The sequence below is a fragment of the Chrysemys picta genome, chromosome 2 (genome assembly GCF_011386835.1).
Source record: "Chrysemys picta bellii isolate R12L10 chromosome 2, ASM1138683v2, whole genome shotgun sequence".
NCBI classification, from domain to species: Eukaryota; Metazoa; Chordata; order Testudines; family Emydidae; genus Chrysemys; species Chrysemys picta.
This window is the reverse complement of record NC_088792.1, coordinates 154,683,624-155,837,056: the sequence shown is the minus strand read 5'-3', so window position 1 is coordinate 155,837,056 and position 1,153,433 is coordinate 154,683,624. Positions and strand designations below refer to the sequence as shown.

Genomic DNA, 1,153,433 nt, shown 5'->3' with positions numbered 1-1,153,433 from the left:
GACCTGTATTATCATTTCCGCCATACCTATCAGGAGCCCCACGAATGACTGTCGGATTTCATCACGAGACTAGAGGATTTGCTACAGCAGGTAGTGCGGAAGGAGGGCATCCCCACCAAGCATGTTGATTCCGCGAGGTTGGATCAAATCCTTCGGGGCACCCGACAAGATGGGTTGACGTAGTGGCGACTGCAGCTGAGGGAGCGGGCCCCAAACCCACCCCCATTCCACAAGCTCATTCGAGAGATACGTGAAGAGGAGGAGCGATTGTTGCAAGTGGATGGAGTGGTGCAGCCGAAGATGGCAGGGAGTCGCACCACCACAGTGCTTGGAGAGATGGAAGATGCCCCGTCAGTGGCAGCAGCACTGAGAGATTTGACCCGAGAAGTGGCCATGATGAAGGCTCAGGGACATACTGTGCCATCCTCAAGAGGGGAGAGTAGCAGGAGCGGTGATAGCCAGCGAGAAGGTTTCTGTTATAGCTGTGGAAGAGATGGTCACTATGCCTTGGACTGCCAAAACAAGACAGATCATGCAAGGGTATCTCAGAGATTGCAGCAGACCATTAGGAAGCTTCAGGGAAACAGCAGCAGGGCTTGGGGAAGGAGCAACCCAAGACCCTGAAATTCCAAGGCTCCCCAGAAAAAAAACACAAACAGGGGTTACCCAGATAGGCTGATAGGCCCCCAGGCTATAGTACCCGTTCATATAGAAGGACGATTGTGTGAGGCGTTGCTGGACAGCGGATCACAGGTCACCATACTCTATGAATCTTGCTACCGAGAACACCTGCAGCATTTACCCTTGCGTCCCCTGTCTGGCCTGACAGTCTGGGGAATTGTCTGTGACTCCTGCCCCTATCTGGGATATATCCTGTTAAATGTTCAGTTTCCAAAGAATGTTGCAGGGGTAAAGGAGGAAATAGAAACATTGGCACTGGTCTGCCCAGATCCAAAGGGAAGAAAGAATGCACCTTTAATCCCAGGGACAAATGCAAACCTGTTCCAGAGACTGGCGTGGAAATGCCGTGAGATGGCAGGGAACAACTATCTGCAGGAGCTGCCAATGCACGCTTTATGTAAAGCCGCATACCAGTGAGCAAGGGGGCCCCCATCCCAAGAGAAGACCAAGTCTAGACCTTTTGGGAGGGATAGTTTCCAGTTTGGGGATTCCCCCATTCCTGCTGAGTGGAAGGACCGCCTGTGTGAGACATTAGTCAAGAGGAAGGCTGTTTTCTCTATGCACGAATGGGATGTTGGGTGTGCACATGATGTGGAGCACCATATCCAAATGCAGGGTGGTCGGCCTTTTCGAGAGAGGTCAAGATGATTAGCCCCCGCTGATATTGAAGATGTGAGGCAGCACCTACAGGAACTGGTTCAAGCAGGTATCATTGAGGAATCCAGGAGCCCCTACGCATCGCCGATTGTTGTAGTTTGAAAGAAAAGTGGAAAGGTGCGCATGTGCGTCGACTATCGCACTCTGAACCGGCGGACGATCCCTGACCAATACACAATGCCCCGGGTGGATGACGACTTGGATAGCCTGAATGGTAGCTGCTGGTTCTCTGTCCTTGACCTCCGCAGTGGATACTATCAAGTGCCTATTCTGTGGCTATTACCACAAGTTTATCAAGAATTTTTTGCACATCGTACATGCACTCACAGAGCTCACCAAGGGATACCCCCCCACAAATAAGAAGAAGGGGAACTCACCTCGGCATCAATACTTCAATTTGGGTGCACCTTTTGGAAAGCGGTGGACTGCTGAGTGGACTTCCCGCCTTTTTTCTTACTCTCCTCCTCCCCCTTAGGAAAAAGATTTAAAGGGCCATGCTCTCTAAACCCCAAAGGGGTTACGTACCTTACTGAGTTAGAGTGTGTGAGACTTTGCTAAATGTATTAATAAATTATTTATTTGTAAATATAAAAGAGTTCCTATAGTTGAGTGTTGCACCTGTGCACATCGGGGTTCCCAATGATATAATAATTTTAATATTACTGGGATTGCTCTGGGGACAAGAACCTATCAAGCCTTAAAGTGATAACTTGGAATTTTTATTCATAATCTTTAGATCAGGCTACAAACATCACTGATGTCAGTGGTGTTGTATTTATTCCAGTGTAAGCGAGAACAGACTTTGGTCTTTGATCTTATAATTTCAGATAGTTAAGTGATCTTTTACCAGTACTAAAATAATAGTTACAAAGCCAAGCTGAAAGAAGGAATAGATTTCCTGTCTTCATATCATTACTTCAAATCTCAATGGTTTCCAGAGAGAAGAGTCCTAATGCTGAAGTCAGTGGAAACATTGAAAGGGTTCTGTGAAACCCATGTGAATAAAAAATGGGCAGTTCTGTCTTTTGGAAGAACCACCTTAAAGGCTTGGTGATTAGGGCATGGGAGTGGGGAGCAGTACTCCTGAGTTCTCTTTCCTACTGTCACTGTGGGCAAGTTGCTTCACCTCCCTGCCTCAGTTTACCCAAGGCCTGTTTGCCGCCTGGCATCTTGAGTAGCTGTTTACAGAGTGAGTGCAAAGTAGGTGTAAGACACTATCACACTGTGGAATTTTATACTCCCCTTGCATGGGTGGAAGGCCGTGGAAAGCAGGCCTTCGCCATCTGTAAAAGGGAGCTAACACTTCCCTAGGACCTACCTTTTCTCAAGTGCTCTGAGACCCAGATTCTCAGCTGCTGCAATCTGGTGCAGTTCTCTTAACGTCAGTGGAGCTATGCCAGTTTAAAGCAGCTGAGGATCTAGCCCTGGTGGACCAAACGTGCTATATTCTAGTTTAGATTGGCACAAGAGAGGGCAGAATCAAGCCCTGCAAATGCCAGATACTACGGTTACTGTATTCTCCACGTGTACCAAGTTTTTGGACTCTCTGCCAAGGCTGTCAAAGGGGCAAGCTGGACACCTGACTTGATTTTATCTTCCTACAGACATATCCTCATCCCAGTCGCAGTGACAGCAGATAACATTTGTTAAACAGCGCAAGAAGAACTTAAAGCCATGGCACCTGTAGAAACTAACTGAGCCAAAATAAAAACCTTTGTAGCAGTGCTGGGAGAGGCAGTGCCAGTCAGCTATTATTGCCTTGACATAAATTCAATTAAAATCTTGAGTTGTAGAGCGATAACTTCCCATTGAACAACAGCAACACAAAAAGGTGTTTTAACAAGCCAGAGGCTAGCTTCAAATTCCTTTGTACTCAAGAGAACAGAATGCAAATGCTGCTCTAGTGATCAGGTCACAGTGGTGGCAAGTTTTGAGTATCTTAGAGAGACAAGGTGATTCTTCAGAACAGATGCCTCTGGAGAAAGGCCGCACGCAGAGGGAGGAAATCAGAATGACATTATGCAGCCAAGTGTGGGGAAAGTAACAAACGCAGACCTGCAGAATTAGAATGTCCACTCTGAACCTTCTATTATGGAAGATATTTTCCAAACAGCTCCGTTCCCTTTCTGGAACTGAAAAGAAATGGTGAGGATTTCAGAGTGGGCGTGGCTTTGTAATTCAAGAGATCAGAACTGTCCCTTCTGGCCTTAAAATCAATTAATCTGTGAATGAACAAGCCATAAAATTGCACCAAGTGATGCCCGAATCAAGCCCATAACTCCTGGGTGGAGCTAAAACATCTCTTTTAGAAAGAGATCAGCTCTTGATTTAAAAGATTTCAAGGAACAGAGAATCTACCTCATCCCTGGGTACACTGTTCCCATGGTTAATCACCCATACGGTTCAAAATCTGAACTTAAATTTCCTAATTGGAACTTGTTTAGCTTCAGCTTCCAACCGTTGGATCTTGTTATGGCGGTGTCAGATCAATTAAAAAACCTTCAGGTATTGGTGATGTAGATGTAGCCATGTAGGTGTTTATAGACAGCATTCAAGTCACCTTTTAAGTGACATTCTTCAAATAAAGGGATGAGGGACTTGATCTTAACACTTTAGGGTAGATTTTCAAAGGCACAAAGAGCAATTAAGGTACCCATCTCCCACTGAAAGTCAGTGGATGCTGAGGTCAGGGCTGGTGCAACCTGTTAGGTGACCGTGCTAGGATTTGGGGGGCGGTATTTTCTTCGGCGGTGACCACAGCAGCTGGATCTTTGGCCGCCCCGGTAGCTGTCAGCATTTAGGCAGAGGGAGCTGGGGCAGGGGGGCGCAGGGAGGGCTGCCTGCAGCAAGTAAGGGGGGGTGGCACACAGGGGAACTCTCCGCCCCAGCTCACCTCTATTCCGCCTCCTCCCCTGAGCTCGCCACCCCGCTCTGCTTCTCTCCCTCCCAGGTTTGCTGCGCCAAACAGCTGATTGGCGCCGCAAGCCTGGGAGGCGGGAGAAGTGGAGCAGCGCCAGTGTGCTCGGGGAGGAGACGGAGCAGAAGTAAGTTGGGGTGGGGGAGCTGCCACCCGGGTGTGGGGGGGAGCTGCCACGGAGGGGGGAGCCTCAGGGCGGAGGGGTGGGGGTGGGGAGCTGCTGCAGGGCTCGGGGCGGGGGTGGAGCAGAGGTGAGCTGGGGTGGGGAGCTGCCACACGGCTCCCCGGGCCGGGGGGGGTGGGGAGCTGCCGCAGGGGGGGTGCCTCAGGGTGGGGGGGGCGGGGAGATGCCGCAGGGCTCGGGGAGGGCGCAAGGTGGAAGTTTCACCTAGGGCGCGAAACATACTTGCACCGGTCCTGGCTGACGTCCAGATACTCAAAAGTATTTAGGCACTTAACTTGCATAGATTGCAATGGCAGTTAGGCACCTAAAAACCTTTGAGGATCTGAGTCCCTAACTCCATCAATGTCCACAACAGCATAATGGAACATAAAATTATCATTTACACATGGAGTCTCAGACAGGTGATGGGGTGCCCAGCCTTCAGCACTACAGCAGTCAGTGAAACGAAGAGGCCTAAAAAAAGGTGATCTTTTTCTTTAAATGCCAGACTGCTTCCTTGCTCTCCGGTTGATGGCTGCTTTTGAAATCCTGTGATGATCTTTTCCCTCCCTGTCTCTTGTAAATTGAACTGCCAGACACCACAAGCAGCACAAGGGTTTCCAAAGTGATCAGGAGGAAAGTAACGAAGATCAAGGGACAGCAGTGAAATATCAGGACTTCTTAGCCCCTCAGCGATGTTGTTAGGACAGAGAGTCTATTACTGGATGTTTGGTCCACTTCCATCCAGCAGTGAATACAGTTGATGTTGAGAGACCAGAGAAGGGAGGTTAAAAAAAAAAAAAAAGCAGCCACCTTTCAGCACCAACTGTTCCTAACGGATAATCAATAACAAAACTTGCAGAGGAGAAAGACACCACAGTGGAGAATTTAAAAATAGACTCTGAAATTATATATCCTGGGAGCACAGAGGAAAACAAACCCTGATTGTGGGAAAAAGATTGCAATGGAAAGAATTCTGATGTGTATAAGCTATACCCAATGTGTTATAGGCCAGATATTTGCTTGCGTGCACAAGGGCAAACCAAGGAGAAACCAGTGAAAACCGAGGGCCACATTTAGACATATGAAGATGCAGATGGGCACCTAGTGGGACTTACAAAAGCATCTGTGTTAGTCACCTAACGCCCATGGAAGTCAATGAGAGAGAGGCTCCTAGGGGCATTTGCAGAAGTGCCGCATCTTTAGGCACCTAAATACCTTTGTAAAGCTGGCCTCAAAGTGGAGAAGGTGGGCACAGATTATGATACTGGGCTCTGTTTGCTCAGACCTAATGCCTACCCTACTGGTGATATACATGGGCGAATAGCTTTGTATTATTATTGCACTGGCCAGTACATAGTGAGCCAGCACTGTTCCCAAAGAGCATAACATTTACATTGATAAGAAAAACAAAGGGGAAACAGAAGCTCGAGAAGGGAAGTGATTTTCCAAAGGTCATGTAGCAGATCAGTGGCAGAGTTGGGAATCAAAACCCAGGTCCCCCTAATGCCCAATCCAGTGCCCTGGTCAGTAGGCTAAGTTGCCTCCTTTGGAATGTTGGGAATTAAACCTTTTGCACCAGCACTAGTTGCCAAGCCAAATCTCATCAAACCAGAGCAGAAGGAGGGTAAAAGACTAACAGCGTCCTCTCTCTCATTTGCTCAATCACTATAACACGTTTGTTCAAGTCAAAGGGCTTCTGTGGGTGTGTGACGGGGTTGGGACTCACCACCTGGTGCCTCCTACTGGTCATCTCGGGAATTAGCTCTGTCCAGTGGAGCGCCCCCTCCTGGTGGGGTCCCCTCCGTTGTCTCGCCCTTGGTTGGCGTCTGAGCCCACGTCGCTCACCACTTCACGGCCTCCTCTTCTGGACCACTGCCCTCCAGCAGTGCCCCTCAGTCCTTCCGGGGGAGTGGGGGGTGGTCAATGTCTGCGCAGGCCCACTGGCCTGCCGCAGCCCATAATCTCAGGGAGTGGGGCAGCCACCCCACTACAGGGTGCAATATTACTTTAGTGAAGTAGCTTAAGCTACCTGACCCAGCAGTTTTCAGAGTGTGGGGCTTTGAGATATGCAATCCAGAACTGAATTTACCCAAATTCGGGAGGGATGGGGTCTGTCTGTTCAGTTCTGGGCTCATTCATCAAAATTTGATGATTCTGAATTTAGACTTTTAATGTAGACAACTTTTTATACATATATATATATATACACATAGGTGTGCAAACACATAAGCTCAAACTATTGTAAGAAAGAAAGATTCAATGGTTAGGGAATTAGAAACTTCAAAGACTCAGGTTAAATTCCTGGCTCTGGCACAGATTCCCACTATGATCTTGGGCAAGTCAGGCCCAGATCCACAGGAAGACTTAGGTGCCATTGAAGTCCTCAAAACTCCTGTTCAGCTGCCTAATAACCCTGGAGGTGCTTAAAATTTCCACCGTTGCTGTCCCCAGGGTGCCTTAATTTCTGCTGCTGGGCACATGCACTTCCATCTTAGTCCTGATGGCTGGCACCTGTCTCACGCCTAAACATTGGTAAAATCCTCAAACTAGACATTCCCTGCCTCTCTCTCCTGTGAGGCCTTGTCAGAAGGGGTGCTCTGAGCACCACCTCACAAAATCGGAAGGAGGGAGTAGCCTCCCTTGTAGCCATTTGCCCAGAGATTAGGGCACTCACCTGGGATATGGGCTCACCTGGTTCAAGTCCTCCTTTCTGCCTGATGCCGAAAAGGGATTTGAATTTGGGTTGTCCTCCCATTCTCTCTTCTTCTGGCCCCGTGCATAGTTAATTATGTAGATACAGTGGAACAGCTTTAAGGGGAGAAATTGAGACACCTTCCCCAGAATATGTCCTAGTCCAGTGGTTAGGGCTGTAATCATTTAAAGTTTTCCACTGCAGTGTATTTACATGCCACTTACTTGTGTTTATGGTTAGCATCCCTTAGCAGTTTATTATTACATCTCTTTGCTCCTTTTAAGCTGCCCATCATCATGGATAAGTAGAACGCTTTAGGGCTGTAAGGAGGCCTATGTTTGGAAGTAACTATGCATGAACTTTCCCAAATTGGTTCCACTCATCTAGGGTGACCAGATGTCCCGTTTTTATAAGGACAGTCCCGTTTTTGGGGACTTTTTCTTATATAGGTGCCTATTGCCCCCCACCCTCTGTCCCATTTTTTCACAGTTGCTATCTGGTCACCCTCCACTCATCTCTAGTAAAAAAGCAGGCATCTTAACATCTGCATCCCTCCACTGCAGCCACCTATATTTCAAATACAGAGAAGGACACTTTCCAGGTTTTTCTGAATGTTGTATTTGGCGTCAAGGCCTAAGGTAAGTTAAAGCTCCCATTTCAGATGAGAAACACTTCTAATTAGCCAGCAGAGATCTAATGCCTCCAGCCTTATTTGGTTTAATCTCCACAGTTGTCTGTTTCTGATGGAAAATTTGTGCTTGATTTCATGGTGGCTGCTTGCAAAAAGTCACCAAGTTTCATGGTTATTTCATGGGTTAGGGGGGGAAAATGTGGTGAACAGTGATTTAATTAGGATTCCATAGTAAAGTCGCAATCTTCAAATGGTTGCTTGTGTATTTGAATTGAAAGGGCCCCAGTTGCCATAATATGCTTTAAATCTGCTGAGTGGAAAGGATAAAGGCTGACTGCCCTACAGCCCAAAGTGATGACTCCCTCTTTCCCCCAGAATGGGCACACTGCTCTGTTGATGGGCTTGATCCTGCTCCCATTCAAGTCGAAAGCTGTCCTGTTAGCTTTAATGGCACCAGATCAAGACTTATATGCCTAAGCCCTGAAGTGGTCTTTAAAAACCACCTCGAGTATAGGAACAGCCACCATAAGCAATGTGTCCCTGTGTTCACCACAACTCGAGTCCTGGGGGATAGCACAGCAGACTGGGACTCAGGAGACTGGGGTTCTATTCCTGGCTTTGCCACTAGCCTGCTGGGTGACCTTTGGCAAATCATTTCCCCCCTCTGTGCCTCAGTTTTCCTATCTGTAAAATGGGGATAATGTTACTGACCTCCTTTGTAAATCAGTTTGAGCTCTACTGCTGAAGAGTGTTAGATAAGAGCTAGGAATTGTTGGTACTTTCACTATCCCCAATGAGGCTGCAAGACCCAGGCATTTTAATCTCCTGGTCTCTGCCCCACTCCTCTCACCAACATATTTTCTGTATTGCACAGAAACATCTGGAGGAGGGAATACTTCAGCTTCCATTCAGTGGCCTCTCAGCTGGGATTGTCAGCAAGGTGGGGACAATTGGTACCAAATCCATGGATGGTTTTTATGGGGTGCTTTTTCCCCCATGGTCTCTCATTTACTGAATCAGACTGAGCCTACCGGCTCCCTCCATAATAACCGATGACAATTAAGTGGCTTCTAGACTTAAGAAAGCCGAGGAAGCCATCACCTCAGAATAGAAATTAGGGTCAGGACTTGGTTTAGGGTCCAGAAGCTCGTGGCTGGCTCCCAGTCCTGGGCCCAAACCATTAGCCTTCCCATTTCTTTCAGTGTCTTATCTCCATTGAAAGATCCATTGCACTGATGTCTACCCCCATCTCATAAAGACACTTCTGAGAGCATATTTTCACTAGATAGCATGTACCCACCAGGCAATTCCCTAGTGAGGTACCTACTCCGCATCCCAATATAAGGGCTTTACCCCCTCTCCCCTCCTGCATCTGCTGATTACTCACTGCTGTCAGCCTCTGGCAGGACTTGAAAAGTTTTGGTGCTTTGTTGTGGAGAGAACAAAATGGAAAAAACCATAACCAGACCCTGAAGGAAAAAACCCAATCACAGTAGCATACTTTTTCTAATTCCTCATTAGCTAGAATATCAAAGCCTCAGCTAACCCCGTCTTCCTGTACCACCACTCCATAGGCTCCAGCCCCTAATTTCAATATGAATTGAAATAAAAATAATTTCTGAAAAAGGTAACAAAGTCTCCACTTTCCAATCACCTTTGTCTCCTAGCAGTTTTTATACTCTCCTGCTAGGTGCAGTGAGCCAGTGAAACCAGACTGATTATATCAGAATACTATGAATTGGATAACTCAAAACTCTCCTAGAGAGAGCGCTCATAGAACTCCATGTTTGGACAGAAACCGGAACAGATGGGAAAGCGCTACCAAGCACTGTATTAACCCTGCTGTTCTCTGACAGGTGGCCAATGCCACATTCAGAGTACAGATCTAAAAATAAAACTCTGAAACACAAGATATTTCAAGGCTTATAATTTTGTATATATGTAACAGGGAGATAGATGGCCACTTGGTGACAGGCTTTTGCTAGGATACACCCGTTTCTTCTCTGGGTACACAGGCATTTTAGTTTTGGAGGTAGTCTGGACAGATCAAGTATTTAAAAAAAGGCATAAATTTCAAAGCAGATTAGCCATTATAGCTGAAATTCGTTGCCACATTATGTACATAATAATGCGAAAGGGAGTGAGATTAGGGCCATAGACCTGGGGAATAGATTCATAACATTCTAGATACTGGTTAATAGATGCCCTGAGTTTGAGGTGCTGAAAACAAGCGATTCCATTGGGTTTGGAGAGACTCCTGAGGCTCCGGACCTTTGAAAGTGAGCCAAATAGCTGCCAGCTAAGAGACCCATCTATCCCTAGTGGCTGGTCAGGTGAAAGACCTGTTTTAGTGGTTGCACTAGAGGTGAGCACTTAAATACTGTGGCCCAAGGTTTTCAAAGCTGACAGAGTGACTTGGATATCTATTTCCTATTAAAATTAATGGGAGCTGAACACCTAAATTCCCCAGAGTTATTTGAAAGTCTCAGCCCATAAGAAGAAGTGTTGAATAAGAACCAAGAAAGGATTAGATATAGATGGATGGCTGCAAACAGGTTACAGAAGGATTTGATCTGAACTGGATTAATATAAATATGGTTTAAGAGTGTGATGACTTGTATGGCGTTTCTGAAGGATACACTTCGCGAATGGTTTAACTGGGAATTACAGTAGCTTTCAAAACACAGCCATGAGCTGGTACTTCCAATATTAGGTTCTAGGTTGCACAGTCATGGGTGGCCATTATGGAAGCATGCTAGTAGAATTTAATGGGGTTGAAAACAGGAATTACTCTAAAATTATTCTACAGAATTTAACAGAAAATCAGATGCTGTCTCTGTTTTTAGAATCATCCTACAGAAGGAATATAATTCTCTATTATATTCTAGAGAATGGTCCCAAAGCCCTGCACCTAAATTTTTAAGATAATTGTGATTGCCTCGGCTTTTTAACATCCAACCTGAGATGCTCTGAAGGGACCTGATTTTGGGTGCTAAGCACCCCACCTCCTCTGATGATCAGGCCTCTTTCAGTGCCTGAAGTTGGACTCCTGAAAGTGGAAATGCTCAAATTCACTAGAGTTACTTCTGAAAAAATATAGGCCCTATACAATAGGTATAAGTGACTATTAAATAGTATCAGGCTTTTCCATTAGGAGTGAGCCAAGGCATCGTGAATGGAGAGGATCCCCCTGTAGAAACGGATTTCTCTGGCAGTCTGCCAAAACATGGGGCTGGGCAGAGGACCACTGTCCAGCATGGATCCCATACTCATTACTATGGTATCCAAGCACCTAGCAGGTAATCCACTCACCTAAAGAATTCTGTCTGGCCAGACTCTCAAGCTGAAGCATTTGTTCCTGTTGCATGGAACAAAGATATTTTATTTGGTATGCATGTGGTTTTAACCCTAAAAGCTTGGGCTGAAGGTGTTTTGGTATCAGGCTTATCCCAGCCTCCGAACAAAACAATCTGATCAGCAAGACAATGATTTACATGAAACTACAACAGGTACAGTGCAGGATTCTGCTATGTGCATGTAAGGCCCAATCCTGCAATGAGTCCCACATGTGCCTATTCCTACTCTTTGCAGAAATCAGGGTATTTGTACATTTGATTCATGTAGTGATCATTCCCAGCCCAAACAAACAACGCAAGCTCTGTTCTTCATTCTTGAAACTAAGAGACAAAGGCTAATTGTTTCGAATTACCTTTCAAATGTCCCAGATGAGATGAGATGGCAGGAGGTAGAGATAAATCACACCGCTGCTTATTTGCAGCCTCGCAGTTTAAATAAGAAGAAATTCAGTGCTAATTAATATTTAGAAAATGCAAAAGTTGTCATCTTAAATCAAGCTGAAACACAATCACATTAAGTGCTTACTTCAGCAAAACACCATTGAAATGCTAAGTGTTAGTGAACTGCCTGCTTATTTATTCAACTAATTGACCGTCGGTACTGACAGAATTCTATTACCAGAGAGTTAAGATGGTGCTGAATTCTAATTTGTAGTAGGGTTTCACTCAGGGAACACTGGTTTCAGTACAACTTATTTTCAACGGCAGAATTATGAAGCCAAATGTGTAACGCAGCTGACTTCAATGGAGTTACAGCAAAGATAAATTTGGCCTCACGCTTGTGAGAGTAGGGTGACTACATGTCCCAATTTTATAGGGCCAGTCCCAATATTTGAGGGCTTTTTCTTGTATAAGCGCCTATTACCCCCTATTTTTCACTCTGTCCCTATTTTTCATACTTGCTATCTGGGCACCCTATGTGACAGACTATTGTGATGGGTACCCCCCACTTGCAACTGGGGTACCACTGAGCCCCCCTGACCCACCAGCCTGGGCTCCCTTTACACTGTACTGCTGTGACAGGCTCTCAAGCCCACATACAGGTAGGGATCCACCCAGCTGCAGATTCACACAGATGCTGAGATCAGCTCTGTATGGGAAGGCCAAACTGGGGAATTGCCCAGTACTCAAGTCCACCCCGGCCTCTAGAGGATAAACCCAAAATTGCACCATCTTACATTGCAGAGAGAACTATACAATGTGAGCTCATTGAAATTCGCCTCCTCCCTCAATGTGGAGAGGGATATGCACAGCTTTCTGCCCCAAGTTATAATTCCACACACTGGGTTTGAGACAAAATAAAAACAAGTTTATTAACTACAAAAGTTAGATTTTAAGTGATTATAAGGGATAGCGAACAGATCAAAGCAGATTATCCAGCAAATAAAACAAAAACACAATTTAAGCTTAAGATATTAAAGAGATTGGTTTCTCACCCTAAATGTTGTTTTAGGCAGACTGCAGAGATTCTCGAAGGCCAGCTGCACATGCCTGCAATTTAAACCTTCAGATATTTCATTCGCAGGCTAGACAACCTTCCAGCCTAGGCTCAGTCCTTTTCCCCTCATTCAGTCTTTGTTTCTTAGATGTTTACAGCAGTCATCTTGGGCGGGGATTCAGTGAAGAACAAAACCTGATTATGTCAGTCCCCTGCCTTAAATAAGTTTTACATATGGTGGGAATCCTTTGTCTTCCAGTATGGTTCCCATCCCTGGTCAGTGGAAAAGTACTGGTATTATTCACGGAGTCCAGTATCGGGTGATTTGATCACATGACCTTGTAGCCATAACTCAAAGGCTGTTTGCAGCATCCCCAGGAAGGCTTTCCTGTAAGAGATTAGCATCTTCTAAGACCTATTGTTCTTCCTAATGGCCCTTTCCAGCCAACAATCTAGACTGATTGCATTCTGTCTAGTCAGCGTTCCCCAGGTGTAAACAGATTTGTAATAGATGCATAGACAATATTCCTAACTTCAGATACAAAAATGATGCATGCATACAAATAGGATAATCATATTCATTAAATCAAACTTTCCAATGCTATCTCACATGATCCATCTTGCATAAAATACATCCTAGTTATGACAATCATATTATAACAATCTCTCTCTAAAGAATATGGGGCGTAATGCCACAACTATTACATCCCACTGTACTAAAACCTCATTTCCAGATGTTCCCAAACTAAAGACGTCACTTGGTACATGGATTCACACATGAACTGGTAGGAAAATACTGATGCAAGTGGCCACATACACACTATATATGCTTAGATTAAGCGAACACTCCTTATTTAGGTACCTGCATTCTGGAGTGTACAATACCAGTAATATATAAACCATCAGCCTTTACTTTGTATGCAATGCTGGACTGGTACTATTGTCTAGCAGAATAAATACTTGGGAACAGCTGGCTGCTCCAGCTTCTGCAGCAGTAGCTTACAGTGTGATCACTGCAAAGCCTTCAATTCAAAGTGCTGCAAGTTTCTAGATAATTTGCTCATGCCGGAGATGCGAGACAGAAAAAATATAAAGAGGTAACAGGCCTGGGCAGCAGTTGATTATTTGACCAAAGTTATAAAAACTTAGTGCCCTTCAGTTTTTTGGAGGTGGAAGACAGTGGGTGTACTGGGCAGCTTCTCATTACAATGAATTTAACGATTAGTTAACAGAATGGCACATGATCAGCAAGCAGCCACATGTTTTTTGACAGGTTTGCTACAAACCCCCGCTCCCCCGACAGTATTATCAATTTGTAGGCACTAAAGGTTCTGAACTTCTGATGTTCGGAATACCGAGGAGCTCAAGTTATATATATTTTTTCTTCTTTCATGGATATGGTCTGAGGCTCAGTCTATTTCTTTTCAGTACATCATAATGAGAAAGTCAGCAATTTTTTTATAATAATGTGCTGTGACACTTCTGTATTTTTAAATCTGATTTTGTAAGCAAGTAGTTTTAACTGAGGTGTAACTTGGGGGTAATGCAAGACAAATCAGACTCCTGAAAGGGGTACAGTAGGCTGGAAAGTTGGTTTAAGGCACTAAATTGGGATCATGCCCCAAATTTAAGAAGGCACGTAGTACGGGTCTTTGGAAAGTCTTAAATTACAGAAAGAAAAGAAGAGTGGGAGAAAGCAGCTTCGTAGGGGAGGGGAACGAAGACTAGATTGCCATCTCCTTGGGGCAGGGATTGTACTACCTTCTCTGTTTGAAAGCACATAGCACACAAAGGTCCTAACAGAAATAAATAATAATGGTAAGAAAGAGAAACTACCAGGCTATAGCTGATCTAAAAGGTCAGAGCCGGTATGTATGTTATGCATCCCCATGAAATATTGCCATTTACTATGGTGTCCAGCTCATGCTACATGTACACCTCTGATACAACAAACGGTCTATGGAGGTTTCAAGAAATTACCTCCAACTGATGTAAGGTACTTATAATGGTCCTCATCACCAAAGTCCTCACACTATTTAAATTAATAGCACCATACAACAACCCTGCATGGTAGGGAAGTACTATCATCCCCGGGGAACTGAGGAACAGAGAGGCTGGCTTGGGGCTCCTCTACACAAACATTTCATTTGCAGCAAACTGGCAGCTGAATTTATCCTGTACTCGTCTGCCATGTACTAAGTGTCTGTGTGGGGCCTCCTGCCATGCGCTAAACGTCCTCTAGCGTGCGTTGAGATGGGAGTAGATTACAGCACGCTAGGGAACCGTTATGATAGGGCAGCTGGGTGCACACAGACACTTAGGGTACCGGTACGCTGCATCAGCGAGTGTGCTTCCCAGCGTGACCAGGCATGCACTTGCTCTCTAAAAAGAGCAGCAGCGTCTGGGTGGGTTTGTAGTCATTTCTAGCATGCTAGCTTGAGCGGAGCTAGTTGGTGTTTCTCTGTTCAAGCTGGGGAAAGCACACTCCAGCTGCAGTGTCGACATATCCAAGCACACTCCAGCTTGCTGCAAACAGGGCTTGTCTACACAAATACTTCAAGTAACTTGCCCAAAGTCACTGTGGCAGAGCCAGGAATCAAATGTAGGTCTCCCATGTTCCAGACTAGCACCCTAACCATCAGACCATCCTTCCTCCTCTTTGATTCTGTAGTGTCTTACAGGACAGTTCCTGAACCACCAGTGACTCAGACTACAACATCCCCCTGCACTTTGATTTTCTCTTTCGTGTCTCCCTCAGAAGTACTAACCAGATCTCTTTGTGAAATCCGACAAGATCACAGCCCAGGATGGCATCTCTGCTTTGGAGATGTTCCACTTCTAATCCTCACTAATTAACAATGTTCATGTTTCATTATGGTAAACACTTTTCAGACTCTCTTTTTAAAATGGCCTTTATTAAATCAAATCTACCAAGCAACAAGGCACACTGCAACTGCACCCTTCTGATAAAGCCATGTTTGAGGGGATTGTCTCTGCTTTTCATAACAAACAAAAAAGCAGAAAATAAACCACTCATATAGTTGCAAAAAAGGGGCTTAAAAGGCTCATTAAGGCAGAGCTCGACACAGTCGTTATTATGTGTTTGTCAAGGTTAATTCTGTGTTGAAACAAATGCCATTAGCGCTGTCTTGGTAATCAATATGCTCCCTGTGTTTGCCTGCAACATAGAAGGGGAGAGGGGAGCCAACACCTCCATGAAGTACAAGTAGTTAGACTTGTCTGTTTACAAAATATCCCTACCTGAGTCATTAGGGGACATGTTGTATCATTCTCAGCCATGAAGCTTGTCCATGAACCAGGCTTAACAAGTCAGACTTCTATTGACTCAACTGCACTTGGATCAAAAACCACTGAAGTAATCACCGAAGTTTCAGATCAAATACAAAAATGATGAAGCCCTTGATAATGGTGAAAGGGACTGGAAACAGTTGAGCACAAGCAGTCAAGATCCCTGGGATTTATTTTTAGCTCTTTCACTGACTGACTGTGTGTGGGCAAAGAACAGTCCCTGATGAGGCCACAGCACACATGGTGGCCGAGCTTTGTGACTTTGTCCTCACCCACAACCATTTCAGATTTGGGGACAACTTAGAACTTCAAGTCAGTGGCACTGCTATGGCCCGCATGGCCCCACAGTATGCCAACATTTTTATGGCTGACTTGGAACAACACTTCCTCAGCTCTCGTTCTCTAGTGTCCCTCCTCTACTTGCGCTACATTGATGACATCTTCATCATATGGACCTACGGAAAGGAGGCCTTTGAAGAATTCCACCTGGATTTCAACAATTTCCACCTCACCATCAACCTCAGCCTGGACCAGTCCACCCAAGAGATCCACTTCCTGCACACTACAGTGCAAATGAGTGATGGTCACATAACCACCACCCTATAACGGAAACCTACTGACCATTATACTTACCTACATGCCTCCAGCTTCCATCCAGGACACATCACACAATCCATTATCTACAGCCAAGCCTTAAGATACAACCGAATTTGCTCCAATCCCTAGGACAGAGACAAATACCTACAAGATCTTTATCAAGCATTCTTAAAACTATAATACCAACCTGAGGAAGTGAGGCAACAGATTGCACGACGGGTACCCAGAAATCACCTATTACAAGACAGGCCCAACAAGGAAAATAACAGAACACCACTGGCCATCACATACAGCCCCCAGCTAAAACCTCTCCAGCGCATTATCAACGATCTACAACCTATCCTGGAAAATGATCCCTCACTCTCACAGACCTTGGGAAGCAGGCCAGTCCTCGCTTACAGACAGCCCCCCAACCTGAAGCAAATACTCACCAGCAACTACACACCACACCACAGAAATACTAACCCAGGAACCAATCCCTGTAGCAAACCTCATTGCCTACTCTGTCCTCATATCTACTCTAGCGACACCATCAGAGGACCCAACCACATCAGCCACACCATCAAGGGCTCATTCACCTGCACATCTACTAATGTTATATATGCCATCATGTGCTAGCAATGCCCCTCTGCCATGTACATTGGCCACACCGGACAGTCCCTATGTAAAAGAATAAATGGACACAAATCGGACATCAGGAATGGAAACATACAAAAGCCAGTAGGAGAACACTTCAATCTTCCTGGACATTCTGTAACAGATTTAAAAGTAGCTATACTTGAACAAAAAAACTTCAGAAACAGACTTCAAAGAGAAACAGCAGAACTAAAATTCATTTGCAAATTTAACACCATTAATTTGGGCTTGAATAGGGACTGGGAGTGGCTGGCTCATTACAAAAGCAGCTTTGCCCCTCCTGGAATTGACACCTCCTCATCTATTATTGGGAGTGGACTACATCCACCCTGATCAAATTGGCCCTGTCAACACTGGTTCTCCACTTGTGAGGTAACTCCCTTCTCTTCATGTGTCATTATATAATGCCTGCATCTGTAACTTTCACTCCATGCATCTGAAGAAGTGTTTTTTTTTTTTACTCACAAAAGCTTATGCCCAAATAAATCTGTTAGTCTTTAAAGTGCCACTGGACTCCTTGTTAACTTTACCTCAGTTTCCATAAACTATAGATAATAATTCACAAGGGGTGGGAGGTATGCTTCTCTTTCTTTATATTTTACACACGCACACACACACACACACACACCCCTGGACTCCACCTCCAGAGTATGGAGGCTTAAATTTGAGAGTTACTGCAGAAACATATACTGATTTGCCGTAGGAGGCAGAGGGACTGAGAATCCGTTCAAGCACAGTCAGTTCCTCAACTTTACCCCACTCAGATTTGAATCCCTGAAGGATATATACAGTCATAGTGTGTGTGTGTGTGTGTGTACATGGAAAACCACCACAAGAGAGCACACTGTGTATATTTGCTTTGTAACAGAGTGTATCAAACCAAATGGCAGATGTCTCCACATACGGGCAGAGTGGTTAGATATGAAGTTATGGTGTATGAAACTGTGCATAACTGTTTTCAAAGCACTTTGCTTTCATCTGAAGTCCTCATATACAGCCCACTCACAGGGACTGGCCTACTGGTTATTCTGTGCTAGCAAATTATAATAAAAATGCATATTCAAGCAGCTTAACAGGCAGCAAGTCCAGTGGTTACAGCACTCACCTAGGACTTGGGTGACCTGGGTTTGATCCCCTGGCTGGCTAGAGATTTCCTTTGTGAGTCAAGGCAAGTCAATTAGCCTCTCTGTGCCTCAGTTCCCTATCTGTAATACTGTACTCATAGTATCAGAGGGGTAGCCGTGTTAGTCTGGATCTGTAAAAAGCGACAAAGAATCCTCTGGCACCTTATAGACTAACAGACATATTGGAGCATTAGCTTTCGTGGGTGAATTCCCACTTCGTCAGATGCACGTACAGCTTATGCTCCAATACGTCTGTTAGTCTGTAAGGTGCCACAGGACTCTCTGTTGCATTGTAGTCATAGTAATTTTCTACCACATATGTCACATTGTGAGGCTCTCAGATACTATGATAATAAGTATAATTAACAGATAATGTTATTTAATATTAACATTATCTGTTAATTAGTCTATTGGGCGGGGGGGAATGACATGTACGCTGATATTTTTCAATTCAAAACCCTCTTACTTATCATTCAACTTACAGGCATAGGTGCTGGAAATCGGGATGCCGCAGCACTCCCTGGCTTGAAGTGGTTTCCATCAGATACAGGGTTTACAAGTTTGGTTCAATGGCTCTCAGCACCCCCACTGTACAAATTGTTCCAGCCTCCCTGCTTACAAGTGTTCCAGCACCTTGCACAATGAGGACCCATGCTCTCCAACTGAGACCTCTAGGCATTATAACAACACAAACAACAGCAGTGGGAGGTTGGGAGTCTTATAGAAATAGAAATAGAAATAAAAATAATGGAGATATCCCATCTCCTAGAACTGGAAGGGACCTTAAAAGGTCATCGAGTCCAGCCCCCTGCCTTCACTAGCAGGACCAAGTACTGATTTTGCCCCAGATTCCCAAGTGGCCCCCTCAAGGATTGAACTCACAACCCTGGGTTTAGCAGGCCAATGCTCAAACCACTGAGCTATCCCTCCCCCCCTTATACAACTCCTGGCTACACTATGCCTCTGTCCAGCATTAGTAGTCCGTCCCCTTTACAAAAGCCAAAAATCCACCTATAACAACACTGGTCTACAATTTTTGAGAAGTTGTCTGCTTCAGAGATAAAATGTGCTATTTATTATGTATTTTGATGTGCTGAATTCAAATATGACAATTAAAACAACTGATTGGCTACTGTTTCTAAGATATTTAAGTTTTTACATTTTATGTCTATGTATATTGTGTAGATAGTAGAGTTTTAATCATAAATTGTAAACCTAGGTTTTTTCATGCATTTATGGTTGCTTTACATGATAATATTTCACCTGTCGTGTTTATGTAACACTTTAAAAATCAGCAAAAGGATTATATAAATAAAATTTATTATGAAACAAAAGGCAAAAAACTATTCTGTACACAGTTTAGTCCTATTCAGTGTCTACTCGGCACTTCTTGGCTTGTCTCTTGTATTCATTATATGGAGCATCTCTTGTCACTGTCCAGCAATAGTCTGCAAGCATTGATGGGCTTCATTTGCCTGATAGCATTTCTCCATTGTTTCAATGTCCTGGTGAAATCGCTCGTCGTGCTCATCGCTCACTGCTCCACAGTTCGGTGGAAAAAATCTAGATGAGAGTGCAAAAAATGTATCTTTAGTGACATGTTGCAACCAAGGCTTTTGTATGCCTTGAGGAGGTTTTCCAACAACAACCTGGAGTTGTCTGCCTTGTTGTTTCCGAGAAAATTTATTGCCACTAACTGGAAGGCTTTCCATGACGTCTTTTCCTTGCCACACAGTGCATGGTCAAATGCATCATCTCGAAGAAGTTCACGAATCTGAGGACCAACAAAGACACCTTCCTTTATCTTAGCTTCACTTAACCTTGGAAATTTTCCACGGAGGTACTTGAAAGCTGCTTGTGTTTTGTCAATGGCCTTGACAAAGTTCTTCATCAGACCCAGCTTGATTTGTAAGGGCGGTAACAAAATCTTCCTTGATTCAACATGTGGTGGATGCTGAACACTTTTCCTCCCAGGCTCCAATGACTGTCGGAGTGGCCAATCTTTCTTGATGTAGTGGGAATCTTTTGCACGACTATCCCATTTGCAGAGAAAACAGCAGTACTTTGTGTATCCAGTCTGCAGACCAAGCAAGACAGCAACAACCTTCAAATTGCCACAAAGCTGCCACTGATGTTGGTCATAGTTTATGCACCTCAAAGTTGTTTCATGTTGTCATAGGTTTCCTTCATATGGACTGCATGACCAACTGGAATTGATGGCAAAACATTGCCATTATGCAGTAAAACAGCTTTAAGATTCGTCTTCGATGAATCAATGAACAGTCTCCACTCATCTGGATCGTGAACGATGTTGAGGGCTGCCATCACACCATCGATGTTGTTGCAGGCTACAAGATCACCGTCCATGAAGAAGAATGGGACAAGATCCTTTTGACGGTCACGGAACATGGAAACCCTAACATCACCTGCCAGGAGATTCCACTGCTGTAGTCTGAAGCCAACAGCTCTGCCTTACTCTTGGGTAGTTCCAAATCCCTGACAAGGTCATTCAGTTCACCTTGTGTTATGAGGTGTGGTTCAGAGGAGGAGGATGGGAGAAAATGTGGGTCCTGTGACATTGATGGTTCAGGACCAGAAGTTTCATCCTCTTCCTCTTCCTCGTCTGACTCAAGTGAGAATGATTCTGGTGCATCAGGAACCGGCAGTCCTTCTCCATGGGGTACTGGGCGTATAGCTGATGGAATGTTTGGATAATGCACAGTCCACTTTTTCTTCTTTGACACACCTTTCCCAACTGGAGGCACCATGCAGAAGTAACAATTGCTGGTATGATCTGTTGGCTCTCTCCAAATCATTGGCACTGCAAAAGGCATAGATTTCCTTTTCCTGTTCAACCACTGGCGAAGATTTGTTGCACAAGTGTTGCAGCAGATGTGTGTGGCCCACCTCTTGTCCTGATCTCCAATTTTGCAGCCAAAATAAAGGTGATGGGCTTTCTTAACCATAGTGGTTATACTGCACTTTTGTGATGCAAAATTCACTTCACCACAAACATAGCAGAAGTTATCTGTACTATTCACACAAGTACGAGGCATCTCTGCTCACTTTGGCTAAACAGAAATGTGTCCCTTTGCAAAATCAAATACTGACAAATAAGAGAACACGACACTGTATGATTTCTAGAGCTGATATGGCAATTTATTCAGCAGAGTGATGTAAACTTCGTTATGATTGCATCATCCATGAATTCTAGGAATAACATGATGCAATTCATATCGTGTATGACGTAATACCAGCTTCAGATTGCATCATTCATTGTTTTGCCTAAAAAGCAAGTACTGTCCAATCCCAGTCATAGATTTATTCATAGATCCAGTCAAAGATGTATTTCAGTCATTTCTGGTTTAAACTGAGATCCCTTCCCTTTATAACTCACTTATCCTCCACCATTCCCAAGTCAAGGGTCGTATATACTGACCCAATAGCATATCTTGAAAACTAGAGCCAATCAACAATTTTAAGCATCATTTTCGTTCTCAGTGACCCAGAATTAGTAAAGTTTGACTATATTTATTTCAGAAGCATTTTGGCTGTAGAGCAGTGTAATTTAACCACATTTTCACCATTAAAAAAAATGATGCCATCACAAATCAGGACTTTCCAGCGTTCTTTCTGCAGCTAACCTGCTGGTTCCACACACCTGTGCGCCTTGTAAATGGCTCCATATGATTAATCAAAAAGAAATCTAATTACCTTAATTTACTTCCTCCAAAAGTAGAAGAGTAAACTATATGTTTAATTATAAACTTTCCACTTTGGGCAGCTATAATTAATGAGTCAAGGAATCGTGCAATCTGCCTAGAGCAACCTTTTATTACTCTTGAGGTACCTGAACACCACTAGCACTTTAGAGCCAGTCACTTCCTATTAGTATTAGAATCAGAAGTGCCTACCTAAGGCATTAATCATGGAGTGCTACAACATTAACAGACTTTTAATTACATATAGTGCCTACTATTGCTACAGATTGCACGCACAGTGCAGTGTGAATAAATAGCATTCCTGAGGCTACAGCAGGGTTTGTCTTTGCTTCTGTTGCAGTGAGTTTAATGCAGAGATGGACCAGAACGATTTGGCTATTGGGTGATCTGGATATGAATTCTGCAGATGGTCCACCATAGGCCAAAAGAAACCATGGGTTGCAAGCCAAAAAAAGAGGCAGTGTGTTCTAGCAGATAAGGTGCTGGGCTGAGTGTCATGACACCAGGGTTCTATTCCTACTACCGTCACTGACTGGACCCTGATCAAATCACACCCCTCCTCCCTGTGTTTTTGTTTAGATTGTAAACACTTCAGGGCAAGGATGATATCTTATTATTATGGATAGTACAGTATTAGCTAGGGCCCTGATCTTAATTGGTGGTTCTACAATCTACCATAATATAAATTTGGATTTCTGGTTCTTTAACTGAATTGTGTGTCTTGGGAACATCCCTAGCTTTACACCACTTGAATTTCAGAACAGTAGCTGGTATTTGGCATCACTGCCAGGTAATTCAGCAGTGCCATTAGTTCTGAGATCTTAATACCTTTGTCTGAAGTAATAAAGGGTCCCAAGGAGAGAATTTGAAGAAGAAAACTATTATGCTCAGTCTAGGCACAGAGAAGTTAGGTACAGGCATAAATGCTCTTGCTGGAAGGTTGCAACATAACACTACTTTATTTCTTATAATTCAGAATGATATCACCCAAGAGCCCCAAACGGAGGGAAACAAAGCAGGCTGCTCCTTAGGGCAGAGGGGTACATCATACCCCACCTTGTTTAAAGCTGGCTCCTTCCAGACCGATTGATGGCATGGCTTCTCTACAGAGCCCCGCAGCCTGCAAGCAGGACCAGGAACCGCCCCTCATCCACTCAAAGTGATAGCTTGCAATACCAACACAGGACTCAAGACACCACAAAACCCAACTGAATGTATGGAAGATCTTACTCAACTGAGTTTAATGAAGACTTTTTTCAGTAGGCCAGAGAGACTGGCAGGTCCGTATGGTACCACAGAACACCCCATCCAACAGAGTTCCCTACCCAGATACCAAGTTCCTAAAGTTATGTCATCAGGAAAAGACTTTGCTGGCTGACTGTGCTCCAACGGAGGCACATGTACAGTAGCAGCTTCTGTGATTAATTCAGCCCATCATCTTCTTTCACATACAGAAGTGCAGAAGGTGGATCTGAAGGAGGGAATTCCCTACATCATCCTGTTGGGAAGAGGAGCAGGCTTTACATCTTCCCATGCCATGGAAATGGCCATGAGACCCCGACAGCAAACTCGGCAGATCAAAATCACATGGATCCTGAGAGATTTGAAAGAGAGCAGGGCATGCTTACAGGAACTCTTGACTCTGCATCAGCTCTGTTTCCCAGCCCTCCTGGATATATGCATATTCTGGCTGCCCCTTGTCCCCCACCTCCCTTGAAGTCCAGCAATATTCAGAGAAAAGTATTGCAGGCCCATCCTTAGCATTCCTTTATAGTTGTCAACAGATGGCCCGATGCCAAGTGAACTGTTAATTGAGATTCTGTCCCCAACCTAGCCAGAGAAAAGCTCCAAAGGAAGGCAGATTGTTTCCCTGAGCTCACCTCTCTTTCACTGCCCACATCACCTGAGGGATAGACTGTTTGTGAAGTCATTTTCTCTAGTGCTGGAGAAAGTCATAGCTCTCATTAAGTAGGGATTGGAAGGGCTGACCTCCAGAGGACCCTGCTATGCTATCAGCACAGTAAAGCACAAGAAAAAAGTTCTTTAAGCCAGGCAAAGATACAAACAAAATGGTTGAGGGGCGGGGGGGGGAGAGGAAAGCAAGGTACTTGGAAGATAAAGTGGTTCGTAAAGGTGCCTTAGGGAAAATAAAAGTCAGGGTGATCAATAAAAAGGGTCACCCTTGTCCAGCACAGAACTCTAGAATTTTTGCCAGTCGGTGGTTAGGTTCCTACATCTATCTTCAAACACTGAAGCCCTTAATGTCACCATAAAATCTTAAAGAGAATCCAGCATATCATTCCCTCCACTCCCATTTTAAAAAAAGCCTCAACATTTTTACCTTCCTAAATACCTCTGCTGCTATTTTATAGACGCCCTGGTATTGCTGAGCTATTTCCCTCTGCCACACAGATGAAAAAGGTGCAAGTGAGTTCAGAATGCAGGGTTTGATCTGATTGGACAGGTCCTTAGCTGATGTTAACTGGTATGTTTGACTTCATTGAAATAAAGAAAAAGGAGCTAATCTGATTCACACCAGCCCCTATGTTTTAGGCCCAATCTTGCACTGTTACTCACCCAGGACTAGCCTGTGATACCCTTACTCATCTTGACAACTACCTTACTCCTAGGGCATGCCAGCTGAAAAAAAAATCAATGGGAGTACTTAAAGTCAAGATATTATTTAATGCAAGTGTATCCAGTCTTGCCCCTCAATAGTCCTTAATGAAGTGGTGCCAATTAAAATCAATGGACTTGATTCTCTATTGCCTTGAACATCGTGCAGGCATCTACCTCTGTGCAGATGAATGCAAAGGGGGGTTAAAAGTGTGTGACGGAGTCAGACCGGACAGTTTTAAAAGGGTGGTTGGAGGCAAGTATATCAGTGTTAGAATAATTAACCCCCTTTTTGTTCTGAACTGAGAGAAGTTTCCATAGTTTAACGATGGACACCTGAGTCCAATTAAGAGCAGCTTGAAACCTTTAGAAATGGCTTTCAGGGGGAGAAGATGGATGAGAAGCAAGCTGTAGAAGGGCTATATGTAGAAAAGCCTTCTTCTAGGTAAAGAGCTGCTTTCTGACTATAAGAGAAACTTTGTGTTTGTTTCTGGTTGGGAAGAGGCAGTGGGCATTAGGGTGTGTGCAAGAAACCTCTCATGCTTACCCCGTAAAATGGTAGGATTGATTTAATCTCTTCCCCCCACCCCACACAAATACTCCCCAAAAGACAGAAGGAGAAACTGAGCCTTGAAGTGACTAAACAGGTGCATCGTCACAAATGCTACCCATGTGAGTGAAGATCTCTAGTTTGATGGAATTTCATATTCACTGTGCATTCACCGAAATAGGCATATAAGGATTCGATTTCAATTGCTAAGTGTCACAAGCATTGATTTCACTGTATGCTCAGAAACGGATGGAAAAATATTTCCATAATAGTAGAAATTTACAGCTAGGCAAAGAAAAGTGCTGCTTGAAAATTTTGACACAAAGTGTTTTTAACAGTTATAAAATGTAGCTTTTTCAATCACACCCTCTACAGTCAAATAACATTTTATGACCTCCCTCCATCCCATGGTATTGGGCAACTGAAAATTTAAGTAAATAAAAATCACTATGATTTATTGATGTTACTAAAAAATAAAAATCAAGTTCTGCCAAGCCAACATATAAATGTCTGCCCCTGGTGAAGTCAATGGGAATTCAGGGCCTAGGTAGTGTTGACGTCACTAGGCCTCACCTTAGGTAACTCGGGAGGGTGGAAGGCCACTAAGTGTCAATAAAGCCTTCCTGCACTAGGCCTAAGTGAACCAAACTCTATCCTTCCATGTTTAAACTCTAATCAACCTCAAAAGCCAGGTGCAATTGGAATATGTAAGCAACCAGTTATCTGTGTGCAACCCCCTGCTCAAGCAGTAATAATGAGGCCTGCATGTTTCTGGCTGAAGGGAAAAAGGACAAGATAATGGTTTAAAGAAGTTACTAACAAGCTAGGCTTATAGCTGCCAAGAATGACTTAACTATTACCTGGGATGGGAGGGGTAGAGGGAGGAATGGGAGGGAGAAAGGGAGGGCTAGAGCAGAAAGGGAGGGGGGGTGAGGCTTAACTGCAAAATGTATAAAAGAAGAAAAACTGTTCCTGTTAATGTGCTTGATTTGAGACTTGCCAGTCTCCTTGCACCGCTTTGGGATCCCAAATAAACTTTGTTTGCTTCTCCCCCTGGTGTCTTTATTGGCGCGAAGCACACCGGGCAACGAACCCACTGTTGCTGTCCTCGGGCACTCTGTGCTGGCAACAGTTTTGGCGCCCAACGTGGGGCTCGAGGCTGAAATTTAGCCTTGCCCGGACCCCTCTCGGAGGTCGACAGATTGCGGCGACGCCCGACGCCCAGCGCGCACCGGTGACTTTGCCGGGGGGCCTCCGCGGAGACGTGGTTTGGTCGACCCCAGAGGGCACAACGGTGCAACGCGCTCGAGTAGTGGAGAAGCAGCTGCGGGCGATGGTGGGGAACCGGTCCCGTGGATAGGGCAACGGTGCAGAACCGGACCCTTGGATAAGGTAGGAACAGTCCAGTGGGGACTTTATCTGTCTTGACCTGGGGACGCCCAGTGTCCACCTGTTATGACCTGGGGACGCCCAGTGTCTCCCTATGGGGCAGGGACAGAGTATGGCAGGCAGGGTAAGGTGTACACCCTTGGAATGCATTCTGGTGAATTGGAAAGTGTTTAGATCGGATCCGTTGATTAAAAGTAAACTGAAAAGGTTCTGTACAGTAGACTGGCCTCAATATCAGCTAGAGGACCAGGTAAGGTGGCCACCGGAAGGATCACTTAATTATAATACGATCCTTCAATTACTTCTGTTTTGTCAGCAAACGGGTAAATGGAATGAACATATGTATGTACAGTTGTTTATGTTGCTAAGAGATAGGTTAGATATTTTGCAAAAGTGTAATTTGACTCCGACAGGTTCGGTAGTAGCTACTGTTAGTCCCCAGAACCCCCCCACAGCTGTAATGGCAGGTCCGGTGTCCCCTTCGGCTATCACACCCCCACCATATAAAGACAAGGTGTCTCAGGTCCCAGAGATTGCCCCCTCGGTGGAATTTTATCCGTTGATCACTGAGACCATGGTGTCCAGACATGGCTCAGATAGGAATCAGGCCACTACTATGCAGGTTTACACCCATGTGCCTTTTAACCCGGTGGACCTAGCAGCCTTTAAGGCACAGGCAGGGGAATTCTCTACGAACCCAAGCAAGTTTATCTCGGTCTTTGAAGGGTGCCTGGCTAGCTGTAAGCCTGACTGGAATGATTGTAATGTCCTTATGCGGACCCTGCTGTCTGAGGTGGAGCGTAATCAGGTTGTGTCTTAAGAAAAGGAAAAGAGGCAAGCAAAAATGATGGTCGCAGCAGTACAGGCCGGTGGCAGGGGGAAATTCCAGGAAGGTGGAAGGGGCCGGGGAATGGGAGGACGTGGGCGCCCTGGCTCACAGGAAAGGTGTCTGGGTCGCAACCAGTGTGCCATATGCCGGAAGGAGGGACATTGGAAAAATGAGTGCCCCGAAAGAGAAGGTACCCCTATGATGGCAGCGGAGGATCAAGAATAGGGGTGTCAGGGGAGACGGACTATCCTGCCCCTGGAACCCCGAGTAAACATGAGGGTGGGATATTCGGACATAGACTTTTTAATAGACTCTGAAGCTGCACGAACCGCCGTAAACCAACCCCTGCAGCTGCCTGTGTCAGAGTCCCTCACTGTGGTGGGTGCCACAGGGAAAGGAACCAAGTGCCCAGTATATGCCCCAGCGGAATGTGCTTTGGGAAACAGAACTCTATCTCACAAACTGGTTTACCTCCCCGATTGTCCAACGCCTCTACTGGGACGGGACCTGCTTTGTTGCTTAGGAGCCACCCTGCATTTCACCCAAGATGAAATAACCCTCACCTTACCCCCAGAGAATACCTGGATAATGACCCTTGCAATTGAGCCCTCAGACATGCAAGCCCCAGAGTGGAGCAAGTGGGGAGACAAAAGGAGGGTTAAAAAGCAGCTTTGCTGGACAGTGTTGGCCCAGGGATTTAAAAATTCCCCCACCCTTTTCGGCCAGGCCCTGGCCAGAGACTTGGAGGAGCGGGACAATGAGGACAGGGTCCTCCTCCTGCAATATGTGGATGACTTGTTAATTGCCGCTGTGGGTCTCATCCCTTGCCTTAAAGCCACTGTGAGCCTCGTGAACTTTGTTGGACTCCTCAAAAGTGGGTGTGCTCGTCCTGGTTTGTTGCTCCAAAGCTCTGTATAGAAGTTATTTTACTGGAAGGGTGCATAATGACAATGTGTATGTGTTCATTGTTGGGAAAAGGTGTATGAGTGAAGAGTGGAAGTTTCCTTTGTAAGTTAAAAGAAGCCAAGAAGGAGAGAAGGAAAAAGAACAGAACGAGTTAACTGAGGGAAAAAATATAGCTAGCAAGCTCAGTCCAAAGATAAGATGCTGGCACCATCCAAGGACACTGCCCAGAGCTAAGACTTGGCCGACAGCCAAGAAAAGGGGGGGCCTGAATGTGCCCAAGCAACTATGAGATCTGCAAAACACTGTCAGGCATTAATGAAATGTGTTAGGTTTCTTTTCGCACAGATAAAAGAAGTGCTACCCAAAGACCCTAGCAGCCCTGCCATTCATTGAAACAAGGAGACTGAGTCTACGTAAGGTCCATCAACGAAAAACTGCTTTGGCTCCACACTGGAAAGGCCCTTTCCAAGTCCTGTTCACCACCAACACCGCTGTGAAGTACCAAGGACTGCCCATCTGGACCCAGGCTTCTCACTGTAAAAAGACCCCTCCACCTCGGGAGGACTCTCCAACTGATGATAAGCCTATTTAAAGACAGGGTGATGTGCTAGTAACCTCTCCCCTGTATGATGCTGAACCACACTGTTTCAGGAAAAGAGAAGAAGGAACACTTGCTTCATTGAAACCACAAAGTCCAGGAATTCCTGACTATAAAAGACATTAAGAACTGACCCTGGTGAAGAAACAAAGAATTATACGCTGGCAGGGAGGCTCTTAGACCCCTGGCCTCCCAGGTACAGGCTGAATGTCTAGTCTGCCAAAAAAACAACCCTCGACCAGGAGTGTCAGTGCCACCAGCCACTCTGAAACCTACCCCAGGTCTGGGGCTGGTTTGGCAAATAGACTTTACTGAGTTCCCCCTGACCCAAGGATTCAAATACCTTTTCGTTTTGGTGGATCGATTCAGCGGATGGCCTGATGCCTTACCCCTTGTTTTGCTCCGCATTCGCGCTCTCCCAAAGGGCAGGTTAGGGCTCAGTCCCTTCAAGATTATGTTTGGAAGGGCATGGCCTATGAATGGTACACCGGTTCTGGCAGGGGAGTGGGAAATGGGGTGTGGCTTTTTATCTCAGTACATGTGCTCTCTGTCTGCTGTTCTCTGTTCTCTCCACAGGTATACCAGAGATTTGCAGCCTCTCCCGCTGGATGCCCCTGTCCATTCCTTGCAGCCAGGCGATTCCGTTCTCGTTCGAACCTGGAAGGACTAGCCTCTCTAAGAGAAGTGGAAGGGACCCCACACCGTCCTGCTGGTCTCCCACACAGCAGCAAAGGTCAAGGGACACAAGAACTGGATTCAATCACTCCCGTCTGAAGGCAGTGCCCGCTCCTGAATGGTGGACCGTCCAGCCTACGGAAAAGGACTACCAGCGACGACCTGAGACTTAAACTGTTATTCAAAAGACAATAAGGCCTGCTGGGAATGCCCTGTGGTCTCTTTGGACAGTCGCAGCGCACTCCCCGTGAAAACTCTAAGCGTTGGTTGTGTTTACTCTCTCAGGGCCGGCCTAACCTGGTGGCCTGGTCCTTTTGTTTTTAATCTGCCTACTATTGGTAAATGATATTTTGTGGGTATTTGGGGAATTGTAATTGTTAGGCTCTAGGGTCACCTGCCCAGCATGAGTTCAGGTCCAGGGTCTGCCATAGTGGTACTCTTTGCCATAGGGACACTCCTTTCGTTACCTCCCATTTCCCTCCAGGCACATGTGGGTTGGAAAGGGATCCCTACTAACTTGGAAACAAACACATATAAGTCCTTGAAGGTTTGCTTTGCCCAAGAGTTTAACCTCTCTAACTGCTAGGTATGCTCCCAAGTCCCGCACCACGCAGCAGGGTTACCCTGGAGGGTGGTCCCCCTAAATTGATCAAATATCTGTTGGGGATGGTTCAGTAGGGGAAGAAATACCTCGGGTACCCCCTTGTCACAAAACTGTACCATTGAATCCCAGTATGCATTAAGGGACAACCCCTGGCGGCCCCAGGCAGCGTTAATCTTTGTATGCCACCTCAAAGCCCATTAAGGAAGAAGCTTATGTCCCAGAAAACTCACAGGACATTAACAAGCACGTCCTGTCGGCCAAACAGGCTTTCAAGCAGTGGAAGGCCCAGGAAAGAAAACCCACAGTTTTCAATTCCCTTTGAAGTTGGTTGCCCGACCTAGGGGGGTGGCCTTGTGCGTCTCCTCCTCACCAGTGTGGTATTGTGCCTGGTCACCCTCCTCCTAATTGCTTGTTTTAAAATGCTCCTCCGTAAGCTTTGTGCCCCCCGTTCCTCAAAAATCCCGGCATACCCTCTCATTGAAAACCCCAGCTTCATAGCACTTAATCATATCTTGTCCACAGAATATGAGAAAACTCAGCCAAAAGCTTGTTGAGTATTCTCAAAGGAGGGAGTTGTTGACGTCACTAGGCCTCACCTTAGGTAACTCGGGAGGGTGGAAGGCCACTAAGTGTCAATAAAGCCTTCCTGCACTAGGCCTAAGTGAACCAAACTCTATCCTTCCATGTTTAAACTCTAATCAACCTCAAAAGCCAGGTGCAATTGGAATATGTAAGCAACCAGTTATCTGTGTGCAACCCCCTGCTCAAGCAGTAATAATGAGGCCTGCATGTTTCTGGCTGAAGGGAAAAAGGACAAGATAATGGTTTAAAGAAGTTACTAACAAGCTAGGCTTATAGCTGCCAAGAATGACTTAACTATTACCAGGGATGGGAGGGGTAGAGGGAGGAATGGGAGGGAGAAAGGGAGGGGTAGAGCAGAAAGGGAGGGGGGGTGAGGCTTAACTGCAAAATGTATAAAAGAAGAAAAACTGTTCCTGTTAATGTGCTTGATTTGAGACTTGCCAGTCTCCTTGCACCGCTTTGGGATCCCAAATAAACTTTGTTTGCTTCTCCCCCTGGTGTCTTTATTGGCGCGAAGCACACCGGGCAACGAACCCACTGTTGCTGTCCTCGGGCACTCTGTGCTGGCAACAGTTTGGTGACCAGAGGAGGGGAAGAAAATATCGGGACACATGTGGGGGATGCCCGCTGGCAGAGGAAAAAAAGGCCAAGTCCTGCCCCGACTGAGCAATAAAACAAAAACAAAAACAGTACTGCCGGTGGATATCGGGACAAAATGCATCCCGACCGATCTTTGGGACAGACACCGAAATATATATACAAATGCCAATTAAAGTCACATTTAAAATTTATATGTAAATTTAGAACAATCAGGAGATAATACAGCAAGATATTCCCAATCCCTGAGGCTGCAGATGCCAGCAGAGCGAGGAGCAGCCCTGCTCCAGAGGCACCCCATTTATAACAGCGCCCCTGGCCTTCGCCCACTTCACCCACGCGTAAGGCTGGCCCTGGCTATAAACATCATTCATTCTCCCTGATCCAGTGAATGTTTGTTTATACCCAGTGGAACAGTTGAGATTAAGAAAGACCCACCTTACAATATCCTCCCAGTTAAGGAACTCACCTGAGAGTTAAGGCCTGGGTTAAGTCCCTTCCCCACATCAGGCACTGGGGGGAATTGAACCTCAATCTCCCACATCATAGACAAGGGGGCTAACCACTGAGTTACTAGATATACAGCAGCGGCACTTCCTCCTGCCATTTTGTACATGGTTAAGTGTGCTCTGATCCCATCTACCACAGCAGGCCCCGAAGGGGAAGGAAGCGAGGTGGCGGCATGCCTAATTGGTGAATCCTGCTGGGGCTTAGTTAAGTGCTGAGCTGTTGGACAGCCTCAGTTATTGGGTGGCTGTACACATGCCCTCTTGTTGAAATGTAGGTGCCTTGAGGATCTTAACAGCAGAACCATAGGCACCTAGTGAGCTTAAGTGCGTACAACATACGATGGCAACTGAACAGGTTTTGTGAATACTAGTGGCACTTACATGTCGGACTTACGTGCTTGAAGTGGGAGTTGGGCACTTGAGTCCCCCTTGTGAGTCCCTAAGCCCCTTTTGAAAGAGTCACGCAGTTTCTACCAGACCCCCCTCATCCATGTGTCATTGTGGTATAGTACCTGTGGTTCCTGACAAAGCATGTATCCACCATGTACCCTCCAAGTTCACAGAAATGCCCATCTGCATATTTTTGATCCTCCAAGTGTAAATTTCTTTTATTTCATCAGGGCCTCATATTAGATACAAGTACTCAGAGTTCCTTTATAATATTTATAGTCTGCTTTTCCTCCTTGCTGCTGAATTTTTCATTCAAAGATCATACAGTAAAAGAAAACAGTTTTGTAAACTGGGAATGTGTTCACCAAAAAGAAAACCCCCAACTCATCTCCATTCTTGCCTGAGTCTTAGCGGTAGATGTATTATATTTTATAATTCTTCTTTCTCCACAGGTTCCTGAACAAGAAACCCACGAGAGAAAAGTTAATCAGCCATTCACTCAAACACTCTAATCTGCCTACAGATTGCCCCATGTGCAGCTGTAATTGTAAAAATCTCGCCTTTGAAACTCTGTAGATAACTCACTCTGTTCTTCAAGCACATCATGCATTATTCCTATGCTTGTGACAACCGCCTCGGAAGAAAGACTCTGTAAAGCCCTGAGTATGGTACATTGTTCGCTCCTTACTGTCACGCTGAGCATTCTCTGAAGAGCTCTTAAAGTATTCATACAATGCTGGAAAGCATTTCCCAGGCAGCCTTTACAGATCTGTGACTTAAGCTTGAAACAAAATGGGTGGCCTTAAGATTTCAATCGCAGGATGATTTGTTTTTCATGCCTTCATTACATTTTCTTTGAATTTTGGGGGAAAGCACGTGGCATTTAGCCATCCATTGATATTTTAAAATAATATTTTGTAGCCATTATCTTTGTTCCTGAATCCCAACGTCTATCTTAGGTACTTATTTCGCCCTCATTATGATAGTATCTGTGCACCTCCCACTCGTTAATGCATTTATCCTCACAATACCCTTGCGAAGTTAGGAAGCACTATGAGCCCCATTTTACAGATGCAGGACAGAGACACAAAGAGGCTAAGTGACTTGCTCAAGATCACATAGGAAGTCTGTGGCAGAGCAGGGATTTGAATCCAGTCTAAGTCTTAGGTTAGCGCCCTAACCCCTAGGCCATCCTTCCTGTCTAATAAATAGATCTATCAAAGAAGTGAATAGAAAATAAACTAAAACAGCAAACTCCCACCTCCATTACTGTCTATACATGACTTTCACTCTAGTCAACACACCATCTGGGTGGCACTTTCAGTCTCACTTAAGCACTAGGGATCTATTTGATGTACTCACATGGCTTGCATTAAAAATGGGCCTAAGTAGGAGGTATGCGGTGCATAGATTTGTGCTAGCCTTCTCTGCAGAAGGAAGAATTTCCTTAGCCTCCTCAGTAACCACACAACCCTACCATCCTATCCCTTTTCCTTCCCTTCATGCAGGCTCCTCTTTGGTTCCTTGCCAGCAAAGAGACGCAGATGCAGAAACCCTGCCATCTGTGGGGAGTTGATGGGAGGATCCCTTTGCAGGATGGGGTGGGGGGTGTTTTACTGGAAGCTCTTCAGCGCAGGGCATCAGTCTGCATCTGTAATGTGCTGTACAATGCCATATGCATCCAGGGTGATAATGCATTCATGGTTCAGACAAGAAATAAAAATGCCCAGAAAAGGGCTAAGGCAAGGCAAAATGAGATGAATTGGATACTAATCAAGTAATACTCAAAGACACTTTTCTATGGCTATCTGAATGAATGTACAGAGAAGCTCTGAACAATACAGTGCGTGTGTGTGTAATCCTGTTCCCACTGAAGTCAATGGGAGTTTTGACACTGACTTTAATGGAGACAGAATGTCATCCTGGATGCCAATCACAGTATTTTGATTTCCCTTTCTCTCCCTCACCCTCCAACCAAGGCAGCCTTTTCATTTTCGTACTACCAGTCCCTTGATGTGCAGCTCTGCAAATCCCTTTACCCATTCCCTTTCACACCAGACCATCTAACTCCCTCCTGTCTCTATGTTTGTTGCTATTACACTGAGGAAAGCAAGTGTCTTTCAGGGCTAACATGCCCCCAAACCTGGATTTCCTGCTCTCACTCATTTCTAGTTACCCACATTTTACTCAAAGCGCTGGTCTTAGCTTGGTATTTCTAAGGAAGACTGTGCTGATAGGCATGTAATAATCACTGGACCCCCTTTTGGGCTGCTGACTCTGGTTGGTCATTGACAGCGATGACAGTTTGTCCATCCAGCAACAATCATGATGCGCATGCTGATGCAAGTGCAAACATGATGCGCATTCCAGCTGTTACACTGAGTCCCAATATTGTTAAAAGACAGCTTTACAATCACTCACTGCCCTATCCCTTTCCACGGGACTTCAATTGACTATCACAGCTCCATTTAAAATACCTTGGACACTCCACACTGCTTTATCAGTAGGGGCGGCTCCAGGCACCAGCACTCCAAGCGCGTGCCTGGGGTGGCAAGCAGCGGGGGGCAGCCTGCTGGTCCCTGCAAGGGCAGCAGTCAGGCCGCCTTTGGCGGCTTGCCCCTGCGGGAGGTCCGCCGGTCCTGGGGATTCGGCGGTAACTCGGAGGTGCGGGACCGAAGGCGTGCTTGGGGCGGCAGAAAAGGTAGAGCCGCCCCTGTTTATCAGATAGTTATTGTATTATGAATCAAAATGGGGGGCCATTGTCCCAGACACTGTACAAATTTAGAGTACAGAGACATCTACTCTTCCAAAAAAATAAATCAATCCATGGCAGCATGTCTCTGAGCCTGGGTCTACAGACTTCGGCTCACGTTATAGTGCTAAAAACAACCACATAGAAGTTCCTGCTCAGGCTGGAGCTAGCCTGTGAGGCCCATCCCTCTAGATGCGCTTCAGAGCCCATGCAGCAATGTTTACATGGCTATTTTTAGTGCTGTAAAGGGAGACCACATCTATAGACCCCATGTCTCAGACTCATGTCATGGGTATATTTTTTCCCCCCATTGTAAATGTACCCAGAGAGACAATCTCTGCACCAAAGAGCTTATAAGACACATAAAAGAAGTATCATTATCCCCACTTTACAGATGGGGAATCGAGGTACAGAGATAAAAGCCTTGTCCAAGGTCATGCAAGGAGTCTATGATGGGGCTGGGAATTGAACACAAATTGCCAGAGTTCCAATCCATTGAATTAACCAAAGGAAAAGCTTTTGCCTCAATCAAAGAATACCCCATAAGCTACAAATAGGGCGGATCTCAGGAAGTTCAAAACAAAGAACCAAAACACACAAACTACACTCCCATAAATTTATCATCCAAGTTCAATTAATTTAGAAACCAAGGAGAATGCAGAGGAAAAACATGTAATACTGCACATCTGATCAGAGAGATACAACAGGAAAACACACTAGTGACTTTTAACAATAAAGTCTCATCTATCATCAAGCATCAGCATCCTTATGCATCAAACAAAATCAACTATCACAAAGAACTAATGATCAATAGCACCCAAGGGGAAAAGACACAGAAACCCTGCAATAGCCATTCACAATGATCAGATAATTTGTCAGGGAGAATAAATCTTTCCTCCTTCTTCCATGACACTTAGGGCTCCCAACCCTCCAGGATTGGCCGGGAGCCTCCAGGAATTAAAGATTAATCTTTAATTCAAGATTATGTCATGTGATGAAATCCCCAGGAATACATCCAACCAAAATTGGCAACCCTAATGACATTGGAATAAACCATTTCCATCTTCCTCGTGTACAGTCTTCTCAGAGTGTGTGGAGGTGGCTGTGGAAGTGGAGCTTTTGGAGGGGACTGCTAAGGGTCTGGTAAGCATGACTTAAAACCTCAGGTGAAAAGAAATTACACAGGTCACAAATGATGTCTCACCAGTGGCTGCCTCTTTTGTAATGCATTCCAGAAAGTCTTAAGAATAAGTGTGTGCACGCATGGGGAGGAGGGAATAATTTGCCCCATAATCAAGTATTAGACACTCCAGGCTATTACTGTATTCAGTGACTATGCTGCTGAATGAAGAGTGTCTATTCCAAGCCATGGTCCAACACAGGGTTGCAGGCATGTCATGAAGCCACCACAGTGCAGTTCAAAAGCTCGTCTCTAAACACATGTGCAAGATCCTCTCTGCTCGGACTCCTGCTGCACAGCTGTATGCACTGACCCAGTTTTCCCCATTATGAGCCTTTCCCCGAGTGTGCAGAGCAAGCTGAATACTAGGATTGTTTGTTATTTTCAATAACTGGTCGGAATTTATCCCTGCTTCTGGACGCTACCTACAGTCTGCGTGGAAAGGGGTTCAGAGTCCAAACCTGGATCTGGAATCACATTTTGCAAAGGGCTTAGTGGACCAGATCCTCAGATGGAGTGAAGCCAGATGGCTCCTTTAACATCAAGGGGAGTTATGCCAGTTGAAAGTGGCAAAGATCCTGGTCCCTTCTCTTTAACATGGGCTAAATAAGAAAACTCCGTTCCAAACATCCCTTAACTTTGGGATTTTCACAGATGTGGATCTTGGAGCTATTTCTCCTTTGAACATTTAACAACGAGAGATGTTAGTGCTCAGCACCTTTCTAAATCAGGCCCTGATCATCCCGCATTGGCCATTCACAATCAATGGTCACTTTTGACAGTATAAGCACTGAACTTCATGGGCCACATCCTCAGCCGTGTAATACCACTGATTTACATCGGTGCAGGATCTGGTCCTACGTGCCTTCTTGATCTTTATAGGGGATAATAGTGTTTATCAATTTTTATAAGAGCTATGAATGAAAACTGGTATTTAAAAGCCCTGTATTATTTTGATTACAACATTTGATCTCCTATTTAAAGACCTCATTCTAGTTGTGTTCCTTAATGCAAAGAAGTGACAGAAGAATACAATTTTCATCTTCATTATCCTTTGGACACAATCCCAATTGTTAAAATTAGCAAAAACATTTAATAAGATAGGAACTGAGGTGACAACAAGGAGTGGGGGTAATTTGATATTGAGATATCTGAGATGTTTTGGGTCCTCCTCATGGAATATATCCCTTTAAGACAGGCCTGCACAACATGCGGCCCGGGGGGCGCATGTGGCCCGCATGGGCTCACTGTGCGGCCTGCGGGGGGTGAGCTCACTGTGCAGCCCGCGGGGGATGAGTAGGCAAGCAGCGGGTGAGGGAGGGGGGCTGAGGAGGCGAGCGGGCGGGCAGTGGCAGGGGGGACAGGTGAGCCGGCGGCGGGGGGGGCTGAGGAGGCAAGCAGGTGGGCAGTGGCGGGGGGTGAGTAGGCAAGCCGGGGGGCTGTGGAGGCGAGCAGGCGGGCATTGGCGGGGTGAGTAGTTGAGCCGGGGGGGGGTGTGAGGAGGCGGGCGGGCAGTGGGGGGGAGCAGGTGAGCCGGCGGCTGAGGAGGTGAGTGGGCAGGCAGTGGCAGGGGGGCAGGTGAGCCAGCAGCAGGGAAGGCGAGCAGGTGGGCAATGGCGGGGGGGGGCAGGTGAGCCAGCGGCGGGGGTGGGAGGCTGAGGAGGCGAGTGGTGAGTTGGTGGCTGACCTATTCTACTGATCTGGTTTGGCTCCAATCCCCTCTCCAAGGGTTGCAGCTGTCTGGAGGTGCCTGCCTTCCACGCCTTCCTCATTCACACCTCATTCATTCAACAGGGCAATTGATTACAAAGTGGGGGGGAAGATCTTATTCTACTTCTAGCAAAAAGACAGTTTTCTTTTACCTTAATTATACTACCTTAGGGGCCCGCTATAACATATTACCAAGGTTCAATAACGCTGTTTCGATGGGGCAGCGCTAGGGAAGGAGGGTTTGTTTCTGCGGGGCGGGTGGCGCTGGGGGGGGTTGTTTCGGGGGGACTGGGCAGCGTTGGGGGGGTGTTTCGGCAGCTCTGGGGGGGCTGTTTCAGGGGGGCTGGGTGGCGCTGGGGAGGTGTTGTGTTTCAGGGGGGCTGGGTGGCGCTGGGGAGGGGTTCGGCGGCGCTGTAGGAGGGTTCCGCCCTCAGCTGTTTTCTTTGGAGTAATATGGCCCTCGCCGCTTTACGAGTTGTGCAGGCCTGCTTTAAGATATTGTTCTGGATAAAAATAAGAGGGATGAAAATGGTCCTTGAATACATAAAATATATCCTGTGACATGTTTAGATATTTCTATTCCAGCCATGCCTAAAGCCCCAGCCAAGACCAGAGCCCCATTGTGCCAGGTGCTGTACCCATGCACAAGAGGAAGTCCTTGTCCCAAAGATCATGCAATCTAAACAGACAAACAGAGAGAAAAAGTATTATTCTTACTTTACAGATGAAGAAACCAGGCACAGAGATTAAGTGACCTGCCCCAGATCACACAATTTCTGCAGCAGGGCCAGAAATTGAACCTCATCTCCCATGTCCCAGTCCAGTGCCTTAACCACCCTTGGTCTCCAATTATATTGGCTTATTATACTGCAGAGTTCTGGTTTGGGCATTTAACAGTTTGTTCCTTCTGTTGTACTTGGTGCTATATTAAAAGCAATATGAAGGGAATTACTGAGGGTTTATCCATCTTTCTCTGCAAAATCTATCTTAGACAGATTTTCCATGGTCCATAAAATGTGTCTCAGTTGAACAAATACACTTCCACCTATGGAACCAGCTCCTGGGGAGTTTGCTGATAAAATTGCATAGATGATAGCTGGGTACATGCAAATCACGGTGTCATGGTTTGTTGGTTTGCAGAAGACAGGCATGTTTGTGAACCTTATTATCTATGATCTCCAGAATGGTGTCCTGAAAATAAACTTCCAGCAGCCAAATGCTTGCAAACTATTGAGGAACATGCTCATTTCTATTTTAAAAAAAGATGCCTTAGCTGATTTTTAAAGCTCTTGGTGCATTCAGGAACATTATGAATGCATAATAGTTAAAGGGAAAAAATGGACACAGTATTTAGAAGAGATGAGCACATACAACATCTGATCTTGTAGCCCTTGTGAGAGTAACACCATTGACTTTGGTGGAATTGCAACCTCGAGCAACGTGCGCAAGGGGTAGAACTAGGAACATACATGTAGAGCTGCTTAAAATAAGTTGCCCATACTGTAGCACTAGAGCAGAGCCAATGTGTTGCAATGGGATTTTCAAACCCTCCTGTGACCAGCATCTGTAGCACAGCAATTCATTTAAGCAGCCCCAGTCAAACTTTTATGGGAGCCACCCTCACTGACTCATTCAAGAGGGAAGAAACTAGAGCGGAAAGAGGGTCTTGTGGTTATGACACTAGACAGGGAGTTAAGAGATCTGCTCAGTTTCTGGATGTGCCAGAGACTCCCTATGTGACTTTGGACAAGTCACAATCTCTCTGTGCCTCAATTCCTCATCTGTAAAATGGAAACAACAATTTTTCCTTTCTCAGTCTGTCCGGTCTATTTAGATTGTAAGCTCTTGAGGGCCAGGATTGTGTCTTACCACATGTAGGTACGGCACCTACCCCAGTGAGAATTGAGAGTCTGATCCAAAGCCCATTTAAATCAATGGAAGCCTTTTGATCAACCATTAGTTGGACCCTTGAGGTTCTCAAGAACAGAGTTTGGTAAAAAAATGTTGACCAAAACTTTTTCCAGTGCCAAAGCAGATTTGGTGATGCAAACGTTTAATGAATTGGTGTTGATTTCACCACATTGTTTTGGTTTTAAAAAATAAAATGTTTGGACTTTTTTTAAATTAGATGCATCTTTTTTTCTGTATTAAAATGGCTTTCCATTTCAAACTTTCCTTTGGTTGTATTTAAAACTATTTAAAAATGTAAAAAAAATGCTCTAAATCAAAACAAAATATGTAGGGGTTTTCATTTGTTTGAGTTGGTTTACTTTTTGATTCATAAAAAATGGTTTTGGTTTGAGCCCAAAAGATTTTTTAATTGCCAGAGAACCAAAATAAATAATTTGTTAAAAATCTGTTATTCCCACAGCTGTGCTCAAGATTTAGCCAGAAGTTATAGACCCTTTCCTGGTTTCTGAGCCAAAGAGGATATGAATAAGACCTGTTGCATATTTTCTCCGTTTTGTATTCTGTATATTAATGGCTGAACTTTCTGTGTGCATTATGTTCCTTTGTGCTATTCTCTTTCTGTTTGCATTCATTTAACCTGTCCCAGAGATTAATTTCCTTTTCATTATCACTGCAGTGGTGATCAGCAGTAAATGCAGAGTTATGGTCAAATATATTACGAGATATCATTGCTATTTACTTTATCTAGCAATAATTCTCCTTTTTACACAATGGCACAAAATGGAGTTGCCATGAGATTTTTTTACAGTAAATCTTGTGAGATATTGTCTGGTAACATTTAATGCATGTCACTATTGTACAGTAAATAATTCTTCTGTGAAATACCTACTACTTATCCCATTTTGTTACATCCTGCACACTGGTACAGGCAAAAACAACCCCCAAGATGTCTTGCATATTAAGTGATGCCACTGGTATATTATTACATAACTCATTGATTAGGATTGTCTGATCTCAAATATACTAGCTCTCAAACTTCAACTAGAGGAGATGCACTACCCAGTTTTAGGTACACAGAAATCATCACACTGGATCAGACCAATCATCCATCCAGTCCAGGATCCTGTCACTGAGAACGGCTTAAGGTCACGGGGAATAACTGTGACTGTGACAGAACCTTCCCTGCTTGGGCCATTTGAGAATAAACCTGTGAGGTACAAACCAGCATGGGCAGAAGGATGGACAAGAACACCAACCACTCTCCTTGAAGCAGCATTCCTGGCAAAGACATGACTGCCACACTATCGCCTTTAAGGACATTATATAATGGAGTGATGCCATCTAGCACCACGCCATTTGTTGGACTCAAGGTGCCCATTCCCTGTTTACCCATAGGCTCAGTTATCCAGTGTTCACATTACTCACCCTAGGCGAATTTAATCCCTTCAGAACACGGCTGGAGTTTGGACTCTTCAGGAGGTTAGAAGGATGGAATCCTTCACCAACACACTAGGCCCCCAAGTCTCTGCTCTTATCACTAGATCTACTCCTTAGTCCTCCACAAAATAGCAGCCACAACCCGTCGAGATCCCTATCTAGGGAGTGTTTTCAGTCACTATCCCCTCCCCCCCTCCCACGGTGGAGAAGGCGTTATGGTACGTCTGCCTCAGCTTTCCCTTATTCAGCCAGTCACCTTTCATCCCTGTCTGATAGTTCCTTGCAATGACTCCAGCTAGATCATTAATAGTCTCTCCCCTCTCAGGGCAGTAAAGAGTCTAGTGAGTCAGGAGGCCAGAGCCCTAGTGAAGAGTCAAGAGTCTCTGGCCTCTTCAGGTTCCGAATCTTGCTCCACAAGCTTTAATGACCTCTCTGCTGAGGTTTGTAGGAGACCCCAGACTTACCCACACCTTAGGTTCCAACCCAGGGAACCTGTAGGAAGCAGTTGGCACCAGTGTCTCCTAATTCCTTACTGCTTCCCACCGCACTTCTCCAGCAGGCGCTTTCCCCAGACTCACGCTCCGTGATCCTCTTCTCATGAAGGTCCATTAGCCTCCTGCCTGTTGCTGAAGGCCCCTGCTATCAGTTACTCCACCCCCCCCACCCCACTCTTCTAGCTTGCAGCCTTTATATCCCCTCACCTGTAAAAAGGCCACCAATCAGCCCCAGCTAAGGAGGCAGCCAGTCTCCTTGTTAATTCATTAGCAGCTGGAACAGCGTGGGGTCTGTACACCCCATGACATTTCCGTTTGCAAGTGTTTTGAGCCACCATATCTGTATAAGCACAGATTCATAGAATCATACAATATCAGGGCTGGAAGGGACCTTAGGAGGTCATCTAGTCCAACCTCTGGCTGAAAGCAGGACCAATCCCCAACTAAATCATCCCAGCCAGGGCTTCGCCAAGCCTGACCTTAAAAACCTCTAAGGAAGGAGATTCCACCACCTCCCTAGGTAACCCATTCCAGTGCTTCACCACCCTCCTAGTGAAAAAGTTTTTCCTAATATCCGACCTAAAACTCCCCCACTGCAACTTGAGACCATTACTCCTTGTTCTGTTATCTGGTAACACTGAGAACAGCCGAGCTCCATCCTCTTTGGAACCCCCTTTCAGGTAGTTGAAAGCAGCTATCAACTCTCCCCTCATTCTTCTCTTCTGCGGACCAAATAATCCCAGTTCCCTCAGCCTCTCCTCATAAATCATGTGCTCCAGCCCCCTAATCATTTTTGTTGCCCTCCGCTGGTCTCTTTCCAATTTTTCCACATCCTTCTTGTAGAATGGGGCTCAAAACTGGACACAGTACTCCAGATGAGGTCTCACCAATGCCGAATAGAGGGGAATGATCACATCCCTCAATCTGCTGGCAATGCCCCAACTTATACAGCCCAAAATGCCATTAGCCTTCTTGGCAACAAGGGCACACTGTTGACTCATATCCAGCTTCTTGTCCACTGTAACCCCTAGTCCTTTTCTGCAGAACTGCTGCCTAGCCATTCGGTCCCTAGTCTGTAGCAGTGCATGGGATTTTCCTGTTCTAAGTGCAGGACTCTTGTCCTTGTTGAACCCAATCCTCTAATTTGTTTAGGTCCCTCTGTATCCTATCCCTACCCTCCAGCATATCTACCACTCCTCCCAGTTTAGTGTCATCTGCAAACTTGCTGAGAGTGCAGTCTCCACCATCCTCTAGATCATTAATGAAGATATTGAACAAAACCGGCCCCAGGACCGACCCCTGGGGCACTCCGCTTGATACCGGCTGCCAACTAGAGATGGAGCCATTGATCAATACCCATTGAGCCCGACGATCTAACCAGCTTTCTTTTCACCTTTTAGTCCATTCATCCAGCCCATACTTCTTTAACTTGCTGGCAAGAATACTGTGAGATTCAGTAGCTCCTCATCTGATTAGCCTCCACTACCTCCCTTTGCTTCAGTCAGCACAGACCCCAGCTCCACAACCTATCCATATACAACTCTTCACACACACAGGGCTACTGCAGGAGGGCACTGGCACAAAGGGCACAGGCCTTCCCAAGCTAGGTGAATATTACATATGAGCCTGTTGTTAAATTCATGCATTCCCTGATCAGTATTTGGGGGCCTGATTCTGATCTTAGTTACATCAGTGTAAATCAGGAGTAACTCCACCCAAGTCAGTGGAGTTTACACTAGCAAGGTGCTAAGGAGGCAGCATGTTGAAATCAAACATGCTACATGGACTCTAATTAAAACAAGGAAAATAATGGCAAAGATTCTCTGCTGGTGTAAAGCAGCACGTGTGGTTGCCAAGCCACCAGGATTGTCCCAGAGTCTCCAGGAATTAAAGATTAATCTTTAATTGAAGATTATGCCATGTGATGAAACCTCCAGGAATAAATCCAACCAAATTGGCAACCCTAAGCATAGCACTGTCGAAGTCAGATTTGTGCATCTGAGGATCGGGGCCTACTGTTTCAGTGCTAGATCTGTTACAATTCCAGAAAAATACACACACACATGCCTGAATTGAGAAAAATGGCTGATTTCATATTGTATGCATGGTACATACCACTCGGGAGAACTGTGTTGCAACATATTTATGTATTTGGCTGAACAGTACTCAGGGCCAGTGCTTCATTAAAGGCCAAGTCTTAGCTACCTCTCCCTGCATCTTCTGCCAAAACATCCCCAAAACTAAATCACATTTTTATGGTCTCCATATTCTTTACGCTCTATGTGTTTTGCCTCATGCAATCATCCCTACTGTATAATGCTGTACATTCTAATAAACTTTTTACAGCCAGGCTCTGAAAAAACCCATAATTTTAATGACTTTACATAGCATAATAGATACTGTAACATGTACCTTAGATGATGACTGCAGTGAGATACAGGTTCATTATCTTCACCTCTGAATCAAAAAGTGCCCAAAGTAAAACAATAAAATTTTATTCATCTAATTTGGTATGGCTGCTGTATTTTGCAGAACTGTACTTTTTTGTGTCGTTTTCATACAAATTTGTAGAAATTTACCAATTTGGATGTACAGTGTAAATCCTGGACATCTGAAACATTCATACATCTTTGCACTAAACTTTATTTCCAGGAGCACAAATTGGAATAACACCACTACCACAATGCTTTGTACATATATAGAATCTTTCATCCACAGAACTCAAAGTCTTAAAATGTTAATTAAGCTCTGTCAAACCTCTGAGAGGTACATTTTTATCCCCTTAAACAGAAATAAGGTAGAAAGTTTAAGAGGCTTACACCAATGTCAAGCCAGAGTAACTCCACCTAAAGTCTATGGAGTTACTCTGGTTTTACCCGAGCACAACAGAGAGCCAAATATAGCCATAAATAATTTGCATAAGGCACTGAAGCAAGTCAGTGAAAGACTCTGGAATGTAAACCAGGAGTCTTGGATTCCAAGTTCTCGGCTTTGAACTCTAGGTGCCTGATCTTCAGTGGCGCTACCCTGATTTACACAAGCTGAAGACTGAATTCAGTGGAGTAACACCAATTTACAACTGCAGAGGAACTGATGCTAGCTAGACTTCCTAGTTCCTCTGATGTCACACGTTGCACAGTTTGCCCTGAATACAAGGTGCTGTTTGGAGGACCTCTACCATTTTATTTTAAATTGCATTTTTACAAAGAAAGGATCCGATTCTCTATTGCCTTGGACCTTATGCAGTCATTGACAAAGATGCAAAGTGAGCATAAAAACTACTTTATCAGAGTGGGCGTGTTTAACAGCTATTTTGCACTGATGTAAGTAACTACACAGGGAGACAGGAGAATCAGGTGCAGAACATTGGAGATCTATTCCCATTCATCATCAATGATCGTTACTGAGCTTCCTTTAATGAATCTTGTTTGTGAGCCTAACATGATCCCTTGGAAACTGGAATCAGAAAAAAGAAGAGGGCCTGTCATAAGATGACGACCTGCTGAATCTACCATGCATCTCACTTTGGCATCAAGTAGGTGGAGCTTGGATTGTGGAAGGAGTTTACAAACTGACCTAAATTCTGTATGAAACCTTTAATTATTGCATGATCCAGAGATGGGGTAATTTATTAAACTTAAAGGAATAACGGACAATATTTGTACTGTCCAGGAGAGGGCTAGACAGTATAGGACATACATTTCTGGGGGGAAAATCTGGGAATGGGAGTATGTTGGGGTCACCCTGGGGTAATCTTTAAGGCTGGTAAAGAGCCAAAGTGTGACTGGCTGGCTGGCTGCAGCACACCAAGGCATAGCTGGGAGTGACTTACATGCTGGAGGCTGTCTGTGAGCAGTCCAGGTTGGAGGCTGCAGCAGCGAAGCATTGTAAAGGGCGTCTTAGGTTACAGGGCAAGGTGACATAGCTATTCATGGTGTGGATTGTACCCTGGTATGTCACACCATCCTTCCTCTCTTTTTTGTATCACAGTAGTTCCTAGGAGCCCTTAAATGCCGTATAAACACAGAACAAAAACATGGTCCCTGCCTAGGGAACTTACAATCTAAGCTAAGTTTATAAAATGTATCTTCTTTTGTGTTGGGGGCGTATCAACCCCGCACTGCTAACACAGGGGTTAAACTGTTTTGGGACCACGAGGCCACACCCCCTCACCCTTGCTAGGCATGCTCCCAGTAGAGGGAGCATATAAAAGGAAGCAACTCAGCTCTGTCTGGGCTGAGGAGGTGACTGACTGTGTGCTGGAGGCTCCTGCGGGGGAGCTGCCAAGACTCCAGACCACTGAGGCAAAGGACCCTGGTTACTCTGCGGAGAACCAGTTGGCTGTAGGGACCAAAGGGGACGCTGAGCCTCTACCAGCAGACGAGATGTCCGAAGCAGGCCTATGGGCAGGGGGTGCATTTGGGGACCTGAACCCTGTATTGGTGTAATTGGCTGCATAGGGGCCAGATTCCCCTCCCTTCCCCACTCTTGATGTTGGGCATTGCTCCCAGAGAGAGGGTGGCCTCCCTTGGCCCCCCACTGTCTCCCTTGACATCTTTACAGAAGAGGGAAAAACCCAAGCATTTAGTTATTTTCTCTCCTGACTTTTCCTAAGTATCTAGATTTTCAAAATAATTTTTTGTGGACTCTAGAAATCTTTAGAGATTAAAAAGTGATAGCTGGAGAGATGGAGGTCATTATTAAACACAGAAATTCACCACCTATCAAATTGATCATGCTGCTTTGTTTTAATCATGTTCAAGGTGAGAATACCATGTCAGTAGTTAAAAACGGAACGATTGCTTCTGACAGATTTTCAGACAGAAAAAAAAAATCAATGAAGAAGCAGATCTGTGGCAATCCCATTTGACCGGGTCAGAAGAGAAAATGCAAATAATGATCATATATATATATATATATATATATATATATATATACACACACACACACACACACACTCACACAGAAAAAAACTGTCAGGCATGAAAAAAAGAACAGCAAGAGCAGAAATCAATAACAAATTAAACTCACTCACTACAGCTATTTTGCAAGTGAAGTGAGGCTATGCAAAGCAGGGGGTAGCAGCATGAAATGGAATAAAAAGAAATACCAACGATTCACTCCACTAGAAATCTATAACATGACTGTTCCTTCTTTGTGATCAAATAGCTATTTTTCACTGAAAAAACACAAGCTAAATATTTTTCATTTATTATGCAACACACACACAAAATAATAACCCGTGTTTTCTACGTTGAGACAAGATTTTCCTCTCTTTGCTACAGAATTCCAGCAAGGTGAGTTAAGGAAACAAGTTACCCTACAAGACACGAACATGTGTTTGCTTCAGTGGTGCACACATTAAAAGTGGAGGGATGTACAAACACAGCAATTGCTGCAAAAGACTCCTGCAAATAAGGTTGAAATATTCGGCACCAACATTCCTCTGTTCATCCTTTGATCTCAAAGAGCTTTACGGTGGTTTGAAATAATCTCATTTTACAGACGGGAAAAAATACAGACTCAAAGATTGGGGTCATGAATAATAATAATGTTTATTACAGTGGAGCCTAGGGACTAACTGAGAATGGGACCCTCATTGTGCTAGGTGCTGCACAAACACATTGTAAGAGACAGTCCCTGCCCCCAAAATCTTGCCATCTAAATATATGATGTTCCCAAGGTCAGACTGTGACTCAGTGGCAGGGCCAAAAATAGAACCTAGAGACAAAAATAAAGCCTGACAAGCAGTACGTCTGCACTGAAGCTGGAAATGCAATGTCCAGCACAGGTAAACAGACACGTACTAGCTTTGATTGCGCTAGTGTGCTACAAATAGAGTAGCCACAACATTGTGGGCAGCAACATGGCCTAACCATTCAAGTATTTATGGAGGGTCTCCGACTCTGGTGGCTAGAGACCCACGTCATCACGGCTACACTGCTTTTCTTAGCAGGTTAGCGTGATCAAAGCTACTGTGTGTACGTCTACCCGGGCTGGAAATTATACCTCCCGCTGTAGTCTAGACATACCCTTACAGTCCCTATCCATTGGACCTTCCGAAAAGTAACAATCAACCACAAACCTTAGGAACATACACAGTTAAGCAAAAAAGCCTAATGACACATAGTCCTTAAAAACTAATTTGGGAAGGCTGTCCCTAACAGCACGAAGTCCAGCTCTGGCATATTCTGGCATCCAAAAGCCCAACAGAATGATCAGTAATAAATACCAATGCCCATTACTCATACTAAGAGATTGGGCTTTCCTCTGGAGTCAAGCAGTAAAGCAAAAATGTAGTGACACTGACATTTAAAATGGTTTAAAAGTTAGTATTTTTTCTTGTGAGCAGGTGACTGTCCTTTTGTGCAGGGCCGGCTCCAGGGTTTTTGCCGCCCCAAGTGGCGCAAAAAAAAAAAAAAAAAAAAAAAGCCGCGATCGCGATCTGCGGCAGCAATTCGGCGGGAGGTCCTTCGCTCTGAGTGGGAGTGAGGGACCATCCGCCGAATTGCCGCCGAACAGCTCTCCGGAGTGGCCACCCCAAGCACCTGCTTGGCAAGCTGGTGCCTGGAGCGGGCCCTGCTTTTGGGGGGTCACTGGGAGATTGATTTGCTGAGGTTCTCATTGCCTCTGCAGATCAACTATGTCCCCACTCCACCCCATTCTTGGCCTCCTCTGGCTCAAAAAGTGAAGGGTGAGATTTTCAGAAGTAGCTAATGTTGGCCTAGATCTTCTCCCCCTGAAGTCAATGAGCATATAACCATCAACTTTAATGGGAGCAGAGCTAGGCAAACACTGAGTGTTTTTTTAAATTTCTTCCTTATTTTTTTATTTTATTTTATTTTTTTTCCACATTAATTGTAAAAACGTATATTATTTATGTATCTATTCACACATGCAAGTCTATATAACGATAGCATCCTACAGTTCCAGACTTGAGGGGCAACATTTTCAAAGGCACTTAAGTGACGTTGGAACTTGCCTCAGTAAAAGTCATTTAGGAGCTTCTTCAAATTTTACCTGAAGCGCCTATACTTTGGTTCTGATCCCACATGGCTTGGAATCTTCACATAAGCTTCCTAATCCTTCAATGTTTACAGCTAGAAGTTGCCAATATAATTTTATGTTTGATCCCCCAGCTCTCAAAATGCTCTGTAGTGCAACTCCAAATGAACTCTGTTAGCACTGACCATGAAATCACTTGCTGTGATTTGTTTGCATATATATTGAAAAATCAAGTGATGTTACTTTAGATTTGCGAAGAAGCCAGTTGTCTACAACCCACAAATTGATCAACCAGTTTCTTAATACTGTAGTTCTTTTTCCCTTCCATGTCTTGTATTATCTATTTGTGGTTCACACAGCAATATCTAGTAAAACAAGAATAACTTGAATTTATGCAGTGGCAAGTCTATTTCTGATAGAAACAGAATGGTCAAAAATGAGTTGGATCATGAGTAAGACCCTATCTGAATTGAGGGATGATGTTCAAATAATTGCAGCTGAGTTGTGGAGAAGACATGAAAAATTGCAGAAAAGTAACAATGGACCTTTATTAATACGGGACTTTGGAAAAGCCACAGCAGACCTATTTGTTTACGAAAAAATTGCTGGAACAATATAAACACACAACTATTATGTTATGCCTGTGAATTTATTTTTTTTATAACCAAACAATTTGGTGCAATGAGAGGGTAGAGCTATGCAGCGGGCATGGTATTGTCACCCTTACTTCTGCCAGCTGCCGTTCCTGCAGGACTCTACCCCCTACTGTTATTTCCCTCATCCCTCCCCCAACCCCAAGCTTTGTGCCTTTGTTACGGCCCTGCCCAAAACTCTCTAAATCACTTAATGTACTAGTGGGGAAAAAAGTGAGTGTTGGAAACCACAAACTGTATGCAAAATGAGTAAGCTAATTTAAAACAAAATCGTCATGGATGCCTAATATTGCAGCGTCCGTAATTTCCACAATATCGCAAATGAAGTAGGACCTTAATTGACAGGTTTTGGTCAAAGCTGAGTTAGATCACTAAGTTTTGGGTCTAAAGCCTCAAGGAACATCCAGAAACCTGAAGCTTCAGTAGTTGTATAATGAACACAAACCCTTGCTAAACAGGGTGCTCTACGCTTGAATGATGTTGGTAAGAGTGGTCTGCCCGGTCCAGTCCAGGGCCAGCCAGCCCTGTTTTGAGACAGCCTGTTTCAGAACAAGGTGAGGCCTAGTAGTTTGTAAGGGGCCAGGTGACTGCCTGATAAACACTTGATTCCTGGGGCCAAGGGGTTTGGAGTGTGGGAGGGGCTCCGGGCTGAGCCTGGGGCAGGAGTTGGGGTGCAGGAGGGGGCTCAGGGCTGGGGCAGGAGGTTGGGGTGCAGGAGGGGGGTGTGGGGTGCTGGCTCTGGGAGGTGGCTCAGGCAGCAGGTTGGGGTGCAGGGTGCAAGTTCTGGGAGGAGGCTGGGGTAGAGGGTTGGGGTGCAGGAAGAGGTGTGGGGTGCAGGCTCTGGGATAGGGTTGGGGTGCGGGAGGTGGTGCCGGAGGGGGCTCAGGGCTGGGGCCAGAGGTTGGGGTGCAGGAGGGGGTTCAGGTGCAGGTTCTGGGAAAGAGTTTGGGTACAGGAGGAGATCAGGATGCGGGCTCTGGTCAGGTGCGGCTTACCTCAAGCGGCTCCTGGGTGGTGGCGCAGCGGGACTAAAGCAGGCTCCCTGCCTTCCCTGGCCCCACACTGCCCCTAGAAGCAGCTGGCTTGTCCGGCATTGGCTCCCGTGTGGGGAGGGGCAGGGAGTCTCCATGTGCTGCCCTCGTCCTCAAACGCCACCCCCACAGCTCCCATTGGCTGCAATTCCCCATTCCCAGCCAATAGGAGCTGCAAGGGTGGTGCCTGCAGACAAGGGCAGCATGCGGAGACCACCCTGGCCCTCCTCCCCAGGCTGTTAGTGGTCAATCTCCTGGTTTGGCTGCAGGAGGGTTGGCAACCTTAGACTGAGTCTGAGATTGACTGTCAGATGCTCCATGATTGACCAGTTGATCGCAATCTACCGGTTGGTGACCACTGATCTAGGTAATACTTAGTCCTGCCTTGAGTGCAGGGGACTGGACTAGAAGACATCTCGAGGTCACTTCCAGTCCTATGATTCTATACTTTTTAAGCATAAGCAAGGAGCCCCCAGCTGTTTTGCCTGGGTTAGCCCTTAAGGATATAAAGAGTCTACTTTAGAAGTTTCTATTACCTTTTAAACCTGACACTAACTCATTAGTGCATGTATGCTCACCTGCTTTAACCTTGTCAATAACTATCTTTTTCCTAATCAATAAACTGTCAGGTAGTTTGTTACAGGATTGGTGACAAGCGTTGCCTTTGGTTTGAGATCCGAATACCATTGACATGGGCTAAGTGACTAGTCCTCTGGGACTTGGAGTAACCTGAATATTTGTTGTGATTTTTTTGGTGTAAAGCAACCATCAATCACAAAGTCCAGCTTGCCTGGGTGGGTGGCAAGATAAACTGAGACACCCAAGGGAACTGTCTGTGACTCCATAATAAGACTGTGCTTTAGGAGTTCACACTTATTACTGGGTTGGTGAAATCTAATTACAGAACACACAACCAGTTTGGGGGTTTTTGCCAGACTGTCTTGACAGTCTGCCCTGAGGTTGGCACTCGCAGTCATGAGCCAATCCAGACAACATGACATAATATAGCATTTGTATTGCAAATGCAGCAGGCCCGGTAAGTGCTACTTTTTGCTCAGCAGACCACTCTTGCAGTTGCATCTTCTTACTGTGCTCGGTAGGAGTCTTTACCTTGCACTCGGATTCAACAGCATGCAGTTTGTGGCTGTGAAGGTTAATAATTGACAATGGGCAGCAAACAGTATCTTAGCCCTTTCGCTGAAAGTCAGTGATGCTGAACACATAATTGTCCAGTACAGCTATATTTATTTCGCATATATTGAAGAACATTTTCTGGTGCCCAAGATATTATTCTCCTGTGATCACAGGAGTATCTGAGGCAGATCAGCTTGGAAATGCTTCTTGAGGAAATTGGGTTTTTTCACTCTATTAGGAGCATTCCATTTTTATGATTAAAATCAGAAAACAATGTTCTTTCCAGTTAAAGTGAAATGTGCAAAATATGACTTTCCTATAACTAGGTTTCCAAACACTTATCTAAAGTGCTGTGAAAAGGTATTAATAAATAAGGATGAAAAATGAAAAGTGCACAGTGAACATGTTTCATAAACTACATTTACCTGAGTATTAGGGTCAACATGCTTTGCAAAAATAATACTTTACACTTCTAAATGGCATCTTTCAGAGGAGGATCTCAGAAATATAAAACAATGCCTTCATTAGAAAGTTAGGCATCAATTTATCCAATGTACACAAATAGGTGAACTAAGGCAGAGATGTAGTGACTTGCCCAGGGATCCACAATTGCCCTGCTTTGAGCAGGGGGTGGGACTAGATGACCTCCTGAGGTCCCTTCCAACCCTGATATTCTATGATTCTATGATGACAAATTCCTACTTCTGTCCCAATTCTGCAAAGCTCTTAACTAAGTGCCATTGACGTTAATGGAACTTAAGAACACGTTTAATTAAGCACATACTTAAGTAATTTGCTGAATAGGGATGGACTGCTGAACTGAGGCCTTAAACCCCATTTTCAAGCAATCTTTCAATATATGGATAAATAAGATATGTCTCATGTCCCAGCGCATTAACAATCTAAGACAGATAAGGGCACTGGACATCAGTTCAGGTTTGAAGAGGGGCGAAGAGGATCCTTCTTCTCATCAAGAGGGTGCACCTTTCTCCCCGTACCTTACAGCCACTGCTAGTTAGAACTAGTTCTCCCTTGTTTTAGGAGAGTGGGCAGCTGGCAACGAGTTCTTTATAAGGGCTCCAAGGCTCTGGAATTTGCTCACCCCATTAGTCCAAAATAGCTTGAATTGGGTGACTTTCTGGGTATGCTGCAAAAGACTTGTTTGAGGGGGGGTTGGGAGAAGGCTCAGGATGTGGTTCCTGGATGGTGAAGTGGGGCAAGCCACTATCTGAATTCCCGTGGAACTGTTGATTTTAAATCAGTCAGTTTCACACCTCCTCTGTCCTGCCAGTGGCATCTTGTCTGATTTAGCTCTTTGGGGCAAGCGACATGTTTCATTTCTGGCCCATATCCTGCAGCACAAGCGCAATCCAGTGGCCAGCCCTTTGCACCCCAATGGAATATTATTGGAGTCTGGTCAGTGACAGTCTGCCTGTAAGCATGGATCTCTTTCATGGATTGCTAGTAAAGTGCTGTGTAGATTTATAGTGCTATGTACATATTTAAAAATAAAATAATGGTTAATCATAATCACTGGCAGAATAGGATGTAGAGCCAGAGAACTCGGATTCCCAGCCTCCTGAACTCATCATTAGCTCAAACTCCCCCCCCCCCCCCCCCCGTTCCTCAAAAGATAATAGGCCAGATTTTCAGCTGGTGTAAATTGGCATAGCTCCATTGACTTTACAGGAGCTACACCACTCTACAGCAGCTGAGAATCTAGCCCAGTGTGCACTATCCCTGTAAAAGTATGGAATCCAGGAGGGATTCTATTGAAGTCAATGGGAGTTTTACCAGTTTGATGTATATGGAGACTCACAGGTTTCCATGAGACAGGTTCCTTGGGGAGTGAAGAGCTTTTCAAGTGACTTTTCAAGTCCACAGGAAATAGATGAAAGACTACAGGAGAACAGATGTGTTCTTGCTCATCCACTTGCTGATTTCAACCTCTGCCTGGATAGTATTTGGTTGAAGAATGATTTACTGAGTGAAATGCTACGGCCTGTGATTTGCAGGCGGTCAGACTAAGTCATTGTGATGAACCCTTATGCCCTAACAACTGAGTTTAAGACAATGAAAATATGCAGTGTCTGTGTCAGCTGCCATCTTGACTAACACTGGGCATTGGACTGGGGAGCTAAAAGCATGAGTGTCTACAGCTTGAGCTAAAAAGCCAAGCTCCCTAGCTGACAGCTGTAACAGACTCACATCATCTGTGGATCAGGCACAGAGAAGGACACAACACACACACAGAGCAGTATGTTATATATACATCCTGGAAACCAGGGAAAGTCAGGAATGCATAAGATTTTTTTTTCAGTCAGCTGACCAATACCGAATGTGTGCCAGATTTCTCACTGAGGAGATAGGCAAAGGATTGTGGGGCCCCAAGGCACAGAGTTGCAGATTGGGGATGCATGTTTGGAACTGGGGATGCCTGTTAGACTAAAGCAGCTGGGATGCAAAAAAATAAAAATAAAAATATGTCTGGAGCCAAGGGAACAGGACTCAGGAGAAGGGAAGGATTTAGTTTTGGGGAAGAGAAAAGAAAGTGGTTGGCTTGGAAGGGAAGACAGATTTACAAAATTCAGATAAACTGAAGATAATCTTTGGCAAAGCCCCATGTCTAGTTTGCCAGCATGGTGGAAGAGATATAGAATTGTATGTTTTGTCAGGAGGTGCAATATCTGTGATCCAAATGGCAATCTGCAGTCTTTCAATTCAGTCTCTCAGTCTGATCTCTCTTTGGTTAGTACCTTGTATTTTTTTAAATGATCCTTTTGTGAACAGTTCATTATTATTCCACTGTGGGAGGTAAATTTACAGAAGTGCTCCATCATTAACTCATTCTTGCTGTCGCATCTCACCTGGTGCTGGACTCATCAGGGAGATGTTTCCTGCTCTACTTCACATATGGACACTTCGAACAACCAGCTACATTCCCCTTTCTACCGTTAATTATGCATGATAGTAATGTAACATGCCATAGCTGGACACCTCATTACTCTCTCAGACACATGAAGACACATAGTTACTTATATGACATCATGCTTGTCATTATGATGCACACCATGGCCAGTCATAGTGACAGCAAGCATAGAATTCACATCTCCCTGTTCCAAAATCAGATCTTTACTGTGCAAACTAAAAAAGAATTTCCAGCACCTGGTTGCAATATAGGGCATATAAACAGTTCTGATTCCATCCAGTAGAAGGCAGTGGAACACATACTAATGCTCCAGTTCATTACAATATGTTCAATAAGGAGTTATTCTAAATATTTTCAAAATTTAATACATGCATGTGTGTCTGATTCTTAATGCAATGACATTTCATTTGACTCAAAAGCTAAGACAATCACCTGACATACAGGGTCAGATCCTGCCTCTTCTGTAGATAGTGTAGTGAAGTGGGAGTCAGAAGACCTAGGTTCTATTCCCAGCTTTGCCACTGATTTCCTGTGCGACCTTCATCACGTGACTTCACCTCTCTCTGCCTTCATTTCCGCTTCCTACCCTTTCGTTCATCTCATCTATGGAGACTGTTACCTCTTTGGGGGCAGATATTGTCTTTTACTCTCTGTTTGTGCTGTGCCCAGCACAATGGAGCCCCAGTCTAGGCTGGAGACTCTAATCTCTCTCATCATAGTAGTAATAGATACTTGAGTTGCATAGTACTTTATTCCACTCCCATTAACTTCAATGGATAAGGCTGGTAGACTCTTGCCTAAGATCAAGTTCTCTGCTCACTTGCACCAGAACAACCTCATTGGTGGTACTGGGGCTGTGCTGGTATAAATGAAAACAGGATACAGTGAGAATCTTGGTGGTGGCTGTTGGCTTCCCTTCCCTCCCCTCCCCCGCCCCCTCAGATCAACATTATTCTTTTACTGACTTCTTTCATGAGAAAAATTTTCATTCTCATCATGCACCGTATGCTCTCATGCTATTGCTTAATTAGGTTGATTAGAGTCTTGGCTTTGTCATGTTCCCTGTCTCGGGCTTCTGTAGCCACACAGAACATGTGCAAGCAGGCAATTCATTTGAACAGGCATAATTTGAGTTTAGAATAGCCAGGGCAACAGCTCACTTTAATATACTGCTAATAAGTAATCTTAATTACACAACTCGGTGGAACAGTTTGCAGATAATTTAGGTAACTTCAGAATAGAGGTGTTCAGCAGATAATTGGTAATTTATCTTCTGACCTTCTATTGCTTTAGTAAATTACATGTTCTTATTACTTGTCATCGCTGCACTATCCAATCTGCTAAAATGTCAGCTACAGAGAGGAAAGGAATTTGATTACAAGAGGTAGCCATGTTTTAGTATCTCTGCCTTCCGAATTCCCTCATCCACCCCACCCCTTCCACTCCAAGAATTGCTTTAATTTTGTTTCAAAACACTTGAAGTCTAGCTTTCAAGATAGGTCCAGATTACAATAGTATTTACACGTCTCACAAACAATGCATTTATCCTCATGATACCCCTGTGATAACGATTGTTATCCCCGTTTTCTATATAACTGGGAAACTGGAGCACAGAGACATGAAGGGTCAGATTTTTAGGGGCACAGGAAATACCAGATTGGATCACACCCACAGTCTATTTAGTCCAATATCCTGTCTCTGACAGCGGCCAGCACCAGCTGCTCCAGAGTGAAATGCAAGAATCCACTAGTAAGCAGATGTAGAGTACTCTGCCACCCTCACTAGATCTTATGACCTCTAATCGTTAGAGATTGGCTTACATCCAAAAGAATGAGGTTTAATATCCCTTCCCGAATGTTTGTTAACAAGAATAATGCTATCTATTTTCCAAAGAGTTCAGCTCCCCGATTTTCAATGGGAGCTTCTGGGTACTGAGCACTTTGAAAAATTTGGCCAAAAGCGATTTTCCCAGCATCACTCAGAAAGTCTGAGACAGAGAAAGAAACCAAAGCCAGATCTCTGGAGTCCCAGTCCAGTGCTTAACCACCAGCCCAAAAGGGTTCATTATTGGAATGCTCCCTTTAATTCTCCCTGTAGCCTTCTATGCTCCCAGTTACCATAGTATCTGAGCACGTTGCAATCATTAATGTATTTATCCTCACGACACCTCTCTAAGGGAGGAAAGAGCTATTCTCCCCATTTGACAGATGGGAAACTGAGACAAAGAGAGACCCAAGGTCACACAGGAAACCTGTGGCAGAGCAGAATCTTCAACTAAGGTCTCCCAAGTTCCATACTAGCAACCTAACTGCTGGGCCACCCTCACATTCGGCAGATTTGAGATGAAGCCAATTAAAGATCAGACTGTTTTGAGGGGTTAGAATCATAGAATCAAAGAATCATAGAAGATTAGGGTTGCAAGAGACCTCAGTAGGTCATCTAGTCCAACCTCCTGCTCAAAGCAGGACCAATTCCCAACTAAATTATCCCAGCCAGGACTTTGTCAAGCCAGGCCTTAAAAACCTCTAAGATTCCACCACCTCCCTAGGTAACCCATTCCAGTGTGTCACCACCCTCCTAGTGAAATAGTGTTTCCTAATATCCAACCTAGACCTCTCGCACTGCAGCTTGAGACCATTGCTTCTTGTTCTGTCATCTGCCACCACTGAGAATAGCCAAGCTCCATCTTCTTTGGAACCCCCTTTCTGGAAGTTGAAGGCTGCTATCAAATCCCCCCTCACTCTTCTCTTCTTCAGACTAAACAAGCCCAGTTCCCTCAGCCTCTCCTCGTAATTCATGTGCCCCAGCCTCCTCATCATTTTCATTGTCCTCCGCTGGACTCTCTCCAATTTGTCCACATCCTTTCTGTAGTGGGGGGCCCAAAACTGGACACAATACTCCAGATGTGGCCTCACCAGTGCCAAATAGCGGGGAGAGCCAGAATATATTGTTGGATGGAAAATCCAAGTGCTTATTCCTCTGCATGATGCTGGCTTGCACAATGGCTGATAAAGACCAAAAAGATAAGGCATGTGCCACAAAACCGAACCTAACAGGCAGCCTGAAATGACTGGGGTGGAGAGAAGGAGGTCTTTCTTGTTTAACTTGTATGATGTGTTCTGAAAGCCAGGACTTTGCATTGCCCAGGCATTTATGACTATAAACAAGGGGAGAACAGCAGGCCTGCCTGGGACACAAAGGTACGCCTTGGTCTAAAAATGCGAGATGTAACTGGTAATGAGATACAGATAAGAGGTAAAGGGTACAGTTGAATTTCGATTTAAAAAACAAGCCATTGATGCATAGAAGAGGAATTACTTGGAAGGCAGGTACAGGTAGGAGGCTGTTAAGGCAAAGAGCCTGGAATATGCGTCACACCACAAAGGCTGGGATAATGCAATATCAAAACAACCATTTTAAAAGGCTATCTTTTCTTCCCCTCTCAGGTTGTAGTCTTTTATTCTGTCTCATTTCAGTGGCCATCAATACACCTGTCTCTTTCTATCTCAGCTGGATTTGGTTGACAGAGGTCCAACTGGAGAGAAGCCCAGATGCATATTTTTCCCTGTCTCATCTGTAAGAAAAGAAATCCTCATTGGACAACATTACTTCCACTGCCCCCCACCCCTTTTTTTTAAACTTTCAAGAATTTCACAAGAAAGGTCTAATCAGCTGGGGAAAAAATACAGCCTCAAAATCTCAGAGCTCTATAAACAGTCTGTCAGGGCACTCTTGCTGGGATTATCTAACCCAGTAAACATAATACATAAAAGAGTTCTGAGCTGCCTTTAATTAGCTAATAATACTGAACTGTCAGATAACAGGGCAATAAACCGTACAGGTTGATTTACTAGCAGTTTATGTGAAACCTTTGGTAGGACTGTGACATTTGTTTGCCAGGAAAAGAAGCTGCAATAATGCAGTTACAGAAAAGGGCAGCTTGGCTTAAGAGAGAGGGAGGGACAACGTGGCATTTAAAACAAACACACTCAGAAATGGATCCCGGAGAGAGATTCTCGGAGTTGCTGCAAAGTTCCAACTCTGGTGGCACGTGCTCAGAAAGAGGTTATTTTGAGGCTTGGGCCGTAAAAGGTACAGAACCATATAACAAAGCATCACCATACTACTCTCGACTCTCTTCTGAGGACTCTTTTTCTTCCTGGAATAAAATTATAGCATGGCCAGCTCCAGCAATAACTGGTGCATTAATTAAAGCCCCAACCCCTGGAGGCATGGGATCAGGTGAGGATCTCAGCTTTCCTTTAAAAAAAGGGAAGTTTCTAGCCCTCGTGTTGCAAAAGGAAGCCTGAAGATGTGATCTGAGTGCATCCTAAAGGCTCAGAACCCCCCAAAAAGCTCACCCCAAAAGGCAAAAACAAAGACCCAGCAGGTTTTCTTAACCTCATGATTTTTGAGGCCTGCCTCCTGACTTTAGAATGGTTGGGGTTGGCAACAGTGCTGTACAACATTTATCACAGAATGGAACCCTAACCCTGATTGGGGCCTCTGGGTGCTACCCAAATCTAAACAATAGCTCAAAACAATATCCTAACTTCAGTGAGCTATACCAATTGACTGAGAAATTTACTAGAAATACTCCCCACTGCCATCCAATCCCCTCTGATACCATTTCCCCATGTGACTGAAAGTAGCACTTCCCCCCAAGGTGTTCCATGTAGGGTGATTCAGGTACAATGGATCCCAACTTGGAATCACACTAAGGAGATGAAGGTAGAATTTATCAAGAATATCGTGGCGAACATCCACATTCACATGCAAAGCTAGTTAAATGGAAATTAAAAGGAAAAGTCACAAGAGTGAAATGCCTTCAAGGTGCATGGAAACTTTTAAAAAAAACATAATGGAGGCTCAGATTAAATGTATGCCCCAAATAAAAAAAAACAAAACCCATAGTAATAGGATCAAAAAAAGTGCCACGCTGGCTAAACAACAGAGTAAAAGAAGCCATTCAAGGCAAAAAGAATCCTTTAAAAATTGGAAGTAAAAACCTACTGAGGAAAATAGAAAGGAACAAACTCTGACAAGTCAAGTGTAAAAATATAATTAGACGAGCCCCGAAAGAATCTGGAAAACAACTACTAGAAGACACAAAAACAGCATTTTTTAAAGTATATCAGAAGCAGGAACCCTGCCAAACAATCAGCGGGGCCACTGGACGATTGAGGTGCTAAAAGCACTCAAGGAAGACAAGGCCATTGCAGAGAAGCGAAATGAATTCTTTACATTGGTCTTTACTGCAAAGACTGTAAGGGAGAGTCCCACACCTTAAATGTTCTTTTGAGGAACTGTCCCAGATTGAGGTGTCAATAGAGGAGGTTTTGGAACAAATTGATCAATTAAAGTTATAAGTCACCAGGACCAGATGGTACTCACCCAAGAATTCTGAAGGAACTCACATATGAAATTCCAGAATTGTTAACTGTAGCATGTAACCTATCACTAAATCAGTTTCTGTTTAGCTAATGTGATCCAATTTTTTAAAAAAGGCTCCAGAGGTGATCCTGGCAATTACAGGCTATTAAAAGCCTAACTTCAGCCCCAGGCAAACTGGTTGAAACTATAGTACAGAATAGAATTAATAGACACATAAATGAACATGATTTGTTGGGAAAGAACTAACATAGGTTTTGTAAAGAGAAATCATGCCTCACCAATCTATTAGAATTCCTTGAGGGGGCAACAAAATGTGGATAAGAATGATCCAGTGGATATAGTATACTTGGACTTTCAGAAAGCCTTTGATAAGGTCCCTCATCAAAGGCTTTTAATCAAAGTAAGCAGTCTTGGGACAAGAGGGAAGGTTCTCTCATGGATTGGCAACTGGTTAAAAGACAGGAAACAAAGGTTAGGAATAAATGGTCAGTTTTCAGAATAGAGAGAGATAAATAGCGGTATCCCCTAGGGATCTGTACTGGGACCATGTTGTTCAACATATTCATAAATGATCTGGAAAAAGGGATAAACAGTGTAGTGACAAAATTTGCAGATGATACAAAATTACTCCAGATAGATTCCACTGTGAATAAATACTTAAAAAGTCATTGGGCTAGAGAGAGAGAATGAAAATAACTCTGTGGTCCAGGGGTTAGGGCATTCACCTGAGAAGTAGGAGACCTCTGTTAAAATCCTCTTTCCTCCTCTAGCAGAGATGGGGAATTGAACCTATGGGTATGTCAACACTACAGGATTAATCCAAATTTACAGAATTCGAATTTTGGAAACAGATTGTATAAAGTTGAATGTATGCGGTCACACTAAGCACATTAATTCGGCGGTGTGCATCCATGTACCGGGGCTAGCGTCAATTTCCAGAGCATTGTACTGTGGGTAGTTATCCCATAGCTATCCCATAATTCCCGCAGTCTCCCCCGCCCATTGGAATTCTGGGTTGAGATCCCAGTGCCTGATGGGGCAAAAAACATTGTTGCAGGTGGTTCTGGGTACAGCCACACCCCTCCCTCCATGAAAGCAATGGCAGACAACCATTTCGCGCCTTTTTTCCTGGGTGAACACTGCAGAATCCATACCACGGCAAGCATGGAGCCCGCTCAGCTCAAGACAGCAGTCATGAACATTGTAAACATCTCGTGCAGTTTATGCTGAACCAGGACCAGAAAAATTAGGAGAGGAGGAGGCGGCGACGGCAGCGCAGCGCAGCGACAAGAGTGATGAGGACATGGACATGGACATGGACACAGAATTCTCTCAAACCGCGGGCCCCGGTGCTTTGGAGATGTTGTTAATGGGGCAGGTTCTATCCATGGAACACCGATTCTGGGCCCAGGAAACAAGCACAGACTGGTGGGACCGCATAGTGTTGCAGGTGTGGGACGATTCCCAGTGGCTGCGAAACTTTCGCATGCGTAAGGGCACTTTCATGGAACTTTGTGACTTGCTTTCCCCTGCCCTGAAGCGCCAGAATACCAAGATGAGAGCAGCCCTCACAGTTGAGAAGCGAGTGGCGATAGCCCTGTGGAAGCTTGCAACACCAGACAGCTACTGGTCAGTCGGGAATCAATTTGGAGTGGGAAAATCTACTGTGGGGGCTGCTGTGATGCAAGAAGCCAAAGCAATCACTGAGCTGCTGCTACCAAAGGTAGTGACTCTGGGAAATGTGCAGGTCATAGTGGATGGCTTTGCTGCAATTGGATTCCCTAACTGTGGTGGGGCGATAGATCGAACCCATATCCCTATCTTGGCACCGGAGCACCAGGGTACCCAGTATATAAACCGCAAGGGGTACTTTTCAATGGTGCTGCAAGCACTTGTGGATCACAAGGGACGTTTCACCAACATCAACGTGGGCTGGCCGGGAAGGGTTCATGACACTCGCGTGTTCAGGAACACTACTCTGTTTAAGGGGCTGCAGCAAGGGACTTACTTCCCGGACCAGAAAATAACCGTTGGGGATGTTGAAATGCCAATAGTTACTCTTGGGGACCCAGCCTACCTCTTAATGCCATGGCTCATGAAGCCATACACAGGCAGCCTGGACAGGAGTCAGGAGCTGTTCAACTACAGGCTGAGCAAGTGCAGAATGGTGGTAGAATGTGCATTTTGCCGTTTAAAAGGTTGCTGGCGATCGTTACTGACTCGCTCAGACCTCAGCCAAACCAATATCCCCATTGTTATTGCTGCTTGCTGTGTGCTCCACAATCTCTGTGAAAGTAAGAGGGAGACCTTTATGGCGGGGTGGGTGGCTGAGGCAAATTGCCTGGCTGCTGATTATGTGGAGCCAGACACCGGGGTGATTAGAAGAGCACACCAGGAAGTGCTACGCATCAGAGAAGCTTTGAAAACCAGTTTCATGACTGGCCAGGCTACAGTGTGAAATTTCTGTTTGTTTCTCCTTCATGAAAACCCGCCCCCTTTATTGACTCATTCTCTGTAAGGAACCCACCCTCCCCCTTCCCCCAGCTTGCTTTCAAAGGAAATAAAGTCACTATCATTTAAAAATCATTTATTCTTTATTAATTGAATATAAAAAGAGGGAGAGAACCCAGGTGGGGTTTGGGAGGAGGATCGGCGGGAAGGAAAAGGCCACTAAAAAAAGGTTAAAAAAATGACAGCCTTTTGCCCGGGCTGTCCACTGGGGTGGAATGGGAGGGTGCACGGAGCCTCCCCCCCGCGTTCTTACACGTCTGGGTGAGGAGACTATGGAACATGGTGAGAGGGGAGGGGGGTTATACAGGGGCTGTAGCGGCACTCTGTTATCCTGCTGCTGTTCCTGAAGCTCCACCAGACGCAAGAGCATGTCTGTTTGCTCACGCAACAGCCCCAGCGTTGCATCCTGCCTCCTCTGATCTTCCTGCCGCCACCTCTCATCTCGAGCGTCTCTCCTCTCCTCACGTTGGTCCCTCCTGTCCTCACGTTGGTCCCTCCTGTCCTCACGTTCACTGGCATCTTTCCTATATTTTGAAACCGTGTCCTTCTACTCATTCAGAGGAGCTCTTTCACTGCAGGTGGATTCCATGATTTCCGCGAACATCTCGTCTCGCATCTTCTTTTTCCGACGCCTTATCTGAGATAGCCTTCGGGACGGAGGAGGGAGGCTTGAAAAATTTGCAGCTGCTGGAGGGAGGGAAAAAAGGAGAGAATTTTTTAAAAAGATACATTTTACAGAACAATGCTTATACTCTTTCATGGTGACCAACACTATTCACATTACATAGCACATGTGATTTCTGTGCAAGGTCGCATTTTGCCTCTTAATATTGAGTGCCTGTGGCTTTGCTGCTAGAGATCACAGACGCAGGTCCAGGCAACAGAATTCGGCTTGCATGCAGCCATGGTAAGCCATTGTCTTTTGGCTTCTGCGCCCTCCTTTCCCACATACCAAGCAAAGGCCATTGAGTGCTGCGGTTTTCCTGTTAACCTTCAGCAGCAGAAAACAAACTAACCCCCCCTCCCCATCCAATTCTCTGGATGATCGCTTTATCCCTCCCCCCACCGCGTGGCTGGTATCAGGGAAGATTCCTGCTAGCCAAACGCGAAAAGCTCAGGGCCAATTCCACCTCCCCCCCTGCGCTTGGCTACCTGCAGGGAAGGATTTCTTTTCAGCCACAGGCAAACAGCCCAGTAGGAATGGCCACCTCTGTCCCCTTAATTAAATTCCCGTATTTCAACCAGGTTACCATGAGCGATATCACTCTCCTGAGGATTACACAGCGAGATAAAGAACGGATGTTGCTTGAATGCCAGCAAACACCGGGACCATACGCTGCCAGGCTTTGTCATGCAATGATACCAGATTACTTGCTATTAGCATGGCGTGGTCAAGTGTCCTACCATGGAGGACGGAATAAGGCTGCACTGCCCAGAAACCTTGTGGCAAGGCTTTTGGAGTACCTCCAGTACCTCTGGAGTACCTCCAGAGCTTCATGGAGATGTCCCTGGAGGTTTTCCGCTCCACCCCCAGACACGTTAACAGACTTTACCAGGGCAAAGTAATCATTAAAAAACGCTTGCTTTTAAAACAAGTTTTATATTTTAAAAGGTAAACTCACCTGAGGTCCCTTCCATGGGGTCATGGTCTTGGATACTGGCTTGGGAGGGTTGGGAGGGTACTTCAGTCAGGCTGAGAAAAAGATCCTGGCTGTTGGGGAGAACGGAGTGCTGTGTGCTCTCCGCAAGCTCGTCCTCCCCCTCCTCCTTTTCCCCATCCGCAGAATCCTCAGGTGTAGCTGATGAGATTACCCCCACCTCGGAATCCACGGACAGAGGTCGGGTAGTGGTGGCGCACCCCCCAGAACTGCATGCAGCTCGGCGTAGAAGCGGCATGTCTGCGGCTCTGACCCAGAGCGACCGTTTGCCTCCTTTGTTTTTTGATAGGCTTGTCTGAGCTCCTGGACTTTCACGCGGCACTGATCTGAGTCCCTATTGTGGCCTCTCTCCATCATGCCCTTGGAGATTTTTTCAAAAGTTTTGGCATTTCGTCTTTTCGACCGAAGTTCTGCTAGCACTGAATCCTCTCCCCATATAGCGATCAGATCCAGTACCTCCCGTACGGTCCATGCTGGTGCTCTTTTTCGATTATCGGCCTGCATGGTTACCTGTGTTGATGAGCTATCTGTGGTCACCTGTGCTCTCCACGCTGGGCAAACAGGAAATGAAATTCAAATGTTCGCGGGGCTTTTCCTGTCTATCTGGCCAGTGCATCCGAGTTCAGATGGCTGTCCAGAGTGGTCACAATGGTGCACTGTGGGATAGCTCCCAGAGGCCAATACCATCGAATTGCGGCCACACTAACCCTAATTCAAAATGACAATATCGATTTTGGCGCTACTCCGCTCGTCGGGGTGGAGTACAGAAATCGATTTTAAGAGCCCTTTATTTCGAAATAAATGGCTTCGTTGTGTGGACGGGTGCAGGGTTAATTCGATTTAACGCTGCTAAATCCGAATTAAAGTCATAGTGTAGACCAGGCCTAAGTCTTCTACACCCCACACGAGTGTTCTAACCAATGGACAAAAAGTTATAAGGCAGGTACCGCTATCTCCCATGGATATTTTGTACAGAGCAAGTTAAGCACCTAACTCACTCCAGCAACAAATGCCTTCGGCACCTAAACCCTCTGACTCCTGGCTGGTAAGTAGAGGTAGGTGCCTGCCTGCATTTAGATACCTATCTCCAAGAGAGGGGTCAAGCTTAGGACACACCCCTGTCATTGGCATCTTCCATTGGCTAGCTTAGGTGGTTCCCCACCTAGCATACTGGCTTTGTGGATTGCAGTCTAAGGTCATATCTCCCCCTGTTGATTGTATAGGGAGCATAGATGCTTAACTTGTTTTTGTGGATTGCAGTGTTGTTCCTGTGATTTTCTAAGTGCCTAAAAATTAGGTGCCTTGATGTTCAGCCTTGCAACAGCTAAGTTCATTTGTGGATCCCACCCTTGGCTTTCATCTCTCTGTGACTCAGTTCTCCCATTTGTAAAATAGAGCTAACAATCCTTCCTTTGTCTTGTCCCCTTTCCCAGGCGGGGATTGTCTCTTACTCTGTGTTTGTACAGCACCTAGCACAATGGGGCTCTGTTTTCTCTTTGAGGTCTCGAGGTGCTGCTTGAATATAAATAATAAGAAAGGGCTCATTGTTAGCAATTGACAAACGAGGGATTGCAGCAATTAGGATTTCATGATCCTAACCCCACCGTTTTTAATGAACACACCAGTTTCCGCAACCGCCAAGAATTTCATTTCCCAATTTTCAGCCTCTTTCAGTAGCTGCTAATACATGTGCAAGTTCTAATTACCAGGAACATGCACTGAATAAATCCCCTCATTTTCTACTTTGACCTTTATGTCACTTAACAACATTTAAAACAAAATATTTTTAATCAGAGATGCTTAAGAACCAGCCTGGTTATACTTCAGGAATTTTTTTTTCTCCCATCATCTTCTTTGCTCCACATAATCAGAGTGGTCATTAATTTTAAATAGAGCTAATTGCTGTCTTTTGGCCTTTTTAAACCCATCTCACCCATCTGTACCAGCAAAACCTGAACATGAGTAAAATAGACTGAGTCTTGATAAGACCGGGGGCAGGGAGAGTAATATGCTTGATTCTCCCGGGCTAGTGCAGAGGTTGTGTAAATTACACCATCTGGACCTCTTGAATCTCAGGGTGGATTCACCCAGAACAAGGACAGGCAGTGTTGCAGCAGCAGTGGGGCTGTCCTCCCTTAGGGATCCAGTTGGAACTACTTTAAGTTGTGCTCCGGGTTCCATAAGACTCCCAACCAAGGAGGCTGGGATAGAATGAATCAGTGCATCCCCCTAGATATCCTAACCATACCTTTCACCAGCCATCTGACCATCTTTAATGCTCCTCTACAAGCCCCAGTGGCAGAGAGAAGTTTGCAGTCACAATGTGCTCTACACCCTGGAATCCTCATAGACTCAGGAGGGAATCTGAACCTGATAAGTTTATTATTAAATTATCATTTCTCCATGGAAAGGAGCATGTCAAAAGTAATGATATCACAGAGAGCTGGATGCCAACCCGTGACAAAGGGCCAGAAATATCAAATTTCTGTTTTTCTTAGGCAAGGATCACATCTCTAGAGATGGGAGTCCCAACTAAAATCAATCGGACTTGTGTACATGCTGAATTCATACATTTTTAAGACCAGAAGGGACCATTAGATCATCTATTCTGACTTTCTGCCCATAGAATGGAGGCCAGGATTTGACTAAAAAAGACCTGATCCATGACCTTTGCCCCCCAAAATCAAACCAAACCTCAATTTAACCTTTACTGTGCTCTGAAAAGGTCGCCCTAACCCTTTCTTTTTCATTTTTGGGTAGAGGTGGCAACCTCAAATTCTTGTGATAATGCCAACCCAGTTTTGCAGAGCGGTGGAGAGGAAATCTGATCATTCAGATCAGCCAAGGACAGCGTTGGGTATTTCTCCAAACTCAACCTTCGTGCCTTTTGCCCAGCATGTCCTAGTCCCAAGCAATGACCTCTGGCAGGGAACTGACATTCTAAGCATATCCTAAAACATCTACTTCTGCTGCTATTCAGGAAGAAATAGTTACTACTTTGTAACAGCCTCACTATATTGCCCAGATTAATATTAAATTTCTATATTCTAAGGCCAAATTCTCCTGTCAGTTACACCAATGCACTTTTGGACTCACATTTTTCATTATAGCACCTATTTGCTAGATAAACTACTAGGGCCTGATTCTCCATTAATCTGCATCTTGAGCAGTCATTTACACCAATGCAAAATGTTGCCATTCTGATGTTGGAGCCATTTACGTTTACTTTGCTTTACTATAAATGGCTACACACAAGGTGCAAGACCCTTTGAAAATATAAATAAAAAAAGATACCTTAGGCCTAATCCTGCTTTCAGTTATACCACTTTATATAACAGGAGAATTATACCAATAACTAAAACTCATGTGAGATCCAAATCAAGTCTATTATCTTTCAGACGAGATGTAAAACCAAGGCCCCGACTTCTTATGGTTTTCAAAATTCCTGTGGCATTGTTCGCTTCAGTTGACTGGGTGCTCATTTAAAACGTTGGGTGTTAATTCAAAATATAAATAAAAGTAATTAAATTCTATCTACACAGTACCCTGCAGCCATTTCAGTTGGTTGGAGAATTCTTCCTCGTTTTCCACCCCTTGAACTATGTAGTGTGTAGCTGTTATTGTGTTTCACCCCAAGGACTCAGGAGACCTGGGTTCTATTCCTTGCTTTACCATGAACCTCATGGATGACCGTGGCCAGGTCAGAGCACTGCTCTGTGCCTCAGTTTCCCCTTCTATAAAATGGGGACAAGATTCCAACCTCCATTGTAAAGTGCCTTGAGATCTACTATGGAAAGTGCTAAAGATGACCTAGGCATTACCATGAATTCTGAACTTACTGAGGTTCACCTCAGACATTTTGCCCTTACACTGATGCAGGCCTGAAATCCATTTAGCACTTTTAGTTTCAGATTAAAAGAACTCTGATTTGTTGAGCCACCATAAAACAAACTTAGCAGTTTAGAAAAAGATTTTAAAAAATAAAATAAAGCAAGTCAAGAGGCTTTGTTACAGAGCTTTCTCCAGTTCTGATCCAGCAAACCAAGAGCAGCAATGCAGCTTATCACCCTGTGATTTTCCTCAGAGGGCACATTTGCAAAAAATTATTATTTAAAAATAAGCGTGATACTTTTCCTCTCTCTCCACACCCTTCCTGCCTCCATCTTGATTTACAAGGTGGAATTATAATACGGCGTTTGGAGCTTTAGATCTTGAGCCTCTGATTTACATAAACTGCTGGTGAATTTTAAACGCTTGGTTTTGATTTAGAAATCATTGCTACAAAGGCCGTATTTATCTTGAATATTCAACTGTGTCACCCATTGCTGCAAACTGGATTCAAGGGATTCAAAGTGCAATTGCATAGACTACAACCTATTTACAAATCATCCATATATATAATATTTTCCCCTTCACCAGGCTTTTTGATTACGAGATCAGCTACCATATAAACAGCTGTTCTGTGATGTTTTCCTCCCCAACACCCACCCTATTATCTCTGCATCTATGTATAAAATTCAGCTTTAAGTTCTGTTCCCAGCTCCCCAGGTGCCACCTTTCCCAGCTGCTACCATACGAGGCAGAGATGCCTGGAACTCAGTGCCACACAGCTGCAACCCTTGGCTAAGTAACCTCATCTTTCATCTGCTGAAAAGCGGTTTGTTTGGGCTTCCCCCCACACCAGTGGGCCTCAACAAGAGTAAATGTTAAATGAAATCTCGGAAGATTGGCCACCATTAAAATTAATGGGAGAAAACCCACCCTGACCTCCAAATTTGTGTAAGCACAGTAGGAGGAGAGGAAGAAGGCAAGAGTCCTTTATAACAACACAGCAAGAAGAACTGGAGATGGTTATGTTCTAGGGTTACCATACGTCCGGATTTTCCCGGACATGTCCGGCTTTTGGGGGCTCAAATCCCCGTCCGGGGGGAAATCCCCAAAAGCCGGGCATGTCCGGGAAAATCGGGAGGGAGGGAGGGCTCGGCCGGGGCCTCTTTGGCTGGGGTCGGCGGTGCGGGGCCGGTGCGGGGCCGGGCCGGGGGCATGGTGCTGGGCCGGGAGCCGGGCCGGGCGCACGGGGCCGGGTCGGGGTCCAGGGGCGCGGTGCCGGGCCGGGCTGGGCGCGGGGCCGGGCGGGGAGCCGGGGGCGCGGGGCCGGGAGCCGGTCCGGGGTCGCGGGGCCGGGAGCCGGTCCGGGGTCGCGGGGCCGGGAGCCGGTCGCGGGGCCGGGGGCCGGGAGCCGGTCGCGGGGCCGGGGGCCGGTCCGGGCCCGCGGGGCCGGGAGCCGGTCCGGTCCGGGGTCGCGGGGCCAGGAGCCGGGGGGCCGGTCTGGGGTCGCGGAGCCGGGAGCCGGTTGCGGGGCCGGGAGCCGGGCCGGGGGAGCTGGGCCGGGGGCCGGGGTCGTGGGGCCGGGAGCCGGGGGGTGCGCCGGGCCGCCGGGGGCCGGCAATGCTGGGCGGGCCGGGGGTGGTCGGCCGGGACCGGCACCCCAGGGCCCGAGCCGACCCAGGCTGGAGCCGCCGGGGGGCCAGCCTGGGCCGCGCCTCCTCCCCCCACACTCCCCCTTACCTGCTTCAGGCTTCCCGCGAATCAAATGTTCGCGGGAAGCAGGGGAGGGGGGGGGGGGAGACTTTGGGGCGGGGGCGGAGTTGGGGCGGGGCTGGGGGCGGGGCCGGGCCGGGCCGGGCCCCCGTGGAGTGTCCTCCATTTGGAGGCACAAAATATGGTAACCCTATTATGTTCTACATTGTTTTCCACTTATGTCCTCACTTTCATTTCTTTAAAAGCCAAGGAGTACGCTGTTTGGTATACAAGTAGATCTAGGTGGGAGCCAGATTCCATTTCGCCGGAAATGATGTGATTTCAGTTTTTTCCATTCCAAAATAGAACCAAAATATTCAAAGTTTCCCACGAAACAAAATTCCTAAAAAAAAATTAATTTTACGTCAATCAAAGTGTTTGGTTCAGAAAAAAAAACCCTGAAACATTTAGCTCCCATCTCGAGCTTTTAAAGCTTCATAAAACCCAATTAGTTTCATTCTAAAAAGCTGCTTCAGGAGGAAAAATCAAAACATTCCATTCCAGAAGGGTTGAAATGGAACAGTTTGACATTAATGCTTCATTTCTTTTTCTAAAAAATAAAACTTCATCAAATCCAATAGGTTTTTCCAACATTTTGGTTTTAACAAAAAACAGCATTTTTCATCAAAAACTAATTTCAGTGAACATTTTCTGACCAATTCAATATCCAAGACACAGCATCTGTTACATGCCTTGCTGGCTAGACTGCCACTCTGTAATCCACTGTCTCCTATTACTATTTAACAGTCATAAAGGCCACAACCAGGGGAGGTGCCGTTGTGCTGCTAAACACTGTACAAACACAGAGTAAGCGACAGTCCTTTTCCCCAAGAAGTTTTCAGTCTCAAAGACAGAACATAGCAGGCAGATGAGGGTTGAAAGTAGGGAGACTGGGTAACAAATAAATAAGATGCGGTGTGTGCACAGATCGTAGCTGGTCAGCAGCAGTGACACAGTTCTCCATTGGCCTAGCTATTTTCAGGTTAGTTTACTCTATGCATTATGGTACAGGTGAGTTTCGAGTGGGGCCTGGAAGGAGGAAGGTGAAGTCTTTATGGATTTTGACTTGGAGCTTTCCCCACTTGTGAGTGGAGGTAAGTAGCCCAGAGCCAGGGACTGAATTGTGACTCGTAGTCCCCACTTGGCCCTTTGTTTCATGCGGGGGAAGCAAACTGCACTGATCCTTTTCCTGGCATGGCTCATTTCCCCTTCCACATCAGCTCAATTGCCCTGGCCAGCAGACTCAAAGCTGCACCCACGCCCTGCCTCTGCACCCTCCTGAATGACTTCTAGGACCCTTTGATCACAGCAAGCAAAGCCTTTCACAAAGCAGTTTTCATGCTCTCCAAGCGGAGCTAATATTCATCTTAACTTCTGAGTAGAGAATTGCTCTGTGCTGATAAAGTGTGTTTTTCCACTTGGTGGCAACAAAACTGATGTCTCTTGGCTACCTCCTAAAGGTATTCATTAATGTACATAGGTGCTTTGAGATTCCCAGATGAAAGAAAGTCTAGAGGGGGTAGGCAGTATTCAATGAAATTCACCCTTGTGCAGAGGGTCAGCCACAGGCTTATGCACCATTTAAATGCAATTTTGAAATTCACCCTGTTCTGGCTCCTCTGCACGAGAGTCAATATCACCCTATTAGTATTATTAAAAAAAAAAAACCCAACAGGCAGCGTCGTCATTTGCAGTTATTTACAAGCTGATGCAGGTAGCCTATCTTGAGCTCCCTGCACTTTTTAGGCTTCTTAAGTTTGTATTAGAACTTCATATACAGTGTGGTCCTCTGACAGTCACTTGTTCAGGAGATACGGATTAATCTGAATCAAATCTCAACTAGAATTGAATTAGCCTCTCCTACTTCTGTCCTGACAGTACACCAAGAACACTGGGGGAAGGGGGAGGAACAACATTTCCTTTAATTAACAACAACTGAAACAGTGAAACAAACTGGCAGCTCTTTACTATCTATTTTAGGTACTAATATGGTCCCCATTTATTAGATTATCTGAGCACCTCACAATCTTTAATGCATTTACCCTCAACACTCCTGCGAGGCAAGGAAGAGCTATTATCCCCATAAAGAGACTTAGGATATGCTTACACTGCAAAAAAAAAAAGAAGAAAAAAAAAAAAAAAAAAACTCTGCAGCAGCGAGTCTCAGTGGCCAGGTCAACTGACTTGGGCTCATTGTACAGAGCTAAAAATAGCCATGTAGATGTTTCCATTTGGGCTGGAGCCTGGGCTCTGAGACCTTCCTTTGGTTTCAGAGCTCCAGCCCCAACAGGAAGTTCTACACTGCTTATTTTAGCCCCATAGCATGAGCCTGCAAGCCCGAGTCTGTTGACCTAGCCTCTGAGATTTACTGCCGCAGTTCTTTTTCTGCAGCGCAAACATACCCTAAGGGACTTGCTCAGGGTTACAGAAAGACAGTGCCAGAGCAAAGGATTTAATCCAGGTCTCCCATGTTCCAGGATAACATCCTACCACTGGCTCACCCTTCCTCTGACCGTGATCTCTACATTCCCTAGAGAAGGCATTAATAATTTTTACACTGCCGTGTTTGAAGAGAGGAGTGGGAGCTTTGCAGATTCCAGCAGGCACTGCAAGCGATTGCCTTCTTACACAGATCCAAGCCACAACATTCTAATTCAGATACTGAACCCCCTCAACATTCCAAGGCGCATAGATGTGGGGTTCTGGTTTGACCCACCGGCTGTGGCCAAAAGCATTAATGTGATCCTGGGATGTACAAACAGGGAGATCTCAAGTAGGAGTAAAGAGGTTATTTTACCTCTGTATTTGGCACTGATGCAACCACAACTGGAATACTCCCAGTTCTGTTGTCCACAATTTAAGAAAGATGTTGATGAATTGGAGAGGGTTCAGAGAGGAATCATGAGAATGATTAAAGGATTAGAAAACCTGCCTTCTAGTGATAGACTCAAGGAACTCAATCTATTTCGCTTACCAAAGAGAACGTTAAGGGGTGACTAGATCACAATGTATAAGTACTTACATGGGGAACAAATATTTGATAATGGGCTTTTCAATCTAGGAGAGAAAGGTACAACATGAACCAATGACTGCAAGTTGAGGTTAGATAAATTACACTTTATTTCCAGTCTGAGTTTAACAGAGAGAGTAATTAATGATTGGAATAATTTACCATGGGTCGTGGTGAATTCTCCATCACTGGCAATTTTAAATTCAAGAGTTGATGCTTTTCTAAAAGATCTGCTCTATGAATTATTTTGGGGAAGTTCTGTGGCCTGTGTCATACAGGAAATCAGACTAGCTGATTGCAATGGTCCCTTCCGGCCTTGAAATTTATGGAAAAATAGGGGATGTTTGTAATATTTGGATCTGGCTCTAGGTTCATAATTTGAAACTCTGCTAGAAGTTATGGGGTGTTCGGACGTGGGATACTGATTGGAGCCCTGAAGAATCATGTCCTAGTCTACTATTCTCTCCATTGGCTCCCCTGTTCATTTCAGGATCTCAAGTTCAAGCTAGAGAAGACAAGTGATGGTGGTAGGCTCTGTGTGGTGTAACTCTAGTCAAGTCATGTCACTTCTATGTACTTCTAATTCCCATCCTCCCAGTGTCTGCCTTGTGTGGTTACACTGTTAAGATTTTCAGGGCAGGGACTCTCTCTTACTATATGTTAGTTTATAGTGCTCAGCACAACGGGAACCAGATATCATCTGGGACTCTAGGTGCTACTGTAATACAAATAGAAACATGGGACCATAGGAATTGCTAGGATCAGACTGGAGCAGACCTGTGGTGCATCTTGTCCAGTATCCTGTATAATAAATTCATTAATAGTTACAAGACACTCAGATTCTACTTGTATGGTCTGTACCCCTGTAGTTAGAAGACTGCACTCCAAAAAGCTGTGGAGCTCTGTTTAGGATACGATACATCACACTGTAAGTTGTTAACTTTGGTTTAGCACAATAAACACCAAGGAATAGACACACTTGGCATGTGAGCCAAGGCCATTACTAGCAAACAAACTCCCAATCTGCAGTCGATAATTGTTTCCAGAATCAGGCCCAAAGGCATAAGCATGGAAGCAGCAATTAAAAGGTGGTTAATTAAAAGTCATTATAAAATGGTTAGTTAATTTTATACATTACTCGACTATGACTTAAGTCTCCTGAATGCAGGAAAGACGGCTGTAATAGCAATCAGCGACAGCTGGGTTAGATATAGTTATATTTGACTTCCCCTGTTTTCTTTTAAAAGGAAAGCTGAAGCCAAGTCTCTAAGCAACCAATCCTGGGAGGACAGGTAAGCAAACTGTCTAATTAGCACCAGACTAATGTACCGGAAAGATATCTATGCATCACAAGCCTTTGCAGGTGGAATCAATATTGCTCAGGTGTTTTTGATTGTCTAAGTAAAGAAAAAGGTTGTACTTCATTGCTACAAAGAGAACAAGCAAATTCTCCATTCCAAGAGTGGGAAGCCTTTGCTTGCAGAACAGAAGGTTATGAATAGAGCTAGTCTGAAATGTTTTTCCCATCAAAAAATGCCAAATGGTTGAAAGGAAAACATGTTGCAGTAATGTACTGATTTATATAAAACGTCATTTCAATTAAATTTCAATGAGGAAAAAAAATGGAATGGAACATTTCCATTTCAAAATGACTCATTTCAAGTTTTTAAATTTGATATTATAATATAAAATGAAACATTTAAACAGCATGAAACAGTTTGATTTTATTGAAACAAAATGCTTCGACTGACTCAAAATGCTTCAGTTTTTCAGAATTTTGTTTCACAGGAAATTTCAACATTTGGGTTTTGGAATGGAAAAAATGTGAAACTGAGGAATTTCCCATTGTCCGCTGCCCAACTCTATTCCCTGTGCTGCTCGTGTGCGAAACCCACAGCTATGCCAACGGTCAGCATGAGCTGTATTAATCACTTAAATCCCATTCTGAGAGATTAAATGGTGCATAAACCTTGAGCTGGACTTCTGTATAATGGGTAAATTACACTATATGGGCTGTTTGATGCCTATTGTATCTGCAAGCACACAGCTTCACATGGTAGCTGGGTCATTTCAGTTTCAGTTGGAGCACACTGAATTTCATGAAGGGTGGGGTAAAGGTGAATATCAGTAATGATGAGTCAACATGCTTGTTCATTGGTAAAATGGCCACACAGAGGGAAGAAATAACAGTGGGCTTGTCTTCACTACCCGCCTGGATCAATGGGTAGAAATCGATCTCTCGGGGATCGATTTATCGCGTCTCGTCGGGATGCGATAATCGATCCCTGAATCAATGTGCGTACTCCACCAGCCCAGGTAGGAGTAAGCGCCGTCGATGGGGGAGCCGTGGCGGTCAATTTGCCGCCGTCCTCACAGCGGGGTAAGTCGGATCAGATACGTCGAATTCAGCTACGCTATTCCCATAGCTGAATTTGTTTATCTGAAATCGATCCCGCCCACCCGTACTGTAGACGTAGCCAGTGACTGAAAACATTAACATGTACTTTATTCTCCTCTTCCTTCCTATTATCTCTTCAAGGCGGGGTGGGGAGGGGAAACCAACTTCTTACTAGAGAACTAGAGGCACTTTAAATAAATTGCTCCATCTGACCAAGAAAACCTGCTAAGCATAAATTGCATTGCTTGACAAACATTGGGCTATGAACAGGCTTAGGAAAAATAGTAATTTAGCATTTTTCAGTACTTGGCTAGACATTCCCTCAGCTGGGCTGCTGAAAGGCCAGAAATATATTAACATTAGTTTCCACTACACGTACAATAAGAGCTGAGCCTAAGGCCATCCACACAGTGAGATTGCATATGGACTTCTTTTTACTTCAAAGCATCTATTTTGAGAGCTGAAAGGACTTACCTGGTACCCAGTCCACATACCAGCTTTCTGCAAAGGGGTAAATTTCATCTGTACAGAGCGCAGAATTTGGTCCATAACATTTGTAGCCTGGTGAGACAAAACAAGACCATCCATAGGCAAGACCCTGGTTTGGCAGGTAAAAATCAATGGTGTTGATTGATTCATATCTTATATTTTGCTCCATACATTAGGGCTGGGATTTGCAATGGAGCCCAAGGGAGTTGGGCATCTAACTTTGAAAATCCCAGTCTAAATAAAACAACATGATGAGACAGTGAAAACTCAAACGTCTTCCTCCTCAGTTATGAGTAATGTAATTTCCTCTCCACTAAACATTGCTTATTTAATTTTACTTGTTCCTTAACATTATACATTGGTTAACTCTCCAAACAGCAGTATAACTTAAGTAGATGTGGTAAAAGTCCACCAACTAGCCTGGCTGAAATTTTGAATGTAGAAAGAGTGAGTGAGTGAGTGAGTGAGTGAGTGTGTGTGTGTTTAAAAAAGGACAGCTAAAGGATTTGATGCAATGGTCTAAATGGTGAATTAAGAGAATTAAGAGAATATGCTAGGACGGCAAAAGATGGACTTTTTTATTATTCCACATGTTTATATTTTATTGCTAATAATTACAAAGAAGTGTCAATCCCCTCACACCCTTTCTTTCATCGCTTTGAGACCTTCCAGGTTAACTATGTTGTCAAGAGAATGTCACAAATCCACCAGTAAAATTATGTTTCTCATTAGGAGATGATCTAATCAATTGAACGTGGTATCTTTGGTACAGCCTACCCTATCAACATATACACAATATAAATGGAAAAATCTGTTTTTCTGTCACACTATCTAATACCGGGCTGCTTGTGCCACTACATTTTAGAGCTTGTCAGCATTTCAGTTACAATCTCTTATTTCCAGGGGTTTATACCATAGCCATTACAAAAAAATCACTTCTGGATGACACTTGATGTGCATTTTTGTTATAAGGGTCGATTATATTTATTTAGAATTTTTTTTTTGATTGACTCAAGATGCCCCAAATTCCCCAGGAACTGTTAAAATTAGAGATGGACCCTGGGACCATAACCCTTTGTCTAAACATTTTTGAAGTCTGAAAAAATTCATTGTTTAAGAACATAAGAATGGCCATAGTGGGTCAGATGCAATGCTCCTTCTAGCCCAGTATCCTGTCTTCTAACAGTGGCCAGCAGCGGCGGCTCCAGGCACCAGCGCTCCAAGTGCGTGCCTGGGGCAGCAAGCCGCGGGGGGCACCCTGGTAGTCCCTGCGAGGGCGGCAGTCAGACAGCCTTCAGCGGCTTGCCTGCGGGAGGTCCGCTGGTCCCGCGGATTCAGCGGTGGGTACACCGAAGCTGCGGGACCGGCGGACCTCCCGCAGGCAAGCCGCCAAATCTGCGGGACCGGAGGACCTCCCGCAGGCAAGCCGCCGAATCTGCGGGACCGGGGACCTTCCACAAGCAAGCCGCCGAAGGCAGCCTGCCTGCTGTGCTTGGGGTGGCAAAAAAGCTAGAGCCACCCCTGGTGGCCAGTGCCAGATACTTCAGAAGAAGTGAACAGAACAGGGCAATTTATCAAGTGATCATCCATGCCCCGTTGTTCAGTCCCAGATTCTAACATTCAGAGGTTTAGGGACACCCAGAGCATGGGGTAAACTTTGTGGATCAGGACAATAGGGCCTCCAATTCTGCAAACACTTACATACGTGGGATATGAAGAATCCCTGTCACTGGTTACCACCAGGTTGGACAAACATCTCTCAGGGATGGTCTAGTTAGACTTGGTCCTGCCTCTGTGCAGGGAAATAAATTAGACAACCTCTTGAGGTCTCTTCCAGTCCTGCATTTCTATGTGCTACCTTTATACATGCAAGTTGCCCATTGGCTTCAATGGGATGACTCAACATGCATCATGTTGAGCTGGTGTGTAAGCATTTGCAGGATCAGGGCTCTAGTTATTATAGGAAGATAAGGCACAAGTAAAAGTTTTTGAAAGTATCCTATTAAGTAGTTAAAATTCTACATTAAGTCCTTTGTCTTATTGTTAACACAGGGACTTAAGCGGATTCTGCGGGCTCTCTGAACAGTTTCAATCGTAAAGGATAAACAGGTGGCTGAGGGGGAAAATACAATAATTACTAACCCCAAATGGTTAAAGCTAGATGAAAAAGCAAAAGGAACTTTCCACAAATATTCATTCACACTATTAAAATGAATTCATTTCAACCATGCCAATGTCCAGCTCTCAGGTTTGCTTTCCAAAACATTCAAGAGATCGAGTTTCACTGTCAAAAACATCTGTGGGAAGGCAAGTTCAAAATGGCACACACAATGTTTTAAAACTCATATGCATACACGTTTTTGCTCCAGAACAGCCTGCATGATTGTCCAATCAGGACACAAATAATGCAGGTGGCTTACCAGATGTACCGTAAAATAAGCAACACAGAGCTCATGTCTCACTTGCAATCCCATGCATAGAGTAAAAATTCAAGCAACAAATAATATTGGAGAAAGTCATACTGCACTTATGGAATTCAGCTGCTTTTAAAGTCATCACAGTTGAATTACACCCCAGTGCAGAGAGCTAATACATGGCCTATTCATCACTTAAGTCTTTCTTGAGCCAATAGTCTTGAAGTGGTGCATAGAGCTTGTGATGCCCTTTTCACTGAGGTGAATTTCACCCTGACTGAATTATTCTTTGCAAAATGTTCTCCCAGATGTAATTATCTTAACACACATCAACAGAAGCGGGATGTGAGTGGAGAATAGTTATTAAAATAATCATTTCTTTTATCACAACAGGTTCATCTCTTGCAGTTCCTTAACAGCATGCACATCCATTTAAAATAAAGTCAATTTCAAACAACACTATTAACGATAACAAAAAATCATAATAATAATGAATGCCGTTAAAAATAATTGGCCAGATCCTCAGTTAGTGTAAACCAGACTAGCTCAATTGACTCTAGTGGACCTATGGTGATTTACACCAGTTGTGGATCTGGCCCAAAATTAATAGCTCTTGATTTCTATTGTTGATGATACAAAGATTTTAAATTAAAGATTCAGTATTTGAATAGTTACACTTGTCCAGTTCAAATGGATTTTTATCAATGTGCTCATATTCTCCTGCAGAACTCATTGTTGGCTGTCAAGATTATAGTCTAATTGCTTTTGAAATTTCAATTAAAAAACAAAAACGACAAATGAAGATATCAGAATTCAGAAATCACCCACTACACATCCAAATGCATTTTTAACTGATTATTATAAAACTACACTATAACTATATTGAAATTGTATCCTCTATGCTAAATGGATTCCTATACACTATCACTCTTCGGAATGATCCACAAGTTTTCCTCACTAAGACCTAAGTAAAAAGAGGACAAATAGTCTTGGGCTTAGGTTAAAATTCCTGACTGAGTATCAGAAGTTCTGGGTTCAATTCCCAACTCTGCCACAGATTTCTTAGGTGACCCCGGGGAAGTCATATAAATCCTGATTCAGCAAAGCACTTAAGCACATGTCTTCAGTAGGATTTAAGTATGTGCTTAAATGCTCTGCTGAACTGGGACCTTGATCTCTCTGCTTCAAGTTTCCCCCCTGTAACACACTTGGCCTATTTAGACTTTAGGCTCTTTGGAGCATGGACTGTCTCTTACTATGCATATGTTCAACTCCTAATGCAATGGGGTTCTTAACTTGATGGCAGCTTTAGGTTCGACTGCAGTACAAATAATTAACAATAATACAGTACTTACATATAGAATAATCTTAGGTAGACAAATTAATGAGGGATTTTAATATTTTTGGAGAATCCCAGGCCCTGCAAGCAGACAGAAAAAAAATACCGTTGAGGTTCAACACATCTGATAAACTTCTTCAATTCAAACCACGCACCATCTCTGCTGAGCTAATACCTCTGCAAGTTTGCGCCTAATAGTAAAGCATTGCTGCAGTGTAAACAGTTCGCTGTGCGGATTGGCTAGCCTATCTATTAATCAACTAGATTAAAAGGATGATGGCAACTTTCCGATAATTATGCAACATAATGAAAAGATTGGGAAGCCTGATTTAGGGCTTATTAGCCTTTGAAATCCTTCATTAGCCGTATTAGTTTCCTGCACCAGATCCCAACGGGGAGGTCTTGCCACTGTACTGCAAGATACAAAGATCTGTCTGATACTTTTAACTACAATCACACCTGGATTTTGTGACCTTAGAAACCTCAGTCAGGTTTTCTATTCTAGAGAGCCTATGGTCTCTCTAGAATATATTACATATTCCTTATTCAGTGGTAAAATATTTCTGTTAAAAACCTTCCTAGGGGTGCAGTGATCAGCACTGCATACAGTTCTAGACAGAATAGTGCTTGCTGAATTTCCTGAGGCATCATTCTTGTCTATAATGGGAAGACACGGTGCACTGGCAAATGTGCTAGGACACCGGCCAAAAGAATTGTGCGGATGCTGCAGTGAGAATGTCAGTCCATGCAATTCTCTTTAGTCCACGCTTATGCTGGATACCTATCAGCTCAACTCCCAGGCCTGACAACCTCAGAGGGTTTTTGAGATTCAGAACTTTCCTTCGGTATAAATATTTATTTATACAGTATCCATATCATATTCGACCTCTCTCCAGGCTGTGCTCTGTGTTGTCTCCCACAGAGGCTCTTAGCACTCTGAGCCATTGTCACCTGGATGTCTGCCCATCTCCCTGGCACTTCCCTCCATCAATAGCAGCCACTGTAGGGCTCTATAGCTTGACCAGCAGGACTACAATGTCTGCTCACATCCATGTTCAGGAATCTCCTATAGGGATGAGTGAACCAGTTCAGATAAGATAAGAACTGACCTAAAATCTCAACCCCAAAGAGTTTCTGGAAGCGTAATTTACTTTTCTCTCTCAGTTATTTTTCATTTTCACTGTGTGCCAGGGTTCTGGGCCAGAAGCACCAAATATCACAAGAATCATTTTTTTTCTCTCTCAAGACCAAAAGAATACAGAAGCAGGAATCTTCTGGAACCAGATAGCAGAACCTATTCTTAGATTTCCAGCCTCGGTTTGGAGGCGGGAGGGGTTTGAATAAGCATCTGAAATTTCTGATTTGTCTATTTAGATGGTAATTCCTTTTGGAAGGGATTGGCTCAATGTACAATGCCTAACACAAAATAACCCCCCCCCCAGTCTTTGCTGGGTCCTGGAAGTGCTACAGAAATCATCATCATCACTCCAATAACCACATTGGTCATTGAGGCACCATCACTGATGTCAATCAACCAATTGTCTCCACCCTGACGACTGTGTGTCAGGGCTTGAGTCTTTGCAAAGTCCATTCCTGTCCATTCTTTTATGTTGTCAGTCCATCTCTTCTTTTGTCTACCTCTTCTTCTCTTCCCCTGTACTGTCCTTTGGAGGATGATGTTGGATAGGCCAGATGATCTTGTTACATGGCCATACCACGTCAGCTTGCGCTTCTCCACGGTCTTCAGGAGGTCTTCATATGACCCAGTGCATTGGGTTATGCGGACCTCTTCATAGTGACAAGGTCGAAGTATGAGATGCCCAGGATTTTAAGGAAGTCTCTCATCTCTACTACCTGTATTTTCTGTTCAAGTTCTGCCATAAAGGTCCATGTCTCGCATGCATACAGAAAAATAGAGATGACCAATGCGTGCAGCAGTTTCAGTTTGGATTCCAGGGAGATGTTCTTATTCCTCCAAATTGGCTTTAGCTTTGCCACTGCTACTGCTGTTTGTACAGTTCTTGCCAGTATTTCTGCCTTTGATCCTTCATCTGTGATTGCCCCCAAATACTTGAACTGTTTCACAGTCTCCAGCTCTTGTCCACTGACAGCAATAGGTGAGCTGATCCCGTCACGTTTGTTTGTCATCAGCTTGGTTTTCTCTGCACTGATTTCCATGCCATATTTTGCAAAGGTTTCATCCAATCGTTTCACAAGATTGGCAAGTTCATCTTCGCTGCCTGCCAGGCCATCAATGTCATCAGCAAACCGAAGATTTGAGATTGTTCGCCCCCAAATGCTGACTGTGCATATGTGATCTTCTAGGGCATCAGTCATTATGCGATTCAAATAGATATTGAACAGTGTGGGCGAAAGAAGGCAGCCTTGCTGGACTCCATCAGTGGTATGAAACCACTCTCCTATTGTGCCATTGACGAGAACTGCACTGCTGGCCTTGGCATACAGTTGTTTAATGGTAAGAATAAGCTTACGACCAACACTGTACTACTTCATGGTTGCGCAGAGAGTGCAGCCTATAGGACTAACCTTCTTGCTTGCGCAAATATATATATATATATATATATTTTCTTATAGTTTAAGTATTTGGTTTATTGTAATAGGTTTATAGATTTATATTAAATTAAGTTTGGCTGTAATGCAAGAGACCTACAGGCCATATCCTGTATGTTAAGCTAAGGCAAAGTTAGCATATCTATATTAAGACCTTTTACTCAGAAAGCAAAGTTGTTACTTATATCTTGTTACTGTGAAAGAAGAATGAATTATATTGTTAAAATAGAATGGATTAAAGAAATGCTGTATGTTCCTTTAAGCAGGAATAAGGAATGTTGAAATATAGTTGTCAGGAAGAGAAACATTAAGGTATGAAACAATGGGTCCACTTAAGCTAATGGTGGGACATTAACAGGAGATCGGTAATAGTTTGTAAGGAAATAAGATATGTATGCCTAGCCCCAGATAAACTTATCAGTTCTACTTCCTTTTGTTATCTTGTTAAGTTCGTGCCCTTTTATCTATATAAATAAGATAGTTTGAGTCTTTCATGGTGCTCACATTATCTGGGTGTATTAGCAGAGCGCTTTGCTAATAAACAGAGTGGTCTAACAAATTGTGAGTCCTGAGTCTGACTTTGACATTACCTAAATAGATGAGTACCCATGCCTATGTCCGTGACCTTTTATTTAGACCAATATACAATGGAGAATGGCGTAGGCGGGTTTTCAATGTTGTACCCACAGACTTAACAAGTACACCACTAGAGACTGATGTGCGTACATACCTGTCATCAATACGTACATACATATTAGCCTATGAGGTAAGCTTACCCTAACATTTCTGTGGGTGAGGAATGAAATTTGGGCATAGGAGGAAGGATTTCTGGCACTTTGCCCTATAAAAGAGGTGACCCACCTCAATAAAGTACTCCATTTCTTACTTGACTTCAGTTCTCACTTTACTACATCTCCATTCTTACTTTCTTTATTCTCACTTACTTCCTCCACTCTATCTATTCAAACTATCTATGATGACTGCTACTATTAGTAGGCTATACTTGTTCTTCTTAAACTTTAAGTTTCAAAGGAACTAGGCTAAGCTTGGTTTCCCTCAGTTTTATTCTTAGTTTGTTTATTAGGTTTTAATTTAAGTTTGTCAAGTAAACCCTAGTCAGCTTTGATAGCTCTTAGCATTTTCTAAGCACTGCATCCCTCACTCAAGAATTGAGAAACCTGAACCGCAAGGCTGTTCCTGTGTCTTTTACCACCAGGTTATCAAGAAAGGATGTGAGTATGTTAACCAAAGCTTTGTTGCATATCATACTATATTATCATATGTATCGTTTGAATAGCAGTAATGCAATTGTAACTCTGGGTATTTTACCATTTACTTACTATTATTGATTTTAATAAAAAGTCTTTAAGGCTATATATGTCTGAGTGTGAGCTTCCTGTCATACCCCTGAGGGTCCTTTATAAATTCTGTGGAGCCTGATTCAGGACAAGAACTTTTATCTTCTGATCAAACAGATTGACGAGCTTAAAACCCATATTAATTAATATTGATGATAATAATAATTATTATTATTAAAATCAAATACAAATTAAATGAATAAATTAAATTCCCATATTATCCAAATTAATATTATCAGTACACCCTAAATCAGGGTACAAGAGCTTCGTGCCATACTCTGTCAAATGCCTTCTTGAAGTCAATAAAAATGTGGTAGATGCCCTGCTGGTGTTGTAAGTACTTCTCACATAGAACACAAAGGTTAAAAATCTGTTCTGTGGTACCTCTTCCAGCACGAAAGCCAGTCTGTTCTTCAGCAATGATATTCTCCGCTTGTGACTTCAATCTGTTCAATAGGACTTTCAGCATCACTTTGCTAGGATGGCTAATTATGCTTATGGTCCGGTAATTTTGACATAATTGCAGGTTGCCTTTCTTTGGCAAAGTGATGATTAGAGACTGTGTCCATGTGGAGGGCCATTCACCAGTCTGCCAGATCTTGTTGCAGATTTTGGTGATATATTTATTACTATTTCTCCTCTGAATTTCATCAGTTCAGCTGGGATGTTGTCAATACCTGTAGCCTTTCTGTTCACGAGTGATTTCACTGCTGTCTCCACTTCTTCACGCAGTATTGGAAAGTCGTCCTCCTCTGTTGAATCTGGGCTGTCTAGGACACTAGGATCTCCATTTGTCTGGTGGTTGTATAGATCAGAGCAATAGTTTGATCACCTATTGATGATGTCCCTTTCTTCTCTAAGACTGTTCCCTTCTTTGTCTTGAATTGCGTTAACTTTGGTCCATTTTTCCTTCATCAGATCTTTTACAACCTGGAAGGCTCAATTGCTATTTTTATTATTGATATACTCTTCAATTTTAGAGCATTGTTTTTCAGTCCATATCTCCTTGGCCACCTTCATTCCTTTCTTGATCTTTCTGCCAATTGCTCTGTATTTATCAGCTCCCTCGGTGCTGTTCTTGTCTCTCTTAGGTTCTCTTCTAATGTCACATGTTTGTAGTATTTCATTTGTGACCCATGGTTTTGTCTTCTTATGGTGTTTCCCAAGGATGTCCACTGCTACCTCATTCATTACAGTGTTGAAATTGTTGGTTATTGTTTCTACATCTCCCTCTAGAGCAAGCAGCGGGGGCCAAACTTGGTTCTGGTGAACTTTGGCCTGACAATTTTCCTTAGCTGCAGTCAAAAGTTTAGCATCACAATTCTGTCCCTGGACCCACAGGGAATGCTGCAGTAATACAACTAAATAAAATGATGATTTAATAGTGCATGACCCTGTCTCCTATTCCTAGAGCATATACATCAGTTCAGAGTGTCTACAATGAATAGAAACATAGTAATTCATAAAACATAATCAATAAACTTCTAATTAACACCCCTTGCTTGGCATTCACAGTTTTATTTGCAAGGATGATGGAATTCTTGGGAATGCAGTGTGACCTAGAGGATAGTGCATTGGACTGGAACTCAGGAGAACTGGGCTCTGTTCCTGGCTTTGCCACTGGACTGGTAGATGACCTTGGGCAACCCACTTCACCTTTCTGTGCCTCTGTTTCCACATCTGTAAAATAGAGATAATGATACTTGCCTTCTTTGTAAAGTACTTTGCAATCTAGGTTCTTTATGAGAACTAGATATTATTTTCCCTCTTAAGTACATTCACATTTATGAGGCTTATTTATTTAGACTTGATTTGTGTTAGAATGAGAAGAAAAGGACAAACCCACCACCCACCAGGACAGAAGCAGCCAGGTGTTCAACTCAGCTATCATACACTTGTATTCAGATTTTTCAGCTTCAGATAGCTTCATGCCTATCATTTGCTCCCTTTCTGCTGAGCCTGAGCAAAAAATAAGATGATGGAGATAGATGGTTCAAACAAGTCTTGATCCCCCTGCAACACCATCCCAGTTTGGGTTTCTGACTGCAAGATCCAAGATGCAGTATCAGTCCTTCTCTCCAAGCTCCTATTCTATACAAGCTGGAGCAATTTAGTCCCAGGATGGAGAAATAGGTCATGTTAAACAGAAACCACCTGTGATCTCCATAGAGGGAGAGATGTCCCGATCTCCAAGGCGATCCCACATTCTGAAGTATATTTTGAGAGCTGGGGGGTTTGCTGTCAGATCGGACGTGTAGTCTTCATGCAACGATTATCCATTCAGGTTTAGTTGCTGTTTGGCAAGTGTAAGATCATCCCCTCTGGACGCTCACAAGGCAGCATTGTAAATTGTAAGACAGACATGCCAAGCTGTTGGAGCTATTATCACACAAACAGCATCTGGCACCTTTTGATGGGCTGCATAAGCAGATGCTGATACACAAAATGCCAGTACTTCTCAAGTGGCTCACCTGTTGTGAGACTAGCTGGCTATCTTCCCATTACGCTCCCAGCTGCCATCATTTTTTTTCCATGTGACCTTCTCACTTATGAGCATGGAGTGACACAAAATTCCATACAATTTAGGGAAGTTTTTTTTTTAATTAAAATAAAAATAGACCTGTACTGAGTAGCAGTGACTGTTCTCTAGGCCAGCATCCTCAACCAACCCTAACTCTCTGTGCCACCTCACCCGAGCACTCAAAAACACCAGGAGCAGGATTGAGCTCCTATGGAGTCCATCATTTAAAGACCTTTCATGCTGTTTCAGGTATCTGTCACCCACTTACACTGTTGTTGTAGCCGTGTCTGTCCCAGACCTGAAGAAGAGCTCTGTGTCAGCTCGAAAGCTTCTCTCTCTCTCTCACCAATAGCAGTTCGGCCCATAAAAATATAACCTCACCCACATCATAACATAAACAAACTCCCAACCAAATTAACCAACCAACCAACAAGCCTGAGTGGAACCTTAACCCTGTGTGCCAGGTCACAGTGCCATTCACTCAAATTTGGGCTGGCCGCTTCTCCATCATGTTGCAGGGGCAGCTGCGCCCCATCTCGATGGCACCTTGACCCCTCGCACCAATTTGTAATGCCGCTCACTAACCGGACAGAGTGGGGCTGCTCCTTGGTGCTTGCTGCCCCTCTTTCCACCATAACCAGCAAACCATTCAAAGTTTGCTGCGCACCACCCCTTGAAAGTCTAATTCTCACCTTCCTCCCCTCCCTGTTGAGAACCTCTTTCTAAGTGGTAAGAAAGGGGTGGCACACTAAAGTTTTGTATCGTATGCTTGTCTAGTTGGGTTTTTTTTGGGGGTGGCTGGGGAGATTCCATAGTTCACAGGCTCCAAAGTTCCGCAGCATATCTATAGAACAAGAGTCTGTTCCTGTTTCCCTGTCAATCCATCCATCCATCCAGATCTGATGAACTATTATTTTGGTTGGGCCAATGATAAACTAATCAGAGCTGCTCGTTTCAAAAAGGACTTCATTTCTGAAGTAAAATCCAGCTTGCAACTTCGCTCTCTCCTCTCCCTGATGCTAGAAATGACACGTCAGTATAAAACAAGACCCCTGCTGTAAAAAGTAAAACAGATCTGTTAATTAACTAAGATTGCCAGTGGCTCCCAGTGGGGAGACAGCTGCACTGCATGTTCCAGTGTTTTAGAAGCATCCCAGTGTTTGAAAAAATTGCCATTATTTTCTGTATGCCATCTTCACATACACGGCTATGCACCGAAGCTGTGTGTATGCTCATATATCACATAGCAGGTGATCGACTTCCACTGGAGGGATACCACTGAACATAATGTTTGCATTATAGGCTGTCCTTCCACTCAGATAATTCTTGTTTATTTCACACCTCCTTCTTGGAGAAGTACAACCTCAGTGCACAACTTCGGAAATAGATGGTTTATTTCAGCTGTGCCGCACCTTTGAGAGCCCAGCCAAAGCCACAAATTTAAACAAAAACAAGAAAACAAAGAAAACCTCAGGGCCCCAGCAGAATGGAGGAATAGAGAGAGAAAAAAAAGCCAACCTTAGAGAGAGTTAAAACACACAATTCCCATTGATTTTTAAGGCAAGGTATGTGCCCAACTCGCTTAGGCACTTTTGAAAATATGACCATCTGTGTTGCTCGGGGGTTCTTTGTGGGGGGGTTCTATTTTAAAAACACAAACATCGATCAGAGTCTTGCACTCTAGGACCCTGATCATGCCCTCTAAGAACTAACGAGCACTGGTTGAAAAATTCCTGTGGAAACTGTTTTTTTGTTTGTTTGTTTTTTTAAAGAAAGTTGGATCTTCAACCAAAAAATTTTTTTTGCAAGTATCTGCTTTCTGTGAAAAATTGTGACTTTTTGGCAGCAAACCAAAAAATTCTCAATTTTCAGTTCCTCGATGAAGCATCAACATTTTCCACAGAAATTACAAAATCTCCATTTTCCAACCAGCTGTAGCACTAATGTGGCCTTGTCTACACTACGAGAGTAGTTCGATTTTACTTGCATCGAATTTTTGGAATCGATATTGCAAAGTCGAACGTGTGTGTCCACACTAAGGACAGTAATTCGACTTTGTGCGTCCACACTAACGGTGAAAGCATCGACATTCGAAGCGGTGCGCTGTGGTCAGCTATCCCACAGTTCCCGCAGTCCCCTCTGCCCATTGGAATTCTGGGTGTAGCCGGCAATGCCTTCTGGGTAACAAAATGAGTCGAGGGTGCTTTTGGGTAACTGTCGTCATCCGTCCATCACTCCCGCCCTCCCTCCCTGAAAGCGCCGGCGGGAAATCAGTTCGCGCACTTTTCCAGTCATTGACAGCGCGGACGCCACAGCACTGCGAGCATGGAGCACGCTGCGACCATCGCTGCAGTTGTGGCCGCTCTCAACGCCTCGCAGCTTATCATAAAGGTTTCCCTGAGGCAGATGCAGAAAGGTCAGGCGAGGAGGCTACGGCACCGCGGTGATGTCCTGAAGTCTGAGAGTAGCACAGACCTCTCAGAAAGCAGGGGACCCAGCGCCGAGGACATCACGGTGGCAATGGGTCATGTTGATGCCATGGAACGGCGATTCTGGGCACGGGAAACAAGCACTGAGTGGTGGGACCGCATAGTGCTGCAGGTCTGGGATGAATCCCAGTGGCTGCGAAACTTTCGCATGCGGAAGGGAACTTTCCTGGAACTTTGTGAGTTGCTGTCCCCTGCCCTGAAGCGCAGTGACACCCACTTGCGAGCTGCACTGAGTGTACAGAAGCGAGTGGCCATAGCCCTCTGGAAGCTTGCAACGCCAGACAGCTACCGGTCAGTCGCGAACCAGTTTGGGGTGGGCAAATCTACCGTGGGGGTTGTTGTGATGCAAGTAGCGAAGGCAATCGTTGATGTACTGCTGCCAAAGGTAGTGACCCTGGGAAACGTGGAGGCGATCATAGATGGCTTCGCAGCGATGGGATTCCCAAACTGCGGTGGGGCCATAGATGGAACTCACATCCCTATCCTGGCACCGGACCACCAGGCCACCCAGTACATTAACCGAAAGGGATACTTTTCCATGGTGCTGCAAGCACTGGTGGAACACAGGGGACGTTTTACCAACATCTACGTGGGATGGCCGGGCAAGGTTCATGACGCTCGTGTTTTCAGGAACTCTGGTCTGTTTAGACGGCTGCAACAAGGTATTTACTTCCCGGACCACAAAATAACTGTTGGGGATGTGGAGATGCCTACAGTCATCCTCGGGGACCCAGCCTACCCGCTAATGCCCTGGCTCATGAAGCCCTATACTGGTGCCCTGGACACTGAAAAAGAACTCTTCAACTACCGGCTGAGCAAGTGCAGAATGGTGGTGGAGTGTGCTTTTGGCCGTCTCAAGGGGAGATGGAGAAGCTTACTGACTCGCTGTGATCTCAGCGAAACCAATATCCCCATTGTTATAGCAGCTTGCTGTGTGCTCCACAATCTCTGTGAGAGCAAGGGGGAGACCTTTATGGCGGGGTGGGAGGTTGAGGAAAATAGCCTGGCTGCTGATTACTCACAGCCAGACAGCCGGGCGATTAGAAGAGACCAGCGGGAAGCGCTGTGCATCCGGGAGGCTCTGAAAGCAAAGTTCCTGAGTGAGCAGGGTAACCTGTGACTTTAAAGTTTGTGTACTGAGAAGCTAAACCTGCCCCCGTTTCTTTACCCAGTTAATGTTGACTATCCTATCCAGTTACATACCCCCTTCATCCCCCTTCCAACACACGTTTCGAAATAAAAATAGTTCTACTTTGTTAAAGCACACCATTTTCTTTAATACTGTTTTCGCGGGAATTTTTTAAAACTGGGATGCATACTGTGGTGCAGAGCGGGTGTAGTGTAGTGACGCGAATGCAGCTTCTAAACTCAAGGATTGACAGGCTCCGCTGCGGTGGGATGGTTGTTTCAACGGAGCCTGTCACCCCTCCTGATCGGGACTGTGTTTATGGGGGGTCTATGTGACTTTGTGGCAGGGGGAGGACGGTTACAGATCCCCTGCTGTGTGGCTCTGTGATCCTGCCTAAGGACCGCCGCTTAAGATCTGTAACTTCCCTCCCCCGCCACAAAGTCACAGAGCAACCCACCCCCCCCCCCAACATAACATGAAAACAACCTCCCAGACTAACCAGGGTAACTAGTCACTGCATCACTGCACTGTGTATGTGCCCTGCTGCTGTGCCTGCCCCCGATTATGTACCCTGCCAAAGGTGACTGTCCTGTCCAATTACCAACCCCCTTTCCCCTCCTCCTCCAAAAGAACATGATTGAAACAGTAGTTAACAGAAACGTATTTTTTATTATCAACTACACATGGCATTGGGAGGTGAAACTTGGACGGGGGCTTGTGTCAGGCGGGAAGGAAAGAACTTTTCAAATTTTGGGAAATGAGAGCCTTCTGCTACTAGAGCTCTCTGCAGGGGTGGAGTGAGACTTAGCAGGGACTCTGCCGCCTCTCCTTCTTTGCACTTTGGGTGAGGTGGGTATGGGACTTGGTGGCAGGGGAGGGCGGTTAGAGATGGACTGCAGCGGGGCTCTGTCCTCCTGCCTCCGTTCCTGCAGAACATCCACAAGGCGCCGGAGCGTGTCCGTTTTCTCCCTCAGTAGTCCAAGCAGCGTTTGAGTCGCCTGCTGGTCTTCCTGCCGCCACCTCTCCTCCCGATCCATGTTGGCTTGGTGCATTCGGGTCAAGTTCTCCCGCCACTGGGTCTGCTGTGCTGCCTGGGCTTGGGAACAGGCCATAAGCTCAGAGAACATGTCCTCCCGTGTCCTCTTCTTCCTACGCCTAATCCGCGCTAGCCTCTAGGAGTGTGATGCCAGGCTAGGTTGTGAGACAGTCGCAGATGGGGCTGTGGAAATGGGAAAAAGGGAGTGAATTCCTCAGAAAGATAAATGTAGTTGTGAACAAAGAACATAGTCTTTCTCTGTGAACAAGACCATGCACAGCACCTATCACATGCGCACTCAGCACAAGGTCGAATTCTCGGCCTTCGCATCCAGTGCCTGGGGTCTTGCACAGCACATTTGAGAAGCGGGGCAGCACAACGGAATTTCTGTTGCAGGCAGACATGGTAAGCCGTACACTTGTGGCAGTTTAAAACTTTTATATTACCACTGGCCTCATTTCACATTTAAAGCTATGTCAGTTCCTGCAGCCAGCAATCCGGCAAGCGGGAACTCTGCCCCTGTCCCACCCCCTCGCGGCTGTCCCCGGGAACGATCCCTTTCGGCTGCCCCTCTCCCGCCTCCACCGCGTGGCTACAAACCAGCGGTTACAGTTCTGTAAAGGAACGGGAAAGCAGTCCCAACACTAACATTCCCCTACCTAATTCAAAGCAGGTCACCATGGGCGACATCACCCTGATGAGGATCTCTGAGAGCGACAGAGAGAGAATGCTCCGGGAAAGCCTCCAAAGACCAGGGCCGTATGCCGCCCTGCTGTGCAGAGCAATGATTCCCGAGTACTTGATAGTCTCGTGGCGCGGCAACGTGTCGTACTTCGGAGGACCCAATAAGGCCGCTCTCCCCAGGAACCTCATGCAACGGCTTTCAAATTACCTCCAGGAGAGCTTCATCGAGATGTCCCAGGAGGATTACTGCTCTATCCCCGGACATATAGACCGCATTTTACTGTAGCTGCAGTAGCAGGGAATAAACAGTAGAGCGGCTTGTGCAGGACAATCACGGAAAACCGGACATTGCTAGATTTTTTTTCAAAACTTGCACTGCCCATGACTAAACCGTTAAGCGCCTAGGGCACACTAATCATGAACAACCCATTCTTTTAATTGTTAATATTCCTGTTTTGTTAAAAATAAATGTTTAGATGTTTACAACACTTACTGGCTGATCCTTCACCAGATTCTGTGTCCGGGGTAACGGCTGGGGACGCTTGGTAGGGGATCTCTGTAAGGGTGATGAAGAGATCCTGGCTGTCGGGGAAATCAGCGTTGTGAGCGCTGCCGACTGCCTCGCCCTCCTCATCTCCTTCCTCATCTTCCCCGTCCCCTAACATGTCCGAGGAACCGGCCGTGGACACTATCCCATCCTCAGAGTCCACGGTCAGTGGTGGGGTAGTGGTGGCGGCCGCACCGAGGATGGAATGCAGTGCCTCGTAGAAACGGGATGTCTGGGGATGGGATCCGGAGCGTCCGTTTGCCTCTTTGGTCTTCTGGTAGCCTTGTCTCAGCTCCTTGATTTTCACGCGGCACTGCGTTGCATCCCGGCTGTATCCTCTCTCTGCCATGTCTTTAGAGATCTTCTCGTAGATCTTTGCATTCCTTCTTTTGGATCGCAGCTCGGAAAGCACGGACTCATCGCCCCACACAGCGATGAGATCCAAGACTTCCCGATCAGTCCATGCTGGGGCCCTCTTTCTATTCACAGACTGCACGGCCATCACTGCTGGAGAGCTCTGCATCGTTGCCAGTGCTGCTGTGCTCGCCACGATGTCCAGACAGGAAATGAGATTCAAACTGGCCAGACAGGAAAAGGAATTCCAATTCAAATTTTCCCGGGGCTTTTCCTGTGTGGCTGGTCAGAGCATCCGAGCTCGCACTGCTGTCCAGAGCGTCAACAGAGTGGTGCACTGTGGGATAACTCCCGGAGCTATTAGCGTCAATTTCCATCCACACCTAGCCTAATTCGACATGGCCATGTCGAATTTGGCGCTACTCCCCTCGTCGGGGAGGAGTACAGAAGTCGAATTAAAGAGACCTGTATATCGAACTAAATAGCATCGCAGTGTGGACGGGTGCAGGGTTAATTCGATGTAACGGCGCTAACTTCGACATAAACGCCTAGTGTAGACCAGGCCTGTAATACAAACAAACAAGAGAAAACAGGCTGGGAGATCATGAGCTAGGACTGGTGTAAATCAAAGCAGATCCACTAAATTAAAAGAAAATATAGGCCTAATTCTACCAGCCCTCGATGTGATGACAATGAAATTCCTACATATATGAGTCTTACGCGCTCAGGACTCCACATTACAAGAGCAGAGATTACACATTTTTCTTACTGTACTATTTTAATTTTTTATTTGCACTGTGGGAACCCCTAATGACTGCAATCAGGGTCCCATGGGGATAGGCATTATACATACGTATCGCCCCTGTCCCAGAGAACTTAGGGCCAGATTTTGAAAGCTGTTTGGGTGTTGAATTCTTGAAATCAATGGGAGTTAGGTGCCTAAATACCTTTAAAGCCCTGGCCCCCTATTATCTAAGTATTTGACAAGTGATAACAGGTAGATACCAGAAACAGATGGTGGATGGGGAGGCATGAGGTAACAGTGAGATGACTGTAATAATTAGCATAATAAGCATGAGACACAGCACATCAGCTGCCCAGGAACTGCTGATGCTAAGATCTTCACCACAGCTACAGCACCTTTATGATGCATAAAAGGGCTAGCGTGGCATAAAGAGGCCCTAAAAACCCCACGTTTGGGCTGTTGGAGGATTCCCCTGGCTCAGGCAAAGTGGAGAACAACCATATAACTGCCTTCCGAGAACTACTTCTTAAGACCTGGTATAGGGGGTATGCCAGGGGTGGGGCTGAGCACAAGAGGGGCACCTCTTTCATTACAACTTAAGTTCTGGGGGTAGGCGTATTGCATGCAATGCTGCAGGGATTCTGTGCTGCAAAACAGCCGACAGAACGGACCAGGAAGGCTGCCATAACTTAGACAGCCCCTTCCCCCAGGGCTGACAAAATTACACTGGGGTCTCCGAGTGGCCCAGGATCACGACAATGCAAAGGTGGCATAAAGCACCTTAGCCTCCCTGCTCCATGGGCTTGGGCAGTCTCTAAGATGAATAGCACAGACACTCTTCCTAAGCATTCTGAAGGAGCTTTACAAGAGATTTGAAGAGGGATAATGTAGTGGCTTTGCAGATTTGAGGGGGAAATTGGACTGATGATGATAAAGGCAGGAACTGTGGGTGGAGTGGGGACTGGGGTCGATGGCTAGACATTAGAGATGAGAGGCAGGGCAGGGCCAAGAGGCAAAGGGCTTTAAAAGTGAAGACGAGTCATTCCATTTCATTGTGCACCCTCGTCAGGTCAAGATGCTTGATCATTATCTTTATACTGATTGTTTTATGACAAAACAAGTCTGCTTAGCTGCTGAGGAGACAAAAACAGGGTCCTGTTTTAGTGCTGCAACAACTGCTTTAGTGTCTGTATAATTATGGGGATTAAAAACAGACCTCTAGCAGCATCTGAATCTGATTTCTTTGCTTTCTGTCTCTAGGACAAAACTGGTATTGCAGCTAAGGCAATTCTAGTTTTACAGTGGTGAAATGGGCATACATTATATATATATATATGTTTCTTACTTTGCTTTCAGCCAAAAACAAAAATATACCCATGAGTTCAAAAGGTACTCCGCATGACAGCTGCATCCTAATGACCCCTTATCTAAAGGAGCACATACAGATTTAAGATCAAAATTATCCATGTAAACATGAAATCCAAAGTCTGATTTGATCTTTTTAATATATATATATGTGTGTGTGTGTGTGTGTGTGTGTATATATACACACACACACACACACACACACACATTCATGTTGAAAGGAACACACACATCACACAAATTAAATCCTCCAAAATCTAAAGGGGACAATGGAACTTTTCACCTAAAAGATTCAAGGGTCCAGATTCTGCCATGTTATATAGTCTCTTCATGTCCCTCCTGCAGCATAAAGTGGCCATCAAAGAGGATTAAGTGGTCTCCATGGAAGGAGTTGGCAACGGACAGAGAGGTCAATGGTTAACACACTCTACTCACCTATTTTAACCAGTGTAATGACCCTCAGAGGGAAGTTACCTTAGAACAGCCCTGCCATTCTTGCTACAGGAACGGGGAATACGAACTCTGGGTCAGAGAGTAAATGGGTCGATGAACTTAAAACTACACTCCTAGCTCCTAATCATAAGGATCCCTTCAGGTGAGGGTTGGAGTAATTACAGAAAAGCTTACATTGCCGCTGCCTGAAATGGACCTGTTCTATACTGAGGACCTTGGCTTTCAGCTAATAAAATGGGCAGGAGGGATAACCACTAATATAACAAATAACAGCTTGAGAAAAAAATGCATTAGCTTATGAAAATGCAGAGCACATAAAAGCTCTAGTTAATATTCTTTATATGCACTTATCATGAATTTTGTACAGGGTTAAATATATTTTCCGGTGACTAACACTGCAAGGCCGAGGATTAAAAAGGATAATGTACAATGTGACTTATGAAGTTTTAATGGAAAATCCCCATGGGTTATGTATAAATCTTATTTATAGCTTTAAAAGTATGTAATATACTTATTGTATATTTTAAAAACTGTGGGAGTACAGTCTCTATCATAGTTAATCCATTAAAAAAAAGCAACTCCTAGAGGCTCCTAAGGATAAGCCATTTGATACTTTAGTGTCAATGTGTACAGTGTGAAATGTCCAATATGATTTAGTTAGAGGGGGAGAAAAGAAAGTCTTGAAGTAAGGGACAGAATGGCCGATTTAAAAACAAAATTGGACACACTTGGGGAAAAATAAAGCCGTTTGATGATGGCTTTGCCCTCCTGAGTGATGCCTCTGTATAGAAATATCTACCAGAGGACTGGAACTAAGGAGATCTCTTTCTCTCTCTCTTTTTAAATATGACAACAGTGTCTACAGGCCCCCAACCAAGATCAGACACATGGGGTATATATACAGTCTAGTTGGAAGATGTGGTTGCAGCATGTGCAGACATACCTGAACTAGCTTTGATCTAGCTAGCGTGGATGTGTCTACACATGATTCTATCACCAGAGTAAAGAGATAGTCCCTCCCCCAAGAAACTCACAATCTAAATAGATAAGAGAAAGGATATAAAAAGACATTATCGTCTCTCTTTTACAGAGAGATGTCAGACTAGGGAGCTAGGCCAATTTACACCAATTCAGGATCTGGCCCTATCCAGCATTATACAGGGAGTCAGTCACAGAACCAAGAACTAAGCCCAGATCTCCTGAGTCACAGTCCAGTGTATTACACCCAAGATCCCCCTTTTTAGATTTGGGCTCTATTCACAATTCTGTTGTGCATTTGTTGTGTGAACTCAGGCAAGTCACTTCAGTTCCCTTATATCCCAGCATATATCACCTTTCCACTCTTGGCAAGAATACCTTCTCCCTTGTAGCGTCTTCGGTCTAAAAACAGCCTTGTGGCTTCTCTCCACCTCATCAATTACCCAGCTTGTTTTAAATGTCATCAAAAGCACTCCCTTTTCTCCCTGTCTCTTCCTCAGCTGTTATTATTTTAACTCTATTGCTGTATTATCTGTCCTTGTAAAAGCATTTTGGAGCAAAGACTGTAGGAAGAATACTAGACAGAAGAATACTAGACAAAATAGAATTGTGTTGTATTGTATAAAAAAATAAAACCCCAGGTGTCCCTTTTAAGCTGTGCTTTTAACTCACAGCCACAATCGCTTGCAATGACGGCAGAGTATGCTAAGAAGCTCATGACCGTCGCTTAGAAAATGCCCACAGGCAATCTGTGCACTGGGAATCCCAAGGCAGACAATGGCATCGGGGGATAAACTGAACCGCCACTTAATTGGCTACACAGAGAAGAACAACCCTTGAAGGTATAAAAAGAAAACCACAGCCCAGATGCTTAAAAGCTTAAAAGCAGCTGAAAGTCAAATTATGCCAGGGAGCTCAAGAGAAACTCAGGGCCAAATTTTCAGAAGAAGAGCACTCAAGCTCAGCTGAGAATGCAGGGTACGAAACTGCCCTTTGCAGGGCCGCCAATTCACAAGTGTCTGGCCACCACACTGGGCCCAACCGCAATTTAAATCCACCTGAAGGTTATTCTAATTAACTTTGGCTTCTAACATTGTGCAGGGTCATTCCAATGGCCATGTATCACCGGAGTGCAGGGACATCCAGGCCATGCCCTCTTTCCCACAGCCGGGAAGGTGCCGGTGTAGGAGCTAATAAAGTGCCTGTACGTCACTTGAGGATTCCCCTATGAAGAAAGAATCTTTCAATGCCCAGGTAAGCCAGCTTTTAAGGCTATTTTGCCAGACTGGGCTGGTTGAAAGCTGTCCCAAGCCCAGCTGAGAGCTCTACACACTACCATAATATAAATAAAATAATTAATAAACAAAATAAAATAAATAATAGAGAAGACATCAGGGTATATGGATGGAAGCAACTTTGATATATTTCAGTGTTAGGAAAAACAGGGAGTCTTTAGCAGAGATTAAGCTTTCGTGGGTAAAAATCCTCACTTCTTCAGATGCCACGAAAGCTTATGCCCCAATAAATCTGTTAGTCTTTAAGGTGCCACCGGACTCCTTGTTATTTTTGTGGATACAGACTAACACGGCTACCCCCTGATATTTAGCAGAGATTGGCATAGAACCCATATCAACTGTGTCCTGAGTCCAGCCCCCGATTAAGGACACTATTCTGCCTGTTACCCAGAGTCTTGGCTATGAGACAGACAGAATGATGTGGGGGAAGGTCACATTACCACTGCCTATGCTGTACCCAACAGAGGATTTCAGACTCCTGGGCTGTCTGTCTAGATCTTCCACAAGCTGCTACATGTGGAATAAAATTAGCGTGTGCGTGTGTGAGAGAGCGTACAAGATCTTTTGTTTTCCCTTAGCAATTTATGAGGCTTTCTTATAAATGACACCAGTCAAGGGGAGAACAGTAGTGAAAGATTACACTTGCCATCTAGAACAAAGCTTATTTACTTTGTTGGAATGTAGTCAACAGAGGAGAAAACTCAGGAGCGGGGGAGAGACTCTAAAATAGTGCCTTATTTCCAAAGCCCTGTGGTCAAGTCACATTTCAAGCAATGTGTCATAGGAGCTATAGCTCCTTGACTGATAGTTTGCTAATAACAATGGAGATCTGTCCAACAAAGACCACGTGAAAAGACGTAACATGGCATCAGCAGGGCCATCTGCAGATGCTGGCAAATATTCTTTCCCGCCCCTGAAAAAAAGTGTCAACATCCATTTTTTTCCTCATTTGTTTTCTGCTAGGTTATGCAGATCTTTGAGAGAGAAAATATATATTTCATCATTTTAATCCAGCCAGAGACATCCCCACACAAGTATCTGATCAAGCAGAGAATGAACAGGGACGCAGATGAGAAGATAACATAGGGAACTTTCTGGCTCCATATTCAGAATACATTATCAAACTAAACAGTGCCACTTCCACAGCAGAAAATAAATTAAAGATGTGCCAGAGAATGGTTATACTAGCTTCTCTCTTTACCATCACAGATATATTACTTTTGATCTGTGTGCGCTACTTATACAGGGTTGAGGTAGATGCAGCCTTTACATTGATATTGTGTGACCTCTAAGAAACTTAAAAGTTATGGTCTCTGAGGTACCAATATGTGGGAACATTTAGGACTAACAACATGTCTAATGGTTCATGAAACCATAAGGGTACTCCACCCACATGCTTCAAGGAGTGACACAACCATTTGCAGAGGTCTGGAAGGAATCCATTCCCCAATGTATTATTATTTGTATGAGAGTAGGCCCCAAGTGAGATCAGGGACCACTGCTGGAGGTGCTGTATATACCCAGCATGGCCTGGTGGGTAGGGTTACCATACGTCCGGTTTTTCCCGGACATGTCCGGCTTTTCGGCAATCAAACCCCCGTCCGGGGGGAATTGCCAAAAAGCTGAACATGTCCGGGAAAATGCCGGCCGGGCACTTCCCCTCCCGCGGCTGCTCTGCTCCTCCCCTGACTCTTCGGCTCTGTTTAAGAGCCGAGCTGCCCGAGCGCTATGGGCTTCAGGCAGCCTCCTTGCCTCCGGACCCCAGCCGCCGGCCGGGCACTTCCCCTCCCGGACTCCGGTGGTGCAGGGTCCGGAGGCACAGGGGCTGCCCGAAGCCGGTAGCGCTCGGGCAGCTCGGCTCTTAAACAGAGCCGAAGAGTCAGGGGAGGAGCAGAGCCTCCGGCTGCGGCAGCTCTGCTCCTCCCCGACTCTTCGGCTCTGTTTAAGAGCCGAGCGCTACGGCCTTTGGGCAGCTCCCATACCTCCAGACCCTGCACCGCTGGAGCCCGGGAGGGGAAGTGCCAGGCCAGGGGCGCAGAGTCCGGAGGCATAGGGGCTGCCCAAAGCCCAAGCGCTACCGGCTTCACGGTTTGCCGGGCAGCCTCCAGACCCTGCGCCCCCGGCTGAGCGCTTCCCCTCCCGGGCTCCAGCTGCGCTGGGGAAGCGCCGGCCGGGGGCGCAGGGTCTGGGGGCTGCCCGGCAAACCGTGAAGCCGGTAGCGCTCGGCCAGCCCTTTCTGCGTGGCTGGGAGTGGGAGGGAGGAGGGGCGGAGTTAGGGCGGGGAAGGGCGGAGTTGGGGCGTGGTTGGGGGTGGGGGAATGGGCGGGTCCAGGGCCCCATGGAGGGTCCTCTTTTTTTATTTGTTAAATATGGTAACCCTACTAGTGAGTAAGAAAGTAGACTGGGAAGCAGGAGATCTGCTTACTAATCCTGATTTTGCCACTGACCTGTTCTGTGATCCTGGGCAAGTCATTTCCCCTTGCTGTGCTTTTTCCAGTGTAAAACAGGGACAATAATATTGATCTTCCGTTGTAAAGTATTTTGGAGAATGAAATGCTACTAATAATTGTTACAGGCACTTAATGAAAACGTTACACAAATTGAGAATCACACTGTTTATCAGTGTTCTTTACAACAACCAAACAGCAAAAACAGTAAAGGGATTCCAGTGCTCTCATGTGAATGATAGTTGGCATTTTAAACCCTGTCTGGTTCTGAAATAGGAGAGAGCCCGGTCACTGATGGTCAAAAAACTCAGCAGAGGAAGGTTTAGAACTCTGAGCCTGTGCAGATGAAGATTTATTTTAACCTCTTTGGACAGGACAATGATCATAGAATCGTAGGTGTAGGGCTGGAAGGAACCTTGAGAAATCATTAAGTGCAGCCCCCACACTGAGGCAGGCCCAAGTTAAACTAGGCCATCCCTGACAGGTGCTTGTCCAACCTGTTCTTAAAAACCTCCAATGATGGGGATTTCACAACCTCCCTTGGAAACCTATTGTAGTACTTAATCACCCTTAGAGTTAGAAAGTTTTTTCCTAATATCTAACATAAATCTCTCTTGCTGCAGATTAATTTCATTACTTCTTGACCTACTTCCAGTGGACCTGGAGAACATGGATACCCAGAAATCTCATGAAAGTCTTTCACATTTCAACACAAACTCTGATCAGTCCGAAGATTATCCCCAAGTTTCCTTGTCTGGTCATCATTCAAATTGTTGCCTGCACAGAGGCCCGAGGACAGCAACAGTGGGGTTCGTTGCCCGGTGTGCTTCATGCCAATAAACATACCGGGGTGGAGAAGCAAACAAAGTTTATTTGAGATCTCAAAGTGGTGCAAGGAGACAGGCAAGTCTCAGATCAAGCACACCAACAAAAACAGTTTCTCTCTTCTTATACATTTTAGAACTAAGCCCCCCCCCTCTATTTCCCCCCCCCCTTTCCTCCCCCTCTCTACCAAAGGCATGTTTATACATTTAAGCAATTAAATCATTCTAGGGCTATAAATCTAGCTTGTTAGTAACACTCCTCTAAACTGTTATCTGGTCTTGTTTACCCTTAATTTATTACCCCTTCTCCAGCTAGAAACATGCAAACCTCATCATTATCGCTTGGTACCTGGTATGAGGGGAGGGGGGTTTGTAACTCATAATTGGCTGTTTACACATTCCATGCATCTACCTTTCGAGTTCGATTAGAGCTAAACATTGAAGAACTTTGGTTCACGTAGGCCTAGTGTCATCAACAAAATGATGGCAGGATCTGAGCTCTACCTGGAGGTCTAAAAATACAACCTTTGGGTCAGATCTTCAGCTCGTGCAATCACCATTGAAGTGATGTTAATCAGCTGAGGATCTGCTCCTTTACTCTTTAGGAAACATGGCAAAAACTCCCTCTTTGAGCAGGCCTTTCCACCATAACACCACATTCTTAGGTGACATTATTACTTCACTGTAGTCCTGGATCAGGACTTCATTGTGTTGGGTGCTATATGTACACAGAACAAAAATGTTCCCTGCCTTCAAATCTATAAATCTAAAGGCTTGCCTACATGAACATTAAGGGCAAGTCTACACTTAAAACACTATATTGGTGCAGCTCTGCTGTTGTAGCACGTTAATGAAACCTCTCTAAGCCTACGGGAGAGAGCTCTCCCGTCAGCTTAGCTAATCCACCTCCCCAAGAACTGGTAGCTCTGTCCACAGGAGAAGCTCTCCTGCCAACATAGCGCTGTTTACAAACATGGGGGGTTAGGTCGGTATTTCTCTCACCTTGAGTCTTATTGGGCCAGGGCCCTGGCCCAATTACACCTCAGGCAGCTACATCCTTCCTACCTGCAGTTTCACTTTCCATGTCCTGTCTGAAACTGTTGTGAGCAGTTCTACCCCAGAGGTAGCTACATTTCAGTGCTGGGTGCTGAATTATCTCCAGAAATAGTAGTCAGAGCCTGGGGCTGAGATTCAAGCAGATTGTGTTCTATTCTACATGGTGATGGGCACGAAAAAAGGTGTGAGAGAAAGATTTTTTTAAATTGTGACTTAGCATTGGAAAATGTATATATTCGCCCAATTACTAATCTATCTTGATTAAAAAAAAAAAATCAAGTTTCCCAAACTTCTTAGTGATTCCCTTCTACTAACTAGCTCATGTTTAAACAGGATTCAGAGGAAAAGCCAAGTAGTTGATATGTGTAAGGGGACTGTTGCCCCCTTACTAACATTCAGTGTGGGTGTTTTGGTTGGCTGGCTGCCAGCACTAAAAGGGGAGGGATCGATGGGAAATCAGGAGCCTGAGACTGACAGTCCCCAGGAACAATGGGGAGAGGCCAATGCTCCAGATCAGCCTGATTGACAGGGCGGGCAGGCTAATCAGAGAGTCAGGAGGCCGGGGGGGGGGGTCCCGTCCTCCGTGTGAGCTGGAATTGCCTGGGTCAGACAGAGTGGGGCCGAGCTAAGGGGAGAGCAGGGGCCTGAGCTGAGCTGCTGGAAGCAGAGTTGCAGCCCCAAAGCCAGAGCACAGCCCAGAGAGAGCAGAGCTGCCCTGGGGGCAGAGCTGCAGCCACCAGAGCCAGAGGGGCCAGACAAGCAGCCAGGAAGCAGGTCAGAGCTGGGAGCAGAGTCACAGAAGCAGCCTGCAGAGCAGAGCTGTCCTGGGGTCAGAGCTGTAGGAACCAGAGCCAGAGAGGCCAGAGAAGCAGCCCAGGGAGCTGGAGGCAGAGCAGCAGCAGCTGGGGCTGGGGCAGTCCGGAGCTGGGTGCGGTGAGCAGCTAGGGAGAGGAGGGGGACCCTGGGCAGTGGGCCCAGCACAGGGAGACGCCTCAGCCAAGAGGCTCTGCAGGCCAGACTTGGGGGGATCGTAACCCTGTCAGGGCGGGAGCGACGCTGGGAAGAAGGGTCCTGCCACCTAGAGCCTGAGAGCGTGTGGCCACCTCCAGAGCAAGTGTCCAACCCACAGTGTCTCTGCAGCACAGCCAGGGCCTGAGAAGCAGGCCTGGGACCTACAAGGAACAGACTGAACTGCCCTGACGTTCCAGAGACACTGTTTGTGATGTTCCCTGCCACAGAGCGGGGTGATGTGTTTCCTTTAACCTTTCCCATTTTTCCTTATTCTTTTTTAAAATTAATTGTTAATTAAACAACTTGTATTTGCTTTAAATTGTATGTAATGATCAGTGGGTCAGGGAGGTGCCCAGTGCAGAGAGAGTACCCCGGAGTGGGGACACCCTAGCCCCTGTCTTGGGTGACCACAGCAGGGTTGGGGGTCAAGCCCCCCAGGAATCCTGGGCCCAGCCTTGTCGGGGTTTACGAGGACTCTGCCAGACAGGAGAGTGGAAGGGAAGTCCTCAAGGGCAGGGAGGCCTCTGGATAAAGGAAGTGGGAGCGAGGACTCAGATCCTTTCTCTAGCCCACTTCACCGGGGTGGTGCAGAAGCCAGGAAAGTTCCCCACAATAGCAGGACCATTCCCCCGCTTACATATGCAAAAGGTTACATATGCAAAAGGGAGGTTAGTTCAACGTGATTTTTCCTCTGTTTGCAGGTAGAGGATAGGTTAGGAGAATTTCAAGCCCTGTCTATATTAAGGAAATCAGCACCCACATAACTCATGTACTCATGCCAATGAAAACTCCTGAATAGAAGTGCACTCCATTGGCACATAGCAAAGATTACACCAATGTGGTTTACTCCAGGAACATACCAAAGTGAATGGCACAAATGGAAGCCTGGCTTGGCACCTGTGCAGTGTGTCTATATTAGAAGATGGTAGCACTGTAACCATATTGATGTATTTGCATCAATGCAAATTTGCTAACATTTACACATCCACCACCCCCTTTTGATTACATATAAATATGTAGCACCTAGAGCCATTGACATAGGGGCCCCATTGCACTAGGTACCATACAAAACACACAGCAACAGTCCCTGTCCCGAAGAGCTTACACCCTCTATAGTCAAAGTGTGAGAAGGAAAACAGAAAAAGAAATCACTAAATCATGGGTGGCGGGTAGCCTCCCCAAACAGCCAGGCATGGCCCCGCCCATTGCATGCCGCTCCAGTCCTCCAGCCTCCAGTGCTCCAGCTCTCTGGCTGGGAATGGGGAGGCTGGGGCTGTGCACTGCCCACCTTCCCGGTGCTCCTTTGGGGCTGGGCGTTAGCCTGGAGCAGGACTGGGCCAGTGGCCACGGTAGGGGAGTGCCTCTGGGCTCCAGCGGGGTGTGTGTGTGGAAGGGGTGGGGCCTAGGGCAGAAGGGGTGGGCCTGGGGGCTAGCCTCCCCCAGCCAGTGGTTCACGTGCCACCCATGGACTAAAGCCAGGGCTAGAACGTGGGGCTCTTATTTACAAAGATATTTAGGGCTTACAGATTCCCTCAGGGAACAGATGGGCAGGATCCCCTGGGAGAATAACATGAAGGGCAAAGGGGTCCAGGAGAGCTGGCTGTATTTTAAAGAATCCTTATTGAGGTTGCAGGAACAAACCATCCCGATGTGTAGAAAGAATAGTAAATATGGCAGGCGACCAGCTTGGCTAAACAGTGAAATCCTTGCTGATCTTAAATGCAAAAAAGAGGCTTATAAGAAGTGGAAGATTGGACAAATGACCAGGGAGGAGTATAAAAATATTGCTCAGGCGTGCAGGAGGGAAATCAGGAAGGCCAAATCACACTTGGAGTTGCAGTTAGCAAGAGATGTTAAGAGTAACAAGAAGGGTTTCTTCAGGTATGTTAGCAACAAGAAGAAAATCAAGGAAAGTGTGGGCCCCTTACTGAATGAGGGAGGCAACCTAGTGACCGAGGATGTGGAAAAAGCTAATGTACTCAATGATTTTTTTGCCTCTGTCTTCACGCACAAGGTCAGCTCCCAGATTGCTGCACTGGGCAGTACAGCATGGGGAGAAGGTGACCAGCCCTCTGTGGAGAAAGAAGTGGTTCGGGACTATTTAGAAAAACTGGACGTGCACAAGTCCATGGGGCCGGATGCGCTGCATCCGAGGGTGCTAAAGGAGTTGGCGGGTGAGATTGCAGAGCCATTAGCCATTATTTTTGAAAACTCATGGCGATCGGGGGAGGTCCCAGATGACTGGAAAAAGGCTAATGTAGTGCCCATCTTTAAAAAAGGGAAGAAGGAGGATCCAGGGAACTACAGGCCAGTCAGCCTCACCTCAGTCCCTGGAAAAATTATGGAGCAGGTCCTCAAGGAATCAATTATGAAACATTTAGAGGAAAGGAAAGTGATCAGGAACAGTCAGCATGGATTCACGAAGGGGAAGTCGTGCCTGACTAACCTAATTGCCTTCTATGATGAGATAACTGGCTCTGTGGATGAGGGGAAAGCAGTGGATGTGTTATTTCTTGACTTTAGCAAAGCTTTTGATACTGTCTCCCACAGTATTCTTGCCACCAAGTTAAAGAAGTATGGGCTGGATGAATGGACTGTAAGGTGGATAGAAAGCTGGCTAGATCGTCGGGCTCAACGGGTAGTGATCAATGGCTCCATGTCTAGTTGGCAGCCGGTTTCAAGTGGAGTGCCCCAAGGGTCGGTCCTGGGGCCGGTTTTGTTTAATATCTTTATTAATGATCTGGAGGATGGTGTGGACTGCACTCTCAGCAAGTTTGCAGATGACACTAAACTAGGAGGCGTGGTAGATACACTAGAGGGTAGGGATCGGATACAGAGGGACCTAGACAAATTAGAGGATTGGGCAGAAAAAAACCTGATGAGGTTCAACAAGGACAAGTGCAGAGTCCTGCACTTAGGACGGAAGAATCCCATGCACTGCTACAGACTAGGGACCGAATGGCTAGGTAGCAGTTCTGCTGAAAAGGACCTAGGGGTCACAGTGGACGAGAAGCTGGATATGAGTCAACAGTGTGCTCTTGTTGCCAAGAAGGCTAACGGCATTTTGGGCTGTATAAGTAGGGGCATTGCCAGCAGATCGAGGAACGTGATCGTTCCCCTTTATTCGACATTGGTGAGGCCTCATCTGGAATACTGTGTCCAGTTTTGGGCCCCACACTACAAGAAGGATGTGGAAAAATTGGAAAGAGTCCAGCGGAGGGCAACAAAAATGATTAGGGGTCTGGAGCATATGACTTATGAGGAGAGGCTGAGAGAACTGGGATTGTTTAGTCTCCAGAAGAGAAGAATGAGGGGGGATTTGATAGCAGCCTTCAACTACCTGAAGGGGGGTTCCAAAGAGGATGGAGCTCGGCTGTTCTCAGTGGTGGCAGATGACAGAACAAGGAGCAATGGTCTCAAGTTGCGGTGGGGGAAGTCCAGGTTGGATATCAGGAAAAACTATTTCACTAGGAGGGTGGTGAAACACTGGAATGCGTTACCTAGGGAGGTGGTGGAGTCTCCTTCCTTGGAGGTTTTTAAGGCCCGGCTTGACAAAGCCCTGGCTGGGATGATTTAGCTGGGAATTGGTCCTGCTTTGAGCAGGGGGTTGGACTAGATGACCTCTTGAGGTCCCTTCCAACTCTGATATTCTATGATTCTATGATTCTATGCAGCTAGTCATCTGGTGGGATTGCAAAAGCTCCTACTACCGGGTAAGTGCCAAACTTCCATGGAAATATAATTTGCTTAGGCACAAAAATCCCACTAAGTGCCTATCCACATCTTAGACACCTACATACCTTTGTAAATCTGGCCTCAGCTTTTCTGGTGTGCAGTCTAGTTCTCCATGATGCCTCCTAGATTCTTCCCTTCTCTAGATAGGGCCATAAAGTTTTCCTAGGCAGAATTTCTAATTCATAAAGCAGGGGAAGAGGAATATATATAATCACTATCCCACACAACTTCCAACCTTCTTTATGCACTCCACCAAAGCAAAAAAAGGACACAAAGCCAACTTTTCTTTACCTTTTTACAATTCACCTTTCAATCTTCCTCTCTTTTCAAATGATGCATATTCTGGAAAGCATACAAATAGTTTTAGACAGAGTCCATTCATTTAAGTAGCTACTTTGGGGGTGGGGAGGGGATGGAATTTTCTTGCTGTTAATTTGTTCTGTTAAATTATTTCCTCTCATTCTTGTGAAAGCCATTTATTTTTCCAAAGGTATAGAACCAGTTCACATCAACCCAGGTTATCAGTTCATTGGCTTAGCTCTTTAGCCTGATTTCAAAAAAGGAAGGGGGCAATATGTGTTTAAAAAGCTTTGCTGCCATCAATTTAGATAAGCAATTGCTGCTCAAATGTTTTTTTTCCAGAGCATGCATATTTGTTCTTTTCAATGGTAAATGTTCATCCATCGGGTATCAGACCTTGATATCCACATAACCTAATGAAGGAGCAAGATTATCTTGCTAGATAAAACCAAGCACTTTATGAAAGACCCCGACATACGTTGTGTAAGGCTATTGTTTAGTTATCTTTAATAACGGGATCCAAATCCTTGGATCTGTCCAGGGAGACTAAATCCCTAATCTAATCTAAATTAGGTACAGCACTTTGAATAAAAGTGCCTGAACGTTAATTTTCCTCCCCAGTATTTTTAACAAGTTCTCAGAAGCATGTTGATGTATTGGAGTTCCTAGACTAGACAATCAAAGCCAGTGATTAATCTCCAATATGCCAAAGTGAGCTAGCAGGGTACTTTGGAAGAGAATATTGCACGAAATAGGATTTTTTTTAATGGTATTTCTGAGAAATAATGATTCTTCCTCTAACACGTTCCATTCAAATTTGTCCTAATTACATTACGTTGCTCAAGATTATTGCTGGGTGCCCTAATAAAAATGCCAGATATGCAGACATATTGCAGCCTACCAAGGGAGAAAAGGTAAAGTATGTGGAAAGAGGCTGTCATGGCACTGGCCATATATTCTATGTCTGAAAGGAGGTAGACGTGATCTTTTGGGAATATATTGCTGTTTCCAGTATTTGATTTCCAGGTCAACCTTTTATTTCCCATTTCAGTAAGGCCATACTGGAATGCAGGGCAGGATTCACCACCAGGGAAGTAGGAAATAGAAAGAACATGGCTACTCTAATAGGGAACAGCGAAGCTGTTAAAGATCATATTGAAGAAATTGGATATTGGATTAGGTCCATTACAGATTACTGTTATATATTTGACTCATGGTAGTGTGAGGAGATTCCAAATGAGACTGGGGTCCCGTTGTGCTGGGCCAAGTACTAATACCAGAGAAAATGCCTGCCCTAATCAGATTACAGTGTAAAGAGACAAGAGACAGTTACACGTGGAAAACTGGGATGCAGAGAGATCAAGTGATTTGCTCAAGATCATGTAGGAAGTCTGTGGCAGAGAATGGAGCTGAGCTTACATCTCCTAAATCCCAGGCTAGCACTCTAACCACTGCCCCACCCTTCCTCCGTATCCGTCCTCAAACAGAACCATGACCCAAATCAACTCCCCACCCAATCCAGGTACGAATGGTCCCCTTTGTGCATGTATCCCTCAACTTTTTTGTGAAGAACTGGGGACGATACAGAGGCCCAAAGCATCCATGTGGGTAGCCCCAGCTTCCAGTGAAAGTGCTGAAATCCAGAGGGCTTGTGGATTGGGATCTACAGAGTGTTTCCTAAAGGAGCAAACCCTGCCCTTCACAGAATAATGGAGCATTATGGAGACAAAGCAAGGAAGGAATTATCTAGGCTTTTCCCTTACACCCCTGTCCTCTATGGTGTCTTCCCCATTGCTACTTTTAACCTTAATAAATCAGTGCACATATTCAGCCAGCGCTGACAAGTTACCTGCTTCGGCAATAGTGCTATGCACCAGATGCACACAGCATATGGCTGGTTGAGGCCTGCCAGATAGGCCCATTATGTTCCATTCATTCGAATAGTCCAGTCTACAGTCTAGTCAGAGCAGCCACTCTCTCTGTGCTGTGATCACTGGGAGTGAGCCTGGGTTATCCATGTTGAATTGTGTCTGTGCTCATTTTCTCAGGGCTCTTTTTAATACTATACAATCCCGGGGGGGGGGAAGGAGAGTGAACTGGGGAAGTGCTGTCTCCATGACCTCACTCTCCCACGACCCAATGGGTGGGAAATGCTAGGCAGGGAGAGCGCGGGCAGAGGACTAGGGGATGGTGATGTTGCTGCACTCCTGCAGCAGGACCCCCTTGCTCCCTTTGTACTATACACCACCGCCAGGTCGGGAGCTAGTGCTGGCCCGGGAATCCTTAGCAGAAAAGGCATGCTGCCAAGGCTTAGGGGAGACAGTGAGGACAGAGCTAATTTCGCCTTCCACACCCTTTGCTACTTCTTCCAAATGGGAGAGGGCAAACTACACAGCCCCCCAGCAGCAAAAAATACGAGGCAACCTCTATGTTGTCAATATGCAGTGCTTCCTGTCCCTAGCGTGAGAATCTCTCCTCCAAGGGACCCATATGGCCTTTAAAGGCACCATTTGTAGGCCCAAAATAAAGCAAATTGCTACTGGGGCCCGTGCATGTTTCAGCAGCAGTTTGACCATACAGAGCAAGTGAAACGTAAGTGTCTAATGCTAGCTGGAAGGAAACATTTTATCAGCCTTCTCTGAAAGGTTCTAGGGGACTTGAAAATGTGCTAATTTATCAGAAAGCTGAGTCCTCAGATATAAAATATTTACACTTCTGATGGAGTCTTGTATTCTTAAATTCAAAAAGAGAGATCTCATCAGAATTTTTTTAGAGTGGGAGAGACAGCTGAGGAATTCAGAAAGGCGATAAAGTTTTAACAGACACTTACAAGGAAGCTAGCCTGGAAGCAGGCTAGCTGAAGGAGATACATTACATAGCAAAACAATCTCTTACCCTTATCAAAATAATCCTCAGGGGAGTCTCTGGTGGAAAAGTCTTATAGAATTTAATAGGGATGAAAACCAATAGGGTTCTACAGAAATTAAACTAAAAAAAAGAGAAAATGACCACCTGAACCATCCTATAGAGTTATGTAGCGGGGGCACAATTTTCTATTAAATTCTATGGGGCGATTTATTTCTTTATTTCTACACAGCAATATGATAGATACTGAAAACATTGGAACTCTATCTTTAAGATGAGACAAATGAGACTGAATGATAAAATAATGAGGGTGTTGATCAGGAATTTCTATTTAGCCTCTCTTATAATGCTAGAGCAAGGGGCCATTCAATTCAACTACTGTTAGGCAGCATATTTTAAATTCAGGAAAGAAGTTATTTTTCTCACACAACACAATTATCTTCTGGGACTGGGTGCTACAAGGTATAATTGAAGCCAAGAGCTCAGCAGGATTCAGAGAAGAATTGGAATTTAACAAGAACATCCAGACTTATAACAGTAAGGGTTAAAAAAGAAAAGAAAAAGAAACTAATACCCAAGAGCGTTGGAAGGAATATTAACCTTCATGCTGCAAGGCATAAGCAAACCTCTAATAAATGGGGGTCAGGAAGAAAAGTCCTCTAGGCAGTTATAGAATACCAAGATCTGACTAAATAGTTCCTCTGAAGCAGCTACTGATGGCCACTTTCAGAGACAGGACACTGGGCTTGATGGGCCATGGATCTAATCAGTACGAGAGTTCCTATGTATCTTTAGAAAGGCTATAGCTTCCACATGGGAGGAAAGAGATGAAGACATTAATTTAGCAGCTAAAACTGAGAAGGGTGAACCAGATTTCTGAGGTGTCTTTCTGTAAATATTTGGTGGTAAGTTTGAAACAACAAAATGGCAAAATAATTCGAACGTTTTTTTCTTTTTTAAATCCAGGGAAGCAAAGGAAAAAAAAGGGAAGATTGTTGTTGTTGTGAATTTAGCATAATGATCAACATCCCATGAACAAACATACATTGTTGATTTTGTTGTTATAGCAAGTGGTGGACTAGGGGCCTGATTCTCATTTACATTAAGGACACTTTACAGCGCTCTGGCAGTGCATAGAGGCCTTAATTTGGAAGTAAATTACAGATTAAGGCCCCTTTATGTTGACAAAGTAGTGCCTGATTCTCATTTAGGGTATGTCTACACTGTGGAGCTAGAGGTGATTTCCAGCTCGTGAAGATGTACTCGCATTAGCTCAATAAGAGCCAGTGCACTAAAAATAGTAGTGGAGCCAGGGTAGCGTGGGCTGTGGTGAGTGGCAGCACAGGCTAGCTCTGCTGAGTACTTACCCACAGGATTCAGGCAGGTGTATATACTTAGCATGGCTAGCCCATGCTGCCGCTATCCACTGCCTGTGTTTCTCCAGCTACGCTACTATATTTAGTGCGCTAGCGTCAATGTGTCTAGAATCACACCCCTAGCACCATAGTGTAGACATACTCCTATAATAAGGCCACTTTACAGTGCTCTGGGATTATACTGGCACCGTGAATTGGAGAGAAGTTACAGGTTAAGGCCCCACTATATTGCCAGAGGGGCCCTCAGTGTAAATGAGAATCAGCGTCTATATTTTCGAGCTGCCAACTCAGAGCCAAGATTCTCAAGTGGCGTATATCAGTGTTGCTCCATGAGCGTCCCTGGAGAGATGCCAAGTAACACGAGCTGAGAATTTGGATTGTAATAGTTAAAAACAAATGGTAAGATCCTGAAAATCTGATGTGAACAGTCCTCACTCACACGAGTAGTTCCATTGACTTCAAACACTGTAGGGGAAAGGGTTCAAAGGCCTTCCAGAGCCTCCGCTGTGGTGTTCATTAAAAGGTACAGGCCAGATTCTCATCTCACACCACTGTTAAGCTACACTGACTCCAATGGAATTACTCCTGATTTACAACAGTGTCTGTGAGAGGAGAATAGGGCCCTGCTGATCTCTCTCGGAAAGAGTGGCTTAAATTAAAAGCAATCCTCTTATCCCTTTGTTTTTCTATTGAGGTTTTAAATGTAGAAAGGCTTTCAATTGCAGAACAGATAACCAAGTGGAGAGAGAGAGAGAGAGAGAGAGAGAGAGAGAGAGAGCCTGTCTCCCTCTGCTGCCAGCACACGAACATGATGAAAAGCGACTGCAAATTAGGTTAAAGGATTAAGGGATAATCAGGTTTTCGGAGGTGTACCGTGGGTCTGATTCCCCAGTATACTACATCATCTCATGTAGTCATTTATACCTGTGCAAAGTGAGTGCAAAGTCTTGCTAAAGGAATGGAAAATCAAGGTCTATGTTTCTAATTCAGGCTTATTCCAAACTGGCTATGGGGAAAGCCTGTAGAATTGTTCTGTCACCTTGCCAAGCAGGAAAATCCTAATGCTGCCTAGGACAGAGATGATAATGTTGTGCAATATCCTGGACAAACCTTACTGAATTAATTAAATCTTACTGATTTAAGTTTAAGTATTTTAGGAGCTCACTGCATTAAAATGCAAATGTTTGTGTGTTATTGTGGGGTTGTACATAACTCGTCGAGGAGACGTGACTAATGTAAATCTTGGGAAGTGTTATGAGCTTCAGAGGACTCTCTTAAGCAATGGGCTAAGACATAAATGAACTAGTCAAGTAGGTTTCCTAGGAAATACTTGGGAGGAGGGGGGATGCAAATGCCCACCTCTGGCCCTGATCTTTGGAAGTTTGCCCTGGGGATGGGACGGTCTACAAATTAGCTGGTCCCAGAATCAAAAGGCCCAAACGCCACAAAGGAGCATCTCACAGATTCATGAGGGGTCTTGTTCTGAGCAAAAGACGTTATTAACCTATAACCACAGGAACACCCCAGTGTAGGCCATGAAGGGCTGTTCACCAGCCAGAGCTCTTGGGGAGATTTGGGGTGTGTGTGGGGGGGTCATCTCTGGTAAGCTTATTCACATGTGTTAGTTCTTTTATTGTTCTTAATGTTTTCTCTGTAGTGCTTTTATCTTAAGACTAAATGTGTTTGCTTAGAAAGAGCTGCATGGTAACTTAACTGTGGCAATTACACTGCTTACTCTCTCTGAGGAGAAAAATAAAGTAGGCCAGCTTAGGCAGTATGACTTGCTGGGGAATTCACAGTCTAGACAGGTTGCTGTGCAGCCTGAACATACCCGGTCAGAAGGGAGAAAGACGCGTGTCTCCCAAGAGAGGCGAAACTGGGGATCCAAGTGCCTAGAGTAGATTCCTCTCAAGGACCATGGAGTGAGAATACATCAGCAGTTGCCCTGAACTGTGGCACTGCCTATTTAGGAAAGAAAAATAAATCCTTGACAGAAAGACATTGGGCCTGATCAGACTCAATGGAAAGGCTCCTACTGACAGTGATGAGAGCTGGCTCAGACCATCAAACCCCTGTGCGAGTCATGGTGTTTTGCAAACACTTTACATTTTTTTAGTTCAAACCCTGTATTCCCTCTATCATATTACATGCCACAGAACTCTTTCCCAATTGCCTTGTGCTCCGCCTGGCTGCCTGTTGTATCCACTAATTGTTTCTCTTCTTATAAAAAGACTGTAAGCTCCTTGGGGCAAAGACCATCTTTTTATTCTATGTTTGTACAACACCTAGAACATTGGGGTGCTGGTACAGGGCTGGGTTCCCTAGGTGCTACTGCAACAAAAATAATAACCTCTGAGGCTGGGATTGTCTTTTACGTGTGTACACAGCACCTAACACGGTGGAATCCTGATCCCTGACCAGGGCTTCTAAGTGCTCTTACAATACACATAATAATTAATAATAATAGCAACAACCTAAACACCTAGTTAGAGAGGATCTGAGTGTTAAGGGTTTGTCTTCACTGCAGCATAAAGGTAAAATTTTGAGTGTTTCCCCAACTGGACTGCTGTCCACAAATAAAAATCGCTAGCTCAGGTAAAGTGGTGCTTTACATTTGAGCCAGCTGGCCCATCCAGGGTAGTGGGTTGTAGCTTGAACGCTGCTGATACTTGAGTTAGTCATGCAGTACGGGGACACAGCTATACTGTGCTGCAAATGCAAATGCTCTGTGCTACCTGAGTGTTATTTTGCAGCGTAGCTGCTCTCATTTGAGATAGGCTAACGCAAGGGGAGATAACTCAAGCTAACTCTGCAGTAAAGACATAGCCTAAGGGCAGGAGAATTGCTTCAAGAAATAAAACTTTCCTCTCCCAAAATATTGCCTGTGCCTAGAACCAAGCTTTTACGTAGAGACAAACTAAGGCCAAAACACTAAAAATCGGTCTTGGGGAGTTTCCAGATGTGCAGATGACTCCAAGCTGCATGGCTATCCCCTTGTCTCTGCAATGCCTACAGCCTAGCTCCAACTACCCCGATTTCTGGGATCCACAGCTGAATCAAGAGCTGAACTTTTAGGCTCGGGCCTGTCTCCAGTTTTACAGTTCTGAAATGTGAAGTCTATGTTTCTATTTTACCATGTGCCGTTTCCAGCCAGTACCCAAACCAGAACTGATGAAACAACATGCGAAAGTCAGTTCCCACTGTGTTTTCTGCACAGTTAGAGGCAAGAAATTAGGATATTTCAGATAAGAATCTGTGTTATTTGCCACTTAGTCAAATTTAACTCATAATCCAAACCTTTGGGATCCATTGCCAACCCCCCCCCCACACCCAAAAAAAATCCCTTCCCCCAATGCTCTACTTTCCTTTTTCATCTTTGATTAATTCAGCTACCAAACAGATAAGTTGAGAGCAGGCTTATAACAGTACACAGCTGTACTCATGAGGATTTTTAAGGTTATTTGTGGGCCGATATTTTGGGTGTGAAAGACAAACTTCTTTAGATGTACTTACTTCATGGGCTAAATGTAGTTGCTCCCACACAAGACTGCTGGAACCAATAGTCCTGATTCTTCTCTGACCTATATCACTTTTCCTCTGGGGTAACATTAATTCAGGGGAGTCCTTCCTGATTTACTCCTGATGTGAGAGAGGGTAGAACTGGGCCCAATAATGGAGTCACTCCTGAGTTATATTGGTGTAAAAGAGAGGAGAAACAGACCCAATGGCTGAAACTGAAAGTAGAATCTATGTGGCATTTAGATAATGTGCACTGAGGGAGTGGGAAATTGAGGGCTAAATCCTAAACTGATGTAAACTGGCAGAAGCACCATTGACTTCCATGCATACCAGCTGAGAATCTAGCCCTGAATGGAGAGAGGGGTGTGTGTGTGTGTGTGTGTGTGTGGAGGGTGAAATCTAACTGAACCACTCAGAAAACATTCCCTTCTAGCTGATTGCGCCAGCTGTCTGGTTCTTCCAGACACCATCAATTCATTGTCACTGCCCAGCACATGCACAACTGCTGGTATATCTGAATTGTTATTGATGGCAGGTGTAGGAGAGGGCCACTTCTGCAGAACTCAGACATTTATTATCATGAGTCAATTCTAAACCAGAGGGGGTGGGGGTGAGAAGAAAGAAAAAGAGGCCCTGCAGATGAGAAAGAAGTAGGCTAGCAGAGATGAAATAAAAATACCCGCTACACGGAACAGTCTCTAACATGCTGGTAAATGGTTACATGAATGTTGGCTGCAAAGTACAGGTGTGAGCAAGCTTCTTCCCAAGGGCCAGAAACTTCCACGTGTTTAAGTAGGTCAGGGGCATGAGAATTTCACTGACTACAGATAAAATGTTCCCCAACTGGCCAACAGCACCAACCATCCTTCTGTGTCTGTGTGCACAACAGCTATTGACAGATAGTTTGGTTTCAGACTCCGAGCAGGAATGTCTATACAGCTATTTCAGTTAGGGTGACCAGACGTCCCGATAAAATCGGGACCGTCCCGATATTTAGGTATGTGTCCCGCGTCCCGATTGATCTTCAGTCGGGACGCTGCACTCCGCTTTTTTTTTTTGCTTTTTTTTTTTTTCTCTGTCGGCAGCACTCAGCTGTTCTCGGCTTTTTTTTTTTTTCTTCCCCTATGACTGCCGGCAGCACTCAGCTGTTCTCTGTTGGTTTTTTTCCCCGCTCCTAAAAACCAGAGGCTGAAGGTATGCATACCTAAGGAAGGGTAAGCATAATCTCCACTGATTGCCTGCAGCCCTGGGCTGTTCTCAGCTCCCGCCCCCGACTGCCGGCAGCACTGGGTCACAGTAGGGAATTGGGAGAGGGAGCTGTTTGTGTCCTTACACCGGCAGCACTCGGTGTTTTGGTTTTTTTTGCTCCGCCAGTGACCCCCCCCGCCCCTTGTGTCCCGATATTTTCTTCCTGTCATCTGGTCACCCTAATTTCAGTTGACCCGGGCTCTGCGACTCTCCTCCTTGGGTCTTTGCCTCTTTGCCTTGGGGAGTGCAGGATTTATTTCCATAAAGAGCTGGATGAGCCCAATTGGGGAAGGGGACAAGACAGAGTTCCTACTTCCTGGAAAGAAAGCTGAGAAGGAGACCGCACAGCAGACAGGCTACTCCAAGGGTGAGCTCGAAGCTTGACTGAAGACAAAGCACCTTCAAGGCACTTGCAATACCTCCCAGCTCGGTATCATTCGCAAACGTAAGTGTATTCTCTATGCCACTATCTAAATCATTAATGAAGATACTGAACAGAACCGGACCTAGAACTGATCCCTGCGGGACCCCACTCAATATGCCCTTCCAGCTTAACTGTGAACCACTGGTTATTGCTATCTGGGAATGGTTTTCCAACCAGTTATAGAATCATAGAACTGGTAGGGACCTCGAGAGGTCATCTAGTCCAGTCCTCTGCACTCATGGCAGGACTAAGTATTATCTAGACCATCCCTGACAGGTGTTTGTCTAACCTGCTCTTAAAAATCTCCAATGATGGAGATTCCACAGACTCCCTAGGCAATTTATTTCAGTGCTTAACCACCCTGACAGGAAGTTTTTCCTAATGTCCAACCTAAACCACCCTTGCTGCAATTTAAGTCCATTGCTTCTTGTCGTATCCTCACAGGTTAAGAAGAACAAATTTTCTCCCTCCTCCGTGTAACAACCTTTTATGTACTTGAAAACTTATGTCCCCTCTCAGTCTTCTTTTTTCCAGACTAAACAAACAACTCATTTTTTCCAATCTTCCCTCAGAGGTCATGTTTTCTAGACCTTTAATCATTTTTGTTGCTCTTCTCTGGACTCTCTCCAAATTCTTCCGCCATTTATATCTATGCAACCCCAGGAAGGCAATGGACTAGAAATGAAGGATGTGCCATACCAAATCAGATTGGTGCTCCATCCTGCTTTCCACAGAGCCTTTACAAGAAAGTGCACAACTTCCCTTTATGGACAATTCTGAAAAGATCTGCCATAGGAGAAGTTTCTCCTGACCCAAGGCAGTCAGCTGTTGGCTTAGGCCATGAAGCATGAAGGTTTATGTTATAAATGTCTGTCTTTTTCTTCTCTCTTGGGGCTGAAATAGAGTCTCTCTTTTAGAAAGTCATCCAGTTTTGATTTAAAGCCTTCAAGCAATGGATAATCTGTATCGCTAGGTAAATTATTCCAAAGGTTGATTACCCTCACCCTTAAGAATTTGCACCTTATTTCTGATGTGTTTTGCATTTTGGTATTTTTGTTTTTCTTTCCCCCTTCTTCATCTTCCAGCCATCGGGTCTTGTTAGGCCTTTGTCTGATAGAGTAAAAAGTCCTTCAGAATCCAAAAACTTTTCCCTGGGTAAACAGATTGGGATTAAATTGCCTCTTGGCCTTCTCTTTGAATAAAATGAGCTCCTTAAGGCTGATTATAAGGCGTTTATTTCAAACCTCAAATCATTCTGGTAGCTCTTCTCTGCATTCTCTCCAGTTCTTAAACATGCATAATGATGTGGCAGAAGAAAATAACTCAGATCTTGACAAGAAAAGAAAAATCCTTTGACTGAATCAAACACACTCGATTGAAAGGTAACAGAGACAACAACCATGGAACATCATTATTCCATTTTTAGAACTACTTTCCAGAACAAAACTTCACTTGAAAGGCTTAATTGGCCGCAGCACTTGATTCTTTCTTCTGTATAATTCTGGCTCTTACTTATGTTATGGTCAAGTCATAGTTGGCTCAATTCTGCAAATTCCAGAGAAGTTTAGATCTTTCATCAGAGATGCTAGAAATGTTATCGGAAACCATTAAAGGACCTATATTTGCCTTTGTTCAAAATCTTGTCTGGGGCAATGCACAGAGACTCAGTACACAAGGGTAGGAGAGAGGAGCTGAATAATCTTTATTTGCTAGAGCTTTGAAGTAAAACTTTCAAAAGCATTTACATGATTTAGGAGGTTAAGTCCCATTTTCAAGAGAGATTTAGGCTCCTAAATAAGTTTGAAAAGTGGGATTTAGCTTCTGAAATCACTTAAGTACTTTTGAAAATTTTACCCATTCCTTTACTTTAAAGCCCCCTAGTGGCCACACAACACAGTGGCTTCTGTGCAGTCACAACCGACACCATGCGTAAGATTGCAATCACCTTCTACTGTCGGTGGCAAAGTGAATCTGCATAACCTCAGATGTGATCTCAGTTGCAATTGCTGGGATTGGAAATATGCTAGTGCAGTATGTTGAGTGCTGAATAAATACCCACTAGGATGTGTCTGTCCCTTCAGTATACTCTCTTAGGAATCGTAATTTTCAAGCTGAATCTTTCTATGCATGACTAATGCACGTACCTGGAGTTAAAGGAAGAGTGCTAATTCCATCCACTCTAGTCCGCATTTTGCCTCAAGATATCTCCTCTTTGGCTAAGTGGGTTTTCTGCAGTATTTGCTAGTTGACATTTTAGAGAATTTTTTAAAAAGATTTAGCACTTTACTCTTTTAGTTGTCTCAGTGAGCCTTCTGGATTGTACAGGGATGTATTTCTAATGTGATTCACGAGTACAAATTACTTTGATAACAGATTTAAACAAAGCAAGCCCCACAACTATCTGCCCTGTAAACAAAGAAATAAGGAATCTAGGGAAATAAGAAATCCAGTAGGATAAAGGTAAACTTATGTGAGGCAACTGGTTTTTGTTATAAATATGGTAACAGTTATAATCCATTAGATGGATACCAAATAGAAGCGGGAATTAGGAACTTTATTATGATATTATTATTTTACAATAAGAGGACCCACCTCATTGTGCTAGGTGCCATAGAAACGCAACAAGAGACGACCCCTACCTCAAAGAACTTACAATTTAAGAGCTTGTCTACATGATGCTGCACTGCGCTCCATAGGGGTGTGAATTGCAGAGCGCTGTAACGCGTTTTGCTGAACTGAAGGGTACCTACTGCACATTAGCGTAGTCCCATTTGAAACAAGTTTTAACACACACTAGGTACCTTTTAATTTGCACCAGCAGGGTCCACACAGGGCAGTTCCAGGCGCAACCCGTTACAGTGCTCCACAATTCACACCTCGGTATAACGTATTATAGCACTGCATACGCAAGCCCTAAGTAGGCAATACAGACAAAGGGTAGGAGAAAGAGCATTAACCCACCCTCCCACCCCTTTTAAGGATGGAGAACAAAGGCACAGAGAAACTAAGCATGTGGACAAGGGGGATCCAGTGGATATAGTGTATTTAGATTTTCAGAAAGCCTTTGACAAGGTCCCTCACCAAAGGCTCTTAAACAAAGTAAGCTGTCATGGGATAAGAGGGAAGGTTCTCTCATGGATCGGTAACCGGTTAAAAGATAGGAAACAAAAGGTCGGAATAAACGGTCAGTTTTCAGAATGGTGAGAGGTAAGTAGTGGTGTCCCCCAGAGGTCTGTACTGGGCCTAGTCCTATTCAACATATTCATAAATGATCTGTGCTGTCTTCACTGTTGTTGTTACCCTTGCTAGCTAGATACAAACTACTTTGGATAGGGTTAGCCCATGCACAGCTTTTGCTCTGTAGACATACCCTACACAGAACTTGGAGCCCAGGTTGATAGGAGACTAGGGTGCTTTTCAGCCCACCTTTGTTGCCATGCGCCCCTCTACCCCCCCCCCCCGACCCACCCCCCAATTCTGGTAGTTCCAGGGACAGGAGATGCCACCGGTGCAATTTAGAAAGTGCTGTCTAATTTATAGCAGCCTTTGTCCTATGGGTGGCAGCACTGTTCAGAATCAACACAGCATTGAATGCTGCAGCCCTAACTTTGACGTGCTCTCAATCCCCAACATGCCCTCAATGCCAGGGCTTGCAAGAGAGCTCTGAGAAGGCAACCATGCAGCTGTCTCACCCACTTCCCGTGCTAGGGCATTCCTCCCCCAGCCAGAACTGGGGCTTACAGAGCCCTTTTATGCTGCTCCAGCATAAGGGGGCCAAACTGGGATGAGAATCTTACCCAGCGAGTCCATGGAAGAATCACCAATGCCCGAATCCCATGACTGTCCTTTTCGAACAAAGGAATTGCCATCAAACACTAGGTCTATCTAGCCTGACATCCCATCTTTGAAGGGGTTGGGGGGGGGGGAAAGGAGGCAAAGCTGAAGCCCAAGGGCTGAGTCCCAACATGCAGGACTGAAACCCTCAGGCTTCAGCCTCAGGTGGTGGAGCTTGGGCTTTGGCTTCAACCCTGGGCCCCAGCAAGTCTAAGCCAGCCCTGGCGACCCCATTAAAATGGGTCGTGACCCACTTTGGGGTCCCAAACCACAGTTTGAGAACCGCTGCTCTATGGGAAGCTTCTTTCTAATGTCATTGGTTGATTGAGCCCTCATGGTTCAGCCACGGTTTGTCTCTTACAACATGTTTTTTTTTCTTAATGTTTTGTGTGAATCAATGTTTTGCATGAATACTGTGTGTGCCTCAATTTCCCCTGTGAACTGTATTACACAAATACCCAGGCGGTGGGGCAAGGGTGTGTGATTTTTGCTGAGAACGTAGTGGGCAGGTGAGGCTCCTTCTAGCTACCTGCACGTAGAGAATGGCCAAAACATTCCATAACCTGGCAGCTGATGCCCAAGGGCCTCTCACCAGGAGCCAACGGGCTGCGACAAGTTGGAACAAGGAGAAGGGTGGAGAGCAGATGACTCTTTTGCCCAGGAAACAAGACAAAGGATGGAGATGGGGCAACCGGCATGTCTGAGGCTGGGCTGCTGGAAGCTGGTCAGCCTCCTGGTTTGGGACTCAGTGGGGGAAGGCCAGGGCCCTGGGCTCTGGAATCTCACTCCCCACCCTGATGGATGTTTGTGCTAACAAGCTCTGTTCTACGCTGTGTTCCTGTCGACTAATAAACTCTTCTGTTTTACACCACTGGCTGAGAGTCAGTGCTGACCACGAAGTTGGGGTGCATGTAAGACTTCCCGAGCTGGCTAATCCAGATGGACTCACTGCAGGGAGCTCACAGTTTGAACAGTGGGGATGAATGCTCCGAGGTCAGACCCAGGAAGTACTGAAGCTGAGGAGGCTTTTTTCCTTGATGAGTGCGTGCCCAGAGGGGAGACACACTACGCTACAGTCCTGTCTAACTTCATTCAGAGCAGTTCCAGAGCACCGAGACTGTTACTCCATGACACACATGTAGAGAGAAGTTAGATAAACATATAAATTACTTCTGCTGGCAGGTTGCAATGTAACACTATTTTATTTTTTAAAATTCACAACGCCATCACACAGTATCCCAAAGCGAGAGAGAAAACAGGCTGCTCCATCAGGTGGCAAGGCACAACTCACTCCCACCCCACACACACACACGCTTTAAGCTGGCTGTTTCCATATGGACTCTGATCACATGCGTTGCTACACAACTCCCTAGCCTACAAGAGGGACCAGGAACCCCCTCCCATGCACACGTACACTCAAAGTGCTAGCTTGCAGTTCCAACGCAGTTGTCAATACACTACACCATATCTATATCTATATCTATATCTATATATTTGGCCTCTGTAATGTAACTGTGGATGTTTTCATTCACTTCTCCAGTTCAGGCAGAGGATTATCTGGATTATAAATATCATCCTACGGAGACAGGGCCCTGGATAAGACCCTTTCACTGTAGGTCACTGTATAAAATTTTATAGGTGGCATGGCCATCACAGCAAATGGGTGGTGGAACATAAGGAAGGATGCTTCTCTGAGCTTTGTGATGGCAGTGGGTGTACCCTTGTGAATATTTATGCTTTGCTGTTGTTACCAGTTCATATTTCTACAGCACTTTCTGTATAATGGAATCTTCCAAGTGCCATTTTTATTTTTGCTGTAAGTAGGATTTTCTGATGCATTGAACACTAGCTTGAGAAAGAAATATGTTTGAAATTCAGAGACATGTCGGTTGATTGCCGGGAAAAGCATTCCAGGGGGAAGACCTGCGCAGTTCAATGGCTACAAACGTAAAGCTATTTACTGACTTTAATCAGCAGGCATGTGATTCCCACTGGCTTAAATGAGAGTCACGCAAACAGACTGAGGGTATTATATACACTCTGAGCACGAAGAATGAGTCAGAATGATATTCTTCCAGTCATGATGATGGAAATCCTTTTACAAAATAGTCCAGGTTATAAATAATAATAATATAGTTTTATCAAATAATTCATTCAAAATGCTGCTGGAAAGATCATTTTCTTATATCACTGCTTTGACCATGTCACCCCTGTGTTTGCAACCCTGCACTGTCCATTTTGTTTCCTCATCCTTCTACCTGGCCCTACCTTGCTTGTCTGTTTTGCCCACCTCTCCTGACTGGTTCCTAGGTGTAAGGAGTGCCTTCTATGTCTGTACAGCACTTAGACAATGGGGCCCTGATCCTTGATTGGGGGTCTCAGGTGCTTCCATAATCTGAATCTTCCCTTAGGAGGTCACTTAGGGCAGGAATAAGACTCCATCATCCCTGTCTATCCTGGACTGTTCTTTGCATGTCCCCTATGTTGTTGAGTCTTACGTTTTCCCTCGCTGAGTAGTGCTCAGTGGAGGGATTCTTTCAGTCAGCCCCTTCTGCATGTTCCTCCAGACGCCCAATAGCACGCCTGCCATGGCAGATGCTCTGGCTTCATTCTTAACACGTGTCCCAGATATTTCCATCTTTTCAAGATAACTTTAGAGATTGAGAACTCTGAGAAATCTTGGCATTTGTTACAAATTCATCCCATTTAATACCTTGTATTTTTCAAAGGCACCTCGATGTTTCCCTGTACCTTTTGGTTTCCAGCTTTCACATCCATTTGTTAAGATGGAAGTAACATTTGAATTGAAGATTTATAGCTTGCTCTTTGAGCTGTAGACTTTCAATGACCAAATCTTATTTAAGAGAGTGAGCGCAGCTGCCACCTTGCCAATTCATGACATTATTTCCTTGTGGACATCCCCACTGACTTGCACCTTACTGCCAAGGTATGCAAGTTGGTCCATCACTTGTATTCCTTTGCCTTCTGAATTAATGTTACCATAATATTAACTCTACTACTACTAACAGAGTTGGTGCAATATCATTCTCCATGCTAAGCATTGTAAGTATAGGAAATAGTCTAAATACTTTGATGTCATAAAGAGTTTAACAGCAACCACTGTACAAACTTAAATTTCCATCAGAGACTTCTCCAATCACGCACCTAGTACATTCCACTTAGTGGAATGCATGTAACACTCTATAGTATTTCTGATCTTAACATGGCATATGCACTGTAATTGACAGGAGTCTGAAAGATTGGATGGCAATGCTCTAGGACAGTGTTTCCCAAACTTTGGACGCCGCTTGTGTAGGGAAAGCCCCTGGCGAGCCGGGCCGGTTTGTTTACCTGCCCCGTCCGCAGGTCCGGCTGATTGCGGCTCCCACTAGCCGCAGTTCGCTGCTCCAGGCCAATGGGAGCTGCTGGAAGCAGCACGGGCCGAAGGACGTACTGGCCGCTGCTTTCAGCAGCTCCCATTGGCCTGGAGCAGCAAACCACGGCCAGTGGAAGCCACGATTGGCTGGTCCTGCGGACGTGGCAGGTAAACAAACTGGCCCGGCCCGCCAGGGGCTTTCCCTACACAAGGGCGACCCCTGTTTGAGAAACCCTGCTCTAGGACATCTGGAGATCGCCAAGTGTAAGGAGTGAGCATTCCAGACTGCCTCTTTCACCTCATAGATGCAGATACTGGATCAGCCGAGTAGCCAAAACATGCTAAGTACATCAGAATTGGCTTCTTTCAGCAGACAGGCCCGATATATTTGCTGACTCATAATGAGGGTGCTTAAAACTGTTGCTGTTTATCCCCCAGGGCCTCATTACTTGGAATACTCAAGCCTTAAACCACCTGCCTTTGGACATCCTCCACAGAAATGAAATCAGATTCATTTCCCATCCCAACAAATTGCCATTAAAAGCTACTTTATCTGAAAATGGGCTTGATAATTAGTATCTTTGATTGCAAAGGGAGAACTGTTGGATTTGTTAGAATACATTTTAAATGCAGGCTTTCACGTTCCATGTAAAGCAGGGGAACCGAAATTCCCAATGTGCCCATGTAACCACAGTTACCGTTAAAATATTCATGACTTTCCCAGGCCACCTGGTGCTAAAAAAAAAAAAAAAAAGCAAGCAAGTCATATCTTCAGCACCTGTGTTTCTTTCCTTGTCGGGGGAAAGACGGTCGTATTAAGCCCTAGGACTGGTACATAGGAGATTTGGGTTAAATATTATTAGTTGTAAATATTTATATTATGATAGTACACAAAGGCCTCAACTGGGGTTGGGCTGCATTGCACTAGGCACCATACAAATAAAGAAAAGAGACAGTCCCTGCCTTGTAGGGCTTGCAATCTAGAGGAGGAGGAGGAGGAGGAGAAATGATTTGCTTAAGACCCAGGGTTGGGAGACAGCATTAAGAACTGATATATGATGTAAGAGAGACAGATAATGTAAGAGATATAGGTTCTATTCCTGGCCCTACCATGGATTTCCTATTTTATCTTGAGCAAATCACTTAATCTCTTTGTGACTCAGTTCCCCATCTGTAAAATGGGAATATGCGTACTTCCTACCACAGCACCCAAATGCAGCAAGACACACAATGCCTAGTTTTCACGACATGAATAGTTCTATTGACGTTAATGGGACATTAACGTAAGAAGAGCCATGTGCTTAAGTACTTGCCTGAAACTGGGCTTCACAGGGGTGTTGTGAGGATAAAACTGAAATTAAATATTTTGTTTCACCCAAACTGGAAAATTGTGTTTTAATGAATTGACCTGAAACATTGTGTTTTGAATCTGTTCAAAACCCACAAAACTGCATATCCCTGGCACATTGCCTTATAAGAGTTGTAGTTCAAGCCCCCATTGTCTCTTGTGGGCCAGACTTCCTGGGGAACGAAACCTCCCACAATGCAATGCAGACCCAGCTGACCAGGCTGCAGGGTGCGCTCCATTGTTGGAGAAGCAGACCTCCAAGGAGTTTAGCTTAGGGGCCTCAAATTACAACTCCCGTAAAGTAAGAGAAATGCAGTTTCACCCTCGTATTGGGCCCAAAATCACCCTATTATTTCCATATTGGAATCTTAGAGACCCCCCTAGTATGTCAGTTGGAAAAAAGCACACGGGATGAATTTAAGGCTGAATTTATTTGGAACCAGTGAACTATATAAAACTATGAACAAGTTAAAACTTTCCTAAATTCAGATGCACAGTACTTGTGTTGGAGTCTAACTGACCCCAGGAGCAAACACACTTTTAAAAAAGCTACACATTATAGAGGTGTGTCTAACTGACCCCATGTTTAGACAATGAAAATAGATAGCAACAGCAGTAGTAGAAAAGGCACAAAAAAACACAGCAAAGTAGCAGTAAATGGCCTACTACTTTGAACAAATGGAAGAAGTGAGATATGTTCTGAACATATATATATATATATATATATATATATATATATATATATATATATATATATATATATATATATATATATATATATAGGTATGTGTGTGTGTGTGTGTGTGTGTATATTATATATGAAAACACATTTGGCACATTTCTGATGTGTTTTTCTGTTTTGTTCTCTAGAACAGATATAACATCTTCCCCCATTTCTTATGCTCTGGGTCACTACCCAGCATGCTAGAAGCTGTTACCCTATAAGCCTGAGACAAGGTTGCAACGTTTCTTTCCTGCACCAGTGGTTTCACCATTTCTATACCCTGGTCCCTGGGAAACATCCATCTCTTAGTCAAAGATCAATTATGTCATGTGCAATTCAACAAAATCCAAACAATACATGCATTCAGACACACAACGTGCATGTGCCGTGCAGCAGCTAGTCTTTGCCCCAGCATCATCATCTGTCAAGTGTGGGCGTGCCAGAAAATGTATCTGACAATCGTGGCTTCTCCAGAAACTCTTCCTAGCACATATAGGCTTCCCAGAAAATTAATGTGATGGTGTGATCTTCAAAGAAACTCAATTTTCTGAACAATTGTGATGAGATGTGAGGCAAATGTTATCTGGGGTCTCACAGACCCACAAAACCCTTTTAATGCACTTTTTTTTGAGATGGGGGATTGAATCAATGATGATAAAAAGAGTGCTGAAAGATTCATATGATCATATCATAACTGCTGCCTCAAAATAAAAACAATCTGATGCTGGAATACCTGTATAATTATTTTGGAGTCTAACTGACCCCATTATCTTCCAAATGACTTTTTTCACTACACTGAAACCACAGCATATCTGCAGACACAACTGATGCTAACAAGTTGTCCTCATTATAGTTTGAGAATACTGAAAGAAGAGAGTTCAAGACCTGAAGAAGAGCTTTGTGTAAGATCAAAAAGTTGTCTCTCACCAACAGAAGTTGGTCCAATAAAAGCTATTACCTCACCAACTTTGTGTCTTTAATATTCTTAAATCAACACAGCTACAACAACACTGCATAAAGAAAGAAGAGGCAGTGATTTGCCTATCAAGTTTTAAATTTGTGTACGTGTTTGGACCAAGAAACCCGCAATACTTTGGAAGTGTAGTACTTTCATTTTCCCCACTGACTAACACTGAGTGGTCTAACTGACACCATTACATACAGTGACCTTTTTTGCCACACAAAAACCAAAACAGTTAGGATGATAACACCAATGGGGAAAGATTAATCCCATCCTGGTTTGAGAATACTTAATGTATGAAAAGGCACAATTTTGGCATGAAAATGTGTATTTACATTTGTGTGTGCATTGGGGTCAGATAGACCTCAAAATATTGTGTGGGTTATGTTGATCTGACTCAGAAGGAAACCTTTCGGCCAGTTCAACAAAGCAGAATGAAATCTTTTGATTTCAGGAATATCTAAATATTTTGTTTTGCTCAAAAACGTTGAAATGAAACAAATTGCTGAACGGAATTACTTTAAAATTTCTGTTGCGTGAAAAATGTCAACATTCCAAAGCTGGAATGATGGCATTTCCCACAGGTTGGAAACTCTGAATTTCACTCAGGTCTAAGATAAAACAGACAAATGGCAGAAGAAAGGAAAGATTGTTCTCCTCATATTACAAATGGGGAACTAAGGCACAGAGAGATTTTGTGATTTGCCCAAGGTCACACAAGAACTGTGTAGGAGAGCCACAGATTGAACCCAGATTTTCCATGTCCCAGTCCAGTGTCTTAACCATAAGAACAGCCTTCCTCTCAATTTGTCTCTTATTAACCTCTAAAATGTGTGTTCCAAATAAGCAGCCACTTTAGCTGTAGCCATCTGAGATACAAAGGTCTTTTAAGCTCTAGCAGGGTCACCAACTCATTATAAAACACATTAACTGAAATAGAATGGTGGAAACTGATTGAGTAAAATCAAGACAACCACAGAACAGGTAGGGTAGGCATTTAACTAACCTCTAGTCAATGCAGTGTAATTGCTCCTCTGATTTCCTCTTCTCCAGTCCTTCAAGTCATCCAGGGCCGGCTCCACGGTTTTTGCCGCCCCAAGCGGCGGAAAAAAAAAAAAAAAAGCCGCGATCGCGATTGGCGGCAGCTCCACCACCTTCTTTCATGGCAATTTGGAGGCAGGTCCTTCCCTCCGAGAGGGACAGGGACCTTCCGCCGAATTGCCGCCAAAGAACCCGACGTGCTGCCCCTTCCCCTTGGCCGCCCCAAGCACCTGCTTGCTCAGTTGGTGCCTGGAGCCGGCCCTGAAGTCATCACACACAAATGTCAGTGCCTATGATCTTTAAGATAGCAGACTATAACTGACAATCAGTTTTTGCCAATTTTTAGAACAGACAACACATTCTGCTGCAGTAACACCAGTGGGAGCGGGGTAGGGGATTAAGTTATAATGCATTGCAGGATAAATGCAATATTTGATAAGTGACTATTTTGACAATATTGTTCACTTTGTGGTTCAAAATCAGAAATAAACTTCCCACCCTGTTGCACCGACGTTGGGCCTGATTTCGACTCTGCATCACACGGACATTGGTGTAACTCCACTGTCTGTGGTGGAGTTACACCGCTATGAGTCAGAAGTGTGTGAGATCAGAACTGGGCCTGAGGTGTCAAAGGTACTGTGCACCCTTGGCACCCACTGAAGTCAATGGGAGCTGACCAGTCAGTGCCTTTAAAAATTTCTGGGGCTGAGAGGGTAACTAATGACTTCTAGTGAGAGACTTAAGAAGGTCAAACTATTTGATTTACCCAAGACAGTGGTAAGAAGTGACTTTGTTATGGTTTATAAGTATCTACATGATGAACATATGTCTGATGATAGAAATGTCTTGAATCTAGCCAGAAAAAGGGGGGGGGGGGCAAAATGAGAGCCAATGGTTGGAAGCTGAAGTAAGACAAATTCAGACCAGAAATAAGGTGCATTTTTTTTTTAAAGTATTCCAGTCCACCATTGGAACAACTTACCTAGAGAGGTGGGGAATTCTCCATCACTCAAAGTCTTTAAATGGAGACTGGCTAGCTTTCTAAAAAAGATACTGTAGTTCAAACAGAAGTTACGGGCATAAGGCAGAAATTACTGCTTGAGGTTCTGTGTTATACAGGAGGTCAGACTAGATCATCATAATGGTGCCATATGGTGGTAGAATCTATGAATAACTAAGATACTGATCTAAAAGTTACAGAAGCCTGGATAAATGACGTTAGGGAGGCTTGCTGCATGCATCCCAGAAGGACAGCACCAAAATTAATGTCTACAGGAAAATAAAAAAATTATTAAAGCCCATGAAAACAGTATTCCATGCCAGTTGGGAAAACATGAGACATCATAAAATGCCAATCTTGCAGGCTGCTCTGTGCGGTTGGAGATTTGTGATCTTGTAGTGCCTCAATGACTTCCACCCACATAGAACAACATGCAGGATAGGAGCCTTTTTGATTGGGGGAGAAATCAACAGCCGTGTCTTTTGACATTTACTTTAATGTGCTCCTAAAACAAACGTCTTTACAGAGCATAGGGAAAAAGAATGAACCCTGTCCCATTGTAGTCCGTTTCCAATGGCTGCCGGAAGTATATTAATAAGGATCTTTTTATAGCAACAGGTATATTTATATGTTTAATATTTTGCTTGGTTTATAGGTTCCATTTATTCTCCAGCATCCCAGCTGCGCTCTCTCTCTCTCTCTCTCTCTCACACACACACACACACACACACACACACACACACACACGCAAGTACTCACTCATTAGTGGTACTGAAGGATGGCCTATAGAAGGTCAAATAATGGGCCATGACAATGCAATTATGTTCCCTACTATAAAGGTCATTCTTACTCATCATACTAATTATCTTGACAGGACGGCATTTCCAGCTACTGATTTCAATGCAAAAACTTCTCCCACATCTTGGCCTTTCTGGTTTTCATGTAGTATTTCCCTTTAGTGCTTTATTAATGTATGTTTCTGGATATAAAATATTTGCAACTCAAAGTTGGTTTGGTAAAAAGTTAACTTGGAGTTGGAGGGCCAGTTTTTCCACCACGTGTGCTCAGAACCTACCATTGCAGTAGCTCCCATTGTAACATTTAGGGGCAGATTTTTAAGGGCCCAGTGTATGGAACCGTTTGGGAAATCTGACCATTTATATCCAGAGAATTAGGGGATGAAGATTTTCAAAGCAGCCTAAGGGAGTTAACATCCCAACTCTTATTGAATTTCAGTGGGATTTGAGCACCTAATTCTCATAGCTTGTTGTGTCTGTTTGCTGTTTGTTTTTTAAATCTCAGCCTAAGTGACTTTGTCAAGGTCACAAAGTGAGTGCGTGGCAGAACTGGGATAGAACCCAGACCCTTCTGCAGCCTAATGACATAATCACAAGACCATTCTTTCCCCTCTAGCTTGTCTCTCTCTGTTCTCAGCTCCCAGTACAATGTCCCTCAATATATTTCTTAATAGTTCAGTTTCTTACTAGTACTACAGTGCTCCTCATATTTTGGCCCAAGCTGCAAAGTTCAAGCCTGGATCTGAACTCCTTCCCCAGGTTGGTTCGGCTCACTAGGTCTACACTACCAGCCGGATCGGCGGGCAGCGATCGAGCCAGCAGGGATCGATTTATCATGTCTAGTCTAGATGCCATAAATGGACTCCCGAGTGCTCTCCCGTCGACTCCTGTACTCCAGCTCAGCGAGAGGCGCAGGTGGAGTTGACGGGGGAGCAGCAGCAGTCAACTCACTGCAGTGAAGACACCACGGTGAGTCAATCTAAGTATGTCGACTTCAGCTACGTTATTCACGTAGCTGAAGTTGTGTAACTAAGATTGATCCCCCCTCCAGTGTAGGCCAGGAGATATAACTTAAATAAATAAATGGAGATATCCTATCTCTGAGAGCTGGAAGGGACCTTGAAAGGTCATTGAGTCCAGCCCCCTGCCTTCACTAGCAGGACCAAGTACTGATTTTGCCCCAGATCCCTAAGTGGCCCCCTCAAGGATTGAACTCACAACCCTGGGTTTAGCAGACCAATGCGCAAACCACTGAGCTATCCCCTCCCCCATATAGAGCAGCCATGGCATTGGGACCAGTAGCTGAACCTCTCAAAGTGGGTTTTGGTTCAGGCCTATCAATATCCCAATTGGGTCAAAATTTACTGAGATCCATTTTCTCTAGCCCAAGAAATTCCTTTCTTACAGGCAAAAGAAATTCAGCTTAAGGAGTGGGCAATTGCCACAGTGAATGGGGGGGAAATAGTACATTTCACTAACACTGTCTTACGTTTTTAATTAATTTCCTGACATGGTGGGATGGAAACACATTCATAATTGCAGTTGACCTTTAAGACTGAAGGAGAAACCAGGCTAAGAGGGAAGATTGTGTTGCAGATGGCTGTGAATAAAAGAGATAATTAATTGGAGAAAGTAGATTACTCATGTTACATGCTTTAATTATGTAAAGAATGTATGGTATAAAGGCATTAAATAAATTATGTGAAAGTAATTTAGAAATAGGATGGGCGAGAGGGGAAAAAAAGGAATGAGATTTTTAAATGAGTTGGAGAAGTGCCTACAACTCCTATGCTCTGAAGTCTCTTTGCAGGATGGGTCTTGACTTAGAAAATAAAACGGGTTGTGTGCATTCAGGAGCCTCTGTGCAAACTAGATGGGCCACATCATCAACTGATGTAAATCAGTGTAGCTCCACTGAAGTCAATGGGTCAGCTCACCCAGCTGATCGTCCAGTTGAGGATCTGTCCTAATGTATCCAGAATTGGTGCATCAGTGGAGGGAATTGGGTGAACGAAAGGTTCTCAGATGTCTTTGTGCCAAGATTAGATTAGAGAGCCTGGAGCCTTCCTGATAAGCAGGAGGACGGGATAATCTATGGTGTGCCCAAGTAAACAGGGAAGGAACCTTTTTTGAGGGGGATCAAATTATCCCAGAACTGCCAGGCAGCCTGAAGCAGGTTGTATATCACACCATTCAGTCAGCAGCAGAGCAGGAGCACTATGCATCCTGCTTGCATTTCAACATGGTCCTGCTGTCCTGTGGCTCCATAAACCTGTATCCTGGCAGCACTGCCTGCAGGGACCCTGAATAACACCTCACCAGTCACGAATAGCAGCCACGATGCTCACATAAACAGCTATGCACAATGCTGCCAAACCGACCCCGTGCAGAGAGATGGTTAAGCCACAGATTATAGCCTATTACAGAATATCTTTGAGAGAAACGTTGTGTTTCTTTACTGCATACTCTGCCATTCCCTGCACAGCAGGATAAGCATAAACAGTCAAGAACTTAAACACAGATACCAGAACTCTCAGGATCTGGTCCCTTCACCCCACTCTGGCAGCGATAGAGTAATTTGCACCAACTTTAAAGCCAGGGCGGTGTTAAAAAAAATAAATAGAGAACCTGTTCTAGGCTCAAAGTCTTCTCTTCAAAACCTTCCCTTTTATCCCTTCTCTGCCACTGGGTTCATTCAGTATTGGGAGCTCCTGTAAACCTGCTTGTGTTGTTTTCCTCTTTTTCAGGCATTAAATTCTGATCAATATCTCTCTTCTCTGCAAACTCAAATAGGCCTCTCTATTTTCAGGCTTTGCTTTATTCCTCTAGTTGAGCAACAGTGGCTGCTGAAGTAGCTGCGCTCGTGGGTGGATTCATTAGGCATGAAGGAAGGACTCTCCTCACCCCCTAACTTAGCCAGGAATCAACTGTTATGTTTATGGCATTTGTAATGCACAATGGGCCTCATTTTCTGAGGAGCTGAAAATCTATAGCTCCCACTAAGTTCAATTGAAGCTTTGGGTATTGAAGCCTTCCAAAATATCTGGCCCAGTATTTCCAATCCATCTTCAGATTCACTTCTCACATAGGCTTGGATCCACAAAAGGTTTTTAGGCTCTTAACTTTCATTGATTTCAATGGACATTAAGAGCCTAAATGATTTTGCTGATCTGGGCCACAGACCTTTTCATCCTGATTCTCCCTATGATGCCAGTGGCTCTGCTCCACCCAGCCTATTGTGCAGCTGGAATGCTGAATGAACTGCCCTGAGCCAGTGGCTATGTCTTTAGTTTGGCAGTCAGGAGACCTGGGTGCTGTTTTCAGCTGTGACCAGCTGAGCGACCTTGGACAGGTTGCTTCACGAGTGGGGTTCCGCAGGGGTCTGTTTTGGGACCGGCTCTGTTCAATATCTTCATCAACGACTTAGATATTGGCATAGAAAGTACGCTTATTAAGTTTGCGGATGATACCAAACTGGGAGGGATTGCAACTACTTTGGAGGACAGGGCCATAATTCAAAATGATCTGGACAAATTGGAGAAATGGTCTGAGTTAAACAGGATGAAGTTTAACAAAGACAAATGCAAAGTGCTCCACTTAGGAAGGAAAAATCAATTTCACACATACAGAATGGGAAAAGACTGTCTAGGAAGGAGTACGGCAGAAAGGGATCTAGGGGTTATAGTGGACCACAAGCTAAATATGAGTCAACAGTGTGATGCTGTTGCAAAAAAAGCAAACATGATTCTGGGATGCATTAACAGGTGTGTTGTGAGCAAGACACGAGAAGTCATTCTTCCGCTCTACTCTGCTCTGGTTAGGCCTCAGCTGGAGTATTGTGTCCAGTTCTGGGCACCACATTTTAAAAAAGATGTGGAGAAATTGGAAAGGGTCCAAAGAAGAGCAACCAGAATGATTAAAGGTCTTGAGAACATGACCTATGAAGGAAGGCTGAAAGAACTGGGTTTGTTTAGTTTGGAGAAGAGAAGACTGAGAGGGGACATGATAGCAGTTTTCAGGTATCTAAAAGGGTGTCATGAGGAGAAGGGAGAGAACTTGTTCACCTTAGCCTCTAAGGATAGAACCAGAAACAATGGGTTTAAACTGCAGCAAGGGAGGTCTAGGTTGGACATTAGGAAAAAGTTCCTAACTGTCAGGGTGGTTAAACACTGGAACAAATTGTCTAGGGAGGTTGTGGAATCTCCGTCTCTGGAGATATTTAAGAGTAGGTTAGATAAATGTCTATCAGGGATGGTCTAGACAGTATTTGGTCCTGCCATGCGGGCAGGGGACTGGACTCGATGACCTCTCGAGGTCCCTTCCAGTCCTATAATCTATGATTCTATGATTCTCTCTGTAAAACAGTGATAGTGACATTGACCTTCCTTTGTCAAGTGCTTTGAGGTGTACGGATGAAAAGTACTGTTACCCCTCTTGAGTCAAGTAGCCAGCTAAAAATCTGGGTTCTTGCAGGTTGTTCCAGTTAGGAGGAGATATTGATGATGAAGTCAGGTGGTTCTTTGCGTCAATGGGTTTTTATTTACAAAGAATATACTAAGTCCTGTTTCCGTGAACACAGCAGAAATCAAACAAGTCCCTTTTCTAGTCAGCACTCACCCAAAAGCTCTCTCTCTTGGCTTTTCTCAGGCCCGCTTCCCAAGTTTTTGCTCCGACTGTGTCCTTGCCTTTACTGTTCCCTCTTCTCTTTCACAGACTGAAAACAATCTTCACAAAACAATAGCCAGCAAAACCTCTCCAGCAAAAGCAAAACCTCTGTACCTTGGTGTTGGGTGGTGATATGTGCGTGGGGTGGAGGCTGCTATCATATCAACTCCCTGGTTCCACTCCCTGGTAGTTTCACTGTTTCTTAGAACTGTCTTAAATGAAAGTTGGCAGTTATCCCCAACCGCTAACAGTATTCTTCAGTACTAAAAAGAATTACTGTGTCAACAGCAAGTCTCTGACATGCAATAACCGCTTCCTCTCCCTGTATTGGTGGATGGTGAATATGAAATTCATTTCAGAAAGAGACTCAGATTTTGTGGGCAGTGGAGAAGGAAGTAGGAGGATGCCAATATCCTGAGTAGGTAATACCAGGTAAGCAGTCCTCACATACAGGAACAGCGTGGGCACAAAAATCACTCGTCTTCCTCTCAAAACATCCTGTGTACTGCTGGGAACTATGGGATCCATCAAACTGACTAGCCCTTGAGTTCAATGGGAAAGGTCAATGATTTGTTTACAGCCTTCCCAGCACTGTAACAAGCAGGTTTCTTTGGGAGAGGAAGAAAAAAGTTATATGTATGGGTCCATATAAATCATCCTAACTAAACGTACTGGCCAGCTTTATGCAATACATCATGGACAGTGCTTTCCCGAAAGGAGCACCTGCTCTCCTTACCAGAAAAAAAGCCCATAGGAACCCTAACCCTATCTCGAAGTACTGTACCCATAGGAACCCTAACTCTAGGGTGCTACTTTTTAAAAAAAGTGCTGCAGTTGTGCTCGCATAAATATGTCATATCTGAGATGGTTTGAAAAGTAATCTTTATAAGAATGCTGCACATTTTTTTCAAAGTCACCGAGAAACGCACTGGTGAAATGACCATAAATTCCAAAAGGAAAAGAGGACAACATTCCTTCTCTCCCTACACACAGAAGCACAGAGAAAGAAAAGGAATGGGGGAGAGGGGGAAATGAAGGGTTATCAGAGACTCCTGAGAAATGAGGCCATTCAAAACTGTATATTATTAGGGCTGGGTTAAGTTTTTCCACACACAGCTTCTCTCCTGGCCTGGCGAAAAATGCAGATTTGGCAACATCAGAATGTTTTGTTTTGACATTTTCAAAATCACAAGTTTCAATTTTTCAGTTTTTAGTGACTATTTAAAAATGTCCTTTAGTTTCAGTAAAAACAAAAACATAAAAATGGTCAAAATCAAAACAAAACACTATGATTTTCTGCAAATGAAACATTTCACTTGCCTTTTTTTTTAAAAAACCCTTTTTTGAAATTGTTAATGAACCAGAAAAGCTGTTATATTACAGAGCAGGTTTTCAAAAAAAGAGCTCAGCTCCCAGTTGGTCACCAAAATAAATGGCCAGGCTTGAGCAGGTTCAAACTTTGGTCATAAAGTGTTACAAAGGGAGTTACCGGATGCTGAACACTTTGGAAAATCTGGCCCTTACTTAGGTGCCTAAATCTGAACTGACCGCTTTTAAAAACCTGCCCCCAACTGTGAGGGCTGAGCCCTTGAAAGTCTGACCCTAGGCTCTTTTCCTAATCTGTTCTCCTGTGACAATTTTGGCAGTTACAAAGATATAAAATGGAGCATAAAACAATCTTAAGGGGTTAGAGTGATAAAAACAGTCTGAGGAGACTAGCTGGGCAAATGTCTTGGCTGAGATCTGATTTGTAAAGGCAGACACAAAACCAAGGATAGTTTGGAGCAGTGTTGCATTCTATCCGAGCAACTGAAGTTCAAGGGGTGAGGACTTCAGAAAAAGGTCTGAACCCATCTTTAATTAGTAGCTAACTAGGGTATACTCCTGGGGTTGTATTTTTCCCAGACACAGAATAACCCATATTCCATCAGTGAAAAAAAATAAGTTTTGATGAAAAAACAAACAAGCAAGACCAAAGGGAAAGTCTCCTGGAGAGAGCACAGAGCATTAGTCTTGATTAAGACAATCTGCACTAAACCCAACACCAAATGACTGCCTGTCTCTCTTTAGAGATTTCAAAGTGCATTACACAGAGAACAAAGGCACAGCTAATTAAAAAGGAAGCTCAGGGCACCCCCACTGTCTCCAACTCTCAAAATTGTATTGCATGCTATTTAGTGGTTTTCTTAAAGATTCAATCATCACTGAGAATTTTTTTTAAGTTACTAGAAAGTTTAATGAGTGAGGAAAAATGCTTGGAAACATTCACAGATGCTGTGACATCAGAAGTCAAATACCACCCCAATCCCTCAAAAAACCTCAGGGATTTTTTGGGGGCCTGACTCATTATTTCTAAATGCTGGGGGTCCAACTATTCTGATCTATCTTGGGTACATATGTGGCCGCCCATCACTGCAGTATCTGACCACCTCATGTATTTATCTTTACAAACAACACCTGCAAGAAGGAGGGAAATGCTGTTATTCCAGTTTTTACAGATGAGGCACAGAGAAACTCAGGGCTTGATTACACAGAGACTTGGTGCACCATCAGCTGGGGTGGGAATATACGGTGCACCAAGTGGCCACGCGGACCCTGCTATTGCATGCTAAAAATTCCTTCGTGAGCTTTGATGTACTGCTACAGGGTTCAAAAAGGAACTAGATAAGTTCATGGAGGATAAATTCAATGGCTATTAGCCAGGATGGACAGCGATGGTGTCTCTAGCCTCTGTTTGCCAGAAGCTGGGAATGGGCGACAGGGGATGGATCACTTGATGATCCCCTGTTCTGTTCATTCTCTCTGGGGCACCTGGTATTGGCCACTGTCGGAAGACAGGATACTGGGCTAGATGGCCCTTTGGTCTGATCCAGTCTGGCCGTTCTTATGAGCAGGGGATTTTCCACTGCAATGATACAGGTCAGGAGACAAACCCAGTTTGGATTACCTTGGGCTTTTCATACAAAAGGAATTCCAAAAATAGGAACTCAAGGAAATACTGGGTCTTGCCTGCAAATTCGGTGGCCAAATCCCTGACCATCACCCATAGCTCCAGCATAATCTTTCTCAAGCCCAATCTTCTGCCCGTTATCGCAGCCCTGACACATAGAGCAGTTAGAGTTAATCCTGCCACTGAAGCATTTATGTTTTATACTTTGCCTAAAAAAAAAAAAAAAAAAAAAAAGGGAAAAGGAAAACAAAATCCAGATTTCTCATTTCCTATTCCCATTATTGCAGCGCTGGCAATTTGCATATAATGCTAAATATAAAAGGCTCTAGAGAGAGTGAATACGATACAGGGAACTGATTAGCTAGCTCCTGTACCTTCATTTCTGATCTAAAAATCGGTGTTTAAAATAAAATGTGGGACAAATTAGTAATCAACCAATCCTCAATGTATTTATAGGGATTGCTCCATCTCCCATTATACTCAACAGGAGTTTTGACATTGACTTCAGAGAGTTAAATCAGACTGGTTGTTCCTTCCATCCAAACCATCCAAGTGCTTTACAAGTATTAATTTAAAAAGGCTTAGAACATCCTTGTGAGGTAAGTACCACTGGCCATTTTACAGTCAGGAAAGCTGTGTCAAAGATAGGGTAGGCGACTTGCCCAAAGACACACTGAATCAGTGCAAGAAACAGAAAAAAATATAAAAAGCACTCAGGAGTCCAGTCTCCAGTTCCATGCTGGAAAAACTGGACCCTACTTCCTGCCTTAAAACTAAGTGACTGTGAACTTTGCTAAAGAAGGAAAGCAAGAAAAACCAACCCAACAGCTCAAAGCCTACATTATGGAGATGAAGTCCTCACAGTATGAATATTTGAGCCCAGAAAAGTTATACAGTCAAAGCTGGGGGATCGGATGGGGATGATGGTAAGACATACAAACAATGGGGCTTCTTTTCCATTACACTGAGGTCCCTTTATGCCATTCAGACAGCCCTGAAGTGAGCAAAAATACTCGCCAGGCAATTCCCAATAAAACTGATGTAACAACCTAGTTGGCCCTGATCCCAGTTCCTGGGGAGTATGGAGGAAATTGGGGGTGTATTGGGGATGTGACCATAAATAACTCTACACTCTGGCTAGCCTTTGCTTCCCTGAAGGCTCTTGGGAAGCAGAGTGTAAGTCGGAACAACCCTGAGGCTGCACTGATTTACATCAGGTGACATCAAGTCCTTCCATGGATCTAGAAGACAGGAAACAGAGTTGTCTCAAAGCCAACTTTGATCCCGACTCCATCTCTGCTCCAAGCACAGGGATGGAATGGCTGACAATCAGGCCCAACACATCCAACCATTCAATGACCGCCCATATGCCATGCTTTCAATCAGCAGCCAGGCCCTATTCAGTAAAGCCTGCCCTTAAAAACAACCAAACATCTCCCAACACTAGAGAACTGGGCAGTTTCTCAGCATAGAATCATGTTCTCTCATACACAGCAGACAGACTCATGTGGTGGGGAGGAGGAAGCCAAATCCTTTGGTTTTCAGTCACTCACCCTACCAGCGTTATTCACCATGTTGTTTACTCAGTACACCCCCCTCTCAAGGGCAGAAAGCAATGTGACACACTACAGAGACAGTTCGAAGTTATCCATCCTCAAGTCTCGTTCCTAATCCACTGGGGGTGGGGGAGGAAATAGCTCAACTTTCCTTGTCTTCAGGCATCCAGTAACATCATCAACATGATATTTCTTAATCTGCGTTTATGTTCCAGGTCATCAATTCAACTTCTTACCGTTTTAGGTATTCTCTGTTAAAATAATGACAGGTCAATCAATGATGATCACTACGGCTTCGATTTTCCTTTCAAGCTTCCTGTAATTTTAAGGCGAAGTTCTGATTCCTCCCCTCTTCCAAGTCCCCGGTTTTAAATGTAATTGTTCCAGCCATTATACTACTTTGAATGGTTTTTATTTGATCTCTGCAGGTTTGGTGGGTAGAGTTTAATATAAACAAATAAGCGCATTTTGCAAGTCAAACCTGTGCTTCCAGGCATTGCGCTTTGCATTAACAAGTTATCAAGGGCCAGGGGGAAAAAAATGTTACAAAATAATTGCTTTTTAAAGCAAAAGAACTTTTATTCAATGACACAAAAAGGGAGTGGAGGGAGAGAGAGGGGGAAGGTGAGTGGCATTTTTAACTACAATACGCATTGACCTAGCTCTGCTCTCCTGGAAATTTAAATACTGACTTCAACGGGAGCAGAGATAGGGCAAGGTTGAGCGCTGTTTCATTAGCAAAGAGCGAAGCTGAATGCAGGTTAAGTTGAATTTTATTAAACCTGTGCACTACTCTGTTCATTTGGCTCACTTGCTTCTAACCTAACACCCCACGTTCCCTGTTTTTTCTGGTGTCAGCTCAGTAACAGTCCCTTCAGGGAGTCCCTCTGACTCCAATTCCACTGATCATGATACAAGCGCTTTTGAAAACTCAACTCAGGCGACATCTATATTGGAGGAATTTCCAGCTTGAGTACCCACACTAGTGATCACACAAAAACCAGCAGTGTAGCCATGGCAGCGAGATGGATTAGCCACTCCCAGAACATACACAGGGTTTCAGATGGGATGGTATTCAGAGTGGTTAGCCCATCCTGCACCCATGCAGCAGCAACTATGCTGCTGTTTCTAGCATTCTCACTCAATAAAATCTAGCATCTGTACGTCTATCCAAGCTGGAAATTACATCTCCAGCTCCAGTGCAGACGTACCCTCAGAAAGACTCTTGGCCAAGCTATATGACCAGAGTTTCAAAAGAGTTCAGAGGCAGATTTACAAGCACTCAGCACCTCTCAATTGGAGGCAGATTTTCTTAAATGAGCTCAGCTCTCCTTAAGGCACCTAAATGATGGGTGGATTTTCCAAGGAAATATTGCCAACACAATGCATTCAAAAATCGTGAGTCTGGCACCCCCAAAAAGATCACAATATTGTATAAAAATATCTGTGCTTTTTAAAGCCAAATAATAATTTAAGGTTCTTTTTATTTACCTCCTGGTTTCTGAGCCTTTAGGGTGCACTTAGGTCATATTCCCAGGCTTTTTTCTGTAGCGACAATGGCTAGAAACTTACTGGCCTTTTAAAATTAATAGCTCAGATTTGCAGGTAATCACAGGATCCAGGAGCTGACCCCCTCCTTCTTTTCCCTCCCCTCTGTGCTCTCCTCCTTTTCCAATTTATGTACATTTTTTCCTATTTTATTATTGTAACTCCAACCCTAATGTGTGTTTACGTCTACCTATTATCTGGTGTTGCCGCTTTGATGAGTCATAATATTGCTTAATTCTATTGGTGAAGCATGCCGGGTTTGGGACCATATACAATGTATAGGTCATTTGCCTTTTTGTACTTTTCATTGTTTCTTACTAAAAATAGAAAAGTTCATCAAGAAAGAAAGAAAAAAGAAAATCATCAAGCGCAAGAATTTACAACGACCCATTTCCGCTTACAGACAGATTTTCAAAAGAGATGTGCAGCCAACAAGGTGAGCTCTTTTGAAAACCTGGCCACTTCTTTTGATGCTTATTTGGGAGCGGAGCTCTTCTGTAATTCCATCCCATGGAAAACAGCTCAGATTTATATACCAAAAACATCCACTTTCACATCCTCACAAGCAGGATCTCAAGTCATAACCAGCCAACCTAATCAATGAAACACAATCTAGAAGCATCACAATGACAAAACAAAATTGTTATTGGCTGGTAAGCAATCCTGATGGCAGAATAAGGATAAGTAACTCTTTTGTAATAGGCCATTCATATCTATGGCCCTTAGACATATTTGCATTGGCACAATAATTTCAACTTCCTCCCATATACTGTAAATCTGATGCCAAAATATCCACATTGTCAGTTACAGTTTGCAGCCCTTGTCCTATCCATATTCTCTCCTGCATTGTCAATGCTACTGTTATGTCAGTGTCAGATTGTAAGCGCCTTGGTGCAGAAAAGCACCTTGGGGGAGGTTTAGGTTGGATATTAGGAAAAACTTTTTCACTAGGAGGGTGGTGAAGCACTGGAATGGGTTACCTAGGGAGGTGGTGGAATCGCCTTCCTTAGAAGTTTTTAAGGTCAGGCTTGACAAAGCCCTGGCTGGGATGATTTAGTTGGGAATTGGTCCTGCTTTGAGCAGGGGGTTGGACTAGATGACCTCCTGAGGTCCCTTCCAACCCCAATATTCTATGATTCTAAGCATTTATTGGGTAAAGAATCACACCCCCGTATTGTGAGACATTGTTCTGACCTGATACAGTGTCACCTTGCACTTCATGCTGGTTTATATTACTACACAATTACTATTATTTATTATTTGCATTTAAGGTAGTGCCTGGGAACACTAGTCAAGGGGTATGTCTATACTTACCCGCTGGTCCGTCGGTAAGCAATCGATCTTCTGGGATCGATTTATCACGTTTTGTCTAGACGCGATAAATCGATCCCAGAAGGGCTCGCCATCGACGCCAGTACTCCTGCTCTACGAGAGGAGTACGCAGAGTCGACGGGGGAGCCTGCCTGCCGCGTGTGGACCCGCGGTAAGTACCTTTAAGTTCAAAATAAGATACTTCGATTTCGGTTAAGTTATTCACGTAGCTGAAGTTGCGTATCTTAGTTTGAACTGGGGGGTTAGTGTGGACCAGCCCAAGGTGTGTTTGGTTGTGTAGGCATCATAGCAAAGAAGAGTTTTAAGGAGGACCATGAAATAGCTTTGCAGATGGTTACAAAGAGTTTCTTCCATACTGCCATTGATGCTTGGGAGGAAGCATGAATTCGCCTTTGGAGCATCTAGCATGCTGTACCTATAAGCAAGTTGTCAATCACCTAATGGGAGCGTTCTGTTTAGTTGAGAATGAGTTTCTGGAAGTTTCTTCCGCAAGCCGTCTGAATATAGCATGTGAAATTAGGGAGAATACATCCAGAAAACTGTCTCTCTCAATAAAGAATTCCTAAATGTGTGAGCTCCTGATCTTTCTAAAGAATCCCAGAATAAACTACCATCCACTTTAGGGTACTATACCTGCGTGAACCCAACCAAACTAATGAATTCAATCTACTTCTGGGTGAGTAAGGCTAGTGGTGGAATTTTTTCTTGTTTACCCTGTAACAGATATGGCAATTTCCTGCAATATCCTTGAAAAACCTCATTGAATTAAGTTTAACTAGCTTTGGAGTCCATTGTATTATAAATACAAAGAGTGTGTATTATTGGGGAATTGTATGTAACTTCTATAGAGAGGAGATGTGACCAAAGTAAACCCTGGAGAATGTTATGAGCTGCCAAGGACTGTTTGAACCAATGTACCAAGCAAGAATGGACGAGAAAAATCTCTAGGGGGAGGTGTATGCAGCTATACCTTTTCTGATTATGCAAGAACTGAGCCTTTTGAAGCTTTGCCCTGAAGAGAGTTCTCTGTCTGCTAATTATCTGTTTCCAGGGTCCAACATCAAAGGCCCTAAAAGAATAAAGGAGTGATTCTCAAATTCGTGGGGCTATTTGTTCTGGCCTTACAGCTGTTATGAATTTGTAACCACAGAAAACCCCCTACCAGAGTCCTTGTTGGAGTTGGGGGTGATATCTGATAAGTTTATTAGAATGCATGTATGTTCTTTTATTTTTTTAAATATGTTTTCTCTGTAAGACTTTCATCTTACAAATAAACGTGCTTTCTTAGAAAGGACTGTGTGGTAATTTTTAACTGCTGGCAATTATGTGGTTTATAGCCTCTGAAGACAAAGAAAAGCAGGCCCGTTGAAGCAGTCTGAGTTGCTGTGGAACTCAGAGTTTAGGCAGGGAACTGTGCAGTCTGGAAAAAAACCTGGTCAGGAGGAAAAAAGACACAGGTCTCCACCCAAAAGGGTGACTGCTGAGGAGCTGGGAGCCTAGTGTGGGTGTCCTTTCCGGAGCACAGAGCGGGAATTCAGGTGCAGTTGCTCTGAACTGTGACACAGTTTCTCATATACACAGATTTACAGGAGCATTGTGGCTTTGGAAGAAATTGAAGGATTGTAAGTCCTGCATAAACGCACATTTCTTTGTGAGAGCTAGGATTTAGATAGTCAAGTTACTATATTTGACAGAGCATTCCATCACTTTTATTTACCAAGAGATAACTCGAGAATACACGATAGCCTTTGCAAGACTGGTTGAATGGAAGCAGTGATGATAAAACACAGTTCTAAGGCTAAAATCAAGTTAAGGTAATTATTTAATTGGTTACATACCCTTTAGAATTTGATGGATTTATATCTGTTCCACTGAGTTGTTGCTTCCCTTTATTCTGGGAGAGAGATAAATTGCACTAAGAAGAACCTGGAAGTCTTCCAAAACAGCATTGGGCAGACACAAAGTCCACATATTTGCTAGTGACCTGCTACCACATTGTTTCAGATTGATTACCAGTAAGAGTTAACATTCCATCGGTCATTTCTTAGGGGACAGGATCTTTAATTATACATGAAGCATCCAACCTTAGTGCTAAAAATATTTTGTGGATGGCATCCAATGACATTTACGCAATAAATCAGAAAAATGCTCTACGTTTCCCCATTGCTATGAGCTTGGAAGAATGAACACTTCAGAAATTTCAGCTACCTCATCATCATGAGTAGTGGTGAGGGCCAGTGTGTGCTAGGTGGTGTACACACACACACACACACACACACACACACACCAAAAAGATTATCCCTGCCCCAAAGAATTTACAGTCTAGGCCTGGCCTATACATTATTTTTGTATGTGTACACGTGTGTGTTTGTATATATATATTGGTTAAAGGTGTTATACCAGTATAACCAGTAATGTGGATGTAATTATAGTCTAACAAAGCTGGTATAAAGTTTGTGGTGTGTAGGGCCCCAGAATTTCTGATCTGTGAAACATTCCTCAGTTTTGAATTTGGTTATTTTTTCTTTGAATTTGAATAAAATGAAAGAATTTCAAAATTTTCCATGAAACAGTTTTTGAAAATATTTTGTTTCAATTACAACTTTTCTTTTCATGTATTTCATTTTTTATTCTTTTGTGATGGGGTGTCTACCTCACACTGTCCAGTAAGGGGTTAATTGAGCCCTGGGGAGGCTGCGCAGAAAGCAGCCAATAGGAGAGGGGCTGCAAGGAGCAGCCAATCCGGGCCAGGCAGGCCCATATAAGAAGATCTGCAGGGCAGAGCAGCTAGAGTAGCTGCCTCGAGCTCGAGGAGGGAGGACCAGGCTCCTAGCAGGAGGAAGGAGTGCCAGCACCCTGGTCAGAGCAGTGCTGCCAGCAGGGACCGTGGGAGCTAAAGGGAGCTCCTGGCTAGCTGCTAAGACTGGCAGGCTAAAGCCCTGAGGCAAGGGCGAAGAAGGTGCTGGGGGCTGTGGGGAAGTGGCCCAGGGATATGAACTGAAGAGTCTGAGGGGATGAAGCAAGAGGCAGCCATCTACAGGGTCCTTGGACTGGAATCTAGAGTAGTGGGTGGGCTGTGTCCCTCTATCCCCACTGAGGAAGTGGCTGGACTGAGGGACTGTGATACTGTCCCTCAGAAGGGGGGGATCACAGAATGTGGCGCAGCCGGAGGGCTGGGTCATGAAGAAGACGCCACGGTCCTAGGAGTGACATGGTCCCTGGAGCAGAAGAGGTGATGGGTGGAACATCACCAGAGCAAGGCGCACTAGCTACCAGAGCTAATTCCCGTCTTGGCCATGAGGAAGCGCTGGAGTGGTGAGTACCACCCTGTCACACCTCTAAAAGAAATTTCAAAACAAAAAGATGCTTAATATTAAAAATCAAAATAAGCTAAATAATGTTAAATAGGAAATTTTCTGCGCTGTAATACTAATATAGCTTATTTCCCTTCCCATATGGGAATAAGCTATACCAGTATAAGCACATTTATACTGAGGCCTGGTCTACACTACGGGGTTAGGTCGACTTTAGCAGCGTTAAATCGAATTAAGCCTGGACACGTTCACACGACGAAGCCCTTTCTTTCGACTTAAAGGGCCCTTTAAACCGGTTTCTTTACATCACCTTCGACAAGGAGATTAGTGATAAAAATCGGCCTTTGCGGGTCAGAATTGGGGTAGTGTGGACGGAATTCGACGTTATTAGCCTCCGGGAGCTATCCCACAGTGCTTCATTGTGACCGCTCTGGTCAGCACTCTCAACTCAGATGCACTGACCAGGTAGACAGGAAAAGACCCGCGAACGTTTGAATTTCATTTCCTGTTTGCCTAGCGTGGAGAGCACAGGTGACCACGCAGAGCTCATCAGCACAGGTAACCGTGATGGAGTCCCAGGATCGCAAAAGAGCTCCAGCATGGACCGAACGGGAGGTACGGGATCTGCTCGCCATATGGGGAGATGAATCAGTGCTAGCTGAACTCCGTAGCAGTAAAAGAAATGGCAAAGTATTAGAAAAGGTCTCCAAGGCCATGAAGGACCGAGGCCATAACAGGGACACACAGCAGTGCCGCATGAAAATTAAGGAGCTACGGCAAGCCTACCACAAAGCCAGAGAAGCAAACGGAAGGTCCGGGGCAGAGCCGCAAACTTGCCGCTTCTACGTGGAGCTGCATGCCATTCTAGGGGGTGCAGCCACCACTACCCCAACCGTGTGCTATGACTCCGTCAATGGAGAAACACACAGGGAAGAGGGTTCGGGGAATGAGAAAGATGAGGACGGAGGTAATGTAGGTAGCTCACAGCAGCAAGGAAGCGGAGAAACTGGTTTCCCCAACAGCCAGGATATGTTTGTCACCCTGGACCTGGAACCAGTAACCCCCGAACTCACCCAAGATCCTGAGGGCACACAGGAGACCTCTGGTGAGTGTACCTTTGTAAATATTACACATGGTTTAAAAGCAAGCGTGTTTAATGATTAATGATTAATTTGCCCTGGCAATCGCGGCCAGTACAGCTACTGGAAAAGTCTGTTAACGTGTATGGGGATGGAGCGGAAATCCTCCAGGGACATCTCCAGAAGCTCTCCTTCATGTACTCCCAAAGCCTTTGCAAAAGGTTTCTGGGGAGGGCTGCCTTATCCCGTCCGCCATGGTAGGACACTTTAGCATGCCAGGCCAGTAGCACGTAGTCTGGAATAATTGCATAACAAAGCATGGCAGCGTATGGTCCCGGTGTTTGCTGGCATGCAGAAAACATCCATTCCTTTTCTCTCTTTGTTATCCTCAGGAGAGTGATATCATTCACGGTCACCTGGTTGAAATGGGGTGATTTTATTAAGGGGCCATTCAGAAGTGCCCGTTCCTGCTCTGCTGAACAGAAATGTTCCCCGCTGTTAACCACGCGGTGGGGGGAGGGGTGAAGTGATCATCCCAGAAAATCGTGTGTGTGGGGGGGGGGTGGTTTACTTGGGTTTGTGCTGCATGTTAACCCGGAAACTGCAGCCCCTCCTTTTACATTGAAAACCCATTTTAAATGGCCAACCCAATTCATCCTTGATATGGGAAATGAGGGCGCTGCTGTTTGAAACCATTCCCACATGTTAAGAAGGTTAAAAAAGCCAAAAGACTGTGGCTTACCATGGCTGCCTGCAAGCCGAAATCTGTTGCCTGGCACTGCGTGAGTGATCTCTCATACCAAACCGGCAGGCAGAGGAAAAATGCGACCTTGTAACCAAAGAATGTACCCATTGTTCTCTAAAATGTGTCTTTTTTAACCACCTCTCCCTTCTCCTCCACCAGCTGCAAATGTTTCTCCTTCGCAGAGGCTAGTGAACATTAGAAAGAGAAGACGGAGGACGCGGGACGATATGTTCACGGAGCTCCAGATGTCCTCCCACGCTGATAGAGCACAGCAGAATGCGTGGAGGCAGTCAATGTCAGACATGAGAAAAGCACAATATGAACAAGAGGAGAGGTGGCGGGCTGAATGGCGGGATGAAAAGAGCAAGTGGCAGGCTGAAGATGATAGGTGGCGTCAGCTTGCAGACAGAAGGCAAGAGTCAATGCTCTGTCTGCTGGAGCATCAAACTGATATACTCCAGCGTATGGTTGAGCTGCAGGAAAGGCAGCAGGAGCAGAGACCGCCACTACAGCCCCTGTGTAACCAACAGCCCTCCTCCCCAAGTTCTATAGCCTCCTCACCCAGATGCCCAAGAACACAGTGGGGGAGCCTCCGGCCACCCAGTCACTCCACCCCAGACGATTGCCTAAGCATCAGAAGGCTGGTCTTCAATAAGAGTTAAAGTTTTAAAATGCAGTGTGTCCTTTTCCATCCCTCCTCCCCCACCCATCCCAGGCAATTATCTTGGCAATTATCCCCCTACTTGTGTGAGGAATTAATAAAGAATGCATGAATGTGAAATAACAATGACTTTATTGCCTCTGCAAGCGGTGCTCGAAGTGGGGAGGGGAGGGTGGGGGTGGTTGGTTTACAGGGAAGTAGAGTGAACCGGGTGGGGGGGGCGGAGGGTTCATCAAGGAGAAACAAACAGAAGTTTCACACTGTAGCCTGGCCAGTCACAAAACTCGTTTTCAAAGCTTCTCTGATGCGCACCGTGCCCTGCTGTGCTCCTCTAACCGCCCTGGTGTCTGGCTGCGCGTAATCAGCGGCCAGGCGAGTTGCCTCAACCTCCCACCCTGCCATAAATGTCTGCCCCTTACTCTCAAAGATATTGTGGAGCGCACAGCAAGCATCAATAACAATGGGGATATTTTCGCTGAGGTCTGAGCGAGTCAGTAAGCTGCGCCAGCGCGCTTTTAAACGTCCAAATGCACATTCCACCACCATTCGGCACTTGCTCAGCCTATAGTTGAACAGGTCCTGACTCCTGTCCAGGCTGCCTGTGTACGGCTTCATGAGCCATGGCATTAAGGGGTAGGCTGGGTCCCCAAGGATCACGATAGGCATTTCAACATCCCCAACGGTTACTTTCTGGTCCGGGAAGAAAGTCCCTTCCTCCAGCTTTCGAAACAGACCAGAGTGCCTGAAGACGCGAGCATCATGTACCTTTCCCAGCCATCCCACGTTGATGTTGGTGAAATGTCCCTTGTGATCCACCAGGGCTTGCAGCAGCATTGAAAAGTACCCCTTGTGGTTTATGTACTCGGTGGCTTGGTGCTCCGGTGCCAAGATAGGGATATGGGTTCCGTCTATGGCCCCACCACAGTTTGGGAATCCCATTTCAGCAAAACCATCCACTATTGCCTGCACGTTGCCCAGAGTCACTACCCTTGATATCACCAGGTCTTTCATTGCCCTGGCAACTTGGATCACAGCAGCCCCCACAGTAGATTTGCCCACTCCAAATTGATTCCCAACTGACCGGTAGCTGTCTGGCGTTGCAAGCTTCCACAGAGCTATCGCCACTCGCTTCTCAACTGTGAGGGCTGCTCTCATCCTGGTATTCTGGCGCTTCAGGGCAGGGGAAAGCAAGTCACAAAGTTCCATGAAAGTGCCCTTACGCATGCAAAAGTTTCGCAGCCACTGGGAATCGTCCCACACCTGCAGCACGATGCGGTCCCACCAGTCCGTGCTTGTTTCCCGGGCCCAGAATCGGCGTTCCACGCCATGAACCTGCCCTAGTGACACCATGATTTCCACATTGCTGGGGCCTGTGCCTTGTGAGAGGTCTATGTCCATGTCAATTTCCTCATCACTCTCTTCGCCACGCTGCAATCGCCTCCTTGGCTGGTCCGGATTTCGCCTTGGCATGTCCTGGCTCTGCATATACTCCAGGACAATGCGCATGGTGTTCATAGTGCTCATAATTGCCGCGGTGATCTGAGCGGGCTCCATGATCCCAGTGCTAGCTATGGCGCCTGGTCTAAAAAAAGGCGCGAAACTAGTATCTGACGGACCAGGAGAAGGAGGGAGGGCGGGAGGGCCGAGTGACGACATGGCGTACAGGTACAGGGAATTAAAATCAAGAAAGGTGGCTGTGCATCAGGGAGAAACACAAACAACTGTCACACAGAATGGTCCCCCCAAAGATTAAACTGAAAACCCTGGGTTTAGCAGGCCGTTGATTTCACGGAGGGAGGGGAAGCAAATGAATACAGAACAAATCTATTTTTTACATCTTAAGCTGGCAGCCGACGGTGCAGCATGACTGATAGCCTCTGCAGTACGACGACGACAGATACCAGTCGTAATATACCATCTTCTACCAAAAGGCAAGGGGCTGCTGCTGTGTAGCAATGCAGCCCCACGTCTGCCAGCCCCACATCTGCCAGCACCCAGATCGCCCTCGGCCTCTTCTGGGTGCTTAGCAGACAATACTGGGCAATTGGCAGAAAATAGCATACTACGACTGATAGCCATCATCATCGAGACAGTAGCATGTCTGCCCAGGTGCCCATGATTGACAGCCACTGCAGTACGACGACGATGGTTACCAATCATAATATACCATCTTCTACCAAAAAGGCAAGGGGCTGGTGCTATGCAGCCCTACGGCTGCCAGCCCCACAGCTATTAGTCATGCTACACCGTCTACCGCCAAAAGGCAGTTAGCAGCTGCTGCTGTGTAGCAATGCAGTCCCATGTCTGCCGGCACCCAGAGGACATATGGTGACGGTGAGCTCAGCTGAGCTGAGCGGGCTCCATGCTTGCCGTGGTATGTTGTCTGCACAGGTAACCCAGGTAAAAAGGCGCAAATCTATTGTCTGCCGTTGCTGTGACGGAGGGGGAGGGGCCTGATGACATGTACCCAGAACCTCCCGCGACACTGTTTTGCATCATCCGGGCATTGGGATCTCAACCCAGAATTCCAATGGGCGGCGGAGACTGCGGGATAGCTGTGGGATAGATACCCATAGTGCAATGCTCCGGAAGTCGACGCTAGCCTCGGTACTGTGGACGCAGTCCGCCGACTAGAGCACTTAGAGCATTTTATGTGGGGACACACACAATCGGCTGTATACAACCGATTTCTATAAAACCGGCTTCTATAAATTCGAACTAATTTCGTAGTGTAGACATACCCTGACATAACTGAATCTACACTAGGAGGGTGTACGGTTTAAACTATACCCGTACAGCTCCTGTGGCCCAACTTATATGAATCAATAAAGCCATCAAGATGGCTACAACTTGTGTTTATCGTGGAATGCTGGATACTGTGGACTGCAGCAAGTGAACACCTCCAACAAAAGACTAGCAAAGCCAGTTCCCTAATGGACTATGTGAACTCTGCAGCTCTTCCTCCTGGTGTACTTAGGGGACACTTTTTTTGGAGTAGGGTTTTATTTTGAAAAGCTGGGGTGAGGAGGAAGGGAGGGTCTTGATAAAAGCACTCTCATTCTGATGGAAAAGCTTTTCCAGACTTCAATTCAGCAAAGTAATGAAGCATGGCGCGTGCCTAATTTTAAGCATGTGAGTAGTCACTGGGCCCATTCATGTATTTAAAGTCAGACATGTGCTTAAATACCTTGCCTCAAAGACTAAGGTCTGGCAGTATTCCCTAAAAGGAAACGGAATCTATATTCACAGAGGGCCCTTACTCATGCTGGCAAACATATACTCACACAAATATTCCCAATGTGTCTACTTGCCAGAGTGACATCTCAGCAGGGTAAAAACTCCACAAGCTGGCCTTGAGCTAGAGGCTAACAGGTTGAAAGACTCCTTCCAATTCTTGACATAAACTGTGATTGATATGTCAGGAATGGGGCTGTCAAGCAAACACGTTTCATTACTGTCCAGTTCAAAACAACTGTATGCTAGCAGGTGTCTTCCTTTTATCCAATTCTTTCTCTCACAGGCTTAACGATATTGCACAGATGCAGCAACATGATAATTCACATTTTGCAGGTGGAATTACACCTGCATGAATATTGCTGAGCTAAAACGTTGACAGGATTTTGACAAACGTGGACTGATTCCAAACATCTCAGGGATATTAACATGGGGAAAGCATGACATGGCTGTGGGGGGAATGTCATACAAATTAGTAAATCTCGTTTATGAAAGAGAATGATTTTTCTCAGAGAGGGGAAACAATAAGGGAAAATTTAGGACCCAATATTTAGAGGTGCTGAACAATTATAGTTCCCACTTAGCTTCAAGTGCAGGTGAGAGTGCTCAACATTTCTGAAAATAACTTTTACTTTAGGAGCTACTGATTTTTCAAGTGGCATTTGATGAAATCCAGGACTCTTTGTCTTAGGAAGTTGTAATTAAATGAGCAGGTACCCCCTGTAATGATGTTTATTTGCAATATATTATTGAACCAGTAGATGTCTGTGTGGTAAAGAGTTCCAGATGGGATTTGGTTCACGGTAAATAAAAGGGACAAAACTGGAATACAAGCTGTGTAGAAGCCGGTTTGTGGAGGTAGCTTTAATTATTTTCTTAAACAAGCATTTCATATTTAGGGAGGGCTGTAATTGCCTATGGCACTGTACCCCACACTCTCTGCCAACTGTATAGTATTCAGTGTCTGTGGGAACTCTCACTAATGTTGAGAGCTCTGCATTCCCTGCACTGGATTAACAGCCAAAGAATCTCACATCCTGATTTTCCAGGGTTTCTGAGCCTTTAAAGCTTTCATTGAATTAAATGTGAGTCATGGTTGCTCAGCACCTTTGGTAAACTAGGCTCCCACTCTGGTGGCCTTCACCATGATACAGCATAAAGCTGGTCAAAATTTTTTCAATGGAATGGTTTTCCATCAAAAAATACAGTTTCGTCGAAATCAAACTTTTTGAAGGACTGTCACTATTTTGTAGAAATGATTAATGGGAAAAAGCCAACACTTTTCATTTCAATAGTGTCAAAACATTTTGTTTAGTTAGTATCAATGCTTTTCATTTAGTTACTGTTGAAACTTTGTTAATTTCATTGAGATTTTTATATTATACTAAGTATCAGAGGGGTAGCCGTGTTAGTCTGGATCTGTAAAAAGCAACAAAGAGTCCTGTGGCACCTTATAGACTAACAGATGTATTGGATGCTGTATCTGACGAAGTGGGTATTCACCCATGAAAGCTTATGCTCCAATACATCTGTTAGTCTATAAGGTACCACAGGACTCTTTGTTGCATATTATACTAAAATAGTCTTTGCACATTATATTTAGAATCAATGATTTAATATTGTGCATCTATAATGTATATTTAATATTTGAAAACAATATAGACACCTATAGAAAATTAATCCCAATACTGTCAAAACAAATTTTTAGTGGTCCTAAATCAACATTTCTCAGTCTTTTCAGTTTATAAGAAATTTCAGCTTTTTCTTCTGAATTGGAACTTTTTTTTTTTAAATGGAAGTTTCTGGACTGAAATTCTAGTTCCCAACCAGCCCTAGTACAGTATAAACATCTTGCGGAAGTTAACGTGACAGCCAGATTTTAAAGAATGATTGGTGATTTGGGGCACCTAACTTGATACACTTTACAGCAGCCTGATTTCGAGAGGGCACATACGCAACACTTACTTAAAATCAGGTGTTGCATCTTGGGGACTGAAAATCACTAGTTACTTTTGAAAATGTTGACTAAAATATAAGACGCAGGTGATTGCAGTAGTGAATTTACGTGCTTTGTTATGGTGAATGTTGTACTTTGTGCTGGCCCTCTACATTGGCAATTAGAATTCATCCCTGTGAGAGACCAGGCGCAAGCACTAACATGATGCAAAGCCATGTGCCTGGTCTCTCTGCAGAGGAATGACTTTGACCCATAACACTACATGGTGTGAACTTCCTTTTCGCAAAAAGCAAAACATAACATGCTATGGAATATGCAAATGATTGTTGAAAACTATATTGCACTGCAAGCAATATCTTTAGGAGAGCTACTGCAAGTGGATTGGATTTACAATCAGTCCTGCGCTTGAGTCTACTTAAAACATCACAATAACAGCTCTATTTTATTAACTTTTTCCTCCCTTTGCCCTGGATTTTTGTTGTGTGAACCAATCTTGCAGCATTTCCCTAGCAAAATAATCAAGCCACAGGGTCAGCTGCTCGGCTGGTGTAAATCAACCATGCACAGATTTATACCAGCTGGGGATCTGGCCCCTATTATAACAGCAAATAATGATAATTCTACTGCTGAGATGAAAGAAAAAAAATTCTGTAAAACAAGTTTTAAGACATACTCAATGTATTGCGTCTTTGGATCCTCTCTGAGTAAGCTTTCCAAATACACCTCTATCTCGATATAACGCTGTCCTCGGGAGCCAAAAAATCTTACTGCATTATAGGTGAAACCATGTTATATTGAACTTGCTTTGATCCACCGGAGTGCGCAGCCCCCCCTCCCCCCGGAGCACTGCTTTACCGCGCTGTATCCGAATTCGTGTTATATCGGGTCGCGTTATACCGAGGTAGCGGTGTAGTTCTCTTTTAGATGAATGAAGTCATGTACATTACTTTACCTGTTCTATCTTTGGGATGCAGGTCACAGAACTTCTTAACATATTAAGTGAATGGGCAGTCATCCAACTAATAAAGCAGTTGCCCTGATGTGCCCACGCCTGATATTTGTTGTGTAATGACTAGACTCGCCAGAAAGAGAAAACATTGCAAGACCAAAAAGATTGGTTTCCCACTTGATAATAGCACTCCTAATACTAGTGCACAGTGGCAGGTGACATAGGCGCCGACTCCGTGGGTGCTCCAGGGCTGGAGCATCCACGGAAAAAAAATAGTGGGTGCTCAGCACCCACCAGCCAAAGCTGATTGGAGGCACTGCCAAACAGCTGTTTGGTGGCTCAGGGAGGGGTTTAGGAGAGGGCAGAGAGCAGCAAGCAAGCAGGAGCCTCGGGGAGGCGGGCAGGCAGGGGCAGGAAGAGGCGGAGTGAGGGCAGCGCCTCAGGGGAGGGGGTGGAGTGGGGCCTCCGGGCGGAGCACCCCAGGGAAAAATAAAACTCAGCGCCTATGGCAGGTGAAATATAACAAGGTTAGAAATGTAGTAAGTGGAAGGTGTTAGAAGAAAATTCAGTATGAAACTTGTGAGAAGGAAAAAAGAAAAGTGACTCAAGCATATGAGGCGAGGCTGGGACAAATTCTTCGGTGGAAGCTTTGACCAATCCAAAATTCAACATCCTTGCATATTTTAGCAGTGTGGTATGGTGGAGAGCATGCTGGACTGGGACTCAGGAGACTCTGGTCTGTTCTCAGCTCTTCCAGTTAACTGCTCCATAACCTCATCACTGTTTCCCTTCCCACCGTTTGTCTGCTTTTACATCTGCATTGCCAGCTTTTTGAGGAAGGATCTGCCTCTTCTGGTATTGCCAGCTTCAAGTCTTCCAAATCAGGAGGTAGCATCCCCACACTCATGCGACTGAATATCATGAGGTATTTTTAAAATAAATTTTAGGTTCTTTTTCTTTGTCTGCTGGTTCTGGGGCCTTCACAATTAACTTGGGTGACACTGTTAGGCTTGAAATTTTCGTTAAAAAAGGGAAGATCCTTATGCAAAAACTTTTGATTCCAGCAGCTGTGAATTTAGAAAAAAGACCAATACCACAAGATTCGCAATAAAATTGTAAGCATTGGCAAAGTTGCTCTTACTATTGGTATAAGTAAACATAGCATAGGGTAGGTCCATCAATGGCTATTAGCCAGGATGGGCAGAGACAGTAGGCCTCAACTGAGATCAGGGCCTCATTATGAATATAAGAACGGCCATACTGGGTCAGACCAAGTATCCATCTGGCCCAGTATCCTGTCTTCCAACAATGGTCAACGCCAGGTGCTTCAGAAGGAATGAACCAAACAGGTAATCATCGAATGATACATCATTTGTTGCCCATTCTCAGCTTCCAACAAACAGATGTTAGGGACATATGAATGCTCCCATACTAGAAAAAACAGTGCTAAATTTGCTAGACCACAACGGGCCAGATCCTGTGCTGCACAAAGACAGAGTTGAAGGCCAGAAGGAACCACCAGATCGTCTACTCTGAGCTCCTGTATATCACAGGCCACCACCCCTACCCAGAACCTGCACACTGAACCCAACACCCGGAGTCTCCTACGTCAACACGACCAGTTACAGCAGAAACCTCTAGGCTCATGGAGTTGGTGTAGCAGCTTCTATTCCCCTATTGATGACGTAGTGGGGTGGGCCAGAAAAAAAGGGGTGGGGGGAGGGGACATAGCCAAAGCTTCCTTTCCCTTCACATGCAGTCCATGCTGTAAAGACTCCTTGAGTACTTTGGGAACTGCTGTAATGATCGGATTGGTTGGCATTGTCCCAGGCGTCAGTTTTACTCGATCAATAAGGGAAAAGAGAAACTTGTCCTGCTACATGACTGTTTATGGCCAGTCATGAGCCAGGATTTTTCTCCAGCATATAAAAATGCCGCTTACCTATTCTACATACCCTGTGGATGTTGCAATGCCTCGTTTCTTTATATTAATAAAAATGCTGAGATATTTGGATGAGAGGGTGCTAATATAGTCTAAGTGTAAAGAAGTATTATAAATTGCTGGCAGCTGTTAGAACCAACCATGAGAGCTCAACAGCTACTAACTGAAGTGAGGACTCAGTTATACACTGGAAGACAGAGACAAAACAAGGTAGAACAAGAGAATTAAGAACAAACAGGACAATTAGTCAAACAAAATGAGGCTTAACTTTAGCAGCGCCCTCATGATAAGTCACTAGTTAATCAACTGGTCTGTCCATTATCAATAATGATACTCTACACACTGACCCTGTCTGATTATTCATAATGAGAAACTGGCAAAACTGCTAAGAATGAAGCAAGCAAGTTGTGTGTGTTAGATGGGTAGACGTCTGCTTTCCTCATTCTTTATACTTCGGCCAATTTCTCATCATGGAAGTCACTGCTGTGGCACTGTACAGTGATAAGTCACATTGTAAACAGGCTTTGTTAAGTAACCGATACCAAATACTCTTAAAGGGTCATGCCTTACGATGGTGAGAACTGACCAGGAGGCAGTATGTAGGCGCCAGACTACCCCACCACCCTTACCCACAGCAACACAGTGGGCAGAATTCTGTCTTTTAATGAGCGCCCATATCAGCCTCACATTTTTATATGGCTGCAGAACTCCAGAGTGTTTATTGTCAGTACAGTGATTTGTTTGTCCAGTCCGCTGTAAGTCACATTCCTTTGTGTTTTATTTCTCTCCTGTGCTTTGCTTTGGCTGTTAAAACGTTCCCCCCCCCCCAGTGGAAATCAATCCTTTAAAAAAAAAAAAAAAGCCAACTCCACTGCAGTCTCTTGTTCACATTGTGGAAGCAGAGGCTATCAAATGCTTTTCTCCAGCCAAGTCTCTCATGGACAGGAAACCTATGAAATTATTAGTACCATCGCCATTGATGTTCGGTTAGGCACTGGACTCCACATAACCCTGGCTTCTTAGAAATGCCTGTCTAAGTGGCTGTTTACAGTTATGCTAGATACTGTTGATAATCTGCTTCTTATGTGTAATGAAATTCTCCATCGATTCCTTGAGGACATGAACCTGCCTAAACTTCACTTTATGCCTTTTCCTCTCTATATTTGACACAACCATAGCAAGCCTTGCAGCATTTGTCCTCTCAATCCCCTTCAGAACTGTGCACATCACCACACTGAGTCACCTCTGAGTTCCCCTCTCCTCCAAAGACCACCGACCGACAATAGCTCCTTTATCCTATCTGTTTAACTCAATTTTGCCAGACATCTCTTTAATAGCCTTTCACAAGGCTACTGGCCTTGGTTAGGCTGGTGATCCCCTGTGACAGAGCCCAGTGTAACCTTTGTCTACTGTTTGTCCTGCCAGCCCTCATTCGTCTGTATGTACACTTGGAGCCTGATCCAAAGGCCCTGAATTCCATGAGAACCTTTCTATGCCCGTACTGCCAACTTTCATACAAGTCTAGCTCTATTTCATGGTTTTCATAAAGCTCCATTCCTGGATTCATATGAACACCTTGTAGAACTGATGAATGAAATTGTTTTTAATTGTTCACTTTATTAATGTAACTTCATAAGTAAAGTTTTATGAATGAAACAACATTCATTCATAAAACCGGTTACCCCAATAACTGGCAAATTGACAATTAAGATGCTTGTTAAGAGCCATAGCTATTCGGCCAGTTGCCCTTGTAAGTTTCACTGTCAATCCAATTCCTGCTTAACTCACTGAAACTTGAACTGTTTCAACATTCAGGGGGTAGCCGTGTTAGTCTGTATCTACAAAAACAACAAGGAGTCTGGTGGCACCTTAAAGACTAACAGATTTATTTGCATTTAGATGCATCTGAAGAAGTGAGGTTTTTACCCACGAAAGCTTATGCCCAAATAAATCTGTTAGTCTTTAAGGTGCCACCAGACTCCTTGTTTTTGTTTCAATATTGTAACTTCTGCTCACTGTTTGCCATTCATTATACTTGTCTACATTGCAGCTTCTGTTCACTTTTTATCATTCCTTACACTTGTCCATATTGTAATTCAAACTCCATTTTAAAATGCTCACTCCATTTTGGAAAAGCCTGCTGTAATCTTATTAGTTTAGTTTAGATGTGTGAATGAGGTATGTATGGATGATGGAATCAACCTCCAGCACCAGCCTGTCCTGATGAAATAGAGTTCAAACACCAATGGCTGAAGATGCAGACAACAGGCCTAACAAAGTAAGAAGAGTCCAGCCTAAGAAGAAAAGAACAACGGTACAAAGAAGGAAGATCAAAGCCAGGTCCGAGTCCGAAAGTCACATCTGCAATTGACGGGTGATCAATCACACCGAACCCAGAGGCAGCGTAACTCAGCAAGACCTATAGACTCTGGATTCAAACTAAAGCCTACAAAAAGGATGGGTGAGATGCAGGGCCGCCCAGAGAATTCAGGGGGCCTGGGGCAAAGCAATTTCGGGGGCCCCTTACATAAAAAAAAGTTGCAATACTATAGTAACATGTATTTGGAAATGTAAAAAATAACCAGTGAAATACATTCAAAAATTAATTTTTCATAATTTGAAAATTATACACAAAATACATTATTTAAAAACAATAAATGCTTTAATGGGATGTATACATCTGCAGTTACATAATGGGCTGTCACTGGGTGATGGTGATGGTTGGTGCCAATGGGCTGTCGCTGCCTGGGGGTGGCGCTACTGTTGCCCAGGGCTGGGTGGGGAGCTGGGCTCTGGGTCGGGGGGTGCCCGGTTCACAGGGGCTGGGCTCAGAGCTGGGGGTCAGGGCTGTGGGGGGATGGGGTCGGGGGGTGCCCGGCTCACAGGGGCTGGGCTCAGAGCTGGGGGTCAGGGCTGTGGGGGGGGGTGGAGTCAGGGCCGGCTCTAGGATTTTTGCCGCCCCAAGCGAAAACAATTTTGGCTGCCCCCCCCCCGTTTTTTTCTTACCCCACCCCCAGCCCTGCCTCAACTCCGCCCCTTCCCCAAATCCCCAGCCCTGCATCCTCCCCCCAGGCTCTCAAGCCTAGGAGGGAGGGAGAGAGGGAGAAGCAGCGCGTGCGCCGCGGCCACTCAGGGTCTCCCCCTCCCTCCCAGGCTTTCAAACCCGGGAGGGAGGGGGAGATCCCGAGCGGCCCCGGCGCGCGGAACAGCTGATTCGTGCGCCACTGCTCCCACTCCCTCCCAGGCTCTCAAATCCGGGAGGGAGGGGGAGATCCCGAGTGGCCGTGGCGCGCGAATCAGCTGTTTCGCGTGCCGCAACTGCTCGGGATCTCCCCCTCCCTCCCGGGTTTGAGAGCCTGGGAAGGAGGGCGAGCAGCGGCGCGCGAGCGGCAGCAGCGGAGGTGAGTTAGGGCGGCCGGGGCATATTTTTAGGGGCGGCATGGCCCGCGCCAGAATAGCGCCCCTAAAAATGTGCCGCCCCAAGCACCAGCTTGTTTTGCTGGTGCCTAGAGCCGGCCCTGGGTGGAGTCAGGGGGTGTCCGGCTCAGAGGGGCTTACCATGCTGCTTACTCCCGCCTCCCTCCTCTCCCGAAGCCTCAGCGTGCCGCGTTCAGGAGCGGACCTGGACAGCGCTGCAGTGGCATGGCTCCACGGGACCTGAGCGCTCGCCGCTCGGCCCGGGAGCTCAGAGCCCTGCCCCCCTCCCTTACCACACAGCTCCAAGCGGAAGGAGCTCAGGCCATGCGGCTGCAGCACTGTCCAGGGTCGCTCCTGGAAGCGGCGCGCTGAGGTGCCGGGGGAAAGCGAAGGCAGAGGCGAGCCTCCAACATTCTCGTGGGGGCCTCTGCGGGGCCCTGGGCCTGGGGCAAATTGCCCCACTTGCCCCCCCCCCCCGGGTGGCCCTGGTGAGATGGAAGACTTTGGAGGGGTAACGTTCTGCTGCCAACATGGGAGGGCAGACCCAGCCCTTCCTCATACCCAGCTTTCCTGGCCAGTTAGCAGGCACAAGCTACGATCCCAAGCTGCGAACTCAAGCCACGAACTCAAGCTACATTCAGGACTGGTAACTATCCAGCAGCTGCAGAACATTTGGTGTGTGTGTGTGTGTGTGTGTGTGTGTGTGTGTGTATATAAGTATTAAGGTATTAGTTATTGGTCATAAATCAAATTGTGTTATCATAATAAATGTGGTATCTTTGCCTTGCCCCCTGAAACGTCCTGTGTAGTTTTGTCTGCATAACAACCTGAGAATCTCAGCTTCCATTTAAAAAAAGATTCTGGCTCTCATGGTTGTGGAGAGAAACTTGAGTGCAACAAAGTCTAAGAAACCAAAAGGCAAATAAAAAGAACTTTAAACCTAATTATTTTTTTCAGAAATGTCATTCTTTTAAAGCCAATTTCCTGATGTTTGGGGGCCTGACTCATGTTTGGTGAACACTCAGGGCTAGCAATTGACTTCAGTCAGGTTAGGCCCAGCTCATGTATTAATGAGATCCTAGATTGTGGTCTCTTTGGTGCAGAGATTGTCTTTGAATTCCTTGATTGCACAGAGCACCTAATACAGTTGGACATTTTGGCATCCTTGGCCATCCACACAATAGAAATAGGGTGACCAGACAGCAAGTGTGAAAAATTGGGATGGGGGTGGGGGGTAATAGGAGGCTATATAAGAAAAAGACCTAAAAATCGGGACTGTCCCTATAAAATCGAGACATTTGGTCACCCTAAATAGAAATAATAACTAACAATAAACACACAGATTTTTTTTTTTAAAGAATGACCAAAGGGGAGCACAACTTTTCAAATTTAGTCTTCCACGCCATTCCCATATTAAATTCTTCAGTGTTTGACTTTGCATTCAGGGCTTCTGATTATTCCAGAGTTGCTCTGCTCAATCATAACTTTGACTTGCACTCTTGAAGAACAACTCATTTACATGTATAGGCCTAACTTAACTGCTTTTTGCACCAATGCTGTGGCATCTTCCCTAACCTGGGCATAACAATTATACTGGGAAGACATTTCTGAATTAGTCAGAATATTAACATTTGCTTTAATAGACTTAATTAACATGACACAATTACAGATGAACTGCAGAATAACAAATCAGTACTTCATTTTCAAGTGCTTAATGACAATCTCTCTCGTTAATGTATTAAATAGAACTTTGTGGGGGAGGGGATCTGTTTAAAAAAACATTGAGTTTGATAAGAAAGATACTTCACACCAGGTCCCTTACAAAATAATGAAAGAAACAGAAAATCTCCAATCCGTAGGAGGTGTTCCTTTAATGAAATGATAGGGCCAGATTCTGATATCAGAAACATTGCTGGATCGTGGTGTAACTCCTCTGAGTTTAGGAGCGATTCTTCTGATTTATACTGGTGTCAGAGGGATCAGAATTAGACTCAGACATTAGTGGCCAGAATTGGAAAAGAGCTTCGCACGCAGCAGCTCTGACCCAGAACAACGGGAACTGAAAGGTTATTTTTAAAGCCTGCCTCCACAATTGTGAGTGATAAGGATCCTAATGCTCTGATCCAAACACAACTGAGGTCAGTGGATTGACTTGAAATTTGCAAATACCCTATGCACATGCATAACTTTATGCAACAAAGCAACCCCCATTGACTTCAATCTGGTAATCCACATGCATAAGTATCGCAGGATTGCAGCCTGAGGAGCAAATTCTATTCTAGGCACCAGGCCCACTGCACAAATCATGCCAAACTGACAAAATTTCCTCCTTTGACCAGGTTGCTGGCCTAGTGGATGGGGAGAAGCAGTAGACATGATAATAAGGCTTTTGACACAGTTCCGTGTGATATTCTCATAAGCAAATTAGGAAAATGTGGTTGATGTGAAATTACTATAAAGTGGGTGTACAAATGGGTTCAAAGACCATACTCAAAGAGTAGTTATCAATGGTTCAATTTCAAACTTGGGGGACATATCTAGTGGAGTCCCTCAGAGGCCTGTCCTGGGTCTGGTACTATTCAATATTTTCATTAATGACTTGGATAACAGAATGGAAAGTATGCTCATAAAATCTGCAGTTGACACCAAGCTGATAGGGGTTGCTAGCACTTTGGAGGACAGCATAAGAATTAAAACAAAACTTGGCAGATTGGGGAATTGGTCTTTAATCAACAAGAAGAAATTCAGTGCAGACAAGCACAAAAATACTCCAGTCATGAAGGAAAAAATAAAAATGCACAACCACAAAATGGGGAAAAAAACTAGCTAGGTGGTAGTACTGAAGAAAAGGATCTGGGGCTTCTAGTGGATCACAAATTGAATAAGAGTCAAAAATTGATGCAGTCATAAAAAAGGATATCATCATTCTGAGTGTATTAACTGGAGTGTTATATGTAAGAGACAGGCGATAATTGTCCTGCTCTACTCAGCACCAGTCAGGCTTCATCTGGAGTACTGTTCCAATTCTGGTGGGCACACTTTAAAAAGGCTGTGGACAAACTGAAGAGCGTATCCAGAGGAGAGCAACAAAAAATGATAAAAGGCTTAGAAAACATGACCTATGAGGAAAGGTTAAGAAAACTGGGTATGTGTAATCTTGAGACAAGGAGACTGAGGAGAGTCTTGATAACAGTCTTCAAATATGTTAAAGGCTGTTAAAAAAAAAAAAAGGACGATGACCAATTGTAACAATGGACTTCATCTGGAGCAAGGGTCGATTTTTAGGGGTAAACTTTCTAACTAGAAGTAGCTAAACTCTGGAATAGACTTCCAAGGTAGTTTGGAGGTTTTTAAGAGCAGATTAGACAAACACCTGTCAGAGTTGGCATAGATATACTTGATACAGCCTCAGCAGAGGGGAATGGACTAGATGACCTCTCGAGGTCCCTTCCAGCCCTACATTTCTATATACTATGTAAATGTTTTTGCTCAAAATATACACAACAACAAGAATTTATTTTTAAAGCAAATTCCCCATACTGTTATTTTTACAGGGACATTGGGAGGGTCAATTGAGCCTGTCTAAATGCCTGTCCATATTCTTCCCCCCTCCTTTTAGTTTTTGTTACTAACTTATTGTAGAAAAATACAGTTGTTGAAACATCTCATTACATGGGATGAGTCCATCAAACAATTTTCTTGTCAGTAAGTGCTTTGTAAATGCACTTAATGGGCAGCACTGTAATGCTAACGGGGGGAGGGGGGGGGGAAATTGTCTCTCTCGCTCCCCCTAAAAAATAACCTAGCACCAAACTAGTTATTTACGTACTTAAAAGTGTCTATATAATAGCAGCTATTGTAAAAATGCTATCTAGGGAGGGAGTATCTATTCCCTAAGAAAAGACCAAGAGAAAAGAAAGCTGTTGCTAATACTATTTTGTTTGTGGACTTCCCACTACTTATGTTGTCTCACCACAGTGTTACTTTCCTCACTGGCCAACAAGATCAACTCACACCTTACAATCCAGTTTAATTCTCTGCTTCTATGATGCTGCCGGTAAAGTAGATTGGGATTTAGGTCATTATGTATCTGGCCCAGGTAACAGAAGAGCAACATCAACAACCGATTATTACTCCATATCTCAGAGTGCAGCAAGGTTAAAAATTATTTTCCCCAGGACATTTTTTTCAATCCTGTAAGATTCCCATTGGCTTCAATAGGCATTAACTGGACCAAGCCTTCAGAAAGCGGTGAACCTCATGCTAGCATTTTAAATTGCCCTTGACTGGTGGGGATAAGGTTTTCGAGCATCTAGGGATTTGAAGGGGTGGCATGTTTAGCAGCATGTCTGAGCTGGCTTTGATCAGTGACTAACGGTTGGAGAGAGTAAGGGGTGTGGGGTTCCCTTTAGATTCATGGGGATTTTGATCCGAGCTAGAAATTATCTGAAAGTAGGCATTCCCATGAGATTTCCTGCACATCCATTCCCGATCCCACCTGGAACTGCTGCTGCAAGACTACATTGTCTCATGGTGCATCAGCAACTCTGCTTCTAGACCCAACTAGACACGGGATAGGACTAATAGTAATAGCCCACTCTTTTAATCAGTAGGTCTCAAAGCACTTCACAAAGATCAGTATCATTAACCCCACTTTACGGTCATGGAAACAGAGTTACAGCGAGGTTAAATGACTTGCCCTCAATCACGGATCAGGCCAAGGGCAGATCTGAAAATAGAATACAGTTCTCCTGAGTCCCAGTCCAGTATTCTATATGTAACCCACACACCTCCAGGGTTTGGTGCTCTGTTCCATCTAGTGGCACCGAGACCACTTAGAGAGAGATTAATGAGTCTGCTCTACAGCCTGATCTAATAGCCATATGACTTTTAGTTCATGCAGTAGAGGCTCATGCATTTAGCTCCAGAGGTTCCAGGTTCAATTCTGCCCGCCGACAACCGGGGTCAGTTTGTGTTACATATGCACTAGGCCACCTTGCCACACACATACATATATTCACATTCCTCCTCATTCCTATTCAAACACATCAGAGCCTCAATAAAGAAAGAAAGAAAGAAAGTGTAGATTTAACAATGATTCAAGTTCTCAGAAGACATCATCTGAATCCGTTCCTTTTTTCTTAGTGGTCATCCAAATAAAGTTGGCCAAAATCACTAATGTCACCCAAGTATTCAGGACCAAACTGTGCCCTCCTAGTTCTGGAAAACATTTAAGCACCTAATTAACTTTAAGTCCCACTGAAGTCAATGACACTTAAGCACTTTCCCAAAGAGGGATGCTTTCCCGAAAATCAGTGTTGCGATGGAAGATTCTGGATTATTGGCCTGACCATATCAAACACTGAGACTCTAACCAAACCATAGATGGACCTTTTGTTATTATCATGGTTACCATTATTAATGACCTATTGTGGTAACATCCAGGAGCCTATGTCATGGATAAAGGCCCCATTGTGCTAGGTGTTATACAAACAGAGTCCCTGCCTCTAAAGAGTTTACAATGTAAGTACCATCTTTGTTCTTCCTCCTCAGCCTGTTACAGAGAATTATCACATTCCATCGTTTTTCTCTATGTGGTCACTGAATGTGTGTGCAGGGAGAGGTTTTGTTTAAAACCTTAACATAAATATGTCTCACTCTATTATCTGCAGGAGAAAGAAAGAAAGAAAGAAAGAAAGAAAGAAAGAAAGAAAGAAAGAAAGAAAGAAAGAAAGAAGCTCTTCCCAGATGAGTTTTTCAATCCTATTTTGAAACGTTTAAGCATCTAAAGATTTCTGTGGCTCGCAGCAGTTCGTTTCCTTTTCATCTTGACGAGGACTAAAAAGTCCATTATTTGCATGACTCAGCACCATGGCCTCGGCCCAGAACAAACACTGTCAGAGGCAGGACTGCACTTTATTGGCCTATTTATTATCATCATAACCCAACTTCTCTCTCTCTCACACACACACCCCGTCATTGTTCTTTCTTCTCTGGGGAGAGACTGCCCTGCTACGTAACCCTTTTCCTAGATCCTGGGGAGATGTGGGAAATGTGCCGGCTACACTGTAATTTCAAAGCACTATAATCAGTTCTGGGTTTCACTTCATCGCCTTTGAGTTCAGTGAGATCAGTACAAAAATGCCCTCGCATGCTAAACCACTATGCCAATTCAAATTACCTGAATCTAAACCCATGCCTGTTCTGAATTATCTTTTCTCTCCAGTAACTGTGCTACGTGGCTGAACTGCCTGGACACTAAAGTGATAGAGCTTTAGATTTAACAAGTTACATTTAAATTAAACAGGCCTGCCACTCTGCCTTCTTTTGCCTTTTCAAGGGCCATCATGCAGCTATGGATCTTACCATCATTTAAGGTTTGTTGGAGTTGGAAAAATCCACAGATCAAAACACAAATATTTTAAACAATTGAGACAGGTCCTGGATCCCTGAAGTGAGTCTCTGAGCCCTTCTAATATTCATAGTTAATTAGTTATTTAATTATTTAAGAAAGGAAGTTGCTAATAAGTCCACACACAGGTCTGACAGAAGTAAAAAAAAGCCATTTCCTTCCAGCTTTGTTTTTTCCTGCCCCAATTTTATTTATTTATTTATTTTAATTGGCATGTGACTAGGATAGCAAGGCTGTTCTTGTGGTTAAAACACTGGTCTGGGATTATGGTGATTTGGTTTCAATTTTCAGCTCTGCCAGAGACTTCCTGTTCAACCTTGGACAAATTACTTGATCTCTCCATGCCTCAGTTTCCTTCTGTGAAATGGGCACAATAACGTTCCCTTTCTCCCATCTTTTGTCTGTGCTGTGTATTTAAATTGTAAGCTCTTTGAGGCAGGGACAGTTTTTATTAAAGCCATGTCTACACTGCAGACTTCTACCAGGGGTGTAAAAAGGTGTGATCCCCGACCAACACAGCTGTGCCAGCAGCAGCTTCTAGTGTGGACACAACTATAGCAGCAAAGCTGTACTTTTATCAGTATAGCTTGTTTTGCTTCGGGGGCTAGGAGGGAGGGTTATCATATGGTGCAATGTGCAGTTTTGCTGGCATAGCTGCATCTGTCCAAGAAGCACTTTGCCGGTGTAGTATACGACTATTCCTATCCCTGTAAAGTGCTCTTACTGTAGACATGGCCTGTGCCTGACTACCTAGTACAACGGGACACAGATCAAAGCTGGGGCCTGTAGGTGCTACTGCAAAATACTACAGAATAATAACTCCACCACTGACATACATCAGTGCTGCATTGCCGGCTATCTTGTTTAAGAAACCTTAGTAATAATCATGTCCTCTTACAGTGCAAAAAGTACCTCATCCAAGCTCCCCAATCTCAGATCTCTAGTTCCCTGAAATATTGTATACTCTGCCTGTTAACAATGTCTTCAGAACATGAGCAGCCATGTTGACACAAATTAAATAGAGTTTATGCTAAGTGACCTGTGTCAATCCCACTGTAAATTACACAACAGCAGGGGCCATTCAAATGACTCCATCTCAAATCAAATCCTCCCAGTCAACCTATTTTCCATAATCTCTTAGTTTGTTCCGCTGTTACGTTGTCTTGTCATCACGCTGTTGTATACAATCCAAAAACCTCTTTAAGCTGTTTTCAGGTACTGTATTCTTATGTTAAACATGAACGCAGATATAACTGAGAGCTCCAGAAAAGCCTTGTGATCCATCAAGACTTACCTTTATTAACCCTCGGAAATGCTGTACAGATCAGCCTAAGTGCCTTCCAGTTTAAATAATGTAGTTTTTGTCAGTATATTTAGGATCTCTCCATTTCCATAAAATTTGTGTCAGCTCCCTCTCAAACACTGTTTTACCTCTATTGCTGCCTTTGCCTATGAGCTTTGTTTAAAGAACTCTTTGTATGAGGCAATTTTGCCTGAATTGTTTATAATTTAATCCTTTTTTTCCCTTGAGTACTTATCCCTTCATGTTTATGAATAAGTAACTGTCACGAAGAAATTACTGGCATCAGTCAGCATCTTCCATTTTCACCTTTCCATCTTCCAGCTCCCCTACTCTTTCAGATCTTTCCTTAATCACCTCCTTCTTCAAATCATTTTCATTCTATAGTTTTGCTACTTACCATAAATAAATAAATCAGTGGAGTAGAAGTACATAAACAAATATACACCCATTTTGACCAGAGCCACGTTTTTTTCAAAACATGAGTGCCTACACCTAGGCATGTTAATCCACATTTCGGGCTTGTTGGACAGGAAGTAACTGTCCCAATCTACACAGCACTGATGAAGCCTTGACTGGAGTATTATGTCCAGTTTTGGGCACCACACTTCAGGAAAGATGTAGACAAATTGAAGGGACCAGAGGAGAGCAACAAAAATGATTTTGAAAATCTGACCTATCAGAAAAGGCTTCCAAAAATGCCATGTTTAGTCTTGAGACAAGAAGATGACTGAGGGGAGACTTGACAACAGTCTTCAGCTATGTTAAGTGCTGTTATAAAGAGGACGGTGACCAATTGTTGCCCATGTCCACTGAAGGTTGGACAAGAAATAATGGTCTTAATCTGCAGCAAGGGAGATTGAGGTTAGATATTAGGGGAAAACAGGTTAGACAGATATCATAGGGATCTGAGACTCTTCTTCAGGTCCTTGTAAACACACAGGCTTGTCTCTCTCACCAACAGCAGTTGGACCAATAAAAGATATTACCTCACCCACTTGGTGTCTCTAATATCCTGGGACCAGCCCAGCTACAGCAACACTGCATACAACATAATTCCATGTACCTCAGTGGAGCTACAGTACATAGATTTACACAGTTGAATCTCAGCCCTATAATCAATAATAACGCAAGGCCATGATGCTGCACAATGAAATTCTTGTTAACTGACTTGAATGGTGCAGGACTGGATCCTAATGAAAAGGAGTTGAAGCTGGAAACCTCAAACTTGGCATCTTTTAAAATCTCATGTTCAGACTAAAACTTAAATATTAAGCCAAGTTTGTAAAAAAAAAAAAACCAAACAAAAAAAAACAAAAAAAAAACCCCACAGTTCAGTAGTTTTAATGTTATAGTTTCAATTTGCCAGTTTTACACACACACATTAGAAGAGTGCTATATCTTTTTGTAATGCATTTTCAGGATGCGTTTACTAAGGGAGCCTGAGGACAATAGGCCAAATTCACCACTGATGCAAACCCAGTGCTTCAATGGGAATTTTGTTTTGTTAGCACCTCATAGAATTTTCTCAGCACATTGCAGGAAAACAGCAGCAAATGAGAACTGACAATATATTACTTTGTTCTGACAATCACAACAGTAACTTACACCAGCTATTGAATATCTGCTTCCTGATAATCCCAAGAAAAGTGAATATACAGTGTGCAGTTTGTGGATTTCAGCACGTAACAACTGACAACACCAATAAACTCCCTGGAGGAAGAGCTGCCTAGAAGAACTATATATTATTTTGTTTTATTTTGACACTCCTGCACTCAGGATGATAGATCTGAACGTATATTAGAACTCATGTGCACGTGCAAAGATGTTTGTCTGTCAAATACCAGAAGATAGATAAAGCATTAAAGCAATTATGTTTCTGATTACACAAAGGCTATAAAATAAGATTCTTTATACAAATACACCCCTGCGATGAAACGAATGAACGAAGAATCATATGGGTCGGACAATGGAGGGGGATTTTCATTTGCAATGTTTATACCGTACATATGTTTTGTGATTGGACTCCTTGTTTTCACTTTGCAAATAATAAATAAGAAGTCAATGCAGCAATACATTATGTCACTAAGACTGGGATGTCATCCTCTTTTTATTAAAATATCTTACTGAAACAACCCTTTCTCTTACCACTACACAAGATGCAAGACAATGTAGATTCAGGCTCTAGGATTGTTCCTTCAGTAGCTAAAAGGAGTGGCCAGATGGGCCGGATTCTGCTCTCACTCATCCCAGTGAGAATTAGGAGTGGTAACTCTGAGGAAATCAGCAGAGTCACCGCTTGTGTAAGAGCAGAATTATCTTCCTAATCCTCTCCATGCTCATGTTCAGTCAGACCTCTCCTTAGCATCCCTGAATCATTGTAATTCAATCAGTGTTCAATTTTAAGGTCAGAAAGCAGATAACCCCCAAACTTTTCACCATATCTGACTATGTGATCTTATTCGACTTTGGGCATTCAAATGATGTCCCCATACACAATCTAATTAGCCCCCATTAAAGGGCTTTTAAAATGTGTTATTAGTTCAAAGCAAACTTCAGGAGTTTAAAGGGGACGCATAGAGTTCATTGCAAGAGTTGGTTCAACTGAACACCTGCAGGACACACTAAGCATAAATAACAATACTGAGTACACCTCTACCCCGATATAACATGACCCGAGATAACACTAATTGGGATATAACGTGGTAAAGCAGTGTTCCAGGGGGGCGGGGCTGCGCATTCCGGCAGATCAAAGCAAGTTCGATATAACGCTGTTTCACCTATAACGCGGTAAGATTTTTTGGCTCCTGAGGACAGCGTTCTATTGGGATAGAGGTGTACTTATATTGGACTTTAAATCTTCAAAGTGCTGTACGAACATTTATTAGATAAACAACCTTTTTTTTTCTTAAAGCGATCTCCCTTGTCATAGTTTTACATTGCAAAAATATAAATCTCATCTGAATGTAAAGCCAACGGACTTACCACTTTGAGGTGTGCTTCTCGCAAGCTAAGCAGGCCTATGCTTATTCAGTACATGGCTGGGCAACTGGCAGGTGCTTCAGGGAAGTGGGATTGGTGATTCAGCAAGTGATGCTGTTCCCTCTGATTCAGCACAGAGTCGCTGTGCTTCTGTGCCCTTTTGCATAAAATGCAAGGTGAAGGTTCTTACCAGTCCCGGTCACAAAAGCCCCATAGCTCTACTTCTGTTTGAACGTGTTCCACTGTGTAGGGAGCTATGTCATGAAACAACTGACAAGATTGAAGTCTGCTTTTTGCAGGGAGAGCTTTGCAGGTTTTCATTTAGACTTCTCTCTGGCCTCCTCTTTTTAGAGCTAGAAACTCACTCGGTGGTCCTTTTCTGTCGTATGAGTATAGGCCTAATCCTGCTAGAATAACAAAGAGTCCACCTCGTAAACTCAAGCACAGCACTGTGACCTTCTCTTATGTCTCTTTTCCCATCGTACACATCCTCTCCACATATTTCCAAGGTGGCACTGTGTCTCCACATAGTCAAATCTTCCTGGTTACGGAGGCCGTGAGCTCTGTGTCAAGGTAAAAAGTCAGTTTCATCTTCCAGCAACACAGCTTCTGGAAAACAAAGGCCAAGCATAAAGCTGGAGATATTATTCTCATTGGCAGATAATGTCATTAAAATCATTCCCACTCATTTGCAAGGGGATGGCCATGCCAAACATGAGAGGTGGTGAAGCCTGAGACTTAACAGGTTAAAATCTACTTGTCAGCCAAGTGTCTAACTTTGTAGTTCAGCTGTAAAAAGAAGAGAGTCTTTTATAAGAAAACGCCTTGCCATGGCTCTTTTCAGCTACCTCTCACAGTTGGAGATTGCAGTATTATTTCTCCTCCAAGCATATGCTACTTAAAGGAAGAAAAAGTTCTTACTTTTGTAACACATTAACACAGAGTAGTTTATACCATTTCTTCCTCCCAACTCATGTTCAGTTTGTAGATACTGACAAAATACATCAAGGGACATAATAATTGCTAGCTAATAGCTCCCAGAAATGTGCTAGCTCCCTCACAAATTAGTTTATCAGGTTCCCTCCCTGAAGAGTAATATGTGTGTCATGTCCCCTTTTAATGGCCAGCCCACACACTAGATAACAACCAACTACTGGTGCCAGCTGGTAGAGTTCCTCCTTAAACTCAAGAAGTAAAGGTCTGTGCTTTGGTGCAGAAGGTTCAGGATTCAAACTTGCAGATGACATAATTGAAAGTGAGGGGTCAGTATATTTGCAAATTAGTTGCACACACAATGCAACAACACACTGAGGAGTAGGAAGGACTGTGGATACACTAATAAAATTACACATGCATAACATGGATGGATACACACACAATCTTCTATATTAATTCTCTGCCAGTTTGACATTGTATTTCCCCAGTGCACACTTCCCCATTGCAGCATATCTCAGCCCACTACACAGGGCCATTCCCATAGGGTGAAATTCATCCCTGTACAGAGGTCCAGCAAAAGCTCCTATGTTCCACATAGGTCCTATTTTGAGAGCTTAAATGGTGCATAGGAGCTTGTGCCAACACTCTACAAAGGGTGTTTGTCTGTGTTTTTCCCTTGCTTCTCTTTACAAAAACTAATAAATGACTTTAAAAGTGGCTAATTGCATTGTGCATTTAAACAATACCCCCTAAATCGCTTGCTCTGCCACCAAATAATGAAAGAAATAATCAGGCAGTGTCAGCCCATGTCTACAGTTAGAGGCGGGCATATTACATAGTGTCTGGAGCCAAGGGAGTGCAGTGAAATTGATGGCCTTGTGTTGGCAGGAACTGAACATAAATTCAAAGCGGGGAGGAGGGGAGAGGAAGGCAAATAGGAGAGGAGAGTCTTCTGACCAGCTCTGGTTAGGTTTTTAACTTCAGTTTGCTTAATAAGTAATAAGCCACATTGCCTCCCTCCACAAAATGAATAAATCTCCAGTCAGAATGCAGCTTCCTTCTGATGCTCCCAATGCAACTGGCTCAAAGTTCCCTTTTGCTTTTCCCCCTTACCAACACAGGACCTGATCCAAAGCCCACTGAAGTCAATGGAAAGACTCCCATCAACTTCACATGGTCATTTATTGGTATCACAGTAGTGACAATTGAGATAAGAGCCCATTGTGCTAGGTGCTGTACAAACACAGAATAAGAGCAAGTTCCTGCTCCAAAGAACTTACAGTCTGTCTAAACAATAGAGGCAAAGATTGGGAGAAATGGGCATTAGTATCCCCATTTTACAGATGGGGAGATGGAGTCATGGAGAGATTAAGTGATTTGCCATCAGACAAGGAATTTGTGGCAAAGCTGGGAATTGAACACTGGTGTCCTAGTCAGAGCTGTGTGAATAACCAAATTTTCAGTTTGCTGATTATTCTGAAAAATCTGGGGCGAAAAAATTGGGTCAAACCACAAATAAATAGATAAAAGCAAAAAAAAATTAAAAATTGGCAAATGAAAAAGAAAAAACATTTTTAGGTAGAATAAAATGTTTTGTTTGACCCAGAATAAAAAGCTCAGAATTTAAATGAAAATTTCAAAGAGTTCTGAATTTGCTTATTTGGAGTTCTTTTTCAATAAAATTGAAACAAAATGTCGTTTTGAAATGAAAAATCAAAATATTTTGTTTCAAAAATGTCAAAACAGAATGCTTCATTTTTTGGAATTTATGTGTTTGTTTTTCCAATACTAAGAATATGATGAAACTGACAGGAATTGCAAAACAGTTTTATGTTGCCAGAAGAAAGTTTCAGTCAAAAAATGTCACCCAAAATTTGCCCTAGTCTAGGGCATCCTTCTTCTCAAGCCCTTAAATTGGCCAAAGTATGGCTAGTTCTACATAGGAGCACCAGAGGGGAGGGATAGAGACTAGACACCCCTTCATTCATATACGTCCAGCCGCCAATATTCGAGGCTACCTTGATTTATCTGCAAGTGCCTGGGAACACATGCAAAGGGGTAGCTAATACTGTCGGCACTGTTACCTGGCCTGGCCTATCATTCTGATAGTAGAAAAAAAAATGTTTAAAAAAAATATCAAAACTATACCTTACATTCCAAAACAAAATTGTTTCTACCTGAAACATGGATTTTTTTTTTATTCAGAAAAATGTCAAAATGAGATGTTTTGACAATTTCAAAATTTCTTCAATTTTTATTTCAAAACAAGAAATTAGTCAAAATTGTCCCTTTCCCACAACATTTCAATTCCAATGAATCAGCATTTTCCAATGAAAAATGTTCCATAAAAAAGTTCCCTATTCTGCCTCTTTTGGCGTCTACCAACTAACAACAAAAAGCCTTGCATTGTCAAGCAAAGTCCTCGGTGCTGCCTTTAATTATTCTGATTATTCTGCAGTGCAACCTTACGAGGCTAGTTTGGCAAACACTACAATTCCCTTCACTCATTCTAGTCTGATTTCTTGAAATTTTTTGATTTCTTCTCCACAAGAAAATAAATGCCACTCACTGCCCGGTCTTCATGAGTCATTCATTACCCTTGATGACTCATTGAGGTACCACACATCCTTCACTTTCCCACACGATATTGAGCATCAGTGGTTACCCACACTTCTCCCTTGTTTCCATCTCAGCAATATCCTTTTCAAGCACCAATGGAGTCACTCTCTATGCCTGGTGCAGTATTGACCCCACCCTTGGATTGGAATGGGGCGCAATGCAAGATGCAGCTGACCATGGTCCCTGAGCAGCTTCAGAAAGCAGCCTCTTTACCGGAGAGCAATGGGGCCTCTGCCTCATCTAGCTCCATCTCCCTCCATGCATCAAACTCTTCGATACCGGTACTTTGTACCTCTCCAATGCTGCCCAGGCCTGAGCAGGAAATTCCCACCTCTTGAACTGAAATTTAAACTTTGAGAAATGCTGCAGTTTACTGTAGGCCAGATGATGCCTTAGCAGAGCTTCACAGCAGCAAGTATACATTGTCTATATTAGTTCTAGAAATATCAGAGATGGGCTTGAATCAATCTCCCTTCTTCCCTACCCTGCCAATTCAAGCCCTGAGGAGCTTTCAGTTAGAAACTGAACCTGAATGTTACAGATGGCTTGACCTCTGCTGGGGCCCAAACCAAAGCCCCTGATCCAAAGCCCCTGATCCAAAGCCCTCTGAACTTTGGAGCAGTTCACATATGGAGATAAACTTTGTAGCTCAGGCCCAGCTCTGATAACTGGAATCCACCATTTTCAAAAGCACCCACTAATCCTGTGTACCACTATCTCAGGGTGCCGATTTTAGTGCTAGTACCACCAGCTGAAGTTAGTAGGAGCTCCAGGTGCTCAGCCTCTCTGAAAAAAATCAGACTCCAGGTGCCTCAAAATTTAGTACCCAAATTAGTGGATATTTTAATCGTTTAGTGACCAGATGGCCCAAGCCAATCTAATGGGAAGGCTCCACTGAATTCAGTGGGAGATGGTCAGGTCCCGGTCTGTGGTTCTGAACTGTGATGCTCCTGGTTTCCTCTTGCTGGATGTGATAATAACACAGCGTTGTTTGCTGATAAAGGACACAAAGAGCCACATTTTCCATTAAGCTGGGCACTTCCCAGTGACTGGCTTTGACAGAAAGGGTTTGTGTGACAGCCAGCTGACCAGTCTGTGATGACTGGCATTCTTGGCTGATCTCCTATGGACCACAACTTCCCATTGCATTCTGATCTCCTGTCATCAAAATCTTTTCATCAGCAGCACATCATAGGCTGGCCCAGTATCAATGAGTTACAGCAGCTGGCTGGCAGGACCCTCTCCCCTACTTTCAGTTTCATCATCCCTGGGGTGATGCTTAGGCTTGAACAATAGCCAGATTTACTAAAACTCTTTTGAGGCCAGATAAATCTGGAATATACCCCAGCAGAGACACAGTGACATCCTTTCTCCTGTCTCAGCAATAAGCCCAGTCCCCAATTTCACTCTGCTGGACTAAATAGGTATTGTTGTCTCTTCTTATTAGTATGGTGGGCTGGCCTCTCCTCTTAGGGATTCCTCTGTCTATGCTGACCCATGGCTTTCCTTGGACAGCATGTGTCAATTGCCACGTCCTCCTGTGCACACTTCAATTTGCACTGTGAGCATATAGCGCCATGCAATGCAAATACAGTACTGTACGTTGGCAGAAGTGGAGAAGCCAACATACAGTGGAGAAGGCAAAGGCTGAATGGTCTCAGAGACCTTTCCATCCCTCGAGGTGGACCTTCCAGGCCACCAATGACGTCCATTGATGGGGTTCTTTTCGTCAATGCTTTTTTGCAAGATGTATCCAAGCAGCAACTAATTAAGAATTGCTGTCAATCCATCTGCACAGCATGTCAAATGAGAACAGCTTTATTCAGGGTATTCTGGCATGAAGTCCAAAGCACAGTTCAAATATTTAGATCTGTGGGCTAGCATTCCTTTCATCTTCACACGCGCCTCTTTCCCTCTGACAGCAGTGCTAGCAAAATAAACACTAATGTTCTGACTCAATCTATCAGCAAAGAATTTTTTAACCTGTTATTGTAAGTTGCAAACCTTTCCCCCCAAAACACTAGATTGAGGTTTAATCAGGGCAAATTGAGCAGTGGTTAATTTATGAGATGCACGTCTGGCTTTCTCTCACCCTCTCTGTAGACATCAGCACAGACAGTTTAGCCATTATTCTGGATCTTGGTCATCTACAGCGACTGGAGTAGTGGATACATAATTTGCTCGACATATGTTTTCTGAAGGCCCCCAAAGCTAAAGATCTGCCAAGCTAGTTTTCCCTATTCATATACTGGTGTGTGTGTGTGTGTGCACGCACGTGTGTGTGAGCGTGTGTATTTAAAACCAGAGAGCATAAAGTTCCTGTGGGGAAAAAACTGTGTGATTATGGCAAAAAAGACAGTATCATATTGCTTAAAGAAGCTGAATTAAAGGTTGCATGGGCAAACATGTTTCTGGCATTTCCTAACTTTTCAGTATTTGACTTTGCAACCTTAAAAATCTTTTTTTATGTAGAGCTGTGGGTTGTGTGTGTGTTTGGGTTTTTTTGGAGTTGTGGGTGGGGGAACATAGCAATATGCTGCTGAGATGAGCTGGGCCATCTTACTAATTCTAGCCCTAGTCCTCCAGTGATCAGTGGTGGCTTGTATTAGCACATGCCCAGCTAGGGCATGGAAGACACTTCTACATATACAATAATCCTCATGTAAAAAAAAATCCCATTTCAAAATAGTAGGGACACAAGCAAATATCAAAGCACAGATTCAGGAGTCCTAGCGCACTCTAGGGAGACAGCTCAATCTGAAGTGTCCTTTAAGTAGAGCCCGATATCTTTGATAGTTCACCATATTTGATCAAATAAACCTATTGATCCTTAGCATGAAAGTTCAGTACAGGCTATCAGTGCTGCAAGAGTAGTACAATAAAACCCTCAGTCTTTTTGATCTCTGCAAAAGCATTTCATCTTGACATTTGTTAAATATATCAGATTGCTTAAAATGAGAATAGGGGTTTAAAAGCTTACTGGAAAAGGAAAGAACACATTAAAAATTCAACTTTTACATCTGGTAACTTTCACTTTGGGTACTTTTCATTAACTGTATTGCACAGCCAGATATTATTATCCAATTCCATTTTGAGCAAGATGGTGAAACCTAAATGGATGTCTAAATATATATGCATAGCTTCATTTTTACAAGTGTTTTGTAAGAGAGTTTATCAGCTTCTGCACCTTCCTAATCCATCAGTGCTCAGGAACACCTTATGACCCCGGTGTCTTACAATGGGAATCTGTATAGGAACAAGGGTCTATGCTAAAAATTCCAGTGCCACACTAGGGCCCAAATGGCAGTGTACTTGACAAATAGGAAGGAAGGAAGGAAGGAAGGAAAAGAAAAAAATCAATAATCTGATGCATTGCATGAGTCAGGGCCAAACTCTGATCTCAGCCACACCCCTGTAAATCCAGAGTAAATGCACTGAATTCATCATCATTACCCTGGATATGTTCAAGTGTAAGTGAGATCAGAAGCCGGACCTATGTATCTACACACAATTTCCATTAATACACACACACACACACACGTATATGAAGTTAATTGTGATTTATGAAGACCATAGGCATCATACAATGATAAAAAATAAAATCCTCAAGAGGAAACAGCAGTCAAGTGTTTGACCCAGTCCCTCATACTGAAAACTTCTACCTCAAAAAATGGAATCACTATCAACTCTCCTTCCATTCTTTTCTCAAACACCTAGAGCTAAAATGGCAGGTTCTGCAGAGTGCCTGGAAATGTAACCAATCCTGGATCTGGTGGACAGAGGCAGGGAACAAGCTGTAGGGTCCAGTCCCTTGCACAAAATACAGACTTCCAACAGCCACCTCCATGTAAACGTATGTTAATTGAGTTGGAAGTTGGAAGGGACTCCATCTCAAGCACCTTCACTGATCTCCACAGAACACCGCCTATGACAACATCATGTAATGAGTAGAATGTGGCAAAAAATTTCAGATACAACTTTTTTTGCTGAAAAATGCGGAGCTGGGTTGATTGCAACATTTTGCGAATTCATGTCAAATTTGCCAAAATGGTTTCAATCAACCCCTCTCTCTCCAAATTCCAAAAAAAAGTTTTGTTTTGACATTTTCCAAATGACTTTTCATTTAATTTTGTACTTCAATTTGTAAAAAAACCTCAAAAATGAAACAAGATTTATTTTGGGGGTTGAGGAAAACATTTCATTCAACCCATTTTTTTTTTTGACATTTTTGGTTATCCCTTAAATTCACAAAAAAATTGTTTCCGGTAGCCCCCAAATTAATTATCCCTCCCCCGCCATCCCAATATTTCAGTTTGGTGGTCAAACTGGTTATTCACACAACTCGAGTAATGATTCCCAACTCCCATTCCCCATGGGTGATCAGCAAGGATTGACCTGTGGGACCAACAGTACTAAAAGCAAAGTTTCTAACTGCATGCTCTGAAGGAGTAACTTCATTATGAAGCAGCTGTAGTAGACTCTTATCCTTTTCATGTGGCCAAACTACTAAAGGAGGGCAAAGATCCATTTTCTCCTACTGAGTTACAAATCACAGAGAGAAAAAGTGTACGTGCAGGGAACACAAACAGCTCAGCCAGGACATGTGGTTGTAACTATGGACTAAGAGCCATAGGACAAATTATATGCATTATGTACCTTTCACATCCTCCCCTGCACTCTGTCCACTAAACTGTGCTTGGTGAGACTACTCCTAACATCCTCAGCCCTTGCTACCAAAGAGCGGTCCTTTTGCTTAAAAAGAACCAACTACAAAAGCATTTTTCTTCTTCCTCTTCCCTTCAAATATGGATCACGTGTAACCCTGGATAATAAGAATAGTATACAGGCCTGAGGTTCAGTACTGGCAATATTCAGTCCTGGAACATTGGCAGATTATGGTCCAATATCTCATGAAACCTAAAGGGTACAAACACAGGGCCAACCTCTCAGCTGGAGCAAACCGACGTAGTCAATGGAGCTATGCTAATTTACACCAACAGAGGGTCAGGCCTGTAAATCTACATCTTTTGAGAGAACTGGGATTTCAGAAACCTCTTTTGGTTTAATATCAGACCCACTAAGACACTGAGGAAGCATTGCTGTTGTTGTCTTGGTTTGGAATCTGTAAAAAGAAGAGGGAGAGGAAAAAATAGGATTAAAACTATGCAATGAGTAGAACAGAGACCTGGAGATACTATGAAAAAAGGCAAGGAATACAGTGAGATCTGATGTCTCTAATTTGCAATAGCAGTCTCTCCTGAACCAAGATATTCCAGTGCAGGACATGGGTTAGCCCTGATGGCTGCCTGATCTTCTGTCCTGAGCAGCTCCATCTCCAGCCCCAGACCTGGTGTTGCATTCTTTGGGCTGCTCTAACTTAAGGACCATTGCCCTCTGGCGTAAGGGCCTGTTCACCCACAGGGAAATACTGGAGTGCAGCGATGGTCCAGCCACTTCTCCTACACCCTCCCTACACAGAAGTCATGCTGGATGGGGGGAATGGGATAGGAGCTGGAGCAGTTTTCAGAGAGCCAATACCTGAGCTGTAAGCAGCACAAAGGAGGCAGATGGTGGAAGAGAAGCTGGCCCATTGACGTCAAATCATGTTATTTCTGATTCGCACTAATGTCATCAAGAATAGAATTGAGCCCATTAGCTCTACCATATATTGTGCACCAACTTGTGGAAGCCTTGCTCTGGAGGAAGGGGCTGGTTCTATCCCTAATTTGTAGCACAGATTCCGTCTTAGCTAAAAAGCCCAGTGCATTATTAGTAGTTTATCAAGTCACCTTTGGAAACAATTGGGTTTAAAATTACACGGGGGGAGGGGGAAGAGGAGAGGGTTCTCTATGATGTCAATCTGGTTTTCAGCCTCCCAAGAAAAAAGCTGCAACTGAATGCATACAATCTTGTACTCCAGGAGGCTCCCTGCACCATTAGGAAAAATATCTGAAGCTCAGGGAAGGAAAAGTTAGTGAGTAACTTCAAGTGAAAGTGTATTTTTTTTTTCTTCTGGTCAGCATACTAGAAACCCTGCTGAAGGACATAAACAGAGAGATCAGGCTGAATGACTGAAAACAGCAGCACTCAGGCGAGAGAAGGCCAAGAAACAAGAGAGAAGAAAGATTTTTTTCTTTCCTTTAAACTAAATTTATAACTCTGTGTTGGAAAGAACAATCAAGAAATTGCTTTCAAGATGAGAGAACAGGGAATTGGGAGCACAGGGGGGAGAGAAAGAGGCCAGAAGAATATTTTAGGAAATGGTCAGTGAATTTGGTTCTTATGAAAGTTTCACAGCAAGGCAGAAATGTTCCCTGTTCAGGGGGCTAGGGCAAAGCCTATGCATCACTTAAGCCCCACTGAGTTTAAGGGGAATGTAAGCGGTGTACGAGGCCCACGCTGTTCCCCTGTATTTCGGTAGAATTGGATATAGCCATGCACGGGGCACATGGAGGATTTTCTCAAAGCACTCTAGGATCATGGGTTCTGAACTGGGTCCCCCTTTTCCATGCGGAGTCCATTTGTGGGTCCATTTCTCATGTAGCCAAGATCTAGCCAGAACTCTGCTCCATTTAACAACATGGGAAGGCCAGGAGGATACTTTGGTGTGATGCCTAGGTTGAGAATCTCTGCTCTCGGGCATCTCCTAGCCCTGCAGTGAAAGGGCCAGAGGCAGGAGTGGGAGGACAAATGTTCCAGCCAGGCTGCTGCTGCTGCTGCTGCAAGAATTGTGTGGGGAAGATTTGGGAGGAGGAGAGTAAGAGGGTTCAGCAAAAAATAAATAAACCCGGCTGCCCCACGTCCCTGGAGTAGCTGGATCTGCCCATGCCCTGATTATCCTGGGAGGGGGAGGAAAGGCAGCAAGTTATGAACTCCCCTCATCTCACCAGAAGACAGCTATTGATAAAGAGGGCATCCAGAGTTCTTCCCTGGGGCTACCCAGCAGGAGCATTGCAAGCAGCCAGAAAAGTGGCAGTCTCAGAGGTAGCCAGGCAAACATGCAATCTGTGTGGCCAAAGTTTCCAAGTGTTGTTCAAAGGTAGCCTTAAGGAGAATGCATTCTTACAGTTTAGCCTGGAGGTAACAAGGTCTGCAGAGTGGCACAGAAATTTCACAGGGAGCCCAAGTGAAGCAAACGAAACTAAAATAAACCCTCACAGTGGCTTCAAGTTAATGTTATTTATTTATGTATTACAGTGATTTAAGAACAAAACTCACCACAGCCCCTTCACACAGCTTAAATCCTTCTACTCCCATAATGGAGCACAAGACTCCATGCACCACTTAAATCCTTCTTAATCCTCTACCATGGTGCTTAAAGAGGGAATAGGACCCTCTGCACTGGGGTGAATTAAACCCAGACAGGGCGCAAGCACAACTGGAGGGGGGAAAAAATCCATACAAGTAAATAAAAAGCCTTGAAAACATCCTGCAAAATTCATGAGGCTCTATTCTTAATTATTTATATTACAGTAGTGCATAGACACCCCCACTGAGATCAGGACCCCACTGTTCTAGGCACGATAAAAAACACACAGTAAGAAACCCTCCCGGTTCTAAAGAGCTTATTAATCTAAATAGTACCCTATTTCTTGGACCACACTGCGTCAATTGGCAGCTTTGTGAGGGGATAAGCTGATTGGAAGCAACTAATTGTGTCATTTTTAACTGGTGTTCTTCTTCAAGGATAATCCTTTTCCATTGTTGCTTGGTTGGCTTTGGAAAAGCTTATTGGAGATGATACTGTAAATCTCCTCTGGGCAACATTCCTAATCTGTTTATTATTTTCATGCAAGAGTATAGCCCTGATACGATGCCTGACACCACAAAAATGCTTAATTATGTTATTTCCCTTGGAGGGGAGGGAAGGAGGAAGAATCATAGCCATTGTGAAAGCTACAGCATTGTCAATGGAGAACACACTTTTGATAGAAGTCGGAGGAATGCATTAACAAGGGGCAATAGGCCCTATTTAACAGGCCAGTTTTGGTATCGGAGGAGATGTCTTTTTGGAAGATTATTTTGGAAATACGACCTAGACCGTGATTTTAGTCCTCCTTGACAAATATATGAGGCGATTTCCTTGCCTGAGAATATGTCCGGTATAATGCAGCCCTCCATTATCTGAAGTTAGCTGTTGGGAGGTGGGCTGAAAAAACGTGCAGAGCCTCTGCTCATAACATTTGCCTGTTGTTCTGTCCCTTAGTTTCAGCTCATTACTGGCTTCTATCTCTATTTCAATAAGGATGCCGCTACCACTGTCCCCAGTTTGCAAAGAATGCTGCTAGCCAGAGTTCAGGGAAGGCAATAAAGGGAAAAGGCAGAACATATAAAGTTTGAGTCTTCTCTCCCATCGGTATAAATCAGGAGTAACTCTGTTAAAGCGAATGAGATTCACAGGTATGAAGGGGAGTGAATCGGGCCTATAAATATTCAAAGAGCCACAGAACCCCAGTGGTCTGCACAGTACAGGTAGGGTGACCAGATGTCCCGATTTTATAGGGACAGTCCCGATTTTTGGGTCTTTTTCTTATATTGGTTCCTATTACCCCCCACTCCCTGTCCCGATTTTTCACATATAGGTTCCTATTACCCCCCACTCCCTGTCCCGATTTTTCAAACTTGCTGTCTGGTCACCCTAAGTACAGGCTGGCATCAAAGGGAAGATTCATAGGGTGTTGTGTTGGGGTTTTTTAACTGAATGATCCTGCAGTGCTGGGAAAGTCACGTTCAGCTCCATTATAGATTAAGTGGCAATTTCCACTGCGCATTCCAACGCTTGCCATTCCCATCATGGTTTTTATTTGCAGATCCGAATGGGCTTTACCAACATTAATGAACTCAGACACACACGACCCTCCCTGAGAGGTAGGATAATGGTGGTATTGCCATGTTACAGATGGGGAATGGAGACAAAGAGAGATTAAGTGACTTTACTGTAGATCAAGCAACAAGTGTGTAGCAGAGCTGGGAACTTCACTAAGATCAAGATAATGACTTGATGACTCCTGTTCCTTGAACCACTGCAACCAAGAGGTTAACTTAAACCCCTCCATTCCATTGTATTGTTTTTTATCTCTCTGTTATATGAGGGTTTTTTAATCGATCAGTCTCTCTTAGGTACTTATGCAGATAATGTATTTATTCACACAACACCCCCGTGAAGCAGGGCAGTGCCATTATCTCTATTTTACACAGGGGAACTGAGGCTTAGTGACTGGCCCAAGGTCCCACAACAAGTCTGTGGCAGAGGAGAGACTTGAACCCTGGTCTTCCAACTGCTAGGCCAGTGTCCTAGTACTGGTATAAAGCTGAAATAATTAAAAATCAGGCTCTTTAGACTACCAACAAGGGGCAAAAAATCCCTTCTTAAATATGCACTATGGATCTGCATATGCAAGTACATATACTGCACTCGTTCCCTGTGCAAAACTTTCTACCAATAACCATGGAGAGTACACAACAAGAGTGCATGAAACAGAGCATAGTTCTAGCCTGCCAGCTATTGCTCTATGAACTCACGTGTGACTGGAAAGAATTTGACTCGAATTGGCTACTAATGGTCCCCCCCCAACCAGGAAAATGTTGATTTTTCTTGGAGAGAGGAGTGGTAGTTCGTAGGAGGCTCTGGCTGTGGTGCATCATGGGAAATGTAGTCCAGTCAGGGAGGGTCGCCCACAGAGAGGAATGAGGACATGAGGCAACCAAACTACATCTCCTCTGATGCGCAGTGACAGCATATCCAAATTGATATTTTCCCGGGGGAGGGGAGGAGAAATCAAGGTTTTCCATGGGAACCACTTTTCATGATCAATCATGTTCTTCCAGAAACCCAGCTTGCCACCAAAAAACAGCTGACAGAAATTTTTTGACAAGCCCTAAATTTGCCAGTAACTTTTTGCCACTGTGGCACTGTGTTCACCACTCCAGCACACACCCACGCAGATCTCACTGGGTATGATTTTTGTTTCACACCGATATCATTCTGGAGTGACTTCATTGAAGTCAATGGAGTTACACCAGTGGAGGGAATGGGAATCAGGTCCATTTTCTTTAGTGGAAGGTGTGCAGAATTTTAGCTATTTGATTATCTTGACTTGAAACTAAACAGCCACAAAACTAGTTTTCTATTTGGATGTGACCAGGAATAGCTATAAATCAAGCTTTGGAAAACTCCACTGCTACTCTTCTTAATGGCTGGATGGAATTGCTGAGCTCATAAGATTTTATGACACATTTCTGGAAGGGCTCCCCCACCTGTCTCGTTCTGCTTTTTTAAAATGCTCTCGTGCATTGTTTGGGTCATTTTAAGTACTGGAAACTACAGGTCAATGGTTGTTAGAATTTCCCAAACAGTAAATAAAAAAAAATTCTTATGAACTCAGCAATTCCGTCAAGCACTAAGGAAAGTATCAAAAGGAGTTATTACAGAGCACCAAGACACAGACAGATATATGACATCGTCCATCACAAAGTGCTACTACAGTACTCACTTATCGGCCCTTGCAGGGCTGGACAGAGTCGCATTAAGCCAGTTTCACTTGTTCAGTTTGCATAGATCTTGAAGGGTCATGATAAGATATGGTTACTTTCCCCCAATAGCTATCTTTTGTCGATCTCCTTTCTCAAGGCCTAGTTCTGCAAGGTGCTACCCAGTGACTCCGTCAAGCCCTCATTTCCCTTCAACCAGCCACAGGAAACACATTTTCCCCCCACGATGAACAATTAAAAACCTTCCCCCAAAAAAATTTACAGCAAATTTCCAGTTTCCCCATTCTGAATCAAAATTTGTTTAGTTGCAATTTGAAGCCAAATTTTTGTTTTTGTTTTGCCACTCCACATGAAATGAAAATATTTATTGTAATTTCAAAATTTTCCATTGCAAAACTTCATTTATAAAATGGGGGAAATAGCACTGCTGTGCCACACAGAGGTGTTGTGAGGATAAAAACATTCAAGATTCTGAGGCACTCAGGTATTATGGAGCTAGGTCCATGTAAGTACCTTAGATAGGGTCCTCAAACATACTTTTCCATGTGAAAACACAGGCAATGCCAATACTGACCTATTCTGGCATCAGACAAATACACATCTGGGTGAAAAGTAGGTGTTCCCAGCTCAGTCACAGTTAGAAGTGATCTTGATGCCACAGTATGAGGTAACTTTGAGGAACAGACAGCCTCATTATTTACTGAGGATGACCTCATCCTCTCCCTCATCTTCTGTCGTTGAGGTGATGCACAATCTTGGGTTGCTCTCACATCTGCGCCTACACAAGATGGGCACCCAAAAAATTGAGGTACTTATCGTCATGAGCCTCTTTTGAACTTGACAGCTGAAGTGACTCACCCAAGGTCAGAGCAACGTTGGGAATAGAACCTAAGACCAAAGCAGTGGCAAAAATGGGGACAGAACCAATGGCCATGACCTCCTGGTGTGACACTGTGGCCAAGAGGGCTAATGTGATCTTCGGATGAATAAAGAGGCGAATCTTGTGTAGGAGCAGAGAGGTTATTTTGCCTCTGAATTTGGCACTGGTGCAACTGCTGCTGTAATAGTGGATCCAGTTCTGGTGCCCACAGTTTAAGAAAGATGTTAATAAATTGGAGAGGGTTAACGGAAGAGCCACGAGAATGATGAAAGGATTAGAAAACGTCTTATAGGATAGATTCCAGGAGCTCTATTTAGCTTAACAAAGAGAAGGTTAAGGGGTGAGTTGATTACAGTCTATAAGTACTTACATGGGGAACAAATATTTAATAATGGGCTCTTCAGTGTAGGAGAAAGGTATCCAATGGCTGGAAGGTGGACTTAGACATATCCAGACCGGAAATAAAGCATGAATTTTTAACAGTGAATGTAATTAATCTCTGGAACAATTTACTGAGGGTTATTGTGGATTCTCCATCACTGACAATTTTTAAATCAACAGGGGATGTTTTTCTAAAAGAGCTATTCTAGGGATTATTGTGGGGCAGTTCTCTGGCCTGTGTTATCCAGGAGGTCAGACTAGATGATCACAATGCTCCCCTCTAGCCATGGAATCTATGAATCCAGGTTACCCTGCACCTCAAGGCCCATGGCATTAGTATTCCAGATCAAATTAAAATAAGATACTGTATTTGTTGGCTAATATCGTCACAAAAAAGAAATGTACCGAGAAGCTGTGGATAGAAATAGCATCAGTTATTATCTGCACCCTCCTTTAAACATTACTAGAGCCAGCACTTCGATATGCAGCTGCACGTTACTAACATGCTGAGTAAATGAAGGTCAGGCCATGGAAAGAAGTCTGCATTGATCATGTGCAGTTTGGTGTAGCACAGCGATTGTTTGCACCAGGAGGCCATTTGATTCTATTCTGAAGCAAGACTTGAGCTTATCATGTAAGACTTGACACTACAGTCCAGCAACAGAGTGGAGGGACTGCCCTCCCTGCTGCTGGGAGCAGATATCCTTCTGATCTGACACTGTAGATCTGTTTTTGAAGGGTAAAAACAACAGTGAGCGTTCGGTTGGCTGTGTCTGAAAACAAGAGAGAAAAATCCAATTGCTGTGTTTTGGGTATTCTCCTTCTCTCATCAGAGACTCCAAGAGCTCAGATCTTACTCAGTGAAGGGATTTATTGCAAACCACTCTTTTTTTTTTTTTTTTTTTTTGTAAAATACACTTGGTGGATTAACCAAAACAGGACATTAAGTGTATCTACATGGTAACTATTGATCTGTACATCAATGGATAGAGTATAGACCACCACATTCCACTGATACTGAACAAAACAACGGCCCAATCTCTGCAAGCCTGGCATATGCCAAGTCCTGTCAAGCTTCATTGAGAGCTGCCATGTGAGCAATGACAGCTCCCATGTGTAAGATTTTGCTGGACTGGGGCCAAAATAATCTGTCTGTTTCTAGATGGCGCCAGGTACGGAGGTGGAGGGCTCAGTTTAAAAGCCTCACACCGCATCGTCAGAAGGGCAGGTGGCATACCAGGGCTATGCTCCATAGATGTTAGACCACAGTCTGTAATGAGATCCAGCCCTTTGCTGCTCTCAGAAGTCTCAAAGAGGCTGGGAACTGGTTAGCAGAGAATTCCCCTGTCAAAATGGAACTCCTTGCTAGCGTGCACATGTGGGATCTGAGCCCTGTGCCTTTGCAGTTGGCAAAAGGGGAATGTGAGGAACAAACAGGAGGCAGGCAGTGGACATGGCAGAGCTCCACTATGTCTATGCTCCACGGTTGTAGGGCTCAGTGACATAAATTAGAGCTGCAAGGAAACTGGCCCTGAGAATCAGGGAGTCAGAATCTCTCCCTGACATGCACCCCATCCCTACTGTCCTGCACTGAGCAGAGGCCAGCCGCAGGAGAATCCAGCCCAGCATTTGCTCCTCCAATTTGCCTACTATAAATCAGGAGTAAAGCCACTGAAGTCAGTGGAGTTAAATATATGTAAGAGGAGATTCAGTCCTTCCTGGATGCATCCAAATGAGGATTTATTGAAGCTACGACGGAAGCTGTAGGATGTAGCATATATTACCACACGGTCTAGGGATGTTTCTGCAATTTCAAAGGATGATTAAAAGATGAAACCAAATACAGCTTTCGCAGAGGAACTGAGATCCTACAGCACCCAATTTAAATCTGCGTGGGAAAATTTTGATGGAACCGTTTTCTGTAGAAATGCTATTTCATCGACCCCAAGATGTTTCACAGCACCATGGTGATTTCAATGACATTTAAAAAAAAATCAAAATGTACCATTACAATGGCGCTGAAAGGTTCTGCTTCAATGTTATTGGAAAGTTTAAATAATTCAAACTATTCAAAATGAAAAGTCGTTTTTGAAACAAAAACATTGATTTTTTTTTAAATGTCAGGCTCAGAAAGAGATGTTTTGATGGCCACAAATTTCTTCATAATATTCCATAGGCAATTTTGGTGTAACTTTGAAATCATGAAAGTTCCCAAAAAATGGGAAATTTTGGTGCCACCTGTGTATTTGGCACTGGTGCAACCGCTGCTGGAATACTGTATCCAGTTCTGGTGTTCAGAGGTGAGGAAGGATGTTGATACACTGGAGAGGGTTCCGGACCAAGAAGGGACAAAAGAATGATTAAAGGATTAGAAAACATGCCTTACCATGTTAAGCTAAATAGAGCTCCTTCCGTCTAACAGAGAGAAGGTTAAGGTGTGACTGGGCGGGAGGGATAGCTCAATGGTTTGAGCATTGGCCTGCTAAATTGTGAGTTCAATCCTTGAGGGGGTCACTTAGGGATCTGGGGCAAAATCAGTACTTGGTCCTGCTAGTGAAGGCAGGGGGCTGGAATTGATGACCTTTCAAGGTCCCTTCCAGTTCTATGAGATAGGTATATCTCCATATATTATTATTATTAATTGGTGATGAGTCCATTGGTTATAGATTAATCTAATCTAGAGAGGCTAACTTCTTTGGTCTTGACTTCACTTAATAAAAACCACCAAGCACTGTATACATACAAGCCAACCTAAACACCAGCTTCCCATATAGTTAGTGTTGGTCCTGCTTTGATCAGGGGGTTGGACTAGATGACCTCCTGAGGTCTCTTCCAACCCTAACATTCTATGATTCTATAAAATTTGTTTAAAAAAAAAACAAATAAAAAACCCTACTGAAACAAGAGGCTCCACTGCATATAATCATCCCCTCGGGGGGAGGATAAGAAAGAACAACCAAACACGAGACAGGTCAATCACCTTGCTTAATGCACTCAGATGCGACAGTGATGAATGCCATGTAACAACCTGGATAGAACAGACTAGACACCAATGTAAATAGGTAGCAGATCATTGCTAGAGGGGCTCAGCAAGAGGAGTCAGAAGGCAAAAATTTGCTCCTGGGTTTCAATACAGAACTTTCTGCTTCACTGAAGACATCACAAACGACATGGATGTGCTTAACAAGGCACTGGGGCAATTGGAAGATAACACTAATACAATTTAGATAAGCAATTGAGTTTATGGAGCAGTCCAGACAATCTATGATCAGTTGCAGCTGGTCAGCTGGGGGTGGGGTGGGGGAAACAGCGGAGAAGCAGCCTGACCTTTGGAAGAGAAAGCAGAAATTCAGAAGATGGGCAAAAGCTGTGTGGATAGCAGTATGCTCAGCAGAAACCCCCATACTCTAAATTGCACTTGATCAGTGCCCACTTGCTTACTGAAATCAATGGGAAACCCATGTGTTAACTGAAGGCAGCACACATGGCCCTGATTTCCTAGGGGAAAAATAATTGGTAGACCAAAGCAGGGATAGAGGCATATTGCACGTTCCCTACCCAGCATCAGCCAAGGGCTGGTGAGACCCTAAGTGATCATAGAATCATAGAATATCAGAGTTGGAAGGGACCTCAGGAGGTCATCTAGTCCAACCCCCTGCTCAAAGCAGGACCAATTCCCAACTAAATCATCCCAGCCAAGGCTTTGTCAAGCCTGACCTTAAAAACCTCTAAGGAAGGAGATTCCACCACATCCCTAGATAACCCATTCCAGTGCTTCACCACCCTCCCAGTGAAAAAGTTTTTCCTAATATCCAACCTAAACCTCCCCCTAGGGCAACTTGAGACCATTACTCCTTGTTCTGTCATCAGGTACCACTGAGAACAGTCTAGATCCATCATCTTTGGAACCCCCTCTCAGGTAGTTGAAAGCAGCTATCAAATCCCCCCTCATTCTTCTCTTTGCAGACTAAACAATCCCAGTTCCCTCAGCCTCTCCTCATAAGTCATGTGCTCCAGCCCCCTAATCATTTTTGTTGCCCTCCGCTGGACTCTTTCCAATTTTTCCACATCCTTCTTGTAGTGTGGGGCCCAAAACTGGACACACTACTCCAGATGAGGCCTCATCAATGTCGAATAGAGGGGAATGATCACGTCCCTCGATCTGCTGGCAATGCCCCTACTTATACAGCCCAAAATGTGGTTAGCCTTCTTGGCAACAAGGGCACACTGTTGACTCATATCCAGCTTTGTGTCCACTGTAACCCCTAGGTCCTTTTCTACAGAACTGCTTCCTAGCCATTCGGTCCCTAGTCTGTAACAGTGAATGAGATTCTTCCGTCCTAAGTGCAGGACTCTGCACTTTTCCTTGTTGAACCTCATCAGGTTTCTTTTGGCCCAATCCTCTAATTTGTCTAGGTCCCTCTGTATCCTATCCCTACCCTCCAGCATATCTACCACTCCTCCCAGTTTAGTGTCATCTGCAAACTTGCTGAGAGTGCAGTCCACGCCATCCTCCAGATCATTAATGAAGATATTGAACAAAACCGGCCCCAGGACCGACCCTTGGGGCACTCCACTTGAAACCGGCTGCCAACTAGACATGGAGCCATTGATCACTACCCGTTGAGTCCATCGATCTAGCCAGCTTTCTATCCACCTTATAGTCCATTCATCCAGCCCATATTATTTAACTTGCTAGCAAGAATACTGTGGGAGACCGTATCAAAAGCTTTGCTAAAGTCAAGGAATAACACATCCACTGCTTTCCCCTCATCCACAGAGCCAGTTCTCATCATAGAAAGCAATTAGGTTAGTCAGGCATGACTTGCCCTTGGTGAATCCATGCTGACTGTTCCTGTTCACTTTCCTCTCCTCTAAGTGCTTCAGAATTGATTCCTTGAGTACCTGCTCCATGATTTTTCCAGGGACTGAGGTGAGGCTGACTGGCCTGTAGTTCCCCGGATCCTCCTTCTTCCCTTTTTTAAAGATGGGCACTACATTAGCCTTTTTCCAGTCATCCGGGACCTCCCCCGATCGCCATGAGTTTTCAAAGATAATGGCCAATGACTCTGCAATCACATCCGCCAACTCCTTTAGCACCCTTGGATACAGCACATCCAGCCCCATGGACTTGTGCTCGTCCAGTTTTTCAAAATAGTCCAGAACCACTTCTTTCTCCACAGAGGACTGGTCACCTTCTCCTCATATTGTGCTGCCAAGTGCAGCAGTCTGGGAGCTGACCTTGTTTGTGAAGACAGAGGCAAAGAAAACATTGAGTACATTAGCTTTTCCCACATCCTCTGTCACTAGGTTGCCTCCCTCATTTTGTAAGGGACCCACACTTTCCTTGACTTTCTTCTTGTTGCTAACATACCTGAAGAAACCCTTCTTGTAATCTTAACATCTCTTGCTAGCTGCAACTCCAAGTGTGATTTGGCCTTCCTGATTTCACTCCTGCATGCCTGAGCAATATTTTTATACTCCTCCCTGATCTTTTGTCCAATCTTCCACTTCTTGTAAGCTTCTTTTTTGCGTTAAAGATCAGCAAGGATTTCACTGTTAAGCCAAGCTGATTGCCTGCCATATTTACTGTTCTTTCTACACATCGGGATGTTTTTTTCCTGCAACCTCAATAAGGATTCTTTAAAATACAGCCAGCTCTCCTGGACTCCTTTCCCCCTCATGTTATTCTCCCAGGGGATCCTGCCCATCAGTTCCCTGAGGGAGTCAAAATCTGCTTTTCTGAAGTCCAGAGTCCGTATTCTGCTGCTCTCCTTTCTTCCTTGTGTCAGGATCCTGAACTCGACCATCTCATGGTCATTGCCTCCCAGGTTCCCATCCACTTTTGCTTCCCCTACTAATTCTTCCCGGTGAAGAATTAGTAGGGGATACCTGTGCTTTAGTGGTCTCCATAGGGCTTTGCAGGAATCACAGGTTTGCCCCCCAGTCATGCCCCTCCCAACACATTATAAATCCTCCCCTCCTACAGCCTGACCATGAGGCATCTCTGGTCTGAATCTGCCCCCTCTCCTTTGCCCCAGCTGGAACAGCTTGGGTCACAGGATTATTCCTCCGAGGGCCTTGTACCTGCTGCAGTACTGCACCTTTGAGCAAAACAGGGGCCCAGGGCAGCAACGGATCGCACCTCCAGTATTAACCAGCAGCAAGATGAGATACATCTTCGATAACACTTAGTGCTTTATGGGCCTGACTCAACACTGTGGATATAGTTTTACGGCGGTGTAACTCCACTGACATTTTGCCCTTTTGCTATGTGGTTGATCTTGAACAACTATTTACATTCCTCAGCCTAGGGCAGGATTTGACCCATATGTACATATCCATACACAATATATATGTACATATTCTTGTAGATGCAATGGAGGTTGCTTATATTCAGGAAGGGAGACTCTAGTCTCCCTAAGGGAAGGATGATCTGGTGGAAAGGGCACAGTTCTCAGCCAGGTCTGTATCTCGGTGTTTCTGTAGGCTTCTGGCCTGTTTCCCCAGCCCAGGAAGGACTGACACTACACCCAGTGTCTGATTCAAGCTTTTCCCCCCCCGGGCTTCACCTTAGATTTCTTCCACTTAAAAACTGGTAATCAACTTCACATCAGTTGTCCCTCTTCCTTAACCAGGGGGCTTCTGCAGGGACCTATCTATTGCATTGAGGTTTCCACTCTACAGGCCACCTGCCTGAGTCATTCACAAACTGCACTTTTCTTCCCTGACAGTGGGGCTTCCTGCCAGAACCTTGCTGCTCCTCCCACAGAACATTTGCCTGGGACGCCTCCTGCCACAGGAGCCAACCTGCTCCCTGTAGGGCTTACACAAGCCCCTTCACCCCAGCATCTCCTGCAGAAGCTTTTCTGTTCCCTGCAGCCCTCTCCCCAGCTGGGCTACTTGCAAGCGCTTATAATCACCTGATCCTGAGCTGATCGGCCTCAGCGAGGATGTAGATGATACATCACAGGTGATGCTGGACCCACCTACCCTTAGAGGGCCAGCCACCCTGGGAGTCTCAGTTTCCTAACCATTAAATGCTGTGAGGATAAAAACCATTAATTATTGAGATACTCAGATATCATGGGGATGAAAGCCAGACTAGTACTAGATAGAATTCCATCTAGTTATTCTTTATCTGCATTTTTCACACCCATTCTCTCTCTCTCATATATATATATCTATACATGCACCTATATATATAGGTGCATGTATAGATCCTGGACTTGCAGCATTTTTTTAAAAACAGCAGATAAAAAAAAAGAATAAGCAGATGTTGGCTCTTATTGGAAAATTCATGATTTCCCCACCCGCATTTGTAACCATTGGAGAACACAGTCATCTCCCTAAAGGTCTGACACCTAAAAGCTTATTGAAGGAGAATATTCAGTCTCTCCAATATACTGGCTTTTTTGTAATGTGTCTAGTTGTATGAAAGAAGTGTTACATCTTGTATGAAGGAATGTGAAAGGATCAGTGATGCGGTGATAACAGAAGGGGGAGGGAGGGAAACTATCTGCATGCAATCCAGAATTTGTTTTGTTCAGATGAACTTTTTTAAAGAAAGACACCTGGAAGCCAATCTATATCGCTCCGCAAACAGAAGCAACATGGAATTTCACAGCTGATGAATAAGCCAATGGATAAAAACAAAGGGGAGGAGGGAGAAGTAGGATTAGTGGGTATGAACTGGGATTACTGTTTTGTCCACTCTCTAATTTGGATAGTTACATTCTGTCTACCTACAAACATTTGGCCGATTCGCTTAATAGGCTGCTTTGTGATCATTCCTGTTAGCAAACTCAGCTGGTAGAAAGGTGAATTTCACCCCAAGATAAGGTCTATGCACCACTTATGTCTTATTTTGACATTTTAGATGGCAATTAAATACTTATAGCTTCTGACTCGCTGCACAGGGGGTGAATAAGCATCTATCTCCTGGTATTTATAACACTCCCATCATCATAGTATCTAAGCTCCTCAAAACAATAAATAAATTTATCCTCATAGCATTCCTGAGATTTAGGGACTATTCTTCCCAGTTTACAGATGGGCAGCTGAGACGCAGGGATTTAGGGCTATAATCCTGCAAGCGCAATGCACACCTGTAGCTTTATTCACATGAAGTCAGTGAGACTGCCTGCATGCCTCAAGCTAAGCATGTGGGTCAGCATTTGCCTAAGAGGACTATGGAAGTCTGCACGAGCTAGAAATTGAACCTGGAATTCTTGAGACATAGCCTTGTATCTTAATGAGGTCGCCCTCTGATAGCCTAGCTGATAACCGAACCCCAAAGAGGAAGGAGCCCCCCTATGTTAATTCATTTAAAATTCAAAAGATTAGTCTCAGAAACTGGGGGGAAGAGAGGGGGTTGGCGCAGTTCTGGGCCCACCCCTCCTTCTGGGAAGGGTACTATCGAATATTGGTTGATCTGAATCAATACTTTGGGCCAGTCAGCCAATCCCAGCCAAGGTATAAAACAAGGTGCTCCTGGGAAATGCTATGCTCTTCCTCCTCTCCCCAGTTTCTAAACATATCCCCGTTACGCCCAGTTCATTACACTTAGCATAAGATGAGCCATCACGCGTCTAAGCCACAAAAGTGCCAGCAAGGAAGACCTGAAACAACAAAAAAGCAATTCCAAAGAAAAATCTAATTAGTGGGTAAAGACACAGGGTGGCTTTTTCTGCGCCCTCAGCTAATGATGAAAACATATCAGGGAAAGTTTTGAGTGGTTATTAGCAAATAGAAACCCCCATTACTTTTAATTGAGGCCGACTTGCATCTTGCAGGTTTATTTGGTCAAAAACCCTCCATGTGAAGCCCTATTCTGAAGATGTCTACGCTCGCATTTGTTAAAAGAAATGAAAAAAACAAACATTAGCGAGAAGTGAATAAATACGAGTTCACTCACTAAAGTGGCTATTTAAGTCTTGGACACAGGTAATGGTAGCGTTAGTATAGTCTTGGTGTTTTTCCTTTATTGACTCAAGGTACTTTGTCCTGAGTAGACAGAGCTAGAGTACTGCTTTGGCAGGTGACACAGCAGTGGTAAGGGCCTAATCCAAAGCCCTCTGAAGTCAACAGGAGTCTGCCCACTGATTCCAGTGGACATGGATAGGCTCTTAGCAAATCAAGGGCAGTTTAAGGGATCCCTAAATCGTCTAGTCTGACTGCCTTTATACCACAGGCCAGCAATGCCACTCAGCACCTGCACTAAACCCAACCACCAAAATGAGACCTAGTATTACAGTCCACAGGAGACTAGACTATGATGTGCTGCAGGCAGAGAATAGGAGGGACCGACGGACGCCAGTGCCCAAGGTCCCCGCAATGGCAGGGAAATGGTTACGTGAGAGAGACCCAGATAATCCTGGCCCTCATCCACATGCTGCAGAGGAAGGTGAAACCCCTCCCTCCCCAAGGTCACTGCCAATCTGACCTGGAGGCAAATTCCTTCCTCACCCCACATATGAGGATCAGTTAGACCCTGAACCTGTGAGCAAGAACAAAGTTAGCCAAGCACCTGAATGCTCAGTGCCAGCTGAGAGCCCTGGCCCTCCCTGCCCCATGTCACATTTCCAGCCTTGGCCACCCCTAAGTGTGTTAGCAGTGGCACAATGCACAGACACACCACACAGATCATCATCATCGGGCAGAATGCACCTTGGTGCAGAACGCCAATGCAAGGGTCTTAGCATCATTTAAACTCAGTGGTGGGGTGGGATAACATCAGAATGGCTGTAAAAAGGAACGTTGCATCCCTTGAATGCTGCAGAGTCTGTCTCCAGATCTGGCTACCTAGGTATTTATCCTGCATTCATCAGGGGCCCGGAGAGAGGGCCCAGTGATTTGCATCTAACTCCCTGCACAATGGGAGGAGAGGAGTTGTAGCTACAACACTGGTCCAGAGACTGGAGCAGAAGCCAAATGGAGGAGGAGCTGTTCTGCAGCCAGACATCCTAACCTTTTGTTTTGGTGGGAGGAAGATCTTCACTTCCATATACCTCCTGCAGTTAAAGCCAGATTACTCTAGAGCTGGAGGGCAAACGTTTTCCCCATCCCATGGGAATGTTTGAGATTTCAAATTTGTTTCACCTTCGCTAACTGGGACAAAAAGTTGATGTCTCAAAAATGTTTATGAGCTGAAACTCAGAACATTTTGTTTTGATTTTGACCTTTTTTCCTTTATTTAGTGAAAATTTACCAAAACTTCAAACCAAAAGTCATTTCAACTAAAAAAAAACCCTCCCAAAAAAACCAAACCACTTTCTGGTTCAACAATTTCAAAACCTTTTAAGCCAAATGATGCATTTTATCAAAACTGAAACTGAACAGTGTGTGGTTTGACAAATCAGCATTTTTCAACAAAAAACATTTTGACTGGGAATTTTCCCACAGCTGACCCATACTCACTCAGTACCTAGGCACCATTCCAGAATGCTCTTCTGCAGCTCCTGCCATGCAAGGATGTGGAGTACCAATTCTAGTGATGATCTTAGAAGCCAGATTGTAGGAGAAAAACCTCCTCCCTTTTGCTCCTCTTCTTCTGGGGGTGGGTTGGGGGGGAGGGAAGGGAGAAGAAAGGGGTCTAACACACAACTTATTTGCATTCAGCAGCCAAAATTGAAGCCAGCTTTTGTATCAATGCTATTTCTGGGCAAAAAGCTTTTAAATTTTAGAAGTTTCAAAAATTTCATTCTGATGAAAATTCATTTCCCCACCAAAGTTTCCTGTTTCATTGCAATTTTGCACAAGTTTCCTAAATAAAGTTAAAGACAAACGTACATCAAATATTTTCACAGGGCCTGTGATGCCTAGATGACAAACAGACGGATCGACCAATCAGTATAGAGTTTGTACAGACAATAGAGCATTCAAGGACTGCAGAAGTCCCTTGCTTCTCCCAGTGTTCAAATTATCATAGAACTGGAAGGGACCTCGAGAGGTCATCTACTCCAGTCCCCTGCACTCATGGCAGGACTAATTATCTAGACCATCCCTGACAGGTGTTTGTTTAACCTGCTCTTAAAAATCTCCAATGATGGAGATTCTACAACCTCCCTAAGCAATTTATTCCAGTGCTTAACCACCCTGACAGGAAGTTTTTCCTAATGTCCAACCTAAACCTCCCTTGCTGCAATTTAAGCCCAATACTTCTTGTCCTATCCTCAGAGGTTAAGAAAAAACAATTTTTATTCCTCCTCCTTGTAACAACCTTTTACATACTTGAAAGCTGTTATCAAGTCCCCTCTCAGTCTTCTCTTCTCCAGACTAAACAAACCCAATTTTTTTCAATCTCCCTCAGAGGTCATGTTTTCTAGACCTTTAATCATTTTTGTTGCTCTTCTCTGGACTTTCTTGAATTTGTCCACATCCTTCCTGAAATGTGGCGCTCAGAACTGGACACAATGCTCCAGTTGAGGCCTAATCAGAGTGCAGTAGAGCGAAAGAATTACTTCTCGTGCCTTGCTTACAACACTCCTGCTAATACATCCCAGAATGATGTTTGCTTTTTTTGCAACAGTGTTACACTGTTGACTCATATTTAGCTTGTGGTCCACTACAACTCCCAGATCCCTTTCCGCAGTACTCCTTCCTAGGCAGTCATTTCCCATTTTGTATGTGTGCAACTGATTGTTCCTTCCTAAGTGGAGGACTTTGCATTTGTCCTTATTGAATTTCATCCTATTTACTTCAGACTATTTCTCCAGTTTGTCCAGATCATTTTGAATTTTAATCCTATCCTCCAAAGCACTTGCAACCCCTCTGTGATGGGGTACTAAGCAGAAAAATGCTTAGCCAACCCCCTGTCACTCCAACTCCAATTAAAGGAGGTGAATTGGAGCTGGGTAGATTACCTGGCCCTGACTGGGGAAGCTGGAACAGTTGCTGCCTCATCAGGCTGGATAAGAGCCCCAGGGGAAGGAAGCCAGAGGAGGAGTCTGGAGAAAGAGGGAAGCTTCAGTAGAGGAAAGGCAGTGAGGGGAAGCTGAGAGAGATAGTTTGCCCCCTCTCTCCTGCCACGGGACTATGTGTATGGTGGAAATGTGGTGGGAGCACAGCCTGTAAATAAAAGCACCAGGTGAGCATTGCACCCAAATGTCTCTGTGCGACTCTCTCAGCCCAGCGGGGGCAGGAGCCAGGAGGCCCCTGCAGAGACCCCATTCCACCCTCCCAGTTTGGTATCATCCTCAAACTTTAGAAGTGTACTCTCTATGCCATTATCTAAATCACTGCTGAAGATATTGAACAGAACCGGACCCAGAACCGATCCCTGCAGGACCCCACTCGTTATGCCCTTCCAGCCTGACTGAACCACTGATACCTGCTCTCTGGGAACAGTTTTCCAACCAGTTTTGCTCCCACGGTATAGTAGCTCCATCTAGGTTGCATTTCCCTAGTTTATTTATGAGAAGGTCATGCGAGACCGTGTCAAAAGCTTTACCAAAGTCAAGATATACCATGTCTCTCACTCCACCCCCATCCACAAGGCTTGTTACCCTGTCAAAGAAAACTATCTGGTTGGTTTGACACAATTTGTTTTTGACAAATCCATGCTGACTGTTACTTATCACCTTATCTTCTAGATGTTTTCAAATTGATTGCTTAATTATTTGCTCCATTATCTTTCTGGGTACAGAAGTTAAGCTGACTGGTCTGTAATTTCCTGGGTTGTCCTTATTTCCCTTTTTATAGATGGGCACTACATTTGCCCTTTTCCAGTCTTCTGGAATCTCTCCAGTCTTCCATGACTTCTCAAAGATAATTGCTAATGACTCAGATATCTCCTCAGTCAGCTCCTTGAGTATTCTAGGATACATTTCATCAGGCCCTGGTGATTTGAAGACTTCTAATTTGTCCAAGTAATTTTTAACTTGTTCTTTCCCTATTTTAGCCTCTTCTAATCCTACCTCAATTTCACTGGCATTCACTAAGTTAGACGTCCAATCACCACCAACCTTGCTGAAAACCAAAACAAAAAAAGTCATTTAGCACTTCTGCCATTTCCACATTTTCTGTTATTATTTTGCCCCCCTCATTGAGTAATGGATCTACCCTGTCCTTGGTCTTCCTCTTGCTTCTAATGTATTTGTAGAATGCTTTCTTGTTACCCTTTATGTCTCTGGCTAGCTTGATCTCATTTTGTGCCTTGGCTTTTCTAATTTTGTCCCTACATACGTGTGTTATTTGTTTATATTCATCCTTTGTAATTTGACCGAGTTTCCACTTTTAGTAGGACTCTTTTTTTTTTCTTCTATATTTAGAACATCGAAGATCTCCCGGTTAAGCCAGGGTGGTCTCTTTCCATACTTCCTATCTTTCCTATGCAGTGGGATAGTGTCCCCTTATGCCCTTAATAATGTCTCCAAGTGGTGTCCTTCACATAAGCAGGCCAGGAGAAAGACAAGGTAAATAAAATGGAAAATAAATCAAAAGCTTGGAAGAGCCTACCCTACAAAAATAAAAACAATTCATGTCCCTTTTCAGTTGTGTCCTAAAAGCCCATTATTAAAATAAAACCCATCTCTCAAGAAGAATTATTTCAATCTAAGGCATCTTGGTTGGTTTGTGTATATTGATCTATTGACCTGCATGGGAGCACAGCATTATAAATGATATTTACACTGGCTAATTGGTACCATTAACAATATAAACAGTTCCCCTTTGTTTGGCTGCAGGATAAGAATATAAATAGATTCTAGCAGGAATGCTGTTACAAGTAGATCCAAGATGACAAAGCAGGGCTTTCACATTAAAGCTACACATTTGAATTTCTCAGAAACACCACACTTTCTTCCAAATCATTACTAAGTATGTTAGATAAGATGTTATTTATAGTATTTTTACTAGTTTTCAATCCACAGCATAGTGTTCCTCTCCAAACCAATCTGAATGAATTTTCCAATTAACATTTAACGAGCGACAGTATCAAAGGCTTCGCTGAAATGCAAAAATGAACATCTACTGCACTGTTTTGTAATTCTGTTTAAAATGTATGTTTGCTTAGTAATAATTATCCTTTATAACGCAAGACCGTTTATTGCTTGTGGATTCATTATCCTCCGGGTGTTTAGCAGGTTTTTTTCCCCCCTCTTTCTATATACATTTTATATATATTTAAAACTAGTGGACAGCTCCTCAGCTGGTATAAGTCTGTGCAAATTCCACTAACTTCAGTGGAGCTCAGCTATTCTACCCTAGCTGAGGATCTGGCCTTGGGATGGAAATTAAATATTTAAATTCACAGGCGCCAACTCCACTACGGCTGGAGCATCCAAAGAAAAAAATTAGTGGGTGCTTAGCACCCACTGACAGCCAGGTCTCTCCCCCCCCCCAGTGCCTCCCACCTGCCGGTGACCCCACCGATCAACTCCTTCCTCTCCATCACAGCACCTCCCGCCCGCTGTGGATTAGCTGTTGGGTGGCATGCAGGAGGCATTGGGCGGGGGAGGGTTGGGGTGGAGACAGGATGGGGTGGAAGTGGGCAGGAAAAGGTGGGATGGGGCCTTGGGGGAAGGGGTGGAGTGGGGGCGGGGCTTGGAGCGGAGTAGGGGTTGAGCACCCCCAGGCAAAGGAAAAAGTGGCGCCTGTGTCTAAATTGGTAATGGGCAGAATTATTCCTTTCTTTCTGTTTTGGACATCACTTCTTATAGAAAGAGAAAGAAAAAACATAGCAAAAGAAAGATGAGATACAGGATAAAGATGAGATGTCACAGTTCAGGGCAACAGCACCTGTATTCCCCCCTTTGTGCTCCAGCAAGAACGCCCACTTTTAGGCTCCTGAACCTTCAACTATCACCTCTCTTGAGTGGAGACCCACCTCTTTTCCCCTCTTGACCAGGGTTTTTCTAGTCTGCATAGTTCCTTGTCTACACTGTGATATTCCCAGCAAGGCAGACTGCCTAAACCAGGCCAGTGGTTGTGTTTAAAGGTGTGTTCATTCTCCTTACTCTTCGAAGGCTATGAACAGCATCATTGCCGGCAATTATAAGTTATCACACAGCTTTTTCTAAACAAGCACATTTATTCTTAAGGTGAAAGCATTACATAGAAAACATTAAAAACAATGACAGATCTGACACACATGCTAAAAATCTTACCAGAATTCACCCTCAACCCCAGCCTCAGGCTTTGACAGATGCCAATCCTTCCCTAAGGTCCCCCCCAACACACACACACACACACACACACTTTTAAGAGAAGGTCCTGACCATTTGCTGGATCAGAAAGAAGGCCCCAAGTCAATTTAAACTCAGGCTATTGGACCTTTGTCTGTTGGTCTCTGGAGACTCCAGTTTGAACCAGTATAGGTGAGTCTCTCCAGGAAGTGGTACATCTCTGGAGGTGTTACAACTGGAGTGAATTTGACTGATCGCCCCTCATTGTTCTTAGTTGCTGGATGGTCTGTGGTCACCCTCCCCCATGGAATTATATGCAATCCCTGGCCCACAGTGATGCAGAAACTTAGTACACTAGAATCTCGCAAAGTTATTGCAGGAAATTGCCATATCTATCACCATAGGTCTTAAAAGATCGCTATTATTATAATAGAGATTACTCCATCCATTTTACAGATGCATAAATTAAAGCATCCACGAGGTTAAAGCTGTGATTTCTGGTAGGGTGAAGGGAGTTAAGAACCCAGCTCCCATTGAGAGCCCCAACAAAACTGTGGTCCCAAACCCATCCCAAGTGATTTGCCCAACCACAGAGTGACTCAAAAAAAAAAATCACACCTGAGAATAAAAATCGCAACTCCTAACTTCTCTTCTTTAAATAACAGCCTATACTCTTTTTTTTTAAACCACCATTCACCAATGCCATATCCTCAGCTTCACAACAGTTTTCAGCTTTATAAGCAGCACTGTATATTTTAGTACTTTTTTTTTTTTTTAAAAAAGGAGAGTTTGAAATATGATTAAATAATGGGCCCAATTTTCCACTACCCGTTACCTTATGGAGTCATGCGCACCTGTGCAATGTACGTGGGAAGTGGGTGTAAATGCTACTATTCTGATTGGGCAGCATTCTCCACCATTTAGAACTAACTTTGCAGAGACTTAGTTAACTATCCTAGATGCAGAATAGTAAGAATCAATCCCATTAACTTAAATGGAGTTACTCCCAAATCACATTGGTGTAAGCGCGACCTGAATCAGTCTTTGGTGTCTCTTCCATTCAAATGGCTCTGAGCTATTCCTAGCCTCCTATCCACCCCCTTCAAACAGTTGGCAGCAGAGTCTTGTGGATAAAATACTACCCAGGAATAAACCATAATTGCAATTAAGAAGCTACAGAAATCTCTGAAGGCTGCAATACATTCATTTCCTTGGAAACCGGGCCAGATCCCCAGCTACAGCAAATCGGCATTTGCAGCATTGGAGTTAATGGAAATACTTCATTTATGCTACTTGAGGATTTGGCCCGACTGTCTGAGAAATCAATCCACATGTGTGTGGGAGGGAGAGACTAAGATCCACCTTTCCAGAGTATTCCAGGTACGAGTCTGCTGATGTGCCACTTGGCATTGCAGCTTGGCACTTTCTACGGCATGGCAGAGCACTGTCCGTAAAAGATGCCTCCATTGTCAGTGCAGCACAGTCACTGAGCTATGGTTGCCCTGGAGCCGCAGGGGTTAGAGTGACATTGAGTTTCCCTCATTACTGCAAGAAAATGAATGTGTGCACAGCAAAAGCAAGAATAAAGCTTCTTGGGCTGATCCTAGCCTTGAGATTCAGGGTCATGTAAGGAGGGTTGGGCACCTCAATGTGACAGCTCAGCCATGGAGCAGGAGAAGGAATGATAGGTCATCATAAAACTGGAGGGGATGGGCTAGTGGCCTGAGATACAGGTTAAAAGAAACCGAGGGCCTGATTCTCCACTGCACCTCATAGGGTCATTTGCACTGGTGTAAAATGCTATCAGAGCCGCATGGCAGCATTTCCCACTCATTTTACATAGGGGTAAATAGCTCTACCGGATGCAAGAGGTGGGGAATTGGGCCCACAGAGCCCAATTCTGAACTCATTTTTACCAGCTTAAGTCTCAAATACACGGGGATTGCTTGCGGGGTGGGTGGATGGAGGGGAGCTCAGGCCCATACAGGCCCACAGGCCCTTCTAAGCAGAGGTTATTGAGCCCTTTATACTTAGCACACAGAAAAAGTGAGAAGAGACTGCATTTCACTGGTGTAGATCAAGAGTAACTCCACTGAAATCACTGGAGTTACACTGCCGTTAAGTGAAAGAAGAATTAAGCCCAGACTGTACTTTAAAAGAGTCCTGGGTACCTGCTTTCATAGGCATTAAATATCTCACAGCACTTTGTGTAAGTCCTGGGGGTTGTCTTGGTATCTACAGCCAAAATTACCCCATATCCCACCCTTATACATTTTTGTTGGCTGCATTTCATTGGTGCTGGATATACACCTCTACTCTGATATAACGTGACCCGATATAACATGGGTTCACATACAATGCGGTAAAGCAGCGCTCCGGCGGATCAGGGCACCAGCTCCCAGATGCGGCGCTCCGCTTCTTGCCACCAGTGAGTGTGGGGAGATTGGGAAAAGGACCCCTCCCTCCCCCCCATACTCACCTGCAGTGGGAAGTGGAGCGCCGCAGCTGGCAGAGTGGAGTGGGCTGGGGCCAGCCTGCTCTGCTTCCACCACTGGCGGGACCTTTCCCCAACCCCCATCCCCCCCACCCCCCATCGACACAGCTGGGGCAAGGAAAGCGGAGCGGGCTGGGGCCGCGGCGCTCTGCTTCCCGCCACAGGTGAGTACAGGGGGTGCGTCCTTTCCCCAACCTCACTGCACTCACTGGCAGTGGTGGAAGCGCAGCGCCGCAGCTGGGAGCTGGCGGAGTGGAGCGGGCTGGGGCCTGGCTGCTCTGCTTCCCGCCGCTACCGGTGAGTGCCTGTCGGGGGCGGGGTGTGTGGATAGGGCTCGGGGCAGCCAGGGGACAGAGAGCAGGAGGGTTGGGTAGGTGGTGGGGTCCTGGGGGTGATTAGGGATGGGGCTCTCTGGAGGGGGCAGTCAGGGGACAAGGAACAGGGGGGCCAAACTAAGTTTGATATAAAGCGGTCTCACCTATAGTGCGGTAAGATTTTTTCGCTCCGGAGGACCGCGTTATATCGGGGTAGAGGTGCAGCTGATCAGATCCTTGGGAATCTTGCAGTATGAACAGTCCTGGATAAATGCACAATCTTAATACACAATGGATTGGGAAAGTAACTGTGGAAAAGGCTACTGTTTTCTGTGTTAAACAAGGATTTCTGTGCCAGCCCTCGTAATCAGGCCAGACCAAAGTGATTTAGGTAGATTTGAGTAGGTGGAGTAACTCTAATGAAATCAAGGGCATTGACAGGATTCACCCCTGTGTAAAGTGAGATGGGAATCAGACCTTCACTGTGTAAACAAAATAAATGGTAGTTTCTTTAAAAACAGTTTGAGTGGTGAGGGATGTTGGCCTTAAACAGACAATTGTTATTAAATATATGAAGCTATACAGTATCTTTGAAGTATTTATTTGAACAAATTCCATCTAACAAAAAAAAAAGGCCACAAAAATGTGACACAGTTAGCAGGGAATCCAGTTCTTAAAGATCTCTGATGTACTGTCACTGTGCTAAATGGATGATTGACAGGCTGCGTAGGTTACTCTAAACTGCCACTTAATAAAAAAAAAAGTAAACTTAGTTCTTGAGTGCTGGCGACTTAACTGGAGCAGAAGAGTCCTCACTGCACAGCTGTGTACAAAAAAAGCTACCACCAGGGACAGTCAGAACAATTCCACTCGCCACTTGTGAAATAAGGCTTTGCACATGGATCTGAGAGGGTCCCACATGCATCAGGGAGAAAAGCCCCCTGAAGTCAAAGCAGCAGACATGGCAGCAGATCAGCAGCCTCTCTCTGAGAATGCTGCAGAGGCTGGCAATCTCACACGCGACGGCCCGTTTAGCCAGCCACACTTCTGCCCAACGCCCTCCGTGAAAAACAAATTGCATCGAGAGCCATAAAGAGCTGCTGCAAGAAAGATGATTGGAACAGAAGCTATCTACAGTGATGGGCAGCCGTATACCATGGGACGTAGGAAGGATGGATGGATAGATAGAATTATGTGCACAGTTAGCACTGGCATTGTGACCAGTGAATGGGCTAAGGGCATTGAAGAACTAACCTCCTTTTATTCCTTTCCAATGACAGATACTGCGCAACTGTTCTACTACTCTGTGTTTGTACAGCACCTCTCAGAGTGAGACCTCATTCTTGATTGGTCCATCAGTACTACGGTAATGAACAAAATACATATACATGTACACAGGGCTGGATTAAGCCTGGGTATGTCTACACAGCAATTAAGCACCCACAACTGGCAGGGCTCGGGCTGCAAGGCTGTAAAACGGCTGTGGAGATATGTGAGCTCAAGCTAGTGCCTGAGCTTTGGGACAACCCTTCTCCCCGAAACGTTTAGCCCCACAGCCTGAGCCAACTAACTTGGGCCAGCCATGGGCATGCCAGGAGTCTTTTATTCCAGTGTCAACATACCCCCTATGAAAGCTCAAAGAGCAGACATAATCCATCTGAAGTGATGATGCTCAAGAGACTGCAGGTTCCAGGCCAAGGGATCTAATCTCAGTTTTATGTTTCCACAGTTCACCTGACATCTGCCCTCCATGCAGTGCCAAACCAGTCAGAGATGAGTATTTTGTTTTTGTCCTTATTTAAACACAAAATAGCAGGGGTGTTTATTACCATGTAAGTTCAGGTTGCAATTTACAGGCATTTTCAATCCACTTCTCCCTGTGAGTACAAGATACATGGCTCGGTCTACTGAGTCTGACACCTACTGAGATGAAAAGGAAAGCTAAAAAAGGAGGCTTTCCAAATCTTGAGAGCAGCAGGCAAAAAGTGGTAAGAAGCCATTCAGGGAGAATGGAAGGAAAGCTGCAAACACCATTCCTCAAAGAAGAGCTTAAAATGTTAATCTTTCCACTGACATATTCTTCTAATGTACATTACAGCCTTAGAATCATAGAATATCAGGGTTGGAAGGGACCTCAAGAGGTCATCTAGTCCAATCTCCTGCTCAAAGCAGGATCAATCCCCAACTAAGTCATCCCAGCCAGGGCTTTGTCAAGCCGGGCCTTAAAAACCCCTAAGGAAGGAGATTTCCCTACCTCCCGAGGTAACCCATTCCAGTGCTTCACCACCCTCCTAGTGAAAAAGTTTTTCCTAATATCCACAACAGTCTTGTGGTCTTATTTTTTGTGACCTAGGTCTCACACTACCCAAATGCATCTACTAGTTTGAAGCACAATGCTAAAGGTTAAGCTGGAACGAGGGGAGTGTTTTCCAGTGGCTAGAGCAGAAGACTGAAAATTAGGGCCATTGGATTCGGTTTCTGGCTCTACTGCAAGTCACTGCATGGTCTATAGCAAGTCCCTTTGCCTCGGTGTACCTCCATTTACCCTGCTGTGAAATATTCCCTCCACAGAATCCACAAGATAATGCTATGGGAACCCTCATTTGGGAACCCTCATCCCCAAATGCACAGCTCTCCAGGCCTACACAAGGACTTGAAGACTTGACCCATACAAAATGAAAGTGATACGTACTCATTTAAGCCCGATCTTGCACCATTAAAGTGAATGGGAACTTTGCCGTTGACTTCAATCAGCATAGAATCAAGTCCTTGTGCCTCCCTTACACACTAGAGTCTTGATCTTGCCACCCACTTAAGACCTATTTTGAGGGCCTAAATACTTACTCCACCAGTAATAGCACTGATATCACTGAAACTAATTGAGGACTAAGATACTACTTGACCGGCATAAGAGTGGCTAAATCCAGCCGTGTATGAATAATACAACTAATGTTATCTCTTGTTTCAGGAAGATTTTCAGATGAGTCCAATTTTGTATCAATTTTTTTTTAAATCATCAGACCTTTCTTATAACAATTCCTAGTTTTTAAATGTGAAGAAAATTAACACAAAAATAAAAACCCAGGTTTAGATAACATTTATAACCCAATAACCTTTAATATGTGCCATAAAAAAAGGGATTTGGTGCAGTAATTGATCATTTTTGAACAAGTAATAGCCAAGATTTATGTTGGTACTTATTAATTATATGGAATAATTACAGGTTTTAGAAGCTGCCTGGCTGGAAGGACACTGTCTGCAAAGAAGTTAATTAAAAGCTAAATATTATTTTTTCCATGTGCACGGTAAGGTAGATCCTACAGATAAAATACATGCACCATCTTCAGGCTTCTATTCCATAGCACTGTTATTGAAGTTTCTTTATCCCTACCTAACAAAGTGAATTTTCTGGCATTCCACAAACACGAATGAGTTTATCTAGGTACTTATATGGCTCCTATCACAATATTATCTGAACGCCTCACTGTCTTTGATGTATTTATCCCCATAATCCCTCTGGCTTGGTAGGGAAGTGTTTTATCCCCATTTTACTGATGGGAAAACCGAGGCACAGAGAGACTCAGATCCAGATTGTTAAGGGTACTTTGGCACTGCTCTGCTGAGTACTGCAATGTTTAAATACACATCTGGGTTCAAGGTCACCTGCCCAAGGTCACACAGGGAAGCAGGGAATTTAATGTGGTTATCCAGAGTCCTAATACAGCACCTTAAACCCTGGACCATTCCTTCACTACGACGAGCATGGTGGAAACTGGGTGAAATTTTGGTGGACTCTAGATCTTTGGGCAAAAACTGCTTTGGTCTCTAAAATTATGCATTGAAATTGGATTGCCTCTCCATTTTGCACCCTTAAAACACAGAGTTGCACACGCAAACACACAGTAAATGGCCAGTAGGCTGAGCAATGAAGAATTAAAGGAAAACATCCAATAACTACAATGTAAGTCAAGCTATTTCTCCAGCAGCTGGGAAGAAAGAGGAGAGAGATCTTACTGAATGACAAGTACATTAGGTACCAGATATGGGCAGCTCAATCCCAACAGACCTTTCCTGGGGAGGCAATGGGAACAGAAGGAACTCAGCAGTTCACGGGTTTGAGTTGCTGTGCTGTTCAAGGCTTGACAATCTAGGTACGTACTGTGTACAGCCTCTATCATGGCATCTGAGCGCCTCCCACAAGATCAATACAGCAGGTCCGTTCCAGGAACTCACACAAGCTCACTATATACCCTCCTCAGTGGTGATGGAGTAGTTGTACTTCCCAGTGGGATTTTGGAGAACAAGTTTTGGCACCACCCTCTATTGTGGGCTCTTTGGTAATGCAACTGAGCATTACCACTTTCCCTTTCAGGCTCCATCCTTCATCTTTTAAGTCCAGGGGAGTTTTGCCATTGCAAGCAGGAAAGGCTTTTAGTTTGGAACTCCTGCTAGATGAAAAGCCTTCAAATGCCTTTCTCTCAGCTACACAATTCATTTATTTTCTTGTAGGCTTTCAGAGTCTATTGAATTTTACTTCCCCCCAATCCTCCCAGCCCCCGCTGACTCTTCAGCCTTTTCTAGAAAGTGTTACTTAGAAGTTAACAGGCAGAAAGAGAATTAATGAGATGAACACAAGCAGACTCCAAATGGTTTCTTCATTCAATGCAAACTTCATTCTGTATGGGGTAGCCTATTTCCTGTTGTCAAAATCAATTATCAGAAAAAACAACAGTCTTGAGAGCCAACAATTTCCTGCTATTGTTTCTTTCTTTCTTTTTTTTTTCCAAATGTCAAAATATTTATCCTCTTATTGTTTTTCCATACCGTCACCACTGATTCTGCTTTTCAAAACTGCTGTGTCATGAGATGAGCTGCAAGATACACTTCCATGCTTTCTCATACACAATTCATTCTCTTGGGAAGCGATTCACTTTTGTCCGGAGGACCACCACTTAAGTCCTAGCAGGTGAGTTTCACCCTTGGTTTAATACCCAGCTCTGCCACAGATTACCCGTGTGACATTGGGCAAGTCATCTAACCTTTGCTTCTGTTCCTTATCTGTAAAATAGACATCATACACCCTTTCTCTCACCCTTTGCCTTGTCTTGTTAGTCTGTAAAATCTCTGCGGCAGGGACTGTTTCTTAGCACATGCTTATACAGGGGCCCTGATCTCAGCTGAGGGCTCTAGGAACTACAATCCAAATACATACAGTAATCCTAATGATGATAATTTCTCAGGAGCCTAAGGATTATGTTCTATATAAAAACATGATGCTGGTGGAGCTATAAACATAGTCACACAATAGTTAAATGTTGCTTTCCCTCCATAGCCTTTAAAAAAAAATGAAAAAAAAAATAGCTGATCCTAGGAGACATGCAATACCAAAACCAATTTACTGGGGTCTAGTCTATGGCCTTAGTACAGTACAGAGAATATGTATTGGACTCTAACTTGATACCCTGGGGCTCAGAATGCTCTCACACCATTACTGTATTGTAGATTGCTCACCATACACTGTTCCACTGAATGTGTGTGTGTGTGTATATTATATATTAATTTGATAGCTTTGAATGTATGTGTTCAGTTTTTTTTCAAACCTTCTAAATTTGTTTTACAAGTTAAGAAATCTATAATTTGGTACTTATTTGGGGGAGGAAGATAAGGAACATTACACCAGATGGTAAGTACAAAAACTCAAGAACAAAACTATTCTTGAAATCAAGAACACATTTCTGTATAATGGACCATATAATTAATCCATGAGCGAGATGACAAAGTCCCTAATCATACATACAGTCAGCTGGTTCTTTGTAGATTTGGTTACTAACTCATCTGTTTCATTTAATACTCCGAGCTAATGAGGGGTCTCGTATCCTGACAAGCTGAACATTAGTGTATTTCGGCACTGAGCACAAGATGTTCAGAAGGTTTAGTGGCATGTGCAAACAGCAATTATAAAAATTAGAAGGGGATGGCCATTTTGAGCGCGCTTATACAAGCTCCATGGTGGTTTTAACCCAGGGAGATCATTCTCTTAGTAGGTAATCTTATCTGGAGCCTTGTTTGCCAGGAAAGGAACACACTTCTTCAGTTGGCTACACCTCGGAGAGAAAGCCCTCATGCATTTTCAAAAACTTTCACTTCTTGTTCATCAGTAAGAACCTACATAAAACAAGGTCGGTGCCAGCGAATCCGTCAGTGAAGGCCTCACCGTGCTCATTTTGTTTAGCCCAAAATAAAGCTTTTGACATACTTGACTCCCCTACTGGGTAATGATCTGGCATTGTTAAAATGTTGTTTAGCACTCGGAATTAAAGGCACATTTGTGGCCTCACATGAGCCCCCCCTCCCCACACCACCAAACACTTGGTATAATTACACTGAACGTTGCTGGGCCTGACTCTCATTTACATGAAGGCCCCTTTACACCACTCTGCTAAAAGGGAGCCTTAAATAGGTGTAAATTAAAGCAACGAGCTTTGGCTTCAGTGCGCTCCTGTTCCTTTCAATTATTAGTCCTGGACTGGGCAGCTGCTAATGTTTCTGTGCTGCAGAAGTGAAGATAATATATGCTAATAATATTTACAAGTAACCAATAAACCAGTGAAATGAGCAGCCGCTTGGAGTTCAACCTAAATAAAGGATATTGACAGCTGTCCTTGCAATGTGGTGTTATTTAGGATGTTCTGAAACATTAGTTTAACTGAATATGATTAAACTGAACATTTCAGTGGTTCTTCGGACTGTACAGCTAGCTGTAGAAAATTAGCACCAGATCTATTTACAGCAAAAAGTGCACTGGGAATGAGTAATTGTACACCATTTACAAATTATATTATGGTGACTCCGCCAATATGTATCACTGAGTCACAAGGACTGCAGGCATCAGTTTGGCTGGAAATGTTTTGTGTTTTATATATCGATATAGATATGGGCTTGAATTTTCAAAAGAATTTAGAGTATGTCTTGAAAAGTTGTGGCACCAAGTTCCAGACCCCATGCTCATGGTGCTTGTGCATGGGGCTAAAAATAGCAGTGTAAAAGTCTCCCTTTGGACTGGTGCCTGGACTCCAGAAACCGGTGATGGGGGAGGGTCTCAAAGCCTAGGCTCCCAACCAAGGCTGAATGTCTACACTGCTATTTTTAGCCCCACAGCTCAAGCCTGAGGCAATTGACCCAGGCTCTGAGACTCAGCCCCAGGGGTTTTTCTTTGTGGCATAGACATACCCAAAGGCACGCAATGGTGATTGAAAAATCAATTGGGACAGGACACTTATCTGCCGCTTTAGTGCTCCAGGATTATGTGACTGAGGGGTTCTAAGTGTCTCCTGCTCTGCAGGGTTTCATAGATTCAAAGACTTTAAGCCCCCCAAAAGAGCCATTAGATCATCTAGTCTGAAATAGAATAACACAGGCCATAGAATTTCACCCCATTACCCCCCATTTTGAGCCCAATAATTTGTCTTATTAAAGTATACCTCCCAGAAAGATAGAATCTTTACCTGAAAGTATCAAGAAATGGAGAATCCACTATTTCCCGCGATAGTTTGTTCCAATGGCTAATCATCCCCACTGTTACCCCCTCCCCTCCAAAAAGTGTGGGGGGGTCTTATTCCTAATTTGAATTTGTCTGGTTTCAGTTTCTAGACTCTCATTCTTGTTAAGCTTTCTTTGGCAGATTAAAGACTCTTTTAGTACCTGTTATTTTCTCTACATGAAGGTGTGACTGGTTCCCCCCGGAGTGCCACTTGGAACTGGGATATCCCTGAGCCCGCCCTGGTTTTCCCTCATCTGTGCTGCTGTGACAGGCTCTCAACCCCCCTTCCATCACACCCACACACAAACAAACACACACAGACAGGTGGAAACACACCCAGCTGCAGCTATATTCACACACATGCTGAGATCAGCTCTGCATGGGAGAGCTCAGCTAAGGAATTGTCGAGCTCACAAGTGCACACCCCCTCTGGAGTGTAAACCCAAGATTGTATTGTTTTGGGCTGCGCAGAGAACCATGCAGCGTAAACTCATAAAATTCACCCTCTCCCTCAATGTGGAGAGAGAGATGCAAAAGCTTTCTGCCCCAAGTTTCTGCCCCACACTGGTTTTAGAGACAAAACAAAACAAGTTTAACAAGTACAAAAGATAGATTTTAAGTGATTATAAGTGATAGCAAACAGATCAAAGCAGATTACCTTAATAAATAAACAAAAACCACAGATTGATTTAACACACTAGATAGGTAGTATATAAACCAGCAAATTCTCACCCCGAGTAATATTTTTGGCAGAATCTTAAGGCACAAGTTTTCATACACAGGCTACAAATCCTTCTAGCCTGGGACCATCACTTCCCACAGCTCAATCTTTGTTCCTCAGGTGTTTCCAGGTTGATTGTTGTAGGGAGACTGAGGTCCCCCCATGATGTCATTTCCCCCCTTTTCTGTCTTCTCCCCACTTGCTGGAAAGCTATTTTGCTGTGACGTGAGTCAAGCAGTTCCCATTGTGTAGTGCTATCTCTGAGAGATTTCTATTGTACACAGTTCCTGGGGTAATCCTTGTGCTTTTCTGCATTTTCTCAATAACCAATTAGCATTGTTTGGCCTTTTTACTATCGTACCTGAAAGGCTGCTTGTAAGTGTTTTCAACCTCATGACATGTTTCAGTAACACACACATAGCCAATGTTCATAACTTCATGCATGACGATAGCACATACAATCCAACGAGATATGACTGTCTAGCAGATCAAGACGTTTAGAATGACATCTCACAAGGCATACTTTGTACAAGGCATATCCTAATTACATGACAGTGGTGAATATTGGGGTGTCAGGGTGTCACAGAAGGTACTTCTATGATCATGTCACTTCTCGATTTTCTTTCTGATAGCTAAAAGATGCAGCTCTTTAAGTGACTTACTGTAGGGCATATGCTCTAAATAAACCCTCAGATCATTTTTGTGGCTCTTTTTGGTACCTTATTCAGTTTTTCAACATGCTTTTTAAAATGCAAACACCAGAAACGTATGCAGTATTCTGTCAGCATCACCAATGTTGTCTACAGAAGTAAAAATCACTTTCCTGCTCTCCGTTTATAGTGTTTTAATGGGTAAATTCCACTGAGCAATACTGAGTTTCTCAAAGAGATGAGCTCCCGGGCAGGGGCTCAGGTTCACATTCTAAATGCCTTTCTGGCTTAAATCAATCCTTAAAAAAAAAAAAACCAGAAAACTTCAGTTTATCCAAATGGCCTCGGGAACATCCAAAACGTTCAGATAACTGGGTGCTCAGATAACGGAAATGCTTGTTTGACCTGCAGTTTTTCTGATATAGTCCTAGCAAACTGCTGTTGCTGTAGAAATGGGATTAGGCCTCAAGTAACTGCAGGTAGTGGCACAGAGCTGCTATGCAAATACAAAGCCATTGATTAGCATTAACAGTGCAAGGGGGAAAAGTTATTAGTGGGTGACAAACATAGGGCTTCCTGGGGGACACACTATGGATTTGGATAATTAGGATTTTCAGATAAAGGGAATATGGATAACTGGAATTATATGGCATTTACCCATTTTGGTTGGTGTCTAGATTTTGAAAAACTTTATGGAAGTGCTCAGGAAGGAAGTTCTATAGGCATGAACCCTGAAACAAGGACACCCATCTCATCTGGAATTTAAGGAGGGAGAGATCCAAGGGTGGTAGCCTTAGAGGAACATGTGGAGACAAATGGCTGATCAGATATCTTGAGGCTTATACACCTTGAGCAGAGCAGGTCCTTACTTAGTCCTTTTCACCTATGTTAAGGATAAGGTAACTGTGTCTGCATTTGACCTACTCTGAACCTCAAAAACATTTAATGTTCCTTTCTCTCCAGGAATTTCCAACAAAATCCTTCAGTGTCATACTTCGGGGCTGGTCAGGAGCTGATCTGTTTAAAATAATTGGGGAGTGGGGAGAAAGATGTCTACAGCACTCTTCCTAACTCCTGGTTCTTGTTTTCCAAGAGATGCATCAGAGATACATGGAAAAAAACCCAACAAAAAAAAACAAATAAAAAAACCCCAAACACTGCATTATTTTCTGCCCGTTTAAGGCATTAAAGCATCACTACTGAAAACCATAAAAGTGAGGAGTTATTACTACTGCAAGTAACTCTAAAGCGTTTCCGTGTTGATTATATTATGGCCACAAGTGCAACACTGATTCCCTCAGCCCTTCGAGGTTTAGGATATCCATTTCTGAAAGTGATTGAGCATGCAGTGGCTCATACATTAGTGCACATCAATACCCTGATTAGATTTTGTTTTCTAGCTTCAGGACACAGGCTGTCAGTAGTATCTGCTGCACTGATTCAAGGGTGTAGAGGGAGGATTTCACTTAAGGTCAGCAGGAATACAATTAAAATCTTTGAAAATAGAGGGTTTCCACTGAAAGGCAGGGAACTCACATTTTCAGCCTCTGATGGGCCAAGTTGCAGCGGCCACAGAGGGGCTCATATTAAAATTTAGGTTTTTTTGTATAGCCCATATCAGCCTTAGATCTCAATGTGCATCACAAAGGAGCCACTATTCCCATTTCACAGATGAGGAAACTGAGGCACAGAGATTTGACATGACCTGCCCCAGATCACCCAGCATGACAACGCAGGGCTGGCGATAGAACCTGCTGTGTCCTGAAACCCAGTCCGATGCCCTCGCCAGCTTGGCATTAGACCCAATGGGGCTCTGTAAGGCTGCTGCAGCTCGCCCTTGCGGATCACACTGCAGGATCAGAGCCTGTACTAGAGGAAAATGGTGTATTTCAAAGTTTTGTCTGAAGGATGTTTTATTTTAAAAACTTGAGCATCCCTAATGGCTTGCTAAACAAGAGTAAGCAACATAATGGATTAAAGCAGTGATGGGCATAGCTCCAAAGAGTGATTCAAATAAGCAGAAGAAATAAGCAATACTAATAAATAAATGATATAAATGGAGGGTATCATTTAGCAAGAAAGGGGATGACTAAGTCACTGCCAGGCCTGTGTTTACCCTCTGCACAGCTCTCCATGAGATCTATTTATCTACAAGCTCAATTCTTCTCACTTAGGTCCCGATGGAGCAAAAGCACGTCAATGATCCCATTCAAACCAACTCGACTACTGATGGGTTTAAATATAAAAGACAGGGGATGAGGTAATATCTTTCATTAGACCAACATTCTGTTGGTGAAAGTGACGTTTTTGAGCTCCACAGAACTATTCTTTGGGTCTGGAAGCAGATGCTCAGTGTTTTGCTGGATCAGAAGCCTTGCTTCTGGTGTAAATCATGATTAACTCCATTCAATTCAGTGGTAAAGTTTGGTGGGAAGCCACTGTGATAGGGGAATCAGGCTGATGGATAGAGCAAAGGTGGCCAATCCACGGCGCATGAGCCACATGTGGCTCTTTTACAATTGAAGTGCAGCTCACGGAGCCCCCCCACCTAAGTCCCTCTCCCCATTCTCTGCCTATCAGACTAGGGAGGGAGGTCGGGCCTTCTGCCCTGTGATGGGGTAGTGGGGCTTCAGCCCCATGGGGCACACCAGCCAGGGCTGAAGCTGAGACCCACCCCTTCTCATGGGGCTGAAGCCCCGAGTCCCAGCAGGCACGCCTGGCTCTTAAATTTCTGAAGATTATCGTATGCAGCTTCGAGGGTCAGTAAGTTTGGCCATTCCTGGATTAGAGTAAACTGCTCTACCTGGGTGACATCAGAACCTTGCCCTTTCCATACTGTTAAATGAGGCGCGGGAAGTCCCAACTACATGGGCCCGGAGTCCTGGAATAGAAAAAAAGGTTGAAAACCACTGGCTTCGAACAATCAGTAAGAAACAGAGAGGTGAGGGAGAAGTCTAGTGGTTAAAAGTACGAAAAAGGAAGTCAAGAAATGTGTCTTCTAGTCCTATCTTCTCTACTGATCTGATGTGTGATGTCATGCAGGTCACTTAGTCTCTCTGTGTCTGTTTTCCCATCTAAGGCCTTGGCTACACTTACCCGCTAGTTCGGCGGCTGGCAATCAAACTTTTGGGTTCGACTTATCGCGTCTAGTCTGGACGCGATAAGTCGAACCCGGAAGTGCTCGCCGTTGACTGCGGTACTCCAGCTCGGTGAGAGGAGTACCGCGGAGTCGACGGGGGAGCCTGCCTGCCGAGTGTGGACCAAGGTAAGTTCGAACTAAGGTACTTCGACTTCAGCTACGTTATTCACGTAGCTGAAGTTGCGTACCTTAGTTCGAATTAGGGGGGTAGTGTAGACCAAGCCTAAAACATAGAAGAGAACATCCCTAAAGTGCTTGGAATTCATTTGAGGAAAGCCTCCATCTGAGGGAAATGGGCTATTATAGATGCAATGATGGAGAGTGTACACAAAAAGGAAGGATAATACAACGATTCGCATGCTAGACTGGGATTTCATTCTATGCACAGCCACAGACTTCCAGGGTGACCTTGGGCAAGTCAATTACAGCCAGATTTTTAAGTGCCTAAACGTGTACATAGGTGCCAAGGCACGTTTGAAAACCCCACTAGGAACCTACATGCATCTTTCAGCATCTAAATACCTTTAAAAATATGGCCCTAAGTCTCTTCCGTGCTTCACTTCCCCATCTCTAGGGAACATTAGCACTTTCCTACCTTGCAGGGATGTTGTGAGGTAAATAAAACATTAAAGACTGTGTGGTGCTCAGATACTGTGGTTTGGGGAGCCTGTGGTTCAGTTGACTCACCGCAAGCACATCCCCTTGTGACTGGGTGTGGTGTAGGCTGGCTGTCACCCTCTGTGGGCAGCCACTTCAGCCCTGTAATGGTCTGCCCCTTCTTGTGACTCAACCCTACAGCCAGGTCATGGTTAACTCCACCCATTCCAGACAATCCAACAGAAACAAGTGTCTGTTCCCGCCATCTGCTCTGCTGCCCTCAATTCTATTCCAAGTGGTCCATCCACCTGTTTCTCAGGACTTTCGGTAGTCCACAGCCCCTTCTCAGGGGCTACATGCCACCTTATCAGTGGCTGGTAGGGAAACTCAGGCCCAGGCTCTACACTGGGCTTTAGTCCAAGGACCCCAGGACAGACAGTCAAGGTTCACTTCAACATGCTCCTTGCTGCTGGATTTCTTCCTACCAAGCCTTTCCCAGGACTTGTCCCTCACCCTGCAAGAGCCTTCTTGTTCCATACAGGTCTCTTCGCTCCCTATTATCAGCAGAGTGACTACAAAGATCCATCCTGCATCACCTTCCTCTTTTTAGTTAACCCACCAGACCCTCCCCAGCTGGGTTTCATCATTAATTAGGCCTGGCCCATCCTCCAGGTGCAACCAGGTGGGCTAATTGCACTCCATAACTATTATTAAGCCTTTGCTCACCTGTGTGGGGTAGACACCCCATCACAGAGCCACAGAATTACCTAAAACGACAGGTATTCATGTTTGCAGGAACAAGACTTTCTGCAGTGCAGGACTCTGGGGTTTCCCATACACACACACACCCCTTTCATGAAAAGCCTAATGAAATCAAAGTGTTAATGCGATTTCTAAACGTAAGAATAAGAGGACTCTGGAATCAAGTGTAGTACTACCAGATTGCTATCAATAGAGAGAAAATAACTAGTTTTCCTTATTTATGACTCCCTGGAACAAATGAAACTGTGTTTTGAAGATTATTTATATGGAAGAAAGATTCTTCCGCCCTCTTAATATCACATAAAATTGTTAGCTTTGGGAAATTGCTCAAGTGGATCATAACTTGGGTCCAAAATGGTTGTATGTTCCCAATATTTAATTACAAAGATTATTCATCTCTCGGAGTTCTTCAGAAAATTACGGGAAGGAAAGTCTATTAATCTGTTTTTATACTGTCCTTCCATGGTCATCCATAATACTTGGATGATAGAGAAATATGTTTTAATTCAGCTACTTTTTGTTGCCATGCCTTTAGGGGAGAAATTATTAGTCAAAGAAATGGTATTTCTTACAAAATTATATTTCCAGAACCCACATTATATTAGAAATATGCTCAACGGTTCTGCAGAAAAGGCTTGTTCCAAAGCCCAGCGAAGCCAGTCAAAAAAGACTTCAGTGGACTTTGGACCAATCCCAAATCCAGCAATTTTTATGCAGTAAGGCTCTGTGGAGAAGAGACTACAGTCACTTGAAATAGTTTGATATGAGACAATATTATAGCGGAACTGTTGGGAACCTAGGGGGAACCTAGCCTGTCATCAGAAGGGAAGCACTTCTGCCTCTCATAAGACTAGGTAACATGGAATTAAAAGATTGACCAAACTTGTAAAGAGTAACAACTACCTGAAGAGCACAGCATCAGCTCTACTGGTGTCTATCACCACATCAGTCTAAAATAAATCTGGGGCTTCAATAACGTAATTCCTGACTGAGAGAAGGTGAGAGCAGAATGAAATGAATGAAGATATGCTAGCTTTACAAAAGTGAGCTCCGAATTAGGCCTGGCAGCATTTGGGGAATTGAACAAAGATATTTCAATGACCCAAAAGACCCAGGCCAGGACCAGATCTTATGCTGGTGCTAATCAGCGTAGCTTCATTGACTTAAATGGAGGTACATCAATGGGCATCAGCTGAGGAGACTGCCCTTTATCTGCATTTTACTGAAGTTAATATGATCATTAAAAAAAAGCAGTACGTGCCAATTGTTGCTATGCTGCGGTAACTGAGAAAACCATCGTATGTTTCTACATTAGACTAGGAAATAAGACAACAGATCACACAACTGTCATGCTTATTAAACAGCAACCATTGTACCCGTCTACCAAGGAAATTAATTACACAGTCTTCCAGGTAAACAACAAGACAAGTTACTAGCAATTAAATATCACTGTATTAATTCTTGCAGAATACCCCACAGGTTAACCTTTAGGGTTTCTTAATTACTAGACCAAATAACCCTCAGCATTTGCCAGATAACCAACCAAGTGGAATTGCCCATTCATACACTGAATGCTGAAATGTGCTACCAACATCCTTGGTTGTGGTTACAATCTTTCCTCTGTCCTAAATTGAAGAACTTTCACTGCAAACTACAACAGACAAGGAAGAAAATCATCGCCAACAGGGACCCAAATATAGCATTAGATGAAGGGCCAGAGAATTTGGTGGCAATCATGACCACACTGTTATTAGATGAATAGAGTCCTGAACTTCCAGTTCACCACTGAATTACTTCATTTGTGTGCTGGCATAAAACTGGAGTAACACTTTGGTATTTCAGGCCTGTTAGGATTATTCTGATATTGAATGTATGGGCCAGATCTTCAACTGCTATAAATCAGCATAACTCCAGTGAAGACAGCTGAGGAACTAACTCATAGCTCTGAGTTCAGAATTATGAGTCTTTGGTACAGGTTTAGCTGTATATAGCACTTAATGTATGCAACTACTGGAGCTGACCAGAAAACAGATTTTCCATCCCATGAAAAATTTTGAGATTTAAAAAACAAACAAACAAACAAAAAGCTGTCCAAAATGGGGAAGAAAAGTTTGCATTTTTTTTCAAATTTAAAATATATACAAGGTTTCTGGTCAATTGAAATTTTTTTCCCCATAGAGTCAAAATGTTTTGTTTTTATTAAAATCATTTTTCATTTGTTTATATAAAATAAAGTAAATGTCAAAGTTAAATATTGTTTCGAAATAATGCTGAAATGGAACATTTGGTCCTCTGAAACAAAATGTCAAAAGTGATACAATTTTGCAAAAAAAAATCTGTTTGGCTGACATAACATTTTCTCATGGAAAACATAGCCCTTTTTTGGACCAGCTCTAATAATTAACTTTCTCTAAACGGGCAATCGTAGTACAGATCAGACATAAAGGCATTGCCCACTACACTGATGAAGTAGAGCTATACCATTTAAAATCCAGAAAAACAAAACAAAACAGTGCGTGGCGCTCTGGCAAGCCCTCAGGGCTCAGCTCCGCTCTGCAACGTGGTTGGCCCTTGACCCCATTCATTTAATTAAAACCAGTTTGGAATGCACTGCCATTGCTGAACTTGGTTCTGCAGAGAGAGGATTTTAATCATCTCAATACAGCACGTCACAAACACTAAATTTAAAAAAACATAATTCAGTGACAAGGCTTTCTTTTTCCATTGTGTGCGTTGCAGGGAGGGGAGGCTAATGGGAGTCCAGAAATTAGGAACCTCGGTTGCTTTCCCCCACTAAGATACAGCACTGACTTCCCACTCCCGATATCTTAATTCATAGCTCAGTTGACATGCAAGTGCCACAGCCTGTTTCTTTGCTTGCCCTATGAACAGCTGTCCAGACTTCTGTTTTGTGGACACCATCTCTTGTGACTTTCCAGCTACTTTTGTTTTTTCTCTTCCATTGTCCAACATCCAGGTTTTACTCCCAGTGTGCGTTACTTACTGGTCCTGTCTGATGAAGCAGGTGGACCACTTGTTACAACTGCTACTATCAAGCTGATTCACCAACTAATTCAAATGCAGTTGGGATCATTTCCCTGTGCACTCTGGATGCTGACAAGTTAGCTTGTAAAGCCTATGATAACCAATGGGGGAGATTTACATAAATAGCCCCTTTAAAGTTTCTTAAGTGCTCCTCAAAGGACCATAGTTGCAAAAAAAAGTTTCATTTACTGAGACAGATGCTCATCTGGTGTTAAATAAGCCATGGTTCGCACCAGCTGAGGTTCTGGCTGATTATTTCTTTTGAGAGAACAGAGTTGAAAATGGCCATTAGTGATTTAAGGGTCAGGCCTATAGCTGGTATAAATCTACATAGCTCCAATGGGCCCCTTTGCTCCCTTAGAACTATGCTAGTTTACACCAGCTGAAGATTTGGTACAAAAGTCATCTTGACGGTAGCCACCAGGATTCCTTTGGTACAAGTGGAAGCACTGATTCACTGCTGATTTCAGGGAAAGATTGCCAGCCTCTGAACTGCCCACAGTACTTGCAGCAAGCAGTTGGTTCTTATGGGTCTTTTATACAAGTACTGAGCCAGTCAGACTCTGTTTAGCTTAGGGGGTTCTGCAGCAGTCAAAGCACAAGGCAATCCAGGGTGCGAGCCAGATGAACTTCCCCTTTTTTAGCATATTCCTTAATTCCTTCTGTACCCCCAAGCCACACAGCATTCGTATTCAACAGACCGAACACTAAGAACTGCAATTTAACCTCATCCAAGGTTACCAAACTCGGCTCATTCTTATTGCAATCAGTCTTTGTTAAGTAGCAAACTCATTTTTGACAGTGATTAGCATATTCTGAATTTTTAAGAAGGCAGCCGCGGCTGATGTTATAAATTGCTTGCTGTCTCCTACTTGTGAGTAAATTGTACTAGGTAGTATTTCCCCTTCAAATGTCAACACATCTCCACAGTAAATTATTGTGATTGGTATAACCCCCTCTGGAGGACAGATTTGGATTAGATGGCAGTGGAAACCATGTCAGTCAAACCTTGCAAATGAGAAATATATCAAGTACAGGACACAACTAATAAATCCAGAACGGCCAAAAATCACAGAGACTTTCACACACAAAAATGCTGCTCTGTCTCCGAAGAGACTAAGGAACGGTATTTTACAGTGCACCAAGGTGGGACAAAAATAGTGAATAAGCAAACACAATTTACAAGGCTAAGGAGACTGGAGAGGCAAAGGGTCAGGTAACGGGAGCTGCAGCCTTTTATCTGTATTTCCCCAGGTTGAATCTAGAACAGGATATCAGCTGCTACCAACTAATGGCTGTGGGGTATATTAAGTCAGGAGAAATAACGCCTTTTAGTGGTTAAAGCAGAGAAATAGGAATCAGGATCTCTGGCTCCACCGTACACTTGCTTTGTAGCCACAGATAAGTCTGTCAGCCTCTACGATTCATTTGCAGTCCTGGTGGGTGAGTTGTGCATACAACTACCCGTGGTGGCGCACACGCTGTGATAACTTGCATTCAAATTATGCACAAACCTCAACGTCTCGGGATGTGCGCGCCTCCGTGTTACACTTTGCACCTTCTCGTGAATTAGCTTGCACAATGCCGGCAAATCTGACCAGGTAGCCCTGTAATAAAGAAGGTTGGTGCGAAGCAAGCCCTGGGTTTCCAATAAAAATCTCTGAAATGAGGGGAAGAAGTCAGACATGCCATTAGCAAAGTGACCCTTCCCCATTCCCCACACAAATACACATCTATCCTCTTGTACAGCCCTCATCAACAGAACATTCAAGCACCTCAGAACAACCAATAATCTTCACAAGACCCCTATGAGGCAGATGTAGTAAAGTGGTAAACAAAGAGTTAACTGGGTTACCCAGAGTATTATGGGTTGCAGTCATGCTCCAGGACTCCCTTATTTCCTATTTTAGTTAGTGTGTGCTTTCCCTGTCCAAAGACATTCTATCTGTATATAGTGGACTCAAGCAACACATTCCCAGCCTCCAGGACGATCAGTAAAGTGTGTTTCTTGTGCACAGAGTAGTCCCTTTATTGAAGTAGGGGAAGCAATTTCATAAGCGAGGAAAGATCAGGCGACTTGCCCAAGGTCGCACAGAAAATTGGTGGGAGAGCCAGGAATTAAATGAGGATCTTCGGAGTCCTAATCTAGTGCCTTAGCCACAAGACCATCCGTCCTTCCTCTCCACTGGCTAATGGCAGCGAAAGCCTGCCCCGCCTTGCCCTGGCTCAGCAGAGTAGGAATAACTAACTGAAATGATCAACCCAGGCGAATGCCACAGAATGTGAAATGCAGAAATAAAGCTCAAGCAAAGAGTGGGGAAAAAAAAGTTTCCCTATTGTAAAAGTTTGGATGAATGAAGGTGCCTAACTGGTTTGACACAAAACCTGCTATTGTATGTCTGAATAAGGAGGGCAAAGGCGCCTGCCATCTTTCAGGAAGATGAAATATCTATCCACTAGAATGCTGCCCCTGAATCTTTTCTATGTGTTTGAATTCATTGTATTCCATTAAAGTTCTTGACTGACAGCCCTGGAGAACAAAAATCTATTAATCTACAGAACAGTTTCTGCATGTGAAGTAACAAGGAAAGATTCCACAATGTGATCCATTTCAGTTCCAGAGAGAACACCTGAGAGGTGTAAATGAATCTGTGATAACACTAATAAGCCTATAACTTGTGTAAATGTACCAACTCCCCATTACCATGGAAAAGCCTGGATAAGGGAAGGCTGTGTTTGCCTCCTCCCTTTGCCCCACAGAATGCACAGAACTTGGGGGAAACCCACGGGAGGTACTGGTCCTTCACTTCGGATCTATGGTCCATTCCTACAGAGCACTTAATATGGGGCTTCCTTAATATTCCTAGGGAGGGTTCAAGCTAAGACTGAGCCTTGTGGAACGTTAATTGGACTCTCAGGCTGCATGAACTCTTTTATCAGTTCTCCATGGAGCAATGGACCTCTCTCTCAGGCTTTGTCCCAACCTTCTTTCTAGTGCCAACAACTTACAACATCCCAAGTCATAGATTCCAAACTTGTTAACATGGGGTCCAGAGACTCCATTCCCCAACCTCTCTCTCTCTCATTCACACTCATACCCTTGGTTTATATGGTGGGTAAAATTCACAAGCAGGAAGAACCTGCACCTTCACTGATCTCCAAGAGATGACTGGGCTGGGAACCACCATTTAGTTCCCTAGCCTGTTCAATACTGGCCAGTCTCAGAAGAGAGGTCAACAACGGTGCTAACTGCGAGGCTGGTTTTTGTGATGCCAACACTTGGTCACAGAACAATCTAGTTTATAGGACGTTGGACTGGGAATTCAGCCCCAGAGCCTGAGCCCCAGCAAATTTGTTTATCCCCATGTATCCCCATGAAATCCTCGATGTCTCCATTTCCCTGCCTCCTATTTGACCGTCTTGTACTTCAATTGTGAGCTCTTCAGGGCATGGTCTCTCTTTAACTGTTTGTACAGTGCCTAGCACATGGGACCCTGATCTCAGTTGGAGTCTTTAGGAACTATTGTAATATAACTACCTAGATGTTCCCAGTTATAACAGTAATTACCACCACCGAACAGCCAACTGGAGGTAACAACTGTTGCCCAGCTCTTACCTGTGTTGAAATAGTCAATGAGATGGATGTGAAAGGCTATAGATCTGAACTGCCAAGGGATTTTTGGACTTGAATGGGAAACTTGTTTTTTTATCCATTCTGCTAATGCATTCATTTGACTTATTGCAAACAGACTGCAGTGTTACGAGACTATTTGATTTTCTAATTCCGCAGCTCCTTGAGAAGGAGCTACTTCCACAATTTTGTTGATTACTGTTATAAAACAGAAACATTTGATCTATTGCAAATGTTGTATGGGAGACGGAATATCTTGAGGACTAAATGAGTGATGCAGGGACTTCTCATAAAGAAGCTGTTCATCCCATCTTTTTGATTTATTGCTCTTTTACTACAAGATTGAAATCAGGAAATGTTCTCATGACTCAGAGATTCTCATTAGAACTTATAAGTGAAGTACTTGAAAAGGTGTGTTATTTCGGTGCTTTGTATTGGCAAGACTGATCTATGTTTACTAAAGATTACGTTTTCCCAAAATCTGTGGGGGGAAATATGTTTCCTTTATCATATATGGGATATCTACATTCATTCATAACTGTGAAAGATTCATTCATCTTTCCCTCATAATCTTTTCTGCTCGGTGCATGCTTTAAAAAGCATGTGGTATTTTAATATTCTCTTTGGACTCAAGAAATATTATCCCTGAATTAAAAAAAATAAGATTCAGTAACCCTGTCCCTTTACCCTTAACTCAGTCCGTTGTTCCAGATTCTATATTCCTAGTTCTCTCAGTGAACACGATGAAGCTTTGGGGAAAGTCATATGACCTTCTATAATGGGGTATAGGAGCTGCAGTGAACAATAGGTTAACCTCAAAGCTCTGTACTGTCTCTTTTCACAGGTGTATTCACGTGCTTGTTGAGGGGTAGGGGAGAGGAAAATGTGGTCCAGTGGATAGGGCACTAAATCAGGACTCAGGACAACTGGGTTCAATTCATAAGAGTGGAAGTGACCTCTGGGGTCAGTAGGTCCAATCCCCCGCTGTCACAGGTAACCCTGTCACATAACCCTGTTCAGAAACTTCTCGAGCTCTATCTTAAAACTAGTGAGGTGATTTGCCCTCACTTCTCCTGGAAGGCTGAATTCCTGGCTCTGCTCTGACACATTATATGGAAATCACTTTCCCCTCTCTGAGCCTCTGCTCCAATCTATGTAAAATTAGGGATAAACCTTACTTTATTTTGTGAAGTGGTTGGAGCCCACTGGATAAAAAGAATTACATAACACCAAATATTTTATGAAGACTATATTTGGTTACCTAAGAGGCAGAGAGGGGAAATGACTCTAGGCAATTGTATAGATTTTAAAGCCAGAAGGGACCACGAGGCCATCTAGTCTGATCTTTTGTATAACAAAGGCTACAGAATTTCATCCAGTTATGCCTGTACTGAGTCCTATAACCCAGTTACAGCTCTGCTCCCAGGATGGGTTGATAGGCTTGAAGACCCAGACTAGGGGTGTTTTCTTCTTATGTTTTGATTTCTGGCTAACAACACTGAGAAGAACCTTGACTACATATGGATTTGGGGGTCTACTGAACAGGGCCGGCTCCAGGGTTTTGGCTGCCCCAAGCAGCCAAACAAAAAACCCCAAAACAAACAAACAAACAAACAAAAGCTGCGATGGCAATCGCGATCTGCGGCCGCAATTCGGCAGAAGATCCTTCGCTCTGAACAGGAGTGATGGACCATCTGCCGAATTGCAGCGGAACAGCTGGACGTGCCGCCCCTCTCCGGAGTGGCCGCCCCGCCCCTCTCCGGAGTGGCCGCCCCGCCCCTCTCCGGAGTGGCCGCCCCAAGCACTTGCTTGGTAAGCTGGTGCCTGGAGCCGGCCCTGCTACTGAATCAGATAGATATTAGTATACCGCCTCACACAGCGGGGCTCTGGCCCATGATTAACGCCCCCCTCGATGCTGCTGCAACACGAAGAGTAAATAATAAATTAGACATTGTATGCTGGGGGTGTGTGTGTATTTGTATGGGTGTGCGTACATATGCTCTCACACACCCCCTCATACATATACTAGCAAAGGTGAAATAACCTCCTTATTGCAGAACTTGTGCGGTTTCCTTTCACTGGTAAGGAAAACAAACATAATTCTGTCAGATTAAGAGCCGGCTATGGATCAAGGAGGCGAAAAGTTCAGATTCATGCTCACTAATGATCATCTTCAAATTTCCAACAGGGTTAAGCCATCTGTGAGTTTCCAATATATTTGACTGAGGCACCTCCAACGTTATCCATTGGGAGAAGAGAATTCAAAGATTTCAGAGAGAGGTGGACAGCTGTGTCTATATTTTACACACAGCTCGAGGCAAGTTCTTCCCACAGAGCAAAGCAGGTGGCATAAGATCATAGCAAAGTTCTTCTCACAAACTCTTTTCTTCTTCCTTTTTAATTCCCAGTTGTCTTTCATCCTTCTGAGGCTGATCTATCAATATTAACTGCCCGCCCATGACACCTTTTGAGATTGGAGCTCACATTGCTAGGAATAGCGGTGGGGAGTTTAATGGGATCTGTGAGAGCTAAAAAATGGCAGAGGACCTGGGTAATTATGTGAGAGACATCAACCTGAAGCCCTTGGGTGGTGTAATAGAGGGTCTGCTTCACCACTGCATTATTACAGTTACACATCAGTATCACTCAGGGAAAGGAAGGGAGGGGTAAGGTAGTGTTTTTCAGCTGGTGAGGGTCATGACCCTTTCGAGAAGGAGATGTCACAAAGGTAATTGGGGGGCTGTGAGGCTTTGAACATTTTATTACAGTTTAGAGCAAAGAAAATCTTGCTTCCCCACTCCCTGAACATCCTTACCCTTCAAGGTCAAGTATTTTTTATCCTTTTGGCTTGGTAGAATTCAATTTTAATCTTTTTATAATATTGATGGATACTGCTGATATTTGTAAGCCATTTTTCCAATTCTTATCAATTTAAATTTTCACAGTCGCACAAAATTGGGTGAGCTTTTTATTTTTATTGATTTACATTTTCACAGTTGTCAAATAATGGACCGATGTTGAGATTCAAAAAGTTAAAGCTTTATAATTATTAAAAGCAAATTGCTAGGCTCGCATTTCAAAATATACAGTGTAATTATCCTTCGATCAAGCTCTAAGTTCTCAAGCTGCATTTTTCTTCCTTTGCCTATCTGTGAATTTTGATCATTATCGATGGAGATATTTTTTCGTCAGTTTGTATGTGTGTGATGAAGTTGATGTTTACCAACATTTACCAGTAAAAAGCAAAGCCTTCTAAGCTTATTTATCAACCTCTTGAAATGTGCGCACACACACACACACACACACACACACACACAATTATAGGCTTATTAGGGTTATCATGGATACATTTACTATAAAAGGTAAGAAAAAAGCATAAGGTGGGTTTCTTTGTTTTGTTTTTAAGAAAAAAACTTCAAACAAGGGGTCACCAATCTGAAAACGTTTATAAACACTGCTCTATGGGATCAAGACACTTGACTAGGGAAAACGGTATAATTCCTAGCTGTGCTACAGACTTCCAGCGTGACATTGGGCAAATCGCTTTGGGAAGGCGTTACACAAGACAGTTAGGTGGCCATTGGCAATTAGGTAACCAACCTCCCTTTGAAAAACCTCTCCCTAAATCTTTCTGCAAATTCCTCATCTATAAAATAGTACCTCCTTGGGTCTGTGTTTTCTATTTAGCTCTTAGAGGAATGGACTGCCTCTTAAGTGTATGCACAGTGCCTAGCACAACGAAGCTCCAATCTCTAGGCATAATTAGTTTTGATGCATCTGCATGGGCATGGAAGTGGAGGAACAGTGAGGAAAACATGGCCATAGAAGGTATACGAGGCCACAGCTTGGTATCCATAATCTTCCCTCCAGCTATAGAACACCAGCACTGATTTTTTTTAAATCATCTGCAAAGTTTTGTACAAAATCTTTTACTGTTACATTTCAGGCAATTCCAAGCTCGCAGATTCTGCACTTTTCCATGAATATTGAGGAAAGAGTGGTTTTCACATCTAACATACAATTCTTGAATTCAGAATTTTTGAGCCATCTTATACCCAAAATGGAAACACTTGGTTTTGTACCTAGGTACCACAGAAGGGATCCATTTGCAAGAGAAAAAAAGTCACTAAATATGGCTAATATTTGACTGAAGACAACCTTTTTAGAGTTCATAATATGCTGTGGGAAAACTGAGAATTTGAATACAATGACTTTGGTATTTTGTTGAAAATCCTGGAGGCATATATTTACACATCTCTTCCACAGACAGGTGGTACCCAGCTACACACACTGACAACTACCACCTATCAAAGAGGAAAGCAATAGCCAAAATATATAACGGACTGGAATTCATACATATTCTTCTGCTGTAAGTAGCAACAGTCATTTACTGGGTTGCAGGAAAACTTGGCTGTCCGCCAAAAGAAATATACATATTTGGAAGAAAAAAAAACACCCACGCCTTCTCTATCGACTGTCTAGCCTTTAAGAAGGATTGCATGGGCTATAATGGGAATACACACCTAGCAAAAATTATTTTGTTGACGCTCTCTGTTAGTATTCCACGTGGAGCTTGTGGAAACAGATTGTGTCCACTAGCAAAATATTGACAGATAACCTAGGGCCAGCAGCTGACTCATCCAAGAACGTAGATTCAGAAACATCACCCTTAAGGAGAGCAAAGTAGCCCCGAGGAGTTAACGAGGACGTGAGATGGGATCACTTCAAGGTCTGATAAAAAGACAAGGGACTTTATAGAAAAGGGATCCCAAAATTGCCTGGCCTTCCCTAAGATGAATGTTGAAAAAGCAGGTGGCACATCAGATTTGCACTGTGCAAAAAAAATAGTTTCTCCAGCATGCACTCCCTTAGCATTTATCGGAGATAAGATATGAGCTGAAGCGTATCCAGCCTGGCTGTCCAGAGATGTCAGGGGCCTAAGTACAAGTATATGAGAAAATAGCTGGTAGCCAAAACTCCGCTGTTCAAAAAGCAGATGTCAGGATAACTAAAGACAAACCAGAAGACTAAACAGAAGCAGGGGTATAGAAGGCATTTAAATGTCTTTGGATTCTAAGAAATATCAGGCACAATGTAATTCCCTTAGGAAAGGGACTTTTTACTTACTTTTGCATTCACCAGTACATCTTCAAAGGTCATTGGTTCTTGGAAACAGGGGGGTAATAAAAAGATACTAATTATTTTACCTATTATGGAGATCAAGGAACAGTCTTTCGCTACTTACAATATTTATGATAAATTCAATTAATCATTTAGGAAAAGAGAATAGACAGAATTGATTAGAACAGGACTGATGGAAAACATCACCTCACTAGAATATAAGCGAATTACCAACAGCATAAAAATGTCATTAATCTCAGTAGATTTATTGCCGTCCTTAAATTCCTAGCTTTGGCAAAGACTAAGCAGAATATTCTAAGTAACTAATTAGTCTAATTAACTTATGCTAAGAAAGCGCCCTTATTAAAAAAGTTTAAATGTCTCCTCAAATTAACAGACACAAGATTTTCTCTCTCTCTTTCTCTCTTTAAAAAAAGAAAAGATGATGCAGTGATATCGTTAAGTATGGGCTAGATGATTTCAAAAGTTTGGAAAAGTTAATGTCTCTATATAAAAAAGTTCAGCTATTAAGATCCTCTATATCTCAAGACGACGTCACACGGGTAATGATGCAAGGATGGTGAGCCTACGGGCTGCGTATTTCCCTAAAGAGTTCTTGTATAAACATAATGAATGAGAGCTATTTTTTATGTTTGTTCCTCAGAATCTCATGGTGTAACCACCAAGTAAACGTACAAACTAAGTAAACAAGTTGGATATTTTAGAAATGTGTATCAGGCATCATGAACATAAGAATTGCCAGCATGGATCAGACCAGTGGCCCTCCTAGTCCAGTGTCCTATGTTGGACAATGCCACTACCACCTGCTTCAGAAGAAGGCTCAAGTCCAGTAGGCAAATTATAAGATTCCGTAGGAGCAGATTCAATTTCTTCCAAACACCTGTTAGATAGAGGTTGGTTTATTCTCTGATGCAGGAGAGAATATAACCTTTTCAAATCTCTTCTTGTCTAGCCTTTACTATTCTAACTCAGCATGTTCTCATCATCCATATAAATCTCTAATTTTTTTTTTAATCCTGTTAAATTCTTGGCTTCAACAGCGTCCTGTGGTCACGTGTTCTGCAGACTAAATGTTTTCCCCAGAAATCATGTCGTGGTGCAAAAGGAAGACAACACTGGGTCAAATCTGATAGAAAAAAATCCATACATGATGATGATGATGTCAATATGGACTACTAACAACAGAGTCCTCTTCTTCAAGAAAATCAGAGAGGGAAATGTTGCACATACAGACAGTAATAAAATGTTGCAAAATTAAGCTAAAAGCACAGGGGAGCGGCAGCAGAAACCTTCATAGCTGTGACTGCTAAAGTAAATGAAATCATATGTAATGATGCAACGGGCTGCATCTTTCCCTAAAGAGTTCTCGAATAAACATAATGAATGAGAGCTATTTTAAGAAGCCACAAGAGAAGAGCAAGCAGACCTTCCATGGGTTTAACATGCAAGAACTCTCTCAAAGATAAATATTTCAGCCTAGAAGAAAACACCCTCTTTCCCTAGTCAATGATGAAAGAATGTAATATGAGGCACCTTAACCTTTGTGATCAACGAGATCAATGCCAACAACATGATTGTGGCCAAGAATACCTTTTGCAGTTGTAGTATGGTTCATAGGCTGAAAAAAGGCAGTTAGGCAGTAGGAAGATATGGTCTAATGGTCTTAACCTAAGGCTAGGAGTCAAGAGCTTCAGAATAGGCTCCACCACCAATTTCCTTTGGGCAAGTTACTTAACACAAGATGGACACCAGCACCTGGAGACTCCTAGAAAAAGGATAATGAACTAACTTTGAAGATTCTGCTGCCCATCCAACTATTACATGTTAATAGCTTTTGTAAATGTTACTAACTGTTAAATGACATACTGGTTGCTCCCAGTTACATCACGGATTAACTGGGACCCTATGAACATGTGCATTTATTCTTGGGACAACATGGTCATTTCTTTTTAAAACTTTCAGTGTTGTCAACTCTTGTTTTTTAATCACAAGCCTTGTGGTATTTGGCATTTTTAGTAAAATCCCTATTTCTGAAATCATGAGAGAATCTCAGTTTTCACATTATGATTGTAGAGAAGAGCTTGAAAACATGAATCCTAAAGGCTCTAACACCATAAAGCAAATAAAAAGAAGCCCCAATGTATTATTTTATTTAAAAGTTCAGGATTTCTGGGGGGTCCTGACTCATGATTTTTTAATGTTTGTTTTGTCCAAACTGCTTCTTTTTGTGCTGTTATCTGATGAATGGAACTGAATGATCTATCCCAAAGCATTAATACTGCAACTACCATCATCTGATACAGTGCAACATGCAGAGACTGGCCTGAACCACAATCAAAAACTTCCCAAAGTTCGAGATGTTCAGATCAAGGTTTTATTTTAACCCTTTGGAGACATAGGGACCAAATAAACTTTCCCCAAAGTTTAAGGGTTGTTTTGACCCAGGGTTCTGGCTAATGTCTATCTCAGTGCAGCCAGAAATTTCAGAAGTGCTCATTGCCCATAATTGGGGATGGATTTTCAGAAGCATGTCTCCCCCATTTAGGCACCAATATAAATGGCCAGCACATTGGATACTGAACTCTTTTGAACAGCTGGCTGTAAATTGCAACAGTGGTTGCTAAACACTTAGAAAACCTGGAGCCAGATCTTCAACCTGTGTAAAGCGCTGGAGCTCAGTTGAAGTAAATGGTTCTACAACAATTTATTTGGGTCCCTGGTGCTTATTTTGGTGCTTATTCTGAGCTGTTATGAAAACCTAACCGATCCCTACAGTCACACTAACTAGTTATCTTTGTCCATGTCTGTCTCTGGAACTGGATTATCTTTCCATTTTACAGCTCATCTCTATTTTTCTGACTAGAGAATCAAACCAAGTCTCCTGCCCATTACACAACATAACCAGTAAAATCAGCCTTGGGATAAATATGTTTGTACTGTGTTGGAAAACAAGTATCTTGTTTGGAGACTTAGGTATATAAAGCAAGCAAGGTGACGATTATTTTTTCTAGCTAAGTCAGACAGAAGCTTAACAAAAGGTATGAGATGACCACTACATATAACTTCCCAGCAATTCCTTTCTTATCTGGGCACACTGATCAGGGATTTTATTTGGATTATAATGTAACACCCACAACCACCTTGTCCCTGCAGTGTCTCATTAAATCTGCTCTGTTTTTTCTCTTTAATACAGTCTGTTCTGTCTGTCAGGAACAAAGCCAAGTCTCAAAGTAATGAAGAAAAGGGAACATCCCCAAAAGAAGACAGATTCATCACATGGGCTGCTATTGAGCTTTTTATACTATAACCCAAACTCGCTAAAAGAGGAATAGTAGTACACACCAGTGACAATCATTCCTTGGAAGCTGCTGTATAATGTCTATGGGGGACTGCCTATCATGGGGTTTACTACTCACCACTGGGGCACCTGTGTGCGGCTCATCTCGGGATTAGCTCTCAACCAGTCTGACACTCCCTGTTTCGTTCTCTCTCAAGTCGACGGCTCCCTTAGTAACTCAGGCTGCTTTCTCTTCATGGCTTAGCCCTCAGGCCAGGTAACTACAGTTCTCCCTTTCTGGGGTATCAAGGTCCCACTGGATGATCTGTCTCAGGCAGTCTTTCATTCCACAGCTCAGACTATGCCACTTCCCCAGTGGCTGGTAGGGAAACCCAGGTCAGCCATTTACTCTGGGTTCCAGCCCTGGGACCCTATGCCCCAGCGACCACGGTTTACACAATGTCAGACCCTGTCTTTGTTTCCCTGGGGTTTTCCTACCTTTCTTCCTCTCTCTTCTGGCCTATCCCACTACAGCCTCCTCTTCTCCCTGTGGCTACTTCACCCTCTCTCTTACCAACCGGGATCGAGGGTTTACTCCCCCTTAGGACTCAGTATCTCAACTCCCCTCTGCTCTAGGGACTGACTGCAGAGTTGCTTCCTGAAATCCCTTCTTGCTTTTTACTTCCTGATTTTATGCCAGTTCAGCCTGCCCCTGCCCAGCTGGGCTTCATCATCAATCAACTTATCAGCCTTGATTCTCTTCCAGGTGCAACCTGCCACAGGTTTAATTGGCCCTTTTAACTCACTCAGGTCTTGTGAGGGGTAGACACCCCGTCACACTGTCCATAAGATTTTCTGCAGTATCGTACAGTGTCAGTGTAAAAATGCAGTACTTGTCAGAAAAGCAGCTGTGTGCTCAACATATCAAGTCACTAAGGGTGAAGGAAATCCCCACCCAAGGAAAGGGCCAGCATATAACCCATATATCAACGAAGTCCCATTTCAGTGACACATAGGCGTTTTGCTGGCCCTGTGAGGGGGGTGAATTTCACTCAAAGGCCTTGAATCAGCAAAGTGCAGACATGCCTCTGAAACCAAGAGGACTGAAGTGAGTGCTTAAAGTTAAGCAAGTACCTACATGCTTTGCTGAATTGGGACCTATCTATGTTTGAATCACTTGCAGATCTTACTTTACTAACACAAAAACCTTCCTAATTCCCATGAGCCAATAGAGCTACAATAGGTGATTGGGAGCCAGTTTTCTCTCTCTCTTGCATGTGAATCAATAAAACAGGCAGCTGCTTTTAAACTCCATCTATAGGGATAGGGTAACAGGGCCAGCTCCAGGGGCCAAGACACAGGCAGGCCAACAACTTCCCCTACCAGCACAGTGTCACCTATACACACAGATACAGAGCCAATCGCTCCATGTGACTGCCTGAGCCAGAAAGAACACAGCTTCCTTGTCAAATCGAAAAGTGAAATCTGCAGCACGGGCAGTCAGCAAAGCTATCTTTCAGACTCGTAAGCAGAGCAAATTTGATCCAGGTGTCATGGAGAGAGAGAAATTTATGGCACCCACCAAGTCATTTATTTTTCACGGCGTTGCTCTTCTGACCGTAACTACATTTTAAATGGTAACAGAAGAGAGCTGGCGAGGTTGTTAAATTAAAATGAAAAAAGCCCCATGGCTTCTTTTCCCTCCTTCACTGACCAAACATGTTAAAAGAACTAGAACTGATGTAGAAATAACAAGCAACGAAGAAATTTCATCATGCCTTATCTTTGGTGGCCGCCAAACAATATGGTACCATCTGCACCTATCTAATTTTAGCAAGAAACAATGACTAACAGAGAGTTAGCGCACCAGTAGGAGTTGTGGGGTGGGAGGATTAAGAATAGTTATTCCAGCACTGACTGAGCCTATTGTGTATAAAGACTGGAGCTAGCAGGCCCAATTCTGATCTCACTGGCACCAGTTTACACTCATGCAGCTACACTGACATCAGAATTACTCCCGAATTACACCCAGGTGAGATCAGAATCAAGCCTGTTTGGCACCAGGCCAGCTTCTGCTCTCTGTTGATGTAGTCAGTCCAGATTTACAAACAGTGTAAAGGGACAACTCCCCCCGCACACATACCTCCAGTCTGTTCCCTAAATCTTACAGAACCTCTCATTTTCATCCCTGCATACATGTTGTTGAAAGCCTTGTTGAGAATTTTGCACTCTGCTCCGTGTGTTTTGATTTCAAACTGATACTACAAAATTCTACATTCATAACTCGTCTTCCAGCCAATCAAATGCATTGTTGCTCTCTATTCCACGCCCTGCTCCTTCAGCCAACACCCTCATCACAGCTGATCTTGGTGCGAGAACCTTCTCCTCTGCAGTGCTTAGCATCTGGATCTCACATCCATTGGTAGGCAATTAAAAGCATCCCTTTTTCTCCATTGCCACTCTCTCCTTTGCCATTACATATTACACTGCTCTACAGCCAAAATGCTTCTGAAATAAATGTAGTCAAACTTTACTAATTCTGGGTCACTGAGAACGAAAATGATGCTTAAAATTGTTGATTGGCTCTAGTTTTCAAGATATGCTATTGGGTCAGTATATACGACCCTTGACTTGGGAATGGCGGAGGATAAGTGAGTTATAAAGGGAAGGGATCTCAGTTTAAACCAGAAATGACTAAAATACATCTTTGACTGGATCTATGAATAAATCTATGACTGGGTTTGGACAGTACTTGCTTTTTAGGCAAAACAATGAATGATGCAATCTGAAGCTGGTATTGCGTCATACATGATATGAATTGCATCATGTTATTCCTAGAAGTCATGGATGATGCAATCATAACGAAGCTTACATCACTCTGCTGAACAAATTGCCCGATATCAGCTCTAGAAATCATACAGTGTCATGCTCTCTTATTTGTCAGTGTTTGATTTTGCAAAGGGACACATTTCTGTTTAGCCAAAGTGAGCAGAGATGCCTCGTACTTGTGTGAACAGTGCAGATAACTTCTGCTATGTTTGTGGTGAAGTGACTTTTGCATCCCAAAAGCGCAGTATAACCACTATGGTTAAGAAAGCCTATCACCTTTATTTTGGCTGCAAAATTGAAAATCAGGACAAGAGGTGGGCCCCACACATATGCTGCAACACCTGTGCAACAAATCTTCGCCAGTGGTTGAACAGGAAAAGGAAATCTATGCCTTTTGCAGTGCCAATGATTTGGAGAGAGCCAACAGATCATACCAGCAATTGTTAATTCTGCATGGTGCCTCCAGTTGGGAAAGGTGTGTCAAAGAAGAAAAAGTGGACTGTGCATTATCCAAACATTCCATCAGCTATACGCCCAGTACCCCACGGAGAAGGACTGCCGGTTCCTGATGCACCAGAATCATTCTCACTTGAGTCAGACGAGGAAGAGGAAGAGGATGAAACTTCTGGTCCTGAACCCTCAATGTCACAGGACCCACATTTTCTCCCATCCTCCTCCTCTGAACCACACCTCATAACACAAGGTGAACTGAATGACCTTGTCAGGGATTTGGAACTATCCAAGAGTAAGGCAGAGCTGTTGGGCTCCAGACTACAGTAGTGGAATCTCCTGGCAGGTGATGTTAGGGTTTCCATATTCCGTGACCGTCAAAAGGATCTTGTCCCATTCTTCTTCATGGAAGGTGATCTTGTAGCCTGCAACAACATCCATGGTGTGATGGCAGCCCTCAACATCGTTCACAATCCAGATGAGTGGAGACTGTTCATTGATTCATCGAAGATGAGTCTTAAGCTGTTTTACTGCATAATAGCAATGTTTTGCCATCAATTCCAGTTGGTCATGCACTCCATATGAAGGAAACCTATGACAACATGAAACAACTTTTGAGGTGCATAAACTATGACCAACATCAGTGGCAGCTTTGTGGTGATTTGAAGGTTGTTGCTCTCTTGCTTGGTCTGCAGACTGGATACACAAAGTACTGCTGTTTTCTCTGCGAATGGGATAGTCGTGCAAGAGATTCCCACTACATCAAGAAAGATTGGCCACTCTGACAGTCATTGGAGCCTGGGAGGAAAAGTGTTCAGCATCCACCACTTGTTGAATCAAGGAAGATTTGGTTACCACCCTTACACATCAAGCTGGGTCTGATGAAGAACTTTGTTAAGGCCATTGACAAAACACAAGCAGCTTTCAAGTACCTCCATTGAAAATGTCCAAGGTTAAATGAAGCTAAGATAAAGGAAGGTGTCTTTGTTGGTCCTCAGATTCGTGAACTTCTTCGAGATGATGCATTTGACCATGCACTGCGTGGCAAGGAAAAGACAGCATGGAAAGCCTTCCAGTTAGTGGCAATAAATTTTCTCAGAAACAACAAGGCAGACAACTACAGGTTGTTGGTGGAAAACCTCCTCGAGGCATACAAAAGCCTTGGTTGCAACATGTCACTAAAGATACATTTTTTGCACTCTCATCTAGATTTTTTTCCACCGAACTGTGGAGCAGTGAGCGACGAGCACGGCAAGCGATTTCACCAGGACATTGCAACAATGGAGAAAAGCTATCAGGGCAAATGGAGCCCATCAATGCTTGCAGACTATTGCTGGACAGTGACAAGAGATGCTCCATTTAATGAATACAAGAGACAAGCCAAGAAGCGCCGAGTAGACACTGAATACGACTAAACTATGTACAGAATAGTTTTTTGCCTTTTGTTTCCTAATAAATTTTATTTATATAACCCTTTTGCTGATTTTTAAAGTGTTACATAAACAGGACAGGTGAAATATCATATAAAGCAACCATAAACACATGAAAAGACCTAGGTTTACAATTTATGATTAAAACTCTACTATCTACACAATATACATAGACATAAAATGTAAAAACTTAAATATCTTAGAAACAGTAGCCAATCGGGTGTTTTAATTGTCATATTTGAATTCAGCACATCAAAATACATAATAAATAGCACATTTTATCTCTGAAGCAGATGACTTCTCAAAAATTGTAGACCAGTGTTATCTAATCCTGTAAGGCATTTGGGAATGCAGTCTGTATGGAAGGAACTATGTAAAAAGCCCGCACTGTAATGTATCCCATTTCATGGTAAGTTTGCTGAATTTCTATAGTATGTACACAAATAAAAAAGGTCCAAAGGGACCAAGAACCACCACTTGGAGGGGACACAGAATATTTCACTACTCAAAGTAGTGTCATTAATTAAAGATACAACGCAACCCCTTCTCAGTTAGGGAGGTGTTATCTCCATTGTACAGTGGAGATAATAGACAGTAAGTGACTTCCATAAGCTCACACAGCACATCAGGAATAGGAACACACAAAGGTACACTTTCCTGAAGCTTGGGTGGGAAGTCTGAAAGTCTAGGCCACACACATGCACCCTACATACCTACCTACTTCAAGGGATATTGACAAAGAGAGGGAGGAAAATTGGGAAGGAAGGAGGTAAAGAATATAGACACCGTTCTATTACTCTATTGATGGTCAAGGGTTAAACTCATCCAATAAAACTAATCAAAAGACGGAGTTGTCCACTATGTTTGGTCCTTGGGCAACAAAGTAAGGAAATAATTGTGGGGAGTTAGATGGGCTTTAATGGTCAGTGCTCAGATACTGACTTCTTCTCTGAGGATGATTTAGGGGCATGTTTGCTCTCCTTCTTAAAACTGAAACATCCAGAGTTCCTATATAAATCAAAAACGTTAGAGAGGATAAGAGAAGCAGAGGCAGAGGGGCTACTGTAAATCAATAAACTGAATGAAGGAATCAAAGCTGAAGTGTAGTTCCTAGTTTATGTGCACACATACAAGAGATGCACCTGTAGAGTCCCTCGGAAAATGATGCCCTCGCAGGCACATGCTAAGCAATAGCTTGCATTTAAAGAGAACCTTTCATTCTGAAGAATTACAAGATGTGGGATTCACAAAGGTACTTAGGCATCTAGCTCCCACTGAAATCCATGAGTTAGGCACCTTAAACCTTTGTGAATCCCTCCCCAAGTGCCTTACTGATTTTATATAGATTGGGATCACTCATCTACCAATGAAAGTACAGCCACCTATACAATGGAACATGAGATACATTCCCTGCAAAGCCACACAACAGATTGAAAGGGGAAAGCACAGGGGGTGGAGGAATGCATTGGACACCCTACTTTAATTATTCATCTGTAATAGCTCTTGCAACCGACTGATTGCCTTTGTTTACTTCTCACTTCTATACAGTCTATCAAAGTCTAGCCATGCTATTGTGATGCCTCGATGCCAATTCCCGTACCCTAAGTCCTTTTTTTTTTTTTGGCATAGGGTTTTTTGTTTAAAGAGTACCAAGCAAGAAAAAAAAATCCCCAGTGTTAGAGTTGATTGGCCCCTGGTATGATCGGTGGCAGCGATCATATATTTTGTCTAATTAAGATGAGGCTGTTGCTTCTTTCTGGGTTTCACGAATACAGAATTTATTGATGTAGCATTACACAGCATTTTAGAGTGATAAAATATAGCTGGCACAGAAACCAATGGCACCCTCAGCTGAAAACTGGAAAATGCATTAACAGAGATTGTCAGGGTTCCCTCCCCACTCTAAACTCTAGGGTACTGATTTGGGGACCCGCCTGAAAGACGCCCTAAGCTTATTTCTACCAGCTTAGGTTAAAAACATCCCCAAGGCAAATTCTTCCTTGCCCTTGGAACGGTACTGCTGCCACCACCAAGTGAGTTAGACAAAGATTTAGGAAAAGGACCACTTGGAGTTCCTGTTTCCCCCAAATTTCCCCCCAAACCCCTTCACCCCCTTTCCTGGGGAGGCTTGAGAATAACCAAGGTGAGCACAGACCAGAGCCTTGGGTTTTTAGGACACTAAAAACCCCAATCAGATTCTTAAAAAAACAGAACTTTATTATAAAGAAAAAGTAAAAGAAGCACCTCTGTAAAATCAGGATGGAAGGTAATTTACAGGGTAATCAGATTCAAAACACAGAGGATTTCCCCTCTAGGCAATATTTTAAAGTTACAAAAATAGGGATAAACCTCCCTCTTAGGACAGGGAAAATTCACAAGCTAAAACAAAAGATAATCTAACGCATTTCCTTGCTATTACTTGCTATTTCTGTAATATTAGATGCTTAGTTCAGACAGGGCTTAGAGAGATGTATTTTCCCTGCCCTGGTTCCTCGCTGACCCAGAGAGAACACAAAGGAACACAAAACAAAAACCTTCCCCTACAGATTTGAAAGTATCTTCTCCCCTTATTGGTCAGGTGCCAACCAGGTTATTTGAGCCTTTTAACCCTTTACAGGGTAAGGAGGGATTTTTTGCTACCCTTAACTGTATGGTTATGACAGAGATGGATCTGATTTCAGATAAGCATCCATGCCTCTCACTAAGCCCAGAGGTAACAACCCAGGGAAGCATGTGCTTCAGTCCATCCCTGTTCAGCAAAGCACTTAAAACACATGCTTAAGTCTCAGTGATTTCCTGAATAGGGAAGGCTTCCCTGAATTGAGACCCATGTTTGGGGAGGTCAAATACAACATCAGCTCATTCACTCTGCAAGGATACTGCAATGTTATAATGGTAACAAAGCCAAAGCACAAGTTTATTGTAGTACACATCATTTAAAAGCTACTACTTTCTCAAGCTCAGCAACATCACATGCAGTTGGAACCGCTATGCCACTATTGATCAAGTTAGTCTGCTATGGATTGAGTAACGAGGGCAAACCCTTGCTGTATCAGTGGCAACCGTTCATCCATAGACTGTCAGGGGAGGAAATGTGGATGCCAACAAGTCCTAGGGCAGCTTCCATTTATGGCTGACCTTATAACTCACTCCTGTGAGGAGCTTCAGCATCATTGCATCCAACTGACAAATGGGTAAACTAAGCTATGGGGAGGTTAATGATTTATTTAAGGTCACAGGGTCACTTGGCTCTGGTGCAGGCAATAGAATCCAGGAGCTCTGCTTCTGACTGAAACCATTTCCCTTCTGGTAGCTGCACATCTGTCCCACATCTGTAGCATTTGCTGCTCTCTCTACCAGAGCTATAATGAGTCAGGTAAGCCAATGGGACTCTTCTGAAAAATACACGCAAAGAGTCTATTTGGGCAGCCAGGTTCCCTAACTTGGATGATAGACAGCTTAATTTTTTTAAAAACCATGCAAGCATTAAACACGAGAAACTAAAAGGGGTTTTTAAGAAGATAATCACAATCACTTTATAGATTCCTATCGAATTGCCGGTCTGGTTCCAGGGCTATATAGAAATATACCAAAAGAAATATGGAAACATTCCCCTACTTGATACTATTTAGTTATAGAGCTTTCTTTTATGGCCAGTTGTTGGGTGAAGAGAAGGAAGTCCCAGTTCTCATTAGTTGTTGTTTCACATATTTCTCCTGCTAAACTCTGGAACCTTTAGCTTCTTTAACCCATCCTGACTCATCCTTAAAGAACAGAACATGTGACCAACTCTTCCACTAAATGTCACTACCGTAATGTAGACCTAATCCCTGATTCTGCATTCATTTTTGCATGTAAATAACTTTAAGCACATGAGCAACTCATAGGATCATAGCCTAGGACAACATTTTCAAGAATTTTGAGTGCTCAACTGGAGGCTCTCCTAGGGCCTGATTTTTCAAAGTTTTGAGCACCCACAATTACATCTTATGTCACTTAAAGCTGCAGTGCTGAGCGCTTCTGAAAATGGAGCCCAAAGGATCCATTTGGGCAGCAAAGGTCCCCCAGATAGCGAGCATTACACACCTTTGGCTTTCCTTGACAACTATCTTGGTTGTCTCAGCTGGTATTCAACCATCGTTAGAGCTTCTGACAAAGTGGGCATTCACCCACGAAAGCTTATGCTCCAATACATCTGTTAGTCTTAAAGGTGCCACAGGACTCTCTGTTGCTTTTGATAGAACTCTGTTTACCTATCTCAGTTTTCTGGTTCCTCCCTGCTCAAGTTACATATATGCTATTTCAAAGGTAATGAACCTTTTTAACTCAACGTGACACTCAATGGTAATAGCATTAAGATATGAGTGTTTATATAATTTCAGCAACAGTGTGCATGGTACTTGAAGGAATAATATGATATGGTTCTGCCTGGAAGAATTTACAGTCTAAGAGGCCCAATTCCACAAACCTGATTCATGTGAGTAGCCCACATCAGAGTAAAAAAGAAAAAAAAAATCTCCCATACAAAATGCCAAGGTTCCTGAACTGTATAATGGAGGCTGATTGCAACTTTGATTAGAGAGAGGTAATTATCTCTCTCCATCGTGATGACCTGAAGTGGAAACCTCTTTCCCCCCTACCCCAAATCCAGAAGCATCCAACTCTAGGAAAGTCTGAATTTGGATCTAAGGTTTGGGCTTGTGTCATGCACACACACACACACACACACACACAAGCACAGACCCAATAGACAGGGACAGCGTTTGTTATCAGAAATATAAGACAACGCCACTCTTCAATATTTGATGCGTTACTTTGCATAAGGTCACTGAGAACATATCACCTTTTGTTGCAGCCTATTAGGAGCTGACATGTTGCGACACTACAAGATACAGTTTAACAAAATGATGTTATTGTTCATGTTCAGTCCAGCCTGTGTTTGCCTTGGATGCTGATTATCTTTGAGATTTAGGAAAACAGCTGTGATACATTACTTGACAAACAAGATTAAAATCCCCAAGTTCTTTATTGTTTTCACTTGCTCCCAGGCATTAAAAGTGCCTTGTCACATTAACTGAAATTCCCTTCATTTCTTCTAGCCGCTGAGTGGATCTTTAGCCCAATTATTTTTAAATAAGAATCTTACACCTTATTGTACATGTTAGACACTTTTTCTGACCCACTCATGGGGGCATGCCTCTTTCCAAAGTTGGCAAACTACACTGAACTCTAAGGTCCACCCTGCATGCAATAGCCTCAGATGTGAGTTGTAGTCAAGTAAATACAAATGAAAGCCGAAAGTAATAAGTGCTACCAGATTTGCCCATTACTTTGGGGTACGCTCATTTATTAGGGTTACTCTTCTGGGAGCAGGGGGTTCTGTAATTCTATCAGTGTACTGCTTGTGTCACCTGTGTTCTCATATGGAGCTCTACTTCTCCCTTCTGCAAGTTCCCTCCCAATGGAGCTATCCTGCTGGGCTGGGTTCTTCCAGCCCCAGAATCAGACGAACACAGACACATTAACAGAGAGCGTCTGAGAGGACCCGGTAAATCAGCACTCCCAAGCTGACCCCTTATATGTCCCTTGACTCAGCAGGCTGGGTTGAGCAGCACTTCCAAGCTGCCACCCTCATATGCCCCAGGTTCAGCACGTCACTGTCCCCACTTTCATGTTACAATTGTTCTGGTAGTAACCCACTTGATGAGAAAACCCTACAGGATTTTTGGGCGCTGCAGGGCTCTTTAGCTTAGGTACGAGGAGCGTTGCTGGAGACAGGGACAGAGACAGAGAGAGACAGAAGCAACCTGCTTAACTATGGAAATTATTTATTGCCAGGTAATAACCATACAAGGGGAGCCCAACAAAAAAAACCCAGCTATATTATTAAATCCAACTTACATTTGATTACAAAAGTCAGGTTTACAAAACTATAACTGATCACACACATCAGGGTCAGAAGGCTATACCTAGAGATAGAGAGAGAGAGAGAGCTGGATTCTCACCACTCTGTGAAGCTTGAATCGATCGGGGTTTCCAGGTGGTGGTGGTAGATGAAGGTCAGGAGTGCTGGAGACAGGCAGAGCCCCCAGCACGATCAGTCAGGAGAAGATGAAGTCCCAATGGAACTGATGCAGGTTTTGGATCCAGGCATCAGAACACTTACTTGAGCATGGGTAGGGGGTTTTGTAGAGAAAGAACAATGGTTCAAGGGAGAAAACTAGATTTGTTTATGTTTAAACTGATGGCTCAAGGGAGTATACCAAAGTTGCTTTGTTCAGGCTATACAATAGGAACTGCTCATTCCTGGCTATGGCAGGTGTTCCTTCAAGGGAGCTCACAATGCAATTAGGCAGCTTCAGTATTTTGGATACCAATAAAGGATTTATTACTAGAATTGGTCTGATAACTACTGAGCTGGGTGTGTGCAAGTGTGGCTTTTAAAATCTGGAGCAGAGATCCTCCATCATTCAGTGCTTCCCTGTTTTTCTAGTCCCAGAGTTCTGCGCGGTTCTTTCCTTGGAATCTCTGTTCTCCATTCTGTAGGCTAATCGAGATGCCTTCCTGTCCCATCTTTGATGTAAATGAGGCTAGGGTAGTTTTCTTAATCCTGTCACCCTTGTCCAGAGGAGTTTAGGGGTGTCTTCCACCACTTTTTCTTTGCTTTTTGTAAGTCTTTCTTCTGATCGGCTTTGGTTCAAGGAGAGGCTGGGGGGAGAAGGTCTTTCGTGAGTCTGACAGGCTGGACACTGCGTCCTGATTCCCCAAGAACAGAGCTGATAGGTAACAGAAGATACCATCCACAAGATGGGGGAAAAAATCAAGTCTGTTTTCATTGTCTGCTAATTACTATCTTTGCTACTTTGACATTAAAATTCAGTGTAAGATTCCAACATTTGCCTGGTGGCTGAAGAATTAACTCAGCAGGTAGCTGTGCTCCAACATGCTATGTTCCCTTGCTGCAAATTGCTTCAAGGATCAAAACAGAAAAAGGAGACATGATGTGGAGGAAACCTCCAAAGTTTTTGAAGTTTTGGTCGGCTTTGGATATGTGACCTGAAGTTTGGATGCTTTTTGGAGCCTAGGGTTCACTATCTGAACTCATATGTCTGCAAAAATGGGCAGGAAACTCTCATCCAGATATGCCCCCGCATCATGAGATTTCTAGTAACACCTTGCTTTTTAATTACACCTCTACCCTGATAGAACGCTGTCCTTGGGAGCTAAAAAATCTTACTGTGTTATAGGTGAAACCGCATTATACTGAACTTGCTTCGATCCACCGGAGCGCACAGCCCCGCCCCCCTGGAGCCCTGCTTTACCGCGTTATATCCGAATTCGTGTTATATCGAGTCGCGTTATATCAGGATAGAGGTGTATTCTGCAAATATTGTAGGAAGATAGCACCTCATGCTGTTGCATCACTTTCAGTTCTGATCCCAGAAGGGAAGCACAGAAAAATAATCCATTGTACTGATAGTAAGCAGTAGGTTTCTATGGTGGCAACCTAGATTGTTCAGTGCCTAGCAAAGTATGACCCCAAAAACAATAAGACATAGTTGCTACTCTGAAGATCTTACAATCCAGACAGGCAAAGAGTTGGTAATAGGGAGCTTCATTCGTCCCATTTACAAGATGAAGAAATAAGTGAGACTAAGGGTACGTCTACACTTACCAGAGGGTCCGGCGGCAGGCAATCGATGTTCTGGGATCGATTTATCGCGTCTGGTTTAGGGTCGATCCCGGAAGTGCTCGCCGTCGACGCCAGTACTCCAGCTCGGCGAGAGGAGTACGCGGCATCGACGGGGGAGCCTCCCTGCCGCGTCTGGACCCGCGGTAAGTTTGGACTAAGGTACTTCGAATTCAGCTGCGTACCTTAGTCTGAAGTGGGGGGTTAGTGGGGACCAGGCCTAAGTGACTAAGTGAGACTAAGCGAGGTCACATAGGAAAGGGGTAAGAACCAAGAATTGAACCAACCAATCCAGTGCCTAAACCAGAAATTCCTGAGCCCTATGCAAAACTCCTAAGTAACCTAACACATATTATAATTATATAACTAACCTAATTAGTATCGTAATGCATCCATTGAACCTATGCCTAGAGATAAATCAAAATTACAATCTTGAATCTGAAACACTTGAAAAATTTTGGAAGTAAACTGGAAAGAGCCACATTTTTTAGTTATAGGTTGAATGTTGCCAACATTTTGTAAGAATGTTCTGTTGAGATTTTTATCCAAGATGGCAAAAAGTCCATGAAGAAACTGATCTGGTAGGATATCTGCCATTCAGGATGGATAAAAATCTTGTGAGTTCAGCAGACCTCAGGAAGCTGTTTGACATCAAATCCCTTGAAATCAGCTCACAGGATTTTGGTGCCATTGAGCATCTAAAGGTGAGCCCTGATCCAGTTCACACCTAAACCCCATCAAATCCAGATGCTAATATTAATTCTCACCCCCATTTATGGTTTAATTTGAACCAATTCACTTATATCTACCAAGAGTCTGCTGCAGTGAAATTTATCAGTCATAAGCAGTGCAACCACTAAGGAATAATCAAGGGTATTCTTCTTTCCACTAATGCTTCTCTTAGGCTGCAGTGGATTAGTTAGAAAGAATAAAAAATATGAGATGCCATTAGGGATATAATTCACGTTGGGGAACATATAAATCATAGGGCGCGATCAATACACAGTATAATGGAAATACATACATTATATAATTTAAAGAACACCAGTCTTAAAATAATCTTGGGGTCGGGACACACAAAGAATAAAGGCTAAGGGTCCCAAACAATCACCTTTGTTCTGTGGATGCTGCATTTGAGTAAAGTGACTACAACCTTATCTAGCTTCTAGCCGATAAAGGCAACTCTTAAAGCTCCATGCAACCTAAGGCTGTGTCTACGCTACCAAGTTTTGTTGCCCCAAACTGCCTTTTGGCAACAAAACAGCAAAAGCGCGCACACTACAATGAGACTTTTTTTGCGAAAAACACCCAGTTTTGGTGACAAAAAGCTTCCACCCCTACGAGAGACTTTTGTTTTTTCCCCTCCCTTTATGGTCAACAACGAGCCAGGGTAGACGCTGCTGATTGTTTTGTCAACAGAACTGGCTTCCACCAGTATCCCACACTGCCTGCCCGGATTGCTCTGCTCAGTGTTTTGATCTCTGCTGCCCTCCCCTTTCAAAGCTCCGGGAAGTATCTGTGTGCTGTGTGCGTTGGGGAACAAAAAGAGCAAATCATTGGACTGCTCCTGTTCTGCCCGGCACTAAGAACACAGCAGCAGGCAGACTGCTGCTGCGGGGGCGGGGAGGGGGACAGACTGCTGAGCTGCTTTGCCATTCCTCAGCACGGAGAGCTCACGGAGCTGTTCATGATGCTGCTCTCGGCAGCTGAGGGGGCTGTGGGAGAACTCTGAGAGAATCCCAAGATGTGCAGCGATCAGCTCTTCCTTCCCACAACACTGCACTGTGGGATACATACCCACGGTGCATTGCTCACCCTGCCGATGATGGTGTCCCCAGTGTGGACATGATCTGTCGACAGAGGGAGCGTGAACACCCTTTGGCGATTTTTGTTTTGTCGACTTTTGGGTGTCGACCTAAGTTTTGACAACAAAACTCGGCAGTGTAGACTAGCCCTAAGTGTCTTCTGCCTGTTCCGAGGGAATTCTTCCCTGTCATGGTAACAGAAGTGGAATGCTAATTCAGACATCAAATGGCATCCCCAGAATTTCCCCTCTTCCCATGGGCAGAGACATGGAGACCTTCAGCCCAAATGCAATCAGATCCATCCAAATGATGGAGGACAAGTTCAGCCCTCACCATCTCTTCTCATCCCAGCACATGGGCCCAACAATCAGTGCTCTTTTCTCTGCTGCTATAAAGGCAACATGCAGCACAGTGTGGTTATAATGTTCTCCACACTTGCATCTCAGCAGGTTATGATGGATCATCAACATGCCTACTGTTGAGCCACTGAAATGCAACCAGTATGGACTAGTGTGGTTGGAGCAGGGGGCTGGGAGAGCCAGGGGTCTAGTTTCACATGCTGCTATAGGCTTAGACAAAGCACATCTATCTGTGCCTCTGTTTCCCCTTCTAGTGGGGATAAAATCCCTGCGAGGTAGAGGTTACATGTATGGGTGGTAACACATTTTCCATCCAAAAATTAATTTTTTTAAGGAAAAATTTGCATTTTGACTAAATATTTTTCTGTGAAAAGAAAAAAATTCTTTTTTGGCTTATTTTCTGTTTATTTTCATTATTGTCCAAAAAACTAGAAAGTGTTTGTTTTTCTGCAGTTTCAGACTTTTTTAGGTTTTTTAAAGTTTTTAATGGAAAAAAAAAACAAAAAACCCTAACATTTCTGCGGGTGGAAATAATTCTGACCAGATAGAGAGATGAAATGCTAATATTAATTAACCTTTGTACAGCACTTTGAAATACTCAGTTCCCACAGTGCTATGCAAGTCCAAAGCATTTGTAATTTATGCTATAATGAAACCATTGGAGGGTGGATCTGTCGCATGATTCATCAGAATTATTATTGGCTAGTTATACAGAGCCACAGGCATGCCTGGCATTTCGCAGGCAGATAAAAAATACTTTGCCCCCAGGAGCAGGAAGAATGCATCATGCTGACCCCCACATATGGAGCCAGCAATTAGCACTGATGTAAGTATTGAAAAATGATCCCATTGAATGGAATTTTCACATCAGCAGAATTGTTTTATTGAGTATTTTAACCACTCAGCTGTTACACACATTTCTTCACTCAATAGCTCAATGTTACCTCCAGGACTAAGCCACAAATGTCTAGTTATCGCACAATGTGCTGTTATGTAGGGGTTTCAGCATTTGGCTCCATCTATCTTAGGTAATTATATGGCCCCCATTACTACAGTGTGAGTGCCTCAGAATCTTCCATGTATTTATCCTCACAATATCTGTTAAGTACAGAATGAAGCTTTATTACACCTGTTTTACAGATGGGGAAATCGAAGCACACAAGAGACTAAGTGACTTGCGCAGGGTTACACAGGAAGTATATAACAGAGCAGAGACTCGAATCCAGGTCTCCTATGACCCAGACTAGTGTCCTAATCACTGGGCTACCCTCTTTTCTCTCTAGTTTGATGTGGAGGGAGGAGCACTGACTTCTTTTGACAGAGCAACTTTCTAGCCACCTTTTTGATTTGCAATGAAGCAACTGTTTGCAGCGGAAACTATGCTGGACTAAACATGGGCCCAGGAGGTGGCATTTGGAACTGGAATCAGGTCACATATTGTTATTAAGGGAATACTTTCTGCCAAAGATTTCAAAGCTCTTTACAAAGGAGGGCCATTTTGCAGGTCATAAAACTCAGACACAAAGAGGTTAAATGGTTTCTTCATGGCAAGTCTGTATGTGGATACACTCATTCCAGGATGTGTGTGCCTTATATCTTATGCCACTTGGGTCTTAAGCTAAACTGGAAAAAAAAAAGCCACTCATACTTAGGGTGGTCAGATAGCAAGTGGGAAAAATTGGGACGGTGGAGGGTAATAACTGCCTATATAAGACAAAGCCCTGAATATTGGGACTATTACTACAAAATTGGGACATCTGGTCATCTGACCCATACTAGAACGAGAATGGTCATAACAGGATGGGGTGTTACATGAATATAACAACAGTGCTAGTATAGCAGGTAAAACTTTCCCATGTAGACAAGCCAATAGCAAGAAATTATCTTTGACCCAAACGATTTACATTTTCTAACCTGACAAGATGGAGGTAAATGACTTTCCCAAGATCATACAGCAGGTTAGTGGCAGATCTGGGAACAGAACCCAGCTTCCAATCCAATGCCCTATTGACAGATCACACTGCCTCTTATCAGAAGAGCAGAAGCATAGCACACCCCTAACCCTATGCTGAGGCATTGCTTGAGCCCGGGCTCCTAGAAGGTTATTAAAATCTGTTATATGGTTAGCTCTTCGGGGCAGAGCTAACCATATAACAGATGGTTAGCAGTGACTGGTGCACTGCAGTGACCCCATTCTCAGTTGATCCTTAATCATGTTTATTGCAGTAGTGCCCAAGGGGGGGGGAGAAAGCCATTTACTGAATCAACGAAATCACTTTCTGCTGTACCCTGGAGGTCTCTCATCCAATTTCTGAACATCTCTGACCCAGCTTAACAGCATAAAGCAATATTGCTGGAGGTCACAGACAGTGTGCTCAGACCCTGAAGAAAATGGTGTTTAGGGCAAAGTTGCTATTTTATTTGGGTCATTAAAAAGAGGAACAAGACAGGGGTTGAATTAAAGAGGGGAGAAAAAGTTAAAACCTAGGGGAGAAGCTTGAAGAGATATCTACAACCGAGAGAAAACAAACAGCTTTAATAATTTAGATGGTATTTTTAACCTTATTTTATGTACCAACTTTTTATTTTATAATCAAATACTGCACTCGCTGTATAAAAAACACACCTGGACCATCATAACAAGGCTATAAAGCATCTCAAAATGATCTCTTCTAAAGGGAGTATCCATCATATGGGCATCACTTCCTGAATAGATGAGGCCCATAGATTTGCATATAGTCTAATTTCAAAGAGGAAAAATGAATTGCACTCAAGCTGTTGACTTGCAGCCAGTGCTCAGCTCAGAAGGCTTTAGTATAGCCAAGGGGTTCAACTCTTTTTCTTAGAAGATTTACTGAGCCTCAGTTATAGAACTGCAGTGTGGTACAGAGCACTAGATTGGGAGTCAGGAGCTCTCGGTTCTTGTGCCTGGCTCTGCTACTGATCTGCGGTGTGACCTTGGACAAGTTTCCTCTCTATGCCCGTTTCCCTTCCCATCCTTGGCGTGTCTTGTCTATGAAATTTAAGGTCTTGCTATGTTTTTGTACAGTACCTAGCTCAACTGGGGCACCTAAGCAGTACCTTAAGGTTAATATGAATAAATAGAGGCCACTTTTTTTTTTAATTTTTGGGGCCCCATATTGTGGGATGCTGGGTCCGCAGAATAAATTATGGGCAAAATGGCATAGCTCCTTGGACCAATATGTCCTGATGTTACTTTGATTTCTCAAGGTCTCTCAGTCAAACATTAGGAGAAGAAATTGGTCTTCCCTTTTTTAGTGGTTTCCAGGGAGAGAGTTTTCACTTAGGGTTTGTCTACGCAGGGACACTCCAGAAAGTTAATCTCAATTAACCACGGCTATAAATTTAAAGTGGTTTAGTTAAACCAGATTAAATGGCTGTTGCGGGTGCTCTGATTCAGAAAAAAAAGGTGGCCTTAATTCATCTTAGTTTAAACCAAATTAAGGCCACTTTAATTCTGATTAAGAGCGTCCACAACAGCGGTTTAATGTGGTTTAACTAAACCACTTTAAATTCATTCCTGTGGTTAATTTGGTTTAATTTTCCTGAGTGTCCCTGTGTAGACAAAGGCTTAGGTTGGAAGCTGTTCAGGGCAGGGACCCATCTTTTTGTTCCAAGTTTGTACAGCGCCTAGCACAATGTGGCGCTGATCCATGAGTAGAGCTCATAGCTGGTACTACAATACAAATATCAAGAACAATTACATACCAGTGGCGCCAAAAGCCCTGGCTAGATCCTATTTAAGATACACATGGTATAAATGTACACAAATAAACCCATAAACCCAGGCCACTCTCCAAAATGAAGGGTGCAAGCCCCTTACTGGTCTAAGACAGAAGCCATCGCTTCCCACAGGTAGCTTCCTATCCCTGCCATTAAGACATTTATTTGCAAAAAATCTCTCTCTCTCTCTCTCTCTCTCTCCACCTACTTTAAGGACATTGGTAGCTGCTGAATGCTGCCTGTTCTGGGCCACAAAGGGGAGAGAAAGAGAGAGAGAGGAAGTGCTGTGGTGGTAATTACATGTGATCTAATTTCCCTCTTACCCCCCCCCCCCCCCCAGTTGGCTGGGGATAGTGCTGTAGCACATAATGTACTTAAAATTGCTGGAGTGAAGCCACATAGTAAATGACGCAGTCACCTATTACATTGAAAAAAAACAAAATGCGGCTGAAAGGGGGTGGAGAGAGCATGCTGTGGTTATACAGAGAGCTGTGGAAAATTTGGATGTGATGCACAGTGTGGGTTTGTATGATGCTGTTTTTATTAGGGCTTATTTAGGGATCTTCCCATAATCCATGTTTCACTTTGAGTTTCAGAGGCTTGCTTGCTTTGGTTTTAAAGGTATTTCTGTACTAATAGCGTTAGATGAACTTATAATGAGCCAGTCCTTAGCTAGTGTAAATCTGTATAGTTCCATTGGTGTCCCCAGGAGGTGGGGAATTCATCCATAGACCTAGCTACCACCTCTCAGGGAGGTTGATTTACTATATCAATGGAAACATCTCTTCCATCACTGTAACAAGTGTCTGCACTACAGTGGCACAGCTGCAGTTGCGGCGCTGCAGTGTTTCTAGTCTAGACGGACCCCTAGGTGCTACCATGAAACAAATAAATCAGAACAGCAACACCACCACAGGAGCAGCAGTGACTGAAGACCGGAGTAATGAAGCTTGCACTATCACTGTTAGTGCTCTACCTGTTCAGGGGACAAAGGTCTCCAGGACTGTACAGCTACCAACTCCAAGTATTCAAGAAATCATAAACCAGGTCCCCCAAATATCAGAAGACTGGTTTTAAAAAAACAAAACAAAACAAAACAAAAACTTTTTTTTTTTAAACCACCACCTTTTAGGTTCTTTTTATTTGCTTCCTGGGTTTTGAATCTTCAGAGGGCATTCAGATCGCAATTTTATGCCCCCCCCCCCCAAATCACTAGGGTTAGAAACTTCCATAAAAAAATAAGCTGATATTCTCACATATTTATGATTCCAGAAACTGGGACTTTAACAGAAAACACCAAATACTATGAGATTTGGCAATACGGGGATTGTCTCTCAACCACATTGCATGAGCAAGAAATTCACTCCTAAAGAGGAAAGTTTAGTTAAAAAAAGGACCAGAAAAGAAAGCAACATAATTGACTGAGTTTACTGTCACGTTCTCTGAAATAAACTCACAAATCAATTCCCTTCCAATGAACTAATGGCATGAAAATGGTAAATTGTGCTGGGTCTTTCAGCTGACAGGATCCAATATGTTATCAATTGAAATGATATTTGTATTTCTCCCAGTGCACCTATAGCAGCTACCCGGTCTTTGTTAAGCCTGCTTTTTGATTACTGAAATAGCAGCAGCTGGGAAAATATTTATCTGTTTCCTATATGTAAATAGGAAAAGAAGAGCAAATTGCCCTTGTTATGAAAAGCCTCCGCTCAAATGCAATTGTTAGATCTGTAACTTGTATCATTAAGTTCTGCAATCTTTTTTTGCAGATTTTGTAACTTCAGTTATTGGTAGCATAGCCTTTTAAGTTTTGTAACCTTTGCAAGCTCTGTAACCTTTTAAAGTTACCACTTGTATGAACTTCCAAGCTTTGTAATATCCCATCCCTCAGAGAGAGTGTGAACGAGGGAGTGTATGTGGGACTGGGCCAAGAGGAGCTGCAAGGAGAAAGGAGCCCAGAGACAGAAGATAGGTGTGTATGATATAATCTGCCCTGAGAAAGCAATCACGAAGTGCTGTAAAGAGAAGAAGAACCTGGTATGCATGAAAGGAACTGGTCTAGGAATGCTTCTCGGTGATGGACACAGAAGGAAAACTCAGTGTACGTGACAGGAGCTGCCCAGTTCCAGAAAAAGGAAGCAACCATGCACACAAGCAGGTGCTGCTCCTTGACCTGCTCAGCAGCCTGGATTCGTGACCGCAGGCAACACACCAGATTTACCACACTTCGGCCTCTCGGTCTCCATGCTGTCTCCGGTAACTCTCCGCCTGTGTAAGTGTGTGGGTGCATGAGGGTAGGAATGCGGTGAATGTGTGCGTATATGAATAAGCTCCATCTCTTTTCTATCTGACCCAACAGCGGCTTTGTAATAAAACTAATACAAGTGTGACCCTGGGTTCGTTTTTAGGGGAACAGAGGTAACAGCCCTCACCAAGCAAAATGTGAAGCATTGAGAGGAAAGGATAGACAAGATGGGTGAAGTACTATCTTTTATTGGGCCAACTTCTGTTGGTAAGAGTTGGTCCAACAAAAGATGTTACCTACCCACTTGCAGGGCCGGCTCCAGGCACCAGCAAAGCAAGCAGGTGCTTGGGGCGGCACATTTCTAGAGGTGGCATTCTGGCGCTGGCCATCATAGGCGCTGACTCCGGGGCATAGGGAAAAAGTGCCCCCGCCTCCCCAGCTTGCCGCCTCAGCTCACCGCCCCAGCTTGCCTCTGCCTGCTCCCCTGAGTGCACTGCCACTGCTCCGCTTCTCCCCCCTCCCTCCCAGGCTTGCCGCATGTGAAACAGTTGTTTCGCACAGCAAGGCTGGGAGGGAGGAGAAGCCGAGTGGCGGGGCGCTCGGGGGAGGCGGCGGTGTTGAGTTGGAGCGGGGAGTGGTTCCTCTACCCCCCGTTACTTCCTGCGCCCCCCCACCCTAGCTCACCTCCGCTCCGCCTGCTCCCCTGAACATGTCGCTGCTCCGCTTCTCCGCCCTCCCAGGCTTGCTGCACGCGAAACCGCTATTTCGCACAACAAGTCTGGGAGGAAGGGAGGAGAAACCGAGCGGCGGGCGCTTGGGGGAGGCGGCGGTGGTGGAGCAGAGGTGAGCTGGAGTGGGAAGCGGTTCCTCTACCCCCCCATTACTTCCTGCGCACCCCCACCCTAGCTCACCTCCGCTTCGCCTGCTCCCCTGAACATGTCGCTGCTCCGCTTCTCCGCCCTCCCTCGCCTGAGAGGAAGGGGAGAGAAGTGGAGCGGTGGCATGCCAGGGGGAGCAAGCGGAGCGGAGGTGAGCTAGGGTAGGAGGTCGTGGGGGGCCTGCAGGAAGCAATGGGGGGAGAAATGCGGCACGCCGGGTGAGGAGGCGGGGCTGGGGATTTGAGGAAGGGGTTCGGAAGGGGTGGAGTTGGGGTGGGGCTGGGGGCAGGGGGACACACAAAAAAAGGGGAGGGCAGCCAAAAATTTTTTTGCTTCAGGCGGCAAAAATCCTAGAGCCGGCCCTGCCCACTTGTCTTTCTAATATCCTGGGACCAACATGGCTACAACTACACTGCCTACAATCAGAGGAAAAGAAAGACATTTTGGACTGAAAAGGCACAAAGATAAAAAGAAAATTCCATTAAATCAATTAGAAAGGCAACCAATGATATGGGAAAATTAATTATGTCCCAGATATTTGGACTAAGCAAACTGCATTAGGAAGGTTTTCTGTATACTAGAGAAATGTAAACATGATTACCTCCCTTAATATTGTAGATAGAAAGGGACCCAGTGAAGGAACCTGGATAAGAAGAACCTCTTGAATTCTGCACACATCTATGTAACAATTCTTGGTTAGGGACTCGGCTGGTGTCTACAGAAGCTTCATTGAATTCCCTGGAGCGAATCCCATTAGGCTGGGAGGAAATTTCCTTCAGTTCAATCCTCTGCCTCTCCCCTGAGATGGAGCCAGTTTCAGGCCAATAGGGAGGTGGTTTCTGTGATGTCAACCTGTGCTCACCAGGAGCTGGGCTGAAATATACCCAATTGAGCTTACAGACATCAGATAGTTACAACTTCCCATCACTACTGACTTGGAGTATATTTTCACTAGCAACCAAGGATGTGAAATGTTCATATGACCAGTCACCAGCTCCTCGACCCAAGGATGACAGTCCTCATGAGAACGTTTTGTTTAAGGCTACCAAGATGGGACCTTTCATACTCGCTAGTATAATGCAGGCATTCATGAGCTAACACATCCCATTAATGACAAAGATAAATAAAACTCCCATTGGGCCTGATTCTACAACCCTTACCCAGGTTGAGTAGCCCTATCAATCTGTGCAGAGATTGCAGGAACACGCTGAAAACCACTAAAGAACTGAGGAGAAAAGCATCTGTAAAGTGCTTCTGACACCCTCAGCAGTTGTGTATTTAGGTGAACTGGTTGGATAAGGTTTGATGTGACGCATGAAGCAAATTACTGCAGATGATGTCACTGTCAAATACCTGGCCAAGGAACAATTCTATGCATGATCAGAGGAATGCTGGAATTCTCATACCAGCCATGACTTTCCCCAATACGTTCTACTAAATAATCATCAGCTGAAAGATTTGAATCATTCAGGAGGTTTAGACTATTGCACAGCTGCATAGACATCATAGTTTCTAACAGATAGCATAAGTTGTAAAGTGTCATCTCGCAGTCAACCTGGCAACCGTCTTCTTTTGTCGTGTTCTCCAGATAGAACATATTCTAAGTGTCCACAATGAACACGTCAAGCACACTTGTTGTCTCAACGTTGTCAGTCCGAATTACTTCCCAACTGATTTCTATTCCTATTTCTCCTCTCCCAACACAAATCAGAGCAATGCATATATGCTGAGATTTCCAGAATTGGCTAAAGGATATAGCCACATAACTCCCAGTCAGTTCAGTGGGAGTCATGTGACTAAATCCCCTAGACAAGCTTTGGAAGTCTCAACCTTCAGTTCCCCCTCCCCCTGAGCATCATCTAAATTTAGCTCAAGCTTTTGCAGTTATGAGACAACGCGCTAGTTTCCTTTGTAAAATCCTCAAACTTAACATGCTGCAAAAAGGTTTTATGTAGCGCCTTATAAGATCTTTGCTACAAGAGAGAAGTAAAAGATTTATTCATACTTCTGATAATGCTATCACATTCTGATCTTCACATAGTAGATAAGTCACTTTTGTCATGACTGACTAAGGGAGGATAATGCATATTCATTCTCCGATAAGGAGCAAAATGCGATCTTTGAACAGAGTACAGTATTCCAACTCCAGATGTTAAGGAGGAAAATATGCAGCACCAGTTACACAAGAGGCCAACAAATCTTTCAGTGCTGATAAAGAGTTAGAGGTGTTTACTAAACCCAAGATCCCTATCATATGCACAACAGTCTGTGTAGATAGCGTGCACAAGGAAGAGCGGATGGGGGGGATGAGGGGGAGAGTAGCAGAACATTGCTTTTTCCTTCAGTAGATTTCTCTTTTCTCCCAAACAGCTGCCACTCAGAACAGATGCATCATCATAAACACCAAGTGCTGCAGCTCTCCTAAGAGAATTCAAACTCTACCGAAGTGTTCTCCATATAAAAATTCCATAACGGAGCCCTGAACTACTTTGCATGAACAAAGCCTAATCTTTTATAGATGTGGTGGTGCTTGGCTATATACGTGAACCCCATATACAACAGCTCCTTCTCAGTGCAGTCTTTCATCTTATTAGAGATGACTGCAGATATTTAGGCCTCTTAACTATGCATAATATTTCATATTGTTTCTCATTAAATGGGGGGAGGGGGTTCCTCTGTATCCAAGAAGAGATGCTGATAATACCTGGTGTGGCAAAGCTTTGAGATCACAACTAGAGTGAGTCATCTTGCATCTTCTGTTAAGAGATCGACCAACAAACATCTCCCCCAATGGACGTTAGAGTATAACATGCTGATAAGAATAAGTGGGCCACATCTACAGCTGGGGTAAATTGGAGATAGGCCTATTTACCCCAGCTGAGGATCTAGCCCAGTAAATTGTTCTGTAACACAGGTATGCACCTAATGGCTTCACTTTTATAGCAATAATGAAGTAGCAGCCAATCTCTCATTTAAAAGGGGAAAAGAGATGTAAATTTTTTACTGGATAAATGCTGTGCTTATTTAACAGCCTGTAGAAGGTCCACAATTACCAACAGTGCCGCCTAGTGGTGAGGCAGAGTTTCTCCCCATTGAAGGCACAGTCTGGTCCTTCAGCATTCCCATCCCAAGGGTTTCCAGTCCTCCTCTTTGGCACAGAGACTTTATTGGGGGCTGGGTCCTTAAACAGTCAAGGCCTTTTCCAGCTGATCCCTCACCTAGGTGAAGACTCTGGGTGTGGTAAAGGCCTCTCGGAGTGGAGAGGGGAGCACAGGCTTACGCCATCCCCCGAGCTATGGTCCGGGGCTAAGTAGTGGGCAGCTACACCCAACATCTTGGGGTGCTAAGCTGCTGACCCCCCAGACCACTTCCTACCCCAGAGTAAATCACTCCAATCATGTCTCTGACCTGCACTCTCAGTCACCTGCTTCTCCTGTGTGGGTTTGCACAGGTCTGTGTGGTCAGGTCCCCCGCAATGAGCTCCTGGGCAGTACTTTCCCATCAGAGCACAGAACAGCTGCCTATTCCCTTCCGCTCCCTGATTCCCTCCGAGCTGCTCTGCTCCCCTTTTTAAAGCCTTGTCTTCAGCTTGGGCGAGGGCTTTGCAAGTGTGGCTGAATGGGACAGCCTGAGCCCCGAGTTGCTCCTTAGTCCCCTTGCTCTCCAGTGTGGGGTTTGTAGATCCAACCACACAGCCCCAGGCACCGAGGCTGGGATCGTCAAGGATTTAGGTGCCCAACCCACATTGAAAGCCAGTGAGAGTCAGGCATATAATTCCCCTGTGGGCCTTTGAACACCTCTCGGTGAGTGAAGAATGAGCAGAGCAATTGCAGAGGCTGAACACAAGCTTCCCTCACCCTGCCTCAAGACAACCCTGAGCCCTAGGCCGGAGGCCAGACTAGATGGTTCTAGTGGCCCTTTCTGGCTTAGGCCGGGTTAACGATCTGTAGGAGTGAGAGGGTATAGTCGAGCTTCCTTCAGTTCAGCCCCAGGCTTTTCGGCACAGATGGCGGGGTGGGTTCATGATGTGCACACCTGCCTATCGGGAAAGGAGTTTGGTATCGCTGTCTATTCCAAAAAGAGTGCTCCCATATACGCATTATGCTTGGTCACAAGCCTTTACAGGAGTGGACTCTTAGGGCTACATCTCCCCAAAGACAGCATAACCTGGATAAAGGCCTGAGCCAAAGTACATTGAAGTCCCTAGTACATGAGTACAAAGTACATGGTCTCCCTAGCCTCTGTTTGCCAGAAGCTGGGAATGAGCAACAGGGGATGGATCACTTGACGTTTACCTGTTCTGTTCATTCCCTCTGGGGCATCTGACACAGGCCACTGTCGGAAGACAGGGTTCAGAGTAGCAGCTGTGTTAGTCTGTATCTGCAAAAAGAACAGGAGTACTTGTGCCACCTTAGAGACTAACAAATTTATACTGGGCTAGATGGACCTTTGGTCTGACCCAGTACAGTCATTCTTAGGTTCTTATGAAGTGGAAGTCTTTCTATTGACTTTAGTGAGCTTTGCATCCGGGCCTAACTGACACCAAATGACTTCAATATAGCCCCTCATGAGAAGCCGTAGAGAGACTCTCCTAAAGTTGAGTTCCTTGCACCATGGAATCGCCCCAATTCCACCACCAGAAGCCCCCAGCAGTGGTGGAATACAGAGGAGGAATTGTCCATTAGAGACCTGATGCTGCTCATTTGGGGCCAGAGCATGAACTCTACATCCCCATAAGCAAACAGTTACTCACACAAGTTGTCCCAACTAACTACTTAGATGCCAACATGCTCACAAACACAGACAGATAAAAGCACCTTTTCAGTGGAAGGCATAGTAGAATAATCCACTCAAGTCAATGAGACTAGTAACGTGAGTAGAGGCTGGAGGACATTGCCCTTTGATGAAAATTAAGCTACACTTGTCAAAACAAATAATCAAAATATATTTTATAATGCAATATCCTTGGTTTTTATTTTTGGTCATGTTTATCCACTTAACTTGCTAATTTGCAATATTCAGTAGACTGCAATGGGTCTTTGACTGTTATTACAAGATACATTTAATCACATTAGCAGAGAGATGTTCACAGTGTAACATTTCTTTTGCAATTACCCCCAACCCCCATCCTTGTGCTATGAACTAATGCCTCATAGCAGGCAGATATGCTACATTAAGTCTCGCTAAATATGAAATTTAAACCATGAAATTTTGCCATATGTCTTACAAGGCGTTCTAGCAAATCATGAACCCTAATGGAAAAGCCCTATAGGATTTAATAGAACATAAGCACTCATCTGTAGGAGTTTTGAACATTCCTATAGGATTTAATAGAGAATTCTATAGTGCAAGTTTAAAAAACGATAGAAAAATTCTCAGTCTCGGTTCCATTTTATGAGCCACATTGTCCCTTGGTGTAAATAAGCTTAGCTGCATGAAAATCAGTAGAATTATGCTGATTTACATCAGCTGAGAATCTGACATTATGGGTTTTTAAGAATAATTTTTATAGAACCCAGACAGATTTCTGTAGAATCCATAGGACTCTGGGGTTTCCGATTACTTAAGAGCTTGTTCCTATTCCTATGGAGGTCAACATCCAAGATCTCATTAACTAGAGGTCAAATCATATGAAAATACTCTTCCACATTTCAATGATCCAAGTGTGGAATCGATCCAATGATTATTATGTAAAGTGGAAATTTTAGGAGTCTCATGAAAAATGCCAAATGTTTTCTGTAGATTAAGTTCTCTGACATTATGGTGCATTAACTGACTTTACATCCCTGTACGTCATGTGATCATCTTGAGTGCAAACACAGAGGCAGAAGTGAGGGAACAGTTTCAGTATCTGGACACCTACTGGAAAATGTCAACTATTTCCCCTCTTCACAGCAGTGCAATGTGGTGTACTCACCTTGTGTCAGGGTGGGTTGCTGCAAGGGGTTCTTGTCCCTGGTGCCTCTGGCTGGCCATCTGCCAAGTCACATAAAATCCAAACCTCTTCCAAAGTAACAGGTCCAAAAGAAAGTCCTAACAAATCCAAAGTAAAAATTATTCTTCAGCCCCTCTTGGGCCAAACTAAGAACAACTACTTCTCCAGCAGGACTCCCCACCTTGCCTGCCTTCCCTAGGGATTCTGGCAGTTTACTTCTGGGGTGATTACATGGTAACCAGAAGATTCCGTATTACACTCACATCTCCAGTGATAGACACAGACTGGACATGCAGCTGGACTATCTTAAGGACCTAGCTAGAGAGCGATCTGATGCTCGATCTGCACAAAAGCTACGTCCCTTTGGGATCGGTCATGATGACAATGATTAAATGTGCCGAATAAGGACAGACTTCAGCACGCAGTCAACTTTAAGCCTTAGTTGAAGTGCCGGGCTGAATTGGGGCCTGACAGCACAAACATTTACCCCCAACCCTTTTCTTCTTATTCCATCTCTCCCAATTCCACTCATTTTTTTTTCTTTTTACCGAACACCACTCCAATTCACTCCCACAGCATAAATCTCATTGAATGCTTCTAACACTCATTGGTTCACCTTCCCACCGACACAGAACACACATTACAACATGTAATTAAGTATATGTCAAGATTATCGGGCTAGAGAAAAATTTACAAATCCCCAGTGTGGAATCCCTCAGAAGCAATAATCTTAAAATAAATAGGACAATGCTTCTTATAAGATTCATTAATTTCATGATAATCTAAGAAAAATAATTATTTGTTTAAGATTAGCACAAAATCTATAGGAGTTTAAGGGTTATCTTTCACTGAACATGTAGGAGAGAACTTCAATTATTTAAGTGAAATTAACAGCTCAATGATCACCACCATTTCAGCATAATAGAAATATTTATAGTTAGATAAACTGATGCGTTAAGGAGTCTCTGTAACCAGTCCAGAGGCTGGCATTCCCAGCAAGGTAAAATATGGTAGATTAGTGCTAACATAAGTTAAATTTTGGGCTACTCTTTACCTTTTTTCTTGTAGGACCCTTTGTGATGCTATAGCTTAAGACTGTCCCCATTGTAAATTCTTTTAAATAAAACATTAATATTTTACCTTTCTATCTCACACATCCCAAATCAAAACCAAGGAAGAGAGGCTGCCTATTCTAAAGAATGGTTCTGATGTGCACCGAAATGTCTGAATGTGATTAGTGATTTGGGTTCACTACTACAGATACCCTAAAGAGGCTTGTTTTTCAGTGTGTGCTCAGCAAAAACGCACTTTAAAAAAAAAAAAATAATAAAAGCTTTGTGTATGGGGAAAGGGGGAAAAAGTCTCTTCAAAATATTCTACTTTATTTTACCACCATCAGCCCCAAATATAATGACGATCTTTCATCGGAGGATCTCAGTGCACTTTACAAATATAAAATGAGCTAATCCCACAGGACCTTTGGGAGGTATTAGGGCAGGCATCACTAGATGGCACTGTTAACCATAGTCTTGCAAGGTCTTTTTTTCTTAGTACATGAGTTAGTTTTGAGGATGAAGAAACACTGCATTATGCTTAGTTTTGTTGTGCAGATTTCCTTTGAGGGAAGTTGTGACACACAGCGGAGTTTACTCTCTGCATGGAGACACAATTCCTGGAAACCAGGCACTGCCATGGGATGAGATTCCTGCCCACATGCTTTTGGCTCTGCCCCTGTTCCAGGACTGGCACATGTGTGTAAAGAAAGCAAGTTACACTTCTGTGTCTTCACAGCACATTTAGCCCAAGTTATAATATAAGTATTATCCCATCCACACACGGAAAACTCTAGCTTGAGTTAAGTGGTGCTTTTGACTCCAGCTAGCTCTCCTGTCAGGGGTCGGTGAGCTAACGCTTGAGTGCTTCTCAAGCTGGAGGTGGTAATGCACCGGGGATTGCCGCAACAGTTTGAGTTGTAACAATTTATCAGCAGCTAAGCCAATCACTCTGCCAATCCAACCAGCCTGTGCTGCTAATCAAGTCACTCTGTGCATCTCCAGTGTTGTTCTGGAATACGGTCACACTCGCTCAGGCTAACTTAGCTCAAGTGCAGTTAACTTGAGTGTGCAAATGCATCACTGATTTCCTCTGTCGCTAGGAAGCTGACCTACAGGCCCCCAGAATCCCACTCATGCTTGGCTGAGGGGTAATGCTGTTGTCAGCAGCAGTGTTGGAAGAAGGGGCAACACAGTATTTTACAGATGGAGCAATGGGGGATCAAACAACTCGCCCCAAGTTACACAGCCAATTCAATTGCAGCTGGAGGGTGAGGGGGGTGGGCGGGGAGAATTCCAGATCTCCTGATTTCAGCTGTGAATAGAAAATAGCTTTTGTCCCTCCCTTCAGTCAAATGTGAGCATTTCTCTAATAGGCTTCCCTGGTTTCAATTGTCGCATCGCAGGGGACACAGGGTGCAGTTATGTCTATAACCCATCACCTTCTTGTTACCGACCCCCTATTTATATCTCTCTTGTATATTTTATTCCATTAGGGAGTCATAAAGAAATAAATTAGAATCGCAACACATCTACAGCTCGTTCTGAAAGAGATTGTTAGCACTTGACTCATCTCCTTACATGTCAATTTAGCACTCTTAGCAGGATTTAAATTGAATCAAGACCAACCTGTGCTTAAGACAGAATTGTATCTTTCCCCCCACATGTTTTGCAGGAATGAAAAAAATCACGTTATTACAACCTGAGAACATTTGTGAATTTAGAACACAACAGGCTGATTCACCTGCCCAGTTCTCCCACTTTCTGTATGACTCAGTTATTCTGTAACTGTACCCAAGGACCAAGTTCAAACCTAGAATTTTTAGTGCCAGTGTTTCTGAGCAAACAAAAAACAAACAAACAAAACCCAAATTCCTATTGATGGTGCACATCACACATTGGAGCATTCAAAGAGCCATTGGATCCTGCAAACTTTACTAATCCTCACTTGGGCAAGCACAAACCTGGAGGTTTAGAATTCCACCAGTCTTGAAGTGAGTTTCCTGCCCCTTGGATGAAGTCCATTAAAGCGCGAGTTCCCATACAAGCTAAGCAGAACTTCTAAAAGGAGGAAGAATGATCCTGTGGCTAAGGCACCCACTAGAGGGCTCATGAGATGTGGGTTCATTTCCCAGCTCTGCCTCAGATCTACCATAGCACATTGTGGAAATCACTTAATGTGTGTCTTGGTTCACCATCAGTAAAATGGGGATAATACAACTTCCTTTGTGGGTCTTGTCTATTTAGAGTGCAAAGTTCTTGTGGTAAGAGACAGTCTCTTACCACAAGTATGTACAGTACCTAGCACAACAGGGCCCTGATCTCCGTGGGGGCTATTGTAATGCTACTAATTGTCATGACTTCAGAACAATAGACGCTTTGACTTCAATAGGGCTACCTCTATAAGTAAGGGCTCTTCATCTGATCTTTAATTGGGTGGTAGTGTCCCTTTTTGAGGTGGTGGGCACCTGAAGCTTTTGTTAACCTAATGAAAAATCAGAGAGTAGTGCCAAGATTTTCAAAAGCAATCAGTGATTTATGGCTGCACTAATTTTGTGGTGACCAATTTCAGACACAAAGAGAGCTGATTTTCAGAACATGGGTGCCTAGCACTCTCAAGGTTTCAGGTGCCCAAAGATGCTGATATCTAGTCAGTTACTAGTCAGGCAGTCTAAGCCTAGCTGTTTAAATTACCCAGTTTACCAAAGCAAATCGAGGTGTTTAACATACATAAAATCCAGGTTGCGCACACAAAAAAAAGCTGGGAATCAATGGAATTAAAACATGTGCTTACGTTTTTTCCTGGATCAGGGCCTAATCAGCAGAATAGGGCCAACAACACAAATGAGTAATTCTCATTCTACCCAGTTCATTACAAAAGGAATAGCTGTCCCAGCAAAATACACAAGTATATTCCCCCCTTCCTGCTGTTCATGAACCATTGAACTCTGGGAACGCGAGGACCCTCCAGTACATCTGATCTCTTTCCAGTTCCCCTTGCCTCTTAAAGCCCATGTGAGCAGATGTACAGATAGCTGCTGACTGAGTGACCTTTAGTACCTCATGGAAGAAATGGGGCTTTATAACCTGTGCTGGTCTCAGGATTACTCTCACACACATTTCATGAAGTGTGTCAGATATCCTTTGTAACATACTGCATTGTTTTATTAAGACTATTCCCTCTGAACTGAGGGCTTTTAGCAATGAAGTAGAGTCTTAAATAAATTTAACGGTGAAGCAGATAGGAGAAAAACTCACAAATACACCACTTTTAAGGCTACCAGCTAGCTAACAAAAGCTCAGAGATGGAAGACTTCTAAAGATGATAATCCGTTCCCCTATCTCTCAGCGTATATCATTTTACTAATTAGGTGTATTAAGAGCTGCGTTTGTCGTGTTTCACTCATTTACACAGACATAAGAAGACACATTTATAAGTCATTAGGGTGAAATAAAATCTTTGCTGGGTTTAATTAATTTAAATATTCATGGAAACAGTACTGGGGAGGAATGTTGTTCTTAATCAGAACAGTCACTGCTGTTTTATAATGCAAATTGCCTTTTCTTATGTGGACAACACCAGGTATCTACAATAAAAAGAGGCAGAACGTTAATTACAAGGATGGGGAAAGTTACCTCAAAATGACTGCGACTGTATTATAGCTACTGACTGAAGAATGAACTCAGCTGAGACCAACATATGCCTAGTACATATGTTGAGGTTAATACATACATGACCTCCAGGTAAATTACTGTAATTAACTGAATCTGAATATAGGGGAAAACATTTATGAGCCACCATTATTATTGATAAACATATTATGGTAGTGCACCTAGGGACCAACCAAGAATGTGGCCCCATTGTGCTAGGTCAGAGGTGGGAAAACTATGGCCCAGGGGCCACATCCGGCCCTCCAGACGTTTTAATCCAGCCCTCGAGCTTCCACTGGGAAGCAGGGTCCAGGGCTTGCCCCGCTCTGACGCTCCAGCTGGGGAGCGGGGTCAGGGACTTGCCGCACTCGGCATGGCTCCCGGAAGCAGTGGCATGTCCCGCCTCTGGCTCGTACGCGTAGGGGCAGTCAGGGTGCTCCACACCCAGGAACCATGGCCAATAGGAGCTGCAGGGCAGCACCTTCAGACAGGGCAGTGCGCAGAGCCATTTGGCCATGCCTCCACTAGGAGCTGGAGGGGGGACATGCTGCTGCTTCTGAGAGCTGCGTCAGGTAAGCGCTGCCCGGAGCCTGCACCCCTGACCCCCTCCTGCACCCCAACTGCCTGCCCCAGTCCTGATCCCCCTCCGGCCCTTCAAACCCCTCACAGTTCCAGCCTCAAGCACCCTCCTGCACCCCCAACCTCTCATCAGCAGCCCCACCCCAGAGCCCGCACCCCCAGACAGAGCCCTTACCCCTTCCCGCACCCCAACCCCCAATTTCGTTAGCATTCATGGCCCGCCATACCATTTCCATACCCAGATGTGGCCCTCGGGCCAAAAAGTTTACCCATCCCTGTGCTAGGTGCTATACAAAACACTGAGATGTAGACAGTCTAACTAGAAAGGACAAACACAGGACAAGGGGGGGAAAAATACACGCAAGCAGAGCAATTGGACTCCTCTAGGATAATGCAAATTATGAAACTCAGACAGGGAATGAGAGAGCTGGAGACAAGGCATAACTGAGAAAATTTATGAATTTAGAACATAATCGACTGATTCACCTGCTCCCTTCCCCAACTTAATGTATGACTTTCCCCTAGAGGCAGAACGATATTCACTTGACTGTCCTCGTTCCTCACCGTGCCCAGAAAAAAATAGCCAACACTTGGAGCGTAAAAGATGGTAACCTACATCTAGAATAGGTTAAAAAGCTAACACACATTAGCTAACCATGACCTAACCTCAACCTCTTTTCCTAATCTAGATGCATCCACTATCCCCTACTAATGGAGGAGCAGTGAGTTTGTTTTTTGATTCATCAATATGCTATTTTAGAGTTTTATACTGCTGCCCATCGCCGTAGTATCTCAGTGCTCTCCATGTAAAATATTCCCTTAGGATTTGTTGTTCTCTCTCTCTCTCTCCTTCCCCTCCCTCCCCACCCCCCGCATCGGCTCTCTTTTGAGCTCAAGATAGGCCAAATAGAATGTATTAATAAACCATGCACCACCCGTTCAGGTGTCTTTACGTACAACCAAGAACCTTTCTTCTGAGCAAGTTTCTGTATCTCACTAAAGAGAGGGGGTATTTTTAAACAGTATCAAAAGAGTTCAGCAGGCTGGGTGGAACGTGCTCAAGAAAATAAGACCCCATGCATCCCCAAGGTTATTTGGTTAACATCTCAGCCAGCAGACACTGCACTAAAAAAAAGGGGGACTACAAGCAGACTAAAGAAATACAGTGATCACACACTCCCCCTGGTTAGTCATGAGAGAGAACAGGACAACCCACTACAAGTCATGTTAATGTAGATCAGTGGTTCTCATCCTTTTCCATACCAACACCTCCCTTTTGCACATCTGGACTCCTCTTGTATCCAGCTGGGACCCCGTTCCCATTTAGCAATATGGGACAGGGAAGGTGTACATGACCTCTTAACATCTGTTGGCGACACCTAGGTAGAAAACTCCTGCTCTAGGTTCTTGTCCTGCACCACTGAAATAAATGGGAGTTGAACTCATGATGTCAACATAGGAAGGATGAGGATAGGAGATAGTATACTAATATCTAATACTAGGTAGCAGGTTTAAAACAAACACAAGAAAGCATTTTTTCACGCAACGCACTGTCAACCTGTGGAACTCCTTGCCACAGCATGTTGTGAAGGCCAATACTATAACGGGTTTCAAAAGGGAGCTAGACAGATTCATGGCAGATAGGTTCATCAATGGCTATTAGCCAGGATGGGCAGAAATGGTGTCCCTAGCCTCCATTTGCCAGAAGCTGGGATTGGGTGACAGGGCATGGATCACTTGATGATAACCTGTTTGTTCATTCCCTTTGGGGCACCTGCCATTGGCCACTGTCAGAGGACAGGATACTGGGCTTGATGGACCTTTGGTCTGACCCAGTATGGCTGTTCTTATGTAATTCATTTTGGGCGAGGTTTAGGAAGCAGATTCAAGTATCAAAAGACAGAAAACAGGCCCCTGCATTTCACCCAGACATGCACACTGACCTTGCCCCTCTCCCATCAATGCGTCATGAAGAGTGGAATCAATCTCACCCCATCACAAACGCTCGTTCTGCATTTGTTCAAAGCATAATAAAGTTTAATATAGTCACGATTCAAACTAAACAGCCACAATTCAGCCTCAGAGCCAACTCCCCTTAGAATTCTGACAAGCAACAAATGAACTTAATATAAATATGCAGGGAAAACTCATCTTTGCCTGTGGACTGGAAAAACTGCTGACTCCCAGCACAAAGACTTAATAGACTGACTAGTTGGAAATTTATTCTTGCCCAGACCTAATGCTTCAGCGATCTGGTTGTTAGTCAAATCAATGTTTGCTGAAGACTCACCTGTCAAAGTGTCGGAGCGGCCTAGTGCACAGGGCAATGGGCTGAGGCACTGGTTTCTACTCCCAGTTCTGTCCCTTGCCCATTGTGTGACCTTAGTCAAGTCACTTCACCTCCATTTCGGCTCTCATCCTTTTTTATTGAGACGGTGAGTTCTTTAGGGCAGGCGCTCTCTCTCAATAAAAGTAGAGGAAGGATTATCCTGTGGTTAGAGCAATAGCCTGCAGTTCTAGAGACCATGGCTCAATCACCTGCTCGATCAGACTGTGTGCGGCCAAGGGCAACTCACTTAGCCTCAGCTCCCCACCTATAAAATGGGATGATTATAATTCCCTACTTCACAAGGCTATTCTGAAGATAAATATTAAAAATTGAGGTACTCGGATGCTATGATAATTGGAGGAGGGGGTCATATAAGCACCTACAACAGAGACAGATTAGATAAAGTATCCCTGGTACAACTGGTCCCTGGATCTTGGCTAAGGTCCTAAATGCAGCTGCACTAAAAATAATAATGTTCTGTGCTTTAATCTCAAATTACCTGTTATGGTTTTTGCTAGACCTGCCTAGAACCCAGAATTAGCGAGGTGTGAGAAAATGAGAAATAAGGCATTTAAAAGAAGAATGTTTAATCTTTTCCCCCCGCCCCCTCCTTTTAAACCTCTGAAAATGCGGAATTTGGTTTAGGGGCTGGACAGAAGAGGGCTCTGGTGCTGTAAAGATGAGGGGTAAAATTTTCAAAAGCCCCTCAGTGACTGAGGTTCTTATGTCACTTTTAAAGATGGGACTTGGTCACTTTAGAAAAATTTCCCCCCAGATCCCTAGGTGAATGCCGCACCCAAATCATTTCTGAAATGATTCTGATTTCTGCAAGTGCATCTGTTATTTCTAAATATTGACCCAAGACGTTTGGATAAATAATTTCCAGGCTTTGGGTGGCTCATGAATTGTTCACTGTGACTACTGGCCAAGATTTTCAGAAGTGATTAATGACTTTGGATGCCTCGGTATTTGAGTATCCAAATTTGACACCCCTTTAAGAGGCCTGATTTTCAGAAAGTGAAGAGCATCTGCCCTCTGCAAATCAGTCTCCTTTAAAGCTCATCAATTTGGGCACCCAGAATCCCTAACCACTTCGAAAAATAGGGACTATTCTCAGTTCATGGTGTGTGTTTGGCCACATGGTATTGTTTCCATTCCCTGACTAGATGGCTAGATTTTAAAGCCAGAAAATGAAGTACTTTTGCAGTGAATTCAGTGAAATATTTTGGGTTCACAATTTATTGTTTTTTTTTAATACAGGTGATCATTTGAATGCTCCTGAACAATTCATAGATTTTGAAGGCCAGAAAGGGACCATTATGAACAGCTAAATTGAATACCTCCATAACACAGCACAGAGAATTTCATCCAGTCAAACCCATGTCTTCTGGCTTAGTGAGAGCATGACCTTTCAAAAGACATCTAATCTCAAAGACTTCCAGTGATGGAGAATCCACCACGTCTCTGATTCTTCCAATGGATAATTACCCTCACTGTTTCTCTTACTTTCAGCAATCCATTTATTCACCTGCAGTTTGCTACACCTTCACTGGCTAGATGCAGTCTTATCCTATGACAAGCAGCAAATCTAATTCAAAATAATTTAACTGTCTCTTAATTCATTATTCAAGTAACTCTGATCCAAAGTGGTTCACCTACCATTTGATATGATCGCAACAGAATCTATCCAGCAGTCACATAACAGGAAGTGTTTATAGCAGGACTGGACAGATACAAACTCTTGGTTTTCAGAGATGCTGAGGACTTTCAGCTTGCAATGATTTCAATAAGAGTTGCAAACAGCATCTCTGAAAAATCAGGCCCAAGGTGTATTGCTAGTTCCTGAGCATCTGTGAAATGGACAGGCCAAGCCTTTAAAAAAAATGCAGCAGAAAAATAGACATAATAGCAAGATAAGCTCAGAAAAAAAATGCTGCTCAAAAGTGCAAAGCTCTTAATTTTTCAACTTACTATTCAGAGAGGTTCTGTCTTCTATCAAGGTGTCAGAAGCTGCTTCTGAATGTTATGCAAGGAGGGTTCCCTTGAATGGCAGTAGCAGTTGAGAGATGAGCAAGGCACATCAGCTTGATACAAATCAAACATTTTCCCCCTTTTTCATTTTACATCTCCAGCCTGATGCTATTAACAGAGGAGGGAACAGATGCAGAAACTGTTTTGGCTCGACAGACTCTTCGCTGCAGCTGAAATCTGTTCCGGCCTCCGCTAACAGCAGGGATGCAGATGTAAAGGAAAACAAAAATCTTTTAAGCCAAGGTTTTAAGAAGTGATTACTGATTGTGGGTGTCCAATCTGAGACACTGCACAGGAGTCTGATTTTCAGAGGAAGAAGAGAATGCTTAGCGTTTTCTGAAAATCCGGCTCATTTAAGGGGCCTCCAGCTGGGCACCAAAAATTGCAGTGCTCAAAATCACTAATCACATTTGAAAACCATGGCCCCTGTTTTCAGTTCTGACTGTAGAAGTGCTCAGTGCCATTAAAATGGCTCTTTTAGCAAACATGCTCACGCGCTCACACACACAGGGGTATGTCTACCCTGGAGATAGAGGTGTAATAGCAAGCTTGGATAAACATACCCCCTGCTAGTTTGATTAAGCTAGTGTACTAAAAATAACAGTGCACCTGCAGCAGCAATGGAAAGGGGTAGCTGCCCCGGGTACATTTCTAGGGTTTCAGATGGGCTTGTACTCTGAGTGGCTAGCACATCATGCTACTTGTGCAGCTTGGCTATGCTGCTATTTTTAGTACGCCAGCTCAATCAGAGCTAGCATGGGTATGTCTCCCTCAGCTGGAAATGACACCTCCAGCATTGATGTACCCACAGTCCGAGGGACCAACTCTGTGCTGGTCCTTAGGGGTAGAGCAAAAGGAGCTTTAAAATACCATTACGCCCTTTGGATTCTGGACCACATTGGAGTGGAGTGGAGTGGAGACCAACATTGCCCCCCAGTGTAAACTGGTGCAGCCCTAGAAAACATCCCAGAATCCTCACAGTGCTGTGCATGACCCCTAGCCCACAACCCACCTCTACCTCTCTTGGAAAGCAGATGTAAATCCCTCTCTTCATCATGACAGAGAACCATGCACTGGCTCCAAAGCTTTGAAGGTTGACTCACTGCTCAGCCCACACAGGCTGCTGCTGATTTCCTGATAAGGCATAGTCATCATTGTATTGGTTATGTTATTGGGATTGAGATGGAAACAGGCCCGACCTGTGAGATTGGGATTAGCTGCGTTGGTTCAAGATCATTAGACTTGAGTTAGAATTTTAACGTGGACTATCCCCAAGTTCAAGGATATTTGAAAACCGGGTTCTGATTCCAGCCCCATCCACCCAATGGGGTAAATGTTACATCCCGCCCATTTCAATTCCTTTCTTTGTTTTATCAGTATGGAGTTCTGTATAACGCCATCTACCATACTCCAACGGCTCAAAAATTCATTGACCTCGGAAAACAACAGCTGAACATTAGTATTTTGGCTTAACCTTCTGCAATACTGTGGTGATCAATAGCCCAAGTAGCAGCCCCAAGTTGCATTACATAGGCCAGAACCTCGGCTGGTATAACTTGATGCTGCTCCTCTGAAATAAGTTGAGCTAAACCCATTTACACCAGCTGAGAATTTAACTCCTTTTTATATTTTATGATCCTTACTATCTAATTCTCAGCATCGCCTGGCTACCTCCCTATAGTAACACACAAAACAGTATGGAAAGAATCCCTTCAATTACTTGTTTCCATATTGCCTTTTCATCTGCGAAAAGGAACGTACTGTGTACCACTATTCATCTAGTTCACTGCGGGCAATTTATAAAAACACTATCTTGAAGATAGGTATTTTATCTAATCTGCAGAGATGCATGCCATCACAGAGCTTCCAGTCATAGAAGTGATATTTAGCTCGCAGGCTAAGAGGTAAGCAAAACGCAGTTACAAATGGGTCCCCAATGAAGCAGAGCCTCCACCGAACAGAAGGCGAGCGAGATTCCACCATGGCACGTTCATGGCATTGATTACACCAGTGTCCCATGCATTAACTAAAAAAAAAAAAAAGCATGGAGTCAGGTCCCCAAAATCATGAGATTTTTCTTACAATTAATAAGATTTGGGGTGGTTCTTATTTGCCTCTCAGTTTTTGAACCTGTAAAGAATACTCATTTCACGTTTCCAAGCTTTTCTCCACAGCCACCAGGGCAAAAAACTTGATTCCACTAATCAATTGACACCAGCAGCTGTATCTTTCAGAAAACAAGCAAACCAAAAAACCAAGACCAAATATTGCGTGACTCTTGATAAAACCTTGAGAGTTGGCAACAAAGAGATGCAGTTGAATGTGTTGCGAAGATTTTAAGCACAACGAGGCCTTGATTTTACACCTGTAAAAATGGGGAACAACAATAATAATAATTCTTCCCTACCTCACATGGGTGCTGTGAGGAGAAAGTACCGGTAATTACTGGAGATGCTCAGACGCTATAGTGCTGAAGGCAGTATCAGCACCTGCAGGGCCGGCTCTGGCTTTTTTGCCACCCTAGGCAAAAAAGCCACACACACACCCCTCCCGCCCGCACGGCAGGGGAGGGCGCCAAGCAATCCCCCACTGGCCGGAGCACCGGGAGGAGGGCGGCGAGCCCGGCCGGGGCTCTCCGCTCTCCCCGGCGGCCAGAGCGCCGGGAGCAGGGCGGAGAGCCCAGCCGGGGCTCTCCTCTCTCCCCGGCGGCCAGAGTGCCAGGGGGAAGGCAGAGAGCACCGGGAGGAGAGCGGAGAGCCCAGCCGGGGCTCTCCACTCTCCCCGGCGGCCAGAGTGCCGAAGGGAGGGCGGAGAGCCCCCGGCGGCAGGAGCGCCGCAGGGAGGGCGGCAAGCCCAGTCGCGGCCCCGCTCTCGGGCCGGAGCGCCCCGCCGCGCCGCCCCAAGCACATGCTTGGTGGGCTGGTGCCTGGAGCCGGCCCTGAGCACCTGGGATAAAATAGGCCCAATCCTACGCACTTCTGAGTAACCCCAATGAGAGCTGAGAGCACTCTGCACCTAACAGGATTGGCCCCAGGTAGATATATTAATGCAGTGTTTTGGTAGCTTTTTGAGACACACGGATGCAAAAAAAGTTTCACTTCAATTATTTACAGGTGCACAGAAAATCCCTGACAGGGAAAAAGAAGTGGAATAATGAAAAACGAATAGATGCCAAAAGGAGCCCAATTCCCCTCCCCTTTATTCGGTGGGAGTTTTGCCATTGCTTCTGATAGGAGTACGTTCTTTAGAGAGAGTTCATTCCCAGTGCAACATCAGGAGGATGATTTTCACTGAAACATGAAACCCAAACGATGGGTTAACGAGTATAAAGAGAACAAGCATTTTTCATTGTAGCTGAGTAGCTCTGCAATGCACAGATTGATCACGTTAGCATTGGTGACTCTATGGAATTTATGTACAAATTCAGATTTTACAGCATCCAGTTGATCAGAATTGGAATCATTTCTGCAATCTAACCCTACCAGATATATTGGGGGGCAGGGAAGAAGAAAGAGAGAAGAATTAATACAATGAACCACTAATTTTTAATGCAACCCTTTTGTCAGTAGAATCTCTTTGCAACAATAATGTCACTTCCATTCCTAATTAGGAAACATTAAAAGAATCACTACTACCCCAATTTCAGACCTCCAAAATCCATTTGTTACCTTCAAGAGCGGGCTGTATTTAATTTTAGTTGCATTAAGAGTAGCTGAAAAGCTATATCACGGGAGAGCAATACTGCAGAGGAATTCAGTGAAACAGACTTTTTGCTCCCCAGCTTCCCATGATTTCAGTTCTCTCTGTTGTGAAGTATAAAAAGGCTATAAAAAAAAAGATACAACTGTTAAGCAACAATGGAACATCAACAGTTCCCTTTTTAAGGGAATAACACAGGAAATTTTGGCTGTGATATCATGGTCTTGTGACAGATGAATAAATAAATGTCTCTTCATTTTAAATATTATTTTTATGATAGAGTGCAATAGCTGTTCCTATTTTCTGGCCTTACTGCAATACCAAGATTTGACCTAAGACTGCATTCCTCAGGACAGATACTGGTAATTGTGGCTATAGTGTAAATCCAGAGTAACTCCTGTACAAACAAGTTACTCTGTTTCACAAGCGTAACTGATATCAGAATCCAGCCCATCGCATGCAATTTCTATGCTCCCTCTTAATTATCAGCAGAGGCAGCGAGAGGGGAATCATCACAAGAGGAAGTAGAAGCCAAAACAAACAAGACCCTAGGGGCTAAACTCTACCTTCAGATGTGCTTGCATAGCACCCAATCAATGACTTGAAAGCAAGGTAGAATATAAACCTTGAATATCTAGTGATGTTACTGTGCCCCTAGGAAATAGTGAGTGGATGTCCAGCAATGTTGGTCACATGCCACATCAACACCTCATGAAGAGCAATCGGTCACTGCATGATAACCCCGCAGATGTCCTCAAGTTTGAATGGGACACGAGTGGCAAATTATCATTTACCTTGTGGGCTGCATTTGAATTTTTCAGCTCGGGAAGGCAAACCTTCTGCTAGCACTGTCATTAAAGCACAGCCCTGTCATAATATCCCCCTTAAGTACTGATAATGGGCCAACTTCCACTGTTACATCAGTGTAAATCCAGAATAGCTCCATTTACTTAATTGGATTTACCATGGCTTGAGGAAGAGCAACATTTAGCCCAACAACTTGTAGCAATACAGCTTATTTTCTTCTGAAAGAGCCCAAGGCATTTTATTAAATGATTTATCAATTGCATATACTATGCTAGAAATAGATCAGATTATATATCTACAGCTATATACAGAGAGAGAGAGAGAATACTTAACCCACCGTTGAAATGCAGTGCTTCTGGGGTAGTTTATGACAGCTATTTAACGGGTAGCGCCGGTATGTGCTAACAGTTTAGGGCCGGAAATGAAGAATAAACCTATATAGGGCTGAAACTACAGAAGTAATTCTAGGGAAGTAGAACACCTTGGAATGGGTTTTCAGTAGACGCGTGCAGAGAAAGGCAATCATGTTTGGTGGAGGATTTTGATAGGCTGAAGATCAGTTTCCTCTTGATTTGGAACATGCCCCCCGCTTCCCCACATTGAAATTCTCTGAGAAAGGGAATGGAGTCCCAGCTCCAGGGCAGTCCACCGGGTGGGTTTCCCCAGAACGACAGACCTTGAAAGGCCGGAAGCCTGGGCTGCCAAGAAGCCAGCACTCCCAGGGATCCCAGATTCCTGGCTCGCCATCACATCAGAAGAGCTAGTTAAGGAGGAGTTAAGGAGCCTGGGAGCTCAGGCATCTGGGAGCCGAGGCTCCCAAGGCTTCCATGCTTTTGACTCCCCAGCAGCCTGACAGGTGAGCTGCTCGGAAACCCAGTTTCCTCGGCAGCCCACCACGCGGGCTCCAGGCAAGCTGGCAGGAATCCAGGTATGTTTCAAACAGCACTCTGCCTGGGTTCCACTGCAACTATCAACATCAAGCCGTCTCCTGAAAACATGTTGATTTCAACAGCTCTGCATTCTCTGATAGAAAAAACGTTCTTTCTGCGAATTTCCAACTGCTCGGGTTTTCAGGGCCATCCCGTTCGTTGTTCCTGTCCTAATCCTTCCCGAATAGGATTGAGAGAAAGCAGCGTGTGGGTAATTCGCTCTGTCTGTCCACTCCTGTTCTGAACACCTTGCACTTCCATGGCAAATGATTAACTGTGGTGGAAGCTTCTTTTCATAAATCAACAGACGTTCTACGTTAATTGCCTCGGGGATTTGGATTATCTGAACATGGGAGGGTACAAGACTGGATGTAGAGACCGAATGAAGGCCAATAACAACATCACCCACTGCTCCACATTCAGAGGAACCAAATCCCCAACACAACAAAAGTTCTGCCTTTAACTCTCTGATACTCACTGGGAATGGAGGGTACTCTGCAATGCAGAGGAATCTCAGGACCCTGGTCTGTCCAAACAGCTTTGGAGTTGACGACCAATAAGGCCAATGGGCCTACTGGTAAGTAAAAGCTTATTGTCAAGTGAACCAAATCTGTAGTAAGCTTTAAGAATAATTTGCAATAATAATGTTAAGTTGTGTAACCTTTATTAAGACTGCAAAGTTGTAACTAGTGAGAATGGAAAGTTTAGTCCCTTAGCGTTTAGCATAATAGCCTGTTTATCAGCACAAGTGTTCTAACCATATTAGTAGAGGAAGTTTGAATATTGCAGTATGTGCTTTGAAATTTGCAACATGTACCAAACAGAAGGGGATATGTATAATTGTCCTTTTTGTAAAAAAGGGAAGTTATAGATTGCCTGTAGACAACCTATAAAGTGACAGAAATTTGAGTTATTAGTTGAACCAAACAGAAGTGGGATCAGATGGCCATTGGCTGCAAACTTGATTCTCTGAGGATCGGGTATTGTATCTCTCTCCGTATGTGCTATTGTTAAATAATAGAGGCAACTTTATTAATAAGGCAATCAAGCCTGACTGCTCTGGGCTGACTGTTTTATTAATACCAGCTGGGACCAGATCACCAATCACACACACACACACACACACACACAGTAAGAGGGTCTATCTGAATCAAAGGAGCTATATAAATGCAAGGTCATCACTGTCAATATTAGCTGCATTCGGGAGTGTTTTCTCATGCTTACTACCCCTGCCATTACGCGGGTGCCTGACATCATGACCCTCGCATTTCTTTTAAAGACCCAGTTATTACTGCAGCTATGACAAGCTTGCAACATTGACAGCCTCATCAAAAATTCGAAGGTCAGGCTCTTGCTTGCTTTAAAGAATCCAGCAGCAGGAAAATAAAACCCAAACTAAATTGCAACGGGCTGCACAAACAAATGGAAGCACAAAAATTAATGCACGGCAGATGGTTCCAACCTGAACCCTCCAAAGCAAGACTACTGAAAGTCAAGGTCAACAAGCCTCATAATGGCCTCAGCACAGCTCATCAATCCTGCCTTCTTTAATTGAGGTCTTTGTTGAGAGAGAGGATGTTCTCCTGACTAAAGCACTGAACTGAGACGTGGGAGATCTGGGTTCAAATTCCAACCTCTGCTGCAGAATTCCTGGATCATCTTGAACATGTTACTTTAGTCTCTGTTCCCAGTCTGTAAAATAGGGATAACAATACTTTCTTGCTGCTATCCTATGTATGTCTGTTAGCCTCAAAGAGCTTACAGTCTGTCACTTTCTATGGGTATATACAGCACCTAGCACAACGGTCCCTGATATTAGTTGGGGCTCTAGGTTCTACCATAATACAAATCATTATAGGATATTTTCACAGCATATATAAAATTGTAACATCACCAAAAAGAATGCAAGATTCTGGCCAACCTACATGAGGGCATACAAAATGAGGAGGGAAAATGAATCAATATCCTCATGAGTTAGACATGTTCTGTACCATAATACCCATTTTACAGATGGATAACCTGAGGCATAGAAGGATCATATGACTTTAAGGATGCACAGTGTGGAAGTGGTGCAGCCCAGGAATCAGTGTTCATCACTAGACAATACTCTCACCACAGGAGGATTAAGCATCAAAGAAATTTAACAGCCAACCAGAGCTTGTCAAGGGTACAATGCTTAGCAGCCACTTGTTACTATTACAGTGCAAAAAAAAAAAAAAAATCCAGTGGAGATGATTCCAAGTGTCTCAGGAAAAGGACACTGACTGTAACAGGAGTGGCAAGATGAACCTTTGAGACTGTACAAAATTAGACATCCCTTGGGAACCTAAAGCCCGCTGTTTAGGGCTGGCCAGAAAACTATTCTGTTTCACTAAAAATGTCAAGATGTCAAAAGTTGCATTTTTTCTGATGTGGAACAAAAAAAACAAAACAAAAACAAACAAACAAAAAAAACCCACCCACACACACACACACACGAGACCAAACAATCTGAGAATAGCCAATAGCCCAGTAATTATGGCACTTACCTGGGAGAAGGGACAGGTTCAAGCCTGTACTCTGCCTGATATGGGCAAGGACTTGTAACTTGGTCTCTCACATCCCAGGTGAGTGACTCTATAGATTGGTGCCCAACTCTCTCTCTCATGGAGCCGCTCCACTATGTATAAATATTTAAATTCAGTGGTCCAGAGAGAGAGAGAGAGAGAGAGAGAGGTGTAGTGGGAGACTGATTGTCTCATTTTGACCAGAAATTCCATCCTGGCCCTGAGAAACCTTCCAGAGAAAATCACGTTGAAACGGATATGACACATTGACTTAGACGAGATGACTTTTTCAAGAGGTAACTAGTTCTCAATATTTTGACCGACTCTACAGCTGATAATTGTGCACGTTGGGGAGAACTAAAGCTGCCCTCCACGCATTGGATACTACATCCAGCCTTTCATGCATCAAAAGCTTCCAGCTCATTGTGCGCCTCAAGATGAAAAAAAAAAAAAAAAGAACCTGATAAAGGAATCCTGAAAACTCGCCGCAGTGTCTCCACCCTTGCTCTGCCACAGACGGACACAAAGTCAGCCGCGCTCAGGGCACATGCTACCTGCTACTGATGACAAGGGCCTGATAATAGCACAAGCCTTAGCTACTGTACCTCAGTCATTATCTCTCTTGCCCTGTGCCCCTTCGAGGCTGCTGAGGTCAGCCAGATTCTTCTTCTTGTGGAGCTCTAAGGCTCATCTGGGAAGGACCTCGCTCAGTTCAAGAAGCGTAGCCAAAGAACTCAATCCATGGGTGTATCCTGCAGGCTCTCTCTGAAGCCGTGCCTTCAAGGCTTTGGGTCAGCCTTTGACTGTTGTGACCTTGGAGGTTCCCTCTATAGTGGCGTCTTCAAGACTCAGCGTCAGGCCTTTCTATCTGGGTCAGTCAGTCTTTTCCAGCCCCTCTTCTTTCTTGGGTTACTTTGCTTTGCCCATTTGATTGTGGCTCTTCTTGTCTGGGCTGTGCCATTTATTGTGGCATTAACCTCTACTCAGTGCACAGATGTGCAGGGCAGGCCATGGCATAAAGGAAGAAGCGACAGAAAACTGCAAAAGAGATTAGTGTTCATTGAAGCAGCATAGGGTGAAAAGGGCAGTAGGGAAGGAGATTAGATACAGGGGATTAGATTCACTCCATGGGCTGCACCAGCTTCTGTTGGTCCAGGCCTTGGAGGACAGGATCCCAGATTAAGAAAGTCCATCAAGGCTGGGGTTGACACACAATGCCTGCTATCTCCCCTCTTCCAGAGACCCACAAACAGCCAAAGCAGTCACTGAAGTTGGTGGTGCTGGCAGGAGAAGGGCCACGGCCAGGGAGATTCCCTTGCATCTTCCACCTACCGAGCCCCCAATAGAAAACTGCACCCTTTCCCCTTCCCCCAGAGAGCACTTCATGGGAGGGGAAGCCAGCAGCCTGCCCTTGCCCAGGGTCAATTCCCAAACCCTACAGCAGACCACCAGTGCTGTGCTGTGCTTTGAGTGTTCTGGTGGAAACTCAGGCCGTTCTGGCGAGGTAGCTGGCACACATCTGCTAAGAAAATCACCAAAGTCCAATCTAGCGATGGTGACATCTGCTGACGTCTCAAGTGTCAAATTCTCACTTTTATTTTTAAACTCATCATTGAAATCCTCCGTGTTTTCGTCCCTTAGGTGACCTGTGGAACATGACTGGGGGCAGCAAAGCGCATGAAGATGGAAGGAGAATTGGGGGAATGGCCCCAAACATTCTCCTCTTGGTGGAATGCAGCAAAGCACTGCAAAGTTACTGCAGCCTTGCACAGCTCTAACTGACCAAATTCCATCAGCCATATTTGTAGGAAAGCTAATCTTGCTTCGGGTCCTTCATTTCCTCTTAGTCCCCTTGCAAGGTAGTCGTGCTATTTAAGTTAGCTGCAACACATGGATAAAACTACACAAATTGTGCATGTATCCTGAGGACCAGAACCTCTGCTCCTTCAACTCCCCAAACTCGGTTTGCTATTATTTGTTTTGTTTTATTGTGGTACTGTGTAGGAGCCCAGTCATGGTCCAAAACCCCATGGTGCTAGGTGCTGTACAAACACAAGATAAAGAGACACTCCCTGCCCCCAAAGTGATTACAATCTAAAGTCTTTAAGTCCTTTACCACCTGAACTAAAATAGAACTTCTTTAGGAAATTGTAGCGCTGGCAGCTAACCGTTAAAGGCAATATTCACTCCCTCGTGCATATCAAACTGGTATATTATAATGCCTCTTCTCTTCACATGCATCTAGTGTTTGTGAAATGTGCCCAGTTCGCAGCCCTGGAAACTGAAGATTTTTCTACCAATATGTCTAATCTTTAATATACAGGACATCTTTAGGGTCTCAGGGACTTCAGCCTCCAGTAAACCATTCCATCCCTGGTATGTTTGTTGAGACTTACAACAGCAGGGCTTACGCCGGTGGCAATTTCTGTGGTGTGGACACACGGAGCCTATATTTTCATTAGGGTTTATTAATTTTGGCTCTTCTCCTCCGGAGACCCATGGTGCCTGGATTTTAGAGCCACTAAGCATCTGGCACTCCTAATGAAGTCAATTACCATTGTGAGTAGGCAGCATCTATGGAAATCAGGTCGTGAGCTTGTCAGAATTGGAGCCACTTTGGAAAATGGAGGCCAGATTGTATAGGGAGAATCACACCATTAAAAAAAAAAGACTTAATATTGAGCTGAATTTATTTCCCCCTCAAAGAGAAATAGGTTAGTCAGCGCCTGTCCATGTTGAGACTATTTTATTGTCCTTGAAAGGATTCCCTCCGTGCAAGTTTTCACAGGAGTGGAGTGGAGGTTGCTTTAGATTTTCATGTCATTGCAGCATCTTTCTTCAATGTTAATGTTCCCAGGCTATTGCTTCTTGCTAGGGTTTAGTAAGACTCCGAATTAGGAGGATCAAAACTTTCCATTGTGGAAGTGCCAAGGAACCTGGGCGGACACAATGGGGATTACAGCCTGAAGCGTTGAGCTCTAGCATGAAAAGTTACCTGCAACTCTCAAGCATTCATTGACATGGTACTTATCTCAGATGCAAGAGAGATGGAGGAAGATTTCAAAGTAGTCATTAGATGTAAGAACAGGACGGGAGATGAGAATGGTTGAAAAATAAGACTAGTCCACCATAGCATCGCTCAAAACAGACCTTGCTATAAATATCAGACTGCAGGGATTCTCCATTAAAACTGATCATAAGTTTGCTCATCTCTGGAATTCTGCAAATAACTGATTTTTCAGTTCAGGGGCTAAATCAAAAAGGGTCTAAAATTTTCGTTCTGGGTTAAACTAAAGGTTTGGTCTGATCCGAAAACATTTAGTTTTGTTGGATGGTTTAAAAAACCACGTTTCTCCAATAAAAAATGTACGTAAAATTTAATAAAGTGAATGTAAAATCAAAACCAGTCATTTGGAATTAAAAAAACACTTTGTTTGATACAATTGAAAGAAACGACTTTGATTTTTCCTTATTTTTGTTTTTGGCCAAAATAATTTGGCGAATTTGACATGAGATTATAATTTGACATTTCGGTTGACCTGAAAATGCATTTTTCAGTTTAAAACAAAGGAAAAAAGTTTTGTTTGAAATTTTTCTCTCAGCTGTACTTTTCCGCCTTTGTTAACAATAAGGAGATTCTATCCTGAAACTGGGAAGGTGGGATCAAAGGACTCAGCTGTAAAGGGAAGTTAAAGCTAATCCATCTGTTACATCTGCCGCTGCTGCTGCCCATGTTCTAACAGAAATGCTCTACATGACACGCACAGGAGGGAGGGAAAAGGCCCTCTCTTCTCTGGCACTGACTAAAAGTGCAACCATCTGCACCGTGAGCTGTGCCATGCTTTTATTTTTAACTTCTCCTTGCATTGCAAGGGCTCAATTTAAAGGTCATCAAGATGTGGTCAAATCAACAAGCCCTTGTCTGCCTTAGCTCTTAAGCACAGAACCTTGCCGTGTACATTGCAATAACTGGTGAACCTCCTCAAGACTCCCAGTGTCTCGGTAAAGGAAAAGCACCCAAAAGAGTTCAGATTCTTATCAGAACATCCCCTGTCTAAAACTGGGCTCCCAAATCATACAAGGTTACACATCACCATGAAACCACCTGTATTAATAGGGATAGAGAGACAGGTGGATTGAACATTGCTTCAGAGGATCCTTCATGCATCTGATTATTATTCAGATAGCACCCATAACCATGGATTTTAACTCTATACGCCAACAAAATATGACGGTAACCCATTCCAGTTAGTCAAAGGGAAATCTCCAATTCACTTCAGGGCTAGCAGAAATGAGCTTGCAATATGCATTACTGTGTTATACCAGTGTCAACAACTGCCAAAAAAAGGGTAGGGAAGCAGGTGTTGGAGGCTCAGGGTTAGAACCATGAAAGGTCCAGGAGCCACAGAATTGGATTCACCAAAAATGGACTTGTGTAACCCAGCTGGAATGCTGGACTTCAGGGTGGTTGTAGGGACATAAAATGTTAGTGGTGGACCAAATCCTGTGGCACCATACAAGGCATACAAACGATATACATGCACATGGAGAAATGTACACATATATACTCATGACCACACACTCATATTGGGTCAGATTTCCAGCCCCACCTGAGCCATGTTCAGAACAAAGCCAGATGGAGGTGGCTTACCATCACGTATACTCTCTCCCGATCCCAGGGCTGGCAGGCACAGGCTGGGGTAAAACAGGGTAGCCTTTTACAACTGTTGCCAATAGCTCCTAGAGTCCCACTGATGCAGCCAGGGATGAGCCAGACATATAGATGCCCTGGCCACATGCCCCTTCTGCCGGCCATGTGTGAGATGCTTTTGAAAATGTTATCCATCAAGCCTTTTACGCACACACACCTGTGTATATATATGCATGCATGTGCGAACAAAAGACGCTATAGGTCGCATTTTCAAAAGCCTCTAAATCCCATTGAAAATCTGCGGGGTTTAGTCTGCTAGATCACATAGGTGCTTTTTTAAATTTGTATCCTAGATCTATAGTACATTATAAAGTTTGTGTTTTCATGTATATGTAAAATACAATTTCAGAAGTAGACACTAAATTGCCAAGAGTCTTCATTAAAAATGGTAACCTTTAAATAAAACAGTTGCCAAATCTAAAATATCAAATATGTACAAATTTCACATACAAAACTAGTAAGTAATGAAGTTAAGATTATTTAGGGCAGCTGAAACCCACAGTGCTATGCCAGTCCAACAATTAAATTCACAGGCATATTTTTACCAGCAGGAAACTTGTAGACATTACAGAAAAGGCTTTAAATAAGCAGATTTTGTTTGACATCATAACTGTATTCTCTTCATAAAGGTCACCCAGCCTTGCTTTCTCTCTCACGTTCGTGCTTTTGTCCCCGGGATGTGAAGAGGACAAGGGAAGTTTGGAGCTTGTGGGGAATCTGATTTGTCAGCTGGGTGGGAGCGAGAACAAACAGGGCTTGCTGTTTGTATGACAGGTGCACAAAAGGAGGAGAAACAACATCACAGCAGACTGAGGAGCTGCTGGGTTGAAAAAGAAAGAAAGAACCCATGTTCTAAAAGGCAGGGGAAGAAGTGGAAGGCTCAGATCAAGTCAGATACTCAAAGAGCTTCTAATTACCACAGTGAAGACATTGTGGATTTTACTCCCCCTTTTAAATGTACAGATGCTCCTATAAGACTGACACTTCTGATTAAAGAAACACGATGCAACTTAAGATGGCAGCATAGTCGAGTGGATAGGGCACCGGACTAGAGATCAGGAAATGTAGGTCCTACTCCCAGCTCTATCATTGACTAGTTATGTGCCCATCAGCAAGTCACTTCACCTCTCCTAGGGTGACCAGACAGCAAGTGTGACAAATCAGGATGGGGGTGGAGAGTAATAGGCGCCTGTATAAGTCAAAGCCCCAAATATCAGGACTGTCCCTATAAAATCATGGTATCTGGTCACCCTAACCTCTCCTTAATTTTCATTTCTTCCCCTATCCCTTGTTTGTCTTGTCTATTTAGCTCTTCAAGACAGACACGGTCTCATATTAGCTGTTTATATCGGGCTCAGCTCAATGGGGTCCTGGCTTTAGTTTGGGCCCCTAGACACCACTGCAATACAAATATATGATGATAATCATAAGGCCAATAATGAATACCCAAAGCTCCTAGCAACCAATTCAAGATAAACCCACAGGGGAAAATGTGTTCACCTGAACTATTTATGGAGCTACATTATTTGGCGTGAATTATTCAAACAGCTGAAGCTGACACTAAACAAATAATGAAGGTTTATTTCCTAAGCACTGAAACTTCACAACTGTGTGTGTGTGTGTGTGTGTTGGGCAGGCATTTAGGAATGGTCAGTTTGGTCTATCCTTTCCTATTGAAGCCAATGGAAAAACTCCCACTGATTGTGATGAGAGCAGTTAGCCCAGCACTAAGTGCGTGAAAATCTCACCCAAAGTCCATGCCCCTATACACTTCCACAACCACTGAGGCTGGGGTTTCCAAAGGAGCTTTCATGGGTTCAGTGCCCAAATCCCATTGATATTAATGGGCGTTGGACACCTTAACTTTCTTGCATTCCTTCAAAAATCCCAGCCAGGGTTTTACATTAAGGGTGAAGGATACTGACACGACCCCATCCTGATAGGTCCCCTCCAGCCGCTTGGCCGAAGAAGTGGGAAGCATTTGTCTCCTGCTGATGCCTCTGAACTGCCACTTTCCTCTTCCTGCAGTTAAGGATGGACCAGGATGCAGTGGGGAGTCCAAGAATCCTCAGCTGCATCACAAGCCCAGGATAACATAAGCAGCAGTAGAGAGCAAATGTGCTCCTTGTATGTTCCTCTGACCTTTTAATCATCTGCTTGTTTTTTTACTAATATTGGATAAAAATACATGCTTGTTCAGACACCAGTGAAGGGGTAAAATTACTTTGGAAGTTTGCTACATTTCAACCCAAGTTACTTGAAACTTCACAGTTTAGCTTCCTGAATTTGGTGGGCCTTCCTGAATGAAATTAATTTTCAGAGGCTGTCATTGTTGCTGTCAAACGTATTGGAGCATAAGCTTTCGTGGGTGAATACCCACTTCGTCAGATGCCACAGGACTCTGTCACTTTTTACAGATCCAGACTAACACGGCTACCCCTCTCATTGTTGTTGTCGTCTCTAGTTTGTACTTTCGAGAAAAATGACTAAGCAAAGAAACAGCAGTATCCTGTTAGTCTTGCAGTGGTTTGCAGCTAGGCAAGTGCAGTAAAGATAGATCAGAATGACCTCTTTGCAGAGAGATACAGAAGTTTGGCTTTGCCTCCGTGGAATATTTTTTAGAAAGAAAGGCCTAAGTAGCAAAAAATCCAGATCCAGATTTCAGACAGATCCAGATTTCAGACATCCAGCTCAACCTAATCCTCTGTAGCCCCAAGAGTTTGGGGTGTTTAGAGTGAAGATTTTGGTTGGGCTCATCATGAAGCTAGGTGGCTACTGTAAAATTAAGATCTGGACTAGGTCTGGCTGGAAAACAAGAATTCCGTCGGAACAAAACTGAAACCTTATCCCAAATGAGTAGAGAACTTACCAGGAATGTGGGAGACACCGATTCAAGTTCTGCCCAACTCAGATTAAGGACTTGTACCTAGGTCTCCACCTCCCCACCGAGTGTCCTAACCACCAGGCTATAGAGTCAGTCTCTCTTTCAGCCCCAAAGAATATTGCAGTTATTTATACAGACAGCTCCAACAAAGGAGAGAGAGACAGAGAGAGAACTGACTGTATACCCCAAGGATTAGGCAATCATCTGGGAGACCCAAGTTCAAATCCCTGCTATGAACCAAGCAAAGCAGGACTAACCACTCTTGACCCAAGGCCCCATCTTGGAGGGCTATACTAGTTATGGGTAAGATTGATTCCCTTTGCTAAGCATATTTATAGAAACAATAATGGAAGTTATTGAAACTATAACAAAGTAGAACCACCAAAATATGTATTAGAATATGTTTGGCTATAGGTCTTAAGCCCTAAGTGTTAAGAGGTTAGAAAGAGGATTAGGAGAAATTGGTAGTTGGGACAAGACAGCAGGAGTTTTCTGTGCTGGACTTCAGGTTATGGAATGATACATGGCTGACGTAAAGTGATAAAATAGAGCAATATGTATCTTGGGATAGTTTCCTTGTGCATTTTGTGATAAACAGGTAACTACAAAACAACATAAGGTAGCATTTTAGGGGCTTTTTGTAACTGATGCAAATAGTTGCATTGTCTGTCAGAAATGTAATTATGATCCACCGGAATACTGCACGTGAACAACCAGAACCCTAAAATTGGTCTCCCGGAATAGCAAATATGAACGCAGGCTGAGACTTGATCAGATGTGGTTCAAAAATGTGTGTGTGTGTGTGTGTGTGTGTGTGTGTGTGTGTGTGTGTGTGTGTGTGTGTGTGTGTGTGTGTGTGTGTGTGTGTGTGTGTGAGAGAGAGAGAGAGAGAGAGAGAGAGAGAAATGGAAAAAAAGGTGTATAAAAGGTTGTCAAACTCATCCCTTGTTGGGATTCTAGGATGACAATATGGGGCAACCAGGTAAAAAGCCTAGCCAAGCGCCTTCCTCTTGTGGTGCACTCCAACCATTTTGTCCATCTTCACTTCTAATGGTCTCTCATAAGGTTGTAAGTATGCACAATATAAGACTGTAAGTACGAACAATTCAGGAAACAACTGTACTGTATTTATCTTATTCTTATACTTATGTATATTAATGTCTGTGATTTCAGTTACAATTGTCTGTATTAACTAAAGCTTAAAGTTTGTGTGCGTGTTTCACCTCTCTCATCTTCTTAATTAATTAACTTAAATAAAGAACCTGTTACTTGTAGCAAGTCCTCTTTTGCACTCTCAAAATTCACTAAGCTACACCACTGTACTACTTGCTATCCCGGCATCCATCCATCCATTTCACCCACTTCCACCCACACCCCTCCACTTTCTCCTTCCGGACCAGAGAAACCCTCTCAATGAAAGTTTTGTGGAAATAAAGTTTCCACAAAAAGTTTTGTTTTCAATCAACTGGCATTTTCCAAGGAAAAATTCCAATTCTAATCTTGAGCCTGTTTGCCTAAGGATCTGGAGCCACTTCTGGAATGAAAGAGTCGAGTTTGTTCAGAACCAGATTATGGTCAAAGTCTATCTCTAGATATGGTCTCATGCTGCCAAGTGTTAGTATAGTCCTTAGGCTTTTGTAATGTCCATTGAAGTCAAAATACATTTCAGGTGAACAAGAACCACAGGAGCAACCCGTAAATATTTATAAAAAACAATCACAGTAACTAACTTAACACAATTTTACCTGTTTCTTTGGCTTTACCTATAAAGTCGATTTATGTATGGGATGTTCCAGGTCTCCTGTTCAAAATAAATTTGACTTTGCAACTGCAAGCTGTAAAATTCTGCCTGCCCTGCAGGGTGAATTCTGCCGAATAACATTTATTTATAGGCATTTTTATTGTTCTCATCACTATAAATTTCGCTGCCACCTTCACTGAACTCCTAGGAAAACAGGAGCAAGAGAAGTGGAGTTAAGGCCGCAGGAGAGCACAGGAAATATGTTCAATAATGATTGTTCCCAAGGAAGTGGAACCACAACCAATGATATAAAAATAAAACCAAAGGCTGTTCCGAGAAAGGCAGCTGGACTCTGCATGTGCAACATGCTTCCCAATAGCATTGGCCACCTGGCACCTGAATGTAAAACCAATATCCAGATTTAGTGTCCTAAAAGGGAAAGACACCCCTTTGCAGAGGGCTAAGACATAGCTTAAGTACAATTTTGAGGGCTCAAGTGGTATGGGCCTTGTGTAAGCTCTCTGCACACGGATAAATTTCAGCCTAAATCAACATTCATCCTGAAATATAAACCAGATGAGAATCCACCTTTAATCCAGAAAAATGCTACTGACGCCAAGTTAAAACGCATCTTCGGTAAATATGAAGACACTGACGTCAATTGGGTTCTATGCCAGAAATGAAAGGGCCCTTTGAGTTAAATGTAGATGATGTTAATGTATACCTATTGTCTGCGCTATGCATTAATAGGAGGCTTCTCCGTACTTGGCTAAGCATGTCCGTGGGTGGAAACAGCTAGAGGGACAGAAGTGAACTTGGCAAATCTATTGATATTGTTCAAGTGAGTGCGATACATTCCATGAGCACATATTGGTTCTCCAAACACACAGCATGAAGCAGCCAAGAGGGCATTAGCTGGAGGATAAAAATAGATGTTCTGCCCCCCCTCCCCCCAAAAAATTATAAAGGTTGAAAAGAAGAGGGGGAAATATAAGCATTGTCTCTCTCAGGACAACAAATATTAGATCAATTTGGAAGATGCCTTGGCTTCTACAGATTCCAATGGTGATCATTATCTAGTAACAGCTTTCAAAAAACATTTTAGAGATGGCTTCCTCAGGAGCCCATTACAACACTTGAAGTCTTCATGGACCCTGCCTCTGATTGACCCCAAATGCTGACCCCCCAGACGAGGCAGTTCCCTGCAACTGGAGAGGAGGAGGAGATGGACCAGGGGCTCCGGAACAGAGAGGGCCAGAAGACTATGGCCCCATCACTTTTACGTGTCTTAAAGACGAGAGACAGGAGGAGGGAGTGGAGAGGAGCAAGTGGGAGACGGGGCCTCAGGGGAAGAGGCGGAGTGAGGGGCAAGGCCTTAGGGGGAAAAGGCAGAGCGAGGGAGGGGCACCAGTAGTCCCACCCCCCTTTCTAGGGCCCTTCTGGCACTCCTGGTTTGGACGTTACTTTAATGTAACATTGCCACTGCAATACCATTGACCCCAGACTTTTACCTCAATTGTACACCCATGGTTTAAACCTAAGCCTATATCTCCATTATCGGATGACCAGGGTGTGTAGAAAAACCAGCCCCACAAAAGTCATTTTATCACAAAAGCCTGAAGTACCCAGGAAGAGAAAGCAAGAGCAAGACACTGCCATTATACACCAGCACAAAAGCAACATATCCTATGGAATCATAATAATATGATAAAGTAAGTCATCTTTCATATTTGTGGCACTTTCTTGGCACCATCTTGCACTTCCAATGTAGAAAGACTTAAATCAAAACCCATTTCTGACAGTTCTTCCATCCGTTATTTGAACTCTGCGGAGGGAAATTTGATCCTGAATCCAGACCCACATGTGAATTTTGTAGCTGGCCCCTTTCTGTAGAGTCAAGCCAAATGAAAATGCCAGATCCCAATGTCCTTGAAGTCTGGGACAACTCAAGTTCAAGACCCATTTCTATTTCCATCATGGGATATTCCAGACATCTCGCCCTCTGATGTGGCAGTTGGAATTTGTAATACATTCTTAACACTGCATCACCTGGCATTTTTATTCCCTATATTTTATCCTTTTATCTCTATGGTTAAAGCTGTTCACAAGCTGTACAACACAGGAAATGGTCTCTTTTAAACTCATTATACTCAGGTTTTTATGATGGGAACAGTTTATGGTTGGAACAACTTGGAAGACTGTGTTGGCGTATGCAGGAGATATACCAGTAAAAAGCTGAGCAGGTTTCATAAATATGTGCAATGGAATGAGGGGGAAGCATAATTTAGTGGCTAAGGCACAACAATGAAGATCATGATAACTGAGGTCTAGTCTCAGTTTCTTCCACTGACTCGCTATGTGACCTTGGGTAAGTCACTTAACCTGTCTGTGCCCGATTTAATGAGCATGATACTGGCTTCAGAGAAGTTGTGAAAAACTAAATTGATGAATGTTTGTAAAGCTGTTCCTTTAAAGAGAGATGCTGGCATATTTTCAGAACATACTATTAGTATAAGCTATTTAAATACCTCATGGTCAAACATAACTGTTACTGCCTCATTTATATAATACCGTACATAGCAAAGGTTCCGACCAAACATTATAAAAGAACTGATCACATTCACATCAGTAAATAGTCATTGACACAAGCCCCATTTCTGACAGTTCTTCAATCAGTTATCTTAAAAAACAAAAAAGATTTCCAACTAATGCTTTGTGCATCTTCTGACAAACCAATGACCCTTTCCTCTTAGTTCCATTGAGAAACAAAAATTGGCTTTTAGCTGGTGCCATTTCAGAGAGCTGGCTTCAGTGAGCACTATCTTTTCCTATTAGCAAATATAGCACTGGTGTTAGGTCCTAGACTGACAGCTGTAGAGACACAGGGAAAGAGAGGTAAATCTTCTGTGTAGTCTTAGAACAAGAGCAAAAGAGATGCAGGAAGCTCCCCCACTGTACCACAGACCTATTCTGCACGGCCCTCTCCTGGGGCAACTGTACGGCACATTTAATTCTTGGATTTCTTTCTCTGCACAGCAACAAGGTGGCTAATCTGGGGCACCTCCGATGGGTGATTTAGTTAGTCATGTGGGACACCATCGGATGGGAAAGAAGTTCAGGGTGAAAATCATCCCTTAACAGAGGGCCAACCATCACTCAAACCTGGAGAGATTTTAAGTGGGATTTCAGCAGTGCATAGGTCTTGTGTTGCACCTCCACACAAGGGTGAATGATTCTTGTGGCCAGATTCTGAGCCCCTTAACCAAGCTGAATTCTACCTCACTCCTCAAAGAGTCCCATTGATTTAGGCTTCTTTTGAAAATTCCAGCTTCTATTGACTTTCCAATTGTCCACTGATAATTGGGCATGTAACACCCATTGGTCCCAATTCAGCAAAGGACTTAACCACATGAGTAGCCCCATCAACCCTTCTATGAAGAGGTAGCACGTCCTAATAGATTGGTCATTGGATGTGGACTCCAGAGACATGGGTTCAAATCCTGGCTCTACCATTAAGCAAATCACTTCATCTCCCTGTGCCTCAAACTTTGTGTATTTATAAGTTACCTGGAGGCAGATATGATTAGTGGCTCTGCTAGGACTATATTTGCTAACCACACATACACACAAGATCAGAGATACACCATATGCATTTCACGGGACAGCTAAAGGAAATGCACTCATCTGTATTTAGCTAGGTAATAGCTTTATAGGCAGAAAAGCAGCTCATAGGATGATTGCAGAGAAGTGTTAGATAATGGTTTAAAAGGCCAAAAGTAATTACAGGCAACATAGTCCCAAAAGAGACCTTAACAAAAAACACCAGGTCCGGTGGCAATACCCCAACCCTCCAACAGGAGGTGCTCCACATTTCACAAGCTGGCTCCTCAAGAGAAGAACTAAGGAAGGAGAAAGGGCTAACCAGTTGTCTTTCCACAGCCAACTTGCTAGAGCTGGGTACTGGCTGTTTGAGGATACTGGTCAACCCTATCTTTAGGGAGAGGATCAGAAATACAAGAACATAACTTTCTTATTATAATGTGTGCTCAAGTAACTTCCCTTCTCTGAGATGCTGTATCTCCTTCCACCCTTCCTTTATCTTGGCTATTTAGACTGTAAGGTATTTGGAGCAAGGATCGCCTCTTACTATGCGTTTCTGCAGCTCCTAGCACAATGGGGCCCCATCAACCATTAATTCAAATAAATAAAGACGAAGATAGGTTCTTCCCTCCCTTCAAAGCTCATTTGTTTTTCCAGGTCAGTAACAAACATGACCCTGAAAAATCTTTGTCTAAACACTTGGCTTGATTGAAAAAAATAATACAAATTCAAATATGGGAAATGAAGGAGTTTGAGTGATTAACAGTTAATTGAACAGGTTAACACTTCGAGTCATTAATTTCAGTTTCATTGTCAGCTTCAAGGCTAAAAAGCACAGAGGCGATTGCTCCAAATTGTACAAGTTAGTGGCAGATTCAGGACAGAACTTATTTCTATTTTGGTAATGCCAAAGAGCCGCAGTCGAGGACCAGGACCCTATTGTGCTAGGTGCTGTACAAACCCAGAACAGAAAGACCCAAAGACAGGACATCCAGTTCTGTTCTAACCATTAAGTAATATTTACTTCCTAAAGGAATCTGAAAATGTAGATGTGATAGACGGGACAAGGAGGGTTTGGTTTTCCTGGATGATAGGTCAAGTGGGTCATCCATTTTCACCCATTTCTATTAATCCCAGGAGGTAAAGCTTTTGGTCCCACAAACTGGGAGTCAACCTGTCAACCTGCTTTTGTTATCTTAAAATGGTTCGTATTTAAGTGCCAGGCATTAACTTGTTTAGGCAAGTTACATATATTGTGACAACCATGCTATCAGCGGAGGTACAAGTTGCTGAAAATGTGTCACTGGAAATGCAAGGTCAGTGCAAATTAACATACAATGGCTGGAAGCCCAAGCAGAGGAGATTAATGTGCTACTTAGTAAAGTGTAAATCTTTCAAAGGTTGTTATTTAATGGACAATTACAGTCTACTGAACACTATCGGGAGCAGCTGAAAGGAAACTCTACAGATTTTGCAACTAATGGCAAGACTAAAGGATTGCCTATGCATGGAAGATAGGGTGGGGTAGCCAGTGCACTTTCAAACTCACATCTTGGCGTACTGTGCACGAACCCCCCGTGTGGACTCTCTTACTGTGCAGGGTGCCTTAGGGCAGTTTAGCTTAGCTCACTTCCAAAGCACATTACACTAATGCACCCAAAGGCACTCTTTTGGCACAGTAAGAATGACCACAAGGGATGTTAGTGCCGAGTAGCCAATGCACACCAGCTAGTGGGCTTTCCCCTCATGTAGACAAGCCTCGAGTATGAGAAATGTATTCAAAGAAGAAAGCACAGCAGGAGGTGAGAGCTTCATGCAACAAACATGGTGGTTTAACCTTAAAAGGGGGTCTGACGTTTTGTTTCTGTTCAGGGAAGATCTGTAGTGGAAGGATGGTTTTATGGATAAGGCACAGGACTGGGAATCAGGAGACAAAGCTCTGCCACGTACTTCCTAGGTGACCTTGTCATAGGGTTGCCAATTTTCTAATCGCACAAAACCAAACACCCTAGCCCTGCCCCTTCCCTGAGGCCCTGCCCTGACCACCCCCCGCTCACTACATTCCCCATCCCAGTGGCTCACTCTCCCCCACCCTCACTCACTTCCACTGGGCTGGGGCAGGGAGTTGGGGTGCGGGCTATAATTGGGGTGCAGGCTCCAGGGTGGGGCCAGAAATGAGAGATTCAGGGTACAGGAGTGGGTTTCGGGCTGGAGAAGGGAGTTGGGGTGCGGTAGAGGGTGAGGGTGAGGGCTCCAGCTGGGGTTGTGGGCTTTGGGGTGGGGGGGTTGTGGGCTTGTGGTGCAGGAGGGGGCTCCAGGCTGGGTGGTGGGCCTGAGGGATGGGGCTACTGGTTGAGGCAGGGGGTTGGCGTGTGTGAGGGGGTGAGGGCTCTGGGCTGGGGGTGCAGGCTCTGAGATGGGGCCAGGGATGCAGGAGGGGGTTCTAGGCTAGGGCCGAGGAATCTAGAGTGTGGGAGGGGACTGCTGTTGAGGCGGGGGTTGGTGGGATCTGGCCTGGGGCCAGGAATGAGGGATTTGTGGTGCAGGAGAGGGCTCCAGGTTGGGGATGGGGGGTGAGAAAGCAAAGGGCTGGGGTAGGGGGTTAGGATGTGGGATGCTTCCTGCCTGTCCTGGCTCTATGCTGCACCACGGACGCAGCCAGCAGCGGGTCCAGCTCCTAGGCGTGGGGGGGCAATGAAGCTCTGCATGCTGCTCTTGCCCGCAGGCACACACACACACACACACACACACACACACACACACACACACACCAGCTCCCATTGGCCGTGGTTCCCGTCCAATGGGAGTGTGGAGCCAGTGCTCAGGGCCCCCGGGTCTAGGAGCCTGACCTGCTGGCCACTTCCGGGGCACAACAAGGTGCCAGGACAGGTAGGGACTAGCCTGCCTTAGACCAGCAGCACCGTCGACCGGACTTTTAACGACCTGGTTGGCGCTGCTGACCGGATTCGCCAGGATCCCTTTTTGACCAGGCGTTCCGGTCAAAAACCGGACGCCTGGCAAACCTACCTTGTCACTTTTTCTCTATGCCTCAATTCCCCATTGGGAAAATATTTGTCTGTCTTTTCTATTGAGACTGTCAGTTCTTTGAGATAGGGATGCTCTTACGTTTATATGGCATGTAGCTCTACACCTCTGAGTGTCATAACTCCTATGGTGAAGAAAGAATGCTTCCGTCGCCATAGCTACCTGGGCAGGTGCCGTTCCTACAGAGATGGAAAATCTCCTTCCATTGCTGTAGGAAGAGTCTATGCTACTGCGCTACAGTCGCGTAGCCATGGCGCCATGGCTGTGCCGCCATCGCTCCTGTAGACATGGTCTAGATCTTATCTCTGTAGGCTCTACTAGAATACAAACAACAGATGTGGCAGTTTTCTTCAATATCTTTGGGAGACCTTACCGAAATAACTTTAGATATCTTTGGAGTCCATTATGTATTATTGTAGGCCGGGATTTTATGTAACCTTGGGGGTGGGGGAGACGGAGATGTGACACCTGGGGTTCAGAAGACTATATTGAACCATGTGTCAGACAAGAATGGACTATTGGAATGAGATATGTTGAGTGGTTTTCCTGGGGAATGTCTAGGGGAAGTACAAACACCCCAGCTGTGGTTATGCAAAAACCCAGCCTTTTGCAGCTAAGGCCTGGGGAGTGAACCATTGTCCACTGATCATCTATTACATGAGACCCAAGCTGTAGACTGAACTATTCATAGATCGTTCTGGTTCTGCATCCAAGACAGTTATGAACGTGTAACCATGGGGAAACCCAGTGGTTTGTTTTGAAGGACTGACACCTACCAGAGCCTGAAGTTGGAGTTGGGTGGCCTCTGTTAAGCTTTATAAGTATGTGTATAAGTTCCCTTATTTTTTAATGTGTTTTCTCTGTAATGCTTTCATCTTCAGAATAAATGTGCTTGCTTAGAAAGAGCTGTGTGGTAACTTATAACTGCTGGCAGTTACACTATTTATAGCCTTCGGAGAGAAACCAGCAGATGCTGGCCTATTTAGCAGGGCTTTGGAGCTGTGCTCCGGTTCCACTCCAGCTCCAGGCAAAAACCTGCAGTTCCACTGCTCTGGAGATGCGCCACACTCCAGCTCTGGGCTCTGCTCCAAAGCCCCGCTATTTAGGAGATCTGGTTTGCTGGGGATATCACAACAAGCAAATAACTCTTAGAACTTGCATAGGGCTTTTCAAAGACTTCAAAGCACTTTAAAGTAGTAGCATAAGTATCCCATTTTCAGTTAGGGAAACTGAGGCAGAGCAAGGGAAGTAACCTGTCCAGTATGAATAAATCAAGTTGGTAGCAGAACTGGGAACTCCCCAAATCTCCCAATGCCCAGGCCTGTGCTCTAAAGAGTCAAAAACACTTCCTAAGAAGTTCAGGTGCTTAATTCTTACTTGTATAAAACCTTCTGGTCTAGGAAACAATCACACACATTTTCCTGCACTCGTTGGTTTCAGCAAGATCATAATCTGGTCTCATATTCCCAGCCTGGATCCTTCCAAATGCCACAATGTAACAATTTCTGAACCTACTGTCTACATGTGATGACACCATAATTGATTTCCTGGACATTTTCTTTTGATTTTACAGTTTTGCTAATGTCATCCTTTAACACAGTATCTGGATGCCTTCCCTGTAAAATACATCTGTGTGTATATGCACAGCCCACCTGCAGGTGGAAAGACAGCAGTTCCTTCACAGCAACACTAAAGTAGTTTAGGACAGGAAGTGAAGAATGCCCCACGGAAGAGGAAGGGCAGGGGGGAATTTTCAAGTACTGTATCAGTGAGAATGTAAATAGAATTGGATCAATACTTGTACTCGCACGTCAACAGCTTGACAAGCAATTATCACCTCTGTTTGAAGTCTCATCCAAAGAATGACAGGAGGAAAAGAGCTCAGCACTCACATCAGCACCATTCAGAGCCCCTTAGGTTCCAGCCTTACAGTGAGCTCTGCTCAGGCAGTCCTCCATCCACACAGAGCCCCAATTAAAGTCAGAGCTCCAACAGGCCCAGGCTAATTGCAGGGTGTATCTTGTGTATGTTTTTGACCCATATTACCGTACTACAGGAAAAGCTCACAATCTAATTTATTTACCTCAACACCCCAGTGAGGCCCGGAAAGTGGTGATATCCCCATAATACAGAGGGGAAACTGAGGCACAGAGACACCAAGGGACTTGCCCAGGGTCACACAGGGAGTCTGTGGCACAGCAGGGACTTGAATCTAGGTTTCCCAACAACTAAGATTAATGCCCTAACCACTGCACCCTCCTTCCTGGAAAAGTAGCACTCTCTCTTTGGGCCTCTGTACTGACTCAGAGTCAAAGCACACCTTTCCCAGTAACACACCTTGGAGCCCCTATCTGGCTGCTGACCAGCTCCGTCCTTATTTTGGCTTGCAAGATCTGAAGGGATCACAGAGTAATAGGAAGAGCTGCCAGATGCCTAATGAGGTCTGAAGTCAAGAAAGAAAACAAGCAGGGACAATGAGCCATTTCACAGCAACAAACCGCTTAGTTAAGGAAAGAGCAACAGGTCTTGCACAAATGCCATTATACAGATTCCCTGGTAGCCTCATACTATAGAGAAGAACAGGGTCTGGTTTTATGGTGAGCCCTAACCCATCTGCACTCACAGTATTTGATTCTTGAAAATATAAACATAAGGGTTGGATTCTTGGCACTCTAGGGCGCACTTATAGTGGCATTGATTGTTGGCAGTGCAAACATATACCTTGCATTTCTGGCAGGACAAACCCACAAGAGTTCCTGTCAAAACAGTTTTTTTCGAGGCAGGGATAAGCAGGTCCATACAGTTTGCCAGGCCTGACATAGGGGTCTGAATTTCTGGCCAGGGAAAGCACAATGATTCTTTTCCTAAGAGGCCTTATATGACCTCTAGCAACCCAAATACATATTAGGTTTGAATTCCTGGCAGGACTGACCCTGGATGATTCACAATGGAACAAATTTCAGAGTTGATTTCTTGTCAAGCAAAATTCCTGTAGGTCACCTCAAAGCAAATGCACCAGATGGATTCCTACAGGGGAATAGACTGACCTGGGGATTTCCCCTCCCACCATCACAACCCCCCCCCCCCCAGTAAAGTTTATTCACAATTTGATATAAAATTCAAGAGGAAGACACAGCAAAGGGGAAAGGAAAGAGGCCACATCTGCTCATTTCATTGTTACCGCAGATATTTACACACTCCCCACACACAGCTGAATACCAAGTATGCAGCCCCTGTGCATGGGCCATGGCTCAGAGGAGACTTACAACCAAAATCCAGACACTAATGAACCTATAGCACTTTTCACCTCTTGACCTAAAGGAGAGTCTTCATTTGCTATTAGCATGACAGAACCTAAGAAACACAGTTGAGCAGTTCTGATCCTATCCAGCGGTGAGCAAAATCTATCCAGCTGAATGCATCCTATCAACTAAAAGAAATCTGAAACATTAGCAAACCATATAACCAACATTTCAAACCTTCCCCTGCCTCCCCATTAGTTTTCTCTTCTTGCTATTATCAGGACAATTCATCCTGCCAAGAAATTGCTCCAGTGAGCTAAAGGCCTCTACATGGTAGACACCCAAATGCAGATGGGGACGTGACTGCTTTAATACAAACCATCCTGGGGGTAAGTCTTCCCTGCACACTGGGGGTAAGTCTTCCCTGCATAATTAACATCCACTCTTCTCCCGCCCCCAGCCACACACAAAACCTCGGACGTGGGTGGTGCTTTCAGTCCAACCTAGGTGGCTCTTCTGGCGCCACCTGCTAAAACCTGACTGAGGCACTTCCCACAATTCCACCCCACTTCCACCTTAATTGAATTGGCTTGTTAGCACTGACCCCCCTCCCCCCCACACACACACTTGGTAAGGCAACTCCCATCTTTTCATATGCTGTGTATTTATACCTCCCTACTGTATTGTCCACTCCATGCATCTGATGAAGTGGGTTTTAGCCTATGAAAGCTTATGCCCAAATAAATGTGTTAGTCTCTAAGGTGCCACAAGGACTCCTCGTTATTTTTGCTGATACAGACGAACACGGCTACCACTCTGAAACCTAGGACAGATAGGTTTTCCTAGAATTCACTGGCAATTATAGAGTGGCTCAGCTTACTGTAGCCCAAAGAGCCATGGAATATGCCCCGAGATGTCCCAGCAACTCATGGTTGGAGCATGGCACCAGGAAGGACACAGTAACTCAGTTATGGCTTCCCAGTGACTATTCATACCTAGGCTAGGCTGACCCAGGCACTCAGAACTGGATGCCAATCACATGCATTAACTCTGTAATGAAGACATACCCTGGCTTGCTAAAGAACCTGCATGAGTTCAAATGAATGCAAGTCAGCCGGAGACATTTTTGTGGGTGAGGACGACAGCGGTAGGGGGCATTCCTTTGAACTGGGCTACTTCAGGCTCACCCACACATCTCCTTGTGCACAAAGAGGGCTGATTCTAATTTGATTTGACCCATTCCTTTCTACTCACTAATTCACTCATCTTGAACACCTACCTCAAATGCTCCCTGCACCCACACACATCTGGCCAAGAGCCTTTTCTCCTGAACAGACTTTGGAAGCAAAGCACCTTGTATTAACTCTGCACTTCAGCAGTTTACCCCATTAAGCACGGTAGTTGCACATTTGGATGTGCAGAGTCAGGTGTAAGAAACACTGAGGAAGAGAGAAGTGATGCTCAGCCCCTTTATTTTGTACTGAGGGATACACACAAGCCCAATGTTGAAATTCTTTACTCAAATGAACTGCTACTCTGACTTCAATGGGCGATTGTCTGAGTAAGGGCCTGCAGGATCAAACCTTCTTCCCTCCCCCCAATTTTTACCCTGTCCCCAATTAACCCATGGCATCTGCAAACCTTGTCTTGATGCGCGCTAGCCTTTCCTCCTCTGTCGCCCTTGGGGATTTATCTCAAATCACAGCCAATGATGCTGCTGAACCTGTGAAAACTGCCCAGGCAAACAGCTATAAGCATCAGTTTGCCTGGAGGCACCTTAACCTGGGCGAGCGCCACCCATCCAAAAGCAGCTTTGCCCTGTCTACACTAGGGAGGGTTGCCTAAGTAGCCACCAAGGGCCAAATAGGGTCAAGTCCCTATTAAAATTAACACCTGGCCTCAGGTAACTCTAGTAAAAGGAAAAGTGACCATTCATGGCAAGGGGATTTACTCTACTCAAGGTCGCCTTGTAGAATGAGTGAATTGACGACTTTAAACAACCCTACTTATTACACAATTGGAAAACAATCAGGTTGTAAACTCCAGATCCCTGGAGCCCTGAAGACAAAAACACAGGTCCCTGCTAACTCAATTAGCCTGGCAAAGCTGTATCCAAGGGATATGCCATTTTGTTGTTTCCAAAGTGCATAAGAGGGGCTCTGCAAAAATTGGAAAGCTCCATTCTAATCAGGCTGACTTTGGGGGCTTAATGCAGATTAGACTGAAGGGGTGGGGGAGGGAGAGACAGATACTAAGTCCTCATGGAAAATACAGTGGTGTGAGTTCAGCCCCCATGGGAGCATTTGCAAACTGCTCTGTTCTTCGGCTATGTATGAAAAAGAGAAAATAGGCCTGCATATTACAAAGGCCTGAGGAAGAGACAGCAGATTCAAAGAACTCAGCAGTGATTATTCCAATACCTTTGGGAACAATACTGTGGTTCTTAACAGAACAAAACTCCCATTGATTTCAGTGGGATTTTTGCGCCATTAAATACTGCAGAATGTGGCCTTTGGGACCAGGCCTATAGCTACACAGAAGCCCCATTGTCTCTGAGGATGTCAGGGCTGGGTCCCATCATGGCTCACCCAATAGGCTGAAATCATGACCACAACGCAGTGCGTGGGCATTGTCTGCTGCAGAATCTGGAGAGAGAGCAGAACCACTGGGCAGCTGCTGTTCCTACCTCTGAAACAGATGCACAACAGCTAGTATAACCATGGTGCCAGTTGGAAGCATCACTGGTGCAATTGCAAATAGCCAGCACTATGGGTCAGAAGCAGAGACTGAACCTGGGACCTCTCCCATTAAGGAAGTAGGTGTGGTCTAGTGGATAGAGTACTGGACTGGCACTCAGGAGACTAAGGTTCTATTCCTGCCGCCTCCTCTACTGGAGGACCTTCAATCACTTTGTGCCTCAATTTCCCCTTCTGACCACCTTTGTACAGTGCTTTGAGATCTGTGGGTAAAAATATCTCTAAGAACCACATATTATTAATAGGCCTCTATTCCTCAAGATGAAGAACTAACTCACCACGTTAATAGGCGTAGCAATTTCATCTGCCTCTTCCATGGACCAGACACTAGAGGGGGTCTAAGACTCACAGTGTGAGTTACATTTGTAGTTTCAAAAATGCAAACATAATGTTGGAGATAGAGTTAAGCCCCATTTAGAAAAAGCAGGGGCTTTAATCTTAATATTACCCCTCTAAGTTTTTAGACAGAAAAAAAGCTTACATCACAGGAGAGTTTGGAGGTTTAAATCATTCCACCTTGAAATTATAGAAAGAACGAACTCTAGATTCTAGAACGAAATTCTATTATGCATTAGTTAAGTGGATTAGTTTATCAAATGTTCCGATTAACTATATTTCACAACTGTCCAAGCTGAGGCCTCTTTCAGCAGCTGAAAACTTTTTCCTCCCAATATTCTACTTCAGATAACACAAATACTCAGAAATAAATGGGATTTATTTAAAAGAGTTGCACAGCTTCCGCATCATGATGGTAACATAGCACCACAGTGAGCTAGGTACCCATAGGTCACAACTATGTGGGACTTGTTGCGATAAGAAGTCATGGAGGACAAGACTTCTACAAGATTCAAAAAGGGATTGGACATCTCTATGGATGCTAAGAATAACCAGTTACCATAAATAATAGCAAAAAGTCTGTAAGGGATATTAAACCACATGCTTCAATCTTCCTCTGAGGCAATCTAGTAGTGGCCACTGATAAAGTTAGAATACAGGATGAAATGGACCTGGTCTCTGATCACGTATGGCAATTCTTGTGTTCTATTGTTCATATAGCTCTTACTTAACTGCATCTTCCCTACAACAGACCCAGAGTTGCTCAGGCGAAGTAAGCAAGTATAATCCTTAGGCTGTAAAGTTATTGCACTCAATATAAGCTCCCTTCTCTCACTGGCATTACCAGGGGCCATACATATATAGAGGCAAATCTTGAAGGTATGGTTCGGTTCAGCCTAGGCTTAACCATCCCTATGTGCACATTTTGCTTTTGGCATCTGCAAATCATTTTTTATTTATTATTTGCTGAGCACCAAGTGTGGGCCCAGTGCAGTCAAAGACGTGGAAAAAGACAATAGGCCTGATTCTGATCTCATGCTGGTTTTACACCAGTATTAGCCAATGACTTCAGTTCAGTAATTACACCAGTGGGACAGCACCCATTCGACCGTGAGAAACTAATCTAAATAAATAAATAAATAAATAAATAAATAATCAGGCACCTAAATAATTTAGTTGTAGAAGGAATTAGGGAGTCAGATGTCTCAATTCTATATCATTATTAAACCCAACATGGTTTAATGACTTGGTGACTGAATTGGCAGAAAAATAGCTTTGCAAGAAATCTGGATGCTGGGGAATTATTTGTTAAACATGCAGATAATTGGTGAACGTTGTCATCTCTGATGAGGCAAAATAGTGCAACGTGCTACACACTTTACTGGAATCTGTAAATGAGACTTGTGAAATAAGGAAGGACTGACTGACTGATAGGAGGGATTTTCTTTCTCCCGAAATTTATCAATGGTATTTGACTTCACACAGTTGAAAACATAACACAGTGGAAAGGCTTCCCAATGACTTTAATGGGATTTGAATCCGGCCTTTGGAGCTCAGTTGCATAACTCTCCCTCGCTCACATAGGCTTCACTTCAAATAGGACAGCGTGGGTGGGTGGGTAACGGCTGCAAGATCAGAGAAATAAAGCTAAAACCCATTTGTGACTAAACGTAGGGTAGAATGATTTGCCCAAGCCCACACAAAGAATCAATGGCACAATGCAGCCATTTGGTCCCGACGCCTAGTCATCTGCTCTAACCACCAGACAATACCTCCCCTACTGATTAAAATTAAGATACTTCTTTACATTTGTGATGCTTCCTCTTTCTTTTCCCAATATGCTACTTTGGGTAACTCCTTTTCCTTCTTTGTTTACCTATGTACAAAACAGAGCTTCTATCTACCATCCCCACCGTGACAGAGATGGTGAATTAGTTCCCAGTGGGTGAAACAGAAGGCCAGCACTGGACCCACACAACACTTGAGCCCTATTTTGAGGATTTAAGCGGTGTATGTGTAATGACATGCCCGGAGCAGTCACTTGCAGAGACTGAACCCTAAACTCCTGGATCTAAAAGCATAAATTTACTTCCAAAATCAAAGGACCAAGTCCACTATCTCAGAGGCAGTAGCAGACATTATCCAGCCACTAGAGGGAGACAAAATGCTGCAATTTGCCAGACGGGGTTACACAGGGCCCTTCGTGCAGGACTGAATTTCACCTGCTGCAACATGCATGTTTGACACCCAGACTCAATGTGAAAGCTGAAAACACGGATAAAAACTGCGTATTACTTCATTATTAATCAGTGGATCTCAAAGCACTTTACAAAAGGAGGTCAACATCATTATCCCCAGTTTTTTGTTTTCATAGATGGGGAAACCGGGGCATGGAGAGGTGAAGCAGCCTGGTAGTCAGGGAGGGAATAGAACCCAGGCCTTCGTAGGCTCAATCCAGTGCTCTATCCACTAGACCACACTGCCTCTGGACATCCAAGCTTGAAACCCACAGTTTGTGACCAATCACATTATTCAAAGGCTGCAGCACCACTGTTCATCACGCAGAACAGTTCTGTCACATACTTTCCTTGGAGTCCTACTGTGTGTTTGATACACTCACCCATTGCCTCTTGTCTTACAATTATATTTTAACCTTCTTGGCACAGGGATCATCTGTGCGTGACGTGCTAGATGCTGTACAAACACAATGGGTCTATGATTGGTGCCCCTAGGCATATCATAATACAGTAACAATCATACAAAAAGCACCCAAAGGTCTGAATTAAACAAATACATGTGCTTTCCAGATTCAAACAAACCAAACTATGCTTTATACAGAAGAATATTCACAGGCAAATTTTCCCCTACTATTTGCTCTGCTCCAGGATGGTTGGAAAATGTTCCTCTAGAGAGTGGATGACGTCTGACTATGTAGGTTCAATTGGCAAACGTTGGCAGATAGCAAGACACTTTTTAAAAATTTCAAAATCTTGGCAAGCTTGCAAAGTTATTGTATGGATTATATCATGTCACATCCTGCTGTGCCTTAACTTTTGTGGCTGTTATTGCATAAGAGAAAAGTGTGCGTGGGGAAGAAAGGATATGGGATGGGGCTGTGGTTAAAGTCCTGGGATTGGGACTTCAAAAAGTTGATTGTGCCATTCACCAAACTGCCTGCTTACTTTGCCAAGGGTAGTCAGAGACCATTCAAGGAGGAGGTGTTTTATTACTCTCACATCTCAGACTACCCAGATTGATCTTCAAGTACTTTGGCACGTCCCAAGTGTCATTATAGATGACTCCATCTCTGAATTAATAATGAAATGCTCTTTCCCAAAATTAAAGCTAGACCAGCTTAATAATGTTTTAAAATTGACAAATCTGGGGAAAAAAAACAAAACAAAAACAAATTTCCTCTCTCCCCTCCCCTCCTGTCCCCTGCCTGCAATTAGCGATAGGAGATAGTTGAGAGAACCTTGAAGTATTCAAAAATGTTGAGAGCTTCTGTAGTACATTTAAACAAACATCCCCTGTTCCCCACTAAATGATTTAACATCTCCTTCAGCACTGTGTACCGTGAGGACAAACTCAAAGAACCATGCTTTAAGCAGCAACTATTAAAGAAATAGAATTCCCACCATTTATTAAGCTCACTAGTGCAATGCATCCTGGTCCTCTCTGGTAGCTGGGGAGGATCAGGAACACTATAACTACTCCACACACTGGTTTAAGGAAATCTCATGTGATGTATGCTCAACGAAACAGAAAGAAAGCAAGCATAAAATAAAATAAAAAAAGGTTAACCTTCACAACGGAGAGGAAAAGTGGCTGGTTCTGTGAATAGGACAGTGACTGGGAGTCAGACGTAAAGGTGGCCAGAACGTTTTCATTGCTACTTTCATTTTGATTGAAATATATATTTTTAAATGTGCGGCTTGTGGTGAAGATTTGTTTCGAAAAAAACCCCCACTAAATGAAGCATTTCAGTAATTTTGAAACATCTTGCTTTGGTATTTTGAGAACGGAAAACGAATTTTCAAAAGAAAAGTCATACTTTACATAAAAACATTTTAAAAAATTATTAGTCGAAATCAGAACAAAGTGTTCAGATTTTAGATACAAGAAATGTTTCATTTAACCCTCAAAAAATATTCTGGAATTTAATTTCACAGGCAATTTAGAAATGTGTTGTTTTCTTTCCATTTGGAATGGGGATGGTGGGGGGGGGGAATAAAGAGGTAGAAGTCACAGAATTTCCTGTGAAATGGAAAATTCAGTTCCTGCCCCAGCTCTACTCAGGAAACTTGCGTTCAATCCCCACTTCTGCCACAGATGGATTAAGGCTCCACTGTGCTAGGCACTGTACGTACAGTGTCCTTGCCCTGAAAAGTTTAAATCTAAATAAACAAGACCAAGGCTAGGAGACAGGAAAGAGTATTTTCACTTTGCAGATAGGTAAGTACGGCACAGAGAGACTAAGGGTAACATTTTCACAAGCACCTGAGGGTATGTCTATATTCCACATTAAGTCCAGGCTCTGACTCAGGTTTGATCCCAAGGCCACTTCTATCCACACACAAATCAGTCTGACCCTGGTCAGCAAGCACTCAGGACCCAGATCCAAGGACCCTGCTGGGAGGGGGTGGGGGGAGTAGGTCAGAGCCTGAGCCCTGATGTGTCTCAGGTCCAAGCCCTGTCATTGTGCAGTGTGGACTCAGCTCAAGCCACAGACCCAAGTCAGGAGGTCTGCATAGCACAGTATGGACGTGTTAGTACAGCTGTGACACCCTGGTCCAGCAATTGCAAACCCAGGTTTACAACGTAGCATGGAAGATAAAGCGCAGGCTTGGAAACACAGAGTCCCCCCCATCAGCTTGGGTGCCACAGACCCAGGCTTACAATGCAGTGTAAACCTACCTTAGGGCATGTCTACACTCCAATAAAACATCTGTGACTGGCCCATGTCTGCTGACTCAGGAGGGCTGCAGGGCTATACTACTGCTGTGTAGACTTTCAGGCTGGGGATGGAGCCTGGGCTCTAGGACCCACCCCCTGGTCCAGGAATTGAATCCTGATGTCCGGTGTCCCTATCCAGTGTTTTAACCACAAAAGTAACCTTCCCCCAGCTTCTACTGCAGAATGAAAAGTCTCTGACAGTAAGGGGAGATGGGAACTTTAAACAGGAGTTTTGGCCCATTTATTCGAGAGCCTTTTCATTGTTTACAGCACACACACCATCAGGTTTTACAATGGGTCATAATAAAAAGACAGCCCTGCAGGATGTGTGGAAACAGCTATATACGTTCTGAGACGATGAATTTATGGAGTATGAATTCACAGTTCATCAAAGCCCTGGGGGGAAATAAATAAATAAAAAATAAAAAGCCAACAACCTACACGCAGCAGCTGATGCAGTGAGTCAAACTGGAGCTAGGATGTACTAAACAATTCAAGTCTTTTCCTTTCCTGTTCAGATCATTCAACAAGAGTAAATGAAGCTTTCCTCACAGAGCAGGTAACTACCACAGCCTGGAACATAACTTCTTTAACTGCAAGTCCATTGCTCTATGGTAGAATCATAGAAAATTAGGGTTGGAAGAGACCTCAGGAGGTCATCTAGTCCAACCCCCTGCTCAAAGCAGGACCAACACCAACTAAAACACTGTCCCAGCCAAGGCTTTGTCAAACCGGGCCTTTAAAAACCTCTAATTCCACTCTGCAGCGTTTGCATGACAGCCCCTCCATCTGCTCCAATGGGGATATAAAATGTTTGCTCTGCATTGCTGCAATGTTTGTGTAGGAGACCGTGGAAGGGGATGTTCATATTTCCCTCCTGCCTCTCATGTCAGATGCATAAAGAAAAAATGTGACCCTGGCAAACGAACCCCACCCAGTCCCTCAGCGCTGCTCTTACGAGAGCCTGATCCAAAAAGTATCAGAGAAGACAGGTGTTACGAGAGCGGCCCCTTGCAGCATTGTGTGGTGCAGCAGCCATTCATCCTCAGTTTCCCAGCTGGTCTGTGGCTGCTCTGCCCAGCCTCTAACACCTCGGGAATTTTTAATACGCACCAGAAAGATCCACATGGGCCAGCTGGTGTGCAACAGGTTGGCGTGCTTTAGAATTCGCACGTCAGTAGTGTGCACTGCCACACTGCATACGCAAACTCTTACCTTGCCAGCTAGGTCACTTAGAGCATGTCTACACCGCACACTAAACCCAGGCTCCAACTCAGGTTTGCGCCCCAAGCTCCTCTTCTGTCCACACAAAAATCAGTCAGCAAGCACTCAGCAATCAGAGCCTAGCATGCTGCGGGGGGGGAGGGGGGGGGGAGGGGGGCAGAGCCCAAGTCCCAGCAGGCTGTCATTCTGCAGCGTGGACACAGCTCAAGTCCCAGACTGGATACAGAAGGTCTGGGGAATGGTGTATTGATGCGTTACCACGGCGGTGAGACCCAGGTCGAGCCATTGTAAGCTCAGGTTTACAATGCAGTGTGGACACAAGCATGGTCTTGGAAACCCTACGTCCAAAAGCCCAGGATCCACAGACGCAGGATTACAATGCAGTGTAAAGAGCAACAGAGGGTCCTGTGGCACCTTTGAGACTAACAGAAGTATTGGGAGCATAAGCTTTCGTGGGTAAGAACCTCACTTCTTCAGATGCAAGTAATGGAAATTTCCAGAGGCAAGTATATATCAGTGTGGAGATAACGAGGTTAGTTCAATCAGGGAGGGTGAGGTGCTCTGCCAGCAGTTGAGGTGTGAACACCAAGGGAGGAAAAACTGCTCCTGTAGTTGGATAGCCATTCACAGTCTTTGTTTAATTCTGATCTGATGGTGTCAAATTTGCAAATGAACTGGAGCTCAGCAGTTTCTCTTTGGAGTCTGGTCCTGAAGTTTTTTTGCTGTAAGATGGCTACCTTTACATCTGCTATTGTGTGGCCAGGGAGGTTGAAGTGTTCTCCTACAGGTTTTTGTATATTGCCATTCCTGATATCTGACTTGTGTCCATTTATCCTCTTGCGTAGTGACTGTCCAGTTTGGCCATTGTACATAGCAGAGGGGCTTTGCTGGCACATGATGGCATATATAACATTGGTGGACATGCAGATGAATGAGCCGGTGATGTTGTAGCTGATCTGGTTAGGTCCTGTGATGGTGTTGCTGGTGTAGATATGTGGGCAGAGTTGGCATTGAGATTTGTTGCATGGGTTGGTTCCTGAGTTAGAGTTGTTATGGTGCGGTGCGTGGTTGCTGGTGAGAATATGCTTAAGGTTGGCAGGTTGTCTGTGGGCGAAGACTGGCCTGCCTCCCAAGGTGAAAGTGAGGGATCATTGTCCAGGATGGGTTGTAGATCAGTGATGATGCGTTGGAGAGGTTTAAGCTGAGGACTGTAGGTGATGGCCAGCGGAGTTCTGTTGGTTTCTTTTTTGGGCCTGTCTTGTAGCAGGAGGTTTCTGGGCACACGTCTGGCTCTGTTGATTTGTTTCTTTATTTCCTTGTGTGGATATCGTAGTTTTGAGAATGCTTGGTGAAGATCTTGTAGGTGTTGGTCTCTGTCTGAGGGGTTGGAGCAGATGCGGTTGTACCTCAGCGCTTGGCTGTAGACGATGGATCGTGTGGTGTGTCCGGGGTGGAAGCTGGAGGCATGAAGGTAGGCGTAGCGGTCGGTGGGTTTTAGGTATAGGGTGGTGTTAATGTGGCCATCGCTTATTTGTACTGTGGTGTCTAGGAAGTGGACCTCCCGTATAGATTGGTCCAGGCTGAGGTTGATGGTGGGGTGGAAGCTGTTGAAATCATGGTGGAATTCTTCCAGGGTCTCCTTCCCATGGGTCCAGATGATGAAGATGTCATCAATGTAGCGTAGGTAGAGAAGGGGCGTGAGTGGATGAGAGCTGAGGAAGCGCTGTTCCAGGTCATCCATAAAAATGTTGGCATATTGTGGGGCCATGCGGGTGCCCATAGCGGTGCCACTGGTCTGGAGGTATATATTGTCACCAAATTTGAAATAATTGTGTGTGAGGATAAAGTCACAGAGCTCAGCAACAAGTTGTGCTGTGTCATCATCAGAGATACTGTTCCTGACAGCTTGTATTCCATCTGTGTGTGGGATGTTTGTGTAGAGAGCCTCTACATCCATGGTGGCTAGGATGGTGTTTTCTGGGAGGTCACCAATGCATTGTAGTTTTCTCAGGAAATCAGTGGTGTCACGGAGATAGCTGGGAGTGCTGGTGGCCTAGGGTCTGAGTAGGGAGTCCACATATCCAGACAGTCCTTCAGTGAGAGTGCTAATGCCCGAGATGATGGGGCGTCCAGGATTTCCAGGTTTGTGGATCTTGGGTAATAGATAGAATAACCCCAGTCGGGGCTCTAAGGGTATGTTGATTTGTTCCTGTGTTAGTGTAGGGAGTGTCCTGAGTAGATGGTGCAGTTTCTTAGTGTATTCCTCAGTGGGATCTGAGGAAAGTGGCCTGTAGAATTTGGTATTGGAGAGTTGTCTGGCAGCCTCCTTCTGGTAGTCAGACCTGTTCATGATGACAACAGCACCTCCTTTATCAGCCTCTTTGATGATAATGTCATGGTGGTTTCTGAGACTGTAAATGGCATTGCGTTCTGCACAACTTAGGTTATGAGGCAAGCAATGTTGTTTTTCCACAATTTCTGCCTGTGCACGTCGGCGGAAGCATTCTATGTATAGGTCCAGACTGTCATTTCGACCCTCAGGAGGAGTCCATGTGGAGTTCTTCTTCCTGTGTTGTTGGTGGGAGGGTATCTGTGTATCAGTGCGCTGTTCAGTGTTATCCTGAAAGTATTCTTTGAGTCGGAAGCGGCGAAAGTAGGCTTCCAGATCACCGCAGAACTGTATCGTGTTCGTGGGAGTGCTGGGGCAAAAAGAGTCCCCGAGATAGGACAGACTCTTCTGCTGGGTTGAGTGTGTAGCTGGATAAATTGACGATATTGCTGGGTGAGTTAAGGGTACCCCTGTTGTGGCCCCGTGTGGCAGGTAGGATTTTAGACAGCTTACGGTCCTTTTTCCTTTGTAGAGAGGTGATTGCAGTGCAGACATACTCTTACAGCGCCACCCCTCCCATGGCTCTCAAAGTCCAAAACAAATTGGAAGCAACATAGACAAACTCTTCCCTTTCCTCTGGGAGATCCCTCAGACATACCATGCCTACCTTTTCTCCCACAACGAGAGCCTCACATCTGGTCTCTGTCTGTCCCCCACCAACTGAGCAGGGCTTTCTTTTAGGCCTTCCCTGGACACCTGACTCCTGCACCAAGTGTCTCAGTTTGGGTTGATTGGGCCTTCAGTGGTCCATTAACCCCTTCCTGCCTTGCATAGAGGCTTGTATGCCCCACAATCACAAACATCTGTTAACCATCTACAGAGTGAACAATTAATTTCAATGGCAGGGCTCAACATGGGATAGAGCTGGAGAAGTGGGCATTCCTTGCCTCTCAGATGGACCTGACTTAGGGGGATGCCACTTGGTTTAGTCCCCAATTTGTGTCTGTGCCAAACATTTGCACTTTCCCCAGCCTTTGTTGTGGAGGGAGAATTATTTACCTCAGATATACAGAATCATGGAAGAGAGTTTATAGGGAGAGCTATTTATGCTAAAGGGAGGGCTCCCAGAGCATTTGACATTGCCTGCACAAACAGTGGTGTCGGCATCTTTCATTTTCGGTTTTGTCACTTTTATTTAGGTGCTTAAATATGGATTAAGAGCCTAACTTTATTCTTCATAGGTAGCAACTAGAGGCCTCAACCAAGACCAGGGCCCCCTTGTGTGAGATACTGTACACAGATATAGTTAGAGACAGTCTGTGCCTTCCAATCTAAGTAGGCAAGTCAGAAAAAGAGTGGGAGGGGAAACAGAGGCACGGAGAGAGGAAGTGACTTGCCCAGGGTCACACAGCAGGGCAGCAGTAAATAGGAGTCAGGAATAGAACCCAAGTCTCCCAAAGTCCCAGTCCAGTGCCCTACCCACTAGACCACACTATCTCTCACACCCCCATGTTCTAAAAACATTGAGTCTGAGTCCCAGACTTGCTGCCTCCACTGCTGTCAGGGTTCCTTCCCCACTTTGAACTCTGGGGTACAGATGTGGGGACCCGCCTGAAAGACCCCCTTAGCTTATTTTTACCAGCTTAGATTAAAACTTTTCCAAGGCACAAATTCCACTTTGTCTTTGAACAGTATGCTGCCACCACCAAGTGATTTAGACAAAGAATCAGAGAAAGGACCACTTGGAGTCCTATTCCCCCAAAATATTTCCTAAGCCCTGCACCCCCTTTCCTGGGGAAGGCTTGAGAATAATATCCTCGCCAATTGGTACAGGTGAACACAGACCCAAACCCTTGGATCTTAAGAACAATGAAAAATCAATCGGATTTTTAAAAGAAAAATTTTAATGAAAGAAAAGGTAAAAGAATCACCTCTGTAAAATCAGAATGGTAAATATTTTACCGAATAACAAAAGATTCAAAAACACAGAGGATTTCCCCTCTAGGCAAAACTTTAAAGTTACAAAAACAGGGATAAACCTCCCTTTTAGGGAAAATTCACAAGCTAAAACAAAAGATAATTTAACGCATTTCTTTGCTATTACTTACTATTTTTGCAATACTAGATGGTTAGTCCAGATATGCTTCAGGAGATGTATTTTTCTTGCCCTGGTTCCTTACTGACTCAAAAAAAAAAAAAAAAAAAAAAAAAGACACAAACCAAAACCTTCTCCCACAGATTTGAAAGTATCTTCTCCCCTTATTGGTCCTTTTGGTCAGGTGCCAACCAAGTTATCTGAGCTTCTTAACCCTTTACAGGTAAAAGAGGAATTAACCCTTTACAGGGTAAAGAGGGTTTTTATGCTACCCTTAGCTGTATATTTATGACAACCGCTTTGGTAGAAGGGTGGGGCTGTTGACTCCCTTTCAAATCTCCAGTGCTGAAATGGGGAAGACGAGAACTCCCGAGCTGTACTGAGAGCAAAGGGAGAGATTTCTTCGATTAAAACGGAGCGCATTTCTAGAGTGATTTCAGCAAACCCACTGCAAAGCTCATGCCAAGACTTTCAGCCCGTGTTAATGGGCAGCCTGTAGGTGGGTTTCAGCTGCATCCTGGGGTTCTTTCTCCAGCAGGGTCCACTATCAGATGGTGAGCTCACCTGCATCCCTTCTTACCTGCAGCACTGGCCCTGCTGCTTCACTTACAGCTTGTTCTAAGGGGGCATATGTAAAGCGGTGGACAAAAAAGGAGCCATTGTTCATTGCTTTATGGTGCTTCTATTTCAATCCACAACAACCCGTCCCTGCTCTGTAGACTGCCCAGATGTTTAACTCTCTTGCCTGCTTAGTTTCTTATTGCAGCAGTCATTCCCCCAAGCTTTCCTTGCTTCCCTGGGTTCGCACTTCTGCACACTGACCTGTCGCTATCATTCAGATCCATGAAGATAAAACTCTAGATCCCTGATGTTAGTTTTCTTTGCAGGCTGCATGGCATGAGTGCATCTGCATTTCTTTTACTCCCATCCCCAGAGTGTTGCCGCCTAAGGTAGGTCTACATTATAAAGAAAAACTGCGGCGATGGAGCCAGCCCAATTGACATGAGCTTGCAAGGCTTGAACTGCAGGACTACCAATAGAAGGGTAGACGTTCCCATTTGGACTGGATCCCGTGCTCTGACAACTTCCCTTCCCCACCTGGGTTTCAGAGCCCGCACTCCCGCCCAAGCCAGAACGTCTACACAGCTATTTTTAGCCCCACCGCCTGATCCTCACGTGTCATTTGGCCTGGGCTCGGAGACACATTTTTCTCTGCAGTGTCTGCCTCCGCCCCTATTGCCAATGGTGGCATCTCTTCCTCTCACTCCTGGGGATCACGATCACACTAATGAAACCCATGCTTAGTAGAGGCTGTTTGAGGTAAGGGGGAAAACACTTTTATCAGCTGTCTGATTCTGCTTTTATTGGGATGATTTCACCCCAGCGCAGAGAGCCAACACGAAGACAATATACCGCTTAAATCATAAGGGCTGTTTGAAAATGGGACTTAAGCAAGTGATGGGGGGGGGGGACGGACACCCACCGTGGCTTAAAAAACCCATCTGATCCCATTCACATTGGGTACACAGGAGTGAATTACACCCAATATGAGTGAGATCCATTGGCGGCGCAAAGGGTTTCTTTTTACTCTAATGTGCACTTCGCAAAGCAATGCCCAATTCCCACCCCGCAAAAGCAGTATTGCCAACCGTAATCATTTTATCAAAATGAAATCTCACCACATTCGGTGTTTTTCTTGAGGTTCCTGCAGTCAGGTGATTAACCAAGACAGCTGCTTGCTTTTTTAAGTTCCTAGCCCTCGTGGTTGCAGAGGGAAGCTTGGAGAAACGACCCCCAAAGGTTCCAAAACCAGATGGCAAATAAAAAAAGCTGTCAACATTTGTTATTTTTAACGTCTTATGGTTTTTAAGCCACTCTCTTAAGTTTTGAATGCCTGGCTCTGGCAGTACTGCTGAAAGCAATGGAGATTTTGTTAATGAAAGGCTTTCCATGTCACTAGAGCATCACTGGGAGAGGGGAGGGTGTATACAATGGGATGAAGGAATCATTGGTGCACACTTACAGGTATGTCTACGCTGCAATTAGACACCTGTGGCTGGCCTGTGCCAGATGACTCTGGCTGCAGGGCTGTTTAATTGCAGTGTAGATATCTGGGTTCGGGCTGGAGCCTGGGCTCTAGGACCCTGCAAGTTGGGTCAGTCCCAGAACGTCCACATTGCAATTAAACAGCCCCACAGCCAGGGCCGGCTCTAGACACCAGCAAAACAAGCTGGTGCTTGGGGCGGCACATTTTTAGGGGCGTCATGGCTGGTGCCAGATTGCTGCCCCTAAAAATGTGCCCCGGCCGCCCTAGCTCATGTCCGCTGCTGCCGCCGCTTGCGCACTGCTGCTCGCCCTCCCTCCCAGGCTCTCAAGCCTGGGAGGGAGGGGGAGACTCCGAGTGGCCGTGGCGCGCGCATCGCTTCTCCCCCTCCCTCCTAGGCTTGAGAGCCTCGGGGGAGGAGGCAGGACTGGGGATTTGAGGAAGGGGCGGAGTTGGGGCGGGGCCGGGGGTGGGGTAAGAAAAAAATGGGGGTGGGGGACGGCCAAAATTGATTTTGCTTGGGGCGGCAAAAATCCTAGAGCCGGCCCTGCCCACAGCCCAAGCCCTGTAAGCCCAAATCAACTGGCATGGGCCAGCCGTGGGTGTCTAACTGCAGTGTGGACATACGCACAGTGTCTTCCCTGGACGTCAATGGGACTTAGTGATTGTTTGATTATTCACTTGGTTATTTCAATATTTGGGGGCAGCAGAAGTGCTGGTGATTTCCACACATCCTATCACTGGTATTATAGAAGAGTCCAGAGAAACCAACTGAGATGAGGGCCCCACTGTCCTAGACACTTTACATGGTAAGAGACTGTCTCTGCCTCAGAAGCTTACAGTCCACACAGACAATGAGAGAGAAGAGGAACAGATGTAAAGGGTGCAGCTACACTGCAAATAAACAAAAAAAAAGCAACATGGCAGGGTGTCTCTGAGCCCTGGTCAACTGACTCAGGCTCATGCGATGGGATTAAAAATAGCATCACAGATGTTCCTGCTTGGGCTGGAGCTTTGGCTCTGAAACTCAGCAAGAGGGATGGGTCTCAGACTCACTGCTGCAGGGTTTTTTTTTTGCATAGCATAGACGTGTCCATGGAGAGATGAAGTGACTTGCCCAAGGTCAGACCACAAGTCAGTGGCAGACACAGGAATAGACACCAAGTCTTTTCATCCCAGGGCAGTACTCAGTCCATCACATGCCGCACACGGCAGGGAATTATAAAATCTCTACAGATCATGAACACTATTAAAGTAAACAGATTGTATGTTTGAAACGTCTCTTGCAGAAGGTGTATTGTGCTGTTTAATGATCAAAGCATCCATATTATCTACACTTATTGATCATCTACAAAGATCATTTTCTTCTTTAATTATACAGTTTTAAAAGAAATACCTGTAAAGGCTGCTTTAAATAATTTGTTTAACTATGGCAATACCTGGCAATGTGCAATCTAATCTAGCTCCTCTTATATAGCTACTTTTCATTGGCAGATCTCAGAGCACTTTACAAAGGAGGTTAGTATCACGGTCCTCATTTTACAGATGGGGGAAACTGAGGAAAGGGGCAGTGAAGTGACTCACTCAAGATTACCCAGCACGCCAGTGACAGAGACAGGAATACAATGTAGCCTCCTGAGCCCCAGCCCAGTGCTCTAATCACTTGACCACACTGCCTCCCATGGCAATTTCTTTCGTTTTTTTTCAGTATTTCCATTGAAAGTTATGGAACCAGAAGGCCTTTGAGAGACTCCTTCTTGGAACAAGCACAGATACCCTGATTCAGAAAGCTGCTGTAGGCCTCTCTGTGTTTTTTTCCTTAGCCCTGCACTTCCTTCCCCACATTAGCCTGGGTGAACTGGCTCCTTCTCCTGCCACATAAGCGGACTCCTGTGCCTATGCAGTTCACCATTGGCTTTGGTGGGATTCCACAGGATTCTTCCCACAAGAATCAGGGCCATACTGATAAAGAAACAAACTCTGAAACTCCCTGCATGTCCCCCACCTATCCAAGAGAGATTGTTACAATAAAGGGCACCAACGAGAGGGAGGTTTGTCCAATGGTTAGTGCACTACTCGGGGACTTGAATCCAGTTTTCCCAATTCCCACACTTCCTGTCTGACCTTGTGCAAGTCACTTGTGAAATCTTGGCCCCACTGAGGTCAACTGTGAAACTTCCTCCCATTCTCTTCAACAGGGCCTGGATTTCACACTTAGCTTTTCTGGGTCAGATTTCCATGGGAGTTAGGCACCTAAGCGGTTTAAACCATTTTGAAAAATCCCATTATCTGACCCTTTAGGCACCTAAATATCATTGAGAACCTGCCTCTCTGTGCCTTGGTTCTCCATCAACAACAATCCTTCTCTCTCGTGAGAACACAAATGATTTCAATACTACAATAATGGCCACCATACAAGTCCCTTACACAGATATTAAATGCAAAAGAATCCAACAAGTCTGCCTATCAGGATGGGACTAACAGAGTTTTTTGGCTGAGTGCATTTCTCTGTACTGGCACCAGCTCTAACAAAGACAGAACGTGGAAAAGAGTAAACACCTCCCTATTCATATATATATATATATATATATGAGTAGCTCACACTGTGAAACAGAGGAGAAAAAAATACACCCGAGTCCAGCTTCACATTGTCCTGGTCCAATTTCAAGGTAATTCCCCTCTCGCTTCTATTAATTCTTCACTTAGGAGCACCGCAATTGGCATAGCATCTAACAGCTGCAATTTTCACTCACTGTAGTAAAAAAGACATAACCTGAAGTGAGCCTCTGAGAGGTTATAAGAGCACTGACTAATTTACTGATCTACTGTAAGAAGACAATAACCAGCTGGAGAAGGTAATGGATGGAGACAAAGACAGGTAACCATTATTTGCTTGGGCACACCCAGTTCCCGGTTTTACTAGGATAAGCCCTTACGTAGTGCTGAAAACAGCCTTTAATTAAAGTGCTATTTTAATACACCGATTTTACAAGAATGGTGTTGGATGTTTTCAGCACAGAAGTCTGCCTTTAGCTGGGGAAGCAGAGCTGTCTGTGTGCTCCAAGCAAACCTAACTGACTGGAATATTGCAATTGTGATTGGGTGTTCTGACAGGTTTATTTTGCACAACATCCAGCACACCTTTTTGTCTTTGGAGAAACTCACTCTTCTAAATAGCAGCAAATCAATAGCTCCCTTCCAAATCTCTGACCTGCATAGATCTTAGACGTCTGGTAGCTTGCGTACAGACCTTTTTCCATTTCCTTGGTCAGGGACGTCAGCACATCAGTGTACAAAGCCAAATCGTAATGCCATGACTTTGCATTTACAAAGCTTCTTTCATCCAAGGATCTCAAAGCATTTTACACACATCAGTTAATTAAGCCTCACAAGCACCATCATGAGGCAGATATGTATTATTATTCTTATTTTAGAGATATGAACATTGAGTGGTAAGAAGAATTAAGGCCAACATTTTAAGAAGTTTCCTCTGCCTGAATGACTCAGTTTCTGGGAGACCAATTCCGATGTACCAACCACCACCCCTCTAACTGAAGTCAGTATAAGCAGCAAGGGGGAAATCAACACATCTGAATATAGCCAAAAATTGACACATGCATAATCACTGTCCAATTTTGAATATTTGGATGCATGAGACTTGTTCATAATTACACAGAAAGTCAGTAGCAGAGATAGGAATAGAGCCCTTTGGCCAAATTCACCAATGATATAACTTGGTGCAACTCCACTGACTTCAATGGAGTTGTGTCTGCTTAAACTAGCAATTAGATTGGCTCAAGAAGTCCTGGCTTTTAGTGTTCTGTATGCATACAGTGAAAAATCACCCCCATGCAGAGGGCCAGTGGAGAGATTATCCACCATTTGAGTTCTACTGAAACTCGAAATGTTGCATCGATCTTGTACTGGCCCTTTGCACAGGAGTACTTAGAGCCTCAGAGGAAAAGGATTATATCAGGGCAGTAGTGACCTGCCTGGAACTTGGAGGAGCACAGGTTTCAGGAGGGAAGAGTTTGGCGGAGGTATTGGCAAGTCAGTCTGTGTGCATATGGCTACAATGCTAGCTGCAGTTGCGGCATCTCTGTAAATAGTTCTCTTAATAAAGAGCCAGTTTAGTTTTACAAGCATGAAGTCCTTTCATGTTATTATCCAGAATCCTGTGCATGAAAGAAGAGCGAAGTATTATTGGCCCATTGCTGATTACTTTTCATAAAAGAAGTCCTTATTTACAACAGCAGTAAGTGTGACTATTCTGGCAAGTGACAGGCACCTGTCAAAGGTGGCTCTCATCAGCAGTGCGACTGGTGAACCCCCTCCCAGTCTGCTCCTCTTTCTTCTACAACTTAGTCCTATGGGGTCAGTCCACCTTCTTTTCCGGCTTAGCCCTCTGTCCAGATCACACATTCTAATCCACCCCTTTCCGCATACACAGAAAGACCAGTGCAATAATGGAGAAGTCTTTTGGGGTGTGTGTGTGAGGGCTTCTGGGCTTTCTCCTTAGCTCTGCGACTTGGGGTCTGAACACTTCTGTATACAGGGTCTTTCCTAGCTGGGTTCCCTGCCAAGGGGTAGGCTCTGGTTGCTGTCCCACCTTCAGTGGTTGGTAGGAGAGCCCAGGCTGTACCCTCTCCATCAGGCTCTAATGCAGGCCTCAGTGGTGGGCAGCTAAGTTCTGCACCTTGGGGTACTAAATAGCTGCCTTGCTTCTTTTTTTCCCTACAGGGTAAATTAAAGAATTGAACCAAAAATAAAGTTTCTCACTTTCCCAAACAGTCACCCAGTCTTTCCTCTCCCAGGTCAGGATAGTCAGGTCTCAGGCAATAAGGGCTCGCCTGGGCTGTTATTTCCCCAGAGCAGAGGTCTGTTGCCTTCCACTTATAGCCCCCTTCTAAGCTGCTCTTCTTCCCCTTTTAAGCTCCTTCTTCAGCTTGTGGAGACTTTGCAGGTGCAGCTTTGGGGTTGCCTGGGACCAGAGCTGCTACTTACCCCCTTATTTTCCAGTAAGGGGTTTGTACACCCCATCACACAGCCATGTAAGAATCTAGATAGCGTCGGTTAAACTGTCTAATTCCAAACTGAGCATTTATCCCCAGTGTAGTTGATAAAACTTGGCCCCCGAAGTTCTGTCTAGGAACCTATATGTCCCTCATCACCACGGTGCCCAAGTTCTAGTTTGCATTAACCCAAAGACGACAAAGCAAAATTACCCCATTTCCCCTGGTTCCAAGTGAAGTCAGGCAAAAAACAAACAAATAAATCACTGAATTTTGTAGAGTTTCCACCTACAACCATAAATCGCACCAGGTCACTCAAACGTCAAGCCAGATCTCATAAAATTTGTCCCAGATTCTCAATCTTCAGCCAAGTTTCTGGTGTGTTAATACAGCAGAAACCAAACTATCTCCACTTAATTTTAGGCAGAACAGGGAACGTTCCCCCCTCCCTCCCCCCCCCCCGCCCCGCATGGCTCCATTTATCAAGCCCACAGTGCTGTTGATGTTATTGTATAGCTGCAGGAGACAATTTTCTGCTGAGTTGGATTCATGAGGGAGTAGGACACAAATAAGGAAAGCGATTCCCACAATGGAAAGGGTTAGGCAATTCATATCTGTTACAACAAAAGCTCAGATGGGGCATGAAAATGGCAAGAAAGATATAACAGGAAGACCTTGAAATTGTAGAATCTAAGCTACGAGGTTTTGTGGCATTTGTGATTTTTCAGGCACACTGGCTTTAAGAGGATATTAATGTAATCCAGCTAAAAAAAAGTGAGCACTGGTCTACAGAGCCATCCAAAAAGATTTTATTCTTCTTTGAGTCGTTTCTGATAACCCTGCTAACATATAGGGCTACATTTTATTTAAGCTTAATACACCTCTACCCCGATATAACACTGTCCTCGGGAGCCAAAAAATCTTACTGTGTTATAGGTGAAACCCCCGGAGTGCTGCTTTACCACATTATATCCGAATTCATGGTAGAGGTGTACCAAATAAATTAAATTGAAAAGCAATTTGTCTATTATGCCTGAAAAATTGTATTATTTGGTGTTACATAAATGTACTTATTTTAACTATTCACCACAAAGCTACAAAGACAACCTTCAAAACTGTCATAACTCAAAATCCCCAGGTGGCAGTAAACAAATCTCACTGTTAGAAAATGACAAGAGGGTTCCATTATCCCTTTTACTTTATCATCATCAAATTGACTATTTGTCTTTTAATTTAAAGACAGCATCTCTGGCCAAGAACGATTTCCCTTTACAATTATGGTAGTGTTTATTTTACATCAAAGGGACTTGGATATTTGAGTCACATGGATTATGTATGACATAAGATTGGGCTCCAATACATCAGAGCAGGGAAAAATATAAGAGGCCAACAAAAGGTATTTTATGAAAAATTTCTTTCTGTACAGAGAAAAAGAAATCATGCACTAAACATTAGGAAAAAAAAATGCATTTGGAGCAAGATGTGAGATCTTTTTTCCACTGGGACATAAATCATATTTTTAAGTGTTTTTGAAGAATGTGGAGCTGCTTATGAAGAAGCTGTATGAAAAATAGTGCATTAAAATGAAATTAACATCTGTAACATATTATTTGTTCTAAGGTAATACTCCAAATTGTGGCTGAATTGAGCTAAGCACTGAACAAGCTCCTAGAGAGAGAGACAGTCTCGGTCCCTAAGAGCTTACAAGCTAAGTAGACAAGATAGATCAAAAGGTATAGCTACACTTTAAGATGGGGGTCTGATTCTGAGCTTAAGGAAACAGCAGCACCAGCTCTGATCAAGTTAGCGACATTGTTTTTTTAGTGTGCTGCAACAGCACGAGCAGTGGGAGGGGCTAGCCAGCTGAAGTATGTACCTGTCCAAGACATTATAGACCCCTCCCACTTTGTGGCTACACAGTGTTTTTAGTGAAATAGCTTGACCAGAGGTAGCGGGGGTATACGTCTTCTTGAAGTAGGAACTGCAACTCGAGTTTGATGTGTAGATGTACCCAAAGAAAGGGAGGGGGCAGTGCAGAGTGGCGAACAGGCTAGCATAAGCAGGTCAGTAGCAGAGCTGGGAACAGAACCCAGGTTTCCGGTCTCCTAATGCAGTCTCTGATTTCCTCTCATGCAGTTCTCCAATTTACTTTTGTAATCATTTGGCCTAGAAATTTACCTGAACTGCAAGCCAAATTGTAAGAATTGGCTGAAAGTTTACAAAAATGTCACAACAAACCTATAACAAAAGTTAAAGGGGAAGGGTGCAAAAGGGAGGCAGACTGAAATAGTTTATATACAAAAGGGCCGACTGATGTGGCTCAAGGATTGTGCTAAGAGCATGCCTGATAAACAGAAATGTGGGGGTTTTTCCTTCTAAAGACTCTCTACAACTACAGCCTTACTTAATACTTGACATTTCCAATGCTTTAACATCTATACTGCAGCTAGAGGTGTATTTCCCAGCTCAAGGAGACATCCCCATCCCAGTTTTGACTGAGCGAGTGTGCTAAAAATAGTTGTGCCAGCACAGGGACAGGCTAGTCAACAGAGTATGTTCACAGGCTCCCAGGTGAGATTGTACTCAAGGTCGCTAGTCTATCCCACTGTGACCACACTTCTATTTTAGGTGTACTAGCTTGTGATCAAAGCTAGCATTCAGACATCTACCCTAGCTCAAAGATTACACCACAGCTCTGGTGTAGATATACCTTTAGACACTAATCTGGCAACCTGATCTCCATAGGCAAATCCCACATGAACGTGGTGCTCCTTTGACTTCAACATGGATGGACCCTTACACCCACCCAGCGTCCCATGTAAGTCAGTGAGATTCTGCACAGCTACACAGATCAGACTGAAGGATCAGGGCCTTATTTTAGATGTGCAGATGTTTCCAGGCCGCACTTTCAGGGCACATGTGACTGTACGCCTCATTGCGTTCTCAGCAAGTAAAATTATGTAAACTAGTTTTAACAGAACACTTAAATTAATGTTGACATCGATAAGTAAATTGGAAGATTACATAGCTTGCATGCATTATATAAGCTAATTCCAAACCCCGATTTGCAAATATTTGCAAAGCTTTAATTGTGTCATTACACTAGATATTTACAAATCATTTGTAAATCACTGGTTTATGTCAACTTCATTTTTCAAACAAAATAATTAAGTGTTAATGGGCAGCTGATCATTTACACTTCCCTACCTTTTTTGTTCAAATTCATGAGGCAATAAAGTGTCTATCCACAGTAGTGCCACAGCCATATAAGCTCTGAAATTCATAGCCTGTATCTCTCAAACCTGGTGTAATTCAAGCAAAACATTGTCACATGAATTGACAGCTGCATGTAAATTAAATTTACTCTCCTTCTCTAATAGGAGGCACCTTAAAGATGCTTATACTTAGAAAAGAGATCATAAAGACTTCACAATGAGTAACACATCTATTTTCTCTTGGGATTAGATTATGATGCCCTTATTCACCACAAGTAGTATTTTATAAATAATCCCACTGATTTCAGTGGGAATACTTATAGTGGAAAGTAGTATGCATCATGAGTAAGTGTATCATAGTCAGGCACTTGATGGATTCCAGATCAAGTTTTTGGTCACAAGTCACAGTAAGGATATCTTTATAGGTCAACAGTGTGATGCTGTTGCAAAAAAAGCAAACATGATTCTGGGATGCATTAACAGGTGTGTTGTGAGCAAGACACAAGAAGTCATTCTTCCATTCTACTCTGCACTGGTTGGGCCTCAACTGGAGTATTGTGTCCAGTTCTGGGCACCGCATTTCAAGAAAGATGTGGAGCAATTGGAGAGGGTCCAGAGAAGAGCAACAAGAATGATTAAAGGTCTAGAGAACATGACCTATGAAGAAAGGCTGAAAGAATTGGGTTGTTTAGTTTGGAAAAGAAAAGACTGAGAGGGGACATGATAGCAGTTTTCAGGTATCTAAACGGGTGTCATAAGGAGGAGGGAGAAAACTTGTTCTATCTTTAGAGGCTAAGATGAACAAGAAGCAATGGGCTTAAACTGCAGCAAGGGAGGTTTAGGTTGGACATTAGGAAAAAGTTCCTAACTGTCAGGGTGGTTAAACACTGGAATAAATTGCCTAGGGAGGTTGTGCAATCTCCATCTCTGGAAATATTTAAGAGTAGGTTAGATAAATGTCTACCAGGGATGGTCTAGACTGTATTTGGTCCTGCTATGAGGGCAGGGGACTGGACTCGATGAGCTCTCGAGGTCCCTTTCAGTCCTAGAATCTATGAATCAATAGTTTATAAAGGTTTAATAAATAATCAATAGATGCTATAAGCATGTTACAAGTAGCAAGTTAGTTTATAAACAGCTCATTTGTTGACAATATGATTAATGATCAGAAGATCTATCAGAGAAGATAATTTAGCTAGATCGCCCATAGTTTCATTAGCTCTGTACCACTAACAATAGCAAAAAGTTCAGAATTTAGATCCAGTTCATGTGACTCATCAGACCTTCGGGTCTTTAGCTGAACCTCTTAAATTTGCAAAATTAAGGCTCCATTCTGCCACCACAACTGCCATACCCCTCTAGCAACTCCATTGAAATCAATTGGACTACTTGCATAGTAAGTACTAAACTAATCTAACTCCCACTAAAGCCAATAGAAGTATTTCCAGTGACTTTCACAGGGACAGGTTCAGGTCCATAGTGAAGTTGACTTCTGTGCAGATGGCCAGCAGAAGGGTCTATGCACCACTTAAGTTTTACTTAAGCTGTACTTTGATGCATTAATGGGTGCATAGGCTGTATGTGGCTCCTCTGCACAGGTCTGAATGTTTCCCACATGAGTGAGAATGATGAAATCAGGCCCTTAAATATTGCTTGCTCAAGGGTTTGTCCAGAAGCAAAATTTTCCACAAAGTCACCATTTACAACAGCCTCTCTCGCTATATTTTGTAAACTTTACATTTACATGTACATTGGCCAAACCAGACAGTCTCTCCACAAAAGAATTAATGGACACAAATCTGACATCAGGAATCATAATACTCAAAAACCAGTGGGAGAATACTTTAACCTGTCTGGTCATTCTATGACAGACCTGCGGGTGGCTATTTTACAACAGAAAAACTTCAAAAACAGACTCCAACGAGAGACTGCTGAGCTGGAATTGATATGCAAACTAGATACAATCAACTCAGGATTGAATAAGGACTGGGAATGGTTGAGCCATTACAAACTTTGAATCTATCTCCCCTTGTAAGTACTCTCATACGTCTTATCAAACTGTCTGTACTGGGCTAGCTTGATTATCACTTCAAAAGTTTTTTTCTCTTACTTAATTGGCCTCTCAGATTTGGTAAGACAACTCCCACCTGTTCATGCTCTCTGTATGTGCGTATATATATCTCCTCAATATATGTTTCACTCTATATGCATCCGAAGAAGTGGGCTGTAGTCCACAAAAGCTTATGCTCTAATAAATTTGTTAGTCTCTAAGGTGCCACAAGTACTCCTGTTCTTTTTGCGGATACAGATTAACACGGCTGCTACTCTGAAATTTGTAAACTTTATTTCCAGTGCCAGCTGGTCCACACATCCTAACAATAGACTTGTGCAGTGTTTCTCAACAGGCGGGTCATGACTTCAGGAGAGTGTCACAAAAGGCAATAAGAAGGTCGTGAGGCATTGGAAAATTTTATTACAATGTGAAGCGAAGAAAAATCTTAACCCCCCCCCCACCCGCATCCCTGCTCACCGCACTTCTTACCCCCTCAAGGTCAAGTATTCTTTGTCAATCTTGAAACACATACACACACATATAATGCAGGGCTATCGTGGTTATTAACAAAATTTTATATTCTTATTTTCCTAGTAAATGTAAGGGAGGGAAAAATCACAGACTTTTTTGACTTTGAATAAGGGCTCGCCATCCTGAAAAGGTTATGAAACACTGCCCTACTGAGATCCTTATCTTGCAACACAGAGAATGAGGCTGTGATCCATCAGTCATTGTTGCTACTGTTCTGAAATTTTAAAAAGGACCTCTCTGAATGCATTACAGAGCATCAGACGTTCCTTTGGAATTACTCTTATCGCCAAGACCATTGTGCACAAAGTTTCTCTCTGAAGGGAGAAGCAGAAATGAAACTGGGTATTAAAAAAAAAAAAACAAATGGTACAAACCGTTCAATGTGTATAATAGAAATAGCACCAAAAAGTTATTTGTTGACATTTCTTTAGGACTCATCTTGAGATAAACCTGAAATAATGATTGATTTGTTGTTTTTCTCTAAGTATCTATACATTATTTAACATGATGGAACATTTTGTAAACCAACTTTCTTGTGCTTTTGAAATATTGATACTTTTTAGAAGGTTGAGACTTCTACTGTAAATCTCAATTCCATATATAGGGTGCATTGGCCTAAAATGCTACAGTTTAATCTATATAAGAGCGAAAACAATGAATTGTCGTAATAGACATGGTGACCTTTACAATTCTCTTATGAGTTGATCTTCGTCAGGCTTCACTTCCCTTCGAAACTTTCACACTCTTTCCTTTTCAGAAACTCCATTTCTTATTACACCTAAGGGCAGGTCTACACTAACCCCCCAATTCAAACTAAGGTACGCAACTTCAGCTACGTGAATAACATAGCTGAAGTTCAAAATACCTTAGTTCGAACTTACCTCGGTCCAGACGCGACAGGCAGGCTCCCCCGTCAATTTCGCGTACTCCTCTCGCTGAGCTGGAGTACCGCAGTTGACGGCGAGCACTTCCAGGATCGACTTATCTCGTCCAGACAAGACGCGATAAGTCAAACCCAGAAATTCGATTTGCTTGCCGCCGAACTACCGGGTAAGTGTAGACCTACCCTTGAGAGAATAGTTCACAACTAGTAGGAAAACAGGAATTGCCAGATAGGATAAGACCAGTGGTCCTTTTAGCCCAGTATCCTATCTCCAACAATGGCCATTCCCTGCTGCTTCAGAGAAAGGGACACGAAACCATTTAAATGACCATTATGGAATAATCTGCCCCAGGGGGGTGGGGTTTGATTCCTGACCCCATCAGTTAGGGGTGGGTCTATATCCTGAAGCATGATGGTTTATATCCCTTATAACATAACATTATCATGTATATTGATAAATTCAACCATATTATCATTGGTAATATTTATTGTGTTGCAGTAATACCTAGGAACCTCAGTCATGGACCAGGACCCTATTTTGCTAGGTGCTGTACAAAGAGAACAAAAAGACGGTTCCACTCCCAAAGAGTTTACAAGAGCCAAAGATAAACATTTTTTCTGTGCCTATCAAGTAGTGAATCTAATGCTGGTCTCAGATTGGAGTGTCCTGCTAGAATTATCCAGCAAAAAATATCCATCTCCTATCTGTTCAGTGTCAGATTCTGCTCTCAAGACATTCTGATAGTTTGAGGATATCAGATTACCAGGAAACAAAGGTCCCCATAACAATGTGTTTTCATTAATATCCAGGAATTGGATTTTGATGTGCGGCTGTCCCAAAATATAGGATTGGAGCCAATCCTACTATCACAGGTGCCACTAGTAAACATTCCACTGTCCTCAATGGGAGCAGGATGAGCATTAAAAAAAATTGTTCATAAACATAATTTTCATAAAACTCCTGCTACTCCCTTTCAGGTGGACAATTTTGAACCAGGTCTAACTTTAACACCGTCTTCTGAGTGATTCAGTTTTGACCATTAATGGAGACAGGGGAATACCAGACCGCATGGATTGTTATTCTGTTCAGGTCCAGAACGGGGTGAAAACATTATAAAGATATTAACCCCTACGCTTCAGGGCACAAACCAACGATGAGAAGATTATTCCCTAATTGTCCATGATGAAGTTTCTTGCCCCTTCCTCTCAAGCTGCTGATACTGGCCACTGTGCAACAAATATTTTCTGGTTTCTCTGATGGTTAATAAACTCCTGGATGGGAACATGTAATCCTGTATGTTTGTACAGGGCACAGTATGATGGGATCCTGATCCTGACCTGGCAGCAACCAAAGGACCCAATTACAAATAATAATTCAGAGTATTAACGATACAAGACACCTTGAACTTATGAAGTCAAATGTGTATTTTAGAAGGGCTAAAAAGATATTAAATCCTTCTTGCTTTACTAATGCAAATAATAGGAATAAGCTCTTATGTAACATTTTCCACTGTAATTTTCAAAGAACTTGCAAAGTATTTTTAGAAGGAAGCCCCCATTTAGCATATGGAGAAACTGAGGCACAACATGCTATAACAACTATATCTGGGTGACATTTTCATTCAAAAACTTTTTTGGGGGGAGGGAATACAAATTAGCTACACAAATGTTTTGTGAATTCATTTCAATTTCATCAAATTGTTTGGAAAAAAACACAAGCAACCCCCCTCCCCCGCCGCCCAAATCAAAACATTTCATTCCAAGATTTTCAAGATGAAATGCTTCAAGTTTACAGTTTAAAATGCCTATTTGTTTCAAAATGTCCTTTATTTTTAAAGCATTCAAATACATTTAAAAATGGCGGAAACTGAAATATTTGGTTTTGTCTAAACGAAACATTTAATTCAACCCAAACATGAATTTTTTTTCAGCTTTTTGATTTGCTAAAAACTTCAAACATTTTCAGTCCAACCCAAAATGATTTTGAGATTTACTTTTCAAAGTTGCCAAATTGAAAATTACATTATTCACCCAACTCTAGTAGTGACTTGCCCATAGTCAAAGAGCAGGTCAGCAGTAGAGCTGGGAAGACAATCCAGGCACTGAAGTTAGCAGGACCACTCACATCAATAGAGAGAACAGGAATTCATATTGAATAAATCATAGAAATGTAGGACTTCAAGGTACCTCAAGTGGTCATCTAGTCGATCCTTTGCACTGAGGGAGGACCAAGTATACCTAGATCAGTGGTTCTCAAATTTTGTATTGGTGACCCTTTTCACATAGCAAGCCTCTGAGTGCAACCCCCCTTATAAATTAAAAACAAACACTTTTAAATATATTTAATACCATTATAAATGCTGGAGGCAAAGCAGGGTTTGGGGTGGATGCGGACAGCTCGCAACCCCCATGTAATAACCTCACGACCCCCAGTTTGAGAATGCCTGACCTCGAAGATATACTCCTAAATGGAGCTGGGCAGGGAGTTGTGGAGGCTGTAGAATTTGACACACTAATAAGGGAGCCATTTGGGCAGGGCATTTTACAGGTCTGCCTCTTTTCCAAAATCTATTGAGATTCATATATTCAGTAGAATTTTAAAGACTTCTGAACTAGATGGATTCAGATAGAGTCTCCAAAGTAGATAGGGAAAAGGGTTGACCTTGTTGGGAACGCCACAATCTAGTTTCTCAGATAACACAAAATTCACCTACTTGAAGACCTTTTTGATGGATTATGTAACAGGAAAAAAAAATCATAAAAATAGAAAAGATATTTCAGCCACTGAACTAAAAAAATAAAAAATAAAAAATGTAAGCCTGAGTGCCTTGCAGCTTGTGAAGTCATTTGCATTTGAGGAAAGTGGATATAAAACACCCACGGATCAGAGTAGCAACATTTGACACCCACTTAAGCTGAGGAGCATTGAAGAATCAGGTCCTTGGATTTTATTTTCTTAATGTGAAATTCACCCCTGTGCAGAGGGCCTAAACTAATCCTTTCACTGGTAAATCCCACTTCACCAGTGAAAATAGGATGTAAGTGGTGCATAGGTTTCATGCTGGCCCCTTGAACAGGTGTGCATCTCACCTTTTGCTGTGCCCAGTACACAGCCTGTATAACTATAGGCTATGCCTATGGGGGCACAGGGAAAGGATACCATCCCACAGGGCACCAACAGAGCTGGATTCTTCAGCTACTATTCCAGGATCAGTTCTGGTCCCTGGTGCGCCCGCACCTTGAACACTATGTCCAATGTAGTATAAATGGGTTAAAAAAAAACTAGATACATTTATGGAGGATAGGTCCATCCGTGACTACTATTAGCCAAGATGGTCAGAGATGCAACTCAATGCTCTGGGCAACCCTAAACCTCTGACTGCCAGAAGCAGGGAGGGAAGACAGTGGTGGATCATTCCAAATGCCCTGTTCTGTACACTCTCCCTGAAGCTCTGGTACTGTCCACGGTCAGAGACTGAGCTAGATGGACTATTGGTCTGATCCAGTACAGCTGTTCTTATCATTAGGATCTGCAGCCTTACGGTTTTTACTCCACACAAGGGATAATGACCCGCATACCTGTTGCCATTCTTCCATACCTACGTCCATGAGCACCCAGGGAATGTAGCACAAAATTATACTAGTATTTAAAATGGCCAATGAGAACTCAGTGATTACAGAAGAAACAGACTACAGCCTCAGTAAGAATACAGCCCTATTAAGCCAACAAGCTCCTTATACCTGGGTGGAACCTTAAAAATATTTTCAAATGCCTGCCCTCTCCCTCCCCCCAACTCTCTCTGGTACTTGCATTGTCCTCATCACCCTAACACCTGAGCACCTCACAATATTAATAAATATAGTCTCACAGCTCCAGGATGCATGGATGCTATTATCCCCATTTTACAGTTTGGGAACTGAGCCACAGAGAGTGTAAGTGACTTGCCCAAGGTCACTCAGAAAATATGTGAAACAGCAGAAATCAAGCTCACGCCTCCATAGTCATAGTCAACAACCTTAACAACAAGGCCATCTTTCCTCACTCATATTCTATTAGATGCACCAGTCTCCCCCCGCACCCTATCATGCATGAACATTTACAGCCGTCCTGAAACTTCAACACCACAGCACAGACTCCTGCCACTTGACCTCCATGACTATCAACCTATCTGAGTACATCTGTATCACATCCATTATTTATTAAACACTGACAGCACTCTACAAGACACAAAGGAAGTCTCGGGCCTTGCCCAGAGGAACGTACAATCCAGGAAAATGTGAGACAAGACATGAAAAGGAAACTGTGGATGTCATATGAAGTCTGACAAATGGTATTTGATAGGACATAAATTCACTGTCCTTAGATCGATCTGCATTGGCAGTAAGTTCATCACTGTAGTACCTAAGTACCTGCTGAGAGTTTATAGATGCACAGCATGTAGGGATGGCTTCCAGCTGTGATACCTGAAGCTCTACCTGCTACTATACCAAGTTTTGGGGATAATTTCCCTCCTGGGATACCTGACATTTCTTACATATTCTCCAAGACTATCAGTCAACATATTTTTGGATGGATATTGCTAGCAGGAACCTAATAAGTTGCACATCAATTATATATGTGCCTCTTACATTGCTATTGCCAGTTTACCCAATTATCTACAGGGGTTTTATAGGTAGTAACATAGTAAAGGAAGCCACTCTGTTTATAAAAAACAAGACAGAACACACCTAGATAGCCAGTCAGTGCTAAAGCAGTTCTACCTCCTTCTAAAGCTGTTCTTGAGAGAGGTGCATTTTAAGGGGAAAATTCATGTAAAGCCCACTTGCACCCTCCATATAGTGCTTAAATGGTGCCTATGTCTTGGGTCAGCCCTTTGCACTGGAGTGAATTTCACCCTAGAGGAGATTTTAATCAAGGACCTTGTCAATGGGGGAGCGGGGGAAGTGTGTTAACTATCATGTGTTAAAAAGATACCCAGGAGAGTTGATCCCTACCAGTGAACATATTGAAATACATTTTTTCTTGGTGTTCATTAGGTTAACACTACTGCTGGTCAAAAATTTGCCAGGGGAAGAGTTTTCCATAGGAAAATGCTAATTCAACTAAATGGACACATGCCACAGGAAGACATCACTGCCATTTAAACTTTTGATGGAAACCAGACAGCAGGCTGGTTTCCTGCCAGCCCAGGGCTGCTTAGCAGTCCACCTAGCAAGGAAGTTTAGTTGTTGGGGCTCCCCAGGATACCGAGCTCCAGAGCTCCCTGGTCTCTGCACCATCATGCCAGCTGTTACGCCATAGAACCAGGGACCTTGCATCAGACATTCAAACAAACAAACTATATCAATTTTTGTCCTTCCACAATGATTTTTTTTTTAACTGTTCCACAGAAAATTTTGCAGTCCTGGCTTTCTATTCAGTTTTCAAGTAATTTCCTCCTCTCCCCCGCCTTGTGGGATGGAAATTCTGGTTCCCACTCAGCTCTAGTTAATGTGGTTTAAAGATACCAGCCCCCCCCACACAGACCATAGTGTAGGCACACCAACGGAGATCAATAGTGCTAGGAGCCAGAGTGTAACCACTCTATTATAGTTTCTAGCCTGAACTGATGTACCACCTGCCAACGAGCGGCTCTGCTGGTTTTCCACCAATTTAGATACAGATGGTATCATTTAAATTTCAGATGTGCCGTAATGTGTTGATTTTCACATTAAAGACACACTCTGAGATACTTAAAATTCTGGGCCAGATCCTCCCCTGTGTAACTGATTCAAGTCAATGGAATATGCTGATTTACGCCAGCTGAGGATCTAGCCCTGTATGTTGTAACCAAACAGATGTCTTTCTCCTGTTCCTAACAATGCCTTAAAAATTTCAAAGAAAAACATTTAACAATCCAACATACCTGTCACTACTTATGGCCTTTCTTTTCCTTTCCACATTTCTCTCAGCTTGGGTAATAAAAAGCAATGGAAGCCATTTTCAGTTCTCTTTATAGTCAGTTTCAAAGTAAGATTCTTAATGCTACCACGTGTGTGTTTCAAACCCCGATGGGGAATGTTTAGTTCATTTTAAAATAAATGTTTGTTACAACTCTAAAAAGGGGGGGGGCGATACATATTTAGTGCCAGATGCTCAGCTAGTGCAAGTCAACATAGCTTCACTAACATTCAAATCAGCTAAAGATTTGACTTAAGTGAAACATAAGCCACACACGTTGGCCACTAGAACTGGTGGGAATTTCAGAACTTGCTAGCAGCAGCTGGGTGCAAGCTGGCTCCCATTTTTACTGCAACAGGCACCATTCTGGTTCAGAGAACATTAACTTCTATTTGCTGTGGTATCATACATGTTAGGTACTCACTCTTAAGCACCTGGGAAGAAGCTGCTTGCTAGGGTCTGGTGGTGGGGGTGGAGATCCCCCCAGAGCAGTCTGGATTACAGCATAGCTCCAAATGCTCTGGTAACTCCTTCAAACACAGTAGAGTGCACAACCACAGGTGAAAGGATAAGTCATTAGGGTCAACTGTCTGCTCCTCAGCTGTTCCCTTTCCTCACAGTGCTCATGTGACTTCCCCCAGCATGGAAAACCTCTGCTGAGCTGCAAATAGTTGCAGCCTACTAGCTCACTGTCTCTTTCAAACAGGAGCAAACAAGCAATCTTTTATTGGCTACAGATTGTGCCCCGTACAGCAGAGCACAGCCTTAGTTTCTAAGGTCCTTTTAGGGAGCCCTGGGAAACACTGGGACAGGCTTAGGAAAACTTTAGAAGCATGATTTTTAGAGGGGCTGAGGTTCTCCCCTTGGCTTCACTTAGAATAGTGGCCCTAAAGTGCTGCTAAGGTTCATGAGTCTTGCAATATTCTGTGTTTTCTCTTAAAGCCCCAGCTCCTGTAGTCATATTATTGTGAGAGTCTCAGCATTCCTTTGAATAATAATAATACATTTCTAGTCTTTATAGTTTCAGACAAAAGCTTGAACATGTGAATCCGACAGACTCAAAAACAAATAGAAAGAACCCCAAATTATTACTGTTAATAGACCCCATCATTTGGGGCAGGAGGGGTCCTAAATCAAAATTTTTGAATGTGTGGTGTTACCCAGAAGTCAGTATTGCCATCAGGCACTGTAACTTTTGGCGTCGGGGAAGAAGAGAATACTGTACTGGTGAAAAAAAAAATAGTTTTTCTAGTTCCACTTCAACAAAGCCCTTAAGCACATGCTTAATTTAACCCAATTTTTTTCAATCTGTGGGGTGCACCCTAGGGGGGCATGGAGTAATGTTCCGGGGGGAAGGAGGCCGATGGCTAGGCCCCAGACCAACCCCCACAGGGGGCAGGTAAGGAGTGCCGCCCAGCTCCCCTCCTGGCCCCTGCTGCTGGCCCCTCGCCCAGGGATCCACTGCTGGCCCTGCACCTGGGGAAATACTACCAGCCATTGCTGCCTGCCCCACACTCAGGTCCCAGCTGCCCACCCTGCGCCTGGGACTCCACACCCGGCCAAGGATCCGTTCCCTCCCCGCCCCCAGCTGTAGCCCCAGTCTCTGCATCCCCCCTCCTGGCTCCTTGAGGGGGGCATGGACAGGGGTAATGGTAAAAAGTTTGGGGACCACTGATTTAACCAATGAAATCAAGAGACTTAAGCCTGTGTTTAACATAGAACATGTGTGTCAGTGATTTGCTATACTGGGGCCTGCATCCTTCAAGCTGCAACTAATATTAAGTCATTTCTATTTTTAGAGTGCACGTCATCCTAAATGACCCAAAAGCATGCTGTGAACTTAAAAATTAGGGATCCTTCAACCCACCACTGAAATGCAGCCATCTCTGGGGTTAAATGCAGCAATAGTTGAACATGGCACACCAAGACTGCACAACAATTTGGGCCAAGGGGGAAGGAGAAAAATCCTAGATCCAGTTTAAACCTCAGAAGGAGTTTTAGGGAGGCAGAATTTAATCAGGTGAGAAGAAATCTGTCCAGGCTAACAGCCTTATTTGTTTGAGAGGTACTATGGGATATTTAACAACCGGTAGTAGTCAGGATCTGAAGAGTATAGACTGAGGCAGGTACATAGTTTCATATTTATAGGGCGGGAATTAAAATAACTGTATAGGGAAGGATCATGATATTGTTTCAACCAGTATATTCATTTTCCCTCCGCATCTTTTATTATTATTTATTGGTTCTATTGCAGTATTAATCAGAGACTTCAGTGAAGTTTGGGCATTATACAAGACATCATGAAAGACAGTCCCTGCCATGAGGCGCTTCCAATATCAATAAAGAAGCCAACCAAATGGTGGGTGGGAAAAAAAAAAGGGATATTGTCCTGGTTTAAAAGTTGGAGAACGAAGACACAGAAAGATTAAACGATTTGGCCAGGATCACTGAGAAAGCCTGTGGCAGAGCTGGGATTTGAACCCACATCTCCGAAGTCCTAGTTCAGAGCCATAAACACAAGGCCGTGCTTCTTTTCCAAAGTTTTATTTTCTTTACAAAGACAGTTACAGCTGCCCTGACCTGTCCCACATTGGTACTTAGATTGCAAACCCTTTGGGGGTAGGGACTGTCTGTGTGTTCTGTGCTTGTACAGATCCTAGCATCATGGGGTGCTGGTGCATGGCTGAGGCTACCACAGTGCAAGTAATAGGAATAATACTCCCAGCTCCCTCAATATTCAGCCTCCACTCGTTATGGGTTCCTAAACCCCTTCATAGGCCTAAGGTCCATACTGCACCTTTACCAAAGACCCCTTCTGACATACAGACCTATGGACAGTTTACTCACTTGTAGGCTGAAATAAAAGTCAGAAACACTACCAGTCCTATTACATAATCTGCATCATACTTCAAGCCCCTAGCTGCCTGGGCTGGTGAGAAAGTGACCTGTAAATCATCCCCATAGCACTTGGAGATAAACAGTAAACTAATTAATATCAGAATTATTGATTAATGGCAAATATTTTGCAAGGGATTTATATGTAAGGCTGTCACCACTGTACACTGTGCAGCTTTGCTTTATAAATCATTGAACAAATGGGGACATGCTCAATAAATGCGTTCTGAATGTTTGCCAACAGCTTATCTTACATAACGTACTATAAATATGTTGCTAATACTGTGTAAGTTCGTTATAAATAACAGTATACATCTAGCATGGCTTACAAATGCATTCATTCTTTTGCCACATAGGTAAAACTTATGAAAACATCTTTGGGTTTAATGGCACAAAATGTGTAGTGACTCCCTGATCAACACTGATGCCAGCCTTCATCGTCCACTTGTTATATTTTCAAATATGCACCGGTAAGCTTTCTCCCCTTCAAGCTTGGGAGGGTCACCCCATAAACATCCACAAAGCCACTCATCCTCCTCCTTCAAATCCCTTCTTAAAACTCTCCTTTGACAATGGTTAAGTAGCGGGTATGCTGAGACCACTGCCTGTCATGCCAAATAATAGTGTCTCATTGTCTCTTGGTATTTTCCTATCTATCTGTATGTACCTATTGCCTCTGGTCTTATGATTAGACTGTAAGTGCTTTAGGTCAGGGACCATCTTGTTTTTCCTTTGTTTGTGTACAGTTTTTTCCAGAATTTTCCTTTGCAGAGAATTTTGAAGTTTTCAGGTTTTGCTCTGATTCTGAATGAAGCTAAATTTCAAAACCCTGCATGAAACGGCACTTCTGTTCACCTCCCAGCTCTAAGGCTATGCCTACACAACAAACAACTTCAGTATAACTTACGTTGCTCAGGATGTGAATAATCCACGCTCCTGAATGATGTAAGTTATACTGACCTAAGTGCCAGTGTGGACAGCACTATGTTGGTGGGACACAGATACCGCCTCTCATGGAGGCAGGAGTTATTAAGAGCATTCTCCGATTGGCTTAGAGTGTCATCAGCTCCTGTAGTGTAGACACAGCCTAAGAGAAGCTACAATGCTTTTCGTGAGAAATTTTTCAACCGTTGGATTTTCTAAGCCTGAGTTGTGGATAACGACTAGAGGCAGTTAAAAAATTTTAGTTGACAGTTTTCAGTCAGAAAATGTTTTGACAAAATTGATTTTTTGGGGGGGGGGGGGGGGAAGGATATCATTTTGGATGAAATTTCATTTCACAAAAAAATGAAAAAAAAAGTTGACATTTTTGGAATGTTTAGATTTTACATTTTAAAAACTTTTTGTTTTGAATTTTGATATAAAAATTGAAAAAATAAAAAGAGGGCAAACTCTAAATAAAACATTTTGAAGTTATTCAAATGAAATGCTTTGATTCAATTTGTGAAAAATGTCAAAATGTTGGCTTTTCATCCCGATTCAGGATTTAAAACAAAACAAAAAACAAAAAAACTTTTCACAAGCCGTAAAATCAATTTTCTGAACAAGCACTAGAATCTGGGAAGCCGACACAGGAGGAGGATGCTTTAGGGACAGATGACCATGAGAGTCTTACTTGAAGTAAAAACAGTGAGGAATCCTTGTGGCACCTTAGAGACTAAAAAAATTATTTGGGCATAAGCTTTCGTGGGCTGAGACCAGTAACAGACATTTTGCAGGTCAGGCTGAATAAGGAGTAGAACAAGCCAAGGTGTTCCTGGAGCCAGTGAATTGACAGAAACCATATCCAAGTACGTCTTCACTACCCGCTGTATCAGCAGGTAGCAATCGATTTATCTGGGATCGATATATCGTGTCTCGTTAAGAAGCGATATATCGATCCCCGAACGCGCTCACCGTTGACTCCGGAACTCCGCCAGAGCAAGCGGCGGTAGCGCAGTCGACGGGGGAGCCGCGGCCGTCGATCCCGCGCTGTGTGGACCCCAGGTAATTCGATCTTAGATACTTCGACTTCAGCTACGCTATTCGCATAGCTGAAGTTGCGTATCTTAGATCGACCCCCCCCCCCAGTGTAGACCGTCCCTAAATGTTTACTAACCTTGGGTAGAAAGAGACCAAGGTCAACTGGTGTAATGCAGCATAGTGGCACTGCCTCCAGTGAGTTAGGTGGCCATATCCTATTGAATTTAGGCGTCCTTGAAAATTCAACCTAAATAAATACAACACACACACCTCTGCATAGCTAGCTAGCTAGAATGAATTATGTATTGTTCTAATGTCTATGCTAGACATTTTTTAAGCTATTGTACTAGACTAGACTCCTCTTTTTTTTTTTTTTTAAACTCAAGGAGAGAAAAATCCCAAGATGACTTTGAAAGAAAATACTTTTTTCCTCTTCATCAATATCCCCTAATTCTTAGCCTTCCAAGAGCCCACTCTTAGCAAATAAGAGTGCTTCAGATCACTAGGGAATCTGGAACACTGATTGAAAGGAAGTCATGAGTTCCCCTAGCTGTTGCATTAGTATTTACCTATCTTTTTTTAAACTCACAAAATATCACTGGAAGGAAGATTACATTTTTAAACCTTACATTTATTATTAATTTATATTTCAGTAGCACCCAGAAGCTCTTAGCTGACATCAAAGCCCCGCTATTGACAGGACACTGGAATTGGACTCATGAGACCTGAATTCAATTCCCAGCTTAGCCAGTGGCCTGGATGACCATGGGCAAGTCATGTCCCTCCCTGTGCCTCAATTTTCCCGTCTGTACAGTAGGAATAATGATACTGCCCTCTTTTGTGAAGAGCTTTGAGATCTAAAGATGAAAAGTGCTGTGTAAGAGCAGGCTATTATTATTGTGTTAGGTACTGTGCATTCACATAGTCTCTACCCCAAAGAGTTTACAATCTAAATAGAGAAAACAGAAAAAAAGGTAGCAGGGGAAATATACATTAAATTTATTTCCCATAGTCTCATGGCATGGCAGTCGCAGAATTGGTTCCCTGACTTACATTGCAGCGTCTTAACCACTATATGTAGACAGATGGGAGACAGTACAGAGAATATTGAGAGTGCAAAGAAGTTCTTTTGCAATATCTATTTGTACCTTCTTCAGAAAACCTCACCTGTTACCTGTAGTTAAATCATAGAACAAAAACAAACAATAAATGTAATATGTTGCTCATTTAAGACGTAAAGCTGCCTTAATTGTTTTTTGGCTTGATGTTTTTAGAGCTCCTAAAGAGCATCATCTCTTTGTAGCTAGCAGATAATGCACAAATCCATCTTTGCAGTCCAAAGAATGCCTGGAAACTGCAGAGTCGGCACTGTCAGAGCACTTGGTAGCTATGTCGCAGGGAGGAATAGATCTGTGGAATATGCCTAGGCCTCAGATGCAGTTTATTTTCAGAGCGTTTGAAAATGTCCTGGTACCGTATGACATAGTCAGCAAAACAGGGGTCTAATGTATCCCATGACTCCAGTAATGAGCAATACAATTCACTCTAAGTTAATCTGACCTGCCTATATATTTTTAAAATGCCAGTCACCACGGTATCAAGAACTAATGCAACAAGAGGGACATAGCCATCCACTATCTCACTGATGTCCTACAGAATGTGGCTGCAGGACCGACACACTCTTACTCTTTCTTTTCTCTCCACTGCCCTTCCTACCTACCCACTCAAATCAACCAACTTTTCTTTGTAGATCTTCCATTGGTATCAAGTTAAATATCATGGCTGGAGGTTTAAAGGGCTGGCTAGTTCTGGGACCAGTATTAGCATTTGTAAGTATACATATTACAATATGGGGTAATCAAATCTTATCCTTCAGGTTCTGAGCAAGATCACCATACTGGCCAGGAAGGCATTTTCCCATGTTGATACAACAGTGAACAGCTCAATATGGGGAATAAGGAGAGATTTTCATCTTTTCCTGTAATGTCCAGAGATTCCATGAACTCCACTAGGCGCTTCACTATCGCTATTGATTTTACACGGAGGCACTCAGATATTATGGGGACAGGAAGCAGTTTGAAACCCTAAAATGATAGATAGATCGATGGATCGATAATCAGGTTTTGATCTGACTTTAAGCTTTGATCAAATCCCCTCTTCTTGGACTAAACTTTTAAAATTGACTAGTGATTTTGAGAGCCCAGTTTGAGACACCCTTCAGATGCCTCAGCACAGCAATGTTTCCCTCAGGGACTTTTTTCCAACCTCCTGAAGGAAAAATGATCTTATCCATTCAGATTTCTAAATCTCAGAGCAAGCTATTTCTGGCCCTTGTAATGATTCCACTTCTCTCTTCCCTCCCCCCCTTTTTTTCCTTTGGCAGATCTTACCCATAACACTAGCTGACAGTCTAATTTCAGTGTCCTACCAACACTTGACTTGAATACTTAAGATTACATGCCAGGCAGCTATCAACTGTGGAGACAGCCACTTGTCAGTCTTCTCCTCCCTTACATAAACTATTATTTGATCAAGTCAATCGCTGTCCTTTGCTGAAGCGCACAAGATTTGGTTCATCAACTCTGCTTTGGAGGTCAGGTGTGAGCAGCAAAATCTTTTTTTTGGCTCCTGGGAGCATTCAACAGCCAATTGTGATCTCTAAAAGCAACCTGTTGTTTTTTGTTTTTTCCAAGAGTGCTGTATCATTTGGGAGGCAGCCCCAGTGGAATCTCTATCAGCATGTCCTTAGGAACAAGTGCAGTGAAACCTCTGTCAGTGAATTCCTGTTTGCTCTGAGATGAATCACTAACCACCTTACAGAAGGCTTGATTCTGCCTGGGTCTTACCTAGGTCTGCAATGAGGGGCTGTGTACCAAGAACCTCCATTCCTCCTTACAGACACAATTCACTCAAGGTGTGATGCTTTGGGATTCAACCCACACTAATACAGTGTTATGTCACTGCCTGCCCCGCAACTCTGAGCGTCGTCACTACTGTGCTCACAACCCTGACACCAACAGCCGGCCTACAAACATGCAGGACACACCCTGACTTCCACAGCCCAGTTACTTTTTGCAGGGTGACCCAGAAGCCCCTCCAGTTCTGAATTTTCCCCAAACTGGCTCCCTAGAGTGTCCAGCCCACTCCTGGAACACTCACAGACATTAAGTTTGTTCCTCCTTTAAAGAGACAACGCACTGCAGCCTGTTAGCTTAAATAGGCTTAACACACCGTTCCCTTCACTCACTGCACTGAATTGGTTTCTAGCAAAAGTGAAATGAGTTTATTAAACAAAAGGCATAGGTTTCAGTGATGCCAAGTATAAGGAATAAAGATAGAAAGGGTTACAAGCAAACAATAGTAAGCGTATGCTTCTAAGACTAAATCTTAATTTCAGCAAGTTACAATCTTTGCCTAAGCAAGTTTCTCACCTAAACCCAGTTTTTCAGAGACTTCAAGGCTCTTGGCTGAATGATCCAACATTCTGTGATTTCAAAAGATCTGGCCCCTTTAATCCCCCAAGTGATGGACACCCCAAAATGGCTTTCCTGTTTCTGTTTACATCTCCCAAGGCTCTCTGACTCTGTTACAAGAAGCAGGAAGCATTCCTGCTGTTCTTCCTTTCCTGTTGACTTCCTATCCCCTTGCTGATCTGTACGTATATAGGGCTTCCATGGCTTTGATTCCATAATGCTTAATCTACATTAGAGACAGTTTGTAGATGATACCTTACATGACACCTTTTAGATACAGGTGATGACAACAGTGTGTTAGGCGCAATGAATATGTCAGGCCTGACAAGAGTTGCTGACAGAGTAGTGAACCACCAGTGGGCCTGTGTGTCACAGGAGTCCGCTTCCTTCTGCCTCAAAGGAAGTTCAGGGAGAGATGGGACCTTGGTTTCACCTGTTCAATGTACCTGCCAACAGAGGAGGCTGGCTGTGGTGGGCATGGAGTGGAGATAGGGCTGCACACCCTATAAATGGGTGTGGTGACAGGCATTCTGCCCATTTACAAACCCTTCTGAGACTGTGCAACTCCACACCGCCCCGTATTCTGCACCTCCAAGGCACAACACAGTCATGAGGTCATCCAGCCTTTGGAAACTCTGGTGATAGAGAAATCCCTAATTTAGATATAAGAAGGACCTTCCTTCATCTTCATTCAGGCAAAGCTCCTATTTACTTAAATGAAAGTTTTGCCTTTGGGGGGATTAATTATGGACTTCAAGATTTGAGCTGCTGAATCAAACGGTTGTTTTGATTGAGTAAGAAGGAGACCAGGATTTTGCCCAGGGATAGTCAGCAGTATTGCCAAGCAGACCAGGTGCCAGCTCATGCCAAGGTCTCCATTTCTCAACTGAACACTTACAAATATATAGCTAGATTCAGTCTGGCTCACTTGTGTGTCAGCACTGCTAAAATAGGATTAGAATTATAAGAATGTTTTTAGACTTAATTGAATGCTTGTTAATCTCACTTATAATATCTGTATCCCTTACTGTAAGATAATATTTAAGCAGTTGTATTGTGAGCTCTGTCACTGTGTAAATTACCAGATAGAAGAAAGACATTCACTAGTGTGAAATGCTGAACTGCAACAGAAGGTGTTACATCCAGCCAACAGAAAAGTTCCATTGACACCAGATGCACTACTATGAGATGTTAAAGAGGACAAAAGACATTGGTTATTTTGTCCCTCCACTCCACCCCATGAAGACAAATCATGCAAGTGGATTCCTCTAATCAGCTGGAAGGGGGGGATAAAACCCCCCAACAAGAAGGAACATATCTCTGTACTGCTGGGACTCTGGGGGACAAGGTTTACTAGGCATACACAAGAGATCCCCAGTGCTTAGCCTAAAGGACATATAGATCTTGGTTATTATAGAAGCTTCTATTATTTTCTGAAACTTAAGATTGTAATTCATTTGTGCATATATGTTTACCAGCTTTAACCTTTTAAATAACTCATTTCCTTTTCCTACTTAAGAAGCGTTTCTATAGTTTATTCTAGGATTGGCTACAAGTCCTGTCTCTGGTGTAAATTCTAAGATGCAATTTACCTAGGATATATGACTAGTCCTTTGGAAGTAACCTGAATACCACTGAACAGTGCACTGACCCACAGGAACCCTCCTACCAACACTACAAGAAGAAGAACTGTGCATGGACTCCTCCTGACGGTCGAAATGACAGACCAGACCTCTACATAGAGTGCTTGCGCAGACGTGCACAGGCTGAAATTGTGGACAAACAATATCACTTGTCCCATAACCTCAGCCATACAGAACGCAATGCCATCCACAGCCTCAGAAACAACTCTGACATTATCATCAAAGGGGCTGACAAAGGAGGTGCTGTAGTCATAATGAACAGGTCGGATTATGAACAGGAGGCTGCCAGGCAACTCTCCAAGACCACATTCTACAGGCCACTATCCTCTGATCCCACTGAGGAATACCAAAAGAAACTACACCATCTGCTCAAGAAATTCCCAGCTACAGTACGGGAACAAATCTACATGGACACACCCCCAGAACCCCGACCAGGGGTATTCTATCTGCTTCCCCGGATCCATAAACCCGGAAACCCTGGACGCCCCATCATCTCAGGCATTGGCACTCTGACAGCAGGATTATCTGGCTATTTGGACTCTCTCCTCAGACCCTACGCTACCAGCACTCCCAGCTATCTTCGAGACACCACCGACTTCCTGAGGAAACTACAATGCATTGGTGTTCTTCCTGAAAACACCATCCTGGCCACCATGGATGTAGAAGCACTTTACACCAATATTCTACATGAGGATGGACTACAAGCTGTCAGAAACAGTATCCCTGATGAGGCCACAGCACGCCTGGTGGCTGAGCTTTGTGACTTTGTCCTCACCCACAACCACTTCAGATTTGGGGACAACTTATACCTTCAAGTCAGTGGCACTGCTATGGGTACCCGCATGGCCCCACAGTATGCCAACATTTTTATGGCTGACTTAGAACAACACTTCCTCAGCTCTGGTCCCCTAGTGCCCCTCCTCTACTTGCGCTACATTGATGACATCTTCATCATATGGACCCACAAGGAGGAGGCCCTTGAAGAATTCCATCTGGACTTCAACAATTTCCACCCCACCATCAACCTCAGCCTGGACCAGTCCACACAAGAGATCCACTTCCTGGACACTACAGTGCAAATAAGTGATGGTCACATAAACACCACTCTATACCAGAAACCTACTGACCACTATACGTACCTACGTGCCTCCAGCTTCCATCCAAGACACATCACACGATCCATTGTCTACAGCCAAGCCCTAAGATACAACTTGCTCCAACCCCTCAGACAGAGACAAACACCTACAAGATCTTTATCAAGCATTCTTAAAACTACAATACCCACCTGGGGAAGTGAGGAAACAGATTGACAGAGCAAGACGGGTACCCAGAAATCACCTACTACAGGACAGGCCCCACAAGGACAATAACAGAACACCACTGGCCATCACATACAGCCCCCAGCTAAAACCTCTCCAGCGCATTATCCACGATCTACAACCTATCCTGGAAAATGATCCCTCACTCTCACAGACCTTGGGAGGCAGGCCAGTCCTCACTTACAGACAACCCCCCACCTGAAGCAAATACTCAGCAGCAACTACACACCACACCACAGAAACACCAACCCAGGAACCAATCCCTGTAGCATACCTCATTGCCTACTCTGTCCCCATATCTACTCTGGCGACACCATCAGAGGACCCAACCACATCAGCGACACCATCAAGGGCTCATTCACCTGCACATCTACTAATGTTATATATGCCATCATGTGCCAGCAATGCCCCTCTGCCATGTACATTGGCCAAACCGGACAGTCCCTTCACAAAAGAAAAAATGGACACAAATCGGACATCAGGAATGGTAACATAGAAAAGCCAGTAAGTGAACACTTCAATCTCCCTGGTCATTCTATTACAGATTTAAAAGTCACTATTATTGAACAAAAAAACTTCAGAAACAGACTTCAAAGAGAAACAGCAGAACTAAAATTCATTTGCAAATTTAACACCATTAATCTGGGCTTGAATAGGGACTGGGAGTGGCTGGCTCATTACAGAAGCAGCTTTTCCTCTTCTGGAATTGACACCTCCTCAATTATTATTGGGAGTGGACTACATCCACCCTGATTGAATTGGCCCTGTCAACACTGGTTCTCCACTTGCGAAGTAACTCCCTTCTCTCCATGTGTCAGTATATAATGCCTGCATCTGTAACTTTCACTCTATGCATCTGAAGAAGTGAGGTTTTTACCTACGAAAGCTTATGCTCAAAGAAATCTGTTAGTCTTTAAGGTGCCATCAGACTCCTTGTTGTTTTTGTAGATACAGACTAAAACGGCTACCCCCTGATACCTGAATACTGCTGTGATTCTTGGTGTAAGGGGCCATCTATAACAAAGATATGAACACCTAGGTGTTGAGATAGATCAGAGTACCCAAGGGGACTGTCTGTGACTCTGTGTTCAGGCTGTTATAGTGCCTGAGGGAGTTTACATTTGATAATTGGTTGGTGAACTCTCAACCAATTTGGGGATTGTGTTCTGGTTCTTAACAATCTACCCTGAGGTTGGTACTCACGCTCTTGAGTCACTGAGGACAGCATTACAGTTTTAACTGAGTAAGAACAGGATTTCACCCAGGGAGAGTCTGCTGTATTGCCAGGGCCAGCTCTGGCTTTTTTGCCGCCCAAGGCAAAAAAGCCTCCCGCCGCCCACCCCCGGCGAGCGCGGCAGGGGAGGGCGCCGAGCTCGGCCGCGGGCCGCTCTCCCCGACCGGCCAGAGCACCGGGGGGAGGGCGGCGAGCCCGGTCGGGGCTCCGCTCTCCCCGGCGGTCGCAGCCGGAGCGCCGCGCCGCCCCCCTCCAGGTGCCGCCCCAAGCACAAGCGTGGTGGGCTGGTGCCGGGAGCCGGCCCTGTGTATTGCCAAGCACAAGCACCCCAAACTCATGTCAGATGCCAAAAAAAAAAAAAAAAAATCACAAGAGTGGCTGAAAAAAAAATCACAAGGTTTAATTTAAAAATGAGGGTTCTTTTTATTGGGTTTTTGTGTCTTGAGAATGTACTTAGATCACATTTTCAAGCTCTTCCCTGCAACCATGAATGCTAGAAACTTACATATTTTTAGGATGAAAGCTGCCATTATACTGTATTCACATGACTCCAGGAGATGAGGATTTAAGGAAAATATAAAAGATCATGAAATTAATGATTAGAGCAAAAGAGTTGGCAACACTTATTTTAGCTCTGTTACACTCAGCAGATAAAATTTAATAGAACTATATGTCCACAACATTCTCTACAAATATTAACCAATTAATCTTCAGGATATGCCCAGGAAGAAAGTACAAAGCAAGTCAGCAGGACTCCAGCACACACGTAGAAGAAGCAAAAGTAAAATGGTCTAGGCAACAAAACATTCAGTCAGTATCTGCTTGCATGGTGACTGCAGGCTGCATAGGCAGATGTTAGCTGCTCGTCCTGGAGCAGCAGGAATTCACGTCAGTTATGAGCAGCTTTCCATGTGGCTAGAGTATGAAATATGGTAAAATTCACAAGATGCCGCAGTATTGCCAACTCAGGCATTCAAAAATTATGAATTTCCCCCTCCCTCACCTCCAAATTATTTGATTGGTTTAAAATTAAAAGATTTAACAAAACAAAAAACACCAAACCACGCTAATAGTACTTTGGGGTTATTTTTATTTACTTTCTCTTTTTTGAACCTGTTGTGTTCACCTGAGTCACATGGTCAAGCTTTTCTTTGTGACCATGAAGTGTAGAAACTTTAATTAAAAGCAAGCAGAGATTCTGGTATACACATGACTCCTGGAGTTGGGGCTTCAAGGAAACATCACATATGCTGGGAGTTGGCAATACTGGATTCATTACTTATTGAATAAAGAAAAACACGTTATTCTGTCTGTTATATTGCTAGGAGCAGGTTGGCAGATACACCACTGCTCTGTACTGGACTGAAGCAGAATTACACAACTGTGTGACATAGGCCCTGAGAGATTTTCCTTTAGTTTTAGGAGTGTTGGGAAGAGAGCTCTATTTCAACTGTTGCCACAAAATTCCAAGTACCACAGTAATAAGAACAGTGACAACCCCATAAAGTCATAGTTAGCAGCCATGGATTTCTTACAATCCATTTGTCAGTAATGGGTCTGATTTTATTCCCACTGAAGTCTATGGGAGTTCTGGTTTACAGCTCACTGAAATTTACTCCTGTGCAAAAAAGCCAATATGCAGCCAATTTGCTACTTGAATCTCTCTTAGGGCCAGATCCGAAGTCCACTGAAGTCAATGGGAGTACATAAGAACGGCCATACTGGGTCAGACCAAAGGTCCATCTAGTCTATTATCGTGTCTTCCAATAGTGGCCAGTGCCAGGTGTCCCAGAGTGAATGAACAGAACAGGTAATCATCAAGTGATCCATCCCATGTCATTCATTCCCAGTCTTTCCAATGACTTTACTGGGCTTTGGACCAGGGCTTTAAATCAGATTTTGAAGGCTTAAATGGTGCATCACCCTAGTGCTGTCCCTCTACATGGGACTGAATTTCACTCTGATTATTGTAGCCTGTGGGTTATCAGCATGAACAATATACCTTTTACCATGCTGTCAACCTCTTCAAGCCCCTTATTCTGTCCTCCTTTATGTCCCTCTTAGACACCCACTTCTGGCATGCTGCTTACAGTGAAATGAGCTGACTTGTACATTTCCCTATTCACTGTTCACTTTCCACTAACCTCTGTCTGTCTGTCCCAAGATTGCAAGCTCTTCAGAGCAGGGAGCCATCATTTCTTGAATGTTTGGAAGCCGCCTAGCACATTGAAAGCATAGACAACAATTAATAATGATAGCACAGACTCCTCATTCCACTCCAGAACAATGAGTTGGCTGTAAGGCCAGAAGGGACCATTAGGGTCCTCTAGTCTGGCTTGACATGGGCCACGGCATTTCAGCAAGTGCCTCCTGAATCAAACCCATAATTTAAGGCTGGACTAGCACATGTCCTTTTAGAAAGACACCCAATCTTGATATCAAGACTTCTAGTGATGGAGAATCCGCCCCAGCCTTAGGTAAGTTGTTCCCAGGGTTAATCCCTTACTGTTAAAAATGTGCATCTTATTTCGAGTATGAATTTGTTTAGCTTCTCCTTGCAGCTATTGGATCTTGCGTGATAGATTAAAGAGACCTCGACTACCAGAAGCCTTCTCCCCATGTAGACGCTTCTAGACTCGGACAAAAATCACCTTTTACCTTTGTCTTAGATAAACTAAATAGACTGAGTTTCTTTAGCCTCAGGTTTTCCACACCTCAAATCATTCTTGTAGCTCTTTTCCAAAAGGTGAGGGGAGGCTTTGGTGATTCTTTCCTTAAAATCAGTCGAGTTACCATGTAACACATCTAGAGAAACCATTCAAACATTAGCTTGGCTGTGGTGTCCCAACCACAAAATAATATGTTTATTTTTTTCCACCACTTTTTTTGTCCTTTTATTGATAAAATCTACACAAAAGCTAACTCATCATCATAATTAATTAAAAAAACAAAACAAAACCAATGCTACACATTCTCCTGTGTTTTAGAAATTGTGTCAGCCATTGAGTTTCATTGAAATGCTCCTGCTTTATGCATTTCCTTCCAATCCATTTTGGGCACATTGCATCCATCTGGGTACCCAAAAGTCCATTATTTTTTGCCCATGCCATCTCTGGATTGTAAATGTGTGAACTGATATTCCATCATGTTTCCCCATTTTTAGAGCCCAAATGGTAATTATAGTGTCGACAATGAAGCACGATGAAGATAGTAAAAAATCCAAAGCACCCTCCATAGTGCACAGCATGTGTCTTAAAATGTACATGCACCCAAGGTTTTTGTTTGTTTCTTTCTTTCTTTGTTCTGCTGCATCAATTGCCAACGTCCTTTTGGTTCAACACAAGCTGTAATGCCCATGTTTGAAGTTCAAAATATTAGCACTTGACCCCTCCCCCCAAAAGTAAAATAAAATAGCCATCATTTTGTTGTTTGATTTAAAAAAGGAAAGAAAAATCAATTTAAACAAAGCTTTAAGAGTAATAAACACTTAATAAAGAAGCTATGACTGACCCACCTTGGAACCTCCCACCTCGTTTTTACCTGTGGTTCTCCTTCTCAAGAACCGTGCAATGTAGAAAAATCAAATATACAAACAGAACTCTTAATCCATCCCTTTATGTAGCTAGAGTGAATCTATTTTTAATAAGAACTTGACAATCTCTCTTTAATATTTACACCAAGGAGTTTGTTTTAAAGTTTTAAAGCAAAAGAAAATCTTCAAGTTCTCAGCACTGAATTGCAAAACAGAATTTCCACACTTTTCTTTATCCCTTTTCCTTTTGTTTGTGTTGGAACATTTGCAACTGGAATGGTAGATTTTTGTTTTTCTTGCCCTTTTCTCTTCTGAGATGGAAGTTCCTCAAAAGAATTCCCTACTCCCACCCATTCCCAAAGAAGCGGTCTCCATGATTAGTTTGGTATTCTCTCAATGTAAATGGCTGGAGCGGCTGAGCGCGCAATTGTTGCTATGAAGCTGTGGTCTCGACTGAGTTCCAGGTTGGTGGTCTCAACCTGCTCTGCCCGGGAGATGGTGTCGTACGCCTTATTTACATGGAGAGGCTTGTGGGCCTGGCAGTATCCGATCACTGGTTGGTCATAGCTGTAATAGGGCAGGGTCTTCATGGGGTGAGGGACCTGCATCAGAAAAAACAGAGACAAAAAGAGAGAAACATGTGAATGATATGCTTAACTAGGTGTTTGTATAGCACCAAGCACAATGGACCCTTGGATAGGTCAACCTCTTGGCAGTATCACAATATGTTAAAAAATAATAATGTTTAAACACTTTTCAGAGTCTCTCTGAGTCTCTTTCATAGAGGTCTAATTCTGCAGCCCTTACAGTTAGTGGGAAGCACTTATGCTTAATTCTCACTAGAATAAACAAGACTATTTGAGTTCCATTGTAGTCAATGGGACTATTTGTGGATGGAACACAAAACTATGCAGAGGGCTCAAGTGCTGCATAGACCCACCCTATCCTGGATCTCTAGATTCCAAGGCCTATCCTAGATCCCATCTCTCCCTTTTATTTGAATTCCTTGGTAAGCATCTTATCATACACTGACATAAAAAACAAAGATTTTAAAAAATACCCCATACTTTTAAACGTTAATTCTAAAAACTAAATATAATTAATAGCAAAACATTAGATACAAATCTTTTCCTATCTGACTTTGCAAGTAATTTAATGATCTGCAGGAGATGAGCTGATCAAATTGAAAAAAGCTTGCTCCATGGGGGTTGGCGAGAATCTACAGGAAATACAAGTTACAGTTTATTCCAGTAGTGGTAGAAAAGCTAAACTCATCACAGCTGGAGATATGCTATCTGTAATTCTATCTTGTAACAAATACTTCTTTAATTCCCTTCCAAGCTTTAAATGAAGAACACAGATCTAGTTCATCATGAGTTTTCATTGCATGGTATACTTCGTCCAGACAGATATGAAAAAGCAGTGCATCTCAGAGATATTAATGTTAATTATAACTTTTATTGTAGAATGAATGTGACATACTGTACCTCCAAATAGCACCCTGTACCCCCCTATTCATATATGATTGTGATATTTCATACAAATATGCCATGTAAGATATCATATGAAAGGTCAAGATCTGCTGAAACCACATGTTCTGTCAAAATATGTATATCATTAGTGTGTATGACGTAATGAGATTTTGCTGTATGGCTGTTACTGAAATATGCTGTAAATTTGCTAGGGACATACAAAGGACCCCCATCCAGGTGGGTGTTCAATTACCATTAATCAGCAGGAGAGTTGTAATCAAGGGATTTACAATTCAGTGAGGGCTGCCCAAGCACCACACAATGGAAACCGCTCAATTCTATGACTCAGTTGCACAAGACAACACACTAGGGGGATTGCTCAACCCAGTGACTCAACATAGGCCACCAGGACATGTCTGGGCAACTGGCTTCTAGGCACATGGACTGAGGATATAAAATGGGGAACAGTGGCAGCATGTCTTGGCCTTTCCCCACCTACGCTGGAAGCAACAAGAACACTAAGAAGATGAAAACTTCAACTGAGCAGACTGGTCCAGGCCTGTGTATTGAGAACTGTAACATTCAGTGGGGGAGAAAACTACTTGATCTAAATAGTACCTAGTGTAATAAGGTTTAAGATTTATATCGTGCAATTATCTTTTATTTTCTTTGGTAACTATCTCTGACCTTTTATGCCTACCACTTATAATCTCTTAAAATCTATCTTTCTCTAGTTAATACATTTGTTTTATACTGCACCTAAAACGGTGTATTTTGCTTGAATTGCTTGAGAAATCTCAGTTTAAAAAGGCTGGTGCATGTCCTCTCCACATTGAGAGAGGGGAAGACTGGGTAATAAACGTACACTGGTCAGGCTTCTGACCAGGGCAAGATGGTACAGCTCTGGGGTGCAAGGCTGTGGAGCTGGGGGGAATTGGTTGGTGCCTTTCTCTGTGTGATTCATGAGTGGCTCTGGGAGCATTCATGCAATCTAGCTGGGTGTGGGGCTCCACATGCTGTTGTGCTGAGTGATAACAGCGCCTGGTCACTAGCAAAGCATTGTGGTCACAGCTGCTTGTCACTAGCAAAGCATTGTGAGAGACAGCTTAGGCTGGAGAGTTAAGGGGGCACAGTGGTACCCCAATTCCAGGTTGCTTCCTGGGAATCCCATCACAACGCGTTCCTCCTGCATTCAAATCTAATAGGTAGTAGTTTTGTCCTTTTTCTTTACAGAATGCTGGAGGGACTCCAAGACACTCCCAGTTGCAATTCAATTGAGAACCTTTTCATCTTAAATGCACCAATGCAAAAGTCAAACCTCTCAGAAGACTTTGAAATCACAGCTGAGATCACTTATGTACCAAATTCAGCCCTGGGGTCAGCAGATACAATTCTCATTTGAACTGGGCTTTGCACCATTTTACAACAGTGTTTGAATTTGTCCATAGCCTTTAAGGCAGGTCTTTATGATACAACAAAAGCCAAGGATTCCTCGTTTTCTGTAGATCTTTGTCATTGAGGTCCTGTGCTTTACAGTAATAATATACAATACATTAACCACGGGGTCCCCCTGTGTACATCATTGTTTATTCCCTCTTCTCCAAACAGGAGTTAAAAAATCAGAATCACAACAATATCCCTAAAAAGCATTTAAATGTGTTTTCCTTATCAACAGTTCTCAGTACTTTTCCAAACCATCCCTTGATCAATTCAAGGTGTTTTCTCTCCTCAGGATCCCTCTTCCGCAGACAGGAACAATGCCAGTTAAAGAAACAGTTTTGCACATTCCTGAGATCGCACTGAGAGCTTGTCTAGACTGAGGATTTTTGCAATGATGTAGCTACACTGACTTAGCTGCAGTGGTACAACAGTGTAGATGTGCTGTGCTTCATTGGTTCAAATATCTCCAGCATAAAGAATTATTTCTTGAAGGAGAGAGCAATGATCTCTTGAAATGGACAGTTTTTTCCCTTACCCGTGGCACTATCTTGCCATGCCCTGTCTGACTGCAAACCCACCCCTTTGTAGCAGGACTGTTAACGTATCTGCTTTTATTAGACAGGATCCAAAACACCAACCAGTAGAACTAGTCCTGGAAGCAGATGTGTCAGAATACTGCAAGAAAAGCTATTCTTAAGGTATCTTCTGACAAGACTGAATATAGAAGTGCCAAAAGTCTCCCAGGAAAGTTCGCTTTTGGGAGTTTTGCAGTCCATACGAAGAGTTTGGAGGAGCATCTGAACATTTGAGTGCTTTTCCAAATCAAAGTCAAACTTAAAGCCTTCAGAGGATGGTCTGCCAGAAACGGGAATGTCCCTTCATTTCATGAAAGATATGATCCACGAAGACATCAGGGGCTGATTTTCATTTACACTAGGATCCCTTTACACGGCTGCATTAGCTTACATTTATTCCCATTCCAAAAGGTTTCTTTACACTGACCGAGTGGCATGAAGAGACCTTAGTGCAAATGAGAATAAGGCCCATATGTACTTTTCAGAGTATGGGCCTGATTGTGTAAACTGTCAGACATATGGGCAGTCCCTATTGAGGTGACTAGTTGTAGGACTATTCATGTACAAGGAAAAGTTGGCAGGATCTGACCCTATTGTGAGTAATGCTGAACAGTGTTGAGGAAATTGGTCATTCTAAAACAAGCTGAAGCGATTAGATTATCTACTGAAGCACCATATGGGAACTTGATATAAATTCCCACACAGGGAATTTATAAACATAGTAAATCCAGTCTCCAGAATAATGAATATCTTGCTTCATTAAAGAGTAAGGAAGGATTATGGTTAAGGCAGCGGACTGGGACACAGGAGAATTAGGTTCAGTTCCTGGCATCAGCTATAGCCTTCCACAAGTCACTTAATCTTCCTTGCACAACAGTCCCCCCACTATAAAATGGGGAAAATGCTACTTGCTACCTTCTCTCAAACTGTAAACTTTTGGGGGCTGAGATGTCTGTACAGTGCCTAGTTCAATGGAACACCTATCTCAATTGGGGCCTCTCTCACCTTAAGTACAGACCACATCCACTCTATGTCTCCTCCTACCACCATGCTTTATTATACTGTTCCAGCTGGCCAGCATCCTGTAGTGCTGTTTACATATTTACAAGTCCCAGCCATATCCCCCACTTGCTTCTCAAGAAAGGGAGCAGTACCAGCAGCCATTACTGCCTGTCTTTCGGCCCTCTGCTTCCCCCTTTCCAGGGCTTCCTTCCTCTCCATTCATCTGTTCCCAGCTCCTGGGGTTGCCTCCCCCTCTAATTAGCACTTCAGCTGTAGCTCCACTTGTTAATTGATTCTCTAATTAGGCCCCAATTAACCTATATTGCTGGGGATTTGAGTGACGGTGCTGAGTCAGCTTCTGACTCAGTACCCTGGTTACAGGCCTTTCAATTGCTACTGCAACACAAATAATAAACTACAATTTAAACATTCAAAGCGCAAAAACAGGTTACTATAAATACTATAATAAACAAAATAGTACCTAACATTTCTACAACCCTTTGCATCTGAGGATTTCAGCACCCTTTACAAAGGAAGACAAATATGATGTTATTCTCACTGTGCAGGTGAGTAAATGGAGGCACAGAGCTGATACTTGAGAGCAAATCCATGACAAAGGCAAGAACAAAATTCTTATATCCTAGCCACTAGGCCTATGTTCTATTTGTTGTACCACTCTGCCACCGGTAATAGCTACAATTTAGGCTACAAAAATTTCTAAATTTGGCTTTGGAACATAGTAAATTGTAATGAAGACAAACAGTTGCTTAGGAAGGAGTACAACAGATACAGAAAGCGCTTCTTTCTTTTATGATGGATCACAATATCCCATTCAGTCTTTGGCTAAGTGTACTCTTTCATTATTACGCTCCAGGACAGCACAGTCCAGGAGAATGAGTGAGGCAGAGACATAGAATGAAGAATGACAAGATATTTGCCACAAGACCATGCACCAGTACATATCTGTTAGCAATCATTTCTAAATGAATTATTTCCTTTTCTAAAAGTTATATTGCCTAATGATATTAATTTAGGTTTAATAGTTTATTTAATATAGGGAAATAAATGTTCCTTAAAATGAAACATACTCCAATGTCACTGAGATTTATAGATGACAACTTTTTTTTTCAGTAAATCTTTGTACTCAGGAGGGATAATCTAACTTCATTTTAAATGTTTTTGTATAAGGCCATATACAGTCTCTGAAGTGTTGCAAATAGTTGATTAAGTAAATGAATGAGGTGCTATCTGTTCTTTGAAGTAAGCTTTGACTCTGTCAACCAAAAAAACTTATTATGTTAGAAGCACTAAGTGTTCAGTAAGGTTTTGAGCTAATGGGGTGTATTAATTAGCTGGTATTAACTTCTGAAGTCTTCACCTCTGTAGATCTTCCCACTAAATGGTCTAAACATTGCAGTCTTAACAGCCGCCCACTTGAAACAAACATTCCATTACAAGCAAAATTTACATAAACCTGTATCTGAGGGATTAACATAAAAGATTCAGCGGGTGAAATTTAGGAATGCAAATCTTCCCTTTCAAACTGAAATGAACATTGGAGAGGTTAATAGCTCGACATCCTCATGGCTGAATAATAACTGCACTAAAACAAGCAGAAGAAAGCTGAGTGTACCTGTCACCAAATGAAATCCGGAGCAGCATTAAACACATGTTTCTCAGGACTTCCTGCTTGTTCAGTTTTCTCTTGAATGCTCAATAGTGGTGAGCCTGATTCTCCACTCAGCTGGGCCCCAGTTCATCAGAGCGTGTAAGCACATATTTAAGTTCACCCCTATTCAGCAAAGCACTTAAGCATGTGGACAAGAGCTTTGATGACTAGGAATGGACTGCAGAATTCGGAAGCTGCACAGATTTTATGGTGGCATAACTCTGTTTACCTTGTTGAATATCCACATAATCTTATTATTGTAATCCATGCTCTTTCCTTTCCTCTTTTAGTATATTATCCACACTTGATTATGCAAAGTGGTTAGGGTGCTAGCCTGGGACTTGGGAGACCCACTTTCAAGACCCCTCCATGCCACAGACTTCCTGTGTGATCTTACACAGGCCACCTAATCTCTCTGTGCATCAGTTCCTCCATCTGTGAAACAGGGATAATAGCACTTTTCTACCTCACAGGGGTGTTGTGTGGATACATATACTGAAGATTGTGAGGCAGACATATATTACATTGCTGGGAATCAGATAGGAAGTTATGCCCGTTCTGAAAATCAGTTCCTCTAAGGTGTATCAATTTGGACATCCAAAAATCGAGACACCCCAAATCTGTATGTGTAAATATCTTCTGTGTGTTCCATTCTATGCATCTGAAGAAGTGGGCTGTAGCCCACAAAAGCTTATGCTCAAATAAATTTGTTAGTCTCTAAGGTGCCACAAATACTCCTGTTCTTTTTGCGGATACAGACTAACACGGCTGCTACTCTGAAACCCAAATCACTAGTTACTTTAGAAAATTTGGGTCTTGTAGTTAATTATATGGGGACCATTATAATTTACTAATTTCCAATACTGTTGGCTCATGTGCCTAAATACTTTAAAAAAAATATTCACAAAGCTGGTCCTCTCACTCAGGTGGAATAGTTCAATCACCATCCCACTTAATTAGCTGAGTTTTCTTCTCTAGAAAATAAAAATAAAGCATGAAAATTCTCAGCCAGGTGAGTGCTCTGGTTGCCTGCACCATAGTGCTTTGCAATTAAGATAAACCCAATTTACACTTACCGTGTATACTCGTTCATTAGCCCGTTTGTTTATAAGCCGACCCACCAAAATGGATAGGTAAAAATAGCAAAAACTGTATGACCCTTTCATAAGCCGACCTTATACTTCAGAGGTTGGAAAACTTTGGCTCCTGGCCTGTCAGGGTAAGCCACTGGTGGGTCGGGACGTTTTGTTTCCTGGAGCATCTGCAGGCATGGAGCCCCTCAGCTCCCTGTGGCTGCGGTTCGCCGTTCCCAGCCAATGCACCACTTCCCGCAGCTCCCATTGGCTGGGAATGGCAAACCGCGGCCACGGGGAGCTGAGGGGCTCCATGCTCACAGACGCTTCAGGTAAACAAAACTACAATGTATGAGATCAGGGATTGGCAACCTTTGGCACGCAGCCCTCCAGTTTAAGCACGCTGGCGGGCCGGGCCGGTTTGTTTACCTCCCGCATCCACAGGTTCGGCCGATCGCGGCTCCCACTGGCCGCAGTTGGTCGCTCCAGGCCAATGAGGCTGGCAGGAAGCGGCGCGGGCCGAGGGATGTGCTCTGCGGACGCAGCAGGTAAACAAACTGGCCCGGCTCGCCAGGGTGCTTACCCTGGTGGGCCGCGGGCCAAAGGTTGCCGATCCCTGTATTAGATATTCAATTCAATGATTCCATAGAGTTAAAAATCATCAAATTTTGGAGTAGACCCGTTTATAAGCCGACCCCTTCTTTGATGCATCACTTTTTTACCAAAAATATTTGGCTTATGAATGAGTATATATGGTAATTTATTTCCTAAATACGTATTTATCTAATGGTACTTATTGAACAAACCACATTAAGTTAACCTTTAAAGTTAAGTGTATCCATACTTCCTGAATGCACAGACATTGGAATTATGCAGGTAATATTTTCTCATTTGCACTAATATTTAATGTCTCAACACAATGGTTTTGTTACTGAATTAATATGTCTGCTGTTAAATCTAATTCAGAGTACATTTTATACTGTATATTATTTAACGTAAAAAATAAGCAAGATATGAAGACATAGTTTTAGGATTAGTGGAATACACAGCTTCACCTAATACATTAGCCAGATATAATTGAAATAGGAAATTTTAATTAATTTCATGCTGTTGAAAGATGATGAGTTGAAAGCCCTGGAAACTAGCTTTGGAACTGATTCAGGGAAGCACTTAGGCATGTGCTTAATTTTAAGCATGTACTTAAGACCCATTAAAGTAAATGGGACTATATAGAATAATAGAGAGTTATACAAATGTAAGCTGGCAGGACCCCATAAGGTCAGCTAGTCCATTCTCCTGCGCTGAGGCAGTATGAAGTATGCTTAGGGCATTGACATGAACAATCAGTCCCATTTCAAAGAGCACTAACTCAAAGCACTCCAACAAACTGTCAATGTGCATCAGCAGTCTGCACACAGGCAGTTAGAGCACAGCAGGCTAGTGCAGGATAGGTTCACTTCCCAGTGTACTGCGGTCTGATTGTTCACGGAGAGAAGCCCTTAGAGCATGCTTAATAGAATTAATGTTTTCCAGACTCAGGCCCTTTACCCGCAGAACAGGTGCAAGCCTCCATAGCACCGCCAATGTGCACCAATTGTGACCCGAAGGTCCAGCACAGGTGAAAGAGTAATTTAGGACTTGACCCAAAGCCCAATGAAGTTAACGGAAAGATTTCCATCAATTTCAGTGGAACAGATCCTGTGTCTCCAGACTTCAGCCCTTGGACTTTCTGCTGAGTCTGCCAACTGCTAAGAACCATCACATCTCTAACCACCTTACATTCCAAGTGTAAGGCACATTTCAACTGTGCCTTTGCGAATATACACAGAAAGCAGAGCTACACATTACACATCTAGTATTTTAAATTATATAAACCCATGTACACATATACATACACACGGATCCCATTTTCAGTTACTGTAAACAAAACAACAACAAAAATAGTTTTCAACCCCCTTCCCTCCCTCCCAAATTTCACTTGACATTTTCTGCAGAAATACCTATTTGGATTTTTTTAAAATCTACATTTTATTTTAAAGATCAAATGAAAAATTCTGACTCTACGAGGAAGTGCTAGAAGTCTCATGAGAAACCCCGTTCATGGAAAATATCGCAGCCAAAGGGATGTGCATGAATTTGGAATAAGCCTCAGTTAAACAGCTCAACTTCAGCCTTGAGTCTTATCTGAACTGCTGTTCTGCAAAATCTTTGCCACCAATCCTGACAGTCCCCCTAGGTATGCCAAGGTTCAAAAATCCTACAGAGAACTTTGTCTGAGTCTAGAACAAGGCTGGATTAGGCCTGGAGCACTGAGCAGAGTTCAGCTGATAAAATGAGAGGGGTGGGGTGTGACTTCCTTAATCTGTTTACTGCCATTTCATGTTCAATTTCCTTCCCACGCCAGAGAGAAACTGTTTCCTAGCCTCCTTTATTCACTTCCCACCAAATCATGTCAGCAGCCTATGCAACTTCCACAAAGAGAGGACACATGCCAGGAAGGACCTAAGGAAGGTACAGTCATGGTGCAGAGCCCTGCCTGAAAGATGTAAAGATGTCAAGGTCAGACCAGGCTCTCTCAGGATACACAAACCAAAACTGCAGCAGAGCCCCTACAGTGCAGCCAGAGAGAGATTGCAAGAGAAAGAGACAGAAAGCACAGGCCCGAGTTGTCAGACAGAGAATCACCAAGTCCGTACCTGTCAGCTTTCCCAAGGAAAATGAGGACAGGATGTAGAGCAGTATGTAGGGTCAAAATCTTAGGAGGGAGTATCACCTTGTCTCCATCAAAAAGGGGAAAATCTTTGGTTGGGTGTGCACTAGGAAACCGCTAATAACCCACAGCTTTAAAATGCTGTACAAAGCCAACTTTCTGCTAAATAAAGTACTTTATCTCCCTTTATTCCCCCCCCTTTCTCTTCCTGTGTCTTTTATTTATTAATATCAATGTTCATTTTCCATCTTTTCCCTGTTGGCTAATTTGTCCACCCTTTTCTCCAAACCTACTCCCCTTCTATTTCTTTAAATTATTTTTTCCTTTTCTGATCTACTCTGCCTACTTTTGCTTTACTGGTTTGTCCCCATCTCTCTAATTACTTTCCCCACCTTCATTTCTCCCCACATAAGTCAAAATCCTATGAGCTGATGTGCACGTGTGGTGCCCTGTGCCCATGTGGTTTCTTGTTTGATGCAGCATCATCTATGGAAATATCTGTCCTAACGGATCAACAAGCAAAATCAGGGTCATCATGCTCCTTCCTAGTTCCCCAGTCCAATTTGGACGGGCACAGAGCACAGGTCTTGTAACCTTCCACATATGGTTGCTGAGAGGAAGTTGGCGCATAAGCAAGTGTCAGAGTGAATTTGCAGGTTTCACCTTTCAAATGCAAATGAGCTGACAAGGGCAGTGAACAGCATGTGCTACGGCTGCCATCTCGGCCAACACTGAGGATTGAACAAGGACCTCTCAGGCCAAATGCAGAAATATCTACAGCTTCAGCTAAGGAGACAGGTTGTGTAACTGCATCAGACACACATTCTCTGTGGATTGGAAAAACAGTGCACACTGACCAGTGCTTTCCACATGCAATTGTGATACTGATTACATATTTTATAGGACGAGCTCCCGTGTGCTTTAAATCACAATTAATATTTGTATCTATTTATTAGATTGCATCTCATCAGTAAAGTGCTAGAGAAGAAGTGTTCAAAGTAGGGGCTACAAATGAGAGTCAGGGTGACAAAAATCCTTCACTTCCCATATTTTTAAATGGAAGAGAGGGATCTGAGCCAGTTGGAGAGAGTGTCTTAGTATGGAAAATGTTGAGAACCAACAGTCTAGAGAGTAATTCAGGATAAAAAGTACTATAATATCAATTATCATGGACATGCTTCATGTTAAGTTTCTATTTATATTTTATAAAGGGTTAATAAATGGTTAATAGATATAGTAATAGGTAATAGCTATAAGCATGGTAAAGACATGAGTGGTATGTATTAGAGGGGGTTATAAGCTCATTAGTTTAATAGATTATTAAAAGCCATGTTTATAAGGCTACTTATGGGCTTGCTGAACAGCAGTGTATAACAATTGACGAACCATTTATTAAAATAATAATGCAATACACTTCCATAAACTATTTAAATATAATATAAAAATGAGACGATTATGATTATTGTTGTCCATCCTTCCTTGCAAAGGTATATTACAGGTTACAAGCCCCCAGATAATGTCATCTTGTTAGCATGCCTATCAGTTTAATGGATACAATATGCAAACTGGAATTTTATTCTTTCTTTCACTGAGTCATTTCTGAAGATAACTAAGGGAGTATCTGTCCTACCAGACCATAACAGTGCCTGCCCCTTTAAATGCAAACCTTTCACTGGATTATTTAACTGGACACACTACTCCCAATTATGAGAGGGAAAGTCATGAATATCCCACTCTTCTGTCTGTGGGCAGATTTCATCTTTCAATCAGTAAGTGAAATGGTTTCCCTACAGAAAACTACTGGAGAAGAGAAAATCTTTTAAACCCTGTTATTGTTCCTTGGGTAAGGTTTTTCTTTTAAATTGCTTTATATTTATTTTATAGAGTAACTGTTTCTAGAAGAAAAAGACCTTTTTCTGGGAAGTATGATGAGAAAGGCATGGCAATTTTTCACGTTCCACTGTGGAGGAGCTGATAGAATAACCATATTATTTATTTTATTCTGAAAGTCATTGATACTGCTGCTATCACTACTAATATAATTTCCCTTATGAAAGAGTCCTATAAAATTTAAAAGGGATGAAGGGGTGATATTTTCAAAGGCATCTAAGTCACTTAGAGCCACAAGGCTAGATTTTCAATGATATTAAGGCATCTAAAGATGCAGATAGGCTCCTAATACAATTTTCAAAACTGCGTAAGCCCCGTTTCCTCGTAAGTGCCTAACTCCCCTTGATTTCAAGTTAGGTTAGGTTCCTAAATACCTTTGAGGATCTAGCCTGAGCACCTAATGTGAGTTAAGTACCTAGAACTTTTGAAAATCCCACTATCTGCATCTTTAGGCCCATACACACACACCCTCCTTTGAAAATCTGGCGCACAAATCCCAAAGGACTTCTGGGCCAAATTTTCAAAGTACCTCATTTTCTGTTTCTATTCATACACCTAAATATGTGATAGATTGTCAAGAGCTCAGCTTGTTGGTTGCTAAGCTCTTTGAAAATCTGGCTGCAATAGGAGCAGTGGGGTGCTGTGCACTTGTACACCCCTGGCTCTTATTTTGGGGCCTAAACGGAGCCTGAGGTGTTTTGAAAATCTGTCCGTTGAGCTCTTAAGTGTCTAAAGCCCAGATATTCAAAGGTATTTAGGCTCCTAAAGATACAGATAGATAGGCACCTAATGGGATTTTCAAAAGCTCCTAAGCAGGTCAGGTGCCTAGCTCACATTTATTTCAATGGGATTTATGTGCTTAACTTGCTTAGGCATTTCTGAATATCCCCTAGGCACCTATCTGCATCTTTAGGTAGCTAAATACCTTTGAAAATCTCCTCGTTAAGCACTTTTTCAAAATCCCACTGTAACATTCCACAGGGCGCAATCTGAACTGTTGGACTGCTATGTCCCCTCAGCTCTCCAGCCTGAGATGCTTTTTACAGTACTTTGCTGAGGAGTAGCAGCCCCTCCAGGCTCTGCTCACTCACAGACACCAGCATGCAAAGTTACTGAATCCATGCATTATATACAGGGAGACACCCGCATATCCCTTAGACCCAGCCTTGCTTCCCAGAAATGTGCATCTTGTACTGCTCAGTAGACCATTGGACAGTACAAGCTCATAGATAGTTCATCTTTCCAACAATGGGTAATGATTACGCAGCAGGCTTGTTGACCTCAGTAGGGATTCCCAAGCTCTTCAACCAAAACACTCCGGCTTAGATAAAACAATAAAACAAACGCATTAACTAAAGAAATAGAGATTTTAAGTGATTACAAATATAGATGCATATAAATCAGGACAAAAGAAATAAAAGGATAAACATGCAAGCTAGTTCCTTAACTAACCAAGGCTAATAGGTTTAAAAGCGAGAAAGGAGTTTTTCTCACCAACAGCTGCAATACATTTCACAGGCTGCATCTTTTCCCAGCCTGGGACCATTCCCCGCTTTTGCTCAGTTCTTTGAGAGTCATAGTCGTGGTCATGAGCAGACAGATAGGAGGAGGAGAGGGGTGAGGTGAAGGTCACTGTCTCTTATTTTTTATACCCTCCTCCTCTCTTTTACCTCCCACCAGGGTACAGACAAACAATCTCCTGTATAGGTGAGGTCGGAAGCATTTCTGAGAGGAAATGTAAATTCTTTGTCTACACCTCCCCGTTGCTGAAGAATGGCTGCTTAAGTAAGTGATAGCCCACTTGACTTTGTTGATACCAGTCTGGGGTTGCCAGTGTGTCTTTGTATCTGAAAAAAATGGTTTGTGGGCGTTAACCAGACTTGCAAAATATTTCAGGAAGAATCATATGGCAAAATCTCATAATTTGACCTGCAGTGATGTTACACATATTTTGGGAGCATGACAACATTCAGCAGATTATGAGTTTTCAAATGATACCTCACAAGGCACACTTTGTACAAAATATAACCACCATATAAAAGTGGTGATCATGGGGTATAGGGTGTCACACCCATACTAGAGGCACTCTCCCTTGCAGTGTTGTGTATCAAAAGTAACTCCACTGAATTCAAAGGAATTGCACTGGTGTAAAATTGATGTAAGAGAAGAATAAGTCACATAATTTTCTTTTAAATTCTATGTTCCCTGCTATATAATTCTACGGGTTGATTTAAAATTCTATAGAAAGGTTCACCTTCTCCATAAAATACTATACAGTTTTGCCCAAAAGGACTGCCAACAGCGCCCAAAACCAAAATTCAGTCTCCACAGTCCATCTCAGCGCTACAGCTGTAGAAGGTACTGAACATCCTGGGGGATGCACCTCATAATTTCAAGGGTAACGACCATCCCTCTGAGAGAACCATACGGGCCACCCAACGCTCCTCATTGACAGAGATATGGTCTTTATTCTGCCCAGCTACACTGCCCTAGGGCAATCATTCTTTTGGGGAGAGTCTCATGCGTGGCACTGAGCATGCCCAGAGGTTCCAATGGGAGGTAGATTCCTCCCAGCTTGTCTGTGGGGAGACTGAATAGACTGCCTGGCCTACAATGTTGTGTCCATAAAGACTACTGTAGTGGTTGAACCAGAAAATCCCAGCACTGCTAGTAGTTAGGGATGCAAGTTGCATCAGACTATGTACATCCTCCCTCCCTCACCATTTCAGCAAAAAACATATGGAAAGTCAAAACCTTTCCCCTCCCATTTGATGGTTACTCCCAGAGTCAAGCATACCCCCATATTGCCCCAGCATATAGGAGAGAGGGAACATTATCTACATTTCAGAGTAGCAGCCGTGTTAGTCTGTATCCGCAAAAAGAAGAACAGGAGTACTTGTGGCTCCTGTTCTTCTTTTGTAAATTTGTTAGTCTCTAAGGTGCCACAAGTACTCCTGTTCTTCTATTATCTACATTGGGGCTACTCAGGGAACAGGGAGATCCTTTACGTGAACTTTGGTCTGCTAAATAAAATATAGGCCAGCATCTCTGACCTGATACGATACCCTATACCCCATATGGACCCTGGACTCCTGGACCCCATGTTCACCTCTTTTATATGGTTACAATATATTTTGTACAAAGTATGCCTTGTGAGGTATCATTTGAAAACTCAATCTGCTGAACATCATTGTCCTGTTAAAATGTGTGTATCAACATTTTATATGGAGCTATGAGATTTTACTATATGATTGTTACTGAAATGTGCTGTAGTTCTGGATAATAGACAATTTTCTCAAAGACAAAGGCACACCGGCATGCCAAGTAGGTGCTAAAAGGCCATTACCTGCTTAATTGGAGATTTACCAGCAGGGGAGTTGTAAACAAGAAATTTACAATACACTTGAAGGACAGTTTGCAGTTCACATATGCCATGGCACTGCCTGACGTCATGACCCAGCAAATACTTTTCCAGTACAAAGGGTCAGAGAAGAAAAAGGAGAGAGACAGTGGCCTCCCCATCACCTCTCCTCCCCCATCTCTACTCATGGCAGGAAGATCGCTTGAAAGACATAGGGACATCACTGAACTGGGGGGAGTGGTCCTGGCCTGGAGGTTTTCCAGCCAGTACAGACTGTAGAAAATTTTGGGGTGAGAGAAACTTTTTTGCTTATTAGCCTTGGTAACATTTAGGAATTAGTTTGTAAATTTATCTTTTTCTTTCTTTTGTAACCAACTCTGACTTATATGCCCTATCACTTAAAATCTCTCTCTGGTTAATAAACTTAACTATTACCTTAATAACAAACTTTTTTATTGTTTTGTCTAAACCGATGTGTTTAGTTGAAGTGTTTGGGAAACCTCCACTTGAGACAAGTTTGATGCATATTCATTACCCTTTGTTGGAATGACTAACTAATTATGAGCCTGTATGGCCAGTGGGCTACTGAACAGCATAAGACGTACATTTCTGGAGGGCAAAGCTGGGACTGAGGGATATGTAGGTGTTGCCCTGTATCTATTCATGCATCCAAAATTGGAGAGTTAAGGGAACAAGCAGTTCAGGTTATACCCTGGGGAATGTCACACCTGGTTCTGGTGTAAAAGGAATGGGATCTGGCCACTGCTAGTTGGATGAAAATCCTTCCCCGACCATCACTGGATGGCACTTCCCCAATGGGTAAGGGTTGGGGGCGGAGAGTTCCTGTGCCAACTACCCTCCAAGATCCTGACATAAAGAGCCTGCCAGGAGAGGGTGTCAAGAGCAGGGAGAGAGATGTTTGGAATGGGAAGGATTGCAACTCTTTTCTGCCAGTTCACAGCTGGTGTATGGTCCATAGCCAATTCTCATAAATTAAAGCAGCCCCTATGCTGCTCTAATTTATGCCACGTCTGGAACAGCTTGAGAATCAGGTAGCTTTAACTGGCTCTCCCCAGATTTCAGCACAGGAGTGATGCTAGCCCTATAATTTTCATACTGGAAATGACATTAAGCAGAGACTGGTAGCTGAAGTGGAGCCTCTGTGAAAGGTTCCTTATAGCATTTGAAAAACCAAGCACATAGCTTCTGTCAAGGAAGAATTATGACAATAAGGGAAAAGGTAGAGTTGTTTTTTCCGTGCAGTGATCATAAAGATGGCAACCTGTTCCATCCATTACTCACAATAAATATGTACAGTCTTTAATATGAACATTTGATAATGTTGCTGCCAGAGTGACAAATGAAGGCATTGGAGAATGAGTGAAATAAGTCTTTGTCTAGTATTAAATATTGGCTTTCCATTAGATATGCTCAGAATTTATAGCATGCTGGAGTACTACCCGGAAATTGATGGTTTCCTTAAAGAGTTTTAAATATTCTTTTAAAGTTGGACAAGAAATCTGCACATGGAGAGACAAAAAAAAATGTATTCTTAAAGTTGCAAATGTGAGGCAGAAGGCACAACATTTTGTCCCTAAGATCGGGATAGGTATAACTCAGAGACCATGACAACTTTTGCCTAGAGATTCAAAATGTTACAGGAAAGGGAGGACTGGGTGACTTAGAGGAGTTGTTAACAACAGATGTAAGGTTTTCCTTCTACACATTACTGGTTTGAATCTAACCTGAGCATAGGCTGATCAAACAGTTAGGGCTTCGCTGTGGCTTTTGTGAAATGAGTTGATGGGTCTCAGCTGCTTTGAGTAAATAGTTGACCATAAAACCGCCCCAACAACTAGCATTAATTAATCTAAACGTGCTAATGAATCTAACACATTTTTTGAAATAAAGAAGCAGCATCACAACAGATAACCAGACACAGAGCCTTTCACCTCAGGTTCCAATCTAGTCCCAGGTCAGCAGTGAGCAAAAGTAGTCCAATGACCAAGATTTTTGCTTGTGACTTGGGATGCAAGGTTTAAGTTTTGGGTGCTCAACTTGAGACTCCTGATTTTAGAGGGTGGGTGCTGAGGACTTAAAAAATAAATCAGACTCCTTTAACGTGTCTCAAGTTGGACATCCCAACCTGAGGCAGCTTTGGCATTCTATATGGAAAAAGAGGTTAATGGCTCTCCATCCAGTCCCTAAAGGAATGGTATGCACATCCGCCACCATCACATTCACTGTTAAGTGGCACCGGTGCTAACCTTCTTAATACAGACCAAGCTATGCAAACTCAGCTGTCTACTTATGGTCTGTGGATCAACAGAAGGGTCACATGGTCTGTGGATCAACAGAAGGGTCTAGTCTCTGAAGCTGCCAGTCAGGAAATTCATAAATTAAAGGGGGGGAAATGACACTGTAAACTAAGCAAGAGTTCAAGGGTTTGTTGTTTTTTGTTGTTTTTTCTTAGAGAGACTGTTTTATATGCCAATCTCCTCTAGGATGGACTCTCTCTGATAAGGGAGAATAAAGAAACGACAGGCATTACAAATCATGTTCTCCTCCTTCCTGCATGCAGGAGGGACCTCCTCTAGGCCTTCATGCCTCAGCAGGACTCTGTTCATGAGAAATTACAAGAGTTTAATTGCCTCCGCTTGCTCCTAGCAGTGAAATCAGCGTGCACGGGCGCACAAACATATTGAAAAGCACATTAATCCGACACCATAAGGGATAGCTTTTCCTCTTGACGTTCATATGTCACTCTCATTAGCACTAACGGGAGCTGTGTGCCCACACTGAGAGGAGACTGCAACCCCGTGGTTTCCAAAAAAGTACCGATCTATATGACTCATGTTGGCGGCGAGGGTTTATATAATCGCTAGCTTCACTGAAAAGGATGGGAAATTGCAGAGTCAAATAACAGGGAAGAGAGTGTGGGGTCCAGTGGTTAGAGTAGATCACTGGGAGACAGGACTCCTGGCTTCTATTCCTGGCTCCAGAAGGGAGTGTGGTTTTAGTGTCTAAAGCTAGGGAGTGGGAATCACAATTTCTGGCTGTGGGTGGGAATGTGGTCTATTGGAGAGAGCAGGGAATCAGGACTCCTGGGTTCTATTCCTCATTCTGGTGGGGGAGTATTGTTGAATTGTTAGAGCTGGAGGCTGGGGATCAGGACTCCTGCAATCTATTGCTCACTTTACAGGGGAGCATGGTCCATTAGAGACAGCAAAGAGCTCAGAATCAGAACTCCAGAGTTCTTTTCTTGGCTCTGGAAGATAGTCTAGTCTTGAGGTTAGAATAGGCAATGGGAAATCAATATGCCTAAATTCTATTCTCATCTTCTGTACAGACAGTGTGTCTGAACTTTGGAAATTACTTCATCAGTCTTTGTCTCCATTTATCCAGCAATGAATGGATACCGCTACTAACCTACCTGTGTATTTTAATGAGCCCATTAGTGTGGTAATTAGGCACTATCTAGGAGTGCTGTGAGTTTTAATTAAGGTTCATAAAGTGCTTTAGAAATACAAAGTATTAGGAAAACTCCCCTTGACTTTAATGGGACCAGGATTTTCTCCCAAACTGAGCATACCACTTGAAATGGATGTCTGTAATAATGGCTTCTTATTGCATTTGAACAGATTACTAAAATGGCAGTCAAGCGAAACAAAGGGGAAAAATCATATAGGAAACAATATTAGAAAATTAATAAAAAAAAAAAACGTTGGTTCATGCCTTACTCATGTTCTATAGACACTGTGGATATCAGAGATCAAGCAATTAATGCAAGATTGTCCAGCATGGCAGGCAGGGATATTTCACAATGATAGCATTGTTTTTTTTTTTAATACTCGCCAGAAAACAAATGACTTTTTCGTTCCTCGGGGCAAGTTTTACAATATGTAGGGAAATCAACAGGAAAGACGTTCAAAATCCGCAAGAAAATTGAAAGAAAGATCAGTCAGGAAATATTCTCAGCTTAGTCATCTTTGAAGCAAAAGAACCTTGAGCATACCCATTTAGTTACTCTATGAAAGCAAAAGGAATCAAAATAATTACTGAGCAACAGCAGTTTATGTGGCATTTTAAAAAGATTTAGATCCTGCCTCACTGAGATACAGTCTAAAGTCCCGGTAGTGCATTGTGTAGCATGGGAGCCAACATCTGTGCAGACTCCCTTTGAAGCCAATAGGGTTCTGGGCAAGTTCAGCAGTCAACCTTGTCACTGCACTGTGTAGGATCAGGGCCTAAACTACACAGCCAATATAGGTCAGACATGTAGACAGATTTTTTGAGCTCATTCGGCTTAGCAGAGATGGCCAAGGGCTGTGAGGGAGCTGGCTAGGGCTCCCTGATTCTCTGCCCCAGCCCTAATGCAAGTTAGAGCAGCCTGGAGGTTGCTCTAACTAGTGCCATTTGAAAACACTCCCCTAGTGACTATCTGCCAGATAGGGATAGCCAGAGCACATGGGCTTCTAGCCACTCCTCTTCCCCAGACTTCCCCATCACCTGTGCTCAGCATTGCTTGGGTGGAGTGTGGGAGCTGGCTATATTGACTCTATACCACCTGGGACACCTCCCAACCAGGGGAGTTATGGGCCATCTCCAGTCCCTGTTCTCTACCTCAGCAGAGTGGACCAGAGAATCTGGCCAATTATATACTAGATGTACCAGATGATTAGATTTTTTCTTTTGATATGTTTTACACTCCTCCTCACCTCCTCCTGGTAGAGATGGTATAAGCCTGACAATGTCCCTTGAAGGATAATTTATTTTCCTTTCAATATGGTAGATATACATGCAGGTGGCTTGCAACATATCTAAAGAGACATGTCACAGGGAATGCAGTCTGATGCTTTGAATGGGCGATTTTGAATAAAAACTTCTAGGTTCTATTCCTGGCTTGGTTACTGACCTGCTGGCCACACTTAGGGCAGGGGACAGCACCCATGGGCAGAGAGCAAACAGAAGCCCATGAACCATTCGAGTTCTTAACTATGGCGCTGGCCTTCTGCAAAAGGGGTGAGTTTTAGCCTTTGTGAACTGTGATTACTAAAAAGTAAGAAAAAGATCACAAAAGAGATCAATATCATCATCATGAGGATCGGAGTCAGACTATCCACTTACTGGCTATGAACCATAACAACCTTATTCCCTTCTTTCCCTACTGTAACAAATACACAGCACTCTCGGACTATGCTGCACACCACAGCCACTCAGAACTTAAAGCAGAAGTCAGGGACATAACTCAGATCTTACACCAAACACACATGATCTCCTACCACCGGAGCTAAAGAATAATGCCCAGTAGGAAGTTACCAGTGTAGAACATATATTTGGCACATTAATTCTGAAAGGCAGTGTGGTTAATGACAGAAGACTTGGATCTGTGAAAGCAAAGATTGTGTTCTGTTCTCAACTCTGCCAGAAGTGACCATGTTAAATCCTTACTATAAAATGGGGAGATCACTAATTGCTTGCCATCCAGGGTAGGGATGTGTGTCCTTCAGTAATAAAGAGTACAGGAAGAATTTAACGATGGTCTGTCAAAGAGGTAAGTCTTTAACTTATGGTCTCCTGGCTCCCAGATCTTTTTCATAGTAATAAAGGAATTTTAATGAATGCTCCCTCTGTTTTACTCATAAAAAATGGGAAATTGACTATATTGTGTAAACCTGCCTGGGAGCCCGAGACCCACTCTGAAAATCAGGAAATTTTCAGGGACATCTGATCACCCTAAAGTATAGGACCTTGGACATTAAGTTCAGCAGTTCTGATCCTATCCAGCAGGGGGAAGTGGTACACAGCATGCTGGCTCATTACACTATGTGGATGATGAGCTTTTATGTAAACCTAGCAAAAAAAAAAAAAAAAAAAAAAACCCACAACCTCACAGCTCTTTTAACACAATCAACATTAATAAATGTATATGCAAAGCAGCTGTTGCAAGCTTAGACCATTATTGTGCTTGAGCTCAGCAATGGTGATGGATAGTACATGAAAAGGACTAGGCTGAAAGAATACTGCAGAAGAAATAAAACCTGTCCTGTGAGCCCTGCAGGAGCTGCTGTTGGAAATGTCTGCAGCACACGTCGACAAGGGACAGTATGCTTGACCAGCCTCTAAACTAGCCAGGCATGAACCGAATAGTTACTCCAGCTACTCGGCTATTTTTCAGACTTGTTCTGTTTGGGAAAGGTAACCCTCAAAAGGGATCAGCAAGGAGGCTAAGCAATTCAACTTTGTGTGTGTGTGTTGTGTTAGTTTGGTGCATCACTGGAGTGGTGGAACAGGAGGCCATAGCTGTTAATAACCTTCTGCAAGGGGTCTCTCCCTTTGACAAGTTTATACGAGTTCCAGCCACCTAGAACAAATACTCAGTTTGTCTAGTTCATCTGTAAGATCAAGGCAATATCACAACCAGGTCTCTAACTAGGAAGGTGTAACAGACTGGAAAAAAAAATTTGAAAATAATCCCTCTCAACCCAAATCTATTGTTCTTATTGTAGGACCTGGGGAGGCCCTAAACAAAACGGAGGCTCTGTTGTGCTAAGCAATGCTCATGTGTTTAGTAGGAGACAGTCCTTGCCCAGAAATGCTGACGAGCTAAATAGAAAGCACTGGCGGGAGAAAGGAATACAGCAAACAAGCAGGAAATCTAGGAACTGATGCACAGACTGTGGGCCAGATTTTCCAAAGAGCTGAGCATGGTGGGGACTGAGCCCTGTTAAAAATCTGGCTCTAAATGACATCCCCAAGTTCACACATGAATTCACTGGCAGAGCCAGGGACTAAACCCAGATTGCCTGAGTTTCAATCAATACCTTAACCACAAGACCATCCTTTCTCCTGGTTCTGATGCATTTTTTTTGCTCTTGACAAAAAACATTCGAGCTGACCCTCTGAACTTTTGAACCAGGGATTTGCCTATTGCTAGTTGCTGCGTATTAAGACATATGCTAAGCAAGTACCTGTATTTTGTGTTTTAGCCCACGAAAGCTTATGCCCAAATAAATTTGTTCCTCTCTAAGGTGCCACAAGGACACCTCATTGTTTTTGTATTTTCTCTCTGCATCTTCAAGATTCTGAGGCTTGAAGCAGAGCATGAAGGAAGGCTGTCCATTTAATAAGTCAGATGGTGCTTCATCTCAGGTGCAACGCAATGTTCACATTCCACTGATGGATAAAAACAAGAGGAGGAAACTGGCCAAAGAATGGCTCTCTGGCCCGAATCCTCGGAATTGGTGTACAGCCCTGACGACCGGCTATGTGCTGGTAATATGTGTGGAATGCTGGGGTAAAGAATCCTTTCCTCTCCCCAGGACATGGAGTGGCTGCTTCTGTAGCCCTAAAGATGCAGTGAACCTCTTAACACTGCCTATCCTGCTGCTGAATGCTAGAAGGAACACAAAAAAATTGGAACATGACTCAAAGCCAATGATGAACCTGAGAATGGAGCAGGGTGCAGAGAACAACCCTACAATAACAGCAATGTAGTGCAGCTAGAGGAATATGAGAGAACAGTGGGCCTGATTCTCAGTTACACTAAGGCCCCCATCTACTACTTTGGGAGCATAAAATGGTCATAAATAGCCTGTTGAGAATACCCCCTGCATTGAGGGTCTCTCCAGTCAATGCTGAGCTGGTGTAAGGGTGCTACACCATTTCTGCTCCCCACCCAGGGTAGAGAGGAGAGATCGGGGTGTGCGTAGAATGCACTGCATGCACTATGGCTTTCCTTTGTTTCCGAAGGGGCTTCATGGGGAGCAAACCAAAGTCACAGCAGCACTGAGGCTGCTCTAACTTACATCCGGTACTGGGTGGAATCCTGCATGACCCCAGAATACAGAGATGCAAAGGTGGTTAAAAGAGACTCCGTTCCTGTTTGTGGGGGGAGGTAAATTAGAACCAGGCCTGGAATTTCTCCATGTAAGAGAAAACAAGAGATTTAATGGTATGGATCAGTAAACGGGTGAAGTGAAGAGTTCACAAAAGACAAATAGCGAATCCAAGGGAGCCAATTTATCTTAATGATTTGCACTGTGTGCAAAGTGAAGAGTGTGAGGCACAGGCTGTTTCTGAACATCCTTCTGAATTGTATATAATAGCCTGGTCCAATTAGTAGCAAAATTGGTTCATGGGATTATTACGCATTGCAATAGCTAAATGATAAACCAAGCTCTGCACATGGGTGAATTGATGCATGAAACAATTCAGAATTACTTTGTTACCTGTATAGCTACAAATTACGCTTAATATGTCTTCTGTGCGGTAATACAAAGGAAGGGGAAGTGTTGGGTAAGATGAACATGTACCAGGCTCATAGAATAGGCGGGTAAATTGGTCTTCTTCTATAGGAGAACAATGCAGTCAGCTTGCCTCATTTGGGTCCTTTTTAGGGGAAGACTAGGCAAATTGTAGCTACCCTCCTTCCGCTGCAACCAATGGAGTAAATCCTAAAAACAGTGTTAGATTATGGTAAATGTGAAAGGATAGAGAGGCAGAGATGAAAACATAATTAGGGGGCAGATTCCCTGCCCTACAAAGCAAGCAGAAGCTACCCACATCTAACCCGTTGTGGATTTCCCTGGCAGAGCAGAGTCCTCTGTGGACATGGAGATAACTTCTATGCCACCATCTCTTGCAGTCCCAGTACGAGGCGGCATATTAGGGGCAGCCATTACTAGAGTGTGATTTGGCAATTTCCTCCCTAGAGGACCATTATCAGACACATAAATTTAGGGCAGTCGCCAGTCTGCTTTAACTCATACCAGAACCAGTGCAGTATGAGGAGTAGTATGATCCCATGGATAGGGCATGGGACTAGAATCTCGGAAACCTAGATTCTGTTCTTACCTCTGCCACTGACCTGCTGTTAGGTCTTGGGAAACTCACTTCACTTCTCTGTTTCGCTGTACATATTGTCTTGTTTTTTTGGACTGTACAGTGTCAAGCACAATGAGGCCTCTAGGTGCTACTTCAACAATAACAAAAAATAATCGCACTATTGCAGTGCTGAGCAGAGAATCAGAAAAAAAAAACGCCCAGCTCTGTCATCTTTCTGCTGTGCCAAGTGGATTCCAGTGTATAAAAATATAAATAAAAGCACAAAGGCAACAAATATCAAACAGTTTTCTAAAGTTCAAGTGTGGTAGTAGCTAGTATCCAGGATATACGTAGGGAATATTCTAGTCAAATTCCCACCCAAAAACATTGTGCTAGGGTTTTGCAAAGTTCTATAAAGCATGAACTCTCTCTATAGGTTGTACCAGAGTGCCTATGGAGTTAAATAATGGTATATTTCCAATAAGACTAAATAAATGACAATACTTTGCCCTTGTGCAACACCTTTTATCCAAGGCGCTTAAGTGCTTTTGCAAACATTTAAGCCTCACAAACCCACCCCTGTAAGACAATTAAATATCTTCATCCTCAATTTGCAGACGGATCAACAGAGGTCAAAGGACTTGCCCAAGATGACTCGCTGAGTTCATAAATACCTACAAACCCATCAAAATGCTTCACAAAGTGCATCATCCCCACTTTACACAGGGTGAGGCTAAGGCACAAAAAATGAAGCGATTTGCCAAAAATTGGCTAGTGAGCTTACAGCAGAGCTAAGACTAGAATCCAGGTCTCTTGTCTCCCCATTCCATGCATAGAGCAGAATTAACTGAATTGTTGAACTAACAGAATTCAGTAGGACTTTCTATAAGGCACTGTACATTGTTTGGACAGAAACTGCCTCTAACAATGTGTACTACAGTGCCTAACAAAACAGAGCTTTGATTTCAGAGATGGCTTCAAGGAGCAACTGTAATTCAATGCTAATGATAGTCTCTGCCCCAAAGATGATGATGTCTTTTAGTTCTGTGTTCGTATGGCACCTAACACAATGGGGTCCCGGTCCATGATTGGAGTTCCTACGGGGCACTGCAATTCAAATAACAGTATATCCTAATTTTTTGGCCCGTCTGCTCCTTCTAATGTAAATGCAAACATGAGAGAATTATTTAAGTGTCCATTAGTTTCCCTGGTAACTACCTCTTTTCCCCTCCCTCTTACTTACCCTTGGATAAAGTAAATAAACTTACAGCAAAACAGGAAAAGTGACCGGAAAGTTACAAAGCACTAGAGCCTTAAAACTTTTGCATTGGCTCCAATGGAGACATGATACTTTTAGCTATAATAAGTGTCACATAGCCTTCAGAAACCAGTTATAAACAAACTAGCTAGGTAACAGAAGGTCAGGTGCATGTCTTTAGTTCAAAGAGCTGGTTGCCAACCAGACAATGGTTGACATGGTTACCTTTATACTTTTTCTATGGTACAGGTGTGGAGCGCATTCAGCTGGAAAATGTTACTACAATGTAACACAATGCAATGCAATCTCTTCCTATCACACTGGAAGAAAAGTTCATACCATTGATGGATCCCAGTGCCGCTTTAGAGCAGAAAGGGTCTGCTGGTTGGGACAACAAAGCTCATGTAACGTGTCTGAAATATTTATACATTCTGGTTTCACTGTTGGGGGATCAGGAGCAGAGCATTCTTATAAAATTGCAAGGGTAAAAAAAAAAAAGCAGCTTCAAAAAATGAAGAGACCTGTAGTAAGCACTGCTAATATAGTGCAGGTTTCCAACCTTTGCTGGAGGAAATCAAATCTTAATAAGCATTTAAAGCAGTCGCCCTTAAAGATGTTTATTGAAACTGGACAAAATAGATGTGTCAAAGGAAATAATCACTGAAAATTGGCAAAGTTAGACAGAATTCACTATTTAACTATCTATCAAGAGGAAAGGTGGTACGGCACTAGACTGTGATTGGGAGATCTTGGTTCAATAGGGAACTCTGCCATATAATTCTCATGTGATCTTGGTCAATCACTTAGGGCAGGATTTCAAAGGGATGTGGGTGCCTAACTCTCTTAGGTTCATTTGAAACTCCCACCTTAACTTCATGCTTCATTTTACCTCCATCTGGAAAATGAGACTTGCTCCTTGCATTTGCCTGTCTAGTCTATTTAGATTGTAATAGCTTCAGTGCAGAAACCATCTAATCCTATATACAGCAGCTAACACAATGGGGACCTAATATCCCTTGGGGCCTGTAAACACTATGGTAATACAAATAAGTAATAATCTATCTAGGTACTTCCAGAGTTCCCATTGCTGCAGTATCTGATCATCTTACAAGCATGAATGAATTTATCTTCCCCCACCCCTGCAAAACAGGGAAGTATCAGACAAATGGCAGGAGAAAGGAACTCATTATGCCAGGCACTGTGTACACACAAACGAGAGACAGTCTCTGCCCCAAAGAGATTACAGTCTACCCAGATGCCTCTTTGGACAAATGTCAATCTCTTTAATAGAATAGGATCACTGTAGAAAATGTGACAAAAAATTGAGTTGCTTGGTGTGGAATATCAATTTTCCAGGATTCTAGCATATTCCACAGTATCACCCACAACTTAAGAGGTTCTTGGTCATGGTTCTGGATTCACTGACCCCTTTTCTATTTATTTTAGAAGTAAATTTAAATGAAAAGCTATTTGTTGACATTTTTTGTAATAAAATGATATTTCATTTGTTTTCTTAAATACAATACTGAAACAATATGATCAATACCATGTCCCGTTGGTTTAGGATGTTGCACTGTTTCGAGATATCTCTAACACATGAAATCTCCAAATTTCAAAACGATGTGGCTTGCTAAAGATTTTTTCCTCTGAAAAAAGGGTATAGCCTCAAACTTGGAAATAATTTCCATGAACGTTATTTTAGTGCTCATGTGAGAAACATGCTTGATTGATAGCTTTAGTAATCAGGGCCAGTGCAAGGATGCTCCGTGCCCTAGGCGAAACTTCCACCTTGCGCCCTCCCCCTCCCCGAGCCCTGAGGCAGCTCCCCGTCCTCCCCACACCCTGACGCACCCTCCCCCCGCAGCAGATCCCCACCCCCCTCCGCCCTGAGGCGCTCCCCCCCTGCGCCTCCCAAATGCTAGTGCCCTGGGCGACCGTTTAGGTCACCTAATAGGTTGTACCGGCCCTGTCAGTAATTGATGTTCTCTGTATGTACCAAGTAAGTACAGTGACAGTTCAGACCTCCACATTTTTCACTGATAGGACTCAGTTGTAGGGATCAACCTCTAGCAGTGACGATGTAATTCAATCTCCATTGCCCATTCATTCCTTGGCCTCTGTATCAAATATCCTAGAATGGGATGATCAGTGACAACTGTAGTGGTCATCGTAACTATCATATAGACACCTGTCCACTAGAAGCTGGACCAATACCACTAACTCATTTCACAGGGGCTACCAAACAGCTTTTTACAGTTGTTAAAGGATTTCACTATGCAGGGCCGCTGAGAGTGGGTTCGGGCCCCGGTGAAAAATTTTTTTCAGGCCCCCCAGCAAGGGCAGACCAGCTAAACAGGGCCAACGAAGCCGGGGAAGCCGGGCCTCCTTTTGGACCGCTGGGCCCCGGTAATTTGTACCGGCTTCCCCCCCTCTCGTTGGCCCTGTCACTATGGCCCTGTGGATAGCATTCCAGACTGTGAGTCAATGGCTAATAAGCATTAGTGTGCCATGTAAATCCAGAGAGTGGTCGACTCACAGTGTCCTGTTACAAGGCAGGGCTCCTCCCCAGCTTGCTAAGGACTCACTGCCACACCCACAGTCTCTTCTATGCAGTTTTATTGTCCAAACTTAGGTCAAATCAACCAAAATATAGTTCCTCAACTCACCCTGGGCTACAACTGCCCTCTTTAGTTTGCAGGTTCCTTCCGCCTCCCCTCCCCAGGGACTGTGGCAGTCCTGCTACTCCTGCTTCCCCCCATAGCCCTAGTTCTCTCCAAGGCTCGCTATTCCCAGAGAGCGAGTAGTCAGAGCCCCATGGCCACTCACTCTGCCCCCTTTCTGACCAGCTGTCAGTCTGACTCTGCATGACTCCCCCTCATTGGGTCTCACTCTCAGTCCAGGTACCCTCCTTTAAAGCTCAACTGGGCTAGCTGACCAGTCATAGGTGTACTGACCCTGCTTTCTCTTAGAGGGCCAATGTCACCCCATGACAACCCCATAAATGTTTTCTGCCATCAGGTCTAACCTTAGCAATTTCATCCAGCAGTTCACACACGCCCACTTTTTGTCAGAGGGAACAAGACTCAGGAGATCTGGGTTCTGTCTGCGGCTCTAACACGGACCTATGTGACCTGCTCTATTAACCTCTCTGAGCCTCAGTTTCTTCATATTTTAAATGGGGCTAAAGATGTTGACCATCCTTTGCAAAGCACTCAAAAGTATAGGGTTGGAAAGCAGTCTGTAAAATAGCTAAGTATGAGCAGCAGTAGCAACCTACACAAGAAGTGAACCTTTGCTCCAGAGATGAAAGGGTTCAGACCCAGTCTCCTCAACCATCCCGTTATCCCTAAAGCTTTTTTTAAATGCATTTTTTTCTTCCTCTCTTCTATTCATGGGTAGCAGGTGTTAGGTCAAAGACCTCAATTTTCTGACCAACACAACAGTTTCTCCTAGAAGTTCACTCACATTCATATGGTCTGTGCAGAACAGCTTTTATGATGTTCTTTATTTGCATCACCCTAAAACATTTTGAAAAAACAATCTTAAAAATAACGGCAGCACAGCCTGAATCTATTTTCTCAGTCACAATAAAATAGTAATAATTTATGTTCCCTTTGTAATAAATGTAGTTGCTTGAACTTCATAAAGTGCCAGGAAAAAAATTTACAATACAACAGAATAATAAACACCAGAGGTGGACACAGCATTACTGTAGAGGAGAATTGAAGAACCTACTCACGTAGAACGGCGACCATCTATTCAGACCAATTTTCAGATCTAGCATTTCTTATAGCAGTCTAAATACCACATAAACTTCTTTAAAAAAAGAAGAACAGGAGGACTTGTGGCACCTTAGAGACTAACAAATTTATTAGAGCATAAGCTTTCGTGGACTATAGCCCACTTCTTCGGATGCATATAGAATGGAACATATATTGAGGAGATATATATACACACATACAGAGAGCATAAACAGGTGGGAGTTGTCTTACCACCTCTGAGAGGCCAATTAATTAAGAGAAAAAAACTTTTGAAGTGATAATCAAGCTAGCCCAGCACAGACAGACAGTTAGATAACAAGTGTGAGAATGCATCCGAAGAAGTGGGCTATAGTCCACGAAAGCTTATGCTCTAATAAATTTGTTAGTCTCTAAGGTGCCACAAGTCCTCCTGTTCTTCTTTTTGCGGATACAGACTAACACGGCTGCTACTCTATAAACTTCTTTGACATTCAATTATAGTATGTATATTGTGCAAGCTACAGAATGACAGAAAGAAGGAAAATGTTACTTGGTGCTTTATTGGCTGCATCCCAATGCTGGGAAAGGAGGGCCAGTAATTAGCCAATTCTTATATGCAGTACATATTTTTGGTGAATTGCAAACTCCATCTGGAACATGTTTGCCATGTTCTGAGCCATAGCTCAAACTGAACTTGGAACTCTACTACAAAGTGATATAAGATTTGATGGTTCAGTGCAGTCATGTAGAGCGGTCAGAAAACCAAAAAACTCCCCATAGGCTGTTTTAATCCAATTCAAAATATTTTTTCCATTCAAATCAACATTCACAAGCAATACAAACAAAATATTGTATTTTAGATTATCTTAAAATGATCCCCCCAATGTTTAATGTCATTTCATTTCAGTTTTAAAAACATGACATTAAGTTGAAACCAAATAAAAAATTTCATTTCAAATCAGTATTTAAAATTGAACTGACTTAAAATGTCCTTTTGGTTTTTTGAAACTGAAAATCCGAAGAAGAAGATTTTATTGCAAAACAAAACCTAAAATTTGTAATGGGATTAGTAGACATTTCCTATGAAATGTTGGCATTTTCCCATGAAAAGTGTCAGTTTTGACCAAAGCATATTTTTCTATCACAAAAAATTCTGCCCAAAAAATTTCAATCAGCTCCATAATCCTGATAATATTTGGTAGTGTGTCATGCTTCACTTAGTTCAGGTTGGTATTCTTAAAAGACAAAGCTCTTGAAGTCTATTTGAATTTTCCATTGACTTCAATGATCTGTGGAATAAGTCATAAGGGCTAAGAGAGTAAAGATTCTCCATTACTTGTGAAGGAACTGTGGGTTAGGGTGGATCACAAATTGAATATGAACCAACAATATGATGCAGTCACAAAAAAGGCGAATATCATTCTGGGACATATTAACAGGAATGTCATATATAAGACATAGCTGATAACTGTCCCACTCTACAAAGCCTTAGTGAGACCTTAGCTGGGAGTAGTGTGTCCAATTTTGGGTGCCACATTTTTGGAAAGCTGTGGACAAATTGGAGAAAGTACAACAAAAATGATAAAAGTTTTAGAAAACCTGATTTATGAGCAAAGGTTTAAAAAAACTGGACATGTTTAGTCTTCAGAAAAGAGGTTGGATTATTTTATAACAGTCTTCAAATATGGTAAGGGTTGTTATACAGAGGATTGTGATCGATTGTTCTCCATTTCCACTGAAGGTAGGATAAGAAGTAGTCCACTTAGTTAACAGCAAGGGAGATTTAGGTTAGATATTAGGGGAAAAAAGTTCTTCTTATAATAAGGATTAAGCGGTGGAATAGGCTTCCAAGGGAGGTTGTGGAATCCCTGTCCTTGGAGGATTTTAAAAACAGGTTAGACAAACAACCGGGATGGTCTAGGCAACCTGGCCCTGCCTCTTGAGGTCCCTTCCAGCCCTGCATTTCTATTTTTCTATGATTTCATTAATATTCATGAAATTTTGGTTCAATTCCCAACTCTGTGCCAAATTGTATGCAAGAACTTGCACAAAACAATCATTCTGTGTCTCCATTTCCAATCTGTAAAATGGGAAAAATAAGCCACATTTTCCCTTTATCATCTATTTATATTATAAAGTATCCAGGCCAGGGACTTTCTCTCATAAGTTTTTACAGTTGTCTTCCATATTGGAGCTCTGATCTTGGTTGAGTCCTCTAGGGACTAACATAATACAAAATAATTAATTCCTCTCACGTCAAAGACAAAAGGAAGTTTTGCAATTGATTTACCTGGCAGTAGGATCTGGTCCAAAAGGTCTAAGGCAAGACAGAAGCCTGAATTACTTTTTCCTTTCCTCTATATAGAAGTCAGACACTTCAAGTGATGATAACTGTAATTACCAAGCCACAGTATCTCTTGCATTCTGGCTGTCTATACTTTGGCTAACCTAGAGATGAGACAAGGACTTCTGACTGCAGTGCTGCCACTTTCTTGACCTCCCCAAATATGAATATTCATTGAAAAAATGCCCTAATGGTGGGACAAAAAGAAAAAAAAAAACACCTCTTCCTTGCTTTTAAAAACAAAAGAACTGAAGCCTTGTACCACGGGACTTTCTATTGTGAAATTGTGTTACTCATCCCTGGAGTATTCCTAATCCTTCCATTTTATTAGTGTTTCTCCTTAAGTCACAGAGCTCAAATATGCTAACATAACTAGTATAGTTACAGAGGTACCATTTTTGGGATATTGCACAAACACTGTAGCAATTGTTAGGCCATTTTGGGTTATGGGGACCAAAATGTAGATAATCCTTATTACTTATAGTAGAACCTAGAGGCCCTAACCAAGATCAGGACCACATTGACTTAAGTATTGTAGAAAAGACAAACTATGAGACACTAGTTGCCCTGAAAAGCTTACAGTCTAAAGAGACAAAATAGGATGCTTACTCTGGTTTTACAGACACAGTGACTTGTCCAAGGAAATCTGTGGAAGAGCTGGGAATCAAATCTGGGAATCTGAACCCAAACCTAGTGCGCCTTAACCAAAACACCATCCTTCCTCTCTGGTTAGGCTCTGAACTAACCTTCCAAATAATAATACTCAGTTCTTATGTATGCTTTTCATCAGTAGATTGCAAAGTGCATTACAAAGGAGGTAAGCATTATTACCACTTTATAGGTGGGGGAAACTGAGGCACAGAGCAGTGCTGTGACTTGTTCAAGGTCATCTAGACAGTGCTGACAGAGCTAGGAATAAAATCCAGGTCTCCTGTGTCCCAGATAGCAACACTGCATTACCTCAATATGAGGTCATAATGTCTGGGAAATAAAATCCCTCTCCCCATTTCATGTCACACCAGTGCACACGATGGACCAAATCATATTTGGTTCACTTGCATGAGATTTGCAGTTTTCTAAGGGATTGTCACAGGTGCGTCAGGATCCATTGAAAATCCTCTGTTCTTATACAACAGTAGTCACTTGCAATATGTTTTCAGAGTGGCCTGCTCAATGCTGCGGACCCCGGGGTAATCTTCGAATTTATTCAGCAAAGCCAATTTTAAAACCAGTTAGAACCAGAGTGTAGACACAATTTAAGATGGCCTGACCTCTTTTTACTGAATTGCCTTCAAGGCCACCTCATGGGGTGAGTCACCTTATGCGGGGACTACAGTACAATTCTAATTGGTTTCCAAACAGCTTAGAAAATATCCTTACTATAAAGAAAACTAACTTTATGGCTCAGTCGTACATCCAGTGGAATCAATGGGAAATTTTCCAATTGCTTCAGTGGGTGCAAGTTCAGGATTCTCATTGGCTATCTTCACAAAATATGGCCTTCAAATTTTCAGCTAACTTGGGCCCTGATACAGCAATGCATGTCAGCATCTGCTTAACTTTAAGCATGACTAGTCCCTTTGAAGATAATTAAAATTAAAGCACATCAGCTGTGCCATTGAAGTAAAAATGACAGTGTTATTCACCGATGTCAGTGGGACTGCTTCCACGATTAAACTTAATTTCTAACTTGGACAAGGCCTTCACAATCCACAGAAAGTAGGTTCCCTCACCCAGTACTATATGGACAAACTGTCTCATTAATCCAGTCCACACAACGGAAACAAATGCTTGGGATCTTCAAACTGAAGACATTTTTCATCTGCCCCATGCTTAATCACTTGGGGGCTTTTTGCATGCTCTGTGTCACACTGCAGTTAACAAAAAATTCTGCTAATCACTATGCTATGGCTACTTGCAATTTCACTAGCCTTCAAATACCAAAGATGAGTACTACAACATGAGGCACTATTCCCAAAATTTGATGGGGTCTCTTTATTTGGTCTGTGCTCTAATAGTTAAAAGATTAATTTGCCATTCCAGTAAAAGAAAACAATAAAATAAAACAAATTGTTTAGCATTACATTCAAAGCAATACAGGTATGGGGGAGGGGAATAAATCCACCTGACACGCCAAGAATCTTTAAAATAGGAAATTATTGTGTTTACAGTCTGCCATCTTGCTCATGAAACGCATCCTCAGTGTTGCCAAACTCAAGTGTTCAGAAATCATGAGACTGGCTTGGAACTAATGAGATCTTAAATCACACCTGTAGGACTCGCCTTTTCAAGCTTCTCTCTGAACAGAACAGAAAGCACACCAGAAAACCTATCCACTCCATTATGTCCTCAAGAAGTCCCACTGACTTTCAGTTTTGAAGACTAGGACTCTACCCAATGTGGCTAAAGGGCATCAGAATCTGTTGGGAGCAACCAAATTAAGCAAGCTCGGGCCATCTTGAAGTTTTGCTTAGTTGCACCTCCTTTCCCTAAAAATAAAAGGACTTTCACAATAGGGTGCAAAATAAGTAGAGCTGGGTGAAATGATTCAAATTTGGATTTTTTCCATGAAATTTTCCATAAAAAATGGACACCCCCCAAATCATCAAGGTTTTTTCCCCTACCAGTTTTGAAAGTTTAGAACAATTTTGAAATTTCAGCAAAGAAGTTAAAAAAAAAAAAAAGAAGATTTTTCTACTCCCCACCCCCATCTTTAATGCAAAACAATTAATCATAGAAAACTTCTGAGGACTAGTCACTGGGATGATTATCCATTTTATTGGACCTGCTTTGGTCCAGTAATCAGGCTGTAGATTAGGCTCCCTCCCACACACAATATTTCCAGTAGATCAAGGTTTCAGGCAGGTCAGATGTACAGGGAAATTATATTATTGCCATTTACTGATTCAGGGTTGTATTCCAAATCAAAATAGCATGAGCCTCTTGTGTCGAGTTCCATTGATGTCAATGGGACTAGACACAGGCTTAAAGTTAAACTTGTGTTTTAGTGATTTGCTTGGTTGTGGCTCATGTACACATGTGCTGATGGATTTTAAGGGATTGTAGCATGGATGTCAAAATCCATTGAAAAGCCTCTTTTTATACAACCGCAGTCACTTGCAACCCGTTTCCAGAGGGGCCTGCTCAGCTCACTGACCATGTGTAGGAAACAGGGTCATGGATTGAATTTTGGTTTGATTTTTAAATTTCATTGAGCTATCTTCAGCCACAATAAAGGGTCATATTTTCAGGGACACAAATAGGGACATATTTTCACAGGTGTTTAGGCAATTTTCAAAAGTGCCTCAAGCAGGCTGGGGGAGCTTATTGAAGTCAATATGAGTTAGGTGCCTAACCTTCTTGCAGCACTTTTGAAAACCACACTGGATGCCTATCAGCATCTTTAGACACCTAAATGCCTTTGAAAGATTGGCCCCAACTTCATGCCAGGTTAGAAAGTTGGGACATCTCCGAGCAGGGGATTGGACTAGATGACCTCCTGAGGTCTCTTCCAACCCTAATATTCTATTACATGGTTGTCATAGGTTTTGTGTGTGTGTGTGTGTGTGTGTGTGTGTGTGTGTGTGTGTGTGTGTGTGTGTTTTAATTAGAACCAGATTCACCCATTGCTTCTTCAAATCTGTAGCAAACATTCCTGCACAGGAAGGAGAAGAGTGATCCCTGATAGATTTGCTATACAAGAAGTCTGCATTGCTTCCAATAAGACAAAATTGGCAAACAAAGTTAATGGGAAGCAAGCTCTATAGGAGGGAAAGTAACCACCTACTATAAAAGACCAGATCCAATAGGGTCAGGCTTGCTTTTGTATATATAAGCTCAATCACTTGCAACTGTACCCCAAACCCTCCTTAAATATTAGTTTGAAATTAACTGCAACTCATGTAAGTTTCCCCAGAGGTATTTGCTTAACAGGAAATTTTTTGAAGCAGCAACATTTTTTATCATTCCATCAGATTCGTATTAACAGATTTGGTATGTATAGTCATTTATTCTAAGAACAGAAATGCCTGGTTTTAGCTGCTTTACAAAAGATCTGTTTTTTGGTGTCTCTCCCCACCCCCTGCTAAAAAAAGTCTGCTCTATTTAGCATGGATCATATCATAACTTGTCAAGACTTAATTATATTGGACACAACACAGAGGGCCATGCAGCCTGATATTCTTATTGAGTAGAAATCTAAGGCATGTTATTAAAATGTCTGTGATGAATACAAATAACTAGGTATGTGACCACTTAAGAATGTGTGTGTGTGCGCGCGCGCGCGCGCACACGCCAGAGTCTCCTCTTACACCACTTAACTCTATGGAGGTGAATGGAGTAACTCCCTATTTACACCAGTGTAACTAAGAAGAAAATCATGTCCTGAGTATTAGTGGAGTTCAGGTAACAACTGCCTAAAATATTACACTTCCTTCATGAAAATTTACACGTCTTAAAAATTTTAAAAACCAAAAACCAAAACCACCAATGATAATGGTAATGATCAGATAAAAGGTCCAGCCAGTTCACCATTGTCATATAATCCTTTGTCACTCACCAGCATTCACCCCTCCTTAACTTTGCCTGCTTATTCTGTTCTATAATGAAAGTGTGATAATTAAAATCAGTTGTATGTATTCAGTATTATTTATTAACTGTGTAATAAAGATTCTGAAAGGATGATAGTTCCAAAATACATTTAATTATGTGAGAGTCCTATGGATTTTCTCACAGTGTGATGTGTTGGAGCAGTAGGAGAGTATTTTATTAATAGAATTGCAATGATTGATTGGTTTGGTGTTTTGAAAAAATTCTGATTATATTGTGTTCTAGGATTAGGTAAGTAAATGCATGCCTTGTAAATTCGTATTTTTAACTATATTGACTGCGTTGTCTATAATCTAACCTATGCCATTCTGTGGACTAAGCCATGCTGTGATACTTTAGGCTACAAAGTATTGGAAATGAATCCCTTGTAGGCCATGAGATTTTAGTTTCTCCTAGTAATTAGTTGCATATTTTAGGGGGCAGATTTAAAACTAGGTGGGTGATGTAAGTCAGATGGGATAACAGTGAGTATGGATGGAAAGTTACGTTGCAGTGGGCTCCAAAATTATTCTATGCCAGATATGTTGTTTGTTTTTTGTTTGTTTGATTATTTCTTTTTAAAGATGCAGAATTTTGTAAACAGTGTGATATTGTTTTTGGGTGGTAACTGGACTCCACTGAAACAGTCACACTTTCAACCTTAGCTCTTTTTAACAGCGTTGTTTTGGTTTTTGTATACACATTTTCCAGGAGATCTCTTTTGTGTGAGTTATACCTGCAAGGGATAGATGGGGGAGAAGAGGAGAGGTTTTTATTTATAATAAAAAACTTTAAGCACTTAGTGTGTAGTTTTCAACAGCACCTAGCCTCAGCTAACACCACTCTTATTGAAGATCTCCCATTGAATTTAGAGGAAGCAGAGCTGAGCTAATACGGAACACTTTATATCTAAGTTTGTAACATGGATAAATGATTCTGCCTTTCCTTGTCCCAGTCCTCCTTTCCCATACTCCTTTTGCCTATTCCTCTCATATCCTGGACACCCTGACCCTCTCCATGACCACTTGTTAGGGTTGCCAACTTTCTGTTAGCACAAAACAGAACACGTTAGCACCACCCCTTCCCCCAAGGCCTCGTCCCCGCTCACTACATTCCACTTACCTTGGTGGCTCACTCTCCCCAACCCTCACTCACTTTCCCTGGGCTGGGGCACAGCATTGGGGTGCAGGAAAGAGTGAGGGCTCTAAATGGGAATACGGGCTCCAGGGTGGGGCCAGAAATGAGGGGCTCAGAGTGTGGGAGGGAGCTCTGGGCTGGGGCAGGGAGTTGGGATGCAGGAGGGGGTGACGGCTCCAGCTGGGGGTGTGGGCTCTGGGGATGAGAGGCTTGGGGTGCAGGAGCGGGCTCTAGGCTGGGGCTGAGGAATTTGGAATGTGGCAAGGGAATGCGGGTTGAGACAGTGGGTTGGGGTGTTTGAGGGGTGAGGGCTCTGGACTGGGGTGCTGGCTCTGGAGCCAGGGATGAGGAGTTTGGGGTGTAGGAGGGGGCTCCAGGCTGGGGGGGGTGGAGACAAGGGATTCAGAGTGCAGGATGGGGCTGTGAGTTGAGGCAGCGGGTTGCGGCGCAGGAGGGGGTGAGGGGTTCAGGGTGTGGGAGGGGGCTCTGGGCTGGGGCAGAGGGTTGAGGTGCTGGGCGGTGAGGGCTCGGGGTACAGGAGGAGGCTCTGGGTTTGAGGGGGCTCAGGGCTGGGGTTCAAGAGAGGGCTCAGGGCTGGGACAGGGGGTTAGGGATCAGGGCGCAGGCTAACCTCTAGTTGCTCCCGGGGGGGGCTAAGGCAGGCTGCCGGCCTGTCCTGGGGCACTGTGCTGTGCCCTGGAAGCGGCCAGCAGGTCTGGCTCCTAGGCGCGGGGGGGGGAGGGGGGAGGGGCAGGAGGCTCCATGGCATGCGCTGCTCTTGCCCACGGGGAGAGGGGAGTTGGTGCTCAGGGTGAGGACAGCGCGCGCTGTGGAGCCTCCTGTCCCCCCCCTCACCCGCCTAGGAGCCGGACCTGCTGGCTGCTTCCGGGATGCAGCATGGGGCCCCAGGACAGGTAGGGACTAGCCTGCCTTGGTTCCGCAGCACCGCCAACCAGACTTTTAACAGCCCGGTCGGTAGTACTGACCGGAGCCGCCAGGGTCTCTTTTCAGCCAGGTGTTCCAGTCAAAAACAGGACACCTGGTCACCCTACTTCTGTGCCTCCGGTCCCGTGTCCCCTTCTGTGCTCTTTCTTTATACCTTCAGTCCCCTGCAGCATACTTCAAGCTCTCCTCCCATTCCAGCCTGTCCCAGAGGCCCCCCGCCCCAAGTTCCAAAACTGGAAAGCCTGGATACTGCACTGTGTGCCACCCTGTGCCCTATCCTTAGTCCAGGTCATAAATTGGACTCAGTGACACAGCTTTTGAATCCAGGACATTAATCCAGTTAGACTGGCAGTTTTATGCAAGTGGAACAAAATTATTCTGAAGGCTTTGGAAGCTTGATGTTAATATGCCCTGTACTTTTCAATATGATACATCTGGTGATACTTATAACTGAGAATAAGGAAGAATAAACGGTCTTTCTGACGGTGCTGGGCAGGGACTATGTAGTACCTTCAGAAAGCCTCCTTGCTACAGAGAGACAAGGTGGGAGAGCTAATAGCTTTTATTGGACTAGCTTCTGTGGGTGAGAGAGAAGCTTACACAGAGCTCTTCTCCTTGCTATAGTAATGCCAGACAGACAGGTATATTGCAGGAATGAGAGATATGCATCTCTCCATAGTATATCTCATCCCAATGACACTGAGAACATGCAACATTCTCAGTTAGATGAAACAATGAATAGTTAACATAGGAAGAAGGGGTATTCAATCTAATTCTGCCCTATTACAAGAGCATGTGCATTACACGTGGCACAATTATTTGTATTAAGTAGCACCTACAGGCATCAGGGATCCAGCATGCCAGGCACTGTGCAAACACAGAACGCGAGACACTGTACACAGAAAGAGCTTGCAATCTAATTAGACAAATGGTGGGAGCGAAGGGTGATTTATTCCAGGTCAGAGAGCAGGTGAAGGTCAGAGCTGGAAACAGAACTTAGATCTCCTGACCCCAGAGTTCTATCCTCTCCAAAATATGTGGTGGGTTATCTTCTCCATTTTACAGATGTGGAACTCGTACACAGCGAGATTAAGTGACTTGCCCAAAGTCACACAAGGTGCTTGTGGCAGAGCCAGCATTTAAACCCAGACCTCCTGCTTCCCAGTGTCTGTGTCACAAGTACACCCTTATTCTTAAAATTGGCCTAACATATCTGGCTTACTCTGAACCAAGCAATGGTAGGTAAATAGTATAATAGCTAACAGGGGTCGGGCTGGAGACTCTTGCCTATATGCTCGGGGTCTTACTAATCGCCATATTTGGGGTCGGGAAGGAATTTTCCTCCAGGGCAGATTGGCTGAGCCTCTGGAGGTTTTTCGCCTTCCTCCGCAGCATGGGGCAGGGATCTCTAGCAGGAGAGTCTCTGCCGATTGAAGTCACTAAAAACAGGATTGGGGACTTCAACAGCAGAGTCCAGGGAAGGGGTAGGGACGGTTTTATGGCCTGCAGCATGCAGGGGGTCAGACCAGATGATCATAATGGTCCCTTCTGACCTTAAAGTCTATGAGTCTATGAACTGTGTAGTCACTTTCTTACACACGTAGCACAACTATGTCAGCTCAGGCATCTGCTCTATCAACCACTATTGATTTTCTCAACTGTATGTAAGTGTAAGTCACTGATAGTTTTAGTCAGGGAAATGGGTTTGTATTAGTTAAGAGTAAAGAAGTCATTAGACAATGACTCAGAACAGAAAAATGGAACATACCTTATGTCACCAAAAACACCCTCACACCTGGCACCCTTGCTGGCAATCTCAGCAGAGCGCCCAGGGATCAGCTGGGCATGAAAAATGAGTGATTGTATCACTCCTAAAAAATGTTCATTGCGTATCAGAGATGAGGCTCCCTGCGGGACGCAATGTAGGGGAAAACCTGCACTGCTAATGCTCATGCTCCACCTTTATGGTAGATGAACAGAAGACGACAGACTACAGGGCTGCCAGTCATGCCTATCATACTTTCCATGAACACTAATATTGGACTAATAACATCTATACAAATATATTAACAAAAGGATTAACTCAAACCACCAAATTCTAGGAACAGGATTCTACCATCCTTGCCCACAGTTAATAGTTCTATGGACTTCAGCTATGCTACAGGTCAGTATGGCTCACATTTTAAATGGTATTTAGGCATTGCTGTACTCAGTCTAAATTTCATCAACGGTCGATGGGATTTAGAATTCTTCAGAATGCCTTCTGAAAATAAAATCATGGCTCCTAAATGAGTTTGGCCTTGTGATGCTCTGTGCAGCAAAGCCTAAATACCTTTAAAAATTTGAGCCTAAGCATTTCAAGGCCAGGCCTCATCATAAAATCCACTAGAGAAGTCACTATTGCTATTGATTTTACATGCAAGAAGGTATGCAAATATTACACTGATGGGTGGCAGTATAAAACCATAAAACAGGTAAGTAGATTTAGAAAGCTGATGTTAGCTCTTACAGAGAGAGAGGTCACCCTGACCAAAATAATATGGCAAGCTGGCATGGTAGTAAACATAGCATGGAGACTAGAAAACAAGTCAAAATGAGAACAGTCAGAGGTCCAAGTTTCAATCTCATTATTCCTTTGTGCTTTCCTTCAAACCAATATAATTGCAGGGGCTATCGGTCAGCACTCGTTAACAATGGGAAAATAAATCAATTCAAGAGCTACTTGAATAAGACTCTCTAAGTACTTGAGCAGGTGGGAGGAGTGTAGGGAAAAACTGGATATTTTATATCTTTTTATGAAAATTCTTCATTGAAATTTTGAATCTTTTAAAAATCTCAAGCACTCTAAAAAGAAAACAGTAATTTGGGGACCAACATTTTTCACAAAATGCTTTCAAAAACATTCATCCCAATTTCTGATTATCTCTGCTTGGTACTGATATGTGTACTATAATATACGAGGAACCTCTCCGTTATTTATCCACCTAATATCCCTTTGAGGATGGGGCAAGTATAATTATCCCCATTTTACAGATGATCAACTGAGACACAGAGATTTAGGGCCAGATTTTCAAAGGTATATGGTCACCTAGTGCAATTTTTCAAATATGCCGAAGCAGGTTAGGTGCCCAACTCCCATTTGATTTCATTAGGAATTAGACCAGGGGTAGGCAACCTATGGCACGCATGCCAAAGGCGGCACGTGAGCTGATTTTCAGTGGCACTTACACTGCCCCGGTCCTGGCGACTCTGCATTTTAATTTAATTTTAAATGAAGCTTCTTAAACATTTCAAAAACCTTATTTACTTTACATACAACAATAGTTTAGTTAGATATTATAGACTTATAGAAAGAGACCTTCTAAAAATGTTAAAATGTATTACTGGTACGCGAAACCTTAAATTAGAGTGAATAAATGAAGACTTGGCACACCACTTCTGAAAGGTTGCCGACCCCTGAATTAGACAAATCATTCAGGGCCAGATTTCCAAAGGTGTTACACATCTAAAAATGCAAATAGACACTGAGTGAGATTTTCAAAAGTGCCCAAAACCTTTGAAAATCTGGCCCTGAATGACTTGTCTAAGACTTTAAGGTCACACAAGGAGTGAGCAACAGTTATTGAATCTCAGTTTCAGAATGAAGTCACAGATCAGTGCCATGAACAAAGACAATCCTTCCTCCTTGCACCTGTGCTCTCCTAGACGCTTGCCAAAAGTATCTGCCACATGTGGTATCTGAAGAAGACAGCTTAGAGGCAGGCTGCTAAATACAACAAAGACTGCACTCAATTTGTGGCTAGATTTGCCTTCTGAATCTTACAAGAGGAATTCCCAAGGAGAGAGGAAAAACCCATATCAGTACATCCCAAGTGAAAACCGGGCATGTTGTTCAAGGGTTTGTCTTGGAAATATAACCATGAAACATGTTGACAGCAGCTAAATTCATCGTCCCATCTGGACAAGTGTACTAGAGCATATGGGAGAATGGCGAATTTACAATAAAAGTTTGCTGCAGGGTTGCATATGTAAAAAAAAAAAAAAAAAAAAAAAAAAAAAGACATTTTCTTTAAAGAAACAATATATTGGATGCTGCGAAATGGATACAATGGTTGCGAGTGTCACTTTTTTCCCCCCGATGACTGAGTTGAGGATTGGTCCTAGGTCATGTTTCACCTCTAAGCTACAGCCCACGCTGGCAGTTAGCAACAGCTGTTTCAATGGGATAGCTCTGCAGTGGTTTATATGAAGTGAGTTTGGTGGTGTCTGTCCAGCTCCTTGCCAGCTGTGTCCGTATAACCAAATCACTACTAGCTCTTCTCCCTTCTTATGTTGGCAGGCTAAGCAGGAAGACCTACAACCGCACGGACCCCAGAGTCAGAAGATTTGCTATCATTCAGGCCCAGATTTTCAGCCACCAGCAGCTCCTGTTCTCAGTGGGAGCTCAGCCGTTTTGAAAATCTGGTCACTTCATTCAGGTGCCTCAATGGGACAGGAGGTCTCCGGAAAATCCCAGTCCTAGTCCCAGTATGGGTGCTGAGCTCTTTGGAAAACCTGGCCTTCTATCCACTCCTCTTAGCCCTTACTTAGCAGGTGTCATTTTAAGGTTGTTGTGTAGGTTAGATGGGGTCCAATAACTTTGTATTGATGCTGCTTGTTTTATCCTGGATAGTTCAATACTAAAGGTGTCAATCTGGTACCTTTCATAAGCATTAAATTAATGCAGCGATTGCAAGGGACCAAGGATGTCTGTGTGACATAACAACCACAATAGTTACTAGCGATCCTAAGACTTTATCGAATGTAGTTTTATGGTCCCCTTACCATAATAGCCAAGTATCTCACAATACTTATTGCAGAGGTCCCCAATGTGGTGCCCGCGGGTGCCATGGCACCTGCCGGGGCATCTGTGTGCACCCGCGTACTGGCCAGTGGACAAGCATCCGCCGAAATCCCGCTGAAAAGCGGCGTCATCAAGAGGCATCGCCGCTGAAATGCAGCTGATTTTTGGCGGGATTTCGGCGGCGATGACTCTTGACGTTGCTGTTTCTTGGTGGCATTTCGGCGGATGCTTGTCTGCCGGCCACGGTCCTCGGTGGTACCCGCCACCTGGAAAAGGTTGGGGACCACTGACTTATTGTGTTTATCCTCACAACATCCCTGCGAGGCAGGGCAGTGCTATTACCCGCATTGTACAGATGGGGAACTGAGGCACAGAGGAGCTAAGTGACTTGCCCAAGGTCACACTGGAAGTCTATCGCAGCAAGAAATTGAATGCTGGTCTTTTACATCCCAGGCTAGTGCCCTAATTAATCACTTTCCCTTGAGAAAGCCCTAATCAAGCTAGCTTTACAGTATGGAAGAGGACGCTTTACAGTATGGAAGAGGACCCTTATGCCTACAGACTGTTTCCTCAGATCCTTATGGATATCTTCAAAATACTCTGGGGACAAGGCCTGAAAATAGCAAAATACACAGCTTTTCTCAGTTAGCATTTATCTTTCTGAAATTATGTTCACTTGTTTGGAGATATGCAGAGTTTCACAGGCCTCATCTCTAACCTGTGTTAAAAGATCACTCTTTGTACCTTTATAGTGAAACCAGGGCTGGGTCCTCAAGTGGGGCATCATGGCTTTGATTCCTATAGCATGGGATTCAGAGTCAGAACTCCATTCCCTGTTCTGCCACTGATTCATGTTGTGTCCTTGGGCAAAGTCACTTAACTTTTCATGCCTCCTTTTGAGTACATGGGATGTGCTTCAACATTTGTTTAAGTTGCTCTGAGGTACTTGCAAAACATGTACAGTTGATATTTCGTAATAGCAACCCTGATATTAACAATTTCTGGTTAATAGCAACATTTCGCCGGGAACCAATCTCATCCCATTCGCTTTAATGTTAATGGGATTTGAATACTGGCAACAGGCATGCTGCTTATTGACAACTTGTTGATGTGTCGTCTCTGGCTGCAGTCACACAGATCTGCTTGCATCTGGGAAGAGAGGCTGTGGCCAAGGCAGCAGTGGGGAAGGGGCTGTAACCTGGATGCTGGGACTTTCTGAAGGGAATGAGGGTGCTGGAAGCTTGGGGGCCAGCATGGTATCTTTCTGCTCTCCAGCACATCCCAGAGCTTCCTTCCCTGCAGCCCTGCCTGCAGCCTCCCCTCCCATCTGGAGGCAGGTTTATGGGGCTGCAGGGAAAGGTACTGTGCATGTCCCAGCACTTCCTCCCCTGGCTGGTTGGCCCTTCAAATCTGCCTTATGATTCTCGGCAACCTTCGGATAATAGCAACTTTTTGCTGAGAACCAAGAGGTTGCTAATCAGCAGACTCCACTCTAATTTCTTTCATGCAAGTGTTATAATTAATCTTCCCCAAATGAGATAAAAAAATAATTGATCTAATTCAGGGTAAAGCTTGAGTTTGCAGGAGACAGTTTGCTTGGGAGCCAGTCCAAGCCGATGGCACTAACCCCCAAAGGAAGTAACCTCGCCATCTTGTGCTCTGAGTGCAAAGCACACTTCTTTGACCTGCTTTCTCTAACAAACTCATAGCAGTGTGTACATTTAAACAAAGCAAAACCCTAACAAAGCAAAACAATACACCGCACACCCAATTCTCCCCCTGGGGAGATCATGAAAGAAAGAAACACCCATGACAGATGTTAATCACACCACTACTGGAAGGCGCTCAGAAACCACAATGATGAGGGTGGCATAAATGGATAGAGAATAGAATTCTAACAAAATCAGTACAAGATTTGCCCCACCCAGTCCCCGATTCAGCAAACCACTAAGGCAAGTGCTTGACTTTGACCATGGGACTACACCTGTGCTTAAGTGTTTCACTGAATCGGGGCCATGGTTACTGAAAATCATCAATCAAGGGCAATCACTATGTGATCAGACTAATGCACTGGTACTCATGAGATGGTAGAACTGCAATCAATGTCATTTCAAGTGTTAGTCCCTTCTGACCCTGAATTTTTACCATCATCCGCCTGCAATCCCTCACCTGGTGGGAGAGTGGAAACTGTTTCTCATTCTTCACAGGCTAGACTGAGAATCCTGCTGAGAGAGTGATTGCATTTACAGGAGTCAGAACTCTCATGTTCCAAATAGGCCAAACAATGATGTGCAAATTGAAAAGTGTAAACACACACACATACACACCCCTTATTGGGCAGCGACAAGAAATCATCCAATACTGTCCAGAATAACGATGCCAATTTGAAATTATATTTCAACAGATGGCTAGAATTACAGTTGAAAACATTGTGTGATCTATACCTGTATTCCACTCCCAGAGGCTTTTAGAGAGCCAAGCTACATCAAACTGCAAATTTGAGCTGGAAGCTACCTTTACTGGCCTAGAGGGAAAGAAAGGGTATTTGCAGAAATCAGTTCACAGTCCAACAGAAATACACGGCCAGGTGAACCACGGGAGACCTTGTTAATTGGACAGGAAGAAGAAAAACATGTATTCCCTTTTCAATGTAGTTTTTCTTCCTCTCTCAAGAATGCTCCTCTGATCCTATCTGAAGTCATAGCTTACTACCCAGCACATTATGGTTCTTCAGAGAGAACAAGAGTGCCACAAACGGCAGTGCACCTCTGGCATACATGTGACCCACTGCGTATCTGCTAGCTTCTAGCCAGCAAGAGCCAGGATTTTTGTGCCATTTTCTCTGTGGCAAGTTAGAAAGCTGGCCAAACTTTGACCCAGGAGTCAGTGGAAGCTGAGGGCAGCATTGACCCCAACATGCTAGACTACCCACCTGGTGAGCATCTTCAGATGGAGTCACCATATAGTGCCCATATCAGAAAAGCACAGGACGGTTTCACTCTGAATTTGACGGACACAGATCATCCCAGAAAATTAAATCTTTAGTGCTATTTAAATCAATCAGATTTCTGCCATTGATCTGAACAAGTTCACGATATGTCCTCCAGGCAACCCACATTTAAGATGGAAGCCTTTTAATAGTTCTTGTTGGAAATAGGAAAATTTGGGGGAAAAAATAATGTCCCTTATTTTTGGTAAAAAATAAAATAAAATAGGAGGCTCCATTTATTAATTCTTACAAGGACTGATCTGTTGAAATCATTCCATTGACTTCAAGGGGCTTTGGATCAAGACCATAATCACTAACAAGTCTGTATCTTTCCACAATTCATTCAACGGAGGAGGCAGAAGGGAAAGTGGATTTTATAAGTTATACTTAACATGCTTCAGGATGTTCTTTATTTTACCCTTCTATGTAGGTCCTATAAAATTTAACAAAAAAGATAATCAATAAACTCAGATTCTTTAAAAAAAATAATTCTATACAGTTTAATAATGAATGTTATCCCTGCTATAGAATTCTATCAGATGGCCCATCACTATCATCACCATTATGTATTATAGTAGCACCTGGAAGCCCCAACCGGAACTGGGGTCCCACTGCATGAGGTGCTGTGCATACAAATCAGAGACAGACCCTGACCCCATAGGGCTTACAATCTAAATAGACAAGACAGACAAAAAGAAAGGAGAGCAGACTTGCCCCTGGTCACACTGAATCAATGGCTGAGCCAGGAATAGAACGTAGTCTCTCGGCTCCTAGGCTGGTGCACTATTGATCAGACCAAAGTCAATAAAAAGTCATCTTATATTCCATGGTGACTGGCACATTAGGAAGACCTAAGCCAGAGAGGGATCATATTAAATGAAGGGGAAAGAAGGAAGGAGCAAAAATCCCCGCAAAACTTTGGTCTAGTGATATAAACTGTAATAGTGTCCTGGAGTTATAGACATCTGGCCATGAGATCAGAGAGAGAAAGCAAGTGAGCAGCATGTGCGACAGGCACATAGAGTGGAAATCCAGTCAGAAGCAGAGGAAGACATGCCATTCCTTGGGCTAAACACAGCCCAGTAGAAGCTAGAAGTCCCTGTCAAGCCTACTGAGAAATAACTCAGGCAGACTGTAAAACTGGAATACAGCCGTAATAACTTGTGTATTCACCGAGATGTATCCAAAGCGCAAGACAGGACACATAGGGAAAGGTCCAAAAGTTCAATGATTACCGGGGTCCTCTGTTGAAAACTATTTATGCTGATGCAATATTTTGGCTGCAGCATTCTTATTTTGATTCTCCTCCCCTTCGCCCTCCCTCAACTACATAGAATCATAGAAGATTAGGGTTGGAAGAGACCTCAAGCGTTCATCTAGTCCAATCCCCTGGACCAACACCAACTAAATCGAAACATATGTTGGTCATTTTGTTTTTCAGCTTTCTACAGGATCTTCGATGTGACCAGTTCCTAGGCCGAGCTGCATTCAGAGAAAATAAATTCTTTAATATTCTGCTGGAATTTTGTGGGGGGACAGACTGTTTTATCCAACCACTTAGACCTATGCAGATTTCACTGTGAGCACTGGGATTCCCTAGTCGGGCTAAGAAAGCTTGCTCTGCAAGGAGTGCTGGCTGAGGGATCAATTATGTAAAGCAATTCAAGCAAAAAACTACCCGTCACTTGGTTATGGATAGCTTATTTTATATTTTCAGCCACTCTCTCTCTCATAGCTATAACGAGAGGGCAGATGGTTCCCGAGTTATGTCTGCACTTGATTTTTAATATGTAAGTGGTCATTGCTTTGCTTTTCACAAATAAAACACCTCAGCTTTTACATCCAATAGACCAGATTCTCGGATACGGTTAGTCACATTGTGCTGCAACGGATGCCATCACAGCTATTTGCAGAGTGAGGTAGTATTCAGCATTCAGCAATGTCCCAATATAATCAGCACAAACAGTAGCACCAGCTGTGTCCTGGCATTGAATCATAACTTCAGGAAGGGTGTGTGTGTGTGTGTGTGTGTGCGCATATGCAGGGTTTTGCAGCATACTGAAGTTCCTTTCACTTCATTCAACTTCAGGTTTAATATAGGCATGGCTCTTCAGTTGCAAAACCTGGAGCTGCAATGAGACTAACCCCAAAGCTTGTAGGCATTTGGGTCTAACGTTTTGTTTGAGTCAATCACCACTTAATTTGAAGACATCATCATGAAGCAGGAAGTTGAATTACACAAGACACTGTTACGGACAGAACCATTTCCCATTGGAAAATGTGCTTTCATTGAAACGGAAATGATTCACATGAACGTGTCCATTTCAACAACATTTTCAATGGACATTTTTTTGAAAAGTTTCAGAATCAAAATTTCTCATTATTTCATTCTGACTTTCCTGTTTTAGTTTGTTCTGACTTTATATAATATAAAATAATAAAATGAATATTTAATATGTATATATTTTATTTAATATTTAATGTTTTGACATTATCAAAACCAAATGTTTCAGATCGGTTATTTTAACGTTTCCAAACTGAAGCTATTCAGAATTTCCTTTCTGCAAAGTTTTGCAAGATTTTACTTTTCATATTGATTCAGGATGAAACAAAATTTTGATGTGGAATTTCTTATGGGATGAAAATTCCATTGTTCAACCTGCTCAATTACCGACATGTTCAAAGAAGATTTTAAACATGTGTGTTTGATTTTGTAAAGCACAAAAGTGACTTAGGAACACAAGTCCCATGGAAAATTTATAGGGCTTATGCTTCTATGTCACTGTGGGTATGTCTACTATGCAAAGGAAAATCTGTGGCACCAAGTCAGTTGACTAGGACTTGGGTTGAGGGGCTAAAAATAGAGGTGTAGACATTCCTGCTTAAGCCCAAGATCCTCCCTTCTCAATGGGTTTCAGAGCCTAGGCTCCAGCCCAAGCAGGAATTTCTACACTGCTGTTCTCAGCCTTGCGAGCCCGAGTCAATTGACCTGGACTCTGACACTTGGTGCCACGGGTTTTTCTTTGCATGGTAGACGTATGCTAACGCACTTTGCAAAATCCCACCTATGGGTGTCTAATGAAACCAACTGCTAGGCACCGTCAGGCTCACCCATCACCAGTCCTGATAGCAATACATAAATAGAGTTTTAAATAAGAGGACCCTAGGAGATTAATAGAACAAAATGGCAAATCATGTAACAGAATCACAGAAGTCAGAGATGGGATGGACCTATCTTCTGTCAGTGAAGTATTGCTCTCTAGAGTAGATTAAAAACAAAGATGAAATGTATGTCAATTACTGCTGTCTGCAAATGAGAACCCTCGTATTTATCTGATGTCCTCCTGGGGTGTGATCCAACACTCACTGGAAAGAGTACCATTGACTTCAGTGGACATTAAACTAAGTCACTGGATTTTTTCAGTATCTAAGAGTGGAACAAAACATTCCTACCAAGGATCTATCAAACCTTTGCAACCTTCCAGCTAATCAAAGTGCCAGAATTTAGATGTTGCACTAATTAGTATATGCTGGGAATAGTTTGCTGCTTTCCTCAGCAACTTTCTATGGACAATGTTTCTGGATTCGGGTTCTTCTTCTTATCAAAGGAGGAGCTTGCCAAGGCAATTTGTGGCATTCATCAGCAGAGTACCTCAGATCACCGTCAACTCTGGTCACAGGGCAGTCGTCAGTGATACGTGACATTATCTGTCTTTGTCCCCAGCTGCATGTGGGATCCTCTCGTTGGCCCCAGGTGTGAACACTGGCTGCATGTTGACTCTGGCCCATTAGAAATCCATTCAAAAGGGCCCATGAAAGGCATGGCATATCGAAGTCATGTACACGCATGGTCAGGTCAGTTATAACCATTCTTCATGCCACATCGATGTCACAGAGAAATCTGGGCAGGACAAGTGGGCCCAGAATGGTTGCCTTAACAACAAGCGTGTTTTTGGCCAAAGGGTTGTACGTATAGCCGTAGGCTTGGGTTTGCCCTGATCCGCTCAACCATTCTTGCTGTAGCATCCTCATGATGAATGTGTGAAGGAGTGATGTTGCTTAACATGGGAAGCCACAGTACTGCTGAGGGTTGAATCGTTCCAGTTATGATGTGCATGGTTGAGTGTAGATGTGTGTGAGCCAACTTGATGTGAGACAAATGAAGCCAGACAGGAACACAGTATTCTGCTGCACAGTAACCCAGAGAGCTCAACCAGACGAGAAGAGAGTTTGAGCATTTGCTCCCCATGAAGTAAGTGCCAGCTAATTTCCTTAGGAGGTTGTTATACAACTTCACCTTAGCTGTAATTTTCCTCAGGTGGTTAACTCCAAGGTAGACTGGAAAGGATTTGTGCTTCAAGCATGTTCATTGAGAAAGAAATTAGGTCTTGGACTGCTCTGGCATTGTAGAGATGGAACACATTCAGGTTCAGGTTAGAACTGATGGAATCCGATAACATATTTTCAGAGATGAGGCAGAGACATTCAAGGAGAACAAAACTCAAGTACAATTAAAGGAAACAGCAGGCAACCTCAGCTTATGGAAAATATTTCTCAACGAAACAGCGGCGTACAGTACAGCTAGAAGCACCGGACAATCTGTTAGCTAACTAATGTCATTCTGTTCACAGAAAGGCAAAATGACACCGAGAACACAAGTCTCATGCCCTGTGAGGCATGTGTGGGTGACTCCAGGGAGATACAAATCCATTCCACTCCTCGGCACCATTGGAGCTAATGAGGTAAAAAGGGAGACGCTGGGGACAAGTTTACTCCTGCTGTTGCAGGCGGCTGCCACTCTCTGCTACACCAATTCAGTGCAATCAGCTCTGCGCTCTCCTGTTGATAATGCTGCAGAATGCTGAAGCACTAGGGCTTTCCCCAACGGATTTCAGCTCTACAGATGGTTCCATTTGTCTCATCCCCTCAACACATGCTCCTGCTGCATCTAACTAAATATCAATTAAAAGGAAGAACTTGCAGCTCCTTTATGACTACGTGAATGATCTTGCATTTCTCTGCTCTCTAATACTCTTCATCTCAACGCGCTTTTAACAAACCTAGCAAAAAGAGATATAAAAAATTGCACACAAGGGCCAAGATTTCCAAAAGGGGGTAGAGTGACTCTAAGTGGCCAACTTTCCTAAGCAGTGTCATCTAGTAGACAAAGCATTGGACTAGGACTCAAGAGACCTAGATTCTATTCCTAGTTCTGCCACAGGCCTGCTGGGTGACCTTGGGCAAATCACTTTCCCTCTCTGTGCCATAGCTTCTCCATCATAAAAAAGGGTAATCTTTTGTAATGCACTTTGAGCTCTAGTGATGGACAGTGCAATAGGAGACGTAGGTATTATTATTATTTGGGGCCAGCTCGAAGAAAACACTACATCTGCCCAGACCCATTGCCCTTCCTCTCTTTTCTCTCTGTGTATCTGCTTCATGAAGCTTCTTCAGTTTCAGATTTGCTGCTATTAGTAAATATCTTCTTGGAAAGCAGAGAGAAGCTTGCATGGGAGCGCCCCACCCCATAGAGCCTCAGTGAAACTGACCATATGGTCACTTGCAACAGTAGTAGGTACAATATTTGCAGATGGAAATATGATTTTTCAAGTTGACAGTAATGTCCCAGTGTTGCCAAAACCCAATGTTAAGAAATAGGCCCTCTGAAATCATGACATTGGCTCTAAAAAAAATTAAATTTTAAAAGAATACATATTGGATTTTTTTTTAATTTGCCTTCTGGTTTTTGAGCTGTGGGATACATTTGGGTCATATTTTCAGATTCTCTCTGCAACCATAACATCTAGAAACTTTGTTTAAAAAATGAAAGCTAAGGTTCTCACATAGTCACATGATTACTTTTATTCTTTTCTGGCTTAGGGATTTAGTTCAGCACTCTCTGAAAGTCTCTTCCATATGTAAACCAATTAATTGTCTTTGAAGTATGGAAGAGGTACAACCTTTTTAATGAAGGATCAATGTAAGAATCAGCTAGGGCCTTAAGAAAAATACTACTTATCACAAGAGTTGGAAATACAGTTGTCCCTTTAAAGTGAGCAGAATGTAATTACCCAGTTTTGTCAGGACATACGTATTTTGCCAGAATTCCTACTTCTACTCTTGCAAAAAGGGACACAGGATATTTCATATTTTCAGAGATAAGATACCTCCGTTTTACATCCTATCTGAATGATAGCAACTCCAGCAGCATTGTAGCCATTACCATTATTCTCCAGCATTCATTCAGGATTGAATCAGGGGAAACAGTGTTACTAATAAAATTCAGACACCACATACTTGCTGCAACCTGGGCTTTCTGCAATGTTCTCCCATAAAAGCACTGATCCAGTCAAAACCTAGGCCTGGTCTACACTATGAGTTTAATTCGAATTTAGCAGAGTTAAATCGAATTAACCCTGCACCCGTCCACACAACGAAGCCATTTATTTTGAAATAAAGGGCTCTTAAAATTGATTTCTGTACTCCTCCCCAACGAGCGGAGTAGCGCCAAAATTGATATTATCATTTCGAATTAGGGTTAGTGTGGCCGCAAATCGATGGTATTGGCCTCCGGGAGCTATCCCACAGTGCACCATTGTGACCACTCTGGACAGCAATCTGAACTCGGATGCACTGACCAGGTAGACAGGAAAAGCCCCGCGAACATTTGAATTTCATTTCCTGTTTGCCCAGCACAGGAGAGCACAAGTGACCACAGAGAGCTCATCAGCACAGGTAACCATGCAGGCCGATAATCGAAAAAGAGCACCAGCATGGACCGTACGGGAGGTACTGGATCTGATCGCTATATGGGGAGAGGATTCAGTGCTAGCAGAACTTTGTTCGAAAAGACGAAATGCCAAAACTTTTGAAACAATCTGCAAGGGCATGACGGAGAGAGGCCACAATAGGGACTCAGAGCAGTGCCGCGTGAAAGTCCAGGAGCTCAGACAAGCCTATCAGAAAACAAAGGAGGCAAACGGTCGCTCCGGGTCAGAGCCGCAGACATGCAGCTTCTACGCTGAGCTGCCTGCAATTCTAGGGGGGGCCGCCACCACTACCCCACCTCTGACCGTGGATTCCAAGGCGGGGGTAATCTCAACAGCCACACCTGAGGATTCTGCGGACGGGGAAGAGGAGGAGGAGGAGGAGGAGGAGAAGGACGAGCTTGCGGAGAGCACACAGCACTCCATTTTCCCCAACAGCCAGGATCTTTTTCTCAGCCTGACTGAAGTACCCTCCCAAGCCAGTACTCAAGACCATGACCCTATGGAAGGGACCTCAGGTGAGTTTACCTTTCAAAATATAAGACATGGTTTAAAAGCAAGCATTTTTTAATGATTAATTTGCCCTGAGGACTTGGGATGCATTCGCGGCCAGTACAGCTACTGGAAAAGTCTGTTAACGTGTCTGTGGATGGAGCGGAAATCCTCCAGGGACATCTCCATGAAGCTCTCCTGGAGGTACTCCAAAAGCCTTTGCAGAAGGTTTCTGGGCAGTGCAGCCTTATTCCGTCCTCCATGGTAGGACACTTGACCACACCATACTAGTAGCAAGTAATCTGGTATCATTGCATGACAAAGCCTGGCAGCGTATGGTCCTGTAGTTTGCTGGCATTCAAGCAACATCGGTTCTTTATCTCGCTGTGTAATCCTCAGGAGAGTGATATCGCTCATGGTAACCTGGTTGAAATACGGGAATTTAATTAAGGGGATGGAGATGGCCATTCCTACTGGGCTGTTTGCCTGTAGCTAAAAAGAAATCCTTCCCTGCAGTTAGGCAAGCACAGGGAGGGGGAACAGGGAGGGGAATTGGCGCTGAGCTTTTCGCCTTTGGCTAGCAGGGATCTTCCCTGATACCAGCCACATGGTGGGGGGAGGGGTACAGTGATGATCCCAGATAATTCATGGCGGGTGGGGGAGGGGGGTCAGTTTGGTTTCTGCAGGGATCTTCCCTGATACCAGCCACGCGGTGGGGGGAGGGATAAAGCGATCATCCCAGAGAACTGGATGGGAGGGGGGTTAGTTTGTTTTCTGCTGCTGAAGGTTAACAGGAAAACCGCAGCAGTCAACGGGCTTTGCTTGGTATGTGGGAAAGGAGGGCGCAGAAGCCGAAAGACAATGGCTTACCATGGCCACATGCAAACCGAATTCTGTTGCCCGGACCTGCGTCTGTGATCTCTAACACCAAAGCCACAGGCACTCAATATTAAGATGGAAAATGCGACCTTGTACTGAAATCAAATGTGCTATGTAATGTGAATAGTGTTGTTCACCGTGAAAGAGTATAAGCATTGTTCTGTAAAATGTATCTTTTTAAAAACTTCTCTCCTTTTTTCCATCCCTCCAGCAGCTGCAAATTTTTCAAGCCTCCCTCCTCCGTCCCGAAGGCTATCTCAGACAAGGCGGCGGAGAAAGAGAATGCGAGACGAGATGTTCTCGGAAATAATGGACTGCACCCAAAATGAAAGAGCACATTTGAATGAGTGGAAGGACACGGTATCTAAGTACAGGAAAGATGCCAGTGAACGTCATGAGGGGTGGCAGACTGCAACGCTGGGGCTGCTGCGAGATCAAATGGACATGCTCCGGCATCTGCTGGAGCTTCAGGAATGGCAGAAGGATAACAGAGTGCCGCTACAGCCGCTCTATAACCTCCCTACCCCCTCACCATGTTCCATAGCCTCCTCACCCAGACGTGTAAGAACGCGGGGGGTGGGGGAGGCTCCATGCACCCTCCCAGTCCACCCCAGTGGACAGCCCAACTAAAAGGCTGTCATTATATTGAATTTTTTCAGTGGCCTTTTACTTCCCTCCTATCCTCCTCCCAAACCCCACCCGGGCTACCTTATCAGTTCTCTCCCTATGTTTATAATCAATTAATAAAGAATATCTGATTTTAAAACGATAGTGACTTAATTTCCTTTAAAAGCAAGCTGTGATTTAAGGGGGGAGGGTGGTTTGCTTACAGGGAATGAGTCAATCAAGGGGGTGGGTTTTCAACAAACAGAACTTTCACACCATAGCCTGGCCAGTCATGAAACTGGTTTTCAAAGCTTCTCTGATGCGCAGCGCTTCCTGGTGTGATCTTCTAATCACCCTGGTGTCTGGCTGCGCATAATCAGCAGCCAGGCGATTTGCCTCAGCCTCCTACCGCACCATAAAGGTCTCCCCCTTACTCTCACAGAGAGTGTGGAGCAAGCAGCAATAACAATGGGGATATTGGTTTGGCTGAGGTCTGAGTGAGTCAGTAACGAGCGCCAGCGACCTTTTAAACGTCCAAATGCACATTCTACCACCATTCTGCACTTGCTCAGCCTATAGTTGAACAGCTCCTGACTCCTGTCCAGGCTGCCTGTGTATGGCTTCATGAGCCCTGGCATTAAGGGGTAGGCTGGGTCCCCAAGAATAACTATTGGCATTTCAACATCCCCAACGGTTATTTTCTGGTCCAGGAAGTAAGTCCCTTGCTGCAGCCATTTAAACAGAGTAGTGTTCCTGAAGACGCGAGCGTCATGAACCCTTCCCGGCCAGCCCACGTTGATGTTGGTGAAACGTCCCTTGTGATCCACAAGTGCTTGCAGCACCATTGAAAAGTACCCCTTGCAGTTTATGTACTGGGTGCTCCAGTGCCAAGATAGGGATATGGGTTCCATCTATCGCCCCACCAAAGTTAGGGAATCCCATTGCAGCAAAGCCATCCACTATGACCTGCACATTTCCCAGAGTCACTACCTTTCGTAGCAGCAGCTCAGTGATTGCTTTGGCTTCTTGCATCACAGCAGCCCCCACAGTAGATTTTCCCACTCCAAATTGATTCCCGACTGACCGGTAGCTGTCTGGCGTTGCAAGCTTCCATGGGGCTATCGCCACTCGCTTCTCAACTGTGAGGGCTGCTCTCATCTTGGTATTCTGGCGCTTCAGGGCAGGGGAAAGCAAGTCACAAAGTTCCATGAAAGTGCCCTTACGCATACGAAAGTTTCGCAGCCACCAGGAATCGTCCCACACCTGCAACACTATGCGGTCCCACCAGTCTGTGCTTGTTTCTCGGGCCCAGAATTGGCGTTCCACAGCTATAACCTGCCCCGTTAACAGCATGATCTCCAAAGCATCGGGGCCTGCGGTTTGATAGAATTCCATGTCCATGTCCTCATCACTCTCGCCGCCGCGCTGCCATAGCCTACTCCTCGCCACCTGGTTTTGCAGGTTCTGGTTCAGCATAAACTGCATGATAACGTGCGAGGTGTTTACAATGTTCATGACTGCTGTCTTGAGCTGAGCGTGCTCCATGCTTGCCGTGATATGGCGTCTGCACTGTTCACCCAGGAAAAAGGCGCAAAACGGTTGTCTGCCGTTGCTTCCCTGGCGAGGGTGGAGGATGTACCCAGAACCACCCGCGACAATGTTTTTGGCCCCATCAGGCATTGGGATCTCAACCCAGAATTCCAATGGGTGGAGGAGACTGCGGGAACTATGGGATAGCTACCCAGAGTGCAACGCTCCGGAAATCGATACTAGCCGTGGTAATGGACGCACACCACCGAATTAATGTGCTTAGTGTGGCCGCATACATTCGACTTTATACAATCTGTTTCCAAAATTCGAATTATATTAATTCGGATTAATCCCGTAGTGTAGACATAGCCCTAGTTAACTTCTAAGAAACACAGCACTAGGAAGAATTTAAAATAAATAAATAAAAATCATGGAAAAAAACCAACTATTAATAACACCCCTTAAATGAACACTCCCAAATGTGTGGAAAAATCAACTAATTAGGTTCCTCTTTTTGCATTAATCACATTTAGACACTATTGTTCAATTTGTGTTTCTTATTAAAAACGCTATTCTGGCAGAGTTTTACAAGAATATGTTCTCACATTGTTTAATCCTCACTACAAGGGTTGCACCTCTTCCATATTTCAGAGGCTGTTAATTGGTTTACATATGGAGGACTCCTTCAGAGAGTGCTGGATTAAATATCTCAGTCAGAAAAGAATAAAAGTAATCATTACATATGAAAAAATTAGTTTGCTTTCACATTTCTATTCCCTGCGGTTCTGTTTTGAACTGCTATAAAAATAAATCAGAGATAGAAGGTGGGTGAGATAATACCTTTCATTGGACCAACTTGTGTTGGTGAAAGAGACAAGCTTTCAAGGTAAGGGCTACCACAACATTGCAAACAACATAGAAGCTACTTTTAGGGTGAAATTCACCCCGTGCAGAGGGCCAACACAATACCTCTTAAGTGGGTGAGTATAAGCATAAGTAACTACTTATATGGCCCCCATTACCATAGTAACTAAGTTTTTTAAAGGTATTTTGTGTCTAGAGATGCAGACAGGCACCTAGTGGAATTTTCAAAAGCATGCAGGTTTCCCATTAGAACCCCCTTGCTTTTGAAAATCGCATTAGCTTTCTGTCTATCTGCATCTTTAGGAGCCTACATACCTTTAAAAACTGGGCCCTAAGTGCTTCACAATCTTTAATAGATTTCTCCTCACACCACCCCTGCAAGGTAAAGAAGTGCTATCATCCCACAGACGTCCTGTGTTTAGACAGAGCCTAAATGACTTGCCCAGGATCATGGAGGGAGAATGTAGCTGAGAACTGAAACCCCAGTCCTTTGTGGTCTAGGCTAATACCTTAACCACATCTTTCCTCTCCAAGTCATACAACAACCTGTACTGCATCTACACAGGGGTGAATTTCTCTCTTGATTTGTAGATATGCTATTCTAACTCCTCCACCCACGGGGATGACAGTTTAGTAATAGTGGAATCCATCTAGTAGAAGATACACCTGGGTTCCATTTAGTGACAGCTCCGCAAGAGTACAAAGGTTTGTTAATACTTTGAACCTGCTGTTGTTACTGCCTTGCATAGGTCTAATAATCTGGTCTGAGTAATCATGGGACAGCCACTGTCATTAGCAGTAAGTGATGTGGCAGGCACACAGCATTGTAGGACTGAGATCTTCATTGTACATGCTGAAAGGCCCGTGTTACATGATAAAGCTTTAATGGTTGTCTGTTAGGAGTCAGATCCAGGTTTGCATTCATGAGTCCCTGATGCCTCACCAAATTAGATCCCTCCTGAAATCAGACCCTCTCTCTTCAGTTCCGTTTATCATACTACATCGCCATTTTTTCAAACGATTTGCTGTGAGTATTGATGAGTAGCCATCTTTTTGGACAGCACCTAGGGCAACGGGATCCTAGTCCATGAATAGGGCACTTCAATGTTATGGTAATACAAATAATACAAGTAATATTATTATTATTAATAATAGTAGTAGTAGTAGTAACAGCAGCAGCAGAAATGTCAAGCAGTTTGGAGTTGGTGGGTATCAGAACACCTTAGTAAGTCCTGCTTCTACTACTTGACTTGCCGTGTGGTTTTGACAAAAGACCTTCACCCCTCTGTGCCTGAAACTCCCCGACTGGAGACTCCTTGTTGATCTCTTTTTCAATGCCATTGCCAAGTGCCACTGTGGTAAGGAAATCATAAAAAAAACCTAGACAGAAAGATTGGTAAAACAGGATAATAGGAACCCCTCCTGTTTCAAGCATTTGGAGTTTCTTAAATGCAAGGTGACTTCAGAAAATCTGTATCCTACTTCCAGTTCTGATGCCTCCCTGTGACCTTGGGCCCTTTCTCTTAGTTTCCCCATCTTTCAAGTGTGGATAGCACTTACCTACCAGCCTCATATGAGTCCTGTCAGGACTACCGATTGATTAGTTAATGCTTATAAGGCACTAGGAAGATAGACAGTATAATCTAAGTGCTCAGTATCTTGTATCTGTCTAGACTATCTATGTCTTTCACTAAGATTCCAAGCTCAGCAGCAATAGATTCTGAATGACTGATATTCATGCAATGGGTGTATCTTTCTGGACAACAATGGGTTTTCAATGAACAATCTACCAACAACAACCACTTCCAGTATAATTAAGTAATTAATTACATTTTCTAATCTATTAAGCCTTGATTGCTTATCAAAGCATTCAGCTGGATCATTTTCCTCTTGTCATTTCCAATTAATTTTGCACATGATTTTTTTTAAACAAAGGAAAGAAAAAAAAAGTCTTACAAACTTCAGAATCAGAAAAGGAATCAGTTTTTCTTTGGAGCGGCAAGTTTTTCCAGGCCCTGCTACCCCGTCGCTGATAGATGATACACCTCTACCCCGATATAACGCTGTCCTCGGGAGCCAAAAAATCTTACCGCGTTATAGGTGAAACCGCGTTATATCGAATGTGCTTTGATCCGCCGGAGTGCGAAGCCCCGCCCACCCCAGAGCACTGCTTTACCACGTTATATCCAAATTTGTGTTATATCAGGTCGTGTTATATCGGGGTAGAGGTGTATTATGGAAATAATTCTGCATAGATGCAGGAAGCCTGATTGCCAGCAAGTGCTGGAGGGTTTATACTTCGCTTTGGTGATGTGCTCAATATATTAGTTATTCTTTCCATGGTTTAAATAGCCACTGCTGCTATGCAGTTGCATTCACCATGGTGCAAGATTAAGTCTACCAGCAAGGGGTAGTTAGTGGGATCAGGAATTAAACTCATCTGACTTCAAATGTGGGATTCAATATAGACTGAAATGCAGCCTTTAAATTGTTCATCACACAGAAGGAATTATTGTAAAAGAAGAGAACATTGGGACAGATTCTCAGCTGATTTAAACTGACACCACTCCATTAAAGTCTACGGGGTTATGCTGATTTACACCAGATGAGAATCAGGATTCTTTCCCTGCAGGGCCTGCTCTAGGCACCAGCGCTCCAAGCATGTGCTTGGGGCCGCACTTTCCAAGGGGCGGCACTCTGGCTCCTTTTTTTTTTTTTTTTGCGCTTGGGGCGCAAAAAGCCGGGAGCCGGCCCTGAGCGGAGGTGAACAGCAGCGGTGGGGGGCGCGGGGAGGGCTGCAGGAAGTAACCCTGGGCGGGGGGCAGAGGAACTGCCTCCCACCGCTGCAGCTCACCTCCACTCTGCCTGCTCCCCTGAGCGCGCCTCCGCTCCGCTTCTCCCCCTTCTCTCCCTCCCAGGCTTGCCGTGAAAATCAGCTGTTTTGCAGCAAGCCTGGGAGGGAGGGGGGAAGCAGTGGCGGCAGCGATCTCAGGGGAGCAGGTGGAGCGGAGGTGAACTGCGGCGGTCGGGGGCAGTTCCTCTGCCTCCCCCCCCCGGATTACAAGCCTGGGAGGGAGGGGTAAGAGGGGAAATGTGGCGCACCTGGGGGAGGAGTTGGGACCGGGGATTTGGGGAAGGGGTTGGAATGGGGCGGGGAAGGGGCGGAGTTGGGGTGGGGCCAGGGGGTCACAGGAATTTTTTTTTGCTTGGGGCAGCAAAAAACTTGGAGCTGGCCTTGTTTCCCTGGCCAATCAAGGCATAGCCCCCGGAGGCTTCTGAGGCACAATTACTTTCCAGTTTACCCTGTGTTCCAGACAAAAGAGTTGTTTCTTGCTGGGTTTACCCAATATCCTGTGGCTCAGTAGATAAGGAGTGATGGAGCCATGCCTCATGTCATTCCTTGTCTATCTGCTCCAGGGAGTAAGTGAGAGAGTGGGCAAGATCTGGCTAGCCCAACTGAGTATGAGTTACTCTCCTGTATGGGCATGCGGCCCAGTCCAGCCCCATCTGATTAATTATGATGAATGAAGGTTCCATGAATAACAGCTTATACTTACATAGAGTCATTGATCCCAAAGCACTTCCTGCACAGACCCAGAATCATTTCAGATACTCTTCACACTCAGTCACCTCTGGGATGAAGAGGGGGCTAGAAAAACAGCACATAACAATGGAGAGAGGGGGACATCTCGCGAAGGAGACTGTGTGTGGGGGGGAAATCTATCCCTACAGAAACTGCTCTGGGATGTGCAGACAGGGTCTTGTTGGTATATTTGTGTCCAAAAGACCCAAATCAGTAAATTGGACAGAGCTAAGCTCAGTTTCTCTAACCTCAAATGAACAACAGGCTGAATCATCTCTGCCAGGTTTCCCGAGAGACTAGGTCTTGCAAATCTGATGCATAGCTTGCTAAGCCATCTCCTACACAACGGCTACACCTGTCATTCCTCTGATTGGCAGCCAGCTATTCTCTTGCGAACAATGACTAACCACTACATCCTGTAAGAATCACGGCTGTGATGTACTGAGATTAGTTTTCTGCTTGGCCTGCTTTTGCTTGTTCTCACTCTCATCGATATAAAGTCATCCTGGTGTAAAATAAGATGCTAAAGATATGGGACCAAACTCATCCCTGGTGCAACATCACTGGGCCAGAATCTAATCTGTAATTTACACATCGATGCGAATCCAGATTTACAGCACTGACCTCACTGGAGTAACACCAGGAGATGGATTTTGCATATCATTTCCCACCCCAAGTGGGAGTTGGGAGTTGGGAGTTGTGGGGGTCGGGAGGAGGTTGTGTCCTTGCTATTGAAAACCTATTCTTCATGCAAGAAAGCGTTTCCTTCCAGCATTGTAGTTTTAATAATTTGTTCAGAAATTTCCTTTTAAAGCATTAGTGGAATTATACGTTATCAGTTTTTCTCTTGCTCTCCCCGCCTGCACAATCCCTTTGGGATATTGCAATCTTGCATCCTTATTTGTAAGTGAAAAAGTCTTTCCTGATAGAATACAATCTATTTGTGCAAATGAAGGGAAGGCAAGGAGGTTAAAGTTGCACTGGAGCCAAGAGAATAGAACTGGAAAATTTCCCAGTTTAACACAGATAAATCATATATAAAGTACAGTCAAATGGAACAAACTGTGCAAAATTAACTATACTCACTTCTGAGGATAATGATTTGAAAAGATGTTTCAGAAAATAAATGTATTGCTAATTATGCTTTTATCGAATATGGTTCTTCAGTCTAATGGGTGACGGGGAGTGGTCTATGACAGCTAATATTCACTGAAATAATGAACTACATCATATACTAAGGGATTTGTTTTCCTGTCAGATTGGTAAAGGATTGAGTCTTTCAGTTCCTGCTTCCAGCCCTGGTTACTAGGAACCAAATCTTAATTCTAGAGTTTGAGATCCTCCATTCTATTGCTACCTGTAAGTGCACCGTAGTCATCTGGGTCTACTGCTATGAATGGAATAAACAGAGACCATTACTGATGTGATTACTGGATGTGAATATCTATAGACTGTTTAAAGCAAATCTGGGAACAGAGCTGAGTAGTATTGGTTGAAACTTTTTCAATGAAAGTTTCCTGTAAAAAAAAAAATGCAGTTACGTTGAAATCTAAACTTTTTTTTGCAGAAAAGTGTTTGATGGAAATTTTCAAAGGGAAAAGGCAAAATGTTTTGATAGTATCTTTTTGACTCACTTCATATGGACTTATATATATATATATATATAAAATGAGAGAGACAGACAGACAGACAGACACTATTTTGAATATATAACATATTAGATTTATTATAATATAAAAAGTCAAAATGATGAGACTCAAAAGAATGCCAGTATAACAAAAAGTTTCAATGATCCCAAACTGAAATTTCCTGGAATTTTCATTTGACAGGAAATTTCAAAACTGCAGCTTTTTGGTCTGAATCTGACCTATCCCTCCCCTCTCTTCCCTTCCCTTCTCCCTCCCCTCCCAATATCAGAATTTCCCCTGGAACAGAAATTCTGGTTCCCAACCAACTCTACTGTTGGGGGATGCCCTAAGTTGAGTTATGGTTTGGGGGCAGTGTAGACAATCAACCAGACCAACCTGTGTTGATTTGGCTTTGAACGAGACACTAAATAGGACTACAGAAGAAAGAAACAGAGATTCAGGGTGAAACAGGTGAGCTTCCTCAAAGCTCTAATCCTAATTGCATGTCAAAAAGAATTGAAGAGCATTTGAGAGTGTTTTCATCCCCAGCTCCAACAACTGGCCCAGCCTTCATCAAGGCTCTAAGGGTACGTCTATACCCAGCCGCTAGTTCGGCGGCTGGCAATCAAACTTCTGGGTTCGACTTATCGCGTCTTGTCTGGACGCGATAAGTCGAACCCGGAAGTGCTCGCCGTCGACGGCGGTACTCTAGCTCGGTGAGAGGAGTACCGCGGAGTCGACGGGGGAGCCTGCCTGCTGCGTGTGGACCGAGGTAAGTTCGAACTAAGGTACTTCGAACTTCAGCTAGCTGAAGTTGCGTACCTTAGTTTGATTTGGGAGTTTAGTGTAGACCAAGCCATAGTGTAGTTTCAGATGCATAATGCGCATCCACATAGTAAGTGGCAGCTAAAATGCTCTCTGGCTATCTTGAATACTCTTGCTCGACTCAGCCATGCATCTCTGAAAAATATTGATCTCAAATTACACTGGTCTACAATTTTTGAGAAGTCGTCTGCTTCAGAGATAAAATGTGCTATTTATTATGTATTTTGATGTGTGCTGAATTAAAATATGACAATTAAAACAACTGATTGGCTACTGTTTCTAAGATATTTAAGTTTGTACATTTTACGTCTATGTATATTGTGTAGATGGTAGAGTTTTAATCATAAATTGTAAACCTAGGTCTTTTCATGTGTTTATGGTTGTTTTACATGATAATATTTCACCTGTCCTGTTTATGTAACACTTTAAAAATCAGCAAATTTTATTATGAAACAAAAGGCAAAAAACTATTCTGTACATAGTTTAGTCCTATTCAGTGTCTATTCGGCTCTTCCTGGCTTGTCTCTTGTATTCATTAAATGGAGCATCTCTTCTCACTGTCCAGCAATAGTCTGCAAGCATTGATGGGGTCCATTTGCCCTGATAGCGTTTCTCCATTGTTGCAATGTCCTGGTGAAATCGCTCGCCGTGCTCGTCGCTCACTGCTCTGCAGTTTGGTGGAAAAAAATCTAGATGAGAGTGCAAAAAATGTATCTTTAGTGACATGTTGCAACCAAGGCTTTTGTATGCCTTGAGGTGGTTTTCCACCAACAACCTGGAGTTGTATGCCTTGTTGTTTCTGAGAACATTTATTGCCACTCACTGGAAGGCTTTCCATGCTGTCTTTTCCTTGCCACGCAGTGCATGGTCAAATGCATCATCTCGAAGAAGTTCACGAATCTGAGGACCAACAAAGACTCCTTCCTTTATCTTAGCTTCACTTAACCTTGGAAATTTTCCATGGAGGTACTTGAAAGCTGCTTGTGTTTTGTCAATGGCCTTGACAAAGTTCTTCATCAGACCCAGCTTGATGTGTAAGGGTGGTAACCAAATCTTCCTTGATTCAACAAGTGGTGGATGCTGAACACTTTTCCTCCCAGGCTCCAATGACTATCAGAGTGGCCAATCTTTCTTGATGTAGTGGGAATCTCTTGCACGACTATCCCATTCGCAGAGAAAACAGCAGTACTTTGTGTTTCCAGTCTGCAGACCAAGCAAGAGAGCAACAATCTTCAAATCGCCACAAAGCTGCCACTGATGTTGGTCATAGTTTATGCACCTCAAAAGTTGTTTCATGTTGTCATAGGTTTCCTTCATATGGACTGCATGACCAACTGGAATTGATGGCAAAACATTGCCATTATGCAGTAAAACAGCTTTAAGACTCATCTTCGATGAATCAATGAACAGTCTCCACTCATCTGGATCGTGAACGATGTTGAGGGCTGCCATCACACCATGGATGTTGTTGCAGGCTACAAGATCACCTTCCATGAAGAAGAATGGGACAAGATCCTTTTGACGGTCACGGAACAAGGAAACCCTAACATCACCTGCCAGGAGATTCCACTGCTGTAGTCTGGAGCCCAACAGCTCTGCCTTACTCTTGGGTAGTTCCAAATCCATGACAAGGTCATTCAGTTCACCTTGTGTTATGAGGTGTGGTTCAGAGGAGGAGGATGGGAGAAAGTGTGGGTCCTGGGACATTGATGGTTCGGGACCAGAAGTTTCATCCTCTTCCTCTTCCTCGTCTGACTCAAGTGAGAATGATTCTGGTGCATCAGGAACTGGCAGTCTTTCTCCGTGTGGTACTGGGCGTATAGCTGATGGAATGTTTGGATAATGCACAGTCCACTTTTTCTTCTTTGACACACCCTTCCCAACTGGAGGCACCATGCAGAAGTAACAATTGCTGGTATGATCTGTTGGCTCTCTCCAAATCATTGGCACTGCAAAAGGCATAGATTTCCTTTTCCTGTTCAACCATTGGCGAAGATTTGTTGCACAAGTGTTGCAGCATATGTGTGGGGCCCACCTCTTGTCCTGATCTCCAATTTTGCAGCCAAAATAAAGGTGATAGGCTTTCTTAACCATAGTGGTTATACTGCGCTTTTGGGATGCAAAAGTCACTTCACCACAAACATAGCAGAAGTTATCTGCACTGTTCACGTAAGTATGAGGCATCTCTGCTCACTTTGGCTAAACAGAAATGTGTCCCTTTGCAAAATCAAACACTGACAAATAAGAGAGCACAACACTGTATGATTTCTAGAGCTGATATAGGGCAATTTGTTCAGCAGAGTGATATAAGCTTCGTTATGATTGCCTCATCCATGGCTTCTAGGAATAACATGATGCAATTCATATCATGTATGACGCAATACCAGCTTCAGATTGCATCATTCATTGTTTTGCCTAAAAAGCAAGTACTGTCCAAACCCAGTCATAGATTTATTCATAGATCCAGTCAAAGATGTATTTTAGTCATTTCTGGTTTAAATTGAGATCCCTTCCTTTATAACTCACTTATCCTCCGCCATTCCCAAGTCAAGGGTCGTATATACTGACCCAATAGCATATCTTGAAAACTAGAGCCAATCAACAATTTTAAGCATCATTTTCGTTCTCAGTGACCCAGAATTAGTAAAGTTTGACTACATTTATTTCAGAAGCATTTTGGCTATAGAGCAGTGTTACAAACCAGCCCCAAACCTCATCTTCCTTTGTCTGCCACTCTTTATTTATTTATTTATTTATTTATTTATGATGATTTTGGGCACGTGCCACCAACATTTCCCTTCCAAGTGCAATAATAAAGAAAAGTCACTCAAGCTGAAAAGCTTAACAGCCACTTTGCCTTTATTGAATCTGTAGCTAATGCACAGAAGTGGCCAGGGTTCTGCTGCAAATACAGTTTGGGTTGTGGGTGTGGGTGTTTTTTTTATCCTGGGTATCTATTCATGTCTTAACAATTGGGTTTACATTGAACACTAGCCAGTTACTTAAAGGACAGATTTACACACAATGATAAAGGGAAGGGTTTGACCTTGCTGTCGTTAATTTGGGACAATGAAGGTCCATCCGGCAAGGAGTAAATTTGCATGGCTAATGTATCTGACTTCTCCTTATTGTGCCAACGCACGGACATGATCTTAAGAAAAGGAAAAAAGGAAAGATGTATTTTGCAGGTATCATGGGTTTATCCTTTTATGTCATTTATCCAAAATAAAAGTGAACTATCAGTATCATAGACTGGTTACAGTAAGGAACGGTATTAATTCTCAGCAGACCATAAACAGTATTCAGATCCCCAGGGCAGTTCAACTGCTACTTAATACACCAGTAGAGTTCTAAACTAGGTTCTCAATTTTAATTTTTTTTTCCATTTTAGTGGCCTGATCCAGTTCCTACTGAGGTGTTTCCTGTCTCCTTCATGTATTATTATGCATTACTTGTGTTAGGGTAGGGCCTACAGATTCTCAACTAAGATTAAAACCCACTGTGCCAAGTGCTGTACAGACACATCGCAAGACTGCTCCTGCCTTGGAGAGTTTACAGCCTAAATATGAGACAAATGTAGGGTGAGAAAGGAAAGTTTACTGTGCACATTTTACAGATTTGGAGAGATTGAGTGACCAGTTCTAAGGTCACACAAGGAGTCTGCGGCAGAGCCAGGAATTGAACCCAGATCTCCTGAGCCCCCATCCTGTGCCTTAACCATAAAATTATGGGAGCTGAATTGGGCCTGGAGTTAATTAGGATGAGCCAAATGAAGAAAACATTTTCAAAGGGGCGGATCTTTTAAGGGATGAAAACATCTGGCAAAGGTTAGACAGTAACAGGGCACTACACCCCAGCTCACATCACTGATGATGCTAAACAAAGTGACAAGAACATAAGACGACAGGTACTGGAGCAAGACTGCCATTCAGTCAGGTCTGCAAGACTGCAAAGACAGCAGTATAGCAAAAAACAAAACAAAACAAAACAAAAACGCATTGTGCTAGTAAATAGAAAAGCTCCCTACTCCCCGCCTAACGAGAAAAAAAAAAAACAAATGGGATAATCTAACTGCCCACCCCCTCCCGTCCTTTCCAATAAAACAGATTTCCCCTTCAGAACCTCAAATCTTCCACATGAGAACAATATTTTCCCTTAAGTGGCAGTTATATCCATGGCTATTAAGAGACATATAGAGATTGGCCCCATGCCATTATAATGCTAAAAAAGGGAACATGGAACGTATAATTCTTGCAAATTGATTCTCCTAAGATGAGCAGTGGAGTCTTAATAATCACAGTGGAAATCTTCCATAAGAAAAATAATAATCAAATATACCTCTAAGAAAAGGCCTTCAACTTCACAGAGAAATTCATTTCTCTGTCAATATTCCAGTAAATAGGGTTTCTCATTACCTTTTCTCCTCTTGAAAGTCATACATTTACAAATAGATATATACATGTACTGCCGTTCACAATTGCTGAACAATGCACTAGAAAGACAGTTAACCTCCTTTGAATACTAAATAAATGTTCTGCTTTATTGAGTGAGGTGAATACAAAGAGAAGATGCACTAAATCCTGCCCATAGCATCCCATCTCTATCAGAGGTTGTTGTGCCTGGCAAAAATTATATCCAACTCAACAAGTAAATTCTGTTCCAGTGACATTCATGCTAAATGTCTCGGGCAAGAGTCTTCTCTCAGTTATGCCAGTGTAAATCTGGAGCATGCCTGTGGATCCAGAGTTTGAAAGACTGATAGTGGTGTATCTGGTATTTGAGTATGCTTTTCTCATGCATTTGCTGTAATGCTGAAGAGAAAGCATTATGAGCAAATCGTTCTGTATATCAAGAGCACTTATAGCCCATTGCTCTGACTGGTGACAGCAATGGGGGGAGTGCTAGTGTAGCGCTGGGGGGAGTGCCATTGTTCGGAGCACTCTGTCATGAAAGTCACTCAGAGCACAAAGCAGCATGCCTGGAATCCTGCCTACAGTAGTGCTCCCACTGGTGCATTGTGGGTATTTGCATAGTGGAAACAAAAGCGTGGAAGCAAGGAGTCAGCAGATATTTAGATTGGAAGCATGTGAAATGAGGTTGGACTGGATTTCACGGCTGCCTTCACTAGTGACCAGCTTGATTTTTAGTAATTGTGTTGATAAGGTTGCTCATGGGCATTTCCTAACTATAAACTAAGTATTTTGTGCGTAAAATGGAAAAGACATTTTAGATCATCTAATTTATCCCTCTGCCAGGACAGGATTACCTCCAGCTGCCAAAGTTTTAAATGGCCCAGTCAAGTTTTAAAATATCACAATGCAACAGGGCTGTCAGCACCACTACGGGGAGACTAATCCAAAGGCTAGCAGGTCTCACCATTAACATGTCGCCCCTGAGAGATGCAGTTTCAAGCATTGGAGTAGGACTCAGGAAGTCTGAATTCAGTTCTTTGTCTGTGACACTGAGGAAATCAGTGTGTCTGTTTCCCACCCTTTGTCTGTCTGGTCTACTTAAGACTGTACATTTTTCCTACGTGGATATACACAACAATTTAGCTCAGTTGGGGTTCTTAGGTATAAAAATAATACAAATAACAAATTCATCCCATTATTATTTGTACTGCTGTAGCACCTAGCAGCCCCCATCACAGACCAGGACACACTCTTACCCCCAATTATACGATGCTAAATCATTCCATTTCTTATTTTGTATTCACACATTTATCATGTCCCCCTTTAGTTAATCTATATCATGCAGTTATGTCCCCCTTCAGTTAATCTATATCTTTCTAGTATTGAGATGGTCACTGAGAACTTCACTAAGTTTAGATGAAACATAACTTCTCAAAGAGGTCAGTTGATTATGGAACTGTTCTATAGAATTTCCCATTTCTTCCAAAAAAAATCTGTTGCTATGCACATCAGAGGCCATAAGATTTTTATCTCATATATTTATTACAGTAGCTGGATTGTGAGAAACACCAGAAGAATGGCATAGAAGTTCCTCTGTTCAATTCTATCCCTGAATAGACTCTAGAAATGCTAGAGAATAGACCTAGTGAAATGGTGATGTTCCTGCATTGCTAGGATTCCTTCCCTTTCCCTTCCAGTGCTGTAATTCAGGACTAACTTTCCTCTAGTTAGTGGAGCTACACCAATTTATTTAATGGAAAATCAGGGTCTTCATCTTTCCTGCTTCACTATTCACATATTAGTCAGTATTATTATTTTTAAGGAACATTTGCAAACAGGTTGCTCCAAGAGGAATTGAGATAAGCTTGAAAATTACTTCAATTATAGTGGGAATCAAGAGGAATAATTTTAATAGTAGAGAAGTCCCTCTGTTAGGGAATTAGAGTCTCCCTTTGCAAGGGAATGGACTCATTCCACTAGGCCTTTTCCATCACTCACAACTAGGATCTTGATGTGCCATAGCAGTTTTTTTTTTTGTTTTGTTACCAGAACTATACAGAACTTGCAGCCACCTCGGAAAGTATATGTACAGTAAACCCTGAAAAATGTGATAGTTGCCCAAGTCAGTTCTGCTGCTGTAAGTGGTTGTAAAATAGAGTGACATTCCAGGAAAGCCAGCCTTGCAATCTGATGGAATTTTTTCATAGCTTTTGCTTGTATCCAATTTTTGAGTAACTGATAGCTAGGGTTACCAGATATCTCGTTTTCGACTGGAACGCCCGGCTGAAAAGGAACCCTGTCAGCTCCTGTCAGCACTGCTGACTGGGCCATTAGAAGTCCAGTCGACAGTGGTGGAGGGCTAAGGCAAGCTAGTCTCTACCTGTCCTGGCTCCACGCAGCGCCCCAGAAGCAGCCAGCAGGTCTGGCTCCTAGACGGGGAGGCCAGGGGGCTCAGCCCACTGCCCCTGCCCCGAGCACCAGCTCCACACTCCCATTGGCTGGGAACCATGGACAATGGGAGCTTCAGGGGTGGTGCCTGTGGGCAAGAGCAGCTCGTGGAGCCTCCTGCCCCACCCAAGGAGCCGGACCTGCTGGCCGCTTCCAGGGCGCAGTGTAGCACGGAGCCAGGACAGGCAGGGAACCTGCCTTAGCCCTGCTGCACTGCTGACTGGGAGCTGCCTGAGTTAAGTCCATGCCTCAACCCTGAGCCCTGAACCCCCCCAAACTCAGAACCCCCTCCTCCATCCCAAACCCCTCATCCCAGAGCCTGCACCCCCAGCCAGAGCCCTCACACACCCCTGCACCAGCCCAGAGCCCCATTTCACATCCTGAACCCCTCATTTCTGGCCCGACCCAGAGCCCACACACCCAGTTAGAGCCCTCACCCCAATCCACTGCCCCAGCCCAGTGAAAGTGAGTGAGGGTGTGGAAGAGTGAGCGGGGGTGGGGCTGCGTGGGGAGGGCAGGGCAAGGGGATGTGGACTCAGGGAAGGGAAGGGGCTAGGGTATTTGGTTTTGTGCAATTAGAAAGTTGGCAACGCTACCAATGGCCCATTACACTGATCCTCAACTTTATCCAACTCCTCAACAGATATTACCTGCACTGCATTAGAAGCTGAAACCTCGATACTTTGCTTACGATTACCTATTGTAGTGTTATTTACACAGTGGGGTTTGCATGCACAGCCCGGCTCCTAATGAACAGGTGAAACCAACAACCCACTTCACATGTGGCCACCAAACAGCCGCCGAATGGGCTCAACTTTTGTTCACTACCAACTTGGCCAAGGCTTCCATTTCCATCCTCAGCTGCACCCAATAGAGCCAGCTCCGGCTGACATTGAAATCAATGGAAAGTCTCAGAGCAGGACTATTAAGCACGGGTCAAAAAGTGGTAGGGGCAAGGTGCTCTCTCTACATCACCTAAGAACACCCCTGTGTCAGAGAATCCCCAGCTGGTGGGTTACACCAACTTTTCAGCCCCTTTGAACCACCAGAGCAGTATTGAATATTACTGACCAGCAAAAGATCCTGCAAGGGATTTACTTCTATCTGATGGCAACATTATGACTCATACTGTGTAAATTGTCTTCTTAACTCCTCTGTGTGGGCTATCCACATCAGTAACGGTGCAGGGGTGGAAAAAGAAGAGCAATGGCGACAGGGCTCACACTTTCACCTCCCATGCAAGTGAGAGGAGAGGGTTATTTAATTGGAGGAGCCTTGGCTCTGCCCATCTCAATGCTCCATCCAGCACAGTTGAGCCTGTGTAGTGGAGAATGGAATTTGCTCTTAGTCTATGCCAGTACCAGACTATTTCCCCCTAGAAAAGGGAGGAGCTGGGGACAGAATTTTGACTTACTAATAATTCTCTCCCAGATATGCTCCTTAGACAGCACAGTTATGTATACCCCCAATTATGTTTGCAGTTCACTAACTAGGGTTAACTAACCTTGTGCTCCCCTGTCTGTCTGTATCCATTTATCATCTTTTGTTTGTATTTAGGCTGTAAGCAATTTGGAGCCCGGGCCGTCTTTTTGTTCTGTGTTTGTACAGTACCTAGCACAACGGGGTCCTGGTTCATGATTGGGGCGCATAGGTGCTACTGCAGTACAAATATATAAATACATTTATTATTATTTGTATTGCGGCAATGTCTACAAGTCCTAAGCGTGGACCAGGGCTCCGTTGTGCTAGGTGCTGTACAACAGGACAAAAACATGATCCCTGCCCCAAAGAGTTTACGGACTGGGACTAAACTCTCAATCTAATGTTGAGTCTCTAGATAGTTTCTAAAATCTGCTTCTCTGTCAAGAAATACAGAAATTTCCACTCAAATTAAGTGCACTTGGAAAACAAGGCCAATCAAAATAACCCATTAATAATTATTTTAGTTGTCTCAGAAATCTAAGGAGCCTATGAAGGCAGATGCAGTTGTGTTTTGTCTTGAAGATGAGATGAATGATAAACCAGCAGTGCATATCTGACCATCTAAATGTAAAAGAAAGATGTGCTCTGTAGAAATAGCAAACCAGTCAACAGATGGCAAACAGATGGATACAAGATCTCGAGATGGTGTACGTACAAAACTTAATTGAAATGAAATTTATAATTCATTGCAATAAATTCCACTCGGGCAGATGAAAGGCAACATCCTTAAGTTAGTTAATGGGGAAAATGGTTTTAAATAATTAAGGGTCTATTTATGAATGTTGCCTACAGTATTCATGAGAGGATCTTCAGTGGGATAACAAAGAATACACTGCTTCTAAGTAAGTAATGAGGAGATGCATTTACTAGCATGTAACCCCTATGGAGGAAAGCAGATTCTGACCATTTTAGGAGGTTAGAGGATAGGCAAGCAATCCCAGCTCCTGGATAGACAGAGGAAACTGTAAGATCTAGTGATTCAGTACAGGCTGCAGAGAGAGTAGGGGAGCATATGCTAATCTTAAAAAGAAAGAATAGGCCCGAACTCAAACCCACCCATCCACCTGTCATGAAATACAACCCTCCAAAACAACAAATGAGTCTAGACCAGCATTCCCGGCCATAACACTTCCCCCTCTAATACTAGGAGAAAAACTCCATTCCTCCCATTTCCCACCTTCTTCTATTAATCTGTTTCAGCATCACAGTCAGACTTTTCACCCTAGGACAAATTTTGCTCCTGGATATTCCACTGTAAACCTCGAGTCTGCTGACTTCACTGGCATTGCTACCTATTTACTCAGCTGCAACTGAGAGAAGTATTTGGCCACAAATGAGTGAGCTGGAAGAAAAGCCAACTTTTCAATTTGCCCTGGCTCTTCCCACAACTTGATCCACCAATCACAGCTCTTACTTTTCTAAGCCAACTTTCAAATGGTTTCCTTTCTCCCAGATGCCTGTCATCAGACTCAGGCCTTGTCTTTCCTGCTAAAAAGGTACATTTTTAACCTTGGAGTAATTAACATGCATAACAAACTTAGGGTAGGGCTATACTTACCTCCGGGTCCGGCGGTAAGCAATCGATCTTCTGGGATCGATTTATTGCGTCTTGTCTAGACGCGATAAATCGATCCCGGATCCATCCTGGAAGTGCTCGCCGTCGATGCCGGTACTCCTGCTCCACAATAGGAGTACGCGGAGTCGATGGGGGAGCCTGCCTGCCGCATGTGGACCCGCGGTAAGTTCGAACTAAGGTACTTCGACTTCAGGTACATTATTCACGTAGCTGAAGTTGCGTATCTTAGTTCAAAGTGGGGGGTTAGTGTGGACCAGGCCTTAGTGAAGACTAGACACTTTCGTTTTGCTGTGAGGTCAGCCCTATCCTTTCGCCTGGGCAAAAGTAAAATGCCTTCTTTCACTGTGTTTTCACAGGATAGCTCACATGATTAGTTACCTCGAGGTAAGAAATGTACCTTTTTAGCACTGAAGATAAGGCCTCATCCATGACATACATGTCACACCTCAAGGAAACACCAACACCCTCACCAACACTATCATAGTTAAGAGAAAGTTTAAGAGAAGACACTGCATTCAGAGAACATGGGGGGAGGGGGAGAGAATGTCAATCCAGGCTCCACCAGACTAGCAGAGGTCAACATACAGACAAGGAGATCCTCAGTTTCATTCCTCTAAAGTTCCTGATGAATCTCATTGACAGACATTAAACAAAACCACCAGAACAACTGGACAGCTAAGAGATATATGCTTTACAAGCCTAACCATTTTCTCCCTCTGTCACAAACCTTCAAAGGAAAATAGCAATCGCCAGACTGGATCAGACCTGGAGTCCATTTAGTCCAGTATCCTGTCTCCAACTGTGGCCAGCACCTGATGCTTCAGCAGATGGAGCAAGAAACCTACGGGATAGTCAACCTTCAGGGAATGTCTCCTCCTGACGTCCACTAGTTAGAAACTGGCTTAAGCCGTGAAGCATGAGGGTTTATATCCCTTTCAACACTCGTATTTGTATATTTACTATAATAATCATCATCAATTATATTTGTATTACCATAGCGCAGTGTTTCTCAACCTGCAGCCCAATCAGCATGGAGCTGTGGCCCATGTGACATCCTCAGGGCTACAGAGATAGTATTGGATGCGGCCCACATAACACATTGTGCGCCACATATGCCGCCCACAATGGTAAGTAGGTTGAGAACCGCTGCCATAGTGCCTAGAAGCCCATGTCATGGATCAGGACCCCATTGTGCTAGGTGCTGTACAAACACAGAACAAAAAGAGGATACTTGCCCCAGAGATTTCACAATTTAAGTCATACAGCTGGGTATTCTTGTTCTCCATATCAATGTCTAATCCTACCCCTTCCTGAATCCTGCTTTGTTCTTGGCCTTAATAATATCTACTGGCAATGAGTTCCATAGGCTTATTCATCAATATGTTCTGAATTAGAAAGTAAAATATCCAACCATCTTTTTTTCTTTCTTTTTTGCTTCTTTCAAGGACTATGTCTATTCTCTTCAATTGATTTGCACGCACATTTAACACAAAAGGTCAAATGTCTGCATCAGTCTCTCAGATAGAATCTACAGACGCAGCAGGATCATGCACCCTTGGGAGAAAACATGAAAGGTTTTGAAGTCTAAAAAAATGATCAAGTAAAAAAAAAAAAGTTGGCTGTGTATCATGGATCTTGTAATATAAACAGATGGAGGTTGCATATCTTTGGAAAAGAGTATACTCTGGGTCAGGCGAGTTTCTGCTGGATCAGCAAACCATGGAGCCAAGATCAGCAACCTTCGACAGGTACCGTTCATTTGTTCTGTCATGTTCAATAAAAAGTTACAATATATATATTTATATATTTTGTGCTTTCATCTTGAAAACACCTTGTGACAGAGGTTAAATATTTAATTGCACTAACTCAGAGCCAACCATTTGCTTTATTACAATGGAATGTTGCCCCGGTGAATAGTAATTGATAGCACATGTATAGCACCTTACATCTCCAATGATCCCAAAGCACTTTGGAAGCAAGCTCAAGCCAACTCCATTGACTTTAATTGTGTAGGATCAGGCCCTTAAACTGATATACAAGCTCGAGGGCTGATCCTTTGCAGAGACAGTGCCCTCTGCTCATGCTGACTACAAGAATAGTTGAGGGAGCTTAGCAATTTTCAAAAGGTTCTCAAGCTTTTTTTAGGATTGGGTTCACAGTGATCCTGAATGGCAGACGAGGGGGATTCAGCAGGAGCTGCAGGTGGACAGCAGCCATGGGACACAGCCTATTCTTGGGGATGCTAGTGTAATCACACTGACCTGGGCATGCCACGATGGAACAGCAGAACTAAGCCCTACGATCCCCTGCACTGCATGGCACCGACAGGCTCAAATTTACAGAGTCCAAACATGTTACAATGGCCCCTTTTGGCTCTATAACCTGCAATCACCTAGTCTTACCTCCAGTATAACACAAGCCATAAGACTTCCCTGATTTTTTTTTCTGTTTGAACTAGAGCAGATCTTTAAGAAAAAAAAAATCCAATATTGATTTTAAAATTGCCCGTCATGGAGGACCCACCACAACCCTTGGTAAGTTGTTCCAATGGTTAATTACCCTCACTGAAAAAAATTGCACCATATTTCTAGTCTGAATTTTTCTAGATTAGAATTCTAGCCATTGGACCTTGTTAAACCTTTGTCTTCCATATTGCAGAGCTCTCTATTATCAAATTTATGTTTCCCGAGTAGCTACTTAAAGACTGTAATCAAATCAACCCATGGCAATTGTGGCTAGCACACAGAAGGAAAGTGCAATGTACATACCTTGAGTCCCTTCTTCCCCCAAGTCAGCAGCATCCCCTCAGCAACATCTCCATGTGTTTCATGGGGATGGAATACCCTGCTGAAGCGAAGGCTTCTCCTTGAAACACTGACTACTGGTCTGTTGCTTTTACACCTCTTTGGTAAGGACAACGCACAGCTACCAGAACGGAGGGTAATGGTTAGCTCTGCTGCTAATAAGAGGGGTAACCCAGGACAGCACAAGGAGGAGCAGCACTCCACACTATTTGCAGGGCTGGTGCCAAGAACCTCGAGCTCTTTGCAGTTGCAAGGTAGCCTGCTTCCACTAATCCTTCCCCCCGACAAGCAAAGCATGTGCTGTGTCCACTGTGGGGTTTTTTGTAGTATTTTCTCCCACCCCTCCCCAGACACAGAAGGGGGCAATATAGTCCCCTATATGCAGATCACCCACAATCAGAATGCAGCCACCTCTGGTGTAAAATGTAGCAGCTATTTGCATTTCTAATCCGCAACAGCTAAAGATTAAGATTAAGATTATCATATCCAGTTGAAACCACAGGCAGAATGCAGGGAAGCAGAATATTGGAGCAAAGTTGGAATATAGCCAACAGTAGAAGAAAAGGATAACAGGTGCTTTTTTTTTTTAAGTTGCACATGGTTCAACAAAACTAAATTAAAAGAATTTGAACCCAGTGTTCAATTCCCGTTTCTTTGGAAAGATATATCCAAACCAGATCTCTCAAAGCATGGACAGACAAATATTTTCCAATTGCAGATTGTTTTTAACAGATCAGTTGCATTCTGATCTGCTTCATAAATGCTGTTGAATTTTAATGACTTGATACTGAAAATTCCTCATTCTGTAAGCCAGACTCAGCCCTGCTGGAATTCTAAACATAGCTCAGGGCTGAGAGCTCTCAGCAACAGAAAGTGGTTATGGCACCATAAGGATATATCTACACCATGGACCAGCTGTGTCACTGTAAGGTTGCCTGTGTAGCCGCTCTTTGCCGACAGGGGAGAGCTCTCCTGGCCGGCATAATTAAACCACCCCCAAAGAGCAATGTTAGCAGGAGAGCCTCTCCTGCCAACATAACGCTGCCCACAGCAGCACTTTTTTTTGGTGAAACTTATGGCTGTCAGGAGGTGTTTTTTCACACCCCGATCAACAAAAGTTTTACCAACAAAAGTGTTAGTTGTAGACAAAGCCTGTCTCTCTAACAACCCATGCTCCACTGGGGGTATGGAACCAACCAAAAGCTGGCATTGGTGGCCAGGGTGTCAGCATGTGGCCAGGGCACCTTAGAGAGATGCTAATTCAGCTCATTCCCCCAGACAGATGCTGATGGCGTGTGCTGATCTAGCCTGGGCTGAAACTTAAAGCTCTCTGTCCCAAAGGAGAGCAGTAGTGCAAATACCACCTACCCTTCCCTAGGCGTGTCTATTTTTGGGAACTCAGTTGCCCTTGCTGCAAAGCCAACTGGTCCCACTTGCAGATGCAAACACACACTTCTCCTTGCGGTGGGATGGACCAAGCTTTCTATATCCACAGAAACACCAGAACACGTGACGTTGGGATGGTTCAGCATCCTGGACATACTAGTTTTTAAACAAATAAACAAACCCAGAGATGAGTGTGTCATTTGAATAAACACATACAGATGCATTTACTATTCCCCCCCTACACACAACCTCTTCAGAATCTTGCCAGCTATCTCAAGGCAAGATCTACTTCTGCATCACTCCTCCTGAATGAATAGCGCACTGCCACTGGGGTAAACATCCTGTCACATGTATGCTGGCAGTTGTGTGCCAATGTTTCTCTCCCCCCCTCCACGCCTCTTCTTTTTCCTATAATTAAAAAAATGGCCAACCTCCATGCAGGCTTCTGAGCGTGCCTGCCACCCACAAACCCAATTTCACACAATGACAGCCTAATTAATCTTCTTTTGTTTCAATAACATACAGTCTCTGTTCAGCTGTGGAATATGGCAGAACCTTCCTGAGAACACATCTGTCAGGACTGTAGTGTGAATAAAAGAAAACGGCATGTTTGCGTTTATATAGCTATGTGCATATCTAGTGATCTGCACATACATATGCACTATAGGTCAATCTATGTAGCTATGTGCTAGATACGTAGGCACTACCGTAATATCTGGGTGCACCGGGAAAACCAGATGCATTAGACCTTGCTACACCTCTGGAAAGTAGCATTACACATAGGAACTACCATAAGTCATGGAAAGCCCATGTGACTTGTCCAAGGTCACATAGGAAAACTGTGACTGAGCTGGGAATTAAACCATGGTCTCCTGAGTCCCAAGACAGTGACTTAATCCCAAACCATCCTTTCTTCTGATTCTCAGAGCTGTCCATCACCCATGGTTCCTGTTGGGAGCTGCAGGTGTTTAGCACAACTAAATATCAGGCCTCAAATCTGGAAGCCCTTACTTCTGAAAACCCTTGTTAAAACCAAAGGGGCAAATCCCAAGACACCAACTCAGTCCTTATTTGAGCAAAATTCCTGACTTGATTTAGGGCAAAAGTCCAGCACAATACCTATCCACCACTTAAGATCCTCTTAAGCCTTCAAATGCACAGGCCTCTTCATGTCTCAGCTCCCGGAACCACATAATTACATGAAAAATCTCAGCTTTCATTAAGAAAAAGAGTAAGTTTCTAGCCCTCCTGCCTTCAGAGAAAACCCTTTAGGGTTCAAAAACTAAAAGTCAAATAAAAAGAACCCAAGGCTTGTTATTTTTAAAAATCTCATGATTTTGAGGGGCCTGACTCTTGGTTTTTGAACACCTGGGGTTGGCAATACTGGACCTTAAAAAGGTTACAACAACCGATACATCCAGATAGTCAGCTAATGTAAATCCAGCCCTCTCCATGGAAGTTAATGGAGTCACACAGCTTTACTCTAGCTTAAGTCTGGCTTTATATGCAGCTTTAACTTTAATAAACGAAATGTGCAGCCTCAATTTAAAATACATGAGGGCTAAATTCTCTCTTGATGTAAGCGAGAGCATCTCCATTAACTTAAATCGAGTTTCTCCCATTTACATCAACAGGGATTTTGGACTACGTTTGGAAAACTTCTAAGGTTACAAGCTACAATTTGCACAATAGGATTTTCTTCTGCTTGGTTGTCTGAAATACCTGACAATTGCTACAAAACCGATCAGAATAATGAACACCCATACCAACCATTTTCAGCGAAAACCATGATAATAATTAGAAAGAAAAGTGTGATTGGTTCAGGTTCTTCAGGGAAATAATTACAATTTGTGTCAAATAAGAACAAATATTTCAATTTCTGGGCAACATGTCCCATTGTGAATGACTGTGGGCTGTTTCAGTCACAACATGTCATAAGAGGTAGTCTGATTTGATATTTTCAGTTGTACAATTAAACATGACATGTAATAATTAGGCAGGCAGGTTGTACTCAGATACCTACTAGAATATTTATACCAGCAGATGTCTTCATGTTAGCACCTTCTTGGCTAAGGGAGCACTATGGTGGGCCATATCTGCCTGTAAATACCTGAAAGGGGAAACAGAGAGGTTGGAGAAGAATTATTTATGGTGGGTATGAGTAGGACCAATGGGAAGAAATGAAGAAAGAAAATTGAGGCTGAATAGCAGGAAAGGAATCTCTTTGCCAATGAGAACTAAGAGACTGTGAAATACTTTACCAATGGAAGTGAAGGAGGAAGCTCCATCACTTGAGACAATGCTGCTAATCTAATTCTTATAGGAAAGCCCTATGGCATTAAGTAGATAATTATGGGGGAGAGTTTCAAAAGACAAGAAGGGCAATTAGGCACCCAACTCCCACAGAAAAATCAATAGGAGTTGGGCAATTAACTCACATTTGTTCCTTTGAAAATCTCCACCTATATCCTTCCTGTAGACGTTGATTGGATTGTTGAAAAGTTCTGTAGCAAGGCAATCCTCCCTTACTAAAACCAATGAGCCTGTTTCTCATTGACACTAAGGCCCCAAATGGAATTCAGTCCTCACTTTAAAGGCTTCCATCCCCCGCCAGAGCAGGGTAAAGGAGCTTTCTGATTCATCTACATGCAGATTTTGTACTGGTATAACTATGTCAGTTAAAAAAAAAATCACATCCTTAAGCGAAACAGTTATACTGGTAAAAATGAATAAATATCTGTATAATACTTACACAGTCCCTCCTCCATTCTGGTATCTGAACACCTACCAGAAATTAATGAAATATACCCGCTGAACATCCCTGTTGAGTAGGTAATATATGAAGAATGGGAAATGGTCTAAAAAAAACCACCCAAACTATTCTGTACCAAATATCACATACAGCATATTTCTAGTGGGTTTTCAAAATGTCATGTCTCTGTAGCAGGGAGATCTTGATTTGCTGTCATAGCTGAACAGGTGGAAATCATCTTTATTGTGATTCTTGTTGTTAGTTGTCTTCTTTCTTTGATTAAATGTATTGCACTAAGATGTTGTAATGCTTAGAGGCAACACTGAGGCCTCTGGAAGCCACTACCTACATTTCTAAAGGATGGCAACACATTCATACTGTACAATTGATTAATTAGAACAGAAATCATTATCGCTGCTAAAAAAAGGCTTTTGGCTTCCGAAGAGAAATCCATGCATTAGGCCCTATGTCAGCCAATGAAGTCCCCTGAAGTCCTCATGCTGTATTAACCCTTACAAAGAGAATAAGAATAATTAACAAGACATCTACTTACAGTGGATATATCTTGCAGAAAATTTATTACTTTGTTTTAAATAATTTCACTAATCAATAAAAGTTGGTACTAGCTGGAGCTGCTGTTTACATGTTGTAGTGTAATGAAACTTTTTTGACTTTTGTATTTTGTAATAAACAATAAGGATAAAGCAGTAGAATCCAAAATATCAGTAGATGTTTTTAGGCTATTGAGAAGCATTCACAGTTACATCAGAAAGGCTAAAAATGTTATCAGGGCTATAAACTCTCATCCCTCAGGTCAACAATTAAGTACCGTAGGTCTGGAAGAAACTTTCCCCAGGGTCAGGTTATTATGTAATTATCCATCATAGGGACTTTTTTTTGCCCCTTCTTCTGAAGCATCTGATATTGGAGATTCTGAATTACATGAATCACTTATCTAATTCTGAATTCCTGTTCTTAGGTCCCTACAATTTACTCCTGGTGGAATTCTGTGCCACTGCACATGCACATAATTAATAAGCCACGCATATTTTTATTTTTTGTGCAGAAAAAAGCTTCTGCTGAAAAGTTGCTGCAGTTCCACCTTTTGCCCACCAGAGGGCACTCTGGCAATAGAACACAGTGGCTGCTCCCAGCCAGCTAGGGAAGAGAAAGAGCCTGAAGAACCTTCTTCACAGCACCTATAGGGCCAGGTCAGGAGACAAGGGCTATGGGAGACAGACAGCATGGGTGCTGGGGGGTCAGACAGGGGCTCATAAAGGCTAATGGGGGAGAATGGGCTGGGACAGAGGCCGAATAGGAGTGGAGGCACAGGGCCACATGGGGATGTGGGAGGGGGTGCAGGGCCACACAGAGACACGGGGGAGTGGCTGAGTGGGTACACAGAGACACATGGGGACAGGAGGAGAGGGGTCCAAGGCCACATTGCAATGGGGGAATGGGTGTCTGAGTGGGAGTGGAGGGACACATGTGCTTGACTGAATGGGAGAGGCTAGGGGTCAGCCAAGATCTGCATGGGGGAAGCTACCTAACAGTCTCTCCCTGCTCTCTCTCCCCCCCCCCCCGATAAAATGTGTTCCATACTTTTCCCACCCATACACAACAACCCTCCAAGTTCACACCCAGGATCCTTCCCAGCAATTATGTGGGAAGGGGGAGAGAGAGATAGCTCAGTGGTTTGAGCATTGGCCTGCTAAACCCAGGGTTGTGAGTTCAATCCTTGAGGGGGCCATTTAGGGATTGGGGGCAAAAATCTGTCTGGAGATTGGTCCTGCTTTGAGCAGGGGGATTGGACTAGATGACCTCCTGAGGTCCCTTCCAACCCTGATATTCTATGATTTCCCTCACCCTCAGCTCCCCCCATTACCCCTGACTCACCCCAACCTTTGCACTGCTTCTGGGGGGTACAGGAAATATGGTTCTGTATTGTTGTTTAAATGAATTATCAGTCAGAGTTCTGTATTAATATGCCTAGCGAGGAATCTATTTGTCAAAAACATTTTCTGAATCTTTTTTGTTGTCTGTATTATTACAGACATATTTGCTGACAGGTATTTTGAAATAAATGACTAAAAATAATTGAAACTGGTGTAGTTATATTGTGTTATTTTGACAAATAAAATATGCAGAATTTGAAAATATTGTGTGCAGAATTTTTAATTTTTTGGCACAGAATTCTCCCTGGATTAATAATTTAATTTTTTTTCAAAGCTACTTAAAATTGATTAGAATTGAGCATTCTAATTCCCCAGGCAACTTTGAAAAATCGCAGCCCAAATGTATATGGCACCCTTCAACCTGAAGAAGTCTAATGCACTTTACAAACATAACAAATTGTATATTGAGTACATTCCTCCTCCACTAAAATGTGGCTACCTCTGTAATGAAATGTAGCAGCTGATGACAGTGCACAGGAACATTACATAAACATTTAGGACTAAATGGGAAGAACTGCCATGGCTAATTGGGTGAAATTCTCTGGCCCCTGTTATAAAAGTGGTCTGACTAAATGATCAGATGGTCCCTTCTAGCTTTAAACTCTATCTAAAACAATGCCCTAGGCAATTAAAAGTGCACAAAAAATTGGTGGGGGAGAGGTAGTTACCCAGGTTTGAATTAGCCAGGGCACCGGAGTTAATAGCTCTACTCTTGCACAAAAAAAGGCCATGTAACATTTTAAGGCCACAAGGTGTCAGGAGTTCAGCTTTCACACTTCATCTGATTTAACCTTCAAGAACAAGCACTTTGGGGGAGGGACCGTCCTTTTAGTAAATGTCTGTATGGTGCGTAGCATTATGGGGTCCCAATTGCTGACTGCAGCTCTTAGCTGCTACAGCAATACAGATAATAAATCATCATTTAAAAGCACATGCCTAAACCCAATCCTATTTCTGGATATCAAAATAAATTTTTCCTGGCCAGTGGACAAGTGAAGAACTTCTTAAAATTTCGCTCTTTTTTCAGTCTCCCTAACAAACAACGTGGAGATCTTTATGAAGACTTCTCTTTCTTGTGCTTGTGAATACATTAATGGCAAATCAAATACTGTAGAGCTATAAGAAATTGCATAAGAAAGCCCAAGTGTGGGAGATTGGAGATGAACATACAGCATAGGCAGCATGGGTAAAAGGATTATTATTTTATCATGACACCGAAAATTACAATAATCATATGCACAATTTTTCATTCTTATTTATTATCAGTGCGTTACAGGGACTGTTTGGAAAAAGGAAATTGGTGCTTGCTGATTTGACAGCAAAGGACAAATGCCTTGACAGAACATAGTGCTTCCCAAGAAATAATTAAATCAAAGTATGGTGTAAATCCTACTGGTATTTCTCATTTGGTAGTATTTCTATCAAGAGTCTTCGAAACCTTAAATCCAATATTTTAAATTTATGGGATTCACCTGTGGTTCAAGGTTAGAGGCAGCTGGCATGATGCCTTTGCATTCTTGTCTACCTCATTGTGTGACCCTTTAACTTGTTAATTCAGCACAACAGAGCAGTAAGACAGGACAGCACTGCAACTACACCCACTGGGATAAAGAATTTATGGCTGAATAAGTACTGAGCAGGGATGGGACAACAAGTTTGGGTAAAATTAAGAACCACTCTCCGACGGCATTGAAATTTCTACATACACCTCTACCCTGATATAACGCTGTCCCCGGGAGCCAAAAAATCTTACCGCGTTATAGGTGGAACCGCGTTATATCGAACTTGCTTTGATCCGCCAGAGCGCACAGTCCACACACACCCCAAGTGCTGCTTTACCGCATTATATCCAAATTCGTGTTATATCGGGTCGTGTTATATCGGGGTAGAGGTGTAATTATTTATATCACGGAATAGCTTAGAGGCCGCATGCCAGACACTGTGCACACAATAAGAGACAATCCCTGCCCTGAAGATCCCATGATACAAATAAACAAGACAAAGGGGGGGAGAACAAGCATCAATACCCCCACTTTCAAGGATGAAGGCCCCATTTTACAGGTTGGGAAGGAAGGAACAGAGAGAGTCAAGGACTTGCTAATATCACCTAGAGTGATCTTAGGCAAGACAACCCAGTAGAAAAGGTAGTTGCTGTGCTGAAGCAGATTTTTAATAGTCCCAAGGGTGAAATTGTTCAGTTTTGAGATTGTGGTTTGAGCTCAAAAGTCTGGACACTTATCTGATCAGAAATCTGAATCCCTTAAGGTTCACCTGTTACTGGCACTGAGAAGCAATCATGTATTAGAGCTTTGGGTTAACAGGATGGCACTAAGACACACAAAGGATTGTTTTCCTGTGCCACCATCATCACTAATAAAAGCATTACTCTGTTAACCTCTCCCACATGGATTTCCCTTAATCTGTACATGAAACTTGAAGCCCTTTAAAAATGCTTCCTGTGGTTTTAAAGGCTCAAGTTGTGCTATGATCTTTGTTTAAGAAAAGTTATTGAAGCAACAGATTCTAAATGTTATAATCCAAACAGTCATGGTTGGATGAAAATCCAGTTTATTCAGCAATGCTTACCACCCTGGCAGGCAATCTTATTCCTTTATGAAAATGTTGCTGCCTGATGGGTTGAATAATGAAAGTGTAGTAACATCAGCTTTGAAGATGAAAAACACTGCAACACAAGTTTTACTAGTTTTAATGAGATACCTATAACATCACCCAAAAAAGAAAAGAAAAGAAAAAACACCAGGTCATTCAATACAGGCCATGCTGACAGGGTGAACTTGACTTTCAATGCCAAAGATCAACTCCTGCAGTATGTCATAGAGCGTAATTACTCTATAGTTGCTTTATGCCTTGTCCCCTTTGGGAATTTGTTCCAATTGTTGGTGAGCTGTAAGTATAAACCCCCAATCACCAGATCCTCAAGGTGTATATCCCTGCAGCTCCATTGAAGCCAATGGAGCTATGCTGATTTATAGAAGCTAAAGATCTGACTTGAAATGCAGGCATGGAAAGGCATGATTTGCACTGGCGGTGCTTATCCCAACATCAGGCAGGCATTAGCTCCACCGAATTGGTGCAGCTATATCAATAGCTGGCTTTAGATTGCATGAACTGAGACAAATCCCCAGTGCAGACAAAGCCTCATTCTCATCAATATGGGAAATCAAGGTCTGTAAGGTAATCACAGGAAGAGAAATTAAGGGGCATTTGATTTTCAGTGGGAGGTAGATATCTAACTCCCTGAAAATTCCAGCCATGATTTTCTGCCATGAAAATAACCAGGACAACACATAGTGAACTGAAGCGGCTAACTCATTAACTCAGCTAGTCACTGCGGTGATTTGTGCAGCAGAAATCTGACAGAGTAGAGAGGTAAGATAACCAACTGATGGAATTTATGTTGCCTCAATACATGTGTTGATCTGCCTTGTTCCAGCTAATAGAGGGATGTGGAGTGGCTTAAATAACCTGATCCGAAGAGAACTAATATCATTGGGGACACCTGAAGAGCAGAAGTAAGGAAAATCTATTGGAACAAAGCCTCTTGTGACAAGATTCTCACCTTTGCCAATGCTTTATATTCTTAGCCAAACCATTACTAAATCATGATGCAATGTGGTACAATTAGAAATTTCTACTCAAGACAGACCATGGCCTGGAGAACAGGTCAGAAATAAGTGCCCAGGGGAAACTTATTCAGCAACAACTCAAAGAAATAAAATCCTAGTGAACTTACTGCCCCAAAATGCCAAGCAAGCTGAAAACAGCAAAGGAGATACCACATTTGTAAGCATTTAACAGATATGCTAAAGCAGTTACACTGATGAAAGTTACATGGGTAGTACTGTACATGGAAGTTATTTTACAAAAGTCCATCAATAAGTAATTTGACTAAGTAAAGCACTTTGGGATGATTGCATTTTACAAGTGATACTTAAAAAACACACAGACGCCTCTTATTATACAGCAGCACACATAATTTCATACTCTGTGAACTGCATTTATCACAACGCATGGAGAACCAGGCACCATATGTGCTTTGGATCCAGCTAAATCCCTCGCTGGGTATAGGGTGTTGCTCAATCTGAACAAACATGGCTGTTTTCCAAAGATATGAACAACAGCTGTTCTGAGAACAATGGCCCAAATCCCGAGGCCAGCTTAGCAGAGAATACAAGAGAGGTAAGACAGCTACATGACGCAAGGGCTAAAAGACATCCCCAAAGAGTCTCTACAGGGGGTGCTCAGTGGGGATTGTAAAAGGGTGAACTGACATGTATAATAAAAATAATAATAATAATAAGGGGTATATTTAAAAAGGGTTAATAAGTGATTCCATGCATGATTTAGATAAGAACGCCCATACTGGGTCAAACCAATGATCCATCTAGGTCAGTATCCTGTCTTCTGACAGTGGTCAGTGCCAAATGCTTCACAGCTAAACAACAGAACAGGACAATTTAGAGTGGTTCAACCAATCATCCAGTCCCAGTTTCTAGCAGTTGTTAGTTTAGGGACACCCAGAACATGGGATTGCATCCCTGACCATCTTGGCTAATAGCCATCGATGGACCTATCCTCCATGAGCTTATCTAGTTCTTTTTGAACCCAGTTATTCTTCGCAACATCCCCTGGCAAAGAGTGCCACAGGTTGACTGTATATTGTATGAAGTAACAAAGAGTCTGGTGGCACCTTAAAGACTAACAGATTTATTTGGGCATAAGCTTTCGTGAGTAAAAACCTCACTTCTTCGGATGCATAGAGTGAAAGTTACAGATGCAGGCATTATATACTGACACATGGAGAGCAGGGAGTTACTTCACAAGTGGAGAACCAGTGTTGACAGGGCCAATTCAATCAGGGTGGATGTAGTCCACTCCCAATAATAGATGAGGAGGTGTCAATTCCAGGAGAGGAAAAGCTGCTTCTGTAATGAGCCAGCCACTCCCAGTCCCTATTCAAGCCCAGATTAATGGTGTTGAATTTGCAAATGAATTTTAGTTCTGCTGTTTCTCTTTGAAGTCTGTTTCTGAAGTTTTTTTGTTCAATGATAGTGACTTTTAAATCTGTAATAGAATGACCAGGGAGATTGAAGTGTTCACTTACTGGCTTATGTATGTTACCATTCCTGATGTCCGATTTGTGTCCATTTATTCTTTTGCGGAGGGACTGTCCGGTTTGGCCAATGTACATGGCAGAGGGGCATTGCTGGCACATGATGGCATATATGACATTAGTGGATGTGCAGGTGAATGAGCCCCTGATGGTGTGGCTGATGTGGTTGGGTCCTCTGATGCTGTTGCCAGAGTAGATATGGGGACAGAGTAGGCAACGAGGTTTGCTACAGGGATAGGTTCCTGGGTTGGTGTTTCTGTGGTGTGGTGTGTAGTTGCTGGTGAGTATTTGCTTCAGGTTGGGGGGTTGTCTGTAAGCGAGGACTGGCCTGCCTCCCAAGGTCTGTGAGAGTGAGGGATCATTTTCCAGGATAGGTTGTAGATCGTGGATAATGCGCTGGAGAGGTTTTAGCTGGGGGCTGTATGTGATGGCCAGTGGTGTTCTGTTATTGTCCTTGTTGGACCTGTCCTGCAGTAGGTGATTTCTGGGTACCTGTCTTGCTCTGTCAATCTGTTTCCTCACTTCCCCAGGTGGGTATTGTAGTTTTACGAATGCTTGATAAAGATCTTGTAGGTGTTTGTCTCTGTCTGAGGGGTTGGAGCAAATTCGGTTGTATCTTAGGGCTTGGCTGTAGACAATGGATCGTGTGATGTGTCTTGGATGGAAGCTGGAGGCATGTAGGTACGTATAGCGGTCAGTAGGTTTCCGGTATAGGGTGGTGTTTATGTGACCATCAATTATTTGTACTGTAGTGTCCAGGAAGTGGATCTCTTGTGTGGACTGGTCCAGGCTGAGGTTGATGGTGGGGTGGAAATTGTTGAAGTCCAGGTGGAATTCTTCAAGGGCCTCCTTTCCGTGGGTCCATATGATGAAGATGTCATCAATATAGCGCAAGTAGAGGAGGGGCATTAGGGGACGAGAGCTGAGGAAGCGTTGTTCTAAGTCAGCCATAAAAATGTTGGCATACTGTGGGGCCATGCGGGTACCCATAGCAGTGCCACTGACTTGAAGGTATAAGTTGTCCCCAAATCTGAAGTGGTTGTGGGTGAGGACAAAGTCACAAAGCTCAGCCACCAGGCTTGCTGTGGCCTCATCAGGGATACTGTTCCTGACAGCTTGTAGTCCATCCTCATGTGGAATATTGGTGTAAAGTGCTTCTACATCCATGGTGGCCAGGATGGTGTTTTCAGGAAGAACATCAATGCATTGTAGTTTCCTCAGGAAGTTGGTGGTGTCTCGAAGATAGCTGGGAGTGCTGGTAGCATAGGGTCTGAGGAGAGAGTCCAAATAGCCAGATAATCCTGCTGTCAGAGTGCCAATGCCTGAGATGATGGGGCGTCCAGGGTTTCCGGGTTATGGATCTTGGGTAGCAGATAGAATACCCCTGGTCGGGGTTCTGCAGGTGTGTCCATGTAGATTTGTTCCCGTACTGTACCTGGGAGTTTCTTGAGCAGATGGTGTAGTTTCTTTTGGTATTCCTCAGTGGGATCAGAGGATAGTGGCCTGTAGAATGTGGTCTTGGAGAGTTGCCTGTCAGCCTCCTGTTCATAATCTGACCTGTTCATTATGACTACAGCACCTCCTTTGTCAGCCCCTTTGATGATAATGTCAGAGTTGTTTCTGAGGCTGTGGATGGCATTGCGTTCTGTATGGCTCAGGTTATGGGACAAGTGATGTTGTTTGTCCACAATTTCAGCCTGTGCACGTCTGCGGAAACACTCTATGTAGAGGTCCAGTCTGTCATTTCGACCGTCAGGAGGAGTCCACACAGAGTTCTTCTTCTTGTAGTGTTGGTAGGAGGGTTCTTGTGGGTCAGTGCACTGTTCAGTGGTGCGTTGAAAATATTCCTTGAGTCGGAGACGACGAAAGTAGGCTTCCAGATCACCACAGAACTGTATCATGTCCGTGGGGATGGTGGGACAGAAAGAGAGTGGGACTGGGAGTGGCTGGCTCATTACAGAAGCAGCTTTTCCTCTCCTGGAATTGACACCTCCTCATCTATTATTGGGAGTGGACTACATCCACCCTGATTGAATTGGCCCTGTCAACACTGGTTCTCCATTTGTGAAGTAACTCCCTGCTCTCCATGTGTCAGTATATAATGCCTGCATCTGTAACTTTCACTCTATGCATCCGAAGAAGTGAGGTTTTTACTCACGAAAGCTTATGCCCAAATAAATCTGTTAGTCTTTAAGGTGCCACCAGACTCCTTGTTGTTTTTGTAGATACAGACTAACACGGCTACCCCCTGATGTATGAAGTAGTACTTCCTATGTTTGTTTTAAACCTGCTGCCTATTAATTTTGCCAGGTGAACAATAGCTCTTATGTTATGTGAAGGGGTAAAACAAAACCACTTCCTTATTCACTTTCTCCATACCATTCATGATTCTATAGCCCTCTACCATATCCCACCTTAGTCATCTCTTTGTCAAAGCTGAACATTCCCAGTCTTTTTAATCTCTACACATCTGGAAGCTGTTCCAACCCCCTAATAATTTCTGTTGTTTTTCTTTGTACTTTTTCCAGTTCCAAGGTATCTTTTTTGAGATGAGGAGACCAGAACTGGACACAGTATTCAAGGTATGGGTGTACCATGGATTCATATAGTGGTATTGTAATATTTGCTGTCTTATTATCTATCCCTTTCCTAATGTTAGAGTCTAACAGCCAATTAACAACCAGTAATTTATTAAAACACCTGTTAATGTATTGAACATTTATAAACTCATTTATGGATTAAACCATCGATGGGCTGGTTGGACTCTCACAATCTATAACTGATTTACAAATTATTAGTAGATATCTTACTAAAGGGTTAAACATGTATAACTCATTTACAGGCGGAACATTACCATAAAAAATCAGACCATTATGATTATTGATCTGTTGGATTTTATAACAATTTATAGCAATTGCAAACATGAGTCATTTCTTAATTCATTGTACACTATTTATAAACACACCCTTAATATAAAGTGTGACCCATAAAGCTATATACTAAGGCTTGACTCGCCTCTCACTCACACTCGTATGACTCCTTTGATTTCATCTAAGCGATTCCAACATGGGTAGAATCAGAGCTTGTATGTGTAAGACGCAGACACACAGCAGAAAAATCTGGGGTTTACTTCAGCATTCTGGCTTCAAATATTATATAAAAATCAAAATGTCAAATCAATCATATGTGAGAGTCAATTCAGGCCCCCCACCAGTCTGATCCAAAGCCCACTTAAATTTATGGAAATACCCCTATTGACTTTAATAGTGTCTGGATGCTGCCATGAGTCCTTTGGTTTACTTCCCTCTTATTTCCCCTTCCTTCACTTCCATTTTCTTTCCCTCTACTGTACATCCCTGCAGGGCCAGCTCCAGGCACCAGCTTGGCAAGCTGGTGCTTAGGGCGGCCACTCCGGAGAAGGGCGGCAGGTCCAGCTATTCGGCGGCAATTCGGCAGACGGTCCCTCACTCCCGCTCAGAGCGAAGGACCTTCCACCGAATTGCCACCGCAGATCGCGATCGCGGCTTTTTTTTTTTTTTTTGGCTGCTTGGGACACCCAAAACCCTGGAGCTGACCCTGCATCCCTGTGTGTGTCCTTTCTTCTGTCTTGTTGCTATTTTTCTTAAATAATATTTCAGCCCTCTCAACCTCTCAGACAAATCTTCCAACACATCTCTTCTCCCAGACATGACCTTCATTTTGTCATTCTAACTTTCTTAGTTGGGTTGGTTTTTTAATTCCCCATCAGTAATTTTTCTCTTTTTTTCCCCCACATCCAATTCTTTTCTCCTAACAAGCATTTCTCCTTTTTGCTTCCAGTCATGTTACTTTACTTCCTATTTCTCCCTCTTTCCATATAGTACTCTCCTCCTGTTCAGTTAATTTTGCTCTCCTCACCTTCAAAAGTGTTCTCTTCATTGAGAGCCTGATCCAAATCTGACTGAAGAAGTCAATGGCAGTCTTTGCACTCCCACTGGCTCTAAGAGGGATTTGTCAAAGACTGATTGATAGTATTCCATTTGTCAGAGATGGAAGAGACATTACACTCTTGAAATCACCTCCTTCCAAGGGCAGGTCTGACCTTCCGATAAGGAACATATCAGATGTTTAACTGATACCAGATCTGAACTAAGCCAAAAGGCTGAGATGGATGGAAATTGCTTTTACAAAAAATGTTTGAGTCATCTCAACAACAGAAGTCTAAAAAACCATTTTGATCACAGAAGGCAAAAGGCAGTGACTGTGCAATCTGTAGTACAGGCATCGATGGGTAGATTTTATGGACAATATAATTATTTCCTCGCCCTTAACAGCACCTCAAGCCCAAACTACTTGGCAGTCTGCATATTGTCATCTTAATCTCCCCACATATAGCAACTGTTGTCTCACTTCCCCAAATGCTGCCCTGTTCCAGTGATGTCTCTTTCACTAGGGGGCAAAAAATGCGGGCAGAGCTAGAGAAAGGCATCCTGCCAGATACATAGCCTTTGACACCTACACGATATCACTGCCTCTCCATCCCATTGTAACTTGGAACACTGCTCGCATATCAAGAAGACTCAATTCTAAAAAAAACCCATTCAGCGGCTAAGAGGAGTTAACTCTTTAATCTTCAGCTCACACCCTCATGTTCTGATGAAGCATCAGAAAGCTCATTTGCAGGACACCCCATGCCTACAGCATCTCACAACGTAAGCAATCTATTGCACTAGATCCTCAAGCTTAAAATCAGTAGAATTACACTGATTTACACCATCTGAGAATTGGTCCCATTATCATTGCCTCCCTTGCTATTTTCATTTCATTTACAACTTTAGCCTAATTAATTCATTATGCTTCACTAATTTGTGCCTGTAAACCTTTTCAGCACCTCCCTTCTCCTGATATTTTAAATGTCCAACAATTAGCTTCTCTCAGCTCCCTTGTCATGTTGTCATTTAAGCTAAACAGTCAAGGTCTTGTTATTTAAAGAAATAAAAAAGTTTCCTTGTTAGTTACTGACATGCACATAACATTGCACAGGAAGTCATTTGCCATTAAAGAATATTTTGCAAGTAGACAAATAAAATAGTATCTGGATAAAAACATAGATAGAGAGATCTGAGAAAATGGCGTCTCCAGCTTCACCCTACACGATATGTACTGTAAAGCCAATGGTATTGGTCTCAGTTGGTGGTTAACTTGTGTTATTTCAAGCTCACATTTTCAATTAGCAGCTGTGCTGCATTTTCACAGAGATCAAAGCCTACGGGTGCCCTGTGCCATACACGGAAGACACCATAAGGTTGTTGAGAATGTACACCAATGCAATATTAATGTCTACCCTCCTGGGGAGTGAGGATAATGTGAGGAAACTCATGGCTGCTTGGAATACACCTCACTTTGGCAATAGCAATACAACTTTTCAAAAGTGAGCACTGAACTTTGTTGCTAAATGTCTCAGTGCTGTTTAGAAGCAAGTTCAGGTACTGAATAGGTTGCTACAAGTGAGTTATTGGACTCAGTACAGGGGTAACTGGGTGAAATGCTCTGGTCTGTGTTTGGCAGGAGATCAGACTAAATGATCTAACTGTCCCTTCTATGAAATTCAGACACTATCCTGTCCTCCTGGGGGGGGGGGGTGTTGAAACAATCAAATCTATGAAATTCAGACACTATCCTTTCATCCGGGGCAGGTAGTTGAAACAACCAAATGTTGCAGATGGATATTTGCATGGCGAATTACTCATTCCACTTTACCACAACTTTCCAGTTATTTGAGGCCATATTGGCTCTAGGGAAACTGACAGAAGTTAGTAGTAGTAGCTGTATTACACATCAGAGATGCCAACTGAGATTGGGGCCTCCTGCTGCTGGGCACTGTTAACACATATCGCAAGAGACAATCCAGGCCCAAAGAACTTGTAACCTAAATACATGACGGAGAAAACCAGCACAAGTTGAGGGAGTGAATTGCCCTATATCACATCTTTGTCAGAGGCAAGGGATTGAATCCATGTTTCATGACTCCCAGTCAAGTGCCCTGTACACTAGGACACTAGCTCCCTGAAGTGCTAACAGTATCCACCTAATATTAAATACATTCTTTATTCATGGTTACAATAATATTGCACCCAAGGTCAAGCTCTCAGTTATTTATTCAGGCTCCCATGTTCCTGCAGCTGCAAGAAGTGTACACGGGGAAATGAATCTGCGAAGAAACCTGGACCCAGATGGAGATAAAAAAAATTTAGCAGGATGCTCTGCTCCCTTCCCCTCCCACCCCAGCCATGTTACCCATTCACCTGGGAGCACCAAAAACAAGGGAAACTCAGAAGACTCACTAACAAGCATTCTCCCTCACTCAAAACCAGGAGTCAACCCTGGTCCTGTCATCTCAAAGTATGACATAAGGATGAATCCTGATCACTTTACTAATGCAAGTAGCCCCAACGGCTTCCAGGGGGAGCAGGATTTGACCACTTGTCCACGAAGATGCTGAAAAGGTCCTTAAAGAACAAATAAAAAAGAAATGGCAAACTGCATTGCTTTGCCTCTTTAATGATCGCAAATGCAAGGAATCCTCTCTGTTTCCTCAGGGAATCCTAAGGCCTTATTACAAAACTCAGAGGTTCATCTAAATTGATTTAATTTAGTGCTAAACCCTAATATAGAGGCACCGGTTTCAACCACACTTAAACTGATGGAGGTTAATGCACTAACTTTCCAGTGCAAGTTTACTAATATAGACAAGCTCTAGATTCAGAATTGCTCTGCAGCTGTAACCTGGGACAGAGAGTTTACCTCCTGTTTAAGCATTTAAATAAGTGACCACATTGATTGCAATGGGATTTCAGTGTCACAGTGGGAGCTGCTAGGTCTTGAGCACTATTGGAAAATTATTTAGGTGCCTGAATGTGAGATAAGCTCTTAAAAATCTGCCCCCCCCCCCCCACTGGGCCCTTGACAACTAAGCCCACATCTGGGATGAGGAGAAATAGAAGCATTAATATTTATTGACCTACACTGGCATGCTCCGTAGTACCTTTAACACCCCGAACCATTATTAGAACCCTGGCCTGCGGAGCCACTACAGTTAGAGATCTGTCAGCAGTTCGGAGATAAACTTTTCTTTCCAGAGGTTAACTACTCAGCCAAAAAAATCTGCTGACAGATGTTGGGGGCCAGATCTTCAACTAGCATAAGTCAGTGTAAATCTGCTGACTTTAACAGAGCTACAGTTATTACATTAGCTGAGGATCTGGCCCTGGGTTTTTAAGGGGCTCACACAAGTGACCAGATTTTCAGATTTATATTTTATTGAATTTCTCCCCCCCCCCCCCAAAAAAAAAAATTAGGGGGAGAACAGGAAAAAAAAAGATGGAAAAAAAATAAACGAGAAGGGAGGGAGGGAAGGAAGGAAAAATAAAGGAAGGCAGACATGCAGGAAAGGGAAAGGAGAGTGACAACTCAGTTTCCATCCACTAGGAATTAAAGAAAGGTTTCTAAAAAGTTAGACCAAAGCTTTACATAGTCATCTGAGATTTTTAAGTGCTCAAAACCCAATCTACTAAGGATATTTGTGGTTTTTAAATCTGGCACTTGGCACTTAGGTCCCTAAATTAGGGTGACCAGATGTCCCGATTTTATAGGGACAGTCCAGATATTTGAGGTTTTTTTCTTATACAGAAGCCTATAACCCCCCACCCCCGTCCCGAATGTTCACACTTGCTGTCTGGTCACCCTACCCTAAATACATACCTAACTTTAACCACATGAATAGTGCTATTGATTTCAGTGGTAGAACTCATATGCTTAAACATAAGCCATTCTCTTAACCACCTTGCTGAACTGGGGCCTTATTGTCTTGTCACTAAAATGGCAGTGGCAGAACTGTGATCAGAGCTTGTTAGACCTGACACTCACTCCCCTGCTCTAATTCAATTTAGAACAGCTGTTATTGTAAATGTAAGTGCTGCAACAACTGATCGTTAAGGATATATTTATTTGGGATTAACAGCTATGTAAGTATATACTTATTTGTTATAGGCTTGAGTTGTTGAATTTCAGTAACCATTTTGAATTATCGTTGTTTAATATCATTACAATATCTACCCCATTAAAATAAATGTAACAATTTTAACTACAGCCTTTTAAAAACGATAGCAAGAATGAAAAATAAAACCAGATGCTTTTCTCTGAAGGGGCATTCTGACACCTTGGAAAGGAAGGACATTTCAGTGGGCATTAACCTAGAGACTTTGGGAGACCCGGGTTCAAGTTACTACTCTACCACTTACTTCCTGTGTGACCTTGGGCAAGTCATTTAGCCTGTGTGTGCCTCAGTGCTCCCCTCTTCAAAATGGGTATAATAGCATGTCCTTCCTCACAAGGGTGATGAGAGGCTAAATACAATAGAAATGGTGAGGTGATTCAGATACTGTGATAATGTGGACCAAAAAAAGATAGAAATGGCTTTGATTTGGCATGCTTTGCACTTATAGCATAAACTTGTTCTGTGTGGTTCAGAAAAACTGGTCATAGTCAGATTTTGTTTTAAAAAAAGCAGCTGTAGTACAAGCACTGTATCTACATCCTACAAATGTGTAGGGTTAGTACTTAATGCATAGATCAAAGCTACCTAAGTCTGCATTGACTCAATAGATGCTAACAGCTCCTTTAAAGAAATCAGCTATCCAGTCAGTAATCCATGGATTAAGAGTCCCTCATGTTACATTTTGATGGAGTAGACCATAACTAAAAGCATAGCTATACAGATGCCTCTTACAATGCATGTCCAGATTTATTTTTTAATTAACAAAGACCCTGTCAAAGAAATATTATGAGTCTGGTTTTCAACCAATGAAAACAAGGACATGTAGGACTAAATTAACTGAGTTGGAGAGGAAGGATGATTTTATGGGTAAAGCACTGGATTGGGACCCAGATGATCTGGGCTAAATTCCCAGTTCAACAATAAAGTTCCTTTGTAACCCCATGTAGGACATTTAATCTCTCTGTACCCCAGTTCCTCATTTGTAAATGGAGATAGTATACTTTCTCCCACTCTTTTCTGGTCCTGTCTATTTAGGCAGTAAGCTCTTAAGCTCAGGGACCATCTCCTACTATGGGTTTGGATAGCATCTAAGAGAATGGGATACCAATCTCAATTGGGGCTCTAGAAGCTACTGTAATACAAATAATAATACCACCTTGTTCTTGCACATAGTGTAGGTCGTTGTTAGATCGCACAATGCTTTACACTGTAGGTATCACTGTCCCAGGCTTCCAGATGGCAAAACAGAGAAGCAGCAAAATGACTTGTACAAGGTCACATAACAGGTCAGTGGCAACAGAACCTCACTCTCCGAGTCCTCGCCCAGTGCAGTGGACACTAGATTAGAGTCCTTCCCAAGCAGTCATGCCTCCAAGTGTAGCTCTGGTCACCTGGTAGCTGTGCAGGCAAACTGCCACTCACAGGAGAATTCCACCCTGCAACTGTAAATCAAGGCTTCCGCATTGGGTCATATTTCATTGTAAAGCTGCTAGTAGCTCAGCACTTGGGATGCCACGGGAAGCCAAGCAGAGAACAAAGTACACAGCACAGAGCACTGCAAACACATCCTTTGCTCTCCTCCCTTTGATACCAGGCTACAGCTGGTCGCAGGGTCCAATCTTGCAAGGTGCTGAGTGACCTCCCTTTGAGCTCAGTGGGATGCCACTGTGGGAGTTGAGGGGGGCTCAGAACCCCCACCGGATCAGGTCCTAAATGCAGAGCCTCTTATCATATAGAAATGTTCAGTATTAGACAGTTTTTTACCTACATGACATCTTCCGATTTTCCAGCCTACCTCCGGTAGATAGGCAGATCCACCCTAATGTATATTTATTAGTATTGGGAGACCCAGCTTGTGTTTTGTGCAGGGAGTATTTGTTGTGATGATATTACACCACTGAATATTTATCAGGCTTAGCCTCAGTAAATTAGAAATGGTCCTATAAGACATAGGCAATATCAGAGAGAGAGAGAGAGGTTTTTGCTGGGAAAGAGGAGGAAATCTGCTGAAACAAGTGTGTGCTGTGATGGGGTACAGGTGACAGTGATTTATAATGCAGTATTATAGTGTCATAGTGTAACTGTCACTCTTAGCATTTTGTGAGCTAAAGCATGTTCACTGCAGACAGCACGTTGACTGCGGAAAGGTGCATTATAGGAGTGTAATGCTATCTGACACTTTTTGTTCTTATCTGTATTAGTGCAATTCAGAAATGAAATTTTCCATGACACCACTGCTGTAATTTGGAAGGAAAATTGTCAGATATGTATGCCGAAAGGTTGGGTTTCAAGTTTTTGATCAAGAGCAGGTACCATAGGGAGAAAGCAGTTAAACACTCACTAAGCAGAATACAACAGCTTTTCAATTCCAGCAGAGAAGACAGACTGGCAAACAACTTTGCTTTTAGATTTGTTTGTGCAATCACACCCCAATCCAAGTCAATGGAAAGACGCCCATTTTCTTCAACAGGCTTTGGATCAGGCCCCGAATAGCTAGCTACTTAGCTCTGCTTGTGGAAAGTGCACTGATAAAGCTGCACTCAATAAATTCCAGATTGAGGTCTAGCTGATAGCAGTTGGATCACTTTCCTTAAACACACTGCACAGAGAGCACTTAATTCTTAGAGCCCTTTTATGTGAAGAATAATAAACTAACAATAAAGGGTCTAATCCTGGAGTCCTTACACATCCCTTCATTCATGCAAAGCTTCCACAGTAGCTTGTGAACAGAAGTCATTGTTTGCTCTTAGTAAAGGTTAAAGGCCAAGGTTTTCAAAAGACTAATAATTTTGGATGTCCAATTTGAGATGCCTTAAAGAGGTTTAGATTTTCATAAAGTGCCTTTTCACCTCTGAAAATCAGGCCACTTTAAGGCGCTCTCAAGTTGGGCACCCAAAAATACTAGCCACTTTAGAAAATGATAGCCAAAGTCTCTAGGATTTAACCCAGTAATAATTCCTTATAGTGCTTTAGCACCTTGTATCCCAAGATCTCAGAACTCTTAAAAAAATATTGTCATTAAATCTTATTTAGTTAAATTATCCTCTGAAGGTATGCGAGATAAGTGTTATTACATCCATTCCCCAGATAGATAAAACATTAAATGTTTGTGTGTTAATCTGAGTTTACACATTCACTCAATGGTACAGCGGGAAACAGAACTCAGGACTCCTTAGTGGCTCCCCTGCTTGGATCAATAGACTAAGTTCTCCTTCCAGAGCAGGTGATATAACACAGAAATCCTGATTCCCAGTGTCACACCAACCATCCTCTCAAACCCAGGAACAGAATCTAGGTGTCCTGACTTTCAGTCCCTCAAGCTAACCAGCAGAAGACACAGACAAACTCAGAGCAACACTAAGTACAACACTTTTTCCATATTCTGAAATAAAGGCATGTACCTATTTTTCTGCATTTGGACAAGAAACTTTCTCGTGCCTAATAAGTCAATATTTGATCCAGTTACAGTCTCTCTGCCCGATGAAACAAAAAGATCAAACAAAAACTACTTTCTGTAAAGTCTTGTAACAAATTCTACAAGGAAAGTAGTTTTTTCAATAACTATCTGAAGATGACTTCCAAAAAATAAAATCTATGACCATAAATCAATACTTTGCCTGAATGTATTATAAGAACTTCTAAGCAACCTACTTCTGAGTGGGAAGGAAAGACACTTGGAAAGCTAAGTACAAATGCATTTGAAATAAATAAGGATTACACTGAGAGTTTCACTGAACAGAAAGTATTTCAGAGTAGTTCCAGAACACATCAGTGACAGGCTCTTTATAGATAGATACCTCAGATAACTAGTTACAGCATAGTCCAACTCCATTGGCTTCACTTAATGACAATGAAATTACACTGAGGAGGAATCTGGCTCCAGATTTTGGGAAATAACTAGAAAGATTCATGAAGGATAGGTCCATCAATTAGCCAGGATAGGCAGCGATAGTGTCTTAGCTTCTGTTTGTCAGAAGCTGGGAAAGGGCGACAGGGGATGGATCACTTGATGATTACCTGTTCTGTTCATTCCCTCTGGGGCACCTCACATTGGCCACTGTTGGAAGATAGGATACTGGGCTAGATGGACCTTTGGTGTGACCCAGTATGGCCGTTCTTATGTTCTTCTGCTGGCTACCTATGCTGAAACTAGATCCTAAAGTTCTGGGAGTTTGTCAAATTTGGGTTAAATCTTGATTCTCTTGAAATCAGTGGCAAATCTCCCATTGAATTCAACAGTACAGGATTTGTCCCTTTCTCCTTATACACCACAGTGTCCCAAACCAAAATCCTAGATCCAGTCTTCCCTGACCAATGACATGCAGCCAGATGTTGGTGTCTACCTATATATATCGGGCTGGACCAAAAATTCCAGATGTACTATGCAATGTTTGAAATCTTGATCTACATATGAATTTTGTAGCTTGAACCCATCCTTAATATCTAACATATATCATTGGCTAAACAAAGATTACTATGTAAAGGCCAAATTCTACTATCAGACGAGTGTAAAACTGAAATATCTCCACTGAGGTCAATGGAACAACTCCAGGTTCACATGGGTGTAAAGGAAAGCAGAATTCAGCCCTAGCAATGAATGGAATGCATGATATATGACTGTACTGGAAAAGCAGATCCCAATATCATTCCCCAAACAATGGAGAAGTTATCTTCAGATGTAAATACAAGCGTCATGGCTCAGCCCATCTCCACTACCAACAAACAAGGAATAAGCCCATGGGATCATTATATTATTTATTTCTATAGTGCCAAATTCTACGCTCTTATTCATGCTAGTCTACATCCAGAGTATCTGCATGAAGACAAAGGAGTCGATCCAAATTTAAAACAGAGATAACGAAAGGAGCATCTGCCCCATTGTCCGTAACAAAGAGACTAAATTCTCAATAGACAAAGCATTTTGTTAATATTTATTTGAGGGAAGTAGGAAAGCATATAGGAATTTTGGCTGAAGTGGATGTGAAGGAAGAAAGAGTGGACAAATCATGGGCTATGGACGGGAGTGTACAGCATGCAGAAAGAGGATGCAGAGGAAATGGGTTACTTAATAAAAAGGAAATGATGAATGGATGGTTAAAAAAGACGGGGGGGGGGGGACGACGGATGGACGGGGGACAGATTCTCAACTTGAGTAAGTCACTTTGGTGGGATTCTGTGCTGAGCCCCTAAGAGAATCTGCAGCCCAGGCAAAGGATGGCGGTTAGGTGCCTTTAAGCCACTTCTCTGCCCTCTGGATTTGGGTCTGGAGTGGCTCCCACTGTAATTATATAGCTCCCTAGGTCTGTCTAGGTTGTGGCAGCCTCCCTGAGCATCTCAATGGACCACACACGGTGCTGCTCAGAATACCTATAGTGCTGAGTGCAGCCCTGTTCCCAACATGCTATCCTGCCCCAATCTCACCTCCAGTACATCCTATCCAGTCCTTATGAGAGGGTCTTTATGGCTGTCCTGCGCAGTTTTTGCACGAGGGGCATGATCCCCTGGCTGGATCCAAGGCTTTTAGAGCTCCTTTATATCACTCTGCTTCTTTACCCAGTGTAAAGAGGCTGAAGCAGAGGTAAAGATCTCAATCTATACCCCCCCGGAGGTAAATGAAACTATACCAGTTTACACCACCTGAGGATCTGGCTCTTTTTAACAGCATATATTTTACTGTGTATTATAATCAGATGGAACACAGTCTCCTGTGGGACTTCAATGTTCAATACATCATAGAGTTTTCTCAAAATAGTGTGTAGGAGGCTGAAATAGAAATCAAGAAGATAAAGAAGATAAATATATTTTCCTTTATTATTTATATATAAAGTAAGACATTCAATACATTTTTTTTTGCTGACAAGTGGAATCTCTTAGCAAAAAGATTTAAAATGAGTACTGGTGCATACCACAAGACCATCAGTTTAGCATGGTTAGCATACTATGCTTATGCCAAAATATGTGTTTTTAAATGAAAACGAAAACCTTAAAAAAGCTTGAATGTGGCCTCTGTGTTTGATTTGCTCCTGAAAGAAAGAGAAACCCTCAAAATCCATATTAAGCTGTTATAAATGCAATTTTCCATTTAAAAAGCAAGTTTCCAACAGACAACTCTCCTTGTACAGAAAATTACACACACCCACTATTAGTGCTGGTGGGAAAACAGTTTTTGCCATGAAAAATGTTGACTTTTCATAGAAAAACTGAAAATGAAATCTCAAATTTTCCACTGAAAATAGACACCTTTTTTTTTTGGCTAAATCATTTAATCCCAAACCAAATTTTCTAGCAAAAATGTTTTGAAGGACATTTTGGAATCAGCCCTAATGTCCCAAAAATATGTGCATGGACGCTCACACATACGCTCTACAATATATGAGCTATATCAGTGATAAACCTTGCTCACATAAATGTGTATATGTATTACAGCTGGCCGGGAATTCATGTGGGCACACAAGCTTGTAAGGAAAAGCTTCTTTTTTCTTTCCATTTTTAATAAACTCTTTTTTGGGGGAGGATGTCCTTAAAAACAATCTGGAAACTAAAAATGTTTGTGTGACACCCTGACACCCCAATATTCATCACGGTCTTGTAATTAGGATATGGCTTATACAAAGTATGCCTTGTGAGATGTCATTCTAAATGTCTTGATCTGCTAGACAGTTATATCTCATTGAATTGTATGTGCTACCGTCGTATGTGAAGATATGAAGTTTAGCTATGTGTGTGTTACTGAAACATGTCATGAGGTTGAAAACACCCACAAGTAGCCTTTCAGGTATGACAATATAAAGGCCAAACAATGTTACCTCTCAGAGAGAGCACTACACAATGGGAACTGTTTGACTCAGGTCACAGCAAAAGAGCTTTCCAGCAAGTGGGGAGAAGATATAAAAGGGGGGAAATGACATCATGGGGGGGGGAAGCTCACTCTTCCTACAACACACCTGGAAACACCAGCTGTGGGAAGTGATGGTCCCAGGCTAGAAGGAGTTTTAGCTTGTGTATGAAAACCTGGGAAAGCCAAGGCAACTTGTGCCTTAAGAATTTGCCGTCCTGTTTATCACCCAGGGTGAGAATTTGCTAATTTATATCCTACCTATCTAGTGTGTTAAACTTAATCTGAGTTTTCTGTTTATTTACTAAAGTAATCTGCTTTGACTTGTTTGCTATCACTTATAATCACTCAAAATCTCTCTTTTATAGTTAATAAACTTGTTTTGTCCCTAAAACCAGTGTGGAACTCATACTTGGGGCAGAAAGCTTTTGCATCTCTCTCTCCACATTGAGGGAGAGGGTGAATTTTTTACGGGCTTACACTGCATAGTTCTCTGCGCAGTGCAAGACGATACAATTTTGGGTTTACACTCCAGAGGGGGGGTGTACTTGCATGCTGGGCAATACCTTAGCTGAGCTCTCCCATGCATATAACTGAAGCTGGGTGTGTTTCCACCTGTGTGTGTGCTGGAAGGGGACTTGAGAGCCTGTCACTGCAGCACAGAGTAAGGGAAACCCAGGCTGGTGGACAGGTGGGCTCAGTGGTATCCCAGTTCCAAGTGGCACTCCAGGGGGAACTTGTCACAGATTGGTTTTCATTAAAACTAAATTTGTAGAGAATTTTTTATTTAAAAAAAATGTTTTGTCAAAAAATATTTTAAGCAAAAAAACAAGATAGTGACAGAAATTATTTGACCAGCTCTAATATGCATGTGTAATATACCCACTTACAGATGCTTATGAACAAAGATGATCAGTAGCATCACCCAATTAATTCAATGGTAGAGACTAAATTCAAGTAAATAGAGTTGTACAAATATAACATAGCAAAATTTGCCTTCTCTAGTTAGCTGAGCTAAAGAGAACACAATAAAGTAAAAGCTCACAAAAGCCTTCTCTATCACTGATCTATTTGCAAAGGAAATTGCTCAATTTTATAGTATTTGAAATATTGAAACATCATTATGAATTTATCTGATTTTCATTTGTAATACACTTGATCGTAACAATTTCATTTGGCATTCATATCTGCCACATGCATTTCTATAGGTAATAGATAATTTAATAATAGATTTTGGACACTAAGACATAAGAGCTAAATTATATTCGAATTCACATAGAATAATATATTGCATATACACTGAGTATCATTGTATTAATCATGATCAATGGCTTTACAATTGGAGAAGAAAGAAAGTAATGATTTGCTACACATTATGAAGTGCTGCTGAATAGTTTTAAGAATAGCATAAGAATAAGTTGCATTGAAAGGAAGTTTGACAACACTCTACAATAAGTGGGAAATATTGCATTATTTTGGTACTCATTTTAATCCCATTGATTAATCACTTTTATATTCATGTGGATGAAACAGAATAAAGACAGCTGTTGATACCTAAGTACTCCCTTGCATTTGTCTGCCTTGCATATGCACAACCTTTGCTGTAGCAAAATATATGGAATCAACAGGATAAGCAGTTTGGTCAGATAGGGACAGCAAGAAAATGGGGGCCAGGCTTATTCCCGACTTTACATCTTATTTGCTGTATTAAATTTAGGCAGGTTTCTTAGCCCCAGATTTAGCAAAGCACGTCATACTGCCTAAATCCCACTGACTTCACTGGGAGTTAGACTAATGCTTAAAGTTAAGCATAGGCTTCACAGAATCAAGGCCTTACTTTTACATTGCCTCTATTTTCTTATCTGCAAAACAGGCAACACTAATGCATGTAAGGGAGTGATTCAATATTTGGTTTTGGATGAAAGATTATTATTACGTGTATTGCAGTAACACTTAAGAGCCCTGGTCAGGACTAGGACTCCACTGTGCAAGGTACTGTACAGTCAAGCAGCAAAAATACAGCAATTGTTTCAAACTACTGACAATCTAAGACAAGAGAAAAGTGGATACAGATGGGGGGGAGAGGGGAGCATAAAGAAACAATCAGACAATGCTGGTCAGTATGAGAGGCAGCAGTTTCAGAAAGAAAGCTATTGTATAAATCAAATAGGTTAGGAACACAGGAATTGCCAAGGGCCTATCCTGCCCAATATCCTGTCTTGAACACTAGCTAGTTACAGCCAGGTGTAAAGAAGACAAAAACCTGCAGTAGGCAGTAATGGAATAACCTGCCTCTAGGGAAGTTACTTCCTAACTTCCATTAATTAGAAGCTGGTTTATACCCTTAAGCAATAAACTCTTCTCACACTCCTAATGGTTTTTGTTGTTGTTGTTAATATGTGCTATAACCACTCAGGATATTCTTGTCTTCCTCATACATGTCAAATCTTTTCTTTTCCAAATCTGCTAAGTTCCTACTGTTATTACTACATTTTCTGCTTTGTATTTAAAATATATATAGTATAGACTTTTTTTTAAAATAAATAATACGAGAGTCAGTAGGAGCTTTTCAGACAAATATCTACATCATGAGGTGTAGCTCCTGGGTGCAGGGAGCTGTGGGCTTTCAGAGACTAGGGGATAGGATTAGGTTTTATCCAAGGCCTCTCATTATTCTCTCTTAGGTACTTACATGGCCCCCATACACTCTCTAATATATTTATTCTCACAACACCCTCATGAGGTAGGAGTGCGCTACCCCCATTTTACATATAGGGAGCTAAAGTTAAGGCCTTGCATACATGTCACAGTGAAAAGCAGGCTGTGTCCACACTACAGTGTGTAGCTACATGCAGCAGAGAAAGGGTCTGGCAGCAGGGAGGCCTGCTGGAGTCTTTCCCTGCTTCCTCTCCCAGCTAGAACCTTTCCTTGCTGCCAAAGTCTTTCACTGTGGCGGGGAAAGTCTCTGGCAGAGGGATACTACACTGCTAAAAATAGCAGGGTTGGCACGGGAGGCACTGCATGGATGTGTAGAGAGCGGTGTGTGGTACATACCAGAAGACTCTGGTGTATCTTTACTTTACTCGCCTAAGCGGTGCCACAGTGGTTATAGGACTATTTATACCCATGGGTAAGGGGTCATGCAGTATCTTTACTCTACACGCCACTGTAAACATAGACAGAGCCTAACTGACTTCCCACAGTCACATAACAAGTCCGGGGCATAGCAAAGATTTGAACCCAGGTCTCCTAAGTCTCATGGTAGTGCCTAAGTACTTGATGTTCTTTCCTCTAAAAAGAAGGTAGCTGTGAAGTGCAGAACCCCTCTTCCCTGAAGCAGCTTCTACAACTCTTCTAGGGCTGAGGGGAAAAATCATTCATACGATGATCTAATAGGTCTTTTCCATCTCAAACTTCTATGTATCTATAAGCAAAGAGACACAATCTAGTCTATTCAATTCCACTGCTTTCAAGTTTGTATCCATTCATTTGATTTAAAAGAGAGGAATACAAAGTAAATCATCGGGGGGATAGTATGAAATAAGATACAATAAGGATGTCATAGATGATTTAAAGGAGTCTGGCATAGGAACTAGACAGGAAGGCTCAGTATGCAGATGAGTCGATAACACAATAATTTACAAAACAATATTTAAGAAAAAAATTATGAAGGAGGAATACCAAAAAATAAATTTCTCTCAACTCAGACTAAATTTAAAAAGCAATCTAGCAACTGCCAGGGAAAACCGAAACTCCAGAGTGATGAAATAAGTGGAAGCATAAATTATGCAACATCGTTAATCAATATGCATACAATTTGGAAGAGCTCTGTTGCACTGAAGTGTTTAAAAATAAAAGTGCTCGTTATCCTGTGAATCCTCAGAAGCACCTATGCAATGGCATGCTGTGGCGCACACAAATCAGCCGTTCTTAGAGTGCACATTTCCTTGCGACGATTTTTCAGTCTCTTACTCCAGGAGGGTTTTTAACTTTGCAGCACCGATCCATTATCTGAGAGAGCAGAGTTATGCATTCATGCTGTAGGGAACAGTTCAGTGTAGCATGCTCCCTTGGATACATTTATTTTAAGGTACAGAAAGAATTCTTTATTTTTTTCCCTTCCCCCTTTGAAAGATTAAGGCTAATCTGAACATTGTCCCTATGGAAATCTTGGATTTATTTTCCATACCCACTTATTCTATTTAAAAGCCCTTGCTTGAATTCAGGCGGCGCTTACCATTATGTTTGGCATTACTGAGGCCTGCTCTACACTAGGAAATTAGGTCAATATAACTATGTGGCTCAGAGGTGTGAAAAACCCTTCAGGGTTTTAAATCAATATAGTCTGGGATTGCCCAAGGGAGTTAGGTGCCCAATATAAGGGAGTTAGGTGCCTAATTTAGATGGAACTTTAATAAGAATGATGGTCCAGTGGGTAGGGCACCAGACTGGGACTCTGAAGACCTGGGTTCAGTTTCCTATTCTCTCTCTAAGACTTTTTTTTTTTAATCTTGGGCAAATCACTTATTCTCTCTCTGCCTTGGTTCCCCATCAGTAAAATGGAAACAACACCACTTCACACTATTGGCGTGTTGAGAGGCTAAAATACATTAAAAAGATTGTGAGCTGCACAGATGTTACGGCAATAACCTGACAGGGATAGATGACTCTCTTTGAAAATCCCAGTCATAATGCTGATGAAAGCTGCAAGTCTAGCAGCTGTGGAGACGACAAGCCTCCATTTAGAACCTTTGTGGCATGAGCAAAGATTTTTCCTCACCCCATCGGCCTGATTCTGTGCCACTGCAGTCACTGGGACTTTTACCATTGGCTTCAATGGGCGCAGGATCACTCTCTCTTGGATTTTTATACCGCTGCCCAAAAGCGCAGTCTCTGAGCACCTTCTACATAAACTCAATCGCAACAGTGAGGGCCCTGGAGGATTTCATGGAATCTCTGGCATTTCTTCCTGGTCAGATCAAAGCCTATGTGACTCAACTTGGGACCACTTCCAGAATGAAAGGGGAATTCAAATTTCCTTGACCACTCTACTTGGACTACCAATGAGTGCCAGCTGTGGTGGCGGCTTTTTGTGATGTCAGTTTTTGGACTGATGTGCTAACTCCTTATCTGTTCCACCTTATAGTTAGCTGTGACACTCTGAGTACCTTTCCCAGACCTGGAGAAGGACTCTGAGTAAGCTCGAAACAGAAGTCGGTCCAATAGAAGATATTACCTCACCCACCGCATCTCCCTAATATTCTGGGACAAACACTGCTACAGCACCACTGCAAACAATGTTTACCCTTATTAACATTTTGTTCAGATGAAGTTAATGCTATGAGAGTTTGGATTGAACTCAACAGGAGACATGTATGCACTTAAAAGGATACGTCCCTATGAAAGTGAGAGAGTGTTGGCGCTCATTATAGCATAACATTATTATTTTTATCATGGTAGGCCTAGTAACCCCACTTGGGGATCAGAGTTCTATTGCAGCAGGCACTGTGCAAAGAGGCAGACCAAAGACAGAACTCAGAGAAGGATTATGACATAATCAAGTGATGGATGAGCCAACCAATAAGGTGAGATGGCGGACAAGGCAATGGGAAAGATGGGTGAGATGCATGAGTAAGCAGTATCAGCAAGACTTCTTGGCTCTTATTAGCACTTTTTAAACCATAGCTCTCAAAGAACTTTGCAAAGAGAGCTGGGCAAAATGATCCCCTATTTTACAGATTGGGGAAACTGAGGCACGACATTTTGACATGACATGTCCAAAGCCACTCAACAGGCCAGTGGCAGAGACAGAAATAGAACCCACTGCTCTACGGACACAGCTCTGTGAATTATATCTCTCATCAGAAATTATGGTGATGCTCATGCAGGACTTGAATTTTACTCACTATAAATACTAGACAAGCAGGCAAAGATTCTTCTGACCTTCACTGCTATTTAGGTCCTAAGAAGAGACCTTCAAACACTGCCCACTTTGGTAACCTATCCCATCAATTCCCTTCTGTCTTATTTATGCAGGCAGGTGAAGAGGTACAACTGTGGATTTTTTTTTTGCCCCTTAGTGTATCACACAATTTATTGCCATTCACAATTATTCAAGTTTTCAAGGCGCCAGCTAGAGATAAATCTTTGGTTAATGTAATTGGAAATCCCCAGTGCAGCAGGTGAATATGCCTTCCATAAATAAAAAGGTTTGTGTGCCTTACATTTTACGTAATCATGAATATCCTACCCTTGAAAGCAAATTGGATATAAAAGAATATGAATGAAATGATAAGGATGATACTTTTGGGTCAAATTCTAATGAGAGATAAGTACGCAAGTTTATGCATGTAAAAGTAATGTGCATCTACGTAGGAGGAATAAAAGCCACAGTAGTGACAGGGCATTTACCTGTAACTGTACCCAGAGAAAACTTGAGACAAACATGCATACATAAGTGTTTAGTTCCTAATATCACATAGGGAGGCAGCGTGGTGCCTCTGGGATGGAAGCTGGCAGTTGCTTACCAGCACATAGCTACACTACAGGAGAAAAAGTGAAGAGTACCATATCCAACTGAAATTACAGGGGAGGGTTTGAAGTAGGCAGATGCATTATCCAAACTGCGGCCAATGCCTCCTAAGCACCATGCACTATTTTACGAAGAGTATCAATATGATAAAATTGGAAGGGTGGTAACTTGAAATGGTCTATTTAACCCCGAGAATCATGCTGTGTACCAAGTGATTTAATATGACTGTCACAACAGTAATATGCCTAGGCTGGTAGCCTGTTCCAATAGAGACCCGTATTAGTTGCTTCAGGTAAAGGTGTAAAGTACTCCCCCTACATAATATTTCAAGGTCTAACTAAACCTCGCATACACTAGGAGTTTAAACAATACTGCTTCTTTGTGTGATGCATAAAGTAGATATAATGCTTAACTTACAAAGTAGCAATAATGAGGTTTAATTAACAATTTGAAAAACATGGGTATTTGTCAGCTTGTCTACACTATCTCCCCCCCCCTCCCAGTTTGGACTATAGGGGTGTAAAAAGCAGTGTAAAAAGCATCAAAGTGCTTCAGTGTAACTGCCCTGTGTGGATGCTCTGAGTGTGAACTAAAAAGTTCCTATTTCGTACAAACGTAATCCTGTTCGGAGAGGATTATGTTACTGCACACTAGGAACTTCTTAGTTCGTACCTACAGCATGCACATAGGGGAATTACATTACAACACTTCGGAGTATGGGGTGTGTGAATAACTGTGCACACCGAACTGTGGGGCAGTGTAGATATAGCCTCAGATAATTGATGCTGTGGGTAAAATCCAGACCCGACTGAACTCAATATGAGGTTTGCAGCAATGCGGCCAGAATTCTGTCCTCTTGAGTCCAATGACAATTCAAAATCATGACAAAGCTCCCTGTGTTTTCAATGGAAGCAGGCCCTATATTAAAACAAGTAGTTAAAATCATTGTTGTTTCAGATGAGCATAGCAATATTTTCATCAGCACTATTTTATAATTCTTGAACTGCTAACCTTCTTGTCTCCCTGGGATCTTTTAAAGTTGGACTAGCCCCTTCCAACTTAATGCAGAATACTCAAGAGTAATTACTGAATCTGAACGTATCCATTTGAAAGCAAGTCACAGATCCAAATCTTTACTCCACCAAGACTTTTGACAATTATATTTTATTACAATCCATGAATTTGAACCACAAAGGAATCCTATTAATAATTTTCTACCTAAAATTTTATAAAAAAGGATATGTCCCTTTCAAGATTTAGTGTATGAAAAAAAAATGATTTAGTGTTGTGACAAATAACTACAGTCATTGATGCTGTTGTGCTACTGGGCATCTCATTAAGTATTAAGAGTCAGACAATATCCATCACTTCCATAGAAACCCTGATTTAATGTAAATGAAAGAGAAAATTGGATGCAGGGTCTAGCTGGGGGAGAAGGAATATTCTGAAGTCAAATATTACTAGAAAACTGTTCCATGAATTTTTCATTTCTCTTCTTCTGTATGCCAGAGATACAATATGTAAAGACCCCCCATATACTCAAGGTCACATTGTAGCAGAGTTAGCCATGCACTTTGCCTTTTGAAGTTAATTGAATTCTGTATGACGCTGAGTGGACTGGAATGATATCGGTGCAGTCTCCTATCACGTATAGAAACAGCGGAATGGCACGACTGATAGTTCTTCCCCATCTTTCCTATTTATCTCCCTTTGGCCATAGGTATCTCTACATGGTGTCCACAGCCCAGAACATTACTGAATAAGATGCCTTAAGGCAGTGCACTGGCTTTAGCTACCTCAAAAACCTTCCCTTACATTTCTTATTTTGTCTTTACTGAGGCTGTTTAAAAAAAAAAGACTCAATAGCTATTTTATTCTTCCAAAGTTTGGATTTTGACTGCATGTGAGGAAGGCAGTGAGCCAAGTTCATCCCTGGCATAACTCTATAGAAGTCAATATGCCTAAACTTGCTGTCACACCAGTGATAAACCGGTTTATTTCCATTGGGATGGATATTAGAAAGGAAGGATGCTCTTATTAGATTTTTAAGGTCTAGATCCTCACAGGTATTTAGGCACCTAACTCTTATACTGGTTTAATTCCTTTGTTCCGGATTCTACTTTCTCTTACATGGCAAAATGCAACTGATTTCAGTGGAGTTCTCCTGATTTACACTAGTGTGAGAGATTAATCAAGCACAATAATGTTAAATCAGCATAAAATAGGAGTGTAAATTAGCTTAATCTGAGTTACATTAGGGAAGATTCCCCCTACTTTAGCATTAAAAAAATTCCCCCAACATAATCGCAAACCCACTTTATGAATTTGCCAGTCCTGTGTCCCTATCATGATACGCTACTTACGTAGCATACAGAAATGACTCAAAGGAGTCTATTTAAGGAGCTAGCTCTTCAAGGCGTGTTGAGGCACTGCTATAAAAGTAGCAATACTTTATCTTGCAAAATTATCACACATACATTGACATTTTTCTGTATGACCCTGAGCCATGATTATTCAGATTCTTGGATTGATTTATTTCTTACAACCTTCAAAGAATCCACTGTAGTTTGAAGAGGTACAAGCTAAACTTTACTGGGCCCTGGGGAAGAGATTACAGATGGACCCAAAGTTCAAGGGCTTTGGAATTCCGTCATGTCTCTTGCGGTGGTCAAATACTCAGTGTCTTAACCACAAGACCAACCAGATTGGATATTTGCATGCTGTGCTCTCTCTTCAAGCATATACAGTGTAAGGCAGTGGATGCTCTAAAACTACAGTATGGTATATACAACTAGGCAGAGTTTTTCAGCTGAAACGTTTTGGTGAAAAGCAGATTTGGCAACACTGAAATGTTTCAATTTGTATCAGGTTCATTTGGACATGTTTGAAATGAAACATTTTGATTTGAATTTTATTTTAAAGGATCAAAGAATGTTCAAATAGAGACAAAAATCTAACAAACATTTAGTTCAACTTTAAACACACACTGTTTGATTCTTCCAAAATTTCTCAAAATGTCATTTTTTGGTATTAATATTATTTCCCCCCCCCCCCCCCCCGATTTTTCGCAATTGCTGCCAAAGCAATAAATCTGTTATTCACACAGCTCTAATAGTATATTAAAAAGGAGGTTTACAAAGGCACAAAAAAGAAGTTAGTTAAGTGCCATCTCCCATGGGTAAAAAAATAAATCAGAGCAATGCCTATGAAATGTCCTCTTGAAATAAGGGTCAAATTAACATTACAGGGAGTCAGCAGTTCCTCTCCAGTAAACATACCTTCATTATCCTTATCTTAATCAAAAACAATGATCATAGTGCCAATTTAAGAGCGCACACATGCAATCTGGGTTAATTGATTTGCTCAAGGTTTTTTTTTTTTTTTTTTTTTTTTTTTTTTTTAAATTAGGAAACGTCATTCGTCTCCTTGCCTTTGATAATAGAGTGAGGCCATGTCCGCCTCACTTTTGCCCTTTATTGCTAAAATTCCAAATCCCATGATAACCACAGCTCTGTTTTATTCCTTCCTTCTCATTCTCTAATATAGAATAATGTGTACAACTCAGATGGGCAGTTTGTGTACATTTTGTGCAGCATTCTTCCTATTCACCGTCTCAAGCAAAACCCAGTTATAGGCCCTTTCTGCTGTCCATTAGATTACTATTGGCAAAAATAAAAGTTAGTGCTCAGAATGGTGCCCTCCCCCTTGGCTCTACTGCTACTTTCCACTCTAGAAAGAGCTAGAGAGCGCTAGAAAGAATAGCAAGACACACTGCTATTGAAGGACCATCAATAGGAACATCTACTTTTCCGATTAACAGAAATGAAGCAACAGCGTAAGTGACACACTCATTACAAGCCAGGTTTTAAGAAGAGCTCAGCATCCAGCGGCTCTCCCCTTTAGTCATCTGAAGAGGCAGTCAGCTTTTCAAAAGTGCTCAGAAACCAACAGCCCCCACCAAGAACATTTTAGGCCTGCTGAATGCTGAGCACTTTTGAACATCTGGCTACTTCATACAGGTGCTTTGGAAAAATCTGGCCATGCACTTTTTTGAGTGTGACAATGCAGACCGCAATCTTCCTTGGTTTGCACTGAGCCTGGGTATTTGCCCGTGCAAAGTCAGCGTAAAGCACTACCAAACTGGAATGGTCACATGCTATACCTAGTATATGCTCATCCCGCACACAAAATCCGTAAGGAAAGATTTCAAGCAAAAGCAGGTGGGTCTTGGCATACAAGACTAGGGAACAGCAAGCATAGATGGCAGAAGGGTGAGAGGAGGAAGAGGAGAGCAGCGAGGTATAACACACGTGCACACACAGGTAGATATTGTGAGACAGATGGCAATTTCCTGCAATATTCTGGACAAATTCTCTTGAATTAAGTTTATGTATCATTGTGGGTCGGGGATTGTATGTCCCTCTCCCAATCCTTAGGGAAAGGTTGGAAGGACTTTGGCCTATTGAGACACCATAAGACTTCGGTGCTTGTTCTGGGCAAAAGGAATGATGACCTGGTAGCCACAGGAAAACCCCTGGGTGAAGTGTGAAGGACTGTTCACCAACCAGAGCCCTTGTTGGTGTGAGCGAGTTACTCTGGTAAGCTTACTAGCATGTGTGAAGGTTCTTTTTATTGTTTTGAATATGTTTTCTCTGTAATGCTTTTACCTTAAGAATAAATGGGTTTGCTTAAAGAGAGGTGTGTGGCAACTTAACTGTGGCAATTACACAGTTTACTGTCTCTGAGGAGAAACATAAAGCAAGCCAGCTTAGGCAGCCTGATTAGAGTGACCAGATGTCCCGATTTTATAGGGGCAATCCCAATTTTCAGGTCTTTTTCTTATATAGGCTCCTATTATCTCCCACCCCCGTCCTGATTTTTCACATTTGCTATCTGGTCACCCTAAGCCTGATTGTGCTGGGGAATTCACAGCATAGGCAGGGAGCTGTGCAGTCTGGGAATACCCTACTCAGGAGGGAGAGAGACACACGGGTCTTTGACCAGGAAGCTGAGAGCCTGGAGTTGGTGCTCTTGCTGGACCATAGAGGGGGAATACAGGTGCAGCTGCCTATGACATAAGATAGCTTTGTAAGGCAGCGTGGTCTAGTGGATAATGCACTGGACTGGAACTCAAGAAAACTGTATTCTAATCCTGGCTCTGCTATTGACCGACTCTGTGATCTTAAGCAAGTCACTTCAGCTCTCTGTGCTTCTTTCCCCCCGCCCCCCATTTCGTCTGTCTTGTCTATTTAGATAAGTTCTTCAGGGCAGCGACTGCATTCTCATTAAGTGTCTATACAGAGCGTAGCAAGATAGGGTCCTGAGTTTGCTCAGGACATCAAGGCACTACTGTAATATAAACAATAAGTGACTGTATCAGCATCTGTAAATAGTTTAGATACACACGGGGCAAAATTCATCCCTGTTTTTAAATGCATTGACCTCTCCATTGGAGTTACACCAGTAGTGAAGATGGCCCCTTACTTAAGACCCTTTGAGGTTTTCTGATCCTCTGATTTTGAATACTGACTCGTGTTTTTAAGTCTTACTTTCCGAATTATATCCCAGGGATAAATTCAGCTGCCTGGGGTGTTTCTCCTTATTTTTAGCCAGTTTATTTTTAATATATTTCATAGGAAACCTCCAACTGATCTAAGGTGATTTTCACATCCTGCAATTAATTATTAAATATTGATATTAGAGTAGCACCCAAAGACCCCAAGCTGGATAAGGGATCATTATGATGATTTATATTACAGAGGCCTAGAGGACCCAACTGTGATTGGAACCACATTGTGTTAGATGCTAAGAAACACAGGGTGCATCTAATCTATTCACTGCCAGCAGCTGTAATTAAACCTGCACCGAAGATCCTGCAATCTAAATATGCAAGAGAGAGTAAGTGACTTACCAAAGGTCATACAGAAGGTCAGCGGAAAAGCTGGAACTAGAATGCAGGTCTACCAATTCATAGCCAAGAGCCCTATCCACTAGACCCTTTGACGTCAATTGGCCCAGGTTTTTGCCCCTATGAATCTCAGATTTCCCAAGGCTCAAATGGGAGGTTTCCATTGCCCACTGAAAGTCAATGGGATTGGGTATCTAAATCCTTTCACTCGGGGCTTCTGAAAAATATCCCCCAAATGAAATATAGGATAAAAATGCAGGTTATTCTTCCAAAATCCAAAAAAGCAATAAAAAAAGTAATCAGGATTTGGGGTTTTAACCCTCCCCCCCCGGTCCGAATGCAATCTAAACAGGAGAACGCTCATTTATGCTCACTGTGTCTGGGAAAGCATGGAAACACTTGCTGAGACAGAAGCCTAAATTGCTTTGATATCAAAGCCAGTTAAAAGCTTTATTTACATTCACTCTGTGTGAATGCCAGCTTCCATATGGTCAAACCCATGGATTACAACTCTGTGGGAAAAGGTGAGTAGGTTATCTAGCTCTTCACGTGCAAATTATATTCTTCCAGCAATCAGCACAGCTCTCAGCTTCCTTTTCTTTCAATAGTTCCATCTAAATCACTTTCCCATTCAAACCTGTTACCTCAATTGAACCAAAGCCTCTCTAAAATTGGTAAATAAAACTGAAATGAGGCATCTACGAGCGAACATAGCGCTCCTCAAGATCATTGCGATGATGAGTAGGTGTATATTGCTATGGGGGTGAATGGAGGCAAATATTAAAACGAAATGCAACAAGCAACAGAAAATAATAGCTTCTTGCAACCCTTTCTTATGGTACTGTAACAGATAGATGTCAGGGTTGAGTGAGGATTGAAGCACAGGCTTCTACTACAACTTGAGCTAAAGAATGGCTCCTTTACAATACAGCTGTTCTGGCAAAACCCTCTAGTGTGTACACAGTTATATTGGTAGAAAAGTGCTTATTCTGTTATAAATATGTACGCTAAGTCTTTTACTAATATAGCTATATTAGTTTAAAAAAAATCAGACCCCCAACTGCCAAGAAGTTTTAAAGGTAGACCAGATCTTAGAGCAGGGGTCATCAACCTTTCAGCAGTGTTGTGCCGAGTCTTCATTTATTCACTCTAATTTAAGGTTTCGCGTGCCAGTCATACATTTTAACGTCGTTAGAAGGTCTCTTTCTATAAGTCTATAATATATAACTAAACTATTGTTGTAAATAAGGTTTTTAAAATATTTAAGAAGTTTCATTTAAAATTAAATTAAAATGTAGAGCCCCCTGTACTGGTGGCCAGGACCCAGGCAGTGTGAGTGCCACTGAAAATCAGCTCGTGTGCCGCCTTTGGCACGCGTGCCAGAGGTTGCCTACCCCGTCTTACAGTATATACCCACCAGGACCATACACTAAAGGCAGATATCTCATGAGCTATAAAACCTTCTACTCTATTACGCCTATACAGATACACTAATAGACCACGTGGCTTAACTGGTACGATTTAGACAACTAATCCACCTGCAATGCTCTGATATTAGTTATTCACATATGTATACTTAAAAGGATTTGACATTTCTATTTGCCTTCATTTATGCGACTTCCTTATGAGACTGATTACAAAAATACAAGGACATCAGTCCAGATACTCAACTGGTGTAAACCAGTGTGGCTCTGTTAAAGCCAGTGGAGTTATGTCAATTTACACCAGCTGACGATCTGTGTCACAATCTTTCTCGTGCATCTCCCCCTCCCCCCCCCCACCACCACCACTTCAGTGTAAAAATTTTATTGCGTGCAGAGATGCAAGCTCTTTCATCCTGCTAAATCCTAATGATGCCATGGGTAAAATGCCACAAAAATGTCAAGTTCTATGGCAGCATAAACAAGTTAATATAGTAGTGAGCATGGAAAAGTAAAAGGATTCCAAACAATGGGTTCCTGCAGACCTTTAATGCCTTTGAAAAGCAAGAGGGTGTCAAAATACACTGTCAACAACTTAACAGTCTTATGAGAGCCTCTGAGCTAGATGTCAATATCAAATATGAAAGCCTTTTTAATTTGCTGTAGATTCATAAATCATTTTTGTAATTCTTTGATCTCACCGATTATATTAAGCTAGCAAAAGATAACCTTTCATGCTATTCTTCCCATTTTAAATGTGCTATTTACAGACAAAAAGTGCCTTGCTCTGACCAGGGCCGGCTCCAGGTACCAGCATTCCAAGCAGGTGCCTGGGGCAGCAATCTGCAAGGGGCGGCAGTCTGTATGTTTTTGCCCCCCCAAGCAGGGCGCCGAATTGCCGCCCCGCATGGCGGGGGCTGTCCGTGTGCCGTTCGAGCAGTACGTGCGTTTCCACGGCGGTGGCAATTCGGCGGCAGCTGCTATGTTCAGCTGCCCACGGCGGCCATTCGGCGGCTTCTGTCTTCCAGCTGAAGACAGAAGCTGCTGACGAATTGCCGCCGCCGTGGAAACGCGCATGCCGCCCTAACGGCACATGGACTGCCCCCGCCGTGTGTGGCGGCAATTCGGCGCGCTGCTTGGGGCGGCAAAAACAGTAGAGCCGGCCCTGGCTCTGACTGCTGCTTATTTGAACCGCTAAGTGATTAGGCATAAATCAAAAAAAATTATTTCAGGATCCATACAGGGCTCCTCGTCTGAAGCGTTTGGAAACAGAATAAAAAAAAATTACTCTATAGAATTCCTGTTTTACTTGGTTCAGCAAAACCATTAGATCTCTGGACTCTTTAAAGATAAATGCCAGTAACTGTTATTCTGAAGATTGTTGTCATGTTTGCTATGGATCATCTCTGCAGCAGGATATGTGTAATCAACAGCATGATATTTATTAGCCTCAACTCATCAGGAAAAATACGACTTTTCATCAGAAAAAGAACAGGGTTGGCATACCAAGCCCAAACTCAGATATCAAGGTGATGGGCATGGTATCAGAGGAGAGGGACAGAAAGAAAGATTTGTATGATCCAATATATAAGGCAAGTGAACAAGCATTGGAAAATGTAAAAGTCTAAACAAAGTGCTTTGAATTTATCAAAATTAAACAGGTCAATAATTTTTTATTAACAACTTTGACAAAATTGATATGCTTGTCAACTCAGCATTTTCTAGCAGAAAATTGTTCCATTGGAAAATTTTCAACCAGGTCTAGTTATTATAGACACATAATACACGCCCAAAGCCCAAAAACTCCACTGGCTGCATTTGCTTCCCATTGAGTATCACCAAGTTCCTGTAAGAATATATTTAAACAACAACAACAATAATAATATTAAAATATAAAATTATAAAAAAAATAAAAAAGAAATATTTGTTAAAAGATTACCTCTCCTGAAGTAAGGGGATGTTTATTAAAGGCTCTAGAAATTTACAAATATTGACAGAGTTCTATGTTCTGGATTCGGTTAGTTACAATGTTGGCAACTCCAGCAATCTTACTGCAACTCTTGTGAAATGTGGTCTCTTTCTAAAAGCTCTAGCTACTTGAGGCATGTGGATGGGAATCTCAACTTTCATTTAAAAGAAGAACAAGGTTTCTAGCCCCCATGGTTGTAGAGAAAAGCTTGAAATCAGACCCAAATCCACTCTGAAGGCTCAAAAACCAGAAGGCAAAATAAAAAGCACGGAATTTTAAAAAAAAATCTCATGATTTGAGGCTTGACTCATGATTTTCAAACACTTGAGACTAGCAGTACTGTGAATGGATGCTTCTTTTTTTGACTCTCTAAAATGCTGAAGTAGCAACTTGATTTGCTAACCCAGATACTTCTAGGAAGAAATATATTTTCATACCAAAGGCAACTGATTTCAGTGCATCCACTTGCTTTTCCACAACAGACACAGCCATATGATGCAAAGTGTAATAAACATATGGAATAGCAGCATAGGTTATTAAAAAGCAGATGGCATAAATGAAATCAGGAGACACCTAGAATTATTGCTGGAGGAGGATAGGATTGAGTGGGCATGATGGAGATAGAAATGATGGGATTAAAAACGGATGATGAATTTTCTGTTTTTCGTCTAAAACACAGGACTTTATAAAAACTCCAAGCAAATGAAGCAGCTACATATTCCAGGCAGATGGTAAAATTTTCAAAAAACAAAACACTTAAGAGATTTAAGAACAGTCCTATTTTCAAAATAGACTTAAGCCTCATTGAAAGTCTAGTCCTCAGAGACAAAGTTTCTTAGTCTCCTAAATCACTCAGGTTTTGGGTGTTTTTGGAAAATGTTACGATTTTTGTTAAGAGTTGCTCAAGCAGTGTCACAAAATCATCTTTATACACTCTTCAATCTTAGTACAGACACTAATTCTACTCTTTATACATAAAACTCACACACATACACACGCTTCTTGGAACAGTCTTGAAGATGACAGCAAGAGGGAAGAAAATACAGGCAAGTACAATTTTTTGTACTCCGTCTTCTCACATGCTTTTTCTCCTAGTTTTCCACGCAGCCAGCTAAAAATCGGTCCATATTTGAAGTGCTAGAGACCAAAAGACGGTAATATTGCAGTGATGGTCAATTGTGCTGGAAAATGCATACTGGAAATAGTTGTGTATTGGCCCCAATTCTGGAGTACTCAAGCAACCCAAATCTCCTATTGATGCAGATCCCTATCCCGCAATTTAAAACATAGCCCTGCACCTATATGAATCTCATTGCAGGATCAGTGTAATGGTCCTTGATTTGGTATCAGACACAGAGGCAGCTTGCACAGAGATACAGACTTTTATGACAGTCCCTCAGAAATCACTTCGCCTGCACCCCAGTAGGCTTCACTCAACTTAGCTCCTGTTGTGTATTCTTATAGGCATGAACCACTCCAATCAGCACCTTAAACAGGAGTCAGGACTGCAGAATCACACAGATCCATCAAATTTCAACTTGGAACAAGTGCTGACAACGGCCCTAGTTTCTGAATGTCAAGCTGGAGCATGCAAACATGGTCTTTCTTGAGATATGAAAGATCTCCAACTCCATTCATAACTGTGCCATCTGGGCTGCCTGCCTTCTGTTGTACTAACTTCCATATCTGTAAACAGTCACTCTTGCTGGAGGCAGCTTTGTTTCCTAGAAATGCCAACATAGCATGACCCTTGGCACAAGACGGTATCAATCTACATGATAAATAACAACCCTGGAGTGTTTCCTCTTATGTACTATACAGCATGGGGGTCACATTTTGCATTGTACAAGTATTTACTGAATTCTCTGCACAGGACTTATATTCACTTTCTTTTATTTTAAGAAAGCAGGATACAATACAAAGGGGCAGAGACATTGTTGCCAACTCTAGCAATTTTATCTTGCGTCTTGCAATGTGTGGCATCTTACCAAGCCCCAGCTCCTGGAGTCACATGAATATCTGAGAATCTCAGCTTTTGTTATAAAGGTACTTTTCTACCCCGTGTGGTTTAAGAGAAAAGCTTAGAAGTGTTATCCCATTATACTTTAAAGATTCAAACACCAGAAAGCAAATAAAAAAGCTCCCAAAATATATTAGATTTTAAAATCTCTTGATTTTAAGCAAATCTTATGATTTTTAAGGCTCCTGACTCATAACTTTTGAAAACTTAAAGTTGTCATTATTCCAGACAATCTCCCGAGTTCTGACTCTAGTTCCCAGGCTAGCTAAATACAACTGGTGCCTGCTGTTTTCTTCACACTGGGTTTCCCTATATCCTGTCTTTAGCCAAACAGTCACAGAAGGGACTATGGCTCAGTACGCTACAGGGGCTGGTTGTGAGATTTTTGTATGCTAATCTGAACTTCCTCAGTTGGGACTGGAACAGGAAACACCAAACTTGATCTCTCAAGATTCCTGGCCAGTTTTGTAGCTGTAAGAGCAGGGCTGGAAATTCCCTCCTCAGCCCCAGCTCCAGCCCCCAACTAATCCTTTTTTTGGGGAGGGGGGAGGGGAATTAAACAACATTCAGTATTGTCAAACATTTCTTTTTGTTTTTTCAACCTACACAATTTTAATTTTTTAAATATTTTTAATGAAGAACACTGATTTTTTGTTTGAGGGGTGGGAGTATTTTTTCTGACTTGTTAAATAAAATAGCAAAATAAATATTAGCTATTTTTTCAGGCGATGGGAATGGAATGAAAAAAAGGTACTTCCAAATGAAAACAACTTGGAAATTTTTTCAAAAATAAAGTTTTAATTTTTCAACTCAAGAGCTTTGGATAGTTTAACGAAGATGCTGATTTGGTGGTTTTGTTGCAGGCCCATCTCTAAGAGGTACCAAATATTAAGGTATGTTCAAAAATGCGCTCTTCTCCAGAGTGTAGAATCGACTCCCGTAAATAAAAGTAAACTAGTTTACTGTTTTCAAGGTCAAACTTGGAAGAAGAATGGTCCAATGATTCAGACTCTAACATAGGACTTGGAGACCGGGGTTCTATTCCCTGCAAGGCCACAGACTTCCCTTGTGATCTTGCACAAGCTGCCGAGGGCCAGTTTTTCAAAGGCATTTAAGCAATTAAACGTGTATATGGGTACCTCATAAGATTAAAAAATAAAAAGCCTAAACAGGCTACACACCAATTGGAGTTAGGCTCTTTGGAAAATCCCACTAAGCACCTGTGACAGGGTGCTGGGCAAAGGGTTGCTGATTTAGCCCTCTGTCATGCCAGATCTGGCTGGAGGTAACCTGACCCTAATTGGGGAAGCAGAGACAGCTGCGGACTAATTAGCCTGGGGCTGTATAAAAGCCTCAGAGGAAAGAAGGCAGGGCATGCAGAAGGCAAGGGAAAAGGCAGGGAGTGGAAGCAGGGAGGTAGCTCATACCTCCCTCTGGCCTGCAGACGGTGAAGGGCCAATTGTACATGGTGAAACGGTGGTGGAAAGAAGCCTGTGAATAAACTGCAACAGTGGTTACCTAGCAGAGGCAGGAGCCAAGGGGGCCCTGCTGCACACTGCTACAGCGCCTATCTCCATCTTTAGGTGCCTAAACATCTTTGAAAATCTGGCCCTATTAGGCTCTATGGGCCTCAGTTCCCCATCTGTACAAGCATAGGTAATAGGCCTTCTGTACCTCACAGGCACATGAGGATAAACACATTGAAAAGTGTGAGATGCTTAGCTACTATGGTGATGAGGGCCAAAGAAGCTCCCAAGATAAACAGACATTTCTGGATGCACTTGTGTGTCCACGGCAGAAGACAAACGAGAGAATTCAATGAGGGGCACAGCATTTATTAGGTCCAGCAAAGCTTCCCCGCCTGCCTGGCACGGTCTCAACAGAACTTATTTCATTCTCATCAGAGACCAGGTGCACATCTGAGCACCTCAGCCGCCCCCTATCTGCAGCTCTTACAACAAGCCCCCTCCATACAGATTAAGTCACACTCCCTGTTTGAATATGAAGCTGGTGTTCTGCTTACCCTGGAAGAGGCTCTTGCCCAGCGTGGCTGCGTAATTAATAGCATGCTGGAGCTTGGTGGCAGCATGGAGGGAAGCTGGTGAAATATTCTGACTTGAGGGCTCTGTCTTTGTATCCATTATTTTAAGACACTGACAGGCAATGGAAGCCTTTGAGGCTGCAGGTAAAGTAGGGTTACCATACGTCCGTTTTTTCCCGGACGTGTCGGGCTTTTTGGTAATCAAACCTCCGTCCGGGGGGAATTGCCAAAAAGCCAAACATGTCCAGGAAAAATACTGCCGGACGGGCACTTCCCCTCCTGCGGCTGCTGTGCTCCCTACCTTAACTCTTCTGCTCTGTTTAAAGCCGAGCTGCCCGAGGGCTACCGGCTTCGGGCAGCCCTCATGCTTCCGGACCCTGAGCCACCGGCCGGGCACTTCCCCTCCCGGGCTCCGGTAGCGCTTGGGCAGCTCGGCTCTTAAACAGAGCCGAAGAGTCAGGGGAGGAGCACAGAAGCTGGAGCCCGGGAGGGGAAGTGCCCAGCCGGGGGCGCAGGGTCCGGAGGCATGGGGGCTGCCCAAAGCCCGAGTGCTACCGGCTTCACGGTTTGCTGGGCAGCCTCCAGACCCTGTACCCCCGGCCGGCGCTTCCCCTCCCGGGCTCCAGCTGCGCTGGGGAAGTGCTGGCCAGGGGCGCAGGTTCTGGGGGCTGCCCAGCAAACCATGAAGCCGGTAGCGCTCGGGCAGCCCTTTTCGCATGGCTTGGAGGGAGGAGGAAGAATGCGGGGCGCTCGGGGGGGGGGGTGGAGTTAGGGCGGGGACTTTGGGGAAGGGGCGGGGCCAGGGCCCCGTGGAGTGTCCTTTTTTTTATTTTTTAAATATGGTAACCCTAGGTAAAGACTCGCTCCACTTCCTGGTCTTTGAGTATGCTAATCGAGTCTTTGCACAATGCAGGCCAGAGCCAAGTTTACTTCCAGGGCCCGAGAGAAGTGACAGACAGACAGAAAAAAATAAATAGGTCCAATCCTGTAAGTGGTCTGAAGCGCCTGATCTTACCTACCCTTGACTCAGCATCTCACAGGATCGGGAATTTAAGGTTATCTTTCTGATAAGCAATGCAAAATAATTCATAGGAAGGAAATATTCTTCCACGTACCCATGTGTTACCTAGCTCTGAATTCCCCCCACCCCAACATATTTTCTGTAGTTTGCATAATTTGCTAAATATGTCAGGCCACACAGCCAGCTGGTGAAAAAAAAAAAATCAATGGAGCTATATCAACATACAACAGCTGAGGACCTGGCCTGCCTATTTTAGGATTTTCACCTGTGCAAGGAAGCCAGTATTAAACCTCTGATCAAAGTTTGACTGAAAAAAGATAGGATGGTCAGATCTGAACACGGTGTAAGTTGTATGCAGTGTAGTTGTAGCTGTTTCGTCCCAGGCTATTAACGGAACAAGGTGAGTGAGGTCATATCTTTTATTGGAACATTGTCTGTTGGTGAAAGAGACAAACTTTGGAGCCACATGTAAGCTGACAGTTTTGTTGGTTTCAATGCAGTTATAGCAATTTATGACAGCTGTAGAATTGACCGGATGATTCAAGGAAGGAAGGAATACCAAGTTAGATGTGTTGGTCTAGACCCCACTTCCAAAGTCTCCAGTGAAGCTTGTCCAGGTTTTCTGAGGAACCACATCACACTCATCGGCCACAACATTATTGTTCCGCTGGGACAATGGAACAGCCTGAGAAGTGCAACTCCTGTGCGCGGGAGACAGAATTTTCCTAGAAACTGGCCCTCATTTGCAGGATTCACCTCAGGAAGAGGTCAAAAAGACCTCCAACCCCTAGAACCTTTAGAGCTTAATGCAACACCTCTCATTTCAGCTGGGCCTTCCTGCAATACCATCACTACGACACAAAAAACAGAAAGGCAATACAAAGTAAGTGAAGAATTCCTGCTGACTGGATGGATCATGAGACAGAGAAACTGAGATTATGGTGTGCTCCTTTTAATAAATCTGCTAAGTACCTCACATATGGGAGAGACAGGAAGAGTTAAAAGAAATCCCATTGAAGACATGTATTTGCTACCAAAAATCATTACCGTCAATGCACATCATGCCGGATCCAACAGCTGGTACGTATCAGCATCGCAGCACTCACTTCAATGGAGCCATACCAACCCACGCCAGCTAAGGATCCGGGCCCCTTTACTGGCACTGAAATGCTCAGCATGGATCAGGCCCTTGGTGGATCAGGCCCTTGGTGCCTAATTTCATGCTAGAGGAACCTGCTGGGAGGCTGATTGTATTCAGAGGAGTCAGAGCTCATGTTCCAAGCAGGTCAAAATAATGATGTGCAAATTGGAGGGGAAGGGGAAGAAGAAATGACTCAATATTGTCGAGAGCAATAATGTTGAGTCAAAGCAATAATTCAATAAGTTGTTATACATATCCAATTAAAATATACTTATACTCTCATAGACTTTAAGGCCCAGAGGGACTATTATGATGATCTAATCTGACCTCCTCCACGTCGCAGGCCACAGAACCGTGCCCAGCCACTCCTGCAATAGACCCAAACTCTCTGGCTGAGTCACTGAAGACCTCAAATCAAGTTACAGAGAATCCTCCATTTACCCTCATTCAAACTAAGAAGTGACCAGTGCCCCATGCTGCAGAGGAAATTGAAAAGCCCCTGAGTCTCTGCCAATCTGACCTAGGGGGAAATTAATTCCCAATTCCAGTGCTCAGTTAGACACTGAACATCTGGGCATGACCCACCAGCCAGACATCTGGGAAAGAATTTTCTTGTGTGACCTTCAGCATGTGCCTGTAAATCCACCAAGGGCCTGATCCTGCAAGGTGCTGAGAAATTAGGAGAACCGACTTCATCTCTCCCCACATGTGAAACATGGAGTAGGCTGTTGATATTAAAAAGATCAGGGCCATAAGGCATTGGCACCTGAAACATTAATTGCTGTCCTGTCAACGCAGAAACCCATTTACACCAGTCTGCGCAGAACTGCTAATTCTTTTGCAATAAGCTGAGTTAGAAAAACCCAGGATCTGAGCCTGCTCCTGTTAGAGTTGATGGGAGCAGTGAGGATCCCCTGATTAGGAAAGAATTTTATTTCCAGTGGGTAGGGCACTGGATTAGAGCTGGGCAACATGGGTTCTATCCCCAGCTCTTCCACCAATCAGCTATATGTCTTTGGGCAAGTCACTTCCCCTTCTCTCTGCCTGTTTTCTCTCCCACCCTTTGTCCTGTGTACTTTGCCGGTAAGTTCTTCAAGACAGCAATTGTCTCTTACTATGTGTGCCTTTGCAGTGTGCCTAGCACAACGGGCTCTTGGCTGGGTCATATAGGTTCCTTCCTGGGGGACTGCACCTTGATGCAATGGGAAAGCTTGTGATCTCCAATGACCATGAGAGCTACATTAGCAGGAGTTTTAGCTCTTGGTAGTACCACCTAAGTCAGTCAGGTCAAAGATGAGAGAAAAAGCAGATCACCGGTCCTCCAAGTTGAGGTTTAGGAGAAAGGCCAACAAACTATCTAGAGACACAATGAGAGAGCCATTCTGGCACACTGACAGGGACAGCAGAGCCGTGTTTGTGCCCTAAGCTACATCTGAGCAGGAAGGATTCATAGTAATATAATTACTAATAGAAACCTGCAAAGACTCTGTCAGGCTTCATAGAAATAATGAAGTATGTATAAGACATTTGGGAACTGCAACTCATTTATTATTAGTAGTATTACAGTAGCTCCTAGCAGCTTATTATTCTTTAGTATTTGTATTGTGGTACTGTCCAGGAGCCCCGGTCATGGGCCAACACCCCACTGTTCTACATGCTGTACAAACACAGAGCAGCTTAGACTGGGGCCCCACTGTGATAGGAAAGGAAAATAGGGAATAAAATCTCTGCAGAGAAGAATTTACAGTAGAAATAGATAAGACACTTATATGGTAAGAAACAGGAAGTATTAAGTCCATTTTGCAGATTGGAAGAGAGAGTTCCTGGCCCCTAGTCAGCAGTTCATTGCTATTCAACAGAACGCTTATGTCCCACAGATTTGGAACTTAAGCGTGGGCTTCGGTGAACAACAATGGATTTACATTAACAAATGTATTGCAACCTAAGAGTGACTTGCCCAAGGTGGCACAGAATGTCTTCAGCAGAGCCTGGAACAGACCCTGTATCTGCAGAATTCCAGCTCAGGGCCTAAAGCACCAGTGCAACCTTCTTAGAGTAACAGAGAACTCCCATTGACCCACATGTAGTTTGGCTTGTGGTATCCAGTCTTTTGTGCTCTTCCTCTCATCAGTGCTGGCTTCCCTTCTTCCTTCCCATCACTATTTTTTTTTTATTACAGCAATCACTTTAGAAAAATGAACAGTATTCTATGACAATTCAGTCAGCCAGTAAGGAACATTCTTTTCTGAAGGGCACTGAACTATATGAATGATCCCACCAGCGAGCAACATTTCCTGTGTGTGTGTGTGTGTGTGTGAAATCAGACAAGTGACAATCACTCACAGTAGGGGACCCATCTTCTGTCGCCCATGTACACAGCCATTTCCACATGAAAAGCCACTTGAAAGATAAACCTATAGACAATTGAAACACCTGCATCATCATGCACAAAGAGACACCAGCCAAAACCTTCAATTCCATTGACACTGGGGTCATGAGGGGCAGTAGTTAGGCTGTCTGGAAGTCAGAAAACCAGGCCCCCTAACCCCACTTATGAACAGCTTTGAAGCGATCCAATATATTACAGCTACTTTGGAAAACCCTGTTAAGTTGCCCATATCTAGCTTGTCACCACCTTACCCTGCTGCCAACGACGAAAATAGGCTAAGACTGCACTGAAAGGAAAGAAATAATATATATGCATTCATAAAGAGGGAGACTTGCAAATGCACAGAAAAAAGGCAATGGGAATTGGGTTCTAATTTGTGTCTTAGAACCCCCTCCAGCAATTAGAATGAATAAATAAATAGCTATTAGCTCATAACCTAGGCCTTGTCCACACTACTACTTAAGTCAATATAAGTTACATTGCTCAAGGGTGTGAAAAAGACACCCCCCGAGTGACATAACTTACATTGACTTAAGGCAGTGTCTACACCGCGCTATGTTGGTGGGAGACACTTTCCTACCAACATAGCTTCTGCCTCTCGTTGAGGTGAAGTAATGACATTGATGGGAGAGTGTGCACCCATTGACGTAGTGCGTCTACACCAGACGCATTAAATCAACTCTACTGCATCGATCGCAGTGGCACCTATTTAGTGCAGTAGTGAAGACAAACCCCTAGAGTGTAAACTTATTGGGCAAGTACTGTTTTGTTCAATAATGTCTGTATGGGATTTAGAACAATGGGGTTTTGATCTATTCCTGGGACTCTTTTAATAACAATGAACATAAATTTGTACTGTGGTAGCACCTTGGAGCCCCAGTCATGGGCCTAGACCCCATTGTGCTAGGTGCTGTACAAAACAGTATTTACTAGGCAAAGACAGGTAAAATAGATGAGGAGAAATGGGAAAAAATAATGAAGTTATTATTAAATAAGAGCTAGAGTAAATAAAGAGCTTGACAAAAACTAAATAGTATTGCCATCATCACATGTACTAGATGGTTCCAACTCTCCCTCCACCACACACAGAGTAACTCTCAGTGAATTTGGATCTGTGAGTAGATTATTAATATTTGTTTGTATTACAGTAACACCGCAAGGCCCCAGCTGAGATTGGCGTCCCAGTGTGATAGACATTATAGAAACACACAGTAAGAGGCAGTCTGTGCCCCAAACAGCTTACAGCCTAGGTATCAGACCAAAGGTATCCAAAGCTTTGGAGAGGTGTTCTTTCACTGTACAGGATATGGTTCAAAATAACTAACACTGTGTGTGGGAGAATTGGTACAGTTACCAGGTTGGCTGTCTCCTGAGTACCCCCTTTCTGAGCTAGGCAGCCTCCCTCAGTTTCGCCCATTAGGGGCTTCTTAAACTCCACACCCCTTTTTTGGCCATTCACAACACCCCTTCTTGGGGGTGGGGGGGTCAGGATTTATTCAGATAAAATAACTCAATGTCCGAAAACCAAACTCATTTATTTACCCTCTTGTCAGGTCACTCCCAGGATTTTCCTCCCTATAGTCTCAGTCCCTACAATCCAGGAACCCCTGCTGTAGCCTCCTCACTCCTTCCAGTCTTTGATCATCCTACTCCCAGGTCTTCCTGCCTGGGGCCTTTTCAGTTATAGCAGGACACCTCCCATGGCCTCCCTGGCTGGTGTGTCAGTCCTACAAGTCTCTGCTGGAGCCTGCTGTCTCCTCCAAGTTTCTCATCTCTCCCCCCCTCCCCCTGCATCTTCCAGCTGCTCTTTATAGGGAGAAATCACCTGCTCTGTTTCAGGTGGGGCTCATCTTGTTGGTAGGGCTGCCTTAGCCTCGGGTTCTTCAGCTCCTGGGGAAGCCACCCTGTTACAGGTCCCTCTTAACCCAACTAAAGATGTTATCCTAATTTTGTAACCCTCATCCCTTTCCTTTTTTTTCTGCCTCCTCTTCTTTGTTTCTCCCTCTTAGTCCAATTTTAATCACTGGACTGTTAAGCTCTTTGGACTTTATCTAAGGTTATAGAGTGAGTCAGTGGCAGATCCAGAATAGATCCTGGAGTTTGACTCCCTAGATCAGTGGCTCTCAAACTGGTGACCCCTTTCACATCGCAAGCCTCTGAGTGCGACTCCCCCTTATAAATTAAAAACACCTTTTAATATATTTAACGCCATTATAAATGCTGGAGGCAAAGCGGGGTTTGGGGTGGGGGTTGACAGCTCGTGACCCCCCATGGAATAACCTTGCGACCCCCTGCGGGGTCCCGGCCCCCAGTTTGAGAACCCCTGCCCTAGAACCTGGCTCTAACTCTTCAAGAGCGTACCTTCCCTAGAAGTGTAAGCAGAGTTTTTTCACATGCAGTAATTACAAAGTAACATTCCAGGGGGGGGGGGGAGGAGAAGCTCTGTGTGTGCATGTTGGGGGGGACAACAAATCCTGAATGGATCAAACTTAAGGGCCTAGTCCAGTGCCCAGGAAAATCAACAGAAAGCCTCCCACAAACTTCAATGGGTTTTTGGCTCAGGTCCTAAATAAGGGCTAGACTTCCCTTCATTCATCTGATAAAATTATGTTATTCTTTAAAAATATCATCAGTTCTTCCAGTGAACTCTAGCTGGATCAGATCAGATTATCCCAGTTGATCAGGTAGAAGTGTGACTCAAAGGCATAGAGAGATAAAGGTTTCGCTGAAGAGCTGGAGTGGAAAGTGGGTCATATAACAACGTCTGTCGGTTAAAATGTTTGACAATTCAGGCTGGGATCCTGTGTTTCATTACATATATTGAAATGAAGCAGATGGAGGAAGGAGACAGTTTGTGCTTTAGAATACACTGCCCTGAATACTTATCTAATCATTTTGTTATTAATGAGGAAGCCAATAGAGTCAATGAATATTTTTTTCTAGGCACCGCTTAGTTCATTAAGTAGTTTGAGAGTCTTACTAACTTAAAAGACTATCCACAAGTATATTCAACAAGTTTGAATGCAGGATCTTCAACAAAGCAGCACATGCCTCTACCAAGAGAGCAGCTCCATTAGTTAGCAGCAGTAGTAGGCTATTATCCTCTAGTAGACTAGCCACTGGAGGAGGAACAAAAGCACATGCATCGCTAGTATGTTACACAAGCACATAATTATTAATAAAGCACCTGATTAATGTCTCTGAGATTTATTATTATTCCCATGAGGAACATGAAGGTTGAATTGCCAAAGTGCCTACAACAAGTCAGTGAGAGATCCAGGCACACAACTCAAGTTGGCTCATTCTTACTCCACACCTCTGATTGCTGGAATCTCCAGTTGATTGATAAGAGGTCAGTTCTATACAACACACAACACCATAAATCCTAGACTGTTTTTCACAATTACATTTAATAATTAATTACTCCAGATATTCCAGCAGGGGGCGGGGGGGGGGGGGGGGTTTAAAACACCACATGCAATAACACTATGAAAAAATGCCCTAGCAATGTGTTGTCATGTCTGAGATCAAGCTTTTTAAAAAAAATATGGAGTGCTCTTCTAGGGTCACTCAACTGATCAACAATAAAAGAAGGAGCAAGTTTCAAACTGGAGTTTAGATTTTGCATGGGCCAATTGACTGCACATGCAAAACTGGCCCTGCCGATAGTTGCACACATGCCTAATGCCTGCTGAAAATTTTACTTTGTTTGAAGAGTAGACCTAAACTATAAATGATGTTACTTTCCCTAATTTAAAGAAAAAAAATACAGTAAAAATGCCCAAAACATCCATTTTGCATTGCACAGCTTTAAAATTTAGCTTGAGAATTGATTTTTGATGGGAAGATAAAATATCTTTTGTGGTTTGTCCATTATCACCCTCCTTGTACTAAAGGAAGGATTGGTAGATTGTGTGTCCAGGCTGGCAGTTTTAACTGCTGGTTTTGAAAAACTGTAAAAGAGCTATTACAGTATCTTAAATTAGTGCTATAGAGTGCAGCTACCGCTAGGGTGAGATTGTCAGAAGTATCAATCCCCTATTCAAAGATACCCAAGTGATTTAGGAGCCTCAAACAAAATTACTTAGGCTTGTGCTCCTAAATCGCTTGGACACTTTTGAAAATCATATCCTTACATTTTAATGGATGGCGGTGACTGACTGGCTACCTCAGCTGCTAGTGCCACCAAGCAATCCCGTAGTGGCTTGAGGGTTTTACTCTGTGGTACAACTCATTTTATCCCAGGATCACATAGAGAAGTGCAGCTGCCGTTACACAGGCCCACCTAGCAAAGCCTCAAACTTTCAGCAGCTCAACGCCCAAAGGCTATGGCTAGATTTCTCCAAGTCCACATGCAGAGAGCAGTTAGGGAGCAGCCTCAACTAGTGCCCATTCCAAAACTCGCTCAAGGACTCTCTTTGATTTCCACAGGAATTGGATCAGACCCATACTGAACATGGAATTGCATGCACAGCTGCCATTTTTGTATATGTAACTGCACATTGTGAGCATGGAAACCATATGCTTCCTTTGGACAATAACTCAAAAAATCCAGAAGGGTATAATAATATTTGCGGTAATACAACCAGTCGTATCTGGGAGTCACAACATGCTTTAGGCACATTAATAAATTAAGCCTCCCCACAGTCCTAGAGGTGAATTACCATCCCACATTACATTCTGAAAGGAGCAGATAGGCTAAAAGATTTATTAAACAGCATCACGCAGCAAGACAGAGACTGAATCAGAAGAAAAAAGAGCTTCTTCCTGCCAGTCCCGTGTTATCTCTACAAGACTATGCTTCCACCCCAAACCTCCTAGCTAACCTACAAAAAGGCACAACTCTACTCTACCAGCAAATGAACGTACCGGAGTTTAGGTGAGAGAATTTCTGCTTAGCCATTTGGCCCTAAGGCTAAGCCTTTGAGACCACAGAAGCAGAGGTTCCAATACATTCCTACAAGCATAAGAGTCCAAGAACATATCAGAAAGGGAAACTCAATGGCAGAGTCCAGGTGGAACTGAAGAGTCCAGGGGCCCAAATCAGGAAACCTCTGGGATTTAAGCACAAGCTTACAGTCCCATTTGCTTTCTTGAAACAAGGCCAGGATTTTGTGTGTAGTTGATTTCTCTTGGTCATTAACCAAGCATGTTTCTAAAATATTTACTCTTTCTGAAATAGTTCACTATATCCTGGAATTACTGGAAGCCAAACATTGAAGGTTTACCACTCCAGGGAATGAGTTCACATTATAACCTTATCTAATCTATCTAGGCATTTAATACCTCACTGTGGTATCAGGAGTCCTCTGCATCACATTTGTTTTAAAATGCTGCCTGAAAAACATCTGCATGGTCCCCTTTTATTAAAACATGATTATATGTAATTTAACATTTTAAATGAGCTACCTCCAATAAACATTTAATTTAGATTTATAGTGTTAAAGGCACTTATTGTGCATTAAATGCCAAATGTAGATTAAAAAAATAGAAAAAACACCATATTTATAGGAGATGCAAGAGCTGTGTCAGATACTGAGCTCCTTGCAGGGTAATTAGTTCAAAATTATGTAAGCAATAAAGGTGTAATTAGATTCTTACTCTTAATAGATTAATATTGTATAGACCGTTCTAGTACTTGTTTGCCATGAAGCTAAATAATGTAGGCGAGTATCTTATCAAGGCTTCATACACACTGAATGCCACTTTGTATTCCTGTTGGAGTAAGAAAATTAATACACAATGGGGAATTAATACACAATTGCCCAGTCCAGAATAGCATCAAGAGGTGCCAAGGGGAAGAATTCTCCACTATCCAGGCTACAGAACTACTCAGTGCACAGTTGCTAGCAATCCACTGTTGCTAGCTCTTGGGATTTTATCATGAAGCTCACAATACTTGGTGTTTTCTTAAACCATAGCTGCTGCTAGCATGAAATTGCAAGAGAACCTCAGCTTTCATTGGAATTTTTTTTTAAAGTACGGTTCTGCCCATGATGATTGCAGAGAAAAAGCTTGAAAATGTGAAGTGAATGCACCCTAAAAGCTTAGAAACTGGAAGGCAAAGAAAGTGAAACCAAAATATATTCTTAAAAAACAAATAACCCTCGTGATTCTAAGGGTCCTGACTCATGATTTTTGAATATTTGTGGCTAACACCACCAACAATCTATCTACCATTCTCATATATCTGATCCCTGCAGTATCTGAGCACTTTCCAATCAATACACACCCCTCGCAACACCCTTGTAAGATAGCAAGGCTTTGGAGCGGAGCCCGGAGCAGCTCTGGAGCAGTGGAGCTGCAGGTTTTTGCCTGGAGCTGGAGCGGAACCGGAGCACAGCCCGGTAAGGTAGGACAGTGCTGTTATCCCCATTTTATAGTTGGGACACAGGGAGTTTGGTTAAATTCTGATCAGCTCTTGAGTTTGTGTACATTGTGGATTTTTTAAAATTTATTTTATTTTTACAGGGACTGAAAGTTGGCCTTTTTTTCCCTCGACGTAGGGTGGGCACCTGCAAAAATCCAGCTGAGTCTGAGGTGCGCTATCCATTGGACCTCCCTAAAGTGCTGAAGAAGTCCTCAAAGATATTGCAAATTGCTGTTAACATGGTTTAGGAAGCATGTCTAGTGGTTAGAGCATTGGCCTGTAACTTTGAAAACATGGGTTAAAATCCTGGCTGCCACAAACTTGCTACGTGATCACAGACCATTCAATTCACCTGGCTTGTCCCTCACTTCCTCGTCTGAAAAATGAGGGTAATACTGGGCACTAAAGCTGTACAAACAAGGGATTTTTCAATTTAAAAAAACCGAAAATAAGTTAGGATGAAATGAAATGACCCCAAACAAAAAGGTTTTGCTTTCAAACTTTAACCTTTTAATGTTTCTCTCAATTAAATTTAAATAAGTCTTTATAAAAATCATTTTGAATAAAAAAAAATGAAGTTTTTTTTTTTTTTAATGTTTAAACAAAATGTTGCAATTATTTTGAATTTGGGGGAGAGGGAATGGTTTCAACCAGAACAGTTCAGTACATTTAACACAAATTCACAAAATGCTTCAGTTGACCCAAATCTGCATTCTGTGGAGAAAAGATTACAGTTAGATTTAGGTGCACCTACCTTACAGAGTGTTGTGAGGATAAAATCCATGAACGTTATAGTGATGAATTTACCATATAAGAACAGAGATTCTCTAAGCTCGGCTTTAAGTAATTACTTAAGAATCTAAGGATTCTCTGCCTGGGATGTAACTGGTTTGCTTTACAGTGCTCATAATCACCCCAGTGTTAGGCACATTGTAGCTTTTTGTATGTAAACATACATATAACACTACATTACATTTAAAAAAAAACTCCACAACTGCATTTGACAATCTAAGCACATTTTCCTGTGAGGAAGTTTTTACAGATATCTTTCCATTCCTTTTTTATTTCATTTCATGCCACTTCTTCCACTGTAAAGTGGATTCTAGGAACTGCACTGAAGACAAGTTTGGTACAGAATAAAAAATGAAGGTGTCTAGACAAGCAGCCATGCCTATCGTATTCTCAAGGAATGTACAAAATAAAAACCACTAGCCACATTCTCAGTTGCCAGTAGCTAAAAGTTAATAAGAGTGTTATTTTGGATGGTTTTTAATTTAACTGATTCACAGAGGGTATTTAAAAAAAAACCCACCCAACAACCTTCAACTGGAATTACAATTTCTAGGCAAATACTATTTGTTAATTAATGTTGACATTTTCCATAAAATAATGCATTTGATGACTCCTTCTGGTCTTCAGACAATTAATTTCTTAAGAACACAGGGGGAGATTTTCTAAGGCATCAATTGGGGTTAGGCATCTAATTCCCATTAACATTTTGGGGGGAGGGGAAGGCCCAACTCCCCCTTTGTGCCTTTGAAAAACCTTTCCTGTGAAACAAAAGTCCTTACGTGTAACCCGCAAAAATCTAGCCCCTTTCATTCTTCCCCTCCCCATGCATTTTTTTTTTAAGGAACCCAGCTAATATTTGTACGTAGATTTTACCCACCCTTCAGTGGTGCTGTGAGGTTAGTTATGTAGGGACAACTTTTCAAAAAGAGAGAGCCTAATGCAAACATTTGCCCATATTATAATCCCAACCAAGGGTCAGCTCAGCAGTAGAGCTGGTCAAAAATTGTGTAGCAGAACAGTTTTCCATTGGAAAATGCTGATTTAATGATATTGAAACATTTCAGAGGAACATACTGATTTAATCAAATTTTTCAAAGGTCAACACAAAATATTTTGATAAAGTCAAAACACAACCTTTTTGGAAGATTTTATTTTACAAAAACATTCAAAGATCTTGAAAATTTGGTTTCATCCTGAAAAGTCAAGATTTCAGAATTTCCTGGCGAATGGGAATTCCAAATTTTTACCAGCTCTAACAGGAAGAGAGAATAAACCTAGGATTGTCAACACTAGAGCAGACACTTGGGGCACTTGAGCTTATAGGAATAACTCCATTCACTGGCAGAAGTAGTAGAGTTAACCTCTATGTCAGCACCATTTTTAGATTATGGGTCACATTACAAAAGTATTTAGATGCTTATAGATGCAGATACACACGTAGTGGGATTTATGAAGTGACTAAACAGGTTAGACTGCTACATCCCGATGACAGTCAATGGGAGCTAGGTATCGAACTCACTTAGGTAAATTTGTGCATACCAGAAGGCACCTACACCTCTACCCCGATATAACGCGACCCAATATAACACGAATTCTGATATAACGCAGTAAAGCAGTGCTCCGGGGTGGTGGGGCTGCGCACTCTGGCAGATCAAAGCAAGTTTGATATAATGCAGTTTCACCTATAATGTGGTAAGATTTTTTGGCTCCCGAGGACAGCGTTATATCGAGGTAGAGGGGTATTTGCATCTGGAAATGCCTGTCAAAGGTCGGCCCCTTGGGTGAAGGTGAAAATCTCGCTTACCTCAGACATCATTCCCTGGGCAGTCCCAGGGTACAGCCCTCTGGCTGTATCTCAGAGTCCACCCCTTCTAGAAAAGGAGAAGATAAAACAATCCAAACAAAAAGGCCCACAAGAGGCTACCCTTCCTCACACCTAGGAGGGGAAGCAGTCTTCCCAGCTCCACAGGAAATCTTAGCTCCTGCCCTCTTGCATGGCAAAAGGCCAAGAATCAATCTTGGGGATTTCAGCGAAAGAAACAAGCCAGACAGACACCTTTTCTCACATGGCTCAGGCTGGCGGTGCTCTCAAGAGGCTCCTCAGCTGCTAACCCAGTGCCCTGGGTCTGGGCTCTCTAGCTCAGGTAACCTCAGAGCACCATCCCATCTCTGCTGAGTTCTGTCCTTCCAAGGGCCCACCCCCCAGGCCTGACAAGCCACACAGGTGCGGCAGGCTGGGGCTGAGTGTGACCACAGGGGTTCTTTAACTCTTTCTCAACTGGTGGTGGGGTTACCTGCCCCTCCACAATGGCTACGTAACTTTGTAAATCTGGACATGTGTCAACTGTGTCTTCAGGCGATGGGATTTACCTACGCAAATCTCATAATGCACACACACAGGGAGGCCTGTCTGGACCTCATTGGAAAACGCAGCCCGTAAAGTTTGTGAAGTACGTTAAGATCCTTGGAGGAAAAGGCACAACTGATGCACAAAGTACTACTACTGCTTCAATAGAATAAATGGAAATTTCAGTAGAAAGTGACAGTCCCTCTTACAACAAGCTAGAACAATGAGGAAGGTGCTCTAGGAGTTTTACTACAGAATGAACTGCTACTAAGATTTGTAACTGCAAGGACTGAACACATCACTGCTGCGTTCAGCTGAAGTGTATCATCTGTGTTAAACTTTGTACAGGCTGCTGCTAAGGGACAAAATGTGCTCCTCTGCACAGAGCCAGAAAATGGTCTAATGCACCACTTATGCCATGTTTTGAAGGCTTAAGTGGTGCAATGGCTCTAGGGGTGAACTGTGTCCAAGGAGACTAGCTCCTGCTCTCAATTCTCCTAGAAATATTTCTTTCTACTGCTTCTTTCTGCTCTTTTAATGGGAGAAAAGTTTTTGCAATGGCTTGAGGCAACAATTCTAATTAACCCTTTCCATACTCCAAGATGTACGGTGCAAGATACCAGTTGGTAGGCACATGAATAATTTTATGAAAATGAATAATCCTATTGAGAAAATCAGTTTCACAATAAAGTAGATATCATTTAATAGTGGGGTAAATGGAGCAGCAGAGAAGATAAGCAACTTGCCAATATCACATAACAAGTCAGTAAAGAGAACATAAGAGTCCTGTATCCCAGACCTCCTGAGTTCAATGGGACTACTCATAGGCATGTAAGAAATTTTATGCACAAGTGTTGTCAGGGTCAGGGCCCACAGTATAGCTGTGACCTTCAGAGTTGGCAATTCTTGTGGTTTTCTCTCAAGTCTCCTAATTTTTAGTATTTTTCTTAAAGCCTGTAATTAGATGAGACTCTCAGCTTTTACCTTTCTGGGCATCAATGTGATTTCTGAATGCTCGGAATTGGCAAGATTGCATTTGCGTCAGTAAGGGGCTCAGCATCTGAAGATCTGCTCCCTTATTTGCAAAGCAAAAACTGGCTTTTTGAAATCCATCTCTTCCTGAGCCCAAGTTCTGTGGCTCAAGTTCCTACAGTCAGAGCTATGGCAAGTTTCCAGATCTTACTACAAAAAAAAAAGACATGAGGAAATATCCCCCCAGACCCACCCCGCTCCCAGTCCCTGTCCTCACTAAAAGGGAGTTGTGCTAGAGCAACACACCAGATTTTGAAAATGGGGAAACCTTCACTTTAGTGAAATTGCTTCTGGTCTCAGCCAAGTGCTATCATTTCATGGAGAAGCAGAAGTGGGCTTCATGGTTTGTGTACCAAGTGGCTCCATCAAACAACCTTCTTGCTAATAACATCATTCTGTTCTACTGGAAGAGTCTTCCGCACGACTGCCATGGTCACAAAGTCCATAAAGGACGCATTCTGCAGAGAGAACGGAGCAGCCATTGTCTAGTGGGGAAGAAAATCAATGAGACTGATACAAGCACCCTGCTGGTGACAGTGCGGAGTTATCCATTTTCTTCCCAGCGTGATGGCAGCTGCTCCACTCACTCTGCAAAATAATAACAAACACACTAACAGTGTCCTCTAGAGTGAGAGTGGGTGTGGCACTAAGCCATGGCAGGGTCATTTTGATGCAACCTCTCATCTATGCAAAACTATAGGCCATTGCTAGGAGGTGGCAGAGGAAGATCCCTCTGATAGGAAGTCAGTCTGTACACAGCTAAGTTCCCTAAATACCTAAGGCTTCAATCCTACAAACACTTATGCATGTACTTCACTTTTCACATATAACTAGTTCTAAATGGCAAGATCCTTAGCTGCTGTAGGCCCAGCAAAGCTCCATATAAGTCAAGGGAGCTATACCAACTTCTCCCAGCTAAGGATCTGGCCTATTGACTTTAACAGGACTTCACATGTGTGTAAAAGTTAAGCATGTGCATAAGCGTTTCCAGGATTAGGGCCTACATAAGCTCCAGGCTACTGGGAAAGAAGTCTGTGAATAAGAGGGCTAATTTCTCTCTCTAGCACTTGAAGGTCCCCAAACAGTTTACAAACATTTTTATTAAATCTTACAGCTTCCTTTTGGAGGTAGATATTATTATCCTCATATTACAGATGGATAAATGAGTCACACACAGGTTCTGACTTGCCCAAGCTCACAAAACTAGTCAATAAAGGGAGGCCTGGCTCCCAAACCTTTCAATTATAATGGTCTTCCTCAAATTTGATATGTTACATTAGACATAGTTACATGGACAACAGGATTGCAAAGGTAGTTTCTAATGCAGAGCCAGATCTTCAGCTGGTTAAATCAGTTTAGCTCAACTGAAATAAGGCTGTTATTCTGGATTTACACCAGCTTAGCATCTGGCCCTTATAATATAAAAAAAGTTTCTAAAATATTGTTACTCATTTTAAATAAAGGTAAATAGATACAGAGAGATTAATGCCTTGTCTACACCCAGAAATTATACCCCTTAAACTATATTAGTCTAATTAAAGTAGTACAATACCCTAATGTAGATGCAGTTACACCACTATAAATGTGCTCATAGCAGTATAGCTTAATCCCCTACAGGAAGGGGAATAAGCCATATGGATATAAGATACCAGTATAATTGTGTCCACATTAGGGGCTGTACCAGTGTAACTACTTTGGTAAAAAATCCTTCATCCCTAATTGACAGTTCTACCAATACAAAAACTGCATGCAGACCAGGCCTAAGTGATTTGCCCAAGGTCACTCCCAAAAGTTGATGGCAGAGCCTAGAACACAATCTAGGATTTCTGCCTCTCAAGTCTTAGTCCTAACCACTAGTCCATACTTCCCATGGAATGATTATATTTCAAAGGTGTAGCTCAGTCCTTTCCTATTAAGTTGTCTGTGCTTTTGTTTAGACTGGTATATCATTAGAAGTGCTTTCCCTTCAGAAGGTACACAAGAATAGGTAATGAGAACAATCATCTTAAATCTATAAACTGGTCGAGGGCTCTCAGCAATCCCATAATTTGTTATGACAAAATGTAGCAGATACTTCATATTTAACCAATACAAGTGTCATCTCTATGTATATGCATCATTGAAAGAGACTAAGTGGAGGGGAAAAACCCCAAATTAATAAATATATTTACTCTAAACAATCCAAACCCAAGAAGTTCACACAGATAATGTTTGTTTAGTGCAATACTTAAAGCTTGGTACCTGGCCTTGAACAAAGTTATTCTGTAGTGAAGAATATAATTGTAGGCTAGTACCTTCACCACTTCATCCTTCCTATTTCCTATCTAGTTCTCATGTGGATAGAACCTCCTTTTAGGAACTGGCTGTTTTATTACTTTCCTATTGGTCTATTCCATTTTTTTTTACTGCCAAGCAGGGATGATAGGTAGAAAACAAACAAGATCCAATGAAAATTTTCCCCTCCTCCCCCAATCCATTTTCAGTCCAGCTCTACTGTTTGTGACTTAAACCAAACAATTTATTTTTTATTCCTTTTGTTTAGTTACTCTTAACTTCTTAAGGACCTGTTTAGTCTTCTTTGAATTAGTATCAGAGTACCTCACAAACCTTAAGGAATCCTCCCCAATATCTATGTGCGGTACAGAACTTGGAATACTTCAGTTTACTTATGGAGAAACAGATGCAAAGATGTGATGTGCCCACAGAAATACAGGAAAGTCTGGGTGTGTCTATACTGCAATTAAAAACCCATGGCTGGTCCATGCCAGGTGACTCACGCTAAGGGGCTGTTTAACTGTGGTGTAAACATTCAAGGTCTAGGATTTTGTGAGGTCCCAGTGCTCAGGCTGCAACCCGAGCCCAAATGTCGACGCCACAATTAAACAGCCCCGTTCACCCGAGTCTTGAGAGTCTGAGACAGCTGGCACGGGCCAGCGGCAGGTATCTATTTGCAGTGTAAACACATCCCGCTAGGAATGAAGACCAGATCTCCTGAGTCTCAGGCTAGTACCATCACCACTTCATCCTTCCTATTTCCTATCTAGCTCTCATGTGGATAGAACCTCCTTTTAGGAACTGGCTGTTTTCTTGGATCTTCTAGTTTGCATAGGGGAGATCAATTAGTGTGGGAAATGGGATAGAAGAGGACTTTTGCCTTGTACGTGTCCTGCATCCTCTGCCCAGGCCAGCCAATGGGATCTGCCTCTTTACAACCCATTCTCAACCAGGGAACCATCAAGGAGAAAGTGGGCCCATCAGGAGTGCACATTTAGGGAGACTGGGGATGGAGATGAGGTGGAGGTTAGTGCAAAGGGACAGCAAGTGGCAGAGGTGAGGCAACAAAAGAATTATCCCTCATTAGGTTTGCTTGGGAATCTTTGAGAATAATCAAGGTTTAGGGAAATGGCCAGAAAGTGTTAGGGGAAAGGAGAGGGAAGACTGCAGAGGTGGGCTAGGGTTAATAGTGCTATGGAAAGGGGCTGGGAGAAGGAGGGCTGACAAACAAAGAAATTCATCTTCAGTTCCCCTGCTGAGGAACAGTAAGCTCATCGAGGGTGCTGAAGGGGTTAAGCATTCTTCCACACAGGGGCAAGAGATTTGACTTTCAAAGTGAACCCTTCAGGATCGGGAAAAATCCATCATCCTAACGCCCAAAACTAAGCTGTTGAAACCAAAGGAAATGAATCCATACAGTGGATCATTAGCCATGTGTGGAGTGTTGCTCCCAGAATTAATAGATGCAACGTCATGCCTTGGGACTACTTTCAATCTTTTCCCAGACAGACAGAAAAATCAGAGGGAAATTCTTATTCCACTTTCTCTCTCTCTCTTTCCCCTTTAAAAGCTCACTTCTAAACTTTCCAAAAGAGTAATTTGCAATCTACCCCCCCATGCCTGCCCCTTCCCACCAAAGCCGCCATGAACTTGTCATCTTAATTCGAACTGTAAACCCAGAGATGAAGCATTAACTGAACTCTTTGGAGGCAGGCACTATCTGTGCAACACCTTTGAGATCAGGGTCTGTAGGTGCCACAATAATAGAGATAAGGAACCACGATCTCATTGCTAGATCTCATTGCTCCGTGTCACACTGAACAGCAAGATAAAGGATTCTGAAGTCTCAGGACCATTTTCAAATCACAACGCAAATATTTAAAAACAATCATCAATATTACATGGTGGTTAACACTGAACATAGAGATTACAGAGACCAAGGACTCCCTAGTTGGGATGAATACTTCTTGACGGGTCTTTATTTCCTGTTTCACTGGGTATGTCTACACTGCAATTAGGAGTGTGACTGCACCTGTAGATCATAGCTAGCTTGAGTAACAATAGCAGTGAAGATGTGGCAGCATGGGTGCTGGCGATTCGTATATGCACTCCTGACCCAGGTAGGTCAGGCTAACCTGTGCTTAACTGTTGTGTAGATCAAAACTAGCTTGAGTACATGTACAGGTGCTGCAGTCACCAGTCCAGACTCTTACCTACTTGCTCTCATCCCCTAGTGGCCACTATGAATACCTAACACCTAATACAACGCTGTATATATGGCAACTTTCACATAAAGATCTCAAAGTAGGGCTAGATCTCAGTGGCACATAAATGAAGCTTCATGACACCTCTTTTACATAGGTAAACTTTATACCCATTTCACATATCAGGAAACATTGACAAAGGGTGAAATTCGTTCCTGTACAGAAGGGCCATGAATCACTGAAGTCCCTCTTATATTCTATGCTGAGGGCATAAATGGGATGACTCCTTGCAATTTCCCTGTATCCCTTTAACTTTAAGCAGGCTTAAGTCCTTCCATATTTAAGAAAGGCATTCTGTAGTTTCACGTTCTCTCCCCTCCACTGCAAGCAATAGAGAGGCTGCTTTTATCTCTGCACACTAGGTTATTGGCACTAATAGTGGTATCACCTCGCTCTTATATAGAGCACTTCTCATCAGTAAATCTTAAATTTCTTTACAGAGGGCAGTATTATTCTTCCCATTTTACAAATAGGGAAACTGAGGTACAGAGAGGTGATGTGACTTGCCCAAGTTCATCCTGCAGGCCAGTGGCAGAGGCAGGAACAGAGCTCAGGTCTCCTGAGTTCCAGTGCCATGCAACAAATAATAATTTCCTTGTCAGATTTGCAACCTTAACATTGCAGAATTGTGCTACTATACAAGAGGTTTTCCAAAATTCTCATTCATCTGGCTCAGCATTCAGGTTTTGAACATTCTCTAAATGCTAGGCATGTTCAGATTTGGGATTTTGGTTAGGATCTGTCATGGTTATTAATAGAACGGATTGGAAAAATTCTAACATTTCAAAATTTCAAACACTAAAAAATTCCCCATCCTCCCAATTTCCAACCGGCTTTACAGCTAGTGAAAGTATTTGCTGGAAAAAAAGAAGAAGAAATAATTGCAAAACGTATAATCAATTTCCCCTCCCATCCCTCTCCCCCACCCCCAGATTCAGGCCCCAAACCTGCAAATAAATCCATGCGCACTTAGCTGTACCAATGTTAATAGTTTAACTGACTTCAGTATGGCCACACATGTGTGAGATGAAACATGGGCATTAAACTTATATTGAGCATCCTAGTTAAGCACCTAAAAGAAGAGAACTAGTGCTTAAAACTTAGTGGTAATAACTATGGCTGGTCAAAAAAAGGCCATCAATGTTGGTTTGACAAAGTTTTTGACTAAACAAAATGTTTTGCAATAAAGAATCTGTTTTTCCCAGAAAAAGATTGATTTTTCTTTATAAAACATGAAGGTTCCAAAACAAATCAATTCTGAAATGCTACCACAGTGGCTCATGGTACCATCGGCTGGACTCCCCAGTCAGGCTTCATTTCCCATGATGCACTGCAGCCACGTGACTGCCATGATGCATCACCTTCCCACCCCAAGAGGGGACATCAGGGTGAATCATGGGAGATGGTTTCCAGTCAAAATATTTTAGATTTCAAGTTTTCACCAGAAATTTTTTTTATTTATTTCTGTCAAAATTTTCTGCTGGAAATCCCTCTTCCCCCCCCCCCCCAGCAGTTCATAGATCATAGATTATTAGGGTTGGAAGGGACCTCTGGAGATCATCTAGTCCAACCCCCTGCTCAAAGCAGGATCAATCCCCAACTGGACCCCTCAAGGATTGAACTCATAACCCTGGGTTTAGCAGGCCAATGCTCAAACCACTGAGCTATCCCTCCCCCCAAAGTTCTGGTAATAACCAATAAAAAACATTCAAGTGGGGTAATATGAGCAAACAACGTAGTGCTAATTGCTGTATAATTCTCAATATTGATAATATTCTCAACTCTGGCTTCCCTTTCTTTGTAAACAAGCAATCCAAAAATCTCATTTCAATTTTGTTTACAGCTGCGAGCTTGTGATTTAAGTCATATCATGCTGGTGATTTCAACAATCATCATTATTAAATTAACATTGATCTTTAACTACTAGTGACTCCAAGATTGCCTTTTTTCCATGGCCAAAGTGATAGAATGAATGGCCTTCTCTCCTAAATCTAGGAAGAATGAAAGGCTACAATTTAACTACTGTCTCGACTTGAAACAAGACAAAACTGAAAGCTTTATACCAATGTACAGTACATTTACCTTTCAATAGAAAGTTCTGAAAAAATAGTGATATGGGGATGTTTAAATCCTGTATCTATAGTCAAGGTAGTGAGCTGTAAGTGAAATGTAATAAATGAAGCCTTTTACTTGATATCAAGTTTAGAGTTTGCACTGTAACTATTAAAAATCAGTCATTTCAAAGGTTTGAAAGAAGGACAAAGAGAGAGACAATTATAATACTTTAGCTCTAGTATAGCACTTTTCACCAGTAGATCTGAATGCATTTTACAAAAGGTGGATAAGTATAATTTTCCCCAAAAGGAAGTGAGTTGCCCAAAGTCACATTGCATGTGACTGGCTAGTCCAGGGATAGAACCCAAGTCTGTTGACTCCCAGTCCAGTGCCTTATATACTAGCCTGTACTGGAGATGCAACTGGGGCAACCGCCATCTTAGTTGATACACCAGGGACATCCAGAGTTTATAGCTTGAGCTAAAGAGTGAAGGCTGTATAGGTGGGGCTGCAACAGGTCCATGACCTCTGCGGATTGGACATGGAGGGGAAGTGTAACCCACTCACTAATGGGCTATATATCATCTCTTCATCAAGTTCTATTCTGTCACCCATCCTGTTCAGCATGAAGCCAGTGGAAGAGACGATACACATTGGACTGTAGGGATATCAAGATGCTGAAGGCGCTCAGGCCTGGGTCACCTTTTCACTGAAGTCTCATATTTCTCAATGTCTAGCTAAGATTGGTGCCTGAATGAAGGCAAGCCGTCTGGTGCTCAATCCAGGCAAGATGGATGTAACATTGGTTAGAGGGCAATGCAGAGGAAATGATCAAGTGATGGATCCTCAGGTATTCCTGGATGTCCACATCAGCCTTTCACTGTTGAGTCAGTTTGGTTTTTTGTTCGTCTTGCTCTGCAGGTATGTCATTTTTGGTGCCTACATGGGAGCAGAACTCTTAGCAAAACTGGGCTATGGCTCAGACACCTAGAGGCTACCAATTTTGAGTACTCTCAACATTAAACTCTCATGCTTCCAGGCACAGGCCGACAGCTGACTGATGAGGGTTATGAAGAAGTATCTTCTACAGGAGGGTTATGCCATAATTACCCAAATCAGGCTACCTTCCTCTGAAACATCTGGTGCGTGGCACTTTCAGAGGTAGGACATTGGCCTAATTAGTCTCATCCAATATAACAAATCTGTATGTTCCTTATTGTGTTATACAAGAATACTCATTCCCTTCCAAAGCAGCATTTCCAGTGATAACATTTCACTGCTAGACCACACTGAGTGTAAGATAGCTAGGGGCAGCCAGTTGGACAAGGTCTTTCCATCACAGTTCATGTCAAACACAAACTTTGCTATTTGTTTTGAAACATAAACCCAGTGAAATGTTACAAAGCACAACTATATCGTCTGAGGAAATAATAGACGTGCACACGAGGGTGCAAACAGATCTTCCAAGGTATTCACTGCTATAACCAACTATTTTTCTGCAGTGGACTGGACATCAGGCAGGCCAACTGTTATGCTGTGGTTTTAAATTTAATCTTGCCAGGCTTAGGAGAGGCAGGCGTTTTGATCCATCCTAGTTACCAATGCTATTATAGTCCCTAAAACACATGAGCATTTATTTGGGGAACTTTTCCACCATAGGTGGTAAGATGCCACCAGTGATGGGCATGGTATAAGAAACTAAAGAAAGCATTTCACTACATACATAAAAATTAAGGTCCTGATTTTCAGAGGTGTGGGCACCCACACCTACTGCAAAGAGGCAGTCTGACCTAACACATAAGATACTGGACTGGTACTGCGTAGACATAGGTTCTATTCCTAGCTCTGCTACTGATGCACTGGGTGACCATGGGCAAGGCACTTCCCCTCTCTGTGCCTCAGGTTCCCCATATGCAAAATAGGGATAATGGAGTGTGCTTGGAGATCTATGGATGAAAAGTGCTATAGAACGTCTAGGTATTATTATTGGAGCAGAGGGTGTCAACATCTCTTAAAATTAGGCCTTATTTGCTTTATACTGTTAAAAAAAAACAACACCAAACTTTGTATATAACTCCTTCAATAAAGTCCAAAGGAACAACAGTTTTCTAAGAAAGCTGAGCACAATGAAAAAAACATTCTATATATTAAGATACTAATTAGTTAAGCAACATTCATTTACCATGAAAAGCTATAGTGCATAGGGTTATATTCTGCTCTATGTCAGACACATTGTCTGATTTACATATCTGAGATGAGCAACGCATATAGAAAGAATGTTGTGTTCTGTCTGTCAGGAAACATCATCACCTTTGCAATGACACAAGGAAGCGGGAACTGCACAGCAGCCAACTCAAAATGGCACAAAACCAGTCAATTTAGATAAAATTCTTCCATTCTGGAAATTACATCATAGATGCTCATGGGCCAACATCTTGCAGGTTGGCGCATATTCATAGGGACCATAAGGTACAAGCAAGCACCAAGATTGTTTACTCTTTTCAAAAATAGCTATGCTCAAGCAAATTTAGCAGAGCTAAAATTTTCTGCAGCTAAATCAATAATATTGAGTCTCATCTTGCAAAAGTCTTACTTACTAAGAGTCTCATCTTGCAAGTCATCAGCGCCTGAATTCCTGTTGAAGACAATGGGGATTACAGATTGTTTTGACCAACAGTATTTGTTATTATGCAGAAAGGAAGTAAAATGTCATGGCTGATGATGAGAATTGATCCCATAGAAGGATTTTTCAATTCAGGATTTAAACAGTCTTTTTTGAGGGAGGTATGGTCTCTACAGAGGACTGGGAGCCAGGAACTTCCAAGTTCTAACCCTGGCTCTGAAAATGAATCCCAATATGTGGCCCTGGACAAGTCACTTAACTTCCCTGCTTTCATCTCACAATCTGTAACATGGAGCTAACTTATCTCCTAGGGGGAGGCGAGAGGAGGAATTAGTTAGGGAAGGCCTAATTCTGTGCAGCCTTGCATATTGGGCAGACGTTTACACGTGTAAAGTGCATATCTTATTCCACTGACTAGGAATTGCCGGAGTACAGCAAAGTCTGGCTGCACCCCCTTCTGTTCAGGAACATTGCCGGATGCCCAAAGGGGGGTAGGATGGGGGAGGACAAAGAGCCAGTACTGTCTGCTTTATGTGCCAGGGGATATCATGGAAGTGTCCAGTTACGGAATCTTTATGTTGCCTTTGTCCACCTAGAGCAGGGCAAGGAGAACAGAACCAAGGATCAGAACCTGGCCTTCAGTGCAGAAGACAATCAACTCTGGTGTTCCTCCAGCGCAGTCAGCAACAACAGCCGTCAACGTGAGCATGTCCATGTCAACGATGGGGCATGAGAATGAAAGAGACCCCATTAGAAGATGATATACATAAAATCAGGTTAATGCTTTTGCAATGGATGGACATCAAACTTGGCATCCACCTCTCCCCTCCCCTCCCTGAGCACCACCATAGCAGCAAAACACTGGTTAATGCGTGCTCTTCTGAGCCATACCTATTCAGTATTCACAACCTGCAGTTTTCATTGTTTTTTACTGGGAAAAGGCTAAATCTTTCCCCAGCCATTTTTCTTAGCCTTAAATCTTTTAGTGAGAGTTGGAATGAGCCGCTCTCTTGATTAAACACAGGACTCTATTTTACTCCATCATTTCCAGTATTATCACTGAGAAGAAACACATAAAACGCCTGACTATAAATGAGTGTAGTTAATGAAAGAGGGCCACGTGAGGCTTGTAAACCATCTCACTCTTTTGGACTGTGCTCCAATCTAAAGCTCTTGCAGCCAATCTTCCTTATAGGAAAAAGTGCCTCATTGTAAATGGATCTCTAAATGATTTATGTCCAATAAAGATAATTGGGAGTGGTTGGGCTGCAGGAAGCATCTACGCTGGCACAGTACTCTCTTTGGAGAAAAGTAAAGGTGGAAGGTTGTGCCTGAAATGGTAATGGCACTGATTCCATCACCCACTTTGTTGAACTTGATGAAGCAATGCAAAAAAACACCCCAAAGTCAATTCTGAAACTTTTATGCATTTTGGCAAGTCTCAGGGAGTACATGGGTCTACACATACACATAGGTAGAGCCATCAGAATTTCTTCCCCAGTTCACAGAATCCATGACAACTTTGTAGGTATGGCTTAGAGTTTTAATTCTGCTATTAGTTATTCTGATTAATAATAAACCCAAGCGATACTCCATATACAAGGGCCCGATTCAAAACGCACTCAAGTTTGTTTTGACTTCAATGGCTTTGGGTGAAGCCCCAACACCAGAACCTCTATTTTGAATATTTATGATAGTAAAATAGCAAATACAAGGACACAAAGAGATTAATATAATGAAACAGCACACAGCTGACAAATCATTACTGATTTTAGTAGGCTCTCCTGAACCTGTTTAAATGATGGATTTAAGCCTATGCGAAAACCAGGCATAGACGACAATATAGTATGCAAACTATCACAAGATCAGGCCTGAGCGAATTAATTTGTTCCTGCAGCTCACTCAATGCATATCCATTAATAGCATGGAGAAATCCAGCCTCTTTCCCAATTTCCTTTAGTGAATTTCTACCCTCTAGTTGGTATGTCCTGGGTAAATCCTAATAATTAGAATCACAGAATATCAGGGTTGGAAGGGACCTCAAGAGGTCATCTAGTCCACCCTCCTGTTCAAAGCAGGACCAATCCCCAGACAGAGAGCAGGTGGTTTGTTCTAACTCAGATCTGAGTTCAGATCTTGCAAATCCTCCTCTTTTAAATAAAAAGAAAATTGGCAAGACATTTATTTACGGCATCCACAGACTGGCTGTTTTGTAATAAGAAAAAAATATTACTCCAAGTTAATTTGAGGCCAGTATACCTAATGCAGCATATCAGTCTTGCATGATTTATGGGATTGTGCCTACATAACTGAAAACGAGCATTGTGTTGCCAATGACAATTACTTTACTCTAAAGCATTTGAGTGGCGTACGCACATTGATTTAATTCATTGTAACAGGTAAGTTGGCGTTCACGGTATAGGACTGCTACCAAAAAAAAAGAGCTCTTTACATTTTACAACAAATATTTCCTTCAGGAATACAAAACCCTGTCATGTCAAAAGCACCTTCCTCCATTACTCCGAGGTTCATTACGTCAGGCCTGTTGTAATAAAAATCCATGTCTGTATGCACGGAAGACTGAATCAGTACTAGCTGAATCACACACAAGCAGCATTAAGGAAAGTATACATGACCTTCAGTTTCAAGAGCATGAGGTTCCACCCCCGCTATGAACCTAGTAGTTATAGGCTTTTATCATTTACCATCAGGCAGTCGTTCACAAACAGTGCACTGAGGCCAGTGACTGCAAACTTAGTGAAATCTATGCTACCTTAGATGGTAGACACACTATGTTCAGTCTGTGCTCCTAGTACAGTTCGGTCCATTTTAGGTTGACAGATATATGCTCTAATTCTGTCAAGAGAGTTCTGCTAATTTAAGTAGCATTAAAGACCTGTGCAGCAGAGTAGAATTTGCTACAACGCCACAGACTCATTCTCTGTCAGGGACGGATCCTCGAAGATGCTCAGCACACTAGCCCTGATCCTGCAAAGTACTGAAGTGCATGCTTAACTTAAGTGACTCCAATGGGGGAAAAAAACCTCACAGGCTTAAAGCTAAGCACATGCTCAGGTGCTCTGCAAAAATTAAGATCAGAGGGTGCTCAGCACCTTGCAAGACTGAGCACTCAGTGGGCAAATCAAGCCACTAATTTCCAACATCAAAATAGCAACTTTTCCTCACGCAGCTCAAAACCTGAAGCAGGATCCAAGCACCTGATGAGCAGTGGACTGTGTCTGACCAGGCTGCTGGGTTCTTTGCCTTACCCAGTGCTCAACTGTTTCTCGAACGCAGGAGACCCTATGGAAGCCAACCAATTTGTCATCAATGCTACCATGGACTGATTCAGAATATGCCAGACTCCTGTGATGAGGTGCTGGTGTATACTCATCCATTTGCTATGGATACACTGCCCACTTATTTATGGATTCACTTCTTTCCTCCCATTAATGTTTCAAAATCAGGAAGAAAAAAGCTACATTAGTATTTTGACCCCCTTATTTCTGAGGATAAGTAGCATTCTGGATGGTTCTATCTTCACTACAGAACCCACAGCCTGACTTCCATGGATTCAAGGGGAGCTGCGGGTGCTCAGCATCTGTGAAAGCCAGGCCACCAGCATCCAGAGGGATTCTGAGGCTTGAACATAGGAACTGCATTACTGCATCAGAGCAGTGGGTCACCTAGTTTCATATACTAGGGGTCACAGCGGCCTCTACAAGCTGCTTCCAAGGAATGTCTGAGAAGCCCTCAAGTATAGCCTGTCCTTCTGAAAAGTTTCTTCCTAATCTTTTCCATTTAAAGTTGGAATATACCATGGAGGTTTATATCTCATCCTGTCTTTTAAAATAAATCTGTCCTAATGTAACACTGGATGTTCTCAGTATCCACACGTAGTGGAACGAGACAGTAGAGTGGTCCAAACAAATCAGCAGGACCCAATTCAGAGGGGTATAGCAAAAACAAAACAAAAAAAATACTAAGGGATATCTTTCTATAACATGACATCAGTCTTTTGACCCATCCAAAGTGCTCCATATAATCTAACAGACCCAGGTTCCTCCAAGTGACCCTTCCTCACCAACCCAGCTACAGATTCCAAGCTGCAGGGAGGGAGTTGGCAGTTTTATACAGGGCTTCCCTATTCAAAACCCTTTGCAAGAAGGGAAAGCCTTCCCCTGTCTTTCTGAATGATTGACAGTGTGGCTAGCTAATCAGCTCTGTTTAGCTCCCATTTCTAAAATGGCTTCACCCCATCACACCATATAAATGTCCGGTCCCTATTCTATGTGTTTACGTCATTGCAAAATCAGGGCCAGATTTTTAGAGATTCTGAGCACCCTATTCTCTATCTGAAACCAATGAAAGCTTCTCACACTCAGTGAGAATCAGGCCTTTGATGTCTCAAGTTGGACATCCAAAAATGAGAGCCCATTGTTGAAAATACAGCTGCAAGCACAGAGAAACATTGAGCATACACACTGTTCAGGGTATTCTATTTCTCATCCTTGTCTATCCATCATTTATTTTAAGCTACGCTTTCGGTGATGGCGTCACTTGTTTTACTCATACATACAAAATAAAGAGGCTTCATTAGATTATGTAATATCTATCAGGAATAGAAAAGAATATAAATACTGAGGAACATTCCAGCTATGCTAACGTGAATGTTCCAGATATGAGATTATCTGAAAGAAGCAACAACTTTCAGGCTTCTACAGTATTCACTCACACTTGAATCAGTAAAGCAGCATCTTTAGTTGGCATATTAGAGAGACGGGCAGACTTTCAAGAGTGCTGAGAAAGCCGCCATTAGCGTCACAGCTGGAACGGCTGGTAGCTGAGCACTTCAGAGAATCTGGCCTTGAGCTGTCTTGAAAAATCTGGCCCACAGTGAACTTGAAATCTAGTCAATTAAAAATGGCAGCTGCAACTTTAGACACCTGAATACTTTTGTAAGTCTGGCCCAAACTCACTTTTGAAAATTTTACCCTGCATGTCCACAGGGTTCTGTAAATCACCTTGCACTCTTTTCAGTGACCAAATATGAAATAAATCAAACCACCACCAGCTGCTGCCACCCAAAACCAGAGGGCGGAAAGTGCACTCTAAGTCTGGAAATTCTTCAAAGTTTTGATGGTTAAAGTGACGCCTAGGCAACATACTGATCCTCCACACAGAAGTGAATTTCACCCATTAGGATTATGCCTTTTGCAAACTGCTTTAAGGTGACCAGATGAGGGGGAGAAAATATCGGGACACATGGGGTGGGGGGGGTGATCCGCCGGCCGAGCAACAACAACAAAAAAAAGCCAAGTGCTGCCAGCGGAGCAGCAAAAATAAAAATAAATAAATAAATTAATGAATGAATAAAAAATAAAGGCGAGTGCTGCCTGCGGAACGAAATATCGGGACAAATTGTGTCCCGACCAAAGACGCGGGACAAACACCTAAATATCGGGACGGTCCCAATTTTATCGGGAGGTCTGGTCACCCTAAAACTGCTAAAATATCTTCATTCCCCACAGACGGTGGATTAAAAAAAAAAAATCACTGCTTTAAACATTCTTTTCTGAAGGGCCCTGTATACAGCCCCAAATTTACATCCTTTATAAAATAATAATACAGCGGGGTCAGCTGCCTCCAGTGCACACCCCAAGGGCGAGAGATGCCTCTGCACTGCCCTGCTAACTACTTCTCCCCCAAAGGGCTTCTGAAACTCCACACAGGCTTTTCTTGTTTGTTCCCCACCCCTTCTCAGGGCTCAGAGTTTATTTGCATAAATAAAGCTCCAAAATGAAACTAAGTCAAAACACAGTCCCTGTGGTTTACCCTCTTGTAGGGTTTCAGCAGGGAAACTCCACATCCCAGGTTTTTCTGCTGGAGCCTGCTCACTCCCAGCAGTCTTCAATTTACCCTACTCCCAGACCTTCCTCTGCTTTGCCAGGCCAGTCCCAGATCCTACCTGTCAGGAGCCTCAAGTTTCTGGCTCTGGCTTTCAGCCCCTTCAGTATCAGGGTCTTTGTGTCCTGAGCTTTCTCCTTCACAGCAGCCACTGATCCAACCCAGGTGTGCCATCTTAGTAATCGGGGTTGGCTAGCTCCAGGCTCCCCAGCCCCTAAGGGGCAAGCCACCTTGTTACAGCTGCCAAGTAATCCATTAAGTTCCCTCCCATCGACACGGCTGCTCTCCATTTTCTTTTCAAAACTCTGTGGGTTGATTTAATTTAATTTTGCTTTAAGCAGAAATGAACATTAAAAATCTCACCTCTATTATTTGCCTTGCAGTAGCACCAGGAGCCCCAGACACGGACCAGGACCCTATTGTGCTAGGTGCTGTACAAACAATGAACAGACTAATGCTGAAGTTCAAAAATAGATTTCAAATCATCATGCTAAAGAAAGGAGCGGCAGAACCGTCTTCAAGCAAGAAAACCCAAAGTAAAAGGCAGCCAGTCCATCTTTAATTCATCCCACTGGTCTGAAACAATGCATAAAGCTTCAGATCAGTGAATTATGTTGTCTCTCCTACTGTAAGTGCTACAATAAGAATGAACAATGACTACGATGGAGCACTGGCCTCTACCTTTGCATTTCAACAAATCTGTCTCTGTGTCCCCATCCTCACTGTAACCTCTCCACGCTGCAGGTAATGCTATGCTAATTGTACAGTAATTAATCTTTCTCCCTTCAAATCCCTAATCTTCAGAGAATTTATGACAAACATTCCCAACATCCTGTTGTTAAAAAAAAAAAAGAGTTAAAAATACCGCAAGTGAAATATCTGCACGCCGACATGCCTGCCACCTCTGATGCACAATCTACGCTCCCTGTTGAAAAGATACTAATGATTTCCTATGAAAAATTGATCAGCATAATAGGGGTGGGCATGCCTGATAAAAGCCCTTCGATTGCCAGCTTTGATATGTTGTCTCTATACCATCAACCCCAGCGTGGATGACTTACATGCATTATCAGAAGCACAGGGTCATACCCTTGGCCTCAGATAAGCCCCCCCCACCCCTCCCATTGTACTCCTCCAGCTACACAAAGGAGGGTTTACAACTGCCTAAAGCAGTAGCTGAGGATTTCCCTTTCCTAGCCCAGGGCCCCAAGAGAGGCAAGCTAGGACTCTAAGCACAACACAGCACAGGTCCCTTTTGGCTCCACCCCTATGCCAAACTCTCCCTTCCACCCCACCCTTGGAGCAGAAGGGGCAGGAGCTGTCCTCTTCCCACCTAGAGTGGTAATGGTAAAGGACGGCCTTCTCACCCTTCCTTCAGCAGTGGGGTGTCTTCTATTCTTGGGGAGGCAGGTTGAAAGTAGGGCCTCCCCATAAGAGCTTACATCCAGAATTTGCTTGGGTTAAGAGGCTGGCCATACCCAGGTTTTTCCGGTGGGGTGTCACTGAGCAATGGACCTGATAGCTAACAGATGCATGGAGAGGTCCCTGCCTCTCAGAGCCATAGCTGCAGACTCAGGCAGATGTCACATTCAGTTACTCTCATGTCTCATTTTCAATCTTTTCTCCACGACCATGGGAGCTAGAAACTTACTTTTTCTTAAAAATTAACACTTAGATTAGTATCCCAATAATCCCAACTTCAGGATCTGGGCCCTGCGGCACAGACCTAAATGCAGTCCTAGCCAGCCTTCCATCATCCATCTCAACCTCACAAACACATTGGATGTTCTGAGCTGAAGCATGATGTGCACTGGCAATCTTGGCTGGTGGTCCCCAGCTCCTTGGGAGCCAGCTATCTGCCAGCACACATTAGAGCAGCCCTGAAGCTGCTCCAACTGGTATCAAGCTGCTCATTTGTCACACAAAGCTTCCTCCCACACCCTAACTGGTTGTGTGTGGTTGGGGGGGGGGGGGCAGCAAAAGGTCACCTATGCTTCACCCACTATGATGTATTACTTTTGCTGCATTGATTTTGAACATGCCAAGGCTTAAAAAAAAAAAAAGAGAGAGAGATAAATGAAGTAATATAGTGGGCTAAATACCACCCTGGCTTATTACTAGGAATGGGCAAAACAAATGACATGTTTGCCAAACGCTACAGTGTTGAAATCAGCATTGGTCTGCCAGATGTCTATTTCCCAACACCAGTCCAAAAATATTGGCACGATGAATATTCATTTGCCCGTGCCTGGAGCTGATTAGTGCTCCTTTAGCTCTGTTGATTTTAACAGGATATGTAAATAGATGTATCTGGTTTTGAACCTATTTAGGGTCTAATTCTCATTGAAACCAATGAGACTCACCAGCTGAGTAAGGGCTATCGCACTGAGCCCCTTTAATTAAGGGCCAGAAGATCACAGTGATTCTTTCCTGCTTTGGAATCTATGATTAAATCAGTGACAATTCGGTTTGTGGGGACTCTCCATTTCACTGCACAAAGGAAGATATTGTGTTTATCCAGAAATCGTTTGTTAGACGTGTTCAAAATCTTTGCTAAACAACACGGAGTACCTTTTTGCAATGGATTTTTATTTGCCATGTTGCACTGGCACATTATTTAGTAATTCAAACTGCAGTTCCCCAAACCTCTGTTGATATCTTTCATCCAAACTTCCAACTCCACAAGGTGTTGGCAAGAGTGCCTTAAAATGGTATGTTATCAGTTCTGATCCTCACAGTTAGAACTCAAATGGATACACTATCTGTGATCATTCTGACAAGGGGAAAAACAAAAATCCAGCAACTTTGAAAAGGTGGTGTACATACTCAGTACAAACAGATTTAACAGCTACCACCCAAAGCAAGAGCTCATACCATATGCAATGAGTGATGGGAAGGTAAAATTAGCAACACATACAGTTTTGGAAACCCAGCTATCTCCTGCTATATGAAGCAATATTATCATGAACTAGAGATGATCTCAAGCCACCAAGTTCAGACCCAGATCTTGATTTTCAACTTTCCAAAGCTCTTGGGTGCTTGGGATGGGGAAATTTGTCTCAGATCGTTCAACAGCATTCAGATTTAGGTTGGGATTCTAAACCCCTAATATTTAGACCAGGGTGACTGGGCTAATTTCAATTATTAGTCAGTAAAGGGGTAAGTATTCTAGGAAGTCAGGACATAGTTTAGTAATATGAGAATTTTCGCAGTGGGAATTTTGAAAACATGGGCTAAAATCAGATGGGCAAATTGGTTTGGACATAGAACCTTCTTTGAGGCAGACACCTTACTTAAGGTTCTGAAATATTAAGAGACTGCCTCCCTTCTAGCCTCCATGTCCAGCAAGGAGGAGAGGCTGAAGAACATAATTGTTATGGGAAGACTGCTCTCAGGGTAGATATGTCTATAGCTGGGAACTGAAATGGATATGCCAGGCACTTCACAAGAGAGCCCATTACAAAGACATTTTTAGTCATTCTGGAGACTCAAGAGGTTCATAAAGTGGAGATGGGCTTTGGATAAGCATCCAAAACTTCAGAGGATTATCTTAGCTATACCTGAACTTTTGAGTTTAGCACAAACTGCAAGTGGCTTTTTAAATCAGGTTCTTAAAGTATCTATTAATAAATAGTTGAATTAATAAAATTTTGCACGCATACACTGGAAAAGTAGATTACACGCCACTTACTAACAACTTACTAATGTTATCAGCTAAGGAGGAGCTACTCCATCTCCAGTATCTGTGCTGAAGGTCCTGCTGTTGACTCATTCATGGGGGGTCATCACAGCAACACCCTTAATCAAAGGATCTTAAAAATGAGTATTACTATAATTTTGCACACTGATTTGCCCAAGTGAGTGGTACTCTGGAATACAAGAAGTGAGTAGTAATCTGGAATAGAATCCCAGTCTCCCAACTCCTATCCCCTGCACTAACAACTAGATAACACTGCTCCCTGAGGATCATTTGTCATCCTACTGCTGTGACATTTCCACAGAGAACTCTACATATGCTACACCAAAACTCTTTAAGTTATTGATTGAGCCTGATTGCTCTGTAGAGCCTGGAAAGGATGACAGAGAAAATAGAGCATTTGCCTGTTGACAAAAAGCTCACTTTTTTACACCATTTTTCTGTCTGGTCACAACAAAATAAAAGCAGATGTCAAAACATGGTATAATTATGTTTCACAAGAGTTTCCCTCAATACAGATTGTTTTTTCTTCTCTAGCACAGATACACCCAGAGTGGATATAGATTGAGTACACTGTTCCCCCTTGAAATAAATAGTAATAATAACAAATAATAAAACCCATTGAGTTGTCATGTGTTTGAATTGACAGCTTAACTTAGACATAAGAATAAGAATGAATGAGGAAGCAGGGTCACTGGCAAAGGCATAAGAGAGAAGCAATAGTTACCAGAGAAAATAAGTAGCTAATAAGTTATTTTAAAAGGGAATTGCCTGGGTATATGTAACCCACACACCTTCTGGGTGTGGTGTTCTGGCCCATCTAGTGGCACCGAGACCACTTAGGCCTTGGCTACACTTGCAAGTTACAGCGCTGTAAAGCCGCCCTCAGCGCTGTAACTCACTCCCCGTCCACACTGGCAAGGCATTTGCAGCGCTGTATCTCCGTGGTTGCAGCGCTGCATGTACTCCACCTCTCCGAGAGGAATAGCATGTATTGCGCCGCCGCTGCAGCACAGCAGTGCCAGTGTGGCCACCCAATGCGCTGTGACTGGCCTCCAGAAGTATTCGGCAGTATCCCACAATGCCTGTTCTAGCCACTCTGGTCATCAGTTCAAACTCTACTGCCCTGGCCTCAGGTAACCAACCATGTGACCCTCTCTTAAAATTCCCTGGGAATTTTAAAAATCCCCTTCCTGTTTGCTCAGCCAGGCATGGCGTGGAGTGCTATCAGTGAATCTTTCCAGGTGACCATGCCTCCACGCGCCAAGCGAGCCCCAGCATGGAGCAATGGCGAGTTGCTGGACCTCATCAGTGTTTGGGGGGAGGAAGCTGTCCAGTCCCAGCTGCGCTCCAGCCGTAGAAATTACGATACCTTTGGGAAGGTATCAAAGGACATGATGGAAAAGGGCCATGACCGGGATGCCCTGCAGTGCAGGATTAAAGTGAAGGAGCTGCGGAGTGCCTACCGCAAAGCCCGCGACGCAAACGGCCGCTCAGGTGCTCCCCCCGCGACCTGCAGATTCTACAAAGAGCTGGATGCGATACTTGGGGTTAACCCCACCTCCACTCCGAGCACCACCATGGACACAGAGCCGGGGTGGGAGGAGGAAGAGGAGGAGGAAAACAGGAGTGAGGGTGGTGGGGCGGATGGAGACACCCCGGAATCCCTGGAGGCATGCAGCCAGGAGCTCTTCTCGAGCCAGGAGGAAGGTAGCCAGTCGCAGCGGCTGGTACTTGGTGGAGGACAAACAGAGGAGCAGGTTCCCGGTAAGCGGGTTTTTTTTCGGGAAGGAATTTTTTTGGTGCGGGCTCTTTGGGAGAGGAGGGTTAGGCATGCATGCCTAGATGCGGAATAGTGCATTGATGTGGCTTATCACATCGCGGTAATTGGCCTCAGTAATCTCTTCGACTGTCTCATCCAGAACGTGTGCAATGCGCTTGCGCAGGTTTATCGGGAGAGCCAACGTGGTCATTGTCCCAGCCAGGCTAACGTGTCCACGCCACTGTGCCGTGAGGGGTGGGGGGACCATTGCTGCACACAGGCAAGCTGCATATGGGCCAGGGCGGAATCCGCATTGCAGTAGAAGACCCTCCCTTGCTTCCCAGGTCACCCTCAGCAGCGAGAGATCATCCAGGATGAACTCCTGTGGAAAATGTTGGGACAGCGTTCAGTGTAGGTGCCCCCTGAAGCTGTTGGCTCTCCCCAAGGCACAGAAACCCAGAGGACAGTGCAGCCCTGAAACAATCCATCCCCCTTACTCACCATTTTGAGGCTCCCGTTGGTTATGTGTGCTCTGTTTGGGACAGGAAAATTATGCTATTGTGTAGACCCTGTGTGTGCCCTCCTTAAGTGCGGGGGAAATCATAACGCTGTCTGCTATAAACAATGCTGCCTCTGTTAAATGTTGCATTTTGCCTATACAGCTGCAACAACCTTGAGACCTCAGCCGTCCCTCTTATCGCCTGCTCAGAGACTGCAAAGACTCAGGAAGAGACCGCGAAAAACCAAAGACATGCTGCAAGAAGTGATCCGGCCATCTATTAAAGAGAATGAAAAAGCACAGAACTGGAGGGAGAGAGAAAGCAGGATCCGCCAGGAAAATGCAGTGCACTGGCGGCAAAGCATGGAGCACCGGCAGCAAAGCACAGATTGGATTCTTATGGAGCGCCAAGCAGACGCTATCCAAGAGCTCGTAGCCATGCAGAAGGAGCAGTACCGCAAACGCAAACGCCCCCCCCCCACAGCCCTTGTCCCAAAACTCTTTCCCTTGTGCCCCACTGTTACCTCCAACCCATTTTCCCCAACTTCCGGGTTCCTCATGCCACCAGCTGCCTCCAACACCAGTATCTTCAAGACCCAGCCCTGAAAACCACGACCCTTACCCTCTACACTCAACCCCCATCACCATGCAGTATAGCTATCCTGAAGTGCAGCACTCACTGCACAGCACACCAGACAGGACATACGCGAATCTGTGATTATACTGTTCCCCACTCTACCCCCTTGCCCTTTCTGATTCCCAAGCAGTTGTGTTTCTTTTCAATAAATGGATTTTTTGGCTTTGAAAACATTCTTTATTATTGCATAAAGTAAAAGACTCCTTAGCCCAGGAAATAAACAGGCACTGCAAGTCTGCTTAGCAAACACTGTAAAAAGCAACGGAGGGTCCTGTGGCACCTTTAAGACTAACAGAAGTATTGGGAGCATAAGCTTTCGTGGGTAAGAACCTCACAAGACCCTTGCATCTGAAGAAGTGAGGTTCTTACCCACGAAAGCTTATGCTCCCAATACTTCTGTTAGTCTTAAAGGTGCCACAGGACCCTCTGTTGCTTTTTACAGATTCAGACTAACACGGCTACCCCTCTGATACTTAGCAAACCCTGATTCCTAAAGATTGGAACTACTGCACTTCACTCCCGTGCAGGGCACCAGATATCACTGCTGGTTTTCAGCCTCAAATTGCTCCCTCAAGGCATCCCTAATCCTTGCAGCCCCGCGCTGGGCCCCTGTAATAGCCCTGCTCTCAGGCTGTGCAAATTCAGCCTCCAGGTGTTCAACCTCGGAGGTCCATGCCTGAGTGAAGCTTTCACCCTTCCCTTCACAAATATTATGGAGGGTACAGCACGCGGATATAACCGCGGGGACGCTGTGTTCAGCCAAGTCCAGCTTCCCATACAAAGATCGCCAGCGGCCCTTTAAACGGCCAAAGGCACACTCCAAAGTCATTCGGCACCGGTTCAGCCTGTAGTTGAACTGTTCCTTGCTGCTGTCAAGGCTCCCTGTGTAGCGTTTCATGAGCAACAGCATTAACGGGTAAGCGGGATCTCCAAGGATCACAATGGGCATTTCAACTTCCCCTACCGTGATCTTCCGCTCTGGGAAAAAAGTCCCGGCTTGCAGCTTCCTGAACAGCCAAGTGTCCTGAAAGATGCATGCGTCATGCACCTTTCCGGGCCAGCCTGTGTTAATGTCAATGAAATGCCCACGGTGATCCACAAGTGCCTGGAGAACCATAGAGAAATACCCTTTCCGATTAATGTACTCGGATGCTAGCTGGGGTGGTGCCAGAATAGGAATGTGCGTCCCATCTATCACCCCTCCACAGTTAGGAAAACCCATTTGTGCAAAGCCATCCACTATGTCCTGCACGTTACCCAGAGTCACAGTTCTTCTGAGTAGGATGCGATTAATGGCCTTGCAAACTTGCATCAACATGATTCCAACGGTCGACTTTCCCACTCCAAACTGGTTTGTGACCGACTGGTAGCTGTCTGGAGTTGCCAGCTTCCAGATTGCAATAGCCACCCGCTTCTCCACTTGCAGGGCAGCTCTCAATCTCGTGTGCTTGCGCCGCAGGGTGGGGGCGAGCTCCTCATACAGTCCCATGAAAGTGGCTTTTCTCATCCGAAAGTTCTGCAGCCACTGCTCGTCATCCCAGACTTCCATGACGATGTGATCCCACCACTCAGTGCTTGCTTCCCGAGCCCAAAAGCGGCGTTCCATGGTGCTGAGCGGACATGAATGCCACAAGCAATTTCGTGTCATACGCGTTACGTGGCTCGATAGCATCGTAGGACTCCTCACTCTCACTTTGGATCTTAAGGAATAGTTCGACAGGCAAACATGACATGCTGGTGAGACTCGTCAGCATACGCCTCAACAGTTCGGACTCCATTTCCCGCAGACAGATTGCGCTGCACAGAAACCGTTGAAAGATGGCGCCAAAGGTGGATGGAAACAAAGGGATTTCTGGGATGCGAAGCGATGCATCACAGGGCGTTGGGACAGGACCCAGAATCCCCCGCACCCACGCCCTCTTCCCACAACCCACGGCGCCAGAATGGGAAGAGGTGCTCTGTGGGATAGCTGCCCATAATGCACCGCTCCCAATGGCGCTGCAATTGCCGCAAATGTGGCCACGCCACTGCGCTGGCAGCTGTCAGTGTGGACAGACTGCAACACTTTTCCCTACTTAGCTGTACGAAGACAGGTTTACCTCACGGCGCTGTACAGCTGCAAGTGTAGCCAAGGCCTTAGAGAGATAAAATGAGTCTGCCAACAGCCAATTGGCTTTTAGCTTGTACTGTAGAGGCTTGCGCTAAGCTCCAGAGGTCCCAGGTTTGATCCTGCCCGCTGGCGACCGGGGTCTGTTGGTGTTACATATGTTCTACATTGGTAAATAGGGACCTGGATCCAAAGCCCACTGAAGACAATGGAAAGAATCCTAGTGATTTCAGTGGGTTGTTGAATTAAGTCCTATATTAGGAATAATAGTGTTATTCTTGTTTCCTTACAGTCAAGGGTTGTAGACTTGATCCAAAGCATATCAAAGTCACTGGGAGTCTTCCACAGGCTTCAGCAGGCTTTGGATCAGGTGCCGTGTACTTCAGCTAGGGCTGTTACGGAAGCACCAGTCGCAACTCCACTGTTAAGGTTGAGCTCAGTTTTGCACTGAAAGCAGGGATTCAACCTCTTGGCTACGTAGGAAAAAAAACAGTTTTTCCCCCTCCCCAAGCAGTATAGAATGAATTTTCTGAAAATTTACAAATAAATTTGTTTATTACTTGGAGTTCAACTTAATTATAAATTGGATCACTTAAGAAATTTAGCATCTCCAACAGCCTTTTTTCATCCTGAAAGATCTTCCCACTTTCCATATAGTTAAGAAGAATTGCAATCTTGTGCACAGGCAATATTTGAAGAAATTAGATTGGAATTAAGCTTAGTTATTAATGATTTTTGTGTCTGATTCTTATGATTGCATAAGCTACAGAGAGGTTCAGATCAACAGCTCGGGTAACTCTTAAATGGGTTTGCCACACCAACGGTAACAACCCAGCACCAGTTTTCGTATACAACCACTTGGCATGCAACAATTCTAACAGTTATAATGACACAGTGGAACGAGGGAGACTGAGTTCTCAGTAGTAGTTTATTTGGTCCAACTGCAATTGCCTTAAAGGTCCCATAGCTGTATGCTAGCGTGGGCATCAATGCTTGAAAGGCTGTCCGTGGCACTGCTGCCTTGGCCTTCACAGCACAAGAGATTCAACAGGCAACGAAGGGAAAAAAATGTCCCCTAAAAGGTGCCGTTTTCCATACCTGAATGTGTTCAGATCTCTTTTACATTTAACCTTAACTCTGAATTTCCTGTGTTTATAATGCTTGGTCTGGGGATACATCCCTGTAATGTATCAGAGGGGTAGCCGTGTTAGTCTGCATCTGTAAAAAGCGACAGAGTCCTGTGGCACCTTATAGGCTAACAGAAGTATTGGAGCATAAGCTTTCGTGGGTGAATACCCACTTTGTCAGACGCATGTGATGTATCTTTATTCTTAATTCCTGGGACACACTCTCTACCCCCATTTTACTGTATTTTTTGCCTGGGATTATTAGGTTAGATTGGATGGATGGATATGCAATATATAGAGCTAGACTGTGGCATTTACTTACTATCCTGAATAGGGAGCATTGCAGAACCTCACAATCTTAGGGAGAATTCGGAGGCACAATTCCTCCCCAGACTCCACATTGGACAGGAGCAGTGTGTAGGATACACCTTCCTTTAGTCCTTCACTCAATTAACTAATCATGACCGCTGTTTAGAGCCTAGGATTACAGATAGGTCTTGTACATCAATACATGGGGGCTTTGTTGAGACCAAAGAGGAAGGAAGTTCCAGAGTTGAGGCTCTCTCAGCGAAAGTGTCCAGCTGACATCCCCCGCCCCATCCAAATACATTAATTATTGTGCATGTTTAGTTTGCTTCGTTCCTCCAGCGGTGATAGAACCTGCCATCGCTGAGACTTGTTTTGACAGCACAGCAAGCTCTCCATAGACTTCTATTATCTCTTTTTCAAACCAACTCATCTTGATAATGTAATGTCTCCACAGGCTTTCACATTCGCAGGGGCATGAGATTGCTGAGGCAATTCCACACCCCAGTCTAGGAAATGGGGAATTATTGTTACTAGAAAACTGAAACAAACAAAAAAGCATAGATCTGCACAGCAGCCATTTCAAATGCAAAGGCTAGGACTTTGCTAACACATTTTCCCCTTTAACGTAATCAGAGATCCTGACCTGTTCGACTTTGATGAGGTTCTGTACAGCCATAAGACTCCATTTGAATGGATCCAATTGTAGGATGAACCCACAAACGAGACAGTTCAAGCCCTGAATTGATCAGAATGTAAAACAAATACAAAAACAACCCCCCCCCCCAAAAAAAAACACCAAACAACCAATACCCAGATGTGGACATGATGTACCAAGAGCCAAAGAACCCAACCCAAAATTCACTATCAGTATTATCTCACTTTTATTAACACCAGTGACATCCTACACAATCTAAGTTCATTAGACCAGGATGTGTTGCTGTAATTAATGTTGAATTGGCACCTCCATTACAAAACCTGTTGTTTTGGATTTAAAATGCTCAGTTTACAAAAATACACTGGATTGAATGCAGTGGGATTTGCCCTGAACAGCACCCATCCAGATCCAAATTTTGCAGCTCTGATTATATAAATTACTACAGGAGTTAAAGATATGTAAGGACAGATAACAAAAGGAAATGCCTTAATGATCTATGCAGAGAAGTAAAAAAATGAACCTAGTAATCCTCTGAAGTTATCATAATTAAAAATCCAAACACTAAGAACAATTTCCAGCCCCCATAAACAAAAATTGGATGGAAAATTAATGACCTTTGTTAACCGCATTGTAAAAGAACACAGTAATATATACTAATTATACAGCTTTGCATATTTGTAAATTACTGGTTTTCCTCTAGTAAATGAGTGTTTTTGGCATACCTCTTGGAAAACTAATACAGTATGCAGGTTACCATAGTTATATCAGAAAACTGGAAGGAATTTTTTCCCCCCATTATAACTGAGACATTGTTATTCAAGTGACTGAACTCTCTCTCCAGTTTCCATATAAGTGTTTGGTGATAAATTGGTGACGGATGAACCTTAAAAGGTTCTGCTCTGATACCATGGTGATCAATACAAATTCCTAGATATATTATGTTATTCAAGCCCCAGCTCAGCAATGCACATTCTTAACTTCAAAAACTACTTCCATTATCTCTGGAAAAGACAAAATCTTTCAAAATGTGGAAAAAAATAAATGTTTATAATCCTCAAAACTGAAACAATTTTATTAAAATCAGAGTCATACCTACAGGCCTGAAAAGGGATAGGGGTGCCATTGTGCTACGTGCTGCCCAAACACATAGTAAGAAAGAGTCCCTACCCACAAAAAGCTTACAAAATTCACGAGAGGCTGCATAACCTAGTGGGTAGGCACTAGACTGTTTCAGGAAATCTGGGTTCTAACCCTGGCCCCATTACTGTCCCACTGGATGACTCTTCCCCTCTCTCTGCCTTTTACCCTTTGGGTATCTTTTCTGTTTAGACTGTATACCCTTTAGGGCAGAGACTGTCTTTCACTTTACATTTGTACAGCACCTAGAACTATGGGGCCTCAATCCTGGTGGAAGCTTCTAGCTATTACTGAAATTCATGAGGTGAGGCCTTTTTATTTAAATATTTTTTTAAATAATGTACTGGGTCCTGAAACTGAAGACCTCAACTCAAAGTCTGTGTTTTGCTGGTCTCTAGTGGTGCCATTATTCTATTGAAATATATAGGTAGAGCAGGTCAAAAAAATTTCGATGAAAATCTTGTTTTGCTCTGAAAAACGCATATTTGGGATAACGGAAACACTTCATGAATTCATATCAAAGAAAAATCTGCCACAAGTCGAAATATGTTGTTTTGAAATTTTGTAAATAGAACATTTTCATTTTTCAATTCAAAATTACTTTTTGTTGCTAATTTTACTTTCATTTTCTTTTAAAAGAGGTAAAAGAAACCCTCGAACATGAAACCTTTCATTCATTCCTAAAACTTCCCCCAGCCCCCCAAACAAAATCACTTTGGGACAACCTAAAACAATTTTTTTTTAAATGAATTTTTGATTTGGCAACCAAATTGAAAAAAAAAAATTATTTGCACAGTTCTATTTGTAGGACACGGACAAGTCAGATGTCATAGGCTGATAGATTTTAAGGGAAGAGGGGACCATTAGATCATGTAGTCTGATCTGTCAAGCATAGTCCATTACATTTCACCTAGTTACCCCTGCACTGACCTCATCAACGTTTATTTGGCTAAAGCATATCTTCCAGAAAGGTATTGAGTCTTGATCTGAAGACATTTTTTGCCTTCAATCCTCTGGTGCAGTCCATAAAAGAGTTATGCTAATCAGGGCCAGCTCTAGGATTTTTGCCGCCCAAAGCAAAAACAATTTTGCCCCCCCCCCTCCATTTAATTACCCGACCCCCGGCCCCGCCTCAACTCCGCCCCTTTCCCAAATCCCCAGCCCTGCCTCCTCCCCCCAGGCTCTCAAGCCTGGGAGGGAGAGGGAGAAGCGGCACCCGCGCCGCGGCCACTCGGAGTCTCCCCCCCCTCCCAGGTTTGAGAGCCTGGGAGGGAGGGGGAGACCCCGAGCTGCCGCAGCGTGCGAAACAGCTGATTCGCGCACCGCTGCTCCCCCTCCCTTCCAGGCTTGAGAGCCTGGGAGGGAGGGGGAGACTCCGAGTGGCCGCGGCGCGGGCGCCGCTGCTCCCCCTCCCTCCCTGGCTCCCAAGCCTGGGAGAGAGGGGGAGCAGCGGCGCGCGAAACGGCCGCTCGGGATCTCCCCCTCCCTCCCAGGTTTGAGAGCCTGGGAGAGAGGGGGAGACTCCGAGTGGCGGCGGCGTGGGCGCCGCTTTTCCCCCTTCCTCCCTGGCTCCCAAGCCTGGGAGAGAGGGGGAGCAGCGGCGCGCGAAACGGCCGCTCGGGATCTCCCCCTCCCTCCCAGGTTTGAGAGCCTGGGAGGGAGGGGGAGACCCCGAGCCACCGCGGCGTGCGAAACAGCTGATTTGCGCCCCGCTGCTCCCCCTCCCTCCCAGGCTTGAGAGCCTGGGAGGGAGGACGAGTAGTGGCGCGCGAATCAGCTGTTTCGCGCGCCGTGGCAGCAGCAGCGGAGGTGAGCTAGGGCGGCCGGGGCACATTTTTAGGGGCGGCATTCTGGCGCCGGCCATGCCGCCCCTAAAAATGTGCCGCCCCAAGCACCAGCTTGTTTTGCTGGTGCCTAGAGCCGGCCCTGATGCTAATACAGAATATGGTCCCTAAAGTGGGCTCATTGTATCTTCACAGGTCTTCTTTAAAAGTCATAAAGACATGTCTGATATGTTTTTTTCCTGTGGGTACGAGGAATCCACTCCAGTAGTTTCATCCTCTTATGTCTCTATTTGCTGCAAACTAATGCAGCTGGGATTGGTGTAACAGAATCAGAATAGTTCATTTATATCTCTGTCTCGGTTTCTGTTCCACTGCCCAGAGTGTGTTAAGGGTTAGAGATATTTCTGAGCAGGAAACACTACATGTACCTTTCCACGGTTATGAACTTAACAGAGAACTACCAATAAGGAGGTCAGGAAAACTAACTTTTGCCTATATGATACACGTATTCTCCATATATTATAAAATGTTTTCCTAATCAATATTTTATTAATTTAGCAACTCAAAGTCTTTGATACAGATGAGCTGCCATGATTCACAGGAGAACAATAGCTTTAATTTTATGGCGCTACTTATCAGAAGAGACTTTGGTAAAACTTGATCATCCATTGCAAAGACAGCACCGTTTATAGAACTTATATGACAAGTAAAACACTTTGTAGAGAATATACATAAAAGCTTTGTGATAAACTCCCTCTCATTATATAAAAGCTCTTAATGTATTATCAGTTAAAAAAATCTGCCAGGGGGGATATTGTCTCTGTTTAACAGTAATGGATTCAGATTACACCATTATCAAGCATCTCTTTTTCTGTGGTTGAGTACAAGCTAAAGGCTTAATGCTTGAAAACAGTGATAGCCTCGCTGATTTATGAAGCTTGACTATGATATAATTAAGCATCTTTCTGTTTAACCAGAAAACAATTAATTAAAATGTGTATCTATCTATACATAGGTGTATGCGTCTGTTATGCACACACAATAGATAGATAGATAGATAGATAGATAGTGTGACAAAGTTCCTCCTCTATCTTGGTGGGTCCTGCGCTTATTGGCGGATTTTCTTGCCTCAGAGATTCACCATGTGGGTTGGGGAACAGCCCAAAGACCGTCCCCTCGGAAGAACCCCACAGTTCAGGTCAATTGGGAGATTTGGGGGGAACCCAGGCCCGCCCTCTACTCCAGGTTCCAGCCCAGGGCCCTGTGGACTGCAGCTGTCTATAATGCCTCCTGTAACAGCTGCATGACAGCTACAACTCCCTGGGCTACTTCCCCAGGGCCTCCTCCAAACACCTTCCTTATTCTCACCACAGGACCTTCCTCCTGGTGTCTGATAACGCTTGTGCTCCTCAGTCCTCCAGCAGCACACCCTCTCACTCTCAGCTCCTTGCGCCTCTTGCTCCCAGCTCCTCACACTCACACCACGAACTGAAGTGAGCTCCTTTTAAAACCCAGGTGCCCAGATTATCCTGCCTTAATTGATTCTAGCAACTTCTTAATTGGCTCCAGGTGTCCTAATTAGCTTGCCTGCCTTAACTGGTTCTAGCAGGTTCCTGATGACTCTAGTGCAGCCCCTTCTCTGGTCACTCAGGGAACAGAAAACTACTCATCCAGTGACCAGTATATTTGCCCTCTACCAGACTCCTGTACCCCACTGGTCTGGGTCTGTCACAATAGATACTTCTATGCACCCAATCCTGCAAACCATTATTCTTTGGGTGTCTCTCTCTCTCTCTCTCTCTCTCACACACACACACACACCCCTGAAGAAGTGAGGTTCTTACCCACGAAAGCTTATGCTCCCAATACTTCTGTTAGTCTTAAAGGTGCCACAGGGCCCTCTGTTGCTTTTTACACACACACACACACACACACACACACACACACACACACGAGAGGATACTGACTCTTCCATCCCTGTTGATTCGGGGGGGAGGGGGAGGGGTTGGCAATGCTCATCCTTCCTCAAGATCTTCCTATAAAGGGTAAACCCAGTCCTGCAAAATCTTACTTTCCTGAGTAGTCCCATTGACTTTAATGGGATTATTTATATAAGCAAGGAAGATTAATATGGGTCTGATCCACAGTCTATCGATGTCAAAGGATTTGGGGTAAGGCCCATGCAGACAAAGGATTCGCAGGATTGGGCCCATATATAGGCAAACTAGGCCTGATTCTTTTCACTTAATATCAGCTTTATGCTTATACAGCTCTGGTAGGTTTACTAGTGTAAAGGAGAATCAGGCTCCAAAACACACACACACACACAAATTTCTTTTATTATATTCCTTGGGGTTGTTGCTTAAATTGACAGCCACAAAGCTAACCAAAAGCATAAGTTTAAATACATTTTGGAGGAGGAGCGTCATGACCCCACCAGAATTAGGAATTAATGCAGATTCTTTTCTGTCTCTCCACTTAAGCATCTGATTGTCATCTCAGATGTGTGGCATTTATAGCTGCATCTCTCTGAAATATCCATCCCCATGTGCTGATTTTCTGAGATATGCTGCGATGTGCCTGAAATTAAAATCTCTGCCATTATAGCTTCGCTTTAACATTTTGCTGGTAGTTGATCATTTCAACAGCAGACTCCCCACTAAGCTATTTTTTTTAAATTATTTTCAAAGAAAGTTGAGCGATGCTTAAAATAAAGGAAACAGTTCAATGTGATCGACCGTAAACTCTATATCAAGCGGTGCTGAAATCTCTTAAAACGTTGTCTCTAAAATGTAATTTTGTTTGATGAAACAGACATACTACCCTCATTTAAAGTTGTCACACTAGCATCTTAGTGAAGTATAGAATGTTCCACTCAAACTGCAGACATTCTTCTTACAAATACACACACACACACACACCCTGATAAGCATCATAGGAATATCTGGTGGTGAGGGGAGAGTGGGAGTTCAAGGTTTGAGTTAATTATTCCCCATTTTATAGCTTAGAAGTGAATTCCATCTCTGCAATCTGCATGGGGGGACTCCATACAGGTGTAAGGGATCCACCTGCAGTGGTCAGATTATAGGATCAGGCCACAGGCTATTTCTGTTTATTATTATTTGTATTACTGTAGTGACTAGGAACCCCAGTCATGGTCCGAAGTTCCCTTGTGCTAGGCGCTTTACAAACACTGAACAAAGATATGGACCAAAGAGCCTGCAATGTAAGGGTAGATCTACATTGCAGCTGGGTAGGTTATTTATAGCTCATGTAGCTATCCATGCTCTAGCTTTAACCTAGCTAGCTTGCTAAAACAACAGTGAAGATGTGTCCGTGCAAGCTTCAGCATGGGCTGCGGAAGTATGTACCTGAGGGACAGGGGGAGAGGGGAGGTCAAACAGGCTTGTGCAGCTGATGCTGAAGCTCATGTTCCCACTGGTACAAGACAGAACACAACAAACGGACAGAGACAGACTGATGGTGGAGCGCAAGGAAATAATGTGGCAATATTGGTCAGCATGATAGGCAGCAATCTCAGGGCACCAGCTGCCTAATCACGGTCAAGTTTTTTTGTAGGCATCATGGCACAGAAGAGTTTTAAGGAGGGATTTGAAAGAGGACAATGAGGTAGCTATGCCAAGGTTTACTGGGAGCTCCTCCCAAACGTACGGAGCAGCAAGAGAGACAGCATTATGTTTTTTGCAGCACTGAAGGGGTTAAAGTTTCTCTCTCAGTCCCTCAGGAAAGGTCTTTATCATCAGCAGTCTGAGCCTGGAAGCCAGGGTTTAACAGATTATTGTTTTAAGGAACAAGGTCAAGCCCACGAGAAATCATTTTTATCTTCATCCTTTTTATGTCAGAGGAGGATTTGATCACCTTAAGAAGATCTGAACAGAGGTTTGAAGGCCACGAGGGACAGCACAACCACTAATCCAGGTTGCCTTGTAGGCCTTCATCACATCCCTTCTCCCCTCTGATTGCATGCACCCACACAATAGGACTTCATCTCTTGCTGTTCTAAAATGATTGTGACCTTATGTCAAGAAATAAACAGAATGCAACCACTGTTTCCTTCATTCACTTAACATTCTCATGGATTATTCCAAATGGGAAGATTAGAGCATTACTGAAATGTCAAATAGCTCAAAAATCACACACGGAAGCAAGCAATGCATGGGTGCAGGGCCGACTCCAGGCACCAGCTTAATAAGCAGGTGCTTGGGGCGGCCAAGGGAGAGGGGCAGCATGTGCAGCAATTTGGGGGCAGCAGGTCCCTCACTCCCCCTAGAAGCAAAAGGACCTGCCGCTGAACTGCCACCGCCGATCGCGGCTTTTTTTTCCCCAGTTGCTGCTGCCGGTCGCGATTGCTTTTTTTTTTATTATTATTTTTGCTTGGGGCGGCAGAAATGCTGGAGCCGGCCCTGCATGGGTGGGGGGGAGAAGAGGCGGGGGGGAGGGAGGTCATAATTTTCTGCATTTGTAACTTTTGCTTGCTGCTTTATATAGTTCTGAGACAGGCGATAATGGGCCAAATCCATATCTGGTGTTAATCAGCATTAACGTAAAACAAGTTCCTGGGCTCAATACAGGGGTAACTGGGTGAAGTTCCAGGGCCTATGTTATACAGGATGTCAAACTAGATTATCTAATAGTCCCTTTTATAGCTTTATAATCAAGAAACACAAGAAGATCTGGTCCAACACCCTGCATGTAAATACTAGGCCAAGAAAATTCACAAGACAGCTTAAAAATAAAGATCTGGAATCAGAGTAAATAATAAGATTTTTACCACCGTGAGGCAAAATCTGGTTTTAGACATGCTGCACATGGGCCTATAGCTCATTGATTTGGATGTTATACCCATTTATCTGGGAGCAGAACTGAGCCCAGTGCCTTTCAATAATGTGTCGGTAGTGTACTATGTATTAAGTATAGTCCTGGAGGTTTCTAATCACGTCTGTCCTGCACAGTAAATTCCAGGGACTATCACTGAGCTCCTGTAAAACAAAGACACTCCTTATGTACACAGGATAGGTGGAATTTTAAGACTCCAGGGACCCTATTTTCCATTATTTTGTGTAGTCATTTATGACTGTGCAAAGTGGGAGATTGCACTTTACACGCTCGTTGCATTAAGGTAAACAGCCACACATGGTACAGGAGGGACAATGTCTAAGAGCAGAAGCTAGATAATCCCTTCTCTCTACAGAAAACAGATGAACTATATAGCATTAAGAACTATTGTTTAATAGTGATAAATATCCTCAATATTTGGGTATGGGTTAGAAGCAAAAAGTTCCTAGCTATCAGACCATCTCAGCATTGAGAGAAAGAGGTGGCTTGTAAGTTTCTGGAGGTTTGTCTGTCTGAGAATAATCCTACTAGATGGAGATATGGACTTTCTTAAATTAAACTATAAAGCAGAGATTCTCAAACTGTGGTCCAAGGACCGAACTCCATTCAGGGGGTCCGCGGACAGTTCCCTCTAAGGTGTGCACCTGGGCGACTGCACACAAGAGAATGAAGGGCCACCCTCCTAATTAGTGGAGCCACATAGGCATGGCTCCACTCATTAGGTGCTTTGACCCTGGAGAAAATGCACATGTAAGGGAGGTGGTGGCCTTGGGGAAATATGGTGGGAGGGGGAAGTGGGGTGAGAAGACGGGGTGGGGGGAATTTGGGACATGCAAGGTTGCGATGGCCAGAGAAAGAGGTGACTTTCCCCAGCTCCAGGGCTGCAGCTGCCAGGGAAAAATGGCCCACCTTCCCAGCCTCAGCTCTGTGGCGGGGGAGAGACCCCCCTCCTTCTCAGCCCCAGCTAGGGGGTTGCCGTGGGGGGAAGAGAGGGCACATCCATTGCATTAGAAAGGTAAGACTACTGATATTAAAATATGAGTTGTGTGTTTTTATTTGAAGAACAAAAAAGGTTAATTATTAAGGTGGGTTTTTTTATATAGTGCTTTTATCCAAAGCGCTTTATAATAGTTAGCTAACGGTACAAACGACATTTGGAAAAATCATTAAGTGGTCCGCCGAGACGCTCCGCAATTTTTAAGTGGTCCGCGGAAAAAAAAAAAGTTTGAGAACCACTGCTATAAAGTATGAGCAGATTTATAGAATTTCCTTATTAGCATTGAAAAACTATTGCATATGAAAAAGAATACTTTGTCCCCCTCTTTTTAGTTCGGAAAAGAAGCCAATTGACAATCTGCCATTTATTCATTTTCAGCAAATATTAATGCAGAACACAATTTTCTGCCTAACACAAATTGCTTTAATTTTTACCAAGACGAATGTTTTGAACAGCAGAGAATAATTAAATCATTTTCTGTTTCAAAAGAAGCCTCGTATTCTCATTGTGTGTCTTCAGCATTTTGTAAGTTATCTAATGATTTTCTGCTAGTTTAAATATTACTTCCCCGTACCAAACTGATTAGCTAATGTGTAATATACATGACAGAACTAGTTCCAGAATGTGCCGAGTTCCTGAATTACTGAAATATTTCCTGCTATTGTGAATATTACTATCCCTACGAAGCTGATTAGGATAATGCAGAACCAGTAGGGACAGATTCTTGTTTGTGCTACTGCTAGCGCATTTCAAAATGAATAATCCATTGTAAAGGCAGAAGCAAACAATTAAATCAGATGAAGCATAAGCATTACCTCCCTGCCCTGACAACATAGTTTAAATCTGTCCCAGAGGGGCCTTAACTCCATGGATGAGATAATGGTCTTGTCTTCTTGCCTACTTACATCCATGCAATGCGGGTGTCAGTTCTGACGCCCTCTAATGCCAGGGGTGGCATCTGTGGGGTGGACATGTCTACCAGGCTGAATCCACCTACTCATTTCACTGAACAACTGTCACATGATAATGGCTTTTGAACAAGTTTTTTCTGAAAAACAACTAATTTCTCTCGGGGGGGGGGGGGGATGGAGAGAGACCCTCAAACCTTACTTGGGTGAGTAGCTTTATTGGTTTCAACGGGACTGCTCACCTGGCTAAAGGTTGCATGGCTGGACCCACATTTCCTTAATACAAAACATTTTTGCACTTCTCTTTTGTCACTCTTACGTAAGTGATGAACAACAGTGTAAAGGACCTCAGTGTTTTCATAGGACTTAGTTGTTACCCCCCGCTTCCCCAGGCATAAGAGTCACTGGAAGCCCTGGGTTCAATCCCTAACCACAATCAAGATGACTGCTGTTACACAGTGGCCCTAATTTTTACAAGCGACTTGTGATTTTGCGTGCCTCCATTTTTAAGGTACCCATTGGGGCCCAAATTTCAGAGGGGGGAGCTCAGCAAATTCTGATTCAGTCCCCTCTCAGATATTTCAAGTTCAACACCCAAGAGTTGAGGCACCGCAAATTAGCAATTTGTGAAAATTTAGGCCTACATTTATTAATGTACCTCAATTATTATTATATTTTGGTCTTTCTTCCATAACAGAGCCTATTCTTGCTTGCATTAGTCAATGCCAATTCCCAAAGCTACTATGTGTCTCATTTTATCTCCAATAGCCAGGGGAAAACAAAAATAAAGGCCCCTATATTCCACCAGAGCGCCTAAATCACTTCTATTTAGATGACATAGTATTGTCCCTAACCACGATGAGAGATAGTCTCAAACAAAACCATAGACCCTAAAGCCTTCAGACTCTAGGGAAATTCAGACCCTGCCTTTGCAAAGTTACCTATCTTCTCCTTATAATGAACCAAACCAAAATTCCATAGCCACACAACCCTCAACTTTGGAAAACTCTAGATCTGGATCCAGGCTATATAGATCAAGTGTCTAGTGTTGCAACAACAACAACAACAAAATGAAAGGTATCCTTCACTGAAGTTTCCGGACAAAGACAAGACCCTGTGCTTCTCACTGGCTCTCTATCTCCCTTCACTTCCCAGGCAACCTGTGCTGGCTAGTGCCACTGAACATTGTCTCCTAATATTTGACCCTGGAAATTGGCAGTGGTGGACAGGGGTTGCTGATTAAACTTTTGGGCCTGTCTTTAAATCATTTTACCATTTAAAATGGATATGCACTAAAGCTAGATGGGAAATAATTTCTTCCTGTTGGGGGAGGAGGGGAAATCGTGTTTTCCTTGAAAACCCAGAAAAATAAAAAGGTCAGCTTTCAGCAGCTAAAAGACTTTGGCTTTAACTGAAAAGCTTTCAGTTGCTGAAAGTGAAAAAATAAAAATCAACTTTCAGTTTTTTGACAAAACCCTGAATATTTTCATTAAAATAAAGTCAATCTGATATACAGAGAAACATAAAAGCATATTTTAAAATGCAATTCAAATCAAACATATCCTAGCTGTAAAACTGATGTTAAGGTTCTCTCCTTCTTATACGGTGGAGGTGAATAATGAATATGCAGTAGTTTGCAGAACACAGTCTATTTCACTTTAAAAGCTGTGCTCGAGAATGACTTGACTCATCTGAGATTTACAGAGGGATCTTACTTTTATGGCACTTACTTGAGAGCCGTATAAGCAGGCCTTCCCTGAGCAAATTACCTGATATCAGCATTCGACAACATGACTCAGCTGAGTGGCACAGCACGAACCTCTGGCAGCTGGAAAGGAATGAGAGGTTCAAGAGCTAGAGGACAGTAGAGGGGAAAGGAACAAAGCGAAGGACACTTATTCTTCATGCATCATAAAGACCTGATTCATAAATACTAAGTTACCGCCAGTGTGAATTATGTTATTCCACAGGCGAGTGTAACAGATCTAGTTATCAGCAGCACCACTGCAGCTCATTGGCTTCTTCAGAGGGTTGGGGACAGGTTTTAGTGACCACACTATAATGGAGTAATAGCCACAACGCTACCTTCTGCATGCTGTCTCCTGCCCTGAGCCCTTTCCCCAAATGCAGATGCAAGAAGAGAGCTGCCCCCCCGGTGGGAGGAAGCACACAGAAGCACCTGGAAAGGGAGAAGGCATGGACAAGCGTAACAGTATGTGTTATATGTTCCCCTTGTGTGCCTGATCAAAAGAGGATCTTAGGCTAGAGAGTGTCGCTCTTTAGCTCAAGCTGTAGTTCTGGTTCAATCAGATTAATGATCTGGAGGATGGCATGGACTGCACCCTCAACCAGTTTGCAGATGACACAAAACTGGGAGGAGTGGTAGATATGCTGGATGGTAGGGATAGGATACAGAAGGACCTAGACAAATTAGAGGATTGGGCCAAAAGAAATCTGATGAGGTTCAACAAGGACAAGTGCAGAGGCCTGCACTTAGGATGGAAGAATCCTATGCACTGATACAGACTAGGGACCAAGTGGCTAGGCAGCAGTTCTGCAGAAAAGGACCTAGAGGTTACAGTGAACGAGAAGCTGGATATGAGTCAACAGTGTGCCCTTGTTGCCAAGAAGGCTAACGGCATTTTGGGCTGTATAAGTAGGAGCATTGCCAGCAGATTGAGGGATGTGATCATTCGGCATTGGTGAGGCCTCATCTGGAGTACTGTGTCCAGTTTTGGGCCCCACACTACAAGAAGGATGTGGAAAAATTGGAAAGAGTCCAGCGGAGGACAACAAAAATGATTAGGGGGCTCGAGCACATGACTTATGAGGAGAGGCTGAGGGAACTGGGATTGTTTAGTCTGCAGAAGAGAAACGGGGGGATTGGATAGCTACTTTCAACTACCTGAAAGGGGGGTTCCAGCGAGGATGGATCTAGACTGTTCTCAGTGATAGCAGATGACAGAACAAGGAGCAATAGTCTCAAGTTGCAGTGGGGGAGGTCTAGGTTGGATATTAGGAAAAACTTTTTCATTAGGAGGGTGGTGAAGCACTGGAATGAGTTACCTAGGGAGGTGGTGGAATCTCCTTCCTTAGAGGTTTTTAAGGTCAGGCTTGATGAAGCCCTGGCTGGGATGATTTAGTTGGGGATTGGTCCTGCTTTGAGCAGGGGGTTGGACTAGATGACCTCCTAACATCCCTTCCAACCCTGATATTCTATGATTCAATCCCTGGTGTGTTGACCAAAATGGCAGCAATAACATAAGGAGCTGTGGTATAGTCAGCCATCTCCTGCAGACCAAAACTTAGGGATATTCTTGATAAGGACACTAGGCAGCACATGTTGTGTTTAACCATCCTGAGAGCTACAGAACCAGGAAAGACTACAGTATCTTCAGTGTCCAGCAGTTTGATTACAGGAATCCTCTTCATGACAACAATTGAGTCCTGTCTTTCCTCTATTATGAGGGAGACATCATGCTGAAGTGTTTTAGATCCAATACATGCCTGGAAAGGTTAAAGAATTGGATCATCTGAACCATCCTTCCCCAATTGCATATGATGATGATGATGATGATAGATACAAAGGATCAAGTGACATTGGCTTAGGGTCATCTCCCTTAATGTTTATGGCCAGACTTTCAAAAGTACACAACACTAGAACTGGGAGGGAAATAGTGTTCCCATTCTGTGAAATTTTGAGATTTCAAATATTTTCCCCCATCCCAAATCAGGCTAGATATTTGAAATCTTGAAATTTTTTGGAAAATTTCTCAGTCTGAAATTTTTTTCAGATTGGTCAGTTGACACATTTAATTTTGATTTTAAAAGCTTAAATTAGCTTACATTTCAACATGAAAAGTTTAAAAAAAGAATTTCAAAATAGTTGAAACAATTAAGCTCCCCGCCCCCCGCCACTGAAAAAAAATGGGAAATTAATCAAAACTGACTCTTTCCTACAGCCAGTTTTTGGTTAACACAAGTGAGCATCTTCTGATGAACAAACATTTCATTAAAAAACAAAAATTCCCAACCAGTTCTACTCAGCACCAAGCAGCTTCTTACTGGTGGCCAGATTTTTAAAATCTCTTCTAAAAATATGCCCTGTTATATTCCTGCTTAAATAACAGCTGAGCTGTTAAAAACCTGTCCCTTAGGGTACATCTACACTGCGACGGACTCAGTTCATGGGTCTTGGGCTGTGGGGCTAAATATTTCAGTGCAGACCCCTCACGGTCTTTCAGAACCCAGTCTCGAGCCAGAACACAAATATCTACACTGTAATTTTTAGCCCAGCATCTCCAGCATTTGGGCCAGCAGTAGTCATGCCATGGGTCTTTTATTGCTGCATAAACATACCCTGATCAAGACAATTCCAATCTACCCAAGCAACATGATTAGAGTTACTCCCGATTCTCACTGGCCTGAGAATCAGGATCACAACTGGGTGCCGGTTTAGCACATGGGGGATGATTATGTGAGTTGTGTATATAAGCAACAAAAAAAGTTTTGCCGGAGACAACATCTCCTCATTATGGCCAAAACTACATTGTTTGGAGAGTTGTAGTTGTAGATTTGACAGCGTTGGGGGGGTTTTAAGTGTACTTGTTGCAGCCATGGTGATGGGAATACCAGTGGCATCAATGCAAATTTATGTCATATAGACTCTTGGATCTCTACATTTGAGTCCCCATCTGTAAGTTGTTCCATAATGGCACATGCCTGCTCAGAGAGATGATTAGCCTTGCGGGATCAAGATCTTGATGAGCTTTCCAGCCCTATCTCACTCTGCTTGCTATCATCTAATGTTATAGCCCATCCCTCAACTGTAAGAGGTTTTTTCCATTTAAGAGGGAACAGATGAGGCCCATGCAGCAGGAAGGAATACAACTGATCTGCTACAAAGCATGCTTCCCTATTCCTGAGATCACTATGTACCAGATACCCCTAGTTCCTCCTGCATCATCACCACATTTTCATAATGCAGAGAGCAGCAGCAATATCACTTGGATGGAGGTTCCACACTCAGCCTTCAGCCAATCTAGGGATAATTCCCAAGGGTGGTCAGTTTTTAAGCAATCTACATGTCTAGCCCAGTGATTAGTCTACACAAAACATGGATGCATAGGAAGATCTAATATTTACACCGTCTCCCAGTGATGTTAGTAGCATATCATCATCTAGATAAAATGATGATAGCAGACATAAGACAACAGGATATGTGTGAAACAAAAAGGATCCATTTAAAAAAAAAAAGGACACAACCGACACCATCCACGGGGAGTAATGGGGCTTCCCAGCAAGAGCTGGCAGGGCCATCGTCAGCTAGCCTAGTTTCTTGTGCATCTGTCAAACTGATGACTCAGATCCCTTTGTTTGACAGAAAGGATGACCCAACGATGACAGTGCCAACTTGGGACATGGCGATTCAATTCTCTGCTCCCCTGCAGACTTCCTGTGTTCCCTTGACCAAGTCACTTAGTATTTCCCTTCCTCACCTAGGAGTTTTGAGGATAAATACAGTAAAGATTCTGAGGTGCTCAGATCCTACAGAGAAGGAACCAAAATGGAGAGTTGAGACATACTCACGTACAAAGGAAAGCTACAGTAGTCATTTTAAACTTCATTATTAACTGAGTTTTGCTCCATCTCAATCCAGGAGAAGCAGCTTCTACCATCACTTTTTTGTTGTAATAGAAACTTTCTGGTGAACGCAACATCCTCGTTGCTGGGTTTCCATTTCACATTTCTCTAAATGTGTGTTTTCCATTGTAAAAATCAGCACATCAGTAAAGCACCAGGAATTTGTTACAGCACCAGAGATGCATTTTACTCCATGAACTGATACATTATAGCAATATTTTGCAGTGTGTGCAATATTATGGGGGTGCAGAGAGACCTCTCGGTTATTCTCCAGAATTTCAGCTTTCATTCAGAAAAAGAAGAGGCAGCTTTAACTGTTATGTTTACAGTGAAAACCTTCAAAATGAGATTATATGTAACAGATGCAGATAATAGTAATAATTATTTAACACTGATTTTCTCAAGCATTACCCTGCAAAGGCACTCAGGACACCGAACAACAATCCTAAAAATAATTTCTCAATCTTAATAAAAGAACATCCCATTCTCAACAAAATTATAGTTAAGGTAGGTAAACAAAAACAGCAAGTACAAAACAACCAGCAACAGCCATAGCAATTTAAAAACCACCTGAGAAAAAAGAAGTTTAGATTTAGTGTGGAAGAGATGAAATGAGCCAGATTGAGAGAGAGAGAGAGAGAGAGAGTTTCATACCCTTGGGTGTATCACAGCAAGCGTTTGATCATCTACCAATGTCAGACACAATGGCAGAACCCCTACGCACCAGCCACTATGTGAGCATAAAACTCCAAACAGATGGAGATTCAAGGAGTAGCTCTTGAATAGAACAGTTAGAAGAGAGGCAAAGACAATAGCTCTGAACTGGCTCATTAATGTCAATGGATGCTAACTCAGATACCACTGATAATTACCAATACTGGTATATAGAATATTTCATAGCTTACCATAGCATGGAAGAAAGGAGAGGAAGGACCATATTACATATTATCATAAACACCCCAGTTGTTTCCTCAAAGTGGGAAGATATGGAGAGGTAGCCAAGGGATGGTGAGAATATTAAAGGTGTAAACACTAAAAGGTTTAGCTTTTAACACCCAATGGCAGAATCGCAGGGCTCATGATTGGTTTCCTTATCGCCAAGTGGGAGCTCAACATCTGAAAACTTGGGTTACGCTGAAGGGGTTCAGAGCAACTGAAAGCAACAGCTATCTTACCAGTCTGTTTCCTGTGCACATACCCCACTAATGTTTAGGAGCTGGCATGCATGTGAATGAGAGGTCAGACCCTTAAGACTTTATGTACACGAGATTTACTAGTTAGAAGTTTATGCAGATTTGCTCTTCACATCCGACATTTTTTCCTCAGCTGAGATGGAGTACAGGCAGTAACCCTGACCTAGGGTGACCAGATGTCCCAATTTTATAGGGGCAGTCCTGATTTTGGGGTCTTTTTCTTATATAGGCTCCCATTACCCTCCACCCCATCCTGATTTTTCACATTTGCTGTCTGGTCACCCTACCCTGACCCGCAATCCATTTAAGTAAAAGTAACCAATAAACATTAATAATTTGCACTTAGACTAGGCCATAAAATCTCTAACCACTTCACACACAGTAATGAGTTTAGCCCCCTTATAAGCCCCCATAGTGCAGTTGTACAGATGGGGAAATAGACATGAATTTCTCCAAATCACAGAGGGAGTCCTTGGCAGAGTCAAAAATCGCACCCCAGTCCCTGACTCAAAGGGCCAGATTCACCATAACCTTGTACATAGGGGTGTCATCTACACTAACACAAAGGTGTATGAAACATTTCCAAATCATAATGATAGTGTTTCACATGCATGTTGCACTGGTGTAAATGATGACACAACATGCAGGCCAATGGTGAATTGGGTCTCGGGGAAGGAAGGCAGCGGGGTAGTCTATTCACAAGTAGCCCCTTCTTACTCAGAACATATCTGCTGTGTGTGTGTCTGACTCACAGATGCTCACTTAACTAACACAGTTCTGCAGACCTAGTACAGCAGTGGAAGAGATGGACTCTATTCTGGAGCACGCAACAGGTATTCAGATACCACAGTGCTTGGAGAAGCATAAGAATGAATAGAATACAAAAAACAAAATTGCCACTTATGTTCTAAATGGAGGTTTCAGAGTAGCAGCCGTGTTAGTATGCATCCGAAGAAGTGGGCTGTAGCCCATGAAAGCTTATGCTCTAATAAATTTGTTAGTCTCTAAGGTGCCACAAGTACTCCTGTTCTTTTTATTCTAAATGGAGACTCTTTCTTTCTGGCAGATATGGTGACCAGATAGCAAGCATAAAAAAAAAAATCGGGGCAGTGGGTGGGGGGTAATATGTACCTAAATAAGAAAAAGCCCCTAAAATCGGGACTGTCTCTATAACATTGGGACATCTGGTCACCCTACTGGCAGATAACTGAAGAATGAACACAGTTTCCTTTTCAAATCCCAGGTTAAATGTGCAACACTGGACAAACAGGAAGAGAGAAAGTTAGTGGAATCATTTGAGTCTAAAATGAACAAATTTATTCTAGAAGTCAGAGAGGAAGAAACTAAGGAACTTCACAATGTCTTTTTTAAAAAGACTTATTCTTCTGGCTCTAGTCACACTTTAAATTCAAATGTGTTCAATGAGAAAACTTGAATTTTAAATAGTGAGACTGAAAAAATAATCTTTTTATTAACCATCTGTTTTTTCATTTGACAAGTTAACAACTGTTGTCAAAATTATCTGAGCATCTAATTGAAAAGAAACAAGCGCTCACTTGTTTGAGTGCAGCATAAATGTAACCTTCCTTTCCCACACACCCCAAAAAGTGTTGTTCTTCTATTCTGCTATAGAAGTGACAAAAAAAACCCCAACAGATAATGACATTTATTATTTCAATAGTGAATCCACTTCCTCACTGAAATATTAAGCACCCACTTTTGTACATTATGAAGTTGTGCAGAAGGAGTTTGCCATTGGGGAATAATAACAATCAGCTGAAAATTAAATATTTTGTGGATGTTTATTGAAAAGAAATGAAGACATGATAGGAGAGGATGATAAAGAGTTGTGGGTGGAGAAACATCAGAAGTGGCAGAGGAATCACAAGGAGGAGAGCAGTCGGGGCAAGGCCATATGTTGATTTATTAAGCACACAGCTACTTGACTCCAGAAGCGAGGTTTGCAAATTAAGGTCCAGGTATACTCTCCACTTCTGCAGGCTGAGATCAAAGCCTAGCAGATTAATCTCAAGGGAAATGGAACGGGGAAGTCTGCTTGGCATTGCTGCTCTCTACCTGTGCAATTATGTTATCCTTCCATTAGATGGCTGTTTGCTGTACTCAAGTTTCAGACATGGTATGGTCCCTGGTAAACAAGAGAAACAAAGTTGGAACTCACGCTGTGTGGAAACCTGTTGGTTTGTGTCTATAAACAGTAGCTGTTTTCCTTAATAAATACCTCCTGTTGAAAATGGACCATAATTCCAAATACAACACTGGATCCCACCACCAAACAGCTGGAGATAATTGCTGAAGGAAAGCTGGCAGAGGAGGCTCCACTTTGTGCCAGCTACCTCTCACTCTGACAGTAAGGGGAGAGGGGCGTGGTAAAGCAGAGCTCCACTACACCAGATTCTTAAGGACCTTGCACCAATTGTGAAAATAAGAGCAAGTCTCCTGGTGTTCGAACCTTTACCAGTGCTGGACAGCCAATGACCCAGGAGCTGTAATCAGCTCCCTGCAGATGTCACTCTCCACTATGTCTGAACAAAGAATCAAAATCATTGTATTAGCGCAGAGCTTCAGCCCGTAACAAAATAATATGGCTAACTGGCATGAAAAATAGGAAGACTGCAGCATGTAGAGACAGTTGCAGAAGATACTGATGCAGGAATATGAACTTCAGAATACTCTGTGCATGGAAATTAGGGGTTTTAATGAATCCATATGCTGGCCTTTCACAGGGGATATAGTTTCATTGGATCCAGTGGGACTATTCACTTGAATAAGGACTTTGCAGGGTGTCTTATTAAAAGATGCATAGACACCCTGGGGATGATTGCAGGATACGAATCAGCATAGACAGATATGTTGCCCCAGGAGAGGTGTGCAGAAAAACTTGTCCAGCAGCTGCCAGACCTGAGTTTGGACTCCGCCACTAACTTTTACAGGCACAGAAAAACAATTGCTAAACTCATACAGATGATAACACACACAAAAATACCCTGCCACTTGAGATTTATATCAAACATGATACATCAGCACTGTCTGAAAATGATTACAGACTGCTTCAAATTCAGAAATAAAGTGGTTGACATCTATAAGCTTACTGGTTATCTAGTCACTAGTCCAGTTTGCCATTTAGCTTGCTACACAACTGTCCTGGATCCACGGGGTCTGGTCCGTACCACAGCCTGTAACCAGTCCTTTTGGAATGACCCCTTCAGTGTGCCTGACCACAAGGGTCCACACTGTTCCACAGAGGCAGGCCTGCAGGAATAGGAGTCGCATGACCTGAGTTCTATTCACAGCTATTCCACTAACTCAGTATAGAAGCTTCTAAAAATCATTTCTTATCTCTGCCTTATTTTCCCCATAGGGGAATAGGAATAATGCTGCTTCCTCACCTTTGATGGGGCTTTGAGCACCATCTTTTCATTTGCACCTACAAGTTAGGGATTGAGTGGAACTTAGCTCAGGAACAGTGGATTTTTGCATATTCCTCATGAAATGTTTGGTCACACTTTAAATTTAAGGTGCACTTCTAAATAGTTTATACAAGGTTATTAAATGAGTCAATGGTTATAGAGGCCGACAGTCTCTTAATATCATTGATAACACTTTTTACTGATGTACTTACATGACGGCTACCATCTTGGCTGACACTGGAGCTTAAAACAGGGACTTTAATAGCTAATAGCATATAGCAGGAGTGTCTACAGCTTGAGCTGTAATTCCTATGTGGATCAGGCACAGAGAGGGACATAACACATTGACCAATTGGTGACACTTATAATCATCTCTAACATAGTATTCATATCTAACATGATCATAACATCAACCATTTATTATTCCTTTATAAATGTACACTTAATATCAAGTGTGGCCAAGAGTTTCGATATAGTGGACATAGAAATGCAACTTTCTAGAGGAATTATTTAAATGTCATCTGCCTTCTGTGTCAAGTCATTTTGAGCACCCAACAACTGATGAATTACAGAAGAAAAAACCCAGTGTGTCTTAGGAGTTCAAATGCAGAAGAAAGCTTTTTATGCAGTAACAAAACAAAACAAAAAAAAGTCTTACAATGCTAATGTCTGGATGGAAAGAAAAAGAAGCATCAGTGGTATTTTGTAAGTTGATATTAAAACATTTCACACATAATAAATGTTACCCCTCTACTCATTTTTATTAAAGTTAACAAGGTAAAGTCTCTTGGGGGTCATCTGCTCCCAAGCTTATGGGTTGACGTATGGGGGAAGGAGTCTCATTTAATTCTCACGTCTGAAGCTGATGCAAAGCTTGGAGATGACAGATAGCAAATGTCAACAAGATCACAAAGATGGAATTGAAAATCTATGATCATCTGAAACATTGACATCTGTCGCAGGAGAATTAAAAATTAAAATAACTTTCACTGTCATATTTGAGAAATTTGAAAGAGAACATTAAGAAAAAGTATTACTAGCACACAGCAATGATTTTCTAAGTCAGGTAACAAAAGTTAGACACTCAAATTCAGAGTCAGTAAGTAAATAAGTGATGCCACGCTGCCACAGCAGGGGCTCTGTAAACGGAGATCAGGGCTACTGGCTGGGCACTCCATTGGCTTGATCTGAACCTCATCGAAGCCCATAGAAGGACTTGGATTTATTTCAATGGGCTGTGGACCATGCCTTCTGTGGTGGGACAACTAAGTTTGGAATTCTCTCCACCACCCTGTTCTGTAACAGTCCCGAGCTGATGCCACTCGGGCAAGTTGCAAGGATTTTTATCCAGACCCTTAACAATAAAGGTGGATGATAGGGTGAAGAATTGTTAGAGGAAGCAGGGGATAGTTGAGTTTTAAGTTACTAGGCTTACTGGTGGTAGGTTATACTGAATTGTACTGCTGCACTTAGGGTATAATTAATCATGTATTTTAAGTTATGTCAAAGGTTCCTAAGGCATATGGACGGCTACCTCTTAAGCATTTCTATGGATCAAGGTGAACCCCTACCTATTAGTTACAGTGCACGTACTGAGGAGTAGAATTGCATCTTTACCCCATGTGTATTTTAGTCTCTTTGCAAATAGGATTTCCTGGAGTTTGGGTGAATAGTACATTTGAGATATATTTGTGTATTAAGACTCTCTCATATTAAATAAAGAATGAACTAAATTTTATCTTTGATGCATATGAAGCCTTGACGTTAACCCATCATACAAAAATAGTATAGTACTGAAATGGAAGTGACTCAGCCACACCCATTTGTAGGCTGCATAAATACATCCTGATCAAAAAGCATGGTGCTCTTAAAAGTTCTTTACAGTCAAGCAGGGGTCCAGAGTGCATGGCTGATTAAAATTCAGGTCTCACCCTTGCATATATTCTAGAGCATTACACATAGAGAATCCAATGGGTCCACATTTTCTCTTTGATTAACCGCACACAATCCCTATTGACTTGACAGTGGGAGCTGCACACGTATAACCAAAGACATAATTCAACCTTGGGTTGCCAAAATCCAGCACTCTTCAGTGTAAGGCAATGAAATATGACTTCTCCTAAAAAAGTGCCACTAAGGTGCCCGAAATGCTCCTGTTTCAATACGTGTATTGACTTTCCTTCTTTTTCTTAATTCATTCCTTTTCATCACTACTACTACAATAGAACCAAGACTATGCCCCCCTCATCGTAGGTATAGTACGTAATAAGACACAGTCCCTTTCTCTGAAGAGCTTACAGTCTAAATGGACAAGGCAGACAAAAGGTGGGAAAGGAAACAGAAGCACACAGAAGGAAAGTGACTTGCCTGGGGTAACCAATCAGGTAAGAGGATGAGACTAGAAAAGGACCCAGATCTCCAGATTCCCAGTCCAGTGCTCTAGCCCCTAGACCACATTGCTTTCCCTTCCATTTGACCTTGAGATTTATTTTGCAGCTAATAGAGTGCCTGTGTTCAGTGGTGCAATTTCATTCTGCCTCGTCAAGGGGGGTCTACATGCAGGGTCGAGGAGAGGGAATAATGAATAAGCGCAGGGATATAATTTACATGTGGAGAAGTTCCCCTGCAGTAAAGAAGAAATATTCATATGGAATCATTCTGAATCGTTTGGCTATGATTATGTTATTGCTTATCAGCATCTGGAACAAACAAATAAAAATGGTTCTAGAAATTGACAATAAAGGCATAGATAATTCTCTTGGGTAACCAGTGGAAGTGAATGGGAGAAGTTGTACATTTCCCTTCCATATTTATGTTATGATAATCATGATTTTGATCTATATTAGTGACATTTATTAATAGAAAGGCTATTAAAACCGTCCAGGTAAATTATGTGAGGTCAGTCCAAGCGTGATCCTTAGCTGCCCTTCAGTAGCGAGCACACTGATGTAAAGTAAAAGAATAATAAATAATAATAATAATAATGCCTGGCTATAATAAATTCTTATCTCATTCTCCACAAGCAAATCCATGCAAATCCTTTCCCAAAAGGAAACTTCTTTCAGTGGTTATGAAGATAACATCACAGACAATATACAGTTCTGCCATAATTTTGCTATTTGCTGCACTTTCAAATCCTGCGGGTTCAAAACAGATGTACCTTTGCTACAAGTGATCCGTCACAAATCGTCAAAGAATCTAATTCACAGACCTACCGATTAACTGACAAATGATGAGCTCTGCCGAGTGATTTCATCTCTGGCAAATAAATAAAGCTACCGCCAGGCTCTTTTGAAAAACCTTGTGGTTTAATGGCTTATCTACACAGGGAGTTATTTCAGAATTGCTTTAAAAGGGGGAGAGACAGCTCAGTGGTTTGAGCATTGCCCTGCTAAACCCAGGGTTCTGAGTTCAATCCTTGAGGGGGCCATTTAGGGATCTGGGGCAAAAATCTGTCTGGGGATTGGTCCTGCTTTGAGCAGGGGATTGGACTAGATGATCTCTGGAGGTCCCTTCCAACCCTGATATACTATGATTTACATATAGCAAGGGTTCTATTTTACAACAAATACACTCTAAAGGGCATTTATGAACCAAGAGCTAAGGCATCTGCCAATCTCTTGGTCATTTCTCTAATACAAAAGAAAAAAAAAAAAGAAACAAAGGCATTTCATCCCGAGAGCACCTGTATAATGCAATACACTGTGTCTCCATAGTCATCTAGGCCCAGATCCTCAAAAGGCATTTAAGCATCTAACTCCCATTTATTTCAATGGAAATTAGGAGCCTAAATACCTGGATCTGGGTGCTTGCATCTAACAACCACTTCTGCAATGTGTTTCTCTTTAATTGCAGATCTAGTCTCACTTACTCAATCTCCCTTTCCCACCATACCTGCTTTGTAAGCCTCTCTTGCTCAGGCAGCCCGAAAGATGTATTATGTGTCATGGGAAGGCACATGCTATCTACAATTGATATCAGCCACGTTTCATATCTGTAATTAAAACACTCACCCAGTTGTATTCAAAACTCAAAAATGCTTCAGTCTTAAATTGTAGCTGGATATACCGTGAGGAATGGAGATAGCCAGAGTCAGATTCCCGTAAGAACCAATTTCTTTTAATAGAAAACTGCACAGAAATTTTTTGATTCAAAAAGCTGTTACTTTGCAGAAGGCACATTTTTGCTTTATTGTCCTAAGCGTTTATGTCCTTTACTTCAGCAGAGCACATTTTTGTCATTTTTTAACATGCACAATTCTTCTAATCTGTTTAATGAACATAAAAACAGCAATTTATTTTACAGTGAGATTTCCCCCTCCCTTCCCCGCAAATTACACAACTAATTACGCTCTACCCTCATTAAAATATGTCACTTTTTATTAAGCCATTTTACAATATAGCCAATTACCTTGGCTCCCAATGATACTGAACTCGATTATGATACAGTGCCACCTTTATGACATCCACTGCACACTACACCACTTAAACTTTAGGATCCTAAGGGTAGTTCTATAATTATCCAGGATAGGAGTTGATGGCTGATATTTGACTGGCAATACTGGATCTGAGATTACTACAAGGCTAAAAATCTCAAATCTGCAACCACTTAAGTGAATAAACTGAGGCCCAGACAGTGAGCCAAAAGCCTTTTACTGGCCCTTTGCAAAGGGATGGATTTCACCCAGAGAAGATAAGTGACTTTCCCATGGTTGGCTCAGTAACTCAGTGGCAGAAACAGGAAGAAACCTCAGGAGTCACGTGCATTTCTCAATAGAAATAATTGATCCACCTTCATTTCTGGGATCACATGTGAAATCAAGGAACAAATCTGACCCTTTGTTTTTAAAATCAGTTTTAAAAACAAAATTCATCAAAAAGCATCAAGGGCTAAATTTTCAGCTCATATAAGTCTGTGCAGCTCCACTGATGCTGTGCCAGTTTACACCAGCAGGTAATTTGGCCCGAAAACATTCAGCCGCACATGGGATCAAGTTCTAGACCCAAGCTCTTGAGATAAGCACAGTCCCCCTCAGTCTAGGGCAGTCAAGAGCTGGGAGAATTACTAAGGCATCCTAAACCAAGGACCCTGCAGTCATTGGTCCTAGAATATCCCTCTTTCTCCCATCAGCAAGCCCATTTGCTTTCCTCTGCTTCAGAGTTTACTAGCAGCTCTTTTCCAGCAGGTTTTAAAGAATGAAACACATAAATACGGATGCATTCACAAAGGACTGAGGAGCAGATGCCAAAGTGGATACTTGGTTTTAAGCAATAAGCCCATTTTTTGAGTTTATGAAGCTCTGTATGCATTAGCGATGAGACTCAGCAAGGTTTTCAAGTTTTCATCTATAGGAGGGGGAGGCAAACTCAAAACTGTCAAATCATATACATAAGGCCTAAAATCTCAATTGAGCACTTTGAAAGCTTGTCATGAAAATTAATTACCCACTTGATTTAAAGAGTGCATTTTTGTCCCCAGCAACTACAGCAGCATTTAACTATTAAAAGCTTCTAGTGGTCGGCACCTGCCATCTAATTCAATTCATAACATAGGGTAGGGTATAACATAGCGTATTCAGAATGGACTTCAACATTTTACAGGCACTCAATGTTTAGATAAAGGTATCCCTTCTCCTTGGTTTGTATTTAGCTTTTGTAATGATTACTGGAAAAGTCCATCAACCAAGTGACGCGCGCCTGCGCACACACTTCCTCTGACTCAGAAATTAATTATCTGCCCCACTGGTGAACTCTGACAAAGAAGCAAATCAGGGATCCCTGGGTGTCAGGCTATTCACTTGCATCCATTAAGCTCTCCATGAAAAAGGAGCCTGAGAAATAATATGGTCTAACAGGAGACTGTGAATAGGTGAAAATGGAGAGACCTGCAAGCATGTGACCCAGTAGAGCTCTTGGAATTAAATGTGTTTTTTGTAATGAGATCAATGGATCCGTAATCAAGGTGGGAGTATGATTTTTTTTTTTTTTTTTTTTTTTGAGGAGAGAGAGAGAACCAAGGCAAGTCTTGAGCCATACGTGCTGGAAGGAGGAAGAATGAGTAAAGAAAACAGCTTTCAAATGCATGCATGTTGTGAGTGTGATAGGAGGAGAGGACAGAGCAAGAGCACGTAAAAGAGCCCTCGCAGAACACTATTTCTCACTTTAAAAATCCCACAATGCACAGTGGCAGTCAGAAGAGACAGAGGGGATTATCTTTCCTTTTCTTTGCAATTACACAGCCCAGCTCACCGGAGGCGCTCAGAGCGCTTCATAGCCATGACTGAATCAAGCTTCATGATACTCTTTTGGAGGTAGGTCCAGAATTATTATCCCCATTAAATCTGGATGAAGTGACTTATTCAAGGTCACAAAATGAGTCAGTGGCAGAGCTGGGACTTCAAGTTGCCTGCTTTAGCCAATAAATCACAGTAGTAGAAACACTGGACCCAATCATACTCACATTGCCATCAACGGAGCACTGCCAGGGCCATTAATGGGAGCAGGATTGGCCCATTAACTAATTATTTTTCTCACTCTGCAATCATAGTGGAACATACTTGTATTTCCATTACATCTCATCCAGCAATGCTGCTCTCCAGACTGAATATTCAGGACTCTGCTCCCTCTGAAGTGAAGGGAACTTTTGCCATTGACTTTCAAAAGAGTTCAGAATTCAACAGCTGCCCTTATTCTTAGTTTCCCCTGATGCTTGGGATTTTCAAAAAATGCTCTACATTGGCCTATATCTGCTCTCATTGACCTCTGTGAGAGCCTCACCCTATAGAGATACTTTAGCAAAGTTGGCCACTTTAGGCCAAGCTTGTCATCATTTTTTTTTAAATGGGGTTAATTCTGGTTGCTGAGCACTTTTGAAAAAACTAACCCAAGATCCTCAATGGATACTGAGAGTCAGGTAAGCACAAACTCTTTAATGCATGGTACTGAATGAAAGTCACGTAAGAGGCACAATTCCTATTTTCTTCTTCTCGCTTTCCATTTTTTGGAAACCTCTCTCACTATCTAAACTCCCTTTAAGCTGCACATCTCTCTCAGGTACTTATATGGCACCCATTACTGTAGTATATGAGCATCTCACAATCTTTAATGTTTTTATCCTCCCCCCACCCCCGTGAGGTAAGAAATGCTATTGCCCGAGTTTTACAGAGATAGAACTGAGGCACAGAGACACTAAGTCACCTACTCAAACTCATGCAGGAAATCTGTGGCAGAGGAAGTGCCTGAATCTAAGTCTTCAGAGTCCCAGGCTAGTACCCTAACTGGTGGGCCATCAATCTGCCCTCATCCGCCCAGGTGTGACTCCCAGTGGTGCAGCCAGCGCAGCATCAGACCCTCTGATGAGAATAAAGTGACATCTGTGCAGCAACAACTCGATTATACTAGGCTGGCACAGAACATTTTGTTAAAAAAATATATTTTTCTCCCATCATATTCTTCTAGGATATATAATTTGGCAACGTGCCCAAGGGAAGTCAATGAATATAGCAGAACAAATGTACTTACTGGTGAATTGAGCCAACAGACTTTCAGGTATTTAACTTTGTTCTCCCTTTGTGGTTCTTTTGCTGAATAATGCAAGGTGAGGTTTAGTAATTGTTCTTTGAGCTGACTGACAAGTATTACATCTAGTAAGTAATTACTTGTCATTCATCAGCATTTCACAATGCCCATGTGGTTAGGTTTCAAGCAAGTCATTTGAGTTTTAGGGGTTTTATGTTCGATTTTTTCCCCTTGTGATTTATGCTGGTTTACACTCTATTAAAAAATCAGGTCATAAAACTGGCCTAATGTAGATGATATGGGCTTGGGTTGTGCAAAACAATGAGTATAAGATCGAGCTAATTTTATTACCTAGACAAGATGGATTTCTTGTCAGTGGGCTAGCCTTAGACATGGAAACCGCTTCTTTCTTGGCTTGACCCAGCAGGTCAGAGGAAAGAAAAACTGGTTCCTTTGAAATAATGGTATGTAGGGCTTTAGGAACATAGGACTGCCATATCAGGTCAGAGCACTGTTTCATTTAATCCACTGTCCTATCTCTGGCAGTGGCCAGGATCAGCTACTTCACAGGAGGGTTCAGGAAACCCTGAATAGGCAGTGATGGAATAACCTGAACGTGAGGAAAGATTCTTCCTTACCCTTGTTTAGTAGTTGTCCTGAAGCATGAGGATTTCTCAAGCTACTCCTGCCTCTCCACGATGACCTTTTGAGATTTGAGAGCGTTGGCTCCTACTGGCTACTCGCCTGGTGATCACAAATGGAGACAAATAGTCTAAACAGAGCCCCCTCAAAGATCTAGGGGAGTCAGGGCAAAGAGAGGGGAAAGTTACTGGTATTTCCTTCCCCTCATATGTATTCACAAAATAACATATTCCTGTACTTGGTGGAGAAAGTGTCATAACAATGTTACCTGCGAATAGGATGATGCTCCCAAACCTTAATATACTGAAAGGCCTTCTGCACAACATAAGGGCTAAATTTATAAGAAGAGCTCACCTATAGGTCTGGCCAGGAACTGGATTTTCCATCCTGGGAGAATTTCTCTCCAACTCAAATTGGGACAAAAAGTTGAAATCTCAACAATTTTCATGTTTTAAAAAAAATTGGGTCAGATGAAATTTACGTTTCAATAACATCAAAATGTTTTATTTTGATTTCGACTCCCCCCCCCAATTTAGTCCAAATTTACTAATATTTTGACTCACCTCCCAAAGCATTTCATTTAGAAAGTGTCAAAATCAGACATTTTGATTATATCAAATCTACGCCGCCCCCCCCCAAAAAATTGAGTTGAGAGATTTGTCAAAACCAGCCCTGTTTCACTAACAGCTTGGGGATTCACAAAAAAGATATTTTTGATTAACAAATAATTCATTGCAAAATCCCCAGCCAGCTCTACTCAGCACCCAAAATTGGAGTCAGTTTTAAGAGATTCGGAAAAAGGGGTCAGCTTTTCCATGAGTTCAGCATGTTGGATTATTTGGGTTTTAACCTCTTTTTGCAAATCTGGCCTCAAATTACAGGTGTTGAGCACTTGTAACTCTGGCCCTATCCTCTTTTGCAAACATGTGCCCACACTGTCAGTTCAATAACACACACTCACACAACCTTGCCACCCCAACAGACATGTCCCCTGTCTAATGCTACAACAAATAAACAAATGGAAGGAAGGCAACTACCATCTTGCCGAAAATGGAATTCAGAGCAACCCTGCATGCAGGTGGGATTTGGCAGCACAAAATATAATCAATCACGTGTGTCCACTGAAATGAAGCCAAGTACAAGCTAAGAACTACCACTGGCCACCTAGGGTACATCAACACAACAAGCGGTCATCCGTGGCAGTGAGCCTGAGTCAACAGATGCAGGCTCATGCTACCATACTAAAAATAGCTGTGTAGGCACTATGGCTTGGGCTGGAGCTCAGGTTCTGTGGCTTAGGGTGGGGGGATGAGCTTTAGAGTTTGAGCCTCAGCCCAAATCACAACTTCTATACAGCTACTTTTAGAGCCGGAGTCTGTCAACCTAGGCTCGGATGCTTACTGCCATGGGCTGTGTAGAAGTACCTTTAGATGGCCAGAGGGACTGACATACCGTGTCACACTCCAGTAGCATTCTGAACATAAAGTTTTCCTTTTGAACTCAGGATGGACAAGGGAGTATGTGTGACACTGGTTAGAATTAATGGGAGGTTCTGTGAATTCTGTGAACAGAATTCAATAGAGAATGATCTTTTCATGTTTATTTTTACAAATACACACATGGCCCCATCCCAATACATATTGTACAAGCACAAAAAGACTAAAATCTTTGTGGGCAGGAACATTCTAACTAGAAGACAGGACACAATAGTGACAACGAGATGGTGGAAGCACAAGAAACAATGAGACCAAATTGATCACCATGGAAAGCAGTGGGCTCAGCTCACCAGTTGCCTAACTATTGTCATCTCCTCTGTAGACACCAGGGCAGAGAAGATTTTGGGAGGGATTTGAAGGTGGACAATGAGATGGCTTTGAAGAGGTCTACGGGAATCTGCTCCAAAGCTGGAGGAACAGGACAGGAGAAGGCACAAAGGTGCTTGTTTGAAAGTGGGTGATGAAAGATGGTATCCTTGGTGGAGTAGAGTCAGGAGCAGACATCTCAACAGCCTACGAAAGATGAGTCGGGTAGGGACAGGCCACGAAGGACCTTCCAAACAAAGACAAGTAAAGTGTGTTTGAAGCAGAGGAAAAAGGGGAGACAGAGGCTATATCTACACACACATCCATACATACATATCTATCAACACAAATCAAATTATGGACCTGCTACTGATGTCTCCATACTTGAGCATTCTATATTACATTATATTGCAGGGATATCATTCTTGATCCAATTCTACTGGATGGTTCAAAAAAAACAATTAAAAGGTTTCCTTTTCAATTTTATAGGACTTTTCCATAAGGGAGCGAAGAAGAGTACTAGACTGGGTAGGCAGAAATACAGGGCTCGAAATAGGGCGCAGGTTGTTCAGAGGCTTCATGCTGGCTCTCTGGACAGGGTTGAGTTTCACTTAAAAGAACATAAAGGAGAGCTGCACTCCAGGAATGAAGGCATCATGTTTTATCCAGTGGAGGAAAAAAAATCCTTACTTTGCTGCCAAACAAAAAATGCCCAGTGTTGTTAATGAGTTTCCAAGGGCATCTCGAGGGTTATCAAGGAGATGTATTATTGCAAGACAAGGAAAAGTAAGGTGAAGGCTTCGAGGCCCTGGATCCAGCAAAGCATTCCAACATATGCTTAACTTTAAGCACATAAGTAGTTACATTTACTTCAGTGGAAAGGTGTCTACTTAATTTGGAGCACATGCCAAAGTGGTTTGCTGGATCAGGGCCCAAATTTTAAGCAGCAAGTTGCTTTTAAAAGGAAGAGAACCACCCCATTGAACTAAGGTGCTTGTTGCTTCACTGATTCACTCCCTTCTTCAATGTTAAAAAATCCCTCCTCCCCCCCTCATAGGATTAATCATTGCTGAATGCATAAGCCCTTTGGCAGTCCAAAAATATAATTACATAAATAAATAGCACTTACATGTCTTCTTACCACCCTGCCTTGTGTGTAATAGCCTAACTGCCATTCTTTTTGGCAAAGTTTTTAGGAGATTTATTAAAGTAGTCCAGGTCTCACCTCCCCCCCCACCCCCCACTTATTTTGCAAGGTATTTTTAACCCGAAGCTCTGGAGGAATCAAATGTCTGAAAGGGATTTTTTTGTTTTGTCTTGTGAATGAGGTCATGGAACTTAACAGAGCTACTGTTCATCATCAGGAGTGAATTAAGCCTTGTCTATACAGTAGAATTGCACTGCTTTAACTATACTGGTATCTGAGTTTTTGACTGTACTGCTTTCACTGTATGAGGGAATGAAGAGCTATGAATGAATGAAGCCTCGTCTGCACCTAAAAGTTGTGTGCAGTACACAACTATAACGGTATAGGTAAAGTGATACTACTCCCGTATACGGACACAGTACCATTATAAAGGGGCTTTTCATGAGTAGAGCTTATTGTCCTTCTCATACAGGAATAAGTCATATTGGTATTAGCTGCTTTATACAGGGGAGTCACATCTTACGCGGGGGTTAGGTTCTGAAGTCAGTGCGTAAGGCGAAAATCGCGTATAGTCAAACGTTTGAGTGGAATGGCAGGTGGAATCGCCCGCACTATAGGTACAGTATTTCAATTTTTATTTTTCTCTTTTTTGTTTTGCCGAGCACATATCGTGTAAGTTAAATGCGCCTATGATGCGATTCCACTGTACTGGTATGACGACATCCTGGTCTATGCCTGGCATAGTTATGCCGATATAAAAACTGTCTGTAGACCAGACTTTAGATGCTTAATGGCCTTTGACTTGTTTTTACAAATCGAGGGGCCCACACTGCTATACCCATGTTCAGTTTTCATTGCTTCCGTTGGACTACCACATTAATTGGTGGCAAACTCATGGGTACATTATTGTGATAATAATACAAAGTTTTATTGGAGAACCAATGACTTATTTAAATAAATAAATGAATTTTAAAAAGACGTGGAATGCTTCAAAAAAAGATTTCGGGGAAAACAAACAGCACTGGATAGCTCAGGAGATGGTCAGGGGACATAAGCCCTTCCAGTCCGGATAAGTGGTACCAATCCAGCCCAGATAAAATGTGTAGAAAAGTTAGTACCATAGCAACTAACAATCTTAGTTCAGTTAGTGTGAACTGCAATGATATTCCTGGTGCGCGCTATAAGAAACAGACTGAGACCCACTACTAGCTCACAGTCCATTGGAAAGTTAAGAGATGGAAGCTACATTCAGTCATTAACAGCCTCGCTGTTCTGACACCTGGATGTGAATCAGGAGAATTAACTGAATACTCACTGGTTGGGATGATTTCAACAGGAGCAGAGTTTGGTCAACACTAAGTGATTCTGAAAATCCCTCCCATTAAGATCTGAACACTAGAAATGAGTTCTCTTTTACTTCAAGTCAGAAAGGACACGAATTCCTCAAACTCACTGGCCATAAACTTTGGATACATCCTTACCTAAAGTGACAGGGAAAGCCTCAGATACTGAATCACACAGAGATTTTGTAGCCCACAGCTTAGACCGCAAGAAGAAGAAACACCCTCCACCCCCTAACTTTTGGGAACGGGATGGTGGGTTTGGTTAGGATTCTTGCAGGCTAAACTGGAAGAAAAGGGAGACGCAAAAGAAATACACCAGAAAGCTAGTATAGCTATTATCATATTATTGGTTTAGCACTGACAATGTGCTTCATCCTATGGAGATCAGTTATCGTGATCTACTGCATTAGTTCAGCTAAAGCTGCTGACGGTTTCTTTATTTTACGCCGGGGGAAAAAAAAAAAGGGTGACAGGACCACTAAAAAAGACTGAAAGTCCAAATAAATTGAAGCACTTTATTAGTGTGATGCTCTTATGACTCAGGATTCTAGTTCAGATCTTAACCCAATACAGGGCAGAAGTTTAATTCCTTAACTCCAAGCATATGGATTTCAGGCTAGGACCTAAGCAGAGCTGGCAGGCAGAGCTCTCTCTCTCTTACCTTCAAGTGATGGAGCTGATTAGGGGTATTATTAGGACCCTCTCCAGCCTCAACACTTGAAAGGGAAATTTGCAGGTCATTTGACACCTGTCTAGAGTACATAGGCCAAGTCATGTGGTACTTTACTTAGAATCTGATTCTATAGGATATTGAGTTCCTCTTGCAACATACTGAGGACCCTCAACTCCTGGGGAAGTCAGCGGGAATTGTATCTCCAGGTTCCAACAAGCTAGCTTCTGACCCCTTTAAAAGTTAGCTGCTTTTGATTCTGTCCAGGCCAAGAAAATGTATAACAAACAGGCTTCCTCCAATTCAACTTAAAAGTCCCATCAGTTCCCGGGCCAGTCTGTTCCCATACTAACCTAAACGCCTCCTCCCCAGGCAAGAGAAAAGATTCCCAAACAGGTGTAGTACCTCAGCTGGCTGTCCTTATTAGAAAGACTTCCTCTTGGATCTCCAGGAGAACTTTGTTTCCCCCAACTTGCTTGCATAAGAGCTCTAACCTGTTTCAGCTACATTTCTGGCTTCTTAGTCTCCACCTTAAAGCCTTGCTTGGATGTGTGCATTGTAGACACCCAATCACAGGGACATTAGCAGGGGTTGAGGACCTGGGACAAATAGAGCTACACAAGCATGCAACGGATATGAGTGAGAGGAGAATCATGTCCATACCTAACTAGGGACCAAAATGACGCTCATCAAGGTAGTATTCAAGTCCTCATCATCAGTGGATATTATCCGCATAACACACTTGTGAGTAAAGGGCATTTACGCATGACACTTACGGCAAAGGGTAGATTAAGTGAGTTGCCCAAAGGAACTTGTAGCTGACCTGAGAATAAAACCCAGTCCAATGCCCTATGGACTTAAGAGGCAGTGAGCACCTCCAACTTCCACTGCTTTCAGTTCTCTTAAAATGTGGGCTATAATGAATGAGCCACTCCATTTTACCCTCTGTAGGCAAAGTCAGTCAACTTAAACTACAGCATGCTTGGTAGGATGTCGTGCCCTTCATACTTCTATTTTCTTTAGGAAAAGTTGAAAGGAGAACTAAATAATATATCTGATTTTATAATTACTGCAAACGGATCCATCAGCCAGCATCCTGGCCTGAATAATTGATGGATTTTACACTTCAAACGATAATTTTGCATCAAATGCAGGGTCTTTAAAAACAAAAACACACACCTTGTACGTGAACAACATTTGGGGGAAAATGAGAGCCATTTTGTTTGCATTCATCAGCCTGATTGGGTTGAAGGCTGGTCTGGTTCTGGTGGGAGCTTTGATCTGCAGCACAGAAGAGAGATTCGATGGAAATAGCAGTCAGGATCCTTGGCAATAACTAGCCTCATTACTGTCTGCTGCAGGGCATACAGTTCAGGGGCTTATAGGCAATTACACAAAAAACTTTCCCTTCCAGATAAAGCAATGTCCTCTTTAATACTTGGGAAGAACTGGAGTTGAGAACTTCTATTCTCAACAGGATAGTAATTTAGACTATGAGCCCACTTAAGAGATGAGGAAGGAGTAAAAATTCCTCCCCTCTTACTCCTCTAAGCTTGGGTCAGGACAAGTGTAACTCATTGGTAAGTAGAGCCAGTTGCAAGAACTTTAGATGGAACATTTTTTCCATTGGAAAACACTGTTTAGTCAACAAAAATAAAACAAGAAATGTCACGGGAATGTGTAAATTGAGAAAATTTTGGACTGGAAAAGGTTGAAAACGTTTCAATCGTCTCATTTAAGTAATGCTGAGAATTTTCATTTTGATAAGAAAATGATGTTTCAATTAATTTACACTTTCATGTAGTAATATTAAAAGTAACATGTTAATATATTGTATACAATATTGATATATGTAATGTTTTAATGTAATATACAATTATAAACAAAATGATTCTGAATCAGAATTTTCATCACGTGGTAGAGCGCAAAGTTTTGGTTTCCGGTTCTGATTTGGATTCCCCCCTAAAATTTTAGGATTTCCTTTGGAACCAAATTCTGTTTTCGGACCATTTTGTTTGGTGAGTGTGTGTTACAGGTCTTTCCCTGTGCATAATTTGCAGAGGACCGGAGTCTGTAACAACCCTAACTAGGGAGTTTTAGCTCAAGCTGTAGCAACTCATTTTTTTAGGTTTGGAAGTGCTCCATTCAATCCCTGATGTGGCAAGGCCAGAGGAGGATCTGCAACACACTCACCAGCGGGTCACACAAGCAGGATTAAGAAGGGCTAAGTGCCTACTTTGCCCTCTTTAGAGAAGGGGGCAGGCAGTGGGCAGAGCCTTGTCTCCAACCTGACACTTGTAGGCTAGTGTAGTTCAAACGACAAGGAGAGCAACTAGTTTGCTGCTGGTATATGGAAGCAGGGGAAGAATTTGGACTCGGGTGTGCCTCTGAGGGTATGCCTGCATTGTAATCAGAGGTGTGACTGCAGCTCAAATAAGCATACCCAGGCAAGCTTTAATCTAGCCAGCACAGCCAACAATTGCAGAGAAACTGCTGCAGCACAGACTGTGCAAGCCCGTCCAGAACCCTGAGTGTTGTTTGCCTTGCTAGCCTGCACCAGGATCCAGGCTGTTAGCAACTCTGCTGCTATTTTTAGCCATGCTAGCTAGATTAAAGCTAGGACAGGTATACCCACAGAACCTGCAATTCTACCTTCAATTGCAATGTAGACATACCCTGCGCCACAATGCCATTGGAGGGTACTCTTGGGAAGGGGTGGCTGATGCCTTGATCAGGGCTATGCCTCAGGGAACAATATAGCCCAATGGGTTTAATAAGCACCTTATTTGGATTGGAGGATCTTAAAGTGAGCTTGAGTACATTTCATAGCATTGGCCAGTCACGTTGACCACACTACAGATACAGTGTTCCTGACCATCCGGTCAAAATTTTTCAATTTTGGGGAAAAAAAACCCCAAAAAACGTGATATTAAAAAAAAAAAAAAAAAAAGGTAATACATTTTTAAAATACTGAGATTTTTTCCAGCAGTTCCAATAATGGATGCATTGATTTCACCAGGCCAACCGCTGCCCTTTGCAGTAACTTTATGTTACGGTTACCATACGTCCGGTTTTTCCCGGACATGTCCGGCTTTTCAGCAATCAAACCCCCGTCCGGGGGGAATTGCCGAAAAGCCACACATGTCCGGGAAAATGGCCGGCACTTCCTCTCCCGCTGCGGCTCTGCTCCACTCCTCCCCTCTCAGATTTACAGAGCCAAGCTGCCCGAGCCAGCGCTACTGGCTTCGGGCAGCCCCCCCCGCCTCCGGACCCCGAGCCCCCAGCCAGGCACTTCTCCTACCCGGCTCCAGCTGAGCTGCTCCCGCGGTGCAAGGTCCGGAGGCGGGGGGGGGCTGCCCGAAGCCAGCTCGGCTCTGTAAGTCTGAGGGGGAGGAGCCGAGCAGCTCAGCTGGAGCCGGGGAAGGGACGTGCCCAGCCAGCTCTGGGTCCTGAGGCAGGGGAGGGCTGCCCGAAGCCAGCAGCTTGGCTCTTACAGTCTGAGAGGGGAAGAGCAGAGCAGCTGGAGCCCAGGTAGGAGAAGTGCCTGGCCAGCAGCTGGGGTCCGGAGGCAACGGGGCTGCTCGAGGAGTCAGGGAGCAGCAGCAGTCGCCGGAGCCTGCTCTAAGGTAAGCCAGGGATGCCAGCAAAGCTGGGAGTACCTAGGGTTACCATACGTCCGGATTTTCCCGGACATGTCCGGCTTTTTGGGCTCCAAATCCCCATCCGGGGGGAAATCCCAAAAAGCCGGACATGTCCGGGAAGATCAGGACATGCGGGCGGCAGTGCTGGGCCGGGGGCGCCCAGCGCCGGCGGGGCAGAGCGCCGGCGCTGCCGGGGCCGAGCGCCGGCGCTGCCGGGGAGCCGGGGGCACCAAGCGCCGGCGCTGCTGGGGGGCCGGCGGGGACCGGGAGCGCCGAGAGCCGGCGGGGCCAGGGGGTGCTCGGCCGGGGGTCCGGGGGCCGGGCCGGGGGGTGCTGAGCCGGCCGGGGGGCCGGCGGGGCTGGGGGGTGCTGAGCGGGCCGGGGGATGCTTGGCCGGGAGTCCGGGGGCTGGCGGGGCCAGGGGGTGCTCGGCCGGGGATCAGGGTCCGGGCCGGGGGGTGCTGAGCGGGCCGGGGGGCCGGCGGGGCCAGGGGGTGCTCGGCCGGGGGCCAGCCCAGGCTGGAAACGCCAGGGGGGCAGCCTGGGCCGCTCCTCCTCCCCCCACACCCCCGCTTACCTGCTTCAGGCTTCCCGCGAATCAAATGTTCGCGGGAAGCAGGGGAGGGGGCGGAGTTGGGGCGGGGACTTTGGGGAAGGGGCGGAGTTGGGGCGCGGGCGTGGGCGGGGCTGGGGGTGGGGCCGGGGTCCGGTGGAGTGTCCTCCTTTTGGAGGCTCGAAATATGGTAACCCTATTTATGTTCATGTGTACAACCCATATTGATATCCACAAATAAGTAACCCCCCCTTGAACAAGGAGTGAATCAAAATTAAAGCTGTTTATTTGAAAGTATATTTGTTTTTGTCGCCATTATCCAGCCAGCTCAGACAGACGGACAGCTCCATGACGTATTGATTTGTTTTCCAGAACAGTGTAGCAGACAACAGTAGTAATGACGCTAACCTTGACAAAAGTAAAAACAAATCTACGATGATGGCTAGGCATGGCAGTCACACACACTCTGCAGTTTCTATTTGACTGTTTACTGTGTCAGACGGCTCAGACTGCCAGATGTACCCTAATACCATATTACACTTGCCACAGACATGTGCCACTGCTAATCCTTGCTTTCAAATCATAGGCACTAATGAGTATGAAGGCCACACAGGTTCCTGATATGCAGGAAGTCTTAAAACCTGATAAATGTTTTGTTTCCATTGAGGAAATAAGAAGTCTCTGCCTGATTAACAATCTTGGATATACACCCTCCCTGATCAAAATAAATTATAAATAATTAGCCATGACCAAAGCCAAGACTATAACAGGATTCAAAAAAGAACTAGATAAGTTCATGGAGGATAGGTCCATCAATGGCTATTAGCCATGTTTGCCAGAAGCCAGGAATGGGCGACAGGGGATGGATCACTTGATGATGACCTGTTCTGTTGATTCCCCCTGGGGCACTTGGCATTGGCCACTGCCAGAAGACAGGATACTGGGCTAGCTGGATCTTTGATCTGACCTCATATGGCCGTTCTTATGTTCTTATGACGATGGAGCATCCTTCAATTTGTAAAGTGCTTACCAAATTTCCAAAGATGATTTTTCATTCTGCCTCCCTCCCCATCCTTTCACAGAGATATTATTGTTGGAGAATGTCATCAATGCTGTTTCAGATCTGTCAGATATAATCTTCTAATCTGCCAAGTTTTCACAAGGCAGAGATGAGCTCATGTACAGACTGACAAGATGTGCTGAAAAGTCTGGGCTTTCTCAAAGCCTGTTAAAAGTTTAAGTTCCCCCTATTGTGTGAATACTGTCAAACTTGGCCCTGCAATTTTTATAATGACAGCTGCTGTCAGTTTAAAAGGGTAAATTATTCAGTTCAACTGGGAATGTTGACAGTAACTGTAAAAAAGGCCTGAGCAAGAGAGAGAGAGAGAAAGAAAGGTTCCAGGTACTGTGGAAAGAAGATGTTGTGAATTTGCTAAGCCTTCTTGTGAATGCTCAGCTGAATGAATTTTCCCAATTATACTCCAAAAATGTGGGTAATTATTTTATCTTTATACGGAAAGGGTATTGAAGAATTTAATCAGACTAACACCAGAGATTTATGGCCAGATTTACCAAGATTCATAGATATTACAGTCAGAAAGAACCACTGATTGTCTCATCTGACACAGGCCATAGGACTTTCCCCAAGTACTCCCTAGACCATATCCTTTAGAAAAACATCTAATCTTAATTTCAAGATTTCCAGTGATGGAGAATCCACCACAACCCTGCGTAAATTGTTCCCATGATTTAATTATCCTCACTGTTAAATGTTTGCACTTCATTCCTAATCTGAATGGGTCTAGCTTCAACTTCTTAGCCATTGGTTCTCATTATTCCTTTGACTGCTACATTGAAGAGCCATCTATTATTAAACTTTTATTCCCCATGTAGGTACTGATAAATTGTGGTCAAGTCACCCTTTAAACTTCTCTTTGTTCAGCTAAACAGACTGAACTCCAATTTTTCCCAACATCCTTCCTGAAATGTGGACACCAGAACTGGATAGACTATTCAAGCAGTAGTCACACCAGTACCAAAAGCAAAGGCAATACAAGCTCTATGCTTCTATTCAATATCCCTGTTTATGGGGAGTTAGGAGCCTAGCCTACTTATGTGCTTTTGTAAACTCTAGTAGGTCATCTGCATCTTTAGGCATCTAAATACCTTCCTTAATCTGTCCCTTTGGTCCCTACTGTGCCTTGGACTCACCTGTGTAACATTGAGTGAGTCACCTAAACATCTGTGCGTCAGTTACCTGTTCTGCAAAACCAGGGTAATAATACTTTATCCACCTTTGCAAAGTGTTTTGAGATCTATTGTTGGAAGTGTAGCTATAAGTGCTACCTATTATTATTATTAAAATGAAAGAGATGGAAAAGTAGCAGCTACTCTAGGACCTTATTTTGTCTTGCCCTGCTATTTGCGTAGTCGTTTACACATGTACAAATTCCTAATATTCTCATCTGACAGCATGTTACACCCACTTTGTGCTCACTTTACACAGGGAAAGTATACACACATGTAGCAGGGCAGCAGAGAATTGGGGTATGTCTACGCTACCCACTGGATTGGCGTGCAGCTATCAATCCAGCGGGGGGTTGATTTATCGCCTCTAGTCTAGACGCGATAAATCGATCCCAGAGCACTCTCCCGTCAACTCCTGTACTTCATCCCCGCGAGAGGCATAGGCGGAGTTAACGGGGGAGTGGCAGCAGTCCACTCACTGTAGTGAAGACACCCTGGTAAATTGATGCAAGTACGTCGACTTCAGCTATGTTATTCACGTAGCTGAAGTTGCGTTACTTAGATTGATCCCCCTCCCCCCCCCAGTGTAGACTAGGCCTTAGTGTCTTACGAATTTCTTTTTGAGATGTGTCAATCAGCAGTGGTTCTTTTTGTTCCACCTGGAGATATGGAAACAGTTTAAGGCGGCAGCTTGCCAGAGTATGTCAACCGTGGCATATATAAGGTTCAAGATATACTGGGGAAATATAACGTATCACTAGTCTGCTTCTGGCTCCAGCTAATCTATGCAAACATGAACACACCAGGCTTACTGCTTCATAATGAGATTCCACCCTGTGAAGAACTGGATTCCAGTCAAAGCTGAACTTCAGTGTAATGTAGTCATCAACCCATAGCATGACTGCTCAGACATTGGGAGGTACAGTGTAATGATGACCCTAGGCTGCAGAGTTCATGTTTAGTCAAGGGAGCTAGAGAGTCAAAACAAGCTACATAGGGTCAGTCTGTGTCCTGAAGCCTCATTAAAGAATCTTCTTTAAACCCATTACATCAAGTACGGTCTATTGTCTACCACAAGGGACATTGCAGTCAACGTCCACAGACTGCTGAGAAATGGTTTTGATTAGAGATCGGTCTGGATCCCAGCACTCCTGAACTCTAGGGCAGTTTGGGATTCAAAGCTGGATCCCAGGCTGAATTTTACTGCTGTCTCCTATCCCTGCAACTGGCCAAAACTCTGGGCTGCTCCAATTCCAGCACTACATTTTGCTGCCATTTGCCATGCTGATGAAAAATAAATAAAAACTGCAAACCTTTTTCAGCCCAAGCTTGGAAGGATTTGCACTGATCTAGCAAATGCCAAATGTATATGCCTAAATGCCAAACTGGACCTCTCATTAAGACACTTGTATGACGAAAGCTGTTTAAATTAAACTGGATTTGTTGATAACTGTGTGTACAGAGGCATTTTCCACTGAATTACTAGCAATTACAAAACACCATGAACAAAAATATTGTAATAACTGAGTTTGTTGTATAAATTAAGTCAGTAAGTCTATTATGTTACCAACTGCCTGGTCACTACACAAGTCTACCTCTGAAAATCACATCAGAATAGCTGGAACGACTCAAAAAATCACAGATAGGACGATAGGCTAAAGGACAAAGCATACGTGGTCAGGTATTCCCCTCTAAAAATGATGGTGACTAAGTTATATATTAGCTATGACAGACACTAAAGTAACTATGAAAAGATATAATTGCCCTGAATAACGGTCATCATCCTTTTACGCACTAAAGTATAAAATCAAGTCTTGCTGGCTGGAATTACATGCAATTTGATAGCATCTCTTCTCCCTTATGTTCTAATGCCATGCACCACTATCAAACTGTGCCTTGACAATTCAGAGCCATTCTATTTGGAGGAATTTCAGCCTTTATAGGCATGCAAGTTTAATACACAGCATACACTAGTAAACCCAGGATATACTCATTTCCTAAAGGCATGGACAGTACATGAGGTTAATCAAGGTAAGGAAGCTCATGAGTTCCTGGGGCTGGGGTAGGTCTAGCATTTACAGGCTTTTGTGGTGGCAAGGGATAATAGGTTAAGAATCTCTCTTGTGCTGCCACACCGTAATTGGAAGTGGGGGAGAAAATGCCTGAGCTTTGTGTCTAGATGGCCCCAAGGACCATGTGGCTTCTAATGCAATAGAAACGCATCTCTGAGTCTATGGCAGTTTAATGAACATTCTAAATTTGTTCATAGCCATTCTCTAGTGCCTGGGTCAAACCAGCACTCGCTCTGCAGGGAGATTTGTTACAAGCTGTTAGCCATCCCCTTAAGACGTCTGCAGTACATTCCACTTCTGAGTCTAAGAATCTCATAAATCTTCCAAAAATGATGCTGAACTTATGAGGAGAAACTTCTAGAACACGCTTGGATTTTAAGTTCTCTTTCTCCCTGTAGCTAGGACTGAGTGGGGCCATAATTTACTCTGATTATCAGCCTGTCCATGAAGTATTGCCCAGCACTGCCTTAAGCTCAACAGTGCTCAGCCATTTGCTTCCTGTTCATACCAATTCCTCTTGCTGCCTAATTGTGCTATTAACTTTAAATAGCTGCACAATCACTGATGATGCTGAGATTTTACAAGGTCCCTGGATTCCCTTTTAAGACCGTCCGCTTATAAATAAAATGGCAAAAATGTACGTTCATCAATGGCATCATTTATAGCCAAGTCAATCATGCTTCCCTCTCATTTTTCTGTAAAGTACCATCTTTGTCTAGCTGACACCCCCACCCAGGCCATTGGTCTGAGAAATAGGAAAAAAAAAATATGGAGGGTTGGACAATTGTGGGGTGGGGGTGTGGTGGTAGTTAACTTTTTAATGACAGTAGATGTCGAGATTCAAAAAGTTAAAGCTTAAAACTGTTAGCACCCAAATGACCACCAGCAGATGGCAAAATGTGCAAACATCCTTAAATCAAAGTCTAATAAATTATCAATCAGCATTTTTCTTATCTGTAAATTCTGATCTTCAATGGAAATATTTTTTTTAGGTGTGTGTGTGTACACACACACACACACACACACACACACACTCGCAGAAGCTGACATTGACCAATAAAATTTTAATCCTTCCAAGCTTAATTAGGACAAATAAATCCTCCAATTTCAGATCTTTGCTACTTTTGGCAACAAACAAATATGCCATATTTATGAAATCCATTATTTTATTTCTGAATCCAAGAAATAGACTGCAGAGCCAAGTACACAATTGCCTTGTATTCTTATCTGCACTATACCCAATACCTTTCTAATTCATCTCCAGCAGGGCTACTTTATTTAGATTATAAGCCAGGGATTATTATTTTCTAGCACTCTGGGGCCCTGACCCGTTGGCCTCTAGGTGCTACCACAATATAAATGTTAAATAATAACTATGTTTGTACAATGCTGAGCACAATGGGGCCCAAATCACGGCTGGAGTATTGACATGTCTGGTATTACAAATTAACAGAACAAGAATAAAAACAACAGCATTTCAGTGCACAGATCAGCTGCCAAATTGTGGATTTTTCAAAAATTTAACTCCAGAAGGAAATCTCCACAGGAATTTTCCAGTTCTTTGCCTCTGGTCTATGCCACAGCAGGCATTTGCCATGGTGCTTTCACTTCTAATTCTAGAGAAGGGATATGAAATAGGGAGAAAGGGAAGTTGGGGGCTTCTGGAGAGGGGGTTCTGAATAACTCAGAACTTGATAAAAGGTTCCATTTAAATTTTGTTCAGTGGATTCTCATTTTTACTTGGCTGGTGGGCCCATTCCCGTTTTATGGTAGCTTAAAAGCTTTGTCTTTGCATATATTTTGAGCCTGGGCTTTTGGTCTTTTCCATAGTCTGGACCCCATTTTAGAGAACTTGAGCTCCAGGACCCCTTGCTCATGTCATTCCTCATCCCCCTGCTCCGTCCTCTCCCCTTCACAATCTTTCAAACTGCTTTCATTGGTGATCAAGCAACATCCCCATGGTAACTAAAACAATTGCTTATGTGGAAGAGTAACATAAGGAAAGTACCTAATATATGGTTAGCTCCCTTGTAATGAAGTTTAGCTGTTGAAAATAAGGAAAAGGAGTTGGTATGAAATGAGCAGCCAGCCCTCCATAGACCACCAGTGATCTAAAAGCCACAGTTTAGAAAGTTCTGTGTTAAAGGAGAATAGGGCAACATTTCTTCCATAATATTGTCAGTACTCTGGGACTGCATGTACTGTAACACCAGCAGAGCCTTTTAAATTGCAGATGGAGTTGGAGAATGCTAACATTAACATGTTCTAAATAAAGCTATGCTCATGAGATCACTGGTAAGTTGGCTTTATTGCCCTAAATTATTTGAGAATAGTGCAGTTGCTAAGAACAGACCAAATCCTGAGGGAGGAGAAAACTGCAATTTCAACCAGCCACCTAAAACAAGAAAAATAATACATTGATAAAAGACTTCCTGATCTTAGAGAATCTCACTGAAATCCTCTCTTGCGCAAGAGCCATAGAGTGTGTGAGCTCCATCCATGACCCATGGTTGTTGGCTCTGTAATCACAGGCGTCATTGTGGATTATACAACTGATTCCTAGAGGCTGCTTTCCTTTTCCCTTGCTCCTCTCTCCAATACTCTACACCAGGCCACTATATTCAGAGCCAATGTAAACACATCTCCTTGGAGCATAGATCCTACTCACAGCCACATGCAGGGCTATTGCAAGGATTCATTGGCACAAAAGAAACTTGGCACCTTGCCAGATGGAGGAGGAACTGCACAGTTAGCACACAGCACTTGCTTCTACTATAATGTCCCCGGTTCCTGTATTTGACACTAGCTTCAGCAAAAAGCATCTCACTTCTATATTCTACTCAGAACTGTGTATACCTCCATTAGATCCTCTTTTAATCTTTCCCAAATACAGAGCTGGCTACTCTAAACATTTGTGACTAAATCAGATAAGCAAGTTCCCTGCATCATTTGAATTGCCCTCTATCTACACTGCCATTTCTACTTCTGTAATATCCTCTTGATAATAAGGTATTCTGGCCTTCACAGAGCATTCCAAATATGGCCTTATGCAATAGTCCTGCGTACAGCGCTAGAACACATTTTCTCCTCCAGTACATAGTTGATGCTTTATGCTCTCAATTTTATTTTGGTTTGGTTTCTTTTATTGCTCTTAAGCACCGTGACAAAACATTTAGCATTTCACCCATCATAACTGCAGCGTTTCATAGCAAATAACTTCATCTAAATGTGATTTTGTACGTATGTCTGTCCTCAGTCTCATTATATAGAATATTTAGATGTATTCAAGTCAGCAGGGCCTGATTAAATTCATTCTAGGGTACTTAAGGAACTAACTGGAACTATCTCAGAACCGTTAGCAATGAGAACTCCTGGAGGATGGGTGAGGTCCCAGAAGACAGGAGAGGGGCAAACACACCACCTATCTTTAAAAAGGGTAACAAAGAGGACTGAGGGAATAATAGAGCAGTCAGTCTAACTTCAATAGTTGGAAAGAAAATGGAACAAATGTTAAATAATAAATTTCTAAACACCTGGATGATAATAGGATTATAAAGAAGAGCCAGCATGGATTTGTTAAGACCAAATCATGCCAAACCAGCCTAATTTCTTTCTTTGACAGGGTTATGAGCCTAGTGGATGGGGGGAAAGCAGAAAAGGTGATATATCTTGATTTTAATAAGGCTTGTGACATAGTCCCACATGACGTTTTCATAAGAGACAAGGGAAATGTGTTCCAAATGAAATTTACTATAAGGTGGGTGCACATCTGGTTGAAAGACCGTATTGAAAAAGTAATCATCAATGGTTCACTGTCAAACTGGAAAGGCATATCCAGTGAGGTCCAGCAGGGGTCAGTCCAGGGTCTGGTAACTAGTCAATATTTTCATTAATGAGTTCAATAATGAAGTAGAGAGTATGCTTATAAAATCTGAAGATGACACCAAGTTGGGAGGGTGTTGTTAGCACTTTGGAGGACAACATTAGAGTTCAAAATCACCTTGACAAATTGGAGAACTGGTCTGAGTTCAGCAAGTTGAATTTCAATAAAGACAAGTACAAAGTACTTCACTTACTAAAGGGGAAAAAAAAATCAAATGCACAACTAGAAAATGAGAAATACCTGGTTAGTTTGTAGGACTGCTGAGAAAGATCTGGGGTTACAGTGGATCATGAATGAACATGATTCAACAATGAAACACAGCTATGAAAATGGCTATCATTATTCTGGGGCATATTAACAGGAGTGTCATATATAAGATAAGGGAGGTAATTGTCCTACTCTACTCATCATTGGTGATGCTTCAGCTGGAGTACTGTGTCCAGTTCTAGGCACTACACTTTAGAACTAATTGGAGAGAGTCCAGAGGAGAGCAACAAAAATAATAAAAGGTTTAGAAAACCTGACCTATGTGTAAAGGTTAAAAAAAAAAACGGAGCATGTTTCCTCTTGAAAAAAGACAACAGTCTTCAAATATGTTGACAGCTATTATAAAGAAGATGGTGACAAATTGCTCTCCATGTCAACTGAAAGTAGAACAAGAAGTAATGGACTTAAATCAGCAGCAAGAGAGATTTAGGTTAGATACTAGGAAAATCTTTCTAACTCTAAGGGTAGTTAAGCTGTGGAATAGGCTTCGATGGGAGGTTGTGGAATATATAACTGGAGATTTAAGAAGAGATTGGACAAACACCTGTCAGGGATGGTGTAGGTTTACTTGGCCCTGCCACAGTGCAGGGGACTGGACTTGATGACTTCACGGTTCCTTCCAGCCCTACATTCCAATGCTTCTGTAGTTATATTTCTATGCAATCAGTGACCCAAAATAACTGGTCTCCAAATGTTTCTAGAGGTAGCCTTGGGGCCTGACTCTCAGTGGTGAAAAGCAGCACCCGCAGCTCACACCAAAGTACTGATATTCAGCATCTCTGAAAGTCTATTCTGTAGTCTACTGATCTGACCATAGGACTGGATGCCAGGAGTTTTAATCTTGGCTGACACTGGTTATGTGGATGGACTCCAGCAAGCAATTTTAGATTCTTTGGATATTTCTACACTACAATCAAAGGTTCAATTTGCAGCTCAGGTAGGCATACCTGCCCTAGCTTTCATCTAGCTAACAAGCAAGACAGAGCAGTGAAAATGTAACACAGGCTTCAGCACCGACTAGCAATGCGAGTACACACCCAGGTTCCTGTCATGCTTGTATAATTCACACTGAAGCCTAAACCACTGCATCTTATATTTTAGTATGCTAACTAGATTAAAACTGGCACAGGTATGAGTAGCTGACATGCAATCACACCTTCTGTTGCAGAGTAGACACAGGATTGGTCTCAGTTTCTCAGACTCCAGTTAAGCTTCAGCATCTAACATTTAACTCTGAATGTTTATGGAACTCTATTTCTCAACACCCATCACACTATAGCTACATCATCTCCGAACCCATACTTTGTACCCCACCAGTTCAGCATGTCTTTTCCCAAATGCCCAGCAAAATAGGTGAGATTTGTAGCGTGTCTGGACATTTAACAAAACTGGAATTTGTCAAATCAAGGAAGAACGGTAAATATTAACCTCTATCTCATGGCAGCATTGCCACGATAAAATAATTAGGGCTGATTCTCCTTTCTCTCATGCTGCATGTCAATAAGGAGTAATTTCGCTGATGCCTATTAAATTACACTGGTTGATAATCAAAGTGATAGGTGAATCAGGCCCTTAATGCCTGAAAGTGCAGTGAAGATTGCAAGCACTGTATATAAACAAACGAGCCGATGTCATAAGCAAAAGCTCCTGGACCGGATGGCATTCCAGCAGTGATCTATAAGCACGGTGGCGATCACGTTACAAGGCACCTCACATGGCTCTTCTGCATTATCCAGGAGCAAGAGTCAGTGCCACAGGATTTCAACATTCTACAGACCATAAGGGGGATGGGACAAGCTGTGACAGTTACTGTGGCATTTTCCTTCTCTCTGTTGCCATGGAAATTTTTGCATGGATCATACTAAATAGACTTAACACATCTCTCTTGTGGAAACCATCGTCCCCTGAGTCTCAGTGTGGATTTTGGTCTGGAGGGGGCACTACAGACATCATCTTCACAGTACATCAGCTTCAGGAAAAGTACCAAGAGCAAAGCTGTGGTGTTTATATGAAGCGTTTGACTCCATGACTCTGGAAACTTTCATGTATCTTTGGATGCCCTAAAAATTTCTGCCATTCAGTCTTTCTATGACGGGATGATGGCCAGAGTGGTGAAAACCAAGAGATAGTTGACCCCCTCCGAGTTACTGATGAAATCAAACCAACAAGGTTGCATGCTGGTTCACACTCTTTCACATCCTTTTTTGGGCTATGCTTATGGATGGCACATCATGACATTAACAGAGGAGTATTTATCCAGTTCCGCACTGATGGAAAGTGGTTTAATCTGCAATGTTTCCATACTCTCACAAAAAAGTGACAGATTTACTCATTAAGTTTTTGTTTGCTGATGACTGGGCACTAGTTGCTCACTTGACTGATGACATTCAATTTACAACTGATCACTTCACTTCCGTAGTCTATAGTTTCGGTTCTAGAACTACCTTAAAGAAAACTCAAAATAAGCACTAAGTTAAATGTCTGTCAGGCTGTTGTACTTAAAATACTTCTGTACAGGTGTGAGACAGACATATTGCTGCCACATCAGGAAACTTGATCATTTCCATATGCACTGCTGTCAGTCTGTTTGCAAGGTCAAATCATGGGACAGGATTCCCAATATCAAAATCCTTAATCATTGTTGGATGTCTGACATTCAAATCACTCTAACAAAAGCTCAGCTACATTGGGCTGGGTATCTCATTCATATCCAATGCCATATTTTATGGTTAGCTAAAGCAAAGCACTCATTCTCATGGTGTCTGGTACAAGGGATTTAAAGACAAACGGAAGACAAACTTGAAAACATGTCAGGTTGACCCCAGCAACTGAGAAGCAACAGCCCACAATAGAGCAAGTTGGCAGCAGATTTCTCACCTTCAACCAATCTGAAGACAGACATGTTAACACCCTATGTGAAAAATGCAAACAGCACAAAGCAAGGATACAACAGCCTGCAACGATCATGGAGAATATTTGCTGTCCCACATGTAACCTTGCTTATGGTTCTCACATTGGTCTGACCTTGCACGTATGTGTTCACTATAGCATTTGCTGAAAGGAATCCTTGTACATAGGCATCAATGTGAAACTCTAATCAATCAATCACTAGTTTACAGCAAGGTCTTTAGGTGGAGCTATGCTTATTTATACCAACTGTGGATTTATCTTCACATTTAATCAAATTATATATAAGCATGTGTGTGTATACATATACATATATATATATGGTATACACACACACACACATATGACATGTATAATTTCTGAATGAACATACACAAACATTTACTCACATCCTTTATGTGAGATGGTAAGTTTCTGTATATCCCACATGTGCACAATCAGCACCTTGGACAGAGGCCACCCCCCACCTCCTGAGACATCTGGAGGCAGATGCCAATTTTCACAGCTTCATTAACTTCAGAAAAGCTTTGACCATTTACACCTGCTGAGGATCTGCTCTCTGGTGAGCAGTGAGTTTCAAGAGTCCAGCTGTTAAAAGCTCACATCAGCTATGGGTCTGAACCAAACCACGTTGAAGTCAGTGGGAGCCTTTCACATCTCAGGAGTTGTAACCACCACATACAGTGCAGCCTTCTCTCAACTCATTTTCACTGCACCGTCCCATGCTCAGAATCAGCAGGACATAGGGAAGTTTAAATAAGCAGCTCTTTCTTGGGCATAGATTTATAGCTGGCATGGAGGAAGCAGTCCTTCCTTTCCACCTGGCACCTGACTGCCTGGTTTGTGATGGACTAAACCCCAGTCTCCCTCCCACAACCAAATGAACTCTTACCATGTGTTTGGATCTTTAAAAATGGTTAAAATAGGCTGTGCTCTAGAAGAGGGAATTTAACTTCCATCCTTGGAGAAAATCAGGTGTAAAACTGCCTATTTAAGCTGCAGAATTGCTGAAGCTCATACTCAAAGAGCTACTCCATTTCCTTTAAAAAAATAATATTGCCACTGGGTTCTTTGGGGGCAAAACAGACTTAGCACTAATGAGAGTGCTTTGAAAGTTTACAAGTATAATTTAATAAGCCATTCAGGTAGACAGTCAAACCTACATAAAAGTGAAGGGAATGGAGGGATTTCTGGAATCATTGAGTTGAATGGAAACATGAGTAAACAGATTGCCTCCCTTTTATCAAAAAAAGCAGCAAAGGTTGAATTTACATCCAGCCAACAAGCACTAGTCTTGTTCCAACTTCTTTTCTCCAATGGCTCTGGACAAATACTAGCCTTGGATTAGAGTCAAGGAACAGCACTGCTGCTCCGACCCCAATGCTTGAGCCTACAAATTCCATTTCTCCTGCCAGGTTTTTTTTTTTTTTTTGCCATTTGCGTACACATCCGCATGGAATGTTATTGCTGACCGGACACACAGAAAATTGTCCTGTACGAGAATAGATACACAGTTAAAACAAAATATGCTAATTCTATAATGAGCCTTCCCTAGAGATTTTTGCAATTTTCCAGGGTGAAACTCACCTTTGTATAGAAAGCCAGCACAAAGTCACAATGCATCACTTAAACCCTATTTTGAGAGCTTAAATGGAACTTAAGTTGTGCATGGGCCTTGTACTTTCCCACAGGACTGAATTTCACCCTAAAGGACTAATTCAAACTAAGCTGAAGATTTAATATCCTACAACGTGTTAAACACTGTTCAGTGATCTAATTTTTAAGATTCCTTCATTACAAAACTTACACAAATATCAAAAACACTGGCCAAGGGGAAAAACGACATTTCATTATTCGCATTGTAGTAGAACCTAGGAGCCACTGTGCTAGGCACTGTACAAACATAACAAAAAGGAAGTCCCTACCCCAAAGATCTGCTTTGCTCTTCTAAAGCACCTTCCACGACAATGTCAACAAATAATCAATCAATTAAGGCACTCAACATCCCTTTCAGAGAGAAGTAATACCAACACATGATATATACTAGAAGAATAATATTTTTGAAATAGTTTGTGAGCTTTCTAGTAGCCCTCATGTTCTATGTTGTAAAAACCTCCAAAAACAAAAGCAGAATAGCAGTATGTATGTAGGGAGTTTGGGCATGTTTATGTGTAGGTAGTAAAAGGTATTACCCAACTGTGCCTATGTGGTTGTGCGGTTTCCCTTATTGTATAAAGAACATAAACCTCCATTTTACAGATGAGAAAACTGAAGCACATAAAGACTATTTCAACCATCTTAGGGTTCCTCCCTCAGTATTGCTCCACTCACACACTGAATCCTCCCTCCCCAGACAGTCATTCCCACCTCTTTTATATCCATAACTATTGTTAAGCCATCTGTCAATGACTCAGCAAAAGCCACTTAACCCTTTCTTAGCAGGATCAGCATCTGCTAAGAGGGATGGGTGTGTCAGGCAAACTCTGCCAGCCTGTTACAAGTAACTAAACCTTTCTACCATAGTTGAAAAATGAAAACATACTTATTTTATTGCAAAGGACTGAATGGGGAGAGGAGAAAAAAATGCACAATCCTGTTATATATCAAATCATGTCTATAATTATGTGATAGCAATTCCCACATAATTTGCCACCTGCCCATTCTTAATCTAAGTAGAAATATTTCTTCATGCCAGTCGACCTTAGATTTTCATATTTTTCATACCACCATTTGTTTTTCAACTTACATTGTATCTTTAACTTCCTTTTCCATTCTATTTATAGAGAACATATAACTGCACTACGTATTTTAAAATGTTATGCATATATATGTATAAAACACACAGATACACACACACTGGTGAATGCAGTATAAATAGAGAAGATGGTGTTTTAAAAGCTTAGTATAATTAAGGTGTAATTTTGTACTTTCCCCCATACCTTTATCATCCTTGAAAACCTTGCCATATGTCCTTTTGAGCTAGAGTAAAAAGACTTTCCCACTCACCAAACTCAACATCCATAATCCATAATTGTTCCAACATTAGCTAGACACCTGGGGGGATCAAGGTAAATCAAAGCTTACAAGAAGATTTCAACTCAGAAGCAAAATTTGGAAATGTCCACACACGAGAACGTTTTAAAAAATTGCCAGAAGTCCACTCATTTAAAGTGAAGCCTGCTGGCAGGATTATCTCAGCGGCTGCACACACTTTGCAGACAGGAATTGCTTGAATAGGACTCCCTTGCAAGCTCTGGTCTCTCCAAGGGAACCGTTCACCAAACTGAAGCTGCCACGTTCCACTCAAAGACTGAAAATCTCTCAAACACATTTCCATGAAAACCCTGGCTTCCGACTGAGGAATTTTTCAGTAATAGATTTATATTTTCTTAACGCTACATGTTTCAGGGGAAAACTCCAAATTGCTCTCAGTGGATCTGTAGCTTGTTTTTTTTCCTTAACTGCTGAGTTCTACTGCAGGTCATCTGCAGTAACAGAGAAAGGAATGTGTGCTCAGTGGTTAGAGTAGAACCAACAGAGCCAGCATGCCTGGATTTCATTCCCAACTCTGCCACCTACTCATTTGTGACTTTGGGATGCCACTTAAGGTGAGATTTTCAAAAGCATTCAGCAGCTCTGGGTTGTACCTACCCTCACTGCAGCCTATGGGAGTTTTTAATCATTGACGTCTATCAAAACAGAGTTAAGCCAGCGCTGAGTGACTTTGAAAATGTCACAACCAATATGTTTATAGTCATGCTTTTCTACATCTTGTGTTGAGAGGCTTAATTACTCCCCAGTTGTGAAAGGAACTAGATTGAGGCGAAGTTTTATTAACTTAGGCTTCTCAGCTCCAGAATTTATTTTCTCATCCCCTCCTTGATCTAACAGCCTCCCCCCGCCACACACACTTGTTCACCTTCCCAGCATGTTAGAAATCTTGTCCGTTTACTCAGAGGCAGTGTTCAAGAAGGTGGATGGATGGAGTAATTGTTATGGTTGCTAACACAGGATTAGCAGCTGTTCAGTGCTGACAAATGTATTGTTTATTTTAAGTACCCTTAGATTGACAGGCACATCTATATAAATGTGAAAAAAGAATGTACAAGAATAGGACTTTTTTAAACCAATCTATCTTAAGTTTTTTTTTGATATTTCAGAATTTTTCCTGCTTTGGTCAGTCCTAAATGTAAGCCCATTATCAAAAGTTTGTCCCTTTTCAATACTACCCACTTCTTGATATCATCTTCCAAGGACCTTTACAAACATTAACATAACCTTCCTCATAGAGCTAGTTGATTTTTTCCAAATATCAATTTTTCAACAATTTTTGGGTCAAAATGTCTAATTTCAAAAATATAATTTTGAGGAAATTTTGCAATTTTTTTTATTGGCAGGGGCACTTTTGAGCTGGTCAGAATTTTTCCATGTTGGAAACACTTTGCTAAAGTTAGACAAAAAGTCAGAATTTACTAAAAATGTTGTAAAATAATTCTCACCTTTACCGTTTTTTTGAGCGGCTCTACTTCCACACTCTTTACAAATTCTAATGAATTAAGCCTCACAGTGTCCCTTTGAGGTAGGTATCATCTTCCTGATTTTACAGATGGGAAAACTGAAATGCAAGAGAGATGAAGTAATTTGCCCAAGGTCACACAGGCAGTCTGTGGCACAGACAAGTATGGCATCCAGTCCTTCCGCTACCCATAAACTCCCTCTCACACAGGCAGCTGCCTCACAAGCACCATCCCCACCCATTCCTCCCTCCCTTCCTTCCTCAGGGCCCTTGAAGAACTCACAGTTCAAAGGTAATTCAAACAATTCCCACAAGAGGTCCCATTTATTCAGTCCTCAGGTGAATCCTGTCCCTCCAGGCCCCAAACCCTAATTCAGGCTCTCTCACAGAAGTCCAAAACAACATGAAGTCTTTCAAAAACAGAAAACAAACTCAGAGTCTCCATCCCACCTTCAGGGGGACAGAGCGCCCCTCCCTGGGGGCTGAATTTCTGCTTCCCAGCACCGCCTGCCTAGGGTTTGTTCCATTCCACCAGACTTTCCAGATGGTCCTTTGCAGTCTGCCCCTTGTTTGGACAGAGTCTTTCCCAGGCTTCCCTGCCTGGGGAGTTTTCCTCACTCTCTCCTGCTTCTTGAGCTTTTCCCTTGCTCACGCCTACCCTACAGGAGCCTCTTGCTCCCTCCCTGCACTCTCTACAAACATAGCTGTAGTTTCCTGGACTTCTTCCTTTCAGTGCAGCTTCCTGTTCCTTGTGTAGTAGAATCACCTGATTACTCACAGGTGGGGCTCATCCTGTAATCAGGGTTGGCTTAGTCCCAGATTCTCCAGCCCAAAAGGCAAGCCACCCTGTTACAGTCATCCTTGTGTACATTGTGATAATATTTGTACTGCCATAGTGCCCGTAATAGTTCTTGGGGGCCCGATTGCGCTAGGCCCATCATGGAATATCTACATTAATATGCATTTTACGGTATAATTTTAATGCATAATTATAGACGCTCACAACCAAAAGATGGTTCCTGCCCAGAAGATTTTACAATCTAAGCCTGTCAACGATATCCCATTTTTGTGAATAAGATTTGCAGCAGTTTTTCCTCCCTGAATGCCAGTTCAGCATACCTGCTATTGTTTGCTCAGCAAGCACAGGGGAAATGAAGAAGTGGGTGATGTTGTTAACCAAAGTGAATAAACATGAACAGGAGGTTAACAGTTTTCAACATGACTGTGAAGTAGCAAGTACCTTTGGAGGAGAAATCCTTTTAATGGCAGGCAGATATGACCTGAGTTTTATGACATCGGTCAAGTATGTTGCATTGTGCTGTAAGGAAGATTATTATATTGCCACAGCCGTAGCAGACACCAATGATTAATAACACCTCCTTTTTCCTTTTCCTCACCCACCATTTTCTGTAATAGGTGTAGTTCATACAAGGAAATAAGCAGTCAAGACCCACATCTGGGAGCTAGGAGGTAGCCAGGGGTGAGAGATTTTAACTTTCTAGAACAAAGACTATACTCTTCCCCTTGGCTCAGAGAACCATGTAACTGGATAATCTTGGAAGACCTCTGACAGCAATCTGGATGTGGTTTCTAGTACACAGACAGCATTATGATCATCTCTTGTGGTAAGTGATGTGAAGAGGGTCTAAAAGAGATGTGTGGATGATGCTGAAAGAGATATGTGGCTTGGGAACTCTGCACAGGATAGCTAGTGACATCTGTATATAACTCTAAAGCAAGGGTCTGATTCCCCACTGCCTTGCACCTTGTACAACGTGCAAAGTGAGGGCAAGGTATCCCCATTCTGGGAATGTTTTACCTTCCCTTTGTACCGGCATATGTGACTAAATGAGGTGCAAGTTGGTAAGGAAATAAGCCTAGTACTTGTAAGGGGATGATGGAAAGAAAGACTTACAGGAGATAATGTCATTCATGCCTGTACTCCACAATGTCATTCATAATAGTATGTTTCTACTTACATAGTACCTTTCCTCTGAGACTCTCTGAGTGTATCTACCTTGGACTCGATCCAGCAGTATCTCTGGGTGTGAAACATGCAGTGCAACTGAAGGATTGGACACACCAATTGATGTCCACACTATCTCTTGTGACATAGGTGGTGTTATATCTGTATATCAGTTGAAAGTAAGTTTTCTAAGCTATCCACAGATTTTGGGTGGTTCTGTTTTTGGTTTTGGTACTTGAGTACCTGAAGCTGGGTTCCCAAAGACTGCAGCATTCAAATTTAGGGGTCACTTTAGAAAATTTGGGCCTCAGGTTACAAAGTAAGTCAATGGCTGATGGCAAAGTTGAGGGTAGATCCCAGGTGTCCTGAGTCCCACTCACTAGAAAACACTAACTCCTTATAGAGGAAAAAAGGCATCTAGTTAATTGACTCAACAGGCAATGACAGTGGAATGAATCCTTTGGAAAGGACTGAAAATCATCACATCAAAACAACCTTTTGATTGCCAATCATCTAGATTCACTATGGTATGAAATTGGGATAGTTGTGTTGTCATAAATAAATTATAGAACGAAACGCTTCAAGGCACCACTTATGATTTAAGTGATTTAAAAGTTGTATGAAACCAAAAATCTTCTCCCTTCATTACTGAAAAATTAAGTGCCACTTTGAAATTTTGCAAGAGCTGAGACAGTTTTGAAAAATTACAGAGTAGATAAAGAAAGTTTTAAAAAAGTGGGGGGAAAGGGAGAGAGTGGAAAAATCCAAAAAAATGAAAAAAACAAACCCCAAACCATGTTTTTCAAAACCAGAGAAGAAAAACATTTCAAATTCAAAACTTCCCATTCTAAAACAATGGCATTAATTGAAAACAACCTTTCCCCACAAAACAACTAAAATAATTATTTTCAATGAAACCCCATTTTTCATCAGGAATATATTTTCAGGGAATAATTTCAACCCACCGTACAAAATAACCTCTTGATGTGTTATAACCCCAGTTTGCTATATCAGGGCACTGGAAAGCTGCATAATCAGGGGCCCCATTGGATTACTTGCTTATGTTTTCAAAAGGGTGAATCCTCCCACCTCAGACTGAGGAGGCTTTGCGATGGGGAATTTTTCTGGGGGACTAAGGATAGGAAATAGTAGGGATTGGGAATGTTTCTATACCACTTTTTGGGGGGAGGAAGGAAAATACCAATTTGTCAAACCAAAACTGTGGGAAAACATCTGTTTTGATGCAAACGACTTGGAAAAAAGTTTCACAACTGTTGAGGCATCCCATGTTGATATTTTTGAATCAAAAATGTGTTTTTCCAGTTCAAAATAAATGACTTTTTGTTTCAAAAAAATAATTAAAATGGTTAAAATTCAAATACAAATTTTCAAAAAAGTTGAAATCAAACATTTTGATTGAACTGAACTTCCGCCCCGCCCCAATTATCAGATTTCAAATATTATGACTTTTTCTCCTGATTTCAGATAGGAAAAGTTTCTGAAATCTTAAAATGCCAGGATAGGAAAAACATTTCCCGTCCAGCTCTAATAGGAAATCTGCCCTCCATACCAGTGAGTAGCTGCAGGGCTGCTATAAAGCTGCTACAGCAGCATCCCATGAGTTTGATGAATTTCTGTTCCACAGTCAGTAGATCCAGACAGAGGTGGATTCTCTGTCCTCTGATCCACCCTATGTCTTTCTCCAAAGCCCAGTTCTAAACTTAGGGTGACTGGATGTCCTGATTTTATAGGGACAGTCCCGATTTTTGGGTCTTTTTCTTATATAGGCTCCTATTACCCTCCCTCCCCCGTACCAATTTTTTACATTTGCTGTCCGGTCACCCTATCTAAACTCCACCAACCTTGGAAATGACAGCAGCTTCTGCACATCTGACCTATGTGCTGTATAAGAGATACAGCCTCCTCAGATCTTGTTGAAGTGGAATCACTTCTACTTGCAGGGCAGGTTTTATCCCCAGAAGTTTTTAATCTGCAGTAAATGCCACAAAACTAGTGTATCACATTTGCATCTCTCTGGAGAGAAGGATAAAAACAGCTTGAGTTCATCAGCAATGAAAACCTGCAGTTGATATTATCTCTGGCCTGGCCCAGTCCTGCAAAACAGTTAAGCATGCATGTAACTCTGATCAGGTGAGCAAACCTATGCATATGCTCAGAGGGTTGCAGACTGAGGGCCTATCTTCCAAAATATCTATATGGCCCTCACACTATAGTAACTCACTTCTTCAGATGCATGGAGTGAAAGTTACAGATGCAGGCATTATATAATGACACACGAAGAGAAGGGAGTTACCTCACAAGTGGAAAACCAGTGTTGACACGGCCAATTCGATCAGGGTGGATGTAGTCCACTCCCAATAATGTTATATAGTGGACTACATCCACCCTGATCGAATTGGCCGTGTCAACACTGGTTCTCCACTTGTGAGGTAACTCCCTTCTCTTCGTGTGTAATTATATAATGCCTGCATCTGTAACTTTCACTTCATGCATCTGAAGAAATGAGGTTTTTTTACCCACGAAAGCTTATGCCCAAATAAATCTGTTAGTCTTTAAGGTGCCACCGGATTTCTTGTTGTTTTTGTGGATACAGACTAACACTGCTACCCCCTGATACTTGACACTATAGTAACTGAACATCTTACAGAATTCAGTGATGGCTGCCATACTAAAAAATCTAGGACATATAGGTGTACTGTTGAACAGCAATTGAGGTTACAGAAAGAGTGGGGCCTATGCCACATTTTAGGACCCAGAGACGGCATAGGAATGACCATGGTGCCAGTGTGTGTGTTTAATATACATAAATTGTATTACATATACACACACACACCACTATCCACTCCTCTTGCCCCTCAATATGACTGAAAGCCCCTCATGCTTTTCTGAACTGGTGGCCCTAGGTGCTCAACAGAAACTGTAGGAAATTGCTGTACACCACAATTCTTATCTGATTTCCTCTCCTGTTCTCCCTCCTACTCACATTTATTTTTAGAGCGAAGGGTATAACCCTTTGGAGAAGGAGACACTTTTATGCAGAAGGCAGGACTGCTAGAGCATAAAGAATAAAGGTAATTACCCTACCAAGCACTGAAGTAAAGGTCTTGAAATTAATAGCTAAATGCTGTGCTGCAGACAGTTTTTTAAAAATATATAAACTAACTGAGGTCTGATGTGTATTTGAAAATGGCCCAAGTCATATCAAAACAGTCAAGATTGTTATTAAAATGATCGAAATAATGGTGTAAAAAGCCTAATTCTCTCTCTTTGGCACCATTACAAAGATTTTTATGATTAGACAATTAAACAAGGCACAGAGCTTGCTTGAGACCATGCATTTTTACACATTACATTGTTCCCCAAAATTGCTTCTGATGATCCTTTTGACAGCTTGAAAGCATGCATACAAAGTGCAGTTAAGACACATGCGTGCACATTGCAAGTCTAGCTAGTACTTTCCCTTCCTTCGGTAAGAACAAAGCAAGCCCAATATCAAGCTGCAACTTAGTTTAAAAAAACCCCAATGTTATTACACTCAGTGGGATGAAACCCTTTGCAAGGGCTTGACAGCTGAGAGAAATAATGTACATTAGCTCAAAGTAATGGAAATAATGAAATGGGGGGGAACATTAGAAAGTACTATTGCTGTGAGTAAAACTGAGTGGATGTGTGAGTAAGCTACTGTATATGTCAATAAGCTCATTCAGCCCCAGCTCCGAGCACACTGAGGTGGTATAATGACTTAAGTGAAATATATTCAAAGTACCTAAAGAATTCTCACCACCACAGAATGCTCTGCATTGCATTAAGCCTCATTATCAAGGCCAGTGGCCTAAACCACATACACCCACACATCACATTTGATTTTGGGATTCAAGTGATTTGTACACAGGACAGTAAGGTCAGGCACAGCCATCAGGTGATAGAACAACAGGGATCTGATGGTCCGTGAGTACGTCTACATTGCAATCATTGGGATGCAGCTGCAACTTGATAGACCTACCTGAGCTAACTGTAATATAGCTAACCCATGCTAGCACAGTGAAGCAAAGTCTAGTCCCCTCGCAGTCACGAGATGCTTTCTCATCTCATGTCCTCGTGGATATTCTGACTATGGCTACAGTCTGGGATAAGACGCTTGAAGATATACTTTTTGGGAACATCCCTTTACCCCTATGGGAATGTGTTGGATGATCCAAATGCTTTTCCAACTCTAACTTGTATTATTCTCAATATTAGAATTTTAAGGGGACTAGCATACAAACATTTTGAATGAAATGCCTTTTATTATTTTATTTATTTAATCCAGTCTGAGCTCCATTTCATTTGCAAATTTGACACCATCAGATCTGGATTAAACAAAGACTGTGAATGGCTAGCCAACTACAGAAGCAGTTTCTCCTCCCTTGGTGTTCACACCTCAAATGCTAGCAGAGCACCTCACCCTCCCTGATTGAACTAACCTCGTTATCTTCATACTGATTTATACCTGCCTCTGGAAATTTCCATTACTTGCATGGGTAAACTGAGGCATGCAGCAGTTGAAAGTAAGTTTTCTAAGCTATCCACAGATTTTGGGTGGTTCTGTTTTTGGGTGCTCAGCTTTACACACTTGAGTACCTGAAGCTGGGTTCCCAAAGACTGCAGCATTCAAATTTAGAGGTCACTTTAGAAAATTTGGGCCTCACTGAAGAACCCTGAAGGATCATATATATTTTAAGTAATAATTAATAAATAATAAGCAACAGAGGGTCCTGTGGCACCTTTAAGACTAACAGAAGTATTGGGAGCATAAGCTTTCGTGGGTAAGAACCTCACTTCTTCAGATGCACTTCTTACCCACGAAAGCTTATGCTCCCAATACTTCTGTTAGTCTTAAAGGTGCCACAGGACCCTCTGTTGCTTTTTACAGATTCAGACTAACACGGCTACCCCTCTGATACTTGACGGTAATACAGAAACCACATGATGAAAGAGCACAATTGTTTCTAATTAGATTGTTTTCCTCAAACACTTTCCAGATGGCAACAAAGGGTCTAATACTATCAGATGTAGCCCAATCACTTGTTCTAAGCCAGCTCCAGCTAACAAGATTGACATTTTATTTCCTTGGGTATTGCTCTTGGAATGTAGAAACAAAGAAAGAAAACATGCTCCTGACCTTCACAGTTGTTAACAAAGGCATTAAGTGGCATTAAAATTATTTGTATAATGATAACACTAATGATTCCCATTAGCAGAGGTTTATTTGCCCTATTTTACTATTAATAACTATGAATATTGTGTAAATGCACTAATGAATCAATATCTTAAACAATAACCGAGAAACAATGTGTCTTTTATTATTATTATACCATAGACATTCTCTATGTCTACTGAAAATATAATACCAGTTCGACTATCTTTCAAATATTCATTAGAGATGGGTCCAAGCCATAGAGTTTCTACCTAGAACTGATGCCTGGATCCAGGATGGGTGCATGGGTGTGTGTGTACACTTACACTTGTTCACATTTATGATTTAGAGGGTGAAAGCTAAAAGGGGTACATATACATACACAGCAAGGTTTCAGACGACATTATGAATTGAAGATTAAATAGTTTGCAATGCCATTGGAACTACAAAGAGGTTATAAAAATAATTTGGCGTTTCTTCTTGCACGTAATAAAAACTCTGTACACTTCCCATCTATTAGGTCAGAGCTACAAAACGCAGGCGGCATAATAGTTGTGGATTACGAGGCAGGGTGTCGATTAGGTAGCAATGGGATTTGCCATTTCACTGAGAGTCAAATCCTACAGGTCTTAACTCAGGCAAATGTTCCACTGAGACAATGTGGCCAGAAAGAAGAAATGTGCGGCTAGCGTTTAGCAAAGAGAACTGGTAACCGAGATTCCTGGGTTTTAGTTCCAATTCTGCCACTGACTCATTATAGTTCTGTTTTTCAAAGATGCTGTCCACCTCCAATTGATCTGCAAGGGAGCTATGGGTGCTCAGTGCCTAGGATAATTACAGTTTATGTAACTTTTGACAAGTAACTTCACTGCTCTGCTCCTGATTCTGAAAAGCACATTCAACTTTAAGCACCGCTTAGGTGTTCTCCATGAACAGGGATGCTTTCATGCCGGGACATCTGTGCCTCCATTTCCCATTCTAAAATTCATACATAAAGCACGGCCCAGAAGTTCAGATGGGAAGCCTATATATACACACAAGATCTGGTGGAATTGGAAAAGGTTCAGAAAAGGGCAACAAAAATGATTAGGGGGTATGGAACAGGTTCCATATGAAGACAGATTAATAAGACTGGGACTTTTCAGCTTGGAAAAGAGACGACTAAGGGGGGATATGATAGAGGTCTATAAAACCATGACTGGTGTGGGGAAAGTAAATAAGGAAGTGTTATTTTCTCCTCATAACACAAGAACTAGGGGTCACCAAATGAAATTGTGAAGGCCAAGACTATAACAGTGTTAAAAAATGAAAAAGATAAGTTCATGGAGGATAGGTCCATCAATGGCTATTAGCCAGGATGGGCAGGGATGTTGGCCCTAGCTTCTGTTTGCCAGTAGCTGGAAATGGGACAACAGGGGATGGATCACTCAATGATGACCTGTTCTGTTCATTCCCTCTGGGGCACCTGGCATTGGCCACTCTCGGAAGACAGGATACTGGGCTAGATAGACCTTTTGTCTGACCCAGTATGGCCATTCTTATGCTCTTATTTAACTAACTACTGTTAGCAAAAGGCTTTGAGGAAGATGCTGCAGAAGTTAACCATATAAAACTGTATTACATGCTGAGTCAAAACACTCTGCTGCACCTTTTTTCCCCTTAAATGGGCAAATGTTCCCTCTCCTGGCACAGCCTGTGCAAGAGATGATCATACGAGAAGTCCCTGTGATCAGCAGTTGTTTAACTCCCCCATGCCCTATTGAGTATATTGTACAATATGGGGGCACTGAGCCCATGAATCAGAGGGAGCAACCTGAATCTAATCCAAGAAATATGCATTTGGAAATGGTGCCTCTTCCCAGAGATTGTGGAGCCCTACAACTTTAACATCCAGCCCTCATTACTTCTCAAAACATCCCTGTTAGGACCCAATCCAGGTCCAAATAAAGGACAATTGAATTCAATAGTTGCAGAATTAGGAGCATTTTATTACACCCGTTTCTCTCATGGTCCAACTGAGGACATGAAAGGCTTTGCCCAAGGTAACACAAATCAGTGGCAGAGTTCAGTATTAAAGCTGGTCAAAAAAAATTCTGTCTTAACTGACTATTTCATGGATTTTTTTTGTTTGTTCTTTGTGTGAAAAGCGTCCACTTTCTCTGGAAATTTCAATATTTCTTAGACACCTGATTTCTTAAAACATCTAGAAAACCAGCATTTTGGAGGGCTTAGGCAAAATATTTCAGTTTTCAATATTTCAATTAAAAATCAGAATTTTCTGCAGAAAATGCCAATGGAAACAAGTTTTCTTTTGTCAAAATTTCCCCTGGAAACAAAATCATATTTTTCAGCCAGCTCTTCTCAGTATAGAAACTAGAAATCCTGATTCCAAGTATTTGCTCTAATCAAAAGACCAACTTCTGTTGTGGGGGTGAAAAAAGACATCATGATACTTGAAAGGAATGTCATGACTACAGAAACTTTGTGTGTTTGCAAAGGATTTCATTTCATTGCAGCCTTTTAATTTCCATAATCCTGTACCTATGAAGCTGTTGCAAAGGTACAATGGGTGCACTTGAAAAGTTCAGTCTAGTTTCAGAGATATTTTAGGTTCCACTGATATTCCCTAGACATAAAATGGGAAACATTGCAAGAACCAGTCAGTGATTAGGACTGGAATGAACTTTTTAAGTGCAATCACTATGATATATTATTTTCCATGTCATGAAAGGCTAAGAACAATTCATTTTTAATACTGAAATATTATAAGCTCAGTCTCTTCCTGCTAGACACATGCAAATGATTCACAAGTTATGCTGAGAAATCAATTTAGTAGCATGTGTAAATATGGTAATTAAAACAGCCTTCATTAAATACCAGAGTTGGGATTTTCAGAAGTGCTCAGCATTGGCTTAGCTCTGTTCTCACTGAAGTCAATGGTAAAACTCCAGTTGACTTCACTGAGAGCAGCATTATGTCAATGGTAAATGCTTTTGAAAATCCCATCCTACAATTTCAAATTTCTGTGCAATGGCCTGTGATAGGATTCTCTTCTCTGCCCTTCGGACCACCACAAACAGGCTGGACGCTTTCCAGGTTTATAAGCACCAGTGTGTTATTTATTAGGTCCCCTCCATCAGTTCATTAGTGCAGCCTGGTGTAGCAACATGGACATAAACTTCCCCCTTAGAGGGGGAGGGAAAGATCACCTCATTCTGAGATCCTGTATCCCTCACCCCTGCTAGTCTTCCCTTTGCATGTCCCTCCTGGCTTTTATCTGTTCCCAGCTGATGGGTTGATTGTTCTCATCTCATCAGCCCCCTGCTTAATTAGCCATTGAGCACCCATCTCCCAATTAAATCCACTCCAGAGGGAATAGTTAGTAGCTTTGTGACCAGAGTGCTGGGTCAGCTCTAGGTATCTAGCACTCTGTTACATGGCCAAATCATCCAGTGGAATAAATGGAAGCCACTCCATTGAAGTCAATGCCAATTTATAGCAGCAGTGGATCTGGTCCAAAGCCCACAATTTTCATATGTGGGCATCTAAAGTTAGGCACCTACATCCATATTCAGGCACCTAAGTGGCCTGAATTGCAAAGATGCTGAGCATTCAGAGTTCCCATTGATTTCATTGGCAACTGGGCCAGCTTGGCTGCTGTGGTGAGACAGCCAGAGTTGAAATTACCTGGGGATTTGTAGGATAGTGATTGGAGTTTCTCATGGATTCTCAGCATCCACTACTTCAGTTTCTGCTGCAGGACATTCCCAATCAGTTCCAGAGACCCAAAGGAGTGAGTAGTGTATTAATCCACTTAAATCAAGGCCTTTACAGAACCAGAGATCTCTTGGGCTCATGTTTCCTTCTAAGCATTTGTTGTTGTTTTCTTTTAAACACACTGGAAGTGATGGAGAATACAACACGGGACCTTTAACGGAAAAATAGACAGGAAAAGACTTCTGTTAAAGTATCAATAAAATCATATAAGGACTGTTTTGTGTTGTGCATCAAACACAGCGGAAGAGAAGTGGAGAGATACAAAGATGGTGTTTTCTCAGCCTTACTGGAATTTATATTTTTGTCCCTTTAAAATTTAAAATATGTAGCAGATAATAAAAGTGTCTTGTCTCCTGAAAGACAGGAAATCAATGTAATTCAATAGAATTCAATCTGTTGGACAAAAATAATCCCTTTAAATAGCCACAGTCATTTATACTGCAGTGTGTACATATAACACTCAAGGCAAGCAATGGTAAACAATAATTTATATTGCTGAATATTTAACATCCTCAATTGGAAAGCAGGGATATTTTACCTTTGAATGAACATTAGGTGTCAAGACATGATCACACATAAATCTGTTCAAAACAACCCTAAAATAGAGCCCGTTACATAAATATACAATGCAATTAGAGAGAAATGGTCACCTCAATACTGCTGTACTAATGAGAACTGTCTCTATGAAATGACTATATTCATTTAATTAAAAAGCCTATTATAGATCCCATTCAAAATGTGTTCATTGAACGCTTCTGAATAAATCTAATTTGTTTTATTGGGATGTTTAGGGATGTCATTTTTATTTGTACAAACAGGTCTTGAACCACCAGGCTTTTGGGAAATATAATCAGTTACTCACTGAGAAGTTTTTTTTAATGATAGATGGTTGCTAAAATTTGAAACAGGAAGATTGTTTTCTAAAATACTCAGTTTTCCTTCAGTGAGACCACAACATACACCACACCCAGTCACTCCCACATGTGTACACACACAGCTTGTGAACTGAGCGAGCCACTGGTGAGGAAAGAGGCGAGAGAAAGATATTTTAAATACATGTCAATGCTTACGTTTTCTTCACAGCAAAAAAGGTGGTGCGCTTTTGAACAGGGAGTGTGTTACTGTGGGATAAGTAACATACCTTAGCTATCCTACTGTAATATCCTAGGGGGAAACAAGGCACTAGTTTGAACTGTGAGGAAAATAGGTAAGGTCAAACAAAGGGAATGGTACAATGTTGACCTTGCCTAGCTAACTCATGGTAAACCCTACAGAGCCTTGTCTTCACTAGGATTTTACAGCAGGATAGCTGGCATGTATTAGATATCCTATAGTAAGAAAAACCCACCACGCCTTTTTGGGGGCAGTGAAGACAAAGCCTTAGATACTACTGTATGGATAGAGGGAAAGAAAACACAACATGTATTTTGTAAAGATGCAGATGTGGGTCCACATAGTCCATTCTGAGGAAGGGCAGGTTATCGCTGTGGTAAAATGGGAAAAGGTTGCTAGAAGAGACCAATGGGTGATTTTGTTGAACACAGAGTACAATATCATGGAAAAAACAAGCACACAAATGTATAAAATTCAATTGCCGGTTTTACTATGCAACTACAAATGGGTTTGTTTCATAGAGTACATTAATTTCACTTAATACTAAAAGTTATACTCCATACCTCACAGCAGTGTTGTGAGAGAAAAGACATTCAAAGATTGTGAGGCACTCAGATACTACATGAGGGCCATATAAGAAATATAGCTATGTACCCTAAAATAAACAGAGGGAAGAGACCTATTAGGGCACATATCTAATCCATGAATCCGACCCACCACTACATTACTTTCATTTTATGTTGACGTAATCACATTGATTTCAATGGAATTACACTGTTGGAAAAGTGGAGTAATGCAGCAATGATTCAGGTCCTACCTCTCTTCCCACATAAGACTGTTCCCCCTACAGTGCACTTTCTAAAATTCAATTGTTATTTACTAACAAAAATTTAATGGTCTGTTTTTCAAAAGTGCTGAGCGCCCACAACTCAAAGTGAAGTCAATGTGAGCTATGAGTGGCCCAGCATCTTTGACTACAATGAAGGAGGAGGATGATCTTGAGATCAAGGAGGTGACTGGAGAACTCAACTCAATTTCAAGCTCTGCCATAGACTTCCCTTGTGTCCTTGGGCAAGTCATCACTCTCTGTCTCAGTCCTCCATTTATAAAATTAGGATAACACCACTTCCCCTTCCTTCCATTATTCATCTCTCTTGACTATCTAGATTATAAACTCTTTGGGATCAAGCACCGTCTCTTGCTATGGGCTCCCATTGTACTAAACACACAATCCTGTAGGGGTCTCAAGGTGCTATAGTCATAAAAAAGAAAAGTTGCTGTATGTGTGAAAGGTGCACTAAGCTCCACGGTTAAATCCTGATTCCAAACATAAAACTTGGAGATAGACATCAGGACATTTGACTTATTTATGTGATTGTTAATTTTAAGACTCAGAATTTTAAACAAATCTCTTATGCTCTGCTCACAGGGATAATCTTTCGCATGCACATTTACTGTTAACCAAGGCATGTAATGCCAACCACTTTCATTCCAGATCTTGGCTACACTTAAAATTTAGTGCACTGGAGACAAGTGCCACTCATGCTTATGCTCCATACAATCCCAGTGAAATTAATAGGACCATGCGGCATGCAGGTGAAATTTGGCCCAGAATAAGTAAGTACAAAGCACATATGCTACTTTTATTGCAGAGAATGCATCATTCCTTTATGCCTCCAGGCACAGATGAGAGACAGCAAGAACAGGCTAGAAAGAAGCACATGCTTTCACCAAACCCCCATTTGTCCTTTAGTACGTTCAGTAATCTATCCCTGTCTGCAGCATTATTAGCTTTCAGAGACTCTGAGAAACCAGAGATGTAAAAGAACCAGTAGATCATCTGGTCTATTTTCCAGTCAGTGGAAGTTTGTTCCATACTATATGTTCCTAAGTGTTTTGGCTATTCTAACTAACTAACTTAGGGTTTTGTACTGACACCCATTACCATAGTATCTGAGGATTTTCCACGTAAAATAGATTGGCAATAGTGAGATCATTCGTGGCTTCAATCATAGTGTCTTTTGGCTTTTTTTTTCCTTGTTGAGTTACAGAAAGATCTGCTTGGGTTAAGGGTCAGAGTCTAGATTTGTCTGATTTCTTCTGGAGGTTCATTTAACAGCCAGATCCCCTGTTTACTAAGTTACTCTAACAGAGTCATGGAATGAAGATCAAAGGCATCATATTGCACCATATTGGTGTGAAATATTTTGTGCAGCTAGTACCAAAAATCCCTTTGACCTTGATTGCCCATAGTGATTTGCCTTTACTTGAGTGATAGAATTTTAGGTTGCTGGAGCTGGAGGCTTTGGGAGCCATCTCTGCTGTCACCATGAAGTAGCATGCAATGTGGGGACAGCTATGGGCTTCTAGGTGGCCAGAGATTTGTTACAACATAGAGAGGGGTTGTTAGTCTAATTTTGCAGAAAGTCCCAGATTTGCTTGACTGACTGTGAGGTCATTCTCCATACACATTCATTCTTTGGCTACTCTGAAAGCACCGCTTGGTTTCAATGTGGAACTGAACTAAGATGGCCAGCTAATGTCACCGAGATTACCTAATCAATTTTAGGAACTACCAATAGAGCCCATTTTTGCAAAAACTACTGAATGGCACCAATGGGACTACTCATGGTAGTAGGTGCTACATCCAATGGCAAGTGTTTGCAATTGAGCCCCTAGATTCAAATGTGTAGCCTACAGGTTAAAGGATTCATAGTTCATTATCACTTTTCTGAACTTTTCATTCCGCAAAGCACATCATGAGTTGATGGAGGCTTAATAGTGTGAGCTGGTAAGAGAGGCAACACACCGTAGAAATTTAGTGTTTGTTAATTTCCTCTGAGGAACAAATCAATAGAAATAAACAAGAGTCTTAGAAATCTTGAGTTTACGTTGCACAGTTTTCACATTAAAAACATTATCTGGTTAACATATCCATTATGTGTGCACAGTGCTAATTTACATGGGGGGGAATATCATAACTTGGGTAGGAACTATTCCATTAAATTAAGGATATTGACATTAATGCATGTCCTAAATAGATATTGCAATTAACAAAGGAACATACTCAAATTCTAAAGCACATCTCTTGTGTTTTATGTAGCACCATGCAGAACTAAAGGTTTAATTTATTACAGTACTACATTCAGTCTATACAGCTACTGAGCTACAAAACCAGGGAATATCTACAGTTCACATTTCACAGACAATCAGGAGAATTTAATCTGAGACTCAACAAACAGTAACAACTTCTGGCCAGTTTCAAATGGCAACATAGAGTTAGAAGGCTTAGATAAGTATTACTAATCTCCTGAACATGTCTGCATCCTTCCCCCTATGCTCTCAGTTACAAATTTAGGCTGTTTCAGGAAAGTACCCATACCCAGGAAATCATTTAAACATATGCTTAACCTTAAGCAAAGCTTTTAAGTTCCACTCAAGTCATATACTTAATTAAGTGCTGTCCTGGATAAGAATGGACCTCAGTATGAGATTACATGTTTTCCTAAATCAGGGCCTTAAACGGTGGTATTAAAAACAATGGTCCTGATTCTGATTTTACTCTGACAACTCATTCTATTACCGTGCCTGTTCTTCAAGGGCTAATTTATAGCTTTGCCATAATCTCTGAGCAAAGGGCAGCATGTAGTTGTGCTGCTCCAGGAGCAAAATGGGAAACAGATTGTGACTCAGTAAGAAGCAATTTGGTCCACGTTTTCCTGAATGATCCAGGCAAGATGCAAGTGATTTGTAAAGACAAGTGCGGAGAGAACCTCCACCATGAGAAGGTGCTGTTTCTTTATCTTAGTTTTAAATTGCTGACTTGGTTCACTGGTAGAGGGAGATGGCTACATGGAAGTTAATTCCTGCCTGTATGTGCATTTGCATTACAGAATTATGGTATTTTGGCTTTGGACAGACACCAATCAATCAGTGTCAAAAATCAGATAGTTTCACTCACATGGAAGAGGTGAAGGGGAAAGTTATTTTACAATACCAATAAAACTAATCCTCAGCAGCTGGTTAACATATATGAGGGGTATCTTTCCTTCAAGTGTTGTTGATAATTAGATTTTTCCATACAGCACCATGAGCTTAATTCATAGGGTGACCAGATGTTCCGTTTTTATAGGGACAATCCCATTTTTTGGGACTTTTTCTTATATAGGCGCCTATTACCTCCCACCCCTTGTCCCGTTTTTTCACAGTTGCTATCTGGTCACCTTATTAATTCACAATCTCTTTGATTTTCTGCTCCAAAGTCAGGTCTTAAGTAATACCAACTGCTAAATCTTGCCTGGTGCTGAGAGTTGGGCACCTAAATGCCAGTGATGCCTTTGAAAATCATCCCAAAGCCCTGTTTGTATTAGGATGAAAATTTGTATTTTTAAAATGTATTAGCAGGTGAACCGTTTTTATCCTGGCCTGGACAGGCCCTTTGATTGAAAGCTCTTCAGGAAAGGGACTGTGTGTTTGTACTCCTTGCACAATGGGGCCCCTGTCTCAGGTGGGCCCACTGGGCACTGGTGTAATCCAAAAACATTTGGGCTCTGTGTGCGTGTGTACACATGACCTTTTCATTTCACCACCTGCAAAAATCATAGCCACAGATTTCACCAGCTGGAATTTTCATTGAATCAACAATTTTTTAGAGAGAATATAGACAGAAAGAAAAATGCTGAACTCACAAATGCAAGCATTAGCAGTGGAAACCTGATTCTAAGGCTCCGTCTCCCCGATGAGCTAGGGGGTTGATTCCTAGCTTGTGTACACGTACTCATTCTAGCTTGATGTGACACAGCACGAGTATAAATGGCAGCGCAGCTGTGGGAACATCGGTGGGGGCAGCTGTGGCTTAGCTTAGCCATAGCAAGTACAAACCCACCGGAACCCTGAGGTTACCTGCTTGGCAAGGCTGAGCCATGGTGGTGCTGCCCATACTATCACAGCTCCACTGCTAATTTATACTCGCCCTAGCTCAGTGAAAGCTAGTGCAAGTATGTGTAGCAAGCTGGGAATCACACCGCTAGCTCCTTGAGTAGATGTAGCTCAAGAGTATGTCTACACTGCACCCACGGGGTGTGACTGCAGCTAATATAGACATGCCTGAGCTAGCTTTAATCTTGCTAGCTTGGGCATGACAACACCACCTGCTTCAGTGCAGGCTAGCCACACTGTGCTATTGTGGCTTCCCTGCTATTAGTACCCAGGCTAGCTAGATTAAAACTAGCTTTGGTATGTCTACATGAGCTCCAGTCACACTCCACAACTGCAGCGTAGATGTACCCAAAGAGCCAGATTTGTTCAAATAGTGAGCAGAATCAATACTAAGGGTATGTCTTCACTACCCACTGGATCGGGCAGTGGGCAGCGATTGATCCAGCGGGGATCAATTTATTGTGTCTAGTCTAGACGCGATAAATTGACCCCCAAGCACTCTCCCGTCGATTCCTGTACTCCAGCACCGCAAGAGGCCAGGCAGAGTCGACGGGGGAGCGGCAGCAGTCAACTCACCGCTGAAGTTGCGTAACTTAGATTGATCCCCCCCCCCCCAGTGTAGACCAGGGCTAAGTGACCTTCCTGGCCATTTTGGTTACACATAAACTGCTTGTGAACAAACTACGGACTGGAGCTAATGGGGGGACTGTATAAATTTGAGGAAGTCACAGACAATATGCAAACAGAATAAGGGAAGCTAAATATATAATTGGCTATGAATTTTCCCACTAAATTCTAGTAACAATAGCCTAACCAAAATAGACCTAAGGATAAAGAAACAACTCTTAACCACTCCCATCTTCTGGGCATCTATATAATATCAATAATTACATGGAAGCATTTCCCAATGAGCAAAATGTTTCTCATTAGGTGTTAGAACATCTGTTCTGACTTTGTGGCTTCTTTTCCAGGAGGTTCAATGACTGGAAACAAAATAATCAATCAAGAGTGACTCTAACAAGTCAAAATTAGCATGTGTCAATGGGTTTTGACAGGAAACTATTATCTCCATTATATAAAATACATGATTTTATAAGACTATTCTTTGGTATACCATTACGCTACAATGACATTAGGATTCAAATCACCTTGGATATTGCTGTGAATACCCTTTAAACTGCTAGTTGACTTAAAAGGGAGTGCATAGCAAGATGAGGCACTGAGCTCTTAAATAGCAGTGATTGACATGTCGAGCACCTTTCATCCAAAGATCACACAGCACTCAGCAAAGTAGATGTAGAATGGGCTCCAGTGAACATGACTTCTGGGATGGAAGGTGGCAATAGTTCAACAGAGCACACAACACAGTGCAATGGTTTAAGACAGGAAGTGAAAAGCACTGCATCCAACTTAAAATACAAAGGGGACTTCAGTCAGGAAGAATGTAAATGGCTCATGTTGGAATCTGACTGTGGTTTTGCATTTAGGACCCTATTGTGGTGAAAATAGCCATAAGATCGTAACAAGGATAAGTGGTCAGGGTAATTCATTTCATATCTGTGCTCCTGAAAACCTTGCTGGGATACTGCTTCAATAGGCTGCTGATGGAGAGAAAAGAGAGCCACTCTAGCAAATGAGCCAGCTCCTCCTACTGCTCAGTGACAATTTCTCCGAACTTTAAGGATCTGTCTACTGGGGCTTTTCCACACCGGTGTAGCTACATCAATGCAATCCCCTGTTGGAGAGACAATGTGCTGGTGTAAGAAATGGGGTGTTGGATCGGTGCAAGGCCCCCTTTGCACTGGTACAATGCAATTACGTTAGAGGTTTGCACTGGCATGACCACATCAATATAGTGACACGAGTGCCAATTTCCCTAGCCTAGAGAAGCCCTAACACATGACAGTTAGAATGCCCTCAGCTTGACTTATCTTTGAGTTGACAAAACCTTCCCATAACCTTTAGTCGGGCAGCTCATGGATACCACAATAATGGGTGCATTAGACATGCCAAATTCTCTTGCCACCCCTAGCCCACAGGAAATATTGCATCAAACATGACCTCCCCTCCTTGTTTATGACATCCCCATCCCCAGCAGTTAAAGCCCCCGTGATACTGCTATGGCAAGCCTCATCTAACAATTATAATCCTCACCTCTATGACTGGTCAATGGTCATTATTCCTGCTTTAAATAGCTGAATAGCAGTGGCAATTATACAATGAGAGCTGTCACCTTAATCAGCCAGAGAGGACGACAATTTCCTTTCAATGGGACATTAATTTCAAACTAGCTAAAATGAAACCTTTTAGCAGCGTAATGCAAGAAGGGGGAAAGAATACCACGGATGTCCCTGTAAACCCAAGCAGCTGAGGATAAAGAATAAAAAAGGGCTATCATGAGAGACAGCAGAGATGGAATTCATCCTACATGTAAGAGAATAATTAATAATGGATAGATTGTGTGTCAGATCTTGTCTTGTATCTGGGATTAAGTCCATATCCAAGATATACCCATTATGTACTCTTCATAGTGGTTGCTTGGTAAATAAATAAATCAACAAATAAACAGTGATGACTTACACTTGCAAAAGAGAAGGTGTGTATGCACCTGCAAAGAGATGATCCAGATTAGAATGGAAAATCCACCAAAAGCATTTTAAAGGAATCTCTCTACTGTAGATATCCTTATGGAAAAGTCCTATCAAATTTAATAAGTTCATCTCTCTATAGGCTGGGATTTCCAGAGGATCTTAATGGAGTTGGGTGCCCAAATCCCACAGAAAGTCAATGGGAGATTGGGTCCCCATCACTTAAACACTTGAAAATCCCAGTCATAAGTGTTGGTAATCATCCTATGTAATGGACAATTACATCCCTGCTATACAATTATATAGAAAGGTTCAAGAAACCTGTGGAAAAGACCTTTTTCTGTATAGATGTTTAAAGTGACTTATATTGGACACTAAGACATGTTTACAAAATCCTATTTAATTCTAGAGGATTTTTCCATAGTGGGTTTCTCCGATCCATTTGCACAAAGATGATTTGAGAACTACTTCAGCATTGGTTTTCATATTAGGGAAGTTTAGTTTTACTTAAGATAAATAGATAAAGCTACCTCTATGTCTGCAATTTTCCGATCTATGGAGTAATATCTTATTTACTATCTAAGGCAACTGGCAAGTTTTAAAGGGCCATCAGTGTAGCTACTGAGAGACCATATCAACAAGTTTGCTCTATGATCATTGCTATAAATCTCTTTACTTAAGTGTGAAACAGTCTGGCTGAAAATTCACTTGAAATATTTTCAGGCTTAGGCAAGTTAATAGTGGGAAACACATAAGAACGGCCATACTGGGTCAGACCAAAGGTCCATCTAGCCCAGTATCCTGTCTTCCGACAGTGGCCAATACCAGATGCCCCATAGGGTATGAACAGAATCATCAAGTGATCCATCCCCTGTTGCCCATTCCCAGCTTCTGGCCAACAGAGACTAGGAACACCATCCCTGCCCATCCTGGCTAATAGCCATTGATGGGCCTATCCTCCATGAATTTATCTAGTTCTGTCTTGAACCCTGTTATAATCTTGGCCTTCACAACATCCTCTGGCAAAGACTTCCAGAAGTTGACTGTGTGTTGTGTGAAGAAATACTTCCTTTTGTTTGTTTTAAACCTGCTGCCTATTAATTTCATTTGGTGATCCCTAATTCCTGTGTTATGAGAAGGAGTAAATAACACTTCCTTATTTACTTTACTTATCCACACCAGTCAAGATTTTATAGATCACTATCATATCTCCCCTTAGTCTCTTTTCCAAGCTGAAAAATCCCAGTCTTATTAATCTCTCCTCAAAAGTCCTGCAAGATTTAATAACAGATGATAACATTTTCTATACGTTGTTCAAACCCTCTTATGCTGTATAATTTAATAGAGAATTGTATCCCTGGTATAGAATTCTACAGCATGGTTCAATACAGCTATAGAAATGATATCATTCACTATTGAAATCTGAAGAACAACTCTGTGTAAACTCAAAAGCTTGTCTGTCTCACCAACAGAAGCTGGTCCAATAAAAGCTATTCCCCTCAGTCATCTGGTGTCTCTATTAAAAGCTGAACATTCAAGGCCCATTTCTATAGAAGCCTACTGGTTTCATCCCTGTTGAGTTCATCAGAGGAGCACGGCTGTTCAAAATAATCTGTATAATTATTTGTTGCAGATTTAAAAAAAAATAACATGAATATAGGGGGAAAATAACTTCAGTGACTCTTCTTCTACAGCATCTGTACGAACAGCTTTGCTTTACTGTCCCCTAATGAATATTGAAAGTTGAAAAGATCTGGAAATGTAGCACGATTGACAAGGACACAAAAATATGAATTTTTAACTATCATCATATCTGTCTTCCTTTAGGAAACAGAGTCATGGAAACAGGGCCGGCTCCAGGTTTTCTGCTGCCCCAAGCAGCCAAAAAAAAAAAAAAGCGGCGGCAGCGCAATCGCGCCACTCCACTCTTCGGCGGAAATTCAGCGGCAGGCCCTTCACTCCAAGAGGGACAGAGGGACCCGCCGCCGAATTGCCGCCGAAGAGCTGGACGTGCCGCCCCAATAGCGTCTGGAATGCCGTCCCTTGGTATTGGCTGCCCCAAGCACCTGCTTCTTTAGCTGGTGCCTGGAGTCGGCCCTGCATGGAAATCTACCACAGAAATTGATAAGGAGATCAACTCATGACAAAGGAAATTCCTACAGATGATATTCAGAGTCCATTGAAAAGAGTTTCTTTCAACATCAGGCATTCTAAGTAGAGCAAACTAATCTAAAGCATCAAATATGGTAAGATGACCATGATGGACACACTGAGGATAAGTTTAAGGATGCCATCAATACAATTTCCACAGCAAAAGATAATACGGACACCACCTAGAAAGAGGAAAAGAGGGCAACCTAGAGAAACATTAAGGAGAACAACAGAGAAGCCAAGTCCATCAACATGACACTCAGAAGCCTGAACAGACCAGGACAAGACTAAAAAAAAGGTGAAAACTGGCAGATGTTCTATGTATCTGACGGAGCAAGAAGGTTAAGAAAAAACAGTGAATTAATGTTGATGCCAGAGGAGATGAATATTATATATGGGCACAGGTGTTTACTTGTGTCATAGGATTTGTCTTTGTTACAATAACAGTACAAAATAGCCTTTTAAAATATATTAGAAAGGATGGCAAGAGGACAGGATTAAGCAATAATGAGGAAGAGATCCTGATATTAAACATCTTATACTGCTTCGGCTATTGTAAAGTCAAATAAAGATTTCTAGGTAGGTATGAATTAAAGGGGTTATAGACTTTTTATGCTGATGATTTCTCATTCATACGTCTTGCTCTGAAATTATGTAGGGGAGTGTGGTCTAGTGGTGAGAGAACACTTGGTCTTCAGAACTTCGGGGTTCCATTCCCTTTTCTGCCAATGACTCATTGCTGTGATTTAGTGCAAGTCTCTTAACCTCCCACTGCCTCAGTTTTCCTAATACAGATTATTCTTCCTTTCTTTATTAGTATTGGCATAGCACCTCGGAGCCCCAGTCATGGACCATGGGACTATACAAACACCGAACAAAAACATGGTCCCTGCCCCCAAAGAGCTTACAATATAACTATGATAATATGAAAGACTTATAAGATGCTTGGGTGGTCCTTGAGTGTAATTAACTTATTAACATATCCAAAGTGCACTGAAATAGTCACTAAAGAAGTGCTAATTATTATTAACCAGTCTGCAAATGGTAATTTAAATAATACTTTCAGTTTTCATTCAGTTTGTCTATCCTACGAATATTAAGATCTTTGCTAATTCTTTTTCAACGTCTGTGATGCTATCTCTAACAAAGGATATTTTAATTCAGAATGATCTCAACAGCAAAAACTCTCAAGATCTATGGTACCTGACAACTAAAGAACTCACTCCATCAATATGAAGAAAACAGAGCAAAAGATGTCACTGTGGTAAGAGGGGGAGAATGGACTAGAGGCTAGGGCAGTGGATTCAGACTTAGGAGATCTGGGTTTAATACCTGGCTCTGTTATTGACTTTCTACATCACCTTGGGCAAGTCACTCAGTCTACCATGTGTCTCAGGATAACACTTCCTTATCTTATAGAGGTGCTTTGAGGATCAAGTCCATTAATAATTTGAGGAAAATCAGACACTATGGTGATGAGGACTGTGTAAATACCTACACAGATGACTTGACTGTATGGGGGGCATTCTCCTTTCAGAGTCCAGCCCAACTTCTCCTGAAGTCAATGGGAATGTTTAAATAGCTGTTGGATTGGGCCCAGTCTCTGCTGGGAAGAATTAATTCTACACAGATGACTCATCCTCAGCTACACTACATTCAGGGAAGGCAACTTTGGCCTTTCTTTGCCCAGCCATTATGATTTGAGTCTGTAGCCTCCAGCATCTTAAGTCATAATGCTATTTTGTGAAACACAAGCTGTTGCCTGAAGCATACGGAACCTCCAAAGCACATGCGAATAATGCCTTTTCATAGCCATCTGTTTCTTCTTCTTCAGCGGCAAATGGCAAAAATTCCATAAGTTGGAAAGGTCACCACCCCGTGATCATTAAATCTATTGGAGCCAGACAGGCTACATGTAGTTTAATGATTTCTCTATTCAGAAGCAAGTAGAGATCTTAAAGAGTTATTAGCAGATAAGATACGTCTCACAATGGATTTTTAAGGTGTAAACCTGATGTCCGTAAAATCTGTACAAGGGGATGGAATCTGGTTTTTCTGAGGGGGGATATGTGGCTTTTTCTTCATTGCTATTAAATTCTTAATACTTTCCTTGTATCGTGCTGTTTCAAGAAGGAGCTGAGACGTGGAAGCATTACTGCCTAAGGCAACTTCCCCAGCGAGTTAGTCCTTTTAAGCGCCGTCTACAGTAGGCAAATGACCTATTGTATTCTATATAGGTTCTTAAACCACCTTCTTTCTCACCTTCTCCCCCATGGGAGAACTGTATGTGAAGAGTAGGGGTTTGTTTTGGTAGGGATTTGTTTCAGTTTTCTATATACACACGTGTTTATATTAGGGAAGGCAGGTTGAAGAAGTTTCCCTTGCACTTGGAATGGAAGGTGGGGAGGTTTGTTATAGTCCTTAGCTCCTGTGGGAGTTAGTTCCACAGCATCAGACCAGGCGCCGAGAAAGCTCTGTCTCCTGCAGAAATGGGTTTTACCCACCCGTGATCTACAACAGGTGTCAGCCACGGGCCATCCCTGAATCTCTATGCATTTGGGTGAGGATGGTTTTGCTGCTGATGTAGACAGAGCCAAACTGTTCTACAGCAGCTAGAGACAGCATGGCAGATACCTGGTAAGAAAAGGAGATCTAAGACTGTGGGGGAGATTCTCAAAGCAGCTTATGGGACTTGTATACAAATATTTAATCAAAATTAGTGAAAACATATCTAAATTCCCTACAATGCTTTGGATAAGCTCAGTCTCCTTCTCTAGGAGAGATCAGAAAAAGGAGCTGTTGCACCCAGACAATCATGTTTATCAGCCACAAGGCAGCTCTGAGCTCCCTTTGCCTGCACCTCTGTTTCTGTGCCAAGCGCAGGATCATAGCAAGAGAGAACCAGTGCCCTAATCTCTCTAAGTTCCCTAGTCTTCTCTGAATATCTCAAACTCTGTCTGTAGCAGGTGTTGACTCTGTCTACACTAGCAGGTAGGGCATGATGTTAGCACTAATTGTCAACCTAGGCTTATTTTCTTTATTCTTGTAGACAATGAAGATAGGTCCAATTCTGTTTCTGGTTTAGGATCTGAGCTTGGAATGCACTGAGACTTGGGATTTTGGTTTGGGTCTGTGTCATTTAGACATGACCAATCAAGAACTACCATAGGTGAGCTATCCACTCAACAAAAAGCAGGAAAAAGTAAAGATGTAGTTAATAATAATGGATAGAATTTTCAAGAGAGCTGAAAACTGACCTAACTCTCCTTCCACTGGGAGTTTTAGCTTGGACTTTAAGGGAAGGAGAGTTAGACAATTGCTGAGTGCTTTTCAAAATCCCACACAATAAGCTCTAAGGATACAGTGGCTCACCTCACCAATTACTTATTTTTTGTCTCCTTTTTACAAAGGCTAACTTTGCTAAAGAAATGGCATTTTAAAAATATATTTCACTGCAGTAATGGAAATAAAAAGGGGGGGAAATGTTCATTGCCTGTCTATACGATAGTGATAGGCCCGCATATGACAGCAACCTCTCTCTCTCTCTGGGTTTGTGCTTGTATTATATATATGCATGGTGATTCATGCACATTATTACATAAGTATCTGGAAAGCGATCGGGGCGGCTCCAGGCACCAGCGCAGCAAGCGCGTGCCTGGGGCGGCAAGCCGCGGCCTGCCAGTCGCTGGGAGGGTCACAGTCAGGCAGCCTTTGGCGGCGTGCCTGCGGGAGGTCCGCCGGTCCTGCGGTTTCGGCGGCAATTCGGCAGCAGGTATGCCGAAGGCGCGGGACTGGCAGATCACCCGCAGAAACGCCGCCGAATTCGCGTGACCGCAGACTGCCCGCAGGCATGCTGCCAAAGGCCACCTGACTGCCATGCTTGGGGTGGCAAAAAAACATAGAGCCACCCCCGGAAGTGATTCTCCATTCTACCTGAGTCTTATTATTCCAGCGGCATAAAGTGGGTAAAAATGGCACGTGGGGTACATCCCTGATTGTCTAGAACTGCCACAATGATTCTGCACTGCACCTCCTGGTGTAAGGACTCTGGACCAGAACATGGGGTTGTCCACCTATTCTAGGATGATGAATGGCCCACGGGGGATGTTGCCGTGAGAACACAAGATAGTTCAGACATCGGGGAACGCTGAACCACCTTTTGTGATATGCTCATTTCTGTGCTGAACAGAACAATGGAGAATTGGAACCCCCGTCTCTCAAAAGTGTCTATTTCTCTATCTTAGAGTCCCATATTCAATTCGGCGATGTCCCGCAAGTTGGTACTTCCTTCCATGGCTATTTCAATGTTGTGATTCCCGAAAGTCAGCCCTGGCCAATTATACATAGCAGGAGGAAAGAGCTGCCTTTAATAATAATAATTAAAAAAAAGTACAAAACCCCCTCAGAAATATCATTTCATTAATCATAAGTTCCCATACAGTAAATCCTCAAACTATAAGACATTGGATACTCCCCATAGTGCAAACTCAGCAGTTGCAACCCTAGTTTAATTAACCTAGGAGAGCTGGAATGATGAATAACTTCACATCAAGAAAAATCTGTGAACCAAAATTATTGTAAACCAGTTTCTTTCCTGAATTCCTTAACTCCACTTGGCACTTAAGCAAATATTTTGGCTTCTTCTTCCAAACACAAGCAGATTAATGCACACGTTTAGTAAGATACATAATTATTCTCCGCACTGCAACCCATTTGTATCACTTTGCTGCAATTCCATGTACATCACTTGAATGCAAATACCATATGGGAAACACCTGATCACTCCCAAAAGAGCTTGTCATTTTTCTTGTAGAATGCCACCACAATGAGTCTAAAGATGCAACAAATTCAGGCTACTGAATGCTTCAGTCTAGCTCTTTGGCAAAAACTTCTATTACTGTAGCATCCAACTGAGGTCAAAACATTGTATTAGATACTGTACAAGCAAATATCAAGAAATTGGCCATGACCAGAGGAAATTACTATCCAAGTAGACACGAGAGAAAGGGTGTTAAGGGGAAACTGAGGCACAAAGCCATTAAAGTGACTTGCCCAAGGTCACACAGCAGTTAAGTGGCAGAGCCAAGAGTAGATTCCCACTGGACCACTGCACCCCTGAGATACTATAAAAACAGATAACTAAATAATAATAAAGCAACACCACTGGTATTTAGCAAGCACTGGGCAGGGAAAACACAAAGGTGCAATATTAAATAGACATCAGTTTTCTGGTTTTATTATACAAAAATGATTAGACATGAATAATCATATATGTTTAAGTGTATCCACATCATAGATTTTAAACAGCGACCTTTGACTGCGCCCTAGATGGCTCAGAACCATGCCTATAATAGTTCAATTTACAAGGGATTCCTTATGAGGTCAGTCCTGTACTTTATGTATATGTTTCATATAATCATAACAGTCAAGTTCCCATTTCACACAGAATTTGAAGAAAGACAACTTCCTATTTCTAGGATGGATAGAGAAGGATGGAAGGTGTGTGTGGGCGCACGTGTGAGTGAGAGAGACCCCACACGCATGGTATAGTCATGCTACTATCATCCTTGATCAAATGAGGCCTGTTCCCCATTTCTAAAGTACAGACTAAACACTGCAACTTCCTTAGATCTGGGTGGCCCAGACAGTTTGGACGAGTCATTAGTGCTTCCTGCGCTGACATGGCTCTCATGGAAAGGGGATAATAATGATGTGCAAAACTCCTGATGAGATTATTTCTTATTATCTGTCCCACTCGATATTTTCCACCTCTGCTCTGTCACTGGTGCTCAAAGAATGGCAAATAAAGCTGTAGCGGATTTGTACAGTGACAGTAAAAGCAGCATTGTGAAAGGCACGTGGAAGATTTGGGAGCATTGGGCCTGATGGCGCTCAGCCATTCAGATATGGAAGAGAAGGCAATCTGCTTCCAGTATGAACCAGCTGCAAATTACTTCCTCCCTGGAATAAGAGAAAACCAGGAAAAGAATAGTGCTGGAGTGATGGAAAGGTGAGAGAATGTACGGCTAGAGTGCTCTGTACTTTGGGTGTTCTGGGACTGGTGCTAGCCAAATTAGAGGAGCTCCCGGGACTGCTCTAATTTATGCCATGGGCTGAATTGTCCCGCAACAGCCATGGATTTCTTGGAAGTGTAAAGGTGGCATAAGCTCATCTCAAAGTTGGCCTACATTTCATTAGCCCAGACCCTCTCTGTCTCCTCAATCACATGTAAGAGTCCAAAAGAGGAACTTCACTTCACTTCAATGAATCACCAATATTTTGTCCTTAAAAGCACGGCAGGCAGTGGATAATGTGTCTAATTTCTACTGAATGAGGCTTTATCCTTGCATTTAGGCACTGAAATTTATATTACAGACTGCTGCATTATACCCTTATCTCTACAGCCATTACAAGCATCCACCAAATAATACAAGCAGCCAGCCCTCACATAAAAGGCAAAGGAGGAGAAATGACAAGAACTAGCTGTATATTAATATATATCATAGCTTGCATATTATTATTTTGTCCTAATGCCCTCTGGGAAAATTGTTTTTAAGTTCTGCAATTATGGCTGCCTGAGCGCCTCATACAAACATCTGTTATGCTGCCCTCCCTTGTCTTGAAATATTCTATTATTTAAATCTCCCAAACTTTTCATGTTTGCGCAAGCAGGAGGACTTTAACTTTTAAACTCCTTGGCCTACATTCAAAGGTGACACACAGAGGTGTTGTAACTTACAAATTAGTAAGTGTGTGTAACTCACGCACCAAGGTGCTGAAGGATGGAGAAGTAACAAGAAAAGTAACTAGAAAGAAGTAATAAGTCAGTGAAAGTTAATTATTATTGTTCTTTGTCCCGCATTTGCACTGTTTCCAGTTCTCATTCCACTTATATGCAGCTATTGATTTCTCCTGGTTTACACTATGTAAGGGGCCTGATTCAAAGCCCCCTGAAGTCAACGGAAAGACTCCCACAGACTAAAAGTGACTTTGGATCAAACTCTAAGACATCTTGTATATCTCACTTAATCGTTTTCCTGCCAGGAGCCTCAGGCTTTGGTGCATCTCAGTCCCTCCTATTCTCTGCCTGTGGCATATAATAGTCTAGTCTCCTGTGGGCTGTGATACTTGGGTCTAATTCTGGTTGTTGTATTTAGCATGCAGGTTGTGGGGTGGTGGTGGTGGCTGATGATAGCCAGCAGGTCAGACTATAAGATCTGGTGGTCTCTTCTGGCCTTAAACTCTATGACACCAAGATACAGAAGAATCAGGCCCACTGAATGGTACTTACACAAGTAGCCTAAGTGAAGAGAATGGGTATATTAACACGAGTGAGACACAAATAAAAGGTTAGGGGATAGTCCAGAGGCTAAGGCATCAGCCTGGGGCTCAAGAGACCCATATTCAATTCCCTTCTCTACCACAGGCTTCCCGTGTGACCTGAAACAAGTCACTGACTCTCGCTGTCCCTCTATTACCTATCTGTAAAATGGGCACAAGAGTTCTGGGTTGCTGTAAGGATAAATACATTCACAACTGTTGTGGGCTCAGATGTTACAGTAATGGTGCCATATAAGTACCTTAGAGAGAAAGGGACTAATTATGTGAGAGTGAATGAGAAGTGTGGTTTAAGGACTCAGGGATTTTAGCCAGCCCACACACTGAGTTTCCCATTCTTACATTTCTCTAAGTGATAATTTTGATATCAGTTGCATCCGTGTCAACTCAAATCAGTTCTTTTCACTTAGTGGATTAAGGGCCATATTTTAAAGGTTTTTAGGCACCTAACTACCATTGAAATCAATGGGAGGTAAGCACCTAAAAACCTTTAAAAATCTGGCGGTTTCTCCAGATTTACACCAGAGTAACTAAAAGCAAAATTTAGCCATTGGTAGGTAGGTTTCACTATCTTACACTGAAGCCCAATTACTGTAATGTTAGTTATATCACCTTCCATATCAGCTCTAAAAGTAAATCTTAATATCAAATTCAGACCAGAATTTAAGCAAGTGCTACTACATTGAAGTTAATGGAGTTTCACTCACTTCCACTGGGTCTTACTTTGTCACATGTATATTGGTGTTACATTTTCCCCCTTGGATACTTAGGTTTTATTGTCAGTTGGGACCAATGTGATCATCTTGCCTGATGATCTAGTTTTTATTAAAAGTAAAATAATTCTGAGTAGGTGAAGCTGTTCAGAACTAAGTTAAGAGTTACACAAGCAACATTTTAATTCCTACGAGAAATACATTCCCCCTTTTTTTTTTTTTTAGGTTTCCCAGAAATACAGCAAAAAGTTACATTGTTAAAATTTACACATTCAGAGCACACATAAGTCAAACTATTGTTAATAAGATATATAGAAGGTCTAAAGGTACAACCCATTAATAAATCCATCTCCAGTGATACAAAATATGGTGTTTGAAAAAAGATTTTACGATATTCCGGAACAAAAATATTTCTCTCTCCCAAGTTAGCAGCACCCTGTACCCCTAATTCATGATCCTGACAATAAACATCTCATTATAATTCAGCCTTTCCTTATGGTTCATTAATGTTTTTAAAAAGGAGGAGGAAACCAAGGAAAACACTAACAAACATCAGTGGGGCTTGATGTATGCTATCTTATAGCAGACAACGGATTCTACTGTTGGATACCTTCTCTTCCCCCACAGTCCAAGTTTATTGTTTCACAGTAGGATTTGAGAATAGGTACAATGAGGCTTTTTATTTTGCTTTAAATGAAATAATCTAATTTTATATATGTATATGAACTTTGTGTTGGCAAAGGATATTGGAATAAAGCGTTTTTTTAAAAGGGAGGGAAGTTTGCAAAGGCACAAATGAAATCTAGGACACAACTTTCAATGGGATCAAGGTGCTTGACTCCCTTAAGACTCCTTTGAAAATTTAAGGTTATGTTCTCCTGTCTTCTGCTCCAGAAAGATCACCTGGCACAGATTTTCAAAAGTGCTCATCAATAGCGTAAATCTGTTTCTAGTGGGTTTTTTTGTTGTTGTTTGTTTTTTAATTTTACCATTGGCTTCAACTGGAGCAAATATAATTCAATGCTGAACGCTTCTGAAAATCCCAGTCCAAGTAGACAGATTTCCAAAAGAGCTGAGCATGTTCAGCTTCATGTTGAGTGTACCCTGAGCTTCTGAAAATCTAACCATAAGAGTCATAGTGGTAGCTGCTGGTTGCAGAGCACTTGTAAATCTGTCCCTGAGCACTTCTGAAAATCTCATCCATAGTATAATTTGCTCGTTTAATGTGACCACATCTCCCTGTCCGGCCCCAGCAACCACAACATTAGCTACTTAATGGAATTATTTCTTTAACTCAGGCGGTAGAGGCAGAAGGTCCAGTGGGTCCTGAATGTGAGCAGCCATGGTTCATTAGAAGATGACTTATCAACAGCATGCAAACGTGCCTTCACATGCACCTTAAGCCCACAAGGCATTGTAGCAGCGCAGGCAAAAGTAAACAACAAGAAAGCAACAAATAAATAATTAAAATAATATCCGGGACCTTCGGGCATTTTCCCTCCCTGAATCTCAAAGCACCTTAGACTCATTAATGAATCAAATCTTACAAAGTAGTGATCTTTACTAATATACATGGATTCTTAACAACAAAGACAGCAAAGACCAGATGCCCAGTTCTATGCACCAACATAACTACCACTGGGCAAAGTGGTTTGAGTTTGAAGGATCAGAGGGGAAGCTTGTCTCCAGTATTTATGTAGTATGAAAGCTATCTTCTGAGCGGGCAGGATACAATACATTAATGGACACCAGTGAGATACTATTCTTGTCCTACACAAAACAAGGCTCAAATGTGATCTGAATGATTCCAAGTGTCTGGATTTATATTCTACTTGGGGCACTGGATATTACGTCTCGCCACAAAGAGCTAAAAACATTGCAAACATTGTTTATAAATCTTTGAGAAAAATGCATTTTCCTAGCTGCAGCTATGGCAACAGGCAACCCAATATTGAGCTGAGTTGCATGGTGTAATATACCAAGGGTTTTTTATTTCTCTACCTTCTCAGCTGGTTCATTGGAAAAAGCTGGGACAATTAGGATGCTTTCTACACATTTATTCAGTAAGGATGGGTTTCATATAGTGGAATATAACCTAATGGGCACCTACGGTTTTTGTTGTTGGGTTGTTTTGTTTTTAGTTAATAATGGAGAAGAGCCTGAAAAGAAACCCTGAATCCAAACCTCTCCAAACTTTGGTGAGGATCCACTCCAGGACAGAAGTCATATTTAAACCCCATTAATATAAATGAGCCTAATTAAGTCATCGACACTCCTAAACTTTAGGTGCATTCGATTCTGAATTTGAACATTGCAGGTTAAACTCCAACACAGAAAGTTGATTTCCTTTCAGATACCCTGGGTTTTTGCTTTCACTTACTCCACTTCAACCGCTGTGCAGTGCCCATGACTTTGATGCAGTTAAACTTGATTTACACCATCACAGGTGTGGGGAAAAGATTCATGCTGTATGTCTGTGTCACTAATAAATATAGCTCAACATATGTCTGTTTTTTTTTTTAACTAAATACTTGAAATGTTGAACTTCTGGCACCAATATGTTTCAATTAATTGTGCTATTGGTGTCATCTGCTTGCACGTGTTTAGGGTAGTGTCATTCAAAATGATCACTTTATAGGAGAAAAGAAAAGAATAATTCTTATCAGAACATTTGAAAGAGGAAATAAAGTAACCTCCTTGAATTATTATTATTAGCCATTAATTTGTAGTGTGACATTCCCATGTCTCATGGACAACAAATCACATAGAGCCAGAATCTAACACCCTTTCTTTTCTTGGGCAGAACCTTATTTGACATGTACTTCCACTGACTTCACATGTTCATGAGTATGAGTAAACCAAACCTAAAAACCATACTCAAACAACTCCAAACAGTCAGCAACTCTGGATCTCAATCTGCAGTTCAAGCACATCTCTACATATCACACAATCAAAAAACCAAACTTTAGAGGCTTCTGGTATGTGAAGTTCTTTCCAAAGATCCAAGACCCTCTTTTAAGCCAATGGATATCTTTCACAGAGAAGATCAGCTGATCAAGAAACAATATCCTGGACAAATTCTTTTTCCCCTGGGAGTTTCTACAAAGTAACATGTAGCCCGTAAACATCACCTAATAAGACTTAGATGCATCACCTTTCTTCCCAGACATTCACTCCTCTGTTTATTCTTTCTCCATATTTCTACCTTCTCTCTTTTTGTCTCTTCCACAGATCCTCTTTCTCTCTCTCCACACTACTACTTTACTGTTCACCAGCTCCACTTAACTTAGGGTTGGATCATGCCCCAAAGGAAACTGAGTGCTGTTTCTGCAGCACTACTCCCTCACCTCCTTCCCAAGGCCACACAAGTTCTCCATGCCTTACTGAGAAGAACAATGGTTAAACTGAGGCCCAGAGCTGAGGAATAGCGAATAGCACCTTTCATTCAAAACGCCTCCAAAATGCACCAGCTATTGTACATTGTCATCTTCCTACACAGAAGGAACCTTACATGACATGAAAAACACTATCAGTATGGAACGAGCCAATTTTGTGTAATGACCTCCATTACAGCACACCAACTAGAGACCTTCTGCACCAAAGCACAATCTTTTGGCACCTGTGACACACTGTACCTTAAAATAGCACCCTTTAACCCCTATATTCATCATTTGTATATGGTTGTGATGGGTCATACAAGGCATGCCTTGTAAGGTACCACATGAAAGGTCATGATCTGTTGAAACTCATTGTTCTGTCAAAATATGTATATCATTAGTGTGTGAGATTTTGTTATATGGTTGTTATTGAAATATGTTGTGAGTTTGGGAGAGGCCCACTGCTAGCTCTCCAGTGACAACAAAGGTGGTGACCCACACCCAGACGGGCATTAAGCAACTATCACGAGCCATTGACCAGCAGGGGAATTTTAAACAAGAGATTTACAGTTCTGTGAGAGACAGTTGGGCAAGCACCACACAGTGGGAGACTTCTTAACTCTGACTCAGCAAGGCCCACCAGGATATGCCTGGGCCAGTATCTTCCCTGGGACATGAACTGAGAGTACAAAGTAAGGAACAGTGACATCAGGAGATCACTCTCTCCTCCTCCAACCTACGCTGAAGGCAACAAGAATACTGAGAAGACAAAGACTTTGAACTGAGGAGATTGGTCCCACGCTGAGAAGGAAATTCAGCCTGTGTATTAAGAACTGTAACCTTCCTGGAACATCCAGTGGGGTGAGAAAAGCTGTTTGATTAAAATCTTGCTTCGTCTGAAAATTTAGCATTTATAATGCATGTTTACTTTTTATTTTCTTAGGTAACTATCTCTGATTTTTATGCCTACCACTTATAATCACTTAAAATCTTTCTGTATTTAATAAACTTATTTTAATGTTTTATCCTTACCAGCAAGTTTTTCTAAAGTGCTTGGGGAATTTGCTCGGATTACAAAGGCTGGTGCATGTCCACTATCCTTTGACGAAGTGGCGAACTAATGGATGAGCTTGCATTGTTCAAGAGATGGTCTGGAGCTTTGTAAGGCAGTACATTTCAAGGGTGCAAGGCTGAGGGGATTTGCTGGTGTTTCCCTGTGTATGGTTCATGAGTGGCTTAGAGAGCATTTATGCAATTTAGCTGGGTGTGTCCCTGCATGCTGTTGACTGAGAGACCACAGCACCAGGAGAGGTTTGCTGCTTGTCACTAGGAAAACAGTAGTAGACACAGTCCAGGCTGGAGAGTTAAGGGGGCATAGCAGACCCGAAGTTCCAGGTTGTATGTGGAGCTCTCGTCACAGCATCTAACATTGAAATCAATGGGAGTTAGGCACCTAAATATCTTAAAAATCTGGGCCTCACCCTCATACCTGGGAGCAGCGGTAGATGACTAAGTGCTGTGGATCAGCCACATGAGGAGAGTACATAAAGCACTATACAAGCATGACACAATTGCATAAAATATTTTTGAATAAAAATGACACAGGTGCAGTCCTTTAAAACGGTATGGTCCAGGGGATGGGGCAATGGACTGTGGCTCAGGAAACTTGGTTTCTGTCTCTGACCTACTGGGTGTCCTCGGGCAAGTCACCTCACTGCTCTGTGCCTCCGTTTCCCCAGTTGTAAAATGGCTATGACGACACTGACCTCTTTTGTAAATACCCTGAAATCTATGATGAAAAGGGTTCTGCATTATTATGGCTGCTTTACAGATCTCACCTGAAATCCCCAGTTCAGCTAATAGAGTCACACAGAATCACATAACAACTGAGAACCTGGTTATATAAGAATTACCAAACAAACAACGGACTCCAAGCACTTGCATATTCTCTTATTTACCCCTTACAAGGCGGTACAGAAAGTACAATCTTTTTTAACTGTAACTGATACCAAGGATTTACATTTGCCTTGTCTCAGTGTTTACCCAGAATGTTATTTTCACAGCTGCCCAGAACATCATTACCAACTGAACAGCCAGGCTAAATGATTAAGAAAACAGAACAACTGATGTTTCTACAATATGCAGCATTCCCCATCCAAGCCCTGAAATCAATTATGCCAGACATTAGGCCCCTCTGTCTTCTCTTGTGCCAGTTTCTAAATCTAGTATTTTATCATAATTTGTTCTGACATTATAATTGTCCTTTGACTTTGATTAAGCTCTTCTTAGTCTATGCTCTTGAGCAAAGAGAGTTTTTCTCTCCTTTCAATACATAAAATAGCTCACTCTTGTGGGTGCTTTTATCCTCCCCTACCCTTTATAATCCCCTTATAGCTGAATTTGTTTGTCTAAAATGTTTTCTGAAGACATAGCTTTCCCCCTCCCTTTTTTTTCCTCTTTTGTTCTCAGTCTTTACAATCAGAGATAGATGTTATTCTTTGTTAGGGTTTTTTTTTTTTAATAACTACACAGCCTTCAAAATTGAAAGTGGATCAAAACAAGGTAATGCTTTACTGTTTGAAGTGAACCTCTGACTTTGAGGGAGGAGTTGACATTTCTTCTCAAGTCAAGTTTTCCTAATGATTGAAACCATTTGAACAGTCGCCAGTGATTTTGGGTGCCCAACTCGAGACCCCTTGGGCTTAATCTTCCAAAAAGCAGAGCACTCAACTCCAACTGAGGTCAATAAGAGGTGCATGTGCTCCTCCCACCCAGAAGTTAGTAGCAAGGTACCTGAAATCAGGGACCCAAAATTACATGTGAAAATCCTGGCTTGTTTAGTTCTACTGAGGTAGGCACTGTACAAACATAAAAGAGGGTATTGTCCCTGCAGTGAGGGGCTCATACATGAAGGAAATCCTGATGGTTCTGGGATTTTTTTTTTTTTAATATTGGGGTTATACAGCAAAGTAGGCTGAGCGGTAAGCAGCAGTGTTTTATATACTGAGAGCCAATGTTACATGCACAGGACTCTGCTGTTTGTCTCTATGCCACATCCAGAAGCAACCTCCAGATTTGGGATACATCTGTATTACAGGTGCTACAGTGGTACAACGGCAGTACTTCAGTGTAGTCACTAGAGTGGCAGGGCTTTTCCATCACTTTAGTAAATCCACTTCCTAAAAGGAGGTCGCTAGGTCAATGGAAGAATTCCTCCATCAACCTAGCAGTGTCTACACTGGGGTTTAGGTCAGCATAACTACGTCCCCCCGCAGTGTGAATTTCTCAAATCCCTGAGTGATGTAGCTCGTCCAGCCAAGGTTTTAAGCATCACATTCCTCAGTATCTAGCCTCTCAACAAAGTATGTCCCTACTGAAACCAGTTCCACTCATGATATCAAATGCTTAGGCTGGAAGTCTCCGAAAAATCTCCTCATGAGATTTTTTTCCTACTCTTTTGCTTCCTTTTCCAGGTAGAAACAAGCAGCGCAAAAGGACAGAATGGAAAATGAAACTGCCTTTAAAAAAAATAAAATAAAAGTTTACAAAACCTTTTGAACCATGAAAATAAATAAATAAAAAGGCACATTGACATTTGGGTGAACACTCATGGGAGTCCTTCATTCTCCAATATGTTTGTTAGAATCATAGAGCCTTAATAAACACACCGGTCCTGCAAAGCAATTTCCTACTCTGGATGGTGTATTCCATTCAACCGCACTAAATTCCTGTATAAAATGGGCTCCCCCCTTCCTGCAGACTCCAGAACTATGCTCCTGATTCAGCACGATATTTAAGTACATAGGATTATTCATGTGCTCAGTGTAAAGTATGGGTTTAAATACCTTGCTCAGTCAGTGACAATCATTCTAACCATAATGCAATTCTCCATTTCTAAGCAAATTGGGCGTGTAGGGCTTCAGCTGGAGGATGGAATTCCAGTGTTGGCAGAGGTGGGGAAAACAGAAGGTTAAGTGGTTTCATTAAGTCTTCATGCTAATTTCAAGGCCTAAAATCCTGTCTGGGAAAGGCTTGGACTGATGCCCAGAAATGGACTTGTGTGATGCAGACTCAGAACTGCTAGGTTTTGGAACTGATATCGTCAGCTTCATTTAGCGATGGCCCTTTTACCATTCACTGCTGAGGATGAATGGGTCAGGGCTGGATGAAGATAATTATTGCTCAACCAGAAAAATTAATTATCCAGACACAGGCACTTGCCCAACCCGGTGGTGGTGTTTTTTGTTACTACCACACATCGGATGATTTGACTTGACTCATGCTTATTTTTAGAACATTCTTGGGTGTCAAGAACATAGCTGGAATCTTAGCTCTCTTTTTCCTGCATAGTCTGGCTCACTGGTGGACTCATATTGGGTGTCAACTGAAGTCAAAGGCAAAAATGCTACTGACTCCAATGGGAGCTGGGTTGGGTCCATGGAGAATAAGGATCAGTTAGTCCTTCGGTGATCCAGAGCAGGCAGCACTCCTATGCAAATATCAGTGCATGTTATATATAAGCAAATACGGTTAACATTAGGGCTAATTCACTGTACTGAGCAGCAGCAACTCTCAAGGCAATACCTCTGATGCCAGCTTCATTATTTAAAAGAGGGCAGGACAAGAAAGGGCGAGAGTGTAAACAGAATCGATTTGATCTGAAGCGAGATCACCATTGTGCTAATTAAGCGCTTAACTACATGCTCCTCTCTTTGGTTTCATGGCTGCTATTAGGCAGAAGTAACATAAGCCCACATTTTCAAATGAGCCTGGGACAAGATTTTCAAATGCAAAATCAGCACTCACAATTTCACCCAGATTATAAAAGTAATTTATCTTCTATTTGGGCTCCTAAATAAAACCCAGATTTTCTAAAGTACTCTGCAGCCAGCAGCTCCTGGTCTGACATTTATGGCTGGATTTTCAAAAGAATTCAGCACCCAAAATGTGGAGCTCCTTTGGAAATATGACCCCAATTGTGGGTGCCCAGGTCTTTTGAAAATTCTGGCCTTTCTGGCTAGGCATAAATAATAAGGCACAACCATATTCATCTGCACACTCCATCCAGCTCATTACTCTATCTTATGTTTGAACACACAGCCCTCCATAGCTGGTCATGGTAGGATCCTTGGATGTTTGATCAGAAGAGTAATGAACATGAATTGAGAGGTAAGGTGGTTTTACTTCCATATACAGCACAAGAGAGACCAATAGTGAAATACTGCATCCAATTGTTTTGAAAAACTGGAGAAGGTGCCGAAAAGAGCCATGAAAATAACTGGAGGGTTAGAGAAAATGCCTGACAATGAGAGCCTTAAAGAGCTCAATCTGCTTTTCCTCTCCTCTTCCCCTGTGCATTTTAATCACCACTTCCCATTTATTTCAGCTCACCAAATCCCTGAATATACATCACATCTAAAAAGTTTGATGCCATTACAAGTTGGATCATATATATCTATATTTTTTTCTGGTTTATGATATTTCTACATGATAATAATGGCTAGTTCTTATATAGCTCTTTTCATCAGTAGATCTCAAAACATCGTGCCTTTGCAATGCACCCACCGCCCGTTATTTTAAAACATATTTTCCAGGATGCGGACATGTGCTGCCTCTCACACACTCAGCCCAGGGCTTTGTCCCCGTCCACTCTGAGAATGATTCAGGATTGCTTGGATTAATAATAGCGAACCACAACAATACAGATTACTTTCCCTCTTCTGAATGAATCTCCACCTCCTCCCACCACCCACAAAATGATCATTTCCCTAAAGGCTATAAATACCAGGTTCCATAATTGTTGCACTCCTCTTTTCAAGACGTTTTGCTGTCCTCAGTGGAATCGAAGTGCATTTACTTTTAAGATTGCTAATGTAGAGAGCAGCATGTGAAATTTATGTCTGGCTGGAGTCTCATACCAATTTTATTTGCTTTAATGAGAGGCTATTTTAAGCAACCGCGAAGAAATAAGTCTCAGTGGGTGTTGTGAACCCCTCAGAGATGGGGACTGTGTCATTCCTTGTGTTATGTACAGCCCTGAGTTCAAAGTGACTAGATTTTTAGAACTAGGACACAACCTCATGAGAAGAGGAAGCAGTAGCCTGAATAAAGGCCTGGAAGGTACAAAAAAGGATGCCAAGTGCCATTCAGACTTCTGGTGGGGCCAAATCCAATGACCAACTTCAGTGGAAGTTTTACATAACTAAAGACAGCAGAATTTGGCTTATAAAAAGGAATCTGTCAAGTCAACACAAAGCACATAGCCATTCCAAATATGGACCCGGTCCCAGTGTTACCGAACAATTTTATCACAAGTCTGACAATATTTCTTTTCTTGAAGTCCCGACTCCTGGAGTCCTGGTATCACATGAGACTCTTAGCTTTCATTAAGAAAAACCCAGTAAGTGTCTAGCCCTCATGGATGTGGAGAAAAACTGAACTCTAAAGACTAAAACAGAAGGAGACTCAAAAGACCCTAAGATTTACTATTTTTAAAATGTAAATTTTTAAGCCAATTTCATGAGTTTTTGAAGCCTCTCGTTATTTTTGAATGCTTGGGGTTGACAATTTGTCCTGTGTTTGTACAGCACCTAAAACTATGGATCCTGGTCCATGACTGGGTCCCCTGGGTGCTCCTGTGAAATACCACTCGCAATGACTTCAGTTGGAGTTGAGGGCATAGAGTGCCATGGAAAAGGAGCTAAGAATCTCTGGAATGGCTTTTGGATTGTCCGATCAGCTGTGTGGTAATTACAAAAGAGTATGTATTGCCATGCCAGCTTTCCAAGAAGCACATTTTTTGCTACACCAGATAAAGAAGGATGGATTTATTTTATATATGTACAGTACACATTTATTATAAAATCTGGGGACTGTACAAATCCATATGTAACACACATTCAGAAAGTGGCAGGTAGGAACTAAGTCTAGAGGAATTAGATTGTTCATAGCTGCAAAAATAGCAACACTTTTAACCATCTCCAACCAGGAGTGTTGACAGAGTGATGGAAGCCTGACAATGCCTTCCCAAGCGGGGTAAGGATATTGTAACCGAGCAGATGATTAGTTTTAAAACTTTTAATAGATCTCAGTCCACTGCAGTCTGATGGAGTGAGCAGTGCTGATACCCCAGGGAAATGTGAAACTATTTTATATCTCATTTGCAGGAATGAACACCCAGGAGGTACTTTCTTTTGTCAGAAAACATAAGACCTACCTGAATACATTGCATTAGCTGTCTGTGATGCTGCATACAGCAGGTGCTGATATTTTTATCCTAGAGTGGGCTCATTAAGCAGCCTGGTACAGAAGGAAAAAGTAAGTTGAATAGGAAATTTTGAGTTTGGTTTTGTGTGTTCTGGGTACACAACACCAAACTGAAATTAATTAATGCTTGGTGGTGGTGGGGAACCACTAGCAAATGGTACCCCAAAACATGTTGGCTTTAAAGATAAAGGGTGGGCAATGCAGTGTCTTTAAAATATGAACGGACCCAAAAATGTATTGAAAATTGGGGGAAATATTTAGGCTGATATAATTGTGATGAGATGGACAAAACCCCACTTTGCACCAGGGCAGGAAGGCTGTCCTAGAAGCAAGGGCTGAAATCTCTGTACAGTGGTTAATCAACAGAGCGGATAAGAGCCTATTACTTCTGGCAGCTATGTGGAGTTACTCCTTTAGCTCAAGTGATAGAGGTCTGCCTATAGGGAAAGCCCTCCAGTTTAGGCAATAAAAAGGGTAAGAAGATGACCTGACATGACACAAGGATATTGGGTCTGAGTCAGCAATGACCTAGAGTATGGGCTGAGCAGAACCATGCTGGGAAAAATCAAGTCTGGCGAGAATGCTTATACTGTACTTTCTGTTGTCTTCTGTTGTTTGCTTGTTTTCTTGCCAGGAACAGGTTGTCCCAGAGTTCTTGATCCCAGTGGGGGTTCTCCACTGAAACTCATGTGTCTATTCTCTCTGTTCCCACCACAAGTAAAATTTTGACCCTACACAGGGCACACAGACTCCGTCTTGGAGCAAGTGAAAAGGTCACCTGGATACAATAACCATATACAACTTGTATCCCAGATCACTGCCTTAAGCACAAAGCCTTTAACAGAAGGTTACCTGCATCACAATGCCTACAAATCACTCTGGCATTGGTTAGCTAAGCGGCAAGCTGAGATTTCTGCTTTCAGGGCCGGCTCCAGGGTTTTGGCCGCCCCAAGCAGCAAAAAAAAAAAGCCGCGATCGCAATTGCGATCTGCAGTGGCAATTCAGCGGGAGGTCTTTCGCTCCGAGCAGGAGTGAGGGACCTTCCGCCGAATTGCCTCCGAACAGCTGGACGTGCCGCCCGTCTCTGAAGTGGCTGCCCCAAGCACCTGCTTGGTAAGCTGGTGACTGGAGCCAGCCCTGTCTGCTTTTCAGATAAGCTCCATTGGCAGGGATTTCCCTACACCCCCCCTGAATTTTCAAAGACCCCCTCCCCAGTTTTGGGAACTAGTTACATGCAGTGTTGCCAATTTAGTGATTGTTTGGAAATTTGAATTAAAATTGAAACATTAACACACACTTTAAAAGCATATACAGTGTGTGATAAAATACGTGTATCTGAAAAAGTATAATAGCTTTGAAAAGTATGAACATAGACTAGCTTCCTTATACAGCTGTTGTTTTTTATGACAATGTCAGTGCATTCATTTCGGTGATGTTGGCCAGTCTAATAATTTCAAATTATGATTTGTAAGCAAAGTCTAAATGAGCTTTCCCTGACAGCTAGTGATGAGCTGGGGGCTTGGGGGAGAGGGGGAAGGCTTCAGGACCAGATTGTATTTACAGTCACACCTAATCTACCTAGGTATCCAGCAAACAGAGCTGTGTTGCCAAAGTGATAGATTTGGGCTGGGGTTGGGTTACAAATCACTTGAATGCGGGGGACGGGGACGGGGACGGGGGGGGGAGGGTAAAGAAATGTTGTTGTTCTTATTGCATGAGTAAAGGGCAGTAGAACTGTACTTAGCCTGTGCTGATTGAGGCCATCAAGGGAGAGGGTGGGGACAAGTATCAGGGGGTAGCCCTGTTAGTCTGTATCTACAAAAACAACCAGACTCCAAGTACTATCTGACCTGCCCCTCTCCACTGTTTAAAGACAGAGCTGATTAGGCTCCATAGATAGTCTTTTGTTTTGTTAAGTGACCACTGCAGCTGAAATCACTGATAAACAGGTCTAAGTGCTTAGTCCTGTTGTGGGGACAGTGTTTCTGTGGAAGAGACGGCCCAGACTGCACTAGCAGCGAGGTTCTCCCACTGAGAGCTCAGCTGAAATCACTGAGAGCTGGTGGAACCTCAAGAGACCAATTCGCAGAGGTCACAGTGGCAGGTGGCAGCAGAAGGTGACGGCGCAGGGCCATTGGCAACAGAGCGATGGAGTGAACGGTGGCTCAACGAACAACAGTGGCCAGAGCAAACAGTGAGCTGCTGGAGGAACGAGCAAGGTGCCTTCTTGCCCCCCACCTGGGAGGTGAACTCATGTGAAAGCACCTCTGAACTCTGAGACTATGTCTACACTGGGGGGAGGGGGAAATCGATTTAAGATACGTAAATTCAGCTACGCGAATAGCATAGCTGAATTCGACGTATCTGAGCCGACTTACCCCGCTGTGAGGACGGCGGCAAATCGACCGCTGCGGCTCCCCCGTCAACAGCGCTTACTCCTACCTGGGCTGGTGGAGTACGCGCGTCAATTCGGGGATCGATTGTCGCGTCCTAACGAGACGCGATAATTCGATCCCCGAGAGATCGATTTCTACCTGCTGATCGAGGCCGGTAGTGAAGACAAGCCCTGAGTCTCCACTGACCACGGACAACACCGGTGAGTGTTAATGAGGCTGTTAAGAATGCTGGAGACACAATACAGTTCATGCAAACAAACATGGCTGTGGCATCATACTTTTTATTTAAGCAAGAGATACCACACACTACAACTTGGAGGCCAATGTTAAGTGCACTGGCTAGAAGCATGCGGTGCAACAGTGAAAGACTCAACAGTTGGAAAAGTGAAGAACTCTCTCACAACGTCCAAAAAAAATTGCATACAAATGAGCATCAAGTATTAAGTTAATGTATATATTATCTTGATGTCAGTTGTAGGCCAGTAGATGCATTTTTAGATGTTCAAGTTATAGAAGACACATCGGCTGCATCTGTGACAACCCACATCTTAGAAGAGTTAAATGCTTGTCAATTGGACCCCAAACAGATGGCTGCTTGTGCATTTGATGGAGCTGTAAACTTCTCTGGGAGACATGGTGGAGTACAAGCTTTGCTCAGAGAAAAGTGTAACCCTAATCTCTCCTATACACACTGCAGAGGCGATCTACTTATTTTATTTTATTTTTTTACTGCAACTAACGCTAGTACGAGCTGCAGACTCTTTAAAAGACATTTAAAAAGCTATAAATTTAATGACTTCATTATATTATTTTTTCAGCAAAAGTCCAAAAAGACTGAATATCTTGGAAAATATAGAAGATAAACTGGGACTGAAGTTCAAATTAGTCCAACCTGGGAAAACCCTCTGGCTTTCTCATGAGCGATTCTTGGCTGTTGTCTTAAAATTACTCCAGACGTTATTTCTGGTTTTGGTAAGTATCTATCAAGATGGGATGGATCTAAGTAGTGAGGCTGGTGGATTACTTTTGCTACTATGTTCAGAGAATACTATTGCCATTCTCTCTCTTGTAAGTCTACTGTTGAAACCACTTGGATCATTACACAATACCATCCAGGCATCTGACCTATGAAGGAAGACTGAAAGAATTGGGTTTATTTAGTTTGGAAAAGAGAAGACTGAGAGGGGACATGACAGCAGTTTTCTGGTATCTAAAAGGGTGTCATAAGGAGGTGGGAGAAAACTTGTTCATCTTAGCCTCTAAGGATAGAACAAGAAGCAATGGGCTTAAACTGCAGCAAGGGAGGTTTAGGTTGGACATTAGGAAAAAGTTCCTAACTGTCAGGGTGGTTAAACATTGGAATAAACTGCCTAGGGAGGTTGTGGAATCTCCATCTCTGGAGATATTTAAGAGTAGGTTAGATAAATGTCTATCAGGGATGGTCTAGACAGTATTTGGTCCTGCCATGAGGGCAGGGCACTGGACTCGATGACCTCTCAAGGTCCCTTCCAGTCCTAGAGTCTATGAATCTGCTACAACAGTTGTAGATCTTTGTCCAGCAATAAAAGCTACATTTGGATCAATCAGAGCGCTATCCATTTCAAAAGTACTGGAAGAAGCAAAGAATTCAGTTCGGAAGTTGATTAATGAAGGCATTTATATTGAATCCTTAAGTGCAGAGGACAAGAAGTGTTTGTTAAGACAACTGAAAAAGTACACAGACTTGATTCTTAAAAATTTACAACAGCGACTTCAAAATTCTGCTCAACCTCTTTTACAGATCTCTGTCCTACAAAACACCGACAGTTGAGTGGAGTGAGGCACTACCAGCAATGGGGCTGTCACATGCTCAGGACAGAATAGAGAATTTGAACACAGAGTGGAATATCATACGACAAATGAATGGAGATTTGACTTCAACTTCTTTTTTTATCATCACTAGTGGCTTGACCCGATCTTTATGCTATGTTTCCTGGAATGAAAGAAGTAAGAATTCATCTCTTGCTACTCCCAGTCACAACAGCTACAGTTGAGCATTCTTTTTCATCATTGAATAGAATTTTGTGTTCTGAAAGAAGTCACATTCTGCCTGATCATGTGAATGAACTAATGAGCATATTAATTGAAGGAATGGAAGTACTGGACACATGAGAGGCCACCAAAGATGAACGCATTGCATTCAAGAAGTTCATTAACAGAGTTGTGCAAAATTATAAACAAGAAACCAAGAAGGATGTAGAGCTTCATAGAAGGCTTGAGTGATGATTTTAAAACATGAATTAAATCTAATAAAATGGGCATGAAACATTTTTCAGTGTTTACTACGGTGCCATACAGCCCACCTTCACCCTCACAGTCTCACCCCTCATCAGCCCTGACACACACACACTCCTGTAAATTCAAACATCCCCCTAATTTCAATTCCTGGGGAAAACACTTTCCATTGGTTTAACTGTTTTTATTGTTGCCTCATCTTCCCAAACCCCCCAAACCCATCTTTGTGTTTCACTTGCCTGTTGCATCCTGACTGATGTGCAGATTATGAGCCCTCTAGGTCAGCGACTGTTGTTTTTGTTACACACCTGTGCAATACCAAGCATAGTGGAGCCCTAACCTGTGACTGGGATTCCTAGGGGCTACCATAATACAAATAAATAATAATGATGATATACATGATTAATCTTTTCACTAATCCAACCAAATCTACTCTACAGAGCTGCCTAATGACCATGTGTGGTATTACATTCACAACCAAGCTCCCAGAGCATTCACACCAGTCTGCCGCCATGCCAAGAGGTCTTCTGTTGCAGCAATATCCCCAGAAGATTGCATATACATTTTTTAGCAAACAAGATTAAAATTCCTGAATGAGCTTTCCCAGCCCAAAGGGATAATGTGCTCCTAAGTAAAAATAAAAAAAGAAAGAAAGAAAGTAAAAGTTTCATTAGTTCACGAAGTGAACAGTGAGCCGCAATTATTGCAAGGAAAATGTAATATTGCAAAAATTACCAGAGCCATCCTTTTTATTAACTTTACTTGATAAAAAGTGAGAAGAATTGTGTTAAAACTATTACATTAATATTCCTTGGAGAGTTGTGATATAATTTTAGCCTCCCATTCTCTCTCTCTCTCTCTCTCTCTCTTGCCCTGTGAGTCAATGTAGGAGGATGGCTGGCAATCAGCTCCAGCAATTATCTCTCTCCTAGATTTGAATTGTTAACCATAGCTTCCACTAATAGAACTGCAAATGAATAGTATCCTTTTCACTTGTATTTACTGGATGAATATTAAGCTCAATGACTCTTGTGCTCAAGGCAGGATGCTAAACAGAGGGCAAAGAGGACAAGTTTTATTTCTACTAGCTTGCCTAATGGCAATAGCAAAACATAAAAAAACCAAGAGCAATGACCAAAGGACCATACTAGCTTGTACAAGATGACTGAATGGCTCAGCGACTGCTTAATGGGCTAAAGAGATATTTCACCTTTATAGAGACTCTTACAGATACATAAGGGAAGCTTTTCAAAAGCTCCTACCTCACTTTGGGACTCAAGTTTCACTGATTTTCAGTATGACTTAGGCTCCTCAGTGCCTAACTTATTTTGAAAATGGGACTTGGGCATTTTTGAAAATTTTACTCATAGTGAGCAGAAGCAGTCGCTACCTATTGGGTGGCTTATACAAAATGACGTGGTGCCCTTCCTAGCTGGCCCGTGAGCCCACCTCACAGACCACTATTACTGTACGTGTAGAAACACCAAGTATAGAAGGGCCGATAAAGACTGAATTCCCCACTCACACTAGTCTTTCCAGGCCATCATGGAAATAAATTAAATAAGTAGACAAATACAAGTCTAGCTTATGTAACATGCTCATAAACTATGTGCACATTCCTGCTCACGGTTCATCCAGATAGAGGAGAAGAGTCTAGTACTGCCGCTGGTAAATGGAATTACTCCTTCAGCTCTAATCAGGGCCGGTTCTAGGTTTTTTGCCGCCCCCCCACCCCAGCCCTGGGCTCTCACCCCCACCACCAGTGCCCTCCCCCACCCGCACCCCCTGCCGCCCCAGTCCTGGGCTCTCTCTCCCCCCCCCCGCACCCCCCCCACACACCGGGCTGCCTCAGCGCTGGGCTCCCCCTCCACCCTACCCACACCCCCTGCCGCCCCAGCACTGGGCTCCCCCCCACCAGTGCTGACTCTGCCCGCTGCCCCCTCGCCTCCAGTTGGTCGGGCGCTGGTAGGGTCGGGGTAAGCAGCGGGGCTCCCGGACCGTGCCTCAGTCCAGGGTCCCTCCAGCCAGGGCTCCTGCCTCCAGGACTCGCCAGGACCCGGGAGGGCAGAGCTGGGGGACCGCCCCGGCAGGGGGCGGAGGAGCCGGGGCAGGGTAGCCCCAGAGGGAGCGGAGCCCCGGAGAGCAGGACGCGAGCCCCACTCGGCAGCACCCAGCCCTCTATGGCCCCGCTGCTGCTTCTGGACACCCTGCCGCAGTCCCTAGGCGGCACGGGCCACTTCGCCCAGCCCCGGCTGCGGCGCTGGGGGGCGGCTGCCCTGCAGCACCTGCAGGCGGTTCCGTGTGCCCCGCGGCGTGGGTGTGGGTGCTGCTCCCCCGCGGCGCGAATTGCAGTGGCCCCAGGGTGCCCCCCACACATGACACGCTGCTGCTGCCAGGGCCGGCTCTAGGCTTTTGCCACCCGAAGCAGAAGAAAAAAAAAAAAGGATGGTGGCCGGAATGCCACCCCTGAAAATGTGCTGCCCCAAGCACATGCTTGGTTTGCTGGTGCCTAGAGCCGGCCCTGGCTCTAACAGTAAAAGTCTGGGCACTGGTGTTGAAGGTTGTGGGATCAATTCTTACTGAAGATTGTTATACTTGCACTGCCCCATGTGGTCATTTTTCTGTGGTGGTTAAACAGAGAACTTCAGCATCCTGTAGAATTTGCTGATTAAAAACAGTACATAATTAAGCTTCCACTTCCTCAGGAGCATTTAAGTAACACTCTGTGAAAATGTTATGGGGGGGAAAAATTGATAATAATTGGCTCTTTCTGCCTGCCAAGCACACAGCTGGTATACTAGCCTGCAAGCCACACATCCATTGATTCGGCTGCCCTCACAGCAGTTTATATGGAGCCGGAAATTCCATGCAGAAATTAACGCTTTGGATTTCATGCCCATATATTTGTTTTATGTTTCGGCAATAATTATATGCTCAGATGCTCGCAAGTCGGCTGCATTCATTTGATCACACAGGTAAGCTCTTGCTAGGAACTCTCTTTGCTGGCACTTGGAATTTGTCATTAATCCAAGTCAGATGTTCTGGGAAAGCCATTCCAGGCGAACAAAAGAGGTAAGAAATGGCAGGTTTCCAAATCAGTGGTAGCCATGCTAAACGAATAAGGAAAAGGAAGGAGACCAGCAGGCCAGGTAACAGCCTGATGCATTTGATGATGGTGAAGTCATTATTCTGAGAACCTAAGTTACTGCACAGCATTGGCAAATGAACATGAGACAAAGGATCTGAGTCAAAAGGAATATAACAGTTGGAAGGTGAAAGGCAGGTAATACAGAGTTTGATCCATAAAAACAGTATGATACATGAGAGAATGGGCCTTTCTCCTCTACAATAAGAAAGAAAGGAAAACAAAATGAATTAGTACTAACCAGCAGCCGAGGAGAGGCATACAGCAAGCAGCAGCCAGTTACAGAGTGGCCACTTTAGGGTTGTAGCTATTTGGCTCCACCAAATTTAAATGTCCGATGCCCAAAAGACATGCAGGGGGAAAGTGCCTGTTAGAAGGCAACACTATATTGGGGGGAATCTAATTGAAAGGAAAGAGTTTAGGAGTCACAATATATGTTGCAATTCTCCACTAAAGTCCCCATCACCTCTTTCTATAGGAAAATGAGAGAAGGACGAAGGAAAGACCACTAGCTTCTCTTCCTGTAGATTTCTCTTAATTGTCTTGTTAAGAGGGTAAAGGAATGGTCTTCCCCAACCCTCAGACTCGGGGTGTGTGTGTTTGGGTGTGGGGATCTGTCCCTAAATCTCACTGGCTCTGAAGGACTAGGACTAGCCTCAGGTAGGCCCTGAACTAACTCCAGAGTTGTCTGGTCCTCCTTGCTGGCTGCTGGCACAATGGATCCAAGGTGGTACAAAGACCAAATTATAATTTAATGGTCTCTCAAAGCCTAACTTTTGGATTATTAAAAATGCAGGGATAGTATAGCACATAAAATGCTCAATCTAGGCACTGGACATTTCAGGTGTTAAATATTTAGTGGGTATCTTCCTAAAAGGTAAGTGCAAATCCTAAAAATTTCATTGCACCGCTTCGGGTTGCTGCACAGCTTCTAAGGTGCTTTACAGCTGAACAAAATGTGCCATGTTACATCTGGCTTCTCACAAAAAAAATTCTACTGTGAACTAGGTTGGTAATAACTGCTTCTCTCTGCATCTCAAAAATCCAACCCTTCTTCTGTCTGCCAACTTGTATGCTTGCCAGTTTCTTGGTTATCTCCTTGACTATTGCAATCTGCTCCTTTCTGGCCTTCCTGATTCCCCTTGCAGCTCATTCAGAAACACAGTACCAGAAATACAGCATCCAGCAGGCTGAACTGTTTTAAAAAATCTGGGTTGCAATTATCAAAAGCACCTACGGGATTCAGGAGTGCAAGTCACACTGAGCTCTTTGGAAGACCTAGGCTAGAGTGTCTAATGCCATCCTCCTCTGCTTTTTGAAGCCTCATCTTCCTCCTCCTTCTGTCTCTCTACCAACTTTCCTCTTGCCTTAATGCTTTATATAGCTGATGTAATTTCTTACCCCTGAATACCCACACTACAAAAATATATGTGGGCTTTGAAACAGGCCTAGATTGATTAAAGGGAACCAATATTTACTAACTTCCTAATAGCCTTTTTCTGAAAATTTCAAGTTGCTCTAAGGTCCAATTTTGGTCCTAGTGACTTCATTGGTGTAAGACCACATCACAAAGGCCGAATCCTGGTCCTATTTAAGTCAATGCATTGACTTTAACAGGAGCAGGATCCAGTAACAAAAATCTCTCTCACACTGAAATTACTAAGATTTTTTGCTGTGATTTAAGCTGGAGAAGAATTTGTCCTGTAGCTTAAAATAGTTGTAATATACAATCCACATGTAAACTTTGTTTGTCGTGAAGACATCAGTATGGCACAGTTCTAGTTTATGAATTAGGAGGAAACCAATATGTTGGATTAACTGTTTAGGGTTTGTGTTAGAGTAAAATTGATAGCTTCTGCCTCCATCCCCTTCCCCTCTCCCCTGACCCTTATAATAAATTAGCTCTCTTCACAGATTTACAGCAGGAATAGAAGTTTCCTACAAATGTTTAACTATTTATAACAACAACATTCCTCAAAGCACGGAAGATGAAGCCTGACTGATATGATTAAATAAAAAAAATTAGATGCAATGGGTCACATAATTCACATCTATAAAGCATTACAAGCAGCAGAATTTGCTGTTCGCTCCAGTAGGGAGCAATTGTAGGAACTGAACATTGGGGAAGCATCTTCACACTCTGAATGGAACGAACCAGAGACCAGGATTCTGAAAGGGAGTTAGACTGAATAGGGCAGAGATCATTCAAGCTGGCTAGGTTTGAGTCCTCCCAATGCAGGAGGTTTGCATTGGTTCTTGGGTTAGATTATTTATTGTTACACACCATTATTTAAGAGAAGCCTTAATATGCAGGGACATTTTAGGCTGAGATTTTCAAATCTGCCTAAAATGGTCAAATCCCAACTGAAATTAACAGGGATTGGGCACTTATGGCCTTGTAGGTGATTTTGAAAGTCTTCACACCCTTAGTATATATAATAATCTACAGCCCCTCCATCCTTCCCTGTGTGTAGGTACCTAGGGTAATACAGAGCATTCCACAGCGTCACGATGCAGAACAGTGCCTTTGGTACTACACTGGTGGGTGATATGGAAAAATCCTAAAATAGGATTAGATAGCAGTGCAAAGCTAGCTAATACCTCAGTCCCACACACTACAAAGAAGGGAGAGACCCCAAAACGATCTTAATAAAGTGCATGCTGACTGCATTGTATAGTATTACTTGTCTAGTGCTGTACTTGAAGTCAAAGGGCCTGATTCTCCATTGCATGGCACCTCAAGCCATAGGTGCCAACTCCGTGGGCGCTCTGGGCACCCACAAAAAAAATAGGGGGTGCTTAGCACCCCACCAACCACAGCTGTTTGGAAGGGGTCACTGATTAGCTGTTCGGCGACTGGCGGGAGGCACTTGTGGGAGGGCAGCAAGCGGGCCAGGAGCCTTGGGGGAGGGATGGAGCAGGGCGGGAAGAGGTGGGGTGAGGGTGGAGCCTCAGGGGAAGGGGCAGAGAGGGGGAAGAGTGGGGGTGGAGCACCCATCGGGAAAAATAAAAGTCAGCGCCTCTGCCTCAAGCCATCACTTACCCCTAAGCAAGACGGATGAACTATGCTACCATTTTCATTTGGCAGCATTTTACACTCACTTTGCATGGATGTAAATATGTAACAAGGTACAGGGAAACTGATCTACAGGAAGGATCTGGTCATGCCAACACTTAAGCAAGTGTGTGTACATACATACATACATATTAGTCATGTCAATAAGGGGAAGAAAATTACTGTACGATTATGATCTTGTATTGCAGAACATTTTTCATTTGTAAAATAACTGTCTCTCTCATTTAAACATAGTGGGCCAAATATAACTCCATTAATTTTGATGGAATTCACCAGCAGGATATTTGAGCCAGTACAACCTTTCATTTTATATTCTGCTTTGTATTAAAGCTATAACAATACAAAACTAAGGGCTTGATTTTCAACAGAGATCAGGTTTCATTTGGGCACCTAATTGAAATACATGAATTCTCAAGAGGTGATTAGCCACCCAGAGGCTCCCAGTGAAATTTTTGTTCTCAATGAGAGCAGCTGAGCAAACTTGAAAGTCTCATTGCTTATTAGGGCACAGATTTTCATAGATTCATAGAATCAAAGGTCAGAAGGGATCTTAGTCTAACCCTCTGTATAACAGAGGACACAGAACTCCTCCAAAATAATCCCTAGAGCATAATTTTATAAAAAAACATCCAATCTTGATTTTAAAATGGCCATTGGTGGAGAATCCAACAGTAATTAACACTGTTCCAGTAGTTAATTACTCTCAGCGTTAAAAATTTATACCTTATTTTCAGTCTTTCTTTGTCTAGTTTCAACTTCCAGACATTGGGTCATGTTATATGTTTCTCTGTTAGCTTGAAGAGAGCTTTATTAAACATTTGTTCCCCATTTAGATATTTATACAATGTCATCAAGTCATCTCTTAACCTTCTCTTTGTTAAGCTAAATAGATTGAGCTCCTTGAGTCTATCACCATAGGGCATGGGTTTTTTTTTTTAATCCTTTAATCATTTTTGCAGCTGTCCTCTGACCTCTCTCCAATTTATCAACATCCTTCTTGAATTGTGGGCACAGTATTCTAGCAGTGGTCGTACCCGTACCAAATACATGGAGTAAAATAACCTCGCTTTTTCTACTCAAGATTCCCATTTATGCATACCAGGATTGCACTATCTCTCATGGCCACAGGGTCACATTGGGAGCTCATGTTTAAAAGAAGCTGAGTCCATGTTGGGTTCTGAGCTCCAGACATCAGTATCACAATAAGGAGGGCTGAACACTTCTGAAAATCTACCCTTTATTTAGGGGCTTAAATGGGGAGCTGAGCTCTTCTGAAAATCTGACCCCAATTGCAGGTGCTGAGTTCTTGAAAATCTAGCCCTGAGCTCTTTTGACAACTAAGCTCCACATGTCTAACTAGGAACTGTTGGATACTGGCTTCTTTTGAATGTCAGGCCCTCAAAATTGGATATTCTATATAGACGCTGGCACAGAAACATGTACCATAAGATGGATAATACTGTATTGTCTTCCGTTTCCTAGGGCAGCACACTGTTAGTGTTACTTTTCTTATCTATTTAAACCATCACTGAAGAAAACAAGACTTAATAAATGAGTAGCCCCTGGTAACATTATAAAAACACCATCCACTGGTTATTGGGGAGTATTCAAATCAGAGACACAGCACTCTGTCTACGTTTTAGTAAAAGTGTCACAACCACAATTTAATTTCTCTCTCATTACTTCAGTATTCCCTTTGATGTGTACCGAGGTGTCCTGCATGATGCGTTTAAAGGTAAAATTGTCTCGTATGTAATCTGTACACTGTCAAGAGCAAATTTCAGTGAGTTGAAATTGCATGTACATCCCCGTCAGCTGACTGCAGACCGACAAGGCAGAACAAAATCAAAGGAGAAGGCTTTTTGACGGCTGAGCGATTTTTCTTCCAACCTATTGCTCTACCAGATTTCAAATTACACATTCTAAAGAAACACTGAACTGTCCTCACTCAGGCTTCCACCACACAAGGAGTGGGGGAGAGAGCCCTGGAGCTGCATGGAACTCCACTGACTTCAGTGGGGCTCTATCTAGATGCTGGAGCTCACATTTTTGTGTGTGTATATTTAAAACTACAGAAAAGGTGCCTATCCAGGGCTCAAGGCACCTTTCCACCTTGCCTAACTAGACAATATGCTGAAATACCAGCAGCCCCTGAAATAATCACACCAACAGGCATGATTCTCTTTACAGGCTTGGAATCTATGTATGAACCTGTTTAGATAACACAGGAATTGTTCTGAATCTTCACTCTCTCCAATCGAACCTTTAATGTGAGAAAGAGTACAATCCACGGCACGCAACTAGGAGTCAAACAACACGGGTCTGTTCCTAGCTCTGCCACCAACGTAATGTGTGACCTTGGGCAAGTCACTTCTCTTTCCAGCTATCTTGTCCCTTTCACCCTTTGTCTGTCTTGCCTATTTAGAATGGAATTTATTTGGGGGATGGATTGAATTGTACTATGTATATGTACAGCACCTAGGACAATGATGCTCCAATCTCATTTGTAAGTCAGGTAATTATCAATAATGATGAAAAGAAGGTTGGCAATCATTTGTTACTATTTTAAAAATAAATGTGTGTGAATTCCTGTTCTTTTAGAACAATAAAATAAAAATAAAGCCACTCTGCTACTTTTTTTCAATATTCCCCCAGCCCTCGGGAAGTTTATTTTAATGCTCTACAAATTAGGTTAAGAAGCATCCTAATTAAAAATCATGTGTTGTAAAATAAATGTCTTAACTGTGTTGTTAATAATATTTTGGAATAGTAAAATAGAACTCATTTTTAAAATACATTTTAATTTTCACTATTGACTGTTTTGTTCACTATTCACAATTGTGTTTTCTTTCTGCATTGGGAACTCATTTCCTCACCATGGCCCATGTAATATGTTATTTTAGTATATTATTCAGCCACTAGGTGTCTCTCTGTGCTCTATAGAGGTCAAAATAGGGTGTGGTCCCTGGTAAACAAGGGAGACAAAGGTGTAACTGAAGTTGGGCAGAAGCCTGTTTGTATCTGAGTGTTACTTTAGTGAATGCTTGTTTAAGAAATACTGTGATTCTGTATATCATAATTATCTGTAATAGACCTCGTCTGATGATGTTCAGGGAATGCTGCAAGACCAACCTTGTATCTCTTGCCCATGATGGACAGGGCTGGGTAGCTGTTGTGAGTGACCATTTGTGGGGATTCTGAGGGAGTGTGGTCAAGGGCGCTGCAGTGCCAAGAAATATTGTGTGTTGCTTGATGCACCAGCCAAAGGGCCTGATCCAAAGCTCACAAAGACTATCAATTACTTCAGTGGGGTTTGGCTCAGGCCTAAAGAGTCCATTAAACACACACTTGTGTGGTATACTGTAAATGTCACAGTGTCAGGCTTCGGGACTCAATCCTAAATAAATTACCCTTTTACTCTCCTTCCAGGCTAACTCAAAGGACACTCATGGTAACTAATTGCTCTGGCTGGTATACACTGTAATGTTTTGTAATTCTTCAACACATTCCACTGAAAGGTCTCAAAACACTTTACATGCACTAAGTAAACACTCTCAGTTCCTCTGTGAGTTCTTAAGCCTATTTCAAAGATATGAATACCGAGACATACACAAGGCGGTTAGGGAATATCTTTTATTAGACCAACTTCTTCTGGTGAAAGAGACAAGTTTTCGAGCCACACAGAGCCCTTACTTTCCTTACCTGAAGGAGAGCTCTGTGTAGCTCAAAAGCTTGTCTCTCTCACTAACAGAACTTGGTCCAGTAAAAGATATTACTTCCTTCACTCTCGTCTCTCTCTAATGTCTTAGGACCAACACGGCTACTACAACACTGCAAGAGACATACAGACAGGGCCGGCTCCAGGCACCAGGCACCCAAGCACATGCTTGGGGCGGCACCTGGTAAGGGGCGTCGGGGGGAGCGCGGCGCGGCATTCTGCGGGGGTGGGCGCTCGGGCGGCACGGCACGGCGCTCGGCGGGGGGCGGGCTCCGGCGGGGGGGGGGGGGGGAGCGCGGGGCTTGGCGCTGGGGGGGTTCCGGCGGCGCAGCGCTCGGTTGGGGGGACTCGGGGGGCGGCGCTTTTTTTTGTTGCTTGGGGCAGCAAAAAGCTAGAGCCGGCCCTGCATACAGATGTCAGATGACTCATTCAAGGTCACACATAGCCCAGGCAGAGACCAAGCTGGAACCTACGAGTCCTGACTCAAGAATGCATGTTCTAATAATTAATCCTCTTCCTTCATTTCACCACACTTTGGCCTGGCTTTACAGATCCTGTTTTGCAATTCTCCTTAGCCATTTGCTGCTTCCCATTAGTCAGTGCCTATTTCTTGGTGCTGCCACATGTACCTAAAATGATCAACATTACATTATGATTTCAGTGGCGCTTTAGCAGATCAAAGTGGTTTCACTGCAGGCCACTGAAGAACCCTAAAGGATCATATATATTTTAAGTAATAATTAATAAATAATAAGTAACACCTGTGACACCTTTAAGACTAACAGAAGTATTGGGAGCATAAGCTTTTGTGGGTAAGAACCTCACTTCTTCAGATGCACTTCTTACCCACGAAAGCTTATGCTCCCGATACTTTTGTTAGTCTTAAAGGTGCCACAGGACCCTCTGTTGCTTTTTACAGATTCAGACTAACACGGCTACCCCTCTGATACTTAATAAATAATAATATTCTTTTACAGTACTTTGAAATCAGAGCTCTACCATGGACTGCTAGGTGTTGGGATTCCCTCTGAGACCTCTTTCCACTTGGCTTCCTAAGAACTCAGTTTGACTCCAGATTTTGCATATGCTGAGTTGAGTAGACTCAAGAATTGGGGGTGGGTGACTATAGGGCACACATTTAAAGTTACACAGAAAACTCTTCCTTTATATACATTATATTGCATTTACTATACAATGCATCACGCATTTGGGGATTGGCTTGGTTACATGTAGAATTCAATCCCTGTATAGTATTGCTTTGCCCAGGCACGACTTACTTTTTAGCTCACCTTATGTTCCAGGCTTATTTCGTCCTTTTGTAAACGGTCCCCTGGATGTTCCCCCTTATTGTAGCTAGTACAGACCTTCTGCCTCTTGGCTTACTGATCCCTTTACCTACATTAGTTAGCACAGAAATTCTGTTTCCAGACTGCTGATCTATTTACTTCTCCCATCATGTCTCCCAAGATATGAGGCCTCACCCATGTGTAATTACTAATAGCATGCCAAGCCTACTCTAAGGAGAGACATCAGAGACAACTTATACTTATTTATATTATAATAGCACCTGGAGGGCCCATCTGAGATCAGAGCCCCATTGTGTTAAGCACTATACAAACACAATGTAAGAGACAATAGCCACCTAGAAGAATTTATAATCTAAACAAAGAGTGGGAGGGGGATCAGACACACAAAGAGGGGAAGTGACTTGCCCTGAGTCACACAACAGGTCAGTGGCAGAGGTGGGTATAAAACCCAGGTCTCCTGAATCTCACTGGGGTGCCCTATCCATTAGCTCTCACAACCCCTGGTTTTTAAGATTACAAATTCCTCAGAAGAGGGAGTCTATCATCTTATTTGTTTATACAGAATGTAACACAACAGGGCTCCAATCCTGATTGGAACCTCTAGATGCTACTGTTACTCTAATAATAAATCATAATAATGTGAAGCTTGCGCTACTGCTTCAAAGACTTGAAGACCAGCCCCTATTCCAAGAGGGATAAAAAAGATTTAAAGAATTATGCTCTTCGCCCATCTCGTAATCTATAGCACTAAACCCCGCCTGACTTCTTATTCCTGGTAAGAAAATGTTCTTATTTTACAGAACAGGCTTTGTCTATTAACGCCATAAGCCTTCATGATGCAACCTATGATTAAGACATCTTAAAGTAAAATTCAACTTTAAAGGAACAGTAGGGTTTGTTTTTATTAGGGGCAAGTGTAGAGCATGCCTTTAAAAGCAAAGGAATTGGCATATTACATATACATATATATATATATATATATATATGAAGCTAAGTACACACACAGAACTGTGGCTACTGCAATAAGCCACTTCTGGTACAATTTTTTTTCTTTTCCTACCCAAGGCATAGATCACTAGTTGTAAATGAAGATGCAACGGTATCCTCACAAATTCTGCAGATGAGCGGGTGGGGGAGAGTGGGGGGATAAAAGAGGCTGCTTATCCACTCACTTTCTACAATAAAAGCTATATTTTGGTTTGTGGAGTGTGAACGAATACTTTGAACATGGCACTAGTTATTACAGGTGGTTGGGAAATGATTTTTTTCACCCCTCCCATACAAAGGAAATTGCACTGAAAGCAAAAGTGGTTTCATTTTTTGTCTACAGTTTTAACAAAAAATTCTCAGGTTTTCAATTAAAACTACTAAATACTGGTTGGCTTGATGTCCTTCCCCCAATCAAAACCTAAAATTTTGAGAGGTTTCAGTTTTTTAATGACCACCCCCCCACACACTTTTTTTTTTCCTTTCCCAAAACTAGTGTGAACATTTTCTAGTTAGGTTTTAAAAAACAAAATCTGTCAAAAAATATGTTGAGGGGCAAATTTTCAATGAGCTCCAGCAGCAATCAGGACTCCTGACTTAATATCCTGACTCTGCCACTGACTTGCTCTGATGTAAATTAACTTCTCTGTGCTGCAACTTACCCATGTGTAAAAGGTTGAAGATGAGAATAACAGGAGAGATTTTAACTGACAGTGAGTTACAGTCGGGCCCTTTGTGCCTGTGAAAATCTTTAGACCTACTTCAATTAATGGGCCAAATGCGACACTCAATTAAACCCTCACAACCTTCTTGGCTTAAATACAATGATTTTGTATTTATACTGGTGAAACAGAGAAGAATTGGGGAACCAATAAAATGTCAAATGCATTTTACATTTAAAAACAAAAGCAAAAAAACCCTCTACCCCATCCTCAAACCTAACCTACCTATTTTGAGGCCACCATGCTTTTCTTGTGGGTTTCTGAGGTGTGGGAGCTAAAAAATCCGTTTTTTAACGGAAACTCACTCACAAAGTATATCATGGAGAGACTGCTGTCACTCTGTAAAACATTTTAAGCATTAACATGATCGGTGCATTTCGCTATGACGCTGCATTTCAGATAATTTAACAGAGCTTCCCTATGCCAAGGCCTTGATTCTGCCACTGGACCCATTTAGGAGAATTTCTGTGCCTATTCAGAACCCCAGTGATTTCAATGGAGCTCTGCATATATGCAAGGATTCACTAGCAAGATTGGGACCTGAGCCTGGATTTGTGGGGGTTATGTGCCAGTCCACCTGCAATTAGAACATTGCTCTCATCTTACATTTCTGGGGCTTTGATCCTTCAAGGTGCTGAACAGTGAGAACTCTAACCCATTTCAGGAAAGTATATAAGTATGTACCTTAGCTGCATTCGTATTCCATCAAGTGGTTAAACCCCGGGCTCAAGTAGTGATAAACTTTAGCACATGATTAGGTATTTGACTGAACTGGAGTTTTAAGCCACCAGGAACACAGGTGTTTAAAGTTAAATTCTTTGTTAAGTTCTTAGGTGGATCTGAGCCAGGCCACTCATGATTGGGGCCCTAAATTAATCTATATCTTCAGGATGGGGCCCTATATGAGCCTATTTTTCACTGAAATTCTCAGTCCACAGCAATAAGTCTATTTCAAAAAAATAAATAAAAAGCTAGAACTTTTGTTGTGAATGTGGGAATGAATTTTGGCCTGACAGCAGTCAATATCAATTAGAATGGCGACACACAGAATAGTGGGTTTGCAATAGAATCTGACAAGGGGTACAGCACTGAAGTCCTGATGCTGTCAATTATTTCGTTGGTTGTTGTTTTTTCTTTTTCTTTTCATTTTATTTTATTAAAATTCTCTCTCAAATTTCTTCTTCCAACCCTTCACCCCTTCTCTTCCTCGCTTTCTCTCTCTCTCTCTGCCAGCTAACATATCATTATTTAGAAAATACTGCCATGAGTGCAGGGGACTGGACTAGATGACCTCTCAAGGTTCCTTCCAGTCCTACAATTCCATGATTTTCCTTTAGGAAATGAGAACAGGCCCGAGGCACTGTTAAGAAACAGTTCCCTGGGTAGAGAGGGCAAGAGTTGATATTGACACTATCCACTTTCTCTTCCGCCTAAGAAATGAAGTGGGTTAGAGAAGTATTTCTCTGACTCTTGATCTCTGACAGACCCTTACTTGTGGGGTATGCATTTTGAAGCTGGAGTTTTTTGTTGATTTGGGTGCAAAGGGGATCAAAATGTGACAGAAATGAAATATTGGTGATTCAGAATAACTGCTTATTTTTGTACAACCTGAGCATTTTTCAATAGTTCAGTATGGAATTTCTAAGCCTTATCTGGCTTGAAATTTTGTGAAATTTCTTGTCATCTGGAGTAAAATTCTGGTTCAAAACATCCACTGACTTTAACAAGACCAGGATTATAGCCTCAGACTTGTTTGCTAGTCTTATGGGCTGCAATTCAGACAAACACCCATTGAAGTAATGCTTACAGATAAGCACATGCTTAAGTGTTTTCCTGAAATGGGTCCAAAGATTGCAAGGATGTTTTTTGTTAGCACCCATAATTTCACATCCATGGTTCGATCCTGCAGATAGTCATGTGACCTCATTTGCCATTTATCTCACTAGGTAGGGTCTTAATGGGAATGACAGATGGTCACAAGCTGCTAAATTCACACCAGGATCCAGCATCCTAACTAACCTATGGCTCACGAGTGCTCCGATTTCTCATTCCAGTCCCACTCATCATAGACAAGCCTGAGAAGTGATGTTCAGCTCTGGAATGAAGTTACCCACAATTTGTGGTTAGGGGACTAGCTTAGGACTTGAGAGAAATGGGTTCAGTCTTCTGCTCTTGCCCCAGACTTCTTGTGCGACCTTGGGAAAATCACTTAGTTTTGTTGTGCCTCAGTTCCTCGTCTGTACAATAAGGATAACGGCACATCCTTACCTCACAGAGTTTTGTGAGGATAAATACGTTAAAGATTATGAGGTGCTCAGATAATATCGTGATGGGGGGCATAGAAGTACCTTTGGTAGATAGATTGTAGGTGTTTGGAGCTGTTGGTCTGGCTTGGGCCCATCCCTACTAAGAAGAGATTGCATTGGGGAGTGGATGGGGCAGGGGAATTGAGGGTGAAATGCATTCCCTTTGCTATTTTTGCTATTTTTTCTGCACTAGCCAGTTTGGCCTGTGGGCTAGAAAACTCCTGCGAGCAGGTTTTATTGTGACATTTCCTGATAGTAGATTGGCTGAAATACCAGGAGAAACAGCCAGGCTTACTGTATTTTGGCACTTTATGTCTTGGGTAGCAGCAGAAATTGCTGACTGGGCGAGAGAGAGAGAAAAAAGGATGGAGTGGGGGGGGGGGAAGAGAATTAACAAACCTCTGAGAAAACTTTTTAAAACGCTAAGTCTGGTTTGAGGCTTGGGTGAAGATTGGAGGGAGAATACTACACTTTGATTTTAATTATTCAGTGCAGATTTCCTCATCTTCATCAGTTCTCATTTCTACAGAGCAGAAATGCTGCATCTGATACAGGATGATATTTCATCTGGAAATGCTCTTATTTGCTAATCCAGGGCTCCAGGGCATCTCTAAGGAAAAACATCACTTGCATCATATAGGGCCAGATTAAACAGGTAGGCCTGTATCTCCCTTCACATACATAGTGAAATCAGAAGTAATTCTACTGAAGTCAGTGTAGTTAGACTAGTGTTAATTGACAGCAGAATCAGCCCCTCTGTGTCTAACTTTTGTAGGTGGAAAACCACTCAAATCCACACAAATCCTCCAAATTGATTTTCAGGGAGGGCCGGGGGCAGGTTTGAAGTGTGACCGGCTGGCAGAGCTTTCATTGAATCTGGTCCTGGTGTTCCTTTTTCCTCTTTAATCATCCTCTTATCTGGCACATATGCACAAAAGACTTCCATGTTGCTGATCAAGGTAGGGCTTGTGCAGTGTATAAGGAGAAAATTAACCAGATTTCAGTTTAACCCTGCACACTCCCACACCCATACTTGCAAATGTATATGCCTATTCTGTAAGCATCTCCTATGTCCACCCCGGACAGCCTTGGCTAGGGTGACCAGCTGTCCCGTTTTTAAAGGGACAGTCCCGTTTTTGGGGACTTTTTTCTTACATAGGTGCCTATTACCCCCCACCCCCATCCCATTTTTTCATAATTGCTGTCTGGTCACTCTAGCCTTGGCATGATTGTTTGTGGTCATCGTCAAAAGGCCAGAGAGGGAAAAATAAACTGTACTGTATTTTAGTACTTCAAATAACAACATGTCTGCTATCAAAGCACAAATCCATATTGGGCCAGATTCTCTGCAGATATGAACCAGTGCACATCGGGGGATTTCAACAGGGCTTTCACTAATTTACATCAGCTGAGAAGCTGGCCCACACCAGCCAGATCTCAGAAATTCACAGCTTTAAAAAGAGCCAAGGTTGAGAGAGAAAGACAGACAGAGCTTGGTGATCCCGAGGAAGAGACTGAAAGCACTGAGTGAGTCAGACATTTTATGAGCTGCCCTCCACACCGCCACACTTCAATGGTCTTGTTCTTGGCACAATAAATGATCCTCTTATTGCCTAATGAAGCTTCAGTACATACAAAGAAGGTGAGGAAAGGGGTGCATTTCAGTCAAGCCTTCACAATGACATCTCTGCTTTTTAGATCACCCTGAAGTAAAATTGGGCAGGTAAGCCCCTTTGGTATCTACATTACAAATCACTCGCTCATTAGGACTGGAGATAGCTCTCTGGAAAATTACCAGGCAAAAGATGGTAACCCTGTGATCATGGCACTGGATTGCGACTCGGGAGACATAGTTACGAAAGCTTATACTCAAATAAATTTGTTAGTCTCTAAGGTGCCACAAGGATTCCTCATTCTTTTTGCTGATACAGACTAACACGGCTACCACTCTGAAACCTATCAGGAGATATAGATTCAATTCCTGGTGCTGCCAGACTTCCTGTGAGATGAAATCACCTAATCTCTCTTTAAAACGGAGATAACACTTTCTTACGTTGCTGCAGTGTTGTGAAGATAAAGTAATGTTTATGAGGTACTGGGTTCAATATAAACATCTGAACTGGATATCAATAGCACTGGGCGGGGGGGCTTCCAACCACCATTAGGGTTACCATATTTCAGCAAGCAAAAAAGAGGACGGGAGGAGCCCCGCCCCTGCCCCTCCCACTTCCCGCCCCCCCAGAACCTCCAACCCTCCCCCCGTTCCTTGTCCCCTGACTGCCCCCTCCTGGGACCCCTGCCCCTAACTGCCCCCCAGGACTCCACTCCCTATCTAAGCCTCCCTGCCTCTTGTCCCCTGACTGCCCCAACCCTTATCCACACCCCCACCCCCAGACAGACCCCTGGGACTCCCACGCCCCATCCAACCACTCCCCACCCCCTGACAGCCCCCCCCAGAACTCCCAACCCATCTAAACCCCTCTGCTCCCTGTCCCCTGACTGCTCCGATCCCTCTCCGCACTCCTGCCCCGACAGCCCCCCCCAGAACTCCCAACCCATCTAAACCCCTCTGCTCCCTGTCCCCTGACTGCTCCGATCCCTCTCCGCACTCCTGCCCCCTGACAGCCCCCCCCCAGAACTCCCAACCCATCTAAACCCCTCTGCTCCCTGTCCCCTGACTGCTCCGATCCCTCTCCCCACTCCTGCCCCCTGACAGCCCCCCCCAGAACTCCCAGCCCCCCACCCCCCCGCTCCTTGTCCCCTGACTGCCCCCTCCTGGGACCCCTGCTCCTAACTGCCCTCCAGAACCCCACCCCCTACCTAAGAGACTCCCTGTTCCTTGTCCCCTAACTGCCCCCTCCTAAGACCCCCCCCAACTGCCCCCCAGGACCCTACCCCCTACCTGTACCCTGACTGCCCAAAACTTTCTCCACTCCCCCCCAAAAGCCCCCCCCCCGTTTCTTGACTGCCCCCTCCAGAACCTCCCTGCCCCTTCTCCTGCCCCCTGGCCCCCTTACCCTGCTGCTCAGAACAGGGTGTTGGGCTCTGTGCGAGCCCGACACGTGGCTGCGCTCCCCAGCACAACAAAACCCGGTCCCTGGCCCTGCACAGTGCTGCAGGGGAGAGCTGCCGGCTCAGAATGCAGGGCGGATCCGGCTCCTCTACAGCTGCTCCGGAGTCCAGCCCGGGACTTTCCTGCAGCCCTCCCAGCTGCTCGCTCTGCTCTGCCGGGGGAGGGGGGAAATCCCGGACATTTTGAGTGCTTTACAAATTCCCCCCGGACGCTATTTTTAGAACAAAAAGGAGGACATGTCCGGGTAAATCCGGACGAATGGTAACCCTAACCACCATATCATCCTGGAACTGGATATCTATAATATCTGGCACTGAAATATTACTCATGGAGTAATGGAAGTGACCTTGGCAAGCTATCCTTTCCACCCTCCCCATGCCCCAACATTCCAGTGAAGAACTGATGTAGAGAACAACCAGAGGAAACCATTTGCAATACTTAAGTTTTACTTTAAAGACGAACAGATTTATTTGGGCATAAGCTTTTGTGGATAAAAAAAACCACTTCTTCAGATGCACGGCGTGAAAATTACAGATGCAGGCATTATATAATGACACATGAAGAGAAGGGAGTTACCTCACAAGTGGAGAACCAGTGTTCACAGGTGCCATCGGACTCCTTGTTGTTTTTGTGGATACAGACGGCTACCTGCTGATACTTAAGTTTTACTGGTTCTACAAAACCCACATGATTTTCAGCACTGTCTACTGACACCTTAACTATTAATTATTTAAAAATATACTAAAATAGAGCACACCTGCAATAGTTCCTTTCTCCTGAGTGGTTGAATCACAGAACATTGGCTTCAGCAAATTTCCCGTAATTTTTTAAATTTCTTCTCCTTTGCATCATTTAGCAATCCATAGACTTGTCTTGATTTACAATGTTGACAAAATGTCTATTTTAGCACAGGAAACATATGGTCACTTGCTTAAATTTGTGCATCTTGACTCAAAAAATGGTGCTCCTTGTTATTCAGAAACAGGCTCAATTTTGCTACCAAACGTAACATTCCTCATTAGTTTTGTGAAGGCGGGCCCAGTCGTGAACTTATTGAAAAATGAGGAAAACATTGCTTTTGGAGTAGTTTTGCAGTTAGATAGGAATATTTCTCCCACATCTAGGATTAAACTAGGTGCCTAGCCAAATTCAACCTCAAGCAGTTACATTCTTCCTACCTAAATTCCTCCTGCAGTTTCATTTTCATGTCTTGTCTTAAATTGTTGTACACTGTTCTTTTGTGCTGTTAAACTGCTACTGTTCCATTTTAGGAGCAGCTGTATTTCAGTGCTGGATGTTGAAATATCTCTAGAAATAATGGTCAGAGCACTGGGCTGGCATTCAAACATATTGTGTTCTAGTTTACATGGTGAATAGACACGATATAAGAAGACAAAGACAAATAGACCAATTAGATATTCCCCCTTAGTCACTGGTGTCTTCGGTGCTTTTGGAGAATTCACTTAGAATATGTCTACATTGCAACTGGAGGTTTGTTTGCAGCTCCGGTGGACACACCCATACTACTATGGCTAAAAATAGCAGCGTAGCTGCAGCAGTGAAGACTTCAGCAATGAAAGTAGGAACCCAGCGTTCCCAGCGTGTTTGTACAGCATGGTCTGAAGCCCATACTGCTACATTTATACTGCTATTTTTACCACACAAAAGGCACAGGATGTCTACCCAGACTGCAATCACACCTCAGATTGCTCTGTAGACCTACCTTTACCTCTCTGTGCCTCCATTTGCCTATCTGTAAAATAGGTAAATTACTTTTTATTTCACTAAGTCCCCAATTCAGGAAAGCACACGTGCTTAACGATAAAAATGTGCTTAAGTATGTGCTCAAAAATGTGGTTAAGTGCTGTCTTGAATGGGGAGGCTTGCTTGAATTGTGTCCAAATGGACTGATAAGACAGTTACCTGTTCTGTAACTGGCGTTCTTCGAGATGTGTTGCTCAGGTGTATTCCACAGTAGGTGTGCATGCTCGCCATGTGCACCGGTGCCCCAAGTTTTTCCCTTAGCAGTACCCGTAGTGCGACCCCTGGAGTGGCGGCTCTATATCGCGCCATAAAGGGTGCTGCGCGCTCCCCCCACCCTCAGTTCCTTCTTGCCAGACAACTCCGACAGAGGGGAAGGAGGGTGGGTCGTGGAATACACCTGAGCAACACATCTCGAAGAACGCCAGTTACGGAACAGGTAACTGTCCTTTCTTCTTCAAGTGATTGCTCATGTGTATTCCACAGTAGGTGACTCCAAGCTATACCTGATGGAGGTGGGTAGGAGTTTAAGGGTTACCCAGGCGGAGTACTGCCCTACCAAACCTGGCGTCATCCCGCGTTTGGGAGACGATCGCATAATGCAATGAAAAGGTGTGGACAGAGGACCATGTAGCGGCCCTGCAGATGTCCTGAATAGGGACATGAGCCACATAGGCAGCCAACGAGGCCTGAGCTCTCATCGAATGAGCCTTTACTATAGGAGGCGGGGGAACCCCTGCCAGGTCGTAACACATGCGTATGCACGAGGTGATCCAGCGGGAAATCCGCTGGGTGGAAACCGGTCACTCCCTCATGCACTCGGCCAATGCAATAAACAGCTGAGGGGATTTCCGAAATGGCCTGGTTATGTCCAGGTAAAAGGCCAGCGCTCTACGCACATCTAACATATGCAGGTGCTGTTCCTCATTGGAGGAATGGGGCTTAGGACAGAGAACCGGGAGGAAAATGTCCTATTCTATGTGAAAAGCTGAGACTACCTTCGGCAGAAAAGCCGGGTGCGGGCGGAGCTGAACCTTATCTCTATGGAAGACCGTGTACGGGGGCTCGGAGGTCAGGGCCCTAAGCTCCGAGACCTGGCAGGCTGAGGTTATGGCCATCAGGAACGCCACTTTCCACGACAAGTGGGACCAAGAACATGTGGCCAAGGGCTCGAAACGGGGCCCTGTGAGGCGGGAGAGCACTAGGTTCAGGTTCCAGAGCGGGACCGGGGGTCTAGCGTAAGGGAAGGCCCAATCCAGCTCTTTTAGGAACCGGGACGTCATGGGGTGTGAAAACACCGAATAGCCCTGCACTGGAGAGTGGAAGGCCGAGATGGCCGCCAGGTGTACCCTGACCGAAGAGGATGCCAGCCCTTGGGTCCTGAGGGCCAGGAGATAATCAAGGATAAGTTGGACAGACGCAGAGGAGGGGGAGGAACCCTTCTCCCTTGCCCACCTGGAGAACCGATACCATTTAGCTAGATAGGTACGATGTGTGGACGGTTTCCTGCTTTCTAGCAGGACCTAACACCCTCCAAACACCTCCCCTCCTCCTCATTTAACCATGGAGCAGCCATGCCATCAAGTGGAGCCCAGGTTGGGATGGAGGAGACGTCCTCCCTCCTGGGAGAGGAGGTCTGGTCGAAGCAGCAGGCTGTGCGGGGCGGCCACTGAAATCTGCAGAAGGGTCCCGTACCAATGCTGATGGGCCCAATCTGGGGCTATGAGGATAATCCGCGCCCCGTCTGCCTTCACTTTCTGTAGGACCTTGCCTATCAGGGTGAAGGGCGGGAAGGCGTAGAACGGGCTGCCCGACCATGGGATTAGGAACGCATCCAATATCGCCCCTTCGCCCTCTCCCTCCATGGAGCAGAATCGTTGGCATAGGCGATTCTGGGCGCTAGCGAACAGATCTACCTGGAGAGCGCCCCACTGTAGGAAGAGCCGCCTGGCCACCTCCCTGTGTAGAGACCATTCGTGTTGTTGGGAGAAAAACCTGCTTAGGTGATCCGTGAGCGTATTGCGTTTGCCGGGCAGGTGAAAAGCCCTTAGAAGGATGTCGTGGGCTATACAGAACTCCCACAGGAGCTGGGCTTCCCGGCACAATGCCACGGAACGCGTGCCCCCTTGTCTGTTGATATAATACATCGCGATCATATTGTCTGTTAGGACTCTGACCACCTTTCCCCTAGGTGCTAGCTGAAGGCAACGCATGCCAGGCGCATGGCCCTGAGCTCCCTGACATTTATGTGTAGGGACAATTCCGAGGGTGACCATCTGCCCTGGGTTTTGAAGCTCCCCAGATGGGCTCCCCATCCCAGGTCCGAAGCGTCCGACACCAAATCTAGTGAGGGAGGGGGCTCCCGGAAGGGGATACCTTGAAGCATGTGGCTCTGGAGGGACCACCATTGCAGGGTGGCCACTACATAGGGTGGCAACGTGATGACCTTGTCCAGGCCGTCCTTGGCTTGGGAATACTGGGAGGCCAGCCAGAGTTGGGGAGGCCTCATCCTGAGCTTGGCATGTCGCACCACGGAGGTGCATGCTGCCATATGGCCTAGGATTTGAAGGCACACCCGTGCTGTCATCACAGGGAAAGCCGTGACCGAGGCGATGAGATCTTTGAGCGTCTTGAATCTGTCCCAGGGGAGGGAGGCTGTAGCCACCAGTGAGTCTAACAGCACCCCTATGAAGTGTATGCGCTGAACAGGGACTAACGTGGATTTTTCCTCGTTTACCACTAGGCCTAGACTCGTGCAGGTGTCTAGCAGGAACTCCATCTGCGCCTGCACCTGGGACTGAGACTTGCCCTTGAGCAACCAGTCATCCAAGGAAGGTAAAGATCTGCAGCCTGTTCCTCCTGAGGTGGGCTGCGACCACCGCCATGCATTTGGTGAAAACCCTGGGGGCCGCAGAAAGGCCAAAGGGGAGGACCGTAAACTGGTAGTGGTCTGTCCCTACCAGGAAGCGGAGGAAACGCCTGTGGCCCTCGAAAATGTGGATATGGAAGTACGCATCCTGGAGGTCCAGGGCTGCGAACCAATCTCCCGGGTCCAGGGATGGGACAATAGAGGCCAGGGACACCATACGGAATCTGCAGCGAACCAGAAACTGGTTGAGATTCTGCATGTCGAGGATGGGCCTGAGCCCACCTTTTGCCTTCGGGATCAGGAAATACCGGGAATAAAACCCTTTGTCCTGGAATTCCTGAGGTACCCTCTACACCGCACCTAGGGTGAGGAGGCGCATCACCTCCTGACTTAGGAGGAGGGCATGCTCCGGGTCCTCCCGGGCATCCCGGGACGGAAGATGGTGCGGAGGGGGTGAATCAAACTGCAGCCTGTACCCCTCGGAGATGGTACTGAGGACCCACCGGTCCGACGTTATACAGGACCAATGCACTCTGAAGGCTGCTAAACGGTTGCCAAAAACCAACTTTATTAACTGGGCGGGGGGTTCCCTGGCAACAGGCCAGGTGGCCCCCTGCAAATAGTCAAAAACGCCTCTTGCCCTGCCTCTTGCCCTTCGAGGGTCCAGGGCGTGGGGCTGAACGGGACTGGTGCTATGATCTGCGTCTCTGGTCCCTAGGCCTCTTGGGCGGGGGCTCATACCTGCCCCTTGCGGGGGGAGCCAAGGGCTGCGGTCTGGGTTTGTCCTTGGCTGGCGGGACATACAGACCGAGTGTCTGCAGGGTGGTGCGAGAGTCCTTCATCCCATGCAGACGAGTGTCTGTCTGGTCCGCAAATAATGCCTTGTCGTCAAATGGCAGGTCTTGCATCAGGGACTGGGATTCCACTGACAGCCCGGATAGCGAAAGCCACGACGTCCGTCGCATGGAGATAGCCGAGGCCATCGAACGAGCCGCCATGTCAGCTGCATCCAAGGCAGCCTGGAGAGCTGTTTTCGCCACCGCCGCACCTTCGTCCACTAGAGTTCTGAACTCCTTCCTGTCCTGCTCTGGGAGGGAGGGCTCGAATTTAGGCAGGGATCCCCACAAATTGAAGTCATACCTGCTCAGGAGTGCTTGATGGTTTGCCACTCTGAGCTGGAAACTGGCAGAGGAATAAACTTTTTTTTCCCAAAAGTGTCCAGTCTCCTGGCATCCTTGTCTTTGGGAGTTGGAGTGGGTTGGCCGTGTCTTTCACGGTGGTTGATGGACTCCATCACCAGTGAGTTCGGGGTAGGAGGAGTGTAGAGGTACTCATGCCCCTTCGTTGGCACGAAGTATTTGCGCTCCACCTTCTTGGAAATAGGCAGTAGAGAGGACGGGGTTTGCCATAGTCCGGTCAAAATGTTGGCCACCCCTTGGTGAAGCAGCAGTGCCACAAGGCCGGGTGCTGAGGAGGAGGAGGACGTTGAACAAATTGTCTGATGGCTCCTTCATCTTCTCCACCTGAAGCTGGAGGTTGGCGGCTACACGCCGGAGGAGCTCCTGATGCGCCTTGAAATCCTCCTGAGAAGGAGGGGGCGGTGCCGCTATGGACTCGTCCGGTGCCAATAGTATGACCAGGACGGCCCTTAGGGCATCGGGTGGTGCCGGTAGATCGCACTCTGCGTCCGGGTCTGAGTGTGGTGCTGGTGGTGCGGCACCCGAGGACTGCTCTCTGTGCCAAGGCAGGGACGCCGAGGGCGCTTGGGATGCCCCAGCCGTGGAGCAGGGCCTTGCCGGTGTGGGCGCCTGGGGCCACGGTCCCCACCGGCACCACTGTCCTTGCCATGGCACCCCTTGCCAGTGAGCCACCTGGGGTCCTACCAGGGTCACCTGTTCCTGGGGGACGGTGCAGCCCGGGGAAGGATGGCTGGGAGCTGAGGCAGAGGTGGCCGAGGAGCGCACGGTGCCGTAGGAACAGCTCGACCGGTCCCGTCCATGTCGGGTCCTGCCCCGGGATTTAGACCTCGATGACGATGAGACGTATACGTCGGAGGTACTGTCTCTGGAGTCCTGTTGGTGACCGCGGGTATGACGCCGCGGTGCCGGTGACTGCCAGGTGCTGATGGCGTCGAGACCTGCTAACGCTGAGGCTAGACGAAGAGCGTTGATGCTTTCTGTCCCGGCGCCTGCGGCCCTTGTGGGTCGAGGAAGACTCCGGCGACTCGCTCCCAGGCAACCCCGACAACAGAGTGGAGGTCTGTTGGGGGCTATGGGAAGGCCCGGCGGGTTGAGTAGAGGCGTCGACCACTGACCTGGCCGGTGAGGGTTGATGAGCACCCAAGGGCGGCTTCCCTCGGGACCGGGGCCCCAGCTCGGGCGGCCCGCTCGGTACCGGCATGACGAGGATGTCGCGCACTGCCTGGGCTGCCTCCGGCGTCGACGGAACCCTTATCGCTGGGGAGGCGTGCGCGGACGGGGCCAAACTACTCCGCTCCGCATGAGTTGGAGGTCTGGGTCTTGAGGGGGATCGTGGGCTGGCCAACTCGGGTCCAGCCTCACCCCTGTCCTTGTCTCGGTGCTGCTGGGTCTTGCCTTGCTTCTTGGCAGAGGAGCGGTGCCGACTGGTGGATGGGGCTTTGCTCTGCACCAAGGACGCAGTGCCCAGCGTCGAGTCGGGTCGGCGCGCCGGTACTGGGGCCAACGCTGACTCCATAAGCAGGGCCCGGAGTCGGATCTCGTGTTCACGCTTAGTCCGGGGCTTGAAGGACTTACAAATTTTACACCGCTCACTTATGAGCCTCGCCCAGGCAGCAAAGACACTGTGTGGATCACTTCTGGGCACTTCACTCCTGCCCCGGGCCAGGCTACTAACTGCAGAAAACTAGTAACAGTCGAGGTACTACCAAGGATAGAAGCTACAGCAATGCTGGAGCACAAGTTCCGACTACCTTCACTGGCGGCAAAAAGGAATTGAGGGTGGGGGGAGCACGCAGCCCCCTTTATGGCGCGATATAGAGGTGCCACTCCAGGGGTCGCAGCGGGGGCTCCCCCACTACAGGTACTGCTAAGGGAAACACTTCCGGCACTGGTGCATGTGGCGAGCATGCACACCTACTGTGGAATACACATGAGCAATCACTCGAAGAAGAACCAAGGATTTCAATAGGCATTGGTTCAGTCCCTACTTAATTACTCTTTGCAAAGCTGGGATATTTGGAAAGCACTTTGAACTCCTTGGATGAAAGGTGCTATGGGCCTCTCTTTTCGAAAGGGGAGATGATTATAATACACTACTCCCTTGCAAAGATTTCACTGACATAAAAGCTTTTTCTTTCCCCTCGATGAGGGAGAAAAAAGAAAAAACTGATTCAAATTTAAACCTTTACATTCAGTAACATTTCCCTACTTTTTTTTTTTAAATCCCAATCTGAACAGCTTTCCACTTTCCGGTCACCTTGAGAACATATTTGAAATATTCAAGAGCATAAATTAAAATGACTGATGAGGGGTCAGAGATGCCATGAACATGCCATATTTTTAGTGACATCCTTCAAATGTCAATCAGCAAATCGGGGAGATTAAATCACTGCAGGGTAACATATCTTTGTTCTGTTTATCTTTCAGAAGATTGTTCCCGGTATTCTCTTGATACTGTAACTGACCTTCCTTTGGGACAGGTACTTGTGTGGAGCTATTTGTTTCGCTCTCCTCGTGGATGTTTGAATAATAATTAAAGTTTTGTGAGGGGAGCCATGTTATTGGCGTGATTTACAGTACACCAGATGGCTAGGATGTCTGCTAGATTCCGTTTGACTGCAATGAAGAGTAAATTGAAGACTTCCCTCAATGACCTATCAGAGGACAGAGATTACTGCAGCAATTACTGCATGATCTCCATTGCTTCCTACAACACTTTGTAAAGCCACTGGCACTGCAATTACTTTTTGTGCATGACCCATCTTATTTAGGATGTGTGTTATTCCATTAAATTATTTGGCACAGAGCCGTGATGCTGAGAGTGATTAAAGTGCCAGGTATTTATATACAAGTAAGGTTATGGCAGATTTATGCCATGGGTCATGGCTTCAAAAAAGTCCACCCAAGTGGCATGGAGCAGTTAGGTCAAGAGCAAATCCCCTTTTCCTTGCATGGAGACAAACAACTGTTCTAAATTGCGGCATCTTCTGTGGATACCATCGCAAGCCCCATCTCATAATCAGGAAGAGATGAGCTGCAGCCCACTTTGGGCATGCTATATCTAAATGGATTCAAAAGGATGGGATAATCCTGTACACTCATCCCTTATTAAATACCAATGTCTGGATATTAGGGAGAAATACACAGCAGTCAAAAAGGGATGTCAGCTGAAGTCCCAACTGAGGGGCTAAATGGGAAAGTTAAATGTTGAGACACTGTCCTTGACCTGCATAGGCCACTCCTGTCACAACCACATCCGAGTTAGCATGTGATCCCATGGCAATGAAACCATTACATCGATTCACACATGTATTCTCTAGGCAGGTGTGCACATACATATATGCATAGCTATATGCACGCACATTGTATCATATTCACATATAGGCACACAAACCTGTTCCACTAGACATTTTTGGGACCCCTCTCACTTGTCCCAGTACCATGGCTGCTGTTCCACCAGATAACGACCCTGGGAATCTAGTGTATACCAGGCCACAACTATCCATTCATTAAGTTTTTCTATTTCACCCATTCACATAGTCAAATATACTCACAAATGATACCTTAGTGCCTGCTTGTGCTGTAATTATTCCCTCATTGGTTGTCTATATCTGAAAGACTGGAAACACTTGGGTGGCAACAATCTTGTCTTTCATGTGTTTTGCAAACCACCTTGTATTTCAGAGGCAGTGTGACCCAGCATATAGGTCAATGGACTGGAACTCCAGGTGCCTGGGTCTACTCCTAGCTCTAGTACTGATCGTCCATGCTACACCTCTGTGTTTCTCCTTCATCCCTTAAAGACTGCCTTGGCTATTGAGATGTGTAAGCTCCTTAGGGAAGAGGATATCTCTCACTATGTGTTTGTACAGTGCACAGCACATGGGCCTTGATTTGGACAGGAGCCTCTAGAAGCTACTGTATAACAAATAAGTGGGACACCCAGTCTGTATTTCAGTTGACGCCTGTATCTATTTAAGGTCTTCTGCATTTCATCAGGCACATCAGTGCTCTAATTTCAGTGCACATAATGTGTGCTCTGCGTTACCCAATCGACACAACTGCAAAACATCCTGCAGCAATAAAAACAACATATGACCTTTTAATTAAACATTTTAAAGCCATTCATTTATTAAGACAACATATTCCTGATTAATACTTCATCTAGTTTATTCTGAGGCTGCTGCATTAGCAGTTTTAAGCCCGACTTTTTACTGACCTTCGGACAAGATAAAGAGGCCTGAATTATATTCTCCATTCTTAACTGGCACCATTAAACACTTGTTCTCTTCCGGGGTAAGCTCTACCAATGGTGTGAGGACAACAGGAACTAGGGACTCTGATGGAACTATAATTATTTACCTAGCGTACACTACAAACACTACAATGGCACAGCTACACCACTGCAGCATTGTAGTGTGGACACAGGCTCCAGTGATGGAAGGGATTTTCCCTATTCCTTGTAGTAAACCCATCTCCTCAAGAGGTGGTAGCTAGGTTGACAGAAGAATTCTTCTGTCAACCTAGCGGTGTCCATACCAGGGCTTAGGTCGGCATTTTCACACCCCTGAGCAATATAGCTAGGTCAACCAGCTTTAAACCTGGTCCGAGTGTTTTTTTTTTTCCTCCCCATGAAAAATTGTGACTTTTCCTAAAAAACCCTGGCAAAACCCTACCCCTGAAAATCAATTTTTGTTTGGACAAAAACTGATTTGAAAAAAAACCCCAAATATGGCCAGAACTGCCAAAAAGCAGAACATTTGGGGGGTTTCGATTTTCTGATTGAAAAATTATTTTTATCGAAGAAAGCAGACATCTTGTGTGAAAATTTTCACTTCATCAAAAACCAAAATTTCCAACACCAACAACAAAATCTCCTTTTCCTTCTTTGTATCTATGCCCATGGTATTCCATGTTTTTTCTTTCCCTTTTCAAAAGCTGTCACTGGAAATAAATAAATACATTTGTGCTGAAAACCAACATTTTTGATTTGCAATGAAATCTCCAAAAATATTGGAAATGGGCATTCCCTACAGAAATTTCCAGTTTGATGGGGGGGGAGAAATTGATATTGATATTGGGGTGTGGGGGGGGAATGAAGGGGAAAGCATTTTGAAGGAAAAGTTTCAACCAGATCCACTTACCATACAAGCTCGTATGGTAAAACGGTAAAGTGGAGCTGCTGCAGCACTTCACTGTATACCCTCACTACAGCAATGGGAGAACCTCTCCCATTGCTGTAGTAAATCCATCTCCCCAAGAGGTAGCAGTTAGGTTAATGGCGGAATGCTTATGTCAGCCTAGCACTCTCTACACAGTGACTTGGGTTGGCTTAACTACATCACGCAGTGGGGCTTTTTCACACCTCTGAGCAACTAATTTTCTAGTGTAGACTGTCCCAAAGGGTTAATCATTCTGGGTGGGGGCTTGTTTCTGTACCTGAGAGCACAATCCTTAGGTGCTTCAGTGTGTTTCCCTCGCTATGATTGGATAGCTCTGCTGAATGGCGTGAATGGGAAGTTCATAGTTCTGCCTCTATGCCCTCACCTCCTCTCCCTGCTTTGGCCTGGTCCCCACTAAGTCCCCACTTCGGACTAAGGTACGCAAATTCAGCTACGTTAATAACGTAACTGAATTCGAAGTACCTTAGTCCGAACTTACCGCGGGTCCAGACGCGGCAGGGAGGCTCCCCCGTCGATGCCGCATACTCCTCTCGGCGAGCACTTCCGGGATCGATCCGGGATCGATTTATCGCATCTTAACCAGACGCGATAAATCAATCCCAGAACATCGATTGCCTGCCGCCGGAGTAAGTGAAGACGTACCCTTTGTGTCCGTGAGATCCCAAGGAAGATGCAGAAGCTCAAGGGAATGCAGGCACTGCGAATTGAATATGCAGGAGTTCAACGGCCAAGTGGCGGCTTTCTTTGCTTGTGCACCCACCTGTATGTATTCCAGGAACAATCTGGCCCTACATATCAAGGGGAATCGGAGCTGGAGAAAGAGAGAGAGCGGCACAGAGAATGCAAGGAAAGAGACAAACAAAGCAACCGTTTTGGGCTAAGCCAGGCAGAGGTAGGCCATCTATCATCAGCCCAAAAGGACAAGTGCACTCATTCATTTAGTATAACATGCTTTAAGCACTTGGCTTAGGATGAGGCAAGTGGAGGACTAGCCAAGACTGCAGCACTATGCTTTCAATGAGGTGCCACTTGCCTGTTCTGTACAGTGAAGAAAAGGATGGTTAATGGAACCAATTAAGAGGTTTGAATGTCCTTCTGACCTTTGTTTCCCACCTTCCCCTGCCTTCCAGGTGAATAGGAGTGTAAGAGGGAGGGAGAAGGGAGCAGCCCACTCAGCCAGTTAGATTGAACTGGTTGGGTGATTTATGATTTTTAATTAAAGGATTTAAGGTTTATATAAATTGACATTTTTCCTGCAAAAGGGGGGGAGGGGTGAGATGGTCTGTGGGTGGGTGGGAGGGAATGGGGGGTTGAAGCTACATCAATTATTTGACAGAGAATATGCAGGTCAGTGTACTCTGAGTGCTCCCATGCATGCATGTGAACATATACTTATGTATATAATTAGCAACACCTTGCCTCACAAAGTCTCCCAAGGGCGTGACAGACTGCCAGAATGAGACAGCTGTTGAACAGCACACAGGAAAGCAATTTAGAAGGGAAAGCATATTGCTCAGTTGAAACTTTATATTTTCAGTTACATCCTGACCCCTTTATGCCACTCCGGCAGTGTAAAAGGACTTTAAAGTGGGCGTGAATGGTCCTTTGAGAAGATACCCATGCAGAGGGCCTATCCCAGCCAGCACAGAACTGGGATAAGGGCTCCGCACCAGCTCTGCTCCCAGAATATTGGGAGGGAGGAGGAGAGGAGGTGCAGTCAGAGCACACTATGTTCCTGTTATTGTCTGAGTACTTGGGCCCAGGGTAAGCAGACCATAAGGTTGAGGCTCAATGGGACCCCAGAATACAAAGAGCATAAAGATGGTTTAAAACCTCCTTAACTTCCCCCTTTCTCCAGCCTTGCATTCTAGCATTGCCAACATGAACTGTTAACCAAAAAATCATGTCATATGCAAAAAAGTCATGAGATTGGCTTTAAAATCATGATATTTTGAAAAATAATACATTTGGAGTTTCTCTTATTTGTCTTCAGGTTTTTGAGACCTTAGGGTTCACATTGTCAAATTTTTTTCTGCAACCACCAGGGCTAGGAACGTTTTTTCCCCTAAATGAAAGCTTAGAGTCTCTTGTAATCACAGAGCTCCAGGAGGTAGGGTAATAAAATCCTGAGAGTTGGCAACACTGCAACGGAGAAAGTGATAACTGGCTCTAGGGACCTGCTTCTGATTTCACTTAGACCAACATTAAGCTGGAGTATCTCTGGTGACTTCAGAACAGTTGCTCCAGATGCTCACGAGTATATGAGAGAGAAAGAACAGGTGCTGTGTTTTGAAAATCAAGCCCTGTATCTCTTGGTTTAATAATACACAATTTGTTTCCTGCAAGTCCAGCTTATTTTGTTCTTTATGAAAGACATAAGGTGCACTGAATAGGACAGCACGAGTGCCTTTGTCATGCAGGAAGTGCTAAAAATTATCTTCTGTGAGCAAAGTTGTTATTGTTCTTAGTCTAGTAGCACCGTCAAATGAAATTAGGGCCCCATTGTGCTAGGATTTGTACATAGTGAGAAACAGAACCGTTCCCAAAGAACTTACAATCTAAACAGACAGACACGGTGGGAGAAAGGAAGTGTTATTCTCTCTGTTTTACACATGGGGAACTGAGGCACATAGAGATTAAAGACCGGTTTACACTTAAAAGTTAAGTTAACATAGCTACAGCGGTCAGGGGATGTGAAAATGCACACCCCGGAACCTGGTAGTTATGCCCCTTTAATCCCTGGTGTAGACTTAGCTAGGTCAATGGAAGAATGCTTTTGTTGACCTAGCTACCGCTGCTCAGGAAGGAGGAATTCCCATAGTAACAGCAACACCCCTCCTCCCCCTCCATTACTGTAGGAAGCATCTATACTACAGCACTACAATGGCATAGTTATGGTGCCGTGACTGTGCCTCTTTAGTGCCTGTAGTGTAGACATGGGCTAAGTGACTTGCCCATGGTCACAGAGGGAGTCTTTGGCAAAACCAGAAACTGAAACCAGATTTCCTATGTACCCAGGACCTTAACCACAAGACTGTCCAAGCTGCTTTTGAATCCGTTGGGTAGAGGCCTCTGTGGAAGTGCGAACTGTTTTTGTTCCGTATTGCTTCTTCGGAAATACACGCAAGCAAGGGAGCCCTTCCCAGCTTGCTGAAAAGCTGCTGAATCAGGGAAGTTAGAAATGGGAAAGAGGTGTTAGGTCATCTAGTTCATTCCCCAGAAAACTAGTAACTGGGTTGTTGAATAACTATATGGAATAATCATCTTTACCTCATCCACATCCACATCCACATCATCTTTACTGATAATTACAACATTTTCTTCTAAATGCAGGCACAGCCCTCTGCAAAGCTGGCTGGATGTTATTAGTTTGATTTAAAACATTACGCTCTAGATTAGCCATCAAGACTTCCCTGGCTTTTCAGCAGATCTAGGGCACGGCAAAGTTTGTCCCATCAAGCGTTTGTAATGTTCTGATTATAACATCATTGTCCAGTAAATTAGTTATTAGCAAATGGTATATAACGCTTTGGGAGAATTCCATTAGGCATGATTTTCTTTTATACCAAAGCCTTTTTACACCACTCTGGCAGTGTAAAGGGGCCTTGAAATGGTCAGGATCTTAGTGTAATGGCTTGTCTATTCAGGGAAATTAACCAAAATAGCTATTCTGAAATATTCAGCGAGATTTTCTAGAATAGCTTGTTGACAGATGTTCGGCTGCGGGTGTGTGTTCTCCTTGTGTGCTGTCCCAGCTCTGCTCAGACAGTTGGCACAGTAGACCTCGAGCGAACCGCTCAATGACCACCAGATCCATTAAGGCACCTAGGCACCCAGTCAGGTTAATTGTCGATGAAGCATGGTACTAATATCCCGCAGACTCTACCGGACCACTAATGATAGAATCATAGAAGATTAGGGTTGGAAGAGTCTTCAGGAGGTCATCTAGTCCAACCCCCAGCTCAAAGCAGGACCAACACCAACTAAATCATCTCAGCCAAGGCTTTGTCAAGCCGGGCCTTAAAAACCTCTAAGGATGTAGATTCCACCACCTCCCTAGGTAACCCTTCCAGTGCTTCACCACCCTCCTAGTGAAATAATACATGTATGACTGTAACAATGGACCAGCTTAGTGAATGGCAGGACTTTCTGTTCCTCCCTAGGCTAGACAAAGACACTCCCTCTGAGATACATCTTTATACCCTGATACAAACAAGTTACGTCCTGCCCCTCTGACATAACTAGCCACATTGCGGGCAGTAACTATCACCCATCACCTTGTCCATGTTGGTTCAATCAGAATAGCTCTATTACGTACTGCCATCCTGACCTTACCTTTTAGGAGGGGTCAGTGTGTTCCTATTATCCTTGGGGAAGGTTTTTGTACCATCCTTGATATTGGGATGTTCTGGTACCAACTGATATCTGGATGTGTTTGCATGAGTACTCTGTGCCTAGCACTTAGGAATGTGTATTTCTGCAATATCTGCCCTGTTCTTGCCAGATTCTGTGAGCAGGTCCAGCCTCTTGCCCACAGCTTGTCTTTGTTTTATATCAGTAAAGGTTTGACTACTACTTTAGCCTAGGCCTCAGATCCAGGGGCTCATGTCTCAGGCTCCCTTCCTACTACATTGCTATTCTGGTTAATTTACCCATGTAGACAAGCCCAAGTGAATATCAGGCTTGTGAGTTGGAACCAGGATATACTCTTGTATTGGTTTTTCAACCAACGATATGATTAAACTGAAATGATGAGTCAGAGTTTTCTTTGAGGGTTAGATATAATTGAAAGCCTGCAACATTATAGTTATATTTACGTAAAATAAGTTAAATTGTTCCAACATGGAACAATTCTCAAGATAGTGTTATTTTTATATAGGCACTTGATTTGAAAGATTGACTTATTCTATTAACCTTGATGTGCTGCATCCTTAAAAAGTGCAGGATCTTTTCATACATAATCTAGTGCATTCAGGCAGGGGGTAAAATTGTCAAAAGCTCCTAAGTCCCATTTAAAAAAAAAGACTTAGGCTCTTAGGAGTCTTAAGACAGAGATTTTTAAAGGCATTTAGTTACCTAACAATGCAGATAAGTGCCTGGTGGGATTTTCAAAAGCACCTGCACACCTAACTTTCATGGGAGTTAGGCACTTAGGGGCTTTTGAAAAGCCAACTAGTCATCTTTAGGTGCCAAAATATTTTTACAAATCTGGCCCTTAAATGCTTTTGAAAATTGTACTCATAGTCTGTATTTCCGATAGAGACGGGAATGGACCTAAACTCTGGATACCCACTGGGCCAATCTGAATGCAAAATCCAACACCACCCCAAATACTGCATGTGCTCTAAATTTTACACCTCCATGTTTGGGAACATTTGCACATTAAGTTTTTGGTCTGGAAGGGATTGATTTGGATCAGGCAAGGCACATGGGAAGTGTGTGGCGTTTAAATCAAAGGAAAGATAAAGAGACGTGTGTTAAAGCCACTGATGTTTGAAATTCCTTCTTTGAGGCTTTGGTTGAATTTGGGAGGTCAGATGGCCTCATGGTAAATTTAGTTAATATTGAAGAGCAGTCAGTCCTAATATCCTGCGAGATAGCAGGAGGTAAACCTTGTATGCCATGCTCATTGCTGCTGAGGTGCGTGCATAAGGGATGGAACTGTTCATTGTAATGAGGACAGGTTGTTAATGAGACAGTGTTTTGGAGAAGAGCTTCATTAGTCATTTGCTATTCTTGTCACAGCTCAGAGTTAAGCTGGAATTGCTGGGTTGACATTAACTCATCCCATTATGCCTCAGTGTTAGAGTGCATTGGGATATGTTGTAACAACGGGCCCGTGAGTAAAAGACGTGATAGGATCTAATGCATGTTTCTGTGTGCGTACAGTGCCTCGCACAATGGGGCTCTGCTATTTCGTTGGGACCTTGAGGCACCTCGGCACTACAAATAAATCACAGTAGTGTTTCAAGGGGTGAAAGGAATCCACAATGCCAGCTGCTCAGTCTCGCTATATGCATACACTGTACCTAGCATCGTGAGGTGCTGATCTCAACTGAGACCTTTAGACCAAAGAATATGAGTAGTGCCAGGCCAACCATGAATTTACAAATTTTTCCAGGTCAGACTAATTGTAGTAAGTAAATGCAAAACTTCATTAGAAAGGAGCGAAGGCTGAAAGTATGTTTAAGTGGAGTCCCATTACTACTCCAAAAAACAATAAGAAAATAAAACCTGGATGCAAGAATCTAGAAATGCACAGATAAAAGATCCAGGCAGTTTCCCACTGCCATAAGGGAATGTAGGACCTCCTGATCAAATCCAGTGCGATCACAGGCAATCAAAGAATCATAGAAGATTAGGGTTGGAAGAGACCTCAGGAGGTCATCTAGTCCAATTCCCTGCTCAAAGCAGGACCAACACTAACTAAATCCACTCAGCCAGGGCTTTGTCAAGCCGGGCCTTAAAAACCTCTAAGGATGCAGATTCCACCACCTCCCTAGGTAACCCATTCCAGTGCTTCACCAGTGTTTCCTAATATCCAACCTAGACCTCCCCCACTGCAACTTGAGACCATTGCTCCTTGTTCTGTCATCTGCCACCACTGAGAACAGCCAAGATCCATCCTCTTTGGAACCCTCCTTCAGGTAGTTGAAGGCTGCTACCAAATCCTCCCTCACTCTTCTCTTCTGCAGACTAAACAAGCCCAGTTCCCTCAGCCTCTCCTCATAACTCATGTGCCCCACCCCCTGATAATTTTCGTTGCCCGCCACTGGACTCTCTCCAATTTGTCCACATCGTTTTTGTAGTGGGGGGTCCAAAACTGGGAATAATCACTTCCCTCCATCTGCTGGTAATGCTTCTACTAATGCAGCCCAATATGCCATTAGCCTTCTTGGCAATGAGGGCACACTGTTGACTCATATCCAGCTTCTCATCCACTGTAATCCGCAGGTCCTTTTCTGCAAAACTGCTTAGCCAGTCGGTCCCCAGCCTATAGCAGTGCATGGAATTCTTCCATACTAAGTCCAATACCATCACAGTATTGATAACCCCCATTATATAATTGTATATTCTTTTATCTCTCACTATCGTTTTTGAAGAAGAATGGTAAAAATGGCAGCCCCTTCACAGATATTAGCAAGTCGATAGGTGGTATGTAGGGGCAGTAGTGGTGAGAATGGGATATGGGTTGGTGGATGGTGGAGAAGGAGCTGACAGACTGGTTTTTATCCACATGGCAGGAAAGAGAGGAAGAGCACTTGTCCTGTACCTTCAGATGTGAACAGGTCATTAAGGATATGTACAACTGTGAATGGGGGAGGGTGTCAGAGCTCAGGCTCCAGCTTGAGCCCAAATGTCTACATTGCAATTTTATAGCACCAAGACCGAGCGCCACAAGTCCGAGTCAGCTGACATTGGCCAGCTGCAGGTGTTTTACTCCAGTGTCCTAACATCTCCTAACACATTGGTTGGCCAGCTCAGGACACCATAGTTAGCCATGGACTTTCTAAAGCCCTAGTCCCACAAGCTGCACAGAGTGGACAGAACCCCATATGAGGCCCTATTGAAGTATTGCAGCAGGAGTCAGTCCATGCAGAGCAGTTTTCAGGATCAGAGCCTAAATGATTATGTGGCTCTTTGGTCCCAGTCTCCAGAAAATGTTCATTTCTCTCAGTTTATATCACAGAAGGAGAAATTCATGCCAGCAAAGCCTTTCCCTTTGCTTCATGAAATTCAATAACCAAACAAATAACTCAGTGTTTTGGGGTAACTGTTGCCTATTCACATAATGCTGTGATGGTATAAAGTAAGCAATTTGCACTAAAAGAAAAAAGCATAAGAGCAACAGAACATTTTCAGAAGGCCTCAGCTCTTTAAGTACACCCTATACTGTTCATCACTTTAGTAACAATCTCCTCGTTATGTTCCCTAATAGCCCCTTGTTAATTTGCCTCCTTTTAAGGTACAGATGCTAGCTCAGTTATTGTTTTGGTTTTTAAATTACCTAGCTATGTAATGATGAAAACACTTTTTCTCTTGAAAGTACTTTAATGAAAGTACATCTGACTTATTATTTTGCTGGATAGCAGCTCTACGTTCACTAATGGTGCCATACAGTGCAAATAATAATTGTCTCCATGCCCCTCAGCTCTGAAGTACATAAACATTAAGCTGTCTGCATTTTATAGATTGGGAAACTGAGGTAAGAAGATGAAGTTTCAGAGGGAGCCAGTGTCAGCCAGAATTAAAAACCAGGAGTTCCTGGCTCCCAGCTCTGTTCTCACACCATTACAGCTCACCTCCTTCTAATTACAGATGGCATATGTTAAAGATTAATGTATTGGAAAATTAAAATAATTGTGCATCACATTTCCCCACATCCATCCTTACATTTGAAGGGCTATGTTTTCTCTGTGCACATGCCCGTATTCCAGGGTCCATGGGAGATTATCGAAGAAAACAGTAATTGCATGGATTTGTGATTGAGTTGTCAGTTCTTTGAGGCAGGGACTGTCTTTTCATTGTGTACAACACCTAACACAATTGAGTCCCGGTCCATGACAGGTTCCTACTTGCTACAGCAAGACAAATAAATATCATCATCATCATGAGTTGTGAGATTAATTAAAATGTTACAAATTCCACAGCTTCGGCTATCTCTGCTGGTGTGACTGGTAAATGCTGGGTGTTAGAAGATCATATGTGCACTGGGATCAGGACCATGCTAGCTACAACTCTGTTTAAAAGTTATTACTAACAGGGTTCTAGCATAGTTTGTCTGACCAGTGTAAACAGAGAGCTGTCTCTCAATTTAATCTACTGCTAAACTTACTATCACCATACTAGTCTGCTAACCAAACTATGCTCAAGATAACAAAGATATAACAGGGAAAAAGGATGCATCTATACTACCAAATGTCCAGCAACTGTCCTTATACTACAAGGGACCATCCCTTCTGGAATATCTCCATGGTATTCCAGCTACAACTTCTTTGTTTTCATCAGCATTTTTTGCAGGAACAAAAACCATTTCCTGAGCAGCTCTAACTGCAAGCTCTTTGGGGCTGGGTATATCCAGTGTACTACAGCCCCTAGCACAAAGAGATCCCAATCCAGACTGGGGTCTCAAAATGGTATGGCAATAATAATAATAAGTACAAGAGAGCCTTTAGCAGCAAAACAGCCCTGAGCAACAGTGCATCTTCTGAGGTGGATTAGCTCCACTGTAATGGCTGTCACTAAGTATGTAAAAATTAGCAGGCATTCTCAGTATAGTGGTAGTTTTCTTACAACAATATACCCAGGAGTGACAACAAATTCTAAAAAATGTCCAATATGAGCAATGTCTGCAGAAATCAATGGTGCCACCTGATCTTGCATTGATTAAGAGGCCCTTGCACCAGAAAGTTCTCTAGCCTTTTGATTTTTTCCCTCAATTATAATGTTACACAGAAACCACTCCATTGATTTTTCTCCCCCACCTTGCTTTCCATTTGAAATATACAGCTTCAGATGTTGCTTACAGTTGCCTGTATTTTCAGCTCCCTCTGGTTCTCTTTCTGCAGAATCCCATCAGAAAAACATGACTCAGATAAATAAAAATGGATAAGTATTATATCACCTTTTGGTACAAAATAATTGCAGCATTACCTACTGACTGACAGGTTCAGATATAATCCTTTCAGACTTTGTATTTAATACATATTTCTAATAGCTTTGGAGCAACAGATGCTTGGGCTGGGTGCGTTGTGGACCCAGCATGCCACATTTTCACTCCCATTCTGGAAGGTTACTCTTAATTTGCATGAAATATCATCAGAGTAGTATACGATTTTTAAGGCTCAACTGTGCAACTCTTGGTAACCACTGAAGTCCATTCGGGTCCTCGTAAGAACAAATGTTCACCACTGTCATTAAAGTGTCTAACAATTGGGCCCTGGGTAAACTGAGGGACAGAGACAAAGGACAGTGCTTTTCAAAGTAGCCTACAATCTTGGGTGCCTCATTGCTTGAGTGGGGATTTGCCACCTCTCAGATGAATACCCTAATTACTGGTATTCCGATGTGCGTCTCTCTCCATCTCACCTGTTGAATTCCACTTTAATTAAATATTATTTGGGCCAGAGATAGAGTAAGTATGCCTCTATCATCCACTGCTTAGGATGCTCACCTGAGAGGTGGCAGATCCCTGTCTTCTCATCATTTGATTAATTGAGTAATTGAACCAGTGCCTCCTGTGTCCCAGGGGATTAACCTAACAACCGGGCTCTATGTTATAAGGAACGCTTCTTCCCACACCCAGCAGTTCTGTGTAGAGTTAGGCATGCTCTGAGCACGCCTACCAGATCAGGCCCAGTAGGAAAGAGAAGTCCTCCTGTGCCTATCTTCCCCTGGTTTGGGGATCATACTGGGGACTCTCAGGGCCTACGCTGACAATTGCTAGGATTAGCCCCTTTAAAGCAGACCAATCTCTTTTGGACGCCCCTTCTCCTAGTCCTTGTCACCATCCAGCTTGTCCTGAATATGCCTGAATGATGAATTTTCAAAGAGAGAGGAATAAAGCAGGGTGGGTTTTTTTTTATACAACTTTTATACGTATCTATTTTTTCCCCAAAAATCCTTCATTCTTCTCCTGAAAGCCCTGCCAAACTTAGGCGCTATTTCTGGGTAGCAATTAGCAAAAGAATCAGTCCCAAAAATACTGCAGTTACCAAGCAGCAGAGATTAAGGGAAGAAAAAAAAAATCCAATGCTGTAGCCCCCTGGCACGTGATCTGCTTTTGGAACATGAGCAGGATCTCATGCCACACACTGTGCTTTAATTTGAGAATCCAGAGCTACACTTTTAATTGCCTGCTCTTTTCCCACTTGCACCACAATTATTTCTGACTGTGTCCCTGGAACGGTCTGATTTCCTGATCCCTGGGTGCTAATTGATCACTTGCACCTGACCTATGTGGCCATGAAATGTCTTTCCTTTCAAAGGTCAGGTGCTGCTACCGTTGAGCTTTGCCTGCTGCAGCAGAGTAAGCACAACTCTGCTCTCAATCAGATGGGCATGATTGTATTTCACAGATGGGAAAACTGAGGTACAGAGCAGTGAAGTGACTTGCCCAAGGTCACCTGTAGGCCAGTGACAGAAACAGGTATAGAACCAAGGTCTCCTAAATTCTAGTCCAGAGCTCTATCCACTATGTCTCCCTCAAGCTAATGATACTCCATCCTGATTTACATTACTTGGAGAGAGAGCAGAATTTGGCCCTGATGGCCTATGTGAATGCTATACGACAAATGGAGGATTTGACTGATGTTCTGCGATTACCTATGGTGACGCCGAGTTGAATAACATGCATGACCTTACAAAGGGCCTGATTCTGCAAAACTCCTTTTACTTCAGTGTCTTCGATATACCCGCTTTATATTGTGTTGGATTGCTCGGCATGAGTCAAAATGGTGAATTGCAGGTATCAGAATGCCACACAGACTGAAGCACCATAATCACTTCCCTCCCCCACCCCCAATCACACTCCCTTGTCATCAGAACTGTATTCAGTACCCATGGCATTAACAGTCAAGACACAAAAGCACAATCCTCTAAACCCTACACTCCTAAAGCCTGACCCAAAGTCTGTTGAAGTCAGTGCAAGGACTTCCACTGTGGGACCCAGAGACTCTCCTGTGAATCACAATTGCCTAGGATACCTCTCTGCCCATTTATGCCTGCAGTAAATTGCTCTCCACAAGCACTGGCTCTGCTACTCTGGCAAATAAGGAATGGGGGCAAAGGATCAGCCCAATCCCTGCCTCAGTTGCCCCAGAAAGGGAGTAAGCAGGTAAAGAGGCCCAGCTACTCCTTCCTGCCACACATGGACCCAAGAACCAAGTATCCCATGTAGGGGTTTAAAAGAAGGTCTATTCCCTCACATGGGCATATAGCCTGACTCATCTTGTAATGAAGGCAAGTTAGCAACAGGGCTAGTGCTGGGATCCATAAGTCCTGACTCATAATATTCAGTTCTAATCATCATACTACACCGCTTTCGGGTAAAACAACATAGACCATGACCGCATAAACATTATAGAATCAGATTCTGCAGACTCATGTTGCTGACTGTATTGAAGACCAGCTCAGATGAATTGCCCCCCTGGAACAATAATCATGCCAGAGTGACAGATAAGGCAATTTCTCACAATACTCTTGAAAGCCTGTATGATATCAAATGTGTGTATTACTGAGGGCCAGGATTGCAACTAACTTCTCTATGGAGGACTCCACATAAATGTTGCAACCCCATACAATATATTTGTTCCATTATTTTAAATGAATATAGGATTGAATTCTACTCTATGGGGGAGGGCTACCATAGCTCCTCAGGAACTAAGAACAATGGGTAGTGATTAAGGCAAATCAGCCAGGTTCTAACACCCCCAGAGAGGTACCACCACATGTGGAAATTCACATATACTAGTTCACACTGGATTCTCCAAAGACCAACAGACAAAGAAAGGTCTTTTGAGTAAATAGCCTGAGTTTAAACTGATTTGGGGCCTTCTTTTTGATCCAGCAAATGGACAGAACCTTCTATCCAAGAGGGGCACCATCTTTAGGGAAGAGTTGGAAGGACTGACACTGAGCAATCCCATTGTTGGAGTGGGAAGATCTTTGGTAAGCATATTTCGTTTATGTTCCTTTACTGATTGTAACATGTTTTCTCTGTAATGCTTTACCTTAAGAATAAATGTACTTGCTTAGAAAGAAAGTTGCAGTAACTTAACTGTGGGCAATTATCCTGTTCCTAGCCTTCAAACAGAAGGCAAAGCAGAGACACTGGCCTGTTTAGGTGCTCTGTCTTGCTGGGGATATCACAATGTAAGGAGGGAACTTGTGCACCCTAGAAAAATCCCGATCAAGAGGGAGAGAGAGACATCTCCACTCAAGAAAAGCGATGGCTGGGGAGCCAGAAGCCTGAGTGTGGGTGTCCTTGTTGGGCCATGGAGGGGAAAGAGAGTTGCCCTGAACTGCGACAGCAAGAAGTTTTGTTCTAGACATGGAAGAAAGGAGTAGTCCATCTACAAACAAACTCTTGAGACAACTCTCCGGGAAAAAAATAACGAGGTTTAGAAACCTCGAGGTTTAGTCTCTCCCTACAGACTAGCAGACAGAGTTCTGATGTGCTGCATGCATTTCATGTTGACAAGTAAAACGTGTAATGGAATGTAGGGCTCCTGCCTCTGTTCAGCAGAGAGCATAAAGAAACTGTTAGTGGTCCTTGTGATTAATGGATACTTCTCAACCATTTTTAGTTGCAGGGATTTCTGCAGAGGTGTGTCTTCAGCTGATCAGTGAGAAATGCACGGTCATGCTCTACGAAATAGGGTTAGGTAAGTGAGCTGTCTGAGAGATTCAGTTAATGGGGCCTGATTTACAGAAATGCTGAGCACATGCAACTCTCACTGACTGCAAGAAGAGTCTGGCTCTTCTAGAAATCAGTCCCATCACTTTATTCTATCCAAGGCATGTGCTTATTTGGATATGCCAACTAAAGGCTCAAGCCAGTGACTGTAGAAACATATGGAAATACTCCAGTTGATTTCCTTCCTGTTCAGAGGTTCACCCACATGGAGAACCTTGCAGGATTGGGTGAAAGAAAGAAAGAAAGACCTTGCTCTTCCACAGCATCATCCATTTTGGTATCTCCAAGTTTTCTAAGCATTAACTGAGTTAACACCGCTTGTTTTGAGATGTATAAACTGAGGCACAGGAAGTGTTCAATGAGTTGCCCAGTGTCACACAACTAGTCAGAAGCCGATACGTGAATGGCATTACTCCAGGAATAATAGAACAGCTCCATAATAACAACTCCCCATTCACTTTACTGTGTAGACATCCCACCAGTCCATCTCCTCTCCAAATCTCAAGGGAAAAAAGATGGGCTTTGCAGAACTGTGAAACCAAAAACTTGAAACCTGATTCCTGTTCTAACCCCTAGACTGTGCTGTCAAATTAAAAGACATTTATTTTTGTCAGGTACCTTCCCGTTATTTCAATCTGTCCAAAATCCTCTTAAATAAAGGAAGAGTGCTCTACACTATTACCAAAGTGCCCATTCAAACTAATCTACAGGTGAAAATTGGTACCTGCACTTCAGATAATAAGAAAAAAATTAACTAAGTGGACATATGACATGTCGGGGGTGATGCTATATACTCATTATGTGAAGAAGTGTCGAATGAAGCACTCAGCTTTTCTCAAGATCAGGCCCTAAGTGCACTGGGACCATTTCTAAAAGTAAGCCAGGAGCTCTACAGGAATGTAGCCTCCTTTTGAGTTATCAGGAGACACAGCTGACAGGCTAGAAGAATTTCGGTGGACTGAAAAATAGTCGATAGCCAGGATTCCAAACCTGGCCAATCTTTAGACGCTTTTTGAGAACTGTTAATAACCAGGTGTGACTATGTGGCATATTTGACTACATGCTTATTTTACAGCCATTGCTAGAGGCAACATCTAACAATGGGGTTATTTTCCATAGTTGCATATTTAAGTATAACACTAAGATGATATATCTAAGTAAAAAAGTCTCAAGACAAATAATATCTCTTCTAAAGAAACTTTTTAAGATGTGTTTTGGGATAAGTACCTTGTTTCACTGTTACTAATGTGTATGGGTATGAGTGAGAGAGAGAACATTTTCACCAAAAACTTTAATAAAAGAATTAGACTGTCTTATATACATTTGTACACAGGGGCCCTAAGCCTGGATGGGGCCTTTGGATGCTACCACCATATAAATGATTGTTAATAACAACAATATCAGCTCTAATAATAAAAGTACGGTAAATGATATGCTAACCTTGTCATATTGTTTAAGATCTTAAAGTATCATGGGTTAATAGTTAGCCACAATTTGCATTATGAATAGTGGCATATCTAAGAAAATATTTCAACATTAATGGCTCTAAAGAGCAAAAGAGATTTTCTAGACAGATTCACAGGCACAAAATCCTCTTAGCTCTTCCGAGTTACAGAGATGTTTGTATGCAAAGGCCTGCACAAAGTCCCCTAAACAGTTCACATGCCGCGCAATTGAGCAATTAGAAATGATCACTGCTGGTATTAGAATTGAAGTCTCCATTTTTTCAGAGAACTGAAACCACTTCAGATCAACCTCCCGTCTGCTTTAGTTAATCCAGAGAATTATTTCAAAACTTGGAAGTGTAGGGTAAATGAAAGCCACAAAGTGCTTTTCAACACCATTAACTAGAATTAGCGCAGTCAAGCCTCTGCACATTGGCTGCATATATTTTTCAAATATAAATGGGGGCGGACAAGGGGAGAGGATGCTTGGAACACAGCAAGCAGTATAATTTTAGTTGTTTTGCTGTAAAAAGGAATAAATAAATAAATAAACACCCTAGAATTAATTCTGAGAGCTGGTATTTTAGGCCATGTTGCTGTGCATGAACCTAAGTGCAGCAAGTTCCTCTAAAAATAAATATTTGCAGAAGAGATTAAAAGAACAAAAAAGAAAAGTTGGAAGTGTGATGAGATGACTAATGGTTCTAAATTTAAGCAAGCAGCTTATTGCCTGGTTTCTTCATCGAGATGACTGCTAAATTGTTAGTGGGTTTATGTAACTAACGTTGCTTTAGATTTGACAGGACGATGCTCAGTAATCTGTCGCCTCTCAAGGGTCTGTTTTGCTTTATGCCTTTTAGTTGCTGATTTTTATCCCCCCACCGGCAAACAGAATCATTAGCAGTACAAATTATTCTTTCACATCCGTGTTAAAGGGGACGCGATCCAAAGCCATAGAAGTCAATGTAAAGATGTCTTCAGTGGGGTTTGCAGCTGGCTCTCAGAGCCCAATCTAAAGCCAACTAAACCATGAATGTAATGCACATTGGAAAACATAATCCCAACTATACATACAAAACAATGCGGTCTAAATGAGCTGTTACCACTCAAGAAAGATCTTGGAGTCATTGTGGATAGTTCTCTGAAAATATTCCCTGAGCATGCAGCAGCAGTTAAAAAAGCTAATGGAATGTTAGGAACCATTAGGAAAGGGATAGATAAGACAGAAAATTTATTAATGCCTCTATATAAATCCACTGTATGCCCACAACTTGAATATGGCATACAGATCTGGTTGCCCCATCGCAAAAAAGATATATTGGAATTGAAAGAGGTACAGTGGATGACAACAGAAATGATTAGGGGTATGGTACAGCTTCCACATGGAGAGAGATTAAAAAGACTGGGACTTTTCACCTTGGAAAAGAGACGACTAAGGGGGAATATGAAAGACGTCTATAAAATCTTGACTAGTGTGGAGCAACTGAATAGTGAAATGTTATTTATTCCTGTACATAAGACAAAAACTAGGGGTCACCCAATGAAATTAATAGGCAGCAAGTTTAAAACAAAGAGAAGTACATCTTCACACAACGCACAGTCAACCTGTGGAACTCTTTGCCAGGGGATATGGTGAAGGTCAAAACTATAACAAGGTTCCAAAAAAGAACAAAATAAATTCATGGAGGATAGATCCATCAATGGCTATTAGCCCGAATTGGCAGGGATGCAACGCCATGCTCTGAGTGTTCCTAGCCTCTGTTTGCCAGAAGCTGGGAGTGGACAACAGGGGATGGATCACTTGATAAATTGCCCTGTTCTGTTCATTCCCTCTGAAGCACCTGGTATTAGCCACTGTAGGAAGACAGGATACTGGGCTAGCTGAACCAGTGGTCTGACCCAGTATGGCCGTTGTTAGGTTCTTATGAAAGGCTTTTTAATGAATTCAGGTCCTAAAAGCAAGGGTGGTGATTCAGCAGTGCTAGGGTAGTGATGGTTATGAACTGCAACAGGCAGATATTTGTGGTTGGGGATGTGTGCTAACAACACTTGTATCTATCACTTGTATCTACTTGTACAACCAACGAGAAGCTGGATATGAATCAACAGCGTGCCTTTGTTGCCAAGAAAGCTAACAGCATTTTGGACTGTATAAGTAGGGGTATTGCCAGCAGATCGAGGGACATGATCATTCCCCTCTATTCGACATTGGTGAGGCCTCATCTGGAGCACTGTGTCCAGTTTTGGGCCCCACACTATAAGAAGGATGTGGAAAAATTGGAAAGAGTCCAGCGGAGGGCAACAGAAATGATTAGGGGGCTGGAGCACATGACTTATGAGGAGAGGCTGAGGGAACTCGGATTGTTTAGTCTGCAGAAGAGAATAATGAAGTGGGATTTGATAGCTGCTTTCAACTACCTGAAAGGGGGTTCCAAAGAGGATGGATCTAGATTGTTCTCAGTGGTACTAGATGACAGAATAAGGAGAAACAGTCTCAAGTTGCCCTGCGGGGAGGTTTAGGTTGGATATTAGGAAAAACTTGTTCACTAGGAGGGTGGTCAAGCACTGGAATGGGTTACCTAAGGAGGTGGTGGAATCTCCTTCCTTAGAGGTTTTTAAGGTCCGGCTTGACAAAGTCCTGGCTGGGATGATTTAGTTGGGGATTGGTCCTGCTTTGAGCAGGGGGTTGGACTAGATGACCTCCTGAGGTCCCTTCCAACCCTGATATTCTATGATTTCCAATTAGCTAACCCCATCTGAGTCACATTTCTCCAGGCAGGGTCTGATCCAAAGCCCATTGCAGTATACACACACACACACACACACACACACACACACACACACACATATAAAATGGGGCAAAATTAGTATGGCATAAGTAGTGGCAACCCCACTGATTGATTTCATGGGCTATTTCTAACTGGTGCTCTCACCACAACTGTGTTTTGTAGTGTAACAATACTGATAATCATGCTCTGAAGTCAATAGCCCTACTCATGTGCTTACAGGTAAGCATGTACTTCAGTGCTTCTATTTTATGCTGTACAGGTTCTTGTACCACCCTCATGACCATAGTATCTGAGCACCTTCTGGCAGTGCATTAATCAACATGACTAGCATCTGTCATGCGTGGTTCTCTCTCTCTTTCTTCCTCTCCCCAGGGAGAGAATTGGTCTAGTATTTTGTTTTAGAAGATGTTTTTTTAAATGCACACATTGTTCTGTGTTTGTGTTGTATTTATACTTAGATAATCCATTTTGGGGGAGGAGGCAGGTACCAGTTTTTTCTTCCATTTGTACAGCAACTAGCTCAATCCAGGGGTCCTGGTCCTGACTGGGGCTCCTAGATACTACCACAGTATGAAGAAACTAATAATAATGTTAGAACAGGCAGATCAAAGAAACACGCCTGGCACTTGGAGCAGACCGTGGTGAAGTTTCTACTGGTCCTTAGTTCCTGTGGGAGTTTGTTACACAGTCATGAACCAGCCCCCGAGAAAGCAGTCTCCTGCACTGATGGCTTTATCTGCATAATACAACACAGCTTTGCAGAATCAGACCCAGAGTACTTACACCTTGAAGGATCAAGCCCGTACTCCTCAGGCAGTTCCAATGGAAACCAACACGCTCAACATTAACATAGTGTTTCAAAATCCAGCCCTATGGGATATTTGCACTTGCAGTTCTGACAACCTCTGGAATTCTGCAATGTTTGCATTTTCACTAGTTCACAGAAAAAATACTGCACTTTGGAGTGTCTCACATACCTTGGAGAAATTAAACAAGGCATTGAAATGACACCGAAATATAAAGATCTTAGTGAGTAGCAACATGCTACATATACCACCCCAAATTAGACATTATATAACGCATCAGACGCCGACAATGAAAATGAATTACAGCGCACAGGGAAGCCAAGTTAATGCACAGGTGCTCATTAGTGTGTTGCAAGAGATGTGAAATGCCTTCAAAAGCCAGTGGAAAACAATGGGAGGCTGGCTGGTTCAGGGAATTAGCAAATGGATACAAAGTCATTCAGCTGTAAGTTACGGGATTGAATTTGAAACCACAGATAATGTCTAGTAATGACTGAAAAGTGCTGTCATCCAAACAGCCCACTGCAAAATCAGAGGGGGGTCTTTTTCCTGATCCTAAGGGACAAGTAGCACTAATTGGCATCCTCCTTGGCCACCTCAGTAGCAAGACCAAGGGAAAGAGAAGGAGGCAACTCAATTCATTGCTGAAACTAGCCGGACAGGGCAAAATGAGGTGCATCCACAGGGCTGTAAATCCATTGCCTTACCTGAGTCCTGAAAGCAAAGCAACAGCATTATCGCTGGAATATTAAACCAAAGCAAAATAGATCAATGCTTAGCCCTTGCCTGTTAATTTTCTTGGCATCCAAGCTCTCAGCATCCCATGTCAAGGAGAAAGACATGTCAAAAATGGGCTGAAATACAGATCCAAGTTAAAATACTGGGTTTGTATTTGAGTAGCTATCGAGTAGCCGGCTGTCCAGTCTCAATCAAAACTTCCATCCTTGGCCATTGTCTGGTCAGGACCTTGCTTTCACATTACACTGGGCCTGAAAAATGACACCATCAGAATTGCTGTTCCGAACCAGACCCGCGGCCCATCCAATCCAGTATTTTGTTTCTGTCTGGCTGCATTCAGCGCCAGCTGCTTCGGAAGAAGGGGCACGGGAAATGGTTTGGATGAAGGACAGTCAAACTGGCTCCTTGCCATTTCCCTAATTCATCAGCTTCACTGTGAGGCTTTTTTGCCCGGTTTAACAACGTGCAGTATGCTGGTTGGCAATGAACAACGCAGCAGCAGTGCAGACAGCTGAAATGTTTGACAGATTAACTGCCTGCTAGCTAGCTAGGAGCACCTATTAAACAGCATAAGTACCTGCAAGGACAGAGATATGTTTATTTTTATTTTAATCTAGCTCATTATTTTAAGGCAAGCCTTTTACATGGGGAAACACAATACAGACAGGTAAGATCAGGTAGGAAGGGACTGGATTCCAAACATGGTATCGGAAGTGGGGACTAGTGGGTAGCACAGGGAAATGGAACTCAGGTCTATTTCTAGGCTCTGAGTGGGAGGGTTGTGTTGTAGTCAGAGCGGGAGTGACTCAAACAGGAATCCTGGGTGCTTTTACTGATGCTCTGGAGAGGAATGTGATCTAATGATTAGAGCTGGAGTGACTGGGAGACAAACCACTGGGTTCAATACTGGCTCAGTAAGAGTGCATTTTGTGGTTAGAGCATAAGGATTGAGTGCTACTCCCAGCTGTTTGGGAAGAACTGTGGTCTTGAGTTCAGAGCACAGGACAAGACTCCCGAGGTCTATTCCTGGCTTTGGGAAAGATGTGTAGTGATTACAGCAGTTCGGAGCAGAAGTCAGTACCCGTGTGTTCTCATAGACTCATAGACTTTAAAGTCAGAAGGGACCATTATGATCGTCTAGTCTGACCGCCTGCACAACACAGGCCACAGAATCTCACCGACCCACTCTTGTAACAAACCCCTAACCTATGTCTGAGCTACTGAAGTCCTCAAATTGTGATTTAAAGACTTCAAGGTGCAGAGAATCCTCCAGCAAGAGACCTGTGCCCCACGATGCAGAGGAAGGTGAAAAACCTCCAGGGCCTCTGCCAATCTGCCCTGGAGGAAAATTCCTTCCCGACCCCAAATATGGCAATCAGCTAAACCCTGAGCATGTGGGCAAGACTCACCAGGCAGACACCCAGGAAAGAATTCTCTGTAATGACTCAGATCCCATCCCATCTAACATCCCATCATAGGCCATTGGGCATATTTACCATTAATACTATTTCTACCTCTGCTACTGAACTCACTATATGACCAATGGCAAATCACTTAATCCCTCTGCTACACACCCACCCTCTTCCTCAATCTGGAAAACCATGAATAATTACACCTACTTCATAGGAATGGCACCAGAATCAAGTAATGTTTGATCCCCTGATGGAAGATGAAAAAGAGTGTTCCTATTATTATTATTATTATTACAGCATTTGTATCATCTTCACCAGACAGGATTCCTGCCTCTGGCTTCTCCAGTGATTTTAGTAATTTGCTCTGCAAATATCAACCAGCACACTTTTTGACAGTTCTCTCCTAAACATGCAAGAATTAAACAACAGTTTTCTTCTATCAGTGGATCTGTGAGGTACTTATTTGCTTTAAGCGCTTGCCTCGGGGACATATTTTGAAAAGTGAGAAAAATAAATAATCTTATTATCCTCACAAACAAATCCCTCATTTTAGGTTCTCTCTGCCATAAGGCCTGACATAGTTCATGGAGAGACAACAGAAAATGTCTTTAAAAGACTGGAAATACTCCTCTTATCCGTGCAGAATTCAGCAATAAACGAGACGGGTGTGCAGCAGGGGACCTCCTCCTATTCTTTCATGCCACATTCATTTGGTTTCTAGAACACCAGGAACATTCAATATTTCATAGCTCCATTAAATCTCTTTTTTTTTCTGATCTCTGAGATCAGAAAGCCTGGAGGCTATTTACCTTGGTAGATAAAATGCAGGCACTGGTGAGTTTGCCAAATACACAGTAAGAGACATTCCCTTTCCTGAAGACCTTACAGTCTAAAGAGACAAGACAAAGGGTGAGAGGTAAAAACACAGTATCAATAGCAGTGAGTCTATGGTGGCACAGACTTCAGTGCTGGCTACCTGCCCAAGAAAGTACCCTAAGTCCCAGTCAGCTTGTACACTCTAAGCTGACACCCGTGTTGCTGTGGCTTCGTTTCTGTTGGTACCTGTGCTAGATAGGTTAAAGCTAGATCAGAGATTTCTACATATCACACCTCCCGATTACAGTTTAGACATAGCCCTAGCTTTTGGTTTTTATCTGGAAGCAGTTTTGAATTAGAGATACAGTTAGCTTGCACAGAACATCTGCTAACATGAGGGCCTTGGACAGGTCACTTCAACTCTCTATGCCTGTGTTTAAAATTGGAAGAATAATCTTTACCTTTCTCACAGGGAGCTGCCAGGGTCGTATGTGCATACAAGGAGACCACCTTAGGGGGGCATGCAGAACTGCTGGGGTTGGTATTTTTCTGGTGCCCTGGTGTGAAGGGCAGGCAGGTGGTAGGTCATGGCTGAGCGTCAGGAACCAGTAGGCTGCATGGGAGGAAAATAACAGCAGCCCAGCACACAGCACCTCTTGGGGCTCCCCCTTGGGCAATGTGGCTTCGTGTCACCCTTTGCAAACTGGCACAATCTGGTCCCTTAACCTTAAATATGGTCCCTTAAATATAAAGGGCTGTGAGATCCTCTGATGAAAGGTTCTAAACAAGGACCAATCAGTGATGGAAGCTATGACTGATATTGCAACCCCATGCAGTATCTTTGGGGACCATTGTATAAATTTATGAATAGTTTATGTGTGATTGTGCTCTTCTCCATTGGGGAAGGTTACCACGGCTCCTCCAAGGACTAAAAACAACAGGGGGTGATTAAGGCGGGTCTCAGACTACAGAAAACTCCTGAGAGGTATCATGCCCTGGGGTTATAGAGATTAAGTCTTTGGAAAACTCAGTTTGAACCAAACAAAGAAAGGGCTTTTGGTATAAAAAGCTGAGCTTGAACTGATCTGTGGCCTTCCTGTCAGCAAATGGACAGGACTTTTGATCTTTTGGGGATGCCAACCTTTGCTGAAGGGTTGGAAAGCATTTGGCTTACCATGGCCCCATAGGTCTGACGGGCGATTTATGGTACATTTAGTGTGTTGTAAATCCCCTTTTTGTTTTATACATTTTCTCTGTATGCTTTTGTCTGTAAAATAAACTTGCTTGCTTTTGAAGAGCTGTATGGTAATTTATAATTGCTGGCATATCCTGGTCTTTGGAGAGGAAGCAAAGCGCAGGTGCTGGCCTTTAGGCAGACTGGCTTATTGGGGATATCATAGTGCATAGTAGGGGGCTGTGTAGCCTTAAAACCACTGGTCAAAAAGGGAAAGGGAAACAGGTCCCTGTCCAGAGACAGGTGACAGGTGGAAGCCTCAGAAGTGACTGGACACCCCTGGAGTGGACCACAGAGGGGGAGTACAAGTGCAGTTAGCCCGAAACTCTGATAGATAATGGGTATCTGGAGACCCTAAAATCAGGGTCTCATTATGCCAGGTATTGTATATACACACAAAGAGCCCATCCCTACACTGAAGAATTCTCTCTCTCTCTCTCTCGTGTGTGTATATACACACACACATACATACATATACACACACACACACGACAAAAGGTGGGAGAAAGGAAGCATATTATCTGAGGCACACAGAAATTAAATGATTTACCCAAGTTGGCACAGGGAGTCTATGGCATAGCTGGGGAATTGAACCTAAACCTCTTCAATTCCAGTTCAATTACTTAACCATAAATTCATCCCTGCCCCCTCCCCTAGTATAAGCAGTACACGCAGAACCATTCTATGTATTCCATGACACACAGCTGTATCCCAGGGGAACATTTCTAACAGAGACTGCCCCCCCCCTCTTCTTTCCTTCTCTTTCTTTCTCTTTTATTTGAGAGAGGGGGAGGAAAAGCGGTTGGGGATCTGATATACCATCTCCTATAAAAATATGCTGCTAGCTGTCTCTGCCTTGGTGCCTCATCCTCTGTTGTATCAGTCAATCACACTGGGTCAGATTCAGATCTCAGCTATAACAGGTGTGAATATGGAGGGCTTCCCTTTTACTCCAGTTATCAATGAAATCAGAATCTGGCTCACGGAATAGCAGGGCAGATCTCATTTTAGGAGAAGAGACAGATGCTGTCCAGGGGGCTACTAACAGATAGACGGATATGTATGTGCACAGGTTACTACCTGTGCTCCTGAGGCAGACTCATAGGGTTTAAAGAGGTCATTATTGGCAAAGGACTTCCTTCAGGAAATTAGAAAAAAATGTCTCCCTGGACATTCTATAACAGATTTAAAAGTAACTATTCTTGAACAAAAAAAACTTCAGAAACAGACTTCAAAGAGAAACAGCAGAACTAAAATTCATTTGCAAATTTAACACCATTAAGTTGGGCTTAAATAGGGAGCGGGTGTAGCTGGCTCATTACAAAAGCAGCTTTGCTGCTCCTGGAATTGACACCTCCTCATCTATTACTGGGAGTGGACTACATCCACCCTGATCGAATTGGCCCTGTCAACACTGGTTCTCCACTTGTGAGGCAACTCCCTTCTCTTCGCGTGTCATTATATAATGCCTGCATCTGTAACTTTCACTCCGTGCATCTGAAGAAGTCAGGTTTATTTACCTACGAAAGCTTACGCCCAAATAAATCTGTTAGTCTTTAAGGTGCCACAGGACTTCTTGTTTTTTTTTAGGAAAAAAAAATGTAATTTACTAAAAATGATAAAAAGAGGAACATGAGCAGATAATCAAGTTCCCTCTGCACTAGACATGTGACTGCTGAACCGATTCATTGCTAAATTGCAGAAGATGGAGCCAGATGAGGGGCGGGGACCTGATTTAATCTCATCCACACAGGTTTATTTAGGGCAGGGACATTCCTTTAGTTATGTATGTGTTTATGCAGTGTCTAGCATAAACACATACATACATAGTGCTCTGATCCCTGAACAGGACCTCTAGGCTCCCCCTTTACAAAGAATACGTAAAAGGTAAGTCTGGATTTACGACAGAGGGACTCAGATCAGACTCTAGTCCCGTGCTTTTAGCTCAGGGTGAAATTCACCTCTACACATAACATAGGGACTGTCTACTGGGTCCAATCACTTTTCAATTTAATTCAGCTCTGTCATTGACAGTGGCCAATAGCAGCTGCTTCAGAGGAAGGTGCAAGAAACCCTGTCACAGAATATCCTATCCACAGGGAAAGTGTGTTCCCAAATCCCTATTATTAGTTAGGGATTGATTTTTGCCCTGAAGCATGAGGATTTATTTCCCTCCCAAGAATCTTAACGTGCTGTTCAATCCTAATTATTTTAACTCTGGGATGTTGTCATTACCCATATAAATGCAGAGTCATTTTTATTTGCACCCACTAAACTCTCCTGTCTCAATGAGTTCCAAAGGCTAAATGAAAATAAAGCTTTCCTGTTTCTCATTTTGAAAATCTGTGGCTTTTTGATTTCATTGAATGTTCCCTTGTTCTTGGGTCTTAAGTGAGGCCTAAGTGGTGCATTACTAGTGTACTATCCCCCTGATCCAAGGAGTTATCCTTAACTGAGAATACGGAAAATGATGGACCAGATCCTCAGCTGATGTACATTTTTCACCAGTTGAACATCTGGCTCAATAGGTTAATGCCCTTTGGGCAAACTAGGTCATGAGAAAACTTAAATAGTCCATCATTATTTCACGTTCTTTCAACTTTATTCCATTAGCCACATGTCATAATTAACATACAGGACTTGCTAAATCACATGCATGACCGTAAAGTAAAATCCTTCCAGGTGTAGTAAGCAGAAGTGACAGATTTAGGCATAACAAGTATCAAAGGGGTAGCCGTGTTAGTCTGGATCTGTAAAAGCAACAAAGAGTCCTGTGGCACCTTATAGACCAGGGGTAGGCAACCTATGGCATGGGTGCCAAAGGCTTCTAAAACCGTTAAAATGTATGACTGGCACACAAAACCTTAAATTAGAGTGAATAAATGTAGACTTGTCACACCACTTCTGAAAGGTTGCCGACCCCTGTTATAGACTAACAGACGCGTAGGAGCATGAGCTTTCGTGGGTGAATACCCACTTCTTCGGATGCATTTAGTGGAAATTTCCAGGGGCAGGTATAAATATGCAAGCAAGAGTGAGTAAGACTAGAAATAATGAGGTTAGTTCAATAAGGGAGGATGAGGCCCTCTTCTAGCAGTTGAGGTGTGAACACCAAGGGTATGTCTACACTATGGGATTAATCCGAATTTATATAATTCGAATTTGGAAACATTGTATAAAGTCGAATGTATGCAGCCACACTAAGCACATTAATTCGGCGGTGTGCGTCCATGTACCGGGGCTAGCGTCGATTTCCAGAGCGTTGCACTGTGGGTAGTTATCCCATAGCTATCCCATAGTTCCCACAGTCTCCCCCGCCCACTGGAATTCTGGGTTGAGATCCCAGTGCCTGATGGGGCAAAAAACATTGTCGCAGGTGGTTCTGGGTACAGCCTCACCCCTCCCTCCATGAAAGCCATGGCAGACAACCATTTCGCGCCTTTTTCCTGGGTGAACACTGCAGACTCCATACCACGGCAAGCATGGAGCCTGCTCAGCTCAAGACAGCAGTCATGAACATTGTAAATTCCTTATGCGTTCTCGTGCAGTTTATGGTGAGCCAGGACCAGAAAAATGAGGCGAGAAGGAGGCAGCGACGGCAGCGCGGCGACAAGCGTGATGAGGACATGGACACGGACACAGAATTCTCTCAAACCGCGGGCCCCGGTGCTTTGGAGATCATGTTGTTAATGGGGCAGGTTCTATCCGTGGAACGCCGATTCTGGGCAAGGGAAACAAGCAGAGACTGGTGGGACCGCATAGTGTTGCAGGTGTGGGACGATTCCCAGTGACTGCGAAACTTTCACGTGCGTAAGGGCACTTTCATGGAACTTTGTGACTTGCTGTCCCCTGCCCTGAAGCACCAGAATACCAAGATGAGAGCAGCCCTCACAGTTGAGAAGCGAGTGGCGATAGCCCTGTGTAAGCTTGCAATGCCAGACAGCTACCGGTCAGTCGGGAATCAATTTGGAGTGGGCAAATCTGCTGTGGGGGCTACTGTGATGCAAGTAGCCAAAGCAATCACTCAGGTGCTGCTACGAAAGGTAGTGACTCTGGGAAATGTGCAGGTCATAGTGGATGGCTTTGCTGCAATGGGATTCCTTAACTGTGGTGGGGCGATAGATGGAACCCATATACCTATCTTGGCACCGGAGCACTAGGGTACCCAGTACATAAACCGCAAGGGGTACTTTTCAATGGTGCTGCAAGCACTTGTGGATCACAAGGGACGTTTCACCAACATCAACGTGGACTGGCCGGGAAGGGTTCATGACGCTCGCGTCTTTAGGAACACTAATCTGTTTAAATGGCTGCAGCAAGGGACTTACTTCCCGGACCAGAAAGTAACCGTTGGGGATGTTGAAATGCCAATAGTTATTCTTGGGGACCCAGCCTACCCCTTAATGCCATGGCTCATGAAGCCACACACAGGCAGCCTGGACAGGAGTCAGGAGCTGTTCAACTACAGGCTGATCAGAATGGTGGTAGAATGTGCATTTGGCCGTTTAAAAGGTCGCTGGCGATTGTTACTGACTCGCTCAGAGCTCAGCCAAACAAACCAATATCCCCATTGTTATTTCTGCTTGCTGTGTGCTCCATAATCTCTGTGAAAGTAAGGGGGAGACCTTTATGGCGGGGTGGGAGGCTGAGGCAAATCGCCTGGCTGCTGATTACGTGCAGCCAGACACCAGGGCGATTAGAAGAGCACACCAGGAAGCGCTGTGCATCAGAGAAGCTTTGAAAACCAGTTTCATGACTGGCCAGGCTACAGTGTGAAATTTCTGTTTGCTTATCCTTCATGAAAACCCGCTCCCTTTATTGACTTATTCTCTGTAAGGAACCCACCCTCCCTCTTCCCCCAGATTGCTTTCAAAGGAAATAAAGTCACTATCATTTAAAAATCATTTATTCTTTATTAATTGATTATAAAAAGAGGGAGAGAACCCAGGTGGGGTTTGTGAGGAGGATCAGCGGGAGGGAAAAGGTCACTAAAAAAAGGTTAAAAAAATGACAGCCTTTTGGTTGGGCTGTCCACTGGGGTGGAATGGGAGGGTGTACGGAGCCTCCCCCCCCCCCCGCGTTCTTACACGTCTGGGTGAGGAAGCTATGGAACATGGTGAGGGAGCAGGGGGGTTATACAGAGGCTGTAACGGCACTCTGTTATCCTGCTGCCGTTCCTGAAGCTCCACCAGATGCCGGAGCATGTCTGTTTGCTCACACAGCAGCCCCAGCGTTGCATCCTGCCTCCTCTGATCTTCCTGCCGCCAACTCTCATCTCGAGCGTCTCTCCTCTCCTCACGTTGGTCCCTCCTGTCCTCACGTTGGTCCCTCCTGTCCTCACGTTCACTGGCTTCTTTCCTATACTTTGAAACCATGTCCTTCCACTCATTCAGATGAGCTCTTTCACTGCAGGTGGATTCCATGATTTCTGCAAACATCTCGTCTCGCGTCTTCTTTTTCTGACGCCTTATCTGTGATAGCCTTCGGGACGGAGGAGGGAGGCTTGAAAAATTTGCAGCTGCTGGAAGGAGGGGAAAAAAGGAGAGAATTTTTTAAAAAGATACATTTTATAGAACAATGCTTATACTCTTTCACGGTGACCAACACTATTCACATTACATAGCACATATGATTTCTGTGCAAGGTCGCATTTTGCCTCTTAATATTGAGTGCCTGTGGCTTTGCTGCTAGAGATCACAGACGCAGGTCCGGGCAACAGAATTCGGCTTGCATGCGGCCATGGTAAGCCATTGTCTTTCGGCTTCTGCGCCCTCCTTTCCCACATACCAAGCAAAGATCGTTGAGTGCTGCGGTTTTCCTGTTAACCTTCAGCAGCAGAAAACAAACTAACCCCCCACCATCCAATTCTCTGGATGATCGCTTTATCCCTCCCCCCACCGCATGGCTGGTATCAGGGAAGATCCCTGCTAGCCAAACGCGAAAATCTCTCGGCCAATTCCCCCCCCTCACGCTTGGCTAACTGCAGGGAAGGATTTCTTTTCAGCCATAGGCAAACAGCCCAGTAGGAACGGCCACCTCTGTCCCCTTAATTAAATTCCCATATTTCAACTAGGTTACCATGAGCGATATCACTCTCCTGAGGATTACACAGCAAGATAAAGAACGGATGTTGCTTGAATGCCAGCGAACACCGGGACCATACGCTGCCAGGCTTTGTCATGCAATGATATCAGATTACTTGCTGCAAGCATTGCGTGGTCAAGTGTCCTACCATGGAGGACAGAATAAGGCTGCACTGCCCAGAAACCTTGTGGCAAGGCTTTTGGAGTACCTCCAGGAGAGCTTCATGGAGATGTCCCTGGAGGATTTCCGCTCCAACCCCAGACACATTAACAGACTTTTCCTGTAGCTGTACTGGCTGCAAATGCATCCCAAGTCCTCAGAGCAAAGTAATCAATAAAAAACGCTTGCTTTTAAAACAAGTTTTATATTTTAAAAGGTAAACTCACCTGAGGTCCCTTCCATGGGGTCATGGTCTTGGATACTGGCTTGGGAGGGTTGGGAGGGTACTTCAGTCGGGCTGAGAAAAAGATCCTGGCTGTTGGGGAGAACGGAGTGCTGGGTTCTCTCCGCAAGCTCATCCTCCTCCTCCTCCTCTTCCCCGTCCACAGAATCCTCAGGTGTAGCTGATGAGATTATCCCCGCCTCGGAATCCACGGTCAGAGGTGGGGTAGTGGTGGCGGCCCCCCCTAGAACTGCATGCAGCTCGGCGTAGAAGCGGCATGTCCGCGGCTCTGACCCGGAGCGACCGTTTGCCTCCTTTTTTTTCTGATAGACTTGTCTGAGCTCCTGGACTTTCACGCGGCACTGCTCTGAGTCCCTATTGTGGCCTCTCTCCATCATGCCCTTGGAGAGTGTTTCAAAAGTTTTGGCATTTCGTCTTTTTGAACGAAGTTCTGCTAGCACTGAATCCTCTCCCTATATAGCGATCAGATCCATTAGTTCCCGTATGGTCCATGCTGGTGCTCTTTTTCGATTATCGGCCTGCATGGTTACCTGTGCTGATGAGCTCTCTGTGGTCACCTGTGCTCTCCATGCTGGGCAAACAGGAAATAAAATTCAAAAGTTCGCGGGGCTTTTCCTGTCTACCTGGCCAGCGCATCCGAGTTCAGATTGCTGTCCAGAGTGGTGCACTGTGGGATAGCTACCGGAGGCCAATACCATCGAATTGCAGCCACACTAACCCTAATTTGAAATGACAATATTGATTTTGGCGCTACTCCGCTCGTCGGGGTGGAGTACAGAAATCGATTTTAAGAGCCCTTTATTTCGAAATAAATGGCTTCGTTGTGTGGATAGGTGCAGGGTTAATTCGATTTAACCTTGCTAAATCCGAATTAAAGTCATAGTGTAGACCAGGCTCAAGGGAGGAGAAACTGCTTTTGTAGTTGGCTAGCCATTCACAGTCTTTGTTTAATCCTGAGCTGACGGTGTCAAATTTGCAGATGAACTGAAGCTCAGAAGTTTCTCTTTGAAGTCTGGTCCTGACACAAATCAGATATTAGGAATGGCAATATACAAAAACCTATAGGAAAACACTTCAACCTCCCTGGACACACAATAGCAGATTTAAAGGTAGCCATCCTGCAACAAAAAAACTTCAGGACCAGACTTCAAAGAGAAACTGCTGCGCTTCAGTTCATCTGGAAATTTGACACCATCAGCTCAGGATTAAACAAAGACTAGCCAACTACAGAAGCAGTTTCTCCTCCCTTGGTGTTCACACCTCAACTGCTAGAAGAGGGCCTCATCCTCCCTGATTGAACTAACCTCGTTATCTCTAGTCTTACTCACTCTTGCTTGCATATTTATACCTGCCCCTGGGAATTTCCACTACATGCATATGAAGAAGTGGGTATTCACCCACGAAAGCTCATGCTCCTATACGTCTATTAGTCTATAAGGTGCCACAGGACTCTCTGCTGCTTAGGCATAACAGAAGCTCATATTTTATTTATCCCTGAATAGGAGTGAATTTGTGTGCTGAACTGTAAATGATCAAATTAGGTGATTTCAAATACACCTCTGAACTCAAGTCTCAAAGAGTAGTTTCCATTTTCTAAGAAGCAATGGCTGCTGTTTTACCTACAGATATTTTCTATTCCTCGCTTTCTGAGTTTTGGGCACAATATGCATCCCAGCAGCTTTGCAGATATTATAAAAGATTATTTTCACCTTTCCCTGAAATGACTAATGGGTTCAGTCCATTCAGCATAGATAAAAATGAAAATAAATTGGATCAATGGAGTAGAAAAAGTGGAGTTTTACAATCAGATTAGTTAGCCTCAGGTATACAGAGGAGTCTTCATTTTTAAAACAAACTAACTAACTAAGCTTCAATGGTAACATGTCCAAGAACTGTGCTACCTGAAAAGGTAGTTAATAGTTGTACTTAAAGGTATATAAAAAAAATATAGTATAACCAGTTGGGGATTTTCAAAAGAGCCTAAGAGAGTTAGGAACTCAAATCTCATTGATTTCCAAGGGGAGTTGGGTCCTTTGAAGATTTCAACCTTAAAGATATTGAAACAAATCCATAGCTACTTAGGGATTTTACCATCACCATTACGGTGAACACCACAGCCAAGAAAACTTCATAAACAACAGCGGATCTGAGTTCTACATGTACAGTGCCACTCCTCCTCATTCCCACCCTCACCTCAGCCCTTAAATGCAAGGAGAATCTCTATTAGTAGTTGTGAGTATAGAGACTATGACACACAATCCTGATTCCATCCATTAGAGAGACGCACTGCTGTACACACACGTGTGCCAGTTCATTACTATGTTATTATTGCAATCACTGTTCAATGCAAAACAGGACATAATAAAAAGCCCTTTAGTTTCATATTGATCCCAGCACACTGTTCCCCAGAAAGGCAAAATTCCTATTAACTTCAATAGGTATTTTGCCTAAGTAAGGACTGTAGAATCCATTATTAGAGATTGGTGTAGCTGTTCAAGTAGAATAAACATCATGAACCTCCTTTCACTTTCAGATCCAAACTCGAACTAAACCTTCTCCTGAGGTTTAGATAGGATGTTTTTCTAAACAATCAGAGGGGTAGCCGTGTTAGTCTGAATCTGTAAAAAGCAACAGAGGGTCCTGTGGCACCTTTGAGACTAACAGAAGTACTGGGAGCATAAGCTTTCGTGGGTAAGAACCTCACTTCTTCAGATGCAAGTCTGAAGAAGTGCATCTGAAGAAGTGAGGTTCTTACCCACGAAAGCTTATGCTCCCAGTACTTCTGTTAGTCTCAAAGGTGCCACAGGACCCTCTGTTGCTTTTTTCTAAACAATGATTTTCAGTTCCCAGAAATCAGCTCTCTTCCAGCTGGGACTAGAAGCTAAAGACTAAGTGCCACAAGGAAGGCTATTCTTGGGATCAGAAGTAGGAGGAAGCAGAAATCCCACAAGAAACCCCGTTCTCGGAAGCTTTCCAGCCTAGCGTGGTTGACTCAAGAGGAGGTTTGACTAAGCTTCAGATAAGAATGAGAACTGACCTTAAGCTCAAAGCCTTTTGAGTTTCAGCTGTCAATACTTAGCATGGAGGTGATGGAAACAGACCACCACGTGCCATCCTTACAGTTTAATATGTAATCATGCAATCAGATCTGCTTTAGTCCATACTTAGTCACATGTCAAGAAATACAGTGATTTTTGTTTTTTTAAAGTTACAATATTGTAGTATTAATCTTGCAAAATGCCGAGTTGTTGGGGCTACCTGATGGCAGTATCGGGCCCCATGTCTCACAATCTGGTGCAGAACATTTGAAGACAGATTGATCACTTTTTTTTTTAATTATTACTTGCTCTTCATGTAATGACAACCTATTTAGCCTTAAAAACCAATAGCTGACATTACAAAATGATCGTAGCCTAGGCAAATCAGGGGGAACAATCTTTTTCACCATATTGTTTTATACAAGATTATTTATATCACATTGGATTAGACGAGGGTTGGAGACCTGTGTTCCAATATGTATATGAATATCTTTACAAGTTTAAATTATTTCTATGAACCTAAATTATGCAAAGCCATCTTAAAAGCACTTTAAATGGCATGTTTCAAAGGAGGTTCCTTTTACAGTGTGCCATGCTCCAGGATTCTCCACTGCCAGTCATATCTGCCTCCTACTGCTCTATCTATACTTACAGGGTGAAATCCTAGCTCCATTGAAGTCAATGGCGAAATTCCCATTAATTTCAATTTCACCTTTCATAGCTAGAGCAGAGGGGGCTTCCTGGTCATAAACTTACTTTTATTTCTTTGTTGCTTAAAGACCTAGATGAGGCAAGGAGAGAGAGGTCTCAAAATAGGTACCTCAGAACATTTTCCTCGTCCCTGAGAATCAAGGGCTATTGACTTCAATGGGGAAGTTGGCACCAAGTAAGTATTATTGCATATAAAAACCACTGTCTGAAAGAGAGGAGTTGTTGGTCTCATCTTCCAAAAAAAAGTACAAGAGTGACCGCCAGTACAAAATCAGTATTTATCAACCAGTGGCACCAAACTTTACCCCGTACCTAAAATCCAAATTTAAGGCTTGATCCAACTCCCATGGAAGTCAATAGAGAGACTTCCACTGGCTTTAATGGGTGCAAGTTTAGGCCTTTAATGTGGTGTGTATGTGATATCTGCTGGCAAATATTGCCTTTTTAATGGCTTCCATCATATTTCTAGCAATAGCATTACACCACTGGCCAGTTCTGACCGATCAAGCCTGGGGTGTAATTGCCATCGATGCTGCCTTCTTTCAAATTATCATTCCCCTCACCCCATATAACGAAGTAAATTGTATTAATTTGCTTGTAATTAAACTAAGGTGGATAAGTAGATGCTTTCAACGCTACCATCTGTGGAACCAGAGTGTTTGTAATGGAGCTTTTTAAATTCATTATGAGAATAATTCAAATAGGAGTTTACACCTGCTATTGAGTGAGGCTTATTCCAGTTTTGCTTCATCAGTTTAATTCAAAAGCTGTAGTGACATTATCACCTTAAAAGAAAATTGCAGCCATTTTTGCTCAGCCTGGAAATCTGCAATTTCAAAAGGTTGGAAATGTTTGGCAACACACTCGTGCTATTAAAAAAACCTGTTAAATGTAGGTCAGATTATGAATCATTTACTCTCTTTAGGGAGTAGTTCCTCACACGAGAAGTCTCATTGACTTCAATAGGACTACTCAGGTGAATAATTGTTCACCAGTGGGAATAAGGGATTCACAACCTGGCTTTTTATTTGAACAAGATTTTATGCATGATTGTAAAGGGGGTAGCATCAATGGGACAGAACCTCAGCTGTATAAACTGTCATAGTTCCCCTGAAACCAATACATCAGCTGAGGACCTTCCCCAGATCAGGCCCCTTCATGAATGGATGTCCTGTGGGATATACTGAATTAATTATTGTCAGTGATTTAGTAGTAGTAGTTTTGGATAAGATTATTTGTCAACACAACAGCAATGAATCCATTTCCCCCTGACTTTTTACAAAAAGGCCTATATAGGAGGTTAATGGAGTTTGGAAGGAAACCAACTTTTCTCCCCGGCCCGTAATATATTCAGTGTTTAATCCAGTTCTTCCTCATCAGTACATATTCAGCACTGTGAGCTCTCATGATTTTATTGTGAGTTTGTGTTTTTCTTTAAGCCCCAGCTCATGGAGTCATGTGATTTAATGAAAACCTTCACTTCCATTTTATAAGTAGGTAGAGTCCAGTTTCCTCGGCTGTGGAGAAAAGCCTGAAAATGTAAACTGAGTGCACCCTAAACACTGAAAAACACAGAAAGCACATCAAGAAGAAGCCCAGTTGCTTTAAAAAAATGCCATTATTTTTAAGCCAATGTCATGATTTTGGGGGACCTGACTCATGAGCTTTGAATGCTTGGGGTTGGCAATACTGCTTTTCTTTCTCTCTCTCTGTAGTTCCTTCCAGAGTTGCAATGGTACCACTCTGTGTTCCATGCCTCTGCTATACTGATTCAGGCCAGATGTCATACATTCACATCTCTGCCAAATTGGAGACATGCTCTTCAGATCTGCTTCTTCATTTCAACCCCCTCCGACCCTCGCCCCCGCTTTGGCAGCACGCCGGTAAGAATGCTGTACTTGCTGTAACTTAAAACAGTTATCAAACTGCTATGTTCTTAAAAAAGACTATTTCACCATTTCTAGAAGATACAAATCAAAATACTCCCTTTTGTAAATTAATGAGTCTCATGTCACAGCAAGGTAGTATGCTTTTATTAAGCAACATCTGTAATCTACAATGAACATGCTCTCCTAAACATGATGCCTCACAGAGGTGGGTCCTGGTTTAGGGCTGGATTATGTCCTCTTCTTCTTTGTGTTGATCCTTGGCTGGTCTCATTGAAATCAATGGGTTACTAAAGGAGTGAGGCACAGCTCAACATGACTAAGAGCGGCAGAATCCGGTCCCTACTTAGGTAGCTTTTGTGCAGTGCTTGGGTAATAGGAAGCAGCACTGCACTACATGGTCACACAAAGTGAAAACAAGAGAGTTGTAGTTTTAAAATTTGTTAGCAGGTCAAAGGAAACAAGAGGAGGAAGACTAGGGTTTACCTTGACTTGCTAACACGTGTTAAAAAACTACAGTGGCCTTGTCTTCACCAAGGTTCTTTCCTTGCGTTAGTTACCACATGTTAGCTAATGTGTAGTAAGAAGACATCTTTTGTTGATAGTGAACAAAACGGCATGACTCCTGTTTGTACCATTCAGGAGGTGTCAACTGGCCTTAAAATCGGTACACACTTTAAGGCCCTTTTACACTGCCAGCGTGATATAAATAGGACTTAATGGAAAGGAGAAACAGGCCCGTTGGTGTTTAACCTTCAGTAAAGCACCATACCATCACTGTAGGGTAGGTTGCATGCTAGCTTGGTAGTTCTCCTTCCTTATTCTGCAAGGCTAACAGATACAAGCACTGTAGGATGAGCAGCATTTGTTCATCCCTTTATATTACCAGGAATTGCCCTAGATCGTATACCACTGCCAAATGGCAGCTATTACATTTGTTTGATGTGTGAGCAAGCTTACTATATATAATTGTTTACTAATTTTTTTAAACACAACAGAATGAGACAGACCTAAGAAGTTATTGGCATTCATTTTCAACCTTGAAGTCACCTGCTCCATTAGCCCTGACTGCCTGTCTTATTTGTATACGCCATCTGACATTTCAACACTGATGAGCTGCTCACAGTCATGGAATTTGGCATGCACAGCTTATTTCCATTCGGGTTGGAAATGCAGAGCTGGTGCAATGCACAGTAACAGTTTTAAAGGAAGAGAAACAGTCAGGGCTGAATTTAGGGGCAGGCAACCCAGGAGACCACCTAAGGTGCCGGGCTTGTGGTGCTGTTTATGTTGTTAGCGACAACAGGGGAAATAGAATGTTTGAAGTAAAATATTTCAGGTATTCCGTATGTGGATATATTTTTCACTAACCTAGAATGTTCTGGACTTTTGTAGAATCTCGTGGAATCTTCCACACTTTCTGATAACTACATTTTCCTTGAACCTCCTAGAATGTTGTCTTCCATGCTGCCGCGGGTATATAAGGGACAGTGTGTCACTAGTCAGTCAGTGAGATAAGAGAACCCAGCTGTGATATTGTGAACCTTGTTTTATGGTGTACTTGTGAAAATGTACTTGTGTTTTAAGACCTGAAGAGAGTAAACAGCAACTAATAATGAACATATTTAATGAGATGCCAGAGATATCTATCAAACCCCTATCTATGCAAGACTATAAAAGTAATGCTTCTTTCACCATGCTTAACACGTAATGTTTGATGACTTTCTAAGACTTCTGAAGCTCAGGCACATTAAAACATATCTTCGATCAACAATGGCCGATGAAAGACTGACATTGCTGGCTATTTTACCACTTGAAAATGCCATTGGCCAATCTCTGGATCTCTGACACTGTGCTTCAGTTTGCGAGGGCAAAGGCAAGAAAAGCGACCTTTTGAACTAAAGGGCTAGGGTTAACATTCTAAGGGCTTGTCTCCACTTACCGGGGGATCAACGTGCACCGGGGGTCGATTTAGGGGTTGACTGCTTATTGCTCTCCTGTCAACTCCGGTACTCCACTGGAACGAGAAGCATATGATAAGTTGATGGGAGAAACTCTCCCATCAATCCAGCGTGGTGTAGACACCGCAATAAGTCAACCTAAGATACGTCAACTCCAGCTACATTATTCACATAGCTGGAGTTGCGTACCTTAGGTCAACTTAGCCCCGTAGTGTAGACCTGCCCTAAGGCAGTCACCTACTGTAACACTATTTATTACTGGTCCACCCAATGTTGGTGCACAGTTCAATTTCTTGTTCTTAGTACATTTCAGTTACAGACTTTTTTTTAATTTTAAGAATGAGCTTAGAGGGAATGATTTTTTATTTGCTTCCATATGGCCTGAATAAATACAGATTTACAGATCTTAGTGTGCAAATGTATCATCTTATATGACAGGAATAAATCATGCAAATTGTGCACTGAAGTCATGAAATGGGCTATTTACATTGCACAAGTTCTCACTGAGCTAGAGTGAGTATGCATAAATGAGTGGGGAAATCACACCCCTAGCTCATTATGTAGATTTAACCTAAAAGACTGAGGTGCCCAAAACCACACCCCTAACTCCCTTAGACGGTTTTGAAAAATCTAATTATTGTTAGACCACCAGGGGTGTAGAAAGCATGTAGAGCTGGCCTAACTCTGCACCCACTGAAATCAATGGGGAAGCAGTTACTTGGTGCACATGGACAGTTAGTGCACAGCCCGCCTGAGCACTGTGGTATTACAACCCAGGTTGCCATGCACACAATAGAAACAAAAACAACAATTCCATTAAAGTCAGTGAGATCAGAATTAGGCCCCATATCATTCCACAAACACTCCTTCTTGAGAGAGAGAGAGAGAGAGAGAGAGAGAGAGAGATTTAAAAATAAAAAAGTTTGTTATATAATAATATTGTGGGGAATAATACTCTTCTGAACAGATGAGGAGGGAATCCAGTGCTAATTTCTATTGTAACATGAATCTGCTACACAAATGAAACCTATAAATTGGGATTTAAATTATATTAATTCCAGTGTTTCAACTATATTAATAGTCCTTTTTATTTGATATATTTAAGAAAAAAAGATGATAACATAGATTGAGAGGAAAATAAGCTTTATGGAAACCAGCCAGTCTCCGGCACAGCTTTAATTGATTTAAGCAAAGTGGCTTCTCCAACTTCGTTTTGTGAATGAATTCAGTCTACTAGATCTCAAGTAAACTTTTCAAAAGTGCCTACATCACTTTTGAAAATAGAGTATAAGAATTATCCCATTGACTTTGTCTGGGACTTAGGCTCTTAAGTCTGTTAAGTCACTTCTGAAAATTCTACCCTGCACCACTGAGAAATGTTTTCAGGCTATTCAGACTAAGTTTATTTTTGATTAATCTCATCCTATTACTCTTAGCTGTCTTCCCTGTGAAGCACCCTCAACAATTCTTTTCCTTTCATGGCATTTCCACACCTCAGAGGCTTATAAGCTGCTAACACATTTTCCCTCAGTGATTATCAACTGGAAGACTCTGTACAAACCTGATATATGCTGTCACAATGCACCAGAACCCATCTTCCCTGAAGCTGACTTTGCCCAGAAATTCACCAAGAATTTGAACCAGTCATGACCTGGACTTGGTCAAAATGGCAGTCTCAGGGCTTGTCTATACTTACCGCGCTGGTTCGGCGGCAGGCAATCGAACTTCTGGGTTCGATTTATCGCATCTAGTCTGGACGCGATAAATCGAACTCAGAAGTGCTCCCCGTCGACTCCGGTAATCCTGCTCGCTGCGAGGAGTACGCGGAGTCGACGGGGGAGCCTGCCTGCCGGGTCTGGACGGCGGTAAGTTCGAACTAAGGTACTTCGACTTCAGCTACGTTATTCACGTAGCTGAAGTTGCGTACCTTAGTTCGATTTGGGGGTTTAGTGTAGACCAAGCCTCATTCCATCCAAAGATGGCTGACTGTACCGGTTGTGAGTCTTATCAGTTGGACTATGTCCTACAAAGGCACACTTGAGATGATCCCAGGATTTTTTTTTAAAAGCTATTAAAAATATAATGCACATTCTTGTCCCCATGAAAATGTCTTTCTCACCATGATTAATTTGTAAAACAGCTGTGTTCTGACCATGCATCCTATCTGGCCTATTATGGTAATATGCATGGAACAGATTTGATTCAAGCATCTCACACCGAGGCCCTGTAATCGTAGACAGTACGGTGGATAAGCAGATGAACATGTTCTGTCCATGGGCTGCCCGAGGGAAATGAAATCTCTGTGGACGAACCATAAATCACCACTTGCAAACGGATTGTTAATCAGAACATTTGAACATACTGCAGGAGATGTAAAAATTCAACTGCTGTTTATGTAATCCCTTTAACCCCTTCCTTTGCTTTTCCGCTCATGGCAGTTGCATTCATAAGAGGGTGATCAGCATCCTTTAAGAATGTAGCAATATTCACTTGGACAGGAGCTGTGCTGTTTCTTCTAACCTAGGGCTTGATCCTGGTAAGTGCTGAGCACTCTCAACCCAGAGTGATTTCACTAGTATAGTGCACCAAGATACAAATCCAAAAGGTATTTAAGTTCCTAACTTCCATTCATTTCACTGCAAGTTAGTAGCCTAAACATGTTTGTGGATCTGGTTCCTAAAAACTAAGGGCCAAGAATTTATTGAGTTCCACTAGGAGTTTTCCCATTGACTTTGAAGGAACTGGCCTGGTGCATCACTCTTGCAACAAGCTTGAACTCTGCCAGTTCAAGAAGTGGGAATGGATTCCTTCTTGTTTAACATTGAATGGTGTTCTTATTCCAATAGGATAACTGATGTGTCTTCTTTGTAACAATCTTTACACCCAGTGATCATACATAACAGGGCATGGATAAAGACCTGCTTTTCGGGGGTTGCCAATTGCAAAAAAAAACTTGGTCATAACTCCTGAACTCACGCTAAAGTTCCTGGTTTTATGTAGGACTGTTTAAAAATTAGATTTTTTAAAATTTCATTTGAAAAGAAAAATTGTTTAATTTTAAAGTGTTGACTCAATATGGGATTTTTTATGTAGACTCACATTTTTTAATGGAAATTACTTTTGGGTTAAAAAAAAAAAAGTCCAGCAACTAGTTTTAAGTTTTACAAAAACCTCCAAACTTAGGTGAAGTTCACTGTAGGTTTCCTAGATTTTCTGGCAAGTCAGAGTCCAATCCCCAAGTGAGTTATGGCTTCAGTAGGAAACTATGCACAACTCAATGGGATTTATGTGGTTACCTGGGCCAGGCTCTAGGGATAATGGTGGATGCAGCTACTCAAGATACACAGGGCAACTCAAATAGTGAAAAACCGCATATGCAGAAAAATAATCAGAAGAGGGGGAAGATATTTGTATGCACCACAAGGATATGAAGCGCTCAAGCCCCAACTCTATGGTGAGAGCAGTGACAATTGCCTTCTGACAACTTGGGTTCAAGTCCTCGTTTAAGTCACAAACGACAATGAGTTTGGTTGGCTCAACCTATGTCCCTAATGGAGAATAGTCCACACTGCAAACCCACCACACAATGTAATATGAGCAGCCACCAACAATGGTACAGCCTTAGAAACCATTTTGCGCTCTGAGCAGTTCTTCCTCAACTCTTGAGGAAAACAAATTCTCCCAGAGAGGCCATGGAACTGCGGTGCAGTTGCTCATTATAGACCCGATTCAAAGACTACTGGTGTCAACGGGGTCTTCACTGATATCAATGGGCTTTGCATCACGCCCTCTGCAGCTGCTTCTCTGACTTCAAGTATGGAACACATCCCTGCATCACGTTGTCAATTTATAGAGGTGAAACAGCCTTTGTACCCTTTTCTCTCCAGCCTGTCCTCAAGTCATCTCTGCACAGTTGCACAGGGGATACTTGCATCAGGAATGCTGTCCAGTACCCACTGTGACCTTTCCAAGAGAAGTCATACAAGAGATGGCATAATTTTCCTCTGTAAGCAGCTGGGATAGACCAAGGGAGAAAGCTAACCTGTCTTTAAAGAGTTTAGTAGCTTGGTTACTTTGCTCTCTGATCTAGCAAAATATTTAGGTCCTGATTCAGCAAGGGACTGGCTTGAGACTATGGAACAAACTCCCCCAGGAATTAAGGACCATCACAAACCTCACCATGTTCTGCTACAAATGGCAGGCAGATATCTTTGACCTTGCCTTCTCTAACATATGCATATAACAACGTGTGTGTGTATAATTTTATTGTAAAAAATAGCACTCCACTGTCCATATTTCTCCCCTGGGGAGAGGATGAGAGAACAAATGTGTATAGAAGATAATCATGTTGCTTAATGCATGACTGGAAGACGCTCAGATACTACAGTGATGAGCATAGTATAAGAACCTATACTGAACAGAGAGCACTTAAACACATGCCTAACTTTAAGCATACGAGTAGCCCCATTGACTTCACCAAAGGCTGCCTTAGAGTAGACACATGCTTAAGCAACTTGCTGAATTGGGTCCTTAAACCAGTCCTTAAATTTAAAGCCCACTGAAGTGTTTAAATACCTTGCCGGACTGAGGCCTCAAATGCTTTATATCTAACTATTTAAAAAAAAAAATCTTGAAAGCACAGTCCATATTATTGAATAATGACATGCATTTCCACTTATGAAGTATGTGGAAGAGCTAATTGTATTTATTTCTTTTCAGGCTGTTGTCTTGAAAAACAGATTTTCACACACCAAAATACACAAATTAAAACACAACAAAAACACCTTTGTTACAATATCAAGTCATTTCACTTTAAATTTCTTCTCAGTATTAAAGTTTCCCAACATGTTATACTCCTAAAATAGGGTTGATAATGGAATGCCAACAGAATCTTAATTACAACAGCAGAAACTCCCCCATTTTAATGGGGCCCCTCCCTCCCTGCTATCCTCCCCCCCACACTGCAATATGTATTAAGTAACACCTCAGTGAGACAGCATTATGCAGAAGAGCTGTCACTGCAAAGTATTTTATTGTGCTTTGCCTGATTATGCTAATTCTATCTCTACCAAGCCACTTTGCTTTCATTCTCTCTTCCACTCCATGCTTCTCTTTGCAGTCAGCAAAGGTTTGTTGTTGTTTTTTTAAATCAGGAATGTGAAAGCAGTTATGAAATAGAACATATTAAATGGAACATTTGTGAGCGCTTTTCTTTCACACAGCATTCTGTATATTGCAGTAACATGCCTACAGTAAGTGGCAGATTCACCTTACAAGCGATCTTTCTGCTTTTATTTTTAAATGGTCTCAACATTCTTTTTGAGTGAAGACCCTGAATACTACATTAAGGGCCAGATTTTCAGAGTCCAGAAGCCTAAGGCTATTTACCATTCTGTATGTCATTTGAGTGCACAGTTAGGCCCAGATCTTGCAATTGTATCTTTATTCGCATCCACACAGAGCCTCAGTGATTTCAAAAGGGCTCAAGGCAAACATAAAAATCTAAGTGCAGGATTTGGGGCCTTAATATGATTTCACACCCAAACCTGGTATTTGCATATGCAAGTAACTGAGGTGGGCATCTACATGTCCCTTTCTACACGCAAACACCAAAATGAATGCACGTTTGTAATAACCACATGCACAAATGTAGGTGAGTGATTGCACACAGGTTCACATGGAAACAGGGCTCCTTTTCTTCAAAAAAGTTAGCCCCATTTCTCCATGAAGACCCATATTACTCAGGGCTGACTCTTCCTTAAGCACTGTCAGAGATAACTAGAGGAGAGGGTCAGAAAGCTGATGTACATGATGACTGGCTGGGAAAATAAATAGAAATGGTCACAAAACTAGGTACATATTTTCAAAAGCTGATTTTGGATGTGTTAATTTTCAGATCCCCAATCTGACACATTTTGGGCCTGATTTTCAGAAGAAATTACTGTGATGGCTCACAGAGACTCCCTTGGGACTGTCACCTGACGTGCTGAAATTACTTCTGAGCCCGTTTTCCCTGCCAGCTTGGGACTCCAGAACCCTGCCTTGTTGAGCCAGACATGCTAGCCTGCGGCAAACACAGACCCAGGGTCTGAACCACACCCCCAAAGCTGCAGGCTTTAACTGAAAACCACTCAGCAGGTTACCTATCTCCAGGACCCAGACACCCGGTTCTCAATGGGATCCAAACCCCAAATAAATCTGTTTTACTCTCTATAAAGCGTATACAGGGTAAATTCATAAATTGTCCACCCTCTATAACACGGATAGAATTTAGGTCCATGATGAACCTCAAAACAGACTGGATTTTTGAGATTTGTTGCCATCTATGCAACTATGCAAAAAACCATGGCAACAATATTCAAAAATCCAGTCTGTTTTGAGGTTCAGCATGGACATAGCTCTAATCATACTCCCAGTCTCAAGCTAAATTAACATTGATATGGTTGAACACTGGGGAAGTTCACTTTCAGTACACAGTCTTAATTAAAGAGGGGCCTAAGGCATTTCAGATATCAAGGTGATGAACGTAGTATAAATACCTAGATTAGATGGGGACTGAGATACTGAAACTCTCCAATGAAATTCAGGCATGTTCCAATCTATTGTTTTAGTTTGACTCATTGCAGAGCTAGATAATTTGATTCTGTATTCTGAACCCCTCAAAATGTAGGGGTACTTGCACTGATTTCTCCCTCTTTCCCTTCCATTTAGAGACATCACTGGGCCAGATAAGATGAGATAAGATTAATACAAGAGTCCAGGAGAGGCAAATGAGGCCTCTCTGATTCCCAGGCTGAATTTATACCTGACCCTGACCATTGGGGAAATTCAGAGCACTTTAGAGGCTGCTCTAACTGAACGGGCTATATTCTCTGTGAGACTACATGCCAGTTGTGAACAGCTGTATCACAGATATACTCCTCCCACCTACACCAATGTGTGAGGAGAGGGCAGCTGTTATAGGAGCCAGCAATGACTCTCTGAGCCAGCAGGTAGCTCCTCCGTGTTGGCAGAATTCTTAGCTGGATAATCAGGGCCAGTTTTGGTGGGTGGCACAAAGTGGCCTGAACAGGAGGAAATAATCAGCAATCCCTATGGTTAGGTTTGAATGTATATGGCTGAGTTTTCTGTCTCTTTATTTAATACTTTTATTCTCAGCATATAACACTTTTTCCCACTCCCCGCCCCGAGGAAAGGGGCTTCCTTCATATCCTATACCATGGTGTTAGAATTTATATCCATTCCTCACTCAGCGATACCAAACCTTCCCACCACACTTGTTTATTTGTGCAGAATAATATTGCCTTCATCTTGCCCTCTAAATCTGGTGGGCTTGTCTGCAAATCATGTCTGCAAAATGAATGAAACAGTACCTAATAAATATTCATTTCCATGAGGGACTCCCAAATTAGCAAGTCTGATGTCATTAAACATGTAGACCTTTATTAACTGCTGCATTATGTGGTCACTTGTCGATACATCTGTCACACCAGGTGCCCAAAGCTCAAATAATTGTGAATATATGAACCAATATATTGTCATATGTTTAAAAAACACTGATTAATGCAGGCAACAAGATCATAAATATTCTCTATCCTTTTGTACAACATTCTCCATTGAGATGCAGTCATAAGGAGAGATGAAGGGTGGGCACCATTTTTCCCATACAAATTCAAAAGCAAATTTTGATTCAGTCATGGTTCACAATCACTTGCCACCTATATTTACACACTCATGCTTTAATAGCACAAATACTCATGAAAAAAGTGAATCCTAACTTCAGGATATTCTGCCCAAAGTGAAATACAGATTGCTTATTTGTTTGTACCGCTCACAATATTTGCTCCGCTGGTTTGTTACATTACGCACAATCCATGCAGCTCTATTCTGACTAGCTGTCTGTGATGCCTCTCAAACAAACAAAAATTGGGCAAAAAAAAAAAAAAACCCCAATCACAACCCAATGTCCTTTTTCTCCCCAGGCATCTCTGGTGGGTTCGGGTTTCCAGACGTTCCTCCACAGTTCGGGGGCAGAATCAAAACTTTCCAGCCTCATTCTCCCTGACCTAAGAGAAGTTAGCAGGGTATCCTCCTCCTGTTAGTGTCTCTCCCCATTACAATGAGGGAAGAGAGATTATATGCTGCCCTGCCCTCCTTCCTAGAACTTGTCCTGATTGGTTGAGAAAGCAGAACCCTGCCCTCCCTACATAGCTCCTAGTTCCAGGCCTTAAATAAAATTCCCCCACTCTGTTTTGAAAAAAATAACCCATTACTTCTCAAAAACAACTCTCGGCAGCTTAGAATGTCCAACTAATACCCAAATATCCTAAGGCAAGATGGTTTAATTGGGCCCAAGATTGCTCAAAATATTTGCAAACCTTAAGCAAAAGTTTCACTGGACATCTGTTAAGCTTTTAAACACATCAGAAACCAAGCAGCTCTGTCACAGTTGTGCAGTAGGTGTGCTAGAAGTCAGACTTTTACATAGTGCTTTAACAGATATCCTGTCTGAGGCAGGTATTGGTCCAAACACACTTTGTAGTAAGTATACTTGCAGTTTATTATGCAACCACTAGATGTCTCTGCGCACTGTAAAGAGTTCCAGGCTACCACTGGTTGAAATTTTCTGAATTTTGATTTTTCAACAAACTTGAGCTTGTTGAAAATTTTTAATTTCAAACTTTTGATTAGAAGGTACATCAAGTTTTCATTAAAAACATTTCCCACTCTTCCAGAAAAAAGTGTGGTCCCTGGTAAACAAAAGGCAGACCTGGAACTCAAGCTGTGTGGAAGTCTGACAGTTTTCTTCAATAAATGTTGCCAATTTAAGTAGGTCTATGACTCTATGTACCAATTAATCCTTGAATTTAGAAGTGCTTGAAATCTTGATCTGTATAGTATGAAGGTGGCCTCCCCAGAGGACATGTTCCTGGCTCATTTTCTCTTTCAATGTACCATTGAAAGAGAAGAGAAAGTCTTGGCAGACCTCTCTCGAGAGCTAGCCTGAAAAATCAGATTGTATTCTGTGTCATGGGAAGAAAAAACAAACAAACATATATAGAAGGATAAACCTGTTCTTCTGGCATTCAAATTAATTTCCCCTGGGGGCAAAGGGAAAAATGTGTTCAAAACCTTTCTAAAATGTTTGAGCAAAATATCTTAATATTTCAGAAAGATCTAAGGATCCAGTGAAACACAGAACTTCTTCACAATCTCCTAACTCAAATATCATTATACCAATTACCCTTGTCTCTTCAGAGCATTTGGTGACATGGCGGAAGCAGCTGGCTAAAAAAAATATGAAACCCGAAGGAGCTTCTGTAGCAATACCCTAAATTCTCACAGTGTTTTGAAGATAGAAACAGACAATGTTTTGAGGCTTCAGAATGGGGAAATACAATGCTATCTGAGCAATCAGTCTGGGTTATAACTAAATTAACACGCAGCAAGTATGAGAAGTGGACACTGATTTCACATAGATTTTAAGTATAGCAGCCTTGCTTTGGAGTTCAGAGAATACGTATGGGAATCAGGAGTTTAAGGTCCTCATTTTGACTCCACCGCCAAATCCAAAGCAAGTCATTCCATCTGTCTGTTTATGCCTCCCAACCTAGGTTGACAGACTTGGGCTAGGAGTATTGACGCTAGCGCTCTAAAAATAGCTGTGTAGAAAGCACTTTGAATTTGCAGCTCAGGCTCTGAAGCCCAGGCTGAGCTGCAACCTCAAAGTGCTGTCTTTAGAGCACTAGCACGAGACCTACTAGCCCAAGTCTGTCAACGCAGGCTGGGATGCTTGCTGCTGTGGACTGTGTAAACAGACCCTATGTGTCTCTGTTGCCCCTTTCCCCCTTTTTATAGTCTAGGTAGACAAGACAGACAGGAGTCAGGAAGTTGTTGCAGCCAATCAGCACTGGGCTGAGCAAACCTGTAGATCATCTGTTCAACCGGCGCTATTATACATACCTACTTCACTAGGTTATTGGTGAGAATCTACGTTAGAAGGTCAGAAGTTACAATGAAGTTTTTTCAAAGTAATTTGACTCCTTAGGGCAAGAATTTTAGAGATATTTAGGTGCCCAAAGATGCAGACAGTTGCCTAGCTAGTGGGATTTTCAAAAGCAACTAGGCTCCTAACATCCATGGCAAAATCCCAATAGGCTCCTACTTGCATCTTTAGGCATATAAATACTTCTAAAAATATGTCCTGATTCCCTATTTAAGCACCTAAACAAGTACTCTGGTTTTCAGGGGTACTGAACACCCACTGCATTAGAGGGAGTGGCAGAAACTCAACACATTTGAAAAATCAGACATTCATTTAGGTGACTAACTTTAGGCATCTAAGTACGAAAATGCTGGCTTTGAGTTTTATCTTCTATGACTCAAGCCCTAGGGGGTAGTTGCTTTCACTCACCCTACATTATACCACGCAAATTACAGCCACAGGAAATGGTCACAGGAACCCCTGTGAAATGAAACTGCTATGTTTGACATCACTGTATTCAAATCCCTTTTGGTATTCATAGTTAACACAGCAGTCTCTATGATAAAGCCTTGCTAACTGTCTCTTCCCATTTCTAAAAGCCTGCCTCAGTCAGAACATATGGAAAGTCCATCCCAGCTAACTGGAGGCTGGTATTTAGTAGATTTCTGCAAAAAGTCTGTCTAAGGATTGTCATATTTACTCCCTCTATTATAATGGTAGAAAAAGTAGGTAATACTACATAAAACAGCGGTAATGATATACAGAGTTTCCGGTAGCATCCTGAGGCACAAGACATTACATCTGCATGTCCTGGAGTGGATTTTGCCCCTTGAAACTAGATTTATTCAGAACTTATCCCTTCTTTTCTGAAAAACACCAGGATTTTAATATTTAAATAATTAATTTAAATGTGCATGAATAATATCGTCCCATCCCTGAAAAAGTAATTAAATCCAGGAGGAGTCTGATTTCATGCAACCAAGTCTTCAAGCTTTCTTTCCTATTTTAGATTCACTCCGACATGCCTGACTACTCTCAACAGACTATCTTAGATACTTGCATAGCTCTCCATCACCATGATACCCGAGCACCTCACAATCTTTCATGGATTTTACCTTCACAATTTCAATTTGAAGTAGGGCAGTACTATTCTTCCTATTTTACAGAAGGAATCTGGGGAGAGGAGGCAGGTCCTAAATCCCAGGCTATTACTCTAACCACAGGCCCATCCTTTCTCTCTGACCCTCTTGAATTTTCAAAAGCAGCTTTGACTTTGCACAACTAAATGTATGGACTGAATTTTCAATGTCCATTTTTTCTCCCTTTCCTTTTTCTGGTCTACCTGAGTAATTTGGGGCAGACATATTTAATAACGAGGTTGAATCTGCAGTGGCAGCCACTGAAGTCAATAGAAACCATCCCTGTCATGTGACAGGGATATTAAGCCTCACAAAATATGACTGGGGCCAGGAAATTAAGTTTCCTGACTGGATTCTTTCGAGCCAAGATTTGCTTGAAACAAGCAATGGTTTGGGTTCTCTGGGAAGTGGCTACAGCTTCCTGATTCTCTGCCCTGTGCAGCTCCAGCACCAGTGTTGGAATAGGTTACAACAATCATAGAATCATAGAATATCAGGCTTAGAAGGGACCTCAGGAGGTCATCTAGTCCAACCCCCTGCTCAAAGCAGGACCAATCCTCAACTAAATCATCCCGGCCAGGCCTTTGTCAAGTCGGGCCTTAAAAATCTCTAAGGAAGGAGAATTCCACCACCTCCCTAGGTAACCCTCACCACCCTCCTAGTTAAAAAGTTTTTCCTAATATCCAACCTAGACCTCCCCCACTGCAACTTGAGACCATTGCTCCTTGTTCTGTCATCTGCCACCACTGAGAACAGCCGAGCTCCATCCTCTTTGGAACCCTCCTTCAGATAGTTGAAGGCTGCTATCAAATCCCCCCCACTCTTCTCTTCTGAAGACTAAACAAGCCCAGCTCCCTCAGCCTCTCCTCGTAAGTCATGTGCCCCAGCCCCCTGATCATTTTCATTGCCCTCCGCTGGACTCTCTCCAATTTGTCCACATACTTTCTGTAGTGGGGGAGGGGGCCCAAAACTGGATGCAATACTCCAGATGTGGCCTCACCAGTGCCAAACTGAGGGTAACAATCACTTCCCTCGATCTGCTGGCCTTGCTTCTACTAATGCAGCCCAATATGCCATTAGCCCTTTTGGCAACAAGGGCACACTGCTGACTCTCATCCAGTTTCTCATCCACTGTAATCTCCAGGTCCTTTTCTGCAGAACTGCTGCTTAGCCAGTTGGTCCCCAGCCTGTAACAGTGCATGGGATTCTTCCATCATAAGTGCAGAACTCTGCACTTGTCCTTGTTGAACCTCATCTGATTTCTTTTGGCCTAATCCTCCAATTTTGGCCTAATCCTCCAATGGCCTAATCCTCTTTTGGCCTAATCCTCCAATCCTCTAGGTCACTCTGGTCGCTATCCCTACCCTCCATTGTATCTATCTCTCCCCCCAGCTTAGTGTCATCTGTGAACTTGCTGAGGGTGCAATCCATCCCTTCATCCAAATCATTAATAAAGATGTTGAACAAAACTAGACATCGAGCCGTTGATCACTACCCGTTGAGCCTGACAATCTAGCCAGTTTTCTATCCACTCATCCAATCCATACTTCTTTAACTTGCTGGCAAGAATACTGTGGGAGATCATATCAAAAGCTTTGCTAAAGTCAAGATAATCATGTCCATTCTTTCCCCATATCCACAGAACCAGTTACCTCATCATAGAAGGCAATCAGGTTGGAGAGGCACGACTTGCCCTTGGTGAATGCATGTTGACTGTTCCTGATCACCTTCCACTCCTCCAAGAACCTGCAAGAACTGGCAATTGCCCCCAAGGGCACATGTGCCAGCTAAGAACTGCCAAAGTACAGCAGCACATGCCATGACCCCTCCCTTGCTTGGCTCACTTCCAACCTCAACACATCCCTTACACCAAGTCTGGGGTGAGGAATCATGTAGGAGCTGGCTCAGCCAATTTGAGGTCAGCGGAGAGCTCTCTCCAACCAGAGAATTCTCAGCTGGCCAATATCCGAGCCCTTTGTACCATGTGAGCAGCCCAAAGGACCCAATCTGTCCTTCCGTCTCTCTTTTGAGTCATGCTCTTGTAACAGAGTCCAGTTTGTAAATTATATCCTTCTTATATTATATTATATAATCTTTTATATTTTATTATATTATATCATATATCGGGGTGGCCAAACTGACTGACCCTCCGAGCCGCATGCAATAATCTTCAGAAGTTTGAGAGCTGGGCGCACCTGCCAGGGCTTGCAGCTTCAGCTCTGCTCCTGCTGAAACCCCAAGCCCCATCAGGTGCCTTCTGCGTGGCTGAAGCCATTAGCCCTACCTCCTTGCTGCAGGGTAGAACCACTGAGCCCCCCCCGCCCCAGTCTGGTAGGTGAAGAATGGGAGAGATAGTGTGGGGGACTCCGCAAACATGCATGCGGCTCACGAGCTGTGGTTTGGACACCCCTGTATTAATTATATGCTAGTATATTATATATATTATAATATATCATGCCATGTAGCACCCCAAAGCCTTTCTGAACTGCACCTGCTTCGTAGGCAGACCACCCGAAGCCCTGAGCCACTTACAGGAGGCACCGCCATCTGCATGGGTCAGACCGTACATACAAACACCAACCACCAGCAGCAGTTTATATTCTGCTAACCGGAGCCAAGTTCTAATAGATTTCTTTTTTTTAAATAAGCTTGGCAAAATCAAAACAAAAATCTGCATCTTTCTAAGTTCTGATGCTTCCAAGAAATGCGTATTCCCTGAATGTGATGTCAACTGCAATGCCTAGCAAATCCCCCTGCTACCAGAGATGCTACATTTAAAGTTCAACAGCCTTCCACTGACACCTTGATTTGATGCAGAGCTATTACACGAGGCTTTGAAATAAACAAAGGAATGGAATATTGACTACTTAAGACATGCCAAGGCTTTAAAAATATGCCCTTCTCTTTGTATTTTGCTAGAACGCTGGAAATTACTATTATCCACACACAGAGACAGATTCTTTGTGGGCTTCTGTTTTATAGTTTTACACAGTCCTGTGCGAACTAAGGGACTGAGCCAAAGCCCATCAGAAAATCAATGGAAATACTCCCACTGACATCAGTGGGCTCTGGATCAGAACATTAGGCCTCAATCTTGCAAACACTTATGTTCACGCTTAACTCAATGATAGTGGGACTGCTCATGTGAGTAAAGTTAAGCACATGAGAAAATGTGTGCAGGATCAAAGCAACAGAGATTGTGTGCGCGTTTGTGTCACTCACTCTCTCTCTCAGCCTCCCTCCCCAACACCCCCACCTGGGTTTTCAGACTTCATAAGCACTTACAGCTCAACAACTTTGGAAATTAGTCTTACAAAGTACTATCAATTTTCAGGGTATATTATTGCCTGTTACATTGATTACATTATTCTTGCCTTATTTTCTCTGCTCGCTTTTTAAAAGAATCAAAATGTAAGTCTACAAAAGAAAGACTTTGTTTCAATGTTCGTTCTTTGTACCACTTTACAATTTTCTTTCGCTGCCAGCTGCCTCTGCTCTTTCTTAATTGAATACAATATTTTGACTACTGGATTGCAGTTTATAAACAAAATTATTGTAATAAACAGATTAAATGAAGAAACAAGTAACTCAAAAACTACTGTGTATGCCTTTGTCCAACTAGATCTGTTTCTTTGCCTGGGCTATTATACAAATTATCTCCTTTTAAAAAAGGACTGGTATTTGCATATTTAACTTTGAACCAAACTATCTCCAACCCTATAAATAACCAAATGATCTCCAACACCCATAAACATATACGATATTCCACCAAGGAAAAGAAATGAGACTGTAAAAGACCTAACAGAACCATAATCACTCAAAGCTGCAACTATGCACCAGCTCTATGTTTACAATTTTGTATTCCAACTGTAGCGATAGATATTTACGCACCAGCAAATCTGTATCATAACACAGCACAGCCTGTTTCTTACCGAAAGCCCAAGCTATCTGTCTGTCAGGATTAAAATAATCAGACCTGATTACAGATTTAGCATAAAACAAAATACAGGGTCTCAATTTTATCTCTGGATGACAGAGAAGGGAGCAAGGATGGTGTCCTCTGTGTTTAATTGGAAGATAATTAGGCTCGGAAGAATTCTATTTATAAATCAGTAAGTGTCGGTAAATGTTGATTTCACCATAAATACACACTAGGACAAAAACGATGTCCATCAATAATTGGTAAAATTTACAGATAGGCAAAGTAAGAAAAATGCTGCTTGAGCACATCAAGTTTGATTTAAGGATATTTTATTTGTATATTTTGACATGGGATGGTGACAATTGATGTTTTAACAGTTATAAAGCTTTACCTATTTGAATTTCAATGTCTAGTCTCATTAAATAATTACTACCTGACGCTCCCCCCATTAATTTTGTGCAACTGTGATCATTTAAATTGATAAAGATCTAAAAAAGCTTAAAAAAAGCTTAGGCACCAATATTATCTATCAACGTTATTTTTAAAAAAGCCTGAATTCTTTCAAGCCCAGTGGTAATCCAAAGTATTTTGTCTGTTGTCACTTGTGACACAGAACAACCACAGATTATTTTTATTTATTCATATTTTTTGTAGGGTCAGATTCTCCACTGCCTTTCACTTTGTGCTCTCTTTTATGTCCGTACAAGTTGTATGTAAATCATATCAGTTTGATTTAGTTGCATTTTACAATAGCCTGCGTGACTGCACAAGAAACAATGCTAAAGGGAGTCTAGCCTTGTTATGTTTGGCTCCAGATATCTGTAGAGGAAGGATGGTCTCATGGATAAAGCACTGGATTGGGACTCAGATCTGGGTTCAGTTTCTGGACCATCCACAGGCTTCGTATATAAATTTGGGCAAGTCAATTCATCTCTCTGTGACTCAGTTTCATATTTGTAAAATGGAGATAATAATGCTCTCCCTTTCCCACTCCTTGTCTATTTATACCGTGAGCTCTTTGGGGCAAGGACCATGGTAACAACCACAAAGCTGCCTGGATTTCAGATGGAACCTCTTGGCACTAACATAAAACAAGCATCCGAAGAAGTGGGCTGTAGTCCACGAAAGCTTATGCTCTAATAAATTTGTTAGTCTCTAAGGTGCCACAAGTACTGCTGTTCTTCATAAAACAAGCAGTATCTTTACATCATGCTACCGATCAACCAGAATCAACCCAGGTTTTGGAAAAGACAAATCTAATTCTTTCTTATTGGGATATTTATCTTGCTACTGAAGCTAAGGAGATTTCATCCTGCTCTATTCTGTGGTTTTCTAATGTTCACCCTTTTATTGGTTTTTTTTTCTGATAAGAAAATGACAAAACAAAAAGAATGCACAATGAAGTTAATAAGGGATGAGCTATGAGACACACATTTGGGTGGAGAATGATAGCCTAACCAATGTTCACAGTCAGCAATGAAAGATGATGTTGTAATGTGTTTTTAGCTGAAAGATATGATAGCTGGTTCCCATAGCTTGTGAAAGGTAACTTGTTTATCATTTTAACCAGGGCCGGCTCCAGGCACCAGCTTCTCAAGCAGGTGCTTGGGGCGGCCGCTCCGGAGAGGGGTGGCACGTCCAAGTATTCGGCGGCAATTCGGCGGACGGTCCCTCACTCCGCCTGGGAGTGAAGGACCTCCCGCCGAATTGCCGCCGCAGATCGCAATCGCAGCTTTTTTTGTTTTTGTTTTGGCTGCTTGGGGGAGGCCAAAACCCTGGAGCCGGCCCTGATTTTAACAGCATAAAAGTTTTCACATGCATGTGCCTGGGACACTGCATGCAAATCATGATTTATATTCAGCAAAAATGAATCCTTCCCTGTTAGGGAATTGTCTAAAATGGTCATGTTTTTGTCTAAGTGGGCAAGAATTCTTCCTTTGACCTAGTGCTGTCTACACAGAGACTTAGGTTGGATTAACTACATAGCTCAGGAGTATGAATTTTTCACACCCCTGAGTGATGGAGCTGGGTCAATCTAATTTTCTACTGTAAACCAGCCCTCTGGAAAATTAATTCCAATGAACTTTTTTAAAGTGGATTAGTCACACTGCATTAAATGCCTGCATGGACCACTCTTATTCAGAATTAAAGTGGCCTTAATTCAGTTTATCTTAATCCACTTCCAAAGTAAATTAATCTAAATCAAATGAAGACCACTTTAATTCTGAATAAGTGTGTCCACAGTGTTTAATGCAGTGTGACTAATCCACTTTAAATTCGCACCTTTAGTTACTTCAGATTAATTTTCCTGAGTGTCCCTGCATAGACAAAAAAAAAAAAAAAAAAAACCCCGAGGAGTCCTTGTGGCACCTTAGAGATTAACAAAGTTATTTGGGCATAAACTTTCATGGGCTAGAACCCACTTCATCAGATGTATGAAGTAAAAGATACAGAAGCAGGTATAAATACAGACTAACACGGCTACCACTGAAACCTGCATAGACAAACCTTAGAAGTGCTGTATGCTTGCATAGTTAAAACTTAAGTTTCTGACTCTGAGTATGTGCTTCGTTCACATTGAAGTCAAACTGAATCAAGACTTTAATGATTATAGATTATCAGTGCTATGGGTTTTATGTCTCACTTTAAGCTAATTCTCTCCAATATCACACTGCCCTACAGAAACACATTGGGATGGGGATGGTGTATCAGGTAGAGAGAGATCTCTACCACCTATCGAATGACCAACAGCTCTTTCTGTAGCATCTCTCTGTTCATTGGAGTTTAGGGACCAGTTTCACCCGACTCTTGCCAAGTAGGACCTTATTCTGAAAACAGGCCTAATGATTGCAATGGGTAAGGGACTGCTCATTGTATGTGAGCAAGGGGCAGACTCAGACCCCGAATGAGTAGTAACACTATCCTTTTCATGGCGGGGGGAGGGGGGGAGGGAGAGTGCCATTTCGCGGCACAAAAATAGCAAGTTTCACAGGGCAGCAATTTCTGTGCTGATGACACCTCAAAGACAAAGCATAAATGAACAGAAGGGCACATATGCCACAATTTTATTCCTTAATAGCAGGATGGAAGGGAGAAAGAGTAGCTCTTGCATCAAAGGGCAGGCAATATCTGGGCCATTGACCACCTCTACTTATGACTGGTAATCAGGAGACTTAAGGACTCTCTGGCCAATCCCCACATGAATGCACCATATAGCCTACTAGGGTGTGGTCATCTGTCTCAGGAGACCATACACCAGTTTGCTCCCTACTCTTACAGCGCAGACCCAGGCCAATTCCTAGCAGACTTTGCCTCTAAGAATTCGGTAGCTGGCTGATAACAGTGACTGCACACAGCTCTAGGGTGCAACCCATCATGGTATTGTTTTGTCACTCTGTGCTGAGAAGCTTCTCCTGTTACTTGTAGCCAAATCCAGTATCTTGTCAAATATAAGGTGAGATCTCATGTGATCCGCTTCATACAAATACTATTGCAGGCTGTGCTACCTTCTTAATGGCACGTAACAACATTGTCACTTGGAGCAAGCTTCATGACAGAGGACATGCAGTGTTATCTAAGCGTTCTGGATGGATGAGAACAGCAAGAAATTAAATATTTCACTTTGGGATTATTGGCATTAGATGCTGAGGCTATGCCTTGAAACCTGAATAAAGGATTGTGGGCAGCTCTTCTTTACAATTAGTATCCAGCAGTGTGTCCCAAATTCAGCAGGTGGGTTACATAAGTCACAAACTGTAGTAAGCAGCAGGGGGCAGAGTTTAAAAACTGAAAACCTGGCTACAGATATCACAAGGGGAGCTGCTGGGTACCGAGTGCTTTGGAAAATCTGGCCCTCATTTAGATGCTTAAATGGAAGCTGAGCTATTTTGAGCATCTGGCTCCAACCATCAGCACTGACCACTTGAGAATCTGACCCCATGTGTTTTTTCTCTTGGGCTTGATTACTAAGGCCCATTTACATTTCTCTGATAGTGCAAAGGTGCAAATTATATTGACACCCAGGGTAGGGTCATTTTACACTGCCGGGATGTTTGTTAGACAGGGGCCTTAGTATAAATGAGAACCAGGGTCCTACTATTTGGTCATACGCGCAGCATTGTCTTTCACAAACCCAAAATGGCATACAGTTCCTTTTTCACTGAGATTTCATGTTTTTTTTCCACAGCAAACTATTGATTTCACATCGTCCATGTAGAACATGTAATAATACAGCCTGACTGATTAGTTATGTCATAGTCAGCATCCTCCAGAGTATCCATGCAGATAATTGTGTCCTTTTAGATGTAATTTCCAATTTGTTGTAACAATAAGACTCAGCAGGAAGCTCATTTCTAGACTAGTATTGCCTATCTACTCACTTAGGTTGAAATCCTGGCCCCAATTAAATCAAGAATAGAAATCCAGTTTACTTATGTGTGAATAGGATTTCTATGCTTAGTCTGGAGTTCACCATACATTGGAAACCCACAACAATAATCCCCTCAAAGGGAAAGCAGACTCACTTAGGCCTTCTGGCATAAAGGCAGATGGAAAACACAAACTGGGAGGTAGACAAGCAAAGAAGAATAGCACCAGGTGGTTCAGAAAATGAGGCACAACAAAAGAAGAGACCATAAGGGTAGACAAGATGTCTAGGTGCTCACAAGCACATAGCTACCTTATGGTAGCTTTTGCCCACATGAGGGTCTATCCTTTGTGTAAGAAGGCTAGTATTACTACAGTATAGTATTGATACTATCAGCTGAGTGAAATTGGCTAGCTTTAGCTGTTACAAGAGAAAAGGGAAATTAATGGAAGAAAATATCCTAGCATGTGAAAATGCTTTAAGATGGTAACAGTAGCACCCTCCCACATAAAAATGTGCCAATCCAAGGCCATAGCTATCCTGTGTCAGCGACACACAAGGAAAAAAAAAACTGCTCTTCATCCTAAATCCAGAAAATAATTAATCAATGCTGAAATCAAGACCCCAGAAATACTTCCTTACCAAGAATACCAACACTGATCCTGTCCATAGGTACCCCAAAGCAAAATACATGGACCCTTTAGCATGTTCCAGTGCTCACCAAATGCGGGCTATTTCAAACCGAGGTGCAGCAGAGTTCAAATGTACATCCCTCACAAAGAACTTGCTTGCTCCCCCTTCTCATTTTTTGATCAGCCCTTGTTATGACTCATTTTAGAAACGGTTGCTTATTTTTATATATAATACAATACAAAGAAGAGCACAGATGGACTCCTTTCTTCAGTCTTTAGCCATCCTATATCCCCCCCGCCAATCTGTTTAATACTACCAACTAATTGTGCTACAAAAAGACCTCAGAACAGATAGAAACCAGAGCTTGAGGGTCATTGAACACTAGGCTTATTTCAAATGTATCCCAATTACACAAAGACCTGGGCTAAATAACTTGGTGCTCAGGCACTGTGAGGATTCAGTGTTTAATAACCCTCAAAATTTCTCATTTCTGTGTGGCAGCATGGATTAGCGCTCCCACACAGAGCTGCTATGTATGACGTTCTTCCAAGACCGCTTTCTCTCTTACTTAGAATCACAGAACTGGAAGGCAACAGAGGGTCCTGTGGCACCTTTGAAACTAACAGAACTGGAAGGGACCTCAAGAGGTCATCTAGTCCAGTCCCTTGCACTCATGGCAGGACTAAGTATTATCTAGACCATTCCTGACAGGTGTTTGTCTAACGTGCTCTTAAAAATCTCCAATGATGGAGATTCCACAGCCTCCCTAGGCAATTTATTCCAGTGCTTAACCACCCTGATAGGAAGTTTTTCCTAATGTCTAACCTAAACCTCTCTTGCTGCAATTTAAGCCCATTGCTTCTTGTCCTGTCTTAGGGAAAAAAACCAAACACTTCATAGAATGGGAGCAAATTGAATATCAGAGAGATCTGAATGTGGGCAGATAATTAGAACTATGTTTCATGGGAACATTTGCTGAGGTAAGTAAGGAAAAGGCTGGCAACTTCACTTTTTCTAAGTATTATAATCTCTTTCAGCAGGGGTTGGGCTCATGCCAGTGCTGATCACAGAATCATAGATTCATAGGACTGGAAGGGACCTCAGGAGGTCATCTAGTCCAGTCCCCTGCACTCATGGCAGGACTAAGTATTATCTAGACCAGCCCTGACAGGTGTTTGTCTAACCTGTTCTTAAAAATCTCCAATGATGGAGATTCCACAACCTCCCTAGGCAGTTTTTCCAGTGCTTAAATACCCTGACAGTTAGGAAGTTTAATCTAATGTCCAACCTAAACCTCTCTTGCTCCAATTTAAGCCCATTGCTTCTTGTCCTGTCTTCAGAGATTAACGAGAACAATTTTTCTCCCTCCTCTTTGTAACGACCTTTTACGTACTTGAAAACTGTTATGTCCCCTCTCAGTCTTCTCTTTTCCAGACTAAACAAACCCAGTTTTTCCCATCTTCCCTCATAGGTCCTTTAATCATTTTTGTTGCTCTTCTCTGGACTTTCTCCAATTTGTCCACATCCTTCCTGAAATGTGGTGCCCAGAACTAGACACAATACTCCAGATGAGGCCTACTTATCACTTTGTACATGTTTGTGCCTTTGCATTTTGTTATCCGGCCCATTCAAACAGGGAAAGGGGAGCAAAACAACTTTTAAAGATACTGTTGATGAGAAGCAGAGAGAACAGGCAGAAACTGAAGGAAAAAGACAAAGGAACCTCAAGATACAAACTGACCTTTCACCTTCAAAGGCTCATGCACAGAACTAAAGCCCCAAGTCATTCAAGTACTTTAGCACATGCTTAAATTTAAGGTCAATAGGGCTACTTTGCTTTTAAGAAAGTGCATTACATTTCAGAGGAAAAAATAGACTCACAAATTCAAACTACCCCAACAGTAGAGTTACCATACGTCTGGTTTTTCCCGGACATGTCCTGCTTTTCGGCAATCAAACCCCCGTCCGGGGGGAATTGTCGAAAAGCCAAACATGTCCGGGAAAATGCCGGCCAGGCACTTCCCCTCCCGTGGCTGCTCTGCTCCGCTCCTCCCCTCTCAGACTTTAAGAGCCGAGCTGCCCGAGCCAGCGCTACCGGCTTCGGGCAGCCCCCCCTGCCTCCGGACCCCGAGCCGCCGGCCAGGCACTTCTCCTCCCTGGCTCCAGCTGCTCTGCTCCGGCGGCTCGGGGTCCGGAGGCAAGGGGGGCTGCCCGAAGCCAGTAGCGCTGGCTCGGGCAGCTCGGCTCTTAAAGTCTGAGAGGGGAGGAGCGGAGCAGCTCAGCTGGAGCCCGGGAAGGGAAGTGCCTGGCTCGCGGCTCGGGGTCCGGAGACAGGGGGGGCTGCCCGAAGCCGGTAGCGCTGGCTCGGGCAGCTCGGCTCTGTTTAAGAGCTGGGCTGCCCGAGCGCTACCGGCTTTGGGCAGCCTCCGTGCCTCCGGACGCTGCACCGCCGGAGGCCGGGAGGGGAAGTGCCCGGCTGGGGGCGCAGTGTCCAGAGGCATAGGGGCTGCCCAAAGCCCGAGCGCTACTGGCTTCATGGTTTGCCGGGCAGCCTCCAGACCCTGCGCCCCCAGCTGAGCACTTCCCCTCCCGGGCTCCAGCTGCGCTGGGGAAGCGCCGGCCGGGGGCGCAGGGTCTGGGGGCTGCCCGGCAAACCGTGAAGCCGGTAGCGCTGGGTCAGCCCTTTCCCTGTGGCTGGGAGTGGGAGGGAGGAGGGGGCGGAGTTAGGGCGGGGAAGGAGCGGAGTTGGGGTGGGGCTAGGGGGTGGGGAAATGGGCGGGGCCAGGGCCCGTGGAGGGTCCTCTTTTTTTATTTATTAGATATGGTAACCCTACCCAACAGCAGATCACAATTAGTGCTGGGTAAATAAGTGATTTTTGCTGGTTCACTGGCTATTCAGGAAAACTGGGGAATGAGAGCGGGAATAATTTAGGTTTGAATGTTTTGAAATTTTTGGCTCAACCAATGTTTGGAGTTGAAGTTAAATCTTTGAATGTTTTTAGGGTTTTTTTTTTTTAACCCAAACAATTTGGCACAATCAATACAAATTCACAAAATGGTTCAGAATGACCAAAGCTGCTGAAAAAGTTCTGCTCTAATCACCAGGTTCATAAAACCTTGCACTCTCTGGGTCGGATTTTCAAGTGCTCAGCACCCACAGCTGGGATCAGATTTAAAAAAAAATGCTCAGCACCTGAGCCCTAAGAAACGTTTTCATCCCTACAGATCAGAAAAAAATCCATGCTAATGCTGAACCCTCTATATGTGACATCTTGGGACCAAAAACAAAGCCATGACTTTATCTGTTATGACACTGACTGTATTAGCATGAATAGGGTGTAAAATAACTTTGCCGAGTTGCTTCTCTTAATTAATGTGACCTTTCAATGGTGCTGTTCAGTTACATTTCCACTTGGCCAACACTGGTCGCTTTTATGAATTTTTGATCAACGAAGGTCTTTAGGGGAGTTAAAGAAATCAAAAAACATCAAATAGAAATTTAAACACTGAAACAGGCAGCTTTATTAAATATGCCCTTCGAAGCACAGAGGCAGGAGAATTTATGCTTTGCCTTTTGCAGTAGCATGACATTATGAATTGCTCCAGCCCCCTTAATAAAATCTATTTGTTGACTCATGCAAGAAAACAAGATAATTGTCTTCTCTCCACTATGATGCATTTTAAGCTGGAGTGTTAAAGCTGTTTGACCCAATATTCAAAATGGAACAAAAATATAAATAACTCTGTGCTCCTAGGGAAAAGGGTATAATCCTTGTGCCTGGGTGGATGTGAGAGTGAAGGATTTGTTAGTAAAATTGGTATATCCATTACAAATAATGTAGGATTACACATTTGTCTCTTTCCCCTCTTCTTAGTTCTCTTTCCCTTATTCTTTTCACATTTCATTTGTATGGTTATTTTTATTTGGTAAAATGGAAGCATGATGAAAAAGAATGGTCCAGTAGTTAGGGCATTAACTTAGGCATTTTCAGATCTGGGGTCGAGTCTCTGCTTTTCCACAGACTTGCTGTATGACCTTGGGCTAGTCATTTAGCCTCTCTCAGTTCCTCATCTGTAAAATGGAGATAAATGCACTGCCCTACTTCACATGGCTTCTGTGAGAATAAATACATTGCAAAAAAGAAAAAAGAAAAAGACTGTGTGGTGTTCACATATTATGGTAATAGGGGCCACAAATATTTAAGAGCCCCCATCTGATATCAGGGCCCCATTGTCAGCATACAGAACCTGCCACATATTAAGAGACATCCCCTGCTCCAAAGAACTTACAATCTAAATAAACAAGACAGAGGAGCAGTGAAAAGAGAAATAAAGACAGAGAGGTCAGTACTGTCCTATGCATTTCATCCCTATTAAGTGCCATAGATCTTTGCCATAAAGAAGAACCAACTCCAAAGTACCTCCTAATTCAGGAATTGTGGAGATCCAGGATTTTGGTCTATTTATTTTAGAGACTTCATTATTTTTATTTAGTGGTATAATCAGTGAGAAGAGAAAAAAATGCAAAAAAAATTGACTACAATTTTCATTAAAAGTAAAAAATTGAAATATTTTGACTAGCTCTATTTAGCATCTATTAAGTGATAGTGATAAATAATAACCACATGGAGGCTTTTCTTCCATAGGTACAAAAGAAGTTACGCACAGTTAAGTCAGGTCCTATAGCTAGGGAAACTCAGGCACATCCATTTCTATGACTTAGCTTTCCCAGAATAAACTTTTCATACAACCTGCACATTCCACCTTTTAAGTACTCCTGCAGGTGGAAAAGAGAGGGAGTTTTGTTGGCTGATTGTTCTTGCTATTACATTGAAAGGCACTCACTGATAATAAGGGACATAAAAAGTACATAATTTAGATAACTCAGTTAAGTGACTTGAACAAGGTCATAGTGAGTCTATTTAAAAGCCAGGAATAGACTTTAGATCTTCTAATCAGTGCCTTGTCCATTGGACCATTCAGACATGTGTGGTGCAAATTGCATCTCGGAAAGGAAACACTTGTCAATTGACCACTCGAAGTTCATATTTTAATATGACTGGATATTATTTAATGGTCCAGAAAATAGGCAAATATTGCAGTTAAGAAGAATATCTTATTTAGATGAACTATGACAAAATCTAATTTAGTTTGTTTCGCTGCTGGCTTTATTGCTTTTCGCTGCTGGCTGGGAATGCAAAGCAGCACAAGACCCTGGTGATGGAGCGATTGTCTTCATGTTAGTCATTAAGAGTTGAGATACCCTGTTCAGTACTAATGTGATGGCCGCCATCTTGGCTGACACATACAAGGGATTAAAGCTGGGGCCTCCGGAGCTAAGAGCATGAGCTGCTAAACCACAGCTCTCTAACAATGGCTGTGACTCACATCCTCAGTGGAGTGGGACCTGCAAAACACACACACACACACACACTCACTCCAGTGGTTATACTATTATTAGTTAAGCATGAAAAGTGGATTCAGTGCTGTATATTACACAGAAAATGACATAGGCTGGGATTTACAAAGGTGCCTGAAAGGATGTGGGTGACCTACTCCTATTGAATTGCAATGGAATTGAGGTGCCCATCTCCTTTAGGCTGCTTTGAAAATCCTGGTCATCTCTCTTGCCCATTGTAGTCAAAAGGAGCCTTCCTGTCGATTCCATTGGCCTTAGCATCATGCCTTAACATGAGGCAAAAATATATGAATATTTGACCCATTAATTGACCCTCCTACCATACACCAATGAACCTTCTTCACACATCCAGGGCTCACAGTCCTGTGGGGTACCCCCACTGTTACCAGTAATCCTCAGAAATGGAGTGCATTCAGCACCTGGAGGAGTACTCAAAGTGGTGAGAGATGGGTGTGTGGTAAAGTGGTCTGTACTGTTGGATGGGAAGGCAGGAACTCCTCCTGGATTCTAATTGCAGATCTGTTGCCAGTTTCCTTGGGGGAGGGAGTGGGGGTCTTACAACAGTCACTTTCAGAAGAACTCAGATTTTGAATTGCTGAGGGCCCACAAATGGGACTGGAGCTCATCTCATTGTGACCCTCAACAGCTCAACTTGCAAATGAACTCAGCACCCAACATGATACATAAGCACTTTTGGAAGTCTCGCCCCAGCTAGTCGCTGAGCTTTTCGGAAAATTCTGGCTGTAGAGTCTGATTTTCAGAGATCTAGAGCCCAAATTATTCTAGGAAGCCAAGGAATGCTGTAGGAGTCAGCATCACAGAAAATCAAGCCCTTAACCTTTCTGCCTTGGCTGTAAATTGGGGATGTATCAGTGACTGGCTACAGGCTCTGCCCTAGAGGTTCAAGAGCCTTTACCAAGGCTTTGCCTTGCATAAAACACGTCCTCCAGGCCAGGGGCACAACCAACTTTTTCCTAAGGAGGGGACCCAGACCTCTTTCTCCACTGCTGTATACCCAGACCTACGGCCTCTCTCCCTGTCACTCCCCTATGGCCAGTCCCGTGCAGTCTCATGCCGGATCTGCACCCAGATCTTCACTCTCCCCCCTGCACCCAATCCACACACAGTCCCTTCCGGCTGCCCCACATACAGCCCAGAACTCATCTACCCCATAGTCTTACCCAGAGAGGTGGTCAGGATGAAGAGCACCATCCCCGCCTGGGGCAGGCAGTTCTGGGAGGTCCTCCTCCTGTATCTCAGCTTCTCCAGGCAGTGCCAAAAGCCTGGATCCAGCCCTCTCTCCCCCCTGGGGATGCTGGGTTCCTGGTATGCCCTGCTCCACTTCTCTTCAGGGGATGGTTGTGCCCGGTGCCCATAGACACTGGAAATGTTACAAAAGGGGAGAGAAGCAAGCTGGTGCATGGGGTTGCAGCACTGCTCAAATTTGGCCTATCAAGCCCATCATGCCAGCAAGGAGGGGCCTCCACCGTTATGCCACCCAGCTCCAGTCAAGGGCCAAAGGCATGGGACTGGGGCCCCATTTACTGTACTTCTTCCTTCTCTGATCACCTTTCCCAGACCTGAATAACTCCTCTATGGAGCTCAAAAACTCTTCTCTTTCACACACAGAAGTTAGTCCAATCAAAGATACTATCTCGCGCACATTGGCGGTCTCGTATCCTGGGACCAACACAGCTCCACCAACCCAATAACCAACCTGTTTTTCCAAATAGGCTTGATTTCCAGTTACATGCTCCCATCCCATGACCCTTGCTGGCATTTCCCTTCATGTGAGGAGGGAGTCTGATCCTGGCATTGGTGAGGTTCAGCCCCATCCCTCTTAAAGGGCCAATGAACCCAGTGACGAGGAATAATACTTCCCGGTGCTTTAGCTAGGATTAATTAATGTTAAGAAAAGTTCCTAGAAAATCTGACTCCTAAATACACTTATACAGTGAGAGAATGGAATCCACCATCGCAGCAGACACATTTATTTCACAGTCATCTCTGCCCCCCCCCCTTTTTTTCCTCCATAAAATTGCGCGTGTGTATATTTTAAAATGGAACACCATTAAAATCAGTCATCATCAAACTACTAGGAACAATTCTGAAAAGTATGTTCCAGGCGGATATTTACAAATTCATCGCATTTGACAAGAAAATGACAGATTCTGAAATATTCACTGCAAAGTGTGCAAAAAAGATCCCAGTTGCTGTGGTTACCCTAATGATCCTGTACTCACTGTAATGATCTCTGGAACTTTCACAGCCACACAAATGCTGCATTTGGGCCACATTTCTATTTTGCTTCCTTTCTTTTAAATGATGGGGAGGGAATAAAAGAAACAACTTTCTCGCAGATATAGTAATTATCACTGTTGTTCCGCTTCCTCCTCATTCAACAGACAAATTAAAATAGTGATTTTTAACACACAGCTTTGAACACCTCCAGTTCAGGGCAAAGAGGGAATGTGTGGTAGGGAAGGGAGTGAGTCTTATAGGGAAGACTGAGATAGGGAAACCGTAAATAAAGCTCAACGGTATAAACGTGCTTAGTTGGTATATATGAATGGCCATATTGGCTCAGACTGATGGTCCATCTACTTCTGCATCTTGTCTCCAATGGTGACCAGAACTAGCTGCTTCAGAGAAAGGGGGAAGAAATCCTGCATCAGGCAGATGTGCAATAATCTGCCCCGTGAATGTCTCATCCTAACCCCTATGACTAAAGATAGGGTTAAGCATGAAGCACGAGCCTTTATAGCCCTTTCCAATTTTTTTCATTAATCTATTATAACTTTTGTTATCCATGCAAATTTCCAGATGTTCTTTGAATCTAAGGGTAATTTTGGCTTAATTGAGATCCTGTGGCAACGAGTTCCACAGCCTAATCATGGGCTGTATGAAAAAAATGTTTTATTTTATCCGTTTTGAATTTGCCACCATTCAGGTTCATCTAATATTCTGCTCTTCACATATTACGACACAGGAAGAACAGAAGACCCCAATCCTACCTTCTCCAGACCATACATTATTTGGCGTATTTTTAATTACATTTCCTGTAATTAATCTTCTTTCCAAAATAAACAATCCCAGTCTTTTTACTCTCTCCCTCCAAAGGTATGTCTACACAGCAAAAGCTGTCCACGGGCTAGCCTGAATCCAGCTAGCATGGGTAACACAGAAGTGAAGACCACATAGTGTAGATTTGAGCATGGGTTGTAAAAGCCCAGAACAGACCCTAGATCTGTCCCCAGCTCACTAGCACACACTGCACTATCTTCCCTGCTATTGATACACCCACACCAGCTGGATTCAAGCTGGTACAGGTTGGCCAATCATGCACAGATTTTGTTGGGTAGACCTACCCTTACACTACGTCTACACTGCAATACTCACGCCAGCTGTCATTGAGCTAGCCCAAGTATAAATAGCAGTGTAGCCATAGTAACACTGGTGGTGGCAGCGAAGGCACAGCCGAGAGTACATACCCACTGGTTTCAGGTAGGTGTGCACTTGGTACATCTCAGCTGTGCCTCTACTGCCGCTACCCATGCTACTGCAGCTACCCGGCTATTTGTACTCCTGGTAGCTTGATGAGAGCTAGTGCAAGCATGTGTATATGAGCAGGGGAATCACACACACAGACATAGCATTAGGGAGCAGGGATCCAGTGCTGTTGAATGCCAGTAAAGCAACAGAAAATAAGTAGCTGATATGAAATTAATAGACATTTGCAACTGAAGAACTGATGGATTATGCTGTGTTAATCTTCCAGTGCTGATATGAGGAACTGATATCATCTCATAATTCTAAATGTCAGGCCTTATGCGGCAAGTGCTTCAAAAGCCTATGAGCAGTGCCACTTTGGAATGCCCATTCAGACAGCAGTATAGGCTATCTACAAATAGCTTGTAAAGCCAGTGGCAAACAATCTCAAAATCTCAACCCAAAATAGCGGCTCAGGGACTGGAGGGCTCCGAGGAATATCACCCACAGCTCCTCTGTTCAGTACGCATAGTGCCTTCCACCTCAGGACTTTGCAAATGGTAGTAAATTTGAGCCTTGCAACACCTGTGTCAGGGTGGGAAGAATTATCAACCCCCACACTGAGGTTTTCAGGACTCCAGTGACTACTCTCATACAGGTGACAAATTACTCATGACACAATTATGGGAAGGAGCATGCTCTAGTGGACTGGGAGTCCAGAGACTTACATTCTATTCTTAACTCTGTCACACTTTCTTCTCTTCTCCGAGCCGCTATTTCCCCTTCCGCCATTTACCTGTCTAGTCTCTTTATATTGAAATCTCTAGGAAGAGACTGTCTCTCACGCTGACCTTCTCTACACACAAAAGTTGTACTGCTACACCGATACAGTCAAATAAGTACAACTCCCTTACGGTGAATGTAGTTATATGGTATACATGTGCTTATGTCAGTAGAGCTTAGACCCATGCAGGAAGGGAAATAAACTACACCAGTATAAAGTACCTTCACACCAGTGTAACTGTGAGGATCTAAAGCTAGCATCCAGTATAGTAGGGAAGCAGCATTATCTAGTGGATTGACCAATGGGCTGGGACTCAGGATACTAGGGTTCTATTCCTGGTTAGGCCAATAGCCTAATAGGTGATCTGGGGCAAGGCACTTCAGCCCTGTGTGCCTCCATTTCCCCATCTATAAAATGGGGATAACAATACTGGCCACCTTTGGAAATCTACTGATGAAAAGCATTGTATAAGAGCTAGGTATTATCAGAAAATAAAATCAGGCCCCTGACTGAGAGTTTTAACAGTACAAAATTTTTGGGCTTGTCTATATGAACAATCAGACCGCAGTAAGTCGGGGCGTGAAGCTACCCTGCACTACCCTTCTGCGGACTAACTGTCCATGTGGACCCTGCTGACTAGTGTTAACAGTTAGTTATTGTGCTCTGATCTAGTCCTCTTTGAAACAACTTTGTGCATTAGAGTTTGTGCATTAAGCAAGTCTTAACATGCATCAGCAAGGTGCACCGTTAGTCCGCAGCAGACTAGTTCGGGATAGATTCACAGCCGATATAGTTTGTGCAGACAAGACCCATATGTAGATCAGGCTTAGGAGTTCAGCATACAGCACAATGAGATTTTGGTCTCAACTGAAGCTTCTGTAATACAAGCAACAGTAACAGCACAGTACAAAATGTTGACGTGGACAGTTTACAAAGAACATATAAGATACTGTTATTAACTATTGGGCAAAAACATCAAATAACTCCATAGAAATCAGGATCAGTTTGCGAATAAATTCATTAACTATGGGGAAAAAAGAGCTAAATTTGCCAGATAATTTATTCGCAACGAATAATTCCACCAGCTGTAATAATAATACATAATTACATAGCATACAGAGCGTTGTGGGTACTAATTAGTTAATGTTTGTACAGCATGTAAAATGTAACGTGCTTAAGTATTATTATTAACTGAAGAGTGCATTCAGTTTTACATTTTTTTTAACACAACTCACAGCAATATCACCTACACTTTCTCTAAGAGGCATGATCAGCTGATCCTATGTCATGAAATAAGACTCACACTGCAAATTAGGTACAGTACTAGGAAATAGCATTAACAGCTCCCTTGCTTTTGAGCAGATTAGGAATGAGATGATTTATTGCCACTCTAAAGGAAATCCCTCTTTGATACAGAGCTGTAGCCTTTATCTGATACCCACCAGATTTTACCAGCTCAAGCTAATCAGGCAGGAATCAGATGGGGGCTGATTTCACCAAGTGCTGAGCATCAGCAGTTTCCTTTGACTTCAGACTGGATTTGCAGATGCTTTCTATTTCCCACAATCACCCCCCTCTGCATCTTTGTGGCTCAATCCCTTATGCCTTGGATTCAAGACACAGGGATTCTTCTACCACCCAAAAAAAGCAACTGGCACCCTACAATTATTCTCATCTGACTGCTATCAGTTACAGTGATACTACTACTGACAGATTAAACCTGCAAATGGGAGCAGAGCAAATAGAACACAAGGAAGACACAAAACCTCCCTGTCACAACACAAAAGGGAGTATTAAAGGTTTTCAAAACACACAAAACTTGACAATTGTTAGGCAGCTGGTGCGATGAAACCGCTGCTTATCATGCTGACCAGTTTTGTCTCATTGTGTTCCCCTGTCAGTTTATCCGGATCCACCTGCTGTCTCGTCTTATACTTAGGTTGTAAGATCTGTGGGACAGGGTCCGTCTCTTTCTTCTGGCGTTGGCCAGCACCTAGCACAATGGAGCCTGGTCTATCGCTGGAGCTTGTAGACACTACCACAGTACAAATAACAACTCATAGTATGAATGAGACACTACAGTTGCCTCTGGGGTTTTCACATTGTGCTGATTGATTGATCCTGTCTCAGTCTCCAATTCATTCTCCTTCAATTCCTCATTTTCCCCCTCTACAGCCTTGCCAGTCTATTTTGGTTCTGTAATAACTCGACAATGAACTTGAGATAATTAACATGACTGTTCATATTAATGTAGAAACTCCCCAGGGGTTCGTTCCAGGACACAAAGACTTGAACCCACTCAGTTCCAGTGTCATCCAACAATATATTAAAATCCTAGAGTGAAATCCTGGGTCTGCTGAACTCAATGGGAGTTTTGCCATAGGCTTCAACATAGCAAATAGGATTTCACCCCTGGAGTAGACAAGGTGTGGATTGTCTTGGCCAACTATGTGATAAAACTTCAACATGCTTGGTCTATACTAGAATGTTAAAACATGTTAAAAACACATCTTATCCCTACTGCAGATGGGTCCCTACTGTTGAATACTAAAGGGATGGAGATTGACTTTTGATTATCTAGCAGATTATAATCAGTGCACACTTCTTACCAGAACACTATTGAAGAAAATCAGGACATATTAGAGGAGGACGACGATCCAGTGCTTAGGACACTAAACTAGGATTTCTGACACATGTTTCAAGTCATACTCCACCACAGACTTCCTGTGACTTTCTCTTAGGCAAGTCACTTAGCCTCTCTGTGCCTCAGTTTCCCATCTGTAATACAGGAATAACAGCACTGTCCTACTGTGTTGCAAGGATAAATGCATCACAATACTATGTTAGTTGGGGCAGAGAAGTACCTGAGATAGGTAAGATATTACTTTTATTAGGAAAGGCAAAGCCACAACCCCAGGTATATCTAAGTTTCAGTTTGCTTCTGCCTCCTCTCAGGCTTTATTAATCGTCTAGCATCCTTGAGAAGGAACAAACATTCTACCCCCTGTTAAATTTAGTGCTCAACCATCACAAAATAAAAAGCAGCAGCAGCTATTTAATATAAAAAGCTGTAATATCTGCTTCTGGGATTCCAAATGACATTAGAAAAAGTGCAGCAATATCATAGGAAAAGGCATTTATTTAATAAAATGCCCACTGTATCTAAGGCAAAAGTTACTTACTTGAAAATATCACAGATTGATACACTCTAGCTAATGACGCTAGATAGTCTAGGGCTTTCTCTTTTCAATTATGCAGAGGGAAGCAATACTTGTAGAAATAATTCCATTTTCATGTCACTGTGTGTGTTGAAATATAGTTACCAACCACCAAACACACACAAGTTTGGTCCAGCACATGGCTAACATGGAGTTTAAACTACACAATGAGTAACAGCTATGGAGATCTCACTAGAAGAACCAGATGAGATGGAACATTGTCAAGGCCAAATTCAAATTTTTGAGAATTGTGCTTGAGTTTGTTTGCAGCTCTGCATTCATTTTGCCTCCAGATTTCTCATTAATATGTTATAGCCATTGATGCAGCTTCTATGTAATAGTATCACAGCCCCTTAATACAGTGGCATAGCACCTTGATTGAGTTAATTATACTGATGAACATAATGCAGCATTTTACTAATTCAATCTCCATCACATTCTCACCTGGATATCATCATAAAGCAATATCCTCCATCTCAATACGCCCGTTATCAATCTTGGTTTCTTGGCTTGCAACCCTCCTCATCCCCATTCCTCCTATGTGATATTTGCTGTGCTTAGATGGCTCCTTCTAATTCACCAACAGGTAAGGGCCCCAGGTGACTCCAGTTGTGAGGAGGTTTTGTCAAAGGGGCTTGCCAGTGCCATTCCCCTTCAGTTCCCAGAAAGGAAGGGGAGGGTAATGGCATGTTTCTTGCAACAGAGGGTCCTGTGGCACCTTTAAGACTAACAGAAGTATTGGAGCATAAGCTTTCGTGGGTGAATGCCCACGACTTGTGTCTGATGAAGTGGGCATTCACCCACGAAAGCTTATGCTCCAATACTTCTGTTAGTCTTAAAGGTGCCACAGGACCCTCTGTTGCTTTTTACAGATTCAGACTAACACGGCTACCACTCTGATACTTAGCATGTTTCTTGTGTCTCAGCTGCAGGGAACAAAGGGAAAATTCTTTACTGAGGCTGCTACACACAGATCAACCTGGTGGTTTCCCCTGGCTACACTTGTTTCCTCTTTACTGCATGATGCATTGCAGGTAGGATGACCCCTGTTCATTAGCTCCCTGTTGTAGCAGCAAGAGCGCATATTCTCCTGGTCCTGGCACAACCTCATTAGTTTTGGGTCTGAGCTGTCTCACAAGTTGCTTCTTGAGAGTTGTTTCCTCAGGATAACCATTCTGCCAATGGAACGCTCCCCGAACCAGGAACCAAATTGGGGGCAGGGGTTACGAAACACTATGGCACACCGCCAGTCTTTCGGAGTTCCAGAATTGAAGCTTTTGCTTAAAATAAAAAACCTCAAGCCCTTATGGTTGGGAAGAAACCATTCAAAATATGAATCAAGCACAGCTGATGCACGGAGATCCGTACATTAACCAAGAGGCTGGATCAATAGTTCTGTGAGCCGTGAAGCGCCCCTGTTCATTCCCAATATTAAGTTAGATGGCCAAAGATGGTCATTTAAATGTCAAAATTGCTCCTCTTCTGTGAGTGATGCCTTATTTTGGCTCCATGAATGGGCGTCACTTAGGAGAGTTCCATCACTTCCATCCATGCCCAGTCAAGAAAGAACCAAGCCCAAGGAGCACAGCAGAGCCCATGCGTGCAGCAGTCCCCCACTGTATGGAAATCAGAGGTGTATGTGATCATAATTTGAAGTGCACAATATATTGTGAGTAGTATCTTTTCTGGCATGTCAAGTGGGTAGGACTAATTACATTATCTTAAGTAAGTATAACACTACCTTCCTTCCCCGCTTCCCCAGTTCAACCCCTGCACGGATTAGTTATTTTCTTGATCAACTCCTACATCTGGATTTTAGATACTTATGTGGCCCTCATTACCAGAGTATCTGAGTGCCACACAATCTTTCATTTATTTATCCTCACAACACCCTGGCAGGTAAGGAAGTGCTATTATCCCCATTTACGGATGAGGAACTGAGGCACAGAGAGGCTAAGGGGTTTGCTCAAGGTCACACAGCAGGCCTGTGGCGAAGCAGAGGGTGGAACCCAGGTCTCCCAAGTATTAAATGACTACCCTAATCTCTGGCCCACCCTTCCCCCCCTATAGCTGTGCTCCCACTCTAACACCGCTCCTTAAAGAGCCACACCTTATGGCCAATATTCACATTCATTAGCCACTGCCAAGGGAATCATCTATTTAAACATTTGTATTTATTAGGAGTAAAATCCCTCTGCAATCCTGCAGAAACACAGATCATATTCTGTCGAGGGGCCGGATTAGAAAACACTGTTCTCTGGTTCCTAAATTAAAACTAAGATCCAGAGTAGTTTGCCTATTTTCCATTAGATGAGGCTTGTAATATCTTAGTCACAAATACCCAACATCAAACATGACTCAGAGGAAAACAGCATCCGATCAGATGCTATTAATGACAAGCTTGGAGGAAATTCTAATGCAACCACAGGACATTGCAAAGAAAGATGATGAAGTATGAGAAGAAGGACAGGTCACAGCTAAGTATATCTTTATTTTCTAAAAGGAAGAGGGAGGTATATAATAGGCAGGATTAACTATTGCTATCACTGCTTTCAATTTAAACAATTCCTCCTTTCTGAACCAAAAGAAAAGATCCATCTCTGGCAATTTTTAAATAAAAAAAAAGATATGATCTAGTTCAAACAGGAATTATTTCACAGAAGTTCTATGATCTGTGTTATACAGAAAGACAAATGAGACAATCACAGAAATTCCTTCTGGCCTCGGAACCTCTGAATTCACATCTTGGAATCCTAGAAAATTGGTGTTTTCTGAATTTTTTGTGCATTTTTATTGTCAAGTTTTTTATTAAAATATATAAACATAGAAATGGATTAACACTAATTCTACCAATAATGTTCCATCAAACATCCATCATTATTCAGGATCAGGCCCTACTTCCCTCCCAGCTTTAAATGTCAACACATCTGGCCCTCAATTCAGGATGGGATGATGGTGTTTAGAATGCCGAGACAGGAAGGATACAGTACACGCAAACACCTGTGAAAGGAGGATGGGCCGAGCACAGGATTAGAAGCTGAAGTTCCCAGTTCCAGGCTTGACTCGAAGTGGATCAGAATCCATTAAATCTTAATTAATGATTTCTTCACCAAATTATGTCCATGAGCAGGCACTTCTGTGCAGGGCCAGCTCTAGGTTTTTTGCTGCCCCCCACCCCAGCCCTGGGCTCTCCCTCCCCCCCCCCCCCAACTGCACCCTCTTGCTGCCCCAGCCCTGGGTCACTGGTAACTCGCTCCCAGGGCGGGTCATTCAGCAGGAATTTTGGATGTGCACAGAACACAGCCAGGATTGGTTCCCATATGGTTACAGAACTGCATTAAAGTGGAACAATTTTCAGCTTGTGTGATTGGAGGATATCTGGATGCATATTATAAGACTGTCCTACATAAATGAGGAAAAGTTGAGGTGCCTTTATTATTCTTTTGTTCCATTCTTTGTTTCTATGGGGAATGCACTATCACGGTCTTCCTTTTAAACAAATAAAACTAAAACTAAAAAAAAAAAAAGCAATGGCTGTTGAAAATAGCAATTCCAGTCCTAATAACTACTGGGAAGCATTTCTTGCTCAATTTATTCTACTTTTTCTACAGCAAGTTACAGTGGATCAGTATATTTGATTTTGGGGAAATAAAGTAACAGCTGCCCAAATTGAGCTTGAGCACTCCTGAATTTTGAGGGTGTTCAAATCTGGAAGGCAGGTGCTAGATTCCCTTTCTGAATATTAGCTATATCTGGAGAGGAAAAGTCAATTTCTGCTTCCATGGATCAGAAGTGGACATTCTCCTAAGTGCCTGGTACTGTATCTAAAGCTGCCCAGGTCCAGAGCCTCCCCTCCCTTACTTTTCATTTTAAATTCTAGTGTGATCCACATACCTCCCTTGCTAGGGCTTCAGATAGAGATGTGCACCGTCCATTTAGTCCCCCTTCTTTGGGGGAGAGCCCAGGGCTGGGGCGGCAGAGGGTGTGGGTGGGGGCCAGAGCTGGGGCAGCAGGAGGTGCGGGGGCGGGGGGAGAGCCCAGGGCTGGGGTGGCAGGAGGTGCGGATGGGGGCCAGAGCTGGGGTGGCTGGGGATGCAGGGAGGGTTGGGGGAAGAGCCCAGGGCTGGGGCGGCAGGAGTTGCGGGTGGGGGCCAGAACTGGGGCGGCAGGGGGTGTGGGCAGGGGAGAGCCCAGGGCTGGGGCAGCAGGAGGGTGCAGGTGGGGGCCAGAGCTGGGGCGGCAGAGGGTGCGGGGGGGGGGGGGAAGAGCCCAGGGCTGGGGCAGCAGGGGAGTGCAGGTAGGGGCCAGAGCTGGGGCAATACAGGAGTGCGGGGGGGGGGGGGGGAGGGAGCCCGGGGGGGGGGCGGCAAAAAAACCTAGAGCTGGCTCTGTTCCTACCATTCATAGCAAGCTGCAGATTTCAGTTCCATACTCCTTCCCCCACCCTTTCCTGTTGCTAGTGGCCAAGGGAATGCTGGAAAATGTAGTTCTTTCCCTGCTCCAGGGTTGGCGCTATAGGCAAGGAGCTAACCAAGGAACTACAGCTCCCAGGGCCCCCTGTTGGTTCTCAGCTCCCATGCTGGATTCTTGTACCCCTTGCAAATCTGCCGTCCCAAGCAACTGCTTGCTTTGCTGGTGCCTAGAGCCAGCCCTGCTTCTGTGGGGCTCTGTATGGACATATGGTTGTGTTTGCAGGATCTGAGCCTTTGAGCATGTCTATGCTGCCCCACAGTTTGGACTAAAAGGGTGTGAATAGTAGTGTGCAAAGTACTGCACAGTACCTCCCTCGTGTGAAGGCTCCAAGAGTGAACTTAAAGGTCTTAAGTTTGCAGGGTGGGGCAGTGGAGACATGCTTTTTGTCTTGTTTTCTGACTGCAAAACTTGTTTTAAGAGCATATCTTGATTTTCTGGAATTTATTTCTTATTCCAATTTATTTCCTAAATAAATATTGTGACTGATTCTTGGTCTGTCAACTTCATGAGAGCAACTTGGGTGAATGTTCAAAAGCTGGGCTGTTTTGATCATTCAAGGCATTCGTGATGTTTCTAGTCCTTGTATATTGTTTGTAGTTTTCCCCAATTCTCCCATGCTCAAACCTGATCAGGTAAAGTGCAGATACCCCAAAGACTTATATAAAGCTTTATGCAGTCACATTGCTTACAGTTCGATTACTCACATGCAGGTCCCCAAGTCTTTTCAAGAATCTGGACCTAAATCTGGAATACCAAGTACTGTTAGATTTGTAAAACAAATACACCATATTGTCTCTAAATATATTATACTCCTGTCTTCAGGAAGCTCTAATGATATAGTCTGCTATAAAAAAGTAACTCAATTTTTCTTTAAAGATAGGATCCTTGGTTAAAAGTTAATGCTCCCTAGCCAAGAATTGAGAGCAGCATGTGATATGTGATAGTATGTACTAGCATTGTGAATACTTTTGTGGTTTCCTAGTAACACGTGTTCACACTTGGCTAAATCAATAAGCAATCTCCCTGTATGTAGATGATATACTGTAGCTGTGACAGGGACCAGATGGCTTATTCTACCTGTAATTGAGTTTTAGTATTTTATGAAATAATAATAATGGGATTAAACTGAATGTATGTAATATAACTAATCATACCCTCTCATGCCACCTAATACCATAATAATAAAAGAAATAGTAAATAATGGTGCAACAATTCTGTGGCCAAGTAGAAAATATACAGCTGCTACTATGTTGCACATTGTGATCAGGCAGAGGCAGTGGAGATGGAACGCTTGTTCTAAAAGCAAAGGACCCTACCACCTAACCAAATGGAGACTCTTCATTAGCTGTTCGTCATACTGGGCCTACAATCCAGAACTGGGCAGTTACTACACCAACCTCGCAGAGGTCTAAATGCTGCTTGCGCCACGACTATACCAGCTCAATATGTTTTAAGTGGGACTTAGGATCTCTCCCTCTCTTATATCAAAGGGATTTCAGCTCAGGCACCTCTGCTGAGCACAGCTGTGGCCGTTTGTAATGAAGAGAGAGAGATTTATTTACATTTATAATATATGTAATAAAACAGCACCCATCTAGTCCTCTGGGCAACCTTGACCCTATTTTTTTTTTAAAGTACACTGAAATACACCGAGCCATCAATCCTCCCAGTGCAGCTGCTGTGAAAAGCTGCAAATAAAAAAAAGCTTTGAAATTAATCAGCCCTCCCCACATGCAACTGGTGACGCCTTCAAGAACTTGACAACAGTTAGGTAGCTGTTACACTGACAGTCCTGCTGATCATGGTGACCAATATTGTCGCATTGTTTCCTTGTGCTCCCCTGTCAGTCTCCACCTGTGGTCTCATTTTATGCATTGACTGTAAGCTCTTTGGGGGCAGGGACTGTCTTTTTGTTCTGTGTTTGTAGAACAACTAGCATAATGTGGTCCTGGCCATGCACACGGGCTCCAATGCACTACTTCAATATAAGCAATTAATCAATAATAATAATAATCCCCAGGATCCCACAGCCAAGCCTATCCAACACTTATTTCTTCATGTGCCGGGGTGGGGAGGGAGGGAAGGAAAAATTAGCCTCACACAGTGCCTTGAAGACTGACAAACTTGAGTTGTAATAGACCTGGAGAGGGGGTGCCCATAGCCCTGACAGAGAATGCTCTACCACCTATCCTTTCTCTGTTAAATGGAAGGGGTTTTAGCTCAGACACCATTATGTCACGGAGAGATGATAGGATCCAGGCCTTAAATGGTACAGGTTTTGATAGGAGGTGTTAATGACATGTCCTAAACAAGAGTGTTTATTAAAGAAAACTGCAACTACAGACATGCTTCCACAGAGCTTAAGTTCTAGCTTTGTCTCTGCTTTTTATCAGGGGTCACAACCTGTTGGGAAGTCTATAAAGCACACAGACACATTTAGTGGCTAAAAGGTATACAGCAAGTAAACACCATTGCAAAGCTTTGTGCTGGCCCTGTGCAAAGTGGTAAATTTCACCCCAAGGGCAGAATGCACTCCTACTGGCTTCAGTAGAGGGTTTACAAGAGTAGGCCTTAGCACAGGCAAACTCAGATTAACCAAATCCCAACTATCTAAACTTCATGTTATCCAAACACCATATAGGTCCCTCTGTCCCCAATTCACCTAGAAACTAATCTGGTTTATCCAATATCTTCCCAAAATAACTTGATAACTGGGGCTTAATGATAGAGCACTTGTCATCCAAGGATCTCAAAGTACTTTCTTACAAACACTCAGGGTTCAGTGCATGTCGTGGAAAGTCCATTATTTCCCAAAGCATGCTCAACTAAACTCGTGTGATGGTTGCCCCATTAGGTATGCACTATAAGTTCTAAGACACACAAATAAACAATTTACAAAAACATTCCTGTAACATTGACATACTCCCCTGATTTTATTTTTAGATAGATTTTGAATCATTTTATTAAGCAGTATGGAAAATGAGAACTGGCTAATTAAAATATATTGGCCACTACTTACAAGAAAGGCCAAAGTCCTAATAAAGTAAACTAAATAATAAATAATAATAATAATTTTTAAAACCAGCCTGCTCAGGTCCATAAAAGCTGTGGATGGTCAGAGTAAGAGGAGAATATCGATAGGGATAATCTTTTTAAAGAGCAATCTTTTTTTCCCTGTAGGACTTTATTTCCCTTTGAATTAAAACAACTTAGATGGCCTCCCTGTTTGAGAGAATGTACAGTATAGTTTATTTGGTCTGTGCTCCCATCTCTAACTCTAAGCAGATTGAGGCAACCAGACCATATGAAAGAGCTAAATGGTTCTCATTACTTAGTAATAGGCTTCCGGACAACGACCCATCAGACAACATTGAACACTGGAAAGGCAGATGTTTGGAGCTAACTTTTTCACATGCTTTTGTATTCTTTTCTCTTCTCAGTGGTAGCAGCAGGAAGAGAGAGAGAGAAGCTTGGTTTGAAAGGTGCAGATTTATTATTAGTTGTATTTCAGTAGCATCTAACGGACCCAATGGAGATTGAGGCTCCTTTGTGCTAAACACCAGACAAGCTCCAACTAACAATCACTGCTCAAAAAAGCTTAAAGTCCAAATAGACAAAGGGTGGGAATGAAAACTGAGGCAAAGAGAAAGGAAGTGACTTGTCAAGGGTGACACAACAGGTAGTATCAGAGCTGAGAATAGAACCCGGATCTCCTGATTCCCGACCCAGTGCCCTATCAAGGACCCTTACTGCCTCCAGGGTTTACATGGAAATTAATAACTTTTTTGTGTTTAAAAACATGAGCCACCAATACGACATGCCCTACTTAGAAATATCTTTAAGAAAAAAAACAACCCTGCATGCTTTATACTGTAGTATCTGGAAGTTACCTTTCTATCTTAGGTATTTATGTAACCCACATTACCATAATACCTGAGTGTCTCCAATCATTAATGCATTTATCCTCAACATTCCTGTAAGGCAGGGGCAGTGCTATTATGCCATTTTGCAGATGGGGAACTGAGGCACAGAGAGGCTAAGTGACCTGCCCAAGGTGACACAATAAGTCTGTCGTGTGGAGCTGGGTATTGAATCAGGGGTCTCCTAAGACCCTAACCATTGGGACAATCCTTCCTCTCTATCAAAATAACGACACCTAATAATTCAGATGACAAGTTACATAAGCAATCATGAGACCTGGGGACAAACCAAACCTGAAATCCAAACATGTCACCACCACCCACCCACCCCCACTTTGGGGTTGTACAGAACTCCAAAGCTAAATCAAAATTCTGCAAGTGGCTCATGTTGCGGGGGGGGGGGGACAAAAACAAAACAAAAACGAACGGGGAACGAGGGTAGGTTCCTGATCGCAGATTCAAGCGTTGTAGCCTCAGTCTACCTATAGGACATACTATAGAAAACACTAGGAAAGGAAGAGCAGAGGTCACTGTCTGTGGGATCTAGGCCTCTCTTATTTTTATTCTATTTCAATGCTTAGACTATGTCTCCACTATGCAGCTTTTAGTGACACAGCTGTTCCGCTACCGCCGTGCCGAGGAAAGGTGCGCAGTGTGGCTGCTGTTTTGTTGGCAGAGGAGAGCTCTCCTGTCAACAAAAAGCTCCATCCCCAATGAGTGGTGTTAGTTGTGTCAGCAGGAGAGTGCTCCTGCTGACACAGCGCTGTTCACACCGGTGCTGGTCATGGGCAAAACTTGTGTGTTTCGGGTTTTCTTTTTTAAGCACCTCTGAATGACAAAGTTTTGTCTTTCACTTGCTGGTGTAGACAAAGCCTTAGATACTATGTGTGGGGTTTTCTAAGGTGCTCAGGGTTGGCCTAACTCAGTTCCTATTGAAATCCAAAGAGTGAGCTATTTTGAAAATACCACTAGTTCTTAGTATTCTGTAAGTGTGACATATTTAAATCAGAGGACAACCAACGAATGAGAAAAATAGTGGTCTCTTAAATTAGGTTCTACCCCATTGCCAACCTCAAACATTAAAAAAATCATGAGTCACACCCTCAAGGAATCATAAGATTGTCTCAAAAAATAATGAGATACTTTCAAAAATATCCATTTGTGGGCCTGTTTTTTTGGCTTCTCATTTTTAAACCTTTAGGGTTCACATTTATCAGCTTTTCTTCACAACCAGGACGACTAGAAACTTACTTGGAAAAAAAAAAAAAAAAGGTTAGATACTCAAATATTCACCCTGGGACTTTACAAAACACACCAGATATCACAAGACTGATTTTAAAGTTTTTTCCAGAATAAGGCAGGGTGTGAATTTAAAGTGGAATCGTTATTTCAGATTAACTTTATGTGTAGACGAGCCCTTTGATGATGTAAGACACCCATCCTTTTCCTTCATTTCTAGGGTGGGAGAGATATGAGAGGGTCTGGGCTGAAGAATTCTGAGGGGGCAAGTTTTAACTATTTTGTTATCAGGATATTTGAGAGCAAACAGCTGGAGTGTGTGCATTCTACTGTACATTATCAAGGGTACTCAGCGCTTGGGGCAGGCTCTATTTCTTTTATTGAGTTCAGAGCTAAATAAGCTGCATAAAAGGTTAGAATGTGCATTGACTAAAGCAGGTGGTTTCTGTGCGTGAGTGCGTGGGGAGGGAATTTAGTGAAAGTTTATCAAACTGACAGTCCTGTGGACTTGGTGTCCCCTTTGCAGCCACCAACCAGGTGCAAAAGCTGTGCCAGCCTCTCCACAGAGCAGTTCAATCCTGAGAGGGAGGGGAAAACTCAGTCTATAATTCCTGGGGTCTCTGCTGAAGCGACAACCTTTTTTCCTGAGTGGTTTCTGAAACTATTCTTTATCTGTTCTGGAGTAGTGCCTTGGAGCCCCAGTCATGGACCAAGACCCAGTTGTGCTAGTCACTGTACAAACACAGAACAAGGTAGAGCTGGTCCATGGAGAAGCGAACCGAGAACAGCAAACTGTATCAGCACATAGTGCTGGAATTATCAGTCACTAGCCACCAGGGCTGGATTCACATTGACAAACTATTTGTACAGCGATCAGGATCGGATTACTTTTCACGTGAGCTCTCCCGACCCACAGCCACTGTTACACTGGTGAAAATAAGATCAGAATCTATCCCTCTACCTTGCTCCGCTTCAGTGCAATATGTGGTTGTGTCTACAAGCCAATTCGTAAGTGCAAATTGTGTTTTGCTGACATCTGGCCCCATTTTAAAAGGTGCTGAGTGCCCCCTGCCAGCTCTGAGTTCTCCCAACACCTCTTGACTTTAATAGGAGTTGATGGGGGACTCAGTGCATTGCAGGAGGTTGTCAATAACTTCCAGAATTGGGCACATAACCTCCCACTGTGCCTGGACCTTTGTTCTCCCTAGGCTATTTTTCTGTTCTGTAATAGCTGCTAAATGAGTCAATCTTACCATATATATATGTTTTAAAAATAATACTTTGCCTTGTGCCTATTTCTTTTTTTTTTTTTTGAACAAGTCACAAAAAAAGGAAGCCTCTCTCTCTGGCACAACGCATCCCTATGAGCATCAGAGGATCAGGAAAATCTCTTAATTGGCATGTTTCACTTCCCACCAGGGTGTGCTAATTAAGAGCATTCTACCAAACTGCCTGCTGTCTGGGTATCTGAAGAAATGGCCGTGCAGCCAGAGCAGGGAGAGACCTGGCTTTATGCCAAAGGCAGGCAGCGACCAGTGGAGATCCAGTTAAAGATACGCTTGTGCTTATTAATTAAAGGGAGACAGGGAGAGGTCTAAGCCCTAAGTTGTCCCTAGGATATTGGGCTAATGGGATATTAAAAGAAGAATGGACACCAAGACTGAAGTCCTGTGGCTGCTGCAGAGACGTCTACTGGAATATGTGTTGGAAAGACTCCAAGGCACTAAATCAGCTGCTTCCTCACGGCAGCGCATCCCTCACAGCAGAGATGGAAACATAGTGCAGCTAAAATAATAAACACGAATTGCACACTGAACTGAGCGGAAGAGAAATTGGATCGAATTTCCCACATTCCTTCTGAAGTGGGACATAGTCCCCAGTGCCTCTAGGGCAGAATTCCTTCCCGTGTTTTCCTCTCTGTACTGGTCCACAGAGGATATGAGTTGCTACTGCACCCAGCTAGAGAACTTTATCCCAAGCGATAACACCATATGCTTTTCAGCTCCTGTAGATTGATCGACTGATCAGCCCAATTTAATTCCAGTATGTCAGACAGGAGGGAGCATGTCCTATAAACATGGGGGAAGAGATTATATTCAATAGGGTAGTCCAAATTGTGTGTACACACACACACACAGACACCTCTCTCTCTCTCATATATATATATTTATTTTACACACACACACACACCCCTTTATTTTTATTTATATATATATATAAATAAAAAAACGAAAACAAAACTACTTTCTACTAAATTCTATGCGACTTCTGCATATGGGAGGAGGTTAAGGATCGGGACCTAAAGGGCAGTATAGGAAATTTGGACATTAGTGAATTAGGTTGAGTAAAGAGCCCACCTAAATTCCAGTGACTAGGCCCAATCCTGCAGTCTTTGGGTAAACCCCGGCTCTAGTTTGGAATCCTTTTCAGAAGGGCTGTGCACGTCTGTCAGAGTTGTAGGATCAGGGCCTTTATTCTGTAGTAATACAACAGGGAAGAACATGGCTGAGGTTAAGTGGTTGTGGTTAAGTACTAGACTGCAACAAGGCCATGCACAGGAATTCAGGAGATGAAGATTCAATGCCTGGCTATGCCACAGACTACCTGTGTGACCTAAGGGGAATCATTTAATCTCTCTATGCCTTGGTTCCCCATCTGTAAAATGAGGACAATAACCCTTCTTTTCTTGCTGTGATGGGGCGGCTGCCCCTCATGGTCAGAAAAGGGGTTAAAGGCAGCCCTAAGGAGGCTGCCCCGGAGGCAGCCAATCAGAGAAGGGCTGAAGGGAGCAGACAAGCAGGGACAAGCAGGCCCATATAAAAAGGGAGTTGCAGGGCAGAGGAGGGCAGTTCTCTGCTGGGAGCCCAGGGAGGAAGGACTGTCTCTCTGGAGAGCTGAGAGAACTGCCAGCACCCTGGATAGAGAAGTATCAGAGGGGTAGCCGTGTTAGTCTGAATGTGTAAAAAGCAACAGAGGGTCCTGGGGCACCTTTAAGACTAACAGAAGTATTGGGAGCATAAGCTTTCATGGGTAAGAACCTCACTTCTTTAGATGCAAGGGATAGGGAAGTGCTGCTAGTAGGGACTCGAGGAGTGAGACACAACTCCTCACTTGGTGCTGGGGTTTGCAGGCTGAGACCGAGAGGCAAGCGCAAAGAGGATGTTGGGGCCATGAGGAAGTGGCCAGACAATCGCTGCAAAAGCCACTAAGGGTATGCCCCCCAGCTGCACAGCAGGGACAGAAGGACAGTAAAGAAAATTGGCAGCATGTGACCTCCAGAAAAAGAAAGAGGAGCGTCCATGTACCAGCAATGCAGATACAGGTGAGCAACCATTTTCATGTTCTCTCCATAGGTACTAATGCGGAGAGTGGACTAGATGATACATCTGAGGGAAGAGAGCAGAAGGAGACTCCACCGATTGGAAGGCATGAAATGCATTGTCCTAGGGATCAGGGTTCCACGACCACTGCTCCCAAGAGGAGGCGGCGAGTGGTGGTGGTCAGGAACTCCATCCTCAGGGGGACTGAGTCATCTATCTGCTGTCCCAACCGGGAAAACTGAGAAATGTGCTGCTTGTCAGGAGCTAGAATTCACCACGTGACAGAGAGACTGCCGAGACTCATCAAGCCCTCAGATTGCTACCCCTTCCTGCTTCTCCATGTGGGCACCAATGATACTGTCAAGAATGACCTTGAGTGGATCACTGCAGACTACATGCTCTGGGAAGAAGGATAAAGGAGTTTGAGGCGCAAGTGGTGTTCTCGTCCATCCTCCCTGTGGAAGGAAAAGGCCCAGGTAGAGACCGTTGAATCGTGGAAGTCAACCAATGGCTATGCAGGTGGTGTCGGAGAGAAGGCTTTGGGTTCTTTGACCATGGGATGGTGTTCCAAGAAGGAGAAGTGCTAGGCAGAGACGGGCTCCACCTAACAAAGAGAGGGTCGAGCATCTTCACAAGCAAGCTGGCTAACCTAGTGAGGAGGGCTTTAAACTCGATTCACCGGGGGAAGGAGACCAAAGCCCTGAGGTAAGTGGAGAAGTGGGATACAGGGAGGAAGCACGAGCAGGGGAGCACAAGAGGGGAGGACTTCTGCCTGATACTGAGAAAGCAGGACGATCAGTGAGTTATCTTAAGTGCCTATACACAAATGCAAGAAGCCTGGGAAACGAGCAGGGAGAACTGGAAGTCCTGGCACAGTCAAGGAATTATGATGTGATTGGAATAACAGAGACTTGGTGAGATAACTCACATGACTGGAGTACTGTCATGGATGGATATAAACTGTTCAGGAAGGACAGGCAGGGCAGAAAAGGTGGGAGAGTTGCATTGTATGTAATAGAGCAGTATGACTGCTCAGAGTTCCACAGAAAAACCTAAGAGTCCCTGGATTAAGTTTAGAAGTGTGAGCAACATGGGTGATGTCATGGTGGGAGTCTGCTATAGACCACCAGACCAGGGGGATGAGGTTGATGAGGCTTTCTTCCGGCAACTAACAGAAAGCCCTGGTTCTCATGGGAGACTTCAATCACCCTGATATCTGCTGGGAGAGCAATACAGCGGTGCACAGACAATCCAGGAAATTTCTGAAAAGTGTAGGGTACAATTTCCTGGTACAAGTGCTGGAGGAACCAACTAGGGGCAGAACTCTTCTTGACCTGCTGCTCACAAACAGGGAAAAATTAGCAGGGGAAGCAAAAGTGGATGGGAACCTGGGAGACAGTGACCATGAGATGGTCGAGTTCAGGATCCTGACACAAGGAAGAAAGGAGAGCAGCAGAATATGGACTGTAGACTTCAGAAAAGCAGACTTTGACTCCCTCAGGGAACTGATGGGCAGGATCCCCTGGGAGGTCCCAGATGACTGGAAAAAGGCTAATGTAGTGCCCATCTTTAAAAAAGGGAAGGAGGATGATCCGGGGAACTACAGGCCAGTCAGCCTCACCTCAGTCCCTGGAAAAATCATGGAGCAGGTCCTCAAGGAATTAATTCTGAAGCACTTAGACGAGAGGAAAGTGATCAGGAACAGTCAGCATGGATTCACCAAGGGCAAGTCATGCCTGACTAACTAATTGCCTTCTATGATGAGAACTGGTTCTGTGGATGAGGGGAAAGCAGTGGACATGTTATTCCTTAACTTTAGCAAAGCTTTTGATATGGTGTCCCACAGTATTCTTGCTGGCAAGTTAAAGTAGCATGGGCTGGATGGACTAAAAGGTGGATAGAAAACTGGCTAAATCGTCGGGCTAAACGGGTAGTGATCAATGGCTCCATGTCTAGTTGGCAGACGGTATCAAGCAAAGTGCCCCAAGGGTCGGTCCTGTGGCCGTTTTTGTTCAATATCTTCATTAATGATCTGGAGGATGGTGTGGATTGCACCCTTAGCAAGTTTGCAGATGACACTAAACTGGGAGGAGTGGTAGATACGCTGGAGGATAGGGATAGGATACAGAGGGACCTAGACAAATTAGAGGACTGGGCCAAAAGAAATCTGATGAGGTTCAACAAAGACAGGTGCAGAGTCCTGCACTTAGGACGGAAGAATCCCATGGACTGCTACAGACTAGGGACCGAATGGCTAGGCAGCAGTTCTGCAGAAAAGGACCTAAGGGTTACAGTGGATGAGGAGCTGGATATGAGTCAACAGTGTGCCCTTGTTGCCAAGAAGGCTAACAGCATTTTGTACTGTATAAGTAGGGGCATTGCCAGCAGATCGAGGGACGTGATCGTTCCCCTCTATTCAACATTGGTGAAGCCTCATCTGGAGTACTGTGTCCAGTTTTGGGCCCCACACTACAAGAAGGATGTGGCAAAATTGGAAAGTCCAGTGGAGGGCAACAAAAATGATTAGGGGGCTGGAACACATGACTTACGAGGAGAGGCTGAGGGAACTGGGATTGTTTAGTCTGCAGAAGAGAAGAATGAGGGGGGATTTGATAGCTGCTTTCAACTACCTGAAAGGGGCTTCCAAAGAGGATGGATCTAGACTGTTCTCAGTGGTACCTGATGACAGAACAAGGAGTAATGGTCTCAAGTTGCAGTGGGGAAGGTTTAGGTTGGATATTAGGAAATACTTTTTCACTAGGAGGGTGGTGAATCACTGGAATGGGTTACCTAGGGAGGTGGTGGAATCTCCTTCCTTAGAGGTTTTTAAGGTCAGGCTTGACAAAGCCCTGGCTGGGATGATTTAGTTGGGGATTGGTCCTGCTTTGAGCAGGGGGTTGGACTAGACGACCTCCTGAGGTCTCTTCCAACTCTGATATTCTATGATTCTAAGTGGCTAAACAGCGGACTGCAGGTTCCCCAGAAGGGGGAAGCACAGTGTGACACGGCCAGAAGGCTATGTCGCTGAAGAGGATGCTGCAGTCCTTGGAGAAATGTGGGTCTCAAAGCAGGAGTGATGGTGGTGAGGCACCACCTGAAGAGGGCGCACTAACATGCAGAGCTAATTCCCAAGACAGCCAGCAGGAGGCGCCACTTGCACCTTTTGTATGTCTTGTTTCTTCAGGTTGTAAGCTCTTTGGGGACAGTGATTGTCTCTCACTATTTATATGTACAACATCTAGTGCAAGGGGCCCCCAGTTTCAGTTGGGCCCTCGTGGTGGTACTGTAATGCAAAGAAAAATGATCATTATGAATATTCAAAGCAAGAGCTAGATACAAAACTTGAAGCTTTTCAAGTGTAGGAAATCTGTTGCTGCAACATTTAATATAGCCTTGTAAAAGATAGGGGGGGATATCATATCAAGCACTCTTAAAATACACAGCACCAAAGCAACTGGCTTTTCGGAGAATCCTTCCCATAAAGAAACCTGGCAGGTTCAAGGACCTTCCCTGAAGTAATCAGCTGAGTCTCATAAGTAAGTAACCAGAGAGGCCAAAAACAGAGGGGAGAGAAGGGGGAGAGACATGTTTCAGATGATAAAACATCAAAAGGATGCAGCAGTGGAAATGAAAAATCCAAACTGACTCACTGGAAAGAAGACAGGTGGCAAGCATAGCTTCTAACAGCTCTCTCTTTGATATTCACGCTGTTGCTTGATTCAGAGACGGTGATGAAATAGTCCCAAGTAAATGCTTTAAAAAGGAAACAAAGCAGACCTGGCATCCACCTAATTAGCAATCAGCAGAAGGAGAGGGGAAAAAAAAAATCTAAGTGCTTACCTGAACAGATTTGAATAATATAGCCGCTTACAAACAAAGCTATAGCTGGATGTACAGGGAAAACTCTAAGCCATCCGCTTCCAATGAGATGGGGTGTATAAATATTGATTCAGTAAACATAAGAAACCAAAAAAAAAAATCTCTTCCCATCCCCCAAATTTAAACTGCTTTATTGAATCTAAATTATGAAGGTTATAGATTTGTTTCTGTGGGCTTTGTATCTCTAAATACCGACTAAACACAGTAATTCTCACTTTGGTCTTATTCATGGCTATTACTACTTCACTTGAATCTTTCATATCATAGGACAAATACCATGTAAAGTGCTGTTTTCTCTCTCTCTCTCTCTCTCTCTCTCTCTCTTTTTCTTTTTTTTAATATTAGGAGAATGGATGCTCTTGTGGTTAAGGCACTATGCCGTTTTAACATTTTTCAAGAAAAAGTTTTGGATCAAAATGACTGTTTTGAAATTTTAGTTAATTTATTTTAAAAGAAATACAAAATTAGAAAATATTTCAAAATTATCAAAATGAAACATTTCAAATTATCCCAATACACATTTTTCCAGATTAATATTTTGTGTCAATTCTTGAGATTTTGACTTTTCGCCCCAATTTGGGATGGGAAATTATTTCAAAATATCAAATTCCCAATGTGGGATGGGAAAACTGATTCCCTCCCAGTTTCCATTCTAAATGATGTAGGGTGCTCAAGATGAGACCTCTGAAATGGGGTTGGATTTCCGGTATACTCGATATTTATTATTATTATTAGTAGTAGTAGTAGTATTGTTTCCTTTGAAATTCAGGCTCCCCTTTAAGTTGTTACAAGTTGGTAACCCAAAAACTGAAATGTCCAAAATGCAAGTCTCTTTTGAAAATCTAGGTCCCAAGTTTCAACCTTTTGGCTTATATTGTGTTTATTTCAATTACGATCCCAACCTACATCTCTAAGAAATATAGCATAATTTGTAGCTGGTGCAGCCTAGTTTGGCTAAACCAGTAGCAGACATTACTTCTGTGAGCTCATTCAATTGTTTTATGACTACAGATTATTTTGGCATACTTTATAAATACCTTATACCAGGTTAATGATTAATAGATATTTTAAGAAATAGATAATCAATTGTTACAGATTCTAGTAGATCCAATTCTATATGGCTTATAGCCAGCTATAGCATCTTCCTCTTGATGTACTTATTACCATCTTTAATATACATGTATATTAGGAAATCTATAAATCATTTATTAATGCTTAATGTATATTGGGTCTTATTAATTGCTACATAGCATGAGGAAAGCATTCTTTTGGTTAATGATAGGCTGGCTTCTGTGGCTATCAGGTGGTGGTGAACTTGCAAAATATTGTACATAGGAGATTATGATAAGAATAAAAAAAGAGCGATTTTCTCAGTCAACGTAAAATATTTCATTTTTTGACATACAACATACAAATTCTTTGTTTTTGTAAGCACAACAAATTTCATAAACAGAGAGTAAAAACTTTAACTATGGCCCGAAACTGCTATGAAGCACTTTTCATGAGACAGAAAGACCTTTATTGTGGGAAGACAACAAGACTAACTAAGGGATACATTACGCATAAACAAAAGAATTAAACCCAGGATCACTCTCACCAGAGTTGCAGTCCTGAACAAAGCTTATCAGACAGTAACATATGGATAAAGCAAAGGCTTGAGAATTTAATTGGATGCAAGTGAAAATAACCCCGCTTCTGCAGAACTATAATTTAAAAAACCTTAATTTAATTACTTCAGGGGAGTCGGAATCAAATTCTCTTTTGTTACCATTGAGCTTCCAAGTATCTTGGAAGATATCTGGCAGCAAACTGTGTACATACCTACCGTACAAGATGATACAGCATGGAAAGGTTTAGAGTCTCTGTTGGCAAGGAACCCCAGATATAACTGAGCAGAAATTTAGCAATGTAATTTAGGATGCCACTAAAAGAACTTATTCATTTGCTAATTCAATTCCCTCATAATAGGCACACTTAAAACTTAAATGTTAACACCGTTATACTAAGGCGCAATCATGCTCCAGCAATTAAAACACTGGACTGGGAATCTTATAAGCTGTTTTCTGTTCCTGGATTTGCTACATATTTCCTGGCAGCCTTCAGCAAATCACTTAGGCCCAGATCCTCAAAGATATTCAGGCTTCTTACTTCCATTTTACACAATGGGAGTTAGGCACCTACATACTTTTGAGGACCTGGTCTAATTAGCCTCTCTGTACTTCAGATTCCTCTGATAATGGGGATAAAATTACCCATCATCATCATAGGGGAGTTCCAAGAATTATTTCATTCACAATTGTGCTAGGGCTGGGTGAAATTAAAAAATAATTTCACCCCAAAATCATTTTTGGTGGAAAAAAATTAAACAAAATGAAAAGTTTTGTTTTGATTTTTTTTAAAGAAAGGATTTAGTTCCTGACACTCATTTCTCTCTCCTTTTCCACTGAGAAACAAAAGGAAAAAAGAAAAACAATTAAACAAATGCTGAAAACATGAAAAATTTTAAACCATTTTTAACATTTTTTTCTTTCAATCCAAAAGCCATTTTCAGAAAAAACAAAAAAATAAAAATTAAATAAAAAGTTGGCCAAAAAACTAAACTAATTCTTGTTTGATCAATTCTTTGAATTTCTCTAATATCGTCCGTTCAAGAACGCTTAATTTTTATTATCTGAACATATTATACATTGTTGTTAAAGGAATGAAAGAACCTATCCCACAGAGTGGGATTTTCAAAAACGCTCGTGGTTGGTTTAACTCTGCTCCTACTGAAGTCTATGGAAGCTTTATTATTAATGTCAATGGGAGCAGAGTTAGACCAGTGCCAGCTGCTTTTACAACCCTACCTATAATTCATTTGGATCACAGTTTTCCACAAAAGTATTAGATATGCAAATACAGGCCTGAAAACATGATGGAACTCATTTTGAAAAAAGTCATCCATTCTGGCCTGCAAAATTTGCAGCATCTGCAAGCCTGGCACGTGCACATGCAAATATGTATGCAATGACATGCTTTGCACAAATGCAGACCTAAAGTTTGGAAAATTTGGGCCAAGAAATCCAGAAGCAAAAAAATGTGGTGTGCTCATTTGAGCAGGAAATAGCAAACGCATACCGAACCTAAGCCATGGATTATTTCCATGACATGGTACTAGTAAAGTGCAGACACTACTGCTTGTATTACTTTACCTACAGTCAAGGAGAAACCATCAAGATTCAAGAGGGCTCTGGGGAGCCTTGCCATTGTAATTTTTATAGGCAGAACAAAGGTCAATCCCTGTCTCGCCCCCCGTCAAAGCCCCGTCCGGGGGGAATTGCCAAAAAGCCGAACATGTCCGGGAAAATGCCGGCCAGGCACTTCCCCTCCCGCGGCGGCTCTGCTCCTCCCCTGACTCTTCGGCTCTGTTTAAGAGCCGAGCTGCCCGAGCGCTATGGGCTTCAGGCAGCCCCCTTGCCTCCGGACCCCAGCCGGGCACTTCCCCTCCCGGGCTCCGGCGGCGCAGGGTCTGGAGGCATGGGGGCTGTCCGAAGCCGGTAGCGCTCGGGCAGCTCGGCTCTTAAACAGAGCCGAAGAGTCAGGGGAGGAGCAGAGCCTCCGGCCGCGGCGGCTCTGCTCCTCCCCGACTCTTCGGCTCTGTTTAAGAGCCGAGCGCTACCGGCTTCGGGCAGCCCCCATGCCTCCGGACCCTCCGCCGCCGGAGCCCGGGAGGGGAAGTGCCCGGCTGGGGGCGCAGGGTCCGGAGGCAAGGGGGCTGCCCGAAGCCCAAGCGCTACCGGCTTCCCGGTTTGCCGGGCAGCCTCCAGACCCTGCGCCCCCAGCTGGGCGCTTCCCCTCCCGGGCTCCAGCTGCGCTGGGGAAGCGCCGGCCGGAGGCGCAGGGTCTGGGAGCTGCCCGACAAACCGTGAAGCCGGTAGCGCTCGGGCAGCCCTTTCCGCGTGGCTGGAGTGGGAGGGAGGAGGGGCGGAATTAGGGCACGGAGGGAGTGGAGTTGGGGCGGGGCTGGGGTGGGGAAATGGGTGGGGCCAGGGCCCGTGGAGGGTCCTCTTTTTTTATTTGTTAGCTATGGTAACCCTACTCTGTGTTAATGTCTAAATGAACAACTCTGCTGTTAAAGGCTGACAGCTTTGATAGGAATCTCTGTCCATATGACGGCACCACCAGTCTCTCAGCACTCCATTGGCTCTCAGTTCATTTCTACATCCAAATCAAACTTACCCTCATTTTTAAAGCCGTCTGTGGGCCTCCTCTAGCCCGTCTCATGGACATTGTCTCTCTTTACTCCTTTGCCTGTTCCTTCAGCAAATCCAGGTCTGGCCTCCTCCCTTTCCTTTTATACAGTATTGCCACTCTTGGTGCAAGAGCATTGTTCTCAGCAACCAATGGAGTGTCACACCTGCCCTGCAGGAATGCCTAGTTCTAGTGCAATACTGTTGCTTCAAAACATGTAAGAGTTAGGGTGACCAGATAGCAAATGTGAAAAATCGGGACGGAGGTGGGGGGTAATAGGAGCCTATATAAGAAAAAGCCCCAAATATCAGGGCTGTCCCTATAAAATCAGGACATCTGGTCACCCTAGTAAGAGTAAACATTCAACTCAGTGGTTTCAGGCCCTAATACAAAACCTAATGAAGTCACTGGATCTCTTTCCTTGGATTTTGATGGGTTTGGTATTAGCCCTCTATAAATTATATTTAATCTCAATTTTGTTTTACTCTACACCAGTAATTTACCTCTTCATCCATACACCTGACTGTCTACAGGAGTGCTGGAACAATTTGTATAGTGGGGGTGCTGTGAGCCATTGAATCAAACCATAAACCCCGAAACCACTTGAAGCCGGGGGTGCGGCAGCTCCCCCCATACCCTTAGTTCCAGCACCTATGACTATCTGTGTAGCTTTTTTTATATCACCGTAACATCTGATTGCCTCTACCGCCGTAGCAATATTTGTAAGGTCATAAAAAAATATTCAACCCTACTCCTTGCAAATGCAGTGCCTTGTATGCAACATATTAAATCCAGGTGCCAAATGTTTCAGGGTGACACATTGTTTGCCTTAAATAATTGTTTTCACTTAAGTCAACACATTTCTGATTTCAAATTAGACTTTTTGAATGTAAGTGGCAGGTGTAAATCACAAATTCACCTCCCATTTCTATTCTGCTGCTTTTTGGTAAAAATATACACACACTCATTGTGAAATAACTCCCAGTGTTTGGACTCATTCTTTTACCCACAGCGTTCAGATGTGTTTATCAGGGGCTCATTCAGAAGCTTGTATTTGTTCCTTGATTAATAGGCCATCATAAGAGCCCTCTGTGCTTGAGAAAGGTGCTCTAACACAGCATGAAACATTATTTGACTCAGGCTGCTTTTAACATCCTTCTTTCTTTCTTTCCTTTTTATATTTTCAATGTTGGCCTGGAGTCAAAGTTGCTGCTGAGGCATTAGTGCTGGAGGAAATGTATTACTGCAATTGTAGCAGCATTCTGTGAAGAGACTGCAGAGGGCATGGTTCAGCAGAGGGAAAACTTCCACATAAAGGCATGGACGGTGGACAGAACTGCAAGCCTCACAGATGCTCTCTTTCGTAGGGCTAGGAGACGAAAGCTGCAGTTACACAGTGGTAAAAATAAGAGCTTGCTTTAGACAGGATCATGGGTGCAGATGGGAAAGAAGGAGAAGAAACATCCTACACCAAATCTAAGGTGGAATTCTGTGACAGTGTACCCCATAAGGGGGTGCTTATATGAGGGGGTGCTTATAAATGTATGTATTTTATAACTGGAATAGGGTTTTGCTATATATGCCATGTAACATATCTATGTAAGGGTTATGATCTACTGGTTATGTTCATCCTAGCTGTATGCAGGCACCATTCGTGTGTTCAAAGTTATGTATACTTGCTTGATTTCTAAGTAAGCTTTGTGAGGCATTTGGTCAGCTTCTTTAGGAAGGAATTGGCAAGGTTAAGTACCCCATCAGGAAGCATTTGGGGAACAATGCATCTTGGAATGCGGCAATCCACATAAGAAGTCTTCCTGGAGACATACAAGATACCATGTGGACAATGGCTTCTGCCTGTAAAGACTGAGTCGTGCATGGATATGTGACTTGCCCAGGTGACTCCAGAACTCCATCTTGGAGCTGGACTTTGCATAGGAGTGAGGAGGGGGGTCTCCACCCACAAGAGAAAGTCTATTTAAACCCGTGGGAGACCCCTCCATTTTGTCTTCAGCTGGCTAAAGAAGGAGCCTCTCCACCCTCCCAGGATACTTGAAGGAAACTGCAACAAAGGACAGTAACTCAGGGGTGCGAGTGATTGCTGGACCGAGGCTAAAAGGAGATTAGCCTGTAAAAGGGAGCATTCTGGAACTGGTGAGGATCTTATCTGTATTTAGTTTGATTAGACACAGATTTGCGCATTTTATTTTATTTTGCTTGGTGACTTACTTTATTCTGTCTGTTACTACTTGGAACCACTTAAATCCTACTTTCTGTATTTAATAAAATCACTTTCTACTTAGTAATTAACTCACAGTATGTATTAATACCTGGGGGAGCAAACAACTGTGCATCTCTCTCTATCAGTGTTATAGAGGGCGAACAATTTATGAGTTTACCCTGTATAAGCTTTATACAGCGTAAAACGGATTCATTTGGGTTTAGACCCCATTGGGAGTTGGGCATCTGAGTGCTATAGACAAGCACACTTCTGTGAGCTGTTTTCAGGTAAACCTGCAGTTTTGGGACACATAATTCAGACCCTGGGTCTGTGCTGGAGCAGATGGGAGTGTCTGGCTCAGCAAGACAGGGTGCTGGAGTCCTGTGCTGGCAGGGAAAATAGGAGCGGGGGTAGTCTTGGCACATCAGTTGGCAGCTCCCAGGGGGGTTTCTGTGATCCAGCCCATCACAAATTCAATAACCAAAAACTTATATACCTGAAATAATAAGCTTGCTGCTCACAGTAAAGGTAATATCATTGCATAGCTGGGAAATAGTACCGTGCTGGGTTATAAATCAAAATATTGCTATTATCAAAAAGAAAGATGCAGCAGCAAGAGGCATCCTTATTTTCCTTGAGCAGAATTCAATTGTCCTTCTAGTTTTTATAGATATTTAATAATTATTTAAGATAGCAGAGGGGATGAGATATAAAGCGGTCGTGCTAATAGTTTGTGTATCAGAAAGGATCACAACTGTTCTTATATGTCTCTGTTTTGGGGCGTGAGGCGAGGTCAGAGGAGGAAAAAATAATGCTTCTTGGGGAGGGAGAGTCATTTGTGTCATGTGTGTTGTCTCCCTGACACACATTTTAGGGGAATAAATTAACTGCTACTGTTTAGCTATGAACTAATATGCTTCTTCTTAAAGCAGAAATGTAAAACTTAGATTGGAAGCTCTCTGGGGCTGAGACCATCTGTTTGTTCTTGTTTGTACAGCGCCTTGCACAATTGAGCCTTAATCTATGACTGGGGCTTTGAGGCACAACCACACTACAAATAATAATGAAAATAAATAAAGGTAGTTATCTTTTTAAGGCTTAAAATCCAACTAATACTACTGGACTGATAGGATTTGTCGTTTGATTTATATACTTTTAAATGAAGATTGATTTTTCTTCAGAATGGAAATTTCCAAGAAAAAGGTTCATTTCTTTACAACAAAAATGAGTTATTGTTTAGAGAACAGAAACTGAAAAAAAAAATTGGGTTTTCAGTTTTCAATTCCTGAAAACCAAATCATATTTTATTTTGGGGTTTCCTTTTCTTTGAAGAGAAATCTACCACTTTTGAAGAAAATAAATTGTTGAAAACCTTTTCATTTTTGATGAAAATTTTATGGGAATAACGAATATTTTCTGACCAGCTCTGCTATCCAGCACACAGCCTCCATATATACTCAGGAGGGCTCTGTAGGGAAAGGAACCATAAATTATAATAAAATTATAATACGTAGAATAATTCATATGCAGATCTGAAAGTGTTTTAGAACCATGAGTAAGTCTCATTTCTCATTATTCCCATTTTACAGATGGGGAAACAGACAGAGAGGGGAAGTAACTTGCCCGAGGTCACACAGCTGGTCCGTGGCAGAGACGGGAATAGAATCTAAGTCTGCCAGTTCCAAGTCTAGAGTTTTATCCATTAGAAGATGCTGCTGCCCCTGCTTGAGGCCACGGAAGAGCCTCAAGTTCCAACAGCTCTCAAAGCTCTTTCCACGGCAAGGAGGTGGGAGAGAGACGATGGGAAATTTTATGCACAAGCAGATGTCCCAGTTGACCCCGTCTCACCCCCCCCAGTCACTTCAGAGCTGCTCACTTGTTACAAACCCCTTTTACAGGCCCTTCAAATCCATCCCATTGAGTTCTGCTTCCAGGAGGACCTATTCGTTTGAGGAGACACATTGCTGAGTACAGTTTACCTATCAGTATGATTTCACTCTGGGGATCCATTTAATTGCACGCATTCCAGTGAATTCCATTTGGACGGGGACATGTTAGAAGACAGAATGCATTCCCACATACCTACCCATTGTCCTTAGATGAGCAGGTGATGGTATGTACATGTGCGACAGAGAAGAGGTACCAAACTCAGCTTTCCTGGAATACACACACATACGCTCAACTGATTGACAGAGACAACTGAAAACTGCATCATCCCTGGTAAAGGCTTTCGGAGGATGAAAAATGCCTGCCCGCCTTGTTGCAGGTGATACTATGATTATGTAGCTATGTAGGAAACATGGTGGGCGTAAAAAAAAAAAAAAAAGAAAGCCATAAAAATAAAGCCATAAAACAATGTAATATATACATTTGGTTGGATATAATCCCAGAAAAGTATATGCAAATATCTGATGCATCATTTGCTTTCTGTGTTTGTGGATCTGCAAAAAAAGAAAAAAAATACAACGGAGAGCAAAAAACATCTTCTAAAAGCATGAATGGGAAAAGGGCCCAGTCCAGTAATGACTTGAACCTCTTTGATTCCCTCTGAGAATCAGTGAAGCTCCGCAGCTGACAGGATCCAGCCCCAAAACTGTACTTATGTCTTGGTATCTGAAGTTATAAAGGTAACAAGGTTTCTGCACCATCATCATGTAAATGTTATATATGGGAAATTTTTCAGAAGTAATGAAGTGACTTAAGATCCTAAATCCCGGTTGCATAGAGGTAGAGCAGGTCTATATGCAGGAGACATTTAGAATCCAGAATCTTCATGAAATGAGGCTGGGAACAGGCTGTATCTTCCCCTCCCCCAGCCAAGAATTTCCCATTTTGATTATAAACTCTTTGTAGCATGGACTGTGTTCTGTTTGGACAGTGTCATGTTCAATGGGGCAGTGCATCCATGTGGAGAAGGCACTTTCTTGAGAGTCAAGAAGTCTGTGTTCTAATCTGGCTCAGCTACTCACCTGCTATGTGACCTTGGAGGAGTAATTTCACTTCTGTGCTCTCTCTCACCCTTTGTATTGTCGGTTATTTAGATGTAAACTCTTTGAAGCAGGGACTGTCTCTTAGTGTGTGTGGGTACACAACACCTAGCACAATAGGGCCCTGATTTCGGTTAGGGCCTCTAGATATTGTTGCAATACAAATAACAAGGGCGCCTGGATCTTAATTGGGTCCTGAGTGCTCTTATGAAACTAATAAATTATGTATAAGAATAATCCCGAATCCATGAACATTCACAGATCCTGACAGGCTAAATTTTTGTAAACAAAGAAAAAAAATGGAATACATTTGTAGTCCCTCCTATAGATGCATGCTATAAGATCTGCAATTATTTTGTTAAAAACATTCCAGAAAGCAAGTTGTATACCAAATCAGTTTCCAATTATCGTCTTCATAAACTCTGACTTTCTTCACCTTCCTGCCCATGGAAATTTAATGCTTTACAGTTCTGGCATTACAAGAGCAACGTTCTGCACTGGTATCCCTATGACCTGCTTCCTGTATATTGTTGGGCTACCAAATACTATTTAAATCCTATTTCTGACATCAGATCAGTTTAGATTTTAATCTGCCTCTGTGTGCTGGGGTACGACATGGGGATCCAGGTTAGAAAGAGGGACTTTTTACTACAGGGCAAACAGCACTCTAGGCACTTTACAGACCAGTATAGAAACAGGAAGACAGCACCCCTACCCAAGCAGCCTTATGGGGGTGGGGGTGGGGTGGGGAGGCAATATAACAAAAAGCAAGAGGATGGACAGTTTAACCTATTTTTAACAGTGAGAGTGATTAACCATTTGAACAAATGACCAAAGGAAGTGCTGAATTCTCCTTCAAATCAAAACTGGATGCCTTTCTGGAAAGCTATGCTTTAGTCACATATAAGCCATTGGGCTCAATATAGGGGTAACTGGTGAAGTTCTAAGGGCCTATGTGCACAGATGGTCAGACCAGATCTAATTGTCCCTTTTGACCTTAAAATCTATGAATCTACTATCTTTATCAGAGTGAACTGTCCCCTCTTTCGGTCTTCATTAGATGTAATAGAATAGATAATGGAAGATATTTTCTTATTCATGTCTCTTGGTTGCTATTGTCTATAGAAAAAGTTCTTATCTGGATCAACAATGAGAAGTCTAATCTCTGATCAATAATAGTAAAAAAATAAAGTAAAGAGCGGACTTACCTCTTGAAGGCCAATGAATATAATAAATGCCTGGGGATGAATAATAAACAGCAAAGTGAATCTGGCAGGGTGCAAAATGTTTTTTGCACTTTGGGACTCTCAGTATATTGAACAAATAAAGACGAAATATGAAGGGGAAAAAAACAGCACTGTAGATTTTGTTTACCGAGGCAAATTTGTGCTAATGTGAAATGCCAGTAACTTGACTCCTGGTCTAATTTGTACAGTTCATGTTCCAAATGGGGCAACACAAGAGCTACCTTTATTTCCCCATTTTACTTTGTATGTGACATTGGCTTTTTTAAATCAAAAGCCTAACATATGATTTAGAGGTTCTGGGAAAGAAAATGATAATGTTGGGGAAAGGAATGAATTAGAAAGTCATTAAAATCATGCAATTTTACTGCACTGCAGAAAGTCACTGGAGAAGGCAATTGAATTGCTGCAAGCCAGTCTCAGTTACATATGAATGCAATGTAGATGTTTTAAAAAGAACTAAATAGGCACCATAATAACAGACTAAGACAAAGCAGCCCACATCAGTCATACTTTGACCACAAGAACAAAAAACCAATTTGATAGGCATCTATCCAGGGTCCAGATTATATTACAGAAAACCTTAGAGACAGACCCCCAATCAAAATCAGGGTCCCATTGTGTGAGATGCTGTCTGTGCACAAAGCAAGAGAATCTCTACTTAAAAAACTTGCAGTCTAAATAGACAAGACCCAGAAAGGGTGGGAGAGGAAAAAAAATCTCAGAGGGGAAGGGAGAGATCTTCAAAGGCACAAAGGGCAGCTTAGGTGCCCAAGTCCCATTGAAAGTCCATGGGAGTTGGGCACCTAACTCCCATTTTTGCCTTTGAATGTTTACCCTGATGTGACTTGGTCAAACTCATACTGCAGGCTAATGACACAAGTTGGAATAAACCTCAGGTCTCAACCAGTGTTCTAGTCACTAGACCATGCTGTCTTCCAGATCCACAAACAGAGGGTATCCTCTGTACTTGGACAGAAAGGTCATGCTGCCTCAGAGGCACCATCAGTGACCACACCATAGGATCTACAATCCATGCTGAGGGAGGGGCAGGGCCGGCTCCAGGGTTTTGGCTGCCCCAAGCAGCCAAAAAAAAAAAAAGCTGCGATCACAATTGCGATCTGCAGCGGCAATTTGGCGGGAGGTCCTTCGCTCCGAGCAGGAGTGAGGGACCGTCCGCCGAATTGCCGAACAGCTGGACGCGCCACCCCTCTCTGAAGTGGCCGCCCCAAGCACCTGCTTGGTAAGCTGGTGCCTGGAGCCGGCCCTGGGGAGGGGGGTAGAGACTGGGAAGCTCTGGGGGGAGGAGTTAGTGGGACGGGTGTGGGGCTATGGTGAATATACACCATCCCACTCCAGCTTTGCACAAAGTTTTCCCAAGGAAGATAACACACCCCTCTGCACCTTTATCCCCATTATCTCCTAATCTGAACCATCTATGGTTTAGCCCCATAGCGTAAATAGCTGAAACTTCAATGTTGTGCCTGCTTTCCCTGCAAGCTGAGACATATTACCAAGGTTGGATTCACTCAGCTCAGGGATGGGCTTCCAGTTTGGCAGAAGAAAATAACACTCAAGTGAAAGTTCCAGGATTCCTAGCAAAATTTATGCACAATTCTACGAGTGAAATGACCAATGGGATGGGAAAGGGTCACTGGCCCAGTCAGAGCTGTAATAAGCAAGACTCAGTCAGTCAGAAGATCCCTGCAACGGCCTCTTTTCCAGAACGAGAGTGTGTAGAACATGACAGCTTAGGGCTCTCCGACAGACCTTCACTCATTTTTATCTTGACCAAATGCAGGGGAGCTACACTATGGTTTATTTTCGCATCTGCTCCCAGTAGTTTCAATATCACAATAGTCAGCAGACCAAAAGCCTCACTGCATGTACCTTCCATCAGATCACTTCTCCTTGGTTGGGAATCGCTGCCCCCTCCCCAGAGCTAACCCTGTGCCTGGTTTGGAAGTAAAGCTGTGGAAACGTATAATATTCTGAACATTATGAGAGATGCACAGGTAACGGAATGGAGGGCTTTAACCCTTAGAGAGCTGGAGATGCATGTGCTATTTTCATCCCTCCATCCTCCTCCTCCTCCTACCTCGCTGCTCTAACTTATGCTGGCTGGTAATGTCCCTGAACGGTCCTTTATACAGGCAAGATGTTCTGGTCATGCCCCTGAATGGGTAAACTCTGAAATGGCAAATTAAGTCAGTTTTATGGTACTTTGCACCATTGGAATGGCAAAAAGAGCCATAGCAGGGCGCTAAAATCCGGCCCTAAGTTCTTCCATGAATTCAAGCCTAGAGCTCAGAATGCATTTCAGAGGTGCATAGCAAGTTGTCTTGTTTTTCTTTGCAATTTTTTGATCTGTCCACGGTAGCCTGAGCTACAGACAGGGCCGGCTCCAGCATTTTTGCCGCCCCAAGCACCTGCAGCAGCTCTACCACCGCTGCTTCATTCTTCGGCAGGTGGTCCTTCCCTCCTAGAGGGACTGAGGGACCCCCCGCTGAATTGCCACCGAAGAGCCGGACGTGCCACCCCTTTCTGTTGGCCGCCCCAAGCACCTGCTTCCTGCGCTGGTGCCTGGAGCCCTGTCTACAGATTATGTATTAATTGTATTGATTACTTAAGAATCCCCAGTTATCACTTTGAGGCTTGACAGATTCACATCCCAAGATCAGGCCCAGTATTAGTCAAATGATTATATAGTTGGGAACCCCGATGTGCACACTTGCAACACTCACACTATAGGTTACAAATAGTTGATTAATACATTTAGCATAGTCACAAACACTCTGACTCAGGAAGGTAGGTAAAGATACTAAAGAATGTACATCTGCACCTCCATATCCTCACAACATCCCTTGGAGCACAAAGTTAAATGTCAGAAGCAACAGAGGGTCCTGTGGCACCTTTGAGACTAACAGAAGTACTGGGAGCATAAGCTTTCGTGGGTAAGAACCTCACTTCTTCAGATGCAAGTAATGGAAATCTCCAGAGGCAGGTATATATCAGTGTGGAGATAACGAGGTTAGTTCAATCAGGGAGGGTGAGGTGCTCTGCTAGCAGTTGAGGTGTGAACACCAAGGGAGGAGAAACTGTTTCTGTAGTTGGATAGCCATTCACAGTCTTTGTTTAATCCTGATCTGATGGTGTCAAATTTGCAAATGAACTGGAGCTCAGCAGTTTCTCTTTGGAGTCTGGTCCTGAAGTTTTTTTGCTGTAAGATGGCTACCTTTACATCTGCTATTGTGTGGCCAGGGAGGTTGAAGTGTTCTCCTACAGGTTTTTGTATATTGCCATTCCTGATATCTGACTTGTGTCCATTTATCCTCTTGCGTAGTGACTGTCCAGTTTGGCCAATGTACATAGCAGAGGGGCATTGCTGGCATATGATGGCATATATAACATTGGTGGACGTGCAGGTGAATGAGCCGGTGATGTTGTAGCTGATCTGGTTAGGTCCAGTGATGGTGTTGCTGGTGTAGATATGTGGGCAGAGTTGGCATCGAGGTTTGTTGCATGGGTTGGTTCCTGAGTTAGAGTTGTTATGGTGCGGTGCGCGGTTGCTGGTGAGAATATGCTTAAGGTTGGCAGGTTGTCTGTGGGCGAGGACTGGCCTGCCTCCCAAGGTCTGTGAAAGTGAGGGATCATTGTCCAGGATGGGTTGTAGATCACTGATGATGCGTTGGAGAGGTTTAAGCTGAGGACTGTAGGTGATGGCCAGTGGAGTTCTGTTGGTTTCTCCTCCCTTGGTGTTCACACCTCAACTGCTAGCAGAGCACCTCACCCTCCCTGATTGAACTAACCTCGTTATCTCCACACTGATATATACCTGCCTCTGGAGATTTCCATTACTTGCATCTGAAGAAGTGAGGTTCTTACCCACGAAAGCTTATGCTCCCAGTACTTCTGTTAGTCTCAAAGGTGCCACAGGACCCTCTGTTGCTTTTTACAGATTCAGACTAACACGGCTACCCCTCTGATACTTAAATGTCAGACATCATCTTCATCACCTTCCCCCTCACCACCAGCAGACGGCATTCTGGCACCTCCCACAGGCTACATTTCTCTCCCTTAGCGCACACAGACTGGGATGCAACTTGTATACGACAGGCTAGTATATTAATTATCTGAACTTCTTATCATATATATCAATTTGTTGCCATGGCATGCTTGCGGTTGGATGTTCTTTCCCAAACTTTCCAAAAGCTGGTGTTCGCTCACATTTCTGTAGTTGGATGATGTCATTATGCACAAAATTCCCCTTACACTCTATTTCCGGTTCTCCAAAACTTAGGGGTTACCGTTGGGTCATTTATCTATGCCAAAACCCATAGGCCTCAATCCTTATGCCAAGTGCTGAGGCCAATGTCTTACAGGATACAGGCCTGTAGGTTCCTTCCATTATTGCTGAATATAATAAAGGCATATTACAATGAAGGCAAGCGAGCCCTATGGGGTACGAGTGTCTGCACAATACTGTTCAGCAGGCATGTCAGCAAAACAGTTTTGCCATCACCCACCTAATCCATAGCGCTTAGCACTGTGGCTGGAAGTAGGGGCTTTACTGTTTCACACATTTTGAAAAATACCCCACTGTGGGCTGGACTTAGGAGGAACAGCCGAACCGATGCAGCTGCATAACCTCTGGCTTCCCATGCCAGTGGAAGGAAACCATTGCAGCCTACACCATGCTCAGTTAAAGACCTCAGCTCACACATTACAACCAAATGGTGCAAATGATGACCGCTCGAGGTCCTTTCCGGTCTTATGATTCTATGATTCTAACGGAAACAACGAGGAGTTTGGTGGCACCTTGAAGACTAACAGATTTATTAGGGCATAAGCTTTTGTGGGTAAAAAAAACCCACTTTCTTCAGATGCATGGAGTGAAAATTACAGATACAGGCATAAATATATATTGGCACATGAAAAGAAGGGAATTACCTTACAAGTGGAGAACCAATGTTGAAGGCCACATTAGTCAGGGTGGATGTGGTACACTCCCAATAACTGATGAGGAGGTATCAATACCAAGAGTTTCTAACTGGAATTTGTAAAGTGTCTGTGGATGGCAAGGCATAGAACATGTGCTGAAAGCTCAAGTTCCAAGCAATTCTACTTTCCAGTGCTTGCTCCTCTAGTCTAGATAGAATGATATGGTGAAAACCAATATTGATCAAAAGCAAAGGAAAAAAACTTTGCACAGACCCCATGCCAACCAAAGCTGCTTGGGTTTCATGTAACTCTACCACTCTGTCTTCGCTGGAAAAGAGGATAAGGATGATAGCAGCTCCTACTTGTTTCCTTTCTATCGACTAATATGCTTAGAATGCTGGTTCCTTCTCTGCCATTTACAGCAGGGTGGATTAGGTCCCTTGTTGGGTAGAGAAACCTACCTGTGAAATCCTGATCCTCAGTTCTTCTCATCATGCAATCTGTCAAATTAAATGGATGGTGCTGACCCTGAACATAAGTTGCCTCATTTTGCATAATGTCCATAAAGAACAATGTAATTGCCCAGCCTTTAAGAAAGGCACTGTTGATTATTTCAGGACAATGAACTAACAGTCAAGATATAGAGTCTGAAATAGGAAGGACTCGTGTCTGATGTACAGTTTAAACAATAGTAGTTTTGCTTGTCATTCATACCAAATTGCTTTGGGGAGGGGGGTATAGACTATTTATAACCTGTCAGTCTCTAGAAACTACAATTATGATGATTTAATTAACGCATGGAGAGGCTTCAGGCAATCACATCACTCTAAATTTTAAAAGTAGCACGTTTCAGATTCATGATAATTTAAAACATTAACAAACGCTAGTGGAACCAGGGCAGGAATTTGCTGGCCCTGGTTTCTTTTAAATCATCCATCAAGGCACAATGATAATTAGATGGATGGGTAGTAACGAATCAGAGCACTGAACAAGCATTTGGGATTTTGGAGGTCATCGAGTATAAGGGAGAGCTATTTTTTTTAAAATGAGAACCACGTTTGAAAAAAAAGGGAAAACACCACTCGAATCTAGCAAAGGTCCTGTACATAGCTATAATACGCCTCTACCTCAAAATAACGCTGTCCTCGGGAGCCAAAATATCTTACCGCGTTATCGGTGAAACTGCATTATATTGAACTTGCTTTGATCTGCCGGACTGCGCAGCCCCGCCCTCCCGGGGCACTGCTTTACCACATTATATCTGAATTCGTGTTATATCGGGTCACGTTATATCGAGGTAGCTGTGTATTTGGAAAAATCAGGATTAAGGTAAAGTGGGGAGCAAGGTGTTGTGAGTGAAATTCACCTTTGTGAATAGAGCTTGACAGGCACCACTCCAGTGATAATAGACCTTGTGCTGGCTCTCTGCAATTGTGGGATGGATCTTCAGTTAAACAAGTTAAATGGACATACAAGTGGGAAGAGCAGTGTGCAAAGGATCTCTGAAAAGTTGGGTTCTATTCTTGGTTCTGCCACGCTGTTGTGTCACGCTGGGCAAATCATGTTACCTCGTATGTCTGTTTCCCTTCCCATCCTGTGTCATTCTCGTTTATGTAGATTGTAAGGGCTCCATTGCAGGGATGGTCTCTTATTATATGTTTGTACAGTGCCTGGTTTAATGATTTCAGTTGGAGCTTTTACTCAGTACCTTAATAATAAATAATAATATGCTTACCCTGAGTTTTTGTCCAGTGCTTAAATTCATTACTAACTTTTTTATTAACTTTCTATTGCAGGCTTGTTAAATAGCATCTGAGGAGTCTCTTTGTCTCCTGAACTAAAGAATTTCAATCCATCAGTGGCTTGTTTACTGAAATGGGTAGAGTTTATGTCATATATAACCAGGCTTAGGGCAGAAATTTCATTATTTTTTCGTCTCATTGTCTTTTGCATAAACTCAGGATGAAGGTCTCTCTTTTAATAAGATCATACAATGGGCTTTTCTGACAATATATTAAATCAGTGGTTTTCAACATGGGGGTCCGCAAACTATGTCTAAGATTTCCAAAGGTTGTCCATACCTCCATTCAAAATGTTTTAGGGGTCCATAAATGAAAAAAAGGTTGAAAACCACTGTGTTAAATCTATTGCTCGTACTTGAAAATTTTTGCATGCTGGATAATTTCTGTGTTCTGCCCATTTCAGTGAAGTCAAGGACACACAACGCACCCACAATAAATGTAACATTCAGCATGGACACTTAAAAACTTGCAAATCAGGCAAAGGTTTCTAACTATCTGAGAAGTGAAGCTCTGGAACAGCCTTCCAAGGGGAGCAGAGGAGGCAAAAAAACCTAACTGGCTTCAGGACTGAGCTAGATAAGTTTGTAGAGAGGATGGTATGATGAGATTGCCTACAATGGCATGTAGCCCACTGACAACTGCCAGTAGCAAAAATCCCCAACTGCTAGAGATGGGACACTAGATAGGGAGGGCTCTGAGCTACTACAGAGAATTCTTTCCTGGGTGTCTGGCTGGTGGGTCTTGCCCACATGCTCAGGGTCTAACTGATAATTGGATATGGGAAGGAACTTCCCCCCCCCCCCCGATCAGATTGGCTGAGACCCTGGGTTTTTTTCTGCCTTACTCTATAGCATGGTTTACTTGCAGGTTTAAACTAGTGTAAATGGTGAATTCTCTATAACTTGAAATCTTTAATTTGAGGACTTCAGTAACTCAGCCAGAGGTTAGAAGTGGGTGAGGTTCTCTAGCCTGCAATGTGCACGCGGTCAAACTAGATGATCACGATGGTCCCTTCTGACCTTAAAGTCTATGAGTCTATAACATTCTGTAGTGTTGTTTAAACTTGTATAGAGAAAATTTTGACTACTACTGTAATGACAACAGAACTCGACAATTCCAGAATTAAAATCAAAACTCAGTTGTTCAGTTTACCTTTCCCTCATTTCATTCTTCTCACACAGAGAACACTTATTTACATGCACACACACATGACAAACAATAAAATTCCCTACAGACAAATGAAGCTCTTTCTCCCACAGGCTGACAAGGAAGAAAGATAGTTATTTTAATTTCCATTTTTAAATCCTTAGGAAACACTCAGATACTATAGAGAGGGGAGACATTTAAATAAGAGAAAGGAAGAAAGAAAGCAAGAAAGCAAGCAAGAAAGAAAAGGATTACATGGCTATGCTCTGTGCACTTACATTTCACCTAGTTAAAGAAAGAAAAAGATTTTTAAGGGTACTAGGATCATCTAGTTTAATTTCTTGCATAACACATGTCATAGAATATTACCCAGCAAACCTTTGTAATGAAGGATCGATCCATCTATCAGGCAACTGTAAAGATTTGTTCTGTTTATTTTAAGAATGACCACAGTCGATACACATATTCTCAAAGTTCAACCCTATACTTCATGTCAAAAGCACTCAGATAAATAAGGGGCTTAGAGTGGATAGGGGGAAAAAAAATCTCGTATCAGTTAGTCATGATTTAAGTAAGCGAAGTTAGCAGTTGAAGAGTAGTTGGACTAGTAGGGTTCCACTGGAGATCAGACTAGAGGATGGAATGTAACACTTAACTCCCCCCCCACCCCAGGCCTTTTGCCTTCAAGCTTGACTTAAAACTAGTCATTATCTCTTTACAGCAGATGGTAGTGTAAAGTAAAAGCAGGCTGTTGAGTCAAAATGAGCAGGTTGTTTCTACCCATATGCTTTGATCGAAGGAGAAGCAATGAGATAAATATGAGACTGGTCAGCTTTTCAAAGCTTTCTTGCTTAATTTCAGCCGCTTGGGTATTTGTTTTCCTAATAGTTTACTGTACCGAGAGCAAAATAAAGCCCAGGTTCTGTGCAGCTGTCCACAAACGCAGACCCAGGTGTTGGAAATGAATGGAGGTTATAGTAAAGCAAAGGGCCCTAATCCATCCTCTACAGCTCACAGGGGATCAGTGCAGGTTAAAATTCATGTGGCACTGGTTCAGGAGCAGACACAGCTAGGGCAGCAATGGTGAGGGAGGTGATAAGCTGATTCAAAGACAGACAATTGTGGCAGAAGTAGATGAATGCAGCATTGACTGGTGTAACTGAAAGAGTGTAGGGGTGGAGGCTGATGCTATGAAAGGCCTGATCAAAGATACAGGAATGGCAGAGCTGCACAGGGCTTTGTAGGTGAAGACAAGAATTTTAGGATGTGTCTACACTGCAATTAAAACCCTGCGGCTGGTTCGGGCTCAGACTAAGGGACTGTTTAATCACAGCATAGACATTCAGGCTTGGGCTGCAGGACCCTGCGAGATGGGAAGGTCCCAGAATTCAGGCTGCAATCTGAGCCCGAACGTCTACAATTAAACAGTTTCACAGCCCGAGCCCCACAAGCCTGAGTCAGCTGGCACAGGCCAGCCGCAGATGTCTAAGTGTAGTGTAGGCACCCCCTTGGATGAAGAACAAGGAGTCAGTAGTCTGATATGGTCAGATCTGGATGATTATTATTATCTGTATTACGGTAGTGCCTAGAGGCTCCAACCAAGATTGGAACCCCATTGTTGCAGGTGCTGTAGAAACACATAATGAGAGAGTCCCTGCTGCAAAAAGTTTACAATCTTCATAGATAAGACAAAGGGTGGAAGGAGAAACAGAAGCCTGGACAAGACGTGGCTTATGGTGCAGGTCAATGGCAGATCCAAGAGTAAAACGCCCATGACCTGAACTCTTGATTCTTCCTGACAAACTCCCCATAGTTTGGGAACACTTGAATGTAGGGATTTGGCCTAGAACCATCTCTATTAGGAAGATGTAATATATGCCAGTGTTATTGAACTGAAAAGGAATTTGTTTTGTATGTCACTGATCAAAGAAATAATTTAGAAATACCTTTCTTTGTTTCTTTATTTTTAATTGAACACAGAATTAGTGAAAGTAGCCAAGTAGACAGGCATTGAGACTAAAGAGGTGGTATGGGGTGGTAAATAGGGCTCTGGTCTATGACCGAAGAGCACTGAGCTCTATTTCCGGTTCTGCCACTAGCCTGCTCGATAACAGTAGGCAAGCGGTATCACTTCTGCACCCCAGTTTTCCTTTCTATAAAATGGGGATAATGCTACTTACGTAAAGTGCTTTGAAAGCTACAAAGAGGAAGCACTATATAAAAAGTAGGTATTTTATATCTATAGAACAGATACAAAATGGGCAACTAGTTCAAGAATCCACACAAAAGTCTTGCCAACCATGCGCCTTGCCTGACTCAAAAGGGTCACCTGCCACAGGCAGTTCAGACCTCATGGCCACAGGGTCCTTGATCTCTGTGCTGAGACTGTCTATATCAGGAGTTATCAACCTTTTTCTTTCTGAGCCTCCCCCGCCCCCCCAACATGCTATAAAAACTCCATGGCCTACCTATACCACCACAATTGTTTTTCTCCAGATAAAAGCTATGGCTGGCATTAGGGGGTAGCAAGCAGGTCAATTTCCTGGGGGCCCACATCACAAAGGGCACCATGAAACTAAGTTGCTCATGTTTCAGCTTTAGCCTCAGGTGCTGGAGCTCAGGGCCCCGGGCTGCATCCTGCATGGTGGGGCTTCCATTTTCTGCCCTGGATCCTAGCAAGTCTAACACCAGCCATGCTTGGCAGACCCCCTGAAACCAGCTCGCGGCCCCCGGATCCCTGTTTGAGAACCACTGGTCTATATGGCAAATATATATTTAGTCCTCATTATTCCCAGGGACTTGAATATTTGTAGCTGTCATACTTTTAAGACTGAGGTATTTTTTCTTTTAATTTACCTTATTCTAATTAAACCACTTTAACGCAACGCTTAGAAAGCATCTCCCTAATCCAGTTTTCAGTGTTTTTTCCCCCTTTAAACTATAGGGAACTTTCCAACAAGTTCAGAATATGCTATTAGGAACCATTGTTTAGGTGAAGTAATCTTGACATCAGAGATACTGACAAAAATCACAAAGCTTTTCGAGAGGATTTAGTGCATTTTTAATCACGATGAACTTCCAGTGCCCTACCCAATGACATTTCAGCTTACCAGACGGGCTACATCAGGGGTTTTCAACCTTTTTATTTCTGACCTTTCCCCTCCCCCCACCCCAACATCCTGTACAAATGCCATGGCCCACCTGTGCCACAAAAACTGTTTTTCTGCATATTCAGAAGATTAAAAACCAGGGCCGGTGTTAGGAAGCAGGGCAATTGCCCAGGGCCCTACACCACAGGCATGGCAGCTGATTATAGATCATCTTCCCTTGGCCTTTCCATCCTTCCCTCATCTTGGACATGCATACACAGTGCCTTCTTTTCAGAGACAACCTGGCAAGAATACTGCTGAGATCTTCACCAGTTAGAGCTTTTCACTTCCGTGCATTCCCCCCACGCAGCTTCATGGTAACAAGGCAAAACTAATTCATTACAGAGTCCTCCCACATAGGTTAGTAATTCCCAGCCCCCCACTCCAGTCTTCCTGCCCCAATGATAGCTGTAAACTCGCTGCTAGGTAAAGTGGCAGAAGCTCCTAGGAATTCACTGGGAATTGATCCATTTTGCTTTTTTGTATACACAGAGAGGGCTACAAGCAATCTAGCTTATTTGGCTGCAGCACAGACAGATGTGATAAAAGCTGATTAGTGTCTAAAATGTTTACCACTGCAACCCATCTGTGTTCAGTCCTAAAATACCTGGCTTGAAATGACCAAGTACCAGGAAGTCAATGGTGCTATAAACAAAGGATACAGGAATTTTTCATGTCAAAATGTTTATCTATAATATGGAGAACTGATCACATATTTATATTATGTAACTCTTGCCTGTAACTCATACAGGTTATGATCTACAGATATCTATCAATAGATAATTATCACACACATGCAGAGCTGAGTTTTGAACTCTGGAGTCTCAGCTTCAAAAGTAAAATGACTACTACTTGAGCTAGAAGAAAGATTCTTTAGCTGTTGATCCACAAAGAGGATAAGGGACCCATCTACTAGGACAGCATCACTCATTCATGTACAGAAAGACAACATATTGCACAACGGTAGCTCAGAGTCAGAGTTTTAGATGGGGATCTCAAAATTGGCTCAGTCAGAAATACTAACCTGTTAACAGCCCGTTTCCAAGTGGCCTGTTGTTTTGGAGACCTCCGCTGGAACATGCATGTGTCTGGGACACCATTGCTGCATCCCTTATTTGGAAGAACTACACTGCATCATCAGGTGGGAATGGTACATGGGAATAACATGAAGTAAACTTCAGCTTGATTTGTTTTTCTCATTTTCCTGAGAAAGGCAAGGCCCCAGTTACAGCAACAGCAGAACGCTACTGTCCAGGTTCCAGTCCTTGATTTTAAGGACATCAACAGAAATGTGCCCCTGTTAAAATTTCACCACTAGTTTGAAGGCAAGGTTGGGCATTTTCTTTATCACTGGTGGAGCGCAGCCTCAGTTTGGATATTAATGACCCACCCTGCATGGATCATGAGAAAGGTCTGAAACCTGAACCTTCAGCAACGTAGCTCAGATCTTTACCACTTGAGCTACAGAACTAACTCTCAATCAGAAACCGTAGTAGACTTCTCTTCCAGTGGACCAGCCAAAAAAAAAAAAAAAAAAAAGGAAGGATGTCTAGTCTGTTACACACAATCATCCCTGCCACTCTGTGAGAAGCAAATGTTAGCCTTTGGCATGGTACAGGTTGTAGAGAGTTCCAGAAAATCTCAAAAACATTCCTGGGAAGACAACTCTCCTGATCCTCCTACAAGGTCTGTAAACCACATCTCCTCACTCCAGAAGTCAAACTCTGAGGGATACTCAATAGGCCTTATTCTCATTGACACCGAGCCCCCTTTACACCTCACTAGCAACATACAGAAGCTATACAATGGGTATAAATTACATTTAAATTCACCTCACACTGGCAGGAGCGATCCAGAGCAAATGGGCCATAGTGTCAGTGAGTATCAGGCCCTGTGTGTTATTCAAGAACTACATCTGAACAATATTTCCAGCCACAGGATACGTGCTAATGAGCTTGTTTGCATTCTTTACAGAAAACACTTTTATTTTTAAAGGAAAAAACAAACAAATAGGTTCCACAAATTTCAATCTTCTTCTGTGAACATTTTCCCTCTAGCCTGAGCTGCATCATGGGCTTAAAATGGAAAAAAAAAAATAGTTACAATACTGGCAGCACATCACAGGCTGCAGCAGAGGGAGAGGAAGAAGGGGCAAGAGAGAAAAGGATGCGAGAGATGAAGAGGGCAAGCTGCACAATTCCACCAACGCAGGGATTTTTCATGGGTCCCATGCAGTGATTATAATAGGAGTGCAAGTATTTTTGTTCTTGGACAAAGCTTTTCCAATACAGTATCCTATCTGTTTCATCAGTCCTTACCATGTATAAAACACATGTGGCATTTCTAGTACTAAGAGGGTGGATGATTATAGGAAGAGAAACCGCACCAGTGATTTTCCTCTGACCACTGCAGGATTGTTTGATAAGCAGGGTAGGATTCGGTGCACTTTGAGAGCTGCATGTTATTTAATTATCAACCTCTGATTGATAAATATTGGCAAGAGCTTATCAGATGCAACGTGGTTAGACAGGAAGGGTAGCCCAGTGGTTAGGGTACCACCATGGACTTGGGGCACCTGGGTTCAAATTCCTTGCTCCACCACAGGCTTCTTGGAGGATCTTGGGCAAGTCACCGTGTGCCTCAATTCCCCATCTGTAAAATGGTGAGACTAGCACTAGCCTCCCTCAAAGGGGTGTTGTGAGATTAAATATCATGAGGTGCTCATATACCTTGCTAATGGGGCCCAGGTAAAGTGCCATGGTCTTCTCTCCAGAGCCTCACCACTGAGAAATGGTCTCTCTACTGGATGATGTCTGTAGTATCAGGCCTTTTCCTGTGGGAAGAGGCAGAGAGGTGTCTGCCATAGAACACCATCTTGAACTACTTCTTCTCATGCACATATGCTTTAAAAAAAAAAAAAAACAAGAAACTCTTCTTTGCAATTGAAGGCCTCATTATTTCAGACCCCCATTTTTTATTCAGCTTTATACAAAAGGAAACAAACGACAAAGTGGGATTTCCAGGGGCTCAGCAGTGCACACAGTTTGGGCCAGATTTTTAGAAGAGTTCAGCTCCCACTTAAATACCTAAACAACAGCCTAATAAGATTCTCAAAAGAGTTCTACACCCAGGAGCTGCCAATGTGGGACAGATGGCCAGATGGTCAGTAGCATGCTGAGCACTTTTGAAAATCTGGCCACTTACTATGATGCTTAAATTGGAGCTGAGCTCATTTAAAAACACGGCCTCATTTGTAAACACTGAGCATTTGAATATCTGACCCAGAGCATGTATAACTACAGATCCCTCCCTAGTGAGTTGTTGACATTCTAATGCATAATCTTCCATTCTCAAAGTACCAATTCCTACAACAGGGCCAAATCCGGAGGACTTTTCCAAGGCTTACCCTGTCCTCACTCAGACGAACTTCCAACCGGTTTGAGCTTGAGGTCATCTGCCTGCTGCTGTACCCTACGAACTTAAAAATTCTCACCTCCTTCATACAACCCAGCACTTATACATTGAAACATTTTCCACAGGAAATATTTCATTAAAGAAAACCACATTACTTTTCTCCTCATTCGATTTTCTCATGTAAACACAGAGTCTTTTCAAGAGCATCTGCATTTGGCTGGAAGTGAAGTTTCACCATTTGCACTGGTGAACATGACACATGCAGCGGGGAAGATGGCAGGCTAATCATAATTAGCAGAAAAAGACCAGGAGGCACAGCAGTTGAATGGGGGTGCAAGGAACCTAAATTCATTATGCCCATTCTCAGATACGCCAACGAATATTAATCATAAAGGGAATCATTTTCTTTGGTCATGTCTGGAATGATACCTCAAATGGGTTCCGGTATACTGCTAACAAAGGCAGCCTCCTTGCCCCTCTCATTTTTATGCCATTCTCTAGGTATGGAATACCCTTCTTGTTCCATTTCCCCAAGCCACTATTCTCTCTGCAGTCAAGCCTTTGCTAAAGTTTCCCTCCACAAGAAGCAAACAAACAAGAATTAAGAGCAACAATTGTTTAAAGCTCTACAAGTTTTTCCCTTCTTGGGGTTTTCCATTGTGTTCCATTTTCTCCGGTTTATGCCATGATCCTACAAAGGCACATATTTCCCATGATATATGTGAGCAATCTCACTGATGCCAAGTTAAGCACATTAAAATCTCTGCAGAATTACGACCTTAGACTGTAATAGGACCTTAACATTGGTGTTTTATATAAAACACTGTTGGTGCTTAAATAAATAGATAGTAAATGTCAGTAGCATGTCAACATTTCCTTCTGAATTAGGCTTAAAAGTCACATAGTGTCTCAACTTGTGCGCATACATTAGGATTCTTTTAGTGAGTCTATCCTTTTCCAATGGCAAGAGAGGAGGAGGTGAAATTCTGGATGGGTATTATTTAATGTGACTGATTTAGTATGTATCATTGAAAATGACAAATGCCTTGGGCTTTCACCCCAGTGAAAGGCGCAGGAGCATAATGCAGATGAGGTTCTTCTATCTGAACAGGTGGGCTTGTTTGTCAACTGATGAAATGTGGTTAGACTGCAAAGAGAATGTGTAAAAGTGGCACTGTGGGGTTTTAAGTCAATTATGTCTCAACGTTTTTCACATCAGCTGTGCTCAGTTTACAATGAAAATATATATAACTGTCGCCTCGCCTCCTGTGACCCCACGATCTTAAAATTATTCCCCTAGTGACACTTAAGCAGTCCTGTGTGCCTTCAATGGGCTAAGGAGGGACATGGATCAGAGTTCATGTTAATAATAACAAATATGGAGATATACCTATCTCATAGAACTGGAAGGGACCCTGAAAGGTCATCAAGTCCAGCCCCCTGCCTTCACAAGCAGGACCAAGTACTGATTTTGCCCCAGATTCCTGAGTGGCTCCCTCAAGGATTGAACTCACAATGCTGGGTTTAGCGGCCAATGCTAAAACCACTGAGCTATCCCTCCCCACATTGCACTCCCTATCAGTACCCAGCCCAGGCAAGCTAATGCTCCAACCAACGAACCAAGTTTGGTGATGAATCCTGGTCACGTGCCACCTGAGGCATGTTGTGCATATGCTAAGAAGAAGAATGGGATAAGATCATCTACCTCTCTGTAACTCCAGGAACATCTTTCTTGAAGATGCACAAGAATGAATAGACTCGAGCTCACTCAGTTATAGCTGCATTACCGTTGCATGGCTAACAGGAGTAAAAAGCAGTAAAGTCTTGGTTTTGTCACCAAAGAAAGCAGATAGGTCTCTCACACAGGGGGGCAGACCTGATGAGGTTATTTTTACATAAGAACTTAAACTTATCTTTAAAGATAATGTTCTTTACTCTTTACAGAGGTTTTTGCTAGCCAGAACTAAAAAAGGTTAAATTCATTCATAAGAACATAGGAACGGCCACACTGGGTCAGATCAAAGGTCCATCTAGGCCACTATCCTGTCTTCTGACAGTGGCCAATGCCAGGTGCTTCAGAAGGAATGAACAGAACAGGTAATCATCATGTGATCCATCCCTTGTAGCTCATTCGCAGCTTCTGGCAAACAAAGACTAGGGACACCATCCCTGCTAACAGCAAATGATGAACCTATCCCTCCATGAACTCGTTCCTGCATAGAAATCCTGCACTAGGCCTGCATACATCACTTATGTTATGTCCCAATAGATGGCCTATTTCCAGGGCTAAAATGCAAATTAACTGGCACATAGGCCTTGGGTTAAGGAGCAGTAGGTGAAGAAACTTCTGCTAGAAGTGGATTTTTTGTTTGGTTTTGTTTTTCTAACAGGGTTCCATCTCAAAATATATTTGGATGGGACATGTTACATGCATCATAATACAGTGTGGCTGATAAAATTGCCTTTTCACTGTAGAGGTGTGAACAGTAGCGTACAAATGAGAGAGATGAAGTATGTGCACACACAGGTGCGCACTGCAAATGCCAAAGGAAGCTAGCTGCAGCCTGCTAACAGAGTGGTATGAGCCAAAATTATAAGCCTTGCCAGACAGCTAAATGGAACACTTTGGGCCAGGTGTAACCAATTATGTGCCATTGGTCCCAGTGGAGTTGCACCCGTTTATAACAGGTTTGAATTTGGCTCTATATTTGTAAAACTAAAGGGAATTCTCCTTGTTTCACTTCAACTAAAAAAAAAAAAAAAAAGACCATTCTGAAAATGCGGCCATGCAATTTACTCCCCTATTTGCAGGATATGGTCCTGATTCTGTAGAGCACTTAAGAACATGCACTGCTTTAAGCATATGAATAGTCCTGCTGGAGTCAATGCATCTCCTGATCTGCTTAATTGCTCTGCTACATTAGGGCCTAAATGAGTACCCAGGAGTACCTAAATGAGTCTGTCAGTGCCAGTTATGTATGAGCAAATATGGAGTCTGTATCTATAGTTTGGCTGGGTACATCTAATTATGGGTTCCATACAGCAAAAGCAATAGGTGACCCTGCAGAGCCTATACAGCCCTAGCCCAGGCTTGGAAATCATCTACTGTCTCCCAGTGTTAGAACATGCCAGCACATTCCCTAGGTTATAATGCAATGAGGTGGTTAATTCAGCTTTTCCTTCCTGCCGCACACACATTTTTCAAGTGCAGAGATGGTTGCTTTTGCTTCTAAGGGTTTTTGGAGGCAGACAAAGATTTAAAGAAAAAAAATAGTAAAATCAATAAAAAAAAGTTGAGCAACTTCAATGTGTCCTTAAAAATACTAGCACTTTATTATGAGAACTTGACCTTCTTTTCCCTCTAAATCTTTCTTCTTTGTGAAAGCTGAGCTTGGGCCCAAGGAATGAGCCAGTCAGACCTGTGGGAAATGATAGCCCTGAGTTATGACTCTTGCTCCCTTACAAAATATGAGTCCTTTCAGAAGTATATCTGCCTGAGTATTTAATTATTAATAATATATTCCATTCCCATTTCCCCTCAATTATGAAACCTTTTATTGCTTAAGATACTATGATTTTTATTTCCAATTTGTGAGTACTGCATGGTGCATATCTACCCTTTTACAAGTGGAACCTGGTAGCTATGGAGACGAAGAATGTTAAATCCAAGCCGAGGATAGTATTTCAGCAGGGGCTTATGGATCCTACATGTGTCTTCAATGATCAGGTGCTTTAATGTCTCCCTGAGTCTTCTGTACTAAAACAACTAATGGTCAATAAGTCGTTGTGCAAATACAGGGCCAGATTTCCAGCAACCGTAAACTGAAGTAGCTCCATGGATTTCAATGTAGCTTCACTGATTAACACCAGCTGATTATCAGGCCCATAAAATACACAGTCTATAGCCTGAATCTGGCAAACATTCACATGCTTTACTCACATGAGCAGAACCACCGAAGCAAATTCACCTGAAGTCAGAGCACCTGAATAGCACCTGAAGTCACAGACTAGGGCTCCATGGCACTAGATGCTACATAGGCAGTAACAAAAAGGCAGCCCCTGCCCCAGACAACTTACAATCCAAGTATAAGATGAGAGACAATAGCTACAAGAAGAGATGTACGAAACAGAGAGATAGAGCCCATGAAAACAGCAAGACATTAGCGATTAGCAGGAAAAGCAGTGGTTGCTACACACCAGTTGCCCAGCCATTGTCTAGCATGTTATTGGCATCACAGCACAGGTGAGCTTTAAGGAGAGATTGAGAATAGGACTGTTCACATGAACAAAGGTTATTAATGTTGTTGGAAGATCATGACTCATGTGATTAACTGCGGGCAACCCTTTGGATGGCTGAAATAACAAGTCTCATCATGAATGTAGGGCAAGATTTTCAGCCTAGCTTCACTGAAGTTAATGGAACCACACCAATTTACATCAGCTAGGGTCTGGCCTGTTGATAGTTCCTCTGCCAAATTGACCCTGGAGTCTCCTCTGCCATTGTCCTCTTTAATATTCTTTAAGACTGGATTGTTATTTAGTGGTAAAAAATATCACTCATCCAACTAAGCAGGAAACACTGGCTAAAGCTGGCTAACATTTTCCCTCTTGGCCTTGTAAGCCCTGACTTCCATTTAAATGGTCCGCAATATATAGAGCCAAATTCTGCTCCCACTTACATAGGTTCAAATCAGAACTAACTGGTTATTCTAGATTTGCAATGGTGTAACAGACCAGAATTCAGCCTGAAGAGCATAATATAGGGTGGGACCTTTATGAATCTTACATCCAAAGGGCAAACTATAGGTCAGATCCTAAATCTGATCCAATAAATCTACACTTCTCCAGTGCACACATTTAGGACTCAGAACATTCTCTAATACCTAAAAGACAAAAGTGGTTTTCAGGAATTACAGCACCAGATCCTCAACTGATGAAAATGCATGTAGTTCTACTGTAGGCAGTAGAGCTACATTGACTTACAGCAGCTGAAAATCTAGCTCACTATGTGAGACTGCATTTAAAGAGAGGGCAAATGTTCCAATTAAATACATTTGTATTAAATGTCATCATTGCTTATATGCATCGGAATGTCTATAGTTTGATTATGAACACACCGGTATTCAGTTATCAAAGCCTTCTAAATGCAGGATAAGATTTGAAAATGTGTTGTCAAAAGTTATGTTGCATTTGCCATCTTTTATAGCAAACACTGGAAAGGCAAATGGTTTTAAAATCTTGCTTAAATTATTTTTCTTAGTAAAGCAATCAATTGTATCAACCAGATACTAAAACAATGTATTGCAAGCAGGTGACCTCACCATGGCCTGACATTCTCTCAGCCTTTAATTTTGCATTAAGGTCAACTTCAGCATGAAGAAATTATGCCATATAAGCCCTGTGTCAATTGCCAGAGAAGACCCACACCTTTCAGTTTGTATGCCATGATTTCACACCAGTATAATTTATTTTCAAACCTAAAATGACTTCAGCATCTTCTATGCACTAACGCCGTTATAGTAATTCCTTTGATTTCAATAGGCTTTGAATCATGCCTTAGAGGGACCTAATTCTCCTCTGAGTTACTCTGGTGTAAATAAAAATAAACGTCACTGAAGTTAATGGAACTACACTGCTATAAAATCTGTGTGAGAACAGAATTAGACCTTGTGAGTCAAATTGCATTCCCAGTGACCCCAGTACAAACCCAGAGTAATTCCACTGACTTCAGTTGTTTTCCACTGGTGTTGCTGACAGCAGAATTTGCACCTGCTTTCTCAATTAATTTTGATGTCAATAATGGATGTAACAGGTCATTCATTTTCAACAGGGATGTTGCTCTAAGAAAAATAACCATGAATCACAGCCTTTCACTTTTTCTCATCAGCCTCTTTTAGGCCAACATGCTCCAAAAGCAAGTGGTGATTTTGGATGCCCAACTTGAGATACCATAAAGAGGCTCTATTTTCAGAAAGTGCAGAATAACTAGCCTCTAAAAATCAGGCCCTTGGAAAGTGTCTCCAATTGGTCACCAAAATCACTATCAATTTTTAAAAATACTTGGCCTTAATCTTTAAACATGTCTGGTTGCCAAAGAGACTGGCCAAACTCCATTCTGATTTCAACCTGACCCACTGACATCAGTGGGAATATGAGGGATGTGAATCAGGCACAATACACACTTAAAGTTTCCTGTTCGGGTCTCCACAACAACAATGGTCCACCATTGTTTTAATGCCAGTAGAGTGCACACAACATTAAGTTACCAAGTATTAGTTGCTAATAGGACACACTGTAATTGCCTAAATCCTTTTTACCAAGTATAAATGAGCAGTGGTGATCAAAAGCAACCCCCCTTTTTATTTATCCACGTTCGAATAATTACAGAAAATGTCTATGACAGCTCAACTTTAAGCTGACAAAGTTTAAGGACATGGGACACAGAAAACAATGGCTATTCCTGCCTGTATCTACCAAACACTCAGAACCAAAGTGACACCTGGCGTAAGAGGGTAGAACTCTCTTGACCACAATTGAGGTGTATCCACTGAAAGTTTACGGCAAAAATAGCAGGCACTTGCAAATGTATCTTTTGACTTGGGTCTTCTTCATGACCCCAGTTCAGCAAAGCACATAAGCAAGTGCTTAAATCCACCACTATTCAGCAAAGCAGTGCTTAACTATAATGGTGCCATTGTGCTTATGTGGTTTGCTGCATCAGGGACCAAATGTGGAAATGTTAGTAACAAGTTTAAACAGCATCATCTTTATGAGTCCATTTTGTGATGTGATCTGGCATAAACTCAGATATAAACACTTTTTTTAATACTACTAGTCTATCTGCATTCTCTTAAATAGCAAGGGCCTTAATCCCCTCCAAACTGGGGAGTGACTCCCGTAAAGCCAATAGAGTTACACCAGTGTAAAAGGGGTACATGCAAGAGGAGAATCGGGCCTCAGATGCCTTTAACATGGCTGTTTATTCCAACTTAATCTCATCCTTGAATGAACTTCTTTCAAGTTTAAACTATTGAAAATAGCCACTGTCACTTCCCTGATTGTTGTAATTTAATTAAATAACCTTTCACACTGAGCAAACCCAAAAGCAAAAAGGCTCATTAATCTTTCTAGTGATTAGAAACACCTCAAGAGCTTCAAACATTTACCTCTCCTTCTCAGCAGCTGAAATGGTTTTAGGAGGATCATGGTTCATACCTCACATTCCCTGGAGCCAGAGATGGTATATGTGCAGGGCCCAGATCCATTAACTGATACATCCATGGTCTCAGAGTTTGTCGGCTTGTAGTCCACGTAATACTCCTGTAAAGGGGAGTTCATTTGCCTTTCGGACTCTCTGGCCTTTTTCCTGCGCCTCTTCATGAGAGAGTGTTGCTGCAGTTGTTTCATGCTGGCTGGGTACCGCTTCCAAGACACGTAGATAACCAACAAAATCATAGCCACTGAAAGAAAGAGGGCGACACTCCCAGCAATGATTTTATGAAAGGAAACATGCTCATACTCTGGTTCTGTTCCAGGTGTTGGTAAGTCTGGAGAAGGAGTGGGCATCACAGAGGTCATTTGATTGTTTTCCAGTTTGGAAATGGTAGGTTTGGGGATAAAGAGAGGTCTCTGGGGTGTTTTAGGTGGCTGGTATGATCTTTCAGTGACCACAACCTGGATTTCGGCACAGATATTATATGTTTCCACAGCATCGCTCACCTTTTCGCCCTGGATTTGCTTAGGACCCGCGCATATCATAGTGCTTTCTTTATTTCCCTTGAAATTCTTAAGCCAAGTAACAAGAGGGCAAATGCTTCGAGTACATTCCCACATATTTCCGGACAGAGTGATGGATATTAGCGAGATCCACGCATTGACAGTCTCCTGAGAGATGTTGGTGAGTTTGTTGGAATCCAAGTTCAGCTTTTGCAGGTTGGGCAGGCATTTGAAGGTTCCAGGTTCTATCCCAGTGATGTCATTCCCCGATAAATCCAAGTTGTGCAAGGAACTCCAAGTCCATGTTAGCCCTTGGTTAATAGACCGGATCCTATTCCATTGCAAATAAATAGAGCGGAGGTTGAAGAGGCGTGGAAAGTGGGCAAAGTTGATCTTTGAAAACTGATTGTGCTCCAAGTGGAGCTCTGTTAGCTTCAAGAGGCCAGCGAAAGCATTACGGGATAAACTCCGCAGACGGTTGTAGCCCAAATCCAGAAAATCAAGATTTCGGCAATCTTGAAAAACTCTGATTGGCACCGTTTTCAATGAGTTCGACCTCAAGTGCAAGATCAAGAGTTTGCGAAGGCCCTTAAATTGCTCAGATTGCAACACCTGCAACTTGTTGTAAGAAAGGTCCAGATTGCGGAGATTGGGGACCGGGTGAAATGTTTTGTTGTGCAGATGGGTAATTTTGTTGGAGCTCAGAATTAATTCCTTCAGCCGACGGATCCCCTGAAACGCATCCTCGTCTACGGAGCTGATGTAATTATGGTCAAGATAAAGCCATACGAGCTGATTCAGGCCTGCAAACTGATTTGATTTAAGCTTCTGGATGCTGTTGTACCGTAGCGATAAGCCTTGAGACCCTCCAGAAATATTCTGAGGGATATCTCTGAATGCATGTGATTCACAGTACACAATTTTGCCATCACATCTGCAGTTCTTGGGGCAAGCTCGCTGAGCCCCTGCGAGCATAAGAAACAGGACCGTAGGCAGTAGCACTAACACCACACTCATGCCTCTCAGCTGCTTAATTAAATGGAAACCTACAATATTAAAAAGAAGACAAATATCCATTGTAAAGCTATTAAAATAAATCATCAGCAGATTACTAACGTCAATGGGGTTTCTGCTAAGGCATTAGTGGTATAGTTGATTTGAAGACAACCTGTTTGGCTCCCTTCTTGCAATGTTCATTGTATAAATGTCTGTTTTTTTGAGTTCCTATCCTACCTTCCCTCACACCCCCACCACTCTTGTTATTCAATTACTTTTGTATGATTTATGACCCCTTAGGATGACTGGGAACCCATTTGCTAGTCACTTGTTCTCCTGTACATCAGCACTCTTCGTAGCTGGTATAGCCTTATCATTAGAAGCTGAGGCTTTAGCAATACACATATTTGTCAAGTCACTGTGCTGAATTCACTGTACTATTGGACAAGGAAATGAGACACAGCTTCTGGTAGTTCAACAAGTAAAATGTTCTTTAATAAACCCAACTGCATGTAAATCTTTCGTAGTCCAATCCCAAACAATTAATATAAAATAAGAGCTACAGCAAGCAGGCCAATATATAATAAAGTTTGTCCCTTGCCTTTAAAATGTCTCTTTATTGCATAATGGAACATTAGATGTAAGCATTACCCAACAGCATTCTGAATAATACTTCTGAGACTGCATTTCAGTGACTTCTCATTTCCATACATGCACACATAACACAAATATATATGTGTATCTATATCATATAACATTTGTACGGGACCAAGATATCATGCTGATAGTTACATTAACATTCATATGTCATAATAAAATGATCATGATTTATTATGCATATGTATCCACACATAGCTAACATGTATATATAAATAGATAACGCTATATAGGTGTATATTGTATACACTGTATGTAAATATATATACACTTATATAGGAATGTTGCCTTAAGAGCAGCAAAAACTATGAAGTTTAAAGAGTGAAATTTGAATCTGAATCCCCCGTCCTCTCTGCTGCTGATTTTAATCTTTTGCACTTCAGATGTCAGATTGGTTATTTGGTATTAATGCTGTTATGTGAGCACAGTCACATTTTCTACATTGTCTGAATAATCATGAGAAGAGGTCTCAGAAAATCCAACACACACGCATAGGCGCGCACACTTTCTCAAAGGCTGTAATAATTTTGGGACCACCAGCTCTCTCCAGAGTTGTAATCTTACTCACAATTAGGCTGCTTTCTTCCATCAGGAGAATTTATCTCCGCTATAAATAGTGGCTTTATTATTTGTGTGCGCGTCTCTCTCTCTCTCTCTCTCTCTCACACACACACACACACACACACACACACACACACACACACAAATACTGTGCTGCAGTTATTTGCTTTTATGGTCCAATTTTAAACCAAGAGGCAATCAGTGCAAGAATTCTTAATCCAAAAAGCTCCTGACTATGTGTCTCTGCCTTTCACTTTAATGGGTAGGTTTTTAATTTAAATCCCGATCTTTCACTATTGGTTATGTGCCAACAGCAGCACAGAAATATGTTTGAGCTATTATAGACTGGAGTGAGGGTGGGGGAGATAAACCTGTCACACTTGAAAAAATAAGACTGGCAAATGACTGCTGGAAATCTAGCAGCTATGTTAGGGATATCTTTTCAGATATCCAGTGAGCCCTTTCAAAACCACCTAAACAACAAAATCCATTACCCCTCCCCCCCGCACACACACACGCTCCTCACAAGCTGCAAAGTGTTAAACATCCTTCCTGACAGCCTGCATAAGAGATCTACAGGCTTATTTCATATGAATATAAACCCAGAAGAAATCCTATGTGACTCTCTCATGGATCTATATATGTACTTATCTATGTATGTAGAGGTGTGTGGGTGGGTTATATAGATTGTGAATGTACTTTGTACAGTCCTTAACTCAGTGCATGCATTTAATTAATTACATATAAAAACACTGCAGGAGGAAAGAAGGGGGAAACATGATCTAAAAATATAATAGCAAGTACAGTGAGTCACCTGGCAAAGAAATGCACTGCTGCTGTTTAGATTGTTCTCCCTCTTTTAACAGCTAATAATCAGACTGAAAAATATACTGTACAGTTACAACTGTGCTAAGAAGGATACAACAAAAGTTCACTTACCCATCCTTTTGTCATCCACAAATGTATCCCCTTTTTCTTCCTCCAGCTGTTTTCTCCTCTCTGTCTCACTCTTGCTTTTGTGTTTTTTTTTTTAATTGGTCTCCTTTCTTTAAAGCATTGCAACCTTCATGTCACAGCACAGCTGCCAGTCACATCACCACCATCCGGCGTGCATGCCAGTAACCCACACAAAGTTCCCTAGAGAGGACAAGCAAGAATTTTGGGGATGAGGGAAGGAAGGGATGGGGAAGGGGACGGGGTGGGGAAGACAGGACCAGGGATGGGGGTACAGAGAAGATGGGGGGGACCCTAAGCTCTCAGAGCCATTGTGTAAGTCTTTAGAGAACTGACAGCATTAACTGGCAAGCTGCATGTAAAAGCGATAGCACACCATGAAGGTAAGCCAACTTCTCTGGGAGGAATAAGAAAATCTTCCCCGGTACCTAGCATCCCTTATTCTGCTGCCTTTTGCCATTCCCAGACACAGCAATCCATCTTCCAGCTCTCCAGTTCTTGAAGCAGACAGGCCTCCTGCGCTGTATAAGACGAGCCCAGTTTAAAAGCTAGGCAGGATAGGTTTATACATTTAGCTGGTCAGGTTTGAAGTGTTTTGTAGCTGTGCTGAGAAGCAGCTCTTGTCGAATTCAGAAGGCTTTCCAGAGAGTGATGATGCTCTGGAGCTTGTTGGTGCTAATGTTCTAGTTTGCGATACGCTGAGTGCCCTCCACTGGAGAAAACAGATCGCACATTAAAGGCATGAACAAGTGATCCTGTCATTGCTATGCAGACTTTCCCCTTTCAGAAAAGAAAATTAAAGACACAGATTGCTTCTCCCCCCTCCCGCCCCCTACCCCATCTCCCTGCCTAGATTATTATATGTTGATGCCGTGCTTTTCTTGCAGTGACTGTAAAAGACTAAATAAAGCACCTGTTTCCTGCATATTTAGCAAGCTGCACACTCTAAAAAAAAATCCTTCTAACCTGAATATTTTTCTTGTGTGAATTATAAATTGTTTTATTTTCTTTATTCAGCAGGGGAAGAGGTGGAGGGGAGGAAGGGGAGGGGATACTTGCAGATTTAAAATGAAAGTGATTTTAAAGGGGCCAGGCAGGGGCTGTGAAATATACAAATCAATCATCCACATAAAGGGAATTTAATTAAAAGTGCCACATTACAATGTAAATATATTGAAAACAATTTTTTTCTTTCCTTAACTAGGTTAATTGCTTTTTGTCATAAACATATAAAGTTCCATATCCAGTGCAGGGATGGAGATGCATAGTTATTGATACTTTATTCCCCATCCCCATACCTTTTTCAGATTCAAAAGCAGCAGATAGGGCACTGGACCAGGACTCAGGATACCTAGTTCCTACTGTCAACTCTGCCACTGACCTGCTGTGTGACCTTGGGCACATCACTTCTGTGACTATGTTTCCCCTCCCACCCTTTGTGTACCATGTCTATTTAGGGATTCATACACCTTCCATGTAAAGGGCGGGACAGAGTCATAGGGTGGTCCCCACCTGAGGTGCCCTCCTACACCACAGCATGAGGGTGACTGCCTCCGTTTCCCCTTTCTTTGGCCCATGTTTCTCAGTGTCTGATACAAAGCCCATCTCTGGAAATAATGTATTGCTGTACATGTTCAATTGTCCACAGAACCCTCCCAATAAAACCATCCCTCCCAAAATATGACAGGTTCACATCAGTTTTCCATGCCCCCTCCTGGGTCTTTATTTCCAGCTCATATTCCTGCAGGGCCGCCCGGGGGGGGGAGGGGGGCAAGTGGGGCAGGCTCCGCAGGGGCCCCCAAGAGAATATAGTATTCTATAATATTGCAACTTTTTTATGGAAGGGGCCCCCAAAATTGCTTTGCCCCAGGCACCCTCAATCCTCTAGGCAGCCCTGTATTCCTGAGACTCCATCTCCAGTCCGTTCCCAGACTCTGCCCTTGTTCTAGGGCTCCATTTTCCAGGCTATCTCCCGAGAGCTCCCAGGTTTGCTTCTTTCTCATGACTCTTCCCCAACAGCCCCAAGTCAGGTCTCCCATGACAAAACACCTCATAGTGTTCCACTGCCCCAGACCTCCCTGCCTGTGAGTCCTACCACTGCTCAGGGAACCCCCTCCGGGACCAACCCCTTGTTCTGGGCTCAGGTTTCTGCAGCCCGCCCCCCCAGGCCCAGGACTGCTGTGAGGGCGCTTCTCATCCTCTAGGATGGCTAGGGTGTTACTCCCTGCCTGGGAGTCCGATCCTTGCTCCTGGGATCCACCCTCCAGCACCATCCCTCTTGTTTTGGGTTCTTTGGCTCAGGAAGGTCAGCAGGGTGGCCCTCCTCTGGCCTACTAGCCCCCAGAACTTTCCAATTTCCTGGCACTGGCTCTCAGGCTGAGGCAGGTCAGCACTCTAGCCATCCACCGGCTTCCTGATAATTCCTCTTTCTTCCTGCTCTCTGCAGCTTTCCCCAGAGACCTCCTCCAATCTCCTGCATCTCTCATCTGCCAGTCTCCTGGACTGACCCACTCTGTCATCAGGCTCTCCCGCTTCTCAGGCCTCCCAAGTGGCTTCACTTAAGCCTAACTGGAAGTCAACTGAACAGTCGCAGGTGTGCTGGCGTCTTCCCTCCCAAGGACCAGCGTCACCCTGTAACTGACAATCTCGTGCTATGGGCCAGAGTTTCAAAGGCGCTCAGCTCCCATTTAGAAACCTATGTAAAACCCAGATTTTCACAAGTGCTCAGCACCCAACCTGCAGACTTTTCTGAAAGATCTGGCCACTTATATACGAGCCTGAATAGGAAGCAAGCTCTTTGAAAGAAATCTGTCCTCAGTTGTAGAAGCTGAAGTCTTCTCAAAATACTGGCCTATGTGTCTGTACAGCACCTAGCACAATGGAGCCCTGATCTTCCCTGGAGACTCTGGATGCTGCTATTAGCAATTCCACTACTATTAATAATGGTAAAATTCAGGTATCGTTCAAACCCTGAGCTCTTTATTCCAGTTTGACTACTGGCTCCAATGGCAATTTTGCCCGAGTAAAAACTGAGGCTCCGATCCTGCAATCAACTCCAGATGAAGTCAACGGGCTGCCCCCCTCCTACTACCCTCTCTCCCCACTTCACACAGAGTCAAGTGCAGGATCTAGGCCTGATTAAAGATATCAAGATTTGGCCTGCAGTAACTAGGGATGGGGAAACAGCTCCAGTAAGAACTTGAGATGGGCTCAAATAAGTTTCTGATCCAAGTCCAACTTCTCAAAGTTCAGGGGAGTTTTGATCCAGGTTTTAGTTCTGGCCTGGAATAAAGATATGAGGCAATTTACAAATCTCCTTTCAGGCTCTGACCTTAGATGAATCTGCATTAGCAAATGTTACCATGTTTGATTTTTAACAATCAAGTAAACTAATCTGATGCTGGGACCCACCCTACTGGATTCATGGTTTAGCCAGAACAGGTGACATGATGCTAAAGACTATTTGTTCATGGCTACACACACAACAAGGTCATGGTCAGCATCGTGTTAGCTAACTTGATTGTTAAAGGTCATTTTTAAGCATGATAAAAATGTCTAATATAGACAAGGCCAAAGTCTCAGGCACTGGGGTTTGGTAGAGACAATTCTCTAAGAAAACCTAACAGTTTGCCAAAAACTCAATTTAATTTTTTTGGGGGGGGGGGAGGGGAGGGGAATAGAGGGAGAAATCTAAAAAAACCTACAAAACTTTCCCTATAGTTTTCTTTTTCCTTGATGTCTGTATTTCTCACTTTTATATGAGACCAGAAGCCCAACTGCCAGAAGATGTCCCACATTCTATACCGCAGTAGAGGTGGTTGGAAAATGTTTTTTTGTTTTCCACTGAAAACTTCCACAAAAATGAAAATAATTTTTTCCCATTTTAGATTTCCTTTGGGAAAAAACCCAACTTGAAAACGTTGGGAATTCAGCCAAAACCAAAACAGTTTTCAACTGACAAACAAAATGTTTGTGGCCTAAACTAATTTTTTTCAGTGTTTTGACACCTCCCTCCCTTCTCTCCCCCCCCCCCCCAAGAAAAAAATTAAATCCAAAAATTTCAAGGAAAGCGGACACTTCCCATAAAAATTTTAATTGAGTCAAACCCCCAATTTTTGACCAGACCTAAAAGCTAGCCCAAAGGAAGCAAGTTGTATAAGAAAGATGAAAATGCCAATTTTTATTCCCATTCTATTTATTCCCATTCTCTACCCAAGAAGTAGAGAGTTTAAATAAAGTTTTAGGTACTCAGTTGATCCCAATCCAAATGGCAAGATTTCTTGCCTGCAGCTATCAGAAATCTGCAGAAATTATCAATACTAATAACCAATGAGCCTGTTTACACTGAGATCTACTCTTTATCATCCAGACTGATGACTCTGTATTTGTTTAGTTAAGCTTTTGATCAATATAATAGCTGTGATTAGGGGTTTTTGTCATTCTGTCAGGGCACACAGAGGTTTGGCCTTGAGCTTTTAAACTTAATGGTTTGTATCTCATTTCATAAAGAAATGAGAATAAACAATAGAGAATAAACAATATCTTACACTTTCATGGCACATTACATCTTCAAAGTGCTGTAAGACACTAATAACCCTTACAACATGCCTATGAGGAGAGAGAAATTTCATCACAAATCTATGGCCACCAGCACACCTATCACTATGCTGCAACTTTCAGCAACTTGGAACTTGGCAGTGACATCAAGGATAAAACTAGGGCTGGACAGGAAAATGGTTTTCCTGTCTCACAAAAATTTTTGAGATTTCGGAATAAATTTGCTATCATAAATTGAAACAAAAATCTCAAAAATGTTTGCAAACCAACAAACTGAAAAACAGTTCCATTTGGATTGATTGAAACATTTCATTTAGATGTTGACCTTTTTTTGGGTTTGTTTTTAATTTCTTTTTTGCATAAATTAAGTTATATTTCAAAACAAAAAGTCATTTTGGACTAGAAAGAGAACTTCTCCTTTAGAAAATGTTGAAACCGCACGATTGGACAATTTTAAAGCCTTTCCCCCTTGCACCAACACCTTTTTGAGTCAGCCCAAAAAAACAAAAACAAAAACAGTTTCTGCCAAAAATTCCTGACTTGCTCTAGGTACACCTCCAATCACACTGCCCCAAAAGTGTCAACTCACACTCTTTGGCTACGTCTACGCTTAAACCACTACAGCAGCACCACAGTGCTTCAGTGTAGACACGCCCTGCAGTGCATTTTTCACATCCCTGAGCAACACAGCTGGGTCGACCTTATTTTTTAGTGCAGACCAGTACTTAGGCTATGTCTACACTGCCGCGGTAAGTCGACTTACGCTACGCAACTCCGGCTACATGAATAATGTAGCTACAGTTGACATAACTTAGGTCAAGTTACCATGGTGTCTACACCGCGGGGGATCAACAGGAGAAACTTTCCCGTTGACTTACCTTACTCTTCTCATTGGGGATAGAGTACAGGGGTCAACTGGAGAGTGATCTGCTGTCAATTTGGTGGGTCTTCACTAGACCCACTAAATCAACCCCCTGTGGATTGATCTCAGAGCATTGATCCGAGCTGTAGTGTAGACATAGCCTTAGTCAGATCCTTCTGATCTGACTATTGTGAGCTCTTCTTCTCTGACACTCTTACCATTCCTGTCCCGTCCGTTCAGAACTCAGCTGATAAACACATGATCTCTGCTCATCTTTCTGATCATGTCATCTCCTCATAGCTCCATATCCCTCAACTGTCTTTTTCTTTTACTCAGTCAGCTTAAATCCCTTCACCATTCTGTCCTTCCTTGCTGGGCTTTTATTGAGCCTGATGAAAATAATAGGGTACTTGAAATTCTCAAAGAGGGAGGGGACTCCCACTGAGATAGCAAGAGACCTGAGAGTGACAAAGTGGGTAAGGTAATATCTCTTATTGGACCAGTGAAATAGGCAAGCTTTCGAGCTACACAGAGCTCTTCTGAAGATGGTCCAATAAAAGATACTACCTTACCCATCTTCTGACTCTCATATCGTGGGACCAACACAGCTACAACAACATTGCAAATAGCAAAAGATAAGTCAGCCTACGAAATATCTGGGCCTTCTATCTCTTTGTGGCCTCCTTTACAAAAGACAGAACATTTACACAGGATTGCCAACGCCCAGTGTTCAAAATTCACAAGTCAGGCCACACAAAATAAATAAATAAATAAAATCATGAGACTGGTTTCAGAATCAGCAGACTGAAAAGAAAAATAATACATTGAGTTCTTTGTATTTGCCTTCCGGTTCTGAGCCTTTGAGGTGCACTTGAGTCAACTCTTCAAGCTTTTTTCCACAACCACAAAGCTAGGAATTTATTCTTAAAAAAAATAAAATAATAAAGCTCAGATTGCCACATAGACACCACCAGCTGAGGCTGAAAATACAAAGGGCGAAATCATGATCATTTAATGGAAAAATTCTCATTGACTTCAGTGAGGCCAGGATTTCACCCCAAATATTTTCAGACGCCAAATTAAATCTTGAGTGCTGGCAACACTGTTTATATTTGGCAAAATGCGTAGAATTCAGATTTTAAAAATAAGTGGACAAGGGAGAAACAGTTGGTTGGAAAACTGTCTGCATCAAAATGGTTTGGATTTTTTGTTCTGATTTTTGGAAATTCAAAACATTTCAAATCCCTCCATCAGGTGAGTTTTTTCAAAAGGACTTAAGCACAGTTGGGCATCCAATTTCCAGAGACATAGGAGTTGGAAAGCTCACTCTCTTCCATGCTTTTGAAAATCCCAATCATGTATTGGTTGACAAGTGGAGGGGGAAAAAAATCACAAGAAACTTTGTGGAGTTCTTCCCCGTTCATTTTCATATCTCATCAAAAATTCAAAATTCAAAAAATTTCAATCAGCTCAAATAAATATCCAGATTACCTGGCTATATACCAGTCTTTACATTCACATAAGTAATTTCATATGCATAAACAGAACACATATAGACTAATTGTGAAGGCCTTGGCCAGATCCTTGACTGATTCATTTAATAGATTCATAGATTTTTAAGCCAGTAAAGGGCCATGACAATCCTTTTCTCTGACCTCATGCATTACAGATGCCAAAGCACCTCACCCAGAAATCTCTGCATTGAGCCCATAACTTCCATTTGAGTGATTGGGTGTCTTTTAGAAATACATCCAGTCTTGATTTAAAGATGGCAAATGATGGAGAATCCACCACATCCTTAGGTAAGTTGTTCCAATGATTCATTTCCTTCAGTGTTTAACAGCTTGAGAGTCAGAGCTCTGGCTAAGAGGACTTGGGAAGCTAGTGTTTATTCTTTCAGCCCACATATTCAAACAAATACTATTTCATCTATTTTCCAAGTGTATGGGTGGAATTCACTTGTCTCCATCACAAGCCCCCATTACCCCATCCATTCACTACATTTCTTAATGAGCAGTTATTTACGACCATCATGTGCACCATACACCCTATTTCTATAATAGAATGCCCTCAAATACCAAATATTACCACGCTTCAGACTTTGGAAAAGTTTGTTTTAGATTAGAACTTTGTGGCTCAAGCCCATGAGTAGATATTTTCATGATGTGGTATAATCTGAATAACTCAGAAATGACTACACGCACAGGTATGACCTAACCACCTAATCCTGCTCGATTCAAGTCAATAGGAGCTATGCCATTGTCTTCAAGGGGCACAGGATCAGAGTCACACACAAACGTATGTTTCACGTGACTGCTTTATTGTCTGGAGTTAGTGTAACCCACCGCTGAGGATATGTTACAGCTGCCCCCACAATATGCCCATTAAGAGGATTTGAATCTGATACAGCCCCCAGCTACTGAGTCTTGGCTCTTTAGCTCATGTAGCAGCTTGTGCCTGTGTAACCCACACACCTCCTGGGTGTGGTGTTGTGTCCCATCTAGTGGCACCGAGACCACTTAGAGAGAGATTAATGAGTCTGCTCTACAGCCTTAGCTAACAGGCAGTTGGCATTTAGCTCATGCAGTACAGGTTCACGCATTTAGCTCCAGAGAGGTCCTAGGTTCACTCGTGCCCACCGACAAGCGGGTCTGTTGGTGTTACACTTGTACCTCTGGAGGTCCCTAGCTCAGTCCCACATGTGCTGGATAAGATGGCGGTCATCATACTAGTACCAGACGGGTGTGGCATGAAGGAAGCTGTCTTAAAATTGAAGTTTGGGTTAGGAGAGGAATGCAACACTTAAGCCTTTAGTGTCTGAATGCTCCACCCTTGGTCAAACCACTAGGGAAGGGCATTGTTTCTAGTTGCTTCTGAGCCTATTTCAAACCAAAACTTTTACTGTTATGTCACATTCACCAATATTCATTTGTATTATTATTTCAATTTTTATTTGCAGCTTTTAATTTAAACTTTGCTTACCTATTTAGGCAGTTGTTTTTTATTTATAAATTCATTTGATTAATTATAAATGCCTAACCTTAGCTCTAGTTGCTTTTAACCCAAAATTTAAGAAGCCCAAGTGTAGCTACAAAAACATACATATTACATGCATCTGACGAAGTGGGTATTCACCCACGAAAGCTTATGCTCCAATACATCTGTTAGTCTTTAAGGTGCCACAGGACTCTCTGTTGCTTTTTACAAAAACATAGTCCATCATGACACAACTCTAGCAGCTTATCCTCACCCCTTAACCAAATTTCACCACACACTTATTTTTCCATCCTCACATCAACCCCTGAGCACAAATGGTCTGATCCAGAAGTCAGTGATACCAGTGGAAATACTCTCACTGACTTCAGCGGACTTTAGCTCAGGCTTTAAAAGCATGTGACTATAGCTCGTCTTAGAAACATGCCATAAAGGTCAGCAGATTCAGACATTATGAACCACTGGGTGATACAATTGCTCTGATTCCCTGTTGGCCTTTTGTTGGGTGCCATCCTTATTGGTCATATCTTCAATGGGAAAACAAGTCATATTAAAAATATATTAACTGACACATTACAAATAAAACAATGTTAAAAATATTAGCACCTAGTGTAGACAGCAACAGGTGGTCACGTTGAAAACGTATTGGCTGGTCGCGATAAGCCCCAGCTGTTCCTTGGGTTAACCATGACCAACTAACATTATTCTCCTTGTCCACACTAAGGGCATAATTGTATTTTAAAATTGTGTTAGTTAAAAAATTTTAGCCGGCACATTTTCTAGTATGCCACATTTTTCCAGTGTAAAAAAAGCTGCTATGAGCAGTTCTTGGATTTCTCTGTAGTTTAGGATCTACCATCTGCGAACACCAAACTAGAGACTCATTTTGGAACTATGATTTTTCTCTTTTATAAAAAGGTTTTTCAGACCTCTTCTCTCTCCTCCTCTGGATATTGATACGAGTTTGTTTGATGGCATCTGTGCCCCAGAAGCTAGACAAGGTCTTTTTCTTTTATTAATATTTCTGTATATTCCTCTCCACCTCAAGGGCAGTGAAAAATACTGCCTAGGTACAAACAAAAATATATGGTCATGCTTCTGAAGGTCTGACTGTACACAAAATGCAACAGGATACTGTGGGCTGGGGCAATATGAAAGTGAGAGAGAGCACGCGAGAGAAAGCTTAACTGAACCTCAGGGCCATGTTTTCAAACATTCAGATGCCCCCCATTTGGGGCTGTATTTTCAAAAGGGCTAATCAACCATTTAGACATCAAAGTGAGTGGCAACATTTTCCGACGATCTGGGTTCTGAGCATCTTTCACAATCTGGCCGTTACTTAGATGCCTCAATGGAAACCGAACTCTTCTGAGATTCCAGTCCTTATGGTGGACACGGCTGGAAAGAGTAAGGTGGGAAATGGTTTTCCCAACTCCTGAATATTTTCAAAAGTCCATTTACCCTCCATCCCCAATTAGGAAGAAAAGTCGAAATCTCAAAAATATCCACAAACCAAAAAAAGATTTTTCAGTTTGGGTCAAATTCTTTTGATTTCAACCTCCCCGCAACCCAGTCTAACTAGCTTAAAATTTTGAATCAAAAAGTTACTTCAAATCAGAAAAAAATGAATTATTCATTTTAAAAAGTCAAAATTAAATGTTTTCACAATTTTGAACCTTCCCCCCCCTTTTTTTTGTGTCAGGAGATTAATCAAATCTGAACCTGTTTTGGTTTAGATGAATTAGTATTTTTAGATAAACAAAACATTTAATTAAAAAAAAATTGACCAGTTGTACTGGGTCCTGTTTAAAATATGACCCTCAATGTCTCCTCTATCTTTCTGATTGAAAACTATATAATGGGGGATGAAGAGGCACTTTTTCTTTAGTAAATCGGGAGAGGGGAAATTAACCAACTCAACCCCCCCAACAATATCAATTTGCTTATGAGTCAATGCTGCCTTCTTGGAATACACCCACAGCTTCTAAAAATACTGTATTGCTTGAAAGAATATCCTCAAAATATACCCAAGATACAAAGCCTCTTTTTCAGTTGCATTTGCCAGAACTCTCTGGAATCTCATTATAAGCACCTCAATTTCTCACTATTTCTCTTCCTAACACATGAAAACCCAAGTTCTTTAGACACTGCATCACATGTATAACCTTCATACATTTAGCAACAGAGGGTCCTGTGGCACCTTTGAGACTAACAGAAGTACTGGGAGCATAAGCTTTCGTGGGTCAGAACCTCACTTCTTCAGATGCAAGATTCAGACTAACACGGCTACCCCCTGATACTTCATACATTTAGTTTGTGCCACTAGAACTCAGCCGAGTAAATCTAAGAGACAATCATGTGAACCTAGTTCAAATAGTCTGAATCAGCTTATCATGCCCTTTGGGCTGGAGACTTTATATCTGCTGTTGTGGTATAGCAAAAATGCACATTCATCATTTAGAAAGGAAGGTCTAAAGGCACCCATCATCCTTTAGTTAACTATGAATCAGCACCAGAGATGGTCATTTTTTCCCCCAAATACAAGTTTTTCATTGACAAATAGATTTTTGTTAGAGCAAAAAATTTTCACCAAAACAAATAGCTTTGGACAAAAATATTCAGGTGTTTGTAAAACACTCTATACACACATAAAAACAAACAAACCCTGATTTATTTCCACTTTTCAAAGGAAAACTTTTTATTAGCCAAAAACCAAATTTCAATTTAGGGTTTCACTTTTTCAACAAAACCCCAAAATTTTCACAGAAAATGTTTGACAAAAATGAAAAATCTGGTTTTGTTTAACAATTTTTACAGGAAAAGAAAGAAACAAACAAACAAAAACACCACATTTGCCAACATTTGCCAACCAGCTCTACTGAGCTCCTGTTGCAATCTTGCCTTTGTGGGTATCAGACATCACAGCGCAAGGCATGATATAAAGACCTGACTAGAACTGAAGTCAGTGTGAAACTGAACCATTGTTCCCCATTATATATATTTCTTCTTAAAGCATTACAATACTATTAAGAATACATAAGGGACTAAAAGAATGGATGTCCCTTGAAATAACCATCTCTGCTTCTTTCCTCCATTTCGATACTGCAGCCAAAATTTTAAATAGGGACTTGCCTGATTTTAAAATGACTCTTTTTGATCTGTGCTTAAATGTGGACGGAGGAGCCTAGCTTCAGGCTCTGATTTTAAGAAAAAAAGAAAACTTGGCCAGGATTTAGAATGTGCCCATCACCTGATATTTAGGCATCAGACTTATTTTTAGACTGATACTCATCTTGTTTATGAGGTGATCTGGGCTCTATTCCCTACTCCTTCCCACTCCTTTCCCCTGTAAAATATCTGAGGAATGTCATCCACTCAGAAGTGTCAACCAGGAGAGTGTCGCTGGCTTGAGATTGACTTAATGAAGTCAGCAGAAATGTGAGATGGATGGGTTTGGAAAACTGCAACCCACATAAGTACAGATGCTTCTGATGCCTCTCTAAAAACTTCAGCCAATCAGGTAAACCCAAACTATGCCTGGAAACAAGCAGCTCAGATATTCAGAAGCCCAAGGAATTACGCTGAAACCTGCACAAGAAACCACTCTTGTTAAATTAGCACCAGTCTCCTAAAACTATTCCAAAGTATCAAATTCTGAAGTATCTTTGTTAGACCACCTCTGTCAGGCAGCTGTTTCACTATAGCTGCAAAAAATTAAAACAGCCCGGATTTAAATGAATGAATTCCCCCACAGGGTCATTTGGGCACGTGTTATGTACGAGGGTATATATTTCTTTGGCTAAATCCTGAGGCTTCATCTATCACATAGATAATCTTAGGCCTTTATTTACCCCCATGACATGAGACCCTCACAATCTTGGATGTATGCAGTGACCCCTTTTAGGCAGGAAAGAGACATTGTTCACACAGGGGACTGAAGCACAAAGAGTTAGCTCACTTGAGCTGAGATGTGTGCCTGCCCTGCACTACCCTGCCACACTCCACCGGTCTATGTGGACCCTGCTGATTCACATTAACAAGTTGTTAATGTGCTTTGATTTAATCCAGTTTCAAAGATCTCTAAGGAGCTATTAATTAGGGTGACCAGATGTCCCAATTTTATAGGGACAGTCCCGATTTTTGGAGCTTTTTCTTACATAGGCACCTATTACCCCCCATCCTCTGTCTGATTTTTTCACACTTGCAATCTGGTCACCCTACTATTAATGCACATCAGCAAGGGCCACATAGACCGCTATCATGCAGAGGACTAGATTCACACCACAACTAAATGTTTATGTAGACAAGCCCTTAGTGACTTGACCAAGGTCACAAAGGAAGTCTGTGGCAGAGCAGGGAATTGAAACCTCATCTTCTGAGGTCCAGACTTCTAAGCAAACTTAAAAGATTGAGCTTCAGAGGAGCTTTCCAATTTACAGCAGTTGAGGATCTGGCCCCCATAATCACCAAAATATGTTAAAACTCAATTTGGTTACAAACTATTGTGGAAGCCACCTGTTGTTTATCACAGTCTATTTTTTTTAAAGGGGGGGGGGGGCGCGCAGGACGACCCGCATTCAATTTGAAAAAGTATTAAGAAAAAACAATTTCTGCTAATGAAACACCCCTCCTCCCTCTTTTAAATTAAATCTCACCCTTTAAGTTCAAAATGATGCTGAGACGTAATATGCCATTTGCCCACTTTCCATTCCTCCCTGGCACAGTAATTGTGTTGGAGGTTATCATTTATATTGAAGATCATCCTTGAGTTAGTTAATTGGGCCTCAAGCTCTATAAAAATAATTCAAACCTGGCAATTGTTAATAAATTTAAAGCCCTACAATTCGTTTCATCCTTGGAATAATTCAACAGGCTAAAAAGTCACTTGTCTTTATTCCTAATGTTATTAAAGAAGGAAATGTCTAAGCCGGCAATATTAGGTTAGTGCATTAATGTATGGTCATTTATGTTCCCAAGTAGAAAATGTGAGTGCTGGCATTTGGGAATGCCAGCCATGTCAATTTTTAAATCAAGACAAGATTTACTAAACATGTTTATAATGTTGTAACTCAGCCCATTTTACAAGCCACAGAGGGAGCAGTTTCACACTCCTTTTCTGGCTGATTTCTCTGAGGATAGGAACCATTTTTATTTTATTTTAGGTAATGGGGGTGGTGGCATAAGAATTACCACCGCAGAAACTCGCTGGCCAGAGGCTTGGTAAATACATCACCACGGTGTGACACCCATGAAAGGGTTAATTTGTAAGCGTGGGTGAGAATTCACCCCTGTGCAAGGGGCCAGTACAAGGCCACTGAGGCACTTAAGCCCTCAAAACTGGGCTTATGTGGTATAAAAAAGCCTTGCTCTGGACCTCTGTACAGGAGACAATTTCATCCAGAGGCAGTAAGGTGACAGGGTCCTGTCTTCATTCCTTGAGAAGCCAATGAGGTTTTGATCATGACAATTTAATACTCCTTACTTGTGTTTGATTGGCTGAGTGTAACAGTCACTCCTTTTTCCTGCTGAGGAAGTATTTTACTGGTACTCTCACTGCAGCTCCAAGAACATTTTATTTCTCTATTCTTGTACAGTTTCACCTAAGCTCAGGCTAACTAAATGGTTTCCCTTTTTATGAAGGGCACATTTGTAAATTGTTTATAAAAGGTTAATAACTGATTAATAGGAATGATGGTCCAGTCATTAGGTCACTAGCCTAAGATTTTGGAGACCCAGCTTCTATTCCTCCACCCTTCCACACACTTCCTGTGTGACCTTGGGCAAGTCACTTAACCTCTCTGTGCCTTGATTCTGCATCTGTAAAATGGCACTTCCCTCCTCCAGATGGACTAAATACATTAAAGATTATGCAGCACTTTGAGATCTGCTGGCGAAAATGCTGTATAAAAGCCAAGTATTATTGTTATTCAATACACAGTTATTCAATTGCTACAGAGTCCAACAGATTGGTTGTAATGAGTTTGCAACTATAACACCTGCATCTGACATGATTATTAGCCCATATAACATATACAACTTATGCTTGTCATATATATTAATCACTTATTAACCCAGTATCAACTATAACTAAAGTATCAGACCTTTAATATGAAATGTGACCAACTTCACACAATAGGTTAGCTCTGTTATTTGCATTACAATCTTCTACCTTCACACACAATATTCACCAATGCTCAAGTCCATCAAAGCCTATGAAAAGCAAGGGGGTGAAATTTGCACCACCGATCTCTGCAGCAGCTCAATTCCTGGGCCACAGCTTGAGTACAAGGCCAGATCAGAAAGAGAGCAGGCTAAAAAGAAGAAGTGGGGCTTGACTCTCAAAATATCTATTTTTAAAGGGTCAGCTTTTATAAGGGCCCAGTTTCAAGTGTTCAGCACTACATCTGGTCAAAAAAATGCCAGTTGCTTTTCCTGGGAGATTCAGAAAAAAAATCTATTTTTTCCTTCAAAATTTCCTATGAAAACCTTTCAGTTTTACATTGAAAAACAAATGTTTTTGGTAAAATAAATGAATATACAAAATATTTTTCATTTAAAAAAATGGAAAATTTGAAATGAAAAAAATGTTCAGTGAAAAGTTTCATTTAGCAAAAAATAATTTTGCACGGGGGGGGGGGGGGGGGGGGGAAGGCAGCAAAAGCTTAGATGGAAAATTTTCATCCGGCTGTATTCATCACCCACAAGTAGTGACGGATTTGCAAAAGAGCTCAGCCCCCAATATGTATGCAACATCCTGAGCAATTCTGAATATCTCTGATGTTGATGCTTCAATGGGAGCTGAGCACTCTTGAAAATCTGCCTCCCAATTTCCTAATGCTTCAGCCGCATTCACAGTGCAATATTGTGTGCATGCCTCCAATATTTAGTGTGAACTAAAGGTGCCAGATTGATCAACTTGGAGAATGGTCCTGTCTATTTATCCAGATACTAGGTACGGCATGGCCAGAATCAATGCAAGCTTCTCCCATGCTGTCCTGCCCATGTGCTTTATTCCTGGTGTGGAGTGGGTACAAGTGGGAAGACTATTCAGTGTCCATAGCGCATCTCAAAATCTTGGCACCTCTGCTAAGCTGGTCAATGAGGTGGCTTAGTGGTGCCAGTCATGACAGTGGTTTTGTGGTGTGTGCATCTGTTTCCTAGGATCTGGACTGGGACCACTGACTAATTGTTACACAGAGCATCGAAGAGCCACTAGCCAGCCTTGGCTGGGTTCACAGCAGGCTGGATTCAAACCAATGACCTGGGGGTGACAGGCTGTGTCGATGCATTTCCTTGTTGTTATCTAGGCAGATAGATATTTAATCAAAATAACGAGGATCCAGGGATAATTCCAATTGGACAGTTATCCAATTCAGGGACATACAACTGCAGTTCATTAAGAGAGAGTATTACAATCACAAGTCACCTCGAGTGACCTTTGCCTCTTTGCAGCAGTCCTGCATGAAGCCTTGCAGCACTGGATGGCTCATCGTAGCCCTGGATGGCAGGCTGACTTCCCAGATGGGCCCCCTCACACCTGTTGAGCTGGGCAACTGAGTTCCATTGTGCTCTGAGTAGGCAAGTATGGACAAAAACCACTGGAGCTGAGGTAGGATCACTGGATCCTCCAGAGAGCCGCAGGGAGGAGCACAGACAGACAGCAGTCATTAACCCCGTTCGGAGTTGCAGCACCCCTCACGGTTGGCCTGTGGTAGGACCGGCTCTAGGCACCTGCAAACCAAGCAGGTGCTTGGGCCGGCACAAATCCAGGGGTGGCATTCCAGGAGGCTTTTGGGTATTTTTGCTTCGGCAGTTGCATTCTCGGAGGTTGTTTTGTTTTTTTTTTTTTGCTTGGGGCGGCAAAAAACCTAGAGCCGGCCCTGGCCTGTGGGGTGGATTTTGTCCCCCTTCCTCCAGTATGGAGCACACCTGTGTAACCCACACACCTCCAGGGTGTGGTGTTCTGTCCCCTCTATTGACACCGAGACCACTTAGAGAGTGAGAAAAAGAGATTAATGAGTCTCCTCTGCAGCCTTAGCTAATAGTCAGTTGGCTTTTAGCTTATGCGGTAGAGTCTCAGGCACTAAGCTCCAGAGGTCCCAGGTTCGATCCTGCCTGCCGATGACCGGGGTCTGTTGGTGTTACACCTGCATAAAGCCTGCTTATGCAGGCATTCTACCGCTCTCTAGAATCTTACCCCACGTGCACATCTATTGCATTACGATGTAGGAGGCCACATTCTAACCAGGGCCTGCCCTAGATCAAATGACATCCCAGGTGAGGAGCATCTTCAGCGTCCCTGACCCCCTATTTGTTAAACTTTTTAATACTTTACAGCACTCCGAACTCGGCACCCCCGGCGGTTGCCTGGGTCATCTGCTCCTAAATCTGGCCCTGATTCTACCCTCAGTTGTACTGGTGTTAGTTTGGAGCAGAAGTCAATGGAATCGCTCTGCTTTTACATTGGAGTGACAGGGAGAATTTGACCTTGAATCTTTCATGACACTAAACAATGAGAAATACTATTAGACCCCTATTTATTTTACAAAGATGGGTTAACTCTATTGATGCATACATAGATCATAAACACACAGACACACACACAGATATATACATACGCACACATATATAAAAACAACAACGAGTCCAGTGACACCTTAAAGACTAATGGATTTATTTGGGCATAAGCTTTCGTGGGTAAAAAACCTCACTTCTTCAGATGCAATTTTACCCACGAAAGCTTATGTCCAAATAAATCTGTTTGTCTTTAAGGTGCCACAAAACTCCTTGTTGTTTTTGTGGATACAGACTAACATGGCTACCCCCGAAACTTCTCTCTCTCTCTCACACACACACACACACACACACACACACACACACACACACACACACACACACACACACACACACACACACACTATAAACAAGATTCTGCCCTGATGTATGCCCCTATTGAAATTAGCAAAGTTGCAGTAGTCTCTGCAAACCCTCCCTCAATGCACCTGGAACTTACTGGCACAAATCATAACTGGGGGCACAATTTAGAGGTCAGTTTTCTGTCCACACTAAATAGCTGATTGCACCTGCAAAGGAGACCTGGCTAAAAACAGGCTGGAAATCAATCCCTGTCTGTCTAAATTAACGTATGAGAGTTTCCCAGAAAACTGAGTAATAGACAGAGCAAAGTAAACAAGTAGAAACAAAAGAGTTCACATATTTTTGTTCCAACATAAACAACTCTCCCTGTGCTTGAATGACAGCAAAGGCCCAATCCAGTCAAAATTTGTTTCCATAGCTGCTGACCCACAAAAGCTCCATAGACCTTCTGGGTTTTGCTGCAATACAGGCCTGTCACTATCCTGTGCATGACACATGATCCCTTTGGTGACAGGGTATGCTGATGAGGACAGAGATAGCTGTAAATAGCTCAAAAAATAGCAGCAGCTTTATTCATTTTTTGGAATTTCAACATGAAGTCACTTGACTAGTGTTGTGGTACCACATAATGAGAGACTCATCTGCCCAAGTCTTTGACTCAGCAAACCATATCTATTCAGCAAAGCACTTAAGCATGTGCTTAATGTTAAACACATGCCTAAATACTTTACTGAACAGGGATAGTGCATAATGCTTTACTAAACTGGGGTCAAAGTTAGGATGACTGGAGTAACATTAATTCTGCATTTCAAGACTGTTGTGCAATTAACTGAACTCTCAGCCTTAATGCTGCATTAGCACAGATTTTTGCATAGAATGAAATCATCGGTACCAAATCAAAGATTAAAACCTATTTATTGCATCACTAATTTTTCAAATTATGTGACAAAGATCAAGAGATCAGCTTATTAAACTGAAAAAAAGAGATGGACATTTTCCTATTTACAGCTGAATTACCAAAAATGAAACACATATTTCTGTATTAAAACTGCTTTATTTTTAAGATGTAGGATGAAATTCACTCCCATGCAGAGGGTCAATGAAAGGATTATTCGCCACTTGAGTTCTATTTTCACAACTTCTGTGGTCTATAGGCCTGGGACCCTCTATATAGGAGTGAATTTCACTCTACATTTTGGAAAGTGATTTTATTTTACTGTTATACTTTATTATTTGTACTGTGGTTGTGCACCAAGGAGCCATAGTCCCAGACCAGAACCCCAAGGTTTTATGTCCGAACATTATTCATTAGGTGCACTACGGTAGCACCTAGCAGCCCCACTCAGAGTAGGACCCCGTTGCGCTAGCTGCTTTGCAAACAGAACAAAAAGATGGGCCAGGCCCCAAAGAACTCGATTTTGTCAAATGTAACGTGAGTGCAAGTTTTCATACATATGAGATTATAATTGTTCAAAAAGCAAACTCCATAAGAGAGATGGGTTCGAACATTTTGTAGAGACAAACCAAAACCAAAAACATTTTTTGCGAACGCTCTAACCGGTGAGATAACATTTCCTGAGAAGTTTTAAATAAATTACATCATGTGAGGATATATTTATTATTATAATTTATCATTTATATTGCAGTAGTGCCTAAGGGTCTGAGTCACAGACCAGGACCCCATTGTGCTAAGCTCTGTACAAATACTGAACAAAAAGACAATCCCAACCCCAAAGAGCTTACAATCTAGAATTACCATCTGTATGATGTGATTTCCACTGGTGATGGAACAGATTCACAAATGTCACTAAGGGCTTGTCTAGGACACTGATTCGCATGGATTTTGTCAAATGTGTTTATTTCAGTAAGTAAAAAACCTTAATCTAGACACTCCTATTTCAGTTTAAGAGTAGAATTGTCCATGTCTACACTCTGGGGACTAAAGCTATACCAGCATAACCCCATGTAGATGCAGCCATAGTGTAGACAGGTTTTTCCTGTCGCAGAAGGAACACTACCTCCCCGAGTGACAGCAGCTAGCTCAAGGGAAGCTTTCTTCCTAGCCACATGTACATCAGAGGCTAGATTGTCATAGCTACAGCTCTCGGCTGTGATTTTTCAGACCCCTGAATGTCACAGCTACATTGACGTAAGTTTTCAGTGTAGACCAGGCCTTATTTTGTTTTAGTTTAAACCTGCCCCTAATGCCTTGTTTACACACAAACTTAAAAAACAATGTTGTTAAACTGGTGCAAGTTCTCTGTGTGGACATGGTTTAAGAGTGACTTATTTGGGTTAGCTTAAATCTGTTCCTAATTCATTTAAATTAAACCAACATGAGTCTGCATTAAGGTTCAGTAAGAATGTTCACATAGCCTTTTGTACCTGTTTGACTAAAAACAGGTTTAAATTCTCACCCTTAGTTAACCTGAATTACCTTTTTTATCCAGACAAGACCTGACACTTCCAATCTGATTCTATTTCCATACCGGTTTTACAACCAGGGTAACTATTGACCGCATTGGAATCACTTCTGGTTTACATGATGCAAGCTAGAATGAAGGCTGTAGGGTTTCTAACTGGTGGAACTGACTACTGCTACTTTGTCTTTGCCTTGTCCCATACATTCGGGTTGGCAGCTCTTGTTCTTCATCCCCAAATGTTCTTGTCAAGTGCCTCTTTCAAGCCAACATCAACCTTCTTCAAATCCTCCTTCAAATCTTGAACCATGTTTTTCTAGGTCTTCCTTGTGGTCTTTGTCCAATAACTACTAGTTGTTGTACCCTCTGGCCACCATATCCCACATCTTGTTGTCTCACATGACCCAGCTATCTCAATTGATACTCCGTCAGCTTTTCGATGATAGGGGTGTGATAGGGCATCTGCCCCACATTGGCATGGAAGTGGTTAATAGAGCCCTAGGGAGGCTGCGTGGGAACCAGCCAGCAGGAGAGGTGCTGTGAGGAGCAGCCAATCCGGGCCCAACAGGCCCATATAAGAAGAGCTGCAGGGCAGAGCAGAGTCAGTTGCTGCAGGGAGCCCAAGGAGTACCTAGCAGGCTGTCTGAAGGTAGCACCTTGGACAGGGCAGTTGCTAGCAGGGACTGGGGAGCAAGAGGAGCTCCTGGCTGGCTGCTAGGACATACTGTCTGGAAGCCCTGAGAAGAGGGTGAAGAAGGTGCTGGGGCCACAGGGAAGTGAAGCAGCATGGGCGGATAAGTAAAGGAGAAGCAGCAGGAAACACCTATCTACAGGGTGCCTGGGCCGGGACTCAGAGTAGTGAGCGGGCCTGGGCCCCCCCCCAGTGGTGAGTGAGGAAGTGGCTGGTTATCCACCATGGCCCCTAAATGTTTTTCAGAGGCACTGCTTCCCAGGATAGGTCCTACTTAGAGGACGACTCTATCTTCTTTGTATTCTTTGTATACATGTATCTATATTAAAGCACATCTTGTTTGCTTGTGCCCAGCTCACCAAGGGATCCAATCGCTATCAATGACCTGTCCTTTAAATTACTTACTACTCCCCCAATCTTAGTACTATCGGCAGACTTCATCAGTGATGATTTTATAGAAACAAGCCCGGATATAGCTCAGGATGAAGAGGGTGAGAGCTGAGGACAAAGCATTCCAGAGTGAGGAGATCCAGCTATGGAACCATCTTCCAGAGGAGAACAGGCCAATCCAGAGTCTGACCATCCTCTTTCAGAAAGCCTTCTTACCACAAGTGAAATTCACAATACCAACACCCCAAACCCTTAACAGCTAACCCAGAAGACACTCCAAAGCCCTACCCAAGCAGAGATATGACCCCGGAAAGGAAAAGGACCAGACTTACAGTCTCATCACTATTGCTATTGATTTTACATGGGACAGGCTCATACAGTGATGGGCAGCAGTATAAAACAGATTAGAAAGAAAAAGAGCAGTGGGGGAAAAAAGTTTTGAACACGGCAGAGGAAGGAGGGGCCACATTGGGAGAAGGCTTTGAATAGGGCTCAGAGGCTGGAATTGCTAGTTGAGCAGAAGGGGCAATTTGGGATAAAGATTCACAGGCACATTTCAAGGCTTAATTAATTAACACTTGCCAAGTGCTTCAAGATCCTTGGATGGAATATGGTCTGCAAGTGAAATTCACCCCTGTGCACCCACCAAATAGAAAGCAAGTGCAACATAGTCCTTGCTTTGTGCCTGTGCATGGGGGTGAATTTCACCCAAAGAGAAAAGTATGCTGATGATTTTTTTTTTTATTTTTATTTTTTTAACATAGTCTGAAGTGCTTTGTGGGCATTCTGGTTGCCAGGATCTTCATTATTCCATCTTTACTGTCTTTCAAATTCTCTAACACTGCCATTGTGAGTATTCCACAGCTGACTTCCGCTTGCTTGGATTTTTTTTTTTTTTTAATTTTAATCACTGGGTTTTGTTATCTCATCTATTACATCTTCATACATTTATGAGTAAGTATAGCCTGCACCAAATGGCGTGGGAGAAATCCTAGCATAGAAGAGCCTAATTGTTTATTAGGGACAAGAAGTATATGAATGTATAATAGGCTGTAAGTAAAAAATAAAAGCTTTTCAAAGAGGCAATTGAATTCAGTGCCAATAAGTAATGAGAATTTTTTTTTTTTTTTACAAACCTAAAAATAATTCCCTAATCTCAGTTAATATCAATATTGTCATTTGAAAACAAAGATAATAATGAAGGTTAAACCTTTTAAATTCATTTTAGCTTTCGTAATTACAGAAACCAAAAGCAATATTCTTAGGATTGCATTTATCAGGTGTGCAATGAAACCCTTGCTAGTGTTTCTCAGGCCAAATCCACGCGCATACACACACGAGCATGAACACAAAGCTTCTGGCTTTAGTCTGAATGGATGGTTTCTGTGTGGCTAAGCTATTTTAATTAAATCTTTTGTAATTTCAGTATAGATCAGGGCCATATAGTTCAGAGATGCATCTTATACAGATTTATGCTAAATTCACAGCCACATTCTCACTTAGGATCCAACTCCTTCCCCCCACTCAATCAGCACAAAGGGGCCAGATTTTGGCTTCAAATGGCCAGAAAATTCCCCTGGTGGCAGGGCGACTGGTGAGATGTCGGAAGGACTGTTTCCAATACCAACTGCCACCCCTCCCATACTCAGTGATGAGGAGAAGTGTCAAAGGTGGAAACAGGACATGCGGAGCTACGCTGCAGTGATGGGGACCCAAGGCCAGTGGGGCAAGTAAGAGCAAACTCTAGGCTGCTCTAACTCATGCCAGGACCTCCAGGATAAGGAAGCTTTAAAAGGTGAAATTCACCCTTCTGCAGAGGGCCAGCCCAGGCCTATGTACCCCAAGTCTCATTTAACTCCTATTTCACTCTATATGCATATGTGCACACTAATACATTGGTTTTATGTGCTGGCCTATCCAACATCACTCTCTAGTGGCTGGTTCCCATGGAAATTAGGGGACTAATACCAAATAAGTAAGAATTCCTTTCATTCAAGTGCTTAATGACTGGTTTTAGAAATGAGGGATCAGGGTTCCCATCCTAGTCCTCCAGGTGTGTGTTATTTATTTACTAATGGTGTTTGTTGCCTGCAGCACACAAATCTATTGTGGTACACAGAGAGTAGATGTAAATCATGAGATTGGAATATTGGATGAAAGTTAAACATATGCTTGAATGTTCTTTGCTGGATCGGAGTTTCACTCCATAATCTCTGTCCTTATTTTAAATAAGTAACATGTTTAGATTTAAAAAACAGTGCAATGGACTATAATTTATTATAAGTGTCTGTCACATCCAGAATTTGTCTCTATTGAAATAAGTGGAGCCAACACGCAGAATGGATTGTAGCTTGAGGTAATCAGCCAATTGCTCTTCTACTTCAATATTCGGATTTCTACCCAATCTCAAGACAAGATAGAGGCCTTAGAAATGCTCTGTAGTTTTTAAGCAAAGTTTTGCTATTGAATCCTGAACTGGGTGGCACCCAAAATGGCTTCCTAAGCTATCCAGCTTCACTCTTGATTCAAAAGGAAAGCTTTGACACTTCAAGGGAGGCTGCATTATAGTCCGGGAACTGGTGGCAAGATTTACTAATTATAAAAACAAAAACCTCAACATAAAAACCCAACCTCTTACCTTAAAAATGACAGAGAGGGACCGACCTGAATCAGCAATAATAATAATAATAATACCACCTCACTCTTATATGGTATTTTTCATCAATAGATCTCACAGCACTTTACAAAGGAGGGCAGTATCATTATTCCCATTTGACAGATGGGGAAGCTGGAGCAGAGAGGTGAAGTGACTCGCCCAAGCTCACTCAGCAGCAGAGCTGGGAACAGGACCCAAAACTCCCGGGTCCTGGTCCAGTGCTCTACAACAATCTTAGAGGAATTGACCAACTAATTCTCCAGTGCAGCATCGCAACAGGGCATGCTATCCTTGATGCTCTCTAACCATGCTCTATTGTGTCTTGATTAGCACTTGGGCTTGCTAACATTGATGCTCATGTTTCTTCCTTTACTTCTACATCACCCCTTCCTATCTATACCTTGGACCAACCCTACACAGTACTGCGCTGCACCATGAGGTTCAGAGTTCCTTCGATTCATACATCCATCAGCAGGTTTCAGTCCCTCTTTAACTGCTTGCCATGTGTATGAACTGCTCCCTTAGCAGCTGCTGCTGACTACTGGACTGCTACTTCTATGCAGGGCTAAACCGCTTGCAGCTGACCCTGCTACCAGCACTGGACAAGTTCAAATCCTATTCCATGGTTAATGAGTGGTTAATCCACCACGAGCCTGTGCCCTCTAAGGAATTATGCCCATTCACACCAGCAGTGAATTTGTCCTAGGGCTTATCTATACTTATGCGCTGGTTCGGCGGCAGGCAATCCAACTTCTGGGTTCGATTTATTGTGTCTTGTCTGGACGTGATAAATCGAACCCAGAAGTGCTCCCCATCGACTCCGGTAATCCTGCTCGGTGCAAGGAGTACGCGGAGTCGACGGGGGAGCCTGCCTGCCGCGTCTGGACCACGGTAAGTTCGAACTAAGGTATGTCGACTTCAGCTACGTTATTCACGTAGCTGAAGTTGCGTACCTTAGTTCGAATTGGGGGGTTAGTGTAGACCAGGCCCTACATTGCCCTCACTCAGCTTCATGGGCATATGAGGGAATCATCATATTTCCCTGAGCATCAGCATTGCTGTGGAAATGGGGCTCTTCTATTAACTAGAACTGCTACTTAAAGTGGAATAGTTATCCACCAGGGCATCCTGGAAAACCAGCATCTACTGCATACACAAATTCATACTGTTCCACCCTGGCAACCTCCTAGACTTCTTTTGTGCATCCCTCCCTTGCCTGTCATTTCTTCCCCTTCACTCCCGTATCTGCTTCATTGTTGTCGTCATTGTTTCTCTTGAAAAGGTAGTGATACAGTTAAAGCAGAAACCCCCATCCTAGCATCCCATGTATGCCAGTATAAGTGTATTTATACCAGTATAGCTTATTCCACTTTGGAAAGTGGCATAATGGTATAATATCTATATCCACATTAGGGGTTGTACTAGTATAATTATATTTAAAAAGAAAATCACACCCCTAACCTACACATTTATACTGAACAAACGTTTCTAGTGCAGACCAGGCCTTAGTGGCATAGAAGGAAGGGAAAGGAACTGTCTGCTACTCTGTGTTTGTGCCGTGCCTAGAATAACAGGGCCTGTTCTTCGTTGGTCCTTAGGAACTACCACAATAAATGTGATTAATAATAATAATGTTCTCATCTTTTAACTCGTGGCAGGTACTTCGCTTCTGTGGGGGTGAGGGACATATATACTGGATTAAACGCTAGGAACCTTTTGGAGGAATGGGGAGAAATCGGGATTTACCATGTCATGTTCGACACAGGACTTATGTTAAGAAGTAGCTCTGCTGGAATGATTTAGTACAGTGTTCCTCTTGAGTCAATTTGGACTCTCACCAAAGCTGAGAGAGACAGATGATATATATCCAAAAGGTTGCAAATAAAACCGGTAGGCATCAGAATTGCATAGGGGAGTTGAAAGGACTATTTAACACAGACCCTGGGTTTTAATTTATTTATTTTTGCTTTGCTAGTAAACTATGAATAAATTAGCAATTGGAGTGAAATGGCTGGAGTCATTTCATTACTATACTGTCAGCCTGTGCGGAGGAGGAGCTTTTGACATTGAGGCTTTAATGCACTTTCTATAGTGGATGGGAATCTATAGATCTAGCACAAATCTAAACTCCACAGACCCAAATTATTTAAATCCTCACCAGTTCTTGGCCACCTACCTTCGACCTATTGCATTATTAATGGTGGGTATAGTTATTTACAGAACTTTTTGGGGGTGTATATATATTATATATATATATATAGAGAGAGAGAGAGAGAGAGAGAGAGAGAGAGAGAGAGAGAGAGTGTGTGTGTGTGTGTGTCTCTCTGACTCAGGCCATTGTTATTTATTATATATATTAAAGCATCTTATACAGACTGTGAAAGATCGAGGCTCCATTGCATTAGTCTCTGAATAAACAGATAGCAAGGGACAAGAGCGTACAATCTAAAGAGATGAAGGTGGGGAGAAGGGGAGTATTATTATTCCCATTTCTCCAATGGGTAAATTGAGGAAAAGGAAGATTAAATGATTGCCTTAGGTCACACAGGAAATCTGGTGTATAACTTGGACTTGATCCTAGATCTCCTGAGTCCCAGTTCAGTGGCTTAACTACAACCAGCCTTCTTCCCTTACACCAACCTGCCAAAATGTGTGGAATATTTGAAATCCAAATTCAGATCAGGACCCATATTTTGCAAAGTGCCCCTTTCTTTATACTGGACTGAACCAAAACTCCGCTACCCAAACTCTGGGTCAGACTGAATGTTGTAATTTAAAAGTCAGAGCTACAAAGGTATTTAGCTACCTAAAGATGCAGAGAAGTACCTAGTGGTATTTTCAAAAGTACCTAAGTAAGTCAGGCACCTAAGTCCCACTGACTTCCAGTGTGAGTTAGGCCTCTATCCTGAGCTCTTCTGAAAATCTGACCAATTATTTAGGTATCTAAAACAGGAACGGAGCTCTTTTGAAAAATCTGTCCCCTACTGCATGTCAGAAGCCCTTCTGAAAAATTCTAGAGTAGACCTACCGACATCCCAAATGATGGTGATGTCACTTAGAAGTGTCTGTTTAACTGATTAGAAATGACGAATTAATCTGGAAGACAGTGGTGGGCAACGTGCATTAGGTTCAAGGTTCAGTCTGGTTTAACCCCTACCTAAAAGTCCAAGATCCTGATCCAAAGCCTATTGGAAGGTTCCCATTGACTTCAATGGGAGATTGATCATTGCCTAGATCCTTACTTTATCAGAATCTCAAGTCTCATGATAACAGGTTATCTCACAAGATTTATTGTATCTCAGGCATCTAACCTGTCCAGAAGTGCCACACAAAAAAACTCCCAACCATTCCTGAAATAAACGTATGCTTTGGACTTCAAAGAAGTTTTTCTAAGTTTCCCTTCCCCTTGTTACTTCTCATGCCCCTCAGACTATCCTGGTTCCATCTTGACTGGAAGCTAAAATACTACATCAAAGGCTGCTCTTGTGATGTTGCCAACCCAGTTTTGCAGATCCAGAAATAGACAGATCAGGGAGAGAAATGCCTCCTATTGGGGTGCTGAGCAACCACAATCTCTGCTGATGTCAGTGTCAGTTTTATTTCTCATTGAGGTCAATGGGAGTGGAGTGCGCTTAGCCCCAGAGCGAGTCACATGCTGTTGGTGTGGACGAGTCTCAGATCAACATCCAAACTTTGGGAGCTCTGTGGTGGTAGAAGGAAAGAGAGAAATGTACAGCGAGCTTAGAATGATTTGCAGAAGACAGGTCCAATTCTGCAAGCCCACCATTCACTGAATTTCCATTGCAACGATTGATTTCGGTGGGATCTCCACACCTGGAGTTCTCCCAGGATCAGCCCCCAAAGGGGACAATAAAGTGAAATCTACCTTTATATACCTTCTTCTACCTTCAGCATTTCAAGTCCAAGTGCAAGCTATTTCCCAACCCCACCCCCACCTCTTGTTTTTTTTGGGGGGGGGAAGGGGGAGATTGATAGAGAGGAGGCAGAAGCTATTCCCCAGCTGAAGACATTAGCAGAAGCCACTGGCTTAGTAGCAGGATCAAGCAGCAGCAGGTGGTCTTTTACCTGCATCATTAACTTCCCTTCCCTGGTTATACAATAGTGGAACAATACTGAAGAATTCTGCAGTGTGAAAGCTTCCTGTTTCTGACCTCTGTAGTGCACATGCAGATTAAAGTTAAGCCCTACTTTCACTCATTTCCTCTCAGGCAGAGCAATTAGGAATGTCCCATCGGAAATTTTCTTGGCACTGGCAGAATGCTGCTATTTGTTTAATATTTGTACTATCGTAGTGCCAAGAGACTCTAAGATCAAGGGCCCATTGTGCTAGGTACTGTACAAACATGGAACAAGAAGACAGTCCCTGCTTCAAAAAGCTTGTAATCAAAGTATAAAACAAGAGATAATGGGAGGAGACAGCCAGATGGAGTGGGGTGTGCAAGGAAACAATGAAACAATATTCATCAGCTTGAAAGGCAGGGTTCTCATTCTTTAATCTGAAAATGTACCAAGTTATACATTATGGGCTGGGTGTGTGTTCTTTAAAAAACATATGCTATCAGCACTAGAAAGGAAAGAATTGCTCCTTCAAATAAATCGACGTTAGCTCATTCTCCCTCACTTAAGGTGTTGGCCTGGGATAAGAGATATGTCTCTGACCATGCCCCGAAGGATAATTTTAAGGAAATACTTTCTCCCCCAACACACATACACAAAATGCACAATTAACCTGTGGAACTCATTGCCTCGAGATATCGTAGTGCCCAAGAGCTTAGCAGGAGGATTAAAAAATAGCTAGACATTTATGTGGACAATATCCAAAATTAGTAAGGAATAAAAAATAACCAAGAGTTTTGGAAGGGATTGAAATCCTTCTGCTTCAGGATATAAGCAAGCGTCTAATTAATGGGAGTTAGGTAGAAAGCTTCCTAGTAGGGAGATTATCCCTTATCTGTCCATTGCAGGGTTTCTTCCTGTAAGACAGCTGCTAGTAGCTACCGATGGAGAGAGGATAACTAAACTAGCTGGACCATTGATCTGATACAATATGATAATTCCTATTGGATAGCTTTTTTGGATCAGTGGAGTTAGTGAATTCCAGTCAAGAACCTTCCACTGAGAATGCCCTGTACCCAGCTGGTTAAATCTAGGCTCAGTTAACTTGTAGGCCTTAACTGCCATGGCACTTCCTGGTGTTGAGTCTGACTCGCCAGGACCCAAGAGTAAGGGAAGGTTGCACTGCTTCTTCTCATTGCTTGAGCTATTCTGCGGATCAAGAGAGAGGTTAGGGGCTGCATGCTACCAGATCCTCAGCACTCCCACAAGGTCCTGGGTGCTCTCAACTCTGATTGCCGTTAATGGCAATTAAGGGCACTCAGCACCTCAATAACTGAGCACTTCCTTCTCAGAGCAGTCACTAACGAGGCCTCTTATGTCAGCACAAGTTGAACTTACTTAAACAAGCTAACACATTACAGGGGAAAGATTCTCTATAGAAACGTTTTTAAATTCATAGATTCTAATTCTCATTTACACTATATCCCATTTACACGGCTACATCAGTTCAAAGGGGCCTTATGTTACACTCGCTTTAAAGCTCCTTTATGTTCTCAGAGCAGAAATGAAAATTAAACCCATATAATGACATACTGCTTGATCTGCATCACCTAACTATCTTTGCAAATGGAATTGCCACTGCCAGGCAATGCAGACCAAATGATCATCTCTGAGTTACACTGGGGTAAATCCACTGCAGTGACTCCAGACTTTTGCCAGTGTAAAGGCATGTAATAAATTTGGCCCTGCATTTTTAAAGAGCTGTGAAACAAGAAAACCACCTGTTTAGGAACAACTCCTCCCACTTAACCATGATTTTTTTCTCCATTTCGCAGTTTCATTACTAATGACACTGGCATGGAAACAAGCTCTTTAGAGTATATCTGCTCATTCCCCTCCTGGAGCCATAATTGTCTGGCTGTGACATCATAATTATTGCTGCAGCAGCAGCCAATTATGTTACTGACAGGGGATTAGCCTTTCCTCAAGGCTTGTATTTCCTCATTTCCCTTGTATCATAGAATCACAGAATATCAAGGTTAGAAGGGACCTCAGGAGGTCATTCAGTCCAACCCCCTGCTCAAAGCAGGACCAATCCCAACTAAATCATCCCAGCCAGGGCTTTGTCAAGCCTGACCTTAAAAACTTCTAAGGAAGGAGATTCCACCACCTCCCTAGGTAACCCATTCCAGTGCTTCACCACCCTCCTAATGAAAAAGATTTTCCTAATATCCAACCTAGACCTCCCCCACTGCAACTTGAGACCATTACTCCTTGTTCTGTCAAACATCCTTATATGGATGTTTCAGAATGAAGCCTTCTTAAATATCTATAATTGTATGACACAAAATGCTTTATGTATTACATGTATTCATCTGGGGTTTACAGCAAAACCACCTGTTGATTTGATCCTATTGCCTGTCATGAGCTAAACAGGGTTGGGATAGGTCAGTTATTTGAATGAGAGACCTCTCAAACAGATGGTTGCCAGCACTCTTCTGAGGGCTAGATTGTAACTCCTTTATTCATACTTGTGAGGAGGATACATATCCGAGGATCCTCACTGAAGCCAATGGGACTACTCAAGTGAATAACTCCTCCCCATTATAAGAGGCTGATCATCGTCAGTAATGACCCAATGCCCCAGCATCATATTATAAGGCACTGTGTTGCTGGGGCAGGTTCATTGTTGGTGGAACTCTACTACTAGCAACAGAGTTACAGTAGAGGTACATTGCCTCTTGGATGAGATATAATAACCCACTGGTGAGTGTGTGTTACAGGTCCCAAGCTATGCAGATCCACAGAGGATATGCGTTGTTATAGCCCGAGCTACAGAGACTTGGGTTGGCAGCTCATGCTTTTAGCCCAGGAGGCCCCAATTCAATCCCTGCTGTGTCAGCCTAGAGGGCAGCCATCCCAGCGCAAACAAAAGACTTGATTGCATGTGATCATTAACTATCCTGATGGCACATTATGAGACTGTAGTAACAGTTACTGTAAATATCCAAATGAGGTAATTTTGCCTAGCTAACTAATTATTTATTGTGTGCATTAAAATAGCAAGTGGAGGGCCGGCCCATTGTGCTAGGCACTGTATATACATCTAGTAACAGACAGTCCCTGCCCCAAATACCTTACCATTTAAATAGAGAAAGTATAGGAGGGGAAACAAAGACAAACGGGTGAAGTGACTTGCCCAAGGTAACAGAGTAGGTCAGTTGCAGAACCAGGAATAGAAATCCTTTCCCCTAACTCCCAGTCAAGTGCTCTATGTATATTCCTTCCTCAGTTTTAATTGTTTCTTATTCTATGCTTCATGCCAGAAATTGTTTCACGGCTTTGCTGTACAGCTGCTGGGTTTCACTCCAGAGGGAGCTGTGTTTCAATGATAGATGGAAGGATCAGTGTCTATATTTTACGTTTTTTCTCTTTTTTACATCAGTTCGTGTTTTGTTTTACAACCCTTTGGAATGAAAGAAAACGGTTATAAATTTAATATCATACTCATAGCTACCTCAATACAGAGAAAGGCATTAGGCGAACGCACCTTGGATGAAATTCACCCCCCGTGCAGAGAGTTGGTGAAAAGTCTATGCACCACTTAAGTCCTCCTGCTCCCTCATAACAGGGCACTTTTGGATTACCCGCCTCCCCACCCCGGGGCCTATGGAACTATATCACCGTCTACCCAACCATCATCCTGAAACACATGCTCATGTAATGGGGCTCTTTGTCCCCCACTGATCCATGTAACAGGTTTGCGTCTTCTACTGCCCACGAAGCTACAGGAGCTGTAAGCACCAGTCTCATGCTTTTAGATGCTGTGGTCTCAGACATTTCAGATGACCAATCCGGGAGCGTCATCATCATTACACTCTTATACTGAGTAATATATTGTGACACTTCCCAGGAGTGCTGAGGGTTGGGAGGCACCTTGCTAACGTCTGGTCCTTAGCATGTGGAAGACTTGACTGTCCCTTCAAGGGGTCAACTCCACAACTCTCCCAGCCACCGGCACAGCAAGCACATCCTGCATGCAGGCTAGATACAGGCACACTCCAACCCCCGAGAGCTCTGAGCATCCCCGTGGCATGTCCAGCCCCTTATCCACCAGACACACTCAGAATTACCAGATCCTCTGTTTCCACCAGAACAGTACACACACCACAGCTTGCTAGTTTCATCTTAACACACAACTCCGCTTGACACCCAGCACTAAAACAAACTCCCCCCCTCCTGCTGTTTTCCTCTTCCTATTACTGTAGTTTTCCTTCTGAAGTCCCCACAATCTCTTCATTAGCGTTAGACTCAATGTGCAAATAGACTTCTATTGTAAGACACACAATGGTCAGCTAGGAATACAAGTATTTCCCACCTGCTGTCGCCTGGAATCTCTACCTCTGGGTGACCTGTCATTAACTGCAAGGCCTTAAGAATATAATTCTTAAATATTATCCACATATACATTTCACAAAGATTATGCTGACCTGGGTGACACAGGCTTTCAATAGACACCTGATATGACACACACTGTGGTGAACTAGAATGTAAATACCAGCACTGGGGAATCCCTGCAATTTTTATAATTTCTGAGACCCTCTGCAACTTGGCATCAAGAGTATCTTGGGTCACAGACATATATTTTCAATCAGTATAGTAATTTAAGGAAAGGCTGCTGTTTATACTCATGACACACAGAGGAAATTAGGGCTCCAGACAAGAATATGGAGGAAGAGAAAGGGGATGGAGCCAATAAAAATATCTCTACTGAGACATATTAGCAAAACGGAATGAGTCTTAGAGCACCAGCAGTGTTTGCCCCTGTTATTTATATGGTTGCTAGAGGAAATACTCTGTTATTCAAAAACGGTGTGAAATTGCCCATGCAATTCCATCCTGCAGGACTGAGGCTGATACTAAACAACCAAACCACTGGTTGTGCAGAACTATATGTAGTTAGAAAATATTGTCTTTTTAGTGTCCTGCTGTGTATTCTTGTTTGGTGTGAGAACAATCAGACGATCTAGGATATGGTCACTGATGAATCCTGAAGCAACTATTTAGCGGAAAACAGGAACAATCAAACAAAAATTTGTAATGTATTTAATTGTTGAATTCATGTCACTTTTTCCATCGAACTAAAACCACCACCAGGGTGAAAATTTAATGAAAGTGGGTGCACTTCCCTCAGCCAAAGAAAAAAGAAAAAAATTGCTTGTCTCTAACCTTTTCCATTTTTCATGGCAATCACTGCATTTCCCCCATTAAAACACAAACAAGTCAATGTAAGAATGCCTGGCAGGCGAAGATGATTATGGGATAATTTGTGTTTGCAAGACCAAACAAAATCAATCACTGCTGTTAAGGGACAAATGGCATTAAATGGCAGTGAAAGGATATTTGTTGGACTTTTACAAAATAGTTTTTTTCCAGCTCTCATAAGGGCTTGACTGACTAATGCCCTTAGCTGGAGTTTGTAATTTCCCAATTTATACATTATAAATGGAAAGAATCATCTGTATCAGTTGTGGATGGGATAAAAAAAATCCTCACTGCATATATGTATATATCATATAAAATGTATTCCTGATGAAAAGGATAGGAACGCTGGAAGAACATGTAACAGGTTCAGGCAACAGGACCAATTTAGTCTCAATTACAACAGGGTAAAGCCCAAGTAATTTAGCTTCAGAGCAATTATTCCTTTAATCGCTGTGCGATGGCTGCCATGTTTGGTTGGCACACTGGAGACTGAACTGGGGACCTTCAAAGCTAAAAGCATGAGTTGCTACAGGTTAAGCTAAAGAACCCAGTTTCCCTGAATGGAACTGTAATAGAGTCTCATCTTCTGTAGATAGGGCATGGAAGGGGATCTGTAGCGTATACTCACCAGTGGGTTACATGTGCAGCTGTGATGATGAACTTCAGATATTTAAAGTTAGACACAGACAGAACATGAAAGGATCTTCCTGTGGGCAGAGATAACAGCCATTTTGTTCTCGGAGCTGGTACAGAGGAGACTCACTCCCTACGCTCGTTCTCCTGGAGACTTCACTGATGTTCTGTATAGATTCCTCCCCACTCCATCCCATTACTACAACTGAAAGGGTAGGGCTGCTCTTTGTTAATGGAAAATCGGAAGCATTCACACCACAGCAACACAGAAGAATTTAGCCCAAAGTCTTGGTGAAGAGGCACTTAATCAATTCCAATTTTTGACCCTGGCCTAAAACCAGAAAGAAACAAAATCAGGCCTAACAAGAAGCTTGAAAGGTTTGGTTTGAAGCTTGCTTCTAAAAATGGACAGAGGGTTAGTTGGTTGGTTCTGCCCACCATTTCACTCCTACTAATGTATCCTTCATTAATTTCAGTCCCTTTATAAATCATAGCCCACAGCACTCTGCAGTTTTTGTGATTGGCACTCACCAGTAATACAAATTGTACATAATGAAGGGACTTCTGTGTCCATGAGAAAAAGAACGATCAGGAGCCTAGTAATGTATCTGGTTTAATTATTTATAGTAATGTTTGATGTTCTCATTACTGGGTCATGCATGACCTCTGGGTAGTGGCTTCATCTTTCTAGAGTAATAAGTTATTGTGACACAGATAACTTTGGCAATTATTCCATCTTCGGTGGCATAGAGAATACTTTTTTTTTTTAAGCTGAGGAAATAGGTTGCTCGTAACACACGTAAGTGTTCTCTAAAAAAACAGACAGAATCTTTACACTCAAGAGACCAATTATTGTTTCTTTAGTAAATTTTTATCCTGGTTTCTGTTTTATTGGACTGGGGGATGTTATCATAAAATAAACCACTAGCTTATATCTATCTCTACTCTGCAGATAACTTTAGAGGAAAGTGCATCAAGGTTTGACATATGGAGACACTATGTCAGATTGTTTAAAAGTATCTTATGTGTGCAATGTCCGAAAACAAAAAAAACATTTTTATAGCCCAGTATATCTGTCTATTTTTGGTAGTTATCAGGCCCTCATTGCCATAGTATCCGACCACTTTTAATGTATTCATTCTCACCATACCTCTGCAAGGTAGGAGGTCCTGTGGTCTAGAGCTGGTCAGAAAATGTAATTTCCATGCTATGGGAAATTCTGACAACTTGACATTTTTGGGGGGGGGGGGAAGGGGAGCGGTGGGGGTGAATCTGAATTGGGCTGAAAGGTTGAAGTTTTCCAGGGAACTGAAAATTCCCCAAACCTTCAGTTAGGAAACAATGAAACATTTTGTTTTGATCTCAAAGTTATGCACATGCACATCTCAAATATTAAATATGATCGTATGTTTTTGTTATATTTACATAATATAAAAGTGTAAATGAAAATAAATATGTTGACATCAAAATTGGAAGGTTGAAACCAATAGTTTCAAACATTTTCCTGTTGAAAATGGTTGAAATTGACACTTTCTATGAAACATTTCATTTTGACAAAACTGCATTTTCAGACAGAAAACTCTTGCGTCAACAATTTTTTGACCAGATCTACCCATGTCTCTGCTTTCCCGAGGCTCAGGGAGGCTAAGTGACTTATCTAAAGGCTGTCTAGATGAACAGTTAGTGCACTGCAAGCTGGGGTGTAAAAATCTACAGCTCACCAGCATATGAGACACTAAATTGTGCATGTGGACCCTGCTACTGCACACTAAATATTTTTGTAGCCTTTTTCTAATTAGTTTATGGAAGTAGGATGCTGGAGTACCCCATTTAGCTGGACATATTGATCACTGAAGTATGCAGGAACAGAACTTTTTTTAAAATGTTTCTTTCGGTCTAAAGGCTCCACTTTGTTTTTTGCTTTGTTGGCTGCGGTCGCCTCCTGATGGGTCTCCGTATGATGTCTGTGGTAAAGGAATTGGCCTTGTGTTGAGGAAAGCAGCCTGCCTGCCAGCATTTTTTACCTTGTCCTCTCTGGGGAACCTCCCCTGGAGTGCCGTTCTCAGAAGAGGTATGGGGAAGTGCAACAAGAGATGAACTGAGACTATCGATCTGATTTGCTGTATGCCAACTGCATCTTAGGCCTGGATCCTGGCTGATGAGGAGAGATTCAGCAAAGGAAAGAGATACACTTGGTTAAAGCCTTTTGAAAAACCAGAGAAGAGACCTCACTGGGATGTCCTGTTATTCGACACTGTGCGGTATTAATCAGGAAGCTGGCTGACAGGGTGCTGTCCACATCAATCGCTTCCACAGAAAACTTGCAGCATCTGATCTTCCCTTCTTGTGCCTTTGATATTCTTTCCCTTTAACAAGGATGCTGGAATCGGCAGGCTTCATGCTGAACTGCTGCAGCTGCTCTTTGTCCTTTGAATGCGACACAGTGGTGCAGAGCTTGTTTCACCTATTCCCTGCAGTGCTGGTTTTCTACCCATCCTCTCATGACAAAGCCTGCATTTGAATTATAAAGCAACAGCATTTAAGACCATTCCCGTAGGAGAAGGGGGCCATGCAGAGAGGGATGTTGCCTATGTTCTCTGATGATGTCAGTGACCTGGACACGGGCAGTCGTGCCTGGTGACAAAAGTCAGACCAGGAACAGGAGTTGGTAGTTAGAATGGGAGGAGTCAGAGGCCAGCTGCCAACGGTCACAGCTGAAGTCAGAAATTGGAGCAGTGGGTCATGACCGGGTGACCTGGAGCGAGGCAAGACTGGAACAAGGCGGGGAACAAGCTGCTGCAAGCGCTGTTGCAGCTGCTGCCTTAAGACTGGGTCTGCTTAACCCCCTCAGCCAATCGGGCAGTTTGACCAATCAGGCATCTCAGTTGGGACCCGGCTGCACTTCTTAGATTGGCTGGCATTAAGCTAGCCAGTAAGCAGGTGACAACCAATGTTCATTTTGATGCACTCACTCAAAAGACTCAATTTACTCTGGGATTTTCTGAAGAGCCCTATGGAATTTAGGCACTCAACTCCCATTATAATAGTTGGGTGCCTAATTCCCTTTGGACTCCTTGAAAATCCCAGCCTTAGTTTACTTGTACTCTGGAATCAGTACATACACGTGCAGCTTTTAATCAAGCAACAGTACTATCACTTGGGATAAAACTGTTCCATAACATGATTACAGTGATTGAAGACTGTGCTCAGGAAGTAGTGCTTGAGGTAAAAAAGCTGATCCTACTTCGGGCAACTCAATGGATATGTCTACACTTGGAGTTAGGGGTGTGATTCCCTGCTCACATAGACATACATGTTCTAACTCTCATCGATGTTGAATAATATATGCCGACTAACATAATATTCTATTAATAGTCTATTACACCATACATATACATAAGTATGCCATAAGCAGCAATACCATTAAGCACAAATAGTTTAATAGTGAGATAGACTAAACTAGCCTATATCATAATCCTGTTCAATCATGTTAAGTATCCCATCACTCTTTGCATGTGCTGAAGTAAGCGTTGGACATAAGCATATAGGAAACTTGCCAAAAATCAAGAAGCATTCATTCTATGTCTTAGTACAAGCTAGGTAAGTCCCTTCATGGACCAGCACCTGGAATGTTAGCATCCAAAACAAAGATCAGGAAAGAACAGAACAAGTTAGGGAACCAGGACAAACTGATGGGCTGGATTTTAGTGATGGGTAATGAGATATGTAACTTGTAAAATCATCATATAAATAATACCAACTAAAAATAGTAGTGTACCAATGGTAGCGGCAAGCCGTGACACAGGCTAGGCACCTCAATTACGTACCCACGAGGTCCAGGAGGATTTGTACCCAAGGTGGCTAGCCCATGTCACCACTTGAGCCTGCCTATTCTACCGCAGCTACACATAGATGTAGCTTATCTAACCCTTGCTTACTATAATCAATGTTAACATACTATGGTTATGAGTGCCCTAGAAATACCTACCCTAAGGTAGGTGGAAAACATGAATCAAAGAAGCACGTATAAAATGCAGGGGAGTGAACTGGAATCAAAGGTGAAAAAAGCATTATAGCAACATTATAGCATCTAAGAATGGGCGGAACCAGGAGACCTGGATTCTATTCCTAGCTCTCTCAGTGACCAGCTGCTATGTGAGCTTGGGCAAGTTACTTCCCCTCACTCTGGGGCACTTACCCTTTTTCTCTCTCATCTAATTGAGAGAGGGACGGTCTCTTACTATTACGGTTATTATTTATTTGTATTATGATAGTGTAACCCACTGGTGAGTATATCACAAGACCCACCTCTGTGTTGATCTGCAGAGGCTATGAGTTGTCACAACTGCCAGCTACAGAGGCTTGCTCGTAAGCTCAAGCTGTAGCAGCTCATGCTTTTAGCTCTGGAGGTCTCAGTTCAATCCTAGGTGTTGTTAGCCAAAAGGGCGACTGTTAGAGTAGCACCTAGTAACCCAAATCATAGACCAGGACCCTGTGTACAGAGCAAGAAAAGTAGTAAACTCTTTGGGACAGGAGCCAATGTGTTTGTGCAGGGTCTGGCACAATGCAGCCTAATAACAATAACCACTTTGAATTTGTGGCAATGGCTTTGTCTGCTTTTATTTTATTAGAACTGTTTTGCACATCTCTGCGGTACAGTGCGTGCTCAGTAACCGTAAGAGAAGATGTTTATTAGGGAGCTAAACACAGAATCATATGAGAAACCATAAAGGCTCTTTCGGAGCAAGGACAGTCTATTGGGTAAGCAATACATTTTTTACAAGCATTTATAAATACATATTTACCCACCAGAGTGGAATAACTCCAAAAAGGCTGTTTTGGTCTATTAGCTAAACACACATTACAAACACAAAAATCGTAACGCATAAGAAAACACCCTCTGTGAACATATTTTATTTACCTAGGAGACTGGAAAAGCCCCAAAAGGTTGTGATGTGTATTATATATACATATTTGTTAAGAACAAATAACTAAATCTTGCCTTTATAATCATAATTTAACAAACAGACTCAAATGGCTCCCCAGAACGGCTTTGGTCTGTCTTGTAGAGAGAGTATGTATTACAGTATAAGTCGCTCCAGGGACCCACTTTTTCCCCACTTGCTATAGTGTGAAAGGAGCTATTTATACCCATTACAGCAAACACTGACCATCAGCTGAGCTGAGGATGCTCAGAAGCATGACTAAATATATCAAAGATATAGCATTTATTATAAGGGGTAATAGCCAATAACTCTCCCCTGCTGCAAATATCATGTATGGTTTAGAGGAGAGTCATAGGTTCTATTCCCACTGGCTCCCATTAGGTCTTATTAGCTCTACTGCTAAACTTCCCGTGGTAGTCACTTGGCATTTCTGTGCCTAAGTTTCCCCATCTGAAAAATAAGGGACCTCCCTTCTGCAAAAAGTGTTTGGGAAGCTATAAATGAAAGTGCTATATAGCAGATAGCGATCATCAGCAGTGGAAGGGATTGGAAGAGCTCAGAATAGTTGACCCATCTATCACATGGCACTTGTGCCTGATTCTGTCCTTATTCCAGCAAAACTCACATTGACTCCATCCTTGCAGTTTTGCCTGAGTAAAGGGTAGTGAGCCCCGAGTAACAACTGGAGGGCAAGCTCTCTTACTGTTCCCTATCCACGGCCAGAGACAGGGCTTCCCCAAGGCATTTTGTGTCTGTAACTGTGTATCATTCCAAGGTAGCAGTTTCAATTCAGTAGGTAGGAACGGGTGTGACACACATATACTCTGCTGATGAACTGGACCAGGAAACTTAAAATGCACACACACACACACACACACACACACACGCTTGCTATTTCTAAATATAATTTCTGGTTATATTTTGGATAGACATTTTACATGCCCTGTACACCAAAAACAAACAAAAAAACCATCCCCATAAATGATGCACATAAATCCTGGGAAAGAAAACCAACTAGGTGGACTCTCTCTTGGGGCACCTCCTCGTGGCTGTGCATGGTGTGTAGCAGGCTCTTTCCTCTCCAACAGCACTTGCCAACAGATACTACAATCCTCCTGCCTTTTCTTGTGACTCTGGCCAGGTCACATTTAGTCCCACCCCTTCTGGGGTAACAAAATCCAACAAAAAACAAGTCTATCAAATAATTCCCAGACTTGACTCTGGGCCTAGTGGTTCTTACACCTCTCTCCCCGAGCTTTGATCTGTCCTTTTCCCTTTACATCGGGAGGTTTCATGGCACCTTCCCAGTGGCTGGTAGGAGAACCCAGGCCCACCCCTTACACTGAGCTCTGGTTGTGGGACCCTAGAACAAGCAGCTAAGGTCTGTTCCATCAGTCATCTTGCTACTGCCTCCCCTGGACTCCTTCCTACAATTAACCCTTCCCCTTGGCTTTTCTTCCTGAGCTCTTTGTAATGAGCAATTCTCAAGACTTCTCCCCAGAGATCTACTTCCTTTCCTTGCATCAGGGACAGCCACAGGAGCTTGCTCCAATCCTGTTTTCTCCATGCATCTTTACTTTCTACTGCTCAGAGAGTAACTGCAGAACTCTTCCCTCTCCCTGCAACTCCAGTTCAAATGCATCTTAGTCTTTACGTCACTGCCGCTTAAACTTTACTTCCTGCAGCATTCTCCTGGCTCAGGACAACTTGCCTCTGGCCCTAGGTTTCATTGCCCTTCATCTCCCAGGCTCTCTCTCAGCTCCAGACCCTCTGCTTCCAGCCTCTCAGACTTTAGCTCAAGAGAGGAAGTACCTAGTTACCTCTCACCTGGTCTCCTTCCTCGCCTTCTCAAGCAGCCCTCCCATTACCCTGGACTCGATCTTTTATGAAGACCCAACTCCTTCCCAGCTGCACTTGGTCACCAATTATACCTGACACCCTTCTAGGTGCCACTCAGTGCCTAATCGGGTTCCGACTCCTGATAACCCATGGTTAACCCGTGTGAGGTTTATACACCTAATCACACCCCTATATTATTTTAATCATTTATCAATGGTATTTAAAATAAACCTATCATTGTACTATCTAAGTGCTAATTCATATACTATATAAAATATAGTATGTAATTATAAAGTGTATAATATACTATTTTTTTTCTGCCTGGTTCTACTGTGTAATTCCATTGTGCAGAGGATTTCTATATTTGGTTTTGTTAAGATTTGGAATGAAAACGATTTTAGACTGATCCTCATAATCTCCAAGGCTACTACTTTCATGCCTTCTGCTTTTCTACTATAAACTAATCTTATTACATTAATGCAACTGGTAAACCCTCATCCAAAAGTTTTATCATCCTTACATATCCTAGAGATGGACATGGTTGGTTGAGATGTGGATTCTAACTCTGCCAGAGACTGGAAGCGTTGGAAAAAATTCAAGATCTGGTTCATACCCAGCTCAGCTGCTTACAAATACACATGTATATTGATGTGTTTTTCCTTTAAAAAACTCTTGACAAGGAGAAACCAAAGTTCAGCTTCTTGCTGCTCCCACTAGCACCAAATGTCATTTGTTGGAAGTGACATCCTGCATGTGCAGATCTGAGAAATCTGCACTACCTCACTTACCCCTTCCTCTGTTTCCTGTGTTTCTCATCTCTAATAATGGAGCAGTTGTGCCCAGGAAGATCAGAGGTTTGTCAACGCTTTCATTTAGGCCTCACTCCTCAAAACATTAAGAACAGGCTTAACTTTAAATCCCAAGGAAACCACTGGGATTGAAGCATGCATGTTTGAACGCTTTGCTGAAAAGTGATGGACTTAAGCATACTTAAACGTTGAGATCTGATTAGATATGTATGGATTGGATCTGGCTCTCCTTAGCAAAACACACACACACACACAGAGCTGATCCGAAATTTTTCAACACCACCTTTTTTTCAATACAAAAATAATTCCCATTAATTGAGATTGTTTGTGAAACACGTCTGTTACAACAAACCTCCCAACTAAAGCAAAAGTGTGAAGAAAATAAGTCTTAATTTAATTTAGATTTTTTTAAACAAAAAATGGTCTTTTCTAGATTGAAAGGACTTTTTATTTAGATATTTAAGCTAATGAGACCAAAAAGGTGAAAAAAGAAAGAGTCAAAATGAAAATGAGAGATTTTGATTGACCTGAACTGATTTTTTTTTTTCAGGTTCTTGGTTTACAAACATTTCCATTATTTCAACTTTGCATCCTGATTCAGGACAGGGGGAAAAAATTCAACTCTTGAATTTTTTTTCTGGACAAGAAGCCAGTTCTGCACAGTTTCCTGCTCTCGCGACTAGACTATATTCAATCACTATATAATATATGGGAAACTCTTAGTCCGATTTTCTAAGGCATGTCTTCCAACAGAGTATAAAGCGAACATGGTTAGGAAAAAGCAGGCTTTTGAATATGTATTCCATATGTAGGTTCATTGTTCTTTCTAACACAATATAAAAGAGGATCATGGTTACTCTGTCCCAACTAGTTCTATATTAGAGACAAACATGGGGAAATGTCCTTGTCGTTACAAATGCAGTGGGTATCCTAATAGGGTTGATTCTAGCAGTAAAATATGTATTCAGGACATTTTAATCATCCAAAATCCAGCCATTTTTATCCACTTGCCTAGCACGCCTTCTTTTCTGACCCTCACCTAAAAGGACCTCCATGCCTGTTTATGCTTCTTAGCAAGACTCAGAGCTATTTCACAAGACAGATGAAAGGTTCATATCTGCAGCAGCTGTAGTGGAATTAATATTGCTCGTTTTATTAGTTTAGAATGCACAAGGCACTGTCTTTGCAGTGTGTACTGATGCAATAATGCAGGAGGAACAGGGAAAAGCAAGCTGCTACTTTCACTAGGTATGACACTGACAATGTAAGAGGTAAAGTTGGAATCTTGAAGAGGAAAAAGTTAACCTGAAACAATAGCCAAAAAGCTATAGTGGCTGATGAAATACATAAGAAAATACCTTGGAGAATTCAGTCGATACCACTGTAGTTATAATTAATTTAAAAAGAGAGCAGAATTAAGATCATTTATCTAAAATTACCTGCTTTAAATTTAAGGGGGTTTGGATAAAATTGTACCCAGCTCTGAAACATCCATATCACAACCCTACACATCCATATCACAATCCTACTTCCCCACATATGATGACTTATCAGCAGTATTGCTAACTCCAAGAGTTTTAAAAGGACGAGTTCTTTCTTTTCTTTTAAATAATCAATGTTGGGTGCTGATTTTTATTTGCATTCCGGTTTTTGATCCTTTAGGTTCATTTGGGTCACACTTTCAAGATTTTTCTTCACTGCCATAAAGGCTAGTAACTTACTGAAAATAATAATGAAAGATAGGATTCTCCTATAAACCTGGTAGATGGAGCTTTAAGAAAGTCACCAAATACCATGACATTTTCAATGAACTCATGAAAGTAGTTAACACTCCATCAGTGGGGATTGAATCTGTGATCTTTAGCACTAAAGCCCAAATCCTACTCCCACTGGTAAAGCTTTTATTGACTTTTCTGGGTACAGTATCAGTTCCCCTTACCCCCAAACTCAGGCCTTTACCAAACTTGTTAGTTGGTAGCAAATAAGCAATAGCTGACTCTTATTGTTTATGCAGATCATCCATTCAAAGGGTCAAAACAGCCAGATACTGCTAAACCAACCCAACCCAGATTTCCCCCCACCCCAGCCTTTCACTAGTCACGCTGCTATCTTATTTAGGGGCTGTTTGGAATAATTAGGGCCTAATCCAAGGCCAGTAGAAGTCTTTTCAATTGATCTTAATGGATTTGGAACAAGCCCAAAAAGTAACAGCATTGTAGAATCTAGAGCTGACTGAATAATTAAAAAATGTATCAATTATTTGAGGATGGATGGGGGAAAAAGTGTCAAATAAATTATTTGTGAAATGATATTAGCTCTGTGGCAGAATGTCACATGAAACAGCGGAAGGAAAACAATATATAAACCAAGTTTTTATATAGCAATTTCCGTAGGTAGATCTCAAAGATAGAAGGTATTATTGTCCCCATGTTACACTGGGGAAACTGAGACACAGAGGGGTAAACATCAGCCAGCAGGCCAGTGGCAGAGCCAGGAATAGAACCCAGGTCTCTTGAGTCCCAACTCAATGCTTTAATCACTAGATAACACTCCCCTCCCTGGCCCTGATTCTGGTCTCACACCACTTTTGCATGATGTAACTTCATTGACTTCAGCTGAGTGCCTCCAGATTTACAAGCGATGTAAGTGAGATCAGAATCAGGTCAACTGACTAATTCCATTTGGCTTTCAACAGCATTGAATGGCCTTACTTTAAATTCTATGTTACAGACTCTAAATATACTGCTTGTTCCTTTTTTTGTTTCGATGCAATTTTAGTCACAAAGTAAACTCACACCTCCCCCTTAAAATAAAAAGAAGAAGAAAAAAGAACACCTCTTTCATTCACACATGTCAAACTCCCACCATGTTCTCTGAAAACGTGTCCAATAATATATACCTTCAAGCTGAAAAGCTCCCATGCTCTAAATCTGTTTGGACTTTGCAATCTGGGGAGATTACTTCAATAAAAGAATGAACTGTTCAGGAGTCTAAATCCTATAAGGTTATTTATTCCTAGAATGATAACCCTCTAGGATCAAAATCTTGTAATTCACCATTTCATTCCAATTTTATTAGACACTGATGGAGTTAAAGTTCTCATCACTGGGACTTAAGGAAGACAGTGCATGATACTACTGAGAAAATACTATCCCAGTTTTCTAAAAATGCTTCAGATTCTTCCTACAAATGTGTGGAGGTTTTTTGTTTATTTTTTTTTCATTCCATCCAGAGGCTTATGAAAAACTGGGACCTGATCTAACTGTTCTAACGAAAAATTCCCATCAACCGCATGATCAGGCCAACTGCCTTATATTAGTGAAAATGGCTGAGTCACAACATTTAGTCACACAGTCAATGAGAGAAAGTTATGAGTCACAAAGTTCTGCATTGCAGCCATCTTTGGAGTGGAGCATGGCGGCTATTTAATTTTATAGCACACTGCAACAGAGAGGTGAATGAGAACAATTTTTCTCCCTCCTCCTTCCAGAACGCCTTGCGTAAGTAGAATTTTGCATAAGTCGGGAATGTATCTCTGACAATTACGGGGACAAACAAACAAACAAAACCACCTTATGGAACTTTTCCCTTAAGTCCAGATTTCCATACGTTGGGTTTGCGTAACCCAGGGAGTGTCTGTGCATAGTTTAGAACCTTCCCCAAAGTTCAGAAATGTTAGGATCCAAGAGTGAAAATCTGTTCCATCAAAGCCAATGGGAGTTTTGCCATTGATTTCAATGTGATCAAGATTTCACCCCAGAGGCATTGACCTCTTGAAACAGGGACCAACTTGCACTTGACCAGAGTCTGGAGGTCTTTAGATTGGTGGTATTTATTCAGTCCTGTCTCAAGCAGACATATCCTTGTTTATATTTTAAAACCATTTGTATTTCTAAAGGGAGAAAAAAATCCTAAGCACTAACTTGCCGTATTATAACCTACTACACTGGCTCTTCATTTTTAATTTATCTTCCTCCTACTACTCCAGGAGAACTTCCTTCCTTACTGCTGATGAAAAATCACAAGACGTGGAAGAGAGAGATTGGAAGAAACTTAATGAAGAATGATGAATCAAAATAAGGATTTAAGCAAGCATCGATTATATTGCTGGGACAGATCCATCTAGGCTGAGTCAGGGAAGTACACAACACATCTCACTGTGCCACATATCTCAATGGGAACTCTCTGTGGTTTTTCCTCCACTACTTTCTTTCAGGCTTTTCTACTGGGGGAGAGCTGCTTTAAGTTGCAGTCAAAGTTCCACAGAAGGTCTTGATGATAGAAATTGCTGAGGCAGATGTATTGAAAAAAATGTGGGTCCAGCCACTGTGGCCACATCCCCTTCACTGGTCAGTTCTGTGCACTATTTGAGCTACTATGGCTCCCCAGTGGTGGAGAGGTTGCTGCCACAACCTTCCTGGTGGACTTCATGCCAAGGCCTATGGCAAGGCACACACCAGCAGGTTCTAGCATAGATCCTGGGCTGTGTCTGTCCTACACAGGGAGAAGATTTTCCCAGTAGGGATATTGGAATGGATGAACTGGTTCAGTCCCCCTCTCCTGAACCAAACCCCAGCTAAGCAAGTAGGGAAAGAATGGGGCTTTCAGTCGTGGGGAGTCAGCTGAAGGCCACAATGCAATGGAAGCTCAGAAAGGTTCCAGCACAGTCTGGAGATACTGGACTGGAATTGCCATATTAGTTTGCTAACTACATTGCAGGTTCTTAATAGCTTGAAATTAGACGAAGGTTTCTGACCGTCAGAGGGGTGAAATATTGGAACGGCCTTCCGAGGGAAATGGTGGGGGCGACGGACCTGTCTAGTTTTAAGATTAAGTTAGATAAGTTTATGGAGGGAATGGTTTAATGGTAAAACATAGTAGCCAAGGAAAACCAAGCAATGGTACGTAAATAGTATAATGGCCAACAGGGGTCAGACTAGAGACTCTTGCCTACATGCTCGGGGTCTTACTGATCGCCATATTTGGGGTCGGGAAGGAATTTTCCTCCAGGGTAAATTGGCTGAGCCTCTGGAGGTTTTTCGCCTTCCTCCGCAGCATGGGGCAGGGATCACTAGCAGGAGGGTCTCTGCCGATTGAAGTCACTAAAACACAGGATTGGGGACTTCAACGGCAGAGTCCAGGGAAGGGTTTTGTGGCCTGCGGCATGCGGGGGGTCGGACCGGATGATCATGGTGGTCCCTTCTGACCCTAAAGTCTATGAGTCTATGAGTCTAAATGCTATTCATTTTTTTGGTTGACAGTTACTGTGTGTCCAGATCCAGCAAAGCAATTAAGCAGGTGCTTACCTGTAAGTGACCAGTCCCAATTCTCTTGTCTGAAACTCCTTATGTGCTTAAAGTTCAATAAATGCTTCTGTGCATTGCTGGATCGAGGCCTATTCAAGCACTGTCCTGGCACACCTTCATATACTGACGTGCGTCAGAAAGCACAAAATATATTTTAATTACTTGTTCAGGTTTGTTTTCCTGAAAATTTTCCACGCAGCTATGCCTGCACCTTCTTCAGCAGATGCTGTGGGCCTTTGAGCTTACTTTGATAGCGCAAACCAGAGTGGCTATCTATGCACATCAATCCCACAGATGGCAGTGAATCTGCATTTGGAAAAATCTCGTGATTTGGGAACTTAGGGAATTGATCAAAAGCCCACTGCAGTAAATGGAGAAACTCTGACTTGAGTGGGCATTGGATCAGGTACTAAATCAAGCTGAACTCAAAAATAACTGGGTCAACATCATTTTTTAGCTTAGGTCTTTCGGAGTTGATAATTGTAAAAAAAGAATGTCCATGTACCCCTAGTACTGTTGTTAAAAAAAAAAAAAAAAAACCTTCTACAATCCATGACATGCCAATAAATGTCTGTAACCACCATCTGCTACTGAGCTTGTTTCATAATTCCATCTGCTCCTAAATTCAGTTTTTTTCCAGACCTGTCTGGCCAAGTCAGATCCATTGAGAATCCAAAGGCTGAGAAGAAGGTCAAGTGACTTCTGCATTAGAATTCCTTGAGCAAGTATTTCCTCTTTCCACATCCCTTTTTCAAAGTAAAGGTCAGCATATTTTTCAACTTCAGTTTGTATCAAACAGTTCCTTTGGATACCAACATGGATCATGTATAATCCAGATGAAACTATTAAAGGTTTCCATACCACCCACTTACACCTGAACTTAAATAGCTTGAATGTTTTGGTTTCCTTTCACTTCCGGACCCAGCCTCTGTAATCCATTACCTCCCTCCCCTCCCCCCGCATTCCCATTCAGGAAAAATAAGAACAAATACTCTGAATCAAAGTGAACAAACCACAGGAAATTAAGTTTTCATACTTTTTCCCCCCTTGCACCTAACCCCAAACTAATGTTAACAGTAATATTTAGCACTGAGTTTGAGGTCACTCCAAAGGTGGCTCAATATCATATCCCCATTTATAAATTGGCTAAATGAAGGCACAAAGAAGTTAAGCCTAAGTTCACACAGCAAGTCAGTAGCAGAGATTGAAATAGAACTCTCTTATTAGAACACTGGAAGATTCAGTGCATCTCCAACATTATTCATAGAACTCAACTGATTCTTATGTCAATTTAAATATATGCAAAACTCAGACTGGGAAGAGAGCAACAACAGACACTGTAAAATGCCCTAGTGGCTGCTACCAAAGGGGACATACCCTTTGGCTTGAAATAGCAACATAGCTAAGGCCATCTGCTAATATTCCTTCGTCCAACATCCACTGAGGCTGCTCTCTCTCACATTAGGCTCGTAGTGTCACTGGTAGAAGGATATTTTCACCTCCTCCCAGGAGAATGAGAGTAACGCTACACCTCAGCCTTTTGAACAATCCTTCCAGCCTTGCAGTGATTTGTCATCGCATAGAATTCCTCAAAAACAATGGGATGTCTGCATTATTTGTCAGAATCCTTCAGCCAGAATGTGCTTTGGCAATGTTCACAGTGTGGGAGGGCTGCTGTTTACACAGGTAAGACAGAGTGCTGAGAAAGCATGTTACATAAGTGCATACCAGCAAACGTTACTTTAAATTCAGCAATCTTGGCTACAATTTAGATATGAGGTCTAATTACTCATGAAACCTGATTTATGTACTATATTTTGGAATTAACGATAGCACTTTAGATCCATAACACATATGACCCTCAAAACCTAACAAAGTATGCCAGTCAAAGCATGCTGATCTCTATCCATTTTAAACAAAGATATGTTCATGAAAATGACCCAGTTGACACAAAGTCACGTATCAATACACCTGGAGCCAAATTCAGCTGTGATGAGTTGGCACATCGCCTATTGACTTCAAAGGGAGCTGCGCTAGCATTGGGCAGGATTGAATTTGGTTTAATTTGAGGTTTTATTTTCAAATGGCTTCAGCAGAGGGTGGTGAAGCACTGGAATGGGTTACCTAGGGAGGTGGTGAAATCTCCTTCCTTAGAGGTTTTTAAGGTCAGGCTTGACAAAGCCCTGGCTGGGATGATTTAGTTGGGAATTGGTCCTGCTTTGAGCAGGGGGATGGACTAGATGACCTCCTGAGGTCCCTTCCAACCCTGATATTCTATGATTCTCAGAATTAATGAAGATTCCAATTCTCACTGAAATTGATAACGTACAGATCTGGGTAAAAGGTCTTCACCCTGCTCGGACCACTTTATGACAGATAAAGGGGCCAGAGTAGCATAAAGGGGCCTCATAAGACCCTTCCAGGCGCTGTGGAAGCCAACCATAGGACCCCATCCCAGGCTGGGGGAGGGAAGAGGGTGACCCTGCTGCAGATGCTCCCAGCGTCTAGCTGATGTGGAAAGGTGGGAAGGGAGCAGAGAGATTCCAGAATGTGGGCCATTGATATGGAGGCAGGACTCAGCTATGAGCAGGATATTGGTCCTTGGACTGCTGAAGTTGTGGCCAATACCACGGTGAGCAGGCACCCCACTGGGGCTGCTGGGCACACTTGGGTCGAGACAAATATGACCTGACCTCGGAGTCTGATAAGGAGTCTGCTTCCTCAGACCCTGGGGGAGCTCACCCCGTTGGTACCGAGGAGACCGGCTCTGAATCCGGAGAAAGGGGTACTGGCAAAATCGTCGCTGGCTTCTCCCTGGACGGAACCCTACAGAGAGGTGCAGCAGCAGTAACAGTCACCAGTACTGTACGACGGTCGGGGGCTGGAATCAGGATGATATGAGCACTTCCAATCCTGGTACCAGGAGGAAGTCCTGCACAGCAGGTGAAGCTGGCAGTGACAGGTTCAGCAACTCTTGGGCTGCCTCAAAAGCCTCCTCAGGTGTAGACGGACCTGGAAAGGATTCATGATCCTGCAGTGCCAAAAGTTGCACCGGCACTTCAGGGTTTAGTCTTAATGGACCCTTCCTGGTCTCTGGAGTCAGGAATCCCTCCTGGCTTACAGACTATGTCTGGGGGTGCATCTCCTTTGAGCATGCCTCTTCTTGGTGCCTTTGCTAGAGATTTCAAAGGCCATGGTACTGAGTCTTTGGGCGACTTATGTTATTTCTTAGGTACTGGCAACAAGGGTCTGCCTCTTGACTCAGTCAGATCAGGGGGAGCACTCCTAACCGATTTGCATATGCTCGGTATCCATTCCACGCGGAAAGGCTCCAGAAGTGGGCGAAGCACAGACTCCATAAGGAGGTACTTGAGTCCAGAGCCCTGTCCTTTTTTGATCAGGATTTGAACCCTCTACAAATGTGACATTTGTCACTCACATGCGCCTCTCCCAGAGACTTCAGGCAGCTGGGGTGTGGGTAGGGTGACCAGACAGCAAAAAAATCAGGACGGGGAGGGAGGGTAATAGGAGCCTATATAAGAAAAAGACCCAAAAATCGGGACTGTCCATATAAAATCGGGACATCGGTCACCCTAGGTGTGGGTCGCTCAGTAGCATAGACTTAAAAAATTTATTAAGACGATGTTAAAAAAAAGTGAACGGTACAGAGTTTAATCATAGAAGTTTCTGGTTATCAGGGAATAACGTACAGATTATCAAGGGTGCACATGAGCAATAGGCCTTGAAGCCAGGAGAACAAGGCATTAGTTTGGTATCGAGTCTCGTACCCACAAGGAAACTGGTGACCCAACTCCAGAAAAATACCTACTTTAAACTTACTTTTATATCTACCTATGTACAAACACATTACACTAAACTAAAAAGTAATGCTGTAGGTACTGTATACACTAAAAGGGGAAGACTTGCAAATAAAAGAATCTCAGCTTCAACAGCCGTCGCTGGTCCTAGGAAGCAACTGAGTGGGGATAGGGGCAGCGCTGCCCTTTATGCCAGCATACAGTGGCACAAGGCACCGGAGGGCGCTTGCACTGCCCCAACAGCTTTACCACTGAGAGATAAATCTCTGACAAGTGTGCACAAGGTGCACACACACTGACAGTGAAATGGACATGTGTGGTTTGAGCCTGCTAAACCCAGGGTTGTGAGTTCAATCCTTGAAGGGGCCATTTAGGGATCTGGGGCAAAATCAGTACTTGGTCCTGCTAGTGAATGCAGGGGGCTGGACTTGATGATCTTTCAAGGTCCCTTCCAGTTCTAGGAGATAAGATAAGAATCACTTGAGGAGCCAACACTAAGCCTATATATATATATATAGTTCTCTCTCACATAGTCAGCGTCTAACTAACTGATTGAAACATGTGGGGTTCGGAAAGAATTTCCCCCAAGTCAGATTTTTTTGCCTTCCTCTGCAGCACTTACCACTTATCTGGGTCTCTCTCACTTAATCATTCCCCTGCCATTGCACCTCAGTCCACCCGGTTCTCTGCCCGTGGCAGGTAACAGTCCAGTCTCCTGTGGGCTGTGGTACTTTGATCTAATGTTGGGTTTAGTGTGCACATGCTGAGTGGTGTTGTTGGCCTGTGATACACAGGAGGTCAGCTTAGATGATCTGGTGGTCCCTTCTGGCTACAAACGCTATAACTCTATATTTAGAATCAGCATCTAATAACAGCATGATTCTAGCTTAGAGGTAGTAGATTCTCAGATGAACAGCTATCAGCATCAGCACCTGTTATGTAGGGAATGGTGATAAGTATAAAAGAGGGGGAAATGACTGTATTTAAACCCCATTGGATTTTAGTAATAATCTGTAGAATGGACTGGTATGGCCCTTTTGTTTATGAGCTAATTCTGGGGCTGTTAATAGGATTAGCCTCATGAGCAGATGCGGAGTAATTCATACTACATTTTTTCCAAACAAATCTATGCCGTACAGTTATACCCACAATGGTAAAGACAAGTTAATGCCTGTAGTTCTCAAACACAATGTGGGCATGTGTTTATCTTCTGAATGGACCTGCTATTCTGGTTACAGTTACATGCCAAATAATGGCAACATGGGAACCAGCTAGATGCAGTCATTCTCAGACTATGATGGCAGGTAGAAGCTGCCTAAAATTATATCCTTATGCCTTTTCTTTTCCCATGGGAACTGACAGAAAAAGCATCATTTTCTTATAATATTTTGGACCACCCCACAGAATTTAATAATACCCCTGCTATTGATTTTCTTCAGGATCATTTAAAAAAATTCTAGAAAGGAGACCACTCTCTATTAAATTCTACAGCTGTTTAGAGTAATTTTGATAGGTGCCCATCCATTCTAATTCATCCTATAGGACAAGAAGAATTAAAGATTACAGTTTTTGAGAAATTGTTTAAAAAATAGACAACTATTAACTTATTCCCCAAGTCACTGAAACCATAAAGACAGAAATTGTATGGGCCAGAGATTGCCATTTTAGCCTAATATGTAAATAATAACTTAAATTGTTCAAATTTCATCTTTTCTTTTTTTTTTTTTAAAGTAGATTGAGAACACAAATTAAATTACTCATATGAGCATTCTATTGATTTAATCGCAGTTCAATTATTTTCACACTGTGAGGATAGCTGTGCTGCTCAACTGCGGCAAAATGAAATCATTTATTCAGTTATGAAACATGACAGTGCTAAAACAGGAACCAGATTCAGACTTTGATCTCAAAGCCATGGGGAGCTTTGCTTCTGCTTTGCTGGAAATGGACACCTGACAGAAGTTCTTAATAAGATTCTGGTGGGACTCAGGCACAATTAACAACGCATGGACTTTCTAGAGCATGTTCTCCTCAACCGTATCAAGCAGCATATCCATTTACCACTAAACCAAATCTTAATTTCTCCTCCCATCTAGCATAGTGGGAAACCAGGGACTTAATTCTACTCTTGGCTGACCTCAGACTTGTGTAGCTATATTAAGTCCAAATATATTTCTAGATTTAAATTGGCGGAGAGAATCAAGCCTCACATATGCAGTTTACACAGTTTAGACTAACCCTAAATTTTCCTGGATCCTAAACACTTGCAAAAAAAAAAAAAAAAAAAAAAAAAAAACCAAAACAAACTGGACCAGGCCCCCAGTATTGCCAACAACCAAGTGTCCAAAAATCATGAACCAGGCTGCTAAAGACAGAAGACTGACTAGAAAATCCATGAGATTTTCATATTACCGTATTTTCCGGCGTATAAGACGACTGGGCGTATAAGACGACCCCCCAACCAACAGGGTGTAAGAGAGAAGTTTTGGCGCATACGCAGGGCGCTTCTTTAGCTCTGGGTTTATTCCCAGAATCATTTATTCCCGGCCCTGGCTGCGCGCTCTCATCCATTAAAAGGCGGGATTCCCGCCTCTCTGCTCTCATTTAGCGCAGCGCTTCCCTGGGGCCACCCTGCGGCACTTCCCATAAGACTCCCAGCCCTGTGCTTCTGCAGAGCTGTAACAGTCGGCTCCAAATCAAGCCAGTCCGCCCCTTGGTTACCTACAAGCAGAGCCAGCCGCTCGGGCTGCCCTGCCCAGGACGTGCACCAGAAGAGGCGCGCTGGCTACTTAGGAGCCCTGGAAGCGAGCGGGCTGCGCTGCACAAGCTCTGGCCATGGGCTTGGACTTCAGTAACGTGCCCGGCTAATTCCCCCCCGCCCCGCGCTTCGCCGCAGGGTCGGTGCCGTGCCAGCCTGCACATTACACACAGACTAGAGCAGCCCACCCCCCCCCATGGTGCGGTGTCCGGTGCGATTGGGCACGTGGCAGTGCCCTCCCTCCCCCCACATGTGGGGCTGGTTCGCAGCCCTCTGGGCCCCGCGGGCTGGGGCTGCAGGGGACCCGGCTTGCCTGGCTTCCCGCACAACTCGGCGTCCGGCGCACTGGCTCGGCAGCTGATAGGGCTCAGCGCTGTCTCTGGAGCCGGGACTGTGTTCGCTCAGCGTGGTCTTAATCAGCTGAGCCTCGATGGTCCCCGGCTCGCTCACTCTCTCTGTCCGGGAGCCGTCACCCCTTGGGGCAAGATGCCCTCCCGCCCCCCGCTGTTCGCCCCGATCCGCCCCTGGCCTGCTCCCGTGCGGATCGTAGCTCCCTTTCCCCATAGGGATCCCCCTGCCCGGGCACTCCGCGGCAGCCGAAGCTGGTTCCCACGCTCCTGTCAGGGCGGGAGGGAGCGGAGGCAGCCGCAGCAGCCCGGGAGACATATGTGGTGCCGCAGATTGAGCTCGGAGGTTTCAGCACCCGGCGTATAAGACGACCCCCAATTTCGGAGAAGATTTTCCTGGGTTAAAATGTCGTCTTATACGCCGGAAAATACGGTATATATATATATATATATATATACACACACACACACACACACACACACACTTTATTTTCCCTTTGAGCTTTAGGATTCATGTTTTCAAGCTTTTCTGTGAAAACTTCCAGACTAAAAACTTAAAGAAATAAAAACTGATGTTCTCATATAACCACTCTTAATCCCAGCAGTGGGTCTTTAAGAAAAAAACATTCAAGGTGAAATCCTGCCTCCACGGAAGTCAATGGCAAAACATCCACCAAGATTCCACCCTAGATACCGAGAGAGTTGGCAACAAATACACACATTTAACTTTTTGTACCTAAAATAGCTCCTGTCAAAACATATGTTATCCACATGCTGGATCTATGGCGCTCATTTCCACCCCAGGTCCATAAACTCAGGCTGTTTATTAGCATTTAGGATGTGCTGTACCTTTTCTTCCTCGCCTGTGAATAGATAGATGTTGGGTAGGGCTGGTGGCGGTCGTGTGGGATTGTATATTTGTATAAAGGGGGGGGGAAATCAATTAATTTCTCTTATGCTAATTTTGTTGGCGAGTTATTTAATTTGATTGGGAATGAGTTGATAGATCTTTTAATTTTGGCATTATTTCTTAAAAGGTTGATAAGGGCACCCAGACCACTGGATGGTTCTTTTATTTTAGTTTGTACAAATCTAACAATTGTTTGCAGGATCAGGGCCTAACGTCGCTGCCTAGTTTAGTTTCTTGAGTTTTAGATTGCTGTTATTAATCCAAACATTAGGAAAATTAAATAGAGTTCATTTTAATGCCCTGTGTGTATACTTGTGAAAAAAAAAACAAAAGGAAGGAGCATAGTGCTAGAGTATATGAGGAATTGCCTGTTGATGAGTCACGTCTTAATACACTGTAAAATATCTTTCCTGTTTCATAGTAATCCAGGTACAGTGTGCAGAAGGAATCAAATTGATTGCTTGCTTCTTTAATTTAATCTCCCATTTCACACCAGAATGCCAAAACAGGGTAAATCAGTCAGCCAGCCATGCTGTCAATAAATGGAAATTGAGGTCAAATTATTTCTTAGGGAATTCCATTTTATGTACGAATCATGTAAATTGGAACCACAATCTGAAATTATTATCTACCTGTTGGCTAAATAAGAAATAACAAGAATAATAAATAATACTTTGTATTTATATCATGCCCTTCATCCAAGGACCTCAGTGCATTAAATTAACTTCAACTATTTAAGCCTTCTGCTACCAGGGTATTACAACCATTTTATAACTATAACTTTCAGTATTACAAGACCTTCTAAAGGCCCCAGTTGAAGCTGAGGCCAATAGTGCTAGGTGCTGCATATAAGTAGTAATTGACAGTCCCTGCCCCAAAGACCTTCCAATTTAAATAGATATGATAAAGGATGGGAGAAAGGAAATGATACTACCCAATATACAGATGGAGAACTGAGGCACAGAGAGAATGAGACCAACTTTTTTCAGGAGGAAATAGTCTAACTTCAGGCTCCTAAATTAATATTTATGCTCATAATAAGTGGCCTGATTTTAAAAAGTGCTGAGCATTCACTCATTTCAATGGGAACTGCTGGGTACTCGGCACTTTTGAAAATTTGGCCATGGATTTAGGAACCTAAATATGAATTTTGGGTCCTAAATTTAGGACCCTGTTTTTTTTCAAAATCTCACGAGTGACTTGCCCAAGATGATGCAGGTAGCCTATCACTAAGCTTGGAACTGAATTCAGATCTCCTGAGTTACAGTAAATGCCTTCACTACAAGACCATCCATCATCTTGGAGTACTGACTGGAAAGGAAGAATGTCATCTACTGAATCTCCCACAATTCTGTCAGTCACATATAACTGCTCCTTGGTAGAGTCACCAGCCATGTAGTGACCACTCCAATGCTACTTAGACTGTGAAATTAGACTCCATGACCATACAGGGTAGAACAGCTTCAGTTCTAAAGACTCTAATGACCTCATTAAACTCCTACCTACTTAATTTTAAAATGGTCGACCTCTTTTCATAAAAGCACAACCTTTTAGGAAATTAGCTTTCTATTTTCTTCTGCACTGAGATTCTTTGATTAAAAGATATATTTTAATCTCTGGAAGGATGCTGCACGTGTAAATTTTTTTTATTAATTTTTGCTAACAGCTCAATCTTTGAAAGATCAAAGTTAGTCTTTCTATTTAGGTCAGCCATTTCCCTTCCTTCCATGAAATGAACCAAATGAAAGCTTATGCCTAATGCTATTAAAAAAACCCCAAGTCTTTCAAGTATTTGCATGTTCTGTAGCACTAAATGAGTAGACAGAAATGTACAATAGATGAAAAATTGTTACACAATTTGATAAAGTCAGAGCCATCCAAAAACTTCAGATCCTAACTTCTGTGATTTTATATGGGGGTCAGAGTTCTGATCTCTATTGTACTATCTTGATGAATCTGCTCTACTAACACAAGCCACACACTATGCAAAATCTAGACTCAGCTCTTTGTTGACAAATATGAGAATCTTAAGTTTGGCTGCTCCAGAATTTCCCCTCTCAGCTCTGCTCAGCCCACACACTAGATCCTCTCTTTCCAAAGAGTCACTGCCTGTTCTCTTATAGCCACATGGGGTAATGAGCAGCAGAACCCTTTCCCATTGGAACCAGCACCTACTAAGAGGTGGGGAGTTCGGTCAAACACCATTAGCTTGTTACAGTATTGTATACATAAAACCACCAAACTTCAGTTAAGCAAATTTATCAACTAAAATTCAGTTCAACTTCAGCTTGTGGAATTCCTTTAAAACTGCCTGCTCGGCAGAAATGGGGCTGGATCTTGCCACCAGTGATTTAGAAGGGTGCAGAGTTGGCCCTTTAGTGTGAAATCTGGGGCTCAGTCTTGAAAAGCTGAGCACTCTGGCCCCAATCCTACAAAGCATTTTACCACATGCTGAACTTTAAGGACATGGAAACATTCAAGTGCTTTGCAGGATCAGGGCCAGAATGCTTGTAGGATCGAGCACTTGGTGCACAAACATTTTGAAGCCAGCTGGCATTACTTTACTACACTCTTGGACTAACCAGAATGAAGATTCTTTAAAATCTGCTACCCAGTTCCTCATGTCTCCCAAACTCTGAATATTCCAAAGGTGTGTTTGTTTTGTTTTTTTAAATCCTACAGCATAAAACCTGGGGAAATTTAGGGCCAACCCACCTATAAAATATAGTGTATAATATGTAGGCTTGGAAGGACTAGATTTTGTATCAGTAAATGTTGCTAACTGTCAGTCTCTCCATAAACACACAAACCAATGAAAAAAAAACATTTCCACTGATAATATTCAAAATTTACAGACTGTTAGTTTTTAAAAATTGTTGCTTTAGAATTAGAGTTTGATTTAGGGATTAGATAGATAGATAGATAGATAGATGGAACATGACATTCACAATGTGTGTTAATCATTATTCAGCTTTAAATTTTGTCTCTCAGTGTCTATTGTCGTTAATTATTGTCTAACCTTGCTACTGTTTGATCCTCCCAAGCTTTCCCACAACTGTAAAATTTAAATACATAAAAACCTTAAAAAAATAATAAAAAACCCTCAGTATTATCCACCAAAATTATGAAAAAATTGAATTCTGCCAAACCTAATAACATGCCTGTTGGGAGTACATATTTCTTTACACAGTACAAAGTAGAACTATCGATAGGAATGTAGATATCCATTGTCTATCCACATTTTTTAAATTCAATATTGTAGATATGTGAGTTTATGAGGTATTCTCGTAAAAGATATGCTTGGTAGTAATTACTTTGTTGTAAGATTGTCAGTTAATAATTATGTTGTTGTAAGGTTAATTAATTGCCTAGAGCTTATTATACAGGTGTTTTATTTTTACTATTGTTTAAATATAAAAATGTGCCTGTGGATGTAAAACAGGTTATATTTTATACGCCATATGCATGCCTGCACGCACCATAGATAGATGTAATCTGAGGCACTGTTTCATCCTACAGTTCATAAACAGTGAGCTCTAAAATAAATCCCTGTCTCATTGTGGAGTGGAGTGGAGTGTTGCCTAAGATTTGCTGGACACAATTTTAATCTGGGGATTTAATGCCTTAAAAAGAGCAGCCCAACTAAAGAGCTGGCATAGCACAGAAAACAATTTAGTAGATTATCATAGCGCTAAATTGTAGCTCCAGAAAAGCATATGTGGACTTTCCAAAAATAATCTGACAGTTTATCAAAAGTGGCAGGTGCTGCCCTGGCTTGTCAGCATAATGGCTAAGAAGATATAAACCATATAGTAGTGGATGGCAGTGTTAGAAAGCAAATGGGAAGAAAGAAAAAAAAGAAAAAGAAGGAGAGGGACAATACTAATTAGCATGCCAAGCTGATGATGGCTGGGTTGATGTGGGTGAAGAATACTAATGCGGTTGGTATACAAGAAGGATGAATTTGAAGTGGCATCCCCTCAAAACCCTGCCAGGGAGTAAGAATTTTGTCAGTACTGCTATTACTAAATGCTTCATTATATTCTATAAAAATATATTAAATATGATATGTCTGTTACCTCCAAATGCCATGTTTATTTTTTTTTCCTATTAGCAATAGCTGCTCTCCTTTGAATCTTGTTCTTTTATTCAGTCAGAATATAGTGTTTTTTCCCCCACTTGGCATGATTGTATTTAAGTGCAATTCTGCTCCATTGTCATTGCAGCAGGCAAATAGTGAGGTGAGCTGATAGAATTAGACGTTGCTGTATACATGGTTTTTGATAGTACTAGACATCAGGGACATGGGAGAGAGTGATTACACTTAGCAAATGTTGCCACAAAAATACACTTTGGTGAGTGTGTTTTAACTTTTAACACTAATTGAAAATTTGAGAAAACTCATGAGCAAATGAGATCCATACTCAATGAAAATATTTCATCTCCAACCCAAGTGAAAACAGTAGACAGTATTTGGCCCTGCCATGAGGGCAGGGGACTGGACTCAATGACCTCTCGAGGTCCCCAGGCCTAGAATCTATGAACACCATAGTCATCACTGACACTAAGCATAAGTTAGCTGTAAAGCAACATCATAAGGCCAAAGCGGGTATAAGCATTGGTTCCGAAATGCTTCGATTCTCTAGAACCACAGGTTCAGGTCCCGGTAGGGTGAACTTAACTCTCATCATCCATAGTTGAAAAAGCTCTGTGCTATTTGCTGCGTATGGGTGATCTTTCAGAAGTGATCTCCACATCTGCTGTGTACTGAGCAGTTATGAAAATCTGGCCAATATTTGGTGCCAAAATCTGATCCCAGTTGTAGGTGTTGAACAATAGGAAAAACCTGCTCCTGACTTCCTGAAGGTCACAAAGTCTGAGAGCGCACCAGGCTTTACAGCGAGATTTCCTCTGTCCCACTCCAGTGCCTTTACTGCAAAGCCACCCTTCTCATTAAGTCAATTTTCTTTAGTCAACAAAAGAGAAAGAGAAGACTTTTTATGTAAGAAAAAGATTGCAGGAGAAATGATAACATTATTACATAAAAATACCTCGTATTGATAAGTTCTCTGACCAGATAGCAATGCAACTGAAGCAGTTTGTCAGAGGGTGTTCTACTGAAGACAGGATTAGTACTGAGTTGAACTGAAGCACATTTTAAATGTGGGTCCCTTTATTTACAAATGTAACTTTGTCCTTTGACGAGTAAAAAGTAATTTGTTCCAGTGGTGAGAGCTGTTGATTTTGATGGAGGTGATCCTTGTCCTCCACGTACCTGCTAGTTAGGTATAATACCTATATGGAACCTGTTTTACAGATGAGGCACAGAGAAGTCAAATCGCTTGCCCAAGGCTGTCTAACTCACTGGTATCGTCAGGAACAGAACCCAGGGAATGTGACTAATTCCCTGGCTCTAACCACTAGACAATATAACTGGATCAATGGATGGGGATCAAAGATACCAAGTAAAATTTTCAGAAGAGCCTAAGTGACTTAGGGACTGGAGTCCCAATGACTTTCAGTGGTAGACATGTCAGTCACTTTTGAAAATGGAACTTGAGCACATCTGAAAACATTACATGTTGTGGTGATGTCCAACAATGTACTCACTGCTGCAAAAGACACAGCATAAAATTCAGCCCCTGCTGAAAGAGCGTTCGGGATTTATCAGAGTGCACCCCCAGGAGAGAGACTGGAGAAGGGTTGCAAGTGGCTCGTTCTTACATCATTCCATGCGAATCATTCTGCACTCGGCTCTTAGGCAGCATAAGCTCTCGGAGTTCAGGCTGAATGCTGATAAAGAGCTTCTATTCTACCGTGGTCTTACCTCGCCCAACCATTGTGCCTCCCCAGTCTGATCGCTTCAACACTGGCTACTCCTTGTCTGCGCATTCAGTGAAATTACAGCACTCTCTAAGCAGTCATTGTGCATTTCAGTCTCAGTCAAATGCTTGCTGACAGATAAAAATTCCAGGGATAGAAAGAGATGGTACATCTGAGCACTGGGAGTGGTACAGCTATTGCTTATAAGATTTCACCAAAAAGCTGCTGCACCTTTAAGACATTTGGCACTGGAACAGAACTTGGCCAACAGAGCCGAATCTTACACAAGCTCCTTTTATTTAGTTTGCTGCTCAGTGGGGGGAAGGAGAGCAACTGTGGCAGAAACAACGTGTGACATGAACACAAAACAAATGCCTGAATTTCAACTAGAATTCCCCCCACCACCACCACCACCACCTCAGAATCAAATTCACAGCACAGTCTCTTCTCCCCTCACTCTTAACTGAAAAAGGATCCTCAATGCTGGTCCCTTTTTCCTCTCCTCTGGCAGTAACCTTGTACAACATGAAAAATAGTTAACGGTCAATTAAATAAAAAAATGGCTGTCAGAGGAAGTGCTGTAAATCATCTAGTCAATGGTCAGGCACAACAAATGGCCACCCTAAAGTACCTAGTGTAGTGCAGTGTCTGCAGGAGGTGTGAGTGTGAGAGAAGAATTTTGCATGGTTTCAAAAGAAAAGCTCAACATTTCAGGAAGAATTGGAGATCCGGCTCACTTGTGGGGCCAAAACCTTTTTATTTCTTTCTGAAATCTTCATTAAAGATTTAAAATAAATAAATAAAAGAGTTTGTTCCTCTGTGTTTAAAATAAGAGAGACCAATAGATCAGTTGAGGTAATTACAAAAGCTGATGGCTGGGTGCCTGATTCTGATTCCACTTGCACCAGTGAAAAACTGGAGTAAATTCACTGAAGTAAAGAGTTACATTGGGGAAAAGTTGGTGAGAGTTCAGAAACAGGACCCAAAGAAATATGAACAAGCACGGTGGCACTACTGAATATCTAAGGTTTGCATACACGGCATTTAAAAAAAAACAGGGATGGGAAATGAGTTCTTTATAGAGTAATTACCTGCTATTATTATTTGTTTTGTTGTAGCACCTAGAAACTACAACTGAGATCAGGGCCCCATAGTAATAGGCACATAGTAAGAGCTAGTCCCTGCCATGAGAAGTTCACAGTCTAAGTACACAACACAAAGGAAAAGAAGTTATATCCCCCTTTTTTAAACAGATGGGAAACTGAGGCACAGAGAGATTTAATATCTTGCCCGAAGCATCACAAAGTTTGACCTGAATTGTTGCAGATCTGCTGAGCTCGAGACCGTCCTTCCTCTCAGCTCAGACCTAATGGAGAGGAAATGGCTTGGAATCCCTGCACTTAGTATCATCTTAATGGGTAGAATGTGCCTTGCTGTGCACAGGTGTATGTAGTGGGGGATGCTGGCCAGAAGGAGCCTTTTCTCTCTCACTTTTTGCCCTGCTGCAGACTCCTAGTTCTTGACCTCCCAGCACATGACGACTGGGGAGGGAGAACATAAGCAGCCTCTTCTCGCCCCCTTGGTCCTTACGAGTGGAAGACCGTAATCTTCCAAACAGGCAATTGCTGTGGTCCACCCCAACAGGAATACATGGAGACCACACAGTGCCACACCCTGTAAAAGTGAGTGTTTCCGAGTAGTGTCTGGGGACTTTGCCAGTACTACGCTCACCTATTCTCCTCCCACCTCAGCACCACAGACTCATAGAAAGGTAGGGCTGGAAGGAACCTCAGGAGGCCATCTAGTCCTGTGCTGAAGGTTACCAAAGGAGGTTGTGGAATCCCCATCATAAATCTTGGAAATCTTGCAAAATCCAAGCCAAAATTTAGATTTCGAAGGAATCCCAAACACAGCAATTCCACCAAAGATCTCAGATCTATTATGCCCTAGAGTCAAATAAATTTGGAAAGAGCATGTAGCATCTTTCAAAGACCTGCCACTCTTTGGCATGGCATCAAGCTCCTTAACATCTTTTTGAGAGACTGCCTCAAAACTCCTTGGACTTCAGTGGAACTATGCTGATTTACATCAGCTGAGGCTCTGACCCTCTAAGCACAATTTCAAGCTAACATGCTTTCAGAATGTTTGTGGTCTGCAAGCGTCTTTAGTTAAAACCACTAGGTCAATCAGTGTTTGTAAAACTCACGGAGATCCTATTGTGAAAGCTGCTGTTAGAACACAGCAATTTTGTTACCTGCTGCCTTCCTGTCAGATTTCACAAGCTAAGTGGCAGTAGGCTGGCTCAGGCTTGGCAAGAAGTGGTGGTACAATGACTGTGTTCAACAAATGGCACCCTCAACTTCTGCTTCAGCATTGAATGAACACTCCAGTATGGTGCTAGGAGGTACTGGGCTGCTGGAGATACTGTTTTTTGCATAAGCTACCACATGGGTGTCCTGATGAGCTGTGATAATTAAAGATCCCATGGATAATTAATTGTAAGGGTAGGGATGTTACTACCTGGTCTCCTTGCCTATTTCTAGCTTGAGTTAATATCATCTTCCTAAATTCCCCTCTGCCTTTTCAGTTTTCTTCTTAAGCCCTTGTAGAGTTGTCCTATGCTCTGATAGAAGAGCTCTCACGTTTAACTCCAAAGATGGTGGATATTCATAGGGCGGTGAAGCAATCCCAATGCAGAGTGTGTATATCATTTGTTGATAAGGCACTTTGAGATGAAAGATGTTCTATAAATCATTGAGTTTTAATAATGATTGTTGAGATTTTTGAAGGAGGATAAAGGGATGAGGTGACCTAATCTTGTTGAATGTCACCAGGATTTGTGTGCCTAATTCCCTTGGGCTACTTGGACAATCACAGCCAACTTGCCACATAGCAATTCATTGCACTCTGTACTGCAAAGCCCTCAGGTTATGGGCAATAATTTTATTACTATTATTATTATTAACTATTATGAATAATTAATGACAAAGTGCCTCTAGCCTCAATAGTGTTCATACGACAAAGCCGGGTGGAGTTCACAAGCTCTTTGACATTTCATAGCTCTTTGCAACAATAAAGGATGTCTTCATATTCAAGTATGGGCATAGCAACATATCACATTTGGGTATCCTCATCAAGGAGATAATGCTTTGATTTACTCAGACCCAGTAAGAAAACGGACCATGAAAATGTAGCTAGAGATGGTTGGAATTTTCAGAGCCAGCAGACCTGAGATGGGGAAGCTGTCTCACCTGAGACACTTGAATTCATCATTTTCTTGGCAAAGTATGATTAAGATGAAGGTCAATTAGCTCCAACAGGATTTGAATTCCAGGGCAAAATACTATTCAATGACAGTAATGGTAGCAGAATTTGGCCTTTAATGAATTCCATCCAACACGCACTGCAAGGCACTGTCTAGACTAGGAGAATGAAGTATATTTATTCTGCAAACATGTTGAACAATACATCTTCATTAATGCATAAACAAACACCAAGCATTAACTATGACCATCTTACACATTTTCAACTCCACCACTTTTGTCTACACTAGGTGATAAATTGAATTTTAAAACTTGTTAATTGGCACTTTATCCATCACACCTCATTTTCCTAGTCGACAGAGGGCCCAAGAGGGGCCAAATATTAACCTAATTTTGTAGATGGGGAAACTCAAGAGATTAAGGGACATGTTAAAAGTCATAGTAATGGAGTCAGGAATGATTCTATGAACACAATTAAAGCCAGTCCCTTACATTATCCACTAGATCACACTGCTATCTCTTAGCAATTTAGAACTTGTTAATGATCTGAATATTCTAGACATAACTGGGTTATTTTTCTTGTAACACTGTTCAGCTGCATCAATTGCTAACCTTTTTCATCTCAACATCCCTGCAGCAGACAAAGTTTTGTAGAGCAACTGATATACAATAAGCTGCATCTTTGCTCTGTTTTTAAAGTTTCACAAGTTACTTTTTGAAATTCTTGTCAACAAAGCTTGGGGAAAAAAATGCCTCGTGAGAGAGGCTGCTGCTTTCATTCTGTTAAAAACAAAAATGTTCTCCAACAACTTCAGCTTCCTTCTTGTTTCGTTTCTTCAAAAGATATGTCCGTCGGAGTGAGTGCATTGTTCATGAAAGTGAGCTTTCAGCACTAGTGTTAGCCAGACTTCCTTCACACCGGCCTGTTAATGCAACTCAGCTTCCCTGGCCAATGTGTTATATTTATGGGTGGAATTTACAATCTTGCCGACCCCAAGTGTGCAAAAATCATGAATCAGCCCCCCTCCCCCAATTTATATTTTAAAGGATAATATACTTGGGGATTTTTTTATTTGCCTTGTGTTCTGTGAGCCTTTAGGTATCACGTTTTTAGGCTTTTCTCTCTGCAACTATAAGGACTAGAAACTTGCTTAAAAAATGAAAGTTGACATTCTCGTATAATCACATGATTCCAGGACCTAAGGTTTTACAAAAACCAACAAACACACACTCACTGAATATGCAAGACAAGCAATAAAATCATGAAAACTGGCAACACTAGATTTTCAAAAGCAGTCCATATTAGCTTAACTCTGTTCCCACTGAAGTTAATGGTAGATCTCTCACCGATTTCAACAGGAAGGAAGTTCAACAACCATCTTTGAAAATGCCACTTGATGGGTTAACTACAGAAGGTCTGGATAGAGCTTCAGTGTGGATATACATCCAAAGATCTGGATGCTTATTTGAACCTCGAGTCTGAGGAGCTGGGCTTCATGTGAAGTCTTTTGCATGGTATTTTGGGGCTTCTGTATTTGGTCATAGGAAAATAATGGGAAGCAACAATCCTGTTGCATGAAAATGAAACATAATGGTGGGGGGAAGTTATCCTATTATTTTTAACATAAACAAAAAGACCACTCTGGATATAAGTAAGAATTTTCAGTGAGAGTTCAAGCCAGTTCTTTCTTCATCCAAATAGGCTGGCAAATCCCTTAATTATCAGTTTTACAAACTGTAGGGTAGTTTTACGATCTGCACAAACAGGAGTTTGGGATACAGCTGTGATTACAAATGATTAAGACCAATGGAGATTATCCCAAAGCTAGAGACCACAGACTTACTTTCCATTTGCATGGCATGCAATCCCAACCTCCTCGGAGCCAATGTACAAACCCTTTGTAATGGCCAACAGTCCTGCAAAAAGTAAGTGTCTGTGAAAGTCAACTGAGAAAAGGGAAAAATCACTAGAAACACCTATTTTGCCTTTCCCATCCCTTCTCTCTTTATATATCCTCACAGTATTAGGGGCAGTTATTTTGTCACTACATCTTCTAATAATCGCCCCTGACACATTAGGAACAAAATGAAAGTGCTGAAAGAAATTAGCACCCATTCTGCTCTATCCCTCTGTCTTTTAAAGGAGGACGGAAGAGAAATTTTCCTGAGCTGAGTTAAAATTGCCTGCTCCTTCCTTCTCCTCTTAGTTATCTTTCTACTAATGTCACTAGTCTGGCCTCTGGATCACCTTGTCCTGACTTCATATACACATACACAAAATATACAACATTCAGTATGTGCTTACGGCACCTTGGTCTTCTTGAACATGACATTTTCTTTCAGCAGCTCTGCTGGAACCAATGGTCAGATACCTTGGAGCTTTGAAATATTTTAACCTTTACTTCAGGCTAAGATTCACTTTGAGCCTATTAAGAGGTATGTTCCCACTCAGACTTACGTCCGAAATGCAGGCTTTTCAAAGTGAACTGTTATAAAGGTTTATCTGTGGGTGGGCAAGTTCAGTGGTTCAAGGCACCTCTGATCTTCCCCTCTTTACACCTTCTGTGAAGTTTCAGCATGCGAACTACAGCTGGAAGGAGTTGTTCACAGCTTGGCTTCAGGTGGAAAACACTGTTGCAGCAGTGCCTACTGAGTAGCCATTTTTTCTGCAAAGTAGTAACTAGTGCAATTAGCCTAGGACATGGAAGACCTGAGTTAAAGTCCCTGCTCTGCCACAGATTTCCAGTGTGACCTTGGACAAATCACTTAGCCTCTCCATTGATCAGTTCCTTATCTGTAAATAATAGCACTCCCCTACCTCCTAGGGATGTTGTGCAAGGATAAATACATAAAAGATGGCAAAGTGCTCAGATAGTACATTACCCAAAGTAGATAGAACCATTGTCTGACCATGGAGAAATAATCAGACATACAGATGACTACAGCACCAGGAACTGACATCCTTGAACCAATTCCCCTGGTCCAGCTGCATTTTAACAGAATGTATACATAATTAAAATAAATGCAACTGGATAGGGGAGGGTTTGGGGCACAAGTAGGAGTGGCACTGGTTTTGGATGGCAGACATATTTTCCCCACCCACCTACTTGCCTTCCTAGAGGTCAAAATAGAGAAAAACCTGCAGTGTGTTCAAAAGAATTAGAGACATATATTGATGTACCATCAAATGAAAAAAAAGTGAAAAGGGCATTTTCATCACCTCTGAAAGCAGTGATCAAAGCAAACTTGTCATCTTATTACAAAAGCAATCAATGCTGCTTGTTTTCTTGCTTTTATGTCATAATCTATGCTGGAGAAGAATTACACTGATTGCTTTGCCAATGCTAGAAGGATCTTGATCCGGAGCAGGAAAGGGCTCTTCTGTGAAGGAATGATTTTTTTTTTTTTTTTTTTTTAATTCTTGTAGCTACATGGATTGGATAATGGAATGCTTTGACATGAAGCGGTCTGGACTGTGACTGCAGGAACAAATGATAGCTAAGTAAATGCCTCTAAACATTCTTTTAGGGCCTGTTCCAAAGCCAATGGGAGTCTCTCCATGGACTTGAATGGGCTTTGGATCAGTCCCCTAAATATAGACTCCTGTCCGACAAAGCGTTTATACATGTTTTTAACTCTAAGCACATATGTAGTCCCGTTAAAGGCAAGGGAACTATGCTCAGAGTTAAGTGCTTTGCTGGACCACATTCTTAGTGCTCAAGAAAGGCACCAAGTTAACAATTCTAGAGAGTTACCAAGTTATCCACCAAAGATGCAGATATATGGAGATATACCTATCTCATACAACTGGAAGGGACCCCAAAAGGTCGTCAAGTCCAGCCCCCTGCTTTCACTAGCAGGACCAAGTACTGATTTTGCCCCAGATCCTTAAGTGGCCCCCTCAAGAATTGAACTCACAACCCTGGGTTTAGGAGGCCAATGCTCAAACCACTGAGCTATCCCTCCCCACACAATCTACCTGTATTTTAACAAGGTCCTCCCACAAATACTTTGCCTCCTTAGGTTCTGATTAATGTCTCATGGTGCATATGCTTATGGAGAGGAGGAATGAGGAATCTGTGTTGTTACCTGAATACAAAAGGGCTCTCTTCTAACCAAGGAAGGAGTCAACAATCTGATATATTATTCAGTCTTTTTAGTCCTTGAACTCTTTGCCATTGATAGGAGTTTTCTATGTAAACAGCTATCCACTAGAAGCTGATTAATTTCTGACAGTCACAGAACAGTGATCCATTTCACATCGAGGGCTGGCCTAAATCAGCATAGCTCCATTGATGTCAGCAATTTATCTGAATTGAGAATGCAACTGTTGTCACTGTGGTCATAGGGCTGATTATGTAAAAGCATTTAATAACTTCAGAAGCGACACAGATTGTACATTTATTTATATCAGTTTATAAAATATTGAACAAGAAGGCATTTCTCTTAAGACTCTATGCACCTTTGACAGAGCCACAAAGTTTTCCATCCTCAGACAAGTTTCAACCCTCATTTTCTTAAAAAAAACCATAGTAAAAATACACTTGGCAACATACCAGGCAGGTCGAGAAATCTAGAATGTTGTGGACTGTCAAGATATATGGAATCACAATCCTTCTTAAAGAAGAGTATAAAAACAATTAGGCATCCACACATCTTGAGTCCCAGCTTTGTCTCATATTGTTTACCAGGGACCACATCTTGTGTGGAAATCTATTGCTCACAGAGAGATACCTGACAGCTTAATATACTGCAAGTTAACATATATCATTGCACAGACAAAGTCGGGGAAGTTGGTTCAAAAGCGTAAGGATAATGCTCTGATTCAGCTGCACCCCCTTTTGAATCTTTGCTCTTCAAGATTGTGAAGTTTGGCACCGGGAGAGAGGTAGTCTCTCAAGTAAGGCTGATCTCAAGTCATTTAGGGCCAATCCCCATTGGAAGCTGATTTTATCTTTTGAAAATCTGGTCACTTAATTTAAATGCCTATAATAGGAGCTGAGCTGTGATGAATGGGGAAACATCTATTATCTATTATGAATATTTTGTGTTCCTCACTTTCTTAGTACAATATTGTTGCCTGACTGAACACACAGAGTTAAATCAAAGGAGGCTGTAAAGGACTTGTGATAAAACCAAGCAGGGAAGGTAAAACAAGGAGTTAAGACAAAATGGCTGGACCATCAGTTGGTGAGAGAATTTCATCTCACTGGCTCCATTCAAGCTGGGATATTTTACTCTTCCCAAAGCTAAATTAAGCCAGAAATCAAAAGACCTTGACTCATTAAAAAGGTGCTCCTGGCAGAAAGGGAGGAGAAGTGATCAGACTGGCTAGCCAGAACATGAAAAAAAAGAACAGTCTGACTGAGACACACAGATGCTGTGAGCAGGAGCAGCTGCTACACACTGATAGAGATGGAGTTAGGTGGGTTGAGGAGAACTTACAAAGGTGTAAGGAATATCCATGCCTTTTACTGATGGTACAATACACATCAGTATAGGTCTTTTACTGTGGATGCCCTTTTCGCCAAAGGCTTTGTATATTGAGGGATGAATAATGCTTTGTTTGAGTCACTTTAATCAACTGCTGTCAAAGGCTCCCAAAGAGTAACCTTTGCAGGGTCAGTTGGAACCCATTGAGTTAATCAAAGTTGATTAACGGGGACTGTAACCCAGCTAGGCAAATAGCAGAATTCCACCCCAGGAGAAAGTCAAGGCCCAAACACCTATGTGAGTTGTAGTCAGTGATAAGCATGACACAAGCTATTTGGAAAATCTGTCTCTTTGGGCTCTAGGAATTAAAACCACCATCTTACACTCCACCTAGAAACCAATAGGTAGCCAATACAGATCACAAAACATCAGTCCCACGTGCTCCTGCTGGGAAGTGCTGCTAACCTTCTTCAACAGATCACATGATACCGTAACCCCCTCATTTAGGGACATTGAAAGGACTGGGATTCATACAAATACAACAGTACGAAGACTTAATTGTGGCTACATTTCACATCTCTTTTAATAAGCAGTGAATAAAGAAGGCCACATTAACTATTCATTAGAGCAGACAGATTTCATTTACATCATGTGGTCTCTTTTTTTTTTTAAATCACATCCTGACACATTTTATCTCCAGGTCAACACAGAGTACTTAGACCTTCTTTCTTGAATGTGATCATATTAAATTTACAATACTTCTTCTCTTGTATAACAATCAAAGATTTTAAAAGCAGCACCGAATAGAAAATAAAACCTGTTAAATTACCTCTAAAAACTGTAGTTATTCTTACCGCTACTTAAGCCATTTGGTTTCTCTCTGTCTCCACTGTTGTTAATTATCTGTATTACAGTAGCACCTGCAGTCCCATTGTGCTAGGCACTCTGCAGACATATAATAAGAGATGGCCTCTGCCCCAAAGAGCTATCAATCTAAATAGACAAAGTAGACACAATATATGGGAAAGAAAATATCTCCTCATTATACAGTTGGAAAAGTGAGGCACAGAAGGATGACGACTTGAGTAAGGTAGAACTGCTTGGAAAAAATGATGAAAACAAAACCTTTTAAATTGTCATCAATTTTTTTCTTGGAGATTTTTTTGGGGGGATTGTCAGTAACTGCTCTCCCCAGCCTCCAGTTTTCAACAACTGAAAAAAAATCCAGCCCAAAACAAACAATATTTTTAGTTTTCAAGTTTTCCTTTTTTCAACAAAACCCTGAAAAAAAATAATCAAAAACATACATTTCCCACAGAAATGCCAGCTCTATCATCATTTGTAAGAACAGCTCGTAGGAGCCTGAGTCATGAACCAAGACCCCACTTTACTACATGCACAGAACAAAACACAAAACAAAAAGATGCTCCCTGCCCCAATCTATAGAACAGGTGGATAACGTATCACAGGGAAGCTATGGCAAAGCCAGGGACTGAATCCAAAAGTGCTTTAACCACCAGGCCATCCTTCCATCTCTCATCCAAGAAAAAAAGGAAAGTAAATAAAACAAAGTTTTGTCTTCTATAAGAAACTCTGTCATAGACAGAAACATTTCAAGACATTACTTTAAAGACTGCCTGCTATTGTAGTCTTCTTCTATGAAATCCAGGGGGAAGGATACATTGCAAATTGTCTATTTCCCCATGGGAAAAAAAAAGATCTCATCCAATTAAAGACATTCACATTTGCCTCTCTCTGTGCTGTGATAGCTCTGCCTTTGTCTTGCCAAAAAGCTTCTGGCTTCAGGACTGTAACTTCTATTAGGAAAGGGAAAGAGGCAGCCAATCCATAATAAGCAGTCAAGGAATGGGGAAAGGAGGTAATTTATGTATTTTTAATCTTCAAGACAATGATTTTCTCTGGCCGGATGAAAAGCCAAAGTATTAAATCTTTTAAATAAAACATTTCTTTATTATTCTAAGTAAGAGAACAAAGATTATTTGTCTTTTAAGAGTTTAAGACAGCATTATAGCCTTAAGAAATATCACTTTTGTTTGCTACAAACAATGGAGTGTATTCAACATAAATAATACAATAAATAACTTCCCAGCATCCATATATTTTTGTAACCTTCCAAGCATTCTATTTCATCTTCCGCACAGTTTAACTTTGTACACCTTGCTTAAACACTTTGGACCAATGGGACCTATTGATGCCTCCTCCCTTGCAGCAAGATAAATTATTCACAGGCCAGACCTAGTTCTAGAAAAGGAACAAGAGAGTCCTGCATTTCTCCTTCAGTTCAGCAAATGAATGCTAAGGGAACAATACTGGTTAGGATGGAAGCAACTCTAAGTAGTTCATAGCACATTGGCCAGAGGTTTATGCAAGGATGAGTAAGGCATTCAGCTGGGACTGAAACGATCTGGGTTCAATTACTGAGTCCTTGCATGACTTTGGACAAGTAATTTAATTTCTCTGTGTCTAAGTCCTCCCTCTCTAAAATCTGGAGAATATGCCTTCTTTCGTTTACACTGTAAGCTAGTCAGGGCAGAGGTTGTCCCTTACCATGTGCAACACATAGTAGAATAGGGCTCTGATCTTGATTGGGGCCTCTCCGTTCTACAGGAATACAAATAATATTTGAAAAATAAACGATACAGAAAATTTGAAGCGTCAGTTATTGGTCATTGGGGGTAACATACAGCGTATAGGGGGATGTTAGTATTTTGGTGTTGGGCAGCACACATAATATATACAGACTGCAATGTCCCCAATGGGGGGGTAAACGTGGGCGGGACCAAGATACAGCCGACAAACGGTGAGGGTCCATCACTCATACAGAAAGTATAGACACTCATGGGTATAAGTAAGTGGGCTGGGTAATGGGGATGGGGTGACCCTCACGTGGTGGGATTCAGTTAGGTTCGGTGGGTTCAGGGCTCAGGGGATAAAGTCCAGAAAAGGGGGTTTATAGGTCTCTTCCCCCTTGTGGGTGCACGAGGTCTCCCCGGTTCACTCCCAGTATTGGCGGTGGCCGGTGATGTGCTCTGTATAGATGTCCCGAGACCAACGAATAGTGTCCGAGACCATTAGGAGTCTCATGAGCCACGCGTAATGACGGCCTACCCCACAGGTCCTCAGCACGCGTTCGTACATGGGTGCCAGGCACCCAGGGCCCCAACGAGCAGAGAGTCGGTATGCACCTCGTAGCCCTTTGACCGCAGGGTGTCAGCCAGGGGGGGGCGTACTTTTCGAGCTTGCGGGCTCGGGCTTCACAGAAGGCCGGGGTCCTGTTCTCGAATGGAATTGTTATGTCGACCCAGGATGATCTTTTTTCCAACCTCGTCCGTGACGACGATGTCTGGGCGCAGCGGGCTGTCGGTGCCTGGGACGGCGCGGTTGACTGTGACCTCTCCCAGACGTGGGTCGATGGCCTTCACTAGACGGTCCTGGACGGCGTTGTGGCGCAGCTGCCAGGCTCTGGCATGGAGCTTGCAGCAGCATAGGACGTGGGGCAGGGTTTCGGCGATGTACCCGCACTTCCTGCAGCATTTGTCCCGGTTCCAGTGGCGGATGGCTCTGTTGAGGGGGATGAAATTCAGCCGGGCGCGGTGTATGAACTGCCAGTCAGCGAACCGGGTGAAGCTGCCCATGGGGAGGAAGTGGTTGCTGGAGTCCCACTTGCTGGTCACCTTGAAGGCCTTACCCTGGTCCGTTTTTTTCTTCAGGATGTCCACGTAGAGTGTGTGGACGGCGGCCTTCAGGGATCTCTCCAGCACGCCTCTGGCTCCGGGGGTGACAATGGTGTTGTCCTCCATTCCGATCCGCGGTATCAGGACTCCCAGCTCCTGCTGTTCCTCGCTCCATTCCCAGCGGCAGCCCAGTCGCTTCCCCAGTCGGCGTGTGGCGTTGCAGGCGCGGGACCACAGTGATGCAAGATCGCCCCTGTCCTGGGTGAATTCGCCATCCAGGGAGCCGCTCAGAAAGGTGGCCACATCTCGGTTGGAGGGAGGTCTACAGATTCATTTCTCGGTGGTGGCGTGCAGGGCGGTCGTTGCAACGTTCTTCACCTTGGAGTCCGGGCACGTCAGGAGGCGGAAGGCGTGCATGACGACCGCGATGTCGCACAGGTCTCCCATGCGGGGGTCGTTGGCACCACCGTGCCTGTGCTTCATGTATACGAGCTCGTTGCTGGCTCTCTGGGGCAGGGACAGCCATTTCTTGACCAGCTGCTGGATGGTGTTGTCTGCCTTATTGAGGGGATCTGTGCCACCTTTGCCACAGCGGATCCTCTCAGGACGAAGGCGATGCGGGGGATCAGGAAGGTGTTGAGGGCGTTGATTTTCTGCCACGGTGCCAGCAGGGATGCGTTGATCTTGGCGGCATCCTGCAAGATCTCCCAGATGGTGTCCTCGGGGGTCTGCCGGACGCGGAAGCCCGTCGGCATGCCGAGGTGCTGGTATGCCTGCCCCTCTGCCAGGGTAACGACGGACTCGTCCTAGATGAGGAACTCCATCGTCAGTACCGAGTCCCTCTTGCTCCCATCGACGTGGAGGGATGCGCACTTCTTGGCATTGAAGTGGAGTCCCGTCCAGTCCACGGCTCTCCCGATGGTGTCGAGCATGCCCTGGAGTCTCTCGGGGTCGGTCGCGATCAGGACCAGGTCGTCCGCGTAGGCCAAGACGCTCACCCTCTCGCCGTGCAGGTCGAAGCCGTCGGAGATCGGGCGGAGGGGGCAACCCTGTTTCACGCCGCTGCGGATCTGTATCTCAGCGGTCTCCCTTTCTTCCGAGCGGATGGTGATGCTGCAGCCCTCGTATAGTTCCCGGATCAGATGGAGAAAGGTCTCCGGCATCCCAAACTCCTGTAGTGTGTCGAAGATGTGGTGGTGGGGGATGGACCCGAAGGCGTTGGCCAGGTCGAGCCACGCTACCACGCACTGCTTCCACATTCTCCTGGTCGTCTGGATGACGGTCTGGAGCAGGAAGTTGTGCTCGTAACACCCCTCCGATGGCATGAAGCCCTTCTGGTAGTAAATATTGGAGAGCTACCTTATATACTTTGCTTGGTCAATAGTCCTACAGAATTTAATTTAGAATCATACCCCTACTTTAGAAATCTGTAGAACGATTAAAAGATCTCTAGAAAGGATTGCAGTCTATACCAAATCTGTAGACTTGCATAGCTACTTCCCACCACTTGGGCCTGGCTATGCCGCCCCCCTCCCCACAGTTATTTCAAAACTTAGGGGTTCACAGAATACTCCTTGGCACATGAGCATGATCCCCCCACCTGTTGATGGAAGTAGCATTAGTTTGGGATCAATGTACCAACCACGGTGAGGGGTGTTGTCAATAATAATAATTTGTTTATAACAACCACCAAAGGCACCAATCAGGCCCAGTGCCCCATTGCACTGAGTGCTGTACAAAAACAGATAAAAAGACAATATTGACCAGGGGGTGGGGGGACAACAATCCGGAAGATGGGGAAAAGGGCAAGTACGAGAGGCGGTGTGGTCTACTGCATAGGGAACTACTCTAGTAATCAAAAACCAGGGTTCTAGTCCACTCTGACCTGCTGTGTGACTTTGGGAAAATCACTTCACTTCTCGGTTACTCCTTCCACCTTATCTATTTTGGTTGAAAACTCTTTGGGGTAAGACCTAAGACCTGCCTTTTAATATGTGCCTAGCACAATCTGTCCCCAGACTCAGTTGGGGCCTACAACAGCTGTGATAAATATAAGAAGCTGGGTGGTGATGGAAACCATTCGTGGAAAAAAAATACAAGAGGTCCTTCAGTCACGGAGGAGGCTATGAACAAGCTAAGATGTTACTAGGGAACATTTTCCCCATCAAACCTTCTAGTGATCCCCACAGAACACTCCGGTACAATAAGGCAGGATTTTGCCCATACGATATGCCAGTGACATTTCAAGCAATTCATGTAACCTTACTGCAGTGGAGTTATCAAACAAAGATAATGGCAAGGAACTGTTACTGCCATAAAAGAGAATTAGTTATGCTGATTTTAATGGGATTTCACGTTGCGTGAGCCAGAACATATAAACAGCCCTGGGTAGCAAACAGCACTCTGTCCTCCTTCCATCACCCTGTCCCTCCCACTACCCCAATGGCAGATGTTGTGCTATTCTCACTCATACCAGTGGCATCTGTTTAAAATAAATATGGCCAACTGGGGTACCTAGAAATTAATGATTTACGCTAATTATCCTAATGAGGATTTCATTTTGCACTCAGTTGGCCTTTGCAGTTTGCTGGGCTTTTTCTTTTATTATTTTTTTTATTTATTTAAACACAAAACAATATTAACACACATGGTTTGGGGCCTAACTGAAATGAGTCTGATGGTCTCAGTCCAACTTCTATTGGAGCAGCATCCATACCAAAAATGCCACAAGCACTAATTAGGCCCCTTGTTGCTAGCCTCTGCAGATGGGCCAAGACTGAACCGAGGCTAATGTACCTCTTAAAGTAGTCCCTGTAGGCCAGGGATTCACAGGAGGCTAGGGGAGAATAAAGCTGGCAGTGCCCAGTGCTTATGCTGTGTATAAATCAAGTACTATATTATAGACCTGATTCTCCTCTGATTTACACTACTGTAAATTGAGAATAACTCTGTTGAAGACAAAGGCATTATATTGATGTAAAATTGGTGTAAATGACAGAGAAACCATAACCAGAGTCACAAGAGTTTTCAATCCAGCACTGCCCAAGGAAGAATTTAAAAAACAAATTTATTTGGAGTTTTGTCTTCCTGGTTTGGATTATTTAGTATTTTTTGACAGTTGATGTTTCTTCTTGATAGTGCTTTTATCTTCCAAACAGGGTTTATTTTGAGAAAATTTAGTTTAGTAACAGAAACAAATTAGCCATTCACAAAAGACAGAGATGCACTTTCATTTCTCTGTAGTTCGATATTATTTCTAACCTATTAAAAATAAATACATAAGGCCACTAACCTCTCCTCATTCGGGCCCCAAATCCACAAAGCACATGCATGAATTTAAGCATGTGCCTACGTACATCCCTAGTCAGCAAAATACTTAAGCAAATGTGCTTGAGTCCCATTCAAATTAAAGCACGTTTTAAGCACATGCTTACGTACTTTGCTGAATCAGGGCCTCAATCCCCAATTCAGCTCTCAGTCATTGGAAAGACACCTCTGGATTTCAACGGGAGTTGGATTAAGCATTCCAATAGCTCCTCAAGATGCACTTCCATCACAAGACTTGTGAGAAATTAGACAATTCAGACCTTATAGATAGCAAGTGTGAAAAATCAGGACAAGGGTGGGGGGTAATAGGCGACTATATAAGACAAAGCCCCCAAAACTGGGACTGTCCCTATTAAATCGGGACATCTGGTCACCCTAGCTCCTGGCAAGGAGAAATGCCTGGATGGGCTGGTGTGGAGGTTTAGGGGAGTCAATGAAGACACCAAGGTCCACCCACATGGTTTCCTATTAGAATTGGAGTCATAGGATTTTTTGTAAAAACATGTCTCTCTGCCATGCTGTGTGCTGATCTTCACTGGGTAACCTTACTGATGTTACTCATGTCCTCCTTCCTTTTGCCAACAGAAAAGGGATGTTTTGCTGAGGATATGATTCAATTTGAGGGGGTGCAGAGAAGAGCCGCAAAAATGATTGGAGGCCTGGAAAATACGCCTTACAGTGAGAAAGTTAAGGAACTCCATTTGTTTAGCTTATCCAAAATAATATCAAGAGCTTACTTGATTATGGTGAATAAGTACCTCCAAGGGGAGAACATACTGGGTCCTGAAGGGGTTTTTAGCCTAGCAGAAAAAGGCATACAAAGAACCAATGGCTGGGACTTAAAGCCAGATAAATTCACATTAGAAATAAGGCGCACATTTTTAACACTGACAATATTAGCCATTGGAATAAACTACTCGGGAAAGTGGATTTTGCGTCTCTTGAAGTCTTCAAATCCAGACTGGATGGCCTTTCTGGAAGAGATGATTTAAATCAAACACAAGTTATAAGGCTAAGTACAGGGATAACTGGGTGAAATTCTATGGCCTGTAATATACACATTGTCAAATGAGAAGATCTATAATGGTCCCTCCTTGCTTTAAAATCTATGAATGAAGACACACTACATAGATTTTCAAAAATTACCAGTGATTTGGGGAGCCTACTTTTTATTGTTTTCTATTTTTTTTTTATGAACAATTTGAGACATCTTGAAGGAGTCCAATTTTCAAAAGGTGCTGAGCACCCACCCTCTGAAAATCAAGCTCCTTTAAGGTGTCTCAAGCTGGGCCATCCAAAAACTAAGCCGCATCAAATCACTAATCCCTTCTGAAAATATTGGTCTATAAAGTCTGATAGAACTTCACTGAACATTCCACACAATTTGGCTATAACTCAATGTTGGGGGAAGAAGTAACCCTTATACATTCAGTGGCCTCCCTCCTGGTTTGGAGACTGGAACAAATCCCAGGGAATCCCCTAATTTGGACCACACAGGTTGGTGTCATTTCTAGAGAGACAAAACAGGAATTGGGGCCCCATTGTTCTAGATATGGTCCAAGTAAACAACACAGAGGCCTGTTGTACACTTAAAACATAGGCTGACATAATTATCACTTAGGGGTATGAAAAATCCACACCCCTGAGCACCATAGCTATGCCAACCGAACCCTCATTGTAGACACAGTTAAGCTGATGGAAGAATGCTTGGACTCAGGGAGGTGGAGTTCCTACAGCAACTGAAAAACTCCTTTTGTCACTGTAGTCTCTGTCTACACTAAGGGACTATACCAGCATAGCTACAGCACTATAGCACCTGTAAAGTAGACATGGCAGAAGACAATCCCCCTACTCCAGAGAGTTCACAATCTAGGATTTAGACAATATGCAAAGAGAGTATAAACCAAAACACAGTGAAGTGGGGTTGGGAAGACAAGGTTCCATAGAGACAGGTGTATTTGTGTAAGTTATTAGTCTCAGTGATCTCAGCAGCCCTAGGCAGTCATCAGCCTATCCAGTGCCAGATGGCAGTGATCTGTAGACATGGTGGCTATATTCTGCTCTCATTCATCATGCACTACTCCCACTGAGGTCAATGGGAGTTTTGAGCAGAAACTTTGCAGGAGAAGCTAACTAATAAATGCCATATAGCCTGCTCCAAAGTCAAAAGACGGGAACAAGAATTCTGTGTGGAGAGGGAAAGCCTGATTCTTAGTTAGATTAAGTCCCCTTTACTCAGGGAGTGCAAAGTGGGGGTATATCCAGTGTAACTGATCATTCAAGGTAGAAAAAAATGCAGTTAATATCTTACTCGATTCAAAGCCCACTTAAGTCAATGATAATTTTGAACGCAATTCAGGGTGGAATACAGCAGTAAACATCTGATACAACAGCAGATTTAGACATCTGATATAACTAGTACCAAGGAGAAGGAAATATTATCCTGTGCAAGATGGACTGTGTTTTGAAGCTTCCTTTGAAGAAGCAGATTAACCTCAGGATGTTACTGACTTTTGTGACATGGGGACGAGGGGGAGGGGGCGGGGTAGGGAGAGGAATAAGAATATCTACCTTTTCTTTTCTTTTGAATCCACATTGTTTAGAATCTACCATTTCATAATCTTCTTTCAGAAGATTTAGCTGGAATTTATATAACTGAAGGAAGAATGAGGTGGGGTGGAGTGGGGCAAAATCTTTAAATTGCATCTATCAGCAGAGCAACTTAAATCTAAGGCTGATGACTCCGGGTCAGGATTTGTTTTAAATCTGCCTTGGAAGCAACTGCGTGCTTCAGGAGATTGGTAATGAGATATAGAGCCTTTCACCCTCTATGATTCCAGTTCAAATCCAGGTCATTAGTAGCTTTAAGCACTAAGGGGAAAGGAGAAATGGAAACATAGCTCCCCTCCTATGCTAAAAAGCAAAGTGAAGGTCTCCATTCTCTACCCGACTTGGATAAATCAATGGTCCCCCAGCTCCCCTTCTCAAATGGTGCAGTGAGAGCTCCCCCTTCTGTTTCTAACTATCCTGTTTCTAAGTTATCTGGTTGTTTTGTGGCTGATGTGAAATAAATGACACAGTCCAGTTCCCAGCTGGCAATGTCGATATCATAGAAAAAACATAGTTGTCCCATGTATTGACAACCAGAGATAGTCACTGCCTCAGAAAGCACTTACTATATAGGAGGCACTCAATAGACATACACTATCTAAAATAATAGTCACCCCATGTTGACATAGCATATAATTATCATACAAACCTAAGACTGAAAAACATATCCTGGGTGTTTGCAATAGAGATGCAGAATATAAAATCTAATGATAAGAAAAGCACATTGCACTTGTATTGCATCACTCATCCCAAGGATCTCAAAGCACTTCAAATACCTTCATTAACTACATCTCATAACATCCTTACAAGGTAGATTAATATTAGAGCAGGTCAAAAAAATTCCAATGAAACCCGATTCTGTTGGAAAACGATGGTCTGAAGAAATCAAAACATTTGACAGGAATGTATCAATGTTGTTGAAATTTGCCAAAAAATTATTGAAGTTATTTATTTTGATGCCATTCCACTTCATTTTGACTAATGTTTTGCTTATGTTACATTATATAAAAGTGAGAACACAACACTTCAAACTTATCAAAATGAAATGTTTTGATATTTCTCAAATGAAATTTTGTGAAGGTTATGTTTGTGGGAAATTTTGACTTTACACTCTGATTTGGGATGAAAGGAAATTTCAAATGGTTAGAATTTCCTATGGAATGGAAATTCTGAGTTCCAACCAGGTCTAATAAATATTACCAAGCCCATTTTACAGATGGCTAAATTGAGGAAGAGACATTAAGTAGCTTTCCCAAAGTCATATAGCAAGTCAATGACAAAACCCAATGAAAAACCCAAGTCCTACATTCCCTGTACTCTTATCATAGAATCATAGAATCATAGATTATAGGACTGGAAGGGACCTCGAGAGGTCATCGAGTCCAGTCCCCTGCCCGCATGGCAGGACCAAATACTGTCTAGACCGTCCCTGATAGACATTTATCTAACCTACTCTTAAATATCTCCAGAGACGGAGATTCCACAACCTCCCTAGGCAATTTGTTCCAGTGTTTAACCACCCTGACAGTTAGGAACTTTTTCCTAATGTCCAACCTAGACCTCCCTTGCTGCAGTTTAAACCCATTGTTTCTGGTTCTATCCTTAGAGGCTAAGGTGAACAAGTTCTCTCCCTCCTCCTCATGACACCCTTTTAGATACCTGAAAACTGCTATCATGTCCCCTCTCAGTCTTCTCTTCTCCAAACTAAACAAACCCAGTTCTTTCAGCCTTCCTTCATAGGTCATGTTCTCAAGACCTTTAATCATTCTTGTTGCTCTTCTTTGGACCCTTTCCAATTTCTCCACATCTTTTTTAAAATGCGGCGCCCAGAACTGGACACAATACTCCAGCTGAGGCCTAACCAGAGCAGAGTAGAGCGGAAGAATGACTTCTCGTGTCTTGCTCACAACACACCTGTTAATGCATCCCAGAATCATGTTTGCTTTTTTTGCAACAGCATCACACTGTTGACTCATATTTAGCTTGTGGTCCACTATAACCCCTAGATCCCTTTCTGCCGTACTCCTTCCTAGACAGTCTTTTCCCATTCTGTATGTGTGAAATTGATTTTTCCTTCCTAAGTGGAGCACTTTGCATTTGTCTTTGTTAAACTTCATCCTGTTTAACTCAGACCATTTCTCCAATTTGTCCAGATCATTTTGAATTATGACCCTGTCCTCCAAAGTAGTTGCAATCCCTCCCAGTTTGGTATCATCCGCAAACTTAATAAGCGTACTTTCTATGCCAATATCTAAGTCGTTGATGAAGATATTGAACAGAGCCGGTCCCAAAACAGACCCCTGCGGAACCCCACTCGTTACGCCTTTCCAGCAGGATTGGGAACCATTAATAACAACTCTCTGAGTACGGTGATCCAGCCAGTTATGCACCCACCTTATAGTAGCCCCATCTAATTTGTATTTGCCTAGTTTATCGATAAGAATATCATGCGAGACCGTATCAAATGCCTTACTAAAGTCTAGGTATACCACATCCACCGCTTCACCCTTATCCACAAGGCTTGTTATTCTATCAAAGAAAGCTATCAGATTGGTTTGACATGATTTGTTCTTCACAAATCCATGCTGGCTGTTCCCTATCACCTTACTACCTTCCAAGTGTTTGCAGATGATTTCCTTAATTACTTGCTCCATTATCTGTGCCAGGGAAGATAATGGAGCAAGTAATTAAGAAAATCATCTGCAAACACTTGGAAGGTAGTAAGGTGATAGGGAACAGCCAGCATGGATTTGTGAAGAACAAATCATGTCAAACCAATCTGATAGCTTTCTTTGATAGAATAACAAGCCTTGTGGATAAGGGTGAAGCGGTGGATGTGGTATACCTAGACTTTAGTAAGGCATTTGATACGGTCTCGCATGATATTCTTATCGATAAACTAGGCAAATACAAATTAGATGGGGCTACTATAAGGTGGGTGCATAACTGGCTGGATAACCGTACTCAGAGAGTTGTTATTAATGGTTCCCAATCCTGCTGGAAAGGCGTAACGAGTGGGGTTCCGCAGGGGTCTGTTTTGGGACCGGCTCTGTTCAATATCTTCATCAACGACTTAGATATTGGTGAATTTGACACTACAGAGTGCTAAACACACTGGCACTTGTTTAGTTTTCAGCATGTTGCTAGCCCCATTCAAACAATGCACGTGCTTATGTGCATTAACGAATTCTCAACTTAGGTGGTGGCTTGTAGTCCCTCCCAAGAACAGATGAGGTAAATATAAAATATCTATCAAATTCACTTTATGTTTCTTGAGCAGGATTAATCAGGTAGCAATTCAACAAGCTAAAAGACAACCCAAAATGTATGTTTACAGAGTCCCCCATGCCAGCAAAAAAAAATAAAAAATGCAAGTATAACTCAAGGAAGATGCAAGGCATGCAAGGTTTAATGCAAAGAATATACAAATATGATTCCTAGGTAAGGACCTATTATGTGCATTCCCCTTGGATCTTATGTATACATGATTCTTCACTCTTAGCATAACTACTGCTGTGGATCCTTGTACATTAAAAACTGTACTGAGACCCACCATACTCATTGGCCTAATTTTTCAAAAGTGGCTAATCAAGTTCAAGCTCTCTGTCCTTATCCTCAAGGTATTTGATAGTTTCGTCCCAGGATATCTACGATCTCACCTAAAGCTCCTGAATGAAGACTATGATCAAAAACTCCTCTTCTCAGGCACAATGGAACTTTCTACCACAAGGGTAAAGCTTGTCGGTGCAGGAGACAGAACTCTCTTGGGGGTCAATCCCAGACTGTGGGATGAACTCTTACAGAGACTAAACACCATCCCAAACATTACCACCTTCCACTCCATGTACAAGGTGCACATCTTGCAGTCTCTACTATAACCAAAACAAAACACTACACTGAACACATAACCCTCCCCCCTAGAGAGGATCAGAGCTTAAACCACGTTAGTCACATCGCTCATCTCACTACTAGAAGACGCTCAGCTTCTAGTGATGAGGGCAATATAAGAACCCATACAGAATAGAAAGGCGATTTGAAGGTACCCTACTTGTCACACTTAGAGGGTTTCATTTTCATTGTGCACTCCACAGTTATGAAAATCAGACCCTTTCTGAGGGGCCTTAATTTGGGCACCCCAAAACTAAAGCCCATTTAGGTTGCAATTTCCAAATAGGTCTAAGGGAGATAGACTCACACTGAAAATCCTAAATCACTAGCCACTTAGGAAAAGTTAGATCACAAAACATACTTATTACTATGCCTTGCTAGAAATGACAAAATTGTTTTATTCTGACAATAATCATGCATGATTCCCTGCACTACCTAGAAATACTGAACATTATTTTATGCAACAGAGATAGAATATATAAAATAAAGGATAACCTAACTTAGCCCCCCAAAATAAATATCTTCTCTACATCCTACTCTGATTAAATGTTACACATAACTATAATTTGAAAAAATGATTAAGGGGCAATATTTGTATTTGAATGCATAAGGTGGAAACTATTCCTTTAATTTTTTATGTTCACATATCCTCCAAACTCTGCTGCCTTACAGTTCACGTCAGTCAGCTGTATCAGGAGACAGAGAAAGAAAGCATAAAGGTCCTACTGAGAGCGCCTTGGCAGTAAGGAATATAAAACTGAAAAGTGCATTAGGAACCACTCTGTTTACTACAATTAACTGTCCCCCCTCTCCCCAGCCCAGTCCTGTTGGCCAGTCAGCATTTCTCAGTAGTTTGGTCTTTGTTAACTGCACTAAGCTTTTGCTGGTATGGCTTTTTTTGCTCAGCTATATCAATATAAGATGCATCACACTGGGAACGCTTTGCCCGTATACTAGACCGGTATTCCTACACTGGCAAAAGTGTTCCCAGTGTAGACGTGGTCTTATACTAGGTCCCTGAACTCTTTTACGGATAAAAGCTGTATCTACATTAGAAAGGTTTGCTAGTATAGCTGTGCTGGCAAACTTTTTCTAGAGTAGAATAATACGCTTTAGTGAAGCAGACCAGGGTTGAATTAGGAAATGGAGACAGTTCCTAGAGGGAATTATTTTAAGATTTAATTAGAGCTGGTTGCATTTATTTGTTTATTTTTATTTAATATTTTTGACCAGCCCTAGTTCTGATCCCAAGACCCTTCCAGTCAATGGAAATTTTCCCAAAATTACGTCCAGCAGTTACTGGACCAGGATCTTGGTCAGGACTGAGTCACATACATACAGTTGTGCAGAGGGATCTAGCAGTTTTGGTGCCCATGCTGTATCTTTCCTGTAGATACATTGCCTCTAGAGTTCTCAATATATCACTCTCCATGACCATTGATATAGCTTTTTAAATCTTTATTTCCTTGTGTGGGTATCGTAGTTTTGAGAATGCTTGGTGAAGATCTTATAGGTGTTGGTCTCTGTCTGAGGGGTTGGAGCAGATGCGATTGTACCTCAGTGCTTGGCTGTAGACGATGGATCGTGTGGTGTGACCGTAGTGGACACAAGTCAGATATCAGGAATGGCAATATACAAAAACCTGTAGGAGAACACTTCAACCTCCCTGGCCACACAATAGCAGATGTAAAGGTAGCCATCTTACAGCAAAAAAACTTCAGGACCAGACTCCAAAGAGAAACTGCTGAGCTCCAGTTCATTTGCAAATTTGACACCATCAGATCAGGATTAAACAAAGACTGTGAATGGCTATCCAACTACAGAAGCAGTTTCTCCTCCCTTAGTGTTCACACCTCAACTGCTAGCAGAGCACCTCACCCTCCCTGATTGAACTAACCTCGTTATCTCCACACTGATTTATACCTGCCTCTGGAGATTTCCATTACTTGCATCTGAAGAAGTGAGGTTCTTACCCACGAAAGCTTATGCTCCCAATACTTCTGTTAGTCTCAAAGGTGCCATAGGACCCTCTGTTGCTTTTTACAGATTCAGACTAACACGGCTACCCCTCTGATACGAAATGCCCTGTGTTGCTTAACATAGAACTCTATTCTGAAAGCAGTGCTTGAGAGAGAGAGCGCACAAGCGAGCTACAGTTAGAAGACCTTAGGTACTTCTATACCCAAATACCCTAGTGCCTCAAAATCTTTAATGTACATAACACAACTATGAGGTAGGGAAGTTCTATCACAGTGTTTCTCAAACTGGGGCCGCCGTTTGTGTAGGGAAAGCCCCTGGTGGTCCGGGCTGGTTTGTTTTCCTGCCCCATCTGCAGGTCCGGCCGATCGTGGCTCCCTCTGGCCGCGGTTCGCTGCTCCGGGCCAATGGGAGCTGCTGGAAGCGGCGCGGGCCGAGGGACGTACTGGCTGCTGCTTCCAGCAGCTCCCATTGGCCCGGAGCGGTGAACCGCGGCCAGTGAGAGCTGCGATCGGCCGGACCTGCGAACGGGGCAGGTAAACAAACCAGGTCGGCCCACCAGGGGCTTTCCCTACACAAGTGGCGGCCCCAGTTTGAGAAACACTGTTCTATCATCCTCATTTTACAGATGGGAAACAGACCCAGAGAGGCTAAGGTCACACAGAAATTCTGTGGAGGAGCAGAGGAGAGCGCTCAGGTCTTCCGAGTTTTAAGCTAGTACCTTAATCACTGAAACATGCTTTTGCCCCTGGAAAAGGTCCCTACTGCTTTTGAAAGGCCAGCTCCCCAATATTTTGTCTAGGTTTTGTAGAATCTGTTCACGACTACCCATGCTATGTGCACTATTCAGTATGACACAGAAGGAATGCATAATGATGGGCAAGTTTTGTTGAAGCTAGTAGCTAATTTAGACTCAGCTTTCCTTAATAAACCAAGGATCTTCACTTGTCCTTTTAAGTTATCCTCAAAAGGCTTTATTTCAACATTGCAGATGAAGATATAGTCTTTTTAAGTAACCGCTTTACCCTCTTTGGGAGGCAATTAAGCAGTGTAAAAAAATTACCACCTTCTGTTTCTATTCTCGTTATGGTGGATAATTGGTTTGTTTTAAAAGAGAGAGAGAGACAGAACTATTCAGACATTGCCCATTTCAACATTTCTAACTATTTTGAGACTATAGGTGCAAAAAACTGATTCAGACAAGTTGAGGTATAAAATATCTGGTCGTCCCCTGAATTCACCCCCACGCTCCCACACACCTTGTCCCCACCCCCTGCCCATCATTGCTTCTCGAACACTCCCATTAACACATACTATTGGCTCAAGAGCCTTAACCTCTGCAGCTTCTGCTCTCATGCCCTGTGTTCTGGGATTTTCCCACCTCTTCTTGCATGTAATTCCTAATTTCCTGGTCCAGCAAAGGTACATGTGAAAACATGTTTAAGCCTCTGCAGGATCAGGCCTCAAGTTCTCTTGCCTCTACTTCCTCCTGTCATTATGTTGCTCTAACTCTGGAGCAGGCTGTACAATTTATGTGGCAGTTAAAGGTGAATGCAGAACGAAGAGGTAATGCAGACTGCATTGAATTTTAAATCTCCAGTTGACAATCCTTTCATGTTTCACATTCGGTCTGATTGATTGGTTTTAAGTCTCCTGGGTTTCAGTAAATATACCCAGATTAGGAAGAGGTTAAAAAGAAAATGATGAATTACAAATTCAAGAACATGCTTGTTACCCTAACTAACCTGTTCAGGAAAGAGGAGATGATGTTTTATTTGTTGTTCCAAATCCGCTCTGTTCTGCAGTTAACGTTTGTACCTGTTAGAAGCATGATCTGTGTTAACTTTTTGTCAGTGCAGTATAAAGCCTCTAAACTACTGTATCAATGCCATCTTTTAAGAGGATCAAGTCTGTGTAATGCCTGGAATTGATCAAAGAACAGGGTGAGGAAATGGTAGAATTTTTTCATGTTTTTTACTCACGAAAGTCCAAAAACTCAAATCAAAATTGGGAAAAAAAAATGAAAAATGGTTACCATAAAGTTCCCAAAATGGTGAAAAAATACAGATCAATATAATGAAATTTTCCTTTTTTGTTGTTAAAATAATAAAAATGCAACGACTAACAAAAATGCAGCCAGCTTACCCTCCATCACACTTTTTAGCAAAGACAACTCTGGATTTTCAGCTTCAAAGCTGAGCTACCTCCCGAGTTAAAGGAGCAACTGGTAGTGGTAGTAGCTTCTTATCTTTTATCTGGACCAGCCATTAGAGGGGGACATGGCATGCTTAGCCATTGTATTGCATGTTGCATAATGTGGATCTACTTAGAAAAATTACTATGTAAAAGTGGTGTCTTACTTTAAACACTGGATCCTTGTGTGCCTTCAATCTTAGTGCACTGTGTGCTGCACAGAATCAACACAGCTGCAGAAAGATAAACTCTTGAGCTTCTGCTAAAGATTGGACAGCAAAGTTTCAACTGCAGGACCCACAATTTCCCTTCACTTACACCTGTGCAACCCCATTGACTTCCCTGTGTTGCACAAATGTAATGCAAGAAAGAATTAGAAGACAGATACATTGCAGGCATGTACACGAGGGCAGAATTGGACCTGCAGGATTTATTACCAGTGCTGAGGCATGAATGAGAAACAACCCAGCTTGACTCTCAGAGTCCTAAGTGAGAGTCTGCAGGGCTCAGTTAGAAAAAAAAAATCAATCTTTAGACAGATAAGTTGAGCAAATTTGATCAGGAAATCATTTAGACATCACTAATATGAAACCCAAGCTATTATAGTTATTCATCTTTCAGCATGATCCTGAGTCATGCTTAGTAAAAGGATAAAGAATCCCTTTATTTCTTCATATTCTGGTATAGCAATAATGTCTAGCTAGTAGAAAAGACTGGCAAATGACAAGTACAATATTTTACAGTGATACAAACTTAACAAGTGGCATGCAACAATTCTGAGCATTAAGTGCACTAGAGAGAGTTTAAGAGAAAATGAATAAAATATTTTAATAATGTAAGATGGGATTTTCAAGGGCACTTGGTGTCGGTCTAACTCTGCAGCCATGGAAGTCAATGGGAGTTTTATGACTGACTTTCTATAGGAACAGAGGTCTGAAAACATTGAGTGCTTTGAAAACCCTGCATGAATTCTTATTTATAATGCGGTAACACCTAGGAACCCTAGTCATAGATCAGAGTCCCGTTGTGCTAGGTGCTGTACAAACACAGAACAAAAAGATGTTCCCTGCAGGAAAGAGCTTACAATAAAGTGCAACCTGGGAAATGTAATAAACTCCATAGTTTCTTACATTCTTAATCAAAGATTGCTATATTCTAACAAAAAGAAGAACAGGAGGACTTGTGGCACCTTAGAGACTAACAAATTTATTAGAGCATAAGCTTTCGTGGACTACAGCCCACTTCTCATATATGCATCCGAAGAAGTGGGCTGTAGTCCACGAAAGCTTATGCTCTAATAAATTTGTTAGTCTCTAAGGTGCCACAAGTCCTCCTGTTCTTCTTTTTGCGGATACAGACTAACACGGCTGCTATTCTGAAACTTTATATTCTAACAAGGATTCTTAACATCAAGTCAAATATTCTGTCTGAGTGTATCATTAACTTTTAAAACAAATGTCATACAATCCAGATGATCAGAAATGCAGCACATCTAACAACATGGTGACCCCTGGGGCCTAGGGAACTGGTTCACTGCTGGCTAAGAGGAAAGAATGCTACTTACAGAATCATAATCGGGGTGTCGCCCATCTAACCCCTGTTCTGATCTAACCCTGCTTAACTTTCTGGGGTTGAAGAGATCACAGTCAAAAGCAGCATAACTACGAACTTTGAGCCAGAGAATTTGGCCTTTAATTTCACTCAAGTCAAAAGCATCTCCATCTCTGCAAGGGCAGGGAGACCAAAACACCCCCACTCCTCCAGGAGTTTAGTTTGGAGAATTGCCTGAGCCAGAATAAATCGCATCTCCCATCCCAAATCAATAGTAACATCCTGATTCTCCATTGCTCTCTGCCTTGTGAAGTTATTTACATCAGTGCAAAGTGCATGTAAATAGTTGCCATTCTGATCTGGTATCATTTTGAATTCACTTTGCACTGATGTAAAGCGCCCAAGAATATGCAAGGTAACAGAGAACCAGGCCCTAAGTGTATAGCGGTGAGTTAGCAAGCGCTTTCATCCCTCCAGCTAGCTACATTTGCTGCAATTCCAGCAAAATCAGCCCAATAAGAACTGCACACGCCATTTCACTATCTGGCTTGACTAAACATACTGCTCTGGCTTTATCTGACATCCTCTGTGAGAGTTACCATCAGAGATACAGGCCTCTTAGATAGCGAATCTGTTACATGCTCCCCATCAGCATGGCTTCAAGTACGAGCTGCTCACTTAACTCCTCTGTGAAATGTAGGTACACAAATGCATGCCTTGCTTTTCAACTGCCCTAATGGGGTCTGTCATGGGTGGCCAGTGAGTCAGATATTTGGCCCTTCCTTCTTAGGCTAATACTGTGGTGCTTTGTTTCACTTCCTGGGCTTGGTTGTTATTTCCTTCGGCTGCTACAAGATGGCTGAAGTGGCCTTCGCTTATAATTTATTTTGCCTCTCACTTTTAAAAAATGTCTCAGGTGTCACCCTTGAAATCAGCGATAAACAAGCTTAAACCACTTACCAAACATACATACAGCAACTGTATACGACTGCAACAATTGTGCTGATGCAACATGACTGAAATCAAAGCACAAAGCACAAGAGCATGGAGTTCAGCCACATACTCAACCAGAACTTTGGATCAGGGACGTATATTGGCTGCAGCAGTATCAGAAGGGAATTCTTCCTCTGTACTTCCATTGCCTCATGCAATCAGAAGGTACTGTCTTAACTGCAAGATTAATGATTAATTCAAGCTTAATGAGTTGATTCACTAATAAAAATATTGAATAGTATTGGTCCCAGAACTGACGCCTGCAGGACCCCTCTAGATACACCCTCCCACTTTGACAGTGAACTATTGATAACTACTCTCGGAGTATGGTCTTTCAACCAGTTGTTCACTCACCTTCTAGTAATTTCATCTAGACTGCATTTCCTTAGTTTGCTTATGAGAATGGCCATATGGGACAATGTCAAAACACTTACTAAAATCAAGATATAATAGGTCTGCTGCTTCTCCATCATTCCACTAAGCCAGGTCAGGAAGTAGAAGGATGGGGGGAGAGGGGGAGAAGACGACGGAAACGGATACATGGTTGCCATAGTTACTTGCCATACTGGCTGAAGAGAAAAATTAAACTGATAGGGAAAAGACAGGTATAAAGAGATACTTAGTTTGATTTTTAATATATATATTATTTGCCAGCTTGGAAATTCGAACCAATTTGCACTCATTGCACTCATACTTTGTTCATTCTTTCAGAAACTTATTATCTAAGTACTATACCTGGGATTGGCCTGGCCTTCAGAGGAGCGGTGATCCCAAAGCCCCTGTGAAAAGCAGACTGTATTTGTCTTGTATGAAGAGGGAGCCTTAAGTTTTTGGAAGATTTTGATACAGGAAAGAGTAAGGTGATAGTATCTCCTTTGGTTCTTGCCCCAAGGAAGGGAAGTGACCAACCATTATATCCCTAGTGCAGGGGTTTTCAAACTTCATTGCTCCATGACCCCCTTCTGACAACAAAAATTAGTACACGACCCCAGGAGGGCGGACCTAAGCCAGAGCCCGCCAGAGCCCAAGCCCCACCACCTTGGGCAGGGGGGACAAAGCCAAAGGGCTTCAGCCCAAGGGGGGGGAAGGATGCTCTGTAACCTGAACCCCACCACACAGGGCTGAAGCCATTGGGCTTTGGCTTCATTCTTCGGGCTCAGGCTTCATCTTCCACCCCAGCACGTCTAATGCCAGCCCTGGCAACCCCATTAAAATGGGGTCGCGACCCACTTTGGGGTCCCGACCCCCAGTTTGAGAACCTCTGCCCTAGTGTATAATCAGTTAGTTATTGCATCTGTGCACCACTGCCCTCTACTGGGTGAAATCAGAATTGGCCTATATTGCCAAAAACTATTGGAGAGTCTCCTGTAGCTCAGGGACAGGGATCTGTTCTCTTGGAGCAGGAGTTCTGTGTGATTGTGACCTGCAGCACAGAGGGACATCTGTCTAGTCCAAGGTGACCACAGATTTGTGATAAGGTGTTTTGCATTTCACTGGGGACTTAACAGAATTACTAAAAACAAAAACAAAACAAAACCTCCCCCCCCAAAATTAAAAAAAAAAAAAAAACTGGTATTTCACTGGACTTTCCCAAAGTAGAATTTTGTTGTTGTTTAACAGATGATTAGGAGGAACATGATAACCATCTATAGGTATCGGAAGGTAGCAAACTAGCAATGAAAGAACTCTGAGGGACTTGCTTTGTGAGTGACAGTGTGTCCTTGTACAGCTCCCATCACCATATTATCTCATAACATTACTGGACAGTAAAACGTGTGTGTGTGTTTGTTTTAAACAGATGGGGCACTAAGGGATGAAGAGATTAAATGACTTGCCCAAAGTGACCATTGAAGTACGTGGTAGAACCAAGAACTGTCCCAAGGTAGGTTTATACTTACCTCCGGGTCCTGTGGTAAGCAATCTATCTTCTGGGATCGATCCCGGAAGTGCTCGCCGTCGACGCCGGTACTCCTGCTCCATGAGAGGAGTATGCAGAGTCGACGGGGGAGCCTGCCTGCCGCATCTGGACCCGCGGTAAGTTCGAACTAAGGTACTTCAACTTCAGCTATGTTATTCACGTAACTGAAGTTGCGTATCTTAGTTCAAAGTGGGGGGTTAGTGTGGACCAGGCTCCAGATATTCTCAATACTAGTCCAGTACCTTAACTGAAAGGTCATCCTTTCTCCCCACAAATTAAGCTGAAGGGGAGACAGATGCATTAGCTGATGACTACAGGGGCATTGACATAAACCTCAGCCTGCAATAGCTCAACTGCACACACTAGGTGTCCCAGTTCATACATGATAGCTTGAAACCCATTTATACCCATGCTCATGTGGTCAATCCAGCAGCGGCAGAGTGCATTTGCCCTCTCCTGTTGTCTGGAAGGTGCAGGGTATCCACATTCTCTCCAAAGCCAGTGGAGGATGCTTATGGATTTGGGGAGGGGTCAGTGCCTTGAAATGCCCCTCAAAGCAACAACAATTGGAGAGCAACCACCTTACCCCACTCCCCCACCCAAAAGACCTGAGGGAAGCCATCCCATAGCTGGCTGATATTCGGAATAAAATCCAAAATCCCTCATATTGTATGCAGCACACTCCCCTGGAAAGCCAGGGGATTTCTGAATGGAATGTCTCCCCAGAGTCAATTCTGGCTGTGGGGATGGGCAGCAAGGAGCTGGGGAGCGAAGGATGCTGGCAGCACAGTGTCCTGTGATGAAGAAAGGGCACCATACACGGCAGCTATCTGCACATATGCCCTGAAATCCCAGAAGGAATGGCCCTAGATTTCCCAGGAATGGCCCTGGATTTCCCACACCTCCATTTGGCTCCCAAACTCTCCCCTCATGAGCAAAGAATGTGGAGTCTACCCCATGGGTTGCCATTCCTGAGTGGCTCAGAAGCAATATTTTATGGCTCCCCCCCCCCCCCCCAATCTCTGAAGTCATAGTAAGGGTGGCAGTACCATGTGAGAGAATCAGGTCCCTGCTATCACTGCAGCTCTAAAAACAACAGACAAAGGAATCTGGTTTCCTTGGTAATAGAAATCCTGTGAAAAATGCTCAGAATGTGTGTCTGACCCTTCCGCTCTGAGTAGTTTGTATATAGGATTGCATGAAAGACCAGACAGTTCCAAGTACTGAACCGGAACACCATGCTGGGGACTGTCTGGTGCCCACTAGATTTGTGCCAGCATCTCACCAAAGTTTAGGCAAGTTAACCTTGATAATATCCCCTTTCAATTACGCAAACAAGCATCTGATATCTACATGCTTCGGGAGCCGAAGATATTACGCTGTCTCCTTAGATCACAAGCCTTCCCAAGAGTCCACAACTAGATGAGAGAAACAAGTCACACTGTTGGGTATGAACACACAAGGAACTACTCTCCATTAGAGGCACCCCATTATACTACTTGCTAGGTGCCAGGGTATCTACTATCTAAATAGCCCTGTTTATTCACATTTTGGAACTATCAGCTCCTTTTGATAATAAATAATACGCTCCACATATCTTGCCTACCATCTGAGACACAACAGGTGTGTCTAAATTGCAACAAAAGACCCAGGGCATGACCAAAGCTGGCCTGGGTCAGCTGACTCAGGCTTGCAGGGTTATAAAATTGCAGTGTAGACATTTGGGCTTAGGCTGGATCGTGGTCTCTGAGACCCCACAAGGGGGGAGAAGGGTCTCAGATCCCAGGCTCTATCCCAAGCCCAACCATCTCCACTGCTATTTTAACCCCACAGCCTGAGCCCTGGAAGCCCAAATCAACTCACCTGAACTCTGAGATTCACTACTGTGGGTATTTTATCACCGTGTAGACATACCCAAAAGGGATTAACACACATTCATCCATTAAGTCTCACATAACCTATATGAGGCAGATCCTATTACAGCCATTTTAAAGAGGGGGAAATTGAGTTACAAAGAGATGAACAGTAACATTTTCAAAAGTGCCTAAGGAGCCAAAGTCCCATTTTCAGAAGTGATTTAGGCACCTAAGTCCCAGCAAAAGTCAATGAGTGCCTCAGTGCTTAGGTTACTAAATCACTTAGGCCAGATTGTTAAAGGTATTTAGGCTCCCAATGACCCAAAGATGCAGATAGGCATCTACAGGAATTTTCAGAATTGGGAGTTAGGTACCTAGGCAATTCTGAAAATCCCACTAGGTGCCTATCTGCATCTTCAGATGCCTAAATATCTTTAACAATTTGGCACCCTTTACAAATTTTACGATATGTGACTTCCCCAAAGGTCACACAGTAAGTCAGGGGGAGCACCAAGAATAGGCTCTAGGAGGCCTGACTCCCAGTAGCTTGTCCTGAACTATAAGATGAAGCTCCCACTCCTCACCTTCTTTGCTTTGTTCAGTCACTAATTTTTATCTTCATATATTGAGGGGGAAATATTTCAATGTAGAACTCCACACAAAATACTTAGGAAACCCTACACATTTGCAAAGGGAGCTACTGATTCTGAGTGCCTTACAAGACACAACCTTCTGTTGTGAATTCTGTTCACACTAAATTTCACCCCTTCCAAAATAAAACTAGTCTAGATATTCAGGAGACTGGAAGGAAACAAGAATTGTATTGAAGCCCAAAGGGCCCTGTTAGTGTTGCAAGGGTTAAAATATTTCTCACATTGCTCACTTATTTCTTTGTTCCAAAAAGAAATTGCAATCTGATAGAAAAGCAAAGATCAGTCACTGAATGACCACCACAGACCACACTCAGCTGCCAGTATATCTGATGACAAAGATCTCCATAAACATTTAAGAGCAGTGTGAAATTCAGACTTGATATATAGCAAAGGTGATGCACTCAAGCCTGTAGCACTTATTTAATTTGACCAAGGGCAGGTACAGTATAAGGGTTATTTCAGCAGTGAATGTGCATGTCTGTTCATTAGAAGAAAACGTGGTGTAAGTGAAAAAAATTAGGGCAAGGGAAATATCGTTGAGGGGAGGGAGGGAGCACATATCCTGTCCTGATTTGAATAAGATCTTTACCTGCTTCTGCCAAATGGCTGAGAGAGCTTTAAAAGGCAATTCCACATTTCTCTTACAGCTCCTCTTTATGGGAAGAAATCAAGGAGTGTTGTGAAACAGTTGGAAATCCTGCTGCTACACAGAGCAGATCCCTGCTGGGCTGCTACCCTGTGAAGCTTGAGGCTCATCAGCCTGAACTCCCAAGGATAAAAGCAAGGTTGGATCTGGCTCACCCTGTGCATGCACATGTTGTGCCTGAAGTTAATCAGACTAAGGAAGCTGTAATCAAGGGCCACAGTAAATAGTGAATAGTGAATTTGCAAATCAACTACCGTACCCATTTCTCTTGGTTTTAGGGCTCACCCAGATTAGGGAAATTGACACAGATGCCACTGCACAAATGCACAAGAGGAGATAAGGAACAAGGGATGGTTGATGACAGCTCTGAATATCCAGATTCATCAGCCAGCCCCGCGGGAAGCAGAAGCCCCAATAATTACTGCAACCCTGAAGCTCTCCATAAGCCCAGCCAACCTCTTCATGCCCATAGGCCGTTTATTTGCTCCGTGAATTCCCTGGCATGAAGATTTAACCTGTAATATGTTTGTTCTCTTTTGTGACCGGGTATGGTCCTCTTTCCTCCACTTGAATTCTAAGAAATAGCTCAGGTCATTTGCGTTTTGCATCCGACTTTTAAAAAAACACATGAAACATAATTAGCCTCCTTGGTAGAGCTCTTAAAAGCATCTCGTCTTATAGTTTTCTAACAAAAAAGCAAGCAAGTTATCTGCATTTTTGTCTTTGCTTCTAAATAAAGACACAACTCTGTCTAGGAAGCAGTATATTTTTGAGTGGTAGGGAAAGTATCTTTTAATGGCCTCAGGTATTCATTATTTGCTTCTGAAATCTCCGCCCAGTAAATGGTTTAAAATTGACAGCAGTTGGAAGTTCAATGTGATGTGTAATCAACCAAGCTGAAGCTAATGGAAACATTGGGATTTTTAGATCTCTTGAAATGCAACTAATAGGGCCAAAGGAATGAATGTGGCCTGATTCCCCCTTGCCTTGCATCTTGTGTAGTCATTGAGTATGTTTTCATGACAATGTAAACTCAGGCTCAAGCCCAAACCCCACTTCCATCTACATACTAATCTGTCCAACTCAGGCCTGGGCTGCAGGGATGAAGAAGTTGAGCTGAGGTCCTGAGAGTCTTTGGCCCTGAGAGTCTGCCAGGATAGTGTTCTTTACCTTCCCGATCCGAGGAGTCCCCAATTGACTCCCAAGAAATGGAAACAACCCTCCTTTTTCAAGCACAGCTGCTCAGTGTCTAACCCTTCCATTTGGTTCTGGCTGGTGATGTGCAAACACATTGAATCTTCTCCTACGTTTGAAATGGCACTGATCAGAAAAAATATGACGCCAAATGTGCTGTTGGGTGGTCACAGGAACAGAGCCAGATTTTGGTCAATCTCTGGGGTGAGGCAAAGGAAAAGTTCTATTTTTAGCGAGAGTTCCAGGAATGACCACAGGTACCAGGAAATAGCAAAGAAGCTGGCAGCATTGGGAATAACTAGACCAGCAACCAGGGCAGGAAGAGGATTAAGTGGCTCCAGACTGACTATTGGAAAACCAGGACTGAGAAGCACACTCAATACATCTATGTATAACAATACATAATGTAAATGCACAGCTCCCCTTTCCTAAACAGTCATCTCATCCATAATAAAAATGTATAATAAATCAACACCTTCATTCACTGCGTCCAGGGACAGTTCCCCATTTCATAGCTTAATGTGACAGTATCTTATATACTGTAAGCCTTGTGGTACAAAAACATTAATAAAAACTTACTGTTCTACCACTTCCATTGGTCCATACAAGTCCATAATGTGGAAGCACGGAGCATCCCTGACTTCTGTTGCCGGAGAGAAGAGTGTAATATCTTTTGCCCAAAGGCTCTTAATTAAGCCTCAAAACAACCCTGGGAGATATTACAGATGTGATTTTTTTATACCTATTTTATTGATGGAGAGACGTATTGGTTGTGTGACTTTCTTAAGGTCACACACTACGTCAGTGAACAAGGAACAGTACCAATAAACCGAGCTGCCAGTTCCTTGCCCTAATCTCTAGGCCTAATACTTTGAGCTAGACTATAATAAAACAGGACCACCTCCACATCCATTCTGTACTTTAGCGACATCCCCGACTCAGCCCACTTCTAGCAGAAGCGACATACATAGCATCAAAGTCAGCACTACAAATACTGTACTTTATATGCAAAATTAATCTGTCCAAGAAGCATATGCCATTTGGGGGACAATTGGAAGGGGACAGAATATCACTATGGGTTGTAATGGATTCTCCATCACTGGAAATTTCTAAATCAAGATTGGATGTTTTTCTAAAATGTATGTTCTAGTTCAAACAGGAATTAATTCAGGGAAGTCCTATGGCCTTATGTTATACAGGAGGTCAGACTAGATCATCACAGTGGTTCCTTCTGGCTTTATAATCTAGTCTTTCTGAGGTTAAGATAATCAACTATGGGTTGATACTAGGTTACATTTCCTGCATTGACAAGGGTTACCATTGATTGACTATACAGTCTTCCCTTGCCCCTTAACTTTTCTATTAATCTCTTTTTTAAATGACAGCATGTGGGGTAGATTTTCAACAATCTATTTTCTTTTTGACAAAGAAAAATCTGGTTAATTAGTCAATTTCTTAATTGCAAAATTAAGATCTTATTTGATTAAGAAATTTGTTCCACTAAAAAGCCATTTGTCAGAGCAGCTTTTAAAAAAAATCATGCAGAGCCTCGTTTTATCACCAAATATAAAGCCTGTCGGTGTTTGCATTATAACTACGACAATAGGTTTATTATTATGTGGTCATGAAAATTCAATCTGGGCTCAAAAGCTTGGGATGCAAAATTTTAGCTGGAAACCCATTTGTATACTCAAATCTGCAAAACAATCATTTTAAAGTATAGGGATGTAAGGCACAGCAAGATAAAACAGGGTTGTCTGGTTTTGACCTCTTACTTATGCCAATATTGCAGGATATTGACCTGACCACTGACTGATTGAGTCGGGTTCTATGGGCCAATATCTTATGCCTTGGAGGAAAGTGGTGGTTGTGGGGGGAAATGAAGTGTTGCTTAAAGCTGTCATGTCTTTGCTCTCTACCTGCTGCTTTCGCATGGTTCTCATGGCTTCATCAGTAGTCGACAGGGAGGACGCCCAATCTATTTAAAGGGATACTACCCTATTCCTGTATACACCACCATCTACATTTACATTTGGACACGAGGCTGTAAACCTTAATTTAATTTGATTGTATCAGTGTCATCACTACGATTATTAGATAATTCAATTGGTGTGTTTGGAAGCTGACATTTAATTAAGAAAGATATCCAGAAATAAAGCCCAAGGGAGACCACACTCATATGACAATGAAGTAGTTCACTTCAATTTAACATTATGGAGCCTGAGCCTGATTTATATGAGGACCGCATCAAAGTCCTGTTAGTGCATAGGGACTTACAGTGGGCATAAATGAAGCTAACCACTTAGGGATCCTTGATGCTGCCAGAGTGTATAAAAGAGAGAGAATCGTGACTTTCCTCTCCTACCCGTTTGCTGGCTGGTGGAACTGACTAAGCATTTGTGGAGTATTATAATTTGCTGATGGTACAGGTCAGCAGCAAATTACCACCCTTACGCTGCTCAAGGGGAGGCTTTATGACCAAGACCGGTCTACACTTAAAAATTTAACGGGCAAAGCCGCATCAGCTAGGGATATGCTTTTTCTCCGACATAGCTTTGCCAATAAAATCCCTAGCATAGACGCAGATATACCAGCATACCTGAATTTATGCAGTTACAGATTATGCCAGCCGGAGGAACCAGCATAAATTGTACCAGTATAAGCACTTTCATACCTACATAACTGTGTCCACAATAGAGGGTTTTATGGTTATAGCTAAAATGGTATAACTATACCAGTACAATCCCCCTAGTGTAGACGAGGCCTCAAGAAGGGTGTCTCTGTGGCACACTACCTCCCAGGGCTATTCGTGAGATGGTGCATCTTGGTGAAACTGGTCAAAACTCAGAATTTCTTTTCTGCAGGAAATTCTGACTTTATTGAAAGGAAGAAATGAAGAAAATTCAAAATCAAAATTTTTAAAATTTCTGACAAAAACTACATTTCTGAAAAAATTCAGGTCAAATGAAATATTCTGTTTTGATAAAACCTGTGTTTTGATTTAGTTTTACATATTTTTATTTTATATGTGTATATATAGTTATACTTATGTTCATATTTATTGTATTTTAAAACTGATTAATAATTTTGGCATTGTGATATAATATAAATACAAAACCCAAAAGAAAAATGTACTAAAATAAATAATATTTTTGAAACAGTTCAGAAACAAAAAAAATCCTCTAAACATTCTATTCCAATAAGGTCAAAACAGAACATTTTAACCTTTGCAAGATGTTCTCAATTTTTTTTTTTTTTTATTAAATTGAAGTTTTATTGAAACTGATATGTTCTCGTGGAACACTGTGATTTCAACTAATGATATTTCAGTGTCCCATCAGAAAATTTTCAACCAGTTTTATGCACCACGCCTTGCTCAGGGCTGTGCCTGGAATCAAAATCTACATCTATGTTATTAATACATTTATTAAAACACAACATTAATGACTAACGTCAATCATGGATTTCAGCAAGGATCCATTTGACCAAAACAAAGGGAGGGCCAAATGTGTGTAATAGATTAGGTTTGATTAGGATCGATAACTTTTCCCGGGAGCTTTCTTAAGCAACCACTTGAAGCAACTGTTTTTGGTTCTTAATGGAAGTATTCTTGTAATAAAGGATTAAAAAAATTTATTCATTGCTTCTACTTATACGTCAGGGTGGTCACTTAAAACAGCATGTTGCCTAGTAAAGGTGGCCTCTTGGACACGATATTTCACACTGAATTAATGAGAGAAAAATAAAAGCATACTCAAAATCAAACCGAGATGGGAAATACAAAGAATGAATCCCCACAGTGTAATTTCACTAACCTAAACACACCTCTCTAATTTATCGCATTGAAACTGTGTTCAGAAAGATAAAATTGGCTCACACTGTTCAAACTTATTTCACATGTGACCTTTTGCATCTTCCTAGTCAGATTTATTTTTGAACACTTTCAGATCACATCTGGATTTTCAGGCATTAGAGGGTAAAGGATCAGAATAAATGCTGATTATGGAGAAGCAAAGGCCCATACTTCTAATATACAGACAAAAAGAGCAAATATCAATTCCATAATGGACAGATTTGAAAAATAGCCTAAAACAATTAAAACAAAATTATAGCCATCTTACTATTTTACATGCAGTTCAATTAGAGATACTAAAACATGGATAAAGTATTTTTGGTTTTAAGAAGCTACTGAAGTTAGACATGTTAAAAAAAAAATCTTATTCAATTATTTAAAATATTTCAACAGAAACTAATAATGTATCTGACATTACCAGCGAGTCTTGCCCTTGCTAGAAACACCATTTATTTTTTGTAGTGCAAGAACTAGCTGCCACTAATGAAACCCCACTCTCATTAAATGGGCTGATAGCAGGGAGCCAGTGCAGTCGAGTGGTTAGACTAGAAAACTAAGGGCACGTCATAATTGCCCGTTAGTCCAAACTACAGGACAGTGTAGACATGCCTAAGATTCTAGATTCCTGGTTAAATTTCCACACCTATTTCAGGGAACATATTCTAATGGTCAGAGCAGGGATCTGGGACTCAGAATACTTGGATTTTACTCCTGGCTCTGGGAGAGAATGTGGTCTGATAGCTAGAGCAGGAGACAAAGTTAGGATTACTCGGTTCTATTCCTAGCTAGCTATTCCATTCAGGTTCTTACACCATACCCAACACTGGGGAATATGAGTGCTTAACTGTTTCCACTGACTTGGCGTGACCTTGAGCAAGTCACTTGACCTCTGTATGCTTTCATTTACCCATTGTCGTAGGGTGTGCCTGCCTTGTAGCACCCTGTGTTGAACTAGTGTGGCACATATACAAAAAAATTCTCCTGCTGGTGTTCTACTTTATTAAATCCAACGTGAACTAGAGTCTCTCCTCTTTGGCTCAGTGGTTATGCAGCTCTCCTCCTCAGACCTGCGGTTCTCAATCCTGGGAGCGCCTGTCCTTTAGGAAAGCCTCTGTCTCTCTGTGAGCACCTCCCTGTGACTGAGCCCTGTTGGTCTTTTATCAGGCCCAAGCGCTCATTATCCAATCAACTGCCTAGATGGGCACCGTAAATTTGCTCCTCACAGGTAGTCTGGGCCCAAGCCTCCTCTAAATGGGCATATGTGCTCAGCCCGTGGCAGCAAATAGCTGTGTAGACAGTGCTTTGAAGTTGCTGCTCAGGTCTGAGCTTAAACTTGGCAGTCCCCATCCCCCAGGCTTCAGCCCAAGCTGCAACTCCAAAGTGTTGTCTATACAGCTACGTTTAGAGCGCTATAGGCTGTGTAGACAAATCCAAAGGCGCCAGCAATCCTGTGGCATTCAGCTATAACGGGAGTGTAATAATTGTTGCCTATTTAACTGGAGTACTATAGGGCTCAATTATCTGTGTGAAATGCTTTGCAATCCTCAGATGAAAGCTGCTGACAAAGTGAAAAGCATTTTTTTAAAAAGTAGTATTTACTGATGAGTACATTTTCTCAGGGTATGGCCTGAAGAATAACATCTCTCATATACAAATGAATATCTTGTACTCAGTCCTATTTACATTTCCAGTTACAGCCAGCCAATATGCGCAACATGGGGTGAAGAAAAAGAGACAGAGCTGTACTACATTCTCCATTAATTCTGTAAACTCCCACAGGCATCCAACAAGAAATACACCAAAGCATGAGAAGGCATGATACAGTCCACAGGCTAGAAGAACTGGTTGGAAAATGGAATTTTTGTTCTGTGGGGAATTCTGATATTTCAAAGTTTGTTTTTGTTCAGAATTGGAATGAAAGTTCAAAATCTAAACCTTTTTTAAAATTCTGCACAATTTTGCCTTGGAAACATCTAATTGTTTCATTTCAATAATGTCAAAACATAATATTAAATATATTATAATATAATATCCTATTTTAGATATAACAATCAAAACAAAACCAGAAAGTCATAATGAAATGTTTTTAACTTAATGTTCCTTAAGACAAGGCCTATGAAATTAAATGGATTAGCTAATAGCACTGAAAACAATAGCACATTCCAATTGAGTGGAAAGATGATGTCATGACGAAAGCACTAGACTACAAGTAAGGAGATCAAGTTTCTTTCCTGGTTCTGCCCCTGCTTCCTATGTGACCTAGCGCAAGTCAGTCTCTCTGTGTCAAAGTTTTTCATCAGTATTCCTTCCACTCTGCACTGTGTATTGAGACTGTGAGCTATTTAGGGCAGGGACTGACTCTTACTATGTTTATGAACTAGTATTGGGTCCTGTAGTGCTAATACAAAACAAATATGCTTAATAAAATAATAATAATAATGTGTCACACCCACGCTCCCAAACTAAGTGTGAACATTATTTCAGCTCTTTCCTCCAGCTGATATACCTTGAGGAGCAGAAGGCACCAGGTACCATAGTGATGGTCAGAGTATAAAAATCTGAACAGAAGGGTAAGCAAGTCCCCTAGAGCAGCTGAGTGAAGGGAGGGGGAATTTGGAACAACTTGCAGTAACCGGAAAGGAAATGGTTTCAGGAAAGAAAGAGCCAACTCATTTATATACCATTTCTTCCTGGATGAACATCACAGACCTATATGCTTTGAGGTGCTCATGTTCCTCACATGAGCTTTGAAACTCCAAGCGCTCTGTAGTCTGACCGATTTTGTTAGGAATAAATGAGTCATTATCAGACAAAGTGAATTAAGTTTTGATTAAAGGCCTGATCCAAGCCCACTGAAGTCAGTGAAAGTTTTATCATTCACTTCAATGGATTTTGGCTCAAACCTTTCGTGCACAACACAATTGGATTGTATTCCTTCTCTCTGCATATTCCTGAGAAATATCCACATGGAGTTGGATTCTCAGGCCAAAAGACTGGTCTCAGGGAGGTATGTTTGGAGGAAGTGGTCAGCAAAATTAGCCTGTAAGCAATCTATTTACAAGGAGAGTTGAAGTCCTCAGTCACGCAAGACTTGAGACAAGTTTTACTTCAGTGCTAAACTTTATCTGTCCTTAGAGTTCTTTGTTCCACTCTCCCTTTTAATCAATGAATAATAAATGAACTGAGCTTCCTTCCCCCATCCTAAAATGAACCTTTATGTCAATACTTAAAGTTCAGGTTAAGAGGATTCTTTTATCTTATCATTTATAGTCCTATCTGTGAGGTTACCAGGGTCCTTGCTTATCTTGAAAATCCATTTTTATGGCACTGAGCTTCTGTCCTGTCAGTCATTTTTGGCAAACTCAGCACTGTTATATCAGGGGCCAAATTCATGCATGATGTAACATATATTGACTTCAAGTGGACATTTTAGCGGCGATGACTGTGGCCCTTTTATTTTTAAGCTCCATTCTCTTTTTATCTCCCTTTTTTTGCACATACTAATAACGAAGAGGAAAAGTTATGGAAATTGTTTGAAGAAGTATTCGGCACTGGTAAGGCCACATCTGGAGTATTGTATCCAGTTTTGGGCCCCCCACTACAGAAAGGATGTGGACAAATTGGAGAGAGTCCAGCAGAGGGCAACAAAAATGATCAGGGGCTGGGGCACATGGCTTATGAAGAAAGGCTGAGGGAACTGGGCTCGTTTAGTCTGCAGAAGAGAAGAGTGAGGGGGGATTTGATAGCAGCCTTCAACTACCTGAAAGGGAGTTCCAAAGAGGATGGAGCTCGGCTATTCTCAGTGGTGGCAGATGACAGAACAAGGAACAGTGGTCTCAAGTTGCAGTGGGGGAGGTCTAGGTTGGATATTAGGGAAAACTATTTCACTAGGAGGGTGGTGAAGCACTGGAATGGGTTACCTAGGGAGATGGTGGAATCTCTACCCTTAGAGGTTTTTAAGGCCCAGCTTGACAAAGCCCTGGCTGGGATGATTTAGTTGGTGTTGGTCCTGCTTTGAGCCGGACGTTGGACTAGATGACCTCCTGAGGTTTCTTCCAACCCTAATCTTCTATGATTCTAAGTAGCCATTATTTATTGAATACAGTTGTATGTTTTATTACTGTGAAAAAACAATGGGGGGGGGAGTTAAGAACGGGGGATACAAAATACATACATTTATACACAAAATGTGATACAAACTATGCTGTGACCCTAACCCACTAAATCCTTGCTTCATCAAAGATTGTGAATAAAATTTGGCAGGAAACGGTTTTCCTGTCCCACATCGGGATGTAAAGTGAAAATATAATATTTTGTGAACTGGTAATCCAGGAAAAATAAAACCTCTGATCAAGTCAGTCAACATGTTTTATTTCAATTTTGACCTTTTAAACCTCTTTTTAAGTATAAATTAACCAAACTTTCAAAAAAAATTTTTTTTGAACCAAAAAACAAAAAACTTCTCATTTAAAAAAGTCAAAGCCAGCTGTTTAGACAATTTCATTTTTTCCCCCCAAACATTTTTCAAATAAGGACATTCACTGAAACTGACTCTTTCCCACAAAAGGGTTTAAATGTTACCAAATAGGCATTTTTCCAACAAAAGAAGTGGTGTCAGAAAATTCAGAAGTAGCAATTTTTGGAGGTAACTGGATAAGGGTTTTATAGGGCTTATTATAGAGAATAGTGGTTGAAAATCAATTCTATGCATAGGCCAGTCTTCAAAATAAGTCTTAAGTGTAATTTAACAAAGAAATCCTGGGAATTAGAAAAGTTCAGTTTTGTTTTTAGTGTCACCTACCTCCAGGTTGTGAACTTTGATGCAACTTTCCAGACCGGAGTGAAATCTTACATCTGAGTTATAACTCCGTGGAAAATGAGGCTGTTACAGATATATAGTTTAGAGAGCCATAATATTAGAAGACTCTTCATGACGCTATATGAGGGACAATTTGTGAAGACTTCGTCCTGAATTTAGATTGTCCTTCTACAGAAGGCCTATAGAGCAGTTCTGACAAGGCCACGAGGCCTGTAATCTCTTTAGTAAAGTTAAAAAAAACCTAGTTCCCAGCCAGAGTAGCTTCATTAGCGCTTCTGATAAAAAAAATCCCCCACTTCACACAGCATGATGAAGTTTATTAATATGCCTCATATTTATATACCTCTCCTATTTTATGAGCCATTATGTGGACACAAATACACAATTATTGCTCTGGGGCCTGGATTCTTCCATAAATAGTGGTGACTCAAGGTATGAATCTCTCTCTCTCTCCCCCATGTTCTTTGTGTAATTATCTAAGGGCTAATATTAAACAAAGATAAAAAAGGTTTAAGAATAAAGGAAAGTACTAAACTATCTAGGATGACAAGTAAGATGGCAACATGGGAAAAGCCATACACAAAATCAATGTCAAAGATGCATTTTCTGAGCATTATTAGATATGATTGTTAATTTGGAGAAACAATTCGTAGAATCATGCAGCCTTTAAGACTGAGGACAAAGAATGCTAGTGGAATTTTCAACAGTATTTAAGGCTACATCTACACTACAGGGGGGGGGGGTTTGATTTAAGATACGCAAATTCAGCTACGCGAATAGCGTAACTGAATTTGACGTATCGCAGCCGACTTACTCCGCTGTAGGGATGGCGGCAAAATCGACCTCTGCGGCTTCCCGTCGACGGCGCTTACTCCCACCTCCGCTGGTGGAGTAAGAGCGTCGATTCGGGGATCGATTGTCGCGTCCCGACGGGACGCGATAAATCGATCCCCGAGAGGTCCATTTCTACCCGCCGATTCAGGCGGGTGGTGTAGACCCAGCCTAAGTGTCATAGACCATTTCTACACTAGAGAGTTGTACTCACAATTGGTATAGTTAAAATGGTACAAACCTTAATATGGATGCAATTATACTGATATAGCTATTCTCTGGAAAGGAAAATAAGCTCTATTGGAATAGAACACCTTTTATATAGGTATAACTTCACCCACACTAGATGTTACTGGTGTAACTCGAATCAGTAAAAAATGACATCCGTAACCAATGTTATATTGGCAACAAACTGTGAGTAGATCAGGTCTTAGGAGTCCTGCTCCTAAGTTATCTGGACCCTTTTCAACATTACTCAACATATTTATTGGGCCAGTTTCTACTTTCATTTCCAATCCTTGGGCAATGTCCCATTTAAGTGCAGCCCTATTATATAGAGTATGCTCAGATTTAGCCTGGTAATAACCACTAAAGACAATCCTGAAAGGGCTTCCCAGTTGTATTCAAGCGAATGAGCCACGTTCTGCTCTCAGGTACACCAGTATAAATCCAAAGGAGTTACTATATATTTAGGGCCTGAGCCAAAGCGCATAGAACCTGACTTCAGCACTGCACACTCCCTTCCTAAAATTTCACGTGGTAAATAGCCACTGAGTTCAATAGTGGTGGAGCCAGTAGCGTTCTATAGAAATTAGGAGTGAGTTTTTCAAAATTGCCTATGAGAATTAAGCGCCCAAATTCTATTGAAATTCAGTGGGAGCTGAGTGCTTAATTCCCTTAGGCTCCTTTGAAAATCCCAGCCAAAATAAAATATTATAGCAATTACCCATCACCTACAGAACTGAATAGGGAATGAAATATTTTCTATAGGTTTTTTCAACTGTTGCATAGGATTGTATAGGAGAGGCATAATCTATTAAATTCTATAGGATCATTTCAAAGAAAAGTTTCTCATTTTCTTTTTTTTTTTTTTAAGTCTCTTCCATAAGGACCCAGCTTCAGGGTCCCACATCCTGCCCTGTGATGCCAGGAGGGTTCAGACTATTTTCTAACCTCTCATCTCCCTTGTGTAGGTATTAATGAGAGACCAGAATTTGCCTCTATTCAACAGGAATATCCCCACAGGAGCGATTCTCTGGGGGAACCCATTGTTCGTATTTTGCTGTCAGGATACTATTGTAATTTTCAAAACTTTTAAACAAAATTAATTAACAATTTGAATGCAGAGAGAAATGGAATAAAAAGAAACAACGGTTCTGCTGCTGCAAACACAATATTACTGAGTAAATGCTGCTCTGTATGCCTCAAGATTGCTCATATGTTAAGGCATTTTGCCTGGAGGTTACAGATGGAACAGATCTAGTACTGAAGACATATCTACCCTGGGACCCATTGATTTTCATATTAAGACTGGTTGAACATTCACAAGGACTATCAAGTTCATACAGATGCATGCATACACAAAAATGCTCCTCTTGAGAGCAGCACTGATTGCTGAAAGGGTGATAATACAGAAGCAGAAATTCCCTGCCTTTCTGGATATTGCACATAGGAATAAAAAAAAAAGAGTGATCCAGCAAGATCATTGTTCAAATACACACTGAACCCAATGGACTGCATTTGAAGTGACGAACTGTCTTTGAGCTATACAAGTTCCTGGAGGACAGGTCCATCAATTGCTATTAGCCAAGATGGTCAGGGACCATGCTCAGGGTTGTCCCTAAGATTCTGACTGCCAGATGCTGGGACTGGATGACAGGGGATGGATCACTCAACAATTCCCCTGTTCTGTTCATTCCCTCTGGGGCACCTGGCATTGGCCACTGTCGGAAAACAGGATACTGGGCTAGTATGACTATTTTAAAGTTTTTATGATATGAATATGCACTACTCTAGTTCAGTCTTGTCCAGAAAAAAATGACAAGTTCTCTAGCTAATTCTCTAACTCACACAATAAAACTTCATCAATTTCTAGAAATGAACTTGAACCAAAATTAGGGGGAAAAATATTTCCAGTTTCTGCTTGTGATCAAATAAAAAAAAAAAAAAGGATGGGACAACAGCTGCTGTTCCTATCCATAAGCAGAAGTGGCAGCTACCTCACTGTCAGCACAAAATCTCATCCTTAACATTTGCATACTCAATAGATTAAAGCCAGTTTCCATTGTGCAATGGAACACAACCCAGAGTGTGATATACAGGCTGTTTAGAATATTCTTGCTGCCCTTATTTTTGGTGGTAAGAGTAATGGAGAGGGGACAAGTAAGAGGGTCTGACTTATTTTTTCATTACCCTGGAGAAAAAAAAAAAGAACAACTACAATTGGGCTTTAGGGTCCCAAATTTTGCTATCACTAACACACACCTATATGCAGGCCCATTAGCTTCTTTTAAGGTCTTCCCAATTTACAGCAATGCAACTAAGAGAAAAAAATGGTCTCATCAGAAATTTCGTAACATTATAAATCTCCTTGCAACAGCTTGGGGAGAATTTATAATGCAGAGCTGCAATATCAGGGGAGAAATTATAAGCCAGAGTTAGGCCACACTGGTGTTTTAAATTTTATTATGGTAGCACATAGAAGCCAATTCCAACTGAGATCAGGGCCCCATTGTGCTAAGCACTGTACAAGTATATAGTAAGAGACAATCCCTGCCCTAGAGAGTTTACAGACTAAATAGACAAGTGGCAGAAGGTGAAACAAAAGCACGGAGAAGTGAAGTTACGTGCCCGAAGTCACACAGCAGGTCAGTGACAGAGTCAGGAATGGAATTCTAGTGTTCTGCGTTTGAGTTCAGCATTTTGTCCACATCTCAGTGTTAAGCGCTGTACATAGTAAATCACTGTTGCTGACCCAAACACCTTGCACTCTAACAGAAAGAAGCCTCAGGTGCAGCTTGCCTCTGAAGAAATATAGACAGTTTTCTTTAAATATCCTTTTCATAGTTTAACAACAATAGAAGAGAAACATGAAAAATAGGGGCAAAATTTCATCTAGATAAACACACAGGCTTCCCCCCATTCCCCCAAACTTTCTAAAGAAGCACAAGAGCTGCTTTAATGCTGCTCATGTTATCATGAAATAGTTGTTCGATTTAGTTGTGACCATCTGAAAAACAGTTATATGTGACTCAATGTGGTAATAATAATAATGTGAAATAAATATTAAAGATACACATTCAGTAAAACTACAGCTTACAAGATAATGAGTTACTGAGTTAATGGAGAAAAATTGGTTGGTAACAACTAGGGATAGGTGAAATGGTTTAAATAAAAGACTGTATCCTCCATGATCCTGCGCCCAACTTGGGCTATGCCTCCACTACACCCACAGGGTGCGAGAGCAGTTCACATAGACATGCCAGCGCTAGCTTTAATCTCACTTGCTCAGGTGCTGGAGTAGCAAAGCTGCAGCAGCACAGGCTGTCCAAGTCTGCCTGGAACTCTGGGTCATTACTCGGGATGCTAGCAATCTCTGTGACTGTGGTGTAGACAGACCCCAATACACAACCAAACCTTTCTTTTTGACATTTAAAGCTGATGAGATATATTCCTCCCTCCCTTCTTTTTACATTCATTTGCTGCAGCACATCTTGGTTTTGGTGTATTTCTAACCGAGAGATGGAGAACTCAAGATTTAGGGCCCAATTTTGTATGCTCAAGAGGCTTCAGTGGTTGGAAGAGGTTCAAATATGCATCTGAACTTTTGGAGCTGAACTGCATCTGAATATGCATCTGAACTTTTGGAGCTGCTATAACTAAAAATGGGGTTGAATCAAAACAGCAGATCTGAACCAACCTGAATTTTGGGATGTTCAAAATCCAAATCTGGATCTAAATTATGTCACTTGAACTTATTTTTGTCTGTATCTCTAGCCTTTAAGGTTCACCCATCACATGCTTGTCATTTTGTGATACATCCACTGAAAGCAGTGGCACTTTGACTCCATGTAATTTGTCCTGCTTCAACTATTTTCTTTACAACACGGTCAATAACTCTTGGCTGTTGGCACTAATATACAATGTTCTTTCACTATTAATGCAGCAGCTCCCTCACTCTCAGACAAAACAATTGTATCTCTCATTCATCTGAAGTATTGAGAATTGATTTAATTTCTAATTCCTTTTGCTGTTACAAAATTTGTTCCTATGGTCATTCTCTATCTTCATTCCTCCTGTACTGCTCTACAGAAGCTGATATATCCTAACCTACATAGCATTGTCAAAGAAGAAAAATACTACTTCTCACTTCATCATAAAGAAGCCCGTGCTTCTCAGATTTATCTGTGGTATTCAACCTCTCTTTGTTTTAATTAGTGCTGCCATGATTCATGACAATAGCAGCAGCTCCAGGTATTTTTTTTAATTATTCTTCAGAACATTTTTGTCAGCAATGCGATGCTTTATAAAAGATCTATGCCCATCTAAAACCTTAACTTCAAAAGGAAAGGCACCTCACTTTATACCAGCTTTCCACCGGTGCTTTTCTAGCACAAAACCTATGGATGTCAGTTTCAGCCTCAGTTTATATGGGTCCCCAGTCACCAAAGTATGTATGCACAAGTTCAGTCCATCTCTCTCCCACATGGCTCTTAAGCACATATTTCACTATAACCACTTGTTTACGTGCTTTGCTGAATTACGATGGACTTCTGAGTCAGAACCATGAATATCATTCTTTGACAGGAAGGATATTCTTGTGATTAACAAACAGGAATATGGCTCAGGAGAGCTTAATTCAGTTCCTGGCTGTGGGGTGATCTTGGACAAATCACTGAAGCTCATTCCGCATGTGGAAAATAATTCTCTCTCTCTCACACACACACACACACACACACACACTTTGTCTACCATAGATTGTAAGCTCCTCAAGACAGAGACTTTCTCACTTGGTGTTTGTATTGTACAGATAGTAACAGTGTGTCCCAGACCTTGGCTGGGAGCTATCAAAAATAATAAGAGCTAACTCGAGTGTGATTCAATCTTCCCATCTGAAGGTCAAAAAATATATGTGACTGTGTGATAATGTCTCAGGTAATGTTACCCTTCTCAATCCAAGATTTTAAAGACGTTTAGCCCATACTTTCTGAATGTCTTGTCCATGCAGTTTCTAGTGTCATTTGTTCTACTAATGTGCAAAATGCTGTAAGGCATCCAAAAGTCAGCCTGCAAGATCAACCCATAAATTTAGAATAGTTTTCATTGAATTACTGCTGGTAATTGTTCCATTTGAAATATGGATGAAAAGGTTAATGATTAGCAACAGATGGCCATCACTGGTTACAGTGGGGGGGGGGGAAGTATTTAAACATATAATTGCCACCAAGTGTTTCTTGCGAACACAACTTTAGGACTCTTTTAACCTGTCTTCTGCACTTGATCACATGTTTACTGAGAATATGAAAGGAAGTTTGTGCTGATCAGAAGGTAGAGAAAATTTGGCTTCTTATTTTTGGGTTATAAATATGTCCAGGGAGGAGTGGGGGGGGGGGGGGGGAGAGGGCGGGGGGAGGGAGAGGGAGGACAGGGTAGGGATACACTATTTTCCCATAGCTGTAGATTTATTTAATAATATTCATCCTCACTTGAGGCCCTGGAGTTTTGTGATACCTGTCTTTAAACTTTCCTTGGTAGCCTGCCTGATGTGTCACTGCTGAGGCAAGTGCTGTAGGAATTTCAGTTAAGACTCTAATGTATGGTGTGCATCATTACACACTACCTCAAGATGCCTCCATAACATGCTCCTCTCAGGGACTCAGATACCCAGGCCCCTGTGAGCTACCCCCCTCAATACTGCTCCTAACTTTTTACGGAGTCTACCCCTGCTGGCAACCAGTCCCCGGCAGAAAGGAAAAAAGAGCGGCAGAATCACTGATTGCATAATCAACACCAGACCTTTACTGATCTAATACTGCACAACCAACTCCTCACATTTGACAAATGGATCGAAGACAGAAATTGTCCTATACTTGGTTTCAGAAGAGTTAATTGAATAAACTTCTCCTCTTGGTCTGATAGTAGGGTTGCCAACTGTCTAATCACACAAACCCAAACGGATTTGCCCCGCCCCTGCCCCGAGGCCCCGCCCCACTCACTCCATTTCCCCTCCCTCTGTCGCTCGCTCTCACCCACCCTGACTCACTTCCACTGGGCAGGGGGTGTGGGGTCTGGGACGGAGTTTGAGGTGCAGGAGGGTGTTCAGGGTTGGGGTGCAGGAGGGGGTGACAGGTGCGGGCTCCGGCCGGGCAGCGCTTACCTCGGGCGGCAGCACAGCGGGGATAAGGCAGGCTCCCTGCCTTCCCTGACCCTGCGCCGCTCCCAGAAGCAGCCAGCATGTCCCTGTGGCCCCTGGGAGGGGCAAGGGTCTCCGTGCACTCCCCGCACCCCGAGTGCTATTGGCCAGGAACTGTGGCCAATGGGAGCTCCAGAGGCAGAATCTGCCTTAGCCCCATGGCGCCACTGACTGGGAGCCGCCCGAGGTAAGCGGGGACAAGGGGCTCCGTGCCCTGCTACCAGAAGAGGCCAGCATGTCCCTGCAGACCTTGCAGGGGGCAGGGGACTCCACGCGCTGCTCCTGCCTGCAGGCACCGCCCCTGCAGCTCCCATTGGCCGCAGTTCCTGGACAATGGGAGCTGTGGAGTCAGCACTCGGGGCACGGGCAGTGTGAGGAGACCCCTGCCTCCCCCTCCCCCCATGGCCCGCAGGGCCGTGACAGCTGTTTCTGGGAGGGTCGGGGAGCCAGGGCAGGCTTAGCCCAACTGCGCCGCCAGACTTTTAGTGGCCTAAAAATCTCCTGGTTTGTCTTCAGTAGCCTCCGGGAGATAGAACCCGATTTTGGGAGACTCCCGGTGAAACCGGGAGGGTTGGCAACCCTATCTGACATAGCTTGAAGATTTAATGTCAGTCAGTCAATTCACAATGACAATTTTCATTTCAATTGAAAATGTTGACAATTTTCATGTTAACATTTTTTGATGCAACACTTCTTGGCTTTTTTTGTTCTCCAACATGTTTTAATATTTTGACTTTTCATTCCAATTTGGATATTGAAATGTTGAAATTTCCTATGGGATAAAAATTCCTTTTTCCAAATAATAAGAAATAACATCTAGTTCTTATACAGCACTTTTCATCCATAGATTTCAAACACTTTACAAAGGAGGTCAGTATCATTACCTCTATTTTAAAAATGGAGAAACTGAGGCACAGAGAGGGGACGTGACTTACCCAATGTCACGCAGCCAATCTATATCAGATCCGGGAATAGAATCTAAATTCTTGTAAGATCACGTCAAGTGTCATATCCACTAGTCCACACTGTCTCAAACAAGTCTGCTTTTTCACTAGCATCTGAATATGAGTGTTTTTACATTTCACTCCAAACTCTCAACAGTAAAAATTATTGTGTCAAATACATTCCGAGAATGACTGTTGTCATCAACAGAGTTACATTGGGAATGCTCGTGTCTCAAAGACTGTACAAAAGAAATGCTCCTTTTAACATAAGTGCGTGTCTGTATTTCTTACATACATCTAGAATGATACTTTGTTCTGATAGCATTCGGAGGCGAGATTAGATGGTAATCTGTTTCGCTGTGTACTTATGTTCTGAAATTCTAAATATGAGCCCTGGTAATAGAGACCTCAGGAGGACATCATGTCAAAAATACTTATACAGCTGTGCAATCAAAGGTTTATAAAACCTAAGATTAAAAAGGAATCCGCCAGTAGAAGCAAAGAGCAAATTTGTGTTTGTTCAGCGTACCCTGTTTCTTAAATGGGACATATTCCAGTACCACAGGGGCAATATCCCTTTAAAGGAAGCAGAGCTGAGAAAACAGTGTAAAAAGCACTGTGAATTTTGCTTTGCATTCAACAGAGAATTCTTATTTGACTGTGTTTTCAACCCTTTCACTTGTGTTATTTATCAACATTCAAGCACTAAAGTTTGATTAGCATGAATACTCACAGAGGGTGAAATAAGGCCTACCACGAAGGCAGCATAAGAGTTGCTTTGATGCCATCACTGAGACATAGAGCACTGTAATCTCTATTGCAATGCATTGGGTGTGCTGAAGCAAGGCAAATTCATTTAAGCTGCCTTAACGATATAGAACAGCAGCCTCCCGTGTGTCTTCAGCAGCAGTTGAACCTGGAAACCTCCAATGCTGCTTCTCATTTACACAATGGCCACGTTACATGACCTTGGCAGTTAAATCAGGAGAAAACTATATTTACACCCACTCTGGGCCCTTTTACACTACTAGGACAGTGAAGACTCAAGACCACTCACTCTACCACTTAAGCTAAAGGAGTAACTCCATTAGCTAGAAGGCATGATTTTTGTCCTTTCTGGAGCAGCTCATAGACAGCAATACAAACAACACACAAAGCAAGAGGAGTACACATGCACCACTTAACTCTCATTTAAACCCTGCTTTGAGGACATAAGTGGTGCATACGCTTTCTGTTGGCCTGCTGTATAGGGGTGAATTTCACCCAATAAACCAAACTTTTAGCTCAGATGTCTGAACAAGGCATTGAGAATGAAATTTAAACTGTATATTTCACTGTGAAATTTGCTGTTAACAGTTCTCACTGATTTGTCTAGTTACTTCAGTAACCTAAAAAAAAAAAAAAAAAAAAAAAAAAAAAAGTTAAATTGTTGGATAAATTACACAATGGCTGTAACAATGACTCTGCCCTTTGAGACTCTAGTAGGCAGCTACCGCTCTGACGAAGTGGGAAGTGGTCATGCACAGTCAGACCAGAAATAGGATCTACATACTCGTATCGCACTTATGAATTATGCTGGGGTCAACCATAGGCTCTGCTTTCCCTTAAATGCACTTGTGCACATTCATGGTAGTGTTTTCTTTAGAGAAGACTGAGTTCACGAATATCCTCTAGCAGGTGGTTCATATGGTAGGCTCCAATTCGTCAAGATACTTATGTACATGGCTAATTTAAAGAATGCAAGTAGCCCCATTGAAGTCAAGGCCTTACTCACTAAATAAATTTGAACAGGACCACTCACATGCTTAAAGTTAGGCATGTGCTTAAGTAACAAGGCTGAATCAGGGGTTTAATGGTTTTGGTAACAAATCACTTTACATATTCTTTGCAGTTATGTTGTAGCCATGTGGATACCTCAAGAAGTTGGGTCCACCCTGTCTCTCTAATCCCTTTCCATGGCATCTGAATCAATAGAAAAAAGACCAAACCAGTAACAACAATATTTGGCTTATACGTCACCTTTCATTCAGAAACACTGAATTTCGGTATATATAGATATAGATCAATCATGTAGGGTTTTATAGAAATCAGAATTGTTTCAGCTATTACGGTAATTTAAATGCAGCTACCTGCATCATGGAATTGACAGCATAGGGAGAATTTTAGGTTGCCAGAATCTATTTTTACACATCAACATTTGTTGCAGAACGTTTGAGCTAATGCACCTTCGCTTTCAAAAACTGGCATGGGAACTCATGCGTGGCCATTGTAAAAAGTCCTCTGACCACATGTGCTTAGGTCCTCAAGTTTCATGTTTCACTCAAAGGAGGGGAATAGAGAAACAATGGTGAATTCCTACCCATTTTTACAGTTGAGTTGCATTTTAAGCTTGTCACCTATGGGCTGTTTCATTTAGATCAATGAAAGCCCTGGTATTGATTTTTTAACATTTTGACGTGTGTGTTTTAAAATTCCATATCCATCGCACTGTAAATTCACAAGCATTTCCATTGTGACTGTCATTCTTAAATGTTCATCAAATGGTGACTGCCTGTCTGAGAATGATTGATCTTGCCATGCCAACTTCTCCTTTTTCAAAACATACCAGTTTACATAAAGCAGATGAAATAACCTGCCAGACTCATATTTATTTTCTTTTCCAAAGTAAGTACCTGGATCTTAAATGGCCCCATTTTATTTGACTTTTCTGCCCTGGGTTGAAGTCTAGTTTAGCACAAAAATGGAAGAAAACTACAGCCGCCATTGGAAACTTAAAATTTGCTCACTATGGTATTTGTGTTCCATGCCCTAGAAAAAGAAAACATAGATCTCGTATATCATTGTAGGCAAATGTTGACTTTTTAGTGGCAACCACACTTAGTGGAAACTGGAGTGGGGAATTATGTTAGGCAGAATGAAGTTTCTTAAGTAGGAATTTGGCTGTAACAGCAGGCTAACCTCCCTTCTTTTTCAAAAAAGGGCCACTGGATCTTGTTTACTTCGAAAGAGTGGACTTCTCATATATATATAGCTCATCCTGTGATATGTGCGCCACTTGGAATTGAAATCTCACGAGATTCAGGTGCCATCAAAACCAAACCTTGACATTGGTTCATTTTCAAATCCAGACTCCAAAGCTCAGCCTAACCAAAACAAGACCTGGATCCAACCCTCACCATCTCTAGTCTCGACTACCTAAATAACTAATCCTTCACCAACACCAGGAATTTTATCCAAATCACATATTCACAAGATCAAACTATGATTCTACTTTACAACCCCCCCACACAACATTTTTGACAAACTTGAAAAAATAACACACACTCTTAACAGTCATCTTTTACATGAAACTGTAATGAACTGACCAGAGTATGTAGCATTGCTCTCTACAGGATATAATCAGTCCTGCTCAGTCGGGTGTCTTAAACCTCATATTACTGCCCACTAATGGAGAGTCTCCTTTAGCTGAATAGGTGGGTTTTGGACAAAAGGATACAAGTTTTAAGCCCTTTTCTTTTCCCCGTTTCAGATTCCAAGTAGCCTTGATAGTGCAGAAGTGACACAACTTTGAAGATCAAAATGTGAGAGTTCTTGGGGTACCCACGACTGAGAATCACCTTGTTCTCCTCCTGACTCCAGTGAGAGATATAGGTTTGTGCTTAACTCCAGTCTGTTAGCCAACCAAACTCTCTCTCCTCTGGGCTATATCAGCCCTTCCTTTGCCCTGCAGGTTAAAAATAGGTGCGCTCCCCCTCCCCAGGCCCCTTGAAGCATTTCCTATAGTGTCCAGTCCCTTATCCACCGAACACTCACAGTAATACCAGGTCTGCTGTCCCCAAGAGAATAGTAGACACACTAGCTTGAATGATTCAACTCAGGGTCAGCTCCTAGTATAATCCCACAGAACAGAGATATATTTATAGCGAAAACAACAATAAGCTTATTACCAAAGGTTCAAAATTTAAAAAACAGTAAGAAAGGATAATGGAAACAAAAGGGTTACATATAAAACAAAATCTTAACATGATTTTTAGAGATTAAACTTAACAGGCTAACCTTCTGCCTAAAGAAGCCTATCTCACCCAAATGTCCTTTGCAGCTTCTCAGCCAAGGTTGGTTGTGATCATGTTTTCATTAATATAATTGCACTGCCCGATTACTTCCTAGGTGAAGGATAAAGGGGTGTCTTTCTTGCCTTCTACTGATATTCCCCCCAAGTTCATTGTCTGTACCTCAGAGTCAGGATGACCTATGGCCTTATTCTCTCGTGTGCTGCCTCCCTGTTGATTCCATTTCCCCCATTGGCTTTGTATGTAAATGACTTTCCTTTGTGCTAACTTACAGGGTCTAATTTACCTGCCAGAAAGACAGGTGATTAAAGATCTTTTGTCTGACAGAAAACCTTTTTGTCAGCTCTGCCTTGATGGAGACTTTAGGAACATATTTGCAGTATACATACATAACTCCTAACATCGTATCTGTACATACATTTTACAATGATATCAATGACCAGTGTGAACCTGCTTTTATTTAAGACTTCATATGATATTCTCTCTTGAACCAGAAAGTACATACCAGGATCAGGATATTTTTGTGATCCTCTTGTCAGTTGGCACTGAGGGGCTCTTAGGGTCACATTAAGGGGCCATATATTTGTTACAATGAAATGGTGTGCTACTGACTAAGTGCAAACAGTACAGGGTTCTGTATACCACTCAAGGCAAGCACCATTAATTTGTACTTATGGACATACTGTAACGAAATAAATGTGATAACTATTGCAACTGTCCACGATGAGAATGTTTTTTGAATCAGTATTCATTCTACGTAATATTATTATTTTTTTGTGCCATACTTGAAGTTACTTGCGTTAATTGTATGCTAATGCATGCCAAATAAATTAGACAGGAGCTAACTCATGAAAGATTTATAAAGAGACAAAGAGGGTTTTTCTAACAGAAACTTCTGTTTTGAAATCTATCACTAAAATCTGCCCTAAATCACATCCTGGAATATGTTTCACTTAAGTCTGCAAAACTTGTCATCAACTAGCGATTCAGGGGACTAAGCTTTTGCATGTAAGGCAAAAATTGTGTCTTTAGTTCCATACATACAAATACACAGAAATTAAAAGACCTAGTTCTGGAACTCTTACTTGGCCGAATACACCTTTACTTATGAAAGGTTTCAGAGTAGCAGCCGTGTTAGTCTGTATCCGCAAAAAGAAGAACAGGAGGACTTGTGGCACCTTAGAGACTAACAAATTTATTAGAGCATAAGCTTTCGTGGACTACAGCCCACTTCTTCGGATGCATATAGAATGGAACATATATTGAGGAGATATATATACACACATACAGAGAGCATAAACAGGTGGGAGTTGTCTTACCACCTCTGAGAGGCCAATTAATTAAGAGAAAAAAAACTTTTGAAGTGATAATCAAGCTAGCCCAGTACAGACAGACCGTTAGATAACAAGTGTGAGAATACTTACAAGGGGAGACAGATTCAATGTCTGTAATGGCTCAGCCATTCCCAGTCCTTATTCAAACCGGAGTTGATTGTGTCTAGTTTGCATATCAATTCTAGCTCAGCAGTTTCAACTGCTGAGCTAGAATTGATATGCAAACTAGACACAATCAACTCCGGTTTGAATAAGGACTGGGAATGGCTGAGCCATTACAGACATTGAATCTGTCTCCCCTTGTAAGTATTCTCACACTTGTTATCTAACTGTCTGTCTGTACTGGGCTAGCTTGATTATCACTTCAAAAGTTTTTTTTCTCTTAATTAATTGGCCTCTCAGAGGTGGTAAGACAACTCCCACCTGTTTATGCTCTCTGTATGTGTGTATATATATCTCCTCAATATATGTTCCATTCTATATGCATCCGAAGAAGTGGGCTGTAGTCCACGAAAGCTTATGCTCTAATAAATTTGTTAGTCTCTAAGGTGCCACAAGTCCTCCTGTTCTACCTTTACTTATATGAGTAGTCCCACTGAAATCAGTGGCTTCAACTAGATTCTAATCTCTTTACTCACCTTGACTAGCACCTAACTCCACACGAAGTCCCAATGAAATCAGTAGAACTAATTATAGAGTCAGATGCTAATTGGCATGAGAGATGGGATAGGAATCTGGTCTCATGAGAGAAAGGACTACTTATATGAAGGTCAAGTGTTCTGACAGATGGATGCATCCCCTGTTTTCAGTGGGAGCGACATCTGTGTAACCAAGGGCCGAGTTGGCTCAATGATTTCAAAGCGGTTGCTTATGAGGTCAGTGAAGGGGGATGTCTGCAATGTGGTCTACTGACTTCCATGTGGTGGCACAGGCGTACCTAAGGATAGAATTTTACCCATGGAGAGCATATGCTGTAGATTTAACCCGTGATAGCGTTCCAGACTTAGTGAAAACTGTGCAGCTATGTATTTCTCATAGACTCCCTATGTACTGAATAAATGCAAAAATCCATGTTTCCTAAGCATTTTAAAAAATATTAGCCATCGCTAATGGGGGACTCCAAGGCTGAGAATTTCATTGTCATTCATCCATAGGTCAAACCCAGCCCATATTAACCACAAGTTCTTGTCTATCTAATGGTTTTTTAGCAGCCCATATAAAAAAAAGGGAGGAGGTGGTCTTTCCAGTCTCCAGCAGACAGTTTTCCATGTCGCAAAAAGCCACCATCACAAAAAGGCACCCTTCATATATGAAGAGCTTTTATGGCCAGAAGGGGCCATCATCATCATCTGGTCTGCATAACCTCCTTATGGAAAGTCATGACCTCATTATGAACCGAGAATGATCTATCTTCTTACCCTGGAAGGGGTCCCTTAAAGTAAGGGACAACGCACTTTGCAGTGCCATTTCCCATGCTGTATATAGAGGACTTGTGTGAATAAAGTACATCAGTCCTCAGCGGCAATCTGGCGTCTTTCCCTAAGTCCTATTAAAAATATGAACTATGAAGGAGCACGCTAGGTTTTCTTTAATTATAGTAACATACACTTGTAATGGTGTTGCTATAAAATGGTACATTTTAATTCCATTGCCGTTTGATTCGTATTCTTTAATTATGTAATCAAGTTTTCAGAAGTCTCTGTGATACTGTTTTCCATTTCCTAGGTGTTGTGCCATAAAGGTTTATTAAAATGTTGGCATTTGCACTTGCATTTTTAGCTAAAGCTGTCATAAAAATAAATTATTCATATTATAGGATGAAATTCTAATTCACAAGGCACTGTAATAGGAAGGGTAATGTCTCCCTTTCCTACTCTATTTAAGGATTTCAAAGGGAAAGCAGCAAACCTACCAATTCTGAAACTGCAAATGATAGGCCTGGTCCCCACTAAGCCCCCACTTCGGACTAAGGTACGCAAATTCAGCTACGTTAATAACGTAGCTGAATTCGAAGTACCTTAGCCCGAACTTACCGCGGGTCCAGACACGGCAGGGAGGCTCCCCCGTCGATGCTGCGTACTCCTCTCGGCGAGCTGGAGTACCGGCGTCGACGGCGAGCACTTCCGGGATCGATCCCAGAACATCGATTGCCTGCCGCCGGACCCTCCGGTAAGTGAAGATGTACCCATAGTGGTGATGAATGAGTTTAAATTACAGCTCTGGGGATATTTCTAAGGCCTTGGCTACACTTGCGAGTTACAGCTCTGTAAGGCCGCCCCCAGTGCTGTAACTCACTCCCCGTCCACATTGCCAAGGCATTTGCAATGCTGTATCTCCGTGGTTGCAGCGCTGCATGTACTCCACCTCTCCGAGAGGAATAGCAAGTATTGCGCTGCCGCTGCAGCACTGCGGCGCCAGTGTGGCCGCCCAATGCGCTGTGAATGGCCTCCAGAATTATTCGGCAGTATCCCACAATGCCTGTTCTAGCCACTCTGGTCATCAGTTCAAACTCTACTGCCCTGGCCTCAGGTAACCAACCATGTGACTGACCCTTTACATTCCCCAGGAATTTTAAAAATCCCCTTCTTGTTTGCTCAGCCCAGCGTGGCGTGGAGTGCTATCAGCGAATCTTTCCAGGTGACCATGCCTCCACGCGCCAAGCGAGCCCCAGCATGGAGCAACGGCGAGTTGCTGGACATCATCAGTGTTTGGGGGGTGGAAGCTGTACAGTCCCAGCTGCCCTCCAGCCGTAGGAATTACGATACCTTCGGGAAGGTATCAAAGGACATGATGGAAAGGGGCCATGACCGGGACGCCCTGCAGTGCAGGATTAAAGTGAAGGAGCTGCGGAGTGCCTACCGCAAAGCCCACAATGCAAATGGCTGCGCGGATGCTCCCCCCGCAACCTGCCGATTCTACAAAGAGCTGGATGTGATACTTGGGGTTAACCCCACCTCCACTCCGAGCACCACCATGGACACTTCAGAGCTGGGGTGGGAGAAGGAGGAGGAGGAGGAAAACAGGAGTGAGGGTGGTGGGGTGGATGGAGACACCCTGGAATCCCTGGAGCCATGCAGCCAGGAGCTCTTCTCGAGCCGGGGGAAGGTAGCCACTCGCAGCGGCCGGTAGTTGGTGGAGGACAAACAGAAGAGCAGGTTCCCAGTAAGCGGGGTTTTTTTTCGGGAAGGAATTTTTTCGGTGCGGGCTCTTTGGGAGAGGAGGGTTAGGCATGCATGCTTAGATGCGGAATAGTGCATTGATGTGGTTTATCACATCACGGTAATCGGCCTCGGTAATCTCCTCGAATGTCTCATCCAGAATGTGTGCAATGCGCTTGCACAGGTTTATCAGGAGAGCCACCGTGGTCCTTGTCCCAGCCAGGCTAACGTGTCCGCACCACTGTGCCACGAGGGGACCATTGCTGCACACAGGCAAGCTGCATATGGGCCAGGGCGGAAGCCGCATTGCAGTAGAAGACCCTCCCTTGCTTCCCAGGTCACCCTCAGCAGCGAGATATCGTCCAGGACGAACTCCTATGGAAAATGTTGGGACAGCGTTCAGTGTAGGTGCCCCCTGAAGCTGTTGTCTCTCCCCAAGGCACAGAAACCCAAAGGAAAGTGCAGCCCTGAAACAATCAGTCCCCCTTACTCACCATTTTGAGACTCCCGTGGGATGTGTGTGCTCTGTTTCGGACGGGAAAATTATGCTATTGTGTAGGCCCTGTGTGTTTTCTACTCCTTAAGTGCGAGGGGAATCATTACTCTGTCTGGTACAAACAATGCTGCCTCTGTTAAATGTTGCATTTTGCCTATACAGCTGCATCAACCTTGAGAACTCAGCCGTCCCTCATCACCTGCTCAGAGACTGCAAAGACTCAGGAAGAGACCGCGAAAAAGCAAAGAAGACATGCTGCAAGAAGTGATGCGGCAATCTATTAAAGAGAATGAGAAAGCACAGGACTGGAGGGAGAGAAAGCAGGATCTGCCAGGAAAACGCAGCGCACCGGCAGCAAAGCACTGATAGGCTCATAAGCATCCTGGAGCGCCAAGCAGACGCTATCCAGGAGCTGGTAGCCATGCAGAAAGAGGAGCAGTAACGCAAACGCCACCCCCTCCTACAGCCCTTGTCCCAAAACTCTTTCCATTGTGCCCCACTGTCACCTCCAACCCACTTTCCCCAACTTCCGTGTTCTTCACGCCACCTGCTGCATCCAACACCAGTATCTTCACCACCCAACCCTGAAGACCACGACCCTTACCCTCTGCACTCAACCCCCATCACCATGCAGTATAACCATCCTGAAGTGCAGCACTCACTGCACAGCACACCAGACAGGACATACACGAATCTGTGATTGCACTGTTCCCCACTCCACCGCCTTGTTTCTTTTCAATAAATGGATTCTTTGGCTTTGAAAACATTCTTTATTATTGCATAAAGTAAAAGACTCCTTAGCCCAGGAAATAAACAGGCACTGCAAGTCTGCTTGTCTGCTAAGCAGACACTGATTCCTAAAGATTGGAACTACTGCACTTCACTCCCGTGCAGGGCACCAGATTTCACTGCTGGTTTTCAGCCTCAAATTGCTCCCTCAAGGCATCCCTAATCCTTGCAGCCCCGCGCTGGGCCCCTGTAATAGCCCTGCTCTCTGGCTGTGCAAATTCAGCCTCCAGGTGTTGAACCTCGGAGGTCCATGCCTGAGTGAAGCTTTCACCCTTCCCTTCACAAATATTATGGAGGGCACAGCACGCGGATATAACCGCAGGGATGCTGTTTTCGGCAAAGTCCAGCTTACCATACAGAGATCACCATCGGGCCTTTAAACGGCCAAAGGCACACTCCACAGTCATTCGGCACCGGCTCAGCCTGTAGTTGAACCGTTCCTTGCTGCTGTCAAGGCTCCCTGTGTAGGGTTTCATGAGCCCCGGCATTCACGGGTAAGCGGGATCTCCAAGGATCACAATGGGCATTTCAACTTCCCCTACCGTGATCTTCCGCTCTGGGAAAAAAGTCCCGGCCTGCATCTTCCTGAACAGCCAAGTGTTCCAAAAGATACGTGCGTCATGCACCTTTCCAGGCCAGCCTGTGTTAATGTCAATGAAACGCCCATGGTGATCCACAAGCGCCTGGAGAACCATAGAGAAATACCCCTTCCAATTAACGTACTCGGATCCTAGGTGGGGTGGTGCCAGAATAGGAATGTGCGTCCCATCTATCACCCCTCCACAGTTAGGGAACCCCATTTGTGCAAAGCCAATATTTCCTGCACGTTACCCAGAGTCACAGTTCTTCCGAGTAGGATGCGATTAATGGCCTTGCAAACTTGCATCAACACGATTCCAAGGGTCAACTTTCCCACTCCAAACTGGTTTGCGACCGACCGGTAGCTGTCTGGAGTTGCCAGCTTCCAGATTGCAATAGTCACCCGCTTCTCCACTGGCAGGGCAGCTCTCAATCTCATGTCCTAGCACCGCAGGGTGGGGGTGAGCTCCTCACATAGTCCCATGAAAGTGGCTTTTCTCATCCGAAAGTTCTGCAGCCACTGCTCGCCATCCTAGACTTCCATGACAATGTGATCCCACCACTAAGTGCTTGTTTCCTGAGCCCAAAAGCGGCGTTCCACGGTGCTGAGCATGTCCGTGAATGCCACAAGCAATTTCGTGTCGTACGCATTATGCGGCTCGATAGCATTGTGTGACTCCTCACCCTCACTCTCACTGTCACTTTGGATCTTAAGGAATAGTTCGACAGCCAAACGTGACGTTCTGGCGAGACTCGTCAGCATAGGCCTCAGCAGTTCGGACTCCATTTCCCGCAGACAGATCGTGCTGCACAGAAACTGTTGAAAGATGGCGCCAAAGGTGGATGGAAACAAAGGGATTTCTAGGATGCGAAGCGATGCATCACAGGGCATTGAGACAGGACCCAGAATCCCCCGCACCCACGCCCCCTTCCCACAACCAACGGCGCCAGAAGGGGAAAAGGTGCTCTGTGGGATAGCTGCCCATAATGCACTGCTCCCAATAGCGCTGCAATTGCCGCAAATGTGGCCACGACAGTGCACTGGGCAGCTGTCAATGTGGACAGACTGCAGCACTTTCTCTACTCAGCTGCACGAAGTCTGGTTTAACTCACAGCACTGTACATCTGCAAGTGTGGCCAAGGACTAAGATGTCCTGTGCCAAATTCAGTCCTGGCATGAAAACATGCAACTTCCACTGGCTTCAACAGTGTCAAAGACTTAGGCACACCATTAATACCCAATAGCTTCAATTAACATAGGCACTCTGAGCTAATTATGCAGATATTTAAGCACCCAAAGGTGTAGATACTCACTCAGTGGGATTTCCAAAGGCACTTAAATAGGTTAGTGTGGTGGGGCGGCTGCCCCACGCCCGGAGAGGGTGGGCTGCGGCAGGCCTAGGTGCCTGCGTAGACGCGCGGCCAATCAGAGAAGGGCTTACAGGGAGCCAATCAGAGGACAGATTGGGGCCAGCCAATCAGGGCCCGGCTTAGCCATATAAAAGGCCGCTCAGAGTGAGAGCAGTCTGTCTGTCCCAGGCCTTCAGAGAGGAAGGTCTGTCTCCAGAGCGGGGAGGCCAGCACCACGGACAGCGCAGTGCAGGCCAGCCTTAGAAAGTAGGAGAAGGCCCTACTCCATATCTTGCCAGGCGGCAGGTCTGGAAGGAGGAGGCCTAGCACAGAGAAGGGCCGTTGGGGAAGCGGTCCAGAGGAGTAGTTAGAGGAGGAAGGAGAAGGAGGACAGCGAGACTGTCGCCAGAGGGCCTCTGGACCGGGACTCAGAGTAGTGGGCGGGCCTGAGCCCCCCCTTTCCCCCTTTGTTGTTCTATTGGGCCATACACACAGCCATAGGCCGCAGGGAGCGGCCGGCCAGAACCACGCCAGGTCCTGGACTGTGAGGATTGGACTTGAAGGTGTGGGGCTGTCGTTTACCCCCCCCCCCGGAAAGGGGTGTGAATGGACAAAGGGGATACTGTCGGAGGACAGTGTTCCAGAAGAGGACGCTGTACATTGGGAGCAACGCAAGTCCGCGCACCTAACAAAGGCGAGACGACAGGCGGGACGCCACCCGAAGGGGGAACTCTACTGGTTCGAACTAATTCCCTGAGACGACCAGGAGGAGGCGCCGCAGTAGTGAGCCACAACCCTGTCACACATGGTGAAGAATGCGGGCATAGCGGTCCGCCCCTGATACGAGGGGCCCGCGCCAAGACTGTGGACTATTGCCCGGAGCACTGACTTGTGCAGACAGACGGTCGACCCCGATTGCGGGGGCAGATCCGGACCTGTCAAAGGGGTCCAGAGTGTGGGCTTTGAATCAGGAGTACCCCGCTGAACCCTGACATGGAGACCGAGAAGCTATTAAAATGGATGCTGGAAAAGCAACAGGAGCAGTTGGCCCAGCAGCACCAGCAGCAGGTGCAAATGCTGCAGCAAATGAATACCCAACAGCAACTGCTGATGACTCAGCACCAAGAACATCAGCAGCAGCTCCTCCGGGAGTTGGCCACCCAGCAGCGGGTGCAGCAGGAACATTTGATGCAACAGATGGCCGCACTATTACGCCCGGCGGGAGGCACCCTGCCGTACCCATGGGAACCGGACGGGGGGATACCTTGGGGGCACTACCGGTACGCCTCACCAAGATGGGGCCTGAGGATGACCCAGAGGCATTTCTGGTGACGTTCGAACGGGTGGTGACCGCTGCCCGGTGGTCCTCAGAACATTGGGCCACGTTGCTAGCCCCCTATTTGACGGGGTAGGCTCAGGCCGCATATCGTAGCCTCGACCCCTGGGAAGCACTCGAGTACGCCCGAGTGAAGGCGGCCATCCTGGACCATACCGGCATTAGCCCGGAGACCTACCAACAATGCCTCCGCAAGGAACAATACCCTCCGGGGGCCCGACCCTGCGCCGTGGCCCAACGCATCCGAGACCACTGCTGGAAGTGGTTGAACCCGGAAGGCCTGACAGGACCCCAGGTGGCGGAGATGGTAGCCTTAGAACAGTTCACCCAGATCCTACCCCCGGGAGGGAGAGCCTGGGTGCGATGGCATCGACCGGCCACCCTGTCCGCAGCGGTGGCCTTGATGGAAGACTACTTATCGGCCGAAGGGGCGGAGGCGCCACCCCGAGCGGCAGGGAACCTTGATCGCGAGGGCGGGACAGAGAAGGGGAACTTTCGGGGGGCGGGATCCTCCGAACCACTGGCAGGCAACAGCCATGGGTATCCGAGGCCCCCCAACCCCGAGCCCCGACACAAGTTACCACAGATGAAGACTCGGAGGGAGCAGCAGGCCCCCTCAGAAGAGGCCCAGGCCCGTCCGAGACCCGAGAGAGGTGCTGGGGTTGCGGTCAAGAAGGACATTTTCGGCGAGATTGCCCTTTTATGGACTGCAGCTACGGGCAAGCTTGGGTGGCCGGACGAAGGGCTCGGAAGGGAGGGATAGGAAAGTTGATAGTCCCTGTCCGGGTCAAAGGGAACCCCACAAATGCCCTCGTAGACTCGGGGTGTAGTCAGACCCTCATACAAGAGGGGCTGGTCCCGAATCTTAATCTTTCGGGGCCCCCGATCTACCTACAGTGTGTTCATGGGGACATCCGCCAGTACCCCACAGCCTGGGTTAAAATGGGAATAGGCTGCCGAGAGGAGGGTCTCCGGGTAGGAGTGGCTCCCAGGCTGGCCTACCCGGTGGTGCTGGGATGGGATTAGCTGGGCTTCGGAGAAGTCCTCCTGAGATATCAGCCGCCCAAGCCCCGACCAGACAGGACTATAGTACCTAGAACGGGGCTGCTCGGGCGCAGGCCAAGGGGTGACCACGGCGAGGGGACCTCCTCAACTGCGGAGGCCCCCGTGAATCATCTTGGAGACAGACCCCGTATGGTGGAGGACGCCCAAGTAGAACTAGAGCGTGACGGGGACTTCTTACAGGAGCAACGGGAAGACCCAACCCTAAGCAGAGCCTGGGAACAAGCCACCAACCCTGCTACTGAGGGGGACATGACGCCACTGACTCCGCAGGGCCCCCGCTTTGAAGTATGGCGGGACCGCCTGTACCGCATAGCGCAGGAACCCCAGACCCAAGAGACGTTCCGCCAGCTGTTGGTCCCCCGGAGACTGCGAGCCGGCCTCCTCCACTTAGCCCACGCGAACCCTTGGGCAGGACACCTGGGGCGCGAGAAGACCCTACAGAGGGTAGCTCGCCGGTTCTTCTGGCCAGGCATACACCGAGAAGTGGCGGACTTTTGCGCCTCGTGCCCAGAATGCCAGCGAGCCGGACCAAAAGGGGTAGCCCATGCACCCCTGGTACCCTGCCGGTCGTGGGGGTACCCTTTGAGTGGATTGGGATGGACCTCGTCGGCCCCCTCGAACGAAGTAAGACAGGGAACCGCTTTATACTAGTAGTCGTGGATTATGCAACGCGCTATCCCGAAGCCGTTCCCCTAAAGACAGCGACGGCACCAACCATCCCGAACGAATTGGTAAAGATTTTCGCCCGGGTTGGGATACCCGGGGAAATATTGACGGATCAGGGCACGAACGTGTCCTCCAAATTAATAGCCGAGCTATGTTGCCTCCTCCATATACGGACCCTCCGGACATCGGTGTACCATCCGCAGACCGATGGCCTGGTAGAGCGATTCAACGGTACGCTAAAAGCTATGCTACGGAAGTTTGTAGAGGAGGACCCCTCGCATTGGGACGCCTTGTTGCTGGCCTTGTTTTTCGCGATAAGAGAGGTACCACAGGCCTCGACGGGGTTCTCACCCTTCGAGCTCCTATACGGCAGACAGCCCCGGGGAATACTGGACCTCCTGAAGGAGGAGTGGGAAGCCCAGGAAACACAGGTCCTTGGAACCACACAATATGTGCTACACCTCCGGGAGCGACTCCAAACATTAGGGGCCTTCGCCCGGGAAAACCTGGAACGGGTCCAGGCATGCCAGGAGCGCCTCTATGATTGCGGGACTAGAGGGAGGAAATTCAGCCCAGGCGATCGGGTGCTGCTCTTACTACCCTCTGCGGAGTCGAAACTCCTAGCCAAATGGCAGGGCCCCTATGAAGTAATCAGACGAGTGGGGCCGGTTGATTACGAGGTCAGACTGCCTGGACGACGGAAAGAGACTCGTATTTATCATGTTAATCTTCTAAAGGCCTGGAAAACCCGGGAAGCCCTGTTCATTGGCCCGTCCACCACAGACTCAGAACTTGGACCCCTAGCAGGAGATCTTCCCGACCCCAGACCGGCCACGTTGGGGTCAGGCCTCAACCCCAGACAGAGGGGGCAACTACAACAGATGGTGGATGAATTTCCAGATGTTTTATCGGCCCGCCTGGGCCAGACGACTCTAATGAGTCATCATATCGCCACCGACCCTGGGAAGAGGGTGACGGACAACCACCGACCGTTACCCAAGAGAATGTGGGATACAGTCCGACGGGAGGTAGAGACGATGTTGAAGATGGGAGTGGCGGAGGAATCAACGAGCGAGTGGCGAAGCCCTATTGTCTTAGTCCCGAAACCAGACGGGACGACCCGGTTTTGCATCGACTTCAGAAAAGTCAACGCTATCTCCTGTTTCAATGCATATCCAATGCCGAGGGTGGATGAACTGTTGGAGCGCCTCGGTGGGAGCCAGGTATCTGGCAACCATAGACCTAACTAAGGATACTGGCAGATCCCACTTACACCGAACTCCCGTGCAAAGACGGCCTTCCCCACACCTTCCAGTTCGTAACCATGCCGTTCGGGTTACACGGAGCGGCGGCTACATTCCAGCGCTTGATGAACAAGGTCCTCCAACCCCACGACCAATACGCGGTGGCCTACATAGACGATATTGTGGTTTACAGCCTCGACTGGGAGAGTCACCTACACCACCTGGCAGAGGTGTTACAGGCCCTCAGAGCGGCCACAGGCCCTCAGAGCGGCCGGCCTAACGGCTAACCCGGCGAAATGCCACTTAGGCCAAGAAGAAGTGACCTATCTGGGATACACGATAGGAGGGAGGAAACTAACGCCCATGATTAGCAAGGTACAAGCCCTCAAAGACGTACCCGTCCCCACGACGATGAAGCAAGTACGTCAGTTTTTAGGATTAGCTGGGTACTACCGCCGTTTTGTGCCGGATTTCGCATCTATAGCCGCCCCCTTGTCAGACCTGACAAAGAACTCTCAACCTCGACAGGTATAGTGGTCTGAACAATGTGAGAGAGCCTTTACCACACTTAGGGAACGGCTCACTCAAGAACCTGTCCTACGACACCCCGACTTCACGAAGGAGTTTATACTTCAAACAGATGCTTCCGTAGTCGGCTTGGGCGCAGTGCTCTCCCAAGAAGTAGATGGGGAAGAACATCCAGTACTGTACCTAAGTCGTAAGCTGTTCCCCCGGGAGAGGCATTTTTCAACGATAGAGAAAGAGGCCCTGGCGGTACGGTGGGCTATCTACGCCCTACGTTACTACCTGCTGGGGAACAGTTTTAAATTGATCACTGACCACGCCCCTTTGCGATGGATCCACAGCATGAAGGACACGAACGCTAGAATTATGCGGTGGTACCTCGCCCTCCAGCCTTACGACTTCCAGGTGTTCCACCGCCCAGGTAAGGCCCATACTAATGCAGATTTCTTCTCCAGGCTAGGGGAGGAGGGCGAGGAAACGGACCAAGATGGGGGATCCTTAGTACAGGGGGAGGTTTGCGAGGGGGCAGCCAAGCCCCAATCCAACTACAGAGGCCCCAGACAGGTAGCCCTGACGGCGGAGGATTCGTCCCGCTTGTACGGGGTATGTCCCAAATGCACAGAGAGTGCGAAAGGAGGGAGCATACCCCAGCCTAGGCAGGCAGCCGTAGGAGAAGAACCTATGCGGGAAGCCCCAGAGGAAGACCGGCCTGCACTCCTGGAGCTGCCAGGGGCCGCGACTTCCGCAGGTCGAGGGGGAGCCGCATCATGGGAGGAACCAAAAGAGGCGACGGACCATGAGACCCGTGGAGAATCGGGAGACCTGTGGGACACCCCAGCATCCGAACCGATAGGAAGCAGTCTAAGGGGATTGACGGATTGGTACGTCGGACCCGGTAAGCCTCAGCGTGTTTCGGTAGGACCGCCCCGCTGAGACAGTGACTAGGCCGGATTGCCCTGGGACAAGGGCTAATTTCCTAGACTTAGGCCAGTAGGCCATATCGCCCGGTGAAGAGGGCTAATTTCCTAGACTATGAGCCGGTAAGCAGGGCCACCGTGAGACGAAGGCTAAAGTTCCGAGCTCTAGGCCATTAGGCCGGTTAGGACAAGGAGGGTTCTTAAGGGGGAGGGTGTGTGGTGGGGCAGCTGCCCCAAGCCCGGAGAGGGTGGGCTGCAGCAGGCCTAGGCGCCTGCGTAGACGCACGGCCAGTCAGAGAAGGGCTTACAGGGAGCCAATCAGAGGACAGATTGGGGCCAGCCAATCAGGGCCCGGCTTAGCCATATAAAAGGCCGCTCAGAGTGAGAGCAGTCAGTCTATCCCAGGCCTTCAGAGAGGAAGGTCTGTCTCCAGAGCGGGGAGGCCAGCACCACGGACAGCGCAGTGCAGGCCAGCCTTAAAGAGTGGGAGAAGGCCCTACTCCATATCCTGCCAGGCGGCAGGTCTGGAAGGAGGAGGCCTAGCACAGAGAAGGGCCGTTGGGGAAGCGGTCCAGAGGAGTAGTTAGAGGAGGAAGGAGAAGGAGGACAGCGAGACTGTTGCCAGAGGGCCTCTGGACCGGGACTCAGAGTAGTGGGCGGGCCTGAGCCCCCCGCTTTCCCCCTTTGTTGTTCTATTGGGCCATACACACAGCCATAGGCCGCAGGGAGCGGCCGGCCAGAACCACACCAGGTCCTGGACTGTGAGGATCGGACTTGAAGGTGTGGGGCTGTCGTTTACCCCCCCCCCCCGCGGAAGGGGGTGTGAATGGACAAAGGGGACACTGTTGGAGGACAGTGTTCCGGAAGAGGACGCTGTGCGTTGGGAGCAACACAAGTCCGCGCACCTAACAAAGGCGAGACGACAGGCGGGACGCCACCCAAAGGGGGTGCTCTACTGGTTCGAACTAATTCCCAGGAGGAGGCGCCGCAGTGGTGAGCTACAACCCTGTCACAGTTAGGTACCAGAGACTCCTGAGATTTAAGCACCTAACTTGTTAGGTATTCCAAAAATCTATTAGGCACCTTCTGCATCTTTAAGTACCTTAATACCTATGATATTTGGTCCCTAGAACCTGCGATCTAAGAATCTAGAGAGACAGGTTACTTTGCATCCAATACCCTCCTGAAGACCCACTTCTGCCATGTTGCCTAAAGGAAACGAGCTGACTAGTAAGGAAAAATCTGAGGAGTAATTAGGACTAGTTTATATAACCTATTAAAATAAATATCACCACTGAGTCACATCAGCAACAGCTACCACTCATAACACTATTAGAAGTGGCCACGTGCTAGGTAGATTTGGTATTTTGTACATCTATAGGTGAGTAACAGGGATTTGCAGAGAGAGAGAGAGAGAGAGAGAGAGAGAGAGAGAGATGTTCTCCCTCAGTGTGGTTTCCTTCACAAAGCAACTGGAATCTTGCCACAGCTGGCCAGCGAAAAAATCGCCCCATCTCTCTACACACAATGGGGAAGTAAATGAATCTTCTATAAAGCTGGCATAGCTAACTCTACTTTCCAGGCCCAGTTTAGGGAGCAAGAGTGGTGGGAAGGGGGCATGGCCAAATCATTGTTGAATTCCTCAATAGGATGGTTTAACCTAAACCCTGAGGCTAGAGCTGCACAGGGGTGAAAATTGGGGTTCTGCAGCTGGCTCTCTAATGTGCCCCCCATGTTCTTCTGATGAAACAGATCTTGGCACAGGAGAGGCTCTGACTCAGAATTATGTACAACATTAAACCTTCTAAAGCACCATTTGTGATTTAAAGTCTGGAATTACAAAGCCTCCTGGGACAGAGCCATCCACACAGCTAAGTCTCACAATTTATTCAGGCCTTTCTTTCAGACCCTAGTGAGTTTTTAAACATTATCTGATCAACATAATAGTATTAAACTGTTTTTCATTACCCATAAAAATGAAGGCGAGGGATAAAGCTGGTACTGTCTAGGCCTATTTCAAAGGAATCAATAACCAGAATCTCTTAGTATATCCTGTTGGGTGTTTTTTGTTTTTTTTTTATTATTATTATTATTATTATTATTATTAAAGGGCTACATCCCAGAGAGGGACAAGACAAATACAGTTTACACCCTCCTCAATATATACACCAGAAATGGACCTGAAACAAGCCCCAGGTGCAAATCTGAATGTTTTTCATGATTGTTTTTCCAGGTCATGATTCAAGAAGATGCTCCGCAGTGACATGCTGCAGAATAGGATGTGTTAAGTAAGAGCTAGAGTGAGAGCTAGAGAAAACAACAGGAACCTATCTGTAAAGGCCTTAATAGATAACCCACAATGTTCATTTACATCAAGTTCTGCCTAGTCTCTGCGCATCAGAGACACACCAGCAATACTATGCCCTTGGGTGGGTCATTGACAAGTTAAGATTCAGAAGTCCCGACTCAATCCTCGCTGCCACTGATGTACCCAGGGAAACATTATAATACCCATCCAACCTATTTATGTGGTTTGGTTGGAGGATTTTGTTCCAGATACAATAAAGAATGGAGAGGTCTATGTATTTAAGTTTATAAATGCTTTGTAACTGGTTGCTGTACCTCTATTAGGTCTTCAAACTTACTAAGACACCTCTTTACATGCTGGAACATATCTCATAATAACATACTGAATAATTAATCACTTTTTTAAATAAAGAATTTGTACATGTTACTTTAAGGCATTACAAGTCTAAAACCTCCAACTTAGAAAGGAAAGGTTTGATCTTCATCTGGTGTAAACCAGCACAGCTCCTTTTAAGTCAATGGAGCTACGTCAATTTATACCTGTTAAGGATCTGTCCTGAAAGCTTCCAAGGCTTAATTAACTCTGTGTACCATTCTTAACACATTATATTCTCAGATTAATTACTGTTTAAACTATCATCACCTGTGAGTTGGAGAGTGTGCATTACTCTAAGGGGTGTGTGAACAGTAAGTTATTCTTGTGCTGCCCTTCCACATCATGGATGAATTTCACTTTTCATTAACAGCAACACGGATTTTAATGATGCTTCCTGTCACTAATCTAGAGTTCAGTCCAGAAGGATAATAGAACAATGAATGAACCATCTGCAAAACAAAACTAGTTGGAACATTATTTTCTTCCTTCTGTGAAAAATTTTGACAAAAACAATTTTAAATTTCCATCTACATTTTTCATGTTTTCATCAAAAACACGGGCAACCAAACACTCCCCAAACCAAAAGCTGTCTATGGATTTTGATTTTTAACCAAATAAAGCATGTGGGAAATCATAATTTTGTCATGATTTTTCCCTTCCCTCAATCCCCTATTCATCAAAAAATTCTAATTATGCATTTATATATCTTCCATCCGAACATCACAGAAATTCCACAGATTCGGGGATGGAAACTCCTGAAAGATGCATACTGTAGTAGGAAGAGGGTCTGAAACATAAGCCCATGTATCAGAGGCCTGGTATGACACCTGAGCTAAAGTCAAAACCTTGCTGATATAAAGCAAAGTTAAGTTGTGAGCAAGAGGCAGGCCCCCTGCTCACGGAATTTGGCAAGTATATGGCTGATGTTGCAAAAAACACATACTCCTAAGAGGTACTAGGCACAAAACACTCATGCAAACACATTCCAGAAGGGTGGTACCAGAACACCCCGATAAACACATTCCCCAAAGATAACAGGAACATGCTGACCCAGCTTAAGGATAGGGTCAGGATGATAGCATGATGAATAGCAATGTTTTGATCGAACCTACAGGTACAAGGCAATGGGTGGTGCCCTAACACATCAGAGGGTGACGCCCTAATACGTCAAGGGTGATAAGTAACTTGTTTTTATTGGTGTATAAAGAGGTATCTCAGAGGGAGTGTCTTTGTCCAGCAAAGGGGACAGTGGAAAGTCTTGCCACAGACTGAGCTGCTAGTGTAACTGTAGACTTTGATCTGGGGAGCTAGGACCATGCTTTGCTAACAATAAACCTAACCAAGCACCTTCGCATCTTAATGGATTTTGTGGTCATTGGGTGGTTCGCCTGAGATCTGCTGTGCCAGCTGTCTGCGCAGAGCTGGGACACACACACACACACACACACAGCTGAACATCTGACGACACATCATCTTTGCAAATTACTGCCATATTGTAAGTAAAATCAAGCTATTCAAGACAGCAAGGATGAAGTCTTGGTCTCACTGAGGTAAATGGCAAAAATTCCATGGGGGAGAAAATCCTATCCACATTGAAACTTCTACTTATACAATGCAGAAGCGTTGTACTAGCTTGGGCTGGAATCTAACGTCACTTCCCCTGATTTTACAGCAGAGTAACTCCACTGACTTCAGATGAGCACAGCTCTGAATCAGATCCTTCATTTGGTTCTAACATTCCAACAGGACACTCAGAGGACAGAAGTTGCTATGCATGGAGCTCTTTAAATAACCTTTTCTTTTTCTCTCTCTTTTAAAAAAAAGGAGTTTAGAAGAGTTTAATTCCCAATCTCTTGTTTTGCTTAGTAGCACTGGGTTTAGTTCCCCCCATTATCATCACATACCCAAGGAACTAATGCAGGCTGACAGCATTGAGTTTCCACACTGACACTGTAACCAGCCTGACACACACCACATACATTTAAATTCAGACACTGTACCTTCCAATTCTATCCTCTCGCATTTAGCTGAAGAATCCTTTTTAGTGACTTGTCTTCCATTTCTCATACAGGGGCGTGCACAGGAATACGAACTTGGCTCCTTCTGGAGGGGCACTTTCTGTGCCCCCTGTGGTGGGAGGAGCTGGCTCCCCCTGCCCACCGTGGCCGGAGGACTTGATTCTCCCTTGAGGCCTGTGGAGCTGGCTCTCCCCCGACCTCAGCCAGTAGAGCTCACTCTTCTCCAGCAGCCGGAGGAGGCAGAGCTCCCCTGGCAGCCCCAGGGCCAGAGGAGCTATCATCTCCTGCCCCGCCCCACCCTGGAGAAGTTCTGTGCCCCCACTGACTGGGGAGGCTGTGCCCCTGCTTGTCCCCCTTGCACATGCCCCTGCTCATATACATTCCCAGGGCCAGATTGTCCATATCCATTCTCCACTACTGCTGGTGGCATGACTACATAAAGGAATTATATACAGAACTGTGTCCAATCTCTTCACGCATTCTTTTCTTGTGGTCTCCCTACTGTCTGTCTCCACCAGTTTTTTCATGTCTTATATTTAGATTGTTCTGTTTGTACTGCACCTAGCACAAATAAATAAAATAATAAATAATAATAATAATAATAGCAGCAGCATACTGAGAATTATCTGCATCTTTTGAGATTTACCTATCCATTAATAAGTACCAACCTGGACTAATGAAATATCCTGTAGAGTGTCCACTAAACTAGCTAGAAAGTTTTGTACAATCAATAGCTTTGCTATTATTATCACTGTTTAATTGTTTAGTTATATGAAGCTTCATATAATATAGCTGAGTTCAAGCTTTTTGGTAAAGGGTGGCCTTATCCACAACATATGTATTCTTTGCACTCCTTCTAACTAGTCACTTAAATCTGACTGTTTCTCGCAAATACCCCATAACAATCTGAATTTAAGAAGCTATTTCTCCTATTGCAATTTTATTCTAAACAGTGAACATCCAGAGACATTGAAATGAAAGTTTTAAACCATTATTTGCTGAACATCTAAAATGTAAGTTATTCCAGTTGTTCCACCACCATAAATGCAAATATAAAAGAATAGTCTTTTATGACCTCCCTACCCTTATAACTTAAATTGTTTATAGTCTTCAAAGGCAGTAACATGAAAGAGTCTAATCAATGTTCAATAGAGGGGAAAAAAGTCCTCCCTAGGAAATTTGTAACAATTCTTGAATGTTATTGGCATAGACACTTCTGAGCTCTAGTCCCCTGCTTAAAATTAAATTTGTTTCCTTGCTATGGAAAACTTTACAGCCTTCACTCCACTGAACAATCCAGCATCTCAAAGTTATCATCCTGATCCTGTGAAAGAGTTGATTTCCTTCAATTCTCATTTACTTCCATTAGCTGATGAAGTAAACTCAGCACTTTGAAAAATTTAGTTCCCAAGTCTTTCCCTTCCCAGCCTATGCCAATAGAACCAATGTCTGTAGACAGACCATTAAGATTGCTTAATCAGAGGTAAAATGGTACACTATGTAGTACCTCATCCTGCAGTCTTTGTTTATGCAAACCTCCCAGGGCTGCTGGCTGGGCATTCCCTGGAAGGGCCCCATGGCATCCTAACTTGATCCAAAGTGAGGAAGGCTGATCTAGCAGATAAGGCTGCAGAATCAGACTGAGACTTTGAGTAATATTAAATTGCGCTGCTGGACTTCGGCATTCTTTGTGATACATTTTAAGATTTACCAAGGGCACCTAGATTATGTGGACAGGTGCCCTTTTTATTATTTTTATCACTGTAAGTAGGGAGTTTTACCTGCATTAAGGCTACAGAATCAGACCGGGACTGAGGCTATGAGTGATAGCAGAAGCAACCTTAGCCATCCCAACAAGCAAGATTCTCTCATCTTGAAAATGTTCATCGCAGTAGGATCAATGAATCACAGAAGACCTATTAGAACATCAAACATTCCTCGTGCCATACAGGATGGTCTGAGTAGCATTCATTGCTTTGTCTAATCCAGCTCCAAATGACAACAGAAAAACAACTCTGCTCATGCATGAGTGATGATGCATTGGGGTTTATGACTTTAGGAATTTCCTAAGTCAGTCTTGGTCCACTATTCCTGGACAGAGTATGTGATTCAAATGTAGAGTCACTGGTAGCGGGAGAATGGTGAGGGGTAAGACCTTATGAACCCAGTCCATTTGGATTTTGACTGTAACATATCGGGTGCACATACCCAGAGTAACTCCTGACATTCAGGTGGCTTAACACTAATGTATGAATCTCAAAAGGTTTAGAGTACAGGTTTGTTTCAGACGCTGTTCCATACCTAATTTGAACCTCTTGAATCTCTATAATTGGACTGAATATCTCAGGAGTAAGAACAGGAGTACTTGTGGCACCTTAGAGACTAACAAATTTATTTGAGCATAAGCTTTCGTAGGCTACAGCCCACTTCATCGGATGCATGGAATGGAGTATACAGCAGGAAGCTATTTATACATACAGAGAACATGAAAAGGTGGAAGTAGCCATACCAACTGTAAGAGGCCAATCAATTGAGATGAGCTGTCATTGGCCTCTTACACTTGGTATGGCTACTTCCACCTTTTCATGTTCTCTGTATGTATAAATAGCTTCCTGCTGTATGTTCCATTCCATGCATCCAATGAAGTGGGCTGTAGCCCACGAAAGCTTATGCTCAAATAAATGTGTTAGTCTCTAAGGTGCCACAAGTACTCCTGTTCTTTTTATGGATACAGACTAACACGGCTGCTACTCTGAAACCTATCTCAGGAGTGGCATTAGGAAAGCCTACCTTGCAGTCTTTGGGCATTTCTGCTTCCAGTACTGAGTATGAACAAAAACAATTTTATCTGTAGAGTGCAGAACCGGTGAAAACAGGTGGAGGCGCAAGAGAGGTTAATTTTTTTCTTAAGAAGTTCACTCAATTACGGGACAGTGAACTACATTAATGTGGAAATTATTTTTCAGCTGTATTGTTGCTTTAAATCCATGTCCTTGACTATCTCCTCTCTGTACGACAATGGTCAAAATTATTCTGATTGGTTTTCACATCCTATTGCCGAGCGCTAATATTCTATCGCACCTGAAATTTACATTACAATAAAATGCAACATGCAGCAGAGATGCTGTGCTATTTTCAGGCTGTACTTTAGTACTTCGGCTTTGCTGAATAGATGCTGTAAATAAGATTTCCAAATCCCTCATGTGGCTTTATGACAGTGAATATGATTGAGTCCTTTATACATTTCCTGTTGGGTATGGGATGCCTTTAACTTAGTCAGTTGCAGAAGTCATCAGTGGACCTAACCTTCGGGAACATTTCATTGTAAGCTGACGGAGGTGCCGGCATAAAGATACCACAGTTTTTCTAAAGTGGTAACAATTGTTTAACCTGAATATGGTTTATCTGCAGGTTGTGGGCTCTCAGCAATTAAAGTGACAGCTAGTCCTCTTTAAAAACCGAAGCCTAATGCATTTCATTTCTAAAAGACAGTACTACTCTGTAGAATGACTCCCTAGAAATGGTATTGGTATGTATATATTTTAACAGAATATATAAGGTATATAATATATATGTACACACACACACACAGAGTAGGGTTCCATATAGAGTAGCATATGTACAATAACATTACAGAGTTTCTTATATAGCATGTTTCTACAATTTCTCTCCTGAATGTATACAATTTTACATAGGCAAAGAGATTCTTCCAGCATGTCAATCCTATAAACTCAACCGGGGCTATAATAGTCCAACCATGGGTTCTTTCTATCACACACATTACCACCAGTAACAAACGGTTACAAAAGCAAAATTATGTTCTCAACTACATCTCTGAAATCCCATTGTCTTCATTGAGATTGCATATGTATAATGGACTGTAACTTAGTTAAAAAGAGGAGAAGGATAGCCCAGTTGTTAGGGCACTGGCCTAGGACAGGGGTAGGCAACCTATGGCACGCGTGCCAAAGGCAGCACGTGAGCTGATTTTCAGTGGCACTCACACTGCCCGGGTCCTGGCCACCAGTCTGGGGGGCTCTGCATTTTAATTTAATTTTAAATGAAGCTTCTTAAACATTTTAAAAACCTTATTTACTTTACATACAACAATGGTTTAGTTATATATTATAGACTTAGAGAAAGAGACCTTCTAAAAACGTTTAAAAGTATTACTGGCACGCGAAACCTTAAATTAGACTCGGCACACCACTTCTGAAAGGTTGCTGACCCCTGGCCTAGGACTTGGAACTGCTCTGTCACAGACTTCCTGTGTGAATTTGGGCAAATTATATAACATCTCTCTGACTTACCTTACTTGTTTTTAAAATAGGGATAAGCACTTCCCTACCTCACAGGGCTGTTGTGGGGATAAATACATTATAGATTGCAAGGAGCTCAAATGCTACTGTGATGGAGAACATAGAAGTAGATAAGACAGATAGAATCCTGTTTATGATGCACAAGATGGAACAGAATCCACCTCTCTCCTAGGTGTGTAGACTCTTAAGGTTTAACTAAAGTGAAATTAATTAAAAAAAAAAATTCTTGTAAAAGAAAGCAGATAAGATTCTGAATACACATAAGGCACTGCATCCTCATGTGGAACATATGAGAATAGCTACACTGAGTCAATAGACCTAGGCTGTCTTACACCAGCTGAGGATCTGACCTACTGAGCAGATCTGTTGAGTAAGAAGGTACCATTTTTACAGTCATTTTTCAGAGTCGAATGACACTTTAAGTTACTAAATATAATGCAGCTCTGGTAGATGCAGTTTAAATCATTCATGTGCACAGTACTTCATTGCAGCCAAGTGACTATTGACTCTAGGTGCCTCAAGTTTTGAGTGTGCACTTTGGCATACGTTAAAAGGGGAGTGATTTTCAGAGGGAGAGTTCAGCGCAATCACAGCAACCAGATGACCCCTGCACCCTCTAGGTCTGAATAAGTGCATGCTCTCTAGGTCCCAGACCTCAAGTAGTTACTTGTCTCTCAGAGTGGAATCATGTGAGATTCCTGCTCTCAGACTAGGCTTTGGGTTGCAGTCCTTGGTGCGTGAACCGTGTTTTACCTCAAGTCCCTGAAAATTCTGTTCCTTCCTGGACAATGACAGTGGAGATCAGTGACCAAAGACTCCTTAAAGCGAAGTATTATTTATTTAGAGCCAAAGAATTTGAAAAGAAAACAGAATTTATAAACAATAGAATACACTGGACACAAAGCTTACTTTTCCCCTGAAGATTATCATTTCCTGGATCTGGGAAGGAGCTACTGCTTATGTAAGGGGACTGTAGCCCCTTATTAACATTCAGTGGGGGGGGGTTGGTTGGCTAGCTCCCAGCACTAAAAGGGGAGGGTCGATGGGAAATCAGGACCCTGAGGCCTGGTCTACACTACGAGTTTAGGTCGAATTTAGCAGCATTAAATCGAATTAAGCCTGGACACGTTCACACGGCTAAGTCCCTTTTTTCAACTGAAAGGCCCCTTTAAATTGGTTTCTTTACTCCACCTCCGACGAGGGGATTAGCGATAAAATCGGCCTTAGTGGGTCGGAATTGGGGTAGTGTGAACGGAATTAGACGTTATTGGCCTCCGGAAGCTATCCCACAGTGCTTCATTGTGACCGCTCTGGACAGCACTCTCAACTCAGATGCACTGACCAGGTAGACAGGAAAAGCCCCGCGAACTTTTGAATTTCATTTCCTGTTTGCCCAGCGTGGAGAGCACAGGTGACCATGCAGAGCTCATCAGCACAGGTAACAGTGATGGAGTCCCAGGATCACAAAAGAGCTCCAGCATGGACAGAACGGGAGGTACGGGATCTGCTCGCCATAGGGGGAGATGAATCAGTGCTAGCTGAACTCCGTAGCAATAAACGAAATGGCAAAATATTAGAAAAGGTCTCAAAGGCCATGAAGGACAGAGGCCATAACAGGGACGCACAGCAGTGCCACGTGAAAATTAAGGAGCTAAGGCAAGCCTACCACAAAGCCAGAGAGACAAACCTAAGGTCTGGGGCAGAGCCGCAAACATGCCGCTTCTACGCGGAGCTGCATGCCATGCTAGGGGGTGCAGCCACCACTACCCCAAACGTGTGCTATGACTCCGTCACTGGAGAAACACAAGGGAAGAGGGTTCGGGGTACGAGGAAGAGGAGGATGAAGATAATGTAGATAGCTCACAGCAGCAAGGAAGCAGAGAACCGGTTTCCCCAACAGCCAGGATATGTTTATCACCCTGGACCTGGAACCAGTAACCCCCGAACTCACCCAAGGCATGCTCCCAGACCCTGAGGGCACACAGGGGACTCTGGTGAGTTTACCTTTGTAAATATTACTCATGGTTTAAAAGCAAGCGTGTTTAATGATTAATGATTAATTTGTCCTGGCAATCGCGGCCAGTACAGCTACCGGAAAAGTCTGTTAACGTGTATGGGAATGGAATGGAAATCCTCCAGGTACATCTCCAGAAAGCTCTCCTTCATGTACTCCCAAAGCCTTTGCAAAAGGTTTCTGGGGAGGGCTGCCTTATCCCGTCTGCCATGGTAGGACACTTTACCACGCCAGGCCAGTAGCACATAGTCTGGAATCATTGCATAACAAAGCATGGCAGCGTATGGTCCCGGTGTTTGCTGGCATGCAGACAACAACCATTCCTTATCGCTCTTTGTTATCCTCAGGAGAGTGATATCATTCACGGTCACCTGGTAGAAATGGGGCGATTTTATTAAGGGGACATTCAGAGGTGCCCGTTCCTGCTCTGCTGAACAGAAATGTTCCCCGCTGTTAGCCACGCGGTGGGGGGGAGGGGGTGAAGTGATCATCCCCAAGAATTGGGTGTGTGGGGGGAAGGGGGGTTAGTTGGGTTTGTGCTGCATGTTAACCCGGAAACCGCAGCCCCTCCTTTTACATTGCAAACCCATTTTAAATGGCCAACCCAACGGGTGCTTGGTATGGGAAATGAGGGCACTACTGTTTGAAACCATTCCCAAATATTAAGAAGGTTAAAAAAGCCAAAAGACTGTGGCTTACCATGGCTGCCTGCAAGCCGAAATCTGTTACCTGGCACTGCGTGAGTAATCTCTCACACCAAACCGGCAGGCCCTCAATATAAGAGGAAAAATGCGACCTTGTAACGAAAGCACATGTGCTGTGTAATGTGAACAGCAAAATTTAACGTGAAAGAGTGTACCCATTGTTCTCTAAAATGTGTCTTTTTTAACACCTCTCCCTTCTCCTCCACCAGCTGCAAATGTTTCTCCTTCACAGAGGCTAGTGAAGATTAGAAGGAGAAAACGGCAGACTCGGGATGATATGTTTCGGAGCTCCAGATGTCCTCCCACGCTGACAGAGCACAGCAGAATGCGTGGAGGCAGTCAATGTCAGACTACAGAAAAGCACAATATGGACGAGAGGAGAGGTGGCGGGCTGAATCGCGGGATGAACAGAGCAAGTGGCGGGCTGAAGATGATAGGTGGCGTTAGCTTGCAGACAGAAGGCAAGAGTCAATGCTCCGGCTGCAGGAGCATCAAACTGATATGCTCCAGCGTATGATGGAGCTGCAGGAAAGGCAGCAGGAGCAGAGACCGCCGCTACAGCCCCTGTGTAACCAACAGCCCTCCTCCCCAAGTTCCATAGCCTCCTCACCCAGACACCCAAGAACACGGTGGGGGGGCCTCCGGCCACCCAGTCACTCCACCCCAGATGATTGCCCGAGCATCAGAAGGCTGGCCTTCAATAAGAGTTAAAGTTTTAAAATGCAGTGTGTCCTTTTCCTTCCCTCCTCCCGCACCCATCCCGGGCTACCTTGGCAATTATCCCCCTAGTTGTGTGATGAATTAATAAAGAATGCATGAATGTGAAGTAACAATGACTTTATTGTCTCTGCAAGCGGTGCTCGAGTGGGGGGAGGGGAGGTGGTTGGTTTACAGGGAAGTAGAGTGAACCGGGTTGGGGGGGGGGGGGGCGCGCGGAGGGTTCATCAAGGAGAAACAAACAGAAGTTTCACACTGTAGCCTGGCCAGTCACAAAACTCATTTTCAAAGCTTCTCTGATGTGCACCGCGCCCTGCTGTGCTCTTCTAACCGCCCTTGTGTCTGGCTGCGCATAATCAGTGGCCAGGTGATTTGCCCTCAACCTCCGACCCCGCCATAAATGTCTCCCCCTTACTCTCACAGATATTGTGGAGCGCACAGCAAGCAGCAATAACAATGGGGATTTTCTTTTCGCTGAAGTCTGAGCGAGTCAGTAAGCTGCGCCAGCGCGCTTTTAAACGTCCAAATGCACATTCCACCACCATTCGGCACTTGCTAAGCCTGTAGTGGAACACGTCCTGACTACTGTCCGGGTTGCCTGTGTACGGCTTCATGAGCCATGGCATTAAGGGGTAGGCTGGGTCCCCAAAGATCACGATAGGCATTTCAACATCCCCAATGGTTATTTTTTGGTCCGGGAAGAAAGTCCCTTCCTCCAGCTTTTGAAACAGACCAGAGTGCCTGAACAAGCGAGCATCATGTACCTTTCCCGGCCATCCCACGTTGATGTTGGTGAAACGTCCCTTGTGATCCACCAGGGGTTGCAGCAGCATTGAAAAGTACCCCTTGCGGTTTATGTACTCGGTGGCTTGGTGCTCCGGTGCCAAGATAGGGATATGAGTTCCGTCTATCGCCCCACCACAGTTTGGGAATCCCATTGCAGCAAAGCCATCCACTATGGCCTGCACGTTTCCCAGAGTCACTACCCTTGATATCACCAGGTCTTTCATTGCTCTGGCAACTTGGATCACAGCAGCCCCCACAGTAGATTTGCCCACTCCAAATTGATTCCCGTCTGACCGGTAGCTGTCTGGCGTTGCAAGCTTCCACAGGGCTATCACCACTCGCTTCTCAACTGTGAGGGCTGCTCTCATCTTGGTATTCTGGCGCTTCAGGGCAGGGAAAAGCAAGTCACCAAGTTCCATGAAAGTGCCCTTACGCATGCGAAAGTTTCGCAGCCACTGGGAATCGTCCCACACCTGCAGCACGATGCGGTCCCACCAGTCTCTGCTTGTTTCCCGGGCCCAGAATCGGCATTCCAAAGCATGAACCTGCCCCAGTAACACCATGATTTGCACATTGCTGGGGCCTGTGCCTTGTGAGAGGTCTACGTCCATGTCAATTTCCTCATCACTCTCGTCGCCGCGTTGCAATCGCCTCCTCGGCTGGTCCTGGTTTTGCTTTGGCATGTCCTGGCTCTGCATATACTCCAGGACAATGCGCGTGGTGTTCATAGTGCTCATAATTGCCGCGGTGATCTGAGCGGGCTCCATGATCCCAGTGGTATGGCGTCTGGTCTGAAAAAAGGCGCGAAACTAGTATCTGATGGACGGAGGGAGAGGGAGGGGCGAGTGACGGCCTGACGTACAGGTACAGGGAATTAAAATCAACAAAGGTGGCTGTGCATCGGGGAGAAACACAAAAAACTGTCACACAGAATGGCCCCCGCAAATATTGAACTCAAAACCCTGGGTTTAGCAGGCCGTTGATTTCACGGGGGGGGGTGTGTGTGTGTGTGTGTGTGTGTGAAGGAAATGAATACAGAACAAATCTATTTTTTACATCTTAAGCTGGCAGACGACGGTGCAGCATGACTGATAGCCCTCGGCATCTTCTGGATGCTTGGCAGAAAATCCTGGGCGCTTGGCAGTAAATAGCATACTACGACTGATAGCATTGCTACACAGCAGTAGCCCCTTGCCTTTTGGTAGAAGATGGTATATTACGACTGGTATCCATCGTCGTCGTACTGATTTCCGAATGACGACGATGGATACCAGTCGTAATATACCATCTTCTACCAAAAGGCAAGGGGCTGCTGCTGTGTAGCAATGCAGCCCCACGTCTGCCAGCACCCAGATTGCCGATGAAGGCTACCAGTCATACTGCACCGTCTACTGCCAAAAGACAATTAGCTGCTGCTGTGTAGCAATGCAGTACCACATCTGCCAGCACCCAGATGACATATGGTGATGGTGAGCTGAGCTGAATGGGCTCCATGCTTGGCGTGGTATGTTGTCTGCACAGTTGACCCAGGTAAAAAAGCGTGAGTCAATTGTCTGCCATTGCTCTGACGGAGGGGGAGGGGCCTGACGACATGTACCCAGAACCCCCTGCGACACTGTTTTGCATCATTCAGGCATTGGGATCTCAACCCAGAATTCCAATGGGCGGCGGAGACTGCGGGAACTGTGGGATAGCTACCCATAGTGCAACGCTCCGGAAGTCAACGCTAGCCTCGGTACTGTGGACGCGGTCCGCCGACTTCATGCACTTAGAGCATTTTATGTGGGGACACACACAATCGGCTGTATACCACCGATTTCTATAAAACCGGCTTCTATAAATTCGACCTAATTTCATAGTGTAGACATACCCTGAGACTGACAGTCCCCAGGAACAATGGCAAGAGGCCAATGCTCCAGGTCAGCCTGATTGACAGGGCAGGTAGGCTAATAAGCATGACAGGAGGCCAGGGTGGGCCCCGTCCTCCGTGTGAGTTGGAATTGCCTGGGTCAGACTGAGTGGGGCCGAGCTAAGGAGAAAGCAGGGGACTAAGCTGAGCTGGAGAGCAGAACCGTGCCAGATCCAGAGGGGCCAGAGGCGCAGCCACCGAGCCAGAGACGCAGCCCAGGGAGAGCAGATCCTGTGCTGGGAGCAGAGCTGCAGCCACAGAGCCAGGTGTGGTGAGCAAGTGGGGCCAGCCAAGGGGGGACCTTGGGCAAAGGGCCCAGCACAGAAAGACACCCCTAGCCAAGGGCCCTTGCAGGCCAGACCGGGAGGGGAACCTTAACCTGACGAGGAGCTGACGCTGGGAAGAAGGGTCCCACCACTCAAAGCCCGGAGGTGTGTGGCCACCACGCAGTATACCTGCAGCACAGCCAGGGCCTGAGAAGGAAATCTGGGACCTACAAGGAACAGACTGCGAAGTGCCCTGATGTCCAGAGACACTGTGCCCTGCCACAGCGTGGTGTGATGTGTTTTCCTTTAACCTCTCCCATGTTTCATTATTATTTTCTTTAGATTAATTGTTAATTAAACAACTTGTATTTGCTTTAAATTGTATGGAATAATCAGTGGGTCAGGGAGGTACCCAGTGCAGAGAGGGTACCCTGGAGTGGGGACACCCTAGCCCCTGTCCTAGGTGACCACAACGGGGTTGGGCCCCCCAGGAATCCTGGGCCCAGCCTTGTTGGGGTTACGAGGACTCTGCCAGACAGGAGAGTGGAAGGGGAGTCCTCAAGGGCAGGGAGGCCTCTGGGTAAAGGGAGGGGAAGCGAGGACTCAGATCCTTTCGCTAGCCCACTTCACCGGGGTAGTGCAGAAGCCAGGAAAGTTCCCCACAATAGCGAGACCATTCCCCCGCTTACACTTCCATTCCCTGTGCGTCTGTCTCTCTCTCAGCAGCTGCTGAGAAGTGACTCCCTTCTCTCCCTCAGAAAGGCTTTTAAATTCTTTAGTGTCCTTATTCTGTGGCTATCCTGTTTGCTCTTCCCACAGCCTCCTTTTAAGTTAGATGAATGTATCCATACAGGAAATTCTAATAAGCCTTCATAATTATACAGCAATTTTACCTTACTGACCAAGTCACTTACAATATTAATTCAATTATTACAGACTGATTAATATATAGCAGCTGCATGACTGTCACAAGCACTTACCTTTAAAGGGGCCTAATTTTCAGTATCTGAAGTAGGACTCACCAAAATAATGGTACACAAAGTTAGTAGTCACTTTTGAAAATCTTGCCCAAACAGTTAAGAAATTGCTTATTATAATATCTTACCTTTGGGCTAAGGAAAACCCCTATAATGATGAAGTCCATTAAAACCACCATTCATTGTGAATTAGGAGGAGTGTGTGTGAAGATAGAGATGTGTTTTACTCAATTGCACTATAAAACACAGTGGGTGGAAACATAAGACAAATCTGTCCATTGTGTAACTGCTCAATCCATGAAGTTGCACCAGGGACATATTTATCTGAATAGTCCTGAATCTCCTCTGTACCTTGTAAAGCCATCTACATCCATCCAAAGTTGTTGTAAGGTGCTACCAAAACCAGAAGGGTGCCATTTTACACTCACTTTGGTCTGGTTTAAGTGATGCCAACGTACAGGGTAGTGGAAAAGTCAATCTCACAATATTTGCAAAGATTTACCCACTGATCTGCTAAGGTCAAAAACAAAACATTGAACTTGTATCCCGAGCATTAAGAAATTTAAATTCTAAAAATATATAAGTGGCTTGCCCAACATCACACAGCAGATCAGTGGCAGAGCTGAGAATATAACCTGTGTCTTCCAATTCCCAATTCAGTACTTATCTATTGGATCATATGGACTTCCTTTTGACCATGTTGCTTCTGTGGTAGTCTGCAATATAATATTCTGGAGAGAGAGAGAGAGAGAGAGAGAGAGAGAGAGAGGGGCCAAATCCAGGAAGTTCGGATCCGAAGCAGAACTTGCTCAGAAATCAGGGTGGGTTGGATCCATCAATCCACTCAGGCACATATCTAAATTTTGAAGAAAATGTTTTGGTTTTTTCCTCTTTCAGGTACTGAGAGCTTAGATGTGTCATTTCTTTCCCCAGAGCATGTACGGGAGAAATTTAAAAAAGAAGAGAGGCCTTGAAAGGAACATTATTACCTTCCAACCACAGAAGAACTGAAAGAGGAATTTATTTTTTCATTACCATTTTCTTTCAAGATTGAATAATTATAGAACTTAAGGGAAAGTCAGTAGATAATGAGAAACAATGAGGAAGGGCACAGGACATGTCTCCTCATTACTAGATCGGTGAAAAACTTAGCGGGGCTCTGCTTTGTGGGGGTTTACACACCTTTGAGTTTTAGGTGTGAGCAGAAAGCACTTATGCATCAGATGAGCTATGCTTATGAAAACCTTCCCCAGCTAACTAGAGCAACACTCTCATTATGATGAAGTTTCTTTTTTGTGCTTAATAATGTTACCAGTCTATTAGCCACAATTGTGGCTTCTGACAGTCTCACGGTAAAGTAGCAGGCAGAATAAAAATGTGAACAAAAAATAAAGCCAGCTTATGGAGAAGATGTGCTATGGAGATATGACCACTTGTGTCCATTAAAAATCCATTGGACTTGGGTATCTAGGCCAAATATTGGTAGATATAGCCTGCTTACTTAAAATTCTTCTTGTAGTTTCTACTGGATACACAAATCTTCTCTGCTTCCTATCTCAAACTACTGTGTATCACTTTGCTCCATTAAACAAAGTCTGTTGCGTTCTACCCCAGAACTAAGATATTCAAAGGTAACTAAGTGATTTTCAATGCCTCACCTTTTTTGGGTGCTCAACTTGGACACCCAAAAATGGGCACACCCAAAAATCTTTAGTCGCTTTGGAAAAATATCAGCCCTTGCAAATCTGTTGATATTTTTTAAAAAAAGCACATTGGCATCCTTCTGGATAAGTGGCACTAATGCAGACATATGGGCATTGGGGGAGATTTTCAAAAGCATAAGGGCACATAACTCTTAATGTTAATCTTTGAGAATTAGGCACCTAACTGCCATTTGTACCTTTGAAATATACCCAATAATCATTGTTGGTATCAGTATTCTGTTCTCATCCCCATTGGTTTGAGTCCTCAGAATACCCTCTCAGAGATTTTAATGCAGCACGGGATCCTGAACCACAATCTAACCACAAAGATAAATGTGTGTGTGTGTAATGTAATATATGAGCATAGTACACATTCATCTGAAAAATATTGTGATAAATAGAACCCCACTGGAATGAATTTATCTATGACCTACTACTCCTGACAAAGGGAAAGATTTAGCTTAGCAAGAACTTGACTTACAGTTGCCTTTCTGAGGCTGCTTTGCTTAGCATACATCAAGAAAATGATGAAGACCTAGAGCAGGCCTTGGCAGATTTTGACCTATCCATTGATTGATTCACTCCCATTTCAGCCACACATATTACCTATAGTTTGTGTAATAGCTCATATGTTATTTTTGCTTTACAAGATGGTTTAATATGGAGTTTGACAAATGAAGTATTTTATGCACATCTACACAAAATAAAAGTGATTTAGTTTCATTAAAAATAAAGGAATCTTGTAGGCAAATATAATTTAGGGCCAGAATTGGACACATTGATTCATGTTGAGAAGTAGGTTACCCTGAGACATCCCACTGAAATCAAGTCATGACATCTCATGACTTGAAAAGTGTTTCTCAGAAAAAGTTAGGGTGGTAGAATCTAGCCTTTAGTTTGCTTTTGTTTTTTGGGGGTACTCGAAGGGGAGAAAGAAATAATTTCTGGAGGACTCATTCATAAATGAAATGTTACATCTGCCCAGATGCAGAGGGAAAATTGGAAAAAGCGTCTGTGTAGCAGCTATGGATACACCCGGAGATAAGAAATTTGGGAAATTGCATGTTTGGGATGTTCGATCTGTGAAGGCCTTGTGACTAGGCTTTTGGGCTTCTGATCAGTCCAAGTGCTTCATGTTTGCTGTATTGTGAAAGATACTGAGTTACTACTATAAATGGCAGCATGGGAGGGGAGATATTAAGAACACAGCTGGGAGGGAAAACATAAGATTTTTTGAGATTTTGAACATTTTTCCCATCCCAAATCAGGACGAAGAGTTTAAATCTTGATTTTTTTTGTGGGAAAGGAAAGTTGGATAGGGTAAATTGCAACATTTCATTTTGCTAATTTTAAAGTGTTTTGTTTAGATTGACCTTTTAATTTTTTTTTTTTTTAACTTTTTTTCCCATAAAAAGGTTAAATTTCAAAGCAGAAAGTGATTTTGGAACAAAAATAGAACTTCTGGTTTTCAAACTGTCTAAATGGGATGCTTTGACAATTTCAAAGCTTTTTATTTTTAAAAATTGTACAGAACGGGTAATGCGTTGAAACTGACCCTTTCCCATAGAAAGCTTTAGTTTGATTTATTTGCTTTAAAACAACATTTCCTCAAATGATTCTCGACCAGCTCTAGTTAAGAGCTGATGTAAAGAGCTGCACAGAAGAAATCATTCGCAATTCATAACAGCAACTAATTAAATAATAAATAATAACATGGAGATATACCTATCTCATAGAACCGGAAGGGACCCCGAAAGGTCATCGAGTCCAGCCCCCTGCCTTCACTAGCAGGACCAAGTACTGATTTTGCCCCAGATCCCTAAGTGGTGCCCTCAAGGATTGAACTCACAACCCTGGGTTTAGTAGGCCAATGCTCAAACCACTGAGCTATCCCCTGCCCCCCAATTATATTAGTCCTACAAAATCCAGAAACTATGTTTAATATTCTTGAGTGCTCTCTATTTGCACCTTATCTATTAACTGTTTACATACAGACGGATCTAGAGTACTTTTGTAACAATGAGAGGAAATTAATAATGACCCCTACCGACACTTCCATATGTCAACACAATAATATTGTTCCATTCAGACTTGGGGTAAGATTCTATCATCCTGTCACACAATAATCCTCAAGTAGCTCCATTAATTTTAGTGGGATTTATTGTGGAGTGAGGTATCGTTCAAAGTGAGAAATGGTAAGCGAATCTGGTCCTTTGTGATCTACAGTCAAGATGGAGGAAGAACAGATTTGTAAGTGTGTAGAATCCTGGAACCGCTTGGGTTGTGATGTTATTTCAGTGTCAAAAAAGGTGATTGCATCCATTACAAAATAACAGCTTGGCTCTTCATTTGGTTGAAATCCTCAGCTAGTGTAAATCAGAATAGATCCATAGGCCCTGATCCTCAGGTATTATAAATATGCCTAGGTCCACTGAAGTTTATACCAATTTACGCCAGCTGAAGATCTGGCCCAATGGAATACAATTTGTAAAAGTAAAGTTCAATGTTCAGTGTTTAGGCAGTATCAAATTGTTAACATCAGGGGCCAAATGAACACCAGATGTAACTCAGGTAAGATACATCAAAGATGAATGGAGATATACCGAGGGCCTAATTGACTAAGTGGACTTTCTGCTGGAGGTTTGTGTTTAAGACTGGCTTAGCTGATGACCAAGGCTTATTTCCAGGGTCTCCATCTTGATGTTTAGACTCTGATGGTGATCTATCCACAGCACAAAATCTACTAGAGCATTTTCACAACTGTCAATTTCTGCTCGAGAGCGGCCCAGTATACTAGGATGCCAGTATGGGGCTGAGGTGTATCCACTGGGCTGCATGAGAAATGTAACAAGTGAGAGACAGACACGACAAGAAAAAAAAAACAACCACCTGAGGGCAACTATCATAGGGTGCGCATGTTCATGCGGGTGCATTGGCTTTTGCCCTGGATTAGTCACTGGGTTGCCCTGGAAGCAGTCAGAAGTCAGAGAAATTGCCCTCGGGCAAAAGGCCTTTCCAGGAAAATACACAATAGAGACACAATGAGATTAGAGGGGGTCAAATTCTGCTCTCATTTATAACTGGCTGAACATATTTAATTCACCAAGTTAATGGAGTTACTCTAGATTTAAACTGGTGCAAGAGCAGAATTTGGCCCAAACACTTAAGGTCTCTACCCTATTTCAACAACCAGGCTTTCTTATGCTACCATTTTGGTTTTGCTACACCTCACAACCATCTTGTTGCCCAGTTGGCTAGGGTCTTACTTATCCCCACATTACTTGGCCACTAATTTGTCATGCCTCAGCTGCAACTCTTCTGAGACACCACAACCCATCTCCAGGTCATTAACTTTGTATGTGCCAGACCATAAAATCATATCCCAGCCTATTAACTTCTGTATGAAAATGTAGGACTTAAAGTGAAACTAGATTAAAACACCCCCTGGCTTCCAGTTTTGATATGAAAGATAGGCCTGCACCAAACCCTTGGATTGGAACAACTCTGCACGTTGTGGAAGGAGGCTGCACATCTGAACTTGTATTTGGTTTGGTGGTTGCAGGGGGTCAGGAAGAAATTTTCTACATAACCCATAGTAGGAGACAATGTGGGTCTTTGCCCCCTTCTGGTGACAAAGCAACATAAGATGATATCAGCCTGTTACTACTCGTCAATTCTTTAGCTCAGCTACTGTTTTGGTGCTAACGGTCCTGAGTTCAAATCTCACTGTTAGACAATACGGAATCACTTTCACCTGCACACTCATTTGCTTTCTCATACCAATTTGGGGCAGCCAGAATTTAGCCCGTAGATTGGACATTGTGCAAGAAAAAGCTTCCTACATCTGGGTGGGAACTGGATATAACCATCACTATGTACTTGGTTGTACTTCAATACTCAGAACCCTGAAGCATGGAGATGGGATAGTGGAAAGAACCCATTTATTTATTTATTGAAATTCAAAACACCCTATGGTTTGCATTCAGATTTCAAGTGAAAATTTATGTTTTTTCATTCAAATCCATTTGTGCATGCTGAAATCATAACTTTCATCTCACCCTGTGCTAAAATATATTGGACACATATTTTCTAAGAATGTTCTTAATAAGAAACATAATAGTTTTAAAAGGCTTTTTTGTTGTTGTTGAATTCTCCTACTTTGTTTTGCTATTGCAACTCCAAAAATAAAATCACATCAGTAGATAAATGGGAAATCACTTTCAGCGTATTTGTGGCTCTCAGACTTTGGGGGGGAGGAAGTAAAAAAATCTCTTTTCTCTGCTAATCCAGAGTTTTTTTTTAAAAGACTTTTAAGACTTCCATCTCCTTTTGACAGCAGATTGAATCCATTAATAGGGTGACTTGGGATTTTTCAGACTCTGTTCTTCATTTTGCTCTTCTGTGCCTTTTTTCCCCATATTTGCCTACTGTACTTTTCTACAACTAATTTAATCAACTTCTGACCACATCTACAGTATTTAGCATAAGCCTATCTGCTTTATGCTAAAAAGACTTAAAAGAGACATAAAACCATGGCATTACATTGATCAGAAATAAAGCTTATTTAAGCCAAAATACTTATGAACTGATTTAAATACTAATGAGACTGATTGTTATAGAATGGCAGAATGAGAGCAAGACTACAACATATAGAAGTATCCTTGCTGAATTGTGATCCTTTTCTTAGTTACCCTAGTAGGTGGTTAAGAATGGCCTCCTTACTAATGAGCTGTCAATTTTCTTTAGAGATAGGCACAAATCGAGACCCACCTCTCCCCCCAGATCCAAACATCTTCAAGCTCTGAAGGGTTTGGAGATATAAATCCAGATCCATAATTTGCAAACGGCACATATCTTTATATAATGGACTGAAATAAAATCAGACCTTTGGGGTATTTGAAAACTAATCTCAATTTTGTAGGTGGAGTCCATTTTTAATTTTCTTGCTTCCAAGGATTCTCAATAGACAGAGAAATATTCTTGCTCTCCTCATCAATATTAACGGGAAGTATTCTTCATATGTAATACACAGGCTGAGTATCTATTTTCATGTCTCCTCAAACTCTGGCCAGCATAGATGATAAAACAACATTACTATTTCATAGCAGAACCAGACATCCTTTAGCTTAAGTGGTAGAGGCTTATGGTTTTGGTCTTGAAGGTCCCAGGATAACTCTCTACTTATGACTCTGGTATCTGTGTGTGCGCGCGCACACACACACACACACACACCTACCTCTACATAACACTGTCCTCGGGAGCCAAAAAATCTTACCGCATTATAGGTGAAACCGCGTTATATTGAACTTGCTTTGATCCGCCGGAGTGCACAGCCCCCCCCCCCCAGAGCGCTGCTTTACCGCATTATATCCAAATTCGTATTATATCAGGTCGCATTATATCGGGGTAGAGATGTGTGAGTGTGTGTGTATATATATATATATCTCGCCACAGTTCCTTTTACTCTCTCTCTCTCACACACACACACACACACACCCCTCTTCCCAAGAGCCACTCCCATCTCCTTTCTGTCACATTAGCATAATGAATCACCTCAGTGAGTCAGAAGAACCCAGCTATCCCATTCTCGTCAAGATCAAAACCTGTTAGCAAGAGATTGGTGTCAGATGCACGCTGCCAATCTGTTGCAATATTAAAATCAAGACAAATCTCATTCCCCGGTGTACATCCACTCCCAATCCCCCGCTACTTTGAGGGGGAAATATATACTTACACACATACCTACACCTTCCCCTCAATCTACCAAATTGAGTTGGTAATTTTTCATCTACTGAATCCGGTGATCAAGTTGCATAACATAATGATCAAGTTGCATTATTTGATGATTGAGTTGCAAATTTCATTGATTTAATGACATACTCCTCAAGTAAGTCTAGTAGCATAATCGGCTGATATCGTTGCAGAGTTACACAGACGCATGCTTTACTCTCCTTGTCTTAGCATATAGCTTTAATTAAGATGCACTCTTGGCTGATCTAGTTTCATTGTTTTTTATTTATTTCCCTCCCTTCTTTCCCAGACCCAGCACCATCATCTGCTGATTCAGTTTCATCACCTGCACAGTAGAAGGGATTTTATATGCTTTACTCATCAAGCAAAATATCCCAGTTGTTGAGCGTTCATTAGAGCTACGAATATTTGCAAAATTATGTCTAGGATGAATATTTTTATGTTTTCTTTTACTGTCCCTGAAGCTCCCCCGACTCACCAGTTATTATACAGTTGTACTCTGCCAGGTTTAGAATCAATATTAGAACAGACTTCTCTTACATTATTATTACTTATTTGTATTGTGGTGGTGCATAGAGGCCCCAAATCAGGAATCAGAGACCCATTGATCTAGACACCATACACACACACAATGAAAATGAAGTCCACGCCCCAATGCACTTACAACATAAGTGTAAGATGAAACATGTGCATATAACAAAAAGGGAGAACTGAACACAAGGTAACAGGAGAACAGGTCAATTTTTTTCCAGTGAAAAATATTTTTTGGTCCAAAATAGAAATTTTTGCAAAATATGTTTAACTAAATCTTTCATGTTTTGAGAAAAAAATAAGTGTCAGAAGAACAACAATTTTTTCCATGCATTTTCACATTATATTTGTGTTTCTAAAATGTGGGAAACTTGCTCACCCTCTCATTTTTTAATACACCCCCTTCAGCACTTTTTGTAATGAGAAAGAGGAAAGGGGGAAACTTTCACTTTTCAACTCTCTTTTTATATATGTAAGACAAATTTACACAAAGTAACAGACTTTTTTTTTGCCAGTTTTCAAAATATTTAAGACATGAGAGAAGGTGTTTTTTCACCCCTCATTTTGAAATTTTCTCCAAAGAACACCCAAATATATTTGAATGGAAATTGTTTGTTTTTCTCATGGGAAGAAAAAATAAAGACCAGTTTCAACCATGTCTAGGTAACAGTGAATTATGGTTAGGGAAATAATACATAGGTCTTACGTAGTGCTTTTCATCAGTAGATCACAAAGCTCTTTACAACAGATTTACAAAGTATACGGATGGAGAAATTGAGACACAAGGAGGTGCAGTGACTTGTCCAAGGTCATCCAGCAGCCAAAAGGCAGAGCTGGGAATTGAGCCCACAACTCCTGAGTGCCAGTCCAGTGTTAGGTCACACTGCTTCCCTGCAGTGGTCACTGATTTATCTCAGTGAGAGAGAGAGAACTTCAGTGTTTACCTTCAGCAAGTCAGTTAGCCTCTCTAGAGTGCAGATTCCAATCTGTAAAATGGGGGTGATAATACTTAGTACGGTGAAGAAAATAATTAACAGCTGGTAATGTATTCATTAAGCCTCTTTTTCTGATTATAAACATATCATTATCATTGTTGTTTGTATTATGGTAGTACTTGGACCCTTATTGAAAAGGGGGCTCAGTTGTACTAGGCAAGGCAAACACACAAAACAAACACTCATGGACCCAAGGAGCTTACTATTATTACTGACAAAAAAATTTTGAATCGTCATAGAAGTTTTGAAAGAAAAGTCATGATTTGGTTTTTTTTCAGCCAGTGCATCAAGTCGTCAAAATTGTTTTGAAACATTTTTAGTCAGTTTGACTGACCATCAAATTAACTGTTACAATTTCCTCACACTGATTCAGTCAAATATATGTTTATGTATTTGTTGTACTATATATTATGGGTTTATCAGGGATATTCTGCGACCAAGCTGTGTTGCTCAGTCTTAATGAGTCATATGTCACTGGCTTGGTTCCCTAATTGGATGGTAGCACAAGCACTTGCAAACACTTTTCTAGACTGGCTTCCTGAGGACACTTGTGCCTGCAAACCGCATCACTCGATGTGCACAGCAAGCAAACTAAAAGTGTACATAAAAGGACCAAAGTCAATTAATTTTAAAATGCAAAAAACTTGCAGGCTGGCATTTTCAAAGGCCCCTAAAGGGAGCTAAGGCAATTTTGAAAATCCCAGCCCTTCGTGCCTCAGTGACTCAGAAGTCAATGGGAATTGGGTGTCTAACTCATTTAGATTCATTTGAAAATCTCAGCCTCAATGACCAGGTGTCAGATGATTTTCAGTCACCAAATCTGATAACCTACAGGGAACCGGCTCCATAACCTCTCTCTGATTTCCAAGGGAGGACCAGTCCTCCTGCTATTGCCATTCTAGATACAGAGAAGGCAGTAGAATTTCTAATCCTCATCATGTTTATTTTGTACGCTGAGCTGAGCATCCAAGCTAGCAAAAGCTGATAAAACCGGAGCTGCCATGTGTAACTGGATCCTAAGTGCAGCATGTGTTTGGATTTGGAAAGTTGATGCGTTTTGGCTAAAGAGAGCACAGTGGGCAGTAGGGATTAGACTTATTTTTCTAATTATGATTATTTAAAATTAAGAGCTTTGTCACCTTCATCTTAACACTGACCTTCCTCTTCAACTTTCCAAAGCACATATACATTCACTCACCTGTGCACAGTTCATTTAATGCTGTTATTAAATATTTATCTTACAAGTGAGCCCGAAGGCCCCAGTCAGAAGCAGAGCCCCACAATACTAGGCACTGTGAGATTGCAAACAAAGACAGCTCCTGCCCAGAAGAGTTTGCAATCTAAGAAATAGTAATGCTAATTTGACACAGCAAATGAACAAACTAAATATCACTCTGCTGTGCCTAACAATGAAGGTTGTTTAAGTACAAGCAGCAACAATCCAAAACACATTAAGTCAGTGGCCGAGCCAAGAAGAGAACCCAGGTCTGTGCATGCAGTGTTCCCTTCTGTATTCAGAGGATCATAGTTACGTATAACTTTTTAGCCTCTGTTCTGCAGTTGCATTTGTAAACTATAGCCCAGTCAGTCGAGTTTGATGTTTAGCTGACAACAGTCTACCGAGGACTGTTATGCCAGCTGGACTGACCACGGTTGCTAGCATTGCACCGGACACTGTGTAGGCAAGTTCCCAGCTCTGGCTCAATCCTGTGAATCTACAAATCTCCCAGGTGGCACCAGTTAAGGTCAGGGCATGCACCGCTTTCTGCATCAATGAAGAGTTTGAGAGCATGGTGTTCTGGGGTGTTTTTGTCCATGCTAGTGACATGTTTGAAAGCATGCAATGCCACTTTTGAATATATGAGCTGTTGAAGCAAGGCCAGTTCTCTGTGAAATTATGACATTTTGCACAAAGTCAAACCACATTATGTTCAGGAAGTGGCTTTGACAGGCATATAGAACCCCTCCAGCTGCTCCAACTCTGCCTGTAGAATGGTCCAGATTTTCTGACCCATATAGCAATACAGGTAGCACACACATTTGATAGATCCTGAACTTTGTCACAGCGCAAATATGTTTTTGCATCCATAATAGAGGCATGGATGGTTTAATTGACAATGCATCAAAAATTAATCTATTATAGTAATCCTGATGGACCATCAGAATAGGAGATTGAGTCAAAATAAACATAGGTCTTTTGGCACATGTAACATCTCAGAGTAAATTGCGTATGTCATTCAATAATATGTACTGTAATTGTTGGTTAGTAGAATACTGTAATGCAGTTTGATCAGTAAAAGCCTAATGTATAAAGTCAGATGCAATTGCATCTGAAAAATGTGCAGCTTAACTAAATGTAAAAGCATTGAGACATTAAAAGTCAGCAGTGTGGTCAGCAAAATATGCAGGGGCTCAACTATGTCTGCATTAGTGCAGCCAGAACAATTTACTACATGAGTTAAGTATGCGCCTTGCAATCAGCATGGCTTACGTCTTTAATGGCATCTCATAGAGCAGCATAGAGTGAAAACTGTATTGTCAGCCTGCAAGCATTTAATTTAATTAATTTCATTGTCCTGGTCAATTCAGCGCATCTCCCTCCTAGGCTTCTCAATTGTGTCCTAGTGATAGTTGAATGTCATAAGCAGAAATGGGTCAAGGAGATGGTGGTTCCATTCTTGACGCTGTATTTAGGTTTTAACTCAGACATGGAATACAGGTTTCAAAGCCAAAGCAAGGCTAAAATTTAGGATTCAATGGCCCTGAAAAACAAACTGTTCTCCACATGATCCCCCATCTTCTATCCTATGTTCTGACCATTCTCATCTTCTAGCTCCTTTTGTCTCTTCCTTCCACTTATGTCTTTTTTCACACCACCGCACAACACTTGGAAAACCCTCTCTCTTCCAGGGACTGATCTGACTCCCACTAAAGTTACTAGAAAGTCTCCCATCGATTTCCATGTAGAATCTGACCCCCATCTATCCACACACCCTGACTTTTACTCCCTAGATGTACTTTTTTGCAAACTATATTGTGTACTCCCCCACCCCCACTCACAGTTCTACCTCAGTCTCAGTTTATTAGTAAAACCAACAACTTGCATACTCCATATTCAACATAATACAATTCACATCAGCTGGGGTTTTCAAATCTCAGCCACTGTCTTTGTCTTAATCCTCACTCTTCCTTTCCCTTTCCATCCATTCAGCATAATCCTTTCCTACGCTGGTCCCATTTAAATTGTAAATGTCCTAAAAAAAATTCTGTAATCGTTTGTATTTCATGCCATTTAAATCCCATGTATTCAAAGACTGTAAAGCCAGAAGGAACCACTGTAATCTTCTAGTCTGACCTTCTGTATAGGATGGACATTGAACCTCCCTGCAGTAATTCCTGTTTAAACTAGAGCAGATTTCTTAGAAAAACATCCAATTGTGATTTAAAAATTTCTAACGATGGAGAATTCATCACAGCCCTTGGTAAGTTGTTCCAGCATTTAATTACCCTGACTGTTAAAAATTTGTACCTTTTTTCCAGTCTGAATTTCTCAAGCTTCAATTTGCATCTATTAACCTTATTATACCTTTATCTGCTAGACTGATGAGCCCGTTACCACCATTTCGTATGCTTATACAAATGGCTGTTTGTGAGAACCCTGCCATGTTATGCCATGTACACATCAGATTTATCAACATAGGAGTTCTGCGGTTTCTGATTCAACCTGCGACCACGTTGATAGTGGTGAGAAAAGATTCAGAGATTCCAATCTGAACCCCATGTGGTGGAAGAGGTAAATTGATATTGTAGCTTCTCTCTACTGAAAAAGATTTGGAACTTATGTTTGACTCAGATATGCACTCATTGATGTTTGGACCATTATACAGTTAGAAAAGACAAGAAAAAGCTAACATTTCCTCAAAATTATGGTTATTAAAAGGAGCTCATGGTGCTTTTCATAACAGTAGAGCTGTTAATTCCACTGCCCTGACCAAATCCAGGTTTGGTCAATTCAATTAATTGACAATGTATGTGGCATTGCTATGCACTGTAAAACAGCTGCCACGTTCCACACCAGAGCCAAGTGCATTTCAGCGATGGGACAAAGTTTTTCCAGAAGGCACTTGGAGTTCCTTTTGCATGAAAAGCAGCCTATACATGTAAGGTATTTTATTGTTAGTAAATAATTATAATGATAAATGAAAAGACACCTGCCAACTGTCAGCAGGAACATTGTGAGGTTAGAAGAACAGCTGGAATTGGATACTCGGTTCAGTATATATATATATATATATATATATATATATATATATATATCCCTATCAATTAGAACCTGACATTTAATTGCCTGGTGCCAATCCCAAGTGGCTATCCTTCTCAATGCTGTGTTCTGACGGTTGGGTGGTATTTATTTCATCTCAAGGTTATATTCTGTTTATACCTTTTTATTAGTTCTGCAACACAACATCATAATTGAACCTTTTATGATCAGATTCTTATGGTTATTTTTATGGTGACAATTGGTGGGCTCCTGCCTCTAGGGTGCCATCAAATTATTATTTTTTCCTTCCCTTTTCCTTTGCATCTCATTAATTCAAGGCTGTTTTTTAAAGGTCAAGGCAGAATGGTGCAGAATAATGGTGTTTTCAGATCAGAGCCATTTCCCAAGAAACTTCACAGTAGCAGAACTTTTTTTCTACCCTACAAAATACCTTGCCATGGCTATCCCAGTCTCATTCACTTCCCAGTTGTATCATTGCAATTCATTATATGGACCAGATCCTCAGCTGAGGTAAGTCAGCCTAGTTGTACGGGCTTCAGTGGAGCTATGTTGATCTGGTCCTATGTGAAGCTATCACTCATACTCCATCCAGTAGAGAATGTGTTGTCCTACCTACTTAGTGGTGCCTCTTGAGTAGAGTGCGTTGCACTGTTCTCCACGGAGGAGACTGATTTCCAATAAAATGTGCTGGTTTGGGATCCAGATTCAGGCCATTTGGGCATGAAAATTCTGTGCTAGATGGGTTGCTATGGCTCTGTGGAACAAAAGTGGGGCAGAGATGGCAGCTGACGCACCCTCCTCCTCTTTAGCCCAAGCAGAAAAACGCAAATTCATACCCCTATCCCTATGTGGCAGCATCCAACTGCTACTAAGACTATCAATTGGCCTTTTTTTGGAGAAGGAGGAAGAGAAATGCAACGCTGAGCTCTAGTAGTGTCAATTCAAGAGTAAGTATGCCAGCTAAATGAGTCTCTCCATTCCATAGCTGTAGTGGATATGCAGCTGGACCTCATTCACCAAGTTCTGATCTTTCTTTTTCTCTCACACACATATACACTCAATCCCTAGATCAAGGATCAGGGCATGGATCATCCTGTAGAAGTGACATTCCTTGTATGATAATCCTTCAACATTGTGTGAGTTTTCCATTTACAGTGTGTTTCCACCACATCTTCCCTCCACTCCACTAAGGTTCTGGCTATGCTAAAATAATGCCACCTTGATTAGCAGAAGCACCATCCGCTCACAGCAAATGTCATGACATGTTTTAAAGTGTTGGAGAAGCCGTTCCCTTCTTCATCAACAAATGGACTTGATGAAAAGTCTCTAGGAAGATTTTGTTTATGGTGCTGGTAAACTGGGGAACTAAAGATAACATGAAGACAGAGCCTAGACTTCAGATACTGACAACAGGGATCTTTGAATCAAATGTTGTAGACAGGGATTGCACTGAAGCAGAACTAAGTTAAATGATTTGACTGAAGAAATACATCATACATGAGAATGATGCATCATACATTTTCAGAAGCACTGGGCAGCTGCAGCTCATAGTGAATTCCAGGGTGCTCAGCACCTCTGAAAATCAGTACAAAGGCGTACAGCATCCCAATACCTAGTGCATGAACTGAAAAGAGATTAAAAGGATATTTTCTAGATAGCTGGTTGAAAAATGAAAATGTTTTTTGCAGAAAGTTTAGAAAAAAAACATTGTTTTGTTTTAAATTCCTACAAAAACAAATAAAAAAACAACCCCCAAGTTTTTGGATTGAAAACAGAAACTGGTTTGTTTGTTTATTTTTGAAAATCATTTTTGGTAAACCTTTCCAGTTTCTAAAACTTTTCATCAACAATGAAAATATTAACCAAACCCTCAAAACTTTTACTAAAATGTTATCAGCTTCAGGGCTTAAAAAAAAAACTGTCAAGCTTTTTTTTAAAAAGCTACTTTCACATTAAAAAAATGTTTCAGTGAAAATAAATAAATAAATAAATGACCAGCTCTTATTGTCTTGCCTTTTGTGCAGCCCCATCATCTGTCTTTGGTTTCTGTTAAACCATCACACTAAGAGTCCGTTATCTCTAGCTCAGAAACACTTCTGGAGACCAAGGTCTTGGACTTGCATTTTTTTTTTTGAATTCTCCAAACTACTATTGACCTCTGATGCCTCACAGTAGCAGAACATTTGCCACAAAACACGCAAACGGGGCCAGCTCCAGGCACCAGCCGACCAAGCACGTACTTGGGGCGGCACCTTAGAAGGGGCGGCCAATGTTGGTGTGGCGGGGGGCGCTTGCGGTGGTTTTTTTGTTTGTTTGTTTTTTGTTTCGGCCAGGCAGCGCGGGGGGGTGTTTCGGCGGCACGTTGCTGGGGGAGGGGCGGGGGCTTCAGCGGCGCTGGGGGGTTTGGGCAACCCGGCCCGGCACTGGGGTTTGACCAGCGCAGCGCTCCGTTTGGCCGGCGCAGTGCTGGGTGGGGGGAGGGGGTTTGGCCGGAGCGGTGGACCGGGGATTTGGGCGGCACGGCATGGCGCTTGGGTGAGTCCGGGGGGGTTGGGCGGCGCGACGCTGGGGGGGGGGGGGTGTTATGGCGTGGCGGTGCTCTTCTTTTTTGCCTGGGGTGGCAAAAAAGTTAGAGCCGGCCCTGCATGCAAATAAAAGTTAGCCTTTGGAATGTACCAAATCATATCATATGCCAAGTATACTAAATAAAATTCATGGGGTAGGCTATGTTATACGCCACTAGAAAATCTTATCTGCTTCCCATCTCTCTCTCCCAATTTCTCTCTCTCTCTCTCTCACACACACACACACACACACACTTTTTTTGCATGACTATTCGCATTGAAAATTCACTGTAAGCATGCAGTGTGATTGACACACAAGCTCTGAGCATACATTGCAAAGAGAAAGACACTTACAATGAAATAAATTCACCAGCATGTCTGTCACACACTGGGACTCTAAAAGGCTGAACGGTATCTAAACACATATGGGGAGGCAGGGTAGCCTAGTGGATAGAATTGAGAACTGACTCAGGAGACTTGGTGTCTGTTCCCACTGCCACTGGCCTAGGGACATAGGTGCTAGAACTAGGGGTAGGGCAGCACCCCCTGGCTTGATGTGGTTTCCACCATATGCAGAGTTTACAGTTTGGTTCAATGGCTCTCAGCATCCCCACTATACAAATTGTTCCAACACCACTGCCTAGGGGGTGACTGTGGGCAAGTCATTTCCTCTCTTATGCCATTCTTGATATAGAGACAGAGGTACGGTGATATGTAGCATCTGTTTAACAACAACACTCAACAGCCATTTAGGGAACCCGATTCTGTGAGCTGCCAAGCACCATCATTTTCCAACAGTATCAACAGGCAAATGATCAGCTGGTGTAAAACTGGCTTCACTGAAGGCAAGATAAGAAAGATTAAACCAGAAGTGTTCAAGAGACAAGGTGAGTGAGGTGATATCTTTTATTGGACCAACTTCTAAAAGATATGACCGCAGCCACCTTGTCTCTCTAATCGCCTGGGACTGACACAGTTACAACACTGCATGCAGAAGTGTTCTGTAATGTAACTCAGGTCTCGTTTGCATGGAAAAAGTTGCAGCTGTTCAACTTCAACCAGATTTTAAACAGATTTGGTTAAAGTGGTGTAAACTCATACAGATAGATACTCTTCCTTCATTTTAAGAGGAGATTATTTCAGTTTATCTTAACTGAGGACATGTCTACACCATGGGGACTACAGCGGCAAAGCTACAGAGCAATAATTATGCCAGTATAACCCCATAATGTAGACGTAGCCCATGCTGATGGAAAGAATTTTTCCATAACTGTAGGAACACCATCTCCCGAGCAACAGTAGCTAGGGCGACGTAAGTATTCTTCTGCCGACCCAGCTGTGTCTACCCTGGGAGGTAGGTCAGCAAATCTATGATACTCAGAGCGTGGCGTAGCTATGTTGACCTAAATTTTAAATATAGCCCAGGCCTGATTCCCAGATGATTTAAATGAAGCCAAAATAAGTCACTCGTACACTGAAATCAGAGCATCCAAACAGTGGTTTACACCAATTTTACTAAATGGGGTTGAATTCACACTTCAAGTCTAACTGGTGCAGCTAGACAAAACTTGTGCTAGACAATGAATCGATGCACATATACAACAGCTGTTTGTAGGGATCGAATCCTGGTTTTCTTACTCTTGCTCATTTCCATTGGCTTCCATGGCATTTTATTGGAGTAAGGACCGATCAACAACAGAATAAGGCCCTCAAGATGCAGCCCTGTGGCGGTGAGCTGTAATTCGACTATGGAAGAGTAATGGAATTTAGAATATGGGTGACACAGAGTATTCCACATACACAGGCCACCAGGTATTTCAATTGTGTAAGACAGACAAGGCTGGGGAGGATATTTTCATTCAAGAGCCCTGATCCTCCTTTTCGAGCAACAGAAAGGAGAAAGGCACTCATACTACAATGAGAAGGAATTTGAGCATGTGAAGTGTTATGCATTCCTTATAAAAGAACAGAGGGAAAAACAAAAAGCTCTATTAGCCAGTACCGCTGATCCACATTTTTGATGAGGGCTTAAAATGTAAATGAAAAGAGAGAATAGGGATGAAGCAACTTTAAACTTGCAACAAATCATTTTATATTGATAGAATCCTGGGCTTAAATCCAAGCACAGCTATTGCCTTAATGCAGACTGATTTCAGGAGACTTAAAAATAGCCAAGATACTATGGTGATTGGCAGGCGTTGTAGAGAAAGCTGCCAAAGTCAAATTGATTCTCTCTTTTTTGAAGGACTCTGGATAATTTAAAGCAAGGCTACAAATTAAAGCACATATGTATGACTTGCTGATGATTTAAACAAAACAAAAAACAAACAAACAGGAGGGTACCTATTTTTCCCCCCAAGGGAAACACAAGGAAATCATATGTGGACTGACCTTGACAAGACTGCAACACTGGAATGCGTCCAAATAATCGATTTTCTGCAATCTAGCATTGCACACTATCATAACCAATTCATCTCCTGTGTGCACGTTTCTAACAAGGGTGAACTCCGGGGCTTCTACAAATGGCAATTCCTAGTATTATGTTCTATCAACATATGGGGCCATCTCCGGATTTCACCAGGCAGAAAACTCAATTACACTCCAGCACTGTTGCTCCCTCCTCAATAGAGACCAGAGATCACACAAGCTGCATCAGTGCATGTAGGCCGGAAGCAAATATGGACCCAAATATGGATAATCTAGCTAAGGTCCAGAGGTGGCTGACGGTGTAAATTTTTGCATATTGAAACGTTCAGCGTGTGCAGAAAGACCAGGGAGGCAAAAGCCGGAAGGAGTTGGCTGTGGGGGAGTGAAAGGGGGAGAAGAGAAGGAATGCGTTTTCTAATCCATTGAGAGTGCTCTGCCTGCTAACAAATTTCACACATCTGTCTGAGGCTCTTGAGATATTGCTTCCAACAGCGATATAAATGAATTCAAATACACATTATGGGTCTGATTAATTTTCAGCTGGTGACATTTTTAAAAATAAAATATGTGTCAAGTAATCTCTCTGTCGTGTGGCATACGACAGGTCGCTGAGTGCTTGTACCTTCCATATGTGTGAGGCTTGCTGATATTAGTAAAACTGAAGCCTTGGAATGTCACTTACTTAATATTTCAGAGACGGGGTTGTTTGTTTATTCCATTATTTATTTATTAGCAGTTGTTGCTTTGGCTGTACTGGCAAGAAAACGAACACCAATTCATTCAGTTTTTAAGAGTTATTATTGATATTAGAGTAGTTCTCAGAACACTCAATGTGTTAGGTGCTGTACATACTAGCTATGGCACCTGTTACCATAGTGTCTGAGTACCTCACACTTTTTCACATATTCATCCTTACATCATCTTTGTGAGGTAGGACAGTGCTAGTTTCCCACCTATAAAAATGGGGGTAATGAGGCTGGGTGACTTGCCCAGAGTCACATAGGAAGTCTATGGCAGAACAGGGATTTGAACCCAGATCTCCAATATCCTAGGGCAATGTTCCATTGGACCATCCTTCCCATGGTAAGTCTCTACAAAGAGACAGGACAGGTAAAAGGAATGAGCAAATCATTAACCCTGTCTCACAGATGGAAGACTGAAGCACAGAGAATGATTATATGAATTGAACAAGCTCACAAAGTCTGTGGCAAAATTGGGACTCAAACCCACATTTCCATCCCTCTAATGCTAGTGCTTTAACCACTAGCCACTTTGACCATCCCTTCTGTCCCACAGCAAGGATGGTAAAGGCTATGTGTAGGCTAAGATAGGTTAGCAATTGATCCATCTTTTATGTGGGCTATATAACCCACAGTTCTAAAGGATGGATTCGCTCTTCTAATGCAGCTTTACCATCTCTGCCTACTATACGCCTACTTAGACTGTGCCTGTGGACAAACCTTCCCAAAATAGGAAAGTTCACCACAGCTCAAGAAACTCAGAAGCCAAGATTGCACCTATAATGATCCTACAGAAACTAAATAGAACTGTATCTGCTTTGTATAGGCTGTGGGCAAAACTCAGTGCTGAATCCACAACTCTACTGAGATTAATAGTGTGTATATCAGCACAGAATTTGGCCTTGTTTAGACTGTAAGTTTGTCTGGGCAAGGACTTGCTGTGTATCTAGCACTGTTCACTGTCCTTACAGTGCTTTGTACACTCATGATGAACAAACCAGAAGCAGCATTTCATTATGCATGAACATATAAATCGCTTCCAACTGCACATCTTTGCAAAATGTTTCACCGTAACTAAAATTCCCGGCTTGGAATACTCCAAACTGGACAAGAACTTTGTCTCAGGCCCAGATTTTGCAATGGAATTCCTTGTCCGAAATGGGGTCTTTGGGCTCGGGGGCAGAACTTCTATTCAGGCAAGCCATGAGGATGTCACAAAGTTTGTACTCTGGGGGGCGTGGTACAAATGGATTCATTTCAAGCGCTGGGTTCTTATTCCCTTATGCCTGGGTTTCCCCAGGCTGCCAGATGGCAAACAGCCAACGTGTCTCTTATTGGGTATTTTAGTGCTCCTATTACACATCTTTAATGAGTGGGGAGGGAAATGCTGGATCCCTATTATAAAATTCTCCAACGCCAAATACATTCTTGGTGCAATCACTAAGTAGGATCCCCATTTAAAGGTCAGCTTTTGCTCATTCCTCTAAGACGATTAAAACATAAGCATACATTACATGTCCTGCCTACCCTATTAGAAAGGTCAAATGTTATAAGAAAGCATACCTTCAGTTATAAATGTAATTACACTTCCTGGAAATCACATTGCTTGCATTCTTTCTGAAATACATAATGAGATTTTCATACAGAGGCAGCACAGAAAAACTGGTAAATTCTTTGTACGGTACCAAGACGTGGAAAAAAAAGATCTGTGTCAGTTCAAACACAGGGGAAAATGACTAGGCTCCACAGAAGTGCATCTCTAATGATTCCAGCCTGAGCCACTATAGCATATCAGGAATGGGTTTGTGGCACATTGTAGCAGAATTATAATTAAGGTCAAGTTACATTTCTTCCCCCATTATCAATGTCAATTTTCAGGATTTAGTAGGTCAGCCACAGCCATTTCAATGCCACCTTAAACTGAAAGTTAGGGGCCAATCCTCCTCCCTGTTAAAATCAATAGGAGTTTTATTACTTCCTTGTACCATGGCAGTACCTAGAAACAAGATCCCATTGTGCTAGGCACTGTACAGACATAAAGATGACCTAGAGAGCTTACAGCTCTGCTTGTAGACAAGATGTAATAGGTGGATGCAATAGACAAACAGGGGTAGGGAAAGATGAGATAAGAAATTGAACAAACATTAGCAGGAAACCAGAAGCCTCAGCTCACCATATTATGCCATTAGTTTCATTATACTTAGGATCCAACCTTTAGTACACAAATCGTCAGCCTGTTTCTTCATTTATTGTTTTTAAACCACTTCAGCAGTGTCAAGGGGCATTGAATCAGGTGTAAATGTAATTGCCAGAGCTCAATAAAGTCACCTAAGTGTAAATGAGAATCTGGGAAACCAAGGAATAAATTACACCATCAATATTTATGGAACTACTCATAAAGAAAGGTACTCTTAATTATGGCTTAACACCCTGCCAGAGGGAAACTCAAGGGACATTAATGCATGGGGGGCTTTTTATTTCCCATTTTTCTGGTTTTCGATCTTAAAATGAGTGACAGCATCACTTCCTCCATTTTATGGCATTTTAGCATAGTAAGTATGCCATTATGTTATGCGGTTACAAGAGTATTTAGCTTATTTTCTCCCCTCTTACAGAGTCTGTTTGATCATATATAGTCCCTGCCTTCCCCACCACAGTAAAACATTAAGATCTCCCTCCACGATGGATCAGTTTAGACAATTGCACATCAAATGCACAGTTCTAAGAAAGAGGGTTGTGTGTATTTCTGGTTTTCCAGGGGTGTGGGTGGGGAGGGAGGGAGGGAAAAAACAGTTCACTCTTAACACCCCATTGAGTAAATGCAATTCTCTGAGAAAAATTGCATTTGCTGTCCAACAGTTACAGACAGCGGATAAAAGAACATTGCAAAATGGAACAAGTGTTACAGATTGAGGTTTTCTTAGACCCTTTATTACAATTTAAAGGAACATATTGATTATGTTATTTCAGTGCTTTAGAAAAAGGTCTGGTCTTGCTTTTATTTTAATGACACTTTTCAATTTAGGAATCAGGAAAAAGACTCTGAGAAGATTATTTTCCTTGATAGAGTTGTTACAGACTCTTACTTAGCCATTGTACCAACATAACTTGCATTAACTTGACATACATGATAATTTAGGGTGTTTTGTTCATTCTCGTATTTTCATATTCATCTTTATGCTTAGTGGAGACTGCTTGACCTTTTCCCTGTGCAGCACAGAGGACTATTGTATTAATGTACAGTATCAGGGATGAAATAGAGTCCAGCATTCAGCTAGTTTAGTTAAATGATTCCAGTTATAATTCTACATCTCACGTATACCTCATGCTCACTGGACATTCCTCATTGACAACACTGGTCTACAATTTTTGAGAAGTCGTCGGCTTCAGAGATAAAATGTGCTATTTATTATGTATTTTGATGTGCTGAATTCAAATATGACAATTAAAACAACTGATTGGCTACTGTTTCTAAGATATTTAAGTTTTTACATTTTATGTCTATGTATATTGTGTAGATAGTAGGGTTTTAATCATAAATTGTAAACCTAGGTCTTTTCATGTGTTTATGGTTGCTTTACATGATAATATTTCACCTGTCCTGTTTATGTAACACTTTAAAAATCAGCAAAAGGGTTATATAAATAAAATTTATTATGAAACAAAAGGCAAAAAACTATTATGTACATAGTTCAGTCCCATTCAGTGTCTACTCGGCGCTTCTTGGCTTGTCTCTTGTATTCAATAAATGGAGCATCTCTTGTCACTGTCCAGCAATAGTCTGCAAGCACTGATGGGCTCCATTTGCCCTGATAGTGTTTCTCCATTGTTTCAATGTCCTGGTGAAATCGCTCGCCGTGCTCGTCGCTCACTGCTCTGCAGTTCGGTGGGAAAAAATCTAGATGAGAGTGAAAAAAAAAGTTTCTTTAGTGACATGTTGCAACCAAGGCTTTTGTATGCCTTGAGGAGGTTTTCCACCAACAACCTGGAGTTGTCTGCCTTGTTGTTTCCGAGAACATTTATTGCCACTAACTGGAAGGCTTTCTATGCCGTCTTTTCCTTGCCACGCAGTGCATGGTCAAATGCACCATCTCAAAGAAGTTCACGAATCTGAGGACCAACAAAGACACCTTCCTTTATCTTAGCTTCACTTAACCTTGGAAGTTTTCCACGGAGGTACTTGAAAGCTGCTTGTGTTTTGTCAATGGCCTTGACAAAGTTCTTCATCAGACCCAGCTTGATGTGTAAGGGTGGTAACAAAATCTTTCTTGATTCAACAAGTGGTGGATGCTGAACACTTTTCCTCCCAGGCTCCAATGACTGTCGGAGTGGCCAATCTTTCTTGATGTAATGGGAATCTCTTGCACCACTATCCCATTCGCAGAGAAAACAGCAGTACTTTGTGTATCCAGTCTGCAGACCAAGCAAGAGAGCAACAACCTTCAAATCGCCACAAAGCTGCCACTGTTGTTGGTCATAGTTTATGCACCTCAAAAGTTGTTTCATGTTGTCATAGGTTTCTTTCATATGGACTGCATGACCAACTGGAATTGATGGCAAAACATTGCCATTATGCAGTAAAACAGCTTTAAGACTTGTCTTCGATGAATCAATGAACAGTCTCCACTCATCTGGATCGTGAACGATGTTGAGGGCTGCCATCACACCATCGATGTTGTTGCAGGCTACAAGATCACCTTCCATGAAGAAGAATGGGACAAGATCTTTTTGACAGTCACAGAACATGGAAACCCTAACATCATCTGCCAGCAGATTCCACTGCTGTAGTCTGGAGCCCAACAGCTCTGCCTTACTCTTGGGTAGTTCCAAATCCCTGACAAGGTCATTCAGTTCACCTTGTGTTATGAGGTGTGGTTCAGAGGAGGAGGATGGGAGAAAATATGGGTCCTGTGACATTGATGGTTCAGGACCAGAAGTTTCATCCTCTTCCTCTTCCTCGTCTGACTCAAGTGAGAATGATTCTGGTGCATCAGGAACCGGCAGTCCTTCTCCATGGGGTACTGGGCGTATAGCTGATGGAATGTTTGGATAATGCACAGTCCACTTTTTCTTCTTTGACACCCCTTTCCCAACTGGAGGCACCATGCAGAAGTAACAATTGCTGATATGATCTGTTGGCTCTCTCCAAATCATTGGCACTGCAAAAGGCATAGATTTCCTTTTCCTGTTCAACCACTGGCGAAGATTCGTTGCACAAGTGTTGCAGCATATGTGTGGGGCCACCTCTTGTCCTGATCTTCAATTTTGCAACCAAAATAAAGGTGATAGGCTTTCTTAACCATAGTGGTTATACTGCGCTTTTGTGATGCAAAAGTCACTTCACCACAAACATAGCAGAAGTTATCTGCACTGTTCACACAAGTACGAGGCATCTCTGCTCACTTTGGCTAAACAGAAGTGTGTCCCTTTGCAAAATCAAACACTGACAAATAAGAGAGCACGACACTGTATGATTTCTAGAGCTGATATAGGGCAATTTGTTCAGCAGAGTGATGTAAGCTTCGTTATAATTGCATCATCCATGACTTCTAGGAATAACATGATGCAATTCATATCATGTATGACGCAATACCAGCTTCAGATTGCATCATTCATTGTTTTGCCTAAAAAGCAAGTACTGTCCAAACCCAGTCATAGATTTATTCATAGATCCAGTCAAAGATGTATTTTAGTCATTTCTGGTTTAAATTGAGATCCCTTCCCTTTATAACTCACTTATCCTCCACCATTCCCAAGTCAAGGGTCGTATATACTGACCCAATAGCATATCTTGAAAACTAGAGCCAATCAACAATTTGAAGCATCATTTTCATTCTCAGTGACCCAGAATTAGTAAAGTTTGACTACATTTATTTCAGAAGCATTTTGGCTGTAGAGCAGTGCAATCAACCATAGGGCTTTAAAGCTACACAGGACAGACTGGATAGAAACACTGATTGCTCAGCTGAGAAACAGAACCTTGGTGTAAGGCAAATACAATTCAAACTGGTTTCAACAGGAGTTGCATCGGGGTTAAATTTGATCTCACACATGCCTTCCTGTATGAAGCGAGGAAACTCTTATGTCAATCAATGGAGCCCTTGCAGGTCTCCTTGTGTCCCACAATAGAGCCCATTAAGCTATATGATAACCTCTACTTAAATTTTGCACATCAGGCCAACGTCTCTAAAGACCAGTAGGGTCTCTAAATGTTGTGCCATGTAGAACAAAGACCTCTAACACATCTGAATAGTTGGCACAAGTAGAACAAAGACATCTGATTTGCATGAGCTGACAGAGTCTTTGTTTGCACAAATCACGTCTGCGCCCATAACTTTCTATCCACAAATTACAGCATCCACCACATTGCAGTTGCAAAACTAGAGGCCATTGTAGAATGGTTAGCCCACTGCATTCAGTTTCACTGTGGCAGCATTCAGGATAGCATCCAAGCTGTTCACATGAAGCCTGGGATAAAGCCTACTGAATTCAATGAAAAGACTACTATTGATATCAGTGGACATTGGATCAGGTCCATCATTTACAGTTACAGGGCCAAATTCATAGCTGGTTAAAGTATGTGCAGTTTCACCCCCTTAAGTGAACCTATTGCCAGTATGTCTTATCTTTCAAAATTAAATTCTGCTTTACAAGTGGTCCAGAAATATACTCTTCTTCTAAGGGAATTTTAATCAATACAACAATCAAAGAAGCTCTGCATTTTCAAGGGTTTGGTGTCCTCAGATCTGTTCATGAACAGAATTCACCTCCCCACCTTCAACAGGAATTAACTTGGTAGCATATTCCTTTCTGCTGCCAAGGGTTTGGTCCTACGAGTGCCTATAACGACACAACAGCAGCAAGTTTAGTTTTGATTTCAAGAGGGCACATAGGAGCTTTGCCTGAGAAAGGCATGAAGGATTTGGCCTAACTGATACTAGATTGAGATGTTCAGATAGACTGATCATCAACACTTCAAGGACATGAAGGACAACCAGTATGAAAGATACAGAACAATTCTTACTCTTTGAAGGGACACAAACCCAATATTTTTTGACCACAGCACAAAGCCAAACATTTGTATCTCGGTGTCTGACCCCTGCCACAATTCTCACTTGAAAACATACTATTTGGACAATATTTTCAGATTGAGGCCAGATTTTCAAGACAGCCAACTACAAGCATTCAAAACTCATGAGTCAGGCCTAAAAAAACCCAAAAAAACCCACAAAAAAACCCCCCATGAGATTGGGTTAAAACTCCTAAAATTAAACCAAAAAAGAATCCAAAACCTAGTTTATTAGTTACCTTCTGGCTTTTGAACTTTCTCAAGATTGTGAGGTACTCAGATACTGTTGTAATATATTTTTGTAAGTACTTTAGTGAAACAGAAGCAATTCTGATGGTGCTATTCCAGATTTACTGCACTGGGTTCACTTTATAAATGCTTTAAAATAATATTATTTCTTCCATCCATGTAGGGATATGGCCCCATCAACATATTAGCTGAACACCTGTGGTGCACTATTGCAGTTTAGTGCCATCAATATTCCTGGTGTTTTACAAAATACAAAGAAAAAGAAAGTCCACCTGCCCTGAAATACATATATTCTAAGGCCTGAGTGCTGAAGAGACTCTCAGACATGATTAACTTTAAGTATGTGTGCAGTCTTATTAAACTGAATAGTATATTTACCACTGCTGACCACCCTAAACTAAGGGTATGTCTACACTACCCACCGATCCGGCGGGCAGTGATCGATCCAGCGGAGATCGATTTATCGCATCTAGTCTAGACATGATAAATCGACCCCGAGCCCTCTCCTGTCAACTCCTGTACTTCAGTGCTGTGAGAGGCACAAGCAGAGTCAACCGGGGAGGGGCAGCAGTCGACTCCCCGTGGTTAAGACACCACAGTGAGTCAATCTAAGTATGTTGACTTCAGCTACGTTTTTCACATAGCTGAAGTTGCGTAACTTAGATCAATCCTCCCTCCCCCAGTGTAGACCAGGGCTAAGTGAAACTACTGACATGCCCAAAGTTGAGCATGTGTATGAATCTTTTCAGGACAGGGACTGAAAAACAGAGCTGGATTAAAAAATATAAAAGTTTAAAAAACTGACAGGAAGTCACTCATTTTCCAAAAATTTGAAATTCAGAATATATCTAAATTTTTCAGCTGCAAAATTTCAACTACTTCTATAGTTGGTCAAAAAAACCAAAACCAAAAAACGCTGAAAACTCCTAACACAAATCTGTCGGTACTTTTGGATGGCAGTTTTGTTGAAAACTGCATTTTTGATCAAAGCTTTCCTCAAAAATTCCACGTTTGGAGATTTTTTTTTACCTGCTTTACTGAAGAGATACCACCACATTTGTATTTAAAAGCAAAACTAACATACACTAATTTGTTATAGAAGGAGTGTTCACAAAATACAGGGCTGAAGGTACTGAAATATTGACTTTAAAGAAAAATTAATCTAAAGAATTATTTGTGTTTTCAAAGACATGTATAACCCCCCCCCCCCACACACACACACACACACACACACAGAGTCATTTAGACACCTACACTGGGTACTTGATCCAAGCTCATGAACCTGGGACTCTCTCTAAAATGTATGAAAAAATGTGTAGGCTCGTATTGTCAAATGAGCCTTAGGGGGTTAGATGCTGAAATCCTAAGGAATTCTGATGGGAATTTGTGCACCTAACTCCCTTTGGCTTGGTGAATATTTCCACTCACTCCAAAGCACAATGCAGTTGTGACATTCTTGTAAAGTATCTGCTGTGTCCCTCTTGAGAGGTTAAACCACACAAGGATAACAACTGAGTATTGCTGCCAGCCAATGGGGTTATTCCTTATGTGATTGAGGTGTGTGCTTTAAGGCTCAAGGTCTGGGACTCAAATCCTGTATGAACAGCATTTGGGATCGTTAATACAGTCACTGCTACCTATTTAAATTTAGCGATGGAAGAGGAAATGTGGTCCTTGGGAGCTAAAGTTTGCAACATTCCTCTATTAAAAGTTTTTATTATTATTATTATTATTATTATTATTATTATTTTCGTCATGTTCTCTCTTAGTTAGATGTCCCCTTATGGAAAGTTATATGGACTTTCCAGAGAAACATCTGGTCCTTTTATCCCTTTTGAAAGATAAAACCCCCAGTGCTATAAAAGTAATGTAAAAAATGTGTTTGGAAATAAACAACCACATTTGCATTAAAAAAAAATATCACCTTTTCCTTGAGAAGTTCATTTTATGTCAGAAACAACCTAAAATTTGCATTTAAATGGAGACCACTGAAAGAAGATACTGCACTAGATTTCATCAGGTTGATAAGATCACTGTGGCTAAGATTGCAGTTTATACTTTAAAAGTAACAGAATCTCACAGATCATTTCTCCACCTCTGCCCACCAGGAAAGTATTTATAGATATGATAAATACAAACTAACCAAGATTAGGGTTGGATGAGACCTCAGGAGGTCATCTAGTCCAACCCCCTGCTCAAAGCAGGATCAACACTAAATGATCCCAGCCAGGGCTTTGTCAAGCTGGGCCTTAAAAACCTCTAAGGACAGAGATTCCACCACCTCCTAGGTAACCCATTCCAGTGCTTCACCACCCTCCTAGTGAAACAGCATTTCCTAATAATAATGGGCAAACTTTTCCTACTAATTTTTGAGATTTGCAAACCTTTTCTAACATTCTGTACATTGACTGACCCTATTTTTCCCAATAGAATCTTGTTGCTTCTTTATTTTTCCAGACTTTCCCCTTTATTTATTTCCATGTGCTCCATGCTCTCTTGTCCATCCTGCTTTTTCATTGATTTTTTCCCACCACATTCTCTTCTCCATCCCCCAGTCTACAAAGTAGCTTCATATTAACATATGCTAATCTGATCACATCCAAGTTAACCCATAAATATTCAAGATCTCTCCTCACTACATAGTGTTGTTCAGTGGGTAGGGCACTGGATTGGCACTGAAGTAATGGGTTCTAGTCCTGTCTCTGGCACTGGCCTTCTGGGTGACCTTGGGCAAATCATTTCACCTCCCAGTGCCTTAGTGTCTCTTTCTGTAGAATGGTGATGAAGATACTGTTCTCGTTTCCAAAGCACTTTGAGGTCTATGGATAAAAAATGCTATAGAAGCGCTAGACAGTATTATAAACAGTGGGAAAAGGTATGGTTTCTTCAGGGGTTGCAGCTTCAAAGATCCTGGCCAAGTTCTAATACACACGAATTACGCTGACTCTGTGACCTTAGTGTTATTTTTAGATTAATTTGCTAATTTGCACAACATGGCATGTTATTTTTAAAGCCAATGCACACAGTGTATGTGCTCCAGGAATTGCTGCCTGGGGAAAAATCTGCTCCCTGCTATTTCTTACAGGATGCTCTTGCAAATTTCTGATTCAAGACAACTGGCCCAGTCATGATACATCAGCCGGACAGTTTACCGTCTGGCTCAAAGACTAATTCCCCCATCTCCTACTGATTACCCACGAGACGCTGCAGTATTCAGGTTAACCATTTCCAACTGGGCACTAACATCCTTAAAAGACTCCCCCATTGACTCTGCTGGTCTTTATATCAAGCCCTAAGTTATCAATGCAGCTTTCCTCACTGAGAGAGTACTCCCATTAATTGCAATATCACATTTGTCACACACTCATTAACATGCTACTTAATATTAATATTTTAATGTGAGATTTTCTTGGTCATGTCTAATGCACCATCTATAGCTTTTGGCATATGTGTATACTAAGTATTTTCAAATGTACTGTTCCAGCAGCAGCAGTTTTTATTAAGGATTTCACCACGCATCTTCAGATTAAATGTTTGCCATATTGGTGCATTAATAACTCAAAACCTGTAGTTCTAGATCAATGCCCCATTTATTTAAATCTGACGATATAAACTGCCAACTTTTCCTTTACAAACCCTTATTCTGAATGGCTTAAACAGTCCAGTGATAAAAATCCATGTCATACTCCAAAACGGGATACAAGGTCTCCATTTGAAAGCTATTATGATGATGATATATACATTTCTATCATTTTAAAATCTATTATTATGATGATATATACATTTATATCCATTGGCATTTCAAATTAATGGCAGACTTGGGTTTGCTTATGTTTTCGTCCTTTAAAACTAGCTTTGTGTTTTAAAATATTCTGCAGGCCTAGATTCTTTGGGTATTTAGTGTCAGGGACAGAGAGCCTTGCTGTGACAATTGAACTCAGACCTCCTTTCCTCCAAGTGCAGGCTGAAACTTTTCAACACGCTTTTTTTCTTTAATTGAAAAGCAGTGTTTTTTCAAAAACAAACATTTCACCGAATTACCACCACACGCAAATTCTTGCATTTTTTACATGCCTTTTCAATATAAAAATGTAGAAATGTTATTAAACTGGGCTTTTTGTTGACCAAAAAATATTCCAGTAGCCATTTTTCTAAAATCTAAAATAGTGTTTTTGATAACAAAGTTTGAAAAAAGTAGCAAAAAAAATCACTCAGGGGATGTCTACACTGAGATAAAAAACTGGTGGCACAAAGTCCCAGAGACCGGGTCAACTGACTCGGGCCCAGGGGATAAAAACTGCAGTGGAGGCATTCAGATTTGGGCTGGCTCGGTTATCCTCCCCCATCATCAGGACTCAGAGCCCAGGCACCAGCCCAAGCCCCACATCTATATTGCAATTTTATAGCCTCGCAGCTTAAGCCCAAGTCAACGGATCCAGGCCAGCAATGACAGTGCCACAAATCTTTTATTGCAGTATAGATGTACTCTAAAAGTCTTCCGCCAAAATAGATGTTTCAAACACTTAAAAATAAGAACTTGGAAATATTTTGTAAAATTAAAATAGGTTTTCATTCCTCAGTCTTGTTTTTCCCATGTGCAAAAAAGGCCTAATGATACGTGCCTTCCTTTTGAAAAGTGTTTTGAGATCTGTTATCTTTTGTATTATTGTACAAGGCACTGTACAAACGCAGAACAAAAAGACTGTCCATATATGAGCGTAACAATCAGTATGTAAGATACATGCAGTGTTATTGTAACCATATTGGTCCCAGGATATTAAAGAGACAAGATGGCGGAGGTAATATCTTTTATTGGAGCAGACTCAGTTGGTGAGAGAGACAAGCTTTCAAATGTATACGGAATATGTTTCCCAGACCGGAAGAAGAGCTCTGGGTAAGCTTGAAAGCTTGTCTCTCTAGCCAACAGAATTTGGTCCAATAAAAGATATTACCATACCTCACTCACCTTGTCTCTCTTATAAAAGATATCATTTTTTTTATTTATTTATAGAGCTCCTTTTGAAGTAATCAGTGCTGCTTATGAAGACAATTGCAGATATTTTACTGGGTTTACAAAGGTATTGTTCACTACATATAAAAAAACCTAAATGCTGTGCAAGATCTGACCAATGGTCTAAATTTTAACAATCTTCAATTCCAATGAGAGAGACACTATGTAGCTTTTGAGCCTCCTAGATGAGTATTTTCATGGTGCTGAAATGAAGCATCACCACCAATTACACAAACACAATAGAGCCCTGATTACAGTGTATAAGTATTTACATGGGGAACAAATATTTAATAACAGGCTCTTCAATCTAAGAGAGAAAGGTATAACATGATCCAATGGCTGGAAATTGAAGCTAGGCAAATTCAAAATGGATATAAAGGTGTAAATTTTTAATGGTGAGAGTAATTAATCATCAGAACACTTTATCAAGGATGATGGTGGATTCTTCATCACTGACAATTTTGAAATCAAGACTGGATGATTTTCTAAAAGATATATTCTAGGAATTGTTTTGAGGACGTTGTATGGACTGTGTTATACAGGAAGTCAGACTGGATGATAACCGTGTTCCCTTCCGGTCTTGGAATCGATAAAAAATGACTAAAGATATCACCATTAAATTAACAATTACACCAAAGTAGTAGAACATGTCCCTCTGCAACCAACTTCCCCCCTTGCAAATAAATGAAACTGCTTATGAACAGAAGTTATCTTTTTTTGCTACTTTGGCAATGCAGCTTTAGTAGAGGAGGGATCGTCAAGATAAATTGTAGGATTTCAAAGTAAATTAGGGAGATTGGGAAATGTTTCAATCCAATGATACTTGTCTAAAAAACAAAACCATCCAGGATGAGGATTTGCCGAAGCTACCATCTTCCATTTACCAAATGTGAGCAGGGTTCCAATGGAACAGTCTCTGTTGGGATTTATTTATAGCGGTTTCAGCACCAAAGCTATTTAATCAAAAGAACTTTAAAATGTAGATGAAAAAAAAGACTAGATGCCAAACCACTTCTCAATAAGCATCGGTGCACATTCAGGACTCGAGGATATAGTGAACTTCAAATAGTTTGGATTGTTTGCTTGGTTCAAAGAAGAACCTCAAAACTCAGGTGCTTATAAAAATAATCTGAATCTACAGTGTTTGTTTGGCAACTACCTCCTTGGTGACCAGGGCCGGCTCCAGGCACCAGCGGAGGAAGCACATGCCTGGGGCGGCACATGCTAAGGGGCAGCATTCCGTCCATTCTTGGGGCGGCACAGTCCGGGCGGCTTTTTATTTTTTATTTTTTGCTTGGGGCAGCAAAAATGGTAGAGCTGGCCCTGTTGGTGATGACATGGGATTGAATCAGAGACCTCCAAAGCAGAAAGCATGAGCCTCTACAGCTTGAGCTAAAGGCCTACCTACCATAGCTGGGAGTGGGTTATGTTTGCATAACTTGGCTCTCAAGATTTTAGTTACTTTTCATCCAGCCAAAATACCTTGAGAACAGCCGTCTTTACCATGTTTTGACATTTCTGCGTCCATTTTGAGCTGTGACTTGAAAGGTTCAGTTCATGTTTTGACTGAAGATGGTTACAGTCTTATCCAAACCATCTGATTTATCTGTCATAACTTTTGAGGTTAAAGATTAATCTAGATTACAGCAGTTCCAAAATGTTAGTGTTTCAAGCACCGCCTTCTTCAAAAATGGTTGTGCAGCGAATTGATGAAACATCAAGCTCACATACCAGAGTTTGGGAACCCCTGAATCTAGAACGTTGTTCTGAACTGTCAAATGGTAGACAGGAAATTCTGGGCATAGACACCAAGATGCCTTGATGGAAGAAGTTTAATTTTAAAAAATTGAACACATAGTATCGCCATCTCCAAATGTCCAAAAATCATTTATCAGACCGGTCCCTACCACCCTACAAAAAGATTGGCTTAAATATAATATATTTTAAGAAGTGTTTTTTATTTGTTTCCTGGTATTTGAGCCTTTACTGGTGAAGTTTTCAAGCTATTCTCCACATCTGTGAGGGGCAGAAAGTTCCTTTTTCTTTTCTAATGAAAGCTGAGATTTTTGCATAATCCTATGACTCCAAGAACTGGAGCTTTCAGAAAACTCTCATGGTATAAACACAAGAGTTGGCAACACTGTAAGGAAACTTCATTTTCTGAAATGTGCAGTTTCTTCTTTCCTAAGGGAGAATCAGGTTTGATTCCCCCCTCCCCACCCAAGTATGCTTACAAATAGGAGTATAAGAAGAGAAAGAGTCCAGATGCATCTCTTTGGTTCAGACTCAGCTCCAATTAATTGGTGCCAGGCTCTCTTGGTTTTGTTTTCGTTTTCTTTTATCTATTTGCTCTCATCAGTAACTAAAGATGGTTTATTTGTATGTCCATCTCTCTGTGTATGAAAAGACCTACTACTTGGGTGATTACCTTAATTTGTTTCATCCTCTGGACAAAATTCTATATACATCAACTAGTGACCAACGTTGAAGATCGGGCAATGGCAAATATTTCCAAGGTGATCGATGTAGAAAAGTTAAACTCTGTTTTTAAAAGTCCCTGCACTTGACAGAGGTAGGAGAATGCTTTGAGCAACATACCACACATGTACGTTGGCAAAAGGGCAACATGGATATCATTTGGGCCTCAAGCCTGATCCCCCTCAACACCTTGCATGACAATCTCTGGACTGGAGTAATGCACTAGCACTTATTCCTCAACACCTTAAATTCTACTTTGAGGGTTTACATGCTATTTATGGTATTTATTTAGTGTCCGAATCCCCCACAGTCCTTTTCTCAACACTCCAGTGATGTAGGAAAGTATTACCATCCCCATTTTACAGAAGGGAAACTGAGGCACACAAGGGCTAAGTGACTTGTCCAGGGTCACACAGGAAGTATGTGGCAAAGCAGGGAATTCAATGTCGATTTCCTGAGTCCTAGACTAGCACTGGATCATTCTTCCTCAGAGGACCAACACAAAGCACTGGGCACTATTAAGTCCCACTAAAGTGCACAAATGTGGGCTTAAGTGGTACATTGCCCTTGTGCTGTCCCTCTGCACAGGTGCGAATTTCACTACGCATGGTGCTTAGTTTATCACCCTTCATCAACAATGGGCTGATTCTGACCCTGAATTTTGGTTCAGTTCAAAGAGAATGATCCCTTCTCTGATTCTTAAAGGTGTGTCCCTCCTCTAGTTCAAGCATATGGGGGGGGGGGAGAGAGAGAGAGTGTGTGTGTGTTTGCTCTGCTGTGATACGTGATGCGCCTCCTCCATGAAATTCATCCCTATCATTGTACCACACAATCTTGAATCAGTTTGTCCTTACAACACCCCTGTGATGTAGGTGAATGCTATTATCCTAATTTTAGCCTCTCTATACCTCAGTTCCCCTTCTGTAAATATCTTGCCCAAGAAAGGAAACGAAACCCTGCCTCCCCAAACCTATGCTAGTGCCCCAACCACTCCACAACCCTTCCTCTCTCTGACTTGTGCTGCTCCATCTGTGCAGGACTTCTTTCCACACTGGGTGAGTAATTCATAAAAAAAAAATACTTGTCAAATATTTCATTCAGGTAAATTCATCATATAATGTATACACAGAATTATATTTGACCAGCTCAAAACTAAACTATATTTATATGCAATAAGTCTTGTGGAATGGTTCCCCTCCTGGAATGGTCACAGTCTCCTGGAATGGTTCCCCCTCCCTTCCTTCCCCTAATTCTGTGCTTTATCTGGTGTCAAGGAATTAGAAACGTGTAAGGATTAAAAAGGGGCATTTCTTCCCCCCACCCTGAATAAGGCAGATTGCGTTTTTCATTTGTGGCTTATATTAGGTCTCAAGGAAGTGACATTTTTAAAGTGAGAAAGGTCAGTCTTGTCAACTTAAAAATAATTAGATCGTGCTGCATTATCTGAATTGCTTGTTACTTTATAGAACCTTTTCCCTTAAAGGTCTCTAGACAAGCATGGAAATTATATATATATTTTCTCCCTTCAGGAATGTATTTTCAAAGGATTAAGAGCATTAGGTAGCTTTCTTTCGCTATATGCCAAGAAAAGCCCTGCTTGGATAAAAAGGCCCAAGCTGCCTAATCTCTTACAACTATTTCTGATAGACACTATGCACAAGAATGACAGACAGGAGACAGACTTCAAGGCATACCAGTGGCAAGAGACTCCATTATCATCCGTCTAACATCGTAATAGTTCTTTAAATGCAGGATTCAATATCACAGCCTATCTTGGAACCATTCCAAAGCCATCTTTGCTCACTAATCCTAGCTGGCTGTTGTAATGCTGCAGTGAAAACCGCAGGAGTGACTTATTCTTACTTTTTATGACAAACTTGTAGTACTTGGTTCTCATCCGGCATAGTTTGTCACCTCCACCTTTAGATTTAGATTTCCTTGAATCTTTCTGCTTAATGCCATGCTAAAATGAATACTACCTCTTGATAAGTACATCTCAGAAAGCTTTGCCAAGGAGTTAAGTATCACAATCCCAATTTTATAGATGGCAAAACTGAGGCACAGCTCAACTTGCCCAGCAGTCCAGTGGCAAAATCCAGAAAACAGAACCCAGATCACCTGAGTCCCAGCCCTCTATGCACTAGGCCACGCTGTATATCTATATTTTGATTAGAAATACTCAGCCAACCCCAAGCATTGAAATACAAGTCAAGTCCCACAAAAATAATGAGATTGCTTTTAAAACAGGTGTGGGCAAACTATGGCCTGTGGGCCAGATCCAGCCCGCCAGCCATTTTAATCAGGCCCTCAAGCTCCCACTGGGGAACAGGGTCTGGGGCTTACCCCGCTCTGACTAGGGAGTAGGGTTGGGGGCCGCGCCATGCTGCTGCCGGAAGCAGTGGCGTGGGCCCCCCCTCTGATTCCTACGCGTAGGGGCAGCCAGGGGGCTAGGCTCCGCATGCTGCTCCTGCCCCAAGCACCGCCCCTGCAGCTCCTATTGGCCGGGAACCACAGCCAATGGGAACTGCAGGGGTGGGGCCTGCAGACAGGGCAGCGCGCAAAGCTGCCTGGCCGCGCCTCCACGTAGGAGCCGAAGAAGGGACATGCTGTTGCTTCTGGGAGCCGTTTGAGGTAATTGCCGCCCGGAGCCTGCACCCCTGAGCCTCTCCCCCATGCCCGAACCCCCTGCCCCAGCCCTGATCCCTCTCCCACACTCTGAACCCAGAGCACTCTCCTGTGCCCCAACCCCCTCATCCCCAACCCCACCCCACGGCCTGCACCCTCAGCCAGAGCCCTCACTCCCTACCCCACTCCCCTGCCCCAGCCCGGAGCCCCCTCCTGCACCCTGAACTCCTCATTTCTGGTGCCACCCTGGAGCCCACAGTCCCAACCAGAGCCCTCACCCCTCCCACACCCCAACCCCAATTTTGTGAGCATTCATGGCCTGTCATACAATTTCTATTCTCAGATGTGGCCCTTGGGCCAAAAGGTTTGCCCACCCCTGCTTTAAAATAACCAATATTTAAACCCCTTGGTGGACTCCTGAGACCCAGCCATTGTCTTACATGCCAAGTCTTGCATCCTAGGAGCACAGTTGTATAGAACACTGGAGGCCACCCTAATTCCATTTAAGTTAATGGCAGAATAGCTGTTGACTGTTGATGGAAGCAGAATGCAAAACACTGGAAGCAATCAATCCTGTGTTCTTTGTTCACAAAGGCCCTGGTCCTGCTTGCATTGACATCAATGGCGAAACTCCCATTTTCCCAGCAGTCCAGGATCAGCCCCCAAACAATCTGTATGGCCTCACTGGTGTATTTATTTCAATGGGAGTTCTGAGCACACAGTGAAGGCAGTCTCTGGCTCAGTTATACTAGGGTGTTTAAACTTCCCAATATCCTCCAGATCGATGGATAGGAAGAAGGAAGTGCTTTAATTTAATCCAAGGTCAGTATTTAATAATCTCCATAATGCTAAAGTATCAATGTGGGAGTCCAATTTAACTACATTTTAATTCCTATTCAACTGCAAGTTAACAAGTATAATCCTTGTAAATAAATAAACCTCAGCATGAGCAAGCTTCTTTGATCCTTAAGAATGGGGCTAAACAAGCAATGTGAAACATCTGAAGTCTAATATAATCATCAAAACACTTCTTCTGTACTGGCAGCTAACAATAGCTTCAATTATGTCTGCAAAATTGTCTTTATTCTTGAGTCCTTTAATAAAATACATTATATTATTTGAACACTGAGGAAAAAGGGGGAGATTTCAAGCTTCATTCTGTTTAAGGTCTCAAGTCTTCATTACTCCTTCTTCACCACGAAGTATCCTACATCCCTGTCTTAAGCTACAGTGCTTTTCTAGGTGATTGGTCCTGCTTTGAGCAGGGGATTGGACTAGATGACCTCCTGAGGTCCCTTCCAACCCTGAGATTCTATGATGGGTTAGTACACAGCAAGCTGGGGTATAAATGTACAGCACGCTAGCGTACTACACGCTAACTGGGAGTAGATCAAAGCATGCTGGAGAAATTTTAATGTGTGGCAGTAGGGTTCACATGGTCTGTTAGTGTGCGGCATGGCAGCGTGAGATAGATTTACACCTCAGCTTTTACATGTACTAACTCATCATCTAGACAAACCCTTAGACACGTTCTCTATTGTTTTAAAATCGGGAGGCAGCATGGTCTAGTGGATAAGACACTGGACAAAGCTTCAGCAAAGCTATCTCTTCCCCCGACCTGCCATTTGACCTTGGAGGGTCACTTCACCTCTCTCCGCATGTGTAAAATGGGGATAACAATACTTACCTTCATTTGTAAATAATTTTGAGAACTATTGATGAAAAAAGAAAAAAAAAGGACTAGGTATCACTGAAATCAACTCTCATTTGGATTGAATAGGATATATGCTATGCAGGGATGATGAACCCACAGATGGTCAAATTTCGGAGACAGTCTAAGTGGTAATTATGTGGAGGGCTAGATCCCAGGGATGCCTCTCAGGAGCTACTGTCCCGCATGCTACTTGCTTATGCCTGGATCATAACCCCCCACTCCTCCTCCAGAGGGAAAAGGATTCAAGGTACTAACCTGGAACAGCATCTGAATTTATTCCCACAGGCACTTCCCCACAAATATACCCCACCGAGTAGCCCTTTCCCGTCAACCTCCATCCCACCTGGCCTTGTTTCCACAACCATGGCCCCCCATTTGCTCAGAGATGGTAGAGCGAGGGATGGGGGGAGGGGGGGATGGGGGGAGCTGCCTCATTGCTACCATCTCATCTTCTGTCTAATGACTTTTTGACCCATACACTGTATATACAGATAACAGGAGACAGTCCCCATCTTGAAGTGCTCACAGTCTAAATAAATAATACATCCCCATTTTACTGATGGAGAATCGGAGCACTGAGTTGAAGTGACTTGGTCAAGGCTGCACAGGGAGTTTATGCCACACTCAAGAAATGAACCTCTCTCTCCTGAACCCCAAACCAGTACTTTAACAAAATCAGACAGGCTTTGCATTTTATTCCCTTGGTGGAGCAAGTTGAAAGGTGTGATCTCTCAGATACCAGTAGAGATTTGCAGATCCATCAAGAACATTTAGTCAAATCTACCATTCATTTCAGTGTCTCTAAATTGAGACAGCTTTGAAAATCTCAATCAAAATGGCTAAAAATGCAGCTTGTGCTCTGTCCAGAATTTAATGGCTTAACCTGAGAGATGCCATTTATATTTCTCAAGAGCTCCAAGGGTCTTTGAGTTACCAACTTCAAACCTCTGGCTAATGACTCAGCTCTTGAGTTAAGCTGGGCACAATTTTTCACTAAAAGTGCAGATTTGGATTGACTGAAACACTTAACGAATTCATGTTCACCAAATTGTTCTGGTTGGGGGAAAAAACCTAAAAAAATTCTACAAATATCAAAACATTTCATTTGACATTTTAAAAATGAAACATTTTCTGTTTGAAATTACTTTTACTTTCAAAATGTATTTCAATCAAATAATGTTTTAATAGCTCAAAATTAAAAAAAAAATTTTTGCTTATTGTTTCACCAAAAATTTGGGGGTTGGGTCAACCTAAAACAATTTTTTGAATAGTCAGTGAACTAAAAAAACAGTTATCTGCAGAGCCCTTCTCTAAAGGAGCCTTCACTAACTTTTGTCCATTTTTGTGCCCGGTTGTTGCTAGACATTCAAGCTCACAGTAGTGGAAAGGAGCCCAACAGCTTCTGCCTTAAGACATTTCACAGTTTAGATCGAAGGCTCTAATGATTAATGTTAATTTCATCCTCATGTTCGTTGACTACATACTGTACGAGGGAAAGAGGAGAAAATTATCTTGAAAGAAATATTGCTGTTTGATGACTGCAATGGCTATTGGAAAGGAGCTGTGGGAGAGGGGGAGAATTCTTATTTGGTCAATTAACTTAGCAAAAATGGAGAGAGATGACAATGGAATGATTTTGACATTCCCTTACAGTCACGCCTCAACTACACACTGTTAGGGGGCTTCCTCTCTGCTCATGACCCTCTGCCACACCCCTCACCGCTACCTTTTAATACTCTTGCAGTCAGAGATCAACCCTGAACAAACAGACCCTTCTAGCTTTTGATATACAGGAACACATTCAAGAGAGTCTGAAGGCTTGTCTACACAGTATGGAATGCACCCCAGAAGGGTTTAAATTGTAGAGTGCTCCAACTTCCCCTAGGTAGACCCTGCTAACATGCTCTAAAAGGTATGTAGTGGCTTTTGAAACAGGACTGCGTTATCATACAGAAGGAACGTTTTAAGATCGTGTCAGCAGGATATACACGGGGCAGAGTGTAACACCTGAAAGTGCTCCGCAATTTACGCTCCTCTGCTATGCATTGCCACACCAGATAGCCAGCTCTAAATAGAGCTGGTAAAAAACAATTTCAACGAGAGAGAGAGAGAGAGAGAGAGACATATTTTTCACAAAAAGTGTTTTCATTTTTCAACCAGCTCTAAGTCTAAGGAAGTCTAAACTGGTTTGATTTAAAACCTCATTCCAGCCTACTCTATGTGCACATACCACCAGTTTACATGCCCTTTGAGACACTAATGTCTAACTTTCATTTAGCTGCACATCCCCTCTGAACTTGGTATTCAGTATCTATAGCACAAAGACTGAGATTTTTCAAAAGAGCCGAAGGAAGTTACAGCCCTACCCTGACTCACTTCCAAAGGGATTTAGGCACCAACAGCCCAATTGACAGGCAGGGACCTAACCTCCTTAGGCACTTTTGTAAAGCCCACTAAGCATCTATGTGCATCTTTAGGTACCTAGGACTCATTTCCTTAAACCCATTTGAAATTTTTTACCTGAATCTTTAGTTACACATTGCTATGTTTCCCGCCCTCCCCCCAGCACATTTCTTATTGCCTGCTATGTGTCAGATTCAGCTTATGAAAACTTTCAGGAGCAGCAATTTATTCCTGATATGCACCACAGCACATGTACTATGGGATGAATAGAAGATAAATAATGCACCTCAATTTACATGCAGATCTTCATTGTCATCATCCTATTTAAAACTTTTTTAAAAAAAATCACTCTGAATTCAAATTTCAGTCAGCCGAGACCATAAAACAATAGTTCTAAAATGAATTTCAATTAACCCAACACATTTATGACTTGCTCTCTTCTGTTTTGGGTCAGCATTATCATTAGGTTACAATTTATGAGCAATGCAGGGAAACCCAATTAATTGACTGTTAAAAGATCAAGACAGTTGCATTAAGTTTGCACACACAACAAAAATACAACATTAGAGCCCTAACATAAAATTATATTAAGGTTCTAATTCTTGTGCACAGATCTCACTGAAATTAAGCAAACCAACATGCAGCTATTCAGAATTTTGCTTCACAAAATAGGCTAACACAATCCTGCAAACATATACACATCTGCTTAACTTTGTTCATATAACAAATCTCCCTGAAACTTGCTGTATTGGAGTGCACTACAGCTTCCTTAAACAACTCTTCACCCAGCATACCCCAATCCTTCAACACCCTAAAACTGAAAGGGATTTGGATTGGAGTTTATGGAATTGGTCCAGCTATAGCATGAAGTGATACAAACATACTCAAATGCCAGTCAATTAAACCCCCAAAGTCATGATGATCCCAGGTTCTCTTTAGTTTCTTTTTAGTTTTTGCAACCAGTTGCTAGATTAAAATCACTATGTACACTTTTCTACTAAAAAAATGGAGTCTTCAGAAATAGACAAGCAAGTGGAAATGTAAACTTAGCCCTCCAATCCAACCATTAGTCTTTTTAATGATTCTGACCACAACCACCCTGAGATAACATCTCATTCTTCCTTTGCTTGAGCCATGGAATCTCAGCAGAATCCTGATTTCTTTGGCCTATTATTAATCTGAAGCCTAGATGGACGCAAGTGCTAAAGGAAAAGGATTATAGGGGTTTATTCAGTGCAGTCAGAGAAAGAAAATCCCTGTCTCTCTCTGCCAGATGCATTAAACTACTGATCTCACAATTGCATAAAATTATCATTGACATTAAATCTATGCTAATTCAACACAGTGTGAGGAAAAATGATTTAACCTCAAACCCTTTCCCAATGTCATTCAACAGCTCTAATTAGGTAGAGAGGTGTTCCTGTTCTCCACTCACTTTGTATTATTATAGATATTATATTATTAATATTCATATAGTGGAAGCAGAATAACTAGGGAGTATTTATGATATAGTTAAAGAGTCCTGTTTATACATTTCTGGTCACAGTTTCTTTTCTTCTTACAGAAACATTAAACTTATGTATACAGGTTCATATTTATCATGATTAATGGGAACAGCTCAAGAGCTAATTGGGTGTTCTAATTTGAAGGGCAGCTGCTAAATATACAATTTCACCCAAAAATTGATAAGCAAAACCTCTTTTTCCTTCTTCCCTGAGCTTTTAGAGAAGTACCATATAACTACCACTAACAAGGAAATTGTTTTTTCACACTATGCACAATTAGCCTGTGGAACTCATTTCCACATGGCATCAGCAAGAGCTTAGCAAGATTTCCCCAAAAAACTGGACATTTATATAGTGAGAATATCTAGCATTACAACAGTAAGGATTAATTAAAAAAAATCTCCCACCACCTCCTTGACCCTATATAGTATTTTTCATGTATAGGTCTCAAAACATTTTACAAAAGGAGGTCAGGCTCCTTAACTGCATTTTACATATGAGGAAACTGAGGCACAGAAAGATGAAGTGACTTGCCCCAGGTTCCTCAGCAGGACAGTGGCAGGGCCATAGCCCAGATTTCCAGAGTCCTAATCCACTGTGCCATATGATGGGGGGGGGGAGGGAAGGGGGAAAGGAGAGGTGTGACGGGTGGGAAGAGGAGAAATAGGCAGACATCCACATTTTTTTGGAAGGGATATGAAGTCTCATGCTTCAGGACATAGACCCATCTCTAACTAATGGGTATTAGGAGAAAATGTTCTCAATGAGCAGATTTTTCCATAACTGCCTACTGCTGCATTTCTTACGTTTTCCTCTTAAGTATCTAGGACTGGTCTCTGTTACAGACAGGATATCAGACTAAAAAGACCACTGGTCTGATGGAGAATGGCAATTCCTATGTTTTTAGTAGGGGGAATAAAAAGAGCACACATTTAAAAGAATTTGACTAGATGTACACGTTCTGTGAGAACACACTCTAGGGAAAGATCTAGATGGCCCTAAAAAATAAAATAAAAACATAAAAATTACAATAAACTCATTTTTCCCCACCTGTGTTGCAATAGGATTTTATGTGCAACATTAAAGTCACAACGTGAGTTATCATTTATCTCCTTACTTTGAAAGTGCTATATGACTGGATGTGGACAACTGAAATATACATACCCTGGCGGATGAAGTGGGTTTATATCCATTCTAATTATATTCATAATGCACTCATTTGATATAGCATAGGTATTATTTAGCTGTATTTTACACATTCTGTCTAAAATAAATTGAAATAAAAATATAATACAGGGCTGAAAAATATACTCTATACAAAGTACTGTATCTCACTGACAAGTACTTAAAAAAAGGCTAAAAGTAATAAAAATTACTGCTAGAAAAATCGAAGTGTTCCATTCCCAGATTTTATGAGGGCAATAAAAAATGAAAAAGCAGCTCTAGTTAAGCTAGACTGATGAAGTGATATACTGCCAGAAAGGCATTCAAGGTTGTGTTGAAACAGATTTAAAAGTTGATATATATCAAATACAACAATTCTGGTGCATATTTAAGGGAACCTGGATGGAATGCTAGCATACACATCCACCAGATGCTTGTAATCAAAAGGGAAAAAAATTAAAAAAAGGTTTGATTCAGACAAACTTTGTCTTGCCAAAGAGCAGTAGTTTTCACCCACCAAACAAGATGCATTTAGGCAACTTAGTAACTTTATTTGTTTCCTTTATTTTATCTAGAAGTTCATAAATGACCTATCATTTTTTTCCCCCCATTTATGCTCTTTGTTTTCTTGAATCGTGATGTACGGGAATGTTTTGGGCTCAGAAATGATGGTATAGTAAAAGAAAAAACATCATTTGCTATGCCTGAGGCAGCAGGTAGGATGAAGAGTCAGAAGACATAGGTTCTATTCCCGGTTTTCCCATTAACTTGCTCTATGACCTGTCCAAGTCATTTCCCATCTGACCCTTAATCTATTTAAATTGTGAGCTCTTTGGGGCAGGGACTGTCTCTTACTGTGAGTTTGGACAGTGCCTTGCACCATGGGGTCTTGACCTTAGTTGGAGATTATAGGTACCACTGTAATATAAATAAAAATATATGTATTTGGGGGCAGATCATGGAACTCAGGGGAAGCTTTGGCAAGGAGACAGCAGGACTATAGAAATGTCTTGCTAGCAGAATGCTGCTTAAGGAACTGTTCTAGCTGACGTAAGTAAAAGAAGCCTGTCATTTACTTTTTCTCTGATCCTTGGGGTTGAACAGGTAAGAGTAATGTGACAACTTTGCCTCCCTTCCATTCAGCTACATGAAGCATGAGCTCAGTACTATTACAAATGTGCTGCAGAGCTATAGATAGATAGATAGATAGATAGATAGATAGATAGATAGATAGATAGATAGATAGATAATGAATCAGGTGCCAGTAGATGGCACTCAAGAATACATAGCATAATTCCTGGGTTTTGTTGGACCAATAAAACTTATCATTGCACGTTACAAATGGCTTCCTCTGGCAATTATTTATAGCTCCAGCTGAGGATTGAGTCACAGGGCAGTTAGAGGTGGTTATTTTTGGTATCAGCCTTCAAAAGAGAGCTTACTCAGGACTTAAGTGGTGCACAGGTATTGTGTTGGCCCTCTGCCCAGGGTGAATTTCACACTCTGTAACCCTAAGTCAAATTTGGGTAGTTGAAGTTGGGTACCTCTGAAATTCGAACCCCTATTATTTAGCTGATCAACATAAGCCGTCCAAATTGGAAATCTTTGGACTTCACCCGCAATACCTCAGTTTACTGTCTCTAACAGGAGGATGATAAATACTGACATGTTGAAAACCTCTTATAAGGCACTGCAAGAGGTGCAGAAGTCTGGCATCCTATTTCAAATCTATACAAACCCAACCAAACCATACGTTAGAAGAACATGGCCAGGATATAGGTTGTCGTGAGAAATCATGTTTGTACAATACAGGAACAAAGTTTTTATCCGGTCTCCGTTTCATTCCACACTAAAAATCAAATGCAATTAAGCTTCAACTCTGGGATCAAAATTCATGTTCAAGTGGGAGTTAAGTGCTACACCAGGCCTTGTATTGGCTCTCCACATACGGAAGAATTTCATCCACCTCTGAAATGCAAGTACCATGAATAAAAGTCCGGTGGTTCAATGACTAAACAAAGCCCCCTTCCAAGAACGAATGTCCTCTGTTTAGTTCCATTTAACAATGTACAATCACAGTGCTATTATTTGTTTACATACTAGCACTATAAATTGATTTGTGACCAACAATCTCCCATCTATATCCCACAGAATGAGCTGAGTCAGCTTGGAAACACAGCAGCAAAGCTTATACCTACCCTCCAGCACAGGATACAAGAGCATCCTCTACGCGCAAAATTGCCCAATCCATCCCTATCAAGGCATGTGACTGATTTGTTAACAACAGAAACAGAAAAACACTGTCAAAGATAAAGGAGGCTGGTATTCGACAGACTAAGCATACCATACCAATTATCCCAAAGAAATTGTAACCACACTGTCAGCTTATTACGGGGAACTTGTATACTCCGACAATGACAAAGCAGGAGTCTGCTTTTGAAATGTTCCCATTTATAAATGCTCACTGGCATAAGCCATTCTGCACAACACATTGCTTTGTCAGTTCAGAATGAAAAGCACCCAGGCCTCGCATACACCTCAGTGTTAAAAAGGAGGAATGATCTAGACTAGGAGAGACTGAATTATTATAGACAGGGTTCTATGGGCATATTTTCTTGGGCACTGATCTCAAAGAGACAACACACCTCTCTTTTTCTTTATAGGACACAACCCAGTTCACACTAGAAGTCAGTATAGTTGTGATAGGCTCAAGCAAGATCTCCCCTCAATTTAAAAGAGAGGGGGATAGCAGAAGAGAATTCCCCAAGAGTGACTTCAGCTCTGAAACAAATGACCCATGGATTTTGTACTTTCAGGGGTCACTGATTCACCCCCCTCTGTGTGAGCTGCTGCAGAATCTGATCCATGGCGGGGAGAGGAGCTGTGTATGCTGCTTCTTTGAGTTTATTGTCCTTTTTTTTTTATTCATAGCAGAAGCATTTGAAGCATTGGAAAGGTGTCCCTTTTCACTGTTACATACTAATCTGCTGTTAACAACTCTTATGATTTTATCAGTAGACTCACAATTTTTGGTGTTTTAATAAAGCCCTGACTCCTGGAGTCATGTGAATAGGTGAGTATTTCAGCTTTTTTTTGGTTTTTGTTTGTTTGTTTAAGGTAAGTCTCCCTACTGGTAGCAAAGAAAAGCCAAAGAATGTGAACCTGAAAGGTTCAGAAACCAGAAGGCAAATACAAAAACCCCAAAATTATTATTTTGACGTCTAAACATTTTTCAGACAATCTCATGATTTTGGGGGACTGGACTGATTTTTGAATACATGACCTTGGCTGTATACCAAATCCAAAGAAAAGAAAAGAAATGAAAACCCACTATATCATATTTGAGTGACAGTAAGAAAGATAGAAACACTCTCTACTTCATAGGTGCCACCATAAATTAGTCAAAGAGCAACGTGTGTATGTGGGTGGAGGGCTTTTGTACTGAGGAAAAACATTACCAAGTTTGACTAGGTGCTCAATGCACAATGGAAATGAAGAGATGGTCTAAGCCACTACGATTTAAGTTTTCATGACCCCGCTAACATTTACCGTTAAAGAATGAAAAAATTGTATCATTAACAAGTTGGTCATGGAAAGTGCCTGTGGGCATTCATTTGAATTATGAAAACCATTCACTCCAATTATGTTCATGCTCTTTTATTTGCGATTTTCGAACAGTCATACATGGGAGTTTTTGTTTACCTGCTTAGGGAATGCAAGTCCTTTGGTGTTCAAAATTCATCCATGTACAAGAAGCCAGCATGGGCTGAGGTACCACTTAAGTTCTCAGAATAATTCTTGTGTAACTCTTCGCACAGAGATGTGTAATACCCTGTGGGGAAAGGCCATTCTGCATGTAGGTAAGAGTATTTGTGGGGAACTACACCTTTATCGTACTATTCAAAAAATCGTTCAGTTAGGGAGTAAAAGCAATGCCATGTGACTTACGTGCCACATTGTTATTGCTAGTCAAAGCAAAACAAAGCCATTGAGTTTAAAGCCAGAGGAACCCCCAGCTCAACCTCATGTAGAACAGCCCAACCACCAGAATGAGACCAAAGTATTACAGCGGCTCAGTGTTTACCACAAGAAGAGAACTGGTGGGACCAAGGTACACGCATGCCTGAGGCCCTGGCCATGGCAGGGAGCAATCTGATACCAACCAATAGTCTGACATTTATGGAGACAGGGTGACACTAAAGTCCCATGTCAGCTACAAAACAATGCTTAAGTGATGCACCGAGGTGATACTGGCCCCTCAGCTCACAGCTAACTTTCACCCATAAACAGAAGACATGATTCTAAATTCTGAATACATTCAAAGAGACCAGAGCCCATTCCAGATTGGGTGCAAACAGGGTGGGGAAAAAGGGGCTAAAATAACTGGAAATGACCTTTGCACAAACAATCTGATCAGCTCTAATTATTGCACAAGAACCATGTTTCTTGGCAAAAACGTGAGTTGAAGCAGAAATGTCTTATTCACTATTGCACAAACATGCTTGATTCACAAACAGTTTGGAATGGGGAACAAGGCGAAGCAATTTTTGGAGACTTAGGAAATTAATCAGTGTTCCCAAGATGCAAGAAATATCCTGAACACTATTTAGAAGTATATGGTATACAACAAGCAGAGGGAGTTGTTTCCATATACAGGCAATATCAGCCTCTTCAGTTTCTTAACTTCAGCCCCAGGTGGGTCTGAATAAGTGACCTTTGGCTCTAAATGCATAAGCCTGTACTGACTCATCCAAGATACCCCATTCCTTTAGCCAAGACTCTAGAAAGCTCTTGATCAACCTTATGTATGTAGAGAGCCATGTAGGGTACATAGCCACAGGACACAGGAGTTTCTTTACTTGCCTAAGCAGCGCCTCACCAACTACACTGCTATTTAGACCCATGCTAGGGGAGCATGTAGTGTATGTACTTTGCATGCCACCCTAAGAAGCATGTGGTGTAGTTAGAAGGGAACACAGCACCTCACTGAGTGTGTGTGTGTGTGTGTGTGTGTGTGTGTGTGTGTGTGTGTGTGGAATTACAATTTTATCATTCCATTTTATGTTTTTGATGCACAGTGATGTCATCTTCACTGCACAAACCAAGTCCACGCTTGGTCTAAAACCAGTGCAAATCTTCAGCTGGTGTGAAATGATTTACACTAGCCAAGTATGTGACCCACGGACTGCAACTGAGTTGGTTCAGCTTATGCCAGTAGTGAATATGATGCTGTTTCTGAAATTGAGAGATCAATATAAGTTTGACTTGACCTCAATGTGTGCCCTTTAAATCCAAGTTAAGTAGACTTGGTTTCAGGTTATATTTTTTCCTATTTTTTCTTTTTACATGTACCAATCCTTTTGGTGTTCCCTTTTTAACAAGACAGACACACACACACACTACTCTCAGAGCTTGACTTGTGTACAAACATTTATATGTACATTCATATTATCACATATATAATCCACAGCCACATACGACCATACTGGAGCTCCAGACCATGGATCAGGTCCTCAACTGGTGTAAACTGGCATACCTCCATGGAACTCAGTGGGAGCTTTGGTGATTTACAGCAGCTAAACATCTGGCCCAGGAAGGCAAAATTCTCAAAGGCATACATAGCCTGTCCTTAATCCCTTTCAGCTGCCTGTGCAGAAAGCACTAGTCACTGTTCACAGTACCACTAACAGAGAGAAATATAATGTAGGAGGAATATAATATAATTCCTCTTTATTAGTGTCATTTTTATGTGAGCCTTACCATAATGCAGTCCTCACAGCCACCTTAGCTGATCATGAGCTTCAGAAAGACACAGCAGAATTGTATTCACAATTTTTTTAGTCCTAAACTTTATGTATGGATCAACATTAATGGCCATCTGAGATGTGAATTAAAATAGGGCAACTGTTTCTTAATCTTGCTTATATTACCATGGATTCACTAGAGTTAGAAAATTAGTACAATTAATAGAGATCGGCTCACCCAAACTGGAGTGGTGGGGTGGAATGTCCAGATGATTAACATCTACATTTGACAACTTGATATTATAAGCGTATTTTCCAATTACAAAGAGAATTATATACAACAAGTATTCCATTTTATTTACAGGTCTGTCTCATCTTACGCTGGGGTTACGTTCTGCAGTCAGCGCCTAAAGCGAAAATCACTTATAGTCAAAATTACATTGAGTGTAATGGCGGGCGGAATCGCCCACACTACAGAAACAGTATTTAAATTTTTATTTTTCTCTTTTTTTTTGTTTTTGCCGACCGTGTAAAGCTGAAATCGTGCATGTTAAATGCGCCTAAGATGCGACAGACCTGTATTTTTTTTTACTGATTAGCGACTTCCTCAATAGCTAGTCAGATCCAAAAAAATGTACTTGATCAATATCTTGTGTAAATACTCAAAGTCAACTCTTTGGGATGCATGTATTTTAACATTATCAAATATTTAAGGCCAGCTGTCACGTGCTGTAATAAATTGGATATTGTGCCTGTGCGCCACTGCCATTTACTGGAGGAAAAGAGAACTCCCCAACTGTGTATCATAGGCCCTGTGCTGCTAAAAGCAAGTTGCTGTGTTTTCAAGCAGGAGGATATGAATTCCGAGTGGCTACCGAACACTGATAATTGGGAAGGTCTAGGTGGCTATGGATTTGATACAGTATTAAGCATACAAGGATAGATTCCCCAGCTGATGTAAGGGGGCATAGCCCCATAGACGTCAGTAAAAGATATTCCAATTTACACCCATGGTCCGTTTGGCCCATAAAACCAGTTAAGACCTTATCAACCTTTATAATGGATATTTCAGATGAGGGCCAGACAAATCACTTCCTTCTTTTTAAGAAAACATTGCTACAATTAGCCAGTTGCTGCCATCATCGAAGTCCAAGCATGGAGATAGAGTTTCTCTCTCACCCCAGGAATGGAGCATATCCATCAGCAAACAAGCAGGGTGGGGAACCGCACTGTCCCTGCTATTCTTGTTCAGTAGATCAAGGGTGATATTCACCCCGCAGGCAGAGGACCAGCACAAGGCTCATGCACCTCTTAAGTTTTAGTTTGATTAAGTGGTGCGTAGCCCTTATGTTGGCCCTCTGCAAGAGTGTCAGTTTCACCCAATGAGACTATCCAGCTACATCAGATAGGAAATATACATTTACATATTTATTTAGAAAGGATATAAACCTTAATATTTCAGGGCATAAGCCAACCTCCAGTTGCTGGAGATAGGAAAAAACACAGGCACACAGATCAGAGTAAGGGTCCACTTAGTCCAGTGTCTTGTCTGGCCAGTACCAGATGTTTAAGACCAGGGCACATAATTGCTCATTACAGTGTTTTTTGCACCCTGATCTGAAAGATCTGGTACTGGCCAGACAGGACACTGGACTAAGTGGACCCCTGCTCTGACCTGAGTTTCCCATGTTCCTATATTTTTGAGTGATACCCAACACTGTGCAGTTTGCATGAGAAAAGGCATCAGAAGACCTCACTGAGCACCAAGGCCATATAGTTAACTTACAAAAGCAATGAAGGTTTCTTTCTCTCTTTAGAATACAAAGGAATCTTTTTTAAAAAGTGCATCATAAAACATTTATGAATTGGGGCTTTGTGTGGTTTTCCGTAAGGCAGTCATCTAGAGGCTTTTCCCTTGTCTATAAAGTAGACTGCAAGTCATCTTGGAGTAATCCTTCATTTTCCTGTTAAGAATAGGGGTTATACATCAATATGTTTATAGCTTTGCCAGAACAAATACAGTTTGCTATCTCTGGGCTACTGAGAAATATTTCAATTTGTAAGCATCAACCAACAGCTTTTCAAAGTTGCAGCACCTTTTTTCTTTTAATTTACACACACACACACACACACACACACACACACACACACACGGTTTCAGATGCAGCCTTCAATACTGCAGATGCCACAAAGCACTTTTCACGGTAATGAAAGATACTGGTCATGCTGGGACAGTATAGACAAACAGATCAGTTATTCAGTACTTAGCTCACATTCATTCTTGGCTATAAGGAACCAGATTTTACTGGATTTTAAAGTGAGATGGGACATGTTGGCAAAAAGAACCCAGGGTGGTAGGTTTCCAACTTGACTGACATTAGACAGAAGGGATCACGCGTTATCACCCTTAAGTCCATTCTCCTGCCTTGGCTTCCAGTTCTTGCAAACATCCTTCCTCCAACCATCCAGCAAGAGATGGCTACATTGCGCGAGTACAAGAAAACCCTCACTGACCAAAAGCTCTCGCTCCCTGACAATCTTGTTCACCTGCCCTGCACCCGCCTTAAGTCCTGCTGATTATCCTGGGTGTTGGACAAGCTCTTCTGTCATCTAACTTCAACCCAGACGACACATGGCAGATGCAATGGGCAAACTCTGACCTAACCAAGCACCACACAGATGATCCTGCCATTGAACTGCCAGTGTTCTGCTCCGCCAAAGACAAGGGATGACCAACAACTGTATTAGGATGTTACATGGAAGATAAGCACCCCTGATGCACGAATGGAGAACCAAGGATTTTCCAGCAAGCATATTGCTAACAAGTGCCCCATCTTTTTATTTCCAGGAGATCCAGCACAGGTACATGCTACATCTCCTGAAGCCCTCAAATGGATTTCAAACCTCTCTGTTAACTTGAAAATGTTCCTACTGCCATATAAAAGAGGAAGATCACAACTGCACAATGGCTCTTCTACTAGTAGAACAATGATAGTGTGCTACAGTGTATAGATCACTGAGCTAGGACTCACGAGAGTGGGGTTGCATTCCTGACTCTACCAATGACTGCTTGGACAAGTCGCTTTTCCTTGCTTTGCCTTTGTTTTCCTTCTCACTCTTTATCTATGAATTGTTTCCCCTTCTTGCCTTGCTTTAGAAGAGGCCTCACTGCTTAACATAGCCTTGGAAAGAGCTTCATCTCAGGGTGAACTGAAGCAGCACAGATAAGATCCTGGGCCTGATTCAGCTGTCTTGTGTAGTCATTTACACACCAGAGCAAATTGGTGGTGAAATACGAGTAGCCTGAGTACACTTTACACTTGCATAAGCAACTGCACGGCAATGGAGAATCGGACCCACTGACTTTGTACTTAGCCATCTGGTGCAAGTAGTTTTCTGTGCTGCTCATCAAAAAGTAGCCTTGCCCAATGCTATGGGTATATTTAAATCGCTTGCTTTCTGCATTTCACTTGGGCTCCTAGCTCCAACCGAGGCATAGAGCGTATTGCTGCTGTTATAGCCTTCTCCCACACCTGACTCTTCACACTGCACCACGAAACCACCATGCTACGTCTCCACAAACACCCTGTCTCTCCTCTGTCAAGTGTTTTCTTGACACAATGTCTTCGAGCACCTCTTCAAATACTTATTCTTACCTTCAAGGAAGTGATTGGTAAATAGATAAGAGGCTGGCTAGCTATTTCATTTGGCTTTCATCAACACAAAACATGGAATCAATATGACATGCTGAACACCTCTGCTCTCTCATTCACTTACCACTGTGTCCCATACCCAATCTGTTGTCCCTTCAAGGTCAGGTTTTCATGAGTGCTGAGCACTCAGGGTTCAATGTTCAAAACGGCTCAGCTTGTATTTAGACACCTAAATAAAGGGGCAGATTTTCACAAGTGCCCAGCATCCAGCAGCTCATGTTGTGACACTAGTAGCCAGATTTTCAAAACAGCCCTGCACCCCAACTTGCTGAGCTCTTTTGAGATTAAATAGACACAGAACTCAAGTGATGTACCCAAGGTCACAGCAGTTCAGTGACAGAGCCGAGAATAGAAGCTGGGTCCGTTGGGTTCCAATCCAGTCCCCTGTCTGCATGCTGCCTTTCCATGTATGGCGAGGGTGACATAACAGGGCCTCTCCGAGGGTTGCCAACTCTCCAGGAATTAAAGATTTATTTTTAAATGTAAGATTATGTCATGTGATGAAATCTCCAGGAATTAATCCAACCAAAGTTGGCAACCCTAGCCTATCTCCAGCTTTCAAGCATACACTGCCTCACCCAGTCTCATATAAGTAGGTTTATTTGCCCAAACATAAGCTAACAAAACAAACAGCTCATTATTTGTCCCAGGGTTTCACTGCCTCCCCTCCTAGGGGGTCTCTGGTAATCTTGCTTTGTTCAGCTTCCGAGCCCCCAGCCAGCTCCCTTCTAAGCCAGTCCTTCTTTTCAGCCAGCTCTGCTCCTCTTCTGAAACAGCAGCTGCAGGGCAATCTTCCTGAACACCTATCCCCTTGCTCCAGGGACTCACCATGGGAGTTGGCTCTACTCCTATGTAGTTTCTCTCCCCAGGCATAGCCCATGCCAATAATTCCTCTTCTTCATGTCCTCTGACAGGCATTTATATCTCCAGGTGTAGCCCTACCCCCTTTTAATTAGCTTACCTGGGCGCACCTCTGGTCTATATACAGGGCCCAGCTATCCTGTGACAATGAAGTAGGATAGAAATGGGAGCACCAGCACAGATGCCTGCACTACATGAAGATGTCCCATCTAGGTTCTGGCCTGGATGGTACTTTTTTTTTTTAATTGATGAGATCTACCAGTTCATAGACGAAGGTGGTACAGCTCTAGGCATAAAATAAATATCATAATTAAAAAAGACCCAGAAAATACAAAATGCCAAAGATTACAGTGGAACAAATTTTTCAAAGAGACTACGGTGTGGATGAGAAATTACCCTTTTGAAGTAAGCCAAGGGGATTAAATCAAACTCCAAGAGAAGACAAGTGAATGATAAATGACACACCACTAGATCCAAGCTAAATCTTTAGTGTCTAAGTGAGATATTGTGGGCTGAAAAGATTATGCAAATTGAAATGAATCTGTCTCAAAGCCTGACCTACAGAGTGAGGGAACGTACAGTATTCTAGAGCGGGAGCAATTAGCAATTAGAAGAAGATTATTTATACTGTAAATATGACAGATCTTTCTTAACTTTGTACCGTAGAACTGCACGCCTGAGAATTCTAATACACAGCTACAGCAATGTTCCCCTTAATTAATAGCGTTTTCCACTTCTCTAATGCCTTCCATTCAGAGATCTCCAAGCAGTTCAGCCAGCTTTGAAGAGTTGAGTTCTGCAGTCACAGCATACCTGTGAGATAAGTGCTAATAGCCCTATTTGGAGAGGAAGGATTGTCCACGTGTTACGGTACTAACCTGGGGCTTTGGAGACCTAGGTTCAATTCTCCACCACAGACTTCCTGTGTGATCTTGGGCAAGTCACTTAATGTCTCTATGCCTCAGTTCCCCATCTGTAAAAATGAGATAATAGCACTGTCCTGCCTCACAGGGATAATGTGAGGTGCTCAAATACTATTTGTGGAGCTCTCCCAGCTGTTCTGTCAGTATCATTTCTTAGGTCCCAATCCTTCAGTGACCCCCATGCTGTTGAAACCCTGTGCGTGCATAAAATCTCACCAACGTCAACAGGGCTCAATGCAGGTAGGGTGACCAGATGTCCCGATTTTATGGGGACAGTCCTAATTTTTGGGTCTTTTTCTTATATAGGCTCCTATTACCCCCCCACCTCCTGTCCTGATTTTTCATATTTGCTGTCAGGTCACCCTAAATGCAGGACTGTGTCCTTATTTTCTTACCCATCTCTCAACTATCCTTAGTGGTCAAAAAGTCCTGGAGTGACCAGGCATTTCAATCTATTCCCATCCCCTTTCTTCCTCCATTCTCAGCATTAAGTCTGTCTAAACAGTTCTTACTTTAATCTGTGCTTTTTGTTTCTCATTTTCAAATAGACCCTTTCACTTGTGGCATGAGTGACCTCCCTGGACAATTCCAAAGTTTCAGTGTCACTTTTCTATACCATTCTATCCCTCGGACGCATTAGACATTGAAGAAACACAGAGGCGTGCTTAACCAAAGCCACAGAGAGTACTTATCAACACTGCTATTGCCTCTACATGCCAGGAGGACTTCAATAGCTACATCTAATAATACTTCTGACACGCTGGCAGACCACGTGCCAGCTCATGCCAAGGTCCCCTGTCTCAACTGAACACTGGCAAATACACAGCCGGAACCAGTCTGGCTCACCTGTGTGTTAGTATTGTTAAAATAGGTGTTAGAATGATAAGACTTTATTGAATGCTTGTGAGTTGCTGCATGCATTAATCTCACTTACAATATCTGTATCCCTTGGAGTAAGCTAATATTTGAGCAGTTGTATTGTTAGCCTCTGTGTGTAAATCACCAGACAGGGGAGAGACATTAACTACTGTGAAGAGTTCATCTTCAACAAAAAAGGTGCGACACCCTTTCCAAAAGGAGAGGTCCATCATTACCAGATTGTTGTGGGACATTGCAACTGGAATTTCCGTATGTACATCAACAAGAAGACTTCTGTTGCTGTTCTGCCCCCTCTCTGTGAAGATGCGTCATGCAAAGGACTCCTGCCATCAGCTGAGCTTCGCAGCCAAAAGCATGTGGGAAGAAGAGAATAAAACCTCTGACAAGAAGGAACTGATTATCGCTTGATGCTTGGACTCTGAGGGGCAAGGTGTTTCTAGCAGAAGCTTAAGAGCCCCAGTGCTAAGCCTGGGTTAGCCCTAAAGGACATATAGAGCTTGATGAGAAGCTTCTTTTACCTTTTGACACTTAGGCCTGGTCCCCACTAACCCCCCACTTCGGACTAAGGTACGTTAATAACGTAGCTGAATTCGAAGTACCTTAGTCCGAACTTACCGCGGGTCCAGACACGGCAGGGAGGCTCCCCCGTCGATGCCGCGTACTCCTCTCGCCGAGCTGGAGTACCGGCGTCGATGGCGAGCACTTCCGGGATCGATCCGGGATCGATTTATCGCGTCTTAACCAGACGCAATAAATCGATCCCAGAACATAGATTGCCTGCCGCCGGACCCTCCGGTAAGTGTAGACATACCCTTTAGATTGTAACTCATATGTGTATTAATGTTTACTTGCTTTAACCTTGTAAATAACTCTCTAATTTAATTTTCATATTTAATAAATATTTACATAGTTAGTTTTAGGACTGGTGACAAGCGTTGCCTTTGGTAGGAGATCTAAGGTGCAGCTGACCTTGGGAAAGTGACTGGTCCTTTGGGACTGGGAGTAACCGGAATATTGCTGTGATTCTTGATATAAGGGACCCTCTATCACAAGGGTGGCAAGAAATATTGGAGTACCCAAGACTACTGTCTGGGACTCCATATTAAGACTGTTCCAGTGCTTGAGGAGTTTCCACTTGATAATTGGTTGGTGAAATTTAAGTATAGAACTCACAACCAATTTGGGGTGTGTGACCTGGCTCCTAACGGACTGCCATGAGGCTGGTACTCATGATCTTGAATCACTGCAGGCAGTGTTACAACTTCTGTTTTCCAATAAATAGTTACCCTACAATATAGTTTATATGCCGGGGAGCAAATCTGAAGACTACTTGAGTAAGATTGCCACTGGACCTGAAAAGACTTATTAGATCAACCAAATCTTCTCCCTGCAAATGCAGAACTGGTCTTTACAGTATATTTTAATGGATTTGTCCAGTCTGGTTATAGAAGTCTTATGCAATGGGGTTCTGCCATGTCCCCATTCCACAGCCCATCATCATGATGTTCGGCCTTTATTCTCATTTTTCAATTTTTTGCCTGCATTTTATCAGTTACACTTCCATGAACCATTCTAAATAGCACCTCTCTTTTCTTGGTGATAGCACAGTCTAATACTGGTAGACCAAAAAAGACAGTGGAGACAGATGAAATTTTTCTGCCAACATTCTTTTGGCAAAAATACCAACTTGAGACCACTACACTGTTTGCTGAATTCGCGTCCTTTTGACAAATTGTTCATGTTTAAAAAAAAAAAAAAAAAAAAAAAAAAAAACACACCCCAAGCAAACCAACTTAAAAATTCTGAAAAAGTCAAACCATTTTTGTTTTGATTTTTCTAGTCAAGACAATTTTCAGTTCAAAATTACTTTCAATTTAAAAATAAAATAAAATACTAAAGAATTCCTGAAACTGAATTAAAATGTTTTGGTTTGTTTTGGGTTGAATGAAATGTTTGGGTTGACACTAGAAAATTTTTTATTTGGTTTTTCAGGATTGTTAGCGAACTGAAAAATGTTATTAATGTAGCCCTAGAAGACAGAAGACATATAAATGACAGAATCTACAATTCCTGATGGGTCTGTCATAACCACCATGAACTGTGCAGGAGATTCTCTGAATAGTTTTGTTCTCATTTGCTTTAATTCTTCTCCTGCCTGTAAATGTTTCTTATTACCATAATATCAGAGTGCCTCATAATCCTTAAATTGATTTTGACCTCACAACATCCCTGTGAAGTAGGGAAGTGTAATCACCATTTTACAGATGGGAATTAAGACACAGTGCAGACAAAATGACTTGTCCGAGGTCACACAGGAAGTATGTCGCTGATAGGGGTGCCAATTTTGATTGGACATATTCCTGGAGGTTTCATCACAACACAAGAAAGATTCATCTTAAATTCCCAGAGACTCCAGGACAATCCTGGAGGGTTGGCAAACCTAGTGGCAGAGCCAGTCCAGTACTCTCCTCACTAGCTTGTCTTCCTTTTCCTTTCACTGCAATCTGTCTTGTTGGTACTCCAGGCCTGATTCAAAATTGCCCCGCACCTTACGGAGACATTCACACTGGTGGAAAGTGACTAACACCCTCTCATTTGGTAGCATTTTACATCCACTTTACACTGCCGTAAATGAAAGTATGAGTTGCAAAACAATATCCTGCACTCAGATACTATGGCGACCGGGGCCCAACACAAAAACCTAGATAGGATTCCAATTACATTTAACAATAGCCCTCCTAAGTGTTATTTAATAAGTTCACTCCACATACATTGCACAACTGATTTCAAGGAACTTCATCTGAAATTGGAAGGCAGATCCCTCATTAGCACCTCTGACACATGGTGGGCAATTTACTATGCTGTAGGAATTATTTGGGGGAGAATTCTATGGCCTGTTATAGAGGAGGTCAGACTAGATGATCACAATGGTCCCATCTGGCCCTGAAATCTATGAAGTACTAAATGTACACCCACCACCCTCCTCTAACTCGGTGACATTATCTTTCTTGATATCTTCTTTGCCACCATCCCCTAGGACCCTAGACCTTCTTCATCCTGACCAGACCAGGTCAGGCCAAAGAGGGATCCAGATGACACAGCCACCCCTATCAACTCCAGCTGAATCCCAACCACCACCTGAGATAAAACAGGTTTGGACTTTAATGGCAGCTGCAACAGCTCCAGATCATCTGAACTAACTTCTCATCATCTTTGATACCAACAAAGAAACTGTCAAACGAGGAGTTTTTTACTTCTCAAATCTCTCTACAGCTAAAGGGAAAGGGGATAAGACATGTTGTTAAAATGAAAGCCTTATTAAGGCTTTACATTTCAAATGCTTTAACTGTTTTTCCTTCTCTTATTTCTCTTTAAAAGAAGGTTAACATGATTTTTTGTGGTGCTTTGCCACAGTAGTAAACAGGCTGAGGTCTCTGTATACCGAACCCCAAACCTTGTTTAACACTGTTTAATGTTGGACAGTGATTGGGTTAGGTTAACACCTTTGGCCCATTTATTCCATCTAAATTAATATACCTCCTTGTATGAAGGTTTCTTTTGGAGGAAGTCTTTGTAATAGCACAGCTGAGATCAATTTTCCTAAGCACTAGGAGGAGGAAGAAAATGATTTAACATTAGCTGCTGGAAACTTGAATCACTGCGTCATGGCATGTGTTATGCTAGACGTCATATTATGTGACCGTAATGGTCCCCTCTGGCTTCAAACTCTATGAAGCTATGGGAGACTAATATGGTACAGCTATCAAAGCTTATAAACAGAGAAATATACCTAGGATTCTCTCTCTTATAATTTCAAAAATTGAAAAATTCAATCAGCTCTATACTTGTTTGAATTTGGGGGGAGGGGGCGCTGTCATTTTTTCCCCATTTGTAGAACCTTTAATCAAGATAAGATTTGCTAGACTGCATCAGACCTAAGATCCATCTAGTCCAGTATCTCAACTCCAACAGCAGCGAGCAGCAGCTGCTTCAGAGGAAGGGGCAAGAAACTCAACTCAAGAAAGCAGATGTGGGAATATCGTTAATAGTTCCACTCATGTGCAGGACCCCATTACACTAGGTGCTGTACAAACAGGACAGAAATAGCCCCAAATAGCAGCCAACCTAAGTAATTCTAATTTCCCTTGGTATCCTTACCTCACCTCACCCTCATTAGTAGTCACTGAACATGAGCATCCGAACAAGACATAGTTCAAAGAACGAGCAGTACTTGTGGCACCTTAGCGATGGATTAATTTATTTGAGCATAAGCTTTCGTGGGCTAGAACCCACTTCATCAGATGCATGAAGTGGAAAAAATACAATAGGAAGATGTATATACACACACAGAGGACATGAAAAAATGGGTGTTGCCATACTAACTATAACGAGAGTAATCAGTTAAGGTGGGTAATTATCAGCAGGAGAAAAAAAATGTTTGTAGTGATAATCAGGATGGCCCACTTCCAACAGTTGACAAGGTGGTGTAAGTAAGAGTAGGGGGACAAATTAGCATGGGGAAATAGGTTTTGCTTTGTGTAATGATCCATCCACTCCCAGTCTTTATTCAAGCCTAATTTAATGGTGTCCAGTTTGCAAATTAATTCCAATTCTGCAGTTTCTCGTTGAAGTCTGTTTTTGAAGTTTTTTTGTTGGGGTATTACAACTTTGAGGTCTGTAATCGAGTGACCAGGGAGGTTGAAGTGTTCTCCGATTAGTTTTTGAATGTTATAATATTTTTGAATGTTATAACTGTTTGAATGTTATCCCGTACTTAGTACAAAGAACACCTAGGGCACAATATAAAATACTCTCTTCTTTGTCACTAGTGCCCTGCCTCCCTATTTATTTCTTGTAGTAGAGGTCAACTTCAGCACTATACAAAACACACAATTAACTCCTGCCCTTACAGTCTAAATGGACAAGACAGACAAAGGGAAGATTTATCATCCCTGTTTTACAGGTGGGGATCTCAGGAACAGGAAGATAAAAGCTTTTAACTCAAGGTCAGACAAGGTATCAGAGAGGAGGGAACTGAACCCAGAGTCATAATCCAGCACCTTATCCACCAGACCATATTTCCTCTACACTCACAGTAGCTACTTGGCCACAACTCCTGATGAAAGTGATGCTAAAAGACACTGAGTGTCCACCACTTCCACCAAATATAGGTACTGCTGGGGATTAGTACTGGAATCACTTTGCGGCTGCTGCACTGAATTTTAACCTTCAATTACTCTTTAAAATAAAACCAAATCAAGAGCCATTAACACTCCCAGTTTAGCACATTATAAAGAGTATATATTCAGTCAAGACCAACCGCTGCCTAGTGCTACTGAAAGCCGTGGCCAGATCCCCTTTTTCATTTTTAAAGCTGTCATTTTAAAACCACTCAAACAGATGTACATAATAAAATCTGACATTTCATATCACTACATAGTGCTATGAAGGGAATTCTTATTATTGTTCACAACTGACGTCAGTGCGGGAAGATAACAAGACTTTAAAAATCTGAACTTTACAGGGAAATTGCATTGTTCCCCATGCTGGGTTGTACTAAATATCAAGGGTGCCAGTACTGTTTCATTGCATCACTTGGAGATTTTAAACGGGAGTTTTCCACCCATGTATTTCATGGGCAACATAGATCTAAATTTGCATATTACAGACATCACCAAGGTATCTGGGAACTTAGTAGAGGGATAGATTCACTTCTGTTGGGTACCTTGCGTAGGTATTTACACCAGCGCAAATGGATGTTAAATGATACCATTCTGATTTGATATGAGATGTCATTTACAACCATGTGAATTTGACAACACAAAGTGCAGGTGTAACCCACTGGTTATAAACAGTTATATGCCTCTGTCAAGGCTGTATCCCCACTTTGAACTTTAGGGTACAAATGTAGGGGCCTGCATGAAAACTTCTAAGCTTAACTACTAGCTTAGCTCTGGTCCGCTGCCACCATCTCAAGGCTAGTTCCCTTCCCTGGGAAGCCTTGAGAAACCTTTCACCAATTCCCTGGTGAATACAGATCCAAACCCCTTGGATCTTAAAACAAGGAAAAATCAATCAGGTTCTTAAAAAGAAGGCTTTTAATTAAAGAAAAAGGTAAAAATCATCTCTGTAAAATCAGTATGGAAAATAACTTTACAGGGTAATCAAACTTAAAGAGCTCAGAGGACTCCCCTCTAGTCTTAGGTTCAAAGTACAGCAAACAAAGATAAACACTCTAGTAAAAGGTACATTTACAAGTTGAGAAAACAAAGTAAAACTAAGACGCCTTGCCTGGCTATTTACTTACAGGTTTGAAATAGGAGAGACTTGTTTAGAAAGATGTGAAGAACCTGGATTGATGTCTGGTCCCTCTCAGTCCCAAGAGCAAACAACAACCCAAACAAAGAGCACAAACAAAAGCCTTCCCCCCACCCCCAAGATTTGAAAGTATCTTGTCCCCTTATTGGTCCTTTGGGTCAGATGCCAGCCAGGTTACCTGAGCTTCTTAACCCTTTACAGGGAAAAGGATTTTGGAGTCTCTGGCCAGGAGGGATTTTATAGTACTGTACACAGGACAGCTGTTACCCTTCCCTTTATAGTTATGACAGCCTCCTGCTGTGCCCAGTGCACAGATGAGATGGATCTATTACAACTCTGCACTGAAGGGGCTGCCAATTTGTCTTAAACACTAGAGACTCATGCTTTTAGCACTGGAGATCCCCAGTTCAGTCCCGGTTGTTAGCAGTCACACAGGGCAACTGTGTATCGGATGAGTCTGCACAAGGCCCTGTACAGGGATGGTGCAGGGCCGCACTATTCCTCAGGAAGCACAGTCTCTCTTCGGGCTGGCTTTGTGTAGCTAGGAGGCGGGAAAGGGAGGGTTGAACACACTATTATTCACTAGATCACCGTGTGCTGGTTCCTATGCCATTTTCCAAGGGATTTGCTCCCAGGACGGAGAAAGATGTGAGCAGCTGCTGCTTACAGGGACTGCTACTGATATGGACTCTTGTGCAACAAGAGACTTCTGGGATAAACCATGCAAGGGCCAATCACAATAATGGCCCATACTGGCTTAGAGATATACAGCCTAGGCCAGCTCCATCTGGCCCACAGTTAGTCATGTATAAACCAGTTCACATAGCATAAAGAATGGGGCGTCCCAAACCAAGCCCTCAGATCTGAACACTGCCTCCCATTGCAGATTTGGGAAGTGTAAGCTCAGATCAAGATATTCTTATTCAAACACTCTCTCTAAGACGCTTTGCCAAAGCTAGAGCCAACCATTTTGGAGAGAATAGGGTCGAGTGGAGGCAGGATCAGGAGACTGAGTTCTATTCCTCACTCTGCCATTGACCTTCTTTGTGATCTTGTACAATTCACTGAACTGCTCTGTCTGTTTCCCCCTCTTACCCTTTGTCTTGTCTATATAGTTAATAAGATCTTCAGGGCAGGCACCGTCTCTCACTAGATGTCTATAGAATATCTAACATAGCATTATTGAGACCTGTAGGTGCTGCTGTAATACAAATGGTAATAAAAACGTTGGGGCGTTAAATCACAAATCTGCATCCAGATTTTGAAGCGTCATCTCTATTTTATTTGCTATGTTAAATATTGTGCCTCTGAACATTGACTCAAAAAGGACTATTCTAGCAAATCCGAAATATCAGTGTGACCTAGTGGAGAGCACACTAGACTGGGACTCAGGAGATCGGGGTTGTATTTCCAGTTCTGCTTCTGACCTTTAGCAAAATGCTTCCCCGCTCTCTGTGCGTCCATGTCCCTATCAGTAAAATGGGGATAATGATACGGACCTACCTTGTAATATGCTTTGAGATCTACTGGGATCAGGGCCCTATTGTGGTAGACACTGATTTTATAACCCAAGTACAAGATGAGAGGAAACATGCTGATTGAATAGATAGAAGCATGAGATATCTGTGAGATGATATTATGAGACAGGCCTTTTTAAGAAAGCTACTTATATTAAAAGTGTGCAAATTAGGAAGCCATCTTTAAAAAAGGGTTTGAAGTTCCATTGATTCCTTTGAAAGTTCTAGCATTTACTGAGCTTCATTACACGCACACAGTTCAGACCATGTACTGATCTTACTAGCTGGGAGAAATTTGACTGAAATTACAAAAATGAGGTGGCCAATTAAATAAAAGCTCTTTTAGAATGGTAACCTTCAAAACAGCCAGTCCAGTATCTTGAAATTGAACACCAGTAGTAGGCAGGAAGAAGTGATAAGGACAAAACCTATTCCCATAAAAGAAAAGGGCAATGGCCCACCTCGTCTAAAATCCAGTCCCCAAAAGCGGCCAAGGCTGGATGTTTCAAAATCTACCTAGACAAACAGAAAAAGCTTAAATGACCCAACATGAATCAGTGAATAGGGCATTGGACTGGGAATAAGGAGACCTTTATTCTGTTCCCAGCTCTGCTACTGACTTTCTATGTGACCTTAGGCAAGTCTCTTTGCCATTCTCTGTGTGTCCCACCCTCCATTGTCTGTCTTGCCTATTTATTTATAAAAGATATTTAGGACAGGGTCTGTCTCTCTAAATGTTTTACAATGCCTAGCAAATTGGTCCCTGATCATCTTGACAGGGAACTTTCAGTACTACGTAATAAGGAGGATGTAACGATCAGTCTTGATATAGGTACCACAAATTTTCCAGCACTGATCTTTGCATGTTTATGATTACATTAGCAATCTACACTACCAGTATCCAAAGCCACATTGAGAATATTACTACAATAAAGCAGGACTTTGCAGTCCAACAAAGGTTTCCTCACTGAAACATTAGGTAGAAACATACATTTTAACGTCTTGCGTCACAATCCTGCAAGCACTTACACATGTGAACTCAACGGGATGACTCATATGCATGAATATTTGCAAGATTCAACAACACACAATTCAGGAGAGCATTTAAGTGCATGCTCTACTACTCTAACAATGTGCTTAAGTCCCAGTGACTTCAGCGGAAGTTAAATACATGTTTAAGCACTTTCCTGAATAGGGACAAATTTAAGCTTGTGCTTAACTGCTTTCCTGAGCAGGGACCTTATTGTGTGTGTGTGTGTGTGTGTGTGTGTGTGTGTGTGTGTGTGTGTGTGTGTGTGTGTGTGTGTGTGTGTGTGTGTGAAAAACAATGTCTCCTTATGTGTTTTTATAATGCTAAGGACAATGGGCCCTGATCTCAACTGGGGCCTCTAGGCCATACAATTATCTTAACGTAAATATTTCATAACACTATTAAATAGTAACGGCAGTGCATCAGCTATCAACAAGCTAACTTCTAAAGTGGCAGAAAACCATTATCTATGGTAAAGTCTTAAAACATTATTGTTACTATGGATCACATTTATGAAGACAAACACTTAATAGAATCAAGGCATTTATAAATTGTCCCACCACATTTGGTATGAGACGTTTATTACTGCAGTGGACTGTTGTTTTAATTAGTGCAGGGAAATCTAGTATCTGAGGTATTTTGATGCCCACAGCCTTCCATAGTAGGTGAATATATAATTTAATTTAATGAGGTACAATACTTGCACTGAAAAATTACACAGGTGTACACACAACAGAATAAAGTGGGTAATATAATTTGATACGCAAATTATATTTTGTAATGAACTATAAGCTATTACTGAGGACAAAAATCTTAATAGAATTAAAAATAAAGAAATAGACATGTATATGGTGAACATCCATAGAAATGATAAAGATGCATCAGAGATATAAACCATGATACTTCAAGGCATTAAATCAACCAGTAACCAATGAGGTGTAGGATGAAATTTCCTCCCACCTTTTGCTTGAAGTACTGGCCACTGTCAGAAAATATTCAACTAGATTAGGGTGACCAGATGTCCTGATTTCATAGGGACAATCCTGATATTCAGGAATTTTTCTTATACTGTATAGGTGCCTATTATACCCCCTTCCCGCTCCCATCCTGATTTTTCACACTTGCTATTTGGTCACCCTAGACTAGATGGATCTCTGCTCTGATGCAGTATGGGAATTCCTATGCTCCTCTGTTTATATATTAACTAAACTCTTACTCAAAGGACTCAACTGCTAAGACACAAAAGGCATTTTGCAGAAGTGGTAACTCAGCCATAACAGCCTCATGCATTGGCTAATTCTCTTCCAAAGGAAACAGATCTCAAGTATGTAGAAGCCAAGTTTTCTTGGTTTCCCCAGGTGTATTTAATATAATGCCAGAATGATCACTTCCTAATATTAGTTAATCTCTGATGGCTTCGAGCATGGAGCAAAGAAATACAAAGGCCCCTGCCTCAAGTGACTTACAACGTGAAACAATTTAAAGAGAATATGATACCTTTAATATCCAGCTCCTGAGTAAACGTGCTGATTTACTGAAACAAGTAGAGCTGAAACTGCTTACACGAGGGTTAAATCGAAACAGTGGTGATTGTACCACGATAGCATAATTACTCCCATGCTAATTACATTATTTATCCTTAGAGGAGCTAATAGTGTTAGGCCTTTGAGTATGCCTATTGTGTTCTTAATGTATGAAGGAGAACTTGTATTTAAACTATTTTTAAAATGTTATTTTTAACCTTAACATTACAGAAATTGGAACCTGTTAGTTGCAGCCCCGTACTGCCCGGCACTCCAGAGCTCTGCCTACCAATAGAGAACGTGTCCTTCTTGGCCTGTGTAGTCATATCCCATATGCTTACACAACAATACCAGTTGCTCCACACAGATGTTTCCAAAGACCTGAGCAGTTCTGGTTTGAGCTGAATGCTCATGCAACTAATAAATATGCTTTTTCTCCAACCAACCTGCCTTCTGAGTGCTTTAACATATAGAGCTCCCTGAGGGTTGTGTCATGAGAATTTAGGATCACGGAAGCACTAGAGGCACTGAGATACATAACAGCCCTTTTTTCAGTTGGTAACTGTTTTTCTATGTGCTCACAACCACCCTCCCGTTGCAAGACTCAATTCTTACGCCACCATCTCCATAGTCAGCAATGCAAAAAGAGGGAAGAATGAAGGAAAAATGAGAAGACGAATTAAAAACTAGATGTTTTACCGTGTATCTGACTAGTTAATTGGTAGGAGTGGAGAGACATAGCATGTGTGCACTACAAGTGTCTGGACAGATGTCTATCCCTAAATGTTAAGCCCCAGGCAAACCAGTGGCCAGAGAGGGAATTAAACATCTCACTTGCGAGGCACAAAGGAATATATAGTGTGAGGCATTTCACAATGGAGACTAGCTTGCTATGTTAGGCAAGTGGGATTTACTTGCAGCAGGGAGCTGAATGGCCATAATGCAACAATACAGATTAATCTGATCACTGTAGTCCATGTCTTTAGGAAGGGTGCAACTGCATGGAGCCCAGAAAGGACTGCTCAAGAACAGCCTTGTCTGAGGGGTGTTTATTTCTAGGTCTGATTGAAAAAAAAAAAAAAGAATGGAACCATTTTCCATTGACTAGTGCAGTTTTGTCAAACCTGAAACATTTCACAGGTCGATTTTGACAATATTTTCAACAGGAAAAGTTAAAATGTTTCATTTTGGTAATGTTGAAATATTTCATGTAGACATTAAAATACTGAATTTAGTATGTTATATTTCTATTCTAATGTAAACAAAAAGTCAAAACCAAATGATACAAAGTTACTGAAATGAAATGATTTAATTGCCTCAAATTGAAGATTTTTTCCCCCCAGGAATTTTTCATTCTGCAGGAAGTTACAAAATTTTAGTTTTTTGTTCCTATTTGGAAAGCAAATAAACTTGAAAATCTCTTATAGAACGAAAATTCCATTTTTGGATCTTTATTTGTTACTTGGAGATTTGATTCCCTTTAGTTTTCTTCTTGTGAGCCATTTAAATCTTTAGCTGTTTTGGCCTTGTCGTTCTTCCCTCTCCTGCCACTTGTAACAAATAATGTTAGATTTAAAAAATTACAGGTAATATGTATGAGACAGAACTATGTAATGGTATATAACATGACAACAGAGCAATCTTAAATGTATCTCATTAGAAACCCTAGGGATTATTTTTCTAAGAAACGTCATTCATTTTATGATGGTCATGTTGCATTCACAGACTAGAACAACAACAATTTTGCTTTGTGATTAGCTCATTTTTGTAGCAAAGAGACTTGTTTGCATGAAAAGTAATTTGTTATTGCACTTTTTTTTTCAAGATATCACATACATTCAGTTTAGGTTTCATTCTCTGTAGGCTGGATTACCGTAGATGAGTACAAAATAAGAACTGAACACTGGAACTGAAAGAATCCTTTTGAAGCATTTTGTATAGATTTTTTTTTCCTCCTGTGAATGACTAAGTGAATACATATGCAGACAAAGGGAAAAATTCTCCCTTTACAACTGCATGATGGACTTGGCTGAGGAGAGGAGAAAGTTAGAGCTCATGTGAAGAACTCCTCGACTATCCTGCTTGTTCAGAGCAGTATAATGTATACTTAATTGGAGTATGCTATTTAGCCACTAGATATCTCTGTGTGCTTTTAGAGAGAGCTCCAAATAGAAGGTGGTGCCTGGTAAACAGAGAGAATGCTAGAACTCAAGGTGGGTAGAAGCGTGTCTGCAGCTGTAACTCTTTCCTTTAATAAACACCTCCTGTCTAAAAAAGGCTGCCATTGTATATATGATGGCAGGCAAGATAGCGTAAAGGTCAGTGTGCAACTCATATGGGGCGCACCTTAACAGTATTACAAAATACTTCCCCAAGCAGAGCTTTCTGTAACTCCAGAACCAAAGACTGGTAAAGTTCTTTAGGGACCGCACTATTGCCAATCGATTTTATATCAAAGGTGCTCAAGTACTACAGTGATGTTTGGTTGTACAAAACCATAAGATACATAGATGGATAGAAAAAGGCCATTAGAGAAACAGAGATGGGCATGAAAAAAATGTCAGATTCAAACACTCCTGAACTTCCGGGCATTTCAAGACCCAGCTCTAAATTTTGGGGTTCTCTAATTAGCAGGCATGAAAGAGAACCTCGGTAGGTTCAAAGGCTTGGTTTGGATTTTAACATTCAAGTCCTGGATTCAAATTCTGCCAAGACACCAAAATGGGGGTAGTTTAGAAGGGTATTGCACTTGATCCCATACTGGGCTAGGAGTGGGGGAACATTTCCCAATCCACACAACACAGGCAGAGACTACTTCATAGTGATGAACCTGAGCCTCAAATTTCTGAGAAAGTTTGGATCTAAATCTGAATAGCTTGAGAAGGTTTTTGAGTCTTGGCTCTTGGTTTATGTCTCTCCCTGCCAATAGAATAGGAAGGAGGCACTTGTAGGCCCACAGTAGAAAAGAATTTACAATGCTAATAGGAAAGCTAAAGCAATGAGTTAAATAACCTAAAATGATGCTGCAATTATTGTACTCAATATTACCAGCCATTACAAATCATAATACAAGTGTCTTTTGACCTTTAGACTAACTAGCACAGTATTTTATGAGCTGAGCGAACCAACCTCCCCAAGAATCCAGGCAAGGGAAGGACAAAAGTCAAGTGCTATAATTAACTGCATGATTATTTTCCAAAATAAATGTGGAATCTTCACCTACTTGGTTCTGAATGGCATCATCCGGGCTGCTATCATTAAGCTGCCATCACTGCACTATCATTACAGGCCTGATAAGGAAAGAGAAGTACTTTGGATCCAGCAGAGAATATTTTGTTTCCCAGCTTCCCAAAGCTGATATGTGTGTTTGTTTATTTTTGTGGATGACGGGTTTTTTGTTTGTTTTTTGGTTCGTGTTTTTTTTTGGGGGGGGGGGGGCGGGGGGGTTGGGGAGGGGAATATTGGTAACATAGGAATCAATAGGGATAGTAAGTGCATTTCTCAACATGAACCAGTCTGGTACTTTAGTGAGGCCAGGATTTCATCCATGATGATTATTAAAGTCAATGGCAAAACCATTGGCTACAACCAGGCCAGGAATTCATCCCATGTGCATTCAGATACCACTGTGATGGGAGCAGTACAAGAGTAAAGTACTGAAGTTTTTGCTCAGGCAAGATTCCCATTGACTCTACTGAGGTTTTTGCCTGAGTAAGGAGTTCAAGGCTGGGCTCTTTACATGAGGCTTAGACTCAATTGCGTTGATTTAAATTAACTTCACTTGGAGTTCAAGTGACGAGGTACTGAATGCTTCTGAAAAATAAGCCAGAAATTGAAAAGTTGTTTGAATAATAAACGTCAGGTTCTAAACAGAGCTGCTTGAAACGTGGAGTTTCTGCTTCATGCAAAATTCTGACATTTTAAAATTTGTTTTTGTTCCCAATCAAAAGTTCAAAACTTCCCATGAAATGAAATTGTTGAAAAAAAATTAATTTCCAATTAAAAGATTCCAGTTAAGTTAAACTATCATGTTCCATTTTGATTTAGAATTTATTTTATATTATACTTTATGATAAAAAATAAAATGTTCCATTCGGATAAGGTCCTCATGGAAACACTTGGTTTCAACTGTTCTCCCCCACCCCCACCCCCAATCAATTTTTGTTAAAATCAACATTCCCACAGAAAGTTTTGATTCTGAGGAAACATTTTCTGATGGAAAAACGTTCTGTTGGAAAATTTTCAAAGAGCTAGAGTCCTAGGAATGAGAAGAGTCATTTGATTATTCTTGCCCCAGAGCCTTAGAATCATAGAATCATAGAATATCAGAGTTGGAAGGGACCTCAAGAGGTCATCTAGTCCAACCCCCTGCTCAAAGCAGGACCAATTCCCAGCTAAATCATCCCAGCCAGGGCTTTGTCAAGCCGGGCCTTAAAAACCTCCAAGGAAGGAGACTCCACCACCTCCCTAGGTAACGCATTCCAGTGTTTCACCACCCTCCTAGTGAAATAGTTTTTCCTGATATCCAACCTGGACTTCCCCCACCGCAACTTGAGACCATTGCTCCTTGTTCTGTCGTCTGCCACCACTGAGAACAGCCGAGCTCAATCCGCTTTGGAACCCCCCTTCAGGTAGTTGAAGGCTGCTATCAAATCCCCCCTCATTCTTCTCTTCTGGAGACTAAACAATCCCAGTTCTCTCAGCCTCTCCTCATAAGTCATATGCTCCAGACCCCTAATCATTTTTGTTGCCCTCCGCTGGACTCTTTCCAATTTTTCCACATCCTTCTTGTAGTGTGGGGCCCAAAACTGGACACAGTATTCCAGATGAGGCCTCACCAATGTCGAATAAAGGGGAACGATCACGTTCCTCGATCTGCTGGCAATGCCCCTACTTATACAGCCCAAAATGCCGTTAGCCTTCTTGGCAACAAGAGCACACTGTTGACTCATATCCAGCTTCTCGTCCACTGTGACCCCTAGGTCCTTTTCAGCAGAACTGCTACCTAGCCATTCGGTCCCTAGTCTGTAGCAGTGCATGGGATTCTTCCGTTCTAAGTGCAGGACTCTGCACTTGTCCTTGTTGAACCTCATCAGGTTTTTTTCTGCCCAATCCTCTAATTTGTCTAGGTCCCTCTGTATCCGATCCCTACCCTCTAGTGTATCTACCACGCCTCCTAGTTTAGTGTCATCTGCAAACTTGCTGAGAGTGCAGTCCACACCATCCTCCAGATCATTAATAAAGATATTAAACAAAACCGGCCCCAGGACCGACCCTTGGGGCACTCCACTTGAAACCGGCTGCCAACTAGACATGGAGCCATTGATCACTACCCGTTGAGCCCGACGATCTAGCCAGCTTTCTATCCACCTTACAGTCCATTCATCCAGCCCATACTTCTTTAACTTGGCGGCAAGAATACTGTGGGAGACAGTATCAAAAGCTTTGCTAAAGTCAAGAAATAACACATCCACTGCTTTCCCCTCATCCACAGAGCCAGTTATCTCATCATAGAAGGCAATTAGGTTAGTCAGGCACGACTTCCCCTTCGTGAATCCATGCTGACTGTTCCTGATCACTTTCCTTTCCTCTAAATGTTTCATAATTGATTCCTTGAGGACCTGCTCCATAATTTTTCCAGGGACTGAGGTGAGGCTGACTGGCCTGTAGTTCCCCGGATCCTCCTTCTTCCCTTTTTTAAAGATGGGCACTACATTAGCCTTTTTCCAGTCATCCGGGACCTCCCCCGATCGCCATGAGTTTTCAAAAATAATGGCTAATGGCTCTGCAATCTCACCCGCCAACTCCTTTAGCACCCTCGGATGCAGCGCATCCGGCCCCATGGACTTGTGCACGTCCAGTTTTTCTAAATAGTCCCGAACCACTTCTTTCTCCACAGAGGGCTGGTCACCTTCTCCCCATGCTGTACTGCCCAGTGCAGCAATCTGGGAGCTGACCTTGTGCGTGAAGACAGAGGCAAAAAAATCATTGAGTACATTAGCTTTTTCCACATCCTCGGTCACTAGGTTGCCTACCTCATTCAGTAAGGGGCCCACACTTTCCTTGATTTTCTTCTTGTTGCTAACATACCTGAAGAAACCCTTCTTGTTACTCTTAACATCTCTTGCTAACTGCAACTCCAAGTGTGATTTGGCCTTCCTGATTTCACTCCTGCACGCCTGAGCAATATTTTTATACTCCTCCCTGGTCATTTGTCCAATCTTCCACTTCTTATAAGCCTCTTTTTTGCGTTTAAGATCAGCAAGGATTTCACTGTTTAGCCAAGCTGGTCGCCTGCCATATTTACTATTCTTTCTACACATCGGGATGGTTTGTTCCTGCAACCTCAATAAGGATTCTTTAAAATACAGCCAGTTCTCCTGGACCCCTTTGCCCTTCATGTTATTCTCCCAGGGGATCCTGCCCATCTGTTCCCTGAGGGAGTCAAAGTCTGCTTTTCTGAAGTCCAGGGTCCATATTCTGCTGCTCTCCTTTCTTCCTTGTGTCAGGATCCTGAACTCGACCATCTCATGGTCACTGCCTCCCAGGTTCCCATCCACTTTTGCTTCCCCTACTAGTTCTTCCCTGTTTGTGAGCAGCAGGTCAAGAAAAGCTTTGCCCCTAGTTGGTTCCTCCAGCACTTGCACCAGGAAATTGTCCCCTACGCTTTCCAAAAATTTCCTGGATTGCCTGTGCACCGCTGTATTGCTCTCCCAGCAGATATCAGGGTGATTAAAGTCTCCCATGAGAACCAGGGCCTGCGATCTAGCAACTTCTGCTAGTTGCCAGAAGAAAGCCTCGTCCACCTCATCCCCCTGGTCTGGTGGTCTATAGCAGACTCCAACCACGACATCACCCTTGTTGCTCCCACTTCTCAACTTTATTCAGAGACTCTCAGGTTTTTCTGCAGTATCATACCGGAGCTCTGAGCAGTCATACTCCTCTCTTACATACAATGCAACTCCCCCACCTTTTCTGCCCTGCCTGTCCTTCCTGAACAGTTTATATCCATCCATGACAGTACTCCAGTCATGTGAGTTATCCCACCAAGTCTCTGTTATTCCAATCACATCATAGTTCCCTGACTGTGCCAGGACTTCCAGTTCTCCCTGCTTGTTTCCCAGGCTTCTTGCATTTGTGTATAGGCACTTAAGATAACTCAATGATCGTCCCTCTTTTTCAGCATGAGACAGGAGTCCTCCCCTCTTGCGCTCTCCTGCTTGTGCTTCCTCCCAGGATGCCATTTCCCCACTTACCTCAGGGCTTTGGTCTCCTTCCCCCGGTGAACCTAGTTTAAAGCCCTCCTCACTAGGTTAGCCAGCCTGCTGGCGAAGATGCTCTTCCCTCTCTTCGTTAGGTGGAGCCCGTCTCTGCCTAGCACTCCTTCTTCTTGGAACACCATCCCATGGTCGAAGAATCCAAAGCCTTCTCTCTGACACCACCTGCGTAGCCATTCGTTGACTTCCACGATTCGACGGTCTCTACCCCGGCCTTTTCCTTGCACAGGGAGGATGGACGAGAACACCACTTGCGCCTCAAACTCCTTTATCCTTCTTCCCAGAGCCACGTAGTCTGCAGTGATCCGCTCAAGGTCATTCTTGGCAGTATCATTGGTGCCCACGTGGAGAAGCAGGAAGGGGTAGCGATCCGAGGGCTTGATGAGTCTCGGCAGTCTCTCCGTCACATCGTGTATCCTAGCTCCTGGCAAGCAGCAGACCTCTCGGTTTTCCCGGTCAGGGCGGCAGATAGATGACTCAGTCCCCCTGAGGAGGGAGTCCCCGACCACCACCACCCTCCTCCTCCTCTTGGGAGTGGTGGTCGTGGAACCCGCATCCCTAGGACAGTGCATCTTTTGCCTTCCAATCGGTGGAGTCTCCTTCTGCTCCCTTCCCTCAGATGGGCCATCTAGTCCACTCTCCGCATTAGCACCTGTAGAGAGAACATGGAAACGATTGCTCACCTGTATCTCCATTGCTGGTGCATGGACGCTCCTCTTTCTTCTTCTGGAGGTCACATGCTGCCAAACCTCCTCACAATCCTTCTGTCCCTGCTGCGCCTGCTCTGAATCTTCAGAACATTGTGGCCGTAGAAGCATCTCCTGACGTCTGTCCAGGAAATCTTCATTTTCCCTTATGCAACGCAGAGTCGATACTCGTTTCTCCAGCCCTCGAACCTTCTCCTCCAATATGGAGACCAGCTTGCACTTTGTACAGACAAAGTCACTTCTGTCCTGCGGAAGAAAGACAAACATGGCACAACCTGTGCAGGTTACAACAGCTGATCGCTCACCTTCCATATCACCGTCCTCTTAGGAGCTTCCTCAACTGTTGCAGGAACTACTCGGAGAAACCTGCAGATGAAAGCCTCAGTGCGCTCTCCCCACGCGAACTCCCAGGCAAACTCCTGCTGTTAGCCTCTGCTGTTCGCCGCTCAGCTGGTTCGCTGCTGACTGCCCTTATATACCAGTCAGGCCCACTCAAGGCCCACCTGGAACAAAGCACTCCCAATTCACACTTTTCAAACAAACAAGCAAGCAATCAAGCATACGGTCAAACTGACCAACTGTCCCAGCAGCAGGCACTCAGATACTCACCAACACAGCCCCCCTAATGCAGCACTTAGCGTACCTCCTCTTGGACAGCTCCCAGGCAAACTCCTGCTGTTAGCCTCTGCTGTTCGCCGCTCAGCTGGTTCGCTGCTGACTGCCCTTGTTACTTACTATACATTGATCAATCCAGATATTTCGAAGGCACCCTATCTCTATAGCGTCTGAGTCGGAGGTGGTCATATAATGTTGGCTGAAGAAGTTGGATGAATTGTATGTTTGTTAAACACATTGCTTTCTTCAAGAATATGTTCCCTGCCTCCTGTACCCTCTCCCTGCCCCCGGGTTTTCCCAGGTCTAACTGGAGCTGAACATTGAAAAAATAAAGATGACCCATTGTTTCACTAGGCTGGAGAGACAACACCAATAGGAAAAAAAACAACAACCAAAAAACAGAATGTGCCGGACTTGGGAAATGCATGACAGTGTAGTTGTACATAAGGGAGGTTAGGTAGGGCAGCATTACATGACCAACGAAGAACTCTCAGATTGTATCAGATGGAAAACATTTTTATGATTCCAAACAAAAAGAACCAAAAGGGCCTCCCCACAGCTGAAATATTTGATGTAATTTAAGGCAAGTCTGAAATATTGAATACAGGGAATGTTTAATATTGCACTCAAGGACCATTTGTGCTTACATTATGCATGGAAAAATATTTAGCAGAGTACTGTAGTATAAACAGACTAGGATAAATGCAGCCAAAGAGTGCAAAGTCATCACCTACTCATTAATAGGAGTGGATTGCTAATTCCTTGTGAAGGGCTGGTTTTGTGCCATGACACGTGGAGAGCAGGGTGCAAATGGACATTTCAGCAGCCAGCACATCTCATGGCTTTAGGGAAGAGGAGTAAGTCTGAAGACTTCTAAGTAGAACAACAGATTCACTGAAGTAAGCATAATTCATGTGTGATATTCCTTATTTCCAGTTGTGTCCACAACATGCAAGGTTGTATGTATAACACCAATGAGAGCTTCTACTGTATAGAAGTAGCATGACCTAACGGATAGATCACTTGGCTGGGACATGAGAGTTCAAGCTTCTATTTCCAGTCTGCCACTGGCCTGCTGTGTGACTTTGGGCAAGTCACGCCATCTCTCTGTGCCTCGGTTTCCCCATCTGTAAAATGGGGATGATGATGATGCCCCTTTGTAAAGCACTTTGAGATCAACTGATGAAGAGGGCCATAGGAGAGCTGTGTATTATTATTTAACTGTATTGTTGTCATCCAAGTATTACAAATCACAGAAACTGGAGCTTGCTGTAAGTTGCAGCCTGCCACTGTCTGCTCTGCCCCCTGGAGTTATGGCACTGCAGCTGTGCCGCTGTAGCACCCTAGCATAAATGCTTCCTACACTGGCAGAAGAGATTTCTCCATTGATGTAGCTAATCCACCTCTCCAAGTGGCAGTAACTAGGCAAGGGAAGAATTCTTGACCTAGCTGCGTCAAAAGAGGAGGTTAGGTCGACCTATCCATGTTACACAGGGTGTGAAATTTTTCACAGCCCTGAGCAACCTAGCTAAGTCAATCTAATTTTTTAGGCCTCAGAGACTCAGGCCTTGTCTAGATTTGCGAATAGCTCCCCAGTGAGTAGCTAAGGTCACTGACCCCCAAATGCAGACAACTGAGATATTTTGCTCCTATGGAGCTAACTGAGTTTTACCATGATCCAAACCGAGGTAAATCCCGTTAGCTCAATCTCTGCACACCCCATTTGAGCCTTGTCTTCACTTCAATGCAGTTACTCTGATTGGTGACCATCAACTGTTGAATATGGGTGATTCCCGAGTATAAACAAGAACTAACAGGATTAGACAGTAGGTGAAGGGATACAACATAAACAGGGCGCATGCAGGGGCATTGGAATAACCTTTATAGTGGGGGTGCTGAAAGCCATTGAACAAAACTGTAAACCCTGTATATGAAGGAACCTACTTCAAGCCAGAGGCTGCTGCCGCACCCCCAGCACCTCTGACATGGTGATAGGGCATGTGTTCATAGCACAGTCTATTTATTACCTAGTGCTAGTGGTTGTTCCTGCTGGGTTTTTTTTCATTTTTTAGTCTGCCTACCAATTATATCATTTTTTTTAAAACTTATGTTTATTTCTTTATTTATTATCTCTCCATATTTCTTTTCTAGTAAAGTATCTACTACCCAGTAACTATTTACAGCACGGCACTCCTGATGTGTATGGGGACCAATAATTATTGCTCCTCACAAAAGCAGAATCTTCTTTTAACATCTCACAGATCTTCAAAATCACTTTAGGACCTCTCAGTTGACAAAGAGATGGGCTCTAGCTATAAAGTTCTGGTCCGATTCTGAACCCAAACTTTAGGTTCATTAATTCAGGTTTATTGAGAACAGGATTCCTGGTTACCTACATTACGAAACCAATAAGGAAAGACCCAAGGATCTGATCTGGAGCCAAAAATAAGACTTCTGCAAACCTTGGGCTTTGGTTTACACTATGTCACCTAATGAAAAGATAAATACAATTAAAAGCGGGAAAGTATTTTCCTCCAGGAAAGATGTTCAGAATGAGAAAGCAAAATAGGTTAACATGAGCAGAAAAATAACTCCCCTGCTTGAATCTCAACCCAGACCAATCGCCCGTGTATAGAACCTTAATATCCCACAAGTATTAAAGCCATCACTATGTAGTCTTTCCCCCGAGCATCGCTCCAGATGGAGGGGAAAAGCTGAACTGAGTGGAAACTCCTGTTCACTGGGACCAGGTAGCTTCCATGCCTTCACATATATTCTTTATTATTTGTATTGCAGAAGGTGGTGCTCAGTGCTGTGTACACACACACACACACACACACCACAAAAAGCAGGCAAATAAGCAATAGATTTGTAGCCTGGATCAGAAATTTACATGCCCTCATCTCGACTAATAAATTATACACCAACCCTCTGATCCTGCAATTAGATCCACTAGCAGAGACCCCAATGAAGTTTATGGACCTCTTCAGAGGCCCAGGGACCTATGCACATAGATCCAATTGCAGAATGACAGCCATATTAAGGCTTTATAGAACCTCCAGCACTGTAGGAATCATGTGGATCTGATTCTTTACCAATTTCTTGCATGTTGTGCAGGATGCATGTGGCTCTAAAGGTTACTGCTAATTATTCTTGTCACAGAACATTGTGTACTGTGCGAAGATCTAAGTTTAATGCTAAAGTAACAGCGTTCTTGTCTTATTGGTTCGAAGTATGAATTACCATTAGGAAAGAGACTGCTGGAGGATAAAAGTTTTGCGAGAACTGTCAACTGTCATTGGAATTTTCACTCTGGGCCATAAAGCAAAGAGAAACTCCAAGGAGAAGCAATTGCCGAGGGACTGAACATTGCAAATCAGAATCACATGTTTTGTCTCCCCCCACCTTGCCCTTCATGAATGGAAAGATTTAATTATTAAAAACAAAAAAGACCTGAAGGAGCTTGTGTCAATTAAAGTGACTGATTGATAGAAATGTATGATTGTTCTGAAATATTTAATACAGAGAATGGTGAATATTTCATGCAAGAAATATTTGTGCTCACACTGGAGCCTCGTCTTAACATACAGAAATGTATATGCATGTCCAACCAGATTTTTCGAACTCCTGTAGAGAAGCCTCAATAAGGGCTTGATCACTGAAGCCAGTGAAGTTGGAGTTTCCCTGTTGACATGAGCAGGAATGAGATCAAGCCTCATATGGCTAGATTTTCAAGAGAGATCTCAACATGGAGAGTGCTGAAAATCTGGCTATAAGTGTAACAGTGGGACTTAAGTGCTTATTGCTTTTGGAAATCTGGGCCTCATTTAGGTGAAAAATCTGTTCCCAATTGCAGATGCTGGATGCTTGAAAATCTGGTCAATAAAAGGCTTGAGATAGGGGTTAAACCACACCATTTGGATCTGGATTCAAACTTCCTAGAAGTTTGCAATGTTTGGTTCAAAGCAAACCTCTAATCATGACTGAAATGCAGGGTTGTTGTTTTTTGTGTGTGTTACTTTATCTCCCCTATCTTTTACTAAGGGAAAAAAGCACCAAGAATTTACAGCAGAGAGATTGATATAACCAATAGCAGCTGCTTTTGCATTTTGAAAGCACCTTTCATCTAAGAACTTTCTACTAACATTAAATAAGCCTCACATCATCTCTGGATCAGGGTTCAAGTCAGTTCTCAATTCTGCCACTGATTCATTGCGAATCCTTGGGCAAGACAACCTCTCTGTGCCTCAAATTTCTAATCCTATGTGGGCCCAATCTAATTCCCACTGAAGTCAATAGAAAAACATCAGTGGGAGTTGCTTCAGAAGCTAAAGTAGGTATAACACCATGTCCAGCACCTAACTCACAGGAGTGTTGTAAGGCTTAATTAACATTTCTGATACTACGTGAAATCCTCACATACAAGTTTTCCAGAGAAGTACAAATGAGCAAAAATCTGGGACTGCTGAATAGGAAACATCTGAAATGCATGGCTCAATTTGTGAGATAAATATGTTAATTATTTTGCATGCTACATATTTTCAGAGAACCACTCCCAACTTGCTGACCCAGCAAGTAATTAGGCTTCCCCAACTATAATATCTCAGTACAACCGAACTTCTAAGAACCAATATGAAGATTATCATTTTGAATCTCTGAAACACACACAGTTTCAAGAGCAATTCCATGCCAATGTTAGATCAAATGTAGTAGTTCACTTACAATACTAATAATCAAGCTTGAACTCAATTTATGTAATTTATGAACTGGATTTATATAAAGGTTCTTTCAATGCTGCTCTCTTCTTTAGGTACCTTTGGAGAAAAGTTTCCTGAAAGCTCCCTATTTTCCACTTAAGAAGTGGCTTTTTTGGCCGATACTTTTGTATCAAAAGCTGTCCCGCTTATTTAACCCTCAACATTAATAAAATGCATGTATTTTAGACAGCCACACAAACACAAAAAACACTCAGCTCTTGTGGTTTTGCTTATCAACCTATATTCTTTCTTTTAGCACAACCAGACGCATTGATACACTGGGAAGTACTACGCCAGCTCAAATTTAATCACTAATCTTGAAAATGGCAAAATAAATCTTTGTTAAGGTGAAACACGGAGATAAAAAAAAGGAAAAGGTGGCACTGACGGTTTGGTATTCTTATCAACACAAACTATCCAGATTCAAAGCCAAATCCTTCCTGCATCTGTGTAAATCTAGAGTAACCCCAATGAACTGCTCTCAATTTGAGTTACTCCAGGTTTATAGTGATGTAATCTGGCCCTGAGGCACCACTCAGCCTTCCTCCAACGAAGGCCATGTTCACAAAAGCCCAGTGAAGCACAAACATATAGAAATCATCATGCACAAACAAACCACATATCTAGAAAGTCCCACAACTAATTTCTATCTAAAATATAATGAGTATTCATCATCAACCTAAAGCAAAGGATTTCTCCTCCCTGTTGCAAATCACACTTATTTTAGATAAGGAACATCAAGTTTCACTCGCTTCCAAGTATTTCAACTCTGGGAGTTTATAATGGAATAAGTGTCCCACAATTTCACACCCCCCCCCTTCTGTGTCAGAGCCGTCCTACCTGATCTAGGAATAGCATTTCCACTTCCTCTCTGGATTACAAGTTCTCTGCAAGGAGGAGCTGCAAAACAAAGTTTAAAGTCAGTGACATTTTGCCAACCCTTGCAGATTTTCCATTCCCAGCTGCAATAAGGTCGCAGAGCTCCAACACAAAGTGGAGCATCCCATGGTTCTGCGCTAAGTTATGTATGGTAGTCTGGCTCTCCCAGTTCCTTGCTATCATCTTTTCCTAGCACAGTTCCTCTATTTACCTGTCACCTGCTTTTTCACATAACCTTATATTACAGCTGATAGATTTGCCTTTCTCCAAATATCCCGTAGTCAGGTTTCTGATTACGGGATCTGATGCTTCCAGGCATGAATTACAACATTTCTTTAGCTGCTGATTAAGACCATGGTACTAGGACATAGAATTGCTTCCCCAAAATGGTTGGTGCTATCCTGTCTCACGTCCCCTTATCGATGTTAGGCTGAAATCAATTCCATTCAGATAGACCTCTGCAGTACTGCCAATTTGAAGCATTTGAAAATCATGAGATTTGCATACAAACAATAAAATATTCAATATATGGGATCTTATTTTTGTCTTCTGATTTTTAAGCCTTGAGGTGTGCACCTGGGACACATTTTCAAGCTGCTCCTGTCAACTATGAAGGCTAGAAACATGTTATTTAAACTTGAAAACTTGGTTTCTCATTCACATGACAACAGGAGCTCAGACATGAAGAACAAGAAAGAAAAACTATCATAAGACTTGTGATAAAATCATCAGAATTTGCAAAACTGCCTCAGCATCGGCATGGAACTCATTTTTAGGATCCAGACGTTAGCCTGTTTTACTGCTTGCTGTAGTATTGGAGCTAGTTGGATTCCCCCACCTCGCCACTCCCTCACCTCCACAGGAAAAGTTTGATTTTTAATCAGAACCGGGGGCGGGGTGGGGGGGGGGGGGGGGAAGAGAGAAGAACAGTTCTTACTAGAGAGGACAAGTTGGCTTACTGACTCCAGCAGTGTTACTTAAGCTGCTAAACACAAAACAACTACTCTGCATTTCTGAGGATCGGACATGTTGCCTAACACAACCTAATAAGTGGTGGCTGTGGTTGTTAGGTATCACAAATCCAGAGCATCCCCACCAACAAGGAAGTAAAGGTTGTTTTAAAGAGAGATCCTACCAAGGCCATTGCTAACACAATTCCAAAGTGTCCAAGCTGACAACATCAGAAGAATGTTGTGAATTACCATCAGTTGTTTGACCTATATTTAGGTCAAATCCAAAAGAATTTCTGGATAAGCAATAGATGGCAATGCAACAGATCAGTTTTATTAAGTTATTGATCTGCATTTGAGGGCTTTGGAGTATGGAAGCCATTATCTTGATGTGTCTCACCATTTCAATCTCCACTGGCTTTTCAAAGACTACAGATTACATGCAGGTTGACTCTGCTTCCATAATATGTGGCATAACTCCTCCCTGGTTTAGCTCCTTTGCCTTCAGTAGAGTTACAGCAGCAATGAACTGGACTCCAGCACCAGGGCTTATCTGCTGCCTCAGTTCACCTTCTATCTCACATCAAGCCAACCACCACCAACTGGTGTTTTCACCATACTGCCGCCCTTCTGCATGTGGTTTATTAGCAGAAACTAACACTCAAAGCCTGCCAGGCCTCTTTCCCTGGCTTGCTTAGTATTTTCATCATCCATATCTCTCTTGACTCAAAAGTCTTTCCAGCCCAGCTTCCCCTTTCTGCTAACTCTCCTTCCAGGATTACAGTCCTTTGCGGTACTCCCAGATAGGATTTCTCACCTAGCATGCTCCTGTTTCCTGCAAGGCCCTCCTCTCCCAGATCTTTCATCCAGTAGTTCTGGAGAATATCACCTGCCCTCTTTCTAGTAGTCTCACTCCCTGAACTCCACCCTTTCTCACTAGCTCTTGTAAACTACACTACCTTGTTTAAGAACTACAAATAAACTTTCTCTGTGCCTTTTTACCTCCCAGAAGGCCAGGTTCTGAGTCACATGGTCCCATCATGGGACCCACCCCCGCACTATACATTCTTTTCACCTGGGAAGGCAAGCTACAACTGCAATAAACCTCTTAAAGGACCAGGTCACGTTGGGAGACCCTTCTTCCCCGCCCCTTTTGCTGCTCTATTCTACAATACAAAATGCTGATAAAAGAATGTTTTATTTTAGAGATAGGCAAGTAAAGCAACTTGTTCCTAAGGTGTCCACAGATACCACTTCATACACAGAACAGTCACCGTTTAGTCAGAGGAAGAAGCTCGAATAGCGGCTATATCGCCCAGCTGCTTATAATACCGGGCCACATTTTTCTCTCAGATCCACTCAATCTAGAGAAACTCCACTGCAGTAGTCTTTTGAAGGCCAATCACTACGAGGATGCAGGCACACACATGCACAAAATCCCAAGAGAGCTAGCGCACCTATAAACCTCCACTCCAAAATTCGGGTGTAATGGCAGATGTCTTGGCCGACGGACCAGGGAACCTACAGAGCTAAAAGCATGAGCTGCTACAGCTTGCATTAGAAAGCCAGACTTGGGAGTTGTAACAGCACACGTCCTCTGCAGACCAGAACAGCGTTGGACTTTTAAGACACACTCACTGTTGAGTTACTTTGGCTTCTATCATAGAAAAGGAGAGAAAGCCTTTGAGTTAACATAATCCTGTAACCCAACAATCCCTGGCAGCAGTAACAGTCGCCAGGGGCCACTGGCAGCTGCCTACATTAGCCCAACTGTCACAGACAAGTCTGGCAACCAGGCATTTGGGGAAAAAGGAATGTGAAGTTGAGCCTTCAGCTGCTTTTGCACCTCCCTTCTAAGTCACCTGACATACAGACTGGACTTTGGACCTTTGCTCTAACAGTTTTATCATGGGGCTATTATTTTTATTTCATTTTTAATGGACATGACAAAATCATTTGGACTTGTCCTGCAAGTTAGATACTGGCAGCTCCCAATTCCCGTGGTGAGATCAGACCCCCTCAAAATACTTGCAAATCAACTCTGATTTGGCAGCTTTAGATCCATACAAAACTCCTGAACCATGTGTTAAGGACAGTGGCAGGAAGCAACAGTGCTCTCAAGAATCTCTAGAGGACACTTTTCAAAGGCAGATTCTGCAAGGCTAGGAATCTAATTCTGTCATTGGCATGATTAGAACCATCTCTCTCACACGCACAGAGAGAACATTCTGAATATACTGTAGTCATCACTATAAGGCATAAGCATAACAATAGCATTTACATTAATTTACACCACTGGAGGCTAGAAAATGTCTTTTATTTATAAATAGACACCCTCAGGTGGGGAATTTAACTATGTTTTGGTAATATGATTAGGCAAGTGCACTTCTCTATGTCTGGAAAGAGAAATATTCTGAATGTCCTTCCACACTGGGTTCATTTGAAGGAGTAAAATGCAAGCTTGAATGCTCTGGACTGGAAATATGATTATTCTTATGGAGAACTGTATGTCATGTCATATAGGAGATGGCAGTTGGAAATGGAGATGTGCATCAGCATGAGTGCAGGCTGGCATAATTTAAGGGAGCTGGGAAGTGTGATCAAGAGAATAAGGCACTGGACGAAGAATCATTAGATTGGGTTTGATTTCCAGGACTAGCACTGATTATCTGTGTGACTTGGGGCAAATCCCTTAGCCACCCTGTGCCTCAATAGTTCCTCTATAAAATAATAGCATTTACCTGCCTGTGTGAAGTGCTTTCAGAACTATTGATTAAAGCTCCAGTTCAGCAAGGCATTGTTATGAGGTGGGTGAAACCTTGTTATGGGTTGAGTTAAAAGCTCTTTGAACTGGTGTGAATAAATGCCCTACTTAAGAAAGACAAGGAAACGCAGGGTATTGGTGGTTGGTGACTCTCTTTTGAGACACTCATTTGTCAGTCTGACATGGAATCCCAGGAGGTATGCTGCTTGCCAGGGACCCGTATCCGAGATAGTATGGAGGGATTGTCGAGGATCATCCGGCCCTCTGATTACTACCCCATGCTACTCATCCATGTGGGCATTAATGATACTGCAAGATATGACCCTGAGCAGATCAGAAGTGATTACAGGGCTCTGGGAATAAGGGTGAAGGATTTGGGGGTGCAGGTGGTATTCTCTTCGATCCTTCTGGTCAATGATAGGGGCCCCGGCAGAAACAGATACATCCTAGAGATAAATGCCTGATTGAAAAGATGGTGTCACCAGGAGGGCTTCACCTTCCTTGACCATGGGATGCTGTTCCAGGAAGAAGGACTGCTAAGCAGAGATCGGGTCCACCTAACAAGGAAGGGGAAGAGCATATTTGGATTCAGACTGGCTAACCTCGTGAGGAGGGCTTTAAACTAGGTTCAACAGGTATAGGTGACCAAAGCCCACAGGTAAGTTAAATGCATGGAGACCTGGGAGAAGGGTCGGAATCTTAGGAAACCATGGGCCTTATAGAAAGGATAAGGGAGAGACAAGAGAGAGCATAGGGTGGAAATCAAATCAGTATCTCAGATGTCTGTATACTAATGCGAGAAGTATGGGGAATAAGCAAGAAGAACTTGAAATGCTAGTTAATAAACACCACTATGACAGAGTTGGCATCACAGAGACTTGGTGGGATAATACGCCTGACTGGAATATTAGTATAGAAGGGTACAGCTTGCTCAGGAAGGACTGGCAGGGAAAAAGGGGAGGAGGTGTTGCCTTATATATTACAAATGTATACACTTGGACTGAGGTTGAGATGGAAATAGGAGACAGACTTGCTGAAAGTCTCTGGGTAAGGATAAAAGGGTTAAAAACAAGGGTGATGTGATGGTAGTGATCTACTATGGATCACCTAGCCAGGAAGATGGTGGATGAGGCTTTTTTTAAACAACTAACAAAATCATCCAAAGCACAGGACTTGGTGGTGATGAGGGACTTTAACTACTCAGACATTAGTTGGGAAAATAAAGTATGGCAAGAGACCACCCTGTCTTAACCAGGAGATCTTCAATATTCTGAAACTCAAAAGAGAGTACTACAAAAAGTGGAAACTAGTCAAATGAAAAGGATAAATATAAACAAATAACACAAGTATCTAGGGATGAAATTAGAAAGACCAAGGCACAAAATCAGATTGAACTAGCTAGAGACATAAAGGGTAACAAGAAAACATTCTACAAATACATTAGAAGCAAGAGAAGACCAAGGATAGATCTGTTACTCAATGAGGGGCAAAAAAATAACAGAAAATGTGGAAATGGCAGAAGTGCTAAATTACTTTTTTGTTTCAGTTTTCACTAGAAAGAGTAGTAATGATTGGACATCTAACATAGTGAATGCCAGTGAAAATGAGGTAGGATCAGAGACTAAAATAGGGAAAGAACAAGTTAAAAATTACTTAGACAAGTTAGATGTCTTCAAGTCACCAGGGCCTGATGAAATACATCAAAGAATATTCAAGGAGCTGACTGAGGAGATATCGGAGCCATTAGTGATTATCTGTGAAAAGTCATGGAAGACAGGCGAGATTCCAGAGGACTGAAAAAGGGGAAATATAGTGCTAATCTATAAAAAGGGAAATAAGGACAACCTGGGGAATTACAGAACAGTTAGCTTAACTTCAGTACCCAGAAAGATAATGGAGCAAATAATTAAGCAATCAATTTGCAAACATCTAGAAGATAAGAAGATAAATAACAGTCATCATGGATTTGTCAAGAACAAATTGTAACAAACCAACCTAATATCTTTCTTTGACGGGGTAAGAAGCCTTGTGGATGGGAGGAAGTGGTAGATGTGGTATATCATGCCTTTAGTAGACTTTTGATACTGTCTGTGACATGACCTTTTCATAAAGAAACTGGGAAATACAATCTAGATGGAGATACTATAAGGCAGGTGCATAACTAGTTGAAAAACCATTCCCAGAGAGTATTTTGTCCATTTATAGGTACCACATTTCAGGAAAGATGTGGACAAATTGGAGAAAGTCCAGAGAAGAGCAACAAAAATGATTAAAGGTCTAGAAAACATGACCTATGAGGGAAGATTGAAAAATTGGGTTTGTGTAGTCTGAAGAGAACAGAAGACAGAGGGGACATGCTTTCAGGTTCCCTCTCCACTCTGAACTCTGGTGTACAGATGTGGCGTCTCTCATGAAAGACCCCCAAACTTATATTCCACAAGCTTAGGTTAAAACTTCCCCAAGGCACAAATTCCTTTCCTTGTACTTAGATGGTATTGCTGCCACTACCACGTGATTTAAACAAACATTCAGGGAGGGGCCACTTGGAGCCCTATCCCCCCAAAAATATCCCCCAAACATCTTCACTCCTTTTCCTGGGGGGGCTTGAGATTAATATACCAACCATTAGGTTAACAAAGTGAGCACTGACCAAATCCCTGGTTTTTAGGCCACTGAAAATTAATCAGGTTCTTAAAAGAAGAATGTTTTTTAAAAAAAAGTAAAAGAATCACACCTGCAAAATCAGGATAGAAAATAACTTTACAGGGTAAATAAAAAGAATTAAACCCCAGAGGATTCCCCGCTGATTCTGCTTCCCAGTTACAAAATAGGAATAAAATTACCTCTTAGCACAGGGAAAATTCACAAGCTAAAACAAAAGATAATTAACGTATTTCCTTGCTATTACTTACAATTTTTGTAATCTTAGATGTTTGTTTCAGGTAGGGTTTTAGGAGATGTTTTTTTCCTGCCCTGATCCCTCTCTGTCCGAGAGAGAACACAAAGAGAGCCCAACAAAAACCTCCTCCCACAGATTTGAAAGGATCTTCTTCCCTTATTGGTCCTTTTGGTCAGGTGCTAACCAGGTTATTTGAGCTTCTTAACCCCTTACAGGTAAAAGAGGGATTTTATGCTACCCTTAGTTGAATGTTTATGACACATGCTAACAATTTTCAAGTACATAAAAGATTGTTACATTGAGGAGGGAGAAAAATTGTTCTCCTTAACCTCTGAGGATAGGATGAGAAGCAATGGGCTTAAATTGCAGGAAGGGCAGTTTAGGTTGGACATTAGGAAAAACTTAGTCTCAGGGTGGTTAAGCACTGTAATAAATGGCCTAGGGAGACTGAGCAATCTCCATCATTGGAGATTTTTAAGACCAGGTTGGACTAACATCTGTCAAGGATATTCTAAATTATACTTATTCCTGACACGAGTGCAGGGGTCTGAAATAGATGAGCTCTCGAGCTCCCTTCCAGTCCTACGATTCTAAGGTAGGTGAGGTGATATCTTTTATGAGACCAAATTCCATTGGTGGAAGGGACAATGTTTCAAGCTTCACAGAGCTCTTCTTCAAGTCTGCTTTAAATCAGCTGAAGGAGAGACAGTTAATGGGCCACACCTAACACAAAGCCTAATAGAATCTGCCCATGTGGGAGGCGGGTTCAACCGGGCATTGTAACCAAGTTGGGTGGGGAGAGAAGCCACAGAAACTGAGAACAGACTGAGTAAGAGACAGAATTATGGAGCAGCTGCAAGTGTGTAGGTGACCCTGAACCTGGGGAGAAGTATATTGGGTCTTGGGTGCAGGCTGAAAAAACTGCTCTTGTTGCTGTGAGCAAAATAAGCTCTTTCCTGCTTTTTGATTCCCTCTGTGTTCAGACAAACGGGACTTTGTATATTCTTTGTAATCAAACAAAACTGCATCAAAAATACCTATCCCCAATTTCTGCTCCCAATGAAAACACCCACAGGGCCCCAAACTTGAAGTAGCTGCTACGGTTGAAAAGGGGCAACACTATATATTTAAGCGTCTCTCTGACAAGAAGCACACAAGGTGTCCCATTAACTTCAATGCAATTACTCACATGCTGAAAGTTATTCAAATCACCTTGCTGAATCTGGACCTAAAACCACTAAAGAAATTTCAACCTTAGAGGTTGAATCCATTACAATCCTAAGGGCAAGTCTATACTACAAAATTAAGTCGACCTAAGTTATGCCCACATACAGCCACTGCAGTAATTAAATCACTTTTGCATGTCTGAACTACGTTCCTTGTGTTGGTGGTACCTGTCCTCATGTGGAGCGCTTGCACCGATTTAACTGTCAGCGTGGGGCATTGTGGGATGGCCTCTGAAAGACAGTAACGGTTGACGGAAGCAACTCAGTGTCTACACTGACACTGCATTGACCTAACTACGTCGACCTAAGTGCTACGCCTCTTGCAGAGGTGGAGTTATTAATTCGGAGCAGTGAGTGAGTGACATCAGTTGGAGCTATATTTTAGTGCAACCGTTGCCTTACGTTGACCTAACTTTGTAGTGTAGTCCAGGCCTAAGTCTGACTACCACTACTATGTGCCAAGGACTTGGAAGTGTTGCAGCAGGGAAAGCAACCAAGAACAGAAATTTAAAGTGTGAAGTAGGGATGCTTTATCTTGCACTGACTTAGGCCCTATCTATATTAGGTGTTTTGCTTTGCTTTGTTTCTTTGCAGCTGTATCGATGTAGTGACCCTGCTGCAGATCTCCTTCATCTAGAAAAGTCCTTGCTGTACTAAGAAGTAATTGATACCATTGCATACCACACTGTCCTCCTTGAATTTGGCTTGGAAAGTCCTATTAGATCAAACAAGTGTGTCTCATTGCAAGCACAGGATACAGGGCGAAAGATACAGATCAGGCAGCAAATGGCATACTGTACTAGTTCCATATTTTTAAAAATTATTTTTAAGAGGGTTTAGTTCCGGGAAATAAGCTAAACTGAAAGACGAGAAAAGGAAGGGGACATTAAAAAGGAGGGGTGAGGAGGATATGGCAGGGGAGAAGAGCGTAATGGGGGCAGGAGTGAAATGAAGGCAGGGCGGGAGAGAAAGAGAAGGGGGCAGCCAGGGCTACAGCAGGGGCGCTGCCACGCAGCCCCTCCCTCTGCGCCGCCTAATGCCGGGAGGGCTCCGCTCCGGTCGGCGGGGAGGGAAGGAAGAGGACTGCCCTGCAGGGCGCTCTGGTTCTCTGTGCTGCCGCCCCCTACAGGGCAGCTGGAGCGGAACAACAACAACAACAAAAAAGCGGCCGTGCTGCCCTAGGATTGGGCAGAATGCCGCCTCCAACAATCTGCCGCCCCAAGCACCAGCTTGCTCAGCTGGTGCCTGGAGCCGGCTCTGAATGAAGGTGAGGTGAAGGGGCTGTGAGAGACGAGAAGGGTTGGAGCAAACAGCCAGTGAGCCCAGGGAAGAAAATGTCCAGTCACAACTGTATTTACATGGCAAGCTTTTTGGGGGGCAGGGATCGTCTCCATGGGTTTGCTCAGCGCATAGCAGAATGGGACCTGCTCTCAGCTGGGTCCTGTAATATAAGTCATATTCCCCTTCTTTATGTCTGTCTTTAAAAAAAAAAAAAAAAAAAAAAAGGTTTTATTCATGATGTCAGTGCTTAAAAACCAGAGGCTTGTTTTGGTTCTTTGTCTTTAAACAAATCGATGTAACAATCCCACTAACATCAATAAAATGAGCACCCCTAATCCCCAGCTGTTAATGACTTTAAACCGTCATTTGCATTATTTGGTGAAATAAACCTATTATGCATGCAGTGCCATGAGGATATCTTCAGCACTTGAATCTACTTGGAGGTGGGCAAGGAAAAATTCTACTGAGCACATGTGTCACTGCTGACCATCCCAGAGCTGAACTTTTCCGATTATATTTGGAAACTCGCAAGGAGTCAACTTTATGTATGGACTTCATTTCCCAGATAATGTTATTAATTTATTCATTAAAACATTATCGAGTTATTGAAAAGAAATCTCCATCCTGAGACTTCGAGAACAGCAGCTCCGCTTCCCCTCTGAATGCAACATCCACTTTAACAAGACTTTTAACTACCACTAATGTTGTTTAGTGAATTTATTATTATTATTATTTATTATTCAATTCAGGCAAGTGTAGGGGGATTTTTTTTATTTTAATTCTGTTTACACTTTTGAATGAGGTTTTAATCTCTCTTGGCATGTTTACTCAGGTTATTTGTTCTACAAAAAGAAAAGGCCTTAAGTGTAAATGAGGAAATCAAGGCTTCTTTCGACCTGGGTCCAAATCTCTTTCTAATTCCCTTTTTCAAATATTCCTTAGTCCTTGGAGGGCGGGAGCACGGGGGAAAGACACATGGGGGTTGTGTGAATACATATGAGTAGGTAGCTTCTAGATTAATTCAGACACAACTCAAATCCTTATGGTGATGCTGTGAATTCCGCAATTCTGAAGAACAATTGATTGTAAAATTAACTTTGGCCTGTTGAGACTCAGATAAATTTAAAAAAAACAAAACCATTTTTAAATAAAAGAGAACTTTATGAAGTGCCATGGCAAACCTAAAGCTGACATCAGCCATAGCAAATCAACAAGAATTCCCTGAACAGCAAGCAACATGCATTATATTTCATGACATTCCAGGAGTGCTTGATTGCACATTTATTTTCATTGTAGATTTAAAGAGCTCAGCATGTTGGATGCATTTTAGATGCTGAGCTCTTTTGAAAATCTGGCATAGGGTCACAATGGGATCTGCTGGGTCCTAAACACTTTTGCAAATCTACTGCTTAAGTGGAAACTGAGCTCTTTTGGATATTTGGCCATGGGGTGAAATTTACACCTGCGTAGAAGAAAAGTACAAGTCTGTGCAACCACTAAAATCCCAATTAAAAACAGGAAGTGAGGCTTAAAAGGGACTTCCAAGGTACATAAACTATGCATGGTACTTGGCATGGGATGAATTCCACCCCTATGGAGAGACATTGCAGACATTACCTGAAAATATCCAATGACCATAGGATGTTCTATTCGCTGCAGCATTTAGCAGAGGAATTATCCCACAAGAATTCCTATCCACCTCCCACAACTCTGGACTATCCTCACTTTCAACACCATGGAGGCTAAATTCCAAGGAAAGCCCCTGAAAAATCTGAATTGTTTGAAGAAAGAAGCAGAGAACAACATGCATAGCCAGTGCTTACATGAACTCGCAGATCTGAGGTACTGGGTTCTGTCACTGTTTGCCCACAGAAGCTGATGGTACCATGGAACCCAATCGGCAGGAATAATTGCTCTCACAATTGCTAGGCAGAAACCTCCAGAGCAAGGCAAGGAGGGACATATGGCAACACAACAGACCTGTCAATGCAGGATATAAGTATACAAGCTATTTAACTGTATCAAGGGATCATGATCCTGTGGCACAAAATCCTACATCTATGTTATTTATATGGTCCCCATTACCACTGTATTTGAGTCTCTTTATATCTTTAAATGTATTTATCCTCCCAACACTGTCTGAGGTAGGGAAATGCTATTATCCGCTTATTACCAAAGGGGAATTGAGTTGCCCAGGGTCTTATAGCAGAGAACTGGCATAGCAGAGAACTGAACCCTGGTCTCCTAAATCCCAGACCTATCCACTAAGCCTTCCTTCCCCTCCATGTCCAGGTAACAGCTACAGAACAGATGGGGAAGCCATTACTCTCATTAGACTGCACAATGGGGCTACTCATATGAGTATGTCCTGACTACTGTGATTAAGGGCTTCACAATGGGGCCACTTTTGATTAAGTATCCTCTTTTTTCCCTCCCACAGAATTATCTCAAGATAATTTAAAATAGGACTTTATAGCCATTATTGTCACAGAACAGCCATGTTATTTCAGTTTCTAATGAGAACAACACTTTATATTGAGGGTACCTTTACACATAGTATATAATGGGTTAATATATGATTAATCAATTGTTAGAGTCCAGTAGGTTGCTTATAACAGTTTATCACCCCTCAGGTAGTGTACTTATAACTAGAACTGGGGGGCGGGGGGTGTGTGGAAGATAGCAAATGGTTTCTTCACCATAAAATGCAGTGTGAGGTCAACTGAAATTAAACTCAGTGGACATTAGGAGCCTAATGACCTTTGTGAATCTGGGCCTATGTTTACTCTGTGCCATCCAGGTATTCCTCCTATTCACACAGTAGCAGATCCACTGACTTTGTGGCCTCTTTATACCAAAGGAGAACTATAAAAGGGGTCATAACTCAGACCTTTGATTTAGAAAAGGACGTAAAGCACTTGTCTAAATGCAAGCACAAGAATAGTCCCATTGCAATTAAAGGGACTACTTCCAATTTTAAAATTAGATACTTGATTAATATCTTGCCCATTCTGGGACCTCTGAAGAGTTTCTGGCCCTCAATATTTGCTATTTAGAATATATACCTTACTACTCTATATGTACAATAGTTAATAAGATGTTTCCTGTTTTAATTTTTGAAGCAATGAAAGTATTTGAAGAACATTAATAGAGTCAGACTTAATTTACTCTTTTTACCCATGGTTTGCAATCATTTTCGCCATCCTCATGCTAGTTAGCTATTATTTTGTAAATGAATGAGTTCATTAAAATTTGGTTTCAGATTTAATTGTTCCTTATTGGAAATGTCAGCTTTCACAGTTCATTAATAAGGGCACTGGTGTAAAGAAAGAGACGGATTGAGGAAGCAAGCTTCATTACAGAACTGTTGTGGGAACCATAAAGCTGTAGTTAAGATTATGTCCGTGGCTCTGTTACAAGCCCCTGTTGACCCTTCGTCCCTGGGATGAAATCACTGAGGCGATTCGCTGGAACCCAACAGATATGCTTATCTCCATGGCAGAGATGAGGGCATAATGGGAGCAGGTCTGGAGCAGGGAAGAAGAATGGCTGGTAGGTTTACTACAAAGGGAACCTACTGGTTTATCCATTCTGTGCTGGAGATGTGTAAAGGTCTCCTTTGTAGCTGCTGTGTTTGGGGTGTGATAGGATTCCAAGGAGGGGAGTGGATTCCAGGAGTTCAGAGGGGGAAGGATGTTTACTCCATGCTGCTTATCCCTTCTGCTATCACCACCTCATTCCTGAAGCAAGGATAGAGTAAACGTCCTTCCCCCTCTGAACTCCTGGAATTCACTCCCCTCCTTGGAATCCTATCACACCCCAAACACAGCAGCTACAAAGGAGACCTTTACACATTTCCAGCACAGGATGGATAAACCAGTAGGTTCCCTTTGTAGTAAACCTACCAGCCATTCTTCTTCCCTGCTCCAGACCTGCTCCCATCATGCCCTCATCTCTGCCATGGAGAGAAGCAGGAGGCTTAAAGTAAAGGGGATCAGAAAAATGGTTCTTCTTCTTGTGCCTGGTCTAGGTAAGCAGTGCTCCACCCCGCGCCCCCTTCCCGCCACCCCCCCAGCTGGTGTTGCAAGCTCCCCCTGCTGTTTCAATTTCCCGTAACCACTGGAAAGACCTTCTGGAAAAAAATGCCCTGTAACATGATGTTGCCCCGTGGCCTCTCTGGTGCTCGTCCCTCTTCCCCCTGCACTGTAGAGCCCCCACAATTCCATTCATTCCAGCTGCTTTAGCCCCGGGACAAGGACCAGACTAAATGAGGGAGAAAGTTGGTTCTTACATGAGTTCTGGTGAAATGCATCAGGCTCAAGAAGTTTAGATGAACATCCAAACCTTTGAGGTGCTCATCCAAACCTGACCTGTAAAATGGAGATAATAGTTCCCTGCCTCACTGGATCACTGCAAAAGCCCATTCCTTAATTTGAAATATTAACGTGAGAGCTGCATAAATCACTAGTTTTTCAGTTCACTGTCAGTACTGAGGGGAAAAAAAATTATTTGATCTGAACAAAGTGAAAATTCCAACAAAAATATTGGTGAATCTAAAAACCAGACAGATTTTGTCTTGGGTCAAACAAAACCTTATTTCATTTCCCATTACAGCTGTTCCACTTCATATAAAATCTTGCGTAGTCATTGGCCGAGAGAGAACGACTCTATTGCCTAATGGTTAAGCAAAGGGAAAAAGCTAACCCAAAAACAAAACATTTAGTTTCTGGGAGGAAGCAACCCCTGCATTCCAGTTCCTACTCCACATCAGGCAGAGGAAGGAATCAAAGCCAGGTCTCCCACCTCCCACATTAGTGCCTTAACCACTGGGATAAAGGTTATCAGGGAATCAGCACCACTGGCCATTTGGGGAATCCAACCCAAACTATCTGGTGAATTCATGTCAAAAGTGGGAATAGTTTCAGGTCAACTGAAAGTTCATTTTTTGTCAAAAACTATATGTATGAAAAAAATTGCCCAGCTCTCATTAACATACTATGGGGATGAGTGCCATAAAAGAATCCTTGCACATACACAAAGGAACATTTTGGCATGCATTTTTATGCATCTATTCACTAAGTGCCTCTGAAATAATAATAAATATTAAAAATGTATTTCAAAGAATGCAGCAAAATGGAATGTGACTGAAATAATCAATCATCTTTACAGTTTTGTCTTTAATGAAAGCTGTACAGTATTTTCTATGCTCTGCAGAGCCAAAATGTTTTTTTTTTAAAAAGGAGCGAAACACTTGGGACAATGATTGACGTGGACATCATAATGTCACAGCCATCCGCTAATTGGAATACATTAAAAGTTTAAGCTTGATCAAAATTTGTCACTGTCAGCCGCCAGTTAATATTAATAAAATAGATTACCATCAGAACTACTTCCCCCCCCCCAAATAATCATGAGATCTTTTTGACATAATCAAGACTAGTAGTTAAAACTGATCTATAAATCTAGCAGCAGAACACTGCAGTAATACGTTATTAAAATAATGTCTCTTGCTATTCATCCTGTATTTTGGATACTTTCTCTATAAAATGCTTGCTAACCTCATTTAGCTCAATTAGCATTTATGAAACACTTTCTATGAAATGACTTTGACTTTGTGTTATCAATCTGCCTTATGCTACTTGCACTTATTTAAATGAAGGGATCCCTACAGCTTTTCAGGGGGTGGGGAGGGGAAATGCAATTTCATTTCTTAAACAAGTAAATAGTACATAGAGAATTATAGGAAAAATTAGAATTATAAATAAGCTTTTCTATATTAATGTTTAGCCTCGCCTCCAAAAATACAATACCTGACAGAGAACAGAGTTGCTATGTGGGGAATTCATTGCACATCTAAAAAGGTAAAATTGGCTTTATTTGCCAGGTACACAAGAGTGAAAAGTTATGCAGTGTTGCTTGCAGGAGGTGGTACTAAAGTCAGCTCCAAATCCCATTGAACTCAGTGGAAAAGCTCACATTGACGTCAAGCGGCTTTGGATCAGACGCCAAAAATAAGGACTCTTAGGTCTCATCCCCAGCTCTGCCACAAACTTGTGCCCCAGTTCAGCATGGCATTTGAGCACATGATTAACTTGAAGCCATTGAAGTGAATGGGGTTTACAGTTTGGGGCTTTAAAATGGACTGCTGAACTAGACCACTGGGCCGTGAACTTGGCCTGGACACCCAGGGCCTGATTTTCAGTGGTGCCAAGCACTTACAGATCCCATTTTCTTCAACTGGAGTTGTAGGTCCACAACACTTCTGAAAAACAAGCCTATTAACATTTACGTGCCTCAGTTTACCCATATGTGATGTGGTAGAATAATACCACCTCATATGTGGGTATTGTGAGGCTTAAACTAATGTTTCTAAAGCACATTCAGATCCTCAGGGGAAAAAGGCTATATAAATGCAAAATATTGTTATAATAAATATGCAAAGGTACAAACCATAACATTTTTTCCTTCCCACGCAGCAAAGGAGAATGTAATATAAATACTTAGCAAGGTGAAATTACCCATCTTGGAGAGACTATAAATGGAAAATTCTAACATGGAATTTTCTTGGAAGAAAGCTGCTATGCAAGTGTAAATTATTATCATTAAAATAATAATTTCTTTGCCATGTTTAAGTTTTGCAGCTTGCACTGGAACAGAAAACTGCTCCCTGCTCAATAAAACCAAATTTATAATGTAGGTTTTTCCATGGCATTTGGACTCCATCTGAATCTGATAGCCCATGTGATCAGCACAACACAAAATATCTCATTAAGGAAAGAAAAAACCCATAGGGGAGTGAACCAAATAGTTGTTTTTCAATTGTTTTTCATGAATGATTTAGAGATTGGTGATGACTACACAGCTTTTAAACACTCACTGGCCAGATCAAATGAGGTCAGGTAGGAAGCTGAGCAGAAGACATCATCATCCGATGGCTTGTAAGTGTCCCATATGAAATAAGTTCACTGGTCTCTGGCAAGTTCTGAGTGGACATCCATCCCAGTGTTAACATCCATACAGCCACTACTCCAGCTGGCAAGTCTAGTCACCCCTGGTTAGCACTCTCATCAGATAGGCCAAGAATTGAAGTGAGCATAGAGGCTGAACTAACCTCTCACCCTGCAAGTGTTCCTCCCAATAGGAAGGTAGAGATGAGTTGGCCGGGACAGCGAAAAGCCAGCCTGGTGATTATAGGTCCTCCAGAAAGCAATTCAGACACATTTTCAAAAGATGCCTCTAGTTAAAGCTGGTCAAATATTTTGTGATGTTTTTTGATGGGAAGTGCTGATTCAAGTTTCACAGGAACATACTGATTTTTTTTCAAAATTTTCAACTGGAAATTATCTAAACATTTTATTTTAATAAAGGTCAAAATTGAAACATTTTGACTTTTGTATTACAAAACACAATTCTGATAAGGTAGAAATAAAACATTGCTGATTATTTTGTTTTACTCGGATATATACCCAGAGCCCTGGCTGGGTGGGGCTAATCTGTGCTGACAACTTCACTGCTACTTGAGCTAACTTTGTTCTAACTAGATCAAACCTAGCTTGGGTGTCTACATGTGCTGCAATCAGACCTCAGTGGCTGCTTGGGCATGTACCCAGGATCCTGGGCAAGCAGGGCTGCAATCCCTATTGCAGTGTAGACATAACCTTGGTGTCTGAGGTTCAACCCAACACCTTTTGCCAGCACTAAGTTCACTTAAAAAAAAAAAAGTTTATAAATGGTTTATAAAGGGCTAATGATTAGTACATGTTGAAAGCGTGTTACAGACATACGTATTATGTGTTAGTGATGAATATAAGTGCATTGATAAGAAGTGTTATGGGTACTTATAACATGCTTACAAGAAACCTATTGGCCTGCTGGACTCTGTAATAATATAGCAATGGGTTCAGTATAGGGGTAGCAGGGTGAAATTCTCTGGCCTGTGTTACACAAGATGTCAGACTAGATCATCCACAGAGGTCCCTTCTGGCCTTACAGTCTACAAATATATAATTAAGAATTTATTAAGGTATCTAGTAATTGTGTATTCATCCTTTATAAACTATTTAAAAAGGCAACTTCAGTATTAAAGCGAACCATATGGTTGGGGGAAAAAAACAGGTTATGAAGTTTTAAACAAATCCTTTGCTTTTCATGCTCATCACATTTTACAAGCTCAGCTGATTTACACTATGCTGTTTATTGAAAGAGACTCATTTTTCTCCCTGCCATTAGCTGATCTTTTTTGTGTACCTTATTTGCCATCAATCACATCCTAAGTGCTGCGTAATGCTCTCACGTATCATAGTTCAAGTGATGTAAGCCTTGTCTAAGCGGTGATCCGTTGTTTACTGCTTACAGAGGGTTATATCCCCCCTCACTAATGGTCTGTAACTGCTGCGGTTTAATTATCTTTGTATGTCAAAAACTATTAAAACGTTAATTAAAAATGGAACAAAACTTAAAAAAAAAAAAAAAAAAAAAAAAAGTCTTCCACACTACCAACATGTAATTATAAACCAAAAAGGTCCAACACAATGAAAGTGGCTACAGGCACTTCAAAGGCTGTCCAGGTGTCAGACACAAAGCTCCCACAAGACAAAAACTTAAATAAAAGATATGACATTCAACTTAATACTAATCCAAGCACCCACTGAAATTTCTCATTTCCTCAACAAACTAGCACCACAAAGAGACCAGACATGAAACATCACCAATGACAACAGCCATCCTATCCCACATCACTGGAGAAGCATGGGCTAGGGGACAAGGCACTAGACAACAACCAAAGGGACAGATCCTCAGATTGTGTAAATGGCTGTAGCTCCACTGAAGTCAATGAATCTATGACTATTTACACCAGCTGAGGATCTGGCCCCCCAAGCCTATGCAGTAGCAGAGCTGGAAAGTCACTTTGTACAATTTGCTCCTAGTTCATCATACAGCAGTTGTTTATAGTATTAGAGGCTTCCAACAAAGATCAGGGCCCAGTTGTGATACACGTTTACAAACACATAGTAAGAGTGTCTCCATCCCAAATAATTTAGTCTAAAGAGAAAAGAGATGCAGGGTGGGTAGGGAAAATGAGGCACGTAGAGAACAAGTGACCTGACCAAAGTCGCCCGCAGGACAATGGCTAAGCTGGGAACAGAACTCAGTTTTTCCAATTTCCAATCCAGCATGCTGCCCACTGGACTACCTTCTTTTCTATAGCTGAACTGCTATAGTATCTGGGAGCCCCACAATGTGTCCACAGCACAGAATACCATCTCCTTAGGATGATCATCAAACAACACCACGAGGATGCTGTGACAGAGTGCATTCCGAGTTTACAAGGAGCCGGTATAATAGATACAATTACAAACCCCTATTTTAAACCTTCTGGAACAAAATTCTGCATGCTGTCTGTCACCAACCATCCAGTTGCCCAAGATTTTCAAGGACAGGAGCCTAAAGTTAGGATCCCAAGTCCACATTTAAATGCTAGATTCCTAAGGCCATATTTGAACATTTGCCTGATTTTCAGAAGTGCTGAGCACCGAGCAGCACTCAATGACCAACACATTATCAAAGTTCAACAGAGGCTGGTGGGTGCTCAGCATGCTGGAAAAACATCAGGCAGGAGTCGAGGGTGGGAAATTCAAAAGCATCTGTTTTAGGAGTACAAGACTCATTGAAATTCAATGTGACTTTCAACGGGAACTGTATTCCTAAAGCACTTATTATTTAGGTTGTAAGGTCTTGGAGGCAAGGAGTGTGTCTTTTTGTTGTGGGTCTGTACAACCCCTAACACAATGGTCCATGGCTGGGGCGCCTAGGTGCTGCTCAATAATTAAATAAATAGTAATTTAGGTGCTTTTGAAGATCCTACTATACACCCCTATTTAGGAGCTTAATTTTACTGCTCCTAGGTTTTAAAATCTTGGCATATTTTGATACTGTCAGTCCAGTCCTTAATCTGGAAGAGGCAGATTTTTAAAGCTATTTAGGCTTCTAACGATGCAGATGGGCACCTAGTGGGATTTTCAAAAGCACCTACCTTTAAAAATCTGGCCCAAAAGCCTCTTTGTGGTGGAAGGTTAATAAACAGTGCCCCTTGCCATCCAAAATAAATAATACTTCAGATTTTCATTAGAGGCAATGGGAAATATTGCAACAGCCAAGTAAAGTGGTAGACAAGGTAGAAATCATTCTATAAATATAAAATGTGTTTCCTAATGATTAGAAAAGTGATTGCTCGCCTGCAGATGCTGGTGGACTATTGTGAAACACCGAGAGCAAACCTTTTTGTGTGTACCAGGTAGACTGCAAAATTTACCATTAAGTAGGCGAGGTGCTTGCATCCGCTAGGCTGGCAACTTTACTTTTAAAATGTTGACCAGATGGTCAGTTGCTGCGCAGTAGCAATATGATGGGGGGGAAAAAGGATTGTAATTACAAGAATGTGTGAAATTCTGCTGCTACAACTGCTATAAAATGACTGAAGTAGCAGCATATTTAGATTCCATGCACATAGGACAGTGTATGGATATGAAATATAACTGCCTGGAAGGAATTTTCACTCAGTCACTCTTTTTCTAGTCCCCTTTGCCTTATCACTTATGAAATGCTGCAATACAAGAAATAATCTCAGGGGTGAACAGAAGACCCAGAGGGTGCTTGTTAATGAATAATAATTATTACCTGCAGTTGATTAAACAATATATCAAATTGTAAAATAAATAAATAAATAAATAAATATAAGAGAGAGAGACTGAAATGATGGCTGAGAAATGAGCCAGGGCATGTTGGTTTAAGTATTCTTCCCTTGTCATGAATGATTAATTTTCTCCAAAATTTATACTGGAGAACTGGATGCCACATCTTCCCTTCGGCCACATTAATTGTTTATTATCATACAAAAGGACCAACGACCTTTCAAATCTCCTGCTTATTGTCCCTTGTAGGCAGGAGAAATGAGCCTTGTCACAAAGAGCAACACTCGGGTCCTTTTTATTTTTAGGAAAATAACCTTTTAAGCAATGAACTCTTCATTAACAGCATTCTAGATTGTGTGCTTTAACTATAATAATGATGGGGCGAGATGGAATGCTCTGTTAATGCGCTCTTCATCTTTAAGCATTGAGACGCCGTGTATTTAAAAACATTAGAATAAATCATTTTGAAATTATTATTGAATATTGTACGGTTATAGGGATTTCAAGATTTTAAAAGCATACTATAAAGTTTTAGGACTCAGGGTTGAATGTCAGGCACTAAAAGTAATAATAGATATTTCATATTTATTATGAGTAGCCATGCCTCAGCACTGTGGTAAGTAAGGTCCAGATTTTTTAAATGTAGTGTTCTTATAGCCATGTTGATTCCCGGGTGATAGAGAGACAAGGTGGGGGTGATAATATCTTTCATTGGACCAATTTCTGTCAGTGAGAGACACAAGCTTTCAAGCTTACATGGAGCTCCACCTGAAGAAAAGCTCTGTGTAAACTCAAAAGCTTGTCTCTCTCCCTAACAGAAATATTACCTCACTCACCTTGACTCAAGTTTTAAAGGTATTTAGACATTAATCTGTTCAGCATTGCGAGGCCTAAATGATTTAGATTAAATCCCATTTTCAGAAGTGACTTAGGACTGGTCCACACTAAGCCCCCAGTTCAAACTAAGATACGCAACTTCAGCTACGTGAATAACGTAGCTGAAGTCGAAGTATCTTAGTTCGAACTGAAAGGTACTTACCGCGGGTCCACACGCAGCAGGCAGGCTCCCCCATCAACTCCGCCTACTCCTCTCGCAGAACAGGATTACCAGCATCAACGGCGAGCACTTCCAGGATCGATTTATCGCATCTAGACAAGACGCGATAAATCAATCCCAGAAGATCGATTGCTTGCCGCCGAACCAGCGGGTAAGTATAGACGTACCCTTAGACATCAAGGGCTAGATTCGCAAAAGGATTTAGGTGACTAACTAGGCTTGCCAACCCTCCAGGATTGTCATGGAGTCTCCAGGAATTAAAGATTCATCTTCAATCAAAGAGTCTGTCATTTGATGAAACCTCCAGGAATACAGCCAACCAAAATTGGCAACCTGATGACTAACTGCTGCTTTAGGTGCCTAAACTCCATAATCAGGCACCACGGGGATTCACAAACCCCCTGCTCAAGCTGCTGCTGAACCTGTAAACACCTGAACTCATTTTTAGAGGCCGTGTGACCCTGTACTTAGCAGATGGATTTTTCACAGGGAAATGACAGCACCAACCTTTGGTAGGACCTCGTTTCATCTCCCACCCCTCGTTTTGCTTTTCATGAGACTTCACAATGTATTACTTTCTTAAGGACAAATCTTTCCCCTTTCTAGAAGCCCTGATCAGAGCCACATAGCTCATACTTCTTTATGATCTTCCTAGAGAAAGAAATATTTAGCTCATTCTGACAACTGAGTAGCAGGGTACCCAGTAAGTGCTACTGCAAATAGACACTAATGCAACACACTGAAATTCCAAGAAGCTCTGGGAACAGGGAGTGTAAAAACCAAAGTATCTGAAAGGTTTAATATACAAGAAAATGTTGAAATCTATAAGTAAGTAGAGGGACTGGATAGGCCCAGACAAGTGGCAGCTGAGGCTTTTATCTAGAAGTCACTGGTTTGAATTCAGTCCATAAAATCAGTGACTAAAAGATGCAGTCAATCTCATGGGGATCAGTGCTCTAAATGAAATGAGCTGGGAGTCCCAGTAAATATTAAGAGGAGCTACTAATCATCATAACCAGTCCCTTTTTTGGCTGTCCCAGCAGAGAGGCAGAAAAGTAAGGTCCCATTTATATGAGCTGCTTTGTGTCTTTAGCAATGGCCTCAGCTCCCTATAGACATCACTAGCAGTTGATTAGAGCTGGTCAGAAAATGGAATTTCTCTTCCCTGGGAAATTGCAATTTTTGAAATTTGTTTTCATTCCATCTCAGAAAGAAAAGCCAAAGTTTCCCATGGAACTAAAATTATCCCAAAATTAGATTCAGAACCATCAACATGTTTAGTTTTAAGAAGTTAAAAATAATATGAAATGTTAAATATAAGTTACATAACATTAGAATATTTGACTAATACAAAAGTAGAAACCAAATTAAAAAAAACAACCCTTGACATTATTGAAATGAAAAGGGAAAATGTCAAAACAATTTTGACTATCAAAAATTAACTGAAATGAACATGTTCCCACAAAATCTTTTGATTTTGATCCATCCACATTTTCTGATGCACATTTCCATGTATACAAATTGGACACAGTCAATATTAGATTAGCATCTCACAGGAAGTGTTTAGCACTCCACACCTTTGGGGCTTGATCCTGAAACCCTTTCTTCTTTGATTACCTCAGTAGCTTCCACAATGAGAGTTTCATATGATACAATAGTTACTCATTTTGGTTGTGATCCTGTGAAGTGAAGAGGACCTGCATGTTCCACTAAAATCCGTGGCTATTGCAGGCACTCAATACCTTATAAGATCAGACCCTTTATATGGTTCTTCTGCCTTCTTTTGCATAGCCAGCATTCAGCAAAACACTTAAGTATGTGTTTAAGTCCCATTAATTGAAAATGAAACTTAAATAGGTGCTTAAGGGCCAGAATTACAAAGTCATTTAGGCACCAAAAGATGCAGATAGGTGCATGATAGGATTTACACCACCACATAAGATGAAAGTCAATGGGACTTAGGTGACTAATGGGATTTTCAAAATTATCTATCTGCATGTTTAGGCCCTAAATATCTTTGTAAATCTGTCCGTAAGAAATTTGCTGGACTGGAGAAGGGGCGCTCAACACTTGGCAGGACTGAGCCCTAGAAGACCATGGCCTTAAGTATGACAATCCACAAATTTGCAGGGGCTGAAACCATTGCATGTTTCTTTAGCTAAGTGAACAGAATGGAAAATTTGACAGCATTTTATTTCTTTTGCTCTGTAGCAAGAGCCAGTTGCTACCTGATTAAAGTTGTCCGCAATTGACAGTAAGATTTCTGAACCCAGCAAGCTGTTCGACATGAAAGCCTTAGTCCATTAAGTTGCTAATCCAATTCATGCTAATGTTATTTTGTGTAAATTTCCATTTAGGCACCTGGTAAAGGTTTTGATCTATAACATTTGTAATTGATTTAGCAATCGCTTTGTGTCCTAGTCTCTTTATGTGCAGGCCATGTGTGCATTTTGTGAGCACTCAGAATTACTGTAGTAAAGCCATTAGTTAAGTGCCACAGAACGCCCTCCGGGAAGGATAGGTTTATTCCATACAAAAGTTGTATGTATCTATTTGGGAAAGGGGATGATATATTTTGCCATTTATTTTGCTGACATGCTCATTTAAAGTTTTATCATGTCCCAGACTCACACTTGATTGGATCCCACTGACTCATCATGACTTGTAAGTTTTCTGTTTCCTTGGAGCTGAAGCAGAGGTCCCAAAGTTCACCTCGTTCACCAGGATTTTTCTGGAAAGGTGAAGGAGAGGGAAGGCAGGGAAGCCTTTATTCAGCAAAACATATAAACATATGCGTATTCCATCTCTCCATGTCAGAATTTAAGGATGTGCTTCACCTTAAGAACATGCTAACATCCTATTACAGTCAATAGAACTTCACTGCATTGCATCAAGTGCATTGACTTCAATATGACATCAGCACCTGCTTGTCCAAATAGGGATGCTTTCCTGAATCAGAGCCTTAGTCTGGGTGGGTTGGGTAGCAGGTGTGGCTGTTTGGGGATATTTTTGTCTCATTTGTGCATTGACGATTAGTTTGTACAATGATGGGCACCATCATTTGGAATAGCTCTAAACACAGACTTCAATCCTGAATTCGAATCCATGCGGTTGGACCCTTAGGCTACTGTAAGTCACGTTAAAGCCAAGGGGGCACTGCATCGGCTCAAGGATTTGCCTACGTGGATCTGAGCTATACTATAGACATACAGAGTGCAAAATTTTAAAAAATGCCTAGGTGACTTAGGAGTCCAAATGTGACAGGCACTTGGAAGACTAGGTCCCACTGAAAGTCAGCAGGACTAACCTAGTGATCTTTGATTATTGCATGTTTCCCATCGCTGAATGTATTTACTCGCACAATGCCCCTGTGAGGTAGGACAGTACTAGTCTCTCCATATTATAGATAGAGAACTGAGGCACAGAGAGGCTAAGTGACTTGCCCAAAGTCACTCAGGAAGTCTGTGGTGCAGGAGGAAATTGAATCCTAGTCTCACAAGTCCAAGGCTAGTGCCCTAACCACTGGACCATCCTTCCTCTCCAAGATTCTTAGGTCCCTAAGTCACTTTTGAAAATGTGATTTAGGCTCCTAAATCACTGGGGTACACCTGTAAATTTTACCCATAATTCTGTTAAATCTTTCAATTCTATTTGTCCTGCAGGAAATGCATTTTAACAGGAACTCTCCATTACTCAGTGGCATTAAAGGATCACAGACTTCAGAAATACAAAGAAAGCGGTATATGGCTGTGACGTTATTGACATCATCTGGAACCATACAGAACATGGTTGCAACCAAAGTCCTATAGTGGCACCAAATCTTGTATAAAGGGGGTCAAATGAGGTGTCTAAGACAAGGTTATGGTTTACTGGTTATGATTATGCTGTCTATATGTGTGTATCAATTTTGTAGTTGAAGTTATGAATATTGGCTCTATACTGTCTGTATTTCAAACTTATGCTATGCTTCTGGGTGACATCCCAGACAAGCTGGTGTTAGCTCTGCCTAGCCTGCTTGATGGCCCATTAAGGACCATCGGCTATACAACTGACCCATTGAGAGAAGGCAAATATGCCTTGTAACTCATCAAAGTATGCAGGAACTTGCCCATGTGACTCCAGACTCCATTTTACTGTAATTTTCCACAGTAAGAACAAAGAGGTGTTCTTACACCTGGAAAAGACTATATAAGGCTGATGCCTCATCTCTATCTTGTCTTCAATCCTGCTTCTTACCTCTGGAAGGACTTTGCTACAAGCTGAAGCTCTGAACAAAGGACTGAGGACCCATCCCAGCTGGGGATGTATTCCAGAGACTTGATTTGAACCTGCAGTTTAGTCTATCGCTGCTGCAAGCCTGAACCAAGAACTTTGCCATTACTGTATGTAATTGATTCCATTTAACCAATACTAGCTCTCATCTCTATCTTTTTCCTTTTATGAATAAACCTTTAGATTTTAGATTCTACAGGATTGGCAACAGCGTGATTTGTGGGTAAGATCGGATTTGTATATTGACCTGGGTCTGGGGCTTGGTCCTATGGGATCAGGAGAACCTTTTTTCTTTTACTGGGGTATTGGTTTTCATAACCATTTGTCCCCATAACGAGTGGCACTGGTGGTGATACTGAGAAACTGGAGTGTCTAAGGGAATTGCTTGTGTGACTTGTGGTTAGCCAGTGGGGTGAGACCAAAGTCCTCTTAGTCTGTCTGGTTTGGTTTGCCTTAGAGGAGGAAAAACCCCAGCCTAGGGCAGTAACTGCCCTGTTTTAAGTGATTTGTCCTGAATTGGCACCCTCAGTTGGGTCCCGCCAGAACAGCATCGTTACAATGGCACACGCTGCAACAGACCAAATACTGCTCCAAACCAAATATATACTGCTTAACCAAATATACATTATAACACCACATACTTGGATAGGTGTAGTGAAATGACAACCTCTCTGTAAGGTTTAAAGCCTACTAAAAGTGAGATGTCTCAGACAATGTACAGGATGAATGATAAAAGCTTGCCAGTGAATTTGCCTTCTTAAAAGTGCAAGGGAATTTTCTAAAATGTTTAGAGTTTATCCCCTTGTGGATATCTTAACTGAATGAAGCTTTGGATCATTTTAACTTGATGCCTTTAACTTACAACCGTACCCCCTCCACCCCTTTGAGGTGGGAGTCCTTGGGGCTTCTGTCAAAATGTATTGCTGTGAGGCAACTAAGAGAAATAGTGCCAACATACACATACCACAAGTAGGAGAACAACTTTAATAGCCAATTCCTTCAGGGCCCAATTATTTGCCACAAAATTGAAGGACTGGGATACATTTCTGACATCAGACACTTCCAAGCCTACTTTATTTTGCTGCCGCATTCCAAATATTAACAGATGAAGAAACAAACATTTTACCTATAATACGAGTGAAGCTCCTTTGCTGAAAGTGAGGTTATGTAAAGTTCCAGTACAAAGTTTTGGTCACTGATCTAATAATTTCCTGTGCCTGGAGCATAATTAAAGCATAGGACCAAATCTACAGCTTGCAGAGTTTTGTTTTAAACCTTAACATTAATTTTTAGAGTGTCAAATGCAACTATTGATTTTGGGTGCCTTAAATTGTGTGTGCCACTTCAGACAATTTATTAGGCTGAGTTTTTCTGAGTGTGGGAGCTCAGAATTAAAAAAAAAAAAAAATCGCTGATCTTCCACACTCTGGAAAAGTGAGCCTTCTTATAAATTGTCTCAGGTTGGAAGCTCAAATCCTGAATCACCCAAAGTAACTTAGAAAAAATCTTGGCTCCTAAGTTTAAAAAAGCAGCTCTCCCTTCAATGAAAATGACTTAAACTTTGCTCTATCATTTTGTTCACTTTATTTATAAGTTTAGCCAAAACGTAATACAAAAAGGATTGTTTCAAAGAAAAAAAAATTAATAGACTCCAGAGATTTTATCAAGTCTTTGAAGATCTGAACTGAATTTGCAAAGTGCTGTACATCTAGTTGAACTCAAGTTTGATGATGACTGGTAACTTTGCAAGACAAGAAACAAAACAAGTTGAATTATTTTTTCTCCCCTTGAATAAGGCAAGACCTCAAAGGAAATAGAACTAATTTGCATAAAGCAGATGAAAACACCACTACCACCACCACACAATATAGATGTAAAGTTCTACAGGGAACCAAAGTCACTACAATTTGGTGACTCTTACAGGAGTAAAATGAAAAGACAAAAGCTAATGGTAGTTATGCATGAACTAAAAGAAAGCAAGAAAAAAATGGTAGAAAACAGTTGTAATGTAAAACAGAACACGGTGTCGAGCAATGGTCTCAAGTTGCAGTGGGGGAGGTTTAGGTTGGATATTAGGAAATACTTTTTCACTAGGAGGGTGGTGAAGCACTGGAATGGGTTCCCTAGGGAGGTGGTGGAATCTCCATCCTTAGAGGTTTTCAAGGCCCGGCTTGACAAAGCCCTGGCTAGGATGCTTTAGTTGGCGTTGGTCCTGCTTTGAGCAGGGGACTGGACTAGATGACCTCCTGAGGTCTCTTCCAACCCTAATCTTCTATGATTGTTCAATGCTGGGTCGAGCCAGCAGAGAGATTTGGAAACCTTATGACACTTTTGGACTAGACTATCCAGATAAGGGGGACTGTGACATGGGGTGACGGATGTGTGTGATTATGAGAAACATCGAGCAATAGTAGGACAGGTCTGAAGAAAAATAGGATTAGATGACTCCAGGGAGCAGACTTTATGGATAGGAAGGACAGATGGAATATGGCAGGGGATGAAGATCACATGTATCTGAACCATTATAGGTTGATAAACTTCTAGGGCCATATTCATCCCCAGTATAACTCCACATACTTTAGTGGAATTACACCTGGGCTGAATCTAGTGTCTCAAATTTTGGACTCTGGAGTTCTATCCCAATCCACTATACACACACCATGTGACCTTTGGCAAACCACTTAGCCAATCTGTGGATCACTTTCTGCATTTGTAGAACAGGGTAGCAATACTTGTGGGCATCAAACCGCTGTTGAGATGCTAAAGCAAGAAGTGTGATATTGCAGTGCCCAAGAAGAGTTGTCACATAATTGCAATTTAAGTACCAGCCATGTGTTTGATTAAATTAAAATTCAGAAGCATATTCCTTTGTGTGCACCAAAGTCAAGGAAGTAGCATGAGTGAATCTCTTTGATTGAATTAAAACTACCACAGCTAATCAGCACTGATTCTTAAATTTCCTTATTAAGGCTCCTCTTTCTGGACAGCTAGGTGCTGGAAGGACAGCACTGGTAGTAACAGAAAAGCTTTGGGAAGAAAAGTTATTTCACCATTATCAGCTTTGTTTGCAACAATAAAAGAAATCTTGAGCGTTTAAGATGAAATCAGTGGAAATTAGAGCAAATAAAAAAAATAACTGGGATGCTTGCAGTGCACTGCTTTAATTAAGCAAAAAAAAATGCACTGTGCACCTAAAGACGAGATCAAAGCAGTCTATGGAAATAAATAACCCCCAACAGTGCATTATGATAGAGCTGGAGTTCAGAAGGAATTGGAAATCATATTGAACAGAGAAGTTCAAACACTTGCCAGTACTGGTGTCTACAGAAACTCAGCAATATCATAATGGCTGGTTTATTGGCTTGCCACTCTTCTTTAGTGACTTTATTATTTCCACTCAGATGGTTTGTGAAATGTACCAACAGAGGGCTCGCGCCTTCTCATTAAATAAACAATCAGGCATGTCCATAAGGAGATTAATTCACACCAGAAAACACTAGGAGGAAAGATTAAAATTTTGAGGTCTGGATATTGGCCTCGAGAGCAGTGCAGAGGAGCTGAAATAAGGATTTCAAAGCACACGGGGCAGGGTAGACAACGTTTCCCCATCCTGCAGAGTAGCTGTTGGCATGGGTAGAGAGACAGGAGGGGACAGTACAAGTTGGGTGGGAGAGGGAGTGGCCAGTGTGCTTTGCAATCCAACTATTGTGAGGTGAGGGGCAGCCCACAGTAAGTCATAAATTAGGGCAATCCCTGGGGAGCCAGAACTAAGGAGGTGCAAATGTGGCATGAAGTCACTTTTAACTCTTTCCTTGCCATCCAGCTCAAGGCTGTGCCTTCTCATCTGCATCTGTGGAGAGATGCAGCCCAGAACCTGGCCCTCAGTCTCCAGAATCAGAATCAAACTCAAGGAGTACATTCCATTCACTCCAGCCTCCTCTACATATTACCCACTAGGCCCAGCTTTTGCACTAAGCTTTCAATATATTTAATAAAATTAGCCAAATATTGATATTCCAACCCCAGAATATGAGGAAAGGGTATGCGTTGAGATGATCTTAAAATGCTATGCAGGTGGGGGAAGGTATCTAGTATTTGCTTTTCACGAATAACTGAAAATGCATAAAACCGGGATAACCAGTCAGCATTTAAAAAGACAAAGGCAGTGTTCATGCCATGCTGAAGGGTGAATATTCATGGTATCTAGGGAGCACGTGGTTGAGAAGGCAGGAGGCAAGAAGGTTAAAACAAGCTTTTCCATCCAATATTTGATTTGCATCCAGTCACTTCACCTGCATGCATGTTATCTTAAATAAATGCCGTAACCCAGGTTCAGATTCTGCAAAGTGCTCAGCACTGAACACAGGAATTGTTGCAATGGGTCACAGCCACAGTCCATCTAGTCTCCTCTCTCCAGCAGCGGCCAGCACCAGATGCTTCAGAAGAAGGTGCAAGAGGCCCACAGCAGGGGATATGAGATAATTTGCGCCCCACATTACGTCTCCTCCTGGTCTCTGATAGTCAGAGATTGGCTTAAGCCCTGAAGCAGTAGGTTTAATATTGCTTCTCAAATGTATGTTGTCATTTATAACTCTGGATATTCTTGATAGTCATGAAGCACTGAAGCTGTTCAGCAAAGTATGGGATCACGCCATTGATGAGTTAAAGGTGGGGCATCTAAGTTCCCAAGGTTCCTTTTTTAAACCTCAGCCTGAGGCTTACATATTAACACTCAACAGAAGGGGTCTTTCTGGAGGCTAGAAACTCATTGGGAAACAAGGAATTTGCTATTATATATATCATGGTAGCACCCAGAGCCCCTCAAGGACCAAGCCCCCAAAATGCTAGACACTGTATATAAAATGTATTATAAAGACAGATCCTGTCCCCAATGAAATGACACACAAGATTAACAAACCCCTTCTCCTGAATGTTCAACAACTTTAGAACCAAGCCATATCCAAGAAAATGCTCAGATACCTTTCCTTTGTAGCTTATCAAGTGCCCGAAATCTGCCTATTGTCATTAAGTCTCCTGGCCAATTGTACACAGGTACCTAGATCTTGGATCCAATCATGTTACGTTTTTATCTGAACTAAACCTTGCTAAACCCAAAGTGACAAGATGATGCATATTCTTGAAGAAACTAGTATTGACTTCCAAGACCTACAATAAACAAAAAGCCTGTATTGGGAAGGGAGGGGTAGAAAGCAGCAATTTGAACAAACACTTGAACTATCTGAGTATGAAGTATCAGAGGGGTAGCCGTGTTAGTCTGGATCTGTAAAAAAACAACAAAGAGTCCTGTGGCACCTTATAGACTAACAGATGTATTGGAGCATCAGCTTTCGTGGGTGAATACCCAATTTGTCAGACGCATGCAGTATGCAGCATCAAGAAAGATGTTGATGATCCCAGAGCGACTAGATTCCAGTACTCATATTATCAGGCAAACCAGGAAGAGGAAGAAAGAGACCCAGCTATGTCAGAAACATTGCCAGATGGACTGGTAACCAAAGGAGAGTGGAAGTTTCACAACTCTGTCACAATGGTGAAGGTCACTTGAAGAAAACCTCTCTGAGGTTTGTTCATCACTAGTTTCCTCTGTAATAGGTGTGTTGTTATGGCCCACTCAGAGCACCACAAATTGTAGATTTTCAGACTAGAATTTATCTAGAGGAACCTATCTAATCTTCCATCCTTATTGCATTTGGATTAAATAACTTGTCTATTAGCAGGAGCGAAATTAAGCAAGAAAAGGATTTAAACAAAATAAATAATGTGGATGTCTCGAACAGCTATTTGCTGCTGCAAAGCAGCATCCACTCATATCCACTGGACGCTTTGGATCCAATTATCAGTTACTAAGGTCCTTTTATGCCACCCTGCAGGAAAAAGGGCCAGAAATAATGATGGGGGAATGCCCCTAGAATGCTCCCTCCAGTCTGCAGAAGGTTTCTACCTCAGCCCTTGGAGTCAGGGACATAAGTCAGGGAGTAAAGGACATGAGCAGAATGCACTACACTACAGCTATTCTCTGCCTTTCAGAACCCATAAGGAGACTTGGGAAGCAGAGCTAAGGTTGCCCCAGCATACGGGTAAGCACTACGATAGTAGAAAGGCACGTTGCTCCCCTACTTCTCTGTTCCTTTCTCGAGCACAGGGATGGCGTAACTGAGGAACTGGGGTCTCTGTTTGTAAGAACATGGGGAATAGTGGTTGGAACAGGCCACTTGGAGTCAGGACCTCTGGGTTCTATTTCTAAGAGTGGCATTGGCTTGCTGTGTGATCATGAGCAAATCATTTCAACTCTCTGTGATGTGATTTTCCCTTCTCTGAAAAGGATGTCTTAACACTTTCCTGCAAACAGGTTATCACAATGTTGAATTAATGTCTCTGATGCATCCCTGCATCCTCAAATGGAAAGGTTCTAGATTCGGTTTGGTCACAGTGTTGTTAAACATCCACAACAGTAACTCAGTGGTCAAGCATTGCTAAGCAAGAGAAAATTAGTTCAAACTCTGCATCAGATTAGCACCATTCCACAAACCATTTACAGGCTACGGACCAATTTCAGACCTGGTGGAAAGCATGTGAAACCCCACTGAATATAAATTAAAAACATAAGCAACCTTAGAGGCTAGGTGGAGATCAACCTTGGTCCCATCTGATCTCCCAGCTCCTGTGACTCGTTACAACTCTTCTCCAGCAGTGCCCCACTCCCCAGATTACTGTGCATCTGAAGTTCTGTTGGCAGCAAGCTCCTCCTGACCGTTAGAACTCAGGTCAATGGGAGACAATTAGCTACTGAGAGGGAACATGTTTCAGTATATGGGGCACTGGACTAGAAGTCAAAGTTCAATTCTCAGTTCTTGCACTGAGCTGTTCAGTTACATTGACATTCACATTAATCTTTTTGTGCCTTTGTCTTGCCCCCATCATTTGTCTTGCTAACTTAGACTGTAAACTCCATGGAGCCGGGACTATCTCGTCATGTTTATTTACATCACCTAGTACAATGGGACCATGATCTCACTTGGGATTTCATGTAGGGCTGGGTGAACAACAGATTTTTCAGTTCCCTGGAAATAACTAATGACTTAGAAAAAAAATATTTGGGGTCAAACCACAATGAGATTTTTCTAAAGTTTCAGTGAATGCAAATGTTGAAAAACAATTCATTTGGGGTCAAAAAATCCCAACATATATCATTTTGATTTTCAGCATTTTTTAACATTTTAAATTTTTAAAAATAAAATTAACAATCAACAGTTATTTCAAATTGAAAATTTGAAACATTTATTTTTTAAAACATTGAAACAAAACATTTACTTTGGATTTTTTAATTATTATAACAACGATTTGGCAAGTTTGAAAAAAATCCTGAAAAATTTCAATGTCACTGAATCTACTTTTTTCCCCGCGAAAAACATTTTGGTCAAAAAGTTTCGCTCAGCTCTACTTGTGTGTGATACTACAATAATGGGATTGGTGCTTAATCTGCTACGCCACAGATAAATCCTTGAAGAGAATCCAAATCTTCAGTGGGAATTGCACCTGTTTACATCAAGCTTGGACTTGGGCCTGTAGAAGTGGGAAAAGGGACAGGCAAGTTAATGCTGGGACAGGCAAGTTAATGCTGCAAGTGATTTCTGGCTGAGAGATGGCTGTTATGAGGACACGGGAGACAATTTAATTTGCAATGGAAATGACTGAGAGGAATATCAGTGGATTCATCTGTCACATCTGTCAGACCACCATCTGTATATGTTGCTCAAGGCAACAACGGCATTGCTGGTTTGGTTTGTTGTTGTTGATTGCTTTCTTCGTGCTAATTCATTCTACTGTACTAGATTGTTTCAGGGGCTCATCTGTTATTAGTAATAACAATAATCATCCTTGCACTTCTCCCCAAGGAACTCAAGACGCTTTACAAACTTTAATTAAGCTTCACAACACCCTCAAGGTAAGAACTTTTGAGAGCTTCCATAAAGGTCAGTTGAGGTTTGGTTTGAAAAGAAGGAAGGTCTTGTGGATACGTCACTGGACCGGGCAACAGAAGACCTGAGTCCAGTTCCCAGCTCCACCAGAAACACTCCATGGGTACATCTACGCTGCAATAAAAAACCCACGGCACTGAATCTCAGAGTCTGGGTCAACTGACTCAGGCGTGGGCTGCAGGGTTGATGTAGATGTTGCCATGGAGATGTTCAGTTTCGGGCTCAGGCTGGAGCCTGGGCTCTGAGACCCAGCCCTCTCAAGGGGTTTCAGAACCCAGGCTCCAGCTCGAGCCCAAAGGTCTACACTGCAATTTTTAGCCCCTTGACCCCAAGTCAGCTGATATGGGCCAGCTGCGGCAGTGCCACCGCTCTTTTAATGCAACGTAGATAAGCCTCATTCTCTCTCTCTCTCTGCCTCAGTTCCTCAGCTGTAAAGTGGGGCTGACAGCACTGCCCTACCACACAAGGGTTTTGTGAGGATAAACACATTCATTACCGCGAAGTGCTCAGCGACTATGGTCATTGGGCCTGTCAAGGCTTATGTCTCAAGGCTGCCCCCTTGGGGTGAAAGCAGGCAGCTCACTTACCTCGTATGTCATTCTTTAGAGTCGACCCCGGTCCAGTCATGAGGTATAGCCCTCTGGCTGTACCTCCTACCAAGTCTGCCCCTTTCTGGGTATGTGTGGGTAAATAAACCAGTCAAAACAAAAAGGACAATAGTTTCACAGCCTGTGAGTGGACAGTCTCCTTCCCTTATGCAAAGAAGGTGGAGGAGTCTCTCAGTCTCTTCTTTCCCCTCCCTTCTGCTTGGGGAAAGCCCAAAAGTTAGCCCTGGGGATTTCAACAAAAAGACATAAATCCTCTTTCCTCAGGGAGTTCAGGCTGGCGGTACTCCCAAGCTGTTCCTCAGCAAATAACCCAGCACTCTGGGCTCTAGCTCAGCATGTCTCAGAGCACCATACTATCTGACCTGAGCGTCTCCTTTTTAAGGGCCCACCCCACGGCCTGACAAGCCGCACAGGTGCAGCAAGTTAGAGCTGACTGTGACCACAGGAGTTATATAACCCTTTCTTGATGGGTGGTGGGACTGGACAACTGTTATCTGCCCTATTAGAGGGTCCATAAATAAAAAGATAGATAGGAGCTCAGCCCGTCTTCAGAATGGCATCCCGAAGCTCTCTCTGAGTGCTCTGCACTTCACTGGTTATGTAAGCATAAAGGACCTGACCCAAAGCCCACTGAAGACAACTGATGTCTTTCATAGCCCAGGTCCAGGTCACAGCACTGATATTCAAATTGCTGCCTAATACTGGTTCCAGCTACCTTAGCGATCACCTCTCTCTCGATGAGGCCCTCCCATAACAGCTTTGTGTCATTGGAAGAAGAAAAGCCATCAACAAACAGGGGGGGAAACCCCTCATATCTGCAGGACAAAAGAGTATTGACGGGATCTGAACCATGACTATAGAACTTATCAAATACAAGTTTTTGGTCTTAATACAGAGGCAGCTGAGTGAAATTCTGTGCTCTGTGTTACAGTAGATCAAACTGGGTGGTCTAATGGTCTCTTCCTGCCTTAATCTATGAAACCCACCAACTAGAACCAGAACACAAAACCCATCTTTTTGACTTTGATTATAAGCAATAAGCATCCCAAACACATCAGCACCCTCAGCCTTTAGATATTAAAAACAGTCACAGAACAACAACATAGGCCTGTTTGTGCTCTCAGGGCTGAAAGAGGAGAGATATTTGTGTTTACTTTTGATGGAAGGAGCTCACATACCAAGGGGATGGGTAACCAAATAAAAATCTAGATAGATAGATAGTTGTAAAGTGACGTGGGGTCCATTAGGAGAAGAGGAACTTTATGAATACAAGGAATTTTTGTATCTTTCCTTATTTCAGGAAACTAGGGGATTGCCTAGGCCAATTAATGAAGAGAGAAAGTCTGTTGGGTTACAGTGGTGAACTGCAGAGCTCTCAGTCTGACATTAGCTGGAGAAAAACCTGAGTGAAAGTATTTTTAAATGATTCAGCAGGGGCTGGTTTTGGAAAGCAGAGCTTCATTCCTTGCAGGAAGGGTAGTTAGTGTTTAAACCTAGTGTTTAACCTAGTTAAACCCTTGACTTTCTGGCCTCCATTATTTTTAATACAGCAGGAGTTACTGAAGAGTTTTCTGCACAGTCCAAGGGCCAAGTGGTTGTTGCTGCAATAGTAGGGGCTCTCAAGGGACTAAAAGAGCTTGCATAACACCTCTTACTGAATGAACAAAGTGGGTGGTGACTGTCCAGTATTACACATACAGATGTTTTTTTCTCTTACTTAATTGGCCTCTCAGAGTTGGTAAGACAACTCCCACCTTTTCATGCTCTCAGTATGTGTATATAGATCTCCTCAATATATATTCTATGCATCCGAAGAAGTGGGCTGTAGCCCACAAAAGCTTATGCTCAAATAAATTTGTTAGTCTCTAAGGTGCCACAAGTACTCCTGTTCTTTTTACAGATGTTCCCAATTCCCTTCCGTCCCCATGGGGGGGTCCCATGTTTGAATTGCATATTTTCTACTTCTCTAGCATCACATAGTTAAAGTTCTCAAAGCACGTTACCAAGAATAACGAAGTCTCACATCACCTTGTTACCGTTTCACAGCAACTGCACATGTATTCCCTTTTGGGGAGTCCACCCAAGGCACCCACTTTAGGCTCCCGGCTCCTCAGCTGTCACCTCTCTTGGGCAGAGTCCATGTCTCACTCCCTTCTGACCAGGGTTTTTAACAGGGAGCACAAGTTCCCTGCCTAGACTGTGACATCCCCAGCATGCCAGACTTCCTGAACAGGTCAGCATCTGCACTTCGCATTTTTTCTAAAGGCTATGAACAGAGCAATTGTCAGGAGTTATAAGTTACCACACAGATCCTTAGAAGCAAGCATGTTTATTCTTATGGCGAAAGCATTACGGAGAAAACACATTAAAAACAAAGAAAAAAACTAAAAAGCTTAATGAACGTCAACCTTCAACTTCAACCTCAGGCTCCGGTAGCTGGTTTTTCCTTGTTGTTACAAGTTCATGGCTGTCTCAGATTCAGAGCCAGAACACAGACTGGGCAGAACAACCTGTTTATTTAGACAGCTCGGGCCTATGTTCTCCAACATCCAAGAACAGGTAATCAGCAATCACGCTCTCCTCAGGGGAAAGCCTCAAAAGGCTGTTTTTTGCATAACCAGAGGTGAGGAATTTGCATTGCCCTCTCCTAATTATCTCCAGGAAAATCACTTATCCACAGTCCCAAAAGTCCATTCTTGTCTGACATATTGTTCAGTATAGTCCTTTGAACCCCCAGGTCTCAGATCTATCACATTTCCCACCTTGAAAGGTTACATATTCATTTAATGGATCACCAAAATACTCAAACTTAATTCAGTAAAGTCTCCCAAGGATATTGCAGGAAATTGCTATATCTGTCACACGGTAACATGAGGAACATAAGAATCTTTATCCCCTCCTATGCATGTGGGTAAACTGAGGCACACCAGCAATCAAGATTTGTAAAAGATGAACATGTGACATGCTTGTGGGGTCCCATCCTGCAAACTCCCTGGCAGCAATATGCCCACTGAAGTCAATGGAAGTTTCACACATGACAGATTCACAGGAATGATCCCTTACAGCCAGAATCTTCCCATTTATTTCAGTTGACTTTAATTCGGATCTTTAATAAGGAATGAAAAAAGAGTCAGGAAGACACTGCACAGAGGAAAGTCAAAGGGTAGAAGTCCAAATGAGTTGGAGAAAAGTATTATCTGTCCAACCAGTTAACTGCTAGAGTGTACTTAACAAGTGCTAGTTATCAAGAAACAATTGCAACTACCACTTGTCATGATTTCCCCCCCCCCATGAAAAATTTAAACAAAATGAATATTCTTTTATTGAAAATTCTCTTTTTTTTTTAGTTTTAATCAAAAAATTGAAAAGTTCTCCCCTCCCAGTTTGCAGCAACTAAACCAAATAAACTTTGTTAATTGTGTGGTTCTTTGTTTTGTCCCCCACCACAAGAAAAAAAAAAACAAATCTTCAAAAATTGGCATTTCTCATGGACTGGGACTCTGGGTCCCTGGTCCTATGGCAGCTTACAGAGGCACAACAGGGTCTGATATTCGAAGTCTAGAGCACAGAAACAATAACAAATAGACAGATTTTGCCCAGTTCTGTATTTCCTATGGACAACAGCGGTACAGAAGCTACAATACACCTACTCATCTACATTGTAGGAATTCTGCAAACAACTATGCAAGAAAAATGTAAGGTACAACTGAAGTTCTCTCATTAGAATTCCTCCTATAAAGGTGTATGGAATACAGGTTGTATTTCATCGCTCTGGGCTCACTTATTGGTATTTGACACTCCTTAATTCAATGCTATCTATATATCTATATCTATCTATCTATATATATATTCATATATTCATATACATATAGATAGATAGATAGATAGATAAATAAAAGACAACTTGTTCTTTTGCTTTCAAAGTAGCTAAGAGGCAGTAGAAAGGATAATGGCTCTCTGAATTTGAATGAGCTTAGGGCCTTAACTCATCCCACACTCTCCACGTGGGATAGTTCAACTGCTAACCAACCTCTCTCTCTCTCTGACTAATGTGCTGCGTGAAACAACACAGGTCTGTTTGAGAATAAAAGAAGCATATCCGTTGATTGCTCATGTGCTGCATTCCTTGTTTCCGGATTTACAAGTTTCTCACTGCTGTTGTGCATCATTAATTTGCATTAAAAAGGAGTCAGGCATTATTTTGCCAATGTGATATTTGCCAGTTTTTAGCGCTTCCTACTGCCTCTCACTAACCAGACACATTAAGTGAAATCTCATTGCCAGCTAGTGACAAACATTGATAGCAAAAGGAGAATTAGTTAGATTTTCATTTCCTTATTATGACTGAGCCACATTAAAACACCAAACAAAAATCCTTAACCTCCACAGATTTTTAAAAATAAATAAAAACATCCAGATTGCAAAATAATGCCTGACTCCTTTCAAGTTATCAAATATATGTAAAAAATAATAATACAAGAACTTATCACAGATTTTTATATAAGGAAAAAATGCAAAATTTGTGCATGTATGTGTGTGGTTGTGTATTATATACACCCATATCTATATACACATAGCACACACACACTCTTATCTGTGGGCTGGACCCACCATCAGCTTCCTGGTCCCAGGAATATAGACACACAGCATAGGAGAAAAAGTAGAGATCTTGAATGATTAGTGATTTTCGGTGCCCAACAGGAGACACCTTGAAGTGGCCTAACTTTTAATAACTACCGAGCTCTCACCTTCTGAAAAATTAGACTCTTTGTAAGCGTCTCAAGCTGGGCTCCCAAACATGGAAGCACCCAAAGTCACTAAACATTTGGAAGTGTAGTCCATATAAGGACAATTTTCTGAACGTGCGTAAGGGGGTTAGGAGCACATGGTCACCCAAGGGGTCAATAACAAAGCTGGAAATTAAAGGCCAACAGAATCCCAGTCCAGTGCTCTATCCACTGGATGATGCTGCCACATATTTTTCACGCCTTTCCTGCAACAGGTGGAATTTTAAAAGTCCAAGACTGTATAGGCTCTATGGTTCAACCCAGTCATTTTTTTACTTTCCTCCCTTTTCAGCTAGTACAGCCTTCCAATTTTCTAGTCATTGGATCATGGATGGGAGGGATGGGATATCTTGTCAGGGAAATTTGCTCCTCAGTGTTTGTGGGACAGCTGCTTCTTTGTCTTCTCACCTTAAAGGCACTCATGGAAAATGGAGAGAGAATTTTCAAGTCACTTCCCCAGGCTCCTGGCTCCCAGGAGGCACCAATCAAAGTCCTGTATTTATTTCATCAAGATGATAGCAGCAATCTTGAGAGCTGTGTGAATTCACAAACATTTACCTGACAGAATCCCTGTATCCCAGCATAAAAGTACAAGTCCAAAGCAGATTCCACTTCTGTGGCAATGCATCTGTTCTGAGCTACTATTGAGAGAATATAAACATCACCACCAAACTATTAAATAAAATACACTCAATATGGGCCAATTTCTAGCCTTTCTCCCCACCAGAGCAGTGCTGGGCGGGATGAATGGGACCAAGCTTATAGTAGCTTTCCTAAGTCATATCTGCACAGGACAGATGTAACTATCTCTATTATGAGTAGACAGAAGACCCGGGGCCTTCAGTACAGCCACTGAGCTCTAGGAGCAACTCTTAACTGGGTAGTAGTTGCAAAGGACCCTGCCTCCTAAGGGTATGTCTACACTGAAGAGAAAAAAAGGTGCGTTCAGCCAGCTAACTCATATTAAAATAATGACGATACGGCAACTCTGCTTTTAATTTGTGTTAGCAGCTCCAGTTCAACCCCAGGTCTCCCTACACTTGAGTTGCTAACCCAGATTAAAAGCAGAGTTGCCATGTCATATTGTAACACAGGTGAGCTAATTCACGTTAAAATAAGAGGGGGTTGGGGGGAAGCTTTATTTTCCTTTTTCCAATGTGGACAGTGAACCAACCACCCAGTTAGCCATCATGTTGCACAGACATAATGAGAAGAGAGGCCAGTTGATACAGTACATTCAGTCGTTCAGGGGCTGAATGTTATTCACTTCCCTACTGCTACTGCCAACTGGATTGTGCTAGAGGGCTAGGGATTGCCAGACTCACTTGGTGGGCATATTAACTTTCAGAGCGCTAGAAACACTAGTCAAATGAATCCTGCCACTGGTCACCTACAAGGGTCAACTTGTGATCTTCAGCACCACGCAGTACAGACTTCTGCCGCTTCAGCTGAAGGAATAACAACTAGCTGGCAGCAGTAGCAGGACCACTAGAGGAGGATGCGACTCATGCTGTACAAAGCATGTTACACTAGCAGTCGGCACCTGGCACAGGTGCAGAAATGGGAGCGATGTCATAGGACAGGAGGGAAAGAATAGCGAGCATAGTCTTATGGTTAAGGCCGGAGGCTGGGACCTAACGAGTCTGGATTCAATCTCCGGCTCTCAAATAAACTTCCTTGGGCAAGTCACTTCATCTCGGCGTGTCTCAGTTACCTAGCTCTACAAAATGGGGACACTACAACTATTATAAAGGGCAAAATTGATAAGAAGGGCTTAGTTACTATGGTGATGAAGGCTGTTACTGGGCCCACATCCACAGTGCCCCATTGTGGACTGACAGGGTACTACTCACTGCGTGGCAGCGTCTCTGGCGGTTGGTTACTGCCTCACATGGGGTGCAATACAGTGATGCTCTAGCTCTCTGGCTAAGGCACGCTTGAGACCCACCCCTTCTGGGGTATTAAATTCTAAAAATAAAGGAACAATAAGAACTCAAAAAAACAGGGCCGTCTGGTACTCGTGGCCTGTCTTCAGGCAAACATGCCTTCGGTCCACCTCTTTATGCCCGGTCGTCCCATCCGCCAGGACTCTCATCCAGGCAACAAGCTGTCTAAACCTCTTGGTTGAAACCAGGCTTCCTTCAGCAAGGAAGAAGTTGAGTTCTGGTCTACCTCCTGATCAGCTCCAAATTGAGCTGGGCCCTCTCCTTTTAACACCCCTCTCCACACAGTATCTGCTGCAGGTGATGTGGGACAGAGCCAATTGTGTCCACAGGCCCACATTAAACCCCTCCTTCCAGGCAAGGGCACAAAGGCCACTTAAATACCTAGATGACAGGTGTAGAGAGACTCTACTTTCTCTGCCACACCTCAAATATTTTGCAAAATGAGCTGGAATTTAGCCCTGGATTAAAGTTACCTTCGAGATGCACAAGTTGTGCACCTTTGTTGTGTTTCTGATGCAAGAGGGCTGTACCTTGCCACCTCTTGTACTGTGTGCGTAAATACAGTGTTTGCATTAAGAACTCCTTGTAATGACTCAGAGGCTCTTAGCAATGGATTCCATGAAAGATGGCAAGTTCAATAACGAGTTATTAGGGAATTAAAGCAAAAGGCATCAGTCCATCCTAGAAACCAAACACAAATGACAGAAAATATTGCCACTTACACCTGACACCACTGCTGGCATATCTGCATTTTGTAAAGCTATGTAATTCCATTTTCTTTTCTATTTGCTCTCTGTTCCATGCAGTACATTATTTACTGATTGTACAATGCTTTGTTTGTTCCATTATTCCTTATTCACAACTGAAAAAAATAGTCAACAAAGAAGAACGGGGAAAAAAATCAACAACGACGAGCTAAGTGCCTGCAAAAAAATGGTTTATTTTGCATAATCCCGAAATGCCCATACAAAGTGCTCGCCTGCTGAGTCAAAATTATTGGTCTGCAAATACAGCAGGCTTAACTCTGACTTCTGAAGGCAGGCAGCTGCTGGTGGAAAGCAGCACCCAGGTGATTCTGCTTCCTATCATCTTGGAAATATTTTAAAATTTTCACTTTTCATCCCAATTCAAGAAGTTTAAATCTCCAACTTTTTCACAGGACAGAAAATCAATTTTCCAACCATCTCTATTAAAAAAAATGTTCTTCCTAGATACCTGCCTTAGGAGGTAGCAGGCGGGAAGGGAATGTTCTTCCTAGATACCTGCCTTAGGAGGTAGCAGGCGGGAAGGGAATGTTCTTCCTAGATACCTGCCTTAGGAGGTAGCAGGCGGGAAGGGAACACAGGGACTGGCTATAAATGTTACTCACCCTGAACCCTAGGTTCAGGGAAGAAGCAGGGGAAGCATTCTCTGCCAGCTGGGGTGGGGTGGGAAGGATAAGGGGCTCCCTATGTGTCTTTCCCCATGGACACAAGACAATAATATGGCCCGGTATTTAGAACATCTCTAGCACAGTGAAGTGTGGTTCAATTTAATTTTGCAAACTTCAGTAGCCCTACCTAAAGACAGTGAGTCCCTCTCAACAGCTAATGCTTCCTAATGCAGAAGTAACCTGTACAAACAAAATCACATAATGGGGAGTTATGTCAGCCTGAGGCTGTGATTGCAAAGATAACTGGCTGATGTGGGGGAGGGATGCAGGAAATAACAGTTATCTGTTCCTAGACAGACCTTGTGGGAAAAGAAAAATGGAGAGGGAGAAATCGGGGGGAGGGGGGGGGACCTGTTGGTTGTTCAACTGCTTGTCTGAAAAGCTGCATTTGTAAATATAGACAGCATCACATTCAAAGTCTCTCTGACTTAAGTGCAGTTTTGATGCATGAATTATAGTTTACAATCACATTTTTCAGCCTCCTTAAAAACTGATTATTTTCAAAATAAAAATAGTAGAGCCAATTGAAATGTGGAATTTCCTGAAGAACGGGGGGAAAATAATAATAAAAAAAAATGCATTCCTACTCAGAACAAAATGCTGAAATTTCCGTTTCCCATGAAAGGAAATCTCTCCCATCTCCCCAAAACATTTGTGGTCAAAACATTTTGATAGAATTGAATCAGTATTTTCAAAATGTTCCCTCAGAAAATTTCCAACCAGATCTACAAAACAGTACATAGAATTAGTCAAATGAGTACGTGTAGTTTGACTTTATATTGGGGGGGTGGGGGCGGCAGCTCCAGTCAGGCCAACAGGACCACGCGTGCGGCAAATTCCATGCCTGCCTGAGCCTTGCAGTTTGGGGGGCACCCCTCCCTGACCACCCCAAACTACACCCATGGTCAAATAATATTACTTAAATAATAGAAAAAGCATCTTCTATGTACAGCGCCAAGCCCAGTGGGGTCCTGGTCCATGACTAGGCCTCCTACATGTTATGAGGATAATAAAAAAATAATAATCATAATGGCCTGGATTGACCAGTGCTTCACTGCTGTTTTACACCAAAAAAACCCTCCACATAACTCCAGTCAGTTCAATTTGGATATTTTTTCCTAGCTCTGTCCTGCGTCATTTCACCTTTGACTCCTTTTCTTCATCTTTCCTCCCTTCCTGAATTAATTCAGCACCCTCTTACCCTTCATTCCAAAAGCTATGTAGCCTGATATATGTATGTATTATACTAGCTCTTATTTTAAAGACACATTGATACACACACAGATTGTTTTGTCTCTGTGTTTGTACAGCACCCAACGCAAGGGGGCGAATCCTGACTGGGGTCTTTGGATGCTACGTAAGATAAATATTGGCTGCAACACACATTTTTATAATAAGTGTACACAGAGAGAAAAATATGTAGCATACTCCCAATTATCTGAATAGCATGGAAGACAGATTTTATTTGGATACAACAGGAGTTTGAATAATTGAGAGGGCAGAAGCCATTCAGCAGTGAGGTGGGCTTCCTGGCAGACGGATGTGCGTCAGCCTCCTCTGCCTCACTGTCCTGGCCAGGGATCTCTGTTGGGCTGCAAAGGGACTCCAGAAGGCTTCCTGCATTGCTGCAGGGCCAATGACAGCCAATCCCTGCAGGCGTAAGGTGCAGGGCAAAGCAGAGATTCCCTAGCAGGACTCTGCCCCGCCCTGCGAGGACTGCAGGGACCCCATACCTGCAGGGATCTGGTGTCACCAGTCCTGCAGCAGCACAGGGAGCCTTCTGCAGCTCTGCTCCCTCACTCTCCTGACAGTAGGGATGCAGAGTGCTCCCTGCACTGCCACAATAGTCATTCAGCAGTAGGATGGCCGCCTCCCTAGCACCAAGGAGCTCCTCCTCTTCACAGTCTTGGCCGGGGGTCTCTGCTCTATTATCCAAACTTCCACATCAACTCCCTTCCTTGTCTCCCAGTATGAGATATATGCTGCAGAGAACATGTATCTCATGCTGGGGGGGGGGCAAGGAAATGAATTGGATCATGAACAGGTTCAGATAATAGGGTTTCAGAAAATGGGTGTATGCTGTGTACTTACTAGGGTGACCAGACGTCCCGATTTTATCGGGACCGTCCCGATATTTCCTTGTTTGTCCCGCGTCCCGACCGACATGCGGTCGGGACAACCGGACAAACAAGGAAATGCCCCGAGCCCGGAAGTGCTCGCGCCCCCCCCCCCCGCCCCGACTCCGCCCCCTCCTCCCCCGATTGGCTCCCTCCCCGAATGCCCGCCTCTTCCCCGGGCTCACCATTCCCCCTCCCTCCACAAGCGCTGGAGGGAGGCCCGGGAGACGCAGGGGAAGCGCGGGGCCGGGGTGAGTAAGAGTCCGGCCTGTCCCAGTGCAGGCAGGACTCAGTTGGGTGGTGGGAGAGGAGGGGGGCGACCCACGGGGCCAGGCGACGGGGGAGGAAGCGGCCATGGCGCTCGGCGGCTCTGGCGCCCCCGAACCCCCCGAGCCGGGGCCTGCAGCAGCGCGTATGCTGGGCCCAGCCCCTGGCTAGGCACGTCTGGGCTGCCCAGCTGGTGCTATCGCGCGGCGGCCCCGGGGCGGAGGCATCGGCAGCCCAGCCCCGTTCGTTCCCCTGCGGGACGGGGGGGCTGGGGCCTGCTGCCCCCACTCCGGGGCCACCGCGCGATAGCACCAGCTGGGCAGCAGCCCAGACGCGACTGGCCAGGGGCTGGGCGCAGCGTGCGCGCTGCTGGGTCCCCGCAGCAGGCCCCGGCTCGGGGGGTTCGGGGGCGCCAGAGCCGCAGCCGCGGAGCGCCATGGCCGCTTCCTCCCCCGCGGCAGTGGGAGCTGCAGCAGCGGCTGCTCCCGAGTCCCGCTGCCCGGGGGTGAGAACAGCCACCGCCTGGCCCCGTGGGCCGCCCCCCTCCTCGCCCTACCTCCCAACTGAGTCCTGCCTGCTCGGGGCCAGGCCGGACTCTCACTACCCCGGCCCCGCGCTTCCCCTGAGTCTCCCGGGCCTCCCTCCAGCGCTTGCGGAGGAAGGTTTTTTTTTTTTTTTTTTGGCCCCGCCCCCCGCCACGCCCCCCCCGCGTCACCCCCCCCCGCGTCCCGATATTTGTCTTTGGTGATCTGGTCACCCTAGTACTTACACACATTTTATTTTTCATACATGTAACATTCATCCAAACATATGGGTAAGCTCAACCATCAAATAAAATAGATTATTTGTTTTAAGAGTAATATACCACTCGACTGACCACCTCAAGGTCTGCTATTTGAACTAATGTATCCTCATGATCAAATGAAATAGTAATAAGATTTTAGAATAGTGGTGTGTTACCATACATCTAAAAATAATAAATACCCAACTAGCATAAAGCACTGGCCCTAAGTGATATGGGGAAGTGAAATAAACCATTTAAGAAATAATATTACCTTCAGCATGGGACACCAACCTAGTCAGTGTAGTCATTAATCAACATTTGTCACTACAGTAAAAAAAAAAGAAGTGATTATTTTTGTAAAGTATTTCCACTCATGCTGCCTTTGAGCTTCCTACATGAGGAACTCTCCAATACCCTCTAAGTTACCTATGTTCATCCTATCAAAGGAACTCTTTATTTCTTCATAAACAAAAGACACAACTTCTTTTTATGAAATCATAAGCCCACACTTATAAGAGCTAAAAAGGAATTGCTCTCTGAAAGCTGGGTCATCAACTCGTACACGTGCCTACATTTTTTTTTTTTTTTGCAATGGCCCGGTGCAGATGCACTCATGGGAGTCTGGCAATGGTCCATTACCTTGATTTGGATACCCAGTGAGAAGACACTTAGACGGGAATTGAAGTGCATTGAAGCATCATAACTCAAAGCTTCCAAAAGGAGATAAATTAGAGCCAATACTAACGTGAAAGAAGCATACACAGTCACAAATTTTCAAGTTTGAAAGAAAAATGTAACTAGCGAGGATGGCAAATGACTGCAGACAGAGAGATGGCTGCTGAGAAAACTGAGGTGTGCTAGGGGCAGACAATGAAAAGAATAGCCAGGAACTAGATTGAGAACACCAACTTAAATGAAACAAAGCAAGTGAGTGACAGAATTGGCAATAGAATCCAAAAATAGAGCGTGCTAGAAAATGGGTCCCCCTCACCACTCCTGAAATATGTCACCATTTCTGTGAACAACCAAAAACTGAAATTTTTCCATTCAGAAATGCTGCCATGTCTCATGGGAGTTCTAATTCAAACACCGCATTCTCCCATTGTCCTTTCTAAGGACTCCCTGACTGGACTACATCTCCCATGATGCACCAGAGTTTTCCATCCTGGTAAGGGGAGTTGGTTGCAGCATAGGAGTTGATAAGCATGGTGCATCATAGACTTTAAGACTTTAAGGTCAGAAGGGACCATTATGATCATCTAGTCTGACCTCCTGCATGATGCAGGCCACAAAGCCGTCCCAACCCTTTCCCTTGACTCTGCTGTTGAAGTCCCCAAATCCTGTGGTTTAGAGACTTCAAGTAGCAGAGAATCCTCCAGCTAGCGACCCCTGCCCCATGCTGCGGAGGAAGGCGAAAAACATCCAGGGCCTCTGCCAATCTACCCTGGAGGAAAATTCCTTCCCGACCCCAAATATGGCGATCAGTAGAACCCCGAGCATGTAAGCAAGATTCTCCAGCCAGACCCTCATTGGCCATTGATACTATTTACCAGCGATGGCACACTGTTCATTTGACTAAAATCATGTTATCCCATTAGACCATTCCCTCCATAAACTTATCTAGCTTAATCTTAAAGCCAGACAGGTCCTTCGCCCCCACCGTTTCCCTCGGAAGGCTGTTCCAATATTTCACCCCTCTGACGGTCAGAAACCTTCGTCTAATTTCAAGCCTAAACTTCCCCTCAGCCAGTTTATATCCATTCGTTCTCGTGTCCACATTAGTACTGAGCTGAAATAATTCCTCTCCCTCCCTGGTATTTATTCCTCTAATATATTTAAAGAGAGCAATCATATCCCCCCTCAGCCTTCGTTTGGTTAGGCTAAACAACCCGAGCTCCTCGAGTCTCCTTTCATACGACAGGTTTCCCCAGTAGGAGATGTAATCCTACTGGGGAACCAGACCCATGGAGGAAAATGGGGACATGAGGAAACCAAATTACAACTCCCATGAGGCACCATACCACACTCAATTAAAATATTTTGGGAGACTTTTTTTAAAAAATGAGAAATTTAATTTCCCTGGGAAAGCAAACACACACATTAATTGAACATCCAATTTACTTCCAAAAGAAGTTTCAACTGAAAGTTTTCGACTAGCCCTACTGAAGCTCTGACCACTAGATATGCTACTTAACACAGAGAACAATAAGGGAAAACACCTACAGAGACCATATATAATGGTAGCTAGCAGCAATCAAAATTTTCTGAAATTTGATTTTTTTTTAATTAAATTTTCAGAAAAGTTTTCCACTGAATTTTCAGCTTTTAAAAACTACTAACCGGACGTCCTAGCCAAAGTCTTGATGCCTGACCCAAGGAGATGCAAAGCAACCTCAGCTCCTCTTGGTTTTCCATCCCCTACCAGTAAGGAGACTGGGCCTTAATAAAGCATCAGTTCTTATTTTAATAGCACATTAAAGGTGTAAAGCACTATGCAAGTCAAAGGTCCACTGTGCCAATGGCTCCTTAAGCTGACAAGGTTAAGGCACATCAGTTTCATAGCCAATGGTATGCAAGAGAGCGATGTGGTCAGCATCATGGTCAGCTATCTTTGACTGCCCTAACCCAATAAATCAGGTACCCATTTTGCAGTTGGGTGAACTGGAGGTGGCTTTTCAGTATGGGATCAAGTGATACGCACAACCTTCCGGATTGTAGTCAAGTGCCTTAAACTGCATGAACGGCAGTGGCTGAGTGTAAGTTTTATTATAATTTTAAAAGCTTCCAGAATTTAAAAGGCCAACATTTTGTATTAAGTATAAATCTTAAAACATAGTTAATGTACCAAGCACTAAGGAGGATTCAGTGTAGAAGGCACCCTCTTCGCAAAGTGAAAAATGCTAAAGAGAACAATGGAAAAAAACAGAAAAAAAGTAAGGAACACATGCTTGCTTTTGCATATGCCCAGTCATAGGAACACAACCCTTGTTGTATGCTTGCAAGGCTGAGCTGTATTAGCCTAAACCTGATCTTAATGTGCACACAGATCCAATATTTTCAGGCAGGGCAGAGTTGCACAAACACAATCATGGATCTGCATGTGGATAAAACATCCAGTGTACATAGGCATAGGTGTATATGAATTATGCTTGACTCGTATATGCGCGTTGTGGACTGTGCGTGGCTAGGGAAGAATGTGCCTCTTTGGAAACTTGAGTCATGGATTATTGTCACTGAGTCAAAGAGAGGGGGGAAAAAAAGCATGTGATAACCGTAGAGATGGGGCCATCCCTGGGAATTGCAAGAACTCTAAGTGCAGTTCCCCTAATGGTGATAATGTGGCATTGGTTAACACACTGAAACTCACTTGACATTTTGGGTGATAGAAAAAATAGAGGGTTTTGGACGCAAGAATTAGAGGATTATTTTATTGATCCCTACATTAGACTCGTTGTACTACAAATGTTCCCCATTAAAAATTCCTTAATGGGATGAAATAAGCCAAGTTACTATTCAGAATATGCCAAGAAGTACAAATGAGCTAAAAAGAGTTCAATAAAATGCTGCCGACTCCAAGAATTTGGTATTTAGACATCTGACTAGAGGGCATGCTTATCTACTAGTTCAAATGCGATATTCATTGTATGCTAGCTGTGTAAATACCCACCCTCCTTAAAGTGAAGCTTTTGGGAAGGGCATCAAGGCTAAATCCAGCTCCCATTGTCTTCAATAGGAGGATACAATTTCAAGTGAGTAAATGACAATATCATCAGAAACCTAAAGGGGCAGGATCCGATCCATGATAATCAGAGGAAGTTTGGTGATTGACTTCAGCGGGCATAAAATCCAAGTTTATAAAAATACTAATGTGCACACACAGTTAACCTATTGAATCAGGGCAAAAGATGGAACAACCTCTGTTGAGTTTTACACTGCATAGCGAAGGCCCATCGGGCTAGATTGCAATGCCTTTGCTCACCACCCTGCAATCCCACTCAAGTGCACAGAGCTACGTTGCAGAGTAAATTATTACTCAAGCAAGTGCACTCTGGTCAACAATCCAGTTCCATAACAACTCAGACCATCTCAGCTTAAAAACACACATACAGACACAGAGACACTTGGTTGCTGACTTCCCTGCAAGTGTTTTAGTTGTTCTGTGTATGGAAAGATCAAGAAGCCTCAATACTGAAAAGGGAGTGGAGAGCACACCCCAGAGCTATCCATCACCAGGCAGAACTCTGTTAGCATATAAGAATATTTGGTAGAGAGGGGTTTAGTTGCAGATCCACCAGACATTCCCTCTCTGTAAGGGATACAGGAGTGCGCGTGAGGCTGAAATAAGGCTCACTATGCTAGTGGCTACCAGGCGGAACCTTCCTCTACAATCCCTTCAGACCTCCCCAGCTCAAACACTGTCTGAGCCAAAGCCCATTGTAGTCAATGGGAGTCTTTCCCTTCACTTCAGTGGGTGTTGGATCAGGGCTTGACTTAGGTCACAAGCTGGTCTTGCATGTACTGTACCACATGCTGGGTAACAACATAAGAGGGCCCCATGTTCCTAAAATTAAACTGGCTTTTCATTAAAAACTATTTTCAGGGAAGTGACAGCTGGAGCTAGCATTCTACCCATGTGTATACAGACTGGCTTCCTGATGCTTCCTCCTAACTCTTCCCTCCTGCAACCCATGCTCCTCCCTTCAGGCTCCATGTAGGTTGCTGCAGCTGGGGAAGAGATATGCCCCTTTACTTCCCATGGGAAAGAATCTCTTATAAATCAGAGCCCCATACAATCTGACTGGTTACAGATGAAGCCAGCGGAACTCAGGTTACAGTCATACTTTATCCTAAACTCATGTGGCAGGGTTGATATGAGGTGAAGATGACAAAGCTAAAAGGAAGAGAAGCGGCTTCTTATATTGGAATGGCTTTGATTCCGCAGGTTTTCTGATGGAGCCTAGAGGCTTTTAAAATGTAGCTTGCAAAAGGATTTATTTCTTATGATAATCCCAAATGTTTTTTCCTTCTTCTCTTCTTTGAGAAATATAAATTAGTCTGATGATCAATTTTGTAATTTGCAGCTGTCAAATAGCTTTGAAGCAATTTAGTGATTTGTATACTTCACTTTGCACCCCTTCACTGATGGCAGGAGATGATATAAGCATATTGAGTTTTAATAATCTATTCATTCCCCTGATCAAACTGAGGGAATTAGAATCACAAATCTCTTTTCAATGTTAATTACTTTTAAAACAAAAGCAAAAACCTATTTTTCTGTTGGGACCCTTCAATTCTATTCTTGTGTTGTATTCAAATAAGAAAAGCTGACAAAGCAAGGTCCAATCCTGAGAAATACTGAGAGCCCTCTCTTACCACTAATTTCAACAACAGAAATTAAACGTACTAAATGGTTTTCATGATTTGTCTAATCATTAATCCATAACAACAATACCATCAAGCTCTTACCTAGTGCTTTTCATCAGTAGATCTCAAAGCGCTTTAGAAAAGAAATCAGTATAATTACCACCATTTTACAGCTAGGAAAACAGAGGAACAGGGCATAGTGGCAGAGCCAGGAAGAGAATTCAGGTCTCCTATGACTCAGTCCAGTTTCTATCCACCAGCCTTCAGTGTCTCTCATTGGCTGCAAAGATGTTACTCATGTGCATACAGTTAAGCATGTACTTAAGTATTTGCAGGATCAGCACTTTATTTTGCTGCCAACTGGCTTAAGGCCCTTTGTGGAAGGTGCTGAACGGACATATAGTAAGTGACAATCTTTGCCTCAAAGCGCTCACAATGCCATGGTTTTTAAGCAGCAGCACGTGTATCTAATTTCCTAATGGTTTTGTTGTCCTATCCTTGGCAGGTGGGGGTGGGAGGAGTTTTCTGCAGAAAAATAGAAATATTTTCATATAGAAAATAACATTTTAGAGAAAGGACGAGGATGGGTGAATATGAAAATAATTTAAATACAAATAAACATGGGGCCAACTCCCTTTATACTACAATAAGCAGGTGCTGAATTATACCAGTTGCACAGTAACAGCCACCTCACAGGGGGTATGGGGATAATTAGACGGTGCTTGTACAGCTGTTCTGAAAATAGAGAGCTCCAAGGTGGTTTTGGTTTTTAAAAATGCTTACTCAAAATCCTCATGCAATGAATTTAAACCTGGATGATGCAACACCATCAGAGAGATAGAGAAAGAGAGAAAGACAGTACAGAAACATCCTAGCACTATGGGACCCTATTCCCTGATTCTAGCCTCCAAGCACTACAGCAAGAGACTACTGATACAGTTTGGGCTCTTTTTACTGTTAGTCCACAAGACTACATCCATTTTTGAAACAGGAAGGAGTGAGCATGGAAGCCATATTTGAAACATGAAGTGATCCTTGCCTAGAATCATAAGTGGATTAGTATTTATACCCAAGCATCTTCTGTGAAGCTTCTTTGACCAAAAAAAAGCCCCAAATGCTGGAAAATATGCTCCCCTGATTATATTTTATTCATCTGCATTAAGTGGCTAGCTTCTGGCATCATATCGTAGAAGTCTGTAATGGCAAACTCTAAATAGATCACCTAGTTCCATCCTTGTTAATAATTTAATCTCTCTTCTTAAAACATACATATGCTTTACATGCATGCTGTGTATTAGTTGCTTACTTGTGACTTTGTGCCATTTATTGTTTTCTTGTTCACACACCGTTTACTATAAAAATAAAATACACTGCAGTCTCCTGCCAGTGGAGGATTGTTCCCTATAGGACATTATACAGCATTCCTTCCAAACTAGTTTTAAACATTTCAAGCAATGGGTCTCCTGCTTTTTCCCCTTAGGAGTCTGTCACACAGCTTACATAGCTTTAAAGACAGTTTTATTTCTGACTATGTCCCAAGTATGCCAAATTTCAGCCAACAATGAGTTTTTATGGCTAATTTATAGGCCCCAGAAAATAGGAATTTCTAAGGGAAGCATCGACAGGACATTAACTGCAGTGACACAAATGCATGTCTGTAATATTTTCAGACTGGGTAAAATCTGATATAATCTAGGATTTACTGAAGTATCCAGGTGCATTGTGCAAAATGGCCTGTCAAAGAGGTGCCAAGTAGATCTTTGTGGTGGTGAGTTATCTCCGTTTTAAAGGGAAACAGCAACTCGGTAAAGCATCATTACTACTTAAAAGCATAATGTGATTAATATCAATTCATTCCTGAAAAAGAAAAAACAGACACCCAGAAGCATTAGCTTTACTTTACTGTCTGTATTGCCTGTTGAGAAATATAGTTATGTAACATTGGCGGTGGGGGGAATAAATCAGTGTGCCCTTCTGCTATTGTATTTGTTTATCAGGTTTTTGTTCCAAGAAGAGGAGCTTTGTTCTGGGCTTTTTTATTTTTTTTTTATTTTGTTACACTAATGGCATTATGAAAGGAGCATTGTAAGGCTTTGGGTATTAGTAAACTGAACTCTTGGGCTTTCTTCACAGATAAACACTTCACTTATCTCTCAGCACATGAACACATACCCAGAGATCACAGCACTTGTGCAGTGACCTTTGCTCAGTCATGAACCGGCATTATTCCTCATATGGACTAAAGGGGGCTGGGAAGATTTAGACTCTGTGGGGCTTGGATCGAAAGGAGCTTTTAAAGAGATTCAGAATAAATGAAAAGCTTTCTGGCATTATTATTTTCCTATGTAAATATTAAACATGATAGAAAAACAAGTGATAACACACAAAGCAGATGAATATGATTGATGGTACACTAAGTAATTTTCAAATATACAGGATTTTCAAGAAGGGGTAATACATGGTAGATGTGCGTTGTTGGATATCTATACTACATATGGCCCCAATCCAACAATGAGCTCAAATTCTGCAGATCCATCTGTTTGTATGGATCCTCACTGAAGTCAATGGTGGCTCCGTGGAGGTATTTATTGCATGGAGCTTATTTCAGAATCAGGGACGATATTTGCTTGCGGTTACCGGGACCAAAGAATACTGCTGAGAATGTAACTATTCCCATTGTGACAGGTTTCAGAGTGGTAGCCGTGTTAGTCTGCATCAGCAAAAAGAACGAGGAGTACTTGTGGCACCTTAGAGACTAATAGATTTATTTGGGCATAAGCTTTCATGGGCTAAAACCCACTTCATCTGATGCATGGAGTGGAAAATACAGTAGGAAGATACGTACATACAGAGAACATGAAAAGATGGGGGTTGCCTTACCAACTCTAACGAGACAAATCAATTAAAATGGGCCATTATCATGCTAATTTCCCCCTACTGTTACCCACACCTTCTTGTCAACTGTTTGAAATGGGCCATACTGATTACCACTACAAAAGTGATTTTTCCTCCTGCTGATAATAGCCCACTTTAATTGATTTGTTTCGTTACAGTTGGTAAGGCAACCCCCATCTTTTCATGTTCTCTGTGTGTGTGTGTGTGTGTGTGTGTGTGTGTGTGTGTATTCCTACTTATTTTCCACTCCATGCATCTGATGAAGTGGGTTTTAGCCCACGGAAGCTTATGTCCAAATACATTTGTTAGTCTCTAAGGTGCCACAAGGACTCCTCGTTCTTATTCCCATTGCGAAGAGCATCACAGCTCCACACAGCACCATGTGAAAAGAACGAAGGATTTCAGACTCCCAGGCTATCAAAGCAAGTGCCTGTCATCTATGCTAAATTCACAGAAGAATCTGCATTTATTAAAATAAACGTAGTCTTAGTTTATTGCAGATCGGGTTGCCACAGTATCACAGAGAAGTGTCTGATCTGCATAGAACACCTGCAGCTAATGGATAGGTAACTAATTAAAAGTGGTCTCTCTGAGATTAAACATGCTTATGGGGATAAATGGGAATTTTCATCTTCGTTACGGGCTTGTGCCTTTGTGAAACGAAGAACCTCCAGTGCCAATGAAGTCAAGGAGGAATAGGCCCAGGTACCCAACACTTGCCAAGGGCAGGCCTTATTTTGTATGCTTGGTTGTTTAAGGAGGCAGAAAGCAAGGTCTTGTGGTTAAAGCACTAAAATGGAAATCAGGAGATCTGGCTCCAATTTCCAGCTATGTAACAGACTTCTTGTGTGATCTTAAGCAAGTCCATTTCTCCGTGTCTCAGTTTCCCATCCATAAAATGGGAATATTCATATTTCAGTTGCCTCAGCCTTTGTCCGTCTTGTTTATTTAGAGGTGTCTTACTAAGTACATGTACAGCACCTAGCACAATAAGGCCCTGACCTAGTTGTCATACAAATAATCAAACAAAACCAAGACAGACCCCATTGCTGCAAAACACTGATCTCTTGCTTTGAGAAACTTGGCACTCAACTCCATCTAAAAATCAATGGGCTCTGAATGCTATCCAGCATCTCCAAAGACTAACCTTTGGTATTGCATGAGCATTTGAAAAAACGAAAAAAAAATCACAGTGAGCCATCTTCTATCAGCAGGAGGGATGGAAGTAAAAGGCCAGGTACTTAGAGGTCTTTTTCTGTTTATAATTTCTTTTGATTCTCAGTTGAAATGATTTTTAAAACAAGCATCTGAGAAACAACATTTTTCAAGAAGGTATACCTTGAAGATGGAAACATCCCAATGAAACCTGTCATATTATGTTTCTTCTCAGAGTCCATAAGTTTTCTTAAAAACAACATCAAACAACAACAAAGAAACAAAACAAAGAATGGTATTTGAGGGGAACGATATTCAATTTTGAAGTCTCAATGGCAGACTAAGAAGAAATGTTTTTAAAGCTATAGCTCAGATTTGTGTTTCCTTGATAAAAATTGGTTTATTTTATCTCAACTACAATTTTATAGGCAATTTAGTACTTAATGTAGAATGTCAGCTTTGTTGTGGGGAAAAAATAGAGAACCCAAGTTCTTTCTTTTAGTCAATTACTGTGCATATACTCAGATTTTCCTTATTAAAAAAATTTTACCAGAATTCTTAGACTGTGGGACAAAAAAATTGGCATAATATATCATTGAAGTCTGCTCAGGAAAGGCTGTTTTTTAAAATATCTAAATAGCAAGACAGATCTAGCGCTATATTTTATGAAAAAGCTTTCTGAATTCAGTGCAAGGTCTGAACATTGTGCAGTAAATAATACATACGCTGAAATACTAACTACATGATCTTATCATTTTTGCATAGGAGTCCTGCCTCATTAAGTACACAGGATGGGTAATGCTCACTGAATGGGTGGCTATTCAGTATTTCTTGTTATCCTCATCATTAAATGGGCTTTTCTACGGTGTTGTCATCATAGTATCCAAGTGCTTTACAAGCGTTTATGAATTTATCTACGCAACATCCCTGTGAGGTGAGGCAATATAATCCCCATTTTACACATGGGGAACTGAGGCACAGAAAGATTAAGGCCCCAAAATGCCAACTAATTTTGGGTGTCCAATTCAAAAAGATTAAGGCCTGATTTTTCAGAAGAACTTACTGCATTTTATCGTACTTCATATGTTCAGAACAGAGATCCCAATGAGTTCAGTTGCAGTTGTGAGTGGTCAGAAAAATCAAACCCCAGGTATTTTAAAATCAAGATTGATCTTTTTCTAAAACATACACTCAAGTTCAAACAAGAATTATTTCAGGGAAGTTCTACGGGCTGCAACATACAGGAGGTTATCTAGTCCTGGAACTGATGAATTTCTGGATCTCAAGTTGGATACCCAGAAAATGAGGAACATGTAGTAGTCATCTGTGCAAGTTTTGGTTTACATAAATTGCCTAGCATCATACAGGAACTTAGTGGCAGAGGCAGGAACAGAATCCAGTACTCCAGAGTGGCATTAGTTGCCTTAACCATGAGACCATCTGTTCTCTTCCTACAGTTCCCTGTCAATATTACAAACCTTCCTGACTTTTGCAACAAATGAAGCAGGAGTTCTACACACAACTGCCTTCTTCACTGCACACCCTGATTCATCCCCAGAGCAGGTCCACCCTGTGCACAGACTGAGGCAGGAGTCCCTTGGAATAAAAATTGCATGGATCATGTATTTAAAGACAGTATCGTAACACCTACGCACAAGGGGGTCAGATTAAAGTTGTACATGCAGCCTTAATGCTGGCATTGCATAACTTTTGAGTGCTTAAATTTGCAATCCGTATGCTTCTTTTAATTAAGGTTTTCTTTTAATGAAATGATGACGGACATTGACAAATATCTGAAGAATATATCAAGGTAGAAGTTCAATTATTTAGAATGGCGTAAAGAGTTATAGCTGTGAATCTGTGTTTGAAAGAATACTGACATCTTTTTCATGATTTAATTCTTCCTTTCCCTTTTCTTTAAGCTTTGAGGGGATTATCACTGTAAAGTGTAAATCAGTTTTGTTACTAAAGTTTTTCTTCTCTTTTTGATGCTAGCACTGCTTTACTATTGTATAGATGCCTGTGAGTGCTGTGAACAATGGCCTGTTATCGTATCATGACTTTGAATGCAGGGGCAGCTAGCAATGGCGTATAGTTAGAAGTAAGAAGATCATTGAAACTTCTTTTTTTTTAAAAAGAAAGAATAAGTGAAGCACATAACTCTCCAAAATGATATTCTTCTCTGTTACAAGAGCATATGATTCTGTGACCGGGTATTCTGTTCACTACCAGCAAGGTTGTCATCTGAGAAGACGTTTTCTCTCAGGCTTTACAACCTGCTAGGGTGACCATTTGTCCTGATTTTATAGGGACAGTCCTGATTTTTGGATCTTTTTCTTATATAGGCTCTTAATACCCTCCACACCCTGTCCCGATTTTTCACACTTGCTGTCTGGTCACCCTACAACCTGCTGACACCAGGCACAGTAGATGCATACTAGGACACCACTGACACTTAGCATCCTCTCACCTGCTGCCTCTCCAGCTTTCTAATGCTCTTTTGTTATCAAAGGCCATCACAGAGGTGCAGTGTTGAGGGAAGTAAAAGCTGTCCAGGCAGATGGTGGAGAAAAGTTAATTGATCCACTGGGGCAGATAATGAGCTAGCCTCAGTGTGGGGAATACAAGGAAGTGTAGATTTAGTTCTATGGTAAAATGACATTAGCTGCGGAGAAGTTTTCCCATTTGTATATTTCCTATCATTTCAGTGTATTTTGCAACCTGTATCCAAATAGCAGTTTAAAGGCTTCACATGTACTTAAGGTGCTTCAGTTGCTAGGGCTTGTCTATACTTACGCGCTGGTTCGGCGGCAGGCAATCGAACTTCTGGATGCGATAAATCGAACCCAGAAGTGCTCGCCGTCAACTCCGGTAATCCTGCTCGGTGCGAGGAGTACGCGGAGTCGACGGGGGAGCCTGCCTGCCGCGTCTGGACCACAGTAAGTTCGAACTAAGATACGTCGACTTCAGCTATGTTATTCACGTAGCTGAAGTTGCGTACCTTAGTTCGAATTGGGGGGTTAATGTAGACCAGGCCCTAGATTTCTCATAGGAGAAGAATGGAGGGCGTTTTAAGTGCAATTACCTTTTTTGGCACCAAAAACAGAGTCATAAGAACGGCCATACTGGATCAGACCAAAGGTCCATCTAGCCCAGTATCCGGTCTTCTGACAGTGGCCAATGCCAGGTGCTCCAAAGGGAATGAACAGAACAGGGAATCATCAAGTGATCCATCCCCTGTCGCCCATTCCCGGCTTCTGGCAAACAGAGGCTTTACTATTGTATAGATGCCTGTGAGTGCTGTGAACAATGGCCCGTTATCATATCATGACTTTGAATGCGGGGCAGCTAGCAATGGCGTATAGTTAGGAGTAAAAAGATCACAAACTTTTAAAATAAAGAATAAGTGAAGCACATAGGGATGCCATCCTTGCCCATCCTGGCTAATGTGCACTGAGTCTTTGAATCCAAGAGCAAATGGTCTCTCCTCTTTCCCCCCAAAAGCCTGTGTTAAGAGGAAAAAGAACAGGAGTACTTGTGGCACCTTAGAGACTAACAAATTTATTTGAGCTTAAGCTTTCGTGGGCTACAGCCCACTTCATCAGAATGGATTCATAGAATGGAACATATAGTAAGAAGATATATATACATACAGAGAACATGAAAAGATGGAAGTTGCCATACCAACTGTAAGAGGCTAATTAATTAAGATGAGCTATTATCAGCCGGAGGGAAAAAAAAATGTTTGTGGCGATAATCAAGATGGCCCATTCTGGACAGTTGACAAGAAGGTGTGAGGATACTTAACATGGTGAAATAGATTCAATTTATGTAATGACCCAGCCACACAAGCCCAAGTTAATGGTATCTAGTTTGTTAAGAGGAAATGCTTTTCTGCATTTCTCTGTCGGTTTCAGGCAGGAGCTAGAGAATGCTTGGGCTCAGGAAAAAGGCTGTTTAGCACTGAGAAGAGAAGTGATCCAGCTGTGCAGCTCATAGGGACTATCTGTGTGGTTTTGACAATTGGGCATTTAAGGGTTGAGATTCTCAGACCGTTTGGCTGGAATGTGGTGAGACAGACCCTTTGGGCCACAGAATATAACTGATCTCTTGCAAGCACCGAGTGCTCACTGTGCACCACAATCTGGATTAGTCTGAATACACATCAGACATGCACCCCCGTGAATTCTCATTTCAGTCCTCAGTGATCACCACTGCAAGTGTAACCGCATAAGAGAGGATGGCATTAAGTAGATGCGAGAGGAAATTCAGATCTCAGCGACCGTGAAGACATAGGAAGGAAGTTTGTGTGTGAAATACCAGAACCAATTCTGAATTTATTGGGGGGCTACCCATTAAAAGGTGCATATTGCAGATGTCAAGAAAATACTGGAATCATGGAGACATAGTGAAACCCCTTCACCCTCCATACTAATGTTGTCATTCTTTCAACCTGTGTAAACACAAATATTCATACAAAGGGCTCCTTCTCCTCCATATCCTGCACTGTTGGGAAGCAGAGCTGTTGCAGACAGTTCCTGATAACAAGGCAGATGCAGGGAGAATGACTCAGCTGGGGGCACATTTGGAGGCAGCCAGTTCAGCTGAACTCCTTATCTCTGTTCACAAGAGAAGCAGAGAGTGCGATCTCCGCTGTCCTACCAGCAGACGCAGAAGTAGAATAGGGGTCTAGCCATGGACCTCAAACTGCCAGGCTTGTAAAAAGCTGAGGAGTGCTGCCAGGATCCTTAAAAGCAAGCGCTTTGGTTAGGACCTCATTTTATCCCCACTGGAATCAGTGGCAGTCTCTTGATTTAAGTGGGAGTTCGACTGAGCAAATAGGGCCTAATTCAAAGCACACTGGAGAAAACAGGAAGACTCCCATTGACATCCCTTAGCTTTGGTTCAGCCCCCTTAATGCTCTCCATGGTCACTATGTAGCTTCCCTCATCCCCCACAGAACAAGCCAAAACAAACCACCAAAGAGAGACAACTCAAGAACTCCTTACAAATAAGGAAAGTTAACTTGGTTATTTCACTTCTCTTGGAACCAAGATGCTGACTGCTGTAATTATACTGGAAGGCAGTAGAGTCGATGTATTATCAGAGCTGCTAAAAATATGGGAAGGAGGATATACTCATTGCAAGAGAATTGTGCAATGCAGTATACTGCTGCAGGTGTTGCTGAGCAGCTTAGGTTTTTTTAAAAATATTAATTCTGGTACATTTTGTTTCATGAAGTGGGAACTTTTATGACAATTGGCACTAACTTTTGTTTAAAGCAAAAGTCACAAATATATTTTTAAATCCACTTGAATTAGTTCTCACAGACAGTTCCTATAGAATTTAATGGAGATGAAGCCTTTTAAGGATTCTGGAGAAGCTTAATAGCATTCTATACCCTAAATCTTGTGGATTTTATTATTCAAAACATAAAAGCCTTTTCTACAGAATTTCATAGCTAATGAAATCCTTGCTACAGAATTCTATAGGCTTAGAATTGTATAGGATCCTTGCTACAGGGATACTATATCGGGGATTTAGGCTAAGATTTACAAGGGAACCTAAATCTCTTAGGCCCCCTTTGTGAATTCTAGCTGGAATTCTCTATGTTGATTTAAAAATCCTATAGAAAGGTTCCCATTGGCTGGAGAACCTTGTAAAAGCCTTTGATACACCTCACCCACCCACCATGCAGTAGCACTTGAACTGTGAAGTGAATGCTGCCCATAGAGAATTGAACAACCTCATATTCCATGCTATAAATATCAGTTTCTGGAGGTGCTACTTCAAACAATGGAATTAGAAAAAGGCCGAATGCACAGATGATTTCGTAGGCGATATTCACTCACATTGTGAGAACACAATAGCCGAATTTTCCCCTCTGCTCTGAATTTCTGTCCGGTGAAAAATATATGAAAGACCCCGCAGAGTTCACTCACAAGATGTACACCATGCTAGTTTTCCCAGAGCACAGGGCCAACACACAGTCCAAGCTTCAGACTTGGCTTCCCTTGGAGGAGGTTCTTAGCGCCTGTTCTTACAAGCTGCTTACCACCCTCAAGTCCCAGTGGGGTCAATGGGTAATGCGAGCACACAGTAACTCATGTGAACAGAGCGTTATCGAGCATATCCATAGCCATCAGACACTCTGGATATAGTATAGACAAACTGTGGCCTAGTGGATAGAGTAGTGGACCACCATTCAGGAAACTTCTGCTCTATTCCTGGTTATCAGGAACAAGCTCCTTCAGCTGAGCCTGAAGATTAGCCACTTCATCCTCCAGACAAATTAATGGGGTCAGATGGGTTGTGGGAGGACCTCCTATTTGACTGAAGGGAGGAGCAGGACCGCTTTTTAAGCTCAGCAGCAACAACAGGTAACTGGCTACCCAATGCTCACGCCTGGAGCTGTAATCACTCCTGTGCCTGCCTTACTTCAACCTTATCCCTGTGTGCTCCAGCCCTGCTTTCCTGCTTGTTCCTGGCTCAGCTTGACTCTGGGTTCCTGACTCTGGTTCCAGTCAATAGGCATGACCGCCCCATGCCCCAGTCGTGACACCAGTTTTGCCACGGGCCTGCTGGACAATCTTGGGCAAATCCCTTCATCTCTCTGTGCCAGTTTCCCCATCTGCAAAATGGAGATAATGATGCTGACCTCCTTCGTAATGTGCTTTGAGATCTGCTGATGAAAGCAAGGTGGTGTTCTATTTTGGGTTACTAAGCCTGCTGGCAAGTTACTTTAAAGCAACCCCAACAATGAGAGAGATTTTAGGTCAAATCTTCAAGTGGAGTCAATTGCCATAACTGCACCGAATGGAGCTACGCAGATTTACACTAGATACGGAACATAGATTTTAAGGCCAGAAAAGACCATTGTGATCATCGAGTCTGACCTCCTGCATAACAGCCACAGAATCTCATCTAGTAATTCCTGCATTCAACCCAACAACTTGTGGTTCAACTACAGCAAACATATTTACCAAGACAGCCATTCAGGGCCTTTGAGTTTGGAAGAAGCAGATGAGCACTAAGTACAAGTTTTTGATTCACTTTGAGGACTTCAACGTTGTGCTCATTGTCTTTGGCAGACATGCTGTTGGGAAAACGTTCTCCTCCTCTGCTATAAATCTTCCATGTAGACTTTTAATTAGAGTAGCATGTTTGTTGGCTGAGATAAAGGCAACTGGATGTGCTTTACAGTCTGGGTTATAATCATTTGGATGCACTTACAATAAACATGATATTTGTATATGAGCCCTCTGCATAAATACAGGGGAAAACATTTTATTGCAATAAAAGTTTCATCATGTTCAATAACATGAGTAAAGTACTGTGTTTAGGGAATATCAACAAATTGGGTATTTGGTCTGTGCTTCCTACACATAGCAATGGATGAAGTAGGCATTATTTAAGCAGAAACATGTTGGTTTTCAACTGGCCATTTGCTGGATATAAAGTGACCAGGTAAAATGCTTTTTGTATTATGTAGACACGGGAAGAAATTAATTGAAGATAGGCATTTGCAATGGCTTAACCCTTAACTTTACCACACTTTAGCTGATCAGAAGGAAAGAATGGTCCATTTAAAATACAAGAGTAGAAGCCGTGTGCTATCCCCACTGCCCAGATGTAATATACATGACTTGCCTTTGTGCAGTTAATATGCCTCAGTTTCCCCACTGATAGAAAGGGGTAATTATCTGCCTCACAGAACTACTGTAAGGCTTACTTCATTGCTGTTTGCAGAGCATTTTGAGATTTCCCGATAGATCTTCTCACAACCAAACCTATAGCCACATGAGCCTGACAGTTTGGGAGCTAGACACATAAACTAGATCAGCTTTGTTAAAAATCAAGGCTGTATTTCCCTTGAACAAAATTAAGTCCCTGTGATACCAGAGATAAGAGGACAACAAGTAATATCGAAAGAACCCAAACATGTCACTCCTTTCCTGCAGTAAAAAGGGAATTCTAAGACTTCTAATCTTTACTTTTTAAACCTCTAGTCTACATAAACATGCACGTTTGAAAGTTGCTATGAAAGTGCCTCTTAAAGCTGTGCAAGTTATTTTTGGCTCCTGCTATTTACCATTTCATACAAGAAAATTAAAACAACAAAATAAAGATAATGCAAACACTCAATCAGTACCATCAATAGTGACACCATGACATTTGTTGCCATTGAATATTACAGAGGCAAAAATGTTAGTGTGTTTCTTTTTAACAGCATCTGCCAGATTAATTTAAATGGATGTACCATCTTCATCTTCTGATAGAGCATGCGTGCAGGAGTTAGCTGACATACTGTAGATTGAAAGATCCAGGCTTGCAAGATGGTCTATCCTAGAATGAAAATTCTCACTGGGACATTTCTTTTTAATATCGTCCCTTTTGCTAAACTCAGTTTGATTATCATGCATTATAAATTCTTCTAATTCAGGAACACTTTCCAAAGAGATCAGGGCCAGATTTTCCAAAGCCCTTAGCACCCAGCAGTTTCCACTGTCACCAATGCCAGATTTTCAAGAGCATTCAGCACTCCAAGTGCACCCAATGTGCTGAGCAATTGGGAAAATCTGACCCCGTTTGTTCAAAAAGCGCCCAATGCACATTGTTTATGCTAAACTTCACTTTCAGGTATTTCCACTCTTCCATAATACAAACCAGCAATTACAATATTCCAATATATTGCTTTACTCTCTTTACTCTGTAAAATGACTCCAATTCACAAACCTCTCAGTTTAAAGCATGAGGAACTTGCTGTGGTTTAAATCCAAACCCTTTCCATTAGCAAAGGAAAGCGCTTACAAAAAATGCTAGTGATGCTCTGTGGATGGTTCCGAAGGGCAGGATGTGCTGGTTGCTTAAAATCAAACTAGGTCTGAATAAAAGAAGCTATTTTCATAGGCCACCACCTGCACCACATTTAAATAAGTTACATTGCCCAGATAGATCTAAAAACACTGCTTGGCATTTCATTATTCTCCTGTGTATTGGTCCAGGATGAACAAATGTGTTTTGGAATTGGTGATTCATATGTAAATGTATGGTGACTTTCTTCATTACTGGCAGAGCGAGGGAAAGAAAAGCAGCTGTTGAGGAGACGGTACATGTTGCATTACTTATTCATGTGCAACTGGATGGAAAAAATAGAGATAGACCTTCCACAGCAAGGAATCAAGTGGATAAAAAAAATAAAGGCATAATATATAGTGTATGCCAAAGTCGGAGTTTAGCATTACTTAATTGTGTCATCGAGCCTCTAGGGGCATCTTCTGAGAGTTCGATATGGGTCTGAGGCGCAAAGTTGGGATTAGAGCCAGGCCAAACATTTTTCTGTCAAAATGATTTTACAACAAACAATTGGGTTTGACAGAGCTAATTTTTTTTTTAATGGGGGAGAGGGCCGACTGCTTTCCCTGGAAAACTCTGGGTATTTTTGATTTTAAAAAAAATCAAGCACCCAAATCTCAAAATGTATCAGTTGAAAACTATTTTTTTTTATATTCAGTTTATTGAAACTCAGTTTTCCACAGAAAATAGAGATTTAAATGATTTTTTTCATAACATTTTCAGCAGAAATGCCCCACCAGCAGCATTTTGTATTTATTTATTTATCAATTCTAGCTTGGCTCCTAACACTGAGAATGCTTGGAATCAGGATTTTGATTTGGCCCAGATACAGACTGTGAGCAAAATCTCTCCCCTATAGAAATCAATGGGAACATGCATCAACTTCATTAGACTCTGGATTTCTCCATTCATGTGAATTCCCAACAGCAGGGGCCTGATCATCATTTACTCTATGCCTTTTTAGACAGCCCTACCAGTGCAGGGGAGCCTTCAAATGGATGGAAAATATTGCTGGTCAACAACCCAAATCCAGCAATGCCCCTCTGCTATGTACATCGGCCAAACTGGACAATCCCTACTTAAAAGGATAAATGGACACAAGTCAGATATTAGGAATGGCAATATACAAAAACCTGTAGGAAAACACTTCAACCTCCCTGGACACACAATAGCAGATTTAAAGGCAGCCATCCTGCAGCAAAAAAGCTTCAGGACCAGACTCCAAAGAGAAACTGCTGAACTTCAGTTCATTTGCAAATTTGACACCATCAGCTCAGGAGTAAACAAAGACTGAATGGGTAGCCAACTACAAAAGCAGTTTCTCCTCCGTTGGTGTTCACACCTCAACTGCTAGAAGAGGGCCTCATCCTGCCTGATTGAACTAACCTCATTATCTCTAGACTGAGTCTTGTCTGCATATTTATAACTGCCTCTGGAAATTTCCACCACATGTGTCTGACGAAGTGGGTATTCACCCACGAAAGCATATGCTCCAATACGTCCGTTAGTCTATAAGATGCCACAGGACTCAGTCACCTTTTACAGATCCAGAGTAACATGGCTACCCTTCTGAGAATTAACAGACATTGATGAACATGATATGTTGGAGCAGAGTCAATATGGCTTTTGTACAGGGAAATCATAGAATCATAGAATATCAGGGTTGGAAGGGATCTCAGGAGGTCATCTAGTCCAACCCCCTGCTCAGAGCAAGACCAATCCTCAGACAGATCTTTACCCAGCTCCCTAAATGGCCCCCTCAAGGATTGAACTCACAACCCTGGGTTTAGCAGACCAATGCTCAAACCACTGAGCTATCCCTCCATACCTCAGCAATCTATTAGAATGCTTTGAGGGTGTCAAGAAACAGGTGGAAAGGGGTGATCCAGTTGATATAATGTATTTGGACTTTCAGAAAGCCTTTGACAAGGTCCCTCATAAGAACACAAGGAAGACAATACTGGGTCAGACCAAAGGTCCATCTAGCCCAGTATCCTGTCTTCTGACAGTGGCAGTGCCAGGTGCCCCAGAGGAAATGAAGAGAACAGGTAATCATCAAGTGATCCATCCCCTCCCGCCCATTCCCAGCTTCTGGCAAACAGTAACAGTACTTCACCAATGTAAGCAGTCATGGGATAAGAAGGAAGATCCTCTCATGGATCAGAAACTGGTTAAAAGATAGAAAGCAAAGGGTAGGAATAAACAGTGAGTTTTCACATTGGAGAGAGGTTAATAGCAGGGTCCCCAAGGTTTTGTACTGGGACCAGTGCTGTTCAACACATTAATAAATAATCCAGAAAAAGGGGTGAACATTGAGGTGGCAAAGTTTGCAGATGATAGAAAATTACTCAAGATAATTAAGTCCAAAGCAGACTGCAAACAATTACAAAGGGATCTCACAAAACTGGGGGACTGGGTAACAAAATGGCAAATATAATATTCAATGTTGATAAGTGCAAAGTAATGCACATTGGAAAACATTTTCCCAACTAAACACAACAAATGATGCAAGCCTAAATTAGCTGTTACCACTCAAGAAAGAGGTCTTGGAATCGTTGTGGACAGTTCTCTGAAAACAGCCACTCAATGTGCAGTAGCAGTCATAAAAAGTTAACACTGTTAATAATCATTAGGAAAGGCACAGATAATAGGACAGAAAAAGAGATGACTAAGGAGGGAATATGGCAGACGTCTATGAATCGTGTGGAGCAAGTGAATAGGGATGTGTTATTTACCCGTTCACATAACAAAAGAACCAGAGGTCAACCCAATGAAATTAATAGGCAGCAACAAACATAAAAACAAACATAAGGAGGTACTTCTTCACACAACGCACAGTGAACCTGTGGAACTCATTACCAGGGGATGCCGTAAAGGCCAAAAGTATAACTGGGTTCAAAAAAGGAATTAGGTAAGTTCATAGATGATAGGTCCATCAATGGCTATTAGCCAAGATTGTCAGCGACGCAACCTCATGCTCTGGTTGTCCCTAAACCTCTGACTGCAAGAAACTGGGACTGGACGACAGGGGACGGATCACTTGATAACTGCTGTGTTCTGTTCATTCCCTTTGAAGCATCTGGCACTGGCCACTGTTGAAAGACAGAATACTGGGCTAGATGGACTAGTATGGACATTCTTATGTTCTTATATCTCTACTGAGAGTCAGTGGTCATCGATCATTGTGAAATGTATGTACAGATAATAATAATTAAAAGTATCTATACTAAAAAATATGTTCTTAAGGTCTTGGAGTTAAGGCGGGTCACCAGATGACAACACCCCTCAGATGTTCCTTTCAGGCAGGAGGTAACAGATACTTATCTATCTGGCCACGTGCGTATGGTGTACTGCATGCTTCACAATGAATGTATGGCTATTTGCATGCTGAAGCAGAGGCTAAATAAGAGATTTCAAGATCTACAAGAAAGGAAATCTACATGATGAAACACACAACATGGGGGTGTCCTGTTCATGAACAAAGGAACTATTGTTATGGTATATCCTGGGGTGAAAGGAAACACATGGAATCCTTCACCTAGGAGGCAACTGGCAGTTTGCTATTCTCATGTCTGTTAAACAAGACATGAGAGTATTTTGTTAATTAGGTATATGTTCTAGAACTATGGTACAATTTTATTTTCTAGGTAATTGTTTCCCATATTCGACTTGATATTTCTTGAATCTCTATGCTTCGTTAAATAAACGTATACATTATTTCACTACAAACATATTTAAACTGTTGTGTGTAAAGTGAAGCAGTGATCTGAGATGGACTTGGTAAACTGGGCTGTACTGTTTCTTTGGAAGCAGCGAATCTGTGAATACTGAGTGTCCACTGGACCAGGGACTGGACACTCCAGGGAGATGCTTGGAAGGCTCAGGTGTGCCTATAGGTAACTTGTAGAGTAAGAGTGATGCCTAGAGAGGAGTGCTTGCATTGCCCATGGCCAGTGGAGCTTGGCCTACAGCCTGCACAGACAAGATTTCCTTCCACTGAGGGCAGGTGTTCGCAAGGTGTCTCATAACCCTGGGTACCCCGGGAAGCCACACAATGACCTACGGGTGAAAAGCTTCAGATCGCAGTAAGAGCCTTCTGCGTTGTTGAATATTAAATTGGATTGGTGTAGTATAGAAGATTATACCCACTCACTTGTGTAAAAGGGAGAGATGGCCGGGGCCACCCAGATGATTCAGGGGGTCTGGGGCAAAGTGAGGGAGCTGCGGCGCTTGTACTCACCTGGGCGGTCCCGGTCTTCGGAGGCATTTCTGCCGAAGACGCAGAGCGACTGAAGGGCCCCCCGCTGCCGAAATGCCACCAAAGACCCGAACTGCCACCGGGCCAGGGCTAAACAGCAGCAGTAATACTGGCCATCTCAACATACTCATTCCGGTGTGTAGTCCTTGTTTCCTTGAGCCATGCTGAACTAGTTCTATTCCAGAAGGGGGATGGTGATGAGAGAATGGCTACAGCTAATGTGACCCTGGACAGAAAACACAACAGATGTGGGAAGGACTGCTTGAAGGCACTGTCACCTGCCAACAGAAAGCAGAGCCAGAGGGTGATTAGCAGAGGTGGCATTTTGTGAGGAGCTGATTTTCCACCCTACAGTGCAAACAATTCTTCACAGAAATACACAGATTTTAATTTTCATTAGAGATGAAATGCAAGGTCTGGATCTAGGTTTATATCCACATCTGATTTCCCACCACACCTGGCAGGATTGGCTTGAGTCTAGAAGTGATAATTATTATTTGAATTATGCTAATCTGAGATTATCAGGACCTGATTGTATTAGGCACTGTGCAGACCACAGTCACAGTCCCTGACCAATATCACCTAGCTCTTTTTCATCAGTAGATTTCAAAGTACTTTACAAAGCAGGTCAGTATCTTTATCCGCATTTGACAGCTGGGGAAACTGAGGCACATAGAGAAGTGACTTGCCCAAGATGACCTAGCAGGCCAGTGGCAGGGCCAGGTCTCCTGAGTCCTAGGCTAGCACTCTTTCCATTAGGCTCCAATGAATTTCCAGAATAAACAGACAGGATAAATAAAAAAAAAAGATATAAGGAGAAACACAGGCAGAGAGATTTGAGGTAATATGTCCAAAGTTACACAGCTGTTCTGTGGCAGAACCAGGACTAGAACTGAGGTCTCTTGAGTCCCAATCCAGTGCCCTATCCAGCAGATGCAGCTTTGGATCACTTCAGTACAGATTCAGACTCCAAAACATTCCCTTCCAAGCCCAGGCATATTCAGTTGATCTGAAGTTCTATGCTGGACTGGCATTTAATTTCAGTCTTTCTAAAAGATCGAATTCTAGTACGAAACATTGCACAGCATGATGCTCAACGGAAGCCCATGAATATTCCTATCCTTGTTTCCATAATTTTCTCTCTCTGTTTCACCTCAGGCAAGGTAAATCACTTGGCTTTACAACCAACTCTGTTGAAGGCAAGTATTATTAAGAGCCGCTCAGTACTGTTTATCATTGGAATCTAACTCAATGTTTTTTGAACACACACATGAATGTTTGTTTATTAAAAGATACAAGTGTTACCGGTGTCCTACAAGCATCACAGTGACAAGCGCCCTCTCTGTACTTAAGGAATAAATACATGGGAGGCCAAGAGAGACTGGTGAGACTTACCTTTGTTGATAGGAAGCCATGGTGTACATGGTTCGAAATTAATGATGCGGTTTTAACATCACATAGAAAGGAGGACTTAAAAAACACAATAGTTTAAAGGCTCAAGAGTGGGCTGTCTACTTTGATGCTGCTGATGGGCATTATACTTAGACTGGGAGCTCTTTGAGGCAGGGACTCTCTTTTTGTTCTGTGTTTGTACAGCACCTAGCACCACTAGAAGTCCTAGGTGCTAGGACAATACAAATAAAATAAAAAAAAGTCCTGCCCTTCATGCAGTCATTTCAACCAGTGCCAAATAAGCATGCAGTACTGCTGATCTGGCATGGCAGCATTCTGCATTTGACCTGCAGTGGGATTTAGGATCCTTTGCGGGGGGGAGGGAGGGGTTTACAATACAAACACACACACAAAAAACCCACAACAGCAAGCCTCAGAGCCTGAGTGTACAGACTCATGCTACAGTGATAAAAATAGTAGGGTAGGTGTTCCTTCTCAGGCTCTGAGACCCACCCCACAGGCTAGGTTTCAGAGCCCGAGAGGGAGTGTCTACACTGCTATTTTTAGTGCCAATAGTGAAGGCCCCGTGAACCCAAGTCCATAATCCCAGGCCCAGACTCCTTGCTGTGGTTTTTTTTTTTTTTTTTCTTTTTTTTAAATATATATTTTTACATTGTAAACATACACAAAGTCTCTTAGGTGCTTTTGAAAATTTTACCCTTAGCTGTCTGCTACTGCAGCCAGGTAAAGATTACCTTCTATAGCTCAGCAACAAAGAATGGATATGTAACATGTAATTTACAGCCGTTTTTTGTAAATAAAAAAAAATACTGCAACACATTGGGGCAGATTTGCAATGGAATAGAAACGGATAATAGAAAATTATCATATTGTACATTTCTTTTAAGTGGCCTCAGTAATGTTTCATTGTTTTCCCTGTCCAGTTGCCCTGACCCCTCTATGTAAATAGGTTCTCATACATGCTTTTCCTGAAATGCATGAAAGTTGGCTGCAACAGTGTCAATTACCTTTGCTCACAGGATTGATTCTGTCTGATCCTTTTTTGATGAGCTTGTAATGTATTAATGAAACCATTTCAACTCCATTAAAAAGAGCAAGTTACTCATAAAATAAAAGCACTTTTTTTTTTCCGCTGGTGAAATAAAGAAAAAAAAAATCACTCAGATACACTTTAGTATCTAAAAATTAGCATAACTCTCCTATTATTCCAGAGACTACCTGATTAAATTAGCCTCTGTAGTTTTAAACAGCATGTGATATGAATCCTAAAAGAAAAAGAGAGCTGAAAACTCCAATGGAAAGAATAAAATGGTAGAGGGGGGTGAGGGTGGGGAAATGTAATGTTGACCTTAACAACAAAACACCCTGTAATCTCGTAATGCGAGAACACCTGTCAATCCACACAGCAGGAGGGGCCAAGTTATCAATCTGCGCTCTGACCCTTTGAGACTGCATTACAAGGGAGTCTGATTTCTTAGCGAAACACCCCAGCATCCTGACAATCTGTAGGCAGGCTAAAATATGCCAGTTTGTTTTCTCCCACTGTTGCCTTGTTACTGGTACCAGCTGATTTAGAAGGTCAGCCACTCTAGTCCTGCATCTAATGGGCAGATGAAACACAGGGGAGGCGTAATTGACTTTTTAAATTGCAATACTTGTGAGGAAGTGAAGGCAACATAGTGGGGAATAAATCATTTTTTTAGGGTGGGTAGAACTATTAATTTCAATAGGACCTTTCCCCAGCTAACGTTAAAAAATTGAGAGGATAAAACAATAAAGATATACAGGGACCCCAAGAATGATGCATTAAGGATTTATATTAATGTTTTTCAACCTTTTCAGATTGGTGACCCCTTATCCAAAAGGAAATATGTTCATGGCCTCTGGTTAGAAGAGTAAATAATATAATATAATATAACCATGATAAGCCTACAGAGCATGCATGTATGTGCAGGTGTGTGTTTCAAGGGGCTGACAGAATACTTGACCACAAAGGATAAAGCTGTACAAAGAATGGAGGGAACGAGATTTTCTTTGCTTTAGAGTGTAACAACATTTTCACAACCCCACTCATTGCCTTTCATGACCTCTGGCAGGGATCAAGCCCCAGCAAACCCCGCCTGGTGACGTGTCTCCGCGCACGTGCCCGCCAGTGGCCATGCTGCCTGTGCCTCGCGCGCTGTGTGGCTGGGAGCCGCTGCCCTGCAGGTACGGGCGCGCGGCCCGGACCCCACAGCTGTCCCGGGCTGTAACGCCCAGGCGGGGCAGACCTGGGCCGAGCCCCCAGGCCATGTCTGAGCCGTGCTCCGCTCACCCCACTTTGGGGCGGGGGGAGGGATAGCTCAGTGGTTTGAGCATTGGCCCGCTAAACCCAGGGTTGTGAGTTCAATCCTTGAGGGGGCCATTTAGGGATCTGGGGAAAAATCAATACTTGGTCCTGCTAGTGAAGGCAGGGGGCTGGACTCAATGACCTTTCAAGGTCTCTTCCAGTTCTAGGAGATGGGATATCTCCATTAATTTAATTTTATTTAAGCAACTGAGAGGCACTGATTTATATGGTCCCTACTGTTAGCATTTGAGAGTGGGGAGGGAAGGGGGCAGAATGTTTCATTGGCCCAATACGCAAAAAACACAGCAGCAAATCATCTATAATTGGTGGCTTTATAGACCACAATCAATTGTCTTGTCTTTGTACACTGAAATACCCCCACACACAATTCAACATGTTCTCTATGGGAGGTTATTTTGATGGGAGACTGTAATTGGAACTGCAGCCAACCATTTGGGATTTGAAAAGTTGAAAACATCCTCCTCCTGGGATGCTTCACTTTGAAGCTTTTTGGCTCTAAGTCAGGTCTAAGCTAGCTTCCTTGAGTTTTAACCTCAAAAACTTTAAAGTGAGGACTACTAACTTCAGCTCTGGCTGTGACCTCCAACGCACAGGTTAAGTTCTCCAATGGCTTCAACGGAGAAGTGCAGGAGTTGATTCAAGGGTGTGTATGTCTCTGACATTTACAAAAATAAAACTACAAAGAGATTCTCTAGGGATGTCTAGGAAGGCTCAGGAAGAGGCAAAGGGATATGACAGAACAGCATAGGACTCACTAAGTCGGTAGAAGAGGCTATTTCATTACCTCAGGAACCTTGAGAAAATTCTTAGAACTATCACTAGTTAGGTGAAGGAGGGTACACGTGTGGTTGGTACGTTATTCAATAGCTATAATGTGGAGGCACTTGGAGACATGAAATAGGGTCATTGTACAAACCCAGAGATCGACATGGCCTCTTGCCCCAAAAACTTAAGTTAGGGGATTCGAATGGAAGAGTAGATGTTAGTTACAAATGTAAGGCCCAAGTCTTAATCTCATGTGCCAGGAGACAACATGGCCCCGGAGACCCGGATTCCATTTCCAACTCCACCACTGACCTACTGTGTGACCTTCAGCATTCTCACTTCAGCTCCGGGAGTCTCTCCTTCCCCTTTTCCGCTTTGTCTGTCTTGTCTATTTAGACTAAAAGCCCCTCGAGGCAGGGACTGGTTCTTTTTGTGCTGGCACCCATCCACATGCAGAATAGTTTCAGTGGAGATAGCATCCTGCAGATTTACTCTTTTGTAGCTCAGAGCAGAATCAGAGCCTCATTATCTAACAGCAATACATCACTTGATTGCTGAAGTGGCTGTGGGGGTTCTCACAATAGAGGCTGCATGACTAGTTAGTAAATGTTGTTTCTTTGGGCTAGTGAAATATAAATACTGTTGCTGGATTGACTACTTCATTGATTTAGCCTTCCCTTTGCTGTCAGACAGGCAACAGAACATTAAACTATAATTCAGCCACTTGAGCCTATTTTCTGTATGGCATTATTGATTGCATATGTAATTGGGTAGATTTAAGGTGGATGAGGAGTGAATTCAGAAAGATTATTTTCCTCCCACACTAGTGTGCACTACCTTTTTAGACCTCTGTAGATAGACAGACAGATACAAACACACACACTAACCCCTTTTCTGCAGCAATCACATAAGGGAGCTATAAAATTATTTTGCATGCGGGAGATTGTATTCTACCAGAGGTGAAAGAACACTGCTCCATACATTTGGGGATGTTTTACAGTAATGTGTTAAATCAGGGGGTGGGCTAAAATAGAGGGGCACTGAACTGAGACTCCGAAGACTTTAGTTCTATTCCCAGCTCTGCCACAGGCCTGCTGGGAGACCTTGAAAGTTTCTTTCTGTGCCTCAGTTTTCTCATCTGTAAAATGTTGAAATGATACTGACCTTTTTTGCAAAGCACTTGGGAATCATTGATGAAAAGTTCAATACAAGAGTTAGGTATTATCATCATCCAGGATCAGTATTGCACTATATAGCATTCTTCTTCAGGATAAGGAATACACAGTAATAATACTCCTAGGCATATCACACCTGTTTCTGGGAAATCTCTGAGGGACCAGTCTCTTTCTTATACTTTGGCAATATATGTATAGCTTGTCTTTCCAATAATTCTTATTTGTGCGCATGAGAGAAAGAGGAATTGAAGCTTATAGCAGAAAGCAATTGTCAACCAGAAAGCTAAAATACACCAATCCACGCACCATATAGGAAGGGAAAATATTCTTATTTGTCAATGCATTTTGTGTTTCTTAAAAACAAGTATACACGAAAAATTGTGTTTTAATGAGAATTAACTCCATAGCAAAAAAATGAATGAGGTAAAAAAAATAGAATATAGTAAAACAGTAAATAAATTCACCATATGACAAATCATCTGGTGTCCATGGTAATTGGGGAAGAAAATTATACTGTATACAGTCTGCCATTGTCTAACTGCAGAAGACGAAGATGGCATCCTCGCTCCTTTTTCTAAGTTTGATCTTAAATCTGATTCAAAACTCATATCAGTGTAGATCTGGAGTACCTGCACTGATTTTAGCCCACTACACTGCAGCTATTAACCTTCTAAACTACACACTATGTGATTAGATACCAGGAAGCTTGAATACTTAAGTCATTTAGTCTGAGAATTATACCGGGAATCTTGCGAGAACAGGTTGTGTGTGTGAGGGCTGCAGAATTGCCCGAGGTTAGATAAATAACTCGGAAATATTGGCGCGACTGGCTTCTGTACTGGCATTTTTGCTTCTAGTCAGCACAGTGAAAGGCATATGAAAGCTGAAGGACTGACTCTCAGGTACTTGGCATCTGCTGGTCCATTAATTTCAAAGATAAAGGGTGCTCAGCACCACTAAAAAAAAAATCACTGATTTTTTTCTTAAACTAAAATGCCAATTCTGGTTTGAATTATAAGAGAAGGTTATGGCCACCAAATCCCACATGTGTGCTGATTAGAGACTGCCCACTTTGTCCCTCTTAGGACGTTTAGCCTTTGCCTGCAATGTTTGAGGTTGCTGATAGGATACGGGAAGAAGTTTGCAATCACGTTCTTTGCTACAACCAGGCTAGAGGAGTATTAAAATGTAGGTAAGCATCTTCTTCAAGAGACTGTAAATGGAAGCAACCATCTAGAGAAAGTTTTAAGGCTCAGGCTCAAAAAATCTACTGTATGCCTTTTTATCAAATTAATTTTTAAATTAAAATAAAGACCAACTTACTCTTTTTTTGGTAATGCTGGTTAACAATTTCTTCTGAGATAATTGTTTGGGGACTGGGAGATAAAAGGATGCCATGTTATGTTGGGACTGGTAGTGAGCCAAAGAAACTTGTCTGATCTCAAATAAAGATCAAATTCAAACAATTTATACTCCATTCACTCATTAATTGTGATGGTTTATGTATAGTCAACAGTGTTTTTCAAGTTTTCCTGACACACACCTGTTCTTAAACCTCGGCAGTCAGTCTCTGGTGTTAAAAGCTTTCAGATTCCATCAATATGAAAGGTGCATACAATATATTTAAATTCACCTGATTGAATAATTAAGCATAGTTTATAGTCTCTAAGAGCTTGTCTACCCACAGAAGTTGGCCTGGCTTAATTTAAATCAGTTGAGATAAAGTGGTACAATTTGTATGTAGACTCTCTAAGCTAGTTTTAAACTAATATATTATAGTTAAGCTTCTTACTGTAAATTTACCAATGAAAGCTAAAGTGATATAAACCACGTTTAAACTCATGTGAATGTCCATGCACAAAGTTGCACTGGTTTAATTGAAGTGCTTCAACCGCTTGCCACATTCACATAAAGGTCTAGATACTCCAATTTGTCCTGCTTTTCCCACATCCCTTTGTTGAGATACACTTATTGAAATAAAATAAGCACAGATGCACATTCCATAAAGCATGTTGCCTTTGGCTTGCCACTTTCGCCCGACCCCGTCTCAAGATTCAGAAGGCATTAGGGAAACTAATTCATGAATATACTTTCCCATTCAGAAATCTATCAGATTTAGAGGGAACTAGACTTGGTATAGTGACAACTGCCCGAGCCTTGCAATATTCCAGTGCCAAGGTGCCGAGCACCAGCTCTATACAACAGTATTACATTCAGGTTACAGGGAACAGAACAATAAAAAGCTTCATCGTACCATACAAAGGTCACCATCTCTTCTAGAGGCTTCAGCCAGAGTCAGCTCTTTCTAGCTATTCATGCCACACTCATCATCATCTTACTATGCCCACAGCAAACACAAGCTTCTTCAAGTCACACACTCTCCCCACCAGGTGACTTTCATTGTGACTTAATCCCCAAAACCTAGAACATTGCCAGACTGATTTAAATGTTGCCTATTCACAACGTCTATCAAAATGCTGCAAGGAATGTCAAATTTCTGTTCCACCATTTGATGGCAATGAAAGAACATAAGAAAAGATCCTTAGATGGCATCAATCAGTATAGCTTTGTTGAACTCAATTGTAGAGCTGATCAGAGAACAGATTTTCCATCCCATGAAAAATGGAGATTTTCTAAGTCACCCTGAATTGAGATGAAAAGCCAAACTTCTGATTCTTTTTTCATAAATTAAACTCAAAAAACCCCAAAAAGATAAGTTTGAGGTAAATCCAAAAATTTCATTTTGATTTTGACTCCAACTTTTTTTAGATAAATGTTGAAGTGAAATTGTTTTGAATAAAATCAAAATTATTCTTTCTGGAAATGTCAAAATGGGATGTTTTGACGTTAACAAATTCCAGTCTTTTTTAAGACTAACATTTCATTGAAATTGTAACAATGTGGCAAACTAATTCGGTTTCACCGAAATAGCATTTTCCAACGGAAAACTGTTTTGATTAAAATTTTCCAACCAGCTTTACTCAACAGTGCTAAGCTGATTGACATCAGCTGAGGATCTGGCCTATAGCATTTCAACTGTTCAAGCAGTTATTCACTGTACAAATTCACAGCAAGGTTTTGAATTATTAACTTAAGTAGCCTTTTAGTTTCTAACTTCCACATGATTACTCATTTTCCTGATAATGAAACATGCAATCTAGGTCATCTAAAAAGTGCTGAGAATCATAGATGTGCAAACTGGGACTGGGGCAAGTTGATTCACTTTGCTAAAAATAGTAGCAGATTGGGTCAAGTTTTAAAATAACCTATGTGACTTTGTGGTTTAGAGCAACTAAATTTTCAAAGCTAAAAAAGGAATTCAAGATAATGGGAACTGATGGTTTTGAATAGCTCAGCACTCTTGACCGAGGAGTCCAATTGGCTGAGAAACATTAATTAACTGAGCCTTTCATCACCCGTACTGGATAGTGTAGTGATTCCAAGGCAAAAGATTTCATGTCATCACCAGGAATAAAACTGGAACCTCCTCTTCCAAACAGGCAGGCAGATGCTATGTCAAATAAATGTCAGGTGGGTGCCAGATCTCATTTGGCTGCCATAACAATATGATTTTTTGGCTTCTGTGGGCCATTCATTAGAGCTGATAGCACACACACTTAACTATGGCTGACCTATCATAGGGTAGAAACCAAGGGTACATATACTCCCTCAACAGAACATTACAGTAGATAAAAATGGTCATACCCAGTTTATAGACAAATGAAGTGAGTCACCACAAGATTAAGGGATTTGTCTAAATCCACACAACTACCCGCTGCCAGAAGGCAGCCCCCAGATTCCAGTCTTGGCTCCAGTCCTACAACAGGACCTATATGTGCAGGCCCTTAAACTATCACAGAGACCCACCAACTTCAGTGGAAGCCTTTGCTGATGTAAAAGCCCGCCTGCATTCTATTGCAAAATCAGGGCCCATTTAACCATTAGAGCATACTGCCTGACAATACTAAGTCAGTAACCTCTTCTATGACTGTGTAATATAGGTCAGGATTTTAGGAGACACCAAACAAAGTCTGGGGGCTAGAGAGGCACAAGGTGTGCCATTGTCCAGCAAATTTAATTTAAATTATTCACTACATGAAAAGTTCAATCTCTTCTATATCATGAAGACTACTTTACAAAAGATTAAAAACAACCCATTTTTATATGGTCCTTAGTAAGAAAAGCATGAAACATCAGAATTGTGAATGCTGGCACAGAGCACCATAGTGGGTTGTTCTATATTGATACCTGGCAGGAAGGCTTGTCACACCCTCTGCTGCTACTGGCATAGCTCTTCGTAGCAGCTCTCTCACAAGCAGTTGTGTGAGTGATGTACAGTTTTGCAGGAGATGAAAAGGAGGTTGCCTGTAGAGGAGGAGGGAAATGTCCTAGAATGGTCCTAACGTATAATTAAAATGCTACTATTCCCAGGTGATGGAGTATCACGGGTCAGCATACAGATCTGGTGCTCTAAAATTTATTGCACCGTGCTTCTGAATATAAGGAATATAAGGAGACCGAATACAAAACCATGAGATCAGATCTGGTGAATGCAAACAATGCAGTGCCGATCAATTCCGACAATTAAACAGGTGCTGGTGCTAAGGCCAAGGTTTTCCAAAGATTCATAGATTCTAGGACTGGAAGGGACCTCGAGAGGTCATCGAGTCCAGTCCCCTGCCCGCATGGCAGGACCAAATACTGTCTAGACCATCCCTGATAGACATTTATCTAACCTACTCTTAAATATCTCCAGAGATGGAGATTCCACAACCTCCCTAGGCAATTTATTCCAGTGTTTAACCACCCTGACAGTTAGGAACTTTTTCCTAATGTCCAACCTAGACCTCCCTTGCTGCAGTTTAAGCCCATTGATTCTTGTTCTATCCTTAGAGGCTAAGGTGAACAAGTTTTCTCCCTCCTCCTTATGACACCCTTTTAGATACCTGAAAACTGCTATCGTCCCCTCTCAGGCATCTCTTTTCCAAACTAAACAAACCCAATTCTTTCAGCCTTCCTTCATAGGTCATGTTCTCAAGACCTTTAATCATTCTTGTTGCTCTTCTCTGGATCCTTTCCAATTTCTCCACATCTTTCTTGAAATGCGGTGCCCAGAACTGGACACAATACTCCAGCTGAGGCCTAACCAGAGCAGAGTAGAGCGGAAGAATGACTTCTCGTGTCTTGCTCACAAGAACAACACCTGTTAATACATCCCAGAATCATGTTTGCTTTTTTTGCAACAGCATCACACTGTTGACTCATATTTAGCTTGTGGTCCACTATAACCCCTAGATCCCTTTCTGCCGTACTCCTTCCTAGACAGTCTCTTCCTATTCTGTATGTGTGAACCTGATTTTTTTTCCCCTAAGTGGAGCACTTTGCATTTGTCTTTGTTAAACTTCATCCTGTTTAACTCAGACCATTTCTCCAATTTGTCCAGATCATTTTGAATTATGTCCTCCAAAGCAGTTGCAATCCACTAGTGATTTGGATGATGAGCTTGAAATGCCTTAAATGGTCAGAGTGCAGGCTCGGCGCTTTCTGACAATTAGACCTCGTTAAGGGTGTTGACAGATAGACAGACATCCAACGTAACTACACATTTCTGAAAACCTTGGCCTTTAATTGTTTTGAAATGAGTGCATTCATGGGCAGGAGGCTACTATCCTTCAAAGATCTCTGTAGTAAAGTGACCACATTTATTTGAAAATTCAAGTATCCACTATTGCATCATCCTGCATTGTAATTTGTAAATGCCTATTCTGCAAAGGCCCCAAATTTGAAAGCTTCATGAACAGACATTATGACAACATGAATCACAGTAGCAAACACCATATATCAAAAGCTATAGAACGGAACTGCAGAGATAATGGAATGCATCTCTGCAGCAGCTATTGATTTACTGAGTGAAGCATAAGGAGGAGAGAGAGACAACACTGATATTTGCTACATGTTAAGTGAAGAGAGACTATGGAAAGGAGGATGTTTATGTAGTTAAGGTACTGGGACTCAGGTCAGATACAAGTTAATTGGCCCTTCCGGGAATGGACAACTACCTTGTATTTAATAAAACCTGATATTTTGATTGAGTGACTAAATAGTATATTATTGGAGAGATTTTCAGAGAACAGTAAGGTGCCCAGCCCTCACTTGAGGCCCATGGGAGTAAAGGCACCTACCTCCCATTTCTGCCTTTGAAAATCTTCCCCTATATAGTGCCTTGTGGCACCGAGATCAAAACCCTTTTTTGCTACATGCCATACTACACATAAGAACCTATCTCTATACTGAAGAGCTTACAATGTAAATAGACAACGAATGGGAGGGGAAACAGAGCCAGGCACAGATGTCGCATATCCTGATATCCTATCCATAAAGCCAAACTGCCTCTCATACTGCCTGAGGTACAGTAACCTTAGAAGAGGCTCGGATACAAATCCTAAGAAATCGGAGATCGGTCCGTAGAAAGAACCCTCAGTGAAGGAAGAGATGCTTCGTGAAAATCTGTTAAAAAACACAATAAATAAATCCCATTTATATTGCTTCACAAAATATTCTCTTCTGAATGGTTAACTTTCTCCTATAATGGCTGATAACAGTGGTGAAATGCTCAGTGAATTTGTAAACCAGGTGCCTATAATGTGGCATAAAATGTTCATTATGCAAATCTGATTGCTCAAATCTTCATATGAAACTCATTTATTTATACTAGGACTGAAGACACTCAATTCTTTGCCTTTCCTATGAGAACACACTGCCACATTTCTCTAGATAATTGTTTACATGCCAGAGAAAAACCTTTCAGAATCCGGGGGTGGGGGGGAAGTGAGGAAACAACTCCCCCCCACCACACACCCTCAAAATAAAAAAACAGCTCTGGCAGTAGGGGGAGAAAAAGTTATTTCAAGAATGGATTTGAACTTTTGGCTCCTTGAGCTAAGTGGGGGGTGGATTGAGCAGATAAGAAAGACATCAAAGTTCGGTCTTTGAAACGGGGTCTGAGTGACACATTCAGAGAGCATTTTTTTAAAAAATAGCATTGATGTTGTTCACCAAAGTAACCCAGTTGTTCTTCCCAAATAGAGGTTAGATTCTGAATACTTGTGGGTTATAAGAAAGAAAAAGGAGCAGGGTAGTGGAGCTGTATGAATAGAAAATATCTGCCAGGAGAAAAATAAAAAAGGTAGAAATTGAACTTCACAAGGGCATTGTAGTCTTTAAGAACATCTTAAATTCACTCTTTTGAGCTAAACTAGGGAATGGGACAATGGATACAACTGGGGAGGGAATGCGGACAAAGAACTGAGAAGCAGAAATCTCAGAGCTAGATTCCAGTATTGTCAACTAGAGCTGGACAAATACCTGATCTTTCAGTTCACTGACAGCTCTGGGAAATCAGGGGGAAACAAAACAAAAACTAAAACCACCTTGGTTTGCAGCCAATCCAACCCAACCCAACAATTCAGAAAAAAAAATTAGTCGTGTCCCTTTAAATTATTTGGGACCCTTCTCTCTAGTGGGCCTCCCTGTCTTCTGTCTCAGAAGCCACTTGATCCTAACAGAGCAACAGCATATATATATGTAGCGAGGTCTTGTATGCATAAGTTAATAAACACAGTTAGTTGTAACCCAGCTGTCCTCATTTCATTCTTGATGTTATGCAGAGAGCAAAAAAACTGCAACACCCTTCTGCATAAAACAGGGCCGGCTCTAGGCACCAGCACTCCAAGCATGTGCTTGGGGTGGCACTTTCCAAGGGGTGGCACTCCGGCTCCCTTTTTTTTTTCCCCCCCTTGGTGAGCAAAAAGCCAGGAGCCGGCCCTGAGCGGAGGTGAGCTGCGGCGGTGGGGGGCGCAGGGAGGGCCGCAGGAAGTAACCCGGGGGGGGGAGGGCGTGCAGTGGAACCGTTCCCCCCCAGCTCATCTCCGCTCCACTGCCGCATGCTCCCCCAAGCGCGCCGCCGCTCCGCTTCTCACCCCTCCCTCCCAGGCTTGCCGCACGAATCAGCTGTTTTGCGGCAAGCCTGGGAGGGAGGGGGGGAGAGTGGAGCGGCGGCAGTGTGCTCAGGGGAACAGGCAGAGCGGAGGTGAGCTGCGGCAGTGGGGGGCGCGGGGAGGGCCGCAGGAAGTAACCCGGGGGGGCAGGGGAACCACTCCCCTCCCCCAGCTCACCTCCGCTTCCTCCCCCAAGCGCGCCGCCGCTCCGCTTCTCCCCCCTCCCTCCCCCCCTCCCTCCCAGACAAGCCTGGGAGGGAGGGGTAGGAGGGGAAATGCGGCGCACCCGGGAGAGGAGGCGGGCCCAGGGATTTGGGGAAGGGGTTGGAATGGGGCAGGGAAGGGGCGGAGTTGGGGCGGGGAAGGGGGGGTGCGGGACAATTTTTTTGCTTGGGACCGCAAAAAACTTGGAGCCGGCCCTGGCGTAAAAGGACCTTAATGTGATTGTGATAGATACAGGTCTGGCTCATCTTACGCTGGGGTTACGTTCCGCGGTCAGCACGTAAAGCGAAAACCGCGTATAGTCAAAATTACATTGAGTGTAATGGCAGGTGGAATCACCCACACTACAGGAACAGTATTTAAATTGTTATTTTTCTCTCTTTTTTTTTTTGGCGACCGCGTAAAGCTGAATTCGCGCATGTTAAATGCGCGTAAGATGCGACAGACCTGTACTGCAATCCCATGCAATATCTTTGGGGACCACTGTATTAAATTTATGAATTATATTGCTTTGGGGGAGGTATACCACAGCTCCTCCCGGAACTAGAAACAGTGTGTTTGTATGTGGGGGTAATTAATGCTAGTATCTGAAACAGTAAATAACTCCAGAGAGGTACAACCTCCTGGGGTAGCCGCCGTATACTGATTCAAACTGCATTTTCCAGCGACCAAATAGACAAATAAAGGGCTTTTGTTATACAAAGGAGAGTTTAAATTAACAGGCCTTCGTTCTGATCCAGCAAATGGACATGAACTTTTGTCCAAGGGGGGCCCTATCCTGCCCAAGGGTTGGAAGGACTTGGGCTTACTAGAGCTCCTAAAACTGATGTGTGTTTCCTGGCATATGTAGTGTGCATGGAAATCTCTTTTTTTAAATCTGTTTTTCTTGTAATGCTTTTATCTTAAGAATAAATATACTGCTAAGACAGCTGTGTGGTCACTTCTAGTTGTTGGCATTACATGATCCATAGCCTCGTAGAGAAAGAAACTCATAGGCACTGGCCAGTAAACTGGCTTGTCGGACATATCACAGAGTATGGTAGGGGGCTGTGCAGTGTCAGAAAGCAGTGGGACAAGGGCCCCTACCCAGAGACGAGTGATAGCAGAGCTCCTGAGACCTGACTGACCACTCAGAGTGGACCATGGAGGGGGAGTAAAAGTAAAGTTAGCCTTGAAACCGTGACCGTGAAAGTAACGGATACCTACTTTAAGGCCCCTTTGCACTGCCAGAGTGGTGTACAGAGGCTTTAGTGTAATGAAAATCAAATCCCTTAAGTGTGAAAAATACTATGTCGGGTAAGTGGATAAACTTGCTTGTAATACCTGCTGGTGCACAATAATGGCAACAGCACCATATAATCTGTATGTCTCTAGCCATAACAAAAGTGCATATCCAAGTGGCACTGCTGCTTAAAAACAGTGATTAGGAAAGCGAGAGCGTATGTGTCACTGGGACTCATTGTTCTCTGAAGTGCGGTTATCAGAAATGGCTGTAGCATATTTACTGTATTTTCTTGTTCATCCTGACCTTTTGTATTTTCAGTTGGCAGGGCACCCAGAGATGACACTGATGTATTAGGAACTACAAACAGAGCCGTTGCTTCATCCAAAAAATGCACACTGTTATAATTAGTCACTCCCAATGATGTTTAGATAAGGAGGTGCCATTGCAAATAACTGATGTAAAGAGCTGCCAAAAGGAGCCATTTGCAGCGCACAAGTTTTATTGGGCGTACAAAACCCAGGAACTGCCATCGGTGACAAAGACATGTTTTTCCCTCAAATGAAGCATTTTGCAGAAAGGTATTTGTGGTGATGAAAATTTTGCAGGGAAACTTTCTCAGGTGCAGGATGAGACTTTCGAGTGTAGTGAGCATGTGTGCACGTATGGCGGATGGGAGGAAGCTGGTGTTCGGGCATTCACATGGGATGTGGGAAACCCAAGTTTAAGTGTGGCAGAGGGTGTGTCTCTCTTTTTCTTAAGGTTTCATGATAAAAAAAAAAAAAAAAAAAAAAGGAAAATTCTTGTTTCTGCATCAGAATTAAAAATTCCAGAACCCTTAAAATGTTCACAAGGCAGCGGTGCTATTTTCTCTGCAAGCCTACCAAGAACTATACTATATATTAAATGCCATCTTCTGGCATTTAGCCTATTTACACACACAAAGATATCAAACACTTGTGTAACAGCCATCTCCTTAGCAATAAGAAAGGAAAGACAACAGGCACCTACCAGCAAGAAGAGAAAGACACAGCAGCCAGTTGCAAAATGGATTCAGCGATAACTGCTTGGTTCTGTCAGATTAAAGGGGCACCCAGCTGCTGGGAAAAAGTCCCTTTAACAGGACAAACTCCAAAGTGGAGGAAGTTAAGGACCAGTAAGTCCCCCCTCTTGGACACAGTGCCCATCATAGGCAGCCTAATGCAACTGGAAAACTTCACTCTGTCAGGAAAGTATATTAGCCATTCTAGTCAAACAAAATGACACAACCAGTTTGGTTTCCTTCTTTGCTTTTAGTGAAACAATGTCTTTGCCTATTTGCAAAGATCCCATTATCACGAAACAAAACATCAGGAGTAATACAAAGGGACAGAGGTCCGTAGCAAGAGATTACAAAGATGCCTCTTAAATCCTAATGTTTTATTGATCTATTTGAGGTTCTCCAAGTTTGTTTGTTTGGTATGATAAATCCTTTCAAATCTGTCCCCTTTTTGTGTTCTCCACAGCTACTTTATGGCCCCTTTGCAGAGCCAGACTGGTGTAAAGGACCTTCAGTCCAAATGAAAATCAAATCCATGAAGTGTGCAAATTCCCAGGTGTTCTGAACTCTCTATTTACAGCTGCTTCCACCTCTGTGGTAACAAAGGCAGTCAATATCAAATCTCCTGAGCTATCTCTTCTAGTTCAAGAGCATAATAAATCATTGCAAGCTAACAGTTGGTTTGCATGTGTGCATATCAGAATTAGAGATAATGTCTAGCAATGAGTCAGGACTACTGGGGGTCTTACCCTCTGCTCTACCACTAACTGGCTCTTTGCCCACTTAGATCTTCATCTTTACAAAGACTTAGGCATGTGCTTAACTTTAGGCAATCTGAGTAAGGCCATTAATAAAGAGTGGGTAAAGTGAAACACATGCTTAAATCTTGGCAAGATTAGGGCCTTAACTTCTCTGGCTATGTCTACACTACAGTTTACTTCGGTATGACTTACATCGCTCAAGGGTGTGAATAATCCAGTGACCTAAGTGCTGGTCTCCCACCGACATAGCTACCACCTCTTGTGTGAGGTGGAGTTATTACGCTAACAGGAGAGCATTTTTACCCATTGCAGCAATTACTGTAGTGTACATATATGCAGTCTGTGACTCACCAGTTTATCTGTTGGAGAAGCTGTGTGTACACCACCATTTTTCTACCTGACGATTGATTGTTTTTAATTGTTTACTGATCATTTCATATTTAAAAACAATTGTGTTCAGCCCCAGGAATGCAATTCCACATTGCAGCCAAAGATTAGATAAGAAGTCAAAGGTATATTCCTTATGGTACTATCAGTCATAAAAATCAGACAGACATTCTATTCACCATTAGTTTTCTCAGTCTTCAGGGGAATTTGCATCCTACAGCATGTGGCAGGCGAACAAGGCACATACATACTAGCTAATCTTATTAATATATGGAGTATCAACAGACCATAGGCATGGACTGGAGAATTAAGGCAGAGAGTGGCACACAGAACTTCAGGGTATGTTTCCTGGAGAGATACTGAAGAAGAACAGGCTTTACTGGCTAATATGATTAGAATCTAAGGTCATCACAATTGATGATGATGTTTTCCCCAAGATCTAATTGATATGCATTGAGATAAACATAACTAGCAAGAACATCTGGAACAGCACCATTGGTGGTTCCCACTAATGTTACAAGCAGAACTAGAAATGAGCCCAAACCCCAACTCTTTCTACTTTGGTTCTTATGTAGCTCCCATAACTAGTATCTGAGCACCACACCGAGTCAGGAACTGAGCCCAGGTCTCCTGAGTTCCAGTCCGGTGGCTCAATCACATGTCATTCTTCTTCTGGTATATGCAGAGGAAGTTCTGAACTTACAAATTGGCTCCTCCCTCTACCACCAAAATCCTGTTACTTAAAAGCAAGCTTTGAATCTGCCTCCAAACATTGCTATTCCAGTCCATATTGAAGCACAAACAAACAACAGAAACCATTGGCACTGGTTAAGTGGGAGTCTACAATGGGAAATGCAGTGCCATAAATAAGATACAAATGTGCCTAGGTAGACCCTTTCAACACATGGCATTTCTCCCCCTCTCCCTTTTCTTTCAAGGAAAAGAGACTGTTCTCGGTGTCCTGATGTTGTAGTGGAAATAGAATTTGTGACAAATCTGCTTAACAGCAATATATATATGGTTGTTCTTCCCTTTGTGCTAAGCATAGGTGCCGGCTCTGTGAAATCACTTAGCAGGTTGTGAATGAAGCATGAAATGAAAAATCCTTACCCGTTGCACAGAGAGAATACAGACAGTGCCCTATAATTTATTATGCTGTGATATGTGCTGTGTGCTAGACTAACAAAGAAACAGTTAGTACCTTGAAACCTTCAACCTCTACTTTTTCTTTGTATCATTTTCTTCACTGCAGCTGCCCCTTCTTCCGTAGCTAGGCTGAAGCATCAAAAGAGAAAGAAGATCCATTTTTTTTTTGCCTGAAAGAAAACAGAGGGTCTGATTCAAATTTTACACTGGTGTAAATCCATTGATTATTCGTGTTTTACTCCAGTGAGAGAGGAGAATAAAGTCCAATTAAAAAAAAAAAAAAGATGTTCATATATATGTACATACCCACATGCATTCACATCCACAAACCCAATGCCGTGGTTTAATCTTTAAGCAAACAAATTAAGATCTTGGTAGAGTTTGTTGCTGGTGTTCCTTTTTTCCATTTGACCTGCAGAGACTTGGTTCTCTTTTATCTCAGTCATGCTGGAAATAAAAAATAATCCCATCTCCAACTACTCTCCAAACACCAGGACATCAACGTTTTTTCTTATACAAGTTCTCCTTATAACTTTTTTTTTTAAATGACGTGTGTTTTAACAAAGGGAAGAAAATATGAAGCCTGTTTTCTGCTATGGAGCCACATAAAAACAAGGGATAGGCTCAGGCAGCACAATAGAGCGTTCATAATGAAAAAAGTCTTCTCTTAGCCAAAGTGCAGACAATGAAAACGAGAGTTCCTCTATCCCGCTCATCCTGCCCTCTCCCTGCTGCTGGTTTATATTCGGCACCTTCACAGGAACCAGTTTCTGGTTGTCAATCGGGATTAAATTACTTGATTGCTGAGCCACAGAGTCTCTGGTGGGGACTCTCCTGTGCAGTCTCTCCCAGCAGTAAAGAGGTGGTTCCCAGTGGCCTAAAACAGGGTTTTAACAGAAACCTCACAACCTCCTTGTACCAGGTGCAAAGTAGGACTCAGTCAGCCTCTTACAAGGCTGAAAAGATGAGACACCTTTCTTACACTAATAGAGGGTTGGAATAATTCACTAATACTCACGTAAAAATGATAATCAGATTTAGTAAGCACAGCCAGGCTGCTCAACATAAAGGGGGAAGTTACTGAAGGCACAAAGGGCAATTTTGGTACCCGATTCCCATTGAAAGTTAAAGGGCATCTGGTGCCTGACTCCTCACTTTGAGTCTTTGAAAGGCCGCCCAAAGGCAAGAAATTTTCCGGAAGCGCTTAAGTCCCATTGACTTTCAGCGAGACTTCTGCTGGGATTTGCAAAGGACTCTAAGTAAGCCAGGCTTGGTCTACATTTCACAGTTTTACTGGTATCGTTGTGTTGGCTAGGAGCGTGACAAAAAATCTGAAAACCTCACACCCATTAGCCGACATAGTTATGCCATCAAAACACTCCGCGTGGACAACTATCCTGTGCAAAGTGCTTTTGCCAGCATAGCTAACGTTGTACAAGGAGGTGGTATAGTTATCTCAACAGAACTCCTCTTGCTGCCATACATGGCGCCTCTACCAGGGAGCTTTGCCGGGATAGCTATGGCAGCAAAGGCTCTGTAGTGTAGGCAAGCTCTAATTTTCTTAGGCTCCTTTGAAAGCACCAACCATAGGCTCTGAAATGCCTCAAGATTTTCATAAAAATGTAGGGCTGGAAGGGACCTCAAGAAGTCATCAAGCCCAGCTCCCAGCACTGTGGCAGGATCAAGTAAATCTAGATCATCCCTGACAGCTGTGTGTCCAATTATAGGGATTCTACAACCTCCCTTGGAAGCCTATTTCTCTCAGGAACATGACTGGACCATGGGCAGTCAGACTTAATGGTCAGAGCTCTTCGGGTAGGCAGCTGGAGGTTAGAGAAGAGCCGAGCTAGAGTCTAGGATCAAGGCCAAGGGACACCTGGGAGCGTAGTTGGGAACAGAGCTGAGGGTCAGAGACAGTGATCAGAAGCCGAATTCCAGAGCCAATGGGTGAGCCAGAGACTTGGTCAGGAACTAGAGCCAGGGGTTTTGAGGATGGTCACTTTTGACGAGAGAGAGAGAGAGAGAGAGAGAGACTTGGATTGAAAACTTGACTTTCAATCAAAAAATGGACATTTCAACAACATTTTAAGACCCCCAAAATTGTTGCAAAATGGAATTGTTGTCCTCAGGCCAGCTCTACTTACAGCTGGTAAAGATCAAAAGAAAGAGGAAATACACTAGATTAAAGGGGAAAAATAATAAAAAATGTACAAAAAAATTCCCAGTTTTCATTTTTCATGTTTTCTGTTTGCATTTTTCCTTCTTTCGCCTATCGCACCCTCACCTGTTTTCCAGGGGAAAAAATGTAAAAAGAAAGGGCAAGTGTGGGGAACCAAATCCTTTTGAATCAAGAAAAAAATTCATCTTCAAAACCTCTGGACAGAGAGTAATTTTGAATTTTTCACTCTCAGTAGCAGTGGTAGAAAAATAGTAAACCTCTAACAGGGGGACATAATTAGGGAAAGAGCAGCTAAGTAGGATACACCATTATGATCCATGTATATCCACTTGAAATGATGTAGCCCATCTCCCACATCAGCATCCTAAGGAACAGTCTTTCCTAGAATACCGTTACATCAGCAGTAGGACAGCCATAACGGGATGTGCATTTAGCAGAGAAATACAAGCACAATATGCCAGACTGCATTAAAATCCAGGTTGTAAAACAGAGTAACATTAATTCTCTGTAATGAAATAATGATGCCTGGAGTTCTGTTTTGCATAAAGAGGCAAGTGTTAGGCTGTGTCTTGCTAGCGTATGTTGCCCCAGAATGAGGAGACTGACAGAAGAATAATTCCATTAGGTGACCCTGCCCGTCGACTCAGGGTACCAAACAATTATTTTAAAATAAAACAAACAAGGAAGAGATAAAGAACTGAAAAATAACGCTTTCTTTCTCCCACCGTTTGTCTAGTCTATTTACATTTAATCTCTGTGGAGCAGAGACTGTTCCTACTGTGTGCTTTTAACAGCATCTAATACAATTATAACACATTGTTTATTAGTCCTATTGCAGTAGTAATTCTATTCCCCAGCCAAGATTACGGCCCCACTGAGCTAGTCAATGCACGTGCATACACATAATGAGAGAGAGTCCCTGCTCCGAAGAGCACACAGTCTAAATAGCAAAGAGAAGCAATGGCTGGGAGAAGAAACAGAAGTGCAGCAAGAATAACCCAATGTCAGTGGGAGAATCAGGAATAGTAACCACATCTCCTGAGCTCCAGCACAGTGCTCAGTCCACTAAATGACACTTCCCTTTCTCCCACCTTTTTGTCTCTTCAGTTGTGAGTTATTCCTTGCAGGAACGGTCTCCTATGTAAGGTATGTCTACTCTGCAATTCCAGGCGTGATTGCAGCATCTGTAGACATACCCTAGCTTTGATCTCGGTAATTACTCAGGAGGGTAGCCGATGATGAAGCCCGGGCTGCTGCAGCTTCACTGTTTCAGTACCCACCCTAGCTAGACCAAAACTAGGTTGGGTACGCCTACATGAGCTGCTGCAGTCACACACCCCAATTGAAGTGTAGTCAAATCTCAAGTGCATGTACAGTGCCTAGCACACGGGGACCCAGATGTTTGTTGGAGCCTGAAAGAACTACCCTAATTCAAATAATATTACTTTAAAAAAAGCAGGAAGTCCCTCGGACCCCTCTGAAAACACAGGAGGGATACAGGAGTACAGGATTGTATGCTCTTTCATGCCAGGGGAGGGGAAATCCAAAATATGAAATCTAACATCACACCTATACCACCGGTTTCAGAGTAGCAGCCGTGTTAGTCTGTATCTGCAAAAAGAACAGGAGTACTTGTGGCACCTTAGAGACTAATCTTCAATCCACTACAACCTTTAACACTGTTTGCCCTTGTTCAAAATAACTGGAGATCGTCAGTCTTGCAAAACTTCCCCAGGAGTGAGTGAAGAATCAAAACCATAATGCAGTACTTTTATTACACACCTGTCAGCATTTATTTGTTATCTTCTCATTGCCGTCGATGGAGTGGAGTTTGACACTAACAAGCCAAACTGTGTTGTACAGGAGTTTATTACCTTATGTTTCAGCCTGCTAACCGTCTACCAGACTATACAATGCATCCATGCAGAATATCCACAGTATTGCATTTAATCTAGTTAGGAGTCCACACAGATTGTATCCATCACTGATAAATAAATAAAAAAGCTAGCTCTCATAAATATGTACAAGCAAATACAAAACTCCATCTCAGTGCCCTGGATCTCTGGAGATGGCATTATTATTATTCCTCATCCAAATAACTACTACATCTCAATGATAAAGCAGAAGATTATGTGTCACTTGCTAATAGAATTAAAATATATGTAGTGGGTAAGAGGTCACAGGGGTGTCTACACTTTGCGGTTAGAGGAAAATTTATTATCTAGGCACAAATGGATGAAATACGACTGGGGAGTTAACAGCCAGATTTGGAAATTTTGTTGCTGCTGTCAGTTTAATTCAGTACCTGGTTCCTGCAACATTATTTTAAAGCATTTAATAAATAAATAGAGAGGCAATCTTAAAAATCTAGTGGAAGCATTCATGTCTGGGGTTTTTTTTACCTCCGTTCTGCAATTGTTATTTGCCTGCCTGCCTCTCATGCAAAGCCCCTGGAGGTTTCAAGATAATATATGGAAATCATTTGATAACCTAGCTGCATAGTATTCAATTCCCAGAGGAGCTAGTGTATCTCCTGCAACAGTGGTGTAACATAGAACTTTTAATGTGTTTTTCCATCAGTGCAATTCATCAATTGGCTTTTTATTCATTATGCCAGGACAGAAATGGACCTATTTTCAGGACGGATTGCAAACAAACAGCCCCCTGGTGAATCAGTGCAGCAAGCTGCCTATTGTTTCCTTCTAAATTCTTTCTTAGCATGAAGTTTATGCCAACAAAGAATGAGCATCCAGGGGGCTAAAGTGCCAGCCTACAAGTCAGGAGACCCTTATTTAATTTCCTACTCTGCTACAGACTTCCTGTGTGACCTTGAGCAAGTCACTTAGCCTCTCCGTGCTTCAGTTCCCCATCTGTCAAATGCAGATAATAGCATTTCCCTACCTCAGAGACTATGATCTTTTGAGGTTTCCCCCATCACCAACTAATGTATGTCCTTATCTTTTATTGTTTCTCTCTTCTTCAGCAACACTAAAAGGAGGGACCTCTTTGGGTTTGTTGGTTCAATAAAAAGATGATATACCCACCCTCTACACATTTGTTGTTGATTTGACATGTCAGGTTCCATACTCTATACTACGAGGTAGAGACATTCTTCTGACTCACACTGGCAGCCAGATCAGGTGTCCTTACTAGCAAAAGGTTGAGAGGCAAAAGCTCTAAGGCAGATGGAATTAAGGATAGAGGCTGAGGTAGTTGTTTAGGAGGAAGATCAGGCTGAGGTTTGTGTTTTTTTGTCATCCAAACTAACCATAAAGAAAATGCCTGGAGGGAGGTAAATTTGGACCATATTCACTCTGTGTGTAATATTAGGAGCAGGGTCAAAATGCCACCTGCTTACAGTACACAAATTACCATGCCAATATGACAGATCATCTAACATGCACATTCAAACATGCCTTCCCACCTGTATCCAAGCATCCATGTCCTGATATAATTTGTTAGAAATGGTGAAAGATATTCAAATTGTGCTAATGTTGATGCAAAACACAGAGCCTATTTCCATAAGCCTCATCCTATACTACTTAGAATGCAAAGTGCCTAGAGATGTAGACAGTACTATTTATGAACTTGGAAACATTTTCCTTGTGAGTTTATAAAGGCACTGAACATTTCATTTAATGCACAAATTTGCTGAAGATTGTAGTAATTATAATTTCAGGAACACAATGTCAAGAAAAAAAGCAAGACAAGAAATCACCATTTGCTGTTGCCAGACTCAGAAATTATCTGGAAGGCACAGAATGCTGGTCTCAGAATACACTGAATACATGGAATTCACTGTGTGCGTTTTTCAGCATATGAGAGAACCAGGGCACAGTGCTTCTCCTTTGCATTTTCAGTAGGTGGAAAACAAAAATGTTTTTCATTTTTCTCACTTCACATGAGGGACAGTAAGAGCTGTACAGAAACATCTGTATCAAACAGGTGCGCTGAGATCTTTGGAACAGCATTATCCCAAGACAGGAAACCAAAACGTATCTCCAAGCACTGGAGCAATTTAAAAAAAACAAACAAACACACCCTACAATGGTAAAACCAACCAGACAGAAAAGCTGGGGCAATCAAGAGACAGCACAATCACAAAGTCTCAGTAAGACAGCGCTCCAACAGAAGGATATGAACTGCAGTACAAACCATCAGATTCTTGAGAAATTAAGGTTATGATCTATACTGACCTAAGGTGACAGTGGAAACATCAACGGTGAAGGGTGTGCAGTAAACAAGCAGTTTGCAATCTTCTTGTGCAGAACTGTACACCCCAACACTTAAGAAAGAGCAAGTGCCTAACACAAAATCTAAACACATGTAAGATTTTGCACACACAGACGTGTGCATGCCACAGTAGACACATTCTTTAAAGTGTAGAAATATAATTACAGTACATTTAGGTTTAAAATCTGCTTGATTGTGTTAAGGGCAAAGAAAACACTGATGCATTTAAACACTTAGTAAACCCCCAGCCCTTCCCACTTATTTATACTCTCTAATTCGGGACAAATTCATCCCCGTAGTCAGTCAAGGGGCTCTGAACCCAATAACACAAGGCCTGGTGAGTCTGCACACCTACATGTTAATCATTGAAAATGTCAACTATTCCGAGCTACATGCTCACTGACCTAGTTTGTAAAAGTGGTTGTGCATGTCGTGCATTCAGCTCACTTGCAGAGTTTTGAAAGTTCAATCCTTGGTATTTAACTGTCTGATCGGAGATCTTTGTTATAAAAATGAATATCTATGTACTGTGTATACATGTAGACATACCGGCATGCTTTGCAAATATTCTTGCACTTAGATATCTAGCATAGGTCATCAAGAACTTGATTCTCAAAGGACTGAAGGAAGGAACTGGTCTCTACATTCTCATCCCAAAAATTTTTTGGGAAAGATTAATAGTCCTATTCCTTTAAAACTCCTCTTATCCTGTAGGGTGAAGGATAGAGGATACCAAGGTGGTGGTGGAATCCAGGGCCGCCCAGAGGGGGGGAGGGAGGGAACAAGTGAGGCAATTTGCCCCAAGTCCCAGGCCCTGGAGGGGTCCCCACGAGAATGTCGGAGGCTCCCCCCCACCTCCACCTTCCCACATCCCCCGGCGCCTCAGCGCGCCATGTCCAGGAGCGGCCCAGGACAGAGCTAAAGTCGCGTGGTAAGGGAGCGGGGCCTGAGCGCATCCCGCTCAGAGCCGTGTGGTAAGGGGGCGGGGCTGTGAGCTGCGGCTGAGTGGCGGGAGCTGAAGTCCCGTGGAGCCACGCTGCTTTAGCACTGTCCAGGGCCGCTTCTTGACGTGGCGTGCTGAGGTTCCGAGAGAGGGGGGAGGAAGCAGCATGGTAAGTCCCTCTGAGCCGGACAGCCCCCTGACCCCCCCACAGCTCTGACCTCCCGCTCCAAGCCCAGCCCCTCTGAGCCGGACACCCCCCAACCCTCCCCCCCCCCCGCCCTGACCCCTAGCTCTGAGCCCAGTCCTCTGAACCAGACATCCCCCTGACCCCCTCCCCAGCCTTGAGCCCCAGCTCCAAGCCCAGCCCCTCTGAGCCGGGCACCCCCCTGACCCCACCCACCTCCACAGCCCTGGCCCCCAGCTCTGAGCCCAACCCCTGTGAACCGGGCACCCCCCGACCCAGAGCCCAGCTCCCCACCCAGTCCTGGGCAACAACAGCGCCACCCGCAGGCAGCGACAGCCCATTGGCACCAAACATCACTATCACCCAGCGACAAGTCACAATGTAATTGCAAATGTATGCATACCATTAAAGCATTTAATGTTTTTAAATAATGTATTGTGTATTTTCAAATTATTAAAAATTAATTTTTGAATGTATTTCACTGGTTAGTATCATGTATTTGGAAATGTAAAAAAATATAGTATTGCAACTTTTTTTTATGGAAGGGACCCCCAAAATTGCTTTGCCCCAGGCCCCCCGAATCCTCTGGGCAGCCCTGGTGGAATCTCCTTCCTTAGAGGTTTTTAAGGTCAGGCTTGACAAAGCCCTGGCTGGGATGATTTAGTTGGGGATTGGTCCTGCTTTGAGCAGGGGGTTGGATTAGATGACCTCCTGAGGTCCCTTCCAACCCAATATTCTATGATTCTCTTTAATTGCATTGAATAAACATGGATTATCTTGTAAGAAACACCCATCTTGCCAGACAGGAAGAAATATGAAGGGCTGTATGGAATCCGTGCCTTCTCTGAACAGTATTTTGCTTCAAGAACAGGAGTACTTGTGGCACCTTAGAGACTAACAAATTTATTAGAGCATAAGCTTTCGTGGACTACAGCCCACTTCTTCGGATGCATAGTATATGCATATTAGAGCTTATGCTCTAATAAATTTGTTAGTCTCTAAGGTGCCACAAGTACTCCTGTTCTTTTTGCGGATACAGACTAACACGGCTGCTACTCTGAAACCTGTCATTATTTTGCTTCAGTTCCCCCAACTGATAATTATTATATGTAAATTCTTAGAGTAGACTTGCAAAGAGAAAACTGCATGGCTATATTTGACATCTGCATATTTCTTCCATGGCTTATAATTCTACACATAGACAGATGCCTGCTTGTGTAAATCTGCCATTTGACTTTATGAATCTCATGAGTTGTAGTGCAAGCAGCCCGGCTTTTGTGTAAAAATGGTGGAATTAATGAGACTCAACAGTGCGGGGCATTTTTGGATGAACAGGTACCTAAATGTGAGCAGATTGAAGGAGACATGGATACGCTGTTTGACTGCGAAAATGATTAGTAGTAACCCCAAATGATTCATATAGAATAGGATGTTTGCCTGACACTATCTCACCTGAAGCTAAATGCCTTTGAAGCAAACACCTCAGTCTTTAAAATGCATTTATACCTAGGAAAAATGAAGGGAATTGTCCTTCAGAGATCCCACAGACTTGTTAGACTGCTCTGTGTGCCTGAAAAGCCTCAGTTATCTTGACATTCATTAAGAGATGATTCCTGGGGTCATGGATTCTTAATTTATTATGTATTCCAATAAATACAAAGGACTTTTCTGACTTGAAAATAGATTGCGGGTCCTGACATGAAGGGCTGGTCTGCCTGTGTAGAAAGAGGTTTTGCCAAGACTGGATGCAGGAAACTGGAATTATCCAGTGGTCTTGTTCCAGGATATTAGTGACCGGGGGGGATGGAGGGCGGGATCTCTCTGTTGGAGGCTGTCTGCTTTTAACAAGAAGGAGTTATCAGAAATGAATGGGGCCTGTGGCCACATACCTCAGGCTGTGATACTGTCTGTTCTCCTAAGCTAAGCAAAGTCATGCCTGATGAGTTCTTGGATGAGAGACCACTGAGAAACATGGAAGTGGGGCAGGGGGAGGTTCAGGAGGCAAGGCTCTTCCTCTGAATCACTCCCAACCCAGCATTTGTGGGTTGCACTGTGGGAGACGGTCTTTTTGAATTAAAGGGGACACTGAATACGTGAGGTTACTACATTTTACTATGGTGCTATCCAAAATGAAGGTATTGGCCAGGACCAGCCAAGAGAGCCAAATCTCCTAATTCTATAGACCTATGAGGTTCTGAGACTGTGTTACAAATTCAGAATGATGAGTTCATTGCTGAAGAAGTGGGCTTCAAGGGAGCAGGAATGAATTTCAACAAATCATAGGTGACTTATCCCAGTCAGTGGGACTTGGAGTCTCCTCTGAAGAGGAATGTAGGGCCACTTTCCCTATGCTTGCATCTTCCCTCGCTGCAGCAGACAGCGCATAATGTCTAGTGCAAGCATGAATGGAAGACTACATCGCCACCTTGCAGATGTCCATAATCGGGATGTGTGCCACACACATGCTGCTGAGGGGGAATGCAGTGTGGTTGAGTGCCCTGTCAGCTTGTCGGGAGGCGTTCCCTCTTTGACAGTATAACACATGGCGATGCAGATGGCAATCCATTTTGAGAGTCTGAGTTGTAACTGGTTGACCGCACACATGCTCAGCGCAAGTAACACAGAGCTGGGAAGAAACTTTAAAAGGTTTTGCCCTATTTGGGTAAAAAGCAGGAGCTTGAAAAATGTCCAGGGTATGGAGCCTTCCTTCATCCTTGTGAGTATGTGGCTTTCGGAAGGAAACTGGCACATATAGAGATGGATTCAGGTGGAAATCAGATACCACTTTTGAGAGGAACTTAGGGTGTAGTCTAAGCTGAACTTTGTCCTTGTATAAAACTGTGCGTGGCACATCAGTGACCAATGCAGTTCTCCCACCCTCCTAGCAGAGGTGAGGGCCACAAAGAAAGCTACATTGCCAACTAAAGGCTTGAAAGGAGGGTTGATCATAGCAGACAACGCTAAATTCAAATCCCAATAAGGAGCTGGGTCACTGACAGTCAGGAACAATCTATCCAGACCCCCCACGTATGTGGTCATGATAAAAGATAGATGGTAAGCAAAAACAGTCTTACCATCTATGGCAGGGTGGAACAGTGAGATGGTCCTTAATGGAACTGATGCATCTGACTCCTGGAACTAATACACCTGACTCCTGAAGGTGCAAGAGATTGTCCAGAATTGGCAAGGGACACCCCTACACCTACAGCGTAATGGACATAAGCAAGCAGTCAAAGAAGAATCAGTTCTCATTTGGTGGGAAATACCACGATTTCAAAATTAGTTTTCATTCTAAAGAATTCAGAAATTTCCTGCAGAATGAAATTTTCAAGAAAAATTTTGTTTTGGGTCAATTGAAAGTTTGGTTTCAATAAAATCAAAATGTTTTAAATGATCAGAAACTAAATGAATTTCACATTATAACTTACAATATAAAATTTCAAAATGAAAAATCAAAATGAAATATTAATGGTCGGTTTTGAAGATGTGAAAACAACGTCTAAACATCTTAAAAATGCTTCATTTTGATGTTTTTAATGAAATTTCATCAAAATTAACATCCCTGTGCAAAAGTTTTGAGTTTAACAAAACAGCATTTTCCAATGGTGAAGTGTCCATCACTAAATTTTTAACCAGCTCTACTAATTACCCTGCTTCATATGTATGAAGATGCATTTAAGATATTTTAAGATTCTAAGGCTTTCAAGACTTGGATATTCTTAAATGAAAATGAAGAAGGGGCAAATTATTTTATAGAATGTCTGAAAAGTTCCTTAAGTGGAAGAATTCATATTTATATGCAGCACACTTGACTTTACTTGTGTTGTTAGAAAGTGTGCTGTTTCACCAAGGGAAAGTCTAACACACAGCTGTCTTAATAAGCTTCTCTGTGTATAAAGGCTTTACTTTCTGAAACCTAAAAAGACAAAAGGAAAGGGTTAAATATTACACCTTGGTCCTTGAGGAAATTTCAACCCACAAGATACTCTTGCTGCCATGAATAAAACCAGAGACAAGGTCTAAGACAAGGTTTCAACAGCAGGATGGGAGGGGAGTGCGGAGAAAGGAGGAATGAAAGAAAAAAAAAAGATTAACAAGTTTCATCCCAATAGCAAATAGGATTTTTTCCTGCCAAGGTTAGCTGACACAAGCACAAAAATATAATAGCTATAAATTTGTCTCCAACAAGATCTATTGTCACTTTCAGATGATGGAACCTGTTTTATCATCCAACTTTTAAAATATATACACAGAGCAAGACATGCTATTAACCTATAAAATAATACTGGATTTGAAATTTAAAAAAAAAAAATACACATACCAGCAGTATTATTTGAAGTGAAAATAAAAAAAAAAACTAGTGGGTGGTTAACCATTTCTTCAATGAAACATATTTTCTAAAGTTTGAATGAAAGATTCTAGTCCATCTTACTCATGCAAGTAAATCCTACATAAATTGATAGTGCGACTTGTGAGACTAAAGTGAAGCCAGATTTGGCCTTCCAACATACAGCACTAGCTAAGGCACGCAGTACAGAATCTCACCCATAGAACCTAACAGAGAATGAGATCTTTTCTAAATGTTTGGTTGAAGTATCCTATAGGATTCTGTAGCAGAGACAGCATTGTTCATTAAATTGCATAGGATGGCTCTTAAACCCCTACAAATATGGGCGGAACGCGCACCCCCCGCCCCATTCGGGGAGGCGAGTCCCCTGCCCTACCCCATCCACCCGAGACCACACCGCACGCCGCCGCATCCACCTGAGGCCACGCCCCCACTACTCTCACCAGCTGGACCACCGGTGCAGCCTCGAACCCTGGCCGGCGCGAGCCTAGGCCAACCTGCCAGCACCTGCAGCAGTCCCGAGCCCCAGGGTTGAGCCCTGAACCTGGGCCACCCAAAGGAATTGTGAGCCCCACCATAGCCTGGCCCTGGGGCTGCGGCAGGGAGCATTAGCATAGGTTTGGGCAGCCTTAGCCTTTCCCAGCCTTCATTACCCACCGTCAATGCATACAAAAATGATCATGTTTTACTGGATAGTAACAACAAACAGGGGAATTTTGCAAGTGAGTTTTCCAGGTGAAGGAGGAGCAGTTACATGATTCTTGGGGTGAGTTTATTGTCTGTTAGTTGGTCTGGCGTTGAGTGCTTGCCATTTGCCTGCTTGACTGAAGTTTATATTGTGGTCTGTTAGGGGACGGAGGGCCTGTGTGCTGAGCCTAGCAACCTGTTTGGGAAGGCTGAGAACTTCCTAAGGAGACTCGAGCCTGCCATCCTTTGATCTCTATTCTCTTTAGGATCCCTTGATAATGGAACAGCACTAGCTCAGGGAGAACAGGAGTTTAAAAACCAGCTCCTAAGAGACCATCGGAATAGCTAGCAGGGGAGTTTTGGAAAGGAGTTTAGACCAGGAGTGTGAGAACCAGATAAACCTAACAAACCATCTCTAAATTTAGGTCAATAGACGCCTACCCAAAAAACAAAAACATCCTAGCAAGAGTAAAAATAAATAAATAAATAAATAAATAAATAATGTGGGTAGATTCCATGAGCGGAATGAGAGCTATCCAGTTTATTGTTCTGAATGCAGCATGTACGATTACCTGCATTGTAAGCAGGTGGCATATGTGTGCATTCACTGCAAGCAGACTCTCAATGCACAGATGAGATTGATGGTGATTGGGGGAGGAATTTAGGTTTATTAGGAACTAGAGAGCCTTTGGGGGAAAGGAGGAGCCTATTTAGGAAGGATGGGTTCCATCTAAACCAAAAGGGAACCAAAGTGCTGGCATGTAAAATTAAAAAGGTCATAGAGGAGTGTAGCGAGGCGGTGGGCTACCCCACAGCCCCACTGAGGGCCGAACCTTCCCTACTATCAACGTGGGCGGAGCCACCGGGTCCGGCGCCCGCCCTCCGAGGTCACGGCCCCGACCCGGAAGTATAAAAGCCCGCCTGCAGAGCTCAGCGGAGCCCAGGCCGGCGGAGAGAGCAGACGTCCCTGGCCGAGCTCCCACTTGGGAAACAGCCGCAGGCTGCGAGCGGCCTACTGACTCACTGGGCCGATCGAGCCTGCCCCGTGCCAGGTACCCCGAGGAGGAGCTGAGCCTGCAATTCGCTACCTACCCTGAGGAGCCCATGCTGGTGGAGAGCACCGACGACACTAAGACAGCCCAGGTACCGTACGAGGGGGAGTGCGGAAGTAGCCCGGGGACAGCCGACCCCAGTCTGGCTGCTGCACTGCCAGAGCCTATGTCAGTGTGTTGCGGCCAGGATCCCCACTGACAGCAGCGAACATTCGTCGCTGCTAGGGCTCCGGGCTGAGACGCAGTGGAGTGGGAGGGCCTGCATCCCCCCTGCCACCCAAGGAGTGGGTGGCAGACTCCCCCTTTTTCCCTTGGCCTAGAGAGGCTGGGTGCCTGCTTGACTATTGATTTGCTGCCCCGCCCTGACCTAGGGCCTGGGCTGCCACAAACTGACCCAGACCCTGCTTAAAGGCCTGGGCATTTGCCTGATTGTGTGATTACTGCCCCACCCTGATTGAGGGCTCGGAGCTCTTTTCTGACTGTAGCGAGGCAGTGGGATCCCCACAGCCCCGCTGAGGGCCGAACCGCGGCCCAAAACTACTACACAAAGTTTTTAAAATAAGGGCTGGGGGAAAGGCAACAAGTGTGGAGGAGCACATGGTTTGGATGGAGACATCCATTAGGGGAAGAGATATTAAAAGGGATACTCTATATCCTAGTAAAGGGGAGAGGATAGAAGTTGATAAAGTACAGACGGGAACTGAAGAGAAACAGAAACGAAAAATCTTAATTGAGTCAACCAGTGTCATAGAATCTTCACCCAAAAGTTCTGAAGGAACTCAAATATAAAATTGCAGAACTACTGCAGTCTGTAACTTATCACTTAAATCAACCTCTGTATCAGATGACTGAAGGATAGCTAATGTGACATTGATTTTATTTTTAAATTAAGATCAGATGTCTTTCCAAAACATCTGCCATAGGAATTATTGCGGGGAAGTTCTCTGGCCTGTGCCAGAAGCAGTCCTGACAACTGCAGGCCAGTAGGCCTAACTTCAGTACCAGGAAAATTGGTTGAAACTGTAGTAAATAACTCATTTATCAGACACACTGATGAACACAATTTGTTGGGGGAGAGTCAATGTGGCTTTTGTAAAGGGAAATCATGCCTCGCCAATCGATTAGAACACTTTGAGGGGAGTCAAACCAGGGCCGGCTCCACGATTTTTGCTGCCCCAAGCGGAAAAAAAAAAAAAAAAAAGCTGCGATCGTGATCTGCAGCGGCAATTCGGCGGGAGGTCCTTCGCTCCAAGTGGGAGTGAGGGACCGTCCGCCGAATTGCCGCCGAATATCTGGACGTGCCGCCCCTCTCCAGAGTGGCCGCACCAAGCACCTGCTTGGCAAACTGGTGCCTGGAGCCGGCCCTGGGTCAAACAAACATGTGGACAAGGGTGATCTATGGATATAATGTACCTGAATTTTCAAAAAGCCTTGGACAAAGTCCCTCAACAAAGGCTCTTAAGAAAAATGAGCAGTCATGGGGTAAGAGGGAAGGTGTTCTCATGGATCAGTAACTGGTTAAAAGATAGGAAACAAAGGGTAGGAATAAAGGGTCAGTTTTCACAGTGGAAATATGTAAATAGGGGATCCCCTAAGGAGCTGTACTGGGACCGGTGCTGTTCAACACATCTGGAAAAAGGGATGAGGTGGCAAAGTGTGCAGATGTTACAAAATTAGTCAAAACAAGTAACTCCAAAACACACTGCAAACAGTTACAAAGCGATCTCACAATCTGGGTCACTGGGCAACAAAATGGCAGATGAAATTCAATGTTGATAAGTGCACAGTAATGCACACTGGAAAACATAATCCCAACTATACATACAAAATGATGAGATCTAAATTAGCTGTTACCACTCAAAAAAGAGATCTCTGAGTCATTATGGATGTTTCTCTGAAAACATCTGCTCAATGTGCAGCTGCAGTCAAAAAAGCTAACAATGTTGGAAACCATTAGGAAAGGTATAGATAAGACAAAAAATATCATAATGACACTATATGAATCCATGGTACACCCACAGCTTGAACACTATGTGCTATTCTTGTTGCCCCGTCTCAAAAAAAGATACCCTCCTCCATACTTTTTCCAAATCTAATGTAGCAACAATGATCAGCTTCCCTATGAAGAGAGATTAAAAAGATTGGGACTTTTCAGCTTGAAAAAGAGAGGACTAAGGAGGGGATATGACAGAGGTCTATAAGATCATGAATTGCATGGAGCAAGTGAATAGGAAAGTGTTATTTACCCGATCACATAACACAAAAACCGGGGCTCACCTAACGAAATTAATAGGCAGCAGGTTTAAAACAAACATTGTGTACTTCACACAACACAGTCAACCTGTGGAACTCATTGCCAGGGGATGTTGTGAACACCAAAAGTATAACTAGGTTCCAAAAAGATATTAGGTAAGTTCATGAAGGAAAGAGCCATGAATGGCTATTAGCAAAAGTAGTCAGGGACACAACCCTATGCTCTGGGAGTCCCTAGACCCCTGGCTGCCAGAAGCTTGCCTGGACAACAGGGGATAGAGGACTTGACAATTACCCTGTTCTGTTCATTTCCTCTGACGCATCTGGCACCAACCACTATCAGCAGCCAAGATGCTGGACTAATTGGACCATTGATCTGATCCAGTATGGCCATTCTTATGTTCTTAGTAGGTTTCTTTCAGGGCTGAGTCAGAAATTCACAGACACTTAAGACACATACAGTTGGAATAATCAAGAAATTAATGCAATTTTGCTTGACCTTTTAAAAACATCTAACACAGAAAAACAAATTTTGATGGTTCCTTTGATGGTCACTGAAGAAAGTTTTTACTTTATCATCAATAACTTTTCTACTTAATAACCACCACACACATTGCTTCATGCTTCTTTTATTCTTGATTCCTTCTACATTCAGAAGCACAGGACTTTGTACATTTCTTGTAAACACACAAGATTGCATCAAAGAAGATACCAAACTTCATCAATTTCTACTCCCAACAGAAGAATCTCCAGGGCCCTGAACTTTCACTAGCTGCTCAGGTCAAAAAAGGGGAAACACTAATATAACATGAAGAGTTATTCTTATTCAATGCAAGTAATCACATGATTTAGGATAGATAGAAAGATAATTACTTCATAGAGTTTGAGAAATCAGGGTTTAAATAAATAAATCCAGAACTTAAGAATAGAATGTAACATAGAGGGCAGTTGATACTGCTGATATACCGTACTTATGACAAACTTGCAGGTCTAGCACCTATTTAGAAATGAAACCTTTTTGCCGCAAGCTATCAATTGACATCATTTCAGGATATCAGGTTGTGGTAAAAAAATCCTTACAGAAAAGCAGAAAATAGTAAGATATTTCTTATTTCTCTTGTGCTGAAAAAAAGATTGAACTGAATGTTTTGAATTAATGGACATCATGAGCTAGAGTTTTCAATTGGTGGTCTTATTATTTCAAGTGATGATACTAATGATCATGCTAGGAAAAATGATAGCAGTTATATCTGTGAAACACTCTTGAAATGAATGCTTTGAATAGAATTGTAAATGTTTTATTCTTATATGCATCTATAAACCTTTGAGCAACATACCCACAAGCTCAGGATGATCTAGGTTTCAGTTTGTGATACTACTTGCAAAATCCCAGTATGCTGGGTATCTAAAACAATTGTGTACATTTCATTAATGCATTTTTCTAAGCTCAGAGGAAACCTTTGCTCTTGCTGAAATAATTTTTGCTTGAGTAATGTTCTCACAATCTTTTAAAACATCCATAGATGGATACATGACATACACTTTATGTGCTTTGCTTCTTACCTTGAGGTCTGGTGTGCATCCTTGAAGCAACAACACCGAAAATAACAGTCCATGTTACAGCCAGTCCTTTGAAAATAATAGCCTTTGGAATGCATTCTTATTATCTACACTGCATGTGATTTCCCCCAGTGGCACTGGACGGTCCAAGGTAGAAAGAATAGGACTCCCCTCCCTCTTGGCTTTAAAATTTTGCCCACCATTTGTAAAAGATAAGACTAAAGCAAACAGTTAGTGATCCCATTACACATCCCTTGAATTTCAACAAATGCTAAATGCAAAGATCTAAAGCCTGCAGAAATCAGCAGACAAACTTCTCCGATTGACTTAAATGGGCATTGAATCTACCCATTTCAAATGATGTGAGCATTACAGATCTGGAATGCAATCCAGTCACGTAAGTTAAGAAGAGTCAGACTGGTATAGTATTTGGAAGGGAGACATGAGCTCTTTTGCATATCTGACTCTACAGGTTACACATTAGAGGCACTAAAGAAAAGTATGCTGTCAAGAAACGAGCACAGAACCACATAGGCTGTTGTTTGCAGGTGCAAGGACAAACTGGAAGCCACTTCTGAAAGTCGGAAGCTATAAGTCAAATCTCTAGAATCTCTCAGTAATATTATGCAAAGTGCCATTAAGAAAGCAGGCAATAAAACAGGCTTCCATCCTACACTGAAGCAGTGCCAACGGTTGCCAGCTTAAGTAATTCCAAGAGACATTTTCTTTGATGGAGGAAACAGCTGCAGAACTCCAATGAGCCCCTAGAGGGGCTAGATGTGTGTCAGGGTCTGCTGATTCAGACTTGACAAATCAGTTGAGGAGGATCTTAGCTGGCACTTGTTGCCCTGTCTGGCTGCTCGCACTGCCATTTGCCTTTATGGGGCTTGGCATGCCATTACCCATGATCCTTGCAAATATTACTCATCGAGCTGCCTTTTAAGTGTAGTTGTGTGAGAACTGTAATAACTTATTGCTTTGTTTGTTCAAAAGCATAATGGAAGAGAGCCACATTAAAGCCACAAAGAAACACACTGCTGGATTGTAATGATTCATTCAACAAATTATCCTGAATATAAACCGTTGCTAAGTACAGGAAACAAAAAGTAGATCCCAGTTGGAGAATTGGAGCACAAATGTGGTAAACTCCTCAGCTGATCGTAAGTAAACAAACATTTGCAGATGTCATTAGCCAAATCCATCCCTAGTGAAACACTGTTGATTTCACTGAAAGAGCTGCAGGGATAGACCTGCAATTCTCTAAAAAAATAATTGTTAAATAAGTGCAATAGGTAGTGTTTTCTCACCCTATGGAACACCAACATCCTTTATTCTCAATCCCCATTCATTTGGGCACTCTGCTATGACTGCCAACAAATATTACGTAGACACAACTGTCCACCAAGGAACTGCTCTGAGGTCACAGACCCATTTCACATAGGCTACCCAACAGCCATTACACAGTAGAAATCTTTTCAGCAAGCCACTGCTTCTAAAACCGGCATATTGCTAGGAACACTGTATGCCTTGAACACCACGAGACCTCCCTCTCCGCCTCCCTTTCCCCTGCTCAGTTTTATATTTAGACAATAATGAATTATTGGAGACACATGCTGGGGGCACGGTTGAGCAGTCATGCACATAAAATAGAACACAGCAACACAGAACCTACAAGAGGCAAAAGCGGAGGGCAGGAATATCCTGACAGGATTAGAAAGACTTTGTCCCCTCAGGGGCAGCTCCTCTAAACTCATTCTGAAAATCGTATTATGTTCTTAAAGACATGTTTAAAAATATATACACTTAGATAAGATTTTCAGAACAAGAGACCACAAGGAAAGAGGAAGTTTTCCTATTCCCTTTGAAACACATTGGCTTATTTCTAAGACATGGCATCTATCAGTCAGACCCTCCGTTAATGTAAACCAGTGCAGCGCACCTTTGCCACTTGGCACCAGCTGAGAAACTGGCCCTGTAGCTTTTTTTTCCAGATGTAGGAATCTACAAATCAACAGTCACAGATTTATTGTGGTGTATGTGTATGTATGTGTGTATAAGTATATATATAAAAATAAATAAAAGGGGCTTGATTTCTAACATTGCCTGAATCCAACATAAGTAAGATTAAGAGATGACAAGTAGCTATGCTGCCCCAGGCCAGACTAACGAAGCAGCTGTGACCCCATCTATCAACAATTTAATAACACAGCCCATCACCATGGTATCTGAGTGCCTTTGAGGATCATACACCCTTCCCTGGTTCCCCTGGCTCAGCTGGGGAGTAAACTGCTACTGGTCCACACCATCAGCAGATTACTTCTTTCTCCTGCTTTTTCTCCCCTCCACACTCAGTCCAGCAATGTGTGCAGCCCATGAAAGCATGTGGGGAACATCTTATGCCCCTTTTATTCCCTTAAAATCTATGGCCACCTTGCCCTAAGCAATCTGGACGTTTAGTGCTGAGCATGCAAAGTCAGACGCTACTTTTCAGAACTGAATCCCGTGCCTGTGCTATGTATATGAAATATTGATAGACTAATGGTTAGAATGCACAGCACAATGGAACTGTGAGATTTCTCCCTATCAATTATAAATAGTAATTCTTTCTTACCGGAAGAAAATCATGGCTCAAGATTGACACTACATGTAACTGTTGTGGTGGCATTCAAGATGTTTCTATCTTCAGCTCCTCAGAGAGAAATTGGGCTCCTGCTTAGAGATACCTACACTTCTGAGTCACCTGGATTGTGTGGGGGCAGCCTGGATTAGAGGTATTAGCACAGGACAGGAAGTCTGTTCTGATCTCAGCTTAGAACATGGATTCATTTTGTGACCTGGGGCAAGTCATTTTGCTTCTTTACCTCAATTCTCATTTGTAAAATGAGGATAAGACAGTATTACTAATTACCATTCCTCAAAGGGCAGTCCTGAGTGTCTATACAAGCCAGGTATACAACACGATAAGGGCTAAATGTACTTTAATGATGAGTGCAAATACAAGGCCACTTGACATACGTCAAAATGGGAAACTCACAAAATAATAAGGTGGAAGCCTTTAAATATAAAGGAAAAGCATTGCAGAGAGGCATAGTTTGGGGAGGCAGATATACAGCAGGAGGCTCAACATCTAACACCCACCACTCAATAAAGATCTTTCCTACAATTTAGCCTGGCACAGCACTTGTTGCTAACGAACCATAACCAGGGACCAACCAGTGCCTCTGTAACCCACACCAGGAGAGTATGTGTCCTTGTCCATTCTATTGGTGGTCCATATAAGGGTGTAATGGTCTGCTGCAGGTGCTATCCAAAGGACTCATCGCTCATGCTTTTAGCATGAAAGTTTCTGAGTTAAAATGCTGCTGCTAACCCAAGCACAGGTAAGGGCAAGGGTCATTTACATCTCTGCATGAAGCATAAGTAAATGTCTCTGGCAGCCCTTTGGTTGAAAAACAACTGGGATCTACGTAAAGTATCCAGGTACTGCCAGAGAGTTCTGCAAATATTTGCCATAACCCAAATAAAATATCACCAGAAGGTCTTGCCATGTTCTTTTAGTGACCCTCCTGGCTTGGGGTATGTTCTGTTCCATTCCCTGCCATCCCACACAGTGGTTCCACTAGACTTTAATTGTGATGCCACATTGCTCTTTGGTGACTCCACTCTGGAGCGCTGCTCTGTTCCATGCCTCTTAACAAGAACTATCAGAAATGAAAATGGTTTTGGGGAATTGCACTGCAACCACCAGTGATGTTATTTTTCTTGATCTTTCAGATTTGTTTCCAACAACTCATTCCAGTAAGCTACTCCAAATGGCAGAACTTAAATAATATAGTTAGTACCTGAGTGGATAACAAGATAAAAAGCCCCACCCACTCGTTATCTCAGACTCATAGACTTTAAGGTCAGAAGGGACCATTATGATCATCTGGTCTGACCCCCTGCATGCTGCAGGTCACAAAACCGTCCCTACCCTTTCCTTGACTCTGCTGATGAAGTCCCCAAATCCTGTGTCTTAGTGACTTCAATTGGCAGAGAACCCTCCTGCTAGAGATCCCTGCCCCATGCTGCGGAGGAAGGCGAAAAACCTCCAGGGCCTCAGCCAATCAACCCTGGAGGAAAATTCCTTCCCGACCCCAAATATGGCGATCAGTTAGACCCCGAGCATGTAGGCAAGAGTCTCCAGCCTGACCCTTGTTAGCCATTATACTGTTTACCTACCATTGCTTGGTATTCCTCAGCTAATATGTTTTATCATTAAACCATTCCCTCCATAAACTTGTCTAACTTAATCTTAAAACCAGGCAGGTCCCTCGCCCCCACCGTTTCCCTCGGAAGGCCGTTCCAATATTTCACCCCTCTTACGGTCAGAAACCTTCCTCTAATTTCAAGCCTAAACTTCCCCACGGCCAGTTTATATCCATTCGTTCTCGTGTCCACATTAGTACTAAGCTGGAATAATTCCTCTCCCTCCCTTGTATTTATCCCTCTGATATATTTAAAGAGAGCAATCATATCCCCCCTCAACCTTCGTTTTGTCAGACTAAACAACCCGAGCTCCTCCAGTCTCCTTTCATACGACAGGTTTTCCATTCCTCTGATCATCCTAGTGGCCCTTCTCTGCACCCGTTCCAATTTAAGTTCATCTTTTTTAAACATGGGAGACCAGAACTGCACACAGTACTCCAAATGAGGTCTCACCAGTGCCTTATACAACGGAAGCAGCACCTCCTTATCCCTACTAGATATACCTCGCCTAATGCATCCCAAGACCGCATTGGCTTTTTTCACCGCCTTTCCATTAGGTATCTCTGGGCAAACAGTGCTCATTTTAAGTCATGCCTAGCCTTGATTATTCTTTGAAACTCTAGAAATCCTCCAATCTACGGCCCGTATGAAACCCACCTACATAACACAGTGCATTTTACTACCCAGCAATTGGCCCCCTTGGGGCCCTGTTTGTAATATTTCAGCCTACAAATTTACCCAAATTGAAAGCGCAACTGCAAAAAGTGTGTCGAAGTTCATAAAGTGTCACGATAACCTAAAACAATAAATGTTGATGGGAGAACGGACAAAAGGGAGAGAAAGACTGAATTCATCCAAACGGCCAACTGATATAATTCAAGGGCCATATTAAGATCATGCCTGACAAACAAGAGAAATGTGGGACCAGAAATCAATGAACCAAAATTGGGTGCTGGAAATTAGGCCTATTGGTGAAAAAATAATGAAGGGATGGGCTATTCCACCCATCACTCCCCTTTTGGGGTCCTTAAAGAAAAAGCCTTTGGGAGAAAAACTGGCAAATGGAACCAGCTTTACCAACACGGCTGCCACCCCCACTATCCCTTGTGTCCCCAGACCTTCTTCATCTGAATTCTGAGAGATGTCTTGACAGGCCAGGCCAGAGAAAGGAAGCCAGATGACATCACCACCTCCATCAGCTTCAGCTAAATCCCAAATACCACCCGGAATGTGAGACTCTGTCTTCCCCCCCTCTCCCCGTGTGTTCATTTCCTTCCCCACCTCATTTCTTCTCTTTCCTATCTCTCTCCTTTTGCCTTCTGGCTAAGAACAGTCTGGCTGACTTGGCCAAGACTATATATTTTGAAAAATTGCTGTGAGCCTGTGACTATAGGGAGATATGTGTGTGTGTGTGCGCGCGCTCGTCTCCTTTTGTTGTCTTAGGAAATGGGATCAGATTTTAACAATAGCCCCAGCCCATCTCAAGTAACTTCTTCTCTTTTCCCCAAAAAGACAGTTGCTATCATTATTAATACCCTTGTTGACAGTCTCTTCAAACATATTTGCCCTCTCACAAGACTCTCTCCAGCTAAAAGGAAAGGGAACAAGGGATATCTTTAAAATTAAAGCCTTACTTAACACTAACTGTTTTTCCCTTTTACAACTTCAAAAACAGATTCCAATGAGAGACTGCTGAATTGGAATTAATTTTTAAATTGGACACCATTAAATTAGGCTTGAATAAAGACTGGGAGTGGATGGGCCATTACACAAAGTAAAACTATTTCCCCATGCTTATTTCCCCCCTCCAGTTCCTCATATCTCCTTGTCAATTGCTGGAAATGGGCCATTTTCATTACCACTACACAGTTTTTTTTCTCTCCTCCTGATAATAGTTCACCTTAACTGGTCACTCTCCTTATAGTGTATATGGTAACACCCATTGTTTCATGTTCTCTGTGTGTGTATATATAGAGCAATTACAGTATTGTGTGTGTGTATACACACACACACACACACAAACCTTCCTACTGTATTTTCTACTGCATGCATCTGAAGAAGTGGGCTGTAGCCCACTAAAGCTTATGCTCTAATAAATTTTAGTCTCTAAGGTGCCACAAGTACTCCTGTTCTTTTTGCGGATACAGACTAACACGGCTGCTACTCTGAAACCTGTCTTTCCCTTGTTTTCCTGTATCTTTAATAGAATGTTAAAATGATTTTAATGGTGTTTTTCATGCTACTAGGCAGGCTGAGGGCTCTGTACACCAAATCTCAACTCTTGTTTAACACTTCTTAATGTTGGACGGTGTGAAGCTGGAAGCCCCTCAGTGCAAACTGAAAGAGGGCCCACCATACTGTAACTGATATCAGAGCCAACACACTCATTACCCAAAACACACTATTGCCTAACAGGTAACTAAAAGGTGTCACGTAGGATATTCTATGTAAACCAGTGACACATTGGTCCTAAAAATCATTGTGTTATGTATATACGGATTGTGTACAAAGAGTCACACGTGTGCTGGAAACGTGTTCTTAACATGTGTTTGGGGCTGTGCATGAACCCAGCCTGCACTAGACAAAGGAATTTGTATTTACCTGCCCGACCAGCTTGATTAGTATCTAAGGACAAAAAGTACATTTATGAATATGGCACACAAAGCTATCTATCAAACAGCACACCAGGGGACAGAGTCTGCATCTCAGAAATCCTTCCTGGCTCTTGAGACAGAAACAATGGACTTAACGTAATAGAAGGGGAGCAAAAAGGCATTTTAGTTACCCATCACTTAGGGAATAGCACCCTTTGATTCTGTAAATGTTGGGTCCTCTGGCCTCAAGATGCTGGTAATTTGATGAGAGTAAAAACTGCTTAGGCAAATATTGTAACTTGCACAAAGACTAAGTTTTAGTCATTGGAAAGCATGTTTGTGACCATGCCTGTCTCTTTCTCTCTTGCTTAGTATCACTTATCTCTGTTCTTTGCTAATAAATTTATTCTTGTCTGATTATAATACTGTCTCTGTGCTGCGTATTCAAGTGAAGTGCGAGTCTACAGCTAACCTGATGGGCTGATGTGTGCTTTGTCTCTTTGGAGGCAACAAACTTAATAAGTTCTGTGAGGGTCCAGTGAGAGGGACTGGACACTGCACAGACACCTCTCTGGGGAAACTAGGTTTCAGTGAGTATTACCTGCAAGGCGAGGTTTAGATTGGCAGAGTCTTGGAAGATTTTGCTGGCAAGGCAGATAAGCTGGTGTGTCAGGGAGCTGACCCACAATTTAGCAGCAACAAAGCTCTCACTCGTGCTAAGGCAAAGGGTTAGCACAGGGGTTCACAGTTCTGGGTGTCCTAAGCAGGACGCTACACATAGTGACTGGGTTATGGTCACACCTTTGCCTCTTTGGGCCCACATATTACATCTGCATTAATACAAAAGTCCTAAAATAGTTCAGCCTTCAGCAATTGAAAGATCATACTTGATAGGAAAAGCCATGGAATGCACAGTAGAGAGAAGATTATTAGAGAGTCTCTAGTATCCCGGGACCAACATGGCTACAACAACACTGCATATAGAGAGAAGGCTAGTCATTATTAGTCGCTAGTCAGAAAGGAGTAGATGAAGCACCTAGGGCATAAAACGTTCCAAACATTCAATAGGAGAAGCTCTGGTTATTTAACATGTGATCTGTCAATAAAAAGGAAAACTAATGGAATGCGTGCACACTCTCTCCCCTGGGGGCATTGTCTGATCTCATAACACAGGAAATTCTCTGTAGAGACTGAATAATGCTCCAAAATTGGCATGCTCCATTCTGTGCCTAGATCCAACTTGAGTGTCTAACTTCATCCCAACTGGATTGCCATTAGTTTCAGTGGAGTTGCATCAGGGCTTAATTGAGCCCAGGTATGAGGATTTAGGCCTGATTTACACTTAAAATACAGGTCAACATAGCTACATTGCTCAGGGGTGTGAAAAATTCACACCCCGAGAGACATCATTAAGCCAACCTAAGCCCCGGTATAGACACCATTAAGTCGATGGATGAATTCTACCACCTGTGAGGGAGTGGATTAACTACATCTACAGAAAAACGCCTTCCCTCGCTGTTGCACGTTTACACTGTAGCATCACAGCTGCAGCACTACAGCTGTGCTCCTGTAGCATCTCTAGTGTAGATATACCCATACGGTCAGCCAATGAGAACAAGAGACTGAAATCCAGGACTCCAGGACTGTGCCACTAACACAGCTGGACAAATCACCTAACCTCTCTGTTATTCATTCGGAGCACTCATTCAGTGAGGCTGAATATTTGTAAAGCACTTGGAGATCCTTGGATAAAGATGTTCCCATAAGTACCATTTTCTTGGCAATAAGTCCTTGATGAATATTAAAATAAGTGGTTTCAATAGTCTGTAAGGAGAACAAGGTACAAGAGGCCTTTTGGTGACTAACTTGAGATTTCTAGGATCACTCCTATGTAAGAGCATGTGCAATGTAATCAAAGCCATACCATGCAGAGCTACAGAGAGCAGTTAAAGTTGCAGCAGCAACAACAACAAAAAATCAGATCTGGATCCAAACTTTCCCATTAGTCAGATCCTCAGTTTTTGTTTAGTGCCTTTAAGATAAAAGCCAGCTGCAACGTTTGAGCCTAGACACATTCAGAATCCAGGAGTTTATATTTGATCTATATATAATTGGATATATATATAGATTGAGAGAGAAACCTAGACTTTCTCCAAGTTCGGATAAGGTTTTGGAGACATTAATTTAAGTTGGCAGTGGCAGGCTTATGAAATATATAAGCCCCAAATTGGAAGCTTATATTATGTGTGGGGGGGATGGGGAGTGTAGAGGTGGAGGAGGGAGGGGAATGACACCCTGGATAGTTTTGATAGCAAATCCACAGCAGCAAAAAAAAAATATCTGAACACTAAAAAAGACTCGCTATAAAACAAAAATAAAACACTACTCTTAATTTTCCTCAGATAGTTTACCATTAGAAGTGCTCAGAAAACGGAGACAGGTTTCAGAGGGGTAGTCATGTTAGTCTGTATCAGCAAAAACAATGAGGAGTACTTGTGGCACCTTAGAGACTAACACATTTATTTGAGAATAAGCTTTCGTGGGCTAAAACCCACTTCATCAGATGCATGCAGTGGAAAATACAATAGGAAGATATATATACACAGAGAACATGAAAAAATGGGTGTTGCCATACCAACTATTCGGTGGGAAATTCTGACATTTCAAAATTTGTTTTTGTTGCGATCGGAACGGAAAAAAAAAAACCCACCACCAAAATTTAAAAATTTCCCAAGGAACAAAAATTCTGAACGATTTTGATTCTGGGCCATCAAAATATTTTGTTTTGATAATGTTGAATTGTTAAAATATAATACAAAATGTTAAGCATAATATATTTATTAAATATACTATATAAATATACAGATATTTTAAATATGTAAATATAGTCTATTGAATATGCTATAATAAAATATCTTAATATAATATGAAATCCCCAAATGAATTGAAATGAAGTCAAAGCTAAAACATTTTTATTGCACTGAAAGGAGAAATTTGGAGCTGTTCATTTGAAAACTTTTCAACCAGCTCTATTTATAACCATTCTAGATTTGAATCTACTATGAACCGTGTCTTCTTAAATGTTTGTACTGCACCCAGCATATTTTGAGCACTACTGCAATACGGAAATCAAATAAATATAATCAAATCACAAATAGATAATCATCTGTTTCAGTCTAGCTATTAGAAAGAAAAAAAGTTATATGAAGTCTCCAAGAAACAGTGCACATAAGAAATGAAACAGAGAATGGCAGTTAGCTGAACCCAAGCAGAGAAAATCTCAATGTTTACATGCATAGACAACGCCATCTCTTTTTAAATTGCATTGCTATTTACAGCTTGGATATTGGCTAACATTTTCAGAAGTGCCTACGTGATGGGGGAGTCTAAGTTCCACTGAAAGTCAAACAGACTTAAGCACCTCTGAAAGTTCTGCTCATTATGTTCACTAAAAATGTGCACTTCATGGAAGGATCTGACTATACCCAGGACAGGTCAATGGGAGCTGGGCATCCAATCCCTGCAGGCCTCTTTAGAAAACCCCAACAATAGACACTGTGGGGATGAGGATATTGTTATGGATCATGTTAAATCTTGCTATAATGGGTCAGGCATAACCTGAGATTCAGGATCAACATAATGAAGCCATTGTACTCAGACAGTTTGAAACAATTAAGTGGCCTCCACCTGAAACACAGGCTTATGTCTTTAGTCAAAGACAGGCACATTGCAGGCCACTCAGGAATACAACTATATGGAAAGGGGCTTGGACAGAGAGACAAAAACAAAAAGCCAAGCAGATAGCCCTGAGAGAAAACTAGCAGGGTGCTTTTCGGCACAGGTGCTGGCTGGAAAGGCAGGTTTGGAACAGCAAGCAAAGAAATTCTCTCCTGCTATTTGATTCCTACTATGTTCAGGGAAACAGGACTTGGTGTATAATCTTTGTAAACTGCATCAAAGAAAATTCATGGCTCTATTGTCAATTTCTCCTTCTAACTAGCACAACCCATAAGACCCTAAATTTGTCTAACTGCTTAGTAATGCTAGTAAAGGGTAGAGTTCCTAAATTTTGCATACAGCACACACAAGACAATTTGAATCAAGTAGATATTAATTGCAGCATTAAAACCTTTAATACATACCTGTCTTCAGTTTCCACCCCCCACCATTTTGAAATGCAGTAAAAACACAGCTAAGGGCAAAGCATTTAGCTCTCAGTAAGCTGACAGAATATTACTATGTTCAGATTTCATGCATGGCCTGCTCTTGCAGGTGTAGAGCTAAAAGAAGACATCTCACTATTGACTAGTTTCTCTTAATATAGCAACTTGTAACTACTTTAGTTTGAAATGAATATGCTTTAAAAAAAATTGATCTTTAAAAATATACTTAATCAAGAAACAGACCCTGATATGTTCGGGGGGGAGGGGGGGGTTGTGAACATTTTTCTTATTATGTTACCCAGGTTACACCAGAAGAAAGTTTATACACACATATACCAATTGGTACGCTGATGTTCAGCACTTCTGAAAATCACTCATACTGCTACAGTGAATCTTAATGATTTGTATAAATCAATCCCTTTGTGCATGTCCCTTTCTTGACCTTTCTCTGTACCTTCTTTTGTCCAGAAAGCACCTTGTACACTGCAAAGAAATGTGATTGTCATTCCCCCCCCGCCCCGCTTAGGTGCACTGAACTGATAATAAAATAATAATATTATATATCAAATAATAATGAAAATCAGGCCCTAACAGTGTGGAACTTTGCAGCTTTCAGCTAGGCAATCTAGCTAAGACCATGTGGACAGGAGCTTAAAAAAATGAAACCCCAAAATCAGTACGTAACAAGAAAACCCCAGCACTTGAAGAACACAAACAAAAGCAACCACTGTAAAAAGGTAGCACTTTTTCTTTAAACAAGGTTAAACACAAAAATGGTAGAGAAGATTATAGCCAGAGATAAATGTCTTATGAGATAGGGTTCAAGGACACATTCATCCCATTCACCGCTTCATTGTATTTTAGATGATCCTTCATTTTCCTCTTCATTTTTGTTGGTTTGTTTTTTATTCTAACACCATGAGAACTACAGGCACACCTCAACCACCCCGAAAACTGGATGAGCTTTAAACACAGAGAAAAGACCCCAGTTACTGCAAGCTGACATTCAGTGCACTGGAGAACAAAATGGATGAACAGATAAGAGAGTCAGAGTGAAGAATGTGAGGTGAGCAGATGAAATACTAAGGTTAAGGCCCAGAATAAGTGTGTGACAAGCCAGTCAGATCAGTAGTGAATCTGTACCCCAGAGTTTCAATGTTGGGGTGGTGTGATTTATCTTCCCACAGCAAAAAAGGAGGCTGCCTTTTAAGGTCCAAACATAAATATAACCAGGCTTTCTTCAGCCAGACTCCCAAAAACAAAGATATAAATTGTGCCTCACCTTGGCAAAACATTCTCAGAAGAAAACAAAACCTGATTAGTTCTCTTCACTCTGGGTTTATTCCCATACCTCTTTCTTCAGTGACCACCAAATGTCAGATTCAAACCCCAACTCCAAACACAGCCTCCCTCTTAATTAATTAATTATCCACAGCTGGCTCAACCTAGCTACAGGGTACTCAGGGAGCACAGCTGTGGCCATTACTGTCACCCAAGGAGGAGGCTTAACCCCTTCCCTGCAAGTTTCTGAGTAGTGTCTACACACTCCATCCCAAAAGGGGGAAAGAACCAAGGAATAAAAGTGGCATGAAGGTGGCTAATGTCAGCCATTCATTAGAGGGTAAAGACTGTACCTGGTGAACAGACCAAGAGCTTAATAGGTAAAAAGTACCAGTTGCTTCAATTCTCTTATTCCCCATTTCATTTTGCATAATCACAGCACCTGGGACTCGGTGCCAGCGGCTCTTCTAAACAATCAGTTCAGTGCACCTAAAAGGGGGACAATCATTTCTTTGCAGAGTGAAAATTAAAGTGGAAAGGGGGATAGAGAAATAAATTGCAAATATTAAAGACATTACTGAAAGAGGCAAATGGCAGTTCAATTCAGAGGCTTTGCAAAGTTAATTTTTTAGTTCAAATTGCACATGGTAACTATATAATATACCTTATTGTACATAACTGCCACTAGGTTACACTTTAAAGGAACAGGAGAAGTTGTCATAAATGAAGGCAATGAAAGAAAACTCAGATTGTCTTTATTCTGCAGCAAATCTCTCTTGCTGGGGAAGAGAGAGCACATACTCTTCTTTTATCGTTTTATATACTATATGCTGTTGAGTAAGCTGATAAATTACAGTGAAAGTACCCTTTAATGGAAATGCAGTGTTCTTGCAAAAATGCTGATAAACGTGTTCCTTTGGAAACTGAATGGGTAATGCTCTCAATTGGCTGTGATTCATTATTTGTTTCAAGACATGCATCACTCCAAATTAATACACCAGTATGTATCTAATGCAAACACAACGGCATATTTTCCTGTTGAAGACAAATAGCAAAAAACATTTGTGGTGGGCATGTCATGTATTTAAACAGAAACTTCCCAGAGTTTGAGCTTAATTCTTTGAGCCCAAGTTCCTTTAGGCCACAGCAATAATAGAGAAAGAAACAAAAGAGTTCGTATTCAGGGAACATGATTGTTAATATTTATTTCCAACAGACAAGTTTATGGAACAAATTGACCATTTTGGGATAAGTAATAGGACCAATATTGCAAGCTCTTAACAGGCATAGCACTTACTAGCAAAAGTAGTCTAAATTATTTCATGATAGTAATCACTATACCTGGGAGAAAGTGTGTGCAAATTTGGGAGCTATACTATGATCAGGAAATAGAGAGACAGGGAGAAATGTTAGGACATCCATTTCATCCTTGGCCAGTGCAATTTGCATTCCCCGAACAAAAGACAGATATCATACTAATTCTACTGAAAATCTTAGCCAAAAGGTACACAAGGGATACCAAAGCCCTTGAAATCACTTTTACCAGCTCTTTTTGGGGTGAAGCTAGTCAGGTATTTAACCATTCACATCATAGTAACTCAGGATGGATGCTAATCACATAGTTTAATGCAACATTGGAGGATGTTCATTTGCATGGTGATATACATTGTTCAAGGAGTTAAACAGAATAGAAAAGGAAGAGAAACAAATCTGGGGTGGGTGAGAGGGAAATTACTTTGGCATAGCTGAAATGTGCCCAGAGTGCTGGTGCTAACACCCCTACTGTGAACTCTTGCAAAATGTGAAACATGATCTTGACTATCCATAAGTGGCCAGGACAAGAATTGTATGTATCATCCAAAGGAAGAGACCATCTACAGCACCTACCAGAATATGGGTTTAGCACTCATTCTAAGATGAATTACCACCACTTGCATCTACCGACTCATGGGAGGCTACTGGGTCCAAACCTCCATTAGGCAACTGTGGTAGAGCAGTGAACAGCAGCCTAGAACCCTGAAGACTCAGGCTTCATAGGCTGCCCCACGCACAGAGGCCCTGATTGGCAGTGATACAGAGCCCCCTCATTGGCTCAGATAAGCTATTTAACAGCTGGAGGAAACAACTTGAGGCTGTCTGTGCAAGTAAATGGATGGTGGCTGGCTTATTACTACAGGCAGATCCTACTGTGTTTCTTGATATCTGGCCTTGCAGTGGGTTCCCCTGTCCAGCTCTGGGACCTTCACCCTGTCTCTGCTCCACTACCCACACCTTGGCAGATTTGTTGGGGTTTCTGACTTGGCACGGCTCATGGGCTCCAGCCTGACCCTTTGGTATGATGCCAGTGCTGACTGTGGCTTCTGGCCTTGACCCATACCCCACAGCTGGGATCCTGAAAAACACCCCTTCCTATAGCATGCTGACTTTTTCTCAGACGTTTTCCATGAGAGTAATGACCAGGTCCAACTTTTTTTTTTTGGTAAAACCTAAGAAGATAATTGTCTTGATGGTACCCATACAAGCTAAATTCACACCATGTTAAGTCTGAGGCACACAATCTTATTTTGGCCTCAGTCATGCATGGCTTTTCCCCCTGCTCCACCCTGTAGTACCACAGGGACATACAGAGTGAAAGCTCTAAGCAAGAGCCCTTAGCTAGTTATCAGATGAAGTATATTTTGCAAAGTAGATCATTTTCCTTGTGCTGTTCTTCCATGGGTAACTATAGCACCATCCACTCAGCTCCACACCAAGTTGCTCACTTATTAAGTTTTTACCAGGTCAAAAGAATATTTTGGCACAAATATACTGGCCTGAATTGGTGGGGTTTTTTTTGTTTTTTACTTGCTGCCAGAAAAAGGCAAAAACAAATCATGTATAATGCAAACAAGCAAAAAAAATAATTACAACTAAAAGAGCTGTTGATGTTTTGGTGTTTGCAAATATTATGCTGCCGGTAACAGAAAACATCCTTCCTTTTGTGAAAGACAGCCAAGAATTAACTAGAGGCAAAGGGAAAGATAAAGATGATCTTTAAAGGAGGAATGTGCGGAAAGTGCCTTTGAGCTTTTTTGTGGTGCCAGATTATTTTTACCAGTAGAGTGTAAGAAAAATAAAACCTATTAAAGAAAAATGGGGACAGATCCTCTGCGGGTGCAAATTGGCAGTTCTCCATTGATGACCTTGGAGCTCTTCTGATTTACATCCCCTGAGCTTCTGGCTCATCCTGTGTGTGTTCTATCATAGCCTAAATCATTCACTTCAATATCTCACATTATACAGTAGGCTGTTTTGTATTGCTGCTTTCCAGTCCTCTTTCTCCATAAGGAGAGCAGCTAATTAGCAGACACCAAACTGGATGACAACTGGAAAGCCTGGCTCATGTCTCCTTTTTAAACATTTCCTTCAAATGGAGGCATTTGCAGAGTTGCCAGCTAAGCAGACTGAGCTGATGCACTCCTAGCCCTGGTGTACACTATGGGGGGGGGAGGGGATCGATCTAAGTTATGCAACTTCAGCTATGTAAATAACGCAGCTGAAATCGACGTACTTGGATTGACTTACCGGGCCGTCTTCACCGCGGCGAGTCTACTGCTGCCGCTCCCCCGTCAACTCCGTCTGCCCCTCTCGCGGTGCTGGAGTACAGGAGTTGACGGGAGAGCACTCGGGGGTCGATTTAGCGCGTCTAGACTAGACACGATAAATCAATCCCCACTGGATCGATCGCTGCCCACCAATCCAGCAGGTAGTGTAGACATACCTTTAGGGCTTGAGTCTCCCTCTCATTCACACTTTTGTAAGTCATAAGTCACTCCAGGGGTTCCAATAACATTTTGCACCACAGAGCGTGTACTGAACAGAGTACGCTCCAACTACAGTCAAAAGCAAAACAGACATGGAATTCTGTGTATGTCTTCCAAAGTAATGTTCTAATGGCAGGGAAGAATGTCACTGGATGCAGGGTTAGAGTGTGACTTTGACTATACATGTGTGCAAGGAAACAAAAGCCAGCTTGATAACTGTACTTAGACTACCTGGATCCCTTGGTTCCAGACAGGTAAAAGCAAGTGAAGCTACTCATTTGCTTACTACTTCCCCAGACCAGATGGATGGGGAGTGGGTAGGAAGTCGGTGGTACCTTGGCTCAATACCATCGACTCGTAAGCCAGCACAGTGGAGCCAATATAGGCCCCAAAAAAATCACTCTCCTCCTCCACCCCAGAGCAAGGAAGCAGGGATGTTTCTGAGATACAGTGCCTCCAGGGGCTACTCCTGAAGTGAAATATCTTACATGATCCTCTGCTCAGGCTTGTGCCTACAGTCTCAATCTAGCCCATAGTAAGGTTTAAAAACTGGTTTTGTTTCTTTGCATGGCAGGTATGCTGGTAATGAAACTGAGTTCTTCTATTTAACATCTACTGGCTGCCAGGTCCCCATCTCTTGCCAGTTCAAGGTCTGGGAGTTGATTTTCGAAACTATCAATGGGTGAGGAAGGACCTGGCTATAGCCATGGTCATATCTCCATCCACTATCCACCAAGAAAGAGGGCCATATCCTCAATGGGTATAAATTGGCAATGCTCTACTGAGTCAATGGAGCTATACCAGTTTATGCCAGCTGGGGATCTGGCCCAGAGTATCTTCAAGTTCATATAAACTATTTAGCATTAATTTCAAAGACTGAGGTTGAAGAGGTTTTGACACATGATCTGGGAACATCAGGAGACAGACCTGAATGCAGTGGCTTGAATAATCAGCTGGAGGCCATTATCAATTGTATAGGTAATATCCTACCCCCAGTAAAATCAATGGGAGCCACAATTTCACCCCATAGGACAGTATCTTTAGAGCCAAAGGTGAACACCAGTTGAATTAGATTTTGACTGTTGGCTAGATTCTGCTCTCCCTTACACTAATGTAAATCAGGTGGTAATGAGTCAGTGGAGTTACAGTAGGGTAAAATTAGTTCCAGTTCAAAATAAGGCCCTGTAAATTGAAATGCACAAAGGTGGAGAGGAGCATCCATTGAGAGAGTTCATTATATTTCCTTCCAGCAATATTTCAATGAAATATCATACACCAACAACAAATCAAATGCCCGTTTACTCTCTGGACAGTAACATTTTATTTACAGATCACACGGTGGTATTTTACAACAGTTATGTGTGTGTATATTACAAAAACGTCCACCAGATACATGGCTTATAAATGCAATTGCTGAATTGCACTCTCTAACACTCAAGATAATCCTTACCTAACTTGTTATTTAGCAGTTGTTCTGGTCTCTGCTTAATGCAGAAGAATTGATCTTTCAGGAAGAGTCCAAAACTCCTGACAGAAAAGATTCAAGTTCCATCAGGCAGAAATGTTAGTCTAAAACCCTATCTATGAATGAACACAACTGTTAGACAGGAAGAAATGCGGTAGGCCAAATGGGGAAAATGTAATATTACATTAATGGAAGGGAAATTGAGGGCAGTTGTCAGAGCAGAAGCTTACTTTGAGGAGGGCATCAAAACATCTAGGAAGAACAAGATTATATTATTGGCCTAAGCCATAACTAGAGGTGAAAATGCTGGCTTAGCTGGTCTGAATCAGTCCAGCACAGAGGGAATCTTCAGTGGCACAGACCAGTAATATTTCCTATGCTACTTTCCCTCCCTCCACAGATAAAATTCTTTCTTGCTCTAGAGAGGGGTAGTAATTTATGGCTAGCCTTTACCATGCTATACTGTGTTGGCCATGAAATAAGTGCAGACTGAGGGAAGTCTCCTCCCAGTCCCCGCTCACCTCCATTTTCTCCTGCACATCAGGACTCCAAGGTTCAGTAGCCCATACAGAGGTGTAGAGGAGTTCTTACTCCTTTGTTACTCAATTGCATAGATGCATAGTCCACATCACAATCTAAACCACAGTGCTCTGCATGAATATTGCTCTTGATTTTTCCTTTGCTCTGTTTCATTTCATTACTCCTAGTTACCTCCCCTTGGAGCACACTAAATAATCCTTTTCCCTCCGTGGTGCTTCCACTTTCCAAGTACACGATGACAGTTATTATATCCCCCAGTTTAGTCATCATTTAACCAAGCTATACATATTGAGTTCTTCTAATCTCAGCTCTTGTAAATCAAGCTCTCCATCCCCTGAATCATCTTCACTACCCTTCCCTGAGTTACCTCTAGTAATGTGATCCTTCTGCATTGCCATCTACTCCCTCTTAGTTTCTATTTGCATTGCCAACACTCTCATTGGTAACAGAAGTGATATATCAAACATTGGGATGCATCATATATTTGTAAATTACAACAGTCGTTTTGTTGTACTACTCTGACCCATTTATGATGTTGTTTTTATTCTGCCTGTTCATTGCATCCCTCTCCTGCTCAGAAGCTCGCTAACCTGCAAGGAGGGGAAGGATGACCAGATAATCAAAATACAGAATACTAAAAAGGTCAACATAATACAGCACAGTACCTGAGCTCCTAGAATATATTATGTATTAAAATTTTGATATCTTATGCTTCTGAGAAGAGAGAGAGAGAATAAAAAGAGCACAGGATGGAACATTATTCCATTCAAGTGTCAAAGACTGTAAAGAAGGAAGAGAAAGGTACAGTCTGATCTACATGTTTTAAGATTTTCTAAGACAGTGGTTCCCAAACTTTAACAACCTGTGAACCCCTTTCACTAACTCCCTCCTAAAAATGTATATTTCCAGGGATTTTCTCCTTTACCTGAGTATAAATTATAAAAGCAGTGATCTTGGAAATATAAAATTTGTTTTTATGACATGCTCATTACACACTATTTATTATTAATTATTATTAATCATTACAGCATTTTTATTACATTACGAAAATGGCAACACTCTTCCAAGATCTCACTTTCGTAGCTTGTATCACTTTGAATAAGCCTGTTCGAAGACAAGGCTCCTATGGGTATGTCTACATTACCCGACGGATCGGCGGTCAGCGATCGATCCAGCGGGGATCAATTTATCACGTCTAGTCTAGACACGATAAATCGACCCCTGAGTGCTCTCCCGTCAACTCCTGTACTCCACCGCAGTGAGAGGCACAAGCGGAGTTGACGGGGGAGTGGCAGCAGTCGACTCACCACAGTGAAGACACCACGGTAAGTCGATCTAAGTACGTTGACTTCACCTACGTTATTCGCAAAAATAACATTAAAAACATGATCAAACAACAAACGAACAAAATTTAACAAAAAGACTTCCATTGACATCACATGGGCTTTTGATCAGGCCCTTTCGGGACAAGAAGAGCTACAAAGCAAATTTCATCGTTGAAGGTCCTTCACTGAATGCATCCTGCCTCAGAGCTCAGATCTTCAGAATTAGGGGCTGTTAGTGAAAGCATATGAGCTCATCACAACTGTTGGGACAGCATGCACAGAGTATGAGAGAGAGCTTCACAATCAGAATTTAAACCACACAGGGCATAAGGACTTGATCCTGCACCACTGGAATGGGAGCTGGGGGGGCTGTTAAGAGCAATATGAACACCTTGATTTGCACTCTTTGGGGCAATGATGTATATGAGCATGAGCCAAAGCCCAGTCTTATTACTTATATTACTATAGCGAGTAAAAGGCCCCAACTAGAATGGTGTTGGTTCTGTACAAACACAAGTAGAGAGAGCCCTTGCTCTGAAGACCTTACAATTTAAATAGACAAAACAGACAAAGGGTGGGAGGAGGAAACAGAAGCACAAAAAGGTGAAGTGACTTGCCCAAGGTCTCACAACAGGTCAGTGGCAGAGCTTGGAACAGAAGCCAGCTCTCCTGAGCTCTAAGCCAATATCTGCCTCCCCAGTCAATAGCAGTCTTTGCATTGACTTAAATGGGCTTTGGATCAGGCCTTAATAGACCTCTGACTGATTCTGCTGAGCAAGCTGGAACAAGGCTTTTTGTGTTCTGCAAGGGTAGAGTGCACTGGAATAATCCAGTCTGAAGTTTGCTGTTTAAATGAGAGTTTCCCAAGACCTTGACTTGACCCTTACTTCAAAAGCAGGTACCATTAAAGCTGCTTAAATGGGCTGCAGTTCAGACAGCAAAGCCAGATTCTTGCAATGGAGATTTCAATCATCTGCTGCAACACAAAACCCTATGTAAGCAGCTTTCATGGAAAGATTAAAGGCCTCTGTCTGATTTCACTTACATGGGTGTAAATCCAGAATAATGTCAATGGAGTTACACTGGTGTAACAAAATGGGCGAAGGCTGTGGGATTCCACAATGGCTGGGTACACCCGCAAAGCAGCTGAAATGTAGAAAAAGCAACAAACACAGTCGACCTCCCCTTATACTGAAGCAGAACGAAAATCTCAGGGTATGCATACAGTGCAAGTGGTGGCATAATTTGTAGCTCATGTAGATGTACCTGCACTAGCTTTGATCTAGCTAGCACAGTAAACGTAGTGGGGAGGAGATGGTGGCACCGGCTGTACAAGTCCCCCGGTCCTCCTGGGCATTGCTAGCCCACACTGCCAGGTACTCCTAAAAATTGCTATTTTTAGTGAACTAGAATAGATAGTTTAGAGACAGCCTGGTATGTTTACACAAGCTGCAAATTACACTCCTTTGTTGCAGTGTAGATGTAGCCTCAGATTGTTTCAAGTCATCACAATGTGCCAGCTGTAGTGTCTGTCTTCATGGAGAAGTCATTCTGTGAAAAATACTTTACTTTGGAAGGGATCCACTATATATTGAATCATGCCAATGTAACGTCACATCCTTGGGTGCGTCATCAGCAATGGAGACTGATCCTGGGACCTCTGGATCAAAACGTAGGAGCAGCTACTTCCTGAGCTGAAAGACTGAGCTCTCTTAGCCAAGCATGCAGCAGGCTCATCAACCTCAGAATGTGGCCCAGACACCACTAGAGGAAAGAGCACCACACTGAGTGGGTGTGGGTTACATGACCAAACTGCACTCACAATGCTATTAGTTAAACATCCAATTACTTCAGGTTCAGCTACAGTTTTGTGTGCTCCGGTGGCCTGCTGGAAGATAATTCCTAACCATGGAATGATTGTTGATGCGTGACTCTTACAGAGCTCTACAGTGCATTATCAAGGAAGGTCATTATCATTGCGCCTGGTTTACAGATGGGGAAAATGAGGCACAGAGAGGTGAAGTGACTTGCCCAGGGCAACACAGCAGGTCTGTGGCAAAGTCGGGACACCCAATCTAGGACTCTAGCCAATGGGCTATGCTGTTCCAATTGGCCAAACCACTTTCTCCTCTTTAAAATCTTCCTAAAGACTCATTTCTTCTGCAATGCCCACCTGGTTTGAGTCAACAACAAAAGCGTTCCCTTTCTCTGATGTGCCTCTTCAATGGGACGTAAGCACCTATCCTGTTTTGGTCCTTTTATAAAGCACACTAGGAAAACCTGGTAAGTCACTTGACCAAAGTCACAAAGGAAGTCTGTGGTAGAGGAGAGAACTGAACCCAGGTCTTTCGAGTCCTAGTCTCTAACTGCTGGACCATCATCCCTTCATTTAGGAGGAAGATTCAGTAGAAGATTGCTTATGTGTACCTCGCTTATCACTATGCCTCTGTAATATGAAACAGGGACGTGTTTCCAGCAGATTTTAGATTAATGAGATTTGGTCTCTCCACCTGTGTCTGCCTGTGTGTAAGGGAAGTCACCCCTTTTAAAACAAAAATGTTCATTTACCAGACTGGAACTAGAGGAGTTTGTTGGGTAAAGAGGGGCAGCTGGCTTTCCAACGACTGGCTTTCAGCAGGAATTTAGCACATACATTTTTACTGAAGGACATGTTCATTCTCTCCGAAGCACCTGGCATTAGCCACTGTCAGAAGACAGGATACTGGACTAGATGGATCACTGGTTTGACCCAGTATGGCTGTTCTTATGTTTTGATGTTTATCCTCTGCCAAAACTTTCTTGGTCTGTAAAAGACATCTGTAACCACAACTGGCAAGCGACTTGAGTATATGTTGCATTCAACACCCAAGGACAGACATCCAGAACTTGGACTGCAAGGTCAATTGAGTTCTCATGCTTGATTAGATTAGTAACTAGAGCTGGATCAAACCTGGGACCTGGGGAGCTAAATGCATGAGCCTTTATTGCATGAGCTAAAAATGAGATGCCTCTTAGCTAAGGCTGTAGCAGACTTGTTAATATCTAAGTGGTCTTGGTGCCACTAGAGGGGGACAGAACACCACACCCAGGAGGTGTGTGGGTTACACCATGTTTTAGCTGTTCTGATATTATAGGGGTATAACTGAAAAATACAATAGACACAGACTTTGCTTTACAACCTTACCCATTGTTTATAAGATCAGCAATGATATAAACTCTGAGTCTTAACTACATGGCAAGGGACAGTTATCAGGCTGTAAGGGAACCGGTGAATAATGTAAAATTTCGTCCTTTGGCTATGTACAGACTGAGAGCTGATAGATGGATAGGTAGTAGTGGCAAACCAGGACTTCATTAATCAATTAAATTCATTTTTCATAGTGGTGTAAAGAATATCCAGGGACTGTTTAATGCCAAGCATGGGAAATAAATAAAGCATAGCAACTGTATGTTTGAGAGTGAGGATCTGAAAAACCTTATGCAAACTATAGAAACACGACATTGATTTTTGTCCAACAGTCACCCTCGGTGTAGGAATATGTCTGTTTCTCCAATGCATAGGAAAGCAGAGGTATCCTGAGCTGCAATCAGGGCTGGCTCTAACTTTTTTGCCGCCCCAGGCAAAAAAGAAGAGCGCCGCCCAGCCGTAACACCCCCCCCCCCCAGCGCCGCACTGGGCCTGGCCAGCCAAACTCCCAGAGCGCCGGGCCAGCCAAACCCCTGCTCCCCCCCCGGAGCACCACGCCAGGCCGCCCAAACTCCCCGAGCGCTGCGCCAGGCCGCCCAAAGCCCCGTCCCCCCTGAGTGCCTCGCCGGGCCGCCCGAACCCCTGGAGCACCGTGCCAGCCAAACCCCCGGAGCGCCTCCCCCCAAGCGCCTCGCCGGGCTGGACAAACCCCCGGAGCGCCGCCGAATCCCCCGACCCCCCACAGCGTTGCACCACCGAAACACGCCCCCGCGCTGCCCTGCCGAAACAAAACAAAAAACAAAAAAAGCCCTCGAGCGTCGCCCCGCCGAAAAAAAAAGAAAAAAAAAAACCACACCGCGAGCGCCCCCACCACCCCAACATTGGCCGCCCCTTCTAAGGTGCTGCCCCAAGCACGTGCTTGGTCGGCTGGTGCCTGGAGCCGGCCCTGGCTGCAATTTAAGTTTGAATAGGTATTCAGACTTGCCCAAAGTTTGACGCTGTTATGTTCAGCACTGGGTTTGGGTCTTTTCTTATCAGATTTCTAACCTAAGGCCAAGTTTTTTATCAGTCACCAGAGCGATTGGGGGGAGGGAAAAGAGTGGGATGCCATTTTTTTTTGATGCCCCAATTTGACATGTTAGAGGAGCCTGATTTTCAGACAGAACTGAGCACCCACCCACTGAAAATCAAGCCCCTTTGAGGTCTCAAGTGACCCCCCCAAAAAACAAACAAACACAAAAACCTAAAGCTCCTCCTCCAAAAAAATCATTAGTCACTTCTGAAATTCTTGGCCTAACTGCACATGGAAGACCTTTGGATAATCTGAATTAACTTCAGCTAAATATACAGGCTGAACTTTTTAAAACTGTCGATAGGAAATTGATGGTAAATGGGCATGCAGATCACCGAGGAGGGGTGAAACATCTCTGCCTGATTCGCCACTGCATTGCACTTGTATTTTATAATGGTGTAGAGTTCCATCTCTATTGGAATCACACCCTGTCATTCCACTGGAGTGACACGAGGATGAATCAGGCCATTAGACTGTTCCATCCTCATGCAAGGCAGGCTTCTGAACTTTGAAGGTCTGCTTATCCCCCCAAATGTGTCCCTGTATAATAATAGCAGAACAGAAGCTCATATTGTGATGCACATCCAGGGAACATGTACACTCCGCTTAATATCTGTCTTTTGTTCGTGTGAATATTTATGTTGTCAGTGAGATAACTTTCCAATCCCATTTACTTGCTTCAAAGAAACTAATCAATACCATACTAAATTCTACAATATTTGCTTACTTATGGGCTCAAAATAAAATCACACTAGAGAGGAGGATATGTTACCATAGGAATAACCATTCCTGCTAAGACACAAAATATCTCACACAGTTTGGAAGAGATGGGATTCATTTAAAGTATATATTTTTTTAAAAACCTTCACAAAATGGGACTAAGCTCTCTTGGGTTCCCACCTCTCACAATTATTTGAAAGAGAGAGAGAACCCCTTTATTTATTTAGGATCAGATTCCGTTCTCAGTGACGCCAATATAAATCAGCAGTAGCGCCACTGAAGTCATAAGTAGCCATCCGGTAGAGTCAATCCAACACCACCATTGACTTGGTTACTAAGCTGTACAAAACATTGCCAGTAGAGTATGGTGACTGGAACTGAAGAAAAACAGTCAGGTTTCCGGGGGGACCTAAATTGCTGAGGATCCGCAGGCTCAGGAATGCAAAACTGGGGCCATGTGCTTGCCAGACAAACAATAGAGCCTCAGCCTATAACACTAATCTCTCAACATGCTTAATAAAGTTCTGTTGAGTGTTACTCTGTCTTCCTGCTGAATTCCTTACGCCTAATAAAAACAATCCAGATCTACTGCTCTGCCATGCAAGGTTCCTGAAATGCTCCTACATTAGCTACATTTGGTTTTGCACTGAACAATAATTCCTCAAAGTTCTGTTATGGTCGGAAAAGTGACCCTGCCAGCAGGTAGGGGATCTTGGGGAACAACTACTGCACTGGTGAGGTGCAAAATAAACTTTATTAAGAAAATGCAAAAACAGGGAAAATTCAATAGTGAGGGGTATGGGGTTTGTTAAGGTAGACAATTGGGGAGGGGTTTCTTTTAGTAAATAGGATAGGGAGTTTCAATAGTGGGGTACAATACAGTGGGGTACAATATAGTTGGTAACCAATTAACACTGAAGTATAAATGTAACAGGTAGCTAACAATTTCTATGTAAAGAGTGTGTCACAGCAGCATATAACCAACTAACAGTATGGGTAAAATGTGTTAAATAACCAACAACTTTAGGTAAAAATGTGTCACAGTGGTGTAAATGTAAAATGTTAGGAGTGTTAGAGAGAAAAAGGGGTAACCAATGGGGTTTTATGCTAGACTTCAGTAATGCAATTGAGGTTTGGCAGCAGTGGGAGCGGGGTGAGCACGTGGGGGAAGGGATTAAGAGAGAGAGAGAAAGAGAAAGCAGACAGGCTGCAAGTTTAAACAGCAGAGGGAAAGAGAGAGAGAGAGAGCAGACAGGCTGCAAGTTTAAACAGCAGAGAGACAATTATACAGAACACAGTAAAATCTTATCTATGATTTAATTTAACCAAGACTACACAAATTAGCAAGTAACAAAACACAATGTAACAATTCTTTAAGCCTAACTTACAGAGTACAATGCAAGCAATTTTCTAAACCTGATTTAACCATAGCTATGCAAAATGAAATTACAACTTATCTAGACTAAAGGCTAAACCTAACCTAATGGGTGCACGTTATACTAGGGGAAGTTCCAGAGGGCAGAGTGGTGTGTGCCCCGGATATAGCTTCAAGGGCGGGAGCGGGGGCGGGGGCGGGGGGTGTTTAACTAGTGGTGGCTGCAAGCGGGCTTATTTCTAGAATCAGATTACAGATACAGACCAAGGAGTTAGCTTGGGTCTGCCTGCTTGGGAAAGGAAGCCAGCAGCCAGAACAAGGGGAGTGTGCAAGAGGTTTTTCCTTACCAATCCCCAAAGCAGCAGCAGGAACAGCAGTTTCAGCATCAGAGGACGCAGAGAGGACTCGATTCGCTTACAATAATCAGGAGATCTCCAGGCACAAATTCGTTGTTCGTGGGAGGGGAGTTTAAAAATGGGGGTACGCTCAAAAACAAACGAGAGCAGGGAGAGGGCCCCCCAAAGACCAGGTGGCAAAGCAAGGACCTTCTCCGGGGGTCTGATAAAAAAATTGTCTAGTTTTAAGGGCAAACTCAGGCAGTTTCCCGCCAGTAATTTTGATTGGTTCCCCTTAATCCAGGGGAGGAGAGAAGGCAGGGAAACTGCAGGTAGGCACAGGACATGTCTGGGCAAGTTCTGAGTCACAGGTATGACTCATATGCTCACCTATGTGGCCACTTTAGGTCTTGCATACCTGGGCAGAGCACCCTACACCGAGCCGGGTCCGAACAAAGAAGCTAGACAAAGGAGCGAAAAGCCCCCCCCCCTCCCTGAGCAGAGCAATGGCTCCAGTCAGTCTGCACAAACCATTCCATGAGCAGGGCCAGGCTGTGACTTTGGTCAGTTCCATGGCTGGGGGGGGGGGGGGCACTCAGAATCCAGCAGGGGGACAGCTGTAACAGACAAAAAGGACTATGTAAACATGGCGCCTTCGTTACTTAACAGCTTGTATGGATTCAGTGTCCTCTCTCTTTAGTGCAAAAACAAAATATAAGCTGTTAGTACTGCAGAGGCAGAAGAGCAATAGAAGGATGAGTTCGATTAGATTCTGGCTCATGCATCAACAACAGATTTTGTAATGAAGGCCACGTCTACACCAGGGCCTTGCTCTGATTTCAGTCAGTGGTGGCCAGGCACCCATGCAAACCCCTTGTGTAGACAAGATAATCTGCTATAAACTGATTTGCACCAGTGCAATTTACCCTGGGTGCAAGCAGCCATGTAAATAGGAGCTTTCCCCTGTTTACATTAAGGCTGGTGAAACAGTAGCTCTGGCTGGTCACTGATGGCTGAAACAGGTAGACAAGGTCTAACTTTACAGTTGCAGAACTAAGTTCTGCTCTCAGTTACACCTACAGAGATAAATGAAAATGGGACACAGGATAAAATGTAGCCCACAGAATGTTATTCCTGATGATGATGTGTATGCAGAAAACGCCCTTTGTACACTGTGTATGTGTGGTTTGCAGTCCTAATTAGCTCTTTGGCAAAGGGCCTTTTGCCTGCTATATGTTTGTACAGCACCTAGCACAATGGAGACCAGATTTGAAACTGAAGAACTCAAGCAATAATGAATATGTTCAATAACAGGAGATACCTATAAGGCACACATGTACACCCCTCCCACCCTGATGACAATTTTACAGAGCTGTTTTTCAGACCAACTTTAAAGCACCATGATGGAAAAGATTAAAAACACCCTTAGGTAAATTCTTACCGGGAACCCAATATGTACTTCCTAAGGTGTGCCCATGGGCTAAGTCCTGATGTTAAGATAGCAAAGATTCCAGCGTTGCAGACCAGATCCTCAGCAGGTGTAAACTGACACAACTACATTGATCTCAGTGGAACCACATGGATTTATACAAGCTGAGAATCTGACCCTAAATATTTAGTTCACCTATTTGATATTTGCTGAGTTCCAAGATAAGCATCGCCTACAATAGAAAATAAACATCTAGTCACGTACCTAACCATACGACTGAGGCACTTTGTCCCTCTTATTTAGAGAGCAGGCCACAAATGTTGTAACTATGCTGAAGTACAATACTAGCTTGTTCTCCAAGGAATCACAATAAATTTATCAAAAGGACACACCGTACCCAAGCTCTTATCTCTCAATTTATGGGAGATATTACATCAGCAAAATTGAACTAGGAAACAGAGCAGGAGCGCACCTCAGATAAAGCCAGCAGCCTGCAAGTTCTCATATTAACCCACCCAGTGCTGAAATATACTAGATAACTAAAATGTTATACCAATCTGGCTTGGAAAAGCAATAGGCACTGTACCTGACATCTCATTCGGACTATGAGTAACTTAAAACAAATGACCATACATTAGCGTATATGCCAAGGTCTTGTTCCAATTGAGAATATTTAATTTTAAAAAAACATTAAGTCTGGAATTTTCAGACGTGTCTAAGGAGTTAGGTACTCAAATACAATGGGAGTTGGGTGTCTAACTCAGTTAGGCTCCTTTGAAAATCCCAGCCTAAACTGAAGGTTTAAGAAATGCATAGAATCTTGTGAGAGCTCTCCACATTGGAAAGACTTCTACTGTAAGTCAGTTTTCTGTTAATGAATGTTGATGGTGGAAATGGGTGAAGAATTCAAAGGAAAAAAATTTACTCTGCAGATTTAGTTGCATTTTCTTTCTATGAGCCATTTACAATTTTCTAGAAATTATTCGCTATTAAAAATGATTCACTGAATACTTTGTGAATAATTCTTTGTAGATCACAAATGTGTGAGTGGTTCATTGTAAATACTTAATAGGTGAACCACATTGGTTGGTTTAGAAGGGATGCTTAGATTGAGAGGATATACGGTCTTGTGGTTTAGGCAGTAGACTGGGGCTCATGGGAAATGAGGTCAGCTCTTGTCTCTGGCGCAGAGTACCTACGTAACCTTGGGCAAATTGCCATCTCTCTATGCCTAACACACTACCTATACTAATGGGTAATCCTCCACCCTGAGAGGAGATAGCTAGGTCGACTGTCCTAGTTACTGACTCTTGAGGAGGTGGATTACCGTCGGCATACATAGTGTCTACACTGAAGTGCTATAGTGGTGCAAGTGTCGACACAGCCAGCTGCAGAGCAAATGTTCCCATTATGCCTCCAACTTGGTCTGAAAATACAACTTTTAGGGGTGAGAGAGAAGAGTCATGTCTCCACCCCAGTATAGGACCTGATCCAACTTCCATGAAAGGGAATGGAAAGCGACTCCTCTAGGAGCTGGATCAGGACCTTAGTTTCCAACAGCTGTAAAGATATAGATTCCTGACCTTTGGAAACTGTACTGAAAACACCGACTCACTTCCCGCAGAACACAAAATAGCCCTCGCACTGGAAGAACTTTGCCACCAGTTCAAATCCAACCCAGGTTGGCAGTGATTGAATCTAGCAATGAAAGGTTCTGTGTCCTATGATTCCCTGATCCTTATTTATATCATTAATTGTTGATAATGTTGAGTTACTGGACATGTATATAGTGGAACATACAGAGGTGTATCCACAGTCATGGCTAACTCTGTCCCTATTTCAGGGACACACAATTACAAACCCCCTTTGTATTTTTGAGCATAGCAATTTTCTTTCCTCATGGGAAACGTGGATTAGGGAAATGCAGCCTTTCTGAGCCTAACAAGATACTTGTTTAATGTTTGAGCAACTGAAAAGATGCTTCTCCTGAGAGGCACAGACCCCACCGACTACATTTAAAAGCAAAAAAAAAAAAAAAAACCACTAATGATGGATAATCCTGTCATCATACAGGACACCGGATAGGACAATTACTAGGCAACACAGATGCTAATGATATTTGGATCTGTTGACATAGCTCTGAGACAATCATTACTAAAGTGACTATGAAATAGGAATTAGAGGCATATGTTTTATGGCTCTCTTGTGCCCTATTTCTTAGGCTGGCAAAGCATACCTACTTTTCTGTTTCTGAATTGATGCTGAATTCTCAGCATCCAAATCCAATGACTACAATATCACCAATCTATTCATTTGCATTTAAAACAGTAAAATCTCTGTGAAGAGTCTATTCTTTTACTCCATTATCCAGAAAAGATTGACAGTAGTGAGTACCAGAGGGCTATGGGGTCAGTAATTTATCCCTAGACTACTCATTCTAATTCTAATATGGATCAGGTCAGCCAAAGTGACCTAAAATTATTGGACCAAAAGATCCTTAGCTGATGTAAATGGGTGCAGCAACACTGACTTCAATGGAGCTACTCTCATGTACACCAGCTGAGAATCTGGCTCATGTTAAGGGGCTTAATCAAATAAGTAGGGCAGTATCTGTCAGTGCAGACTAATGTCCCCTTTACAAATTCCAGTCAAGCTGTACTGATTGCCCCCCTTGTTGGCTGTCACAACAGAGAGGTCAAAGATTATTTCCTAATTTTCCATTACAGGGTTTTCTTGCACCTTCCTCTGAAGCACCTAGTTCAGGATACTGGAGTAGATAAATGGATCATTGACCCGATCCAGCAGGGCTGCCCTTATATTCTCACATCTGGATTAAGGTGTTGTCTTTGTTTGTTTGTTTTTTCCTTCTCCTTCCTGGATCTCTGTCAAGATACCACGTGTTCTCATTGACTGCCAAGAACAGAAATATCCACAGGAGTTTCTGGGCAATTTCCACTCTCACTGCTTCATCGTGGTCACGGGACTGGAACACACAATCAGTGATTTATTGAGTGGGCAACTAAAGAATATTAACATTTCCACCGCCCTCTGAAGAGCAGACAAGACCGTTGCAATGTTTGGAACACTTAATTCTCACCATTAAGGGACTGATCCACATGCTATTGGGCTCAAGGCTTACTACTGTGAGAATTCCCATGGGTTTGAATATGATTCATGACTTGACTTGGACAAATAATGTTGTTGTTGTTGTTGGCTCACTGGCAATTTCAAAAGTCAAAACCAAATTTCCAAGTAACATTTTTGGAAATTTCCAGCAAAATCAAAAAGTAAAATAAAATAATAATGATAATAATCATATTTCTGGGGCAAGTGAAATGTTTCATTTTGACAACGTTGAATTTTTTTTTGATTTTGACCATTTTTGAAATGTTTAAAAATACATTTTAAGGAAGTTTTGACATGAACAAAACATTCCAAATAAACAAACAAAAACCCACAACTTCCCCCCCCCCCCCAAATGTTTAAACAAAATGTTTTGAGTTGTTTTGGACATGTTTTTGTTTTTGTTTTCAAAACCATTTGGTGAAATCGACACAAATTCATGAAACATTTCAGTGTCACGAAATCTGCATTTTTTTCCACTGGAAAAAAGTTTTGTCCAAAAATTTTTGCCTAACTCTGCCCAGGACTTCAAGAGGACCATTCAGAGTAAGCTCTGTGCTCAGCAGCGAAGGGTTTGCAGAATCAGCCTCTACGAGGGAACGTGGTACTGAATTGAGAGAACCATGTAACCATTTCAGATTGAGCTGCTTAAGCTTTAACTGGCGATTAAACCAGTTGACAGGTGGTCTGTCCTAACATCTTCCCCAATCTGTAAACACAGGGCTCTGTTGGATTGGTGGATGGTGATTGTTCCCAATGTTGATTGAGTCAGCTCCGAGAACCACCTGCCTCAGGGGACAAGTCTCACTTCCACCAGTTTTGGAAACCAATGTTCTACAGTTACATTAACTCTAAAAATGTTTCCCATTCACACATCCCACAATAACCATGATAACCAGATAGTATTTAGCTTTTGGTGGAGACCACACACAACCTCCTTTGGTAAAATATCGAGGAGATGATCAGACATAGATGTAATATAACTGCCTAGACACTTCTGAGCATGTCTGTGTCACCACAGGCCAGCAGTAAATCACCAGCCTCCATGAGCAAGGTGGATGCAGGAAAGGAATTGAGTTGAGGGATGTCTGAATGAGAATGCCTCCCAGGAGTACTCTTGGGGACAGGACTGTTTACATGCTACGCCTTGCAGAGGGCTGAGCTTTAATTAACAATGTAGCCCACAGTGCCCTACAACTGTTCTAGGAGCTTTATTCAATTTAACTGTTCTAGGGTAGTCCCATCAGAACTCAGACTTCTTATAAATGTTGAATTTTAATTCCTAGCCAGGGATTCATTAACAGAAGGTGGGTGAACTGAAAGGGACGTATCATATTGCAGAAGTAATCTGAAAATATGTGAAAATGGTGCAGTCATGCCACTGTTGCTGGTTCCCATCAGATTATTCTTCATTAGGGCATTCAAAAACAATAACTCATCCTGATATGTGTTCAGCTGAAGCTCCTGTTTTATTTAAATCACTTTTCTCCCCCCCCCCCCACTCCACTTCTCAGATAATAGCTCATTAATAGTTTCTTCCTGGAAATCACATTTTAAAAAACTAAAATTGGGAACTGACACAATAAATTTCTAGATAAGTAACTTGAAAAAATATAATCAATAAAATCCTGGGTGGCAATAACGTAACTGTATTAAATTTATGATGTCTGGTTAAACAATAGGTCCCCTCCTCCATTATTCTAAGTGTTGCTTCAGGAGATCTTTTTATAGACTCTATTTTTTTTCTTTTTATGGTGAAACTGTAAACAGGCAGTTAAACTAATATTTGGTACGTTCAGCTGGCTTCTATTTTATAGATTCCTCTGATAAAAGATTATTGTAGCTTCTAAAGCCCTGTTACAACTTGAAAGCTATGTACCGCAGAAGCATCTTTTCCATTATAGCCCAGTGCTGGGTTGAGTAAAATAGGTTACATACAGGCGAGGTTAGTTACAGTGTTGCGGGGAGGGAGGGAGTGCCAAATAAAGGACAAACAAATTGATCCTGTTTTCCAATCGCTGCAGCCACAAGAGTCTGCAACTGCAGGATCGAGCAGGGCAAAAATCAGGCCCTTGGTGTAGAGAAATGGTTTGTTTGACTTGTGGCTTGTCTTGCATCTTATTTCTTCATTAAATTCCCCATTTTTAACTGATCATTGTACAAAGCCAGAATGAGTCTGGCCCTTGTTCCAGTGCACAGATGTGTGCGTGGCAGTGGGGGAAGACTCAAGGAGCTTTTCATTCTGGTCAGCCAGGCATGGGCAGTGGGTGGACCCCCCTTTGGTGAGGCTAGCTCTGCCACCCCCCCCTTCTGCAGAACCCCCTCCCCCATGGCTGGAGACCTGAGCCTCTCCCTCCCCCCCCCCCCCCCCCCCCCCGCGGCTGGAGAAGCCCCGGGCCAGCTGGAATCCTGAGCTCCCCCACCACCAGCCCCAGCTGGCCGACCAACCCAAGCAACTCCAGCCATGCCGTCCAGCCCAGAGCCTTCCCTGGCCTCTTATACCCACCGCCCATGCAGCCAGGTACTTACATTTCAAGTACCCCAGTTTGCCCCTGCTCAGTGTCCCTCCATGCGCGGGTTGAAGACAATCATACTCCCTTTGCTCAAGAACTACTCTCTGCATACAACTTTGTGGGAGCAAACCACTCCAAATGGAGTAAGCAAGAAGCAAAGCCATAACCTCCACACCAACCATGGCTTAGAAGGGGAAGCAGAGTGCGTCATTCAGTTAGATGGTTCCCCATTCGCCACTTTCCAGATGGGGACCTGAGGCACAGAGAGATTAAGGCCAAGAATCTCAAAGGCATAGGTGCTGGAACTAGGGGTGCTGCCGCAGCTCTGGCTTGAAGTGGTTTCCATTAGACACAGGGTTTACAGTTTGGTTCGATGGCTCTCAGCACCTCCATTATAAAAATTGTTCCAGCCCCCCTGCCCAAATCCTAAATTTGAGAATCCATACCTAAGTGACTTGCTTAAGGTCACGCAGGGGATTGTGTGGCAGAGTAGGGAATTGAACTCGGGTCTCTCCAGTCGTGTACCTTACTCACAAAACCATCCTTCCTCTCCAGAGGGGAACGATAAACCCTAAGAGAGAGGGGACCTGGGACCCAGCTGCAAAATAACCCTAATATCAATCATGTTGGACTGTACACTTTACGGGGCAGGGACTGTGTATTTTAATGTGTTTGTACAGCACCTAGCATAAGGGGGCCCTGTAAATAATAAATGACTTTAAGGAAAGGGCTTTCTGCCATTCAGAAACACACAGCGTAGAAGAAAAGATTATTCCTTCTGAAAGCCTGGAAACAAAATTCTGCTGCCAGGGGAAGAAATATTGTAAAAACCAAGCTGTTCTCCAATGCTTCATTTCAAAATTTCTCAGTTTAAAGCAGGCTCTCTAAACTGTGGCACCCACAGGGACTTCACGTTGCTGTTATAGTTTTCAGTCAGGTAAAATGATTTGCTACCCAGGCTTAAACTGTCTCCTAAAAACAAAGAGCCAGGTACTTACATTTCAAGTGCCCAAGCTTGTTGCAATTGGAAAAAAATATATAAAAAGGAAATGGAGGATATTAACTCCCTCTCTTTCTTGTTTTTATTGTCTTTATTGATCGGGGGATTAATATTAGGAGCAGAGCTCCTCTCTCACAGTGTCACTTTTAGTTTGCTCTACACGCAGGCATCACAAATTCACTTCTTCTCTTGACCTGTTATTGTTCCAGCCCAGATGGAAGCATCCTGCAGAATTTAATAGGGACCAAGCCAACAGGGTTCTATACAACTTTAATAGGACTCTAAAGTAATGGCTCTAAAATCCTGTAGCAAAAGAGAGACTTTCTAGAGGTGTTGGGAACCATCCTATTGAATCCTATGGCAGGGAGATGATTCTCCATTAAGTTCTATAGATTTGAAAATCATACACAAAGGATTTTGTTCTTTATTAAAGAGCACTTTTCCCTGAGGAAAATGTATGTGTTAAGGACCATATTGTTAAGGTATTTAGATGTCTAACGTCTATAGTTTTAGACAGTTTAAATCCTTTAACATTCTGGCCTTAAATGGTTTGGTAAACATGGATGGGATTACTCATGTGCTTTAAATAAAGGCACTTTGCTGAACTGAGGCTCTACTTACCAACAACGACACACAAAACCAACTGTCTCCCCACTCATTATGTCCCATCTCACCCCAGACACTTTCTCTAGGCTGAAATCAGTCTGATACTCCTTGCAGTGATAGCAGTTTTACACCGATGTAGCTGAATTGACTTTGGCCGTGTGTACACTTGCCATTTAAAGCGGAAAAAAAGTCCTTTTTTTGTGCAAAAACCACGGGGGCATCTACACTTGCCAATGACTTTTTGCAGTGAAACTCAGAAGTTTCACCGCAAAAAGAAAACCACCCGAGAGGCGTACAGCTCTTACCAGTGATGTGCAAGTGAAGACACATTCTTCCTGTTTACACAGCTTTTAGCCTCCGGAGGATATCCCACAGTGCCTAGGTGACCACTCTGTCCAGCAGCTCTGCTGCTCTGACGCCAGGTAAACAGACATCCACCCCTCCCCCTGTAAAGCCCTGGGAACTTTGAAACTTCCCTTCCTGTTTTCTTGGCAAGTGATCACATATCATCTGGCCAGGTGACAATGCCTGCTCAACAGAGCAAACGATCCCCTGCTTGGAGCAGTGCTGAGCTACTGAGGTTTATCAGTGTTTAGGAGAGATGAGGCTGTGCAGGGATCCAGGATGCCCCACGAACACCACCCCCCTCTTCCCACAAGACCCATCATCAAAATGGAGAGCGCTGCACTGTGGGATAGCTGCCCTAGAACGCTGCTCTCATCCACGTTGGATGTGCTGCTAGTGTAAACACTCTGATGCCTGAGGAATTAAGTGAGTACACAAACCAGCACTTTACTCTCACCAGTTCCCTATCACCGGTGAAACTTACAGTGCAAAAACTCTGCAAATATAGACAGACTCTTTGAAGAAGTGCTTCAGGATTTACACTTGTGTGACAGCCCTATTGCTGTTAAGGGGACGACGGATTGAGTAAAGCAGCTTGTCATGTGGCAGAGGCTCTTCTCTCAGTGAAACTGATGGAAATCAGGAATAGTGCCCCTGGACTAATGGAGCTACCCCAGTCTGTGCCAAAGTATCTATACAACACCCCTATGAGACAGAGCAGCATTATTATCCCCATTTTACAGAGGGGTAACTGAGGCACAAAGAAAGGACAAGTGACTTGCCCCAAGTCACACAGAAAGTGCATGGCAGAGCAACGAATTGAACTGAGGTCTCCCACAGCTTAGACTGATGCCCTCACCACTGGACCATCCTGCCCTTCCCCTGCTCTTTTCTTTAAGTGACCTTGCACACCTTGAAATGGCAATGCTAGAAAACAACTGTCTCCCGCACCTAACAAATGTTGATTGTTTCCTTTAGAAACAAGCAGCTGCTACTAACAAACACTATTTGTCAGTTGTTTTGCGTGCCTAGCAGCTAATTGTTCCTCTAGGTGAAGCAAGCAAATGAGTTAGTTTTTTTTTTATTTTGATGGGGAACAAACTACATGCTAATTTCTCCCTAGGAGTTTGCATCTCTTATTCTGCCCTTGTTTTACTTCTCTTATGCTTAACAAGATGAAGAATTATAACAGCAATGAAATTTACGAGCCTGACTCACTCCAGGTACCAAAGGAAGTTAGGGCAAAACTTGGCAGAAGGACCCCACTAATGGAAAGCGTACCTGGGGGATGAGGCATTTCCATTAATGGAGGATGACCACAGCCTCTCTTCCATCAGGATGTCCAAAGGTAAGCTGCCAGTGCAGCCACAATTTGACTTGGGAGGGGCCATGGCTGGCACATGTAGAAGATATGTTGGTTCGCTGCATTCCCTGAGCAGCTTCTATCAGTGGAATCTCCAACTGCAAACTGAGGGCCTGACTGATCATAGAATATCAGGGTTGGAAGGGATCTCAGGAGGTCATTTAGTCCAACCCTCTGCTCAAAGCAGGACCAATCCCCAACTAAATCATCCTAGCCGGGGCTTTGTCAAGCCTGACCTTAAAAACCTCTAAGGAAGGAGATTCCACCACCTTCCTAGGTAACCCATTCCAGTGCTTTACCACCCTCCTAGTGAAAAAGTTTTTCCTAATATCCAACCTGAACCTCCCCCACTGCAACTTGAGACCATTACTCCTTGTTCTGTCATCTGGTACCACTGAGAGCAGTCTAGATCCATTCTCCTTGGAATCGGCTTTCAGGTAGTTGAAAGCAGCTATCAAAGCCCCCCTCATTCTTCTCTTCTGCAGACTAAACAATCCCAGTTCCCTCAGCCTCTCCTCATAAATCATGTGCTCCAGCTCCCTAATCATTTTTGTTGCCCTCCGCTGGACTCTTTCCAATTTTTCCACATCCTTCTTGCAGTGTGGGGCCCAAAACTGGACAAAATACTCCAGATGAGGCCTCACCAATGCCAAATAGAGGGGAATGATCACGTCCCTTGATCTGCTGGCAATGTTCTTACTTATACAGCCCGAAATGCTGTTAGCCTTTTTGGCAACAAGGGCACACTGTTGACTCATATCCAGCTTCTCGTCCACGGTAACCCTTAGGTCCTTTTCTGCAGCACTGCTGCCTAGCCACTCTGTCCCTAGACTGTAGCAGTGCATGGGATTCTTCCGTCCTAAGTGCAGGACTCTGCACTTGTCCTTGTTGAACCTCACCAGATTTCTTTTGGCCCAATCCGCTAATTTGTCTAGGTTCCTCTGTATCCTATCCCTACCCTCCAGCATATCTACCACTTCTCCCAGTGGTAGATCATCCACTGAAGTCAAAGAGAGTTGTTCCATTGCCAGTAGTGATGAAAACAACCTGCTCTCCTCTGGAGGCAAATGCTGCCTGGGCAACAGCAGACACTAGGTGCAAATTGCACCTATAATACCTATCTCTTATACAGAACTTTTCATCCAGAGGTTTCAAAGCGCTTTACAAAGGAGGTCAGTAGCATCATCCCCAGTTTATAAATGGAGAGAATGAGGCACAGAGAGAAGTGATTTGCCCACTGTCACCGATTAGATCAGTAGCAGAACCAGGAACAAATCCCAGTTTTCCAGAGACCCAGTGTTCTAGTCACTAGACTACACTGCCTCTATAATGTACCTTTGATGCATCTCTCTGTAAAGACCTTAAAGGACGGACCACCACCGTGGCTTTACATGGCCTGCATGCCCATTTGATAACGAGTACAACTTAGGCACAGAAAGGTTAAGTACTTTGTTCACAGTAATGCAAATGTGGGTGTACAACCCAGACCACCTGTCTCCAAATCCAGTGATCAAACCACTGAAATCACATAGTTAGCATAAATATAACCAGTGTGGAAGTAGCGTTTTGCCCAACTGGAAATAAAATTGCTGAGAAAAGAAGTAGGAACTGAGCAATCGTGCCCTGTTACCATGGAACAGAAGGATGAGTTAAAAAACAGTGAATGGGGATACAGGCGTCATGGGTTCAAATGCTAATTTTACTAGACTTTCTGGATGACCTTGTGTAAATCACTCTCCGTCTCTGCATTGGTGCTCTATGTATAATCTAAAGATATTAATTCTTCTTCTGTCTGTCATCTTCATTTATAGTAAAACTTTTCAGGGCAGGGACTGTCTCTCTCATTATGTTTCTGTACGTTGCCTAGCAAAATGGGGTCCGGATCTCAATTGGGATCTTTTAGGTGCTAATGGAATAGAAATACTTAATTAATTAATGATAAGAATTCTTTCCTTTTGCAGTTTAAGACATTGATCCTTGAGAGATGCTCAACTCCAGCTGAAATCAGTGGGTTGCGTGGATGCTCAGATACTCACAGGATCAAACCTTAAGCTTCCAGTAGAACTGTATCCTTTGATTGTTGCACTTTATTGGCATTTCAGCAGAGCTAGTAGCTAGCATAAAACCAATCAGAAAGGGGAGAAGTAATTTTCTTCTCCTGCCTCCCCCCCCCCCAGCACAATAGCAGGAGGAGAGTGGGGGGGGGGGAGGGAATTGTGAGTCTCTGAGACACAGTTCCTCCCAGAAAAAAAAATAAGTCCTTGTGGCATCTTAGAGGTTAACAAATTTATTTGGGCATAAGCTTTCATGGGCTAGAACCCACTTCATCAGATGTATGAAGTAAAAAATACAGGAACAGGTATATATACATGAAAGGATGGGGGTATTTTTACCAAGTGTTGGGTCAGTCTAATGAGATAAATCTATTAACAGCAGGATACCAAGGGAGGAAAAATAACTTCCTCTAAGGCTCATTCTAGCCCTAATTTATCCTATAATAATAATGATGATGCATAAAGAGAGGACTGGAGTAGTGACTGGGCACAATGAAACTCTGCTCCAGAAGTACATGATGGAGTCAGAATATGAACTTTCATTTTATATGCATGGGTGTGTTTCTAGAAGAGTTTGAAATTATAAAGTGAGTGTTAACAAGGCAGTGACTTCTGCCTGAGCAAAGGGAGGAGCAGCAGTTTCTATAACCAGGGAAGAAGCAGCCACCTGGCCCCATAACCATCACCAGCAGAAAAGAGATCTCTGGTGCTGCTCCGGGGTGGGGAGAGGCACACTACAACTAAGCCCCTGGCTTGGGGTCCTGTGCATGGGTGGGGTTATTGCCTTGATCCAACCCTGAATAAAGTTAGCCTGGGATACTGTAAGGCTATTTGGTATTCTCTGGGTTGTGCCCCAAGATCAGAACGAGAATATCTAGCCTCCATTTCTTTCCCAACTACCAACACATAAATTAAATAAATAAATAAACTTGTTTTTGCTGCTTTTCATAAAAATGTATCAGATGTCATTTTTGAGGGTCTGATGTTTTGCTTTGACCTGATTCCTAATTGCCTACAATCTGCCACAAATCATAATCGGAAAGCTCTTTTTGTTTTTAGTAGTACTCCCTGCCCATCCACTCCTGAAAATGCTCCCATGTTTCCTTGGGATGCAACCTTCATTTTCCTTTGTGAATATTCAGGCTAAAAACTATTACACCCTCCAGCATCAACGGCATCTGTCATTAACTCTCCACTTTTCTTTCTTCATGACCCCACAAATGCAGAGAGATTCTGAAAGCTGCAAGGTTAAAAACTTCATGGTGTGAAAAGCAGAAATGGAAAACTAATAAACACAATTGGGGAATATCACTGGCAAGTCCTTATGTTGTAAAAAAATACTCAGGTGCACAGCAAAGTAGAACAAAACACTTCCATCTTTAGAGGAAAGGGTGACTAGATTTCCAGAAAGTTCCTTAAAAAGCTTATATTAGGTGGGCCAGATTCTTTGCTGATATAACTGTGTTGACTTTGACAGACCTACACGAGCAATGAATTGGGCTGGATACTTCTGTGGAAAAAAATTGAAATTGGTTCTTGATAAGCAAGCCTGATCAAACTTGTTTAGATAAAATAAGTAATCACTCTTCTATTTGAATCTTCATCCCCAAAAAGGTGCATAGACCACATGACTGGGAGTCAGGGCCCTTGGGTTCTATTCCAATCTCTACCATTGCCCTGCTGGTAACCTTGGGCACATCAGCTGACGGCCCTGTGCCTCTGTTTTTCCACCCACTGTTTGTCTGTCTTGTGTATTTAAATTATAGGTTCTTTAGGTTATGGAATGTCTCTCACTATGTGACTGAATAGTGTCTGGAATAATGGGACCACCATCTTGGAATGCCCAAACATTCAAAAATCACAAGTCTGCCCCCTACAAACTATATTAAAAAAAAAAAAAACACCCTCATGATTTTTAAGCCAAAGAAATAATATATGTTTGGTCTTTTAATTGGCCTTCTGGGTTTTGTACCTTTATGGTTTGATTTTCAAATTTCTCTCTCCAATTAGGAAGAACAGACATTGTTTTTTTTTCTTTAATGAAAGCTGAGATTTTCAGGTAGTCATCTGACTATAGGAGCTGTGACTTTAAAAATACAAAAAAAATCAAATATAACAAGACTCACAATACATCATAAGAGTTTGGCAATTCTGCTGTTGCAATGCTAATTATAAAGTTTAAACTAAAGTTGGAAGATTTTCAGAGATCATCATTCAGTTCATATATCAATCCTCCAATCCAATCTTTCCTTCAACAAGGAACGGTCTTGTCTTGTTGTTACTCTTTTTAATTAAGTAAAAACTCAATGGATCTAATATTTCAATGCAAGGACGGACTTACAGGTTAGAGGCAATATTAAGAGGGGTACTGTATATCAGAATATTTAATATGAACATTTTGCATTGAATGACCATCTGATAGTGACTCATTGCCAAACAAACTTTAGTAGGACTCTTCATGTGTTCAAAGTTAAGCAAATGTTTAAGTACTGTGCTGGATCAGGTCTCGATGAATGGTTGTCCATCTCCATTCTCATCCCCTTGGTTTGTGGACTCAGTCAATGAGAAGATCTTTGGGTTTTGCCTTGGGAACAGGGCCAGTAGAAATTTTTCCACCTAACCTTTTCTCAAGAGATAATTGGGATTTTGATTAAGTGTGTGCTTTCCTCTTCTCCTTCCACCTTTCCCTGACATTCAGTGTTTTTTGACAAAAATTCAAAAATTTCCAGGTGAGACTGGGAAAAGGGGAATCGAACCAGCTCTTAGTAGGAATTCTCTGATGTTTTGGCATGCATATTTTTTCTTCTTTTTTAAATTGCATTTTGCAAAGAAGGAAAAATAATTTAAAAAGACAGTAAACATATTGTTCATAATATTGTAAAAAGATATGTTACAACCCTTTGAAAGCAAAATCAATTCCCTTATTGACTTTTTCCCCCCTCCATGGTACGGATTCTCTTCTTCATTACCAGCAGTTTATTCATGTGTATTGTGGCTTCTGGCATTGATTTTCCTCATTTATTTATTTATTTTTAAAGAATAAAAAACACAGTGAAGCACTCTCTTCACAGAGAGAGAATAAAATACCACATAGGCTCTGTAAGCAGATATAGGAAATGAAAAGAGGTCAAATTTGGAGGACAAGCATGAATTTTTGCAATGGTTTTACAGTGGAACAAGTTACATAAATGTATAGGATTAGCTGAAGTTCAAGCAAGATCATCCATATTTAAGCTGGACAAGTCTAATGAATTTTATCATGGGGATCTTGGGAGCTTGCATAGTTACATTTGCAGTGTAATGGTTCTATTGACATTGTACTGGGTGTGAAGGACCCCATAAAATGATTGATAAGAGAAGTATCATGATCGTGAGCTATTCCCATGGTTCTGTCTGTACCAGCCCAAAACCTTGCTTTCCAGTACACCAGTGTCACTCTGAAAAAACAGCAGTGACATTGGCTTAGTTGGTATTTATCCTAGAGTAACAAAGAACAGAATTTGGTTGATTGTATGCACTATACTTGGAGAGAAAGGATGGGATCTTACGGTTAAGGCACTGGATGCAGATTTGAAACGGAGACAAAGATTTAATTCCTACCTATGCTACAGACTGGCCAAATTACTCAGTCTCTGTGACTCAGTTCCCCATCTGTAAAATAAGGATAATAATCCTTCCTTTCTTCCACCTGTTGTATCTGTTTTAGGGGCTGATCCAAACATAACGAAAAACACTCCCACTGACTACAGCTTTGGAGCAAGCTCTTATACTATAAACCCTTCAGGGCAGGGACTTGTCTCTTAAGAAGTGCCTGGAGCGTACCTAGCTCAATGGGACCCCAATCTCAGCTGGAGTCGCTAGAGGTTGCTGTAATGCAAATATCCTGCACAAACAGTACATAGAATCCCACTGATTTCACCATGTTTGTGCATTAATTGTGTCTAGTGTTTTTCTTTATAAATAGCTGATTGGCCTGAACAGATTTAAAAGAAGCAAAGAACTATATTTAAAGCACTTCATTGCATCTAGATTATGCCATCTGAATAAACTGTAACATCACCCATTGTCCAGAGATCAGCAAAGTAGGGTACAGTTATGTATAGCTTCACAAAGGAACATAGGAATTGCCTGAGTGGATCAGACCCATAGTCCATCTAGTCCAGAATCCTGTGTCTGACAGCGGCCAGTAGCAGGTGCTTCAGAGGAAGGTGTCAGAACCTCACAGTAGGCAGATGTGGGATAATTCGACAACAACATGGGTATCATCCTGATCTCTGGGAGTTTGTCTTCACTGCAACTGTTAGATCAGATAAGTATGGAAGTTACTCCATGTGTTCTAGCCTGGCTCCAGTAAGAGTGATCAAACTGGGAAACAACACTGAAGCTATGCAAAGTAATTTCATTAGCAGCACAAAGTGGTTGCATTAGCAGTTGATTTTTTGGTAACTCAGGCCTGGTCGACACTGAGTTTAGGTCGAATTTAGCACTGTTAAATCAAATTAATCCTACACCTGTCCACACAACGAAGCCATTTACTTCGACATAAAGGGCTCTTAAAATCTATTTCTGTACTCCTCCCTGACGAGGGGAGTAGCGCCGAAATCGACATTGCCATTTCGAATTAGGGTTAATGTGGCTGCAATTCGATGGTATTGGCCTCCGGGAGCTATCCCACAGTGCACCATTGTGACCGCTCTGGACAGCGATCTAAATTCGGATGCACTGACCAGGTAGACAGGAAAAGCCCTGCAAACTTTTAAATTTCATTTCCTGTTTGCCCAGCGTGGAGAGTACAACTGACCATGCCGAGCTCATCAGCACAGGTAACCATGCAGTCTGAGAATTGAAAAAGAGCACCAGCATGGACTGTACGGGAGGTACTGGATCTGATCGCTATATGGGGAGGGGATTCCGTGCTAGCAGAACTACGTTCCAAAAGACAAAATGCCAAAACATTTGAAAAAATCTCCAAGGGTATGATAGACAGAGGCCACAATAGGGACTCACTACAGTGCTGCTTGAAAGTTAAGGAGCTCAGACAAGCCTACCAGAAAACCAAAGAAGCAAACAGAAGGTCCGCGTCAGAGCCGCAGACATGCCGCTTCTATGTTGAGCTGCATGCAATTCTAGGGGGGGCCGCCACCACTACCCCACCTCTGACTGTGGATTCCGAGGAAGGGGTACTCTCAGCCATGCCTGAGGATTCTGCGGATGGGGAAGATGAGGAGGAGGAGGACGACGACAACGAGCTTGCGGAGAGCATACAGCACTCCGTTCTCCCCAACGGCCAGGATCTTTTTCTCAGCCCGACTGAAATACCCTCCCAACCGTCCCAAGGCATTATCCCAGACCATGAAGCCATGGAAGGGATCTCTGGTGAGTGTACCTTTGTAAATATAAAACATGGTTTAAAAGCAAGCTTTTTTAATGATTAATTTGCCCTGAGGACTTGGGATGCATTCGCGGCCAGTACAGCTACTGGAAAAGTCTGTTAACGTGTCTGGGAATGGAGCAGAAATCCTCCAGGGACATCTACATGAAGCTCTCCTGGAGGTACTCCAAAAGCCTTTCCAGAAGGTTTCTGGGCAGTGCAGCCTTATTCCCTCCTCCATGATAGGACACTTGACCACGCCATGCTAGTAGCAAGTAATCTGGTATCATTGCATGACAAAGCCTGGCAGCGTATGGTCCCGGTGTTTGCTGGCATTCAAGCAACATCCGTTCTTTATCTCGCTGTGTTATCCTCAGGAGAGTGATATAGTTCATGGTAACCTGGTTGAAATACGGGAATTTAATTAAGGGGACAGAGGTGGCCGTTCCTACTGGGCTGTTTGCCTGTGGCTGAAAAGAAATCCTTCCCTGCAGTTAGCCAAGCAGGGGGTGGGGCGGGGAATCATTGGCGCTGAACTTTTTGCGTTTGGCTGGCAGGGATCTTCCCTGATACTAGCCATGTGGTGGGGGGAGGGATAAAGTGATGATCCCAGAGAATTGGATTTGGGGGGGTTAGTTTGGTTTCTGCTGCTGTACGTTAACAGGAAAACCGCAGCACTCAATGGGCTTTGCTTGGTATGTGGGACAGGAGGGCGCTGCTTTTATGAAGGCTACAGAAGCCGAAAGCCAATGGCTTACCATGGCCGCATGCAAGCCAAATTCTGTTGCTCAGATCTGCCTCTGTGATCTCTACACCAAAGCCGCAGGCACTCAATATTAAGATGCAAAATGCGACCTTGTATTGAAATCATATGTGCTATGTAATATGAATAGTGTTGTTCACCGTGTGTGACAGAGTCGGTTGCTCACCGCTGTGGCGCCCCCTCCTGGTCGTCTCGGGGAATTAGTTTGCGCCAGTAGGGCGCCCTCTTTGGGTGGCGTCCCGCCTGTCGTCTCGCCTCTGTGGGGTGCACGGACTTGCGTCGCTCCCGATGTCGGCGTCCTCTTCTAGAACACTGTCCTCCGACAGTGTCCCTTTGTCCCTTCACACCCCCTTTCGGGGGGTAAACAACAGCCCCACACCTTTGAGTCCGATCCTCACAGTCCAGGACCTGGCGTGGTTCTGGCCGGCCGCTCCCTGCGGCCTGTGGCTGTGCGTAGGGCAGCACAGCAAACAAGGGGGGAAAAAGGGGGGGGGGGACTCAGGCCCGCCCACTAGTCTGAGTCCCGGTCCAGAGGCCCTCGGGCAACAGTCTTGCTGTCTTCCTTCTCCTTCCTCCTCTGACTATCCCTCTGGACCGCTTCCCCAACAGCCCTTCGCTACGCTAGGCCTCCTCCTCCCAGGCCTGCCGCCTAGCAGGCTATGGAGTAGGGCCTTCTCCCACTCTCTCAGGATGGCCTGCACTGCGCTGTCTGTGGTGCTGGCCTCCCAGCTCTGGAGACAGACCTTCCCCTCTGAAGGCCTGGGACAGACTGACTGCTCCTGCTCTGGGCAGTCTTTTATATGGCTAGGCCGGGCCCTGATTGGCTGGCTCCAATCTGCCTTCTGATTGGCTCTCTGTAAGCCCTTCCCTGATTGGCTATGCGTCTGCACAGGCGCCTAGGCCTGCTGCAGCCCACCCTCTCTGGGCGTGGGGCAATCGCCCCACCACACCGTGAAAGAGTATAAGCAATGTTCTGTAAAATGTATCTCTCTAAATACTTCTCTCCCTTTTTTCCCTCCCGCAGCTGCAAATTTTTCAAGCCTCCCTCCTCCATCCCAAAGACTATCTCAGATAAGGCGGCGAAAAAACGGACGTGAGACGAAATGTTCTCTGAAATCATGGAATCGACCCGCAGTGAAAGAGCTCCTCTGAATGAGTGGAAGGACACAGTATCAAAGTACAGGAAAGAGGCCAGTGAATGTGAGGACAGGAGGGACCAATGTGAGGACAGAAGGGACCAACGTGAGGAGAGGAGAGATGCTCGAGATTAGAGGTGGCGACAGGAAGATCAGAGGAGGCAGGATGCAACGTTGGGGCTGCTGCGTGAGCAAACGGACATGCTCTGGTGTCTGGGGGAGCTTCAGGAACGGCAGCAGAATCACAGAGTGCTGCTGCAGACCCTGTATAACCGCCCTCCCCCCTCACCATGTTCCATAGCCTTCTCACCCAGACGTGTAAGAATGCGGGGGGGGGGAGGAGTCTCCGTGCACCCTCCCACTCCACCCCAGTGGACAGCCCAAGCAAAAGGCTGTCATTATTTTGAACTTTTTAGTGGCCTTTTCCTTCCCTCCTATCCTCCTCCCAAACTCCACCCGGGCTAACTTGTCAGTTCTCTCCCTCTTTTTATAATCAATTAATAAAGAATACATGATTTTTAAATGATAGTGACTTTATTTCCTTTGAACGCAAGCTGTGATCGAAGGGGGAGGGTGGGTTGCTTACAGAGAATGAGTCAATCAAGGTGGCAGGTTTTCATCAAGGAGAAACAAACAGAAGTTTCACACCATAGCCTGGCCAGTCATGAAACTGGTTTTCAAAGCTTCTCTGATGTGCAGCGCTTCCTGGTGTGCTCTTCTAATACCCTGGTGTCTGGCTGTGCGTAATCAGTGGCCAGGTGATTTGCCTCAGCCTCCCACCCTGCCATAAAGGTCTCTCCCTTACTCTCACAGAGATCATGGAGCACACAGCAAGCAGAAATAACAATGGGGAGATTGGTTTGGCTGAGGTCTGAGCGAGTCAGTAACGTGAACCAGCGACCCTTTAAATGTCCAAATGCACATTCTACCACCATTCTGCACTTGCTCAGCCTGTCATTGAACAGCTCCTGACTACTGTCCAGGCTGCCTGTGTATGGCTTCATGAGCCATGGCATTAAGGAGTAGGCTGGGTCCCCAAGGATAACTATAGGTATTTCAACATCCCCAATGGTTATTTTCTGGTCCGGGAAGTAAGTCCCTTGCTGCAGCCATTTAAACAGAGTAAAAAGAAGAACAGGAGGACTTGTGGCACCTTAGAGACTAACAAATTTATTAGAGCATAAGCTTTCGTGGACTACAGCCCACTTCAGTCCACGAAAGCTTATGCTCTAATAAATTTGTTAGTCTCTAAGGTGCCACAAGTCCTCCTGTTCTTCTTTTTGCAGATACAGACTAACATGGCTGCTACTCTGAAACCTTTCATTAAACAGAGTAGTGTTCCTGAAGACGCGAGCATCATGAACCCTTCCCGGCCAGCCCACGTTGATGTTGGTGAAACGTCCCTTGTGGTCCACCAGTGCTTGCAGCACCATTGAAAAATACCCTTGCGGTTTATGTACTGGCTGCCCTGGTGCTCTGGTGCCAAGATAGGGATATGGGTTCCATCTATCGCCCCACCACAGTTAGGGAATCCCATTGCAGCAAAGCCATCCACTATGACCTGCACATTTCCCAGAGTCACTACCTTTGGTAGCAGCAGCTCAGTGATTGCTTTGGCTACTTGCATCACAGCAGTCCCCACAGTAGATTTGCCCACTCCAAATTGATTCCCGACTGACCGGTAGCTGTCTGGCGTTGCAAGCTTCCACAGGACTATCGCCACTCGCTTCTCAACTGTGAGGGCTGCTCTTATCTTGGTATTCTGGCACTTCAGGGCAGGGAAAGCAAGTCGTAAAGTTCCACGAAAGTGCCCTTACGCATGCGAAAGTTTCGCAGCCACTGGGAATCATCCCAGACCTGCAACACTATGCGGTCCCACCAGTCTGTGCTTGTTTCCCAGGCCCAGAATTGGCATTCCACGGATAGAACCTGCCTCATTAACAGCATGATCTCCAAAGTGCCGGGGCCCGTGGTTTGAGAGAATTCTGTGTCCATGTCCTCATCACTCTCGTCGCCGCGCTGCCGTCACCGTCTCCTCCTCGCCTGGTTTTTCAGGTCCTGGTTCAACATAAACTGCACGAAAACGCGTGAGGTGTTTACAATGTTCATGACTACTGTCTTGAGCTGAGCGGGCTCCATGCGTGCTGTGGTATGGCGTCTGCAGTGTTCACCCAGGAAAAAAGTGCAAAACGGTTGTCTGCCATTGCTTTCATGGAGGGAGGGGTGAGGCTGTACCCAGAACCACCAGCGACAATGTTTTTTGCCCCATCAGGCATTGGGATCTCAACCTAGAATTCCAATGGGTGGGGAAGACTGCGGGAACTATGGGATAGCTATGGGATAGCTACCCACAGTGCAACGCTCCGGAAGTCGATGCTAGCTTCGGTACATGGACACACACCGCCGAATTAATGTGCTTAGTGTGGCCGCATGCGCTCGACTTTATACAATCGGTTGCCAAAAATCGAATTCTGTAAATTCAGAATAATCCTGTAGTGTAGACATAACCTGAGCTGCAGCATACCAACTGCATTACCATCTTCAGCATCAGCAGCACTTGAGCTTCAAGCACCTGTTAACTCAAACGAGAGATTTTTGAGTATGGACAGGAGTCGGGTAAGGGTGAAAACTCGAGTTATAGCTCGAGCCAACACTGCAGTGAAGTAGCGTTCTAAGAGTTAGGCCTGGTCCCCACTTAGTCCGGACTTCGGACTAAGGTACGCAAATTCAGCTACGTTAATAACGTAGCTGAATTCGAAGTACCTTAGTCCGGACTTACCGCGGTCCAGACGCGGCCGGAAGTCTCCCCCCGTCGACGCCGCGTACTCCTCTCGGCGAGCTGGAGTACCGGCGCCGACTGTGAGCACTTCCGGGATCGATCCGGGATCGATTTATCGCATCTTAACCAGACGCGATAAATCGATCCCAGAACATCGATGGCGTGCCGCCGGACCAGCCGGTAAGTGAAGACTAGGCCTTAGAGACCAGATTAAAACCTGAAAGGCCCTGAAGCCTGAGGTTTAACATCCATTCCAGTTTGTTGTCATTATTTGTTGTTATTTTTAACAACTCCTCTGGATGTTCTTGATATACATCTAACTATGCAATCCCTTTTAAAATCTTGTTCAGTTCTTGGGCTCAACTTCCCATGGTCACGCATTCCACAGTTTTAATCACATGTTGTGTGAGAAAGGCACATGAATAACTTACAAGTTAATCACATTGATAGTGTCACTGTAATTACTCCTGAGGCCAAATCCTATCCTCGGTGACATTTCACTGAAGATAGAGCAACAGGGAGCTGCTGCTGTGATGACTGAAGAAGATAATTTTGCTCTGTGTGGATGAAATTCACAACTGTGGAGGGGCAGTGTGAGACCTCTGCATCACTTATTTCCCACTCAAGATGAATCCGTCCCTGAAGTGCAGTCTATATACCTGCCACCCCATCAGATAGCCACAATCTAGCAATTGGGAGTCAAACTTGTTTGTTTATCAAGATGCTTTTGCTCCAGTAAGAACACTAATAGAATGGACAATATTTTTAAAGGGAGGCTAGGCATAGGAAGAGACACAGATTACAGCACTATCCTCTGATCGTAAAGTGGAATTCCTTTAATCCCATCAAAACCAGAGCGGGGAGGGATTGCTTAGTTTGTTGTCTGAACCCGCTCCCCCCTCCCCCCGCCGCCAAAAAACCCCAAAACATTAAAAACAATGTTTTCTAAATGTTTCCCATGTAACCATTGCCATGGAAAGTCTTTCTGGAGGCAAAGAGGCAAGCTGCCTATAGAATTCGCCACCAAATCATCCAGATTCTTTAGGTGGCTTTGAAAATCTCCGTCAGAGAGTATTTTGATCTGATGCTACTGGGGAGGGGAAATGAGAGGTATAGAACCTAGAAGTGAAAAGAAAATCTCACCTGCCTCTGGAGAATACTTGTTTGCCTTCCCTCTTTGGAGGCTGCCCTATCTACTCATAGGATCTGATTTTGCTTTCTCTTTCTTGGCTGGTTACCTATTACAGAGGATAGCTGTGCTTGGTCGCAGATCCAGCAAATCTAATCAGAGTCTGCCCTGGGTTGCTAATAACATAGGCCTTAATCCCGCAAAAACTTACACATGTGCTAAAAGTGATGCGTGCACATAAGTGCATGCATGATCAGGGTGAAAGTAGCAGTTGAGCATGGGACACTGTCTACTACAACGGGGTCTGGGTCCATGATTAAGTCTTGGATGTTCTATAGTAGCATAAATCATCAGTAGATGCCTTTTCTCAAAAATGTCTAGTGAATAAGGCATTAAACTCTATCAGGACTCCTGGCAATTTTTATTCCTGGCAATTCCGGTGTTCCTAAATGCATCCTAGGAGGTTCTATCTGCAGTCTTCTCCTACAGACTAATGAGAGCTGAGGGTGCTCAGCACCTTGCAGGATTGGGCCTGAACAATGTAAATCTTCTGGGAAATAAAAGCACAAAGGATACTCAAGAAAGCATTGCCTAATGCCAATTCAGGAATTCGCATCCCGGAGAATCCGTCTGCACTCTTGAGCAATTTAATCGTATGGCGCTTCCCCGGAGCATGTAAGTGACTATTGATAATGCTATCTGAGGCATATATATACATACACACACAGTATTAATGGATTGTACATTATTTTCTCATGCGAGACCTAATATTATTTGACCCAGCTACTTCTAAAAATAATAGACTAAATAAATCTCATTTATGCCATATCAGCAATATCTGACAGGGCGTTAATAGCCTCAACTACTCTTGATCTGATCTGAGTACACGGTAGAGAAAAACTCACAACAGCATTGGAGGCCATCGGGTCACAAAAAAGGAAGTATTTTCCCTTGCAATAAAAGGATGTCAGATAAAAACAAAGTACCTTCTCTGAATCCAGAAGAGTCCAAGACACACGTAGATGGTGAAAGAATGTGTATGGATTTATTCCTAAAACATATTCCATAACTGCACTGAACAAGAAAAAATAATCAAATGTATTATTAATAGCCATCAATCTGTGGCAGGCCACAGAATCTATAGCAGTGGTTTTCAACCTGTAGTCCACTGACCCCTGGGGGTTCACAGACTATGCTAAAAAAAGAACAGGAGTACTTGTGGCACCTTAGAGACTAACAAATTTATTAGAGCATAAGCTTTTGTGGACTACAGCCCACTTCTTCGGATGCATATAGAGTGGAATAAATATTGAGGAGATATATATACACACATACAGAGAGCATAAACAGGTGGGAGTTGTCTTACTAACTCTGAGAGGCCAATTAAGTAAGAGGAAAAAAAACTTTTGAAGTGATAATTAAGATAGCCCAGTACAGACAGTTTGATAAGAAGTGTAAGTATTCTCACAAGGGGAGACAGATTCAATGTTTGTAATGGCTCAGCCATTCCCAGTCCTTATTCAATCCTGAGTTGATTGTGTCTAGTTTGCATATCAATTCCAGCTCAGCAGTCTCTCGTTGGAGTCTGTTTTTGAAGTTTTTCTGTTGTAAGATAGCCACCCGCAGGTCTGACATTGAATGACCAGACAGGTTAAAGTGTTCTCCCACTGGTTTTTGAGTATTATGATTCCTGATGTCAGATTTGTGTCCATTAATTCTTTTGCGTAGAGACTGTCCGGTTTGGCCAATGTACATGGCAGAGGGGCATTGCTGGCACATGATGGCATATATCACATTGGTAGATGTGCAGGTGAACGAGCCCCTGATGGTATGGCTGATGTGATTAGGTCCTATGATGATGTCACTTGAATAGATATGTGGACAGAGTTGGCATCGGGCTTTGTTACAAGGATAGGTTCCTGGGTCAGTGGTTTTGTTCAGTGATGTGTGGTTGCTGGTGAGTATTTGCTTTAGGTTGGGGGGTTGTCTGTAAGCGAGGACAGGACTGTCTCCCAAGATCTGTGAGAGTAAAGGATCATCTTTCAGGATAGGTTGTAGATCTCTGATGATGCGCTGGAGAGGTTTTAGTTGGGGGCTGAAGGTGACAGCTAGTGGTGTTCTGTTATTTTCTTTGTTGGGCCTGTCTTGTAGGAGGTGACTTCTGGGTACTCGTCTGGCTCTGTCAATCTGTTTTTTCACTTCAGCAGGTGGGTATTGTAGTTTTAAGAATCAGGGGCGGCTCTGGCTTTTATGCCACACCAGGCAAAAAAGCCTACCGCCGCCCCCTCCCCCCAGTGCGACAGGGGAGGGCGCCAAGCCCGGCCTCGGGCCCGCTCTCCCCGACCGGCCAGAGTGCCGGAGGGAGGGTGGCGAGCCCGCTGTGGCTCTGCTGGCGGCCGGAGCCCCGGTAGGAGGGTGGAGAGCCCAGCCGGAGCTCCACTCTCCCCGGCGGCCGGAGCCCCGGAAGGAGGGCGGAGGGCCCGGCCGGAGCTCCGCTCTCCCCGGCGGCCAGAGTGCCGGAAGGAGGGCGGAGAGCCCTGCTGGGGCTCCGCTCTCCCCGGCGGCAAGCCCACTGCAGCTCTGCTCTCCCTGGCGGCCGGAGTCGGAGCACCGCGCCGCCCCCCTCCAGGTGCCGCCCCAAGCACAAGCGTGGTGGGCTGGTGCCTGGAGCCGGCCCTGTTAAGAATGCTTGATAGAGATCTTGTAGGTGCCTATCTCTATCTGAGGGATTGGAGCAAATGCGGTTATATCTTAGAGCTTGGCTGTAGACAATGGATCGTGTGGTGTGTCCTGGATGGAAGCTGGAGGCATGTAGGTAAGTGTAGCGGTCAGTAGGTTTCTGGTATAGGGTGGTATTTATGTGACCCTCGCTTATTAGCACAGTAGTGTTCAGGAAATGGACAGCTTGTGTGGATTGATCTAGGCTGAGGTTGATGGTGGGATGGAAATTATTGAAATCATGGTGAAATTCCTCAAGGGCTTCTTTTCCATGGGTCCAGATGATGAAGATGTCATCAATGTAGCGCAAGTAGAGTAGGGGCGTTAGGGGATGAGAGCTAAGGAAGCATTGGATTCCCAAAGGGGTCCAGCACCTCCATTCAAAACATTTGTAGGGGTCCACAAATGAAAAATAGTTTGAAAACCACTGCTCTACAGCATTGACCAAAATAGGGCCATAAGTGTGCAAATGGAGACATCTATTCAAAGTCCATTAGAGCTGGGTGGTACCAGAATTTCAGTTTCAAGGGAACTTCCACAAGTATGATTTTTTCCCCCATTCTGAAACCTAACAGAAACTAAAAACATTAACACTTCCTGCAAAATGAAACTTTGAGGAAGGGTAAAACAATGTTTCAGGTTGATCGGAAGAGTTCATTTCAACAAAATTAATAGGTTTTGTTCTGATTTTGACTTTTTTTTAAAATGCATATATTATAGCGTATAATGTAAAATGTTAAAAATAGAAATGAAAAATCAGTTTAAAATGGAAACGTGCTATGTTCCTTTCCCAAAAGGTCAAAATGGAATGTTTCAACCGTATCGGAATGCTCCATTCCATATATTTTCCCTAAACAAAATTTTGTCAAAAGCAGTCTGTTCCCACGCAACATTTAGCTTCTGCTAGAAAAATGTTCCACTGGAAAATTTCCACTCAACTCTAGCCCCCATAGACTTCTTGGCTATAGGAGGGCCCAAAGACCCAATTCAGCATTGCCCTGCATCCTGTGTAGTTGTTTACTCCAGTACAAAGTGGGTAGTAATCTACCCACACATTTGACACTGGTGTAGAGAAAGAGAGAATCACTTCCTCTAATTCAATTCTACCAGAGGGGCAGGCTGACTTACGGGTCTAGCGGTCCCTCTGTCTATTTAGATTGTTGACTCTTTGAGGCAGGGACTGTTTGTACAGCACAATGGGGCCTGTAGGTGTTCCTGTAATGTTAATACAGTGTGAGCTCTTTGGGGCAGGGACAGACTGTGTGTATACATGTGCACAGTATCTCGCACCATGGGATCCTCATCCATGACTGGTGCACCTCATGATATCAGAATACAAATTAATAATAAAATGAGGGTCTACGTCAAGGATCGGCAACCTTTGACACACGGCTCGCCAGGGCCGGCCGGTTTGTTTATCTGCCACGTCCGCAGGTTCGGCCGATGGCAGCTCCCCCTGGCCGTCATTCGCTGTTCCAGGCCAATGGGGGCAGCAGAAAGCGGCGGCCAGTACATCCCTTGGCCCGCGCCGCTTCCCGCTGCCCCCATTGGCCTGGAATGGCGAACCACAGCCAGTGGGAGCCGCGATCGGCCGAACCTGCGGACGCGGCAGGTAAACAAACCGGCCTGGCCCGCCAGGGGGCTTACCCTGGCGAGCCACATGCCAAAGATTGCTGATCCCGGTCTACATTTTCCTTGGGGGCAAGTTATTTCATAATTTCCCACATCTGTGTTTCTTGTGGTTTTCTCTGAAGCATCTGATTCTGACCCGTAATGGAAATAGGACCGTGGACTAGACAGAGCCTTGGTCTGATCTGGTCTGGCAATTCCTGAGTTCATTTGTGGTGGCAATTCTTGTCCCTGCATGAACCCAGCGGCTCAATTTTCATTGCAGCTGAATATCAATAATAACCACCAGCTCCTGGATCTCTCGCTGTGATCATTCTGCCTCCCTCAAAAAAACACCTCAGCAACAGAACAATGCTTGATCTTGTCAGCTGGCGTGACACCAGCCACCTTCCCTCATTTGTCAACCCTGCTGCTCAGCAAGAAATGTGTGTCAGCAATTCCTGTCTCTCTGCTGTAGCTAACAGAAAGATGATGTAGCAACATGTGATTAGTGGAGATCAATATTACCCTTGCTTTATAAAGGAAGCCACCTACAGGTCCCCTTTCAGCCAAGTGGAATTAAGGAGCTGTGCATTTTTCACAGAGGAACAAGACAGAAAGCTCTGTAAAAAAAAAAAGAATTTGAGCTGGTGCTTCATAACCAGACCTGATTGCCTGTCTCAATAAGCTCAGGGAACAGCAAGCTTTGCAGCTGCATTCCCTGTCTCGCAGTCCTGGCATTCTCATAGCCAGTTAAGTGTGTCTGCCAAAAGCTTACAAGCACCCAGATGCCCTTTTGTTTTCAAATTCAGCCTTGCGGCATATTTATAAACAGATGCTTGATATATATATTTTTAGGAATTAATCCATTGACACAGCGTCAAATGCCCACCCTGTGCAAAAGGCCTGGCCCATAGGCTTATGTGCCAGTTCTCTGTCAAATTAGGACTGAATCATAATACTCAGCTTTTTTATTCAGCACTTTTCACCTGTAAAGCAAAAAGGGCTTTACAAAGGAGGTCAGCATCATTATATCCATTTTACAGATGGGAAAATAGAGGCATTGAGCAGTGAAGTGACTTGTCAGCCAACAGGCCATGGGCAGAGCCAGGACTAGAAGCCAGGTCTTTTGTGTACCAGTACAGTACTCTATCCAGGAGGCCACTGTAGTGGATGGGCTTTATATTGACCCTTTTCATGGGGTGAATTTCACCTAAGAGTCTGATCCTGCATCATTGAAGTCAATGGGAACATAAGAACGGCCATACTGGGTCAGACCAAAGGTCCAACTAGCCCAGTATCCTGTCTTCCAACAGTGGCCAATGCCAGGTGTTTCAGAAAGAATGAACAGAACAGATAATCACTGAGTGATCCATCCCCTGTTGCCCATTCCCAGCTTCTGGCAAACAGATACTAGGGACGCTTCATGTAGTTTTGCCATTGGCTTCAGTGGAAACAGGATCCCAGGACTCCATCCTGCCACGTGCTCAGCACTCTTGCAAGTGTTTAAGCTTTAGAACATAGATTCTCAACGTTCCTTAAAGTTAGGCAGGTGTGCTTTGCTGGATCAGGCTGGAGTGCTCAGCACTGGGCAGCTTCAAGCCTTTAATTGCCATTCTCAAGGTAGATACACAGGCCCAAATTAAGGCTGTCCCAGTATGGAAATGCTCAACAGACAAATGGGGGACCGTACGTGGATATGCATTTTCTTCCCACTCCAGTAGGAGATGGTTATAATGCTGCAGCAGTCCCTGGCTGAAGTTCACCCCAGTGAAGATGGTCAGGCCAAGGCCAAGCACTACCCGCTTTCTCAAAATAAGGCAGGGGATTCGTAGGCCTTGCACAATGCACAGGGATGAAAATCAGCCTCACAGACCTCACGGAACTTTGGAGCACCATCCAGTGTCCAGTTAGTGGAAGCTCCAATACAAACCTTGGACCACTGATTCAAATTCTGCCCTTAGGTGCTCATGGTCCCAAAGGGGTAAGTTTGCCCCTCCATGGAAAAATCTGTCATATGTACTGCATTGCTGCAGCTGAAAATTAAATTGAGGACCTGATGGACTTGGCCTGTCAGCTCTGCTGAATGGATTCACACCAGCCATCCTTTGATGTACAAGACAGCTCAGTCCATTGCAGGGAGTTAGGAGACAGGAGGAATAAATAAGTATAAACAAGAAAGAGCCCCAGTGAATTCCCCCCACGCTCCTCCTCAAAAGTACATTTCTTCCTATCTCTGTATTCAGAGCAAAGGGATATGCATTCAGGGCCCAGACAGCAAAGGGGGCCTTTCATCTGTGGGCTGCCATTTCAAAGCCAGCACATGTCGATAGCAGCTGAAAGTCATTACTATCTTACAGTGGTTACGCAGCCTGAGTGTGGACAGGTTTCCACATCAAAATTAGATACTAAGGTGAGAGGCACCTTGGAAATACCGAAGATAAACAGAATTGACTCTAAACTGTACATTAGCATATAATCCAAGATGTAGCATGGGCCCCTGGTTAAGGTAATGGACTGGAACTCAGGGGACGTGAGATGTATTCCATTGACCATCTTTGTGGGACCTTGAGCAATTCAGTTTCCCTGTTTGTGCCTCTGTTTCCCCTTCCAACCTCTGTACATCTTCTGTATTTACATTGTAAGCTCTTGGGGGCTGGGACTGTCTCTTACTACCTGTTTGTACCAGTGCCTGGTTCAACTGGGCCCTAATCTCGGATGTTGTCTCCAGCTACTACTGTAATGCAAACACTAATCATGCCGACTGAGGGGCCCAGTAATAAGAAGCCAATCCAATTCCCCTACTGGAGTCAATCAAAAGATTCTCATTGACTTTGCTGGAAGCTGCATCAGGCCCAAATTAGACGTGAAGAAACTAGTAGCCCTAGAGGTATCATCACACACTGCTGGGGTTCTGCCACTTCTTACACTACCTGCATCTTTTCTGTGTCAAGATGTCAGCTGTGAGAGTGGAGTTCTGTCAAGCTGATTCCTGTGCTCAGCATGAAATTCTGTTTTTGTTTTGTTTTGGTTTGAACTCACAGAGAAGCTACTAAAAGAAAAAGCACAGAAAAGGTAACAACTAACATCACCTCAAAATCAGCATCAGCATTGAGATGTTCTTATACTGCAAGCCTAATATTCACCAGGGGTCCAGGTCTACTCCTGCCCACTCACTGAAGCTAAGCACTCTGCATCTCACAGGATGAGGCACCAGAGAGGCTGACAGAAATTCAATCTGGTGATGCTTCTGCATTTCTAGTGTGGTCATCTCGAGATTTTATATTTCTGGAGATATAAAATGTGCCTGTTGCCCACTTTAGAAACGTGCATGTCTCTTCCACAAAAAACATATACCCAAGTCACAGGCTGTTCAACCGCCATCAATAATAACATCTCCCCTGATCACTCAGGGATAAAATCTTTCCTCTTTAATCCACTCGGGATATCCTCAAACTATCCATTGCCTCAAAAAACTTGGGAAAATATAATAGGTCAGAAGCACTTTGGCTTTTATCATACAGTTGAGATAGATCCCCACTCTCAAGAAATGAATGGGTGCAGAAAAAAGAAAAAGGATGGGTTTGTGGTTAATGTACTGAGTTGGGAGATCTGAAACCAAACTGCAGCTCTGCCGCAGACTTTGTGGGACCTTGCAAAAGTCATTTAATCTCTTTGTGCCTTAGTTCTCTATTGGTAAATGGGGGCAAATGATAACTCTTTGTCTCCCAAAGAGCCTCTGCCTCCAAATTCTGTCAGTTTCTTAATATGTGGATGTGCAGCACCCAGCACACTGGGTGGTTGGGTGGCCTCTGGGAACTATGCTCATGTTCATATTAAAACATAATAATGAAAAGTGTTATATACTACTATTCTTGAAATTTGGAGGGGGACGGGGAAGGACAAGGATGGGAAAGTTCCTGCAATACAAGATCAAATTGTATGTATTCCCACAGACAATAGATGACAGGCTTTTTGTTCTGTGTTTGTACAGTGCCGAGCACAATGGAGTGCTGGTCGATCATTGGTGCTCCTAGTTATTACTCCTGTATAAATACAATGATCAAGAGATGGGGTATGCTTGGATTCTCTTCGTGGCTCTCCGACAGACTCGGCTGTATGACCTTGGTCATGTTTCTTTCATTTTCAAATGAAAAAAAAATTGCCTGTCACATTCAAGAGCAGCCTTTCACAAACCCTTTGGCAGTAAGCAGGCTGTCCAATGGTTATAGCACTGCACTGGTACCTCAAAGATCTAGATTCTATTCCCAGCTCTACTGCTCAACAGCTGACCTTGAGCAAGTCACCCTGTGCTTCTTCCCCGCCTCACTCCCCATCTTTGCCTGCCTTGTTTGTTTAGACTGTAAACTCTTCAGGGGAGTGACTGTTTGTACTGCACCTAACACACTGGGGTCCCAATCTTTGTGCGGGCCTGTAGGTGGCTCTCCTATAATACAAATACTAGTTATAATCTTCTAGATAAAGGGTTCTCTATAAAGTAATATGATTAGCTAAGCTTTGGAAGATGGAAAATGCTCTGGGGATGCTAAGGATTATTCTAAGTGCTAAGCATTATTATTTATTTACTAGATCATCATTAAACAGTATCAAGCAAGCATTAATGTGCCTGTCTCTTCTGGCAATACCAATGGGTTTTGAAATTGAGTGGAAGATGTCATCTCATGCTTACATGAAATATCTGCAAAAGCGAAACATATTAGAGATGAAAGTCTGTCTGAAAACATTCAAGAGCAGCATCTACTTCTTTCCAATTTAAGCATAGCTGAAACTGACACTATGTCTAATCCAAAATTTATGCTGTGATCTGTTTGGAGAGGGACCTGTTTACAGTATGGAGCAATCCTGATACATATTTCATAATTTATCTTTCCATCCTTCTAAAACCACTGCAAAAAATGGCATGACAGAAATTCTCCACTCTGGAGAAGCCAAGAGGTGCTGAAGACAGGGCTGAGACACTGATAAATTCCAGAATCCATACTTGTTAGAGAAACTCAGATTAGGATTTGTTGGGTTTCTTTAAAAAAAAAATAAAAAACTTCACATATTTAAAAATGGGTAGGAACACTGTCTCCTACATGTAAGGTGACCAGATGTCCTGATATTTGGGGCTTTTTCTTATATAGGCTCCTATTACTCCCCACCCCCGATTTTTCACACTTTCTGTCTGGTCACCGTACCTACATGTTTGCCTGCCTCTTCCTGATAACCCAGTGCTGAGACTTTTAAGGTACAGCTACATGACAAATGTCAGCCCATAGCAGCAAGTCTCAGAGCCTGGGTCTACAGACTCGGGCTTGCAGGGCTCACACTACAGCACTGAAAATAGCTGTGTAGACATTTGGGCTTGGGCTATCCCACCGGCAATATAATTATTCAGGCCCCAGCCCAGCAAAGTGCTTAAACATGTGACAGAGCAGTCCCCTGGATTTCAGAGGAATTAGTCACACGTTCAAAGTTCAGCATGTGCTTCAGTGCTCTGCTGGATCAGGACCTCAGCACTTACCCTCACCACATTGTAATCTCAGGGTCAGATCCACCAGTGCAGAGACAGAGAAAGTGGCTTGCACCATTCCTACTCACTGCCCTAAGATGTAGCCTTTTTCAGTTAACTCCTATGAGCTGCTGGAGTGGCACAGAATCACCAGGGTGCAAGTTCATCCTACCTGGGCCCCTGACTGTCTGTCCTTCTGTCTTGCCCTGTCTCCAGCCCATCCAGAAATTACCCTCATGCTGGGAGATAGTGGCAGCACTTGCAAAAGAGGCAGAGTCCACTCTGTGCCCCACTTTGCTAATGCTCTTTGCTAGCGCCTACCCTAAGGATTCTTTGTACCAGCCTAGTTGGCACAAAAGGGCTGAAGGGAAGATGAGACCAGTGATCTCAAACCCGTCTCATCTTTGAATAGTAGCATAGCTGGATGCAGCATATTGTATTGTTTTTAATGCATTTAGTTAGTGACAAGGGGGTGGGGGGGGGAGGGAAGGTAGGTCAAGCAAGGAGGACAAATGGAGCACCTGGATTGGGCACTCATCTTCTGGTCACTCCCCAGATGGGGAGATTTCCATTTGGCCTTGCTGTGTGATGAAACATTGACAGCTCTTGTGATATTCGGTGTTTTTCTTAAAGCCACAGCTCCTGGAGTCCTCTGATTAGGTAAGTATTTACACTTGCATTAAAAAAAGTTTCTGGCTTTCATGCTTGAAGAGAAAAGCTTGAAAATTAACACTAAAGTCTCAAATGCCAGAAGGGCAAATAAAAATTGACGCATTATTGAAAAAATAATCTCATCATTTTAAAGCCAAGCTCATGATTTAGGGATTTTTGAATGTTTGTGATTAGAAATACTCATGGGAAAGTAATATGGCCTAGCAGACGGAGCACTGGCCTTGGACTCAGGAACCCTGGATTCTATTCCTGGCATTGCCACTGGCCTGCTAGGTGACCTTGGGCAAGTCACTTCAACTCTCTGTGCCTCACTTTCTCCCTCTGTAAAATGGGGATCAGATTTCTGACCTCCCTTGTAAAGTGCTTTGAGATCTACAGCAGAGAAGGGCTATAGTTAGGTCTATACGGCACTTTCCCAGCACTGCATGGAGGAAAGCTGGGAGCAGTCTTGCCCATGCTAGGTTTATTCAGCTGGCTGTATGGCTGCAGCTAGCGCTTTGCCTCCTCTCAGATTCATAAAAGCATTTTATTGTGTCAGAAACAACTGTATTTATAAAGAGATTTATGTATTAAAGAAACAGCTAATCCCTGGCAAATTGAATTATCATAACACTGAAGTGAACTCCTTCGTTTCATTCTGGGAGAGCGTGAATGGTTTATGGGGATGCCTTAACCCATCTTAGGATCTGCCCGGGACATGCCAAAATAAATAAAAAATAAATAAGTGAATTGGAGAGAGCATTTAGCAGCAAATCATCAATGTCCTTCTGTATTCCCAAAAGGTTGCTGCATTAGAGAAACCAGCTGAGTTAGGGAAGGAGTATAAATTAAACTAAATTTTTTAATTAATGGAGATATCCCATCCCCGAGAACTGGAAGGGACTTTGAAAGGTTATTGAATCCAGCCCTCTGCCTTCACTAGCAGGACCAAGTACTGATTTTGCCCCAGATCCCTAAGTGGCCCCCTCAAGGATTGAACTCACAACCATGGGTTTAGTAGGCCAATACTCAAACCACTGAGCTATCCCTCCCCCATCTTCTGTTCTCTTAGTGAGGAGATCTTTCTGTGCCACTTAGATATATATTGAATATCTTGAAGGAGAGGGAGGTGCTGCAAATAATAATATCATAAAATGTATATGATCATAGTGCTTAGGAGCCCCAGTCATGGACCAGAACCTTGCTGTGTAATACACTGTACAAAACACAAAACCAAAAGATGGTCCCTCCCCATATACAATCTAAGTGTATACAACTGGCAGATTCAGACCGATGTGGGGAGCCCAAAGACAATATTGGCCAGCCATCTATTTATCTATCCATCTTCTTACATGGCACTAATTACCAAAGAATCCCATTGCCTCACAAGCTGTAGTACATCACCTGGTGAGGTAGGGAAGCATTATCCCCATTTTACAGATGGGGAAGTGAGGCCTGGGGTATATTAATGTGCCTCTTATCACAATTCAACATCCTTAATCACTTTCAAGACATTTACTCTTATTGTTACTATTAGTTGTATTACAACAATGCATAGAGGCCTCCTGCCAACCAAGATCAGGCCCCCTGTGCTAGGTACTGTACAGACACATAAGAGTCCCTGGTCCAAAGATTCCAGCAAGACTTAAGCATGCGCTTAAAGTTAATACATGTTTAAGTGTTTTGCTGAATTGGGGCCTCAGTATCAAGAGGTCAAGTAACCAGCACTGGGTGTTTCTGGTTTTGACATTTTGACTTCAATGGGACTTAAACACATGCTTAAAATTAAGCATGTGCTGAAGTGCTTTTGCTGAATAGGGATCTTAAGTACATGTTTAGAACAAAGAAGAAAGCACCTACCTAATTGCTTTGCTGAACAGGAATGGAAGCATATGCTTAAATCTATGTTACCAAGTAGCTTGTACTGGGAAGTTTCTGGTTTGGGCAAGTTCCGAGCAAAAGTTAACAAAACCAAAAAATTCCTCAGCCTGTTGTTGCCAAAACTTATTTACTCCTCCATAGAAAAGGCCATTGTTTAAGGAAGGAAATAAGCCTTTAGTGCAAGACTTATCTAAAAGACCCCACAGTGGGTGAAATGTACAAGATTAAAGTAAAACAATGGTATGAAGAACAAAGAGGGAGATGTGAAGATTTAGCTGGGAGGGTGTATGTTGGGGACAGGTTTTATGTGTTGTTGAGGGCAGTTTTATATGAGCCACAGGGATAGGCTCAAGAGCTAGACATCTCCAAAGCTTGGAGATGTTCAAACCCATCTCTACACTTTCATGTGTAAAGTCCCTCAAGGTAAAGAGGAGACAGGACTTGGCTGTAATGAATACAAAAAGGAGATTCTTTAACGGCTGGTGTGGACCGGTTCTGTGGTTCTCTCTGGCTTGCTGTAGCTCAGAACAATTAACACAGCTTGATCTGCCTGGCATCTTTCTAAGTCCTGACCTTGGCTAAGAGGAGACCGTTAACTCCACTATACTAGGAATGCAGAAAATGTTAATTGTTATTATAAGTTTCTCTGTGTATAAACTTTATTAATGATTTCTTCCTCTGCATGTAAATTCCAGCAACTCTAGCATCATAATTAAATTAGCATTGTTTATGCTTTAGAGTATTTAAAGTCTGAAATTACAGGCAATAACTATAAAAGAGTGATAACTAATGCCGATAATTCATTCCTGCAGAAACTGGTCCGAAGCAGAGCAGTAACAACAGTTTTTATTCACAACAGCTACTTTATGATATTCATTAAGCTAATTTTTATTATCACAAAAAACTTAGAACAGTCGAGTCAGGTTATTTGTGTTGAGATTTGAAATGCTACAGTCTTGAATAATTACTACCGTGACACCGAGTTACATCACGGTCGCAGATTTGATACAAAAAGCAGTCTGGTCCAGCAGCTAGGGCCGCAGACTTGGATCCAAGAGACCTGCATTTATTCCCAGCTCTTCAACTAACCAGCTACGTGACCTTGAATAAGCTGCCTCCTCCTTAGTCTCTTGCCTATTTTGACCCCCATCCTGCAAAGACTTATGCATGTGCTTAACTTTATGCCCTGTGAATAGTTCCACTGCTGTCAGGTCTGTGTAGAACTCCTCTTACCCATGCTCAGCCAAGAACCTTTCCTCAACTAAGAAAATCTCTCACACAACTTTGGCCAACAACAACAACAAAAGTGTAGTACAACTAAAAGCCAGAGCTCTGGGTGTTGTAAAACCTGGTGGTACAGCTTTTAAATCTTCAGAGGTTTTTTTATGTTTTACCAGGGAACAAAGCTTTAAATCACAGAGACTCCAGTAAAATTGCTTTTGCTTTCTAAAAAAATGGGGCCTCATACACCACAGAGTTGAGGGCAGGGGATCAACACGGCAGCAGCAGTGCTTGCAAGATGACTAGACTCTTGAGACCGTGAAATCTGTTAACTCTCCAAACTCCTGATTCCTGAATATCAGAGGCTTGAAAAGAAAGGACTGCAAAAATATGCCTTGATCTGGTTTTCTGTTTTGTTAAATAGCCATTACATTGGATTTTAATCTTCTGTAACAGACATGCCAAAGCCATGAAAAAAACCGAAGACTTTGGGCTTGTTTTGGGCTTAATTGGCTTGTGAGTTGCTTGTTGGCTAATTTTTGGCTTGTAGCTTGTTGTAGCTTTTTTTTTTTTTCTTGTTCAACTCCCGGCAAGTAGGGGCAAGGGACAAGCAGGGGCAAGGGGAGGAGAGAGTCAGGGGTGCACAGCGGGCCCACCACAGTCCCAGACTGCACAACGAGGGGATCACATAGAGCGTTGGGATTCTTGGGGATTGGCTTGTTTTGGCCTTGTTTTGAAATGGGATTAGCTTGATTTTTGTCTTATTGTGAAAGTCGGGGTGCTTATTTACAGCATGCCATTTGGCAACCGTGTTCTGTAAATACAGAAGAAAAAAGTAAGCTATGTATGAGAAAGCAGGAGAGCTTTTAAGAGGCACAGTTCACAACGAATCAATGAAAGGAAACATACAGAAACCACTGGCCAACAGGTTTTCTCTTTAGAAATAAACAAAACCTTTGTATGAGCTGTATAGACCCGTGTAAATTAGCGGTTAGCTGGTGAAATAGATTGTCTGGTCCAACAACAAATCTTACAAAAAATCTTTCACCCAGAGAGTTTTCTCCCAAGGGTTTTATATGTGAAGTTCAGACTACACAGCTTATAACAAAAATATCATGAGACACCAGATCTCAAGCCAGTGTAATTCAGTGGAACTCCCCATTGACTTTGATGGAGTAGCACCCGATGGAGATCTGGCCCAAGTATTTTATATAAACAGGAAACATACTAAACTATAACAGATGGGTGCAGCACTCTGATTGCTCCTTGCCCTGTTGGCTACAAGACAATACATAATACTGATTCCCCATTGCCTTGCACTATTGAGACCTGGGCAGAGTAAGCACCAAGTGAGCATAAAATGCTACCAGTTCTGGTTGACTTTGCACAGGGATAAATGATCTGCAAGGTTCACTCTTGATCCAGGAACTGAACTATTGTTATTTGTATTACAGTAGCGCCTCGAGGCCCCAACTGAGTTTAGAGCCCCCCATTGTGCTAAGCACTGTGCAAACCCACAGGCCTGGTCTACACTTAAGAACTAGATCGACCTAGCTACGTTGCTCAGGGCTGTGAAAAATGTTGTGCCCTGAGTGCCATAGTTAGGTCAACCTGACCCCCAGTGTAGATGCAGCTAAGTCACTAGAAGAATTCTGTCGACCTAACTCCTGCCTCTTGGAGAGGTGGATCAACTACATGAAAGGAAAACCCCTTCCATCGATGTAGAAAGCTTCTATGCTACCGTGTCACATGACTGGGGCATGGAGCAGGACTCAGGTCTAGTGATTAGGACCAGGAGTTGGTAGCCAGGAATTGGAGCCCAGCATCAGAGCTGGAGTCAGGCCCCAGTGCCAGAGCTGAGGGTCAGAACTGAATTACCTGGAGTGAGGCAGGAGTAAGGCTCGGGCCAAGACAGGAGCAGAACGGGATACAATCAGGTCCTATCACAGCCATGGGCTTAAGGACCGGTCTGCTGACTTTTCCAACTGAACAGGGATGGTAGCCAGTCAGGCAGCCTGCTACAGGCCAACTGTGCTGGTCAGGTTGCCCAGAACCAGCACGACTGCAGGCCCTAATTCCTGCCATGCAGCACAACCTTGAAATAGCTGCAGCACTGTAAATCTAGTGTAGACCAGAGGTTCTCAAACTGGGAGGGGTCCCTCTGGGGAGTCATGGAATATATTCAGGGTGGGGTGTGAGAAGCATTGGGGGGCAACTGCATACATTTTACCCCTCAGCAATGACTAACTAGCAAAGCTGATTCCTCTGGATATATCAGGTCCTCAAATGGCGCTGTGCATTTTGATGGATTTCTGCTAAGCTTGCATAGCGTTATACAAAGTCATTGCCATCGGTACATGAATCTGTTCGCTACAGTGTGGTGTGCATATTTAATTGTCAGCATCGACCACAACTGCAGTTTTGCTTTTGCTCTTATTACAATGGATTGTTGGCTCTATTTGAATCAATGCCTTGCTGTTTTTAATATTTAGTGAGAGTCGCGTGATCATTTTTAAAAATCGGTATATGTAGTTGGGGGGGGGGCTACAATTACTTCAGACACAAAGAAGGGGGCCACAAATACGTTTGAGAACCACTGGTGCAGATGTACCCCTAGTGAGAGACAATCCCCTGAAGAATGTACAACTTAGAGAGTCACAGGGTGAGAGGGGACTGAACGGTGAAGGGGACTTGCCCAAGATGGCAGAGCCAGTGTAAGCAGGTAGATCTCCAGTCCAGCTATCCGCTAAACTAGGTCACTTCCCCAGCACAAACGGGATTTGAATCCATTTAGTTAAAGGCATCCATTTTGCTGGCAGTCTCTCTCTTTCTAGGCACTATATTGCACGCATTGCCCTGGTGCCTGCGCATCTGTTCCAGGAAATCATTTGGAGAGCAGCTAGGTCACCCAGTGTCCATCCAGTCAATTATTTTAGGAGTGGCTGGAGATTTCCACACTTGCAAAAGTATTTACTTGGCAACCAATAGAGCTCGGAGCGGAGAAGATATCCCTCTTCATTAGGACATAGATCTTTTTACTGACACCCCTGAATGTTTTATGGTTGGTTGGAAGTTCTGTAGGGGGGAAAAAATCCCAACCTTTATCAGCTAGAGAATGAGTGTTTAGCTGCTACTGCCACCTTGGTTTTCAGCAAAACACAGGAGAAACGTACTGGCCCACAAGGTTCTTACTCTTACCCTTGCCCTGTACAACATGGCGTCATTTGCACCAAAGTCAGTGCTTGGTAGTGCTTCAGACCCGCTTTGCGCTCTATGAGGTGTAGGGCAAGGCAGAATAGGATCCTCAGAATTTTATTGTGTGATGGGGCTGAATACCCTTAACTCCTTTTGACTTCAGGGAAGTTACGTGTTGCTCATCACCTTCTAAGAGGCACTCCACACCTTGCAGAATTGAGCCCTTAGGGCTCAACTGCATAGTTACCATAAACCCTAAGTAAAGGGAAGCTGTGTTGCTCCAGGAGTAGGGCAGGGGCAGAATGGTGACTCCAAATCACAGGGTGGTCACTGGTTCTGTCCTTTCTCCAGGGCAGAAATAACCTGCAGAGATTATTCCCCCTTCAACATCGGCTCAGCTGTGCTGGCAGGTGCAATGAGGAGTCTGGATTTTACCCGCTCCCCTCCCATATGTATGCAAAGGGGAGCAGTAGATCCCATGGAGGCTTCTTTCCTCTCTCAGCCTCTGCTGTAACCGACAATGCATGCAGCCCAAGCAGGGGAATATGAGGCATGTA

The 1,153,433-nt window shown here is 43.0% G+C and overlaps 1 protein-coding gene across 6 annotated transcripts; it reads right to left on the bottom strand.

The window, feature by feature from the left end:
* Nucleotides 1-343,338: 343,338 nt before the first annotated feature.
* Nucleotides 343,339-1,098,774, bottom strand: LRRTM4 (leucine rich repeat transmembrane neuronal 4). Of its 6 annotated transcripts, none has more exons than XM_008168672.4 (7): nucleotides 1,098,656-1,098,774; nucleotides 1,068,985-1,069,099; nucleotides 1,062,573-1,062,662; nucleotides 982,805-982,864; nucleotides 756,919-757,645; nucleotides 753,216-754,811; nucleotides 343,339-344,647 (listed from the first exon to the last, which is right to left on the bottom strand). In XM_008168672.4, the coding sequence occupies exons 5-6, from the start codon at nucleotides 756,920-756,922 to the stop codon at nucleotides 753,259-753,261; spliced, it is 1,557 nt and encodes a 518-aa protein (XP_008166894.1). In that variant the 5' UTR covers nucleotides 756,923-757,645; nucleotides 982,805-982,864; nucleotides 1,062,573-1,062,662; nucleotides 1,068,985-1,069,099; nucleotides 1,098,656-1,098,774; the 3' UTR covers nucleotides 343,339-344,647; nucleotides 753,216-753,258. The 6 variants fall into 6 exon arrangements, with proteins under 6 accessions (XP_008166894.1, XP_065440532.1, XP_065440534.1 ...); XM_065584460.1 differs by having other exon boundaries at nucleotides 753,265-754,811; XM_065584462.1 differs by having other exon boundaries at nucleotides 753,265-754,811; nucleotides 756,919-757,116.
* Nucleotides 1,098,775-1,153,433: the final 54,659 nt, after the last annotated feature.

Excerpts from the sequence above, each read along its gene's own strand:
- LRRTM4 (XM_065584460.1), bottom strand. Across the intron at positions 344,648-753,264 it reads CTGGCTCCAGGGAATGTGAG|GTCCCTCACCCCATGAAGAC; the intron begins GTATGAACCATG and ends TTTCTGATGCAG.